This window comes from Triturus cristatus, chromosome 3_2 (genome assembly GCF_964204655.1).
Source record: "Triturus cristatus chromosome 3_2, aTriCri1.1, whole genome shotgun sequence".
In the NCBI taxonomy this organism is placed as follows: domain Eukaryota; kingdom Metazoa; phylum Chordata; class Amphibia; order Caudata; family Salamandridae; genus Triturus; species Triturus cristatus.
The window spans coordinates 310,754,257-311,600,181 of record NC_140584.1 but is presented as its reverse complement, the minus strand read 5'-3'; the positions used below and the strand labels follow the sequence as shown (position 1 = coordinate 311,600,181).

The following is an 845,925-nucleotide window of genomic DNA, read 5'->3' as shown; positions in this document are numbered from 1 at the left end:
CATCCAGGGCTTTGGAGGAGTTACAGGCCGATCCGGAGGATGATTGGTACGAGGGTTACCCTTTCAGGAGCACAATAGAGGTGCATTACGCCAAAATCCCAGGAGTCTTCACGGCAGGACCCTGGTTGAAAATGACGGTGTCCCGCTAGTCCTTCGGGCGGTTGTAGCCTGAGCAACTGAGGGCTTGCCTGGATACGCTCCGCCCCTAAAAAGGCGTGAGTAAAAGTGATGAACTAGGGGTCCATGGTATTTAAGGGGGATACCCCCACATAAATGGTGGCACCAATTTGGTTGGCCACAGTGCAATTTGGCTCATCAGGCGGTCAGGACAGCTTAGGTTAGTCACCGCTGCCTGCCCTTGGATCGCCCCTAAGTTAACCCACCAAGTTGGCATACTCCTTGTATGTAATAAACCTGCAGCAAACTGTTTTCCCAACAAAACTTGTGTGGACTGTTTATTTTGCGCAGCACGACTAATTATTGCTAAGAGGGGGGTTGTCAATATCGGCACTAAGGCTGTGGCGTCAGTCATACTTCTGAATAGTCCCTAACATATGGCCAATAGGGCTGGGACATATCTAGATGCAAAAGGCATGTGTCCAAAGATCTACTCGGCAGAGGGAGAGGCAGTAACATGTAATTGTCGTCTCTAAAAGGCCAGTGGGCTGGGTGAGACTCCGACGTGTAAGGCGTGTCTCTCGAAGGTCTACTTGGCTAAGAGTCATGTATACATGCCATTAGACCTGATTCAGGCAGGAGACTCGCCTTTTTTTAAGCCAAAAATTGCATTATTTTGAAAGTCACCTGCCAGAAATTGCCTCTACTTCAATTGAAGTCAAAGGGAGAAATACATTCTCTTGATTATTTTGTTAAGATCTTCTACTTTCCTCTTCTAAAATGTTGGTATGTATGGCCATATGTAATTATCGCCTCCGAAAGCCCCTGTAGTGATAGGACAGAGTTAGCTGTATATGAGGGAATAGATGACTTGTGATAGGTGAACAGAGCCAGGGTATAATCATCTCTGGAATGCAGCAATAGCTCAGATGGGAGATCAGAGCTATCCTTTGCTCGGGGAACACACTGGGCAAAACCAAGTTTTGCACGCCCTCCCAAGAATGTTAATGTAATGGATTTGTAAAGCGCACTGTTACCCTTAGGTGTCATGGCGCTAGCCTACTGGGGTAGGGACAATGGCTGATGTCCTAACAGAGGTCTGAATTGCTGAAAAGCCACGTTTTCAACAACCCTCTAAATATATGCAAAGTGGGGGCTGGGCAAATCAGTAAAGTGAGTTCATTCCAGATTAATATTATTCCTAAGAAGAAACTTCTTTCCACCCCAGTTAATTTTTTTAAATCTTGGTACTACCAATGTTGAACTAAGTATTCTGTTAGGAATTTACCATCTGAAATTCCGTAAGAAGGTTCTTAATTGTGCAGGGCTTTATAAGCAAAACACAGGGCCTTAAATGTATACCCGGCCAACCTCTGAACCTCTGAGTGTCAGTGACATGTTAGATTCCCCTCTGAAAGGTCATTGGAGCTGGGGTCAAGCCAGCCAGATATGCCTATATCATGGAGGCATGTCTGTTTGACACAATCCCAGCCCAAACCTTAAATAGAGGTTTTATGAGACCTGTTGGGTTAGACAGAGTCGGCCATGTGTCAGCCTTGTGTGAGTAATTCTTTCTGTCCCATCCTGGTGAGTTGCTTTCGCGCACCATTCTTTAATAGAAGTGTGGGTGACGTGCTAACTTATGACGGGGGTGGGGGGTGAGCTTCAGATTTTCAACATTCACACTGGCTTATAATGTTAAAATACATCACACACCAAGCAGGGTGCACAAGAGGGGCTTAAGGGCAGCATAATGGGAGACAAATGCGAATTGGTAGGGGTACTCAGTGAGGGAAAACACAATATTTTTAAACACAGCCAACATTTTTGAAGACTTAAAACATAAAAGGAGAGAGTGTGTGTGCGGTTTTGCTTGTGTTTATGTAAAAATTATTGGTGTAATCTGACAGACACCTCACAATACCCGACTGAATGCACCTGTACCCAACTATTAACCAGAAAATAAATGTATTAGCATGGTGCAAGACCCCAGACACCTCCACTTGAAGTTGTTACACCCCTGACGACAAGGTACGTGGGTGGTCGAAGGTGCTCTGTGCCGCTCCTCTCTTATTCAGCTTCCAAACGTTTCCCCTCTCTGTCTTCCCGCCACACCTTATTTTCCAGGGTTCGGCCAGCACTGCTCAGAAAGGAGCCTTCCGCAGGGGCATTCCAAGCAGGCAATGAACTGTCACAACGAACCGTCACTGAGGCCAGCTGAAGAGGTTGGGAGAGTATTTATAGCATCAAACGTCAGACAAGAGAACCTGTCTGAGGACATTCTCCAGGTTGAAAAAGTGCAGATTGTTTCTTTGAGTTTCTTACAAGAAAAGCTTTGTTGACACGTGTATAATAATTGGATTCCTTTCTGTAACGAGGGTCGGACAGGTCTAAAGGGCAACCAGGCATTGCCAGACGGGCTGGCCTGAAAGATCACTGAGTGGGACTCTTTGATTGTCTTGTGAGTAGATGTTTAATGTCCCTGATATTACCACAATTATTTCCTGCAGCAAGCACAAATACATTCTTTAACACATACCTTACAAAACATCTCAATAGCATATCTTTACCAGTTGAAAACGAGCCACGTTTTCAAATTTAGACCACTCTTTTCAGCTGTCTGATTTGCTGGAGAGGCCACCTTTATTTTGGGGCCTGGGGCCAATTTTCTGTCCCAGTCCGAGCCCGTCCGTAACTGACAGCCACCAGGAGGAGCACATCTGCTGCAATGTATTGCAGTGTTGTAGGTGGAACTCAGGGGTCCTTGGAAGAAAGAAAATACGACTAGAGAGAGGGGCCATCAAAACCTCATGTGAGGCACATGCCCCTACTAGAGCAAGGTACCACTTCCAACCACTGAGGCAAAAGCATGAATCCTCCGATTGAAAGGGGAGAGCGATAGAGGCAGCACAGGCGGCTGGCAGGGAACAGGGGTGGCAGGGCAGGGGGGATGGATTTGGGAAAAAACACTTGCCTTAAACGGCAGCCAGCTCTCCGTAGCATTGCCTCTCTTCCTGGCGAGGTCCGAACCAGGAAGCACCCAGGCTCCCCATTGCCAATCACAACACTGCAATGCAGTGTTGTGATTGGTCTGAGCGCTGTGCTTCGGCGCTCAGACTGAGATAGGGAGCTTGTGCATGTTCCTCATCAGGCTGTGCATTACATCCTGGTGGGGGAGATGCAAAGTGTTCATGACTCTTTGGCGGCCCATGATGGCCGGCCAAACTGTCATTCTCAATTGGAGTGTGCAAATCCCTCCTCCCCCTGTGACCCCAGCCCGTCCACCCTAAGCCAGCCCAGTAGCAAAGAAAATAAAATGATTATAACGTGGTTATCATTTTATTTTTCTGTTTTTTTTCTGCTCTGCGAGCAGTTGGGCAGCACTCCTCCACCTTGGCAGAGGAGCTGCCCCTGTTAAGCAGGTGTAAAACCCACAGGGGTAGAGACATGCACATATCATTTATAGAGATGGGCAAGTTGACAGCTCTTCTGGGAGGTGCTGTGAAACATCACTCCAAACTGGGGTGGTGTGGTGAGCAAAAGAATGATGGATTTAACCCTGATTTTTGTGACTGGGGGTGAATGTTTGCATTGTCCAGCATTCCGTCCATCAATTGTTTCCTTTGCATATGTGAAACATCACTGGAGCACACCATCAACCACGTTTCATGGTCAAAACATACAGCGACTGATCAAAGGAATCATGTCATAATTCTGGGCCCTGATGTATAAACACTCCTGACAGCAGAGAGATAGTGGGTAGACAGACACCTAATGAGTAGGGACAAGCCCATACACCCTAGAGACAGGGGATGGCTGAAATCATTTTGGAGAGTGTAATGTCTGCCCCAAATATTTCAGCTTTTCATGGACCCTATTTTTGCTGGTTTTAAAGCTCTGTGCACTTTGCCCCTGCTAACCAGCAGTACAGTGCTCACACTTTAAACATGGTTAAATTGGTTCATTCCTAATTTTCACATTTAACATGCTTGTAAGTCCCTAGTTTATAGTGTAAAATGTGTACTCAAGGCCCAAAAGTTAAGTGCCAATAGAGGACTGCACCCCGTATTGTGCCATTCACTACAGTGGCAAAGCAAACATGGCCTATCCTGTTTGACCTGATTTCTGCACTGTGGCCTGTTTCAATAACCCTTTTCAACAGGTAAAACCCTCCCATTAAATATTAGTAAGTCACCCCTATGCACACCTTGTATCCCACAAGGTAGGTTGCATTGTATTTAAAAGTGGGACTTGTAGAAACATAATATTATTATGACCCTACAGTGACAAGGCTCTAAACGCTATTTTCACTTTGGCAGAACTAGTTGTCCTATTGTTAGACCTGACATCATTGGCATGGTTTTCCCCCAAACATTTTGCCTTCACCCCTTCCGTTTGATGAATTCGTTTTTGTTGGCTTTAGAACTCTGTGCACTGTACTTCTGCTAACTAGTGATGAAGTGCTTGTGGTCTCTCCTTCAAATGTGGTAAATTGGAGTGCACATGATTGGGATATTTAATGTACTTGTTAGTCTCTACTAAATGGCACTACCAGTGCTCAGGGCCTGTGAATTAAATGCCACTAGTGGGCATCAGCACTCATTGTGCCACCTACTAAAGCAGCATGGTAAAACATGCCTTAGGCCTGTCCCTACAGCCTGTGTGTGCAGTTTGAAACTGACATTTCAACTTGGCAAAACATTTTTCCAGGATAAACCTTCCTTTTTAATACTTATAAGTCACCCCTAAGGTAGACCGTAAAGGCTCATTGGGCAGGATGCATTAGATTTAAAAAGTAGGAAATGTTACTTGAGGTTTAAATGTCCTGACAGTGAAAATCCCCTACATTTGTTTTCACTGTTATAAGGCCTATCTCTTCCATTTACTAATACTGGGTTACCTTTATACAATTAATAAGTGCTGATTCTAGATTGGAAGTAGGTAGAGATATGTTGTTTACACTGAAATAAATTGTAATTTTAAATCCTCTTTAATAGTGAATTCGGATTTTAAGTTACAATTCTAAAAATGATACTTTCAGAAAGTTGCCACTTTCTTGTCCAACTATTTGTGCCTTCTGAGTGTTCTGGGTCATATGACTGTGAACGGTTCTGCTGTTGGGTTCAGGGCATTGCCTCCAAACAGTAACATAAAGGGGGCTTCTGATGGCGAGCAATGCATCAGGGAAAACATTCAGGTTAATGTGGACTTTGACTGTGAGGATGACTTTCGACTCGCACAGCTTGTCAGTGGGCAAGCTTTTGGTAGACAAGTGAAATAGCAAGCAAGGAAAAAACATCACTTGCTGACATGTTTGCAAGCATACAGTTTAGCAAGGGGATAAAATGGCTTCAATGTGTGGTCATAGACCTGGGACCTAAAACCAAATATAGGTACACCATGTAGTGAGAATTTGTTTTAGGTCATGAGATGTCAACGGAGGGTATGGCAGAGGACACCTAATTCTTCTATTTGTGTCCTTCACAAAGAAAATGCATATAAATGGGTTACACACTGGCACTGATTGGATGCAATGTTTGGTAGTCCAGACATGCTCGAAGAACAGTGGTGAAATAGGCACTTTTTCATATGTGGTGGTCCTGTAGATATGTCCCAGCATACTGGAAAGAAATTCGTTTACACATTAGACAGGTAGTGGATTTAACTAATCCCTTACAACCATTAACAGTGTTATTAGGAGAGTTGGGAGAGAATAGTTAATTCTCTCTGACCTTGCCAATGGGCAAGCTAATTTCCCATTTATTGGAGAAGCGCAAGTGGGTCTTGGGCATGTATGGACGCAACAAGTCACTACTCCTATACGTTTGTGTTGGGGGAAGGTGAGGAACATCTACACAATTGAGAAATTATCAGTGACTATACACAACAGATCACATACATTTAAAGTCACTTGGCTTCCCTTTAAAACCTTTGCCAAGAGGGACAGAATGGTAGAGGTAAACTCCATCCTGGTACCTGACCTGATTCGACAAGCTAGACTAAATGTTACATCCTCAGCATCAAACAAATCCTTGGCAGGATATCAATAATAGACTTGAATGCCTCAGGGAATATTACTTCTCACGAAGACACCTTATACTGCTGTGACTTTGTCATGCGAATAGTTATGTTATGCTGTGAATGTAATGAAAACCTATAGTCAATTGAATGATTCTATTCATGTAACAGTGGTTTAAATATTATAAATAAACTGTTAAAAAAAAGAAAATGTCTTGACGAATGGCAATTTGGGCCTATTTACAGTAAGGCAAGCGCGATCTACTGAAAAAGGTGGTAGGGTTGGCCTTAGAAACTTTTACCTGATTTGTTAGGAAATGTCCCCCACTCGCTAGCCAGTGCTACGCATAAATGTGGCACCTCCAGACACCCACGTCAGAACATCTTCTGAACCTGATGAAGATCAGAAGAGGGGTCAACTTGTTGTCTGTGACCTTAGAGGAGCCCAGAAGGACTGGACCTGCTCCCTCTTTCACGCAGGACTAGGAGGTGAACCCCATGAGTCAAGACGCTGACCTGCTGTGTGGGTACAGGGAGACAACAATCTACACAAGGCCTTTTCCTGGAAGTAACCAGATGACCATTAGCAACTGGATGTGGACTGGATCCTGCAGTTGGCCTCTGCCTGACATCCTGCAAGTTTATAGGTGCCTTCCCTGCTGTCCTTGGTGACTTTAGAAGTGTGCTCATTTTGTTGATTGGGGCTTAAAAAAAAAACTAAAACTTTGAAAATTCATATCTTCAGTACCTTGTATTGGATTGTTTTCATAGCATTTTGGTCATTAAGAGTTACTATATTTTTCAATTTTGTTCTAATTTAGTTTATTGTTTGGCATTCCGAATTTATTACTGTTTTTTTACTGCATAAATACTTTACATGTTGCCCTTTGTTACATTTGTTTGTTCTATGCCATTACTACCATTGGCTGACCTCAAATTAATTTATTGACATTGATGGTTCACTCTGACAAGTGTTGTGAGTATTCTTTGAGGTGAGTAGTCCCCCACCCCAAACAATTTCTCCCATTGAGGTTCAGTGGGGGGGATCCAAGACTCATGTTTAGCAATACCACACAGGTGTTTAAGATTACATTAAAAATACCTTTTCAAATTGACATCAAAAATTGACATTTTGGATTTTTAAACTGTCTTATGTTTCTGATTGGGTGTTTTTTTCCAATAGTCATTTTTTACTCAATTTTTGCGACTTAGATTTTAGGAAATATGAAGGTGAATCTGGCTAACATGGAGAGCCTTAGCATGGCAGAGCTGGGGAACATGTGCAAGCAAAGGAGACTGAAGCTGAACAAGCAGTCTAAGAAGCAGGATTATCACTTTGCCCTCAGAGCCCGGGAAGAAGTCTGTCACCCCAAGTGCACCTGAGAGGAAAATGAGGATGAGGTTGAAGAGGAAAATGAAAAAGACATTGTGGAAATCCCAGTACCAAGGGAGTGTTGCTGCCAAGGTACAGCATCACCTGCATTGTTCAGGTCAGGGAAAAGTGTGTCTTCTCTCAGCTTTCCCCCATCAGACCTGGAGGACAGACAGGCAGAGAGGCCCTTAAAGTTGTAGCTGACTATCCTTGCCATTAGGGAGAGAAAGTGGCCTTCTGAGGTTGCTCAAGAGGAAAAGGCAGCAGCAGTAACCTTTGCACTGAGGAGAAAAGGTTGGTCTTGGCCTTAGAGGAATAGAAGGTCCTGCTGGCCCACAAGAGATGCCATCGCAAAATGGACATAAGGTTCAAAAGGGAGTCCAAGACTAGCGGTGATGGTTGCAGTGATACTGAAGTGCCTATGAGAGGTAAACAATGAGACCACATTCCAAAAGACCTGGTGCCTAGTATGTGGTTGAGGATGACATTGATAAATGGTTGGCAGCTTATGACATGGCCCTGTATATGTATAGTGTCCCCAAGGAGGACTGGGGGTTAGCCCTGTGGAAGCACATGCCCATTGTTGGGAGGGATTACCTACTTTCCCCATGAAAAAGGCCCTCATATGCAAAATTGGTTTAACCACAGAAAATTATTGCCTGAAGTTCAGGGTCGCTCAGAAACTACACACCAGTCTTGGTAGACCTGTCAAGGCACTAGATAATTGGATGAAGGTCAGTAAAGATTAGGATTATGATGGGCTGTTTTATTTCGAATTATGCAGGAGCACATTTTTTGTTTTTTTTTGTTTGTCCTCATTCACCTCCAACCCCACTGAACAGACAAGCCGTCCGTACCAATACCCAGTGATCTGGGAAAAGTAGGCATTGAGTTGGAACCTCGGAAAACATCCGCCTACAGGTACTATGACAGACTCGAGTGTCACTCACCACAGAAAGGGGAAGAGGTTGCTCTTCGACAAGGCCCAGATGAACCTTGTGGCAATCGTTGTTGACCAACGGGATACCTGAGAGTGCCCAACATAGACCGAAGAGTACCAAAGAGGCATAATCATAGGACCCACTGATTGTTATATGGGTATTTACAACATTATATATCTCCCTACAAATTAGGCCCCAGCCCATTTTAGCAACAAGTCCCAGAATGCTGTCTTTTTTCTGCCACAAGCTCTAGACAGGTCCATCTTGGATATCTCAAAAAGCGAAGCCAGCCAGTCGGAGTGCGTGGGGGAAGTACGTTCTGTCCATTCCTTACATATTTGCCTCCTAGCTAACAAGATAGCATAAAATAAAAAAGATCTAGCTGGTCCTGTAATATGGTTAGAAAAGCCAAAAATAATCAAGGCCAAGTTTATTTGAATTGGGATGCCCAAAATAAACACCAAAGACTTCCCTACTCCTTCCCAAAAAAACTGATATAGCTGGACAGTCCTTAAACATATGTACGTCCAAAGCTTCTACCAGGCCACACTTTCCACAACTGACTGGAGACCCACTCGAGATTTTAGTCAGCCTCAATGGAGAAAGATAGGCCCTGTGTGCAGTGAACAGGTGTTTTCACTTCAGCCAGGCTGGTTTTACGATGTCAAAAAGAATCTTGAAAGAAGCCAGTTTAAAATCACCATCCACGGCCTCCTCCATGGTCCAATACCAAAAAGAGACCTCCCTCCTACCAACTAGCGTGGCCACTAACTGGTGTTCCAAGGTATTGCCCCTGCCTATGGTGATTCTCAAAGTTTGCTGGGATTGGGCCCAGCTCCGCAGCTGAATATACATAAACCTCGAAAGACCAGCTCTGACTCTTTCACTGAGTTGTGCCCATGACATGAGTGTACCCTCATAGGCCAGGTCCCCCCAAACCATAAACCCAGCTTCTCTAAGGGGTAATGCCAGCCTATCCCATAAACACTCCGGTGTACCCTGTGAGTCCCAGAGAGGGGCTAAACTTAAGAAATAGTTAAGACCAGCGAGGTGCTTAAGACTGGCCCACTTTCTGGCCCACGTTCTGGCCTGGAGAACTTTAAGCTTAACCTTTTTGAAGAATTGTGGTTCCCCAAAATTAAACAGAAAAACCTCCTCAGGTAAGCTGGCACCCTTTAACATAGCCAAGAATATGTCACCCGCCCAGGTGCTTACTGGCATTTTTAATAGCATCCGAGAATGCGAAAGCTGAAAAGCCCATGCATAGTATTGCAAGTGGGGGAGAGCAAGAACACCTTTCTCTCTCCTATGCCTCAGCTTCTTCCAGGCTATTCTGGTAGATCTATTTACCCAGACGAAAGAGTTTATGGCCTGCTGAAGTTTATCTATAGCCGGTTTGTCAAAGTAGAGGGGAATAGAATTAAAGAGAAAGGTTATCTTAGGGAGAATCACCATCTTAACCAGATTAACCCTCCCAAGAATGGTTAAAGGAAGATGGACCCAAGATTTCAACTGTTTCTGGCACTCCTCTGACATTAGCGCTAGGTTACCCTCTGAAACCTTGGTAATATCCTAGACTATTCTAACCCCCAGATATCGCATGCTAGGACTGACCTGGTGCTGGCACCCCTCAAGATTCCATGTCATGACCTCAGTCTTCCCGGCATTCACCTCATACCCCGAGAACTGCCCGAAGTCCTGTGCCAATCTAATCAGAGCGGGGAAAGTTGTTACCAAATCTGCAGAGAGAACCAAGATATCATCTGTATACAGAGCCACCTTCCTTTCCCAATCACCGTGTTTAAATGACACAATACTAAGTTCTTCCCTGAGCCGCTGAGCAAAAGGCAAAATGTACAGATCGAAAAGGAGAGGTGAGAGGGGGCAGCTCTGCCTGGTCCCCCTTGTGATCTTAAAAGGTTTGGTCAAGTTGCCGTTGACCAGAAGTCTGAACAGCTCAACAGAACTTCCTGCCCAAATTAAATTTCCCCATGACTTCCGACAGATAGACCCAATTGACCCTGTTGAAAGTCTTTGTGGTATCGAGTGTCATGGCAGCAAGAGGGAGTGAGTCGTGGAGGCAATGTCTATTGCCCCGATAAGACCATAAGTAAGGTCCGATAAGTGCCTTCCCTTGACAAACCCCTTCTGATCAGGATGAAGGATATCACCAGCCACAAGGTCCAGCCTGTCTGCCAGGATCGTGGCAAAGATTTTAAAATCCCCGTTCAACAGTGAGATGGGCCTAAATGACCCACAACTCGCTGGATTTTTAACAGGTTTCAAAATAAAATAATTGTAGCGTCGTTCCAGGAACCTGGGGGCTTGAGACCGTCCAACAAGATCTAATTAAATAGTTGTGTCAAGACCGGGATTATCACTTCACCCAAAGACCTATAGAGCTCAGTTGGAAGCCCATCGGGCCCTGCAGCCTCCCCTCTCTTACAGGCATCAATGGCCTTCCTCACCTCTTCCTGCATGATATCCTGCTCTATATCTTCCTGCTGCTTAAGACTCAGGGGCATGAGTGTAGTTCTACCCAACTAGTCCTTAGCCTTGAGCTTGTCTACGACTCGATCTTCTTGGTAGACGTCTTGGAAAAAACGAAAAAAGGCATCGCCGATCTCTTCATCCAAAAAAAAAATGGCTATTCCATCATCTGCAACGATTTCTTTGATCTGATTACGAAGCCTGTCTGACTTGGCCTTCCATGCCAAAAGCTAGCCTGCCCCTTCCCCATACTCGAAATGAGCGATCTAACTAGCCTCCCATCTATGCATAAGCCTTGTTTGAAGATTGGTCTCCAGCTGCTCCCTTAATTTGTAGAGTTTATGTAATCCTCTTGCTACTTTTCCAAAACAACCCAGCTGTTGAGATCTGACTCCACTACCTTCATTTCTGCCTCTATAAGTGCAATCTCCCCTCTGTAGTTTTTTGTTCCTAAACCTCACCCTACTCGTAATTAGACCCCTTAAGGGAGTCCCAGCCCATGGTGGTTACAGCTGAGTGTAAGTTTACATTTAAGAAATATTGAGTCTCCTGGGATAGAAAGGACATCTCTGCCTTCTCAAGAAGTAAGGTTCGATCAAAAGACCAAGCTCTGGACTGCTGGGCCTACACGCAGTCAAGTTTCTATAATATCTCAGAGTGGTCCGAAAGATGGGAAGTAAGGTATCCGATGTCCTTAACCTTACCCCTTAGAGATTGACTGACCAAAATATAGTCTATTGTTGATTTATGTCGATACTTGCTGTTACAGTATGATACACCAAGCTGCTGACCAGATCTTTCTCTCCAGATGTCACAAAGGCCGGTTTGCACCATCATAGTCTGTAACTACATCCGTGACTTAGAGTGGACGATGGCTCTACTACTTGCAGATTTATCAAGTTTAGGGTTAAGAACAATATTAAAATCCCCGGCCATTATAATCGGATCTGGGAATTCTAGGAGATCCTAGAAGATGGTTTTGAGAAAAGAGGGGTCGTCTTGATTAGGACCATAATAGCTGACCAAAGTAAACAAGAGAGCCATTATGGTGACCTTCAGAATTACCCATCTGCCACATGTGTCAACCAAATGATGTAGAATCCAGGCATTAGCTTGTTTTTGAAAGAAAATAACCCCTCCAATATTGGCAGTCTGGTTCGAACACACCAAGGAGTCCACCCATTTTTTATTTTTAAAGATTTCAATAGTCTCTTCCTTAAGAAGATGGGTTTCCTGGAGGACAATGACCTGCGCAAAGGAATCTTTTAGATATTGCAAGATTTTAGCCCTTCTGGACCTCACACACAAGCCGTTGACATTCCAGGACAATATCTGAATTATTTTCATGGCGGTTTAAGTCCAGGACCCCCAGCCCACTCGAAACTAAGGTGCCGATTCCGATCCGGGTCGGAAAGCAGTCCGACCGAGCCGGATCCGGAGTGTTTTCCTACCGAGCCGGAGTCCTGCAGTCCGACCGAGCGAGTACGATGCGGCCGTATGTTGTCGGACTCGGTTCGGTCGAACTCCCATAGAAGTCAATGGGAGCCGGTCGTACGACGCATACATGGGCTCCCATTGACTGAATGGGTACGTCTCGCACAAGTGCGCCCCATACAGTGGGTACACCTCGGTGCCATCCGCACCGTACATGCCTGTGTTGGGGAGATCCTTGGGTGTCCCCCTGTGTCCGAGTCGTAAGGCTGCGGGTGACAGGGGGTCTGACACGGACCCCCAAAGGCAACCACCCGGACAATTTGCGAACCGGACACTCCGGCTCTCACAGGCTGTCTGACGCGTGCATCGTACTGGCTCGGTCGTGAATCGCATCCATTGCACGCCACGGTCAGCTTACGACCAAGACGTACGGAGCGCTTTGGACCCGGAAACGACTCGGTCGGTGAATTTCATGTAGCTCACATCGTACTTGCTCGCTCGTACAGCTGTACGAGTCGGGCGGAAAACACGCGTACGGCTTGTAGTTTTTCCAGCCGGATCGCGTTGGGTGCCCTTCCGACCCGGATCGGAATCGGCCCCTAAGAAGAAACCAACACCAGACCAATCGAAATCCAGCAGCGGCTGTCTGAGCTGACTCTGAAGCGAATGAGGAAATTTTATGTTTTATACCCCTGTGCTCCCCACCACACGCCCCGTGTCCCCACCTACCCCATCCCCCCCCTGGAGAACCCCTCCCCCATTTGACTGGACAGATGGAGTCCAGATGCTGCCCCCCGGAGCAGCCAGTCCCGTCCTTATACGTGTACGTTTAAATATATAGATAAGTAATGTTTTAAATCCTTATTATATCATTTCAGATAAAAGCAGAGGAGAGGAAAATCTAGAGAAAGAAGGCTAAGCCCAATCCTAACCTAGAGAATACAATACTGCCATTATGGGGCCCCCTTCCCTATAATTTCAAGCAACTCGTCTGCCTCCTGAACTGATCTTATGTTATGCATTTTGTAATTATACATAACTTTCAGAGATGCTGGAAATTTCAGCTGAGCAACGGCACCGCCTTTTTTGAAGTCGTCCAACTTCCATCCTATTCCAGCTGCCTGTCGAGGGTAACTCTGGCAAGGTCTGAGCGGATTTCAAAGGAGAAGTCCCTGGCTTTCAGTGATTTTGCCTTTAAACCCATATTAAGGATCTTATCCTTTAAAGAGTAAGTAATGAAGTTGATGAGGATTTTCCTTGGCTTTGTTCTATTAGGATCCCAATGAATTCTCTGTATGTCATTGCTCAGGGTCTCCTCTGATTCTGCAAGCTGCAAGGATGCTTTAAGCAGTGCAATGATATAAGACCAAAGGTCAGCTCCTTCACTCCCCTCCAGAATATTAAGAAGGCGAAGATTGTTCCTACAGGAGTTATTCTCCAGCGTCTCCATTCTGTCGCGAAGAGCCTCTTCCTCCCTTTTGAGTGCCTGAATATCGGCCTTAGCAGCCCCAAGATGGTCTTTTAGTTCTCCAACAGTATTCTCTAAAGTCTCAGTCCTGGTATTTAAGAGATCCACTTTCCTCTCCAGCGACTCGCAGAAATTCCTGATCTCACCCTGATTAGCGGCGGATACCAAAAAGTCCTTCTTTATGTCTTGTGTCAAGGTAGCCTCAAGTTTCATACTATCCTCATGTTCAATACTCTGCAGTGGTATACTGTTAAGGTTACCCTGAATTGAATTCTGTGGCGCCTGAGGTCCCGCATCATATAATCGCTGGTAAAATTACCGAAACACTTCCTGGATCCTGAGTGGGTCCATAACTAAATTTCCACGTTCATCTATAATCTCGTTTATCTCGCTCACAACACTCCTTTGCCTGAGTCTGGCTGCCAACATGTGACCCACCCGTTCGCTAAATTCATGGCAGTGTTCTCTTTTAGCTAGAAAAAGCTCCGCTGCCTTTGCGGCTGCGAGGTCTCCAATTTCTGTCTTAGCCCAGGCAAGCCTATGCAAGATATCCTCCGTTGCTAAACCTGAATTCACTGCTGTTGCCAGCTCCTCCTCAATTCTAGCAAAATTTGTATATTGTGCTTCCACCCGATGCACCTCCCTCTTCTGTCGGGAAAGGCTAAAACTAAGTGTCTTCCCTCTGACCCCAGCTTTAAAAGCGTCCCATACAACACCGGCGCTGGCACTGTATCTATTTATATCCCAGTAAGTCTTGATCCATCCCCTCATATGAGAGACAATAATCGGGATCTGTCAAAAGCCCCCTTTCAAAGGTCCAAGTCCGCTCACCCCGCACACCATTAGTGAATATCAAAGTGAGGGCAAGGGGGTTATGATCGGATAATAACCTAGGATACTTCTCCATTTTAGCCCGGTGCGCTAGAGAGTGTGAAACAAAAAAAATGTCAAGTCTATAGACTGCCTTGTGTGGGGCAGAGAAAAAAGAACTGCCAGGATCTTTACCATTTAAGTGATACCATAGATCTATGAGTCCACGGTTTCTAGCCATATTTGTAAGAGCCTTAAAGACCTTCTTTTTACGACAAATATATGTCTCCAGTACTACCCTACAACCCACCAAGCCTGTTGATATTATAATCACCACATATTAATAGTGGGGTAGATATTTCAGCGTTAAGGGGACCGCCCAAACCCTGACTCTTGCCCAAACCGTCTTTTCTTCGCTCCTCGGGGTGCTGTTTGTTGTTATTTGCCCTCGATTTTAATTTAACAGGTCCCAGGGTGGCCCCCTTGCGTTTTTTGCCTTTTTTATTCCGCCCCTTAGTGGAAATAGCAAAGGCTGATCTCACCTGAGATAAGGGACAAATCTGGGCCTCCTGTGCTTCCAGTACCTGTGGCTGCCTCAATATCTGCACTGATGACTCCTCAGACGGCCCGCCAGCTCCAAAATAGCAGTGGTTGCTGAAGCCGGCTCCTGCTGTTTCCTCTGCTCGGCCCGATGTGCTTCGATGATTCGAGGTGCCGGCTGGTGCTGGTGCTGGCTCTGGCGCTGGTGCTGGCGCTGCCTCCTGATCTCCAGGGTGGCCTCGGACCAGCGAGACGGGCAGGAAAAATGGAGAGCCGCCGACTTCCCCACGCACATCCCCAACAGTCGTAATTCAGTGGGAAAAGGAGGAGAACTTAAGAGGAGACGAACCTACGGCTCTACAGGCGATGAGGCGGTAAGGCGGGAATTCTCAAGACATGAGACGGGAAACTAGTGCTCCAGGCGCAGGCGGCGGGTCAACTAGCAACCGCCATGTTCTCCCGCAGGAGCACATCTTGTGTAATTGTTTTAAAGAGCACCACCTGATAGATTTCAAGCTCACAGTGCCAAAAGAGCCTAAGAAAAAAGCTGTCCTCTGGCTTCGCACCAGAATGTCCAAGAACGTTCCTGAGAGTGACCACAGTGAGAGTGGTTGACGGTACCTTCCAAAAAGGGAAGAGAAAGGCCATGTAAATATAAAAGCATTCGGTTAGACTGGTCAGCCACATGGTGGTTTTCCCCCAAATGTTTATGCCTCCACGTCCTGTTTTGCTGAATTAATTTTTCTTGGCCATAAGACTCTACACACGTTACCTCTGCTAACCAGTTTTAAAGTGCTTGCGATCTCTCCTTTAAGGGCGGTAAAATTGGCTTGCACCCAATCTGTGCATTACATTTACTTGTAAGTCCCTAATAAAGTGGTACTACAGGTACCGGGGGCCTGCAAATGAATTGCTACTAGTGGGCCTGCAGCCTGATTGTGCCACCTACCTAAATAGCCTTGTAAACATGGCCCAGGCAGCTATTGCAGCCTATGTGTGCATTTTCAAACTGCCATTGCGACCTGCCAAGACAAACCTTTTGCCAGGCCTAAACCTTCTTTTTTCATATCTATAAGTCACTCCTTGGGTAGGCCATAAACAGCTCTTAGAGCAAGGTGCATTGAACTTAAAAAGTTGGACATATACTTTTAAGTTTTACATGTCCTGGAAGCGAAAATCTCTCAAATTTGTTTTTCACTATTGCAAGGCCTATGCCTACCATAGGATAGCATTGGGTTACCTTATTACATTTAGAAATTGAAAACCTTTGACTGGGAACAAGTAGGAATGTCATGTTTAGTGTCTGAGTAGTCGTAATTTAAAACCCTCTTTAATGGTAAAGTCAGGTTTTAAGTCACAATTCTGAAAATGCCACTTTTAGACAGTTAGAAAGGTCAATGTGTCTACAAGGGACTCATTTAGAGGACTTCTTTTTGAGTAGCTTTATCTTATATATAAAGTGACATCTAATGACACTTATGGAAATAACTCAAATCAACTTCAACAAAGTTGATTCCTACATAATGCCTTGAGACTGTCACTCTTGAGGTGGACTGTGTGTCCACCTCAGAAGTTAAGGACTGCAAAGCAATTGTTAAGTGTCTGGGTACAGCTGAAGAGCTAGACTCAGGGTGTCACCCCAGACATGGTAGAAATAAGAGTGGAAGGAGGTGTCTGTAACCTAAAGTTGTATTCTCCCATTTGGAGAAACCAAAAGGTCAAAAGGACCTCAGCAGCAACTGGGGGACTCTTTGCCAGCCCCAGAGCTGGATGTAAGGACTACCCAAAGCACCAGATTGAAGTCTCCACCTGATAGTGGATGGCCATGGGCCTAGCCCTTGACATTGACAGCTATCAGTGGCCTCTGTTGGTTATTAGCCTTTAGGACATAGTTTGCCCTGAGTTGAGGACAGAAGTCTGATCTGGGGGAGCATAGGCCCCAACACCCTGTTGGCTGTGATGATACTGTCTGCCTACTGGGATGCCTCTGTAAACAAGCTAAGGTTGTTCGCCTCACAGGGAAGGAGAAGGGTTACCCATTGGCTAGCTTAATGGCTAGGGAAGATATTGAGGTAGGATTACAAGTAGATTCAGAGCGGCATAAAACATACAAATGACTCTGGAGACACTGCACACTGTCCACATTATTTCGCCTGAGCAGGAACGTCAAGGGAAAGTCAAGGGATTGATTAGTCTTCCCTAGCTCTTTGCGATGGACTGTTTGTGTAGATTACCTGCCTTGTTTGTCCGGTTACCACAGATTTTGTGGGGGGGTTTCTTGACTCTATATTTGCTGGCTTTGGAACTCTGTGTCCTTTACGTCTGCTAACCAGCAGTGAAGTGCCTGTGCTCCCTCTTTTCACATAGTTAAATTGGCTTCTTCCTAATTAACACATCTAACTTTCCGGTAAGTCCCCAGTATATGGTGTAGAAAGTATACCCCTGGCATGCTACTGCCACTAGTGGAGTGGCAAAGCAAACATGGAACTACCCTGTGTAGCCTAACTGCTGCAGTGCAACTTGTTAAAATAAACTTTTTTGACAGGTAAAACTTCCTTTTTAATTAGTTGTAAGTCAGCCCTAAGTAAGACTTGTAGCCCACAAGTAGGGTGCATGGTATTTGAAAGTGGGACATGAAGAATAATAATGTTATTATGTCCATACAGGGACAAAACCCAATGTACTATTTTCACTGTTGCAGTACTAGCTGCCCCACATTAAAAACACACACAGATTAAAGTACTAATACTATATCTCAGGAATGGGTACAGCTAGTAAAATAATCAGAACACTGTTTTTGAAAGTTATTAACAATCCAAGTCAATTGTGGAGTCAGATTTGTGATACATATTAAGGAAAAGTAACTTTTAGAAAATTATGCTTTACCTGCCTGAATTGTTAGAAGGCTAATTAGCATACGGCTCTGTTGCCTCTTAGCCTGTGCTCAGTCTTAAATAGGTGTTAAATAGGTGTGAAGTGACTCCCAAGCTGACCTGAATGGGCAGAGATGACTCATCTGAACTTCTCAGAGTTTTAAGAGTGCGGGTTGTGATATCTTTTTTTACACTATAGTGTAAAATCCTACTTGACAGGTTTGTTAAGCCACATGTAACACTTGGGGTACACCTGAATGGGAGCAAAAAGGAAGCCAAGATAGTTCCAGAGGATCCCCTGTCTAGTTGCTGAAGAACCCTGCTTTTTTCCTATCAGACATCTGTCTCTGTATTTGTTGAGGGTACATTGGCTGACTCAAACTAAAGTTTAGTGTTAATTGTGGTATGGCACTAGGATTGCCATAGCACACTCCGCACACACAAACTTAGTCCTCAAAGCCCCAGATTTTAGTGTGGCCAAAGACATTTGCCATTTTCAAAATACCCTGAAACATGGCGTTTTATGGCCAGTTTGCAGAAAGGCAAACAAGAACTACTGAAAAAATGGGTAGAGTTATCCCTGGAACTTTTACGACATTGGCTAGGGAGTGTTCAGGAGTCAGTGCCAGGCATACTTCTAGCACCTCCAGGTACCCACTATAGAACACTTTCTGGACCTGTGGAAGGTCAGAAGAGAACTGGACCTGTTGTCTGTAACCTGGGAGGAACCCTGCCCTGGAGAACTAGACTTGCTCCCTCTTGTACCCAGGACAACGCATGACAAGGAAAACAACATGTTTCAAATGGCATTTTACTGGAAATACAGATCTGACCAGTGGCAACTGGACCTGGACTGGATACTGCTGCTAGCCTCTGCCTGACATCTTATGATTCTCTAAGTGCCTCCCCTGAATTTCTGGAAGCTTTAGAACTATACTCCTGTGGATGATTAGGGACTTAAAAAATTTAGTAAGAAAGTGAAATCTTTGACTGTGGTGAACCTGGTTGGTGTATCCAACCTGTGGTCAGAATGTGCCTGGGTCCTGGCCTACTGGCATCATCAACTGTTATTGACATTTTGTGCTTTTTGTTGCTATTTCTATTTAAAACTTTAACATTAAAAAATTTACAAAAATCATGTCTATGGCTCTGCTTATAATATTTATTTTCAATTTTGTGTTCTTTTCTTCATTACATTTCACTTTATTTTTCCAATTCAATTTTGGGATTTTATTGTTTGGCATTTTAACTTTATTACTGTCAAGAACCTACCCTTTGGGGAGGATGCCTAGATTTCACCTTCTTGGAAAGAAACTGCCAAAAGAGCAGGAGAATAAACGTCACATGGGTTGTAGAGACACCTGTCAGAGCAAGGTAGCAACTCACAACTCCTGGAATTAACACATTAACACCCAGGGTGGGAAAATAAATGTGTCAGGCTCACAGTTTAATGGGACAGAGCTAAAGGGAGGGGGTGTGCATGCAGTGTAATGCAACAGAGCAAAAAAAAGGGGGTTTTGGTTGAGGAGGGTGGTAATACCTCTCAAGCAACAATGACAATCCTTATCATGCTGAATAACAAAAAGTCACTAAATTAACTTGTGCATAACCCTCGGGTAGCTTAGCACAAAAGCAGTCAGGCTCAACTTAGGGGCAGTGCATAAAGTATTTATACAGCACTTAAACAGTGATAAAGTGACAACACAATGCAAGAAAAATCCCAGAACAATTTAGAAAATTTGAGAACACTTTAATCAATAAAATTACACCAAAACAAATTAAATCTAATCAGTAGAATTGAAATTAGGATTTTTTAAAGTTTTTAGTGAAAACGAGAGTCTAAAATATCAAAGTGTCAACCACTGACATTTAGTCGCACAAGACTGGGGCAAAGTCATGGCTGACTGTGAAGGAGAGCGGTTCGTATACATGTGGTGGATTGAGCTTGGTCTTGGCTCAACTTCGGACTTTGAAGAATGTTTGCAGGAAATGTCAGAGAAGGTCATGTTCAGTGGGCTTAGGCAGCTGACGGCATCTGAGGAGAAGGAGTCATCATAAGGGAGCCACTGGATGAAGTCACAGTGAAGTTCCCTGCGTTTGGACTTGGTTTATGGTTTATGAATAAAAATGACCTGTTCCATAAGTAATTGAATATATTAAAGAGTGATTGGCTTTACTTTTCATATGAAATCTAATGGGAGCAGACGTATACACCCAAATTTCCATGGAAAGAGGATGAGACTAAAATTTGGGGTGGGCGGTAAACTCAGCTCTGCTGTCGGTGTTTGCAGATTTTTGCCCACTCTGCGCTCTGCTGGGAGCGCGGAATTGGAAAATCTCTGCCAACGGCTGCTTGGTGGACTTTTAATTGCGCAAGGCTCACTAAAGTTAAGTTGACGAGTGTGAATGAGAAAAAACAAGAACTAGACTTTTTCCAGGTGAGATTTCTCAAATTGGGCAGTCTCCAAAGGTCGGAATCGCTTGCATTGAGAAAACTGCCTCTTGCTTTGCAAAACCTGCTGCTCGAGTAGAGTATCTACTTGAGCGGCAGAAAGAAGCAGCGTAGTCTGGTGCGCTGCATGGCTCAGTTTGCACTGATTTTACAGTGCGGGAAAAGCTCTCAGCACTAAAAATCTGTACGAGCAGCGCGACAGACTGAAATTCCGCCGCTTGCTGAACTCTGCGGAATCTTGTGAGGTATTTAGGTAACTCCGTGGATTTCCGCAAATTCCGCCCACCCCTAACTAAAATACTGCTGCAAGGTGATCCACAGGCCACAAAGGGACTAGCAGTGTCTCAAGACTATGGCTGAAGGATCCTGAGCCACAGATGATAATGGCTGAAAAAAGCAGACTCAAAGTCCATTATGTGTATATTATATTATATTTTAAATGGATATGGTGAAAAACATCAATGAATATAATATAAGTTAACCCTTTTATGTTTTACAGTAATCCTGCCAAGCCATCTTCTCTGCCAGCAGATGATCCTGCCGAGCAACATTTATCAAGGTTTGACTGGGATTGTGGAGGACATGAGATACATGGGCAGAATTGAATGTCCATTTGAAGAAAATATGTGTTTTGGGGGCAGATTTAGTGAAACATTTTAATTTTCTTTCCATTCTAAACCCTCTGCTTTTCCTTCCAAGACTCACCAAACAAGGATAAGTGGTAACACAGGTCTACCCTTGCACCCTGTGTCCAATTAGATTCTGATGCTAGTGACAGTTGACTTATAACCTACCTTGTGACTGACTCTAACACTTTCTTTTCCAGACTTGGGCTTTAGTCACAGTCTGATGCCAAAGTACATTTTCCACTTTCTCACCTTGAGTACTGCAGATACCAAAGGCCAGAGAGAAGGAGAACAAGTAAGTGTTATTATTTGGTAAAAATGATGTTGCTGTCAATACGGATGGATTCAGCAAGAGGTTAGAGAGTCTTTGCCATAGGGCATTTGTCTTAGTTACAGCACATATACAGCAGTGGAGTTTTTTCTCCCCAGGCCCAGGTTTCTGATGCTCACAGGCGAGGGAGCTGCACAAGGTGAGACCGTCCGTAAAGCCCATGTGACTTTTGGGGATAGATCACTCACAGCCCCATAACAGGAGCCTGGTGGCCAGTCTCTTTCTACAGGCCCTGATTGGTGAAGTGCCCAAGGTGAGATGGCGAGAAGTGAGTGAGATGTGGAAATATAGATTGTTGCCTTTAGAATAAGTGAGGTTTTCGTCCATCATTATAATGATAAACAGCATCATGTGTTTCAAGATATTATGTGAGAAGACATTTTTAGGGAAATAGCTGAAATTATATGTGGCTTTTATGGATGTTTCCAGTGCTTTTGACAGCATTGATCAAGGCATGGTATGGGGTAAGTTAAAGAAAATACACATTCCTATTTTACTCTTATAATGAAAATAGAATAGTTTTGGGCTCTATTGATGTCAAAAAATTGTGTGGTGATTGGGCTTAGACAAGGATATATACTATCCTTACTCCTCTTTTCTTTATATATTGTTGATTTGCCTACCTTTAAAAATAAATTGTTTGTTTCTGCCAAAGGCAGTTGGAATACACTAGACCACCCTAATGTACGCAGATGATCTGGTCCTGTTGGACCTCACTTTATTGAGTAACAATTCCAATTGACGGATTTGGCTATTTGTGGTAAGGCAATATTGGAAATCCTTGTATTTGTAATTTTGGTGTATTCAAATATTACCAACATATTGCCATTGTCCTGGTGGTGCCTTTAAGGAAATTCCCTCTTCCAGAGCCTTAAATTGCTTGTCTTTTAATCAGGTCATCACATTGATAATGGCTCCTATTGCATACCCTTGGATACACAGTCCAGTGTTTGTTTTCCCTAGAACAATGGAGTAACCAATTTCAATAAGCAGGTAGTAATTTTTAATGAAATAGTATATCTTATAGTAATTTTTCTTTTAGATAATTTGTGCAGTGTTCCAAAGCTTACATTAAGATGCCCTAATGTATTTCGGCATGGGCCCTTCATCAGGGGAAAATTGTGGATGGTGTTAAAAGGTGATGATTTATGCAACAAGAACAAAAAAAACAAAATGGAGTAACATATGTATTGTAGGGACTCATACCTATGTTAGCCAGTATGTTTGGAATAATACTGTTAATGTACAATGCACTAAATTAGTATTTTACACCTGTTCAACTGGCATAAGTGACATATACTATATTCAGAAGTATTGGTATCTAATCTACTGTCGTTTGATGTAATATGGATCAATGAGTTTTAGAAGTGTCTATTCAAAAAGAGGGGTTTTTATTATAATAAATATTCTCTTTACATCAAGGCGATGCTCAGTGATTACAGGGTGTTAAGTCCTAAAATAAGCTACTTCTAGTTTAAGTAAGCTTCATGGACGATTGCAAAAAGATAGGGCAACATGTGCAGTCTGAAATCACCACTTTATATGGGACGGCTAATCTAACCAAATTCTAAGGTGGTAAATCTCATTAATTAATAGGGTTAATATGCGTTTCACTCCTTATAAACAAAAAAAAACACTCCCAAAAGTGGCTGACCAAAGGTTCAGCACATCAATCCCTGTCTAAAAACAATACATTTCCTGTGCAACCAATTCCTGAGCTCGCCGTAGTTAAGCTCAACTGCTATCCAGAGAAACAAATTCTGTTGATGAAAAGAAGGTGCACTAGGGATGGAGTCAGAGTCATCATATCAGTCCAGCAGTTTCCTTTATTGTAGAAAATATTTAAAAAATGGACATCAGCCAACGGGTTTCGTTCCCATGAAGGAACTTCATCAGGGCTGAAAACATACACACAAAACATAACATAAATAACAACATAAAACATCTAAGATAAGTCACAAACATAACATCTTGACAATTTAAAAGTATACATGAAATGACGCACATAAACCGAATATAATATCATACAATAACAATACAAGAAGGCCCACCTTAAAAACCTACATATAACATGTACATATAATGTCTAAAAATGGATGAACACTAATTGATAATCTTGATAAATACAGGTGTAAGCTTTCCAAATCTACAATTAGTGCCATTGTTACCTATACATTGCAACAGTTTGTGAAAAGGATGAAACACTGAAAGAAATCTTATTGTCAAGGTACCGTACCTAATCATAACCAATACACATGGAAAAAAATGAGCCAAACAACTTCAAGCAAGTATTAAGAATAAGAAAAAGGAGAAAAAGCAAACAGAAAGGGAGAGACACAGAATGTCTTCTATTAAATGGATAGAAAACTAAATTATCCCTAACCTTGAGATTATTTCAAGTAACAAAACTGTTGGAAGTGGGGGTCCTTATCGCTTACCGCCGCCACCAAATGCTGGAGGCGGGAGTCCCCGATCCCTCGCTTCAACGTTAGGCTAAGTAAGGACACCCCCTGAGATAGCCCTGCTCACTTCCTTAGTAGCTTGACACGAGCAGCCAGGCTTACCTCCAAGGCACAAGTGTTCAGTATGTGCAACCACGCTCACAGTAACCTAGTGATGTCACCACAAATAGACTCCACATGAGTTTTGATAAAATGAGTATAATCTTTATATAAGAACGTATACGATACGGCCACACGATACAAAATCAACATATAAGAATGGGTAGTATTCTTTACGGTGGGTTGGCAGGTTGTAATCCCAACCACCGCTTCTAACCAACAGTTAAGCTCACTTCTAACTGTTTCCGAAAGGTTAGGTAAGTCGTATTGCTAGAACCACACATGTTGCAAAAGGAAACAAATACTGCAATGCATAACGATATTCTCTTATACTGTGCAACAGAGAAACAATGGCATACATAGCGCCGCAGTCATGTACTTTGCAATTGAAGGAGAAATGCAAAGCGTATCACCACCAGCATGCCCTGTACCAGAGGAAACAAAGCAATGCGTCACGCTACAATTCTGTATGGTGCAATGAAGAAATAATACACTGGGAAACGTTATCATCAGATACTGTGCACTGAGGAAATAATGCAATGCGCCACATTACAATCAGGTAATATGCAAGGGAAAAATAATGCAGTGCGTAGCGCACCAAGCCTGTAGTTCGTCAGGCACCAATGAGGTCAGGCATCACACAATAGTTCAATAGTTCGTTAGCAGCAATAATGCAAAGTGTAATATGACAGTTTTAGGTGCTCCGTTAACAGTGCCCCCGTTATGGATCAAATGATGACGCAAAAGTACTGCTTCCCACTCCGGCCCCAGTGCAGCCCCTCCTTGGGTCAGTACGGGCCGAGATCGGAGCAAAAGCAACGGCTCGCGCTGCTGACAGAAGCGGAAGGCTGAGAGAGTGTCCCTCCGGGCCCGCACCCCACCCCAGGTGTTGATCCACGTTTATTTATTTATTTACTCATTTGTAGGGCGCAACGAATCATCCCCAGGGGGATCTCTCGGCGCCTGGGGGGGTGCAACCCCACTCTCCTCTCCAACATCAGCGACTTGGGCCTTGATCCAGAACTCCGTCACGGGGTGCGGCGGACTAGGGCCGGCAGCTCAGCTCTTCCAGAGCTGCCGATCCGGGCTGCTGCTGGTTTACTCCGAGGGCCCAATGACTTGGCCCTCCTTCCGGCGGTCTCAGTCAACACCGAGATCGCCCTCAGCACTGTGGAGACTTTACTTTAATTTGGTGCACACCCTACCCAGGCTCACTTCTTCTTTTTGTGCACACGATGCCCAGGCACTCTACATCAATGCCCTGGCTGCACCACGACATGCACTCTGCGCGTCTGAGTCTCACATCATCTCCCCGTACACACCACGACCAGGCGCTCCTCACCAACTCCTTGGCCTGCACCACGACACGCACCCAGTGCGTCCGAGACTTAGCGTACTCCTGCGTGCCCACGATCACAAGGCACAACTTCTGAGGGTCTCAAGCTGCAAAAGCACGCGCACACCGCGTTGCTTGGGACTTCTCTGGAAACTTTCATGATCCTGTATTTCCAAACAGGGAGCCAGCTCACCTCGGGCCCTTGGGGTTACAAGACACAGCACAAAGCACAGTCTTCTTCAAGCAGGGGGACCCAGTAGGGGGACCCAGCACCTCCAAGCACAGTCCCAACATCCTCTCCCTTAGTTAGAACAGCAAACTGCAGACCATCCCCAGACCACGAAGCAAGGATTGGTCTTTCCATAGCAGTCTCTTCAGTTGCTCCTTCTTTAGCAGAGGTTCCTCTTGACGACAGAATGGGTCCAAGCCTTTTCAGTCTCAATCCATATCTGTTTCATACCAACGTTCATGGGTTTCAGCTCTCATAGTCATACCCCTTAAGGTCTTTGAAGTTCGTATGTGCTTAGGGGTCCCTGACCCCTCCCTAAATCAGTTCTGGATGTCTCCCTCCCAGTGTCACCTCTCCTCTCTCCCTTTGAAACTGGGGGTCTGGATCCTTAATCACTCAGCAGGAGATGGGTCAATTAGTTTATAGCACCAGCCTAGGCCTTTTCACCTCCCAGGCTTCTGCTCCCCCTACTCTCCAGATGCAGAGCAGCCTGGTGCCATCTCAACCCCTCCCTGAGTCAAGACCTCTCCCAGGTCCTCTCAACTTTCAGTTCCAGACAGACAATCCACATTTCAGCAGAGACACACAGAAATGCTCAGAACACAAAACTCAGCCACTTTCTAAAAGAGTGTTTTCTGAACACACAGTGACAAAACCACCTTCACAGAAAGATGTGTTATGACACTTCACCCCTCCATTATAAACTGACAGGAAACTAGGCTAACAAACACAACACCCAGCCTCTCCCATTCTTTCCTATGGGCAGGATGGCCTTTCAGCAGTGAAAAACGAAATGGAATGTTTTTCACTGTCAGAACATAGCACACACCTCAGTATATGTTCTGCCTTTTACCTACACTGCACCCTGCCCAGGGGTTACCTGGGACCTACCACAAGGGTGCCCAATGTGTATGTAAAAGGGAAAGCCAGGCCGGACAAGTGGTCACGACAACATGCTAACTTAGCACTCTGCCCGCAGGCCCTACACTGCAGGCCTGAGTTCTCTTCTCCGCGTGCTATTGCATTACTAGGCCTGGCACACACAGTGCACATCACATACCAATCATGGTCAACCAATCACCATTACATTTTACATTGGGAACACATGCACTTTGACACTGATCAGCTGTGGCAAAGTACCCCAAGCATCTAAATTGGCATTTCTATGTCAGAAAAACGGTCTAGGGGGAAAGCAAAACGTTTAGGGAACTTTAGCCAAAAAGGCCAAGTCCTACAAAAACCAAATCTCACCTTAAAATAAAATTTGGGAATGATGTCTCTTCACTGATATGCAAAAGACACACAATTGATGGACGGAATGCAGAACAAATCAAAACATTCACCCCCAGTCAAGAGCTCTGGGTTAAATCCATCATTCTTTTGCTCACCATGCCTTCCCAGTTTAGACCTGGCCATATGCAAATCAGTCTTGACCCAGTGCGTCATGGGAACAGTCCAGCCCAAACTGCCAATCCAGGTCCTCCCTGGAATGGAAACAAGCATCCTAGGACCGGTTTCGGGGTTTCACCCCTCTTCAGCCAGGATAGCTTGATTCCAGTGGCACAGTGAGCACAGGACCCACGTCTGGGCATACATGGCGCACTTAGGGCGAGAAAGCAAAAGACACACAATTGATGGACGGAATGCAGAACAAATCAAAACATTCACCCCCAGTCAAGAGATCTGGGTTAAATCCATCCTTCTTTTGCTCACCATGCCACCCCAGTTTAGACCTGGCCATATGCAAATCGGTCTTGACCCTGTGCCTCATGGGAACAGTCCAGCCCAAACTGCCAATCCAGGTCCTCCCTGGACCGGAAATAAGCATCCTAGGACCAGTTTCGGGGTTCCACCCATCTTCAGCCAGGATGGCTTGATTCCAGTGGCACAGTGAGCACAGGACCCACGTTTGGGCATACCTGTCGCACTTAGGGCGAGAAAGCAAAAGATACACAATTGATGGACGGAATGCAGAAGAAATCAAAACATTCACCCCCAGTCAAGAGATCTGGGTTAAATCCATCATTCGTTTGTGCACCATGCCACCCCAGTTTAGACCTGGCCATATGCAAATCAGTCTTGACCCTGTGCCTCATGGGAACAGTCCAGCCCCAACTGCCAAGCCAGGTCCTCCCTGAACCGGAAACAAGCATCCTAGGACCGGTTTTGGGGTTTCACCCCTCTTCAGCCAGGATAGCTTGATTCCAGTGGCACAGTGAGCACAGGACCCACGTCTGGGCATACCTGGCGCACTTAGGGCGAGATATGTAACAGCTCAGAGAAAATAGCCTCCTAAGTATAAGTCCACCATATACTGATCTGATCTCCTAATATGGAAAATATCATCATATAAATAATACTGAATGAGTCAGATGATTGAAAAAGAGTACATGTCAAATAAAGTGGCTCCCATGTCATATGGCCCCCAGTAATAAGGGTTGTAGCAGACCGATAACAAACTGGACAAGATTACCGTACCCGCAAGATAACTTAAGGGGACACTGAATAGCACAGCAATAACGAATTGCAACAGTAATGATCAAGACCAAAGTGAGAGAGAAGCCCCATAGTGACAAATCATCATAGAAACATAAAGCAAATCTCACCTGAACAATCAGGTGGGAGTATATTTCTCCATTCACAACCGTTGTAAAGTTAGGGGATCCCCCCCACAATAGGACGGAGTGGATTATCTTCTTTCCATTGGAGCACTAGTGACATCATTTTGCGTGTGCGGGGAGCATGGCAAGACTTGCTTGGAGCTCGAAAGCACTCATGAGATTTGCTAGTCAGCCACGAGCACCTTTGAGATTTTGCAGCTGCTAACGCAGCTTTAGGCCACGGCAACGGCTTCCAGCGCTTCTTTCTGACATAGGCTAGCTTGATTGAGAATGAGCGACCCCGCTGCAACCTGGAGAAGCAGCTAAATCTCCTCAAAAGACAATTTGTAGTTAATAAACTTATCAAATGGACCATTCTCGTTGGATTTTTTGTGCCAGGAGCCACTTTTTTTATTTAAATTTTTTCTTTCAACAAAGAGTAAGTTCCCCAGAGTCTTCAACTACCTGTTTCTGTCCAGAAGCCTTCTCCCAGTGCTTTTCCCACCTCCTGGTCACTTTACTTGTTGATTTGGAGCTGGAAGAATCACTCTGTCTGCTGCATGTATACCATTTGATTTGTTTTCATGATATCACAAGTAAGTTCAAAAACTGTTCTTTAAGGGCGTTGTTTGTTTGATAGGGGGACAGCACATTGATATATTTGCACTGTTATTACATTTTTTGTAATTTATTGTTGTGGGTGGCCTGCAGTTTCAGTAGAGGCCTAGTTATTTTTTTGCATGTAATTTTACTTCTTTTGTACAGGAAAAATGCTGTGCAGTTCAGTAAATGTTCCTCATGTTTTGAAATACATTTTCATTTAATTCACTATGTGGCCAAGTCTGCCAATGGGTCTTCCAGCTAGTAGGCCCAGTATTAGTACTGGTGCATTTATCAACTGTTTCTGTGGTTTCATTGAAACATCATTTAGGCCATGGATGCCATTGGAATAAATTACAAAATAAGTTTTGGGGGGGTATTACATGTTCCCGCCCCCCCCCCACCCCCCCTCCCTCCGGAAACAGTGTATAGGTGGGGTAATATATTTGATGCCTTTGTTGTTGTGAAAATGTATAGCCCAGTTCATTTATGTTTTAGGCATTGCTGAATTAATGCTGTCTTCTCTATGTTACCATGCCTCCTTTGTCTGGCCAGTCTGCTAGTGTGTTTGCAATAGGCCACCATTTGTCTTTGTTCTCCATGGCATGTGGGCAGGGGCCCTTGTGTATAGTCAGTATCCATAGGCTTGCATGTGCTCTTTGTTTTCAATGTTTCTTTGCTTGTTATTTGACCATGTGGCTGATGGGCATTTTGTGTAGCCATCAGTATGCTTCTGCCATAGGCCTGCATGTTGTCTTTGTAGTGGTCAAGCCTCCTTGCTGGTTGTTGTTTGACCATGTAGCTGGCACAGTCACTGCCGGTGAAGGTAAGCGTGGTGGGCAGTGGAGCGGGACAGGGCGAGGCAGGGGGGTAGTTGACAGGAATAGGTTTTATATATTAATTTAATTTTGCCTACTCCGTCGTCTGTCGACTTCGACCCTCCCACCCCACCCCACCCCACCGTGCTTCCCTGCGCTGGCCACCACTGGACTGGTGGCAATATTGTTAGCCAGTCAGTCTGCTTTTTGCCACAACCCTGCATGTGTTCTTTGTTTTCCATGCCTCCTTGCTTGTTGTTTGGCCATGTGGCCATTTTGTGCAATCATCCTTTTTTCAGGAGTTTAAAATGTAATTCTGAAAATGCCACTTTTAGAAAGTTGTCATTTTCTTACTTTAGCCATTTGGTGCCTGCTGCCTGTCTCTGATCACATGTCTGGGGTGGGAGACAGCTGGGCTTTGTGTATCCCCTTAAACAGCCACTGACAATGGGAGAATAGGTGTGACTTGCTGGGCCATCCTGGCAGGATGGGAGGGCGGCACTACACCCAGCCTCACTTACATCTGAATATGCTGTGTCCTATTTCCACACAAAGGGCTCCATAGTGTAGTGAGTCTGGAGCCAGGGCAGGAATGGAGGACCTCTGTGCATTTGAAAGGCATATATTTGAAGTCTTCCCCACTTCAAAGGCAAAAATTGTTATAAGTACTGGACCTTTGTCACCACCACTTCAGAACGCTTCTGGACCTTTGAATACTCTGCCAGGAAAAAGGATTGCTGTGCTGCTTATGTATTGCTGCTCTGTTGGATTTCTGCTTTTCTCTGCCAACGTGCTGGCCTGCTGCTCCCCTGCCTGGGTGAGAAGGACTGGACCTGGATTAGGTTTCTCCAGAACTGAAAGTGGCTTAGAGGGCTAGCTGTCGGGCCTCCTCAAATCTCAGATACATAAACAACTTCCAACCAATCTGCTTCTACACCTAGACCTTGTGAGTATGTCCTGCCAAGTTGTGCCACCCCAGTCCTTGACCCTTGAAAGTGGGCTTAAGTTTGTCTCTTCAGCAGAACCGATGCATTCTCTGCTGAATGACGCATTCCCTAAGAGAACCGATGTATCTCCTTGACTGAGAGGCGCTTCTTCGAGCAGAACTGATGCATCACTGCTGCTGCGTGAATTAGACCCGTCGCAAAAGACTTGCATCACTGCAGCATCCTGGATCTGGGACCAACGCACCACTGTCGGAACCACTGCTGACCCACGCTTTGCCCAATACAAGCCCCTTGCACCCTTCATCAACAAAAGCCTTGACTACAACATTAGACTTCTGCATTGCAGCTTCAATGCTCATCGAAACCTATGCATCACCTCTGCTGCGTCTCACATCTTTGACACTGGCCTTCACATCACAAACCCCGTCAACATGATTTTCAGCATTGACGCATCAGGACCTCGCACCGTAGCCTCGTCTCATCTCGGAACCAACGCACCGCCTCGGCTGCACAGCGCATCTTTGACGTGGATCCATGCAAGTGCTCTGCAACCAGGAATAATTAACTTACTTTGGTTCAGCAGGCCTAACTGGGTCCCTGTAGCTGGCCAGCTCTCCAATGTGGTCGGCCTGAACTTTTGACTTTGTCCCAGGCCGGCGCAACCAGGTATCCCCAACGGTGCTTCTTTGCTTCTTGGCTCTATTTTACTTCAAAGTTTTGAAATTCAATGTCTCAAGTTAAACTTATTGGCTGTTCGTTATTTTGGTCATGTTTTATTTATTAAATTAAGCTCAATCTTTCTAACCTGGTGTGGAATCCTTTTGTGTGGTGTTTTCACTGTTTTACTGTTTGAAGTGTAATATAAGTACTTTACACATTGACTCCAAGTTAAACCTGATTGCTCGGTGCCAAGCTACCAGAGGTTAAGCACAGGTTAATTTAGGGTTTGCCTGCTTCTTACCTTGACTCATACCCTCAGTCAACCTAAAACCCAATTTCTAACATCACTGTTCATGCTGCACCACTAGTGATGTATGATGTAACCTACACCCTTAATCCAAGACAAGCATTTAGCACACCAACACTAAAGTTTGTCAGTAAACATTTTGTACTCAATGTTTTACAAAAGAATTGGTAGTCCCCAAGTGACTGCCCTGCATATTTCAAAGTGTGATACTCCCTTCGATTCTGCCCATGAGGCAGACACCCACCTAGTTGAATGACCCTGCACATCTGCATGAGGAGGGATACCTGACAATAGGCCAGGGACATTGTGTGTTTTATCCACATACTAATGGGCACTAGATAAGCTCTTTCCCCTTTATTAGATGTGCCAAAGTGTATAAACAAGGAGTCTGATTTCCTGAAAGGCTTAGTCCTTTCCAAATAGATCTGTGAATCTCTTTCAACATCTAATAGAAGAATCTGACAGCTCTTTCAGTCTCAGTCCTGACTTTTATAAAATGAGGAGGTAACCTTAGGAATAAAAGAAGCATCAAGCTTGAGCACTACCTCATGCTCAAAGGACAGAAAATGTACTCTGGTCATAAGGGCCCAAAGTTCACTAGTTCTCCTAGCAGAAGGTATTACCACTCGGAAAACAACTTTCATTGTCAAAACTTTAATATCTTCCCCAGAAAGAAGATGAGAAGTCAAAGCCCTCATAACCACTAGAAGGTCCCACAGAGGATATAAAAGTTTGAACATAGGATGAGAAAGAAAGAATTTAGCAATAGGTGAGAAACTAAGTCCTCGTTATTAGATACATTTCCACAGGGTTTCCTGAATGTCCTTATAGCTGCCCAATGAGAGCGCAGGTTAGAAACAGTAAGACATTTCTCATATCCCTCCCAGAGAAAATGCAATGTCATTAAGACTGCGATTCACAAGAAAAAAACATGAATACTTCACTTTTTTTGAAAATGCCCCCAATAAAGGTCATAGGATTTTAAGGTGGAAGGCTTACAAGACCGATGAATAGCTAAGGCTGGATGGATAGACAATCCCTTAGTTTGCAATCCCCTCCTTTCAAATTTCACACTGAGAGCCATAATCCCTGGGAAAGCAAAATGTTTGGGAATCTTAGATGGGAGGGATTGAGAGAAAGAATCCAAGGTTCCAGAACTGCCAGGGATCTCTGAAAGGGGACCCATGAACTCCTTGGCCAGATTAGGACTACCACCACCATCTGTCTGTCCTCTGATTGCAGTCCAGCAAGATGTCTTGAGGTTCAAAAGAATTAGAGGAAAAGCATAAAGGAGCTGATCTTCATTTTGAACATTCCTAGAAATTGATCTTGGAAGATGCGCTTTGTGCTGGGATGCAAAGAGCTCCAGGAATAGATTAACTAACCTCCTTCACATGGCCTGAAATATTGGTTTGGAAAATGGAAATTCCTGAGGAGGGAAATATTTGGCTGTGGGTTTGACCACTTTATATGAGCCACCACCAATGACAACAGGTGGGCTTCTGCCCACTGCAATGATTTTACAGGTATTCAATCCAAGGTCTTGGATCTGGTTCTTCCCAGGTTGTTTAGATAAGCCACTGTCACCATATTGTCCACCCTGATCACCAAGTTGTGCCCTGCAATCTCCTTTTGAAAGTGCATCACTGACTTCAGCTCTGTAGTTGGTTCTCTCCTATTGGAGGAGCGATGACTCTCAGAAATTAACCATTTTACCTGGCAGGATATTGAATCCCCACCCAAAAACACTTGCATTCTTTGTTAAAACTTTTAATGGGTTTTGGTGAGGGGCACTCCCTTCCACAAGGACTCTGGAAGTAGCCACCACCTGAGTTCTGTCCTTATCTCTTGTGTCACTGGTACCATCAAGCTTTAATCCCGTGATCTGAGAAGCTAAAATGAGTGAAGATGTATTCAGAGGTGCCGCCAGTGAATTCTTGCCTCAGGAACAGTAAATATGGAAACAGGCTTGTGCCCTAGGAGTTTTAGCTACTCCCTCACAGGCAGTGAGTGGCTCTTGATGGTATACAGTGCTACTTTCCTTAACAACACCGCCTGAGGTTCTGAGAGAAAGACTTGTTTGATGTCCATGCATAAACTCACTTTTATGACTGTCATATCCATTGCTAGAGCCACTTTCCTGCCAGAAAGTTCAGAAGAAAGCCATGAGACTAAATGTACCTGCAAACCACTGCCATCTCTTGAAGTAGTTGCCCCTTTGATGGGGAATGTAGTAGCCAGTCATCTAAGTAGAGATAGATATTTATTTCTCGGGGATGGAGGAAGGCCCCCAAAGGAGATACCATGTTCATATACACACAGGGAGACATTGCGAGTCAAAACAATAGGATAAGGAACTGAAAATGGCTACCATTCACACCAAAGTGGAGAAACTGGCAATGACTGAGACAGATTGGCACATGAAAGTAGGCATCCTGCAAGTCCAGACTGCTCATAAAAATTGCTATTGGTTGCTAACTGTATTATCTTCTGTAAAGTTTCCATTTTGAGCAGAATGTATTTGACAAATTTGTTTAGACATTTGAGATCCAACACCATCCTGTATTCCCCTGTTGACTTCAGGACCAGATGATTATTGAGTTAATCCCCTCTGCCCTGTTCCTTCAGGAGTACCAGCAAAATTGCTTGTTTCAAGAGTAAGATCTGTGGGGCATATTTACAAGATGGCAATAAAAAATTAGTGCCGCTTTTGCGTCCGTTTTTGGCCGAAAAGCGGCGATAATTTTATCGCCTAATTAGCAAGGCCACATTAACGCGTGAAACCTTGCTTTAGCGTGGGGATTCCTAACGCCCAGCTTTGCATCTCTAATGAGATGCAAAGTGGGCATGCCTGACCTAACATGACCTAACATGACAGGAGAAATGTCGCTAAGCGTCATTTCTCCTATCATCAAGCCCCACGCTATGAAGCATAGCGGCAGGAAAAGTCGCTACTTTCCTTACGCCTGCTTCAGGACTGACTTAGCCATGATATCCTATGGAAGTTGGATATCATGGCTAAGTTTGTGAGTCCCTATCAGCAAGCTAACGTGAGATTATCGCTGGGTTTCCAGCGATAATCTCACGTTAGGCAGTTAGCATGAGGATTTTTGTCGCTGAGGAGATAAGCGTTGCTAATAGCACGCTATTTTAGCGATAAAAATCCACGTTACCCGGCGATAATTATCCTCACTCTAAGAGCACTGAGCGATAATTATCGCCGGGTGTTGCTGATATGCCCCTGTTTTCCTTGTTGGATAGCAAACCTGTTTCTCTCATTGGTTGGCCATGGAGGCGGCCTCACCCCTCAATTCCAAGGGAAGGATGAAAAGTCTATTTTGTAGCTGGATTTGACAATGCGAAGCACCCACTAATCTGATGTGGAGAGTTCCTAGGACCCCAGGAAATGCCAAATTTTGTCTTCAACTGCAAACTCTCAGGCACTTCGGGCATAGTCAGCACATCTGCTTGTTTGGTGACTAGGACTTCTTATCTCCTTCACTCCTCTGCTTGATTTTTCTCTGTTGCTGTTGACATTGTTTACAAGATATCGGACAAAAAAGGAGACTTTTTTAGTTTTGGGAAGCAAAAGATCCAAGTTTGAATGCAGAGGACATTATTTCTCCTTGAATAATTTATGGATCTTATCCTGTAACTCTTGCCAAAAAGATGAGTTCCTTCAAGAGGCATCTTCAAGGCAGTTGCCCTCTCAGGCGCATCAGTATGCCAATCCCTTAACACTAGGTTACATCTGGCAGCAATGGAAGCTCCACTCGTAAGGGCAGTCGCTTTCACAATGTCAAAGGAGATTTCTGACATATTCGGTTTGTCTTTCTATGCCCTCTAAAAGAGATAAGGAATCAGAACCATCTTCCATACATTTTAACAACTTTTCAAAGTCTATGATTGCAGATTAAGACACATAGGTTTCATATAACCTAGCTCTTACTGCCAAATGAGTTCCTACATAAACATTCTTTAAACCTGCATCAACTTTTTTGTCTGTTTGGTCTTTAATGATTGCTTCCTCAGTTAAAGAGGTTCTGCCCACAAGACTGGTTACCAGAGAGTCAATGGGGATGCTGTCAGGTAAAGACTTCAGCATGTCAACCATAGGATATGGTTTAGCCACAAAGCAAGGAAAATGATCTTATCCGGCTATCTCCAATCCCCTCTTAAACACTTCCAGAATTTAGGGATTTATTGGGACTTCTGACTGGGATGTATTCTGGAATGGCCTCAATTAATGGCTCGAAGAGGTCTCTGGTAAATCCTCCTGGAAATCCATATTAGCTTTGAAATTCAAAATGGCAGGCAACATACACTTGGTAATATATTTGCCCTTGTGTTACTCAGTAGCAAGTGCCTTCTCCTCCTCTGAACTACAGGATATATCAGACAAAAAGTTCCCAAGTTATTCAAACCCAGGGTTCTGAGCTCCCTTCAATTCCAGTAAAGTTTCTTTAATTAACCTCTTAAACAGTTTGTGAGGAAATCTGCACGCTTCCTCTTTCCTTAATGCTTGCCCATGGAGAAAAAATTGCATAAAGCACCAGTATGGGAAAAACCCAAGTAATCAGTAATACCAAACATAAGAACTCCACTATGTGGACCTCCCTGCACGTCCATTGCTCCTTATTCTTTCTCTTTCAAGTGTGCAGAGAGTCAAGGTCGCCATGCTCATGTGTGACTTCAACCAAACAGTGTACGTGCTCTGAAAACCCAGAAGTGTGGCTCCGCTACAACCGGGACTTCTGAATTTCCAAGCAGCATTTAGACCTGACTCCATCACAGAAAGGAGCGAGGACAAATGCCAACCCAGTCCGTTTGTTTGCTGTCTGGGATCAAAATGGAGAATAAAAGGAGAAACACTCATAAGATGAAATGAAGGACAATTACACCAGAAACAGGGATGTCTTCAAAGGTAGGTTTATTTCAATACATCAAGCCCATGGCACTTCCTGCCAGATCGGGTCGCAACAGCTCACTGGTTGCTGTAACAGGATCCCAACAGACATTCTGAACTGTGCACATGGAAACATCAGTCAAAACTTAAGAATGTATTGTCATTACGGGGAACAACCTTTACAACGCAACTTTTACAACGCACTACCTTTACAACGCATTTTTTACAACGCATAATCCATTACAACGCATGACATTACAACGCATACCATTACAACGCATTTTTAAAAACTACCTTTACAACGCATTCCATTACAACGCATACTACCATTACAACGCATACCATTACAACGCATAATATTACACTACACTATCCAACACTTACCCTACTGTTGCACCCCCTGGAGTTAGAATAGTAATTTTTACCCCTATACTATCCAACACTTACCCTACTGATGCACCCCCTGGAGTTAGAATAGTAATTTTTACCCCTATACTATCCAACACTTACCCTACTGATGCACCCCCTGGAGTTAGAATAGTAATTTTTACCCCTATACTATCCAACACTTACCCTACTGATGCACCCCCTGGAGTTAGAATAGTAATTTTTACCCCTATACTATCCAACACTTACCCTACTGATGCACCCCCTGGAGTTAGAATAGTAATTTTTACCCCTATACTATCCAACACTTACCCTACTGATGCACCCCCTGGAGTTAGAATAGTAATTTTTACCCCTATACTATCCAACACTTACCCTACTGATGCACCCCCTGGAGTTAGAATAGTAATTTTTACCCCTATACTATCCAACACTTACCCTACTGATGCACCCCCTGGAGTTAGAATAGTAATTTTTACCCCTATACTATCCAACACTTACCCTACTGATGCACCCCCTGGAGTTAGAATAGTAATTTTTACCCCTATACTATCCAACACTTACCCTACTGATGCAGCCCCTGGAGTTAGAATAGTAATTTTTACCCCTATACTATCCAACACTTACCCTACTGTTGCACCCCCTGGAGTTAGAATAGTAATTTTTACCCCTACACTATCCAACACTTACCCTACTGTTGCACCCCCTGGAGTTAGAATAGTAATTTTTACCCCTATACTATCCAACAGTTACCCTACTGATGCACCCCCTGGAGTTAGAATAGTAATTTTTACCCCTATACTATCCAACACTTAACCTACTGTTGCACCCCCTGGAGTTAGATTAGTAATTTTTACCCCTATACTATCTAATACTTACCTTAAATGTAATTTAATATTATGCGTTGTAATGGTATGCGTTGTAAAGGTAGTATGCGTTGTAATGGTAATGCGTTGTAAAGGTATTTTTTTAAAATGCGTTGTAGTGTCCTGCGTTGTAATGTCATGCGTTGTAATGGATTATGCGTTGTAAAAAATGCGTTGTAAGTGCATGCGTTGTAAAAGTGTGCATTGTAACGTCATACATCCGTCATTACAGAAACGAGCTGAGCAGGCCCGCTCAGCTCTTGCAGAACAGTATACATTCAAGACTGCAATCTATTACAACATTTTCCCCCATATGATCTGAAACAGAAAAAGAACTACCTATCACAAAAGAGGAAGTACAGGTTATGTGAAAACAAATTCATCAAACCTTTTGGGAATTCTCCTAACATGAGAAACTACTAAACTCATACCTGTGCTCTCAGAGACAGTGCTTGTGCTCTCAGAGATGGTGCCTTCACTGGTGCTCATGCATCTCTGGCCAACCTCCACTTGTTTGTCCAAGGCAGACTGGAAGGCAGGTCAAAGCCACTGCGCCCAATCAGCATTTTTGACCAGATCACTTCTTTTGCACATAATACCTACTTGATCAGGGGCAAGTTTAACCAGCTGCCTCTTGTTCCACCAACCCTTGCCCTGAATGAGCACAGCACCTTTGTTGACTCTATCAACCTGCACAGGAGCGGAAAACTTGGACTCTTCTTTCCTTGCCTTAAGGGATTCTTGATCAACACCCAATCACATGTTGTTACAGCTACGCCTGGTTGATTGTGTCCTTTATCAAACTTCATCTTCATCTCACCCTGCTGCGAAGCAACCCTTGCAACCACTACATCCATGGACAGCATCACTTCACAACCTCTGTGCATTTTCTCACTGAACCACATTGAACACAAGGGTGTGTGAACATCCCTGCCACTCAGTAATGAGAAAGTAGTGACTCCAGTAGTACAATGAGGAGAGGTATTATAGCCTCAAACTTTCTGGTCAACAAATGTAGCAACATCTAAACCTTCTAAGACAGTTCGCACCCCCTCTTAAATGAGCTAGTTGGCACGCTCAACAAGGCAATTGGAAGATGGCGCATATAACGCGACCTTGAGGTGCCTAACATCCATTATCAGTGACAAGAAATTTAGGAGCCCCTGCCAGAACAAAGGTGCATTCTAGAAATCTTAATGTATCTGCATGTGTATCAGGAGATTCCACAAATGCATGATACATCCACTTAGAAATATAACCAATGAGTAGAATGGTGTACCTTATGTTGCTGGGTAGGTAAGGACCTGAGAAATCTAACCCCAACTTCTCCCATGCCCTCTCAGGAAACGGAGTGGGACACAGTGGGGACAGCATACTTCTCCAATGCTTGTCAGATAAAAGATACTCAGGGCACTTATCAATCATTTGACTGTTGAAAGCAAGCCACCAATAATGCTGCTTGATGTTCATGTATGTTTTGGTGCTGCCCAAATGCCCTTTCTGAGCCTGGGAAATTATAATGTTGCATAGCCTAGATGGTGGTACAGAAAGGTCTCCCCTAAGAACAAAATCATTCTCCACAGACAGCTCATCAGATACCTAAGCAAATGACTTCAGATCACCTTCCAAACTCCTTGCTTCAGGACATATTTGCACAGTGTACTCTATTACCTTGCGCAGAACAACATCCTCATCAGAGGTGCTAATCCAGTCTTGCTCACCCACTACAGACTTGTGCTCAGAGAGAGCATCAACAAATAAAACACACTCAACATCATCCATAACAGTGCCGATGGAGCAAGGACTCGTATAAAAGAGACTTGCTCGGATGCAATCTTCTCAAAATAACTCTTAATACCGTAATAATTGTGTTTGTGAATACTAACGTGCATTACAGTTTATACATTTAAGTTTAGGAGACGCTTGCATATCTGTCGTACTAACAAGTAACCTGAGTGTGACTCAAAATGGCTGCTAACGCAAAATTCTGCACTGCGCATGCGTCAACTACATCTACGTAGTAATGACGAGTCTTTACTTGGAGGAAAATCTTTGCAGCTGCGCAATCACTTTTAAAATGGCCGCTTGAAACTCACATGTTAAAGCGCATGCTTTTGCTGGAATTAAACCATGCAACTTTAATAAAATGCTAATGCAAAAGATTTTTTATAAGTAAATGGGATTACAGTAGAGATAGGTGGTATACAGTGAAATCATTTTATTTGATTTCTAACATGTTTCTTTGACTCTTTCTATTTAGTTTGTATTTGGGCCTCAGAGCAATACTAAAGTCTATATATCACGTGATACTCAACACCCATGCACTCGTAACCCGCCAGGAACCATGATGATGTTCTTGAACCTCAGCCAAGGCCACGATCGCTACATGTCCTGGGAAAGCAGAAAGACATCCAGGCTAATGAATGAGAACATTATTAAACGTATACATTTATTGATAAAAATGTGAAATGTGGGTGGGAAATAAAGCTTGGGAAAATAAATCTAAGGGGGGGGGAACGCTGAACAATAGACTAAAGAAAGTTATTAAAACTTAGCATGGTGTGATGATCATCCCCCCTTTCCTGTCCAATCAGAATTAGGTGTTTCATAAACTTGAAACATTTAGGGGTGGTACATGCCATTAGAAAAGTATAATTGAGGTAGTTTAGTTAGTTAGTCATGCTGATGCTGCACTGTTCGCAGCAAGACGAGATACTGAGACACCGGGATGCTGTCCGATAACTGAGCAAATAATTGAAGAAGATTCAAATTGCAGACTTAGAGCCTAAACCCTAATTGATAAGAAGAACATCGCGGAAGAATCGAGGAGGAAGATAGTGTCAAAGAGGGGTGCGACGCTGGCGTCGTATCTAAAAGAAATAATCTATCCTGTCCTGAACCTTTGTCAACTGACCTGTCCCAGGGGACCCTTTCCAGCTCCTTGGCCAAGGAGTTGATTTCCACACCATCCTAGGTAACCATAATTCTGTGTAGTACGTCATAGTATTCCTCTCTCTGTTTCTCCCTATTCAAGTACTGTCATCGTAATAACATTGTTTAACGATTTTTCAGACTTAAATTTTATTCCCTTCCTTGGAGAAACGGTGTACGAATTGTATTTGGGTTCTTGGCTAACATGAATTTAACTAGATAAACATTTAAAAACTCTCCCGAGTCTGTGGTTATTTAAAGAGATTTTATTCTATGCCAATTTTTACCTACAAAAGTTAACTAAAAGGTGCATTGTCCAGAGGAAAGTACATTCGGTCGGAAAGGTTTGGTAAGAAATGATAAGGTAAATTTATCTTACAGGTATTAGTATAAAAAATTGACCCCAGTGGTACTTTACTAGCTCATGTGTATGCGTGTTTAATGGGCCCAGGTGAGTATGTTGGTTTGTGAGTATCTCTAGTTGGTAACCCGCTGGATCAGTTTTTCTGGTAGCAGATCTATGGTTTTTTATTAACTAGTTAGGTGCAAACATCGACATTTGAGGTACTGATTATGTATTAACTAACCCGTTAGTATCTTGTTCTATGTTGCCTAGAAATTCCCCGGAATATTGAATAGTGGGTGGTGAATGGAAACCACACTGCATTGAGGTTACTCGTTTGTAAATATAGCGCTGCAAGGCTATGCAAGGCTGACAGTGCTGATTTAGTGATTAATTTGTATAAAAGTGAGAGTGATTGATAGCAAAGAGTTCGCTGGTGAAACTTTGGTCTTATATCACCTAGAAAGGGTAATACCAAAGGGGTAGCAGGTTCATCGGTGCTTGAGTGACGAGAAAACGGGAGAGTTTTACTCGTAGTATGTGAAGAGTAAGAGGAAAAGTCTTACTCGCAGTAAATGTAATCGACTTTCTGATTTTAGTGAAACAAACAGAGGAGCGAATGTTTCTATGTTGTCATTTAATGAATATTGTATGTAAATTGTAAGATTTTTTTTTATTCGTGTTACCTTGTAAAGGAGGGGTCAGTTGCAGGTGCTGCACTGACGTCACAGAGGGCCGCGCTGGGATTGGTTGGAACAGCGGGCGTGTGACTGACGCAAAATTGTAAAGGAGGGGTCAGTAGTAAGGAGTGATACTGATGTCTCAGAAAAGCCGCGCTAGTATTGGCTAAACGCATGGAGTAAAAAAGAATTTGATTGGTCGAAAGAATAGGATCCGCGCTGGTATTGGTCAAATTATTAGAGTAAAAGCGAACGTTTAATTTGTTAGTAAAATAGAAGCTACGATAATGATTGGCAGTGGGATTTGCATGTGGAGACACGATCCAACATTAATAGGGAATCGCCCAGACAGAAGGTATTTAGGATTTGCCAGAGAACAATATATAAAACGATCAATACCTAAAATGTACGGAGAAAAAAGAAAAATGACATTTATGCAGAAAATGTTTAATTATTTTAAAAAGGATAAACCCATTAAGACTAGAGAGGGAATTCGTATCCCTCCCCCGAAAACGCCCGCATCATACATGATGATGGAAAGAGGCTATCATACTTGTGTATGGTTGGAAAATTGGATAGAATATACAAAAAGTGATGGAGTACCTTTTTCCCAGAATATGGAACGTTTAATGGGAGAATTCTACATAATCTGAGATTAAGAATGAATGAATTAGAGCCCCGACCAAGATTAACACAATTTGAAGCTTTAGAGGAATGGGAGACTGAAGCATTAGAGCGGGATAAATCCAGAAGTAGCAGAAGCTTTAGAGGGTTTTATCCTAAACTACCACGCGAATCACAAGATAATCAGATGAAACAATCGAGACAAGCAATGGTGGCTGAAGGATTATATACTGTACTACTGGCTGAGGAATAGTCAGGAGGCAAGTGCACAGAGAAGACCAAACATTTAACGATGACAGGTAGTGTAGAATCAGAAGATGATTTTATGGAGGATATTTTATTGAAAAACCCTCTGCCTTACCAAGAAGGACTCAGTAGAACTTCTCCTAGTGCCCCAGTTTTGGGAACACCATTGGTTCCACAAGTTATACATGACCCAACGAATGGAAGCGTACTTCAGGAAAAGGAAAGAGAGGCAATAAATAAGAATAGAGAAGAATTAATACAGAAAATAACCCAATTGAGTACCCACCCTGAAGCGCTGACTATACCAGTGACTATAGGTCCAGTAGTTCCACTATATGGAGATAAAGCAATCTGTCACAAACCACCAGTCATGTCCACACCTACAACTGAACCCAGAAAAGAGAATATAATAATTGATGATCAAGGCAGTGAATGTGATTCGGTTACATCATTAATGGATTTACCGATAAGAGGACAGATAAATGAAACCCTGAGAAGAGTTACACCTAGCTGTTCAAAATAAATATGATTAGAAACTTCTACCGGAACCAAAAGTGCCACAATAGTATCCCCGGAAGAATTAGAAAGATGGGCACAGGGAATAGACAAGCCAAAACAGCCACTGAAAATTTTAGATATTTACAAATTGAAAGTGGAATTGGAAGAAATTATAGCTGGAAACGTGGGACTAGACAGGCTAAATACTAACAGTGAAGAAGAGTTACTGTTCATTTGTAGATGTATCACTAGAAATACAAAGATATTCCATGATAAATTGACAGATCTAGCCTCTGAAATGGGAGTTGTAATAGGGAAATCCAAGGTATTACAGAAACCATACAGAGCAGAATTCAGTGATAAGGACTTGGAAAATATGAATGTGTCCAGAATAAAATTACAGGTTAAAGAATTAATGACCATTTTACAAAAATGGGGTGATCTAGACAACTGGAAAGCTAGATGGATGAGAAAAAAGGAAGAAGTACATGCCAGTCGAACAACTTCTGAATTTTTATTGAAATTACAGGAAAGGTAGAAAGATTATGTCCAATGAGAGAGGTACCGGGAGGAGGATATTTACATGTTCCATGGACCAGACAGAATATTTTGTCATTTACTAATGATTTCCCGAAGTTAAGAGAAAAGCCAGTTGAATGGTATCGGCAAATTGAAAGATTTGTGAATGTTTCTAAAGTGTTGTTAAAAGATTTGGATGGCTTATTTGACATAGTGGTACCTGCTGATTTATGGACAGAATGTAAAATTACTGTTGATTGGCCTAGTGATGAATACCCGAGAGATGAGAAAACAGGAGCCCCTTCAGAAGAAGTAATGAAGAAATATCACCAGGTGATCACTTTCTTGTAAGGGAAAATTCCTCCAAAAGAAACAGATTGGGTAAAGGTAGATAGAATGACCCAGGATAGAAATTAGTACGTACATACTTATTATGAACGCTTACTGCAGGTATTTAAACAGTATAGTGGGTTTGAGAACATTGGAGATAAAGATATGGGACATTTTGTGCATCGATTTGTGACAGGATTGAAACCAGAAATTGGTGACATGATTCGGCAACACATGTTGTGCTGGCAAGCAAGACCATTAGATGACATTCTTAAATACGCAAAGTATTGCGGAGATGAGATTGACAATAGACGAAAGAAGTTAGAGGAAAAGGTGATGAGGGCCCAAGTAAAATTAGCAGAACAGCAGGAACTCCAACTAAACAGTCAGACAGGAAATCAAGGAAAGGGGCAAGGCCAAAGTGAAAATAATGGGGGGAAACAAAAGGGCCGAATGAGTAGAGAGGAGGCAAAGAAAGAGTTTCCCTGTCATGGGTATGGAAAATTGGGGAATTGGAAAAACAAGTGTAAAAATATTCAGAATAATAATGACCCAAATCAAAATTTAAATCCACAGATGCAGAATGAGGTGATAATGAATCAACCGCAGCAGGTTGTAAATCTACAGAGTCAGTTGCCACCTGCCCTTATGCCAAATTTTGTGAAACAGGCCAAGTACAGTGCGGACACTGGATTTTAAGGAGGAAGTGGTAAGAAAAATTCTGCAACATCACAATTTCTTTTACAGGACACTTATTTCGATGACAGCGACCAATGACGGTGCCTGAGTGGGGGAGGAAGAGGAGTGCGTACTTGGTGCATCCTTACTGGTAGATCAGTCAGGTCCATATATTGATGGTAAAGTAGAAGGAAAAGATATTACCTTTTTGTTGGACACTGGTGCTAATTTATTAGGTAGAGATCTACTGTGCAAAAGGAACTGCACAATATTTTGCACGCCGGATGGTGTTGCAATTCAAACCCCAGATGAAGACGGAGTCTACAAAATAATGTTAGCTAAACAAGGCACAGAGGTAGACGAGATGTATTCTTTGATGACAAAAGACAATTTACCAGATGAGGTCAAAATGACAGTAAATCGGGGCGTGGCTTAGCAGGCCATTATGGCGAACGTGTGCTAAGCAAGCTCCGTCCAGCCCGCTTTTAATCCGACATTTATCCTGGTTCCTCTGACCCCCAAACGTTTCTGGAAGAGTCTCCACAGTGCGGGCTTACCTTAGCTGACACCCGATGTGCTTCTGCGGCGCCCAAGTTGGTTACTGCCGGTGAGATCGCGTTGCGTGTGCGACGCGGCCTGATTGCTGTGGAGGAGCCGGGGTGTTGCGTGATTCTCTCTGGAGGTGCCAGGTGCCTCGCTGGGTCTCACCCGTGGGCGGAGTTGACTGTCTGGACAGCCTGAAGACTGCGTGGGACGGCAGCATCAACAGGAAGATTTTGGGCGAACCTGTTACTTCGCAGTGGAATCAGCAGCGAGACGGCAAGAGATCGGACGGTGGCCGGATCGGGCCGCACTGGTGAGGAGTGTTGCAGTGAGGCCGGCACAGCGGTGGTGATCTGGACCCCTGACGGGCGGAGCGCATCTCAGCGGTGGGTGCCTCCGTGAAACAAGACCAGTGACACGGGTATTGGGGCAGCATACGAGGGATCCTTACCCCCCCTGCTTGGGGCAGCGGTGTGGGATCGGCGGCACTGTCGAGCCGCGGGGGGGCAGATTGACTGTGTGATTGGTTTGTGCCCCTCCTTTTTCTCGAGTGCTCGCGGTGGTGGTCTGCACGACCTTGGCCCCCCGCCTGAGTGTGTGGTGGATCATCCAGGAGGCCCTGGAGACTCTGTGGGTCGTCGTTGGCGGCCTCTGGGGTTGGCTGCCCCATCTCGGCTCTGCATGACGGCCTGAGCGGGGTCGGAGCGAGTGACACGGCGGTCAGGTCGGGCCACGCAGGCAAAGAGATCAGGGGTGTATCGAGCGCTGTGGCCCGTGGTGGAGTCTATGGGTGGATCGTGACTGCTCCCCCCATCTGCCTGACTCGTACCGGCACGCCCCCCCTTCACGGACCCCCTCTCGGTGATTTACTCGCCTCGCCTAAATCTTCTTCATTGATTGCGCTTCGCCTCCCTCCCGAATTTGGATTACCCCGGACCCGTCTGACTCCACACGGGGTCCAGCTTTGCCGTTTAGCTCGGCTCGCCCTTCCCGTGCGATTTGGACTTCCCCGGACCTGTCTGACTCCACACGGGGTCCAGCCTTGCTGATTTACTCGGCTCGCCCTTTCCGTGCGACACTGTTCAAAATATGTGTAACCAGTCCTGATGATGGCCTAGAGTGTTACGGGCCGAAACGCCGTCGACTTCAACAGCGTTACTGTTGGCGTATTTATAAACATGGGCATTTGCTCTATTGTTCTTTGAAAATCTCATACATTTATTGTGTAAATGCCCTAACTTTGGCATATTCAAAGTACCATTGTTCTCCCTGTTGCGCCGTTTCACCGCTGTATATACCACTTTATGTGTCACTTGCGCCGTCACAAACTCCACGAGCACTTGTGCACAGTATTCTTTCGGTTACACTTTCACTAAGTGTCACGCTGTGCTTTTAACCTATATGATATATACATATGACGTAATATGTTCATCATGTGTTGAAAATACAACTCTTTCCTACAAACTTGGTCTCCTGTTGTCCTCTCTGTATGGATTCACTCCTCTGATACTTTAAGATACATCTCACCTTTGAATAACTTGTCCTTCCATTGAATTCCACGTTGAGACATTGTTGTCAGATATCATGTACTGCCCCAGTCTCACTGTGATTATGGGCTACCTCCTGTGGTCTGATATTCCCCCCATAAGCAGGGCAGCAACAGAGGATCGGAGGTGTAATAAGGCAGTAGGGGATCGGCGGCGTAGTCGGGCCATGAGGCGAGTGACTGTGTGCTCTGTTGTCCCGCCTTGGGGTCGCCAGCATTAGTGGCCAACCGGGCCGTAAAGCCCTAGAGGTTGGTGTTTGTGGCAAATCAGTTGAGGCACTCAGACTGGGACATGCTTGGGTGCCCCCCATCATCTAGCAAGCACACTACCATTGGCGGTTGATCGGACCGCGTGCATATTGCGGGGGGAACCTGGTGGCTTCGGGCCCGGGGGACGATTCACCGGCCCTGGTTCAGCTGCAGCCATCATTGACGCCTATAGAGGACTCTGATTGACCTGTGTCGGCCTGCCTGGACGTGGATCTTTGCGTGTGCACCTGGCCCAGCTCTCTCCAGGTCTGCCCAGGACCCCAGAGGCAGCCATAACGAGGGATAAGAGTGGCAGCAGCTCGGCCAATTGACAAATTCACCGGTCCGGGTGCAGCGGTGGGCGCGACTGGGGGTCAACCAGAGGCTGTTCCAGACAACGCAACCCTCATGGCGGCCATCATCCAATCCAGAGACATGCTGGATGCTAAAATTGGGGCAGTAGGGTCGGACGTCACGCTGCTGCAGTAGGACCTACGCAACGCAGTGTCCCGCATCACTGAAACTGAGACCCGAATCTCGGGAGTGGAAGATGATGTCGCAATCCTAAATCAGAAAATGGCGAATATGGAGACGGCTCAGAAGTGTCTGGCGCTCCATGTCGAGGATGCAGAGGGGCGCGCCCGACGCAATAACCTAAGATTTGTGGGATTTCCGGAGGGCTATGAAGAGGGTAACATGGAACGCTTCTTCACGCAGTGGCTGGAAAGTTGGCTCCCCCCAGAAGCTATGTCACGGTGCTCTGTCGTGGAGCGGGCCCACAGAGCCCTCATGTAGAAACCACTGCCAGGGGCTTGCCCACAACCAGTGATAGCAAAGCTTTTGAACTATCATGACCGAGATGCCATACTAAAACAGGCCCGGGTTAAGGAACCACTGCTCTATGACAATATGCACATCTTAATTTTTCCTGATTACACGCGGCAGGTGCAACAACAGCGGCAATCGTTCATGGCCGCGAAGGCCCGCCTAAGAGAACTTAAGCTCCCATACGCCCTCCTGTTTCCTGCTCGCCTGCGGGTGGTATACCGATCCCGCACCCATTTATTTGACACCCCGGAGGAGGTCTTCCGATGGACAGACGAAACAGTACAAATGCGAGCGCACACGCCGCCCGTGATGGAATCGGATTCTTCCTCCAGTGAGGTGACCCGGAGGGGTCCCCCGGGACAGCAGCGGAGGGACACTAGATGGTCGCGATCCCAGAGGCGTTCCTTTTCTTGTGGGGCCTCCTCTAGGGGGGGCCCCATCCTGGGCACCAGGCGTTGAAACCCTGGTATCCGAGGTGGATATAGTGCTGTGGAGCTCCATCTGGCTCAACATGTACTCTGGCACATACTGGTCGGGGGAATCTTAATGTGGGCTGGAACTCTGCCAGTCCCGTGCTGGTCAGGGTCATGCCCGAGGACTATGGGCTGTAAGTTGGGGATCCATTGGTTGGGGCGGTACTTGTTCCCCCGTTGGGGAGCGGGAACTATCCCTGCCGTGACAGATACTTCAGTGTTCTTGAGGTATGGGGTGGGGGGTTTGTTGGGGGGGGTTGTTTGAGGTTCCGAGTCGCATTTCCGCTTGGGGTCCGCTATTCTATACACACATGTCGCCACAGTCTTCTAATGGTACTGCAGGACAATTCCCTTCCCTCTGGCTAGCGCGCTACATAGAGATCAGGCGACCCCAGGTGTCCTTCGCATTATGAGCTGGAATGTACGCAGGCCTTGGACAAAATTAAACGTGGGGTTATACTACATCAGGCAAAGAGGGCTAGTTGCAGGAGACACATCTTATGGGGACGAAGGCACTCTGCTTGCAGAGATATGGATTTCAGCAAGTTTTTCATGTGGGGTTCATAAGGGGCTCCAGGGGAGTGGCGATTCTGGTTCACCGCAGGGTCCCATATGTACACGTGCAACATTGGACCGACACACAGGGATGGTATCTGTTCATCCGGGGAAAGATTGGGGACAATCCCTTGGTTCTAGGCTGTGTATATGCTCCCCCCCCTACAGTGGACTCTCGTGGAGCGGTTACATACCATATGGGCGGATATGCCTGATGTGCTCTCCGTGGTGGGCAGGGACTGGAATGATGTTATGGAGTTAGCCAGGGACAGGAGTGGGGCTGGGGGTGGCTCAGGGAGTGGTCATCCCATGAAATTATACTCACTGGTGACAGGCCTCGACTGGGTGGATTTGTGGCAGCGTGTCCATGGCGACAGACAGGAGTAGACGTACCTCTTGGAGGTCCATAAGTCCTTCTCCGGGCTTGATTACCTCTTTATTCCTCGAGTGATGGTTGGTAGGGTGGCATTGGCTGAGATCCTACCCCGAGGCCTCTCGGATCACTCTCCGGTGTCTCTTGAGCTTTATATGGGTAGGGGGCGACAACCCTTCCGATGACAAGTCCGGCAAGATGCTTCATCGGCTCTGTCAGGGCATCTTCCATTCCCAGACCCTTCCGGGGGCAGGAGTGCCGATACTGACCCCACCGCTATAGCAGAGAGCTTCGCCACATACTATGCCGAGCTATATGCCCCCTGGGAGTGTTTGCCAGCATCCACCATTGATAAATTCCTAGCCGATCTACCGCCAAAAGCTGTGTTGGATGAGGTGCGTGACCAATTGGAGCTGCCCCTGACTGACGAGGAGCTGGGCATGGCTTTGGGTGAGCTCAATTCCGAGAAGGCTCCTGGACCTAATGGGTTCCCGAGTGAGTTCTTCAGACGCTATAATACGCAGCTGGACCCTTATTATCGGGCGGTGGTCGAGGTGGCTCGGGAACAGGGCCTGCTTCCCCCGGATTGGAGGCATGCTAAGGTGGTGGTGTTCCTTAAGCCCGGCTGGCCTCCGGAACAACAGGCCTCATATCGCCCCATCTCTCTCTTAAACGTGGAGGCTAAAATCCTGGCCAAGGCATTGGCCAATCGCCTCTTGCCTCACATCTTGACACTTATACATCCCGATCAAGCGGGGTTCATGCCCCAGAGGGCAACCAGGCATAACATAAGGCGGGCGAATATCGCGGTGGCAGCTGTTCGGCAGACAGGGGAATCAGCGGCACTCCTTTTAGCTGACATGGACAGGGCATTTGATTCCCTCAGTTGGGTATACCTATTTGCATTACTGTGCAGACTTAATCTTGGTCCACGCTTCCTTTCCTACCTCATGCTCCTCTATACAGATCTGACGGCAACGGTGCGGGTGACGGGTGCGGTCTCATCCACATTCTTGATCCAGAGGGGTACTCGGCAAGGATGCCTCCTATCTCCATACTTATTCGCCCTAGCCATGGAGCCGTTGGCGGCATGGGTGCGCATTGATGCTCAGGTTCGGGGCTTCAAGTGGGCTCCAGGTCTGTCCGACAGGATTGCGCTATACGTGGACGATGTCCTATTTTTTCTCACAGCGTTAGACAGGACGGGGCCGTGCCTCCTGCGGATCATGCAGATCTATGGAGAGACTTCGGGATTATATATGAAACCCGCAAATCTACACTGTGGGTTCTGGGAGATCGACCGAGGGTGGGTGATTGGGCGAATACGATCCAGCTAGCGGTTGGGGGTGTGAAATACTTAGGGGTGTTCCTCACAGATGTGCCAGTCATCTCCTGGGAGCGGAACCTGGCCCCGGTATGGGAGCGAGTCCGTGCAGATCTTAAGTCCTGGGCGCGTATGCCCTTGACACTGTACTGTAGATCAGCAATTTTCAAGATGATGGCACTTCCTCGGCTGCTCTACCAGCTACAGAATCACCCGTACCCGATCCCACCTAGATGGTTCCGACTGGTGAACTCTGTGCTTGGGCAGTTTCTGTGGGAGGGGGGTAATGTGCGTGTGGCTCTGCGAACATGCTTTCTAGCCACTTATTGTGGAGGACTTGCATCCTCAGATATCCTCTCGTATTATCAGGCCTCACACCTACTTGTCCTCAATGAATGGTGGTACGGCGACAGGAGAGACCCAGCATATGCGCTAGAACGACGATTTATGGGGTCCAATACACTACATACCATTTTGTATTCGGCGCAGCTGTGGAGTGGGATGCTGTCGGCCACGTCGGTGGTATTCCTGGTATGGAGGCAGGCGTTGCGCCGTATGGGTTGGTGGAATACCCTGACTAGGGAGACCCCCCTTTGGAATAATGGGCGCCTGCCAGAACTGGTGGCCCTACAGGGATTCAGGGGGTGGGACGATATTGGCATTTCGACTCTGAGAGATGTTACGCGGGGCACGACACTCAAGTCTTTCCGGGAGCTACAGAGGGAATTTTGTATGCCCCAGACACAATTCTATAGGTACCTCCAGTTTCGCCATGCGCTGTCCCCTAGTCTGGAGGGATTGGAATCTCTCCCTGAATTTAGTCCACTGGAGGCGAAGGTCTTTATGGGGGATCTAGAGACCAAAAGATCTCCCGGATCTATCAATCCCTAGTTACACATTGCTCTACCACACTTCAGAAGCTGCGAGGGGACTGGGAGAAGGATGTGGGCACACTGGAGGAGGAGGACTGGAGGGAGGCCCTGGCGGCTCCACGGGGAGCGGCTATAGCGATGCGCCTTCGCCTCATCCAATTTAAATACTTGCACAGGGTCTATTTTACCCAGGCTCGACTGTACCGAGCGGGATTGGTTGCCTCCCTGGAGTGTCTTAGATGTGGTCGGGAGGAAGGTACATTCATGCATACTATCTGGCAGTGCCTCTCCCTGGATCGCTTTTGGAGGGTGGTGTTCTCCTGCCTATCGGAGGTCCTGGGGTGGGAGCTCCAGCGGACGCCGTGGCTAGCTCTGCTCCATGTTATGGAAGGAATAGGGGGTAACATCTCCAAAAGACACCTCATGCAACTAGGCTTCACATTGGCAAAGCGAGATATTGCCAAGGCGTGGAAAGCGCCGCGGGCCCCATCGGTGGCCGCATGGAAGAATGGCTTGGACTTTTGCATGGGGCTGGAACAGCCTGTCTTTTTGGCCAGGGGATGTCCGCATAAACATTATAAAATATGGAAGAGAGTGGTGGTAGAAGCTCATTAATTGGGATGATTTCTGATGTACACAGGGACGTGGCGGTGCAGTGCAGGGGGTAGATTCGGGGGGGGCGAGTGTTATCGTGGTACGACTCTATTGCTATACATAAAGGCTGTGGCCAGGACTATGCGGACTTGGTGCGACTTCAGGGAAGAGGGCAAGGGAGGGGGAAGTTGGGGGGGGGTTGGTTGTATTATCTTGTTTATTTTCATTACTTATTTTGCTGTCACTTACAAAAGTCAGTTGCTCCTGTGCCACTGTATGGTTTGATTTGGCAGATGTCTCTGGTGTGCAGAGCCCTGCGATGTGTATGCAATTGACAAATAAAAATATGTTTTCGAAAAAAAAATGACAGTAAATCCTGATGCGTGGGATATTACAGGAAAAGTGAGGTTAATGGCAAATGTAGACCCAGTGAAAGTAACTGTGAAGGAAGGTGCAGTCTATCCAAACACTCAACAATATAAAATGAGCCCCGAAGTTAAAGCTGGTGTTGCAGCAGAAATTGATCGAATGATTGAACAAGGCATTCTAAAAGAAATAATGAGCAGTCCCTGTAATTCACCTATAATTGGCATTAAGAAACCCAGCAGGAAATCTAGAATAGTTCAAGATCTAAGAAAGATTAACAAGATTGTTGTACCTTGTTGCCCTGTGGTGCCAAACCCAGCAGTAATTCTGTACCAGATACCATGGAAGACAGGATGGTTTACTGTAATTGATCTATGCCATGCCTTTTTCTCCATTCCATTACACCCAGACAGCCAGTATCTTTTTTCATTTAAGTTTGAGGATCGTATTTTAGTCTGGAATTGCGTTCCTCAAGGGTATACTGAAAGTCCTTCGAGTTTTAATCAAATATTGAAAATGTGCTTAGAAACCTTAGTGCTACCCAGGAGATCAGTGCTGGTACAGTATATTGACAACTTGTTAGTAGCTTCTAAGACAAGAGATGACTGTGTTACCGATTCAATTGCCTTGTTAAATAATATGGCTGATGGTGGACATAAAGTGTCCCCAGAAAAATTGCAGTTTTGCAAACCTGGAGTCAAATATCTAGGACACCAAATAGAACGTGGAGTAAGGAAAGTGACCCCTGAAAGAATACAAATAATAAGACAAAGGAAATTGCCGCAAACCCAGAGAGAAATAAGAATGTTCCTTGGAGTCGTGGGATACTGTAGGCAGTGGATTGTAGGGTTTTCTCTGCTAGCCAAACCCCTAATACAGATGACCAAGAAACGAGCAAAAGAGCCAATAGAATGGGATGACGAAAGTATGGAAGCATTTGTGAAATTACGGAAGTTTTGTGTGAAGCCCCTGCCTTAGGTATGCCAGATTACTCTAAAGAATTTGCACTGTTTTGTTGTGAAAGAAATAGTTGTGCACTCTCAGTCTTAACCCAGAGACATGGTTTGATGTGATGTCCAGTGGGATACTGCTCTGCTTTACCTGGTTGTTTAAAAGCAGTAGCTGCAACCTGCATTAGTCTGAAACAAAGCGAATCAATTGTGATGGGACATCCTGTAAAGGTGCATGTTCCACATTCATTTGAGATTCTTTTAACAAGAACTCAAACTCAGTATCTTACTCCTAGTCGGATGACTAAGTATGAAAGAATCATATTGGGTGCTGAAAACGTGACAATAGTCAGGTGTACCGTACTTAATCCTGCCACCTTACCAGATGTATATGGAGAAGAGGTGAGAGATGAAGTCGAGCACAACTGTTTGGATGTGACTGAACTTTGCACCAAACCCTGTCCAGACATACAGGAAGAACCTTTGAAGAATACTGAACATGAGCTATTTGTAGACGGCTCATGTATGCGCCATGAGGAGGGAGGACTAAGTGCTGCTTACGCTGTGTGTACATTGGCTGGAATAGTTGAAGCATCCTATTTACCAGGAGTAAAATCTGCACAAGTAGCCGAATTGATAGCTTTAATTAAAGCTTGCAAAATCGAGAAAAATTGAAAAGTAACCATTTTTACTGATAGCCAGTATGGTTACGGGGTTGTGCATGATGTTGGCCAGCTTTGGATGCTGAGGGATATCTTGACTTCTTCAGGATCCCCAATTAAAAAGGTAAAATTCGTAAAAGAACTGCTTGAAGCAATACAATTGCCAAAAGAAGTGGCAGTGGTCAAGTGTACCGCACATCAGTCAGAAGATGACTATGTGACAGCTGGTAATAGGTTTGCTGACCAGGTTACCCAATACTGTACCAGAAATAAATTGTCGGTAAACAAGAAAATTGAAACAACTGGAATTAGCTGCCAACTTATGCTACTCTCAGGATTGGAAACATGGGAAGAAGTAAGACAACTACAAGATGAGGTAGAATTGAGAGAAAGAGAAGAATGGGTGAAAGTAGGGTGCCAAAAGAGGTCAGAAGATGATGTGTGGGTTTACCTAGATGGCAGACCAGTAATGCCAGACTGTATGCTTTCACAATTGGCTAAGATGTATCACGGAGACACCCACATAGGCAGGGATGCTATGATCAGACTCTTTAGGCAGGATTGGTTTAATCCAAAATTCAGGAATGTAGCAGAGAGTCTATGCCAGAGATGCTTAATCTGTCAACAAATGAATTCAGGCAGAAAAACAGTGGTTAGTATGGGAAGAATTGGAAAAGCAATAGGTCCATTTATACCCTACTATAAGAAATGACAGTATAACAGTTGCCAAATTGTTGAGAAAACTGATTCCACGGTCCGGTTTTCCAGTAACTTTGGAATCAGATAGAGGGTCTCATTTTAATAATGAAATAATTCGACTAATCTGTGAAGCATTTAAAAATGAACAAAAACTGCACTGTGCATATCGCCCAGAGGCTTCTGGAGTGGTAGAACAAATGAATGGCACTATAAAAACAAGCTTGGCAAAGGTATGTGCATCCACCCCACTGGAGTGGCCTGATGCTTTACCTCTTGTTCTGATGGGACTCAGAAGCATTCCTGACAAGAATACAGGATTGAGTCCCCAAGAAAACTCATGGGAAGAGCAATGAGGCAAGCATGTATACCAGGACACAAACTTTTGAAAATATCTGATGATTTGGTATTGGATTATTGCAAAGAACTGGCTGACCAAGTGCGTTCTATATCTCACCAGGTTGGAGAGGATGCAGTTGCCAGGCAGCTGGATTAAGCGCATGATCTGAATTCCGGTGACTGGGTGTTGGTGAAGAATCACACTCGAGAGTCGTGCTTAGCACCTAGATGGTGGCAAAACCACATCAGGTTATATTGGTTACAACAACAGCAGTAAAATCTGCAGGCTTGCCTAATTGGCTTCATGCCAGCCATACTAAGAGAGTACCAGCACCTGACGAGGAAGGACCCTTAGTGACTCAAGCAGTTGAGGCTGCAGAAGGTTGTGCAGCTGAAGGATCCTGAGTAACAGATCCTGAAGTAGCTGACCAAGAACAACTGAGCATAAGTCAGGATGACTGGATACCAGTGGTTGACATATCTGAAGTAATTGTGAGAACAAGAAGCCAAACCAGGTTAGAGAGACAGGAAAATAGTGAGGATCAGATAGGTACAGAAGAACAAGCTCAGGAAAGTGAAAATACAACTGTAGGAGAACCTGTGCAGGATCATACAAGGAGAGAACAATCTACTCAGACAGAGTTGGATGAAATCATTCACGTTCAGGTTGCAGAAAACCAAAGTGCAGTAAGACCTGAGCAGGACCAGTCAGGAAAAGAAGAACAAGTTCAGGTAGAAGAAGAAGAGACAATCAAAGTAAAACCTGAACAGAGTCAAGCCAGGGAAGAAGAACGCGTCCAGGCAGAAAATGACGTTACAGAAATAAGCCCTGGACAAGGACAGTCAGAAAGGGATTCTGAAAACGAAAATAACCAGATTGTGCCACAACTTAATGAAAATAAAAGAACACTCAAAGACAGTGACAGTACAGTGCAAGCAAAAAGGGTCAGAAGAGGTGATAACTGGCCAGGTGGTGTGAAAAGGTTAAAGTATCATTTCAAGACAATTAATGAAGAACCTGACCAGGTAAACAACAATTCTAGTCAGTCTAGGACATCTACTGACAAAGCCAAAACGAAGAAGTCAAAGATTAAAAGTATTGAACAATAATTTCAAGGGTCCTGAATGGACATATGTAATTCTTGAAGAATTCGAGAATCTAGATTTAAATGAAGAAAGTGAAGAAGAAATAAATGTAGAACAGATTCTCGAAGAAGTGAGACCAACCCGAAAATTCCTCAAGAATTTATATTTCATCATTAATTCGAAAATAAAGAAGAGAAATCTTCTTAGCCCCAAATGGCTGATGGTGCGTACATGCGGTGCTGGGGTACGGTGCGTACATGCGGTGGGGGTGTGTACATGCGGTGCTGGGGTACGGTGCGTACATGCGGTGCTGAGGTACAGTGCGTACATGCGGTGCTGGGGTACAGTGCGTACATGCGGTGCTGGGGTACGGTGCATGCATGCGGTGGGGGTGTATGGTGCGTACATGCGGTGCTGGGGTACGGTGCGTACATGCGGTGCTGGGGTACGGTGCGTACATGCGGTGGGGGTGTACGGTGCGTACATGCGGTGCTGGGGTACGGTGCGTACATGCGGTGCTGAGGAACAGTGCGTACATGCGGTACTGGGGTACGGTGCATGCATGCGGTGGGGGTGTACGGTGCGTACATGCGGTGCTGGGGTACGGTGCGTACATGCGGTGCTGGGGTACGGTGCGTACATGCGGTGCTGGGGTACGGTGCGTACATGCGGTGCTGGGGTACGGTGCGTACATGTAGCGCTGGGGTACGGTGCGTACCAGGCCCCCTTTTCCTCACGCATCGCGCCGTACTTAGCTTTTCCGGCACTTTTTGGCTCCCGTAAAAATATTGCCGTGCGGAGTGCTGTGGGTACGAATCGTACTTGCTGGTCCGTAAAACGCTGCCTGACTCCGTGCGAATGTCGCGTTCGCGCTGTCCCGGATCACATTTGTACGTGTTTTTTAGCCGTACGGTCTTTTCTACGATTCGTACGGAAACAGGTTTCCGTACGAATCGTACTTGCTAGTTTGTACGGGTTATTTACCGGGTACGAGTCGTACGGAGAAAACGCTCTGTATGACGATTCGTACCCGGGTTTTAACGGATCGGAATCGGCACCTTAGTGTATTGATACCTTCAGTGTGAGTAATTCTGAATTCACGAAAAATTTGTCAGCTGTCTATAGTAGTTGATCAGTTATCAACTGACACTGCTGGAGTATTTTTGATAATCAACACAGAAATGGTTGCAATTAGGTCTATGGTTTTGCAAAATCGACTTGCTCTTGATATATTATTGGCAAAAGAGGGTAGAGTCTGCAAAATGCTGAAAGCGCAAAATTGTTGCACATACATTCCAGACAAAAGTGTTGAAATTGGAGGATATATTAAAAATATTAAAAAATTGGAGTAAGATTTGAAACCACTGGAAGTTGACAGTGTATGGAAAAATTTACAAATAGTATCACTAAAATAGGGAGCTAGTTTTCTAACATAGGTAAGAGCATTATAGGCCAAATAATATTGCTAATATTTGGAATAACACTATTAGTCTTAGCAATAAAGATATGATTCAAATGTTGTAAGAAAAGAAAGAGATATGAAGTGACCGAAAAGGGGAGGAAAAGAAAGTACGATGAGATACAATTAGAAGAAATGAAAGGAGATCCATATAAAAAGATGAGGACTTTACAGTACAGTACCAAGAAAGAAGGACATGGGAAGGTTGAAGAAGGAATTGAGATGTTTTAAAGTTGGCATCTGATTTGGTGGTAGGAAATTAGTTATGGCATAAAATGCCATCAGAGAGGGGATTGATGGAGCAAGGACTCGTATAAAAGAGACTTGCTCGGATGCAATCTTCTCAAAATAACTCTTAATACCACAATAATTGTGTTTGTGAATACTAACGTGCATTACAGTTTATACATTTAAGTTTAGGGGAATCTTGCATATGTGTCGTACTAACAAGTAACCTGAGTGTGACTCAAAATGGCTGCTAACGCAAAATTATGTACTGCGCATGTGTCAACTACATCTACATAGTAATGACGAGTCTTTAATTGGAGGAAAATCTTTGCAGCTGCGCAATCGCTTTTAAAATGGCCGCTTGCAACTCACATGCTAAAGCGCAAGCTTTTGCTGAAACTAAACCATGCAACTTTATTAAAATGCTAATGCAAAAGATTTTTATAAGTAAATGGGATTAGAGTAGAGATAGGTGGTATACAGTGAAATCATTGTATCTGATTTCTAACATGTTTCTTTGACTCTTTCTATTTAGTTCATATTTGGGCCTCAGAGCAATACTAAAGTCTATATATCACGTAATACTCAACGCCTGCGCACTCGTAACCCGCCAGGAACCAAGGTGATGTTCTTAAACCTCAGCCAAGGCCACGATTGCAACATGTCCTGGGAAAGCAGAAAGACATCCATGCTGATGAATGAGAAAATTAATAAATGTATACATTTACTGATAAAAATGTGAAATGCAGGTGGGAAATAAAGCTTGGGAAAATAAATCTAAGGGGCGGGAACGCTGAACAATAGACTAAAGAAAGTTATTAAAACTTAGCATGGTGTGATGATCATCCCCCCTTTCCTGTCCAATCTGAATTAGGAGTTTCATAAACTTGAAATATTTAGGGGTGGTACATGCCATTAGAAAAGTATAATTGAGGTAGTTTAGTTAGTTAGTCATGCTGATGCTGATGCTGCACTGTTCGCAGCAAGACAAGATGCTGAAAGACCGGGATGCTGTCCGAGAACTGAGCAAATAATTGAAGAAGATTCAAATTGCAGACTTAGAGCTTAAACCCTAATTGATTAGAAGAACATCGCAGAAAAATCGAGGAGGGGCATAATAGAAGAAGATCGCGGAAGAATCGAGGAGGAAGATAGTGTCAAAGAGGGGTGCGACGCTGGCATCGTATCTAGAAGAAGTAATCTATCCTGTCCCTGAATCCTGTCCTGAACCTTTGTCACCTGATTTGTCCCAGGAGACCCTTTCCAGCTCCTTGGTCAAGGCGTTGATTCCCACACCATCTTAGGTAACTATAATTCTGTGTAGTACGTCATTGTATTGCTCTCTCTGTTTCTCCATATTCAGGTACTGTCATCGTAATAACATTGTTTAACGACTTAAATTTGATTCCGTTCCTTGGAGAAACGGTGTACGAATTGTATTTGGGTTCTTGACTCACATGAATTTAGCTAGATAAACATTTAAAAATTTTCCCAAGTCTGTGGTTATTTAAAGAGATTTTATTCTATATCAATTTTTACCTACAAAAGTTAACTAAAAGGTTCATTGACCAGAGGAAAGTACATTTGGTCGGATAGGTTTGGTAAGAAATGATAAGGTAAATTTATCTTACAGGTATTAGTATAACAAATTGACCCCAGCGGTACTTTACTAGCTCATGTGTATGCGTGTTTAATGGGCCCAGGTGAGTATGTTGGTTTGTGAGTATCTCTAGCTGGTAACCCGTTGGATCAGTGCCATCTTCATCCTCATCAAGTGCCATGCATGACAAACAATCAGCGCAAAAGTTCTTTCCACCTAGAATGTGGCTGATGATAAAGCTGTGCTCTTGCAACTTTGAGACTAGTCTGGTGAGCCAAGAGGACATGTTACCATGCACACACTTGCTGAAGATCTGTAACAAAGGTTTGTGGTCTGAGACCATCTCAGATTTTGTGCCCCAAATATACACCCTAAACTTGTGGATTGCGCAAACACACACCAAGGTTTCACGTTCTATTCTGCTGTATTGGCGCTCGTATGACTTAAGGGACCTGAAGGCAAAGGCAACAGTTTTGCTACTACCACAAACCTTCTGACTAAGCACAGTACCCAGGCCATGGGCACTGGCATCCACAATAATCTTCGAGTGCGTCCCTCACAAGATGCACACAGAACAGTCGTTGTAAAAATTAACTTTTGATACTTTCAAAAGCTGTGATCTGCTCATCAGACCACACGAATCTCTGCCCTTCCCTAAGCAAAACTCTAAGCCGCTCCAACGGTTGGGCATATCCAGGAATTAATCGTGCATAATTTAGCTAGCCCAGTAAATTAGCGAATTGCATCTTTGTCCACAGGAGCTTTAGTATCACTATAGCTTCAATCAGAGACTCCTTAGTTTTACTACCATCACATAAAATAGTATGCCCAGATATTCAAACTCATTGGTTGCAAACTTGCATTTCTCCAATTTGTCATACCTCTTTGTAATAGGATCGATAACACTTTCCTCAGGATCCTGTTAGGTTCCTGCAAATCCTAGGCATATATCAATATGTCATCCTGATATGCCTGACCAACAGCAATGCTCCCGAATAGATTCTCCATAGCTCAGCTGATAAAAAGATGCATGGGATTGCCTAGAATGTACAGAACTGATATGAAGGGGTGTCTACATATACTTTTTCCATGCCGAATCCTATGTCCGTACAGATAAAGATAATGACATTCTACTGAATGCGGGTATCCGAAGTGTGAAGTGACTAAAGCATCCCAGCAGCATTCAGGCTCCACGTATACAGTCTAGAGACAAGGAAAGGCGGAGGCTTTTCAAGTTTGTGCCATTGACTAAAGACACAATAACTGGACCCCTTCTTACCTCCAAATAAGGGGACAGCAAAAAATTCCAGGAAGATTGAATCGAGTAGTCTCCTAAGTCCATAGGAGTGTCCCAAGTCCATTGGGATACAAAAGAAACGACGTAGACCGAGAGTCCCTTTAGTATCCAGAGCTCTCGGAATCAACAAAAGTGAAAATGTACAAAGGACCACTCCCGGTCATGGGTAGATCAAATGGAGCAAAAAATGCACATGCCATCTTGGAATGGGGTATGGAGAATACAGATGCTGAATGGAAACCAAGTAAAAACATTGGTATTTCTAAATACTGGACAAGATTTACCTATTGTAAAATAAAAAGAAGGAGGAAATATTATCCAAACATGTAATAGATTCTCTAAAACAGAAAGGAAGGGCCCTCAAGGGAGCCTAACAAAAGTACACAAAAATCAAACAGAGGATGAAAAGCAACCAAGTAGGCCCCAGAGGAGCGGGGGATCATTCATTAGATGATCATTCATCAGATCTGGCAGAAGACACAGAGGACAGTAGGTAGTACCATACTGCCCAAAAAGTCTTTAATTAATGGGAGAAAACTAGAGTGGTAGATGAACAGACCAGTTAATAAATGGCATTTTCCCAGAGGATCATTTAATTCAGACCATTGATACAGGTGCCTAGAGTATAAATCCAGAACACTTCTCTTTTTGTACCGTATTGGTTGGCATCCCTGTCCCTGATAGTTCGAATTTTCCCAAGTATGATCGAGGAAAGATCTTTCTCAGAATGGTTCAGGCTGGTCTAATGTTCTACCAGTGGTGCCCAATGTCTCAAATTCTGAATCACTGACTTATGTTCACTAAGTCTTGTTCTCAGTTCACAGCTGGATTCACCAACATATCTGAGAGGGTATGGACATTTAATAAGGTAAATTACATGCAATGTTCTATAGTTTGTTGTATCAAGTAGGCTAAAATTTCTTCGACACCATTGAGTACTGGACACCTTTGCGTTTTCACAGGCATGACAGGTACCACAGCTGTGATTCCCTCAGTATCCTTGGTGACCATAGCTTGAACTAGAGAGTTCCTCAGGTTACCGTTGCGTTTGAACGCAATCAAGAGTTTTGGTATCTTGCCCACAGATGGATCCATATTAAGGATTTACCCTTGAGAGTTGATGATCTGTCTGATTTTGTGGTCTTCATTTGAGTGTCATACCACACAGGCTAGTTAGTCATCCGTTTCTTTCCTTTGATTCTGTGTTGGAATAGAGTTTCCCTGTTGTAATATTTGGCTCTTTTAAAGGACTCCTTGATCAAACGCCTCAGGTATCCTCTGGCTAGAAGTTTCTCCTTCACCGTCTCCTCATGCTACTCAGCCAATTACAGAGCGCAAGCCTTTAGATACCCTTGTGATTGAATTTGACGCCGCAAAAACTGTTTTATTGAATTTGATGCTGCTAATATTAATTTTATCTTGCTAACATGGCCACACATCTTGGGGGCCCTCAAACGCCACCAAGCTGAAGTTGATAGGATCAAAGGATCCAATCCACTCACAGAGAGGCGGAGTTAACACTGGCGGCTGCACGGACGCACAGCGGGCGTGGCCCTGGCGTGCCGAAGGCAAGCTCGTCTGCGCCCGTCCGCGCCCGAACAAGGCCAGGGGCCAGACATTATACCCAAAAGATAACCTATACATCTCACAAACTGAAACTGCTTTCCCCATTAGGTAAGCAGCCTGAACCCTGGATTAAACATACTCTTAAGACATTAGGACTATTCAAGCAGAACCCTGAGATTAACACATCCACACAGAACCTAGCCCAACCTCCTGCTGCTCCCCAAAAGGCAATCTCTACCCTTACGAGTCAAACAAACAGCAATCTTAATATTATCCATCATCAGACATGGCCATATGCAAATCATATGCAAGGGACCCACGCTCTGTCCATCATCCCCATTGGTATTGCTTTGTTCGCCCTAAGTTGGCAGGGTATGCCCAGACATGGGTCCCTTGCTCAATTTGCCACTGGATTCAAGATAGCCTGGCTGATGAGGGTTATGAACCCGAAATCGGTCCCAGGATGCTTGTTTCCGGTCCAGGGAAGACATGGCTTGGCAGTTCGGGTTGGACTGTTCCCATGAGGCACAGGGTCAGACTGATTTGCATATGGCCATGTCTGAACTGGGGTGGTGGAGTGAGCTAAATAATGATGGTGGATTAAACCCAGATCAGTTGACTGGGGGTGAGTGTTTGATTTGCTCTAACGCTCCGTCCATCATCCCCTTTGGTATCGCTTTGTTCATCCTAAGTTAGCAGGTTATGCCCAGATGTGGGTCCCTTGCTCACTTTGCCTCTGGATTCACGATAGCCTGGCTGATGAGGGTTATGAAACCAAAACCGGTCCCAGGATGCTTGTTTACGGTCCAGGGAAGACATGGCTTGGCAGTTCGGGTTGGACTGTTCCCACGAGGCACAGGGTCATACTGATTTGCATATGGCCATGTCTGAACTGGGGTGGTGGAGTGAGCTAAAGAATGATGATGGATTAAACCCAGATCAGTTGACTGGGGGTGAGTGTTTGATTTGCTCTAACGCTCCGTCCATCATCCCCTTTGGTATCACTTTGTTCGCCCTAAGTTGGCAGGATATGCCCAGACATTGGTCCCTTGCTCACTTTGCCACTGGATTCAAGATAGCCTGGCTGATGAGGGTTATGAACCCCAAACCGGTCCCAGGATGGTTGTTTCCATTCCAGGGAAGACATGGCTTGGTAGTTCGGGCTGGACTGTTCCCATGAGGCACAGGGTCAGACTGATTTGCATATGGCCATGTCTGACCTGGGGTGGTGGAGTGAGCTAAAGAATGATTATGGATTAAACCCAGATCAGTTGACTGGGGGTGAGTGTTTGATTTGCTCTAACGCTCAGTCCATCATCCCCTTTGGTATCGCTTTGTTCGCCTTAAGTTGGCAGGGTATGCCCAGACGTGGGTCCCTTGCTTACTTTGCCACTGGATTCAAGATAGCCTGGCTGATGAGGGTTATGAACCCGAAACTAGTCCCAGGACGCTTGTTTCCGGTCCAGGGAAGACATGGCTTGGCAGTTCTGGCTGGACTGTTCCCATGAGGCACAGGGTCAGACTGATTTGCATATGGCCATGTCTGAACTGGGATGGTGGAGTGAGCTAAAGAATGATGATGGATTAAACCCAGATCAGTTGACTGGGGGTGAGTGTTTGATTTGCTCTAATGCTCCGTCCATCATCCCCTTTGGTATCGCTTTGTTTGCCCTAAGTTGGCAGGGCATGCCCAGACGTGGGTCCCTTGCTCACTTTGGGCCCTATTCACAGAACTAACTTAAGACAAAATCCTAAACTTACTACCATTTTGGTATTCGCAGAAGGCACTTACTCATTTTGGTATTCACAGAAGGCACTTACTCATTTAGGTATTCACAGAAGTTAGGAGTCCTAACTTTAGGACTCCTAAATGCCTTCTGTGAATACCGAAAGTCTTAAAGTTAGGATTTTTCCCAGTTTAGGAGTAGTAAAGTTAGGCGTCCAGATCGATAATAACCTATCCATGAAATCTCAGATAGGCACAGTGACGTCCTCCTGCTTCCTCCAACTTCATGAGTTTTAGAGGAATGCAGAAAACGTGGTTCTTTTCTCAGACATATAGTAGCTAAATAATCAATCTCTATGTCGGCTCCCAAACTAGTGCCAAGAGACCTTTTGGTGAATGTATGCTATATAAATAACCAATATCATAACATAACATAACAAAATGAAGCAAAAAATTGTACCTAGAGGTGCAATTGCAACGAAGCCTGAGAAACTGGCTGCAGGGACTTCCCCATTTTGGCACCACGGATGAAACTTGTTATAGTGTAATAACATATTGCATGCTGTGGGCTTTGTGAATAGTGATACCTGAAGCTGCTGATTGTCATGTTGAATTCATGTATCTAAAAATTCTTCTTTATCCCTGTTGGTTTTAGGGGTGAACCTCATGTGGGAATTGCAGAGATTGATCCATGAAAGAAATTCTTCAAGTTGATCTTCCACGCCCTTCCAAACAAAAAAATATTTCATCTATATATCTTGAACAAAAGTCTACATTTTCATAAAAGGGTGCAATTTCGTTGTATATATATTTCTCTTCAAATATTCCCATATACAGGTTTACTACACTAGGGGCACACGCTGCTCCCATGCTTACTCCGTTGGTCTGATGGTAGAGTTCCCCGTCAAATTCAAAGTATTTTTTATGCAATACAATGGATAAACACTGTAAAATAAAGTCATGATGTTCATTTTGGCCTAGTTCGTTAAGAGTAAGTCTTTTTGCCTCCATGTTATTGACAAATGTTGGTGTACAATGCCTCAATATCCACAGTGACTAAGATTTCTGTCAAAGGATCATAGGGTATACCTTCCAGCTTAAAGTTGATGTGCCCGGAATCCTTAATGTATGCTGGTAAGGCACTTACCAAGAATTTCAAAAAAGTATCAACATATTTAGAAAGAGAGTCAATCACTGACCCAATGGTAGACATTATGGGGCACAGAGTCGGATCTTAGATATTTTTGTGAGTCTTAGGGACACCATCTATAAGGGGTAACCTTGTGTTGGAGCTATTTAAATAGTGGTATTCCTAATTAAAGATAATTACTTTCTCCAATGCTGCTTCCATCATAACATGAATCAAATTCTTGATCCTAATCTCTGGGTTACCACTGTTTTTTTTATATTAAACTGGTTCTTTGCGCGTTTTTTCATTTTGTGTTTATATGTCTTAGCTGTGAGTTGTTCTGCAACATTTGTAGAGCTCTACGTTCTTGACTAGAAATATTGTGATCTAGTTTGGGGACAAAATTAAGCATGCTCTGCATTTTGAATGAAACTGCTTTATAGTATATCTCGACTTCGGGTCCTAACTTATCTAGAGGAGGAATGAAAGTAGATTGTGGTTTTAAACCCGAAATATTGGTCTCCATGTTCATTTCCCTATTGAGAATTTGTCTTTGTAATCTAATCCTTCGAAAGAAGGAAAAAAGGTCTTTCATCAATTCAAATTTGTCAATCACTGTGGGGGCAAAGATAACCCTTTGGACCTACTTGTATTTTAGATAGATTGAATATAGGATTAGGGTTGAATCTCTTCAATGTTGGTGGCCCTTGGTCTGGAGGAAATGCTGAGATTTTTCCATATTCGTGTATCATCCCCATGCTTTGTTCCTGAATCTGGTCCTGGGTGCCCCCCTTGTAAACCCTAAAAAATGACCATTCCTGCTCGCTCCTTCAAAATGGCCCTGTCTGTTACCGTAAGAGTCAATGTGGTGGGAGCTAACCTCTCCCTCAGATTCAGATGTATCAGAGAAAGTCAGAAGTCTGTTCAATGCTGATTAGTGGAAGATATTCAATGTCTCTTGTATAGTATTATTTCTCCCCAAGATATGGGTATGTTTGCTTTTGTGATAATAATCTGATCTCTCTCTTCTATTTATCAGGTTTTTCTTCACCAAATATTCTATAAAAGAATCTAGTTCACTATTTACTTCATGAATCCATTTTTTGGCTTGTTCTAGTGTAATGAAACTCTTCAGATTTTTTCCCAATGATTACATTTCCTTAACTAGATTGGCTACTACCTCTCTCACTGTCTCAATAATCAAGATCATCCAGTTGCGATCGGTGACCACTTCTCCAAGAAATTACTAATTTGAACAAAAAGACCAAGTATATTTCTCACTCTCCATCCATTCGTAATGATTCCCGCCTTAAGACATTCGAGCATGAAATCTGCGAGAGAGTCAGTTCTTTTTTTTTCTTCAAGTTTAGGAGTTTAGTCGGCTCTTCCTTCAGGCTCCTAGGGATGGAGATTGTTCTCTCATTAAGAGAGGTTTGCCCTAATAATCTAGAGAAGTCTTCATCCATAAGTCTAAAGGTTTTGATGTTGTCCATGGAGAGCCGAGAAAGATCGCATGGAAACCCTTTCGGCAAGGCTCCAAATAGAGAGAATGACAAAAATATTAGCTAAATATTATTTAGCTAAACATCCCGCAGTGCTGAGACACATAAAATGAGTGAGAACACCACTGTAACAGAAGAAAAGCAGAACACCTCACCAAATGATGTTGGCCATATATTCCTTCAAACAACAACTAAACCCTCACAGAAACGTGCTGGGAAACAATGTAATAACCAATAGAAGGTTCCTGAAAGAAAAGGGCAAGAGAAAACCAGGGGGGGGGAAACAAAGACAAAGAAAAAAAACACTACTCTTCCTGAGATATAGTGAAGAGTATAACTCCTGCAATTTGTGAAGGTAAATTTAAAGGAGCCAGGATCCTTAGGGTCAAAAATATGTATTTATTATTTTTTATTTCATCACTAACAAAGCAGACAAAAAGAAACAATGACTTGAGACACAAATAATGTGACTGATAACATCATGTTCTACTTCAAAGGTTAATTACATGACATAATATATACAAATGAGGCCACCCAACCATCCCTCATGCTAAAAAGAATCTACATACAAATCATTCATACCCCATTCACTCTCATGCACAGGACAACATTGGTAAAATCACACAAAAGGTTTGCCAAAACCTTTCATACTTGATTTACAAATAATTTAGTAATTCTCATGAGTTTTGATAAACAGCTTCACACAGCGCAGGCTCCCAGATGCCAAGCTGCTGTCATGCTGGGCATGCTATTACCCAGCATGAGAGAAGTGGGAAACATCCTTTACAACGCAGTCATTACATCGCACTGCTTTTACAACGCAACTGTTACAACGCAACTGCCTTTACATCGCAAGCCATTACAACGCATGCCATTACAACGCATGTCACTACAACGATGCCATTACAACGCATGCCATTACACCGCATGCCAATACAATGCATTATAAGGTAAGTAATGGAGATTTTTTAGTTTTAGGGTGGGTATGAGTTTTGGGGTAGATGGGAATAGTAATTTTCACACCTACACTATCCAACACTTCGCCTACTGTTCCACTCACTGGAGTGGGAATAGTAATTTTACACCTACACTATCCAACACTTACCCTACTTTTTCCCTAAAAGTATTATGTGTTTTAATGGTATGAGTTGTAAAGGTATGCGTTGCAATGGAATGCGTTGTAATGGTAGTTTTCAAAAATGCGTTGTAATGGCATAGGTTGTAAAATCATTCAATGGAATGGTAGTTGCGATGTTAAAACTGCGTTGTAAAAGCATGCATTGCAATTGTTTGCATTGTAACGTCATATATTCGAGAGAAGTGCTGGAATTGGCCTGAAAGGACTGGTTCGCACCTCAGACAGGGCCTGGGAGCCTGTGTCTTCTCCGTCCAGCTGTGTAACACAGCTCAGGTTAGAGAAATGCTAAGTGCGCATGTCAGTTTGGCCGTGCTAAGACAGCCGGTCAAACCGACATGCACACTTAGCAGTATCCATCAATCCTCCTCCCTTAAGCCCAGGATGGCCCTGCATTGCCATGATAATGATTATTATATTATCATTTTACTTCTCACTGTTGCCTCTTCTGGGTAGCAGCAGTGTGGCGACTCAGCCACCCCGGCTTTCAGCACCCTCCCATTTTCAATTTGGAAAGGGTCACAAAGCCGGCTTTTGTACATTGTAAAAACCCCTTTTGTTACCAGAACACACCGTGATATTGCCGATGTGTGACTGCAATTGAGGCCCTAAATTATTTTTAGAATAATTGCTCCTAAATGGTTTAATCATTTTGGTTAGGTTCAAGAGGCATCTGCAGATGATTGAATTTGCACCATACACAATACCAATATGTGACATTAAATGTGTACAGCTTTTTGTTAGGAGCAAGATATCTGTCTGCATCGAGGCTGCCACATTCTGCACTGTTGACAGCCTCTTTAGAAAAAGATGAGCTTTGCAATCGTACTCCTAAATTAAGGATGTATCATAAAATGAAAATGAAAAGATACTCATGGGGTCACCTAAGGGCAGATCCCTTAAAGGACGTAATCCCTCACTCACCAAAGGTGACATGCTTCATCATGGGGACTCTCCTCCCAAAGGAAACACCTAGTTCCTTTGAGGGCTACAACTCTCTCACTGTGAGGGAGGAGCTCAGGGATGTTTTAATGGAGTCTGTGGGTGTCCTAAACCCACTAATGATGAGTCTAAAGTGTGAGTGAGAGCGCAGCGCAACAGAAAAAACTACCAAGTGTATAAACGTGAATGAATGTTAAAACTGGCTATTAGGCTATAGAAATCAGTTTAATCAAAGAATGCCTAATGTCAGGTTTAAAATAGCAATGCACACACGGTATGGATTTAAACCGCTGTGGTGTGATGACAAGGGGTCAACATGTTTCAGCCGAGTTGATCTATGGTTCGATCAGACTTTCATCAGGACCTAAACATATGCTGCTGCAGTGAAAAAACGTGAAAAATAACCAATTAATTCTAAAAGGATATAGTCCATAGAAACCAAAAGAAATTTTTGGTGTTCCAGTGAAAGAGTTATTCCATCAGACCCGCAGTAGCTGGGTGTGAGACCTCACCTGTCCCTGGCAACCGCTCAGGAAGGGAGCACCAACAACCTTCTCTTAACTTTAAAAGTAAAATGTGATCCTGTGCTTATTAAAAAATGATCTCAAGGCTAACAAGCTACTCTGAAGGTGTCTGCAACCTACTGCTAGCTCCTGATCGACTCGTTGGAGACACTTGCTTAAGACTCTACTGTCAACGTCTTGGACATGCAGAAAATCCATTTTACACCCATGCTATGGAAGAGCTGTCCTCGTTCTAGGACGGAGCAAGACACAATACAGTTACTAATGTGACCTTGGGCAATAACACACAATACAAACCATGTAGTATGTACTTATTAGACAAGCGTCATGAACGTAAAATGTCTTGTGGGGCATGGCCAGTAGACTGATAACCATCAGTCAATAAACTTTCGAAGTTGTTTATACTGAAGGACAGTACAATACAGTACTCCAAACCTTCAGCAGGTGGTGGGGGAGGGGGGTGTCACATGTCACAATATCATGGCTGAAATACTCACCTGCAACAGTATTCAATCCGCAATATTGTTTATCACTATATCACCAAGCTAAATAGATGTGGCATTATAAACAAATCTATGCCTTCCTATATATAGGTGCCTTGATGTACAGTGGTACTCGATATTGTGAAGTCTTTATTATTGCAGGTCGAGATCTTGGAGCTCAGTATTGTGACATACAACCAGTCGCGACTGCTCACACGAATCAGAAGGGGGGCGGGGAGGGCAAGATGGGGAAAAGGGGAGGGGGGATTTTTTTTTTTTTTATCATGTAGCTGCTGGCAGGCTGGATGGCCGGCTGCTGCCTCTCTTCCATCTTCTTCCTGGCTTCTGTTGGAACAGGAAGCAGGATAGGCTTCCCTAAGCCTATCACAGATTGGTCTCAGGGTGCCACCTCTCTTCCCCCCTGTGCAGCCCAGCAAAACAGAGACCGTTTCCTTCGTTTACAGTTTGGAAAGACAGTGTGCCATTGAAGAGGTGTGCATACGTCAGAGATTGCTGCCCTGACTTCTCCAGATGTTCATCTGTCAGAGCATACTCCATTGCTCAGGCCCAGTCACATATTAATCAAGAAGCCGCCATCTTGTGCTTTATGTTTCTGCTTTCACATGTTGTTTTGTGCCTCAACATCTGCACACCATCCTGTCAGTCCTCCTTACTCATTAATCATACCAGTACTCAATGTTGGCAGCTATCACCAGTCACACAATGCCGTAGGCCTGGTCTTTTTTATGTGTTACCAGCTCATTGTCATCCTCATAATTACTAACTGAAGGGTTCTTCAGTTGTATGTTCACAGTTCACCTTTCGACACAAATCTGTAGTTTGCAGTTTCTGCAGAACATGACATGACATGAGCCGGCATATGGACAAGCAAAACTTCCGACCTTCTCAGGTAACATGAAATGCAGTAAAGCGTCACTCTCTTTTTGTCTGAACTCTGAACCCTTAGCCGGCATCCTGCTGGGCATATCACAGCTGGGAGCTGGCAAACTATTTTACCAGATTTACGTCCCAACATATAGAGTAAGAGCATTTAAGACAGTTCTTGGCATTACCACAGACCTAAAAATGCTGATCAGGTGAAGCCTAGCAGGAGAATTAAAATGTAAAAGCAATGACAATAAAAATGTAAATAAAGTGCAAACATTTTTATTTAAAGGCAACAGAATTACATGAAATGCAGTATCCTAGAGTATCACTCTTTACAAATGAGACGTATTTTCAGCAGAGTGTGAGAAAGGATGACAGAATAGGAGGGTCAGACAGAGCTATTAGGCTGTGAAAAAATACAGAAGTAGCCAAACAGCCACAGCTAATGGCCTCTTGGATGCATTATAGTATCCAGAAGACCAGACGCTGACTCTGTAAAATTCAATAAAGTGTCTTCATGTTCTCTGAGGGATGTCCTTGTTGATGCAGGGCTATTTTAGATAATCGTGACATTGAGGGTCTCATCCACAGGAAACGTCTCAGATATTCCAAAGGGAATAACAAATCCTTCGTCTTTAAATAGCTTCATCTCTGGCTCCAAATCACCAGCCACATCTGGAACCGAGACCTCTTTGGGTCTAAAATGAGATACAATCAAATTAAAAACAATATATCTGAGACCACTAAACGGGAAAAAACAATCAAGGTGAAAGGGGAACGTGTTACCTCCGAAAGGAAATTAACATAGAACAACAGGAAGTTAAAGTTCGCACAGAATTATGAGACAACTGATGTAAACATCAGGAAGCCGAGTCCATCATTTAGGTGGGAGACACATCAATTTAAGAACAAAAAGGAAAGCCCACAAAGGAAGTGGGAGTTAACCCACATAAACAACAGCTAGTTGAGCCCACCAATGAAATTACAGACAGATGATCCATTCTAAATACCAAACCTGAGGTGGGACCCAAAACTGAAGCAAGAGACAACGCAAGTGAACAAGAGCGAGTTGAGCCTGCTGCCGAAGTTAGAGACAACCCCAGTAATTAAAGGAAAGCTGAGTTTCCTACTGAATGTAAGAGAGTCCCCAAGTAATCATCAGTGAGGTTCCCACTGAAGCTAGAGACATCCGAGTGTAAGCAACAAAGGGGCATATCAACAAGGGCTTTATCTCTGCTTTTTTGGCTTTAAAAACCAAAAAAGCAGAGATAAAACTAGCGCCCTATCAACAACAGGGTGCTAACATGCAAATTTGCATGTTAGCACCCTTTTACTCTACGCTTCCCCTTGTATCTCTAATGAGATGCAAAGGGGGCGTTTCAGAGTAAAATAATAGGAGAAATGTCGCTAAGCGACATTTCTCCTATTATCAAGAATGTCGCTAACCCTGTTAGAGACAAAAAAAGCAGCGCTAACCGCGGTTAACGCTGCTTTTTTACGTCCGGTATTTTTCAGACTTAGCCATGATATCCTATGGAAGGAGGATATCATGGCTAAGTTTGCCTGTCCCTATCAACAAGGTAACGTGAGATTATCGCTGGGTTTCCAGCGATAATCTCACGTTAGCCTGTTAGCGTGAGGATTTTTATCGCGGTTAACGCTGCTTTTTTATGTCCGGTATTTTTCAGACTTAGCCATGATATCCTATGGAAGGAGGATATCATGGCTAAGTTTGCCTGTCCCTATCAACAAGGTAACGTGAGATTATCGCTGGGTTTCCAGCGATAATCTCACGTTAGCCTGTTAGCGTGAGGATTTTTATCGCTATTGAGATAAGCGTTGCTAATAGCACGCTATCTCAGCGATAAAAATTCACGCTAGCCGGCGATAATTATCCTAGCGCTAAGTGCGCTTAGAGATAATTATCGCCGGTTGTTGTTGATATGCCCCTAAGTTCCTTACAAGTGAGAGACACCAGTGAGTTGAGCCCACTACTTAAGTGAGTGTTAGTCTATGTGAACTATAGGGAGTTGAGTCCAGCACCTAAGAGGGATTCAATCAAAGTAATGAAGTTGGTGCCAGTGCCCAGGGTCTCTAAAATTAGACGATTCAAGTCAAGAAGACAACTTACAACACCAAAGGTCAGAAATGAGATAGGCAAGCAAAGTAAGCAACAGGAGCAAGTGACCTGGTGGGCCTGGGAGGAGAAGGGATGAATGTTAGTAGCAGGAACATGGCCACAGCTGGGATTCAGTGGTGGCTTCGGGTCCAGTTTTTGGAGGTGATCGTAACAGCAGATGCATGTGTCACTAGCAGACGTAAGCACCCACTACAAAAAGCAGGTATCACTAGCAGGTACATACCAACATCAATAACATTCAAACCAATCACTAGCAGCAGTGTACACTACTAGCAGGTACATATCACAGTGAAAGCATGTATCAATAGCAAACATGTTTTACTAACAGAAGCCCGTTTTACCAACAGAAGCATTCATTACCAACAGAGGTATGTATTAGCAGAAGCACGTGGCATTCCCTATGCTGAATGTCTCCTGATCTCCTGATGGGAAGCGTTAGTGTAAGAGTAATGTGGGGTATTTGAACTGTGACGTCACTCAGAGGGAGCATCATGATGAGGTGAAGAGGAACAGGGTTGGTGTATGGGTAATTTGCAGTTACTGACAGTGTCCATTAACAAATTAAGGGGAGTGAAGAGGTGCTGTAGAGCAAAGACTAACTCTGCTCCGACACAGAACTTTATACAAACTGTAGAGCCCAATCGAGCTGGGATCCATAGTTTGTGTAAAGTTGCTGACAGTGTGACATCACTCAGAAGGTACGCTGCATCAGAAGAGGGCTCGTGAATGAGCAATGTGCAGGTACTCACACTGTGAGTGGCCAACATGTGGACCACATCACTCAGAGGAGAGAGCAGTGACGATTGCATTCATCAGAAGAGGATTGTTTAAGAGCATGGTGCAGAGACTGACAGAGTGGCCTCCTTCAGAGAGAGTAGAAGACTGTGGTACTTCAACAAAGGTTACTGTATGAGTAATATTAAGGTACTCTAGAGCGGACTCGCTCACTCAGATGTGCCATCAGAGGAGGGTTATTTTGTAAATAGGGTGCAATTACTGACGCTGTGGCCTGACTCAGAGGGAGGAGAGTGTTCTGCTTTAGAAGAGTTGGCATAGGAGTGATATGAAGGTACTGACAGGTTTATCACTCAGAGTGGACAGAAGTATGCACACCTTCAGATGAAGATTGTTCTAAGAGTAATGTGGGCAGCAGGGTGCTCTGCATCAGAATACAGAGTATGAGTAAAGTGTATGTGCTCACAGTGTGATATGACTCACAGCCGACAGTGTGTGGATGGCATCATAAGATGTTTAGTGCATGAGTAATATAGCGATACACACAGTGTGGCTTCCCTCAGAGGAGCAGAAGAGTCCACTGCTTCAGAAGATATTTTCAGTTGGACTTGGCCCTTTCTGCGGGTTCATCTCCAGACTGTTTTCCTTCACTCCTTCACTTTTGCTGAATTTGTTTTTGTTGGCCTTGAGACTCTGTGCACTTCACCACTGCTAACCAGTGCTAAAGTGCATGTATTCTCTCCTTAAAACATAATAGAATTGACTTACTCCCAACTGCCCTATTTGATTTACTTGTAAGTCCCTAGTAAAGTGGTACTACATGTGCCCAGAGCCTGTAAATAAAATGCTACTAGGGTTTGGGAGGGGAACAGGAACAACTAGACCGTGTCCCCCTCAGGCACTACAACACCGTGTTTCCTTTTGCAGATACCCCCACTGTCCTTGCGCGCTCACTTCACCGGCTCCAGCGCTCTGCCGTGTACATTTATGCTCAGTTACCCCCTCTTTCAGGATATCCATACCGGGAATCTGACCCACAGCGCTTTGGTAACTGCCATCTCGCCCTCCAGGGACACGGGACCGTGTCCTCCTCAGGTACCAGCCGCCTTTCCCTTCACTCCCCGATGGTATTCAGAAGATGCTCCCCACCCCGCGTTCACTAGCCCCTATCATACCTACTTCAGTGGTTCTCGCTTAGGCACCTCTACTGACCTTGCGCGCTCACTTCACTATTTCACACGCTCTGCCTCATTATACCCCCTTCTTCCAGTTATTCCTGACTTGGAATACTACCCACATCGGTTAATTAATTGCTTTCTCGCCCTCCAGAGACACGAGTCCGTGTCCCCCTCAGGCACTAGTCGGCTTTTTCCTTTATCTTGGCTTCCCGGCGTAATTCACAACACAACTCCCCCCCCCCATTGTTCCCTTCGGTTGACTCGTCGGACCGCCTACCCCCACGCCCGCGCGCTTCACCCTCGCCTTACCAGCCCCAATCGGTTCACCTGCCACTCAAATCCGACCGCCACTTGCACGCGCTGCACGAGTATCCTCCTCCCACCCCCTTATCCCTCTCCCTTTCCTTTTTGTCCCCCCCCCGTACAGCACCGCTCTAATTTCAACAACCCGGTGCTGAAGATGATCCTGAGTTAAAGGATCGAAACGTCGTCGACCGTTCAGCGCAAATAATCTCTGTGGTTCAACCAAATAATTGTCTTCATTGAACACATTTGTTAATTAATTGCTATAACTACCAACACTCACTGTATATATCTATCCACCAATTTTATGTTGCGCCGTTTTCCGCTGATTACACATTGTCACTTGCGTCGCCACTTTTTGTGTCACTTCCTTAATTGAGCACCAAGTCCAATTCGGGTTGTTTTTTCGCATTTCATGCCTACAGTGCTGATACAACTGTACTTTTTGCATTTTGTAAATATGCCAAGTGCACTGGTCTGAGTCTCCCTTTTTCTTCCCTGCAATGTGTTGTACATGCATCTCTAATTGTCCTGTATAATCATACCAGTTGAGAATTGTTGTTCTTTACCTCTCGTACCTACCCACATCTCAACGTGGTCTATGGGTTAGGCTCCTGTTGTTACATACAAGGTACTCACAGTGTGGCGTCACTCAGAGGGAGCAGAAAAGTGCACATCTACAGAAGAAGATTTGTGTATGAGTAATGTTCAGAGGTAGCAGCAGGGTGGGCTGCAGCAAATGAGAGTTACTGTATGAGGAATGTGCTGTTACTCACTGTGACCTTACTCAGAGACAGGAGAAGAGAGTTATGCTTCAGAAGATAGTTACTGTTTCAGTAATTTGAATCTACACTGAGTGTGACCTTACTCAGAGACAGAAGAGAGTGGTGCTCCAGAAGATGGTTACTGGATGGGTAATGTGCCATTACTGACAGTGCGACCTCACTCAGAGGCAGGAGACTAGTGCACTGCTTAATGAGAGAGTTAGTGTATGAGTGATTACAGGTACTCACAGGGTGACCTCAGGTGTCAGAAGGATGGACTGCATCACAGGGTCATTGTTTGAATCATGTGCAAGTAACAATAGAGTGACTTCACTCAGAGGTAGAAGATGAGTGGACTACGTCAGAAGAGGATAAATGTCCATGTACTCACTGTGCGGTCACATGTACAGGGATTTGCAAGGCTGCCAACAACGTGGTATGATAGGCACAGGAGAAACTGAAGGTGACATTGTTTCGGGTCACAATTCCACTCTGGAGAACTCGAGCTGGGATGGTGAGAACATTGGAAAATATCACGTGCGATCCATTGCCCTGGAGAGACAGGAGACGTACTTTACACTTACTATAGCAGCAACGTCGAGTTTAACATGCGCATAGTCCTTGAACCACAGAAGCTAAACAAATGGCTCCGGGTTTGCAGAGTGGGAAGATATATTTTATTTATGTATGGTATCTAATTTAAAGTACAAACCAGGGCAAAAAATGCAAAGATAAATCAGTGGGGAAACCACAAAAAGCTAATATGAGCTTTGTTAAGGTGTTCTTATAAATTGTTCTTATTATAGAAAATACGTGAAGACAGACTAAAAATGCGCCTTCATATATTTTCTACATACAAGAACCATTTATACAGATATCTTGACAAAGGTATTCTTTTTAGAAAAATGGATAATGAAAAGAGCACTTCTTTCAATACATGCAAAATAAATACTTTAGCAACTTTGATGCTTAAAACACAACAATGCAAGCTTCTTCAAACATTTCCGAAAGACAAAATCACTGCAGTACACTTTACGTTACCCACACCTGCTAATTTCATACTGTATTCTTTCTAAAGATATGGCTTCGTAAACTGCCAAGAGCTCTGAACATGGATTTCGATTCTCGATTCAAGTAAACTTTATTTGGCATAGAATGCCATTAAAGTGCATAATAAAATTACAATATTTGTTTTTATCTCATCTTAAAATCAACAAAATATTTTAAAACTCCTAAAACAGACAACAATTCATTAAAACACTGCCAGCTCTGAACAATATGTACTATGTCAGACATTATAACACCAAAATATCTAACAGCACTTAAGATAAATATTGTCTCCTAATACTCTGTGTACTTCTAATAAAATCAATAACCACACTACATTTTTTAAGAGTCCAACTGCTGCAGATATTAGAAACCCAACCTGTGTGAAAAAAAGTTTGTAGTACGCAATACGAATACAAATAGACTTATACAATGAGCAAAATAGCGTTACATTAATAGTAGATTGAACAGAACAATTTTCACAAGGACGGAGGGGAGAGATTGTCAGACAATATACCTTGTCGCAGGAACACAAAAGAAAAATGTAATATGTTCAAATGTAACCTGGTAGGTAATATCAAAATTGGCTGTTTTCTACAAACAATAAATAAAACTCAAACTTGAACGTGGGATCTAGTAGAAAATATCCCTCTAATGATGGCCTGGTTTGAGCGTCAGCCATGCGAGAGCCCTGGTGGTGGTCAAATGTGACTGAATCTGAGCTTTTGTAGCTGAGACTCTCAGCTCTGGATTATAATATATTTCAGGTAGTTCCAAGGAAAAGCAGGTATTCCTGACATAGGATAACCAGGGAATAACAAACCCCTTTTCCAAGGCCATACAATCTAATATAATTCTTTTCATAAAGCCAAGGTCACTTGACTTCCATATCTTGACCCATAATAAAAGAGGGGAATGTCCAAGAACATCTTCAAGATAGAACAATCCCACCTCTGAGTGGCAAAAAAGGTGGCTGTATCTGTGGGATCCTAAAGTAATCTTTTGAGGACGTTATGTTGTATTTTCTGAAGATTATCAGTACTACAATGCCCCGACACTCCCGTCTCATATGACACCAAAGAGATACATTTTGATTTAAACAACATCACCATTTGCTTTATAGGTTTGTGTCCCAGAGTATTGGTGAAACGAAAAATCCCTTCAAAAGTTCTATAGAACTGTTGGGCTCTCTGTGTCAGCAGAGGTGCCCACTTAAGTTTAGATTCGAAGGGGATCACAAAATATTTAAAATTGTCAAGCTTTCGAACTAGCAATCCTTTCATATAAACATTTCCTGATTTTGTCCTTTTGGGCAAGTTAAAATAAAAGAAAAAGGATTAATTGACCTTCAAATCTTGAGCACTCTAAATTCAACATTCAGCAGCCGCTGAAGGCCAGCTAAGGGTACTGCGTTATCACCATGGAGAAGCATTGGGATATAGCAATTCCCCACCTGCGTGATTCCTTCCTTCTTCTGCAGGGACTTTGATTAACCAACATGGCTGGGGTAGCAGAAATAACATCTCACCCTTTGACCGCAACAACATAGCAAGAAGTAACATCATATGACCTTCAGCTTTCCCTGAAATTGATGTCACATGAACTTAACCCTGATAACATCACAACAATTGACATAACAGACGTTCCAGAATAACTACATGGTTGATATAACAACAACACACAGAAACATTTCTATCTTAGATACCACCTATATTTTGGTTAGGGTTCTGCTCTATGCCAGAGGAACATTGCTAACTTCCCTTGGTAGTACATGAAAAATTGTGTTCATTTGAAGAGGAGGTCTTAGGGCCACAAAACACAGAACACTGGAACCTGAATTATTTAACCACAAACGGTCATACTTTTATGATTCCTCTACTATATACATCAATTACAAAAGTATTGTTAAATCATGGAGATAATGAAAAATGATTGATAAGAAAAAAACTATATTAGTTATGTTGATTGATTGATTTATACTTTATTCGATAACAAAGTATCATAAAAGTAGTTACAATTCAGCATGGATAAAACCACAAGAAATAAAAAACATATAAAAGTCTACTTTAGAAATTTCCCCCCCCAAAAAAATACAAAACTTTTAAAAGGGGGAGATTAAATAAAACAGAGTGATAAGAGGATGTAGGCAGGAGATACAAATCCAATAATAGAAAATTATTTCACATAGATGGCATGAAAAGACAAAAATGGCAATCTAAGCGATACTTGCTTCAACCAGTTTAGAGCGTAGTTGCCATGCTTTCCCAAGGTATTTAGCTACCCCACAAATTACCATCAGGGATGTGGTATCCGTTGTTAGGATGCGGAGGGCCACTGATGATTGCCTGGTTCCCAGATTACTACAAACTGGGGATAACCAGCGTTTTCTGGGTGCCCTGTATGCCTTACAGGCAAACAGGAAATGCCCCAGTGACTCAGTAGGATTGGAACATCCCGGGCAAGCTGTGCAATTAGGTTTAAAATTTTTCCAGCTGTTTGTAAAAACATGAAGGGGTAGCGTACCAAACCTCATTTTGAGGAACAAAGCTCTGTCCCTTGGTGAAGAGATGAAATCTAGAAACGGTTCCAGCTTCGGTACTGGCTTGGAGGTCAAAAATGCGTCAGTCAAAGTGCCCAGCTTTGGGTTTGTCAGAGCCATTCCCTCTACGCTTGACCAGTATAATTTTTTAATAATATCTTTTGGCGGGGGCTGCTGCAGGAGCCATTCTTCTTTTAGCCCTAGCTTAATTACCATATCCCTCAAATTTTTCAGCCATGGGATCAGCCTGGAACCATTTAGAGTGATAAGTTCGTCAAGGACTGCTGCATAATTGCTCAGTTCTGGGGTCCTCCTAAGCCGGACCCAAAATAAAACGGGGCGGAGACCAACAATGTCTTTGATGGAACGACGTCCCAAATCATAGAGTAGCGGCTTGGTAGGAGTGGAGACTGGAAGACCCACTAATTCTCTCATAAATTTGTGTTCAACAGAGACTAGGTCGGCAACTCTTTCCGATCCCCACAATTCGGACCCGTAAGTAGCAGCAGAGAGTGCCTTACCCTCATATACCAATAAAGCAGGACTAATAGGCTTGGTAGAGGATAAACGATATATTAGTTATGTTCACCTCTATTAAATCATATTGGCCAAGGTAAATGTTTTGTTTAAACACATAGGGCCCGATTCAGAAAGGTCTAACTTTACTACTTTTCTGTATTCACACAGGTAAAGTTAGACCAAAAGTCTAACTTAGACCAGTAGTAGAGTTAGACTTTTAGTCTAAGTTTACCTTTGTAAATACCAAAAAGTATGAAAATTAGACTTTTGTTTTAAGGTTAACTTTGTGAATACCGAAAAGTAGGAACGTTAGACCCTTGGTCTAAATTTACCTTTGTGAATACCAAAAAGTAGGACATTTAGACTTTTGGTCTATTGTGAATACTGAAAAGTAGTAAGCTTACACGAAAGTGTAAGTTCACCGTTGTGGATCGGGCTATTATTTTCATACATTCACGATAACGAAACATGGCTTCAAGCTGCTTAAAAATGTTTTTTGTTTTTTTCTTTAAGATTTTTATTGCACTGCTGAATTCCTTTTACAGAACCCAAAGGGTAGTGTCTTTGTCCCAGTTGAAGCTAAAAGTAAGCAGTGCACATTAAGACGCTGTTCACCTTCTGTTCTTAGCAATAGTATTGCCCTTCAGAGGTTGTGCCAGAGATTTTAAGGGGAAAGCCTAAATGATGTACACAGTTCTAAACTGCATAGTTCATACAGTGCTCACGTACGCCGTACAGAGACTCTACAGTGACAGGAGCACCAGAGACCTTCATAAAAGGGCAAATAGAAAGCAAAGACACCTGCCATCAGAGAATCTGGAAGAACTTACTATGCCAAGACACAAGTACGAAATACATGCTGTCAATATCCTGAATAGAGGGTACAAGATGCGTGCAAACTGTAAGAGAAGACAGTAGTGGAAATAAGAGATACACAATACCATCTTAAAGAGAGTGCTACAAATACACGGCATGCAGTATCAGTATAGAAAGAAAAGAGTGTTGTAAATATGAGATACAACCATCAGCTAACTGAGAAAAAAGAACAATAAACACAGGATACACACTATAAGCTTAGAGAGAAGACAGCACTGCAAACATGAGGTACACAGAATCAGTATGAAAGAAGAGAGTGGTGGAAACAAGAGAAATGGACTATCAACACGAAGGGAGTACTATAAACACAAATAACATTTCAGCTTTCAGTATAGAGGGAAGGGAGGAGTGGAGGTTTAAGAAGCGTGCTAGGAGCTCGAAGAGAGTGCTCCAAACATGAGGTATTACTATCTGTATTAAGCGAGTAGTGAGGGTACAAGAAGCATGGTAGTAGCCTGAAGAGGGTGCTGCAAACATGAGGTATTTACTATCTGTATGGAGAGAAAAGAATAGTGGGGATACAAGCAGTGTGCTAGGAGCTTGAAGAGAGTCCCGCAAATATTAGGTACTTACAATCTGTATAAACAGAAGAGAGTAGTGGGGGCACAAGAAATGCACTATTAACATAAAGAAAGTCCTGAAAACATGAGATATTCACTTTCAGTAAACTGAGAAGAGAGTAGTAGGAGTAGGAGAAGCAAGATAGCGGTGTGAAGAGAGTACCGCAAACATGAGGTACTTGCTATCTGTATGAAGCAAAAAGAGTAGTAGGAGTTGGAGAAGTGTGCTGAGAGCTTGAAAAGAGTGCTACAAACATTAGGTACTTACTATCTGTATGAAGAGAAGAAAGTACTGGAAGTAAAAGAAGAGTGCTTGTAGCTTGTAGCGAGTGCCGCAAACATGAGGTACTTGCTATCTGTATGAAGAGAAGAGAGTAGTGGGAGTACAAGAAGCATGTTAGCAGCGTGAGAGAGTACCGCAAATATGAGGCACTTACTATCTGCATGAAAAGAAGAGAATAGTAGGAGTACAGGTAGAATGCTAGCAGTGTGAAGAGGGTACCGTAAACACGAGGTGCTTACTATCTGTATGAAAAGAAGAGAGTAGTGGGAGTACAAGAAGCGTGCTAGTAGTTTGAAGAGAGTGACACCAACATGAGGTACCTACTATGTGTATGAAGAGACAGTGTGACTATTTGATGCAATTCTCAACCAATATGATACAGATCAAGGCTGAGCATTATGATCTTAAATTGCAATTGTAATCCCTATTGATGCAGATAAAGACTCTACAGTGTGACCCTGTGATGCTAATCTCATACCTAATGATAGAGGTCAAAACTGTACAATGTAACCCTATAATGCAATATTCACCACCAATGATACTGCCCTTTTCTGTACAGTGTAACCCTCTGATGCTATACTCACCCATAATGATGCAAGACAAGGCTCTACAGTGTGACACTATAATGCAGTTCTCACCTTAAATGATGTAGGTCAAGACTCTACAATGTGACCCTATGATGCTATGCTCACCCACAATGATGCAGAGAAAGACTGTACAGTGTGACCTTATAATGTAGTTTTCACCCATAATGATAAAGACCAAGGCATAACAGTGTGACCCTCAAAAGCAACTTTCACCCCTAATGCTTCAGGTCAAAGCTCTACAGGATGGCCCTATTACGCAATTCTCTCCCAAAGCAATGCAGGTCAGGACTCTACAATGTGACCTGTGATGCAATGCTCACCCATAATGATTCAGGGCAAGACAAAAAACTATAGTATGAAAAGAAATGGAAAACTACCCCACTTCAGAGGTATCTTCTCAGCATACCTCATTCTTGCCTAAGTCCAGCAGCCATGATGGAAATGTAATCAATGCTCACTGTAACTGTAGCATGTATAAGTGCCTGTCTATGTTTTACATCTCCACTGTCATAGCCACAAGCATTCAGTCCCAAATGGTAAAGGAAACTCAATAAATACATGCACTCCCTCGCTCCAAACCCTTCCACATCACTCTTTCTTTCTCACACTCCCTCTTCCACATCACTCTTTCTCACACTCCCACCCTTCCGGAGGACACTCACCGCCACCTGGTTGCCACAGGCGCTTGCCGTGAGCTCTGATCTTACGATGATCGTAGCATTAGTGTTGGTGATGTCCGCTACTCCTCTGCAGCTGCTGTCCCGGAGGTGAAGCCCACTGTAGTCATAGTGATCCTTCTCCAGCTGGCACCTGCTAATGGTGAGAGACATGTTGCCTGACGAACACTCCAGACGTGGAGTGGGAGGGACCGCTGCAGGGAGAGAGATGAAGACATGGTCATTCAGCAAAGACCACAGAGGCAAAGTTAGGGATTCTTAAGAGAGTATCCTTATCATGTGACTTCTGGAACTATACTTGGTATACCATACTTGTATCAACTGATATAGAAGGTTTTGTAGGTATACCATATTGTATAGTTCGCACCTACTATTGAACAGACCAGAAGATTATTCTATGTATTTAGGATGTTGATTACACGGACCAATACAGCAGAACAGGTGCTGAAGATTAGGTCTGCTTGCGAATATATTAATTGCCTGAAGAAGTCTTGTTATTTGCGGGGATGAAACGTATTGACGGACCATACGTTTTCATTTTTTCTACTGTAGAAGACAATTTTGAATGAACATGAATCAAGAAGAAGAACCTGCAAAACCACTTTGTTTTTATTGACCCACACACAGCATCTTTGAGCTTTCAATATTATGTTGGCTACTATAAAGTTTGCGAGGAAAAGTGCAGCCAAATGCTTAACTATATTGTGTCCATATTCCTTAACTTCCTCTATAGTGAAATGAAAGGATGCCTAGAAGCTGGGTCGTTTTGGGCTTGTACCTATTTAAATGAGTATTTAGGGAAGCGATTTAGGTGTGTGGGGACTATTGGGACAGCTACATTTTATCACTTCAACATAATTTAAATGTTGCTTCTTTTTCAGGTGAATGTACATGAAATATTTCAAACCACATCCCAAGTTAAAGTCTAATTATGTGTTTATGTTCTAGTCTTTTAACTTCGATGTTTCTTTTAAATAAAAAAGCTCTATAGTTTCTGCAATTTTTTCTGAATGCTAGTAGTTTGACAGATAAATGTATTTTATCAATGATACATTTTTTGAAGAGCAGACTGAATTAAGAGAGCATTTTATTTTCATTTAGTTGATGAACACTCTAATTATTTCACCATAATGTGCTTTCTATTCAATGAGTTGGTGTTATTTATTTGCAATCGTTAATATTTACAGAAAAAACTTATTTTTTTTTAGATCCTGGTAGGCAAACTGCCAACCCACCACTGCCAACCCACCCCGTGGTGAATCCCTGAAGTTGGAGATCTCTAGGTTTTCAGTCGCCGGAAGTGCAGCAGCCGCTCCACTGACAACACTGAACTTTGCTGAGCGGGCACCATGTTTATTTCGCCTCGAAAATGTATTTTGTTCTGCAATTACAAACTCCTGAAGGAGTTTGTTCTTGAAGGATAGAAAAATAATGACCTGACGCATAGGGAGCTTTTTTCCCTATACGTGGCAGGCAGCCTGTGTGTGTTTTTTCTGCCTAGGACCTCAATTTGGCAGTCTCATATAGGAAAATCCAGTGAGGGTAGTTCTGCTCCAAATAGGTCTGGTGATCGTGACCAGATGGCCCATAGCAAATGGGCCATCAGGTCAGAGGATCCCAATAGCAGAACCAATAGAGGTCCCCCGCCATCTGAAACCCAGAGCGCCCCCTAACTCTAAATAAAGCGGGGGAACTACACGTTTGGTGTGGCGGGTGCTCCCCAATTTAAGACTAAACTCACCTCTGCCAAACTCTATGCGACCCCAGTGTTTTCAGCCTAGAAGAATAGCATGACTAAAGTTAGGTTCATATTGTTTCTTTAGTTGTGCAACATTTTGCTTTGATTTAAAGGTTGGCATCAATTTAATTCTGCTGATAAAATTTCACAGAATGCTGTAGTGGTGTTGGTCAATGCCCCTGGTAAGTATTAGATGTAAATGTAATATAAGCTTAACGATTTTCCATAATATGGACAGTAATGGGCTTATTTACAAGGCCCTTGTGCTGCTGGCACGTCACTTTTAATATCGGAAAAAGTGACGTGTCAGCGGCGCAAGGGACTTGTAAATAAGCCCCTAAATCTTTTTTTGTCTACCATATAATTGCATATATTCCATTTAGTTAGTCATAGGATGATAGGTTTCACCTAAATGAATGTTGAATGTTAAAAAAGGTTGCTTCCGCAGTTGATCAGATTCACTTTATGATTATCTAGTTGTAGTTCATTATGGACAAAATCATAGTTTTTGATGATTCAGCATTTAAAAATGATTAGCTTAATATCACTGCTGTACATTTATTAGAAGATTTTAGTGTCAACGTCACAAGTCTCACTTATTAATAAATTGTATTTTAAAATAATTAATACATTTAGTTATATATATCATTATTTTATATATATATATGTGTGTGTATATGTACAACACATATACAACGCTTTGTTTTCCCTGCAGAGTGAGGGTGAATGTTCTGTATATGCATGAAACGTAATTGAACATAAGAGAGTGTAGGGAGTGTGTGGGACTTAGACTAGTGTAAGAAATTAGGTTGTTGGTTGGGGAGTGTGTGAGTCACATTCTCTGTCAGGGTCAACCACAAAAGTCACTAAATAAACTGTGCTAAACCCTCTGCTTGCTTGGTACAAAAGCAATCAGGTTTAACTTAGAGGCAATGTGTACAGTATTTATGCAGCACAAAAAAGAGTAATATAGAGAAAGCATAACAAGAAAAAAATCCCACACCAATTTAGAAAACTAGTGCAAAATTCAATAAATTATGTGACACCTAAATGACAAAAACCCAAACATTAGAACCCAGGGTATGAGTTTTTAAAGTCAAAATGAAGACTAGTGCCTAAAAGATAAATGTGCCAAACACGGGCGTCTTGTCGCAAGAGACCAAGGCAAAGTTGAAGGTTTTGGCCGACAGTGATGGAGCGCGTTTCGGATATACACCGTGGATTAGGCCTGGTCTCCGCTTACCTTCGGACTTAAAAATAATGTCAGAAGAAAATGTTTGAGAAGGTAAATCTTAGTGGGGCAAGGTAGCAGTAGGTGTCTAAAGAGGAGGCATCACCGTGGGGTGCCACTGGGAAATGTCGTGGTGAAGATTTCTTCATTTGAACTCTCTTTTTTGGAAGTTGAAATTCTCCAGTGGGACGATGCTGCAGGCTGTAGCCGGCAAGGGCTCCTCAAGGCCAGTTAACGCTTCTGTGAGGAGCCTCTGAACATAATGCTGTGGAGAAAAACATAGTGGGAGCTGCCACAAAGTCAGGCTGACCAGCAATGCACATTAGGTGGGCCGACAAGCAAGTAGGTCCTAGTCTCCTCTAGGTTCTCAGAGCACTTTTAAGCCAAAAAGGTTTAAATCCCAAGTTTTGCATTTAGGCTATCTGGGCACTTTTAGCACTTCTTCCAAGGGTTCAGGATTGGAGAGGCACCGCTTGGAGAGTCAGGACTCCCTCTGCCATGGTCCAAGTGTGGGTTCAAGAAGGTTGGAGCCTTTTCTGACCCTGGGGTTCTGATCAAGAGGCCAGCCAACTAGCCCTTGGAGTAACATCTGGAAGTCCTGGGTTCAAGGATCAGAGCAGTGAACTGAAGAGTGGGTCGAAGTGTCCCATTTTTATACCTTGTTCCTCCTTTGAAGTAGGAGAAACGTCTGGGGGCTTACCCCCACAGAAGTGTCTTTGATTTTGTGTCTCCTTGCCATGGTCCTATCCTAGATTCAGGCACAAAAGGCTAGTGTGAAGTTCTTTGCGTGACAGTAGGGCTCAGTCTATTGTTGTGTAAGTGGGGCTGTGCACAGCTCTGCCCCATCCTGCCTGAGATGGCTCATTCCGGCACACGTGTACCTCTATTGTGTTGTTCTCTGGGAGGAATATATAAAGACCAACAGCCACTCACACCTAGTCATGTAACCCAGGAGCAGACTGCAGACACTGAATGATTAAGACAAGAAAGAGAAGATTATAAATTACAATTGCTCAGATACCAAACCTGACTTTCCTACCTGCTCCCAATCAAAAGTTAGCACTTATTAAATGTAATAGGGTAGCCCATTTTTATCCTAAGGGAGGAGTAGGCCTCACAGTAGTGAAAAACACATTTGTGAGTTTTTCACTACCATAATATGTAAAACATAAAAGTCCATGTCCAACATTTTAATTACATTGTGCCCTGCCATCTGGGCTGTCTGGGGCCTATCTTAGGTTTGACTTATATATAGTAAAAATAGGAGTTTTAGACTTGGCAAGGGAGTAATTTTGCCAAGTTGAATTGGCAGTTTAGAAATGCATACGTGCTGCAGAGACAGGTGGCAGGCCTGAGTTATGTTACTCAAGTGGGTGGCACAATTAGTGCTACAGGCCCACAAGTAGCATTTAATTTACCAGCCCTGGGTACATAGTATACGACTTAACTAAGAACTTATACATAAATGAAATATGTCAATCAGGTGTGAGCCAATGTTACCATGTTTTAGGGCTGACAGCAGTAGGTTGTGTTGTTACCTAAACAAACTTTTGCCGTTTTGCATGATTTTAACATTTTAGTTCTTGGTGATTTTTAAAATTGATTGTGATTTTGCTCACAGTGGCACTTTGAAAATGCGGGGAGGTTGGGAGCAGCTAAAACCTTTGAGGTAAAGGGAAGGAGCCATTTTAATCTGTTTAGGACAACTAAAGGTGCGATTTTTGGTCAGTGCACTCTCTACCTGTTTCCAGAGTACATGCATAAAAGCAGATACGCTGCGTGGACGCGACAGCAGTAGGTCTTGTTGTTACCTAAACAAACTTTTCCAGTTTTCCACGATTTAAACATTTTAATGCTTGGTAGTTTTTAAAATTCATTGTGATATTGCTCACTGTGGCACTTTGAAAATGTGGAGCGTTTGGGAGCACCTAAAATCTTTGGGGGAAAGAAAAGAAGACATTTTTACCTGTTTAGGACAACTAGAGGTGCCATTTTTGGTCAGTGCGCACTCTAGTTGTTTCCAGGGTTCATGCCATAAAGCAGACATGCTGCATGGATGCGCCACTGGCGCACTGAAGGTGTGTCAAAGGCAAATCCACTTAAGCCCATCAGCATCCCGGAAGAGGCCACCGCCAGCCATGCTGCCCGTTGACCTTCCAATGGTAAGGCTCACACCTTCTATACTAATGATTTTCTTAAGAGCCTCGCTCCTTCCAGCAAATGCAAAATTCAGCTGTTCACACCCTCTTCCCAGCTCAATTTTATCTGCCCTTGCTGCGATTTTCAGCTTACCGTCCTAGATAGAGGGAGGACTTGTTCTCCTTCCTTGATAAATAAGGAAGGTGCTATCCAATACCGCGCGGCACTGATTAATGCCTGCTCCATGGAGAAACATGCTAATAATATCTTTGATCTTTTAGATGAAGGCACTTTAGACCTATAATTTGTGACTGAAACATGGCTTTCTGGTGTGGAAAATCTCTCCATTGCCAACCCCAATGACTTTAAGATTTACAAGAAAGATCACCAAGTGAGTAGGGGTGGTGGGCTGGCCCTGATTCTCAGGGAGAACTGGAGGTGTCAGTCAATTGATGTTTAGGACTTGATGGGGGCTGAAGCCTTGTGCTTTTGTATCTCCTTATTACATCAGCACTCGGTAGCTGGAGTTTTAATCTATAGGCTGTCAGGACCAGCTGGCCCTTTTTTTAATTCTGTAGATAAGGTGATCGCCCTTTTAGCACTGAGATACTCACCTTTTATGCTTTTTGGTGATTTTAATCTTCACCTGGACAAACCAGATGACAGCGAGGCCATGGAACTTAGAGAAATGATGGCTTCTTTAGGCCTTAATCATAATATAGTGAAACTGACCCATCAAGGTGGCCATTGCCCCTGGTCTGATCATACCATTATTTAATTAAATTCTCATGACAGGTCTTAGTAAAACTTGACCCTGCCTCGAGAAGACTGACAAGCAATTTGAGAGCCTTTCATAAGATAAAGCCTTTGGAGTTTATGTGCGCTATGTAAGACTATATGCCTGCTATGTCAGGCGTGGTTGGGCAAGATATCACAAAGTTTGATAACTGAATTAGAACTGCTATAAAGAAACTAGCACCAGCTCTCCCACACAGAATAAATAGAGGGAAGCCTTCCAGTCGTTGGTTCTCTGACGACCTTACAGCAGGAAAAAAAAACATTGTAAGGTGCTAGAACAGAAATGAAGGAAAGACTATAACTTACAGGACAGAAAGTCCTATAAATTAGCATTAAGGCAATACCATGCTGCAATAATAATAGCCAAACAAGGCTAAAATGAAGAGAAGATTGAAAAGGCAGGGAATAAAGCCAGGGAAATCTTCTCAATTGTCAAGAATTTGATGTCACCATCAGCATGTGTCAATTGTTATCAGGCCTCACCGGAGTGGTATGAACTGCTAGCAGGTATTTTTAACACATAGATATTAAGCATCCAAGCCAGTTTGTCGTCATCTACAAGGTTGGATGAGGATCTATGGACTAAGCTGCAGGCCAGTTCAGCTACACCTTCTAAGGCAAAGCTGACCAACTTGGAGCCTATTTCACTGTATTGCTCTTTGAGGGCTTTGAAGGCCATTAAATGTGGCTCTCCAGTAGATCATTGCCCCCCTAAATTATTGGCTACAGAGGCTGCTATTATTAACCCTTGGGCAAACTCTACACTTAATGCATCAATAGTGACTGCCATGTTTCTCGGCTCTTGGCAGCAGGCAAAGGTCCTATCACTAGTGAAACAACATCAGTAGATCCTACTATTCCAGTTACCTATAGTCAATCTTCTTGCTGCCTGCTTTATCCAAAATATTAGAAAACATGTGAACACACATGCACTACAGTTGTCTGGAAGCTAACAATCTGCTACACCCTAGTCAGTCAGGCTTCAGACCCCATTATAGTACTGAGACCGCACTGGCAGGGGTGTCAGAACACATCAAAGGTGTTCTTGTTACTGGGGGAAATGCTGCACTGATTATGTTAGATCTATCTGCAGCATTTGGCACCGTTCCCTATTTCATGCTGCTGGATTGTCTCCAGGCCACTGGGGGTAATAGGGCAGGCCCTGGACTGGTTACCGTCATTTCTTACAAATAGGAGTCAACATGTTTGGATCCCCCCGTTCTGCCACTCCATGCACATTGTCTATGGGAGTCCCCCTGGGATCTGCCCTAAAGCCCCAACCTTTTTAAAATCTACCTCACCCCTCTGGCCTAATCTGCAGAAGACCTGGGAGCCAAAGTCATCTCCTATGCAGACGATATGATACTGCTATTTTCATGGGGCAAGAGAAAAGAGTTGATGGGCACACAGATTGAAACCTGTTTAACAGCTGTCTTCTACTGGTTAGCAACCTCCCAACTCATATGTAATGAAGAGAAAATGGAAATTCTCTTCTTTGGTAACATCCATCCAGATTACTGGATGATTTCTGGCCTGACAATACCTCTCCTCCAGGTCCCCAGAGTGGCATAGTTAAGATTCTAGTGATTAATGATGTCAGCAACTTGTCCTTAAACTCGCAAGTTAAACCTTTGGTAGTCACTTGTTTTAGCATCATGAGGTCCCGAAAGAAATGTCTTCCTTTTTTGTCCTTTTCAGCGAAAAAAATGGTCTTTCAGGCTTTGATAACTTCCAGAATCGACTATGGTAATGCCTTACACTTTGGGCTTCCGGGATATCTACTGGACAGGCTCCAAGTGGTCCAAAATGCAGCTGCCTCCCTTCTGCTGAATGTGCCAGTGAGAGCAAGGAGTGCGCCACACTTTCGGACTATACACTGGCTGCCCTTCAGGAAAAGAGTTACATCTAAGGCTCTTGCTCTAGTGCATGGAGCCCTGTTTCATTCTGGGGCTTTTTACCTCAGAGACAGATTTGGATTTTATAATCCTCCCAGAAAAATGAGATCTGTTAACAAACGTTTGGCATTGATCCTCAGAATTCAGCGCTAACAAGCAGGTGGAAGGTCTCTCACTTATCTGAGCTCAGTTGCTTGAAATCAACTACCTCTTGAGTTGCGCACAGTGGGTGATGCTGCTATGTTTAGGAAAAAGTTTAAAACCTGGCTTTTTGTACAGGACTAACTTCTGTTGTTAATCTTTCAACCTATGCTTTTCGCACCGGGACACTCCATGGAGTAGCTGTGCGTGCTATAAATTGCTGTCATCATCATCAGGGAGTGGGCACAAGCACTTAAACAATGGTTAGCAGTGGTAAAGTGCACTGGGTCCTACGGTAAAAAATAAATGAATTCAGAAAAATAAGAGGGGTGAAGACAAAATGTTTGGGGTTGGCGAAGTCCAACAACTAGGAAACAATGACACACTGCGTTATTCTAGGCAAAATGTTTGTTTTAAAATACCTTAAATACATTAACAACCCCTACAGCTAAGGTCACATTTCCCCTTGAGTCCCCCTCGCTCTCCCTGTGCTCAGATTGGGACACAGTAGAATTATTATAGACATGCCAAAACATAGAATATTTTTCAAATGTATAGGCATGGGTTCTAATACAATCTTACTTAAAGCACTGATGGAAAGAGGATGGAAAAGAGCAGGATCACTGGCAGAAGTGAATCCAGGTGATGCGCAGTGATTCTGGACCTAGATAATAGAGGCGTAGGAGTCCAAGAAAGATAGAAGAAAATGAGAAAGAAGGAATAGCGGCAAAGACACAGCTGAGCAGGCAAGGCAGATAGAGGGAGTGGAGAAAAGGTGGTGACTGGAAGAGAGAGGGTTAAACACGATGGAGAGACAGAACTGAAAAAAGTAGTTGTGGACAACAGACAAATATAATCGAAGGAGTTCTGTTAGAAATGGGGGTCTCCAACTGGCAAGGGTTTGCACCTTTGTCCAAGTAGGGACCCTTCTTCCTAGTCAAGGTAAGGGGGATACACTCCTAAAATAACCCCTGCTCACCCCCTTGGTAGGTTGACACAAGCAGACATGCTTATCTCAGAGGCAGCGTGTAAAGAATTTGTGCACACATACAGTGAAAACACTACAAATGGACACCACACCAGTTTAGAAAAATAAGTAATCTTTATCTAAACCAAACAAGACCAAAACGACAAAAATCCCCAATACAGTAATCAAAATATGAATTTCAAAAGGTAGAAACAGTTCTGTCCATAGAAAACTATGGATGCAACACTTTCAACACAAAGTACCTTGGATGCATCACAGTCACAAACAAAAACAGCCACAGGGAAGGTGATACGTAGGTTCCTTACTGAAGGGGAGGTTTCTTACTGTGCTTGGAGGTGATGCGTTGGTTTCTTACTGCGGCCCCAGTGTTCTTGTAGACTTGGCGCCAAGTGCGATGTGTTGCGCACTGGAGGTGAGGCGTCGCTTTGCGAGAATTCGTGTTGTCCGGCATCGGTGGGGGGGCTGCACGGCGTGGCTTCGCGTAGCCCGGCGGGACTCGGCGCGGCTTCACGTCGCCCAGTGTCGGTTCTGAGAGGCTTTGCACAGTTTTGCGATGCTTCACGCCAGTTCTTGCCGAGAGCAGCTTCATAACCCACTTCTGAGGCCTTTTGACTGCAGGAGGCACCTCAGGCAAGGGTAGGACTCACAGATGGCAGAGCCCAGCAGCACCAGCAGAGTTGCAGGAAGTCTTTTGTGTCCCAGAGACTTCTTAAAAGGAGTCAAGCTCTATTTCAAGCCCTTGGAGATCTTCCTCAAGCAGGGGACACAGCACACAACAACGTCCTTGTCCTTTACTTGGCAGAAACAGCCACTGCAGGCCAACCCCAGACAGCAATTAGCAAAGGGGCAGTACTTCTCCTCAGTTTCTCCAGCTCTTCTCCTTGGCAAAGGTTTCTTGAATCCCAGAAGTGATCTTTGAAGTGTTTTCTATCCCTGAGACTTCCAACAGGAGGCAAGCCCTACTTCAAGCCCTTGGAGAAAACTCTAACAGCAGCATGATGAAAGCACAGTCCAGTGCTTTCCCTGCCCAAGACAGAAGCAACCACTGCAGGCCAACCCCAACAGCATGCAGCGCAGGGCCAGTACTGCTCCTCCAGCTTTCCTGGCTCTTCTTTTCACTTTTTATAGCACTTTGTTCTCTGGTGGCAGAGAAGCTCTTTGCCCAGCCAAAACCAGTTCTGTCCTCTGGTGCAGCTGCCTGACAGGAGATGGAGACAGCATTGTCCCAGGCAGACCAGGCCCATTCAGGTGTGAAAGAAATCTCACCCCCCAACTCTAAATGCAGCCCATGTCTATTCAGCCCTGCCCTGAATCAACCAGGAAAGGCAGGACACACATCAACACCCCCACCGTGGCCATCTGAGAGAATGCACATCCCGAGCTCATGTTATTCAAAAGCCAGACAGTCAATCCACAAACCAGCAGAGACACACAGGATGGCTAAGCAAGAAAATAACCACTTTCTAAAAGAATTTTTTTCAAACACACAATATAAAAATTATCTTTACTAAAAGATGCATTTTTACAATCTGAGTTCAGGCATACTAAACTCCATCTTTCTATCTTGTCCCAGTGGGAAGTTATATTTAGAAGATGTTATAAATAAACTCCTATTCTATCATATGGGACAGATAGCCTTTCAATAGTGAAAAACGAATTAGACTGTATTTCACTATCAGGACATGTCACACACCTCAGTACAATGTCCTACCTTTCACATACATTGCACCCTGCCCATGGGGCTACCTTGGGCCTACCTTAGGGATGTCTTACACGTAAGAAAAGGGATGGTTAGGGCCTGGCAAGTGGGTGCACTTGCCAGGTGGACATTGCAGTACCAAACTGCCCACAGACACTGCAGTGGCAGGACTGAGTTGCATTTACAGGCTGCTTATGTGGGTGGAACAATCAGTGCTGGAGGCCCACTAGCAACATTTGATTTACAGGCCCTGGACACACACAGTGAACTGTAGAAGGGACTTACCAGTAAATCAAATATTGCAATCATGGAATCCATAAACATGTGCATGCGCATTTCTCGCGAGAAATGCGCGGAGGTGCGCGCATGCGCAGTTTTTCCAGAGAACGCGATGAAGTGGAGGAGGGCAGCCCGAGGACGCCGCAGCCAAGGTAAGTGGTCTTTATTTATTTTAAAGTCGTTTTATTTAAGTTGTAAGCAATTGTTAATAGGGCGGGTGGGAGGCGGGTGGCGTAGCGGAGCTCCTCAGAGTTCCACGGAATTTGTTCTCAACTCCGTGGCCCTCCACATAGCCCCGCTATGCCCACTACGCCTGGGGTTATAGATGAAGTCTGGCTGACAACCCCTATATGTATTTTATTCATATACATTTGTAAAAATCAAAAATCAAAAATCAGACCTAAGTAACCCAATTGGTCTGGCATTGCCTGCCAACCTCTTGGCTTTGCTAATGCTTTTTTTATAATGTTTTTGTAAATCTTTACTACAAATAAATAGAGATGGGTTGAAAAGATAGATACACAGAGAGGCTTACAATGATAGATAGAGACAGTTGTGATAATAAGTAGTATTGAATAGATAAATAGATACAGAGATAGACAGCTGTATAGAGAGATTGCATAGATAGCTAGCTAGCTAGAGAGGGTTGCATAGATAGATAGATAGATAGATAGATAGATAGATAGATAGATAGATAGATAGATAGATAGATAGATAGATAGATAGATAGATAGATAGATAGATAGATAGATAGATAACACAGAAAATAAATATCCCAAATAGGGAATTGTTAAGACATTGTAGAAAGAACATAATGTAGTCAAGCAATGCCTCAACTGAGGCTATCCTATGAAGAAGCTTATGGTCAAACAGATGAACAGACAGGATCAAACCTTGGCGGAACTAATTATGTGCTGAAGTTGGGAATATCTTTAATAACCATAATAAGCACTGCAATGTTTTACAAGCCGACACGAGTTTCTTTTATATCTTACATCCAAAACCTTAGGTTAGTTTTAAAAGAGCAGGTACTCTCAGAATCAGTCTAACTTCAAGTGATGTGCTGAGATATCTAGACCATCTAGATGCAACAAATGTGGAAATTGTATATCCTGTAAGTTTGTTAAAGACAAATAAAAAAAAATCCGATTGTAGATGGTCAGAACAAATTAACTATCAAACAGTTTATAAACTGTATTACAGCATTATGTATGTAGATGATCACATGTATTTGGAGAAAACAATATATTGGTTTGTCTAAACTTCTATTTAAGTTTATGTGGAAGGAGCATATTAATGGCATCAGAAATCAGACCAGTAAATATCTTGCAGCAGTAAATTTGGTACAAAACACCAATGAGATGAGATAGAAAAATATTCACCATAGGCATTGAGCATGTTCAGATCAACCAAAGAAGGGAGGACTGTGAACACAAACTGAGACTAGGAGACACTTGGTGGATAGATGACATGAAAACAGATTTTAAAAAAACACTTTGTATTAACAATGAACAGCACACATCCCTAAAATAACTTAAATGGGGAAGAACAAGGGACAGAAATAGCTGAACTTTGATTGTGAATTTAGGCATATCAACATATTGAATGCATATTGGGTTGAATTACCTGTACCTTTGTGGACCTGGATGATTATAAAAACTATCCATCAAGAGAGTTGATCGAAATAGAATAGAGATTAGAACACTGTTTAGTGGTATTGTGTTTTAGAGCAGATTATGTACATGATTATTCAAAGTCCTCTCTGGACTTTGAATGAGATGGTTAACGATCAACTTGATTTAAAGTATGCAAAGGTCTGCTATGAGTTTAGTGTGGGAAAACAAATGTATTCCTTTGATGTTGGATCTGATGCTTTGAATATAAGGTAGGATATAAGAATAAGCGTATACATGAACTACACTGAAAACACTATTGTCTGTCCCAGAGATTTCGATTGTATCCAATTAGCATCCGATAAATTGTCCTGAGAAAATAGAATTACAATTAGGTTTGTGACTGCTGCCATAGGATTCGAAAATAGAGTTGTGAAATAACTATGAATTAGAGGAACCAAAATTGCACTTCTGCATCACTCAATGATGAAACACACGGCCTTCAGTATGGAAGGTTAATTGTTCAAAACTAGGGGCAAGACACAGAAGATCACATTTGTTGTGATAAGAATTATTATCTAGAGTTATAAATTATTCCTTTGTATGTTACTTTCCATTTTGACAATTCAGAACGGTTTGTCTGTGATGCAGATAGAACATTGAAATGCTAGTTTGTTAACTCATGGGAATTTAGTTTAGCTTTGAGTAGAGCACTGGGGTAATAGTCCTGTGTTTATAGCTCTAAAGACAGACTTTAAAACAAAAAGTTAGCAGTTCGAGTCAGAATACCGTATACATGATTATGAAGGGAGAACAATAATGAGTGAAATATCTTATTAAACGTGTTTCGGTCACCCTTTTTCTATTGCTCTTGTTTTCTTTGTATTTCTGTCCTTTTGTTGTATGTCCCCAATGGATATTGCTGCCGGTATGTTGTGCAGAACGCTTAGGTAGGTACAGTGAATACTTTGTGCTTGTGATCCGTGGTTGGTTAACTACAAAAGAGACCCCTATACACCAGACAGTTCGATAATAGATTTTCAAGTTGAGTGGGCAATTTGCGTGGAAGCGGTTTCAGATGGCTATATACCACAGGTGGAAAAACCCACTTATCCTTGATTCAACACACAGCACATATAGAAAAAATTCACATGAAAACAATATCAAGAAGGGTGGGTCCAGCATTGGAAATTTATAATGTGTAGGCCCTAAGCGCGGTCCTCTATGGAGCTGAGCTGCGGGCTATTCTCATCTTAAAGGCCTATCCATGGTGGAGCAAAGGTTTTTAAGAACCCTATTCAACCTGCCCATAAGTACACCACTGTCCCCTCTTTATTTAGACCTGGGCCAAAAGAAAATTGCTGATAAGATTGAATGTAGAATGCCGGCCTTTTGGTACAGGTTATGGACAACACCTGCCCTCAAGCATTACAGTGAGGGTGTCAAAGATCTCTTGGTCTACCAGTACGCACGGATAATACCTTGGCTCTGTGCTATGAAGGATCTGCTTAATAGATTGAATATGGATGAGTATTGGATTCATCCTAAAAGCATATGCTTGATTGGCAAGACCAGTATAAAAGAACTACTTAGGGAAAATGTGGCGATCAACAACATTAGGATGTGTACGGGTTCCTTATCCGTGTCTTTTATTGACCAGAAACAGTTGGCTGCATATGAAGGTACTATCGACAAAATTGCCCCTCTACCAGCTAGGAAACTCTATTTGCCGTTCAGGTATAGTACCCTACTCATAAGGTCATTTACCAGTCGATGGCAACAGGAAAAGGGGCAAAGTGGTGATATGTGTCTGGGCTATGAGGAGTGTTTTGAAACGCCCATTCATGTTTTCTTTTTTTTGTCCCTTAAATAAACAAACACGTACAAAATGGATTGTTCCCTTGTGTAAAATTCTGGGTTATAGGGTGCATAGGGAAATGTTCAGAATACTGCAGAATGACACTAGCCGGAAAGAAATCTGTTGTGTGGCCATGTTTCTTAGGGCTTTTTGGATTAAACGTGCAAAACTCATACAGTCTGCTATGTTTTTTTATAAAAGAATATTTACAATGTGGGAGGCAAAGAGCTGAGACATTTTGTATTTTAAAGTAGGAATTATTTGTGATTTTGATACCTTTATATTTTTAGTAGTGATTGTGCAATGAATATTAGTACCTTTTTTTAACTAATATGCTCATTTATTGTCATACTCACAAGTGTATATTTTTATGTATTTGTTTACTGTGTAACTGTTTGTCTACACTTTTATGATCGTTTTCGTTCGAAATAAAGTTCTTATGATGATGATGGCAACATTGTCGGTGTTGAGAACCTGGTTTTGTTCTGTGTATGAGAAGCTGACCTCCATTTGAGGGTAAGAGACGTGGTTATCAAATCCTTCGACTTCAACCAGTGAAACAATGAGTAATACAGATTGAATGTGGTGGTGTTCTACTTTACTTGAGAATTCTGAATATAGGATTTAATAAGCTAAAAAAAAGTATTTCAGCATATGAGACGAGTGAATAGAAAGGAAGTGATTTGCTAGGCATGTTAATCCAGTGGGCAATAAGTGATATTTTTTCCTCTTTTTCTGTTTTGGTGGCAATCCCTAGATGAGCTTGAATTTCGTGCTGTATGAAATTTTGCAAGATGAAATGTGCATAGGGAAAGCATGGAGTTTCTGACTGTAATTTTGAATGATCATCCATAGGAAAGAGAACTTAGGATACTTTTTAATTTCTTTTATAATTTGATTGCACATGATGAATTAAAGATTAGGATATGTGGTAAAGCAGTTTTTGTTTATTCTGTACTTCTTTCGAATGAAGAGATGATCTGTGACATTTTTGAGAAGTTACTTTGTTGTTGATGTGCTAATTTATGGAAACAAACTGATCAAACTGCTAGATGAAATGGCTGATTTGAGATGTGTATTTCGAGGCTTACTACGTATTGTTCTTATTAATACACTGCAGTTTTTTAATCAGCATTAAATCTATGGTATTATGACATGAAAAATGGAACGGATATCTTTGCAAACACTTTTTATAACAATTGTATCGAAGTCTTGGTAATGGGTCAAGTTCTACAAGTGGACATCAAATGTATACACTACACTAGTTTCAAGGATAAAACAAACTATCCTTAAAATAAGTCTGGAAATCAGGTTTATCTGAATGATATCTTGTGCATATACATTTATGTGTATTCATTTGTTTAGGGTCTGTTGATTCTTCGAGATTGTAGTAAGTACTGTTTGAAATTCAATTATAACTGTTGAATTATATTTAACATGCGAAACAACGATTGATAAAATAAGGCTATTCTTAAGGAAGAGAACTAAACTGTATTTTTGTCAGTAGTAGGAGCAAGCATCATAAAGGATGTGTTTAGTTCATTTATGTCATGTAGTAAGTGTACTGTTGTGATTGGTGTAGTGATTTTCTTTTTTTCTTTCTCACTCTGTGTTCTTGAGTCAAAGAATCTGTATTATGTGCAAGAGCTTGAAGGAAGTGGTAGTACATCACAAGACATGTTTTGGTGCACTTCAACTATGAAAAGTTTTAACTACAAGCAAAATTTATAGCCTGGACACAACAATAACAAATGTGATATCCTTAAGAAAATGTTGGGAATTATGGATTTCTGAGAAGTGAATTTTCAACAGGCAGTGTTGCAAATAATTATATTGAAAGCACATGATCCTTAAATTGATCAGGAAAGGAAGAAGTTTTTTAATCCCTGGCTCGACTCAACTATGAAAAGTTTTGAATGCCAACACCGTTAAGAGGCTATACACTATTATAATAAATGTGATTTTTAATAACATCATCATAACAAAATGTTGAAAACAATGGATTTTTGAGATGTGAATTTTTAACATGCAGTGTTATAAATAACTATACTGAAAGCACATTATCTTTACATTGCCCAGGAATACAAGCTCTTTTTTAGGTTCACTGTATACAATCATCAAATGACAATGTTTTTCTTTTTAAATATTTTTGTAAAAGAAAATATGAATCATCTTTAGTTACATCCTTCTTTTGGAAAAATTATTTTTTTTATCCTCTAGAAGTTTTTTAATTTTTGATTGTTGACAAAAGATACTCCCCTTTTGCTATTTTTTTGTGTATGTTGTAGGTGAGAAAGGCTACTGACATAAATAAGGTTGAAAGTGGCTGCAGGGTTGAGTGAGCGATCTAACCTTTACATATATATATATATATATATATATATATATATATATATATATATATATATATATATATATATATATATATATATATATATATATATATATATATATATATATATATATATTATACAATCCAATTCAAGCGGTACTGAGGAGCGCTGACACCGTGGGAAATCCATCAAGAAAATATTTTATTCACACCAAAGCCAAACGCGTTTCGACGGACTTGCCGCCTTGGTCACTGAACACAGGTAAAACATAATTACTGCGTTTAAATACACCTTTGGCTTGTTAACCTATGGCTGTTGTTCATAAACATAGAAAGAGTCACTAGTTATGTAACGAGTATTTTTTGAACAAACAAGTGTATATACAAAGTAATATTGATTGCGTGCACGTTTAACCTTCCATCGTCAAACATAAACTATAAACATTGTAAACATGTGCTTAAATGTTGTTAAGCTGACTCGTTAACTAAGCGGTTAAACCCAAGTGGGTAGTGGCTACATGTGACTCCAAATATATATATATATATATATATTATCTACTGGCGGTCACCAGTAGATAGTTATAGTTAGGACCTGTTTTCCATAGGAAATCCGCAACATTCTGTTCCCAATAAGTCTGGCGCCGGTTGACGAATCCTCGTGAAATTTTCCAAACTTTTGGCCAGCTCCGCTCCTACCCTGAAAGTTTCGTGGTGATTCGTCAAGCGGGGGCAGAGAAAAAAGGGGGGTCCCAAAACGCGTTTTCCCCATGCAATTTCCCATAGGATCTGTTGTCGCAGCTACAGCCCGAACCGCTGAACGGAATGACACCAAATTTGGCAAAGAGGTAGTCCTCAGTTCAGACTCGTGCCTTTTGCATAAATGGTGTGAATCCGTTCAGTAGTTCCTGAGAAAATGAGAGTTAAAAGTACATAAATATCTATGGCCGGGGAGGATCCGCGGACCCTACCCGCACCGTGCGCGCACCATCCCCGAACCGAGCACGCACCCTCCCGATCGCGCGCTGAATGCTAATTGGCTGTCAAGTGTCTCTCTACATTCGAAACCAGGAACTGTTGGTGGCCATTTTCTGCCTCGGTAGAAGCGAGGCTGAAGAAGCAAGGGGAATAAGTGTGTAAAACATATAAAGGGGGCAGAGTGGAAATACTCTGACCCTCTAGAGGTGCTTAGGGGGTCCCAGAAGGACCCCCTGGGGCCCCCTTTAAAAAAAAAAAAAAAGGCAACGGTGTGCGCATCCTATCGCGTTGGGTGCGCGGATCCATGGATTTTTTTTAAAAAAAGACAAGAAATCATTGGTTGTATGACTACTTTGTACACTGAAAGGTAGGGTGTATATTTCTGTTTTTTAAAGGTAATGATTCTTATTGGTTAACAAAAACAGATTGTAAAGAACATTATATATGATTAGCTGATATGTTGAAAAGTGAAGCACACTTCCTCTCTTGTGTAGCAACATTGTGTGCTGAACTTCTGACCTGTGTGCTCAGTGCAGTGTTCTATGACCTGTTTCTATGGTAACAGGCAGAAGGCAGATTGGGGGAAGGGTTGAAATGTATTTCAGTTGGAAAGGGTTGCAATATTTAACCAATAGAAATGTGTGTTTGCTTTTGAGTTTATGTGTGAAGGATTGTGATTTGATGTTTACATGTATATGTGTGGAAAATGAAAGGGAAACTTTTCCATTCTTTGTTTTTGCTGAGAGGTGCACAGTGCAGAGATTCTGTAAAAGAAAATATGGTGAGTGACTGATATACTTCTTAATCTACAAAAGAACTTGAAAGATGAGTTATTTAATTGTGAGGGGATTTATGTAGACTATTTTGATTTTAATCAGACTAATGTATTTCTCCTGCTAAAGTGTAGGGGGTACTTTTTTCTCGAAAATCTTATTGACAGTGTGTGTGCACGTAGAAACCATTCTGTGATAAGCATTTGTGTTTTTCATGTGTTTGCAGACAGATAACTGTGCTGTTTTTATATTTTGGTAGAATTAGAAACCAGTCATTGTTTATGAATTTGTGAAATGAGTTATGTTATGTTTCTATACTAAAATGTAGTACTTCTTCTAGATGAAGAAATGTGTTTTGGTATAGTGCAAGGGATAGTGTTGTTTGTCTAGAATCACACAGTGAGTATGTGTGCATTTGGGAACCACTGTGAGAGAAGCATTTGTTAACATCGTGTATTTGCAGACTGATAACTGTTTTAACCTGTCATGTTGTGAAGTTTTAGTAGCATTAGAAGACAGTTATGGCTTATGCTTTGATTAAATGAGTCAGGCTTTGACAGAAAAGTGCAGTCCTGAAATATGTAGATTGTGTGCAGTTCCCTTACCACTTGCACTGCAGTGAATGAGTTTTGGTAAACTCCTAGGGATAGTGGTGCTTGTCTAGAATCACACTGTGAGTTAGTGTGTATTTGGGATCACTGTGAGAGAAGCATTTGGTAACATCATGTATTTGCTGACAGATAACTGTTTTAAAACCTGTCATGTTGTGAAGTTTTAGTAGCATTAGAATCCAGTCTTTGCTTATGCGTTGATTAAATGAGTCATGCTTTGACACTGATGTGCTGTACTTAAATATGTAGATTGTGTGCAGTACCATTAACTCTTCTAGACTAGTGAATGAGTTTTGGTAAACTCCTAGGATAGTGTTGCTTGTCTAAAATCACACTGTGAGTCTGTGTGCATTTGGGTAAGGATTGTGAGAAAAGCATTTGGTAACATCGTGTATTTGCTGACAGATAACTGTTTTAAAACCGGTCATGTTGTCAAGTTTTAGTAGCATTAGAAGCCAGTCTTTGCTTATGATTTGATTAAATGAGTCAGGCTTTGACACAAAAGTGCAGTCCTGAAATATGAAGATTGTGTGCAGTTCCCTTACCACTTCCACAGTAGTGAATGATTTTTGGTAAACTCCTAGGTATAGTGGTTGTTGTCTAGAATCACACTGTGAGTCTGTGTGCATTTGGGAACCACTGTGAGAGAAGCATTTGGTAACATTGTGTATTTGTTAGCAGATAACTCTTTTAAAACCTGTCATGTTGTCAAGTTTTAGTAGCATTAGAAGCTAGTCTTTGCTTATGCATTGATAAAATGAGTCAGGGTTTGACACTAAGGTGCAGTACCATGTACTATTCTCTTCACTCTGGCAGAACTGAAAATTTAAAAGTTTTACCCAAGCACTGTCCTAGAAGTAGTCTGATGATTTATTCAGTTTCTAAGTACCAAATAGACTGCTTCAAATGTCTATGCAGTATGCATGTAGTGTTCTAACATACTATACACTTGTCTTTTAAACCTTCAATTCCCTAGTCAGTATCCATACACTTCCAGGAAACACCCTTTCACTCCCTTTGCAGTCCTCTAGTGACCTATTCAACACCATGTACTAATCCATTCACTGTGCCAAAACCCAAACACTTATAAATTCACCAAGACACTCTCTTTCCAGTACTCTAATGATTCAGTCACTGCCTAAGTATTCATGCACTGAGCCAGACCTTAGCACATGGACTTCTTCAAACCCCTATCAACTATGCATGCAGTCCTCTAACCACCTACACACTTGTCTTTCACACCTTCAATTCCCCAGTCAGTATCCATACACTTCCAGCAAACACCCTGTCACTCCCCTGCACTCCTCTAGTGACCTTATTAAGCATCATGTACTAATCCATTCACTGCGCCAAAACCCAAACCCTAATAAATTCACCCAGGCACTCTCCTTGCAGTACTCTAATCATTCAGTCAGTACCCAAGTACTGATCCAGTGACCCAGGCCTTAGCATATGGACTGCTTCAAACCTCTATCCACTATGCATGCAGTCCTCTAACCACCTACACAATTGTCTTTCACACCTTCAATTCCCTAGTCAGTATCCATACACTTCCAGGAAACACCCTGTCACTCCCTTTGCAGTCCTCTAGTGACCCATTCAGCATCATGTACTAATCCATTCACTGTGCGAAAACTCAAACACTTATAAATTCACCAAGATACTATCTTTGCAGTACTCTAATCATTCAGTCAGTGCCTAAGTATTCATGCACTGAGCCAGGCCTTAGCACATGGACTGCTTCAAACCCCTATCCACTATGTATGCAGTATTCTAACCACTTAGACACTTGTCTTTCACACTTTCAATTTCCTAGTCAGTATCCATACAGTCCAGCAAACATCTTGTCACTGCCTTTGCACTCCTCTAGTGACCCATTCAGTACCAAGTACTAATCCATTCCCTGTGCGAAAAGCCTAGCACTTATAAATTCACCTAGGCACTCTCCTTGCTGTACTCTAATCATTCAGTCAGTACCCAAGTAGTCATGCAGTGAGCCAGGCCTTAGCACATGGACTGCTTTAAATGCCTATGCAGTATGGATGCAGTCCTCTAATCACCTACACAATTGTGTTTCACACCTTCAATTCCCTAGTTAGTATTCATACACTTCTAGCAAACACCCTGTCACTCACCCAGTGTGTCTCCTTATAGTACTGTAATCATTTAGTCAGTTAGCATGTAGTGTTTTAGTGAGGTAGGCTTTAGGGCATGAACTGCTTCAAAGTAGTATGCACTATGCACGTAGGGGCCGATTCACAGAACTAACTTAAAAGAAAATCCAAAACTTACTACTTTTGGTATTCACAGAAGTTAGGATTTTGTCTTAAGTTTGTCTTAAGACAAACTTAAGACAGACTTAAGACAGTCTTAAGACAGACTTAAGACAGTCTTAACACAGACTTAAGACAAACTTAAGACAGACTTAAGACAGACTTAAGACAGACTTAAGACAAACTTAAGACAAAATCCTAACTTAAGTCTGTCTTAAGTCTGTCTTAAGTCTGTCTTAAGTTTGTCTTAAGTCTGTCTTAAGCCTGTCTTAAGACTGTCTTAAGTCTGTCTTAAGACTGTCTTAAGTCTGTATTAAGACTGTCTTAAGTCTGTCTTAAGTTTGTCTTAAGACAAACTTAAGACAAAATCCTAACTTCTGTGAATACCAAAAGTAGTAAGTTTAGGATTTTGTCTTAAGTTAGTTCTGTGAATCGGGCCCCTAGTGCTTTAACCATCGTCACACTTGTGGTTCAGGGCTATAGTTTCTTAGTCAGTATTTATATAAAATGTGTTTGTACAGTAATGGAATAGTATAATTTTGAAAGTTATTAATATACATTTATTTGTGATTCTTTTTTACAGATACAGAACAGGAGTGTTTCTCATCCGTCGGCACTCTTCTTGTGCAAGATTGTTCAGATGAAGGGTCCTCATGTGCTTCATCATACTTGCTGTGCCGCAAGAGTATTTCTTGTTAGGATCCCCTCGCGACAGGACTCTTTTGCAAATCTTGCACGTGACCAAGGTGGCATTGGTCTTATTCTGCCCCTCGGGAAAAGTAAAACATTTCCACACCACTGAAGAAAAATGTTTTTTGGGTGGTGCCTCCGGCAAAATTTCATCCTCAGAAGTATGAGGTGATGCAGGTGATGCCTGCTGCCCTGAAGCCATTTTTGCTTGAAAAAAGTTAGAGCTAAGTGTAAACTTAGTCTAAAAAATCTTCTTCTCTCCAAAGAGATGGTGCTCTAAAGATGGTCAAAGAAGAATGATTGAAATGGGTGGGGTCTTTCAATAGTTAGAAGAGGAAATGTAATGAACCAATTAAATCTCTTTTTTTGCAGGTCACATGGGATCTGCGCACCGTGCGCTTACGCATCACGCACCCAGCGCGCATCCGCGAAATAGAATAAAACAAAATTATAGGATTAGATGTAAAAATATTTTAGTTTTAAGACTAGTTTAGAGTTTGTCTTCAATTAATATTCACATGAAATACATACATATGTTTTTTTAAATGTTAAATACTTGGCGGGATCCGCGCACCTACCGCGTCATAGACGCGGATGACGCATCGCGGAAGCGCGTAAACGTCGCATTACAGTCAGTCAATCAAGGTATGCTTTATTCGAATATTATTCATAAAAGCAAGAACATTTACAATAAAAAATTCATACAGAATAAAAAGGAATTAAATTGAAATCGGTATATACAAAGCATACATATGTCATGTACATCACCATAACATATAGTTCATCAAGAATAAAGAGTTAAAAAAGGGTTTTTTTAAAAAAGATAAAACATTAGAGAGAATAGTCAGAAGACTAGCAGTCTCTCCTAAATCACGAGAGTAGTCAAATGACTAGCAATCTCTGTCTGATTGTCCACGCCCAGCCTAAATATTTTGCAGTGGCCACTGTGATCCATGGCAAGGTATTAGTACGTATTATACGCAAGGCCACACTGCCACTAGTTGTTCCTAAATTTTTACACATCGGAGACAACCAGTAACGCCTTGGAGCCGCGTAAAACCTGCAGACAAATAAAAAGTGTCCAATAGTCTCCCTGTCTGCACCACAGGCAGGACATCCGTCACATGAACCCCCTGCCCACTTAGATGTCAAAGATTTGAGGGGAAGAGCGCCTACTCTCAGTTGGAAAAGGAGCTTTCTTTCCAGGGGCCTCGTTATGATGTCCCAATATGGTTCCAGACAGGGATACATCTTAACCTCAAGAAAGTCTGCAGTCATGGAACCAGCACACGAACTGCTCCAGTTCCGTCTTGCAACCGACTCCCAATATATAATCTTTAAGGCAATTTTAGATGGAAAAGATGCTCCCGCCGGATCATCCCAAAGTGTACGCAAGCCAAGATTACACAGAGATGTCCTAAGTGCCTTTAGCCAATCTATTTTATGGAAAGCATCTGACCTTATGATATCTAGAAAACCCTCTACATAGTGAGAAAGGGCAGGAGTTGTCCATATCCTGCGCCAATACAGAATAGGGCACAGTTGTGCCAAATCCAAGATTGCTTTCCGGCCCAGATCGTAATTAAGAGGCAACAATGGGGTACTTTTAGGTAGACCTGTTATTGCCCTAAAAAATTTATTTTCTGAAATTTGAAGGGCAGCAACCTTCTCAAAGCCCCAAAGCTCTGCACCATATAAGGCGGAGCCTATAGCTTTAGCTTCGTACACCTGTAAGACTGGTTTTATAGGTTTGGTCAATGATTTTCTATGTTCTGAGGAAATAGCACCTGTCAATTGTCTGTGCCTAAGTGTAGCTAAATCAGTGTGATGTCGCCAATTTTGCTCGGTGGAAATATGCATGCCCAAATATGTGAAGGTGTTTACTACTTCCAACGGGCGATCATTCAAAATAATTTTTGTTTTAAAGCTACAGTGAGGATTGAATGTCATTAACTTTGTTTTGGCAGTGTTAATTTCTAATCCATATTCCCTACAGAATTCATCAAAAATGGATAAGGCACGCTGGAGTCCACTTGGAGTCTTAGATAGGATGAGCGTGTCATCAGCGAACATTAAAATGGGAATTTTGGTCCCAGCTAAAAAAGGGGCGTCCACTTGGGCAGAAGTCATTCGGGCTACAACATCATTAATGTATAGGGTGAAAAGAACAGGAGCCATCGAGCAACCCTGCCGCACTCCCCTTTCGACAGGAAAGTCCGAGGTTACCGAGCCGTGTCCTCCCCACTGGATTCTGGCATAGTTAGATTCGTGCAATCTCATAATCAAAGACAATAAATCGCTTGGAAGTCCCTGTTTATTTAATACCAGCCATAGCTTAGAACGGGGAACGAGGTCAAATGCGGCCCGTAGATCGACAAAGGCAGCATACAAGCTGCCTTTGCCCAGCGTCACTGTCTTCCATTGAATTAGAGTAAAGCGGAATGCCTGGTCCACCGTACTTGTGGACCGTCGGAAGCCAGCCTGGAATTGTGAGAGAGCATTGGTCTCATCCACCCATTCCAGGAGCCTGTTGACAATCACACGTCCCACGACCTTCTGGATGGTATCAATAAGGCTTATTGGCCTATAATTGCCTGGCAGGGATCGATCGCCTTTCTTGAAAATTGGGATAATGCCTGCACCCTGCCAAGTTTTTGGGACCGTAGCACCGAGGGCAATAGCGTTGATAAGAAGGAGAATATACTGGCACCAACGATCCTTATCATTTACAAATAAGTCTGCTGGGACACCGTCGAGACCAGGCGCACGGCCACGGGCAACCGTGTTCAGGGCCGTCATGATTTCATCTATATCGAAGAGATTCACTTTGGGAAGGTCTAACCTAAGGTCCTCAGCCGTGCTATCACGGCATTACGTACATCGAACGTGTCGCGTATAGGCTGGGAGTCGCGTACCGGTCTCATTGCGATTGCGCACTAAACACGTACCCAATGCATACCATGCGCGCATGCTATCACGTAGGGATCGAGAACGGTGCGCATAGGGTGCGCGGATCCAAAAACATTGAAAAAAATATATAAAATACAGTTTTGAACATAAGGTTAAAAAAATATTTTGAAAAATATTAAAAAATATGTTTGAAAAACCCATTAAGTTCAAATAATATTTTTTAATTCTTAAAAGAATTAATTGAAAAAATAAGTTTAAAAAATGGTGATAATAAAGTATTTTAAAAAAAAGATAATTAATGAAATTGACACACTGAATTTGAAAAATATAGAAATCCAATCAAAATCATTAAACATGATATCTTCTGAAATAAGTTATAGATAGGAATTAGCATTTAAAAAACCTTTGAAATTCACTGAAAAAACCATAGGTTTCATGCACGTTATAGTTAGGAATTGGCATTTAAAAAACCTTTGAAATTCACTGAAAAAACCAAAGGTTTCAGGGGCGTTATAGTTAGGAATTGGCATTTAAAAAACCTTTGAAATTCACTGAAAAAACCATAGGTTTCATGCACGTTATAGTTAGGAATTAGCATTTAAAAAACCTTTGAAATTCACAAAAAAAACCATAGGTTTCAGGGGCATTATAGTTAGCTGGACATTTCCATCGTACACAACCCTAGAAATTCCCCTGTTATAGTTAGTTCAGCTAACTATAACTCGCGCCCCCGCAATGCACTGCTGATGACGTCACATATTACATCACTCATGACATGGTCAGTGACATCACTGCTTGGTCACGTGACCAAGCCGTAATGGCGAAACGCGTCGTTTTGCACTTGTGCGAATAAACAAAACTGCATGCAAACTTTGGAGTCCGAGTCTTTTTCCCGTTACGACGAGATTGTGTGGAGCGCATATATATATATATATATATATATATATATATATATATATATATATATATATATATATATACATCTGTGTGTGTGTAATTTGAATTCTTCGAATTGTGAGGATTTTCAGGTACTCTAGATTTTGTTTTTTGTGATTGTTGTTATGTTTCGTTAGTTTAAATGTAGTGATAATATTCGGCTTTTTTTAGCTATTGTTGTATTCAAGATATTTGTTCGGCGGTATTTTTGTTGTCAATATTTGTGCCTTTACTGTTAATTATAGGGTCGCAATATATAGGTTATCAATATTTATCAGAGATATTTTAGTGAGTTGATATTGTTTTCTCAACATGGTGTCATGCAACCTGAAAACAAGTTAGATAGCAACCACCAGCACATGCTCAGATACAGCGAAGAGGTAGAGCTTCAGAGCCTGTGACGAGAAATATATCAATCATTAGGGCATGCCCAAAAGACAAAAATCACTGATACATGTGCAGAGGCAGGACACAGACACAGCAGAGGCATGTGCTGACAAGCAATTTAGCAATCACCAAATCAAGCTCAATGGCCAGGCTACAGTGAGAAGACGGGAGATACACTTTACAGCTGACTGTTTTCTTTCTTATTCATATATTGCAGGTCAGCCAACAGTTTAAGCACAGTATTTCTAATTCTATAAACATACAGCTCCACCAGCGGGAGGAGTGGCAGCATTAACGTTCTACCAATCAAAAAGAAGTCAATAACATAAACAGTGAACAAATATACCTACTGTTGTCTCTCTTCCTACTCCTGCTTCTTACCACTGTAAGGTGAGTCTGCACTTGTGATACAGACTCCTCACAATCTAATTACCCTAAAAGACAATTATCAACAAGACTAATACCCTCCATTGGGAGATCCCGCAAATACCCACCTTAAGTACAATGCTTATAATTTATGTCAGCCTCTGAGGAGGCTTCTTTGAGTCATAGAAGGTGACATAGCCTTTACACTATCAACTGTTGAATTCTGGTGAACGTCTAGGTTACAGATTGAAACAGGGCTTCATTTGGTATATGGTAGGCCTGGGACTACTAAGATCCTTTAACTTCTCTCTGCTATCACCCCTTTTACTTTTTAGCCACCATGCCTTTACAAACTGCATCACCGCTCATGCCCCTCTTCTCCAAGGTGGCACTATTACTTATGAACATAGATGATATGACAAATGATATGTCAATTGGACTGAAGTATTCAACTCTTTTTCATTTCTTGTTTTACTAACGGCATTTTCGTTTTGTACCAACTTGCTTTTTGAATAACATCAGAAAAAGCACTTAAAGTCATGAAGTTGAGCTAGTGTTAATTATTTCACGATTAAGTTCTCTTTTTGTCAGGTATGAAGATCAAATTCATAAGGTATGGGGTATCACCAAACCATCTATCTTGCATTGAAACAATATTACCACATTGGGCCTTCACCATTCCATACCTGTGCATTACACATTACATCCTATCTACCTTACCCCTAATATACCTCAGCATAATTTATACCACACCAGGGACCTTAACCCCTTCTGTACCTGAAAAGTGCTTATAGCACTCCCACTAGCCTTCATAAATTCTGTACTGATATATTCAGAGTACTACCATATCCTATTCAAACTAGAGCAATGCTAATATCACCATTTCGGGTCTTTACCCTCTTTGTATGTGGGAAACATCCATTACAACGCAGTCATTACAACGACCTACCTTTACAACACAACTGTTACAACGCAACTGCCTTTACACCGCATGCCATTACAACACGTCACTACAACGCACACCATTACAACGCATGCCATTACAACGCATGCCATTACAACACATTATAAGGTAAGTATTGGAGATTTTTTTAGTATTAGGGTGGCTATGGGTTTTGGGGTACATGGGAATAGTATTTTTTACCCCTACACTATCCAACACTTTCCCTACTGTTGCACTCACTAGAGTGGGAATAGTAATTTTTACCCCTACACTATCCAACACTTAGTAATTTTTACCCCTACATTATCCAACACTTACCCTACTGTTGCACTCACTGGAGTGGGAATAGTAATTTTTACCCCTGCACTATCCAACACTTACCCTACTGTTGCCCTAAAAGTATTAAGCATTGTAATGGTATGCGTTGTAATGGTAGTTTTAAAAAATGCGTTGTAATCGCATGCGTTGTAAAATCATGCAATGTAATGGTAGTTGTGATGTAAAGACTGCATTGTAAAAGCATGTGTTGTAATTGCATGCGCTGTAACATCATATATTTTTTGTATGTTCATCCCACTCCTATGGGCTTTGTGTCATAGCCTGTTATTTGTCTGTGTTCAGCTGACACATCCCTCTGACTACTGTGTAGTACAGTTTCAGTTTCTGTGTATGGACACAATGTTCGAACACACTGACTTAGATATCTGGCTCTTATCGCAAAGAGTTTGTTACCCGAATCCCTCAGCATACATTACCGGAGCGTATGTATGGATTCAGGTCACAGTCACAGCTGGATGTGGCATTATTGCAGATCTCATCCGATGCACAGCCTGGGCATTGACAGGAGCCTGTGAGAACACATGAGCAAGACAATTTCTTATTACACATATGTGTTACCCAGCTAATTTAACACTAGATGTGTTTCAGTGGGAGTAATGCTTCTAAAAATAATTGCTGTTCTTTTCCAGATATATACTTGTTGCAGAGATCTCTTATGAGAAATAAAGTTGTACTCCCTTTAAAGGCATTATAATATTTACTCTCAGGAAAAATTTGGAGTTTCAATTTATCACCTTACATTTTGGCTACCAATGCTTTATAGTTAGGTTGTACAACAATATACCAAAATATAAAGAAAGCATTGTGAATTATAGAAATAGTTCAGTAAGACTAAACAAAGTAAACAAGCAAAATAAAATTCAAGATAAAGCACAGAATACATTTTGAGGGGAAAACTGGCAAAAAATGAAAATCAAGTCATTAATGTAATGCCAACAGATAATAAATATGAGGCAAGGTGGCAGCACAGTAGAGTTTTCTGAGAGCTGTCCTAGTCAATCTTATTTTAATCAATCTCTGAAATAAATTGTCCTGTGCCATCTGAAAGGATATATGAAAGTTCCATTTGATTTGAAAAAAGTATTTTTCTCACTATCAAAAAACACACGGACAGTGGACCAATTCACCTGCAGAGGCACCAACTTCGGAAATAAAACCAGTACAATGTTAAACAGGTCTGTGTGCACGCTTTGAAAGTGCCCTCTGTCCAAAAGCACCACCCTTAAACCCAGGGTAAAATACAAATTCAAACGACATCAAAGCTGCACCACATATCCAATTGTGATTGAACAAATCAAAAGTTCAGTCCGTATTGAAAAATATGTAATGTTGCTTCTTTATTAATTCCTTTATGGTACCACAGCCAACGTGTTTCGTTCTCTAGATAGAACTTCTTCAGGGCTCTATTGTTCTTCCCGTCATGATATAGTCCATCAGTTAACAACAAATGGTAACAAATGTCGCTTCTTAGTGGGGTAATTGGTGTTCTTTAATATATATCTTTATTGGCAGCCAAATCTCAAAAAGGCGATATAATAGTCGCACAATTACAATTCGTGAACTACTGGCGGGAAGATGAATGTCGAGCATGGAGCTGTGTTTATCAGAACACAACTCTAGGTACAGTGTTGTCCCAACACATATCTTTGCTGGGATTCCCTTGTGCGACAATTATATCGCCTTTTTGAGATTTGCCTGCCAATAAAGATATATATTAAAGAACACCGATTACCTCACTAAGAAGCGACATTTGTTACCATTTGTTGTTAACTGATGGACTATATCACGGCGGGAAGAACAATAGAGCCCTGAAGAAGTTCTATCTAGAGAACGAAACGCGTTGGCTGTGGTACCATAAAGGAATTAATAAAGAAGCAACATTACATATTTTTCAATACGGACTGAAGTTTTGATTTGTTCAATCACAATTGGATATTTGGTGCAGCTTTGATATTATGTGGATGTGAATATGTTGAAATAGATATGCTATTCTTAGTTAAAGAGTAATGTTGAGTTATTTGGATACTGGTGATTGAAAAAACACAATCTTGAATAAAATACATTGCACTGTATACTTGCTCTTACCATATCAATATCACATGCAGTCTCGACGTATCTTCTAAATTATTTGTACTTGAGATATGCATCCCTAAATATGGAATCTGATTTGGACAATTCATGTTAAAAGGGTTTGTTGTAATTTAAGCACTTAATATCATTTTTTAATTTAGATCATTTGTAATCGAACAGTTCTTCAAATTCAGTTAAAATGCTGAATGTGATATAAAGAGCTAAACAGCTCGAAAAAACAATTAACAGGAAATCTGCATCAACATAGGGATATTACCTTTATTAACAAGTATATAAATATAAACACTGTTTTACCCACTTTTCTACACAAATCCACTTTACTTCTCATTGTAGTTTCAGTGACAGTCAGGGGTTTGGCACAAGTATAGGGTGTCCGTAGTAGGGCATTAGTTATGTTACAAGGCGTGAGTATCTCAAGGAACCTGGCTTTCCATGAACAGCTGTATTCAGATTGAACATCATGCTCAGGATAGGTTACCCTTTCATCTGTCGTTCACAATCAACATAAACTCGGCTACCTATGAAGTGTATGGTATTGGGTCAATGTTCGAAATAACACAAATTTGCTTTAGCTATGAGGATTGTATGTATGATGCCAGTACAGACACTTCATATTATTCTGAGCTATTTTGCACTTACTTTCACGCCTCTAAGGGTATACCCGTTTAAAGTGCAATGTGTACAAAAGAAGCTTGGACGGTGTCATTAATGATGCCATTTGAGATGTTATGAGTGATGTCATAAATTATGTCATAGAATATATCATAAGTGATGCCATACGTGAGATCATAAGCAGTGCATGGTGGGGGCGCAAGGTACAGTTAGCTCTGCTAACTAAAGCTGGTGAATTTCTGTGGTTTTTTTAATGACAAATTCACCTAACTATACCATTACTTTAAACTTTGGTTTTTGCTGTGAATTTCCAAGTTTTTTTTAAAAAAAAACATCTTTTTATCACACTTAACTATAATGTTACGTTAACCTCTGGTTTTTACAGTCAATTTCTAGGATTTTTCTAAACTTAAAGTAATATTTAATTATGATACATAAATCCAATCCCCTGCCGTGCATGTCCATCGGCTGTTCAAGGCGAGCAGTTGGCTGCAGGGATTGTGGCCAATCCTCCAGATACAGGCAACCCCTTGTAGGCAGCCAACCCCACACTACGCAGGGCCTTCGGTCATTCACGTCGGGGGTTGGCCACAGGGCCTGGCCGGCCGTGCGCTGGTAGGAGTTGGCTGCAGGGCCTGGTACTAGGGACCCCATCCCTCAGGGCTTTTTTTTGTAAAGGGGAGAGGGGCCATGTGGCTACCCTCCCCAAGCCTCAGGAGTTCCTAGGGGTCCCATCCTCAAGGACCTTTTTTTAAATGGGAGAGGGGCCGCATGGCCCCCCTCCTTGAAACATATTAGGCCCTAGGGACCCCATCTTCCAGGACCTTTCTTTTAAATGGGGAGGGGGCCAAATGGCCCCCCTCCCCAAGCGCCATTAGGCCCTGGGGAACACCCAAACCTCAATGCCACTCCTTTAAATAAAGAGGGGACATGCGTGGCTCCCCTAACCAGGACGATTATGGTCCGGGGACCACATCCCCCGGGGCCTGGCTGCATTTTCAAGGTGAGGGGGCATTCATCCTCCCTCCCCCAGCCAATTTAGGCCCAGGGACCCCATCCTGCCAGAGCGGGTGTGATGTTTAAGGGAAGGGGGGCATGCGGCACCCCTTCCCAGACTATTTCGTCCTTCAGGTCACCTTCCCCCAGGGCACAGCGTCATTTTCAGGAGGATGGCCATGGTCAATTCTGGCCCTGAGGACTCCATCCTCTGGGACCCTAACCTGTTAAAGTTGGGTGCCCACCAATGGGCACTCACCATACTCTTGTTGTGTGCCCCAGTGGGAGCTACAAGGCCCCCTTGGTCCCAGCCAGCCCCCCGCATACAGTGCAAGTCGGCATTGCTCCCAACTGCATGGAGCAGCTCCTAATGCTGCTCCATCCGGGCGTAAGAAATATTTTGATCTGTTTCCCTGCCCCCTTCAGTGCAGGCACGGAAACATATCAAGAATGAGCTTCTAGCGTGCGGGAGCATTTCCAAAGCTCTTGTCAATTGGAAAAGGACTTGGTGTTTGCTCCTGCTTGGCGGGAGATTGAAGCACAGGTTTCCCTGCTTGTGCCGCTACAGGCAGGGAAACCACTATGTCACGGGGTGGGCTCCCCTGGACATAGCTACTGAGCTGGCCCCGGGGTATGGGGTTCCTGAGGCCATTAATGGCTTGGGGAGGGAGCCACGCGGCCCCCTCTTCATTTTGTTATATTTTGATCCCTCGGTTGGGCTCCCCGTGACCTTTTGTGGCTCTGGATTTGGGGCTCCCCTTCCCATATAAACAAATTATGGCACCATGGGTGGGCTTGCAGCCCCCCTCCCTTTCATGAATACAACCACGGTCTTTATGTATGTATGTATATATGTATTAATGAATATTACCTGCTGGTGGTAGCCGGTAGGTAGTTTTAGTTCTGACCTAGTTTCCGTAGACAGAGCATTTTTCGTTTTGCTAATAACTTTGATACTGTTTGATGAATCTTCACAACATTTTCAAAATTAATTTGCCACTCACTTCAACTGCTCTCTTGGAAGTTTCTGGTTAATCTGTCAATCGGGGGCTGAGAAAAAAGGGGGTGAAATTTCTAATAGGGATTTTAGATACGACTACAGCCCAGACCACTGAATGGAATTACACAAATTTTGGCAGAAAGCTAGCTCTTCGCTCACAAAGAGCTACTTTAGTTATTTGGTGCAAATCCATTCGATGTTTTGGAGTTATTAAATGAAAAATAAATTTGTATATCTGGGCGGAGCCTAAGCACAGATCTCATGGTGAGATCTGATTGGCCGCCAACACTTCAACCAGGAAGCATTGGCAACCATCTTGAATATAGATACATCCAGATATTATATATATACATATATATATATTCCCCCGTTATAGTTAGTGCAGGCAACTATAACTCACGCGACCGCAATCTTCTGCTGATGCTAATACTGTATTTAGACACTTATTTGCCCATGTCTTCTTCCATACATTTTTAGCTATACATATATTACAAATATTTTTTTTTCATAAAGACACATATGTCATCAGCAGAAGATTGCGGTCGCGTGAGTTATAGTTGCCTGCACTAACTATAACGGGGGAATTTCATTGGTTTTTTATCAGTAAAATTTCCGCTAACTATAACATGTGTGAAACCTATGGTTTTTTCAGTGAATTTGCAAGGTTTTTTAAATGCTAATTCCTAACTATAACGTGTGTGAAACCTATGGTTTTTTCAGTGAATTTGTACGGTTTTTTAAATGCTAAGTTACTTTACGCCATTCGTGGCGTGCGCGCCCACTTAACGCAGTTTGTTCCGTGCGCGCACGGTGGGCACGCGGTGCGATGACAAAGCAAGAAAGCACGTCAACAAATCTGTTTCTGCTTTCCTCCGTGACTATGGTATGGGTGCCATTTACCACAACAACTTGCGTTATGAGATGCAAGACATTTATAGAGGAGATGGTGTGCACTTCAATGATGAAGGGAACAGAGTCTTCCTCTTGAACCTTAGACTCTGCATCGGTACTTACTTGTAGGTACCACTAAAAAATCATTTCATAAACACAACGGCTCTTTTTAGAGCCCCCTAATATCTAAACACTTATATCTGATTTTCATTTTTTTTTTTTTTTTTTTTTCTACCGTACGCTTACCGTAAGCTTACCGTACGCGTACCCCGTGATTTTTTTTAAAATCAATAAATGTTTTCTTTGTACTTTACAGTCCTTCTTTGACCCCCTCACAAATGTAAGGGGGTCTGTAACTCTCCTCATTGCCCCCTTTTCTTGTTTTCACTCTTTTTTTTCTGAGTGAAATACACAAAATGGCGGCCGCCGCTTCCTGGTTTCGGCCGATTCGAATGTTTACTAAGATCTAAGAGCCAATCAGAATCGCGCTCGCGCACGCCACCGTACGCTTACGGTAAGCGTACGGTAAGCGTACCGTAAGCGGGCTCAGATATATATATTGATTTAAAGGCTATTTTCTCAGAATCTACTGAACAGATTTACACCAAACCTACAAAAGGCACTTCCTTGACCTAGGGACTACCTCTCTGCCAAATTTCGAGTAATTCTGTTCAGCCGTTCGGGCTGTAGCTCGTTCTAAAGGTCCTATGGAAAAATGCATGGGGAAAACGCGTTTTGGGACCCCCCTTTTATCTCAGCCCCCGCTTGACGGATCCCCCCGAGACTTTCAGGGTAGGAGCGGAGCGTAGCGCCCCACCTATTTTGAGAAATTCACGAGGATTCATCGACCGGCGCCAAAGTTATTCAAAATAGAATGTTGAGGTTTTCCTATGGAAAAGGGGTCCTAACTATAACTACCTACTGGCGACCGCCAGTAGGTAATATATATATATATTCACTTAAAAAACCATAGGTTTCACACATGTTATAGTTAGGTGGACATTTCACTCGTAACAAACCAATGAAATTCCCCCGTTATAGTTAGCTGAGATAACTATAACTCGCGTGCCCGCAATCCTCTGCTCATGATGTCACATATTACATCAGTCATGACATGGTCAGTGGCATCACTCATGACATCACTGATGACATCATCCTTGTGATAGAGTGGCGGTCGCGCGAGTTATAGTTATCTCAACTAACTATAACGGGGGAATTTCATTGGTTTTTTTCGAGTGAAATGTCCACCTAACTATAACATGTGTGAAACCTATGGTTTTTTAAGTGAATTTGCAAGGTTTTTTAAATGCTAATTCCTAACTATAACGTGTGTGAAACCTATGGTTGTTTCAGTGAATTTCTACGTTTTTTTAAATGCTAATTTATGTATTTATTATTATATTTTTTATTTATTTATTTTACAATAAACTACGTCGTAAACAATTTTTACATTTTTTTAATGGGTTTTCACCGTGCGCGCCCCGTGCGCGCACCGTGCGCGCACCCCGTGATTTTTTGAAGAAAAAAAATACAATGTTTTTTTCACCCTTCGGGGTCCTTCAGGGACCCCCTGACAAAGGCTAGGGGGTCAGGAACTCTCTACCCTGCCCCCTTTTCTCCTTCGCAACCTTCCTTTTTCACTCTCGCACTCAAAACACACAAAATGGCGGCCGACAGTTCCTGATTTCGACCGATTCGAACGTTGGCTGACATTTAACCACCAATCAGAATTACGCTCGCGCACGTTAGGGTGCGCGCACGGTGTGCGCACGGTGCGCGGCTATAGATATTTATGTGCTTTTAACTCAATTTTCTCAGGAACTACTGAACAGATTGACTCCATATATGCAAAAGGCACTTCCCTGACCTGAGGACTACCTCTTTGCCAAATTTCAAGTAATTCTGTTCAGCCGTTCGGGCTGTACCTTCGACTAAAGGTCCTATGGAAAAATGCATGGAGAAAACGCGTTTTGGGACCCCCTTTTTTCTTGGCCCCCGCTTGACGAATCCCCCAGAGACTTTCAGGGTAGGAGCTGAGCGGAGCGCCCCATTAGTTTTGAAAATTTCGCGAAGATTCATCAACCGGCGCCAAAGTTATTCAAAATAGAATTTTCAAATTTCCTATGGAAACACGGTCCTAACTATAACTATCTACTGGCGACCGCCAGTAGATAATATATATATATATATATTCACTGAAAAAACCATAGGTTTCAGGGGCGTTATAGTTAGCTGGACTTTTCACTCGTACAAAACCATTGAAATTCCCCCGTTATAGTTTGTTCAGCTAACTATAACTCGCGCGCCCGCAATGCACTCCTGATGACGTCACATATTACATCACTCATGACATGGTCAGTGACATCACTCATGACATCACTGATGACATCTCAAATGACATCACTGATGACATCATCTTTGTGATAGAGTGGCAGACCTCCTCTCCCCCTAATATAACCTTTGATACACACATTCAAAAATAGAAACTAAAATTTTCAAAACAATGGACATACCAATATCAGTTACAACAACCTATTCAGTAATTCTAAGATCCACATACACATCCACTCATTCACCAACAGTCCTATACAGTCACTCATACATGTACTCACTCATCATATGTACTCATACACCTATACATCCTGTTACACAACGCCACTCATCCATAGAGTTACTCACACACATAGTCACTCATGCTAATAACGAATCAAACATCCATTTACTAGCATATACAGTTATACACACACCACCACACTTACTTCTACAGAAACTTACACATACTTAGTCTTTTAAACAATCACTTATATAAACACATACTTATTCATACAGGAACTCTTTCAATCTCTCACTCTCACATATACTCACTTATATACACCAATAGTCACATATACTAGTTTAAAACATATGTAGTTACTCATAAAGACACTATTGAGACAGTCATTCACTCACTAACACACCCATGCACACACTCATCCACCAATACAGTCCTGCACACATGCTGTCTTCAACACATACAAACAGTGAGTCACTCATTCATGCACTTATGCACTACGTAATACCCCCACCGAACCATACAGACACTCAGACACTCATTCTGATACTCAAAAAACCAACTAATAACCTATATAGACACTCATGTAGCTACTCACCAACCCATGCAGCCACTTATACACAAAGTGAGAGACTGATACAGATATTTACATATTTAAACATTACTCACTAAGCCATGTATTCACTAAGATACACTTAATCAGTCAGTTATACAATCTATTTTTCAAAAACAAATCATCCATTTAGACACTTATATATCCATTTATTCTTCCATCGACCTTGAGATATACATATATAAAACATATATAATTTTCAGAAAAACACACATTCACTGGATGATGTCATCAGTGATGTCATTTGAGATGTCATCAGTGATGTCATCAGTGATGTCATGAATGATGTCACTGACCATGTCATGAGTGATGTAATATGTGACGTCATCAGCAGTGCATTGCGGGCGCGCGAGTTTTAGTTAGCTGAACTAACTATAACAGGGGAATTTCAATGGTTTTGTACGAGTGAAAAGTCCAGCTAACTATAACGCCCCTGAAACCTATGGTTTTTTCAGTGAATTTCTAAGGTTTTTTAAATGCTAATTCCTAACTTTAACGTGCCTGAAACCTATGGTTTTTTCAGTGAATTTCAAAGGTTTTTTAAATGCTAATTTCTAACTATGGCTACAGAGATAGGACATGTGAAGAAAGAAGAAAAAACGCACAGAAAGAAAAAAAAGTAATGCAGAAAGAAGCAACAGAAGTCCTCAAAGACGAAGAAAAGTGCAGGAAGAAGGATAACGTGCAGAAAGAACAAACAGAAGAACAGAAAGAAGCCTTTTTGCAAAATCATCCTGTACCCTCAACTTTTTCAGACGGATACTGGTGTTAACTGAGTCTGACTAACCAGTCCTAGAGCCAGTGCTATGTTAAAAGACACTCAGAATACTGTGAAAACACCTACATACACTAGGTAACACTATGCGTTGGGGTCCCCCTGTGATCAGCATGACCTCCTCTGTAAGCCCCTAGTATATAATAGAGCAGGTGATTAAAACTACCTCTTAAAACGCGCCACAGGGCGTGTTTGCACACGTCATCTCATGCCCGGTCCCCTCACTTCCCCACTGTGTAAACACGCCCTGTGGCCGTTTTAAGTTGGGAGATTAAGTTAATTTGAATCCTGAGCGTCCCTAGGGTCCAACTAGACCACTAGGTACCTCCAGTAAGCGCCACAGAGCTGCGTTGCAGAGAGATGTAAAAAGGGGCACGGCCTAGACCACCTCTCTGTAACGCAGCGCAGTGGCGCTTACTGGAAGCCCCTGGTGGGCTAGTTGGCCCCCAGGGTCCCTCAGGATTGAAAGGGAATTATTTCCCCAACTTAAAACGTGCCACAGGGCGTGTTTGCACATGTCACCTCAGGCCACGTCCCCTCCCTTCACCACTGTGTAAACGCGCCCTGTGGCCGTTCTAAGTTGAGAGATTAAGTCCCCTTGAATCCTAAGGGTCCCTAGGGTCAAACTAGCCCACTAAGTACCTCCAGTAAGCGCCACAGAGCTGCGTTGCATAGAGGTGTAAAAAGGGGCGTGGCCTCAGAACACCTGTCTGCCACGCAGCTCCCTGGCGCATACTGGAGATACCTGTTGGGCTAGTTGGCCCTCAGGGACCCTCAGTATTGAAGGGGAATTAATTCCCCAACTTACAACTGGCCAGGGGGTGCATTTGCAGAGTGCTGCTAGGAGGGGGCGTGGCCTCCGGCGCGATGCCGGTCTTTTATTTATTTTTTTAAGAAGGAGGGCTGTGTGGCCCCCCTTCATTTTCTAATTTACTGGCCCTGGTGACCCCATCCCCCAGGGCCTGCACCCTAATTTTTTTGTTTAAAAAAAAAAATTTGGCCCTCCCAAGGCCTTAATCGGCCCCGGGGACCCCAACCCCCGGGTCAAGGCCTTTTTTTTTTTTATTCTTTAGGAGGGGGCTGCGTTGCCCCCCTCCTCAGGCCACTTATGGCCCAGGGGACCCCATCCCCCAGGGCCGGCCTTTGTTTTTTATTATTTTAAAAAAATATATATTTATAGAAACACTTAGGACATGCTGGACAAACCGTATGTACCTATCACCATGACGATTTGCGTGATAATCATTAAAAGGCAACTATGCATAGAATGAATCCACGTGGAATGTATTTACACCGCTAGTGAAGCTCTGACTTGTCTGACGCCCTACCGTGCCTAATCCCGGCACCCCCGCCAGTGGGTACTCTCCAAGTAGACACCCTTGTCGTTTATTTATACAAACATGGGTAGCTATTGACGGGCACATTTAATATACACGCACACCAAGCCATTCAAAGGGGATTCCACAAAAATTCGACCAAACTATGCAAGAAACCCCCCTCACGGTTAATAAAACACACATCCACCGCCGGATGTGTAATACTTTTTATTTTACTCTCTGGAAAGGAGACAAACCTCACTTGAGAGTCACAGTGTGCTCCTGGCTGAGCCCAATGCTGTGTTACACCCACCAGTGCCTGCCGAGTGCCTCACACCTCTGTGTTGTATTCCACCAGCTAGTGCGTATGCTATGACACTCTCTAGCCCATGTGCACTGTAACACCACCCTGTGAATATGTCGTGCCACACTTGCCTTCGCACGGGTTATATTGCCCCATCTAACGTGCCTTCCTCGATGCCTATGTTATAACGCACAGCGCTATGCCATACATATTACAATCTGGGATCCATATCTTTGTCACAGTGCATATGCAACGTTACACTCCCCAGCACATATTTTATATTACAACTTTAGAGACTAGTTAGGTTACACAACACTGCCCTGTGCATGTTACACTCCAAGGCGCATATCGCATAGCACAAGCTAGTGCCTGTGCTATCTCGCGCTCTCCAATGAATCTGTCATTGCGCACAATGTATTGCATATTATATTTCACGCCCCGGTTCATCTTATATCACACTTTTTGGTGCATAGTTTATACCATATACTATATCTAGTTTTCATTTTCAATCGTGCTCTCAGGACTATGTTCTATATAACACTGCGTCCACCTACCCTTTTCACGGACATTACATTTTGCGATGGGGGGTGGAGGGTCAGGGGGTGTTTCTGCCAAGTGAGCCCGGAGTCACAGTCACAAACGTCCTCTTCTTCCTGAATAAAAATGAGATTATGCTGCATACTTGTTCATATTTTAAGTAGTTCGCACAGACACACATTTTAAAAACAATAAAGTTCCTAATACCCACCTTCTCTGAACAGTTAGCTTGCTGCCCCATCCACCTCCTCCCTATCCTCTGCTGTCTGAATCCATGGACTAGCCTCCTCCCTCCTGCCATGCATGGTCTGATGTGCTGCCACTGCCCTCCATTTAGCATGATGTACCAGTCCACTCGTCCTGCCCTCCATTGCCCAATTCTATGGCCCATCATTGACCTCCTGCTTAGCCTCTGTGCTTAGCTTGCTGCCCCTATTCTCCTTCCCCCTGCCATCCGATGTCTTTGTGCAAGCCCCTGCTCCATCCCATGGACCTGCCACTCCTATCTACTCTGCGTGTTCTGTTGAGCTGCCACTTCCCTCCCACCTGCCTAGCATTGTCAGATGACTGTAACCTGTCCCTGCCACCTCTACCCTGCCTGTCCACATGCCATGCCCCTATCCCCTTCCTCCTGTCCTCCATGGTCCATTTTACTGCCACACCCTTCTGCCCTCCCTGGTCTGTTGTGCTGCAACTTCTCCTCCTGCCTGCCCCATGTGGTCTGTTGTGAGGCCCCTTCCCCTGAACTCTCTTGTCTGTGCCCAGGTCCTGACCCTCCCTTCTATCCTCCATGATCCTTTGTGCATGCCCCTGCACCCTCCTTCTTGCCCATCATAGCCATTGTGCTGCCACTAACCCTCCTGCTTGCCACGCATGGTCTTCTGTGCTGCCATGGCCCCTCCCACCTTCCCTGTGTGGTCAGCTAGCTGCCCCCTCCCACCTTCCCTCCATGGTCTGTGTGTATGACATCATGTCTCATTGTTGCTCTCCATGGTGTGCCTTGTTTCTAGTGCCCATACTGCCTGACCTCCATGGTCATCTTGCTGCTCCTGCCCTGCCCCCTTGCCCCAGCCCTCTTTTTCCATGTGCAGACCCCTATTCCCTCCCTCCTGGCTTGCCTGTTCCATTGTAATGCCCCTGATCCGTCCCTCCTGCCCTTTATGGTCTGTTATGCTGCAGCTTTCTCTCCTGTCTGTCCATTATGGTCAGCTAGCTACCATTGCCTCTTTCCCCTCTGTTCTCTGTTGTCCATGTGCATGGTCCTGTCCCTCCCTATTGTTTTCCATGGATTGTTGTGCTGCACTCCCTGATGCCTGCCCTGTAGGGTCAGTTTGGTGCACCTCTCCATGTCCCTCCTGTCTTCTGTTATCCGAGTCCATGTCCCTACCCCAATTCCTCCTGCCTACCATGATCCAATGTACCATACTTGCAAACATTTTGAACTTGGTAAGAGGGAGATTTTGAAAAAAAACTGGGGTGTTGATTTTCCCCTTTGAGTTACATTAAAAAAGAGGAGATTGTAGACAGGAGACAGATCAAGTAAAGCCCATTTGAGCTTAAAAACATTGGACGTTTCCTGGCTGAAACGGGTCTGTTGGCATGTATAGTTGTACTACCACTGCCTCTTCCTTCTGCCCACAATGGTCTATTATATTGCCACAGCCTCTCTTGCCAGTCCTGTATTGTTGGTTTGTTGCCCCTGCCCCCCTTTCCACTGCCCTCCATAGTCTGTTGTGCTGCCACTGCCCTTCCTGCCTGCCCAGTGTGGTCAAATTGTTGCCTCTGCACTCTCCTACCTGCCTTCAATTTTCAGAGTCCGTGCCCCTGGCCTCTGCCTCTCAACAGTATCCCAATGAACAACTAGATTGCTAACATTCTATATTTATTACAAAAGTGTGGAACGCCTGACGTCATCTTGATGTAATCAAAACTGTAATACCTAGAGTATTTCCTTTAGAAATTACATATATGAGAGGGTCTTATTTGCATCAAAATTATGGTTAGTGCTCTAAAAAACTAAAATGAGGACATATTTTATGAGTTTTCAAATAGCGACAAAGAACTTTTAAATTATTTGTAATCTTTATGTTTTTTAATCCAGTTGACCACTTGATTAAATGTTGCACCTAGGGGAGAGGATGTGGTGTTACTTCCAGAGCTGCAGACTTTGCATCTGGGGAACCAGGTTGGAGTTTCTGCTTCAGCTCAACATTCTGAGATTCTGGTCAAATCACTTAATCTCCCCATGTCTACAACCAGAATGAATTTGATCTTGTGTGATGTAACCAATGCTCATGTAAAGCACTCCAATACCTGACAAGTCTGCACTATATAAAACTGCAAATACACAAAAAATAAGTATTTTGCACACTTCTGTCATTGGGCTACATGTGGGCTACATCTGGGTGATATTTGTGCTGCATTTGGGCTCTTTTGTCTCTGGTGGCCATCTTGGGAGATTTATTTGTTATGAAGTTTCCTAATTTCCTCATTTACTGCAGTCTCCTCAGTAGGAAATGCTTTCAGTTTTTTACTTTGATTCCATCAAGAAGGTATTCAGATATGTCACACATTTGCCATAAACTCTGAATGTTAGCACTCCAGTTGCTCATTAGATCACTGTAGTAAAGCTACTGCTCACCACTGAAGTCTGCTGCTGGTATTAAAAGTGTATGTTTCAGTCTGCATGTCAGAATATTTTTATGAAATAGAAGAGAATTTGAGAAGTCAAAATGTGCCCTAATTTTTCTTTCTGCAGAACTATTCATAATTTCTATGGGAAAGTGAACCTCCTCATTTTGTTCCATTGTAAATTAAATGTTTTAAGTGTTACCACTTTATTCCAATCAAGATGGCTTTAGGTGTGCCATACTTTTATCATAATTAAGACTGTTAGCGCTCTAGTTGTTCGTTAGAACACTCTGGGACATTCTGTCATTGGGCTATACTTGGGCTACATCTCGGTGATATTTGGGCTACATTTGGGCTCTTTTGTCTCTGGTGGCCATCTTGGGAGATTTATTTGTTATGAAGTTTACAAATTTCCTCATTTACTGCAGTCTCCTCAGTAGGAAATACTTTCAGTTTTTTAGTTTGGTTCCATCAAGAAGGCATTCAGATGTGTCACAGATTTGCCATAAATTCTGAATGTTAGCACTCTAGTTGCTCATTAGATCACTGTAGTAAAGCTACTGCTCACCAGGGAAGTCTGCTGCTGGTATTCAAAGTGCATGTTTCAATCTGCATGTCAGAATTTTTTTATGAATTAGAAGAGGATTTGAGAAGTCAAAATGTGCCCTAATTTTTCTTTCTGCACCACTAATCATAATTGCTGTGGCAAAATGAACCCCCTCAGTTTGTTCCTTTGTAAATTAAATGTTTTAACTGTTACCACTTTATTCCAATCAAGATGGCTTCAGGTGTGCCATACTTTTGTCATAAGTAAGACTGTTAGCGCTCTAGTTGTTCGTTAGAACACTCTGGGACATTCTGTCATTGGGCTATACTTGGGCTACATCTCGGTGATATTTGGGCTACATTTGGGCTCTTTTGTCTCTAGTGGCCATTTTGGGAGACTTATTTGTTATGATGTTTCCTAATTTCCTCATTTACTACAGTCTCCTCAGTAGGAAAAACTTTCAGTTTTTTACTTTGATTCCATCAAGAAGGCATTCAGATGTGTCACACATTTGCCATAAATTCAGAATGTTAGCACTCTAGTTGCTTATTAGATCACTGTAGTAAAGCTACTGCTCACCAGAGAAGTCTGCTGCTGGTATTGAAAGTGCATGTTTCAGTCTGCATGTCAGAATGTTTTAATGAAATAGAAGAGGATTTGAGAAGTCACTCAAAATGTGCCCTAACTTTTCTTTCTGAAGCACTAATCATACTTTCTATGGCAAAATGAACCCCCTCATTTTGTTCCTTTTTAAATTAAATGTTTTAAGAGTTACCACTTTATTCCAACCAAGATGGCTTCAGGTGTGCCATACTTTTGTCATAAGTAGGACTGTTAGCGCTCTAGTTGTTCTTTAGAACACTCTGGGAAGCGGCAGTAGAACACAAAGGAATCAACTGACAGTCTCTGCCCTTGTTGGATGTACATGTTTTACTGAGAATGTCAGACTTCATTCTCCCATGACTGAGAAAGATAATGTGAATTTACAGAAAATATGCTCTCAGTTTAGCTTATTGATCACCTTCCAAACCTCTGTGGGAAAAGCATGAGAAAATAGTTTTCTCTCAAACATGATTCATGATATCACAGCAGAAGGCTTTTTCACATGGTAAAATCACCTTAGAACACACCACAATTCCTAAAATGAGTATGGTACCATCAACAAATGATTTATAATGTAACTAAAGTCTTAAAATCTTCTATTAACTGCAAGGCTTTTTAATGAGGTGCTATCATGTATATTGGTCCCAAGATGGCGGCCAACACTTCTTGGATGAAGTGCTGACAGCCAATCAGATCTCACGATGAGATGTGTGGTTAGGCTCCGCCCAGATATATACATGATTTTACTTTTGATTTTCTCAGGAACTACTGAACGGATTGACACCAGATATGCAAAAGGCACATCCCTGACCTGAGGACTACCTCTTTGCCAAATTTAAAGCAATTCTGTTCAGCCGTTTGGGCTGTACCTTGGACTAAAGGTCCCTATGGAAAATTGCATGGGAAAAACGTGTTTTGGGACCCCCCTTTTTTCTCAGCCCCCGCTTGACGAATCCCCCCGAGACTTTCAGGGTACAAGCGGAGCGGAGAGCCCCACCTATTTTGAAAATTTCGCGAGGACTCGTCAATCGGCGCCAAAGTTATTCCAAATAGAATGTTGCAGATTTCCTATGGAAACACGGTCCTAACTATAACTATCTACTGGCGACCGCCAGTAGATAATATATATATATATAGATATAGATATATATATAAAGAAACACCCTTTCAGGCATAGAGTGACGAATAAATTATGCAAAAAAGAAGCAGAGAACTCTGGGTAGTTCTCAAGTTTAGGTGGAAAGCAGCTCCTGTATGGAGCACTCTCAACACCAGCGACACTCTAGATCTGCTCACCTCAAATGTCTATTTTTCTATCAAAATCTTTAAGCATAGGATTAGCACAGTGCCATCCACGCCGAGATAGAAAAGGACAAAGTCTTTTGCCATTTGTACAGCAAAGTCTTTAAGCATAGGACTAGCACAGTGCTGTCCTTGTCGAGCTGTAAAATGACAAAAGCCAATTACCACTCCAGGCACAGCACTACAGCTTCGAGTTGGTAAAATACCAATCAAGCCAACCTGAAATGAGCAAAAGCAACCCCTGACACAGAGCCTCGCTCCAACTAGAGCTCTTCAGAGAGGTATAGCCTCGTCCAGACACAAGGGAGCACCCAGTACAAGCCAAAGAAACACCCTTTCAGGCATAGAGTGACGAATAAATTATGCAAAAAAGAAGCAGAGAACTCTGGGTAGTTCTCAAGTTTAGGTGGAAAGCAGCTCCTGTATGGAGCACTCTCAACACCAGCGACACTCTAGATCTGCTCACCTCAAATCTCTGTTTTTCTATCAAAATCTTTAAGCATAGGATTAGCACAGTGCCATCCACGCCGAGATAGAAAAGGACAAAGTCTTTTGCCATTTGTACAGCAAAGTCTTTAAGCATAGGACTAGCACAGTGCTGTCCTTGACGAGCTGTAAAATGACAAAAGCCAATTACCACTCCAGGCACAGCACTACAGCTTCGAGTTGGTAAAATACCAATCAAGCCAACCTGAAATGAGCAAAAGCAACCCCTGACACAGTGCCTCGCTCCAACTAGAGCTCTTCAGAGAGGTATAGCCTCGTCCAGACACAAGGGAGCACCCAGTACAAGCCAAAGAAACACCCTTTCAGGCATAGAGTGACGAATAAATTATGCAAAAAAGAAGCAGAGAACTCTGGGTAGTTCTCAAGTTTAGGTGGAAAGCAGCTCCTGTATGGAGCACTCTCAACACCAGCGACACTCTAGATCTGCTCACCTCAAATGTCTGTTTTTCTATCAAAATCTTTAAGCATAGGATTAGCACAGTGCCATCCACGCCGAGATAGAAAAGGGCAAAGTCTTTTGCCATTTGTACAGCAAAGTCTTTAAGCATAGGACTAGCACAGTGCTGTCCTTGCCGAGCTGTAAAATGACAAAAGCCAATTACCACTCCAGGCACAACACTACAGCTTTGAGTTGGTAAAATACCAATCAAGCCAACCTGAAATGAGCAAAAGCAACCCCTGACACAGTGCCTCGCTCCAACTAGAGCTCTTCAGAGAGGTATAGCCTCGTCCAGACACAAGGGAGCACCCAGTACAAGCCAAAGAAACACCCTTTCAGGCATAGAGTGACGAATAAATTATGCAAAAAAGAAGCAGAGAACTCTGGGTAGTTCTCAAGTTTAGGTGGAGCAGCTCCTGTATGGAGCACTCTCAACACCAGCGACACTCTAGATCTCCTCACCTCAAATGTCTGTTTTTCTATCAAAATCTTTAAGCATAGGATTAGCACAGTGCCATCCACGCCGAGATAGAAAAGGACAAAGTCTTTTGCCATTTGTACAGCAAAGTCTTTAAGCATAGGACTAGCACAGTGCTGTCCTTGCCGAGCTGTAAAATGACAAAAGCCAATTACCACTCCAGGCACAGCACTACAGCTTCGAGTTGGTAAAATACCAATCAAGCCAACCTAAAATGAGCAAAAGCAACCCCTGACACAGTGCCTTGCTCCAACTAGAACTCTTCAGAGAGGTATAGCCTCGTCCAGACACAAGGGAGCACCCAGTACAAGCCAAAGAAACACCCTTTCAGGCATAGAGTGACGAATGAATTATGCAAAAAAGAAGCAGAGAACTCTGGGTAGTTCTCAAGTTTAGGTGGAAAGCAGCTTCTGTATGGAGCACTCTCAACACCAGCGACACTCTAGATCTGCTCACCTCAAATGTCTGTTTTTCTATCAAAATCTTTAAGCATAGGATTAGCACAGTGCCATCCACGCCGAGATAGAAAAGGACAAAGTCTTTTGCCATTTGTACAGCAAAGTCTTTAAGCATAGGACTAGCACAGTGCTGTCCTTGCCGAGCTGTAAAATGACAAAAGCCAATTACCACTCCAGGCACAGCACTACAGCTTCGAGTTGGTAAAATACCAATCAAGGGAGATTTTGAGCCCAAATGTAGCCCAATTATCACCCAGATGTAGCCAAAGTATAGCCCAATGACAGAATGTCCCAGAGTGTTCTTAAGAACAACTAGAGCGCTTACTGTCTTACTTATGACAAAAGTATGGCACACCTGAAGCCATCTTGATTGGAATAAACACTTAAAACATTTAATTTAAAAATGAACACAATGAGGGCTTCATTTTGCCATAGAAATTATGATTAGTGCTGAAGAAAGAAAAATTAGGGCACATTTTGAGTGACTTCTCAAATCCTCTTCTATTTCATTAAAAAATTCTGATATGCAGACTGAAACATGCACTTTTAATACCAGCAGCAGACTTCCGTGGTGAGCAGTAGCTTTACTACAGTGATCTAATGAGCAACTAGAGTGCTAACATTCAGAATTTATGGCAAATGTGTGACATATCTGAATACCTTCTTGATGGAATCAAAGTAAAAAACTGAAAGCATTTTCTACTGTGGAGACTGCAGTAAATGAGGAAATTAGGAAACTTCATAACAAATAAATCTCCCAAGATGGCCACCAGAGACAAAAGAGCCCAAATGCAGCACAAATATCACCCAGATGTAGCCCACATGTAGCCCAATGACAGAAGTGTGCAAAACACTTATTTTTTGTGTATTTGCAGTTTTGTATAGTGCAGACTTATCAGGTATTGGAGTGCTTTACATGAGCATCGGTTACATCACACAAGATCAAATTCATTTTGGTTGTAGACATGGGGAGATTAAGTGATTTGACCAGAATCACAGAATGTTGAGCTGAAACAGAAACTCCAACCTGGTTCCCGAGTTGCAAAGTTTGCAGCTCTGGAATTAACACCACATCCTCTCCCCTAGGTGCAACATTTAATCAAGTGGTCGACTGGATAAAAAAACATAAAGATTACAAATAATTTAAAAGTTCTTTGTCGCTATTTAAAAACTCAGAAAATATGTCCTCATTTTAGTTTTTTAGAGCACTAACCACAATTTTGATGCAAATAAGACCCTCTCATATATGTAATTTCTAAAGGAAATGCTCTAGGTATTACAGTTTTGATTACATCAAGATAACGTCAGGCGTTCCACAATTTTGTAATAAATATAGAATGTTAGCAATCTAGTTGTTCATTGGGATACTGTTGAGAGGCAGAGGCCAGGGGCACGGACTCTGAAAATTGAAGGCAGGTAGGAGAGTGCAGAGGCAACAATTTGACCACACTGGGCAGGCAGAAAGGGCAGTGGCAGCACAACAGACTATGGAGGGCAGTGGAAAGGGGAGCAGGGGCAACAAACCAACAATACAGGACTGGCAAGAGAGGCTGTGGCAATATAATAGACCATTGTGGGCAGAAGGAAGAGGCAGTGGTAGTACAACCATACATGCCAACAGATCCGTTTCAGCCAGGAAATGTCCAATGTTTTTAAGCTCAAATGGGCTTTATTTGATCTGTCTCCTGTCTACAATCTCCTCTTTTTCAATGTAACTCAAAGGGGAAAATCAATTCCCCAGTTTTTTTTCAAAATCTCCCTCTTACCAAGTTCAAAATGTTCGCAAGTATGGTACATTGGATGATGGTAGGCAGGAGGAATTGGGGTAGGGACATGGACTCGGATAACAGAGGACAGGAGGGACATGGAGAGGTGCATCAAACTGACACTACAGGGCAGGCATCAGGGTTTGCAGCAGCACAAAGGGCATGCGGGATGGGAGTGCAGCACAACAATCCATAGAAAGCAATAGGGGGTGGGACAGGACCATGCACATGGACAACAGAGAACAGAGGGGAAAGAGGCAATGGTAGCTACCTGACCATAATGGACATACAGGAGAGAAAGCTGCAGCATAACAGACCATAAAGGGCAGGAGGGACGGTTCAGGGGCATTACAATGGAACAGACAAGCCAGGAGCGAGGGAATAGGTGTCTGCACATGGTAACATGGCAGCACAGAAGATCATGCATGGCAAGCGGGAGGGTTAGTGGCAGCACAATGGCTATGATGGGCAAGAAGGAGGGTGCAGGGGCATGCACAAAGGACCATGGAGGATAGAAGGGAGGGTCAGGACCTGGGCACAGACAAGAGAGTTCAGGGGAAGGAACCTCACAACAGACTGCACGGGGCAGGCAGGAGGAGCAGTTCCAGCACAACAGACCAGGGAGGGCAGAATGGTGTGGCAGTAAAATGGACCATGGAGGACAGGAGGAAGGGGATAGGGGCATGGCATGTGGACAGGCAGGGTGGAGGTGGCAGGCACCAGTTACAGTCATCTGACAATGCTAGGCAGGTGGGAGGGGAGTGGCAGCTCAACAGAACACTCAGAGTAGATAGGAGTGGCAGGTCCATGGAACATGGTGGGCAAAAAGGATGGAGCAGGGGCATGCACAAAGACATCGGAGGGCAGGGGGAAGGAGAATAGGGGCAGCAAGCTAAGCACAGAGGCTAAGCAGGAGGTCAATGATTCAGACAACAGAGGATAGGGAGGAGGTGGATGGGGCAGCAAGCTAACTGTTCAGAGAAGGTGGGTATTAGGAACTTTATTGTTTTTAAAATGTGTGCCTGTGCGAACTACTTAAAATATGAACAAGTATGCAGCATAATCTCACTTTTATTTAGGAAGAAGAGGACGTTTGTGGCTGTGACTCTGGGCTCACTTGGCAGAAACACCCCCTGACCCTCCCCCCATCGCAAAATGTAATGCCCGTGAAAAGGGTAGGTGGACGCAGTGTTATATAGAACATAGTCCTGAGAGCACTATTGAAAATGAAAACTAGATATAGTATATGGTATAAACTATGCACCAAAAAGTGTGATATAAGATGAACCGGGGCATGAAATATAATATGCAATACATTGTGCGCAATGACAGATTCATTGGAGAGCGCGAGATAGCACAGGCAGTAGCGCATGCTATGCGATATGCACCTTGGAGTGTAATATGCACAGGGCAGTGTTGTGTAACCAAACTAGTCTCTAAAGTTGTGATATAAAATATGTGCTGGGGAGTGTAATGTTGCATATGCACTGTGACAAAGATATGGATCCCAGATTGTAATATGTACGGCATAGCGCTGTGCATTATAACATAGGCATCGAGGAAGACACATTAGATGGGGCAATATAACCTGTGTGAAGGCAAGTGTGGCATGACATATTCACGGGGTGGTGTTACAGTGCACATGAGCTAGAGAGTGTCATAGCATATGCACTAGCTGGTGGAATACAACACAGAGGTGTGTGGCACTTGGCTGGCAATGGTGGGTGTAACACAGCATTGGGCTCAGCCAGGAGCACACTGTGAGAGGTTCGTCTCCTTTCCAGAGAGTAAAATAAAAAGTATTACACATCCGGTGGTGGATGTGTGTTTTATTAACCTTGAGGGGGGTTTCTTGCATAATTTGGCCGAATTTTTGTCAAATCCCCTTTGAATGGCTTGGTGTGAGTGTGTATTAAATGTGCCCGTCAATAGCTACCCATGTTTGTATAAATAAACGACAAGGGTGTCTACTTGGAGAGTACCCACCGGCGGGGGCGCCGGGATTAGGCACGGTAGGGCATCAGACACATCAGAGATTCACTAGCGGTGTAAATACATTCCACGTGGATTCATTGTATGCATAGTCGCCTTTTAATGAATATCACACAAATCGTCATGGTGATAGGTACATACGGTTTGTCCAGCGTGTCCTAGGTGTTTCTATAAATATATATTTTTTTTAAATAATTTAAAAAAAAGGCCGGCCCCGGGGAATGGGGTCCCCGGGGCCATAAGTGGCATGAGGAGGGGGGCAACGAAGCCCCCCTCCTAAAGATTTTTTTTTTTAAAAAGGCCATGACCCGGGGGTTGGGGTCCCCGGGGCCGATTAAGGCCTTGGGAGGGCCAAATTTATTTTTTTCAACAAAATAAATTAGGGTGCAGGCCCTGGGGAATGGGGTCCCCAGGGCCAATAAATTAGAAAAAGAAGGGGGGCCACACAGCCCTCCTTCTTAAAAAACATAAAAAAAATAAAACACCGGCATCGCGCCGGAGGCCACGCCCCCTCCTTGCAGCACTCTGCAAACGCGCCCCCTGGCCAGTTGTAAGTTGGGGAATTAATTCCGCTTCAATACTGAGGGTCCCTGAGGGACAACTAGCCCAACAGGTATCTCCAGTATGCGCCAGGGAGCTGCGTTGCAGACAGGTGTTCTGAGACCATGCCCCTTTTTACACCTCTATGCAACACAGCTCTGTGGCGCTTACTGGAGGTACCTAGTGGGCCAGTTTGTCCCTGGGGACCCTTAGGATTCAAGGGGACTTAATGTCTCAACTTAGAACGGCCACAGGGCTCGTTTACACAGTGGTGAAGGGAGGGGACAGGGCCTGAGGTGACATATGCAAACACGCCCTGTGGTGCGTTTTAAGTTGGGGAAATAATTCCCTTTCAATCCTGAGGGACCCTGGGGGCCAACTAGCCCACCAGGTGCTTCCAGTAAGCGCCACAGCTCTGCGTTGCAGAGAGGTGGTGCAGGCCGTGGCCCTTTTTACACCTCTCTGCAATGACGCTTACTGGACGTACCTAGTGGGCTATTTTGCCCCTAGGGACCCTCAGGATTCAAATAAACGTAATCTCCCAGCTAAAAACGGCCACAGGGCGTGTTTACACAGTGAAGGGAGGGGACGGGGCCTTTGTTAACGTGTGCAAACACGCCCTGTGGCGCCTTTTAAGTTGAGGAAAAAATTCCCCTTCAATCCTGAGGGCCGCTGGGGGCCAACTAGCCCACCAGGTTGCAGAGAGGTGGTCTAGGCCGTGCCACTTTTTACATCTCTCTGCAACGCAGCTCTGTGGCGCTTACTGGAGGTACCTAGTGGTCTAGTTGGACCCTAGGGACCCTCAGGATTCAAGGGGACTTAATCTCCCAACTTAAAATGGCCACAGGGCGTGTTTACAAAGTGGGGAAGGGAGGAGACGGGCCTGAGGTGACGTGTGCAAACACGCCCTGTGGCGCGTTTTAAGAGGTAGTTTTAATCCCCTGCCCTATTATATACTAGGGGCTTACAGAGGAGGTCATGGTAATCACAGGGGGACCCCAACGCATAGTGCTCCCTAGTGTATGTAGGTGTTTTCACTGTATTCTGAGTGTCTTTTAACATAGCACTGGCTCTCGGACTGGTTAGTCAGACTCAGTTACCACCAGTAGCCGTCTGAAAAAGTTGAGGGTACAGGATGATTTTGCAACAAGGCTTCTTTCTGCTCTTCTGTTTGTTATTTCTGCACGTTATCCTTCTTCCTGCACTTTTCTTCGTCTTTGAGGACTTCTGTTGCTTCTTTCTGCATTTCTTTTTTTTCTTTCTCTGCGTTTTTTCTTCTTTCTTTACATGTCCTATCTCTGTAGGCATAGTTAGAAATTAGCATTTAAAAAACATTTGAAATTCACTGAAAAAACCATAGGTTTCAGGCACATTATAGTTAGGAATTAGCATTTAAAAAACCTTAGAAATTCACTGAAAAAACCATAGGTTTCAGGGGCATTATAGCTAGCTGGACTTTTCACTCGTACAAAACTATTGAAATTCCCCCGTTATAGTTAGTTCAGCTAACTATAACTTGCGCGCCCGCAATGCACTGCTGATGACGTCACATATTACATCACTCATGACATGGTCAGTGACATCACTCATGACATCACTGATGACATCTCAAATGACATCACTGATGACATCACTGACGACATCATCAAGTGAATGTGTGTTTTTCTGAAAATTACATGTTTTATATATGTCCTATACAGTCACTCATACATGTACTCACTCATCATATGTACTCATACACCTATACATCCTGTTACACAACGCCACTCATCCAGAGAGTTACTCACACACATAGTAACTCATGCTAATAAAGAATCAAACATCCATTTACTTGCATATACAGTTATACACACACCACCACACTTACTTCTACAGAAACTTACACATACTTAGTCTTTTAAACAATCACTTATAGAAACACATACTTATTCATACAGGAACTCTTTCAATCTCTCACTCTCACATATACTCACTTATATACACCAATAGTCACATATACTAGTTTAAAACATATGTAGTTACTCACAAAGTCACTATTGAGACAGTCATTCACTCACAAACCACCCATGCTCACACTCATCCACCCATACAGTCCTGCACATATGCTGTCTTCAACACATACAAACAGTGAGTCACTCATTCATGCACCTATACACAATGTAATACCCCCCACCGAACCATACAGACACTCAGATACTCATACTAATACTCAAAAAATCAACTAATAACCTATATAGACACTCATGTAGCTACTCACCAACCCATGCAGCCACTTATACACAAAGTGAGAGACTGATACAGATATGTACATATTTAAACATTACTCACTAAGCCATGTATTCACTAAGATACACTTAATCAGTCAGTTATACAATGCATTTTTCAAAAACAAATCATCCATTTAGACACTTATATGCCCATTTATTCTTCCATCGACCTTGAGATATACATATATAAAACATATGTAATTTTCAGGAAAACACACATTCACTGGATGATGTCATCAGTGATGTCATGAGTGATGTAACTTGAGATGTCATCAGTGATGTCATGAGTGATGTCACTGACCATGTCATGAGTGATGTAATATGTGATGTCATCAGCAGAGTTATAGTTAGCTGAACTAACTATAATGGGGGAATTTCAATGGTTTTGTACGAGTGAAAAGTCCAGCTAACTATAACGCCCCTGAAACCTATGGTATTTTTAGTGAATATATATATATATATATATATATATATATATATATATATATATATATATATATATATATATAATCTACTGGCGGTCGATTAGTTATAGTTAGGACCTAGTTTCCATAGGAAAAGCGTTGTTTATTTTCCCAATAACTTTGGCGCCGGTTGACGAATCTTCGTGAAATTTTCAACATTTATGGCCCGCTCCGGTCAGCTCCTATCCTAAAAGTTTCGGGGTGATTTACCGAGCAGTGGCTGAGAAAAAAGAGGGTCCCAAAACGTGTTTTTTCCATGTTATTTTCCATAGGAAACTTTAGACACGGCTACAGCTCGAACTGCTGAACGGAATTACACCAAATTTGGCAAAAAGGTAGTGCTTAGTTCAGAAAGCGTCCTTTTTTTTAAATGGTGGAAATCCGTTCAGCAGTTTTTGAGATATTAAAGGAAAAAAATCTTTATATAGCTGGGCGGGACCTAACTACACAAGCACAAGCTTGGCTTTAATTGGCTGCCAACACTTCAATCCAGGAAGTGTTGGCAGCCATGTTATGTTATGTTATGTTAAGTTAAAAATATTTATAGAGCGCTCGTACACCACACGGTTTCATGGCGCTAGTGGGAGAGATGCGGCAGAAGTGAATTTACGAATAAGCCTGTACGAATAGAAGAGTTTTAAGGAGGGATCTGAACTGAGAAAGAGAGGTTGCAAATCTAAGCTCAATAGGGAGAGAGTTCCAAAGTTGGGGAGCCAAAAAAGAGAAACTGAGGCCGCCATGTTTTTTCCGTTTAAAGTGGGGGATAACGAGGAGGTTAGAATGAGAGGAACGGAGAGCACGTGAAGGTGTATAGCGAAGTACCAGGGATGAGATGAAGGCAGGGCCAAGGCCGGCTAGGGCTTTGAAGATAGTGCAGCCCAGTTTGAAAGTACAACGTTTTACTACTGGGAGCCAGTGAAGGCTCTTCATCAGGGGACGGACATGTTGATGTCTAGGTTGTTGAAAGATAAGTCTGGCTGCTTGGTTCTCAACCAGTTGTAGGCGGTGAAGCTGGTAAACCGGAATGCCAGCATACAATGAATTAGCGTAATCTAAGCGGGAAATAACTAAGGCCATGAGAACCAAAGTGAGGGCCTCGGTAGTCAGAAATCTTGAGATCTTGCGAATTCTGCGAAGATGAAAAAAACAGGATGATACCACAGCACTGATTTGAGCTTTCATGGTCAAGTCTATACTTATAATGTCTCCAAGGCTTTTCACGGAGTCAGCAGGTTGGGGGGGATTGCCTAACATAGGTGGCCAGTAACTGTCATTCCAGGGGTTGAAGGTACCGCCAGTCAGGACCAGCTCAGTTTTATCGGGATTGAGTTTAAGTTGACTGGCGTTCATCCAGTTACTAATGAAACATAAGGTAGCCTGGAACCTGGAAACTGACGTGGTGGAAGAGTCAATTGTAAACACTAATTGGAGATCATCGGCATAGTTAAAGGTAGCCACCTCGTAGTTACGTAGGGAGCGGATCAGAGGAAGCATGTACAGGTTAAAAAGTAGAGGGGAAAGAGAGGATCCCTGAGGGACTCCGCAGGTCAAGCTAACCCTCCTAGCTAAAAAGGTGTCCAGGCGAACAGCCTTGGACTGTTTTTCAAGAAAGGAGGAGATCCATTTCAGGGCTGTTCCCGAATGCCAGCGTCCCGACACGGTCGATCAATAAATTATGGTCGACCGTGTCGAACGCGGCAGAAAGATCTAGAAGAATAAGGGCCTGCGAGATGTTATTGTCGGCCCCCTTTCTGAGTTCGTTCATGACTGTAAGTAAGACCAGCTCAGTAGAATGAGCTGGTCTGAAGCCGGCCTGCTGAGGATCGAGAAAGAACGAGAGTTCAATAAAAGAACTGAGACATTTGGTGACATGGGCTTCTAGAATCTTGCTGAGATAAGGAAGTAGGGAGATCGGACGATAGTTGGTGAGGTTAGAAGGATCAGCATTGGGTTTTTTGAGGATGGGGACGACCTCGGCAACTTTAAAAGAGTCAGGAACTAAGCCTAGTTTCAAGGAATTGTTGAGAAGTGCTAAAGGGGGATGAGGACATGTAGAGAATGCTTCTTGAAGGAAGTGAGGAGGACAAGAATCAGTAGGGGAGCCGGATCCGACCTTCTTTACAAGTGCAAGAAATTCCTCTTTCGAGATCAGAGGTATCTGATCTAGCACTTGCGAGTTCTTAAACGGGGTCACAGAATTAATAGGGGCGACAGGCGGGGGGATGCTACTTTTGATGGTAGTAATTTTCTGCAGGAAACAGTCATTTAGAGCATCACATAACTGTTGGGAAGGAAGAGGTTTAACAGTTACTCTGTCAGGCAAAGATAATTCGTCCACAATGGCAAATATATCTTTAGTTTTGGTTGCAGAGTTGGTAATTTTCAAAGAAAAATACGAGGATTTGGCCTGAATAATAGATTGTTTATAGTCATTTAAAAACTGATATAAGTAGCTTTCTTTTCCAAGGAGTAATTGCGTCTCCAACTGCGTTCCGCCTGTCTGAGTGCTAATTTCTTTATCTTTAGGTCGTTAGAGAACCAGCGTTGGGCATCATGAGGACGTCTGAGTGCGGATAGTTTAAGGGGGGCAACAGCATTGCTGGCAGCATCAAGCCAGCATTTGATAGTGGCAGCCTGGTTGTTGAGGCAGTCCGTATCGGCGGGAATGGAAGTTGAAAGTAGGGCGCGAAACTCGTCCTTGTTGGCCCGATTCCAGTTTCTGACCCAATACTTGCCCAGAGTCGGGGGTTTGACGAAGGGAGAAGAATCCAGAGAGAAGTAAATAACAGGATGATCTGACCAGGGACATGGGGAAATGAGGGGGGGGGAGAGATAGTCAGATTGGCAGTCCATATCTGGTCCAGGATGTGACCCTTGACATGAGTAGCAGTATGGACATGCTGAGTGCAATTAAGCCCGGAGAGAAGGTCAGTAAATTTCAGGGAACTTGTGCTTTCCTTGTGGTCCGAGGGCCAATAGTTGAAGTCACCTATTATAATAATTTTCGCGTTATTAATGACTAGTTGGGAGATGAGTTCGCCAACCAGCTGAGGAAAGGAGGGCATGTGTTGAGGGGGTCTGTAAAAGAGCGCAAAGATAAAAGGGAAATGGGGGGGGAGTCAAATTTTGAAATAAGACTCTCAACGGAGGGGATGCTAGTAACAGTTATGGCAGTGAATCTAAATTTATGATGGATAATGGCAGCAACTCCTCCACCCGGTTTTCCAGGGGGTCTATTGGCTTGGAGTATATAGTACCCTGTAGGGATTGCTGCCAAGATGTCTGGTAGAGAATCAGCAGTAAGCCAGGTCTCTGAGAGAAGAAGTATGTCGGGTTGGTTAGAATCAAGAAAGTGAAATATTTCTAATTGGTGCTTGGGCAACGAGCGGGTGTTGAGATAATAAAACTCCATGCATGTCTTGTTAGAGGGCGGAGGAGAAATAAGTGTTTCAGCTGGGTTGGCCGAGAGGTGCTCTCTGAACAATGGAGAGGGTAGTTCAGAAGAATCATGCCTCGGATGGAGGATACCTATGGAGGATAGATAGGTTTTTATGTGGGGGTCAATAGGCCAGTTCGCTTGATGACTACGCAGTTCAAAGGCTGATTAGGAGAAAATTTGGGCAGAGTGGAGTGCCCCTTGCCCCGGCCGGGCACGGCCGGGCGCAGACGGGCTTGCCTTAGGCGCACCTTCGGCGCGCCAGCGGCGCGCCCGCTGCGCGCGTCTGCTGCGCGCTGGCGCCGGCCTGCTTTAAGTAGTGGCCATGTAACAGCGTAATTGGCCCTCTGTTCGCCTCTCAAATTGGCGACCAGTAGTGTCAGTGCGCATGTGCTAGGCGCAGACACTTAGCCAACAAACATGCGCTTTCCTAAAAATGAGTAGTTTCCCATCTTGGTGCAATGCTTTTTAGGTCTCGCCTCGCGACGCAGCGCATGCGCTGCCACTACACAAACAGCAAGGCACTACCCTAAACACTAAAACAATACCCCAGCATGACCCCCTACACTACCCAAACACTACTGCACTACCCTAAACCCTAAAACACTACCCCAGCACGACCCCCTACACTACCCAAACATCACTGCACTACCCTAAACACTAAAACACTAAGCCCAGCACGAAGATCTCCTACACTACCCAAACACCACTGCACTACCCTAAAACACTATCCCCAGCATGACCCCCTAAACTAACCAAACACCACTGCACTACCCTAAACCCTAACACACTACCCTCAGTATGACCCCCTACACTATCCAAACACAACTGTACTACCCTAAACCCTAGATCTACCCCAGCATGACACTCTACACTGCACAAACACCACTGCACTACCGAAAACCCTAAAACACTACCACCAGCACGACCCCCTACACTACCCAAACACCACTGCACTACCCTAACCCTTAAAACACTACCCCCAACACGACCCCCTACACTACCCAAACAAAACTGCACTCCCCAAAACCCTAAAACATGACCCCCTATACTACACAAACACCACTGCACTACACCAAACCCTGAAACACTACCCCCAGCATGACCCAATACACTACACAAACACCACTGCACTACCCTAAACCCTCAAATACTACCCCCTACACTACACAAATACAAATGCACTACCCTAAACCCTAAAACACTACCCCCAACACGACCACCTATACTACACAAACACCACTGCGCTACCCTAAACCCTAAAACAAAACCACCAGCACGAACCCCTACACTACACAGACACCACTGCGCTACCCTAAACCCTGAAACACTAACCCCAGCACGACCCCCTACTCTACCCAAACAGCACGCACAACCCTAAACCCTAAAACATGACCCCCTACACTACACAAACAGCACTGCACTACCCTAAACCCTAAAACACTACCCCCAGCACTAGCCCCTACACTACACAAACACCACTGTACTACCTTAAACCCTACATCTACCCACAGCACGACCCCCTACACTACCAAACACCACTGCACTACCCTAAATCCTAAAACACGACCCCTACATTACACAAACATCACTGCACTACCGTAAACCCTAAAACACTACCCCCAGCATGACCCCCTACACTACACAAACACCACTGCACTACCCTAAACCCTAAAATACTACCCCAGCACGATCCCCTAGGCTACCCAAACACCACTGTGCTACCCTAAACCCTAAAACACTACCCCCAGCACAACCCCCTACACTACACAAACACCACTGCGCTACCCTAATCCCTAAATCAATACCCCCTACACTATATAAACACCACTGCGCTATCCTAAACCCTGAAACACTACCCCCAGCACAACCCCCTACACTACCCAAAACAGCACGCACAACCCTAAACCGTAAAACCCGACCCCCTACACTATGCAAACAGCACTGCACTACCCTAAACCCTAAAACACTACTCCCAGCACTACCTCCTACACTAGACAAACACCACTGCACTTCCCTAAACCCTACATCTACCCACAGCACGACCCCCTACACTACCAAACACCACTGCACTACCCTAAACCCTAAAACACGACCTCTACACTACACAAACCTCACTGCACTACTGTAAACCCTAAAACACTACCCCCAGCACTACCCCCTACACTACCCAAACACCACTGCACTACCCTAAACCCTAAAACACTACCCCCAGCACGACCCCCTACACTACACAAACACCACTGTACTACCCTAAACCCTTAAACACTTCCCCAGAATGACCCCCTAAACTACCCAAATACCACTGCACTACCCTAAGCCCTAAAACACTACCCCAAGGACAACCCCCTCCACTACCCAAACACCACTGCACTACCCTAAACCCTAAAACGCTACCGCCCGCATGACCCCCTACACTACCAAAACACCACTGCACTACCCTACACCCTAAAACACGACCCCCTACACTACACAACCACCACTGTACTACCCTAAACCCTAAAACACTACCCCAAGCATGGCCCCCTACACCACCCAAACACCACTGCGCTACCCTAAACCCCAAAACACTACCCGTAACACTACCCCCTACACTACCTAAACACCGCTGTGCTACTCTAAACCCTATATCTACCCCCCGCGCGACCCCCTACACTACCCAAACACCACTGTGATACCCTAAACCCTGAAACACTACCCCCAGCACGACCCCCTACACTACCCAAACACCACTGTGCTACCCTAAACCCTGAAACACTAACCCCAGCACGACCCCCTACACTACCCAAACAGCACGCACAACCCTAAACCCTAAAACATGACCCCCTACACTACACAAACAGCACTGCACTACCCTAAACCCTAAAACACTACCCCCAGCACTAGCCCCTACACTACACAAACACCACTGCACTACCTTAAACCCTACATCTACCCACAACACGACCCCCTACACTACCAAACACCACTGCACTACCCTAAATCCTAAAACACGACCCCTACATTACACAAACATCACTGCACTACCGTAAACCCTAAAACACTACCCCCAGCACGACCCCCTACACTACACAAACACCACTGCACTACCCTAAACCCTAAAACACTACCCCAGCACGATCCCCTAGGCTACCCAAACACCACTGCGCTACCCTAAACCCTAAAACACTAACCCCAGCATGACCCCCTACATTACCCAAAAACCAGTGCACTACCCAAAACCTTAAAACACTACCCCCAGCACAACCCCCTACACTACACAAACACCACTGCGCTACCCTAAACCCTGAAACACTACCCCCAGCACAACCCCCTACACTACCCAAAACAGCACGCACAACCCTAAACCGTAAAACACGACCCCCTACACCATGCAAACAGCACTGCACTACCCTAAACCCTAAAACACTACCCCCAGCACTACCCCCTACACTACACAAACACCACTGCACTACCCTAAACCCTACATCTACCCACAGCACGACCCCCTACACTACCAAACACCGCTGCACTACCCTAAACCCTAAAACACGACCTCTACACTACACAAACATCACTGCACTACCGTAAACCCTAAAACACTACACCCAGAACTACCCCTACACTACCCAAACACCACTGCACTACCCTAAACCCTAAAACACTACCCCCCGCACGACCCCCTACACGACACAAACACCACTGTACTACCCTAAACCCTTAAACACTTCCCCAGAATGACCCCCTAAACTACCCAAATACCACTGCACTACCCTAAACCCTAAAACACTACCTCAAGGACAACCCCCTCCACTACTCAAACACCACTGCACTACCCTAAACCCTAAAACGCTACTGCCCGCATGACCCCCTACACTACCAAAACACCACTGCACTACCCTAAACCCTAAAACACAACCCCTACACTACACAACCATCACTGTACTACCCTAAACCCTAAAACACTACCCCCCATGGCCCCCTACACCACCCAAACACCACTGCGCTACCCTAAACCCCAAAACACTACCCGCAACACTACCCCCTACACTACCCAAACACCACTGTGCTACTCTAAACCCTATCTCTACCCCCCGCACGACCCCCAACACTACCCAAACACCACTGTGATACCCTAAACCCTAAAACACTACCCCCAGCATGACCCCCTACGCTACCCAAACACAACTGCGCTAGCCTAAGCCCTAAAACACTACCCCCAGCACGACCTCCTACACTACCCAAACACCACTGTGCTACCCTAAATCCTGAAACACTACCCCCAGCACGACCCCCTACACTACCCAAACACCGCTGTGCTACCCTAAACCCTATATCTACCCCCCGCACGACCCCCTACACTACCCAAACACCACTGCGCTACCCTAAACCCTAAAACACTACCCCCAGCACGACCCCCTACACTAACCAAACACCACTGCGCTACCCTAAACCAGAAAACACTACCCCCAGCACGACCCGCTACGCTACCCAAACACCACTGGGCTAACCTAAACCCTAAAACACTACCCCAGCACAATCCCCTAGGCTACCCAAACACCACTGCGCTACCATAAACCCTAAAACACTAGCCCCAGCATGACCCCCTACATTACCCAAACACCACTGCACTACCATAAACCTTAAAACACTACCACCAGCACGACCCCCTACACTACCCAAACACCACTGCACTACCCTAAACCTTAAAACACTACCACCAGCACGACCCCCTACACTACCCAAACACCACTGCACTACCCTAACCCTTAAAACACTACCCCCAACACGACCCCCTACACTACCCAAACAAAACTGCACTACCCAAAACCCTAAAACATGACCCCCTATACTACACAAACACCACTGCACTACACCAAACCCTGAAACACTACCCCCAGCATGACCCAATACACTACACAAACACCACTGCACTACCCTAAACCCTCAAATACTACCCCCTACACTACACAAATACAAATGCACTACCCTAAACCCTAAAACACTACCCCCAACACGACCACCTATACTACACAAACACCACTGCGCTACCCTAAACCCTAAAACAAAACCACCAGCACGACCCCCTACACTACACAGACACCACTGCGCTACCCTAAACCCTGAAACACTAACCCCAGCACGACCCCCTACACTACCCAAACAGCACGCACAACCCTAAACCCTAAAACATGACCCCCTACACTACACAAACAGCCCTGCACTACCCTAAACCCTAAAACACTACCCCCAGCACTAGCCCCTACACTACACAAACACCACTGTACTACCTTAAACCCTACATCTACCCACAGCACGACCCCCTACACTACCAAACACCACTGCACTACCCTAAATCCTAAAACACGACCCCTACATTACACAAACATCACTGCACTACCGTAAACCCTAAAACACTACCCCCAGCATGACCCCCTACACTACACAAACACCACTGCACTACCCTAAACCCTAAAATACTACCCCAGCACGATCCCCTAGGCTACCCAAACACCACTGTGCTACCCTAAACCCTAAAACACTACCCCCAGCACAACCCCCTACACTACACAAACACCACTGCGCTACCCTAATCCCTAAATCAATACCCCCTACACTATATAAACACCACTGCGCTATCCTAAACCCTGAAACACTACCCCCAGCACAACCCCCTACACTACCCAAAACAGCACGCACAACCCTAAACTGTAAAACCCGACCCCCTACACTATGCAAACAGCACTGCACTACCCTAAACCCTAAAACACTACTCCCAGCACTACCTCCTACACTACACAAACACCACTGCACTTCCCTAAACCCTACATCTACCCACAGCACGACCCCCTACACTACCAAACACCACTGCACTACCCTAAACCCTAAAACACGACCTCTACACTACACAAACCTCACTGCACTACCGTAAACCCTAAAACACTACCCCCAGCACTACCCCCTACACTACCCAAACACCACTGCACTACCCTAAACCCTAAAAAACTACCCCCAGCACGACCCCCTACACTACACAAACACCACTGTACTACCCTAAACCCTTAAACACTTCCCCAGAATGACCCCCTAAACTACCCAAATACCACTGCACTACCCTAAACCCTAAAACACTACCCCAAGGACAACCCCCTCCACTACCCAAACACCACTGCACTACCCTAAACCCTAAAACGCTACCGCCCGCATGACCCCCTACACTACCAAAACACCACTGCACTACCCTACACCCTAAAACACGACCCCCTACACTACACAACCACCACTGTACTACCCTAAACCCTAAAACACTACCCCAAGCATGGCCCCCTACACCACCCAAACACCCCTGCGCTACCCTAAACCCCAAAACACTACCCGTAACACTACCCCCTACACTACCTAAACACCGCTGTGCTACTCTAAACCCTATATCTACCCCCCGCACGACCCCCTACACTACCCAAACACCACTGTGATACCCTAAACCCTGAAACACTACCCCCAGCACGACCCCCTACACTACCCAAACACCACTGTGCTACCCTAAACCCTGAAACACTAACCCCAGCATGACCCCCTACACTACCCAAACAGCACGCACAACCCTAAACCCTAAAACATGACCCCCTACACTACACAAACAGCACTGCACTACCCTAAACCCTAAAACACTACCCCCAGCACTAGCCCCTAAACTACACAAACACCACTGCACTACCTTAAACCCTACATCTACCCACAGCACGACCCCCTACACTACCAAACACCACTGCACTACCCTAAATCCTAAAACACGACCCCTACATTACACAAACATCACTGCACTACCGTAAACCCTAAAACACTACCCCCAGCACGACCCCCTACACTACACAAACACCACTGCACTACCCTAAAACACTACCCCAGCACGATCCCCTAGGCTACCCAAACACCACTGCGCTACCCTAAACCCTAAAACACTAACCCCAGCATGACCCCCTACATTACCCAAAAACCAGTGCACTACCCTAAACCTTAAAACACTACCCCCAGCACAACCCCCTACACTACACAAACACCACTGCGCTACCCTAAACCCTGAAACACTACCCCCAGCACAACCCCCTACACTACCCAAAACAGCACGCACAACCCTAAACCGTAAAACACGACCCCCTACACCATGCAAACAGCACTGCACTACCCTAAACCCTAAAACACTACCCCCAGCACTACCCCTACACTACACAAACAACACTGCACTACCCTAAACCCTACATCTACCCACAGCACGACCCCCTACACTACCAAACACCGCTGCACTACCCTAAACCCTAAAACACGACCTCTACACTACACAAACATCACTGCACTACCGTAAACCCTAAAACACTACACCCAGCACTACCCCTACACTACCCAAACACCACTGCACTACCCTAAACCCTAAAACACTACCCCCCGCACGACCCCCTACACAACACAAACACCACTGTACTACCCTAAACCCTTAAACACTTCCCCAGAATGACCCCCTAAACTACCCAAATACCACTGCACTACCCTAAACCCTAAAACACTACCTCAAGGACAACCCCCTCCACTACTCAAACACCACTGCACTACCCTAAACCCTAAAACGCTACTGCCCACATGACCCCCTACACTACCAAAACACCACTGCACTACCCTAAACCCTAAAACACAACCCCTCCACTACACAACCACCACTGTACTACCCTAAACCCTAAAACACTACCCCCCATGGCCCCCTACACCACCCAAACACCACTGCGCTACCCTAAACCCCAAAACACTACCCGCAACACTACCCCCTACACTACCCAAACACCACTGTGCTACTCTAAACCCTATATCTACCCCCCGCACGACCCCCAACACTACCCAAACACCACTGTGATACCCTAAACCCTAAAACACTACCCCCAGCATGACCCCCTACGCTACCCAAACACAACTGCGCTAGCCTAAGCCCTAAAACACTACCCCAGCACGACCTCCTACACTACCCAAACACCACTGTGCTACCCTAAATCCTGAAACACTACCCCCAGCACGACCCCCTACACTACCCAAACACCGCTGTGCTACCCTAAACCCTATATCTACCCCCCGCACGACCCCCTACACTACCCAAACACCACTGCGCTACCCTAAACCCTAAAACACTACCCCCAGCACGACCCCCTACACTAACCAAACACCACTGCGCTACCCTAAACCAGAAAACACTACCCCCAGCACGACCCGCTACGCTACCCAAACACCACTGGGCTACCCTAAACCCTAAAACACTACCCCAGCACAATCCCCTAGGCTACCCAAACACCACTGCGCTACCATAAACCCTAAAACACTAGCCCCAGCATGACCCCCTACATTACCCAAACACCACTGCACTACCATAAACCTTAAAACACTACCCCCAGCACAACCCCCTACACTACACAAACACCACTGCACTAACCTAAACCCTACATCTACCCACAGCATGACCCCCTACACTACCAAACACCACTGCACTACCCTAAACCCTAAAACACGACCTCTACACTACACAAACATCACTGCACTACCGTAAACACTAAAACACTACCCCAGCACGACTCCCTACACTACATAAACACCACTGCACTACCCTATACCCTTAAACACTTCCCCCAGGACAGCCCCATACACTACCCAAACACCACTGAACTACCCTAAACCCTAAAACGCTACCGCCAGCATGACCCACTACACTACCAAAACACTACAGCACTACCCTAAACCCTAAAACACGACCCCCTACACTACACAACCACCACTGCACTACCCTAAATCCTAAAACACTACCCCCAGCATGGCCACCTACACTACACAGACACCACTGCACTACCCTAAACCCTAAAACACTACCCCCTACACTACAAAAACACCACTGCACTACTCTAAACCCTATAATATTACCCACCCAAGAACCCCTACACTACACAAACACTACTGCACTACCCTAAACCCTAAAACACTACCCCCAGCATGACTCCATAAAATACACAAACACCATTGCACTACCTGTGAGAAAGTGGCTCTGTATATACTGTTCCCTAATAGGTACAGGGTGTACAGAGTCCACAGTCCCCCAGGGGCTGATAGAGGTTAAAGTTAGGTATGACCTTACTCTCTAAAGTGGTAGCTTGGTTGAGCAGTAAGGCAGTACCAGAGGACAGTGTAAAGCACTTGGTGTACACACTCAGTCAGCAAATGGTCTCACACACTCAATAACTGAACTCTAGGCCAATGGTTTATATATATAAAATATATGCTTGTTTTATTTTTAGAACCACAAAGGGAATAAAAATATACTTTCTCAGAATGAGAGGTTGAATATAAATACTTTTGCAATAAGCAATGGATTTTTGTAAATAGTCACAGTTGGTTGCAATAAACAATCCTATTTCCTAAACATAACAATGCATTGAGCTCAATGATAAATTCAGGTTATTTGTAATAAATTACTTTTCAGATTACTTTTGGAATTCCAGGTCTGGTTCCTAAATCCAGCCCTGGGACAATATTCAGAATCAAGTGGTGAAAGTCGACTTAATTACGGTACTGATTTCTAAATAATACTTAGCTATTTCAAAAGTTGACACTTAAAAAATATTTCAAAGAAAACATTCAATGGATCTCTATGGCAAGAAATTCAAGTTGCAGGTAGAGTACTTTATCGTTACTTTTGTAATCCAGGTCTGGGTACCTAGACTCAGCACTGGGGTCTTTATCAGAAACAGGTAAGTAATTACGTTTGCAGAAATTGTACGATTTTAAAAGAATATTTCAAGATTGCAGAAGTCAACACTTAGAAGAAATTTCACAGAAAAGCAGTCAATGGTTTCCTATGGAAGAAAAAGGAGTTAAAGGTAAGTGTAGTTGTGGGTACTTTTCAGAGTCAGTGCTGGGCACCAAGATCCAGCACTGGGAGCTCACCTAAGAGCAGGTGAGTAAATTCGTTTTTGGTACTCGGCTGATTTTTGGTGAATATTTTGAGTTTTGAAAAGTTCACACTTAGAAGAATTTCCAAGAAAAAGCCAGCCAATGTTACCCTATGAGGAAAATGAAGATCGCGGTTTAAGGGTAAGTTCTCGACTGGCAGAGTTGAAGTTCTGGGCATAGACTCAGGGGTCTCCCAGTGTCAGGTAGGTACAGTCAGTTCACCCTCAGCGGTTTCAGGACGGCCGGGTGCAGAGAGAGTTAGGCCCAATGTTAGCCTATGAGGAATAGGGGGGCCTGGTTTGGTGGCTGCTGACTAGTAGGCCACGCGGCTGTGGGAGCTGGGCTCCTGGTCACTCACTCAGGGCAAGTGGGGAAGTAGGCTAGTGTAGAGATTGCACTGCCAGGGCCACTCGGGCGGCTGGGTGCAGGGTGCTTTTGAGCCGTCGGGCGCTCAATGGAAATCAATGGGAATGTTCCGGTTAGGAAAAAGGCTGCAAGCTCGGGGACGAGGATGCTTCAGGTGCCACCACCACTTCGAGAGGTAAGTTGGGTAGTTGTAGGTTAGGTGGGTACCCCGGGATTGGGCACAGGGGGCCGCAGGGCGCCGGGTGCAGGGGTGCCTTTTGATGTCGGAAATCTTACCCTCTTGTCGATCGCGGTTGGGGTGGCACTCTGTTCTGAGGCTGCAGGCTTCTTCCGGAATGTCGAGGGGGGTCCTTGGGTGCCGGACTCAGGGTCACAGTCGCCGTGAGGTCGTCCTCAGGGTCTTTGTCCACTCCGGCACTGGCCAGGCTTGGCTGGTGCAGAGTGTGCTGTGTTCGCGGTTCCGGGCTGCTGCCAGGGGTTAGAAATAGGTTTCTGAGTAAAGCCTCTACTCATGGGAGTCCCAGGGGCTTAGAGCCAAAAGGTAGCCAGGTCCTCTGGGGTTAGGTGAGGTTGCTGGCCACTAGAGATGCCGCGCTGGTGCAGGTCCGGGAGTCGACAGGCCGGTAGGGCTGGGGCCAAAGCAGTTGGTACCTTCTTCCCTTTTTAGCAGTTGCTGGGCAGGTCTTTGTTCTTCTTGCTCTTCTTGTAGTTTTTCGAATCTGGAATCTGGGGAAGGAAGGTTCAGGGTGCCCCTAAATACTAGATTTAGGGGCGTTACAGGTAGGTGAAGGCCAGGGACCAGGATAGGGGGTGGGTACACCCCCTATCCTGCCTCTCTCCTGTGGGAGGGGGGCAGTAGCCTAATCCTGATAGGGTAGGGCCCCCCATCTTCAAGATGGCGAGAGCCTGGAGATGTGCTTCACCTCGCCTCCCCCATCTGAGGGGTGGGGTGGGCAGGCTGGCACATCCCCTGTCCTTGTATGGGATTACCGGCCAAGCTTCCCGCCAGAGTGGGGGGTTGCAGTGGCCTGGGGATACTCCAAGAGGCGGCATGCCTTTGAAGCTTCCCTTTGCTCATCCTGGGGGAGGAGATTTATCACCTCACCCAGGATGTGCATTGTTGCAGGCCCGGGAGGGCAGGGGCTCTCCCACCCAGGGGTCCAGCAACGTGTCTGCTGTGTGGCAGCCTGGGCAGCCTCAGAGCAGACGTGGATTGTAGGTTAGTTGTAAGGGGGCATCTCTAAGATGCCCTCTGGGGTGCTTAGTACATTAAATTCCACACTGGCATCAGTGTGGGTTTAATGTGCTGAGAAGTTTGATACCAAACTTCCCAGTCTTCAGTGTTGCCATTATGGTGCTGTGGAGCTCGTGTTGGACGAGCTCTCAGCACCGTGTACTCTTAAATGGCAGCACTGCACTTACAGTGCCCAGGAATGGACCCGGGTACTGTAGGGGCACAGGGCTCCTGCTCCTGTGCCCACACCATAGGCGTAATGCACCCAGCTAGAGGGGTGACTGATATATGCCTTGGCAGTGTAGGTGATGGGCATGGCACAGAGAGATGTGTGCCATGTCGACTCTTTGTTTTGTCCTGCACCCAGACACTCAGCCTGCAAAGGCAGTGTGTGTGTGTAAGGGTACAGGGCCTCTAAGGGTGGCACAACGAGTGCTGCAGCCCCTAGAGGCCTTCCCTGGCCACAAGGCCCTGGGTACCTAGGGTACCATTTACCAGGGGCTGACATGTGGCTAGGGTTTGCCAATTTGGAGTTGGTGTGTTTTAAGGAAGGAACATAGGCCCTGGGCACCTGATTGGCAGGAGTCCAGGGTACACTTAATCAAAGTACATTCAGCAATTTAGCAAAAAGTGGGGGCATACCATTCAAGAAAGATGGCACTTTCTCACACAACCCCCCCCCCCCCCAAACGAAAGGTGATGAGACTAACCTTGTTCTATGGAGTCTTCATTGTCTAAGTGGAAGAACCTGGAAAGTCCATCTGCATTGGCATGGGCAGTCCCTGGTCTGTGTTCCACTTCAAAGTCCATTCCCTGTAGGGAGATGGACCACCTTAGTAGTTTTGGATTTTCCCCTTTCATCTGCATTAGCCATCTGAGAGGTCTGTGGTCAGTTTGAACTAGGGAGTGGGTGCCAAACAAGTATGGCCTCAGCTTCTTCAGGGACCAAACCACAGCAAAGGCCTCCCTCTCAATGGCACTCCAACGCTGCTCTCTGGGGAGTAGCCTCCTGCTTATAAAAGCAACAGGTTGGTCTTGGCCTTCATCATTGGTCTGGGATAGGACCGCTCCTATCCCTAGCTCAGAGGCATCAGTCTGCACTATGAACTGCTTGGCATAAGCTGGAGCTTTTAGAATTGGTGCTGAGCACATTGCTTCTTTTAGGGTGTCAAAAGCCTTTTGACAACTAACTGTCCAGTTAACTTTCTTGGGCATTTTCTTGGAGGTGAGTTCTGTGAGGGGGGTCACAATGGACCCATACCCCTTCACAAACCCCCTGTAGTACCCAGTCAAGCCAAGGAATGCCCTGACTTGGGTCTGGGTTGTTGGAGCTATCCAGTCCATGATGGCCTGGATCTTGGGCTGTAAGGGCTGTACCTGGCCTCCACCTACAAGGTGGCCCAAGTACACCACAGTGCCCTGCCCTATCTGGCATTTGGATGCCTTGATAGTGAGACCTGCATTCTGCAGAGCCTCTAAAACCTTCCCAAGGTGGATCAGGTGATCCTGCCAGGTGGAGCTAAAGACAGCAATATCATCAAGATAAGCTGCACTAAAGGACTCCAACCCAGCTAGGACATGGTTCACCAACCTCTGGAAGGTGGCAGGGGCATTCTTTAACCCAAAGGGCATCACAGTAAACTGATAATGCCCATCAGGGGTGGAGAATGCTGTCTTTTATTTTGCTCCTGGGGCCATGCCAATCTGCCAGTACCCTGCAGTTAAGTCAAAGGTGCTGAGGAATTTGGCAGCCCCCAATTTATCTATCAGTTCATCTGCTCTTGGGATAGGATGAGCATCTGTCTTGGTGACAGAGTTGAGCCCTCTATAATCCACACAGAACCTCATCTCTCTCTTTTCACCCTGTTGATGAGGTTTGGGGACCAGAACCACTGGGCTAGCCCAGGGGCTCTCAGAAGGCTCAATGACCCCTAACTCCAGCATCTTGCTGACCTCAGCTTTGATGCTTTCCTTGACTTGATCTGACTGTCGATAGATTTTGTTTTTGACAGGTGCACTGTCACCAGTGTCCACATCATGGGTACACCAGTTTGTCAGACCAGGGGTCAGGGAAAAGAGGCTAGCATATTGTTGCAAGACTTGCTTACAGTCAGTCTGCTGTTGGGCAGAGAGGGTGTCTGAGAAAATCACACCCTCTACTGACCCATCTTTTGGGCTGTAGGATAGGAGATCAGGGAGTGGTTCACTCTCTGCTTCCTGTTCTTCATCAGTCACCATCAGCATGGTGATGTCAGCCCTATCATTGTAGAGTTTAAGGCGGTTCACATGGATGACCCTTTTGGGTGTCCTGCTAGTGCCCAGGTCAACTAGATAGGTGACCTCACTCTTTCTTTCTAGGATAGGGTAAGGGCCACTCCATTTATCTTGGAGAGCCCTTGGTGCCACTGGCTCCAAAACCCACACCTGTTGCCCAGGTTGAAATTCAACCAGTGCAGCCTTTTGGTCATACCAGTGCTTCTGGAGCTCCTGGCTATCCTCAAGGTTCTTGGATGCTTTTTCCATGTACTCAGCCATTCTGGACCTTAGGCCAAGCACATAGTCCACTATGTCTTGTTTGGGTTCTTGAAGAGGCCTCTCCCAGCCCTCTTTTACAAGACAAAGTGGTCCCCTTACAGGATGACCAAACAGAAGTTCAAAGGGTGAGAAACCTACTCCCTTCTGTGGCACTTCTCTGTAAGCGAAAAGCAGGCATGGTAACAGGACATCCCATCTCCTTTTGAGTTTTTCAGGGAGCCCCATGATCATACCTTTCAATGTCTTGTTGGTATCTCTCAACAAGGCCATTGGTTTGTGGGTGGTAGGGGGTAGTAAACTTATACTGCACCCCACACTCCTTCCACATGTGTGTTAGGTAAGAAGACATGAAGTTGGAACCTCTGTCTGAAACCACCTCCTTAGGAAAACCCACCCTGGTGAAGACACCCAGGAGTGCCTTGGCTACTGCAGGAGCTGTAGTAGTCCTAAGGGGAATTGCTTCAGGGTACCTAGTGGCATGATCCACTACCACTAGAATAAACGTGTTCCCTGAGGCTGTGGGTGGCTCAAGTGGACCCACAATGTCCACTCCTACCCTTTCAAAGGGGACCCCCACCACTGGTAGTGGAATGAGGGGGGCCTTTGGGTGGCCACCTGTCTTGCCACTGGCCTGACAGGTGACACAGGAGCTGACAAACTCCTTCACCTTTTGGTGCATCTGGGGCCAGTAGAAGTGACTCACTAGCCTTTCCCAAGTTTTGGCTTGCCCCAGATGTCCAGCTAGGGGGATGTCATGAGCCAAAGTTAGGAGGAACTCCCTGTACTTCTGTGGCACTACCACCCTCCTGGTGGCTCCAGGAGTGGGGTTTCTTGCCTCAGCATACAGTAATCCCTCTTCCCAATAAGCTCTGTGGGTACCACTGACATCTCCCCTGGCTTCTGAAACAGCTTGCTGCCGCAGGCTTTCAAGAGTGGGACAGTCTCGCTGACCCTGGCACAGCTCTTCCCTAGAGGGTCCCCCTGGGCCCAAGAGTTCAACCTGGTAAGGGTCAAGCTCCATGGACTCAGTTCCCTCAGGGGTATCCAAATCCTCTCCCTGGGGAGAGGGGTCCTGAATGGTTTGCTGTGTAGAAGCTGGTTCCCCAGTCTTCTTTCCTTTTCTCTTAGTTGGCTGGGCCATTATTCCAGACTCCAGACCTACCTTTTCACCCTTCCTCTTGCTCTGTGCTCTGGTTTGCACACACACCAATTCAGGGATGCCCAGCATGGCTGCATGGGCCTTCAGTTCAACCTCAGCCCAGGCTGAGGATTCCAGATCATTTCCAAGCAGACAGGCAGCTGGCAACTTTGGAGAGACCACTACCTGTTTTAGGCCAGTAACCCCCCCCCCCCCCAGCCTAATGTTACCATGGCCATGGGATGACTAGTGGTGACACTGTCAGCGTTGGTGACTGGGTACGACTTCCCAATCAAGTATTGCTCAGGGGAAACCAGTGTGTCTTTCACCATAGTGACACTGGCACCTGTATCCCTCAGAGCTTCTACCCTAGTTCCATTCACCCAGGGGTACTGTAAGTATTTCTTTAGGTTGGGGGGCCACACAGCGACAGTGGCAAACTCCACTTCTCCCAAGGAGACTAAACTTGCTTCAGTGTATTCCCAGATTTGCTCAGGGTACACCTCTGATCCCATTTGTATGCTTGCTGCCCCAGGAGTAGCTGTACTGGGTCCCTTAGGGGCTTTGTTTTGGGGGCAAGCTACAGTTAGGTGTCCCTGCTTTTTACAGGTATTACACCAGGCCTTTAAGGGATCAAAGTTCTGCCCCCTATATGGTTGGGGCACATAGGGAGTAGTTTGGGTCCCACCCACCTGAACAGGTTTTTGGGGCCCTTTGGAAGACTCAGACTTTTTATCTTGGGGATTCTCACCACCTTTCCCCTGGGGAGGTTTTGTGACCACTTTCTTTTGGTCACCCCCAGTGGTTGTCTTGGTCACCCTAGTCTTGACCGAGTGGTCTGCCTTCTTTCCCAATTCTTGGGGAGAAATTAGACCTAGGTCTACCAAATAATGATGCAACTTTTCATTTGTGCAGTTACTCAAAATATGTTCCTTCATGAATAAATTGTACAATCCAGTAAAATCCTGCACACCATGTCCAGCTAACCAACCATCCAGTGTCTTCACTGAGAAATCTACAAAATCAATCCAGGACTGGGTCTGGGTTTTGTGAGCCCCCCTGAATCTAATTCTATACTCCTCAGTGGTGAATCCAAATCCCTCAATCAGAGCTTTCTTCATGAGGTCATAGGATCCTGCCTCTGGCCCAGAAAGGGTCAGAAGCCTGTCTCTGCAATTACCAGAGAACAGTTCCCATAGGAGTGCCCCCCAGAGAGGTTTCTTCACTTTTCTGATATCACAAGCCCTCTCAAAGGCTGTGAACCATTTGGTGATATCATCACCTTCCTCAAATTTAGGGACAATCCCTTTGGGGATTTTAAGGTCAGAAGTTTCCTCCCTATCCTTATTTTTGTGATTGCTGCCACCATTGATGGGTGCTAAACCCATCTCTCTCCTTTCTTTTTCTAGAGCCAGGAGCCTGGACTCTAGCTCTAATCTCTTGGCCAGCCTCACAAGGCTGTCCTCTTCACTGGGGGGTCCCCCAGTGTTCTCTCTGGGACCAGAGCCACCTGTGTAGTCTCTAGGTTCCCAGATGCTAATTCTTGAGAGGAAGGGTATGGGTGCCCTCTCCTCCCTAGGGAATAGCCCAGGGGGGTTGTTGTCAACCTCTTCTGCTTCCCTTTCCTCATCTGACTGGCCATCACCATGTTCAGATGGGTGGTCCTAGGCATACTCAGCCAAGAGCTCCTGGAGCCCTAGTTTGGTTGGATGCAGACCCATTTGTAATTTTTTAAGTTTACATAAGGACCTCAATTCCTTGAAAGACAAGTGTAAGTAAGGTGTGAGGTCGAGCTCCTCCACCAGGTCCATGTTATTATTATCACTAATAGCTGGGTTTGTTTGAGACATTCTAACCTGACAGTTCTAACCCTCTACCCTGACTATAGTGACTTTTATTGTTCTAAATTCTAATGGGACTTAAGCAAGGCCCTAGCAAGACTTTTAGTAATTTTGGAAAGACCAATCAGAATTCTAAAGGCAATTTTTAAGAGTTCTGTCGTGTGATCAGATGGTAACCAAGTAGTCCAACAAATGCAAGTTTGTATCCCACCGCTGATCCACCAATGTGAGAAAGTGGCTCTGTATATACTGTTCCCTAATATGTACAGGGTGTACAGAGTCCACAGTCCCCCAGGGGCTGATAGAGGTTAAAGTTAGGTATGACCTTACTCTCTAAAGTGGTAGCTTGGTCGAGCAGTAAGGCAGTACCAGAGGACAGTGTAAAGCACTTGGTGTACACACTCAGTCAGCAAATGGTCTCACACACTCAATAACTGAACTCTAGGCCAATGGTTTATATATATAAAATATATGCTTGTTTTATTTTTAGAACCACAAAGGGAATAAAAATATACTTTCTCAGAATGAGAGGTTGAATATAAATACTTTTGCAATAAGCAATGGATTTTTGTAAATAGTCACAGTTGGTTGCAATAAACAATCCTATTACCTAAACATAACAATGCATTGAGCTCAATGATAAATTTAGGTTATTTGTAATAAATTACTTTTCAGATTACTTTTGGAATTCCAGGTCTGGTTCCTAAATCCAGCCCTGGGACAATATTCAGAATCAAGTGGTGAAAGTCGACTTAATTACTGTACTGATTTCTAAATAATACTTAGCTATTTCAAAAGTTGACACTTAAAAAATATTTCAAAGAGAACATTCAATGGATCTCTATGGCAAGGAATTCAAGTTGCAGGTAGAGTACTTTATCGTTTCTTTTGTAATCCAGGTCTGGGTACCTAGACTCAGCACTGGGGTCGTTATCAGAAACAGGTAAGTAATTACGTTTGCAGAAATTGTACGATTTTAAAAGAATATTTCAAGATTGCAGAAGTCAACACTTAGAAGAAATTTCACAGAAAAGCAGTCAATGGTTTCCTATGGAAGAAAAAGGAGTTAAAGGTAAGTGTAGTTGTGGGTACTTTTCAGAGTCAGTGCTGGGCACCAAGATCCAGCACTGGGAGCTCACCTAAGAGCAGGTGAGTAAATTCGTTTTTGGTACTCGTCTGATTTTTGGTGAATATTTTGAGTTTTGAAAAGTTCACACTTAGAAGAATTTCCAAGAAAAAGCCAGCCAATGTTACCCTATGAGGAAAATGAAGATCGCGGTTTAAGGGTAAGTTCTCGACTGGCAGAGTTGAAGTTCTGCGTAAAAGAGAGAGAATTCCCTTGCTCAAACAAATTCCTTATAGTGGACAAAAAATTATTGACTGCTCTAATATATAAAAAAAGGGTTTTTATTTTGACCAATATTTTTCTGTGATCCTATATTCATAAAAAGCTATCATAACATATTCATTGTGACACAATCATTAAAAACATTATACAGGTCATTCAATAAAAAAATAAAAACAATGTTACAGAGTTACAATATTACAAGATTCCAAAGATGACCAGCATCATGGAGACAAACACATACGTAAGACACTGATTATGTACTTCACCAATACACATCCTTTGGGCTCAGCAGTACAGTTTATAGTTTCAATTTTATGCTTATAACTCTGTGCTGGTCTCAGGATTGTGTTTCCAGTAAAAGGCGTCGACGCATTTCGATGGCTTTACCAAGTTACTGCCATCTTTATCAAGACAAAAATTAGTTGCTGTCTCCTGTATTCTTGGGTAGGTTTCTTTTATTCCTAGAAGGAATAAATATATACTTAATTATAAATAACAACCATTACTTTTAACAAATGGTGTTAGCATTATTCCCTGAATACTTAGGTGAACCCTTATTCGTCATATCCGGGGGCCATCATGTTTTGTTATATCTGGGGAGGCAATGAATCTTAAAGCCTATCTTATTATTCACATACTCATTCTCAAATGTCCTCCAATCTTATTATACCCGAAGCATCTTATGATATATAGCATGGTATTGCGACTGTCCTGAATCCACTATTATCCATTGCAGACATTGTCTAAATTAATTAGATGTAACTATAGGTTTCAGGATTGCTTCTAGCTCACCTTCTTTATTGATGGAGAAAATATCTGTTTTTCAATATGTATGGGTGGACAGATAAATAATGTCCTCTGTTCTCTCATACGGTCTTCTGATATGCCCAAAATATTGAATAAAAAACGTCTTCCCGTGCTATAGTGATCTGCGTATCAAAATAGGGGTATAAAAAAATTACCTAATTGCAATACACATTTCAATATCTTTAAAAACAACTGTTTTAGATAGTCTCACAGTGGTTTTTTAATTGTTATCTCATGCGGTTTGTAATTAAAATTTACCTCACATGATTAATCGGACCGGTTAATTGTTGCCGGTTTTCTTTTCCTTGGATACGTATTAGTAATACCGAGTGACCATACCACCTCGGGGCCCAACACCGCAAGGTTCAAATTATTCCTTATTACTCGGGTGGGTCTAAAACAAAGCAAACGTACATTATCTAATGAGATTGTCGCCTCTCGTAGGGTGGAGACACAGATACTCTAATCCTAACAAAACATCCATGCTATATCACCACTCCTTACCTTTGCGTTGATCTATCGCGGGTTCGCGGCAGTCTCTATTTTCGGTTACAATGATTCCCGTTAGCGTATTCTTGCCTTCTGTATTTAGCTTATCTGTCCTGTCATTTAATTGGGTAGATTACACACGTGATGTGAGTTTCCCTATGTGCGTATTCGATAGGTGATCGCATTAACGCATCCCCACATAATTCTACGCGTTCTTATTGGGTTGTCTACCCCCACGTGATCTCGATGTTTTAGATCTATCTATCTTATTGGTCTTTGGGTAAATAAGTGAATACATCACCGCATCGCAAACTCATTCTCAGCGTTCCTATTAGGTCATCTGTATCTACGTGATGACGGTGTTTTAAATCTAACCATTCATATTAGGCTGGTTGCTCGCGTCTTGTTATAACGGCCTCCCATTTGTGTATACACCGAATGTATACTTGTTGTCAATAACCCAACTTTATTGTTAAAGTGCACACGTACAATGTGAGTTTTAATCACTATTCGATCTACATTTTTGTGTACAACAATTATATTTTGTTGATACTCCCAATGTTGAAACATAATCACAGTTTACCACGCGCTATTCCACTATACTCGCTGAGGGGCTCCATATATGTGCTACATAATTATATTTTATGTATCTCTATCCAGTCTGAGTCAGAATGTCAATATCATAACATTATCGATCGAATCCACACATACAATATAAGAACCAGATACTGTTCGAAATGCATTTGTATTGCAACAACTTAATGCGTGTTCTTCATGCTATCCAAAAGATGTAATTGCAAGAAAAAGCCAGCCAATGTTACCCTATGAGGAAAATGAAGATCGCGGTTTAAGGGTAAGTTCTCGACTGGCAGAGTTGAAGTTCTGGGCATAGACTCAGGGGTCTCCCAGTGTCAGGTAGGTACAGTCAGTTCACCCTCAGCGGTTTCAGGACGGCCGGGTGCAGAGAGAGTTAGGCCCAATGTTAGCCTACGAGGAATAGGGGGGCCTGGTTTGGTGGCTGCTGACTAGCAGGCCCCGCGGCTGTGGGAGCTGGGCTCCTGGTCACTCACTCAGGGCAAGTGGGGAAGTAGGCTAGTGTAGAGATTGCACTGCCAGGGCCACTCGGGCGGCTGGGTGCAGGGTGCTTTTGAGCCGTCGGGCGCTCAATGGAAATCAATGGTAATGTTCCGGTTAGGAAAAAGGCTGCAAGCTCGGGGACGAGGATGCTTCAGGTGCCACCACCACTTCGAGAGGTAAGTTGGGTAGTTGTAGGTTAGGTGGGTACCCCGGGATTGGGCACAGGGGGCCGCAGGGCGCCGGGTGCAGGGGTGCCTTTTGATGTCGGAAATCTTACCCTCTTATCGATCGCGGTTGGGGTGGCACTCTGTTCTGAGGCTGCAGGCTTCTTCCGGAATGTCGAGGGGGGTCCTTGGGTGCCGGACTCGGGGTCACAGTCGCCGTGAGGTCGTCCTCGGGGTCTTTGTCCACTCCGGCACTGGCCAGGCTTGGCTGGTGCAGAGTGTGCTGTGTTCGCGGTTTCGGGCTGCTGCCAGGGGTTAGAAATAGGTTTCTGAGTAGAGCCTCTACTCATGGGAGTCCCAGGGGCTTAGAGCCAAAAGGTAGCCAGGTCCTCTGGGGTTAGGTGAGGTTGCTGGCCACTAGAGATGCCGCGCTGGTGCAGGTCCGGGAGTCGACAGGCCGGTAGGGCTGGGGCCAAAGCAGTTGGTGCCTTCTTCCCTTTTTAGCAGTTGCAGGGCAGGTCTTTGTTCTTCTTGCTCTTCTTGTAGTTTTTCGAATCTGGAATCTGGGGAAGGAAGGTTCAGGGTGCCCCTAAATACTAGATTTAGGGGCGTTACAGGTAGGTGAAGGCCAGGGACCAGGATAGGGGGTGGGTACACCCCCTATCCTGCCTCTCTCCTGTGGGAGGGGGGCAGTAGCCTAATCCTGACAGGGTAGGGCCCCCCATCTTCAAGATGGCGAGAGCCCGGAGATGTGCTTCACCTCGCCTCCCCCACCTGAGGGGTGGGGTGGGCAGGCCTGCACATCCCCTGTCCTTGTATGGGGTTTCCGGCCAAGCTTCCCGCCAGAGTGGGGGGTTGCAGTGTTCTGGGGATACTCCAAGAGGCGGCATGCCTTTGAAGCTTCCCTTTGCTCATCCTGGGGGAGGAGATTTATCACCTCACCCAGGATGTGCATTGTTGCAGGCCCGGGAGAGCAGGGGCTCTCCCACCCAGGGGTCCAGCAACGTGTCTGCTGTGTGGCAGCCTGGGCAGCCTCAGAGCAGACGTGGATTGTAGGTTAGTTGTAAGGGGGCATCTCTAAGATGCCCTCTGGGGTGCTTAGTACATTAAATCCCACACTGGCATCAGTGTGGGTTTAATGTGCTGAGAAGTTTGATACCAAACTTCCCAGTCTTCAGTGTTGCCATTATGGTGCTGTGGAGCTCGTGTTTGACCAGCTCTCAGCACCATGTACTCTTAAATGGCAGCACTGCACTTACAGTGCCCAGGAATGGACCCGGGTACTGTAGGGGCACAGGGCTCCTGCTCCTGTGCCCACACCATAGGCGTAAGGCACCCAGCTAGAGGGGTGACTGATATATGCCTTGGCAGTGTAGGTGATGGGCATGGCACACAGAGATGTGTGCCATGTCGACTCTTTGTTTTGTCCTGCACCCAGACACTCAGCCTGCAAAGGCAGTGTGTGTGTGTAAGGGTACAGGGCCTCTAAGGGTGGCACAACGAGTGCTGCAGCCCCTAGAGGCCTTCCCTGGCCACAAGGCCCTGGGTACCTAGGGTACCATTTACCAGGGGCTGACATGTGGCTAGGGTTTGCCAATTTGGAGTTGGTGTGTTTTAAGGAAGGAACATAGGCCCTGGGCACCTGATTGGCAGGAGTCCAGGGTACACTTAATCAAAGTACATTCAGCAATTTAGCAAAAAGTGGGGGCATACCATGCAAGAAAGATGGCACTTTCTCACACAACCCCCCCCCCCCCCCAAACGAAAGGTGATGAGACTAACCTTGTCCTATGGAGTCTTCATTGTCTAAGTGGAAGAACCTGGAAAGTCCATCTGCATTGGCATGGGCAGTCCCTGGTCTGTGTTCCACTTCAAAGTCCATTCCCTGTAGGGAGATGAACCAACCTAGTAGTTTTGGATTTTCCCCTTTCATCTGCATTAGCCATCTGAGAGGTCTGTGGTCAGTTTGAACTAGGAAGTGGGTGCCAAACAAGTATGGCCTCAGCTTCTTCAGGGACCAAACCACAGCAAAGGCCTCCCTCTCAATGGCACTCCAACGCTGCTCTCTGGGGAGTAGCCTCCTGCTTATAAAAGCAACAGGTTGGTCTTGGCCTTCATCATTGGTCTCGGATAGGACCGCTCCTATCCCTAGCTCAGAGGCATCAGTCTGCACTATGAACTGCTTGGCATAATCTGGAGCTTTTAGAATTGGTGCTGAGCACATTGCTTCTTTTAGGGTGTCAAAAGCCTTTTGACAACTAACTGTCCAGTTAACTTTCTTGGGCATTTTCTTGGAGGTGAGTTCTGTGAGGGGGGTCACAATGGACCCATACCCCTTCACAAACCTCCTGTAGTACCCAGTCAAGCCAAGGAATGCCCTGACTTGGGTCTGGGTTGTTGGAGCTATCCAGTCCATGATGGCCTGGATCTTGGGCTGTAAGGGCTGTACCTGGCCTCCACCTACAAGGTGGCCCAAGTACACCACAGTGCCCTGCCCTATCTGGCATTTGGATGCCTTGATAGTGAGACCTGCATTCTGCAGAGCCTCTAAAACCTTCCCAAGGTGGATCAGGTGATCCTGCCAGGTGGAGCTAAAGACAGCAATATCATCAAGATAAGCTGCACTAAAGGACTCCAACCCAGCTAGGACATGGTTCACCAACCTCTGGAAGGTGACAGGGGCATTCCCTAACCCAAAGGGCATCACAGTAAACTGATAATGCCCATCAGGGGTGGAGAATGCTGTCTTTTCTTTTGCTCCTGGGGCCATGCCAATCTGCCAGGACCCTGCAGTTAAGTCAAAGGTACTGAGGAATTTGGCAGCCCCCAATTTATCTATCAGTTCATCTGCTCTTGGGATAGGGTGAGCATCTGTCTTGGTGACAGAGTTGAGCCCTCTATAATCCACACAGAACCTCATCTCTCTCTTTTCATCCTGTTGATGAGGTTTGGGGACCAGAACCACTGGGCTAGCCCAGGGGCTCTCAGAAGGCTCAATGACCCCTAACTCCAGCATCTTGCTGACCTCAGCTTTGATGCTTTCCTTGACTTGATCTGACTGTCGATAGATTTTGTTTTTGACAGGTGCACTGTCACCAGTGTCCACATCATGGGTACACCAGTTTGTCAGACCAGGGGTCAGGGAAAAGAGGCTAGCATATTGTTGCAAGACTTGCTTACAGTCAGTCTGCTGTTGGGCAGAGAGGGTGTCTGAGAAAATCACACCCTCTACTGACCCATCTTTTGGGCTGTAGGATAGGAGATCAGGGAGTGGTTCACTCTCTGCTTCCTGTTCTTCATCAGTCACCATCAGCATGGTGATGTCAGCCCTATCATTGTAGAGTTTAAGGCGGTTCACATGGATGACCCTTTTGGGTGTCCTGCTAGTGCCCAGGTCAACTAGATAGGTGACCTCACTCTTTCTTTCTAGGATAGGGTAAGGGCCACTCCATTTATCTTGGAGAGCCCTTGGTGCCACTGGCTCCAAAACCCACACCTGTTGCCCAGGTTGAAATTCAACCAGTGCAGCTTTTTGGTCATACCAGTGCTTCTGGAGCTCCTGGCTGGCCTCAAGGTTCTTGGATGCTTTTTCCATGTACTCAGCTATTCTGGACCTTAGGCCAAGCACATAGTCCACTATGTCTTGTTTGGGTTCTTGAAGAGGCCTCTCCCAGCCCTCTTTTACAAGACAAAGTGGTCCCCTTACAGGATGACCAAACAGAAGTTCAAAGGGTGAGAAACCTACTCCCTTCTGTGGCACTTCTCTGTAAGCGAAAAGCAGGCATGGTAACAGGACATCCCATCTCCTTTTGAGTTTTTCAGGGAGCCCCATGATCATACCTTTCAATGTCTTGTTGAATCTCTCAACAAGGCCATTGGTTTGTGGGTGGTAGGGGGTAGTAAACTTATACTGCACCCCACACTCCTTCCACATGTGTGTTAGGTAAGAAGACATGAAGTTGGAACCTCTGTCTGAAACCACCTCCTTAGGAAAACCCACCCTGGTGAAGACACCCAGGAGGGCCTTGGCTACGGCAGGAGCTGTAGTAGTCCTAAGGGGAATTGCTTCAGGGTACCTAGTGGCATGATCCACTACCACTAGAATAAACTTGTTCCCTGAGGCTGTGGGTGGCTCAAGTGGACCCACAATGTCCACTCCTACCCTTTCAAAGGGGACCCCCACCACTGGTAGTGGAATGAGGGGGGCCTTTGGGTGGCCACCTGTCTTGCCACTGGCCTGACAGGTGACACAGGAGCTGACAAACTCCTTCACCTTTTGGTGCATCTGGGGCCAGTAGAAGTGACTCACTAGCCTTTCCCAAGTTTTGGCTTGCCCCAGATGTCCAGCTAGGGGGATGTCATGAGCCAAAGTTAGGAGGAACTCCCTGTACTTCTGTGGCACTACCACCCTCCTGGTGGCTCCAGGAGTGGGGTTTCTTGCCTCAGCATACAGTAATCCCTCTTCCCAATAAGCTCTGTGGGTACCACTGACATCTCCCCTGGCTTCTGAAACAGCTTGCTGCCGCAGGCTTTCAAGAGTGGGACAGTCTCGCTGACCCTGGCACAGCTCTTCCCTAGAGGGTCCCCCTGGGCCCAAGAGTTCAACCTGGTAAGGGTCAAGCTCCATGGACTCAGTTCCCTCAGGGGTATCCAAATCCTCTCCCTGGGGAGAGGGGTCCTGAATGGTTTGCTGTGTAGAAGCTGGTTCCCCAGTCTTCTTTCCTTTTCTCTTAGTTGGCTGGGCCATTATTCCAGACCTACTTTTTCACCCTTCCTCTTGCTCTGTGCTCTGGTTTGCACACACACCAATTCAGGGATGCCCAGCATGGCTGCATGGGCCTTCAGTTCAACCTCAGCCCAGGCTGAGGATTCCAGATCATTTCCAAGCAGACAGGCAGCTGGCAACTTTGGAGAGACCACTACCTGTTTCAGGCCAGTAACCCCCCCCCCCCCCCAGCCTAATGTTACCATGGCCATGGGATGACTAGTGGTGACACTGTTAGCGTTGGTGACTGGGTACGACTTCCCAATCAAGTATTGCTCAGGGGAAACCAGTGTGTCTTTCACCATAGTGACACTGGCACCTGTATCCCTCAGAGCTTCTACCCTAGTTCCATTCACCCAGGGGTACTGTAAGTATTTCTTTAGGTTGGGGGGCCACACAGCGACAGTGGCAAACTCCACTTCTCCCAAGGAGACTAAACTTGCTTCAGTGTGTTCCCAGATTTGCTCAGGGTACACCTCTGATCCCATTTGTATGCTTGCTGCCCCAGGAGTAGCTGTACTGGGTCCCTTAGGGGCTTTGTTTTGGGGGCAAGCTACAGTTAGGTGTCCCTGCTTTTTACAGGTATTACACAAGGCCTTTAAGGGATCAAAGTTCTTCCCCCTATATGGTTGGGGCACATAGGGAGTAGTTTGGGTCCCACCCACCTGAACAGGTTTTTGGGGCCCTTTGGAAGACTCATACTTTTTATCTTGGGGATTCTCACCACCTTTTCCCTGGGGAGGTTTTGTGACCACTTTCTTTTGGTCACCCCCAGTGGTTGTCTTGGTCACCCTAGTCTTGACCGAGTGGTCTGCCTTCTTTCCCAATTCTTGGGGAGAAATTAGACCTAGGTCTACCAAATGCTGATGCAACTTTTCATTTGTGCAGTTACTCAAAATATGTTCCTTCATGAATAATGTGTACAATCCAGTAAAATCCTGCACACCATGTCCAGCTAACCAACCATCCAGTGTCTTCACTGAGAAATCTACAAAATCAATCCAGGACTGGGTCTGGGTTTTGTGAGCCCCCCTGAATCTAATTCTATACTCCTCAGTGGTGAATCCAAATCCCTCAACCAGAGCTTTCTTCATGAGGTAATAGGATCCTGCCTCTGGCCCAGAAAGGGTCAGAAGCCTGTCTCTGCAGTTACCAGAGAACAGTTCCCATAGGAGTGCCCCCCAGAGAGGTTTCTTCACTTTTCTGATATCACAAGCCCTCTCAAAGGCTGTGAACCATTTGGTGATATCATCACCTTCCTCAAATTTAGGGACAATCCCTTTGGGGATTTTAAGGTCAGAAGTTTCCTCCCTATCCTTATTTTTGTGATTGCTGCCACCATTGATGGGTGCTAAACCCATCTCTCTCCTTTCTTTTTCTAGAGCCAGGAGCCTGGACTCTAGCTCTAATCTCTTGGCCAGCCTCACAAGGCTGTCCTCTTCACTGGGGGGTCCCCCAGTGTTCTCTCTGGGACCAGAGCCACCTGTGTAGTCTCTAGGTTCCCAGATGCTAATTCTTGAGAGGGAGGGTATGGGTGCCCTCTCCTCCCTAGGGAATAGCCCAGGGGGGTTGTTGTCAACCTCTTCTGCTTCCCTTTCCTCATCTGACTGGCCATCACCATGTTCAGATGGGTGGTCCTTAGCATACTCAGCCAAGAGCTCCTGGAGCCCTAGTTTGGTTGGATGCAGACCCATTTGTAATTTTTTAAGTTTACATAAGGACCTCAATTCCTTGAAAGACAAGTGTAAGTAAGGTGTGAGGTCGAGCTCCTCCACCAGGTCCATGTTATTATTATCACTAATAGCTGGGTTTGTTTGAGACATTCTAACCTGACAGTTCTAACCCTCTACCCTGACTATAGTGACTTTTATTGTTCTAAATTCTAATGGGACTTAAGCAAGGCCCTAGCAAGACTTTTAGTAATTTTGGAAAGACCAATCAGAATTCTAAAGGCAATTTTTAAGAGTTCTGTTGTGTGATCAGATGGTAACCAAGTAGTCCAACAAATGCAAGTTTGTATCCCACCGCTGATCCACCAATGTGAGAAAGTGGCTCTGTATATACTGTTCCCTAATAGGTACAGGGTGTACAGAGTCCACAGTCCCCCAGGGGCTGATAGAGGTTAAAGTTAGGTATGACCTTACTCTCTAAAGTAGTAGCTTGGTCGAGCAGTAAGGCAGTACCAGAGGACAGTGTAAAGCACTTGGTGTACACACTCAGTCAGCAAATGTTCTCACACACTCAATAACTGAACTCTAGGCCAATGGTTTATATATATAAAATATATGCTTGTTTTATTTTTAGAACCACAAAGGGAATAAAAATATACTTTCTCAGAATGAGAGGTTGAATATAAATACTTTTGCAATAAGCAATGGATTTTTGTAAATAGTCACAGTTGGTTGCAATAAACAATCCTATTTCCTAAACATAACAATGCATTGAGCTCAATGATAAATTTAGGTTATTTGTAATAAATTACTTTTCAGATTACTTTTGGAATTCCAGGTCTGGTTCCTAAATCCAGCCCTGGGACAATATTCAGAATCAAGTGGTGAAAGTCGACTTAATTACTGTACTGATTTCTAAATAATACTTAGCTATTTCAAAAGTTGACACTTAGAAAATATTTCAAAGAAAACATTCAATGGATCTGTATGGCAAGAAATTCAAGTTGCAGGTAGAGTACTTTATCGTTACTTTTGTAATCCAGGTCTGGGTACCTAGACTCAGCACTGGGGTCTTTATCAGAAACAGGTAAGTAATTACGTTTGCAGAAATTGTACGATTTTAAAAGAATATTTCAAGATTGCAGAAGTCAACACTTAGAAGAAATTTCACAGAAAAGCAGTCAATGGTTTCCTATGGAAGAAAAAGGAGTTAAAGGTAAGTGTAGTTGTGGGTACTTTTCAGAGTCAGTGCTGGGCACCAAGATCCAGCACTGGGAGCTCACCTAAGAGCAGGTGAGTAAATTTGTTTTTGGTACTCGGCTGATTTTTAGTGAATATTTTGAGTTTTGAAAAGTTCACACTTAGAAGAATTTCCAAGAAAAAGCCAGCCAATGTTACCCTATGAGGAAAATGAAGATCGCGGTTTAAGGGTAAGTGCTCGACTGGCAGAGTTGAAGTTCTGGGCATAGACTCAGGGGTCTCCCAGTGTCAGGTAGGTACAGTCAGTTCACCCTCAGCGGTTTCAGGACGGCCGGGTGCAGAGAGAGTTAGGCCCAATGTTAGCCTATGAGGAATAGGGGGGCCTGGTTTGGTGGCTGCTGACTAGCAGGCCACGCGGCTGTGGAAGCTGGGCTCCTGGTCACTCACTCAGGGCAAGTGGGGAAGTAGGCTAGTGTAGAGATTGCACTGCCAGGGCCACTCGGGCGGCTGGGTGCAGGGTGCTTTTGAGCCGTCGGGCGCTCTATGGAAATCAATGGGAATGTTCCGGTTAGGAAAAAGGCTGCAAGCTCGGGGACGAGGATGCTTCAGGTGCCACCACCACTTCGAGAGGTAAGTTGGGTAGTTGTAGGTTAGGTGGGTACCCCGGGATTGGGCACAGGGGGCCGCAGGGCGCCGGGTGCAGGGGTGCCTTTTGATGTCGGAAATCTTACCCTCTTGTCGATCGCGGTTGGGGTGGCACTCTGTTCTGAGGCTGCAGGCTTCTTCCGGAATGTCGAGGGGGGTCCTTGGGTGCCGGACTCGGGGTCACAGTCGCCGTGAGGTCGTCCTCAGGGTCTTTGTCCACTCCGGCACTGGCCAGGCTTGGCTGGTGCAGAGTGTGCTGTGTTCGCGGTTCCGGGCTGCTGCCAGGGGTTAGAAAAAGGTTTCTGAGTAGATCCTCTACTCATGGGAGTCCCAGGGGCTTAGAGCCAAAAGGTAGCCAGGTCCTCTGGGGTTAGGTGAGGTTGCTGGCCACTAGAGATGCCGCGCTGGTGCAGGTCCGGGAGTCGACAGGCTGGTAGGGCTGGGGCCAAAGCAGTTGGTGCCTTCTTCCCTTTTTAGCAGTTGCAGGGCAGGTCTTTGTTCTTCTTGCTCTTCTTGTAGTTTTTCGAATCTGGAATCTGGGGAAGGAAGGTTCAGGGTGCCCCTAAATACTAGATTTAGGGGCGTTACAGGTAGGTGAAGGCCAGGGACCAGGATAGGGGGTGGGTACACCCCCTATCCTGCCTCTCTCCTGTGGGAGGGGGGCAGTAGCCTAATCCTGATAGGGTAGGGCCCCCCATCTTCAAGATGGCGAGATCCCGGAGATGTACTTCACCTCGCCTTCCCCACCTGAGGGGTGGGGTGGGCAGGCCTGCACATCCCCTGTCCTTGTATGGGGTTTCCGGCCAAGCTTCCCGCCAGAGTGGGGGGTTGCAGTGGCCTGGGTATACTCCAAGAGGCGGCATGCCTTTGAAGCTTCCCTTTGCTCATCCTGGGGGAGGAGATTTATCACCTCACCCAGGATGTGCATTGTTGCAGGCCCGGGAGAGCAGGGGCTCTCCCACCCAGGGGTCCAGCAGCGTGTCTGCTGTGTGGCAGCCTGGGCAGCCTCAGAGCAGATGTGGATTGTAGGTTAGTTGTAAGGGGGCATCTCTAAGATGCCCTCTGGGGTGCTTAGTACATTAAATCCCACACTGGCATCAGTGTGGGTTTAATGTGCTGAGAAGTTTGATACCAAACTTCCCAGTCTTCAGTGTTGCCATTATGGTGCTGTGGAGCTCGTGTTTGACCAGCTCTCAGCACCATGTACTCTTAAATGGCAGCACTGCACTTACAGTGCCCAGGAATGGACCCGGGTACTGTAGGGGCACAGGGCTCCTGCTCCTGTGCCCACACCATAGGCGTAAGGCACCCAGCTAGAGGGGTGACTGATATATGCCTTGGCAGTGTAGGTGATGGGCATTGCACACAGAGATGTGTGCCATGTCGACTCTTTGTTTTGTCCTGCACCCAGACACTCAGCCTGCAAAGGCAGTGTGTGTGTGTAAGGGTACAGGGCCTCTAAGGGTGGCACAACGAGTGCTGCAGCCCCTAGAGGCCTTCCCTGGCCACAAGGCCCTGGGTACCTAGGGTACCATTTACCAGGGGCTGACATGTGGCTAGGGTTTGCCAATTTGGAGTTGGTGTGTTTTAAGGAAGGAACATAGGCCCTGGGCACCTGATTGGCAGGAGTCCAGGGTACACTTAATCAAAGTACATTCAGCAATTTAGCAAAAAGTGGGGGCATACCATGCAAGAAAGATGGCACTTTCTCACACTACCTAAACCCTAAATCTACCCCAGCACAACCCCCTACACTACCCAAACACCACTGCACTACCCTAAACCCTAAAACACTACCCCAGCACGACTCCCTACACTACACAAACACCACTGCACTGCCCTAAACCCTAAATCTACCCCAGCACGAGTCCCTATACTACCCAAACACCCCTACACTACCCTAAAACCTAAAACACTACCCCCAGCAAGACCCCCTACACTACACATACACCACTGCACTACCATAAACGCTAAAACAGTACCCCCAGCATGACCCACTACACTACACAAACACCACTGCACTACCCTAAACCCCAAAACACTACTCTCAGCACGACCCTCTACACTACCCAAACACCACTGCACAACCCTAAACCCTAAAACACTACCCTAGCATGACCCCCTACACTACACAAACACCACTGCGCTACCTAAACCCTAAAACACTACCCCCAGCACGACCCCCTAAACTACCCAAACACCACTGTGCTAAACTAAAACACTACCCCCAGCACGACCCCCTACACTACCCAAACACCATTGCGCTACCCAAAACCCTAAAACCCTACCCCAGCACGACCCCCTACACTACCCAAACACCAATGCGCTACCCTAAACCCTAAAACACTACCACCAGCACGACACCCTACAATATCCAAACACCACTGCGCTACCCAAAATCCCAAAAGACTACCCCCAGCACGACCCCCTACACTACCCAAACACCACTGCGCTAACCAAAACCCTAAAACACCACGACCTGTACACCCCCTATACTACCCAAACACCACAGCGCTACCCTAAACCCTAAAACACTACCCCAGCATGACCCCCTACATTACCCAAACACCACTGCGCTACCCTAAAATCTAAAACACTACCCCCAGCACAACCCCCTACACTACCCAAACACCAATGCGCTACCCTAAACCCAAAACACTACCACCAGCACAACACCCTACAATATCCAAACACCACTGCGCTACCCAAAATCCCAAAAGACCACCCCCAGCACGACCCCCTACACTACCCAAACACCACTGCGCTAACCAAAACCCTAAAACACCACCACCTGTACACCCCCTACACTACCCAAACACCACGGAGCTACCCTAAACCCTAAAACACTACCCCAGCATGACCCCCTACATTACCCAAACACCACTGCGCTACCCTAAAATCTAAAACACTACCCCCAGCACGACCCCCTACACTACACAAACACCAATGCGCTACGCTAAACCGTAAATTACTACCACCAGCACGACACCCTACACTACCCAAACACCACAGCGCTACCCTAAACCCCAAAACACCACCCCCAGCATGACCCCCTACACTATCCAAACACCACTGCGCTACTCAAACCCCTAAAACACCACCCCCAGCATGCCCCCTATACTACCCAAACACCACTGTGCTACCATAAACCCTAAAACACTACCCCCAGCACGACCCCGTACATTACCCAAACATCACTGCGCTACCCTAAACCCAAAAACACTACCCCAGCATGACCCCCTACACTACCCAAACACCACTGCACTACCCTAAACCATAAAACACTATCCCAGCATGACCCCCTACACTACCCAAACACCACTGCACTACCCTAAACAATAAATCTACCCCCAGCATGACCCCCTAAAATACCCAAACACAACTGCACTACCCTAAACCCTAAAACACGACCCCCTACACTACCCAAACACCACTGCACTACCCTAAACAATAAATCTACCCCCAGCATGACCCCATACACTACCCAAACACCACTGCACTACCCTAAACCCTAAAACACTACACCCAGCACGACCCCCTACACTTCCCAAACACCACTGTGCTACCCAAAACCCTAAAACACCACCCCCAGCATGCCCCCCTACACTACCCAAACACCACTGTGCTACCCTAAACCCTAAAACACTACCCCCAGCATGACCCCCTACATTACCCAAACACCACTGCGCTACCCTAAACCCAAAACTACTATGACATCGCGACCCCCTACACTACCCAAACACCACTGCACTACACTTAACCCTAAAACACTAACCCAGCACAAGCCCCTACACTACCCAAACACCACTGCACTACCCTAAACCCTAAAACACGACCCCCTACACTACACAACCACCACTGCACTACCATAAATCCTAAAACACTACCCCCAGCATGGCCCCCTACACTACACAGACACCACTGCACTACCCTAAACCCTAAAACACTACCCCCTACACTACAAAAACACCACTGCACTACTATAAACCCTAAAACATTACCCCACCAAGACCCCCTACACTACACAAACACTACTGCACTACACTAAACCCTAAAACACTACCCCCAGCATGACTCCGTAAAATACACAAGCACAATTGCACTACCTAAACCCTAAATCTACCCCAGCACAACCCCCTACACTACCCAAACACCACTGTACTACCCTAAACCCAAAAACACTACCCCAGCACGACCCCCTACACTACACAAACACACTGCACTACCCTAAACCCTAAATCTACCCAGCATGAGTCCCTATACTACCCAAACACCAGTACACTACCCTAAAACCTAAAACACTACCCCCAGCAAGACCCTCTACACTACACAAACACCACTGCACTACCATAAACCCTAACACACTACCCCCAGCACGACCCACTACACTACACAAACACCACTGCACTACCCTAAACCCTAAAACACTACTCTCAGCACGACCCTCTACACTACCCAAACACCACTGCACTACCCTAAACCCTAAAACACTACCCCTAGCATGACCCCCTACACTACACAAACACCACTGCGCTACCTAAACCCTAAAACACTACCCCCAGCACGACCCCCTAAACTACCCAAACACCACTGTGCTAAACTAAAACCCTACCCCAGCACGACCCCCTACACTATCCAAACACCAATGCGCTACCCTAAACCCTAAAACACTACCACCAGCACGACACCCTACAATATCCAAACACCACTGCGCTACCCAAAATCCCCAAAAGACCACCACCAGAATAACCCCCTACACTACCCAAACACCACTGCGCTAACCAAAACCCTAAAACACCACCACATTGTACACCCCCTACACTACCCAAACACCACTGCGCTACCCTAAACCCTAAAACACTACCCCAGCGGGACCCCCTACATTACCCAAACACCCCTGCGCTACCCTAAAATCTAAAACACTACCCCCAGCACGACCCCCTACACTACAAAAACACCACTGCACTAACCTAATCCCTAAAACACTACCCCCAGCACAACCCCCTACACTACACAAACACCACTGCACTAAACTAAACCCTAAAACACTGCCCCCAGCTCGACCCCTACAATACCCAAACACCACTGCACTACCCTAAACCCTAAAACATTACCCCCCAAGATCCCCTACACTACACAAACACTACTACACTACCCTAAACCCTAAAACACTACCCCCAGCATGACTCCGTAAAATACACAAACACAATTGCACTATCTAAGCCCTAAATCTACCCCAGCACAACCCCCTACACTACCCAAACACCACTGTACTACCCTAAACCCAAAAACACTACCCCAGCACGACCCCCTACACTACACAAACACCACTGTGCTAAACTAAAACCCTACCCCACACAAACACACTGCACTACCCTAAACCCTAAATCTACCCACCACGAGTCCCTATACTACCCAAACACCAGTACACTACCCTAAAACCTAAAACACTACCCCCAGCAAGACCCTCTACACTACACAAACACCACTGCACTACCATAAACCCTAAACCACTACCCCCAGCACGACCCACTACACTACACAAACACCACTGCACTACCCTAAACCCTCAAACACTACTCTCAGCACGACCCTCTACACTACCCAAACACCACTGCACTACCCTAAACCCTAAAACACTACCCCTAGCATGACCCCCTACACTACACAAACACCACTGCGCTACCTAAACCCTAAAACACTACCCCCAGCACGAGGTTCTGCTGATCCTCTATTCTGCTGATCCGGTCCGGATCTTCCAGAGAGCTCGCCGTCGGCCCGCAATCAGTCTTGTCGAAGCAGCAGCAGCGGAGGAGCCTGCCGCTCGTATCTACGCGTTTATGCCGATATTCTCAACAATTCTCATTCGTGAGTGAACAAGGGAGCAAGTGGCATCCAGAAGAGGAGGACTTCTCGAAACTTAACTCTTGCCAGCATTGCGACCGCCGTAACGCCCATAACCCAGGAGAGCCCGATCCTGATTTATCCCCGAGTGTATCTTCTGGTCCCGGTTTCATGCTGCCCGTGATTTGAGCCGCCACCGCGCTCGTAGCGGCAGCCACCGCAGTGTGTTGGTGGAAAGATTCAGATTGGATCTGAGTTTGGGACCGAGACTGGTGATTGGAACCGCTAAACCGCTAAAAACTGAAAGCTAAAAGCTAAAATCGAAGCTGGTCGCAGGTGGGGCTGTGGGCTCAGGAGTGCAGGGAGGTTCAGCGTGAAGCACAACACCGGCACAGGAGTGTCTCGTCTGCTGCACCCCACGCCATCGCCCTTTAGTCGTGAGCAGTGACTAAAGTAAAGCCCAGGAGGATTGGGTAGGGCTCGAGGGCAGACAGCTCCCCCCCCTCCGACATTTGCAGGTTGCTTCTTCTGACTGGCAGGAGGATCCGAGGAGGTTTTTCCTGTACAATCAACAATCAACAGCCCGACCATTAACATCCCGACCACTGCGATCACCACCCCTGGAAACGGTGGCCGTCTCGCACGTTCGAGGTAAGCCTACCGATGCGCGACATCTCGCCTGGCCACCTAGTTATTTAAGGGAGCACGGGAGCACGGGAGAGTGGGTGGAAGAAAGGAAGAGAGGCTCAGAGCTAAAGAAGCCTTGACAGCCACAGACTTCACTACACCAGCCTCCCCCCCCGGCCATTGAACATTCAAAACCTAACCACTTAACATGAGGACTAGAAATTCGACCTTAGTACAGCACACCGAGAAGCTCCGCCCCCATAAATCTGCAAGGAGGCAAAAAAGAAAGTTAATCTACCCCACCAGCAGAATGAACTCGGACCGAGGTTCAGGTCACGGGGAAGCTTCTCAAGACGGTGCCTCCATATTTGGCTTGGCGACTCCGATAAAACCATGCCAAGTAAGGGCCTCTACTTCAGATAATCATTTAGCCAGCGGGCTCAGTCCAAGGCCCCAAAAGACCATACCTGCGCCCACAGCAAACAGAGATATAAGAGACTTCATCTATCCCACGGCTCCATCAGCGCACTCAGCTAATTACTTTAGAGCGGACTCGCCCCTGATGGAAGCTCCCAGCAACACTGTTAAAGCTACAGTCTCAGAAACATCTCTGTGCCTGGTTCCATCTAGTCGGCCGACCACTCCTCTGTCCCCCAAAATAACTATTCTCCAAGGGCCAGCTTTAACGGAGTTCACTAAAATGAGTCTCGAAACAGGCAACGATACAAGTCCAAGCTGCCCCCTCATACACCAGTTGGCAGCCTCAACTCCGAGTCAAATTACAGACGGGGGCAACGAGCCCGACGCTGTTATGAGAGCAATCACTAGCTCAACTTCTGTTTTTATACACCCCCAGGTCACTACTTTTCCAGCGTCCGGCAGCCCAGCTCAAGCTAACGGCTTTCAGCCCCCTCGTCTTGGGAGTAGTGACACATGTAAAGAGGAGCAGTTATCTACAATCGTTAATCACCTATCAACAATTAATGAGGCTACAATTTCTATGGCAAACGCAGCCATAATGCACGCCGACAAACTAGACATCCAAATAACCATACTACAGGCAGTAGCAGGCCTAATTTCCGGGATAGACACTAAACTGGACAACTTGAATTCCTTAATACACAGAGCACAGACAAACTCTTCTTATTCGATCAAACCAGTGAGCTGTGGCTGCAGCCCCATATTGCTCAAGCTAGGAAAACTCCCAGACATAATGAGCACACTAATTGTTGACCTCAAAGATGAAGCCCGAAGAACTCGGAACAACGAACTTGCTCACCAAAAAATAGATGGTCCATCTAACATCACAGATGCCCACCCAGGTAATTCTGACCCAGCTAATCCAGCCGAAGTAGACAACAGACTCGTCTTGGAGCCTAGTGCAAAACCGGTCGAGACCTCCTGTCTCCCAAATCTCCCTCGAGATAAAACCAAAGATGATTATACAACTGAAAAATTGGCAAGCCCAGCTACTCGACACCTATCTCGAAAAAATAAAAAAAGATTTAAAAAACTCAACAAACAGAGCAAATATAAGTCCGCATCAAATGGCTCAATCCGACAATGGCTATTGCCGGGGAACAACCTTTACAACGCAACTTTTACAACGCACTACCATTACAACGCATTTTTTACAACGCATAATCCATTACAACGCATGACATTACAACGCATGACACTACAACGCATTTTTAAAAACTACCTTTACAACGCATTCCATTACAACGCATACTACCATTACAACGCATACCATTACAACGCATAATATTACACTATACTATCCAACACTCACCCTACTGATGCACCCCCTGGAGTTAGAATAGTAATTTTTACCCCTATACTATCCAACACTTACCCTACTGATGCACCCCCTGGAGTTAGAATAGTAATTTTTGCCCCTATACTATCCAACACTTACCCTACTGATGCACCCCCTGGAGTTAGAATAGTAATTTTTACCCCTATACTATCCAACACTTACCCTACTGATGCACCCCCTGGAGTTAGAATAGTAATTTTTACCCCTATACTATCCAACACTTACCCTACTGATGCACCCCCTGGAGTTAGAATAGTAATTTTTACCCCTATACTATCCAACACTTACCCTACTGATGCACCCCCTGGAGTTAGAATAGTAATTTTTACCCCTATACTATCCAACACTTACCCTACTGTTGCACCCCCTGGAGTTAGAATAGTAATTTTTACCCCTATACTATCCAACACTTACCCTACTGTTGCACCCCCTGGAGTTAGAATAGTAATTTTTACCCCTACACTATCCAACACTTACCCTACTGTTGCACCCCCTGGAGTTAGAATAGTAATTTTTACCCCTATACTATCCAACACTTACCCTACTGTTGCACCCCCTGGAGTTAGAATAGTAATTTTTACCCCTACACTATCCAACACTTACCCTACTGTTGCACCCCCTGGAGTTAGAATAGTAATTTTTACCTCTACACTATCCAACACTTACCCTACTGTTGCACCCCCTGGAGTTAGAATAGTAATTTGTACCCCTATACTATCCAACACTTACCCTACTGTTGCACCCCCTGGAGTTAGAATATTAATTTTTACCCCTATACTATCTAATACTTACCTTAAATGTAATTTAATATTATGCGTTGTAATGGTATGCGTTGTAAAGGTAGTATGCGTTGTAATGGTAATGCGTTGTAAAGGTATTTTTTAAAAATGCGTTGTAGTGTCATGCGTTGTAATGTCATGCGTTGTAATGGATTAGGCGTTGTAAAAAATGCGTTGTAAGTGCATGCGCTGTAAAAGTGTGCGTTGTAACGTCATACATCCGCTATTGCCCGCCTCCTCAGAGTCGCACGAACATTCCAACGAGTACCAGGGGGCTATGTTGCAAACCGCAACCACTACAATAGCAACAAATTCAGCATGTCACAACGCTCTTGGCACGACCACCCCCGACCCTATTCTGGCCCCAGCGGCTTCTTCTGCCCCTTGCTGGGCTGTCCCTTTGGGTCCGGGTCCTCAACAGATCTTGTCAGCACCACACACTGTTCAGGCGAATGAAGCAATCCAGGGTTCCTCTAGAGATTGCTTAGCAGAGCAGAAGAACCCTCCACATAGAAATCAACTAATCTTAAGCAAGAACAGACAACCACAACTATCGCTAACTAAAATCGATCAAGCTATCACCATGGATATAAGCTCAGTTCCACCTAGGCTAACACCAGGGCTCGTCGCCGGGACAATAACAACAGTTACGCCCCACTGGGGACGATCTACTGAGGGCATGGCAGCCTGCCCATCTACTTCCTTTATACCGGCCACTATCCCAACACTGGCAACTGGGACCCTGACCCAGCCTCATATAAAACAACAAGAACGAAAAATTCTGTTATATCCAGAGTACGCCTCACAAGGCAAATGGGATACCCTCATTCGCAGTAATCTTTTAAAACTCTGCACAAACATCCCCGGCTTGGAAAAGATAAAAACAACAGACATTGAGAGCGTATCTTTTCTACCCCGAGGCCCCGACGAGACCAACGAAACCACTGAGCTAACCTTCACCAGCCCAACTCCGGCAGAGATTATGAAAAACCATCATACGCTACTGGATAGTTGGGGCATAAAAATAAAGACTCGCCCGCTAGAAAAATATCCATCGATACTGAAAACCTGCAGCTCGGAGACTCGTCTGGTCCCTTCAGAGGGGAACATTGGACGGCTGGAGTGCATGAATGCTGCACGGAAACCAGTTCCGCAAGTAGCCTCCGTCCTTCTTGGATCCAAAGGGGGGACGACCTCCAACCCCGCCAATGAAACCCCAATTAAAATCACAACCAACTTGGTTCAGGGCAAACGCATATGCTGTGTAACGGGAATCATCAGCCAAGATTGGTCCTGGTTGCCGCACACTTTAAATCCCAGCACCTAATAGACGCCCTCCCAAAAAACATCCCACACGACCATCAACCACCAGCAGTTTAAACATCATGTCTTGGAATGTCGCAGGGATAACCAAATTAGTACAAAATCAAGCGGCAGTGGATTTCCTTGAAGGAGCCGATATAATCTGCACCCAAGAAACTTGGGTAGTTAAACCCATATCCCTAAGGGGGTACGCCGAATTTTGTAAACCAGCTATAAAAGCCAATATATTCGGAAGACCCTCAGGAGGGATCACGATTTATATCAAGCACTCGCTACGCATTGAATTCATTGAAACACCTTTTACTTCCCATTTATTCTTGGCTGGCATTCTGAAAGGGCTCCATATGACCAACGGTCCCCTCTCCATCCTCTTAATCAGTGTTTATTACAACCCCCATGGGCAGGGGGCCATGGACTCCAGGTCACTGCTGACAAGCCAGTTAGAAGCCTTACTTTTGCATTACCCCTTACTGGACTCCATCATCCTTGGGGATTTTAATACTCACAACATAGGGGCCACCCAAAGTCATCTCCCTGGGGCAGCAAACGTCTTCAACGCTTTAATTAAATCTTATAACTTGGCTACCGCTCACGTGGTCTACTTAAAAACTCATCCAATGGCAGCCGTAGCCCCCACCTTCAACAATCAAACAACGATTGACTATATCATTTTAAGTGAACATCTTCAACCTCTACTGTCAAATTATACAGTTCACCCACGCAATGAAAGCGACCACGCCGCCCTAACAATTACCCTGAACCTTACAATGGAATCCCGCCCTAGGACGAACTGCCTCGGGGCTTCCACTGGTGAAGAACTGTACAATCTTCCGAGACGAATCAAATGGGGGCCCGTGCCGGCAACCAAGTTCGAGGCCTGGAAACAAGCATGGGAAGGCTGGCCATTAAGTCCCAACCGTGGGGGCGTTATAAAAGAATGGGACAGATTAGCTTCGGACCTAGCCCTTGTGCTTCGCGACAATCCAGCAGGCCGTGCACGATCGTATGCACCCCATAAACTAGGAACCAATATGGCTATCAAAGAAAGCGCCCGATCACTAAATGCCTTACGCAGAACATACAGAAAAACCGGCTCTGATCAAGATAAAATGCGATTAAAAACAGCCGCAAAAAATCACTCAAAAACGGTGTGGGCGGCAAAGCGTGATCACTCAGATGCCCAATGGCTGATGATTTTTGAATTGTTAAGACCCTGTAAAACCCAAGAGTTCTGGACCTATTTAAACACCCTTGACCAAGGTCATAACCATAGAGAAAACTCACTTGAAGCAGGTTCCTGGATCAGACACGTAGAGACATTATATCAAGACGACCAACATAGTCCCTACCCAAATCACGACCACGCTGGGACTGGCGATTCAGACTCCTCCGCCAAATTTAAAGTCGACCTTGAGACTGCTTTAGTTACCAGAATTCTAAAAAAAATCAGACACAACGGAGCTCCGGGTCCTAACGGCCTGCCCGGATCCCTGTTCAGGGCAAATATAGAATTCTGGTCCGAGACTCTGACGCTCCTCTATGCAGAATGCCGCCTCCTGGGGGATGTGCCAGACTCCTGGAGAGGGTCACTCCTTCATCCGATTCATAAAAAAGGCCCCAAATCCAACCCGAACAACTATCGCATGATTGCTCTCCTGGACATAGAGGGCAAGGCCTACGCCAGTTCCATCTTAGCAGAGTTAACCCACTGGGCAAGTTCCGAAGGCCTTTTACCATTCTTTCAAACCGGTTTCAGATCAGGAGCATCGACGATTGATAATATAATAGCCCTCTCTTATCTGGTCCACCAAGCAGTTAACCGTAAAAGTCTCCCTCTCTTCGCCTGCTTCATTGATTATTCAGCTGCGTTTGATGGTGTAGACCGATCAATCCTTTGGAAGAAGCTGACACTTTGGAACATCAATCCCGGGTTGCTGAAAGCAATACAATCATTATACTATAAAACTTGGGTCAGAATTAAACTTTCCAACACCGCAGCAACAGAGAAAATAAATACAGATAGGGGTCTAAAACAAGGGTGCGTGCTTGCTCCGCTCTTGTTCAACCTGTATACCGCTGACATGGGCCAAGCCTTGACAGGAGCAGCACTGGCTACGCCAAGGATCGGGGACACAAAGATACAGCTTATTCAATACGCTGACGACTTGGTACTCCTAGACCATACCAAAATAGGTCTACAAAAAGCCCTGTCGGCTTTGGCAACCTATAACGTGGCCCACAAGCTGGTGGCCAACCAAACTAAATCCAAAGTTGTCATCTTTGGCCATTACCCAAAAAAGAAATTAGCTAGATGGAGCCTCGGCCAGTTGACACTAGAAAGTGCACAAAAATATAACTACTTGGGCGTCTGGCTCACAGAATCAGGGCGGCCGTCTGCTCAATTGCACAAAATCCAAACGAAAGGGAAATGCATTACTTATGCTCTCTGCAAACTACAAGCCACCTTGTACAGCCCAACCACGACGGCCATCCGGAGAGTTTTACGAGCAAAACTAATGCCCGCCCTAACTTACGCTCAACTAGCATTCCCCGGAAAACTATCGAAAGAACTGGAAAAAATACATTGCAGTGCCCACAAAAGGCTGTTCCATCTACCTGCGTGCACCCGCAACACATTAGTGCGCTTAGAATTCTCTTTGAACCACCAACTATTGAAAGAGCTGGCCTTTCTGTGTAAATACTATTTTCTCACAACAGCGGCCCAAGAGAAATCTATGAAGGCGGTTTTAAAACACCTTTTCTGTGTACCTGGGAACCCATGGTCAACCGCACTCGCAGCCGGAGCAGACCAGCTTAAACTCGCCCTGGAGTCCTGGAACCCCAAGATCATTAAGTACCCCGCCATCAAGTGCACACTCAAAAAACAAGTTCGTATTCACTCTCGCGCCTTAGATCTGGATCTATTGGATAAAAAAGGCCTGCACGAAAGTCAAACCTTGCCACAAAAAGGGTTCAACTCTAAACCTCACCTTACGCAGGCCGTGGGCAGAGCAGCTTTACTCAGGATCTTAGCATCCAGACTACACCCTCTGCCACTTCAAGAAATATATAACACTAAACTGAGAACATTGACGAGCAAGGGCTGCCGGCTCTGCGAGTACAAACATGAGTCACTGGCTCACCTCCTATTTTGCTGCCCCGCTTTGCGCACAGCCCGCAGTTTCTATCTACGGCCAATTTTATTACAACTGGGTACCCGCACAGCCAAGGAGGCAATTCATAAATTGTACACATTGAACACAGTAAAAGATATGGCCTCGTTTGGCAAATTCATCCAACAGACTCGAACCCTGCTGACGACTCCACTACTTGGAGCCTCAGTCAACTACAAGTCTGCCTGATTCCCATGGACTTTTAACTATTGTCTTCTTTTATGAGCTGATATTTTCTGTTTTATGTTAAAGTTTTATGTTATGGTTTTAAGTAACCAGCAATAAATACTCATTCATTCATTCATTCATTCATTCATACACCCAGCACGACCCCCTAAACTACCCAAACACCACTGTGCTAAACTAAAACCCTACCCCAGCACGACCCCCTACACTATCCAAACACCAATGCGCTACCCTAAACCCTAAAACACTACCACCAGCACGACACCCTACAATATCCAAACACCACTACGCTACCCAAAATCCCAAAAAGACCACCCCCAGAATGACCCCCTACACTACCCAAACACCACTGCGCTAACCAAAACCCTAAAACACCACCACATTGTACACCCCCTACACTACCCAAACACCACTGTGCTACCCTAAACCCTAAAACACTACCCCAGCATGACCCCCTACATTACCCAAACACCCCTGCGCTACCCTAAAATCTAAAACACTACCCCCAGCACGACCCCCTACATTACCCAAACACCAATGCGCTACCCTAAACCCTAAAATACTACCACCAGCACGACACCCTACACTACCCAAACACCACTGCGCTACCCAAAACCCCAAAACACCACCCCCAGCATGACCCCCTACACTACCCAAACACCAATGCGCTACTCAAAACTCTAAAACACCACCCCCAGCATGCCCCCTATACTACCCAAACACCACTGTGCTACCCTAACCCTAAAACACTACCCCCAGCACGACCCCGTACATTACCCAAACACCACTGCGCTACCCTAAACCCAAAAACACTACCCCGGCACGACCCCCTACACTACCCAAACACCACTGCACTACCCTAAACCATAAAACACTATCCCAGCACGACCCCCTACACTTCCCAAACACCACTGCACTACCCTAAACAATAAATCTACCCCCAGCATGACCCCCTACACTACCCAAACACAACTGCACTACCCTAAACCCTAAAACACGACCCCCTACACTACCCAAACACCACTGCACTACCCTAATTAATAAATCTACCCCCAGCATGACCCCCTAAACTACACAAACACCGCTGCACTACCCTAAACCCTAAAACACTACCCCCAGCACGACCCCCTACACTACCCAAACACCACTGTGCTACCCAAAACCCTAAAACACCACCCCCAGCATGCCCCCCTACACTACGCAAACATCACTGCGCTACCCTAAACCCTAAAACACTACCCCCAGCATGACCCCCTACATTACCTAAATACCACTGCGCTACCCTAAACCCAAAACCACTATCCCAGCACGACCCCCTACACTACCCAAACACCACTGCACTACACTTAAGCCTAAAACACTAACCCAGCACAAACCCCTACACTACCCAAACACCACTGTACTACCCTAAATAATAAATCTACCCCCAGCACGACCCCCTAAACTACCCAAACAGCACTGCAGTACCCTAAACCCTAAAACACGACCCCCTATACTACACAAACACCACTGGACTACCCTTAACCCTAAAACACTACCCCCAGCACGACCCCCTACACTACACAAACACCTCTGCACTACCCTAAACCCTAGAAAACTCTACCCCCTACACTACACAGAGACCACTGCACAACCCTAAACCCTAAAACACTACCCCTCAGCACGACCTCCTACACTACACAAACACCACTGCACTACCCTAAACTGTAAAACACTACCCCAGCACAAACCCCCAAACACTACCCAAACACCACTGCACTACCCTAATCCCTAAATCTACCCCCAGCACGACCCCCTACACTACCCAAACACCACTGGCCTACCCTAAACCTTAAATCTACCCCCAGCACGACCCCCTACACTATCCAAACACCACTGCGCTACCCTAAACCCTGAAACACTACCCCCAGCATGACACCCTATACTACCTAAACACAAGTGGGCTACCCTAAACCCTAAAACACTGCCCCCAGCACGACACCCACATTACCCAAACATCACTGCAGTACCCTAAACCCTAAAACAGTACCCCCAGCATGACCCCCTTCACTATCCAAACACCACTGCGGTACCCTAAACCCTAAAACACTATCCACAGCAAGACCCCCTACACTATCCAAACACCACTGCGGGACCCTAAACCCTAAAACACTACCCCACCATGACACACTACACTACCCAAACATCACTGCAGTACCCTAAACCCTAAAACTCTACCCCCAGCACAACCCCCTACACTACGCAAACATCACTGCGGTACCCTAAACCCAAAACATTACCCCCAGCACTACCCCCTACACTACACAAACACCACTGCACTACTCTAAACCCTACATCTATCCACAGCACGACCCCCTACACTACCGAACACCACTGCACTACCCTAAACCCTAAACACGACCCCTTCACTACACAAACATCACTGCACTACCGTAAACCCTAAAACACTACCCCCAGCACTACCCCCTACACTACACAAACACCATTGCACTACCCTAAACCCTAAATCTTCCCCAGCACGACCCCCTACACTACCCAAACACTGCACTACCCTAAACCCTAAAACACTACCACCAGCACGACACCCTACAATATCCAAACACCACTGCGCTACCCAAAATCCCAAAAGACCACCCCCAGCACGACCCCCTACACTACCCAAACACCACTGTGCTAACCAAAACCCTAAAACACCACGACCTGTACACCCCCTACAATACCCAAAAACCACAGCGCTACCCTAAACCCTAAAACACTACCCCAGCAAGACCCCCTACATTACCCAAACACCACTGCGCTACCCTAAAACCTAAAACACTACCCCCAGCACAACCCCCTACACTACCCAAACACCAATGCGCTACCCTAAACCCTAAAACACTACCACCAGCTCGACACCCTACAATATCCAAACACCACTGCGCTACCAAAAATCCCCAAATACCACCCCCAGCACGACCCCCTACACAACCCAAACACCACTGCGCTAACCAAAACCCTAAAACACCACCACCTGTACACCCCCTACACTACCCAAACACCACTGCGCTACCCTAAACCCTAAAACACTACCCCAGCATGAACCCCTACCTTACCCAAACACCACTGCGCTACCCTAAAATCTAAAACACTACCCCCAGCACGACCCCCTACATTACCCAAACACCAATGCGCTACCCTAAACCCTAAAATACTACCACCAGCACGACACCCTACACTACCCAAACACCACTGCGCTACCCAAAACCCCAAAACACCACCCCCAGCATGACCCCCTACACTACCCAAACACCAATGCGCTACTCAAAACTCTAAAACACCACCCCCAGCATGCCCCCTATACTACCCAAACACCACTGTGCTACCCTAACCCTAAAACACTACCCCCAGCACGACCCCGTACATTACCCAAACACCACTGCGCTACCCTAAACCCAAAAACACTACCCCGGCACGACCCCCTACACTACCCAAACACCACTGCACTACCCTAAACCATAAAACACTATCCCAGCACGACCCCCTACACTTCCCAAACACCACTGCACTACCCTAAACAATAAATCTACCCCCAGCATGACCCCCTACACTACCCAAACACAACTGCACTACCCTAAACCCTAAAACACGACCCCCTACACTACCCAAACACCACTGCACTACCCTAATTAATAAATCTACCCCCAGCATGACCCCCTAAACTACACAAACACCGCTGCACTACCCTAAACCCTAAAACACTACCCCCAGCACGACCCCCTACACTACCCAAACACCACTGTGCTACCCAAAACCCTAAAACACCACCCCCAGCATGCCCCCCTACACTACGCAAACATCACTGCGCTACCCTAAACCCTAAAACACTACCCCCAGCATGACCCCCTACATTACCTAAATACCACTGCGCTACCCTAAACCCAAAACCACTATCCCAGCACGACCCCCTACACTACCCAAACACCACTGCACTACACTTAAGCCTAAAACACTAACCCAGCACAAACCCCTACACTACCCAAACACCACTGTACTACCCTAAATAATAAATCTACCCCCAGCACGACCCCCTAAACTACCCAAACAGCACTGCAGTACCCTAAACCCTAAAACACGACCCCCTATACTACACAAACACCACTGGACTACCCTTAACCCTAAAACACTACCCCCAGCACGACCCCCTACACTACACAAACACCTCTGCACTACCCTAAACCCTAGAAAACTCTACCCCCTACACTACACAGAGACCACTGCACAACCCTAAACCCTAAAACACTACCCCTCAGCACGACCTCCTACACTACACAAACACCACTGCACTACCCTAAACTGTAAAACACTACCCCAGCACAAACCCCCAAACACTACCCAAACACCACTGCACTACCCTAATCCCTAAATCTACCCCCAGCACGACCCCCTACACTACCCAAACACCACTGGCCTACCCTAAACCTTAAATCTACCCCCAGCACGACCCCCTACACTATCCAAACACCACTGCGCTACCCTAAACCCTAAAACACTACCCCCAGCATGACACCCTATACTACCTAAACACAAGTGGGCTACCCTAAACCCTAAAACACTGCCCCCAGCACGACACCCACATTACCCAAACATCACTGCAGTACCCTAAACCCTAAAACAGTACCCCCAGCATGACCCCCTTCACTATCCAAACACCACTGCGGTACCCTAAACCCTAAAACACTATCCACAGCAAGACCCCCTACACTATCCAAACACCACTGCGGGACCCTAAACCCTAAAACACTACCCCACCATGACACACTACACTACCCAAACATCACTGCAGTACCCTAAACCCTAAAACTCTACCCCCAGCACAACCCCCTACACTACGCAAACATCACTGCGGTACCCTAAACCCAAAACATTACCCCCAGCACTACCCCCTACACTACACAAACACCACTGCACTACTCTAAACCCTACATCTATCCACAGCACGACCCCCTACACTACCGAACACCACTGCACTACCCTAAACCCTAAACACGACCCCTTCACTACACAAACATCACTGCACTACCGTAAACCCTAAAACACTACCCCCAGCACTACCCCCTACACTACACAAACACCATTGCACTACCCTAAACCCTAAATCTTCCCCAGCACGACCCCCTACACTACCCAAACACTGCACTACCCTAAACCCTAAAACACTACCACCAGCACGACACCCTACAATATCCAAACACCACTGCGCTACCCAAAATCCCAAAAGACCACCCCCAGCACGACCCCCTACACTACCCAAACACCACTGTGTTAACCAAAACCCTAAAACACCACGACCTGTACACCCCCTACAATACCCAAAAACCACAGCGCTACCCTAAACCCTAAAACACTACCCCAGCAAGACCCCCTACATTACCCAAACACCACTGCGCTACCCTAAAATCTAAAACACTACCCCCAGCACAACCCCCTACACTACCCAAACACCAATGCGCTACCCTAAACCCTAAAACACTACCACCAGCTCGACACCCTACAATATCCAAACACCACTGCGCTACCAAAAATCCCCAAATACCACCCCCAGCACGACCCCCTACACAACCCAAACACCACTGCGCTAACCAAAACCCTAAAACACCACCACCTGTACACCCCCTATACTACCCAAACACCACTGCGCTACCCTAAACCCTAAAACACTACCCCAGCATGAACCCCTACCTTACCCAAACACCACTGCGCTACCCTAAAATCTAAAACACTACCCCCAGCACGACCCCCTACACTACCCAAACACCAATGAGCGTCCTTAAACCCTAAAATACTACCACCAGCACGACACCCTACACTACCCAAACACCACTGCACTACCCAAAACCCCAAAACCCCACCCCCAGCATGACCCCCTACACTACCCAAACACCACTGCGCTAACCAAAACCCTAAAACACCACCACCTGTACACCCCCTACACTACCCAAACACCACTGCGCTACCCTAAACCCTAAAACACTACCCCAGCATGATCCCCTACATTACCCAAACACCACTGCGCTACCCTAAAATCTAAAACACTACCCCCAGCATGCCCTCTATACTACCCAAACACCACTGCGCTACCCTAAACCCTAAAACACTACCCCCAGCACGACCCCGTACATTCCCCAAACACCACTGCGCTACCCTAAACCCAAAAACAGTACCCCAGCACGACCCCCTACACTACCCAAACACCACTGCACTACCCTAAACCATAAAACACTATCCCAGCACGACCCCCTACACTACCCAAACACCACTGCACTACCCTAAACAATATATCTACCCCCAGCATGACCCCCTACACTACCCAAACACAACTGCACTACCCTAAACCCTAAAACACGACCCCCTACACTACCCAAACACCACTGCACTACCCTAAACAATAAATCTACCCCTAGCATGACCCCCTACACTACCCAAACACCACTGCACTACCCTAAACCCTAAAACACTACCCCCAGCACGACCCCCTACACTACCCAAACACCACTGTGCTTCCCAAAACCCTAAAACACCACCCCCAGCATGCCCCCCTACACTACCCAAACACCACTGCGCTACCCTAAACCCTAAAACACTACCCCCTGCATGACCCCCTACATTACCCAAACACCACTGCACTACACTTAACCCTAAAACACTAACCCAGCACAAACCCCTACACTACCCAAACACCACTGCACTACCCTAAACAATAAATCTACCCCCAGCACGACCCCCTAAACTACCCAAACAGCACTGCACTACCCTAAACCCTAAAACACGATGCCCTATACTACACAAACACCACTGCACTACCCTTAACCCTAAAACACTACCCCCAGCACGACCCCCTACACTACACAAACACCACTGCACTACCCTAAACCCTAGAAAACTCTACCCCCTACACAACACAGAGACCACTGCACAACCCTAAACCCTAAAACACTACCCTCAGCACGACCCCCTACACTACACAAACACCACTGCACTACCCTAAACTGTAAAACACTACCCCAGCACGAACCCCCAAACACTACCCAAACACCACTGCACTACCCTAAACCCTAAATCTACCCCCAGCACGACCCCCTACACTACCCAAACACCACTGGCCTACCCTAAACCTTAAATCTACCCCCAGCACGACCCCCCACACTACCCAAACACCACTGCGCTACCCTAAACCCTAAAACCCTACCCCCAGCATGAAACCCTATACTACCTAAACACAAGTGGGCTACCCTAAACCCTAAAACACTGTCCCCAGCACGACACCCACATTACCCAAACATCACTGTAGTACCCTAAACCCTAAAACAGTACCCCCAGCATGACCCCCTTCACTATCCAAACACCACTGCGATACCCTAAACCCTAAAACACTATCCCAGCAAGACCCCCTTCACTATCCAAACACCACTGCGGTACCCTAAACCCTAAAACACTACCCCACCATGACACCCTACACTACCCAAACATCACTGCAGTACCCTAAACCCTAAAACTCTACCCCCAGCACTACCCTCTACACTACACAAACACCACTGCACTACCCTAAACCCTACATCTATCCACAGCACGACCCCCTACACTACCGAACACCGCTGCACTACCCTAAACCCTAAAACACGACCCCTTCACTACACAAACATCACTGCACTACCGTAAACCCTAAAACACTACCCCCAGCACTACCCCTACACTACACAAACACCACTGCACTACCCTAAACCCTAAATCTACCCCAGCACGACCCCCTACACTACCCAAACACTGCACTACCCTAAACCCTAAAACTCTACCCCCAGCACGACCCCCTACACTACACAAACACCACTGCACTACCCTAAAAACGTAAACACTTCCCCCAGCATGACCCCCTAAACTACCCAAGCAACACCCTAAACCCGAAAACACGACCCCCTACATTACCCAAACATCAAAGCGGTATCCTAAACCCTAGAACACTACCCCCAGCACAACCCCCTACACTACCCAAACATCAATGCGCTACCCTAAACCCTAAAACACTACCACCAGCACGACACCCTACACTACCCAAACACCACTGCGCTACCCAAAATCCCAAAACACCACCCCCAACATGACCCCCTACACTACCCAAACAGCACAGCGCTACCCAAAACCCTAAGACAGCACCCAAGCACGTCCCCCTACATCACCCAAACACCACTGTGCTACCCTAAACCCTAAAACACTACCCCCAGCATGACCCCCTACATTACCCAAACACCACTGTGCTACCCTGAACCCCAAAACACTACCCCAGCACGATCCCCTATCCTACCCAAACACCACTGCACTACCCTAAACCATAAAACACTATCCCAGCACGACCCCCTACACTACCCAAACACCACTGCACTACCCTAAACAATAAATCTACCCCAGCACGACCCTCTACACTACCCAAACACAACTGCACTACCCTACACCCAAAAACACGACCCCATATACTACACAAATACCACTGTACTACCCTTAACCCTAAAACACTACCCCCAGCACGACCCCCAACACTACACAAACACCACTGCACTACCCTAAAACACTACCCCCTATACTACACAGACACCACTGCCCTACCCTAAACCCTAAAACACTACCCCCAGCACGACCCCCTACACTACCCAAACACCACTGCACCACCTTAAACCCTAAAACACTACCCCCAGCATGACCCCCTACATTACCCAAACACCACTGAGCTACCCTAAACCCAAAACCACTACCCCAGCACAACCCCCTACACTACCCAAACACCACTGCACTCCCCTTAACCCTAAAACACTACCCCAGCACAACCCCTACACTACCCAAACACCCCTGCACTACACTAAACAACAAATCTACCACAGCACGACCCCTAAACTTCCCAAACACCACTGCACTACCCTAAACCCTAAAACACGACCCCCTATAGTACACAAACACCACTGCACTACCCTTAACCATAAAACACTACCCCCAGCACGACCCCCTACACTACACAAACACCTCTGCACTACCCTAAACCCTAGAAAACTCTACCCCCTACACTACACAGAGACCACTGCACGACCCTAAACCCTAAAACACTATCCTCAGCACGAACCCCCAAACTACAAAAACACAACTGCACTACACTAAACTGTAAAACACTGCCCCAGCACAAACACCACTGCACCACCCTAAACCCTAAATCAACCCCCAGCACGATCCCCTACACTACCCAAACACCACTGGCCTACCCTAAACCCTAAATCTACCCCCAGCACGACCCCCTACACTACCCAAAAACCACTGTGCTACCCTAAACCCTAAAACACTACCCCCAGCACGACCCCCTACACTACCCAAACACCACTGTGCTACCCAAAACCATAAAACACTATCCCAGCACGACCCCCTACACTACCCAAACACCACTGCACTACCCTAAACAATAAATCTACCCCCAGCATGACCCCCTACACTACCCAAACACAACTGCACTACCCTAAACCCTAAAACACGACCCCCTACACTACCCAAACACCACTGCACTACCCTAAACAATAAATCTACCCCTAGCATGACCCCCTACACTACCCAAACACCACTGCACTACCCTAAACCCTAAAACACTACCCCCAGCACGACCCCCTACACTACCCAAACACCACTGTGCTACCCAAAACCCTAAAACACCACGTCCAGCATGCCCCCCTACACTACCCAAACACCACTGCGCTACCCTAAACCCTAAAACACTACCCCCAGCATGTCCCCCTACATTACCCAAACACCACTGCACTACACTTAACCCTAAAACACTAACCCAGCACAAACCCCTACACTACCCAAACACCACTGCACTACCCTAAACAATACATCTACCCCCAGCACGACCCCCTAAACTACCCAAACAGCACTGCACTACCCTAAACCCTAAAACACGACGCCCTATACTACACAAACACCACTGCACTACCCTTAACCCTAAAACACTACCCCCAGCATGACCCCCTACACTACACAAACACCTCTGCACTACACTAAACCCTAGAAAACTCTACCCCCTACACTACACAGAGACCACTGCACAACCCTAAACCCTAAAACACTACCCTCAGCACGACCCCCTACACTACACAAACACCACTGCACTACCCTAAACTGTAAAACACTACCCCAGCACGAACCCCCAAACACCACTGCACTACCCTAAACCCTAAATCATCCCCCAGCACGACCCCCTATACTACCCAAACACCACTGGCCTACCCTAAACCTTAAATCTACCCCCAGCACGACCCCCTACACTACCCAAACACCACTGCGCTACACTAAACCCTAAAACACTACCCCCAGCATGAAACCCTATACTACCTAAACACAAGTGGGCTACCCTAAACCCTAAAACACTGTCCCCAAAACGACACCCACATTACCCAAACATCACTGTAGTACCCTAAACACTAAAACAGTACCCCCAGCATGACCCCCTTCACTATCCAAACACCACTGCAATACCCTAAACCCTAAAACACTATCCCCAGCAAGACGCCCTACACTATCCAAACACCACTGCGGTACCCTAAACCCTAAAACACTACCCCACCATGACACCCTACACTACCCAAACATCACTGCAGTACCCTAAACCCTAAAACTCTACCCCCAACACTACCCCCTACACTACACAAACACCACTGCACTACCCTAAACCCTACATCTATCCACAGCATGACCCCCTACACTACCGAACACCACTGCACTACCCTAAACCCTAAAACACGACCCCTTCACTACACAAACATCACTGCACTACCGTAAACCCTAAATCTACCCCAGCACGACCCCCTACACTACCCAAACACTGCACTACCCTAAACCCTAAAACACTACCCCCAGCACGACCCCCTACACTACACAAACACCACTGCACTACCCTAAACACTTAAACACTTCCCCCAACATGACCCCCTAAACTACCCAAGCAACACCCTAAACCCTAAAACACGACCCCCTACATTACCCAAACATCAAAGCGGTATCCTAAACCCTAGAACACTACCCCCAGCACAACCCCCTACACTACCCAAACACCACTGCGCTACCCAAAATCCCAAAACACCACCCCCAACATGACCCCCTACACTACCCAAACACGACAGTGCTACCCAAAACCCTAAGACAGCACCCCAGCACGCCCCCCTACATCACCAAACACCACTGTGCTACCCTAAACCCTAAAACACTACCCCCAGCATGACACCCTACATTACCCAAACACCACTGTGCTACCCTAAACCCCAAAACACTACCCCAGCACGACCCCCTATCCTACCCAAACACCACTTCACTACCCTAAACCATAAAACACTATCCCAGCACGACCCCGTACACTACCCAAACACCACTGCACTACCCTAAACAATAAATCTACCCCAGCACTACCCCCTACACTACCCAAACACAACTGCACTACCCTAAACCCCAAAACACGACCCCATATACTACACAAACACCACTGTACTACCCTTAGCCCTAAAACACTACCCCCAGCACGACCCCCAACACTACACAAACACCACTGCACTACCCTAAAACAATAACCCCTATACTACACAGACACCACTGCCCTACCCTAAACCCTAAAACACTACCCCCAACACGACCCCCTACACTACCCAAACACCACTGCAGCACCTTAAACCCTAAAACACTACACCCAGCATGACCCCCTACATTACCCAAACACCACTGCGCTACCCTAAACCCAAAACCACTACCCCAGCACAACCCCCTACACTACCCAAACACCACTGCACTCCCCTTAACCCTAAAACACTACCCCAACACAACCCCTACACTACCCAAACACCACTGCACTACACTAAACAAAAAATCTACCCCAGCACGACCCCTAAACTACCCAAACACCACTGCACTACCCTAAACCCTAAAACACGACCCCCTATAGTACACAAACACCACTGCACTACCCTTAACCATAAAACACTACCCCCAGCATGACCCCCTACACTACCCAAACACCACTGCAGCACCTTAAACCCTAAAACACTACCCCCAGCATGACCCCCTACATTACCCAAACACCACTGCGCTACCCTAAACCCAAAACCACTACCCCAGCACAACCCCCTACACTACCCAAACACCACTGCACTCCCCTTAACCCTAAAACACTACCCCAGCACAACCCCTACACTACCCAAACACCACTGCACTACACTAAACAAAAAATCTACCCCAGCACGACCCCTAAACTACCCAAACACCACTGCACTACCCTAAACCCTAAAACACGACCCCCTATAGTACACAAACACCACTGCACTACCCTTAACCATAAAACACTACCCCCAGCACGACCCCCTACACTACACAAACACCTCTGCACTACCCTAAACTCTAGAAAACTCTACCCCCTACACTACACAGAGACCACTGCACGACCCTAAACCCTAAAACACTATCCTCAGCACGAACCCCTAAACTACACAAACACAACTGCACTACACTAAACTGTAAATCACTGCCCCAGCACAAACCCCCAAACACCACTGCACCACCCTAAACCCTAAATCAACCCACAGCACAACCCCCTACACTACAAAAACACCACTGGCCTACCCTAAACCCTAAATCTACCCCCAGCACGACCCCCTACACTACCCAAACACCACTGTGCTACCCTAAACCCTAAAACACTACCCCCAGCATGACACCCTATACTACCTAAACACAAGTGGGCTACCCTAAACCCTAAAACACTGCCCCAGCACGACACCCCACACTACCCAAACATAACAGCAGTACCGTAAACACTAAAACACTACCCCTAGCATGACCCCATTCACTACCCAAACACCACTGCGGTACCCTAAACCCTAAAACACTACCCCACTATGACACCCTACACTACCCAAACATCACTGCAGTACCCTAAACTCTAAAACACTACCCCCAGCACGACCCCCTACACTACACAAACATCCCTGCGGTACATTAAATCCTAAAACACTACCCCCAGCATGACCACCTACACTACCCAAACACCACTGCACTACCCTATACCCTAGAACACTACCCCCAGCATGACACCCTACACTACCCAAACACCACTGCGCTACCCTAAACCCTAAAACACCATCCCCAGCAGGAACCCCCAAACACTACCCAAAAACCACTGCACTACTCTAAAACAATACCCCAGCGTGACCCCCTATACTACCCAAACACCACTGCGCTACCCTAAACCGTAAAGCACTACCCCAGCATGATCTCCTATACTACCCAAACACCACTGCACTACCCTAAACCGTAAAACACTACCCCAGCATGATCTCCTATACTACCCAAACACCACTGCACTACCCTAAACCCTAAAACACAACCCCCTACACTCCACAAAGACCACTGCACCACCCTTAACCATAATACACTACCCCAGCATGACCCCCACACTACACAAACACCAATGCACTACCCTAAACCCTAAAACACTACCCCAGCACGACCCCCTACACTACCCTAACACCACTGCACTACCCTAAACCCTAAATCTACCCCCAGCATGACCCTCTACACTACCCAAACACCACTGTACTACCCTAAACCCTAAAATACAACCCCCTACACTCCACAAAGACCACTGCACCACCCTTAACCATAATACACTACCCCAGCATGACCCCCACACTACACAAACACCACTGCACTACCCTAAACCCTAAAACACTACCCCCTACACTACACAGACAACTAGCACTACCCTAAACCCTAAAACACTACCCCAGCACGACCCCCTACACTACCATAACACCACTGCACTACCCTAAACCCTAAACTTGCCCCCGGCATGACCCCCTACACTACCCAAACACCACTGCACTACCCTAAACCCTAAAACACAACCCCCTACACTCCACAAAGACCACTGCACCACCCTTAACCATAATACACTACCCCAGCATGACCCCCACACTACACAAACACCACTGCACTACCCTAAACCCTAAAACACTACCCCCTACACTACACAGACACCACTGCACTACCCTAAACCCTAAAACACTACCCTCAGCACGACCCCCTACACTACACAAACACCACTGCACTACCCTCAACCCTAAAAAACTACCCCCAGCAGAACCCCCAAACACTACCCAAAAACCACTGCACTACTCTAAACCCTAAATCTACCCCCAGCACGACCCTCTACACTACCCAAACACCACTGCACCACCCTAAACCCTAAATCAACCCCCAGCACGACCCCCTACACTACCCAAACACCACTGGCCTACCCTATACCCTAAATCTACCCCCAGCACGACCCCCTACACTACCCAAACACCACTGTGCTACCCTAAAACCTAAAACACTACCCCAGCATGACACCCTATACTAACTAAACACAAGTGGGCTACCCTAAACCCTAAAACACTGCCCCCAGCACGACACCCCACACTACCCAAACATAACTGCAGTACCATAAACGCTAAAACACTACCCCTAGCATGACCCCCTTCACTACCCAAACCCTAAAACACTGCCCCCAGCACGACACCCACATTACCCAAACATCACTGCAGTACCCTAAACCCTAAAACAGTACCCCCAGCATGACCCCCTTCACTATCCAAACACCACTGCGGTACCCTAAACCCTAAAACACGATCCCCAGCAAGACCAGCTACACTACCCAAACACCACTGCGGTACCCTAAACCCTAAAACACTACCCCACTATGACACCCTACACTACCCAAACATCACTGCGGTACCCTAAATCCTAAAACACTACCCCCAGCATGACCACCTACACTACCCAAGCACCACTGCACTACCCTAAACCCTAAAACACTACCCCCAGCATGACACCATACACTACCCAAACACCACTGCGCTACCCTAAACCCTAAAACACCATCCCCAGCAGGAACCCCCAAACACTACCCAAAAACCACTGCACTACCCTAAAACACTACCCCAGCTCGACCCCCTATACTACCCAAACACCACTGCGCTACCCTAAACCGTAAAACACTACCCCAGCATGATCTCCTATACTACCCAAACACCACTGCACTACCCTAAACCGTAAAACAATACCCCAGCATGATCTCCTATACTACCCAAACACCACTGCACTACCCTAAACCCTAAAACACTACCCCAGCACGACCCCCTACTCTACCCTAACACCACTGCACTACCCTAAACCCTAAATCTACCCCCAGCATGACCCCCTACATTACCCAAACACCACTGCACTACCCTAAACCCTAAAACACAACCCCCTACACTCTAAAAAGACCACTGCACCATCCTTAACCATAATACACTACCCCAGCATGACCCCCACACTACACAAACACCACTGCACTACCCTAAACCCTAAAACACTACCCCAGCACGACCCCCTACACTACCCTAACACCACTGCACTACCCTAAACCCTACATCTACCCCCAGCATGACCCTCTACACTACCCAAACACCACTGTACTACCCTAAACCCTAAAATACAACCCCCTACACTCCACAAAGACCACTGCACCACCCTTAACCATAATACACTACCCCAGCATGACCCCCACACTACACAAACACCACTGCACTACCCTAAACCCTAAAACACTACCCCCTACACTACACAGACAACACTGCACTACCCTAAACCCTAAAACACTACCCCAGCACGACCCCCTACACTACCCTAACACCACTGCACTACCCTAAGCCCTAAACTTACCCCTAGCATGACCCCCTACACTACCCAAACACCACTGCACTACCCTAAACCCTAAAACACAACCCCCTACACGCCACAAAGACCACTGCACCACCCTTAACCATAATACACTACCCCAGCATGACCCCCACACTACACAAACACCACTGCACTACCCTAAACCCTAAAACACTACTCCAGCACGACCCCCTACACTACCCTAACACCACTGCACTACCCTAAACACTAAATCTGCCCCCAGCATGACCCTCTACACTACCCAAACACCACTGCACTACCCTAAGCCCTAAAATACAACCCCCTACACTCCACAAAGACCACTGCACCACCCTTAACCATAATACACTACCCTACCATGAGCCCCACACTACACAAACACCACTGCACTACCCTAAACCCTAAAACACTACCCCCTACACTACACAGACACCACTGCACTACCCTAAACCCTAAAACACTACCCTCAGCACGACCCCCTACACTACACAAACACCACTGCACTACCCTCAACCCTAAAACACTACCCCCAGCAGAACCCCCAAACACTACCCAAAAACCACTGCACTACTCTAAACCCTAAATCTACCCCCAGCACGACCCTCTACACTACCCAAACACCACTGCACCACCCTAAACCCTAAATCAACCCCCAGCACGACCCCCTACACTACCCAAACACCACTGGCCTACCCTAAACCCTAAATCTACCCCCAGCATGACCCCCTACACTACCCAAACACCACTGTGCTACCCTAAACCCTAAAACACTACCCCCAGCATGACACCCTATACTACCTAAACACAAGTGGGCTACCCTAAACCCTAAAACACTGCCCCCAGCACGACACCCCACACTACCCAAACATAACTGCAGTACCATAAACGCTAAAACACTACCCCTAGCATGACCCCCTTCACTACCCAAACACCACTGCGGTACCCTAAACCCTAAAACACGATCCCCAGCAAGACCAGCTACACTACCCAAACACCACTACGGTACCCTAAACCCTAAAACACTACCCCACTATGACACCCTACACTACCCAAACATCACTGCAGTACCCTAAACTCTAAAACACTACCCCCAGCACGACCCCCTACACTACACAAACATCACTGCGGTACCCTAAACCCTAAAACACTACCCCCAGCAGGAACCCCCAAACACTACCCAAAAACCACTGCACTACCCTAAAACACTACCCCAGCACGACCCCCTATACTACCCAAACACAACTGTGCTACCCTAAACCGTAAAACACTACCCCAGCATGATCTCCTATACTACTCAAACACCACTGCACTACCCTAAACCGTAAAACACTACTCCAGCATGATCTTCTATACTACCCAAACACCACTGCACTACCCTAAACCCTAAAACACTACCCCAGCACGACCCCCTACACTACCCAAACACCACTGCACTACCCTAAACCCTAAAACACAACCCCCTACACGCCACAAAGACCACTGCACCACCCTTAACCATAATACACTACCCCTGCATGACCCCCACACTACACAAACACCACTGCACTACCCTAAACCCTAAAACACTACTCCAGCACGACCCCCTACACTACCCTAACACCACTGCACTACCCTAAACACTAAATCTGCCCCCAGCATGACCCTCTACACTACCCAAACACCACTGCACTACCCTAAGCCCTAAAATACAACCCCCTACACTCCACAAAGACCACTGCACCACCCTTAACCATAATACACTACCCTACCATGAGCCCCACACTACACAAACACCACTGCACTACCCTAAACCCTAAAACACTACCCCCTACACTACACAGACACCACTGCACTACCCTAAACCCTAAAACACTACCCTCAGCACGACCCCCTACACTACACAAACACCACTGCACTACCCTCAACCCTAAAACACTACCCCCAGCAGAACCCCCAAACACTACCCAAAAACCACTGCACTACTCTAAACCCTAAATCTACCCCCAGCACGACCCTCTACACTACCCAAACACCACTGCACCACCCTAAACCCTAAATCAACCCCCAGCACGACCCCCTACACTACCCAAACACCACTGGCCTACCCTAAACCCTAAATCTACCCCCAGCATGACCCCCTACACTACCCAAACACCACTGTGCTACCCTAAACCCTAAAACACTACCCCCAGCATGACACCCTATACTACCTAAACACAAGTGGGCTACCCTAAACCCTAAAACACTGCCCCCAGCACGACACCCCACAATACCCAAACATAACTGCAGTACCATAAACGCTAAAACACTACCCCTAGCATGACCCCCTTCACTACCCAAACACCACTGCGGTACCCTAAACCCTAAAACACGATCCCCAGCAAGACCAGCTACACTACCCAAACACCACTGCGGTACCCTAAACCCTAAAACACTACCCCACTATGACACCCTACACTACCCAAACATCACTGCAGTACCCTAAACTCTAAAACACTACCCCCAGCACGACCCCCTACACTACACAAACATCACTGCGGTACCCTAAACCCTAAAACACTACCCCCAGCAGGAACCCCCAAACACTACCCAAAAACCACTGCACTACCCTAAAACACTACCCCAGCACGACCCCCTATACTACCCAAACACAACTGTGCTACCCTAAACCGTAAAACACTACCCCAGCATGATCTCCTATACTACTCAAACACCACTGCACTACCCTAAACCGTAAAACACTACCCCAGCATGATCTTCTATACTACCCAAACACCACTGCACTACCCTAAACCCTAAAACACTACCCCAGCACGACCCCCTACTCTACCCTAACACCACTGCACTACCCTAAACCCTAAATCTACCCCCAGCATGACCCCCTACACTACCCAAACACCACTGCACTACCCTAAACCCTGAAACACAACCCCCTACACTCCAAAAAGACCACTGCACCACCCTTAACCATAATACACTACCCCAGCATGACCCCCACACTACACAAACACCACTGCACTACCCTAAACCCTAAAACACTACCCCAGCACGACCCCCTACACTACAACACCACTGCACTACCCTAAACCCTACATCTACCCCCAGCATGACCCTCTACACTACCCAAACACCACTGTACTACCCTAAACCCTAAAATACAACCCCCTACACTCCACAAAGACCACTGCACCACCCTTAACCATAATACACTACCCCAGCATGACCCCCACACTACACAAACACCACTGCACTACCCTAAACCCTAAAACACTACCCCCTACACTACACAGACAACACTGCACTACCCTAAACCCTAAAGCACTACCCCAGCACGACCCCCTACACTACCCTAACACCACTGGACTACCCTAAGCCCTAAACTTACCCCTAGCATGACCCCCTACACTTCCCAAACACCACTGCACTACCCTAAACCCTAAAACACAACCCCCTACACTCCACAAAGACCACTGCACCACCCTTAACCATAATACACTACCCCAGCATGACCCCCACACTACACAAACACCACTGCACTACCCTAAACCCTAAAACACTACTCCAGCACGACCCCCTACACTACCCTAACACCACTGCACTACCCTAAACACTAAATCTGCCCCCAGCATGACCCTCTACACTACCCAAACACCACTGCACTACCCTAAGCCCTAAAATACAACCCCCTACACTCCACAAAGACCACTGCACCACCCTTAACCATAATACACTACCCCAGCATGACCCCCACACTACACAAACTCCACTGCACTACCCTAAACCCTAAAACACTACCCCTACACTACTCAGACACCACTGCACTACCCTAAACCCTAAAACACTACCCTCAGCACGACCCCCTACACTACACAAACACCACTGCACTACCCTCAACCCTAAAACACTACCCCCAGCAGAACCCCCAAACACTACCCAAAAACCACTGCACTACTCTAAACCCTAAATCTACCCCCAGCACGACCCTCTACACTACCCAAACACCACTGCACCACCCTAAACCCTAAATTAACCCCCAGCACGACCCCCTACACTACCCAAACACCACTGGCCTACCCTAAACCCTAAATCTACCCCCAGCACGACCCCCTACACTACCCAAACACCACTGTGCTACCCTAAACCCTAAAACACTACACCCAGCATGACACCCTATACTACCTAAACACAAGTGGGCTACCCTAAACCCTAAAACACTGCCCCCAGCACGACACCCCACACTACCCAAACATAACTGCAGTACCATAAACGCTAAAACACTACCCCTAGCATGACCCCCTTCACTACCCAAACACCACTGCGGTACCCTAAACCCTAAAACACGATCCCCAGCAAGACCAGCTACACTACCCAAACACCACTGCGGTACCCTAAACCCTAAAACACTACCCCACTATGACACCCTACACTACCCAAACATCACTGCAGTACCCTAAACTCTAAAACACTACCCCCAGCACGACCCCCTACACTACAAAAACATCACTGCGGTACCCTAAATCCTAAAACACTACCCCCAGCATGACCACCTACACTACCCAAACACCACTGCACTACCCTAAACCCTAAAACACTACCCCCAGCATGACACCCTACACTACCCAAACACCACTGCGCTACCCTAAACCCTAAAACACCATCCCCAGCAGGAACCCCCAAACACTACCCAAAAACCACTGCACTACCCTAAAACACTACCCCAGCGCGACCCCCTATACTACCCAAACACCACTGCGCTACCCTAAACCGTAAAACACTACCCCAGCAAGATCTCCTATACTACCCAAACACCACTGCACTACCCTAAACCGTAAAACACTACCCCAGCATGATCTCCTATACTACCCAAACACCACTGCACTACCCTAAACCCTAAAACACTACTCCAGCACGACCCCCTACACTACCCTAACACCACTGCACTACCCTAAACACTAAATCTGCCCCCAGCATGACCCTCTACACTACCCAAACACCACTGCACTACCCTAAGCCCTAAAATACAACCCCCTACACTCCACAAAGACCACTGCACCACCCTTAACCATAATACACTACCCTACCATGACCCCCACACTACACAAACACCACTGCACTACCCTAAACCCTAAAACACTACCCCCTACACTACACAGACACCACTGCACTACCCTAAACCCTAAAACACTACCCTCAGCACGACCCCCTACACTACACAAACACCACTGCACTACCCTCAACCCTAAAACACTACCCCCAGCAGAACCCCCAAACACTACCCAAAAACCACTGCACTACTCTAAACCCTAAATCTACCCCCAGCACGACCCTCTACACTACCCAAACACCACTGCACCACCCTAAACCCTAAATCAACCCCCAGCACGACCCCCTACACTACCCAAACACCACTGGCCTACCCTAAACCCTAAATCTACCCCCAGTATGACCCCCTACACTACCCAAACACCACTGTGCTACCCTAAACCCTAAAACACTACCCCCAGCATGACACCCTATACTACCTAAACACAAGTGGGCTACCCTAAACCCTAAAACACTGCCCCCAGCACGACACCCCACACTACCCAAACATAACTGCAGTACCATAAACGCTAAAACACTACCCCTAGCATGACCCCCTTCACTACCCAAACACCACTGCAGTACCCTAAACCCTAAAACACGATCCCCAGCAAGACCAGCTACACTACCCAAACACCACTGCGGTACCCTAAACCCTAAAACACTACCCCACTATGACACCCTACACTACCCAAACATCACTGCAGTACCCTAAACTCTAAAACACTACCCCCAGCACGACCCCCTACACTACACAAACATCACTGCGGTACCCTAAACCCTAAAACACTACCCCCAGCAGGAACCCCCAAACACTACCCAAAAACCACTGCACTACCCTAAAACACTACCCCAGCGCGACCCCCTATACTACCCAAACACAACTGTGCTACCCTAAAACGTAAAACACTACCCCAGCATGATCTCCTATACTACCCAAACACCACTGCACTACCCTAAACCGTAAAACACTACCCCAGCATGATCTTCTATACTACCCAAACACCACTGCACTACCCTAAACCCTAAAACACTACCCCAGCACGACCCCCTACTCTACCCTAACACCACTGCACTACCCTAAACCCTAAATCTACCCCCAGCATGACCCCCTACACTACACAAACACCACTGCACTACCCTAAACCCTGAAACACAACCCCCTACACTCCAAAAAGTCCACTGCACCACCCTTAACCATAATACACTACCCCAGCATGACCCCCACACTACACAAACACCACTGCACTACCCTAAACCCTAAAACACTACCCCAGCACGACCCCCTACACTACAACACCACTGCACTACCCTAAACCCTACATCTACCCCCAGCATGACCCTCTACACTACCCAAACACCACTGTACTACCCTAAACCCTAAAATACAAACCCCTACACTCCACAAAGACCACTGCACCACCCTTAACCATAATACACTACCCCAGCATGACCCCCACACTACACAAACACCACTGCACTACCCTAAACCCTAAAACACTACCCCCTACACTACACAGACAACACTGCACTACCCTAAACCCTAAAGCACTACCCCAGCACGACCCCCTACACTACCCTAACACCACTACACTACCCTAAGCCCTAAACTTACCCCTAGCATGACCCCCTACACTACCCAAACACCACTGCACTACCCTAAACCCTAAAACACAACCCCCTACACTCCACAAAGACCACTGCACCACCCTTAACCATAATACACTACACCAGCATGACCCCCACACTACACAAACACCACTGCACTACCCTAAACCCTAAAACACTACTCCAGCACGACCCCCTACACTACCCTAACACCACTGCACTACCCTAAACACTAAATCTGCCCCCAGCATGACCCTCTACACTACCCAAACACCACTGCACTACCCTAAGCCCTAAAATACAACCCCCTACACTCCACAAAGACCACTGCACCACCCTTAACCATAATACACTACCCCAGCATGACCCCCACACTACACAAACTCCACTGCACTACCCTAAACCCTAAAACACTACCCCCTACACTACACAGACACCACTGCACTACCCTAAACCCTAAAACACTACCCTCAGCACGACCCCCTACACTACACAAACACCACTGCACTACCCTCAACCCTAAAACACTACCCCCAGCAGAACCCCCAAACACTACCCAAAAACCACTGCACTACTCTAAACCCTAAATCTACCCCCAGCACGACCCTCTACACTACCCAAACACCACTGCACTACCCTAAATCCTAAATGTACCCCAGTACGACCCCTTACACTAACCAAACACCACTGCACTGCCCTAAAACCTAAAACACTACCCCCAGCACGACCGCCTACACTACACAAACACCACTGCACTGCCCTAAACCCTAAAACAGTACCCCCAGCATGACCCCCTACACTACACAAACACCACTGCACTGCCCTAAACCCTAAAACACTACGCTCAGCACGACACCCCACACTACCCAAACATAACTGCAGTACCATAAACGCTAAAACACTACCCCTAGCATGACCCCCTTCACTACCCAAACACCACTGCGGTACCCTAAACCCTAAAACACGATCCCCAGCAAGACCAGCTACACTACCCAAACACCACTGCGGTACCCTAAACCCTAAAACACTACCCCACTATGACACCCTACACTACCCAAACATCACTGCAGTACCCTAAACTCTAAAACACTACCCCCAGCACGACCCCCTACACTACACAAACATCACTGCGGTACCCTAAATCCTAAAACACTACCCCCAGCATGACCACCTACACTACCCAAACACCACTGTGCTACCCTAAACCCTAAAACACCATCCCCAGCAGGAACCCCCAAACACTACCCAAAAACCACTGCACTACCCTAAAACACTACCCCAGCGCGACCCCCTATACTACCCAAACACCACTGCACTACCCTAAACCGTAAAACACTACCCCAGCATGATCTCCTATACTACCCAAACACCACTGCACTACCCTAAACCCTAAAACACTACCCCAGCACGACCCCCTACTCTACCCTAACACCACTGCACCACCCTAAACCCTAAATCTACCCCCAGCATGACCCCCTACACTACCCAAACACCACTGCACTACCCTAAACCCTAAAACACAACCCCCTACACTCCACAAAGACCACTGCACCACCCTTAACCATAATACACTACCCCAGCATGACCCCCACACTACACAAACACCACTGCACTACCCTAAACCCTAAAACACTACCCCCGCACGACCCCCTACACTACCCTTACACCACTGCACTACCCTAAACCCTAAATCTACCCCCAGTATGACCCTCTACACTACCCAAACACCACTGCACTACCCTAAACCCTAAAATACAACCCCCTACACTCCACAAAGAACACTGCACCACCCTTAACCATAATACACTACCCCAGCATGACCCCCACACTACACAAACACCACTGCACTACCCTAAACCCTAAAACACTACCCCCTACACTACACAGACACCACTGCACTACCCTAAACCCTAAAAAACTACCCTCAGCACGACCCGCTACACTACACAAACACCACTGCACTACCCTCAACCCTAAAACACTACCCCCAGCAGGAACCCCCAAACACTACCCAAAAACCACTGCACTACTCTAAACCCTAAATCTACCCTCAGCACGACCCTCTACACTACCCAAACACCATTGCACTACCCTAAATCCTAAATGTACCCCAGTACGACCCCTTACACTAACCAAACACCACTGCACTGCCCTAAACCCTAAAACACTACCCCCAGCACGACCGCCTACACTACACAAACACCACTGCACTGCCCTAAACCCTAAAACAGTACCCCCAGCATGACCCCCTACACTACACAAACACCACTGCACTGCCCTAAACCCTAAAACACTACGCTCAGCACGACCCCCTACATGACACAAACAGCACTGCACTGCCCTAAACCCTAAAACACTACCCCAGCATGACCCCCTACACTACACAAACACCACTGCACTACCCTAAACCCTAAATCTACCCCCAGCACGACCCCCTACACTACACAAACACGACTGCACTACCCTAAACCCTAGAACGCTACCTACCAGCACGACCCCCTACACTACACAAACACCACGGCACTACCCTAAACCCTAAACCCTAAAACACTACCCCAGCACGATCCCCTACACTACACAAACACCAATGCACTACCCTTAACCTTAAAACACTACCCCAGCACAACCCCCTACACTACACAAACACGATTGCACTACCCTAAACCCTAAATCTTCCCCCAGCACGACCCCCTACGCTACCCAAACACCACTGCACTACCCTAATCCCTAAAACACTACCCCCAGCATGACCCCCTACACAACCCAAACACCACTGCACTACCGTAAACCCTAAAACACTACCCCCGCACGACCCCCTACACTACCTATACACCACAGCACTACCCAAACCCTAAAACAGGACCCCCTACACTACACAAACAACACTGCACTACCCTAAACCCTAAAACACTACCCCCAGCACGACCCCTTCACTACCCAAACACCACTGCACTACCCTAAAACCTAAAACACTACCCTCAGCACGACCCCCTACACTACACAAACACCACTGCACTGCCCTAAACCCTAAAACACTACCCCCAGCACGACCGCCTACACTACACAAACACCACTGCACTGCCCTAAACCCTAAAACAGTACCCCCAGCATGACCCCCTACACTACACAAACACCACTGCACTGCCCTAAACCCTAAAACACTACGCTCAGCACGACCCCCTACATGACACAAACAGCACTGCACTGCCCTAAACCCTAAAACACTACCCCAGCATAACCCCCTACACTACACAAACACCACTGCACTACCCTAAACCCTAAATCTACCCCCAGCACGACCCCCTACACTACACAAACACGACTGCACTACCCTAAACCCTAGAACGCTACCTACCAGCACGACCCCCTACACTACACAAACACCACGGCACTACCCTAAACCCTAAACCCTAAAACACTACCCCAGCACGATCCCCTACACTACACAAACACCAATGCACTACCCTTAACCTTAAAACACTACCCCAGCACAACCCCCTAAACTACACAAACACGATTGCACTACCCTAAACCCTAAATCTTCCCCCAGCACGACCCCCTACACTACCCAAACACCACTGCACTACCCTAATCCCTAAAACACTACCCCCAGCACGACCCCCTACACAACCCAAACACCACTGCGCTACCGTAAACCCTAAAACACTACCCCCCGCACGACCCCCTACACTACCTATACACCACAGCACTACCCAAACCCTAAAACAGGACCCCCTACACTACACAAACAACACTGCACTACCCTAAACCCTAAAACACTACCCCCAGCACGACCCCTTCACTACCCAAACACCACTGCACTACCCTAAAACCTAAAACACTACCCTCAGCATGACCCCCTACACTACACAAACACCACTGCACTACCCTCAACCCTAAAACACTACCCCCAGCAGGAACCCCCAAACACTACCCAAAAACCACTGCACTACTCTAAACCCTAAATCTACCCCCAGCACGACCCTCTACACTACCCAAACACCACTGCACTACCCTAAATCCTAAATGTACCCCAGTACGACCCCTTACACTAACCAAACACCACTGCACTGCCCTAAAACCTAAAACACTACCCCCAGCACGACCGCCTACACTACACAAACACCACTGCACTGCCCTAAACCCTAAAACAGTACCCCCAGCATGACCCCCTACACTACACAAACACCACTGCACTGCCCTAAACCCTAAAACACTACGCTCAGCACGACCCCCTACACGACACAAACAGCACTGCACTGCCCTAAACCCCAAAACACTACCCCAGCATGACCCCCTACACTACACAAACACCACTGCACTACCCTAAACCCTAAATCTACCCCCAGCACAACCCCCTACACTACCCAAATACCACTGCACTACCCTAAACCCTAAAACACAGACCCCCGCACAACCCCCTACACTACACAAACACGACTGCACTACCCTAAACCCTAGAACGCTACCTACCAGCACGACCCCCTACACTACACAAACACCACGGCACTACCCTAAACCCTAAACCCTAAAACACTACCCCAGCACGATCCCCTACACTACACAAACACCAATGCACTACCCTTAACCTTAAAACACTACCCAAGCACAACCCCCTACACTACACAAACACGATTGCACTACCCTAAACCCTAAATCTTCCCCCAGCACGACCCCCTACACTACCCAAACACCACTGCAATATTCTAATCCCTAAAACACTACCCCCAGCACGACCCCCTACACTACCCAAACACCACTGCACTACCGTAAACCCTAAAACACTACCCCCCGCACGACCCCCTACACTACCTATAAACCACTGCACTACCCTAACCCTAGAACAGGACCCCCTACACTACACAAACAACACTGCACTACCCTAAACCCTAAAACACTACCCCCAGCACGACCCCTTCACTCCCCAAACACCACTGCACTACCCTAAAACCTCAAACACTACCCCCAGCATGACCCCCTACACTACCCAAACACCACTGCGCTACCGTAAACCCTAAAACACTACCCCCGCACGACCCCCTACACTACCTATACACCACTGCACTACCCTAACCCTTAAACAGGACCCCCTACACTACACAAACAACACTGCACTACCCTAAACCCTAAAACACTACCCCAGCACGACCCCCTTCACTACCCAAACACCACTGCACTACCCTAAACCCTAAAACACTACCTACCAGCACGACCCCCTACACTACAAAAACACCACTGCACTACCCTAAACCCTAAACCCTAAAACACTACCCCTAGCACGACCCCCTACACTACACAAACACCAATGCACTACCCTTAACCCTAAAACACTACCCCAGCACGACCCCCTATACTACACAAACACGACTGCACTACCCTAAACCCTAAATCTACCCCCAGCACGACCCCCTACACTACCCAAACACCACTGCACTACCCTAATCCCTAAAACACTACCCCTAGGCACAACCCCCTACACTACCCAAACACCACTGCACTAACGTAAACCCTCAAACACTACCCCCAGCACGACCCCCAACACTACCCATACACCACTGCACTACCCTAAACCCTAAAACAGGACCCCCTACACTACACAAACAACACTGCACTACCCAAAACCCTAAAACACTACCCCCAGCACGACCCCCTTCACTACCCAAACACCACTGCACTACCCTAAAACCTAAACCACTACCCCCAGCATGACCCCCTACACTACCCAAACACCACTGCGCTACCCTAAACCCTAAAACACTACCCCCAGCACAACCCCTACACTACCCAAACACCCCTGCGCTACCCTAAATCCTAAAACACTACCCCTAGCACGACCCCCTACACTACACAAACACCAATGCACTACCCTTAACCCTAAAACACTGCCCCAGCACGACCCCCTACACTACACAAACACGACTGCACTACCCTAAACCCTAAATCTTCCCCCAGCACGACCCCCTACACTACCCAAACACCACTGCACTACCCTAATCCCTAAAACACTACCCCTCAGCACAACCCCCTACACTACCCAAACACCACTGCACTACCGTAAACCCTAAAACACTACCCCCAGCACGACCTCAAACACTACCCATACACCACTGCACTACCCTAAACCCTAAAACAGGACCCCCTACACTACACAAACAACACTGCACTACCCTAAACCCTAAAACACTACCCCCAGCATGACCCCCTACACTACCCAAATACCACTGCGCTACCCTAAACCCTAAAACACTACCCCCAGCACGACCCCTACACTACCCAAACACCCCTGCGCTACCCTGAATCCTGAAACACTACCCCCAGCATGACCCCCTACACTACACAAACACCACTTCACTACCCTTAACCCTAAAACACTGCCCCAGCACGACCCCCTACACTACACAAACACGACTGCACTACCCTAAACCCTAAATCTACCCCCAGCACGACCCCCTACACTACCCAAACACCACTGCACTACCCTAATCCCTAAAACACTACCCCTCAGCACAACCCCCTACACTACCCAAACACCACTGCACTACCGTAAACCCTAAAACACTACCCCCAGCACGACCCCCTACACTACCTATACACCACAGCACTACCCAAACCCTAAAACAGGACCCCCTACACTACACAAACAACACTGCACTACCCTAAACCCTAAAACACTACCCCCAGCACGACCCCTTCACTACCCAAACACCACTGCACTACCCTAAAACCTAAAACACTACCCTCAGCATGACCCCCTACACTACACAAACACCACTGCACTACCCTCAACCCTAAAACACTACCCCCAGCAGGAACCCCCAAACACTACCCAAAAACCACTGCACTACTCTAAACCCTAAATCTACCCCCAGCACGACCCTCTACACTACCCAAACACCACTGCACTACCCTAAATCCTAAATGTACCCCAGTACGACCCCTTACACTAACCAAACACCACTGCACTGCCCTAAAACCTAAAACACTACCCCCAGCACGACCGCCTACACTACACAAACACCACTGCACTGCCCTAAACCCTAAAACAGTACCGCCAGCATGACCCCCTACACTACACAAACACCACTGCACTGCCCTAAACCCTAAAACACTACGCTCAGCACGACCCCCTACACGACACAAACAGCACTGCACTGCCCTAAACCCTAAAACACTACCCCAGCATGACCCCCTACACTACACAAACACCACTGCACTACCCTAAACCCTAAATCTACCCCCAGCACAACCCCCTACACTACCCAAACACCACTGCACTACCCTAAACCCTAAAACACAGACCCCCGCACAACCCCCTACACTACACAAACACGACTGCACTACCCTAAACCCTAGAACGCTACCTACCAGCACGACCCCCTACACTACACAAACACCACGGCACTACCCTAAACCCTAAACCCTAAAACACTACCCCAGCACGATCCCCTACACTACACAAACACCAATGCACTACCCTTAACCTTAAAACACTACCCAAGCACAACCCCCTACACTACACAAACACGATTGCACTACCCTAAACCCTAAATCTTCCCCCAGCACGACCCCCTACACTACCCAAACACCACTGCAATATTCTAATCCCTAAAACACTACCCCCAGCACGACCCCCTACACTACCCAAACACCACTGCACTACCGTAAACCCTAAAACACTACCCCCCGCACGACCCCCTACACTACCTATAAACCACTGCACTACCCTAACCCTAGAACAGGACCCCCTACACTACACAAACAACACTGCACTACCCTAAACCCTAAAACACTACCCCCAGCACGACCCCTTCACTCCCCAAACACCACTGCACTACCCTAAAACCTCAAACACTACCCCCAGCATGACCCCCTACACTACCCAAACACCACTGCGCTACCGTAAACCCTAAAACACTACCCCCGCACGACCCCCTACACTACCTATACACCACTGCACTACCCTAACCCTTAAACAGGACCCCCTACACTACACAAACAACACTGCACTACCCTAAACCCTAAAACACTACCCCTCAGCACAACCCCCTACACTACCCAAACACCACTGCACTACCGTAAACCCTAAAACACTACCCCCAGCACGACCTCAAACACTACCCATACACCACTGCACTACCCTAAACCCTAAAACAGGACCCCCTACACTACACAAACAACACTGCACTACCCTAAACCCTAAAACACTACCCCCAGCATGACCCCCTACACTACCCAAATACCACTGCGCTACCCTAAACCCTAAAACACTACCCCCAGCACGACCCCTACACTACCCAAACACCCCTGCGCTACCCTGAATCCTGAAACACTACCCCCAGCATGACCCCCTACACTACACAAACACCACTTCACTACCCTTAACCCTAAAACACTGCCCCAGCACGACCCCCTACACTACACAAACACGACTGCACTACCCTAAACCCTAAATCTACCCCCAGCACGACCCCCTACACTACACAAACAACACTGCACTACCCTAAACCCTAAAACACTACCCCCAGCACGACCCCTTCACTACCCAAACACCACTGCACTACCCTAAAACCTAAAACACTACCCTCAGCATGACCCCCTACACTACACAAACACCACTGCACTACCCTCAACCCTAAAACACTACCCCCAGCAGGAACCCCCAAACACTACCCAAAAACCACTGCACTACTCTAAACCCTAAATCTACCCCCAGCACGACCCTCTACACTACCCAAACACCACTGCACTACCCTAAATCCTAAATGTACCCCAGTACGACCCCTTACACTAACCAAACACCACTGCACTGCCCTAAAACCTAAAACACTACCCCCAGCACGACCGCCTACACTACACAAACACCACTGCACTGCCCTAAACCCTAAAACAGTACCCCCAGCATGACCCCCTACACTACACAAACACCACTGCACTGCCCTAAACCCTAAAACACTACGCTCAGCACGACCCCCTACACGACACAAACAGCACTGCACTGCCCTAAACCCTAAAACACTACCCCAGCATGACCCCCTACACTACACAAACACCACTGCACTACCCTAAACCCTAAATCTACCCCCAGCACAACCCCCTACACTACCCAAACACCACTGCACTACCCTAAACCCTAAAACACAGACCCCCGCACAACCCCCTACACTACACAAACACGACTGCACTACCCTAAACCCTAGAACGCTACCTACCAGCACGACCCCCTACACTACACAAACACCACGGCACTACCCTAAACCCTAAACCCTAAAACACTACCCCAGCACGATCCCCTACACTACACAAACACCAATGCACTACCCTTAACCTTAAAACACTACCCAAGCACAACCCCCTACACTACACAAACACGATTGCACTACCCTAAACCCTAAATCTTCCCCCAGCACGACCCCCTACACTACCCAAACACCACTGCAATATTCTAATCCCTAAAACACTACCCCCAGCACGACCCCCTACACTACCCAAACACCACTGCACTACCGTAAACCCTAAAACACTACCCCCCGCACGACCCCCTACACTACCTATAAACCACTGCACTACCCTAACCCTAGAACAGGACCCCCTACACTACACAAACAACACTGCACTACCCTAAACCCTAAAACACTACCCCCAGCACGACCCCTTCACTCCCCAAACACCACTGCACTACCCTAAAACCTCAAACACTACCCCCAGCATGACCCCCTACACTACCCAAACACCACTGCGCTACCGTAAACCCTAAAACACTACCCCCGCACGACCCCCTACACTACCTATACACCACTGCACTACCCTAACCCTTAAACAGGACCCCCTACACTACACAAACAACACTGCACTACCCTAAACCCTAAAACACTACCCCAGCACGACCCCCTTCACTACCCAAACACCACTGCACTACCCTAAACCTTAAAACACTACCTACCAGCACGACCCCCTACACTACAAAAACACCACTGCACTACCCTAAACCCTAAACCCTAAAACACTACCCCTAGCACGACCCCCTACACTACACAAACACCAATGCACTACCCTTAACCCTAAAACACTACCCCAGCACGACCCCCTATACTACACAAACACGACTGCACTACCCTAAACCCTAAATCTACCCCCAGCACGACCCCCTACACTACCCAAACACCACTGCACTACCCTAATCCCTAAAACACTACCCCTAGGCACAACCCCCTACACTACCCAAACACCACTGCACTAACGTAAACCCTCAAACACTACCCCCAGCACGACCCCCAACACTACCCATACACCACTGCACTACCCTAAACCCTAAAACAGGACCCCCTACACTACACAAACAACACTGCACTACCCTAAACCCTAAAACACTACCCCCAGCACGACCCCCTTCACTACCCAAACACCACTGCACTAGCCTAAAACCTAAACCACTACCCCCAGCATGACCCCCTACACTACCCAAACACCACTGCGCTACCCTAAACCCTAAAACACTACCCCCAGCACAACCCCTACACTACCCAAACACCCCTGCGCTACCCTAAATCCTAAAACACTACCCCTAGCACGACCCCCTACACTACACAAACACCAATGCACTACCCTTAACCCTAAAACACTGCCCCAGCACGACCCCCTACACTACACAAACACGACTGCACTACCCTAAACCCTAAATCTACCCCCAGCACGACCCCCTACACTACCCAAACACCACTGCACTACCCTAATCCCTAAAACACTACCCCTCAGCACAACCCCCTACACTACCCAAACACCACTGCACTACCGTAAACCCTAAAACACTACCCCCAGCACGACCTCCAACACTACCCATACACCACTGCACTACCCTAAACCCTAAAACAGGACCCCCTACACTACACAAACAACACTGCACTACCCTAAACCCTAAAACACTACCCCCAGCATGACCCCCTACACTACCCAAATACCACTGCGCTACCCTAAACCCTAAAACACTACCCCCAGCACGACCCCTACACTACCCAAACACCCCTGCGCTACCCTGAATCCTGAAACACTACCCCCAGCATGACCCCCTACACTACACAAACACCACTTCACTACCCTAAACCCTAAAACACTGCCCCAGCACAACCCCCTACACTACACAAACACCACTGCACTACCCTAACCCCTAAAACTCTACCCCAAGCATGAGCCCCTACACTACAAAAACACCACTGCACTAACCTAAACCCTAAAACGCTACCCCCAGCATGACCCCCTACACTACCCAAACACCACTGCACTACCCTAAACCCTAAAACACTGCCCCCAGCACAAACCCCTACACTACACAAACACCACTGCACTACCCTAAAATACTACCTACCAGCACGACCCCTACACTACACAAACACCACTGCACTACCCTAAACCCTAAACCCTAAAACACTACCCCTAGCACGACCCCCTATACTACACAAACACCACTGCACTACCCTTAACCCTAAACCACTACCCCAGCGCGACCCCCTACACTACAGAAACACGACTGCACTACCCTAAACCCTAAATCTACCCCCAGCACGACCCCCTACACTACCCAAACACCACTGCACTACCCTAATCCCTAAAACACTACCCCCAGCACGACCCCTACACTACCCAAACACCACTGCACTACCCTAAGCCCTAAAACACTACCCCCAGCACAACCTCCTACACTACCCAAACACCACTGCACTACCGTAAACTCTAAAACACTACCCCCAGCATGACCCCCTACACTACACAAACACCACTTCACTACCCTAAACCCTAAAACACTGCCCCAGCACAACCCCCTACACTACAAAAACACCACTGCACTACCCTAAACCCCTAAAACACTACCTACCAGCACGACCCCCTACACTACACAAACACCACTGCACTACCCTAAACCCTAAACCCTAAAACACTACCCCTAGCACGACCCCCTATACTACACAAACACCAATGCACTACCCTAAACCCTAAAACAGTGCCCCAGCACAACCCCCTACACTACACAAACACCACTGCACTACCCTAACCCCTAAAACTCTACCCCAAGCATGAGCCCCTACACTACAAAAACACCACTGCACTAACCTAAACCCTAAAACGCTACCCCCAGCACGACCCCCTACACTACCCAAACACCACTGCACTACCCTAAACCCTAAAACACTGCCCCCAGCACAACCCCCTACACTACACAAACACCACTGCACTACCCTAAAACACTACCTACCAGCACGACCCCATACACTACACAAACACCACTGCACTACCCTAAACCCTAAACCCTAAAACACTACCCCTAGCACGACCCCCTATACTACACAAACACCAATGCACTACCTTTAACCCTAAAACACTACCCCAGCGCGACCCCCTACACTACACAAACATGACTGCACTACCCTAAACCCTAAATCTACCCCCACCACAACCCCCTACACTACCCAAACACCACTGGACTACCCTAATCCCTAAAACACTACCCCCAGCACGACCCCCGACACTACCCAAACACCACTGCACTACCCTAAGCCTTAAAACACTACCCCCAGCACAACCTCCTACACTACCCAAACACCACTGCACTACCGTAAACTCTAAAACACTACCCCCAGCATGACCCCCTACACTACACAAACACCACTTCACTACCCTAAACCCTAAAACACTGCCCCAGCACAACCCCCTACACTACACAAACACCACTACCCTAAACCCTAAAACACTACCTACCAGCACGACCCCCTACACTACACAAACACCACTGCACTACCCTAAACCCTAAACCCTAAAAAACTACCCCTAGCACGACCCCCTATACTACACAAACACCAATGCACTACCCTTAACCCTAAAACACTACCCCAGCACGACCCCCTACACTACACAAACACGACTGCACTACCCTAAACCCTAAATCTACTCCCAGCACGACCCCCTACACTACCCAAACACCACTGCACTATCCTAATCCCTAAAACACTACCTCCAGCAGGACCCCCTACACTACCCAAACACCACTGCACTACCCTAAGCTCTAAAACACTACCCCCAGCACAACCTCCTACACTACCCAAACACCACTGCACTACCGTAAACTCTAAAATACTACCCCCAGCACGACCCCCTACACTACCCATACACCACTGCACTACCCTAAACCCTAAAACAGGACCCCCTACACTACACAAACAACACTGCACTACCCTAAACCCTAAAACACTACCCCCAGCATGACCCCTTCACTACCCAAACACCACTGCACTACCCTAAAACCTAAAACACTACCCCCAGCATGACCCCCTACACTACCCAAACACCACTGCGCTACCCTAAACCCTAAAACACTACCCCCAGCACAACCCCTACACTACCCAAACAACCCTGCGCCACCCTAAACCCTAAAACACTACCCCCAGCACGACCCCCTACACTACACAAACACCACTTCACTTCCCTAAACCCTAAAACACTGCCCCAGCACAACCCCCTACACTACACAAACACCACTGCACTAGCCTAACCCCTAAAACTCTACCCCAAGCATGAGCCCCTACACTACAAAAACACCACTGCACTAACCTAAACCCTAAAACACTACCCCCAGCATGACCCCCTACACTACCCAAACACCACTACACTACCCTAAACCCTAAAACACTGCCCCCAGCACAACCCCCTACACTACACAAACACCAATGCACTACCTTAAACCCTAAAACACTACCTACCAGCACGACCCCCTACACTACACAAACACCACTGCATTACCCTTAACCCTAAACCCTAAAACACTACCCCTAGCACGACCCCCTATACTACACAAACACCAATGCACTACCCTTAACCCTAAAACACTACCCCAGCACGACCCCCTACACTACACAAACACAACTGCACTAAACCCTAAATCTACCCCCAGCACGACCCCCTACACTACCCAAACACCACTGCACTACCCTAAGCCCTAAAACACTACCCCCAGCACAACCTCCTACACTACCCAAACACCACTGCACTACCGTAAACCCTAAAACACTACCACCAGCACGACCCCCTACACTACCCATACACCATTGCACTACCCTAAACCCTAAAACAGGACCCCCTATACTACACAAACAACACTGCACTACCCTAAACCCTAAAACACTACCCCCAGCACGACCCCTTCACTACCCAAACACCACTGCACTACCCTAAAACCTAAAACACTACCCTCAGCATGACCCCCTACACTACCCAAACACCACTGCGCTACCCTAAACCCTAAAACACTACCCCCAGCATGAACCCTACACTACCCAAACACCCCTGCACTACCCTTAACCCTAAAACACTACCCCCAGCACGACCCCCTACGCTACACAAACACCACTTCACTACCCTAAACCCTAAAAGACTGCCCCAGCACAACCCCCTACTCTGCACAAACACCACTGCACTACCCTAACCCCTAAAACACTACCCCCAGCATGAGCCCCTACACTACAAAAACACCACTGCACTAACCTAATCCCTAAAACACTACCCCCAGCACAACCCCCTACACTATACAAACACCACTGCACTAACCTAAACCCTAAAACACTGCCCCCAGCTCGACCCCTACAATACCCAAACACCACTGCACTACCCTAAACCCTAAAACACTACCCCCAGCACGACCCCCTACACTACACAAAGACGACTGCACTACCCTAAAACACTACCCCAGCATGACCTCCTACAGTACCCAAACACCACTGCACTACCCTAAACCCTAAAACACTACCCCCAGCATGAGCCCCTACACTACAAAAACACCACTGCACTAACCTAATCCCTAAAACACTACCCCCAGCACAACCCCCTACACTATACAAACACCACTGCACTAACCTAAACCCTAAAACACTGCCCCCAGCTCGACCCCTACAATACCCAAACACCACTGCACTACCCTAAACCCTAAAACACTACCCCCAGCACGACCCCCTACACTACACAAACACCACTGCACTACCCTAAAACACTACCCCAGCATGACCTCCTACAGTACCCAAACACCACTGCACTACCCTAAACCCTAAACCACTACCCCTCGCACGACCTACTACACTACCCAAACACCACTGCACTACCCTAAACCCTAAAACACTACCCCCAGCACGACCCCTACACTACACAAACACCACTGCACTACCCTAAACCCTAAATCTACCCCCAGCATGACCCCCTACACTACCAAAACACCACTGCACTACACAAAACCCTAAATCTACCCCCAGCACGACCCCCTACACTACCAAAACACCACTACACTACCCTCAACCCTAAAACACTACCCCCAGCATGACCTCCTACACTACCCAAACACCACTGCACTACCCTAAACCCTAAAACACTACCCCAGCACGACCCCCTACACTACACAAACACCACTGCACTACCCTAAAACACTACCCCACCACGACCTCCTACACTACCCAAACACCACTGCACTACCGTAAACCCTAGAAAAGTAACCCCCACCCCATGCCCAATCCCCCTTACCTGAGAAACTAAAGAGAATGCCAATGCTGATCACTATTTTACAAAATCAATAGGCCGCGGAAGAAATATAAAACAACCTCGTCTGTACTAATCCCCCTTACCTGTCACTCCTCGTGGTTCCTGCTTCATGTCGTCTCTGAGGGGCGGTGCATGTCATTGTGAGAAAACGGAACAGCCTATGTTTCCTTACAATGACGTGGATCGTCTACATTTTTTTAGAACGCATGGTCATTTACCATACATACCTTTACAACGAAATTCATTGTAAAGGCATGCGTGGTAAATGACCATGCGTTCTAAAAAAATGCGTAGTAACAGCTGTTTACCGATCGAAGCTGGCCCCTTTTCTTCAGTGAGTCTTTCATTTGATTAGGAGGAAGGAATGTGTTTTTTTACCGAAAATTGCATTCCCGGCTGTTGTATTGTGAATGTGTCCACATGGCCTGATTTCACTTTCGGTGAGAGAATGGAAGAGTCGGTTTCGATCTACAGGAGTTCTGTTGTTGGACGGGGCCGGTGCGACACGTCATCATTAAACACAGCTAATGGAAAGCGTCCTCCCCGAAGTGTGGAGCAGTGCCATGAGAGATCAACGAGTGTGCGTCCCACCGCAGTTTGACCGTACTGTGACGTTTTAGGTTACGGTAGGCAGAAGCGGCATCCATTGCATGTCCTCTTGTACACTAAAAAAGGACCAAACAATGCTTTCCTTTCTTTTCTTCTTCTGCTGCACCATCTGTTCTTCCTCCCCTACTGCAAGTGGATCAATTTTGGCAAAACTAGAAGCCATAGTTGTATTAAAAATAAACAAACACACAAAAAAGGTATATCAATATAAAGAAAAGCAAGAAACAGGTCTTCTCTCTATCAAGGACAAAAAGTAAGGGAAATATCAGAAGGATGGATCCTCCCTCTTTCACAATAAGATTGATTTCAACCAATCAGATTCCTTTTTAGGTCTCGCCTGAGACAGTGCATGCTGTCTCTTCGAGACATTTAGTAAGTGGCTTTTAAACGTGCCACCAGAGGCTTTTGTTGGCCTAAAATTAGAGTGCACGTGAGCGTGCACGCCCGCAGCCGCCATCTGCCTTTCTGTCATGGCTCATTAAGCCTCCTCCACCCCCTTGCTATCTGCTCTCACTACCCCCCTCCCTTCTCTCCTCTCCATAGTCTAAGCTGGGCCAGCACGGACCATATAGCAAAGGCTATGAGAGATTTTCTAAAAATTTGAAAAATGCAAAGCTACACGTGTATACATAAATACATAGAATGGCATCTATGCATCACCCTTCCCATTCCACAGATATATATATATTTTTTTATCTTGGCGAACCACTTTGACAAAGCATGGTAAAACATGAAAATGGTAGAGAACAGCAAGCGAGGCTTCAATTTCAATTTTAATATGTGAACCACAGATATAAATTTAAGGCTTCTCATCTGCTACTGCTCACTTATACTTGCATTATAAACCTGACTGATCAGAAGGTGCATTCGACCATCCGAACACATTCCAAAGCCCTTCTGCACAGAAAACTATCCAAAGACAATTTTACTTTCCACTTTGTGAATCGGGCCTCACAATAAGCGTCCGTTATTGATAAAATGGCTGGCCCGCCCTTCTCCCATATTGTGTGCATTTTATATTTGACTAAATTCACTAATTAGCTGAAATAAGAGCCGAGAAGGAAGTTCAGAATCAGACAAACAGTAGCAAAGCACCTGAATGAAGTAACACTTATTTCTTCATCAGCAAATCTAGTTTAACGCGAGTGCCACCAAATATGTACCTCACGTTTCTATAAATCGCTTGTAGTGACCAAATTAGTTGTTTTGTTGCACAGTGATCAGCTATCAAGCTGGCTCCACGGCACAGGCCGGCACAGGCCTCCACATGCCGCCAATGGCCACCAGGTTATGTTTACACTCACTGCCCCTAGACACTGCCCTTCCAGCGCTCAGGGCACCGCATACCAACTATGCACGCGAACAGAGTGCACGACGTTTCATTACTTAACCTGTTAGCTAATAGCACACATTTTCAGACAGTTTGAAATTTAGAAAGTTTATAAAGTGTAACATGCATTAGGAGGGCCTCACACCATTTAGAAGACAAAATCACACGACCTACCACTAAGCTACAATTTTCATTAATTTACACTGTCCAGTCACTTTTCTTGGGAAACCTTTTGCCTTCATAGTCAGCTTCAGGACGGTTTACTTTAGGTTTCATTGCCCATTAATGAAGTCTTTATGTGAGATGCTGCAGCGCCCAACCGTGCAGAGGCACAGTCCGTTTCAGTCAGTGCTTCCTGATAAAGTCACAGCAGCTCCTGTGAGCTTTACATGTACAGGGGGTCTCGGCGGGGCACCTGGCACACAGACACAGGACCTGCAGAGTATTAACTGACATTCCAACAAAAATACTCATAAGGCATGCAAACTCAGATTCACAAACACCACAAGGTTTGGGACCACTAAAGAGATTTTACAGTGTAAAGCAGCCTTTTATAGGTCAGAAATTGGCTTTTGAGCATTACAATATGAGAGGGCATAAAGAGACTTTCACATCACATTTACAAGTTGCAAATGTGTGTCTCAACAGCTTGTGAACTTCAACTGCGGCTTCAAAACAAATGATCAGTTAGCAAAACCCTCTGAGCTGGGGTAGCACCTGATCTGCAAAGGAGAACTGTCGGCAGCCCTAGGGGAGAGCAGGCAGAAGTCGATACTCCACAACACCCCATGTCTTCCCCCAACAAGAAACACTTGTGTTAAAAAAAAATTTAAAAAAATAAAAATCTCGGGAAACAATTTCAGGGATGTAGGCCATGTCACGCCTATATCCATGCAGGCCGTTTAGGGCCCCTATAGTGGACAATTCGTAATGTGACCCATTAGCATATAGGTCATGCTGCAAAGAGCACAACCATTTGGAAACCAGAGTACACAAGATTTACCACAACACACAATTGTCAAACACTACATCAGATAATTATTCGTCAGGAACAACTGGTGAAAGCCCCTTTCAGAATTCTGAATAAAGCACTGGACACCATTACAAATTACTCGTTTGCCTACTACCCACCTCCCCCCCCGAACAGTTCTTGACACACGTTACTCATGCCAGCCAACTAAATTATGGGCAAAATTGGGACCACAATACCTTGAGAGTTTGCAGAGGAAAGTGCAGAACAAGCATTTACTGCTTTGCCTTAGATTGGCTGATGGTTACCGTATGAAAAGTAATGTCTAAATATACTACATAGCGCCAAATGTATTTTTCACCCATTTTTATGTCTGCATTTGGCAGCAGCAATCTCAGTTACACATATCAAATCACTGCACACCAACGTTCCCAATAAGGTCAAAGAGAGCAATAGTGCATTTCCTTTATTTTTCCACCATACCTTGATCTATTTTAATCTCTTTTCTGTTTTACTACCTAGACAACGCTCTCTGAATATGTGATTGATAAACGAAGCACATATTTAACTGTTCACAAAGGACCCAGCAAGAGGCCTGGGGGTGGGCCCTGAAGAATACCCCGACAAGCTCACAATCTGCAAATCTAAGCAAAACAGAGGCTGGCCAGCCTAAACAAGCATTGGCATAGCCAATAGGTCTCGCCTTTGGGACCTTATAAGTGTTTAGCCATGCAACAGTTGATGTTGTTGCACCAAGGATATTGTGCTGCATAACTAAATACTTATAGGTTCCCAAAAGCGAGACCTATTGGCCATGCCAATGCTTGTTTCTTTTGCTGACATGAAGTCGCGTAGGGTGCACGCACTCGTCACGCACCCGCGAAAATCATATATTTCATTATACACTATAAATAACAATTTCTATAAACTTTTAATAAGTATATTAGCAAAACTGTTCAGTCTAATATCATATTCAAACTTTCTATAGTCATTTTTTCAACTTTAAAAGTATGCCGAAGTCTCGACTTCGGCTCGATCTCAGCGCGATCATGGCACGACCCCGGAAATACGCATGGGGAGATGTTGTGCACATTAAGCGGCTGCACCGCGCATTTCGTAACTTTACTTTAGTCAAAATTATATTGAAAATAATACTTATAAAATACTTTTATTAATAAATTTAGACAAACACTTAAAGGAAAACTTTTAATTCTAATTGATTTAAAGATATTTCATACTTTACAAATTATGCCAAAGTCGCGACCCCAGCGCGACTTTTCAAAATGGCTACTGGAATGCGCGCAGCCATCGTGCAGGATGCGCGAAGGGTGCGCGACTTCTGTATAATATTACAAAAAAATAGAATGAATATAGTTTTCCTAACTAAAAATTATTCACAATTTTTTAAAATATATATATATGTATGGAAAATAAAAAAACATAGGATTGAGGTACATTAGACTTACAAATTTTCATTTAAAAAACCTTTAAAATTCACTGAAAAAACCATAGGTTTCAGGCACGTTATAGTTAGAAATTAGCATTTAAAAAAACCATAGAAATTCGCTAAAAAACCCATAGGTTTCAGGCACGTTATAGTTAGAAATTAGCATTTAAAAAACCATAGAAATTCACTGAAATTCACTGAAAAAACCATAGCTTTCAAGAACGTTATAGTTAGTTGGACATTTCACTCGTACAAAACCATAGAAATTCCAGTGTTATAGTTAGTTCAGCTAACTATAACTCGCACCCCTGCAATGCACTGCTGATGATTTCACATATTACATCATTCATGACATGGTAAGTGACATCACTGATGACATCACTGATGACATCTCAAATGACATCACTGACGACATCACTGATGACATCATGCACGTGAAAATCTGATGCACCTCCTCACACCTGAATATAACCTTTGATACACCCACACTATCTGATGCACCTCCTCACATCTGAATATAACCTTTGATACACCCACTCTAAAATACAGAATACCATTTTCGAAAAAATAGACACATCAATACCAGATACTAAATACGCGCTGTCTGATTCCTAGGTCTACACACGCATCCACTCATTCACCCATATAGTCACTCATACATGCAGTCACTCATCAATACAACACTATCATATGCACTCATACACCTATACAGACACTCACACACTGCCACATATCCAGGGTTACTCACACACCTAGTCAGTCATGCAAAGAATCAATCATACTTCCATGTACTCACCTATACAGTTATACAGACACCACCTCACTTAATCATACAGATACTAACACATAATTACTCCCTTATAGAATCACTGATACAAATACACACTCATCCATGCAGCCACTCTCACAATTACTGACTCTCACATATAGTTATTTATATACACCATCACTCACATATACTGCCTTTTTACATATGTACTTACTTGCACATGTACCACTGAGACATCCATTCACTCACCAACACACCCATGCACACGCTCACCCACCCATACAGCTGTTTCCACATGCACTCTTGAACCCATACACACAGTGAATCAACCACTCACACATCTATGCACAGAGTCACACACCTCCTACCCACCCATACACACACTCAGGCAGCCATACAAATACTCAGACAAGCAATCAATAACCCATATAGACACTCCTGCAGCTACTCACCAACCCATGCAGCAGCTTACACAACAACAGACTGACTGATACAGACTTTCACACAGTTTAGTCACTAACCCATGCATTCAGAAAGACACATTTAATCATTCACTTATGCAGTCAGTCATGTACCTACTAAATCCTCCATACAGATACTTATACACCCACTCATTCTTCAATGCAGCTTGGCATATATATAAAACAAATTTAAACTTTACGGAAACACATAGTCACTGGATGATGTCATCAGTGATGTCATTTGAGATGTCATCAGTGATGTCACTGACCATGTCATGAATGATGTAATATGTGACGTCATCAGCAGTGCATTGCGGGGGCGCGAATTATAGTTAGCTGAACTAACTATAGCACCGGAATTTCTATAGTTTTGTACGAGTGAACTGTCCAACTAACCATAACGTTCCTGAAACCTATGTTTTTTTCAGTGAATTTCTATGGTTTTTTAAATGCTAATATCTAACTATAACATGCCTGAAACCTATGGTTTTTTTAGTGAATTTCTATGGTTTTTTAAATGTTAATTTTTAACTATAACGTGCCTGAAACCCATGGTTTTTTTAGGGTGTATATATATATATATATATATATATATATATATAATATATATATATATATATATATATATATTGACATCCTGACAGTCTTTCAACAAACAGGCACCAACTCCGTGGGTAATTCTGGCACAGAAGGCGATTGATTCAAAACAAGGTCAGACGCGTTTCGGCGGCAAAACCGCCTTGTTCCTTATATATATATAATAAAATTGTGCCGCCGCATTCATGTGAGCAAGGTCACTGCTGTGGCCGAAACGTGTAATAGCAAACATGGAAATCTAATCTGAAAGCCCACTGAGTTGCCTAAATTCTATCATTGCAATGATTATTTCAAACCGATATTTATTGTGCAATCATGTATTATTTTCTTTGCATCTAGTGCTATTGGTAATAATAACCTGGTGAGAACTCCATATTGATGTGGTGTTCAGCTCATAAAACTCATAGTGAATAACAACTGTTATCAGTGATGTCACTGACCATGTCATGAGTGATGTAATATGGTAGGTCATAACAAGCAATGCATTGCAGGGGCATAAGTTATATTTAGCTCAGCTAACTATAACTGCTAAATTTCACTGGTTTTATATGAGTAAAATCTGAGCCTAACTATAATGTCCCTCTAACCTTTGTTTTTTTCAGTGAATTTCTCAGTTTTTTTTAATTTCATTTCCTAACTATAACATACCTGTAACCTTTGTTTGTTTTCAGTGAATTTCTAAGTTATTGTATGTTATTTCCTAACTATAACATCCCTGTAACCTTTAGTGTTTAAGTGAATTTCCAAGGTTTTCAAAATGTTATTTCTTAACTCTAACCTTTAACCTTTGACAGTGAATGGGTGAGTGAGTGCATGAGTGTCTGAGTGGGTGTGTGAATGAGTGTCTCAAAGGGTGAATGAGTGGGTGTGTGAGTACCTTTGTGGGTCTGGGAGTGGCTGCATAGCTTTCTCACTGGGTGTGTGAGTGGGTGTCTGAGTGTCTCAGTGGGTCTGTGAGTGGGTGTGAGAGTGTATTTAAGAGTGCCTCCATGAGTATATGAGTCAGTCTATGAGTGAGTGCATGAGTGTCTGATTGGGTCTGTGAATGGGCGTATGTGTCTGAGTGGGTCTGTGAGTGGGTGAATGAGTGTCTGAATGGGTCCATGACTGGCTTTGTGAGTGACTCTATGGGTCTGTGAGTGGATGTTTGAGTACATCTGTGAGTGGGAGTGAGTGTCTATGAGTGGGTCAGTGAGTGGGTATATCAGTGTCTGAGTGGGTTTGTCAATTCCTGAATGGGTTTGGCAGTGCCTGAGTGTGTGAGTGGGTGTCTAAGTGTCTCTGTCGGTGTGTCATTAGCTGTATGAGTGACTCAGCCACACAATAACTGCACCTTTCCTTTTATGCAACAATAGTCCACAGTTTTGCACAAAATATCTAAGCAAGTGGACTACTTTACTGGTTAATTACTATGTATTACCTCCTTGGATAAATGTCCAGTATGTATTCTACACTACAACTGTGTGATAGAGCACAAGGAAATGTCACAAGTGACCTTGTGTGTGTTTTGGCAATGTGATTGTTCCTGGTGAGTCTTTATCCAGAAATATGTGATAACATGATTCCTCCTATAGAGAAGACAACAAGACTACAAAGAGGTAAATCTCCACCAAACAAGGGTCTTTATTCTTAACTATATGTAGTAAGTGCTTCTTTGTTTAGTGGAGATGTCCTCATATTCCTGGGCATCAAGAACTCTTCACCAAAATCAGCGGAGAATGCGCTGGGGGGCAGCTTGTTAAGATGTCCATCATCCTGGCTAAAAGCAGTAGAACCTTTGCATTCTACTAAGGTGGGTAGGGCCACACAGGGGAAGCTTCTAAGTGATTTGCATATTCTTAGTAATTTAAATGGAGAACCATGGACTCTGCTCTGACCGGACAGGACAACAAAGAACCCACTCATCGCAGTCACATACACATTGCGCTCCAATAAATCAACGCTGCAGTTACCTTCAAGAAGGAGTTGAGATCGTTTTTCAATATGGAATGGTCAAAAAAATAAATTTGCTTTGCCAACCCCAGGAGTTAGGATCATTTGTCCTTAACAGAAGTGGAGCTTCAGCTGAGGCACCTGCTATGTTTATATTTGCAAGAGCCTCCCGTTGAGGTTTAATTTCTGTGAAATAAGCATTAGGGCCAACACAGCCCTGCCAAATATTGATGGGGAGGGGGCCAGGCGGTCCCCCTCACCAGGCTGATTGGGGCCTGGAGACCCCATCCCCCAGGGCCAGGCCAAGACTTAGTGAAGGAGGGGGGCTGCATAGTACCTTCCCTGGGCCAATTTCAGCCCAGGGAACATATCCCTCCGGGCCTGGCCATGTCTCTCTGGGTGCAATGGTCCCACCCAGGGCCCCCAGTGAGCTATGGGACTCCAAGGGGGGGGGGCCTCAATTCCTCCGCGGTCCCATACTCGCATACACAGGGTGCTGCTAGAAATGCAGCTCCCTTTGTGCAAGAGCAATTCCCTCATCTCTTTCCCTGCCTGCATGTCTGCAGGCAGGGAAAGAGATTAAAACTCTGCTTCCAGAAAGCGGGTGTTGTTTGACAGCTCCCGCTTGCTAGAAGTAGAGTGTTTGCTTTTGGTTGGCGGAAGCTGTCACAGCTCCTGCCAAGCGAAAGCAAACAGATGGGTCCAGGGATGGGAACCCCAGGACATAGCAGGAACCAGTCCTGGGGGATGGCGGTCCCCAGGGAAATACATGGGTCTAGGATAGGGCCTCCCTCCTTTGCTCTGGACTGGGCTGGCCCGTGGGGGTGGTAGTCCCCGGGCTGTATATGGTCCGGGAGAGGGGCCGCACAGCCCCTCTCCTTCAATTAAAACCATTTTTGGCTCTGGGGAGGTGGTGGACCCCGGAGCAGGGGGTCTATGTAGATCTCCTCTTTCATGTTTATTGTAGCCCTGGGAAGGTGGTGGTCACAGGGTGCTCAGAGGGGGGTCCGCATGGCCCACCCTATTCATTTTTTTATTTATAGCCCCAGTGAGGTGATAGTCCCCAGGGCCTGGGGGTCTGAGCGGCACCCCTGCATTAAGATTGCCACGAGCTTCAGGAGGTGGTGGTCCCCAGGGCATTATTAAGCTCTTGTAGGGGGGCCCCGTGGGTCCCCTTCCATTTTTATAATTATAGTGGGCATGCCCCCAGGACCTGACCTACCCTGGGGCTACAATTATATAAAGCGCGGGAGACCGCACTTGTTTTCTTTTTAATTCACAGTGATATTAGCAAATTTCGCAGTGAATTTAAAAAATATGCTTTTTTATCCTTCCAGGACCAAGGCTAGAGGGTTAGGGTATTCCTACCCTGCCACCTTTTCTTCTTATATATTTTTCTTTTGGGGACTCAGCTGAAGCCGAGACCCAAGCAACACCTCCTGGTTGAAGTGTTAGCAGCCAATCAGAGCTCTGCAGATCTCTGCACAAGCTTGTTATTATTCGTGAAGACTTTGCATCCTGAGAGATCCAAATTCGGATTTCCTTTAATTTCTCAACAACTACTGAACGGATTTACACCAAATAACAAAAAAGTGTGATCTGCGGAACAAAATCCGCCTTTCTGTCAAATCTGTTTTAATTCCGTCCAGCCGTTCAGGCTGCAGGCGTGTCTCAAGACTCTATGGGAATTAACATGGGAAACACACTTTTTTTGCCCCCCCCCCTCCTTTTTCTCGGTTTGCGCTTGGCAGATCACTTTGAAACTTTCCATGCAAAACAAGACCTAACTTGACACTTTTTGGATGAAAGTTTGGGAAGATTCATTAAACGACGCCAAAGTTATAAGCAAGTCAAAAAATGCTTTTCCTATGGAAACATGGTCACAGCTATATCTCAATCAATCAATCAGGGGTTTTAAAGCACACTACTCACCCGCAAGGGTCTCAAGGTGCTGGGGAGCGGAGGGGGTGCGAGCAGCTCCATTGGTCATTCGAAATGCCAGGTCTTGAGGTCCTTTCTGAATTGGTGCAGTGTTGGGCTTCGTTGCATGTCGTGAGGGAGTTCATTCCAGGTCTTGGCCACAAGGTAGGAGAAGGATCTGCCACCTGCTCTGGTCCTGCGGTGAAGTCGGCGGAACTGAGGTTTCTCTTGGGGGCATGGAACGAGATTCGTTCGTTGATGTATTGGGTCCGGTGATATGGAGGGCTTTGTAGGCGTGTGTGAGCAGTTTGAAGGTTATTCTTTTTTCAACAGGGAGCCAGTGGAGGTCGTGGAGGTGTTGGGTGATGTGGTCATGTCGTAGGATGTCAAGGATAAGTCTGGCTGCGGCATTCTGGACGGTCTGGAGTTAGTGGTAGAGTTTTTTGTTCATTCCAATGTAGATAGCGTTTCCGTAGTCCAGTCTGCTAGTGATGAGTGTATGGGTGACAGTCTTCCTGGAGTCGGGGGGATCCATTTTAAGGTCTTAATAAGTATGCGGAGGGTGTTGAAGCAAGTGGAGGACACAGCTTTGATCTGGTGGGTCATGGTGAGTGAAGAGTCGAGCATAATGCAGAGGCTGCGTGCATGGTCAGTTGGGATGGGTGGGTTTCTGGGGGAGGAGGGCCACCAGGTGTTGTCCCATGTGGATGGGGTGGAGCCGAGGATGAGGATTTCTGTTTTCTCTGAGTTGAGCTTCAGGCAGCTGTTGCTCATCCAGGTTGCAACGTCTTTCATCCCTTCTTGGAAATTACGCCTGGTGATGTCGGGTTCCTTGGTGAGGGAGAGGATGAGCTGCATATCGACTTTGTTGAGTCCATGTTTTCTGACGATGGTTGCGAGGGGGGCCATGTAGACCTTGAAGAGGGTGGGGCTGAGGGAGGAATCTTGGGGTACTCCGCATCTGATTTCTGTTGGTTCGGAGAGGAAGGGCGGGCGATTATTCTTTGTGTTCTGCCTGAGAGGAAAGATTGGATCCAGTCCAAGGCTGTTCCTTGGATGCCGGCCTCGTGGAAACTTAAGGCTAGTGTGCGGTGGGAGATGGTGTTGAAGGCTGCTGAATGGTCCAGGAGGATGGAGGCTGCCATGTGGCCTTGGTCGAGGAGGGTGCAGATGTCGTTGGTGGCAGCTATGTGGGCGGTCTCTGTGCTGTGGTTGCTGCTGAATCCGGATTGAAAGGTGTCTAGGATGTTGTTGGTTTCTATGAAGTGTGCTAGCTGGGTGTTGACGGCTTTCTCAATAACTTTGGTGGCAAAAGAGAGCAGTGAGATAGGCCTGAAGTTCTTGAGATCCATTCGGTGTGCGGAGGGGTTCTTGTAGGGTCTGCGGAGGGCTTCTTTAGGAGGGGGCTGACTTCGGCGTGTTTCCAGTCATCGGGGAATGTGGCGGTCTTGAGGGAGCAGGTGATAGTTCGGCGTGGTTTGAGTGTGATGGCATTGGCTGCCCTGTGGAAGATGTGTGGCGGGCAGGGGTCAGTAGGTACTCCGGAGTGGATGCTTTTCAATGTCTTTATGGTGTCTTCTGTGGTGGGAGGGGTCCAGGTGAGAAGGGTCTGTTGGATGGCTTTCCTGGGGGTGGGTGTTGAGGTGGTGCTGTGGTTTTGGTCATCAAAGTTGTCGCAGAGCGTATTGATCTTGAAATGGAAGAAGAGCTGAGTTTGTTGCAGAGGTCTTGGGAGTGAGGGACGTCAGTTGTTTTGCTGTTGGGTCTAGCGAATTCTTGTATGATGGTGAAGAGTTCCTTGGAGTTGTGGAAGTTGGAGAGGATTGTGTCTTGGATGAAGTTTCTCTTTGTGGATTTAATGAGTTGGTGGTGTGCCATGGTAGCTGCCATGTAGGGGGAGCGTGCCTCCAGGGTTTCGGTGTTTCTCCACGTTTCCTCCAGTCGTCTGCAAGAGCACTTGGATTCTCGGAGGTCCGTGGTGAACCAGGTGGCTTTAGTGTTGTGTTGTCTCGTGGTGCTCTGGGGGGGCGAGAGTGTTGCCACAGTTGCCAATCCATTGGTGGAGGTTGCTCACAGCTTTATTGGCATCTGTCGTAGTTGGGGGACGAGTGCAGTTGAGAGTGGAGGTGAGGTATTCTTCTGAGACTTTGTTTCAGCTTCTGCGTGGGTGGCAGGGCGTGCGCATGTGTGCAGGGGGTTTCCAGAAGGAGAAATGTATGCAGTGGTGGTCTGTCCAGAGTGGTTCATGGTGTGGCTGAACCGAATGTGGTTTCCTCCACAGGGTCGAGTGTGTGTTCTGCTGTGAGAGTGGGGGTGGAGACAAGTTGCTTCAGTCCTATGTTGTTGAGGTTCTCCAGGAGGGTGGTGGTGTTGGGATCGCTGTCGTTGTCTAGGTGGAAGTTCAGGTCTCCGAGCAGTATGTAGTCCATGGAGGCGAGGGTGTGGGGAGCGATGTGGTCTGTGATGATGTTGGTGAAGGGGGTCCGGGAGATCTGTAGGCGAGTGTTCCAAAAAGCATTATTTTAGGGTTGAGCTTGATCTGGAAGTGGATGTATTCCATGAGAGGCGAGGCGCCATCCAAGATGGTGGATGTTAGTCGAAGGGAGCTTTTGTGGACGATGGTGAGGCCACCTCCTGGGGAGTTGGGGCGGTCCTTCCTCAGGATTTTGTATCCGTGAGGGTTGGCGGGTGCTGAGGTACCAGATTTCTATGGTGTGTCTGTGCAGGGAGTGTACTTTGAGGAGGATGCAGCTCAGTGGCTTGTGTGCGGAGGCATCTGGTGGGTTAGTGGTGGCAGCCTCGTCCAGAGGTGGGTGAAGGTGCGGCTGCAGTGTCGCCAGAAGATCAGGGCCTGGTTGTTGCTTGGCATTGAGAGCTGGCAGTTGTTGTTCCGTCCAGGGTTGAGTACTTGGATAGTGATGAGGTCATAGCGGCGGGTGGTCGAGGGCCAGGTTCTCTGGCGCTGGTCGTGGTCAGGTCGCAGATGGGCGCAGACAAGCTTGCCTTTGGTGTGACTTGAGCGTGCCAGCTGTGTGGCCACACAGCAGCCGCCATTAAGTATGAGTCACGGAAGGGTGAGCAGCTGGGAGGCAGGAGCGGGAACACGCTCAGGGGAGGGGCCATGGGGCATCTGCAGCAGGGAAAAGGCAACCAGAAAAGGCAAACAAGAAAAGGCAAAACAGAAAAAGGCAAAACAGAAAAAGGATGACACCCACAGAGCAGACTAGCAGAAGAGCAGGCTCTTCCACTAGACCACCAGGGATGAGGCGCGGGCAGGAGCCTGCGGGTGGAGGAGGGCCTTGAATACCTACCTGAAGTTCAAGTTGGCGCTAAGGGAAGTGCCTTAAGGGTGGAGCTGCGCAAGGGAAGAGCAGGGACTCTGACCAGACTGCCTATATATCTCCTCCTGGTACCGTCAATATGTGATATATAGATTGAATAATATCAAGTTCAAAAGACGCTTTTCAGTAAGATCATGAAAAAGAGACAGCAGTTTGCTAAGAAATAATTAATATGTAATATACTAATTGGAGATCACTAGTCGTTTGGACAATGCAAGCCATATATACAGAGCAAATCAATTGACTCTCTGGTGGAATTAAGGTTGGACTACAGTTCCCATCATGCCTCTCAACTATATATAAATAATGGGCGATAATTGACAATTAAGGCAAATGGATGTAAACACCATGAAGAAGACGGTATTGCCAAACACTTAGATGGTATCTGACGCAATCAATATTGGCAAATAAATGAAGTTACCTTGAAACAACTTTCGGGAGTGCATCGTCGAACTTTTGTTCGGTATGCGAAATTTTGAGGGATGTGGTCTAAACCCAAACGCTAGCAACAGCAGCAATGCGCGCCGCCATCAAGACCGCTTTGACCTTGGATTTATGTAAGCGGCAGCGCCCGGCACGAATGGAGACTTCGAAAGCAATCATAGAGGCAGCGGGGGATACCAATCTCCTGTGTATGTACTTTAGATTTGAAGATGAAAGAACTGGAGGTTCCAACTTCAAAATACGCCAATGTGCAAACCCTGTGATGGGACAGGACAGTCTCATCACAACAATGGTGAGTAACTGTCCTGTAAGAATGTGTACAAAATGCCGATGCGGCCCCTGAAGGTAACAGGGGCCTGAAAGTAAGTGCTTGACTTCAACAGCCAATGCGGAAATAAATCACTGGGAACCATAACAGAACTGGGAACATTGTAGGCAAAGATCGAATAATATCAAGCTCAAAGGACTTTTTTCAGTAAGATCATGAAAAAGAGACAGCAATTTGCTAAGAAATAATTAAAATGTAATACACTAATTGGAGATCACTCGTCATTTGGACAATGCAAGCCACATATACAGAGCAAATCAATTGACTCTCAAATAGAATTATGGTTGGACTACAATTCCCAGCATGCCTTTCAACTGTGTATAAGTAATAGGAGATAACTGACAATTAATGCAAATGGATGTAACCACCATGAAGAAGACGGTTGTCGAAATGTGTAGGTGGTATCTGACGGAATTAATTTTGGCAAATACATGAAGTTACCTTGAAACAACTTTCAGGAGTGCAGCGTCCAATTTTTTTTTATGTGCGAAATTTTGAGGGATGTGGTCTAAACCCTAACACTAGCACCAGCAGCAGAGCGCGCTGCCATCAAGACCGCTTTGACCTTGGTCAAGACAGCGAGCCTATCGAAACGCGTCACCTTTATGCAATAAACTCTGCATTTGGCACTTCCTGAGAGCGCGTACATTCCTTTCTCCGTGTGGCATATATATATATATATATATATATAAATATATATATATATATATATATATATTCACTTAAAAAACCATAGGTTTCACACATGTTATAGTTAGCTGGACATTTCACTCGTAAAAAAACAATGAAATTCCCCCGTTATAGTTAGTGCAGGCAACTATAACTCACGCGACCGCAATCCTCTGCTGATGACGTCAGATATTACATCACTGATGACATATGTGTCTTTATGAAAAATAAATATTTGTAATATATGTATAGCTAAAGATTAATGGAAGAAGACATGGGTAAATAAGTGTCTAAATACAGTGATGTAATATCTGACGTCATCAGCAGAGGATTGCGGTCGCGTGAGTTATAGTTGCCTGCACTAACTATAACGGGGGAATTTCATTGGTTTTTTACGAGTGAAATGTCCAGCTAACTATAACATGTGTGAAACCTATGGTTTTTTAAGTGAATTTGCAAGGTTTTTTAAATGCTAATTCGTAACTATAACGTGTGTGAAACCTATGGTTTTTTCAGTGAATATATAAACATATAAATATAATCTGCATATCTATATACATATAAATTCATGCAAACATATACATATATGCATACATATGCATGGTATGTACATGAAAGTTTGAAAAACTCTAATACAAGCAAAGCTAAAAAGCCACCTAATTACAAACAGAATTGCTTTAACTTAAACGAGGGCGAGACCTATTGCATTTTCAATGCTTGTTTACTTTGATTCCATCAAGAAGGCATTCAGATGTGTCCCACATTTTCCATAATTTTCTGAATGGTAGCACTCTAGTTGCTCATTAGATCACTGTAGTAAAGCTACTGCTCACCAGGGAAGTCTGCTGCTGGTATTGAAAGTGCATGTTTCAGTCTGCATGTCAGAATTTTTTAATGAAATAGAAGAGGATTTGATAAGTCACTCAAAATGTGCCCTAATTTTTCTTTTTTCCTCACTAATCATAATTTCTATGGCAAAATGAACCTCCTCATTGTGTTCCTTTTAAATTAAACTACTCACTCTCTACTACTCACTCGCTACTACTTTCTACTACTCACTCTCTACTACTCACTTTCTACTACTCTCTACTACTCTACTACTCTCTACTACTCACTCTCTACTACTCACTCTCTACTACTCTCTACCACTCACTCTCTACTATTCTACTACTCACTCTCTACTACTCTCTACTACTCTCTCTACTACTCTCTCTCTCTACTACTCCCTCTCTACTACTCTCTCTACTACTCACTCTCTACTACTCACTCTCTACTACTCTCTACTACTCTCTACTACTCACTCTCAACTACTCACTCTACCACTCTCTCTACTACTCACTCTACTACTCACTCTACTACTCTCTACCACTCACTCTCTACTACTCTCTCTCTACTACTCACTCTCTACTACTCTCTACTACTCTCTACTACTCTCTACTACTCTCTCTGCTACTCACTTTCTACTACTCTCTACTACTCACTCTCTACTACTCACTCTCTACTACTCACTCTCTACTACTCTACTACTCTCTCTCTACTACACACTCTCTACTACTTGCTCTCTACTACTCACTCTACTACTCACTCTACTACTCACTCTCTACTACTCCCTACTACTCACTCTCTACTACTCTCTACTACTCACTCTCTAATACTCACTCTGTACTACTCTCTACTACTCACTCTCTCTACTACTCTCTCTCTACTACTCACTCTCTACTACTCACTCTCTACTACTCACTCTCTACTACTCTCTCTCTACTACTCTCTACTACTCACTCTCTACTACTCTCTACTACTCACTCTCTACTACTCACTCTCTAATACTCACTCTGTACTACTCTCTACTACTCACTCTCTCTACTACTCTCTCTCTACTACTCATTCTCTACTACTCTCTCTCTGCTACTCAGTCTCCACTACTCACTCTCTACTACTCTCTACTACTCACTCTCTACTACTCACTCTCTACTACTCCCTCTACTACTCACTCTCTACTACTCTCTACTACTCCCTCTACTACTCACTCTCTACTACTCTGAACTACTCTCTACTTCTCACTCGCTACTACTCTCTACTACTCACTCTCTACTACTCACTACTACTCTCTCCTACTCACTCTCTGCTACTCTCTCTACTACTCTCTACTACTCTCTCTACTACTCTCTCTCTACTCTCTACTCTCTATTACTCATCCTCTACTCTCTACCTCTCTACCTTTCTCTACCTATCTCTCTACTACTCTCTACCTCTCTACCTCTACCTCTCTACCTCTACCTCTCTACCTCTCTACATCTACGTCTCTACCTCTACATCTCTACCTCTCTACCTCTCTCTACCTCTCTCTACACGCACACATATGCACATATATGCATTTATATCTATGTATGTGTATATATGTATATACATACATATATAAACATATATATAATCTGCATATCTATATAAATACAAATATAAATGCATGCATACATATACAGATATGCATCTTATTTACATGAAATTTTGAAAAACACTAATAAAAGCAAAGCTAAAAAGCCACCTAATTACAAACAGAATTGCTTTAACTTAAACGAGGGCGAGACCTATTGCATTTTCAATGCTTGTTTACTTTGGTTCCATCAAGAAGGCATTCAGATGTGACACATTTGCCATAAATTCTGAATGGTAGCACTCTAGTTCCTCATTAGATCACTGTAGTAAAGCTACTGCTCACCAGGGAATAGAAGAGGATTTGAGAAGTCAAAATGTGCCCTAAGTTTTCTTTCTGCAGCACTAGTCATAATTTCTATGGTAAAATGAACCCCCTCATTTTGTTCCTTTGCAAATTAAATGTTTTAAATGTTACCACTTTATTCCAATCAAGATGGCTGCAGGTGTGCCATACTTTTGTCATAAGTAAGACTGTTAGCGCTCTAGTTGTTCTTTAAAACACTCTGGGATTTCTGTCATTGGGCTATACTTGGGCTACATCTCGGTGATATTTGTGCTACATTTGGGCTCTTTTGTCTCTGGTGGCCATCTTGGGAGACTTGTTATGAAGTTTCCTAATTTCCTCATTTACTGCAGTCTCCTCAGTAGGCATACTGTCAGTTTTTTACTTTGATTCAATGAAGAAGGCATTCAGATGTGTTACACATTTGCCATAAATTCAGAATGTTAGCACTCTAGTTGCTTATTAGATCACTGTAGTAAAGCTACTGCTCACCGGGGAAGTCTGCTGCTGGTATTGAAAGTGCATGTTTCAGTCTGCATGTCAGAATTCTTTAATGAAATAGAAGAGGATTTGAGAAGTCACTCAAAATGTGCCCTAATTTTTCTTTCTGCAGCACTAATCATACATTCTATGGCAAAATGAACCCTCTCATTTTGTTCCTTTTTGAATTAAATGTTTTAAATGTTACCACTTTATTCCAATCAAGATGGCTTCAGGTGTGCCATACCTTTGTCATAAGTAAGACTGTTAGCGCTCTAGTTGTTCTTTGGAACACTCTAAGAAGCTGCAGTAGAACACAAAGGAATCAACTGACAGTCTCTGCCCTTGTTGGATGTACATGTTTTACTGAGAATGTCAGACTTCATTCTCACATGACTGAGAAAGATAATGTGAATTTACAGAAAATATGCTCTCAGTTTAGCTTATAGATCACCTTCCAAACCTCTGTGGGAAAAGCATGTGAAAATAGTTTTCTCTCAAACATGATTCATGATATCCCAGCAGAAGGCTTTTTCACATGGTAAAATCACCTTAGAACATACTACAATTCCTAAAATGAGTATGGTACCATCAACAAATGATTTATAATGTAACTAAGGTCTTAAAACCTTCTATTAACTGCAATGCTTTTTAATGAGGTGCTATCATGTATATTGATCCCAAGATGGCTGCCAACACTTCTTGGATGAAGTGCTGACAGCCAATCAGATGTCACAATGAGATGTGTGGTTAGGCTCCGCCCAGATATGTATATGATTTTACTTTTGATTTTCTCAGGAACTACTGAACGGATTTACACCATATATGCAAAAGGCACATGCCTGACCTGAGGACTACCTCTTTGCCAAATTTCAAGTAATTCTGTTCAGCCGTTCGGGCTGTAGCTGTGTCTAAAGGTCCTATGGAAAAATGCATGGAGAAAACGCGTTTTGGGACCCCCCTTTTTTCTCGGCCCCCGCTTGACGAATCACCCCGAGACTTTCAGGGTAGGAGCTGAACGGAGCGCCCCATTAGTTTTGAAAATTTCGCGAGGATTCGTCAACCGGCGCCAAAGTTATTCAAAATAGAATTTTGAGATTTCCTATGGAAACTAGGTTGTAACTATAACTATCTACTGGCGACCGCCAGTAGATAATATATATATATATGTGATCAAGGCCTCTGGGGAGGCTGAAACGCGTCATGCAGGCGGTGCTGTGAATTTAAATAAAGAAAATCTACTCACTCGCTATCAGGGTCGGTTTCCGTTTGTTCCCGCTCTCCTCCAGGACAGTTGGCGTGCAGGAGTGTTCCAGGCGGAATCTCGTCATATATATATATATGTATATGTATAGATGTGCGTCTGTTCATAAAAGAAGCAGAGAACTGTGGTAGTTCTCAAGTAGCTCCCAACTTTAGGTGGAGAGCAGCACTTGTATTTTTGTTTTCAATTTCTTTTGCCATTTAATCAAGAATCTCCACACATCAAACAGGATACAGTTATAAACATATTGGTGCTGAGCAGCTCCTGTATAGAGCACCCTAGAACACCAGCGACACTCTGAATCTGCTCACCTCAAATGTCTCTTTTTCTAGCAAGGTTTTTAAGCATAGTATTAGCACAGTGCTATCCACGCAGACCTAGGAAGAGACCACGTATTTTGCTAATTCTACAGCAAAGTCTTTCAGCATAGGATTAGCACAGTGCCATCCACCCTGAGCTGTAAACTGGCAAAAGCCTTTTACCACTCCAGGCACCATATTACAGCTTTGGGTTGGTAAAATGCCATCCAAGCCAACCTGGATTGAATAAAAGCAACCCCAGATATGTATCTTGCTATCATTATAGCTCTTCAGAGCAGTTTAGCTTTGTCAAGACACAAGGGAGCACCCAGTATAAGTCAAAACAATACCCTTACAGGCTTAGAGTGCTGCATAGTTTATGTAAAAAAGAAGCAGAGAACTCTGGGAAGTTCCCAAGTTTGGAAACAGTGTCATTTAGCTTCCCTTATAAAATGGATGTGATACTACTACAGTGCACTATAGACTTCACATGTGGGTCTCACACTTCCTTACTTCCTTATTAGGAGTGATCATAACTAATGTGTATTGCTATGAATGTCTCTCAGATTATGCTGAACACTTAAACATAGTAAGGTGAAAGAGCTCCACCTACTTGCATCCAAGTTATCTACCTGTATGAGAGGTATTTTGCACTAAAGCTCTTGCCATTTCAACTCACAACAACCATTCTCTCCTCATGTTCATTTTAGGTGCAACTCTGACTTTTAACATGCCAGACTGTCATATTAAAAATCTGTGTTCAGTAGATCTGAATGTCACCCAAACCCTTACGAGACACCAACTCATACAAATCCTCAGAATGGAAAAGTACCATTTATCCTGACTTAGAGCCTGATTTAAAGTACGGTGGAGGGGTTATTCCATCACAAATGTGGCGGATATCTCGTCCGCTCTTTTACAAGTAGCATTGGATATAGTGCACTTTTAATACTGAGGGCAGGATATCCGTCACATTTGTGATGGAGTAACCCATCCACTGAACTTTAAATCAGGCCATAGGGCACCAAACGCATTGCCTTGAGAACTCCATCCTGGACAGAGAAGCCACAGGTCAGAACTTTCTATAAGTTCACTAGTATGGGATTACACCTTACGTCCTTCCAATTGCCCTCTCTCTCAGCCATCTTGAGGCAGCTCCTTACTATTAACATCACTACTAATTTGTAAACCTTCTAAGCTTGCTTACCATGTCAGTCTTAGTAACCATTTTAATCAAACAGCTGCATCCAATATGACCTTCAGTCAGTACTTTAATCAGACTCTTCTGCTAATTATACTCAGCCACAAAATATCTGTTTTTCAGGCTTTTAAAATCTTTGAAGGCTTTCTTTTCTGTTTCCATATTGCATGACATCCTGGGCCCGGATCCCAAGTAAGGTGTGTTACGCAAATGTGGTCAATAGTGCAACAGTATTCTATTCCATTCTATTATAGCATTTGTATGAAAGTAGTAGTCTTCCAACTAGTTTCTCTCTTCCATCTGCAAAGATTATTTGCCTAGTCAGAAAATATCATACATAACCCATGTTACATACACACCTTTCATGTAATGTGGCATGGGTGACTAGAGACTGTATATCTTTATAACGTTTACGTTTTCATTGCAATGCACCTAAGCATAACATTCTGTTTCCCCCCTACAATACTTTTTACTTGGCAAAACCATAGGCATCCATACTCCAATCTGCAGAGTGAAAGAAATAATGTGAAAATGAGTGAGAGGCAGGAATGCACTGCATATTACCAGGGAAAAGTTGGATACCTTGATATTGCATGGGCCAGCACAGCGGATAATAACCTAACACTCCTGTGGCAGGTCCCTTTGTTATATCTATGGGGATGGATCACACTCAGAAAACATCTTAGAGGTAATTATAGTTAGGAAATAAGTAACATTAAACCTGAATCTATGTGAAGCAAATCCCTTGAGAATGTGTGGATACTTGCTGCATAAAAAGGGAGTGTAGTTGGTAGGTTGGTATCACTTTGAGATACCCTGTATTCCTGACACCAAGGTAAGTGTTTCTGCTTTGCTAGTCTTGATCGCTGGAGATTGCATAACAAGGCAATTTAGGAGTACAATCTTAAGGATTTTTCACTGAAAAACCAAAGGCACCTTTTAAATTTGCTCAAGACCAGAAGTCTGCCTTACTGCTTGGTCAATACTTGAAAGCCCTCCAAAGGAGGTTGGCAGGTAGGCAGATGTCTATCCCTCAGAAGAGACAGAGTAAGTGTATATATTTTGGGCCAGTAAAGAGGTCACTTCCACAAGGCAGCACCACAAAACTTAGAAGCCAAATGTTGAAATGATGTGCATCAGGGCACAAGAGGAGCTGAATATTAGCACTACAACCACTGGTGTGGACAAAGCACTGTGCCTTGAAAATGTGAAGCTTTGTATCACATCCTCAAGATTTCTGAGACTCTGGGATTTACAGTCTTCAAAATTCAATACTGCAAAGAAAACCAAAAGAGTAGCTGTGCTTTTTAATGGTGACCAGGAGAGACGTCTGCATTGCTTCAACACAAGGATACCTTCCTATGTCTCCAAGATTGAGTTGTGCTTCTCTGGACTTTTCCAACTCTTCAAAGAAGACTTTAATTGAAACAGAATTCCTCTTTGGCTGATATTAAAAATTATTTAGCCTATTTTGTATATTTCATTGACTTACATCTCAAAAGTTTTACTGGCTTTTAGTTGAAATGTTTAATTTTCCTTTGAACTTCAAGGGTCAGATGTAGTAAACAATTTTACACTATTTATTAAACTCCGAATCTGAGTTTGCATCCGCAAAAATGTTTTTCCAACTGTACTAAGCTTATTTTAGGAGTAGGTAACATTTTACTGACATCTGAAATGGGTTTAGAAATAGATAAAGAAATCACTATTTGGAAGAAGCATGTTGTAGGTGTCCCTTCCAAATAGCCATTCATATCCATAAGTATCAATGGTTCTGTAATGAAATAGTGGCTGTAAACCATTGAAAAGACACCGACCCCCAAGTTGGCAGGATAATTAATTCCCAAAAGGTATGTGTTTCCCTTTGGACCCGTTTCCCTTTATGAATATTGAAAAAAATGTAAGAAGCCCAAAGGACCACTGGGAACTCTTAAAGAACCTTTTGAAAAAAATATGTTCGTGTAAGGAAAATGGGCACCTTCCCAATGATAGCCAGTAATCTGAATGAGTAGCAATTTGTGACCTAGCACATGAATATTAATGAAATAGGTCAGATTGCGACTCACTCTAATATTTAATTTAAAAAGCAGCCATATTTTTCCTTTCCTAAAATGGCCTGCTTTAAAAAATAAAAGAGTTTTTATTAAAAGGAAATCACAGACATGGTGTTCTGCGGACCTTTACAAGCACTCTCTCTATGGTAACCACCAATCAGAGTGAGTCACAAGTTGCAACCTACCTCATGAATATTAATGAGGTTTGTCAGATTGCAACCCACTCCATTTCGGAATTTTGTGACCCAACCAATTGGTATGTAGGTCGGGTCACAAAATTCCACACTGGTTTAAAAAATAATGGTCACAAACTGAGACCAGTTTTTGTAACCAGTCTATTAGTATTTCTGGAATCAAGTTCTTTACCTCCTATATATGCTGTACTTGTGCTTATTTGTTTCTGCATCTCCAGTGCCTCTTGCAGAATTAAGATTTAGGTTCAGGTTGTGCTACCTAAAGGTGATTCAAGATAACTTCTTGGATACCTTTGACCTGTGTGTCTGCAAACTAACTTACATGGGAATAGGGTGAGCTCAAGTAAATTAAGCCTACTGCTTATGAAGAACAACCCAAGTAATACTACATGAAGAATGCCAGGGAAACGAGATATTAAATGACTTATCAATTCAGATAAGTTAAAAAATATTATATCACACATCACACTACCCAAGGCACACCAGCCTCAGCTTATAACACATGTACATATTTCCCAGACCAGTTCACTTAATGCATTTTTCACATGAAAGTTCATGTAGCCTGCTACTAATGAGACAAGATCTGTGATATATTTATGCCACTCTATTTAGCAGTCACTCAAGAAGGGGGATTTTTCTTTTAAAGTGCCAAAAAGAAGCTCAAACTCTACTCGGGTAGTAAAGTACCAGAATATTGTGGTCTAAATATTGTCTAACAAACATATTGCGTCTTAAATACTTACAGAAATATCACTTCATTGGCATTAACAATGGAAAATCTTCTGTCAAAGGTGAGATTTTTTTTAATGATGTTTATTCCATAATTTTTATGACGGACAATATTTTTGTTATTGATGTTCTGACAAACAACCTCACATAAATCTGCTCCACAACAGACCATAATGGAGTTTTGTGTATATTTATTTTATTTTTTCTAATACGTCTTGCAGTCATGAATGTGGATATCCTCCAGGGTTGAAAGGATTTTATAAATATGCTCATGTGTATATTAGTTAGTAAAGAGATCCTGTTTAAGATGATCAGCTCTACAGTTGCTGTAGTTCCTCTTATGAAACACCATGTCGCTGCATTAACTAAACAAAAATAATGTTAGAAGGAAAGCACACAATTGCAGTCTTGGAAGGAGACCAGGCATTTTGACAGGGCATGTCACAAAATAATCAGAGGTACCTGATTGCAAAAAGCTGAGGGAGATGAGGAACCCCATCCAAGTCTTCATCTTCAAGCGTGCCATCTCTAGAGAGAATAGAAGACAAGAGTTCATGGTCAGATCTTCTCTAGACTTAGCAATCAAGTGTGTAGAGGCTGAGCAGTTCAGCAAGATCCAATATGTCAGTGCCCAGCTAAGTAAAGGTGGACGAGCCATCAAAACCAAATATTAGTCCCCATTTTCCTTTGATACACCTGAAACGATTCACTGATATGTCTGTTTATAAAGTCTAACAGAGGAGGACCTGATGTTCACTGAAAGATCTGAGCACCTTAATCCTCCCTTTCACATATTACTCAGAACAGTCTATCAAGTTCCTTCTGGGATCTTAACATCTTTAAATACAAAAAGACAAAAGAGGCCTGTTGAATCTACAAAACTAGGGGCCTGATTTACAATTCCCATTCACAATCCATGGATGTACAAATTGCACATCGACTGGTTTACATACATGGATGTAATTTGTGATGAGACTCATGAACTAATAGGTGGCATAACAGATGGCCCGTTCATAGGGGTCATAAAATGGTTTGCCTGATGAATATGTGCATGGCTTTTAATACATGGTTATTGAACTGCAAGGGTCTGCAGACCACTATCAAGTGTTTTGCCAAGTGATTTTATGGCAATTTCTTCAGGGCTGGAGGTCCACGAACTCACCTATTAGCTCACTGCAACGGTGTAAAAATAGAAGTTAAAATACAAGGGGAAACAAAGTCAGTGATAATAATAGAGGCTATACTACATCTTGAACACCTGGAGGAAAAAACATAATGATGCCACCCATGTAGTGTTTATTAGGACATGGAGAGACTGACACTTAAAAAACTGTGCTTCGAATACTGATCAAAATTCAAACTTGTCAACCCTGCTACACATATTCCTTAACTTAACACTTTCCAAAACTCCACAGTCATCCAAGGCACACTAACCCCATAGAAAGGTAAGAACTCATTCCTACTAACATGGCTGATATATAACCGTTATGCCTGATAGACTAGTCCAGCACCTCGCTTTGATCATTGACACTGCAGGTGGGTGGGCTGTATTGCTCTCTCTTCTCTAATTTTTACATAATTTGCGCTCTGCTTACAAGGCGAGTATGTTTCTGGTTACTTTGATTCCCCTTGAGCACCCGACTATTCAAGAGCACTTGTGTTAGACCTGACAACATTCATGTGGTATTCCCCCATACATTTTGTCTTTACTCCTTCTGTTTTTCTGAATTTGTTTTTGTTGGCTTTAGGACTTTGCACACTTTACCACTGCAAACCAATGCTAAAGGGCTCTCTACTTCAAACCATGGGCTTACACCTAATTGGCACATTAAGTTTACTTGTAAGTTCTTAGTAAATGCTACTACATGTACCCAGATCGTGTTAAATAAAAGGTACTAGTGGGCCTGCAGCACTCATTGTGCCACCCACTGAAGTAGCATTTTAAAACATTTCTCAGGCCGTCGGGGAGTGGTCGAGTAGGCGACAAAGATGGGTGCACAGCATTAAAACTCCTGAGCATCGCCTAGAATATTACCTCAGTTGAATGCCATGCTGTGTGTGCAGTGGTGCAGTTCCCCGAACTAATCACTGCTGACCAACAGGGTTGGGCCTGGATGGCCGCAATTAGAATCTCCATTAAGCGTCTGGCACACCGCAGCCTGACGTGGCCTTCGAAAGCCCTGCGGGGACAGGGCCCGCGCGTGAGCCCTAGGGCAGGGCCATGGTGTACATAGTACCGGAGGACGGAGAGCTTGCTGGGGAGTCCAGATCGACACCGCCTCCCTGACAGGAGCAGTGCCCATAAGGCTATGGGACACGACAAACCTAAACAGAAACGGCTTACTTTTGAGCCTGCCAGGAACCCACGCCACCAACGCTTGCCCTCAGAATCAACCACCACCTCAGATCAAACAATGGCGGAACCCCCTTCAGAGGCCCTGGCAGCTAATATGGCCAAACTAGGCCTCAGCTTTAAGTCTATTGATTCTAGATTTGATTTTTTGGCACAACGCTTTGACACCAAGTCTGAGCACTTGGATCGCCACAATGTGAGGCTCGATTGTGCAGAGTGCAGGATGTCGGAAATTGAGGATGGAAATACTAATAAAATGAAGCATCTTGAACCTGTGGATGGCCTCTTCAAGACCACTGCAGCTAAGAATGAACATTTAGAGGCTAGGTCCCACCGAAATAATATTTGCATAGCTGTCGTACCAGAAACCACCAACACAATACAGATGGGCACTTTTGCGGAACAAGTACTAGTGGATCTCTTCAAAAGGAAGTCCTTCATGGATTCTTTTATGGTTGAGAGAGCACACCGGACACTTGGACCCCAGCCAGGTCCTAGGGCACTGCCCCGGACGATTATAGCTAGACTCTTAACCTTTAGAGACGGTGATACCGCACTACATTTGGCCCGCGACAGGGGGCCTCTTCAATATCAGGGGTCTGCTATTTCACTATATACTGACTACACTCCAGTAGTGCAAGAGGCATGCCATAAATTTACTGATGATAAATGTAATCTACGAAGATTGGGCTTCAAATATGAGATGCTCTGTCCTCCACGGCTCCGAGTGGAGCTAGACAGCCAACATCACATCTTTAATACCCCTGCAGATGCTGAAAAGTATTGTAAAAAACACTCCACCAGCAGATCCTCCTCTAGTGCACGTTTTAGTACAAATGCTCCTTGAGACCTGGCGTCTTTTTTACCAAGGTCTCACACATAGTGACCTGTCTCAAGTGTTTTTGCTTTCATCTGATTGGGATCATCGTATTCAATGATGCTTCTGATACTGTTTCTCCATTGGCTTATACTGTTGATCTATGCATAATACTGTTCTATGCTATGCTGTTTTACTTTATATTGCTTATTTGTTCAACAGTTATTCCATTATCCATTTACTGATCCTTCTAGGTTATGCTCTTGTTGGCGTTGTCACCCCCCTTGGGTGTACACCACTGTATTTGTATTTCTATTTTCTTTATTGATTATTTGGGTTCTCCAGCTTATGTTTTGGCTGGAGTGTGTGGGGTATTCTTGTTGTTATTTTTACATTATGTCTTGTTGAAGCCTCTTCACTGCTGTGGTACATACTAAGTTCACCCTTACATGCCCCCTTTATATTTACTCTTAGCCTACATCACCATGTCCCCAACTGCTAGTAGAGACACCGAATTCTGACTCACTTGCATGTCATGGAATATTAGAGGTTTGAACAACCCCCGTAAAGGGGAGCAGGTCCTTGCTTACTTGCGTCGCCACGAGATCAAGGTGGCCTTTCTTCAGGAGATGCATTCAGATCCAACTATGGGCCCACTTTGATGAATCTTGAGTAGCAGGTGGAAAGGTGGATTAAGCTTCCGCTGGGCATGGCCGGGTCTATAGCATGTATTAAAATGATTGTGCCACCTCATTTTCTTAACTTTTTCTAAACATCCCCTTTGCCCTTACTGCCAGTTTTTCTGCCTCACTGCGTGGGCCGCTAACCTGATTAATATGGGCTGGTTCCCAACCTTGTATCCGCTTGGAGGTCCTTACACTACGCTATGAGGGCAGCGGCTTTGGAGTTCCTGACCATCAGATCTATTTTTATGTAGCCCAAGCACATTACGCCTACTACTGGCATCATCCGGATGCCCGGCTGCCATTCCTCAAACCCAAACACGTACAACTACCACTTCTCCCTCTTGATACCATACTGCCACAAGGACTATCACGTGACCGAAACACGATTCAAACGCTGGCCACTACTAGTTGGGCATGGTTCAAACTTCTGCGGGATCCCGATGGGGAATCCATTTACTCCCCCCATATTTCACTCATAAGCAACCCCTGGCTACCACTCACTCGAGTGCAGCATACGCTTGGTGCACACGAGCTGCGGGTGATAGGCGACCTGTTTTTAGAAGTACTACTACTTAAAGTAGATAAATGGTCGGTCATGGATAGATTTACATTTCATCATTTACGCAGTACATTACGGGTAGTGTTCAAATCACCAGACAATAGCTTGGTCAGCATGGGAACGTGACCTGGGTGCCCCTAATATGGTATTACTGCTGTATGCAGACTAAACTCGTGTCAGGTAATCACCAACATAAGTTATTACATTATAAGTATCTCAACAGAGCCTACACTACCCCCGTTGCTCTGGCGAAATTTGGCTCTACCAGATATCACAAGTGCCTGAAATGTCAGGCGGACGATGCAGACTTCTCCCATTTGACATGGACTTGTGAGACGATTGCAACCTTCTAGAAGGATATCTTTTCCACTCTATCTCCTATGATCCAACTACCTCTTTCAGCTGACAACCTTATGTGTTTTTTTGGGGTATGTTAAGTCGTTACCACTGGGGCTGCGCCGTTTTACTGCCATTGCACCACTTTTAGCAAAACAGCAAATTTCACTTCATTGGAGTACTCGCACTGCCCACAACCCCCACACTGGCAGCTTGGCTGAAACACTTGTCTTACTATGACACTACTTCCGAATTATATGCCTCACTACAGCCAATTACATGAAGGCCTACAGATTTTTGGAAACCTTTGCCGAATTATTTGTTGTCCACAGTTGAGTCTGTAGATGATGTATCAATGGATTAGTTATAAGTCCTCTGCCATAATTGTATTTGACATCCCCCTGTATCATTGTGTGACAACTAATATGGCTTTATTTTTCCTTTGTGTGACATGCTAAGTTATTTGTATAGGTCCCTTTGCCTATGTGTCTCCTAATCTTGAATGTTTTAATTTATTCCTGTTTTGGGTAACCTGCTGTACCTTACATATGTCCATTCCATTCATTCCATTCATTAGTCTTTATTATCGATGTATTACATCATGAAAGACAGTTACAATACATAAAAGAATACATAATTATAAAAATACATAATTTAAAAAGAAGAACATGAACAGAATACATAAAAAATATTTCAGTACCCTAATGCCTCTTGTTTCTAATAAACCAAACCCAAGCCAAGAATTTGGCAACAGCAATAGCAACATATTCACTAGGCTCAAATCTCAACATTTCAAGTGCTTCTGACCCTCGTCTAGTGCCCAGAATTTGACATAATGGTTTGAGCCATTTAGCTCGGGGTGCAGCATAAGCAGGACAAACAAAAAAGATATGTCCGACAGAATCTATACAATCAAAACAACTTTTGCAAGAGTCGCTGGACGTGCCCTTCCATTTTTTGGTGAAAGAGTAGGTCGGAAGTGTGCCTACCCTAAATTGATGGTATAGTTTCCTGTCACAAGGTCTGGTGATGGTATCCCAGTATGCTTCGAGGAGTGGAATTCTTTTTTGGGCTAGGAACCTTCCTGACAAGGACTCTGCAGTGGCTGAGTTAAAATGTTTCTGCTGAATCATTGACCAATAAAGGCTCTTAAAATCTTTCTTAGAGGGAAAGGGGTTATTGGCTGGATCAGACCATAGATTGCCCAACCCCATAGATTCCAGGAGTTGTTTAGTCTGTTTGAACCAGGGAATATTGCCGGCCCCCAAGATGGATCGCACATCGAGAAAGGCCTTGGCATAGAGATCCAACTCAGGGACTGTCCATAAACGCCTCCAAAAGGCCAGTGGCTTGAACCTTGCAATATCTTCAAACGAGTGACAGCCAAGGTCCAACAGAAGGGGTTTGACAGGGGTAGAACAAGGAAGCCCCGTGAGCAATCTGAGAAATTTATATTGCGCCTTAACCAGAAGAGAAAGATCTGCGAAACCCCACAGTTCAGCGCCATAAAGGATCGCCGAGTTGATCCTTACATTAAAGATTTTGATGGGGGGACCTATCATTCTCGACTGGGAATGCTTATGTTCTTTAACTAGGCAACCAGAAAGCTGAGCAAATTTTAGGGATAAAACATCAATTTGCGGCCTCCAATCCAACCTATTTTCAAAGACTACCCCTAAATAGGTCATAACATTAGTACGTTCCAGCAAGGCTTTGTCCATAAAGACATGGCCCTTTATACCTCTCCCTTTGTTAAAAACCATGTATTTGGTTTTGGACACATTGACAGACAGGTCAAAATCAAAACAAAAATTCGTGAAGACATTGAGTGCCACCTGTAGTCCAGACAGGGTCTGGGAAAGAAGTAGGGTGTCATCGGCAAACATAAGGAGTGGGATTTTAGTACCGCCCAACGTTGGGGCGTCCGTCGACGTGTTGGAATAATACTTAACAACACTATTAATAAACAATAAAAACAAGGTGGGAGCAAGGACGCACCCCTGCCTGACACCCCGATTGACCCTGAACCGATCAGTAACCTGGCCCTGTTTCCCCCAGCGAACTTGAGCAAAGTTGTTGTCATGAAGCCTAATGATGATATTCAGGAGATCGGGAGGAAGCCCTAGCTCGGCCAATACGCTCCAGAGTTTTGTCCTATTGACTAGGTCAAATGCTGACCGAAGATCTACAAAGGCAGCATATAAAGTACCGCCACACAAATAGACCGTTTTCCAGACAATTAGTTGGAATTTGAATGCCTGGTCGATGGTACTGGTACACGGTCTGAAGCCAGCTTGGAGGGGAGAGATGATGTCCTCCTGCTCAATCCAAGCTTGGATTCGTGCCAAGATCATTCTATCGATAATTTTCTGGACCGAGTCAATAAGACTAATTGGGCGGTAGTTCCCCGGGCATGAGCGATCACCTTTTTTGAAAATGGGGAGAATCTCCGCCCCCCCCCAAGAATCAGGAATATCAGCCCCTCTGGCTACAGCGTTGGCAAGGTGTGCGATGTAAGGCACCCAATTCCCTAGGTCAGATTTAAAGAGATCCGTAGGTACACAATCCATGCCAGGCGCCTTACCACTTGGAATCTTACTTAGGGCCTTTTCAACCTCGGCACAATCAAAAGTCAAGGTCAAGGAGAGGGGAAGATCCCTGGTTATAACTGGAGCAAGCCCCTCAACCTGTGGCGAAACCGAGAACTGGGTTTCAAAATGAGTCACCCAGGCGTCCGGAGGGACATGATTGGTAGGGACCTGACTGTTCTGGGAGTTACCCCACTTGACGATGTGCCAAAAAAGGGTTAGGTTCCGGTGCTTACTGGCAGCCAAAAGGTTGTTCCAGTGATCGTTATCCCACTCTTGTTTGGCCTTGGCTTTAGCCTTATTGTAGATTTTCCTAGCCAATCTAGTATTATCAGGATCTTTATTAGCAATAGCGGATTTTAAATTGCTAAATGATTCTCGGCACGCTTTGTTGTACCAAGTTGATGGCTTTAGAGAGGCAGATTTCTTAGCCTTACAAGGTTTAGAGAAAAGACATTTAAGGCCAGTGAAAAGATGGTCGTGAATACGTGTAGTTTTATCAACAACATCCTCAGTGCTCTGGAGAGACTGTAAATCAACCAGAGCACCGGATACCTTGGAGCTAATCACGGACAATAATTCGACATCAATTACAACCTTATCCCAGCGTACGCGCCGTCGATCATTAGTTAAAACGGCTTCCGCGGTCGCTATTTCAGTGGGTTTGGATCTATGGGCTGGGCAAAGTAAAAGACTTAAAACCAACGGGTTGTGGTCACTCTCTGGGCGGTCTAATACCGCCATATCACTTAGTGTGGTCCAGAACTCGACTTTAACAAGGGCATAATCAATTCTGCTGTTACAACGCCGGCCATCTGAGAAAGTCATCTTTCCACCCTTATCTGAGGTGGTCCTCCCATTAGCGGCCCTAAATCCCCGCTCCATACATAATCCCATCCACTGGGTGGCAGACTCAGTCCACCTCTTGATGGGCGGGAGATCAAGAGGGGGGATATTTAAAATCGCATCCACTTCCCCAGTTAGTGAGTCAAGAGTAGAGAGCAGAGGTTCGAAACAGCAATTTAGATCGCCCACAATATAGACATTGGTAGAAATGTTAATGGTATCCAAAAACCCATCTAATAATAAAAAGGTGTTAGTACCACGTCCGCCAGGGAGGCCTCTGTTGTAGACATTTATAATTAGAACTGCGGGATCCTTGTTGTGTTGCAAGGAGATAATTAATATGTCAGGGCTATCAATAGCTAATTCCTTGAGTGAATACCCGAGGGATTGCTTAACCCATATACAGAGCCCGCCGGACGGGCGGCCCCTGGTGCCACGAATGGCCCCCTTAAAAAAGTTTACAAACCCAGGAAGATAGATCGGATCCAACGCCCATGTTTCCTGGAAAACCAGGATGTCATGGGTAGTTACCCAGCCTACCCATTCTTCAGAGGTTACCCTACTACTAAGGCCCGCAACATTCCACGAGACCAGGGTCAGGGGCATGGAACTGGATGGCATGGCACATGATGCTGCAGGAACGGGACCATTGATGACTGGGGTTGATACAATATTAATTGGGCCCCTGGTCTCACTTTCGGGTGGACGAGGATCAATAAGGCGGGAAGATAAACTAATTGGTTGGGGTGACGGGGTACTGGGAAAGAAAGTAACCAAACCAACTTGGCCACCCCATAAGCCCCCACTCCCTGTGTGCACTAAGTTAACTGGACCAGGACAACCTTCCCGCAAATTACTCGAGTTTTCCTGATAAGATAACTGTCAATCAACTCCATCTAGTGAATTCAGGGGTGCATAAAAATTTGACAGTGGGAGATGGAAATCCGGCCTTATCAGACGGTGGGAAGTCCTATTAGCCCTTTCCCAAGCAAATGACATGTCACGTGTTGCGGCAGAGGGTTTATGTGGATAAAAGTATGACAAATCCACTGTGGATATGCCGGTCCCTCTCAAAGTATTGGGAAAGGAACAAATATGCCTAACAGCCCTGGGGTCGCGGAAATTAATAATCACACAATCACCCTCCACCTGTTTAACACCATTGCCCAACCAACATACCCTGCGAACAGTCATTATTTCAGCCCCTAGACCAGCTGGTAAAGGCCGGTTGGTATTTAACCAGTGTGAGACTTTGTTCTTCAGCTCACTATGACACTCGGACTTTGTCTGAGGGAGCCGAGGAACACCCACCATTATGATAGTATAAGGCTGGGACTCGGGTGGAAGATTAATGGATGGGAAGTTTTGGAGGGAATCAACTTCCTCTAGGTTGGGCTTGCTGGTAGAGATGATGTTAGAATTAATGGCAGTGTTGGTATGGCAATCTGTTTCTCTCAGGACCTCGATATTGGCCTGGGGACGAGGAACATCCACCACCTGGACATTAGGAGCCGGGATATTAAGTAATGCTCCATCCACGGGTGTGATGGCCGTGGAAGCAAGCCTAGATTTGTCGATAATGTCTACGTTAGAAGGGGATGCATGGTCAGTAGAAGACACTGCAATCTTTTCCAGTAGGAACATATTGGCTGATACCATACCCTCTAACTTCCCAAGCGAGGTAGCGAGACGAGTAACTCGCTCTAATAGTGGGAGGAGTAGTGATTTAAATAACTTCTCTACAGGCTTGAGAAAGTCGGAGGTAAAAAGGTCTGCATTAGATTGAACAGAGGGAGGGTGCAGGGACTTTAAACTATCAGATGCCAAATGGGAACTAGCAGGCGTAGTAGGGTTGGGAGCTTCGCAGGTAATTGCAGATTTATGAGGGTTAGATACTTTAGAGGTTTTAGCACGTTTCCCCTTGGGAGGGGCTCCCGTACGTTTCCTTTTACTCGGAATGTACCTGGGCTTATGGGCCTGGGTCGTAGCTCCAGTAGATGGCTGGTCGAAGGTGGACTGTTGAATACAAGTGCCATCGATGGTTTGATTGCCACTAGTGTCTGGGGTACTAATTGTCTCATGGAGGTCCACCAACGGGCAGAGATTAGAAGTGACTGGTGGTGCATTTGAGGTATAACCTGACATGTTAGAAGGAGGTTGGGGCTGGCTGTTGTCAGGCGAAACCGCTGTCATGATATTGCCAAGGGATGATCTTTTAGCGGATAGTTCCAGGGACAATCTTTTTTCTGTTTATATAATCTCGTGTTCGAGAACACGAGCAGCTCTAGTAATAAAGTTGTCTAGAGTCCCTGTTACTTGACCCCCTAGACTGCCCCGGGCCACCTTTCTGCCAGACCTTAAAGAGGTCATGGTTTGGGGAGAGAGCAAACAAACAAACAAACAAACTCAAAAAGTGGTGAACAAATAAATCTCCAATGATTGCAAGGAAATAAAATTAACTAGATATGTCCAGAACTCACTGCAATGATTAAGAGCGAAATATGGGCCACCAATGCTGTAAAACAGTTCACCAGTCAGCAAATGCGTATGTACTCACTGTGCCAGCAGAATATATTGCTCATTTATAGCGGCACGTTTTAGGGAGGTGGCCCGCCCCGACCACGGCCAACCACGAACGGCCACAAACGGCCCGCTCTTAGCCCGGTCTTCGCCCGCGCTGCGATCCGCGCTGCGGATTTGCGAGGACAAGATTAAATAATGGTAAGAGGGGCGGGGCGTTAGGAAGAGGAGCAGGTGAGCCAGGTTAGCGGAGCGCAATGCTCCCCGGTCCTCGCAGTCCCGATGTGTTCTGTCGATTCTGGAGCCTCACAACAGCATAGCGTCCTTGCACTGGGAGCAGAAAGAAAACCCAGCCTTCGTTGTGCAAGCCAAGTTTTTAAAGGTTGAAAGAGCCTTCGAGCGGCTCCCGCGCAGCGGGGGCCGCGAGGCGTGGCGTGGGCGACGTGGTCAGCGGGAAGAGGAGCAGGTGAGCCAGGTTAGCGGAGCGCAATGCTCCCCGGTCCTCGCAGTCCCGATGTGTTCTGTCGATTCTGGAGCCTCACAACAGCATAGCGTCCTTGCACTGGGAGCAGAAAGAAAACCCAGCCTTCGTTGTGCAAGCCAAGTTTTTAAAGGTTGAAAGAGCCTTCGAGCGGCGCCCGCGCAGCGGGGGCCGCGAGGCGTGGCGTGGGCGACGTGGTCAGCGGGAAGAGGAGCAGGTGAGCCAGGTTAGCGGAGCGCAATGCTCCCCGGTCCTCACAGTCCCGATGTGTTCTGTCGATTCTGGAGCCTCACAACAGCATAGCGTCCTTGCACTGGGAGCAGAAAGAAAACCCCTTACATATGTCACTTTTTCTTATATTTCCTTCACAGAAGTCGGCTTCATTGCATGTATTTGTTGAGAAATGATAAATAAAGTTTAAATTGTAAATAATTAAACCATGTCTCCGGCCTGCCACTGTAGCCTGTAGTTCAGTTATACTGACATTTTGGCTTGGCAAAATAAACCTTTTCCAGGCTGGAACCTTCCTTTTTAATACATATAAGTCATCCCTGAGATAGGCCCTAAAGGCTAATAGGGCAGGGTGCATTCTATTTAAAAAGTAGGACACGTGGGTTTAAGTTTTACATGTCCTGGTAGTAAAATAACTAAACTCATTCTTTACTTCTAAAAGGCCTATCCCTCCCACTGCCTAACATGGGGTTACCTTATTACATTTAATAAGTGATAACTTTTATTAGGAGCAGATAGAGGTTTGATAGGTATGCTATTTGTACTCAAATTAATTGTAATTTAAGATCTGCTTTATTGGTAAAGTCAGATGTCAAGCCGCAATTCAGACAATACCACTTTTAGAAAGTTAGCATTTTCTTGTCCTAACCGCTTGTGACTTCTGCCACTGCCTTGGGTCATATGACTGTGAACTGCTCGGTAGTTGGGGTTTGTGTCTTTCTTCCAGGCAGTGACACAAAAGGGGAATTTAATTGTGGACATGATGAGCTATCCGGCTTGGATGGTGGGGACAGAGCTGTACCCAGCCCCTCTTACATTTCAAAGGGCTTTGCCTCATGCACATACAAATGAACCTGACACTAGTCTTTAGTCACCCCAGACTTCTTAGAGCCTTGACAGGGGAAGAGCGGAACTTTCCAGAGCCAGATGTGGGGATAAAATAGGGAATCCCCCCTCTTCAAAGGCTGGTGCAAGGTAGAAATATTGAACCTCCAGAACCACTCTTCTGTACACTTTTGGACCTATGCACATTACATAAGAAGGATTACCCTGCCAGCAGAGGACTGCCTTGTTGCTACCGGAGGAACTGCCTTGCTGTATGAGAAGCATGACCGGACCTGCTTATCTTCATCCCAGAGTAACCAGACTCCATGGGTCAGTTCCCTGTCCACTTTTTTGAGCTACAGAGACAGGACAAGCTCCAGGGGCCTCCCTGCAACTGCTCAGCTGGACTGATCCTGCTACAGCTGGACCTGCCTGGACCTGCAACTCGAACTGCCTGAGCCCTCCTGCTGGCCTCTGCCTGAAGTGAGTCCTGATTCCCAAGTGGTGATCCCTGGCCCTGGACCATTTGCTTGCATAAGAGTGTACTCTTCAGTGCCTAACGGTGGGTCCCATCAGAACCTACACAGCGCAATGCAATCAGATGCAGGACCCCGCGGCACAGTCCCGCACAGTATCTGATCGATGGCTTCATCTGAACTGACACAGGGCAACGTTACGCGATGCAACTCAATGCAAGACCGCTTTTCCCAGCTCCTGATTGACGGCCTCATTTAAACCAACACAGCACGATGCAACTCGATGCAGGACCTCGCATTACAGCCATCGCAGCTCCTTATCAGAACTGACGCAACATGACACAATGCCTCACATCAGGGACACAAGGCACAATTCTCAGTGGGACTAACCTAGCCCCAGTATCCAGGAAGCGCTCCATTGTGGTTGGCTTGAACTTGTGACTTTCCACCGGTCTAGCATGACCAAATGACCATGAGTGGCACTTTGTTCTTTTAGGCACTGTATTTCTCTATAACTTTAAAATTGAATATTTCCGGTTCTACTGATTGAATTTTTGTTGCCCTGATATACTTTTACTTATTACAATTACTTATTACAATTAATTTGTCTAAATTGGTGTGGGGTGTTTCTTGCATTGCATTTTCATTACTGTTTCATTGTTACATGAATACTTTACATTTTGCCCCATAAGTTAAGCCTGATTTCTTTGTGCCAAGCTACCAGAGGGTTAAACACAGGTTAATTAGTGACTTTTGTGATTCTCCTTGACGAGAATTGTGGTTGTTGCCTGTGTGGGGTTTCCCCCCTTTCAACCAATAACCTGATTTCTTAAAACTTGTATAGGACATACCTGATCTATGAAGCCTTTGCTTGTCCATCTCAGTTTTTTGGGGGGACGGGTTGACTGTAAATATTGACTCCTTCTGGCTCTTCAGAATTTTCAACTAGTATCACCTAGGTCATTGATAACTGTAGCATTGGGTTCTGTCTGCCCTTATTGCTTTCACCCATGTCAGTAGGAATGAGTTCTTACCGTTTTATGGGATTGGTTCAGCCTTGGTGACTGGATTTTTTGAAAGTGCAATTATGAAATTTGTGTCACAGAATTGACAGGTTTGATTTTTGGTTAGTATTGGTGACATGGTTTTTCAAGTGTCAGTCTTTCCATTTCCTCATAAAACACTTAAAGTGGCATCAATATGTTTTTTCTTTCTAGTCGTCACGATGTAGTACAACTATGTAGAGTGAAGTACACAACTATCCACATGTAGGCATTCACCTGGAGGATGTTTTGTAAATATACTAATGTTTCTTACCCTTACCTCTTTTTGGGTTGCCTATTACATGTGTATTCATGACCACTGCTAATGGCCTGTCTTATTATCACTGATTTTGCTTCCCCTTGTTTTTAACTTCTATTTTTACACAGGTGCAGTGAACTGAGAGGTGAATCTTTGATCATCCAGCCGTGAAGAAATTGCCATAAAATCAATGGACAATAACACCTCAGCCTTCCATAATATACTGGTCATAGCATGTACTTTGTTGTTCTAACCATGTACCAAGGGCTACACTATTAAACCATTCTAAACAGTCCTGTGGATAAATTTTTAGCTCTATTGGTCAGTTGACCGTATGGGCGTAGATCGCCTATTCCCGGGGACCTATCACACTTTGCACTAGGGACAGAAATATATATATATATATATATATATATATATATATATATATATATATATATATATATATATATATATATATATATATATATATATATATCGAAGAAACTTCCCAAAGTGCAATGGCGCATAGTATTCCATCATTGTGCCTGATGCTGGTGTATAGTGCGGCGATGTCCAATGTTATGAAACAATACTCTGCTGACCAAGTCTGATTGTTAAGTTTGCCCAAGAAATCTTTGCTGTCACGGAGATATGAAGGTAGTTGCGTTACAAAATCCTGTAAATAATAATCAATGTAACGGGAAGTGTTTTCAAAAATACTGTTGTTAGCAGAGATGATGGGTCTGCCCTGTACCGGATTAGTGCCCTTGTGAACTTTGGGTATAAAGTAAATAGTTGGGAGAACAGGATATGAATTGTGCAAGAAATTAAATTCATCTTTACTGATCAAATTGTCTCTTTTCCACATTGTGAGGTCATCTTTATAGTTCTTGTTAATCTTGTTGAATTCTGCAATATTCGTTCTACGGTAGCATTCTTGATTGTTTAAATGACGATATGCTTCACATTTATATTCCTTCTTGCTCCATAAAACGATGTTGCCACCTTTGTCACTTTTATTGATAATGATCTCATGATTAGTGCTCAACTTTTTCATCAATTGAAAATATGCACGAGGTTGATGTTTAGAGTAACCTCCCTTCGTTCCTTGCTTATTGCGTCGCAAATGCATTTTTTTTAGTTCTTCAGTGACCCGGTCGTGAAAGATATCAACCGCATCGCGGGGCATGATGGGAACAAATGTGGAAGTTGGTTTAAAGGGACTTTGACCAGGGAGAGAGATATTGATACCTTCTGTGTCTGAAAGTTCTTGAGTGTCAATACTTATAACATCAGGGTCTTCATGATTTGTGCTCAGAGAATAAAGAGTTTTCATAACTTGAAGATCGCCGGCCACAAGGTTCTCAGATGTGTTAGGGGCTAAGCTTGTTTGTTCTTGACTGTTCGAGGATCTGCAAGTGCTAATTAAAGTTTGACTCAATGTTGAGACATTTGTTTCTTTTACTTTATTGTCTTTCACTTTGTCTTTGTGTACTTCGTTACTGTGAACTTGTTTTTTGATGGAGTAATATTTAGTAAGTTTAAGTTTTCTGATGAATTTAAACACATCAACTCTGGTATTGCTGTAATTGAAGTTGCTTTCGGGGCAAAAGCTGAGACCTAAGGCTAGTAGTTGTTTTTCTGCGAGGTTGAGTTCAACATCCGTTAAATTGATAATGGTGTTATCAACTGATGTTAGCATTGTTGCCATCTCTTTCTCTGCTGCCCTCTTCCTCTGCCTCTTGTTACATTTACGCCTCTCTCTTCTGCGGTGATTTCTTTTTTGTTTTGTTGACTCGTGGCATTCCGAGATCTCAACGATTTTTTCCGATCTTCGGCTAAAAAATCTATTTCCTCGGCATATGTTAGGTGGCCAAGATCTTCTCTGTTGGATGATGAAGAATCGCCACTAGTATTCGAATCAGTATCGCTCACGAGGGCACTGAGGTCAGACGTGGAGGCATTTATATTAGTTGCTGTAGCCTGCGGTGCTTTGTCACTGGATTCCTTACCACTGTTTCTTGATTTTCTCAGATAGTCATATTTGCGCGCGAACGTAAAGACTTGCCCCAGTTCATAATCTCTTTTGTCGCGCTCAAATTTGAACGCCTTTCTATTTTTGATGACAGCCTCTTGTTTGGAGAGGCGAGTTTTCATTTCATCAATGCCTTTATCAATAGTATCATTCGTAGATGAGTTGCGGATTTTGGTTAGTTCACAATTCAGGCGTTCAATTTCTTTAAGATTTACTTCTCTATCTATACGGGCGTACTTGATGAGTAAACACACCAGACGCATAGATGCTTCAAGGTTACTCTCTGCCCATTCTTTAAGTAACAGCGGATTCGGGCTGTCAAAGCTGGGGGCAAGCATAATTCGTAACCCGCGTGGTATGCGTCCTACTTCGTGGTATTTTTCCAATGACTTTACCTCCCACCATTTTGTGAGTTCACTTTTGCTGTTTTTTTCAAGTGCTCTCAATAAAGTTTTCACGTCGTCATTACTGTTGTTCTTGTCTTTGTTGGAATTGGGTTTATTTTTATCAGGGATTTGAGGAAGGTTGGTGAAAACCTCTTCGGCTGCTTTTTCGCGTTCACGTAACGCGTCTTCGGACATGGCAACTGTCAGATATCTCGTAACAACAGATATGGTAAGTAAGCGATGAAGGAATTGTCCCTCAAAGCGCAAATCAGCATATAAGGCACCTCCCCACCTGCTGTGTTATACCCAGTTACTCACTGCATGTACGATAGAATCTCGAACGGTCCTCTGACTTTCCGACATTCACCTCGATGCAGCTTGCTCGGTATACAGGTTACGCAGGGGGCCGGTCCGTAGAGCTCCTCCAGGAGCAGAGTACCGCAAAGCTTGTGGATACAACCGGCCAACTTCCGGGTGAGGGGTCCGCTGCTTAGGGAACAAGCGGAATCCCTGTCGAAATCTCGAAGAAACTTCCCAAAGTGCAATGCACAGCTGCAGGAATGGACAACTTCACTCGCCGATGCTTTCAAATCTTGTTTATTTGCTTTGCATGCCTAGTCCATGACGCGTTTCGAGCCACTCGGCCCTTGCTCACATGACAGCGTTACGTGCAATAGTTTTGTATTTATAGAAAAAACACCAACCACCACCTGACAATGATCGAATGGCATTGCTAATAGAAACAGAAAAAATACTGTGGCGTGCTGATTCATAATAGGACCATTAACTGTAGTTTTCCAGGCATGATTTTTACAAGACCCAATTCTTTGGAAATATGTATTCATTATACCTTATTGGTTGTACACGATCAAATTTGTCAGAAAAATTATCAGAAAAAAATGCATAAACCCATACTGGTGGAGCAATTGCTAGTCACATGATCAGATACATTTGGTTTTGCTAAATCATAGGATCAATCCTTAAATATAAAATATATACAATGTATCAAGTTATCTACAGAAACAATTCATAAGGTTTCAATAAAGACACAATGAGAGAACAATTGAAAAAATGAATGCTCTCAATCGATCTATAGCAACAACAGTAAAAGTAAATGAAAATTCGTAATACTAGGTACAAATACCCTGATTAGCGAACAATATAGTGACTCAACTGGCTCATCGATGGATAAAGTGCTGTGTGTACTAGGAGTAATGCATCTTAAATTTATTCGACTGAAATGAATCTTGGGAACGATTAGCTCATATGCGATTAAACCTGGGTTTATATTATGAATCCTGTGCCTCAATATAAATGCCAAAAATAAGTGCTCAGTGCTAGAATATGTGAAAAAAATAGGTGTGAAGAACTAACATTTAAAAATATGTCATCTTGGTGTCAGCCTTGTAAATCCCCTATTTCTAAAGTAGAGAGGGGCTATGATAAAATTTATCATAATACATGGTGTGAATACCCAAGGCTGACGACTGAATGCAGGGATCCCCCTTAAAAACAAACCCATTATATGGATTAGACCATACAAAAACACACAATGAAATTGCTCCTGTAGTACATCGATCAGAGAACACCTCTTAGGTATATACTGCACAGAAATATAGAAGCATATAACTTAACACCCTAGTATTGACATGATAGATTGCTAAGCCTCTAACTTTAAGCCAGATAATAATTACAAAAAATGGTGCATATCCTCGCCTGTGTTAAGACCTTGCGGGTATTTGGTATCGAGCTCGATGATATATCGAGATTCCAATTGTCGCAATCGCTTTTCGCGATTGCCTCCCCTTTTCTGACTTGGTACAGAATCCAGGACACAGTATTTGAGGCAATTTAGATTGTTGTCGTGTACCATTTTAAAATGTCTGGCCACTGGATATGCGGGATCAGAGTTAACGATGGCTCGTAAGTGCTGTAAAATACGAGCATGCACTGGCAGCTTGGTGCTGCCAATATATTTGAGACCACAAGTGCATTGTAACATATAAACCGCATATTCCGTTCGGCAGGTATAATGCCCTTTAATGGGGTAAATTTCTATTGAAAAAGCAGTGGTATAGCTAGTAGTTGTTATCCCAAATTTACAGGCGCGGCAAGAGCTACATTTATAAAAACCCAGTTTGGGTGATAGCCAACTGCTTTTAGTTGTCAGTTCAAGACTAGATCTAGCATAATGGCTGTACACAAATAAATGGATAATCTGCACCAATTTTGTGGTCCGTGCCCGTTTGTGTGAGGAACGAGCAAAAGCAATGGAGTATTTGGATATATATATTTATATATATTTATATTTCTTTTTTATATCAAAAGAAGCTTTACTCGCACTCCAGGAGTTTTGTTCAAGGGCCTATTTATTCTATCAAATTAATAGCCATCACCCTCACCAGTTGCAAACTAAGGCTTTTCGACCAGATTGGTCAAGACCAATCTGGTTTAAACACGTTGGTTTGCAACTGGTGGGGGTGATGGCTAATAATTCGATGGAATAAATAAGCCCTTGAACAAAACTACTGGAGTGCGAGTAAAACTCATTTTGTTGGTAAAAATAGTCGCGGGATTCGAATTCTATTTGTTTCCGTAAGACTCAACCAGTCGTGAGCGCGCTCTGAGAGGAATCAATTGTTGGCATATATATATAGACATACACATCCAAACTTCTAGCCACAACCTTCTGCATGCGTGGGGTACATCAAGGATGAGATGCCCTTCAGGTTGCATATGGTAATCAACAGGCATTGGTTGGTGGCTAATTTGAGGTGTCTCATAGACCCTTGCATCGCACTTTCATGCTTTTCAGTTCCGAAGTTATGGCACCGTTTTTTTTAACCAAAACTGCTTGGCCTATTTCTTTGCATTGAGCTGATTGTGTTAGCTGACATGGGCATAATAGCTAATTAAATTAAGGTGCTCTAAATAGGAGTTTCTTTTTTATGTTCTTCTGACTGAGTGGGTGGCACCCATATTTTTCGTTATCATCTTTGGTCCATTCTCTTGATTTAGTTTTGCTTTTATTTTATGCCAGTTATATCTTTTGTTTTAGCATGTTGTTGATTTCAACGTTTTATACATTTTAATTTGTTAATTAGATAATTTTCTTTTTGTTATTTAAGATATAATTTTAACAATATGCTAATACATTTTTACTTTTAATTGGTTAATTGGAATAGTGTGTTAATTATTTAATTGTTTGTAATATTTGGTTATTAATTATTTTGTGTTCGATTTTTTAAATAATTGATTTATAGTTTTATTATATTTTTAAATAATGTGCACTCGTTTTTTAAACTTTTTTGTTAATAGTTTAATTTGTTTTGTGGTTGTGACAAAGTGTGTTGTAAGTGCAATTTTGGGTAACCAATAATTTGTGTATAATAATGATTTTTATGATTAATATAATCATAACCAATGAATTAATGATGTGACACTTGAAACAATTTAATTATGATGTTTAAAAGTGTGATTATTAACGTAGTTTAGATGTGTCACATTTTCGGAGGACACCATTTCGTTGAGAATGATGCAGTTTCTAGTGTTTTGCTCATCCTGCTCCTGCTCATTCCCACTCCCAATCAATGTCCCCCTGAGAGGCTTCTCTCCCTACAGTTTTCACGGAGCATGGGACACTGTGATACAATTGGTTAGTTTCATTAGGAAGCTTGTATTGAGAATAACAAATGTTGTTGTGTTCCTGTGTCTCTTTTCTGAAGCCCACTTCTGCTGGACGTTCCGATGCAGGCTTTTCAGCACATTAGTGTATGAGTCTTTGTTTGAGAATGTTTCATATTGTATTTGACATCTCTAGACTGCAGTTGCTTTGGAAGCTATTTGACTATTTCCTCTACCTTAGAAGTCGATAGATCTATAATAATCTAAATGATCATCTTGATTCTGATTTGTCCATTATGTGCTATTACTAGTCATGCCATCCTGAATTTGCAGTTTTATTGATTACTCATGCGTAACCTGTGCATAAAAATCCCTGGTTTTGGAGGTGAGCCAAAGGCCTTCCCTTTCCTACCAGGGATTATGTCCCATTTTATTTCCAGAGAGTTTTTTTCTTTTCCACACCTAACTCCATCATATCCATTTAGAGATAACTTTCTCTTTTCTACCAGAGATGCTGTTGGTTTCTTTATGATTCTGGCATTTAAATAGCCTTTTCTTTTTTCATCTAGTGATATTGTCTGCTCCATTTATGATTTATGCTGCTTATTGGGACTTGGATTAATTCTGATTTTCTATATCCAAGCCTTTGTGGTATTTACTGCATTTCTTTGTACTGCTTATTTTGATATATTTCTAATAAACACTTTAACTTTTTATCAATTTAGAACTCAGTTATAGAGTGATTTCAGACATTATTTGATTTATTCTACTAATTTATTGGGTCTGATGTTGAGAAGGGTGGTGACTCATCACTAGATTGCAGGAGCCGAGCTGCCAGTTGTAAATTGTGCTATGACCAAGATGTTGGGGATCAGTTAAATATTGGGGTTTGGCAGCCACAGCTGTTAGACTTTTAGGGAAATAAGTTGGGAAGTATTTTAAAAATACATATATTTTTTTAATTGATTTAACTTTTTGAACATTTAATGTATTACTTTATGAGTTCATTTTGTGTTTTTCTTTTTTAATAATGTATATAATTTACATAATTATAACATTATTTTTAATTTGTTTACGAAAACATATTTTGTGTTAATTTATTATATACATTTGTAAATTATTTTATATTCATTTAGGATAGGGAACATTAAATCTGAGCTTTCTAAAATGTAATATTTTGCTTACCTTTGCTTATGCTGGAGTGGAAATAGTAGTTCTCAACACTCCAAAATCCAACATGTTCCTTACTGTTGTATACATTGGAGTTGGAATTGTATATATAACCCCTCCAAAGTACAACACTATCAGTACTGTTGCTTACAATGGAGTATGAATAGTAAATGTAACCACTCTATAATCCAACACTTTCCCTACTGTTACTCAGGTTTGAGTAAAAATAGTAAATATGACTCCTCAAGGGTCCAATGCTTTCCCTATTATTGCTTACATTTGAGTAGGAGTAGTAAATCTAAGCCTTCCAAAGTCCAACACTATTCATACTGTTGCTTGCAATGGATTAGGAATAATACATTTAACCACTCTAAAATCCAACACTTTCCCTACTGTTGATTATGTTTGAGTGGGAATAGTAAATTTAACCATTTCAAAGTACAACACCTTAGTTACTTTAATAAGTATTTTTGGTTTTAATTTGAAATGGTGTTTTTAATGTAAATCATGTTTATGTAGTATTTTGTAGTAATTCATTTAATTTTTTATTTTATTTTGTTATTGTATATATTTGTAATTAATTAATATCTAGTGTTATAACACATTGTATTAGTTTTTACTATTTTTGTTTTCATGATCGTTTTATTTTTTTAAATATTATTTTTTTATTATTATTTTAAAGTATATACATTATTTTATGGTTTCGAGTTTTAATTTGTTTACATTTTTCTCTGCGTATATTGCTTTGAATAAAATATTAGTTTTAAATTAATGTATGCTTTCCAGTTAATGTAGTGTATTAAAGTTAGAATTCAATATTCTTACCCATTTTGATGATATTGTGGTCATCTAGCTTTTCGCTGTCAATATTTTTAACTTTACATGCAAAGGATATAAAGTCAGTATATGCGTCCTCGACATTTTTTTATATACTTTTTCACTGACATTTTTGTCGCAATATATCGTTGCAACTCTCAAGTGTTTAGTCACTGTTCCGTTGTAGGTCTTTACTCCTTGGAGGACAACGTACAAATGATATGTCAGAGTAAGCTTTTGTGATGCCTTAATAAATAGAAGGAATTATTTCACGTCACCTCACACAGGCAGACCTGTAAGACTATTGTAAATAGTTGTGATGGCCTTGTTTATAAGATACAGTTTGTGATATCTGGCCCAGGTACACTGGCACTCCCCTTTTAGGGTTAGAATCTAATTACAAAGGGCCTTATTTAGAGTTTGGTGGACAGTATACTGCGTCAAAACATGAAATATGTCCCCTATGAATTATTTCAAGTTCCGCTTACTAAAATGCACTTATAGCATAGTAGATGGAACTGTCACTGCCCGCCAGACTCTAAATAAGGCTGTAGGCAACATTCAGCAAGACACTACAGCCAAATTACCTGTATTTAGAAAAGAATCAAGGGATATTAGGAAGAATGGGAAGGTAACTCCATATAGAGTGAAACAAAACCGAAATCAAGGCAAGCATCAGATTATCAGGGTTGAGGGAGAATGGGAAGAAAGCATAATACTAGAATCTGCCAAAAAGAACGAAAAAAAGGGACGAGAAGAGCAAAGGACTACAAAAGATGACAAAGACAATGTTGTGTGCTGAAAATGTGTCTCTATAGACTAGGTTTACCTCCAGCGTGTTCTCCATTTTTATTATGCAGCTAATACCAAACACTCAATAAACTACTTCTTTAATTAAGGGTAAAATGTTCATCTGTTTACGATGTCATTATTTTTGTCCATGTGTCAATGTTTTGTACCCCACTTGATCTGCATTTCTTTGAGTACTTTGTCCAAGATATATAGTCCCTGATTTTTCCAAAACCATTCATGAAACAAGAAAAAAATTGTGCCTTGAGTATGTGGCAAAGAAACATCACAACAATTCTGTGGGTCTGAATGTGGGAATCTGAGAAATTCATGAGTAAGTCACACATGAGCCTGGAGCAAACCCAGCTACTTGTGGAAAACAGTTTGTGAATCAGGCCTGAATATTCAAGTACTAGTCACACTAAAGAGAGGTGTGAAACTGAACTACTCATAGACACAGCTTTGTGAATCAATTCAGGAGACTCTGTGGTTTTCTGGAAGATGCTGGGAATCACTGTTAGCTGCTAGGTGTATTGCATGGTCGTAAGAGCAAAGAAATTTGCTAACACTACTTTTTCAATACAATAATAGCCAAGCGGCAACAAGGGTATAGGACGATAAAATGCTTCATACTGACTGAATCTTTGTGATCTGTTTCAGTACATCAACATCTGCAGAATAAATCTAATATAGTTATAAGATGTTATGTGTATTTCTACAGTGCATGACTCACCCGGGATCGTATCCTGCCACTGAAGCAGGATCTGTATGGGCCGAGCCAGGACTAGGTGAAGAGGCAGGTCCTCCGTTTTATTGTGAATTCGAGAACTGAGGAGTTGGCTCCTATGTGCCGGGGCAGGTCAATTCAGGCTTCAGGAGCAAGGTAGGGGAAGTCCCCATGTCAGATCTGGTTTTGCGCATGCGCCTTAAGTGCTCATATGATGAAAACCTGGGATGCTCATGTAAAAAGAAGTTGAAAGTCACTCCTGCATGGTGCAAGCCAGCCGCAGTCCACCGTATCGGCCGAGGGGGCACGCCCCCCACCTTTTTTAAGACAAGGAGAGTGTCTGTCAGGCTGAACAAAGGACAGCCTGACAGACACTCTTATTGTTCAGATCAGGTGGCCAGGAGCTTGACATGCACTAAATGGGCAGGCTCCTGGCTGCCTGAGCTAACCTTTGCCAGGCTAGAGGATTTTACTGCCCTGTGGGCGTGACCTGCTCATTCTGGTAAAAGTGCCTCTAGGCCCTCCCCCTCATGTTGTGTCGAGGGAGAACGTCCTGATTGCCTGGAACCTGGGCACTTCAGTTTCAAGCCCTGAAGTGCCCAGGGCCGAGTGTCAATCAGTGACACCTCCAGAAAGAGTGGGCTGGGATCAGCAGTCGCACTGACCCCATCCCACTGTGTGACGAGTGAGGGACTGCTGCCTTCCTTTATTGGCTGGCCTGCCTAAGGTCAGCCAATGAGGGAAGGCTGCAGTCCCAATCTCCCTGGGACCTCTGTGGCTTTGCTCCTGCAGAGCTGCAGTGAACTTAAGTTTTATGTTTTTTGATGTTTGATGCATGTGTGTATGTATGTATGTATGTGTATTTGTGAATGAGTGTAGTGACTGGGTGTGCGCGTGTATGTGGGTAAATGCACAGAAGCGACTGAGCGTGTACGTGCGCATGTTGGTCCCCCGCTCCTCCCTGCTAAAATCACCAGCCGCCACTGGTGCAAGCCTTGTTTCTGGCCAAAATTCATTAAATAATTTTGGTTGTGATGACAGAGAGATGAGGAGAGAAGACTGAGCGGCTTATCATGTGAGGCAAAGACAGCATGAGCAGAGGGGGAGAAGGTGAGGGAAGCAGGATGCAGAATTCACTTAGAAGTGGCATTCTGGCCAACCAGCACAGGGTCAGACATATTTCAGAAAGAGAGCAGGCAGACAAAAATAGTGCATTCTGGGCCAGTATGGCAGTGGTGATTAGCAATGATATTCAGAGATTAAACTCAGAGCGGAGGGCGAGAGGTAGAAGAAAAGAGGAAGAAACAGGCGAAGTGAAAGGAGGCAAAAAACAGAACTTGGAGATCAAGGGGGGAATGTGTCAGAGTGTGCGCCTGAGGGGGAGGATTAGTGACTTGTGAGAGGGGCAGGGCTAGATAAGAACACAGGGCTGGGATTGAGAAAGAGGTAGACTCCAGTGGTCGTGAGACCAATCACCTTGAGCTGTGTCTGCCCATCCCAGTGGCTTCCTTCTCTGTGCCTTTGCTACTTCACCGCCCTAAGGCAGGCAGTGGGTTTTGGGGGGTCCTGATTGTTACACAAACCACAATTAACCACCTGTGCCACCCCACCCCCTTTAATATAAAAACTTGTAGGACACTTAATCACAGCTCTGCTCTCAAGAGAGAAGCTAATCTTAACTCACTGAGGACATCCATGGGTTACACCCGAGCAGTATTCCTCTTTAAAAGCACATACAGGAAATAAAAAGAAACAGTGTGAATTGAAGCTGGTTCTGTGCATTGGTGGGATGGCCCGTTCAGGGCATTTGTTATTCGCACAAGCAACCTTTAGAGGCACGCATGACAAGGCTGACTCTACCCCACCTTAGTGGCCTTTCTCGGAATACCATGCAAGTTATATCACTGACTCTATTCCACCCCAGCCGGCCTTCCGAGGCACCAGCCTGGAATGCGACCGGCAGAGCCACGCTTTCTGACCTTCTCAGGTAACCTACGTACCAACAATTGTGGACAAGAAAGAAGGAGCTTTTGAAAGAGCACGTAGACGGCTAATAGATATCTTTCTACTTGCACTGAACTGATGGCTATTTTAAGAGGCAGGCGATAATCATGAGATGTAAATGGCAAGTTTTGGCAACTTTTTATACAAAAAAACTGAGGATTAGGAGCCTCTCTGGTGAAGGGTTAGCGCGTATGAGACAGGACGCGGAGGGGCAGGGCACACAGAAGATCCAATAGCCAGACTCACCTCTAAACCTTTCGGCGCCCCTGAAACATGGACGCGCCACGGAAGAGCCCTGCGTCCAACCCCTTTGCTCGCTGCAGAGCCGAGCGCTTCCTGAGGCGCTACGAGTCCTCCGGGGGGCAGCCCTCAGGGCGCTTCTATGGAAGTACCTGCTGTCACGCGGCTTCTTGGTTCACACGCCCATGAGGCAGGACTCACGGCTCCGCATTACCACTAAATTTTGAGAAAGGTCTGGAACCGGTTCCCCTTCTTGAGAAAAAGAGCCAAACACAGTGCGGCAGACACGTCAGGTGTGAGCCGCTCCCTCCCACGCGCCTGTTCTTCTTCCGGATAATGGACACCTCTGCGACCAACGGCGCTCCTCTCGTCCAGCGACAGCTTGGCCTTCCCTCCTGCCAGGACTGGGGTGACGGCAGCGTCGGACTGGCTTAGGCTAGTGTGTGGGCCAGTTTTGTTGGTTTGTGGGCCTATTTTATGGTCTCGTGGGCCAGTTTTTACAAGTGATTTCCCAGATATGACCACAAACAGTACCTGCAGCAAACTTAAATCCCTGCGGTTCCAGATACTTTGCAAAACACTTATACATTTTAGAATATATTCATGAGTCCCTTTCTGTCGCTCTAGCACCACGCGACCCTAAGTGCAAGAGTGACGCAAGTATAAAATTAGATTTATGAAGCCACGCAAGGTCACCTTGCATGGCCGTGTGGCTTCGTAAATCTCAAGTAATGTAACGCACCACACCACAACGCTGCGTTCAGAGGCGCAACTAGAGCCAAATTTCGGGGGGGGGCTGAGCAAAAATTTCAGGGGGGGCTGAACTTGAAGCAATAGGCAGAGTGGAGCTGCAGGGGCTCTTAGAAGGGGTGAAACAACAGCGAGGCCTCATTAACATGCAAATGGTCTTTTAAAGACCTGTGAAGTGCTCGGGTGCGGCTGCTTTTTTGCCCGGGAAGGTGTCTCATCCCGGGCTGCCACACACGAGGGGGGGGGGGGGGGGGAGGGGGTCTGAAGCCCTGTGAGTCCAATGGGTGTTGCGCGTCTGGCTGCGTTACATTACTCTGCGTCAGGAAGATGTTTACATGGGTGTTGCATGGCTGCTCCCAGGTAACATCCATGGATTTTGACGCATTCACAGATTTACGAAAACAGGTAAACCGGGGAATGCGCCAAGAAAGATACGCCTCCACCGGAAAGGTGCAACGAGGAGAAATATCTTTATTTTTCCTTGTTTTTTCTTATTTCTATGTGTGCAGCATTCTGCAGCACACATAGAAAGAGGAAAAGCCTCTCAGGATTGTTTTTGTGTAGGAAGGTGCCCATTCTTGCTCAACAACAATCCTGTCTACAAGAACGACACCCTTGCACCATAGGGCAAGGGTGCCTGCGTGGGGGGTAGGCTGCCAAAAGGGCATCAGAGCAAGGGAAAAGGATAGGAATGCGTTGTATTGGATGAATACGGTACATTCCTCCTCTTCACCTGTGTACTCAGGGCGGCGCAGCAAGGTGATTTGCTGCACTGCCCTGAGCCACAAGAGTCATAAATATGCCCCCTTGTCTTTACGAGCTCAAAACTGCCGCAATTAGGAACATTGGATACTTTTTTAGCTATCTGATTTTCTAATTGGGGCCACTTTTATTTTGGTGACCAGGACTATTTTTTGACCCAGACCGACCCTGATGATACAACTATGAAAAAACCTTTAAAAGATAAGATGTTATCTTCTTAACAAAATGTGCCTGAGTCTTTAAACGAAAGTTACCCATCAGCTCAAAAATAAGGTTCCCCGTAAGATTGTAATATTGATGTAATTAATATTCTGAGATGTCATCTGAAGTCTTTCAGACAATGCTTTTAGATGCCAGCATTAGATACAATGGGAAAGATTTTTGAAATACTGTTCAAAATCTCACAAAGTTTTAATATTGAAAAGGAGCACACTTGAACAGGCCATCTTGGAGTATATTGTACTGCACACTGAATGAATATATTCAACTTAATATTTAAACATAAGGCCTGATTTAGAGTTTGGCGGACAGGGTACTGCGCCAAAAAAAGATTGTCAGCCAAACTGATGTTTGCCTTTAATGCATCCAACCACGGTGGCGCCTTCGCTGGCTCCGCAGACAGAAACCATACACTGACAGACTGACAGAGTTCAGGCTGTTGATGTAAATAAATCAGGCCCCCATCCCTATTTAGAGTGGACGGTCTGATGTATTTTGTTTCTATTTGGGACTGCCATGAAAAGCCTAGTGGTCAAAATGACCCCCAGAAAACCTGCTTGGTGTCAGGGTAATTAATATTTTGTTTTTAAAAAACAAACTCTCCCTTTAGGAGTTTGTTTTTGAAAAATGAAAATCCTTGCTGAGTGGACACATGAACCATGAGGGCTGCTCAGCAAACCTTTGATATTATTTCCCATCATCCATATTCATAAGAAATGATATCACTGCATTTCCCACCCTCCATCTGCACAGGAAATGACCTCAGTGCATTTCCCATCATCCATCTGCACATGAAGTGATATCACTGGATTTCCCATCATCCATTTTCACATAAAGTGACATCACTGGTGTCCTGCCAAAACCATCTTTAAAAGAAGATCCCAAGCAAAAGAACTTTTTTCCCATCATCCATATGCACTGGAAGTCTCATCACTGCACTTCCCATCAGCCATCTGCAGAGGAAGTGATATCACTGGATTTCTGCTCATTTATCTGTACAGGAAGTGGCATCACTGTTTTCCCACCAAAACCATCTTTAAAAGAAGAAGCCAAGTAAGAGGACTTAATTTCCTATCATTCATCTGCACAGGAAGTGCCATCACCGCTTTTCCCCTCATCCACCTGCACAGGAAATGACATCACTGGATATCCCCTCATCCATCCACACAGAAAGTGGCATCACCTCCTGCGTTTGCCCAACTTAACCCAACTCTTCAGGGTGTCCCATTGCAAGGGTGTCCCCCTCGTAGGGCAGTCACACAAAAGGGCATTGCCTGTTTGGGCTTGTTAGGGCCTGGAAGGGTCTTGGGCCAGAGCCCCTGTTCCAGTGAAACCTACAAAGTAAGACTATAATGATGTACCTCACTCAGCACCCTATACTACCACTCCCCATGATCACATCCAGACATAGACAACCCTTACACTCGCATAGCTTTTGCACAACACATAGGCGCAACCTCATGCAAATCCCACGAACTACCACTCACACTCAAACTACAGAACAGTATTCCAACTCTTTATCATTAATGCTCACTCTATAGTACTACACAAACCACACATTGACATTATCTTCATCACAGAAACATGGTTCACATGTTCACACATCCTAGACGTCCTTCTTCCCACACTCTACAGCATCCATTGTGTGGACTGCTCATTGGAAGGGAAGAGGCCTTGCTGTCATCCATAAGTCCTCCTCGTTATGCACACTGGGCAAGCACGTAACACTCAACTCCCTGGAGCTGCTTACATGCCATTTCCTTTTCTATGTGGCTCAGACAGCCATATTCCATCTCATCTACAGGCCTCCTGGGCAGAACAAGGACTTTAATAATAAATTCTGAGACCACCTCAATACTGTGTCCATCGGACATGCCCACACCAACCCACTTGAGTGACTTCAACATCCCAGACAATGCAAGTAAAAAAAACAAGAAAATCCCTCTTCAACCTGATTGATACACTAAAAGTGGTACAGCATACCACAAAACCAACACACTCCAAAGGCTACATCCTCAATCTGGTCTTCTCAACATCACCAACTATCCAATGAAATGAAATGAAATGAAATGAAATGAAAAATTATATTTATATAGCGCATAGACTACCCGGAGGCCTCGCAGCGCTTTAATTGATCACTGTGGCGGGCCGCAGGGTGAGACTAGCACGTTTTTGCAAACAGGTGGGTTTTCAAAGCTTTCCTAAAAGCCAGCCGGTTATTATTTTCTCTGAGGGCTAAGGGGAGGGAGTTCCAAAGTCTCGCAGCAGTATGGGAGAAGGAACGGCCGCCCCAACGTGCTTTGTTGATTTTAGAAGTGGTAACTAGGTGCAATGATCCCAAGCGAAGGGCTCTGGATGGAGCGTAGGGCACAACTAAGGGGGACAGGATGGCAGGGCCTGTTCGATGGAAAGATTTGTGCACAATGCACATAGCCTTAAACTGTGCTCTAGCAGCCATCGGGAGCCAGTGCAATTCTTTTAGAGCTTTCTTGGCTGACTGCCAGCGGGGGATGTTGAATAATAATCGGGCGGCGCAGTTTTGCGTGACTTGGAGCCTGTTGGTCACTGAAGCCGGGGCACCCAGATATAGCGCGTTTCCATAGTCCAGGCGGGAGAGTATCAGGGCCTGAACCATGATTCTCCTCGCCTGGAAAGGAAGCAGAGGGAGTACTTTGCGGAGCATTTTCATTAGGCCGACACACGTGGAGGCAGTTTTTGTAGCCTGGACCGAGAAGTCCAGCGCTTTATCGAGCCAGATTCCCAGACTCTTTATCTGCGGTTTGGGAGGGGGGGAGCACCAAGGCAGGTGGGCCAAATTGATGTCAAAATGGTCGGAGGAGGGTTACCCAATAGCATAATCTCTGTCTTCTCCCCGTTAAGTTTGAGACAGGACGATTGCATCCACTTAGCAACGGCCTCTAGACAGAGGCCCAGGGTGTTGGACGGCTCCTCAGTGTGGTCCAGAGAGACCACCAACTGGGTGTCGTCCGCGTAGGTGACAATACGCACGCCAAAGGGCTGGACTATCTCCGCTAGAGGTCGCATATAGACATTAAAAAGTGTGGGGCTCAGGGAGGAGCCCTGAGGAACCCCACATCTAAGTGGTTGCTTAGGGGAGACTGCTTTGCCCTCAAACACCTGGAAGAAGCGCTCGTCCAGGAAGGAGGTCAGCCACTCCAGGGCCGCGCCCGACACGCCCATGCCTTTCAGACGGTGTAGCAGTGTGGCATGGTTGACAGTGTCGAACGCGGCACTGAGGTCGAGTAGTATGATGGCTGCTTTTCCTCCCCGGTCCAGCACCAATCTAGTTTCTTCCGTCACTGCTAGCAGAGCAGTTTCAGTTCCATGCTGCGGGCGGAAACCCGTCTGAGAGGCGCATAGCAGACTATTTGATTCTAAGTAGTCCACTAAGATATTATTGATGTGCCTTTCAAGCAGTTTGCTCATCCAGGGAAGTAGGGAAATGGAGCGGAAATTGGCCAAGTTGTTCTGGTCCAAGGTGGGTTTTTTCAAAAGGGCCCTAACCATCGCACATTTCCATGGTGCTGGGACGGAGTTAAAGGAGATGGAAGCATTAAGGACATCCAGAATGACAGGGCGGATGATGTCCATCACCTTATTGAGAGTTTGCGGGGGTGCTGGGTCATTGGGGGATCCCGAGATGACTTACAACTCATACCATTTGACGTGACTGACCACTCTGCTATCCATATCTACCTGCCGAGTGTATTATCAACAAACCAAGGTCAACAAAAAAGAGAAGACCAACCCTTCAGATCCTTTAAAGACTTCTCCATAGACAACCTAATGCTGGAACCTATCTCTCACCTCATCAACTCCACATCCGATACCAAAACTCTTCTAAACAACTTCAACAATCTTTAAAAAAGCTATGTGAAAGTCCACACCCCAATTACAACACACAAGTGCAAGCCAAAGTCTTCATCATTCTGGTGTTGTAAAGATCTTGCTGACAATAAACAATCGAGTCACAGGAAAGAAAATGGAAGAGAAACAGAACTCTTGAGCATCTCTTGATGCTGAAGGCCCTCCGCGCAACACGTGGACTGCTCACTACATCAGCCGAAGCAAATTACTACATCATCATCGTCAATGAAGCCACCACCAAAGGCAGCATACTGTGTAAGCCCTGACAGACTCACTATTGTTCCCGCCACAGAAAAGTTCAATGCACCACCCTCTTCCTCAGTGAAAAAATACAGAAAATCCAACTGCACATCGATGATAACTAGGCCTGGGTGGTGAACTCCGCTCTGTTCATGGAGTGTGCGGAGGTTTCCGCTGACAACACAGAGTTTTTTCCTCACTCGTTTTTGTTAAGTTGGTGAGCGAGGAAAATCCAATTCTAGACCACCTCCCAGTGAGTTTTCTCCATGCGGGCAGTCACGGATGGTCGCGACCGCTAGCGTTGAAAAACCATCTGTTCGCATTGAGGAAGCTGCCACTCAATAGAAAATCTACTCGAGCGACAGAGAGAGCAGCTCCCTCTTGGGCTGCGCATGGTGCCATTCACGTGGGACAAATACCCGGCGCTAAAAATCAGTGTGAACAGTGCGACCTAATGCACTCTGCTGCTTGCAGACCTTCGTGTAGCGCGGCAGAGTGTTTTTGTCATTTTGCAGAGTTCCGGTGTGCGGAACTCTGAAAACTCTGCCCAGGCCTAATGATAACAAGCCTGCTTCATCTTTCACACTCACCCTACAATGGTCAACCTTCAAATCTCTTCCAGATTTAGCTGATCTCAAGTCCCTCAATGCTACTTCTTCTAAAGATGATGTCTTATCATCGTCCTTCATTAAATCCCTCTCTCTGGGGATACTCTCTTACCTCTACTTAATATTGTCAATGCCTTCCACACTCACAACATCTTACCAGAAACTATACAGAATGACCGGATCCTCCAACTCCAAAAGAAACCTACACTACACTACACCCTGATGACCTCACCAACTACCAGCCCATCACTCACCTACCATTCATTGGCAAGATCATTGAAAAAGCAGTCTATGTTCAGCTTCAAAATCACATGAATGCTAACCATCTCTAGTAGAGACTACCAGTCTGGCTTCAGATCATGCTGCAGCATAGGAACTGCCACCTTACCCATTGCAGACATTGCCCTCTTGACAACAGATGAAGATGACATCTGCCTCCAGATATTGCCGGATCTCTCAGCTGCCTTTTACATAGTTGACCATCCCACCTTCAAAGCAACACCATTCTGTTTGCATGAGCACGTCCAGATCACAAACAATCTCTATAACATGTGGAGTCCCCCAGGGATCCACACTGTCTCCTGTCACCTTCAACCTTTACATAGAGCCACTTGATGCTCTACTAACAGATAATAGTATCAAGATTCAGCAATATGCTGAAGATACCCAACTATAATGAATATCTCCTCTCCTTCAGACTTCCAATGCCAGAAACAATGCCTGCACATCACCCAGTCTGGGATGTTCAGAGTCTACCTGAAGCTCGACCCAGCCAAGACAGAGTACCTATTAGACGGTCAAGACTAGCAAACAAGATACAGTACAAATGAAGCTCAATGACATGAACCTTGACGATTTCAAACCCCGACTCTCACCCATGACACTAACCCTAAGGAACACATCATGAAAAAAACAGACTGCCTGGTACCAGCTCCCTCTTTTAAAGAAAGTCAAACTATCTCCTCCAAAAAGCGACTTAAGAACTGCTCTTCAAGCACTTGTACTCTAGCATTGGTTGTTGCTAATGCCTTACCCCAGGAGTCTCTAACCTTCTCTGTAATAGGCTATGTATGTTCAATAAAAATCACCCAAACTATTAATATCATTAGTGCTGTAACAGTGACCACATCAGACAAGATAAAATTATTGGCCACCTCATGCAAGATTACCAGCAGTGATCACCCTCGGTGCATCAAGCAGGGTGCCAGCAGTAATGTAAAAAAGGCTTTGTAAAATTGAAACGTCTTTACACGGGTAATACATAATAGTCATAGCTGCAATGCCCTTGGCACCAAGCAATAATATTAATAAGTCTCCCCAATGCAAATTGTTTATCAATCACATCTCAGCTTTAATAAAAAAAATCAGCTTATGAGTTCTGAAAATACACACATTTTTGTCTCAAATACATGTTTCAATTTTAGTATACATATATTAATTCAGTCAAGAAAAAGCTTATAATTTTTAGGTTGGACAGCACACAGGAGAGCTACTTACCAGTAGCTCACAAACAGGGGTGTAGCTTAGTCAATAATATTAGGGGGGTGTGAGTCTAAAAATTCACAACAAGCAATGAGGTGTACCCAACTAAAATTGATAGGGCAGGCTGGGTCCACTGGACCGTGGCAATGGGCAGGATTAGAGGTATTCGTTTTTCAGTTATTTGGAAGTGTAAGGCCTTTCAAAGAAGGGCCTCCGTGAGATAGTCTGGTCAGTTGTCCACTCTAGTTCCCTTCCTCCTCACAGAAATGTAGGGCAGAGAGGCCAGGAGAGCAGGCTACGTAAGCCCATGCCTAACATCAGAAAACCAGGCTTAAAATAGGACGGGAGAGCAGTACTTTTAGTTGCCCAGGCCAAGAAACAAACCATGTGTGGGATAAGAGAGGAATCAAGAAGGACAGGCTAAGGGTAAACTGCAAAATAGTAGAAAATGCTGCAGAATACCTAACAGCGTATAGTGATATAAGGTGCCTAAAACTTCAGCAAATGAAAGTTTGAAATTAACTGGACCAGAAAACCCTTCTATACTGTAGTGATCTACACAGCAACGAATCAGTGTTCCCTATTTATTTCTCCCTTTTAATAGAAAATATAGAAATGGTATCACAGATATGAAGATTATGTGCATTGTTTTGCGTGCCAAAGGACACTCCAGTTTGTTTCATTCTGTTGGGCGTACAATTGTCCATTGCTTGGCTTAAAGTGGTTGATCTTCCTTTTCTTATTATGTGACTTTGATGCCATTCTAAGTGTTTGTGGATCTAGTAGGTTTAAACTACCTTGTTCACACTAGATATACGAATGAAAGGATAACATTTACAAGTATAACTTGAAAGGATGTACCACTGAGGGAGCAAACACTTAGACAACAGTATTACTTTGAGCTGTATTGTGCATATGATGGTCTCAGGAATTGTGTGTAATGTGTGCTGTTTTTGTACAGTGATTTTGTTAGTGTGGGTTGGCGGTCAATCACTCTGCCTAGTGCCACACACACACACAAAAACACTTTTGCACCTTATTGCAAAGGTGACCTCGCCCTCGCTGAAACCCCGTGCATCCGCAGAGCCAGAACAGGTGGAAGAACCTTCTACATCGTGGCCAAGACCTGCCTCCTCCCTGAACATCTTCAGGAAGACGCTCAAGGCCTGACTCTTTGACTGAACGGAGCTGTTTACCTCATCACCCCAGTGCCTTGAGACCCTCAGGGGTGAGTAGCGCGCTTACAATTCCCCTGATTGATTGATTAATTGTTTGTGTCATGTCTGGCATAGGTTTTGTACTGGAATGATACCCTTTCAATACAAAATACTATGCTTGGACTAACTTTAAAACTTTGCCCACTTTGGATGTGTGCTGTACAGTGCAAAGTTGGAAAACATAGGAGAAATAAAGACATTTCTTCTTTTTTACACCAGCTTTAAAGAGGTATGTTTTGTGGCTCAAAGTCCTGTCTCATACTGTTAATAGATATATCTTTGTGTTAAAAATTGTGGGTGGTTGCATGGAAATGCTCATGTACCACCCACAGAACTCCCCCTTGATGCAAATTAATTGCAAGCAGCACAAATAGCATTCCTTTCAGGCACCTTTTCAGCGCAAACCATTGTTTTGCACTGGAAAGTAAATCCAGAATAAACATTTTGCGCAGGTTTGCATTGCTTTTGTGTTGATCAGATCACTGTGCTGATCATCGGAGGTGGTGAGTGCTTTAAGAGGAACGAGAAAAGTGGCAAGTCTTTAAAATGGAAATTGGTAAAGAACTGTAACTAGGAATTGTTTCCAAGATTCCACTGAATCTGCTCTGACTCACGTAATGGATGACAATTTAAAAATGCTTGACCAAAATGAATCTTGCCTCCTAATCCTCCTCGGCCTTTCCTCTGCGTTTGACACTGTCAATCACGACAACCTCCTATTCATTTTGAAGAACAGGATGGGCCTCTCAGGTCGGGTGTTGCAATGGTTCTCATCCTTCCTCCACCACAGATCACAAAGAATCAATGCGAACCACCCTCTCTCTCCCAGCCCTCTCCAGTATCCATGAGGGTCCCCAACGGTCCGCCTTATCTCCTATACTCTTCAACTTGTTCTTGGAACCATTAGCTAATGCACTAAATTCCACGAACATTCTCCTCCATACGTATGCGGCTGAAACGCAACTTTATCTGAAAATCTCCTTCCCGGATAACCTCATATCACTCAACATTACTCTAACGTCTACTCAAAACTGGTTAACTGAGAACCACCTCCTGCTTAACACCTCCAAAACAGAATTCCTTCTCATTTCTCCTCCGAATCACATCCCCAAGTTAGACCTTTGGATGAACCACCTCACTGTCTTCAACTGCTCCCCCCTCATTATTGACTCAGCCAAATCTCTTGGAATCACCCTGGACAAGCATTTGAACATGAAGAATCATATCAGCAATGTGTGCAAGAGAGCTAATCACCTGATGAGGATACTCAGAAATATCAAACCATTCCTTCCTCAAGCTGATTTCAAGCAGGTAGTCCAAGCGCTTGTTTTGCCGAGACAAGATTATGGCAGTGCTACGCTCTGTGGCCTCAACAAATATACCTTGGCCCCATTAAGGGCATCTTTGAACGCTGCTGCCAGACTGGTAACGGGTACCAAAAGAAATGAACACATATCCCCAGTCCTAAAATCCCTTAAGTGGTTGCCCTACGAAGAACAAATTCAGCTGAAGATTGCCTGCCTGTCTCACAAAGCCCTCCATTACAAAACCCCCAGTTATCTAGCGCAAACGCTAGAATTATCCAGAGGTGGTAGACCCTCGAGAAGTGCTAACTCTTTCCTCCTCAAACCACAGATCTTTCGCAAAAAGAGAACGTGTCACCGAACATTCTCCGGCTCTGCCCCAAATATCTGGAACTCTCTCCTACTGAAAGTACGCAGAATCTCCTCCACGGTTGCTTTCAAATTGGAAGCTAAAAGATTCCTTATTTAACAAGTTCTTACCTTAAATGGCTTTGGAACATCTGCTCTAAGTCATTGGACTTACAACCTAACGACCTGCACTGGGTGCTACTCTTCATTAACCTATAATTTGCTCCCCTCTTAGCTCGCGATGTACCATTTATTGCATTACTCTCTATTCACCCCTTTTGTTTTGTAACTGTTCTGTTTGTTATTCTTATTTGATGCCGTTACTGCAATTTATTACCTTCCTTCCCTCCTATTGTAAAGCGCTCTGACATCCTTCGGGATCATGTTCGCGCTATATGAAACATTGTAAATAAATAAATAACTGGTATAGGCCACATAATTGAGTGTGTGGAAAACTAAATTCCTATGCTTTACAAAGCATGGCACCTGGCTAGCATTTGGGTGCCTCTCTCTGAGTTTTATGGCAATGCAACCAGACAAATAAGACAACGATAGGCATACACCTAAAAAACAAGAGAGACCTTTTGGCTTTGCCAGAATTTTTTTGCAGTATCAAATAAATGAGTGACAACAGTGATTTTGTTGTAAATAATTAGAATAAAAAATGTTTCAGTTCTGAAAATTTTAAACTGAATTACAATTGCTAAGATCTGTAGAAGAGAAGGTGATTTCAGAGTGTCGCTATCACTTCTGTTTCCCGTCATGCCAGTTCCTTCTGCCTTCTCCTAGTCTGTTACACAGTTACTCCTTTTCCCTCCCACATATGTCTGAAATCATCTCCATATCTCACACATCATCATTTTCCTCTTAACACCTCTCATCTTCTGCACATACATCTGTTCATCTCCTGATATGACCATTTCCCAACACACACAACCCATCAACTCAGATTCAAACACTCCATTTAATTTGTTATGACGCTGTCAATATTTTGAGTTGTGCACTTCCTTCACAAACATTGCCATAAAATCACAATTACAAGTGGCACATATTTGATTGTCATTTTGTGGGCTCTGCAAAAAGGCCAATGATTGTAAATCAGCAAAAACTTTTTTTTAAATAAACGCCTGACTCTCCAATCCTACCCCTGTCTCCCTGGGTGTCCCCCAGGGCTCTATTCTCTCCGCCTCTATCTTCTACCGCTTTATGGAACCCTTTACCCTCATTTTGAAACAGGCCGGAATCAACTATCACCTCTACGCTGTTGACACCGAACTCTACTATAAGATTAAATCCCATTCTGATGTATTTAATTTAAACAATACCCTGAGCAAGATCCAATCTTGGTTCTACTCCAACCAACTTAAACTGAATAATAATAAAACTGAAATTATTCTTTTCTCTCCTAAAAACAATTGTCTCACCATCAAAGGCTGGATCACGGACCTCAGTGTCCTCAATTGTCCGCTCACCTTATCTGACTTGGCGAAATCCCAAGGTTTTACTCTTGATGAAAACCTGGCTCTTAAGAACCACATAAAAAACACGGCCAAAGGAGCACTTTTCACTCTCCGACACCTCAAGATAATCCAACCCTTCATTCCTCCAGATGACTTCAAATGGGTTGTCCAATCACTAGTCCTCTCCAAACTTGACTACGGCAACGCTAACCTCACCGGAACCCCTAAAGTACACCTAGCCCCCCTTAGAGCTGAGCTCAACCTGGCGGCCAGGCTCATCCCTGACTGTAAACGATTCAACCCCATCTACCCGGCCCTTAAATCCCTAAAACAGCTGCCCATCAAAGGAAGATGCTTTTATAAGACTGCCTGCATCACGCACAAAGCTCTTCACCAACAATCCCCATTGTACCTAACAAACAAACTTCATAAAGCGGGCTGCACCAGACTGATGAGAAGCACCACTGCGCTCCTCCTCGTCCCCCATCTTCTACAAAATAAAAACACCCAATCTCGCTACTTCTCTGGAAATGCCAGGACATCTGGAATGCCCTTCTGAGAGACCTGTACTGCAACCCCTCCTAACCCAGCTTTAAAAAAGACCTAAAACATCACCTTCTCAACAAAATTTGGGGACAATAATCATTCCTTTAACCTTGCTTTCTGTCTCTCATGCATTGGTTATCTTTCTGGTTTTTTTCCCTGGCTCTCCCTGGCTCTCCCTTTTTACATATCATCCTGTTTACCCTGACCTTACCCTCTTTTGCTCGCCACCCCTTCTCCTATCCGTACCCCCAAACTCTACAATTTGTTCTTCCTCGTCGAGACTCTCTTCTTTGCCCTGAGCTGTTACCCCCCATTTTGTTATTTAGATGTATATAACCTGCAAACCACCCAGAACTTTGCCCCCTTAACTTATGACAGATGCACTTGCTTGTTTTGTTTACACTGTACTATTGCTTTTCCTGATTGCTTCTGCTCATGTAAAGCGCTCTGAGACCTCCGGGTCTAGCCAGCGCTATATAAAACCTTTCAAATAAATAAATAATGTATATGAAGTCTGTAGACCTTTACTGCTCCCTGACGGACAAATTCACACTACCTTTGGACTCTCGCTCTCACTTCAGCTCTCACTCTTGCCTCGTCATGATTCCTCGCCCCCAACACCTAGAGATGACTCTGTTCATGTAAAAGGCACATAAGTTATATGAAAAACTTATAGAAACACTAGATGTGGGGAAAAAACAAATACATTTAGGGAATGGAAGATACATTTAAAATTAAATGTAAACAGAGAATGCATCATTGTTATGGTTTGCCTGTAATGCACACGAATGAAGGACCCAATAGTAAACAATTTCAAAGACAGTTTAGAATTACTGCTGCATTTGAGACCTGGCAGGACCCAACCCACTTAAAGCCCTGCTGTTGGCACACTGCTGTGGTGGAGTGGGTGATGGGTAGGGGTCCAACCTGATCTGTTCCCTCTGCCATGCCTGCACAACATACACATCTTCTTAGGCCACTAGGATCAATCCTGGCTTCACAGCTTGAATAAATTATGTGATCCTTGACAAATATTTTATTTCACCAATCCTCCTTTTTCTTCATTGTCACATATGAGAGTACTTTCAAATGTGTCAGCTTAGGAAGTGTGCTGTACAAAAACCTCGTGTTTATTTCAAACAGTTACATTTTTTCTTCATTTATAATAAGAATATAGGCAACATACTGGTTACACTTGGCGACTGACTTGCCTATGATTTCACTTGTGGTGTTGGTATAAGGGCAGGGGGAGGCATGAACTTTTCAAAGTTCATGTTTTAAAGTGATCACTTTAAAAAATGCCTCAGAATGCAGTGATATAATCTGAATCACCAAGGGGAAACACTTCTGCATGTTAAAGAAATCCGCATTTCAAAAATTTGAAGTGAATTTATTATATTTTTGTATAATGTTTGTTGCATGATTTACTGTGCAACTATTTTCTTGGCTGATCCGACTGTATTTGTCAGGCCAAGACCCAGCTATGTAAATATTTAGGGTGTGTTCCACCCCATACACCTCACCCCCCCCCTGCCCCCCCAAGCTACATCCCTGGAGATGGACACCCTGCTAGTCATTCAATATGGTATGCAATATTTCAAGAATCAGATTCATTATTCACAATCACTCATAGAACCACAACATAAATGCATCCAGTCTGGAGAATGATGAGTTAGTATTTTGGTACAATAACCAAACTCCAAAATAAGTCTCCTGCTCCTGAAAAGATCTTTCTTTTAAGGATGGAATCACTCACCCACCATATGGTGGAAGGCTTCATCATAGGGACCCTCCTCAAACCCCATTACCAACAGCCAGGGTGTAGGCTACAGCTCCCAACTGGGGAGGACCTCTTCAGTTTCTTACCCTAGGTGAGCTAAAAACTGTGGTTGGGAGTACAGAGTATGAACAGTGTGAACATTTTAAATACCTCTTGGTGGGGTAAAAAATCTTGTCTTTATTGATTTTCCCAAAGTTGTGTATTAAAAGCCAATGAGATATAACTTCAACCTAGCCATGATACTCAGGTCCAAATGTTTCTGCCAGTTTAATACCCTACTTCTAGGTGTGTGACATTCATCAGGACCAAAACTATTGCAATATCACTCTAAGGACAAAGTCTATGATAACAATTAAAAGGAAATCATAGACCTAGTAGGCCTCTGAGAATGTTCGCCACTTTTGTAATCTAAAAAAGAAGCAAAGTGTCACGAAAGTCTATCAAGAAGTTCCCAAATACTTCACGAGAACAGAATGAAGCCTTTTCCCAATGCCTCTCTGAGATCCTCTCCACATCTCCAAATGTATTTTACGAAGGGGTGAAGCATTTCTCAGGGGGGAAAGGGGATGGGACAGAGAAGAGACTGCCTCGTCTTCCTCAGGTGCCTTCTAGTTCTACTGCTACTTCTAGTATTTCTTGACACTGCCGAATATGTATGTACACCTGTTAGGAACTGGCAATTGCCACTCTTCTTTCTAGTAGTATTTTTTAATAGTTGAGAATCCTAATTATGACATTTCTAATAAGGGTACTAACTGAAAATACTACATCAGGAATAACACTTCCTTATCAGTGAGTATTACATTAAACCTTCTATTTCTTAATTAGCAAGACTGCAAGAACATTTCTTAGACAGAAGTATAATAATTCTTTCTCTTCTTTTTCTCTAGGTACTTGCTTGACAACGCTGGAATACTTCTGGAATAAATTCGGTAAGTATGATGCTCCTTTCGAGATTTTCTTCAGAGAAATTTTCACAAGGTAATTTCTTCTTTACTCTCTCTTTTCTTCTTGTAGGTTTCTTCTGAACTCTGGACTCACACCCGATGAACTACAGAACCTCTAACACTTCCGACAGGATGCAAAACGAAAACTAAACTACCCCTAAAACTACCTCAGGTACGCATGAACAGAAACGCACGGCTACTCTCCTGACTGATTAGGTGAAGTGCGCAGTTAGGAGAGTGCGCTCGAGCCAAACACTAATCTTCAGCCTCGCGCTCACAGCCGAGAGACTGGAGCGCTAACTCCTGAATGCCAATGGCGGCCATCTTGAAATTCCGCAGACCTACCAATGCGGTCCAAGATAAGTTTCTCAAATTTCTCCGGTAACAATGAGAGCCGGGGGTCCTCCTCCTTTGGTTAAAAGATACCGCTCCCACTACTTGGCCAGTATTGCTCGATCTTTTGCCCTGACTCCTGACAGTAACCCTCTGCAAGGGGGGCTCTCCAAGTCTACCGTTGAAGGGGAATTGTTCATGGAAGGATTTTACCAAACTTGGAGCATGAACAACAGTATGAGATTCCCAAGACCTTTTTTCCGGACCATAACCTTTCCAGTCAATTAGATAGAATAATTTTCCATTCTTCCACTTGGAGTCTAGAATTCTTTTAACTTCAAACTCTCCCCCTAATTCTCTTTGACCTATCTTAGGAGTTTTTTTTTTTCCTGAGACTAGGTGAAGACCTTTTTAGTAGTGAGACGTAAAATACTGGGTAGATTTTTAACTGTGAGGGCAATTTATGTCTATAGGTCACTGGACTTAACCTCTTCTCGATTACAAAAGGACCAATAAAGCGAGGTTGGAATTTCCGATTCCCACTTAGTCTCGAATTTTCAGTACTGAGCCACACCTTACTTCCAATGGAATGAGTGTCTTCCTGTCTTCTCTTTCTATCTGCATAGGATTTAAACTTTTCTTTAGATTTTTATAACGTTTCTCTAGCTGCCTCGTGTGTTTCACTCAGATGTTGTACTAAGTTTTTACTACAGGGACAGCTATTTCTTTGGTACTAAGTAGCAGATTTGGGTGTCACCCATAGCTTAAATAGAATGGTGAATGACCTGTTGACCTATTCTGGGAGTTATTGTGTCCAAATTGTGCTATCCAGAGAAGACCCGGCCAATCTCCTTCCTGGTCCAGCAGAAAAAGTCTAAGGTACTGTTCTAACTCCTGAATCGCCCTCTCAGGTTGTCCGTCTGTCTCTGGGTGATAACTTGTGGAAAATCTGGTTTCTATGTTCAGACTCTTCGTAAATGCCTTCCAAAAATGGGACAAAAATGGTCAGAAATGAGAACCTTAGGAATTCTGTGAAACTTTACTAGATGCAATTTGAACTGAGTAGCCAGTTCCTTAGCACTAGGAATATTTTTTAATGGAACAAAGTGGGCCATTTTAGTGAAGGCATCAACCATAACCAAAATTGTGTTAAACCCCGGCTAGATGGCAGATCAACAATCAGATCCATTTTCACAGTGTGCCAAGGATGGGGAGGAGTTGGCAAAGGCTGCAATAACCCCTGTTGGGATTGCCGTGTGGGTTTTCCCTGAACGCAGATCCCACAGTCTAACACATATTGTTTTATTTCTTTGGTCATATTGGGGCACCAAAATTGTCTCTTAATCAACTCTTCTGTTTTATTTATTCCTTCATGTCCGGCCATAAGATGATCGTGGCAATCGTACCGGACTCTTTCTTGTAATTCAGAGGTGGATAAGAACAAACCTTCTCCATGATAGGGTAATCCATTCCTAATTTCTCTAGAGGATTCTTCCTTGACCCATTGTTGCATTCCTTCAAGAGTTATTGCCCCTCTGCTCTTCTCGCCCAGAGTCTCGTTGGCTATACCCCCCCACAATTTTAGATTCTGGATTGATCTTTTGATTTTCAATTGCCACCTTTTGACCTTCAGTATCTATCCTGGATAAGGCATCTGCCTTTCCATTCTTGTTTCCAGGTCGGTAAGTAATTACAAAATTGTAGTCTGAAATAGAGAGAACACCTGAGCTGTTGTGGTGTCAGGGTTCTTGCCGATTTGAGGAACAGCAGATTTTTATGGTCAGTAAACACTGTCACGGTATGTCTGGCTCCCATTAAATAATGCCTCCACTCCTTGAAAGCGTTCTTAATGGCTAGTAATTCTTTCTCAGTGATTGTATAGTTAATCTCTGCTGGGAGCAATTTCCTGGGAACAGTAGGCAACGGGATGCAACTGGCCGGTACCTTTATGTCTTTGAGAAAGAACACCACCACAAGCTTGGTCATAAGCATCCATCTCCAAATAGAAAGTTTCTGACGGATCCACATGAAGCAGGATTGGAGCTGAAGTAAAACTCTTCTTTAGTGACTGGAAGGCTTCCTCTGCCTCTTCAGACCAAATGCCAAATGCCAATGGCGGCCATCTTGGATTCCGCAGACCTACCAATGCAGTCCAAGATAAGTTTCTCAAAATTCTCCGGTAACAGTGAGAGCTGGGGGTCCTCCCCCTTTGGTTACAAGATACCGCTCCCACTACTTGGCTAGTATTGCTCGATCTTTTGCCCTGATTCCTGACACAAAGACATATGTATTGGAGAAAAACAAAAATGCCTTCAATATGCTGTCATTTCTTCATCAATGGCATGCACACGTGTAAACATTGCCTTCGTAACAGAGACATGGGCCCATGCTTCTTCTGGTCCAGATGTGCAGTCCCAGCAGGCTTTCCCATTGCAAGGCAGGACCGTGAGAGAAAAAGAGGCAGGGGTCTAGAAGTAGGTCGATCTTTTCCGTACTTCCACCTATGTTCGGATTCGAAGCCTTTTCTTTCAAAATTGAACTTAGCAATAATTGTTCTATTAATGGTCTCCTCATTTACTGCTCCCCAGTCCCCAGAGCAAGCTTCACCTAAGCTAATAGTCAAATAATGGAATCCAAGGTTAATTTCTCAGAATACTCTATTCTCTGAGATTTTAACTTTCACTTGGACAATATCTTAGACAAGGATTTAAATGATCTCATAGACCTAATGACCAGTACAGGTCTTGAACAGGCTACCAAGGGCCCTACCCACGTGCAGGACACCTGATTGATAGGATTTTTATGGATAACCCGTTTATGCACCCTATCAGCTCACTTCAACTCTCTTGGTCTGACCATTCGGCCGTTATGTCTAACCTAATACTACCTACTGGATCCTTCATATCGAATTCACGCTTAGAGAAGAACTCCTGATGCCTTTAGCATACCATTGATACTGTCAAATTCAACTCTTCCATAGAGCACAGTAGGCCCATTATCGCTAGTGCGATCCAGAGGCTGCCACAGCTGACTATCGCTCCTGGATCAATTCTGTAGTAAACATCCTAGTGCTTGTAAAAACCTGCAGTAATCGCAGAGCCACCCCCTTTGAGCCTTGGTTCTCAAAAGAAATCAGACTCAAAAAACAATGCTGCTGTTAGCAAGAACTGAGGTGGAGACGAAAATAAGATACCTCAGAGAATGAAACATACAAACAAATGATAACATATGAAGAAATTATTTTAAAAGTGAGCACCCTCTATTTTACAGACAAGATAAAGTCTTGGACAATATCTTAGACAAGGATTTGAATGATCTCATAGACCTAATGACAAATATAAGCCATGAGCAGGTTACCCAGGGCCCTACCAACGCGACAGGACACCTGATCGATGGAATTTTTACAGATAACCTGTTTTTGCATCCTATCAGCTCACTTAGAATCTCTGGATCCAACCATTCAGCCGGTATGTTTAACCTAATACTACTAACTGCATCGTTCAAGCTGAATTCCCCTTTAGAGAAGAAATCGCGATGCCTTTGAAATACCATTGACACCGTCAAATTTAACGCTTCTTTAGAGCACAGTAGGCCCATTATCGCTAGCGATCCAGAGACTGCCTCTGCTGACTATCACACCTGGATCAATTCTGTAGTAAGCATCCTAGTGCCTGTAAAGACCTGCAGTAATCGTAGCACCACCCACTCTGAGCCTTGGTTCTTAGAAGAACTCAGACTCTAAAAACAACGCTGTTGTCGCCAAGAACGGAGGAGGAGATGAAAGCATGATACCTCAGAGAAAGAAACAAAAAAAACAAATGATATAACCATATAAATAGCTGATTTTAAAAGCCAAAACCAGCTATTTTACAGACAAGATGTCAGCACAAAATACTCCCAAAGAATCATTTGCCACAGTTCAGAAACTAGCTAAACTTCTGGATAAAAAGAACTCATCGGTTGATCAAGTCTTCTGTGGAAATATGAATTTTTATGGTCAATTGTGTCCCCTATCTTAGACCCCAACGGCTCCATGTACATGCTATAAGTACATGTATGTTCCCTCCAGTTCCAGCTATGAAGACGCAAATACATGTGCGTCCAACGTCAACATGCCCTCTTTCAGATCCGCCATGAATGGGTCGAATATTCCATTCCTAAGTATGAAAGGCCACCGACTTTATGTGGTTCACTTTTCTAGTTTTGTAGTTAAGGCGAGTAGGCCCTGAATTCTGCCATCAAGCCTTTCTCTGTTTCTGCCTCTGAAATGCTCCAGCTTGGACCTGCATCCATGTCCATGAACTTTGTCTTACTCCCTGCGCGGCTAACGGTGCCTGACGCGGCCTGTTGCCTGCCAAAAACTGTATTCAGCCTTCAAGTTATCTGCTCCGCTCCTCATCCAATGCATTCCTGTCTAGTAGTTTAGGTAAACATCCCTCCAGCTACCGAGCAAAAGGCTCGGCCTCGTTGTCTTTTTGCAAGTAATTCATAGCCCCTGTTACTATGAAAGATTCCTGCCCCCTCGCATCGCATGTAGACACATAGACGCTTGTACACGCACTAACAGTCAGTATAGAATAGGATCTGTCCGAGAAGACCCTTCCTTCCAGATAATATAGTTCCTTAAACACAAGATATTAGATATGATTTAGGACTAGGTTGTCCTGACACCCCAGACTTCTGTCTCCACATGTAGGGCCAAATGTCAAGTTCCCTTCACCCTCTAGTTGTACGTCAATCACGCGTCATGCGGCTGCGCGCGCATCTCTGTCAAAATATTTCTGCTGACACTGCAGGATTCTCTTATGGATCCACCCACTTGTGACATCATTTTTAATGACGTTTCTAGTATACGCCTGTATTTACGCCTATTTTCATTACGTATGTGTATTCTTATCTGTATTATCAGCTGTTACGCCTCCTGCATCTGTCCTAATGCAATGCTTTCCATATAAATATTGTTACTTGTCAATAATGTATTGCTGATCCCTTCCTGAACCTTCGTGGTGATGGAATATGGTTGCCTAGTTCGAACTATAATTCCTTTGTAAGGAATAAAGCCCTTTTCAGAACCTCTAATACCACGGATTCTGCCTCTTATTTTGACTGAGTTATTCTTACTAGACTTTACCGCATAAAAAATAGTACAGGTAATTTAAATATTTACCACATAAATTGGCGCCCGAATAGGGACACTTTCTCATCTCACGCGCCGGAGGTGCGTTGCAGGCCCGGTCTCCTGCCACAGCCGGACGGACAACAACGCGTACCCGCAGGATTTCCTGTATCTCCCTCCGACCAAGCGGGGGTGACTGAGGCTGCGATCAACACCCAGACGAGGCGGTGAGAAGTGCGAAGTATCCCGACCAGAGCCTAGCTGAGAGAGCAAGATCCGAGGTATACAGAGGCCCACCAGGTTCCGAAGTTCCGAGTCGAGTCGAGCCCAGTCCGGTCCAGTTCAGTTCAGTTCCGAGGCCTTCCGTTCCGTGCTACCCGGTGAGTACCGTTGCTGGGGAGGCAGTTAGACGTGCACATTAATTTGTGCCGGTCCTGACGGGTTTGGGTACACAGATCCGGTCTGCACTGTTTTAGCAGTGTATCTGTACTGTTTAGCAGTATATCCAGTATGTTCATGTATATAATTCAGTATTATCTAGTATTAGTATTATGTCAGTAACTAGTTTTCTTCTAATTATCATTGTTCGTTAAAAGTTAAATGTTAAATGTTAAATGTTTTACTGTGTCCAAAAATTGTGGTATGAATGAGTGTTCTATATTGTGTTTATCGTATTAATTGTGTTCAAATCCAGTTCGAGTAAGAACCAAGTAACAAGGTTTAAAGATGCCGTTCTTTTCAAAATTAAGACAGATCAAAACTAGAAAAGGAGTACTCGAAGAAGCTGTTCCCATTCCACCTAGGGACACTCCAGGGTATTTTATGTATCATAAACATGGCCTAGATGCCGTATTATATCTTGACTTATGGGTGGACTACACCAAGGATCTAGCAGAAAGTCAGAGGTGGCCCGCAGCTGGGACATGGGATGCAGATTGCATCATGAGAGTAGAAGAAGAATTATGGAAAAAGAAAGCCAGACAGTCACAGAAAGATGCCATTGAGTTATGGCGTAAAGAATCGCATAGGCGCACAGAGAAAGCGCTCAGACTGGAAGAGAAAAGTAGGGAGAACTCAAATAGAGCCCGAGAAAACGTATTAGTTAAAGAAGGTATCCGAGTAAAAACAAAGAAGTAGAACGAACACATAAAGCCAGAATGGAGGCAGACAAAACTGAATCAGAGGGAGAGGAGGAGGAAGAATCAGAAATGCCCACAGGACAATTAGAAACGATAGCCTATGTAGGTAGGGGAAGACCTTGTAACAATATCCGATACTTTAATGACCCGATACGCCCGATACGTCCAGAATGTAACAGACATTTTCAAGCCCCTATGTTGAATATGAAGTCCCCTGAACACTTATTCCAGGCTGCTGATAAATTACTTCGAGACCGAAGGGGGTATCATATGCTCGATTCTATGGATGAACAAGAATTAGCCAGGTCAGCAGTACAATGGGCTGACAGTTCTGAAAAATACAGTGATGATGCGTTGGCACACACGTTTTTGAATCTTACCCCAGACGAACAGCGTTTAGCTGGTATATACATGATACAACATCTCGTTATATTATATAGAAGCCAACACTCCGATCCCGGTCCCCTACCTGATATACTGATAGAATTACTCACGAATAAATGGAAAGGTTCAGGTACTGATTTAATTAAGGAAATTCTAGAATATCGACACCAGTACATTGTCTTCGTATGCCCAGAACATGTTTCAGTTCCCCCCAAGTTGGAAAGAAAAACGTATCACATAGACAGACAGAATCCCTTACGCGAAGTGCACCCAGTCAGAGGTGAGGACAATATTTTTAAACGCGTGTTTGTATACGCGCCCATAACTAAAATTGAATTATTAGAGATGAAGAAAGTAGTACCTAGTCATGACAAAGACCCAGCAGGTTTCCACCGTGAGATAAAAGACATGTTACTCCTGGGTGAGTATACTTACCCGGACCTTATGAAAATATTAAAAGTCCTATTACCCGCCGGTATTTAAGAGAAACTCAAAGAAAAGGAATGGGAGGTGGGAGACCAAAAGATAGACTGGACAGTATTAGAAAATGAAGAAAAGGCCCGAGCTGCAGGTTCAGGGCTTGGGGAAAGGACTACAGCATTACCAGGATTACTAGTGCAGGTACTACCACGTTTATTAACTACGAAAAAGGAAGACTGGGGTGCAATCTCAGCATGTAAACAAAAACAAGATGAAGACACTAGTGATTTCTATTCCCGATTTGAAAAATGTTTTGGTATTAATAGTGGCATAAAAGCAAGCAGTGAATCGTATCCACATCTGTTTGTGACAAAATTAGTTGAGAATTCCCTGCCCCAAGTCAAGAGTAGAGTACTAAAATTCGAGAGTACCTGGCAAGGAAACACACCGTCTCAGATGTTACAAATGTTACAATATCATCACAATAGAATTAGGGAAGAACAAGAACATGAACAAAGACGTATGAAGGACACGAAAATGAAAATGCTTGTTGCCCAGTCAGTTCCAGCTGACGGTCATAAAAAGGGTATGACACAGTCCAATGATTCAGTAGGTCCTGTTAGAGGGACATGCAACTATTGTAAACAGCCAGGTCATTATATACACGATTGCGCAGTTCTGAAACATAATATCTCTACGGGTATAACGAAAGAGAGACCACGTCCGCCTAGACAGGATCAGATCCAACAACAAGTACCTCAGAATATACAGCCTATGCCAGCTGTACAACAGACCGTACCACAACCACAACAACAACAGCCACAGCCTATTGCTGCAACACAAAACACGACACAACAGATGTACCAGTATGCACAAAACGACTACCCAGAGTATCAGCGCTACACATGAAATAGCCTAGAGAGGGAAGTTGGCTTACCCCTTATTGAGGTTCCAGTAGATCAAGAAGGTCCTTATGTACAAAGTCAGTTATTAGGGAAAGATAGAAAGTTTCTACTCGATACAGGGGCAAGCAGAACCACTATCCGTCACAGCGAAGTCCCAGGGGTACCCCTCTCAGGCTCACAAAATATTTCCCTTGGTTTTTCAGGAAAGCCTACTGTTAACGAAGTATCGCAACCACTTGCATTTACAGTTGGTCCATTAACACGGACTACAGATCTATTACTTACGAAATCATGTCCAGAAAACTTGTTAGGTATAAAAACATTGAAGGCTCTAGGAGCTGTAATATGTTGTTCTCCGGAAGGAGTACGACTATTTTTGCGTGACTTTAAAGGTCACTACGTGTCTAGAGACATGGATCACCGGTTACAGAATCTACCTGCACATTTATGGGCACAAGGCCCCACTGATGTAGGTTGTATGCACATTACACCATATCGAGTCACACTCAAAACAGGAGTGGTACTACCACGAATGCGACAATACAAATTACCGCCAGATGCTGTTGTGGCTTTACTGCAAATCATTGACGAGCTCATCGCACAAGGAGTGGTTGTAGAAACCGACTCCAATATATGTAATTCCCCGATAATTCCGATTCTTAAACGAACCGATCCAAAAGCACCACCAGTATATCGACTAGTTATTGATCTGCGAGAATTAAATAAATGCATTATACCACAATACCCCGTGGTCCCAGATATCTCTTCATTATTAACGGCCATAGATTCAGAAGCAACGTTCTTTACTGTAATTGATCTCAAGAACGCTTTCTTTAGCGTCCCAATCGATCCGGAAAGCCAATATTTGTTCGGATTCAGTTTAAATGGACGAAGTTTTAAATTCACACGCGCACCTCAAGGATTCACAGAAAGCCCCAGCATCTATAGCCAAGCACTGAAAAGAGAACTTGACAGTATTCACATGCCAGCTAACACTGCCCTGCTTCAATACGTCGATGATCTGCTGATCACCGCACGAAGCGAACCTGAATGTGAAAAAGCATCACTGACGGTTTTACATTTCTTAGCCGACAAGGGGCACAAAGTGTCCCCTTCGAAACTACAATTCTGTGTCCAGCAAGTTGTGTACCTAGGGCACTTGCTGTCCAAATGGGGGAGACAGCTCACACCTGATCGCATCCAGTTAATTGTAAACATGCCACCACCCAAGACACAAAAGGAGGTACGGGCCTTCATAGGCCTCACTTCGTACTGTAGGCAGTGGATTCCCCAATATGCATTTTTAGCTAAACCACTCATTCAGTTAACAACACAGGAGGCAGCGACACCGACTGTCCTCCCTTGGACTCAGGAACATACACAAGCTTTTGAAAGCTTAAAGAAAGCTTTATGCCAAGCACCTGTTTTAGCAACGCCATGTTACAGCAAACGTTTTACACTTTTTGTTACAGAACGTGAAGGTACTGCTTTGTCAGTACTCACGCAGGAACAAGCAGGATCACACAAGCCATGTGCTTATTTTTCTAGTACATTAGATCCCGTAGCTCAGGCTCTTCCTGCGTGCCTGAAATCAGTCGCAGCAACAGCTTTAGCAATCAGACAAAGCGACGCCATAGTGTTAGGACATCAATTGACAGTACAAGTACCACACACAGTAGAGGTTCTCCTGAACCGGACCCAAACACAACACTTGACTATAGCAAGACTGACGGGTTACGAATTAACATTATTCCAGCCACACATAGAAATCAGACGTTGTAGTACTTTAAATCCTGCCACACTTTTGCCATTAAATGGAACAGACCCATTGGCACATGATTGTACTGAAGTTATTACTATTACGACGAAACCCAGACAAGACTTGACAGATATCCCATTATCAGATCCAGACCTGACATTATATGTAGATGGTTCATGCATGAGAACAAATACAGGAGAATTAGTGGCCGCTTATGCAGTCACAACAGACACTGAAATTATTGAAACAAATTGTATCGATACCTTGTCAGCTCAAGCAGCAGAGCTCATCGCTCTGACACAAGCCTGTATTCAAGCCAAAAATAAGAAAGTCAACATATACACAGATTCACGTTATGCATTCGGAGTAGTCCATGACTTCGGCGTGCTGTGGCGAGAGAGAGGTTATTTAACTTCTCACGGTGCCCACATCCAGCACGGTCCCCTTATTCAAGCTCTGTTAGATGCAATACATCTGCCTACTTCAATATCTATCATGAAGTGCAAAGCCCATACGAAAGTGACGGACATTATTTCTCAGGGTAACGACCTAGCTGACAGAACAGCTAAACAGACTGCTCAGAATCAGACTCGTCCAATTGACACGACAAAGACAATAGTTCCGACACCAACACACTGCATGACAGTTAAGGATCCCGCCCTTGATGTAATTGACATACAGACACATGCTACACCAGAAGAAATAAAGAGATGGACTGAATTAGGAGGGATCCAAACGGATCAAGGATGGATGACGAAGGGAAAATCTATATGGTTTCTCCCCGACTCAATGGTTCAGGTCATCATTAACACAATACATAGTCCAGCGCACCTAGGAGAGAAAGCTATGCTAGACAGTATTCAACACATTTGGTTTAATAAACACTTACGAGCAGCCGCTAAACAGAAAGTACGTACCTGTATGATTTGTTGTCAGTTCAATCCAGGAAAAGGCGTACCTGTAGACCAGGGTGGATTTCAACCCCCCGATCACCCTTTTGAAGTCCTCCAGATGGATTATATCCAGATGGAACGTTGTCGAGGATTCAAATATGTCCTCGTAGTTGTATGCGCTCTTTCCCGGTGGACAGAGGCGTATCCCGTCTCAGATTACACTGCCCCGACCACTGCCAAGCAGTTAGTTCGAGAATTCTTCCCACGGTATGGTTTGCCCCGTATCGTGTACTCAGATAATGGCCAGCCGTTCTCATCCGAACTAATGAAAAATGTTTCACTTCTGTTAGGCTACCAATGGAAATTCCACTGTGTCCGACATCCCGAGGCAGCAGGTCTCGTGGAACGACATAATCAAACTCTGAAAATTAGACTGTCCAAAGTATGTAGAGAAAAAGGTGTCGACTGGATAGTAACTTTACCAGTTGCGCTCTTTTACATGAGAATGGTAGCACACTCTCGAACAGGGCTATCTCCGTATGAGGTAATCTTCGGTAGACCGCCAAATATGTGGGGGACGCCTATACCTCGTAAAATAACTGATGTTGATTGTAATATGCTGACAGATTACCTGGCTTCCTTGATGTCTGCACTACAATCTTGTCGTTCACAGGTAGCTGCAGCTTTTCCCGAAAACACTGAGGTGAAGCCCCACGACGTGGTTCCGGGGGACCTCGTGTTTGTGAGGAATTTTGACAGGAGGAGCCAGCTGGAGCCTCGGTGGCAGTCGCCGAAGCTCGTCTTGTTGACCACAAGGACAGCCGTGAAGATTGAGGGACGTAAAGGGTGGTTGCACTCGAGCCACATCAAAAAATTTTATGGACTACCGTCCGACGTGAACCCTCAGCCCTGCATTCCCAAACAGACTGATTCAAAATTACCCCTGGTTGAACAAACCAAGAGTGAAACCTATAAACTGAAACTAAGGTCTAGCAAGTCAGACAATTTGATTGTTTAAGTCCTCTCCAAGGTGAATCGGTTGAATTTGTCTCTGACATGTATCCTCTAGACCGAAATAGAGAGAAAAATGGACAGAAACAGCTCAGGACACATGCGTACTGTAAATCACTTCGTAGTCACTGCATAGTGACATTGTTAATTATGTTTTTTCTAAGTCTTCTGATTATTATCTCCGGTATATTATTACACATGTATTACCCTATCTCCAAGCATGTTTTCAATGCTACTGCCGAACATTCTTTTAGTGAATTACCCCCACATGAGTTGTCCTATAGATTTGCGCTGCGCAACAACACATTCATTAGTATGTTACATCATTCTCATCAGACCAGCAATGCTACAAATTGTTGGATATGTGGCCGACTCCCTCCCTATCAGAAATACAAGGGAGTTCTGCCCCTCTTTCTGTATCCATTCACACACAATGGCTCCTGTGGAGCATGGTTTAGTTTGATTAATTCCCTAGATTCAAATACAGTAGTTTACCAAGACAATTGGGTATGGGGAAACCTGAACCTAGTTTTACTTAAAGTCTGCTACCCTAACAAGGAGGGACTTCCCAAAAGAACAGGAACTGATCTAGAAAATGAAGTATATGGATTAGGTAACTTTACACTTAATCTTATGATCCTGAATATTGAATCCGAAGCTACACCGATCTTGCCCGCTATGTCAGTATTTCCAGTTAGAGGCGAATTATGTGTAAGAAAGAATGGTTCAATACACATGGGCCATAGTAAATGTACCACTGTAATAGAATTCAGTGATAAAGGCAAATCTACATTTAGAGCTTCCCGTCACTCCTACTTCATCTGTGGTCACACCGCATACATACGCCTACCCCTAGATTGGGATGGTACCTGTTACATTGCATTCCTTCTGCCACCTGTTTTCCTAGCCCCGCCTGATTATCATAGGAACACCCATTTAGTACACAATAGACAGCAGAGAGACCTCCCGATTGTCGACTACACTGAAACAGCATGGGAGAAATACACAGATTTCAATAAAGGTTTCTTTCCCTACATAGGTACAGTCACCAATAGTAAGCTGATACGTAGATTAACTAGAACCCTTGAAGCAGTAGTGAATGAAACTACTTCCGCTTTGGGCAACTTAACGGAGGAGCAGTCTGCGATGCGGATCGTTGTTCTCCAAAATCGTCTTGTCCTTGACGTCATTCTGGCCGATAGGGGCGGAGCTTGTAGGGTCATCGGATCAAGTTGCTGTGTTTTCATACCAGAAAACGCGCCGTCAGTATATAAAGCCATAACTCGACTTCATAAGATCGTAAGCCAGATACACCAGAATCCAGGCACCTGGACTTGGTCCAGTTGGTTCTGGAGCGTGTTGTCAGCCTGGGGATGGAGGATCCTATCCTTCCTAGGTATTGGCTTTCTCATACTATTCAGTTGCTGCTTGTGTCTACAATGTGGGCCAGCGATTTGTGGTCTGTGTGCCACATCGTGTATCCCGCCTTCAAATTTTCATTCAAGATCCCGGAAGAAGAAAGAAGAACAAATGATGCTATATGAACAGATTGATGGATTGATGAAGATGGATATTTCATGAGGGTCCGTAGGGGACAAGGAGGGAATGTGGAAATATGAATTTTTATGGTCAATTGTGTCCCCTATCTTAGACCCCAACGGCTCCATGTACATGCTATAAGTACATGTATGTTCCCTCCAGTTCCAGCTCTGAAGACGCAAATACATGTGCGTCCAACGTCAACATGCCCTCTTTCAGATCCGCCATGAATGGGTCGAATATTCCATTCCTAAGTATGAAAGGCCACCGACTTTATGTGGTTCACTTTTCTAGTTTTGTAGTTAAGGCGAGTAGGCCCTGAATTCTGCCATCAAGCCTTTCTCTGTTTCTGCCTCTGAAATGCTCCAGCTTGGACCTGCATCCGTGTCCATGAACTTTGTCTTACTCCCTGCGCGGCTAACGGTGCCTGACGCGGCCTGTTGCCTGCCAAAAACTGTATTCAGCCTTCAAGTTATCTGCTCCGCTCCTCATCCAATGCATTCCTGTCTAGTAGTTTAGGTAAACATCCCTCCAGCTACCGAGCAAAAGGCTCGGCCTCGTTGTCTTTTTGCAAGTAATTCATAGCCCCTGTTACTATGAAAGATTCCTGCCCCCTCGCATCGCATGTAGACACATAGACGCTTGTACACGCACTAACAGTCAGTATAGAATAGGATCTGTCCGAGAAGACCCTTCCTTCCAGATAATATAGTTCCTTAAACACAAGATATTAGATATGATTTAGGACTAGGTTGTCCTGACACCCCAGACTTCTGTCTCCACATGTAGGGCCAAATGTCAAGTTCCCTTTACCCTCTAGTTGTACGTCAATCACGCGTCATGCGGCTGCGCGCGCATCTCTGTCAAAATATTTCTGCTGACACTGCAGGATTCTCTTATGGATCCACCCACTTGTGACATCATTTTTAATGACGTTTCTAGTATACGCCTGTATTTACGCCTATTTTCATTACGTATGTGTATTCTTATCTGTATTATCAGCTGTTACGCCTCCTGCATCTGTCCTAATGCAATGCTTTCCATATAAATATTGTTACTTGTCAATAATGTATTGCTGATCCCTTCCTGAACCTTCGTGGTGATGGAATATGGTTGCCTAGTTCGAACTATAATTCCTTTGTAAGGAATAAAGCCCTTTTCAGAACCTCTAATACCACGGATTCTGCCTCTTATTTTGACTGAGTTATTCTTACTAGACTTTACCGCATAAAAAATAGTACAGGTAATTTAAATATTTACCACACTTCTGTAATCTATTAGCTTCCTTCTTTCAAGATAAAGTTTGCGACAACTACAAGGCGATCTCAGTGAATCAATATGTGAGAGCATTGTCTTTAAATAATGTTAACCTGTCTACTTTTGGCAATTGCACCAATAGCGATCAGCACCCTCTAAAGTGCATGTCCGAAGCCAACCTGGCCACCTTATCTTTCTTCTCGCATATTACACTGAACAGGTTTGCAAACTTCTTTTTGCAGCGAAGACTGGAATATCTTCAGATCCATACCCACCAAGAACAGTTCCCTTGGCTCCTCACATCATAGTCCGACATCGTACAGACTTGTTTAATTTCATTTTAAAGACGGGAGAATTTCATAAGCAATGGAAAAAGGCTTCTATCCTTCCCCTCCTGAAAAAACGTAGCCTCGATACCTCCAATCCTAGTAATTACCACCCCATTTCTCGTCTCCCATTCCTGGCAAAAATAATTTTAAAGGTGATGAATCAAGAACTCACTGCCTTCATCAATAAAAATCACCTTCTGGATCTGACTCAGTATCAGAAGTAAGGAGATCAGATGCGCAGTTGATAAAGGAGGTAGCACCGCATTAATTCTATGAGACCTCTCTGCAGCTTTTGACACGGTCAACCATAGCTTTTTGATTGACTGCCTCCACCTATTAGGTATCAGAGATTTAGCTCTCTCTCTCTTCTGAAATTATTCCTACTACAACAAGAGCAATCCGTTGAACTTGGCAAATTTTCTTCACTTCCATTTAGCTTACCCTCAGGGCTCTTCGCTCAGCCCTACTCTTTTTAAATTATATATTACCCCCTGGCAAGCCACATTGAGTCTTGGCGGCTTTGCTATGGTGTTCTATGCAGACAACACCCAGATTGTCTTCTAAATGACCAGTAACATTCAGGATACAGCAGCCAGATTTCATAACTGTATGCAGCACCTCAGCAAGTGGATGTTGGAGAACACCCTGAAATTAAATTTGGGTAAGACCGATGTCCTTCTCTTTTGCCCAAATACCTCACATAATTGGTGGCCCCACGTACTTGGCATACTCCCAGCACCTGTCAGAAAAGCAAAAAATCTGGAAATAATCTTCGACACAGCTCTATCCTTTAAACACCAGGTTAACGCCACTACTTCCTCCACCTTTTACTCCCTAAAAATGCTCCCGAAAGTCTTTCCATTTATACCTTACGATCTCCAAAAAACAGTGGTCTCTACTCCCATCTTTTCTTAATTAGACTATTGCAGTGCCCTCTTTGTCAGTCTGCAGAAAAGACTCCTTGGTAAGTTACTGGTTCTCCCGAATGCCGCAACTCGACTTTTGGTAGAGATTCCAGGGCATCAGTCTGCCAAATATGCACTTGTCTCCCTGCACTGGCTCCCTATAAAGAAACAGATAGATTTTAAAGCCTTGTGTAGTGTGTTCAGGGCCATGCACAACTCTGGACCAAGTACTTAAAACACCAGTTTCACTGTTATGCTCCACCTGGAACTATTTGCTCCTCCATCGGCAACCTTGTGAAGGTTCCTAGATTTTAGTTATCAAACTCAGGAGGCAGTAGTTTTGTTACCACTTCCACTAAATTGTGGAAGATCCTTACTGCACATTAAAAAAATTCCTCTGACCTGCTCCCATTCATAAAGGCACTCAAAACATGGCATTTTACTCTATAGGTACTTATCTGTTATAACTTATAGGATTTATCTGTAACTCCTTCTTTCGGTCAAACACCTCTCCTATCAGGCTATCAGCACCTAGACATCTCCGGGCAGAAGTTCATGATTTATAAATAAAAAAAGTCAAAATCAAATAAACAATTGCACCAGTGTCCGTGCTCCACATAGTGTTTTATTCAAATCGTATGCCACAAAGCATCAGCAACATATATATTCCATCCTTCCTGCAAAAATGAGGTTCCAAGCCTCAACTCCCAATTTGGCAGACAGCGTGGGCACAGGGATAACAGAGGACACAATGCAAGTCATAGAGTTCATTAGCCTCAGACCACACCGTGTCGTCATCCCAGTATAAAGGAGCCTACAGCGGCAACTTATCAGATAGATGATGCCACTGAAATTACAATTACTAAGATATCCTGGTCAGGGAATCTGCTCTCCACTTGCGCAGCTCCCTCATTGCGTCTCTGCCCCCAGCACCTCTCTGGTTTAGGTAGGTGTTCGAGGCCCTCCTCCGCCGGAAGGTTCTGCCTGCGCCGCATCCCTAGTGGTCCAGCGGGTGAGCATTGCTCGTCTACTGGTCCGCTCTGCCAGCCTTCCTGTTTTCGCTGGTTTTGTCTCTTTGTGTCTTTTTTTTCTATTTGTGCCTCTTTTTTCCCTTTGTGCCTTTTTTGTCTATTTGTGCTTCATTTGTCTATTTGTGTCTCTTTTGTCTCTTTGTTCCTTTTTTGTCTTTTTGTGCCTCGTTTGTCTATTTGTGCCTCTTTTGTCTCTTTGTGCCTCTTTTTATTGCCTTTTTTGTCTATTTGTGCCATTTTCCTGTTTGCTGATTCCACTGTTTTGTTTTTTGTATTCCCGTTGTTTCTCGCTCCCTTTCTCGATGCTGCTGCCCCCATAGCCCCTCCCCCTGCGTGTTCCCACTCCCGCCTCCCAACTGCTCTCCCTCCCCCGAACCCTACTTAATGGCGGCCGCTGCGCAGCCACACAGTGGATGCGTGCAGCCGGTGCATCGCTGGTACGCCGAAGGTGTGCCATAGGCAAGCCCGTCTGCGCCTGTTCGTGACCCCACCAGCGCCAGACACCCTGGTCCTCTGACCTCCCGCCGATATGACCCAGCAACCCTCCACAAAATCAACCCTGGGCGCCACAACAACTGTCAGCTCTCAGCGCCAAACCTCACACAAGGCCCGTTCTCCTGCCGACACTGCCGCCACACCTTCACCCACCTCCAGACCCCGACTGCTATGCCAACCCACCAGACGCCAGCACACCCAAACCCCTGAGCTGCATCCTCCTCAATGTATGCTCCCTGCACAGACATGCAGTAGAAATCTGGCCCAACGTCGCCTATCTCACTGAGTCCTTGACCTACGCCAGCTCCGCACCCAACATCGCAACCGCCATCCCTGACGGGTACAAGATGCAGAGGAAAGACCGCCCCAACCACCCTGGAGGAAGCATCGCCATCATCCACAAATGCTCTCTCTGAAGGACAACCTCCATCTCGAACGACTTCTCGCCCCCTATGGATCACACCCACTTCAAGATCGAGGTCAACCCCAGAACAACTCTATGTGGAACTCTCACAAACAAACCTCCCGGACCCCGTGCCACAGTTACCAACACCACAGCAGATCACATCACGCCCCATGCTCTCACCTCCACAGACTATGTACTGCCCGGAGACCTGAATTTCCACCTTGACATACTCAGCAACCCCAACTCCACTGCTCTACTGGACAACCTCACCATCATCAGACTGAAGCAACTCGTCACTACCCTCAACCACAAGGCGGGACACACCCTCAACCCCATCTTTGACAGAGGAATTCGCATCAGCTTCAGTCCCATCATGCAACCCCTCTGGACGGACCACCATGGCATCCACTTCTTCTTCTAAAAACCCACTGCACACAAGCCAACCGCGCAGAAAATGGAGCAAGATCACCAACAAGCACCTTGCCTCCGCCCTCAGACACACTACTTCCCCCACAACGACCGACGCCAACTCTGCAGCCAAAGAACTCCACAAAGGGATCGCCGACTGTGCCAACACGCTCGCACCCCTCCAGAATGCCTACAGAGACAACACACCACAAAAGCCACCTGGTTCACCATGGACCTCCGAGAATCCAAGCGCTCGTGCTAATGACTCAAGAAAGCATGGAGGAACAGCAATACCCCGGAAGCAAGCACCGCCTACAGGACAGCCACCACAGCACACCACTAACTCATCAGATCTGCGAAGAGGAACTTCATCCAGGACAGAATCCTCTCCAACTCCTGCAACTCCAAGGAACTCTTCAACATCATACAAGAATTCACCAGACAGCCCTCCCAGGACCAATGCAACAAACTCAACTCCTTCTTCCACCACAAGATCAGGGCACTGTAAAACAACTACACCGAACACAACCAATGCACCGACCCAACACCTTCCACCAACAATACCACTCAGCCGACCATCCTCGCCTGGACCCCTGTCACCACAGAAGACACCGCAAAGACCATGAGGAGCATACACTCCAGAGCATCCACAGACCCCTGCCCGCCACACATCTTCCACAGGGCCGCCTCCGCCATCGCACCAGAACTACAACGGACAATCAACTGCACACTCAAATCAGGCACATTCCCCAATGACTGGAAACGTGCAGAAGTCAAACCCCTCCTCAAGAAGCCCTCCGCAGACCCAACAGACCTCAAGAAGTACAGGCTCATCTCTCTCCTCCCCTTTGCTGCCAAAATCACCGAGAAGATCATCAACATCCAGGTAACGAACTTCATAGTAACCAACCACAACCTCTACACATCTCAATCCGGCTTCCGCAGCAACCACAGCACCAAGACCACCCTCCTAGCTGCCACGGACGACATCCGCACACTCCTTGACCAAGGCCACACTGCAGCCCTCATTCTACTAGACCTCTCAGCAGCCTTCGATTCTGTCTCCCACCACCCACTAGCCGCCAGGCTCCACAACTCCAGCATACAGGGAACTGCCCTAGAGTGGATATGCTCCTTCCTCACCGGCTGAACTCAAAGAATAAAACTCCCCCCTTCCTTCCCAAACCCACAGAAATCAGATGCGGAGTACCCCAAGTATCCTACGCCGACGACACCCAGCTCATCCTGTCCCTCACCAAGGATTCCGACATCACCAGGAACAACTTCCAGGAAGGAATGAAGGACATCGCATCCTGGATGAGCTGCAGCTGCCTGAAGCTCAACTCGGGGAAAACGGAACACCTCATCCTCGGATCCACCCCCTCTTCATGGGACGATACCTGGCGGCTCCCCTCCCTCTGCAAGCCTCCCACACCCATGGACCACGCCTGAAACCTCGGCATCATACTCTACTCCTCCCTCACCATGAACTGACGGACCAATGCCGTATCCTCCCATGCTTCAACACCTGCATACTCTGCAAGACCTTCAAATAGATCCCCCCCGAATCCAGGAAGACTGTCATCCACACACTCATCACCAGCAGGCTGGACTATGGAAACGCCCTCTATGCCGGAATCAACAAATCTCTACTCCACAATCTCCAGACCATCAAGAACACCGCAGCCAGACTCGTCCTCAGCATCCCACGACAAGACCACATTTTCCAGCACCTACAAGACCTCCACTGGCTCCCTTTTGAAAAAACAGTGACCTTCAAGCTGCTCACATATGCCTAGAAAGCCCTCCACAACACTGGACCCCTATACCTCAATGAAAGAATCTCCTTCTACACCCCCAAGAGAAACCTCCGCTCCACTGACCTAGCCCTGGCTGAAACCCCCCACATTCACAGAGCCAGAACGGGAGGCAGATCCCTCTCCTACATTGTGGTCAAGACCTGGAACAAACTCCACCTCAGCATCAGATGAAGCCCCACACCACAAGCATTCAGGAAGAGCCTCAAGACTTGGCTCTTTGGATGACCGGAGCTGCCCAAAACCCCTCCTCCCCCCAGCGCCTTGAGACCCTCAAGGGGGAGTAGTGTGTTCTACAAATCCCTGATTGATTGATTGATTGATTGATTGATTGATTGATTGATTGATTGGTCTTATTTCCCAGGATCTTGGAAAGCTCAGCTCGATCTCAATTTCATGTTATGTCAACTCACACAGACTGCAAAACCCACAGGGGAAATGTCCTTGTACTCTTGGAAGTGACCACAAAGTTCCTTACTTGTTCTTCATAGTATCCTTATAGTGAGTATTTGCCAATAGGCCTCTTAAGTTCTTACTTTGCAGAAAAGTGAACATGACACTGATGGAAATGTTTGCACATGTGTGCATGCCATTGCTGAAGAAATTACAGCATACTGAAGGCAGTTTTGTTTTTCTCTTATACCCATGTCTTTTTTTCTTTTTTAGGTTACAACAGTGGTGAGCATTCTCAAATTCTCAGTGGCCTACTGGTTGTATGATTTCCTTTGAACTTTTACAACAGACTTTGGGCATGACATATATATTGCAGAGAGGGTACTCTGTTGTATCGGCGACAGACATGTCTCCCCACCAATATGATGGTCCGCCTGCCAAATGTAATTGTGGGAAGGCCTTAAGTTTGGCCATGGTGGAGACTACTCTGTCTCTCTTGTGGCCATACTTCTCAGCAGGTCCAAGGGAGTAAGGACCATTGGAGAAATGGCTACATATCCGCCCCCCTAATTTAGATGAGCAGACTGTATTCATGTTTTACTGTTGCTTACCACTATGTAAAACCTTGGCAGTAAGGAGCAGTAAAATCATTATAATGCACCTCCTGCCATGGGAGAAGACTCTCATGCCAAGGGGAGCATTATATTTTTTCTTTTGAAAAAGAAAATCCCCTTTCTGCTTATCTTTTTGAAAGGAAATATGAAATACTCTGCTACAGAGCTGCATCCTGCTGATGCAGCCCAATAGCAGAGGGTAAAATGCATTGACAGGAACCGCGTCATGGTGGTTCCTGGCAATGCTTTTATAAATGACCGTCATTTATAAATCTGGCAGGCAGTCCTTCCTCCAGGACAACGGAGTAATTTACTCCATTGCCCTGGCAGACCCAAGGGCCATCCACCAGGATTTAAACCGTTGGTGATGGGGGGTGAGGAGGGACCCTATGATGAAGCATGCTACCATATGGTGGGTGAGGATTTTCTTCCTTAAAAGAAAGATCTGTTCAGGATCAGGAGACTTACATTTGGGTTTGAAATTTGTACTAAAATAACAATTTATCGTTCTTCAGACTGGATGCATCTACGTTGTGGATCTATGAGTGATTCGGAGTAATCCGTTTGGGTCTTTAAATACTCCTGTTAGACCCTTTGTGTGTTTGGATCGATAGTACAGCTTGGTAGGCTGTGGGTCCACTGATTTTCTTGTCCCTTTTAGAGTCAAGAGAAATATATTTTTTCCATTGTAGAGGCCTAGGTTATAATCTGAATATGACAGAAGTGACATGGTTGAGCTTTGATGATGAAATTATGGAATCTATTCTACAACATCTACAACATCGAGTCTATTGGAAACTCAGATGACTCAGGCGTTAGGACAATCAGTTTTAAAAAAACAACAGATAGGCACAGCACAACATGGGGCTGTGCTCATGGAGTATCTCAGGGACAATGTAGTACCTCAGAGGCTGATAGTCACTGTTAGAGTCGGGGATCTCTGGTTGGCGCAAGGTTGCCCTTGTGTCAAGCAGGAACCCTCTCCTCCACGTCAGGGCGCAGGATAACCCCTCGCGAATGACCCTTGCTCACCCTCTAGGTGCGTGGCGTGAGCAGCCAAGGCGATTCCTCAGGCGTTGTTGGTTAAGCACTTACGATCGTACACACAGTAAATACATCAATCCCCCCAGAAACGGACACCAGCCTTGGATATATATAAAAATACGATTCTTTATGTAAAAATAAGGTATATATATCTCAACAGACTTATCACAAGACCAATAACGTTTTCGCTATGCCACCAGGTTATACAGCAGGCAAATGTTCTTGGTTCGTAGTTTCAAATGGATAGTTCGTAGTCTCTTTACTTGTAGTTCCAGTACTCACAGAGATCGGTTCCTGCGAACGGGGAAATAAGGCGTTGCGGGCCCCGAGCCCGATACTGGAACTTCTTTCGTGATGTGGAGAGTCGGCACAGGTCGGTGCGACTCTCAGCTTGGGAAGTGTTCTTGGGTCCTCAATCAGCAGGTGTGGGCAAGTAGGCAGGCGCGGCCCGCGACCCTTTAGCACGGCGGTGCAGGAGGGTCTCCACAGCGGGGGCGGCGCGGCCTGAGATGTCCGAGGATAGCGAAGCGGGGCCACAGGGCACAGTCAGTGCAGCTGGGTGACCCGGCGTAGATCACAGTCGTCGGACGGCTTCCGGCAGGAGGGGTGATAGCGCGGTCAGCGCGCTCCAGTAGCAGGCGGTGACAGGGATGCAGGCGGCCTGGCCCGGGAACAGAGAGCGGCTCGGGACGGAGCGGGGCTCTCACGGGTTGGAGGCAGGCGAGCTTCTGAGTGTCACGGCCCTAGGAGGGGCGATGAGGGGCGCAGTCTCTTTTCCAGCGGGATGCACACACGGCTCGAATTGGAGGACGAGCAAGAAGCACAGAGAACCCACTGTTCCTGGGGTTCAGTTCAGGGGGCAAGCTCAGATCAAGCCCTTGGAGAATGTTCAAGCACAAAGTAGCAAAGTCTTTTCAGTAGTCTCTTCCTCTCCTTTCTCAGCAAGGCAGGCAGCAGGCCAGCTCCTCCAGCGTCTCCTTCTCCTTCTAGTCGGGCAGAGGTTCTTTGTGGTAAACAGGATTCTGCTTTCTTAGGAGCCAGGCTCCTACTTTTATACCATGATTCTTTTGTTCTTTAGCGCCAGGGGGCCTAGGCCTGGCTCAGTCCAGTTCTGGAGCACTTTGTTATGATGACTCTGCTCTTTCCTTTCAGCAGCAGGGCAGAGACATCAGCCGCCCCACAGGGGGTGGCGCCGGCTTTGTGGTGGCAGAGCACAGGTCTATTCAAGAGTCAAGGTGTACTCCTCCCACCCATCCAGGTGTAATCTCTCTACCCACCACCTGGCAGCCAACCTGTCTCTGGGGATTCCCCAACCCTGCTCCTTACTGTTGCTGGGCAGAACACACACACATACAGCAGAGGCGGACTGAGATGGTCAGGTCAGTAAATACTAACTTTCTAAAAGTAGTATTTACAAACCCAGGATATTAAAATAAACTTGACTACAAGAAGTATTTTATCATCCTGAGTTCAGGCATACTAAACTTGACACTTCTACCAAGCTCTCTGAGTCCACTGGGGTCACAGCGTTGGCGTGATCCCAGCAGCCCATTCTGGCCTATGGAGAGCAGGTAGCCTTCAATAGTGAAGAACGAAAATGGCTGTAATTCACTACTAAGACATGCCACACACATCAGGGCATGTCCTACCTTATGCCTACAATGCACCCTGCCCTTGGGCCTACCAGAGGGGTGGCTAATATGTAGGTAAGGGAAGGTTTAGGGACTGGCAAGTGGGGGCACTTGCGCAGTCAGCGCGACGGTCCCGGACCGCGCACAGGGTCTGCGGTGGCAGGCCCTAGACACACTTTACAAGGCCGCTTCCGTGGGTGGCGCAACCAGCGCTGCAAGCCCACCAGCAGCATTGGCATTCACGAGCCCTGGCACCCCTGGTGCACCTTACTGGGGACTGACAGTGAATCCAATAAACCAATCGGGGACATCAATTACAGGTACACTTTACCTCGGGAGCACTTGCACTGCGGCACGGATTAGCCGTGGCGCAGTGCCCTGAGCGGACAACACCAGCAAAACAATCGAGGCACACCATCAAAAAGTGGAAGGGAAACTCACGCCAAGGTGCCAGGTCTAACACGTGTCCCCTCCAGCTGAAATGTGGGGAGAACTACCCTTGCCCAGGGGGTTCCTCGTCACTAAGGCGGAAATACCTGGACAGACCGTCAGCGTTGGCGTGATCTGTACCAGGACGGTGTTCCACCGTAAAGTCCATACCCTGTAGGGAGATGGACCACCTCAACAGCTTCGGGTTTTCACCCCTCATTTGCATCAACCATCTGAGGGGCCTGTGGTCCGTCTGAACCCGGAAGTGAGACCCAAACAAGTAGGGTCTTAGCTTCTTCAGCGCCCAGACCACAGCAAATGCTTCTCGCTCAATTGCACTCCACCTACTTTCCCGTGGAAGTAACCTCCTACTGATGAAGGCTACGGGTTGGTCCCAGCCCTCCTCAGTCATCTGTGAGAGAACAGCCCCTACACCATGCTCTGAAGCGTCTGTCTGTACTAGGAATTCCCTGGAGAAGTCAGGGGCCAAGAGCACGGGCGCCGTGCACATGGCAGTCTTCAGGGTGTCGAAAGCTTTCTGACAGGTGTCAGTCCAAATCACGTTCCTGGGCTGCTTCTTGGAAGTCAGCTCTGTCAAGGGGGCAACGATCGTTCCATAGCCCTTGACAAACCTCCTGTAGTACCCAGTGAGCCCCAGGAAGGCCCTCACTGCGGTCTGCGTCTTGGGGGGTTCCCAAGCCAGGATGGTCTCAATTTTGGGTTGCAAGGGTGCCACCTTGCCACTCCCCACTTGGTGTCCCAAGTACACCACGGAACCCTGCCCGATCTGGCACTTGCTTGCCTTGATCGTGAGGCCTGCTCGGCGCAGAGCCATCAACACTTCCCAGAGGTGGCGCAGGTGTTCGGGCCAGGTGGCACTGAACACTGCGATGTCATCCAGGTAGGCGGCACTGAACGCATCCAGCCCAACCAGTACCTGGTTGACCAACCTCTGGAAGGTGGCAGGGGCATTCTTCATCCCAAATGGCATGACTCGGAACTGGAAGTGCCCATCTGGTGTAGAGAATGCTGACCTCTCTTTGGCCCCATCGGTCAAGGCGATCTGCCAGTACCCAGACGTTAAATCGAACGTGCTGAGGAACCGGGCAGCCCCCAGCCGATCAATGAGCTCATCAGCTCTGGGGATGGGGTGCGCGTCAGTCTTCGTTACTGAATTGAGTCCTCTGTAGTCCACACAGAACCGGAGTTCAGGTGTGGCTCCCGGCGCAGCAGCCTTTGGGACCAAGACCACGGGGCTGGACCAAGGACTGCTGGAGGATTCAACCACCCCTAGCGCAAGCATCTTGGAGACCTCCTCCTTAATGCAAGCTCTGACCCTGTCAGTTACCCTGTAAGCCTTGTGCTTTACAGGTAAGCTGTCTCCTGTGTCCACATCATGGACGCACCAATCTGTGACACCAGGAACCAGGGAGAATCGGTCGGAAAACTGTCCCAGCAAGTGGCGGCAATCTTCCTGTTGTTCGGGCGTCAGGGTGGGTGAGAGGTTAACTCCATCCACTGACCCATCTTTCTCAGAGACCACTAAGAGGTCAGGAAGAGGCTCGGTCTCCTCTTCCATTCCATCATCAGTGGCCAGCAGCATGCCCACTTCGGTCCTCTCTAAGTGGGGCTTAAGGCGGTTAACATGTAGGACCCTCAAAGGGTTCCTGGGAGTCTGCATGTCCACCAAGTAGGTGATAGGACTTTTGCGCTCCACAACCTCAAATGGACCTGTCCACTTATCCTGAAGTGCACACGGCTCCACTGGGGCCAAGACCCACACCTTTTGTCCAGGTTGAAGCTCTACCAGAGTGGCATTCCGGTCGTACCACCGCTTCATCTCCTCCTGGCTGGCTTCCAGATTTGCCTCAGCAAGTTGCCTGAAACGCCGAGTCTGGTTTCGGAAGGCCAGCATGTAACTATATACATTCTGGGGAGGTTTCCTGGGAGATTGCTCCCAGCCTTCTTTTACCAAACTCAGAGGTCCTCTTACCGGGTGACCATACAGAAGCTCAAAGGGGCTGAATCCTAGAGACTTCTGCGGCACCTCTCGGTAAGCGAAGAGCAGGCATGGCAAGAGGACGTCCCACTTACGCCTCATTGGACCGTCCAGGCCCATGATCATGCCTTTGAGGGTTCGGTTGAATCTCTCAACCAACCCATTTCCTTGGGGGTGGTAAGGAGTGGTGAACTTGTAAGTTACCCCACACTCCTTCCACAGGGATTTCATATATGTGGATATGAAATTGGTCCCCCTGTCGCTCACCACCTCTAGAGGGAATCCCACTCGGGAGAAAATTCCCATCAGTGCCCGTCCCACCACGGGGGCCGTCACTGTCCTCAGAGGGATGGCTTCAGGGTACCGGGTGGCATGGTCCACCAAGACCAGGATGAACCTGTTGCCCAGGGCTGTCTTGGGGTCCAGAGGCCCCACAATATCAATACCCACTCGTTGGAATGGCGTACCGACCACAGGGAAAGGTTGCAGAGGAGCCTTATGCTTCCCTCCGCTCTTACCACTTGCCTGGCAAGTCTGACAGGTTCTGCAGTAGGAATCTGAATTCTTATGCATTTGGGGCCAGTAAAAGTGGGTGACAAGCCTGTCATAGGTCTTGTCCATCCCCAAATGTCCTGCTAAAGGCACATCGTGAGCCAGCCCCAGTAGGAAGGTTCTGAACTTCTGGGGTACCACCAGCACACGGGCTGACCCAGGTTCAGCAGCCTTAGGCTCGGAATACAGGAGGTCACTCTCCCAGTACACGTAGTGTGTTTTGGCCTGAACACCATTGGCCTGGTCTGCAGCCTGTTGCCGCATACCTACGAGAGAAGGGCATTCTTTCTGCTCCCTGCAGAATTCCTCCCTGGAGGGACCTCCTTCTTGCTGCCAATGGGTCAGCTCAGGCAAGTCTCCCAGTTCGGCAATCTGTTCCCCGGTAGGCTCCAGAGCATCCCCCTCAGGGTCTACTTCCTCCTGGGCCGTGGGAACTTCGGGGGCCGGTTTCCCGCGCCTCCTGCGCCTTCTCCCTAAGGCCGGTTCCTGGACCTCTCCCTCAGGCTCCAGGACCCTCTCAACACCCCTACTGGCTGCCATGGACCGGGTGGTCACGCACGCCCAGTCGGGTAGACCCACCATCCTCAGATGCGTGGTCTTCTCCACCTTTTCCCAAGGGGAACTCTCCAGGTCGTTCCCTAGCAGACAGTCTACAGGCATGTCAGTTCTCACAGCGACTTGTAGAGTACCAGAGACCTCCCCCCACTCAAAGGGAACTTGAGCCATTGGACAACGACTCTCTACGTTGTCAGCATTGACAACCCTACAGTAGGCATTGGGTACAATCTGCTCTTGAGACACCAGGTGTTGCCTCACCGAGGTCACGCTGGCTCCTGTATCTCTAAGAGCCTCAACCTTCTTTCCATTGATGGTCACCACCTGCCCATATTTCTTAGTGTTAGAGGGCAGGTAGGTTACAGGGACCATCTCACTGTCTCCTAGCGAGACTAGGGTCATCTGCCCGGGACCCCCACCCTCCTGGACTGCTACCTCCTCCCCAAAGTTAACACTAGCTACTTGCCGGGGTGGAGCACCAGTGGGTGCGGTCTTACCAAACAGGCGACACTTAGGATCAGAGGCAATGTGACCCGGGTCACCACACTTATAACAATTGAAGGGCCCCTTTGGAACAGGTCTACCTGTCGGGGCCCCGTTCTGCTGCGGGGGTGGGGGAGGCTGAGAACCCTTCTGCTGGTTCCCTTGGGAATTACTTTGGGGGCCTTTTTGGAACCCCTTCTGTTTACCCTTGTCCCCCCCACTCTTCTGCTGGGGACCCTGCCCACCTTTGGCGGAGTCTCCCACTTGACCCTTGTGGACCCTGGTGCTGAGCCAGCGGTCCGCCTCCTCAGCAAGCTTCCTCGGGTTGGACAGCTTGCTATCAATCAGGTGCTGGCGTAGCTCAGGAAAACATTGACTGGACAAGTGCTCCCATGCAATTAAATCAAGCAGCCCTTGATAATCACTCACTTTGCTACCCTTCACCCAACCATCCAGCGCTCTGCAGAAAAAGGTCACATATTCCACATACGTACTCTCAGGGATCTTCTTGGTCTCCCTGAACCTCTGTCTATATAGCTCCGGAGTTAACCCATACCTGGTCATTAAAGCTTCCTTCATATGGGGGTATGAGGTCTGGACTTCTAAGGGCAAATCTAACAGTGTGTCCCGCCCTTCCGCAAGGAACCTTCCCCACAACCCCGCTCCCCAGTCTTTCTCAGGGACCCGGTGTGAGGACATGGCCACCTCGTAGGCTCTAAACCACTGCCCTATGTCATCCTTTCTAAAATACTCCTTTACTACATCTTTGGGGATGTACACCTTGGACTCTACCTGCGCTGGTGGAGTGCTGCCACCAGAAGGAGCGGTGTCCAAACTTTTCGCCTTCAGCTCCAACTCCTTCAATCGTATATCATGATCCATTTGGCGTTGTTGTGCCTCCAGGGCCAACTTCTGCTTTTCCATTTCCATTTGTCCGGCCAACTTTGCCATCTCCATTGCATGCGCCCTGTCGGCTGCCCTGTCTGCCAGCTCCTCTGGCGACCGGACTCTGCTGGGCTCCTCAAGATTGTCGGGTGGAACGATGTCCCCCGCATTCCGTAGGTCTCGTGACTCCTTCCAGGCTCTCAACGCCTTGGTGTACTGGGTCTTCCTCTTGCATCCAGCATGGGGGACTCTGAATTGTACACTGTAGCCTTTCAATTGCTCCATCGTGTAGCCTTCCAGTCTCTCCCAATCCACCTCATCTATTCCCGAAATCACAGAGAGTGCTCTTCCAGCGGAGTGCGAGCCAGGCATGGTTGCAGTAATGGCAGATGTCTCAACAAAGTTCAACAATTACAAACCTGTGGCTGCGTTATTTGGTCTGCTCTCACTATCTGGTGATTAATAATTCACTGTATGCAAATTACAAGTGCAAATCCGAAATCCCAACCGCTGCCAACAATGTTAGAGTCGGGGATCTCTGGTTGGCGCAAGGTTGCCCTTGTGTCAAGCAGGAACCCTCTCCTCCACGTCAGGGCGCAGGATAACCCCTCGCGAATGACCCTTGCTCACCCTCTAGGTGCGTGGCGTGAGCAGCCAAGGCGATTCCTCAGGCGTTGTTGGTTAAGCACTTACGATCGTACACACAGTAAATACATCAATCCCCCCAGAAACGGACACCAGCCTTGGATATATATAAAAATACGATTCTTTATGTAAAAATAAGGTATATATATCTCAACAGACTTATCACAAGACCAATAACGTTTTCGCTATGCCACCAGGTTATACAGCAGGCAAATGTTCTTGGTTCGTAGTTTCAAATGGATAGTTCGTAGTCTCTTTACTTGTAGTTCCAGTACTCACAGAGATCGGTTCCTGCGAACGGGGAAATAAGGCGTTGCGGGCCCCGAGCCCGATACTGGAACTTCTTTCGTGATGTGGAGAGTCGGCACAGGTCGGTGCGACTCTCAGCTTGGGAAGTGTTCTTGGGTCCTCAATCAGCAGGTGTGGGCAAGTAGGCAGGCGCGGCCCGCGACCCTTTAGCACGGCGGTGCAGGAGGGTCTCCACAGCGGGGGCGGCGCGGCCTGAGATGTCCGAGGATAGCGAAGCGGGGCCACAGGGCACAGTCAGTGCAGCTGGGTGACCCGGCGTAGATCACAGTCGTCGGACGGCTTCCGGCAGGAGGGGTGATAGCGCGGTCAGCGCGCTCCAGTAGCAGGCGGTGACAGGGATGCAGGCGGCCTGGCCCGGGAACAGAGAGCGGCTCGGGACGGAGCGGGGCTCTCACGGGTTGGAGGCAGGCGAGCTTCTGAGTGTCACGGCCCTAGGAGGGGCGATGAGGGGCGCAGTCTCTTTTCCAGCGGGATGCACACACGGCTCGAATTGGAGGACGAGCAAGAAGCACAGAGAACCCACTGTTCCTGGGGTTCAGTTCAGGGGGCAAGCTCAGATCAAGCCCTTGGAGAATGTTCAAGCACAAAGTAGCAAAGTCTTTTCAGTAGTCTCTTCCTCTCCTTTCTCAGCAAGGCAGGCAGCAGGCCAGCTCCTCCAGCGTCTCCTTCTCCTTCTAGTCGGGCAAAGGTTCTTTGTGGTAAACAGGATTCTGCTTTCTTAGGAGCCAGGCTCCTACTTTTATACCATGATTCTTTTGTTCTTTAGCGCCAGGGGGCCTAGGCCTGGCTCAGTCCAGTTCTGGAGCACTTTGTTATGATGACTCTGCTCTTTCCTTTCAGCAGCAGGGCAGAGACATCAGCCGCCCCACAGGGGGTGGCGCCGGCTTTGTGGTGGCAGAGCACAGGTCTATTCAAGAGTCAAGGTGTACTCCTCCCACCCATCCAGGTGTAATCTCTCTACCCACCACCTGGCAGCCAACCTGTCTCTGGGGATTCCCCAACCCTGCTCCTTACTGTTGCTGGGCAGAACACACACACATACAGCAGAGGCGGACTGAGATGGTCAGGTCAGTAAATACTAACTTTCTAAAAGTAGTATTTACAAACCCAGGATATTAAAATAAACTTGACTACAAGAAGTATTTTATCATCCTGAGTTCAGGCATACTAAACTTGACACTTCTACCAAGCTCTCTGAGTCCACTGGGGTCACAGCGTTGGCGTGATCCCAGCAGCCCATTCTGGCCTATGGAGAGCAGGTAGCCTTCAATAGTGAAGAACGAAAATGGCTGTAATTCACTACTAAGACATGCCACACACATCAGGGCATGTCCTACCTTATGCCTACAATGCACCCTGCCCTTGGGCCTACCAGAGGGGTGGCTAATATGTAGGTAAGGGAAGGTTTAGGGACTGGCAAGTGGGGGCACTTGCGCAGTCAGCGCGACGGTCCCGGACCGCGCACAGGGTCTGCGGTGGCAGGCCCTAGACACACTTTACAAGGCCGCTTCCGTGGGTGGCGCAACCAGCGCTGCAAGCCCACCAGCAGCATTGGCATTCACGAGCCCTGGCACCCCTGGTGCACCTTACTGGGGACTGACAGTGAATCCAATAAACCAATCGGGGACATCAATTACAGGTACACTTTACCTCGGGAGCACTTGCACTGCGGCACGGATTAGCCGTGGCGCAGTGCCCTGAGCGGACAACACCAGCAAAACAATCGAGGCACACCATCAAAAAGTGGAAGGGAAACTCACGCCAAGGTGCCAGGTCTAACAGTCACAAATATGCCAAGGCTGTTTTTGGATGAGAAGCCCTTTAAAAAAGACTGGTCATCAATAGTTTGGCGTTTTACGAGAGGCTGGATGATTACTATCATCAGTACAGCCGAACACACAGCTGATTTTCTTCTGGTTGAGATACAGACATTGCAAAGTCAGATTAAAACAACAGTGCTGATTACCCATTTTAAAAAGAAACTGGAATAAGTCAAGGAAGTAACAAATGAAATGAAATAACAATGTATGCAGAATGAGATCAATAAGCTAAACAAGGATATGGCATGTTTTGAGTCAGAAAAGGTCCGCCCTTATCTAAATGATGATTTCAAAACTCTAAACCACACCAAAAGTAAGAGAAAGGAGAGGGGCTGGAGGAAAGGCACTAATGAATTAACATGCAACTTTAATGATTGGAGCATCGTCCAGTAGCAAACAGAGCAACAGAGGGGGATCAAGACCAAGGGCCATTAGGGGATGAGGATGCAGAGCAGAGCCACAACAATTCCAACATTTGGTGGCCACCACAAACGTGGGGATACCCATTGCCTCTTTTCTAAGCACTATTCTTCCACGATCCAATAGGAATGCTTTTAAAGTACATGACTACCAAGGAATGACAGGAAGAAGAAGAGGGACACAACAAGTTCATTCAAAACCACCTTCCTACCTACGCGAGGGCAGTGGTCTGATGAAGGAGCCAATGCCATCAACGAGACAGATTGAATGTCAACTTGAATAGTCATCAATGCACCGTTGATGAAATGTCACTTCTGAACAAAGGGCTGAGTTTTGTACCAACACATGAGGTAGACGATTATTCCATCTATAAGGAACTAATCTAGTTCTTCAGGAAGATTCGATTTAAGTTTTTCTTTGTAAAAGCCCCAGAGGTTGACCTTCAAGGGGAGGATCAAATCACTGAATGAAGGAAGCAATCAACGTTTAAACCATCACCTCCTATGGTACCACCTGAGGTATTGACATTTGAGAAGGCAGTTTTGAAGGCTTTTCACACCCTCAAGATGCATGTGTGTGTACCTTTTCTTAACTTATCAAGGAGTGAGATCAAAGTTACCCGGATATTGGGGTCTGGTACACACCTAACAATTAAACCAGTTGATAAAGGTGGCCATATCGTTATCCAGGATACTACAGTATACCAGGGTGAGTGTCTTCGGCAATTACAGGATGTCAGATATTACTGCTCATTACAACTGGATCCAAAATAAGAATTCAGAACACCATTATGGTGGGTAAGGAAATGGAAGAAAAGGGGAAAGAGGCAGAGTGGATCACCTATAATCCTAAAGTACCTTATTTCTATACTCTTCCCAAAATTCAGACATCTAAGTGTCCCCCTCCGGGTAGACCAATAGAATCAGGCATTTTATCCCATTTGGAACCTCTGGCACAGGTTACTGACTTCTTCTTGAGAGCCATGATTTATGAGATGCCGTCATATCTACAGGAAATTAAACACATACTAAAGGTATTGAAAGATTAGCCATTTGATAGGTGGAGGACTTCACGGTGGGCCTTGATGTAGAGTCTCTTTATATCTGCATTCCCCTGGAGGACGCCTTGTTAACAATTGACTCATTACTTTGGGCGAAAATCCTGAATAGGTGAACTCTGGTTTCTTTCATTGTGGAGTGTGCACATCTGGTTTCGGAAGAAAACTTTTTCCAGTTTCAAGACCAATTAACCCATCAAATTTCTGGAACTTCCATAGGAAGTACCTGTGCCCCATATGCATTTGCATCATTTTGAACAAACATGCATCTATTTGGCGAATAATTCCTTTTTGGGAAAATTATGTAAATTCTACATTGATGACATCCTCATTATTTGGAAGGGTGTGTTTTGGAAATGGCCCTTTCTAGGATGCTTTCACTCGACAATTTGCTTTTCTCCTTCCCAGTCTTCTGCTGATCTAGGTGCTAGCCTTAGGACTTAGAGCGTGTTTGACACTGCCATTCAGTGCCAAAGCACTCTGCTCATCATACACTTACTCGTGATTGGTGTATACATGATTGGCCGATACAAGGTAGCTGTAAATCTCTTGTCAAGGGGTAAGACTTATACCCAGGACATGCACCTCAAATGCTACTCCATGGACCTGTGGCACTGGTTGTGCCATCCACAGAGGTAGCTCATCGATTATGCCACAGGTTTGCCCTGGTGGGGCCTGTGTGTGCAGGCTACTGTTACTCGACTTGGCATTTAAAAAGCTACGTGCCAAGGTTCTACATGTCTCTTTCTATATCAGAGATCTCCCTAGTGATAGGGTGCGGTGTTGGGAAGAGGTAGGGCATGTGTGTGTGGCTTTACATGCAAGGCTTGTGACTGGAACCAGATGGTGAATTTGGTAAGATGGGGTCTGCTTCCTGAATTTGATTAGCATGGGGGAATGTGGGGAAATGCTTTTGAGCAGTATTTCCAACACACAGACTAGTAGCCGTACAGTATTTGATATCGATGAGTTCGTAATGGCGAATTCTCTCCAGTAGTGCGAGTGGATCCGACATTACGTGTGTGGAAATGTCACTTAGGGAAAGTGGCCATTTGGATGCTCATGGCTCTGTGTGCCTGTCATCCTGTCACCAATTCACATCTGGGTGCTAGGGGGACAGCTACACTGCATTCCTGATAGAAGGCCATAAACCAGGTGCTCAAGTGAAACTGAGGACCTCTGACTCTGAGGGTCTTTCTGGGATGGTTACTTGGGGGTGGAATTAGCACGTGCATTGCAAGGGGCAGGGTCTTGGTCCGACTAAAGATAGTGATCAAACCTACTGAGGTAGGATGACGGACAGAACAACATTAAGAGAGGGACTGTACATTTCGAAGATGGCCTTTTGAACTGATCATATCTTTAAAGGCCACTGAGGGTATAACTTCTAGGGCTCTGGCATCTGAAAGTAGAGCCACTTTTAGATTTGGAACCATACTACACTGGTTCGACACTGGGACATCGACAGAAGGAATCATTAGGGCAGGAGGGACTGCACCTGGATTGCCCGCAGACTTGTGGTAGTTTGGAGCTTGTCATTGCTCCAGGAAGGGGACTATCACTTGCTGGATTTTGCCTGGACATTGCTGGTCTGCAGCTAAGTGCCACCTGTTGTGACCCAGGTCCCTAAGCACACTCCAAGAGGCGGTTGGCTGTCCTCAGGTCTAAGACATCCCAGGGACACAAAGGATCTCCCCATTTCCACAAGATCGTAAGGACTGCAAAGAGTGTGTCGGAGATGGGTGGAAGTGATCATCGGTTGGGACAATGACCGTCCTGACGTACACCATCATCACACTGTGCAGAGAAGTGTGTTCATAAAGATCTGCTGCCCACCTGAGGTACCAGGACGTGGGGAGTTCAAGGATTGCGGGAGAAGCTTCCTGTGGCAGAGGGACCCATGCTTGCAACCATGGGACCTGTGGTAACTTGCACTCCTGAGCGTGTGGTGTCGAGGGTTATTGGGGGAACCTGACTCAGGGGCTAATATTGTCTTTGACCTCCAGATCGGGAGGACAACAGTGCCTGACATTGCAGACTCTGTCTGAGGTTGCTGGCTCCCTCTCACTGGACCCACGTCTCAAGGTACTTTATTGTGAAAAACATAGTGACGAGGTCCGAGGAGTTGAGTGTGCCTTGTGGGCACCTACAGCTGACTGTCGGGGGCTACAGCAGTTCACACCTCCACACAAGGGGAAACATTTCTCCAGACTTGGAAGCGTGCCAGCTTCCAGGATCACAAAATGTTGTCTACGGGGGGATACTGATCCCACACTTCTGCAGGTGCTGCCGGTTGCCTGGAGGTCTAATCTGGATGGGCGAAACTAAGTAACTGTTGTGGAGTCTTTTTGGGGTGTACGCAGTTTGCTGTGAGGGTGGTGTTGCGCCAATACTTGACACTTGGGCCCTGGGGATTAGCCTGACTACTCGTGCCAAGCTACCCGAGGGAGAGCACAGGTTATCGGACACTTGTATCATACTCATCCTATGTAGGGTGGTGGATTCTGACTGGCTTTGTTGCTTCCCAGCCAGCAGAAACTGCGGTGTCTAGAAGTGATGCTGTAGGAATTTCAACTTTTTCAAATTGGATCAATACAAGGAATACTTACCTATGGTTCACCTGTGAATGTAGCACGGATAGGCTTCCCTTTCTGAATCTGATGCTTTACCCGGTTTATCTACACTGAGCTGTTTAGGAAACCAATGGCAAGAAACTCACTGTTACATTACAACGGTTTTCATCCAAGATCTCTGTGGGAGAATTTGCCGGTAGGCCAGGTTTTGAGGATTAGACAGAACTGTTCCAAGGTCACGGAATATGAGAAACATGCTTCTAAATTGAGCAAACAATTGGTTCAGAGACAGTATGTAGCACAACTGGTGGTCCAGAGGGCAGCTAAACAAGTGTGCAATAGCAATAGAGAAACTCTTTTAGAGGATTATTTCCGAGGGTCTAGAGAAAGAATGGCATGTGTGAGCACTGATTGTAGTATCTCACTGGCTCTTAAGAAATCTATCAACAAGAATTGGAACATTCTGAATATAAGTACTGTGAGTTTGATGAGACCTATGTATGCTTTTTAATGAAGTAAGGACTTAAGTAGCATATTGCCATATACTCGCCCTAAGGATAAGATAAAGAACAATCAAGCAACCTTGTAGTCACTTCTAAGAGTACGAGGACATTTCCCCTGTGGATTACGCAGTGTGTGAGCATTGACACAGCATAAAACTGAGATTGATCTGAGCCGTCCAAGACCCTGGGAAATAAGACATTTTAGTTATTGTAATACCAGGGGTGTTATCTATGTGATAAGTTGCCCCTGTGGGCTCCGTTATATTCGGGTGACGACACAGAAAGTGAAAACCAGGAAAATGGAACACAGGAGCACCATCAAATGTCAATATAATAACACGAAGGTGACGAGACACTTCTTGGAGAAGAATTATGGAGAAAGAGATCACTTTGTACTGGGATTGACAAGCCGGAGATGTTCACTCAGGGACGAGATATTTAGACCTTGATTTTTGACAGAGAACAATGCTGAGTTTTTAGGTTGGATTGCGTATAATAGGTCTGATCGGTGAGATACCTTCGACCAGCCTTGAATGAGGGATATGTTAGCTAATATTGGCCCTGTAATACAAGATTGGTATTAGGTAATACCATCATGCCTTTTTTGTTCCAGTGGGTACAGAATATAGTGTTAGTAATGTTTATCAGACAATGTCTGATGTTATGAACCATTCTGTAGACTTGTTGAATGATACTAGCGATTTTGTAGAGCTCTTTGCTATGCAGTCCTCCCACCTTCCTCCCCCCCTTTTTTCCCTTTTGCAGACAATTAGGTCACTGTTTCAGTAGAAATGAGAAGAGTCGATCGATACATTATTGGTGAGAAAATGGGGCTATGAGGTTGCCTCCTACTCGTCTATATCAAGGTGGGATATTATAAGGGGACTGATATTGGGGCGGACAACATTTTCCATAAGTCCTTCTGGAGGCATGATTTTCTCACATAAGATGGATTGTGAAGTAGGAATGTAGCTAGTGTATTGAGACTGGGTAGAGTTCTACACTTCCCATGAATCTGTTGTAGACGCTATCTATGCGTCTCGTGATAAAACGAGGAAGCACCTTTATTAGGAGCTGCTCAGATTTTTGCTGTTTGGCTCCTCGCCCGGGCAGTTTTGGTTTGGCATGACGGGGGACCGATGTGGGTGAGTTATTGTGAGGACAACAAATATCTTGGAGACCTGAAAATGTTGCCTTGGGTGATATTTATAAACTGTGGAGTAGACTTGAGGTTGATATTCAGAAGATAATGATGAGAAATTATGTGGGTCTTCAACTAATGAGAACGACTAAGAATACTTTGAGGGGGTGAATGCCGCTTGAGTGGAGTTTACTGGGAGGGGAGAGGCTTGGGGTGTTCCTCTTTTCTTTATTAGTGTGATCCGAAGCTAATGAACTCCGTGGCTCGTGTTGTGTCCTTACCCTGTCTGAGGAGATGCGAGTTAAGGTCTGGAAGCTGACTTTTGTGGGTAAGATGGAATATATATGTTGTTGGTGTTTTGTGACACACAATTTGAATAAAACACTATGTGCATGAGACTGTTGGAATTGTTTACACATATGTGCATGCCATTGCTGAAGAAATGACAGAATATTAAAGGCATTTTTGTTTTTCTCCAATGCCTATGTCTTTGTTTCTTTTTTAGGTTACAACAGTATTAAACATTCTCACATTCTCAGTGGCCTGCTGGATATATGATTTCCTTCTAATTTTTATTACAGATGTTGTCTGCCAAGTGATATTGAGGTAGTAGTTTTGGTCCTGTTGAATGCCACACACCTAGAAGTAGAATGTTAAACTGTTGACCAGAGTATCACGGCTGGATTGAAGTTATACCAGCTTGGTTTTTAATATACACATTGGGGAAGACTCAATAACGAGGATATTATTTACTACACTAAAAGATATTTTTCATTTTCACACTGTTCACACTGTTACCTCTACCCATACTTTATAGCTCACATAGAGTAAAAAATGGAAGAGCTCCTCCCCAAGTGGGAGTTGTAGCCCACACCCCAAACTGTTGGTGATGGGGTGTGAGGAGGGACCTCACCATATGTGGGTGACTGTTCTCATCCTTAAAAAGAAGATCTTTTTGGGATCAGGAAACTTATGTTTGCGTTTGGTGATTGTACTAAAATACCAATTTAGCATTCTCCAGACTGGATACATTTATGCTGCAGTTCCTTGCAAAGAGTGCAATCACTGGTAAGGGCACAAACTACCATCTAATGTCAGTGCTTAATTTGCAAAAGAATGAGTGACGGCCCAAAACTCTGCTAAGCAGCCCATGGCCGGTGCTAATAAATGTCAGCATCCTGAATAACAAGGCTGCGTAGTCTTGAATCCACCTCAGCTCTCTTTAATTCACTACCAAGCACTGTCTGCTCCTTCAAATCACTATTAATGGACCCTGCTTTCTCCATTTGTGATTGTTGTTCCATCTATCTTTTTCCCCCTCCTCCTTCACCTTTGTGAGTTTTTCCATCTCTTGCTCTGGGTAAATATCTTATGTGGAAAAATAAGTGCCGGTCCCCAAAAATGAGTGCCAGTGTGCCACACAGGCAACCACCAGCTCAAATTAAGCACTGCACTCTGTTGTGTGCACAGTTTGTTCATGTAGTGCACAATGATACATACCAGGTTGGGCTTTGCTAGAGAATGCTATGGGAGGAGAACCAAAGGGAGCTGATGTTGGAATTTAGGAGTAGGACACTAGTTCTGGGTGTCAGATCTGCATATTTTGGACACCATGTTGCACCTGCACATTCTCTGTAAGCTTTATGGGGGCAGAAAGGCAAAATTCCCTGATAAAAAATTCAACTGGATGAGCCAGTAAATTCAATAGTTTTTGTACAGGACTAGCTTCCAACCACTTTGAAACTACAGCATGCTAGTGACAAGCAATTTTCCTCTACTTCTGCAGTGTTTGCCAATCTCAATTCACATGTGCCACCTGTCTCTCTCCCATATCTTAACTTTTAATGTATTGCCATTACTCTGGCTCTGCTCTTTCTCTAGTAAGAGAAAATGCTTCCACAGACCAGTTCTCCCTCTCACTTGGATGGTTTGCAATTGGTGATGTGACATCAACAACCAGTCATAAAAACTTGGCCAAGATCACTTTGCATTCAGGTGTAGGAAAGTGTACTTTTTGTATGCTCCAATCCTGATGGCTATGACTCTGACTGAAGCCTGCTGCCCAGGCCCCAGCGCCAGTGCTCTCTCTCTAAAACCATTATGTGTAAATTAGCAATCCCAATTGACAAGGACGTTATCCCCCTTACACGTCCCTAATATAGGTACCATTGGTACACAGGCATGTGTGGTAAACGGGTCACCAGGGCTTGCAGCACTATTTGTGCCACCCTGAGTGACCCTGAGGTTCTGTAATTCTCGAGACTGACTCCATTTTATATTGTGCCACCATTTTGTGTTGCCCTCACGTAGGCCTGTGAAGGTAGCCTGGCGAACAAAGTGGCCTGGCCTTCTTAGTCTATGTATACATTAACTAGGTTTCTTTCTGACTCTGGAATGAACTGTAAGAAACTGACCTCTTCACCTGAAACTGACCTTGCAAAGCCAATTTCCCTGATCGATCTTTGTCTGAGATTGCCAATCAATGTTCAAGGACATCGTTAACTTTTAGTTTCCTTGCACATGCCTTATCTTGTTCATCATCTGTTACTGTTTCTTTTTTTATGTTTCTTCATTACATGGGTTATGCTTTCAATTATAGGTTTGTCCGGCTTTTGGAGATTGAATTTGGGACATTCCTAATAATTAACTTTTGGGTTGGGATACTGTACATGTAATCATGCCATGCCCTGCAGTGCCATCTAAATCAGATTAACCTTTGTGAACTATGTAATTATAATATTTTGCCCATATCCTGTTAAAACCCCAAAGGCTACTCACCTGCTGACCCTCCAGATTTTCCATTTGTTTAGGAATGTAATTGGTACAACTCCCTTACATGCCTGGGGCAGGATAAAGAGTATATAAGACGTGAAGTAAGACCATTCTATGGACTACCTCATTCAGTTGCTACGGCTTCTGTGTGACGTAGTCACACTCATTTGAGTTTAATAAAAATGTTCTTTTATATTTCAGCTTCTGTGCCAAATTCTTTATTATTGGTTTGAATGGACTAAGTATCAGTGAGACCCCTGAGAAGGAGAGTATATTTCTTCAACCCAAATTAACTACTGACAGCAGACCTGCCATTACAGATTGCAGGAGCAATGCAAACCACTCAAACTTGACTTTACGCTCACCAGTCAATGTACTATCTTTGATATATGCCAGCTACCCCTAAGGAAGGGCTCCTTAAGCCCAGGAGGCAATGTGCACTATATCAAAGGTGTGAACATGTAAGTGCAAGTTTATATGACCCTATAGTGCCCTTTACCATTAAAGAGCACTATAAGTGATAGACAGTCTATAGGATAACATGGGCTAGCAGCCTGGCAAACCCAAGGTTGGCAGTTTAATTATGGTACCACCTAAATATGCTGTGTTTGGTATCAAACAATGTGCCTTCTCAACCTTGACACAAATATTGTGTCGACAGTGATGTGGCATGCACCCAGGTGGCTACCTTAGAGGTTGCTCATCTGGTTGCCTCAGCTTCTCTGCTCTCTGGCTGGCACCCCACACTTCCTGCCAACAAGACAGGATTCTGGCCGCCTGCCAGGCAGGGTAATTACTCTCAGGAATAAGGAACAAAGGCCTGAGAAGAAAGGAGGTCACACCTTCCCCCTCTCAGGCAGGCTAGTGAAGCGACACATCAAGGCAGTGAGTTTAAAGGCTGCATCACCTTTGATGTGCATCAGGGCTGACTCCCAAAGAAGGAGACAACCCTCACCCTGCCGCAGCCACATTTGCAACGGGCAGGCAGGAAATTAGATAGTCAAGGAGGTGTACACCCCAAGAAGGTCACCATACCTCCAGGGTCGGAAGCCAGGTCTGTTCACTGGAAGAAGGATTCTGCCATTTTTAGAAGTGGCAGAACAGAGGTTTCTGGGTAGAAAAGATGTCCCACGCCCCAGATGGGTTAATCTCAGGGACAGACTTGCTGTAGGGAAAAGCAGCCCATTGGCTACTAGCTTCTACACCCCTAACTACCCTAAATCTAGGCTTTAAGGGACACTCCTAACACCAGAACCTCAGTTATGAACAACCTGCATCAAGGAGGACAGAAGAAGAGACCCATGTCTGCAACAGCAGACCTGCAACAACAGGACAATGCTCCTGGAACTGCCTGATCGAGACTCGTCCCAGGTGATCTCTCAGTTACCCCAGACAGAGGAACCCCTGTGGAATCCTGAGGCACCCTCAGACGTCCCTGGACTAGTCCCTTGCAAACTGCAGGTAAAACAAAGCTCCAGATCTCACGAATCAATGGCCATTGGGCCCTCCAAGAGATCACCCAAATCCAGGTGGTCTAATGAACTGTGGGAACTGTAGTCTTGCCTTCCACGAATTTACAGGTAGCTATGAGGTTCCATGGGTCCATTGGACGTCAAAGTAACTTTCTACTCCACTTACCACTGCCAAGGCTTGTTGGGTGCCTGTCCAGCAACTGACCCCTTCACTTGATACTGCACCTAGACGGAACTCTATCTGACCTTTCACTGATGTCAGCAACCATCATCATCTTCACTTTATTTTGATCACAAGTGATCGTAAAGGTTCACAGCAAATACATTATACAATAAAAGAGGGACAGATAGATAGCATAGATAAAAACATTTCAATGTCAGCAACCACTCTGTTGTGTTTTTGCAACTTTTTCCCCCGCAGCACCATTTCAGCAGTAAATGCAGCTCTCCTGCAGATCCCCCTCAGCACCAGGCACAGCCAGGACAACACTGCAACCGGGCTTCACAGGCCAGGTAAAATTGAACTTATTGTTGTGGCTTGGTCCTGGTATCCGCTTCACTTTTATCCTGCAAGGGTACCATGCAACTCGTCCTGCAGGTGACCGATTGTCACTAGTGATTTTTCTCATTGACCGCAATGATAAAGTTTCACTTTATTAGTTTATACTGATTTTATATTGCTTCAAAATCTATAACTCCGGTTATATGTATACTATTCAGCTCATTTTGGTGTCTAAATTAAGATAAAATACACTCTATTTTTATACATTGTTGTTGGATTTCTCTCAAATCGTGTCAATTACTATCGTCCATGTTCGTACTCTGAAATGCATAACACATGTTCCTCTAGTAAACTCTGATTGCTCTTTGCCACACTACCAGGAAGGATTTATTAGTGTGAATCCAAGGACCATCTTTGGGGTTTGTGACATAACTGCATGGTGAAGCCTAACCAGCATCACCACATAACACTCCACCTTCCTACATCAGGATCATGTAGATTCACTGTTGCCGATGTACATATATGCTTAACAAGTCATCATGCAATGCAAGGTGCTGATGCCAGGAGTGGCAGTGGGGTCACATATGACATGGGGCCACTTGTTACCTGAGACTTAGTGGCAACAGGACCTTTGTATCAACTTTGCGCCAGAGACATGGAAAAGGCTTTGGATATCTGACACAAAAGCACTGAACTTTGTGAAACACAGTGGAAGTCACCTGTAAAACATACAAAATCAAATTTAACACGCCATCACTTTGTAGATGTTTTAACTTGGGGTGGGCGATTTAATCCACTCCACCGGTGGAATTGGCAGAGTTTTGGCCACTCCGTGTTATACTTGTAAGATGGAGTTCAGTCCAAATTCCACCATCTGCCACGTAGTAGAGTTTTTTGGCACGCGCCGGTAAGTTGGCGAGCACAAGTGAGATTTGGCATCTCCTTATGAGAGTTTCAGTCACTTGGAGGGCACCCTGTGAGATTTCTCAAACAAGGGTCGTCACTGGTGGTTGAGATCGTTTGCGGTAAGAAAGCTGCTGCTTTAGTTGAAAATTGACTTGAGTGGCAGCAAAATCAACTAGAGAAGTTGCGCCCTCCGGCACGACATCTGGTGCCATTCCCACCAATTTTTCAGCGCAGAACAGCACTCAATCACTGCATGAACAGCTGAATGTGCCTATTTCCACCCGCTCAAAGAATTCTGCAGAATCTCTCACAGGTTGTCTGTAAGTCAGTGGAATTTCGCAGAGGGAAACTCCAAAAGTTCCACCCAAGCATAGTTTTAACCCAGATTCCTAGTGATACATGGGCAGAGAAGAGAGCTCATGCTCTCTGTGAAACCAAAGAAACATGGCTACTTGTGTATCAGTCAGCATACCAGTATTTCCATGATTTATTAGAAACTAACACATCCTTGGGAGACATAACTGTCTGTGTACTCTCTTTGAACCCTCTCACCCCCACAGCAGGGTTCTTTTCAGCAGTAATTTAGCGTCTTACCAGCACCCTGCTCAAGGCGTCTTCCACATATCAAAAAATATTTTAATTTAGATGTCAATGAGTCACATTTATTGTTCTACATTTATTTTCCTGTTTGAGGTATATATAGCATATTAGTTTTGGGTTCATCCTCTAAGACTATAAACCTAAAGTGAAAGCTGAGGCTGGCTTTAGGAAAGAGAACTTAACGTTGCTGATTTCATTGTGTTGCAAAATATCTAAATAGAATTTACATTCTTTGAAAATGTTTGTTGGCTGAATCTATTAAAGCTCTAGTTTGGAAGACAAAGGCATTTTTATATGTCCTAAAATTTTAATATGTAAGCTTGATTTGCAGGTTACTTTCATTCATTTGCTTTCAGACTGATTTCTGTACAGTGGGCATTAAATATTGCCGCTCGTCATCAGATTGAATTGAATTGAATTGAAGAAGCATTTATAGAGCGCCTGGTTACCCGTAGGCATCCCCACGCTAATGGACAGTCTATTCCTCAAAAGTGCTTCAGGGGAAAAGTAGGGTTTTTAGCTGTTTACGAAAAATGGCATAATTGTTTTGTGATCGAATGTGGATAGGGACGGAGTTCCAGAGCTTCGCACCACAGTAGGAGAACCTACGGCCTCCACATCTGGTGCGTTTTATTCTAGGAACTGTCAGCAAATGTTTACCCTCTGATCTCAGGGTTCTTTGTAGGAGATGAAGGTGTATCATATCTTCTATCAGAGTAGAACCTTTTCCATTCAAGGATTTTTGTATGATACACATTACTTTAAATGTAATCCTCTCCTGAATGGGAAGCCAGTGTAATGAGGAGAGTGCCAGCCTAGCGGATAAACGTTTAGGGACGTTTAACAGAAGTCGGGCTGCACAATTTTGTACAATCTGTAGAACTTTAGTAGTGGATAATGGGGCCCCCAAGTAGATGGCATTTGAATAGTCCAGCCTAGACAAAATGAGTGCCTGCACCAGTATTCTCCTAGCCATAAATGGGAGCAAAGGGAGAATTCTCCTAATCATTCGCAGAAGGCCATAACAGGTTCCTGCAACCTTTCGTGCTCGATACCCAAGCTTTTTTTGGTATTTTTAGGGATGGGAGGCGGTCCAAGGCTGATTGGCCACCAGGGTTCAACGGACAGGGATGTGGCGTTTCCAAGAAGCATATCCTCTGTTTTAGCTCCATTGAGCTTGTGGTAAGATGACTCCATCCAGTTGGCCACTCTCTTCAGACAAGCCGTAAGTGCCCCTCCTGAGTTGTTATCATTGTTCAAGGAAACGACTAGCTGCGTATCATCTGCATAGGTGACAATATGCACCCCAAATGGGGTGACAATACTTGCCAGTGAGCCCAGGTAGACGTTGAACAACGTAGGGCTTAATGCAGAGCCCTGAGGTACTCCGCATGAGAGCGGAACTGGATCAGAGACGCAGTCATCCACAAAAACAGAAAAGACTCTGTCCTCCAAAAAAGAACTGAGCCATTGCACTACCGTTCCTCTTACCCCGATGTCTTGGAGTCGTTTAATTAAGAGTGAATGGTTCACGGTATCGAAGGCTGCGCTGAGGTCTAATAAGATAATTACAGCGCAGCCTCCGCAGTCTAGGATCTTCCTAGCTTCCTCCACTACCGACAGAAGCGCAGTCTCGTGCCATGTTTTGCCCTAAAGCCGGTCTGCGAAAAATGCAATAAGGCATTATTTTCAAGAAAATTAGATAACATCGAGTTAACATATTTCTCAGCAATTTAGCAGACACCAGGGAGTAAGGATATGTGTCGATAGTTTGACCAGTCTTCCATATCTAGGTTGGGCTTCTTCAACAAAGCCCTAACCATTGCCTTTTTCCATAAAGGAGGAACAATCCCTGTTTGAAACGACGCGTTGATTAATCCAGCCAGCGCTGATAAGATTGTCTTTTTAATCTTGAAGAGAGCAGTAGGAGGGGCAGGATCAGACGGGGAGCCAGATTTAAGATGGGTAAGAATTCCCTCTATCTCCAGTTCATTTACCAGCGGAATTTCTACCAAGAGAGGTTGTTCTGTCTCTACCTCTGGTTGATGTAACAAGCCAGCGTCTTCCTGCATGGGGAAGGATTTATAGGTAGTTTGAATTTTATCCATTTGGTTACACGAGGATTGAACATTCTCCCGTATGGAGCAGGGAGATGGAGGTGTCAGCAGAGACTTTGCAATCCGAAAGATTTCTTTCGGAGAGTTAGCTGCAGATGTTTTTTTTTCCTGAAAAAAGGAACTTTGTGCAGATTTAATCACGCTTTTATACACTCTAATAGCGTTCCTATATAGAATCCTATCATTCAGTGAATAGCTTTTCCTCCATTTCCTTTCACATCTTTTACACTCTTGTTTGAGTTTCCTGAGTTCTGGGGAGTAACACGGGTTTTTCTTTGGATCTGGTTTCACCTGAATCCTTTTTTTGTGCAAAATTTTGTCTAATGAGACCTCCAGCCAGTTATTGAAAATATCGTTAGCCATTATGGGATTAGGGTGTAATGGGGGGCGGGTGATTTCCAAATCGCTTTCCCACTCATCCCAAGAGAGGGTTATCCAAGATCGAATGAACTTTTTTATATTTGGTAATATCATTTTAGCTTCCTGCCTGACACACATAAAAGGGATCAAAAAATGGTCAGTCCACGGGAGAGTAGTGGGTTGACTGGCAGTCAAAGACTGGATATTAGAAAAAATGGGATCCAGAAGGTGATTTATACTGTGTGTAGGGCCCACAACTTTTTGAGAGAACTGAAAAGTTTCTAGTCCCTCAACAAACTCTGAGGTTTGAGGGTGTTCCATTCTGTTAAAGTGAATGTTAAAATCTCCCAGCACCGTGAAGTTAGATACAGTGCTGGCAAACTTAACTACATTATCGGCGAAAGCTTGGCAGAAGGGCGCACACGGGCCAGGCGGGCGGTATAAAAGTATACCTGAAAAGGTGGAAGTGGGGAATAATTGGATTGAAAACAGAATGCTCTCACACTCCACTAAGGGACTATTTGAAAAGCGGCCTTTAAAATCTTCTTTCTAAAGGATGGCAATGCCTCCTCCACGCCCACCTTCTCGATCTAATCTCTGAATCAGATAGTGGGGCGGAAGGGTTTCAGCAATGGCATATTGCTAATTTTTATCTAACCAAGTTGCGGTTAGAAATAGAATATCTGGTTTTTCCTCTTCCATTAGTATGTGTATTTCTACGGAGTGTTTCACAAGGGAACGGCAATTAAGAAGGAGCATTTTGAATTTGGTTTCTTCCAATATGGCTTCCTGTCTGCCTTGTCGGTGAGACCCTCCATATTCACAGTATGGACATTGTAGCTGAGATGTATCACATCTTATGGAGTGGAAGCATTTGTTTGATGCAGCAGGTTTCAATTGCAGTACTAAATCACGTGAATATGTAACCCTGAAACTATCAGGGGTCCTGGCCCCTGGACCCGGTCTGGCGCGGACGGACGCAGACGGGCTTGCCTTGAGCGCGCTCGCGGCGCGCCCGCTGCGCGCGTCCGCTGCGCGCACGCGTCATCGGCTGCTAATAAGGCCGAGGAGGCGAGTCACGTGAGGGGGGTGTGTCAGCATGCAGGTGAGCCGGTGACCTGCACTGTCAAAGTGATCCCTAAAGGAGCATTGAACACAGCTCCGTGAGTGCAAAATAAAACAGCAATACGACGAGATAATTAAAATACACAGGCAACCCTCCTTAAGCAGTTCCCCCTTTTTTAGCCAAAAACAACAATTCTTCCAGGACTTTATCAGAAACGTGTCCCAATAAGACCTAGTACTTGCACATAACTCGTTCTTTTATTGGGACTCTCTACACTCATTCCTTCTAACTCCTCTGTTTTTTAATCAAAGAAGCTATAAAAATTGCTAAAGCAGTACAGGGGAAACTGTGGTCGCACATCAAAAAAAATAAGGGTGCGCTGTTTACCATTTTCATTATTCTCAATACTGAGAGGTGTCTACGCTGGGATCACCCTCTCCCCCTGACAAGTGGTATCCAATTTAAACAATGTGGCACCCCCTAAGGTCAGCAGATATTAGCTGCTTCCTCTGCAGCTTGTGTGCTCCTGTACATTTGTGGTTCACTTGTTTATTTCAGAAAGGGTGAATTGTGTGCAGCCTTTGTGCTGCATATAGAATGGTAACATTATGGCATTTACCTAATCTTTCTGTGATGATAGGCAATAAGAAAGAAAGAAAGGCCTATTCCCAAAGGTTAGTACACACATGTATATTTACACATGTGTATATTTACTAGTATGCCTAGATGTAATGCAACACTTTTTTCCTTGCCACCATTTCCGAGTGTAGATTTACACCTAGGTGTAGACTTGTGTGTCTTCAACCCCTCAACTCAGGAGGTGGAGTCTCCCACAACAGGATTTATGAGTGTAAAGTTACTACTAGTAACTTTGTAAAAGTAGGTGAAAATCCCTGCCACAATAGCGGACATCTCACTATGGGAAAATTAATAAAGTTATAATTCCTTTAAAAAAATAGAAAAAATATGTTAATGTGTATTATAATCATAACTGAATTTGAAAAATGTATTATTAACCTAGAACTAATACAATAAAAGTTAACCTCACATTCACCTAGCAAATTAAATGTGTATTAAATATTGAACTAAGTTGATTATAATAATGTAATTTATATATAATTTATCATGCACAATGTACAAACAATAATGTTTTAACAATAATTTAAAAATATTTACACCCTGATGCGCATTTTGATTTTTACTGAATTGGTATCAAATTTCGTTACAAATTATGTGTTTAATTAATTTAAAAAAAAAATGTTTTTTAAAGAGTTAAAAGTTTGATTTTTGAATTACATTTATTATTAACCCTTAAAATAATTACAATAATTATATATAATTTTGTTAACATTAAAATATACGCAGGCACTATGAACAAGCTCATGTCTATTATGAAAAGGGATCACCGTAAGAAATATGATTGAATTAGGCAATCAGTCTATAATTTAAATATTAAAAAATTAACCGACACAAAAGTTTGTTGACATAACTGTAAGGAGGAAATCAAAAGCCTATTTGGCAGGAAGGACAAAGTAATAACGAAGGAGAAATTTGCTGAGCAACAAAGAATACTATGAATGAACTGTTCTGGCAGGAGAATCAAAGGAATTTGAGAATGATGAATAAATGCACTGAGAGCAATATTATTGTGCATTACAAATTTCAAATTTGGACAAATTGCAACAAAACCTGGGTTTGCTATTAATGAATCTTGAAAATACGACAATGCATTCAGCTTTGTGATCTAAAAAATGATAAGGTGGATGATTTTTTTAATCACTTGACAGCTAGGACTTTCTGCCTCGTGCTAGCCCTACTTTGGATGTTTGGGGCAGTTTGCGTTTAAACTTTCAAACCTTCATAGCTTTTTTACCACAGAAGGAATCCATGCCAAATTTGAATACTTTTTTCCAACATCCTGGAGATTCTAAAGGTATCTCAGATTTGTAGATTCTCCTGAAGGCAACCAATAAAATAACCATGTGAATACGGTGCATCCTTGCATTTTTTAAATGACTCAGCGCGACGCTGCCGAATCGCTTGCAGCACTGTGCTGCGTCATTTCTTTGAAAATATGCACCTGTATGTTTGGTTTCTAAAAATGACATCAACAAAAGGTTTCCTGTGCTAGAATCACCCTCTTCCCATGTTTCAAGAACATGCAGAGTTGTATAAAAAACGGTTTTTGCATTTTTCTAAGAGTAAGTCAATTTTTCTTGCTTTTTGTTCTTTCAACTTACTTTCGGTTTGTGGTGGAAAAAGGTGTGAAACCCATGGGGGATCCTAGAAAGCCATATATTTCTGAAAAGTAGTCAAAACTCAGAATTTAGCATAGGAACATTTGTTTAAATCCCTCAAGGTTTTACTAAAGAAACTAATCATTGAAATAATAAAATAATGAAAATGTGTAGGAAAAATTAGTCATTGGTGACAACATTTTCATCTGTATTTTTTTGTCATGATGGGAAATTTACAAAAGCAGTATACATAACCTCCAACAGACCCTTCTGATTGCAGGATTTGTAGGTTTTCCAAAAACATGTGATACTCAGAACCAACAATTGAGCTGCAGCTTATAATGATTTTTCATTGTGTACCAATCAATCAATCAAAAGACCTTTATTCGAATTACTTGAATTCATAAAAGTACAGACATAAAAACAATTCATTATTACAATATGCAAAATGCAGTAACTTAAGAATTAAAAAGGGAACTAAAACAGCAATCTTTCAGGGGTTTTCCATCGTTTTACGTACACATATTATTAATCTTAAGAAGGTGCTAGTACGAAAGGTCAATTCCTCCGTATCCAGGGAGAGTAACATTAGGCGGGACTCCTCCAGGGAGAGGGGTCTTTGTTTTCTAAAATAAGGTGTTTAAATCCAGTTAATGTATTTTAAATAAAATTTGCAGAAGAATAAAAAATGCAGATCATTCTGTTTGCTGGTACCATCACAGGGGCAGGGGTTACATTCTGTAGGATGATTATAACCCAAGGGAAAACCCAACAGAAATTTTATGGAACCTGCCCTTAATCGAAATAACAGAGACCTCTCCCAGCTGGACATAGAAAGGGTAAGATAAAGTGGGAGGGGTTGCCTGCACAGGTCATTCTCCATGTATCTAACAACGGTGGATTTGGATATTTCCCTTTCCATCCTTTCTGATTCAAAAAGTGCATATAGTGCTTGTTTAACCTCTACCTTATCTTGACATCCGATTCTGGAAGGATCTGAGAAGAGATCGCCTTTGTTCACGGCACTCAGTAATTTTGAAACTCCAGCAAGCCATGGGATTGATAGACCGTGATCACATTTAAGGCAATCTTTAATTATATCTTGTGTTAAGGAGGCTGCATTGTTCCTCCAGATTCTCAACCAGAATAAGGCTGGTCTGCTTCTAATAAAATCACAGATGTAAGGGAGATTTAGCTCTTTGTGACAGATAAATTCAGAGGACGAGATTGGGACACCCAGTACTTTCCTACAGAAACGTGTCTCTTCACGTTGGATACCGGGGTTTTTAGCAAGGGCCCAAACTTCAGCCCCATAAGTGGCAACAGGAATGCACTGCAATCTAAAAAAAATTAAAATAGCACTGGTGGCGCCTAATTTCTTAGGGCGTGGAAGACTCAATATTGAATTGATGGCCTTCGAGAACTTGCTCGTGGCGTGGGCAGAATGCCCACTCCATGAGCTGTTCGCAGCGAAAGCCACCCCAAGATATATAAAAGAATTTACGGAATCTAATTTATCAGACCCGATAGGGATGGTATTAAGTTTCCGTTTACCAGGTCCGCAAGACATAACAAAAGATTTTTTTAAATTCACACGCAGATCTAGGCCCTCCATATGATGTACAAAATTTTCCACAAGCAAACGGAGGGCGTTAGGGGTGCGGCCCATAAGGACCGCATCATCTGCGTATAGTAGAACTGGCAAAGGATGCCCCTGGACAATTGGCACAGCTCTAGTTACTTGTTTTAAAGCCTTTGCTATGCCATTGATGTAAATGATAAACAACAGGGGTGCAAAAACGCACCCCTGTCTAACCCCCCTGCCAATTTTTATAGCTCCGGAAACTTCACCTCCCAACCCAATCCTAACTTGCGCCCTGAGATCAGTGCGAAGATACGCCAGGAAATGCACTAGAGTCTCATCTAGTCCATAATTGAGAAGCATGGTCCACAGTTTTGATCTGTTTACCAGGTCAAACGCAGATGAAAGATCCATAAAAGCGAGATATATAGGGGACGATCGAGCAACGGTATACTTATCAATTATTCGTTTTAGATTCAAACATTGCTCGACCGTGCCCACCCCGCTCCTGAATCCCATCTGACATGGATCCAGTAGGTCAGAATCTTCCGCCCACTCTACCACCCTGTTGTAAATAACTCGCCCGAGTATTTTTAAATTGTTGTCCAGGAGCGAGATTGGGCGGTAGTTGGCTGGATCTGACCTATCGCCCTTTTTATAAATTGGGACTATGATGCTAAAAGACCACGTCTTAGGGATGGGTACTCTTGACAAACTGTTAAAAACATTGTGTAAAATTGGCGCCCATAGATCTGAACTATGCTTTATAATATCTATGGGGAGACCATCTGGGCCGGGGGCCTTGTTACCAAGGCTCTCTCTAACGGCTGTTACCACCTCAGAAAGATCAATCCGCAAGTCTCGCAGCTGTCCCAGATCTGGGGGGGAGCAGCATATATATTGGAAAAGTGGGCTTCCCAAGTGCTACTGGTTATATTGCAGCTGGTTGGGGATAAATGTTTACCCATGTCGCGCATTTTCCTGACAGCGGACCAAAATGGCCCACTACTCTTCAGATTGGCGCTAACAACCAGGGACTCCCACTGTTCCATCAAAAGTGCCGCCTTTCTTTCAGCTATTTTTTGTTTGTAAAATTTCCTAGCTGTTTGTACCTCCGCTATATTCCTTGGCTTAGTGGTTAATGCCCTGCGTAGTTCCCCGTTTGCCATACAACAGGCAGAGTCAAACCATCTTGGGTCTTTCGCCTTAGTGGGTAATGGGACTGACAAATAATTTTTGATTGCCACGCATAGTTTACCAAAATCGGTAACTATTCTGTGGCAATCCCCGTCGGGTGATAAACAAGAATTTATTAATACTAGATGGTCATTTTTTACACGGTCAAGTAGGGCTCCGCAATCAATTCCCCTCCATTTTAGACGGAGACCATCACCTGATGGTGTAATGTCTCTTGCGCCATTAAAATTGGCATATACTGGGCTAGGGCCCAAATACAAAGTAACTGTAAGGGGGTTATGGTCTCCATATAATGTCTCTACCACATTTGAGTCTGTGACACGGTCTATTAGGTAGGGGGATGTGAAAATAAAATCAATCGTTGAACATGAATCTCTCCCTCTATACGTGGGGGCACAGACAATCCTTGAAGATTGGCTTGCTTCCATTACATTACTAAGGATGTGTTCGTTTAATATCTTAACGAGCTCAGTACCTCTACGGTCTGCTGAATCTGAATAGCTTTTGTCCTCTAATCGATGCTTTCCTGGAATTTTCGCGTTAAAATCCCCCCCGATAAGAATCCCTGACTTCTCGTCTAGACCTATATTCATTTCAAGGTGTACCAATATATTAGAAAGTGCTATGTAGTTCCGGTTTGGTATAGAATTAAAATCATTATTATAAAAGTTAATTAAATAAATCTTGGTCTTTTGCTTGTATTCAAGAACCTGGATGTTTGGGTTCCCGAATGATAAATCCTTAAAAGTACCACCCGCCAATATCCTGATTCCAATAAAAAGTCCTCCCATTGCACGACCAAAGGCAGGCTTAGAGGCGAACACGCTAAAACAATGGTAACCCTCTAGGTGCACGTTCCCTACGGCCCAGGTCTCTTGGAACATGATGATGTCTTTGCCATCCAATAGCTGGACCCATTGAGGGTCAAGCAATCTTGATTCTATACCTGCAACGTTCCAGCTAAGGATTGACAAATCAAAGCCACTTGGGCTACCTAAATGCTTATCCCTGGTAATCTGCCTGGGGTTAATTGGCAAGGTTGTTGTTACATCCTCACGTGCAACTGGGGATTCGACCGTGGCAGACTGTGCGGCCATGGGTTGAGATATAATAATTTTTGTGGGATCTAAAAGTTCCTCAGTTACATCGGCTGCCTCTACGCGTTCAGTAATCCTTGCACTGTCCCCCAGTCAGTCCAGTTCCTCTAAGTTTGAAAAGGCGTGTTCGAATCGATTATAGGTTGGGACGTTATACAGGTACCTCCTCTCATGCTCATCCGTGTAAAACTTTTGATTGGTCACTGCATAAGGCCTCTCCCTAGGAATGCGCTGGGGAACGGCTAAGAAAGGGGGATATAACATTTGGTGTGCTGGTAGTGCGGTCACATTGCCCAATGAAAGGCCATTCCTAGTGTCAGGATGTTGGTCCTGGTGGTAACGTCGATTGTTGATTCTAAAATTAGTGTTAATGTCCTGTCGGTGTCCCAGAAAATGAGTCCCAAAACTAGGGTTGGGATCTATTAAGTGCCTGTAAAAATACCCAAGAGGGAGAAGGGTGGTGTTATATTCCCAATGAGAGGGCTGTGGGGCTTTTGCTAACGTACATTGAGCCCATTGAGGGGACTTAAAGTTTATGATTATACAGTCCCCTTCAAACTTTTTTCTTAAGGGGCCCACCCACCCCACTCTTTGGGTATAAATAATCTCTCCAGCGCCATCCATCGGGAATTGACAATGTCTGGATAGCCAGTGGAGAGTTCTATTTTTTAGGTTAACAAAATTTTCCTCTTGGTCTTTCCTTAGCTTGGGGACATTAGCTAAAACCAGGACGTAGGGTCCGCACTCTGGGGGTAGGCTGATACGGGCCGGAATTTGCTTAGCAATGGTTAATATAGACTGGTCCGGCTTAGGTGAGGGAGGGGATAAGACAAGTCGAGCATCAGTATTGGTTTGTCCAAGATATGCCATATTACTTTTAGAGACAGTTTGATCCGTCTCTATGGAGGTGGCAACCTTGGAGGATTTTGGTTTGGGTGCCCGTTTGGCAAGATGTTCCACAGGTGGTAGGCTTTTACTTGTGCTTGGTATTGGGGGCAACAAGGGGACGCTAATATTAGTTTTATTAAACATTTTGGGCTGACTCGTTTGGGCGACATCAGTGGTGGTAGTTGCCCCTAAGGAGGGCGAAATTTCTTGATGGCGCCCTGGACTCAGTTTAGATACATGATCGGTCAATACTCTCAACCTCTTTTCTATATTTGATATATGTAAATTCAATGGACCCAAAAGAGTAGATATCAGTGTCTCCAGTCTCCCCCAAAATCCCTGGGCCCCTGACACTGTGTTAATTTCTATAATAGAGGAATCCATCCCGCTGGGTAGGCCGTCCACCTTAGCCTTATCTCGTACTACAGGGGCAACAGACCTCCGTGGTTGGCTGTTCCCACCCTTCTGTTTATTTTGTACAGGCTCAATGTTTTTCTGTTTGCTCTTAGCTTTTTGCCTCTTTGCTTTCTGGCCCCTTGTTTGCATTAGTGCACTAGTGCTTTTATCCCCACCTGAGTCCAAAGCATCAGAGTCGTGACATAAGTCAATCCCTTCTGTGTGAATCAAATTATCAGCTGGGGATGGCAAGAAATCCAAGTCCCTGTTTGAGCTTGGCTCTAACATAGTGGGGGTTGACGATAGCCTAGTGTCCGTGGGTAGGTGGCCATAGGATGCTATATTTCCATTTATGTGGTTCTCATTAGTATCTGTGCCCGGGAGCCCCGCATAAGATGTAGCAAGCAAAGAATCAAGGGATTTTTCAAAAGAGTTTTCATGATGCATGAATAAGGGCAAACTTGGTGGGAGCGATAGGCGTCTTTCAGTGTTCTGAATAGCCGTGGCGACGACCCCTATTGTTTTTTGCAACATTTTATCTATGGCCGTTAGGCTTGGCAATGGGGTAGTAGGTGGTGCTACAGGTTGTTTGGGCTTACCCGGTCTTCTGGGTGCTGCTGAAGTCTTTTTCCCCATGATAAGTATCGATTCGGGTAGCCAGCAGCAATTTCACAGCCAGATGCCCCTGGACCAGCGATGTTAAGGGGGGGGCCCAGCCCTGCCTCCTCCTGGCGATGACGGGCAAGGACGGGCCCGCCCTTGGCCCGGGCTTCGCCCGGGCGCTGCCCGCGCGCGTCTCGCGCTGCGGTGGCACCCGGTGGGTTTTGTGCTGTTCCGGCCAACCGAGGTGACGTCACCTGCAGCGCCGGGAGCGTGGAATGCTGGGTGGTGTAGTTTCCGTCTGGGCCGTTCCCCTCACGGCGTCGGTGCAAAGAGAGAATAACCAGGATACCCCCGCTGGCGGTGACTTTCCCCTCACAGCAGTTCGAGGTAAGATGGTAGGGTGAAAGGTAAATTCCGGCGTTAAGGCGCGTCCCGCGCTGCGGTGGCACCCGGTGGCTTTTGTGCTGTTCCGGCCAGCCGAGGTGACGTCACCCGCAGCGCCGGGAGCGTGGAATGCTGGGTGGTGTAGTTTCCATCTGGGCTGTTCCCCTCACGGCGTCGGTGCAAAGAGAGAATAACCAGGATTCCCCCGCTGGCGGTGACTTTCCCCTCACAGCAGTTCCAGGTAAGATGGTAGGGTGAAAGGTAACAACTATATCGCAATTCATGTGGTAACATTTAATGAATGAAAAATCCGTAGGAAGGAAACATATCTGTTTCTGAAATGTACACAACATACTGAGTTTAGGAACAGTGATCATTTGTACAACTCTGAATTTGTGTGGGAAGGCTCAAAGCCCGCCACAGGAAAGTGACCAAAACGCAACATGGACAGATCAAATTTTCCAATCAAAACCTACCCTTTTTTACAATGTGGGTAGACGATTTTTGGCTTGGGCTCCCCTGCCACCTGGGGAAACCTACCAAACCTAGCTATATCTGAAAATTAGATACACAGGGGGCTACAGGGTGGTGTGACTTGCATGGATCTCATGATGCTGGAATACACAAGCATTCTCCTGAAGTGATTAAACAAAAAGAAAAAAGTAGTTCCCTAAAAGTGAGCAGAGGAAGCACAGAAGCCAGCCAATCAAAGAGTTGTTAAAGAGGCTGTGTTCCGTGAGAGTGGCAAACACAAAATAGACAGGCTGAAGCAAGGAAAGCCATCCAATAAAAGCAAGGAAATAAGAGTGACAGTAACGATAACCAGCAGTAAGTAATGGGTGGCCAGCAAGTCAGTGTATGCTCTTGGTAATCCCACCTAGGCACCTTACACTGTCCTGTAGGCCGAACCTAAAAAGTACACCCAAAAGAAACAAAATTTTGTCTCGCATGCCGTAGGACTGGAAATACTTAGGGGTGGAGGTTGAGCCTGATTTCAGGATGGGCAAGACCCTACCGCATTATTTCATAAGAAATATTCCTGTAGGGCAAATTAGGGTAAACTTTTTCTTTGTCCCCAGGCGATGCAGAAAGACTGTGTTTTTCCTTTTGGAGTGGGGCTTTGGACCAATGCCAAGGTGGGAAGCCTCCACCCCTTTTTTCCAAGGAATTTTAAAATCCTTTGTTTCTTCTTGGCTTTTAACCCCTTATCCCACTGGTGGCAGATTATGGCAAGCCCCCAATCGGTGTATATCCCTATCTGTTCCTCGGTAGGGGGGACAAAGAAACTGTATTGCCCCTTCTGGAATGGGGCTGTGGTCCAGAAAGAGTTATTTTTGTAATGTGTAATCGGTTCAGTAGTTTTGGAGTTATTAAAGAAAAAAGATTTATTTACATCTCGAGAAGTGGATCCACCATGGCAGATCCACAGATCCATGCATCAACAGCAATGCCGTGATTGGATGGCCGCAACCTGAGAGGAAAGTTGTCACTACCATTTTGTGCATTGGGACTCGGTTACCTGAGGGAAAATCATTTTTGAAAAGTGATAGAAGGTGTCAGGGTAGAGGTACCCTGACCCCATGGGACTGATAGAGGCGTCTGTGAGTGACCCCTCATGGGCATGAAATTGTCTAAAAGTACTTTTTTTAGCGTGCAACAGTCTGCAGATCCACTATGGCCCTTAGTGTGACCCCTGTGTGGCCTGCAGTGGTTCCATAGACCTAGACCCTAATTAAGAACACATGCACCCACTCACAGACCTACAAACCTACTCACATACTTACTCACAGGCCCACTTACACAACCACACAAGCACTCACTCACCCACTCACACATCTATACAGCCATTCAAACACCCACTCACAGACTTACAAAACCATACCCACACCCACTCACACACCAATTCACGTACCAACTTACACACACAACCACTCATATGTATACTCACACATCCATACAGCCACTCACCCACCCACTCACAGACCCAAAAGACTCACACACCGACTCACAGACCTACACATTCACTCACACACCCACTCACAGACCTACTCACACACGTACATACATACCTGTACAACCACTCACATACTCACTCAAACACCCATATCGCCACTTGCACACCCACTTACAGACCTATTAAACCACTCAAACACCCACCCATAGACCCACACAGCCACTCACACATGCACTCACATACTGACTCACACACTCACACATCCACTTAGTCACCCACACAATCACTCACACACCTACTTACGCACCCACACAATCACTCACTCATCCACTCACACACCCATTCAGCCATTCACACACATACTCACAGACCCACAAAACTACTCACACAGACCCACACAGCCACTCATACACCCACATCCACACACACCCACTCGCACACCCACTTACATAACCACATATCCACTCACATGCCCACTCTCACACCTATACATCCACTCACACACCCACATTCACTCACAGACCCACACAGCCACTCACATGTCCACTCACAGACCCATTCACACAACTTCCTACAAACCCACACAACCATTCACACACCCACTCAAACACCCATACAGCCAATCACTCACCCACTTACAGACCTACAAAACCAGTCCCACATGCACTCACAGACCACACAGTCACTCACACATACACTCACATACCCACTTACACAGCTACTTATACACCAACACAACCACTCGCACACTCATGCAGCCACTTACACTCACTCACAGACCCACAAAACCACTCACACACCCACTCACAGATAAACACACAAAACCATCGAAATTCAGCAGGTATAGGTACTGGAGCTAATAATAACTTAAACCGCTGCAATGCACTGCATTTGACCTCACATATTACATCACTCATGACATAGTCAGTGACATCACTGATGACATCACTGATTACATCACTGATGACATCTCAAATGAGATTACTGATGAGATCATGCAGTGATTGTGAGTGTTTTCTAAATGTTTATGATTATTAAACATATATACTAACCTACTACAAAAGTTACATTAGTATACTTTGTGTACTACTAATGAGTGATACTACTTGTAGCATATATTATGTGAGTGGCTGTGTACCTGTGTGAATACATGTGTTAGTGTTTTTTGAGTGGCTGCATGGGTGTGTGAGTGGGTGAGTGTGTGTGTGTGAGTAACTGTATGGGTGAGTGAGTGGCTGTATTGGTGAGTATGTGGGTGAGTGAGTGGCTGTATGAGTGAGTGAGTGGGTATGTGAGTAGCTATACAGGTGAGTGAGTGGCTGTGTGAGTGACTGTTTGAATGGTTGACTGGGTGTGTAAGTGGCTGTATGGGTGACTGAGTGGCTGTTTGAGTGGATGTTTGGTTAAGTGAGTTGGTGTGTGAATAGCTATATTGGAGAGTGAGTGTCTGTGTGAGTAGCTGTATGGGTGAGTGTGCGGGTGTGTGAGTGGTTGTATGGATATATGAATGGGTATGCAAATGGTTGTGTAGGTGTGTAAGTGGGTGTATGGGTGAGTGAGTGGCTGTGTTTGGAGGCTGTATGGGTGAGTGAGTGGCTATGTGAGTAGCTGTATGGGTGAGTGAGTGGTTGTATTAGTGGCTGTATAAGTGAGTTAGTGGGTGTGTGAGTGGCTCTACGGATGAGTGAGTGGGCGTGTGAGTAGTTGTATGGGTCTGTGAATGGGTATGTGAGTGGTTGTGTGGGTGGGTGAGTGGGTTTATGAGAGGCTGTATGGATGTGAGTGGGTATGTGAATGTTTCTGTGGATGATGTCATCAGTGATGTCATTTGAGATATCATCAGTGATGTCACTGACCATGTCATGAGTTATGTAATATGTGTGGTCATAAGCACTACATTGAGGGGGCATATGCCATAGTTAGCTCAGGTAACTATAACTGCTGAATTTCTATGGTTTTCTGCATGTGAAATCTGAGCCTAACTATAACTTTCCTGTTATCTTCGTTTTTTCAGTGAATTTTTAAGGGTTCTTTAATTCTATTTCCTAACTATAACATCCCTGTATCTTTGATTTTATTCATGAATTTCAAAGTTTTTTAAAATTGTATTCCTTAACTGTAATCTGTAACCTTTGATAGGGGGTGTGTCAGTGGCTGTATAGGTCAGTGAGTGAGTGTGTAAGTGGTTGTATGAGTACATGGGTGGGTGAGCGAGTAGTTTTGAGGGTGTGTGAGTGGGTGTGTGAGTGGTTTTGTGACTGTGTAAGTGGGTATATGAGTGGCTGTATGGGTCTTTGAGTGGGTGTATGAGCGGCTGTAGGGGGCTATGAGTAGGTGTATGAGTGGCTAAATGGGTCAGTGAATGGGTGTGTGAGTGGCTGTATGGGTCTATGAGTGTGTGTTGGTGAGTGGCTGTATGGGCAAATGAGTTGGTGTGAGAGTAGTTTTGACGGTGTGTCAGTGGATGTGGGAGTGGCTGTGTGGGTGTCTGAGTAAGTTTGTGAGTGGCTGAATGGGTCTGTGAGTAGGTGTGTGAGTGGCTGAATTGCTGTGTGACTCAGTGTATGAGTGACTGTTTGGCTTTGTAAGTGTGTGTTTGAGTAGGTGTGTGAGAGTAGCTGTGTGAGTAGTACTGTGGGTATGTGAGTGGCTGTATGGGTGTGGGAGTGGGGGTGTGAGTGCTTATATGGGTATATGAGTGGTTGTGTGAGTGGGTGTATGAGTGAGTCAGTGGGTGTGTGAGTGGCTCAATGGATGAGTGAGTGGGTGTGTGAGTAGTTGTATGGGTCTGTGAGTGAGTATGTGAATGTTTCTGTGGGTGATATCATCAGCGATATTATCAGTGATGTCATTTGAGATGTTATCAGTGATGTCACTGACCATGTCATGAGCGATGTAATATGTGAAGTCATAAGCAATGCATTTTGGGGGCATATGTTATAGTTAGCTCACTTAACTATAACTGCTGAATTTCGATGGTTTTGTTCATGTGAAATCTGAGCCTAACTATAATGGCCCTGTTAGCTTTGTTTTTTTCAGTGAATTTGTAAGGTTTCTTTAATTCTATTTCCTAAGTATAATGTCCCTGTAACCTTTGTTTTTTTCAGTGAATTCTTATGTTTTTTTAATGTTATTTCCTAGCTATAACGTCGTAGTACCCTTTGGCTTTATTAAGTTTTTTCCCTCTTATTTACTAACTGTAATCTGTAACCTTTGAGTAGTGTGTGAGTGGCTGTATTGGTCAGTGAGTGGGTGTGTGAATGGCTGTATGGATACATGATTGGGTGTGTGAGTAGTTTTGAGGATGTGTGAGTGGTCTTGTGGCTGTGTAAGTGGGCGTGTGACTGGCTGTATGGGTTTGTGAGTGGGTGTATGAGTAGCTGTAGGGGTCTATGAGTGGGTGTGTGAGTAGCTGTATGGGTCAGTGACTGGGTGTGTGAGTGGCTGTATGGGTCTGTGAGTATGTGTGTGAATGGCTGTATGGCTCTGTAAGTGGGTGTTTGAGTAGTTGTGTAAGAGTGGGTATGTGAGTGGTTCTGTGGGTATGTGAGGGGCTGTATGGATATGTGAGTTAGTTTGTGATTGGTTTTGTGAATGTGTGACTGGGTATGTGAATGACTGTATGGGTCTGTGAGTGAGTGTGTGAGTAGTTGTGTGTGTGTGTGTGAATGACTGTATGGATGTGTGAGTGGGTGTGTGGGTCTGTGAGTAGATGTGAGAGTGTCTGAATGGTTGTGTGATTGGATGTCTGAGTATCTGTGTGGGTGTGTCAGTAGCTGTGTGAGTGACTGGGCCAGGAAAGAACCTCACCTGCCCCTTTATCCAACAAGAGTCCACAGTTTTGCACAAAATGTCTTCTCAACTGTAGTACTTTCAACTCATTAAGTTAGTGGTACCTCGTTGAGTAAATGTCTAGAACATATTCTATGCTAAAGCTGCATAATGGACCATGAGGAAATGCCTCCAGTAACCTTGTGTGCATGTAATTTCGGCAATGTGATTGTTCCTCGAATTTCTTCGTCCAGAAATCTGTGATAACACGAATCCTCCTATTGATAAGATGACGAGACTAGAAAGAGGTGAATCTCTACCAAACAAGGGTACTTTCTCTTAACTATATGAAGTAAGTGCTTCTTTGTTTGGTGAAGATGTCCTCATATTCCTCTGCATAGAGATTGTGTCACCAAAATCAGCGGGGAAACGTGCTCGGGGGCCTTTTGGTAAGCTATTCATCAACATGGGAAAAGCAGGAAGAAGTTTGCCCATTACTAAGGTAGGCAGTGCTGGGCCAAATGGGCGGAACTTGCGAGTGATTTCGCGCATTTGCATACTTGTAGTAATTTAAAGGGAGAATCATGCACTCTGCTTCCACCAGGAGATGACAAGAAAGAATCCACTCATTACAATCACTACTGATTGTGCTCCAATAGATCAACGACCCATTCACCTCCCGCAAGGATTTCAGATTGTTTTTCTATGTGGAATTGCCAAGAAAAAACACTTGCTTTGCCTTTGCCAAGCCCAAGAATTTAGGATAATTTGTCCTGCTCAGAAGGGGAGGGGGTCACCCATACAGCCTCTCTGTAACTCCACTGCTTTTTTCGATATCTTTCGCTTTCTTTTCCGCCTTTTCATTTTCCTATTATACTTGGGTAATTGTTCTTTTCCCTTTACTCTCTGTTAATTTTCAAGACTTTGCCTTGTAAACCCCTTAAACCCATACTCCATTTGTACTTGTACATCATTGGAATACCTCATACCATATTTTAGCACAGATGTCAAGGAGGCCTAACTTCAATAAACGTCTCAGCAACATTTATCTGAAGTTAACAGGATTTCTTTAAGAATATATTTATTATTACCAAACAGATATAACATTACTGATCCTTGTGTGAACACCACTCGGTTAGGGAGGGGAGCTAATGGAAATGTAACCTACAGTTGCAGACAGTCTTTCACAGCGGGCATAGGCTGTGCACCAAAATGGATGTGTTGATTCCACCATTGTATAACCCAAATAAACCAGACCTAGCCCACCATAACACTGGCACTGCTGATGGTGCCCTCGGATGCAGCGCTGACGTCCCTACTCAGGCTGTTATTCCTGTTCATTATATGCCCCCTCTTTTCCTACCAATATTCTCTGAGCAGTTTTGATCAGGGGTAAGGTGGTAATCTTTATCAGGAAGTGATTTTAACCTCGGTAGTGAAGCTCAACCCCACCGCCGGATCACAGGGGATGGTCCAACTCAGGAATAGTGGCCACGCGGCTCCATCCAGCCAAAACTGCACTTTCTATGTTTGTTTCAGCCCCTCTGCACCATCCCAGAGCATCCGAACAATTAAAAATGATGGAGAGAGTGGCTGTCAGGGTGTAATAGGGATGTGAGAGCCAGATACTGGAGTCATCGCCAGGTTGAGTGCAGACCAAGCAATCTACCAGCAGCAGTGTCCCATTAGCGTCCTCAGTGTAATGTTTGTAGCTGTTTAAAATTTTCTGATACAAAATATTTTCCCAGGTCTACACTTTTGTCTTTATTAAGGAAAGCCACCCTCAGAGTCTCAGAAAATCTCCTAGTCAACATGTACAGGGAAAACCAATGTCTTTTTTAATATTCTATTGTAAACATATTTAACTGTCCTTATTATTTGTGATATCAGCATGGTTATTTGTTTTGTGCACGTGTGTCTGTTAATGGGGGTATTTATATCTCTCAACATGTAGGGGAGACATGTGCACCAGTAAATGGAATAATTTCCACACTGTCTACTTGTGCCCTAGAGATATTAGCATTACATTAATTATTTACATTTTCCTTAATAATGCGTACGAGAGGGTGTGAACATTATACCTGTCGCAAATTGCCAGTCTGCATTGCTAATGCAGCGCCCTGGGAAAATGCGATGTTTTTGATGTGTGCGGTGAAGTTGGGAAGGATGCACAGGGCATTCATTAGTTGTAATAAGGGCCTGTGTCCAGAAACAGAGTGGACTGACGTGGAGCCGAGCATAAGGAAGACAGCTCCTTTCCTTCATGGTGCATCCAGGTGGGGTTTCTACTCCACACTGAGATGTTGAGGGGGCTTGCAGGAGCACAGAGGTTCCCTGTGCTCCACTGATATGTAAGCTGAATGGGCACTTTGACATGAAGTTTCCTCATAGGACAAACCACGTTTTAATGAAAGGTCGAACACGTCGAATGAGAGCTGTAGACATCCGATGTCTGGTGTCTAGAGATCACACTAGCACACCCTACCACTGTAGCAGAGTACAATAGTTAGAATTCTGTATTTTTAAAAATGTATTATAGATTGTTCAGCTGTTTTGTCTCATATCGGCTAGGAAGTTAATTGTTGTATTTTTTATTTCCCCCTGATACCTGGCCAACCTGGAGGTAAATAAAAGCAGGGTTATTTTTCAATTTTGCAGCAAATTCACAGATACACCCATGATTTTGCTGCAAAATTAAGAAATAAAATGCTTTTTTGAGAAAGAAAAATGCTTTTTGGCCCTGAGGGTCCCTGGGGGACCCCACCACCATGCTTAGGGGGTCAGGGTATTCCTACCCTGCCCCCCCTTTTTTTTTAACTTTTTGTTTGGGATTCGGCTGAGTCCAAGTCCTAAAATGGCTGCCATTCATTTCCTGTTTCAACCAGTCAGATCTCAGCACAAGGTCTCTGGATCCTCATAGGGTTCGCATCTTTTTTCTTAAATAACTCCAAAACTACTGAACGTATTAACACCAAATCACAAAAAGCACACTTTTTGGACCAAGATCTAGTTTTTTGCTAAATTTGGTGTTGTTCCGTTTAGCGTTTCAGGCTGTAGTCGTGTTCAAAAAATTTAAAATCCCCATGGACATAACATGGGGGGAACATGTTTTGGGACCCCCTTTTTTTCTTATCCCCTACTTGGCGGATCACCCCGAAACATTCAACACAGCAGCCGAACCAAAAAGGGGACGTTTTATGAAAATATATATATATACTATTTCACACTCATATTCAGCAGCCTCTAAAGAATAAAGCAGGCACTCCAGGAGATGTTACAAATACAAGTGTTTCTTTATTAACGGATGACGCTGCTCCTCCAATGCATTTCAGCTGTAAACAGCCTTTATCAAGGTGAATAAGCCCCACCACCCTTCAACAATAAATGCGTTCCTGATTTTGACACTGAAAAAAACACTATGACTATCTCACATTCCATGTTTTCTCAGCTTTTTGAGATATTACATATATAGTGATTCTTCTATGCTCACCCAAAATTTTAAAAGTGACTATAAATATGCAAAAATACATTTGTACAATCTATACAATTCTTTTACTTTTCAAACCATGATTAAAAACTTCATCATAGACAAAATTTCATTCAAACTGTGAAAAAACTTAAGGGTTTCTGGTTTAGTTGGAATTATCATTTTACAGTGCCATTTACTCTATTTTTCTATTGTTTCATTTTTTTCACAGCTTAAGGAGGTAACTTGATGTAATTATACAATTTCATTACACCAAAGTTTAATACACTTTTCACTCAACCAAATACTGGGCCAGTGCCCTTATTTTTCAGCTTTACTACCTTCACAGTGTTCATCCTCTTGTATTCCACATCAAGGTGAACTCTGTATATGGCATAATGTCACATACTCTGATCGTTCATGACATCCAAAGATCTAGATACCATACCTACTCCAATACTAGGGAGACACCAGATCACACAATGCATTATTCCCTGAGAGGAATGGATAATGTGGAAATGTGCAGAAATGCCCTTCACCACTTTTGAGGCTAGTTCTTGAACAGTATGTTAGTATCCCACATGAACCACCAGCTCCTCGTCCCTGTTCAAACTATAAGGAAATGTGGGCTCTACATCTACTGGATATCAAGAGTCAAGCTGTCTCAGAATTGTTACCCTATTCCCACCCCATATATTCTTCTCTACTCGATCAATTGCAAAGAATCTGAGTTTAGATGTATCACTGTTATGATATTGTGAGAAATGCCTTGCTACCACATACATAAAATCTGAATTCCTCACTGCTCATTGGTGTTCTAGCATACATTAACTGACAGGAAAGATAGTGCTTCCCGCATACATGAGAGAGCAGGGGCATTGCAAGACATAGACACAAAGATCGATAGCACAATTCAGACATTTCTCTTTTGTGGCCATACGTAGTTGTAAAGCTTGCTGTGTTAGTTATATTTTTGCAAGCTTTGCAATGACTACATATAAAGAACCCCCTTGGGGTGAGCTGGCCATAAAGTGGGAGTAAGGTTACTGGTGTGTCAACTCCATGTGAGATGTTCCCCAAGGTTCTCCCTTTTTGGTACGTAATAGAAGGTTTAAGAGTCAGATCAGTGCCTATTACTGTATCCTTTCTCAGGATGCCCTAATGCTTATCCATCAAATTTCTGATCCTATACAAGCCAGAATTATAGGTGGTGATAAGCCCTATTTTGGGGTTTGCAGTATTACTATTCTCATTAGGGTATAATAGGAGTTGTTTTCTAGTCAGGGAAGCAGCTTTCTTCCCTGCTATATTCAAAACCTCCTTAGAGGTGTTTCCCCTATTCTGAAATCTTTGTCTCATATTAACAGATTGTCTTCTATACTCAGTGTCCATACTACAGACCCTCTTATATATTAACAGCTCCCCATACCAAATTCTGGGGATGGTGACTGTTAAAATGCAAAACGCTGTTTCCAGAAGTATCCTTGCGATAGATTGTAGTGTTTACCTTGCCGTTCTCTACCCATAACCTCACATAATGAAAATCAATTTGTTTTGGACTCACAGTGATGGTGAATCGTAAATTAAAAGGATTATCACTCAACCTGGCCATAAAAGCATCTGCCTTCTCTTTAGAACCATTCCACAATAGAAAAAGATCAATGTATCGGGTCCATATTAGTACATGCCTCATACACTCCTGACTCTCTTCCGCCCAGGGCACCTGCTCCTCCCACCAGCGCATCACACGAGATTCGCAAAGCTAGGGGCGAAGCAGGTGCCCATTTCAGTTCGGATCTTTTGACTATAATATACCCCGTCTGACAGGATTTTTTTCTGTTTTAAGCAATATTGTATCATGTTTAAGGTCACCTTGCTATGTTTGAGGAGACTAACTGATTATCTCTTTAAATAATGCTCACAAGCCTGCATCCCAAATTGGTGATCAATACATGTATACAAGGGTGTCACATTCATTGTTATCATTTCAAAAGATTCTAGCCACTCCACATTATGTATTTTAGGGAGAGAGTCCCCACTATCCCTGCAATATACGGGCAAGGTTTTAACAAATGGAGAGAAAAAGAAGTCAACATAAATTGCAGTGTTTTCTAGGAAACTTTAATTGGAGGAGATACTCTGTCTCCCAGGGGATTTTCTATACTTGTGTGCACTTTAGATAGCACATAGAATGATGGCACCTTAGGAGGATTATTTTTCAGGAAATAAAATTCATCATCATCCAGGAACCCCCAATCACACCATTCCAACAAATATTCTTGATATTTTCTCACTGCCAACATATATATATATCACAAGAAATGACCTCATAACATTCATCTTGACTCAATTGTCGCATAACCTCCCCCTCGTACATTGCCACATCAATGACAATCACAAAACTTCCTTTAACGAGGGGCTTAATCACCACCATGGGATCAGATTCTAATGTGATTAGAGCTGTTCTTTGAGATGGAGTTAACGCATCAGTGTTGTGCTTTGCTGTACTTCTCAAAGATACCGATTCGATTACCATCATGAATGGGTATATAAGTGGTGTGGGTGTGTAAGTGAGTGTATGAGAGGTTGTATGAGGGTGTGAGTGGGTATGTGAGTGGTTCTTGGGATTATGTCATCAGTGAAGCCATCAGTGCTGTCATTTGAGATGTCATCAGTGATGTCACCAGTGATATCACTGACCATGTCATGAGTGATGTAATATCTGAGGTCATAAGCAGTGCATTGCGGGGGTGTAAGTTATAGTTAGCTCAGGTAACTATAACTGCTGAGTTTCACTGGTTTTGTAAGAGTGAAATCTGACCCTAACTATAACGGCCCTGTTAGCTTTGTTTTTTTCTGTGAATTTTTAAGGTTTGTTTAATTCTATTTCCTAACTATAATGTCCCTGTAACCTTTGTTTTTTTCAGTGAAATTCTATGTTTTGTAATGTTGTTTCCTAACTATAATGTCCCTGTAACCTTTGGTTTTCTCAGTGAATATATATATATACATTTAATATGTGAAAATAAAGAAATCATGCTGACATTTAATATATATGTTTATATATATTAAATGTCAGCATGATTTCATTATTTTAAAATAGTTCCTATGAGCGTTAATTTGCCATGCCTCTGTTGTTTTCTATTGGAGTTTGTTCCAATATCTTTGAGTGATAATGTGTGGTGCTTGACATGCTACAAGGCTGGACTGGAGTCGATTTGAGTCTGTTTTGATGTCTTTAGGGCTAAAGTAACTTTAGACGTGTAGTTTGTGAATACCAATAGGCTTTCTCTTTTGTGGGTATGTGTTTGTATTAGCATGGCTCTGCCCAAACCTCTCTTTATTTTTCTCTAAACCCCTGCCATTTAGAAGAACATATCCCCTATTTGCCAGCCACCGCCCATTCCTCAAACATTCAATACTGAAACATAAGCATTTGCAGAGATCTCTACACAGAGAAAATAGTAGAGGGTTGAGAATATCATTTTGTAGTATGCAAATAGTACTACTGTAGTACTACATTCCATACTAAAAATACATCTTGTGACTAGACTCCAAGAAATTTCAAGAATTCTGCATGTTTAACATTATAATTTTGCCCTGACATATAACCTGAACAATGAAGCAGATTTATTTTACTGCTGTTTCCACTTCCATCCCTTCTCAAATAGGCCTGAGCCAGAGGGAGCCAGGATCGACAGCATTTTTGGCTTAATCATCGGACCTACTGTGGTGCTGGCTCCACTCCACCAACAATATCCATACTTTTTCCCGACTTCTAGGGTCGCAGGCTATATCCAATTGACTTGTAGAGATTATACTTTTAAGACAATCAGAAAAGCAGGGTGGACTTCTGGATTTCCAAAGTCTATATATCTCCTGTCTCGCAAGGAGCGTTGCATATTAGATACATTTGGAGCTAACCATCTTGATAGAGTCCAAAAAATATAAGTCTGGGGCTTACCATGATTTGTCGACCCGTTACCTCCGCAAGGAAATTACATATCTCAGTCCAGTAACACACTATCTTTGGACACGTCATAAACATATGAATATCATCTGCCCATGAGAGCATACATCTTGGGCATATGTACCGGTTTCCGGAAGCTCTTGACCACTTGGCAGGAGACCAATAAACTCTATAAGTAGTGAAAAGATGGTTAAGCTTAAGTGAAGCAGGTTTCTCACAGCTCGTAAAATAGAGAAAAAAGTCAAGCCAAACCTGCTTAATATTTCCACCCTCCAGTTCTTCTGCCCAAAGCTTAGAAATATCCAAAATAGAGTCATCATCAGCCTCCACCAATATCACAAAGAGACTTCCTTTTTCAGGGAACCTGCTCTCATTGCCTGATCCAGCCTGGAGTCCTCTTCCTCCTCTACCCAGGCCTGTGTAGCCCACCAAGAGCAGACTTGATCATATTTAAACCTTGTTAATTGCCCCCTAGTACAGTTACTCAGCACTTCCCAACCCACTAGGCTTGATGTCATTTTGAGATCTCCCCAATACAATAACCCCGCAGATTTTAGTGGCTGACTAAGCTGATCTCTCAAAAATGTGGGGGTTCCCGAAGAATCCGAGATCGGGGCCTGAGACGAATAGTATGGTACTCCTAGTTTTTTTCAAAAGTACATCCACATTCTTAGGGCTCCCTTCAAAATCTTCAGTCTCCATATTTGAAAAGGAAATGCCTCTGCCCTTGACTCACTTCCCTTAACATTGCCTCATAAAGTAGTCCCAGGGGAGAACAATCAACTTTATTGATGAGTATACGAAAGTTCTTGAAATGAAATGCATGACAATATGCAAGGAGATCCAGAAGAGCCAACCCCCCCCCCTGCTCCAGCCTCCTCCTTAACTGTTTCCAGGACATCCTGGGCCCCTTCAAAGACCAAATAACACTGCCAACCTTCCCCTGAAGCTTAGCTATATATTCTTTATAAAAAGCTAAAGGAATTGAATTAAAGAGAAAAGTGATTTTTGGGAGTACAATCATCCTAATAAGATTGGGACGGCCATAAATATTTAAGGGTAAATTAGCCCACCTGACCAATAGACTCCCTACCACTTGACTGACTTTTTTCCAGTTGGTTCTGGGTACATCTTCCACCTTCTGTGTTATTAGAATACCCAAATAGCACATTTGGGCCTTCGCCCCTAAACTATGCTTGGCCTGGTTCCATTCCATGATTTCGTTTTTTTCACTATTCACCTTATAACCCGAAATCATACCAAAGCTTTGCACCTTGGCCATTAAGCTAGGAATTGCCACCTCTGGGTTGGTGGTGTAGAGGATGAGATCGTCAGCATACAGAGCCACCTTTACCACCAGACCAGCGGATTTAAAGGGAAGGATGGTAGGATCCACTCTAATCCGGGATGCAAACGGCTCTATATACAAATTAAACAAGAGTGGGGACAGGAAATACCCCTGTCTCGTGCCTCCAGTGATGCCAAACCACTCTGACAGCTCCCCATTCACCAACACCCTAGCTTTAGGCAGGTGGTACAGATTTTGGACAGCCCTCACAGTATTCTGTGGAAACCCAAAGTTCTTTAAAGCATCCCAAAGTTAGGCTCAGTGTACTTGGTCAAAAGCCTTTGCAGCATCTACAGCTACTGCCGTCGCATGTAAATTCTGAGCTTCCGGCAAATCTATAACCCCCAGCATCAAAAAAGTAAGCTCATTTAGCTGCCTGCCCGGGATAAAACCTCTTTGGGCCTGATGGATAACTCCCTTGATGACCTGGGCTACCCTAGAGGCTACTAGCCCTGAAAAGATCTTGTAGTCGGAATTCAACAGTGAAATTGGCCTATGTGAGTCAGCTTTCAACTGATCTTTGTTTGGTTTCAAAATTAACGTTTCAGTGGCCTCAGCCCAAGACCGCAGGACTATTTCGCCATCTATATATATTACATTAAACAGGACTTTTAGGACTGGGGCAATATTATCAAGTAGTTGAGAATAAATCTCGACTGGGAGGCCAACTGGTCCAGCTGCCTTCCCCCCTGCCACCTTCCTAATTTGTGCCTTGACCTCCTCCTCCATAATCTCCGCCTTTATGAGCCTCTTTTGCTCATTACTTAATCGCAGGAGCTCCGTCGTATCTAACCAAGCTTCTATGCTCTCTTTCCTGGGAGATATATCTTCTCTATGTAAACTACTCATATATTTCCAAATTTGTGTTCAACACAGCTCCCGATTGTGCATCTTTCAGGTTTCGAATTGAATTCCTAGCCTTATCTATAATTGCTTTCCAGGCCAAAAGCGAGCTACACCTCTCTCCATATGAGAAATGTTGCAGCTTACTTACTTTCCACCTGTCTAATAGTCTTTTATCCAATTACCCTTGATATTCTGCTAGTAAATCCTCTAGTTCTTTGCTATGAGTAGGAACTCTACAGTGATGCCTTCCGAAGATCCCATTCCTTAGCCTTAATCTCTTTGATTCGATCCTCATCCTCCTGCTTCAGGGCACACCTCTTACCCACCATTATCGAACTGACTATTGTCCTTAGATATGCTTTGAATGCATCCCACACAATTTGTATTTGAGCTGAACCCCTGTTAGCATGAAAAAGACAACTGTCTCATCCACTATGTTTGATACCACCCTCTCGTCTAGAAGGATGGTCCTATCCAGGGTCCACCTTTTAACACCAGATTTGTGGTGGTGTCTTAGGGACAGGAGAACTGCTGAATGATCTGAGAGAATGGCAGGAACATGTTTAACCTCTTCCACATCATCTAATAATTCCTGATCTACCAAAAAATAGTCGATGCGGGAATGGTGCCCATACTTTTTTCTATAGAAAGTAAAGTCCCTTACCCCCCCCCCCCACCTTACACCAAATGTCAACCAACTTGAGCTTGAGCATCATATTTTTCAGGATTGCAGAAGTTCTTGGGGGGCTAACATATTTAACTTTTGAGGTTCTATCTTTATTTTTGACTATGTTAAAATCCCCACCAAGTATTACTGGGGCGGTGGCTTCCAGAAGACACGATTTCAACTTCATTAAGGCTTCTGGAGAATCGTTGTTTGGACCATAATAGATAGCACATACTACTGACATCCCCTGTTTCGTCAGGTTAGCCACCAACCATCTCCCTGCGAGGTCCGATTCGTATTTTGCCAGCTTTATAGTGCACCCTCTCTGGTCTGAGCGGACTACTTCCTGAACCCAACCCAATTTACTGAAGGATGACGTGCACTCCTCCGGTTCCAAGTGAGTCTCCTGAACAAGATAATATTCACCTTGCTATTCATAAGAAATTCAATCACTCAAGCCAGCTTCTTCCTGGACCTCAAACCATTAACATTCCAAGAAATCAGATGGACAAGATTTGATTTACTCATCTTCACATTTCCACCCTATACTCCCATACACCTCCTTCAGCATCATACCGTATTGGAGACTCCTTGCCTGATGCCATCCTAAAATAACTAAGACAATAACCAAACAAGCATATGGCAAAACTAGGACATATTTTTCTTTTTTTTCCCCATGCTCCCACCACCCTGTGCACCCCACCTCCTGCCTACCTCGGGGCACCCCCTTTCCTATCCCTGGGTGATAGTATCCGCCCTTCGGGACCCCCCAGGCGAAGAGAGGAAATCCGAATTATAATCAAAAAGGAAGAGAAAAGAAAGCATAACCACATATTAAGGTTATCTTGCTGCATCTATGTGATTTCATTTTAACAGGGCACAGACAAAACTCTCCAGATCTCTACTGATCTGGACCCTCCATCTGGGCCAAAAAAGTATCCACCTCTTCCGGGTTACTGATGTTGTGCATTTTGTTGCGCCACATTATTTTCAGCATCGCAGGCAACTTCATCTGGACCTGGCAGTCCTTACTTCGTAGTTCGCTCATCTTTGAGCCCAGCTCCTATTGCCTCTGTGCTGTTCTCTTGCCAATATCTGTTCGTACTTGATAACTGAAATCCCCAAATTCAAAAAAACTTTCCTTCAAGGTGCGCCCCAGCACTAACTCCTTGACAGCATAATGAGAAAATGTATCTAAATTTTCCTGGGTGTTTTCCTAGCTGGATTTAACTTGAAAGGATCCCTATGAACTCTTTGGATCTCTTTATCGAAATCGATATCGGGCCTGTCCTGGAATAAACCTTCACCCAGAAGTTTACATATGAAGCCTTTAATATCGCTCTTTTTGGAGCCTTCTGGGATATTTAGAAGTCTCAAGTTGTTATGCCTGGTCTGTATTTCGAGCCTCTCCATATCCTCCTGTAGCTGTTTATTTTGTGCTTTAAGATCAGCAATATCTGTTGAGTTCACAGATAAAGTTACTGACAGGGACTTTACCTCACCTTCCAGGACTGTAGTACACAGAGCAATTCCATCTAGTTTTTCTTCAAGTATCCCACACTTTTCTTGAATGCCCCTTTGATTACCCTCAGAAATCTCGAACTTCGTGAGAATGTCTTTCCTCAAATTGAATAGCAATTTTTCAACCTGGTTTCCAGAGGAGGACTCTGCTTTGTTCATGTTATCAACCCGAAAGTCTCGCTATTGTCCTGAATCTGCCTCAGACTCTGGCCCAGAGCCCTCCCATCATGGGCATTTAGAACATCTTGGGCATCTTGGGAATTTTGGGCGTCACCTGCCACGTCCACCAGCGGGGAGAAGCGATTTTCAAACAACAGCGGGTCTGCCTGGGGGAGAAACTGGGTTGCATTATTCCCCCTCCCCTGTGTAGAAGCAGCAACTTGTTCCAGGAGTTTAAAATATGACCTAAGGGAAGGTGGGGTTTGGGAGGCAAACGCACTTCTTTAGGCCCGCACCTCTTTGTTTTCCCTGCCCCTTTAAACACCATTTTTACAGGAGATAGCACTACTGATTCTCGCACCGTTGGGTCTTTTGCTCTCCCACTTAATCCTTTCTTCTCCGGCACTGGGCGCAAATGATATCTATTCCTTGAATGCGGGACTTGTAACACTCTATCAGAGGGGGTATTACTGATTTTAGCCCTCTCCCTGGCGGCCTGCGCAAGGTTTCCTTCAGCACACTCTGCCCCAAGCTTTTTATTAACAGTATTCATAGGGAGAAATGGTACCTGTATGGGGAGATCGTTTTCCATCAACCCCTGCTGTGCCTTATACTCACTCAGATGCTGCCCTTCACTCCCCCTCGTGTTCTTCTTTGGTACTGTCTCCGCAGGGCCAGGATGCCCCTTCCTTCCGGGAAGACTTGACAGAAAAAAGCCGGAGCCATCCACGCTCTGACAATCACCTGGGTGCAGCCGTCCTGTGCTGACTCTGCCGCTTCCAGCCCAGAACCTAGCAAATGCTGTTGCCGCGCAAGACCTCCGCCACAGGTCTGCCGCCCAACACCAGATCCCCCGATGGCTACCGATGTCGATATCCATACGTATTTCGGGGCCCATCCTCACCAGGCACGGTCCCTATTTTCACAACTGTGCAGTACGAATTACAAAATTTGCCATTTTTCACCTTGATTGCTTTCTGTTAACATTTCCTCGTTCCTTCACCCGGGAGCTCCTGCGACCGGCGTCAGCCTTCCGCCATGTTCCCCCTAACCTTTTAATGGCATTCCTGACATATTCTGCAACACGTGCTGCAAAAGTCTCCAGTTAATTTATAACCTGCTTCTTTTCCATCCATAACTTAAATTGTCTGTTAGGGGAGGCTGAATGAAAATTAAAGAAAGATGGTTGCATTCTATACCCCATCCCTGTGACACAAAAAGGTATGGTCCATTCTAATCATTACTCTATTTCACTAGAGGATAGTGCCTGTGCTCTACATAGAAATGGATCTCTAAATGTGTACCGCACCAAATTGCTGCCATCTCTGTATAGGATCACAAGCAGCAGTGGTAATGTGTCTCCGATTCTACTTCTACTGTGAGTTATTCCAAGCTGTAATATAATGCCTATATATTTAGCATATTAGAGCATATTAGAGCATTACTTATCAGAATCTTTCCTGCATTATTCTCAAGGTGTATATTTATCTTAAACAAGTTTTCTAAGAACACCAATCCTGGCGTGATTTGGCAACAATCTGATAGGATCTGGACTAAGGGTATTTGATTTGGGGTATTTGCACATGTTCTTGAATTAATTTACATAGTGTGTTGCTACTTTCTGTGATGTCCTGTGTTTCAAAGGCTGACTGTAGTGACTTCCTGTAATATCATACAGGTAGATCCAAAGTTCATGTGATGCCACTCCTTGAGGTGTCATCAGGATCAAGTGATGTCACTTACTGTGATGTCAAGGAGCACTTGCGCTTCAGCTCCCCCTGGCATCATGGTAAATCGAAGCCCATGATCTTGTCATTATTTTCTGTCAGCCTCTTGTCCATTGGAAATTCATTCACCAGGAAGTGACTTTCAGCTTGGTATAAAGGTGTATAGGAATTTATTTATTTATTTTTGTGGCACTTAGTGTTTGAAAAGCACAGTATGTTGTAAGGTTGGTCACTTAAAAGAGCTTTGAAATACACAGGTGTTAGAAATTGGGTTTCTGGTTGGCAGAGGTATGCACCCTGTCCAGGCAGGAACAACAATCCTAGTCAGGGTACGGCACAACACAACCTAAATTATCCTGTGCTCACCATCTGGTCGCTTGGCAGAGGCAATGTGTAAAGTATATGTGTAACACGTAACTCAGTAATACAGTGAAAACACCCCAAATACTCCACACCTGATTAGAACAATAGATTATGATTTTAGAAATGAAACAAGACCAAAACGACAAAAATCCATGCAGTAGAAGTCGATATATGAGTTTTCAAATATGAAATGCAAAATATAGTGCTTAGGATCAAATAGTTAATTGGTCACTTTGGACCGGAACAAAGTCAAGAGTTCAGGCTGCCCATGATGGAGCACAGGCCGGATACAGGACACACACAGGGTGAACTGAGCAAAAGTATTTAATCCTTGTTGCAGCACAAGATGAATCGACAAGCACCCCCCCCAGAATTGGGGTGTTGCACCGGAATTCTCCACGCAACTGGGGTGATGCGTTGGGTCCGTGAGCGAAGCGTCACTTCCCAAGTGCGGCAGTTCCGAGTGCGATGTGCCTGGTGTCTCCATGCTGTAGAGGCAATGCGTCAGTTCTGAAGCGGTGGTTCTGAGTGTGATGCTGCTGTTCCGAGTGCGATGTGTCAATCCAGTTCCCGCAACAGCGGCAAAGTGGTGATTCTGCTCTTGCAGCAATGGATGCGTTGGTTCCACTGGATCAAACCCCTAAGACCACTTCCAAGAGTCCAGGACTGGGGTGGCACGATTTGGCAGGACAGACACACAAGCAGATAAGCTCACGGGTTAAAACAGGGAGAGCCAGGAAGCCCTTGGAATCACTCTGGGTTCAAGTGATGCAGGTCCAGTCCTCCTCATCTAGGCAGGGGAACAGCGGGTAGCAGGGCAGCTCAGCAAGGCAAGAGTACAGCAAGGCAGAGTTCAGCAAAGCAGCAGTCCAGCAGAGTGGCAGTGCTTTCACCTGCACAGCAGTTCTTTCTGGCAGAGTAGTCACAGTTCTAGAAGTGTACCAAGTTGGTGGTTTCAGGGGTCTACTACTTATACCCAGTTGTGCCTTTGAAATGGGGGAGACTTCAGTGAAAACATTTGCAGTGTGCCAGGTCCCTGTCCTTCCTGCCCTGGCACAAGACTCACTACAGGGGGGTATGCAGCCCATTGTGGGGGGACAGGCACAACCCTTTCATTAGCAAGTGTCAGCTCCTCCCTCCCTTCCAGCCTTGGAAGACCCATTAGCCAGGTGATGGGCCATCAGGAAGTGAATGATTCAACAGGCAAACCTAAGCTGCCTCTGTGTGTGGCTGTCTAGAGGTAATGCACAAGACCCAGCTGTCACCCACCCCAGACATGTATTGGAGACAGGCAGAAGGCATAGAATGGTTTAAGTAAGAAAAATACCCACTTTCTAAAAGCGGCATGTTTCTTACTTGCAACTTCAAATCCAACCTCGCCAAAAATTGTGATTTTAAATAGTGGGTCCAGAGACACCAAACTCAAAATATCTATCCTGTCACAATTGGAAATTACACGTATAATGTATTAAGGTAATTCCAATGTTAATCTGTGGGAGGGGTAGGCCTTGGAGGGGTGAAAAACGAAATGGGGAGTTTTTCACTAATAAGATATTTGACGTTTAAAAGTACATGTCCTGCCTTTAAATACGCTGAACCCTGTACTGTGGGTTATGCAGGGCCTACCATGGCGTGACTTGTATGTATAAAAAGGGAAGGTATAGCCCTGGCAAGAGGGTTTACTTGACAGGTCGACATGGCATTGTGAAACTGTACAGACAGGCTCTGCAGTGGCAGGCTTGAGACATGGTTAAGGGGCTTCATATGTGGGTGGCACAATAAGTGCTGCAGGACCACTACTTTAAACCCAACTTCACACAGGAAGAGTGGATGGCATTGAAAGAACTCACCCATAATCCCCTTACAGTCATTAAACCGGCTGATAAGGGAGGTGGTATCGTGTTATGGGATAGTAATGACTATGACAATGTGATAGTTAACCAACTTAACAATTTGGATCACTATCGCCCGATTAATGACAATCCTACTGCACGTTTAAAAGCACAAATTTTACATTTAACTACACAAGCTTTACACGATGGATATATCTGCAAGAAAGAATTTGATTACTTGAACATTACTACACAGAAAATCCCTAATATTTATGTTTTACCTAAAGTTCACAAAAACATTGACCAACCCCCGGGACGACCTATTATCGCAGTATGTGGGTCTATATTAGAACCCTTGGCTAAATACATTGATGTGTTCTTGAAACCGTTTTTACCTGGCAGGCTTACATTAGAGACACTATGGACTTTATCTCTAAGATAGAGAACTCGACATTCGATAGTGACCAACAGCTGTTGGTCACGTTCGATGTCGTAAGTCTCTACACCAACATTCCGCAGGAAGAAGCAATGCTGGTTCTGGAGATGGTCTTAGAAGGGAGACCTAGACCACACATTGTACCGACTGAGTTTATCACTGCCCTAGCTAAAATCTGTCTAAAAAACAATTTCTTTGCATTCAAAGATGATTTATATGTCCAAGTTAAAGGCGTGGCGATGGGGTATTGTTTCGCCCCAGAAATTGCAAATCTAGTCATGGACTCGTTTGAGACACAGCATATTTTTAATGACTTCGTTTAGACTAAACATCACTCGGTGGACCTGATTTATAGATGATATTTTCATGATATGGACCGGGAATGACACAATTGCTAGAATTTCACAGATGGTTAAATGCTCGTTCAATAGACCTCAACTTCTCTATTACATACAGTGACTCCAGTATCAATTTCTTGGACGTACAGGTACATAACAACATTGGAAAGCTTGAAGTTAATCTTTACACCAAGCCAACTGATCGGAACACTTTATTACATTTTTCAAGTGGTCACCCGAGGAATTTGAAGGAAAATTTACCTTACGGTCAGTTTTTAAGAATTAGACGCAATTGTACGAATAAAAATGATTACTTTGAGAATGCTGAGAGATTGCAAAAAAAACTATGCGATAGAGGCTATCCGAAAAAATTGGTAAGAACTGCCCTGAAACGAGCATGGTTTACACCACGTGAAAGTCTACTAATCCCTAAGGAAAAACAGGAGTCTAATCGTATGACGTGTGTTTTGACTTATAACCCCAAGGCTAATAAAATCAAGCAAATCATCTTACGTAATTGGAGATTAATCGAACATCTTAATATTCCCAAACCTTTGTTCGCATTTTGTAAGGGTAAAAACATACGTCAACATTTGGTAACAGCTGCTCGTACTAAACCACCTAAAGGAGGCCTAAGAAACATGCTAGGTTTGCCGCCAGTTGTGGGTCATTTTAAATGTAATGGCTGTGTAGTATGTCCATACACGACAAATTCGAAATCTGTGATGTTGAATGGAAAAAACCATATCCAATATGATTTTTCAAACTGTAACACTAAAAATGTTGTGTATTTTCTCATGTGCCCGTGTGACAAGGTATACATAGGGCAGACCACACAAACTGTTAAAATGAGAGTGATACAGCACCAGTCCAGAATACGCTGTAAGACTCAGGGAGCTCCTCTTGTTCAACATTTTGTGGAGTGTAATCATAATGAAAATGTTATAAGATGGTCTGTGCTCTTGGTGGTTAAGGCTCCTAATATATTGACCCTTCAGGCTTCTTTGAACAAACTTGAGGCACGTATGATCGAAAAATACCACACTGCAAATATTGGTCTTAATGATCGTGATGAAATTTGGGCATTGATTTAGTTTTCTTCTGTATATTTGGTAAGCTGGATGCCCTATACTTTCCTGTTCAATCCACTTTTGTACTATATAAAGATTAGTATATATGTATATACTGTACAGTCCTATGACACAACCTGTCTGAGTATTTGTATATATTTTGTATGAGTTGTTTTATTGTTTTATGTTTATATTTAATTTCTTTTCTGACAAAACTGTATATATTTTTCATTAGTATATTATTTTTTTTTTATTACATTTGATTTTGGTGATTAAGAGTAGATCCATAATATGTTTATGGAAGACATATTTGTACACATTTTTCTCCCCCCTGTTGGTACTAATGTGAATTTTAGATTGTAAGCTCCTCTCTGTGCCTACACTGAATGTCCTGCTTGTCACTAATGTCCCTCCCCCCTTATTTATCACTTATATTCGCTCTGGGGTGTTTTTGTACTTTGTGTTTGTTATGGGATTACTGGTGGTCCAATAACCTCTTGGTCTTTTGTCTTTGGTGATTGAATTTGAGTAGTGGTGTATTTTTTACACATGGAGATGTTAATTTACTTTTATTCATTAACTTTTCTGAGCGCCATACTGGATACGTTTTGAAAGGCTAACCTCTAGAGATTTTGCCTCTTTTTTATTTTCCACGTATATATCCACTATATCACAAGTGGGATCACGTTGTCCTTTCTCTATGTTGTTTTGAAGCTGGTAGTAGCGCGATTAGTCCGCTTTCTCCTTTAGTTGTTTTTTTCGGGTCCCGATCACGTGGGACGCCGATTTGCAGTCATTACTGAGACAGCGAGGAGGGTTCGGTGCTCTGTGCCCGTACGAAGAAGGATGGTTTGCTAGACCGTGCAGGTCCCCGTTTGTGTGAAGGTAAGAATTAAAGTGGGGCCTTGTTTCTCCACCTTTGGGAGTGGTATTACGATTTTTAGTCTGTATCTGTGCGATTGATTCGTATATAATAGTTCTCTCTATAAAAGGTACTTCTGAGGGATGGTCGTCTTGACTTTTTAGTATCCCTCTTTTTTGTTATTCCCTTTTTTAGATTTATATCTTCCAAAGAAGTTGGCACTATATTGTTACTTTGAGGGCTTGGAGGTGCGCATCTGATTATGATATAAAGTTGCACCGCCCCTCTGTCGTAGTTTGATTTATTCCGTCTGGATTGTTGCAGGTATATGGATTTCTGGTATGTGAATACCATCTCGGGCTTTATTTGGAATACACTTTTGGGATTTATTTTCAGTGGTGAGTCTGGGCCCACCTCGAGATTGGTGAGTGGTGGTTACCCTATTCATCTTACACTCCCTTTCTTGATTTGGTATCTATATACCTTTTAGTGTGACACGTGTTACTTTGGAGATGGTGGATTTTTTCCTTTCTATTGGTAGTCCTCCAATCTTTTTTCTTCTTCCTTGCTTGATTCATTCCTTTGTTTTTTTATTTTAATACCACCCTTTGGTGTCATTTTGGGCTTCTCGGTGTTAGGCACAGAGATAGAGAGAGTTTTTGTTATAAATGGACATTTTATGTTTGTTTATCTCTTTGGAATTTGTTGTTTAGGTCGTTTTCCTCACCCCTGTCCTGAGGAGGCCGAGATGTTTCATTTGGCCGAAACGCGCCCACGTCGACAGATTTTGTTTTGAGGAGTCTGATGAGAAAATTATACGATTTATTCTAAGAAGACTTTATGCACAACTTTTTGATTGAGGCTCTGTAGCGTTCATAGAGCCAATTGTGCAAATAAGACTTCCTCCTAGTGTATTACCTATAGGTTATGGTGAACACTCTTTTTCCAACGATTTGGGTGTTAGGAATTTGATATTATTGTTATTATTAACAACTATTATTCTACACTTTTTTGCTATCTTTTTGCCATTCTTGTATATAAGTGTTATATATGTGTGTAAAATATGTCCTTTGTATATGATGAAATAAAACCTTTAATTTGGATGAAGTAATTCCTGCATTACGTTAATTAAATTATGTGATCTTTGGTATGTGATTGTTTCTTTTGTTGAATGGCTTGCTTCTGAAGAACAGGACTATGCACTACCAATAGAGGAATATTGAGCCTTCTATTGAGAATTTATTTTCCCTATATATTTTTTCCTCCTGGCCATTTTTCCAATTTTGCCATTGCAGGACCACTACTAGCATTTAATATACAGGCCCTGGGCACAAGTAGTGCATGCTACTAGGGACTTATAAGTAAATAATTATATACAAGGTGGGTATGAGCCAATGTTACCATGATTTAGGGAGAGAACACATGCACTTTAGAAGTGGTAAAGTGTTCAGAGTTCTAAATCCAGCAAAAACAGGATCAGAAAAATGGAGGAGGAAGGCAAATGGTTGGGGGAAGACCACCCTAAGACTTTCAGGTCTAACAACAGGTATGTATATTAGCAGTGCCTGTCTATCATTCGCCCTTATTCTCATTGTTACACATATGTATCTCTCCTCACCTTCTTCCTACTCCCCCCAAATGTTCAATATATAGACAAATAAAGAGGATGACTAGGAGGGGGCACCAAATTTGATTTTGCTGAGGGCGCTCTCTAAGCAAAGGCCCACTCTGTAAGAAAAGTCACTGCAGAACCACGTAACCAGTCATATGTTGTCACAGGTGCATTAATGCAAAAGAGACAACCACAACATGGGGGAGGGAGCACACTGTCTGGCATTCCATCACACAACTCCCCAAGATGCACTGTAGTAAATGCTGTGCATAATAACACTCACTCACTTTAGCTTGAAGTCTTTAGTATTTACCATTGTTGGTGTATCTCTACACAGATGTTTCAGGATATTTGGCCTTCTTTAGTAGAGAGAAACACTTTAAGTCTGTGGGTGCTGGCAATGTTCCTCACCGTCTTCTCAGGTTTCTGTAGCACGTGAGTCTTACCATGTACTGCACTTACCACAATGTATCGGGGAGAATTGTGTGCTGGTATGCCAGGCAGTATGATCCCTCCCCCGGTTTGTGGCTGCATTAATGTATTCTGTTTCCTACAGGACTTTAACAAAGCTATGGTTTAACTGGCCATGCTTCACCACTGTTTGTTCCTCCCAATAGGACCTCAGACAGAGTCACATTACAACTGGTCCATGGGAGTAAACTGCAGCACCGATGTATGTTACTCTCAGCTTTGTTAATGGTACTGTGCAATTGGCCACTGGATGGCACTGCATGTTGGTTCCTACAGAATCTGAGCCAGTGTATTGAAGGGTCACAAAGAGACACTGGTGTGGCAGTCTATCTTGTTTCTGCTAAGAAGACTTCTGGTTTGCAAGGAGATGGAGGGATTCATCAGGGATATTGACAAGGCTTTTTTTCAGTGTTGTGACCAGATTTGAAGAATGATTTAAAAGGCCTTAACAATTGGTTGTTCTTAATGGGCTCAATGAGCTAGATCAGTGGTTCTTAACCTGTAGTCCGGGGAACCTTGGGTGTCCAGGAATCCTACTCGAAGCATCCATGACTGATTAGGAAAATAAATAATATTAACAGATAAATAAAGTGTACATAAATAAGAAAGCAAAATATACAATTGAACATTTTAAAATGTTCTGTAAATATGAAGGGAAGGAATTTTAAATTGGAGGCTAAAAATAATGTGAGTATCCTCAGATTACTTTGTGGAACAGTTCAAGTGCAGCAAACAGAATATAGTATAGACAACGTGTAGCCTTAATCAATTTAGAAAAGCTTCAACCTTACTATTAAAAGTTTGATTTTTCATTATATTTGTGAACTAAATAAAAAATGTTATCACTTGTGTAATTGTTTGATGCATGCTTGTTCCTGTGGTTTTTGTGTATTGTTTTGTGGATCAAATCATCGGAAATGCTTAGACCGGGACCCCCCTGGCTTCTAGTAATGACTCAGTAGGGGTCCTCAGAATCAAATAATGATACAGTTGGGGTCCCTAGGTTCCACTAATGATTAGGTTGGGGTTCACAGAAGTTAAAGCTTTAAGTACCACTGCACTAGATGATCGCACATTTTTCATTTACTCTAAAGTCCAGGAGGGCGTGGCATACGTTTGTGCAAGTGACTATAGGCCTGATATCCTGTTATTCAAATCCAGCCTTAAAAGCCATTTATTGGATACATGCTAACTGAAGGCTCTTTAATTGTATCAGTTTCAATACCCTATAGACAAGTCTGACTGGCCTACTAGAAGATTTAACGTCTGTTAAGGTCCTTAAATACCTGTTTGCATCCCTTTCTCATGGCATACTATATTGCACATTTTATTCCTTCTTATGGTTACTCGAGACATTCTCTCTTTCTGTATTTGTTGTCTCTTATAAATAAAGCATGCAGGTATCATTTGTGCCTGCAGACAAATGCCCTATGTAAAAAGGAAATGAATAAAAAACAAAATAAAAATTATATTCTGAAAAGAGCTACTCTGTGTCTGTAATCCAACCAGAGAAGAGGATATAACAATACACTGATGTCATTTCTAAACCCCTACATTGAGACCCCTGTCCTGCTTGAGATGAATGCAGCAGGGGTATCCAGGGGAGGGTGGAGTCAGAGGTAATCACATCTAATCATGAGATGAGGAGATCGCCACACAGTAGTTATAGTTAGAACCATGTTTCATTGGGAAAAGCAGCTTTTTGGTTTGCTTTTAACTTTAGTGCCCTTTGTCAAATCTTCACAAAACTTTCCAAATAAAGTCTCATCCACCTCAGCTCCTACCTGGAAAGTTTTGTGAGGATCAGTCAAGTGGGGCTGAGAAAAGACATTCTTTTTGCATAGGAAAATTGAACAGCGAACGGAATTACACCAATTTTGTCAGAAAGCAAGATATTGTTCCAGAAAGTGTGCTTTCTGTGATTTGTTGCAATATTGTTCAGTAGTGTTTTTAGAATTTACAGTTGAAAAACTATAGATATTTCCTGCTGTGGAGAATCTGTGGAACTGACAGATCTAGAGATAAGATCTGATTTCTGCCACTAAAAAGGATGTGATGGCAGCCATTTTAGGACACCATTTCAGGACACAGGGACTCATTCTCCTGTCCTGAAAAAAAGGTTAAACAAAAATATAGGGGTGCAGAGTAGAGCTACTCTGCTACCCTAGGCCTGCTGAAGGGGGTCCCGAGACCCTTTCAGGCAAAATACTGTAATTTTCTTTTTTAATGGCACTGGGGATCTGTGGAGGATCCGCAGATCTGATTTAAAATAAATGCAGTCTCCTGTCATTTTAACAATATCCCCCTGGGTGTGCTAGGGCCCAGAGATGTCATGGATATTTTCTATAAGGCCTGGGTACCCCATTCCCTGGGGCCTTCTGAAAATTAAGAGTGTGTCATCTCCCTCCCCGAGCTTCTAGTGCCCAATACCTGTGCCTCTAGGAGGCCCCAGACACCCCCATCGGTGGTCCACTAAAAGTATTAGGGGAGTGCCATGCATCTCCCTTCCCATACTCTCTAGGAGGCCCAGGGACACCACATACCCAAGGCATTAACATTATTAGATAGGGGAGGGTCAGGGCCCCCTTCTCAAGCCTCCAGGAGGCCCCGGGGATCCCATTCCCTGGGGCCTGATCTAAGCAGTGTCCCCGGTACTCCTTCCCTCAGAACACAGCTCTTTTATACCCAGTCGAGTGTAGGCATACCCTGCCCACAATATCCGTGGCGAAAAACACATCTTTGCTCCTGCCTGAGTGAGAGCAGTGAAATCAGCTGCTCCCACCCAGACCTGAGCAAAGGAGAATGATGTCAATTAAGCTTGGATTGTAGGTGCCTCAGATGGGCATGAGGGCACCCACTTAAAAATAAATTGCTGTCTACTGCCACAGAGGTGCATGAGGAGCCGGCAGACGCTACAGGGACTGCAGGGACTGCCCCGGCAGCTCCCAATGATTAAAGATGTTGTGGGTGTTCCAGATCGGCAATAGGGCACCCACATTTAACAAAACAAAGGCTGGCTCCCTCTATCACTCAGTATGGGTGCTGGTAGGAAGCCAGCAGGGTCTTAGTTAGCTACAGGGCTCCTCCTGCAGCTCCCAGCAATTTTGGTGATAGCGTGCCACTGGTGAGCACCAGGGCACTCACTTGGAAACATTTAGAAACTGGGGGCAAAGGAATGATAAATGAGTGAAAGGAACCACTAATTAATTAATTATTCACTGCTCCATTGAAGGAATGCCCCATAATGCTCTAATATATGACAACATTATATGAGGCAATCACTAATAATAAACATTAACATTGTAATATGAGAATTTATGACATATCCATTTGATTATAGTGAATGGTGATTTTTCGGCAAAGCTTTATATATGTTGATGTGCTGACCTCTTGATAAAGCCAATAGACACACTGCTTTTTGTGTTTTGAACCTTTGACAAAGCCATTCAGTTTACCTTATTCAAAATGACACCCTTTATATTTTGACATTATATAGTCAGCCATGTGCTCAAGTTGGGCACCTGCAAAGGGACTGGGTGCAGCAAGGCCCTGCACCCAACCCCACGCCATGCACAGGGGGCTGGGTGCCCATGGGGGTTGGGTGCAGGGCCCTGGGCCCTACCCATGTCATGCACAGCTATTGACATTTTACTTTACGTTAAAAAAACATGGAAATTCACTGAAAAAAACAAAGGTTAAAATGATGTTATAGTTAGCAATGGTGATTATCTCTTACTTTACATTTCTATAAAACCTTATAAATTCATGTAAAAAACTAAAGTTATAGTCAGGTGAAACTGTCAGTTAAAACATACTGTTTTGAAAGAACAAAACCACTGAAACTCAGCAGTTTCACCTAAATCCAACGTCCCTTTAACCTGTGAGATATATATGTGGGTGTGGGAATTACCTACTGGAGGTCACCAGTAGGTAGTTATAGTTAGGACCTAGTTTCCATAGAAAAAGAGTTTTTCTTTTCCCAATAACTTAGGCGTCGTTTGGCGAGTCTTTGCAAACTTTTCAAAACTAGTGGGGCACTCCGGTCAGCTCCTGTCTTGAAAGTTTCAGGGTGATTCGTCAAGCGGGGGTCGAGAAAAAAGGGGGGTCCCAAAATGGGTTTTCCCCATGTTAATTTCCATAGGAAACTTTAGACAAAGCTACAGCCCGAACTGCTGAACGGACTTACACTGAATTTGGCAAAAAGGTAGCCCTTGGTTCAGAAAGAGCTCTTTTTGTTAAATGGTGTAAATCCGTTCAGTAGTTGTTGAGAAATTAAAGAAAGAAAAAATGTATGTATCTGAGCACCAAGGAGGGTTCACGAACCCTCCCAGGCACAAGCTTCACTCTGATTGGCTGCCAACCCTCCAAACCAGGAAGTGTTGGCAGCCATCTTGTGACTCAAGAAAACAGAAAAACAAAGGTAAAAAAAAGAAAATGGGGCAGGGTAGAAACACCCTGACCCATTAAGCCTGCTCAGGGGGTCCCACAAGGACCCCCATGGCAAAAGAAAGCATTAATTGTTTTTAAAAATTGGCTGAATTCACGCTGGGGTCGCGAATCCGGCCGAGAAATTTTTTAAAAAACGAAGCACAGCTCCAGCACTTCGTTGTATTTAAGCCCCCGGGTGGGGCAAGTCCTGGGGGTGCTGGAAAAATGTGTGGGGGCACCAATCCCCCCCACACTGCCCTGGGGACCGCCACCTCCCCAGGCAAGATTTATGAGTTGTGGGGGGGCACGCAGCCCCCCGCAGCCCCGGGGACCAGCACCTCCCCGGGCATCAGTTTAAAAAAATGCGTGGCGAGGGCACCAGTCTCCCCACATGCCTCGGGGACCACCACTTCCCCTCAATTAGAAAAAAAAGAAAAGAGGCACAGATAGAGGCCTCAGGAGGGGGGTCACGCAGCACCCTCCTACATTTTATTTTAAAAAAAAATGATGGTCATGCCCCGGGGGATGGGGTCCCCGGGGCCAAAATTGGCCTCGAGAGGGGGAACCACGCGGCCCCCTGCCCGTTTACCTGGGTTTTTTTAAAAAAAGGTGTCAGGCCCTGGGGGATGGGGTCCCCAGGGCCCAAAAAAAGGAAAGAGAAGGGGGGCACACAACCCCCCTTCTTAATTTTTTTTTTTTTTTTAAAAGCCGGCATCACAGCTAGGCCCCACCCCCTCCCTACAGCGCTCAGCAATCGCGCCCCCTGGCGCGTTATAAATTGAGGAATTAATTCCCATTGAATACTGAGGGTCCCTGGGGGCCAACTAGCCCACAAGGTACCTCCAGTTTGCGCCAGGGAGCTGTGTTGCAGAAAGGTGTTCAGAGGCCACACCCCTTTTTACACCTCTCTGCAACGCAGCTCTGTGGCGCTTACTGGAGGGACTTGGTGGGGACCCTCAGGGCTCAAGGGGAATTAATCATCCAGTTTGCAACGTGCCAGCGGGCGCGTTTGCACAGTAGTGCAGGGAGGGGGCGGGGCCTGACATAGCAAGTGTGCAAACACACCCCCTGGCACATTGTTAGTTGGGTGATTAAGTCCCCTTCAATCCTGAGGGTCTCTGGGGGTGAACTAGCCCACCAGGTACCTCCAGCATGAGCCAGGGAGCTGCGTTGCAGAGAGGTGTTAGAGGCCACGCCCCTTTTTACACCTCTCTGCAACGCAGCTCTGTGGTGCTTACTGGAGGTATCTGGTGGGCTAGTTGACCCTCAGGGACCCTCAGGACTCAAGGGGACTTAATCCCCCAATTTACAACACACCAGGGGGTGCGTTTGCACAATGGTGCAGGCAGGGGGCGTGGCCTGATGTGACAGTGTGCAAATGCGCTCTGTGGCACGTTTTAAGTTGGGAAATTAAGTCCCCTTGAATCCTGAGGATCCCTGGGGGCCAACTAGCCCATCAGGTATGTCCAGTAAGTGCCACAGAGTTGCGTTGCAGAGAGGTGTAAAAGGGGCGTGACCTCAGACCACCTCTCTGCAACGCAGCTCTGTGGCGCTTACCGGAAGTACCTGGTGGGCTAGTTGGCCCGCAGGGACCCTCAGGATTCAAGGGGAATTAATCCGCCAAATTAAAACCCGCCATGGGGCGCGTTTGCACAGTGGTGAAGGGAGGGGCCAGGGCCTGATGTGACGTGTATACTTATGCAATCACTCCGCCAAAACCCAGGCACTTATAAATTCACCATGCACTGTCCTTGCAGCACTCTAATCATCCAATCAGTACCCATGTACTTATACAATGACCCAGGCACTAACACATGCACTGCTACAATCCTCTGAGCACTACCCATGCAGTTCAGCCATCTCCCTGTCAGTACCCATGCACTCTTTCAATCACCCAGCCAGCACCTTGTACTTATCCAATCACTCCAAAACAAAAGAAGGCCCCTGAATGTCAGAATGTAGGGAGAGGAGGGCAGGGGAAATCACAAAACAATAACAACAAACCTCCCCCTATTGATTAATTAATAGGTAATAAATCCAAAAATAACCCAAAAACATCATTGTCCCACAGACAGTATTCTCATCTTAATTTATTTTGTAAAAACAAAATTGGGGGGGAAATTATATATATAAATTCAGTTATAACAAATCCAATCATTTAGATACATAAAATCAATAGAGCAGCCCCACCAGAACATAGTACAAAATGATAACAGAAATAGCAACCTCACGGCTCACAGACACATCATGCAAACATACCTAAATAAAGAAAAAAGAAGAACAATACAAACCATTATTACAAACATCACAAAATCAATATTTTCAAGACATCAACATGAAAACAACAAACAGAAAGCGCCGACGCACGTTTCGGAGTGGAGTTAAAGACCAACAGTTCCTTCGTCAAGGTGCAGTAGGTACAAATCATCAGGTGGTAAAAAATCCCATTCAAGGTTTTTTAAATAGATATATACACGGTGGTGTCGGGGGCTCCTTTATAAAGATGTTTCTAAGCACTTAAATATAATTTGGTTGGCACGGATAGGCAGGAAAAAGCCAAAGGTTCAGTGATACATCAAGTTGATTTCAAAGAGGTCAGAAGTACAATAATATGAAGATAAGACACATCAAGCTCTATAAAACACCAATGAAGAATAGATCAAATAGATCACATGGAAGTTTTCAAACGTTAGATCATAAGGATGCTGTCTATCAGTCACCGAGGTCAGATGAAAAAACATAATGCATACAGGATGGGATGCAGACAGAGCCCGAAGTTAGATAAGGGCCGTTAGGTATGAGGGCATCTTGGGTTGGTAGCTTTCAGGACTGTTGAGTCCTTCGAGTAAATAGTCACCGGGGGTTTGAACGCTTGCAAGGAGATCCAATCACTCCACCAAAACCCAAGCACTTATAAATTCACCATGCGCTCTCTTTGCAGTACTCTAATCTTCCAGTCAGTACCCATGTACTCATTGAATGACCCAGGCACTAACACATGCACTGCTACAATCCCCTGTGCACTATCCATGCAGACCTCTAACCACCTACACAGTACTGATTCACTCCTCCAATTACCCAGGTTGTACCCATGCACTCTAGAAATCCCTCTGTCACTACCAATGCACTCCTAAAATCACCCATCCAGCCTCATATACTTATCCAATCACTCCGCCAAAACCCAAGCAGTTATAAAATCACCATGCACTGTCCTTGCAGCACTCTAATCATCCAGGACCTACCCATGTACTCATGCAATGACCCAGGCACTAACTCATGGCAAATACAGAGAAGGTCATGCTAATTACAGGGGTACCCCAACGCATAGTGTTCCCTAGTGTATGTAGGTGTTTTCACTGTATTCTAAGTGTCTTTTAGCATAGCACTGGCTCCGGTCCTGGTTAGTCAGAGTCAGTTACCACCAGTACCCGTCACTAAAAAGTTGGGGGCACAGGAGGACTTTCTGCTCCTCTGTTGGTTCTTTCTGCACATCTCTTGCTTCTTCCTGCACTTTTCTTTGTCTTTCTGGACTTCTGTTGCCTCTTTCTGCATTTGTCTCGCTTCTTTCTGCACTTTTCTTCCTCTTTCTTCACATGTCCTAACTTTGTAGGCAAAGTTAGAAATTAGCATTTAAAAAACCATTGAAATTCACTGAAAAACCATAGGTTTCAGGCACATTATAGTTAGAAATTAGCATTTAAAAAATCTTAGAAATGTACTGAAAAAAAAACACAGGTTTCAGGGACGTTACAGTAAGTTGGACATTTCACTTGTACAAAACCATAGCAATTCCCCTGTTATAGTTAGTTCAGCTAACTATAACTCGCGCCCCCGCAATGATGAAGTCACATATTACATCATTCATGACATGGTCAGTGACATCACTGATGACATCACTGATGACATCTCAAATGACATCACTGATGACATTATCCACGTCAAAATCTGATGCACCTCCTCACACTCTAATATAACCTTTGACTATGGTAGTCTGTAAAATGCAGACTACCATTTTTTAAACCATCGACACACCACTACCAGTTACTACATATGCACTCACTGATTCCTAGGTCTACACACCCATCCACTCATTCACCCATACAATCACTCATACATAAAGTCACTCATCAATACAACACTATCATATGTACTCATACACCTATACAGACACTCACACACCGCCACTCATCCATGGAATTACTCACACACCTAGTCAGTCATGCAAAGAATCAATCACACTCCCATTTCCTCACCTATACAGTTATACACACACCACCTCACTTATTCAAACATATACTAACACATACTTACTTTCTTATACAATCACTGACATAAGTACACACTCATCCATACAGCCATTCTCACAATCACTGACTCTCACGTATAGTCATTTATATACTCCAACTCTCACATACACTGCCTTTTACATATGTAGTTACTTGGACATGTACAACTGAGACATCCACTCTCTCACCAACACACCCATACACGCACTCACCCACCCATATAGCTGTTTCCACATGCTCTCTTGAACCCATACGCCCAGTGAATCAACCACTCACACATCTATGCAGAGTCACACACCTTCCACCCACCCACACACACACTCAGTCTCCCATACAAATACTCAGGCAACCAATCAATAACCCATATAGACACTCATGTAGTTACTGACCAACACATGCAGCAGCTTACACAACAACAGACATACTGATACACACATTCAGACAGTTTAGTCACTAAGCCATGCATTCAGTAAGACACATTTATTCACTCACTTATTCAGTCAGTCACGCACCTACTAAATCCTTCATCCAGACACTTATACACCCACTCATTCTTCAATACACCTTGACCTATATATAAAACATATTTAAACTTTACAGAAACACACAGTCACTGGATGATGTCATCAGTGATGTCATAAGTGATGTCATTTGAGATGTCATCAGTGATGTCATCAGTGATGTCACTGACCATGTCATGAATGATGTAATATGCGACATCATCAGCAGTGCATTGCGGGGGCACAAGTTATAGATAGCTGAACTATAACGGGGGAATTTGTATGGTTTTGTAGAAGTGAAATGTCCAACTAAGTATAACATGCCTGAAATCGATGTTTTTTTCAGTGAATTTCAATGTTTTTTTAAATGCTAATTTGTAACTATAAAGTGCCTGAAACCTATGGATTTTTCAGTGAATATATATATATATATATATATATATATATATATATATATATATATAAATATATATATATATATTATCTACTGGCGGTCGCCAGTAGATAGTTATAGTTAGGACCCTGTTTCCATAGGAAATCCGCAACATTCTATTTGGAATAACTTTGGCGCCGGTCGACGAATCCTCGCGAAATTTTCAAAACTAATGGGGCGCTACGCTCCGCTCCTACCCTGAAAGTCTCGGGGTGATTCGTCAAGCGGGGGCTGAGAAAAAAGGGGGGTCCCAAAACGCGTTTTCCCCATGCATTTTTCCATAGGACCTTTAGACACAGCTACAGCCCGAACGGCTGAACAGAATTACTTGAAATTTGGCAGAGAGGTAGTCCGCAGGTCAAGGAAGTGCCTTTTGTAGGTCTGGTGTAAATCTGTTCAGTAGTTTCTGAGAAAATAGCATTTAAATCAATATATATATCTGTAAGCGCGCTCCGTGCGCTTACGGTAAGCTTACCGTACGCGTACGGTGACGTGCGCGAGCGCGATTCTGATTGGTTGTTAGATCAAAGTAAACATTCGAATCGGTCGAAACCAGGAAGTATCGGCCGCCATTTTCTGTCTCTCGCACTGAAAAACAAAGGTTGATAACATGAAAAGGGGGCAACAAAGAGAGTTGCAGACCCCCTAGCGTTCGTCAGGGGGTTCACAAAGGACCAAAAAGTATGAAAAATAAATTTAATAATTTTTAAAAAAAATCGAGGAGTGCGCGTACCGTAAGCTTACCGTACTGTGGTAAATATTTCGTTACCGGTACTATTTTTTATGCGGTAAAGTCTATTAAGAATAACTCAGTAAATATAAGAGGCAGAATCCGTGGTATTAGAGGTTTTAAAAGGCTTTATTCCTATACAAAGGAATACAATTCGAATTGTAGGCTTTCTATTCCATCACCACGAAAGTTCAGGAAGGAAGGGCATATATTATTGACAGATAAGCAGTTTTATAGAAAATACATTACAGTGAGACAGATGCAAGAGGCGTAACAGCTGATATTACAGATAAAAGGTGCATACGTAACTAACAAAGGCGTATACATGGGTGTAACTAAAATACGTCATTAAACATGATGTCACAAGTGGGTGGATCCATAGAAGAATCCTGCAATGTCAGCAGAAATATTCGGCAGAGATGCGCGCGCAGCCGCATGACGTGTGATTGACGTGCAACTAGAGGGTGAAGGGGACTTGACATTTAGCTCTACATGTGGAGACAGAAGTCTGGGGGTTATGTCAACCTAATCCCAAATCATATCTAATATCCTATGTTTAAAGAACTGTGTTATCCAAAAGGAAAGGTCTCTAGGATAGAATCTATTCTATACTGACTGTTAGTGCGTGTACAAGCGTCTAAGTGTCTACATGAGATGCGAGGGGGTAGGAATATTCCATGGTAACGGAGCTATGAATTACTTGCATGAGGACAGCGAGGCCTGGCCCCTTTGCACGGTAGCTGGAGGAATGTTTACCTAAACTACTAGACAGGAATGCATCGGATGAGGAGCGGAGTAGATAATCTTGAAGGTGAAATACAGTTTTTGGCAGGCAATATGCTGGATCAGGCACCGTTAGCCGCGCAGGGAGTAGGACTAAGTTCATGGATACAGATGCAGGCTCAGACTGGAGCTTTCAGAGGCAGAAGGCAGGAAAAGGCTTGATGACAGAATTCAGGGCCTACTCGCCTGAATCTGTAAAATGTGGAAAGTGAACCACATAAAGTCGGTGGCCTTTCATACTTAGGAATGGAATATCTGACCCATTCATGGCGGATCTGAAAGAGGACATGTTGACGGTGGACGCACATATATTTGCGTCTTCAAAACTGGAGTAGGAGGGAACATACATGTACTTATAGCATGCACATGGAGCCGTTGGGGTCTACGATAGGGGACATAACTGATCACAAAATTCATATTTCCTCATTCCCTCCTTGTCCCCTACGGACCCTCAGGAGATATCGATCTTCATCAATCCATCGATCTGTTCATATAGCATCATTTGTTCTTCTTTCTTCTTCCGGGATCTTGAACGAAAACTTGGATGTGGGATACACGATGTGGCACACAGACCACAAATCACTGGCCCACATTGTAGACATAAACAGCAACTGAATAGTATGAGAAAGCCAATACCTAGGAAGGATAGGATTCTCCATCCCCAGGCTGACAACACGCCCCAGAACCAACCGGACCAAGTCCAGGTGCCTGGACTCTGGTGTATCTGGCTTATAATCTTATGAAGGCGGGTTATGGCTTTATATACTGACGGCGAATTTTCTGGTATGAAAATGCAGCAACTTGATCCGATGACCCTACAAGCTCCGCCCCTATCGGCCAGGATGACGTCAAGGACAAGACGATTTTGAAGCACAACAATCCGCATAGCAGACTGCTCTTCTGTTAAATTGCCTAAGGCGGAAATAGTCTCGTTCACTACTGCTTCAAGGGTTCTGGTTAATCTACGTATCAGCTTACTATTAGTGACTGTACCTATATAGGGAAAGAATCCTTTATTGAAATCTGTGTATTTTTCCCATGCTGTTTCAGTGTAATCGACAATTGGGAGATCTCTCTGTTGTCTATTGTGTACTAAATGGGTATTTCTATGATAATCAGGAGGAGCTAGGAAAACAGGTGGCAGAAGGAATGCTATGTAACAGGTACCATCCCAATCTAGAGGTAGACATATATATGCGGTCTGGCCACATATGAAGTAGGAATGATGGGAAGCTCTGAATGTAGACTTGCCTTGATCACTGAATTGTATTACAGTGGTGCATTTACTATGGCCCATGTGTATGGACCCATTCTTTCTTACACATAATTCCCCTTTTACTGGGAATACTGACATGGCGGGCAAGATTGGTGTAGCTTCAGATTCAACGTTCAGGATCATGAGGTTAAGTGTAAAATTACCTAATCCATATACTTCATTTTCTAGATCAGTTCCTGTTCTTTTGGGAAGTCCCTCCTTGTTAGGGTAGCAGACTTTAAGCAAAACTAGGTTCAGGTTTCCCCATACCCAGTTGTCTTGATAAACTGCGGAATTTGAATCTAGGGAATTAATCAAACTAAACCATGCTCCACAGGAGCCATTATGTGTGAACGGATAGGGAAAGAGGGGCAAAACTCCCTTATAGTTCTGATAGGGAGGGAGTCGGCCACATATCCAACAATTTGTGGCATTGCTGGTCTGATGGGAATGATGTAACATACTAATAAATGTGTTGTTGCGCAGCGCAAATCTATAGGACAACTCATGCGGAGGTAATTCGCTAAAAGAATGTTCTGCAGTTATGTTGTAAGCACGCTTATGAATAGGGTAATACATATGCAATAGTATGCTGAAAATAATAATCAGAAGACTTAGAAAAAACAAAATTAATAATGTTACTATGCAGTGACTACGAAGTGATTTACAATATGCATGTTTTTTCAGCTGCATCTGTTGATTTCTTTCTCTATTCCGGTCTAGAGGATACATGTCAGAGACAAATTCAACCGATTCACCTTGGAGAGGACTTAAACAATCAAATTGTCTGACTTACTAGACCTCAATTTTAGTTTGTATAGTTCTGGTTTTGATTTCTCAACCAAGGGGAGCTTTGAGTCTGTCTGTGGGGGAATACAGGGTTGAGTATTCACACTGGATGGTAGTCCATAAAATTTCTTGATATGACTCGAGTGCAACCACCCTTTGCGACCCTCAATCTTCACGGCAGTCCTTGTAGTCAGTAGAACCAACTTAGGCGACTTCCACCTAGGATCCAGTTGGGTCTTCCGGTCGAAATTCCTGACCAAAACCAGGTCACCAGGAACCACGTCATGGGGCTTCACCTCAGTATTATCGGGAAAAGCTGCGGTTACCTGTGAACGACAAGATTGTAGTGCAGACATCAAGGAAGCCAGGTAATCTGTCAGCATATTACAGTCAACATCAGTTATTTTGCGAGGTATAGGCATCCCCCACATATTTGGTGGTCTACCGAAGATCACCTCGTACGGGGATAGCCCTGTTCGAGAATGTGCTACCATTCTCATGTAAAAGAGTGCAACTGGTAAGGCTACTATCCAATCGACACCTTTTTCCCTACATATTTTGGACAATCTAATTTTCAGAGTTTGATTATGGCGTTCCACGAGACCTGCGGCCTCGGGATGCCGGACACAGTGGAATTTCCATTGGTAGCCTAACAAAAGGGAAACGTGTTTCATTAGTTCGGATGAGAACGGCTGGCCGTTATCTGAGTAGACAACACGTGGTAAACCGTACCGTGGGAAGAATTCTCGAACTAACTGTTTGGCAGTAGTCGGAGCAGTGTAATCTGAAACCGGGTATGCTTCTGTCCAACGGGAAAGAGCACAGACAACTACGAGAACATATTTGAATCCTCGACATCGTTCCATCTGGATATAATCCATCTGGAGGACTTCAAAAGCATGATCGGGAGGTTGAAATCCACCCTGCTCTACGGGGATGCTTTTACCTGGATTAAACTGACAACATATCATACAGGTACGAACTTTTTGTTTAGCTGCTGCTCGCAAGTGTTTGTTGAACCAAATGTGTTGAATGCTGTCTAGCATAGCTTTTTCTCCTAGGTGCGCTGGACTATGTATTGTGTTAATGATGACTTGAACCATAGAGTCGGGAAGAAACCATATAGATTTTTCCTTCGTCATCCATCCTTGATCCGTTTGGATCCCTCCTAATTCAGTCCATTTCTTTATTTCTTCTGGTGTAGCATGTGTCTGTATATCAATTACATCAAGGGCGGGATCCTTAACTGTCATGCAATGTGTTAGTGTCGGAACTATTGTCTTTGTCATGTCAGTTGTGAGAGTCTGATTCTGAGCAGTCTGTTTAGCTGTTCTGTCAGCTAGGTCATTACCCTGAGAAATGATATTGGTGACTTTTGTATGGGCTTTGCATTTCATAATCGATATTGCAGTAGGTAGATGAATCGCGTCTAATAGGGCTTGAATGAGGGGTCCGTGTTGGATGTGGGCACCGTGAGAAGTTAAATAACCTCTCTCTCGCCACAGTACGCCGAAGTCATGGACGACTCCGAATGCATAACGTGAATCTGTGTATATATTGACTTTCTTATTTGTGGCTTGAATACAGGCTTGTGTCAGAGCGATGAGCTCTGCTGCTTGAGCTGACAAAGTGTTAATACGATTTGTTTCAATGACTTCAGTGTCTGTTGTGACTGCGTAAGCGGCCACTAACTCTCCTGTACTTGTTCTCATACATGACCCATCTACATACAATGTCAAGTCTGGATCTGACAAAGGGATATCTGTCAAGTCTTGTCTGGGTTTCGTCGTGATAGTAATGACTTCGACACAATCATGTGCCAATGGATCTGTTCCGCCCACTGGTAACAGTGTGGCAGGGTTTAACGTATTGCAACGTCTGATTTCTATGTGTGGCTGAAATAATGTCAGTTCGTAACCGGTGAGTCTCGCTATAGTCAAGTGTTGTGTTTGTGTGCGGTTCAAAAGAACCTCTACTGCGTGTGGTACTTGTACTGTCAATTGGTGTCCTAACACTATGGCATCGCTTTGTCTGATTGCTAAAGCTGTTGCTGCCACCGATTTCAGGCACGCAGGAAGAGCCTGAGCTACTGGATCTAATGTACTAGAGAAATAAGCACATGGTTTGTGTGATCCTGCTTGTTCCTGAGTGAGTACTGACAAGGCAGTACCTTCGCGTTCTGTAACAAAGAGTGTAAACTGTTTGCTGTAACATGGTGTTGCTAAAACAGGTGCTTGGCATAAAGCTTTCTTTAAGCTTTCAAAGGCGTGTGTATGTTCTTGAGTCCAAGGGAGAACAGTCGATGTGGCTGCCTCCTGTGTTGTCAACTGGATGAGTGGTTTTGCTAGAAATGCATATTGAGGGATCCACTGCCTACAGTATGAAGTGAGGCCTATAAAAGCCCGCACCTCCTTTTGTGTCTTGGGTGGTGGCATGTTAGCGATTAACTGGATACGGTCGGGTGTAAGCTGCCTTCCCTCCTTGGACAGCGAGTGCCCAAGGTAAACAACTCGCTGGACACAGAATTGCAGCTTAGAAGGGGACACCTTGTGCCCCTTGTCGGCCAGAAATTTCAGAACCGTCAGTGACGCTGTTTCACATTCAGGTTCGCTTCGGGCGGTGATCAGCAGATCATCGACATATTGAAGCAAGGCAGTGTTAACTGGCATGTGGATACTGTCAAGTTCTCGTTTCAGTGCTTGGCTATAGATGCTGGGGCTTTCTGTAAATCCTTGAGGTGCGCGTGTGAATTTAAAACTTCGTCCATTTAAACTGAACCCGAACAAGTATTGACTTTCCGGATCGATTGGGACGCTAAAGAAGGCATTTTTGAGGTCAATTACAGTGAAGAACGTTGCTTCTGAGTCAATAGCTGTTAGTAAGGAAGAGATGTCTGGGACCACAGGGTATTGGGGTACAATACATTTATTTAATTCGCGCAGATCAATAACTAATCGATATACTGGTGGTGCTTTTGGATCCGTTCTTTTAAGAATCGGAATTATCGGGGAATTACATACATTGGAGTCTGTTTCGACAACCACTCCTTGTGAAATGAGCTCGTCAATGATTTGCAGTAAAGCCACAACAGCATCGGGTGGTAACTTGTATTGTCGTATTCGTGGTAGTATTACTCCTGTTTTTAGTGTGACACGATATGGTGTAATATTCATGCAACCAACATCAGTGGGGCCTTGTGCCCATAAATGTGTAGGTAAATTCTGCAGTCGGTGATCCATGTCTCTGGACACGTAGTGACCTTTGAAGTCACGTAGAAATAGTCGTACTCCTTCCGGAGAACAACATATTATAGCTCCTAGAGCTTTCAATGTTTTTATACCTAACAAGTTTTCTGGACATGATTTAGTAAGCAATAAATCTGTAGTACGTGTCAATGGACCAATCGTGAGTGGAAGAGGTTGTGTTACGTCATTTATTATAGGTTTTCCTGAGAATCCAAGGGAAATATTTTGTGAGCCTGAGAGGGGTGCCCCTGGAACTTCACTGCGTCTTATAGTTGTTCTGCTTGCCCCTGTATCAAGTAAAAACTTTCTGTCTTCCCCTAATAGTTCACTATGTACATAAGGTCCCTCTTGGTCTACAGGAACCTCAATAAGGGGTAAGCCAACTTCCCTCTCTAGGCTATCTCATGAGTATCGCTGATAATCGGGATAATCTGCTTGTGTTGTTGCTTGTGTTGCAGCAATAGGCTGCGCTTGTGGTGGTGCTATGGTCTGTTGCGGAGCTCCCTGTTGCGGAGCTAGTTGTTGCGGAGCTAACCTAGGTTGTGCATGCTGAGGGATTTGTTGTTGATTCTGATCCTGTCTAGGTGGACGTGGTCTCTCCTGAGTTCTACCTGTAGCAATATTATGTTTCAAGACTGGACAATCGTGTATATAATGACCTTGTTGTTTACAATAGTTGCATGTCCCTTTCGTGGGACCTGCGGAATTACCCTTTTGATGACTATCGGCTGGAACTGACTGAGCAACAAGCATTTTCATTTTTGTATCTTTCATACGTCTTTGTTCGTGTTCTTGTTCTTCTCTAATTCTATTGTGATGATATTGTAACATCTGTAACATCTGTGATGGGGTATTACCTTGCCAGGTACTTTCGAATTTCAATATTCTATTCTTGACTTGTAGCAGAGAATTTTCAACTAATTTTGTCACAAACAGATGTGGATATGACTCACTACTGGCTTTTATGCCACTGTTTATACCAAAACATTTTTCAAATCGGGAATAGAAATCACTAGTGTCTTCATCTGGTTTTTGTTTACAGGCTGATATTGCACCCCAGTCTTCCTTTTTCGTAGTTAATAAACGTGGCAGTACCTGCACTAGTAGTCCTGCTAGTGCTGTAGTCTTTTCCCCAAGCCCTGATCCTGCAGCTCGGGCCTTCTCTTCGTTTTCTAATGCTGTCCAATCTATCTTTTGGTCTCCCACCTCCCATTCCTTTTCTTTGAGTTTCTCATAAACACCGGCGGGTAATAGGACTTTTAATATTTTCATAATATCGGGGTAGGTATACTCTCCCATGAGTAACATGTCTTTTATCTCGCGGTGGAAACCTGCTGGGTCCTTGTCATGACTGGGTACTACTTTTTTCATTTCTAATAATTCCAGTTTAGTTATAGGCGTGTACACAAACACGCGTGTAAAGTTATTACCGTCACCTCTGATTGGGTGTACTTCGCGTAACGGGTTCTGTCTATCTATGTGATACATTTTTCTTCCCATAATGGGAACTGGAACGTGTTCTGGGCATACGAAATTTAAATATTGGTTTCGGAATTCTAGAATTTCTTTGATCAAATCAGTACCTGACCCTCTCCATATGTTCGTGAGTAGTTCTGTCAATATGTCAGGTAAGGGTCCTGGATCGGAGTGTTGGCTTTTATATAATATAAGGAGGTGTTGAATCATGTATATACTAGCTAAGCGCTGTTCGTATGGGTCAAGATTCAGAAACGTGTGTGCAAGTACATCATCATTGTAGTCGCTGGGACTGTCAGCCCATTGTACTGCTGACCTGGCTAATTCTTGTTCGTCCATGGAATCGAGCACATGGTACCCCCTTCGATCTCGGAGTAATTTATCGGCGGCTTGGAATAGGTGTTCGGGGGACTTTGTATTTAACATAGGATTTGGAAAATGTCTATTATATTCTGGACGTAGTGGACGTATCTGATCATTAAAGCCTCTAGTATTATTATGGGGTCTTCCTCTACCTACATAAGCTATCGTTTCTAATTGTTCTGAATCTTGCTCCTCCTCCTCTTCTGATTCTACTCTGTCTGTTTCTCGTCTTTCTTTATGTATTCGTTCTATTTCCTTGCGGATCTTTCGACACATGGCTATTATACACGCCTGTCTATCATGTTTCTCTTCTGATATGTTCTGACCCCATTTGACAAGTCTTTGCATGGTATCGTGATCTGCCCCGGGCCTGTCTTGATTCCTAATTACACAATTTATGAAGAAACGTAGTAGTTGTCTTTGGACATCCACTTTCTGGTATTCCATAGCTTCGTTAATACTTTCTGGACCTCGCCCTGTTTGGACAAAGCGATATATTTCGTCTAGGTGTTCACCCATTCCTGGTATTGTCATTAAATATAATGTAGCTCGTCTTATTCGTAGTGATGATATGAGCAATTTATCCTGTCTACCTGGTACTGGGTCGTATCTACAATCCACAAGCTGTTCTTTAAACATGTCGGATGTCGCTAGTTGGGGTGTACGTTGGAGTGCTAAATCTCTAAGGGTCTGTTTATTTCGCGGCGGGGTGGCAAACATGTCTGTCGTACCTCCTGTAGCACCATCTGAGGTGGTAGGCACGAAAGGATTCGTTGGACGTAGGATAGAGATTGTGGATGCGGGAAAAACTGTAGAAACGGACGGACCTGTGGGAACTTGTGTAGGAGTTTGTAGTTGCAGAGGTACAGACGGATGCTCTTGGTGTTGAACACCATCGGCAAGCGGTATGTGTGGTATGGCATTAGCATACTCGGGAGCTACGTCATCTAAATAGGAGGAAAGGAAAACTTCCTTTGCTGTTTTGGGATGTGTTTTGGGATGTGCTTTTATCGGGAGTAATGGAGGAGTTAAATCTTTTGGTATTTCCGGGGTAGCCTTAGGTAACCCTTCGGCCAGAAGAGGATACATACCATTCATAAGAGTGTTTCTTTGTCTATCTACTTGTTCTGAGTTTACTCGGGTACCTTCCTCAAGTAATAGATTTTCTCGAGTTTTGTTTGAATTCTCTCTATCTTTCTCTTCCTGTCTGAGTGCTTTTTCTGTACGTCTGTATGATTCTTTACGCCATAATTCAATGGCATCTTTCTGTGACTGTCTGGCTTTCTTTTTCCATAATTCTTCTTCTACTCTCATGATGCAATCTGCATCCCAGGTCCCCGCTGCGGGCCATCTCTGATTCTCTGGTAATTCTTTGGTGTAGTCCACCCATAAATCAAGAAATAATACGGCATCTAGGCCATGCTTATGATACATAAAGTATCCTGGAGTATCCCTAGGTGGAATGGGAACAGCTTCTTCGAGTACCCCTTTTCTGGTTTTGATCTGTCTTAGTTTCGAAAAGAGCGGCATTTTTAGATCTGGTTACTTAATCTTAAACACACTTAATACAAATAAACACAATAATGAACAGTCATTCACACCACAATGTATAGAACGTATTAAAACATTTAACATTTAACAGTTTTAACGAACAATGATAATTAATAGAAAACTAGTTACTGACATAATACTGACACTAGATAATACTTATTTATATGCAAGACATACTATATATACTGCTAAACAGTACAGATACACTGCTGAAACAGTGCAGACCGGATTTGTGTACCCAAACCCGTCTTGACCGGCACAGACTATGTGCACGTTAACTGCCTCCCCGGTAAAGGTACTCACCGGGTAGCTCGGAACGGAAGGCCTCGGAACGAAACTGAAACTGGACCGGACTGGACTCGACTCGACTGGACTCGGAACTTCGGAACCTGGTGGGCCTCTGTATACCTCGGATCTTGCTCTCTCAGCTAGGCTCTGGTCGGGATACTTCGCACTTCTCACCGCCTCGTCTGGGTGTTGATCGCAGCCTCAGTCACCCCCGCTCGGCCGGAGGGAGATACAGGAAATCCTGCGGGTACGCGTTTTTGTCCGTTCAGCTATGGCAGGAGACCGGGCCTGCAACGCACCGCCGGCGCGTGATATGAGAAAGTGTCCCTGTTCGGGCGCCAATTTATGTGGTAAATATTTCGTTACCGGTACTATTTTTTATGCGGTAAAGTCTATTAAGAATAACTCAGTAAATATAAGAGGCAGAATCCGTGGTATTAGAGGTTTTAAAAGGCTTTATTCCTATACAAAGGAATACAATTCGAATTGTAGGCTTTCTATTCCATCACCACGAAAGTTCAGGAAGGAAGGGCATATATTATTGACAGATAAGCAGTTTTATAGAAAATACATTACAGTGAGACAGATGCAAGAGGCGTAACAGCTGATATTACAGATAAAAGGTGCATACGTAACTAACAAAGGCGTATACATGGGTGTAACTTAAATACGTCATTAAACATGATGTCACAAGTGGGTGGATCCATAGAAGAATCCTGCAATGTCAGCAGAAATATTCGGCAGAGATGCGCGCGCAGCCGCATGACGTGTGATTGACGTGCAACTAGAGGGTGAAGGGGACTTGACATTTAGCTCTACATGTGGAGACAGAAGTCTGGGGGTTATGTCAACCTAATCCCAAATTATATCTAATATCCTATGTTTAAAGAACTGTGTTATCCAAAAGGAAAGGTCTCTAGGATAGAATCTATTCTATACTGACTGTTAGTGCGTGTACAAGCGTCTAAGTGTCTACATGAGATGCGAGGGGGTAGGAATATTCCATGGTAACGGAGCTATGAATTACTTGCATGAGGACAGCGAGGCCTGGCCCCTTTGCACGGTAGCTGGAGGAATGTTTACCTAAACTACTAGACAGGAATGCATCGGATGAGGAGCGGAGTAGATAATCTTGAAGGTGAAATACAGTTTTTGGCAGGCAATATGCTGGATCAGGCACCGTTAGCCGCGCAGGGAGTAGGACAAAGTTCATGGATACAGATGCAGGCTCAGACTGGAGCTTTCAGAGGCAGAAGGCAGGAAAAGGCTTGATGACAGAATTCAGGGCCTACTCGCCTGAATCTGTAAAATGTGGAAAGTGAACCACATAAAGTCGGTGGCCTTTCATACTTAGGAATGGAATATCTGACCCATTCATGGCGGATCTGAAAGAGGACATGTTGACGGTGGACGCACATATATTTGCGTCTTCAAAACTGGAGTAGGAGGGAACATACATGTACTTATAGCATGCACATGGAGCCGTTGGGGTCTACGATAGGGGACATAACTGATCACAAAATTCATATTTCCTCAGTACGCGTACGGTAAAAAAAAAAAAAAAAAATAAATAAATTAACAATCACATTTAATATATAAATCTAAGGACCCCCAAGGGAGAAACAAACAATTGATATTTTGTAAAAAATTAACAATAAATAGATAACTTAGCATTTAAAAAACCGTACAAATTCACTGAAAAAACCATAGGTTTCACACACGTTATAGTTAGGAATTAGCATTTAAAAAACCTTGCAAATTCACTTAAAAAACCATAGGTTTCACACAAGTTATAGTTAGCTGTACATTTCACTCGTAAAAAACCAATGAAATTCCACGTTATAGTTAGATCAGGTAACTATAACTTGCGCGACCGCAATCCACTGCTGATGACGTCACATATTACATCACTCATGACATGGTCAGTGACATCACTCATCACATCAATAATGACATCTCAAATGACACATTGCGGATTGCGGTCGCGCAAGTTATAGTTACCTGATCTAACTATAATGTGGAATTTCATTGGTTTTTTACGAGTGAAATGTACAGCTAACTATAACTTGTGTGAAACCTATGGTTTTTTAAGTGAATTTGCAAGGTTTTTTAAATGCTAATTCCTAACTATAACGTGTGTGAAACCTATGGTTTTTTCAGTGAATATATATATATATATTTCCAAAATAACGCTTCTTCTGATCGTCTGGGACCCAAGAGAGGTGACGCATATGCCGGCGAAGCCAACCGGCTAATATATCCCAAATTTTCGTAGCCAGTGAATGCGCTCTCAGTAAACAAAACTCCACAGCCAGTCTCAAAAAGAGGTGTTTAATACTGTTTTTCTGTGGAAAAAAAAAAAATATATATATATATATATATATATATATATATATATATATATATATATATATATATATATATATATATATATCCAGCTCAGAAACTCCACTCGTAGAATGAAGGGGACTGCACACAGGCAAGGTTCTCGGATTTTCAATTTATTATTCCGAGATAAACGCCAGGACGCGTTTCGGCATTCGCACCTTTTTCCACTGTATTACAGAATGCAGTTCATTTGGTGCAATTATATCCGGTTGTGTTTCCGGTTCACATGTGATCAACATAAAAGAAAGACTTACATAAACTAAAAAATATATAAATAGAAAAGCGCTAATCTCGCGCAATAGCACGATTATGCCGACATTATAATGCATATCAAAATTGACATTAATAAGTTAGAGGCAACAAAATGATACCATACATTCAGTAAAAATCATACTCTTGATGCTGTGCGTATGAAATTGATTAGTCGGCATCAAGTCATCATCAAGCCCTGTATGGGCAAATGAAATCCATTCAGTAATAATTACAGTCTTGATGCCATGTTTATAAAAAATAAAAAATAAAAAATAATGATCATCAAGTCTGCATGTACCATAACTTAATCAAGCCCTGTATGGGCAATCTCAGATACACAAACTTGATTGGTGATAAATTCAAAAGAAAGCAAGCACATAAATCTTCAGAATTCCATAGATCAGGATTCAATAAACTTATAAGCAAAACTGAGTAATTGTAATCTACCCTAAGTGACATGCCAATTCTTCTTCAGTGTTTAGGCCATTGGGAACAGCAGTTTGGAGATCAATTATAAAACGAGATTCCAGTCTTCTTAATTTAAGTTCACGGGTCCCGCATCGCTGTTGGGGGCATTGGAACCTTTGAGACTGTCTTACCTTGGAAGGCTGAGCCCGGAACCGCTGTGACCGCTGTGACACTGCCGAGGGTGAAAGGGGCTGCTGGACGGACTCCAGTTCCCAGGAGCCCGTGCGTGATTGCTTGCACCTGAGTCGCGGCACTTCCTCCCGCCCACAGTCATTTAAATAAGCTCGCGGAACCCGCTGGCGCGGGTCCCGCATCGCTGTTGGGGGCATTGGAACCTTTGAGACTGTCTTACCTTGGAAGGCTGAGCCTGGAACCGCTGTGACTGCTGTGACGCTGCCGAGGGTGAAAGGGGCTGCTGGACGGACTCCAGTTCCCAGGAGCCCATGCGTGATTGCTTGCACCTGAGTCGCGGCACTTCCTCCCGCCCACAGTCATTTAAATAAGCTCGCGGAACCCGCTGGCGCGGGTCCCGCATCGCTGTTGGGGGCATTGGAACCTTTGAGACTGTCTTACCTTGGAAGGCTGAGCCTGGAACCGCTGTGACCGCTGTGACGCTGCCGAGGGTGAAAGGGGCTGCTGGACGGACTCCTGTTCACAGGATCCCGTGCGTGATTGCTTGCACCTGAGTCGCGGCACTTCCTCCCGCCTATTTGGCCCCTGTATTCCTTAAATATCATCCGGTACTGCAGCGCGGGACGCGCCGCGGGACGCCCTGGACGAAGCCCGGACAAAGGGCGGACAGTCTGTGACAGTCCGGGACAGGAGGGGGCAGGTGGGGGCTCCGCCTCCTCTGATCTGCCATTCGGTAATAGTCTGCAGGAGAATCCAGTATTCTGTTTAAATTCGATAATATAACAGGAAATCAGTGTATATACAAGGGCTGATAAGTACTCGCTATTCGTAGTTTCTGTTACAGGGTTGTACCAGTTTAATCTATGTCCATGTCCAAAGCTAAACCGACATCGGCAAAATCAACCATGGATAATTACCTTGTGAAAATGGTTGATAAGATAAACCAGGAGCGTAGGAAGTCACTGGGGCGACCTGAAATTGTTGCTCTAACCCCCCCAAATACTAATTGTCATACTCCCTCAGCTAATTTGATTCAGGATGTTAGCAATGAGCACAATGAGCCTAATCAGGGTATGGAAGGCACTATAGTGGGTAGCGCCTTAGAAGGAAACAGCCCCGCTGACCTATCACCCGAGGAAATGATAACTATTTTAGACCCACCGACTGCTACCCAGATGGCTCCCACATCCCAGAGAGTACTACGTTCTAGTAGAACTCATAATAAGAATACACATTCTAAAAGGGGGGGGGGGGGGGTTCGATTATCTAAGAGAGCTGACCCTTTGCCTACTAAACCTGCTGGTGACACTGCCGTAGCGCAGGACAGTAATCCGGTCACCATTGATAGTAGGCAGTTGGACCTCCTAATCAGTATGATTGATGCCAAGTTTGAGCTTCTAATTAAACCATTATTGAATAAACTAGATTTGGTAACCAATGAAGTGACCAGACTAGGAGGCTTGGTAGAATTACATCTTAACGCCAATAAATATACTGAAGTTAATGATGAGGTCTCAGGAAATAGACATGCCTCTCGACAAACTCCCAAGGTTGTTAAATCAGTGGCTAAGACCAATTCTCACAGGACCCCATATGGAGAAGGCTGTGAGGAGAGAAGAAGTGTTTTAGACCCCTTGCAGACCCAGGGACAACAAAGTCTGTCATGTACCCAAGTTAACGTGAATCAGTCAGAACTTAGCGCTAAAAACATTGGTACTTCCAGGCCTGATTTACCCCCGGCCTGTGCCCCATTCGTGGCAGTTCTTACCAATGTACCCCCAGCTAACAAGACAGGCAATAACAATTATAGTGAATCCCATGCCTCCTTGAAAAATAAAACCCTCGATTGGCTGCATCGGGAGTGCGGATTCCCAGTTGTTTTAGCAAGGGATATACTAAGTACCAGAAGAGTTAACTGGATAGGGAGCTCGCGCAAGACCTGTGGGGGTGACTGTATTGTAGTACACTTTTGAAGCCCCCATCTTGCTTCTACAGCTTTGTTAAGAGCACAATCATCCCCTCCCCGGGAACAAGGGATAATTCTCCGGCCTTTAGGGTATTTTTATAGGCACCTTAATACTCGCCCTAATGTTGTGCAGCGTGGGTCAAGAGAAGGAGCTGCTAATATTCTCCCCGGGCCTAATATTACTACGTCAAACCGATACGAAATTTTGAGCGGCCTGGATTGCAATGACTGACTGGTACCAGTTTTGCCAGAACCGGTGGTTGCTGCTGGCGTTGCTGGTGGCCCGGGAGGGGATGTTATACAAAGGATGCTAGACATAGTAGATGTTAGCGGGGTTGCCAACACCCCGGATAGTATCAATGGAAAGCCAAGTTGCTGCGACAAAGAGAAACGGGTTCATTTGGATGTGGATCAGCCTCACAATATTGCCCCCTTGGGTTTTACTAGCTCTACCCCGCTATCCAGACCTTGTAGACAGAGTGTCTGGTTGATCGCTAGTTGGAATATTGCGGGACTCTCATCAAAGGACATTTGTCTTGGCTGGTTAGAGTTTATTAACACTTTTAATATTGTTTGTTTTCAAGAAACCTGGTGTGTTAATCCTATCAATTATAATGGTTTTGTTTCTTTCAACTTGCCTGCTGTGGTTTCACCATCGGGCAGGGCAAAGGGTGGGCTACTGGTTTTGATTTCTGTAGAAGCACCCATCAAAGTAAAGAAACATGTTTTGGTTGGTGTACACTCCCAGATTTTATGGCTTCAAGAGGAGCAGGGTAGAAATATCCTTTTAATCAATTTTTATAACAATATATTTGATTGTACAAGGTACCAGGTGGTGCTTGCTTTGGAGTATGCCATGGAAGATATTATAACCAAATCTGATATCGTTTTTGATATCATTTGGGTAGGGGATTTTAACACATCCGTATGCCCCTTTGCTGATGACAAGGTATGTGGTTATATTAACCATTGGGGGGATGGTGTCCGCCACTTCCCCCATAACCCTTACGGTAATTCCTTAAACAAAATCCTAACTACTTATGATATGGATATTTTGGTTAATCAGGTTAATTCCGCAGGTGATATAATTCCTACCTATATAGGGAGGAATGCTAATACAGTTATCGACTTTATTTGTGTATCATCTGGTATTAGTCCCTGGTGCTCAGTCCCTGTGGTTGTGGACAATTTAATTAGTGACCATAATTGTATTACTATAGAGGTTTCACTATGGAAAAACCGATTGGTCCCCATTCCACGTATTGTTAATAATATTGAGCCACATAGACCTAATGGTATCCGCATTAATTGGAAAGGTAATAATGCGGATATTTCATCTAACACCATTGTCTCAAAATGTCTTATGGAAATTGTCACAATTTTAGAAAGTGCGGAAGGAACTGTTGATATTATGGATAATTTTATTAAAATTAATTTAATTATAGATAGCAACTTCACTATAATCCCCAGGGGTAAGAAATCTCAGTTTAGGGGAGGGTTTGATCATGCATGCACTATTGCACTTAAGGGCCTTAAAATAGCGTTGGCAGCAGAAGAAAGAGATATTAGTATGATTAAAGAACTGCGAGGGATCTATCAGACCGCAATTAAGTCAAGGAAAATAGAACTAAGACAAGAGGCATGGGATAAATTGGACCAGGCAGCCTCCACTGCGGATTCCTCTCTATTCTGGGTAACTGTTAACAGCCCCTTTTTAAAGGATGATAAGATACCTGTACTATCGGCTTACGTCAGTGCAGAGAGCTGGGTCACCCAATTTTCCTCGATTTTTGACTCGGCTAGATCCAGGGGAGACTATGATGAAAGGTGGCCTGTCATCCCCCTGGATATTACCACTGCCGAAGTGTGGGACAGCATCAAGTCTAGTAAGGGTGGGAAGGCCCAGGGACCCGATGGGGTTCCAATTGACGTATATAAAACAGTCCCAGAGGTTTGGGGTCCGTTGCTTGCAAAGGTATTTAATGCCGCTGTAAGCAACGGTGTCCCCCATACATGGGAGGAATCCATAATCGTACCAATCTACAAGAAAGGAGACAAGGGGGATGCGAAGAATTATCGCCCAATTTCCCTCTTGGACTCCTCTGTGAAAATCATGAGTCGGGTACTTATGGTTAGGCTGACAGAGTGGGCTGATACTAACAACATCCTGGCTGAATCCCAATATGGTTTCAGGAAGGGTAGAGGAACACTAGAACAATGCCTCAACCTTGACTTGATAATCGGAAAATATACAAAGGCAAAAAAAGGATCCCTTTACCTCTGCTTTGCCGATCTAAGTAGTGCATTTGATATGGTGGACCACAGTATTTTATGGACTAAATTATTAGAAATGGGGGCACCGGAGTCTATTGTTTATTTTTTAGCGAGACTCTACCTTAAATTAAATTCTACAGTCCGCTATGGCCAGGCAGGAGAGTGCACCCCCACGTTTAGGGTCAGGCGGGGCATTAGACAAGGGTGCGTGCTCGCCCTTTACTTTTTATTCTTTTTATTAATGAAGTAGATCTAGTTTTAAAGGAAGTTGCGGCTGATGCACCAAAAATCAAGGATTTCAGTGTCCCCGTACTACTTTATGCGGATGACGCAGTAATCCTGTCCAGGACCTCTATCGGCTTACAGCGCCTGATGGACAGATTCTCATTGTTCATTAGGGATAGGAAGCTGTTAATTAATAAATCTAAAACGTTTACCATGGAATGTGGTGTAGGATGTAAAAAACCCCATGCCTTTTTTATTGACGGCCACAAGGTGCTAACTGTGGAGTCTTTTAATTACCTTGGTATTACTTTTACTAATAAGGGCAGTTGGATTAGAGAGATTAATGGTGTTCAGGCAAAAATGGCGAAAAGCTCCCACGGGGTGTTTAAATTTGCCACCAATATTGGAGATAAAAGGATTAAAGATATGCTAAAAATTTTCCAGATGAGATGTCTTTCGGTGGCCCTTTATGGGGCAGGGGTGTGGGGGCACACCAAGGCAGGGATCTTGCAAGTGGAGGAAAATTCTTTCATCAAAATGCTCCTGTGCCTACCGAAATCAGCTACTAACGACTTGGCCCACAGAGAACTAGGTATTTTCCACCTTTCAGACCTATTAGCATTAAGGCCTTTAATGTTGTGGCGCTCAGTCTGGTCTAAGGAAGAGACCTCCCTAAACAGAGCAATTATTGGAGATTGTCTTACCACTGATGGCCACCTAAAGATTCCATGGATTAGATTTGTTTTAAATTGTTACTTGGAAATTTTTGGCATTAATCTCAAAGAAGATTGTTACGCCTCTTCAAGTCTGCCCAAAGAAACGACAAAATCGGTTTTTATGAATTTTAAGTTAGAGAAACGGGAAAAGACTAGGAATAACTTAAGTTCATGTATGTTTTACGATAGATTTTGTGAAACAGAAGGATTTCAGCCTTATTTAAGTATAGTCACTCGCCCTTCTCATCGGTATGTCATTACAAGATTAAGGTTTGGGATAGTGCACCTTTTGGTGGCCTACCCGTGCATTAAAAAGCAGCCGGTTGGCCCCTGTCCTTGTGATAATGTATCAGGCCAAAGCACCATGCACTTTTTATTATTATGTAATTTATACGGTAATTTTCGTCAAGCCTATCTTAAGCCTATACTGTTAAAATACGGGGTTAGGAATATGCAAGACGCCATGAAGTTGCTTTTTAAACCTTATCCTGATGTTTGCTTTTTTACCGCTACCTTCCTCCTTTCAGCTATCAAAGCAAGACCTGGTATGCTTTTTAATCATTTTAATGTTTTAACCATGTAATTTGTATGCTGTTTTATTATGGTCATGTATATTGTATTTGTGGTTTATCTGTTTTGCTTTTATGGACTTGTGTTTAAGCTCCGAATAAAGCCTTATGAACTGAAGTTCACGATTACCTATCCGATCACTAATTGGAACATGGTCTAGACAAAAGAATGTTAGTAAATTTCTGTCACTATTATGGTACTTTGCAAAATGTCTGGCCACAGGATTGGTGGAATTTTGATTTTCAATGGCTCAGGCATGTTCCAAAATTCGTCTTTTTGTAGGGTGAATCGTGCTACCAATATTTTGCTTATTGCAGGGACATGTTAGGCAATATACGCAAAAGGGAGTATTACACGTTAAAAATTTATTAATAATCCTTGGTTTTTCCATACCTGGAATACTATATGTAAACACATTTTATATACCTTTTATATATATTCAAATCGCAAACACTCCAAAATTGGAGAGCCTCACGCAGCATGTTACTTTCTCCTTTATTGGTAGGCTGCAGATTACAAACACAGCAGTTCAAGCATCTGTATGCCTCTTGTTCACTGGCTGGGAATAGATGGAAACTGGGAAGGCAAGAGGTGACACTGCATTCGCAGCGTGATTTAAAGTTCTGCTACAGTGGGCATGTTCTTAAGGGCATTTTGGTCATTTGAGTCCTGTAATTTTCAACCTGTCGTGGGTACCTCCCCTCACGTTCCCAAATTCATATTTTACCCCAATGGGTTCGCAAGAGACATGCAAGGTGAGCAATCTGCCTTCTGTAGGTCCACCAATTGTAACACGTCGCTCTTTTGGCACCACTTTCCTCATCAGTGCCGTAGACTCGCGCTGTCAGTGGGGGGGGCCTTTCCGTGACCAGTGCAGGCCACCACATATTCCAATCGCAAACACTCCAAAATTGGAAAGCCTCACCCAGCGTGTTATTTTCTCCTTTATTGGCAGACTGCAGATTACAAACACAGCAGTTCAAGCGTCTGTATGCCTCATGTGCCATATGCTTTTCTGGAAAACAATCCCTTGTTCACTGGCTGTGCATAGATGGAAACTGGGAAGGCAAGAGGTGCTTGATTTACGTATAGTAATAAAATGTTACTTTACATTTAAAAAAGCTAGAAATTCACTGAAGAAAACAAAGGTTACAGTAATGTTATAGTTACGGCTGATAAATAGCTGTTTTTATTTGTTTTAAAAACTTAGAAATTCACTGAAAAAAATAAAGGTTAAAGTAATGTTATAGTTAGATGAACATGTCATTGATAACATTAACATGTTTAACTAAAAAAACACACAAATTCACCTGTTATAGTCGGCAAAGCTAACTATAACATGTGCCCTGCCATTCACTGGTTATGACCTTACATATTACATCACTCATGCATGCTTCATATTGTTCTAAGCTATTTTGCACTTACTTTCATAGTTTTAATGCAATGCCGGTTTATAGAGCAATGTGTACAAAAGAAGCTTGGATAATGTGATCAGTGATGTCATCAATGATGTAATTTGCGGAGTTATCAGTGATTTCCTTAACGATGTTATAGAACATGTCATGAGTGATGTAATATGTGAGATCATAAGCAGTGCATGTTTTAATTAGCTCAGCTTACTATAACAGCTGAATTTCTCAGATTTTTTACAAGTGAAATTTCAGACTAACTATAACGCTCCTGTACCCTGTGGAGTTTTCAGTGAATTTCTAAGGTTTTTTAAATGCTATTTCCTAACTATAACGTCCATGTAACCTTTGCTTTTTTAGTGAATTTTGAATGTTTTTTCAATTCTAATTTAACAATCATTGCAAATACATAGCAGAATGACAAAACAAATGCAGACATTCAATAGCCACCACCACACTCAAAACTTATAACTACAAAATTAATTATAAATGAATTAAAACCAACACACTAAACACATACCTATCTAAGCAACTGTATAATAGCATGTACAACTTCCTTAATATCTCTATAACACAGTGCATAACTTTTTCAGTGTAATCTATGACTGCATGCATCATTGTATCACTAAGTGTCTCATTCACTGTATAAGAATTTGACAGGATCTCTGAGACAATGCATCAGTCTATCAATACTTCTGTAACAAAATGCATGACTGCCTCAGTACATCCATGAGTGGGTGCATCAGTGTCATAATGGGTCTATGATTGGTTGCGTAAGTCTCCTACTCAATCTGTCAGTAGGTGTATGAGTGCCTTTGTACATTTGTAGGTAAGTATATGACTATCTGACTGGATCTGAGTGGATACATGAGTGTCTAAGTGGGTGACTGAATGGGCTTGTGAGTAGGTGTATGAGTGTCTCAGTGGATCTGTGAGTGGGTGTATGAATGTCTCAGTGGGTCTGTGAGAAAATACATAAGTGTGTAATTGGGTCTATAAGTGGGTGCGTGAGTCTCTGAGTGGGTCTGTACAAGTCTGGGTGCTTAAGTACCTGAATGGGTATGTGAGTGAGTGCATCAGTATCTGAGTGGTATGCGACTGGATGTTCAAGTGTGTGAGTGAATATGTCAATGGGTGTATAAGTGTCTGAGTGAGTCTGTGACCGGCAAGTGTGTACAAATATACATATATTTTTTATATTTTTCCCAATATTCACGATGATGTTGGTAGTCGTGACATCCCTGCGATGGTACACAGGGGGCTGCGCTGGTTGTTTTGGCATCATCGCTAATATCGCACGCCATGAAAAAAATTAATTTTAGACACATAACTTGTGTCACTAACACGCCTATTTCCCAAATATAGCGTAAGAGTATCTTCACCCTGGCCCCTTATGTTAGCTTTCACACAACTTTTCAGCCCCAGGAACAATTCACAGATGATAAAATGCCAAACAGAGCATTCCTGTTGGCGCGTGCATACGCGATTCATCACAAAATCGTAGCGAAATTTCCCCAGCCAGAGATATAGGTATAATTTTGAGCTTTAATTTCCCAAAAACTACTGAATGGATGTGCACCAACATACAAAAAGCAATACCTCCTTAACATAATCTACCTTTCTGCCAAATTGGTGTAATTCCATCCAGTGGGATTTAACATTACAAACTCACCCTTTTTTCTCACCCCTATTTCTCGGTCCCCACTGCATGGAGCACCCCCAAACTTTCCATGACACACAGAACCTACTTTGGCACTTTTTTTTATTTCATGAAGATTAGTCAAACGACACCAAAGTTATAGGCAAGTCAAAAAATGCTTTTCCTATGTAAACTGGGTCCTAACCATGACTACCTACTGGTGACCGCGTGTGTATATACACACACACACTCACATTACTATACTGGTGGTCACCAGTATGTAATTATAGTTAGGACCTAGTTTCCATAGGAAAAACATTTTTTGTTTTGCCAATAACTTTGTCCTCGTTTTTCTGGGAGGCTAGCGCACGCTTCCGAAGGCTGCCAGCATTCGGTTTGTGAATTTGTGCATATATATATATATATATATAGTATCCACAGCTTCACCCAGGCCGCCAAACACACAGTGGGTGCCTCCGTAGATGAAAGTTGAGTTTGCTTCTGTTACACAACAACTACGAAGAATTCGGAGCACTCTCGAGGTCATTCAAAGGATTTATTATTGCAAACGCATTTTGCCGTGGTGCCTTCATCAGTGCCATAAATCATTGTTAAATCTCGCACAGCATTTCGTCCTTTAAGATGTCCCAATGTACCAGCATACAAAAAGCATTATCTGCTTAACAACATCTACCTTTCTGCCAAATTTGGTGTCATTCCATCCAGTGGTTCGGGTTGTAAGTTGACAATGCATTCCAATGGGATTTTACATTACAAACTCACTCTTTTTTCTCACCCCTATTTCTTGGTCCCCACTGCATGGATCACCCCCAAACTTTCCATGACAAACAGAACCTACTTTGGCACTTTTTTTATTTCATAAAGGTTAGTCAAACGAGACCAAAGTTGTAGGCAAATCAAAATATGCTTTTCTTATGGAAACTGGGTCCTAACTATGACTATCTACTGGTGACTGCATGTGTATATCTACACGCACACACTCACATTACATAAAGGTGGTCACCAGTAGGTAATTATAGTTAGGACCTAGTTTCTATAGGAAAATAATTTTTTGTTTTGCCAATAACTTTCTCGCTGCTTTTCTGTGAGGCTAGCACGCACTATATATATATATATATATATATATATATATATATATATATATATATATATATATATATATATATATATATATATATATATACATATATATATATATATATATATATATATATATATATATATATATATGCACAAATCCACAAACCGAACGCTGGCAGCCTTCAGAAGTGCGTGCTAGCCTCCCATAAAAGCGGCAACAAAGTTATTTATATATTTATATATATATATATATATATATATATATATATATATATATATATATATATTCACTGAAAAAACCATAGGTTTCACACATGTTATAGTTAGCGGAAATTTTACTGATAAAAAACCAATGAAATTCCCCCGTTATAGTTAGTGCAGGCAACTATAACTCACGCGACCGCAATCCTCTGCTGATGCTAATACTGTATTTAGACACTTATTTGCCCATGTCTTCTTCCATACATTTTTAGCTATACATATATTACAAATATTTTTTTTTCATAAAGACACATATGTCATCAGCAGAAGATTGCGGTCGTGTGAGTTATAGTTGCCTGCACTAACTATAACGGGGGAATTTCATTGGTTTTTTATCAGTAAAATTTCCGCTAACTATAACATGTGTGAAACCTATGGTTTTTTCAGTGAATTTGCAAGGTTTTTTAAATGCTAATTCCTAACTATAACGTGTGTGAAACCTATGGTTTTTTCAGTGAATTTGTACGGTTTTTTAAATGCTAAGTTACTTTACGCCATTCGTGGCGTGCGCGCCCACTTAACGCAGTTCGTTCCGTGCCCGCACCGTGGGCCATGTACGCACGATGCGCTTCGCGCACCGTGCGCACATGGAGGACATATGATGCACTTCGTTGTGAAAGGTAATATTTTAATTTTTCGTATATTTTATAAGCCATGCACAAATGGTGCCCTTCGGGCACCATTTGCACACGGGGTGGAGAGAGTGTGGATAATTTTTTTTTTTATTATTTTTTTTTAAAATATTTTTTTTCATCTCTAATAAGCCATGCACAATTGGTGCCCTGCGGGCACCAAATGCACACGAGGTGGAGAGAGTGTGGATAATTTTTTTTTTTTTTTTATTTTTTACCGTACGCGTACGGTAAGCGTAATCGGCGAAATTACCGAAAAAATAAAAATTCCGTTTTTGGCCTTGGGGGATCTTTGGGGACTCCCTCAACATGGCTATGTGTGTGGGAGCTGTCTAAACAGCCCCTTTACATGTTTTTGGGCTTTATATTTTAGAAATCACTCTCAGTGCGAGAGAGAAAATGGCGGCCGCCGCTTCCTGGTTTCGGCCGATTCGAATGTTTACTAAGATCTAAGAGCCAATCAGAATCGCGCTCGCGCACGCCACCGTACGCGTACGGTAAGCGTACCGTAAGCGCACCGTAAGCTGGCTCAGATATATATTGATTTAAAGGCTATTTTCTCAGAATCTACTGAACAGATTTACACCAAACCTACAAAAGGCACTTCCTTGACCTGAGGACTACCTCTCTGCCAAATTTCTAGTAATTCTGTTCAGCCGTTCGGGCTGTAGCCCTGTCTAAAGGTCCTATGGAAAAATGCATGGGAAAAACGCGTTTTGGGACCCCCCTTTTATCTCAGCCCCGGCTTGACGAATCCCCCCGAGACTTTCAGGGTAGGAGCGGAGCGTAGCGCCCCACCTATTTTGAAAAATTCGCGAGGATTCGTCGACCGGCGCCAAAGTTATTCAAAATAGAATGTTGCGGATTTCCTATGGAAACGTGGTGCTAACTATAACTACCTACTGGCGACCGCCAGTAGGTAATATATATATATATATATATATATGTGTATATATATATAGTATCCACAGCATAACCCAGGCCGCCAAACACACAGTTTCTATAGGAAAAACATGTTTTGTTTTGCCAATAACTTTGCCGCCGTTTTTTTGGGAGACGAGAGCTCGCTACCGAAGGCTGCCAGCGTTCGATTCGGGGACTTTTGTGTATGTATATATATATATATATATATATATATATATATATATATATATATTATCTACTGGCGGTCGCCAGTAGATAGTTATAGTTAGGACCGTGTTTCCATAGGAAATCCGCAACATTCTATTTGGAATAACTTTGGCGCCGGTTGACGAATCCTCGCGAAATTTTCAAAATAGGTGGGGCGCTCCGCTCCTACCCTGAAAGTCTCGGGGGGATTCGTCAAGCGGGGGCTGAGAAAAAAGGGGGGTCCCAAAACACGTTTTCCCCATGCAGTTTTCCATAGGGACCTTTAGTCCAAGGTACAGCCCGAACGGCTGAACAGAATTACTTGAAATTTGGCAGAGAGGTAGTCCTCAGCTCAGGGAAGTGCCTTTTGCAGGTCTGGTGTCAATCTGTTCAGTAGTTCCTGAGAAAATCAAAAGTAAAATCATATATATATGTGGGCGGAGCCTAACCACACATCTCATCCTGAGATCTGATTGGCTGTCAGTACTTCATCCAAGAAGTGTTGGCAGCCATCTTGGGACCAATATACATGATAACATCTCATTAAAAAGCATTGCAGTTAATAGAAGGTTTTAAGACTTTAGTTACATTATAAATCATTTGTTGATGGTACCATACTCATTTTAGGAATTGTGGTATGTTCTAAGGTGATTTCACCATGTGAAAAAGCCTTCTGCTGGGATATCATGATTGAGAGAAAAATATTTTCTCATGCTTTTCCCACAGAGGTTTGGAAGGTGATCTATAAGCTAAACTGAGAGCTTATTTTCTGTAAATTCACATTATCTTTCTCAGTCATGTGAGAATGAAGTCTGACATTCTCAGTAAAACATGTATATCCAACAAGGGCAGAGACTGTCAGTTGATTCCTTTGTGTTCTACTGCAGCTTCCCAGAGTGTTCCAAAGAATAACTAGAGCGCTAACAGTCCTTATGATAAACGTATGGCACACCTGAAGCCGTCTAGCTTGGATTAAAGTGGTAACTCTTAAAACATTTAATTTAAAAAGGAACAAAATGAGGGGGTTCATTTTTCCACAAAAAGTATGATTAGTGCTGCAGAAAGAAAAATTAGGGCACATTTTGAGTGACTTCTCAAATCCTCTTCTATTTCATTAAAAAATTCTGACATGCAGACTGAAACATGCACTTTCAATACCAGCAGCAGTTTTCCCTGGTGAGCAGTAGCTTTACTACAGTGATCTAATGAGCAAAAAGAGTGCTAACATTCTGAATTTATGGCAAATGTGTGACACATCTGAATGCCTTCTTGATGGAATCAAAGTAAAAAACTGAAAGTATTTCCTACTGAGGAGACTGCAGTAAATGAGGAAATTAGGAAACTTCATAACAAATAAGTCTCCCAAGATGGCCACCAGAGACAAAAGAGCCCAAATGTAGCCCAAAATCACCCAGATGTAGCCCAAGTATAGCCCAATGACAGAATGTCCCAGAGTGTTCTTAAAAACAACTAGAGCGCTTACTGTCTTCATTATGACAAAAGTATTGCACACCTGAAGCCATCTTGATTGAAATAAATTCGCAAAACTTAAAACATTTATTTTAAAAAGGAACACAATGAGGGGGTTCATTTTGCCATAGAGATTATGATTAATGCTGAAGAAAGAAAATGATGGCACATTTTGAGTGACTTCTCAAATCCTCTTCTATTTCATTAAAAAATTCTGACATGCAGACTGAAACATGCACTTTTAATACCAGGAGCAGACTTCCATGGTGAACAGTAGTTTTACTACAGTGATCTAATGAGCAACTAGAGTGCTAACTTTCAGAATTTATGGCAAATGTGTGACATATCTGAATACCTTCATGATGGAATCAAAGTAAAAAACTGAAAGCATTTCCTACTGAGAAGACTGCAGTACATGAGGAAATTAGGAAACTTCATAACAAATAAATCTCCCAAGATGGCCACCCGAGACAAAAGAGCCCAAATGTAGCCCAAAATCACCCAGATGTAGCCCAAATATAGCCCAATTACAGAAGTGTGCAAAACACTTATTATTTTGTGTTTTTGCAGTGTTATATAGTGCAGACTTGTCAGGTATTGGAGTGCTTTACATGAGCATTGGTTACATCACACAAGAACAAATTCATTTTGGTTGTAGACATGGGGAGACTAAGTGATTTGACCAGAATCACAGAATGTCGAGCTGAAGCAGAAACTCCAACCTGGTTCCCCAGTTGCAAAGTCTGCAGTTCTGGAAGTAACACCACATCCTCTCCCCTAAGTGCAACATTTAATCAAGTTGTCAACTGGATAAAAAACATAAAGATAACAGATAATTTAAAAGTGCTTTGCCGCTATTTGAAAACTCAGAAAATATGTCCTTATTTTAGTCTTTTAGAGCGCTAACCATAATTTTGATGCCAATAAGACCCTCTCATATTTGTAATTTCTAAAGGAAATGCTCTAGGTATCACAGTTTTAATTACATCAAGATGACATCAGGCGTTCCACACTTTTGTAATAAATATAGAATGTTAGCAATCTAGTTGTTCATTAGGATACTGTTGAGAGGCAGAGGCTAGGGGAACGGACTCTGAAAATTGAAGGCAGGTAGGAGGGTGCAAAGGCAACAATTTAACCACACTGAGCAGGCAGGAAGGGCCGTGGCAGCACAACAGACTATGGAGGGCAGTGGAGAGGGGGGGCAGGGGCAACAAACCAACAATACAGGACTTGCAAGAGAGGCTGTGGCAATGTAATAGACCATTGTGGGCAGAAGGAAGAGGCAATGGTCGTACAACCATACATGCCAACAGACCCGATTCAGCCAGGAAACGTCCAATGTTTTTAAGCTCAAATGGGCTTTATTTGATCAGTCTCCTGTCTACAATCTCCTCTTTTTCAATGTAACTCAAAGGGGAAAATCAATACCCCAGTTTTTTTTCAAAATCTCCCTCTTACCAAGTTCAAAATGTTCGCAAGTATGGTACATTGGATCATGGAAGGAAATGGGGTAGGGACATGGACTTGGATAACAGAGGACAGGAGGGACATGGAGAGGTGCACCAAACTGACCCTGCAGGGCAGGCATCAGGGTTTGCAGCAGCACAATACACCACACAGGGCATGCGGGACGGGACTGCAGCACAACAATCCATAGAAAGCAATAGGGAGGGGACCGGACCATGCACATGGACAACAGAGAACAGAGGGGCAAGAGGCAATGGTAGCTAGCTGACCATAATGGACAGACAGGAGAGAAAGCTGTAGCATAACAGACCATAAAGGGCAGGAGGGACGGATCAGGGGCATTACAATGGAACAGACAAGCCAGGAGGGAGGGAGTAGGGGTCTGCACATGTAAACAGAGGGCTGGGGGCAAGGGGGCAGGGCAGGAGCAGCAAGATAGCCATGGAAGTCAGGCAGGATGGGCACTAGAATTCAGACACACCATGAAGAGCAACAGTGAGACTGTGATGGCATACACACAGACCACACAGGGAAGGTGGGAGGGGCCATGGCAGCACAGAAGACCATGCATGGCAAGTGGGAGGGTTAGTGGCAGCACAATGGCTATGATGGGCAAGAAGGAGGGTGCAGGGGCATGCACACAGGACGATGGAGGATAGAAGGGAGGGTCAGGACCTGTGCACAGACAAGACAGTTCAGGGGAAGGGGCCTCAAAACAGACCGCACGGGGCAGGCAGGAGGAGCAGTTGCAGCACAACAGACCAGGGAGGGCAGAAGGGTGTGGCAGTACAATGGACCATGTAGGACAGGAGGAAGAGGATAGGGGCATGGCATGTGGACAGGCAGGGTGGAGGTGGCAGGGACAGGTTACCGTCATCTGACAATGCTAGGCAGGTGGAAGGGGAGTGGCAGCTCAACAGAACACTCAGAGTAGATAGGAGTGGCAGGTCCATGGAACATGGTGGGCAAAAAGGATGGAGCAGGGGCATGCACAAAGACATCGGAGGGCAGGGGGAAGGAGAATAGGGGCAGCAAGCTAAGCACAGAGTTTAAGCAGGAGGTCAATGATGGGGCATAGAATTGGGCAATGGAGGGCAGGAGGAGTGGACTGGTACATCATACTAAATTGAGGGCAGTGGCAGCACATCAGACCATGCATGGCAGGAGGGAGGAGGCTAGTCCATGGATTCACACAACAGAGGATAGGGAGGAGGGGGATGGGGCAGCAAGCTAACTGTTCAGAGAATCGGGTATTAGGAACTTTATTGTTTTTAAAATGTGTGTCTGTGCGAACTACTTAAAATATGAACAAGTATGCAGCATAATCTCACTTTTATTCAGGAAGAAGAGGATGTTTGTGACTGTGACTCCGGGCTCACTTGGCAGAAACACCCCCTGACCCTCCACCCCCTATCGCAAAATGTAATGCCCGTGGAAAGGGTAGGTGAACACAGTGTTATATAGAACATAGTCCTGAGAGCACGATTGAAAATGAAAACTAGATATAGTGTATGGTATAAACTATGCACCAAAAATTGTGATATAAGATGAACCGGGCGTGAAATATAATATGCAATACATTGTGCGCAATGACAGATTCATTGGAGAGCGCGAGATAGCACAGGCACTAGCGCGTGCTATGCGATATGCGCCTTGGAGTGTAATATGCACAGGGCAGTGTTGTGTAACCTAACTAGTCTCTAAAGTTGTAATATAAAATATGTGCTGGGGAGTGAAACGTTGCATATGCACTGTGACAAAGATATGGATCCCAGATTGTAATATGTATGGCATAGCACTGTGCGTTATAACATAGGCATCGAGGAAGGCACATTAGATGGGGCAATATAACCCGTGCGAAGACAAGTGTGGCATGACATATTCACGGGGTGGTGTTACAGTGCACATGGGCTAGAGAGTGTCATAGGATATGCACTAGCTGGTGGAATACAACACAGAGGTGTGCGGCACTCGGCAGGCAATGGTGGGTGTAACACAGCATTGGGATCTGCCAGGAGCGCGCTGTGACTCTCAAGTGATGTTCATCCCCTTTCCAGAGAGTAAAATAAAAAGTATTACACATCCGGCAGTGGATGTGTGTTTTATTAACCGTGAGGGGGGTTTCTTGCATAGTTTTGGTCGAATTTTTGTCGAATCTCCTTTGAATGGCTTGGTGTGCAGGTGTATTAAATGTGCCCGTCAATAGCTAGCCATGTTTGTATAAATAAACAACAAGGGTGTCTTCCGGGATTAGGCACAGTAGGGCATCAGACATGTCAGAGCTTCACTAGTGGTGTAAATACATTCCACGTGGATTCATTGTATGCATAGTCGCCTTTTAATGAATATCACGCAAATCGTCATGGTGATAGGTACGTACGGTTTGTCCAGCATGTCCTAGGTGTGTCTATAAATATATATTTTTTAAAAATAATAAAAAACAGTGGCCGGCCCTGGGGATTGGGGTCAAAAAAATATAATTAGGAGACAGGCCCTGGGGGATGGGGTCATCAGTCCAATAAATTAGAATAAGAAGGGGAACCACACAGCCCCCCTTCTTAAAAAATTAAAATAAATAAAAGACCGGCATCGTGCCGGAGGCCACGCCCCCTCCTTGCAGCACTCTGCAAACGCGCCCCCTGGCGAGTTGTAAGTTGGGGAATTAATTCCTCTTCAATACTGAGGGTCCCTGAGGGCCAACTAGCCCAACAGGCATTTCCAGTATGCGCCAGGGAGCTGCGCTGCAGATAGGTGTTCTGAGGCCAAGCCCCTTTTTACACCTCTCTGCAACGCAGCTATGTGGCGCTTACTGGAGGTACCTAGTGGTCTAGTTTGACCCTAGGAACCCTTAGGATTCAAGGGGACTTAATCTCTCAACTTAGAACGGCCACAGTGCGCGTTTACACAGTGGTGAAGGGAGGGGACGGGGCCTGAGGTGACGTGTGCAAACACGCACTATGGCACATTTTAAATTGGGGATATAATTTCCCTTCAATACTGAGGGCCCCTGGGGGCTAACTAGCCCACCAAGTGCTTCCAGTAAGCGCCACTGAGCTGCATTGCAGAGAGGTGGTCTAGGCCGTGCCACTTTTTACACCTCTCTGCAACGCAGCTCTGTGGCACTTACTGGAGGTACCTAGTGGGCTAGTTGGACCCTAGGAACCCTCAGGATTCAAATGAACTTAATCTCTCAACTAAAAACGGACACAGGGCGTGTTTACACAGTGGTGAAGGGAGGGGACGGGGCCTGAGTTAACGTGTGCAAAAACGCCCTGTGGCCTGTTTTAAGAGGTAGTTTTAATCCCCCTGCCCTATTATATACTAGGGGCTTACAGAGGAGGTCATGCTAATCACAGGGGGACCCCAATGCATAATGTTCCCTAGTGTATGTAGGTGTTTTCACTGTATTCTAAGTGTCTTTTAACATAGCACTGGCTCTAGGGCTGGTTAGTCACACTCAGTTACCACCAGTATCCGTCTGAAAAAGTTGAGGGTACAGGAGGATTTTGCAACAAGGATTCTTTCTGCTCTTCTTTTTGTTCTTTCTGCACGTTATCCTTCTTCCTGCACTTTTCTTCGTCTTTGAGGACTTCTGTTGCTTCTTTCTGCACTTCTTTTTTTTCTTTCTGTGCATCTTTTCTTCTTTCTTCACATGTCCTATCTCTCTAGGCATAGTTAGAAATTAGTATTTAAAAAACCTTTGAAATTCACAGAAAAAACCATAGGTTTCAGGCACATTATAGTTAGGAATTAGCATTTAAAAAACCTCAGAAATTCACTGAAAAAACCATAGGTTTCAGGGGTGTTATAGTTAGCTGGACTTTTCACTTGTACAAAACCATGGAAATTCCCCCGTTATAGTTAGTTCAGCTAACTATAACTCGCGCGCCCGCAATGCACTGCTGATGACGTCACATATTACATCACTCATGACATGGTCAGTGACATCACTCATGACATCACTGATGACATCTCAAATGACATCACTGATGACATCACTGATGACATCATCCTTGTGATAGAGTGGCAGACCTCCTCTCACCCTAATATAACCTTTGATACACACATTCAAAAATAGAGACTAACATTTTCAAAACAATGGACATACCAATACCAGTTACAACAACCTCTTCAGTAATTCTAAGATCCACATACACATGCACTCATTCACCAACAGTCCTATACAGTCACTCATACATGTACTCACTCATCATATGTACTCATACACCTATACATCCTGTTACACAATGCCACTCATCCATAGAGTTACTCACACACATAGTCACTCATGCTAATAAAGAATCAAACATACATTTACTTGCATATACAGTTATACACACACCACCACACTTACTTCTACGGAAACTTACACATACTTAGTCTTTTAAACAATCACTTATAGAAACACATACTTATTCATACAGGAACTCTTTCAATCTCTCACTCTCACATATACTCACTTATATACACCAATAGTCACATATACTAGTTTAAAACATATGTAGTTACTCATAAAGACACTATTGAGTCATTCACTCACTAACACACCCATACACACACTCATCCACCCATACAGTCCTGCACACATGCTGTCTTCAACACATACAAACAGTGAGTCACTCATTCATGCACCGATGCACTACGTAATACCCCCCACCGAACCATGCAGACACTCAGACTGATACTCAAAAAACCAACTAATAACCTATATAGACACCCATGTAGCTACTCACCAACCCATGCAGCCACTTATACACAAAGTGAGAGACTGATACAGATATTTACATATTTAAACATTACTCACTAAGCCATGTATTCACTATGATACACTTAATCAGTCAGTTACACAATCAATTTTTCAAAAACAAATCATCCATTTAGACACTTATATACCCATTTATTCTTCCATCGACCTTGAGATATACATATATAAAACATATTTAATTTTCAGAAAAACACACATTCACTGGATGATGTCATCAGTAATGTCATGAGTGATGTCATTTGAGATGTCATCAGTGATGTCATGAGTGATGTCACTGACCATGTCATGAGTGATGTAATATGTGACGTCATCAGCAGTGCATGGCGGGCGCGCGAGTTATAGTTAGCTGAACTAACTATAACGGGGGAATTTCATTGGTTTTTTACGAGTGAAATGTCCAGCTAACTATAACGTCTGTGAAACCTATGGTTTTTTCAGTGAATTTGCAAGATTTTTAAAATGCAAATTCCTAACTATAACGTGTGTGAAACCCATGGTTTTTTCAGTGAATTTGTATGTAGATAAATTTATTGTTTGATTACTTAAAATCATTACAAAAACAACACAAAACAAACCCGCCCCCCTAAATAAATACCACATTGAACTAAAACCTTAATGTCCAAAGTAAAATTCACATCACTTATCAGTATGATTCAGTTAAAAGCAAATACGTTAATGGCTTTTTGGATGGGACGACAGAGGAATAAAAACCCAAGGGGGTACTGGTGATCTCATTAAACTTAAGTTAATTAAGCTCTTCCTCTGCTTGCCGTAAAAGTCTGCAGACTAAGTTCATATATTTAGTTCCACGGCAAGCTAGTATCGACGAGGTACCCTCTAGCCAGCGAATCACTGCTTGCCTGCTAGAGCGAATATGCAGCTCAATAAAAATTGATTTCAAATACTTTCTCCTTTGGTCTAAAGTGGCTATACATGCACATGTTAGATGGATTAATGATTCTTTTTTAAAGCCACATAGTCTGCAGGATTCCGTTTTGAATGGCGTTTTCCACTGGGGGTATAAATCCTTAGCCTCATGTACACCCATTCGGAATTTTAAAAAACTCATTTTTAGGTGTGAACTGAAATGGGCGGATAGATACGGTTTTGGCCTCAATAATCCATATGTATTAATTACTGTCCACCCATGCCACCGCTTAGAGAACTCTTGTTTGTCTGCCCATAGGGATTTCTTTTTAGCTGCGCTATTTACTATTTTGCCAAAGCTTCCTCGATCCAGTCTTTTGTCCCATGCTGCTTGTAGGGCCAACTCAGCCAGGGACTCTCTCAGAAAGCTTCCCCAGGAGTTGGATGTTACATGATCCCCCTAGAGCTTAATTTCTTCCCAGCATAGGTTATTTAGAGAGTTCGTATCGGAGGAGCGGAGCATGTGGCACAGTTTGATAAAACAGCTCATTACTCAAAATTTCTGGTGCTGGAGGCCAAACTCCAGTCTGACCTGCGAGGGCGAGACTGATTTAGGCAGGTCAAAAACTGCTTTATAGATCTTTGTCTGCAAAGTATTCAAAATGTGCACTTCTTTGCCACGCCATGGAGCCAGGCCGTAGGACAATTTAGGTAGTATTTGAGCGGCCATTACTTTGAGCAAATGAGAGAAATTTGGACTGTCCATCCTTTTGCGAAGTAATTTATATGCAAAGATTAAAGAATGCGCCTTTGCTGTTAGAGCCAGTTTGTGATCTTTGTGGGATGCACCCTGCCCAATTATTACACCCAGGTATGTATATGAGCTGACTTCTTCGACAGTTGCCCCCTTAGCCGACCATTTGAACTTAAGTTTCTTGCGATCGAATAGACGAACTATTTTTGTTTTTTCTTTATTTAACTCCAGTTGTTCCTTATCCAGGTAGGTCACGAGGTTGTTTATTGATCTCTGAAGGCCAATGGGAGTTTGGCTCAGCAGGACTATATCGTCCGCGTATTGTAATATGGCGATTGGCTCGTTGACCAGTTTCGGGGGGTGAGACTCTGGTTTTTCAATGTGCGGAGCTAAGTCAGATAAAAACAAATTGAATAGGCTGGGGGCTAAAACCCAGCCTTGTTTTAGGCCGCTTTGCGTCTGGATGCTTGCAGTTGTGCTTGACCCGTTGCCTAACTTGACTCTTGCCCAGGAATCCGTGTATAGGGCAATTATGGCGTTGAGCATTATAGATGGCAAGCCCCAGACACTAAGTTTATTCCATAGCTTGCTCCTGCTTACCCTGTCGAATGCAGATTTAATGTCTACAAAGCAGGCGAACAATCGGGAATCCCTTTTTTGGGCTTTTTCTATTAAAAGAGCAAGAGTTACAAGGTTGGTTATGGTGCCCATGCCTTGCCTGAATCCTGTCTGAAATCTCGGGATTATGTTTTTTTCCTCCATCCAAAGTTTCAGCTGGGTTAGCAGGCACAAGGCTTACAATTTTGCTTCCACATCTATCAATGAAATTAGTCTGTAATTTCCGGGGTTGCTATGATCTCCCTTTTTAAAAATGGGGTGGATGATATTCCCCCTCCAAGAATCCGGGATGTTAGACTGATTATAAATCCCATAGAAGAGTGGAGCCAGATAGGAGGACCAAAACTCTGGATCGTTCTTGAAAATGGCATTAGGAATGCCGTTGGGGCCAGCCGCTCCCTCAGTTTTAAGTTTCTGAATTATCCCTCTTAATTCTTTCCTGGTTGTCAAAGTCTTTGTCCCATAAGTCGAAGAAACTGGTTGTAATAAGCTTTCTTCCATCTTTTCTTGAATAAAAGGGACTTGAATTACTTTAGCATCTTTGGCTTCACCAGGGGGCCTTCCATTAGAACCAGTTCCTGTCTTATTGTATAGTGAGAATACATGTTTGGTCCAGATAGATGCTCCAATTCCTGCTTCTTGCAGCAGTTTCGGGCCGGATGACAGCTTGTTAATTATACCCCAGAAGTCGCTACAATTTGGCTTTTTGCTGGCAGATAATAGTTTCAGCCAAATAGATTCTCTGTGCGCAGTTTTTGCCTTCCACAGGTTCCTCCTGAATGTTTGCCTCAAAGCATACAACTTTGTTTGGTCTGTTTTAAATCCCATTTTTTTTGCTTGTAATAGCAATTTTTGTTCTCTTACAATTGCTCTTTTTTGAATTCTAAGGCCGTGATTAAACCAGGTGTCTTTTCTGTTCGCCACACTGGGGGAACGTCCCGAGGGGGCTGAGAATTTTTGAACTAAAAGGTGAGCCAAACACTCCCAGGATTTAACACGATCCAAGTCGGTTTTACAGCCCTGGTTAGCTACAAAAACCTTTGCTGTCTCTTGAATGGCCCGGGGTGCCACTCCCCGCCATTTTAGTTTTTGAAGATTATATTTTTCTGGGAGATGCACTATAGAATTTATTTTTGGTGCATGATTGACTTTTTTGAACATATTTAAAACAAGAGGCAAATGATCACTTTCAGCTCTTGGGATGATGTTGAGATTGTTAATTTGTGGGAGCAAATTATTACTAATAATTATGAAATCTATCGTTGAAGAGATTTTGCCGCTTAGAAATGTTGTGGCAGCAGGAATGTCCCCCAAAGCTTTTCCATTCAGGATTGTTAAATCGAGTGATTCTAGGTTTTTTACAAATGCTCTTGTTCCCCGGTTGATTTTTCTTTTACTTCCCCACTGATTAACCAAAAGATTACTGTTAAAGTCTCCTGAAATCAATAATTGGCAATTCACTAGGCTTCTTTGCATAGAAGTTATTAGTTTGATTAAAATTGTGTATTTTCCCTTCTGTTTTTTCCTCTCAGGGTGGATATAAACGTTGATTAATAGAAGATGCCAGTTTGTTCCATTGGATCTCAGGTTACTACTTAGTTTGGTCATTTGGATCCAATTGACCCCTGTGTCTAATTTTTACATTACCCAGTTCCATTTGTGTGAAATGAATGTTGATAGGCCCCCTCTCGGGTGTCCAAGGTGTGAGTGTCTTTCTGCCATACAATGGTGCTCTGAATAACCTGGAATTGAGCTTGTAGCCAAATTCCAGGTTTCCTGAAGCAGAATGATGTCATGTTGGATCAGAAATAAGATTGATTCTTGGTCTTGCCCCGTATCGTTAAATCCGTGTATATTCCATGAACAAAGCGAAATGTTAACTGTACCAGCAACTTCCGCTTTGTTAGTCATCCTCCACTCCGGTTTTTTAATTGAGGTTGATTGGTTAGGGATGCTTATTATTTAATATTCTGGGCACCCAGGACCAGTCCCTGTGTTCCTGTGGACATTCCTCGATTGAAGCGTGGCTTTCTCTGGAATCGATTCTGTTATTTCTGGAGGACACTGTTGGTGAGTTTGCACGTGCTCCGCGTACACATGATGGGTGGCTTTTTCCTGATCTGACTTTTTCAGTTGTATTTTTGAGAAGAGGATGCGGATACCTTGGGCGTTCAAAAGCCTTTAACGTAATTCCCCATGCTCCGAACCTTCCACTAGTTGATTCTATTATTTTCACCAGATCTTTTGAGGACCAGGTTGTGAGAGTCTCTTCTATTCCTGACCCAATCATTTTTTTAAACTCAACCGTGATTAGATCACTGGAACGGATGCCTTTTAATTCTGGGATTTTGTTAAACAGCCTCAAGAGGTTTCCTCTGTTTAGTGCATCTTGTATTCCCTTTGATGAATATTCGGGGATGAATGATAATTTCAATTCAGACTCGTCCGGTTCAATGTGTTCGGTATGCGCACAAGGGCCTTTTTCTTTTCTGCCACCTTCCGTTGTAGAGATAACTGGAATGTTATTTTCGTGTTGCGATGCGTGGGCGGGGGGGCCCGGGGATAATGCCCTTGAACTCAAATTTGATGTTCCGGGGCTTTTTTGCGATGTATTCCTTTTTTGTGGCTCTTGTTGGTCCTGGTTGAGAAGGTTACATACGCGGGACTTACCCCTTAACGTTACTACAATTGGCTTTAGATCTTTTTCGAGCTTATTTGATATTAACTGGTCCAACGTTTTTGCCTGAGACGGGATGTCGTTTTCCAATACTAGCTCTTTCTTGCTTTCAACCAGTTGTGAATCACGTAGTTGGGTACACCAACCTTTGCCTCTCCTCGGGCTATTGCTTCCCGAGGAGTATGGGGGCTTCTCCTGACCTGATCCTTTAAAACCTCCTATTTGTGCTCCTTGAGCTTGAGCTAAAGGAGAGCCTCTGTAAGCAGTTTTATCCTGAGGATTGAGGGTACTAGCCCCTTGAGTGAATTGAGGAGAAAAGTGAGGTGGGGGGGATTGACTAGAAGCCTGTTGCTTTTGATTGGGAAGCTGAAGATCTTTGGGCTGATCACTTGCCGAGCAGACCACCCGGTGTGGGGAAAGAATGATCTTTTTCTTTTCCCTTTGGGATTTTGCTGTAAAAAGCGGGAACAGTTTTTCGGTTACTGCGTTAGATGGTTTGTTAAATTTGGGTCGAGCTTTTCTTGCTCGTTTTCTTTCCCTTTTTGTGGGTTTAACGACCTCCAGTACTTGTTGGACTCGACTCTCTTGGGCATGTGTTGAAGTTGGTTGGAGCTCAGACTCTGTTTTTTCTATTTCGTTGTTTGAGTCACCTAGTTCTTCAAATGTTTTTTTGGATTGATTTACACATGTCTCTTGCACAGCGTTATTTTTGAGGGAGTTTATATGGAGATTATTGGAGCAGGATAGTTTTACTGCCCCTAGGATATCTTGTAACGTTTCAGGAAGGGTTGCCAGTTTCTCAATGATTGGGCTGCAACAACAGATAGGCTTGTTTTTGTTTGTAAGCATTTGTTGCTCCGGGTGTTCCCTTCCTGAAAGAAGAGTGGTCATTAGGTCTATTTTGCTGTTTATGCCTGATATATGGGTGGCAATAAGGTTTACGAGATCTATTTGAACGTCCATTTTATCCGACTGAAAATTTAGGACCCTTATGGCTTGTTCAAGGGTCTGAATCAAGGTTTGTGCCCATTGCGAATGTAAAAATTCTTCAGGATGCTGCGCCGGGGCCTCAGGCCCGAGATGAAAACTACTTTCGGATGAAATTGTTATAGGTAAGAAAAAATTTGGATCTTTTAGTTGTTGATTAGTCGTTGATAAGGAATGACTGATCTCCACTATTTCAAGTGCCTGAGAGTATATTGTGCCTGAAGGGCTTAGCGGTGTAGAAGAAGTAAGCTTGGTTCGCCTTTGTGTTCTTTTTTCTTTGCTAGAGCCTGGGCTAGAGCAAACATTGACCTGACAGTCGGATTCTAATAGTTCCAAGAATTCCGTCAATTTTGAATCGTTTAGGTCGGCAGAGAATGAGTTGCTCGCTGGGCCCTTGAGCACCATATTTCCTACGGGAACAATTGAGTTTGTTTTTTCCTTTGAGGACCGTATTGTTTTAAGTTGGACTGGTTCATTGGGACTGCAACATTGATTGTCGACCGTTAAGGCCGCAGCAGTAGAAACTCCGTTTAGAGCCGTTTTAGAAAAAGAGCAGCCAAGGTTGGGGTTTACACGCTCGAACCTACCCCCAACAGTGGGCTCTGAAGAAACCATTGAATCTGCGGCTATGATTGTTTTTGTGACCCTCTCAGTGAAGTTGTTAGTAGATGTTTCGTGTTTTGTTGTTAAAGCTGAGGGAGAAGGTATAGAGGCAACCTGATGTACCTGAACTGATGTTGTCGCTGGTTTCCAAAAATCTGAGTAGCCCGTCTTTGCACCCGCCCGTGGTTCCTTTGGAGTTGCAGTGATGGCGGTTTCACTAGTCCACGGAGCAATGGTTTCTAGTTTGTCTGGCTGAATTGGGCTTGGTAACTGAGACAGTTCTTTTGAGGGAGCGTAAATTGCCGCCATCGGATCTTTTAAAATGAAAAATTTCCGAATCCCTGTTTGGTTAGTCCGGATTAATGATTGTGAAGTTGTTGAAGAAGCCACCGAGATCAACCTCTCGCTTTGACCTGCTCCGTTTTCTGATTCTTTGTGTGATAAATCCTCCTCTATTTCAGCGTTGGTTTTCAAAACTTTAGCCTTTTGTTTTATTTTTTTTCCTTGTTTCTTGCCGAACACCGCTTGTCGGACTGTCCCTGATCTCATTTGGGCTACCTAGCCTTTAGCCCGGAAAGGGCTCTATGGCGAGAATCGCTCACTAGTGGATACTGGCTGCTAGCCCCAAACTTCAAGGAGAAGGGTCTTGCTAAACACGCACGCATGCACGGTTGCTGGCAGGGTGTTGAACTGAAAGACTTCCAGCCCCCGGTTCACTGGGACCCCCACCGTGATGACAGGAACAATCGTCGACACAACTCAACTGCAGCAGCCTTCCACGGTACAGGGACCCAACTCTGCTCCTAGCCTTGAGCCTGGGACGCCAACACCAGATAGACTCTCAGCTCACACTGGCCTTCAATCCAGCCTTTGGACCGGTGCGCAGGTAAAAGGAAGTCACAAGCAGAAAGTTTATTGGGGGGGGGGAGTGGGAATCCGGGAGCAGGAAACAGAGGGAGACAGAAAAGTAGGTCCTGAAACCTGAGACCTGCCCCCCCCAAACCCCCCCGTCGCTCACCTCAGCTCGGGATGTGGCGTGGGGGTGGGAGGCAGGTGCTGAGATGGATACTTGCGCTAGAACTCCCAGTGGATCTCTCGCCGTGCTCACTGCTGCCACTACTTAAGGCTGAGAGCACCGAGGGCTCCGGGTTCCGTATCTTCCGCCGCCGCCGCCGCTGTGGCCGTAAGAGATTGTAAGAGATTGTTTTTTTTAAAACTGCGGCAATTTATTGTCATTATCCGTGGCACACCGACCGCAAACGCCGTCTCCCGAGGCTGTTTACCGCTGTTTTGCCTGCTCCAATGCTCCGGGGGCTGCCGGATCAGTCACAGCTGAGCAAGGAGCAAGGAGCAAAGGAGCGTACGGGGAGCAGGGGAGCAGGGGGGCAGAGACTGGACAACTGCCACGCCAACCCATTCAACGCGCTCAACCCGGCTCAACTTGCCTCCCACCTCTCGCCTCTTTTGCCGGATCAAGCCCTGCGATGATTTCTGCAGCTCTCTCCGGCTCCGGCGGCTCAGCTCAGCAGGTCTGCTCACACAGCGGGTTGGCGCGGGAAATGGTGAATTGGTGGAACGGCGAATCTCCTCCTCCCAATGAGCACAGGTGTGTCCTTCAGTAGTATGCGGTGCAGTCTTTGGAGAGGTTTCCTCACAAACTAAGCATGATTTTTTAAATGCTAATTCTTATATTTAACGTGTGTGAAATTTTTTTTTTTTTTTTCGCAAGGTTTTTTACATCTTTTTTTTTTACTTTATATTCTCTTTAAACACTATGGTAAAAATTGAAAAATTCTGCAATATATAATTTTTCACCTTTTTTTTAACCAAACGGGTAAGATATAGTAGTATAACATAGTGAATCTTTTTTTCCTTTTTTTTTTTTTTTTTTTTTACGTGCGCGTACGGTAAGCTTACCGTAAGCGCACGTTTTGCTTTACGTACGTAATATTTCTACTCCGTTTGCGTAGGGTTACGCAATTTACGTAGACGTCCGTACTGCGTACGCGACGCGTAAGCGCATACGTTACACGCGCAAGTTACGCGGAAGTGTTGGAGCGTGCCTGTTATGCGCATGCGCGCATGCGCGTGTCTTTTATACGCGCGTGCGTACTTTTACCGTAAGCGCTCCGTAAGCGCTCCATAAGCGTAACGTATGCGCACAGTTGGTCATGTGATCAAGAAACAGCACTTTTGATTGGTTTAAAGTACTTTCAGTTCTAGAACTCTCCTACACCACACCCATTCCCCTCATTTCTGCTTGTGATCCCTTAGGAGAAGGAGCTGAGTTGTCTTTGTGATACGATGGCAGAACAGCAGTCCTCTTCTGAGAGTGAGCCAGGTAGCAGCATCATCAGAGAGAGAAGGAGGAAACAAAAGACTTCTTTTGTATGGGAATATTTCACCTATCCAGAGGGGCAGAAAAAGGTAAATGCTCCTTTAGTCACCTGCTCACTTTGTGAGCGTGTCTTATCTAGAGGGAATCCTAGGAAGAAGTATTCCTTTGGAAATCACTCTATGGTTAGACACATTAAGGACAAACATCCCAGGACTTATGCTAGACATACTGGAGAAACATCTCCAGTAAGTCACCCAAGCACACCTGCAGATGCTCAGCCGAGTACTTCTTCGGCAGCTCAGCCGAGCGCTTCCTCTGCGGTGGGAGAATCACCCTTTTCTGGTCCTCTGGATATAAACCCTCGTTTTGGGAGGGTTACAATGAGGTGCACAAGATGCCATGGCCTAATTGTTCATGCGGAGACCAGTGTTTCCCTCATAAACAATAGGATAGACCAGCACATCTGTGGTCCTTGTTAGTATTCCCATTCTTTCTTTCCTCTTTCCCTTTATGAACACAACGGTTCTTTTAAGAGCCAACCTTACTTCTTAATTTAAAAAAAAAAAAATTTTATGACTTTTTTTTTTTTCTTTTACCGTGCGCATACGGTACGCACATTTTTTTTTTTTTTTTTAAAAACCCCAAAAATGTAATCAACCTACAAGGTCCATGAGGGACTACTACAGAAATGAAAAAAGAATAGAGAAGAGTAGTGAAAAAAGTGAGCATTAAAGTAAATGTGTGATAATTCCTGAAATTTCACACTTACCTGACAAAGAAAATAACTAAAAGAAAAATAAGTGATTTATTTTACTTGCTGAAAAGAAGTTTATTTTTATATTTTTCCTTTCTCAATCTGTAAAAAAAGGAAAATGTATTAATATTTAACAATACTTTTTAGAATACAGTGCACATATTTTCATTTTTCATTAAACATATTTTTGCCCTTTTTTTGCTGTTTTCAGAATATATTGCATTTTACTGTAAATCGTAAAAGCAATTGCATTCATCACTTAACAGCGGGCAAAAAAAAAAAAACAATCACAAAGATTGTTTAAAAAAAGCCCAGAATCTCTTCTCATTAAAACATACCGTAATATAAACCTCACGTAAAAACAATCACTAATTTCAGTAAATATCGTCCGAAAATTCTGTTGCATAAGCATAATCACCAAAATAATTTGTGTCAAAGAAGTCCACAATGCAAATTATTACCTTTCCGTAAGGCCAAATGGTAATTTTTATAATAATATTTGATGACATTTCCGATGGTAATCCAATTAAATGGAAATAATGTTATCGACAGATGTTGCAATTTCTTTCTAAAATTTTGGTTTCAGAAAAATTAAATAGGAATTTGCTAAATCAAAAGGCAAACGTTGCTTGAAAACCAATTCAGAATCATTACACAGTGTCCAGCCTTTTTCACATTTAAGAAAAACTGTGTAATGACCAGAAGTTACAAAAGGCCCATCATGGAAAATTATTGCAACTGTGACAAAATTGATAATTGCTGTCCTGTAAATTTCTTTATTAAAGTGTCCAATTTTGTTCCATCAGCTCTACAACGTTGCATCATTAAAATTACATACTGTCCATGATTCTTTAAAAATAACGTTGAAAACATGTCTGATTTACATTTCGAACATTCCATGTTGTGATTGGCATCTTTAACTAATTTACTAAAAGTCACTGATTTAGTCTCTGGCAATGTTAAATAGATAAATCTTTCTGAATCAACATTAGAGCTGCATGTGTAAAAACAGTTTTCACAACTATGTTCCCATTTATAAGACAGACCAAACATATTTTCTATTTCTACCCCTTCATCTTCAAGTACCAAAAGAATGTACATCAAGAATTCCTGTGCATCTTGCTGGACATTTTGTGAAAACTGTGTTCGTCCTGAACAAACATCTAATAGATTTCTAATTTCATTCGCACTTTCTATTTTTGCTTTATCAACACTCAGTTTCTCATAAAGAAGACTTAGCACAGAACAGAATCTTTTTTCATGATTTTCTATTATCTGCTCTTGCAAACTTTCAAGATAAAATACAACATTCAGCACTACATTTGCATAGCAGTTGACACCAGAGCTATTTTCAAAATGGAAACCAACAACCTGTTCAACATTGTCCTTTTTCTTTTTGCTTGCAATCACATGACTCTCTTTTTGTTTTCTCTTCTCTACATCCTCATTACAGATATTCTCAAATCTCCTTTTCCGACAAACAACACGTTTCTCCAACACAGGATACTGACCTAAATGAGGAGCATAGGTTCTTCTTAATCTATTGTACTCCTTAACACAATTTGCATCAGCACTAACTTTTGAGTCATCAAAGTCTATCATGAATAAACCAGATAATGTTTTCACTCGTGACAAAGCAACATATGCCATACCCTCTTTGAACTCTGTAGATCCAATGTTTACAAATGCACTATCAACAGTTAATCCTTGACACTTGTGAATAGTTACAGCATCTGCTAGAGAAAATGGAAACTGCTTCCTACGTACATATAAGTCTTTCACAAGCAAAAAACGGACTGAACAACGACTAATGTCTTTTACCTCTTCAATTTGATCAAATTTTATTTTTAAAAACTCAATTCCTTCTTTTTTCTGGTAGTTAACAAAACCCACAACTTTACCCATAGCTCCATTCACTAAACCTTTTTCAACATCCAAATTTCTCCTTAGAAATACTCGACAGTTCATGCAAAGATATAGATTTTTTTCTAATCCAGCTGTTTTCGAAATGTTCTTCTCTAGAGAATCCAATTTATTTTTCAGTTCGCCTGTTTATGTAATAGTAATTCTTTCATGTTGGATTTTGTCCACTGCTTCCATTTTCTTAATCTCTTCCTTTTCCAATTTCAAAAGTTCCTCATTGAATATCGAGCATTCACGTAGTGTTGGCATTAAGCAGATTACAGTATTTTTTCTGCAATGTTCTTGTATATTTTCTCTGCAACTATTTCCTCATTTGGAAATAAATTATGTAGCAACCGACTCTGTATTGCTTTTCTTCCTACTTCTGTGAGTAGTCCAATTCTGATATCTTTCAGAATACTTCCATATTCTTCATCATTTGCTTGCCTCATATTGGTAGTGAGTTCTTTGTACTCAAAGAATGACCAAATATTCGCATTACCAATGCTTCCTAATGACTTCTTCGTGTCCTCATGTGTCACAGTATTAAACACTGGTTGTCCTTTAACTGGAGTGAGCTGCAGTAGATCCCCAAAAACATGTTTTCCTCCAAATAGCACGTCATAGTCTCTTTTTAGAATTTGCTGCATTCTTAAATGCACAAAGGCAAGCATTAAGTTTGATACCATGCTTACCTCATCAATAATGAGAACTTGCATCTTCTTCAACACTCTTGAAACTTCGAAACATGCTTCGCCAGTTAGCTTGTGATATTCTATTTTGTTCTCATGCTCCACTGGTAACATTAGCAAGCGATGAAGAGTAATTCCTTTAATCTTATATGCTGCTAATCCAGTTGGAGCAGTAACAACATAAGATAAAGTTGAATCAGTTTTTTGCTGTAGGTAGCTTCTGATGACTTTAATTAAGAAACTTTTCCCAGTTCCAGCTTGTCCACTCACATACAACCTAATTAGTTCAAATGCTGTGCATGTGCACTCTTTATTTTCATGTAGTAATCCGTGATCAATTTTTTTTCTGACCTCCTCATAAATTTGTCGTTGTTCTTCATTCAGTTGTTGTTCCAAATCTGGTAAGTCTATTGAATCTTCCTTTGCTTGATTCATAGCCGTTTCCACTTCAGTCATGGCTATTGCAGCTTCATTTTCTACGATTGGTTGTCCTAGGGGATCTTGACTGAGCGTTCCAGAACTTTGGCTGTCTTGAGAACTGTCTCTAGCTACTTCAGCTGTAATTGTAGCTTCCTGTTCAATTTCTTCGTTTAACATTTGGACATAATTCCTGAAAATACTGCATTCAATGGTATCTTTACATGCATTAAATGAATCCTCATAGCTTTGAAATTCTCCAAGTAGTTCGTCCTCTGAACGCCATGGTTTAAACAACTGTAAAAGTGCCAAGTAGTAAAATTCCTTTTTGTCAGTAGTGTCACAACTCAGCTTCCTGTGATTAATCAAACTTCCTTTTGTTTGCTTCACTAAACATCCTTCCTCACCAATGACTTTATATTTTCCATTGTTGATGTCTTCTGTGGCTTTCCGTGAAAAAATGTAGTTCTGCAGCACTTCATAGAGACACATGTTCTCAAGATGATGACTTCTTTTTGGGTAATATGTGTCCAACATGTTTGTTTTCAAAATATCTGTACTTTCTGGGTCGTTCTCGGCCAAATATTCAATTTCTCCAACAGATTTCAGTACCCGGTTTCGCATTCCTGCAAGGCCTAAACTGACCCAAATTATTCTTCTGGATTTCGAGTAAAGACTTGCAGATGATAACCTATCTGAACATTCGTAGGATCCAATTTCTCGATGCGTTAACATCTTCAAACTGAAACTGTACAGCTTCTTACTGACAGTCTTCTCGTGAAAAATCTCTTCCCACATTTCCTTCAATTCTGTTTTCTCAGATTTAGTAATGTATGATGTGACATACCGAGCAACAGCAATAGAATTGTCTGCCACATACTGAATATCCATGTTAGCATTCCACATGGATAAAATGACTGGGTTGTAGTCATTTATATATTTTGACTCTTCTTTTCTTCTCAGATTGTACTTATTTTTGGGAGATTTTCTTGTAATAGTATGTCGCACAGCTGACATAAAACTGTTGACTCTTCCTTTTGAAAGAACAGGTCTTGGAAATCCAAATCGACATTTTGTGTAGAATTTATCTTTGGTCTTGTACTTCCGTCGACAGTATTTTCCACAGCGATGACTTTGGAAACGTAAAACTTGCTCTTTTAACTTTTTCTCTTCTGTGCTTTTAGGTATAGCACATGTTGCATATTCTTCAATGAAAGATAACACTGCTTCATCAGCATCTGTTCCAAATTTTGAAGCATCCTTGATCCACAACAGCATCTGAATGTGAGGAGCACCTCTTGCTTGGTACTCTTTTCTCCAAAAGAAATCCAAAACTTCTCCAAGTTGTGGATTTTTTTTGTTGCAGATAAAGGACATCATAGCCTCAAATCTATGATTGAAATATCTGCAAACATTAACCGGATCCAATGAGCACAGTTCTCCTGCTGTCTTGTATTCGATGTTTTTAATGTTTGAATTTGCCTCTCGTAGAAAATCCAGTAAATCATCCCAAGCGTATTCGGCACTGCTTAGGGTTAGGAACCATGTTGGAGTTCCTAAATTCCGTAACATACATTTCAATTCTCCATGGCGTCTGTACCAATATTCATTCGTCCCACGCTGACAAGCCATCAGATTGATCAATTGTGATTCCAAATGATCATCTCGCTGATGCACTTTGTTCATAAAATCCTTAGCAGACACATTATGTAGATGTGTTCCACTTTTTAAAATGTGGTTTACTGCATAAGATAATGCAGACAATTCACTTTCAAATAACAGATGGAACAAATAAGGAATACTTTGACGAAATCTGGGATCTTCTGCATATAATCTTGTAGTCCGATACTCAGAAGCAGGAATCTGGACTGGACGTTCATCATATCGTCCACCTTCTCCTGTAGGAAACAGCTGGGGAAAACATCGAGCTTCCAAACTCTCCTCCCATACACTCACAGGAGTTCCTTGTGCTTTTTTCATTTGAAACAGATCAATGGTGTTTGCCATTACTTCTTTTGAATGAAGAGGATGTATGCTGAAATGTTCATAAATTTCTTCTTCTTTTGACTTGTCAACTTTTTCAGTTTGCCCAGTTGGTGTGTCTGTGTCTCCTTCTAAATCTTCTTCATCTTCATCCATATAAATGGCTTCATACCATTTATTATTCCTTTTCAAATATAAATTTGCTCTTTGTACTTTCCGTACATCTACCAATTCCTGCCAAATTTTCTTATTCTTTGTAGGTACACCATTAACCAGAATAACTAATGGTTCAGTTTCCAAAGTATCTGTGTCAATAGTTTCCATATTTTTTTTCAAATCCAACGGCAAATAGACAACTCTTCCTTTTAAACCTCTCTGTAAATCTGAAGGAGGTAATTTGCCTGTTTTTGGCTCCATACGTACTATGGTGTGGAACGGATGAACACATTGAATGAGTATAGACTCATACGTATTTAAATCAGAAAGTTCTGCAGGAACTTCAACCAATTCTAAATTATTATGTACAGCTCTAGCTGGCATTTTATTTTCTTCCAACTTGTTGTAACAGTATTTACAAATACGATGATCTTCACCCAAATCAAAACAATTTTCAAGAAATATATATGTTGCAAAATCCTTCCACTTATAATTATCTTCTTCTTCACTTTTTTTGAAGAGATCAACATTCCTTGTTTGGATTTTGTAATGGCTTCTCCGGCAACAAATACAAGTAATATTTGGTCTTTCATTAGAGATGATAGCAAATTTTGTAATTTGATCTTCAAATTTCTTATTTACGGAGGGTTCTACATTCTCTTCCACATTTTCCTCAATAACTGTGTCATTCCCTGCACTTTCTTGTTCTGGCCCAAAGTAACAAAACTGAATCTCATCAGTAACCTTCTCAACATCTGATACAGATCCACGAAACAGAGCCTTATTCAACTCATTTAACTTTAGTGCTGGACTTTTAGCAAAATACAATCTTCTCACAAATTTCCTAATTTCAGTATGATGAACTGCCAGCATCCTAAAATGGTGAAAAACACTTTGACAAACTTTCCTAGATAAACAAGCCAGAGAGTGACCTTGCAAACCAGTATTCTCTCTCACTCTGCATGGATCTAGTCCTTGAAGCACCTTAATCTTCTGTTTAACACTCTTTTTACTATATTCTCTTAAAAACTCACGTAATTTATCAATAGATTCCTGTCGCAAAGTACAAATACTACTACAATTCCAAGTATACACTGGGGCTTTAGGACGTCTCCCCATAACCTCATCTGCAATCACTTCTTCCTCATTTCTTGGAACCATTTTCTCCTTTTCCATTATACAACCATCCTTAACTTCATATGCTCGACCACTGGTGTCAACTGCATGCAGCAAACTATTACTTTGAAGATAAATCTCTTCATTAAAAAATGGTTCAGTACTTGAACTATGCATCCATTCTCCTAAAAACACTTTACAAAAGTTATTTCTTTTTACTACTCTTTTCTTTTTGCTTTGTGACTTCATTACATTAACTATTTTTTCTAATGTACGCATCCTGTTCAAAATTAAAATGAATAGTTTTCTTTTTAAATTTAAAGCCTTTGCTACAATGGCTTCAATATCTTTTTTTCTCTTTAAAAATTATGCTCTTTTCTTATATTTTTTCACATCCTTTAGCAAATTGGACATCACTCTTCTCTGAAACATTTTCCTACGGATCTCTTTAAATGCTGATTTTCTTTTCAAGTTAATTATTATAGCTTCTGCTTGTACATTAGCATTTAGTAAATTCTCACTATTCTCCGGTTGTTTTCTACTTGAAACAGTTTTTCCAATGGGGGCATTTTTAAAATTTTTCCTTTTTTTGAATATATTTTTAAAGAATTCCTTTGTCTGCTTACCAGAAGACTTTTTCTTTTTCCCAACATGAGCATCTTCAACTAACTTAGGTCCTCCAGTTGTCTTCAAATAAACCTTTTTTTTCTGTTGTTTTCTTTGTCTTGATTTTATAGGCATCTTATATTTCCTTCACTGCTCTGCAGCAATACCTGAAAGAAACTAAAAAAAAATACCTTTTTTGTAATTTAAATATATTACTATATTTGTCATGATCTTTTCTTTTCTTATAACACTATCTAACCCTTTCCTACAAGTGAAAAACACAAGAAAACCAACACGAATGTAATCTCTAAGAACAATTCCTGTGTGCACACAGACTCTTGGTGTGATTCTAGGCAGAATACGATATTTGCTTGCCAATTTCAAAGCACACTTACTACTGTTTTTTTCTGCAAGTGTTAAGTACTCTAACAGTCTGATACATTTTCATTACAGTTTTCAGACACAGAAAACAGCACATGTGCAAACAGCTTTTTCTGACCATGAACATGTGTGACCTTGGTGACTGACTACACTCCAGCAAAAGAAATCAGCCTTAGTGATGTTGAATGTATTAGCGTTACTCACTGCTTCCATAAAACACCAGTCACTTGTGAATACTCAGCATGATTCTACAGGATAAACTGCTGGGTGTGTGCTAACAGTCTGCTTATGCAGACTGTGTATTTTCAGTTGCAAGAGACATACGCATGGTTACTTCCCAAAAGAACCAGAGAGACACCAAATACATCTCTGACAGCAATTCCTCTATGCTCACAGACTCATGCTGTGATTTTACGCGTAAAATGAAATTTGCTTGCCAATTTCAAAGCACACTTGCTACTGTTTTCTGTGTTTTTAGGCAGAAAACGAAATGTGCTTGCCAATTTCAAAGCACACTTACTACTGTTTTTTCCTGCAAGCGTTAATTACTCTAACAGTCGCATACATTTTCATTACAGTTTTCAGACACAGAAAACAGCACATGTGCAAACAGCTTTTTCTGACCATGAACATGTATGACCTTGGTGACTGACTACACTCCAGCAAAATAAATCAGCCTTATTGATGTTGAATGTGTTAGCGTTACTCACTGCTTCCATGAAACACCAGTCACTTGTGAATACTCAGCATGATTCTACAGGATAAACTGCTAGGTGTGTGCTAACAGTCTGCTTATGCAGACTGTGTATTTTCAGTTGCAAGAGACATATGCATGGTTACTTCCCAAAAGAACCAGAGAGACACCAAATACATCTCTGACAGCAATTCCTCTATGCTCACAGACTCATGCTGTGATTTTACGCGTAAAATGAAATTTGCTTGCCATTTTCAAAGCACACTTACTACTGTTTTCTGTGTTTTTAGGCAGAAAACGAAATTTGCTTGCCAATTTCAAAGCACACTTAGTACTGTTTTTTTCCTGCAAGCGTTAATTACTCTAACAGTCGCATACATTTTCATTACAGTTTTCAGACACAGAAAACAGCACATGTGCAAACAGCTTTTTCTGACCATGAACATGTGTGACCTTGGTGACTGACTACACTCCAGCAAAAGAAATCAGCATAAGTGATGTTGAATGTATTAGCGTTACTCACTGCTTCCATGAAACACCAGTCACTTGTGAATACTCAGCATGATTCTACAGGATAAACTGCTGGGTGTGTGCTAACAGTCTGCTTATGCAGACTGTGTATTTTCAGTTGCAAGAGACATACGCATGGTTACTTCCCAAAAGAACCAGAGAGACACCAAATACATCTCTGACAGCAATTCCTCTATGCTCACAGACTCATGCTGTGATTTTACGCGTAAAATGAAATTTGCTTGCCAATTTCAAAGCACACTTGCTACTGTTTTCTGTGTTTTTAGGCAGAAAACGAAATTTGCTTGCCAATTTCAAAGCACACTTACTACTGTTTTTTTCCTGCAAGCGTTAATTACTCTAACAGTTGCATACATTTTCATTACAGTTTTCAGACACAGAAAACAGCACATGTCCAAACAGCTTTTTCTGACCATGAACATGTGTGACCTTGGTGACTGACTACACTCCAGCAAAATTAATCAGCCTTAGTGATGTTGAATGTATTAGCGTTACTCACTGCTTCCATGAAACACCAGTCACTTGTGAATACTCAGCATGATTCTACAGGTTAAACTGCTGGGTGTGTGCTAACAGTCTGCTTATGCAGACTGTGTATTTTCAGTTGCAAGAGACATACGCATGGTTACTTCCCAAAAAAACCAGAGAGACACCAAATACATCTCTGACAGCAATTCCACTATGCTCACAGACTCATGCTGTGATTTTACGCGTAAAATGAAATTTGCTTGCCATTTTCAAAGCACACTTACTACTGTTTTCTGTGTTTTTAGTCAGAAAACGAAATTTGCTTGCCAATTTCAAAGCACACTTAGTACTGTTTTTTTCCTGCAAGCGTTAATTACTCTAACAGTCGCATACATTTTCATTACAGTTTTCAGACACAGAAAACAGCACATGTGCAAACAGCTTTTTCTGACCATGAACATGTGTGACCTTGGTGACTGACTACACTCCAGCAAAAGAAATCAGCATAAGTGATGTTGAATGTATTAGCGTTACTCACTGCTTCCATGAAACACCAGTCACTTGTGAATACTCAGCATGATTCTACAGGATAAACTGCTGGGTGTGTGCTAACAGTCTGCTTATGCAGACTGTGTATTTTCAGTTGCAAGAGACATACGCATGTTTACTTCCCAAAAGAACCAGAGAGACACCAAATACATCTCTGACAGCAATTCCTCTATGCTCACAGACTCATGCTGTGATTTTACGCGTAAAATGAAATTTGCTTGCCATTTTCAAAGCACACTTACTACTGTTTTCTGTGTTTTTAGGCAGAAAACGAAATTTGCTTGCCAATTTCAAAGCACACTTACTACTGTTTTTTTCCTGCAAGCGTTAATTACTCTAACAGTTGCATACATTTTCATTACAGTTTTCAGACACAGAAAACAGCACATGTCCAAACAGCTTTTTCTGACCATGAACATGTGTGACCTTGGTGACTGACTACACTCCAGCAAAATTAATCAGCCTTAGTGATGTTGAATGTATTAGCGTTACTCACTGCTTCCATGAAACACCAGTCACTTGTGAATACTCAGCATGATTCTACAGGTTAAACTGCTGGGTGTGTGCTAACAGTCTGCTTATGCAGACTGTGTATTTTCAGTTGCAAGAGACATACGCATGGTTACTTCCCAAAAAAACCAGAGAGACACCAAATACATCTCTGACAGCAATTCCACTATGCTCACAGACTCATGCTGTGATTTTACGCGTAAAATGAAATTTGCTTGCCATTTTCAAAGCACACTTACTACTGTTTTCTGTGTTTTTAGGCAGAAAACGAAATTTGCTTGCCAATTTCAAAGCACACTTAGTACTGTTTTTTTCCTGCAAGCGTTAATTACTCTAACAGTCGCATACATTTTCATTACAGTTTTCAGACACAGAAAACAGCACATGTGCAAACAGCTTTTTCTGACCATGAACATGTATGACCTTGGTGACTGACTACACTCCAGCAAAAGAAATCAGCCCTAGTGATGTTGAATGTATTAGCATTACTCACTGCTTCCATGAAACACCAGTCACTTGTGAATACTCAGCATGATTCTACAGGATAAACTGCTAGGTGTGTGCTAACAGTCTGCTTATGCAGACTGTGTATTTTCAGTTGCAAGAGACATACGCATGGTTACTTCCCAAAAGAACCAGAGAGACACCAAATACATCTCTGACATCAATTCCTCTATGCTCACAGACTCATGCTGTGATTTTACGCGTAAAATGAAATTTGCTTGCCATTTTCAAAGCACACTTACTACTGTTTTCTGTGTTTTTAGGCAGAAAACGAAATTTGCTTGCCAATTTCAAAGCACACTTACTACTGTTTTTTTCCTGCAAGCGTTAATTACTCTAACAGTCGCATACATTTTCATTACAGTTTTAAGACACAGAAAACAGCACATGTGCAAACAGCTTTTTCTGACCATGAACATGTATGACCTTGGTGACTGACTACACTCCAGCAAAATAAATCAGCCTTAGTGATGTTGAATGTATTAGCGTTACTCACTGCTTCCATGAAACACCAGTCACTTGTGAATACTCAGCATGATTCTACAGGATAAACTGCTAGGTGTGTGCTAACAGTCTGCTTATGCAGACTGTGTATTTTCAGTTGCAAGAGACATACGCATGGTTACTTCCCAAAAGAACCAGAGAGACACCAAATACATCTCTGACAGCAATTCCTCTATGCTCACAGACTCATGCTGTGATTTTACGCGTAAAATGAAATTTGCTTGCCATTTTCAAAGCACACTTACTACTGTATTCTGTGTTTTTAGACAGAAAACGAAATTTGCTTGCCAATTTCAAAGCACACTTACTACTGTTTTTTTCCTGCAAGCGTTAATTACTCTAACAGTCGCATACATTTTCATTACAGTTTTCAGACACAGAAAACAGCACATGTGCAAACAGCTTTTTCTGACCATGAACATGTGTGACCTTGGTGACTGACTACACTCAAGCAAAAGAAATCAGCCTTAGTGATGTTGAATATATTAGCGTTACTCACTGCTTCCATGAAACACCAGTCACTTGTGAATACTCAGCCTGATTCTACAGGATAAACTGCTGGGTGTGTGCTAACAGTCTGCTTATGCAGACTGTGTATTTTCAGTTGCAAGAGACATACGCATGGTTACTTCCCAAAAGAACCAGAGAGACACCAAATACATCTCTGACAGCAATTCCTCTATGCTCACAGACTCATGCTGTGATTTTACGCGTAAAATGAAATTTGCTTGCCATTTTCAAAGCACACTTACTACTGTTTTCTGTGTTTTTATGCAGAAAACGAAATTTGCTTGCCAATTTCAAAGCCCACTTAGTACTGTTTTTTTCCTGCAAGCGTTAATTACTCTAACAGTCGCATACATTTTCATTACAGTTTTCAGACACAGAAAACAGCACATATCCAAACAGCTTTTTCTGACCATGAACATGTGTGACCTTGGTGACTGACTACACTCCAGCAAAAGAAATCAGCCTTAGTTATGTTGAATGTATTAGCGTTACTCACTGCTTCCATAAAACACCAGTCACTTGTGAATACTCAGCATGATTCTACAGGATAAACTGCTGGGTGTGTGCTAACAGTCTGCTTATGCAGACTGTGTATTTTCAGTAGCAAGAGACATACGCATGGTTACTTCCCAAAAGAACCAGAGAAACACGAAATACATCTCTGACAGCAATTCCTCTGTGCTCATAGACTCATGCAAAATTCACCACATACATCCCCTCTCAAACTCATAACTCACCTTTAAAATGTGTTAGTTGAGAAAGAAATGTGGCACTCAAACAGCAGACTATCACAGTCAGAATATCAGAGCTGTACACCTCTCTCCTCTGAGCAGAACCAATTAATGGCAATGTTTTCCTCTCTTTTTTCACACTTATACATGTTAATTACAAATCTCAGTGCTTCCCACTTTTTTTTAAATGAAATCATACATTTCTATTGGTTGAAAACTTCAACCCTTTTCCAAATGTTCCCTTCCCCCAACTTGACTTTTTGCCTGCTACCATAGCAACAGCTCATGGAACACTGCTGTGAGGAGAGAGGTCAGAAGTTCACCACACAATGTTTCAAATCGAAAGACCAAGAGTGCTTCACCTGTCCAACCTAACAGCAAATCCAAGCTATTCTTCTGTGGGAACACAATTTTCTAAACCAATACAAAACATGCTTCTATAAATGTACACATACAGCCTAGTTTTTAGTGTAGAATGGTGTGAAACAGCCAATGAGTTCTTTTTATTTTAAAAAAATATGTATGCCTCCATTTTCAAACTGTCTTTCATTTCATTTTGCCATTCTACTGAAAGACACCTTCAGAGTGCATCCAGATCTCCTTGAAAGATGTTCACAGTGTGGATTGTAGGTCACAGCTATGTCTTCTGGAGTGAAAAATTTGCAGAAAAAAGATGTATGGTGAGAGACCTTGCTTTGCCAAATGTAGACATTAAATGGATTGGTCAGAGAGGGTTAAAGTGGCACCAATTAATGCCTTTGGTGAAAACCTTTCTACATCTCCCACACCCTAACCTTATTATTGTGCACTGTGGTGGAAATGACCTAGGCACTTTAACTGGAGTAGGTCTGAAAATGCTTATTAAGGACACCTTTGTGCAATTGATGTCGCTTTTTCCTCATTCTGCCTTTGTATTTTCTAACATATGCCAAAGGCAAAAGTGGAACTGGTCCTACCAATTTTGTCCGCAGATTGACAAAGCAAGAAAGCACGTCAACAAATCTGTTTCTGCTTTCCTCAGAGACTATGGTATGGGTTCTATATACCACAACAACTTGAGTTACAACATGCAAGAAATTTATAGAGGAGACGGTGTACATTTCAATGATGAAGGGAACAGAGTCTTCCTCTTAAACTTTCGACTCTGCATCGGTACTTACTTGTAGGTACCAAAAAACACTCAATGAACACAACGGCTCTTTTTAGAGCCCCCTAATATCTTATCACTTAAATTTGTTTTTTTCTTCTTTTTTTGTTATTTTCTACCGTACGCGTACGGTAAGCTTACCGTACGCGCACCCCGCGATTTTTTTTAAAAACATTTAAATGTATTTTTCATATTTTTATGGCCTTCTTGGACCCCCTGACAAACGCTAGGGGGTCTGCAACTCTCTTTGTTGCCCCCTTTCCACGTTCTCCTCCTTTTTTTATCAGTGTGAGACACACAAAATGGAGGCCGACACTTCCTGATTTCGACCGATTCGAATGTTTACAGTCATGTAACCACCAATCAGAATTGAGCTCGCGCATGGCACCGTGCGCGTACGGTAAGCTTACCGTAAGCGCTCGGAGCGCGCCTCTAGATATATATATTGATTCAAATGCTATTTTCTCAGGAAATACTGAACACATTTACACCAGACCTACAAAAGGCACATCCCTGACCTGAGGACTACCTCTTTGCCAAATTTCAAGTAATTCTGTTCAGCCATTCGGGCTGCAGCTTGGACTAAACGTCCTATGGAAAAATGCATGGGGAAAACGCGTTTTGGGACCCCCCCTTTTTCTCAGCCCCCACTTGACGAATCCCCCCGAAACTTTTAGGGAAGGAGCGGAGCGGAGCGCCCCACCTATTTTGAAAATTTCGCGAGGATTCGTCAATCGGCGCCAAAGTTATTCAAAATAGAATGTTGCGGATTTCCTATGGAAACACGGTCCTAACTATAACTACCTACTGGCGACCGCCAGTAGGTAATATATATTCACTGAAAAAACCATAGGTTTCAGGGGTGTTATAGTTAGCTGGACATTTCCCTCATACAAAACCCTAGAAATTCCCCTGTTATAGTTAGTTCAGCTAACTATAACTCGCGCCCCCGCAATGCACTGCTGATCACGTCACATATTACATCACTCACGACAAGGGCAGTATTAAGACATCTTTTGATTTTCCCATATCTAGCGTTCAGTAGAGTTATTTGTGTTATAAAGTTTTTCTCTGTTGTGTGAGATTTAAATATTGGTAAGGGAGTCAGAGAAGGCTCAATCCCTTGTCTCTTCTATTTTGTGATATCCATGGTCAGTGACATCACTGATGACATCACTGATGACATCTCAAATGACATCACTGATGACATCACTGATGACGTCATCCATGTGATAAATTAGTGCATCTTCTCAAAGGTTTTTTAAATGCCAATTCCTAATTATAACGCCCCTGAAACCTTTGGTTTTTTCAGTGAATATATATATATATATATATATATATATATATATATATATATATATTAGAAAAGAGAGTTGCCTCCAAGGATGAAGCCACACCACGGCAAGTTGAAACCTTTATTTGCGGATTGCAGGACAAACAAACCATCTGCTCAATAGCAAAAAGTCTCGAGCCAAACGCGTTTCGAGCGTCACACCGCTCTTGTTCACTGGCAGGCGGGGGAAAGGCAGCACACGCACCACCTGCGCAGAATTTGAATGTCCCGCCCCAGTGGGCGTCTGCGCTAAGCATGCTGGTAGTTGTGGTGCAAAGTCAATGATAGTCAATGTTACCCCAAGTGGGTTGCATGCCTCGCCCCCAAATGTTTGCAATAATTACCCAAGTGGGCTGCTAGAAGCAATTTGGGCTGCCATCCTGCCCATACACCATCCACAAAGCGGACTTGCCGTCCCCGCAACGTCTTTGATTCTTGTCGTTGAAGGCCCGCCTTGATAGCAGTGGGGCTCCCTCGCGGCGGGGCACGCCGCATAACATTAGAAAAGAGAGTTGCCTCCAAGGATGAAGCCACACCACGGCAAGTTGAAACCTTTATTTGCGGATTGCAGGACAAACAAACCATCTGCTCCATAGCAAAAAGTCTCGAGCCAAACGCGTTTCGAGCGTCACACCGCTCTTGTTCACTGGCAGGCGGGGGAAAGGCAGCACACGCACCACCTGCGCAGAATTTGAATGTCCCGCCCCAGTGGGCGTCTGCGCTAAGCATGCTGGTAGTTGTGGTGCAAAGTCAATGATAGTCAATGTTACCCCAAGTGGGTTGCATGCCTCGCCCCCAAATGTTTGCAATAATTACCCAAGTGGGCTGCTAGAAGCAATTTGGGCTGCCATCCTGCCCATACACCATCCACAAAGCGGACTTGCCGTCCCCGCAACGTCTTTGATTCTTGTCGTTGAAGGCCCGCCTTGATAGCAGTGGGGCTCCCTCGCGGCGGGGCACGCCGCATAACATTAGAAAAGAGAGTTGCCTCCAAGGATGAAGCCACACCACGGCAAGTTGAAACCTTTATTTGCGGATTGCAGGACAAACAAACCATCTGCTCCATAGCAAAAAGTCTCGAGCCAAACGCGTTTCGAGCGTCACACCGCTCTTGTTCACTGGCAGGCGGGGGAAAGGCAGCACACGCTGGTTTCAACTTGCCGTGGTGTGGCTTCATCCTTGGAGGCAACTCTCTTTTCTAATGGTATGCGGCGTGCCCCGCCGCGAGGGAGCCCTACTGCTATCAAGGCGGGCCTTCAACGACAAGAATCAAAGACATTGCGGGGACGGCAAGTCCGCTTTGTGGATGGTGTATGGGCAGGATGGCAGCCCAAATTGCTTCTAGCAGCCCACTTGGGTATTATTGCAAACATTTGGGGGCGAGGCATGCAACCCACTTGGGGTAACATTGACTATCATTGACTTTGCACCACAACTACCAGCATGCTTAGCGCAGACGCCCACTGGGACGGGACATTTAAATTCTGCGCAGGTGGTGCGTGTGCTGCCTTTCCCCCGCCTGCCAGTGAACAAGAGCGGTGTGATGCTCGAAACGCGTTTGGCTCGAGACTTTTTGCTATGGAGCAGATGGTTTGTTTGTCCTGCAATCCGCAAATAAAGGTTTCAACTTGCCGTGGTGTGGCTTCATCCTTGGAGGCAACTCTCTTTTCTAATGTTATGCGGCGTGCCCCGCCGCGAGGGAGCCCCACTGCTATCAAGGCGGGCCTTCAACGACAAGAATCAAAGACGTTGCGGGGACGGCAAGTCCGCTTTGTGGATGGTGTATGGGCAGGATGGCAGCCCAAATTGCTTCTAGCAGCCCACTCGGGTATTATTGCAAACATTTGGGGGCGAGGCATGCAACCCACTTGGGGTAACATTGACTATCATTGACTTTGCACCACAACTACCAGCATGCTTAGCGCAGATGCCCACTGGGGCGGGACATTTAAATTCTGCGCAGGTGGTGCGTGTGCTGCCTTTCCCCCGCCTGCCAGTGAACAAGAGCGGTGTGACGCTCGAAGCGCGTTTGGCTCGAGACTTTTTGCTATGGAGCAGATGGTTTGTTTGTCCTGCAATCCGCAAATAAAGGTTTCAACTTGCCGTGGTGTGGCTTCATCCTTGGAGGCAACTCTCTTTTCTAATGTTATGCGGCGTGCCCCGCCGCGAGGGAGCCCCACTGCTATCAAGGCGGGCCTTCAACGACAAGAATCAAAGACGTTGCGGGGACGGCAAGTCCGCTTTGTGGATGGTGTATGGGCAGGATGGCAGCCCAAATTGCTTCTAGCAGCCCACTTGGGTATTATTGCAAACATTTGGGGGCGAGGCATGCAACCCACTTGGGGTAACATTGACTATCATTGACTTTGTACCACAACTACCAGCATGCTTAGCGCAGACGCCCACTGGGGCGGGACATTTAAATTCTGCGCAGGTGGTGCGTGTGCTGCCTTTCCCCCGCCTGCCAGTGAACAAGAGCGGTGTGACGCTCGAAACGCGTTTGGCTCGAGACTTTTTGCTATGGAGCAGATGGTTTGTTTGTCCTGCAATCCGCAAATAAAGGTTTCAACTTGCCGTGGTGTGGCTTCATCCTTGGAGGCAACTCTCTTTTCTAATGTTATGCGGCGTGCCCCGCCGCGAGGGAGCCCCACTACTATCAAGGTGGGCCTTCAACGACAAGAATCAAAGACGTTGCGGGGACGGCAAGTCCGCTTTGTGGATGGTGTCTGGGCAGGATGGCAGCCCAAATTGCTTCTAGCAGCCCACTTGGGTATTATTGCAAACATTTGGGGGCGAGGCATGCAACCCACTTGGGGTAGCATTGACTATCATTGACTTTGCACCACAACTACCAGCATGCTTAGCGCAGACGCCCACTGGGGCGGGACATTTAAATTTTGCGCAGGTGGTGCGTGTGCTGCCTTTCCCCCGCCTGCCAGTGAACAAGAGCGGTGTGACGCTCGAAACGCGTTTGGCTCGAGACTTTTTGCTATGGAGCAGATGGTTTGTTTGTCCTGCAATCCGCAAATAAAGGTTTCAACTTGCCGTGGTGTGGCTTCATCCTTGGAGGCAACTCTCTTTTCTAATGTTATGCGGCGTGCCCCGCCGCGAGGGAGCCCCACTGCTATCAAGGCGGGCCTTCAACGACAAGAATCAAAGACGTTGCGGGGACGGCAAGTCCGCTTTGTGGATGGTGTATGGGCAGGATGGCAGCCCAAATTGCTTCTAGCAGCCCACTTGGGTATTATTGCAAACATTTGGGGGCGAGGCATGCAACCCACTTGGGGTAACATTGACTATCATTGACTTTGCACCACAACTACCAGCATGCTTAGCGCAGACGCCCACTGGGGCGGGACATTTAAATTCTGCGCAGGTGGTGCGTGTGCTGCCTTTCCCCCGCCAGCCAGTGAACAAGAGCGGTGTGACGCTCGAAACGCGTTTGGCTCGAGACTTTTTGCTATGGAGCAGATGGTTTGTTTGTCCTGCAATCCGCAAATAAAGGTTTCAACTTGCCGTGGTGTGGCTTCATCCTTGGAGGCAACTCTCTTTTCTAATGTTATGCGGCGTGCCCCGCCGCGAGGGAGCCCCACTGCTATCAAGGCGGGCCTTCAACGACAAGAATCAAAGACGTTGCGGGGACGGCAAGTACGCTTTGTGGATGGTGTATGGGCAGGATGGCAGCCCAAATTGCTTCTAGCAGCCCACTCGGGTATTATTGCAAACATTTGGGGGCGAGGCATGCAACCCACTTGGGGTAACATTGACTATCATTGACTTTGCACCACAACTACCAGCATGCTTAGCGCAGACGCCCACTGGGGCGGGACATTTAAATTCTGCGCAGGTGGTGCGTGTGCTGCCTTTCCCCCGCCTGCCAGTGAACAAGAGCGGTGTGACGCTCGAAACGCGTTTGGCTCGAGACTTTTTGCTATGGAGCAGATGGTTTGTTTGTCCTGCAATCCGCAAATAAAGGTTTCAACTTGCCGTGGTGTGGCTTCATCCTTGGAGGCAACTCTCTTTTCTAATGTTATGCGGCGTGCCCCGCCGCGAGGGAGCCCCACTGCTATCAAGGTGGGCCTTCAACGACAAGAATCAAAGACGTTGCGGGGACGGCAAGTCCGCTTTATGGATGGTGTATGGGCAGGATGGCAGCCCAAATTGCTTCTAGCAGCCCACTTGGGTATTATTGCAAACATTTGGGGGCGAGGCATGCAACCCACTTGGGGTAACATTGACTATCATTGACTTTGCACCACAACTACCAGCATGCTTAGCGCAGACGCCCACTGGGGCGGGACATTTAAATTCTGCGCAGGTGGTGCGTGTGCTGCCTTTCCCCCGCCTGCCAGTGAACAAGAGCGGTGTGACGCTCGAAACGCGTTTGGCTCGAGACTTTTTGCTATGGAGCAGATGGTTTGTTTGTCCTGCAATCCGCAAATAAAGGTTTCAACTTGCCGTGGTGTGGCTTCATCCTTGGAGGCAACTCTCTTTTCTAATGTTATGCGGTGTGCCCCGCCGCGAGGGAGCCCCACTGCTATCAAGGCGGGCCTTCAACGACAAGAATCAAAGACGTTGCGGGGACGGCAAGTCCGCTTTGTGGATGGTGTATGGGCAGGATGGCAGCCCAAATTGCTTCTAGCAGCCCACTTGGGTATTATTGCAAACATTTGGGGGCGAGGCATGCAACCCACTTGGGGTAACATTGACTATCATTGACTTTGCACCACAACTACCAGCATGCTTAGCACAGACGCCCACTGGGGCGGGACATTTAAATTCTGCGCAGGTGGTGCGTGTGCTGCCTTTCCCCCGCCTGCCAGTGAACAAGAGCGGTGTGACGCTCGAAACGCGTTTGGCTCGAGACTTTTTGCTATGGAGCAGATGGTTTGTTTGTCCTGCAATCCGCAAATAAAGGTTTCAACTTGCCGTGGTGTGGATTCATCCTTGGAGGCAACTCTCTTTTCTAATGTTATGCGGCGTGCCCCGCCGCGAGGGAGCCCCACTGCTATCAAGGCGGGCCTTCAACGACAAGAATCAAAGACGTTGCGGGGACGGCAAGTCCGCTTTGTGGATGGTGTATGGGCAGGATGGCAGCCCAAATTGCTTCTAGCAGCCCACTTGGGTATTATTGCAAACATTTGGGGGCGAGGCATGCACCCCACTTGGGGTAACATTGACTATCATTGACTTTGCACCACAACTACCAGCATGCTTAGCGCAGACGCCCACTGGGGCGGGACATTTAAATTCTGTGCAGGTGGTGCGTGTGCTGCCTTTCCCCCGCCAGCCAGTGAACAAGAGCGGTGTTACGCTCGAAACGCGTTTGGCTCGAGACTTTTTGCTATGGAGCAGATGGTTTGTTTGTCCTGCAATCCGCAAATAAAGGTTTCAACTTGCCGTGGTGTGGCTTCATCCTTGGAGGCAACTCTCTTTTCTAATGTTATGCGGCGTGCCCCGCTGCGAGGGAGCCCCACTGCTATCAAGGCGGGCCTTCAACGACAAGAATCAAAGACGTTGCGGGGACGGCAAGTCCGTTTTGTGGATGGTGTATGGGCAGGATGGCAGCCCAAATTGCTTCTAGCAGCCCACTTGGGTATTATTGCAAACATTTGGGGGCGAGGCATGCAACCCACTTGGGGTAACATTGACTATCATTGACTTTGCACCACAACTACCAGCATGCTTAGCGCAGACGCCCACTGGGGCGGGACATTTAAATTCTGCGCAGGTGGTGCGTGTGCTGCCTTTCCCCCGCCTGCCAGTGAACAAGAGCGGTGTGACGCTCGAAACGCGTTTGGCTCGAGACTTTTTGCTATGGAGCAGATGGTTTGTTTGTCCTGCAATCCGCAAATAAAGGTTTCAACTTGCCGTGGTGTGGCTTCATCCTTGGAGGCAACTCTCTTTTCTAATGTTATGCGGCGTGCCCCGCCGCGAGGGAGCCCCACTGCTATCAAGGCGGGCCTTCAACGACAAGAATCAAAGACGTTGCGGGGACGGCAAGTCCGCTTTGTGGATGGTGTATGGGCAGGATGGCAGCCCAAATTGCTTCTAGCAGCCCACTTGGGTATTATTGCAAACATTTGGGGGCGAGGCATGCAACCCACTTGGGGTAACATTGACTATCATTGACTTTGCACCACAACTACCAGCATGCTTAGCGCAGACGCCCACTGGGGCGGGACATTTAAATTCTGCGCAGGTGGTGCGTGTGCTGCCTTTCCCCCGCCAGCCAGTGAACAAGAGCGGTGTGACGCTCGAAACGCGTTTGGCTCGAGACTTTTTGCTATGGAGCAGATGGTTTGTTTGTCCTGCAATCCGCAAATAAAGGTTTCAACTTGCCGTGGTGTGGCTTCATCCTTGGAGGCAACTCTCTTTTCTAATGTTATGCGGCGTGCCCCGCCGCGAGGGAGCCCCACTGCTATCAAGGCGGGCCTTCAACGACAAGAATCAAAGACGTTGCGGGGACGGCAAGTACGCTTTGTGGATGGTGTATGGGCAGGATGGCAGCCCAAATTGCTTCTAGCAGCCCACTCGGGTATTATTGCAAACATTTGGGGGCGAGGCATGCAACCCACTTGGGGTAACATTGACTATCATTGACTTTGCACCACAACTACCAGCATGCTTAGCGCAGACGCCCACTGGGGCGGGACATTTAAATTCTGCGCAGGTGGTGCGTGTGCTGCCTTTCCCCCGCCTGCCAGTGAACAAGAGCGGTGTGACGCTCGAAACGCGTTTGGCTCGAGACTTTTTGCTATGGAGCAGATGGTTTGTTTGTCCTGCAATCCGCAAATAAAGGTTTCAACTTGCCGTGGTGTGGCTTCATCCTTGGAGGCAACTCTCTTTTCTAATGTTATGCGGCGTGCCCCGCCGCGAGGGAGCCCCACTGCTATCAAGGTGGGCCTTCAACGACAAGAATCAAAGACGTTGCGGGGACGGCAAGTCCGCTTTATGGATGGTGTATGGGCAGGATGGCAGCCCAAATTGCTTCTAGCAGCCCACTTGGGTATTATTGCAAACATTTGGGGGCGAGGCATGCAACCCACTTGGGGTAACATTGACTATCATTGACTTTGCACCACAACTACCAGCATGCTTAGCGCAGACGCCCACTGGGGCGGGACATTTAAATTCTGCGCAGGTGGTGCGTGTGCTGCCTTTCCCCCGCCTGCCAGTGAACAAGAGCGGTGTGACGCTCGAAACGCGTTTGGCTCGAGACTTTTTGCTATGGAGCAGATGGTTTGTTTGTCCTGCAATCCGCAAATAAAGGTTTCAACTTGCCGTGGTGTGGCTTCATCCTTGGAGGCAACTCTCTTTTCTAATGTTATGCGGTGTGCCCCGCCGCGAGGGAGCCCCACTGCTATCAAGGCGGGCCTTCAACGACAAGAATCAAAGACGTTGCGGGGACGGCAAGTCCGCTTTGTGGATGGTGTATGGGCAGGATGGCAGCCCAAATTGCTTCTAGCAGCCCACTTGGGTATTATTGCAAACATTTGGGGGCGAGGCATGCAACCCACTTGGGGTAACATTGACTATCATTGACTTTGCACCACAACTACCAGCATGCTTAGCACAGACGCCCACTGGGGCGGGACATTTAAATTCTGCGCAGGTGGTGCGTGTGCTGCCTTTCCCCCGCCTGCCAGTGAACAAGAGCGGTGTGACGCTCGAAACGCGTTTGGCTCGAGACTTTTTGCTATGGAGCAGATGGTTTGTTTGTCCTGCAATCCGCAAATAAAGGTTTCAACTTGCCGTGGTGTGGATTCATCCTTGGAGGCAACTCTCTTTTCTAATGTTATGCGGCGTGCCCCGCCGCGAGGGAGCCCCACTGCTATCAAGGCGGGCCTTCAACGACAAGAATCAAAGACGTTGCGGGGACGGCAAGTCCGCTTTGTGGATGGTGTATGGGCAGGATGGCAGCCCAAATTGCTTCTAGCAGCCCACTTGGGTATTATTGCAAACATTTGGGGGCGAGGCATGCACCCCACTTGGGGTAACATTGACTATCATTGACTTTGCACCACAACTACCAGCATGCTTAGCGCAGACGCCCACTGGGGCGGGACATTTAAATTCTGTGCAGGTGGTGCGTGTGCTGCCTTTCCCCCGCCAGCCAGTGAACAAGAGCGGTGTGACGCTCGAAACGCGTTTGGCTCGAGACTTTTTGCTATGGAGCAGATGGTTTGTTTGTCCTGCAATCCGCAAATAAAGGTTTCAACTTGCCGTGGTGTGGCTTCATCCTTGGAGGCAACTCTCTTTTCTAATGTTATGCGGTGTGCCCCGCTGCGAGGGAGCCCCACTGCTATCAAGGCGGGCCTTCAACGACAAGAATCAAAGACGTTGCGGGGACGGCAAGTCCGTTTTGTGGATGGTGTATGGGCAGGATGGCAGCCCAAATTGCTTCTAGCAGCCCACTTGGGTATTATTGCAAACATTTGGGGGCGAGGCATGCAACCCACTTGGGGTAACATTGACTATCATTGACTTTGCACCACAACTACCAGCATGCTTAGCGCAGACGCCCACTGGGGCGGGACATTTAAATTCTGCGCAGGTGGTGCGTGTGCTGCCTTTCCCCCGCCTGCCAGTGAACAAGAGCGGTGTGACGCTCGAAACGCGTTTGGCTCGAGACTTTTTGCTATGGAGCAGATGGTTTGTTTGTCCTGCAATCCGCAAATAAAGGTTTCAACTTGCCGTGGTGTGGCTTCATCCTTGGAGGCAACTCTCTTTTCTAATGTTATGCGGCGTGCCCCACCGCGAGGGAGCCCCACTGCTATCAAGGCGGGCCTTCAACGACAAGAATCAAAGACGTTGCGGGGACGGCAAGTCCGCTTTGTGGATGGTGTATGGGCAGGATGGCAGCCCAAATTGCTTCTAGCAGCACACTTGGGTATTATTGCAAACATTTGGGGGCGAGGCATGCAACCCACTTGGGGTAACATTGACTATCATTGACTTTGCACCACAACTACCAGCATGCTTAGCGCAGACGCCCACTGGGGCGGGCCATTTAAATTCTGCGCAGGTGATGCGTGTGCTGCCTTTCCCCCGCCTGCCAGTGAACAAGAGCGGTGTGACGCTCGAAACGCGTTTGGCTCGAGACTTTTTGCTATGGAGCAGATGGTTTGTTTGTCCTGCAATCCGCAAATAAAGGTTTCAACTTGCCGTGGTGTGCCTTCATCCTTGGAGGCAACTCTCTTTTCTAATATATATATATATATATATATATATATATATATATATATATATATATATATGTTTCCAAGAGTTTTCCCAGCTTTAAGGACGCACTCCACAGCAGGTAGGTTTCACACCCTTTATTTGCAAATGAAAGTGAAGTTGCATTCCGACCTTTTAAATCCTCCTGCCTGACGCGTTTCAAAGCTCTTCTGCTTCTTTATCAAAGGCATCCGTGATTACACAACAATGTTCCTTGAACACAGTATTCTGCGTGCTCTTTCATTTATAGGCTTCCGGTGTGCCTTCCTTAATGGGTTGTGTTTGCTGTTGCACGCTGGTACTTGTGGTCATATTTTAGCAATTAATCATACCTTCCAGTAGGTTCTGTGTATTTCACGTTACTTTAAAGGACAAATTAAGCCCTTCAGTGGGCCTCGGAATAAAATTTCACCTTCCCAAATCATTGCGCTGCTGAGTCTGCATCGGAAAGGAAGATTCCCCTCCTGCAGCCCCTCGTAAGTTCCATGGGCGGTGCAGTCCTCCACGGCAGGAAGGGCCGTGTATCTTTGTTTCCAAGAGTTTTCCCAGCTTTAAGGACGCACTCCACAGCAGGTAGGTTTCACACCCTTTATTTGCAAATGAAAGTGAAGTTGCATTCCGACCTTTTAAATCCTCCTGCCTGACGCGTTTCAAAGCTCTTCTGCTTCTTTATCAAAGGCATCCGTGATTACACAACAATGTTCCTTGAACACAGTATTCTGCGTGCTCTTTCATTTATAGGCTTCCGGTGTGCCTTCCTTAATGGGTTGTGTTTGCTGTTGCACGCTGGTACTTGTGGTCATATTTTAGCAATTAATCATACCTTCCAGTAGGTTCTGTGTATTTCACGTTACTTTAAAGGACAAATTAAGCCCTCCAGTGGGCCTCGGAATAAAATTTCACCTTCCCAAATCATTGCGCTGCTGAGTCTGCATCGGAAAGGAAGATTCCCCTCCTGCAGCCCCTCGTAAGTTCCATGGGCGGTGCAGTCCTCCACGGCAGGAAGGGCCGTGTATCTTTGTTTCCAAGAGTTTTCCCAGCTTTAAGGACGCACTCCACAGCAGGTAGGTTTCACACCCTTTATTTGCAAATGAAAGTGAAGTTGCATTCCGACCTTTTAAATCCTCCTGCCTGACGCGTTTCAAAGCTCTTCTGCTTCTTTATCAAAGGCATCCGTGATTACACAACAATGTTCCTTGAACACAGTATTCTGCGTGCTCTTTCATTTATAGGCTTCCGGTGTGCCTTCCTTAATGGGTTGTGTTTGCTGTTGCACGCTGGTACTTGTGGTCATATTTTAGCAATTAATCATACCTTCCAGTAGGTTCTGTGTATTTCACGTTACTTTAAAGGACAAATTAAGCCCTCCAGTGGGCCTCGGAATAAAATTTCACCTTCCCAAATCATTGCGCTGCTGAGTCTGCATCGGAAAGGAAGATTCCCCTCCTGCAGCCCCTCGTAAGTTCCATGGGCGGTGCAGTCCTCCACGGCAGGAAGGGCCGTGTATCTTTGTTTCCAAGAGTTTTCCCAGCTTTAAGGACGCACTCCACAGCAGGTAGGTTTCACACCCTTTATTTGCAAATGAAAGTGAAGTTGCATTCCGACCTTTTAAATCCTCCTGCCTGACGCGTTTCAAAGCTCTTCTGCTTCTTTATCAAAGGCATCCGTGATTACACAACAATGTTCCTTGAACACAGTATTCTGCGTGCTCTTTCATTTATAGGCTTCCGGTGTGCCTTCCTTAATGGGTTGTGTTTGCTGTTGCACGCTGGTACTTGTGGTCATATTTTAGCAATTAATCATACCTTCCAGTAGGTTCTGTGTATTTCACGTTACTTTAAAGGACAAATTAAGCCCTCCAGTGGGCCTCGGAATAAAATTTCACCTTCCCAAATCATTGCGCTGCTGAGTCTGCATCGGAAAGGAAGATTCCCCTCCTGCAGCCCCTCGTAAGTTCCATGGGCGGTGCAGTCCTCCACGGCAGGAAGGGCCGTGTATCTTTGTTTCCAAGAGTTTTCCCAGCTTTAAGGACGCACTCCACAGCAGGTAGGTTTCACACCCTTTATTTGCAAATGAAAGTGAAGTTGCATTCCGACCTTTTAAATCCTCCTGCCTGACGCGTTTCAAAGCTCTTCTGCTTCTTTATCAAAGGCATCCGTGATTACACAACAATGTTCCTTGAACACAGTATTCTGCGTGCTCTTTCATTTATAGGCTTCCGGTGTGCCTTCCTTAATGGGTTGTGTTTGCTGTTGCACGCTGGTACTTGTGGTCATATTTTAGCAATTAATCATACCTTCCAGTAGGTTCTGTGTATTTCACGTTACTTTAAAGGACAAATTAAGCCCTCCAGTGGGCCTCGGAATAAAATTTCACCTTCCCAAATCATTGCGCTGCTGAGTCTGCATCGGAAAGGAAGATTCCCCTCCTGCAGCCCCTCGTAAGTTCCATGGGCGGTGCAGTCCTCCACGGCAGGAAGGGCCGTGTATCTTTGTTTCCAAGAGTTTTCCCAGCTTTAAGGACGCACTCCACAGCAGGTAGGTTTCACACCCTTTATTTGCAAATGAAAGTGAAGTTGCATTCCGACCTTTTAAATCCTCCTGCCTGACGCGTTTCAAAGCTCTTCTGCTTCTTTATCAAAGGCATCCGTGATTACACAACAATGTTCCTTGAACACAGTATTCTGCGTGCTCTTTCATTTATAGGCTTCCGGTGTGCCTTCCTTAATGGGTTGTGTTTGCTGTTGCACGCTGGTACTTGTGGTCATATTTTAGCAATTAATCATACCTTCCAGTAGGTTCTGTGTATTTCACGTTACTTTAAAGGACAAATTAAGCCCTCCAGTGGGCCTCGGAATAAAATTTCACCTTCCCAAATCATTGCGCTGCTGAGTCTGCATCGGAAAGGAAGATTCCCCTCCTGCAGCCCCTCGTAAGTTCCATGGGCGGTGCAGTCCTCCACGGCAGGAAGGGCCGTGTATCTTTGTTTCCAAGAGTTTTCCCAGCTTTAAGGACGCACTCCACAGCAGGTAGGTTTCACACCCTTTATTTGCAAATGAAAGTGAAGTTGCATTCCGACCTTTTAAATCCTCCTGCCTGACGCGTTTCAAAGCTCTTCTGCTTCTTTATCAAAGGCATCCGTGATTACACAACAATGTTCCTTGAACACAGTATTCTGCGTGCTCTTTCATTTATAGGCTTCCGGTGTGCCTTCCTTAATGGGTTGTGTTTGCTGTTGCACGCTGGTACTTGTGGTCATATTTTAGCAATTAATCATACCTTCCAGTAGGTTCTGTGTATTTCACGTTACTTTAAAGGACAAATTAAGCCCTCCAGTGGGCCTCGGAATAAAATTTCACCTTCCCAAATCATTGCGCTGCTGAGTCTGCATCGGAAAGGAAGATTCCCCTCCTGCAGCCCCTCGTAAGTTCCATGGGCGGTGCAGTCCTCCACGGCAGGAAGGGCCGTGTATCTTTGTTTCCAAGAGTTTTCCCAGCTTTAAGGACGCACTCCACAGCAGGTAGGTTTCACACCCTTTATTTGCAAATGAAAGTGAAGTTGCATTCCGACCTTTTAAATCCTCCTGCCTGACGCGTTTCAAAGCTCTTCTGCTTCTTTATCAAAGGCATCCGTGATTACACAACAATGTTCCTTGAACACAGTATTCTGCGTGCTCTTTCATTTATAGGCTTCCGGTGTGCCTTCCTTAATGGGTTGTGTTTGCTGTTGCACGCTGGTACTTGTGGTCATATTTTAGCAATTAATCATACCTTCCAGTAGGTTCTGTGTATTTCACGTTACTTTAAAGGACAAATTAAGCCCTCCAGTGGGCCTCGGAATAAAATTTCACCTTCCCAAATCATTGCGCTGCTGAGTCTGCATCGGAAAGGAAGATTCCCCTCCTGCAGCCCCTCGTAAGTTCCATGGGCGGTGCAGTCCTCCACGGCAGGAAGGGCCGTGTATCTTTGTTTCCAAGAGTTTTCCCAGCTTTAAGGACGCACTCCACAGCAGGTAGGTTTCACACCCTTTATTTGCAAATGAAAGTGAAGTTGCATTCCGACCTTTTAAATCCTCCTGCCTGACGCGTTTCAAAGCTCTTCTGCTTCTTTATCAAAGGCATCCGTGATTACACAACAATGTTCCTTGAACACAGTATTCTATATATATATATATATATATATATATATTATCCAAAGGAGTCCAACGGTTCCGGACTGAGGGCGCTCAAATTGAAGGTGCGGTGCCCTTGCGGCTTGGACCGCCGCTAATATGCCAACAATTTTTTCTCCCAGTTTGAAAGAAAAAGCAGGGTCGCACTCCAGCGAATTTTGTAGTTCTTGATTTTTTATTCAAAGTTCATGTAATCCACAGGTTTCGAGATGCAGAAAAAAAACCAACGCGTTTCGTCGCGCCACATTATCAACTTCAGAAGCATGACACCGTTTGGTCTGAACCAGTCCGAAGAACTGTACATACACCTTTAGACAGTAACATAAACGAACAAATACACTATGTTTCCAACAACACTGTTATATATCTGTACATATGGTTATTTTGTGCAACAATTCTGATATTTATAATGAGTACTATGGTTTACAAAGTAGCCCTGAATTAAGAGGCAAGGCCCACCAGAGGGCATAGAGCAATGTTTTCCCACCAGAGGGCATTCAAAATATTGCATAAATACAGTGCAACAGTCATTACTTACATAGTAAGCATTCATTGAAGCAGGACTCAAATGAGCCATGGACAATTAATTTGTTTTGGAACCATAAATGTCATTGTATAAATATTTGCATTATAATTAACTTAATCTCATGTTAATATCCAGTTTTTCGTTTCAAAATTAGCCTATTTTCAAAGTAAATTATGGTTAATTAATGGGACTACATTTCCCAGAAATCCGGGTCCTTTAACCACCCCGTGATTGACAGGAAAGGAAGGTACGACAACTTCCTGTCTTGATTTTGTTTAAAAAACACCTGGTTTGATTTAATCATTGACCGTGAACAAGTCAGCGGACGCTGACGAAACGCGTTGGTTTTTTTTTCTGCATCTCGAAACCTGTGGATTACATGAACTTTGAATAAAAAATCAAGAACTACAAAATTTGCTGGAGTGTGACCCTGCTTTTTCTTTCAAACTGGGAGAAAAAATTGTTGGCATATATATATATATATATATATATGTGTGTGTGTGTGTTTATATGTATCCCACATCCAGAGCACCGACTGCAGCAGTCTTCCTATGAATTGGGTTCAAAGAATTGTGTTTAATCCCTTTTTTGATGGCTGCTAGCACCCTTGCTTGCATTTTGTTTGTTTTTCTTTTCTGGTGCTCCTAAATCGTGACCCTCGCCTTCCTCCTTCTCCTCCCAAATTTTCAATACATGGACAATTAAAGAGGACGTGTGGGAGCGGTTGCCAAATTTGGTTTTGCCCTAGACGCTCTCTGAGAAAAGGCCAGCTCAGCTCCTTCAAAAACGTGACTGATATCCCATCCTCCTTATTATGAGAGTAGGAGGATATAACGCACTTATAATAAGGCGCACTGGATAATGATCACATTTGTGATGGAGTACCAATCTGCCAAATTGTAAATCAGGCCAAAAGACTTTAGGAAGTTGTAGTGTATCCTCTACTCATGCATATTCCCATGGAACAAAAATAAGAGGGAATAGCTTACTAGCTCGTCCAAGGATGTAGGACTTTAAAAACATCATAGGGCTACCAGGTTGGAACCTCACAAGGTAGGAGAAGCAATACAAATACTGACGAGGCTAGGCCAGTCTGTGCAAGCTCTACTCACTGTTACATGCTTTTGAATGCACCTTTGCTCTTGCGATCTTCGTCCGTGGAGTGTCCCAGCCATTGCCAATGCTAGTATCCTTGATAGTGTAAGAGATGGGTTCTCCAATGTCTTCTAACTTGTTCACAACTGCGAGGTAAAGTCAGAAATACTAACCGTGCCAGTGTGTGTTGCTCTCTTCACAACCTTAGACAATGCCATTCTGTTAAAGTCCAGTTGGTGGCAGTACTGCATCAGTGTATGAGTTTTCCACCTAACTCAGTGCTGCACTAATCCCTCTTTAGCCTTAGCAGACATTTACTGTGAATCTCCGCAGGCACAAAACTGTACAGGTTTATGTCACTTTATCACTGGCCACTAGGTGGTGTTGAAGCATCAATGTATATCACAGTGAGCCTTGCAGTGGCGGTTGATGAACCTAGTGGTGAGGCACAAAATGTACCTCGAACTACAGGTTGAATGTGAGTATAGTGAACGTGCATACCCACCTTACCCTATCGCCTACCGCCTACCGCCTACTGGAGGTATCAGGGAATCTGTTTTGAAATAAAGGGCAAAACGGTGCATTTAAAAAAAAAATGTCAATGTAACAGCCCAATTTCTAGTTTTTGCCAAGGGACTCACAGGCACATGCATCAAAAAGAGAGTTTGCGAGTCCTTATTTGCGAATTTTAAGGAATCGCAAATAAAGACTCGCAAAACACGATGCAACAAAAACATTGCGAGAATATTGCGAATCGCTAAAAATCGCTAAATAAATTGCGATTTCGGCATTTGCGAACTCGCTATTAGCGATTTCGCAATTAGCGAAATCGCTAATACCGAAGTCGCTTTTTGATGCATCCTGATGACATCACAACCAGGAAGTGAGCAGCACCAGCCTCATTTCCAGTGCACAGTGTCAGGGAGAGGAGGGAGCTGGCTCTGGGAGCAGAACAGGAGTGTGACAGAGACAGAAGAAAAACTTGTGATATCAAATGGAAGCCTCACAAACAGCAGAGGAGAGCCAAACAGGCAGGAAACGCAAAATTAAATTTGCAGAAAAAGAAATTGACACCCTCATTGAGGGAGTAGTCCACAGCCATGACAAGCTGTTTGGAAAGGCATCATTGAAAGTGGCAGAGCAGGAGAAAAGGAAAATCTGGCTCCGGATCCAAAACAGGGTCAATGCCATTGGGGTGACACACCGCACCATTGAAGAACTCAAAAAACGATGGTACGACTTGCGCAGTCGGGCTAAGGTGCGCATAGCTGACCGCCTGAAGGAGGCAAAGAAGACAGGAGGGGGAACACCAACAGACACTGGGAACACTCCCATGGAGGACTTGATTGAATCCACCATCCAGCCAGAAGCTGTTGTTGGTGTGACCCAGCTGGACACGTCCGGAGCAGCAAACACATCTGAAGGTAAGATGAATGTATGTTTTCTTAGTGTTACAAAATGTAAAGGTAGAACTCGACCATAGCACAGCCCAAGTGCAAACCCTGAACATCCAGTACACAATGCATTCAGTAGGTGAGGGGCATTATGGGAGATGTAGTCAGGTCAAGCAGTTAAAATGTCAAATCTCAGAGTAACAACCCAAAAAAGCTGAATAGAGTATAAAATCATTTACAAAGGCAGAAATTTATTACTGTGCAATTAATATCACAGACATGAAATAATACAGTGTTGCACTGTTTCACCTCACTGATGCACAACGTGTAGAAGATGTGGATAGCGATTCCCCAGACATGCAGGACACCAGCGCAGGTGAACAGATGGACACACCTGTGGTGCAAATAAATCCCTCACGTCCAACAAAGTCACGCAGGGCTACTGTTCCATCCCTAGTCACCATGGAGTGTGAAGATGATGAGGCTGATGCAACACCAGGTGGCAGCCATGGCCAGACAACTTCCATCACACAAACACAACCACAGGTCCCCAGAACTAATCACAGAGCCCGGCGTAGGAGAGGAAGAGCACTCAGGACACAGCAGGAGGAGCAACCAAGTGATGTCTGGGGTGGTCTTGAGGGACAGATGCTCCGTATGCAGCGCCTGCAGACAAAAAACACACGATTAGTACAATTGCAAGTTGGCAAGATGGCTAGCAACATAGCAGTACTGTCAGAAAGTGTGCAGCAACTGAGCAAGGTGATGCATGAGGGAAATGTATCCCAGAAGAGACAGCATCGTCAACTAATGCTGCAATTGAAAATGTTTGCTAAATCAAACAATAGATTGGCCACGACAACTGCACTGCTGGCACGTAGGTCTGTGACCATGCAAACTGAAATGTGCCATTGGAGCGGCGATGTGGCTAAAGCACTGGACCAGGTCACAAATGCAGTTGATTTGCTAAATGCTTCCACAATTGCGGCCAACAATTCCACGCCCGAAGAGGGTAGTGAGGGTGGCTCAAGCCTAAGTAGTGTGGCAGTTCCAGTCCGCACTGCAGGAAGACGCAACACACGCAGCAGTACCCCCGCCGCTTCCAACATAACGGATGACAATGCTGGGTCTGACAGGCGTCTGGGTGTTCGTGGGAAAAAGCGCTAGACTGGCATGTACAAGTGCATTCCACTATGGTGACGTAACCATTTATTTGGATTTGACTTTTCACAGAGTGACAAGTGAATTGACATTTGCAAACCACTTATGTCCATTGCACTGGTCAGATTACAAGTGTGCTTGAACACTCATGGCAATTTTATTTAATTAAAGAATACTCTGATAGCAATAGTCAGTTTCTGTGTCATCATTACTCACCTCAGAAATAATTTTGTGTGATGTCAAATCTTCTCCTACGCCCTTCTGCTGCGCCTGCCCCTTGTGCTGCATGGTGTTGTGGCACTTGCTGGTTCCCATCCTCCGAATCGCTGTCAGACACCTCGATGTCCATTCCTCCCCTTGTCGCTATGTTGTGCAGCATGGCACATGCCGCTACTATCTTGCAGCATTGTTCAGGGTTGTACTTCAGTGCTCCACCGGTCTTATGTAGACATCTGAATCGGCTCTTCAACAGCCCAAATGTGCGCTCTATGATGTTCCTTGTCGAAATATGTGCTGCATTGTACCTCTGTTGATTGGCAGTTGTGGGATTGAGGTAAGGCGTCATTAGGTAATTACGCAAGGCGTATGCGCTGTCACCTACATGTAATGGAGCAAAGAGTCAGTGGCAGCTTCACATTGACATACGTACAATGACAGTGATAAACTATAACACATATTTACCAAGCAGATGTCCCTCTCCAAATTCTCCCCTGACAAGACGGGTGTGTATGCCACTTTGCCTGAAGATATAAGAGTCATGTGCACTCCCTGGAAATTGCGCAACAATGTCAGTGATAATGTTTTTGGCATTGCAAACAACCTGAATATTGAGGGAATGGTAAGATTTCCTATTTCTATATATATATTCCTGTGTTGCAGGGGGACATATTGCAACGTGGGTGCAATCAATACAACCCAAAACATGTGGGAAACGAGCTATCTGGTAGAACTCCTGTTTGGTTTTTGCAAGGTCAAGCGCGGTGGTAGGGAACTTGATATGAGACCCGATCACGGCCATCATGGCATCAAGGAATGCTTTCAATATTCTTGAAAGTGCGCTTTGTGACACACCTCCCGCAACAGCAATGACCCCCTGAAAACTGCCTGACGCCAGAAGGTGTAGGCAACATAGGACCTGCACATGCGTTGGGATGGCATTGGTCCTACGTGTCTGTCGTTGCATTATGGGGTCCAATTCATTGATTAGGTCATGGATCATTGCTGCATTGAGCCTATACTTGTCGTATATCTCATCCTCTTGCTGGCCTAGCAAAGTTATGCGGACTCTGAAGATGCGCTCATTCATTCGCCTCCGTCTCTGTGCGGCAGCCTGCAGCCTCATCCTCCTCGCCATCAGGTAAATCCCTGCCATTGTGAACAGTGCTGGCTCATTCTGGGTGTGTTTAAATGGGTTTCAGTTGGTTTTCACCTGTCTGTGATTTGCACTCATGCAGGCACATGCATCAAACCTTTTTGCGATCGCAAAGGGTGCGAATCGCAAAAATAGGCCGTTTGCGATCGCAAAAGTCAGTGTTGAAATGCATCAACTGTATATTTGCGAAAATCCATTTTTTCGCAAATATAAGGAATCGCAAAACATTCTGCGAATCAAATAGCGAATCGGTATTAGCGTGTCCCAATTACCGAATCGCAAACAACGAATCGCAAAATGTATGCATGACAAATCGCAAATAGCGATTTCCATGAAAATCGCAAATTAGCGATCGCTAAATAAGAAGGATCACAACCAGGTGGTAATCATGAGTGCAAATCACAGACAGGTGAAAACCAACTGAAACCCATTTAAACACACCCAGAATGAGCCAGCACTGTTCACAATGGCAGGGATTTACCTGATGGCGAGGAGGATGAGGCTGCAGGCTGCCGCACAGAGACGGAGGCGAATGAATGAGCGCATCTTCAGAGTCCGCATAACTTTGCTAGGCCAGCAAGAGGATGAGATATACGACAAGTATAGGCTCAATGCAGCAATGATCCATGACCTAATCAATGAATTGGACCCCATAATGCAACGACAGACACGTAGGACCAATGCCATCCCAACGCATGTGCAGGTCCTATGTTGCCTACACCTTCTGGCGTCAGGCAGTTTTCAGGGGGTCATTGCTGTTGCGGGAGGTGTGTCACAAAGCGCACTTTCAAGAATATTGAAAGCATTCCTTGATGCCATGATGGCCGTGATCGGGTCTCATATCAAGTTCCCTACCACCGCGCTTGACCTTGCAATAACCAAACAGGAGTTCTACCAGATAGCTCGTTTCCCACATGTTTTGGGTTGTATTGATTGCACCCACGTTGCAATATGTCCCCCTGCAACACAGGAATATATATATAGAAATAGGAAATCTTACCATTCCCTCAATATTCAGGTTGTTTGCAATGCCAAAAACATTATCACTGACATTGTTGCGCAATTTCCAGGGAGTGCACATGACTCTTATATCTTCAGGCAAAGTGGCATACACACCCGTCTTGTCAGGGGAGAATTTGGAGAGGGACATCTGCTTGGTAAATATGTGTTATAGTTTATCACTGTCATTGTACGTATGTCAATGTGAAGCTGCCACTGACTCTTTGCTCCATTACATGTAGGTGACAGCGCATACGCCTTGCGTAATTACCTAATGACGCCTTACCTCAATCCCACAACTGCCAATCAACAGAGGTACAATGCAGCACATATTTCGACAAGGAACATCATAGAGCGCACATTTGGGCTGTTGAAGAGCCGATTCAGATGTCTACATAAGACCGGTGGAGCACTGAAGTACAACCCTGAACAATGCTGCAAGATAGTAGCGGCATGTGCCATGCTGCACAACATAGCGACAAGGGGAGGAATGGACATCGAGGTGTCTGACAGCGATTCGGAGGATGGGAACCAGCAAGTGCCACAACACCATGCAGCACAAGGGGCAGGCGCAGCAGAAGGGCGTAGGAGAAGATTTGACATCACACAAAATTATTTCTGAGGTGAGTAATGATGACACAGAAACTGACTATTGCTATCAGAGTATTCTTTAATTAAATAAAATTGCCATGAGTGTTCAAGCACACTTGTAATCTGACCAGTGCAATGGACATAAGTGGTTTGCAAATGTCAATTCACTTGTCACTCTGTGAAAAGTCAAATCCAAATAAATGGTTACGTCACCATAGTGGAATGCACTTGTACATGCCAGTCTAGCGCTTTTTCCCACGAACACCCAGACGCCTGTCAGACCCAGCATTGTCATCCGTTATGTTGGAAGCGGCGGGGGTACTGCTGCGTGTGTTGCGTCTTCCTGCAGTGCGGACTGGAACTGCCACACTACTTAGGCTTGAGCCACCTTCACTACCCTCTTCGGGCGTGGAATTGTTGGCCGCAATTGTGGAAGCATTTAGCAAATCAACTGCATTTGTGACCTGGTCCAGTGCTTTAGCCACATCGCCGCTCCAATGGCACATTTCAGTTTGCATGGTCACAGACCTACGTGCCAGCAGTGCAGTTGTCGTGGCCAATCTATTGTTTGATTTAGCAAACATTTTCAATTGCAGCATTAGTTGACGATGCTGTCTCTTCTGGGATACATTTCCCTCATGCATCACCTTGCTCAGTTGCTGCACACTTTCTGACAGTACTGCTATGTTGCTAGCCATCTTGCCAACTTGCAATTGTACTAATCGTGTGTTTTTTGTCTGCAGGCGCTGCATACGGAGCATCTGTCCCTCAAGACCACCCCAGACATCACTTGGTTGCTCCTCCTGCTGTGTCCTGAGTGCTCTTCCTCTCCTACGCCGGGCTCTGTGATTAGTTCTGGGGACCTGTGGTTGTGTTTGTGTGATGGAAGTTGTCTGGCCATGGCTGCCACCTGGTGTTGCATCAGCCTCATCATCTTCACACTCCATGGTGACTAGGGATGGAACAGTAGCCCTGCGTGACTTTGTTGGACGTGAGGGATTTATTTGCACCACAGGTGTGTCCATCTGTTCACCTGCGCTGGTGTCCTGCATGTCTGGGGAATCGCTATCCACATCTTCTACACGTTGTGCATCTGTGAGGTGAAACAGTGCAACACTGTATTATTTCATGTCTGTGATATTAATTGCACAGTAATAAATTTCTGCCTTTGTAAATGATTTTATACTCTATTCAGCTTTTTTGGGTTGTTACTCTGAGATTTGACATTTTAACTGCTTGACCTGACTACATCTCCCATAATGCCCCTCACCTACTGAATGCATTGTGTACTGGATGTTCAGGGTCTGCACTTGGGCTGTGCTATGGTCGAGTTCTACCTTTACATTTTGTAACACTAAGAAAACATACATTCATCTTACCTTCAGATGTGTTTGCTGCTCCGGACGTGTCCAGCTGGGTCACACCAACAACAGCTTCTGGCTGGATGGTGGATTCAATCAAGTCCTCCATGGGAGTGTTCCCAGTGTCTGTTGGTGTTCCCCCTCCTGTCTTCTTTGCCTCCTTCAGGCGGTCAGCTATGCGCACCTTAGCCCGACTGCGCAAGTCGTACCATCGTTTTTTGAGTTCTTCAATGGTGCGGTGTGTCACCCCAATGGCATTGACCCTGTTTTGGATCCGGAGCCAGATTTTCCTTTTCTCCTGCTCTGCCACTTTCAATGATGCCTTTCCAAACAGCTTGTCATGGCTGTGGACTACTCCCTCAATGAGGGTGTCAATTTCTTTTTCTGCAAATTTAATTTTGCGTTTCCTGCCTGTTTGGCTCTCCTCTGCTGTTTGTGAGGCTTCCATTTGATATCACAAGTTTTTCTTCTGTCTCTGTCACACTCCTGTTCTGCTCCCAGAGCCAGCTCCCTCCTCTCCCTGACACTGTGCACTGGAAATGAGGCTGGTGCTGCTCACTTCCTGGTTGTGATGTCATCAGGATGCATCAAAAAGCGACTTCGGTATTAGCGATTTCGCTAATTGCGAAATCGCTAATAGCGAGTTCGCAAATGCCGAAATCGCAATTTATTTAGCGATTTTTAGCGATTCGCAATATTCTCGCAATGTTTTTGTTGCATCGTGTTTTGCGAGTCTTTATTTGCGATTCCTTAAAATTCGCAAATAAGGACTCGCAAACTCTCTTTTTGATGCATGTGCCTGATGATTACCACCTGGTTGTGATCCTTCTTATTTAGCGATCGCTAATTTGCGATTTTCATGGAAATCGCTATTTGCGATTTGTCATGCATACATTTTGCGATTCGTTGTTTGCGATTCGGTAATTGGGACACGCTAATACCGATTCGCTATTTGATTCGCAGAATGTTTTGCGATTCCTTATATTTGCGAAAAAATGGATTTTCGCAAATATACAGTTGATGCATTTCAACACTGACTTTTGCGATCGCAAACGGCCTATTTTTGCGATTCGCACCCTTTGCGATCGCAAAAAGGTTTGATGCATGTGCCTGTCAGTGATTTGCCCAGAATCACAGAATGTGGACGCGACCTCGAGGCTCGAACCCTGGTCTCCTGCACCAGACGCGGCAGCGTAGCCGACGGACCACATCCTCTCCCCTTTCACAGTGCACTCCAGTGAGAGTACTCGGGAGCGTATCATGGAAGTGTGACCGCACTTATTAAAAGCTTACATTATCATTCCCTCTCGCAAAGCAGGGATGTGCAACACCCCCACCAACTTTTTGGGCGTGGGAATTATAAGTGAAATCCAGTTACGTACTAATGGGTCTCATCACAAAAAGTGTCTTCTTGTAGAGGGTCACAAAACGACTTGTTAATTAATGTAATTAGTCAGGTGGCAATTCCCCCCCCCCCCCAACTGCTCTCAACTCTACCCCCTCCCTTACAACCCCGCCCCCTCCCCAAGTGTGTGGCTGCCAAAGCAGGGATAACGTCTGTCTGGGACAGCAGTCCTCCGATTCGGTATTTGCTTTCCAGAGCGGGAAATATGTGTTTTTCTAACGAAGCTTGTGTCCACTAACGGAATAGGGCTGCTTTAAAAACAAAAAAAAAGTTCCAAATTTGGGAAGACTAGTGCCTGGTGCTGCTCACAACCCACTCCCGCCCAGAATGCCATGTCCACAATCTGTTACCAACCCAACTAGAGCAAGGGTCACTCAGGAATGACAGCCACAAACTATCCATACCTTCCTTTCCAAATGACAAATGGAGTGGCGCCCGTTTCATACCCCCTCCTATTAGCGATTTGGAAACCATTGCAAAAAGAGTCGGAAATAATTTTTGGACAACTATGATTTTGCAAATCGCTGGTTTGAGAATGCAAAATAGCAAGTGCATCCTTCACTTGGAATATTTTAGAGTTAGAGCTGCAGGCTACTAGGAAATAGATATAAGCAACCGCTACTCACTGTTTCCAGATGTGCAGTCTGCAGTGCATGCAAACATTCAGAAAATCATTCACTTTAGAAAGCGCACCTGTGTGAAAATGCATGCATAGCTGTGCCCAGCATGAACACATGCCTTCATGATACGGTCCTGTTACATTCCAGGAGACATTTAGCATGAGCTAATTTCCCAGGTAATTGTGAAAATGTGCAAGGGGTAGTGCATAGCTCCATGCAGCTTGGTGCAGTACCGCTTATTAATTATAGTCCCAACATGTTCCCTTTTACCCACTGCCCGGTGTTGCCCGATGGGCCTGCCCGAAAGGCCCTCCCGGGGGTGATGTCTAGGCGCACTTGCTTCATATGACATAACCAATAATAAGACCGATCTGATCCCACGTTAAGTTGGGGTCAGTTGCCTTAGCCCTCCTAATCTCCTTGTCCTACCCTTTCCACCCCACGCCCCTGTAATCATCATGTGCGCAAACAATTCTGCTCTGGTAGAAGGACATTTGGGCTCCCAAGCCAGTGAAACGTTCGGCCATAACTGCCTGATAATTGGAGAACCCTTTAATCCAATGGACCAAAGTCTTTTCAACCCTCTTTTTGTACGGCCACTGGCCACATTCCCTGGAGTGCGCACACTCCTTGCACCTTTTAACTTCCCCCCTAACAGGCTTGTCCAGGAGTAAATCAACGATATCCCATACTCCCCTTTCTAGATCTTTTCTTTCACCTCCCACACAACATGCCTGCCCAGACGCTCCCGCAGCGAACAAATGTCCCCCAAACGCAAGCTTGACAGCAGCTGTGCCATACCTGAAATCGCTGATTCTTGATCCTTGGAGGGTGCTCCAGTCGCCGCCGCACTGCCTTGAGTTAGTTCAGTGGAAATCTTGCCCTTTTCCGTGTTGTCTTGGGTATCAGCCAGGTTGTCTGCTGAGCCCTGACTACCCCCGGCACTGTGCCATCATCCCCTGATGCCACGGCAGCCCCAGGCTGAGTCCCTGGGGGCCTGGGCTCCTCCACCTGCGCCACTAGCTTCCTATCCTTCTCCAGGTCATCACCCTCTGATAACATGGCCCCACTCACAGCCGTAGGGGTCCACATACCAAACTTGGACATCCACGGTAGCACGGCGTCCAAATTGGTCACTAAATCAGGCTGACTAGGCGCTCCCACTGGATTCCCTCCCCCCGCTGGTAACTCACTTGGCGCACTCGGCCTCACGGGCACAAACCTTCTTCGCTGATCCCCTTCGGTCCGGCACGAGGGCCCTGGTACCTTCTCTTCAGGTGTCTGCGGGGGCCCTTGACTTTAGTTCCTGCCCTGCTTGCTCCTAACTCTCTTAGGCACTGGCAGAAATGCTGCTTTAGGGGCCACCCCGCCCGAGTGGGCCTCTTTTCTGGTCCCCCATGCCCACCCGCAGGAGGGCGGTTCCTCAACTCTGACAAGGACTGGTCCATGGTGTCCAGCCCTGGACAGCATTCCAATACCTTGCCAAGAAAGAAATTGTTTGGCCGCAAACGGCCTACTTGCGCCCTTCCCTGCACCCCCTTCACAACCACGATGGAGTACAACCAGTATCTCCAACAAACACTGGCGGATTAAAGGATAATTGCTGCCCTTTAACAACCACAGCTAAGCAATGCTCCTATCCCCAAACTACAGCAGCCCTTCCTGCATGCTACTTTTACTCAATGCCCTGCGGTTTGCCCCCAGAAAGATCGGCAATGCTTGCACCAACCCATGGAGCTGTCTTAGCTGCTTCCAGAAACCACCTAAAAAACTAAACCAACAAAAACCTGGCACCACCTAACAACAAAGGTTCAGCAAAACCTACAATCCCCTCTCACCTAGGGCCTCTATGCCAGAGCCGCCACCGCACTTGCTAAAATTGCGGGTTAGGCGAGTCGGACTCAAGCCCGTGCGGCTCCCGGCGGGCCCTGCAGCGCTCCTGCTGCGCGGCGACGCAGACGATGCCAGAGCCCAGCCCCTCTGCTGACGGAGGGTCTCTCTCCCTCGCTATAGTCCGGTCAGCTGCGGAGGAATCCAGTGTCCTCGGAGGAGTTTAGGATATCTGGGAGAAAGGAACAAGAAAGTAGTTTAAAAGTCCAGCCCTACCCTTCTGGCGGGGATCGGCACCCCGCTATAAGCGCGGAGCTCCCGAGGCTGGGGGGCGGCTCGGCAGTCACTTCCTTGACATAACAAAGAGGACGGCGGTGTGGGGAAAATATGCAAGAGGCATAGTAAATCCCTACAAAATCCCATTCCATGGACAGCTGCAACTTATGTAGCACTAGAGTGTACAGGTGCATTTGAAAATGCAGAAAAGTGTATGTAGCACCCAACCAGGAGGAGTGACATCGGTAGCGCTAGATCACCAGAGTGTTTGAAACTGCGCAAGAGGGCATGCAGCTAGGGCCGGCTTTAGCACTGGTGTCGTCCTGTGCGCCCCCCACAGGCTCCTTCACTGCCACCCTTTAACAGTGCCCCCTCGAGTCTCCATAACCACTCTCTTTCAGATGTATTTAATTAGTTATATAGCGCCACCTATATCAGTGTATGGTGCCAAAGCACTTTACATCACACATCCATTACACAGAGACAACCAATCATATGTGTGTAAATTAGTGTATAGCAAATGTTGCATAAGCCAGAGGACTTCAAGGTGAGTCACATGTCATCCATACTGGTACACAGTATAGTTTAGGAGTGCTTAGTCTGGAGAAGCACAGACTCGGAATTTAAAAGATAACCCCATGGTTGGGGGTTACATTTAATAACAAGGATTTTTTTTACCGAAATGAACCCTTTTTGAAACATTAGAATGATGAAAGAGGGAGGCAAACATCATAATGCTTCAATCTATACCTTACAGTTCGCATGCAGCTCTCGGATGACACTTATTAGCTCATTGTTCCATGTTAAGATTTTAACATCTACACGACTAGTAAGAAAAGGATCTCTCTGACAAAAGTTCTACAGTTTGCTGTGCTGTTACCTGGAAGGAGGATTCGCTGCTGCAGAAGGGAGGACCCAGTCAACACCTCGCGGAACCCGCTTCGCGGGTCCCGCATCGCCAAGGTCGCCCAGCCGAGTGTTGTTACCTGCAGGGTGTGTGCGCGAGTGACAGGGCTGCGAGCGCTGGGAACCGGGACTCACTCTCCCAGGAGCCCCGGCGATCCCGAGGCCAAGTCACCTGGCCCGCTCTCCCTGACCGCCCCGCCCTGCAAATCAGCTGAAAAGGAGCCCGCCCAAGCGGGAAACCGGGAAGTTCTACAGTTTGCTGTGCTGTTACCTGGAAGGAGGATTCGCTGCTGCAGAAGGGAGGACCCAGTCAACACCTCGCGGAACCCGCTTCGCGGGTCCCGCATCGCCAAGGTCGCCCAGCCGAGTGTTGTTACCTGCAGGGTGTGTGCGCGAGTGACAGGGCTGCGAGCGCTGGGAACCGGGACTCACTCTCCCAGGAGCCCCGGCGATCCCGAGGCCAAGTCACCTGGCCCGCTCTCCCTGACCGCCCCACCCTGCAAATCAGCTGAAAAGGAGCCCGCCCAAGCGGGAAACCGGGAAGTTCTACAGTTTGCTGTGCTGTTACCTGGAAGGAGGATTCGCTGCTGCAGAAGGGAGGACCCAGTCAACACCTCGCGGAACCCGCTTCGCGGGTCCCGCATCGCCAAGGTCGCCCAGCCGAGTGTTGTTACCTGCAGGGTGTGTGCGCGAGTGACAGGGCTGCGAGCGCTGGGAACCGGGACTCACTCTCCCAGGAGCCCCGGCGATCCCGAGGCCAAGTCACCTGGCCTGCTCTCCCTGACCGCCCCGCCCTGCAAATCAGCTGAAAAGGAGCCCGCCCAAGCGGGAAACCGGGAAGTTCTACAGTTTGCTGTGCTGTTACCTGGAAGGAGGATTCGCTGCTGCAGAAGGGAGGACCCAGTCAACACCTCGCGGAACCCGCTTCGCGGGTCCCGCATCGCCAAGGTCGCCCAGCCGAGTGTTGTTACCTGCAGGGTGTGTGCGCGAGTGACAGGGCTGCGAGCGCTGGGAACCGGGACTCACTCTCCCAGGAGCCCCGGCGATCCCGAGGCCAAGTCACCTGGCCCGCTCTCCCTGACCGCCCCGCCCCTCATGTTCCTCCTAACCAACGCCTACAAGAAGTGACGTGCCTCGCTGCGCGGGAGCGCGCGGGAGTGCCCGGGGCTAAGCCCGGGCAAAGGGCGGGCCCTCTGTGGCCCTCAGAGGCACGAGAAGGCGAGGCGAGGCCACCCCCCTAAGGTTCGCCGTCTGGGATTAGTAAGGTACAGAACTCTATTAACCCTCATTACCCCCAGGTCTTCTGCCATCTGCCTGTGGATCCTGACACATACCTTGGTCAATTGGCTCGGTCGTTTGTAAGAGGTAGGCATTATGGTAAGGAAAAAGCCCGCATCTGCTGCGACGGAGCCCCTCAACACAATGCTCTCATATGTGGTTCAAAAAGTCAATAAGATCAACAATGAGAGGAGGCAATCGCTAGGCTTGAGCCAATCGCCAGTTCTTCCGTTAGAAAGCCCGCCCGCAAGGGCATCTGCTCCAGAGTTACTGACCACACCGCCAGATCTTCCCCAGTCGAATAGCCTAGTTTATATCCCACAAGACTTGGCCAGCGATGCAGAAGATCCTCATGTTTTGGTTAACTCGTCGGCCAATAACGGCAATACCTCAGAGCATAATCACCAGTCATTTTCCATCGAGGAAGTACCGTCACCGGGGCAGCCCGTTCCACGGCCAGTGAGAACCTGTAGAAAATCTCACTCAAAGAGAGGGGGGAAACAACAAGGCAGGAGAAAGGCAGCTACACCACCCCCAAGACGTGAAGGGCAACAAATTGACTTTGATGCCGATGCAGAATCCAGACGTATTGTTGATGATGAACTCTTTAATCGGATCCAAGATATGATTGATATAAAAATTAGGACAATCATCAAGCCCTTGATTGGTAAACTGGATAAATTAACTTCGGAGGTTAAGAAGGCGGGGGGTGCACAAAGTAATCTGGTGGTAGAGGTGGCCAATCTATCTGCTCTTGTCACAAAATTGGCATCGGGAGCCGTAGAGGCTCTACCAAATGAGAGTGTCCCACAGCCTACACTGCCAGTGGGGCCCTTAGCAGTAGCTTCAACTCTATTAACGGCTCCCAGTCAGGACCTAGCAGGTGGAGCCGCGCCGACATCATCATCAGGGGACATAATTGGGACAATACATGAGGATATATCAGCCCAATTTATTTTGGAAGCCTCCCCAGTTGTGCTAGTACTAGCTAATGTCCCAGTCTTAGCACAAAACAAAATAGAATCGAAACAGGACTTGAAGGATAAAGCTCTTCATTGGCTTACTACAAACATGACCATGGCCCCCCAAGGGATGGATAGTTTAGCAAGGGATATTGTTATGACCAGGAGGGTACCTTGGATTGGGTCCAATCCCAAAAAATTTAAGGGGGACTGTGTGATTATAAACTTTGCCAACACAGAAGTCCTCCCAAAAATTTTGAATAACATCTTCCCACCCCAAAGGCGAAGCGGCTCTATAGTCCCGCTCACCCTAAAATTCTTCTATAGTGAGGCTCAGCTCCCTACCTTTTCTAACCCTACTAGAGTTAGGAGAGCGAATAACGCCCCAAACTGGGAAGGCGGTTTTAGACATAGATTCCCCAACGAGCGCCCTGGGCCTATATTTAACTTTGAGCACGGAAGATCTAACCACGCGCATGAGTCAAATTTGTGGCCTCCCATGCCACCAGACCCTGCCGTCAATGGTTGGGGCCCGGGTTGGATGGGCCAAGATCCCATTGGGCGAATCAATAGGTTCGTACCATGGGCGAGAAACGATTACTTTCCGATACGCCCAAATACCCCTTTACCTATGTGGAACATCGCAGCTATGGGTCAAGGTCAGGCAGCTACCCCTTTTGATTGGGGGGGCGGATTGGGGAATAGGTATGCTCCCTTAGCGGATCTAAACAACTGCGATTGACTTAAACCTTGCAATGTCCGAGCAAGTGAGTCCATAACTAGACCCGAAATAAACCTTAGCCAGTGTTACACCAATGACGGTCTCCGCCTGCTTACATTTTATGAAACACTTGAGAGTTATGTCCCGTTGGACAACCCTGGGCTATCATACCAGGGGGAGGGTTGCATAGCGTCAACCCTGAACATCGTTCCAACACAGAACGCACCTGAGGTAGCTCAGAACAAGGCGGTCAGATCCTTAAGCTTAGCTGAGGGGTGTTTGTTGGGGGAAAAAGAGCTGAGGTTACCTACCAACGCCTGTAAAATTATAACATGGAACATAGCTGGCTCATCTGCAAAACGACAGGACCAAGCATGTGTGAGCTTTATTTCTAAGCAACATATAATTGCCCTGCAAGAAACGTGGGACATATCGGCTAATTTCTGGTGGGATGGATTCACCTGCTTCTCTATCCCTGCAGTCCCTAGCCGCATGGGCAGAGCTAAAGGAGGTTTGGCCATTATGTTTTCTCTAGATCTGAAGGGCACCTATAGGCAGATAAATACAGATTCCGTAAACATCCTAATGGTTGAAAGGACGACTAGTAACAATTGCAGGACGATATATATTAATTTTTACAACTCTAGGAACAGCGAACACAGTGGGAGTAATGTCGCTAACCTAGATAATATCTTAAATAAAGTGTCTCAGAATATCTATTTAGTTTATGAGTTTATCCTATTAGGAGATTTTAATATTCATCTATGTAATCTGGGTTGTATGGGAAGAGGTGACAATGTAACTGAGGGGGGTGAGGAGGCCCCTCGGGGCCCCCACTTTGAACACTCTACAGAGGGGCTTGAGTTAGAAGAATTATTAGCAAACCATGACCTTTATGAACCCGACAAGGGCGTTAGGGCGCCAACCTACATTGGCAGTCACCATGGCTCAGTGATAGACTACATCTTTGTTTCACAAGGTATTTTAAACCGGTCTATGGTCTATTGTACAGTCATAATACCCTACAGTGACCACAACCCTGTACTACTTGAAGTGGCCTGGGGTGGCCAGATGGGAGCACCGCCAAAAGCACTTAAACCAGCACACCCCCTGAAACCCTGCGACCAAGACAGACGACTGAAATGGGCCAAAGTGATCCCGGATAATTTCTATGAAATACATTTTCCAAAAATAAAGGACAAAGTGGCCATCTGTCAAAAATCGGGGGCGCAAGGTAAAGAAATTATAGAGGCTTTTGAGGAAATTTGTGGCCAGGTGGCTAAGGATCTTTTAGTCAAGCCAAAAAAAGGATTTTCTGGAACAAAACGTTGGTTTGATTCTGCTTGTTCAAAAGCGCACAGAGCATTGTTGACAGCGTTAAAAACCTCTCCCAGGGCTGGGGAGGATATTGTTAGATTAAGGAAACGCTACAAGGTTGCCATTAAGAACCGCAAAGAATCCCTTAAACGCGAAGCATGGGAAAATCTCCTCTCAGCTGCAGTATTGAAGGACAGTAAAAGATTCTGGGAGATCATTAGACAACCGTTATTTTCTGAAGACAATAATGCTCTTATGGACTGTGTGATCACCGACGACAAATGGCTAAACCACTTCAAAAATGTATATGAGGGTGGGTCCAAAGGAACTGCAGATGTTTCAGTACCTGCTATAGTGGCAGACCCGTTGGTCTTCAACCCCGAAGAAGTAGAAAAAGCCCTGATGGCCACAACAAGACATAAAGCTCCCGGCCCTGACGGTGTTCCTGCTGATTTTTTCATGTACTCTCCCAAATTGTGGTCGGCGGTATTGTCGAAAGTGTTTAACGCAGCCAACAACCATGTACCCAGTTCTTGGGCCACATCCACCATAGTCCCTATCTATAAAAATAAAGGCCAGCGAGATGATCCCGCCTCCTATAGGCCCATATCTCTTTTGGACTCAACGGTAAAAATATTAGGCAGAGTTCTTCTAGCCAGACTTAATGACAACGTTGAGAGCCGTGGAGGGTTGTCTGAACTACAATATGGATTCAGAGAAAAAAAGGGGACGATCGAACAATGTATAAACTTACATCTATTAATTTCTAAATATACGGTGGCAAAGGAGGGCTCCATGTTCCTTGCATTTATGGACCTCTCCTCTGCCTTTGATCTGGTGAACAGGTCGAAATTGTGGCAGTTATTGTTGGAGATGGGCATTGATGAGTCTTTGGTTGTGTTTATGGCTAAACTGCACCAGGAGCTTTTTGCAGCTGTCCGAGTCACAAATGATGGCAGACGTACCCCCCTGTTTAAATCCCTTAAGGGGGTGCGGCAAGGCTGTATTCTAGCCCCTGTATTATTCACCATCTACATCAACAGGCTGGGCAGTCACCTGCAGGGACAGGCAGCCGACGTTCCGCATGCAGGAGATGTCAAAATTCCAGCGCTCCTGTATGCGGACGATGCAGTGCTGATAGCCCGCACTGGGGTAGGCCTACAGCATCTCCTGGACGCTTTTGGTAGCTTCATGGAGACGCTGGACCTTAAGGTCAATGCCTCTAAATCACACACGATGGTCATGGGGCGTGAATGCAACAAAAAAAGACACAAAACATTTTTTTGCAAGGGAGTCCCTGTCACCAACGTGTCCACATTTCCATATTTGGGGGTAATATTTGACCAGAAAGGAACTTAGGGCCCTCAGATAAGAGCAAAAAGATTGGCGGTAATAAGATCCTCCTCAGCGGTTTTGGGCTTTGCTGGGAAGCTAGGGGCTAGGCCCATGCAAGCCCTTCTGAAAATCTACAAGAGCAAACCAGTGGCCATAGCGGCCTATGGTTCCCAACTGTGGGGTTACGTAAACCCGGATCCAATTCAGAGAGCAGAAAATAGATTCATTAGATCCTTGCTCTCAGTCCCGCAATCCACCCCAACGTATTCGATCCATAAGGAGGTGGGTCTGCCCTATCTGTCTGATACCCTGAGCCTTGCTCCGCTAACTTTGTGGCTGAAATTGTGGACAAATGATGACCTACCTCTGAACCACAAGATTTTGCACGATGTCTTATCCTTGGATAAATACACCAGTATCCCTTGGTTGGCATATGTAGCTAAAACCCTTGCAGATCTGGGTCGCCCAGATCTTTTTTCATCTCCGGAAACTATTAGGAGACAGGACATAGTAACCATCAAAGAGTTATTTAGGGATAGGCAGGAAGCACGGAGGGAGGATCTCGAAGTGTTGAAACCCGCAGTAAGGGCACATAACCTCCTGGTTTATACACCCTCACTCGCCCCCTACTTGAACTTTGTCACATTCCCATATCACAGGTTTTTATTATCAAAGTTCCGATTTAATTTGATACATTTTTATCTAGGTTCATTTAAGACCTGGCAGAAGCCTGAGCAGGCCCCACCGTGCTGCTGCGACAATTTTTCGGTGCAGGATACTCTGCACTTTGTTATGTTTTGTAGTATATACCATGAGCAGAGAAAGAAATATTTGTTGCCTATTTTGAAAAAAGCTGGTTTTGTCCAAGTAAGACCAGCCCTGCTCTTTCTACAACTACTACCTAACATACATGTTACTTTTTGTATGGCAAACTTTCTGGTAGCCGCAATGCGGGCGAAACCTGTTAGCCATAGCTTACTTTAAAACTTCTCTTGTTGTTTGAGCATGTTTACGTGATAGATTTGTATAGAAATATTTTATCCATGTCTAAAATTTTTCTTCTGTTTGTTTATTAGGTTTTTTTGTGTGGGAAATGTAAATAGATGTATAGTAGGCATTGCATTGCAAATATTCTTTTTTTTGTTTTTTTTGTTCTTTGTATGACTTGTAATAAGTCGAATAAAGATATTCTGACTGACTGACTGACAAAAGCACTGACCTATTTAAACTATGAGCACTTTGTGATGTGCATGGTACACATTCTTTGCAGCAGGCACATTAACTATATGTGCTACCATAACATGAGTTAAAACTTCCACTTGACAAAACTCCTTCTCTCTCCAGGAAGAACATTAATCACCGTGTAATCTTGACATTATTATTTTTGTATGAAAATTGTGGGGGCTAGCAATGCAGCAGCAGGTGCTTTTAAAGCCATAAAATTCTTCCAAACGCGACCGCCCCTGGAAGAGTCGGCAAGCTGTGCGGTGGCACCGGTCGCACCGCCCTAGAGCCCGCCCTGCATGCAGCATTCCACTGGGAGATTAGTAACCTAAGTAGCACTAGAGACTGTGAAAATTTAATAAAACGCAAATGGTTGTGGAATAGACTTTGGAACAGGTATAGGACATGCAGCCACTGCATCGAGAGCCACTACCTTTAAACAATGCACTTTATCGGTAAGGTAAATATATTTTGTATATATATTATAATAAAATATTTTTGGCCCTACACCTTATTTAAATATCAGTGGCGACCCCTGCAGGTTAGCATGGGGAGCAGGGGTGGAACTGACAAACGACGGAATAGGGAAAATAACATAAATAAAACCCCTTACCTTGCGCTTGCCGCATCGCCGACTCGACAATGCGGCGAGCGCAAGGTAAGTGGTTTTATTTATGTATTTATTATATTTTGCCTATTCTGATGTTTGTCACTCCTCCCCGCCCTACCATGCTTACCTGCACGGGCCGCGACTGTTAAATATCAATATGGAACTATATATATATATATATATATATATATATATATATATATATATATATTTCACCTAAAACATACAGTTAAAGAGCAGTTGATGAAAATGCGCAATGTTATCCAAAGTTTCATATTCACAGTAAGAGATCCTAGTGTGATCCGCATAAGCCTCACCGCCCTGGATTCGCCTAGGCTTTAGGTTTCATAAATGCCTAGGGTTCATAGGGTTCCCTGGTTGTTAACTGACCTTGGCTTTTTAAAAAACATGTTGAGATGTGTTGATCGAAGCTAGGCATAACTTCGCTTTAACCTTTGATTTTCCCATAACATTTTTTTTTTCATCATATAGGAGTTCCCTGAGCCCAACATTCCATCGGGGAACATCCATAGCTGTGCATGGCATTTAGGCGTGTGCGCCACTGGTTGACCCTGCACCTGATTTAAATATCGGCAGCATCCCGTGTATGTAAGCGCATGGGGGGCGGCTGGAACTGACAAACGACGGAATAGGGAAAATAAAATAAATAAAACCACTATCCTTGCACTCGCTGCATCGCCGCCTCGGTGATGCGGCGAGCGCAAAGTAAGTAGTTTAATTGATTTATTTATTTATTTTCCCTATTCTGTCGTTTGTCATCCCCCCAGCCCCGCGTACTTGCACGGGCCGCGACTGTTAATAGCAATATGGTACGGCTAAAGTGTCTTCAGCAATGTGGCTATGGAAGGGGTCGCCCATACCTCTGGCAGCAAAAGCTTCTCCATCAGGCGTCAGCTTCATGACAAGAACAGTTATGCGTGCTCGCGCACAGTAGAGCGCCTGTTTTTAAGCATTTACATCGTCTGAATGACATTCATTTAACCTAATATTTCTCCATGTCAGTGCATGGTTTTCAGACAGCACAGCTCATGAATAAAGAGGAAAACCCTCTCTACTCACTGTTTCCGCGCTGGGTTACATAAAAATCATGCTCTAACACTGAGAAATAGTGGGTCAAATTAATGCACTTCAGTCAGTGCAGGCACAGAAAAAGTGGTGCTCGGCTCTGCGCACCCCCGCCCTCAAAGTTGTTGCAAGAACCCAGGGTCTTTTTTCTCAGCTCTTGGCAGGACAGTGAAATGCATTTACCTTAATGTGACTGGTCCAGCGTAGCAGACACGGACTCTGGAGACCGGCTGCTAGGGTTTTTACTCTCTTGGAACCTTGGCCAAGATGGCCACTAGGACCCCCCCTTAACTCAGTTCCAAGGACTCCTGCCAACAGCACATATGTTTACTGCCAGTTGGCGGTGATGGTGGTGACAGAGGGCTAGCCGTCACATCGCCCAGGCTCTAAAATGGCTGCCCATGAGGCAGGAGCAGCCATGCTTTTAGCCAGTGCCTGGCCTGGAACTGCAAAGTCTGGAGCTGAGATGCTTCCCCTGAAGTCAAAGGCTGCAAACAGGGAAAATCAACAGGGGGGGGGCGTGGCTAACGAGCCACAATGGCGGACGCAACCTTGTAGAGCTCCGCTACCTTCTCCCCGAGTTATCCTGTCACCGGAGATCCTGAGGTGCTGCCTTTGTTCCAAATACCGGCGGCAAGGTGCTGTGGGGCGACGGGGGTGCCGGCGAAGCTCCGGAGCGCTGTGGTGACGGAGAACGGGCTGCGGAGTGTCGGAGTCGCCTGGCCGGGAGAACTGTGAGTGGCGGTGGACCGGGAGGGCCGCGGGGCTCGCTTTCGGAGCTGCGGTGGCCTGAGATAGCCGCAGGGCAGAGGTACATGCTGTGAGAGGACGAGCAGCTGGCAAGGGAGATCCCCCCGGATGCAGACGCTGCAGCGTGGATGCGGTAGAAGAGGCTGCGGGCGCACTGAAATTGAGGCGCTGGGATCGCTGGGCAGCGCCCTGCGACGAACTGCCACTGTGGGGGGCGCCCCGGTGAAGGGAGACTTGGAGACCAGCCCCGGTGAGCAGTGCATTCGTGCATTGTGACCTGCGGTGGTGATTAGCGACAGACGCCTGCTGGGGGCTGAAGAAATCCACGCGTTCGCGGACTGCTGGGTGCCGGATACATTGGACTGGCGCTGGGAGCCGTTGGGAGACGCGGGACCCGGGCGGCGGCGGCCATTTTGTGACCTGCCTGCTGGGGTTGCACAACGCAGGGCGACGCGGATTGCAGGACACGGACAAGGCCGCATGACGATCCGGCGGCGGTTGGATCGCGGCGGGAGAGGCTGTGGATGACCCCTTTGCCGTGAGAGAAAGAACGGGTAGGGGTGACCCCCCACAAATGCCCAGCGCTGCCAGCTGAGTGCAGTGTAGGAAGCATGGCTGAGTGGGGAGTGCGAAGGCCTTCGACATCGTGGGACATATATAGAGGTGGGCCCGCCATCACAGCGTCTCAGGTTGGAGGAGGGAGTCGGCGGGGAGCGCTGGGTAGCGGCTACTGTTGTCCTGGTGCGACGCCGCAAGCGCTGAGCCTGCGGTGGGAGCTGCTGGGCGTGCTACTGTGGGAGGTTGAAGGACTGACGCTAGCAGTGAAGAGAAGTCGGTGGAGGGCGAGGCTATAGTTGGAGATCTGCCCCGTCGGGGGGTGCCACTGCCTCCAACTGGGGAGTTACTGCCTGGCCGCTGCCTACCGCCTCGGGGTGCGGTTGCCCCTTGAGAACTGAGGTGTGCTGCCCCGCCTGGCTCCTACCGGGTGCCATACCGTGGAAGACGAGCAGGGGGGCTGGATTGTGGTCCCCGAATGAGGAAGCGCCCGCGCCTGCTACACACTGCGGACGCGGAGGGCAGTGTCGGGGGGTGCAGGTGAGTGCTGGCCAGCCTCTAGAACCTGTTGTGGACCCCACTGGTGGATTCTGCCTGCGGCTGGACGCGTGCGGCATTTTCTGTGAAGACGGACCTTGTGAGCCTTCACTGGGGGCGCTGGCTAAGCGAACATCAACTACAGACCGACTGCCACTGTCCTGGGGCGGTCGGCAAGAGGACATTGCGGGTGCACCTAGTCTTCTGGCGATTGGTGGCGGATGCCCACGGCGCAGCAGCTGGTGATGGGCCGCATGCACGCCAGGCTGCAGCAGGGCCCGCTGCAGGCACCGACTTCTGATCGCACCCGCCATCAAGAAGGGATGGAGGAGGGATCAACATCGTCTGCGGCGCTGGCGGCCAAGATGGATTCTGTGCTGGCCGCAGTGGAGAGAATTGGGACAACTCTGGAGCACACTAGGACGTCACTGGAGAACCGCATAGATTAAGTCACTTCCGACTTTACGCTCCTCCATGCGGACCACCGTAAACTGGCGGACACGGTCGCCACCCAAGGGCAAATACTGACAGAACTACAGCCAGTCACTCGCAGTCACGCTGCTGCTCTACAAGACATGTTGGATCGTATCCACGCCCTAGAGGACAGGGCGGAAGATGCAGAAGGGCGCTCCCATCGCAATAATGTTTGCGCCGTGGGTCTGCCGGAGGGGCGAAACCCGGAGCAGTACGTGGAGGACTGGCTACGCACAGTCATGCCACCAGGGAAGCTGCCAACCCACTTTGCTGTGGAAAGAGCTCATCGTGTGCCCGCCCAAAAGCCACCACCGGGAGCCCGGCCGCGCCCATTCCTGTTCAAGCTGCTGAATTACAGAGACAGGGACTCCATTCTCAGAGAACTTCGTAATATGAATGGTCTTTCAGTGAGCGGCAGTCAAGTGATGCTTTTCCCGGACTGCACCGCGCTGGTGCAGTGCCGCAGAAATAATTACATGGCAGTGAAACGCCAACTAGGTGAGCTGGCGTTGCCGTACTCGCTGCTGTTCCCTGCTAAGATGCATGTGGTGGATAAAGGGAAGACTCATTATTTTGACTCCCCAGCGGAGGTCTGGAACTGGCTAGAGGAGAAAGGACTATGGACGGGGCCGAGGCCGGCTGACCCAGGGGACGGAGCCCGCCCAAGTAGGAGAGACGGGCGTCGCAAACGACGTAGGACAATACGCGAGATGCCGGTGCGGTCAGCGGCTCCAACGCCGGAGAAAATGCGGCAGGAGCGTCAAAATGTACTGCAGGCGGTCACGACACTTGCCAGTACGAGTCAGGTAGACTCATTGGATATGGAGGAGCGGCCCGAGGTGCTGGTGAGCGGGTCAACTTCACCGTCGACTACACACTCTGAAGATTTCGGTGGGCCGGTGGTTACCCCACAGACTGCGGATGGTATCCTGGACTGAGAGATGGCCTGGGGACTATCGCTCATGCAAGTATCTTGAAGTTGACTGATGTACATGGGTGGGGAAGAGGGAGAGACTGGGTCCTGGATCTAGCCTAGTAGACCTACAGATCTGGGAGGGGGAATTGTTGCGATCACAGCTGCTCGCTCATGTCGGGTCTTCCCAGGGGGGAACAATAGACGGGAGTGGTTCCCGGGGACTTTGCCTGTGACTCACTAGTTGCACCACTCACCACTGGGTAACACTTCTTAGCGGCGCACCACACTTGGAAGACACACGGGGATAGCGATGGCGAACTTTCATCCACACGCTACTTCCCCCACCCTGACCTAGTTTTCACCTGCGTAGGGTTACGTAAGTTTGGATCGACACACTTGTGAGGTTCGCCCCAGCCGTTAAGCAATTGCTATTGTTATGTTGATATTGTTACCTCAGACCACAGCTCCCTTCCTTTACTACAGCGCATGCCGGCTGCCACAAGCCCCGAGCCCGGTCTCCCCAATCACAACACAGCTGCGCTATGACACGCGTTAATATTATTAGGTGGAACATACGGGGCATGCACACTCCCACGCGGAGGTATTCCATTTTCGCCTACCTACAGCGACACTCTGCTAGCATCGCACTGCTACAAGAGACGCACATGACACAGCCTGAGTTTGAGAACATGCTAAGGCGATGGAGAGGCCAGGTGTACGGCACAGTGTACTCGGCACACTCCAGGGGCACCCTTGTGTGGGTCAGAGCGGGCGTTCCGTTTGTTAGCAAAGACGTGTCTGTGGACACTGAAGGTAGGTACACACTGGTACGGGGGAAGCTGAATGGCCAATCTATACTACTGGCCTCGATCTATGCTCCGAATGTCGACCAAATACCCTTCCTCGCACGACTGTCACTGGCGTTGACGCCGCACGCTGGACTCCCCTGGCTGATTGGAGGGGATTTTAACTCTGTCCTAGATGTGCACCTGGACAGGTCATTTCCTCCGATCCGTGCAACGTCTGCTGCTTCCACGGCCCACGCATTGTTTGACTGGCTTTCACAGTGAGGGGTGCTGGATATCTGGCGAGCCCTGTGCCCTGTAGATCGAATTTATTCATATTACTCCACAACACATGACCTACACGTCCGTTTAGACAGGATAGTGGGATCCCCGGCGCTGCTGCCGCTAGTGGCGAACGCAGAATACTTGGGGCGCACGCACTCTGATCATAACCCCCTGTGGCTTCAACTTAGCTGGGAGGCGGGTCGTCCTCCCATACCCACGTGGCGACTCCAACCTACGGCGCTAGAGGATCCGGAATTTCGCTCCTCAGTGGAAAACGCTCTCCTCTCCTATTACGAACTCAATGAGGACACAGCGAGCGATGCAAGGGTGGAATGGGATGCGCTTAAGGTAGTGATTCGAGGTCATTGTTTAGGAACCACGTGGAATATGCAGAGACAATTAGCGGGGTCGCTTAACCGTCTCGAATCCCGGCTGCTGCGGTACGAGCGGGAGGGGTGCGGTGAACGAGCACAGCAGCTGGCAGATCTGCGCGCCAATCACGCTGAACTCCTGGAGCGCCTGAGGTGTCTGAATTATACGGCACACACGGCCCGCACGCACGCCTCGGCTGACAGGGCAGGTCGGCTGCTTGCCTGGCTCTTAAAACAGGAGACCACCCGAATCCCGGTCGCAGCGATACGCACGCCGGAGGGAGAGCTCAGGTGCACCCAACGGGAAATTCACAGGGTCATGGCAGACCACTATACACAGTTGTATCGTGCGCGAGGTCACTGCTCGGGAGATGATCTCGAGCGGTTTATTGGACAGGCACAACTGTCTACGGTCACTGCAGAACATGTGGAGGCCCTCAACTGTCCTCTTACGTTGGAGGAGATAGGGGACGCCATATCCTCCATGGCATCAGGGAAAACTCCGGGCCCAGACGGGCTACCTACGGAGTTCTATAAAACCTACAGAGAACATCTGGTGCCGCACCTCCTCAAGGTATATAGGGCGGCGGTTGAGGCGGGTGCACTACCTCCCTCGATGCGTGAAGCCTATTTGGTGTCTCTACCCAAGCCGGATCAGGACCCCACGGACCTAGGCTCTTACCGCCCGCTAGCGCTCCTTAACACTGACTGCAAGATCCTAGCCAAGGTGTTGGCGGAGCGTTTGGTGCCAGTGGTTTCGCACTTAGTCCACAAAGACCAGAATGGGTTTGTGCCAAAGCGCAGTACGTCCTTGAACCTGAGGCGATTTTTTAGGGTGGTGGCAGACAGTACACGGGAGTGGCCTAGGGCGGACTGCCTAATATTAGATCTGGAAAAGGCATTTGATTGCCTGGAATGGCGGTATCTCTCGGCGCTTCTGCTGAGATACGACCTTGGCTTGGGGTTTCTGCAAATGGTGGGTCTCCTCTATAAAGATCCTACGGTGCGGGTGCGACTGGGACCGTATATATCCGACACCATACCGATCTGTAGGGGAACCCGACAGGGATGCCCACTGTCGCCGCTCCTGTTCGCTCTGGCGATGGAGCCCCTGGCAGCGACTATACGAGAACGGATGGGGGCTGGCATCCCACTGGGGGACGCCGTCCATCAGGTGTCACTCTATGCAGACGACCTGTTGGTATACGTACGAGACGTCGATGACATCCCACCTCAGCTGGCCCATATTCTGCGTGACTTTACTGCCCTCTCGGGACTTTGGGTGAATGCCAGTACATCTTGCCTCTACACGTTCGGCGAGGGGCGACAGGACCCTGGATACATCTTAAATGGCACCCGAGTACAGTGGAGGGGTGACACCTTCAGGTATCTGGGACTTCGCATTTACCGTCAACCGGCGGACCTACTAGATGGCAATCTGGGTAAGGCCTTCACGGCCATTAAAACCCAGGTACGCTTCTGGAACGCGCTGCCGCTCACGGTCACGGGTAGAGTGGCGCTGTCCAAAATTGTGATCCTCCCGCGGCTTCTATACTATTTCGCTAACCTACCTCTTTACGTCCCAGCAGCCTTCTTCACTAAGTTGTCACAACTTCTTAGGGACTTCATCTGGGGGAATAACCGGCCCAGGATGTCACTTAAGAAACTCTACCTCCCTACGGACCAGGGAGGGTTGGCCGTACCCTATTTCGAGCATTATTACCTAGCGGCCCAGCTGCAGTGGATAGCGCGCTGGTTCGCGGATAGGGGTCGCGAGGACACTGCGTCCGTGGGCCCGCCGTACTCACTTGAGCAGTTGTTGGTGCTCTTCCACCCAGCTTCCAGGAGTGCAATCCCAGCCCTGCTCCTCCTTGCTGTGGCGTATCGATGTTTCCGCAGGAGCCTATTCCTTACTCGGCACGTGCTCCTGTATGTGCCAGCGCTGCCATTAGAAGACACCCCCAGTGGGACGGGGCTGCTTACCTCCCTCGCACTCACACAGTGACGAGAGGCAGATATTCAGACCCTAGGAGATCTGTACCGGGACGGAGCGCTCCTTTCGTGTGACTTGCTTGTGGAGGAGGGGGGACTACCACCGGGACAATTCCTGACTTATCACTCCTTAGTTAGGACTTTGGTTGCTAGGTGGGGAGACATGGCCGCGGAGCCCAGCCAGCACCTTACTATACAGTACTTGCACGTCATGGGACGAGGCCGCCGTCTGATTCGATGGTTTGCAGCGTCGTTGAGGACGCACACGGCGATTACCCTAGAGCCGGTCAGGCACAAATGGGAAGTGGACCTGGGGAGGCAGCTGACAGATAAAGACTGGGAACGCATATTGAAAGGCCCGGTGCGTATACCTAGAAATATGCGCCTCCGACAGATACAATTATTCGTCATACATAGGGCATATCTCACCCCCGCGGTTCTTAACAGCTATTTCCGTCCCACGGACGCAAGGTGTCCTAGATGCGCTGAATCGGGGGCTGATCTCATACACATGCTGTGGGGCTGCTGCAAATTACATTCCTACTGGCGTACAATTCATGACTCCTTGCACACTATAACGGGACGGGATATATCTTTTGACTGGGTGGTCTACGTACTGCATCACGTTCGCAGGATGCAGACAACTAAGGTGACGTCTAGGTTTCTGGATTTAGGGCTCGCGGTCGCAAAGCGCCTCATAACCAGGAGGTGGAAGGCTCAGGATCTGCCTCATCCACAGGCATGGAGGCGCCCACTTGCTGCATGGGCCTGGAGCGGAGGGGACTGCCATCAGACGGGAGGAGACACTAGGGTTGAGGAAGATGCCCATAGCCGCGCAGTGGGAGGAGCTACTTCAGGCGCTCAGACATGTTGAGGAGGGAGATGGGAGGGATGAGCAGGCAGGGGGGGGTTGACGCCAAGACGGGCAACAGGAGATCCGTCGGGGAGACCTCGTAGGGTTCCACACATGACTTACACCTAGATCGGGCGATGTGGGAATACGCATCTAAACACATGATTATGTGCCACAGCTTACTCACTGCACATCACCAGGGGAGAGGGGGAATATACGGGGGGCAGAGACGGTGATATGAACAATGGAGCTGGTCTAATTTTGAGGTGGTTGAGGTTTTATATGTTCGTTTCATTATTGTTTCTTGAAAGTAGATATGGATTCAGATGAGGGACTCAACGGGATATCCTGACGTGCTCATGTGGGGGAATAAAGGGTCGCACATACCAATGCTTAAGATCTGTACTTCATTAGGGGTTCCATACAACTGGGTGGAGTTTCCATGCTCCGACCCAACTATGTTCCTATCATGTGCGCTATATACTGCTGTTTCAATAAGGGAACTCATATGTCAGTGAACCGAATTCCTGTACTTGTGTTTGAAAAATTAATAAAAACAGATGATAAAAAAAAAAAACTGGGAAAATCAACAGGAATACAAATGGGTCATAAAGACCACGCTGCGAGCTACAGCAAAATATAAGTCCGCGAGTGAGGAGTCTGGGCCAAGTTCGGATCTAACGAAGTATCGAAACATCTGTAAAGGGGCAGGTTATAGTTAAAACACCTTACAAATCTGATATATGCCAACGCCACATTTACCAGCAGCTAGTTGGATGGTAATCTCCAATCAAAAGGATCATTTGATTCGTCAACAAAAGAGAATAAGGACAGCTATAGACTTCATCCGTATTTAGGGCATTTTGTCGGATTAAGGTCAAAGCAGAACATGTAAAGGCCTGCACTGTCAGAACACTCAATATTTTTTATGAGGGTTAAAAGAAGAGATGATTAACTGTATATAGTTAATATTGTTAACATGTGAAATCAGGGACTTTTTGAGGAATGGAAGTGGTAACAGAAGTAGGCAAGTGGGAGATAAATAAGCCACAGGTCAGGACTAAAAGTATGTCCACACACAGAGGTTTTGAAACAGGTAAGTGTGCCATGTTGCGCCATATCAAGATACCATATTTCCAGCCCCGGTCTTTCACTTGATAACCTAATGTATTCTGAAATTGGTTGTCTAGGTTTGCTTCAGTGGAACCTTTCTGCCAAGATACATATTAATGATTTTCGAACACAAACATCTTGGGCCGTAACCATGGTGGTGATGACAACAAACGCAGAGGCATCCCTTTCAAATGAGACCCCAGAGAAGGGTTGCTCCTCAGCCACCAGACCCCCAGTGTCACCCCAGGTCCCATGGGAAGCTTAGTTCCACAGATGGGAGCTCGGTAGAGGAAGGGAAGACTCGCCCATGGGGATATTTGATCAGCACATGGCAGAAGATCCAACAAACAGACTATGAACATCTGCAAAACCTCCTGAAGGAAGGCTGCTTTCTGCATAGGTGAAGGTGGACAGCTATATACACATAGCCTTGGCGAGTAAAGCGGTTGCTGGGGATACTGTAATGGACCTTGTAGGAGAGTCTGCCTCTGTGAGGGTAAAGAGAAGCATGCTGCCCATTATAAGGCCAACAAGAGATTGAGTGATGCCTTCCAAGTCTAGGGAGGAAGCATTTTCAGCAGCAACGGCTGGTTTCGGTGACCCCACAGCAGCTTGTGGAAGACTAACCAGCCTACGTCATGATTACGGGGCTCTCAATGTTGTTACACCCATTTCTTATTTTTAACTTCTATGGAGGGGTTCACAGAGGAGTTGGAAGTAGGAGTAAATGGGTTTTGAGCAGATGCTCTTTACGATTTTGGCTTGTAGTGGACTGGGGTATCCGTATAAGGTCCTGACCCACTGTCAATCACACATGAGCATTATTTCAGAGGCTGTGTCACTTGATATTCCTACAGGAAGAGCGTGAACCCCAGTGACACACAGGCACTTTGGACCTTATTGGTATTGGCCATATCAGCCAGAACCCAGCCCATAAGAGAGTATTGGAGGTGAATCCTCAAGCATATCCTCCTGGATAAAAGATTGATGCAAAGAAATACTCAACACAAAAAATTAAGTTGAAGATAATATAATCGTCACTTTAATTTTCAATTCGGACTTCTTGGAAGAGAAGGTCATCAAAAGGTATTTGAGAGGTCGTCTCACCCGTAACCTATCGAGGCATGCTTCATCATTTGGCGACCTCTCACACTGGGGTAGGAACAATGCTACCCAGCAGACTCAACCGAGGGAAAAATGCTCTGGGAGTTCTTATAAATCTGTTTTCAGGACAGTTACTTGGGTCCTGCTTCAGGCAAAATCAATTAAAACATACCTAGGGGTATACTCAAAGTTTTCCTTCATTAGTGAGTACCTCTGGTATCATTAAAAACATAAACAATTGTCATAAGGTGAAATACAATGAATCACTTGACTATTTCTAATCCATGAGTTACCAGCATGTTTCGACCTATCAACCTGTCTTCATGTTAGAACTACTTTCATTTTGCTTGCACCTTTGCAGCTATATTTAATATTTTCAACCAGCCACTGCGTAGCAGAAACTTGGCCCCTGACTTTAACTGCGTACACAAATGTGACAACTGACTCATAGGTCTGATGATACTGCTCCCAGCGTGCCTGTGATGAGTCGGGCAAATTGGTGCCTTTCATACAGGAGCTTGCCTGGCCAGAAGAACAAAATCCTCCATTTGCACTGCAAGCAACCATAAATTGGTGGAGCTATGGCAAAATCGGCAAGGGGGTTACTGAGGACATGCCACCACCAACCAGCAGGTAGCAATGATACAACAGCACCGAGCTCTTAGCAGAAACGACTAGCACGGTGCCAACCTAGCACCAGCAACTACTGCACCACCTTCTATGCCCGATATGGAGCGGAGTAGTGAGGCTGTACTACTGTTACAGACCATGAAGGGCTCAGTTGATGTGGCTAACCTGCATTCCATCTTGTACCCACAAGATGGAGCTACAACACCTGCTGGCAAACCACCAAAACACCACTGCAAAATGCCCATGTTCATGACAGGCAGCAAGGATCAAAGTGCTACCCAGCAGCACCAATGTAATTCGACCATGAACCATTCTCGTTTGATCCCACATGGCATACTGCAACCAAATCTGCCTAGAAGTGCAGCTCTCAAAGTGCTCTGGCACCTGTACTGTGCTTTCTGCCAAAGGTGAGAGATGAACACCAGAAAACAAAAAGGCGGTGGGTGGAACGCTCTTCATTTAATCTCAGCCACTGGTAATTAGTCAAGCTGAATTCCACTCTGTAATGTTTTTTTGCCCTCTGTGCCACTCTGGACAAGCACCAGCCATATGCAAATCAGCTTTGGTCCTGCTCCTGGAGGAACGGTACAGCCCGAACTGTCACACTAGGTCCCTTCCAGATGGGAACACAAGCAACTGTAGACTGGTTTCTTTGCATTGAGGCCTCATCCTTGCGATAGAGCTTGAGACCTATGGCGCTGTGATCACCGGATGCACATCTGCGTAATCCTGTCACACTTAGGGCATCGCACTGAAGAAACCAAAATGGTGATGAGTGAGACACTTGAATTCATCTAAACTACTGGTAATTATTCATGGTGCTCACTGTGGCTCTCTAGACAGAGTTGAGACATATACAGATCAGCCTTGTACTGCTCCCACAGAAATGGTCCAGCCCAAACTACCATGGAGGTTCCCTTCCACATGCAACCCCAAACAGTTTGGAACGTAGCTCTGAATGATCATCCGTGGCTGAGATTAATTCAATAATTCCTTCCATCGCTTTGTTGTTGTTGCAATACACACCCTAAGTGTGATAAGTCTGTCGATAAATAAGTCCCATGCTCATTGTATTAAAGAACTCTAATTCAGTCGAAAATAGTCTGGGACTACTTGTGTTCCCATCTGGAGGGGGCCTAGGATGGCAGCCAAGCTGCACAGTTCACACTGGAGCAGGACCAAGACTGATTTTCACATAGCAGGTCTCTACAGATGTGCTACTAGAGCCAATTTTCGGGGGTGGGGGAGGCTACTAATAATTTAGGGAGGGGGCTAATTGTTCCAGAAATAGGCAGAGTGGAGATGCAGGGGCTCTAAGAAGGGGTGAAAAAACAAAAAAGCCTTGTTAACAAATAAATGGTATTTTAAAGACCTGTGAAGAACTCGGATGCACTGCGATAAGACGGATGCCAGACCAGCCAGCCCACAGCAGCTCAAAAACTGTCTGTGTGTGTGCCTGGGAAGCTGTCTCAGCCCAGGCTGACACACACGACAGGGGTGATCTTGAAGCCCTTTGAGCCCTATGGGCGTTGAACGCCTGGGTCTCTATCTAGAATGGAATGTTCGGCAAAAATGGTGGTCTGGAATGGATCCCCAAGCAATCCCCACTGGCTGAAATCAATTGAAGCATTCCATGCCTGGCTCTGAGCGCCAGCAACTGGATCAGCAACTAGATAGGAGTTCAGAAGATTTCTTGAACTCTGCTGAGATGATTCACAGCACATGATCTGTCGACATCATTTCCCAAATTAGGGGGCGGGAACAGCAGGGTAACACACATGCCCACTGACCTCATGTTGCAGGGAGGGGTATCCTCTAAACGCTGAATTGGGAGCCACTCGGGTGACCTGTGAATGACAGTATATTAGCATCAGCTGCATGTATATGGCTGTGCAGCATATTCTGAGCTGCTACTGCGCTGACCCAGGCCAGAAGACATACAAAATAAGACATTTGCTTTCTCTTTCAGTCAGATCATGCTGTTGAGAGAAGCCCTTGGAGTGAGGGTACCCCCCCCCACCATAAAAAGATTACCACCCATCAATAGGGTGACCAGATCGTGAGACCCAAAAACCAGGACATTTCACAAAAATAGAGGAAGGACTACAAATTTACGTCGATAAAGTGGCAAAGAATGACAGCCCTCATTCCCATAGAAACACAGAAGCGGCACTAAGAAAATAAATAAAATGTTATTTGTAAACCCAGCATCATACCTGTTAATTAAATTGTTTACTCATAACAGCTGCTTACTAGTCCTGCTTTGGAACACCTAAAAAAGTGCCTATCACTGCTTTCAGTTTAACCTCTCAAAAAAAACGGGATGTCAGCCACTTTTACCAAAATCTACCGGGACAACTGTTGAAAAAACGGGACCGTCTGGGCAAATCCGGGACGCCTGGTCACCCTACCCATCAAGTAAGAAGGAAAGAGGTTACACAGATAACTGAGTCACCAATGAGAGTAGGGGAAATGTGCAGCTCTAGCAATGGGTCCAGAAGTAATCACTGCTGGGAGGTGACACAAAATGAGACTTTCAGTTTATGACAAGGTTGGGGTTAAGTTTGTGACAGGTAGAATGAGTGTGCATCAAAACCTCTCCAATGCAAGGAGAGCCAGGGATATTGCACAGCAGAAGGACCATGGGGTGACCGGCCCACTGCAAACCATTTTTGGTGTTACTTTACTACTTGTTTGCATTGGCAGCCACTCTGTCCTTGCTACATTTCTCGGGGTGGGTTGGGTGGGGGGTATGGAAGTGGGCTTTAAAATATGTGTTTTAATCCAGCAGCAGAGCACTAAGAACTTGCAAGTGACACCCCTTGGAGCCTTACAGCAGTAATCAAAGCATGCATCCTTGCATAGATGTTGCTCCATTCAGTGTGTTTCTCAGTGGTGCTAGAACAATTTTGAGAGTGGGGTGCTGCTATCAAGGTTACATTACTAAACTCAGCGGGATAGTGAAAAATACCACTGGAATACAAGTGCAGTAAATGAGCCACACCCATTCAGCAGGAGAGTGGCCAGGGTGTAGCATGTAGCAGGTGGTGCATTTTGGAGCACACTGTTGTAAATATATTATTAAACCATGGTGTGGTAGAGCTCTATGTGACTCTCTCCCCATGGATTTAAGAAGCTGCCCAGACCTCTTGTCCTTCCGAAAGTCTTTGAAGACCTGGCTCTTCAGTCATTAGAGCAGCATTTCTTTTCATTAACTTTTCTCACTCATGAAAGCAGAAGCACCAAGACACCTCAGGGAATTCGATCGCTATTTAGAATTATAAATCAAATCAAATTATTTACAGACAGCATATTTTCTATTAAAATGGGCAGTATATTTCCACATACATAAATTTTGACTGTTAAAACTGCACAGCAAACAAAAATAATGTGTGGAAAATGGGTTTCAACCAATATTTATCATTTGCACATCACTAAGTAAAGTGTCTTGATTTGTTCCGATCCTAATAAAATCTTTGTTTCTGTCATATTTAGAACATAAAAACTGTGCTTCATTTGCAATTTTTTTACTGCTGATATATTTTGAAATATTTGTACAGTTGATTTACAGGTATTTAAATGTTCTTGTGTATTAGAAGAAAATGACATCCTACAGTCTTTCCTTTCACAGTCAATGTACCACAGGATGATTGCCACATAGATCACTTTATAAAATCCTCTCACTTTGCAGTCAGAGAAAGAAAAGTAAGCACCAATTTCAATGTTAAAAAAAATAGGCAGCAGTTTGTCAGAAGACATAGCCTGACATTTGACCATTGTCTTTGAAAGCCCGGTGCTGGACTTGGCCCTCTCTGCAGGGCATCCCTAGACTTTTTGTCTTAAAGCTCCTGTTTTCTGAATCCATTTTAGTTGGTTTATAGGACTCTATGCACTGCTAACCAGTGCTCAAGTGCTTCTGCTCTCTCCTTTAAACATGGGGAAATTGTCTTACACACAATTCGCACATTTAATTTATCTGTGAGTCCCTAGTAACGTGATACTGCATGTACCCAGGCACTGTAAATCAAATGCTATTAGCGGGCCTGCAGCGCTGGCTGTGCCGCCCACTTAAGTAGCCCTTTATACATGTCTCAGTCCTACCATTGAAGCCTGTGGGTACAGCTTTAAATTGCCATTTCGGCATGGCTAAATAAACCTTTTTCCAGGTCTAAACTTTCCCTTTCAATGCATATAAGTCACACCTAGGGTAGTCCCTAAACAGCCCATAGGGCAGTGTGCAGTATATTTAAAAACGTTGAACATGTACTTTTAGCTTTTACATGTCCTGGTAGTGAAAAAAATGTGTTTTCAAGTACTGCAAGGCCTGCCTCTCCCACAGGATAACATTGGGTTACCATACTACATTTAATAAGTGATAACATTCATTTTTGACAGGTAAGAAAGTTGAGTTTGGTCTATTAAGAATTGTAATTTAAAACCCTCTCTAATGGTAAAGTCTAATTTTATGCCACAATTATGAAAATACCACTTTTAGAAAGTTGGCATTTTCTTGCCTCAACCGTTCGGTGCCTACAGCCCGTATCCTGGGTCACATGACTATGTGTAGCTGGCAATTAGTCTTTGTGTATTCAGGTGCGGTGCGTCCATTGGGGCGTTGGGGCGTTGCCCCCCCGCCCCCGCACCCGCCCGCGCCCGCAGCTCCCTCCTCGGTGTCTCTGAACTTAGTTTACTTAAGTTCAGAGACGCCGAGGGTGGGGAGAACTGACAATGCATGTCAGTCAGCATGACGTCGGACCGTGGGCGGTCCGGCGTCATGTTGACTGACATGCATTGTTAGACTAGCCAGGGAAAGGCAGCACAAGTGCGCATGAGTGGGCATGGAGAGTAATTTTTAGCCCGTGCCCAGTCATGCGTACTTGTGTTTTTACTGCCTTGCGCATGCCCATTAGGAGCCCCTCGGTCTCCTAATGGGCAGGCGGCGGGCATAGTGTAAGCTGTGCCCTCAGCCAATCCTGGCGCTGCAGCAGTGCCAGGATTGGCTGAGGGGTTGCCCCTCCAGTGCTGACGTGGTGTTCCGGTTTGAAGGGGGAAGAGGCGCCAACGCGGACCAGGAGCAGAGGCGGTCAGGTAAGTTTTTGTTTTTATTTTAATTCAGTTCTCCCGCTGCTGGTGGTAGGGTTGGGGGGATGTTTAGGGTTAGGTGGTAGAGTTGGGGTGGTGTTTAGGGTTGAAATTTGCTAGGGTTCCCAGAGTCTAGGGCTCAGGGCCCGATTCAGGTTCGTGCATAATGGTGTTGGGAAGGTTTTAGGGTGGTTTTGCAAAATTCCATCCAGATTTGGCTGATTTTGGGGTGTTTTTGTGGGTTTGCGGGGGCTTGTGTTTGGGTGAAAAGTCGTACCCCTTCCAGTGGATGGATTTGTGTAATTCTTGCTGAGATTCTTGGGAATGGCTGGAACTAGTGTCCCAGTGAATTTGAAGATGATCGAAGTAGTGGAAGTGCGAAAAAAAAGCATGTTTTGTGAAGGCCCGGATTGCAATGTTATCCAATGCGCGGTGTTGGGGTGCTGGGAGAAGTGTTTTAAGGGGGTTCCAGTGGATCGACAGGAACGGGGCTGCTGTGAGTGGCAGGGAGGTGGAATTGATGGTTGTGCAGGAAGTTTGGGAGGAATCGATCGATGGGAAGGGTGTTTTTTGGCAAAGTCGAGGAAGGGAAAGAGCTGCCAAAGGAGCCCATGTTAAACGTGAGTTTTGCATGTTTCCTCCAGCACTTTTACGCCCCGCCATTTTCAAATGTCACCAGCCACCCCTGTGTGTATTGCTCGCGGACAATGAGACAAAGGAGGAATAGGTGTTGGAACAGAAGGGGGATGGGAGCACACTGCTACTGTGGAAATTTAGCTTACAAACTGAACATTATCTGCGCCATCTTGCCTCTCCTCAGCGCCACGCACAGCGAATACACGACCGCCATTTCAGGCACCCCCACTCTCTCCCCACTCATTGTCAATCGCCAGCGCGGTCCCCTTGGCGCTGCGAGCATCCCCCGCGCGCTGGCCACCCCCGCTCTCTCATACAGGCCATAAACCCTCTCTTTCTGCGCGACCCTGCTACGGAACCACTTCCGACCGACAACCCATACATGGTCATGCCTCTCCTTTGATAACCCCCTTCCTCTGCGCCCCATTGTCTGAACTGGTCCCGGGCCATCACCTAGCCCTGCGGATGCAGTTTATTGCCCCTACTGTAAGGGAAACACCCCACATCAAAGAGATTACAGTAGATCAAAGCCCCTACTCCCTGAGACCCGACCGGTCACACACCCCCCAGGAATTGGCGGAATACCCTGCTGCGCAATAGCCATCTCCTGCTGTGGGTGGGGTGGGAACTTCTACTGTATCTATGTGTGGGATCGGATCTGAACCGGGGCCTCAGGGGATATTCCCCCGTGCATCAAGGGAATCTCAAGAATGTACTATGTGTAATAAAGCAATAAACCAGTGTATAAGAGACCAGGTCTCAGAGATGCAGTTAGAGCACCTCGTGACGATACCTTGCTGTCTGATCTGATGTGTTCTGCTCCGACGGAATAAAACTTTGTTTCCTGCCTTCCAGTCTCCGGCGCCTGCCTTTTTATTGGTAAATTATCGAGTGGTATGAGAGGCGATTACCGCCGGGCAAATAATTGAAAGGATACCGACTGAAACTGCCGCTACCATTTAACAATTGGCGTCCCAAACGTGGGGCCCATCAGCGACACGTGGATCCAGTGGGAGAGGTCCCGACGACAGAGTGAACGACTGCAACGATCGGGAGAGCTCCTGCCCAATAGACCCTCGTCTGGCAGCCGATCATCCGAACTTCACTGGTTCCGAGCAGACCTCTCTCGAGTGATCTACGGTCCTGACTGGGAACCATCAGGAGTGCCGCGGCAAATACGGAGAGTAGAGGACGATCGGGCGCTGGAGGCGGAAGACGAGAAACTGTCCACGCGGTCCGGGTAAGGTCGTGATACACGACAAATTGAGAAATAATTGATTGATTGTTTGAAGCTTTGGAAATTCTAGTATTGCTCATTGATTGTTCTTTTTGAGATATTCGCTGTCTACAAACGGGGAGGAGTGGAAATACTCTCTCTCTCTCTCTCTCCCTTTGCAGATAGTGAAGGGTAGGTAACGCAGACTTTTGTCCCCGTTGAAACCCGTCGTGCCTATCTTTATCTCCCCATTGATTGATTGTCCGAACATTGATTGTTTTGAAGAATAGTGCTTTTTGAGATATTCTCTGTTAGCAAATAACGTAGAATAGGAATATTCTGTCTAGTCTTTGCAAATAGTGAAGGGTAGGTAACGCAGACTTTTGTCCCCGTTGAAACCCGTCGTGCCTATCTTTATCTCCCCATTGATTGATTGATTGATTGTCCGAACACTAGTTGTTCGATATTGGTTCTTTGGAGGTATTCTCTGCTTACAAATAACGAAGAATAGAGATATTCTGTCTAGTCTTTGCAAGCAGTGAAAAGATAGGTAGTGCTGACTTTTGTCCCCATTGAAACCCGTCATGCCTATCTTCTCCCCACTGATTGGTAGTTGGTTCTGCCCGGACCGCTTATTAGAGGTGAACCACCCGGCTCCACTGGAAGGCACCCCTAATAAGGACATGTTCACTAAATATGGACTAGTCGCCGTAGCCTATAGCAAGCTGTGGCATAAATATACCAAGAAGGACACTGATGGGATCCTTCGACGACCATAAGATAGAAGCGCTAGAAATAGCTCTGCGTAGCAATAAGACGACGCCTACTATGCTTGACAGTATCGGCATGTGGCGCAAAGAAGCGACGTAACGGAAAAAGAGGGAAGAAGTAAAAGCAGAAAAGGAATTACGAAAGGCAGCTCACCTTGCCGCTAGAAAGTTAGAAGAAGACATAAAGGAGAGAAGGGAAACTAAACTAAGACAGGAGCCCGAAACCTCAGGCCAGTACGCTGTTAGGACCCCTTCTTTGCTCTACCCTGAGTTGTCCTCCAAGCAGCGAACGAATGACGAATTACTGTTAGGTCCCCCGATCATTTACATGCCCCCTCCGTATGCACCCTCCCAATCAATAGTGCAACACCCACAACCCCCGAACACGAGCGAAAGCAGTACAGGGGCCTCGGCCCTCACGGCCTCCGCGCCGGCTGAGCCTCTTGTGCCGAACCCAACGTCGACTACAACGCCAGACGACCATGAGATAGGAAAGAAAGAGTCCACCAGAATGAATCGATTAACTAAGGATGAACGAGCAGGAATTGACAAGATAGTAGGGACGCTGGTGGAGCGAAAAGAAAGTGAGGAGTATATAACAGACGTGTATAACTCGTATGCCGACAGCCGCAGACGACACTTCGTCGTACGGCTCTGTTATCACGCCCTGAATGCATATGAGGATAGGTACCACGATAAAGGTCCCGAAGGCTTAGCGGCCCTATACAGGAAGGTAGACATTGGGGAAGAAAGAGAGGGCGATGTAGCGAACCTCTTCACTCGTACACTCGAGGTCTACCGACACCTTAAAGAACATGGACAGACCACCAAAAAAGAAACCCCCATAGCAACTAAGCCCCAGGGAGGAAGGTCCGATGCCATGATGCCCATTAAAGAAGCTGCCCCCTACTGGGTCCCCCCACGGGGTCAGGGAACACACGACGACATCAACCACCAAGATGCGAAGGGAAGGGTTGTATATAACTGGGTCTACCAGCCGTGGGACCGGCAAGATATTTTGACCTTTAGAAAGACTCTACCCGACTTGAGAAAGAACCCGACTGCCTTCTACACTGAATTGGGTACAGCCTTGGGCTCAACGATAATGACGTTAGCAGATATCGACTTGTTCTTTGGGCTATGCCTGCCGGCTGATGTGTGGAAACAAATCCGGAAAGTCGACCACGCTGAGCCGTTCGGATATACCTGGGTACAACTCGATACCATAGATAAACAGCGAGAACCAGGACAGAAACCCCCGAAGGCCATTTTAGAGCTCCCAGACAAGATTGTACAAAAGCTGAAGACTCTAATCCCAGAAAGAAAGGTAGACTGGTCGATAGTGACGGCTTGCCGCCAGAAACCCCAGGAGGATGTGTCTGAATATTTCTCCCGATTCGAGACTGTGTTCTCCGATTACAGTGGCCAAGACATGACCACCGCAACCGGACATCACCTTTTTGTCCAGAATTATGTAAAGGGTCTGTCACAAGAAGTTTCCCAGAAACTACAGACCAGCGAGAGTAGTTGGGCAGCCTCCAAACCCGCAGCAATTCTCCAGATGGCCCAATACTACGAAAACCAGAAGAACGAGAATGATAGGGCGTCAGAAAAGAAGAAAAAGGAACTGAAGGAGAGGGTAATGATAGCACAGTTGCAAGGGGTGACCATAGGAAGGGAACCCCCAAAAGAGAATTACCAACCAACCGCCCCTAGAAAGCTACCCCCTAGAGACCATACACCTACACCCTACAACGGACGGAGAGACTTAGATGGGAATCAATGTGCGTTCTGTAGAGGGTTCGGACACTGGAAATCCCAGTGCCCGGTCCTTCTGGAAATGAACAAGAATAGGGACCCCAGAGACACAGCATATGACCCCAGAAATAGAGGACAGGGACGAGGGCACACGAACAACACCACCAACGACAGGCCAGGCAGACCGAACACCTTTGATCGCCCCCGACAAAACCAGTATCAGCAGTCCGACTATGAGAGCACCCATGACTTCGCATAGGACCGCCAGGGACAAGGGAGGGATCCAGTCGAACTCCGTGTTGACCAGCAAGGTCCTTACGTCACCGCTAAGGTCTTGGGCACAAAATCTCCATTTCTGGTAGATACTGGGGCGACACGTAGTGCGTTATCTAAACGACTGATTCCTAGGGCACCCTTGTCTGGCTCACACGTAACCTCAATAGGCTTTGACGGAACGCCCTCCACTAACCCCTTATCAGCACCAATCTCCTTTGACTTAGAAGATAACACCACTGACACGACCTTTCTGCTCTCCTCCAACACCCCCGATGCTATTATGGGGCTCGATTTGCTAAAACATTTTCGAGCCACTATCAGATGCTCCCCAGACGGAGTTCGAGTCATCCTACACAATAACCCAGATCTGTCCAGACCCTGTCACACACGGCGTATGCTCTCTATAACCGATGCTGATACGTCCCTACTCGACACATTACCTTCACATCTATGGGCTAAAACCGACTCAGATGTAGGGCGCATGGTGATCGACCCGGTACACATAACCGTCCGACCGGACGCAGTGCTCCCAAAGCTTCCACAGTATCGGATATCACCCGAAGGCGAAAAGGCATTGGTGGAAATCATCGAGTCCCTGGTCGAGGCAGGAGTGGTAGAAGAAGTAGTCAGTAATGTTTGCAACAGCCCTATCCTACCCATTGTAAAGAAGCAAAGCGAGGGGGATGAGAAAGCCTACCGTTTCATTGTCGACTTGCGAGAGGTTAACAAAGTAGTCATACCCCAGTACCCCGTAGTCTCAGACATCACCACCATCCTCACCCTGATTCCATCCACTGCCACCATCTTTACTGTTATTGACCTCAAGAACGCATTCTTTTCCATCCCCATCCACCCAGACAGCCGCTACCTGTTCGGCTTCACTTTAAAAGCCCGTTCGTACAGATTCTGCAGGGCACCCCAAGGCTACACTGAGAGTCCCAGTATCTACAGCCAAGCCCTCAAGAGGCAACTGGATGCAGTCCAACTACCCGATGGAGTGGTGTTGATACAGTACGTCGATGACATTCTTTTGGCGGCCGACACCACTCCTCTTGCCGTCACAGCCACCATTCACCTCCTCCGCTTCCTTGCGGAGAACGGTCACAAGGTCTCCAGAAAGAAATTGCAATTCTGCCAGCCCCAGGTAACGTATCTAGGCCACCTACTATCCAAAGACGGGAGGAAACTTACCCCTGACCGAATCCAAACCATCCTAGAAACCCCTGTTCCCAAAACTCAGAAGCAAGTACGATCCCTAGTGGGCCTCACCTCCTTTTGTCGACAATGGTTGCCAAACTTCAGTCTTACCATAAAGCCTCTGCTTTCCCTGCTGGCCAAGGACGTCCCCTTCCCCCTCCCCTGGACACCTGAATGTCAATCCTCCTTCAAAGAATTACGAGACGCCCTCTGCTCGGCCCCAGTCCTAGGAACCCCAGACTACACTAAACCTTTCTCCCTCTACACCCACGAAAGGGAGGGATGTGCGTTGTCTGTCCTAACCCAGTCCATAGGCCCTAAGCAACGCCCTTGTGCCTACTTCTCTGCCACTCTCGACCCCGTAGCCAGAGCTTTGCCCGCCTGTCTTCGAGCAGTAGCCGCCGCCGCTGTCTCTATCCGACAAAGTGAGGGGATCGTGCTCTCGAACCCCCTCACGGTATTGGTACCCCATGCTGTTGACACCCTCCTGAACCAAACCAAGACTCAACACCTGACTAGCGCACGACTGACCGGTTATGAACTGACTCTGCTTGCACCCCACATCACATTGAAACGATGCACCACTCTGAATCCAGCTACACTACTGCCTCTCCCTGACGCTGACCCCAATGCATCCCCTATACATGATTGCGTGACCCTCACCGACGAACAAACCAAGAGTAGGGTTGACCTCCGGGATACTGCCTTCCCGGACCCTGACGGAGAGCTGTGGGTGGATGGCTCATGCATCAAGCTCCCCGATGGCACTACCTCAGCTGCCTATGCAGTCACCACAGCCCGAACAGTTGTTGAGACAGCCCGCATCACACAGCGATCCGCACAGGCGGCGGAACTAATTGCTCTTACACGAGCCTGCATCCTGGCAGCAGGGACAACTGCAAACATTTACACAGACAGTCAGTACGCCTTCGGGGTAGTTCACCACTTTGAGCTCTTATGGAAAGAGAGGGGATTCTTGACTTCTCATGGCACACCCATCCTGCATGGAGATCTAGTCTCTGCCCTGACCGAAGCGGTCCTCCTCCCCACACGGTTAGCTGTGATCAAATGCCAGGCACACAAGAAGGTGACAGACATTATAGGACAGGGAAATGGACTAGCTGACATTACTGCCCGAACTACAGCCGAGAATAGGTCCACGACCCGTATGTACGTGACCAGGTCACAAACTGAGAAATGGAAGGATGCTAGGGAAACAATTAGGGATATCCAACTAGCCAGCACACCACACGAGTTAACTGAATGGGCCCGGGTGGGATTGAAGGACGATGACGGTTGCTGGCGAACCAAAGACTTGAACAAATGGCTGTTACCAGATTCATACTTGATCCCCATGCTGACCATGGCACACTCCCCCGCACACATAGGGTCTGCCCCCATGATCGAACTCATCTCTAAAGTCTGGCACAACGAAAAAATACCAGACTCAGCCAAACGTCTAGTCCAACAATGCCTAGTATGCCTCCAACACAACCCTGGGAAAGGAACTGCTGTACCCCGGGGAGGGTTTGGGGTCCCCAATCACCCCTTTGAAGTCCTACAAATGGACTATGTCCAGCTAGAAAGGTGCCAAGGTTTGAAGTATGTACTCGTCATTGTGTGTGCCTTCAGCAAGTGGGTGGAAGCCTACCCAACCCATGACAACACCGCTATGACTACCGCAAAGGTACTACTGAAGGAATTCTTCCCCCGATACGGCCTTTGCCGAATTTTGTGGAGCGACAATGGCCCCCACTTCGTAGCCGAAGTTATCCAACTCATCTTAAAAGGGTTGGGTGTAAAACAGAAGTTCCATGCGGTTTTCCATCCCCAATCTGCAGGCCTGGTTGAACGACACAATGCCACATTGAAGCTTAAGATAGCAAAAATAGTCGCCACCACAGGGCTAAGATGGCCAGACGCTCTCCCACTAGCATTGCTATCAATGCGTTCCACCCCCACCAAACACCACTTAACCCCCTACGAGGTCGTCTTCGGGCGGCCCATGAACCTTTGGACTGCACCAAAACCGACATCCATCCACGACGTCCCGGACGTCCTCATGTCTGATTATCTGTACAATCTAACTAAAACGTTGTCTATCATCCATCAGCAGGTGCTGCACGCCATTCCCGATGTTTCCAGGGGCCCCGGGCACGACATCCAACCAGGTGACTTCGTCTTAGTGCGTAACTTCCAGCGCACCAAGAGTCTGGAGCCCCGGTGGACGGGCCCCCTGCAAGTCCTGATCACCACCCGAACAGCTCTTCGAGTGGAGGGGAAACGCAATTGGCTGCATGCACACCACTGCAAGAAGGTATCACCGACCCTGACAACCACGGACAACGTCACCGCCCAAGAGGAACTTCTGAACAAAGACCGACCATCCCAGAACCGCTGCCCGGATACAGAGACACTTGAATTGATTGAATATCCCGATCCCACTGTGCCATCCAAAGAAGGGTATAACTTGCGACGAAAGGAGAGGACTTCGGCTAAGCAGACCACAGGCTAAGTGGAAGTCTCAGAGCGGTAGCCTAGTCACTTCAAAGGCCACCAGGAGAGAAACTAAGCAAAGTCTGTGGTTCTGCCTGCTACCGAGTCTCTCGAAGGTGATGGAAGCGCCCGACATGAAGGTGATGGAAGCAACCGGACGTCCGAAGATCCCCTACAAAAACCCAAAGACTGACCGAATGCACAGCTTTAAGACTATAACACTTTTTATTACCCTTCTCTTTTGCCTTCTCCTCATGGTCACCTTCTGGATCATGGAGGAGAACACACCCGCTCATAAGACATTACTGACCACCGTTCAACCTACCACCCCGAAGGAGCACCATCTGATCTCACTTTCACCCCAACTCCGAGAAAGGCGTAAGGAGTTCTGGAATAACTCTTTTGTGCAGTTGCTCCACCAACACAATCTTGCCACCAACGCCACTAACTGCTGGATCTGTGGATTGCTACCACATGCCACTGGGCACTCAATCCCTTTCATCCCTTCACCCTTTTCTGTCCATGGTTCCTGCCTCGCCTGGCTGATCCTTCTGCAGGAGAGCTACAAGGACTATGCCACTTCCGGCAGAACCATGTCACACTTCTACCACGGGTTCTGGATGAACAAAACTGGTAGAACTTCCGCCCTCTTCTGCCCCCTGAGATCGAACACTTCCTTTCACATGGACATCCCTGCCAAAGAACGAGTTGAAATGCAAGTGTTCAACAATCCAGCCAGACCCACCTTCTCTTACCTCCGAAAACGGACGGCCGCCACCCTAACAGTGGCCCTGTCCGTCATCAACATCACTGGATCTGTATGCCTCGAAGGCCTGGGGGCACAGCTGGTGGGCCACAGCTCCTGCCTCATCACCCGAACATTGGATTCAGTTGACCCACCCTCCTTTGTTGCCTCCCCGAATATGTACTTCGTCTGTGGTACTAAGGCCTACACCTGGCTCCCGAAAGGTTGGGGAGGCACTTGCTACATCGCCTTTGTCCTTCCTCCGACGTATGTGGCCCCAGCAAACCATCACCGACAGAAACGGGCCAAAGACATTGTGCAGGCCGACTCCACCGGAGCACAGTTCATGGACGCCGTCAAAGGCCTTGTTCCACTCTGGGGCCCAATGGCAAACAGCCGTGCCATCCGCCACTTAACCCAGGCAGTCGAAACGGCAATGAACATTACGGCTGGCGCCCTCGCCAACAACACCGCCGAGCTCCAGGCCGTCCGCTTAGTGGCCCTTCAGAACCGCCTCGTTCTAGATGTGGTCCTGGCTGATCGTGGAGGAGCATGCCGCATCATTGGGTCCAGCTGTTGTACCTACGTACCAGACAACTCACCCTCAGTCTACAAAGCAATTGAACACCTCCACAGACTGTCCACAGAGGTCCATCAAGAGCAAGAAGAATGGTCGCTGGGGAGTTGGTTTTGGGACGCTATTAAAAGTTGGGGATGGAGGCTGTTTTCATTTATCCTAATACCGATTGTGATACTATGTGGATGTTGCTTGGGGATTCAGTGTCTGCCACCTTTATGTTCGCTTTTTATGAATTGCATCTGCCCTAAGACTTTGAACTTTGAAACAGAGCGGATGAAAGCCCTTTATGAGGTGGAGGTCCGTAGTATTATGGGGATAAATCCGAACTAGACAAGCTGGCGAGATATGTTAAAAGGGAGGACTGTGGAAATTTAGCTTACAAACTGAACATTATCTGCGCCATCTTGCCTCTCCTCAGCGCCACGCACAGCGAATACACGAGCGCCATTTCAGGCACCCCCACTCTCTCCCCACTCATTGTCAATCGCCAGCGCGGTCCCCTTGGCGCTGCGAGCATCCCCCGCGCGCTGGCCACCCCCGCTCTCTCATACAGGCCATAAACCCTCTCTTTCTGCGCGACCCTGCTACGGAACCACTTCCGACCGACAACCCATACATGGTCATGCCTCTCCTTTGATAACCCCCTTCCTCTGCGCCCCATTGTCTGAACTGGTCCCGGGCCATCACCTAGCCCTGCGGATGCAGTTTATTGCCCCTACTGTAAGGGAAACACCCCACATCAAAGAGATTACAGTAGATCAAAGCCCCTACTCCCTGAGACCCGACCGGTCACACACCCCCCAGGAATTGGCGGAATACCCTGCTGCGCAATAGCCATCTCCTGCTGTGGGTGGGGTGGGAACTTCTACTGTATCTGTGTGGGATCGGATCTGAACCGGGGCCTCAGGGGATATTCCCCCGTGCATCAAGGGAATCTCAAGAATGTACTATGTGTAATAAAGCAATAAACCAGTGTATAAGAGACCAGGTCTCAGAGATGCAGTTAGAGCACCTCTTGACGATACCTTGCTGTCTGATCTGATGTGTTCTGCTCCGACGGAATAAAACTTTGTTTCCTGCCTTCCAGTCTCCGGCGCCTGCCTCTTTTATTGGTAAATTATCGAGTGGTATGAGAGGCGATTACCGCCGGGCAAATACTTGAAAGGATACCGACTGAAACTGCCGCTACCATTTAACACTACCTCCCAGCACAGTTCGCCCCTTTGCATCCTGGTACATGCAGTTCAATTTAAATGCTTACTTGAAATTTTGCAGAGTGTCTCACCAAAGTTGGTGCAGGTTAGTGCTGTTAATCTCTAGACACATGTGTTTCTGGATTTCATCCTTCTTTAGTAGAGATAAAACGAAATTCTTCTGGGGTTTGCTGAGAAAGCTGCCACAATCCTCTCAGGTCTCTGTACCTCTCCCTGGCGCACAGGTGCCTCCCATGAGCTCGTCAGCCCAGTGGCTCAAGGGAGCCTTTTTGAAACAGAAGGGGGATGGGACCACACTGCTTCCTCCCAACACAGTTCGCCCCTTTGCATCCTGGTACATGCAGTTCAATTTAAATGCTTACTTGGAATTTTGCAGAGTGTCTCACCAAGGTTGGTGCAGGTTAGTGCTGTTAATCTCTAGACACATGTGTTTCCGGATTTCATCCTTCTTCAGTAGAGATAAAACGAAATTCTTCTGGGGTTTGCTGAGAAAGCTGCCACAATCCTCTCAGGTCTCTGTACCTCTCCCTGGCGCACAGGAGCCTCCCATGAGCTCGTCAGCCCAGTGGGTCAAGGGAGCCTTTTTGAAACAGAAGGGGGATGGGAGCACACTGCTACCTCCCAGCAGAGTTCGCCCCTTTGCATCCTGGTACATGCAGTTCAATTTAAATGCTTACTTGAAATTTTGCAGAGTGTTGGAAGTATGGACCATTTCTGTCAGGATGAGGGGGAGGAGCTTTCACCCACCACAGTTGCACACCGCAAAGACTCAGCACATTCCCAAAGGGTTTCCACCCCAGTCTTTTGTGCCCCCGGACAAGCTGGGGCCAGGACAGGGAGGAAGGAAATTCCAGACACCTTTGTAGGGGAGGACTCTAGAGGCTTCTCCCACTTCAAAGCGCACACAAGGTATAAATAGTGAATCCTTAGACCTAACTCTGATCAGTTCTGGACCTTTGGATTCTGCTAGGAAGAGAACTGCCCAGCTGTGAAGACTGTCCTTCTGCCTGGTTGTTGACCAAGGTCTGCTCTGTTGCCCAAGGCCTCCTGTTGCTGCACCAGGACTCTTGCTGCTGTGAGTTGACCTGCTGAATCCATCCTGTCTGTGTGGACCCAGGACTCCAAGGAATCTCCAAGGGTCAGTTGGCTGGCCTGGTGCTCAAACTACAGGGACATAACAGACTTTTTTGATGTTGACACAACTCCTCGAATCTCGACGCAGCACAACGTAGCCTGCCATCCACTCCAAACCAACGCATCCTTGACAGCAACACATCTCATCATAAGTCCTTGAAAGCCCAGGGGCTTCTCCGATGCCGACACAGCCCGACACTGGCACTGGCCCGGTGTAACTCATCTTGTCCCCTGCACCCACACATCGTAGAGGAAGTCTCTGCAAGCCCGCCTGCTTTCTCAACGACTATACAGAACCTCGCATTGCAAGGCTCATCGATGGTCATCAACTCCGCCGCTGCACAACGCATCTCAATGCCTGACTTCCATCACAGCACCTTATCGACGGTCCCTCAACACCGGCCCATGCAGCTAGATGCAAGGACTTCACATCTCGATACCCAGCCTACAAGGTACTTTCAACAGACTAAACTCAGTCCTGTATCCAGCCCACACTCCATCGCAGTCAATCTGAACTTGTGACTTGGACCCGGTCTCCCAGGACCAGATAACCGTGGTTGGCGCTTTTTGCTTCCTAGCACTTGATTCCTGCAAAACATGTAAAACTGCATATCTCCAGTTCTGCTAACTGGATTTTTGTGGTTTTGGTGTCAAATAATGTAATGAAATATATTTTTTATCTATATTGGTGTGGGATTTTTGCTGTGCTGTGTTTTTACTTTATTTCTGTTTGAAGTGCTGCATAGATATTTTACAGTGTGCCTCTGACTGCTTTTGAACCAAGCTACCAGAGGTAAGTACAGGTTGATTTGGAGTTTACTTGTGTTTCACCCTGACAAGGATTGTGGTTGCTGCTTGAGTAGAGTTTCCCTCCCCTCAACCAGTAAAATAATTTCCTACACACAGCAAATATGACAAGATAAAAAAAAAATTAAAGGCACCTTTATTGCTCATTCACCTTCTGAACTTCAGCATATTTGTTTTGGGGATTCTGCAGCATCCCCCACGCCTGTTTCTTCCAGATGCCTCCCTTTCCTCAAGTGACACACTGCTTTCATGACTGACTTCTTTTCTGCTGGCTCTCCACTTTCAATTGAGAGGGTCTCCTCTTCCTCCCTCCTCCTTGTAATGGTCAGTTTTCCACCTCTTTTTCTGTCTCCCCTTGAGTCACTAATTTGTCTCTCTTTACTTCTCCGTTGCTAGGGTCTAACTATCCTCTCTCTCCTTCATCTCTAGTGCCTCCCTGAATCTGACTGCCCTTTGGCAATCTTTATCTCCTGACATTCTCTCCTCATTGGCAGGCACTACAGAACTTTAATGCCCCCTCTATCTCATTCCTGTCAATTCACCCTCATTTGGCGAGTCTTGCCTGCTTTATACTTCTATTCACTTGCCTGACAAACACAATGGGCCCGATTCACAGAACTAACTTAAGCCAAAATCCTAAACTTACTACCATTTTGGTATTCACAGAAGGCACTTACTCATAATGGTATTCACAGAAGACACTTACTCACTTCGGTATTCACAGAAGTTAGGAGTCCTAACTTTAGGACTCCTAAATGCCTTCTGTGAATACCGAAAGTCTTAAAATTAGGATTTTTCTCAGTTTAGGAGTCCTAAAGTTAGGACTCCTAACTTTACTACCACTAAAGTGAGAAAAATCCTAATTTTAAGGCTTTCGGTATTCACAGAAGGCATTTCGGAGTCCTAAAGTTAGGAGTCCTAACTTTACTACTGCTAAATTGAGAAAAATCGAAATTTTAAGACTACTTTCGGTATTCACAGAAGGCATTTAGGAGTCCTAAAGTTAGCAGTTCTAACTATACTACTACTAAACTGAGAAAAATCCTCATTTTAAGACTTTCGGTATTCACAGAAGGCATTTAGAAGTCCTAAAGTTAGGACTCCAAACTTCTGTAAATACCGAAATGAGTAAGTGCCTTCTGTGAATACCAAAATGAGTAAGTGCGTTCTGTGAATACCAAAATGGTAGTAAGTTTAGTATTTTCACTTAAGTTAGTTCTGTGAATCGGGCCCATTATCTCCATAGACTTTGAGAGTCATCTACTTTTCAACCCTATATCAGCATCAAAAAAGTGTTTGTTCTCCATTTACCTTAAGTGGATTACCTACTTAAATGGCTGACTTTATCTGCATTTTTTAGTCAGGAGAGTGACAGGTATGCTGTATCTCTTCTTCTCTCTTGCCCTCTCCTTTTCTATTTTTTTCCTTTTGTCTGTCCTTTCTCTCATGCTCTTTTATTTTTATCGTCTTGGCCATTTCGCTGTCTCATGCTTCTTATATTTCTCTCTTTATTTAGAACTGAAATTTGTTTTCGTTCTCGTCGACCCTGCTTGCTGTCTTTCACTCTCATTGGCTGCCTTTCTTTGTCTCCCTTCCTCACTATTGATTTATTCTTCTATGTTTTAGTCTCTGTTTCCTCTTCAGCTATCCAGTCTTACCTGCTGTTACTCCATCCCTTTGACCGCCTTCTCTTTTTCTTCATTGTCCATCCTCAAATGCCATCTCTCATTCTCTCTCTACTTGACGCTCTCCCTCTCCTGGCGTCTAGATGTTCTCTCTCTGTCTCTATATTATGTATTTGAATTGGTCTTCCTTTCTCTCTCCATGTCTTTCAATGTGTGTTCCCTATTTTCACTTGTGTAAGTCGGCTTGTCTGTTCTGATTTTGAGTCCGGGTGGCGTGTGTGTGTGTGAGGTGGAGAGTGCTGATGTTGGACTGTGCTGGATATTATGATTCTAGCAAAACACACAAGATGATGGACGGAATGTTGCACATTGGCAAAACATTCACCCCCAGTCACAGATCTGGGTTTAATCCATCGTTATTTTGCTCACCACGCCACCCCAGTTCAGACATGGCCATATGCAAATCAGTCTTGAACCTGTGCCTCATGGGAACAGTCCAGCCCGAACTGATTTGCATATGGCTGGGTTCAAACTGGAACGGCATGGTGAGCAAAAAATCGATGGATTTAGGCCCAGATCTCTGTACTGGGGTGAATGTATGATATTGTTCTGCATTCTGTCCATCAACTGTTGTTTTTGCATTTGTCACCCCGAGTGGGACGGGTATGCCTAGACGTGGGTCCGGTGCTCTCCATGCCACTGGAAGCAAGCTATCCTGGCTGAAGAGGGGTGATACCCCGAAACCGGTCCTAGGATCCTTGTTTCCAGTCCAGGGAGGACCTGGCCTGGCAGTTCGGGCTGGACTGTTCTTATGAGGCACAGGGTCAAGACTGATTTGCATATGGCTGGGTTCAAACTGGAATGGCATGGTGAGCAAAAACAAAAATAACGTTGGATTTAGGCCCAGATCTCTGTACTGGGGTGAATGTATGACATTGTTCTGCATTCTGTCCATCAACTGTTGTTTTTGTATTATGACTCTAGCACAGGTGAATTCACTTGGTTGGGGTTACTTTGCCTAAACTGGTGATAGACAGTACTGGTCATAAAACTACCACTAGCATTGAAATACCATTGTTTTCTGCTTCAGCAAATGTTTCCAGACACCCCAAAGATTAAAACCAGTGCTTCTTTACCCCCATTTTTGACAGTGGACCATCTCATGGACCTCTACAAGCCACACAGTTTTGCAGTAGATCTTCTCCTGCAGAGTTGCATGCATTAATCTGTCTGCCTTCATAGGTTTCTTTTAGTGTCATGGAGGGGATTAAAAATGCAGTGTTTCTAAAATGTATGGTTGACGTAGGTGACTGCATATAGGAGACTGAGGCACAGTGCAGACATGTTTGGCATCAGCAGATCTGGTTCTAAAGGTCAATTTTACATGTATTTTTGGAATATGTACACCTCATCATTGGCCACTTCCTGTGATGTCACGTGTCTTAATAATCATATGATAATGGCAGCTTTGTCGAAAGTGGTGTGCGATCACTGCTTTACAGAGCAGTTGGGAGAAGCCTCTATCTAATCACCTCAATAAAGTTGTCTATGAACGTTTTCATTTCAGGACACATTAGTCTGACCCAACCTATGTACTTAAAATGCTGACCTAATGTGCTTCAAAATGCACAGCTTCACCTGTTTCCCCACAACTTCTATGAGGAAGAACTCCACAGCTTCCTCTAAATTGACTTTAAGTCCTGTCATGTTTAGAACAATGCTGCTTGAACAAAGTGTTTTATAAATTCTCTCTGACATCCCACAGAAAAAAAAACAAATTAACTCTTCCGAACTTCTCTGTCAACTAAAAATATTTGTGGTATTTTTGTGAAAAGTGGTGGCGGGCCAGAAGACACACCAATGCTGGCAAATTACATTGCAGTGCTCCAAGCCGCCCCTCACAGTTTACTTATGGGGGAGACTCGTCTTGTGCTTGACCAGATGGCATCACACTTAGACAGTAGTCGACGGAATAGAAAGAATCCTGTAAGAGTGGTCTCTCCATGTCCCACGTTGGATGACAGTCCTGCTACTGTTCCAGGATGGAGAAGCAGCCATTTGAATAGAGTTGATCAGTGCACCGCCACTGCACCAAGTTGACCTTCACTAAGCATAATCTGCAACAAAAGCTCTCATCTGGCAAAGGAAAAATATATCATAGCTCCATCTCCATCCTGCCATGCCATGTGGGATTCTTCTCCGTGGCATAGCTAGTCCTTTTGCTGCCCGTGGAGGTGTGTTTGCCACCCCGCTGCAGCTGCATGTCGGAGGGGGCGGGGGGATGCTGGCGATTCCTGCGTTTGCCGCAGGGCGACGGCTGCACGTAAAAGGGGAGGCCACTGCCCTCAAAACTCGTGCAGCCCAGGTCGGACCACCCCTCATTGGTACGCCACTGATTCTTCTTGAAAAACGCCACTCAAGTACTTTTCGTTAAGGGGTGCTAAAGAGCAAAATTGTGAAATCACAGTGAGAATCCCTACTAATCATGAATCAGTGTAGATTCCCATGCAAGAAGATTATTAACTTCACTGTGACAAGCAGGCGTCTTTGAAAGGCTATTATTGTTGGGGGCAGAGTGAAGAAGAATAAGCATGCTAATGCAACTACTGCAGAGATCGGTGTGCAATTTACTGATTGTGAGAAGTTGGCCTGGCCTATGCTGGTCACTAGTTATAGTGGCCACCTTGCACCAGTCCAATTCGACTCTTATGGTAGATCAGTTTAAGTCAACCTTTCAAAGAAAGCTATCCTAGCGGTAGCTGTGGAGAGCAGCCTTCAGGCTAAGTCTCAGAGGAATGTAAAGCAGCTTGTTTTACCTTATAATCTCTTGAATTACCAAATGAAAGGACACCACACAGGTATATATATCAAATATATATGTATTTATTTCTAGACACACACTACTAATCTCTTTATGAGATTAGAAGTCAGGAACACATTCAAATATCAACGTTTCACAATAAGTTAATCACAAATATGGCTGGGGCCCTAGGGGCGTACCAGACCATATACTAAAAAAGAGGTTTAGGAAAGTCGACTTGCAAGGGGACAAGGTTTAGGGCCTGTAGGATCGCTGGGGCTTCACTAATCCACCCAAGGCAGGTAAGTTAAAGACCCACAGGAGACGCGTGCAGTGTGAGAACACAGCCGCGGGTTCCCTATTGATTTCAATGGAGCAAGACGCGGTTGGATTTTTAAAGTTTTAGGGTATTTCGAGGAAGTCTACAAGCAAGCCACTTACAAGGTAAGTAATTTGAGGGCCAACACACACTAGGGCACCAGAGTGCACGAGTTACCTCACCCAGGGAAGCCGGATGCATAGGCGTCTTTTGGTGTCGGGTCGCGTCGCTGTTTTCTATGGAAGCCAAAGAAGATTTGCTGCTTGTGAAGACTGGAGAAGTGTCCGGTGGAATCCAAGGCTGGATTCAAGATGAAGAAGACCTGAAAGCAGAAGGGACAGTGTTCACAGTCACTTGCCAGTGAATCGGGGCCAGGAAGATGGATGCCCACGGATGTCGGGTGATTTCAGGTGATCAAGGGTGTTTTGACTCTTCGCTCAAGAGGTCCAGGAGAGATCGACGATGACCAGCAGCTGGATTCGGAGTGTCCCACAACGTTTGCAGGTGACTGCAGTGTCGGCAATCAGATTGGAGCCAACAAGCCTTGGCAACAGCAAGTCTTGTGAAAAGTGAATAAAGTCAATGGTGCAGACCAGCAAGGTTTGAGGGACTCACCCAGCAAGGGTGACTGAGGGAAGGCCTGGAGCAATCAGGGGAGCCCTTTGGTTTGATAAGAAAGTCTTCACTTGACCCACTTGCCAACAGGCAAGAGATCGCAAAGACGCCTCATGAGTAAATGCTTTACAGGAGCCCACGGTCACCTGGGATGGGGTAGGCCTCTGATTTTCAGTGCACAACTTGTTGGAGGCTTGGGCCACAAATGGCCGAAAGCACAAGTTTGTAGAACGTTGTGAAGGGGTTGCACTTGACAATAGTGCACAGTTCCCGGGTATTGTCTGTTCCTCGTCACTCGTTTGGTCCTCTCACCTCAGCTCTGCTGGGGACTCACAATAGCCATCGAGAAATCAGGAAATCTACTTCTGGGGCTGCAGGGACTTCGGACTCCGGCGGGAGCGGGAAAGTTTGCGATGGTTGACTAGAGTTTCTGGTGCCTGCCAAGCAGGGAAGTCACTCCTTAACTCCAAGGGAGATTCTTCTGTCTTCCAAACGTAGTGGAACATCAAAGGGCCAGGATTCTTCTTGTTGAGCATCGTCCAGGGATATCTGATTTGCAGTGGCAAGGTTTCCCTATCTTATACTGAAGGTAGGGAGGGTCTAGCTCTATGACCACTCCTCTGGGACGGTCAGGGTAGGGGGTGGTTACACCCACTTCCCTTTGTCCAGTTTTGCGCCAGAGCAGGGACAGGTAGCCCCTGAACCGGTTTGAGCTGGCAAATGCACAGAGGAGCCTACTGCTCCCCCAGTGCAGGACTTCGAACCACTCTAGGAGTGCACCCACCCAGCCCTAATACACTAAATCCTGTCTGGAAGGTGGTGACACCTCCCTGTGACAGAATGCCTATTGTTGGGCCTCCTCCACTGCGAGTTTCAGTCAGCAGCAGGAGGGCAGCCCAGAGTCTGTGCTGGTGGCATCCATTTTGTGATGCCAGGGCTCTTTCAGATTTCTACCGTGTTTCCACAGTAGGTACATGTTGTCCCCTCTAGAAGGGTGGGATCATACTCCCACACCAGTTACTGGGTGTGGGGGTATGATTCCAAGTTGTTTGACACCAAACACGAAATGTTTTGATGCAGTCATTCCAAAGTTAACATTTACCGCTAGGTTATAATGCACTTAAGAGTATATGGTTTAACCGCATCCACAAACCGCCACAGAGAATAGACTCTGCCAGCTGCAGAGGGGCCCTGCTCAGGCAGAGGCACCCCCTCACATTGTAAACCAAGCACCCTGCCCTCAGGATTGATAGGGCCTGCCTTAGGGGTGACTGATAGGTTTATATGTGTGTGTATGGTGAGATATAGGAACCTATACCTCAGTGAGGAGTGCTAACACTACCTCACCCAGGCTGAAGTAGCAGGCCTGTGGTGTCAGATTTAGTCTGCTTCCCAGGGGTGGCATAATACATGCTTCAGCCCCTGGTAGGCCTGTGGAGTACCTATGCCCTTGGTACCTAGGGTACTATATACTAGGGGCTCATAAGGTACCACAGCATCCAATCACTAGTGCATCTAATATGCACACCAGTCATTTAAGGGAGTAAGCAGATAGGCTGGGGTCCTGGATAGCAGGATCCCAGCCAGACTCGTCAAAAACCATTCAAACACCAGGAAAGAAGTGGGGGCAACCATGCAGTCAGATTCCACCTTCCTACATAACTCCCCCCCCCCACCCCCCACCCCTCAAACGAAAGGAGATAAGGCTAACCTTGTCCGGATAAGCCTTTATTTCCTGAGTGGCCATATAAGGAAAAACCTGCACTAGCATGGTTGCTCCCTGTCTCATGGTCCACTTGGGAAATCCTACCCCAAGGGGTTCAAGAGTTTCTCCAAAGTCTAGGGAAATTACCTGTATTGTTTTCTGGTACAGAAGTTGGCTGGTGGGGTGTCTGGAAGTGAGTCCCTATTTGGGGTGGTCTCAACTTCCTCAGGACACTGGTCACCATGGAAGCTTTTCTGTCCATGACTGTGTCATATCTGGCCCTAAGGGTCAACCTCTGGCTGCCTACAGCTGGGGGTTGGGTCCCTCTGGTTGGAATATTGGAGGGCATTGGAATGTTTGGGGCAACAATGCCCCAGGTCTCCCTGTGCCCAACAAAGTCCATCTGTGGGATACCTGTACCTAGGGGTAAGGGGGATTCCTCAGTATGTAGAGGAATATTCACCTGGCTAGAACTACTCTGCTGGGTGTCCCTAATCTGCTGATGAGGGGGTTCCTCTGGACAGGAGCCCACTAAGGGTCCACTGACCTCCCTGACCTCTGCAGCCCTGGGCTGACTGAGGCAGGGTAGAGAGGGGCAGGATACCTACTCCAGACTGGGTACCACCTTGGAAGGATCCCCTGCCATCAAAGCTGTGGTCAGGACAGGCCTGAACACTTCTGGGGCAGTTATTTCACAAGGGACAGGATCAGTTCCCTTAGAAAACTGACCATTACCTTTAGTCTGGTGGGGGGAGGACTGTTCCTCACCCCCTATGCTCTCTGTTTGTGTGGAGTGATCCATTGTTTCAGGCTTCACTCCCCTTAATTTCTCCTAGGGTGGAGGTGAGGCCCTCAGGGTCTCATCCACTCTCTCAGGGATGCCTAACATTCTTAAATGGGCATTGTGATCCACCTCAGCCCAGGCTGAGATTTCCAGATCATTCCCCAGTAGACAATCTACAGGCAAGGTTGGGGACACTGCTACTCTCTTTGGGCCAGTGACCCCTCCCCAGCTGAGATTTACCACTGCCATGGGATGGTCTGTCCTAATTCCATCAATATTAGTCACCTGGTATCTAAACTCAGGTAAAAGCTGTTCTAGGGACACTAGTCTCCTTGTCACCATGGTGACACTAGCCCCTGTGTCCCTGTAGGCCACAGCATTCTGACCATTGATCATGGGCTCCTGTCTGTACCTGCCCAAGATATTGGGACTCATGGTAAAGTTGACAAACCCCATGCCACCATCACAGACTAGAGTTGCTTGTGTAGGGGACCTGGTTAGGCCAGAGTCCACCTGAGTTCACCAAGAAAACCCAACTAAGTTTTTGGGTGCACTCCCACCACCTGCATCTAACGTGACCACTAGAGGGAGCCAGAGAGCTGAATTGTGTGCACACCAGAACGCCATTGCCTCGAGGCGAGTGCACTGCTGCCGAGGGAAGCGGAAAGCCACCGCAGAGAGCAGTGAGCAAGGGAAGGGAAAGGAAAAGCAGGCTGCCGGTCGGGCGGCCGGCCCTCGGCTTCACACCTGTCACTCTTCCCCATCTGCCGATTCAAACGGCTCACAGGCTGGTTGCTCCCTGCCCTGTGGTGTGCAGTGCTGACCAGAGCGCGGGAGCTCGACCGCAGGTGGCCGCCAGAACTCGCAGCCTTTGCAGCAGCGGCCGCGGGCAAAATTCGGGAACGGCCCGGTCGCGGCGGGAGCCCTCGGCAGGCAGCCGGCCGGGGCCACGAGAGCTCTTGGTCAGCTCAGGGCCAGTCTGGAAAGCGGAGAGGATTGCAGCAAGGTCCCCTACAGCGGCAGGAGCATTCCAGAAGCCGCGGGAACACTCAGCAGCAGGAACAGTAGCAGCGAGGGCTTCCCCTGAGGCGGTGGGAGTCGCAGGAGCCACTGAGACCAGCCTGTACATCTGTGTATCTGCCGACGCGGGAGACAAGAGGTAAGAGGTGGAGGCAAGCGTGGCAGCCGTTAGAGGTCGCCGCTAAGTAAGAGCCAGAGGGTGCGGTCTGAGGGGTTGGTAGACTAGGTCTCCAGCTTGCAGCCCCCCTCGTGTGCACCGCTTGCTAACCCCCTCCATCCCCCTCCACGCCCTCAAAACAAAAAACACAGCTCAACCCAGGGGCCCACATCAGCACTAGTACTGGTATTCCCTCCCCCCCAGCACAATCAGGCACAAACAAGCCTAGCCCCAGCAAACGGCGCAAAAAGAGATGACGCTGAGGAAGACTAAATCCTGCACGGAGGATGAGGGGGAAGTGAACCCTGAGAGTCTAGCTCAAAGAAGGGTAACCAGAAGCATAAGCACCCAAAAATCCCAGGATCTGGTCTCTGGCAATTCCCTCCCCCAAGGCCTTATCACTCAATTCTTTCAGGCCTCAAACTGCCCCTCACCTTTGGATGAAACGTCACAAGATCCCGCGACCAATGCCATACCGGGGATCCCAAAGATCCACCTGGACCTAAGGGACTCTTACGCCTGCGAGTCTGCTAACTTCGAATCACCTGGGAGCCTTGATGCTTGTTTTCAGCCTGAGGCCAGGACAAAGAGCCCGATTAGGGTCATTGCCGACATTCACGATAGGCCAAATCTGGGGGCAAACGTGGATTCAGATACTGGGAGGACAAGCGAGGCTGTCGCATCCTCCTCCCCAAAGTGCACAGGCACAGGCAAGGGTCTGAATGCAATTGTGACACCTAGGGAAATACAGAGGCCAATCCCCCAAGGTACGGAGGTTCCAACAACTTCGTTTTTATTAAAATTGGAACAGACCATTGAACGAACACTTGAAACTACCCCTATTAATATAGGAAGAGCTAAGGCCCCGAGAACTGCACAAACGGAGGGTTGGAGTCCGCTGAGTTTAACTCATCACCAAGACTTAACCGACCCAATTGATGAACCCACCTCTAAAGACCTTAACTTGTCAGCAATAAGAGAAGTCCAGGACACAATGGCCAGGGCACTGCTATGGCAGTCCGCAAAGATGGAACTCCAAATCGAACTTTTGCAGTCGATAGCCCAGCATTTGGTGTGCCAAGATGATAAGCTGGCAAAGCTGGAAGTTCAACTTAATGTCCAACAAGCTCATGCCGCCAGCACCAATTCCTGTGACGTCTTAATTGATAAATGGGCAAGTCTACCTGAAGTCTTAAAAGAGATGCTTGCATTAGCCAAGGGTCAGGGCGAGACAACCACGCAAGAACAAGCCGCGCAAAAGCCACCACCACAGACGACAGAGCATGCCGAAACAGCAACCCTTAGTACAACGGGCAATAGCGCCTCAAAGGTTCCCCTAGTAGGGCCCCGCATTAACTTTACTTTGGCTAATAAAGGGAATGGTGACCCCGAGGTCTCGGATCTCGAGTCCGTTAGTGATGACCTGTCTGTTACTACCTCTCAGGTGGAGAGGGTCGAAGGAGCATTAGCAAGTGCCAAAGCCCCGTTATCAAGAAGAGCCAAAAAAAGACTCAAAAAACAACTTAAGAAGTCCAAAGCTAGAAGCAGAAACACACCCTCGGTGGTATCAACTCTGGGCGACACTGAAACTAAACGCATCCCTAAACCACTCTTCCCCATTTTCTTACCCAAGCAGGTGTCCAAAATGGACAAGTCATGTGACGCACCTCTTGTTCGCGGTGAGGCCCAAAGTCAACAAATCCCTCTCATGGAGGGTCAAACCAATGAGCCTCTCCAACCAAGGCCTTCACAGGTGGCCGTCGCCGCTCCATTAAGTGCCCCCAGCCCTTCTGGTTGGGTTCTGAAACATGAGTCTGTAACAAATCCCAAACTACAACAGGGCGCACAGCCAGTACAGTCTAGAGTGGTAGGTCTACAAACTGAGGGGCAGGGGAATCAGCAACCAGGAGTTGCACTCAAAAATCACCTAAACTTAGCATCAGACCAGGGGGAGTGGCAAGGATGTCCGAGTGTGGAAGGCCAATCAAGCATGGGGCCCAATGGGCAGCAGCCAGAACCCACTCACAAAAATCCTTTAAATTTCAGTTACCAGAGGCTAAAGCTCCAGGGAGAAGGGGTGAGTTTGTGGTCCATCACACAAAAAAAAAAACAATCCACCTATGAGCTGCAGTTAACCCCAAGGTACACAGCAAAAGGCTCATTTGACATCTTGAACAGGTCCAACATTGTCCGCCTGTTTGGCCATATTGCCTCCCTGGCCCAAATCACCTCAGAAAACATCAAGTGGGTGACATTCAAGAGATTGGAGACAGACACTCATGACGATTCCACCATAATCGGACTTGCGAGTCAGCAAGTCCAACAGGCTGTCCTTAAGGAAGCAACACTGTTCGCTGAATGGGGCATTGAAGTTGCAGCACCAAGTACACTGAAATATCCACACGTCCTGTTGCCGCAACAGGACACCCCAGAACCGTCATCCATTCTCAAAGGCATAAGGCACACCCGCCCAGAAATAGGGGCGAAATCAGGGCGGGCAAAAACCCCGCTAAAAATTAAAATCCAGCAAAATGACGGGCAACGGAGCGTGCAGCGGCATTTCCAGACATCGGATCACCTGGAGGCCACATGGAGACAGTGTCCCCAACCTAATAAACAGCCATGTAAATAACGCCTGTTCAAAACCACTTAGGGGCCTAGTCCGCGAGTTATCCATCATCTCATGGAATATTGCGGGGATGAGCAACATCTTTAGGGACATAACTACACCTGAATACCTCGCACAGGGGGACATACTGTGTATTCAGGAAACCTGGGCAAGGGCAACGACCGCCATCGGTGGCTTTTACGAACATTTTAAACAAGCGACCAAAAGGACAATCTTCGGACGCCCGTCAGGGGGCCTCTCTATCTACGTAAGTCATGCGTGCAAAATTAACACAACTGAATTAAAGTTGGGGTCTCCTGATCTTCAAGCCATCCTAATCAGTGGGTTGTCATCGGGTCGAAAATCTCGCCCCTTTTTACTAATTAATTGTTATTTCAACCCAATCAAGTATCAATCCTTCCAGGCCATGGAATCACTTATTTCAATTTTGGAAGATCTTTTAATAAGTTGGAAGGACCAAGACGTAATAATCGCGGGCGACTTCAATCACAGAGGCTTGGGTTTAACTTCGGAGACTCCATCAAGCAAGAAGTCAGTCCCATTGACTGAATTTCTCGCAAATTTTAAGCTGCACTCCACCCATAGAATACAAAAAAAGACCCAACCAGAATGGACCACCATTCCGACCTTTAGAAATGTCTCTACCATAGACTACATCTTTATCAATGAAGGGCTTGCCCACAATCTTTGCAACTTCACAGTGGACGACAGAGAGGAAAGCGATCATAGGCCCCTCCGCGCCACATTCAATCTGGCGCGGGTACAAGCAGAATTACAAGCAGTTATTGGAACTACCACGGGGGAGGAACATCACAATGTGCTTAAAAGAATAAAATGGTCAACCAATCTTAGTCATAGCCTGCTAGACTATGTAGCTAGAAGGGAGGAAGAACCTAACCCAGTTCAAACTAAGAACATCACCCACCTCTGGGAAACTCTGACCTCCGACTTATTGGAACGTCTGGGCAATAACCATCATCCAAGAAGTCGCCAATTCCACTCTGATCCTCGCCGTGTAACATCGTGGTGCCTGTCACAGTGCAAGCGTGCTCTAAACAAGGCAATCAGGGCACAAAAGAAAGGCACTCATTTGTCAGGGAGATATTCCATTGCTGCTCTGCGAACAGACTATAAAAAGAAAGTCTGGGCCCACAAAAAACTGCAGACTGAACAGAATTGGTTGACTGTGTTCTCCTTAATTAAAGGTAATGACAATAGCAAGCTTTGGCGTTTCATTAACAGTCTGACCCCCAGAGGAGAGCAAAAGGAAAATAGTGTTGCAAGGAAAGTGTGGGAACAGTATGCCAAGGGGCTGTATACCTGCGAGTCAAATCAGGCCACTGCAGGAAGCCGTGCGTGGTCCAAGGTGGCGGCGGAAATTATCGAATCCGAAAGAGCTACGTCAGAAGGCGTAAACTCGACCTGCACCGGATCATTCACAGAAATGGAGGTACTAAAGTGCATCAAGGCCATAAGAACTGATGGCGCTCCAGGCCCAAATGGGATTCCGGCCCAGGTTCTGAAAACCGCCTCAGCCTTTTTTGCATCCAGACTCACCCCTTTATTTAACCATTCTTTTGCCACGGCAATGTTGCCATCCTCTTGGAAAGGTTCTATTCTATTCCCCATCCATAAAAAGGGGGACCACACGAACCCGGCCAATTATAGGCTTATAGCTCTCCTCGACATAGAAGCAAAGATTTACGCCCGCCTTCTTCTCAGGGATCTGGAGGATTGGGTGGACAAGAACGGCATTCTTCCGCCCACACAGACCGGCTTTAGGGCCCATAGCTCCACTCTTGACAACATCTTAGCCCTCTCCTACCTCGCGAAGAAGGCCAATACGAGGAACAAACCGCCCCTGTTCTGCTGTTTCATAGACTACTCCACAGCCTTTGACCGAGTGAACAGGGGCCGGCTCTGGGCAAAACTTGACTCGTGGGGGCTACCACAGGCTCTGCTAAAAGCTATAAAAGCGCTCTATGAGGGCACCTGGGTCAAGGTGAAGCTAAGCCCCACAATAACAACTGAAAGAATTGAAACCAACTCGGGCCTCAAGCAGGGGTGCGTCTTGGCCCCCATGCTTTTCAACTTGTATACTGCGGACATGAGGACAGCTCTGAAAGATGCCAACTTAGCACCTCCAAAACTGGGGAGGCTCGTCTTGGGAACACTCCAGTATGCAGACGACACGGTGATCATGGACCACACTAGGGTGGGGCTCCAAAGAGCCTTAAGCAGTTTGGCCCTATACAATAAGTCAAATGACTTACGGATCAACGTGAGCAAGACCAAAATCGTCATTTTTGGCAAATACCCCCTCAAAAAAGAAGCTTCATGGTCTCTGGGGGAGCACCGTATCGTCACTGCCCCATTCTACAACTATCTGGGCACCTGGGTCTCTGAGAGTGCCTCTGCAGTCAAACATCTGAAGGAGCTTAAACCCAAAATTAACAAAACCATTCTGTCGTTAAGACGCTTATGCCACCGCTTGGACAGTCCCTCAGCAGAACCAATGTTGACAGTGCTCCGGGCAAAACTGATCCCTGCCATTTCATATGGGCATATAGCCTACCCTGGTGCATTTGACAAAGTGGTAAACGCTGCCCAAGTGAAAGCCTATAAGATGGTGCTACAGGCCCCTAGATACGCAAGGAACACTAGATTAAGGCTAGAAATAGGCCTTAAGCGACCTGAGCTGGTATTACTGGGGGACCTTTTAAAACTCTATATTAGAGTATTGAAAGCACCAGAACATTCGCTAAAGCACTCCCTAAAATCAATCTTTGATGAGGTGGGCTCCCCCTGGTACTCAAAGGTAGGACAAGCTATTGCAGCATTGAAAATCGAAAGAAGGAGTTTGCCCCTGCATGAAATTCCTTTCTCAGCCTGGGCCCAAGCAGTTAAGCGCCAAGTCCGGATCATCTCCTTTGGACTTGACCTTGCATCTCTTCGGCAAAATCCACTAACTCAGGCCCTGGACAAATCATATATTCCAGGTAAACCCCAACCTTACTTGCAAGATCCAGTATCCACTTGCGCGAGAAAGAAAATTTTGTATTTTCGACTTTTGGCCCTCAGGATCATGGACTTCAACCCCAAATGGGCCCGTACGGATGGCACCCTGGCCTGTCGTCTATGCAATTACCGCAGGGAATCCTGGCTACACTTGCTGTGCTGCTGCACAAAGCTGGCCAATGACCGCCATCGCTTGCTGCTTCCGATTTTATGGAATACGGACTACAGAACTTGCAGAGAGGCTTCGGACTGGTGCCTCTCAGTCTCCACGACCTGTCTGATAGCCAGAGTTGCGAAATTTATACACCAGGTAAAAATGGCACTCGACTCCCACTCAACGGCATTGTCTGCAAAGTAACTGGAAGCCTTTCGCCCCAGTTATCTAATCTGGGCTGGTTTAAAGACCCACGAAGAATCCATCTTTCGTCAACAGCCCTTGGTACATGAATTGACTCTACCGAACTTTCATGTGCCTCCCCTTATCAGTTGGGAAATACTGGTACAACCTATACATCACTCCTTTTAAAAGAACTCTGCTCTGGACAGCTAATCAGGACTAATATGCTAATATTTAACCCAAAGTGACTTTCACTTTTATGTGTGGATGGGACTTGTGAGGGGGTGAGTCTGGACGTTCATAAATCTTTTTTCTTTTTTTTTTTTATCTTATACTGTAAAGATTTTAAGTAATCATGCAGTTTATTAATAAAATTAAAAAAAAAAAAAAAACCACCTGGGGGATTACTACTAGTAGTAACAGGAGGTGTTGGAGCTGCAATGGGAGTAACATTTTCCTTATTGCCATTCTTTGGACAACTGGAGTCAGTTTTCCATTGACCAGGTTGTTTGCACACATGGCAATATGGTTTCTTATTGGAAGAGGAAGGATTTTGGGACCCACCCCCAGAACTGGATTTTTGGGGCCCTTCAGATGACTTTTCTGGACTTTTATTATCCCCACCTTTCTCTTTGGGCTTAGTGGAATCTTTCTTCTGGTCACCACCTTGGTTCTTGGGCCTTACCCTGGTTCTGACCCATTTGTCTGCCTTCTTTCCCAATTCTTGGGGAGAGTTCAGATCAGAGTCCACCAGGTACTGGTGTAAGAGTTGGTTTTGACAATTGTTAAGGATCTGCTCTCTCATAATCAAATTATACAATCCTTTCAAGTCAGTTGCTCTACTGCCAACTATCCAACCCTCCAGAGCCTTGGTAGCACAATCTACAAAGTCCACCCAGTCCTGTGTCTGTGCCTTCTGGGTATCTCTGAACTTCAACCTGTACTGTTCAGTGGTTAAGCCAAACCCATCTATTAATGCACTCTTCAGGACTTCATAATCATCAGCATCCTCTTCTCTAACAGTGAGGAGCTTGTCTCTACCTTTATCTGAAAAGGAGAGCCACAAGATTGCTGCCCACTTTTTCTGGGGGACCTGTTGAACTTTACAGGCCCTCTCCATAGCAGTTATCCACTTGTGGATATCATCCCCACTCTGGTAGGGGAGAACAACCTTGGACAGGTTCCTATGGTCTGGAATATAATCTCTTACTCTAGGGACACTGTTGCTGCCACCAGGGGGTTCTAACCCCTCTTTTCTAGAAGCTCTCTGGAGCTCAAAGGCTTCTCTATCTAAGGCCAACTGCTTGGTTCTGAGGGCAAGTCTTGCTTCCTCATACTGCAGCAGTTTGTACCTTCTTTCAGAGGAGGTCTCTCTTCTAGGAAGGTATGATTTCCTCTGCTGGACAGATTCCCTACCAGAGTGATATGAGTGGTCAGATTCCCTAGAAAGGGATCTAGGCCTCTCCTCCACTCTGTCAGTTCTCTTAGGGGGAATTCTTCCGGGTTTTCAGACCCATGTGGGTCTGGCCCTTCAATCACAGAGTCCAGGTCATCTTGATTTTCATCATCTGACCCAGAGACTATGGCTGACCCACCCCCTGATTCAGACCCCTTAGCTCCTAGAGCTAATCTAAGGTCATCTGTGGTCAACAGATCTATCAGGCCTAGTGTGGAGGGACTCTGTCCTAGCTTCAGGTGTCTTGCAACACACATTGCCTTCAAGTCAAAGAAGGTCATGTCCTTATACTGAGGCTGGGTGGACCCACTGGCTCCATCCCTTGAGGACATTCTAGTGTTGTGCAGTGTTGTACTAGCTACACTAGTTTGTGGCCTACTGATCCTAGCTTGAGCTGTAGCAAGGGTGTGCTATCCCTTCACAAACAGCTCTAAGTTCAGTAGAACTTATTGATGCTAAGCTTGACTTTTATATGTACCTTGAGTACCTTTAGTGGTTTTCAGTTAGTAATTCAAATAGAGATTTTCTGGTAAAACAATGGCAAGCTGGAATCCCACACGCTGCCCACCAATGTGAGAAGTTGGCCTGGCCTATGCTGGTCACTAGTTATAGTGGCCACCTTGCACCAGTCCAATTCGACTCTTATGGTAGATAGGTTTAAGACAACCATTCAAGGAAAGCTATCCTAGTGGTAGCTGTGGAGAGCAGCCTTCAGGATAAGTCTCAGAGGAATGTAAAGCAGCTTGTTTTACCTCATAATCTCTTGAATTACCAAATGAAAGGACACCACTCAGGTATATATATCAAATATATATGTATTTATTTCTAGACACACTCTACTAATCTCTTTATGAGATTAGAAGTCAGGAACACATTCAAATATCAACATTTCACAATAAGTTAAGCACAAATATGGCTGGGGCCCTAAGGGCGTACCAGACCATATACTAAAAAAGAGGTTTAGGAAAGTCGACTTGCAAGGGGACAAGGCCTAGGGCCTGTAGAATCGCTGGGACTTCACTAATCCACCCAAGGCAGGTAAGTAAAAGACCCACGGGAGACGCGTGCAGTGTGAGAACACAGCCGCGGGTTCCCTATTGATTTCAATGGAGCAAGTCGCGGTTGGATTTTTAAAGTTTTAGGGTACTTCGAGGAAGTCTACAAGCAAGCCACTTACAAGGTAAGTAATTCGAGGGCCAACACACACTAGGATTCGACAAAAATAAATCTTGAGGATTTATTTAACTTATATTTGTTAATCAAGCAGTCACCGTAGTGAACTTCATTTCAAAGAACTTAGAGAAAAAACAGTTAACACAGTTCATTTTTTATATTCATTTTTTGTATTCTTTTTTAGAAATTTCAACACAGCCAATCTTTTTTATATATACAAAGAAATATATATTTTCGTTTACACACTGGCAACACAAGACTACTGTCAATTTAACACATATAAACAGTAGTTATTGACACTTTTCATACATCGATGAACCATCCATAGTTGGTCATATATCAAGAAAAATCTTGTTTCGATATTTGCGATATCAGAACACATCAGATGAACACTGTTTATGCCAAAGAAGTGTCACAGCGTCGACGTTTCGGTCTCCTATCTGATAATATTAATCAACGAGACCATCTTCAGGACCGGAGTTGCACCATGTATTTCTACGAGACCATAAGCGGTTCCTAATCTCTTGAATTCATTCTTAACCGGTCTTCAACTGTAGAGGTACTTAGTTAGGGAACGCCAGCTATCGTCGGCGCTTCGTGAGTCCGTAATCAATGACGGATATCTTCCCCGGCTATACATCAATTTCACCGGCTATACTTCAATTTCACGTCTCGCCAATTACTCCATTTCTACACACTAGGGCACCGGAGTGCACGAGTTACCTCACCCAGGGAAGCCGGGTGCATAGGTGTCTTTTGGAGTCGGGTCGCGTCGCTGTTTTCTATGGAAGCCAAAGAAGATTTGCTGCTTGTGAAGACTGGAGAAGTGTCTGGTGGAATCCAAGGCTGGATTCAAGATGAAGAAGACCTGAAAGCAGAAGGTACAGTGTTCACAGTCACTTGCCAGTGAATCGGGGCCAGGAAGATGGATGCCCACGGATGTCGGGTGATTTCAGGTGATCAAGGGTGTTTTGACTCTTCGCTCAAGAGGTCCAGGAGAGATCGACGATGACCAGCAGCTGGATTCGAAGTGTCCCACGACGTTTGCAGCTGACTGCAGTGTCGGCAATCAGATTGGAGCCAACAAGCCTTGGCAACAGCAAGTCTTGTTAAAAGTGAATAAAGTCAATGGTGCAGACCAGCAAGGTCTGAGGGACTCACCCAGCAAGGGTCAGTGAGGAAAGGCCTGGAGCAATCAGGAGAGTTCTTTGTTTTGATAAGAAAGTCTTCAGGGGACCCACAAGCCAATGGTCAAGGGATCGCAAAGATGCCCCGTGTGGAAATGCTTTACAGGAGTCCACGGTCACTTGGGATGGGGTAGGCCTCTGACTTTCGGTGCACAACCTGCTGAAGGCTTGGGCCATAAATGGTCCAAAGCACATGTTTGTAGAATGTCGTGAAGGGGTTGCACTTGACAATAGTGCACAGTACCCGGGTATTGCTGTTCCTCGTCACTCATGGGGTCCACTCACCTCAGCTCTGCTGGGGACTCACAATGGCTGTCAAGAAGTCAGGAAATCCACTTCTGGGGCTGCAGGGACTTCGGCGGGAGCGGGAAAGTTTGCGACCGTTGATTAGAGTTTCTGGTGCCTGCCAAGCAGGGGAGTCACTCCTTGACTCCAAGGGAGATTCTTCTGTCTTCCAAAGGTAGTGGAACATCGAAGGGCCAGGATTCTTCTTGTAGAGCATCATCCAGGGATATCTGATTTGCAATGGCAAGGTTTCCCTATCTTATACTGAAGGTAGGGGAGGGACTAGCTCTATAACCACTCCTCTGGGAGGGTCAGGGTAGGGGTGGTTACACCCACTTCCTTTTGTCCAGTTTCGCGCCAGAGCAGGGACAGGTAGCCCCTAAACCGGTTTGAGCTGGCATATGCACAGAGGAGCCTACTGCTCCCCCAGTGCAGGACTTCAAAGCACTCTAGGAGTGCACCCACCCAGCCCCGATACACTAAATCCTGTCTGGAAGGTGGTGACACCTCCCTGTGACAGGATGCCTATTGTTGGGCCTCCTCCACTGCGAGTTTCAGTCAGCAGCAGGAGGGCAGCCCAGTGTCTGTGCTGGTGGCTTCCATTTTGTGATGCCAGGGCTCTTTCAGATTTCTACCGTGTTTCCACAGTAGGTACATGTCGTCCCCTCTAGAAGGGTGGGATCATACTCCCACACCAGTTACTGGTGTGGGGGTATGATTCCAAGTTGTTTGACACCAAACACGACATGTTTTGATACAGTCATTCCAAAGTTAACATTTACCGCTAGGTTATAATGCACTTAAGAGTATATGGTTTAACCGCATCCACAAACCGCCACAGAGAATAGACTCTGCCAGCTGCAGAGGGGCCCTGCTCAGGCAGAGGCACCCCCTCACATTGTAAACCAAGCACCCTGCCCTCAGGATTGATAGGGCCTGTCTTAGGGGTGACTGATAGGTTTATATGTGTGAGTGTGTGTGTGTGTGTGTGTATGGTGAGATATAGGAACCTATACCTCAGTGAGGAGTGCTAACACTACCTCACCCAGGCTGCAGTAGCAGGCCTGTGGTGTCAGATTTAGTCTGCTTCCCAGGGGTGGCATAATACATGCTTCAGCCCCTGGTAGGCCTGTGGAGTACCTAGGGTGCCATATACTAGGGGCTCATAAGGTACCACAGCATCCAATCACTAGTGCATCTAATATGCACACCAGTCATTTAAGGGAGTAAGCAGATAGGCTGGGGTTCTGGATAGCAGGATCCCAGCCAGACTAGTCAAAAACCATTCAAACACCAGGAAAAAAAGTGGGGGCAACCATGCAGTCAGATTCCACCTTCCTACACTGATCATATGATCCCCTTCTGGTAATGTCACTCTGACATGAGTGTTACTGCTCCAGGAGCAGCAAATCAGGCAGTATGCTATTTGTGACCCTCTTTGTTTGGCTGCAAACACAGGAATGGTGGCCTGTGTGTAACAGCAGACCACCATCCATGTGTTTGCATTCCCAAATAGGAAACTTTTTTTTGAAGCAGCCTGAGTTTTTTAAAGGAACCGGTGCTATTTTAAAAAGAGAACGTTTCCATTTGGGGAGACATCTTGGGGACAGGCAGTGGTTCTCCTTTAAGCGACCTAACACAGTTCCCAGAAAGAAAACTGTCCATTGGATACAGCTTCCCCTTTGTGACTAGGTTGCCACCTTCTTTTTATCAATGGTTTGCAAATACAATTGGAGGCACAGACTATTGACACATACCATTGGAAATTGCAAATAGGATGGGGTGCTCCTGTCACATCCCCTCTTTTTTGTGATTTGGCAAGTGTCTGTAAAGGCATTTTGTGATTCGGAAAGGATTACCGAATAGCAAAATGGGTTTCGCTCATATTAAAAAAAAGACCTTGGTGGTCTCCAACCCTGTGACTTTATAAATTGCAGCGGTCAGGAACCCAAAATACAGTAGATCATCAGGCTCTATATTTAGTGAACAATTAAGTTATATTTAAGTGATATATTGCAGTTATAGGTGTCACGTGTCTTAAATTTGAATTTTTTATTGCTTTTCACTAAAATATTAATTTCTTTCTTTATGTATCTGAAAACAAAATTAATTTTTAAGTTGTAACTTTTCAAGCTGGGAAATATTAGTGAGATTGGCTTGTTTCACAATGTGCAATGTAACACAAAAAGAAAATAGACGGAATGTTGAAAATTGTCAAACATTCACCCCAGTCATAGATCTGTGTTTAATCCATCATTATTTTGCTCGCCGCGCCATTCCAGTTTGGGCCAGCCATATGTAAATCAGCTTGACCTGTTCGCATGGGTACAGTCCAGCCCAAACTGCCAGGCCAGAGACTCCCTGGATTGGAAAACAAGCATCCTGGGACCAGTTTCAGGGCATCACCCCTCTTCAGCCAGGCTTGCTTGAAATCTACGGCATAGCAGCACAAGACCCTCGTCTGGGCATACCCTTCCCACTAAGGGTGAAAATGTAACACAAAAAGATGATGGACGAAGGTTGAACATTGTCAAACATTCACCCCCAATCACAGATCTGGGTTTAATCCATCATTATTTTGCTCACAACGCCATTCCAGTTTGGACCCACCTATATGCAAATCAGCCTAGACCCTGTTCCCAGGGGAACAGTCCATCCCCAACTGCCAGGCCAGATCCTCCATGGACCGGAAAACTAGCATCCTGGGACCAGTTTTGTGTCATCATCCCTCAACAGCCAGGCTAGCTTTGAAACCGGTGGTATAGCGAGCACTGGATCCACGTCTGGGAATTCCTTTACCACTTAGGGTCAAAATGCAACACAAAAAGATGATGGACGGAATGTTGAGCATTGTCAAACATTCACACCCAGTCTCAAATCTGGGTTAAATCCATCATTATTTTGCTTGGCACTGCATTCCAGTTTGGACCCAGCCATATGCAAATCAGCCTTGACCCTATCCCCCATGGGAACAGTCCAGCCAGGCTATGTGCAATCCAATAACTAAACTATAATTATTCACACACAAACTTATGCCATGGCAGTGAAAATATATATGACCCAATAAAGTATGTTATTTGGAGCACCTCTACAAATAAATATACATTGCAAATGTATTACCATTCATGAGGGAAGGGAGGGGCATCATGACTCACTGGACGCTTTGCCTATCTTGAGTCATGAGCCCTCGCCACACTCAACAATTGTAATAAATAGCATATTACCCACAGCACAGATGCACATATACTATATATATATTCCATCTAAATTTTAAAAACATCGAGTTTAAATTTCTGCTTAAAAATATATGGTTTGCTTTTGGCCTGCCCTTTCGTGTGAGTCGAGAAATATATAATAAGCCTCCTAAACGCCCCCCAACCTCTCTGTAAATCAATCTGGTAATAGTAGGAGAAACAAGTTTGTGTGAAGTGCTCCCCACTGTAGTTTTTCCTTGTCTAAGTACAGTAAACAATTGTTGTTACTGTTGTGGGGCCCCATCAGCATATCTTGAGGGCTTGGGAGGAGGAGGGCTCAAATTTCGTTATGGAGGTGGGCAATCCATTTAAGGCTCATGCCAGGATCGAGCCAGAGGCCTGGGTCTGGCTCAGCTTGAGGCCTTCTTGGACCCTGAAGCCCAAAACAAGACAAGTTTTAATGTGGCTTGTGCCTGCCAACCACTCTCTAATATTAAATCTAAAAACAAATAAACTGAGTATTAAAAATATTAAAAAGGTGAGAAAGTTCTACCCATCTAGTGAGGGATCTGCATAATGTGAAACTAGAAAACTTGGGACCAATACTGGCTTCAACAGCTTGACCAAATTGTCTGATCTTAGGCAAATATTTAATTTTACAGAGCCTCGTTTTTCTTCGTTATCAGATGTGAGACTAATTTCTGATACATGAGTACAGTGTGTGCAATGTTGTACAGCAAAAAATCTAATGTATTAAGGTGAAACACTGTATGTTTAAGAAGTGCCTTTTTTTTTACTTTTAAAGAGGCTATCATACTTACACATGAGATGTGTCTCATGATTTAGATGCCAATTGTTTTCAGGGCTCGGCTCGTGCAGGGGCCCCTAATGCCCAGCAAGACCCTTCTCTCGGCTCCAGCTCGGCGCTTCCTGTTAATTTGTCGGCTCGCCCACCTCTGTTTCCTTACACCACTTGGCGAAGATGGCAAGAACAATCTCACAGATCAAATTCGACAGAGGGTCTGCACGGTCACGCGAGGGTTTACCAAAAATCTAGCAAATGGCGGCAGTAAAAGCCCAGATAACTGAGAGATTCGAGAAACCTACGTTTTTTTGGTGGTGTTTTTTTGTCCGTGTACAAGAAAAACAACCAAAGCAAATTAAAAATTTTTTTTAAAAAAAACGCACTGACAACGAGACTGTTACTGTAAGACTCCCTCATCCTCCGAGCCAGGTGCTGATGACAATCAGAGGTATGGAGGGCTCCTGCGTGCCAAGGAAGAGAGCGGCTGGGGGCCTGCAAGATGCGGGCTCCTTCCAAGAGAACGCCCTCTTTCTGTGTAGCTAAGTTACACTTACTGTCCTGCTCATGCCTGGTGCAGACGTCCCACCTTACAACAAACCGAATAGCCCTAGGCAACACGAGTCACCTGCCCCTGCTGCGACACGTGCATCTCGCGCAGGTGTCATCCGTCTTAGACAATACCCGCCCCTGAGCCTGGGGCAGGGCTATAAAAGGCATGTACGGCCCGGGGGTCTAGCAGTGTCCCTGCGAGGAGCGCGCGCGGCAGACAGTCACCCAGAGCCTGCTGAAGATGACGCTCCTGCTCGGCGCCCTGCTCACCTGCTGCTTGGTCACAACAGGTACTGGTGCCCCGGGGGTCCACGCCGCCCTCCATGGGACCAGGCGCTCTCATTCCACGCGCCCTTCGCTCTCCACTCATAGGGGTTTTTAACCCTTCCCTCCAAAGACGCATTCATCACCCAATGCACCCCCCCATGGGATCCTCACACCTTTCCCGGGGGATTTTTTGTCCTCTAACAGGTCCTTCACCCCTCCATCCCTTGCCCCCACCACCATCACCGCCAATGGGCCCACTACACCGCATCACAGGACTGTCCTGCCCACCCCTTTGGCCTTGTTGCACTCCCCGTACCCCCTTGGGTACCTCCGTTTCCTCTAATAGGTCTTAACAGTTATCACCCTCTCATGAGCCCCTTATCACCTTTAAAGGACCCCTCATTACCATGGCTCCCTCACCCCTTCGATGGCCACTCAGTATTTTTCCATAGGACCCCACTCCAACTTCCATATCCTCATCAATTTCCACTCATAGGTCCTTCATCCCTCGCTTCGGTGGGCCCCTTAATCATCCCCAAAGGACCTCTCCGCCCCAAATAGGATGTTCACTCCTCACCAATGAGCCTCGATCCTCTTCCACGGGTTTTCACTTCCCCTCCAATGAGCCCCTCACTCTCCTCTCGTAGATCCTTTTGCCCTCCCTCCCATGGTGCCTCGAACACTTACAATGGGCTCCCCGCCCCAAATAGGACCCTCATCTTTCCCAGTGGCCCCTCGGCCATTTCCCCGCTCCTGGGTTCCACGCGCCTTTTCCTGAGCCATCCATTCCCTTCGGAGCGGCCCTTCTTCACTCCTCCCTCCCTTGGGCCCGCTCGCTACCTCCAATGGGCCCACCCTGCACCTCCTCTCTCCCACCCACGCCTCTGTCCTCTTCCATGGCTCTCACTCCACCTCCCTGGCACCCCTAACTCCGTCCAATGCTTCTCCTGCTCGCTCTATCACGACGATACTCTTATTCCCCAGAAGTGGGGGTCCCTTACGCCTCGAACCGCGGGCCCTGACTCCCCTTCAATCAGTCCATGTGCCCCTAACTCCCGTCCAAATGGCCCCTCATTCTTCTCTCCTAGTCCAACTCTTTGCTCCAACGGGCCCCGCTCTGTGATCCAACGGGGGTCTCACTCGCCTCCCAGGGGCCTCAGGTTACCTAAATCCCTCCCAGCCACAGGTGCACTCCACTGACCGTTCCCGCGGCACCTTAACTCCTCACTCACCGTGGACATGGGCATTCGGGCCGACAACTTCCTGGGTCAGGGGGTGTCCGGCAAAGCTGGGTGGTCAGTCTACGACGTACACTAAGCAGTTCATTGAACACGCATGACGTTCATGATGTCTAATTATGAAACAGGCACCAATACGTGTATAAAGCCGAAAAGAACAACCAGTGGCAGGACTGGGGTAATATTCTGAAAAGACAGGAAGGGTCTTACGTGGCATGGGTAGTGTTATGAAACGGAGCTATGGGATGAAGTGATAGGACAGGATGGCGAGTTGGGGTAGAGGTGTGTGGCGTGTTGTAGGATGGGGAGCTGGGGTGCAGGTTACATGATGGAGAGTTGGGGTATGAGTTGTATGAGGGACATATACAGTGCTGGGTTATAAGGTGGGCATATGGAGGCGTTTTATAGGATTGCTTTAGGGTGTGGCGTTCTATAGGGTGGCTATTTGGGGGTGTTGTAGGGTGGAGGTTTGAGGTGCAGAGTTATTGATGGAGATATTGGGTGTAGTTATAGGGTTTGATATTTGAGTGGGAAATAGGGTGCAGCGTCATGGAATAGACATATAGGTTGTGGTATTAAAGGGTGGAGATACAGGGTGTCGTGTTATGTAAATGTAAATGTACAGATATTTATATAGCGCAAATCACCAACCGGTCTCTAAGCGCTTGCTTAGGGAACCCGTCCTGGTATTCCCCTGTGAGATAACCCAGCAGGGCATCCACAAGGTGAAAGCCAGGCATCCCGCCACGAGGGGCCATTGTGGAGATTAAGCAAGCTATTGCCCAGAGTCGCAGAGTGTGAACCCATGAATCGAGTATGCACTGGAGCGAGAATTATCGAGTCCATGGACAATTTATGGACTCAAGACCCAGCCGAGCCGGGAATTGAACCCTGGTCCCGGGCTGACCTCTGCTTCCAGGTCTGGCTACTCTAACCAGTGAGCCACACTTCACTTCATATGATGGAGTTGTACGGTGCAGTGATATTGGATGACGATATAGGGCCCAATGTTATAGGCTGGAGATATGCGGATAAGTGTGGTATGATGGACATGTGGTGTGAGATGTCAGTGGTAGGAGATATGCGGGGTAGTGTTATAGGATTATGATATTACAGAGTGGAGTTAGAGGGTGATATGGGGATGTGGTGCTACAGGGTGGAGATATGTCATGTAGTGTTATAGGATGGAGTTATAGATCGTTTATAAGGTAGATATAGAGGGTGTGGTGTCATAAGTTGGAATGATCTGGTGTGAACTACAGGGTGGAGGTATGAGGTTTGAAGTTACGGGATGTAGTTGTGGGATATGAGGCAATAGGTAAGGTTTTGGGCTGGGGCATTGTACGTTTCAGGTCTGTTGTAGATTTCTGGTCTGTGGACTAGGGAATTTTGTTTTTCTTCTTTCTTTGTACAACGCTGACGGGTTCAAGTGTTTGGTGGTTTATGGGTGTGTTATTTTAAAGGTTTCAGTCTCTGGTGTTTTAGTCTCTGATGTACACAGGGAAGGGGTGTTATAACTTTCTGGTCTGGGGGCGGTGTTTCTCTGTGGGAGCAGAGGTTTCAGATCTGTGCAGGGTCATTGATTTATCATCTGCAAGTTGTTATAGTTTCACGTTTCTGGAATGTTATACGTTTCTAGCCTAAGGAGAGCTATGGGTTTTGGTTAGTACCATGTTATAGGCTTTGGGTCTGTGGTGCTATAGGTTTCAGATCCGTGGTTGTTACAGGTCTCAGATGTATGGTGCTATAGGGGTTCATTCTGTGTGGGTGGGGATGTATTCGCTGGTCTGTGGGCAATTTGAGTTTAACGCTAGTGGATGGTATAGACTAAAGATTGGTCAGTGTTAATCAGGTCTGAGAGGAGCTTTGGTTTACATGTGTGAGGACCTATATCTTTCAGGTATGTGGAGGTGCTGTAGGTTTTCTCTAGGCTGTTTGTGGTGTGGAATTGATTTCTGGTGTGTGGAGTGTTGTAGGCTTCCTTTGAGAGATACAGGCTTCGGTTCTGTGGAGTGTTTTTGATCTCTAGTTTACTGAGTGCTATACGTTTCAGGTCTGGAATATTATAGGTTTTAGGTTAGTGGCAATGTAGGTTTTATATCTGTGGGTTTTTATAGGTTTGTGGCCTGCGGGGTTCAATATTTTTAAGGTATGTGATGTGTTGTAGGCTGCAGGTCTGTTTTGCTATAGGTTTCAAGTCTGTCAGGAGCTCAGTGTTTCAAATATGTGGTGTGGTGCTATATAAGGTTCAGATTGTGGGGTTACAGGGTTCAGGGCTGTGGAGAGGTGTAGATTTAACATCTTTGGGGTGTTGTAGGTTTTCAAACTTTCGGGTGCCATAGGTTTCTGGTAGGTGGGTGCTATTGGTTTGGTCTGTGGGTTCGGTCTGTGGGTGGTGTTGGGTGACATTCAATAGTAGGCACGGCCTCTGCTACTGATGTGAAGGTACTAACGCCCACTTCTCTCTCTCCCTACAGGTCTCGCTGCTTGCACAGGTACTGATGTAATATTTAACTAAGCTGGACTGCAAATGGGGTGGGGGAGGGCTGAAGGGTGGGAAGTGGGTGGTGAGGGTTGGTAGAGGGAGAGTGCAGTCAGGAAAATTACTCCAGAGCTAGTGGCGGGACAGTGGGTGGCGAGGCAGAGGAGAGCGAGGTAAGGGCGGTTGAGGTGAATGTAGGGCAGGGGTAGGGGGTGAGGGATCTGATATCTAAAAGGCCATGACAGTAGTGGGTTGAAGATAATAGGACAGGGTTGCAGTAGGTGTGGGGTGGGGTAAGGGAGACATGGGGCGGTGGGGTCAAGTGGCAGTGACGTAAAAGCAATGGAGTCAGAAATGTTGGCATGGTGTACGTAGGGCTTACCGTGTTATGGCATGGTGAGGGGTCGGGGCGGCACGCATTAGGGATGAGGGACTGGTGAGGTGGGTGGTATAGGGCAGTGCATTAGAGGTTTTCTGTCTTCCCTCTACATATCCCTTCTTGTATTCACTATCTGTGTCTCTCGTTCTCCTCTCGCTCTAGCCCTCTCTCTCTCTCCTGGCTCCCTCTTTTCCTCTCCCCTCTCGCCCTCCTTATGTCCATCTCCTGTACTCTCCCTCTCTCCCACTCCTCTCTCTCTTATCCTCTTCATTTATATTCATCTCTCCTCTCACGGTCTCTCCAAGTCTTTTGTCTCGGTCGCCCTGTCTGTCTATCTTTCCGATTCTCTGATTCCCCCAACTTTATAGCCCCCTACCCCGCTCTTTCTCACTCGAACCCCACACTAGTCTCTTACTCCCTCATCCATTCACTCCTTCTCTTTCCCTCTTTTCATCTCATCCCTCTATTGCGTTTCTTTTTTTCTCTCCTCCCTCTATCTCTCACCCCCTCTACCATAAACCATTATTTCGTTCCCCTCTGAGTCTCATTGCCCTCTCCCCACTCCTTGCGAAACTAACGTGTGACTCTCAAGTTCTCACCCACTAATTGTATATTTTATTCCTTCCTTAGCCCCTCAAGGTAAGAGTACAGATTATCTTTCTTTTACATTATTAGCATTTTTATTTATGACGGGGTGGATGCGAGAAGGGAACAGCTGATAAAGCAATTACGTTGGTATGAGGCAATTACAGGGTTCGGTAAAAACTCCCATTCTGAGTTTTTAACTTGGAAATGAGGAATAACATGCAGAATCAGTATTTACCACACAATATTACTCGTGTTTTGCTCTTTTCCCAGGCTTTTCCCCCCATATATGTCACGTGGTGTATTCAGCTAGAATGTATTATGGCCTAATTAAAAGGCAGTAGCGGCTCGCAAAGGTAAGAGCGGTGAAGCGGGGGCTTGTGGAAGTCAACAGGTGACGGGACAAGTAATATGAAATAAATAAAACCACTTACCTTGCGCCCTACCCCACCCAACCGCTCTTACCTGTACAAGCCGCTACTGTCATGAAAGCCTCTTGTCAGATGCAATAATTATGGCAGCCAATAAAATCCAGCACAGAGGTCTTCAGAATTTATCATGTATGATAATTATTGCCGATTCTGAATTTTGAGGGGAATAATATGCAGATTTTGTTGCTTACCTCAACAAAATCCACATGTCCTGATAGTGGCTGGATCTTTTTCCCATGTAAAATTGCTACAGGCTTGACCTGTCAAAAATTAATGGATCTGCGACAAACATCACCCCATTTCTAATCGTGATCCCTGCCTACCTCCCAATTTACCAGGACATTTGTAATCAAGGCCAATGAGCAAAAACTGCCACCGCATGAGAATGATCACGCACCTCACACACAATTCTGATCTTTGTGCAAAATCCTATTTGAACAAGGATAGGTGTGAATAGATTACCTAATGGCAATCTTCAATATGAGGGAGGACGGGAGGGAGGGGAGTTGGGCTGGGACAAGGAGGACTATGATTCAGGATAATGAAGATTACCCGTAAGTAATGAATTCATCACTCACCGTCCGTCCTCCTGGTCCCAGTCATGACAAGATGAAAAAACATCAACCAGACAACACATTTGCACCAACATAAATTAGAAAACCAACTTTATACAGAGAAAAAACAACAATTCTTTGCTGTGGCAAGAATAGCAGCTGGATTTTTGACTGATGCATGATTTAAATCAAGTCTTCAATGATTCACTAACGTTTGCGCGGTCGACCACACCCCTGCCCAACCAATTTCTAACAAGGATGCACCCCCTGCTTCTACCCCAGAAGCCGACATTGATAGGGTAGAGTAACTTTCAACACCCTCTGTAACTCAACCCCCTACTGTTTTTTAATCCTGCATGGTGGCTTGCTTAACCGACCTGCTAAGAGTAGGAGTGGCAACTTTTTACCCTTCATTAACGGCACCATAGGAAACAACAAGTGAATTAGAGAGCCTGAAAGAATCCATACGTTCAAGATATGTCAACAGCACACTCTTGACCTCTATAAGGGAAGCAGAATCATCAGAGTCAAAAACTGGCAACATAATCGCTTGGGAAAGATGGAATTTGAACGGGATTTTTGGAGTGAATTTACGATCTGGTTTTAACATGACCTAATCCGGAAAAAAATGCAAGTATGGAGGAGAAATGACCAGAGCCTCAAGATCATACAGAAGTTCATTTCGAAAACAACCGAGGAAACGTAGCTGAGAGTGAAGGTTCAAAAGGAGGTGGCTGAAGGCCGTTCAAAACAAAAGAAAGATCCCAAGAAGGAATCGGAGGAGGGACCGAAGGTGCCCTAAGTCTGAATCTTTTGCGGAGACAAACCAACGAAGAAACAGTAGGAGTCAGGTTTGTGATGGGCCCTCTGAAGGCTTTTATTACAGCCCATTGGGCTGATAAACTGGATGGGGCCGGATCTCAAGAGAAAAAACATCCCTCAGAAATCCTGAAATGTCAAAATAATCAATAGAACTCAGAAAAGAACTCTTTTGGAACACCATTTAGTGAAAGATCTCTAGTGTTTGTTTTATGACTTCTAAGTGGACGGCTTCTGTGAAGATTAGATGTTCAAAGCTACTTGTTTAGAATAACCTAAAGTTTCTAATCCGCCAATTTCAATTTACAGGCTGTCAAGAATAACTGCTTGAGAGACACTTCTGGCTGTTCCGGAAACTAAAGAGGGGAAGGATTCAAAGGAAGAAAGAATCACTTCTGAATTGCCATCTGTTGTAACCGAGGAAACCAAGGACACTGTTGCCAAAAAGGTGCAATCAGCACCACTGTTGCCTTCTCTTCCCAAATCTTCTAGAGTACCTTTGAGAGGAGGGGAAAGGGAGGAAATGCACAAAGCAGCTCAGTCAGCCAAGGGATTGACAATATGTCCAGACCAAGTGTCAGGGGACACCAAACCTCCATTCAGAAGCAGGGAAGCATCACATTACGGGGAGAAGCAAAGAGATCGAGAGTCGGAAGACCACATCAATCGCAAATCTAACTAAACTGACACTGTGACAAATAGAAAGTTACCAAAGATGGAGATTGTGGCTAAGAGCATCCACCTATTTGTGGTGACCCAGAATATGTACTGCTTTCAGAGCAACCAGGTGACACTCTGACCATAAAAAATCTTTCTGGCTCAGAAGCTGAGTTTCCCATTTTTGGGACCTACCTGGAGGTCGAGATAGCACCTCACTATCTGATTGTCCATGCATACAAGAAGATTCACTCCCTTCAACTGAGATCGAAAGATTAATCCCTCCCAAACTGCTGCCATCTCCCTCCCTTGTACGAATGCTGTTTCTCTGTCACAGACCATTTGCCCTTGACCTCTTGATGAATGGAAACTGCTCCCTAGCCGCAAAGACTCACATCTCTTGTCAGAGTGTGTCGTGGCGGAAGAAGATTTGAGGAGTGGTTGGAATTAGCATCTTGAAGTTCTGAGACATCTGATTCCAATGGTCCAAGAGATGGTTCAAACACTAGCTCTAAATGACGCCGACCCCAGGGAACCATAGACATGGTAGCGGCCATATACCCTTGAACACAGAACCAAGGCCTTGCTGTGGCTTCTAGTAGAGAAAGTAATCAAGTTAAGTTAGATGGATGAACCTCTGTTCTCTTTTGAGGAAGGACACTTTGGGTTCCAGAGTCTTGATCACTGCCCCTATGAATGTCACTTTCTTGAGATGAAATTAACTTTGACTTCTTGTGATTCAGCAAAAAACCCAAGGGACTGGAGAGTCAAACAGACAATGCTAAAATCCAGTTAGGTCTTAGAAATGGAAGATGCCAATACCTTTGTGAACACCAGTGGGGAATTTGCAAGACCAAACAGAAGGAATTGGTAATGATCTCCTTGAATGGCAAAGTAAAGAAAAGGTTGACTGTTCTGATGAACAGGGATATGAAAATAGGTATTTTGAAGGTCCATGGTTACTAAGAGCTCTCCTTCTCTTCTGAGAGGAACGGAAGAATGAACTGAATTGTAACCATGGTGAATGTTTCTACTCAGAGAAACTTGTTTAAATCCTTGAGATCGAGAAATGGACAAACAGTTCCGTCCTGCTTCACTACCATGAACAGGATAGATAGAACCCTTGATGCCATTGCTGAAGTAAGACTGGCACCATTGCCTTTTTTAAAGAAGATTTTGAACACCCTGAAGCATGGTCACCCACTTTACTGGGTCTTTTGGTAATGTAGCACTTCTGAACCAAGGAACCTGTGGAATCCGTTTGAACAGAATTTCATAACCATGTTTGATAATCTTTAACTTCCAGGCGTCCTGAACAGGAGAAGCCCAATGAGGAAAGAAAACCTTGAGACATCCTCCTACTGCAATGTAGTCACTTCTGTTCTTATGACTGGGAGGATTGCAGCTTGGATTTTCTAACAAACGCAGCCACCTGGGGTCCGGCCGCAAGAGGGATGCTTACTTTCCTTCTGGGCTTGCAAAATTCCCCTCTGCAGAAAATACTTTTTCCCATCGAAAGTCTGAAGGGTTTTAAAATCTTTTGTTCCTCAGCTGACTTTTGGACCATATTATTCAGTTAGTCACCAAACAATTTAGCACTAGTAAATATCAGTTTGTGAAACATATCCCCCTGCCCACCATCTAAACTTGCAGGACTTCATCCACAAAAACGCGGTGACCCTGGGTAGCTGAACCCGCTGAGGTAGGAGCTGATTAATGGGAATCAAATGTCACCTCTGATAAATATTGAGTCAGCAACAGGGGCGGCTCCTCCACTAGGGTGGAGGAGCAGTGGCCCACTGTACACTACCCTCTGCTGCATTCGGGTTTGTGCCTCCTCTGCTTTTTTCTGCTCATTTTTTTGTCTCTTATATCCTCACTCCTGCCCTCTATTTAGCCTCTTTCTGCTTGTGCTGTCCGTTACTTTGCTTCTTTAGGCTCGTTCCTGACCTTTATTCTGCCTCTTGCTGGTCGTTTTTGACCTCTATTTTGTCTCTTTCTGCTCATACTGCCTGTTATGCTGCCCCTTTCTGCTCGCTCCTGACCCTTAGTTTGCCTCTTGCTGCTTCCTTCTGACATTTATTCTGCCTCGTGCTGCTGGTTTCTGACATCTATTTTGCCACTTTCTGCTAGTTTCTAACCACTATTCTGTCTCTTTCTGCTCCTATATGACCTTTATCTTGCCTCCTTCTGCTCATTTCTGACCTATATTCTGCCTCTTTCTGCTCCATTCTGACCTTTATTATGCCTCTTTCTACTAGTTTCTGGGCTTTATTCTACCTCTTGGTGCTTGTTTCTCACCTTTCTTTTGTCTCTTTCTGCACATTGCTGACTTTTATTCTGCCTCTTTCTTGTCGTTTCTGACCTCTATTCTGCCTCTTTCCGCTAGTTTCTGACCATTTTTCTGCCTTCTGCTGCTTGTTTCACACCTTTATTTTACTTCTTTTTGACCATTTCTGTCCATTATTCTGTCTCTTTGACAGCTCCCACCCGCTGGAACCAGAGAGTTTGCTTTTGCTTGGCTGGAGTTGTGACCTCCCACCAAGCATAAGCAAACAGCTACATCACTGGGGTGGGAACCCAGGGAAAAAGCAGGAGCCAGCCCTGGGATGTGGCTGTCCCCGAGGCCATTATTGGCTCCAGGATAGGGGACGCGCGGCCCCTCCTTCTTTCTTCATGGATCAACCATGGGAGGAGGTGGCGGTCCCCAGCGCCATATATGGTCCGGGAGGAGGGCCACACGGCTCTGTTCCCTGTCACGTGCACGCCCGGGCGCCCGCGCACCTATGTCTCCCAGAGTGCGCAGTGTAAAAGGCAAAGCGCGCACAGTTTGCGCCGCTGCTTTTAAAATGCGTGCGGCGTGAAAGGCAGAGGGAGACCACCCGAAGTTCGTCAGCAAGTGGCTCCTGCTGCATTTCTTTTAGGCTTTTAAGCTCTGGGGCAGATTGTGTGCTTTTTTAAAAGTAATCATGTTAATCACAGTGCCAGTGTGTGCTGCAATTAACATGATTACTTTAACCAAGGCACACAATCTGCCCCGTAGCTGTGCCCTATTAACAAATGAAAGGCAGCAAATCTACCAGCATGACGTGTGCTTTCAGGGGTTTCTAAAAGCACACGTCCTGCCTGTAGACTTGCTGCATTTCTTTTGATAATTAAGCAGGGCAGATTGTGTGCCACGCTCTATTAACAAATGAAATGCAGCAAGTCTACAAGCATGACAAGTGCCTTTAGAAACACCTGAAAGAACAGGTCAGGCTTGTAGACTTCAGAGATGTTTTCCGGAATTGCCGTAGGAGGGGACGAGGGAGGGGGAGAGGTGACACCCTTAAACATACCCAGGAAATCACAGGCTTTCATCCCGCCTTCACATAAATGTTGAGTCAAACCTTGGGATTTTAGGACAGTGGACTAACAAGGGTGCCTTCAGACAAGTAAGAAACAAAGGCCTCTTACAGTCGCAGTTTGGTAGCAAAAGGAAACCATACTTGGGTGAGGTGGGTCTCTCAAGGGCCTGTGCCCAGTGCAATTGCACCTGCTGCTCTATTGACAGCACCACCCTGCATTCAGTTTGGGGAATATATTTCCACAATGCCACCCACATTTCCTCACAAAAGCTAACATTATATTGTTCTCTGTATTAAAAACTATGCTGCTTTAGAAATTATTTTGAATGTGCTGCAATATAACTACACTTACGACCATCTCATGCTTGACAATAGCATGTTCTATGGAGTCGGGTAAAATGTGTGGGATAATTGCTTCACCCAACATGGATAGAAGGATCACATGCACAGCGCTCTCCACTGTTAACCTCCTAGATGAACGTGTGTTGTATAAAAATTGCGTAACATAACTTATACTTCTCAACATAGCCAGGCCATGCATGACCATAAAGTACTGGGGCTCCTCCACTAGGGTGGGCTCGAGCTCTAACATTCCCATTAATGCGAAGTTGAGTTCTGCTGTTCGAGCCACCAGATAGTACCATTCAGCCAGGATTTTAGAATATCCACAATGAGAACATCTGAGAAAAATGTACCTTGCATACATTTCATTGGAAATAATTTGCATATATGATTGCTATCCCAAAGTAGGATTGTGCGTAACTAACTATTCGCTAGATCAAGAAAACCAGCCAGTGCTTAAGTTAATTTGTGAGAAAAAAAAAATGCCAGGGCTCTCGTCAGGAGGCCTCTTCAGCTTGCACCACACATTGCCCCTACAATGCTGCCAATTATAGTAACAACACAACTACTAACCATCACACTCCTCCTACAAGTGTGACAATTCGGACTATTGCAGGCCCCCAAAGCTTTAAGAATGACTTGAGTGGCAGGTAATAATAGTTTACAACGTATATTGAATTAATAATTAACTGTTGTTGTGTTCATCTCTAAATTAGCCAGACACTGCCACATTGTGGCATACTGTCACAAGCGCTGGTGTTGGCAAGTGCTGGTGCCAACACTGGAAACCATCAGCTCAAATTAAGCACTGAACCCAGCGCTAATAAGATGGCCACACATCTTTTTCAAGGCTCTCCGCTTGGACACGCGGACAAGCGCCACACTGTCAGGGATCCAATGTGGCTGCCTGCTTTCGAGGAGACCGCAAGGAATTTAGTGCGCCCAACAAACCACTAAAAACCCACAGCAGCATGCAAATAAATAAACACAGAAGCACAGATGGTCCCATAAACTATGAGAATGTTACTGTCTCACTTGGATCCCTCCTCCTTGCATCTGGATCTACACCTTTATTTGAAATATCATTAAGCTCTCATATGTGTTGTATAATATGTCACAATTGCTTCACTTTTCAGCTGACCCTACTGAGGAGGGGGGCGGATGCACAGAAAAGTAGGTATTTAACGCACATAAGGGCTGCCTACTATGAATCTACAGACCTTGCTTTCTCGCCAGATCTGGGATTGTTTGGGTCTCACCTACCACACAGCTCAATCTGTCTGGTTGTGGAAAGACCTATGGTAAACTTGCAGTGGTCTTAGACGCTGCCCACTGCTTCTCATTGGTTGGCTCTATTTTCACTATCAGCTTGCTCATTATAAATTTTCTTGTGTGGACTTACCTTCCTTTCCTGTTTTCCCTCCCCCTGGAACATAGCATCTTTACTTCCTTCAACCACCTACTTTTCAGGAACTGAATTTTTCTTTTTGGTTCAGCACTCCATGAGAGTGCATGTGTTTTCCAGCTGACTCCCTCATGTACTTCTCTTCCATATTCTGCTATGTTCCATGTTGCCCTCTCTTGCCCATGTGTTTCCTCCCCCTCTATGTGTTTCACGCATCTTCGTGTGCTACTCCACCACTTTGTTTCTACACTTCTGCCACAAGTGATATCTTCCCCGACCACTCCCCATTGCTTCCCTCCACACTCCTGCTCCCCCAGGCTATCTCCTCATCCCCTTCCAACTTAAAAGCACATTTGTGCTACATCTATTCTATTTTTTAAAAAATCTACTATTCCATCTGAGATCTGTAAACATAAAACATTTTGTAGGCATGCATGTTCAATGCAACATACTCATGCCTGCAAAATAGCATGGCTGCATAATAGTACCTTAAATTTTTTAGCTTTCCATTATGCTGAACAGCATCTTGATGCTGCTGAATAGCATAAGTAAAAGGTTTTAGCAAAGAGGCCGTAAAAACAAGACATATTGGCTTTGCCAATGCCTGTTATTATTTTGCTACTTTTGATGCAAAGACATTCCAGGCATTTTCTACACATTCTGAGCTATTTCTCAACAAATCCTGATCAATAGAAATGCTTCCCCTTGTATATGATGGTCTCTTCAACTGCATTTATACCGTTGGGTATTTTACTGTGTACCTCATCTTACTCCTCGACTCCACAAAATATGTATCAATTTTACGTCTGAACGGGTCCTCCAAAAACTGAAAAAAACATGAAAACCAGTGAAGTGCATTACATAGTAATAGGAAAGTGAAACCATTTTAGTTCACGTGGAGACTAGGGAGCAATTCAGAGTGTATGATGGAAGGAGAGAGTTAAGTGGGACAACGTTTCTTCATAGTTGGGCTCATAGACAGAGGACCTCGGAGGTTCTTATCGATGCCAGATGAGGTGATCACAGATGAGAAAAGACTTTACTTCCTTTCTGAACTTCGAGAGTGATGTGGTGAGCCTGAAATCCAGAAGGGGTTTTCTTGGAGGTCCTGGTGCGTACGATGGGGCCGATTCACAGAATTAACTTAAGACAAAATCCTAAACTTACTACTTTTGGTATTCACAGAAGTTAGGATTTTGTCTTAAGTTTGTCTTAAGACAAACTTAAGACAGACTTAAGACAAAATCCTAACTTAAGTCTGTCTTAAGTCTGTCTTAAGTCTGTCTTAAGTCTGTCTTAAGTCTGTCTTAAGTCTGTCTTAAGTCTGTCTTAAGTCTGTCTTAAGTCTGTCTTAAGCCAAACTTAAGACAAAATCCTAACTTCTGTGAAAACCAAAAGTAGTAAGTTTAGGATTTTGTCTTAAGTTAGTTCTGTGATTCGGGCCCACTGTCTCCAGTTTTCATTCTTGCATTTCTCGACCTGAAGTCTTCTAATGTCATGATTTTCAAGCAGGTGAATCAGTGGACCTGTTACTGATTTGTAGGGTTAAGCCTTAAAGTCGATGCAGTCTTTGATGGACAGCATTTGCAGATTCATCACTCTCGCTGTGATGTGTTATATATTTAACCCCGTGATGAGATGGGCGGTGGCACATTGGATGCAATGCCATAGAGCGAATGTGGAGTGATGGAAGCTGTTGAGTAGGACAATGCCACCACCCAGGTGAGAGAGGATCAGGCCTTGTGCAGTGCTTCTTACTCAGTTATAGCTGTGACTGAGTTCTTTAATGTCTCTTGTGAATTGAAGAATTTATCCAACCAGCCACTGTTCCCTGTAAGGTGACCTTACACTACTGCACACAGAGAAAAATAATTAGAGGGAATATTGGTCGAGGCACCCACATGTACGGCCTGGTTCCTGGCGCACATAGCCTCGGCTGCAGCTCACAGACACCTTACACTGCCGCACACAGAGGAAAGAAATTAGAGGGAACATTGGTTAGAACTGCTGAAATTTTGGCCAGATAGTCCGTCCGCGTCCCCACCATGGACAGCTCCAGTCAAGCTCTCTGGGTCCAGTCCCATGGCCAGGTAAAGACTGTTGGAGTAGGGAGGTACTTCTAAATTGTAAGAGCAGCTGAGTCTGTGACAAAGATTGCCTTATAACCTTCATCCTTTGGCCAATTCAGATTTATTTATATGCCAAAAGAGTCATTTTAATATTATACAATCAGTGGATGAAAGAAGCAAATCACTGGGTTCCTTACCTCAGGTGGTAGGACAACTGTGAATGGAGATCCTAAAACAGACCTTTTTAGGGCTGGCTAGTTAAGGTGATTCCTTAATCACAAGTTGGACATCTGGAGCCTCCTGAGTGAAAACGTCTTGGATGTGTTATTCTTAACAGAAACATCACGTGGTGTTTCCTCGGACCAGACATAGGCCTCGCTTTCGCTGCTCGGGATGGGGGGGGGTGGGATAGCTGTGGTTTTTTGCACATGCTATCAGGGCATCATTAGTAAATTAGAAGGCCTAGGTAGTGGGAGGGGTTAGTCTTCTCAACTTTTCTTTTTCGGGGGTTCTGATTTATCTTCCTCCTGAATATTTTGGAAATGTTGATGAATTATTGCTAAATGCCCCTGCCCCACAGTTTTTACAATATTTTAATGTTACAGTTCTTGGTGATTTTAATGTGCATTTGGATGACCCTAGTAGCAAAGCAGCTGGAGATCTAATGGAGGCCTTACGTGACCTTAACCTTGTCTCAAAGGTAACCGGTCCAGCGCATAAGATGGGGAATACTCTGGATCTAATCCTTACAAATTGATGTTCCCTTCGAACAGAACAATAAAAACTACGGGAGGAAGACCAGTATACCCAGCTGAGACCCGGGTGGATTAATTAGAACAAACAACAATGTCTCAACAGGTCACATTTGGAATGACAGTTTCATAAGAAATTGGAAATTGGAAAAACAACGAAGAAGGGAGACAGACACAGGTGTTCTTGGAATACTTATAGCAGTCTATGTTTATGAAATTTCATATACATCAATAGTTATGTCAGCACTATCATCAATACATGTGGGTATAACTCAAAAGGGCATGCACATACGTGCTTGTGCAAGAAGTGATCGGCGCTAGTGACTTATGAAGAAGATGAAGAAATAGCTAAATAAACGGCGCAAGAAGGTAAATTCAAGGGAAGATAGTTACAGAAAAATTATATTTTAACAAGATACCTCGAAAATGTACTCCAATCTCTTTATTTATGTAATCAAGTGCCAAACGATGCTCTGATTGGTCGATGGCATTTCAACCCTAAGACTTTAGGTCATCCTCAGGACCGGGTTACAATTCGTTTTACGAGTGCTGTGTTTGGCAATTGCCACAATCAGGATGTTCATGAAATTAGGTCCATGCGGGGCAGCTCGTCTTTAGTAGGGATGAAGTAGTCGGATAAGCGAGGCGAGATGAATGGTTGCCGGTTGAGAAGTGGGCTGTTTAGGCAAGCCAGTGAGAGACTGGTGTCCGACGGGCCGTGATCGAACGGGTCCAGCCAGGATTGTCAGAAGACACATCCCCACTGACCTTGGTCAGACTACTATTTTTTTAACTTTGTTTCTAAAATGATTCTGAAGTCCTTAAAGGCTAAAGCATGTCCCACACAATTGCCACAAAATCTGTGGTTATAGGCTTGCAGGAATGCTGGGTATGATCAAATTGACTGAAGACATTGAAACTGATGATAACTGCTTTAATCACCGCTTTATTCAGGCTTATGATGAAATTGCATCAATAAATAAAAGAGGGGTGGGGAGGTAACAGCTGTTTGGTTTTCCCCTCTACTACTTAGCAAAAAACATGCCTGCAAAAGATTGGAGAGGAAATGGAGGAAAAATTATCTTCCTGAGGATAAGCCTATATACAAAGATGCTCTGAAATCGGAAACCTTTACAGGACTAATAGCTCAATAAGAACTTTTCCAGGGAATCTTTCAAGATTGACAAATCTTTTCGTCCCCGAAAAACAGTCTACATAAAAAGGTGGAGAATATTCATGCCACTTTATCTAAATGGACACCCATCCCTGCCGACTCTTAAGCCCTGTCTTCAACTACTTGGGTGGCAGAGGAACTAACTACTGTTAGTGCCATATTTCTTGCAGAATCAGAAGCCAGCATTTTGAATGCATGCTCTGGGTCTCCTTTGGATCCTTGTCCTCCTCGGATACTAAAAAAAAGGCAGTTTCACATATAAATACATATTTTAACCAATTATTCAATCAATCACTGCAATTAGCTGTAGTTGCCCATCATTGACAAAAAGCCTTAGTGGTCCTGTTGCTAAAAAAAAACAAATGCTGATACTTCTAGTCTCAGTAATTACAAGCCAATCTCCTTGCTCTCTTTTTTGCACAAAGTTCTTGGAAAAAATTATAAATACGCAGATCATGCAATTTTTAGAAGCTAACAACATTCTTCATGCTTCGCAGGCAGGCTTTTGCCCAGGCCATAGCACCAAGGTTACACTTTTTAAGGTATCTGAATTTGTTAAGTATCGTCTAGATGAATGCAACAAAGGAGTTGTAATCCTCTTACACTTGTCGGTGGCATTTGACACCATGTCCCACAGCAGTTTACTAGAACATCTTGAGGCTATCCGGGTGAATGACAAGGCTAACCCATGGATAAACTCTTTGCTCTCGGATAGAGTACAATCAGTTCACCTCCTCCCTTTTACTTTTAACTTCAAAAATGTAAAATAGGGTGACCTCAGGGCTCGGTGCTAAGCCCTACATTATTTAATACTTACATGGCTCCTCTGAACCACAGGCTTTAAAATAATATTTTATGCCAATGGCACCCAATTATTACTGTCTTTCTCACACTCAGATGCCATAGGGGAGACAGCCTTTGCAACACATGCTGAGCCACGAGTGCTGTTTCCCTGCAAGCGGAACAACACTTGCCCGAACCAAGCAACTGCCTTAAACACGCGTACTCATGGGTAAGGCAGACAGGGGTCTAGATGTCCAGATGGGCGGGGAGAAGAACAGGAAACTCTGGATGCGGACAGGTAAGTTGGGCTGGGGCTGGGTTGGGGGGTAGTTTCAATGGAAGAGGGTTGGTTTTAGGGCTCATAGTGGGGAGGGGGTCGGGGTAGGTGTTTGGGAAGGGGGCAGAGATTTAGGGCTCAGGGCAGGGGGTCGATAGTTTTATGGGCTCTGGCCAGGTTTTAGAGCTCAGGGCGGGTGGGAAGTGTCAGTTCTAAGAGGAGGGGTCCAGTTTTAGGGCTCAGGGTGGGGGACTGGGGTCGGGTCGTTTTTGTCAGGGGGCAGGGTTTTAGACCTCAGGGCATGAAAATAGAACGGGTTGGTTTAAAGGCAGGTCGGGGGTCAGGATTAGGACGTAGGGTGGGTCCTGAGGTAGGGGACAGGATTTTAGGGCTCATCAGGGTATTTGTAATTTACCTCACATACCCCTTTAGCAATCATGCCTTTACAACTAAATTTGCTGTAAAAGCATGCGTGGTAATGGAATGCGTGGTTATGATGCATTTGTTGATGGGACCGTGTTGTTGAGGCACACGTGGTTTATGCATGCATGCTTCAGTCATACAACCATGCCATACTAGTGGAATGCTTTCAGGGATGCCTGAATGCGGTAGCAGAGTAGATGCGGTTGAGCTGCCTTAAGCTCATCTCCAACCAATAAGAAGTAATGGTTTTTAGTAATCCGTCTCCATTTGGCCACTAGCCCTTAGAGTCCTCTCAATGGCAGCTTTAACGGCTAGAAACTTGGAGTAAAATTTGATACTGGCCTCAAGATATTACAGGATTGAGTATTGGTCTATTAAAGTTGTTGCAAAAGACCATAACATTTTTACCGGCGCATACTAGAAAGTTGATTGTGCAGGCTCTGGTGATGTTCCAACTTGACTAATCTAATGTACTCTTTTTGGGACACCCTGCAAAACTACTAAACAAACTCCAAGTAGCACAAAATGCTGCTTTCCATGGTATTTGGAATACTCCAAAGAGACAATCCATTAAAACTGGGATTAAAAGAGCTTTTCTGGCTCCTTGTGAATAGTATCTTGAGGTTCTGCTGATTACTTTCAGAGCTGCACATAAGAAAGGACCTATTTTTCTTCAGCAGAGATTCAGAGAGCACTTGCTACAGAGAGATCTTCCCTCCCTTAATCAGGGTTTCTTTGTCAAACCAACAAAAAAACTGGCTAGGAGAGGTGAGTGTGCCTTCTAATATCTGGCAGCAAAACTTTGTAACAGTTTGTCCATGGAGCACAGGAACTTAGATTCTGAATTTCAGGTAAAAAAAGAATTGAAGACACTCCTTTTTAGGAAGAACTAGGCGAGGGTTAGGCAAATTCTACGAGCTCTTAAGAAAAAATATTTCATTCTTTCATTCATTCATTCACTCATTCATGTCTGCTACATTGTACAGCACACATACAAAGTTGGAAAGTTATAAAGTATTCTTGGCATCGTTTTTGTACTTCATGAACAAAACCGATGCTTGATTACAATGCAAGGGTTTGTGCGTGACGTAAGGCAGTCTAAAGTGCACCAGCGCTAGGAGAGAGATCAACTACGCCTTCTGGTTAGTCGATATTGAGCTGTCCTGCTCTCTCCCTTTCGAGCAGGGCAGTAATTTGGTTGTTGGGTTACTTTGCGTGACTTCTTAGTAAATATGCATCTTGAGGTACATGTTCGCGAAAGCTCAGTTTGTTAAAAAACCATGTCCAAGAATTTATATGAGTGTACAACCTCAGGTTTTACTCTATTAAAGGACTCTAATAATGGACCTCCTGATATGCAATTCCCTTTCTGAGTACACCATGAGACCCCTGTGTTTTCTGAACACCCTTTGATATGCACTGTGCCCTCGCAGAAACCAATGATATGCACTCTGCACTTTGTCCCTTGGATACTCGCTGCAGTCGCATAGCCAGGTGGGGGGCAGGGAGGTGGTCTGCCCCAGGCGGCAGTCTTTTTGGGGGTGGAGAAGGTAAGCAAGTCGTCTGTCGACACCCCCCCCCCCCCCCCGCCCCCCCCCCCTCCGAGAACAAGTCGCCTGTCGGTCACCCCCAGGGAACAAATCATCTGTCGACACCCCCGAGGAACAAGTCATCTGTCGACCGCCACTGGCCCAACCCCCGCCCCCCCACCCTCTCACCTGCACCGGACGGCAAACTCAGAGATCACCTCGGGCAGCAATAGGTCTATCTATGCCACTGACTCGCTGGTGTGCACTGTGCCTTCTCAGTAGCCTCTGACCTGCGCTGTGCCCTACGAGAACATTTACAGTTTCATATCCTCTGACCCCCACCTGTAGAGACCAGTGGTGCCTGAGCTTCCTACCAGACAAAATGGATTCCTTTCTTCAGAAAAGCCCTCAAGGGCTCCACAATGCTTGCAAATCCCTCAATAAACTTTAAAGACCTCTCTGCTATCCCTAGGAAAAGATCTATGCTTGTATTGATTCCTGGGGGAAGTGCTTTTTTGACTGCCTCAACCAAGTTCACTTTGGGAAAACATCATGGTTAGACAATGCCTGTGCTTAGTAAGTTATTGCACTTACACCACTCTGGTGTTTGTCTCTTTTCACTGTAGAGCTATGAGTTCCCATCGTAAAGAAACCCCCCGAAGATGTTGCCTCGTTGTTCCACATTGCTACCATAAAATAAAATGAAATGCGATCTTGTAAATATAGTGAGTTGGGTAACTCTTCTAGAAATTTTGCATTATGGTTTGAAACACTGCTGACACCAAGGCCAAGCCAAACGTCATCCTTCACAATCTGTAGCCTCTGAAGGAAGTGCTAAATGATGTGTGTGAAGGGGTCTCGAATCTGGATGTAAACTCACCAGCTAATCGGCTGAGGGTGAATAATTCACAAGGGTAAATAAATCACAGTGAAACAAATGGCCTATTGTGCTCTTCATTTCATAAATGTTAGCCTGGAAGTGGTAGTCAGCCCGGATGTGGTAGTTTAGGTCCCTAGAGTCAACAGACATGCGTGTCACTTCCCCTCTTGTCTTTGCTGCCAAAACAGTTGGTGCTGTCAACTCAGAACTCTCAAAACGTTCAATAATCCCCAACTTTCTCCAACTCTGGGTTTAAAGGTTCCTTCAATAAATTGGGAACGATTTGCACCTTATATGTCACAAGTTTTACACTGTCCTTTACTTGTATGCAATGTTTCTTACACTCACTCTATTCTCTAATTTACTGCATCATTGTATTCAAAAAGTGAGACAAATAACCAGTAAACATTCTGCGCTCTGTAGCCGAATTGGAAAGAGAATCATCTATTAAGAATCTCAAATTCTTAGCTACTCTCCTCAGTTTTGGAGCAGTACCCAGCGATGTCAGCCACCACGAATCAATCCAAATACTGCATGCTCCACCAAAGAGCAAAATCTCCATCTACTCTGCATTAAGTTTCAAACAATGCGATTGCATCCAGGTAGTTACTTCCGATTGACAACCAATGAGATTATCCTGAGTCTCCCTATGTCGCTCCCCCTATAGAAATAATGAGCTGAGTATCATCGGCATAGGAGCAGATTTCAAAGTCTCATGCTTTGGCGACACCTGCCAAGCAGGAGACATACATATTGAACAATGTAGGGCTAAGAGAAGAGCCCTGTGGAACCCCACATTTTGAGATTTGAGGGATGTGCCTAAAAGTGGCAATTTGAACTGGCTGAGATCTTTTATTCAGAAAAGATCCAAACCATTGCAAAGCTTTCTAATGCACATCAATCTAATGTAGTCTCTTTATTTGCAGCTATGTGCAACCGTGTCGAAAGCTGCGGACAGATCCAAAGGGATCAAAACTGCAAGCTTCCCCAGGTCAACCCCTTATCTGACACTGTCAAACACTGCCAGCAAGGTACTTCTCTTATCATGTTGTGATTACATTGACTCAAGCCTCTTACTTTGAAACAAAATTTAAAAATATCTTCCAATCGTCCTAGAGAACTCTTTCATATTGCCAAGTCTTTCCTGTTTCCTAGGGATTGTTGCAGGACTATTCCTCGCTCTCAGGAGTTTTGTAATGGGCTTGCTGATTTCCTTGAGGACAAAATCATCATTATCGAAAGGAGTCTACTTGTTCCTGAGAGAGAGCTTTCAGCTTAGATTCTGTTCTGTATGGACAGCGATTTCTCAGTTCTGCTGCATGTCCTTTGAGGACTCGGAAGCAGCAATTTGGACCTGTAAATCTAGATCCTTTACCGATCCTTGTCCCCTGTTCATCTTGGTACTGGCAGTTGAGGTGATTAATCCTCTCGCTTTCGATTGGCAGTGAACCAGCACCTTGGAAGTTGGCTAACATTGACCACCTATTGAAAAAAATGTCCTTTGTTTTTTCCAACTTTCGGGTTCTCGTTACTTCCTGCTCTTTCTTAGATGCTCGAAAAAATGGCCAACTCTCAAATCTCTGAATTCTTGGAGCAGTGCCAGCTTTTGCATTCCAGTCGGTCTGGGTTTCGCCCACAGCATAGTACTGAGACAGCGGTACTAGAAGCATCAGACCATATTAAGCTGCCCATGATCAAGGAAAGAATGCCACTCTTTATTTCAACGATCTGTCGGCAGTATTCAATACCGTCTGACATGCCATCCTCCTGAAATGTCTTGCTAATATAGGGGTTAGTGGCAAAGTGTGGGACTGGATCCAATCGTTCTTACCCTCCAGGGAGCAGTCGGTCTGGTGGGCACCTTTTTCATCAGCCATCAAACCCCTCAAGCAATCAATCAATCAATCAATACATTTGTAGAGCGCACAACTCACCCGTGAGGGTCTCAAGGCGCTGGTGGGCAGGGGTGCTGCTACTGCTCGAACAGCCAGGTCTTGAGGTGTCTCCTGAAGGCCAGCAGGTCCTGGGTTTGTCGAAGCAGGAGTGGCACAGGGCTCTTCTCTGAGCCCTACACTGGTTAATGTATATATGGCTCTGTTGCCCCCACGGTTGAATCTGGTGGGTGTAAAATTATCTCCTATGCAGATGACACGCAGCTGCTTCTCTCTTTTAAAAGCGATTTTACATCTGTGGAGAAGCCTTTTAAAGCCTGTATGCATGCTCTTTTTGACTGAATGCGCAGGAGTCAACTTAAATGCAGTTCTGACAAGACAGAAAATGTTCTATGTGGGTTCCATCAAGTCAACTGGTGGGAGGTATATTGGCCTACATCCTTACCAGATCCCCCACATCCTTTCTTTGTGGCAAAGATCTTGGAGTCAAATTAGACAACCAACTCTCTTTTCAGTTATGGGTTTCAGCAGTTGTGGGTTCTTGTTTTGTGCTGCTTTGAACCTTTCGAAATACTTTAGATTTTTCTGCCTCTTCACTCGACGAAGACAGTGATCTATGCCGTGATTACCTCAGGGCTTGACTATGTTAACGCCCTTTACTTAAGGTTTGTTGGAAGCCCTGATCGGTTGACTATAGAAAGTCCAGAACGCCACCAACCATCTTATTTTGAGACTTCCTTGGCATTATCTCCGATCTATGGGCCCGATTCACAGAACAAACGTAAGACTAAATCCTAAACTTAGTACCATTCTGGTATTCACAGAATGCACCTAGTACTTCTGGTATTCACAGAATGAACTTACTACTTTTGCTATTCACAGAATGAACTTAGTACTTTTGCTATTCACAGAATGGATTTACGACTCCTAAACTTACGTCCGCACTCGGGCCGGAAATTCCGGCCCGGAGGCGGAGCTTCCGGCCCGGAGGCGGAGCTTCCGGGCCGGAGGCGGGGCTTCCGGGCCGGAGGCGGAGCTTCCGGCCCGGAGGTGGGGATTCCGGCCGATTTAGCTATGGCTGAAATCTCCACCTCTGGGCCGGAAGCTCCGCCTCCGGCCCGGAAGCCCCGCCTCCGGCCCGGAAGCCCCGCCTCCGGGCCGGAAGCTCCGCCTCCGGGCCGGAATTTCCGGCCCGAGTGCGGACGTAAGTTTAGGAGTCGTAAATCCATTCTGTGAATAGCAAAAGTACTAAGTTCATTCTGTGAATAGCAAAAGTAGTAAGTTCATTCTGTGAATACCAGAAGTACTAGGTGCATTCTGTGAATACCAGAATGGTACTAAGTTTAGGATTTAGTCTTAAGTTTGTTCTGTGAATCGGGCCCTATGATCTCTTCTTTGGTTATCCTTTTTAAATCTTTATTGCTGGTACCTCGCAAACCTTTCCTCCCGAGCCCTTGGTATCTTGCAGAAAGATGTTTGCCCTATTGGCTATCAAGAGCACTGCAGTGGACTAAGGCGGAGTTGGTGGTTGTACCACGAGTCACGTGTATGAGGAAGGAGTGTTGCTCTTTTTTGCTTTTTGGCTGCTAACGCTTGGAACCAGCTTCCCCTCAAACTTTGGACCTTGGGCTATGAATCTGTATTTCGTAGGCGTTTGACGACTTGGTTTTTCTTTTTCTGCTACTCTGGTTCTACGGTTATTTTCTTTTGTCACAGAGCCAAGACACTCTTAGGAGTAACTGCGCTCTCTGCAAGACACGCCATTCATTCATTTCAAATTACAGTCGGCCAGAAGGCAGCAACAGCTCCTTCTCTGTCTTGTATCATGAGTGCGGTTGAACACCAGTGTATGCTTATAGCTTGCCATGGAAGGGGGGCAAGGCCCAGACAGTTACTAGAAGCTAACCAACGTGCGATAGGAATACCAAGGTGGATAAAGTAAACAAGCACTGGCAACCTACTGGCTTTGCCAACACTTGTTTTGGTGATCCTGAACTGGATCAGAAAAAAGCACAATGCAAAAGAAACAAAAAATAAAAGTTGTGGTGACGCTGTTGGCAGTCTCTTTACTCTGTGAGTGTGTGCACGTCAACACAAATGTGCGTCCTAAAGAATGAGCAGAAGCACCATTTTGTTTTGCTATTTATTGAGCGATCTAAGATGGTGGGCACCGTCTTGATCAGTTATTAAGAAAAATAATTCATTAAAATTGCAGTTTGCTGCCAGGCCCGCCCCCAAGAATATATATATGTTTAAAAATTAATTATGGGGTCGGGCAACGGAGTAGTGGTTGGAAGAAACGGATTGAGGGTTATAGCAACAGGAAATGGGTGAGTGGATAAATAAAAAAAAGAAGATGAAAAAGAAGAGCAAGAAAAGGAGGACAGCGGTGCTGAACACAGGCGTGGTGAGATGCACAGAGGACAGGGCAACAAGAAGCACTTGGGGAGGGGGTGCAAAAAAGGGAGCGAGCTAGTAAGCAAATGTACACAGAAAAGACCCCAGCAAGCCTATTTAAATTAAATATATGTGGAATTGTATTGTATGGTTTGGATAGGCCTGTCGTTGTATAGTATGGTATGGCCAGTCTTTGTATAGTTTAGGATGGTATGGTAGGGTATGGAATGGTATGATATGGATTGGCCTGTCATCGTATAGCATGGTATGGGCAGTCATTGTATATTATGGTACGTGTGACCTGCCATTGTATAGTATTAAGATGATATGGTATGACCTGTCATCGAATAGTATGGTATGGCTTGTTATTTCATAATGTTTCATAGTATGGCTTTTATAATATGATATGCTGTGGCCTGTCATTGTATAGTATTTTATGGTATGGTATGGTCTGCCCTGCTTTTGTATAGTATGGTATGGTAGTTTTAGAAGGATTTACATTGTGTTTCAAAGATGTTATTGTCATACTACGTTAAATTGGTCATTAAGAATAAAAGGATCGTGCTTCTAAAATAGGTTTTTATAAAATTGGGTAGATGTAACAAATCTTTAGTAGGGGGGAAAGGAAAAGCAAAACACAAAAGAGTGCTGTCAGAAAATAACAAATAATGAAAGAGACATAAGAGTTCCATTCTTTAGTAATGAAAGATGACATCATATATGGACTTCTAAAGTAACGGTTGGTCTGCATAAGTAGAAGACTACCCTGGAGCAACCAGGCATGTTTAATAAATATACTCACATGCAGCTGTTTATTTGGGTGCTAAATAATTGTAAAATTGCACCAAGTGGACTTTAAAGGAATAAAATGTGGTTTAGCAAAACTGTACATTAGCTATTTTATGAACGCATTATTCTCCATACAGAAAGGAAAGTTGTGGCAGCTCTGCTTATCTATGTAATGAACTGTAGCGAACGAGGGAAAGGGAGTTGTAAAGCACACGCCACGGATTCCCTGCAGTGCTATTGAGTGTTTGTCTACCCAAAAACAGGTGAAACCAAATCCTTCTAAAGCTGTTTGTAAGTGAGACTGCAAAAAAGAAACCTGCTGCTGCTGACCAATGAAAAGAAAAGAAATTAGAGTGACTTTGAAGCCAACCAATGGAAAGTCATTGGAGGCCCGAAACCCCTTTATTTTTAGTTCAAAGAAATGTTTTCGATTTTCTTTACAACACAAAATACATAAAAGACAGGGCAAAGTATTGTAGATACATCAAGTCAATCCTGTTGCCATTACAAGAAGCCTACAAGAGATGGATCAGGCGGTATATTACAATCAGATCCATGCAAAGGGGCACGAGTTAGTTAGTGTACAACCTTGGACTGCAGTAGGTCTTAGTGACCAAGTCATCAAAGAGACATCATACACGCTAATTGTCTTTGGTAGATCCGTGTCAGGTCAATACGCTTGAGTTATGCTTTCCTCTGTAATGGACCGTGAGGAACAAACTGATTGAAGCTGGTAGTCATGAAAAATATATTATCCTAGAAGTTGCTGACAATCCTAATTCTAGCGTGGGACGAGTTATGAAAAGTGCAATGCCCATAGAAAAAGAGATGAGGAATAGCAAAGCAGAGACTGAAAGAGGTAAAGAAGGAAAAAGGGTAAGAAGAGAGAAGCTAGGGCTCGGCGTCAAAGGGCTAAGACTAGAAGTGGTATACATTAAATTCAAAAATTCAAAAAGGAGCCTTCATTTAATCCCAATGGGAGGTCTCCAAAAGCAGTGAGGGCCGTGAGGAGATGTGGTGCAAGTTCATCTGGGCCTAGTAACTCAGGGGGGTTTAAAAACCTTAGGACTAGCGTCAAGCGCCTTCCATAGTTTCCTGTGTCTGGGTTTCCAAGAAGAGGTGTTTAAGACAATATTGTCTGCTCCTCTTAAAAAAATTAACCATTCTTGCCATTTCTTGAATTTGATTTTCCCAAAGCTCTTCCAATTACACAGGACTATTTGACACGCCAGTGTTAACATTAAGTCAAGCAGAAAGCGGTCATCCTCCTCCATCAGATCAGAGTCCAAAAAGCCTGCCAATATATAAGATAGTTCTTTAACTGGGGAGACGTTGAGTGTCTGTGCAATGTATTTGAAAATTTGATTCCAAAAATGTTGTAGCATCGGGCATAGCAGGAGCATGTGAGATAAGTCACCTGTGTGTGCGTTGCAATTCCAGCATAGTGGGGATTGGTTTAGATTTAATTTAAATAGTCTTGCCGGGGTCCAATATGATCTGTTTATGATCATATATTTTGTTTGTGAGAGAGCAGGGGAGATTTTGTGTATAAAAGTCATTGTATGTATTTGCTTCCAGCTAGTGTAATTGTTTTGCTGTTTGGTTCTGCCTCCCATTTTGCCACATTATTCAAATGTTGTTTGCATGGTTCGGGGAGCAGTAATTTTTAAATCCTTGAGACTGTGTAGCCAGAGCTCACTAATTAGGTGAGTCTTGAGGGTAGTGAGGGGGGGTTAAAAATAGCGTTAAGTTTTGAGATCTGGACTTTCACTTTCAGAAAATCATGGAAGTCTAACTCAGCTAAACCGTTTTCTTTTTTAAGTGTGGAGAATGGAATAGGAGAAGTCTTATTATATAGGTCTTTGAGGAAATTGATCCCTTTGTGCGACCAATCTTTCCAAAATATGGTTTCTTTATTTATTTTTATCGCGGGTTGTTCCAGATCGCCTGTAGATTTGAGGCACCCATTTTTATTGTAGAGAGAGTATCCAGCCATTTTAATGCTTTTTTCGTATTTATTATGATATATTTAGAGTGTTCCAGTTTATTGGTCTGCATTGTCATAATTGCTTGGAGTGGAATTCCTTTAGTGAGGTGTAATTCCACATCTACCCATTGTGGTTTGTAAATAGGGTTATCTATGAACCAAGCAGCTCCCTGCTTGCAAAGGTAAGCTATTTGATAATTTCTGAAATTAGGAAGGCCTACTCCTCCCATGTTTTTCCCCAGCCTCAGTTTACTTGTCTAAACTCTCCGACAGTCGCAATAACGCTTGACGCAGAAAAAGCATTTGATAAAGTCGACTGGTCATTCCTAGAGGCGTCACTTAGGAAATATAATCTAGGAGAGAACTTGATCCAGATGATCATGGCACTATACTATGAACCAAGGGCTAGGGTGAGAGCCGGAGGAACACTTTCAGAAATGTTTCAGTTAAAACAGGGCACCAGGCAAGGCTGCCCATTATCCCCCTCTCTATTCCTATTGGCCATTGAACCTCTCCTCCAACATTTACGGGCCAACCAGGACATCCAACGCATAGACTTCGGGAAGAATACATTCAAGGTGGCAGCATATGCTGACGACATACTAGTTGTGTCCAAGGATGCAACCAAAGCCATACCGGCCCTCAGGAAGTCGATCCAATCATATGCAGAAGTCTCAGGTTATACACTCAATAGAGACAAGACCGAAGTAAAAATACTCAACTTAGGTGGCTCCAAGGAGATTTTAGGCGAGTTTGGACTATCATGGCAACCTGGTGCAATAAAATATCTAGGTCTAGAATTCGCAAACGAACTCATCGTCACTCTAGAGGTGAACGAAACCATCACTTTAAAAAAAATCACAGATCTTCTAGAAGGGTGGTTTCCCAAATTCTTATCGTGGTGGGGGAGAGTAGAAACTATTAAAATGATGTTCGCACCTCTCATAAACTATCTCATTAGTATGTTGCCCATAATGCTCCCGAAACCCCTTGCTCCCATGTGTTTTTTAAACAGCGTTTGGCTATTCTATTAGATCAGTCAGTCTTGTCTATTGCGTTCAGTAACAGATAAGGTTCAAGGTTCATTCAGTTAGCAATGTGGCTAATAAAGGGCGATTAAGGCTGGCTATGAATGAGAAAAGGGAGGAGGCCACGAATTGTTCAGATTGGAGACAGTTCCAGATGTCTGACTATTTATTTATAGTTCTTATTAAGCGCTAACAATCATCCCCAGAGCGATATCAGGGTGCTAACACTGCCATTTGCTTCATCTGTAGGAAAGAACTGGGGACAGGATAGGAAAGAGTGTTAGTCAGGAAAAAGCCATGTTTTCAGCTTTTTTTCTAAACAAATGGTAGTTCTCAGTGCAACGGATATCCAGAGGGAGAGAGTTCCAGTGAGTAGCTGCCACGTAGGTAAAAGAACGACCTCCCGCTCTGTCCTTCTTGATCCTTTTTACTTTGGTTAAGGCCAGGTTAGATGATCCTGAATTTCTCGAGGGTTGGTAGAATTTGAACCTCTTCCTAAGAAGCAGTGGGTTGGAATTATGCAGAGCCCTACGGGTATGACAGAGAAGCTTGAACCTAGCCGTCTTATGTGTCAGCAACCAGCACAGAGTTGGTTGGCAGGAAGTGGCAGAACTGTATCTGTATTTATTGCAGATACGTTTTGCAGCAGCTTTTGGATCGCCTGAAGGCATGTGAACAGGAAGTCCGCCATTCCCATGTACAAAGCGCTTACGTAGTCAAATCGACTGACAATCAGTGCCTGGACTATTGTGTGATGCCAGTCAATCAGAATCTATCTGAACAATTTCCTAAGCAGCTTTTGCAGACCAAAGCATTTACCACATGTGGACATTACCTGGTCTTGCATGGATAGCAATTGGTCAATGATAATTGCTAGGTTTTTTTGCTGCTTTTTTGGCACCGAAATGGTGCCAAGCGTGGAGGGTCACCAGGAACTGCACCAGATGTGTTCAGTGCCGCCGAACTAAAGAATCTAGGTTTTTCTGCATTGAGTTTTAAGCAGTGCGCCGATATCCAGCTGGCTACTTCCAAGAGACAGTCCGCCAAATGTATCTTTGTGCCTGTCTCTTTTTCACCAACAGATATGATCAGCTGGGTGTCATCAGAGTAGGAACAAATGTAAAACCCAATTTATTGACCAGTGAGGCAAAGGATACAACGTGTACATTAACAATTGTTAGGATCAAAATAGAGCTTAGGGATACGCCGCATTTAGGACTGTGAGGGAGCGATCTAAATGTGTCTAGCTGGATGGATTGGGATCTATTAGATAGGAAGGATCCAAACCATTAGAATGAAGCAGAGTACAGCCCTGTCTCATGCAGTCTCTTTATCGGAAGACTGTGTGAGACTGTATTAAATGCCGTGGTGAGCTCTAGTAAAATCAGGGCCAACACCTTCCCATGATCTACCGTCAGTCTAATATTGCCCAGGGTGGTAAGCAGAGTGCTCTCAATGCTATTTTTGGCTCTGAAACGTGTCTAAGAGGGGTCAAGTAGGTCCACCAAGAAGGTTGTCACTTGGAAGTTGACCAATCTCTCAAGAACCTTATCCATAAATGGCAATAGAGAAATGGAACAGTGCTATTGCTGCAAAAGGCACATTCACGGTTCAACTCTTCTTGTAACAGGGGAAGTTTGAGGCAAAGGTATGACTTTCCCCGTAAGTCTTTACTTCCTTCAGCTAACATCAGTTTATTTGTCAAGTATGTTGTGGCATCACCACACAGTCCCTGAAGAAGATGCAGTCAGTCTTGCATGTGGTCCATGCCTGTAAAGACAACATGTTTAGTGATGTTAGACTTTGGGGATATGACCAAATGTACTTGCACCAGAGAAGAGACATACTGGCAGTGTGAATAATCTTATGAAGTCATGAGTATAACGTGATACATTAGTGAGTATTGGGTATGACCGTGGCTTCGATTAGCATCATCAGGTTTCATTAGGGAAGGGAATGTCTAATGTTGCCGTGCAACAAGCGTTATGTGGGAATCACTGTTTCGTTTTGATTCTAAAATGAGACTCAAGTCTTTTAGCAAATAGATGGCTTTGGAAGCACTCACCATTTTCTTGAAGTGTTTAATCCACGAGTGGAGCACATTTTCAAATGCGCTGAGGAGGATAAACAGGGCACAAGTCAGAAAAAAAAGTGTGGGACTAACCAAATTAAGCAGTATGCAAGTGAGATCATGGAGCGCGATATCACAATGCGTGCCAAAGCAAACCCCAGTTCAGACACAGCTATATGCAAATCAGTCTTGACCCTGTGCCTCATGGGAAGATTAGACCAGACATGGGTCCCTTGCTCACTTTGCCACCAGATTCAAGCTAGACTGGCTGATGAAGGGTGTTACCCATAAACCGGTCCCAGGATGCATGTTTCCAGTTCAGGGAAGACCTGACTTGGCAGTTCGGGCTGGACTGTTCCCATGAGGCACAGGGTCAAGACTGATTTGCATATAGCTGGATCTGAACTGAGGTGGCGAAGTGAGCTAAAGAATGATAATGGAATCAACCCAGATCTGTGACTGGGGGTGCGTGTCTGAAAAGTTTCAGCGCTCAGTCCATCATCTCCTTGTGTTTGCTTTGTTCATCACAATGCATGTCATCACAAGAAGTGGCATCACACTCCATGATCAAATACAGGAAGTGACATTACAAGAAGTGGCATCAGATCTTAAGATCTCATATATATGTTTAACAGGTCTATCATGAATACATTTGAATGGATTACAATATTAAACAAATTAAATTTAGCGTCTGGGTTGTGCAAAAAAAGTGACACAACTCTGATGCAAAAGCCAGGTCTCAAATGATACTTTTTTTTTTTAAACTCTCTCACAAAGAAATTAGCAACAAGGAGAAATGAGGCTGTAAATCTGTCCTGCTTAATTGATTGCAGAGACTGCATTTAAAATATTTTATGGGGTTAAGGCATCTGTTGCAGAGATCTTTGTGTGCCCAGTACATTTCAGGGAATAATAATAATGGTAAGATCGCTTCGGAGGAAAACGCATTTGTTGGAGGGATCAATGTTTTGTCAAGTCCCAGTTTTGTATCAAAGTAGCATAGAGGGTAAATGTGTTTCCTGCGAAGCGCATCATGTAACATGCAGATGACAGACATTTATTTTATTCAGATAGGTAAGTGGGTTACTGCTTTTAACACAAATATCCTCTAGTTACTTACAGTTCATATAAATTGTAATCCTTCTAATATAGCACAGTGAGCTATTAAGGACTTTTGACTCTTACTCCTTGTAACCCTCACTGTCTTATGTAACACATCCTGTACATTGCTTTACAAAGATATGATTTGTTGTCAATGTATAATGTGTACCTGTGATGTAAAGCGCTTTGACAACCTGCATTGGGACGAGTAGCACTATAAAAGAAATAAAACAACATAGAGATATTTACATTGTTATTTGTGTTAATACTGGTATAGACCAACACATATGCTATTCTTACAGTGCATGAATATCACTTATTTACACGGACTGAACAACGTCAAAAACATTCCTCTCTTCAGTACATATGAAGGAATAACAGGCTGTGTGCCTTTGTTTCCCCTCTATTGCATTTGCATCTAGGTGCGAAGCACCAGACAGCTCCCAGCCAGGATACTCTATCAAAAGGAGGCCTGATGCCATCCTTAACTTCGGCCTTTGTCATAGGCCCAGATAGCATCTGATGAGCCCCCCCACCGTCTGCATGCTGTTGCTCAGAACTAAAGCAGAAAATGTCCAGGTGCTGCTGAATGTGTCCCGGTGTCTGAAAAGTTCAGCATAATTCAGTGGGCCTTGACAAGGTGTGAAAATAGTGGTTGGACGCCATCTAACCCCATTTACCCCCAACCTGTGCCCTGAGGATAGAATAAGGAACTCAGCTTTCTGAGAGTTAAGGTTTACTTTCATAATTTTCATCCACATTTATATTTCCAACACACATGCAGTTATGATTGAGAGACAATCAGGCGAATTGTAAGCGCGCTACTCACCTGTGAGGGTCTCAAGGCACTGAGAGGGGGGTGGGGTGCAGATCTGCTGTTTCCACAATCCATTTTCATGTGATTCACGAGGAGTTCGTCTAGAGGTCTAATATCACGGTTAAGAAGGTTTCGAGCCAATATGGAGCCTTGTGGCACACTGAAGAATGAGGTGATGAGTTTTGATTTTGAGCTACTAACTTGATAAAATTGGCTCAAAAGGTATGATTGAATCAGCCCACACATGTCTCAATGAAGCCCATGAGCTCTGATAGCACAGTGAGAATTAGGTCATGGTGAGTTTTATCAAATGCTGAGGGTATGTTAAGTATGCCACTTTCCATTTTGTCAAAGAGCTGTAGAGTTTTTATTGATGATATCAATGATGGTTGCTTTCGTTGTCGTGACCAGCTCTCAAAACTAGGTTGAAGAGGCCCAAGGAATTAGTTGTTATTGATGTGGTCACTGGGTTGAATGACCACAAGTTTTTATGTCTCACATAGAGACAGCTTTTAGCTGTCTGTTATAAATAGATCTCTTGTGGACTACAACATAAACTTGCAGTGTGCTTAGTGTAAGTCCATTACTTAACATTGATTGGCTTTATTGTCACTTTTATTTGCTTGCTTCTTACTTGATGGTTTTCCTTCTTCTTCGTGTGTTGGTCCCTCCCCCGGAGCATTGCTTCTTTACTAATCCTTTTGATTAGATGACTTGTATTCTTCCACTGTGCACATTCAGGGAACTACCTTTTCTTTTCCTCCTAGCACTGCATGAGAGTGAATTTGTTTTCTTGCTCTTTCCCTCTTACGCTGCTTCACCACTCAGATTTTGCCCCTTGCTCTTCGTGTTGATCCTTCCTCCCCCAAGTCTTAGCTTATCCATTTCACCCATCCCTCCACACCTCAAACACCTCTGTTGCTCATCCACTCACTCCCCATTACTTACTCCCAAACCATGTTGAATATTTCCAGAACTGCTCATCCACTGCTCTTAAAAAAAATCTTTATTTTTTTTCAGGAGGCTTCAGAAACTGCTATTTGCTGCAAGCACCTCCTTTTTTCAAATGCCCTTTTGTGCTTTTAAAAACAATATATTTTTCTTATTAACAAAACAACAACACAGTTTTCCAAATATCACAATCTAGGTTTCAAAGTAGTCAGTGATGTGGTACATACAGCATTATCAAATTAAGTCTGTCATGGCCAGCGTCAGCTAGTATGCTAGGGGTCGTATTCTTCTGGGGAAAATTGTGACAGTAGCTCAGGTGGCACACAGATGTTCCCTCTATATGTTTCCATTTCCCCCATATTTGTATCCATTGTTTAGGGCATCCCCTTGTTGTATACACTGTTTTCTCTCTAATCATGCACCAATCCATATCTCCTTCCGACTCCCTCAGTGTCGGGGCCGTCTGCGCTCCCCACTTTCTTGCAATGTTCCTCTTGGTGACCATTAAGCCTAGTGTCACCCATGTTTTCTCCTTGCTCCCCAAGTCAGTTGGTTCCCATATATGTAGTAAGCACCACTTGGCATCCGTTAATATTGGTTCTCCCATGACTTCCCCCATACATGAGGAGACATTGCTCCAGTATCTGCTAATATAAAGGCATTCCCATATTATATGAAAGAATGTGCCCTCTCGGCCACATAATCGTCTACAGCTAGACTCATCTCTATACCCCATTTTGATCAATGCTGGCACTGTAACATAGATTCTGTGCAGTATTTTAGTTGTAGCAATTTTAGTTTAGAGGATATTGCCCCTTCCCTCTGGGATGCTAGCGCTTCCAGCTACTCTTCCTCCTCTAATTCTGCTAAGTCGCTTTCCCATTTTGTACGGAGTTTTGGAAATGGGTTAGGTGAGTGATTTACCAGCTTTGACTATGTTAGGGACATTGCCTTCTGGGGCATGTACCCGTCCAGGAGACTATCCTCGAGATGAGAGGCCTCAGAAGGGGTTTCTTCTTTTGGGATCACCGCTTGTAGAGCATGTCGCACCTGTATGTATCGGAACCTCTTGGTGTCAGCTAGCTCGTAATTGTGCTGGAGGGCTGCGTAGGGCACCATCCCTCCCTTTACCCAGAGGTCACCCACCGAGAGATCCCTATTGTATCCCATTTATCAAATCCCTTCGTTCTCCAGAGGGAGCCCAATTTTTTCCGTATCCCATAGTGGGGTGGCCGGTGTTATAGTCTTTGCCCATCCCATGCTGCTTTGAACTGAGTGCCACACCTGTACGGAGTGCTTTGTGGGACCTATCAGGTGAACTCGTGTGGGTTTTAAATACAACACCCATGTGTGATTGCTACCAAGGAGTAGCCATCTGTCCATGTCATATCCCAGATCATCCTGGGATCGATATATGCAGTGATTGATGGCCGCTAGTTGTGCTGCCCAGTAGTACTTTTTAATGTCTGGTAATCTAATTCCCCCGTCATACCAGCCTTTCACAAGTTTTGGGAATGAGATTCGTGGTGGACTATTTCCCCAAAGTAATGTTCTCTGTGCAGCTTCCACTAATCTAAAGTACGATGCTGGGATGAGAGCAGGTGAATTCTGAAGAATGTACAAAAAACGAGGCAGCGACATTATTTTAAAAAGCTTGGCTCTGCCCAAAAGCGACAATGGAAGAGCCTTCCAATGCTCCACATTACCCCTCAGCCGCTGCAACGCCAGTAACAAGTTAGATGTATAGAAGAATTTGGGGTCCTAGGTAATAAAGATTCCTAGTTATTTAACCCCCCCCCCGTAGCTATTGTAATCTGATACTCTTTTGGCAGGGTTGGTGGTCCTACCTTTAATACAAAAATGAGCGATTTTGAGCAATTGATGGTGTACCAAAATTTGTAAAGATATTAAGAACACTATGCAGGGATGTCTTTGGGGAGGCCAGGTACAACAGAATATCGTCTGCATAGAGCAATATACGATCCCCCCAGCCCTCCGTCCAGCGTAGCCCTCGAATTATAGGGTCCCTCCGGGTCCAACAAGCCAGGAGCTCCAGTGTGAGTGCGAATAACAGGGGGGGACAGAGGGCACTCCTGTCTCGTCCCCCTGTGGAGATGAAAAGTAGCTGATATTTTTATGTTGACTACGACCTATGCAAGTGGGTCGGCATATAATAGTCGGACCCAGTTAATAAACTTAGAACCGAATCCCATCTTCTCCCGGACAGCAAAGAGGTATGACCACTCTATGGTGTCAAACGCCATGGTAGCATCTAAGGATACCACCACCGCATCTTCCATTATGGTGTTCACCCTTCCCATCACCCTGTGCACTCTTCGTAGATTTAGGGATGTGTTTTGTGACGGCATAAAACCGGACTGATCGGGATGGACCAACTCGGGATAACCTGGACCAACCGGGTGGCTAGTAATTTAGCAAGAATTTTGGCCTTGGCGTTCAGCAATGATATGGGTCAATACGATGTGCAACTATTTTTTGGTTTACCGTCTTTGTGTATGACTACCAATATGGCTATTCATTGGTCTAGCGGAAGGAGTCCCTTCTCAGGACTTTCCACAAACATTGCCCTAAGATGAGGGGCTATTTTATCTGGTCATAATTTGTAGAGCTCTATCGGCAGTCCATTGGGGCCCATCGCCTTTCCCGTCTGGGGAGAACAAATGGCCTGAGCTATTTCGTCTTGCGCGATGTCACCCTCTTACAAAATTCTGTCCTCTTCCGCTAATTTCCTCCAGTAATTCTTTGGTTTCTGCATCCTGCTTGGAGGTCCTGGATGCGTAGAGTCATTCATAATATCTGGCAAATTTATCTGCAATAGCCTGCGGGTCCGTGAGACATTCCCCTGTCTCTGTCCGTAGCTCTGTAACTAGACAGCTCACTAATTCCCTCTTGTCTAACTAAGCCAGTAGTTTCCCCGCCTTATCTCCCAGCTCGTATACATTCCCCAGCTTATGGCTAATCATTGTTTTGGCCATCTCTCTCACCTCATTTCGATATTTCTCTTTTGTCAGATTAAGAATGCGTGTTTTATCTCGCTCTATTGAAGTGGTGAGTTCTCCCTCTAATTTCAATACGTCCTCCTCTAAGCGGAGTAATCTGGCATGTTTCTCCTTTTTCCCCCCGGATATTGGGGAGAATGTGTTCCCCCGTATCGCTGTCTTAAAAGCTTCCCATGTATTGTGTCTCTGCGGCATGATGCACTCTCCATGCATCTACCAATCCCATGGCATCATGGAAACTGGGGATTTGTAGCTGCGAGGAAATTATATCTCTGGGAGGATAGCGATCCAATGTCCCTGAGACAACAGAGTAAAGATCTCCCCCTATCGCCATTCTTCCACTAGATAATGTTAGCAACACTCTCCCCAGATATCTGAATGTGGCTTCCTGTAATCCCGGCAGTAGGTACAATGACATAACCGTCATCTACTCGGCTTCCCATTGGCCAGACACTGCTGCATATCTCCCCAAGTCATCAGTGTGGAACTGATCTATTGTTTTTGGGAAAGTGTGTTTCTTCAGTATACCCACTCCCCTTGAACTTGTTGTGAACCCAGTGTGTACCACTAATTGATAGCTCCATCTAGCTAGGGCCTTACACATATTTCCGATGAGGTGTGTCTCTTGGAGCAGAACCACCTCTGGGGCATGTCGTTTGAGAAATTGCAATACAATTCCTCTTTTGAGCTTGTCCTGCAATCCATTCACATTCCAAGATAATAGCTTGAGTCGTTTCTCACTTGTGGCGCTCATGATGTTGCTTGGTGTTCACTACTAGGGGTGGTACCCAGACTTCTCCCCATTGCACTAGTAGGTAATTTAGGGAACTGGCCAGAGTCGATTATGCCCACCAGACTTCTCATGCCCTGTGTGTTTGAATGTGAATCTGTTACAACTCAAAAGTAACACAACAATAATCCCCCCAAAACCACCCTCCCTGCATCTCTCCCTGCTTCCCCGCACTCTGGACTCAAAGCTGCCCATATTCCAAACAGTGCAGAGTGCCTGTCGCCCTAACTATAAAGTAACTAGGAAATCCCGCCCACTGGTCCAAACTCCGCATTTAAGTGACCCCAAATACCATTATTTAAACAATATCAAATACAAACAGAATCACTTAGCGCGTAGTATGTCCCTTTAGCCTGCTCGGTACGTCCTCTCAATATTCCAGTGGCAGGGAGCAGATATTCAGCCCAAGACATTCTCAGCCAAAAGTCCTCACTGTGGTCGGATGGTGTACATATACGTTCAGGAGCCCCTTTATCACCGTGCATTGTGGTCTTTCGCCGGTCTCCAGCCATCCAACCATTCTTGTGACGCTTCCGGGGAATCAAAGAACCAAGATTTACCTTCCACCTCAACTCTCAGCTTTGCGGGAAATAACATTGTGTGTCGAATACCTTTGTCTCTTAGCAATTTCTTCACACCTAGAAAGGTTCTTCTTCGACGTTGGACCGCAATGGTGAAGTCCGGAAAGAAGCACAGTTCGCTGTTTTCGAATTTAAGGGGAGGATTAGCACGAGCCGTTTGCAAAATGATGTCCCGGTCTCTGAAGTTGAGGAGTTTTGCCAGAAATGGCGCTTTGGTCTCCCCTCCGGCACTCTGTGAGCTCTCTCGACCATGAAAAACTTTGATAGGGTGTTAGGTCGAAGATGGTTCACGATCAAATCTTCCACAAATAGGTCGACAGCTGGCCCCTCAGCTTTTTCAGGGACCCCAATAATTCTGATGTTGTTGCATCTCACGTGTCCTTCATAGTCATCCAGCTGAGTGTCTATTCTTTTCTGAGCGGTTTGTAGCTCCTCGATCTCTTTACGCATCTGTTGCGTGTCACTGCTTTGTTCCGTGGTCACCACTTCAATGGATTTCACTTTCTCACTTGTTTTTTGCAGATCAGTTCTGATCAGCACAATTTTGATAGATATGGTGTCCATTCTATGTCCAGTGAAGTACGCACCTTATCCAACTTGGTCTCGAGTGTGCTTCTTTGCCCCTTTGTCGCAGACATGGCGCCGAGCCCAAAGAGGAGTATCTCACTATGTTGCTTCGTTCCTGGTACCTGAATATGCTTTACACTCCACTCCGAGTGAGGCTACTTGGGAAGGTCCCAGCCTGTAGTCCTGTTAGGGCCACCAGTAGACTATCACTCTTCCCAGCGTGCCCCAATGGCGCCCCAGTCCCAGATCTCTTCCACCAGTTGGAAAAATATGTAGCTTATAAACCTCACGGTCCGAGGTGCAATCACCGCTCTCTGTCCCAGATATACGTTTGGGCATGGACTCGGAGTACAGTTAGTGGTCTAAATCTCCTTCTGGGTCTGTTACCGGGACTTCTTGCCCCTGGGACTCCTCATTTCCACTCCGTAGTGATCTAATGCGCCTTATGCCTGCCACCTCACTGCAGCTCCAAGGTCCCTCGCCGCTAAGGCCGTGCTCGACTCCCATACACTGCCAGGATTTCTCCACTCTGGGTTTAACTCTTCAGGTGCAGTCTCTATCTCTCAACACCACTGCTCCTCGCGCCCAAAGGCCGCACTCACCCAGCCACCGAATATCGCTTCAGGCGCTTGACTAACCAGGAGAATTGTTAGCTGCATTACAGACATCCTCCTGTCGCTGCTCTATCCAGCGGCGCAGCCATTCACCACTCAGCATGAGGGCAGGAAAGGGGATCGAAGGGAGTCTTGTTCGCAGTCTGATAGCCGCCAGGGGACCATCTCTGCGATGTCGCCTGCACTCCCCAGGGGCACCGTCAAAGCCAGAGAGCAGCGGCCTCCCCTCATGGAAGTCCCGGTCAGCCAGGTACAAACTTGAGCCCGGGGATTCACAGGCCCAATCGGTGCACGGCTCTTCTTCCTGGAAGAATTGTTGTGCTAGTGATTTTGTTGTCCCGGAGCCACAGCTTGTGCTGAGATGCCACTTCGCTGCACTCCTGGGGATAGGAATGGATCAGTGCACGGATATTTAGGCGGGCTTAGGCCACCGGCGTCTGGAGCTTCACCGCAGCGCTGCCATTGCGCTCGGCGACCAAGCCACGCACTCCCGTTTGTGCTCTTTAAATTATTATTGTATTTACTACTCCTAGATTAGCATCCGCCACTTTGGAACAGTATATAAAACTAAGCATAAATAAAAGGGTGGCCGCTTCAAGACGTAGTGAGCTCATGCTTGGTGAAGCTTGCACAGCATTATGTCTTCAATGTGGGCATGCTGTAATATCATGATGTGTATGTATGCATGTGTCATGCATGGTGCATATTCACTTACAAATCATCAAACATTTTTCACTATTTTGCCAATTTCGGGATATTGCAAAAAAAAAATTTTTTCAGTATTAGCATAAAACTTTGACACTGCTTAGGTGAAACATGTTGACTTTACCGATGCTTGTGTAAGTAGGCTAATGTTCTGAAAGAAGTAATATGCGCTGGATCTGCAAATAACACACAAACTTACAGTGACCAGTCAAAGTATGGTATTGAATGAAGTCTTTAAGGAGAAAATAGACTGATGCAGGAGTGCCTCTTTGTGGCCCATTACAGAATGGCATTGGTCGAGATGCTGTGGTAACCGACATATCGGTGTGTAGCAGTGCCATCCAGTGGCCAGTTACAGAATGTTTTATGCTAAACTGGAGCCAAAATGGCGGTGCTGTAGTAATGCCAGAAAGGGAGACAAGGCGTCCTGGCTTTTGTCTGGAGAGTCATGTTCTTCATGAGCTGTCCCAGCAGACTTCAGCACTTTTTGCACATGTTCCGGTTTTCAGTAAGGGTCGACTATAAATAGGGGAAGGCACATTTCTATGTTCTCCAAAGTACGATGAGCTAACAGCTCTTAAAATAAAGCAATTTAATTAACACACACGAGGCTGGGTGTTAACGTTTTAATGTAGCCCCCTAATGCCTCCTCTGTTTGAATCAGTTTTTAATTTATGATCCAATTTCAGCTCTTCCATGTTCCTTTGGCCAGGTCACAATCGTCACATCCACCACACTGATCCGAATTCTAAAGTTGTTACATCTAATATTCAGGCATAGTGACAAGTGTTTTCAATATTGTAACACAGCCGCAGCTCCCCAATATTACTACATATAATCTCTGTGACCCCCTACTGTTTCTCATATGCGAGGTCCTGTTTTGATCTAAAAGAAACTTTTTTATGGATGTTGCATGAACCACAGCATTTCTCTTCAAAATGTCTTTAGTAGGCTCTCACACATAACTCAGATTATAAATTAATTAAAAGGAAACAGTATTTAAAACAATCTGTTTGAGAATTATTCAATGTCATAAGGGGAAGACTCTGCAGAACAGAGTTGGCACTATCAGGGGCCACCTGAAAGGTTGGGCCTCTGGGCCAGTGGCAGTGCCCGCTTTGCCCATGCCTTAAACGTCTCTGCAGGGCCGGCTCTAGGACGGTGCGATCCGTGCCACCGCACCGGGCGCTGGCCTGGGGTGGGGGCGCCATGTTCATGCTTTAAAAGCACAGGATGTCGTGTACTTTGTCCCCACAACAAAAATGACAACTCCAGTGATTAATGTTCTTCCTGTAGAGAGTCCGGAGCTTTGTCTGCTAAAAGTTTTGACTGATCATAGCGCAGAGGGTTAACATGCCTGCTGCAAAGAACGTGTCCCATTAACATCACGAAGTGCATATAATTTAAATAGGTCAATGGGTTACCGGTTTTGTCCGAGATCCTTTTCTTGCTTGCACTTTATAAGGTAAAGTCTTAATATAGATCAGTGAGCTATTAACTGTCATCAAAAGCTGCATGCAAACTGTAGGGAAAATATTAGAGCTATATATTTTTTGCCCAGAGTTTCGTCGTCCTAATATTGCAAAAAAGGTTCATTTGGGTAGAAATTAATCCTTTTTATTAAAGAAAACCCCTAACAATGGTGTTAAATTTTAAATTCTGAATTTGTGCTTTTCCATTCCAAGGACTCTTAAACTAGACTGCCTACCAGTATGGATGACATGTGACTCCTACCCATTGTAGGCCTCTGGCATGTAACATTTCCTATATACTGATTTTCACAGTGATGATTGATTGTCTCTGTGCAATGTGTGTGATGTAAAGTTTTCTGACATCTTCAACTGGCATGAGTGGCGCTATAAAACGAAATGAATCGAAGAGACAGTGGTTATGGAGACTTGAGGGGCACCATCAAATGGTGGTAGTGAGGGAATCTGTGATGGAGGTGAGCATGGGGGGGCGCCAACAAATATTGTCGCATAGAAGCCTTCGGAGTGGATATCGTCACATATGCTGACGATACCCAATTAATAATCAAACTCACCGATAACCAGTCAGATGTGGCCACTAATTTCTCCAACTGTATGCTCTCCGTAGCAGGGTGGATGAACAACAACTGTCTACGCCTTAATGGCGACAAAACTGAAATTCTAGTTGTTGGGAAATCCCCCTCTGCTTGGTCACAGGCCTGGTGGCCTACACAACTGGGGGATACTCCTCAGCCGGTTGAGTCCGTTAGAAACCTGGGGATTATGTTGGACACGGAGTTCTCTTTTAAGCATCAGATCAGTAAAATCACGTGCAAATGCTTTGGTATACTCAAAACTCTTCGGAAAATCCTCGAGTTACTCCCCATTAGTGCCAGAAAGACACTCATTCATGCCTTAGTCTCGCCTCATCTGGACTACGGCAATGCTCTTCTTTTGGGGCTTAGCAAAAAAGGTATTCACCAACTCCAGCGTGTGCAAAATGCCGCCGCACGTATGGTGCTTAACCTTCCACGCAGAGCATCAGGAAAAAAGGCTCTTTATGAACTCCACTGGCTCCCCATTGAGGAGCGAATTAGGTTCAAGGCTCTTTGCTTAGCCCATCGCATAGCTCAGGGTAAAGGCCCTGGCTATTTGCGTAACCTTCTTACCCTTCATCGCCCCGTTCGCTACCTTAGGTCTGCGGGAGCTATGCGGTTCCAACTTCCCCGGGTTCGCAAGACCAAGATCGGAGGTGCTTCTTTTAGGTTTTTGGCCTGTAAACACTGGAATAGGCTTCCTCTTGATCTTCGTATGGAGCCTTCTGAAGCAAGATTCCGTTTAAAATTGAAAACCCACCTATTCCCGGGTATAAACTAACTTCTCTGCATCTGGGATTGGGGTTTGCTCCCGGCCTTTGGCCTTTGGTCTTAGGTGAGCAGCAGCAGCACTTGTTAGCGCGGGGACACACTATGGTAGTGTAACCAGGCGCTCTAGAAATGGTTTTATTATTATTATTATTATTATAGGGCGCCACCTGTGCTAAAGCCGGCCCTGCGTCTCTGTTTGGCTGCGGTCCTAGAGGGAGGATATGTACGGGTGCAGCTGGGATGTGCCGAGTTACAGTATATCCGTGGTGAGGTTCCAGAGGAAACAACATACATTAGTGCAGCAATGACAACAAACGGCTCGTTTATGGTACTACTGAGGCCCGAAAGGGAGTAAGATAAACATATGCAACAGTGCTATTCAGTGGCCATTTGCAGAAACGCACACCCCCTTTTGGGTACTTCAAAGTGTTTACTAAATCTATTTGTTTGGATTATCGATGCGTGAGGGGGAATTAAGACTACACAGCCATAGTATTCGACACCAAAACCTTCTACAGCGCCCTTGACAACTTCTATGCAAAAGTTTGGGAACTCAGCTCTTATTATTTTAATAATTAAGCGCAGTGTATAGACTAGTTCGGGCAGGGCGCTGTCTCCAAGAACGAATGACAATAGGATAGTGTATAAAAATCCGCTTTAATTAAACGGGCGCACAGAATGTCAATACCCAAAACCTGGCTCTACGCCATACATACTAATCGAGAACATGGGCCGCACTATACATTTTATTAACTATCCAAAATTCCTCCCCCTCCCATAAGCAACCCTTACCAAACCATAACAAACAAAATCCAATCACACTCTCGTAACTCAGAAATCCCCGCATCCATCTGTCGTGCATATCCCCCTGTTGTTCCATTCATAAACCACCCTCCCCCAGAATTCAACTGGGTCACAACATGGACAATGTCTCTAATAAACCTTTAAATTCTTGCAGGAAACCTCCATGCTCCTCAAAAAGTGAAAAAAACAACTCATTACCTACTCACGGTGCACCAACCTCATCAAAGTAACTTTCTTATTGAACGTACTAACTGACCCTTCACCAACTGTGGTGTACCCACACAAAATGGCACCCTGTAAAGGCATGGCACTTACAAACTCCTATGAGGCCCCACCCGGCACTCCCCCAAGACCAATCTCTACGACCCTCCTCCTTGGACCATACCACCTGCCCAAAAATCCGAGGGATGTAGGGCATTCTGCTCACCCCCTCAAACCATCACCAGGCAGGATGGTGTCTCCAAGAACAAATGACTACAGGATAGTGTGTAGAAGGGTGCTTTAATGAAACAGGAGCACAGAATGTCAATACCCAAAACCTGGCTCTACGCCATAAATACTAATCATAAACATGGGCCTCACTATACATTTAATTAATTACCCAAAACTACCCCACTGCCCTAAGCAACCCATCCCAACCATTACATTCAAAATCCAGTCACACACTCGTCACTCAGAAATCCCCGCATCCATCCATCATGCATACGCCCCTGTTGTTCCATTCATAAACCACCCTCCCCCAAATTTCAACTGGGTCGCAACATAAACAATGTCTTTTTAATAAACCTTTAGATTCTAGTAGGAAACCGCCACCAGACCAGTCCCTTCCCACCTGGGAACCACTACATCCCTACTGGAAAATGCATAATTTCTGCTAGCACATTCCTGACCTGCATCCAATACACCTCCACACCATAAATGGATAAATGGACCCCATTGTCTCGAAAATATTACATTTCCTTAGACTTAATGTCACTGTGCTCCAGGAAAATAAATCCCTCTGATCTGCAAAATGTATTAATTTCTTTATTTCCTTTCCATCGTGCCCAATTAATGCCCCCCGGGTTTTTGTCCCCCCTCCATAATCTCCAAAGCATCAGCTCATTCAACACTGACATTGCGCCTGACCAGGCTGCCTTAATCTCTAGCAAGTCCTGCTTGACAGCTTTAATTAGCGTCAGTCCCTTTAATTTCACAAAGCCATTTTCTCCTAGGTGTACCAGTAATACGTCCAGGCAGGGAGAACCTTTTATCTGTGAATTCATTCTGGCAACAGCTTGTGCCAATGCATGCCACCTTTGCCAAACCATCTTAACCGTACTACCATATCATGCAGCCCCAGCTCTCTTCCTTCATGCCTGGACTCTGCATGCGGTGCTGCCCTTTTGACAAAAGAGTGCCCACAGATCCAAACCTCAATATGCCCTCTTTGTGGGCCCGCTGTGCAACCTAGGAGAAAACACTCGAATTATTGGTGATCTTGCAAAACTCATCCTAGACGCAGGTAGCTCTGAGTGCCAATGCCCCATATGCCTAATCTCTGCAGCCGTCCAACTTCTGCCCTCGGCCTCTGACACCATCCCAATTAGAAAAGAGTGTGTCCCAAAATCCTGCATGTTGTAACCACTGTTCCCTGTAAAGTGAGCGCGCACATGCATGTGCACCTTTGTCCTTCCAAGTGCGCAGTACTGTGTGTGAAGCCCGCACACACAGCACATCCCGGGAGAGCGTTCATGCTCTGAAAAGCAGAAAATGTTCAAGCACTTGCTGCTTTTTAACTAGAGCGCGGCTGTGGGGCTAATTGTGGGCCTTTTGAAAGTATTTATGTTAATCACAGTGCCCCTCAAGCACTGCAATTAACATAAATACTTTCAAAAGGCAAGCAATCAGCCCCACAGCCGTGCTCTATTCGGAAATGCATCAAGGAACCATCTGAAAGCACACGTTCGTGCTTTTAAACTTGATGCATTTCTTTTCTAAATAGAGCGTGGCTGTGGGGCTGATTGCTTACCTTTTGATAGTATTTATGTTAAATGCAGCCCATGGTGAATGCTGTGATTAACATAAATACTTTTAAAAGGCCCACAATCAGCCCAGGCCGTGCACCATTAAGAAAAGAAATGCAGCAAGTTTAAAAGCACAACATGTGCTTTCAGATGACCCTGGATCCTAAATGCACACGTAGTGCCTTTAAACTTGCTGCAACGCCCATTGGGCTAAAAGGGCTTCAGCCCCCCCTCCACCGCCCCTGTCGTGTGTCTCAGCCCAGGCTGCTGGGGCTCGGCTGGGCAGTGTCTGGAGTCTTTACTCCGGCACACCCGAGTTTTTCACAAGTCTTTGAAAGACCATTTGTATATTTACATAGCTTTGTAAACTGGTAATGAGGTGTAGTTTTTTTCTGCTTCCTGTACCCCTGTGCCCCCACTCTGCCTATTCCCCACATTTGTATTCTACATTTACTGCCGTAGTGTGAGAATGCATTTCATGAAAAGGAATATAAAGTAGGGTTGCCAAAAGAAAAATGCCAGTCATGTGTTGTTTACAGAGCCTGCAAAGACCTAGCTTTGACACTAAATAGGGTTATAAATAAAAAAGTATTTATTCATTTGTAATGTGACTTTCCTGTCTTTGTTCCCTTTAATTATCATGAATCATTCAGACAGCCCTAGAAAACAATCAAAAGTGCGTTCTATGTATATTTTCTGTTCTAAGTATGCACAGATAAGTGCGGAAATACAGCTTTAGGTGAGTGCTTATTTTTGTTCCCTCTGGGACATCATAATAATGAGCTGGCAACCCTAATCATAAGACTGGAAGTTTGTTGCAGGATCAGCACATTGTTTATGTCCTCTCCTCTCGATCCCTGATTAATGCCATAATGGCAATAATGTAACTTATATCTGAAACCCTACGCCGCCCTCAATAACAAGCTGCATTCAGACAACTCACTCCTCATTCTCGCCCTTCACTTTCCCGCTCACTCTCCACTCACAGTGATCACAATGCACTCACACTGATCACCATGCACTCACACCATTCACCCGCACACCCTGCACTCACAGTGATCACTCTGCACTCTCAATACACTTGTGCTGTTCACCCTGTACCTCACCCTGCAGTCACACGGGCACACTACTCACCCTGAACTCATGTGATACTTCACTCACCTGTCCCCCTCACTGCTCAATCTGCAATCTCAGTTTTGAAAACTGCCCTCTTCTAGACCTGCCCACTGTGACAACTTTCTTTTGTAAGTCCACTAGCTGATATACCCCTTAGGGGCTGATTTAAGCGCTATATACACAAACTAAATTAAACTAAACAAACTCAAACAAGCCCATCTCTAACCATGCATTCATTCGTCCCACGCTGCATTAACATCCGCACCCAAATTCATATGGTCACCTCACTCACGTCACGTCTCTCACCCTGCAGTCACGTCTCTCACCCTGCAGTCACTCCTCTCACCCTACTCTCAGACTGATTCATCGCTCACCGTGCACTCACATGGACACTCCTGCCACCCACACAGCACATAGGGTTAATGTGTCTGCTACAAAGAACATGTATCATGCAGATCACTGAACTAAGTGTGAGTAAACTATGAGCAGCGCTATTAAAAAATGAAATGTTTGTCAGAAAGGTGCTATAGAGAGACGAGGTGCATTGTTGGTGAGTGGTAGTGAGGGAATTTATGGAGAAGGAAGAAATGGGGGAGCCAAAAAAGACTGTTGCACAGTGTGCGACCATTGCTAGGACCAGCCCTGGCTGGGAGTGTTAGCCCCACCGAAGTCCAAGTTGCTCCCCTGATCACAGCGTCCTGGGCTGCATTTAACACAAATTCTTTTAAAAGGCAAACCATCAGCCCTGCATTTAGAAAAGAAATTCAGCAAGTTTTATATAGTGCAAACTCAACCCAAAAGTATTGGAGCGATTTACAGGATTTTTCTTTTTTGTATGCATGGGGGGATTAATTGATTTGCCGAGAATCACAGAATGTTAATCTGCCCTGAGACTCAAAACCCATCTCCTAAGTCGGCAGCTGGAGCATTAAGCCACAACCTCTACCACAAGAGCGGAAGAATTTTCAATATTATATACAACTTTATTTAACAAACAACCATTGACAAAGCAAATAGTCCTGGCTTCTTGTAGGTGTAATGTTACTTGTATTATATATCTGGATGCAATGACAGAAGAAGCAAATATCAGTCGGGTGGCACACTGTGCTAAGCACAGATTTTTAGCTTAATTGGTTTTAAGACACACCCTTAATTGTATCGTTCACGCCCCTTTGAGAGACCCCCTAGTTTTTTCATCCCACTTCAAGCCCTGGTCTACTCGGGCGGTCTGGTTCTAAGCGCACATAGCCTTGGCTGCAGTGCACAGAGACTTTATTCTGCTGCACACAGAGGAAAACAATTGTGTCAGGGTATTACTACCCTGCCCCTTTATTCTTTCTTTTCTAAACGTTTTAAGTAGTACTCGGGTGAAGCCAAGTCTCAAGATGTATGCTTCCTGGTTGAAGTGTTAGCAGCGAATCAGATTTCAGCAGGGGGACTGTCGGATCCTCGGAGGATCCGCATCCCTATATATCCAATTATTATTATTATATATATCTCCCAAACTACTGAATGGATTTACACTAAATAACAAAAAGGGTTCTTTCTGTTCCAAGAGCTACCTTTCTGCCAAATTTGGTGTTATTACGCCCAGAGGCTCGGACTGTAGTTGTGTTTAAAAATCTCTATTGAAATTAACATTGGAAAAACACTTTTTTTGACCGCCTCCCCTTTTTTCGGCACCCGCTTGACAAATCACCTCGAATCTTTCCATGCACAACAAGAATCACAAAGATATAGGCAAGTCAAAACACTTTTTCCATGGAAACATGGTCCAAGTTATAACTACCTACTGGTGATATATGTCTGTCTCTATCTTAGCAAGGCTTTCTATGCATCTGTCTTAGCAAAGCACTCTGTTTGTCCTAAAGATTTACAAAATCATTACAAAAAACATTGGCAAAGGTAAGAGGTTGGCAGCAAATGACAGACCAATTGGCTTTTCTTTAGGTTTAGTATTCACCAAGACCTTTTGAGGTTGCTAAAATTGTCAGCTAGACTTCAATATTGGTCTGTGGTTGTATCATTCATATTTTTCTTTAACGCTCTGCAGCATGGATTAAGGGGCAATGATCAGCCTACTTCAGCCATTGGCTGACTTCACTGTGAGTTACGGCATGCTGCACTTTGACAATGAGCACATCCACACACAAAGTAGTTCACTTCAGTGTCAGGGACTACTATGACAATGAGACCAAAAATATTTTTGCCTTCAGTCGAGACTTTTTTTTTAGATTAATGAGGACTCGGAGCCTTTCCCAGCAATAATGTTTTGCAAAAACCTTGACTGAAAAAAACAAGAATTGCCAAATCCAAAAGCCTGGCAGCCAACACAGACCTATTGGCTTTGCCAAGGCTTGTCCTAACTTTTCAGCCGGTTTGACGCTACTTCAGCCATCCATGTCCCAGCTGTGTGTAAGTGTGTTCTTATGCAATGGCACATAGATTATTTTTCTTTTAGCTTTTGGACTTTTCTTTGTCAGACTGGCTTCAATCAGTACCTTATCTTCCTTAGTTTCGCATTTTTAGGTCTGATCTTAACAGGTATATCTCTATAGACGTATTACTTACAATATACATAGGTTTTGATTATGAATAGGTCATAAACCACTGTTTGCAATGACTTCAGAATGATAAGTTTTGTCAGTAGGAATTACAGTCAGATATGTCACCAGGACTTGAGGATTGTGGTGCTGTAAGCATCAGCATCAGCATTTTAAGCCATAATTTCGAGGGAAAAACTCATAATTGCCATTATTTATCCCGCCCATAAATAACAGACCCCAGCGTATTGTTATTTATTAGGTGCAATAAATAACAATACAATTAGGAAAAAACTCAAAATGGAGATCATAGAGTGGGCTTTGGGAAAGCCACCTTCAACTATTGGCTTATTTGGATCAGCCTTGTCAGAGATTGTCGAGACATTGTCAATCACATCTTTGATCAGCCCAGAGGAGTACTTCTCCTTTACCTCATGCTTTGGTTTGCTTTTGGCATTGTGGTGTATCATTTCTCCTCCTAGTGAGTGCAAAGCAAGGAGGGACTATTTTTCATCTAAAAAGTACACTCAGCCATCACACTTTTAACCACATTCATTCAAGTTTTTGTCTCATACATGCATTGTATACAGAAAGCATTTATTTACTGCAGCAGACAATTTTAAGAGCTTTTGCATGACTCAAGAGTGAGCCTGATCCTAAAAAGGCATGTGCTTTTTGTTTATCACATCAGAGGACCATCTTGTGGTTGAGCCTTCCACATATGATAAGCGCAAAGTAATAAGGAGATGTGTGTGCGAGATGTACACAAGTGAATATGTTTGCACTTGATCAGAACTACCAATAGCACTCCGTACCAATACACCACAGGTCCATTACCTCACCAATTCCACCATCATAAGCACCAATGCCACAACCAATACTATCACCACCATTAACATTACCACACTAACAACACCCGAGCACACCACCATAAATACCACTCAGCCACCAATACCTCAACATCACCAATACCATCCCCACCACCCATACCAATCCTACCAAAACCATACAATTACCTATACCACATCACCACCAAAACCACACACCAGAAATACTACTATCAATACCCCCACCACAAATTCTACCAGTACATTACCAATATTACCACTGCCAATATCATCACGACCAATAAAACTATCAATACAACCACCACTGGCAAAATAAAGTACTACCACCAATAGCAACACCAAAAATAGCACCACTAATGCCCTCACCAATGCCACCATTACAAGCACCATAGCTAATACCATCAATATCACCAATACCACTGACACCACAAATAACAATACCACCACCACAATAGCAAAACCCCAGCAATACCTTCACTACTAATACCACATGCACTACCACACAATACCAATATCACCACAACTAATAACATACCGACAATACCATCACCAATCTCAACATTGCCACCAATACCAGCACTATCACTAGTACACAGACATCAATACAATCTCCTACACCAATTCTACCACCAAAACTACTACGACCAATAGCACCACTACCAATACCATCACAATACCACACCTCAACCACTAATGCCATTAGCAAGACTAATCCACCACCACCAGTACCAATACCATCAATGCCACCCCCAAAATTACCACGGCACAAGCACCCCTTAACTATCAAGCATTGGCAAAGCCCAAAGATCTAGCTTTAATGTCCTATAGGCAGACACATAATTTCATCATGCCTTTGCTGCCCTATGTTGTCACAGTAAACCTAGACATATTGGATTTGGCAATTATCCTTGTCATACTGAATGGAGATCCTTGCCTCCATGAATCTTACCCTATCCCACTGATAGCAGAGCCTCGGCCATCAGTCTCATCCTCAACAGTGGGTGCAGGTCACAGCCTCTTTGTCTTTCACGCTAGGTGGAGGTCCACTTCAGAACACTGGCTGAAGATCTTGGCCTCTTGAGTTTCCTTCTGTCACACTGGGAACAGAGCCAGGTCTTTCTGCGTCTCTGTCACACGCAGGGCAAATGGACCCTGAGTCTCTCTTTGTCACACCGGCTTCAGAGCCAGGTCCCTCCGAGTCTCTTCCTGTCATACAGGGTGCAGGGCCTGGTTCTGAGATTTCTCCCTGTCATACATGGTGCAGAGCCAGGTCCTACTGGATTTCTGCCAGTCATCCTGGATGCGGAGATTGATCTCTCAGCGTAAGTCTCAGGCAGTTCTGAAGTGTCTCTGGCAGCCAGGAGCACTGGGTAACCCTTGTGACTAGAATCTCCTTCTTCTTTGTAATCATAGATGCCTTGTGCTAATGTAAGGTCATTGAATTGCCAAGCATCACCTCCTTAGCGATTCACTTTTATGAGGGAGAAAGTTTGAACAGTCAAGGCTTTCTCCTGAAGGCTGGTTGTGAGGTGCAACATTTAGTTAGCAGATGTCCATCTACAATAATAAGAAAGTTAAGGCAATGTTACGTCTTTGATAGAGTATGAGCCTTTATTTTGGTTAAGCATAAATATTTAGCACATCAACTAAATCCAAAATCTCTGGGTAAAGGCTTGCGGGTACACTACCTCAATCCATCATTTCCTCTAGTAGTATTTGTAGGGAAGGGGCATAATATTTATGTGAGACCCAGTTCGGGTGCCACAAGCAGTCCAGTTCTACTGGGTCACAAACAGGGATGTTGGGTTCATTTTCCACTGGTGTTGTGGGAGACTTCTTACTATGGCCCTGCAAAATGAAAGAGCACTCTTTCCGCACTTGACTCTCAGGGTAGCAATGGCGAGCAGACAAAGGCTTCTCAGGAAGCTAGTTTTGGAGGCGGAGAATAAGAACTCAAACAGTCAAACAACTAACTCAATACATCACTGTCCTGCCAAGTGCTTGTCTTTTCGTAATAGAAAGTACTTTAAAATCACAGCAACACAGTTGAATGGGGTACAACTACAAGGTTGATAGACTCGCATATGAGCTCTGGTCAAGCACTACACCCTATACTGTGCCCTTCTCCTAACTCAGGAGTCTGTGGGTTGAATGGAGGCCTGTTCTCTAACCACCAAGCAGTCTGTCACCTTCTCCTTTCTGACTGCAGCTGCAACAAAGTCTTTTAGACAGCCCTCTAGAGTCTTCACCGGTCCTTCAAGAAAGGCAGCTAAATTATCCTACCGGGTTCAGTCTTTCTCTGAGCAGTAGTACAGATCTTCTTCAAAGGCAAAAGACGAGCCCTGAAAAGACTCACACGGCCAATTTATTTACAGAAACAGAAGCACTAGGGCCCTGGCCAAAGGCCAAATGCAAACTCCCATTAAAAGTTGATATCAAACATGTTGAGGGAACTATTCATTCAAAAGTGCCTCTTCCTGTGGGTGTTGTACAGTTCCTTGCAACCAGTTACCAAAGTAGGACTTCAGATCTCATTTTCTTGAGATGTCCCAGAAGGACCACTCGCTTTTATATACTACTATTGTTAATTAGCATGTGTGTAGTGCACATGCAGGAAATTAGACACCACAAATCTCACTATCACTAAAACCTGTGACGCAGTCTATGGGTTTAGGAACTCTGGGTGACCCCGACCGGGGGTTCCTCATGCCTCATTAATCCAAGTACCACCCCAAGGAGGAATTAGAGGCCCAGTCATGACAATGACAATGGTTTACACACGGAGAACCACTAAACAATCTCCCTTGTAGGGTTCAGGTACAAAAAAACAAATACCTGATGACTGGAGATGACCTTCCACCAACTGGTAGTCTTGGTCTGGTCATGAGGATAGTGGTCTCCAGTGATAAAAGCAATACTCCTTTGGATGTAACTCTATCGCCCAACAGTCTAGAACTCTGCCGGTGAAAAAACAACAAAAAACATTTCATGTCTGTCATTAGACCTCCAACACAACATTCCTGTCATGAATTTTTAATTTCTCATTACTTTAAATTAATTTTAAACATCACTCTAAATAAAGTTTATTACAATATAAAGTAATACTTTTTTTACTTTAGGTGGGATTTTTGAAATCATAAATTAATTTTATTTTATATAATGCATTCTAAATAATTAGATTTTGAATTTAAAATACAATTTTATATTGTTCTACATTTAAAATAAATATATAAAATTAACATTATTATTTACCATCAAATATATTTACACAGGTACAAATTGCGTACATGATGGCTGTATCTTTAATAGTCATATACATTTACAGTCTAAAACATTCAGCAAACCCCCCCAAATGCCCAGGTAGCCCTCGATTAGCCATGCAATAATTAGTATGCCCACACACAACCACTCCTTCCAGAGCCATAGCATCATATTGTCAACCATAGCTCACATGCCACACAAGTGCTGGTATAGTCACATAAGCAAATCAGTCTGATTGTGGTTAGGCATGTCCAATGCAACCTCTCCAGGGATTAATGCCTGTCCATGGCTGCTGAGTGCAGCATTTACACATAGCTGTAGCATTAAACAGACAGTGCAGCTTCCACATGCACCGGTTTAGTGTCAAAGGCTCAGTGCACTTTCTCTGCATGGACGTCATTTCAGGGTTGTCAGGGGTCCCAGCTGAGACCCCTGCCTTGCCCTCTGCTACCCCTAGCACTGCCTTTGTGACCCCTGGCCGCAGAGTTGGCAAATCCCGTGCCAGGAACACGGCGGCAGCTGGAGCTCCACTCTGTTTATTTTCTGTCTATTTTTATTACACTAGGAGTGAATAAATAAAATGCATTATTCACTAATAGTGTAAGAAAATTGGACTACAATAAGCTGAAATATGCCCTATGGCAGCTTAGGTAAGTAAAACATGCGTTAAAATGTATGTTCTGTGCGTGTTTGCGGGTGAGTGTGTTTATGTGTGAGAGAGTGTACATGTGTAAGTATGTGTGTGAGTGAAAGTGGTGGTCAAAGGGCATGTGATGTCACTTCCGCTACCCCTGGCATTTTGGTGAATTGATGTCCATGCTTCCATGTACATACCAATAGCTTCAAATATCCAGCACATCCTGAGCATGTTTAGCATCAAAACCCACTGCATTCTCCCAGTTCTCACTTGCTTGGGCTGAGTTTCACAGGGCCAGTGCACAGGCAACCTCTGCTTTTCTTTTCCAAATTATTGATATCAGTCATGCCAGTCCAATTGGCTGGAATGGACCTAGCCAAGTCTATAACCCCCAGATGGCACTGATTAATTAAATGAAAAACAAGGGCTGAACAAGCAGTGTCATGCCATGGTAAAACCTGCAAAGTGGTTTTACCGCCTCAGACTCCCTTCTTGTCATTGCGATCTGGAACCAGCGCTGGGATGCCCCGTCACTGGGGCAGCCATGCACTTTTAAATTTGGTAACATAACATAACTATGTAGAGGATTGCCAGGTGACAAAGGACAAAAAAGCATTGAAAATGCAATAGGACTCGCCTCTGATTAAGTTAAAGCCATTTGCTTTGCTAATGGTATTGTATAGCAAAGCAAATGGCTTTAACTTAATGAAAGTCGAGACCTATTGCATTTTTAATGCTTGTTTGACTATAGAATGTTGGCAAGTATGATAATACATTGGATTATGGGCATGTCTTCTTCAAATGTTAAAAAATAACAGCAACAAGAGCAAATGATCAACCTTGTTGATCCAAGATATTTGACTAAAGACCCAAGGGACTCACTGCATTTGGTCTAAAAGTTCTAACGTTGAAAACACAAGACTTAATTTTTTGACTGCAGGATACCTGCCAGGCTATAAGACAGATATGTGAAAGTTCCTCCAACCAAAAAATAAAATAAATAAAAAGAACATTAGCAAGTATCGTGGCAGCTTGACAGCGTTAAACAATACGGTTGCGAGTGTACCTTGTACCTTTGAAAAACAGTTTATGGGGGTCCACTGAAAACAAATGACATCAAAGTAGCATGCAAAGGATTTTTTTAGACAGTGCAGACAGAAGCAAACAATTGCCAATTAAAATTGGGTAAAGTGTCACAGAACGAAAATGAAAAAGATATACGTGACAAACTATTTTTCGGGAAATAAACGAAATGATACAGTCAGTAAGACCATTCCTTGAGGCAGGTGGTACCCAGGGCCTGTGGCCATCGGCAATCGATTACGTAGCCTGTCTCCAAGTGTCAGCGATAGCGCGGCCTGGACACCCGCCTAGAGCCGCGGCCTCAATTTATAACCCCTGCTGCCCCTGGCCCGCCATACACGGCCAGTCTGCTCTGCGCCCACTCGGTGTCCTCTTACACCCACTCTTTCCACCCTAGCGGCCTCGCACCCTCCAACCACGATGTGGAAACCAATAAATCCCTGATGCAGGAACAGGCCATGCAGAGTGAAGGTTGGAATAAAAAACACAAGTTGCGTAGCAAGTCTTTCCAAAAAATGTCAACGCCGCCACCCCGTTCCGGACTCCTGACAGTTGTCCCAGGGCACTCCAAAGGCCAAGGGGATCCAAAATTAACCAGCACTGCGTACGGAGGGGCTAGTTTTATTTACTTGCATTAAGTGTAACCTCTGCCAACTCCAACTAGTGTGTGTGTGTGTAGACCTTATTATGGGAGTCGAAAAGAGAGACTGTAAAGATGATGTATCCTTCACTATGTATGAAATTAAATAACAAGCTTACACTGTATCGTAACCTACCAGCTGGCCCAGAACACCCGACCTCCACTCTGACATCACTGGGCGCATCCATCTCCAGCAGCCTTCAGCGCCGAGAGTAAGGCGAAAGTGAAAGCGCGCCGAAGCACTGTGCCCACACAGCAAACGCGTGCACATCTCCTGTCCGGGTGCGTGGATGCAGGGCAAAGAGGAGTCCAGGCGCGTGCACATGCCCTGTCTGGGCAGGCACGCCGAAGGAAGACAGGGAGGGAACCAAACATGCTCCCCTCCCAATAGAAAGCACGGATTTGGCAAGCGCGCCAGTAACAAGCGTGGGTGGAGCTTCCACCCTTGCTTCGCAAGCCAAACCGACGACAATAGGATCTCGCCAGAAGCGGGCAGCGCATGCGCTGCATCGCTAGGCGAGACCTAAAAATGGGCAAGTGAAGCCCAGAGGGTGACCACATCACAAAATGGGGTTGAGTGATAGCATGCGGGTAGAGAAAGAGCTTCATTAGCACAACGGCAGGGGAAGTACTCGAGGGACACAGCTAGAAAACACATTGAATTTGAACTTACGAGCGCAGCAGCGTGCTCACAGCCACGATCGAGATCACCACCTGAGATTAATTCAGGTTGCGTGTTTTTAAACAGCAGTCCCGCGCCTGTTTGCCGATGGTAGCTTGCTCCTAGCAACAGAAGCGCAGCGTACTGTATTTTAATCGTTATCACTGTATCTGATTTTAAAAGATATTTGCACTTAGTATTGAACCTCATTGTGTCACCATTAAATTCGCTGTATCACTCACCTAATTGTACCAGGCGTGTTCTACTTCTCCACCACCAAAAGTTTGGCAGTGTGGAGGGAACGAGCGCCACACCCGGAAGACTCCCCCTTCCACTTCCGGTGTGCCACCACCTCCTGCAAGGTTAGCTGTGTAGCTCTCCGCCTCCCCCCCGGTACATAAGACCTGAAGGGTGCTTCTGCCAGGTAGTTTGAATTTGAACTTACGAGCGCAGCAGCGTGCTCACAGCCACGATCGAGATCACCACCTGAGATTAATACAGGTTGCGTGTTTTTAAACAGCAGTCCTGCTCCTGTTTGCCGACGGTAGCTTGCTCCTAGCAACAGAAGCGCAGCATACTGTATTTTAATCGTTATCACTGTATCTGATTTTAAAAGATATTTGCACTTAGTATTGAACCTCATTGTGTCACCATTTAATTCGCTGTATCACTCACCTAATTGTACCAGGCGTGTTCTACTTCTCCACCACCAAAAGTTTGGCAGTGTGGAGGGAACGGGCGCCACACCCGGAACTCCCCCTTCCACTTCCGGTGTGCCACCACCTCCTGCAAGGTTAGCTGTGTAGCTCTCCGCCTCCCCCCCCGGTACATAAGGCGATGCACTCAGTCAAGCGCAGCGGACGTGCACAGCGGGCGCGCCGTCAGCGCGCCGGAGTCGCGCCAGAGTCATGCCCGTCTGCGCCTGGGCCGTGCCGCGTGCCATCCCCCCTGGCCCAACCTCTCCCCACCATATCTACAGCTCCGCGCAATTGCATGCACTTAGACCCTCTCTACTGCTACCACACACTCCCCCTCAATTCTTTCTGTCACAACACATTTGTGGACCATCCATCTGTAAACTCTGCACACGTCCTCCCCCCAAACAAAGAGTATCTAAACCACTACAGGCGGCTCTCATAAATGCACGCTCCCTCCCAAAACACCATCTTGACATTTTGGAACTTATTTCAGCACACTCTCTGGACATACTGTTTGTCACAGAGACGTGGGGAGACGCGACAGCTGACCCTGACTTCACGGCGGCTCTTCCACCTGGCTTCTGTGTCAATCGGTTAGACAGACCACTGAAAAAGGGAGGCGGTTTGGCCATTATATACAGAGAACACCTTCGCACTAATACCTCCCCCCTCCCCAACATGGAATGCGAAGCACTCTCGTTTACGATCACCCTCTCTGGCAACCAGTCACTCACAGGGATTTTAGTCTACCGTCCTCCAGGTTCTCGCCCCAAATTCCTAGCTAACATTAACAGCCTCTTAGAGAATGCTGCTGGGAAATTTATTTTCACTATTCTAGGCGATTTTAATTTCCACCTAGAGGCCAAAACTGACACTGACACGACCTTACTCCTGGAAGACATGGCAGCCGCAGGACTTATCCAACTAGTCATGGCACCCACGCATACTGCAGTGCACACCCTTGACGGGATATTCAGTAACAACACAGACATTGCCTACTCCTCACAATTACCCCTCACCTGGACTGACCACTCAGCGGTACTGTTCCATATTAATTTTAAATCACCCACGGTCCCTCCATCCAAACCCGTGGCACCAGTTACGTCCAGGAACTGGAGATACATCAATATTCCCGAACTAGCGGCTACTCTTGCAACCGCATTAGACTCTTCTGACACCGATCCAGTCACATCCTCCAGTAACTATCTTACTCACCTTAATACTGCAATAAATTATCAGGCACCACTGAAAACAACCTATCCAAACCGTACCTCCCCGTCAGCACCTTGGTTCTCCGAAAACCTGCGCCTGCAGAGACAATTCTGCAGGAATTTAGAAAGAAACTGGCGCAAACATTACAACCCCACTGACCAAATCACATACAAAAACGCGCTTACGAAATACAAACAGCAGCTAGCCACTGAGAAAATCAGTTATTATGTTACCCAGATCACCTCAGCAGTAAATTCCACCAGAAAGCTCTTTCAGGTGGTCAACCATCTGGCCAACCCTCCCCCCCCACCTGAAAACACCTCACAAGAACTTTGCAATTCTCTGGCAGACTTTTTTACTGATATACTGATAAAGTCACCTCCATATTCTCTGCATTCACCCCTCAAACCATACCCATGGTAAAGATCTCTGTCTCTACCCCTTCCTCCATCACCCGATCTTTTCCACTTTTCCAGCCTGTCACACTTGAACAAATCTCCCACCTTATTACAACCATCAAATCAGGCTCACCACTAGACCCATGCCCTCCCTCCATCCTTAACCTCATTCCGGAGGCAATCTCACCAGCCTTAGCCAACATATGCAACAACATGTTCCAAACAGGTATCTACCCAGCAGTGTGGAAAAAAGCAATTATCAGACCCCTGTTAAAAAAACCTTCCTTTGACCCCACTGATCTGGCTAGTTATAGACCTATTGCCTGCCTACCCTTCCCAGCTAAAATTTTCGAGAACCTTATGAACCAACAACTATCACACTACATTCACACCCACAACCTTCTGGACGATACACAATTTGGCTTTAGGAAAGGCCATGGAACAGAGACGGCACTCATCAAGGCAGCGGATGAGATAAGACACACCATGGACAAGGGAGGAGCGGCAGTCCTGGTGTTGTTGGACTTATCCGCGGCCGTCGACACGGTCGACCATAACATCCTAATTGACCGTGTCGCAGCCATGGGTGTGGTACATAAAGCTAAGGATCTCATCGCCTCATTCCTACACAACCGTTCCCACAATGTCAAACTAGGTTCCTTTCTATCACTTCCCCTTTCCCTTCCCTGCGGTGTACCACCGGGTTCCTCGCTAAGTCCGACCCTCTTTAACATCTATGTGTCGGACTTCGCGAGGGTGATTCAGGAAGATGGCATCAGCCTCACTACCTATGCTGATGACACTCAGTTAGTCCTTTCAATACACCAGGACAGGGACAGGGTGGCCGCCAACTTCCAAGAGGGAATGTTGACCATCAGTTCCTGGATGGCAGCCAACTGTCTCAAACTGAATTCCAACATGACTGAGATCATGACCTTTGGTAAACTGGAGCCCTGTTGGTCCCCTCAGTGGTGGCCAAACAATTTAGGCACTCCTCCCACACCTGTCACTAAAGTGAGAAACCTCTGAGTCATCTTTGATGATCGGCTTCTTTTTAACCATCATGCTAATAATGTTGTCTCGGCCTCTTTCTTCACCCTGAGGAAAATTAAAAAGCTCCTACCCTTCATCCCAACCTCAGCTGCAAAGACCCTAATCACCTCCCTGGTATTTTCAAAAACCGACTACTGTAACTCCCTATTCCTCAACGCCCAGGAAAAGGTGCTTAAAAAACTTCAGTTGGTACAGAATGCCGCAGCCAGGCTTCTGCTTAACATCCCTAAACACAATTCTATCTCCCACTCCATTCGCAAACTCCACTGGCTCCCTGTGAGGTGCCGCATTAAGTTCAAGGCCCTCTGCATAGCATACAAGGCCATTAACAACTCTGGTCCTCTGTTCCTGAAACACGCCTTTAGACCTTTAGAAGCATCTAGAACACTTCGTTCTTCATCAGCCCACCTCTTCAACATGCCACGCACAAAAAAGGTCACTTGGGGTGACAGAAGCTTCACAGTTGCCACTGCCAAACTGTGGAACTCACTCCCCCTCAGTATCAAGACATGCCCTACACTGCTTAGCTTCAGAAAACAACTTAAAACGTGGCTGTTTGCACAATAATTGCCTTACCTGTTCAGTTTGATCATCAAAGCGCCGAGACACCCCTGGGTATTTGCGCGCTGTAAAAATCGCAAAAATAAATAAATAAATAAATGCACTCTTGTGGAGTGCTTAAACAAAAAGAAAAAAAAGAATGCCTGAAAAGTGAGCAGTGGAGCGACGCAAGTAATGCGTCCATGCTCCAGGGGAGAGACAAACAGATGAAGAGGAAGGAAAGCCCACACATGTTAACTGATGAAAAGCAAGCAAATGAGAGTGACAGTCAATCCAACTAATGGTAAGCACTGGGCGGCTCTAAGCCCACAGTAAGCTGACAACAGGTCTTTTCGCCATCGGACAGCTTGCGCTGTCTGATAGCCGAGACATAAAAAGGTCATAAGAGAAGCCTACTTAAATATTGCACATGGCTTACATATAATTGAAATAGGCGAATTGTTTAAGAACCCTTGGTTTTTAATATGGTTAAGCTAATAAGCCACAGCTGTAGATAAAGAAATTGATGCAACCACCGAATAAATGCACTGATCCAGGGTGGAATGTAACTAGTGGAACGAGATAATAGGCGACAGCCTACCAACAATGTCAAATTACACGATTATGCTGCGTCTTAATTTTCCTATTTGGATTTCTCCTAAAAAAATATGTTGCGATTATCCACTGATTTCAGAATGCAGTAATATGGCATCTTTAAGCTCGCAAAATGTGTTCACGTATCATACTAATAAAATTATTACATCGACTGCAGGTTGCAATACTCATTAAGCTTTCCTTGCTGTTTACTATGGTTACTTCTGGTCCATGTTTTAGGTGATCAAAAGCAGCGGATTATGTGCTGACCAGCGCTGTGAAATCCAGGTCACAATTCAAATGCATTACTCCTAATTTAAAAGCAGCACACTGTGAGAGAAAAAGAGAAAGAATGTGTGAGTGTCTGTATATTCTTCTTCCACCTCTCAACTTAGAAATGGAACAAGCTTCCTCTCGAGAACTGAAAAATCGAAAATCAACTGTATTTTGCATGTAGATTAAAGACTCTGCCTTTCACTACCTAACCAAGTTTCTTTAATCTTAAGAGACCGCTTTTACTGACATATCCTCAGTACCAAAATACCTTTCAGTGACCGTTGTGCTTGGAAAATCTCGATTATCGCAGCACAAAAAAATGCAATATACAACTTAAATTGTACATTCATATATCTGGATGAGACGACATGGCAAGTGAAGGTTCCGGTAGGAAAATATATTTGGCCTTTAAGATTGGGAATTTATGTATTCTGGAACTGAAGCACAATCTGATGTGATGTGGTTATTTATTTGTTGAACAGGCTTCTTGGCACTAGAAAAAAAAAACAGAGAAAGAGAAAATTACTACATGCTAGGAAAGCGATACAGGAATGGCTACCGAGTCTTCCTTGAGGGCAATATGGGAGACAATCATTCCTCTCTAAGGGGGCAAGCTATTCCAGAATTTGATGTTCAAACTTCAGACAGTGGGGAGGTCAAGGTGCTTGTGAGACATGACCATATTCATTAAAATGGCAAACAAGGCATACTGGCACATTCGGTACCCACTAATTGTCATTCAGCATAGATTTCAAATCCAGGACTTTGTAAGAAAACATCGCCACTAATGTTGTGAAGCGCTCCGATACCTTCGGGTCTAGCCAACGCTATACAAAACTCTTAAATAAATCGTCATGGGTGCAGTTGTCAACAAATTTGCTGCAAAAAGAAATCTCGTGGTGTTGAGCCCACCGGGTTTCATTTTGCAGCAAATTCTTCAACGATGGAGTCCATGAAAGCATTTCCTTACAACAAGGATCAGGATTTAATACACCAATTCGATCTGTTTTCCTGGGTGGCTCTGAAAATCACTTGAGAAGCTGATAGTTGCATTGTTGGTGCCTCGGTGTGAGTGGTGAAAGTTGTCTCTCCACTGCAACTTTAAAGATGTTTCAGATAGGCTAATGTTCTGTGCATTCATCAAAGGAGTTTTTTGTCTAATCAATGACAGAGGACTCTTTTTACTTAGATATCCTAATTGTTAGAAACTTGCATTGAAAACGATCATACTTCAACTCAGTGGGTTAAGCAATCACTGCAGAGATATGTAAATTCTAATTTATAAGCTCAGATCTGCGAACAGTGAGCATATCCAGTTATCCTTCCCATGTAAATGAAATGAGCATCAACTTACATAGCTAATAATTATTGCATGCAAAATGTACTAAGTAAAGCTGTAGTGATAAAAGCTTTACATGAAGAACATGTTTTAGGTAATTCTCTCCATTGTGATAGCGTAAAGCTTTTGTTGCCTGTTGGTGTGGTTTTTTAACAAGTTAAAGCTCAAAAGCTCCTCCTTTGGCACATTAGAAAGACAGTGAAATTAAGCTGGCCATCAAGCTGAGCTCATCTCTTTGCGACTAGAATACTGTGAAGAAGGGGTAAGTGCTAGGCAATTCCCTTTATAAGAGTTAAGTGTCCCATAACAATTTGGCCCTCTGAGAGATAAAGTGGAGGCGGGTACAGAGCCCCCTGGAAAGCCTCAATGAAAATGCCTGTGTTAGCATACAATAATTATATATGCTGACAGTTCTGACCGCAGAGAACCAGGACCCAGACTTTCTAAGGCATTACAACAGTGCTAGCATGATGCAAAGCAGAGGTTGCTATTTGCAATCAGGCACAAAAGATGTTCTAAGCCAGAACAGTGAATGCTTCACAGAACAAAAACATCTTCCCACTGCTTTGCACCACTTTGTAACAAGGGGGATTCTGGGGCAGATCAGTGATAACACCTATAGATTTTGAGGCAAAGGTTCATCTAAGATAGCTGAACCAGGCTTTGCGTCAAAAACTAATGCCGACTTGAAGCAGGTGGACAGGGGAAATGCATTTTTTTAATGACACATTAAAAGTGTACTGCAGTGCCATAAATGCCAACATTTTAGAAGAGGAAAGTGGAAGATTTTGAAAAACATATCAGGGGACTGTATTTTCCTTACCTCGCTGACTTTTATTGAAGCAAAGGCACTTTTAAGCAGAAGACAGCTCAAATAAAGCAATTTTGGCTACAATAAATGGGAGTCTCCCACCTGACTCGGTTCTATTGCCATGTATTTAGTGCACAGCACACATCCAATGTGCAGGAATGATCTGACATTGTCTACACATAGGAATTTGTATTGGAAGGATAAACTTCTAGGACAAATTATTTTATAGACAGCGCAACTCACCTCTGCACCATGGCCTCGTTTAGGGTAGATTCATTGGGTGTCAACACAAGGAATGGCACCAGCAGCCGGCCAGGCTCAGTAGATATGCCTCACAGCTGTATTTTCCTCCGTGCACAACGTAGCGCCTCTTTGCATGAAATATTAAGAAATTTCGGCCACTCAGGTGAGGCTTATGTTAGGGGACTTGATACTTTTCCCTCATGCCTCTGCTTTGGACTGCAGGAGTCGGAATCGCCGTACTACCAATTGCAATTGTAATTGGATTTCTATAGCGCTTACTACCCTTGGGGAGGCGTCAAAGCACTTTACGGTAAGTAGCACATGACTCCAGAACCCAAACTTAGTGGTTAGTCCAGTGGTTATCATTGGTTATTGTGATTAGTAATGTTCTCTCAAGAAAAATTGCATCCATTTACTCCAGTTACTTTGGAATATATTAATACCCGGTAAGTGTGATCATTAGTGTGGGCTATGTGGTTTCAGGTGAATAGTTGGTGGGATAGACAGGCTGATTGATGGTGACGGCACACCCTTTTCTTCCTACACAAATTGGAGCACAAATCGAAAAAAGTCTGTTCGTTATGCAATGTAACATAACATTCAGTGGTTTGAACTTTATTTTTTGTCACAGAACGATTCCTTCAGTGTTTTGAAAATGATTAACCTAATGGCCTCTAGGTGGCGATAACAGATAAGATAGCGGTTCCCTCAATGGTTCCCAGGAAACACACCCTCGTAAACAATTTGGAAATTGTCCGTGTTATGCATTCATAATGTGAAATTGTAAGACTTAGATTATATTTTTTTCTTTTCATTGAGCAAGATATACAAAGAAAAAGGTCTAAAATGTAGGCACTAAATAAGACATTGCGTGAGAATTAATTAAAAATATTAATGAATGTTAGAAAGCAATAAAGTGCTGTAAGGCAGCAGATATTACAGACAATGTCGATTTCCAATCCTTTATTAAAGTTTAAACGCCTCTGGGTTTCTCGATTTCAATACGCAACACAGTTATATCCTAATAGCAGTATTGCTTTATCAGAATGATCAGAATAAATCTAAGATCTAAAGTGTGTCAGTACTAGTAGCGTAAACGCAAGCAGCCATTCGTGTTATAAATGATCGACAATTCAATGGGCAACGAAAACCGAGATAATCAATTCAGTTCAAAAGTTTAGACCCTTTGACAGAGGTCAGACGCACTTTTGAAAAATAAGGGTACATCAGCTACACCTCTCAATAGCAACAAACGGCGTGAATCTATAATCAAAATCAAAATCAATTCAATTCAGGAATCAATCAATGCTTCGTTTTTTTTTTTATAAACATCAACGCTACATTACCAAAGTCTAGAATGAACGAGGATTCAATCTCGAACCTAACGTCAAGTGCCCACATGTCAGTACTGCAAAAAGTCATGTTTCATTTCCTCGAAAGCAGCAGAGAGATGGAACTTAGATTATCGATATGGGAGAAGTAACCCCTGTCACTATGGTATTGCCTATAGGATCTGTGCAAAGAGTAAGCGATCCTACAGCGGTCACGTCCGGTTTCTTGTTCATTTCTTTTACATTTACTGAGTCATTGCACCGAATCTAGCGAACAACTGAGTGACTCATCAAAAATCAAATTGACTTCATGTCCCAGTAGCAGCTGCTACTTCCATAAATGGAGCACACGACCCCGCCCGAATGGGTGTTTATCTTGGCTGTTCAAGTAACAAGCACGGTCCGCTTTCACTTTCGTCCGTTGTGAAAGCTTTCTTGTCTTTATGGGGCCATGTGTTTGAAACCCATGGCCCCATTAAATAAGAAAGCTTTCACGACGCACGGAAGTCAGACGAGCCCATCCAAATGGGACGGCTTAAAAGGCCAAACGAAAACGTAACTACCAGCACTTTTCCAATGGCTGGCCACCGTTTAGCATAAACGGTGACACCAGCCAATGGAAAAGAGGGGCGAGGCTGAAAGCCCTTTACAGAAAATACTTAAAAACGTTAAATCTCGCCAGCTAGACTGCGCATGTGCGCAGCCCACGCAGGCGAGACCTAAAAAGGAAACCTATCTTAGTGTTTCAGGTCATAAAGGCCAAATGAAGGGAATTTGCAAGAGCGTACTTGAGCAAATGGAACAAGGACACATCTTCATGGGCTACTAGGACATATTCTGCAGATCTCAAAACAGGGCAGCAACATGAATAGAAAATGCACTATTGCTGTACATGTAGCATGGATGACCACAAAGAGGGCTCTTGAGAGTAACTGCACATGGGAGGAGACCTCACGTCACGGGGAGCCCCAAAATCTCTCTGGGTGAAGAAAAATTGCATAGAATTCTCCCCATCCTTCTCCTGCTAAGTTTCCTAAAACTTTTTTAAATTGTTCTTTCTGATGCTTAAGGTGAGCCAGTGGTTGCCAGTGGGGGCACCTATTTTTTGGGTAACGGCCTTTGCTTCCCACATCAGTTATTTCCTGAGTGCAGGAAAGAGAAAAACACACAAATGGGAAAGAAATAGGAAGATATAGACGGTAACACTGTCACAAAGGGAGAAAGCAGGAACCTGCAAGAGCTAGAATAAGGGACAGGGAGTGGCGCAGGGTGGACCAACATTTAATTGCATTGGCCGTGGGCTTCTAAGTAGAGCTTCAGGCATCGGCACACATTCTTTCACAAATTAAACTCTGGCTTCTTTCCAACCTTCTTCCCTGCTTCAAGCTTGAGCTCTCTAGATTTGTGTAAGGAGTTGGAACATTAGACACAGCGCCTTTCACACCAAGACATTGTTTTATTAAGTGCCCATTGGTATGCATGCCAGGATATATCTAGGCACTTCTGGGCTTCATAGGGCACTAAACAAAATAAAGGGAGACCAGGAAGTACAGGGACAAAGGGGCGATCAGGGTCGGGACCTGGAAAGGTACAGATGATGATAAATCAATCAATCGGAATTTGAAGAGCACAACTAATCACCCGTGAGGATATCCAGGAGCTGGGATCTTGCTGCAATCAGTTGAAGAACGAGGTCTTTAACTCCTTTCGGAATTCTGTGAGAGATGATGCTGTTTGGAAGTGGAAGAGAAGATTGTTTCAGGTCTTGGTGGCGAGGTAGGAGAAAGAGTTTACTCCACTGTAGATTCGGCAGATGCGGGGAGTGTAAGCGAGAGAGGTGGATTGCAGGTGTCTGGCGGGTTGGTGGTAGTTCAGGCGGTAGTTGCTCTATGCTGATCCTTGATCATGGAGGGCCTTGTAGGCTTGTGTCAGCATCTTGAATTGCATCATTTCTGGATGTAGAGCCAGTGGAGGTTCCTGAGGCGAGGGGTAATATGGGTCCATGCGGGGCGGTTGATGATGAGACTGGCAGCTGGTTCTAATGAGCTCCCCAGCAGTAGGCTACTGTTTATTATAGGTGTTACAGGTAGTGTTACTTCTTAATCTGGATCCTTTGTTTATCCAGAAACTTATCTTGAACTCCCTCTCATTGAGGTAGAGACCACCCTGATACTATCATCTTTTCAGGGTGGGATGAGGTTGGCTATGATAGGGCATGCCACAAAAGCGTGGTTGAGGCTTCCTCATTCAGTATAATGGGCATTGTTTCTCTTAGGCTCATTTTGTTGCCATTTACCCATTGTTTCTGTCTTTTTTCACATTCTTTGTGTGATTTATCATTAGTTTTAAGGAGGGCATGCAATAATAGTTTAACCTTTTTCTCTCTTTCTGCGGTGCATTGAAAGGTTGTTGTCTCACAACTTTTTTGAACTTTACTATCCAGTCTAAATCAAATTCACAGCTCATATTCTACCAGACAACCTCTCTTTTAACATGACTTAATAGTTGTCTTGTATGCATTGGTCCTTGTTTCGGCGCTTGTACTACTGCAGCAAATTATCAATATCTAATTATCAGTATCTGTTTAATAAGTAAACAAAATTACAATGTACTTTATAACTAAGGAAGAATCAATTAACGGGGAACGTTTTGTGTTATAATTGTAAAGGCATATTCATAGGTCCAGACTCTCAGTTTTGTATGTATGCCAGCATTGCTTCTTCTCTAACTTGATAAACTTTCCAAGTTCACTTCATACAGTTGAAAGATATTTCATGTTCAGCTGAGGCTCCTCCATAAAGGTGGGGGAGCATCGCCCCACTGCTCTCTCAGCAGTGAAACATGAAAAATAAAATGATAATAAAACAGGTTATCGTTTTATTTTTCCTCACTGAGCCGAGTCTGGGGGGGGCAGGGGGGGGGCCATCCTGATGGACACCAGCTGCAGCAGGGAGAAGGATTGGTGGGTACTGCTGCAAGTGCGGATGTCGGTTTTGCCGGCTGTCTTAGGATGCCCAACCTGACATGTGCACTTAGATTTCTCCACCCAAGCTGTGATGCACAGCCAGGTGGAGAACAGGCGCAGGCTCCCAGGCCCTGACTGAGCATCAAATCAGCCCACTCAGACCAATCCCGGCGCTTCTCTCATGCAGCGGGAATAGTTTTACCAGCATGACAGCAACATCTGGATTGGTATAGGGGAGTCCGGGAGTGAATGCATGGACTGCCGAGAGTGGAGAGGAGCACAAGAGCACTGAGGCAGCAACCGGCAGTTAGGTACGATTTTATTTCTTTCCTTTTTTTCTCCCCCCGCGCTGCCACACTACTTTTCTTTCACAGCATCTGCCAATGTTCATGTTTCTTTAAATGTGAGTACACTTTCTCCCTCCATACCAAAAAAGTATATATATTAACTTTGGGAAGGCACCAATTAACATTCTCGGTTTACAGATGAACAATGATATGGATGTACATTTATTTGCAGCAATTTGTTTTTTGATTTAGCACTTAATTAAGCAGGTTTTCCCTCTGGCCTATGTAAATGACAAGTGTAACTGTCATCCAGTTTAAAGTCACTACGTTTGTCGGCCTCAAAATGATTAGAATCTGAGCTGACCATGGATTTCTTACCTATGCCAATTATTTAATGGCACGTTTATCAGCTATGTAATGATAAAAGTTAAGTCGGCCACACCGCTAGCAGTCAAACTCATTATTGTCAAAAGTATGTTGGTGAAAGAAGTTGCACTGTGACCAGTTACAAAGGTGGTTTCAAAACAATAGCAACAGGGCTCTCAAGTTTCATGCACAAGTAGTGCATCGAATCCAGATTTAGTTTCTTTGTATTCTATTTCCTTTGTCTTTTTATTTCATTCATACAGGGCTACAGATACTAGGAGGCAAAGAAAAAAAGTGGTGAGATCCTTAAGCTTCAGAATGCGAAACTTAGATATCTGGAGCAGGCTGATAGCCTCTTAGACACAGGTCCAGGGCTTTAAGTGGGATGAAAAAACTGGCGGGGTCTCAAATGGCTGTGGCCGATATAATTAAAGGGGTGTGGCTTAAAACACGTAAGCTAGCAATCTCTACTTAGCATTAAGTGCTGTCCTACTTGTATTTTGCTGCTTCTTTCTGTCTTTGCATCCAGATATATAAAACAAGTAACATTACACCTACAGTAAGCCAGAACTATTGGCTTTGTCAATGGTTGTTAGTTGCATAAGATAAATAAGCCACAACAATGGCATCTTTGTATAAAATAGTTAAAATGCTTCAGTTCTGAAATGGTGAGACTGTGAAAGATTTGTAATGAGTCACTTTAAAGGTACATGAAAGGCAGTGACGGACGGCACTGCAGGCAAGTTAAGATCCTTTTTTTTACTCGGAGGGTGAGGGCAATAATCGAGAGCCTGAAAGAAACCCGTCTCAGCACCTGCTTTTTAGAACCCGGCCCACTTAAATCCCTACGCAGGCCTATGCTGCCTTGCCCAGACCAACCTCAAAAATACAATGTGATGCAAAAGTGGCAGTTCAGCCATATTGAAAATCCAGTACACACCCAGAGAGCATTATCCCCCTGAGCTGTATTACTGCACAGGAAGTAGTGACCTGCATCCACACACAGATCTCTGCAGCAGGCATATTGACCACTGAGCTATCTTACGGAGCTGCTGAACATAACGTTACAGAGAAATGTCTGCATGTGGCAGATGCAAGAAGAGGATGTGGTCCATCGGCTACGCTGACGACTTTGTTGCTGGATACCAGAGTTCGAACCTCGAGGTCGCATCCACATCCTGTGATTCTGGGCAAATCACTTAATCTCCCCGAGCCTGAATGTGTAATGTAAATACGGTGATATGTATAGCGCTCCAATACCTTCGGGTCGAGTTCGCGCTATATAAATATGCAACAAAAAAAACAACAAATTACCTCTGCCCAGTCTCAGGCTGCAGGCGCTATAATTTGTGAGCGTTTGCATGAAAAGCTGTGATCACAATATGCATAAAGACTCCAGTGGACAAAGATGCCAGGTGAACACTGATACATGGACATGGTGAAAGCGGGCTACAATGTGAGAGAAATCACTAATACTGACGAGCTTAACAAGCAATAAAAATGCAATAGGTCTCGCCTTTCATTAAGTTAAAGCCATTTGCTTTGCTATAGAATACCATTAGCAAAGCAAATGGCTTTAACTTAATCAAAGGCGAGACCTATTGCATTTTCAATGCTTGTTTTTCCAGTGTTGCATGGGCGACACCTCACAGACACCTTGCTAACTTGTGCGTAAAAACAGATGTAGCAACTATTCAATTAAAACTGCCGAGAAGGACAAAGTATACTTCCCACGGATGTGCCTGTTGCCTCAGAGGACCCTGACAAAGAGAATCTGATTTGTCAAGGGACACATTGAACAGTTTCGAGGTGTGCATTGCATAAAATTCCAATTAACACTGGACATCATCCTGAAGCAAAAGAAAACATAGCCCTTCTCAGAATAGGAAATGTGCTAAATTCACACTGCCATTGCACGATAGTGATTGAGTGAAAAGCTGTAGAAGAATGCACTTTCAATGGCTCTACAAAAACAAGAAGTGAATGCAGAATATAATGATCCGAAACGGACATTACATTTTCATACAGTGTCTCTCGAGCAGAGATATGCTGTCATAAAAACCAGAACGGTTTGTGTACCCGTGTAAGATCGGCAGCAGGGGCCTAGGAGTGTGCAAGGAGACGTCCACGAACAAAAACTTGAAATTGGCACAAGAGTCATCCCCCCATCACAAAAATGTGTTCAATTCTCCAGAATCGCACCCCAAGCACAGAAATAAGCCAAAGAAGCGTGTGGAATGTCGCAAAGGGACTCTGAACAGACTGGAATCTATAGTGCATCCAGAAATCTGTCAAAAAAAGATCAGATAAGAGGACAAAAATGAAACAACTAAAAAGGGGAACCTCTTCAGGTCTCACACAAAATATATTTTTTAAAACATTCACAAACGACAGGTCAAATACCCTTTTCCAGCCATACACAACAGTGTAGATATTTACTCCACTAACAGTAAAGTATTTTGGGACCTAATTGAGTGGAAGAAAAGCATCACGGTGATGATATAATTCAGTACAATCTATCAATTTGTCTCCGCTTTGTATGCGTTTTAAGTTAGTGTGTGTTTTAAAATCCAGAAGGTAAATGGTGAGGCATATACATTTTGTGAATGCAAAAGGTCACACAGGATGACAAACGCTAAGTTAATTTATGGTCACCTGGTCCAAGTCATCCTTTTCACCCCCAAATGAGCAAGGGAGTTATTTACTAAAAACTCACATTACAACACTATTATTCAAAAGAAGTACTACCAACTGTATTTACTTAACATAGATGAAAGGTTCTGCTATTCCTTACAGTGCTGGACTGTTCATCAGATTTAGTATGCAAGCCAAGTACCATCAGAGTCTGAGCGCATAACTTGTGTATAAAAATGTTTTTTAAAGGTGTCCGTTTGACCATCAGCGAACATGGGCGAGCCCTGAGGTGAATAATAGTTGGCTTGACCTGCAGGCACCTTGGAGCGAGTTTCTTTTTTCTGGACCCCCAACAAACCTTTCTTCTTAATACCGAAAATGATTGTGGTTGGGAACTGCCTTGGAGCGCAGCCTGCTGCACAGCAGCCAAACACCAGCAGGCGTATGGAATTGCATCTACCTCCATCACAAGCAAGATGCCAATTATTTCATTTCCACGCTCAGGGTTAGTAACTCGACTGCCATCCTAGGGAGGCTCACGTTACCGGATAAAGTTTTTATCGAAAGCCTTCTACTTTTGTCCTGGCTGAGCACAAGTAAGATTATCCGGCTCACATAATAAAGAAAACAAACAAAACAAAACCAGAAGAGAAGCGGAAAACTTAGAGGGCCAGACTTGGAGCACGAATGATATTTACCATGAGGCAGAAAGAATGCGAGAGAAAACAAGACAAGCCCGGCGGAGCGTGGCGCGCGCTTGGCGGGGGCGCGCATTCCAGGCGGGGGAGCGGACCCTTTGAAGTACGATAACAAATGAATTGCATGGCGGCACGATGCACGTGATTGTGCGCGTGCTCGCCATGCAATCCTCTTTTGGGAGCACTTTTGGGAGCCCCTTACTATAGTCTCGCATAGCAATTGCTACGCAATAGCTAGGCGAGACCTAAAAAGCAGCCAATCACCTACTACGAGTGAGCTATTCCTGTCACAGAAAGACTGATGCCTTCCTCAACACCAGACACTGTTCCTCTCCTGCTTCTGAGTAGATGGCAGATACTTACTTTCAGTGACTGTTACCTTATAAATTCCCTGATGCAAGATGACAAGGAGTGCTACCTGATGGGGGTGGTGGGACAGGGTGATGTGAGTTAATTAACAAAACAAAATGTACCTTGGAACACCCGGCTGCTCGCCACTTCCCCTGCGTACTCTTCTTTCTTCCTTTCTGCAGTTCGGCCTGGCAGCAGGACGCACCCGGCACACAGGCTCCCCTGAGCCAATCACAATACTGCAATGCAGCATTGTGAATGGTCTGAGCGCCATGGATGCAGCCTGGTGGAGAACATGCAAAGTGCGCATGAACTGTTTGATCAGCCCAAGAGGATTGGCCAAAGAGTTCATGCGTACTTTGGGAGTGCGAACCACTCCTCCCCTGCTCTGGCCAGCCCCATCCTGCCCCACACTGCACGCAGGCCACTTACTGCATGCAATGGGAAAATTAAATGATAAGCACACGTTATTGTCATTTTATTTGTCATTTTTGCGCAGTAGGGCAACGCTCCTCTGCCTTAGCGGAGGAGCTGCACTGCTCTCGGCAGCTGGAAGCTGGGAGGAGGGAGATGTATCGTGTCTATGTAAACAAGTCTGCCGCGCCCAACGAACATTAACTTTGAAATTAAAAATACTGTAGTGCTCGCAGCAAAAGTCAGTAAAACAGGCAGAGATCATAAATAGTACAAAGAAGCACAGATAACAAAAAGTAGCTTTAAAGCTTAAATACAGCAGAACAAAGAAGCACAGCTACAAAAAAACATGCAGTAGCAGAAAGTGCTTGTTTACAAAGAAAAAAGTAGCTTCAGCAAGAAAGCATTGAATGAACACTCCAAAAGGAAAAGGTACTTGAGCCATGCTGCAGAGAAAACACAAGCACACGAAGGAAGACAAAGGGAGACAAGAAACCAAAAGGAAATCGCTTGCAGTAACCTATGGAAAGCAAAGAAATGAGAGCAACAAGAATGCCAATAACTGCTAACCAATAGAAAGCAAGGAAATGAGAATAACAAGAAAGCCAAACAATGATAAGTAAACGGAGGCCTATAAGCCTCTTTTAATTTTTTTATTTTTTTTTTCAAGACATTTTGCACGTGCTGTGCAGGTTGAACCAAAGATCCCCTAAAGACTGTATTTTTTTCCCCTTAATCAGAAATTAGTTGAAACAGCAAATGATGGACGAAAACACTTTAAAATGTGATTACCGTCTGCCTGAAGACCCCTGACTGATAATTAACATACATAAAGGCAGAACGGCCATGTTATAAATTAATACGGACAATTTCATATAAAGTTCTACTTAATAATCATGTCCGGGCCTTTGCAAAATCTTAAAAATTGAGCTGGTGGCCAGTATTTCTCTCTGAGAAAGGCGGCAACCCTGTGTGCTACAGAAGCTTTTCTTTCTCCAGGGTTTATAGTAGGCCTGAGCAGTGAACTCCGCTCCGTTCACAGAGTTTTCAGAGTTTTTCGTGCTCCGCGAATCTTGTAGAGTTTCAAAAAACTTGCTCTAGTTTTGTCCTAGCTCACGCTCGCCCACGGTAAGTTGGTGAGCGTGGAAAATCCAACGCGAGACCGCTTCTCAGCGAGATTTCTCAACGCTGGTGGCCATGGATGGTCGCTACCGCTTGCGTTGAGAAACCTTCCGTTCGTGTTGAGGAAGCTACTCAAGCTGCAGAAGGAAGCAACACCCTCTTGCGCTGTGCTTAATGTTGTTCACGCTCATTTTACAGCGCGGGACAAACACCAGGTGCTAAAAGTTAGTGCGAACAGCGCGTGGTAACACTCTCCGCTGCTCGCGGAACTCCACGTATCTTGGCAGAGTTTTTTGTCACTGCACGGAATTTCGAGTAGGGGAACTCCATGAACTCCGCCCAGGCCTAGTTTATTGTGACTTACCCTACTAAAGAGGTCTGTAAAAAATTGTGGCAAAATATTTCCTAAAGTGCCATATGTATTATCAGTGGTTAAATAAATCTGAACATTTATCAAAACGTATATAGAAACTTTCTTCAGTCCAATTTTCTATAAGCGCCTTTTATGTTATTCTCATTCATATGTGATGATTGAGTTTCGACTTTGTAAGAGCACAGTAGAAAAGCGATACAAACCTCTAAATCACTGAAGGCATATACCTCGACAAATCATAAAAGTTCATACAGAAATGCTGCTGCTCAATTACAGAGAATACAGAATCAGACAGTTATACTAACAGTGCAGGTCCAGGCCATCAACTGCAATAGTGATAATAGTGCAGAAAGCGTTATCACTAAAGATGGAAGCCTGTAGGTGTGACCTTGGCAACCTGCATTTTGGCTGTTTTGTTTCATCATCGTCTTTTTAAAATCTTTATTACTGGGAGAACTTCCTGTCCCTTGCCAAGATGTTAAAAAGAAGCCTCAAAGCAAACATATTTTTTTGTCTTAAAAATACTCTGTCATTGTAGCCAGTTGCATCAAGGGAACTACTTTGTGTGTCTATGTGCTCCTTGTGAAAGAGCAGAAGGCCGTCACTCACAGTGAAATTAACCAATGACTCAAGCGGGCTGACTAATTGCTCCACGATGTATGCTGTAGTGGGAGGAATAAAAATGCAAGTGACAGACCAGGCCCAGGGTGAAGAGCGAAGGCTGAAAGTCCCTATAACAGCTCTAGGACTAACCGGTGCAGCACGAGTTGCAGGTACTGTCCTTCTGGTACCGCCAGTGATTCGGCTCATATGAAGATAACAAAGTGAGGCTAAGCACCCAACGAGGACCATGCACTGGCCAGGGAGAAGGTATATGTTGGTGTGGGCAGTTCGCAGTTCCCGCTTGTCGTTTTGCAAAATACTCTTCTCAAGCAATAGGTGACAGGCACCCGGTGACTAGAATCATTACAATAGTGACACCTAGTGGTGCAAGAGAACATTTTTGCCGGTGAAGAAATGAAGACAAACTAATTTCAACCAATTTCAGATACATACCACACTGAGATCGTAAAACAAAGGAGGCATGGATACCTACATTCCAAGGGCATGAACAAATCTTTGTTTTACCCATGTTAGGGCCCAATGTACATGCTGGTTATGTGCTTTATTCCGGGGCCTCGGCAGATAGTGCAGCCTTTGAACTTCACACAGGATGCCTGTGCAGTTAAAAGAAGGCTGTGCTTAATACTGGGGCCTATTCATTCAAGTAATGCACGCTGTGCTGTGAAACTAATGCATGCTAACTGCTTTATAATCATGGGGTTGTGCAGGTAAAGTAGCCTATATACTTCATAATGTTACTTATGCAAATAATGCAGGCTTTAAGCTTTCTACCAAAGTATGTGCAGGTAATGTAGACTACACTCTTTTTTCGCAAGTTATTCATGCAACCTCTCAACCTTTTCTCTCCTTTTCTACAGTGAATCCAAAAGGTAAGTCCCTATATTTTAACTGAGATAATTTTTGAAGACGACATCTGTCATTGTGCAAGCAGTGTTTGGAGCTTTGTAAGCTCGCTCCAGATGTTCTGAAACTGCAGATCACAGGGGCCAGAATTCAGAGTGGAGCCATTTGACATTTCTGTGCTGCTCTCGCACCTTTAGTTAGTTATTACTCTTCCTATGTAGGACATTCTGCAATCACAAACTTTACGAACCAAACCCATAGGACTGCTTGTATCAGCTAACGAGCGTTTAAGCTTTACGATTCCGCACCATTTTATTAGGCCCAGGTGACACTTCTGTTATGCAACAGTAATCTCCCATAATTTCTGGAATTATTATAGTATGCTATGTCTCGTGCTGGTACTAGAGGGCTAGACGTAGGAAAGTAATGAATAGCAATTTCCTAATCACAATTTCTAATGTTTGAAAGTCTTTTGAGTTTCATTAGCTATTCGTAGTGGGCCACAGATAGACCTACCTCATGAATATTATTGACGTAGGCCGCAATTTGCGACCCATTAGGAATCGCAGCCATCACAGAGATGTTGGCTTGCTGGAGTCAGCCTGTTTTACTTAAAGGAAAACGGAATGCATTTAAAAATAGTTTTTAAAAAAAAGTTTCTAAGAGTAGGAAGTGATCTGTAGAACCACTGCCTGCCTGCCCTTAAAAAATATTTTACCAACCATTCTTAAAGGGGAAGGGGGCCTTAAATTGCAAATGTTTTGTGGCTGCATTTCAGGCGCAAAACAATACATTCCATTCCAATTTGGAATTTAGAAGGGACGCCCTCAACAAGCCCCTTCCAAATACCAAATCGCAAAATCCAAATTGTGACTTGGTAACAAGTTACAGAATAGCAATTTGGGATTTGTAAATCTCAACAAGCTTTATTCCTGTTTTATACACCCGCTTCTGCAAATCGGGACGTTTGTGACAGGAAAAATGTTTCGTACATCTAGCCCTAAGTGCTTTGCTTGGGATCACTGGATTTTGAGCCGACACGACACTCGAACCTGGTTCCCCAGTTCTAAAGTTGGCAGCTCTGGCCGTAAAGTCACACCCTGTTTAAAGGAAGGTGCAAGCAGAAGCCACAAGAAAGCTCAGCTTGTTATGAGCTCGATGTTCCAGCAGGACCTCGAGCTGGGCCGGGCTTCAGACTCGAGCCTGGCTCGAGTTTTCAGTGGCTCGTCCACCTCCTAGCTAAAAGAGACTCTGGAGCCCTTCTCTCATTTTGCCGGAGCGCCCATCCTTTTACGTCACACCACTGGGTGGCGCTTGCTGTGGCGGTGCTTTCTGCTCAGGCACTAGACCAGAAGCACTTCGCCTCTGTAGCATAGACAACAATCATTTGCAATGCAATAGGTCTCGCAGTTACGAGAGTTTAAGCTATTGGTATTGTAAATAACAATTCCTTTTATTTATGTTTTTAAAAAGAAATCAAAAATAAAAGGCATTGTTATGTGCAATGCCAATAGCTCAAACTTGCGTCAATGCGAGACCTATTGTATTGCACATGCTTGTTTTAGCTTGGGTGTTTTAAGCCACATCCGTGACTCCATTGGTCAGGCCCCATTGTAATCCCACACCCCCCTGAAGTTTATATCCCACATAAAGCCTGGTGAAGACTGATTTGCATATGGCTTGGTCCAAACCGGGGTGGCGTTCTGAGCAAAAAACGATGGATTGAACCCAGTTTTGTGACCCGGTATGACTTTGCATTCTGTCCATCTGTGCTTCATAAATGAACAAGCTCAGCCACGCTTTTAAATTGAGCACGTTTTGTATACAAATTTCCGCTAGGGCCTTGATTGTGGTTGCAGCTTGTCACGGCTGTGGTTTGATTTCCGAATAAAGTTTTTGTCCCAAGAAGGCTAGCCTAATCCCAACACGAAGTTGTCCGACAAGGTGAGTGACGGCCCCGGATCCTTTTATGGGGGGAAGGGGGTAAACTATGGTTACGGCACGGAGCAGGATATTTCGTGTGGCGTAGGGTAACTAATTTTGTTGATTTTGGAGTTTAGGAGAGCTTTATTTATTTATTTATTTATTTAAAGATTTGTAGAGCGCCTGGTGACCCGGAGGCATCCCCGCGCTATAAACCTGTAAGGTTGGCTAAGAGGGGAAAGGGAGAAGAGAACCTTTTTATTTGGGAAAAAGCAGAGTTTTGAGCTGCTTGCGAAAGCGCAGATAGCAGGGTTCCAAACGCAAACTACGGGGGAGCAAATTCCAGTGGGTGGCTGCCTTTACTGAGAAGCGACGACCTCCGGTACGTGCCCTCCTAAACTTGGGGATATTCGCCAGTCGCTCATTGTCCGAGCGCAAAGATCTCAAGGCTTTGTACGGGGTAACCATGTCTCCCAGGATCGAGGGGCCTTGTCCATTGAGGAGCTTGTGCGCGATGCACATAGCCTTGAACTCGATCCTCTCTCGCACTGGCAGCCAATGAAGTGCCTTAAGTGCCGGTCTGGCGGAGGATCTGGAGGGAAGGCCCATCAGCATCCGAGCAGCTGCATTTTTTGGTTCGTTGCAGCTTGCCCAGAGTAGCTTCAGGGGCTCCTAAGTAGACAGCATTACTGTAATCCAGTCGTGCAAGAACCAGTCCTTGAACCAGGAGTTTTCTAGAAGGAGGGGGAAGCAGAGGAAGGATCTTGCGGACTGACCTCATAAGTCCGAAACAGGTTCCAGCTGTTTTGGTAGCTTGGGTTTTCATGGATAGGTCTGGTTCAAGCCAGACCCCCAGACTCTTAATTTCTTTTCTGGGGGCGGGCACCTCACCCATGGTATCGGGCCAAACGGATGGTGGAATTGTTGACCATTTCTTGCCCATCAGCATAACTTCTGTTTTGGACCCGTTGAGTTTGAGTGAAGAGTCGCACATCCAGAGGTGGATTTTCTGGAGGCAGTGCAGAAGATTATCTGGGCATTGGTCTAGGTGTGAGAGCGAGACGACCAGTTGCGTGTCGTCCGCGTAGCTCACAATCTTAATGCCAAAGGGGGCAACTATATCCTCCAAAGGGGCCATGTAGGCATTAAAAAGGGTTGGACTCAGTGAGGAACCCTGGGGAACCCCACTTGTCAGAGGAAGGGAGTCAGAACGGGAGCTGCCATCCCAGACCTGAAACGAGCGACCCGACAGGAATGACTCTAACCAGGCCAGCGCTGTGCCCCCAAGTCCTGCCCTGGCCAGCCGATGGAGCTTTATTACTTTATTTGGTTGGGCAGTGAGCTTGTGTTGGGAAGCCCTGCTGGCTCATTTGCCAGCACCTTAATACAGTTGCCTTGGGTGGTGGGTGTTGCCTGGTAGGAGTTTTGATGCATTGGTATGATTTCTAATAGCCACGATGTTTAATACGGAGGAACCAGTATTAGCCAGGAATGCTTGGCACATGGTTAATTTTGTGAAACAAGTTAATGGGATGTATCTTTGTAGCTGTTGGGAACTAAACCGTCTCGGGGCCAAGCGGGTTGACATGGCTCTGTTCGTGGGAGAGCCGGAGGTTACTTCCGTCCAGCACCGGGTGCTGCTGTCACATTTTGGCAGTTCTGTCCAAGAGAAAGGCGAATAACTGTGCTCATTTACCCGAGGTTGGAGCATTGAAGTGAGTCTCTCTCACTTACCACCATAGAGCCATAGCGATCTGTTGGATTTCAGTGGGTTTCTGATCGGCTTTAGTGCAAAGCAGTAAGTGCTTGACAGATGTCAAACAACGAAGCACCTTCACTGGAAAGAAAACCTGACAACTTTTTGTGACTACAAAGCTAGGCCAGTTCTTAAAATGGATGGTGAGCTTTGGAAGGTTAAACTAATGTGGAACAAGCGGCCGTGCGGCCGCGAAAGTGAAAGTGATCGCGATTGCGATCAAACATCAAAGCGGCCGTGCGGCCGCGAAAGTGAAAGCAAATGGTGTGCAGGCTGCCAAATGGTGCGCGCGCCCGGCGCACCTGCACTGTATTTGGAGGCCTGAAAGCACTCGTTTGCACTTCCAGATCCACCATTTACAAAAGCTCTCGCGAGAGCAGCGCTAAAGCGCTGGCTCAGGCGAGACCTAATGAGGACATGGGACATACCCCAAAACTCCACAGCATAGACTGAGCTATAAGCCCACAAGGAAATTACAGACCATCTAGGAGGCCGGAGTGTATTCGCCCAGGTGTGGAGCATGTGAAGCAGCCCCACGAGCCCTGGTGGTGGGAGGGGGAGGGAAGCTTTCTCGGATACTGCTGATTTGTGGGATGGCTGAGGGGCTACAGCTGTATGGTGGTAACGCTTGCTGTTCTCTTGACACAGGCTTGCTGTGCTCGGACTGCACCAGTGGCCATCAGTGCAATGCCGGCCCATGCCTGTGCAACACGGAGGGCAGCGGAAGCGGCGCCGGGGACTCCTGCATCGACGACAGCCATTGTGGAAGCACTCCTGCACCCTGCTGCGCTAACAGCTACCAGTTCAACAGCGCCACCAAGTGCTGTAAAGGTGAGAGCCTGACACTGCTGTTACCCGGAGCTGCATGTGGGAGAACCCACAGCCCACCGAAGCATGCCTTATTACTGCAGCCAGAAGCGGCGGTATCGTTTCCGGAGTTAGGCTGTCCTGGGAATGGGACTATATGAGAACTGGGCACGAGCGTTGGAAGGGGACACAAAGCTTTTCTGCATGTTCTTGCACGCGGAGCACAAACAACACAAACTCCCTGAATTAGTGCTAATTGATATAACCATGTGCATGAGTGTGAAAACCTTTGTGCCCGTTATTTCCCAACTTCAGCACAAAACACTTAGTTAGGCACAACAACTTGGCGCCAGTCTTATACAAAATGAAGTTGTTCCATAGCATTTAAGCACCAGTTTAGCCACTCTACTCTAATGGAGGCCTAGGGAGTGAATATTTTGAGGGGGGAGCTCATCATTGGTGTGTGAGGTATTACCACCAAATTTCTTATGGTGGTAATCCATCACAGTATTTCTGGGATAGAATACTGTATTATTGCACATTTAGTCTCTCCTTAAAGAATACTATAGACAGAGGATATCAATTTTTTATGCAAGTTGGAATTAATAGCATTCGGCTACCAATATGTTATGGAGGCCAGTCTTCCATCCTCTACTGCCAATTTCAAATCTAAAAACAACACGGTAGGTGTAGGTGATCTGTAAGTGCCAATCATTTGTATTTACAATTCTAATATACTCTTCTAATCCTGATTAAACCCATCACGTAGCCATCGCAGGCCACCAATGTATCTCACCAAACACAGGACATGCTATGGCAATTCTCATTTCTTTTATGCCAACCAGTTTTCTCCACCAACTTCCCCGGGCACAGGTTTGCATGTGGGGGCAAAATACATATCCCCACAGCACAGCAATCTTATGTGTCTAGAGCAGTGGTTCCTAATTTGTGCGCCGTGGCTCTCTGGTGCGCCGTCAAACCTAGCCAGGGGAGCCGCGCACCAAGCACTTTAATGCATTTCATGTTGAAGGGTTTGTTGGCTTCAGTTAATCTAATTAGACTTAAAAGCATGGTGTTGATGATTTGTAAGTGACATGCCTGAAGCTGGAAACGTAGTGCTTAATTGATGGCATTTCTAGCGAGATAGCCTCCATATTTTACTGGATCCTCAAGTTCCAACACTCCTAAATTAAGTGGAAGACGCCTGATTTATTTTGTTAGACTCATTTATAGTTTCGCTTTTTTGCAAATGCATTTTACACCAATGCAAGTTATCAGGAAAGTTAACTTGTCCTGACTCTCAAACACACTAAGGGCCTAATTACAATATCGGGATAACACCGATGTGGATTGGAAACCGATGAACCTTAGGTCGGAGGTTCCGACTGCAGTATTCAGAAGGGACCGCCCATAGGGTGTTTGCAAACATCCATTTGTCAATGGAAGCTTGTACTGCGGGCAGAAAAGGCCCGCAGCATAAGCTTCCATTGACAAATGGAGGTTTGTAAACATTCATGCACTGTGTGGCAGGCACCATGTGGTGCCTGCTACATTGTGCAGGGATGTTTAGGGAGGCACCATAGGTGCCCCCAGGCCACAATGCTTAGGGCTAGGGAGAAGGAGGCCCTGCTAGGGGCCCCCAGTGTCGCTTTCCGACAGCCTTTTTATGCCGGAAAGGCCGACATGGATTGGCTGTTGGAACCCGACATCATAATCCCGACGACAGAGCTGCCGTCACTAAAGAAATATGCGGTCTGCCAGAATGCGTTGGACGGTCCCTTTGCCTGCTGCCACGACCACACACATTGTAATGCATCGGTCAGACCGCAGGAGCAGATGGCGGTCGGACCGCAACCGATGAGCCATCAGTTGCGGTCCGACCGCCATTAACATCGGGCCCCAAGTGTTATTAAGTAGTGACATGTGTACTTGAACCATAGGGACTTCCAGTGCACATTTCTTCCAGTATACACACATTTCCAGTCAGGCATGCTCTCTCTGTGAGCACAGGGAAGTAAAACACCCTATACGGCATACTGCCATCATTTAGAAGCAAGAAATAATACGTAAAAAAAAAAAGAATCAGAGGAATTTATTTGACTTGCATTGAATTGGCTGCAATTTTAGGGAGGAGACAGCTAAAATAAAGCTGTATTTCGTTTAAAAAGCGTGAGTCACCCTACTGAGACAGGTGTGTTGGCACGTATGACATAGGTAGAAATGGAGGTGCATGCAAATATTCAAACGCAGAAACACTTTGGCAATGGGGACAACATACATAGGGGTGCTATCTAATACTGTAAGTGGGATAAAAAAGTTTGAAAGGGTTCTCTAAAAAAGGCATTTATTTTCAGGGAGGCAAATGGAAGTACTGCCGGGGCCGGGATTACACCCATCCCACCCTCCCAAAAAAATGTAACATAGTGGGGAGCCACGGCCAATAGACAATACATCTAGGGAGCTGCGGGTCAAAAAAGTTTGGGAACCACTGGCCTAGAGGTGGTGTTTTTCACCACACATAAAATTATCATGATTCATATATAAATTCTGTAATTTACAACATTCCATTCTGTCTATATTAAGAGAATTATCGAATATTTTATTGAAGCTCTCTTTACCTCACCACGTCTGTCATTTGCATGACCTAGAAAGTTAAAAATTGATATAACATAATAGAGAAAATGTGTAATGAGATTCCCATGGCATAAAACATGGGTTTTGTAACATATATATATATATGTTAGTTACGTTTCTCGGGGGCTGATTAAAAAAATCCACAAAATCAATACATTTTCTATCTAATTGACTTTAGTCAGTGGGACTTTATTGGCATGGGCATCAACAGTGCAACTCTATTTGCATAAATAACAGGCACAGCACAGGTCATAGATGTGCAAGCTTCCACCGATACTGAACAGGTACATTAAAGGGAAGAGTGGTGAACACATGCCTTCAATTTCTACATGTTGAGGACTTTGTCAAGTAATGAAACATCCAAAATAAGTTTCATTGGAGTGTTGGTTTCTTGAATGTATCAGGGAAGGTACCCAAAGAGTTGTAAAAGGGAAGGATCAGGGAAAGGTGCTCTTTAAAGTCAGCATTAACTGAACAAGTCAGACAGTAGCAAAAAGGTTATTTTTTAATGTCCAAACATACAATAAACATTCGCAATTACAACAGGCATGTAGCCAAAAGAACCAGGAAGCGAACAAAGCATCACAGACTGGACATTGTGAACATAATTTGGTGAAAGGGTGAGGGGCACAGAGGAATGTAAAACCAAACAGGTACAGTACATAGAACACAACAAAAAGGGGGTTCGAATCTACTTGTGAAAGATATTGTTGCTAATTTCTCATAAAAAAATTCCCCCAAAAAACAATGATCCATTTTCAAAATGTTCTTACACTAGTTGTTTTTGTCAATATAAGGTATGTTTTAAGTAAACAAATATAAAATGAATTGTATAAAAACAAGCACATTAGTGACTCTTAAACCATTTTCCTCTAAAGAGTTGGTGAGCAAATTAGAACAAGACAGAAATGGGACGTGTTCCCAAAATTTGCAGATGTCCTGTATGTTTGCTCTTGGTTGCCCTCCCTCATTTAGAGGTCAGGGTCATGCAGTTTTCTCGATGGGGATCAGCTGTCGGGCCCACCCTTCCACCCTTAGAAAACCACTTGCAGTGGCTAGAGGAAGGTGGCAATAACACTGGAGGGAACCCCTATTTATGGTGGCCCTTCCCTAATCTTTTTTACTTCTGTCCATTCTGTATGGGATAGCCCTATCATATGTAAGGTCAAGGGCAGAAAAAAATCCAGAATCATCCCATAAACACTCGGCCTTTGAACAATTAGTTATCTTTTTTTCTTGAAAAAAGATCCTGCTTTATGGGGTTTATCTTTGGAATATAAGTTTTGAGATGTCTGATGTACTAGTGGACAAGGCGGGACTGGGCGTACCGGGCATCAGGCGTTTCCCCAGGAGGCTAGAAGGGTGGGAAGGCCAGTTTTGTTACTGGGGGTTGGTTGCGTAGCAGTGCATCGGTTTTAAAAGCACTACATGCAGAGTTTCTTGTATAGCCAGCACTTTTCGTGCAACAATAAGTGTCAACATAATTTTTGTGATTAATATACCTCCGGGAGGGAGATCAGAGTTTTGTCTAGTGACAGCTTTGACTCATCTAAGGTGGTGCAGAGGGTTAATATGCCTGCTTCAAAGAACGTGAACCATGCAAATCACAGAGCAGTATTTTATGGGCTTAGCTCAGTGGGTTACTGCTTTTGTCACTAAGATCCTGTTGTCATTGTGCAGTTCATAAGTTACAATCATAATCGAGCTCAATGAGCTATGAACGGCCATCAACGAGCTGCATGCAAACTGCATGGTGCAGGTTAGAAAGGTATGTTTTTTCCCAGTCTTTTATTATCCCAATGTTGCTAAAAAGGTATTTTTTGAGTAAATATAAATGCTTATTAGTAAAGTCAACCCTAACTACTGTGTTACGGTCTGAATCCTAAGTTTGTGCTTCTCCAGACCAAGCACTCTTACAAATTGCATACCAGCACCCACGGTACGTGCAGGTAACAGTGGTGGGCCAGTGGGGCCGGGTATGGAGCGATTTCGAGGGAGGATGTCGAGGGAAAATTCAATAAAAAATTAATTTTCCCTCTGCACCATCCCTCGATATCCTCCCTTACCCAGCCCCACTGCCCCACCGCCCCACCGCTGTTACCTGCGCGTACCACAGCTGCATACCAATATGGATGACAAGTGAATTCTATACTTTCTAGCCCCCTTTGTCTTATGTAACATTTTCTATACACTGATTTACACACATATGATTAATTTTCTCTTTAAGTGTGCATGATGTAAAGTGTTCCAATACCCTACACTGGTATGAGAGGAGCTATAAAACAAATAAAATACATTTGAGAGAGGGGCTATAAACAGATGAGAGGCTGTTGGAGGGTGGTAGTGAGGGAATCATTGAAGAGCTTCAACAAAGTTGTATCCCGGGGGGCCTTCAGATCATCATTACTATGCTTTAAAAGCTAATACAGTTGAATATATAATGAGAATGGAATCGGGTAAGATGGATGGAAGTCACCCAAGAAAAATATGAGCAGTAAAAAAAGACCAACCCGCAAAGCACAGGGGAATTGCTGATTTCGCTGGCTGCCTGGAAAACCATGTTAGTCGACTAAAAAAGATTTATTAGATAAAACGAATGGCCATGCCTGCTCTACCAACGCTCGGCCAAAAATAGGTGGTAAAACAGCACTCTCAAACATCAGAAGCGGGCACTAAAAGCAGTGAAGGCAAAGCAACACTCAGAAGCACAAGCGCCCGGATCTCATTTGCCTACATTCACTGAGCTTAAGCGAGAGTATAGGAAACCAATTTGGGAGACAAAGTGTGCAAGGAACGAACAATAATGGATTGAACTTCTACAAGCCTCTAAAGTCTAAACCAAAGAAGAACAAAACCATGTGAGCCCTGATCAGTCAGGTAGAGCATGGCCCCTCCTGCACTGCTGGCAGCAACTTTCCACAACAAGCCTGGCTTGCTCATATTGGGACTTTATATCGCAGTAAAGACCACAATTAATAGGAGCGACATTACAAGTCTTTCCTTCACCCAGTTCATCACTGTAGCGTAAATAAAGAACATTATCGTAGACAGGGCACCGGGTACGAACAAGGGACTAATGCCACCCATTTCGAGGCCTAAAACAAGGTTGTGTGCGTGCCCCTACATTGTTCAACTTCTTCATTTCAGATCTGAGTAAAGCATTGAATGAGGCACATTAAAACCCCCTAAAATTGTGACAGCATTCGCTGATATCACTCCAATCTTCAGACGATATAGTCCTCATGAATTTAACCCCTATTGGCCTGCAAAACTTGTTGAACACGCTGGATCTCCACTGTTCAATAAACCAGATGAGAGTTAATCTAGACCAAATGAAAATAGTCATTTTTGGAAATGGTCATAAAAAGAAGGGAAAATGGTACCTGGAAGGTAATCCAGTAGAAAAGAGTGCAAGCTACAAATATCTTGGGGTGTCGCTCCATGAGCGCCATTCTCCCAGGCTCCAACTAAATACACTAAAGCCTCGCCTTGCTTCACTTATTGCCACCTTTCAAAAACTGCAAAGTAAATTCCCCACGCCAACTTGGAAACCAATCCTGGCAGCAATTAAAGCAAAACTGATCTCAGTGCTATCTTATGGATCAGTAGTATTCCCGGAAAAGCTAAGTCTATTTCTGGACAACACTTAGAGCAAAGTCTTACACCCCATATTCCACCTCCCACGGAATACGTCAACCGCACAAATTTGCTTACAATTCAGGGTACAAGAGCAAGGGCTAGTACAACAAAGCATCCTTTTCAAGTACCTGACATGCTTATGAATGGGCCCCCTAAATAAATGAAAAAGCACTCACTTGGAAAGTGATTCAAGCTAACAGTCAAACGAACTTTTGGGCCCATGCTAGAAGAGAGGCTTTAGAAGCACTGGACTCCCAACACCTTTGGAAAGCACACTTACCTCATAATCATATATTAATAGTGTCAATGTGTGCTGACATCGATGACATCTCAAGCACACCCACGTGAAGCGGCCCTATAGACAATAGAACGTGACTCTAAACAGTATAGCACCCATTACATTCTCTATTATCAAGGCTACAAAGCTCATATATTGTCAGCCATAGTCAATTCTACTTCTATTGTTAATGGTATAGCAGTGAGTATATTCATACTCACAGTCACTAGTGGCAAGTGTGGCTTGTAAACTATTGATCATCTCCATATAGTCAGTAAGGAGGAGGAACTTCTTTTGAGGTAATATCTAACAAATCTTTATCCTGAGGAAGGCCAATGACCCACAGTGGCAACAATATGGCTGAAACATGTCGATATTAGCAGATAGGGAGACAGGGATCTAGTTTCCAGAGTGTACCTCGGTTTCAAGATTTTAACCCTGCCAAGGCGGGGCCATAATAAAATTGAGAGGGTTTTATTTTTACTTTTTCCGCACATTTTTTAACCCCTTTTGAGTTTTATAAAAAGTACAGCGCTCCACCATGAGTGTATGTCTGCGCCATGGTGTGCCAGCGGCCCTATGATGAAGCACACCACTATCTAGTGGGTGAGGTCAATTTTAAGAACCCAAAGGGTTTTCCAGGAATATTCTCCTCCCCCGTGTTGTATTTAATGGTATCACTTTCCCTTTGTGTGTGTTTAGACATGTCTCACTCTGCCTGATGGAGGCAGTGGTCTCTCTCAAAATAATGTGATGTTTAAAACCGTTACATTTGTTCATATGTGTTAATATTCCCACTAAAATGTCTTGATGTTTTACAGGGAGTTTACAAACATACTTACCTGGCACAAATTGTCTTTGTTCTTCACTACTCACCCACCAGTATTCTTTAGACTGGACAACATAAACTAGGGTATTGACCTTTGGATCAATCTTTATTCCCATCTTCTCCTGATGAGTCTATGATTGCTTTCCCCCTAGTCTGCAAAATAATTTTTTCCCTTGATACGCCTGCTCTGAAAATGAATATCTGGCCCAAAATGCCTTAATAGATTAATCCTGTGTCCAGCGTAGCCACCAGCAGGACATCAGCTTTACACAGCTTTCTGTCTTCCCACAATTCATCCACCAAAGCATTTCCTAAACTTTATACCATGTGTATAAGTCAATCATAAGATAAATCTTTTCTATCAATGTTTACTATGCCTGTTGGCTAAACCCCCTGCTTGTGATGAGTTTCAGTTAAGCTCAGCACAGAAATGGAGTTAATGCACTGGGAATCATTATCCACCTCTTCAGTCACCGACTTGACTGTGCTTATATTCTTACTGACTCTTCCAAAATGGCCCCTCTCCTTCCACATCACACAGTTTTATCAATTGAAGAACAGCTCTTAAAATTCCCTACACGAGTTAGGTGTAGACTTTCTTCTTTCAGATTGCTTCTTCGCTTTGTTCTTACCTCCCCATCACTGAATAAACTTTTTCCCATACCTTAACTCCAACTGCTTAATAGCATATGAAAACTCATCAGTTGTCTCTGCATTCAGCAATACAGGTAATTTCTTAAATTATGTTAACCCAAAAATCTGAAACAGTGATTGAGTATGAATAATCCTCTTTGAGGTGTACACTCGTTACCCTCCAACACCGCAAAATACGCTAAAAAGTACACATTGTACCATATATCTCAATTCGTGCGTGATTCACCAATATTTTGCATGAAAGAGGTGGAGAAACTATTCTAGACCTGGTAAATTAAAAAAATAAAACTGGTAACTATAGTCTGGTAGTGTTTAGTGTTTCAAAGTAAATGAATTTCCGAAACAAGAACTGTGATCAGTATGGAGAGTCACTCATAGGAACACGCTTACGAAAAGTCTGACCCCCTTAACTGCCAAGATAGTTTGTAACTTTAAAATCTTGTAGGGCAAAAATACATCTAAAATGTCACCTTAACACTTCCAATAATACTGGTAACAAATTCACGAAAGTGTGCGTCGTCGAATTTCAGTAATGCACATTCCAGAAAAAATATCTCCCCACGATCGTTGGTAGAGTCTTCCAATGATGCACGTTTCCTCAAATCATAATGGCTGCTGACAGCATGCAAGTGAAATGATGAAATGCATTAGATGCCCAAAGCAATATGTCAACCGATAGACATTATGCATCCAGACATGGTAGCGTAATCCTCGAGCAGTTGACGCTGACATGTTACCAACAAACTCTGGCTTCAATGATGTCTGTTAACTAGCAAGGGGAAACCCCAGGGGTTAGGGTGTAGGTAAGGGCTCCTCGTCGATTGTTGGCACCAACCTGCTACACTGACTGTGATCGGCCTCCAGGTCCCATTTGTTCTATTTACCGCCAGTGTTGCAATGGAAAGATATGACATGGAGGAGCCTTGATGTCCATGGTATTTATTCAGAAGATAAAGGTTCTCAGAAGGTGCTGAAGGAGTGCATACTGACATGTCACATGCCATCACATAACTGATATCCCACTTGAATGCTAACATTCTACCACCACCATGCTCCACTCTGAGGCAGTGAACACTGTGACCAGAACCAACAAGCCACACTACCACATTTCGCATGTGAACCATGCCCATGCTAAATGCCTGAAATTGCATCCATTAAGGTTTCAAATTATTGTCAAATCATCATATTTCCTGACAGTCAGGATGAAAATGCACACAACTGTGATGCTTACGCAAAATATCACTGAAAGACCCTAAAAATAAAAGTTCCCCACAAAAACAAAATAGCCTCCAAAATATGATTGTGATAGTTAGTGATCCAAAAGATACCTTGATGAAGAGCCTTGGCGGCCGAGGAGAGCGATCTTGCATGTCGCTTTAATTTGAGCTGAGTCTCTTTTTAAAAAAGTTATTTTAAATTGCACTCACTGATTGGTTTTACTTGTTTTAACCTGATACTGCCACTTTGCACTCACCGAGCCTGACAACGCTTGTCCCTGCTCGCTCCCCGTTCCATCGCGGACTTCCATTTGAGTGGAGGGAGTAGAAGCGGGGTGGAGGCGGAGCTCAGAACGAGCTTCCGGGTCTCCCTACAATTAAGCCGCATTCCAGCCCAGACGCGTTGCGGATGCGCACAGCGGGCACGCCGCTGGTGCGCCAAAGGCAAGCCCATCTGTGCCCGTCCGGGACCAGGGGCAAGAACCCCTGCCTCCCCCTCCTTTGGTAGACTTGTCTATTCACGCCATGATTTATTAAGGTTAGGGTAGCCTATTAATAAGAAATGTCAGCATACAATAGCCACATTGCACAAGGAGCCCAGGTGCACTCAGTGCACCTTTAGCTTTTACTTGTTTTAACCTAATACTGCCACTTTGCACTCACCGAGCCTGACAACGCTTGTCCCCGCTCGCTCCCCATTCCACCGCGGTCTTCCATTTGAGTGGAGGGAGTAGAGGCGGGGCGGGGCGGAGCCGGAGCTCAGAAAGAGCTTCCGGGTCTCCCAACACATAAGCCGCATTCCAGCACGGACGCGCTGCGGCTGAGGAGATCGATCTAGCATGTTACTTTACTTTGAGCTGAGTCTCTTTTTTAAAGTTATTTTAAGTTGCATTCACTGATTGGTTTTACTTGTTTTAACCTAATACTGCCACTTTGCACTCACCGAGCCTGACAACGCTTGTCCCTGCTCGCTCCCCGTTCCCCGTTCCACCGCGGTCTTCCTTTTGAGTGGAGGGAGTAGAGGCGGGGCAGGGTGGAGGCAGAGCTCAGAACGAGCTTCCAGGCCTCCCAACAAATAAGCCGCATTACAGACCGGACGCGCTGCGCCTGAGGAGATCAATCTTTCATGTCGCTTTACTTTGAGCTGAGTCTCTTTTTAAAAGTTATGTTAAATTGCATTCACTGATTGGTTTTACTTGTTTTAACCTAATACTGCCACTTTGCACTCACCGAGCCTGACAACGCTTGTCCCCGCTCGCTCCCCATTCCACTGCTGTCTTCCGTTTGAGTGGAGGGAGTAGAGGCGGGGCGGAGGCGGAGCTCAGAACGAGCTTTCGGGTCTCCCAACACATAAGCCTCATGTCAGCACAAACGTGCAGCGGGCACGTTGCTGGTGCGCCAAAGGCACGCCTAAGGCAAGCCCGTCTGCGCCCGTTCGCGCCCGGCCGGGACAAGGGGCCAGAAACCCTGCCCCCCCCCCTCCTTTGGTAGAATTGTCTACTCACGCCATGATTTATTAAGGTTAGAGAAGCCTATTAATAAGAACTGTCCACATACAATGGCCCCATTGCACAAGGAGCCCAGGTGCACTCAGTGCACCTTTAGCTTCCGCCCGCTCCCGGAAACACCACCAGCGGTCCAACACAACCAAACATTTAAAATGAACTGTAGATCCCTACCAAAACACTCCCTGGTGATCAAGATGCTCCTGAAAGATGAGGACCCAGACGTACTATTTTTGACAGAAACTTGGCTACACAATAAATCTGAACCTGATCTGGTACAAGCTCTGCCCGCTGGCTTTACGATCCAGCGGAATGACCGTGATAAAAGGAAAGGCGGAGGCGTTGCTATAATTCACAAAAACTCTCTTAAATGTAGGGTTGAACCCAACGTAATTCTGGACTGCGAAAGTCTCTTTTTTAGCATCATTCTGGAGTTCTCATTTAAAGCAGCCAAGGTGGGTGCGGCCAATTTCTCAAATCTCTTCCTGAGGTCGCGGCCACATTAGTGGGCATGTCCCCCAATAGTACTCTTATGGGAGCATTCAACCCACATTTGGATGACCCCAATAAGGCGGATGCGATAGAGCTCACCCAGGACCTCTAAAAGTTATAGGCCCACGCACAAGAAAGGCCATACACTAGATCCCATCTTTACTAAAAACATCGAACTGTTAATGAGCAAGCCCGTCTGCATTCCCTGGTCAGATCATTTCTTGATCCCCTTCAGTATGAGCCCTATCTTGCGAACCCTGGGCTTCAAAGCCATTAAGAGGAAAGCACGCCCCTGGGCCAAACTTCCCATAGACTCATGGATCACTGCCCTTTTCAATCTCAAACCTAAACCCAATGTAAATCTCTCTGCAGCCACAGAAAATGTTACTAGCTGGATTGAGGCTCCACTTGATATGGTCGACCCAGCTGCAATTCCAGGGAGAAAAAGACTCCATGGTACTCCCCTGAATTGCGAGTGCTTAAACAGACATGTAAAAAGCTGGAGAGGGAATGGAGGAAAGACTATCAGGATATGAGCAAACAAAAATACAGAGAGTCCATAAAAGTCTATCAAAAGGAAATACAAATAGCACAGGCCAGCTACTACGAAGGCATCATTATGGCCTCCTCAAATACTCCCAGGGCAATGTTTCGCGCCGCAAAGGAACTCCAAGAGCTCCCAAAATCTGAATTGACCCTAGAGGCCTCCCCAGAACACTAACGCACTGGCAGATTTATTCCAGGAAAAAACTAAAAAGCTTTATACTGCATTTCCAATTTCCCCTCTTCCCAGTGACCTCCTACCAATGGACAAACCCACATTCCAGTCACAACACATGCTTAAGGAATTTGCAACTCTGAATGTGGATAAGCTGGCAGACATTTTCTTTCAAGTAAAATCAGGATCCCTTCTAGAACCCGCCACCCCACACATCATACATAAAGCAGGAATTGTGATCCTCCCATTCATTTTGGAAATTGTAAATCTTTCCATCTCCACGGGACTAGTCCCCGGTCCATGGAAACACGCCATGGTCAAGCCTCTACTGAAAAAAACCTAGCCTTGACCCAGGTGACCTAGGTAACTATCGCCCAATCTCGCTGTTGCAGGTGACTGTAACATTTTTGGAGAAACACGTGAACGCTATTCGCTCTTACTTCTTAGAAACGCATGACCTCCTGCATGCCACTCAGACTGGGTTCCGACCTAAACACAGTACTTAAACTGCTCTTCTAGCTCTGGTCAAGGACTCCAAACAAATCTTGGATCGGGGAGGAGAAGTTGCCATCATCCTCCAGCACCAAAGTTCAGCCTTCGACACAGTCAACCTTACCATCCTAGTAGAGAGACTCAGAAGGCTAGGGATCCAAGATGAGGTGATCTCCTGGATACAATCATACCTAGATAACAGAACCTTTCAGGTTTTTTCAGGGGACGCAATGTCACCGACATTAGCTCCCAGCTGCGGAGTCCCGCAGGGATCCTCATTGAGCCCCACATTATTTAATGTGTATATGAGACCACTCGCTGATATCTTCCTGCCTCACAGGATTAAAATTGTCACCTATGGGGATGACACACAGTTGGTCATAACTCTTAATGGCCCCCGTAATTTCCCCCCTGACTTTGAAATATGTTTGGAGAAAGTGGCCTCCTGCATGGAGCACTCCTGCCTCAAACTTAATGGAGCCCCCTAGCCGATCTGGTCCTCTCATATGGAGCCAAGATAGTAGCATACGCCGATGACACCCAACTGGAAGTAGCCCTCAACCACCCAGATTGTAGCAAAATCGACCTTGAAGCTTGTCTGACAAAGGTGGCCATCTGGATGGACAAGTCATATCTAAAGCTCAACGGGGATAAGACCGAACTAATGATCCTCGGTAACACAGCAAGTGGCCCCTTAGATCTAAAATGGCCAGCTTGTCTGGGACCTAACCCCGAACCCAAGGATAGTATAAAGAGCCTAGGAATCTGGCTGGACAAGTCACTTAAACTTGACCATCAAGCGGTACAAGTAGCAGCCACCTGTTTTGGCATCCTAAGACAACTGAGGAAAATAGTAACTCTTCTCCCAGTTACCGCACGCAGAACTATGGTCCAAGCACTTATACTGCCTCGGCTGGACTACTGCAACGCACTTTACCTGGGCACCCCAAACTCCGTAATTAGTAAATTTCAGGTAGTACAGAACTGCGCAGCCAGACTATTACACAACATCCCCAGAAAACAATCAGCCAAACCAGCAATGAGGAATCTGCACTGGCTCCCCATCTCAGAACGAATAATGTTTGTCGGCGCGCTGAAAGTGACCATAATCCTCTGTTAATTGAGATGGACTTCAAACCAACTGGTGGGGATATTGCTATAAACAATTCCCCTAGTAGTGATTTAAGTTTAGAGCAAGGTGGGAGAAGAGTTCGATGGGCAGCCGCGAAATCTTCTATTGAAACAATGTCTAATTTATATAGAAATGTAATCCCCCTTCTCGAAAAGGCAAATTTTGCCTCTAGTGACCCATCTCATATCGATATGACTGTAATCACTGACATCCATAGTGAGATGGTCACCCTTTTAAAGGATACCTTTTATAAAGCAGGCCCCACTAAAAATAAACCATGTTCTGGAGATAACCCATGGTTCAATCGAGGATGTAGGGATGCAAAATCTACACTTCTATTGGCTATCAGCCATGGAAACAGACAGTGCATTGTTCAGGCTAGACAGGCATATAAGAAAATACTAAAGAATGCGAAATCTGAATGGGAGGCTGACCGTTGGGCTGCCATCTCATTTGCCCTTGCGGCAAAGGATTCACGGTCCTTTTGGAACCTTGTCCATACTGGGAATACAGCAGGAAGATCTGCAATCATCCCTAATATATCCGAGGAAGCTTGGTCCACTTATTTTAAAGACCTTTATTCTCTTTCTCCTTCTTGCATTAGTGAAGCCCCTCAGAGCCTTTTGGCCCCGAACCCTTTATGCCCGGCGCACTTATACACTTTGGAGGAAGTAAAGTCGGCAATTCTCAGGATTCAGCCCAATAAAGCTCCGGGTCTTGATCGCATCCCGGGCGACCTATTCAGAGAAGAACTAATAGTTTGGGCCCCCTATCTTTTGGTCTTATTTAATGCGATATTGCAGGGGTTATCTTTGCCCAACACTTGGCTTGGGGCGGAGATTATCCCAATACATAAGAAGGGCTCCCCGCTACAACCTTCAAACTACAGGCCGATTAGCCTTATTGATGTTACACAAAAAATTTATGCCAGGGTACTGTTACAACATTTGGAGGCCTGGTCTACTGATAATAACATCTTGAATCCGCTTCAGGCGGGTTTCAGGGCGAAAATCTCAACTATCGACCAACTATTCAGGTTACAAGTGATTTATTGGAAACATGTGACCTTGGGGGTAGTCTTTACCTTATATTTGTCGATTTAAAATCAGCCTTCGACATGGTGGACAGAGAACAACTATGGTCAATTTTATCAACAATGGGGGTTCCATCTTACCTATGCCACCAGCTTAAAATTCTACACACTGGTACTTTCGCTAGAGTACGCTTCGGTAAACAAGGCCAGCTAACAGGAGCCTTCCCGATTGAGAAAGGTGTTAGGCAGGGCTGTGTCCTTGCACCAACCCTATTTTCTCTCTTTCTCAACGGGCTTATCGAAGATCTTTTAGCTAAAAACGATATAGACTCCCCCAAATTGGGCGCCCGAAGATTTCCCGCCTTAATGTTTGTGGATGACACGCTTCTGCTTTCAAAATCACCAATGGGGCTGCAGCGCGTGTTAGACCAATTCTCCAATTTTTGTTCTAAAAGAAACCTGGTGGTTAACATAAATAAGACTAAGGATATGGTTTTCAATGCAAAGACAGTCAATCGCCCTCATCCAATGATGGATGGCAAACCCCTTGAAAGGGTTTCAACCTTTGAATATCTGGGTCTGACCTTGAATGACAAAATGGGTTGGGGTCCTCAAGTGGCTAAGGCTAACTTAAGATTAACTCAAGCAGCAGGGGGGTATCCTGAAAGTTCAGAAGAGCTGTTCTCTTAAACTCATTAGTCCCCCACTTGAAATCTTTAAAGTGCAAGCTAGGGCTTCATCGCTCTATGGGGCTGAACTTTGGGGTCATACATCAGTAAGCAACTTATCCATAACTGAAAATAATTTTATAAGACAACTATTGGATCTTCCAAAAAGCACTCCTTTAATCCCGCTAAGACTTGACTTAAATGTCTGTCCAATTGTTGACGCTATCACTATTCGACCGTTACTCTATTGGAAGCGTCTTTGGAGTACTCCTGAGCTGGTGACCTATAAGGAGGAGCTTAAAGTTGTCATGGCTCTAACTGGTTCTGGTGGGATTCCTTGGCTAGCATTCGTCAAACATTCACTTGCATTGACTGGTCTTGAGGAACTCTGGCTCACCCCTGAAGTTTCCTGCCCAGCTATTTCTAAGAAAGCAGTGGCGAGTGCTGCCAAGCAAATGAATTTAAGGAATCTCTTTCGCTTAGTAAAATCCTCAAGCTTAACAGATGCTTTTCTGGATGTAAAGTCCGTTTATAGCTTTGAGCCTGCGATCGATTTAATCCAACCAACACTAGCAAAAAAGCTTTATTTACAGTTCAGATATGGCACCTTGCCCCTTTTTAATTTTTCTGATAGATGGAAAGGGGGACTAGAACGCCCCTGTCCTGGTTGTTTCATTGAGGATGAAACCCCGGTCCACGTTATCCTATTCTGTCCTGCTTACACTTATATTAGGAAGATATGGATAATTCAGCTGTGCAAGAACCTGGGGATAAATCATTATTTGGCTTTTTTTAGGATACTAAAAACAGATACTGACCCACTGATTGTCTGTGCAGTAACTAAGTTCTTACATTCAATGTGGATTGCACGAAGGAACTTGATCAATAATGCTGTTTTTATCTAAGATTAAGCAAGATGAATTTTGAGAGACCATAATATTTTAACTTTTATGAATATCATTGTCATGTCAATTTTAAATTTCGAACTTATTTAAATTTTTTAAAGGAACAAATGTCTAACAACCATGTGATTACCAGAGGCTATATGTATGAAATGGATTGTTTGTTTTGTTAACTCTGTATTTTATTTGCTTTTATGGTAAATTAAAAAAAATAAATGTTTAAAGCACTCTGTATCACACACAAGACCCTCTGGAAAACAGGCCCAAAAATCTATTCCACTCTCTTCTCCTTTCACCGCCCTCTGCGCAATCTAAGATCTGCCAGTCTGTTTCTAGCCAAGGTACCAAAGATTCGAAGGGCACGATCGGGGGGATACAGGTTCTCTTACAATGCCTCTATCCTGTGGAACTCACTCCCTCTACAGCTTAGATCCACAACCAACCACCTCTCATTCAGGAAACAACTTAAGACGTGGCTCTTCCAAAAATTGGAGTAAAGGAAAAAGGAAATGTGATTGACCGCAACTAGCGCTGGGATGTCTAAGGGTAGCCATGGGCTATATCAAGAATTAATTATTAATAATAATAATAATAATAATAATAATAATAATAATAGTAATGGAGGAAAAATAGAACTCATGCCCTTAGGTAACTACTCCAACTTGGATCTTAAACAGATATGGCCCAAGTGCCTAGTCTCCCCCCCCCCCAACTCCCAGAACCAAGATAAAAAGTCTGGGTGTCTGGTTATACAATTCCTTCAAGCTTGACCACCAAGCAGTGAAGGTGGCAGGGGCCTGCTTTGGCACACTTAGTCTACTTCGAAAGGTCCTCCCTCTCCTGCCAATGGCTGCAAAAAGAATCCTGATTCAGGCTCTGGTCCTATCGCAATTGGACTATGGTAACCCCCTCTACTTAGGGGCTCCTATAGCAACATTAAGGAAGCTCCAAGTTGCCCAGAACTGTGCTGCCAGGTTGCTGCTCGGGATCCCAAAAACCCAGTCAGCCAAGTCAGCTCTAAAAACTGGCTGCCTATCCCCGAAAGAATAACATTTAAGTCTCTCTGCATTGCCCATAAGATTGTTTCAGGAACGGGTCCGGCTATCAACAGATCCCTCATTACCCCCTATCGCCCAAAGAATTACCTGCGATCGGCTAACCTCAATCTTGCAGTCGTCCCCAAAATCAGGAGAACACGAGCTGGAGGAAGATCCTTTTCCTATAATGTGGCAAACCTTTTGAACACTCTACCCCCACACCTTCGAGCTGAATCCCATCTACTTCTGTTTCACAAACATCTAAAAACCTGGTTATTCCAACAATCAGCCATATAATTCCATCCGTCTCCCCTTCAGTCGCTAGCGCTGGGATGCCCAAGAGTAGCTACATGCTCTACAAATGCTGAATAATAATAATAATATAAAAACATTCACTGCAATAAGCATACACTTCAGAAAGCCCCTTAATAGTCATAATATTACCCACAGTATCATGACGAAATAGACTCGTCAAGCAACAGGAAACTAATGCAACACACTACGGAATAAGCATGCATAATAATGAATGTGCTCCATACTCAGCATTACATTGCCACCATCAATAACCTGGAAATGGATCCTCACCTGCACTCACACATACATACGTATGTGCCCTAAGGGGAGTCTGTCCGTTGCATAAGCAATGCAATTGTACTCACATAAGCATGAAAAGCCCCTTTCTTTTGGTTTGCTGTCCCATCAGCTCTCAACAGTCACTGAAAGGTAAAGGGGCTCCACTGTTAGAACAGGGTCTTGAAAAGGGGCATACTGTTGCTTATTGTGGGATCCGGAGGAAGGTGGTGACTTAGGGCCTTATATAGAGTTTTCCAGATGAGATACTTTGTCACAAACATGGCAGATGTCCCGTCCACTGAATTAAAAGTGGATTATTGCCCATGGCACTTGTCATAGGGCGGACACTATATCCTTCATATTTTGAAGACGTCCCCTGCCTGTTAAACTCTAAATAAGGCCCTTATTCTGCCTCTTTGTATAGTTTACATCTCTTCATGGGGAGGATACAAACCCAATAGTGTTGCAGTCAGTGGAACAGTTTAGGTACAGAATTTTGGTGACACCAGCATGGGTGATGAGACATTAATCTGCCATGCAACCCACCAAGTACCTGCCCCTCGCCTGGTGTTCTATGCAATTATTTGCTATCAACAAAGCAAAGAAAGTAAATGAAAGTTCAGAGGGATCTGAAGGGACAGTTGTCTATGCTCCCTGGTCTATAACATCTAGAATACATATTGTCCAACCTGTTTCCAGGTTCACATGGTTATAGTTCCTCCCTCTTTTGTATCAGAAGTCAAAAGATCAGTGGGATTAATAGAACAATATTGACAAGATGGAGATATCCCAATCCATCTTTCCACAACCCAGCAGGTCCTCAGACTCTTACCGGCTACATTCACTGACCCACCCATCTTGATTGATAATTGTGGGATTTTGCACACACACACTTGCATTTCTGTTTCTGGCTGACTAACTGTCTTGACTGATCCACACATTCACAGATAATATACTTTTATCTTGTAGCTCCTACAACTCCGGTGGTGAACCCTACAACCAGCTCAGGTGAGTCTAACACTACATCCCAGGATCAGGTTTTAAGAGGTGAGAACAGGGTATGTGTTCAGAGGCAGCCTCGGCCTGCATTTCACAGTGCAGTGCACTCCGACTCCATCTCCATATAAACTCACTGACATGGTGATCTCCAGCACTCAGCGACAAGTCCAGCTCTTAATGAACTTTCTGATTTGTCCATCTAGGGCTATGTTTGCAGACATGCCCAGCCCAGACAGATTTAGTGGTATTGTCATGTCGAGCCCCACTGACTGACATGTTCAGCTCCAGACACACTCACTGTCTTGTTCAGCTCTAGTTACACTCATTGACATATTCAGCTCTAGACACACTCATTGACATGTCCATGTCCAGCTACACTCACTGATATGTTAAGCTCCAGCCACACTCATTGACCTGCTTTGCTGATATGCCCACACTTAGTGACGCGCGGATGTCCAACCATCCCCACTGACTTGTTCAGCTCCAAACACACTCACTGACACGTCCATGTCCAGCCACTCTCATTGGCAACTCCAGCCACACTCCCTGACATGTCCATCTACACTGACTGGCATGTTCAGCTCCAGACACTCACAAGCATGTTCATCTTCAGATACACTCACTGGCTTATCTAGCTCCACTCACGCCTACTCACATATTTGTCTCTTAATAGTCACTTTGACAAACCATTTGCAGATACACCCGCATATTGATATTCATTACCAGCCACTCACTGGCATGCCCAAGTCCAGCTGCACCCACTGAAATGTCCTTCTCAAGTCACACTCTCTGACATGTCCTTATCCATTCACACACACTGACATGTCTTAGAGCCATGCTAACTCACATGTCCAACAGCCACACTCACTGACACCAGTTAGCGACCACTCACTGACTTGTCCATAATAAGCCACATAAACGGACATGTCCAGCTTCAGCCACACTCACAGACGTGCCCATGCACAGCCACACTCACCGGCAGGTCTATTTTCAGCCACACTCACTGACCTATTTAGTAACACTCATTGAGTTGTCAATCAACACCCACTGGCATGTCCACACCAGACACACTTTGACATGTATGTGTTCTTCCACACTTTATGGCATGTCTACTTCCACACTGAGTGACCAGCATTTTTCTTTTGCAGCTGGAGGAAATGCCAGGACCCCTCTGGTTGCCTTCGTCATCAGTGCAGGTACTTTCTGATCATCCTGTCATAACTCACATAGTCAATGTTTTTGATATCAGGATTATCGTTTAATACTAACCCTCTATTTAAAAGGATAAGAGCACCTTTATTTTAACAATATTTGTGAGTGTTATATAAGAACTTAGCAAATTTACTCTCAGGCCTACTATGGCAACTTTTTCAGAGGTCTCGGAGAATAAGCAGCTACTAAACTCAGTTCACATGAATCAGAGTGTAATGTTGGCCCGGTTCTTGGTCATAAATGAACAGTCGCCACACAGTAATTAGGAGATGAGGTACAGGTCATTCTCTAACTTCAGCCACTGCCGAGCAACTTGCACTCACAACGTTACAGTTACCTCTGGGAAGCTGTAGTGGAACCTTGGTGACATTAAGGTTCTGAGGGCAGGAGCCAATCCCTACAACCATGGTTGCTGGTCCTGGGCCAATCCCCAGGGACCAAGTGCCAGCCAATACTCTGCCACCCAAGACAGGATGCCACACATCTCCCTCCTATACAATAACAAGAAGAACAAGATATTGCATGTAAGCTTAATGCTAGAACCGTTATGTAACTTGCCATCTAGGCAAAGCCACTAGGGAGATAGTAACACCAAGAGGACTTGGACAGGAGGGGAGAGAAGGGGAAAAGGAAAAGCATGGCATGATGCATACAATAGAAAAAGTTGTTCAATACCTACACAGGAAAGGCCATACAGGTTACAGGTACTTTAGAGGATTGTTACTGGGGCCGCTGGGCAGAGGAGTACAGGAACACTGGCCAGCCTCCCAGAAGAGGCAAGGGAGAGTTTCACTTAATGGCTTCAGTTAATTATAAAGTTTTTGAGATGAGTCAGATCCGAGTCATCTGCCCACTCTCCCTAACCGGCACCTTGGACTTGTCAGTGTGGCTTAATGGCTAGGGCGGTATTTTTAACCATATATCTTTCTTCTGGATCTGTGCTTATCCAGTTTGATTTATCTAAGAACTCCCATTCTATCTTTATTTGAGTCCGTCCCGTTGGTACCATCCTACCACTGTGTGGATAGACACCGATGATGAAGCATGTCACGATAAAGTGAGTGAGGCGTCTAATCCAATATCTTTGGATATCCAAGAGGTATAAGGAAGGACCCCCTTCCTCCATCTCGTTGAATATTCCAGTTGTTTTTGGGTGTGATTATTGGCTTTGGGAGAGGGCAACTGGTCTCACAGTCTCTCGCTCTCTACCTTTGTGAGAACAGCGTTTTTTTGTAAGTCAGATAGCATGGGACCATCGCAGCCGTTTTAGCATTTCAAACATTTAGGTCCTAGATCGCAGAATGGAATTCACAGGCTGTCAATTTCCAGGACACCATTAGCCATAGGTGGCAGTGCCGCTTCTCCTGGGGAGAGACATCAAAGTCTCCAAAACTTACTTGCAGTATGTAGATGCAGTGTCTTCTTCAAGCACGGGGACATTCAAAGCCTCTCCTTCACTGTGACCCAGCTCTTTCCCTTGATGCAAGTTGCAGGCAGACCCTCCTGGCAGGCTAATCAGATTTTCCCTAGATTACTAGTCTTGAATTTGCCAAGGGAAGTTGCCAGTCAGTATCCCAAACCTGGAAAACAGAGGAATCCTCAGGTCACCATTGGTGTGGGACCCTAGGAACATGGTCAAGAAAACTTGGCACATGACTACAATTTTTTGCCTCATCTGTATATTAAAGTTGCAAACAGTCCTTGTGTATACCTACAGTTCAATTCTGTGATCAGTTCTGGGCATTTGCGCACCTTTGTGATTTCCATGCAGTCTGATAGCCGTGCTCTTTGTTACAACTGTGAGCAGGAAGGCAGAGGTAGAGGGGAGTCTCCTCTCAAAACAAAAACCCAAAGACAAGTGAAGCAGCCCCACTTGACCACCTGTCAAACTGTGGGACGAAACCTCTCCCATCGTACAATGGCCCAGGTAGGGACAGAGGGAACTATCTTCAAAGGGACTCTCGGTATTCTTGTTTTTTTAGTACCAACAACACTCCTCTGACTGACGGAAAAAGCACCCATGGAATGTTCTGGGTTGCTGCAAGATACCTTTGCTGTATGGGCTCTCGCCTATGATTTCATCTTAAGTCCACCAACATATACTTGATACAAAATGGAACCACCTATGCCTGCAGCCACATGTACCACTTGCTCTTCACACACATCTTCTTCACCACACAAGCATCGCATGTGCATGCATTATCTAATGAGAAGTAGCCCTCACAACATCTATAGTATGCATGGATGAATGAAGAACCTGATTATTGGAGACTGGCATGACAATTTGAAAAACCGCTGGAGAGGCTGTTAGGTTGCTCTTGCAAACCAGGTACATGGATAAAGGCCTTTCCTGCAACTGTACTCACTTTGCTGACACCACCGTCAGTAATCTATAGCCGATAACATGACAGTAGCCACTCTGTTAAGAAAGGAAGGCGTGCCCACTCGACCACAGAGCCCCACTGTGAGTCTCACTCCATATCATGGAAAGGCCTCAGCTTGAGAGTATAATCATTGTGTGTGATGTGGTAGGGTTAAAAAATACCACAGCTTGCTTTGGGACTTCTTCTAGGTTGGGGAGCATGATCCATGCATGGGGCTTTTCTTGATCCCCTCACCTACCCTACTCCAGGACACCTAGGCTTCTATCCTTAGTCTACATTTCCTACCGTAGAACTTGTACGACAATAGAGGATTGTCCAGAGTAGTTTAGCACAATTTTGCAGGAAGAAAAATCCCAACTGCAGATTCAGTATTGCCTGCATGTAAATAATTCTCCAGTGCACAAAAGTATTTGCCAATCAGTGTTAATAGCTAGTTTTTACCGCAAATTTTATCTTCTTGAACATTTTTTAAAAAGTCATTGGGAGCAACTATTATGACGTTCTGCTTGCAATGGTGGCAAGCAAACAAGTTTTAATATTGGTAATTTAAAGCACGAGTCATTAATGTGACAAAAACACACTAGGACAGCATTCCACAAGGCAGACTTGGGTTTAAAGCAGGGGCTACAAATCTACCAGTTAAAAGGGTGTTGATAGATTTGGGGGTCTCTAGTTGGCAGAGGTAGGTACCTTTGACAAATAGGGACCCTTGCGTCTAGTCAGGGTAAGAGGGTACACTCCTAAAATAACCTCTGCTCACCCCCTTGGTAGCCTGGCACGAGCAGACAGGCTTATCTCAGAGGCAGTGTTTAAAGCATTTGTGAACACATACAGTAACCAAGTGACAACACTACAGATGGACACCACACAAGTTTTATATAAAAAATAAGTATTCTTTATATAGACTTATCACAAGACCACAAACAACAAAAATCCACAATACTGTACTTAAAATGGTAGAATTAGCTTAGTTCTCTTTAGATGTTAAATTGCGACACTTTGAGTTCAATGTACCTTAAGATGCGTAATGCAATACAGCGAAAGTGTTGCAGGGAAGGTGATGCATCGGTTCCTTACACGCAAAAACGGTGATGCGTCGGGTCCCTACTGCTGCATAGGGGATGCGTCGGTTCTTCTCTGCAAGGGGAGGTGATGTGACGGTTTCTTACTACGCTTCCGTGGCGATGCGGCACGCAACACCGTGATGCGATGCAGATCCGGTGGAAAGAAACAAAGATGGCATCTTTTCTTGATGCGACATGATGCGGACAGTGATAGGCCCTGCGACACGCTTCTCAGTGATGCGGCGGCATCTGCTGCGACGACGATCCTCTTCTCCGTTGGTGTGAGACGCTTCGGCAACGATGCGAGCCGCAACAGGCCCTGCAACATGCTTCCCGGTGATGCGGCGGCATCTGATGCGATGTCGATCCTTCTCTCCGGTGATGCGAGTTGCTTCGACAACGATGCGAGCCGCAACAGGACCTGCGACACGCTTCCCGGTGATGCGGCAGCATCTGCTGCGACGTCGATCCTCTTCTCCGGCGATGTGAGGCACTTCGGGGACCCTGCAATGACTCAACGGTTCTTCTGGGCGTGACAGGCACTGCAACATGCTTCCCGGTGATGTGGCGGCATCTGCTGCGACATCGATCCTCTTCTCCGGCGATGCGAGGCGCTTTCTCGTTGTGAAGCAACAGCGGCAGTGCGGCAACACGCTTTTTGCTTGTGAGTCGCGCTTCCAGTCCCTTGCGACACGCAGTCCTTCAGGAAGCCTCGCAAAACAGCAGGCATTTCCAAAGAACTCTCGGGGAGCTGGTGGGTGAAGTCTGTTGTCCCTGAGACTTCAGCAGGAGGCAAGCTCTTTTCTCAAGCCCTCGGAGATCCTTCACAAGTTGAATAAAGTACACAAAGTTAATTCTCTCCTCTCTTTGGCAGTCAGGCAACCACTGCAGGCCGATCCCTCAAGCTTAGGGATAGTCTCTCCTCAGTCTCTCTGGTTCCACTCCTCAGCAAAGGTTTCTTCTTGTTTCCCAAAGTGATCAAAAGTTCTTGGGTTTGGGCCCCCATATTTATACCCAGTTTCTCTTTGTTCTCTGAAGGCAGAGAGGCCTTTGCCTAGTCCAAACCAGTTCTGGTCAGTCCTGGAGCACTTTGTTGACAAGGCTCCTTCTTTCCTTTCAGAGTGCAGGCCAGAGACATCAGATGCACCACGGGAGGTGGAGCCAGCATTGTGGAGGGAAGGCACAGCTCTATTCAGGTCCCAGGTGCAACTCCTCCCACCCATCTAGCTGCAGATCTCTCTATTCAGCCCTGTGCTGACTCACCCTGTCTCCTGGAATCCCCCAGCCCCTGTCACTCAAACTCCAGACAAGGAATAAACAACATAGCGGAGGCAGGTTTGGATGGATAGACAAGAAAATACCTACTTTCTAAAAGTGGTATTTTCAAACACAGAATGTTAAAACCAACTTCACTAAAAGATGTATTTTATCATTCTGAGTTCAGTCATACTAAACTCGAATTTCCCCCATGTTCCCTGAGTCGGTTAGGATTATAAGATGTAATAATCAAACTGCCCATTCTGGCCTATGGGGAACAGGTAGCCTTGCAATAGTGAAAAACGAAAATGGCTGTAATTCACTATTAGGACGTGCCACACACACCAGGGCATGTCCTACCTTATACTTACAATGCACCCTGCCCTTGGGCCTATCATAGGGGTGTCTGATATGAAGAAAAGGGAAGGTCTAGGGACTGGCAAGTGGGTGCACTTGCCCAGTCAGCATGGCAGTACCAGACTGCACACAGGCTTTGCAATGGCAAGCCTTAGACACACTTTAACAGGCTGCTTCTGTGGGTGGCACAACCAGTGCTGCAAGCCCACTAGCAGCATTTGGATTACCAGCTCTGGGCACTCCTGGTGCACTGTACTAGGGTCTGACAGGTAAACCAAATCAGCCAATCATGGAATCACTAATCCATACATCAATTTACCAAAGGGAGCTCTTGCACTGTGGCACTGGATGGCAGTGGCACAGTGCCCAAAGCATCTAAAACCAGCAAAAACACATAAGGCAACAGCAAAAAATGGAAGGGAGGCCCACGCCAAGGTGCCAGGTCTAACACGTGTTATAAGCATTCTTCATTAGTTGCTGAGTGGATTGAATTTTGCAACCTATTTGGTACGATTGGAGACCCGGAGAGTACCTGAGCACAGGGAAGGTTGCTGCAAACCATGCCATCCAACAACCTTCTCTGTGCTCAATGTTGCCACACCTGAGAATTAGTGCGCTTCAATAGTCAAATGTAAGATCCTTCGGTACAATCGATGAATATATATTCCAGGAATCATGGCTTAGATCCCTATATTTTTGAAAGGCTGGATGAGCTTGCAGTTCCTACTTCCTGAAAGCCCTGTGTCCCGGGAGGGAATAAGGACTAGCTTCTACCTAGGTTTCCTGTGTTATGCTTAAACCGATAAATACTAGTAAAACCACACAGGATTGAAACTAGTCCTTGTGAGTGTAAGCAAAAAAACATTGATAAAGACACAATTTCTTGTACTCTCACGAAATAAATTGCCACTGAATGAAACTGAAGTGAGAGAATGTTTCGTATTTTTTAAATTCTTGCTGAAGGGGAAAAGACAATATGAGTCTTTGTATTTTTTTTTTTTTTTTATAGACGACAGCAAGAAGGAAGACTAGTCTACGGTAGTCTGTTGCATTTTTAATATTTTCTGATGCCACTAAAATGTTGTTTCTTTTTCGTTTTTGTTTTTTCCACTTTTGTGTGGTTGGTGTCGCAGTGCAGGATTTACAAGCATGTTTTCAGATATGGTTAATCTAATTTTATACTGCGGAGAACATGGAAGAATTAAAATCAGATTTGATCTTTTGCCGGTGTTTTTATTTTTGTCACTGATTGGTAAACTAGCCGGTTCTCAAGTATCCTAGCTCAAAAGTTAATAAGCTTAAAATTCATTCAGTGAGTGGTGCAAAAACCTGTTGAAAGTGTATGGTAGAGCGATGAAAGAATAACACAGCCCTTTCTACATTCCAAAACAGCATAATACCAATTTCCATAATTCGCAAACTTGCACCATTGAAAGCATAATGTCATAATAGTTCCCACAACTGGCTTTTTAATTTTTTTCAAGAAGATACAATTGCAGTGAAAACCATCCATAAAAACCTAATTCACAAATCCCATTGTCATGTGTGACACCTTCCGCCAACCCTACTTTTCAGCTCGCTGCATTTTGCATGCTGGGGATTTTGCGTCTATTCTTACAATGCCAAAAACAAAACTACAAGTTCCAGACTGCAACATGATGTTGGTTAAAAAATTCAAGACTAGCTGAAAGTGTTATACCTGACATGGAGCGACTTGGCAACTTACAATATCAACACAGTAGCAATTCCACTTACATGTAGGAATAGAAACAGTTCAGAACAAGCATTGGCATAGCCAATAGGTCTCGCCTTTGGAACCTTATAAGTATTTAGGTATGCAGTACAATATCCTTGGTGCAACAACATCAACTGTTGCATGGCTAAACACTTATAAGGTCCCAAAGGCGAGACCTATTGGCTATGCCAATGCTTGTTTAATTTAGAACATTCTACCCTTAGTGGGTGAGTGAAAGGGAGGATGGACAGATGGATTGAAAGTGTGGGTGGATGGAAGGATGGATGAGGGAAAGGATGGATGAGGGAAAGGATAATTGGAAGAACGGATGGATGAGAAACTGGTTGGTGAGTGAAAGGGAGGATGGATGGACTAATGGCTGAATGAAAGGGTGGATGAATGAAAAAGGATGGACGAGTGAAAGGGTGGATGGATGGTTGAGAGATTGGGTGGAAGGAAGAGCAAAAGGATGGATGAATGGATGGCTGAGTGAAAGAATGGGTGATGAAAGAGTGAAAAACAAAATGGCTAGATTGAGTACAAGGATGGATGACAAAGGATGAATGAAAGGACGGATGAGTGAAAGTGTGGATGAAGAGAAGGATGATTGAAAGGATGGATGGCTGGATAGATGGATGAATGGATAGGTTTGGAGATGGATGCATAGGTGTGAATATGGATGGGCAGAAGGACGGAATGGTGAAAGACTGAATTATAGTGGACTGTAGGGGCCATCTGTTGGTAATTAGCGTGGTCGCGTGGCCACACTTGTTGTCTGTTTGCAGTCTGAGAAGAGGTAGTGAGGGATTTCGCCCACAGCTTCTCTCATTTCTACATTGTCACTAACCAGCAATGTCATGATTTCGCTCTTTGTAACAGCCCTTGCCAATGCAATATTATCTACTGCTTTGACTATGCTACTATACCTGGAGCAGGTCCCCTTTCCCTTTACAGTATTAAAAGTATATTTCAGCCACAAGGTTTCCCAAACTACCATGACATGAAACAGTTATTCATTGTACTGTTCAATGTTTAGCATTTTCATAACCCTGCTCAAACTATTCAGCAAGAGGTTCTTGTGCTGTACTTGAGTTCCATCTACTGGCCATTGTCTGCAAGGTATTGGCGAAATGTTTAACTTTTAGACTCTGCCGCGTTACAAATATCTGTTAATAAATAAACTTGCGTACAGCGTCCCCCTACAAATGTTGAGCCACAATGACATTATTGAAGATAGGTCCTGTATGTGGTGTTCAATTTCCTGCTTTTTACTTTCATACCAATAGTGATGCTTAGACAACCTATGTTTATAATTTGTTGCACAGATACATCATGATTATTCTCAAATAAAAATAAAATCAGTTTAGGGGCTAGTCATGCGTGGAAGGTTTCTTGCATTCTCATATAAATAATTAAGAGGTAATCTCTTGTTTTTCATGCTCAGCAGAGATATGCAAAGGTTATTGGAGAATAGTCTTATGCTGAAACTTGATATGAAACGGATACTTCCATTCTTCGAAATTGACAAATTAACGAGAATGTATTGCTTATTGGTAATTTCAGAGGAATCTTATATTATTTTTAAATCCTAGTCACATCCATTCTTTATTACTCATTCGGGTATCCTGTCGCTTCAAGCTGTGCTTCTAATATTATAACATGTGTTTTTCTATAAAATGGACTTCTGAAATGGGATGAACAATTTTAAACCTATTGAATGGCCACTGCTCACTCACCGTCTGGTATATGTTGGATGGGCTTTCCAAAAATATTTTTCTAATTGCTCCTTACCTATATGCAATGTAACTTATAAGGTCCCAAAAATGACACCTAGTGGCTATGCCAATGTTTGTTCTCAACTTTGTATCCATTTGATCTGGAAACATGTTTTGTTAATTTAACGTCTGCTGCATAATTTGCAGATGGCGTGTGTAGAAGTGCGGCAAATTCATATTTATGGGGGACAAGCACGACTTCGGAATTGCTTTTTTGCCAGCGGCCCTGGTTATAATGGAGCCTCTAGTCTTGCAATAGAATTGACATTCGAACAGTGCCAGATTTTACAGTTCATCACGGTCTGTCAGCAGTTAAGCAGAAATACTTGATTAAATATGATTTTCACAATATGGTATCTGTCGTCTGCAAAAATGAATGTCCGTTACTATTGGAGGATTTGTCGATACACATCTAGCGTATAGTGTCTCAAAAGAGGTTGTGGGAAGGCTTTAGCACTGTGTGCAGTTAAGGAAAGCATCAGGCCTCAATGTGACGTAAATGCCAGAAGATGGAATCGGCATCTGCAGTCATTGTGCATGGATGTAGCAATCGTATGCGATTGATCACCCATATCTTTTAGATTGGGGTACACAAGGGGCATGGTACTGAACAGCCAGCCAGGTTTCACTGGCTTCTTTTTCTGTTTTTTGGTTGCATGGTAAACAAAAACAAAAAAGATAGCCCGCTGCCACTACAGGACCCCAGGCATAGAAGTGGATCCATCCATTTCAATAAGAGCACAGACTGGTAGCTGAGAATTTGGGCAATCCTTGGGCCGTTATAAAGCTATAACACTGTATGGGAAAAGGCAGAATGAGCAATGCTTATTTGATAATCGTATGACAAATCGGATTTTAGCAACAAAGCTAACAGAAGCACAAATGACCTTTTGGAATCGGTCAGCTCTTTTCAAGCACTCGTGCTTGTGGCAGCATCTAACTTGCTGGGAGAGAGCAGACCCGTGCGCGTCCATGCTAATTGGAAACAGATGGCCCCTGTACGCCGCTGCTCGCTCCCGCAAGGTGGATGCTGCCACAAGCACGAGTGCTTGAAATGAGGTGACCGATTCCAAAAGGTCATCTCCTAGAGTAACGCATGCGCACTGCCTAGGCGAGGCCTAAAAACAGTGATGGCGTGCTAAAATATTCAGGTTTTGGGTGTTTACGAATGCGTGGCCACAAATTATTCTTGTGTAACCCTGTAGTTTTAGGGATCCACAAGGTAATCTCTTTTTCACATGGTTAATCACCGCTACAAATGCTAATATAGTTACTATGAATTAATTAAATGATAACTTTATCAAACGCATGCTACTCGCGACCTTCATATGTGCCCAATGCAAAAACAACAGTTGGACAGAATGCAGAACAATATCATACATTCACCCCAGTACAGAGATCAGGGCCTAAGTCCATCGTTTTTTTGCTCACCATGCCATTTCAGTTTGAACCCAGCCATATGCAAATCAGTCGTGACCCTGTGCCCCATGGGAGCAGTCCAGCCCGAACTGCCAAGCGAGGTCCTCCCTGGACTGGAAATAAGCATCCTGGGACCGGTTTCGGGGTTTCACCCCTCTTCAGCCAGGATAGCTTGATTCCAGTGGCATGGAGAGCACCGGACCCACGTCTGGGCATACCCGTCCCACCCGTTGTGACAAATGCAAAAACAACAGCTGATGGATAGAATGCAGAACAATATCATACATTCACCCCAGTACAGAGATCTGGGCCTAAATCCATAGTTTGTTTGCTCACCATGCCAATCCAGTTTGAACCCAGCCATATGCAAATCAGTCTTGACCCTGTGCCTTATGGGAACAGTCCAGCCCGAACTGCCAAGCCAGGTCCTCCCTGGACTGGAAACAAGCATCCTAGGACCATTTTCGGGGTTTCACCCCTCTTCAGCCAGGATTGCTTGATTCCAGTGGCATGGACAGCACGGGACCCACTTCCCCTTTGGTTTTGCTTTGTTCGCCCTAAGTTGACAGGGTATGCCCAGACGTGGGTCCCTTGCTCACTTTGCCACTGGATTCAAGCTAGCCTGGCTGATGACAGCTGATTAGCCAGAAACCGGTCCCAGGATGCTGGTTTCCGGTCCAGGGAAGGCATGGCTTGGCAGTTCGGGCTGGACTGTTTCCATGAGGCACAGGGTCAGGCTGATTTGCATATGGCCATGCCTGAACTGGGGTGGCGGAGTGAGCTAAAGAATGATGATAGATTAAACCCAGATTAGTTGACTGGGGGTGAGTACTTGCAATGTTCAACACTCCGTCCATCATCCCCTTTGGTTTTGCCTTCAAATGTGCTCAAGCATTGATTTTGTATACAATATTCAAATATAACAAAAAAGTGAGCCATCACAAGTTGTGTAAGCCATACAGAATCCTGACAGAATTTGAGTATGACGGGGACTGTAAGCATGTCAGTGAGTGTGCGAGTCAGTCATTGAATGTGAAAGTGTGCTGTTTGAATGAGATAGATTCATGTAATAAAAATAAGCTTTGGCAAAGACAATAAGTCTCGCCTATGAGAGCTCATGACTTTGGCAATGTTTTGTAGCCATGGTGTACAGCAGTGTGGATGCATTGCAGTGTGGCTGAAGCTTATTTTAAGAAGCGCTATGACACAGCCAGGGCTAATGCGCTTTTTTCTTAAGTACATTAGCGCTGGATGCATCATAGTCCTTTTTAGGTCTTGCCTGACCCAGCGCATGCGCTGGTCTGTCGAGACTTATTGAGAGGGCTCCAAAGTGCTACCAGGCCAGCCTAGAGCTACAGTGCATGTGCGCAGGCGCGCGCCGCGCTTTACCGCGATAACTTTCACTTTTGTGGCCGAGCGGCCGCTTTGATGTGTGATCGTGATCGCGATCACTTTCACTTTCGCGGCCGCAGGGCCGCTTTGCATAGCCAATAGGTCTCGCTTTTGGGACCTTATAAGTATTTAGTTATGCAACTGTTGCATGGCTAAACACTTATAAGGTCCCAAAGGCGAGACCTATTGGCTATGCCAATGCTTGTTTAAGAATGACTTGTAGCAATGCTGCGCAAGACATTCATAGAGCAAATACCCTCAATAGCAAGCAGACCCCCCAGGATATTGCGGCATAGGTTTGCAAATTTAGCGGCACAAAAATGGAAATTTAGCGGCACAAAAATGGAAATTTAGCGGCATTTTTGCGGCACTTTATTTTACTCGTAATCATTCCTTTACAGCCTTAAATCACCCAGGGGTGTTCTAGCACCCATGTATGCACCCCTGCCGGGGCATTGCTGCCTCCTGGACCCGTCCATTTTAAAAATCAGTAATTTCTATCACCCTTTTTAACATTGAAAATATATTGATAATACAAATATGACCCATACAGGAAGTTCTGCTTTGCTGCTAGAATGCTTTACTAGAAAGTAATGCAGTGAATTAAGCGTGGCAATTTAAGTGACACTTTGTGAGTGAACAAAGGCAAGGAAATCCATTAAAAAATCTATCCTCTTATCTGAAACCCTATGGTCTGAAAGGACCTTAAAATATCCCCAGCAGTTCTGAAGCGCTGCTGCAGGGTACATAGCTGACAAGGTTTCAGATTGCTTATGTGTGACATTTTCATAAATTCAGTGTAAATATGAGTGACTTTCAACGGTTATGAGTGACAGTTTCTCCTGAACAAAATCTAACAATGAAGTCTAGGGAAACAAATAAATATCAGAAATACCCTCATTTGAGCAATTAGAAACTCTAAGAATATCTTGAAACTGCAGCAAAGTACCAGAAATGGAAGGACACTAGCCTAGTGCCTTTGTAACCTGATTCTCGTACTTTGCAGCAGGCATAATAATCTTCTGCCCTATTTTATCATGACAAAATGCTGATCTTGCAACTGCGGGAGCATTATTCAGCAGTTAACTTGACATTTTTATTGTTGCATGAAAACTCCTGGACACAAAAGGAATTCAGCGCCGTGCTGCATAAGTTCCACAAGCAAACAAAAGGATCTCTATGAGAAAAACAATAACTCACAGTTATCCTCATAAAATATGGTTTTGCAGATATGCATGCTACATGTGATCACAATTACTACAGACCATAAAAGACCCACAGAGGCCAGCTCCAGAGTTTTCCTTTCTTGATGGTGCACCTACATTTTTAAGTTCCTCCTCAGGCTCCACAATCCATCCTCACCCTGTCCCCTTATTTCATTACCTTCCGATCCTCAATTTTTTACCCCAAAGATTTGCACTCGTGCCTGAGTAACTATCCTTGTGAGGGAACTGCTCCAAAAAAACTTGAGTCTCCGCCACCCACTAAGAGTTTCTCCTGTGCACTCAATGGTTAATTTAGAAATGGATCATTTAGTGTTTCTCTGTATGGTTCTAACCACCTCTTCCCCCCCCTAACTGAAGACTGTCCCGGCTGGGTATATGGTGCCTCAAAGCATTTTCACTTACACTATTTGCTTTTTGCTTTGAGCTGTTTACCAGGAGGGTGGTGTCTGTATGCCTTTTATCATTTAATAATTTATTAAAATATTTGTATTATATAGCGCTGAGCTTGTAGTCTGTTGACCAGTCTAGAGAAGTTAGTTACAACGAAGCATGGCTGCGTTGTTAGCAGATTTGACGTGTGGTTGACAGTATCAAAATAAAAATTGCATTTGTTTAAAAAGATTCAGGAAAGGAGCACACTTTACATGTAATGGGTCTGTACGGTTGGTAACCTCGACAGCACCCAAAAGACGAATTTGCTCCCGATGTGGGATGCTGTTATTGGCTGACTGTGTGAAGGTTGTTTGTCTGCTTTGTAAATTGAGTGAAAATGACATGAATTAGAAACAACGGCCATGTTTATTTGCCTGTTTTTGTGTGGTCTTTGGGGAACAACTGTTGCTAGTTTTTATTATTCTCGTGTTGTTTGCGCATTAGGAGCTATTAATTTACTTTGCCCTCACTGTACAGCCTTGCTATCAGCTCAGGTAATAATTGGGCAATTAACATCGCTTAACACCTTCTATGCAGGATGTTAACCACGGTTAACATTCTGAGCAGCGGGCATTATAACAAATAGTAGTTGAAGGCTCCATTGCTCATGACAGTTTCTCGGAGTTTTCTGAAGAACAGGTGATGTGACGGAAGATGACGGATCGCTGACCACTCTCTGACCCACAGACATGGACAGAAGCCCAAATAAACAAAACACTTCTTTCAGGTCAATCAGCCGTCTCCTAATCCTGCTTTCTGACAAGGCAAGAGTTTGCTGAGCCACCACAATAAAAGCAGTGTTACACGAAGAATAAAATCAACAAAAGGCAGTAAGTACGGCATGGAGCGTGCTCACCAGGCACTCGTCAATCAGCCCACCTGCACTTGTACATTTCTTAAGCAACCTTCCCCAGGCCTAGATATTAATGCCAAGAAATGCCCAGGCGGCAGGAAACAGATAACATCCTTCCGCAGCCTGAGCCGACCTACACTCTCGCTGAGCCAATGGCGTCATCATGAGAGTAAAGGTCCTGTTCACGTGGGACTGATCGGAGCGAGGCACCAGTAGCTGCATTTGCACATCAAAGAAGCCACGGCTAGGAGGAAGCAGGTATTGACGGCTGGACGGCGGCACGTAGTGACGTGTGCGCAAACAGACAATAAAAGGGCATACTTTGTTTTGATGACACTTTTTTATAATTATCGCGGCAATAATTGTAAATATCGCGGCCATCGCGATAGTCAGCCGATTTCGCGATTTTTTCGTGAATCGCGAAATCGCGAAAAGCTGGAGGGTCTGAGCAAGGCCTATTGGCATTGCCAATGCTCGTTAGGTCTCAACACAACATCCCTGTGATTCTGAGCAGATCCGTTAATCTCCCCAAGGGTAAGAAAACAATCACATTTGGGGAAAAATCCTATCACATAAAGAAGGCAACTGTGCCCATATCCATGTCTTACTGAAAATACATTTGGAAGCAGGTACCATCTGTTGTCACAAAAACATACATTTCAAAGCCGAAAGGGGCTTCTTTGAAGTGGGTGTGGCATAGTAAAACATAGCTACAAAGGACTAGAGTTTCAACAAGGACAACAGTGAAGAAACAAACATAAAAGTAGTACCTCAATCACAGCGTCATCAGTGGAAGGACAACAATGAAGCTGAAACAATCAGTACTTAGCCCATGCTCCAGCTGAACGAAGAGGAAGTGAACCAAGTACATGCTGGCCAATTATAAGGTAGCAAATAAGAGTGACATTGAAGCCAACAAATGATAAGCAGTGAATGAGCTGCAAGCCCCTTGTTGTACACAATATCTCTAGCAAGCTAGAGCTCATGCAGCGAATGCGTTGTCACAGCCAAAACCTAAAAAGACCCTATTTCCATCACATAGTACTAAAGGAGAGATCACAGCATAGTTTGCAACATTCCTCCTTTAACGTATGCATGATGACATAATGCGTGCTCCAATAACCGCAATGTGCTTTGTAAACACTAGAAAACACATATTTGTGTGATTATTGTTATATGGGAGGCAGCTGTATAAACACTGATTTCCAAAAATATGGAAAAATTGCACTGGACCCACAAAACCTAAACACTCGAAACAGAAAACCCTACTCATACCTAATCATGAAGAGAAGCGCACATCAGTGTTTTGGATTTGAGGGATGTAAATAACTATATAGCAGTCAATAAGATCGACTTACACATAAATCGACTCCGCTATGTCGACTACCAAATTATTGTCAAGCTAATATATATATATATGCACATATATACTGACGCGATGATTATCAATTTTTTTTTATTGAGTTATATATAAAAAAAATACCCTTTCAGGCATAATATTTTAAATATATATATATATATGAGAGAGATAGATGGAGGAATAGATGTACTATTCTTAACTGCACATCTATTTAGTTTGATGATATTCTGGTTGTCGAAATTGTGGAGTCTATGTAAGTGCAGCTCGATAGTAAAACTTCGATACCACACCAGAATACTGAGTTGAGGTTACCAGATGACTTAGTGGCATCATAGATACCCAATCAATTCTAGTTCTTTCCCCTGAACCTTCCCTAATGTAGAAAATGTGTCCAAAAGTAGTCCAACTGAGGTGAACAAATATCAGATCGCTTATAGAGGAGTGAAGTGTTAGATATAAGACCAGAATTTAAACACAGCGTCCCATATGGCATGGGGTCACATTGAAACAATAGCATGGGGTTCAACGTGAGAACAGTGTCTCAAAAGATGAGCAGCAACTTTCCACAAAGGCTGCACAATGTCGTTTATACATGATGGAAGCTCTCCATATAGTGTGCTTCTGAAGTCCAAACAAGCATCAAAAGGGCATATGTTTATAAAATTTGTTCAAATCTCCTGTTCGCTCTTAGATTGAAAACACCTCTCTTGCCTGGCCTCATATGTTAAGGGTTTATAAAAAACATCAACCATTTCACCAGTTAATCAGAACCTATCTTTCATCAACATAAATAACATACAGTTAAGACCAGAAACAAGGTTTCCCACATGTTGCACCCTACTCCGAAACTATTTTATCACACATCACTTTCATTTCATTACATAAAAAACGAAATAAAAAAATGTCCATATTCCAAAAACTGGCCAATTCCTTCCTCCGTTAAATCAATTATTTATAACACTTTATACAACCCCCAGTTTTTAGACTCATAACTAACATTCGCCAGTTTGCAAGCCACTAAAATGTCAGTTTAGAAAGAAGATGAGTGACATCTTCTTTGTTTAAACAAAAGGGCTAAACCAACATTTAGTCTGACATACTAACGGATACAACTGTGTACAACACGCTGGATAGTTTTTACGGATGTTTGTTTTCAGTGTGAGAAAGAAAACAACAAAAATCTCTTTTGAATGCCAAGTTTCCTGCATAACTTAGATTTCTCACTTCTTTCAGTCTTATTTGAAATACCTTTGGGAATGCATCAATACTCATGGGTCATTGGTAGCAAGGATAGTGTAAGGAGCACCAAAGAGGAAGTCAGGGCCAGGAGGGACCCGGGGGAGTAGCTGGTACCCCTGGTGACACCCCTAGAGGACCTCCATGGTTGGCCACCTCAGCCTGGCAGTCATAAGAACCAGAGTACTGTCTCAGTGGTTGTGATGATGAGGGTATGTTTCAGTGTGTTTTGAGAATGATGGCAACACACCCGATGGTCCTTCTCAATAAGATCATCCAGTGGTAGTACAAACATTTTGAATAAACGTGGTGATGGTGCTAAACCTTTAAGAGCCAGACACAGTTGCAGACCATTTCTACACACATAGTAGCAGGTTCATGTTGGGTCTTCTGCTGTTGAAATATACGCTGAAGCAAAGAAAGTTTCCATTCTAGACCTTCTGTTATTTATATTTAATGAATTGCTCCAAGGCCACCAACTGAAGTAAGGCAAAATGCTCAATTGGAGATGGTCTGGAGTGTCCCGTAGAGTTCTGAAGACTTCCGGTAGCACTAAAACCTGGCAAAGGTAACAGATCAAGCCTCTCATTGCACAAGTAGATAATTTGGAGTGTTCTAATGTATCTTTTTGGTTTTAGGTCTTGCCTACTTCACCCACGTTGTTGGCCTGGATCTGTGAGGATTGAATGCTAGGAGCTACAGAGCTCCAGCAGGTATGGAAGGCTTAAATATATTGGGGGAATTATCTGTTGAATCAAGTATCCTGTTGGCTCAAGTACAAATATGGCTCTGAGGAATGAGGATTAGAACCTTGCCTGCAACTTTCCAGCCATTAAAACTTCCCAACAGCCGGCATCTCGTCCTGACCACCTTCCAACATACGGTATCTGAGTCCTACCCACCTCCAAACATACCTTATACCTACCCTAACCAGCCAACAACATCCAACGCCTAAATCTTGACCACCTCCCACCCAATATCACCTCAGTCCCGATCACCTCCCAACATCTCATCCCTGACCATTTTCCAACATCAAGCATCTGACACCTGATCACGTGCCAACATACAGCATCACAAAGCTGATAACTTCCCAACAAACAGTATCTCAGTTCTGCCAACCTTGCAGCATTAAGCATCAGCACTGACCGCCTCTCAACATACAGCATCTCATCCAAGACTACCTTCCAAATTACATTGAATCTATCCTTGTCAGCTCCCAATGTCCAGCATCTAACCATTTTACCTCCCAACGTACAGCATCTCTTCACTGACCACATCCAACATACGAATGTAGAAAAGTGATACAGTGCACACCAATATTCTCGTCTATGCCATAAATCATCCAGTTCAAACTTCTTGCGTGCAGCCTAGACAACGTGATCCACCCTGGTATCACGGATTCAAATGACGTACTTAATGAAGCGCAATTACACTCCTTTGCCAGGCGCACAGCGATAACAGGATTCTCCTGAAAATGTTTCTTCCATTTTTACAATTCAAAAAATCTTTAATCCAACTTTTCAAATGAGTTTCATCACTTCAGTTTATTGTTCTTATCAATTGCACACGTGCGATGTTGGTGTTTTCATTGTTTCTAATGTAACAGATATGCCCATCCGGACCTTTTTCTGGGCACGATAGAATTCACCACACATCCTTGGTCATGATAAACAATGTACCCAATGCATTTCGAGCCTTTGGCGGCTCTTCGTCAGGGGTTTACTACGAATAAAAAACAATACCAATGGATTAATACTTCAAGCTCCCATTGTCTTCACAAACAGTAACATAAAAGATGCAAATGCAATGTAATCCTATCGCAACCTGCCTCGCATAGCGTTTTTCCCTCTAGAATCTTCACTTTGCAGTTACCGTGAAAGAGCCTGTATCCTACTCTCTCTTCCTTCACCATGTTAACTTTCATATTCTTCGATACATTGTTTAACATGACCAAGGATGTGTGGTGAATTCTATCGTGCCCAGAAAAAGGCCCGGATGGGCATATCTGTTGCATTAGAAACAATTAAAACACCAACATCGCACGTGTGCAATTGATAAGAACAATAAACTGAAGTGATGAAACTCATTTGAAAAGTTGGATTAAAGATTTTTTGAATTGTAAAAATGGAAGAAACATTTTCAGGAGAATCCTGTTATCGCTGTGCGCCTGGCAAAGGAGTGTAATTGCGCTTCATTAAGTACATCCAACATACAGCATCTCAGCCCTAACAACCTACACATACACGTCGTCACAGCCCTGACAAGCCTCAACATACAATGTCATAGCCCAGACTAGCCCCAACACTGAGCTTCCTAGCCATGACCAGCTGTCATCATACAGTGTGTGAGCCCTGACCAACTTCCAACTTACTGCAACTTGGCAAATTGCAACTCCCCATGTGGCTTTTTAGTCCTGACCAACCCTCATCTTAATGCATCCCAGACATTTGCTGATATGTAAATACAGTGCCACACCACAGAACAGCTCCAATATACAGCATTCCGGATCTGTGAAAGTATGGACATGCAGCATCTCAGCCGTGTCATAAACCCAACATACTGCGTCTCAGTCTCAAACGGCTTGCAACAAACAGTGCCTCAGCTCTGAGCCTTAGTCCATTTGTACAGCCTCTTAGCACTGACCAGTTCACAACATAAAAAGTAAACAGCATGCACATTCTCAGTGCTGACCAGGCCCAACATATAGTTTCGCAGCCATACGTATAGCCGACTCCTGATGACTTTCAACATAATGTGCCTCGCTGTGAGAAAGAATGAATATACAGCATATTAGCCAGACCAGATGCCAACACCCTGTGTCTCAGCCCTGACCAGATCCAGACCAGCTTTTACGGCTCAGACAGCTCCTCAGGCAGCATCTCAACCGTGAGCGGCTCTCAAGAGTGTAGTAGCCAGACACCAACAACCAACACACAGCATCTCACCCTGAGCAGATCCTAACACACAGATTCCCATCCCTAATTCCAATAAAATGCATCTCAGCCCTGACCTCCCCCTTCACACAGCTTCTTAGCACCAAGCGGTTCACGAAATAAAATGTACCAGGCCTTAAGAACTCCTGTCAATTGCCTTCTGAGTGCTGACCACCTGCAGCAGATAGGTTCTCAGCCCATAGGTATATCTCACTAGTGCTACTCAGCCCCATCACACATCTGTCCACTTAGAAAGATATCTAGACTCTTAGATGTGTCAAGCTTCATGGGTTAGTCCCATAACCGAGGCATTCCAAACCATACTGCTTGCAATATTCTCCAAACCCTACCCCTGGTGGCCACTGTTGAGCATGCCTGTGTGCCCTTTAGCAGCATGTGCACGGGCCCATAATGCCAGACCAAGAGCCATGAGAATAAATAAAAGGAATACCTGCGATGGAGCGGATATGCTTGGAACAGATAACACCTGTGTTTGTGCATGTTTCTACTGTGTTGTCTGATAACAGATGTCTCGGCCACTACCCCACATGGAAGGCATGTCTAAAGTCTGGTAATTCTACAAAGAAATGCGCTACTGAACATGTTAGTAGGCAGCAAGGAAAGGTTCTAGTGGACATGTCTTCATCAAGTCATTACTACACTGAGAATGACACTAGTGCATATATGTGTAATCAACCCCTTGTACATAGCAAGAGAGGCACTGATGTTTCCTCTGTAGTTAGCCATTCATATAACTGAGGGGGGTGCTAGCATAGGCCTCTGCTACTAAGCCAATCATACCCACTTAGACAGGTGCATCCCACTGTTGGCAACCAACTGAATAAATGAGGCAGGCGCTAATGTACAACTATATTAAAAAATCACGCACAATGACACCAGTACTAGGGCACACCTTTGTAGCCAGGATAGTTACCTTGCACAGTCAAGGCCCACCAGGCACAGTGACACATACCAAAGGAAGCATGTCATTAAAAAGCCCTGTTCAAGTCAGCCATGTAGGCTCCATCCTGGACATCCACACAGGGAGGTCTGAGCAAGGGCAGGAGTAGTGTGGGTAGCCTTGAACATGTGTCTTGGTGCTAGTGGAGCTGGGTGCCTGTGGCCAGGGACAGATGTTCTTGGAAGTAGCGGTAATGAAGTAATCCTCAACAAAGAGGCTCTGCAGACATTATGGAGAAACCATGCACTCATTTATGACAGTCTCTTCTTTTCATGCAGCTTCAGCTGAAACATCTAACTACAAATTCAGATACTGATATCCAAAGACGGTCCAGCATTTTTGAGAAGAAAGGAAACAAGCCCTCCAAATTCTACTGTAAAGCAAGATCTTCTGCAGGGATGACCCTCCATCACCACTGGGAAGCCAACCTGACCAGTGTGGAAGAGGAGTGCATGGAGGATTTGGATTATACGTACCTCGGAATACGACTGGCTAACTGCTGTTGGGTCTGTTCCTCATGACACCCAATCATGATTGGTCTGTCCCTTCCATTCCTCCCGACATTTGGACATGCTGGTTTTGTCCTCCTCTGTTCCCCGATGATTCTTGATTAAACTGGTCCATCTGTTCCATTTATCTTTGGCAATACGGAGTCTCTCTCCTCTGTTACTTTTGGCTACTTAGTTATACGCAGTCTGTCCCTTCCATTCTGCATAGACATTTACCATGCTCGGTCTTTACTCCCTCACCTCTATCGATATATGCTCAGGCACAATGATCTAGAGCCACAGCCATAAATCCCAGAACCCCCTGGATCTCCTCTGGCCCTGAGGTAGAGTGGGATGGCTCACCTATGGCTGAGGTTCACTTGAGCCTTTGCACATGCTCATTCATGCCCATGGTCTGAACTCTGACTCCTCCTCTTTTGTCACTCTATCATGGTTTCATAACAGTCATGCCTTTTGTAGATCTATCTGATTTAAGACACGTGTGTTTCCTATATAAAAGGTTGTAAGTTGCCCCAACACCATTTCTGCCTCATGACAAATTCCCTAAACCTTGGCTTATAGCACCAGTACTGGTCTGAAACCCAATCTTGCCCTACCAGCTCTCTCATATATGGCAGACATTTCCAGTGCCATCTGTAGAAGTCAGATAAATATTTGGAATAAATGCACTTTATCCTTGGTTACTTTTAAGTATTTTATTTTAGCAAATGTTAATATTTATGATTCTGTTAAATACAAATAGATCTTGAAATGTTAAGTGTCTGACTGCATTATCAAACAAAATATTTTAATAATAGCAAAATGAAATTTAAAACTTGAATCATAAATCTATGTCCATATTACAGCCCTTAAGAGACAGAATTTGTAACTGTCTTCCAAGGCTTTAAAGCGAAGAACCATTGGCATATTTTGTCAACCTACCTTGATTATTATGTAGTTTTACGTCACAGGAGCCGTTAATGCTCTTATTTCATTTTATCTATTTGGTGTAGCGAACACTACAAACTGCATTGTTATTAGACGAGGAGTTGGATTAAAAGCACAGTTATATCTTGTTTACGTTTTCATGCATTTGTCATGCTTGTCTGGCCAATAGGTGTGAGTTGGTGGTGGTAATAGGTTCGGCATTGTTTTTGTGGTATGGTTTTGTAGGACTTATACGGGTCTTCCTCAATCTTTGTTCAGTGACACGTGAATTTAAGTTACTGCTGTATGATCTGTTATATGTTATGTGTTTTTTAAAGGGGGAGGATGTGTGTTATCTTGTATAGTTATCTGTGCATCTTCCACATTTTCTTTACGCATGGTTCTTCATGTAATGCTTTATTCCATCTTGCATTCATATTTTTTGATGCAATTTCTCTTTACATGTTTCATCATGTAAATATTTTACTCTATCTTGCATTCTTATATTTTTGTGTTTTATAAAGGGGGAGGATATGTTATATATTGTATACGTATTTATGCATCTCCCCTATTGCTTGGCCCTAGCTGCTCAGCCACTGTGAATGTGCTGCGTGGAATGTTGGAGTGGTGATAATGAATGGAATGTTTGGGTGCCTGTGAGGTGAGGTGTGGCAGTTGGGAGTATGGGCTGAGCAGCAGGGAGGCTGCTCCTAGTGGGGCTATTATTATGGCTGTCCTCAGGACCAAACTATGGATGTACTTATCTGCAACTCAGACTAAATACATCATCTTCAATAAACTACACCTCAACAACCAGACTTCCATTACAACACACAGCTCAGCTAGTGGGAAACGAAGAGGATACTGGTTAAAAAGAGGACTCTTGTCATTACATGAAAACCCCAAGAGAAGTGGCCAAACCGAGGGAGATAGATAAACTGCTCTATGGCGAGGCACAGTGTGTGAGACATGTCTATCTCCTATTGAGGCGGCACATCTTGACTTCCAGGAGTCAAGACAAGTCATTTTCTTCCAGTTTCAAAGCCACTAATTAGCATGATGGTAACATCCCTGGAAATAGCATCACGTGAGGGCTGATAACGACATCCCAACAGTGGCTAAAAAGTGTTGGTCTGGAATGTGGCAGGAGCAATCGCCAATAGCGGAGATTAATTCAAACCTTCCTTCTATCGGCATGCAAATCTGTCTTTCCTAATCTTACAAAGAGCACGCCAACGGCTCAGACCAGGAGCGGTGTAGTCCCTATACGGACTTTGGTGCTCCCCGATTGGACCCATTTCCAGTGGCGGCTGGTGACATTTGAAAGTAGTGGGGATATACAGGTGGTTGCCAACTGTCTTGCCTCTCAATTCACTCATGGTTTATCATTAAGTTCATGTTTAAAAAATATGACTTGTAATAAATATTGATAAGTGCAGGGAAATAATGTGACATATTAATGTCAGAGCTTCTATGTGTTAAAGGAATACACTCTTTTGAATTTTGAAGAGACTTTATATTTTACATGATGTTTGTAGTCTGATTTACATATCAAACATTTTCAGGGCTTGGTTCGTGGACGGGCTGTAAGAGCCGGGCCAAATCACTGGCTTAATTTATTGTCTCGCCCACTTTCATTATACTCCAGGCAACCTTGGTCATCAGGATGGATTCAATATTAGAATAATATAGCTTGTCGGGACCTCTCAGCCACTTCATTGACTCAGGCCGATAGAAGGGCTCCTAGACTGAATTGAGGCTCTGATCCAACAGAGCCAGGCCTCTCCATGATTCCCGCGCGTGCAGGCTGAGCTGTATCTGTGGTGGTAAATAACAGGAGAGATGTGCACGGCATAAAATCCCCAGGACAACAGAGCAAGCGCCTATAGCAAGATTACAAGATATTTTATGTCGTACCTTTAGAAAACCTTAACATTTGCATTACAATACATGAGCAACACCTTGTGTACAACTGAAATCAGCATAATACATTTTTAGGTCTCGGCTGGCGAAAGCAGCACGCATGCACTGCTCTCGGCATCCGAGAGCTTCTTGAAATCAATTCGGTCGAGGAAGAGGACGCCCCGCCCCCTCTTCCCAATGGCTCGCGTCATAGCTTAGGCTAAACGCAGGCTTCTTATTGTAAAGGAGGCTTCTTAGTCCCTCCTTGTTGCCGCCCTGTCCCCTTTTGGCACCGCCCACCGGGATTTGATCTTTTACTGGCGGCGTTAGACTATGGGGTTTAATTACTGGGGAAGCACTATTTGTTTCCCCTTCCCTCTGCCTCTCTCCCCGAGCAGACCCTTCCCTTTGTCTCTCTCAGAGACACAGCTGCTTATTTAAGTTTTTTGTTATTTTGTTTGACCACATGATACACGAGGACATAGAGATGTTACAAGCCCTTGTAGCTATTTCACAGACTGACGCCTGTACTTTCTGCCACTTTTATGTTTTTTAAATCGTCCGTGTTGATAGTTTGGCAGCAGCCTGCATTTGATGGCGGCTGCAACATTTTACAAGAATAGCAAATCCTTGTTTTCGAAAAGTTGATGCCTTCAGTTGTGTGGTTGGTTGTGTGAGGAAATCTAGCTGCTGCGGCTGCGAGTGGACCCTCGGTCATGATGTTCACCTCTCGGCGCGCGATCTACTGTTGCCTGCGACGTGTGGGCTTCGCCGCCTTTTGGTTTTAGGGGTGCTTTTGCTGTCGTTTTGTGCAATTCATAAATCATTACGAACGTTCTGAAGTCCAATTATTATGACATGTTTTCCCGGGCAATTATCATGACGTTTTCCCGGGCATCTTTCATTTTCAGTGTTGTTGTTAATGTGTAGCCAGCGGGGGCTGAAATCCGTATGTCAGATCAGTTTTCAGTTTGGCATTCACACCATGGCCCTGGCGATGAAAGCGCAGTAAAATGTGTAAATAGCAGATATTTTGTGCGAGTACTCGAAACCCGAGCAGTCTCATTTTTAGGTTTCGCCTGACCCAGCGCATGTGCTGGTCTGGCGAAACTTTTTGAGAGGGCTCCAAAAAGTGCTACCAGGCCAGCCTAGAGCTACAGTGCATCTGCGCGGGCACACGCGCCGCGCTTTTCCGCCATTACTTTCAATTGCTTGGCCGCTTTGATGTTTGATCGGGATCGCGATCACTTTCGCGGCCGCTTGGCATAGCCAATAGGTCTCGCTTTTGGGACCTTATAAGTATTTAGTTATGCAACTGTTGCATGGCTAAACACTTATAAGGTCCCAAAGGTGAGACCTATTGGCTATGCCAATGCTTGTTTTGTTTTCATTCAAGCTAATTACAGTGGAGGAATAAAGGTGATTCAGTCTATCGACTTTGTCAGGATTTCTTTGTGCTTTATATTTGTTTAGGCCCTGAAGGCATATTCAGAAGACTGCTATAGTCGCAGCTTTATTCATTTTTATTCAGTTGAACATAATAACGGCCTCTGTTCAGCCACCTGTGATGGCTGCCGCAGAAACAACTTACAGAAGATGAAGGAACTTTTAGCCTTGGCATGCACTGCAGAGTGCTTAATTTGTAAAAAAACAAAAACAAAAAAAAAGAAGATGAAGTGCAGGGGCCCCCGTCAGGAAGCCACCCCAGTTTGCACCACACGTGGCCACTGTACTTACACACAGGGCTTTAAGTGGGATGAAAAAACTGGGGGGTTTCTCAAAGGGCCGTGGCCAATGCAATTAAAGGCGTGGCTTAAAACACGTAAGCTAAAACCCAGTGTTTAGCATAGTGTGCCGCCCAACTTGTAATTTGCTGTTTTTGTCATTGCATCCGGATATATGATACAACAAGTAACATCATACCTACAACAAGTCAGGACTATTGGCTTTGTCAATGTTTGTTAGTTGCATAAGATAAATAAGCTGCAACTATGACGTGTATATAATATTAAACAAGCATTAAAAATGCAATAGGTCTCGCCTTTCATTAATTAAAGCCATTTGCTTTGGTATACAATACCATTAGCAAAGCAAATGGCTTTAACTTAATCAAAGGCGAGACCTATTGCATTTTCAATGCTTGTTTTATTGTGAAACGATCTCAGCGCTGAAGAAAGAATATAAAAATACAACGTAGCCTAATAGAATATGCATCCCCAAATTCTCTATGTGCGCCTTCATTTTGCAATTAACATTACCCAGTAGAGAACGAGCAGTATACGGAAAGGTGGGATGAGGCGTTCTATGTGCCCCATGAAGAGGAAAGTTTTTGCTTGTGCAAAGTAAAGTTACAGGTGTTTTCTTCAATTTAACGTTACTTGCTAAATGCTATCACTAACAGCACCAGATGGCGTGAAGTACTTACTGCTGCGCTCCGCATAGATGTGGTACATGATCGCCCTTATAGCAGTCTTTTCCACCCTCTCGCTTCATGCGCTATGTGCTGGGCCTGAAAAGGGAAGAGTAGAGACTAGCATGGGACAGAGCACAGCCAATCACTGCATTGCTTCATATTAAAGCTATATAATGATTGGCCTACATTGTCTCACTACAAGACTAGGCCTACTAGCATATATAGAGCCAATCTAGTTGCTCATCCCTTGCTTAAACAGCATGAAAGCAACACCAGGATTGGCTAGACCAGGCTCAACCAGCCTAAGAGACCGGGGAGACTGCAGCTGTGATCCTTGGGCCACTAGTGTTGGCTAGGTAAGGAATGCCTCAAGTGCGCATGTCAGGTGGGACTCGGAAACACACCTATCCAACCTGACATGCGGACTTCAATTAAGTGCAGATCCAGCCAGCCTGCTGCCAATAATTAAGTCCCGCACCTGCACGCACTCATGCTAGAATAAAGGTACATACACGCAGTGTGATCTACTCCGCGACTGGGCCAGAAAAAAAATGTTTTTGATTATTTATTATTATTTTACATTTTGTAATATGGGTGCCAGCATGGCAACAAATATAGGAGGGTCAACGCTCCAAAGCTGCAATAGAGAAACCGTCCTGCCAGTCTCTAGTTCATGATGTGGTTCAAAAACAACAATCAGAACTATACCACTTCCAATAAGAATGACAGACGTGGGTCAGTATTTTAAAGGTTTGTATAATACATTATTAGGCAAAATACATTAAATATGCAATCAATAGTTAGCAGCAAAGCGTACAAATCCTAGGTATCATGAACTCTGTCACCCAGTTCCGCAAAACGCTGCCTGGCTCAACCATGTTGCGCACCGTCAAGATAACTTAACAGCATTCTGGGACCTGATGCCAGCGAGATCGCGCCCTAAGGATGTTTGGTCCCCCTTTGGAGAAGTACCTTAGTGCGCAGGTGAGTAGTGGTGAAGAGGATGTGGCCTCCAGTGCGCTGGCAATGGATTAGGAGATGTTATGCCTGTTGCTTGTGGTACCCGGAGTGGCTTTGGTTGAAGGGCACCGCACGTTGTTGTAAAGTCCTTCTTGCTGCAGCTGGTTCTATCCTAGCAGGGCCCTGGCCCTCAATGACCTTGCTGAGTAGCTGATTCCTCTTCCTCCCCTCCCCCCTCACATTCTTATTGGATGAGATCTTTCTCCATTGCGTGGTACTTGGATCTATGATAAGATGCCCATATCTGAATCAGAGGTCGAAGAGGGGGAAAAAAAAGTAGGGGAACTGTGGACGGAGAATCAGAGGGCGGGAATAACCCAAGGATTGGATCAGTGGGCGGAGCCAGAGGTGTGGCCAGAATGCGCAAACATCCCAATTTTTAGTATTTGTTTGGCATTTCACTGCCCAGTTTAATCAACCAATGGATACACATGATTATTTAAGGTTGTGAGTTATTGACATTAAAATACATTCACAAAGTGGGATATGCTTCTAATCACAGAATGTCCCAAATACGATAAAATGTGGAAGCACAAGCCATTTGTCTCCGAGCCATGGAGTTTGTCATCAGCACTTCTCCCTTTTCCACGACAGCAGTTTAAACATGAATGGCAAAATATCCTAGTTTGCAAATGTTTTCAATATAAATATGGCTCTGCCATATTTACCTCATAATGCAAGATCTGCTGAATGATCTGACCATTTAAACTAATAAATTGTTTGTAGCTCAAACGTATCAAAAGTTAATAATGTGACTTGTGTTGCTGCGGAGTAGATGGCTTATTGCAAGGGTTGACTGATCGCCTTTCTCACTGCTGCATTTGTATGTTACTCTGGTACTAATAAGGCAAAATCTTCCCAGAGACTGTTAGCATGTGTACACATGTCAAAATAATAAAATATCAGAAAATATACTGCATTACGCTGCAGCCAGAGTGATTGATCTGGAGAAACACAAACTCAGAATTTAAAACGTAATACCATGGTTGGGGGTTCTCTTTAATAATCAGAATTGATTTCTGTCCAAAAGAACACTTTTTGCAGCATTAGGATAATCAAAGACTGGGGAAAAACATAATGCTCTAATTTATACCTTTCAGTTTGTATGCAGCTCTTAAATGACAGTTAATAGCTCACTGTTCTTTGTTAGGATTTTAACTTATAAACTGCAAGTAACAAAAGGATCTCTCTGACAACGGCAGTAACCCACTGACCTATTTACATTATGAGCACTTTGTGATCTGCATGGTACATGTTCTTTGCCGCAGGCACATTAACCCTCTGAGCTACCTTTCCATGAGTCAAAACTTCCACTAGGCAAAATTCCGATCTCACTCTAGGAAGAACATTAAACACCAGAGTCATCATGACATTTTTATTGTTGCTGAAAATTGCTGGATGCCAGGAAGGAGGCAGCAAGCGCTTTTAAAACCATAATATACTTGCAAACATAATGCCTCCACCCAAAGTCAGCACTTGGTGCGGTTACACCGGTTGCACCGCCCTAGAGCTGGCCCTTATCAAGGGTCCTGTGACCTCAGTGACAGTCACTGTTGTTCTAGGGTGTGCTGCTTCATAGGCCTGCCCGCAAGACTGGATGTGAACTTCAGTATGGATTGTGGTGGACAGGCCTTCAAGGTTAACCCACACTTGCCACTGCTAGGGTCCACCTGCTGGTGCTAAGACACCAGAGCTTCTAAAGTCTTGCGAAGCCTTCTAAGGTCTAGCATGGGATTTTGCTCTCTCAGGAAAGTGGTCTGGTGGACTGGTTATTAAGGCTGAACCTGGTTCCCCAGTTCCAAATTCAGCAGCTCTGGCCATAGTGCCACATCCTCTCCCCCACTGAACACCATACTGCCCCACTGAGAAAAACTCACACTGCCTTCAACTACAACCCAATTGTTGCCGGCTATAAACACCTGGATGCGGCTCAATTCAAATTACACACAAGAGCGATATGCGGCCTACAAAAAAAAAAGTAACAACATCCTGGAAAAAGCAAACACTCATAGGGAATGCAGAATTTAGCAAACCGTGTGAAATGTACACAGGAACAACATGGTTACCTTAATGCTTTTACACGCACTATTCAGAAATCAGTGAGTGCTTGCGCCTGAAAAGTTAAGGATATGACTACAGGGCCCTGAATGGACCCATTTCAATGTCCTTTGCTTATATCCTTACAAAACGTAAGCAGTATGGTAAAAAAGACCACGTCCCTGGACGCAGAGCCACAGTACACATTTTGTTTTCCAATCCACACATTGCAGTACCTCCAGGATTGGTGCACTAGTTGCAAGCCCAGGGAAAACAAGGACAAGAAAACAAAAACAGCGCTTTACTGGCAAACTCTGTAAACGTTGCGATAATGTGTTTGGGTGTGAATAAAATTAATCTGGACAGTTTGCTACCACTCTGTCTTACTTTATTTCGTTTTTTTTCATATTTTTCACCTTTTATTCCTGATGCTTCTCTTTGGAATTAAAATATCCGAAAAATATGACATTTCCAGCAAAAATGTTTTTCTTTTTTGGATCCATTTCACAGGGGAGCAAATAAAAGAGAAGAGCGGAAAGAGAGTGAGAACCCCGTCTCGAAGTTATGGTTTTCAGTAAGTGAAGAACTACTAGACAGAAAGAGAGGGAAGAAGATAAATTATGTGGGAGGTGGGGGGGCAGCTGATATGGCAGAGCAGAAGTGGACACTGTCTCTTTCTTCTCTGGGCAGGAAGGAAAAGACAGAGTCCTGTTACTTCTCTGCCGTCCGCCTCTCACGAACGACAGGAATGCCAAGCTTTTTAGGTCTCGCGTGCGTTGCAGTGCAAAGCGTTGCTTCGCCTCCGCAAGAGATTTTGTAGGAGAGGATTTTCAGAAAAGGGCTTTAAGCCCCTTCCCTCATTTCCATTGGCTGGCGTCACCATTTAATGGTAAAAAGTAGCCTGCCATTGGAAAGGAGGGTTTTCTGTAGACGCTCTTTGGCCTCCGAGCCGGACTCGGTGGCCTGCTTTGCGTCTGTCGCAAAGCAGTTTCTTCTCTTCATGGGACCATGTGTTTCTAAAAACACAAGGCCCCATAAAGACGAGATCGATGCTTGTTTTAACATCAGGCTTTTGCTTAAAGTGAAAGCGCGATGCTAAAATAAACACACTGCTGTTTGCGTAATGGTGACAGCTTGTTTTGGACTGCTACAACACAGCTGAGCAGATAGAGGGAAAAATTTAGATCTGTGACATCAACGTGAAGGTGTGTGCCATGGACACCAACATAGACGCAGGTCAGTGCCTCTCTATTGTAGGGTTTTTAGTAAAAGGGATGATAGGGGCACTGCTTTGTAATGTACCTGTATATGTGTCACAACAGTCAAAAGGTGCTGATAGACGCAGGTCAGTGTCTTTATATTTCAGAATTAATTTCCGCATACACCATTGATTTAAGCACCAATGAAACAATTCCAAGCAGCCCCAAACCTTTACTTTTGTTTTCGATTTATTTCGCATCGTCTGACTAAATCACAGGACAATCTGCAGTCGTCAACGGAGTGCATGTGTAACTCACTGTGGCAAGCAAGAGAGTACCGCGTGTAAACAAGAATGGCAAATTCCTGTTTTATTTAAAAAACGAAAGTAATATGGAAATAAAATATTTTACAGCGAAGTTCATGTGAGATTTGTGTATAAAATCCAGAGTACCCAGTGCCGTTCCTGTTCAATGGCTCAGCGCTTTCTAAATATACCAGTGTAGGGGAATGAGGGCCGGCTGGAGGCATAGGGAGTTACAGCCAGAGTCGTGGCTGTTTCTCTTACCAGCTACAGCCGCCTGGCGGACCGGCTCTCTCCGAGGCTAAGGGGCCGTTTTTCTCTCATCTTTCCGCATAACGCAGACTCGCAGTGGACAAAAGTCCACACTTGCTCGACCGACGTCGGTGGAGACAACAGCCAGCCTTTGGGAGAGAGGGGGAGGGGACAAGCCGACACAAGACCAATTTTTTGTGTGGGAAAAAGGCCGCTTTATTGAAACAGGTGCATATCACAATTTCATCACCTTGGCAACTGCCTTCCAAAACTAAAACCTCACTATACATGAGTTTCCTGACCCCTTGTTCCCCCCCCCCATCCCTACGATCCCCACATCAGATCTCCCACCACACAAAATACAACATAACATTCCATAACAATAATATTACCCAATCCTACACAATCTAGCATTTCCAAATCCTAACCTCCCCTGACCCTAATCCCTACCTGCCTTTGTGCTACTGTAACTAACCAATCTCTAATCTAAACTTATCCTACCTAGTTACCCTTTCCCTGCTCCTGCTAACAAACTACCAACATATAAAAAAAACTACAGCCAATCCCGGCCAACTGTCAACCAGCCCGCCACCCAGAAAAAGGCGGGAGTGTAGGCGAAGACGCCGCCTCCCTCGTTTATCTGCCACCCCGCACCGGACAAACAAACCCCCCATCCCCCTTTTATGAATGCCCAGCAATCTGGCCAACACTTCTCTCAATTCCAACAAGTACAAGTCCATACCCAACCGGGATAGATGGACCCAGTCACCTCTGAAAAAATCCGGCGTGTCATACCTAATATCTTTATGCGCAATCCTGAAAATCCCGACTGCCGACAAAATCTCACCATTTCCGTATTCAGCTTACGCCGGGCCTTGTCCACCGCACCCGGGTTAACCGCCCCTCTCCAAACCCTGCGAGGAACAAACTGTCCAGACAATGGAACAACCAGCCCACTGAGCCTTAATCAACGCCAAGTCCCGCTTCATACAACGCATAAGTGCCAGGCCTGTCTCCCTTACCATGTCGTTCTCCCCTAAATGAAGTACCAGAACATCCGGGCACCTACCAGCCACCAAAATCCTGTTGAGAACCTGTAACAGCTCCTTCCACCGCATACCACCCCTGCCACACCAGCACACAGAAAATAGTTCTTTATTAAACCCCAAACTTTCCCCAAAATACCTGGAGCGGGCCTGGAATTGCGCCCGCTTCACCAAAAAATGGCCGACAATCCAAATGGACATCTCCCTGGCGAGGGGACCCATCACCGAACCTGAAACGAGAAACATGAATGAACAGGAAAAAGGAACAACCGCGCTAGAACCCCCCAGGTACGGTGCGCACATAAAGCTGATAGCAACCCGAAGACCACCTGCCCAACCTCATAATGTCCCCTCGCTCCCAGCCTCTAGAGTGAGCTTCTGAAGCTGCACCAATCCGAAATGAATGCGTCCCAAAATCTTTCCCTTCGATCCCCAGCCTACCCAGCGCTTTTCGCAGTACCGCTAAAAGCTGTGAAGCTTTGACACACCGTCCGTCCCCATGCCCAAAGACCAAACCCCCCCCAAGGCCCCTGCAAAAGACCTCCACCGCAGACCCCACTGATAAGGACAAACCTGTGAAGCAACCCCCTTTTGCAAAGAAACCCATTTTCCCCTTCCACTCTGATCCGTCTTTGCCGTCCTCAGCCATATGTGGACCCTATCGGCACTAAAAGAAACCTCCCTCCAAGACAGCCCCTGCTCCGCTTTGGTTCCCAACAGCTCCGAGACCCGAAAGGGCCTGACAAATATCCAGGACATCAGTGTGGGGAAAAGTACGACTTCCCCAACGCCAAAACACATCCCAGGCAACACCCCAATCACCCCCTCCAACAGCTCCCATGACAAAGGATTCCGCACCCGGGTTGCGCGTCCGCATTCACGCGCCCAACCTTCCAAAATGAACGACCCAAGCTCCCCAGCGGAGGGGGCATAGCCCCACAATAATTTCCAGACGAAAGCAATACCCGCCAGTTTGCCCGCTATCGTGACCCTCGTAAAACCCTTCTCAACCAAGTCCAAGATAAACTGATAAACATCTTCCTGTCTAGACGCCAAAGAGGCGCCGTGCACCAGAGCACAAAAATTCCTCCCATGCTGCCCGATACACTGCTTTCGTGGAGTGAGCCAGGGAACATAGAACCAGTTGCAACATCCTGTGTTGCCTACGTACCACAGATGCTGTGGCATTCTGGTCGGGGTCCTGTCCGCGTCCTTGGCGAGCCCACGGAACATCCCCCACTGCGAACGAGACAAAGCATCCGCAATGTCATTGTCCACACCTGGCACATGCACCGCACGAAAAGCAATATCATGCTTCAAGCACCCCAACACAAAAACCCTCAACAACTTCAGGACCTGTTCATATCGGGCAGACTGGCGATTTACAATGTGCACCACCGCCATATTACCAATTCTGAAGGTGATTTTCTTGGGCGCCAAGAGTTCCCCCCAAAGTGTGATTGCCACCACCAGAGGGAAAAACTCTGGTAAGGCTATGCTCCTGCCCCCTTCCAACCACTCCTCGGGCCAGTGCTCGGCACACCACCTCCCTTGCCAGTACAGACCAAAACCAGTACTCCCCGCTGCGTCCAAAAAAATCTGGACATCCCACAACATGTCCGCCTCCCTCATCAAAGGTATGCCATTCAAATGTTGCAAGAAAAACTGCCACATTCTCAAGTCCTCCTGCACCCCCGCTGACAGACGTACATGATGATGCGGAGGCCTCTGCCCCGCAAGTGCCCTGCACAGTTGCCCACAAAAAGTCCTCCCTACTCTGACCACCCGACAGGCGAAATTGAGGTGACCCAGCAGCACTTGAATGTCCTTAACCGTGACCTTCTGCTTCGCCAACATGATTGCCAGCAGCCCCAACATTTGCTGCTTTTTGTCTGCCGGAAGGCGTGCCTCCATCAACCGGGAGTCCAGTTCAGTCCCTGAAAAGGACAGGGCCGTGCTGGGTCCCATAGTCCTCTCTGGTGCCAACGGCACGCCCAGTTCCCTCATGATCTCATTGAAACTGTCCAGAGCCCTCTGGCAGTCCGTAGAGCCTGAGGTGCCTACAAAAAAGAAGTCATCCAGGTAGTGTGTAACTCCTTGGTGATCCGTCCGTTCCGTAAACAACCATTGTAGGAACGTGCTGAAACACTCAAAAAGTGCGCATGACATAGAGCAGCCCATGGGCAACGCTTTGTCCACGTACCAGTGACCGCCAAATTGGATGCCCAGAAGATCCCCGTCATCAGGGTGAACTGGAAGCAGCCGGAAAGCCGACTTTATGTCGCACTTTGCCATCATTGCTGTTGCGCCCGCGGTCACTACCAGTAACATGGCTACGTCAACAGATGAATAGGATACTGTGGCCTCTCGTTCGTCGATGAAATCATTCACCGAACCTCCTTCAGGCCACAACAAATGTTGAATGAGGCGAAACTGATCCTGCTCTTTCTTAGGCACCACTCCAATGGGTGACACAATCAAATTTGGCAAAGGACAGTCTTGAAAGGGACCCGCCATGCGGCCCTCACGCACTTCCTTATCGAGCTTGTCTTGCACTACCAGTGAGTGCTCTTTTGCCGATTTCAGATTGTCCGCCCACCTCCTCGCCCTTGGTCCCTCGTACCCCAGTCTGAAACCCTCCAGAAACCCCAGTCGCAACCGCTCGGCAGCCTCCAGCTCCGGATACCCCTGCAAGGCTTCCAGCAAATTGTCAATGTTAACCAGAGTACGAGCCCTTGGGCCCAGGCCCCTTAGCCCCTTGCCCCCCTCCCAACTGCTGCTGCTGCTGCTGACCCCCTGCCTTAAACCCTCCTGTCTGCCACTGCTGTGACCCCTGCAGCTGACCTTTGCCGCCCCAACAATTGACCAGCACGTGCCTTCCTCCGCACCTGGAGCAATCGTGCCGGAAACAGCAGTACTCCCGGGTGCACAACCCTTTGTTATAATCCCAGCAAGCCCCTTTCGGCCCCGGCTGTCCCCTGCCTGCTCCCCCCACCCCCATCATGGGTGGGGCCTCCTCGAAAGGGCTGATACACAAGTGGGAGCCCGCTGGCCGTAAAAAAAAAAATTCCCAGACCCAGCTAGCCCCATCGTATGTTGCCACAAATCCGTATCAAGCTCTCCCCATTTCGTCTCCGGGTCCCACGCCATGCGTGCCCGGAACTCCTCATCGTACTGCGCCCAGGCGTAGTCACCCCCCGTAATCTGAGCCTTCCTGATCACATCCATGTATTTAAACATGGCCACCGACCTTTCAGGGAATTTTTCGCAATACGCGCTAGCGTAAATGAGAAACGCTGCCGTCCAATTCTCAATCGTCAACGGCACCTTTGGCCTTTTACCCAACTCAAATTCCTCCTCTTTCGAACCCTCTTTTGCCCTCACCTCCCTATGGAGGAGTTTAAGCATCTCGACATATTCCCCTTTTCAAATCCGTTCCTTGGTGGACAACGTTAGATGAGCACCCAAAGGCTTAGTAACACCCATGTATGGCAACCGTTTTATTTTCACCTCCTTACTCTCCAATTTGGTCTCCCCCTCCCCTGTCTGAATCTCCACCGTCACCTTCTTGTCCGTCATGCCCCCAATGTTGATGGACGTCTTACCTGACCCTTCGACCTAACCCTTACCTGATTCCTCCGTTCCTACCCCAACATCCACCACATAAGCGCCCTTGTTCAACCTACTCCCCGCCCCCTTTTCCCTGTCAGCCCCACCCACGCCTACCGACACCATCACAGGACGCAAGCGCGATGACCGTTTACCTGGCGCCAAGGACTCCGTCCGCCGTTCCACCCTGCGTCCTGGCAAAGAGGTCGAGCTCTCCTCCCATCGCGATGTCCGACCCGTGGACAGCGCGTGGCGTTGTGACACCTGTAAAATACTAGACACAACATTACTCGCCCCCCCTCTCCCTCCTCGTCAACATCTCGCACCTCTCCCTCTTCCATACTATCCTCCTCATAATCCAGCTCCTCCTGCCTAACGCCCCCAGCAGAATGCACCCTTTGGGAAAAACAAAACTCGTCCTCTGCGTCGCTCCATCGTCTGCATTGCCCCCCGTGACATTGCGTACCCGTGGGTGTTGGGGCCAGCGAGCCCGTTCTGGGCCCACTTATGCCAGCCACGCCAGGGTACCCCGCCGGTACCGGGTACGCCGCCCGAGGCTCCACCCTCCCATCTCCTTGGTGCCAATGGGCCGCTCCCAGTCCTACCAAGTCTAGAACCCCGCGATGCTCTGGTCGTCGCTCCACCGCCTGCAACAAAAGAGGATGGTCTGGTGTGCTGGGCCTACCTCTCTTCTCTCTCCCATCCCAACCCCTCTTACTTGCGGCCCCCAAAGTGCTCGCTACCCATGCCTGCCCTACCGCGCTCAAGCCTACCACCTCCTCTGCGTCCACCACATCCTCCTCCCCATCACTCCACTCTAAACCCCCTACCCCAGACCCCCCTGAAAACTCAGCCCAGCCCCCTCCTCCTCTAGGTCGTCTCCCGCCAACCGCGCCGAAAAGTCTTCAATCCCCCCTCCTGAAACCTCGGACCCTACCCCCAAGCGAAACCCGTCCTGCTCCACCTTCCCCTGTGCCCCGGAAACACCCTCCGCCCAAGATGAAAAAATGTCCAAACCTGCCCAATCACGCTCGCTTCCGGGGCCGCGGTCCTGACATCCGCGCAGCCCCCATAGCTCGCCTTAGTTTTTACGGCCTTCCGGGGGGCGAGCAGCCCGCGACGGCGGCCGCCACCTCAGCCGACGCGCACCTCACCAGGCGCGGAGGCGCGGCAACCGCGGGGATCAAAAGATCCATCCGCCACCCCTCGCGGAGAAGCCTCATTTGCTCCAAGACTCTGTAATCGCCACCTGCCATCACAACTGCCCGCAAGTCAAATTCCTTAAAACCATCAAAAGATCCTCACTAGGCCTGACAAAAACCACCTGACTAGCACAGCGCTCCCAGCCACCAGGTCACCAAACCTTAAATGGTGGCTGGGAAAGCGTGAAAACTGCCTAAATACCCCTTGGGCTACTCTAACGACATTAGGCTACAATTGGGCTAGTCCCAATGTAGCCCAAAGCTTACAAAATGGCCGCTCGCCGGCCAGTCCCCCCCCCTTCCCAATCTGCCCTGGGGGCAGACCTCGCCGTGTTCGGCTGCCCCCCAAGCACCCATTCAGAGGAAAACCATCAACACAACAAACAGAAACCCCACCACACCGCAGGACGAGCTGGGTTAGTGCAAGCCCTTCCCGGCGCTTGTCCATGGAGCCACTGACAGCATGCGACTTGATCTGGCTAAACCCTGTGTTTCGTAGATTGGATTTATTTTTATGAATGTGCCCAATCTGTGTGACAATAACCCCTCCCATATCCGGCTCAGGGCTCTGTTCTGTGTGTTCAGCGCACTTGTTACTTTGAAGCTTGTCCCGTCGTAACGGCTGCATGTTTCCTCCGCTGTCCAGATTGTGCTGTTGCGGGTGGGTGTTATTAGGAGTGCCCTTGGGCCTGGAGGTGTGCTAAGGCCCCAGGCCTAGGCATGGACGGCGGCTTTGCACTGTCATGTTGCAAAACTGAAACCTCGCTTCTCCTTCCGTGTCTCACTCCAGCTGATTTTATAGTCGACAGCAAACGCACTTGGCCCCATATGTATGAACACATTTTCCCATAGACACAGAATGGGTAAAACCCTTTGATACATCTGGCCCCTAATCCTTGCAATGTCTCGTGCCACTGTCTTGCCTCTTATTTGCGATGCCAACGTTTGAGGACATAAGTTACTTTTTTGTGTTGTGTTAATGATATAGGGAGCGGGTAATGATGATATAAAGGTGTAAGCTATTGAGTGGAGAAGCGTTGGCCAGTGTAGTCTAACATTGTGAGACGAGTCTGTAATTAACTAAAGTAGTAGTTATTGAGCTTGGAGACTCATTTTTATGGTGTAATTTAATCTGCACTGGTTAATAAAAGGAACCCCAACAAGCTCTGGAGTTTTCAAATGTTTTGGAATAATAATTAGCATATTTGATGATATGACATAAAAGTGATATTACGCATTGATTGCTATCAGCCATAACCTGGTAGGTGATCTAAGTCAGGTAACAGAATTTGTTTTTTGTTCAAAGTATTTTACTGAAGTTTAAACAAAAGGAGAATGCGCCACTAGCACCAGCCAGCACTGCCAGTTTGTGGGGACTCCAAGTCCCAGTGTGCCCAGCTCTCAGGAGGGAGGAGCCTGACATCGTCATCGCGCTAAAAAGCTCCAAGAATCACCGTGGCGCGGGAAACGTGCTGGCCGCGCCCGGGCAAAGCCCGGGCCAGTGACAGGAAGAGACAGGGCAGGGCCACCCCTCTTTCATCTTTGGTTTGGGAGAGGTTTTGACGCTGTGGCCGCCAGGAGACTTTTGGTCTGAATCCTAAGGTACTGTTTCCGCTCGCTTATCGAGGTTGTAAAAGTATTGGTGATCTATCTGGCAGTTTTTGCTGGTCCATTGGATTGCTGGACTCTGTGGTCATCCTTTATTGGTACTGTTTTTTTACTGTTCGTAGCTAGTAGAAGATGGAGGGTTGTGGGTTATAGCTGTACTTACTGTTAAAGATTAGTGGTGTCACCGCTTCCAGACTTCGGGGAGGCTAGTAATTCTATCTGTTTGGCAGTTAAATTTAGGGATATGGGAGAAAGAAAGATACCAGAAGAAGGTGGGGCTGGGGGGATTCTGGAGGGACTGGAGCAAGCAGATGTAATAGGGGGAAGAAGGCAAGGAAGCTTCATAAAGATGCAGGTAGCAATTGTGTTATGGATCGTATTGACACCTTAATCAGCTAATGTGAGGGAATTCTAGAGTCTTCTCCCCTGGCACTACCTACCTGCAATAAACCCCACCCCCAGCCGAGCAAACCTTCCAACCTTGCTATCCCCACCCTGTTTCAGAAACCAAAAAACAAAGTATTGGTCTCTTACAATGAAACAGGGGTAAATGAGCAAAGGGTAGAACCCCCTCTTAATGCCAACCCGATCATGACCCAGACCCAGCCCAACAATGTACATATTGACCCTATAATTATCTGCACTAATAGGTTTCAGCCCCTGGTTGATCTAGCCCACCATGAAGAAGGGGAGGATGGTCGGCCTCTGTCGGCCCAGGTTCCACCCATAGTAGACACACAAAATCTAAGAATAGGGCTAGGCAATCTCGAGTCAGGGCAGGATGTGATTCAATTGGTTACTATGTTATGGGCAGAAGTGGGCTCCTTGAGAGGCAAGATAGAGGAGCTAAGTGAAATGCTGAAACTATTATCCCTAGATCCAACCCGAAGAGGGAGGACCGAGGCATCAGAAAGCAGTCTCCAAGGCTGTTTGCAAGGTTCTTCCCGGTTTATACCATCGGTATCCCTGCCTAGTGCTACTAAGGATAGTAGGGACAACACTATTAGGCCGCCAATCCCCCCAGGAAGGGTAATTACAAGGGCAAAGGAAACATCACCCCTACCGGCGATCAAGCACCCATCACGCGGGGTAGTTAGTCCCTCGATTAACCAATATAAGACTGCTGCATTGATGGATCAGACTTCCCTTAGTAGAAATATCCGCTTGCATGTCGACAATCTGGAGTTATCCCTCCTATCTGGGAAACGAGATCAGTACCTACCCCAACCACCCAGTACGCCTAGAATATATATGGTAAATGTACCCAAGTTGGATGTAAGGAGAGGTATAGAGAATGAAGATTCCCTCATAAATAAAGCTATTCACTGGATACAGCAAGTTAGGGGATGTCGTTCAGTGATCAGAGAGGACATAATTAAAGCACGCAGGTTAACTTCCCCATATAATCCTCAAGATTGTATAGAGCTCATTATGACCAGGGCAGACCTAGTGGAGAATCTTTTTGCACTTGAATTTCGTACCACCGCACCAGGTAATTCACCAATACAGTTTAGACGCTCCCCTTCGAGTAGTAGGAGCAATCCTATAAAATGTCATAGGCCATCTGCTACGCGGGGTGGCTCTACCCTGGATTTGAATGATTGACTGTGGAAGGAAACGCCCCTAAAGCAAGATGCAGTTCATATAAAATATTCCCTTAACTTAAGGGATAGTATCATGAGTCCTGAGTCCTTTATTGAAGGGATGGGTCAAATACCAAAGACCAGCAATCACAACCCAGGTAGCCGCTGAGTTGGCGCAGGTGACCAGGCTTTGTGCTCTCATAATGGGCCAATATCTCCACCTCAAGGCCCGAGTAAGAATTCTTTGCTGTCCTGGAACATTGCAGGCTTGCGTTGGAAGATGAGCTCCCCTGAATGGCTTACCTTTATTGAGGGGTATGACATCTGCTTGTTCCAAGAAACCTGGGCAAATGCTCCCCTATTTTGCGTAGGTTATTTGAACGACTATGTCCCGGCTAGTAAAGGTACTAAAGGAAGACCATCCGGGGAGTTGACAATCTGGGTGCGGCAAAATCTAGGGCTAAATATTCAGGTGCTTCCCCAACAGTGCAATGACATATTGGCAGTTAGATTGACAATGGGCCCCCAGTGGACTATAGACATCTACAACGTCTATGTGAGAGGTACCAGAGGGAAGAAGTCGGGGGTTTTGGTGGCCCTTGACGAACTCCTTGATCCACACCTGGAAACCTCAAACATTGTAGTTGCGGGGGATCTCAATTCAACATTTGAGCCCTTCACCAGGGAGGAAGTCAATCTCACAGATGAGGAAGATGCTAGGTGGGGAATCCCTAAGCTGGAGTTGGACCAAATTCCCAGGTGGACGGATGTGGCTATTCAAATTAACTCCTTCTGTAAGGAGAAGGGTTTGCGGGCTGCGAATAGCCGCACACCTTCTGATAGATTGGGGGCTAAAACGTTTAACAATGGGTACTGCGCTAGAAGGTTAGATTATGTCCTGATTAGTTTGGCACTCTGGCATACCCATAGAGATATGTTGGTCATAGACAGGTTAGAAAGTGATCATAATCCCCTGTGTGTGACCCTGGATCTGACCAAGCATAAGATACCTTCCCAAATTGAAAATAAGTACTCTTCTAGTAAAGTCATTCTATCCAACAATATGAGACGCCTAAAAATTGCCGCACGATGGGAGAGCTAACGTCAGTCATTAGCTCTCCCATCGTGCGGCAATAATCTGTCGTTATGCAGCTCAGAAAATAAAAAAGGAAGGTTTATCCCCTTGACTCGAATTTACGGCCAGTAATTTGATTAAGATCCGTTACAGAAGCAGCGAGAACGACCTTTCCACGACAAAGACTTTATCGCGCTATTTGCAATCAATAAAGGGTCTTTTTATGCAATACCTACTGTCCTGAAGATTGTCTGACGGATTGATGCCATCTAAGACCGAAACGTCGACTTCATCATCTATTTCCACAATATTTGTTATGTGCAGATGATTATTATTTTTCTCAGTTTGAGACATATCTCTGTTGATTTCACTGGAATAGATGTTTCTTCATGAAATGCGGATAAGACTTAGATTTTCCTTTTTCATGATTTATTGCTGAATCAATCGTTCATTTGTACTCATTTTTTAATTGGATTTGCATATAAAAAATATTTGTGTTTATTTCACAAAAAGATTTCCCGTGTGTGTGCTTTATATATTCAATGATTGGTTCAGTTAATTGACATTTGGGTTGGTGTTTTCTTTAAACTCACCCGCAGAGTAATTTTTCCATAATTAACAACTAGTGAATTTGCTTGAAATAAAATCCCTTGTCGGCATTTTAACCTTTTATTGAATTGCTGGAAAGCATTCAAAAGGGCATGGATGGTGCAATAAGCGAACTAGAGGTTAGTGTAGTAAATTCCTTGTCCCTAGAGCAAGCTACTCGCACCCATAACAATTTATTTATCCACTTGCGTACCCATTTCTTTATGCAGGGTAGGAATAAAAAGGCTACAAATAGGAAAGGTGGCCATTGGTTTAACAAAGATTGTCGGCAAGCACGTGTGGATCTGGGGAATGCCATCAAAATAGGTGACCCGTTGGTTGTGCGAAGAACCAGGCAGGTTTATAGGGCTACCCAAATAAAGGTGAAGAGAACATGGGATGACAAAAGATGGCAGGAATTGAGGGAGGCCTGTGTAACGAAAAACACCAAACAGTTCTGGAATGTGTACAAATGGGATAGAGGTGGGCAGGCCAGTCAGCCCCAAAATTATGTGACACAGACTGACTGGGTGAACCACTTTAAACCCCAATATGCTGCAGGTACAGTTGAAGAAGTGGGTACTATAACTAAATCATTCTATCAGGACAGGGCTTTTAGCAGGGCGGAGGTGGAAGCGGCACTCAACACCATAAAGCCAGGAAAGGCTCCAGGCCCAGATGGTATCCCCGGGGACTTATTCCTGTATGATAAGCATAGATGGTGCTGATACAACCTACTGTTGTCCAATGCCATTGCTCAGGGAGCCCCAGCCCCAGCATCCTGGAAAGGAGCGGAAATTATCCTGGATTACAAAAAAGGGGACAAATCATGCCCTGGGAACTATAGGCCCATCAGTTTAATTGACTGCCTACAGAAGGTAATGGGGCGCTTAGTGCTTAATAAAATACAAGAGTGGATTGAGGAATTTAATGTCTTATCTCCACTGCAAGCTGGGTTTAGGGCTTATATAAACACTATTGATCAAGTGTTTAGGCTTACCCTGTTATATTGGAACACGGTGACTTTGGGTAAGATTAGTCTGTACGCCGCTTTCGTTGATCTTAAGTCAGCGTTTGATCTTGTGCCTCATGCTAAACTGTGGGGTACTTTACAAGAACTGGGGATGCCCCCTAAACTACTTACACTCATTATTAGATTGCATGAGGAAAATACTGCCAAAATTAGATGGGGCAAGCAGGGGGAGGTCACTGAATCTTTCCTCGTAGAGAGGGGAGTGTGGCAGGGATGCGTGATGGCACCGACCTCATTTTCCCTATTTATTAACAGAATAGTGTCGTGTTTGAGATCTGTCCCCACGGATGCCCCAAATCTAGCAGGTGAAAAATTTCCCATACTAACGTTTGCGGACGACACATTGATCATTTCCAAGACCCCTAGTGGTCTCCAGAGAGCTCTAACTACTTTTGATGAGTTCTGTACGAAGCAAGGCTTGGAGGTCAATGTGTCGAAAACTAAACTAATGGTCTTTAATCCGCATAGAGCCTATAAAGGGGGTATTTTAATGAACGAATTGCCGCTAGAGCAAGTCAAAAAGTTTACATATCTGGGGGTTCATATTCAGGATGATTTGAAGTGGAACCACCAGATTGACCTGGCATCTCTTAAGCACAGGCAACTGTTGGGGGTCCTGCATAGGGAACATAACTCATCTCATTCAAAGCCAATCAGCCCAGTACTCGAGATTTATAACCTGAAAGTTATTAGCTCAGCCCTGTATGGCTCAGAGCTATGGGGGCGTGAGAATCTTTCAGCGCTGACACTAGCAGAAAACAGGTTCTTGAGGAAAATCACCAGGCTACCACAGAGCACTCCAACTTGTCCATTACACTGATCTTGGGAGGAAATCTATTGCAGATGTAGCTAAACTGCGTCCCCTTTTGTACTGGCGGAGGCTATGGACTACTCCCGAACTAGAAGTGTACGCACTTGTGTTTCTTGCAGTAATTAGGGCAGATAACTCTCACCGAATAAAATGGTTATGGGCGGTGAGAGACAGTCTAGCAAGTATTGGTATGATTTCACTGTGGGAGGACCCAAAAAATGCCAATTTTCTCACTAAAAAGATCTTGAAGGAGAAATATTGGGAAAGAGTCCAGGTGAACATACTCAGAAACAGTGAGGCGTCCTCGCTAACCGGACCTTTCTTGGAAAATAAACCAATGCCAAGGCTGGAGTCCTATTGGGACCTAATTACAAAGCCGCTCGACCGGAAATTATACTTCCAGTTTAGAGCGGGCACACTGCCACTAAGAGCATTTACTTCCAAATGGGATAATTCTACTGATGAAACTTGTCCGGTATGTCATCTTAGTAATGAGTCATTGGCCCATTTATTGTTTGTTTGTACTGGGTACGATGCACCACGTCGTGTTTGGCTGGCACCAATCTGTAAGCTCATAGGCACAAGTAGGGCTAGTGAAGCTGGTCGAACCCTTAGAACAGACACATTACCAACGATTGCCATAGCAATGGCTAAATTCCTGGGGTGGTCGTGGGCCATAAGAATAAATTCCCTTCGCCTTCCAAAGGCTAACTAAGTAGCGTCTAACTGTACTTAACTCAGATAAGATAGAAGAAGCCAACCCTTTTTGTGAACTAGCCTAGTGTAAATATGCTTTGCAATTCCCCAAAATGAATTTTTAACTGTGTTTTAAATTAAGTTTTATTATCTGAAGTCATTGAATTCTTAAAGTTTAATAGATCTTCTTTTTTATGGTGACGAGGTATTACCGTTCAGGCTTTATGTTTTTACTGTGCTGATGTTGTATTGTTATCACCTATGTTTTATTTGCTTCATGTATGTGCTTTTATGACATAATCTGTCGAATAAAGCCTGTTTGGATTTGGATTTGGCAATTAATAAATGGAATGAATGACACAGGCTAGACAAAGCGGTACATATGCAAAAAGGTTAAAGGAACATACAAAAGCAGATATAAACAAAAGTCGATGGCAACATGTCCCTGTAAAAAGTATGAAAAACGGTACTTAAGTAAAAGTAGCATATATAATCCAAAAACATCCGAAAATATTGTGTAGGGACTGGAAGGAAAGAAGCCATGTATCAAATTGTCCAAAGATCGCCAGACTATGTTAGAGATAATTGGAGAGCAGTGACCATCAGAGTGCAGCGTATGACCGATACGAAGGTAGGATACCCAGGTCCCAGACCCACCAAGGGCGAAAAGAAAGGTGTTGGAAGGACTTCCAATCTGTGAGAATCCGAAACAGAAATTTCAAAGTGAATATAAAATTAAGTAAAATAACAAAACGTTAGTAATATTGTTCTGTGTGCACTGGAACGGAAAATGTCCAGTGCAAATGTGAAAATGTATTTCAAGCACCAGAAGTGGATGTTCCCCGCTTAAACTGATGTGTCTGCATGACGTCGCCATTAATGATGGGAGGGCGTCCTCTAGTGTCTGATATTCAGGAACTGCTATACCTACAGCAGTTCTCAAGTCATAACTGCTGTGCTCTGGTCATGTTCCATCAACACCGGGACAGCAGAACTGCCAATGAAAAGCCATCTAGTACAGGCACTCAAGGCAGCTGACCTCCACTCAGGTTCGGCAAGCGCGATCAACAACCTTACCTCAACCTAGATTCCGCATTCACTTCACCCATGCATGCGTGTGCAGGCAAAAATCAAGTACCGTAATGTCTTTTACAGCATACTCTGCCCCTCTCAGGCTCTTCTTTTCTTGCAGAATATGTTTCTTTGGAATTGAAGAGACCCTTTTCTTCAGGGGACGGTTAGCTATTCATTGCTTGTCTCAAAAGTACCGCAATGATTTACAACTGCATTTCCATTCAGCCATATCATTTCAATCCCATTGACAGAGAGCTCTAGTACAAGAGTAAACTATGGTTGTTGACAGGTAGGGTTAGAACGCCTGCTGTCTGGTACATTTAAAACTTTTTGTGATGTTGAACGGTTGCTACCGATGTAAAAGTTGCACTATTCACTTTCACTTTGTACATATGTGAATCAGGTACAGAATGGTAAACGTGTACAGTATCGTGGTTAACCGGATGCTGCAGGTAAACATGTAAATGTGATAGGTAGCTGCAGGATGCTTTAAACTAATCAAGGCGTTTTAGTTAATGGTGAACAGGCATTTAGCTGTGGTATACAATTCACTGCTACAGGTAATAGTCGGAGATTAAAAAAAAAAAAATTAAACTATGACACACATAATTTACGCCTAGATTTGGTCCTCATTTACACACGTCTGGCACACGCAGAAAAATGCTAATCTTACAGGTGATAAATACATGCATTTTATAAATTACCCATGTAAGTTCCTGGCATGCACAGAGAAACGGATGCACACCTGTGACCATACCCTATGCGCGCCCTCCCTTTGCACTGTGTACAGGACGAATCCATATCAATATGATATTTGAGGACCATTACAACTGTTTTTGATTATTTTCCGAATCGGTTTCAGTTTCATATGTGGGTGTCTTATACACAACCTGTGAGACCACTTTCGGTGGCCCTTGCACCTACGTCATGCAGGCATAACTTAGAAGTGCTGAAAAGTGCATTGATTAATTCATGGTCATCATTCTAAAGAGAAGACTAAATAATATATTTTTTAACTAGTGTAGGTTTTCTTAACTACGCCTGAAACCAGTTCCAGATTCCAGAATTTCACGCTTTATAAATCAGATGTAACATAGGTCTGCACAAGTAGTACCCTTTTCCATACATATGAAAATTAGACTTACACCTGGAAAAATTGTTGTGAAAAGTTTACTATCCGGGCGACATGGGCTGCACGCTTAATAAGGATAATTAATGAACACAATATAACAAATGTAACCAGTGGGTCAAATGTTTAAACACTGGCATGGCCGATTAAGCCTTTCATTCTTCCAGTAGTGAGAAAACTACACCATTGTTTGAGTAATACTATCACTTATTATTTATAGTGCTTGGAAGCAGCCTTACTATGGCAGAAAGCGCTATTTAAAACAAGTTGTTATTCCATCCTTAGTAGCCTTGCATTTTCCCTGTTGTTGCTATGGCCCTGATGTCTCACTCATGTCTCACTCATTGGTCCAGAAGCCGTTGCTCCATCGTTCACCATTGTCTGCTCTATCACTCTCACACCGCTTTGGCCATGTGCTTGACGACAGCTGTAAACTCAAGGTTTTTCTTTTCTTACTTAAGTTAAATTTAAGGTGGCCATGTATTTTTTATGAATGAGCAGCGCGTTTTGGTAATAGCATTGCTCCAACGCCGCTTCAAGAGGTAGTAGGCGCTTTATAAATGCAATAACAATACACAGTAACACCATGAAATGTTTCATTAGCACAGAAGCACTTGCACGGTTGGTGGTGCCCTAAGCTTTTTGCAAGAACTGCTGGCAAGTTCAAGTGCTAATTAGGGGCAGCAGCCGCTACCCCTGGCTAGCGCTTTGGTACCCCTGGCATTGCTTTCAGAACGCCAGGGCTCACAAAGGCCGTAATAGAAACAGAAAGTAAGCAGGGGTCTCAGAGTCCTGTTTCCTTTCTCTAGTTTCTGCTCCTTACCCAGGCCCCTCAATAGCAAATATATGTTAAAGAGCGGGAGATTGAATAAAGGGTCAAAGGGTCCGTGACATCACTTCTGCTACCCCTGCCACGTTGGTAAATCTATGTCAGTGTTGAGGACCTGGCATCCAGAGATCTGTTCGCGAGGGCAAGATTGAGTCCAGAGGCCCGTGTCTTCTAATCAGGCGATTATGACGCTTTCTGATTTGTGCCTCGTGACCAGATCTGGACGGGAAGGCTAGCTTTTTGCTCTGTGCCTCTACACTCAACGATGACAACAGTTTCAAGTAAAAACAAGCATTAAAAATGCAATAGGTCTCGAGACGCCTTTTAACCCCTTCGCTGCTGCGGACATTCCGCTGCAGCGCTGGGGGGGGCAGCGCGGTGGGCCTGTGCTCATGACGGAGCCGCTCCGTCATGAGCCACAGTTGAGCTGTGCTCATGACGGAACGGTTCCGTCATGACTCCGCCCATTTGCGTTGTCCCCTCGCACAGGCGGGGAAACAGCGCCGCGCAGGCGGAGCGGCCGCCAACAGGATTGTCATGACGGAACCGTTCCGTCATGAGCACACGGCAACCGTGGCTCATGACGGAACGGTTCCGTCATGAGCGGGGAAGGGGTTAAGTTAAAGCCATTTGCTTTGCTATACAATACCATTAGCAAAGCAAATGGCTTTAACTTAATCAAAGGCGAGACCTGTTGCATTTTCAATGCTTGTTTTTATAGGCGATGGCGGTTTCTTGCGTCCTGGGACGCATGTTCCAAAAAAAAAAAAGTAGGGAAACTGAATCCTTGGAATTAAAGAAGAAGGGGCACACCGTGCCCTGCCGATCCCACCCACTTCGACTTCTGATCTGAATACTGCTGATGGGTATATTTAAGGTGTACTACTGTGCTCTTTCTTTTTCCTTCTCTGTACTAGTTTTGAAATTCTAACAAAAAGAATAATAAAATAAAAAGTTCAATAAAAAATCCAGCATAGATTCACCAAATAGGAATGGAAAATGGGAGTTCTCTATACAGAGGAAAATTATGTCATTTTAAAGGACTTCGGGCAAAGGATTTCATAGTTTACTAAGAATGTACATGGTTCTCAGGATATGCACCAATGAGGAATAAGCAAAAGGAAACATTTTACTAAAGAATACATTTGAGTATTTTCTCATAATACTATTGTATTGAGTTCTCACAGCTTATTCAAGCACTATAATTGACACGTTGCATGAATGATAGTCGGAGCCAATTGAGATATCCTTGGTTGGGTACAGCTCAGTGAAAAGCCTTTGGTAACGCTCGCCGTCTTGCCGTGTGAAGCTTGTAATTCTTTAGTTAGAGCCGACAAATAACAACAACAATGATCACGTGGTGCGGTACAGCGTCATTTCAAGATGGAAGACAGTGCTTTTTCGGTTATGTTATCACAAGTTCGGATTTAAGCAATTTTAGAAACACAAAAAGGAAACAACGTTCACACTTTAATAAATGTTCTTGCAGGAGACATCCTCTGTGCAATGGGTATGCCCAGATGCATGTTCCATGCTCTCTGTGCCACAGGACTCAAGGCATACATTACTGATAAGGCCTAAGTAGGCCTAAACCAAACAGGGATTGCTTGGGCTCCTGTCTGGAGGGGGCCTGTCTTGGCAAATTGGGCTGGACTATTCTTATTGGAGTAAGACCAAGAATGATTTTCATATGGCTGGTCTTTGTATAAGAACTGAATGGATGGAGAAAACCTGTGGTCTGGAACTCAAATATTCCTACATTGTGTTTTTTTTTTTTTTTAACGTTACAACAAACAAATGATGGACGGAATGCTGACAATGCATACATTCTCCCCCAGTCAAGAGATCTGGGTTAAATCCATTGTTCTTTTGCCCACTACACCACCCCAGTTTAGACATGGCCATATGCAAATCAGTCTTGACCCTGTGCCTCATGGGAACAGTCCAGCCCGAACTGCCAAGCCATGTCTTCCCTGGACCGGAATCAAGCATCCTAGGACCGGTTTCTGGCTATCAGCCGTCATCAGCCAGGATAGCTTGACTCCAGTGGCGTAGTGTGCACGGGTCCCACGTCTGGGAATACCCATCCCACTTAGGGCGAAAAGCGTTACAACAAACAAATGATGGACGGAATGCTGACAATGCATACATTCTCCCCCAGTCAAGAGATCTGGGTTAAATCCATCGTTCTTTTGCCCACTACACCACCCCAGTTTAGACATGGCCATATGCAAATCAGGCTTGACCCTGTGCCTCATGGGAACAGTCCAGCCCGAACTGCCAAGCCATGTCTTCCCTGGACCGGAATCAAGCATCCTAGGACCGGTTTCTGGCTATCAGCCGTCATCAGCCAGGATAGCTTGACTCCAGTGGCGTAGTGTGCACGGGTCCCACGTCTGGGAATACCCATCCCACTTAGGGCGAAAAGCGTTACAACAAACAAATGATGGACGGAATGCTGACAATGCATACATTCTCCCCCAGTCAAGAGATCTGGGTTAAATCCATCGTTCTTTTGCCCACTACACAACCCCAGTTTAGACATGGCCATATGCAAATCAGTCTTGACCCTGTGCCTCATGGGAACAGTCCAGCCCGAACTGCCAAGCCATGTCTTCCCTGGACCGGAATCAAGCATCCTAGGACCGGTTTCTGGCTATCAGCCGTCATCAGCCAGGATAGCTTGACTCCAGTGGCGTAGTGTGCACGGGTCCCACGTCTGGGAATACCCATCCCACTTAGGGCGAAAAGCGTTACAACAAACAAATGATGGACGGAATGCTGACAATGCATACATTCTCCCCCAGTCAAGAGATCTGGGTTAAATCCATCGTTCTTTTGCCCACTACACCACCCCAGTTTAGACATGGCCATATGCAAATCAGTCTTGACCCTGTGGCTCATGGGAACAGTCCAGCCCGAATTGCCAAGCCATGTCTTCCCTGGACCGGAATCAAGCATCCTAGGACCGGTTTCTGGCTATCAGCCGTCATCAGCCAGGATAGCTTGACTCCAGTGGCGTAGTGTGCACGGGTCCCACGTCTGGGAATACCCATCCCACTTAGGGCGAAAAGCGTTACAACAAACAAATGATGGACGGAATGCTGACAATGCATACATTCTTCCCCAGTCAAGAGATCTGGGTTAAATCCATCGTTCTTTTGCCCACTACACCACCCCAGTTTAGACATGGCCATATGCAAATCAGTCTTGACCCTGTGCCTCATGGGAACAGTCCAGCCCGAACTGCCAAGCCATGTCTTCCCTGGACCGGAATCAAGCATCCTAGGACCGGTTTCTGGCTATCAGCCGTCATCAGCCAGGATAGCTTGACTCCAGTGGCGTAGTGTGCACGGGTCCCACGTCTGGGAATACCCATCCCACTTAGGGCGAAAAGCGTTACAACAAACAAATGATGGACGGAATGCTGACAATGCATACATTCTCCCCCAGTCAAGAGATCTGGGTTAAATCCATCGTTCTTTTGCCCACTACACCACCCCAGTTTAGACATGGCCATATGCAAATCAGTCTTGACCCTGTGCCTCATGGGAACAGTCCAGCCCGAACTGCCAAGCCATGTCTTCCCTGGACCGGAATCAAGCATCCTAGGACCAGTTTCTGGCTATCAGCCGTCATCAGCCAGGATAGCTTGACTCCAGTGGCGTAGTGTGCACGGGTCCCACGTCTGGGAATACCCATCCCACTTAGGGCGAAAAGCGTTACAACAAACAAATGATGGACGGAATGCTGACATTGCATACATTCTCCCCCAGTCAAGAGATCTGGGTTAAATCCATCGTTCTTTTGCCCACTACACCACCCCAGTTTAGACATGGCCATATGCAAATCAGTCTTGACCCTGTGCCTCATGGGAACAGTCCAGTCCGAACTGCCAAGCCATGTCTTCCCTGGACCGGAATCAAGCATCCTAGGACCGGTTTCTGGCTATCAGCCGTCATCAGCCAGGATGATGGATTAAAACCATGATCTCTTGACTTGGTAAGAGTATTCTGCATCATTCAGAAACTCTGTCCATCACCACCCCCTTTTTCCCAAATCGATTTTATCCACACTCAGTGTGGGAGGGTATGCTCAGACGTGAGTCCCTTGCTCATTGCACCATCAGGATTCAGGCAAGCCGGGTCGACGAAGGCTGTGATGCCAGAAACCGGTCCCCGGAAGCTTGTTTCCTTCCCAGTATAAGAATTGGCTTGGTAGTTTGGTTTGTCCTGTTCCCATCATGCACTGGGACAGGTACAGACTAATTTGCATGTAGCCAGGTTCTGAGCTGGGATGGTGCAGTGAGCTAAAAAACGGTGATGGATTAAAACCATGATCTCTTGACTTGGTAAGAGTATTTTGCATCATTCAGAAACTCTGTCCATCACCACCCCCTTTTTCCCAAATCGATTTTATCCACACTCAGTGTGGGAGGGTATGCTCAGACGTGAGTCCCTTGCTCATTGCACCATCAGGATTCAGGCAAGCCGGGTCGACGAAGGCTGTGATGCCAGAAACCGGTCCCCGGAAGCTTGTTTCTTTCCCAGTATAAGAATTGGCTTGGTAGTTTGGTTTGTCCTGTTCCCATCATGCACTGGGACAGGTACAGACTAATTTGCATGTAGCCAGGTTCTGAGCTGGGATGGTGCAGTGAGCTAAAAAACGGTGATGGATTAAAACCATGATCTCTTGACTTGGTAAGAGTATTCTGCATCATTCAGAAACTCTGTCCATCACCACCCCCTTTTTCCCAAATCGATTTTATCCACACTCAGTGTGGGAGGGTATGCTCAGACGTGAGTCCCTTGCTCATTGCACCATCAGGATTCAGGCAAGCCGGGTCGACGAAAGCTGTGATGCCAGAAACCGGTCCCCGGAAGCTTGTTTCCTTCCCAGTATAAGAATTGGCTTGGTAGTTTGGTTTGTCCTGTTCCCATCATGCACTGGGACAGGTACAGACTAATTTGCATGTAGCCAGGTTCTGAGCTGGGATGGTGCAGTGAGCTAAAAAACGGTGATGGATTAAAACCATGATCTCTTGACTTGGTAAGAGTATTCTGCATCATTCAGAAACTCTGTCCATCACCACCCCCTTTTTCCCAAATCGATTTTATCCACACTCAGTGTGGGAGGGTATGCTCAGACGTGAGTCCCTTGCTCATTGCACCATCAGGATTCAGGCAAGCCGGGTCGACGAAGGCTGTGATGCCAGAAACCGGTCCCCGGAAGCTTGTTTCCTTCCCAGTATAAGAATTGGCTTGGTAGTTTGGTTTGTCCTGTTCCCATCATGCACTGGGACAGGTACAGACTAATTTGCATGTAGCCAGGTTCTGAGCTGGGATGGTGCAGTGAGCTAAAAAACGGTGATGGATTAAAACCATGATCTCTTGACTTGGTAAGAGTATTCTGCATCATTCAGAAACTCTGTCCATCACCACCCCCTTTTTCCCAAATCGATTTTATCCACACTCAGTGTGGGAGGGTATGCTCAGACGTGAGTCCCTTGCTCATTGCACCATCAGGATTCAGGCAAGCCGGGTTGACGAAGGCTGTGATGCCAGAAACCGGTCCCCGGAAGCTTGTTTCCTTCCCAGTATAAGAATTGGCTTGGTAGTTTGGTTTGTCCTGTTCCCATCATGCACTGGGACAGGTACAGACTAATTTGCATGTAGCCAGGTTCTGAGCTGGGATGGTGCAGTGAGCTAAAAAACGGTGATGGATTAAAACCATGATCTCTTGACTTGGTAAGAGTATTCTGCATCATTCAGAAACTCTGTCCATCACCACCCCCTTTTTCCCAAATCGTTTTTTTTTTTTAATCCATTCCATGACATAGGACCCACACAACAGTTAAGAACAGCGCTCTGAGTTATGAGAGCCATATTCCGCGAGTGAGGCTTTGCCCTGTGAAGCTTGCACTCTATGAGTGAGTTAATGTATCAAATTACAAGACCCACAAGTAAAGACTTAGGCTTCCACCCCAATATGTGAGACCCACTTTCAATTAAGTAGGCGGGGCTGCTCAGTCTCAGACTCACAAATAATATGTGAAGCCGTGCTAAACCAGCTGCTTAGATTGGCTGAATTCAGCTTAGCCCTGGGCGAGGAGGGGTGAAGCAGGTGATGGCAATGCCAAAATCCACCACAAGCAGCATTAGACTGCCCACCAGGGCTTTAAGTGGGCCGGGTCTCACCGGTGCTGAGCACCGCCAGTTTTTTAAAAGGTATCGAACAAAACACAAGGGAAACCCTACTCACAAAGAACCAGGGTAAGTAGTGTATGCCAAAAAACAAAGGTTCTTGTGGGAACAATAGTGTACTATATTGGTACTACAATGCACAATGGCAATAACAATGGGTCACGCGCATTTCAGACAGAAAAGAGGCCGAGTACAGTGTGATTGAGTATTTACAGTTTATATCAAATTTTCAACCAAAAAAAAATTCAGATATATACAAGTAGTGCTTAGTGTCCCTAGTGTACAATGGAACCAAAAAACGGACTAGTGACATGTGTGACATTTACAGCTTGGTTTCCATCATTCAGAAAACGACCATTTACAACTCTAACAATATTTTCAGACACTGTACTCCGTAATCAGTGCTGACACAATGGTTCGTTTTATATATATGTCGATGGCGTTTCAACCCTTCCGAGGATGCAGGGTCTCGTCAGGACCTAATAATATAGGGACATCTGGAATTTAAAGAAAGAGTAACGTATGCTACAATCTATTGAGGTGTTGATAAAATAAAGGTAAAAAAATATATATGGGCCAAGTGGTACCTGAAATGATAACAATCAGTACGCGCAGCCACGTGTAGGAAGTGAGAGACACCGGTCAAGTGAGAAGAAAGTGGAAGTATAGTCACACTGGACCCAGCCGGGTACTACACGAGTGAGAGAAAACAAGAAATTGTGGTTAAGGAAGAAAAGTAGTTCTAGTAAATGGCAATGGTATTGTAGGATGCCTACCTCAGTGCGAAGGGTGAGGACGAGGCTGGCGGTTAAGGATGGGGCAGGGCGGATGCCAATGCCTGTAGTTCAAGACTTCTTGGGGAGTATAGTCTGAAAAGGAGGTGTGGTGTACGATTGTCATTCACACATTCCATAATTAATTATGGTAATAGGGAGGTATGTCTAAGCATAGGGCAGTGTTCTTACCTGTGTTTGGCCTCTGGTCAGTGTGGGCCAAACCTGAAGCTGAAGTGATGACGGGGGTGCGGGAACAGGATGTGTCCCGTCCGTGGGTTTCTGAAAAAATCATGCTACGTGTAACTATCAGGCAATAAGGGGAGATAAAACCGGTGGTGTTCCGATAAGAATAGCGATGGTAATGCTTGCTAGATAACACGGGATCTCAACGCGTAGTGAAAACGCATTGTGTATCTTAATTACCGTGATGTCTCGTATTGATCGCATGTAATTGGGAAGCCCTCGTGTGGGCAGGCAATACATCAGGGCATTAGGAAGGCGAAAATTATTAAAAAGAACCAGAGTTGTTCCGGTTGAATATTGCAGCCTGGGATAGACAAAACGGGTTCCAATAAGTTGGACCCGCATGCACTAGTAAGTGACTAGTATCGATTCAACGTTAAGGAAAATAAAGAGGGAACCGCGTGTTCCTCACCTCCTGATTTAATGAGTAAAAGACGCGTGCAGCCGCTACGCGTATCCTCCAAAGCGTCTGTCTTGGTGCGATGACAGCGAGGAAATCATCTAGGCGAGACTAAATACTTTCTCAGCCTGCCAGAACCGGTCACCACGGCAGGCATCACTGCTGATTGCCGCTTGTGAGAGGAACCGGAGAAAGAAGAGAAAGAGTGGAAAGACCGGTGTCCCGTTTCAAAATAGTGGCATGTTTATGTGGCGCGCACAATGAATAATCTGTAAAATCATAATTACATTTGATTTGTATTGTAGTGTGTATTAATTTCATGAGGCATATTAAATAGTCAAGTCTATTTTTTCTCATAGCCATGTCGGTCATAGACCAAAAAGCAAATAGAACGGCAAATACAGAAACGCAGACAGTATGTGTTTCAGACAATCGTTACAAAACATGAATAACCATATTAAGACACAATTAACAGTTCTAAGAGGCACTGATTCATGATAGGGGAGGCACATGTACATACAATATCGTATTGGGATAAATGACGTATTTACAGGGGAACAATGAGCATGGATATGGCAACAAAGAGATTCACTTGTATTTGCATAAACTCTATAGGTTTCAGTCGGACCGTTTGGCATATGAAGGGGGCAAAACTATTTGTAAACCTAGCAGGATCGCTCGACTAATTGCAACCAAGGAGGCTTGGATACAAATGTGCCTTACAATGTGGGAGTGGTCATAGTGATGCAAGAGCCATTGGTGTAAAAGCCTCTTGTGCTGATGTAAGAATACAGGGATCACTGCATATCAAACAAGCATTTGCAATGCAATAGGTCTCGCATTTGCGAAATTTTAAGCTATTGGCATTGTAAATGACAATGCCTTTAATTTATCTGTTTTTAAAATCAACATATAGATAAAAGCTTTGTCATTTACAATGCCAGTAGCTGAAAGTTTCGCAAATGCGAGACCTATTGCGTTGCAAATGCTTGTTTTTTTATACTGTGTGCAATAGAATTTAAAAATAATGACTATCACACTCACAGTGCTTTCTGTCATTTAGCTGGGACCTCGAAGCACTTTGAATGGTCACCACTATTCTACTAGTGCCCCAACCAGGATTCAGTTGGGCGACTGTCTAGTGACACACAAACAAATAAACAAACACGCACACACTTACACACTTTATTTTGCATTTAAGATATGTGCGCTATATCTTATCTGTAGTTACCTCAAGGTGAAGGGTAACAAAATAGTTGCAGAACACTTTGGTTTTCGTTTTTTAAGCCATGTCACCAACATTGTTCTCAGGATCAGAGAGGTCATTTTTTCTATGCACCTCAACCTCTGGATGACCTGGGAAATACCTTGTACGAGGCTGTCATTGGAGTCTATCAGCAGCGCAGCCCAGTACACATCAGCTAAAGAACTGTGTGTGTCACGGTGGGGGGGGGGGGGGGAGAGAGGGGAACATGGCGACTGCCACAGACTTGTGTGTGTCCTGAAACTGCAGCAGCCCAAGGTGACACATAACAGGTGGGGTATGGGGGGCGGGGGGGGAGGGGGGTGGCATGGCGACTGCTACGATTGAGGAATTATAGACAAAGCAAAGTTCCGGGCTTCCTCACCCAACCAGAAAAAAAACGCCAACTCTCCCTAAATTATACATGATAGGGCCATTCAAGAGGATAATATTGTAAAGATGTGGCGAAGAGGACATTCAGCAGCAGCCAAGATGTGCCTAAGATCACATAGGGTGGAAGCAAAGAGGAGGCCATGGGGCAGTGAACTGGACATGGGGAGGGGAAGAGTAGAGCTGGGCGAGCCCATAAAAGCTTGAGTCAGATGCCTTGTTCTGGCTCTGCCCAGGGTACTCTTGGAGACTCAAGCCCAAACGAGCCGCGCTTACATGCGGCTTCTGCCACCCACACTCTAATCGCAGGTGCCAACAATTGAAGACAAGGCCTTTCACGTAAGCAGGCAGAGAGAAACCTACGCCTATGTATTGGCCGGCTCCCACAAAGTAAAACCAGAACATTAAAGATCGAGCTCGTTATTCCGCTTAACCAAATTGTGGGATTCTAGGAGATGGGATATTTCTCGGAGCTTCCTCTTCACTAAGACATATGGGAGAAGCTTCAGATGCATGCGCTCAAGAATATGTGTCCTGTGCCAAAGCCTCCGACACTGAAGATAAACCATGACGCTGCACCACGTACTACAAGACTCTAGGCAGAGGCGCAACTAGAGCCAAATTTCGGGGGGGGGCTGAGCAAAACTTTCGGGGGGGGGCTGAACTTTAAGCAATAGGGAGAGTGGAGCTGCATGGGCTCTTAGAAGGGGTGAAACAACAGCAAGGCCTCATTAACATGCAAATGGTCTTTTAAAGACCTGTGAAGTGCTCGGGTGAGGCTGCTTTTTTGCCCGGGAAGGTGTCTCATCCCTGGCTGCCACACACGACGGGGGGGGGGGGGGCTGAAGCCCTGTGAGTTCAATGGGTGTTGCGCGCCTGACTCTAGGTCACATAAAGGATGCAGGACAACGGACTTGCCTCTTAACATAACTTGTATTTGTAAATCGCATGTTCACCCACCTTCACGTTGGCGCTGAATAACAGATGTTTATTGTTAGCCAACGCAACAGTACTTATTTTGTTGACCTCAAAAGGTTGAAAGGCTGAGTGGACCCGCCAGGATTTGAACCCGTGAGCATGAGATTCAACACAGGCCCCTACAGGGAGTACGTTAGTGCCCTGAGCCACCAGACCCGCTTCTTAGCTCACCATTGCCATTTCTGGAGATGGCGGGTAGGAATTTTTATGAACTATCATTTGTAAATAATACCTGCAATGCAGCGAGGGACATAACGATGCGAAGACGCAATTAGTGTTTAATTTGTAAAAGATTGAGCCCTGCCCAAAACACTGATGGTGCTAGTGCATCATGTGACTATGGTGTAATTCGAGTCATTATAGAGACGGGTTTTCAATAAATGTGAGGAAAGTGTAATGAGAGTTCACAATAGTCAGAAGTTCTTTTCTAAATACAATATAACTGATCTACCTGGGAAAGTGGCTGAGTTGCCCCCATGCCAGATGTAGGAGGTGAGTGAGCGCCCCTCGCCTGGACCTGAACCGTGCACAGGTGGACGTTCGAAAGAACTGAGGCGAAGGGGGCAGCTAAGGGTTCCGAGAGGGAAGACGAAGCAAACCCGATCCCGGCAGTAAAACAATGGCACAGTAGAAGTGAGTGGCAACTCTTTCTCTCACTGGTCTAAACACGGAAGAGATTGTCAAGTTAAGTAAAATTGCGCCGCGACCGCCACAAAAGCGCTCAAACCTAAGGGTCAGTACCAAAGGGAGCCTCACCTCCTCCTTGACGCTGCTCATGTGCTCACCGTCCTGCTTGTGGCTGCTCATGGTGCAGAGGTCGGCGGCCGCTCCCTCCAGAGTGCTGTGTGAATCATGCATTACAGACCCGCAAGGCAGTAACGTATACCATTCGTAGCACTACAAAGCGAAGACTAACGGAGACCGTTCTCTTTCACTGAAGCGACGACCTTCCTATTACGTGAAAGGAAAACTTAAGCGTTCCTCCCTGCTGGAGATCACGGAACGCGGGTAGTCAAAGCAGCGACAGTCACGCACTATGTTTAAAGACAAGCATTGGCCGCACGCGCGACTTGCGCTTAAAGTTTTAAAAAAAAGACAAGCCCAGCGTGGCGCGCGCGCTTGGGGGCGGGGGAGCGCATTCCAGGCGGGGGAGCTGACCCTTTGAAGTGCTCCCAAAAAGCGCAGTGCATGGCGGCACCAAGCGCGTGATTGTGCGCGTGCTAGCAATGCAATCTGCTTTTTGGGAGCACTTTGAAATGCCCTTTTACAATAGTCTCGCTTTGCGATCGCTTACGCGATAGCAAGGCGAGACCTAAAAAGTGAGTACTGTAGGCAAATGTGTAGTGACCAGTACAATATAGGCAAAATGGGGGGATTATGATAATAGTGTGGTGCCAAACCCCCTCCATTCTTCAGCAGCATTCAGGCCTGCTTACGGCACTGGATGGTGCTAGGGGTGGAAATCGCTATAGAACACGCTAAAACTGGGTTACAAAAAATTGAGGAATTAGAAAAGGAATTGTTAGGAGGTGACGGAGTCACAGAAGCCAAAACATTGTTAGACAAACTCAACAAAACAATAGACAACTTCAATTCATTTGAACTAAAAAAAAAGGCAGATAAGGTTACCAAGGACATTAAAAATTTCACGAAAGAGAAAGCCTACCGAGAGGATTATTACACCACAGGAGGACCCCAAAACAGACAAAACACTTGGGGAAGATTCAAAAGAAACCAACCAGTTACATTCTCTGAATAATCAGGTGGTTCAGACAACTCAGACCCTCAACCAGGCACTAGTCGCCAAGACAATCGTCAGACACAGCCTTTTTTAGAGCAAGGAGAGAAAGCGAAAGGGCGACCATGGCATCAACATGCAGGAGAACGACAGACCAGACGCAAACACTATCAGTGGGGCCCTCAGCCATACTAAGAACAGAGACAGATACGTCTACTGTAATCCCCATTTTTAATCTATCTCAGCATATCCTCTCATCCAATGAAATATCTCTGCTGAGTAAAGGTCTGTCGTTTGTCATTACAGAACGGACTAATTTCTTTGACCTCAAAACAGAAATATACCAGTTTTTCCGAAAGATAAGGTTAATAATATTCTTTAGAGACAAAGAACCATTGACATATGATTCAGTCACTGGTCTCAGACCCCCTTCGACATTCTATCCCACGAATAGTATGATGCCTCCTGAGCTTCTCGTATTTGAGAAAATCATCCTATCAGGCCTTGACAGCCTCCAAAAATCCAAATGTTTTGTACCATATAACATCACCATACAAGAAAGAGAGGCTCTAAAAAGCTTAAAGAATGACAGCTCTATCATCCTAAAACCCGCAGACAAGGGCAGTGGGATAGTGATTCAAGACAGGGTGGATTAAGACAATGAGATTGACAAACAAGTCAGTGAGGTCAAACACTACAGAAAACTTAATAGTGACCCGCTCATAGACATTAGCACCCAAATCCTTACCTTAACTAATGAAGGAAAAGAAGAAAGGGCTATATCAGTAGGAAGGAATATGAATTCCTAAATGGTAAAAGTCCCAGAACCCCAGTGCTATATACACTACCAAAACTCCACAAGAGCACCACTAACCCTCCCGGACATTCTATCCTATCCGGTTGTGGCTCAATATTGGAACCTATCGGGAAATACATAGATTTCTTCATCAAGGAGTTTGTACCTGTACAGGAAATCTACATTAGGGACTCGGTGTACATGATTAACCTGGTAGACGGTATGCCATACAATATAGAAACTGACTAGTTGGCAACATTAGACATCACCTCACTTTACACTAATATCCCTCAAGAGGAGAGTATTAAGGTTATAGAGGACTTACTGGGAATCAAACACAGACCATTACAGGTACCCACCTCCTTTATTATTAACTTACTACGCATTGCCCTAAAATCGAACTACTTTGTGTCAAATGGTGTCTATTACCAACAATGTTCAGGGACCAGCATGGGTGCAATTTGCGCCCCAAATCTGGCTAACATCTATATGGACAACATAGAACACAAGTACGTTCTAAGTGACACCAACAGGTACAATTCCAACATCAAATGTTGGAAAAGGTACATCAAAGCTATTTTTCTTATATGGTCTGGGAAAGAAAAAGATTTTTAAGATTTTGTCACATACCTCAATAACATTCAAACACACCTCACTTTTACTTCTACCATCCAAAAATCATCAATCTGGTTTTTAGATCTCAACATACAACATGAGAATGGCTCTCTTTATACACCACTTCACAGGAAAGCAACAGAGAGGAACACCCTTCTTGCCTATAAAAGTCAGCATCCAAGGGCACTAAGAGATGGACTACCATTTGGCCAGTTTCTGCGCCTTCGCAGAAACTGCACACACAAACAAGACTACATGGCAGAAGCCGAGGTCCTGAAAGCAAAACTACTAGCAAGAGGATATCCTAACAAAATAGTTAGAAGATCATTACCTGGTTCTGTCCCAGGGAGGAGCTACTGAAGCCAAAAGAGAAGACTCAGATTGATAAATTGATGTGTGTGACTACTTTTGGGGTTCACTCTAACCAAATCCGAAACATGATCCAAAAGAACTGGCATTTGATAAGGAGCATAGACACCAACATAGGGATACCCATGTTTGCATTCAAGAGGGGTAAAAACATAAAAGATCATCTGATACGCTCCTCCACAGAAACTGGTCTGCGGAATAAGCCAACCATACTTTCTGCTTGGAACTTACCAGAGGTGAAAGGGCATTTCAAATGTAGAAACTGTGTGACATGCCCATTTACATTCAATACTAAAATGTTTGAGCATTCGGATATAAAACACACTTTACAATTTTTTCTCAAATTGTAACACACGAAATGTGGTATATTGCATTTGGTGCCCCTGTGCCCCTGTGGCCTGCCATATATAGGCCAGACCCAACAGCCCATAAAAGCTAGAATTGGGCAACACAGAAGCCGCATACGGCGGTCTGTACCAACTGCACCATTAGTAGCGCACTTCGCAGAATTAAACCACACAGCAGATGACATCAAATGGCAAGTCATTGACCGGGCCAATGTGCCAGCCAGAGGAGGAAACATGACACAAATCCTACAACGGTTGGAGTGTCCCTGGATTGAAAAAAACAACTCTATAACACAAGGCCTGAATTCTGCTGAAGAATGGAGGTGGTTTGTCACCACACTATTATCACAATCCCCCCATTTTGCTATATTGTACTGGTCAGTACACACTTGCCTACAGTACTCACTTTTTTGATATGCAGTGATCCCTGTATTCTTACATCAGCACAAGAGGCTTTTACACCAATGGCTCTTGCATCACTATGACCACTCCCACATTGTAAGGCACATTTGTATCCAAGCCTCCTTGGTAACAATTAGTCGAGCGATGCTGCTGGCTTTACAAATAGTTTTGCCCCCTGCATATGCCCAACGGTCCGACTGAAACCTATAGAGTTTATGCAAATACAAGTGAATCTCTTTTTTGCCATATCCATGCTCATTGTTCCCCTGTAAATACGTCATTTATCCCAATATGATATTGTATGTACATATGCCTCCCCTATCATGAATCAATGCCTCTTAGAACTGTTAATTGTGTCTTAATATGGTTATTCATGTTTTGTAACGATTGTCTGAAACACATACTGTCTGCGTTTCTGTATTTGCCGTTCTATTTGCTTTTTGGTCTATGACCGACATGGCTATGAGAAACAATAGACTTGACTATTTAGTATGCCTCATGAAATTAATACACACTACAATACAAATCAAACGTAATTATGATTTTACAGATTATTCATTGTGCGCGCCACATACACATGCCACTATTTTGAAACGGGACACCGGTCTTTCCACTCTTTCTCTTCTTTCTCCGGTTCCTCTCACAAGCGGCAATCAGCCGTGATGCCTGCCGTGGTGACCGGTTCTGGCAGGCTGAGAAAGTATTTAGTCTCGCCTAGATGATTTCCTCGCTGTCATCGCACCAAGACAGACGCTTTGGAGGATACGCGTAGCGGCTGCACGCGTCTTTTACTCATTAAATCAGGAGGTGAGGAACACGCGGTGCACCCTTTATTTTCCTTAACGTTGAATCGATACTAGTCACTTACTAGTGCATGCGGGTCCAACTTATTGGAACCCGTTTTGTCTATCCCAGGCTGCAATATTCAACCGGAACAACTCTGGTTCTTTTTAATAATTTGCGCCTTCCCATGCCCTCATGTATTGCCTGCCCACACGAGGGCTTCCCAATTACATGCGATCAATACGAGACATCACGGTAATTAAGATACACAATGCGTTTTCATTACGCGTTGAGATCCCGTGTTATCTAGCAAGCATTACCATCGCTATTCTTATCGGAACACCACCGGTTGTATCTCCCCTTTTTGCCTGATAGTTACATATAACTTCCGGAAGAACCGGAACCTAAAGGACCATTTAGTAAGAGCTGCCTTACCTCCCCTCCCCCCCCCCCCCCCGTCCAATGCTTACTCTTGATGCGCATTGGGGGTTAGATCCTCTCACCGGACATGCCAAATGCGGTAACTGCAATGTGTGTAGCACTACCATGGAAGGCAAAGACTTTGTATTCAACAATGTTTCTATCACCCTAAATTCCTTTTCTAACTGCAATACAAGCAATGTTATTTATTTAATCTCTTGCCCATGCAACAAGATCTACATCGGCCAGACAACACAGAAAGTTAAATTGTGCATCGGCCAACACAGAAGCAGAGTGCGATGTAAAACCCCCAATGCCCCCCTTGTCGAACATTTCATTGAAATGGGGCACAAAGAAGATGACATTAAATGGACAGTGATCAAATGCATCAAACAGCCGCCGAGAGGTGGGGACATTGCTAAAATCTTGAACAAAGAAGAACTCAGAATGATCATTCGCACTGACAGCATCAGGCAAGGCCTGAATCGCAGCGAGGATTGGACTAACCTTATTTGATAATACTGTAAGACTCTCACTAAAAAACTCTCATGTAAATGCTAACTTTTCCATTTCCATCTCGCTTCACTTTTTATCATTCGTTTTTTATTCTTACATCTCTTTGTATTACTATGCTACTTTGGTTACTTCCCATTATAACTTTTATTACCCAATGTATATTATTCCTTCACTGAACAAGTATGTGCACGTTTACATTAACGGAACTCTCCGGTACGTGCTGTTGCCACGTGTTATTCCTACTCTTGTTGCTCAATCTGTCGTGTTAAAAACTTTTTTGCCTCATTGTTTTTTCTCACTATCAAATTGCAGCTGAATTGGTTATTGCACGTAATTATGCGTTTTGTAAACTGTATAAATAGTGTGCGTTGCCCCTTACGGCACAACTTGCCTATTAGGTCGTACAAACATGATTCCTTTCTCTGTCACCCACACTTTCAAATTGTCCCTCCTAGATTTGCTTGGTCAGTTCCTTTATATGTTCATTGTAATCCTTTCTGTATACTTTTAAGTCTATCTTCCCTTTCCGCTTTCTTCTCCCAAGATGGCGCCGCTCTCACACGCTCTAGTCCCCAACACACGTCCTCAGTATTTATACACGCCCAATGCGCCTTCACTCCGTCACTTGGTTCACCGTAACCTGAGGACCTGGCTGGATCCCGGTAAGCGCATTTCACTACCGTTCTCTTTTTCCTTGTCCCTCGTTCACGCGCCGCCACCGTGCTCATGCCGTGCCTTTCCTTCCCTAGTGCATTGTCACGCCGCCTCAACTATACGAAGCTTTGCTTGGACCGTTAACTGTTGGATTCTTCTTCAACTTAATCTAGGTAATTTTGGCTCCCCTTCAGCCGGTTGTCATCACTACACTCACCGTCCACTCACTTAACGCGGTACTTTTCTCCATTCTAGTGAACCTTCACTTAACCTGGCTATCGTTGTTGCCCTTGGCACCGGCTGGATCGTGCATTCTTCTTCAGCTTAATCTAGGTAAATTGGTTCCCCTTCAGCCGGTTGTCATCACTACACTCACCGTCTACCCACCTAACGCAGTACTTTTCTCCATTCTAGTTTACCTTCACTTAACCTGGCTATCGTTGTTGCCCTTGGCACCGGACGGATCGTGTATTCTCACGACTCTAGGTGAGAACGCTCTTCCACTCCTCATTGCAGTCACGCGCTCTTCAAACCATCCTCCCCTTGACCCCCACACACTCCGCTTGGTATTCTCCCACTCCGTGCCAGGCGGTCTTCTAGCGTTATCGCTTCTCCCAACTACCTTGAATGGCTTCCTCCATCACCGGGTGATGCCGCCTACCCACCCAGTCCCCCTGCCTCCTTATGCGGCTCCTCATCACACCAATGTTTTGCCCACTCAGTCCCTTTAATCACTCTCCCCTTGTCCTCCTCCCTGCCAGTTCCCTTCCACCCCCGGGACCTCGCTCCCTTCTTGGACACGATTCATTTACTTGCAACGCATGTCTCCTTATCACGCGGTCATTTCCGCTCCAACTCTTCATTAGTCAGCCATTCACCGTGAATGCCAATTATCTTTCCTTTTCTAACTGGTTGTTCACTACGTATACGTCTTGGTTGCGCCCGCCACTTCACCATCAGTACTTGGCTCATGTACCCGACTCATGCCCACACATCAGCATGCCTCCATGTTACCACACCTGCACTTTTTGAGCATTAAATCCTGTTCAACATGCCGTGAGTGGATCGTCCTAATCTTCTCTTTCTATTTCTCCTCTGATCACCGCTTATCCTTCCCCCTCTCTATATCACCCCTGTTTGTTTTCCCACAGTCAATTTCGGTAACAATCAGGCATGTACACATTAATGTCCTGATGATGAACCTAGTACCCTCGTAACAGGATCGAAACGTCGTCGACCCCTACTAAAATAGCATGCACATTAATCCATTGTGTAAAAAAAGTGCATTTGCTGTTTTGAAAAAGCTTACAACATTGGATAATGTAAAAAGCTCCTATTGTCTTGCCTGAAATGCCTTTGTTTGTTGTGTAATGTTATTGTTCTAATTGGATACAGGATTGTGTCCCACAAGTACTTTGTTCCTATATGTGTGCATTGTTTTATTGCAAAATTAAATCGGTTGTCCGGCTGGACTTCCAGAATACAGTATCGATTCTGAACTATATTTATCTAATCCTTATCCTAACCATTTGAGGATCACTGTCCTTTGTACTGAACTATTACCCAAGGTCCTCAATTACCTTTTTGGGTTCCCTTGTCCCTCATAAATATCAGTCAGTCAGTCAGTCATAAGCTTTTATTCGATATGCAAGATATCTTGTAAGCACATTAAAAATACAATTATTACAAAGTACACAAAGAGACAAAAGCTACAAGAAGCCAGTATGAAATACATAAAAAGATAAAAGGACATGAAATGCCCGTTAATAAATTAGCTAAAAAGGAATTAAACAGCTACTGACAATCTCTTGCAACGAATAAGCCAAAACCACTTTAAAAATTTTGCTACTCCACACACTAGAGGGGGGGGAAGTGTCCGTGGTGTGGTAAATAAAATACCGGACTGAATTTCATACGGAATCTTAAAATAAAGTAAAATAGCTCAAAATAACAAGAGGCAGAATCCGTGGTATAAGAGGTTTTCTAAATGGGCTTTATTCCATTCAAAATGGCCGACTCGAGTCGCGGCCTTCAGGTTCCGTCACCACGAAGGTTCAGGAAGTGAAGTACAATAATTTATTGACAGACATGTATTTTTATAATAAGTACATTACAATGAAACGAATGTAGAAGGCGTAACATTTGATAAGGAAAGTGACAAAACAGGTACGTAATCGAAACTAGGCGTAATAAGGAATAAAAGAAACATGATTGGTTTGCATTATCAAACATAGGTGGATCTATAAGATAATACTTGGTATAGATGCGCGCGCAGCAGTATGACGTGTAATTGACGTGCAACTAGGGGGTGAAGGGGACTTGACATTTAGCTCTACATGTGGAGACGAGAAGTCTGAGGGGTCACGTCAACCTAATCCCAAATCATATCTACCATCCTATGTTTGGAGAACTATGTTATCCACAAGGAAGGACTCTCGGACAGAATCTATTCTATACTAACTGTGTGTGCGTGTACAAGCGTCTAAGTGTCTATATGAGATGCGAGGGGCAGAAAACTTTCCATGGCAACAGGGCTATGAATCACTTGCAGGAGGACGGAAAGGCTGAGTCCTTTGCTTGTGAGCTAAAGGAAATGTTTACCTAAATCACTAGACAGGAATGCATCGGCTGAAGAGCAAAATAGATAATTCGAAGGTGAAATACAGCTTCTTGGCAGGCATGCGAAAACTGGCCGAGGCAGGCACCGTTAGCTGCACAGGGAGTAGGACAAAGTTCATGGATACAGATGCGAGCTCAAGCTGAAGCTGTCAGAGACAGAGAGCAGGGAAAGGCTTTGAGGACAGAATCGGGCCTACTTGCCTGAACTGTAAAAATGAAGTAACTTAGCCATATAAAGTCGGTGACCTTTCATACCTAGGAATCGAATATCCAGCCCATCGATGGCGGATCTGACAGAGAACATGTCGACGGTAGACACACATATGTTTGCGTCTTAGAAACTTGAACTGGAGGGAACATACATGTACTTGTAACATGCATATAGAACCGTTGGGGTCCAAGATAGGGGACATAACTGACCAGGAAAATCCACATTTCCACATTCCCTCCTTGTCCCCTACTTGCCCTTCAAGAGATATCAATCTTCATTATTCCATCGATTTGCTCATGGAGCATCATTTCTTCTTCCTTCTTCTTCCGGCATTCTGAACGAGAACTTTGATATGGAATGCATGATGTGGCACACAGACCACAAATCGCTGGTCCACATTGCAGACATAAACAACAACTGAAAAGCATAAGAAGGCCAATACCTAGGAAGGATAGAACTCTCCATCCCCAGGCTGATATCATATTCCAAAACCACCCGGACCACGTCCAAGTGCCTGGATTCTCGTGTATCTGGCTTACAATCTTATGAAGTCGTGTTATAGCTTTATATACAGATGGCGAATTTTCTGGTATGAATATGCAGCAGCTGGATCCGATGACCCTGCAAGCTCCGCCCCTATCGGCCAGGATGACGTCAAGGACAAGACGATTCTGGAGAACAACAATTCTCATCACTGATTGTTCCTCTGTCAGATTGCCTAGGGCGGCTATAGTCTCGTTTACTACAGCTTCAAGAGTCTTGGTGAGTCTGCGTATCAGCTTACTATTTGATATAGTACCTATATAGGGAAAGATACCTTTATTGAAATCTACATACTTGTCCCATGCTGTCTCAGTATAATCGACAACTGGGAGATCTCTCCGCTCTCTTTTGTGTACTAAATGAACATGTCGATAATAATCAGGAGGAGCTAGGAAAACAGGTGGCAAAAGGAATGCTATGTAACAGGTACCATCCCAATCTAGAGGCAGACGCATATATGCCGTCTGACCACATATAAAGTAAGAATGGCGAGAAGCTCTAAATGAAGATTTACCTTGATCACTATATTCTACTACAGTAACGCATTGGCTATGGCCCATATGTATGGAACCAACTTTTCTCACACATAATTCACCCTTAACTGGAAATACAGACATAGTGGGCAGAATTAGTTCAACTTCGGATTTGACATTCAAAATCATAAGATTAGGCGTAAAATTACCTAATTTATACACTTCATTTTCTAAATCAGTTCCTGTTCTACTGGGGTGACCCTCCTTATTAGGGTGACAGACTTTGAATAAAACTAGATTCAGATTTCCCCATATCCAATGTTGTTGATAAACTGCTGTGTCTGGGTCTATGGAATTTAATAAACTAAACCATGCTCCACAGGAGCCATTGTGTGTGAACGGATGTGGAAAGAATGGCATAACTCCTTTGTTATTCTGATAGGGAGGGAGTCGGCCACACACCCAACAATTGGTGGCATTACTAGTCTGATGGGAATGATGTAACATACTAATGAATGTGTTATTGCGCAGCGCAAGTCTATAGGACAACTCATGTGGCGGTAGGTCACTAAAAGAATGTTCATCAGTTATATTGAAAGCACGTTTAGAAACAGGATAATACATATGCAACAATATACTTGCAGTAACTATTAAAAAACTCAAGGAAAACAAAATTAATAAAGTCACAATACAGTGGCTACGCAGTAATTTACAATAAGCATGTCGTTTCATTATGATTCTGGACTCTACATCATTCAGACCTAAGGGATACATGTCGGGACAGATTCAACCGCTTCACCTTGGAGAGGACTTAAACAATCAAATCGTCCGACAGTTTAGATCTGAACCTGAGTTTCTGCTTATAGAGTTCGGTGCTACTGGCCTCAGCCAAGGGTAGCTTTGAGTCAATGGGGAAAGACACACGGGGAGTACTGTTTGTGTCAGGAGGAAGTCCATAAAATTTTTTTATATGGCTGGAATGCACCCATCCTTTTCTTCCTTCGATCTTCACAGCTGTTCTGGTCGTCAGCAGGACCAACTTAGGAAGCCTCCACCTTGGCTCCAGTTGGGTTTTCCGATCGAAATTCCTGACGAGAACATAATCGCCGGGAATTACATCATGAGGTTTCACCTCGGTGTTGTCGGGAAAAGCTGCGACTACCTGTGAACGACAAGATTGTAGTGCAGACATCAAGGAAGCCAGGTAATCTGTCAGCATATTACAGTCAACATCAGTTATTTTACGGGGTATAGGCGTCCCCCACATATTCGGTGGTCTACCAAAGATCACTTCATAAGGGGATAGCCCTGTTCGAGAGTGTGCTACCATTCTCATGTAAAATAGCGCAACTGGTAAGGCTACTATCCAGTCCACACCTTTTTCCTGACATATTTTAGACAGTCTGATTTTTAAAAGTTGATTATGTCGTTCCACGAGACCTGCTGCCTCGGGGTGTCGGACACAGTGGAATTTCCACTGATATCCCAACAAAAGTGAGACATGTTTCATTAATTCGGATGCGAAAGGCTGGCCGTTATCTGAATATACAACACGTGGTAAACCGTACCGTGGGAAGAATTCTCGAACTAGCTGCTTGGCAGTAGTCGGGGCAGTGTAATCTGATACGGGATACGCCTCTGTCCAACGGGAGAGAGCGCAGACAACTACGAGAACATATTTGAATCCTCGACAACGTTCCATCTGAATATAATCCATCTGGAGGACTTCAAAAGGATGGTCAGGAGGCTGAAATCCACCCTGCTCTACGGGAACACTCTTTCCTGGATTGAACTGACAACATATCATACAGGTACGAACTTTTTGTTTAGCTGCTGCTCGTAAATGTTTGTTGAACCAAATGTGCTGAATGCTGTCTAGCATAGCCTTCTCTCCTAAATGTGCTGGACTGTGAACTGTGGCTATAATGGCTTGAACCATGGAATCAGGGAGAAACCATACAGATTTCTCCTTCGTCATCCATCCTTGATCTGTCTGGATCCCTCCTAGTTCAGTCCACTTCTTTATTTCTTCTGCTGTGGCATGTGTCTGTATGTCAATTACGTCAAGTGCGGGATCCTTAATTGTCATACACTGTGTTGGTGTCTGAACTATTGGCTTTGTCATGTCTAATGTGCGATTCTGAGCAGTCTGTTTAGCTGTTCTGTCAGCTAAATCATTGCCTTGAGAAATGGTATCAGTAACCTTCGTGTGTGCTTTACATTTCATAATCGATATAGCAGTGGGTAGATGTATTGCGTCTAACAAGGCATGAATGAGGGGTCCGTGCTGAATGTGGGCACCATGGGACGTTAAATAACCTCTCTCTCGCCACAGCACGCCGAAGTCGTGTACAACTCCGAATGCATAACGTGAGTCAGTGTATACATTAACTTTCTTATTTGTGGCTTGAATACAGGCTTGCGTTAGAGCAATAAGTTCTGCTGCTTGGGCTGACAGAGTATCTATACAATGTGTCTCAATAACTTCAGTGTCTGTTGTGACTGCATACGCGGCCACTAAATCTCCTGTACTTGTTCTCATGCACGATCCGTCTACATACAATGTCAGGTCTGGATCTAACAATGGAACGTCTGTTAAGTCTTGTCTAGGTTTCGTCTTTATTTCAATGATTTCAACACAATCATGAGCTAGTGGGTCTGTTCCAATTACAGGTAATAGTGTAGCAGGATTCAATGTATTACACCGTCGGATCTCTATGTGTGGTTGAAATAATGTCAGTTCATAACCGGTAAGTCTTGCTATGGTCAAGTGTTGTGTTTGTGTTCGGTTCACAAGAATCTCTACTGCATGTGGTACTTGTACTGTCAATGGGTGTCCTAATACTATGGCATCGCTTTGTCTGATTGCTAAAGCTGTCGCTGCCACTGATTTCAGGCATGCAGGCAAAGCCTGAGCTACGGGATCTAATGTACTGGAAAAATAAGCACATGGCTTGCGTGATCCTGCTTGATCCTGAGTGAGTACTGACAAGGCAGTACCTTCGCGTTCTGTAACAAAGAGTGTAAAATGTTTGCTATAACATGGTGTTGCTAAAACAGGTGCTTGACATAAAGCTTTCTTTAGGCTTTCAAAAGCTTGTGTATGTTCCTGAGTCCAAGGGAGAACAGTCGATGTGGCTGCCTCCTGTGTGGTTAACTGAATGAGTGGTTTTGCTAGAAATGCGTACTGAGGGATCCACTGCCTACAATATGAAGTGAGGCCTATGAAAGCCCGCACCTCCTTCTGTGTCTGGGGTATTGACATGTTAGCAATTAACTGGATGCGATCTGGTGTAAGCTGCCTTCCCTCCTTGGACAGCGAGTGACCAAGATAAATAACTCGCTGAACACAGAATTGCAGCTTAGAAGGGGACACCTTGTGCCCCTTGTCGGCTAGGAAATGTAAAACTGTCAGAGAAGCTTTTTCACATTCTGGCTCGCTTCTTGCGGTGATCAGCAGATCATCGACATATTGAAGCAGTGCAGTATTGACTGGCATGTGGATACTGTCAAGTTCTCGTTTCAGTGCTTGGCTGTAGATGCTGGGGCTTTCTGTGAATCCTTGGGGAGCGCGTGAGAATTTAAAGCTGCGCCCATTTAAACTGAATCCGAACAAGTATTGGCTTTCCGGATCTATTGGGACGCTGAAAAAGGCATTCTTGAGATCAATTACAGTAAAGAATGTTGCTTCGGAATCAATTGCTGTTAACAATGATGATATATCAGGGACCACAGGAAATTGTGGCACAATGCACTTGTTTAGTTCACGCAAATCAATAACCAATCGGTACACTGGTGGGGCAGTAGGATCAGTTCGTTTAAGAATCGGAATTATCGGTGAATTACATACATTGGAGTCTGTTTCTATAACTACTCCCTGGGCAATCAGCTCATCAATGATTTTCAACAAAGCCACTACAGCATCATGCGGTAACTTGTATTGTCGCATTCGTGGTAGTACCACTCCTGCTTTCAATGTAACTCGATAGGGTGTAATGTTCATGCAGCCAACATCCGTAGGGCCTTGTGCCCATAGATGTACTGGTAAAGTCTGTAGTCGGGGATCCATGTCTCTAGACACATAGTGACCTTTAAAATCACGCAAAAACAACCTTACTCCTTCCGGAGAACAACATATTATGGCTCCTAGTGCTTTCAGAGTTTTAATTCCTAACAGATTTTCTGGGCATGATTTAGTAAGCAATAAATCTGTAGTTCGTGTCAAAGGTCCTATCGTAAGTGGTAGAGGCTGTGATACTTCATTAACAATAGGTTTTCCCGAAAAACCAAGGGAAACATTTTGAGAGCCTGAGAGGGGTGCCCCTGGAACTTCACTACGTTTTATAGTTGTTCGACTTGCCCCTGTATCGAGTAAGAATTTTCTATCCTGACCTAATAATTCACTATGTACATAAGGTCCTTCTTGATCTACAGGAATCTCGATAAGCGGTAAGTCAACTTCCCTCTCTAGGCTGGTTCATGCGTAACGCTGATACTCAGGGTATTCATACTGTGCAGTCTGATACATTTGTCGTGTTGTGGTTTGTGTGGCAGTAGCAGGCAACAGTGGTGCAGCTGGCACAAACTGTATGGGTTGCTGTGAGGCTGGCATGGACTGTTGCTGAACTGGCATGGACTGTCCATGCTGCATAGCTCCTTGTTCATTCTGATCTTGTCTAACTAATCGTGGTCTCTCTTTTGCAATACCTGTAGCTATATTACGTTTCAGGACTGGACAATCATGTACATAATGGCCTAGTTGTTTACAGTAATTGCAGGTTCCTTTTACAGGAACTGCAGAATCACCAGAATGTGTCACACCCTTTTTGTGACCATCTGCTGGTACTGTCTGAGAAACTAGCATTTTCATTTTTGTATCCTTCATGCGTCTATGCTCGTGTTCTTGTTCATCCCTAATTCTATTGTGATGATACTGTAACATTTGTAGCATTTGCGACGGAGTGTTACTTTGCCAGGTACTCTCGAATTTCAATATTCTATTCTTCACTGGGGGCAATGCATTTTCCACTAATTTTGTCACAAATAGATGTGGATATGAGTCACTACTTGCCTTTATACCACTATTTATACCAAAACATTTTTCAAATCGAGCATAATAATCGCTTGTGTCTTCATCTTGCTTTTGTTTACAGGCTGTGATTGCACCCCAATCTTCCTTTTTTGTAGTTAATAAACGTGGCAGTACCTGTACTAGTAAACCTGGTAACAGTTTAACTTTATCCCCGAGCCCCGAACCTGCAGTTCGGCTCCTTTCTTCCTCTGCTAATGCTGTCCAGTCTATCTTTTGGTCTCCCACTTCCCACTCTTTTTCTTTCAATTTTTCATAAATGCCAGCAGGCAAAAGCACCTTTAATATCGTCATAATATCAGGAAAGGTGTACTCTCCCATCAGTAACATGTCTTTAATTTCTCGGTGGAAACCCGCTGGATCCTTGTCGTGACTAGGTACTACTTTCTTCATTTCTAATAATTCCATTTTTGATATGGGTGTGTAAACAAATACACGGTGAAACTCATTGTCTTCGCCTTTTATTGGGTGCACTTCTCGTAAAGGATTTTGTCTATCCATATAGTACGGTGCTCTTTCTCTGCGGGGCAGGGAGAGAGAATCTGGATTTACAAAAAGGACATACTGTTTACGTGACACTAATATCTCTTTAATTAGCTTGTTACTAGAACCTCTCCATCTGTTTGTGAGTAGTTCCGTTAATATATCAGGTAAAGGACCGGGGTCAGCATGTTGGCTCTTATATAATATGAGGAGTTGCTGAATCATATAGATTCCAGCTAAGCGTTGTTCATCTGTACTGAGATTAAAAAACGTGTGTGCTACGGTCTCATCACCGTATTTTTCAGGACTGTCAATCCAGTGAACGGCTGATCTGGCTAATTCTTGCTCATCCATGGAATCGAGGAGGTGGTAACCCCTTCGTTCTCGTAGTATCTTATCTGCGGCTTGAAACGAATGTTCAGGAGATTTCAGATTTATTGCAGGCGTCGGATACGTTCTGCTATTATTTGGACATACAGAGTGTATGGGATCAGAAAAACATCTAGCATTATCACAGGATCTTCCTCTGCCTACATAGGCTATGGTCTCTGACTGTCTTGCGGAATTCCCTGATTCGGACACTTCATCTTGCTCAAACTCGTCTGTTCCCAATCTTTCTTCATGAATACGCTCTATTTCTTTACGGATTTTTCGGCACATGGCTATTATACAATTTTGTTTATCGTGTCTCCCTTCCGATATATTCTGACTCCATCTTGTAAGAATAAGCATTGCATTCGGGTCTACCCCCGGACGATCTTGATTTCTGATCACACAGTTTATGAGGAAACGTAACAGTTCCCCCTGTATTTCTACTTTCTGGAATTCCATAGCTCTGTTAATACATCCTGGATCTCGTCCTGTTTGAACAAAATGATATATGTTATCCAGATGCGTAGTCATTCCTGGTAACCTTGCTAAATACTCTGCGGCTCGTCTGATACGTAATGATGCCAGGACCATTTCGTCCTCTTTACCGACCACGGGGTCATATCTACAATTAACAAGGAGTTCCTTAAGCGTACGTTCATTTACGAATTTTGGTGTACGTGAATGTGCTGACTCTTGAAAGACAAGTTTATTTATTCTAGGTGGTGTAAAAGTACTGCTAGCACCTCCCGTGGCCCTATCTGGGGCGTCGGGTGTGAATGGGTTCGTTGAACGTGACACAGCAACTATGGGTGTCGATACCTCTGTAGAGTCGACTGCGGAGACAGATGCGGAAACAGATGTGCTTGCCGACGCTTGTGTCGGAACTTGCTGTTGCACGGGGACAGATACCTGATCCTGACGTTGAACCCCTCCGCCAGACGGTCTATGTGGTGTGGCGTTAGCATACTCGGGAGCTGCGTCATCTAGATATGAGGAAAGAAAAACATCTTCTGCGGTTCTGGGATGCCCTTTTGGATGTACCTTAATTGGAAATAATGGGGGTGGCAAGTCTTTTGGCATCTCTGGAGCAGCCTTAGGTAGTCCTTCGGCTAGAAGGGGATACATACCATTCATAAGAGCATTTCTTTGTCTATTTACTTGTTCTGATTTCACTCGGATACCTTCCTCAATTAATAGATTTTCTTGAACTTTATTTGAACTTTCTTTACTCCTCTCTTCTTGCGAGCTTTCATAGGCCTCACTTCTTGTCTACGTGCTTTTTCTGTTCGTCTATGAGATTCTTTACGCCATAACTCAACAGCGTCTTTCTGTGACTGTCTGACCTTTCTTTTCCATAACTCTTCCTCCACTTTCATGATGCACTCTGCATCCCAGGTTCCCGCTATGGGCCACCTTTGACTTTCCGGTAATCCCTTGGTATAATCTACCCATAGATCAAGAAACAATATGGCATCTAAGCCATGTTTATGGTACATAAAATGCCCTGGAGTGTCCCTAGGAGGAATAGGAACTGCTTCTTCAAGCACCCCTTTTCTGGTAGTAATCTGTCTTAACTTCGAGAAGAGCGGCATATTGACAACTGATCTGATACTTACTCTTGAATTTTCTTAATACGAAAAAAACACAATAATGAACGGTGAACAATGAACAATCATTCATACCACAATATGCAAGACATTTCTGACTACTTTAAACATTAAACATTAAACATTTTAACAATGATCGACAATGATGACAGTCTGCCTAACTAATCACCACGCTGAATTCTTGACAATAACTGAATACTTCGGAATACTTGATATACTGCTAAACAGTACATATACACTGCTAAACAGTGCAGACCGGATTTGTGTACCCAAATCCGTTTTGACCGGCACAACCTATGTGCGCGTCAACACGCCTCCCCGGCGATGGTACTCACCGAGTAGCTCCTTGAAACGGAAGGCCTCAGAGAATGGACAGGACTCGATGACTGCGGACAGCGGACCCTCTGGACATCGGGATTTCGGAAAACCTGGTGGGCCTCTGTATACCTCGGATCTTGCTCTCTCAGCTAGGCTCTGGTCGGGATACTTCGCACTTCTCACCGCCTCGTCTGGGTTGATCGCAGCCTCAGTCGCCCCCGCTTGACCGGAGGGAGTTTACAGGAAATCCTGCTGGTACGCGTTTATGGTCCGTCCAGCTGTGGCAGGAGACCGGGCCTGCAACGCACCGCCGGCGCGTGAGATGAGAAAGTGTCCCTGTTCGGGCGCCATTATGTGGTAAATAAAATACCGGACTGAATTTCATACGGAATCTTAAAATAAAGTAAAATAGCTCAAAATAACAAGAGGCAGAATCCGTGGTATAAGAGGTTTTCTAAATGGGCTTTATTCCATTCAAAATGGCCGACTCGAGTCGCGGCCTTCAGGTTCCGTCACCACGAAGGTTCAGGAAGTGAAGTACAATAATTTATTGACAGACATGTATTTTTATAATAAGTACATTACAATGAAACGAATGTAGAAGGCGTAACATTTGATAAGGAAAGTGACAAAACAGGTACGTAATCGAAACTAGGCGTAATAAGGAATAAAAGAAACATGATTGGTTTGCATTATCAAACATAGGTGGATCTATAAGATAATACTTGGTATAGATGCGCGCGCAGCAGTATGACGTGTAATTGACGTGCAACTAGGGGGTGAAGGGGACTTGACATTTAGCTCTACATGTGGAGACGAGAAGTCTGAGGGGTCACGTCAACCTAATCCCAAATCATATCTACCATCCTATGTTTGGAGAACTATGTTATCCACAAGGAAGGACTCTCGGACAGAATCTATTCTATACTAACTGTGTGTGCGTGTACAAGCGTCTAAGTGTCTATATGAGATGCGAGGGGCAGAAAACTTTCCATGGCAACAGGGCTATGAATCACTTGCAGGAGGACGGAAAGGCTGAGTCCTTTGCTTGTGAGCTAAAGGAAATGTTTACCTAAATCACTAGACAGGAATGCATCGGCTGAAGAGCAAAATAGATAATTCGAAGGTGAAATACAGCTTCTTGGCAGGCATGCGAAAACTGGCCGAGGCAGGCACCGTTAGCTGCACAGGGAGTAGGACAAAGTTCATGGATACAGATGCGAGCTCAAGCTGAAGCTGTCAGAGACAGAGAGCAGGGAAAGGCTTTGAGGACAGAATCGGGCCTACTTGCCTGAACTGTAAAAATGAAGTAACTTAGCCATATAAAGTCGGTGACCTTTCATACCTAGGAATCGAATATCCAGCCCATCGATGGCGGATCTGACAGAGAACATGTCGACGGTAGACACACATATGTTTGCGTCTTAGAAACTTGAACTGGAGGGAACATACATGTACTTGTAACATGCATATAGAACCGTTGGGGTCCAAGATAGGGGACATAACTGACCAGGAAAATCCACATTTCCACAGTGGTTAGGATACGCAAGGCTTCCAGGTGGCTACGTGTGCCCATATTTCGACAGAGGGGTTTCAACCAGGAACTCCTAGGCCTTGCATAATCCGGGCATTCAAATAAGACATGCGAAATGGACTCAACCCTGCTTGGGCAACATGCACAGTTGGGAGAAATACGGGCCGCTGGTGACCATCTCGATACCACTGCACCTAGGGGGAGGGATCCAACTCTAAATTTAAAATAAAGGGCTTGGTCAAAGGGGAGAGTGATCAAGTCCAGGTAGGGTTCAAAAGCCACAATGTCTTTAATTTGCAAAAAGGCGACAGTGGACTTGCAGTGGTTAGAGTTTGTAATTAGACGCTCCGCACACCATTTCCAATAAAGCGCCTTCACAACTTCTTTTGGAGGGGCTGAACGTGATGACCAACAGCCTCCTAGACCGATCTTCTCCAAAAGCTTTTTAGTTTCTCTTAGCCACTTTATCTTAGCCCAACCCCCCAGACTCATTATTTCCCCCAGGGCATCAGCATAGGATTTTAGTTCTTCACCCCTCCAAATTCGTGTCCATAACAAGAGCGGACGAAGCTGGGCCTGGTCTTTAATGTTTTTACAGCCCGTGTCCAACCGCACTGGTACAGATGGTGTGCTCAGGGGCACGGAGATAAAGGATTTCAATAGCTTGCTCTCCGCTGTCTCTAGGGCGTTCAAACGGCAGTGGCCCCACAGTTCTGCCCCATACAAGGCTGATGACACTACTTTAGCCTTGTAGATATCAATTACTGGGGTAAGTGATCTCCTAGGAGAGGCCCTGAACTCCCTCATGAGAGCACCTCCCACTCTCCTATGGTTGAGGACCATTTTATCAATATGATTAGCCCAAGACATCCTATCCGTGATCCGCATACCGAGGTAATCGAATTCGGCTACTTTCTCTAAGGGGATCGAGTTAAGTGTGGGTGGACGGCCCAATTTCTTAGGAGGATTTAGGACTAGATATTTTGTTTTGTCCACATTTATTTTTAATCCTCTTGCAGCACAGAACTCCTGAAAGCGCGTTAGTAATTTCTGGAGGCCTTGAGGGGTCTTCGAAATCAGGAGCGTGTCGTCCGCAAAAAGCAGGGTGGGGATACGGACTCCTCCGAGACAGGGGGCGTCGGCTGGTTCTTGTTGTAGATGTTTTACCACCCCGTTCACATATAGTGAAAATAGGGTGGGTGCCAAGACACAGCCCTGTCTTACGCCCCTGGACACTGGAATCTTCTCAGTGAGTTCTCCGTTTTTACCCCAACGGACCTGAGCAAAGGTATGGGCGTGAAGGCTAATGAGAAGGGACAAGATGTAAGGGGGTAATCCCAACTCATAAAGTACCCTCCAAAGATCTTCCCGGGGGACTAGGTCAAAGGCAGTCTTCAGGTCTATAAAGGCCAAGTAAAGACTACCCTTGCCCAGTTCCACCACCTTCCACCCCAGTAGTAACAGCCTGAACACCTGCTCTATTGTCCCCATTCCAACCCGAAAACCTGCCTGAAAGTCTGATAGGATTTTGTTCTCCTCCACCCAGTGGAGAATCCTTCCAAGGATAGCTTTACCAGCTATCTTTTGGGTGGAGTCAATCAGACTTATGGGTCGGTAGTTCCCCGGTGTTTCCCTGCACCCTTTTTTATAAATCGGGACCACCACCGCCCCTTTCCAGGATTCTGGCACTGCCCCTCCCATCATGATATCATTTAGTAGAGCTGCTATGACCCGTGCCCATTCCGCTGGATATGCCCTCATAAGGTCCCCCGGGAGGCCATCAGGGCCCGCTGCCTTGCGAGGGGCTACCCACCCTATAACCCCCTCAATCTCTAACGGAGTGAAGAGATCATAGGCATGAGGTTCAGTTGTTTGTGTGAAATCCATCCCCACATTACGATCCCCATCTAGAGGGAGGTATAGGGACCCAAAATGCTTTACCCAGCTTTGAGGCGGGATGTTACAGGGTCTCACAAGTGCGTCGGGGTTTTTCAGTGTACTTATAAGATGCCAAAATGCCCTTGAGTCCCTAATTTTACTGGCCTGGAGCAGGTCTTCCCAGTATTTATCTTCCCACTCCCTCCTGGCAAGTTTAAGGGACTTATTGTAGGCCTTCCTTGCTTCCTGTATCCCACTACGGGACTAAATATGATAGTTACACATAGCATGTTTTTTTCAGAAATCTACGGACGGGACACATCCTGTTCCCACACCCCCGTCATCACTTCAGCTTCAGGTTTGGCCCACACTGACCGGAGGCCAAACACGGGTAAGAACACTGCCCTATGCTTAGACATACCTTCCTATTACCACAATTAATTATGGAATGTGTGAATGACAATCGTACACCACACCTTTTCAGACTATACTCCCAAAGAAGTTTTGAACTACAGGCATTGGCATCATCCCCATCCTTAACCGCCAGCCTCGTCCTCACCCTTCACACTGAGGTAAGCATCCTACAATACCATTGCCATTTACTAGAACCATCGTCACTACTTTTCTTCCTTAACCACTATTTCTTGTTTTCTCTCACTCGTGTAGTACCCGGCTGGGTCCAGTGTGACTATACTTCCATTTTCTTCTCACTTGACCGGTGTGTTTCACTTCCTACACATGGGTGCGCGTACTGATTGTTATCATTTCAGGTACCCCTTAGCCCATATATATTTTTTTTACCTTTATTCTATCGACACCTCCATAGATTGTAGCTTACGTCACTCTTTCTTTAAATTCCAGATGTCCCTATATTATAAGGTCCTGAAGAGACCCTGCATCCTCAGAAGGGTCGAAACGCCATCGACATATATATAAAACGAACCATTGTGTCAGCACTGATTACGGAGTACAGTGTCTGAAAATATTGTATTGTAGTACCAATATAGTACACTATTGTTCCCACAGGAACCTTTGTTTTTTGGCATACAGTTTTTTAAAAGGGGCCTCGAAACGAGTCTCTATCGGGCTCTGTTTTGTGCCCTGGCACATGGGGTCCTTTTTTTCCGGACGGAAATGACAGAAGGCACAAGGATGTGCGCTGCTCACACTGCTCACTTCTCACTAGTGGAGAAGTTGCAGCATGACGTCATGCCAGGGGAGCATTGTAGGGGAAGGGAAATCCTTTAAAGAGTCATTTTCTCTCTGGATTTCCCTTCTCTTTTTGAAACTCAGGAGCAGCAATATTTTCGTGGTGTCACCGGGCTGTAAATGGAAGCAATTCAATATTATATACAAGCCACAGTTGCTGCTTATTTATCTTATGCAATTAACAACCATTGAAAAAGCCAATAGTCCTGACTTGTTGTAGGTATGATGTTACTGGTTGTATCATACCTGAATGCAATGACAGAAACAGCAAAATACCAGTCGGGGCCGCACACTATGCTAAACATAGATTTTTAGCTAGCATGTTTTAAGCCACTCCCTTAATTACATTGGCCACGATCCTGTATGAGACCGCCAGTTTTTTCATCCCACTTAAAGCCCAGCTGCCCACCATAAACCACACTGCCTGCCTTCTGCTGCTCAGCACAGAACTTCCATCCGGCACTCCAGTCCTGCCAAGTACCACGCACCAGGCGCTAGCTTAACACACTTTAATGTGGTGGGCTGTATTACCACATCAAAATGCATTAACCACGCACTTTCAGCGCCGTGATCACCTGCGTGCCTTGAGGGGTGAAGCAGAGTGGCGCGACCGTCTGAGCTGCATTGGATTACAGCAGTGTGGCGGCGTCCAAGTGCTCTGCTGAAGGAGGGACAGCCGTCCCCAGGGCTGCAGCTCACAAGGGATGGCAGGAGCTGTCACTGTGTTAAATAAAATATTGTCACTCAATGTGGGCTGACCGACGACGTCCCCACATGGGACCCTCATAAGAGGGCAGACACTTTAGTGCCACAGGATGGCACACTGGACAGCCTAGTGTCCGGAGACCCCTTTGGGGTCCCGCTCGTCACTTCCGGCCAACGTGGGGAAAGGGGAGAGGTATAAGTTCCTCCCCCGCTCACCTGGCGGCCTCTTTGTCCCTCACCCTGACGCCGTTTGACTAAGCCTAAAAATAATCGCTAGTTGGAGGTGGAGTGTAGTATTTGTAGGATATATCTGGAGGCAATGACAAATGCCGCAAATACCGGCCGGCGGCTCACCAAGCTAGGCACCACAAGGATATGGGAAGGACTGCTTTAGACCTCCATTTTAACTTCACATACAGCACACTGTCGAGCCTTATGAAGTTTGCCATTTGCCTCCTGCAGGAAGAACGATTGCAGAGCTATTAGGGGTGGCAAGTTGGAGTGAACTGCTAAAACAGTGTGGGCATCACAGGTTATACGATACAGGTGTCTGGGGGCACCCACACGTTACCAGCGGGGGAAGCACCACACTTTTCCAGGTAATAGGACCAGCAGTCCGGGGCATCTAAGTTCAGGGTAAAAATTGGGTCTTTCTATCTCTGTATTGGACGGGCCACGTTGCTGCGCTTCAAAGACAGAGGTTGAATGTCTCCTGACAAGTTCTGCTTGCATTTTAGTTGTTTCAACATTGGAACTGGGGCCTACAATCTCCTCGCAATTTTCAGTTATAGAAAGAAAATAACTGTAAAGGAATAGCAGTGTATGAACTGGACACACTTGGCAGTAAAGCCAGCAACTATGAAGAATTGGGGGTGTCAGATATTATTTGCAGTAATATCAAGGAGCTGCGGCTATGGACCAACAATGTGAGGTACGTGGAAGACTGTCATGCTTTATCCACAGAGTAGTATACGTGTTATACAATAAGGTTTTGAACCTGCAGGGGGAAGGACTCAATCTACTTTCACCCTCCCAGTAGAGTCACAGTGATACACACTTTATAGCCGAACTACACAGGTGCTTGAACTATGTATATGGACGCAAACACAATTAGAACACAGGGGCCAGCAGGCAGGGAAGATTTCGGCAATAGGAGGAGCAGGCTTGTTAACCTATACTTTGTTGGATCTGAAGTATTACATGTACTTGAAAATGAACTGTCGGTTTTAATACTGCACACATTTACATAACTTGTATCACAGCATCGCCAGTTTCTCATACTCAGGCCCCTTGGCATTATGGTGAGGCATCAGCAATTTGCACAGATCTTTGGGCCTGCATTAGCCACACATACCTCCTCCAGTCTGACCCACACTAAGAGCATTCAGCTCTGGCCCCACTTTGGGTCTGGCGGATACAATAAAGCCTCTAACTTGTTTAATCTCATTGGACACATGTTGGCATGTTAATGGCCATGTAGGTTGTGTCTTGGCAGGAGGGTCTGCGATTGGTTTGGCTGGTTTTACTTGAAGGGTCCGGATGTGGGCAGGCAAAGTCAACAGTCTAAAACACAACAACAGGGGTTCACACGCAGTGGAGGGCCCTTGGCTAGGGGCACTGGTAATCCTTTACCATAGACAGTATTTATTTAGTGGTTATTCAGGTACTAAGGTGGGGGATACCTTTTGGAGTATTTACATGCCAGGAAGTACGTAGTGCGGAAGTAATAGTGTCCCAAGTTGCGCAACTTGTATATACATTTGTATAGGGTGCGTGTTAAAAGCTTCCTTGGGTCCAACGAGTGCCAAGCAATAGGGGACGACTTGTACAAGAGATAAACATGAGTAGTTACTCAACACGGTGTGTTAGAAGGGATGTTGCCTTAGCAGAACTCAAACTGGCCTTAAACGCATGATGGAGACAATTAGTGACATGCCTAAAGAGGTAAAACCTGTGTTAAAGGGATGGTATGCCAAGGGAGATAGCTTGCATATTTCACGTTATCCCCTCAATACAACATGCCTAAAGTAAGCAGGGAATGCCCGAGTGATTGGTTGGACCTGTTATTAGTTTTATTAAAACACACCAAGTACTGCGAACTAGTGACATTTGAACTCATATCAATGGTACTTCCAGGACAGATCTCCTTCAGTACACATACCGCCAGACAGGGCTGCTCTCCCCTGGAGCAAAGTGAAGCTAAACACCATATACGGCATAACGCCAACGTTGGGAAGCAAGGAAGATGGTGATGGAGTGGGGAGCGAAGAATCTTGGTCTGCTCGCACAGGCAGGTGATTTCCGCAGGGACTTAGCTAAGCTTGCGGCCAGGCAGTGGTCTTGTCCAACTAATGTAATAATGTTGAGGGTTGTAAGCATGCACCAAGAGATGGATCCTCAAGACCATCCAGGACAGACAAAACACCTGCTCTATAGCCAGGGAGCCAGGTATTTGCATAAGCTGCCAGCTAACTAGTGAGTAGTGGTGCAAAAAGCTCAGGGGAACATGGGGTCAGAGCATAATTTGGCTACAATGATTGAAGAAGGATTGTTTTGGCGTTCCCACTGCTCAAGAAGGGACAAGTATTTGTTCATGTTCTCCCCCTCTTTCACGGCAGGTACACGAGGACACCCATGCTTAATGTCACATATCCCATGACAGGATAGTCACCAAGGGGGGGAATGGCCATGGACATGCCTTGCCAGGGCAGGAATAGCCACTCACACTAACTGAAGGCTCTAAGGAAGATAAATGTTGGACACACAGACTGTGGTGTGCTGGGCACAAAACCCCTCACCAGGTGTCTTTGAGGGACGGCCAAGGGCATTAAAGGGCCGTAGTGCGTGACACAGCATTTGCAGGGATGCAGAAGGGTCCCAGCTGATCCACCAAAGGGATTAGAGCGAAACATGTGACACAGAATCTTGTAGTCTGACACCATTACTGGTGTAAGTAGCAAGGGTCACAGGTGGATAGTAGGGACTGGGCATCTGTGACCGGTCGAAGGTTCAGCAAGCAGGGTAGGCTGCGTAAGTTGTCACTTCATGAAAGGGTGCAGTGTCTAATAAACGGGCACCATACACTTATTCCCTCAAACATGTTGCGACACCATTCTATGTTCGCCAGGGATCAATCAAAAAAGAACTGTGAAACTGTCTGGTCCATGTGGCGAAGTAATGCACCACGAAGACCACAAGGTGCAAATTAGCAACCAGTTGGGGACAGGTGAACTTTAGTGGTCTGAATTCACCACCGGCTCCCGTGGCATGGAGCTCGGTAGGGGGAGGCGATGGGGCCTGCACGCAGGAGGTTCATCTGCACTATGCGTAAATTCACTGAGCAGAGGGGATTTAGCTTCATTAGACATGGGTGCTACACGCCAAATTCACAGGGTGTTTTGAGGACGATGGGGGACGATGTTGGAAACCTGTACAACCGGGGGTCGCTTGAACGATCCGCCCCTTGTAGGGGAGGGTCGTTATTAAGGAGGTGGACCGACGGTTCACCGGAAGTAGGAGGGGCTATCCCCTCACCACAACCACTAAGGCTAAGGCCACGATGCAAGTTGGCCCATCAGGTGGTAGGCCGCGAGGGGCGGCTTGCCTTTGGATCGCCTGTAAGATAACCCACCATGTTGGCATATTTGGTATGCTCAGTGGCGGACGGTGACATTTGAAAGTGGTGGGCGTAAAATGTTTGGCATACTTCAGCATAGGGAGCGAGCGTAGCGAGCGAGCCCGAACAACCTAAGGGGGGTTCGGGGGGGTCTCCCCCCTAGAAAATTTTGAAAAAAGAGTGGAAAAATGGTGCATTTGCAAGCAAATTTGAGAAAGCAGAAAGGTTAATAAAACAATGAAGAAAGTGCAGTTATTACAGTAATAAAGAGATCATGTCATATAACATAGGTAGCTGCTTATTCAGTATAACCACAGAGCTTCATAACAGACTTTGAGATATAATGCATTTCTGAGTACCTCACAGGTGTTTTTTATTTAACAAACAACTAAACAGGTGGTCGGAAACTAGCAGCATTGAACATACATATGTTTACTTTTTGTATCTAAACTCAGCACGTCTGTCTTTAAGAGCAGCAAACTTTTCAATTACTTGAACGTTAAAATCAGAGATATTTTGAACTAACTTGCTCTCTATAGAGAGCATTGCCAAAGCATTCAGTCTTTCCTGAAGCATGGTGTTTCTTAGGAATGTCTTAACCCTCTTTAAGGCGGAAAAAGATCGTTCTGCCTCTGCTGTTGTCATAGGAGTGGTTATGACAATTTTAAGTAAAGTCACTGTCTCTGTAAATGTCTTTTCCATATTAAGTTTATGAATTAAAGTCAGCAAAGCCCTGGCATCTCTGGCATTTCGGTACACAGGCATTGAGTACAGTACAGTCAGCTCACTTTTGAGGTCCTCTTGGTTGAGCATGGGATAAGCTTCCACAGCCTCATGCAGAGCATGCTCAGGGAAGGATTCACCATATTTTGCAAAGTTTTGACTTTCCAATAATGCGGCACTCACCAAATGTTTTGTGAAAGCAAAACGTTCTTGTGCATGCACAATTACAATGTCACATATCTCCTTTGCATTTCGGACCAGAGTGGTGATGTTTTTCCTGTGGTTTCCAAAAATTGAAGCCTCTGGCAGTTTGCTGTCTAAATTGTCAACTTCAGTTCTCACTATGCTTATGCGCTCGACAAACATAGCGGTATTTCTTTTCACAGAGACAGTATCGATCTCTCGTGCTTGTAACTGATTGTATAAATTTTCGACAGCTGACATTATGTCTTGAAATAAAAACAGAAAGAACTGAAACTCTCTATCTTCTAGTGTTCTAGCAAAGCCACGGGCTTCACTTTGAGTTTTGAAATCAAAGGTTTCATTGACTTCTATATTATGAAAACATTTCACAAGGTCCTCCCTATATTGATATATTAGTTGGACTGTACGTATGTTAAAGTCCCAACGAGTTGAGGATCCCCTTGGAACCCTTTTGTCCACAATCTCCTGAAGTGCTTCCGTTCTTTTTGGGGAACGTGAGAAGAATACTGCCATGCCTCCTACATCCAGAAAGAAAATTCGTGTCTCGGAGATCTTCGATACTGCCTGCTGCATAATAAGATTAAGTTGGTGGGCGTAACAGTGCACGTAATGAGCATAAGGGTACACATCTCTAATTCTTTTCTGTACTTCACCAAGGCTTCCACTCATTACGGACGCACCATCATAGCTTTGTGCAATAAGTTTTTTTTTTTTTGGTGCACCTCTGGAAAAATGAAGTTCAGTTGACGCAGTATAGCTGCAGTAATGGTTTCTGCAGTTGAGTCTCTTAAATGAGTGAAACCATAGAACCTCTCCACAACATTATTGTCATTGTCCAGGTACCGAAAGACTAATATGGACTGTGTTTGTGTGGCCACATCATTGGTGTCATCAGCCTGAATAGCCACAAAGTCTGTGTTTTGCAACTCTTGGACAATATGGCTTCTCAGAATTTCGAGCATACACTCAAGGAGTTCATTTTGTATAGTTTTAGAGGTGCCCTTAAAGACTGTAGCAGTTGCTAAATGTACTTCCATTTCTTTGTCTATGCTTGCTATTAAATCCACAAGGCCTTTGAATATTCCTGGATTTGTGGAATCTTCTGATTCATCATGGCCTCGCAATGCCAGTTCGAAAGCACCACAGAAACGAATGCAATCAATTATTTTTGATAGTATGTGCCTATTCCTATCAACTGTTTCATTGTGTTTCTATATTGTTTGGCGGTATGCACTGTTTATGTGCTGCTCAATCGGTGTGTGTCCCAACATTCCCAGTCTTGTCACGTTTTCCATATGCTTTCTTGTGTGTGCATGCTTCTTGATTTTTTCAGACAGATGCTTCAAGTCTATCACTCCTTCTCTTGTCCAAGGAAAATCACCATTAAACAGCAAGCAGGGGAAGCAGAACAGTTTGTTTCTTGACGGACACCCTGTAAGCCATTCAGCTTTTGTGTACCAGGTGTTTGAGAATATACGTGTGTAAGATTTTCCTCTGTCCTGGGTAACTTGTTGTAGTTGTAGGTCTGGCCGATCAGGTCCTAATCTCTTTATCTGTAGTTTCTCTTCTAGTTGCCGTGCATGGAATGACCGTGTAATTAATTGTTCTACCGTATTCATCATGTCGATGTTGTCCTTACCAATATGAAAGAAGCCTGTCAATAGTCAAAGTACAACGTATAAGATTTGGTGCAATAATATCAAATTTCAGTATAAATACATCTATCTTGTGCATTTTCGCAATATATCTCCAACAGCTCCCCTTTGCGCAACAGGACTGCTAAAAATACAGCCTTACCGCTGCTCGCTGCCTCTGTGTGCCATAGTGGTTGCTGAAGGCACTGAAACAGACACTGTTTGAGGGCCTTGAAGAAGGCAAGGAATAGATAGTGCCTTTCACAACCGTTATTGCCCAAACCACAGGGCTAAGGCTCAGTATTAGTAAATTCCATCCACTGAGGGTCCGGGAGGGTACAATGTACAGAATGTGCACCCACCCCAACCACCATGTAGAGTGACCACAAACATAGCCCTAACTCCAATCTAAATAAAAATATCATCAGTTTCCTTACCTGTAACACTGGTGTTTGCTGGGTCATAGCTGGGATGAAAGAGCAGCAAAGGAGGTTGGGGCCTCTTGTTCTTTGTCCAAAAATTGCCCAAAAATTAGGTAAAGGTTCCAGTTGCAACTTGTCAGGCTTTACCAGGTGCTGAAAATAAAAATATAACAATTTATTTTTGAAAGATTAGGGTAATCAAACAAAGACTGGGGGAAAAAAACATAACGCTACAATTTTTACCTTGCAGTTTGCATGCAACTCTTAGATGAGAGTTAATAGCTCACTGTTGTATGTTAGGAGTTTTACTTACAAACTGCAATTAACAAAATGATCTCTCTGACAAATGCAGTGACTCACTGACCTCATGTGCATTTTGTGACCTGCATCAGGTACATGAACTCTCCTGAAGCCTAATGCTAACACTGGGGGTTTCCAGCTCAGAGGGTGATTAAAGCATTGGTTCGTTCTGTCCACAGGGGCAAAATGAAGTTTCCTGACCCCATTTAGGTGGTCAAACACAGTCGTAATTTCAATGACTATTTGATACAGGCTTATAGACCATCTACAGCTAATCAGACCCTCAATGCCCAATGGGGATTAGGACAGCACACATGTGGTAATTGTGCATCTTGTGACATTTAACAGCAAATTCATAAGTCATGGTTCTCAGTCATGAACGAATTAATTAATACATTGGCAAACATTTATGAATAACTTAATGGAAAACGCTACGTGAATGGTTTAATGAACGAATGAGTTATTAAATAAACAGATGAACGAATGAAGTGGCACACATGCATTGAACCCCTCTACAAGGCAGGGCACCCTAATTCTGCTGTGTTGTTCACCACCCCTCTGGCATGTCAGAGCTAGACACTGGTCAGCATGTTATTTATTTATTTTGAGGTTTTATAGATGGCGCGCTCGAGCCGGTGGGCGAAGCAAACAAGCAAAGAAAGGTGCTGGGTAAACAAGCACCGAGCTCGAGGCATCCTGCACATGCGCCGCGAGATAAGAGGGCAATAAATCGGCAAAGTGGTGGACAAGGTGAGGCTGGCGCCTTCTACGTTTGAAGCAGCCTCGGCCGTGGTACCAGTAGCGCCTGGAAACGGCTTCAGTGGCACCATGTGAGCATGCCATCCATAAGATGACATTGCAGAGAGGAGAGTTTTTCGTGTATATCAGAGCCTCGTAGAAGAGGCGCTCTCAGCTCCCCCCATCCGGAAGCGAGACAGATAGGCAGCGAGGCAGCGACTGGATATTTATTTACCCAGCAGAAATGGCGGCCTTGGAGTTTATTAGTCGCTGCTGCTGCTGCCCAGGGCCGGGCCATACTTTGAGAACCCCTGGACTTTAAGAAGTTTCATTCAAATGGGACATTTAGTTTTGTAAGATCATTGATTGTGATAATCAAGCAGCGGGAAGGAAGGCATTTTTCTGAAAATGAGGGGGCACTGCCGGGCCCTTATTAATGTGACAGAGGGAAGCTGGCCAAGCGAGCGTGGCACGAGGCTGCGGGACAGTTAATGACGGCGGAGGAGTAGGCTGTTTCTTTAGTTTACGTGCGTGCGTGTTGCAAAGTTAAAAGTGGAGATCTTGAAATACAGTGAATACACACTCGAATTTTCTCTATCAGTATTATTATCACGTTTTACATTGCAAATAATTTGCTTTTTGCCCATTGCATAACGCATCAAGGATTCAAGGCAGAATGGCAAAAAAGCTGACCACCAGTATACTATTATCGTCACGTCAATCAATCACAATAGGAAAAGCTCACGTACTATTGTCGTTCTAGGGCCCGAGTAAGTCAGGAGTCACAATGCAATATTGTAAATCTATGCACCCAGATCTTGCCAGATGCTAGCTTACGCCGTCGCCTAGTCCGCCTACACATAAGTTATCTGGATCAGCCATGATTGTGGACGCGAGTCACGCGACCTCGAGGCTCGAACTCTGGAAACTCAACTGGAAAGTGAAACAAACCGCACCAAAGTCAGCAGCGTAGCCGACGGACGGACCACCACATCCTCTCCCCAGTCCCCATTCACATGATTCGGCCACTTCTTACCACTAGCCGCACTAGACATTCAAATATAGACTGACACACCGGCAGCATGAGGTCTGTGTCACTGTCTACCGTGGTACGACGACGATTTTGCCCATTGCATAACGCATCAAGGATTCAAGGCAGAATGGCAAAAAAGCTGACCACCATTATCGTCACGTCAATCAATCAATCACAATAGGAAAAGCTCACGTACTATTGTCATTCTAGGGCCCGAGTGAGTCAGGTCACAATGCAATATTGTAAATCTTAATTTATGCACCGCCACCCAGATCTTGCCAGAGGCTAGCTTACGCCGTCGCCTAGTCCGCCTACCCTACACATAAGTTATCTGGACTGGATCAGCCATAATTGTGGACGCGAGTCACGCGACCCCGAGGCTCCAACTCTGGAAAATGGAAAGTTTAAGTGAAACAAACCGCACCAAAGTCAGCAGCGTAGCCGACGGACGGACCACATCCTCTTCCTCTCCCCAGTGACAGTCCCCATTCACATTCGGCCACTTACTTACCACTAGCAGCCAGCAGCAGTGCAGCACTAGACAAATATAGACTGACGACGACGACTCGTGAGTGACTGACCCCGTGAGTGACTCGAGTCATGTGGCAGCACTGGCGCGGGGACGAGCGACACGTGCCGACAGCGAGCGTATCAGCGTAGAGGTCGGGAAATCAATGGCCAATCACTACTGCTTGGCTTGGCTTCACATAAGCCAGCCACACTGTGATTGGCCATACAAGTGCGGCACTGGGCAGTTGCCACCACCATGCAGGCTGCGGTGTCTTAGCCAATCCTGGCGCTGCATTAGCAGCGCACTGCAACAGGATTGGCTAAGAGCAGGGTTACTCCCTGCCCATAATGAGACCCGGGGGCTGCGGTATGAAGGGTCCCTCGCCTCGCCACACTGTCTGAGTCGCTAGGGGAGGAGGGAAGGTCAAGGTATTGTGTGCGTGTGTGCATGTTCGGGCCAGTCATAAAAATGACTAGCCCAAAAATTGACATGCGCACACTGCTGCTGCTGGCCTGCTGCGCTATTTTCACGCTGTGTCACTCACTGCAGCAGCCCCGCCCCCACACCCTCAGCGCCGTCCAGATTGAGTCGGGCTTGTCCCGGGAGCTAGAGCGTGCCGTTGACACCAAGTGCGAGTCAGTGCGATCGATTTTTAAAATATTTTTTTTCATAATGTTAGCATGACTGTGACGGTCGTCCATGTGCTTAGTGGGGCAACGCCCCAACGCCCCCAATGGACGCACCGCCACTGGGTATGCTAATAAACCTGCAGCAATTTTCTCCACCAAAAAGTTGTCTTGTCTGATTATTTATGTTATGTTGCTGCGTGAGGGCTGGTGAGTGTGGCCGATATTGGCACTATGTGGGCTGACCGACGACGTCCCCGCAGGGGACCCTCATAAGAGGGCGGCCCCTTTAGTGTCACAGGATGGCACACTGGACAGCCTAGTGTCCGGAGACCCTTTCGGGGTCCGGCTCGTCACTTCCGGCCGAGGTGGGGGAAGGGGAGAGGTATAAGTTCCTCCCCCGCCCACCTGGCAGCCTCTTTGTCCCTCACCCTGACGCAGTTTCTCTCCCTACCGCTTACCCGTCGTAATCAGGGTGGGGGGGAAGGAATTTCGAATCTTTTTATTTGTGTTGCAGGCGGAGTTACAGGGCGATCCAGAGGTGGAAAGGTACTTGGGGGTACCCTCTTCAGGAGCACAAAGGGTGCTAAGGCCTAATATCCCCAGGAAGTCTTTGCGGTGGACCCTGAGGTGCGACGGCGCCCGTCTGTCCTACGGGCGGTTAGAAACCTGTACAACCGGGGGTCGCTTGAACGCTCCGCCCCATGTAGGGGGGGCGTGAGTAAGGAGGTGGAGCGATGGTTCACCGGAAGTAGGAGGGGCTATCCCCTCACCACAACCGCTAAGCACCGCTTGGCTAAGGCCACGATGCAAGTTGGCCCATCAGGTGGTAGGCCGCGAGGGGCGGCTTGCCTTTGGATCACCTGTAAGATAACCCACCATGTTGGCATATTTGGTATGCTAATAAACCTGCAGAAATTTTCTCCAACAAAAAGTTGTCTTGTCTGATTATTTATGTTACCTGTATGTTGCTGCGTGAGGGCTGGTGAGTGTGGCCGATATTGGCACTAATTGCCTGACACCCTAATTGTACCTGAACTCCTCTGCCTTCGGATTTGTGTTTGGCTGGTGGCTGAAAGTCAGGTCCCGGTCAACGTGGGCTATGGCAAGATGTTTATTTTCAGTATCCTGCCCCCCGGCCGGGCCCCCAGAAATTGCTGCTTGGAGTGAATTTGTTCAAACTCCTGCCTACACATTTGGCTTTACAGCCGTTTGTCGTGGCCGTGGCCGTGGCCGTTGCCGTCCCCTGGGGTTGTGTCCGATCTCGGGCGTTGTAACTCTGAGAGCAGGTACCACTCATTTCTGAATCAGTATCATGTATTTATTATTTATCTAATGCAGTTTCATATAGCGCTGACTTTACCCAAAGGTGTCAGAGTGCTTTACAATAGACTCAAGTAGGTTATATAAGGAGATTTACACACTAACAAGTTACATATACAGTCAGGATAATAATTTGTTTTTTACAGTGGGCAAAATTAAGTTAATTAAAGTATAGAATACATAGAATCAAAGTTGAGCTCAAGTGAATGCCAAGCCCCCATGAGGGTCATGAAATGGGTTAAATTCTATGTCAGGACCGGAGGATCCGATTATGCTTCTAATTTCTTTGCATTTATTACACAGCAGCCAATAAAAACACTTTTTATTCATAAACTACAAATCCCATGAGCACTACGTGCCCCATAACCATAGAGAGTACCCTATATAAGGTCACACAGAGGTAACCACTTCCTCTTTCTTTGCTGCCCTGCAGCCAGTTAAATGCCCTCCCCTTACTACTCTCTTTGTGTGGTAGTGTATGGGTTTGGGTCATAGCTTTAAGATTGAGTGTTTACGCTTATGCTTATCTCCATTTACTGTAGGTAACGTGATTGTGCTGTGGTTTTCACTAGCGCAGGTTTTCAGTTATTAATGACCTTTTTGTGGCTTTACTGTTTCGGCACGGTGGGGTTGCTTGCAGCGCTATCTGTATTCACTCCGCGATATAGTTGGGAGCGCGTTGGCCTCCCCTGCTGGGCGCATCATGCCCGAGGCAGCTTTAGGTGGAGTGGGAGTGCGGGGCGAGGACTATGCGTCGCACGATCGCACGAGTCCTCTTTCTATAGCGACGGACGGCCGTTATCGCGCATGCGCGGCAGCCATGTTGACTCATTCTCCGGTGGAAATTTAATGATATTGACAGAGCGGGATAATGCTCCCGATTTTTAAAAAACTTGTTGGTCCGTCCTATGCCCCGGTGACGCTCGACGCTCCTGAGACGCTGAGGGCAGTATAATACAGCATAGGCTCTGCCTAGAGAGGTTTGGGAAGCCCTTCCTCCACCACAGAACACACTTTGATTGCCTGGCTTGCCGGGGTTGTTTCCTCTCCCCCTGATTCCTCCATAACAATTAAGACACACTTGGTTGGGTTTATAATAGTGCCCGATTCCTGAAGCTTATACACAATGGCCGACTTCTTTTTTGAAGAAGACTATCTGCAGGAGGAGCCATCAGACTCGCTGGAGCAGGACCTCATTGAGGCCTTAGATACAGGAGTGCAACACTCTGTAAATACAGCCCTAATCAGGGTGATTGCACCCCTCAAACGCCACGTAAATAAATACTCGCTCCAGCAGGGGTGGATCCATGCAACAAGCGCTCGAGCACCAACCAGTGGCAAAAAGGGTTCCACTCCTCACACAGAGGATTTTGCTCCGCTTTCCAGAGCTTTGGTGAATGATCATGTAAATACTGCGCCAAAGGAGTCTACTGACTCCATTCAGGGAGAAAAGGGAGACTCCTCATCAGACAGGGATTCAGAGGAAGATGAAGCGCCCAGACCGGCGTAGAAATCTAGGAAGGAGCACCACCTTGAGGTTCCCACACAGCTTAAGCTCCTAACGTTTGAACAGGCAGACATTGTCCACCTTAATTCCACTGCGTGGCTCCCATCGCAGGAGGTGGCGGATTACGTGCAATCGCACCTCCGATGTCCCTGTGACAAGGACGTCAGTCAGGCCTGATCTAGCGACGGGAGTTGCGGAGGTGGATCCTACAATGATCACCTACTTGAAAAAATATGCAAACGACCCCAAGAAAGGCATTGACCGCGCCTGGCGGTCATGCCAGGATAAACTATTAGACCTATCAGGACGACTCACCAAAATATTCAAAATGGGGTTTCAGGCCAAAGAGTTCGGATCTCAGATAGACCCAGATGCTCTGATCGAATGGGCGCAGCGGGCAGTGTGCCAGTTGGGCAATGCCAACTGCGCCATGTCGAGTGAGAGGAGGCGATCTATCCTCCTCAAGTTGGATCCTAAGCTAGCGGAGTTGTCCTCCTCGGAGGCGGGACCCGTAGCCCAGGGTCTTCTTTTCAGACAGCCTTTCTTGAAGGAATTAACAAAGTTTGTGGCCACCTTTAGTGGCTTGGATAAGGAGCAGGAGTCACTCAAGCGCGCCTTCCGCCCGGTTTTCACCAGGGCCGGACAAAATCGAGGGCGGTCGTTCGTCCGTGGATACAATCAAGGCACTCCACGTGGCCAACAGCAACAAAGAGGAGGCTATCAGGATTATAACTCCGGCAACTCCTCCTTCTATCCCTCTCGAAGGGGGAACAACCTTTACAACGCAACTTTTACAACGCACTACACTTACAACGCATTTTTTACAACGCAAAATCCATTACAACGCACTACACTTACAACGCATGACACTACAACGCATTTTTTAAAACTACCTTTACAACGCATTCCATTACAACGCCTACCATTACAACGCATAATATTACACTACACTATCCAACACTTACCCTACTGTTGCACCCCCTGGAGTTAGAATAGTAATTTTTACCCCTAAACTATCCAACACTTACCCTACTGTTGCACCCCCTGGAGTTAGAATAGTAATTTTTACCCCTATACTATCCAACACTTACCCTACTGTTGCACCCCCTGGAGTTAGAATAGTAATTTTTACCCCTATACTATCCAACACTTACCCTACTGTTGCACCCCCTGGAGTTAGAATAGTAATTTTTACCCCTATACTATCCAACACTTACCCTACTGTTGCACCCCCTGGAGTTAGAATAGTAATTTTTACCCCTATACTATCCAACACTTACCCTACTGTTGCACCCCCTGGAGTTAGAATAGTAATTTTTACCCCTATACTATCCAACACTTACCCTACTGTTGCACCCCCTGGAGTTAGAATAGCAATTTTTACCCCTATACTATCCAACACTTACCCTACTGTTGCACCCCCTGGAGTTAGAATAGTAATTTTTACCCCTATACTATCCAACACTTACCCTACTGTTGCACCCCCTGGAGTTAGAATAGCAATTTTTACCCCTATACTATCCAACACTTACCCTACTGTTGCACCCCCTGGAGTTAAAATAGCAATTTGTACCCCTATACTATCCAACACTTACCCTACTGTTGCACCCCCTGGAGTTAGAATAGCAATTTTTACCCCTATACTATCCAACACTTACCCTACTGTTGCACCCCTTGGAGTTAGAATAGCAATTTTTACCCCTATACTATCCAACACTTACCCTACTGTTGCACCCCCTGGAGTTAGAATAGTAATTTTTACCCCTATACTATCCAACACTTACCCTACTGTTGCACCCCCTGGAGTTAGAATAGTAATTTTTACCCCTATACTATCCAACACTTACCCTACTGTTGCACCCCCTGGAGTTAGAATAGTAATTTTTACCCCTATACTATCCAACACTTACCCTACTGTTGCACCCCCTGGAGTTAGAATAGCAATTTTTACCCCTATACTATCTAATACTTACCTTAAATGCAATTTAATATTATGCGTTGTAATGGTATGCGTTGTAAAGGTAGTTTTTAAAAATGCGTTGTAGTGTCATGCGTTGTAAGTGTAGTGCGTTGTAATGGATTTTGGGTTGTAAAAAATGCGTTGTAAGTGCATGCGTTGTAAAAGTGTGCATTGTAACGTCATACATCCCTCGCGAAGAGGGAGGAACCGTTTCCGAAAAGGCAGTTCAGTGGCAACCAGCGCATCCATCAAGACTCCGGAAATACAGGTGAGACTCATTCCATGTTCAGAAGTGGTTCTGGGGGGGACGGATTCAATCTTTCCTACAGGTCTGGCAAACGATCTCGCAGGATGCTTGGGTCTTGGAGACAGTTCAGGGGTACAAACTGGAATTGTACAATACTCCCTCCCAGAGTTCCCCTCCCCTCCCATACATTTTTGCCGTCAAGATCAAAGTTTCATTACAGACGAAATCCAATCCTTGCTCGAGAAGGGAGCTGTCGTTGTCACTCAGCCCCATCCTCGTGGTTTCATCAGCATGGTTTTCTTAGTCCAGAAAAAAGGGGGAGGATCCAGATTGGTTCTGAATCTGAAAGAGTTCAACGGGTGGATCATTTACCGACACTTCAAAAGGGAGGGCATCCATTTGTTACAGGACCTTCTGCAGGAAGGGGATTGGATGCTCCATCTAGACCTGAAAGATGCATATCTTTCAGTACCCATCTACGCTCTGCACCAGCGGTTTCTTCAGTTTCCCTGACAGGGCGTTTGCTACAAGTACAAAGTCCTTCCCTTCGGACTTTCGTCAGCACCTTGGTGCTTCACGAAACTCCTGTGCCCGGTCATGTAGTCGTTGAGAGCTCGAGGAGTTCGCTTCTATCTCGATGACATCATTATCATGGCCCGTTGCCCTCGCCTAATACTCATGCACCTAGAATGGGCCATCGATTTGCTTCAGAGCCTGGGCTTTGTGGTGAATCGTCATTCTGTCCCCCACGCAATCTATAACATTTCTGGGTTTCCAGGTCGACTCTCGGGGCTGCCAGCTACTCCTTCCCGTGCAAAAGATCAGAGCAATCAAGAAGGAATTGAGATTGATTGTGAACAAGCGGATTGTATCCTTGAGGTAGGTGGCCCGAGTGGTGGGCCTGTTAGCCTCATCGATCCAGGATATTTTTCCGGGACCTCTGCATTATCGCGCACTCCAACGTTTGAAGATTCAACATCTCCGCAAAGGCCTCGGATACACAGAACGGATTCCTCTTTCCGAAGAATGGAGTCGGGAAATGTTGTGGTGGTTGGACCACATGGAGTCGTGGAATGGCAGAGCCATATTCGGATCCAGTCCCGAGATAGTGATCAAATCGGACGCCAGCCGCTGGGGCTGGGGAGCCCGCTGTGCTCCGATTTCGACAGGGGGTCGATGGTCTCCAGAGGAGCTTTTCCTACAGATCAATTGTCTGGAACTGCTGTCAGGCTCGTTTGCAATCGCAGTCTCTCCCCCACAGAAGACAAATTGCTGTATTCTATTACGGATGGACAACGTATCGACAGTCCGATACATAAACAAACTGGGGGGAACGAGGTCACGGATTCTTGCAGAAATCGCCAAGGATTTTTGGCACTATTGTCTGCACCACAAAATATCAGTTGTGGCGGAATATCTTCCGGGGTGCAGCAACGAGGTAGTGAATTGGCACTCTCGGTACCTACGCGGTTACAGCAATTGGAGGCTTCATCCTCAAATGTTTCGCTTCCTGAATCAAACGTGGGGCCCTTGTCAAGTAGATTTGTTCGCATCTCGCCTGAACAAACAACTTCCGAAATTTTTCAGTTGGTGTCCGGATCCGGAGGCGATCGCCTCGGACGCGTTCCTGCAGGTCTGGCCTCCCAGCCTTTGCTATGCCTTCCCGCCATTTGTAATGATACCCAGAGTCCTGGCGCAGGCCAGGCATCAGCAAATGGAGCTTCTTCGAGTCACTCTGATGTGGAAAGCACAAGCTTAGTTCCCTGTACTTCTACAAATGTCTTGTGATATACCAATTTTACTTCCACAGACATGGAACCTGTTGCTGGACCCTCACAAGCAACCTCATCCCTTGGTAATAGCAGGGCAGCTCCCTTTGGTGGCATGGCGAGTTTCAGGGATAGGTGGGAGATCCCTGGCCTTTCGAGAGACGCTAACGCCTTCAATAAATAGGCATGGTCCGATAATACCCACAAGCGGTATTCATCAGCATGGAACAAATGATGTAGCTGGTGTGCTCAACGGGATATTGATCCCACTACAGCAAATGTCTCCATGGTCATGAATTATCTGGCTTCCCTGGCCTCATCGGGTCTTGCGTACAGAATGGTTAATACCTTTCGGTCTGCGATATCGGCGGGACATGTCCATGTGACATGTCAAATTGGATGGCAAACCTGTAGGTGAACATCCCTTGGTTTGCAAATTGCTTAGAGGCATTAGGATGGTCAAACCTCTGTGTCCAAAGTACTCATTCCTATGGGACGTCACAGTGCTTTTACAGTTTTTAGAAACCTGGCCTGCTAACAAATTGAAAAGGCAGTGAGAAACTGCCATCGTACTCCCCTGGTCGGAAAGAGGCAGCCGGGGGAGTACTGAAGGATTACCGGACGGCAGACGGGTTCTCCGAGCCCGTCGTCAGCCATCCGGAAATCTGAGTCGGATTCCTATCCGACCGAGCCCATCGGAATGGCTCGGTCGGGGAAGGAATCCGGCCGGCACTTTCCGATGTGGGTGGAAGGGCTCCGAATGTCGTTCGGAGCTCTTCCGACCGGAATTGGAATCAGCCCCCTAATGTTTTACAATGATTCCTAGAAGTGACCGTTTTTACGGGATTTTCTCTTTGTTTTCAGATACAATGGCAAGTGAGGAGCTCTTCCACCTTGGTTTGTTGGAGTGTTCTTCCTCCTTTGAGGTGTTGCCGTCATTCGCCGATCTCAAGACACAGAGTTTCCTCCCCGAGAACGGAAGTTTCCCTGTTGGACTTCAAGATGTTTGGTTATCGTAATGGATTGTCTGGTCATGGACAGTGTTCGAGATTGAATGGTTATCTCAAAGAAGTTGGACTTAATGGTTTTCATAAAGACTCACGCAAAGAAAGAGGAAGTGGTTACCTCTGTGAGACCTAATATACGGTACTCTCTATGGTTATGGGGCACTTAGTGCTCATGGGATTTGTAGTTTACGAATAAAAAAGTGTTTTTATTGGCTGCTGTGTAATAAATGAGAAGCATAATCCTCGCCTCAGTGTCCTTAATAGAATTGAAAATTCTTGTCACGACTTGTTCGCAAATTTTTAATTATTCCTGGATGTATGTATAAGTCATCTGCCGAGCGTGCGCCTTCATTACGAAGTCAGCGGCAAGTATTTTTATTATGGTTAGTTGTGGTTAAGGCTGATGTTTTTTTACCCTCTTTTTTTGTGCACATAACGGTAGATGGGAAGGTAAATCTATGTATTTAGTCTTAAGAACAGAAAACGATGTAGGGTGGTGGCACCACTGCAGTGATGACGGTGTGGAAAAATGAATTTTTTCGCCCGCGAGCAGCGGTCCTCGCGTCCGCCATATTAGTATGGCCAAACATATCCCATTTCCCGTCTGCCGCGGTGCGACGCGCACCACCATCAATGTGCGCCTACCACCGCGGCGGTGGGAGCCAATGGAGACTCACCGCTGTGCGGAATGATGTCCGCCCCGCTCCACAAATTAGGATGCCCCAAACAAGCAGACGCACTGCAGCAGAGAAACCGCCCAACCAGAGACGGCGAAAGCTCTACAGCGGAGCGCGAAACCAGAGTCCCGGTTCACACCACCCGGTCACGACCGCCATGGATCCAGCTCTACACGTTTTCCCGGTGCTGTACCTGCTACATCACCAGCAACTCATGGACCGCCGCGGACGCCGCCGCAGGTACGCAATAACACAACACACAACACCTGGGCTGACACAGGGTCCAAATCCACATCAGACACCCTGATGGGGACAGGAACACATCCACAAGGCCACTCACACATGACCCACCTACCACCAAGTCACCCCTCTGCATCCTGGACACACATCTTCCACGATCATGCAGCAATGTCCCGGTCACGTCACCGTAGCGGCGAACACAAGGGAATACATGCGCACAATGCAGAAGGCCAGGCCAGTTTCAGGCATGGGCAGGGCACAAAGACCACAGGGCCACACCTCCTTCCACCACACACTAGCACACCTCATGAAGGCACATGCCATGTGCCCCTCCTGTGCACCACCATGAACGACAACAAGCCAGATGAATCCACACCCTGCACCACACAACAAACAACCAGGAAGACCGCGTCTGCAGGAGTGGCTGCACAGGAACACACAACACACAGCACAGCAGCACAGGGCCAGGGAAACACACACACCACAACAACACCACACTCAGGGCAACAAAAATGAGTACTAGTACCAAATGAACACCTACAAGGAACGAACATCGAAATGGACACACAGCCTGCATAGTAAAACATACATACCACAGACTGACACACAGACACATACACACCCCACATGCCAACAGCAATGGAGCACAACAAATAGGAAAGCCAAAGTGGGCTGCACACAAATGGAAGTCCATGGAGACACACAACAAGCATGTGTACATCACATGCAAGACAAGGAACAGAGAACAACAACCTCAGACCATCAAAGCACACATGGCTGGTACAGTCAGTGAAGTCAAACCACAGACATCACAGTGCAACAACACAGGGAGATAGTAAGGCAAACCATGTATAGGCACAAGGATGAAAGGAAGGCCCTGAAGTCAAACTGTGAACAGCCACACATGTATACAATTACTTCACAGGAGTACACCAGCAGCACAACACACAGGGCACATTGACACACCGAATGACTGCCAATCATCAGTAGGAATCTACACACATACCCCCCTCACACCAGCAACACACAACACCAGTGTCAAACACACTGGAGGCTGGCAATACTTGCCAGTCAATACACACACAAACAATAACACACCCTGGGGGTAGCCACAAACATCGCACACATACATAGGGATGCCAGAACAAATGTATGCACAAAAACAACAGACAAACACATAACCCAACAGAAACACACACAGAACCACAACAAGAACAGACATGTCCTGTGCAGCTAAACTATGGAAAGGCAATGGGAGCACAGACACAACAGGAGTGCACAATTTCATCACTCAGGAACAATGCACAGACAACATACCACAACACACACAAGAAGTGCACCATCACAGAACACAGCCACTTCAAACAAACAACAGATGCACAGGCAAAACAAATCACATAGCAAACACAGCAGGATATCAGGGGATGCACACCAGGCAATGACAAGGCAACATACACACACAGCACTGCATGCACAACAAGAAGTGTGTGCACACCAAGCATACCAGCCACACACAGACATGAGTGACAGAACATCAACCCACACAACACCAATCAGCACAGCACAAAGACAACAGCACACCCAGGAAGTGAAGCAATACCACAGCCAACACACATACATCCAACACAACACCAACAGATGCACAAGTCTGGGACACAAAGGTGGAAACAATTTGACCAGAGGACTGGGCAGCAAACACAGTTGAACTGCATATGAGCAGCCATGACTGCCAAACAACATAATAACATCACATACAGCCCATTGGTGAAATGCCCTGATTGACACATTGCTCGTGGCCAAAGAACTGCACCACAGAGCACAGTGTCACAAATGAAGCGATGGGAGGCACACACACATGTAAACCAAGGGGACAGCTGACATCAAAGTGAAGTGTACTGCATGTCAGTAGGGGACATGGCAGAAATGTACCATACACAAATAGAGGGAGTGCAGACCCACAATGGGTAGGCATCTGAAGCACAGATAGGGGACGGTATGACAACACACACAACATGCCACACTGGAGGCAAGAAGGCACCAAGTGACAGCAATGAGAAAATACAACCACAATGGCAGTGTGGAGCAGCAGGTCTACACAGTCACCACAAACAGTAACAAGACACATGGATGATCAACAAAACACAACACTGACTTGCCAGTCACACACTCTGCATACTCACAAGTGACAAAAACAACAAGTAGGAGTCAGACAGAACTGCAAGGATACACCAACATACTGCACAGTACACACCATACAACTCATACATGTGCATACAAGCACATCCACAGGGCTGAACAATCAAAACAAAAGGCACTCCTGGGTGACACATGTGTGTAGTTGACAATGCAGGGGCATGCACACATCAACACTCCCGACAAACTCACCCCCTGTACACTGCACACTTCCTGATCATCCAAGAGCACATATGGAAAGTAAGCCATGGGACTAGGATGACTGGCCATCACAAGATGACCACGCACATACACCACTGGGCACACATAAGGGAAGAATACACATACATGATGACACTGGCCAGCCTGCCTGCAACACTGTGGATAGAATCACACTCAGTGCTGGCAGTGCCTCCCAACCTGACATGTGTACAATATAGCCAACATGAATAAATTAAGTAAATGACAACTGCTTTCCATTCAAATTTGGCCCGACAAGCATCTGGGTCAGGAAGCACTGAAGTCCCTGTCCCCCCTGCAAAAAATAGAGTAAGTGATCCAAAACATTGACTATGTTGAAGTGCCACACAGACCATGTGGCACAGTAAACCATATACACACAGAAAAATAACTTTATTCAGTAAGGACACTGACAAAATAGACAACAGGGGCAACTGTCTTTATTCAAATATTGCACAGATAGGCACCATGAGAAGAGAAGAGCAAGGCACAAAATGCAGAGCATGTCCATGAGAAGCTGCACAGGCAATGGCAAAACAGTAGTGAACAACAAGGCCAGTGGCCAGGGCTAAGTGCAGAGTAGGTCCGTGAGAAGCTGCACAGGCAAGGGCAAAACAGCAGTGAACAGCAAGGCCAGTGGCCAGGGCCAAGTGCAGGGTATGTCCATGAGAAGCTGCACAGGCAAGGGCAAAACAGCATTGAACAGCAAGGCCAGTGGCCAGGGCCAAGGGCAGAGTATGTCCATGAGAAGCTGCACAGGCAAGGGCAAAACAGCAGTGAACAGCAAGGCCAGTGGCCAGGGCCAAGTGCAGAGTATGTCCATGAGAAGCTGCACAGGCAAGGGCAAAACAGCAGTGAACAGCAAGGCCAGTGGCCAGGGCCAAGTGCAGGGTATGTCCATGAGAAGCTGCACAGGCAAGGGCAAAACAGCATTGAACAGCAAGGCCAGTGGCCAGGGCCAAGTGCAGGGTATGTCCATGAGAAGCTTCACAGGCAAGGGCAAAACAGCATTGAACAGCAAGGCCAGTGGCCAGGGCCAAGGGCAGAGTATGTCCATGAGAAGCTGCACAGGCAAGGGCAAAACAGCAGTGAACAGCAAGGCCAGTGGCCAGGGCCAAGTGCAGAGTATGTCCATGAGAAGCTGCACAGGCAAGGGCAAAACAGCAGTGAACAGCAAGCAAGGCCAGTGGCCAGGGCCAAGTGCAGAGTATGTCCATGAGAAGCTGCACAGGCAAGGGCAAAACAGCAGTGGACAGCTAGGCCAGTGGCCAGGGCCAAGTGCAGAGTATGTCCATGCGAAGCTGCACAGGCAAGGGCAAAACAGCAGTGAACAGCAAGGCCAGTGGCCAAGGCCAAGTGCAGAGTATGTCCATGAGAAGCTGCACAGGCAAGGGCAAAACAGCAGTGAACAGCAAGGCCAGTGGCCAGGGCCAAGTGCAGAGTATGTACATGAGAAGCTGCACAGTCAAGGGCAAAACAGCAAGGCCAGTGGCCAGTCCAGGGTGCAGAGTATGTCCATGAGAAGCTGCACAGGCAAGGGCAAAACAGCATTGAACAACAAGGCCAGAGGCCAGGGCTAGGTGCAGAGTATGTCCATGAGAAGCTGCACAAGCAAGGGCAAAACAGCAAGGCCAGTGGCCAGTTCAGGGTGCAGAGTATGTCCATGAGAAGCTGCACATGGAACACTTGAACACAGCAAAGAGCAACAAGGCCAGTGGGAAAAACGAAGTGCAGGGTATGTCCAGGAGAGGCTGCACAGGGAATGTGTGCTACTGTACCTTTCCATGGTCAGCTACACAGTCAAGGGGTAACAATGTGCAGTACAGGCCCACTTGTGTGAGAGACAGGTGTGTGAGGGTGACTAACACTCAGACTTGGCTGTCTGGCGGACTGGGAGCTGGCTGTGTCTCGGGGACTGTCGGGGCACTTGAACGGGGAGAGAAAGGACCAGCTGAGGTAGAACTACAAGTGGCTTGGCAAGCCGGAGGGCTCCTTGGACCAGGTGGTGTAGTGGCACGTGGAGGCGGAGTCATGCAGACGGGAGACACGGTGTAGCCAGGAGATTGTGGAGGGGTGCCTTTCCACTTCTTGGGGATCCTAAATGGCTTGCCTGACTCTGGATCAATGGAAAGTGGTGTTGACACAACAGGAACACTCACCACCAAAGCTGCATCAGGTGCAGGCGCTGGCACCCCCTCTGGTGATGCGTTGGACCCAGCGGAACGCTTTGCCTGGCTTCGCCTCTGCCTCCCTTCCCCTGTTTACTAGGTGTCACACCTACAGTGCCCTCCTTCCCCTGCTTTACTGGGCTTGGAATGGGAGTCGAGGTGGTGGATGAATCTTCCTTGGAGCCCTTCCTAGGTGTACCCTTGGCATGCACCACCTACTTGGTGGGCGCAGAAACTGTATGCTTCTCTTTGCGAGATGCTTTGGGGACAGGAGAGTCCTTGGATGGGGATGCCTCTGAGGCATGTGTGCCTGAGGTCTGCTGCTTTGGTTTTTGTCCCCTAGTGTCACCTGACGGGCTTTGGTTTTCTGTGGGGATGGTGTCTGCGCCCGGGACCGCTTGGGTTGCTGCTGCTGTGTGCTTCGTGTGCTGTATCGTGACTTTGATGTCTGTGGACCGTGGTCACTATCGTCAGATGTGGCCACTGCCAGAGGGGTGGACAAAGGGACCGGAGCTGGACTGTGAGTATGTGCCTGTTGAAGGGTAGACGTCACTGTGGAGGACAAAGCCTGGACAGTCCGGTGCAGCCCACCCATGTCTGAATGTATGCCCTCCATGAAAGCAACCACCTGTGCCAATTTTTTGTCGTCGTCAATGAAGGCTTTGAGGAGAGCTGTCTGGCCTACACACAGCTGGCGCAAAAATTCCACAGACTCAGCACTGATGGCAGCAGGGGGCACAGGGGCAGGGGCAGTGGTGCCAGGGGTGAAGGACACTCTTCCCCTCTTACTGAGGCGGACACGGGCAGCACCAGAGGAAGTGGCTGGGAGGGTGGGCACTGGCCGCTGTGTGGTGGAAGATGATGCAGAGTCCCCGTTCCCTGTGCCCGCCAACATGGATGCATCCCCGCTGGCATCAGATGATGTTGTACTTTGCGTCTCAGGCTGGGATTCCTCCAGCAGACTCCTGTCCCCCCTCTGAGGCGCTGGTGACATCTGTGTCACTGGGCTCCTGTGCAGCTGTTGTGCTAGTTTCACCCCCACTGGTGTCCGTCTCCTGTCCCTCCGTGACCAAAGGAGATGCTGCATGAAAGAGAGAGATGTAGGGTCAGGTCAGTGGCAGCAACAGACCAAACATATGCAAGCAATGCATAACAAAAGATGACCAAATCTACATGTTGCACACCACCCTGTGCAACCACATCATGCCAACTCACTATATAGACTCAAACAGTGCAAGGAAACTGGAAATTCAGGCATGAGTGAGCCATGTGATGACCACACAGCACAACACCCTGCTTGTGGCTCTGTTCAACCAGACACACAACTAGCTCTGAGCACACCTAGGGACATGATGGGGGCACACTACGTGTTGCCACTGACAGATCTGGATGGAACAGGAGGGGACAACACAGACACAGACTACAACATGCCAGTCCACAATGGCCATGAGCCCATGCCACCCACCATGTTGTACTTTGGGGACCAAAGACTTGTGCACATTGTTGTCAGATGTCTAGGCCTCCCCAATCTGGGTGCATGCAATGGACGCATTGATGAAGGCACACTCAGATCAGGAACACTGCCGTTCCCTCCTATGGGATTCCCCAGACTACCCCAATGCAGAAGAAACCTGAAGAGCACAACTCAGAATGCAATGGGAATGCACAGCACTCAAATTACCTTTGTAAGTACAAGTAGGACAAATGCGTGACAGCGGCATCCAGCCTAGCAGCCACTTACATGCCACTGCATCACACTACCAACATCACATAGGCCAGAGCTGGCACAGGCTCTGTACACATGCAGCCACTCCCAGCCAAAGTCACCCTCCCCAAATGCTCACCCCTAGCTTGCTGCTGATGCTCCTTCAAACGTGCATCCAGCTCAGGCTGTGTCACCACCAAGATGTGGCCCATTAGTGGTGTCATGCTGCGCGTTCCAAATGCCCAGTGCGAGGAAGCAGCCCCAAGGTCATTTCCGCCACGTACTTTGCCAGCCAGCTGATGTCGTCCCACCTTTTGTGGCAGTGGGTGCACCGTCAATTTGAGACCCCCAGAGCTCGCAACTTGGCTGCAATGGCCCTCCACACGGCCTTACGCTGGTGTACCTTGAGCTGCAGGCATGGGAGACAAGAGGGGGAAATGATTAGTGACACAGTGTTATGTACCAACATCTATCAGTATAGCAGCAAGATACAAAATCATCACAAATCCAACGATATGTCTATCAGAGACTAGAGTACATCTCACATGGTACAACTGCATGGGAAAAGCTGATGTAAATACATGCAAGTGTGAGGGGGAACTCAGTCCCTGCACATCTCACACACATGCAGGATGCCAGCACTGAAACTCCTATGTAGCCTGCCCACATCTCCAGTCCATTGTTGGGTTGAGCAACACATACATCACATATCAACCTGTGTCTGGGGGTGGACTCACTGTGTCCAAGACTGCGCAGCCCTCCATGTCCCTGCCCTGAGAATAGATAACTGTGTCATGGGTGTCACATTGAGGGACATGATCTCACAAATCAAAAATCCTCATCACAAGGCCGGTCATGTGCAATCTACAGTGCTGAGATGGCCCATAGCTGGAGTGCAATGAGAAAAGACTGATGTAATACTCTGTAAGTGAAGTGATGTGTCCTTGTCTTTGTGGGCGGGGACTGTGCTGGCCAGCTGGGCTCACACTGAGATGGACAACAGGGGCACACACAGCCATTCAACCAAGCAATCACGGTCCTGACTCCTGCATGAACAACCTTCTGCGTCACTGTATGGCTGACAACACAACATAGGTCACTCATACATACATGTGCAGGCAGGGACACATGTGGCATTAGGTACACACACCTTCCCCCTGGAGACAGCATGTTATGCAGTGCATGACACAACCCCATACTCTCAGGCACATAATGCATCAGTCCAACTACATGTGTGCCCCCCCTGCCCTGCCCCTCACTGTTGAGAACTTACCACACCATTTGGGGCACAATATAGCCTTGGGTACTGTGTGAGCACCTCGTCCACCAGGACCTCCAGCTCCTCGCTCATGAAGGGACTGGCACATATCTTCTCTGCCCTTGCCATCACTGTGGACATGAGACAACAGCGGCAGAATTGGGTGGTGAGGGGTCTCAGGCAGCAGTCCCTGGAGGCAGCAGCAGGTGAGGGGTCTCAGGCAGCAGTCCCTGGGGGCAGCAGCAGGTGAGGGGTCTCAGGCAGCAGTCCCTGGAGGCAGCAGCAGTCCCTGGAGGCAGCAGCAGATGAGGGGTCTCTGTCAGCAGGCTCTGGGAGCAGTGGAAATGTGAGGCTCCCTCTCACACATATATAGCCCCCTGGGGTCGTTTCAAAGGTGCCCAGCTGCAGCAATTGGTGGTCCAGGTCTGCGTCTTTCAAATGCATCCAATGACCGCCTCAATCAAGGTTCCCATTGGCTGTAAGGGCATGCTCCATGGCGGTGACACACCGCTGGGGCCCATAGTGTGCTACCGCCATGGTGCATCTTTCAAATGCATCTAATGACCGCCTCCTCGGTGGCGGAGCACTCCTACCACAACATTAAAAATTGTATCATGCCACCGCAGTCAAGGTTCTCATTGGCTCTAGGGCATGCTTCATGGCGGTGACACACCGCAGGGGCCCGGTGTGCGCTACCGTGATTTTGGCGGCGGAGCATGCCAACCGCCATTTGGGCATGTCTCCATGCCTATCAACACCGTACTTGTGTGAATGGGGGGTGCTGGTGACACACCGCTGGGGCCAGGCGGTAGCTACCGCGATATGGGTGCCATGCATTGACATGAGGCACCGCGATTTGGGTGGCGGAGCATGCCCACCGCCATTTGGGCATGTTTCCATGCCTATCAACACTGCAGTTGTGTGAATGGGACCTGCTGGGGACACACCGCTGGGGCCAGGCGGTAGCTACCGCGATATGGGTGCCATACATTGACATGAGGCACCGCGATTTGGGTGGCGGAGCATGCCCACTGCCATTTGGGCATATCTCCATGCCTATCAACACCGCACTTGTGTGAATGGGGGGTGCTGGTGACACACCGCTGGGGCCAGGCGGTAGCAACCGCGATATGGGTGCCATGCATTGACATGAGGCACCGCGATATGGGTGGCGGAGCATGCTCACCGCCATTTGGGCATGTCTCAATGCCTATCAACACCGCACTTGTGTGAATGGGGGGTGCTGGTGACACACCGCTGGGGCCAGGCGGAAGCTACCGCGATATGGGTGCCATGCATTGACACGAGGCACCGCGATTTGGGTGGCGGAGCATGCCAACCGCCATTTGGGCATGTCTCCATGCCTATCAACACTTCACTTGTGTGAATTGGGGGTGCTGGTGACACACCTCTGGGGCCAGGCGGTAGCTACCGCGATATGGGTGCCATACAATGGCAATGGCCATCTTGCAAACATCAACAGTGCACAATGGCCACATGATCAATGGCACATCATTGTGCACACAATGCCAATGTTCCATTTACTCCACTGGTGACTACACATGCCATGTTTGTGTATGTGATTTCGTTGATTGGCCCGTACTCCCTCACATGTCACTTATGAATTTGATGGTCGTGTAGGCAGGACAGTGTTGTTATGGACTCAACACTGTGTACACATGTCAATGTGTTGAGGTGCAGTGACAATCACAGCAATGTTCGTCTCAATGAATGATGATCTTTTTTGCATGTCCTCTTATGTCTGAGCATGCACACAATTGGCATTTCTGCTCCGACTGTGGGCATTGTGTCATGGATGTGTGCCAGGTTCAAATGACGCATGAAGGTGCGTCAGGTACAGCAGCTAGGTATGAGACAGTGTGGTTGATTTGTTACACATATGCTGGATGCTATTCTCCCAGGCGTGCCCATGGTAAATGTGGCCATATCCCTATGTGCATTCACATTGACCGAGGTGGTGCTTGAGGTACTTGTTGTGTGTAAGTTGACAGGTTTGCCATTTGTGTAGCATAAGGTGTCCCTACATGTAAGCTGCTCTGTAACTCAATTTTTATGACAGTCATTGTTGTTGTTGTGTCATCCAGAACGTGAGATGCTGTGCCCACCTCATGATGCATTGCATTGACATGTGTCCACTTTCACCTCAACTAGGAGACCAAATCTTATTCATCACTTGACAGTGCTGGAGGACATGGAGGATGTGGCGATCATCCAGAAATGCCGGCTGGATAGAGCCACCCTAAAAACCCTTTGTGACATGTTGGAGCCCCACCTGCATCCTCGCAGGACATATCCAACAGTTTTCACCCCAACTTATAAGGTGATGGCGGCCCTGCATTTTTTTGCCACTGGATCGTTCCAGCAGACAATGGCCAGGGCTGGTGGGATGTCACAACCGATGTTCCGCATGGTGCTGCGTGATGTTCTGTCTTCCATGATGATATACAAGGATAGATATATCCATTTCCCCAGGGGTCCAGAATTGGCAGCTGTGAAGGGAGACTTCTATCCCCTTGGACACATCCCCATGTTGTTGGTGCCATTGATTGCACCCATGTTGGGCTCGTGCCACCACAGGCAAGTGAGCACATTTACAGGAATCGCAAACATTACCACTCCATAAATGTGCAAGTGGTGTGCCTGACAGATATGATCATCTCCCACGTGTGTGCCAAATTCCCAGGCTCAGCCCATGACTCCTACATCCTGCGGAATAGCATTGTGCCACATCTGATGGCTAATCTCCTTCCCGAGCATGCATGGATTGTGGGCGAGTATGCCTAGTTGTATGGTGTGCTGTGTGTGTGACCTGCTGTCCTCTGCCTCGGCGACATTGCAATGTCTATTTGTGTTTGTCATACCTAAATGACTCTGCATATCCCAACGTCCCTGGTTGCTGAGCCCATTGCGGAATCCCAGGACCCCGGCTGAAGTCCGCTACAATGAGGCCCATGGGAGGATACATTGCGTGGTGGAGCGTACTTTTGGTCTGCTCAAGTCACGTTTCCGCTGCCTGGACAAGACAGGAGGTGCACTGGCATACTCGCCTGGGAAGGTGTGTCAGATTGTAGTGGCATGCTGCATGCTTCACAACCTAGCCATTCGCAAGGAGATTCCCCTGCTCCTGGATGATGATGAGGACCCAAGGCCCCCGCCTGCAAACCAACCCGTGTCCAGTGATGAGGACAGTGGAGAGGAGGAAGGTGTTGACCTGCATCAACAGCTCATCACCCGCTACTTCACTTGAAGGTGGGTGACAATGTACAACGTACCCATCATCTGATGATGTAGCTGTTGTCGTGAAGGGGTATGTGAGAATTGTAACAGCAGCCAGTTGTAATCTCAGTGGTGGTTGGCAGTGTTTCTGGGACAGGTGATTCAGGAACATCTACAGGATGTGTATGGCGACCCTTGTTGCCCATTGTGACGTGTGCATTTTGGGTCATCTTGATGGTAGGTGTTGTGTGATGTCTGTGATGCCACACCCAGACCAGTGAATGTTGTTCTGTTGAGTTTTCCTAGGTGTCTTCAACTTCTCCTTACCTACATACAGTCCATACTCCTGGTACATTGTGATCATGTTGAAGACTGTACATCCTGGAATAAATACGGAGCAGACACAACAACGTGTGTAAGGTTTCTTTATTTACAATGGTGACATGTGAGGGGGTGCACATATGCATTGAGGTGATTGGTGGAGCAGTGCGTTGACAGTAATGGTAAATGAGATAATCGAGTAGTCACCACATTGATGTGGTGACCCAGTCCAACAGACAGATGCCATTCACAAGGCAGTGTGGGGAAGGACAGTCCAAAAAGTCAATGCACTGATGAAGAGGGTTGCCATCATGGCTGGCTCCGTGACTGGCGTTTGGCAGGTGTTTTGCCTCCAGATACTCCCAGGGATTTCTTAGGATGGCCCCTTCATCGCTTGGCAGGGGGGGGGGCCTGCTGCAGGGTCAGTGGGGTCTGAGGACTCACCCCTCTCTGTGCGCGTTGGGGAGGATGGTGAACTGTCATCCTGCGGCCCACCAGAGGGAGGCGGAGGTGTTGGTTGTGGCGTAGGCCTGTCCCTCAGTACCGCTACTTGATGGCCCAAGAGGTCCACAATTTGTCCCATGTGTGTGTCGATGGACCTCATCAGCAGGATGAGCTCGCGTAACAGTTCGTCCGACCAGCCCGTTCGTCCCTGGGCCTGTTCATATGCCCCAAGGACTCTGGTGATGTGTTCCAGGGATTGGGTCCCAGCCTCTTGGTGTCTGTGGGTGACCCTGCCCCTCCCACCTACCCTGCTGCCACGGACCTGTTGCCTCACCACTGTGGGCACCAGCCTCCTCTCCCTGCCCTCCTCAGTCGGTGTTGTGCGGTGGGCATCCTCTGGGACAGGGAGGGTGTTGCAGGCAGCACTGGTGGTGGTGGCGGTGGATGCACAGGCCGTAACAGCAGGGGTCTGCAGTGACGTTGTTATTACAGCGGGGGGGGACAATGGTGTCCTGGGACCTGTTGCTCCCTGGCACACCAGATAGGCCGGCTTTGAGCTCATCGTCCAGAGAATCCCAGGAGTCAACATCCGAGAATCCATGTACCGGGAGGTGGGGGGGACTGGCTCTGCAGGTTGTTGGTGTAGTCCTCTGCAGTGAGTTCTTGGTCACCTGTGGGTCAGATGGGAAATGGTCATTGTAGTGCACCCCGCATGCTTTGTGTTAGCTGTGTGTCATTCACTGTTTGTACACTACACAATTGACTGCTCATCACATTGTTTCCACTGTGCACTACTGTGCCTCCTGACATGATGCCGTGGTACATGCATTACTTGTCCATGGTGCGAGGTGTCAATACATACCATGCGCCACATGCCTTTTTTATGATTACAGGGACCTGTTGACATCTAGGGACAGGCACAACATGTTACTTCATTGAGGACTCTTTGTTGATTTGTCTGACCTGGCAGACGTCACATCTGGCCATGGACTGGCCATTGTCATCTCCTGCATACCTTTATCCTGTCATGTGCATATCTTGATTTGTACCACCAAACATGCTTTCTTAATTTTCGAATGGTCCTTGTTGCTCTGGCCCCATAGCACTGCACATGTCAATAGGTGCTGTGCATGATTGTTCCCAGACTTTCTTCTACATGTGCATTGGTCTGTCACACTTTGTTAGCTGTGACAGTTTCCTTTGCTCACCTGTGTGTACACTGTGCGTGGCAATGGGGTCAGTGTGCATATTTGTGCAATGAGAGGGCTGGTGTTGTCATATGGCACCATTTCTTTTGTGACGAATGTGTGGGTGCACGTACTGGCTACTTACCTGTTATGTGCTTACATTTGGCTTTGTTATGTGACACATCTGTGTGTGCGTGGTGGAGGCTTACATTCTGCTCAGTGGGGTCACAAGTCAGAATAATATGTCTACGTACCTGTAAGTTTGTTTGGTGTACTACAATGGCTTCCACCTGCTTCTGGGTGAGGGAGTACTCCATCCTGCTGAGGTGTGGGACAGGGGGTATGGTGGGAGTAGTGGTACAGGCCTCCCACATACAAACACCCTCCCAGGGAAGATGGCTACCTACCTGTAAGTTTGTTTGGTGTACTACAATGGCTTCCAACTGCTTCTGGGTGGGGGAGTGCCCCATCCTACTGATGTGTGGGACAGGGGGCATGGTGGGAGTAGTGGTACAGGCTTCCCACCCACAAACACCCTCACTGTGAAGATGGCTACATACCCATTAGTTTGATAAGGGTAATGTAATGGCTGACACATGCTTCTGGGTGGGATGGGTGGAGGGCTCCATCTTGCTAGGCTGTGGGACAGGGTGCATGGTGGAAGTGGTGGTACAGGCCTCCCACCCCCAAACACCCTCCCAGGGAAGATGAGTACCTACCTGTAAGTTTGTGTGGTGTACTGCAATGGCTGACACATGCTTCTGGGTGGGGGAGTGCTCCATCTTGCTGAGGTGTGGGACACGGGGCTTGGTGGGAGTTGTAGTGCTGCCTGCCTGTGCACATGCCCCCATGGTAATGTTGCTAGCTACGTTTGGGGTGAATGGAGTGAGTGAATATTGGATCTGTGAGACATGTTTTTGTGTGTGTGTGGTGCAGATGAATGGAATTTGTCCTTGGTGGTGTAGCTTTGTTGTTGTGCAAGACAGTACATGGCAGTGTGGTGGTAGTCATTTGTTTGTACTTACCAGCCTCCACTCCCCCGGGTACTCCTGTGAGACTCTCTGGATGCAGTATGGCAAGCACCTTCTCCTCCCATGGTGTGAATGGTTTTGGTGGAATGGGAGGGCCACCGCCAGTCCTCTAAGCCAGCTCATGGTTCTTGCTTCTCCTCTCTTTGACAACTCTCTTCAGATCATGCCACCGCTTCATGATCTCCTTTTTGGATCGCAGGGTGGTCCATACTGCATTGACCCTTTGGACTATCCTTGCCCACGTTTGTGTCCTTGTGGCTAATGGTGTCTGTTGGACCAGGCTACCAAACAGTTGTGGTTCCACTCTGACTATCTCATTTACCATGACTGTCAACTCACTCTCTATGAATTTGGGCATTTTATGTGTTGCCATGGTGTGCAAAGTGGTGGTGGGTGCAGGGGTGTGAGTGGTGGGTGTGGTTGTGATGTGTATGGTGAGTTATGCGCAGGGGGTTAGTTGTGCAGGTGTGGAAGTGGTGGTGGTGCTGTGGCTAGTGATGTTGTGTTCTTTGCCTCTCCTTTATGCTGGGGTGTATGTTCCTTTACTCCTGGAGTATTGCAAAGGATTGTGGTCAGGGAAGGGGCTGGCTTTATACTCAGCTATGTGGGTGTGTCCAAATGGGGTATTGCTGTCAGGTGTGTTGTGTGTGTTGTCCTGGGAATTGTATTTTTGTATTTGCCATGCGGTTGTTTCATTGGGGTGTGTTTTGTGTTTTTGGGGGTCATGGCTAGTTTGCTGTGTGCACTTTTTTTTGGCCTTATTGTGGGTTTTTTGCTTCTTCCGACATATTTTTCACGGATTGTCCGCAGTGGTGGCTATGCTGAAGCTCTTCAGCTGGCTCTCCCATTCATCCCAGTGTGCGACCTCAGCGGGCGGAAACTGCGGAACGTACCGCGGGACCATCGGGGATATCCTAATTTCCCAAGCCGTGTCTCCGCTATGAGTGCGGCGGGTTGGTGTTTTTCCGCTGCGGATCGACCGCCGTGGAAAGATTTTGGCCATCTCCGCCCGCTACAGGTGGTTTTTCTTGGCCGTGTTCCGTCGCAGTCGGTGTTTTTAGGCGGATTATCCTAATTTGGCTGCCGGTTTTTCCACGGTACCGGCGGGCGGTTGTTTTCCGCTTCCATTGCGCTCAGGGTGGTTTTCTGACCGCCATCTTAATCGGCCCCTAAGTCTTCTTATGAATGACTCAACGGAGTGCCAGCTGTGCTGATTCACCGCATTGCGAGTTTCAAAATGTTGTTCCATAAGTAGCTGTAGGTTAATATGTTTGCCAGTTATATACATTCTTTAACATTTCCATCAAGCAGTGATGTTCATTTGAACTCGGTTGTAAAGTGCATTTTGTTAGGCACACCGGCAAAACTTTGGTTTTAATCTTGTAAGTGTAATAGACGCTGGTATCTTCTTCCTAATTTAATTTACTTTTGTGTGTGCTGCCTCTCACTCTCTCTCTGCAAATCAGCTATCGTGACTGAGTAATTTTGATAATTTATTAGCAGGCAGGTGAACAGCGGTCTGTGGCCTGAAGAATTTTGAAAAGGGTGGGTTGTTTCGCTTTCATTGCCAGTCAAAATATACTTACTAGTGAAAGCATAAAGTGCCTCTTCTTAAATATAAAGTTGTGTTTAATGAGGTGGTGTTTTTCTGTTTCAGCATTCACCAACACTAACTCCTTTCTGAGAGCTTAATACGATACAGAAGAAATAAATGTCAGCGCGGATTTAGGCAGGCATATGGATGCCTTTGAAGTGCAGTTATATCCATGTGCAAGCAAATAGTCTAGGGAAGCGAGATGCTCTGATTGTTTCCTTCAGATTTTGCAACATCCTAGAATGCCAGAACGTTTCTGAACTTTTTTCCAGGTTCCATAAATATGAAAAATAAAGGTAGTATTGACTAAAAGTGGCTGGAAGGAACACTGGAAAAAATCAGGAAAGCAAGTTTATCTGGTCTGTCAGTGATCGGAGTGACAAGCAACAGGGCAGGAGAGGTAAAGGCAAAAAGCAGCAAGAGGGAGGGAGGGAAAAAAGTATCTCAATCCGAGTGCGAGGAGCGAAGGACACCTATAAAGAAATTAATCAGTACCTGGTCCATGCTCCATCAAAGAGACAAACACAAGAAGAAGTAAGTGAAACTGGCACACACTGACCAATAAGAAGCAAGTAAATAAGAATGATGATGAAGTCAACCAATGGTAAGCAATAGGCTCTAGGACTATTTAATTATTTTTTTTAATAACAAAAGATCTCGGATATGACAGCACATGCGGTGCCTCAGGCAAGACCTAAAAATGGTAAAAATGGTGAATCACAGAGGGCCCCATTAGGATACGGGCGGACTGAAGTCCGCCCGCCACCCTAGCGGTGCTGGGACCAGCCACCCTGGCGGTCGCATCCCGCATCTTTAACATTGAGGCGGGTGCTGCTGTAAGCAGCACCCTCCGCAATGCCAAAGAGGCATGCTGTGCATTGCCATGCACAAAGTGACAGGCACTGCGCGGTGCCTGCCACCTTGAGCATGGGCATAGGTACCCCGCAAGTGCAGCCCCCCCCACTCCCCTGGGGGCCCGCAACGTGCCCCCAAAGCAATTCCTGCCAGCCTTTCCATGGCGGCATCGCCGCCATGGAAAGGCCTTTGTGTAAACCCATGCTAATATGGATGGCAGTGCCTGGTAGGCACCGCAACCATATTAGTGCCCCAGTCTGCCCGGCCGGCAATCGTAACGATTGCCGACTGGCGGAAAAGTAGCGGACGCACTTTGCGTCCGCCGTGAAAACCCCGCCATTGTAATATGGCGGGGGTTTCACTCATTACTATGTTGTGGTGGTCGCCACCGCCAGCTCGGCGGTGGCGAACGTGACGACATCCTAATGGGCCCCAAATGTCTTTGTCATGCTTTTCATGGGCATAGCATGTCAAGATTACTAGCAGGGAAAGAACCAAGAGCAACAAGATAAATGTAGCTGAGGACCGTTACAGATAGAGGACGGAATGGGAGATGCTAAGGAGAAGGGAGCTTGGGGCCGTATCATGGCCAGTGTACAGCCTCAGTGCAGATCCAAGTGTTTTGTTTTGTATCTGAGGACTCTAAAGTTCATACTCATAAATCCGAATTTCTCAGAGATAATGTATGAATTTTAAAACAAATAGGTTGGAAAAGGTGAATAGAAATTGCCTCTCTCTTCGTTTACGACTTTTTCTTTCTAAAGTTCATGCATTAAATCAGAAGAATTACAGGTTAGACGTCTGAACCTGAGACGCCTCAGAAGCAAACAAAAAGCAAAGAAACAAGCATCTGGATCCACGCTGAACCGGTGCAGCTCATCATCATGTGGCCCACGCATGGCAATCCACAGTACCTTTGCTAGGTATACCACGGTGCTGCTCTCCGCTAGCCTAGCTGGATGCACCAAGAGGCTCTCCCCAAAAACGTTACCAATCACAGCCAAATTAAGTGGCGCATAAAGGGTGCCCATGGTTCTAATGAAAATAAGGTAAATTACCTTATTGCGCCCAATTAGTTTTCGGATGGGTACCTGAACCTGCAGCAGATTAGTAGTCTGTGTCCATGAATGTATATTTTCAGCCTACTCACTCAGATAATCTCTTAGGATTCTGGCCTTTTAGGGCCTTGTTTTAGAAAGCTGTGCCTCATCCATAGGAATTGCAAGTTGTCGCAAAGCTGACCCAGAAAACCAGTAACCACTCCCTTTACAACCATGGTCATCCTGCTGGTCTGTGTGCCTGGACTGGTTCACTGATAGAAGGTCAATGCCCAAAATATCCCCATACACAAATATCGATGCAAAAATATCGATGTAAAAAATATCGACATCCTATATTTAAAATTTTAAGTACAAAAATATCAAAACAAAATTATCGATGTAAAAAATATAGATATACAAAATATCGATTTTTTTATTTATATAAAAATGTATGCAAAATATATTAAATAATAAAATTTAGATTTAATATAAACTTTAACATATACAATACAATGAATTCAATTTGAAAAATATTCAAACATACATATATAAAATGTAATATAAATATCTCTATTTCCTTTCAAACAATTAATAAACTCTTAATTGTAATTTATTTTATAATTTTAAAAATATATAAAAATTTACAAATAAATATATTTATATTTACATACACTTATAACGTAAAATCTAATAAAACAAATATTATATTATGAATTAAAACATTAAAATATTTAATATTTTTTAAAATTACATTTTGCACTCCATTGAGTGCCACAGTAGGAAAAGTGTTGGATAGTAGAGAGGTAAAACTTAATATTCCCACTCCAATCAGTGCAACAGTAGGGAAACGTTTGGTTAGAGGAGGGGTAAAAATTACTATTCCCACTCCAGTGAGTGCAACAGTAGGGAATGTATTGGATAATGGAGGTGCAAAACTGAATATTCCCACTCCAGTGAGAGCAACGATAGGGAAAGTGTTGGATAGAGGAGGAGTAAAATGTAATATTCCCACTACAGTAAGTACAATAGTAAAGAAAATGTTGGATAGCAGAGGGGTAACATGTATTATTCCCACTCCAGTGAGTGCAACAGTAGGGAATGTGTTGGAAAGCGGAAGGGTAAAACTTAATATTCCCACTCCAGTGAGTGCAACAATAGGGATATTGTTGGATAGCGGAGGGGCAAAACTTAATATTCCCACTCCGGTGAGTGCAATAGTAGGCAAAATGTTGGATAGCGGAGGGGAAGAAATTACTATTTCTACTCCAGTGGGTGCAACAGTAGGAAAAGTGTTGGTTAGCTGAGAAGTAAACATTACTATTCCCACTCCAGTTGGTGCGACAGTAGGGTAATGTTGGATAGCGGAGAGGTAAAAATTACCATTTCCACTCAGTGGGTGCAACAGTAGGGAAAGTGTTGTGTAGCAGAGGGGTGAACATTTCTATTTCCACTCCAGTGAGTGCAACAGTAGGGAAAGTGTTGGATAGCAGAGGGGTAAAAAAATACTATTCCCACTCCAGGTGGTGCAACAGTGGGGAAAGTGTTAGCTAGCGGAGGGGTAAAAATTTTAATTTCCACTGGAGTCATTTCAAAATTAAAAAACAAACAAATTAATAACACAAGATTCTTGTTTAAATAAAACATATATAAAAGTTTTAAACATTACAAAAGATAGAAACAGTTTAGAATGTTAAAAAGATCTAACAAATACCTAGAAAGATTATTTTAAAAAAAGTCAAAATTACTTTAAAAGCAAAAACCAATTTTTTATAAACAAGAACATTAATTATTACATAAATGTAATATTTTTATTTCTTACCCTATAACACCACACAATTCACAACCCACATTTAAATTAAGAAAAAAAGTACCTTCATAATTAACATAGTTAATTATCACTTAAACAAATATTAATAAAAATAAAATTAAAACAAATAAAAATGTATTTACTCCCCAAACGTTACCCCTATAAAACCAAAACACACAAAAAACAACAATAAACAATTACCATAAATATTTATCAATTGATACATTAATATTAATAATCAACTAATTATTAATTAATTAAACATAAATTACTTTCCACCCTCTACCCCAATAAACACACACACACCTTAAAATCCTTACACAATTTCAATAACTAATTTTACATTAATAAATTAATATCAATTAACAACGTATTAATTAATTTAAAATAATTTACTTCCCACCCTTTACAACCATAAAGCCCACAACTTAAATAAAAAATTAATTACACAATTGCCATATTTTGATTTTAATTAATTAATTAGCATTGATTAACAATTATTAATTAATTATAAATAAATTACTTCCCACCCTGTTCTCCTATAAACCCCACCACCCACTCCTAAAAAATGACACAATTAACATAATTTGTTACAAATTAATTAACAACCAATTAATAAATATGTAATAATAAAATAACTCTCACAATAAACACTTTAAAATAAAAATTAAATAAATAATAATAAATACAGAATATTAATACATTTATTATAATTAAATAACTTCCCACCCTATTCCCCTATAAATCCACAACCTGCTTCTAAACAAATGACACAATTAACATAATTGCCAATTAATTAATTATTAATAATCATCAGCCAATTCATTAATAATATATTAATTCCCACAATTAACACCACAAAATCTAAATTAAATAAATACTAATACATAAAAATATCTCATTCATTTAATATAATTAAATTACTACCCACCCTATTCCCCTATAAACCAACAACCGGCTCCTAAAAAATTACAATTAACAAAATTGACAATTAATAATTAAAAATAATTAACAATGAATTAATAAATAATTAATAATAAATTAATTCCCACAATTAACACTATAAAATCTAAATTAAATAAATACTAATACATAAAAAGTAATCATTAATTTCTTATAATTAAATTACTTTCCACCCTATTACCCTATAAACCAACAACCCGCTACTGAACTTAAAAGCACAAAATGTAATTAGGATAAAATTAATAACTACTAAAAATGTAACATATTTATTAAAAACAAAAACAATTCTTGTGCAAAAAAAATAGATCACATACTTTTAAAATACATACTAAAATACATAACACAAATTTTAAAAATCTATATTTTAAACAACTATATTTTTGCAAACGATATTAACAACTTCGACATTTACAAAAACCGATATTTCTTACCTGCAAGTCGATATTCTTGACGTTATTCTTCCTGTCGATATTTCTGTATCACGAAATTTAAACACGATATTTAAAACACGATATTTGTGTTTGTCGCCATTTCAAACTCGATATTATGTCTGTGCACCACCTGGACTACTCTTAGCACCAAAACTACTGGCCATGCACTGCCACACACTAACACACTTATTGCCTATTCATCCCAAGAACTAAAGACCTTATATTGGAAAAGGAATTTAGCTGAACAGTCCATAGTATTGGCAGGGTCGACCAGCTGTCTTTCCTGTAAGACTATGCTGGACAACTGTGGCTTTTGGGAAGATAATTACCCTGTAAATGCTATGCCTTTGAATGGTAAAGCCCTGCAAGGGTGTCTATTAAACACTAAGGGACCCATTAGGATGGCGGGCAGACTTCAGTCGGCCCGCCATCCTCACGGTGCTGGGACCGGCCGCAAGCATGCAGTGGTCCCGCACCGCTGATTAGGATGCAACCGCCACCCTGGCAGTCGCATTCCGCATATTTGACATTGCGGCGGGGTCTGCTTACAGCAGCACCCACCGCAATGCCAAATTGACATGTTGTGCATTTACATGCACAAGCTGGCAGGCACCGTGCGGTGCCTGCCACCTTGTGCCTGGGAATGCAGGGGGGTACCATGGGTACCCGCCAAGTGCACCCCCCGTACCCACCACCCCTCCTGGGGGCCTGCAATGGGACCCCAAAGCACATCCCCGCCAGCCTTTCCATGGCAGCATTGCCGCCATGGAAAGGCCTTTTAAACCAGGCATCATAATATGGATGGCGGTGCCTTCTAGGCACCGCCACGATATTGTGCCCCAGCTCCGCCCGGCTGGCCCAACGATTGCCGACCGGCGGAAAAGCGACAGATGCACTTTGTGTCTGCCGCGATACCCCCCGCCATAATTTGGCGGGGGGTAAATCAAGTTGGGATGTCCAGCGGATCGATCCGCCCGTCATCCTAATGACCCCCTAGGTTCTTACTCAAACACAAACGGGACATATATGATTTTATCCTCTCTCAAAACCTTGCTATCATGTGTCTGACTGGAACTTGGATCAAAGATTCCTCTGTGCCTGATATTGCCCAAGACACATAGCCTCACGGATATTGGTACAGAGTTACTTCTAATAATGCTGTTTTCTGTTCCATTTGAAAAGTGCAGGAACAGCAGTTTGGGTGGAACACCCTTAATGCAAAACAGACCTATTTTTAATTGATTGTGAATTGTTTTGCATTCTAATGAGCATGGTGCTATTTTGCTTGATGGGATCGCTTCAAGGCCCTCCTTTTTTGATTAGGGCTTCTAAGGGGACGGAGTTAGTGTTGACTATGGGTCCTACTACAGACCCCTGTTGGCCATCTTGCACTTTATCCATTTTCATAATTGCTATGTTTGAATATTTCCTGGTTGAGAACTGCTATTTTTGCATTTATCACACAGCGTGTTCCTTGGAATGCTGTAGATGGAAACAATGGAGACACACAGGTTGTTGGTTGGGGAAGGTGTATTCCCGGGGGAGGGGGAGTAGAGGTTGAGATTATACATAAAGGTCACACATAAGTTATACATAGAGTTCACATGTGAAACACCAGGTGACCACTCATATTATGGTGCCGATTCCGATCCGTTAAAAATATTCCCCGTACGAATCGTATCTGGATTTTGTTACGTACGAATCGTACAAGTCCCGTACAAACTGGCAAGTACGATTCGTATGTTAAAAAATCCATACGAATCGCATTGGGAAAATTCCCCGACACGTCCTCGGGTCGGAAAAAGTGTCCGACACGTCCCCGGACAGTTTTACGTTCGAATCGGTAAACTGAAGTCTGAGCGCGCAAGTACGATCCGACCCGTCCGTCCGAATGCACAACCGTATGGAAAAAACACCGTACGGAGCGAACTCCCATAGCAACCATGGAGACGTCCAAACATGTGCCCGCATACGCGCCGAACACCCCCCCAGCTCACCCCCCCAAGTACGCGCCGTACCCCCAGCCCCCCCATGTACGCGCCGTACCCCCACCCCACCCCCCGTAGGCACTGAGCGTACCCACACCCCGTAGGTACGGAGCGTGCCCCCACCCCGTGTAGGTGTGGAGCGTACCCCCACCCCCGTAGGTACGGAGCGTACCCCCACCCCCGTATGTACGGTGCGGACCCCAGCACGTAGCGCTGGGGGTCCGCACCGTACCTACAGGGGTGGGGGTACGCTCCATACCTACGGGGTGGGGGTACGCACCGTCCATAGGGGTGTGGGGGTACGCACCGTCCATACGGGGGGGCTGGGGGTACGGCGCGTATATACAGGGGGCTGGGGGTACAGCACGTACATACGGGGGGCTGGGGGTATGTGCTGGGGGAGGGTGCTTACATACGGGGGCTGGGGGTACCCCTGTATGTACGGAGCGTACCCCCACCCCACCCCGTAGGTACGGAGCGTACCCCCACCCCCGTAGGTACGGTGCAGACCCCCAGCGCATAGCGCTGGGGGTCTGCACCGTACCTACGGGGGTGTGGGTACGCTCCATACCTACGGGGTGGGGGTACGCACCGTCCGTAAGGGGGGGTGGTGGTACGCACCGTCCATACGGGGGGCTGGGGGTACGCACCGTCCATATGGGGGTGGGGGTACACACCGTACCCCCAGCACCCCGTATGTACGTGCCGAACCCCCAGCCCCCCGTATGTACGCGCCGTACCCTCGGTTCCCATATGTACGGCATGTACCCCAAGGCCCCTACACCCTGCCCGTGCCTGTACGCAACCCTACCCCAGGCCCCTACACCAGCACCCTCACCCAGCATTGCGCATGTACGAGTCGTACCAAGCCATAGCAAATGTGAGCACTGTACAACAACATGGCCGATGTACGCACCTTACAGACGCGAAAAACACACGTACTGAACCAGGACACTGCAAAACACCACAAGGAGAGTTAATTCGAATCGCACAACACCACAAAACACGTCCAACAAGCCTAAATACATCCAATACACTGACCTGCAACAGCCAAACAGGTAACCAGAGGCCCAAAACACAACCACTCCTTATAACACACCCACCCAAAGTTCAAACACAGCCACACCCACAAATGGACCAATAAAAAGGGCCCACACACACAAACCATGAGCCTTTGCAACAGACCCACTGCTGCCAGACCCCACAGACAACCCACAGCAACATACTTGAACCTTGACTACACCTTACACTTGCACACCTTCACACAACCACCTTCACAAACACCCCCTCATCACATTCACACACACACCTTCACAACCACACACACACACTCACAACCATCCACACCCACACCCCACACCATGCCCACAGACAAGAATCCAAAGTTCACAACACCGGAGCTGGAGATCCTTGTCAACGAAATCATCAGAGTCGAGCCACAGCTCTTTGGAACATTGGTCAGACAGACCAGCGTATCAGCAAAATCAGCCATGTGGCAGAGGATCGTCGAGAGGGTGAATGCTGTTGCGCCCATCAGAAGGACCAGGCATGAATGCCAAGCCAGGTGGTACGATCTGCGGAGGACGGTCCGCCGCAAAATGACTGACGAATATAACCAGGGGAACATCACTGGAGGTGCCCGCCCCGCAGACCGGTACACTACCATCCCTGGGAGGAGAAGGTGATGCGCACGCTGCCGCTGGTGGGAGTACACGGAGTAGAAGGAGTCGCCGAGCCTGGTGAGTACACAAACAACTCACGTCACATGGGGGGAACCGCATCAACAACCCAACTCCCAATAATGCACGCAACTACCCCAAAGCCATCACCGGACACAACCACACTCCAAAAACACGCACATGGCACTAGCGGCTCCATGCCCCATGCACCAAGCAAGGCCATGCCAAGTCACAGGCCACACAAAACACCAACACAAGACAGGATGTCCGTGATGCCGGGGGGGTGGGCCTCCAAAAAAACATTGTGCAACTCAGAAGCAGACACCAATGCCCTCAGCCCATATGGCCTAGGGCAGAGCTATACAAACAGTGTGTCCCGACACTGTACTGTGTCGCCTGCAAATGGTGGCCGCGTCGCAGGATGACATGGGTATGAAGGCCCAATTTGCACATAACAGCAGCTAATGAAGAGGCATCACTGTGAAAGAGTGTCAGCACACACCGCCGCAGCAGCGCAGACTCAGAGACACTCTGCCCAATGGGGGCCGGGAGATTCTAAACAAAGCCACATGAACAAGCCAATGGCCTTTGAAAGACCTGCAAAGTGTGTGTGCCCAGAAAGCTGGGCTGAGGTGACAGAGGGTGACAGACAGACGGAGGGAGAGGGAGAGAGAGGGAGGGAGACAGAGGGCGACAGAGGGCGACAGAGGGAGACAGACTTAGGGAGGAGAGTGACAGAGGGAGGGAGAGAGGGAGACAGAGGAAGACAAAATCACCCTTGGGTGGTGTGGGCATGTCCGCTCGTCAGCAGGTGGACTGTGTGCATGTTGTCAAGGTCTGGCAGTGCGTGAAACACCCCTTTTTCGTTTGGAAATCACTGGCCCATGTGTCAAACTGTGCACGAGTAGATCCTTGCTGCAGGCACAAACCTAACCTTACACCCAGTATACCCACTCACTGTGTTTGTTAGAACCCAGTCACAAATGCATAAGTTACCTACCTGCATTCTCCAATAGATATGAAAAAGCACCATTTGCCCACGTACAGTGCAACACATAAGCCGGTTCTGCATCGCTCGCTACGCACGCTCGCTACACTGCTCACTGCGTTCAAAAATGATGCAACAACAAAGCGTGTGTCACACATAGGAAAAGTGTTGAAAGCTGTGGCCAAGGGACATACCCATGCACCATGCACAATGCACAGGGACTTGCCAAGTACAGACAAGGTAGATGACACTTGGCCCTGCTGTAGACAGCACAAGGCAATCCTGTGACCACTGTACACTCAAACATCAACTACACATGCCACCTACCTACCACAGGAACTCACATTCACTGTCATGCCAGCATGCACCATGAGGGGATAGACACATCACCTGGTAGACCCAATGACAAATCACACCACACCCAACAGCATGCCCGGTCACACACACACACACCCTTACACAAGCACACACCCCCAGGGCAGCCAACGCAAATTGGCAATCCCACAATGGATATGTGACACAACAAGACCAATCCATAGCCAAATAAGCATCCCAACACTCATTAGACAGGCCAAATAACCAGTACATATCAATCTGTCCCCCGCAACATACCCATCCACAAGTGCACTGTGAGAGGAATGCTAGACATATCCAACTACCCAGAGGAACTGTGCCAACTTGAATATGTATGACACATGGATGTCGCATGAAACACCATTAACATTGTCTCTCTCTCACACACAGGGCAACGTCATCGATCTCCCCCCAACACTGGGGGGGAAGAATCACAGGACCAGGCTCGGCGTGACGATGATCCCACCGGCAGCGACTACTCTCACCACTCCATGGATGACCCCGACCAACCTGGCCCCTCTGGTGCCCAATCACCAGCGTCAGGTACAACTGTGCCAACCACCACCCCCATTCCTACCACATCCCAGGATACACACAGGAGCCCTGCTCGCACACAAGAACGCAACCAGTCTGACCAGGAGGGACAAGGTACTCCGGGCACCCAGGGGGAGGCAGGCGACCCCGCAAATGCCGTCCCTCAGGGGTCCCGGAGACCCGATGTGCCCACAACGGCAGGCCAGGCTCAAGTGGGCAGGAGTGGTGTGAGTGGAGGACGGCGGAGGCGCAAACCTGACCAGACAGCTGAGGAACCCGTTATGTCACACGTCCGCAACATCCTGGACACATACCGGCGTGACACCAGGGGCATCAGCCAGTTAGTGGAGACCCTCAATGAGATTAAGAACCTGCAGGCCGAGCAATATGCCAGTCAACAGCAACACCAAGGACGGATGGAGGCAAGACTGGCTGAGCTCGTGGCGGTGCAAACGGACATGAGCCGTTCACTCCGTCGGATTGCCGAAAACATGGGCAACCCTCCCTGTGCCACCAGGCGAAGATCACCACCAGCCACAGGGAGGGATCAGGAGGAGGAGGATTCGTCCGACGGAGCATCACAGACATCGTCACGGCCTGCTTCTGAGGGTCCCCGGAGGAAGGTAGGTCGTCCACGCAAAAGACCGTGAGAGTCAGCGGACCATCACCATCTCCCAGGTCACCTGGCCTGGCACCTGGCCCTCTGGCGCAACAGCAGCACCTCATCCAATGACATTCTCTGCCACATGGACTTGCTGGTCACTGTCTGACCAATGTTGACAAAGACTGTGGCATGGACTCTGATGACTTCCAATGGCAAGGATCCCAACTCCCCCTGTGAACTTTGGATTACAGACACCCGGCGAGCACCTCTTTACATCCCCCAAACACGTACCCCACCACTAATAAATATCATAAAAATCACGAGATGATGCCGTCATTTTGCATTATTCCATAACATGTGTGTGTTGGAAAGTCAAACCATGCCTGAGTTTTGAAATAACTCCAACCATGCATACCCTGGGGTCTGAGTCTGGCACAGGACACACATGGGTCACAATGTATCATCCAATACAGACATGGAGCACCATACTCACCCGTGATGGGCCCAACCAGCTGAGGGGGTGCCTGCACAACTGTGCGGACAGACCTATTTCGAAGAGCAACAGTCATGCGCAGAGGTCAGGGATCATGTGGAGTGTCCTGGGGTGGGAGTCCCAGGTATGTGTAGCCAGGTGGGAGAACTATGTCCTGCATGCTGGAGTCAGGTGGATGTGGAGAATGGTGGCCAGGCCAAGGTTGGATGCATGGAGATGGCACAATGGGGTCTTGGATGACAGTGCCACAAGGTTGTGTTGGGGTCGTGGTCGTGGGCTGCATCCTGAGTGTGGGCGTGGATTGTGAAGGTCATCCTGCAGCTGACAGTAATCCATTGCAGCTATCTCTGTTGGACAGTGATGTGGCTGGGTCGCCGGATGTTGAAGCAGAGCTGTGCAGATGCACCCTGGATGTGGACAAGTATCATGGGAGTTGTAACGTACTTCTCCGTAGAGTGCAGGGTAGGATTAGACACGGATGTTGTAGTTGACCTGGGGGATGGTCTGTCTTGCCTTGAGGTGGATCGAACTGTGGATCTTGTGCATAATGCAGAGTGTGCTGAAGCCTGAGGTACAGATGCTGGTGATCAGTATAGCACATGTGAGCAAGCAATCCATGATGTACACCAGCTCGTTGACCCAGCTGTAAGGGGACAATCCGCAGATGAACACCTCAGTCGTGTACAAGTCCAGCATCAGGTGGCCGATGTTCAGCCATCTGCCAATGGATACCATGCATTAATCAATATGAGAACTGGCAAGGACTGTGTCTTTGGGGAGGGTGAGGACCACCTGGCTGTCAATGGGACACCAGATGATGATGAGATGCAGTGCACATGTCATGGTGTAGAGGGGGATCCTGGACACATTGTAGACTGACACGCTGAGACATGATACCTGTGCCATGTGTCCCACAACAACACCATACTACATGCAGATGCCTGGAGCACCACTCCCATGGCCTTGTTAGGGTACAGAGTCGGTGGGGAGTAGGAGGGACATGACCTGGTTGGTGTGACAGGGCCTGGAAGGCGTGCCAGCGCTGTGTAGGCAGTTGGAGTTGCACACTCATGCAAAGGTGTTGTGTGGGCGATGAGTGCATGCCTGAGTGCATGCAACAGATGTATTGGATGGACATTGCTTGGTGGGTGGCCTCAACATCATGGTGTAGCGTGATGTGGCACATGCAAGGACATGAGGCACGTGCAATGTGCACGTAGCATGTGCAGACGGTCCAGCCTTTGCCACCGCAACTGTGTCACACACAAGCAGATTACACCAAAATGAATGGGTGGAGGGAGGAAGGGGGGTGCGTCTTAGAGGCATGTGTGTGAGGCCAAATATAGAAACTCTGTGTGCCCTTGCTGCAGGGCCTGCAGCAGCAGGCGCCATGTCCTGAAAACCATGCCACAAGTTGCACACAAACACAAGCATGTCAGAAAGGACTACTGCAAAAGGTGTATGATAAGGAAGGAGTGTCTGGTTCAACATGGCACACACACAGACAATGGATGCACATGCAGCAAAGTGGCCGTTGTGGGGACTGAGATGCCAAAATATCTACACAGCCATGTACATCATGCACAATACATATCATAATCCCTGACAAACAGCTTGCATCTTGCTACTCTACACATAGACTCATATGCACAATCTGTGATAAATATGCCAGACATGCCGCATGCACAGTGGCAAGAGACCTGCATTGACAGAGATGAGGCACCTTGGAGGCTGAGGGACACCTTTATTAGTCATGTTTGCCGGAAGGCAAATGCATCTATATTAACAGATGCACAGGTCATGTGGATGAACATGTGGGACCTACACTGGCACCCCCCTTTGCACCACAGATGCAGGAATTCCATAGAACTGGCACACAAGTGACGGGTTTAAGGCAAACACCCCGTGCTGCTCACGGAGAGGCTGCTATTCACCATTGAGCCTCTAATGGGGATGTCCCACACTATGTCAACCCGGTGCATCCCGCATGTTTCCGAGGGCAGTGTTACACACATTGATGCCTTCATCACAATCCACAATCACATTACAGATGACTGTCACCAAGTGTGACTATCAATTCAGGTGAATCCAGCTCCATATCATGTGCCCCATGGTGATTCTACATGTATGCAAATTAACCAACCATGAACAGGAGCAGTGCACACACATTCCAAACAAATACCACACCCAAAAAGCCGTGCTGCATCCCTTATCCTAAGGTGAATTTTCGACATGTCCGTGCATGTTACGCTGATTCAGCACACGTTGCTGTATTCATGAGGAATAGCAGGAGCACAACAATGCCACCAGCAGACAGCATGTGCAAATACCTGGGGATGAGAGACACACAAGAAGTGAGCCAAAAGAAGCACATCCGCATGCATGGGCATGTACTCGACACGTATTAGGTTGTCAACATGCTAGGTGAAAATAGTGTCTAAGGAAGACATTCTTTTATTACACCATCACTCGAGTGACACATCCAAACACACCTCTGACTCACTTGCCATACATGCAGATGGACCCACACATTGCAACACATGCCACACAAGGCTCAATGCGTGCACACTCAGACACTGCAACTCACCACTAAGCAAAGAAGTTGCGTATGAGCCGACTCCGGATGTCCTCTTCCTCCTCCTCCTCCTCCTCAACATCACTTGCCTCGTCACCAAGCCCCTCATCCTCCACGGGTGGATGTTCCTGCTCATCCGGATCCAGGATGAGTGGCACAGCTTTCTCCACTGCCATGTTGTGCAGCATGCAGCACACGAGGAAGATTTTGCAGACCTTCACCGGTGCATATGGAAGTGCGCCGCCGGTCTTGTGGAGGCACCGGAATCGGCTCTTCAGGAGGCCAAAGGTCCTCTCTATCACTCGCCTGGTCTGCCCATGGGCGTTGTTGTACCGGTGATCGCCAGCCGTTCTGGGGTTGCGGAGAGGCGTGATCAGCCATGGCATGTTGGGATAGCTAGAGTCCCCTACATGGAAACATCATGGACAGAAGTGGGTCAGGAGAGGCAGTAAGACAGAAAGATGACGCTAAATACAGGACTAACAGAGTATACCCACCAACAAGACATGCTCGTTCGTTGCACAGCTGCAGCATCATTTCAGGCACCCTGCTACGCCTCATGATGTAGGCATTGTGTGCTGATCCTCGAAAACGAGCACAGACATGGGAAATCACCATGTTAGCAAGACACACCACAAGGGCATTAATGGAGTGGTAATGTTTGCGATTACGAAAGGCTACCTCCTGTGCCTGTGGTGGTACCAAAGCCACATGTGTCCCATCAATAGACCCAATGACATGGGGCATCCCTCCCAGGGCATAGAAGTCACCCTTGACACCTGTCAACTGCTCAGGAGTTGGGAAATGAATAAACTCATCCAGGTGAACCAACATGGCCTCTAAAAAATCATGCAGGACACGGCTGAACATGGTCTGGGACATGCCACCAACATGAGCTATGGTATATTGAAACGTACCGTGGTAAAGAAATGTAGGGCTGCCATCACCTTCATCATGGGTGTCAGTGCAGTAGGATACCTGTGTAGCGGTTGGAGGTGTGGTGCCAGCCTTGCTGTCAAGTTCTCAATCAACCGTTGGGTGAAGCGGTAGCGGCGTATACAGTCACGTTCCCTCAGGGCAGCCAAGTCTGGCATTGGGCGGGGGAGAGGCGGAGCCCTGCAGTAATTTGGAAGGGACAACGAAGAGTGAGTACAGTACAACAACAAGGTCAATGTACTGAGCACATGTTAAACAGCCAATACACATATGCTACATACAGAGTCAGGTCTGTGCAATATATCCTGGACACGTATGCCAGGCAGGTGACACTCCTACCAAGAGCCAGCTACAAACGTGGATTCTCAAGCTCAACATGACATGGCTTGAAACTAGCTGTGGGCCAGTGTAAGTGAACAGGCAGACGCATTACAGGAGTGACAGAATTCCACATATGTGCAGAAGGATGTTTATCATACAGACAGGTTGCGGAACACTAGAGGCACAGGTCACATGTCCCTGAAAAAAGGACAGACCACACACCTTGCCATGAAGGGGTACATGTCAAGACTGATCACACATACATTGATACTACGCAGATATGTCCTTGTCTCGCAAGTCCATGTGCGATGCATACATACACATGTTACATCTGATTCCACATGTGTCCTGGTGTGCATAATAGTGTGCCATGCCCATCTACACACAGGCACATGTTGGATGCAGCAACTGCAGATGCATTTGACGGAACACCAACAGCAAGCTTATGGGAACACATGACACACACATGACATACTCACATCGTGCAACGCCGGTAGTCACATGTCAGGTGTAATAATCCGTGTACCTGGCATCAAGGGACAGTTGCGGGTGTTGGCGACTGTGCCATGCCAGTGTCGCATTGCTCAACAAGTCTGTACTACATGCACACATGTCAAAGGTGTGAAGGGGATGTGTGGCACATAGTGCACCATCACACATGACATGTGTACACAGCTCATCACACATCTATTGGGTTCAAACATGAGGAGATATGTGCCACATCACAGCCTGACACACCTAGGCCCGAGACATGTAGGACTGCACTGACAATGACTTGATGTACAGCCTTGGCCAAGTATGACAGCTCAATTCCTTTCTGTGTGCCGCCTGTCACCAGTGTAAGGTGTGAAACACACCGTACACACGCTCTGAGGGCGTGTGTAGGGTCCGTATCACTATGGTTGTGTTGCCGTAGGCCTACTCCATAGAGATACGGTCCGTACACGCGTGTGTAGGGTCCGTATCACTATGGTTGTGTTGCCGTAGGCGTACGCCATAGGGATACGTTCCGTACACGCGTGTGTAGGGTCCGTATCACTATGGTTGTGTTGCCGTAGGCGTACGCCATAGGGATACGGTCCGTACACGCGTGTGTAGGGTCCGTATCACTATGGTTGTGTTGCCGTAGGCGTACACCATAGGGATACGGTCCGTACACGCATGCGTACCTACCATAGTGATACGGACCCTACACACGCGTGTACGGACCGTATCCCTATGGCGTACGCCTACGGCAACACAACCATAGTGATACGGACCCTACACACGCATGTACAGACTGTATCCCTATGACGTACGCCTATGGCAATACTACCATAGTGATACGGACCCTACACACGCATGTATGGACCGTATCCCTATGGCGTATGCCTACGGCAACACAACCATAGTGATACGGACCCTACACACGCGTGTACGGACTGTATCCCTATGGCGTACGCCTACGGCAACACAACCATAGTGATATGGACCCTACACACGCGTGTACAGACCGTATCCCTATGGCGTACGCCTACGGCAACACAACCATAGTGATTCGGACCCTACACACGCGTCTTCGGACCGTATCCCTATGGCGTACGCCTACGGCAACACTGCCATAGTGATACGGACCCTACACACGCGTGTACGGACCGTATCACTGGAGTAGTGGTCCCTAGGGGCGTGGAACGCACCGTACCTGTGTGTGTATAGTGAAATTACATAGGGGACACATGAGGGACAAGTATAAGGGCCTAAATGCATGCTGGTTGTCATGGAGACCGAGTTTCAAGTTCAAATATTTTCATCAGGTGGCCAGCAAAAGTCGGTTGGAGACAATATACTATGTTGCAAAGTGGTTGTTGACTTGACATCATGCTCAATTTTTAAACCATGCAAAGCCCCTCACTGGGGTAGGTTTAAAGGGATTGGAGGACACGTAGGATGCAAATGAGATTGACCAATCACTCTGTACTCCTGTAAATGAAACAGGCCAGCAAGGCAAATATAAGGCAGCCAGGTCCCATGAGAGAGCACTTGCCTGCACAACCTTTCATTCCACACCACTGCTGCTGCTCGTGATTCCTCTGGCACCATGTCCAGGTCTGTGGAGAGGGCCCAGCCATTCACCCTGGAGGAGAATGTGGCATTGCTGGATGTCATCCTCCCACAGTACCCCAGCCTGTATGGGAGACCAGGGGAGCAGGTGAGTGCTGACTCCACTAGCTTAGACTGTGCCCCTTTTTTGTGACTGTCACTTCTGGAATTGTGTCCAGGTGTGACAGACATGCAATGTTGTTTAGAGTGGGTCCCAGGGGGGGGGGGATGCCTCATGTCTCCCATGCAGAGCATGATGTAGTGCATGTCTGCACTCCTCACTTGCATTGTGCTTACTGTGACAATCACTGCATGGTGCATGCCACATTCAGCCTGGCTAATCCTCTTGGGAATGTTGTTTCTACAGCCCTGATGTGATTCTGTGTTCCCCCCAGTGTGACAGGTGACTGTATCCACAGATGTGTGTGAGTTGAGTGTACCTGTGGTGAGAGTGTCCAAATGATGTGTTCGTCCCCTGGACATTGGTGTGTGTGTAAGTCCCCTGTCATGTGGGTGAGTGTCTATGTGGAGTGTTGCAGCCCAGATGCATGAGGGATGCATATACCCTACCCATCTGATGTGAGCAGGGAGCAGTGCTGTGTGTCTGACGTGCTGGGCTAGCCCAGCACCTGTGACACCCCCCAGTCAAGTGGCACATGTGCAGAGTGAGGTTTGTACCCGCAGTTGCCAATGGCAGGTGATTGTCCTGTGCCTGTGTGTGTCTGTGTACTCTGTTGAGGTTTCGTCAGTGGCCTGGGGCATGTGGCTGCTGTGAGGTGCTGTACATAATCCTGGTGTAGCTTGCGATGCACAGTGTGAGCCATGATCATTGATTGTGTCGCACCCCTCATTCCACCTGTGTACTTTCAATGCCACGTAGTGCATTTTGCCTTCCCCAGAGGATAATGTCCCTATGACAAAGGTGCAATGAGTCTGCTGCATACTATGCCCTGTTCAAACCAGCCAAATTGTTCTAATGTGTGTCTCTGTGACATGTAGCATGTATTATTAAGTAGTCTCACTTTGTCATCCTCACAGGTAGGCGCCTATGCCAAGGGGGAGATTTGGAGGCAAGCCGTCATTGCTGTGAGTTCGATGGAGGGTCGGAAGCGGCGCCTGGCCCAGGTGAGGAAACGCAGGCAGGATATCCGGTGCTGGACCAGGAGGATCGCCCGGGTCCTGCTGGGGGACTCACCAGAAGGGAAGAAGAACCGTGGGCGCCGGCGCCTGACCCACATCATGAAGCGTGTGCTGGTGGTGGTCTTCCCTGACTTGGATAGGCGCTTACTGGAGAAGCAGCAGCAGGAAGGGGGTAGGTACATGTGTGTTTGTTGTGTGTCACCAGCTTTTGGAAGTGCGCAGTCGCATGGATACACTGCCAGGGTTTATATGTGCAGTGCATATCCTGTTCCACAAAGTCAACCCGTGATGTTCTTCCTCCCTTACCCTCCTTGACATGTGTTCCCGGGTCTGTGGGTAGTCACTCTTGCACAAGGTTATCTAGGCTGGCAGTTAATCCAAGTGCCCAATGCTTGCAACATCATGTGTGGGGGTGGTGTGTTACATGTGTTGTGAGCTTGCCTGTGCCCTGGCCAGTTCAGTCATTGTGGGGTCCATGTTAGTTGGCACTGCTGCTGAGTCCCGACATAGGAGTGTGTCTTAAAAGTATTCTGCCTTACAGCATGCATGACCAATGTTGTGCCCTGTACATGATATGCATAGTGCAGGGACGGTCGCTTCTGTTGCAGTCATATCCATACAGGACCATGGAGGAGTGTGGCCACTACAGTCCCCTGGGGCACCTTTTCCTAGGTATCATGTGTGTCAGCCAACAATGTGGACATTCTCTGTGTCTTCAGCATAGGTTGGGCTCTGTGGCATTGTACCCTGGCCTCATTTGTATTTACGTTAAGTGTGCTACATGTGTCCACTTGACAGGGTGACCCAATTTGGCTTGTGCATACTCACAGTGGCCAGTGCCTATGTGTCTTGGTACAACTATCTGATGATGGTTGTTTGTCAATTATATGTGTGGTCAGGCGCACGAGGGGTAGTTCGTGTACAATCAGGATTTATTGGAGGGCATTTTTTTAATCCCCGAGTACGAGGTGTAAGTACTTCCTCTGTCTCAATCATATTGTCTCAGGTAGGGGGGTGTTTGTGCGGGCAAGGCCTACATGTCCAAACCGTATGTCTCCTTGCCAGGTCTGGCCTGTGTGTGATGATTGTCTGGACATACACTCAACATGCAGTGACCCAGTCATGTTGGGCATGGTTTAATGTATTTGCTAAGCATGCATGTGCCAAAAGTTAACAGACATGGTTCCTGCTCATCCCTTTTTTGGCAACGGTGTGTGGTCCAGATGCTGTGCTCGACTGTCCCCAGACACTAGCTCCTCTGTCTCATTTGATATCAAGTTATTTGCTGTTGTGTCATGCTCTCCATTGTTTCTCAGTGGCATGGTGGGTCAACCCACTGTGTGGTGCAGGGCCTACACATGTGCGTAATATTGTAGATGTTACTCATGTTGCTTTTCATGCTATGCACTGTGACCTATGTAGTTTTGACTCATGTGTCATATGTATACAGGTGTCTGATTATTTCCTGTCTCTTCACCTTGCCCACAGCATCGTCAGGGGAAACCGAGGGAGACACTGGCACGGACCTTGAGGAGGGATCCAGCACCGGTGCCACCACTGCTGGCGAGTCTTGCGCAGCGAGTGGCACGGAGGCCGAGGGGAGTGAGGCGGAGGACCTGTCCAGTCCCACCACCGAATATGACGCTGACGGGTCCGAGGCTGAGCTCCCAGAGGGGGCGGAGGCTGCTCCCAGAGCTGAAAGCAGCACTCCATCTCTTGCCGCCCTCTCCATTCCCATCACCGGACTCCCACTTGCTCGGGTCCCTTCCCTCCATGCTAGGCGACAACATGTCTCCTTCGTGTCAGGCACCGCACCCCCTGCCCCTGTCTCCCCTGCTGCCGTCAATGCCGAGTCTGTGGACATTCTGAGGCAGTTGCAGGTTAGTCAGACATCGCTGCTTAATGTCCTCCATGGCCACACCAGACTGCTGACACAGATGGTGTCGTACATGGAGGGCATGTCATCAGCGATGTCTGAACAACGGATGTTGCTGAGATCCATAGACTCGTCACTGACTGCAGCAGTGGATCTCCAGCAGCGCTCCGTCCCCCCCTACCCCTGCACCATCCACACTTCCTACTCCCATGCCTGTCCCACGCACACCCAGATGTCCCCATGCACGCACCCCACCAGACACAGGCAGCACACCACCAGGGAAGGCCAAGCGCACACCTCCTGTCACGCACACACAGGGGGAAGTAGGCACAGCCACTGGGTCGGGGGACAAACAGCAGCCACGCAGCCACAGTGGGAGTGCGCAGTCCTCACAACCCACTTCCTCCAAAACCACTCCCCTTAGCTCTCCTGGCCAACTGTCAGATAAAGAGTCCTTCGTGGCCAGTGTGTCCCTCAGCCCCAGTGTGGCACCACCCCGCAAGCGGTGGAGGCAGTGCCCGGCCAGGGTAGTTGAGTCCCCCCCCTGTCCACACCCTCCCCCAGTAGCGCTGCAACCCATCCCTCCGACCCCCCCCCCCTTGGGGCCTGTGGTTCATTCGGGTGCAGGGGAGACGCTGGAAGAGCTTGCAACCGTGTGCAGCGCCCTGCTAACCACCACCTTTGGCGCTGCCCCACCCCCTGTGGTGGAGTCATCCGTCCCTGCACCCACAACACCTACCCTTGCCCCTCCTGTCCCTGCGGTGCCTGGTCCTTCCCCCCCACTTGATGCCCCCCCTTCTGTGGATGATATGGAAGAGTGAACTGTGCAGGCAAGCTAGGGGAGACGCGTCCTAAAGTGTCCCCCACCAGGACTTCGCACATGGCCTGGCCTATGGGCCCTGTATATAGTGGACATTTCTTTTGCTATAATTTTTAATGCTGAATAAAGCATTTTGGTTTTCATTTGCACACGAATGCTTTTCTGGTCTTGCTGTTGGTGGTGCTGCTCCATGATTTGGGGTGGTGATAATGTGTTAGGTGTCTGGGAAATGTTGTAGTGTGCTGCTCATGGGGTGGACCCTGGTATCTGTGTGCCATCACAAGGTATCTGCAAATAATCTTTGGTCATGTAAGCTCTTACTGTATGGTGACATTGTCCCAAGGTGTGTTCCTTCCTCTGTGGACACTGACGTCTTCCCTGCAGGGTGTTTCCCAATTGTTGTGCTGAGCTCTGTCTACATTTCCTGGGTGTGTGACGGATCCCTTCAACTTTGGCCATGCATGCTCAGCAACGTCTCCACCGGCATCATTTGTGGCATCCTTGGTGGTCACTGTACTTGTGTATGGAGTATATTGACATGCCTTCATGTGGACATGTTCCCTTTTACGCACTATGCATGTGTGTACTCCCAGCCTCGCACACATGTGTTACGTGTTCTGCAGAGTCTTTGGGCACCTGTCTGACAATTGTGGGCATTGTATCTGTGGGTACTCCACCCTTTTCCTTCCATGGGAGGCAACAACTTGTTGGCTGCCCCAGCACCTGTACATTCCTATCAGTCCTGGAATGTGCGTGACAGTGTGTGTTCCCTTTGGGTCTCTTAGTTTAGTAGGGTGGCACATGAATATACAGTCTTGTTGCATGTTCTCAGTGTGTGTATTGTGCTGCCAGCGCCAGGGGTGGGTAAACATGTGTCATTTGTCATCACACCCACATGTGGTGTGTCATGCAGTGGGGGATGGACATCCACCCTCATGGGAGTAGGACACTGCTGTCAGTGATGTGTTGGAATGCCACTCTCAATATAGTCGCACTTTGTGTATGCCTTCATGCACCCATGGAGATTTGCTAATTGTAGGATGGTGTACAGACAACCATGTCTCTGTCCACTGCTGGGAGGACTCTGCACCCACCCCTCCTGTGTCTGGGCACTGCTGGGAGGACTCTGCACCCACCCCTCCTATGTCTGGGCACTGCTGGGAGGACTCTGCACCCACCCCTCCTGTGTCTGGGCACTGCTGGGAGGACTCTGCGCCCACCCCTCCTATGTCTGGGCACTGCTGGGAGGACTCTGCACCCACCCCTCCTATGTCTGGGCACTGCTGGGAGGACTCTGCACCCACCCCTCCTGTGTCTGGGCACTGCTGGGAGGACTCTGCACCCACCCCTCCTATGTCTGGGCACTGCTGGGAGGACTCTGCACCCACCCCTCCTGTGTCTGGGCACTGCTGGGAGTGATAGGCACCCACCCCTCCTATGTCTGGGCACTGCTGGGAGTGATAGGCACCCACCCCTCCTATGTCTGGGCACTGCTGGGAGGACTCTGCACCCACCCCTCCTGTGTCTGGGCACTGCTGGGAGTGATAGGCACCCACACCTCCTATGTCTGGGCACTGCTGGGAGGACTCTGCACCCACCCCTCCTATGTCTGGGCACTGCTGGGAGGACTCTGCACCCACCCCTCCTATGTCTGGGCACTGCTGGGAGGACTCTGCACCCACCCCTCCCGTGTCTGGGCACTGCTGGGAGTGATAGGCACCCACCCCTCCTATGTCTGGGCACTGCTGGGAGGACTCTGCACCCACCCCTCCTATGTTTGGGCACTGCTGGGAGGACTCTGCACCCACCCCTCCTATGCCTGGGCACTGCTGGGAGTGATAGGCCCCCACCCCTCCTATGTCTGGGCACTGCTGGGAGGACTCTGCACCCACCACTCCTGTGTCTGGGCACTGCTGGGAGGATTCGGCACCCACCCCTCCTATGTCTGGGCACTGCTGGGAGGACTCTGCACCCACCCCTCATATGGCTGGGCACTGCTGGGGCTGATGGCCACACACCCCTATGTGTCTGTCCACTGGCGTGGTACGACCCGTACCCACGTCCTTAAGGGATGGGTATGGGCCGTACCGCCATTGTTGGGGTGCCGTAGGGGTACGGCCCGTACCCACGCCTTAAGAGCGTGGGTACGGGTCGTACGTCACCCCAACAATGGAGGTACGGCCATTGGTGGGGTGACGTAGGGGTGGGCGTGGTACGACCCGTACCCATGCCTTTGGGACGTGGGTATGGGCCGTACCGCCATTGTTGGGGTGACGTAGGGGTGGGCGTGGTACGACCCGTACCCACGCTCTTAAGGCGTGGGTACGTGCCGTAACCCTACATCACCCCAACAATGGCGGTTTGGCCCGTACCCACGTCCCAAAGACATGGGTATGGGCCGTACCGCCATTGTTGGGGTGACGTAGGGGTGGGCGTGGTACGACCCGTACCTACGCTCTTAAGGCGTGGGTACGGGCCGTACACCTACGTCACCCCAACAATGGCGGTACGGCCCATACCCATGCCTTTGGGACGTATTTACGGGCCGTACCGCCATTGTTGGGGTGACGTAGGGGTGGGCGTGGTACGACCCGTATCCACGCTCTTAAGGCGTGGGTACGGTGCGTACCACAATTGTTGTGTTGCCGGTTCGCGTCCATGTTGACTTCCGTTGTGGCGGACGCAGGCCTTGGTGGAGACGTCCTGGCCCCCCGAAGTGACCAGGCCCTGGGGGTCAAGTATGTACAGGGCATGTATGATTTTTAACTTGGGTGGGGGTTATGTTTCCTGCCCCTGCCCCCCCCCCCTTTGCCCCTGGGTGTTGTTCTGACCTTCTGCGGCGTCTGCGGCGGTTCCTGTACACCAGGTGGACTGCTATGAGGGCCGGGATGACACGTAGGTTGGGGTCCATGGCTGTCCGTCGCGTACAGGTGCTCCTTCTGCACGTCGTCCTGATTTCCCGGCAGTTTTTGGCTGCCGTAAAATATAATCCGTGCGGAGTGACGTGGGCATGGATCGTACTTGCTGGTTCGTGAAACGCTGCCTGACTCCGTCCGGACGTCACGTCTGCGGTGTCCCGGATCCGAATTGTGGGTATATTTTAGCCGGTCGGTGTTTTTTACAATTCGTATGGAAATGGTGTTTCTGTACGAATCGTACTTGCGGGTTGGAAGGTGTTTTTCCCGGGTACGAGTCGGGCGGAGAAAACGCTCCGTCCAACGGTTCCTACCCGGGTTTTACAGGATCGGAATCGGCACCTATGTATCTGATATTTCTGTAGCATTGCACCCACCTCAGACGCTACACGCTTACCTTGGCCTGCCCTATCACTACTATAGACAGGGCGAGATAAGAACACCTTAGAATCGCTGGAATGGATATAACCCTAAAAATCATAACTTGGAACGTTCGTGGCCCTAACATGTATATTAAGAGGATTAGGGTGCAAACATTCCTAGGGCAGTATTCAGTCCAAATTGAATCTCTTCAGGAAACACATTGATGGAAGAAGTACTTAAACTTTAGAGAAAAAGGAGGGTTCCGTTGTATTCAGCAACATATCCATCTAAGCAAGAGGAGTGCTTATATGTATTGTGCCTGGAGTTCCATTTCACCACCATTACTCCAGAGTGGATATAGAGGGCCAATATATTATGCTGCGCGGTCTGCTGGATGGGGTATAAATTTGCTTACTGAGTAATTATGCCCCAAACAGGGACGATAGAGATTTGTTTTCCTTTCTCTAGTTGAAATTGTCACTTCCTATGTAGAGGTCCGCCATATTTGGGGGCAACTTCAATTGTATATTGGATCAGATTCGAAATAGGGATCCGATTAAGCCCCACATGGAACCAGGAATGGTTGATAAAATTATTGAGGTTATGCATAATTTAGAATGCATAAATATATCACTCATCAGAGCACAATACATAAAGTTGGTTAGACCGACTGTTAGTCACGCATACCCTCTCTGCTCAAATTACTTCTGCACGATATCTGAGCAGGTTGCTTTCGAACCATTCTCTACTCATAATACACTATGACAAGGTGATTGGTAGATCAAGGGTCCCTGCATGGCGCCTGCCCCCACCTGAATTGCAAGACCCGGGATTTAAAATGGGGATTGGAGCAATGATCTCTATGTACTTTGACAATAACTGGGGAACCACCACTACCCGGGCCATGATATTGGACACGCTAAATGTTGTCCTGAGAGGGGGAATGCATGCCTCAGATAAATGAGATAAAACAATAGTTGAAGTATTACCTGGGCCAAGCAGAAAGTGAATTGTTCAGGCTTCAATCCTCAAACTCCAGTCATCCCTCCGGGGACTAGCTAGAGTAGAAGCAGAATGTAAAGTGGCAGATGCCTGGGACACACCGGATAAGGTTACTCATAGAGATTATTGACAGCAATTTTGGTGCCGATTCCGATCCTGTAAAACCCGGGTACGAATGGTCGTACAGAGCGTATACTCCGTACGACTCGTACCCGGGAAATGCACCTTACAAACCAGCAAGTACGATTCGTACAGAAATACCATTTCCGTACGAATCGTAAAAAACTACGTGCAACGAAAAAATACCCACAATTCCGATCCTGGACATCGCGTATGTGACGTCCGGACGGAGTCAGGCAGCGTTCTACGGACCAGCAAGTACGATTCGTGCCTACGTCACTCCGCACGGATCATTTTTTATGGCAGCCAAAAACTCCCGGGAAATTGATGACGACGCGAAGAAGGAGCTGCGGGAATCGACGGACAGCCATGGACCCCATCCTACGTGTCATCCCGGCCCCCCTAGCCTACGACCTGGTGCACCGAAACCGCCGCGCACGCTGCAGAAGGTCAGCACAACACCCAGGGGCAAAGGGGGGGCGAGGGGCAGGAAACATAACCTCCACCTAATTTTTAAAATACCATATACTGTCCATACATTACCTCCAGGGTCTGGTCACTTTGGGGGGCGTGTCCACCAATCCCCGCGTACGCGTACCCGTCACCACTACAATTGTGGTACGGCCCGTAACCACGCCCTCAGAGCGTGGGTAGGGCCCGTACCACCATTGTAGTGGTGATGTAGGTGTACGCGCCGTACCCACGCCCTCAGAGCGTGGGTACGGCCCGTACCATCATTGTAGTGGTGATGTAGGGGTACGCATGGTACGGGCCGTACCCACGAGCTGAGGGCGTGGGTACGGCGCGTACTCCTACATCACCACTACAATGGTGGTACGGGCCGTAACCACGCCCTCAGGGAATGGGTATGGCGCGTACCCCTACATCACCACTACAATGGTGGTACGGGCCATACCCACGCCCTCAGGGCGTGGGTATGGCGCGTACCCCTACATCACCACTACAATGGTGGTACGCCCGTAACCACGCCCTCAGAGCGTGGGAAGGGCCCGTACCACCATTGTAGTGGTGATGTAGGGGTATGCGTGGTACGGGCCGTACCCACGCTCAGAGGGCGTGGGTACGGCGCGTACTCCTACATCACCACTACAATGGTGGTACGGGCCGTAACCACGCCCTCAGGGCATGGGTACGGCGCGTACCCCTACATCACCACTACAATGGTGGTACGGGCCCTACCCACGCTCTGATGGCGTGGGTACAGGCCGTACCACCATTGTAGTGGTGATGTAGGAGTACGTGCCGTACCCACGCCCTCAGAGCGTGGGTACGGCCCGTACCACGCGTACCCCTATATCACCACTACAATGGTGGTACGGGCCCTACTTACGCTCTGAGGGCGTGGGTACGGGCCGTACCACCATTGTAGTGGTGATGTAGGTGTACGCGCCGTACCCATGCCCTCAGCTCGTGGGTACGGCCCATACCACGTGTACCCCTAGATCACCACTACAATGGTGGTACGGGCCGTACCCACGCCCTCAGAGCGTGGGTACGGCCCGTACCACGCGTACCCCTACATCACCACTACAATGGTGGTACGGGCCCTACCCACGCACTGAGGGCGTGGTTACGGGCTGTACCACCATTGTAGTGGTGATGTAGGGGTACGCGCCGTACCACCATTGTAGTTGTGATGTAGGGGTACGCGTGGTACGGGCCGTACCCACGAGCTGAGGGCGTGGGTACGGCGCGTACTCCTACATCACCACTACAATGGTGGTACGGGCCGTACCCACGCCCTCAGAGCGGGGGTATGGACCGCATCACCCGTACCTCTAGGGCACCAGTACATTAGTGATACAAGGCGTACACACGCCACGAATGTTGGCTTAGGGCCTGGTGCAGCATATAACCAGTATATTGGGGTGTGTACATGGCCAGGACAGCAGTGTACAGCACCAAGGGTGCGGGTGGGTGGGTGGGTGTCTGCCAAGGACTCCCAGCAGTGGACAGACATATGAGGGGTGGGTGCCTATCACTCCCAGCAGTGGACAGAGACATGTGAGGGGTGGGTGCAGAGGACTCCCAGCATGGACAGACATATGAGGGGTGGGTGCATATCACTCCCAGCAGTGGACAGAGACATGTGAGGGGTGGGTGCAGAGGACTCCCAGCAGTGGACAGAGACATGTGAGGGGTGGGTGCAGAGGACTCCCAGCAGTGGACAGAGACATGTCAGGGGTGGGTGCAGAGGACTCCCAGCAGTGGACAGACATATGAGGGATGGGTGTCTATCTCTCCCAGCAGTGGACAGAGACATGTGAGGGGTGGGTGCAGAGGACTCCCAGCAGTGGACAGAGACATGTGAGGGGTGGGTGCAGAGGAATACCAGCAGTGGACAGAGACATGTGAGTGGTGGGTGCAGAGGAATACCAGCAGTAGACAGAGACATGTGAGGGGTGGGCGCAGAGGACTCCCAGCAGTGGACAGACATATGAGGGATGGGTGCCTATCACTCCCAGCAGTGGACAGAGACATGTGAGGGGTGGGTGCAGAGGACTCCCAGCAGTGGACAGACATATGAGGGGTGGGTGCCTATCACTCCCAGCAGTGGACAGAGACATGTGAGGGGTGGGTGCCTATCACTCCCATCAGTGGACAGAGACATATGAGCGGTGGGTGCCTATCACTCCCAGCAGTGGACAGGCATATGAGGGGTGGGTGCCTATCACTCCCAGCCGTGGCCAGAGACATGTGAGGGGTGGGTGCAGAGGAATACCAGCAGTGGACAGAGACATGTGAGGGGTGGGTGCAGAGGAATACCAGCAGTGGACAGAGACATGGGGGTGGGTGCAGAGGTCTCCTAGCAGTGGACAGAGACATGGGGGTGGGTGCAGAGGAATACCAGCAGTGGACAGAGACATGTGAGGGGTGGGTGCAGAGGAATACCAGCAGTGGTCAGAGACATGGGGGTTGGGTGTCTATCACTCCCAGTAGTGGACAGAGACATGTGAGGGGTGGGTGCAGAGGAATACCAGCAGTGGACAGACATGTGAGGGGTGGGTGCAGAGGAATACCAGCAGTGGACAGAAACATGGGGGTGGGTGCAGAGGACTCCCAGCAGTGGACAGAGACATGGGGGTGTGTGCAGAGGAATACCAGCAGTGGACAGAGACATTTGAGGGGTGGGTGCAGATGAATACCAGCAGTGGACAGAGACATGGGGGTGGGTGCCTATCACTCCCAGCAGTGGACAGAGACATGTGAGGGGTGGGTGCAGAGGAATACCAGCAGTGGACCGAGTCATGGGGGTGTGTACATCATGATCAGATGAGCACAACTCCATGGGTGTATGTATGCATCCCTAATGTTCGACTATGTTGTTAGTGCCATAACAACACATCACTGACAGCAGTGTCCCACTCCCATGAGGATGGATGTCCTTCCCCCACTGCATGACACAACACATGTGGGTGTGAGGACAAATGACACATGCATACCCACCCCTGGCGGATGCAGCACAATACACACACAGAGATCATGCCAAAAGACTGTATACTCATGTCAATGCCCACTACACTAAGAGAGCCAAAGGGAACACACACTGTCACGCACATCCCAGGACTGATAGGAATGTACAGGTGGCTGGGACAGCCACCAAGATGTTGCCTCTCATGGAAGGAATAGGGTGGAGTTCCCACAGATACAATGCCCACAATTGTCAGTCAGGTGCTCAAATACCCTGCAGAACAAGTACCAAATGTGTGCTAGGCTGGGATAACACACATGCATAGTGCGGAAAATGCTGAATGTCGCCATTAAGGCATGACAACATACTCAATACACAAGTACAGTGACTAGCAAGGATGGCACAGACGATGCAGCCGGAGACATTGCTGAGCAGGCATGGCCATAGTTGAAGGGATCCGTCACCAACTAAGGAAATGTAGACACAGGTCAGCACAACAAACGTGCAACTCCCTGCAGGGTAGATGTCAGGTGCCACAGAGGAAGGAACAGTCCCTGGGACAATGTCTCCAAACACAAATAGCACACACGACCAAATATACAGAGACATTGTGATGGCACGCAGATATCATGGTCCACCCCATTAGCATCAGACTACAACATTTTCCTGAAACATAACACATTACCACCACCCCAACTCTGGGACCATCAGCACCCACATCAATACCTGAAATGCAAATGTGTTCAAACTGAAAAGAAAATGCTTTATTCAGCATTAAAAGAAAATGTAGTTAACGACACTATTTACAAAGGCACATGGCCAGTCCAGATCTGAAGTCCTTGGGGGGGACACATGGCCATGCGTCTCCCCTAGCTTGCCTGCACATTAGAACCCTCAGGTTCCTCGACGGGGGGGGGGCATCATGTGGGGAAGGACCAGGCACCGCAGGGACAGGAGGTGTAAGGGTAGGTGTGGTGGGTGCAGGGACAGACGCCTCCACCACAGGGGGTGGGGCAGCGCCAAAGGTGGAGGTCAGCTCGGCGCTGCACACTGCTGCCAGGTCGTCCAGCGTCTCCCCTTCACCTGAAGAAAACACAGCCACAAAGGAGGGGGGGGTCGGAGTGATGGGGTGCAGCGCTACTGGGGGAGGGGGAACAGGGGGGGACTCAACTCCCCTACCCGTGGAGTGCCGTTCCCGTTTGCGGGCTGGAGAGACAGAGGGGCTGAGGCCCAGCACAGCCAAGTAGGCCTCTTTTCCTGGATGTGTGGTAGGGGAGCCAAGGGGAGTGCCTTTGGAGGGACTGGTTAGTGCGCCATGCGGCCTCGGACTGTGGCTGCGTGTATTGCTGTGTGCCCCAGACCCAGTGGGTGTGCCCTCATCCCCCTGAGGGTGCGTGCCAGGAGGAGTGTGCTTGCCCTTACGTGGTGGTGTGCTGCCTGTGTCTGGTGGGGTGCGTGCTTGTGAATGTCTGTGTGTGCTTGGGACAGGTATGGGAGTGGGAAGTGTGGATGGTGCAGGGGTAGGGGGGGGACCAAGCGCTGCAGGAGACTCACTGCTGCCGTCAGTGAAGAGTCCATGGACCTCAGCAACATCCGTTGGTCAGACATCGCTGATGACATGCCCTCCATGTACGACACCATCTGTGTCATCATTTGGGTGTGGCCATGGAGGACATTCAGCAGCGATATCTGGCCAACCTGCAACTGGCGCAGAATGTCCACAGACTCTGCAGTGAGGGCAGCAGGGGGGACAGGGGCAGGGGGTGCGGTGCCTGGCACGAAGGAGACACGGTATTGCCTAGCACAGACAGAAGGGACCGGAGCAACTGGGAGGGCGGTGATGGGAATGGAGGGGGTGGTGACAGATGTAGTGCTGCTGCCAGGTGTCGCAGCAGCCTCCGCCCCCAGGAGGAGTTCAGCATCGGACCCGTCTGCATCGTAGTCAGTGTTGTCACTAGACAGGTCCTCCGCCTGACTCCCCTCGCCCTCCGTGCCACTTGCTCCCGCAGACTCCGCAGCAGTGGTGGCAGCGGTGCTGGATCCCTCCTCCACGTCCGTGCAGTTGTCTCCCTCGGTGTCCTCCGATGATGCTGTGGGCAAGGTGAAGAGACAGAAAAAAATCAGTCACCTGTATACAACAGACACATGAGTCCCAATAAAAATGTCACAGTGCATGTCAGGAAATGCATCATGAGTAACATCTAGAATAGTCCGCACATATGTAACCCTGCACTCCCCAGTTGGTTGACCCACCATGACACTTGGAAACAATGGAGATCATGACACAACAGCAAATAACTTGATATCGAATTATACTGAGAATCTAGTGTCTGGGGACAGTTGAGCACAGCAAGAATATGAATCCATGCCACCTCTTGTTCACTGTGAACAAAACAGTATTGGTGCACCCCAGGTCAAATAACATACCTCAATACTGAAGGTGTCCCCACACTCTGAGACCTGTGAGTACTTAGGAAACCATAGCCAAAAACATTGCTATCCCTTGGGACTCGCAACACTTTACACAATGTACATGTTTAGAATGTGTGAATGTGCCACTTCGTGAACAGAAGACACATCTGCCTGTATGACAGAAGTCACACAATGATGTGCACACAAAAATACATTTACACAGTCATTGTATGAGCTGGCAGCCGAATTCTAAAAAGCCCCTGTAAATAAGAAATGGGGTATCAATAAGTGCATATACATGGCACCACGGTGGTCTGGATGACTTGACAATCGTAAGTTTGTATCAGCAACAACCAAGGACTTACACACATGCAAACACACTGTGTGAACATGGATATGTATATTCAGAAAACAAGTGGTAATCAAACTGTGCCTTCCAGTGAAATGTGCCTGCGTGTCCACGGAAAGTGTAAAAGTACTTTATTTTGCACTTCCCTGGGAGACATCTGTCATGCAGGCACATGATTGTCCTTCACAAACAACTAGCAAAAAGAAGCATATGAAAAATGGAGACATGTTGACAAGTGTAGTGAGTGCCAAGGTACAATACTTATTGACTAAAAACTTGAATCATGCCACCTGTCACATGGATATCCGTACCATGATGACACAGTTGGCAACACATCTGACCCACTGCCTGTCATGTGGAGTGGCACACATGTCCAAACACAGGACAATGCATTAGCTAATGGGCCTGCAATGTGTTGGGATAAGGAGCACCTGCACTGAGGAGACACCCTCATGGCAAGAAAGAATGTCCACACAGATGTCAGCACACACAGACCAAACTACGTAGCATCTCGCCCACACACTGGTGGCAAAAATGGATGAGCATGAGCCATGTTTATCCATTTTTGACACATGCTGCAAAGCACAAACATTAAACCCAGCACAACATGACTGGGTCACTGCATGTTGAGTGTCTGTCCAGACAATTATCACACACACGTCAGACCCGGCAAGGAGACATAAGGTTTGGACATGTAGGACTTGCCCGCACAAACCCCCCATACCTGAGACAATGTGATTGAGACAGATCCTGAAGTGACACCTCTTAATCTGGGTTTACACTAATGTGCATCAAGAATTCCTAAATGTACTCCACATCACCTCGTGAGGCTGCCAACACATATTTGTGACCAACAACCATCAACAGATAGTTGTACATAGACACACAGACACTGCCCAGTGTGAGGATGCACAAGCAAAATGGGGTCAGCCTGTACAATGGGCACATGTAGCACACTTCAGATAAATACAAATGAGGGTAGGGAACTATGCCACAGAGGCCAAACTATGCTGAACACACAGAGAATGGGCACAGTGTTGGATGACACACATGATTCCGAGGCAAGGGTGTCTTAGGGGACTATAGTGGGAACACTGCTCCATGGTCCTGGAATTATCTGACTGTCACCTTAGCTACCGTCCCGGCACTATGCATATCTCCCACTCATGCACATCATGTCTGAGGCCACAACATTGTTAATGCATGCTGCAAGTCTGTTCATTTGAAAACTCACAATCTTATGTTGAGACTCAGCATCATTGCCAACTAATATGGACCCCCAAATGACTGTACAGGACAGGGCACAGGCAAGGTAACAACACATGTCTCAGACCCCCCCCCCCCCCCACTTGATGCAGAAAGCAATGTGCACTTGGATTAACTGGCAGCCTAGATGACCATGTGCAATAGTGATTACACACAGACCAGGGAACACATGTCATTGAGGGGAAGGGAGGAGGAACAGCACCATTTGACTTTGGGGAACAGGATATGCACTGCACAAATTAACCCTCGCTGTGTATCCAGGCAACTGAGCACTTCTAAAAGCTAGTGACACACAACAAACACACATGTACCTACCCCCTTCCTGCTGCTGCAACTCCTGTAACCGCCTATCCAAGTCAGGGAAGACCACCGCCAGGACACGCTTCATCTGTTGGGTCAGTCGTCGGCCCCCGCCGTGCTTGTGTGGAGGTGAGTTTTTCAGCTACCACCGGGCGATCCTCCGGGTCCAGCACCGGATGTCCTGCCAGCGTTTCTTCACCTGGGCGAGGCGTCGACTGCGACTCTCCACAGATCTCACGGCCCTGACGGCCTGCTTCCATATCTCCCCCTTGGCGTAGGCAGTTACCTGTGAGGATGACAAAGTGAGACAACATCACTACACCTGCTCCATGTCACAGAGACACACATTTGAACATCTTTGATATGTTGAACAGGGCATAGAATGCTGGCAACTAATTGCACCTTCGTCATAGGGACATTAGCCTATGTGGAAGCCCCAATGCACTACATGGCATTGAAAGTACACAGGTGGCATGAGGGGTGCAACACACTCCATGATCATGGCACACGCTGTGCATGACATGCAACACCAGGCTGATGGACAGCACCTCCAAGCAGTCACATGCCCCAGGCCACTGACGCAACCTCAGCAGAGTACACAGACACACACAGGCACAGATCAATCACCTGCCATTGGCAACAGCGGATACAAACCTCACTCTGCACATGTGCCACTTGCCTGTGGGGTGTCACAGGTGTGGTGCAAGCTCAGCAAGTCAGACACTCTGCACGGCTTACTTCTCACATCAGATGGGTGGAGCTGTTGCCTCCTTCATGCACCTGGGGTGCAACACTCCACAGAGACACTCACCCACATGACAAGGAACATTCACACACATCAATGTCCAGGGGGCGTACACATCAATTGGACACTCTCACTACAGCTCCACTCAACTCACACACATCTGTGGGTACAGTCACCTGTCACACCGGGGGTGCCAGGGAATCACCTCTGGACAATAGGACAAAAATTGGCATAAGGATTTGGCAGGCTGAATGTTCCATGCACTATGCAGTGAATGTCACAGTAAGCACAATGCAAGTGAGGAGTGCACACAGGAACTACATAATGCGCTGCATGGGAGACATAAGCCATTCCCCCCCCTGGGACCCATGCTAAACAACATTGCATGTCTGTCACACCTGGACACAATGCCAGCAGTGACAGTCACAAAAAAGGTGCACAGTCAAAGATAGTGGAGTCAGCACTCACCTGCTCCCCTGGTCTCCCATACAGGCTGGGGTACTGTGGGAGGATGACATCAAGTAATGCCTCATTCTCCTCATGGGTGAAAGGCTGGGCCCTCTCCCCAGACCCTGACATGGTGCCAGAGGAATCACAAGCAGCAGCAGTGGTGTTGAGTGTAAGGTAGTGCAGGCAAGTGCCCTCTCATGGGTTCTGGCTGACTTATATCTGCCTTGCTGGGCTGTTTCATTTACAGGAGTACAGAGTGATTGGTCAGTCTCATTTGCATCCTACGTTTCCTCCAATCCCTTTAAACATACCCCAGGGAGGGCCTTTGCATGGTTCAAAATTTGAGCATGATGTGAAGTCAACAACTACTTTGCAACATTGTATTTAGTTGCCAACTGCCTATTCCAGGCCACATGATTGAAAATTGGAACTTGAAAATCGGTATCCATGACAACCAGCATGCATTTAGGCCCTAATACTTGTCCCTCATGTGTCCCTATGTAATTTAGCTATCCACACACAGGTACGGTGCGTTTCACACGTACTCCTACCGCACCAGTTGCACATTGCGTTTGACACGTACGTGTATGACCAGTGTGTACACGTAGGTGGACTACCAGTGTGTACACGTACGTGTACGAGCAGGTCATCACACATCTATTGTGCTAAAACATGAGGAGACGTGCCACATCACTGCCTGACACACCTAGGCCCTGCACACGTAGGACTGCAATGACTATGACTTGATGTACAGCCGTGCACGAGTCTGATACCTCCATTCTATTTGTGTGCGCCTCCTATCACCTGTGTAAGCTGTGAAACGCACCGTACACACGCTCTGAGGGCGTGTGAACGGTCCGTATCATCACATTGGTGTTCCCGCAGGAATACGGGTGTGTGTACGGACCGTACACACGTACGTGTACGAGCAGTTTGTACACGTACGTGGACTACCAGTGTGTACACGTATGTGGACTACCAGTGTGTACACATACGTGTACAACTAGTGTGTACACGTACGTGTACACACTGGTAGTCCACATACGTGTACACACTGGTCGTACACGTACGTGGACTACCAGTGTGTACACGTACGTGTACGAGCAGTGTGTACACATATGTGGACTACCAGTGTGTACACGTATGTGTACACACTGGTAGTCCACGTACGTGTACACACTGGTAGTCTACGTACATGTACACACTGGTAGTACACGTACGTGTACACACTGGTCGTACACGTACGTGTACACACTGGTCGTACACGTACGTGTACACACTGGTAGTCCATGTACGTGTACACACTGCTCGTACACGTATGTGTACACATTGGTCGTACACGTATGTGTACACACTGGTAGTCCACCTACGTGTACACACTGGTAGTCCACGTACGTGTACACACTGGTCGTACACGTGCGTGTACACACTGGTAGTCCACGTACGTGTACGAGCAGTGTGTACACATACGTGTACTACCAGTGTGTACACGTACGTGGACTACCAGTGTGTACATGTACGTGTACAACCAGTGTGTACACATACGTGTACGAGCAGTGTGTACACGTACATGGACTACCAGTGTGTACACGTACGTGTACGACCAGTGTGTACACGTACGTGTACGACCAGTGTGTACACGTACGTGTACTACCAGTGTGTACATGTACGTAGACTACCAGTGTGTACACGTACGTGGACTACCAGTGTGTACACATACGTGTACACACTGGTAGTCCACATATGTGTACACACTGCTCGTACACGTACGTGTACACACTGGTAGTCCACGTACGTGTACGACCAGTGTGTACACGTATGTGGACTACCAGTGTGTACACGTACGTGTACACACTAGTTGTACACGTATGTGTACACACTGGTAGTCCACATACGTGTACACACTGGTAGTCCACGTACGTGTACAAACTGCTCGTACACGTACGTGTGTACGGTCCGTACACACACCCGTATTCCTGCGGGAACACCAATGTGATGATACGGACCGTTCACACGCCCTCAGAGCGTGTGTACGGTGCGTTTCACAGCTTACACAGGTGATAGGAGGCGCACACAAATAGAATGGAGGTATCAGACTCGTGCACGGCTGTACATCAAGTCATAGTCATTGCAGTCCTACGTGTGCAGGGCCTAGGTGTGTCAGGCAGTGATGTGGCACGTCTCCTCATGTTTTAGCACAATAGATGTGTGATGACCTGTGTACACATGTCGGGCCCGATTCACAGAACTAACTTAAGACAAAATCCTAAACTTACTACCATTTTGGTATTCACAGAAGGCACTTACTCATTTTAGTATTCACAGAAGGCACTTACTCATTTCGGTATTCACAGAAGTTAGGAGTCCTAACTTTAGGACTCCTAAATGCCTTCTGTGAATACCGAAAGTCTTAAAATTAGGATTTTTCTCAGTTTAGTAGTAGTATAGTTAGGACTCCTAACTTTAGGACTCCTAAATGCCTTCTGTGAATACCGAAAGTCTTAAAATTAGGATTTTTCTCAATTTAGTAGTCCTAAGTTTAGGACTCCTAACTTTAGGACTCCTAAATGCCTTCTGTGAATACCGAAAGTCTTAAAATTAGGATTTTTCTCAGTTTAGTAGTAGTATAGTTAGGACTCCTAACTTTAGGACTCCTAAATGCCTTCTGTGAATACCGAAAGTCTTAAAATTAGGATTTTTCTCAATTTAGTAGTCCTAAATTTAGGACTCCTAACTTTAGGACTCCTAAATGCCTTCTGTGAATACCGAAAGCCTTAAAATTAGGATTTTTCTCAGTTTTGTAGTTGTAAAGTAAGGAGTCCTAACCTTAGGACTCCTAAACTGAGAAAAATCCAAATTTTAAGGCTTTCGGTATTCACAGAAGGCATTTAGGAGTCCTAAAGTTAGGAGTCCTAAATTTAGGACTACTAAATTGAGAAAAATCCTAATTTTAAGACTTTCGGTATTCACAGAAGGCATTTAGGAGTCCTAAAGTTAGGAGTCCTAACTATACTACTACTAAACTGAGAAAAATCCTAATTTTAAGACTTTCGGTATTCACAGAAGGCATTTAGGAGTCCTAAAGTTAGGACTCCTAACTTCTGTGAATACCGAAATGAGTAAGTGCCTTCTGTGAATACCAAAATGAGTAAGTGCCTTCTGTGAATACCAAAATGGTAGTAAGTTTAGGATTTTGTCTTAAGTTAGTTCTGTGAGTCGGGCCCGTCATGTGTGATGGGGCAGTATGTGGCACACTTCCCTTTCCCACTTTGCACATGTGTGCATGTAGTACAAACGTGTCAAGCACTGCATCACTGGTATGGCACAGTCACCAACACCCGCAAATGTCCCCTGATGCCAGGGACCAGGACACTAACACCTGACATCTAAGTACCAGCGTGCCCCAATGTGACTATGTCCTGTGTGTGTCATGTGTTCCCATGAGCTTGCTGTTGTTGTTCCCTCAACTGCATCTGCTGTTGCTGCATCCAACATGTGTCTGTGTGTAGATGGGCATGGCACACATATACGCAAACCATGCCACATGTGGATTCACACGTTACGTGTGTCTGGATGCTTCAAAGATGATTTTATGACATGAGGACATATCTGCGCCATATCCATGTCTGTGTTTTTGTTTTTCACGTGTACCCCTTCATCGCTATGTGTATGATCTGTTCATTTCCAATGACATGTGACCTGTGCGTCTAGCTTGCCGCCAGCAGTCTGTATGAGATGATATCCTTCAAATGCAGATATGTGGATGTATGTCACTCCTGTGATGTCTCTGGCTGTTCACTTACACTGGCCCCCAGCTAGTTTTGGGCCATGTCATGTAGAACTTGACTATCAACGGGTGTAGCTGGCTTGTCATAGGAGTATCACCTGGCTGGCATACGTGTCCTGGATGTATAGCATAGACCTGACTCTGTATTCAGCAGATGTGTAGTAGCAGTTGAGCATGTGCTCAGTTCATTGACATTGATGTTGTTAGGTACTCACTCTTCGTTATTCCTTCCAATTTTCTGCAGGGCACCGCCTCTCCCCCGACCAATGCCAGGCTTGGGTGCCATGAGGGAATGTGACTGCATAAGACATTACTGCTTCTCGCAACAGTTGATTGAGGACTTGACCGCAAAGCTTGAACAACACCTCCAACCGCGACACAGGTATCCTACTGCGCTGACCCCCAAGATGAAGGTGATGGCAGCCCTACATTTTTTTGCCACCGGTATGTTTCAATTCACCATAGCTGATGTGAGTGGCATGTCACAGACCATGTTCAGCCGTGTCCTGCATGATTTTTTAGAAGCCATGTTGGAGCACCTGGATGAATTCATCCATTTTCCAACTCGTGAGCAGTTGACAGGTGTCAAGGGTGAGTTCTATGCCCTGGGAGGGATGCCCCATGTCATTGGGTCTATTGATGGGACACATGTGGCTTTGGTACCACCACAGGCACAGGAGGTCGCCTATCGCAACCGTAAACATTACTACTCTATAAATTCCCTTGTGGTGTGTCTTGCTAACATGCTGATTTCCCATGTCTGTACACGTTTTCCAGGGTCAGCACACGATGCCTACATCATGAGGCGTAGCAGGGTGCCAGAAATGATGCTGGGGATGCACAATGAACGAGCATTTCTTGTTGGTGGGTATACTCTGTTTGTCCTCTGTTTTGCGCTATTTTTGTATCTTACGGCATTTCCTGACCCACTTCTTTACATGATGTTTCCATGTAGGGGACTCTGGCTATCCCAACATGCCATGGCTGATGACGCCCCTCCGCAACCCCAGAACAGCTGCAGATCACCGTTACAACAACGCACATGGGCAGACCAGGCGAGTGATTGAGAGGACGTTTGGCCTCCTGAAGAGCAGATTCCGGTGCCTTCCTAAGACAGGCGGGTCCCTCCCATATGCACTGGTGAAGGCCTGCAAGATCTTCCTTGTGTGCTGCATGCTGCGCAACATGGCAGTGGAGAAGGCTGTGCCACTCATCCTGGATCCGGATGAGCAGGAACATCCACCCGTGGAGGATGAAGGGCTTGGTCACGAGGCAAGTGACGATGAGGAGGAGGAGGAGGAGGACGACATCCGGAGTCAGCTCATACGCAACTTCTTCTCATAAAGGTGAGTCCATGGGTCTGAGTGTGCACGCCTGGAGCCTTGTGTGGCATGTGTTGCAATGTGTGTGTCCAGTTGACTGTATGCTAAGTGACTTAGATGTGTGTTCAGATGTGTCACTCCAGTGATGATGTCCTTCCACACATTTTAGCTTAGACACTCAATTGTAATATAGCATGGTGACAGACTTATTCCTGTAGAGTAAATGACCATGCATGCGGATGACAATCTCTTCCCTGACTTCTTGTGTGTCTGTCATCCCCAGGTAGTTTTGCATGCTGTCTGCTCGTGTCATCGTTGGGCTCCCGCTATTCCTCATGAGTATTGCAACGTGTGCTGAATCAGTGTCCCATGCACGGACATGGGGAAAAGTCTATTTGGTTGAGGATTGCTGCACTGCATTTTGGTGTTGGTAGGTGTTTGTAATGTGTGGGCACTGCTCCTGTGCATGTTGTGTTACTATACATACATGTCGACTCACCATGGGGCACATGACATGTTGCATGACTCCCATGTATTGATAGTCACCCTTCGTAGCAGTCATCTGTGATGGGACTGTGGATTCTGATGAAGGCATCAATATGTGTACAACTTCCCTCTGAAACATACGGGATGCTACGGGTGGACATAGTGTGGGACATCCCCATTAGAGGATAAATAGGGAATTGAAGCCCCTCCGTGTGCAGCAGGGGGTGTTTGGCTCACACACTTCACTTGTGTGCCAGTTCAATGGATTTACAGCATCTGTGTTGTGAAGGGGGTGTCCAGTGTAGGTCCCACATGTTCTGCAAAATGACCTGTGAGTCTGTTCATATTGATGCATTTCCTTAGGTGTGTACCTGAGTAATAAAGGTGTACCTCACCCTCCAAGGTGCCTCATCTCTGTCAATGCTGGTCTCTTGCAACTTTGCATGCGGCATCTCTGGCATAGTTGTCAAAGATTGTGCATATGAGTCTATGTGTAGTTTAGCAACATGCATGCAGTTCTTCAGGGATTAGAATATCCATTGTGCATGATGTCCATGGTTGTGTATGTATTTGGGCATGTTGGTTGCCACAACAGACCGTCAACACCTGCTGAGGGTGTGTATCCTGTGCGCAGCTCATCCTTCAGTTTAATGATCCGGTGTCAGTCATCTTTGGGGATTATGCATCCATTGTCTCTGGGTGTGCCATGGGAAACCGGACACTCCTCCTTTACATACGCCTGTTGCAGTAGTCCTTTCTGACATCCTTGTCTTTGTGTGCAACTAGTGGCATAGTTTCCAGGTCATGCCGCCTGCTGCTGCAGCCCCTGCAGCGAGGGCACAGAGAGTTTACAGATTCTGCACCACACGCACCTCAAAGATGCTCCTTCCTTCCTCCCTCCACCCATTCATTTGTCTGGCATCAGCTTGTCTGTGCCACTGTTGTGCCCACGCGGTGCCCAAGGCTGGACCGTCAGCACATGCAACGTGCACATAGCACGAACCTCATGTCCTTACATGACCCACATCACACTACAGTCTGATGTTGCAGCCACCCTCCAAGCATTGTCCATCCAAGGAGCTACCGTCTGCTCTCAGGCATACCCTAGGCGCACACACGACACCTTTGCATGATGATTGTGCAGCTCCAACTGCCTACACAGCGCTGCCCCGCATTCCAGGCCCTGTCACACCAACCAGGTAATGTCCCTCCTACTACCCACCGGCTCGGTACACCAGCAAGGCCATGGGAGTGGGACTCAAGCCTTTAGCATGTAGTATAGTGGCATAATCTGGCACATGGCCCAGGTATCATCTCTCAGCGTGTCAATCCTCAATGTTTCCAGGTCCCCCTTACCGGCATCACATGCACACAACACCTCTTCATCAGCTCGTATGCCATTGACAGCCAGGTGCTCCTCACCCTCACCAAAGACGCAGCCATTGGCAGTTCCAACATTCAAGAAGGCATGAGATCCATTGATGGATGGCTGAACATCAGCCACCTGAGGCCGAACTTGTACAGGACTGAGGTAATCATCTGAGGATTGTCCCCTTACAGGTGGGTCAACTGCTTGTGTCCCACCCGCAAGAGCCCTGCACATGCACCCAGTGGCCACGCACACAAGATGGCGTGCATCATGGAATTGTCACTCACATTTGCCATGCTAAGCACCAGCATCTGTACCTCAGGGTGCAACACCCTTTGCATGATGCACATGATCCACAGATAGATCCACTCCAGGGAAAGACAGACCATGCCCCAGGAGCACGACACCAGCCGTGCTAACTACTGCCCCGCCCTCTGTGGAGCAAGTACATCCTAACACCCGGGAAACCAGTCCACATCCAGGCTGCATGTGCACACCTCAGCTTCAACATCCTGCGCCCCAGCCACATCACCGTCCACCAGAGATAGCTGCAATGTATCACTGTGTGCTGCAGGATGACCTTCAGACTCCTCACCCACACTCAGGAGGCAGGACACAACCCCAGACCCCACACCAACCTTGGCCGTCTGCCATCCGAGACCCCGTTGTGCCAACTCCGTGCTTCCAACCTTGCCCTGGCCACCATTCTTCACATCCACCGTACTCCAGCATGCTGGACATAGTTCTCCCACCTGGCAAGACATACCTGCTACTCCCTCCCCGGCAACATCCACATGAGCCATGACCTCTACACCTTCAGGATACTCTTCCCAATTGGTCTGTCCGCACCGTAATGCATGCCCCCCCTCAGCATCTTGAGGCCATCACGGGTGAGTATTGTGCTCCATGTCTGTATAGTATGATACATTGTGACCCATGTGTGTCCTGTCCCAGACTCAGATTCCAGGGTATGGATGGCTGGAGTTAGTTCAACACTCTTGCATAGTTTGACATTTCCCCACACGTAGGTTGTGTACTCATGCAAAATGAATGCAACATGTAATTGTAGAAAAAGATATTTATTCTCGGTGGGGGGCCTGTTTAGTGTGGACAAATAGGTGCTATACAGTGTGCATGGAATCCAAAGTTCACAGGGGGAGATGGCATCCTTGTCAGTTGGAGTCATCAGAGTCCAGACCACAGTGTTGGTCATCATTGGTCAGACTGTGACCAGCAAGTCCATGTGGCAGAGAATGTCATTGGATGAGGTGCTGCTGTTGCGCCAGAGGGCCAGGTGCCGGCCAGGTGACCTGGGAGATGTGGATGGTCCGCTGCCTCTCACGGTCTTTTCCGTGGACGACCCACCTTCCTTGCGGGACCCTCAGATGCAGGCCTTGACGATGCTTGGGACGCTCCGTCAGATGAATCCTCCTCCTCCTCCTCCTCCCTCCCTGTGGCTGGTGCTGGTCTTCGCCTGGTGGCACAGGGAGGGTTGCCCATGTTGTCGGCGATCCGACGGAGTGAACGGCTTATGTCCGTTTGCACCGCCAGGAGCTCAGCCAGTCTTGCCTCCATTCGTCCTTGGTGTTGTTGTTGACTGGCATGTTGCTCGGCCTGCTGGTTCTTTATCTCGTTGAGGGTCCCCACTACCTGGCTGATGCCCCTGGTGTCACGCCGGTATGTCTCCAAGATGTGGCGTATGTGTGACATACCGGTTCCCTCAGCTGGCTGGTCAGGTTCGCGCCTCCGCCTGCCTCCACTCCCACCACCCCTGCCCACACGAGCCTGGCCTGCCGTTGTGGGCACATCGGGTCTACCGGACCCCTGAGGGATGGCATTTGCAGGGTTGTCTGCCTCCTTCTGGGTGGCCGGAGAACCTTGTCCCTCCAGGTCAGACTGGCTCAGTTGTTCTGTGCGGGCAGGGCTCCTGGGTGTCTCCTGGGATGTGGCAAGAATGGGGGTGGTGGTTGGCACAGATGTACCTGACGCAGGTGCTGCAGGGGCTGGGGCACCAGAGGGTCCAGGTTGGTTGGGGTCATCCACAGAGTGCTGAGAGTTGTCGCTGCCGGTGGGATCATCTTCCTGCCGAGCCTGGGCCTGTGATTGTTCCCCCCCAGTGTTGGGGGCAGATCCATGACGTTGCCCTGTGTGTGAGAGAGAGACAATGTTAATGCGGTTTCATGCGACATCCATGTTTCATACATGTTCAGGTTGCCACAGTTACTCCAGGTAGTTGTATGTGCCTAGCATTCACATCAATGTTCACTTGTGGATGGGTATTTTGCAGGGGACTGATTGGAAGGTTATCCAGGGTCTTTGACATGTCGCATTTGGCCTTGGATGCTTTTTTGGCTGAGGCGTGATCTTGTTGTGTCACATGTCCATTGTGAGAGTGTGTGACTCCCTTGGCTGCCCCGGGGGTGTGTGCTTGTGAGAGGGGTGAGTGATCATCACTCACCCCGACGCTGTTCAACATCCACATGGCCCCCCTCACACAAGTGGCCCGCCACCACAACCTCTAAGACATCTCCTACGCCGACGACACCGAGCGCATCCTCTCCCTCACCAAGGACCCTCACACCGCCAAGACAAACATCCACGAGGGTCTGAGGGCCATAGACGACTGGATGCGGAGTGGCCATCTGACACTGAACTCGGACAAGACGGAGGTCCTCATCCTGGGACCCACACCCTCAGCCTGGGACAACTCCTGGTGGCCAATCGCTCTGGGGACATCACCGACACCCACCAAACACGCACGCAACCTAGGATTGATCCTCGCATCCTCCCTCTCCATGTCCAAGCAGGTCAACGGCGTCTCCTCCTCCTGCTACGACACCCTACGCATGCTCCGCCGGATCTACTGGTGGATCCCGACTGAAACAAGTAGAACAGTGACACAGGCCCTCGTCAGCAGCTGACTGGACTACGCCACTGCACTCTATGCAGGACTCCCATCCACACACCAACGGCGGATACTACGCTTCTGCAACGCCTCGGCACAAGTGATCGTCAACGCCCCCCGCCACAGCCACATCACCCCCCCTCCTGAGAGACCTGCACTGGGTCCACATCAACAAGAGGATCACCTGTAGGCTCCTCAGCCACGCACACAAGGCACTCCACACCACTGGACAAGCCTACCTGCACATCAGACTCAGCTTCTACACCCCCACCCGCAAGCTCCGCTCCAGCATCCTCGCCCTCGCTGCTGTCCCCCAAATCCAACGTACGCCCGCCTGCAGCAGATCCTTCTCCTACCTCACCGGCAGGAGCTTGAACACCCTCCCAACACACCTACGACTGACCCAAGACCTACTTGCCTTCTGATGTCTCCTCAAGACCTGTCTCTTCGAGCAGTGTTGGAACCCCCCCTCCCTCAGCGCCGTGAGACCCTCACAGGTAAGTAGCGCGCCTTACAAGTACCCAGATCGATTGTTGATTGATTGACGGTGCCTGCTGGTGGGTGTAGTGTGATTTGGCAGTTGGTCTCCCAGGTGATGTATCTGTCCCCACATGGCGCATGCTGCCATGTCAGTGAGTGTGAGTTCCTGTCCTAGATATCTGAGCTGGTTGTGTTTGTGTTAGATTTTGCAGTTGTCACGGGAGGGCCTTGTGCTGCCTACAGCAGGGCCAAGTGTCAGCTACCTTGTCAGTACTTTGCCAGTCCCTGTGCATTGCGCATGGTGCATGGGTATGTACCTAGGCCATATAGGCTGAGGGCATTGGTGTCTGTTTCAGAGTTGTACAATATGTTTAGTGATCCCCACCCTCCCAGCATCCCGGACATCCTGTCTTGGGTTTGTGGTTTGTGTAGGCTGGAACATGGCATGGCATTGCTTTGTAAATGGGGCATACTCATGTTAGTGGCCTGAGCGTTGTTTAGAGTGTGGTTGTGTCAGGTGAGGGCTTGGGGGTAGGTGAGTGCATTTGTTGTAGTTGGGGTGTGGATGCCATTCCCCCCATGTTACGTGAGTTGTTTGTGTACTCACCAGGCTCTCGGACTCCTTCGACTCCGTGTACTCCCACCGGCGGAAGCAGGGCCATCACCTTCTCCTCCCAGGGATGGTAATGTACCGGTCTGCGGGGCAGCCCACCTGCTGTGATGTTACTCTGGGCGTATTCCTCGTTCATTTTGCGCTTGACTGCCCTGCGTAGATCGTACCACCTGGCTTGACATTCATTCCTGGTCCTTCTGATGGGCGCTACAGCATTCACCCGTTCGACGATCCTCTGCCACAGGCTAGTTTTTTGGGATATGCTGGTCTGTCTGACCAATGTTCCAAACAGCTGTGGCTGGACTCTGATGATTTCGTTGACAAGGATGTCCAGCTCCTCCGTTGTGAACTTTGGATTCTTGTCTGTGGGCATGGTGTGGGGTGTGGGTGTGGATGGTTGTGGGTGTGTGGGTGTGAAGGTGTAGGGGTTTGTGTATGTGTAGAGGGGGTCTGTGTGAAGGAGGTTGTGTGAAGGTGTGTGAGTTAAGGTGTATGGGTACAGTTGTTTGTGTATGATGTCAGTCAGCAGTGGGTCTGTTGCAAAGGCTCATGGTTTGTGTTTGTGGGCCCTTTTTTAATTGGTCCATTTGTGGGTGTGGTTGTGTTTGAACTTTTGGTGGGTGTGTTATAAGAGGTGGTTGTGATTTTGGGCCTCTGTTTGGATGTGCCAGGTCAGTCTTTTAGTTTTTTTTGTCCTGAAGACGTGTTTTGTGGTGTTGTGCGAGTCGAATTGATGGTCCTTGTGCTGTTTTACAGTGTCCTGGTTCAGTACGAGTCTTTTTCGCGTAGGTAAGGTGCGTCCATGGCTATGTTGTTGTACAGTGTTCACATGTGCAATGGTGTTGTACGAATCGTACATACGCGATGCTGGGGTATGGTGTTGGGGTACGGTGTGTCCGAGTACGGGGCTGGGGTGGGGGGTACGGCGCTTACATATGCGTGTGCTGGGGTACGGCGCGTACATGGGGGGGATGCTGGGGTACAGTGTTGGGGTACGGTGCGTCCGAGTACGGGGCTGAGGTGGGGGGTACGGCGCTTACATACGCGTGTGCTGGGGTGGGGGGATACGGCACGACCATACGCGGGTGCTGGGGTACGGCGCGTACATGCGCGGGTGCTGGGGTGGGGGGTACGGCGCGTACATACACAGGTGCTGGGGTGGGGGGTACGGCGTGTACATATGCGGGTGCTGGGGTGGGGGTACGGCGCGTACATGCATGGGTGCTGGGGTGGGGGGGTATGACCCGTACATATACGCGGGAGCTGGGGTACGGCACGTACAGGCGCGGGTGCTGGGGTGGGGGGGTCCGGCGCGTACATACACAGGTGCTGGGGTATGGGGCGTACATGCATGGGTGGGGTGGGGGATCCGTACGACTCGTACCCCGGGCCCAAGTGTACCGGGGTAGTGGTCGTACAAAGTTAGCTCCGTACGGGACGTTTTACATAAGCTTGGGGATTCAGAACGCCGGTACGGATCGGACTTGTGCGCTCGGACTTCAGTTTTACGACTCGTACGTAAATCTGTTCGGGGACGTCTCGTAGACTTTTCCCGAGGGAACTCATATGTAATTTAACGGTACGAATCGTACTTCGCCGTTTGTACGGGACTTGTACGACTCGTACGTAAAAAAATACGGATACGAGTCGTACGGGAAATATTTTTACCGGATCGGAATCGGCACCTAATTGTACAAGGTGAAATATGTAGTAAATTGCTAGTGTGGGTGCTGAAAAGACATAAGCCCTCCTCTATTATATTATCACTAGACAAACTGGATTGTGCTCAGGCCCTTACGCAACCAGCCATCAACTATACACTTGTGCAATATGTAGAAATAATATATAAGACACAGACATGCTCTTCAGAAGTATTGCTTGATGGCTTCTAAAATTAACTTACTATTCTATTCCTTATGGCGAAGCCGGTAGCTGCCCTAGATCCAGACCTCTCTAAAGAAGAGCTCATGTCAGCCCTTGATGACATCACAGCTGAGAGGGCCCTGGGAATGGACGACTCCCCTGGAGTTTTATCAACTGTTTCCTGAGGAACTGTTAGAGAGGCTTCTAGAAGTGTTTGAGAAGGCCAAGAGTCAAAGGAACCTCCCGGATTCTATGAGAGAGGCTGTAGTTATTATGATACCGAAGCCAGACACAGATCTCCAGGTCCTGTGATCCTATAAGCCCTTATACAAGATTAACTATATAAAAAAATGTATCTAAAACTCTAGAGAAAAGAATACTCCCAGTGGTTGATAGGTTGGTACATACAGTTCAATGCTGGTTTGTTCCTGGCTGCAACAGATGAATATTTGTTGTTTGCATCATGTAATAAATAGCATAGGAGATAGGGACATGGAAGCTGCACTAGTGGCATTATATACAGGAAAAGGCTTCAACGCAATAGAATGGAACTACATTTATGCAGTGTTGAAGAGAAAGGGTCTTGGGGCAACAATGCAGAGCTGAATCCAACTGCTCTACAGTGACCTGGTGGCCAGGGTGGAGTCAGGAGACTGGTATCAGATAGCTGGTCAGTAGGGAACGGCGCGAGACAGGGGTGCCCACTCTCACAATTGCTATTTGCTCTGGTGGTGGAGCCCCTGGCAATCCACCTTCATATATCCAGGAGGGACTGCGGAATTACGGTAGGAGACGTGACTGACATCGTGCCAGTGTACGCTGACAACACACTGATTTACATGACCCATCCGACAGAGGCAATAGTCTACAATTTAACATACGTAAAACAGTGTTGTTTCCATCAGCAGCATACTTGAAATAGCTCCTCGCTTGACTTACCCGACATGGGTGTGATTTGGGAGTCAGTGAGATTCTGCTTTTTGGGAATGTCGATAGCACACACCATGGACAGACAATGCACATACAATATGGGCAGAATGTTTCAAGGACTTGAAACGTTGGTATGCTTTTGGAACATGCTGCCTTTGTCAGAGATGGATTGGCTGGCAATTTGGTTGTCCTCCCGCGCTGCTTATATACTTTACAAAACCTACTGCGTCCCATACCCAGGTCAACATTAAAGAAGCTCAATGGTTTCCTAGCCTCAGTCCTATGTGTGGGGAAAATTAGTAGAGTGCAGCTAGCACACCTGAAAATGTATAAACTCGAAGGGGGAAAGGGGCTTATTGACTTCGAGCTGTATTATGTAGCGTCAGCATGTCTGGAACTGGGAGAAAGATCTCCTTACCGGCATCATATATACTACCTCACTTCCACTTTCTCTAGATATTCCTGTGATCAATGGATTTGTCATAGCAAGACAGGAAATGACAATAAAAAGAGTTCCTAAATGACCCCCTTTGTCAAAACTGCAGCAGTTCTGGCAGCTGCAACCTTTTCGAAATATCATTCATGACATGTTGATGTCTCAGTGAACAGGGTTGGTGTCTTACACTGTGGGGGCTCAATATGGGTGCCAGGTTTAAAACATTTGAAGAGGCACAAGCAACATTTGGAGTGGGACGGGGACAGTTTTTTACAATGAGCTAAATTAAGGATGTCTGCAAGAGAGAAATAACAGAATTGCCACACATTTCTGTTACACTTGAGGTGGCGCTTGAGGGAAGTGATGGGGGGAAATAATATCCCAATTATATAAACCCCTTAAGTCAGAAAGAGTGAAACCTCCCTTGAAAGTGTGTGATTGCTGGGAAACCTAACTGCAGCAGCCAATCACTGATAAGTAATGGGAGATGAACTGTCCACTGGTTCAACTGGTAGCTATTAATGCTAGATTTAAGTTGTTGCATGTCTATATATTACATTGAACATGCCTCACCCCAATGAGAAACCATAGAATGTATGCAGACAGATCACCTTCTTGCCCTAAGTGTGCTAGTAATAATGCTGAGTGTCTTCACATGATTTGGGGCTGCAGACCCATAGAAATGTATTGGGGGAAATGACTATGGTTCTCTCGTTAATTTTTTAAAACAGTCATATTTAGATGCTTGGGCCAGGGTTCGCTTTGGGAGATTAGGCGAATTTAGTGATATTATTCCTGTCAGGAAGGGGGTAAGGCAGAGGCGCGTGTTAGCCCCCCCATTTTGTTTACCCTCTATATAAATAGCTTGGGGAATACCTTATCAAGGGAATGTTGGGATCTACCCGTTGTTGGCAAATGGCCAATTGGTCTTCTTTTATATGCGGATGACGCGGTTTTAATAGCCCGTATACCAATTGGCCTGCAGAGACTTGTCACGAATTTGTGTCTTATATGTCTAGTTTAGATCTCAATGTAAATATTGCCAAAACATTTTCTATGAAATGTACCAGGTCTACTATTAAGGGGTCGATTCCGATACCGGGTCGGACAGCTCTCTGAGAGTTGTCCGTAGCTTTACTGTGCGACCGACACGTACCCGTAGCCGTTTCGTACGATGCTCCTAACTGCCAAAAACACGACCGACACGTAGGCTGTGATTCAAGCTTCATTCTCCGTCCGAGCCGTAACTCCTAACGCTGAACCGAGTCGCCCGGAAGCAGTATCCATTGCAGTTTCCGGCATGACAAGTACGATGCGTACTTCCTACGCGCCGGACGGGTCGCCACGTACGGGATGTCACAGCATCCGGAAGAGAAGCATATCAGCTACGATTCGCGCCACAACTCAATACTCGGCTACGAGACGAACACATCATGAATCCCATCGCGCAGGTCATACCAGTACTCTACATCTATGACCGACTCAGGAGCCGACGGCGCAGGCGGTAAGTCAGACACCTACCACATAAACAAACGACACGTACCCGCAAAATGGCACACACACAGAGGATCCACATCCTGGCCACTAACAACAGGCCACCATAGGGGTTGCATGGCCAGCACCACTAACACCCCCACCCATAGGGCTTATATTGCCAATCACCCCTGCCACCCCCAGCCATAGGGCATATGTTGCCCATCACTACTTCCACCCACAATCATAGGGACTTGTTGCCCATCACCCCTGCCACCCCCACCCATAGGGCTAATGTTGCCCATCACCCCTGCCACCCCCACCCCTAGGGGACCTGTTACCCATCACTCCTGCCACCCCCACTCATAGGGTACCTGTTGCCCATCACCCCCACTCATAGGGCTAATGTTGCCCATCACCCCTGCCACCCCCACTCATAGGGGACCTGTTGCCCATCACTCCTGCCACCCCCACTCATAGGGGACCTGTTGCCCATCACTACTGCCACCCCCACTCATAGGGCTAATGTTGCCAATCACCCCTGCCACCCCCACTCATAGGGCTAATGTTTCCCATCACTCCTGCCACCCCCACCCATAGGGGACCTGTTGCCCATCACCCCTGCCGCCTCCACTCATAGGGGACCTGTTGCCCATCACACCTGCCACCCCCACCCATAGGGGACCCGTTGCCCATCACCCCTGACACCCCCACTCATAGGGGACCTGTTGTCCATCACTACTGCCACCCCCACTCATAGGGCTAATGTTGCCCATCACTCCTGCCACCCCCACTCATAGGGCTAATGTTGCCCATCACCCCTGCCACCCCCACCCATAGGGGACCTGTTGCCCATCACCCCTGCTGCCCCCACTCATAGGGGACCTGTTGCCCATCACACCTGCCACCCCCACCCATAGGGGACCTGTTGCCCATCACCCCTGACACCCCCACTCATAGGGGACCTGTTGTCCATCACTACTGCCACCCCCACTCATAGGGCTAATGTTGCCCATCACTACTGCCACCCCCACTCATAGGGCTAATGTTGCCAATCACCCCTGCCACCCCCACTCATAGGGCTAATGTTGCCCATCACCCCTGCCACCCCACCCATAGGGGACCTGTTGCCCATCAACCCTGCCACCCCCACTCATAGGGCTAATGTTGCCCATCACTCCTGCCACCCCCACTCATAGGGCTAATGTTGCCCATCACCCCTGCCACCCCCACCCATAGGGGACCTGTTGCCCATCACCCCTGCTGCCCCCACTCATAGGGGACCTGTTGCCCATCACACCTGCCACCCCCACCCATAGGGGACCTGTTGCCCATCACCCCTGACACCCCCACTCATAGGGGACCTGTTGTCCATCACTACTGCCACCCCCACTCATAGGGCTAATGTTGCCCATCACTACTGCCACCCCCACTCATAGGGCTAATGTTGCCAATCACCCCTGCCACCCCCACTCATAGGGCTAATGTTGCCCATCACCCCTGCCACCCCACCCATAGGGGACCTGTTGCCCATCAACCCTGCCACCCCCACTCATAGGGAACCTGTTGCCCATCACCCCTGCCACCACCACCCATAGGGGACCTGTTGCCCATCACCCCTGCCACCCCCACTCATAGGGGACCTGTTGCCCATCACTACTGCCACCCCCACTCAGAGGGCTAATGTTGCCCATCACCCCTGCCACCCCCACTCATAGGGCTAATGTTGCCCATCACCTCTGCCACCCCCACCCATAGGGGACCTGCTGCCCGTCACCCATGCCACCCCCACTCATAGGGCTAATGTTGCCCATCACCCCTGCCACCCCCACCCATAGGGGACCTGTTGCCCATCACCCCTGCTGCCCCCACTCATAGGGGACCTGTTGCCCATCACACCTGCCACCCCCACCCATAGGGGACCTGTTGCCCATCACCCCTGACACCCCCACTCATAGGGGACCTGTTGTCCATCACTACTGCCACCCCCACTCATAGGGCTAATGTTGCCCATCACTACTGCCACCCCCACTCATAGGGCTAATGTTGCCCATCACCCCTGCCACCCCCACCCATAGGGGACCTGTTGCCCATCACCCCTGCCACCTCCACTCATAGGGCTAATGTTGCCCATCACCCCTGCCACCCCACCCATAGGGGACCTGTTGCTCATCATGCCTGCCACCCCCACTCACAGGGGACCTGCTGCCCATCACCCCTGCCACCCCCACCCATAGGGGACCTGTTGCCCATCATCCCTGCCACCCCCACTCATAGGGGACCTGTTGCCCATCACCCCTGCCACCCCCACGCATAGGGGACCTGTTGCCATCACCCCTGCCACCCCCATTCATAGGGGACATGTTGCCCATCACCCCTACAACCCCCACTCATAGGGGACCTGTTGCCCATCACTACTGCCACCCCCACTCATAGGGCTAATGTTGCCCATCACCCCTGCCACCCCACCCATAGGGGACCTGTTGCCCATCAACCCTGCCACCCCCACTCATAGGGAACCTGTTGCCCATCACCCCTGCCACCACCACCCATAGGGGACCTGTTGCCCATCACCCCTGCCACCCCACTCATAGGGAACCTGTTGCCCATCACTACTGCCACCCCCACTCATAGGGCTAATGTTGCCCATCACTACTGCCACCCCCACTCATAGGGCTAATGTTGCCCATCACCCCTGCCACCCCCACCCATAGGGGACCTGTTGCCCATCACCCCTGCCACCTCCACTCATAGGGGACCTGTTGCCCATCACCCCTGACACCCCACCCATAGGGGACCTGTTGCCCATCATGCCTGCCACCCCCACTCATAGGGGACCTGCTGCCCATCACCCCTGCCACCCCCACCCATAGGGGACCTGTTGCCCATCATCCCTGCCACCCCCTCATAGGGGACCTGTTGCCCATCACCCCTGCCACCCCCACGCATAGGGGACCTGTTGCCATCACCCCTGCCACCCCCATTCATAGGGGACATGTTGCCCATCACCCCTACAACCCCCACTCATAGGGGACCTGTTGCCCATCACCACTGCCACCCCCACTCATAGGGGACCTGTTGCCCATCACCCCTGCCACCCCCACCCATAGGGGACCTGTTGCCCATCACCCCTGCCACCCCCACTCATAGGGGACCTGTTGCCCATCACTACTGCCACCCCCAGCCATAGGGCTTATGTTGCCCATCACTACTGCCACCCCCACTCATAGGGGACCTGTTGCCCATCACTACTGCCACCCCCACTCATAGGGCATATGTTGCCCATCACCCCTGCCACCCCCACTCATAGGTGACCTGTTGCCCATCACTACTGCCACCCCCAGCCATAGGGCTTATGTTGCCCATCACTACTGCCACCCCACCCATGGGGCATATGTTGCCCATCACTCCTGCCACCCCCACTCATAGGGGACCTGTTGCCCATCGCTACTGCCACTCCCACTCATAGGGCATATGTTGCCCATCACCCCTGCCACCCCCACTCATAGGGCATATGTTGCCCATCACTACTGCCACCCCCACTCCTAGGATGGGTGGTGCGCCACACATCCATCATACTTCAACATTAGGTATGACAGCAAAATACATCCCCCCTAACATAATGACAACAGTGTGTAGTCTGTGACAAATGCCCACAACAGTGATTATGACTTTGAACATACAATGTAACTAATAGCACATGTGTGACCAACAAATGAGTGTGCCCTACACAAGGCAAGCATCACTATAGCACTGGGGCAATGTAAAAACACCCCCTCACTGTGTAGAACAGAAGTTAAGTGTGGGCTTCGAAACTGCAGCAGATGTTGAGCATTGTGGTGATAAGGTCTAAAACCCCCCTCATCACAGTGACCAAAAGGTAAGTGTCATCATGGTCAAAGCTGCAGATAACAAACAGCATGTATGATCCCTGCTCCCAACACATTAAACACTTCTGGGGCAAACTAGTGGTTGTGTCCCATTATCACAGAGATGTGGTGAGGCTAACAGTGCTGTGAAAATCTAACACACTCTCGGCCATGTGTCGATAAGCACCACACATGGGGGCTGACAATGCATACAGTGTACAATAACACAAGAGCAGAAGTGACCATCACCAAGCATACACACATCTCGAAAATAGACACACTAATCAAAACAACCTGTGTAGACTGTAGGTGTCAGCTCACAAAGCCACATTCCATGCCAGCAATGGCACCTAACAACCACGATGAATGTGCACAATGACGTGATATGACTCACAGGGACAGCAGGGAAAATCACAGAAACAGCATCGAGACAAAGGCCCACAACAGCAATACCAATGCACTGGTGCAGATGCACAAACACAAACAGGCAACCTCACGCTGCACATCTGACACAGCATGTGTGTGTGTGTGTCACAATATCCCCAGGCAACTACACAACACATGAGGGGGGCTGAACCACAGTGACACAGATGTGGACACAGTGTCATACAAAAGTAAACCATCATTGGGACACCCTTAGTGGGCAATCAGGCATTGTGAGATGAGAGGGAGCACAAAAGACACATGTGACACAAGCTTGAATGAACACCAACTAACACAGCAAGAGACTGACACACAACAGCCCTACCCCCAGGGACAAGACATTGGGGTGACACAAGCATGCATGACACCTCCACTGTGATGACAAAGGTAGATGTCGTACAAACTGGGAAACCCAGACATGTGTCCTGTTCCACAAACGTACATCACACATACACAAACACAAGTCACTCACCATGGCCCCTCATCCATGGACAAACGGGAGCTAGGGGACCATCCATGCAAACATTTACATCAGTCCACCCTCAACACCACACACCCTGAACTGCAACAATGTGCATCTGTGAAGCCCACATGGACAGGTGACATTGCACATGCACCTATGACAAACACAGGAATGTTGGGATGAACTAAGGTGCACAGACACATCACACAAGGACAGTTTACAAACCTGGGGAATGGCAGACATACTGCACAGTATGCGGTACATGGCCATGACTTCAAAGCTCACGTAACCTTCAGAATCCCTGCCACAGTCCCAGGACAATGAAGAAGCCAAGGAAAACCACAAGGCACACATGCTGACACCTGCCAACATTGCAGCCATGAACCCAACAAGTGGGAGCAGTCACACACACATACAAATGTCTCAATCACTGAAAGGTACCACCTAGGGACAACTACATGATTTTGCAAATAAACTGGTGCCTTGGGGAACCCTGACTGTGTCCCATCTGTGTCTGACAACATCATCACCACTCAGAACTGACAAATCCCAAAGATAATACACCAATTAACAGTAGTGTGTCATGCACCCACACAAAGATGTAGCCCATGGCAAAGTAGTGGGATGCCCAAGCCACGATAGGATCACGGCTGTGAGCACGCCCAAAACTGGCGAGCCCCGTTTTACTGGCCTTGAGGCAAACCCGTACAGCTAATTGCTGTCCCCCAGGGGGTGTCACAACAGTGGGTCCATCCCCGCCCCTCCGTGGGAACCTATGGGCGCACCCGGTGAAGTACTAATTTTACTATCATCTACCATGTAGTAGAGATTAATTAATTTTTCCGAGCACTGTTATCACCTGGTCCTGAAGAATTGCCACCGACCCGTACTGGGCATACGGCAAGAAACATGTCGACCTTCTTACTACCCAGGGGAGCATCATAATCCCCATGGGAGTCACCTTTTTTAATTAGGCTGGTATACCACCAGAATAAAATTGTTCCTCGTCCGGCAATACCAGACCTATTTTAACCCAACCCACTTTTTTCTCACTACACTTGTTGCACTTACCCCCACGCACCCATACGGCTGTCTCTAAAAAGATCTCAGAGAAAGAGCCCCTTCGCGGGAGCCCGTCGAGCATTGCAGCGCCGGCCCGACGAGGAGCACAGCCCTATGATGAAGTATGACACCTTGCTAGGTGTGTGAGGGCACTATATAGAGACAAATTTCTCTCCCACCTGCCTACCCTCCCTCCATGCCCAGAGGAACTGTACTCCTGGTTTTGTGAAAGTAGTGGGATGAACACAGTACCACTCAGCAAGCATCAACAACATGAACATATCAAGGGAACACTGCCTGTGTATGAACAGGGATGTGGACACAACATGCTCATACAACACACACCATGGGCCCAGGCTATGTCACGTGACAACACACTTACTTGAGGGGACCCAACTCCTGTGGAAGCCCAGCTGTGACAAACATATTCACAGCACATCTCATTCATGTCTGCAGAACACTTGGTCAGTCAGCCATCAGTTACCACACAATGAAGGCTCTGGTCACAACAGCCTGGGTACGTGAGTCTCCCCTAAGTCATCTGCACATACTCAATACATATGTACAGCAAGTTGCACAGAGGACCCAGTTGTTCCTATACCAATGATGCCCACACCTGTAAGTCCAGTGGTGATGCGCACAAAGTCTGTTGAATAGACAAATTGGACAATGGAAAGCACATCATATGTGCATGGGTGCAAGCCGGAGATGTGACCATGCACATAAAATGTTCACAGAGATGTTCACAAATTGTTGATCATGACCCACCCATGTAGCTGCAAAGGATGACATGGAAACCCACCAGAATAGGATACATATCTCATGGACCACATGGAGTACCTCACAGCAACACATCAGTATTCAACATTGGAAACCAAGCATTACAGGTGCAAGGGCATGTTAAACATCAACATAATGTACAGCTAAATCAAGTTCACATTTTATTCAGCATATTAAAAGTTAAACGTCCGTTCAAACAAAAGGCCAATGGCCAGTCCATGTCCAAATGCCAAGGAGTGAACTAGAGTGACAACTGTCACACCTTGCTTGCCTGCACTGCTAAGGACCGGGGTCATCCCCTCGGAGGGGCATACATGGGGGCAGGCCAGGCATCGCAGGGACAGGATCAGGGCGCAGCAGAAGGAGGCAGTGAAGAGGTGGTGGATGCAGGTGAGACACTTTCAACTGTAGTGGAGCCGACTGAAGTGGTGGGTGCTGTCACAACTGTGGGGCACAAGTCAGATGGGGTGGGTGCCGGCACAACTCCAGTGGGCAGGTCAGATGGAGTGGATTGTGTCCCCAATGCAGTGCCCAAGTCAGACGGGGTGGCCGTGGACTCCACTGCAGTGCCTACATCCATGGGAGCGGAATGGGGGGCAGGTGAGGTCAGCAGGACGGGGGGGACACGGTCCCCACATCATTGGCACTGACCGTCTGACAGGTGTGGAGGAGCAAGTGGCAGGGGGGATGGCCTTAGCATTTTGGGGATGGTGTATCTGTGGGTGGGGGAACCCGGGGCAGGGAGTGGCGGGGGAACCTCTGGAGTGGTGGCCTGGGGGATGGAGGACGGAGACTTTGCCTTGGAGCTGCGTGGTGGCGGGGGGTCTTGCTCTTCCGGCTCCGGGGGGACTTGCGGGTGGGGGTCTTAGTCTGACTGCGCCTGGGGGAGGGTGTCCGGGTGTGAGGGGCACTCCCCTCTCTGTGTGGGGACTTCCTCTTCCCCTTGTAACCAGCATCTGCTGGGTCGGTGGGGAAGAGGCCAAGGTCACAGATGAAGAGCTTCTGGGGAGATGGGGTTGCAGGTGATGCAAGGGAAGGGGGCTGGGAGGGAGAGGTCTCGGAGGACTGTGGAGTGGTTGTGGATGACTGTGTGTGTGTCTGCAAACCAGCCCCTGTGAATGTGGTATCAGTCCCCTGCGCTTGCTTGTGTGCACGTCTAGACCTTGGTTTGGGTGTTTCTGTGCTTGGGACAGGTAGGCTGCTAGGAATCGTGGGTGGTGCAGGGGTAGGAGGGGTGCGGGACTGTTGGAGGAGGGACACTGCTGCCGTCTGGGAGGAGGCCACGGACTGATTGGTCCTATGTAGGGCAGACATGCCCGAGGAAATGCCCTCCATGAACGACACCAGTTGTGTCAACAGACTTGTGTGTGCATGGAGGACCTTCAGCATCGAAATGGATGCCGTACATGGATCTGTCTAAGTAAGTCCACAGACTCCTCACTCAGGGCAGCAGGGGACACAGGGGCAGGGGGTGCGGTGCCTGGCACAAAGGAGACATGCTCACGAACACGGGAGCCTACAGGGACCTCTGGGACAGGAGCCGATGGGAGGGTGGTGGTGGCGGGGACAGCCTCACTAGCTGGAGTTTGGTGGCTGTTGACACCCGCCTCCACAAGGGAGTCATCCTCAGAGCTGCTGTGGCCCTCAGCTGGGGGTGATGGTGCTGACGACTCCTCTGTGTGGCTCCATTCGCCCTCCGTGCCACTGGGTCCCCCGACTGCTCTCCTTCTGTCCGTCAGGCTCTGTGGCTCCTCCTGGTCCGTGGAGCTGTCCCCTTCTGTGGCCGTGGATGTATCTGGATAGGAATAGGAAGTAAGAGAACAACATCAGTCACCTGCACCGACTGCACACACCACAGTGAGTTCATCACATCACAGGGCAAGCCCTGGCATCATCAGCTGAACACAGCTCAAAGTGCCAACACTGTTTAGAATAAGCCAATTGTCATTCTCAACCTCAACCATGTCACACATATCCCTCCTTGACTTTCACACATATGTCTGTTGCATGTTGGATGCTAACACCCCAATGTGCCGACATGCACCACCCACACCTCATTTGGACATGCAAGTGAACATGTAGGAGTATGTCACTACACACAGCACACCTCTTGCTACTGACTCAGTACAGGTGTCCGGGTGAAGGGATGGGCAGAGACTCATTTCACATGCTTGTGATGCATGCCAGCAACACACAGTATGATGTTCTCATGACCTGATGGGCAATGCCATAATGGGGTGCATGGTGCACACTAGAACACAATGCAGGATCACTCATAGCAAGTTAAATGCCATGGCACTGGGATGCCCTGGAAGTCAGTCAACACTGTCTCCTGTCACAGGGGCAGGGCATCCAGACAACAACAATATGCACTGACTCACAATCCTAGCTCAGGGGTAAAGCTAACTGCAGATGACCGGCGCACTTGCCCATCCCCTGCAAACAACATATACAGGACCCAGAAGACCCCACATCATGCAAATCAGACATACGAGTCTCTGCAAACACAACTCTCTGTACATTAACACATCACAGTCTGCCATACATGTAACCCAGCTGCATGAAGGACACAGTTGCATACACCATTGTGCGCTGTCAGATGATCACACACCTATATGTCACACAGGTCTTGTCTCTCACAGTCACATCTCAGATGTCATGCTGACCCTCTGAATCATGGACACCCCAGTGGTACGTAATAACAAGCCACACCCTAATTACACAGAGGCAGACACCTGAGGGCACATGTCACTAAGCACAACCTGTTATTTGATACACAGGAGTGGGATTACAGAGTGTTTCTAAATGCCCTTGAGGAGCCATGACTGGCCAGGTCTACATGAAACAGTGTTTGGCCCTGGACAGTAGTCAGGTGGCTAAGCAAGTGTGACATACTTGAGATATATACTCCTGAGGCCCCAAAATTGGAGTCCCCTGCTGCATGGGTTTGTTTGGAATACCCCAGCCACATGTGGCAAGTCAGACCAGCAATTGGAACACATCTCAAGGGCACACACAGATCACATGTCAGATCTCAGGCATTGTGTAAACAATTGACCCATCCATGAAACACACAACAGAGTCAGATGCTGTCCGGTAGATGAAGCATAGCTGACTGCAGGGACACAGTGCCGTAGTGACACAAGCAACAGACTGTAGGGGCCACACCTGTGGAACAGATGAGGAGGGTGCATCACACAATTGAGGGACCTGAGTATTGGACTACAAGACCTACGTAATGTGGAAGTGTGACCAGGCCAAAAGACTGCAATTAGCATGTCAGACATAGTACACAGATTAGGCATGGACTTACCCCCTTCCTACTGCTGTCTGGCCTTCAGCTGCCTATCCAGCTCCGGGAAGACCACTGCCAGTATCCGGAGCATGTGGGGGGTCAGGGGTCCGACCCTCAAGCGTGGAGGTGACAGCTTCAGCTGGACTCTAGCTATCCTCCGGGTCCAGCCCCGAAGGTCCTGCCACCTCTTCTGGCAGTTGCGGATCCGGCGCTTGTAGGACCCCACAGAGCGAACAGCCTGGGTGGTGGTCAGCCATATCTCCTGCTTCTGGTGGGCATCAACCTGTGAGGATGACAAAGTGAAAAGTACATTAACACACATGCCCCAGATTTGTGCAGCACACATTTGGATATTGTAGAAAATGATGGATCAAGTAGAAGTTTATTGGTAAGTTACAAGTTAGTTCAAGATCCCACCAGGAGCTGCATCTTTGCTGCTCAGCCTACTCCCTCTAACTGTCATTCCTCCAATCCACCAGGCACACCAACATTCCACACAGTCATCACGCATTCCAACATTCCATACACACATACTCATGCATACTGGCTGAGCAGCAGGAAATGTAAGTACAACAGATATACATGTCATCATCACAAAGGGAAAGGAGTTACACAGGTAGTGCAACCATGGGGAATAACAAATCCCCTGCATGTCTAACGTTAACAATGCCTGGATAGTTGAAGCTTGCACTAATGCACTTTAGCAGCAGGACACCTGTTCATTGCATGTACCTACACACTTTGGGGGATGAAAGTAGTCAGTGAGAATGCTTGCCACTGCTGTACACCCTGCTAGTCCTGCTAGTCAGACAACATGCATAATTAGGAAGGCAGTGGACTGCACACTCACCTGCTCCCCTGGTTTCCTATAGAGCTTGCTGTACTGTGGAAGGAGCCCGTCCAGCAGGGCCTGGTTCTCCTCCTCAGTGAAGGCTGGGGCCCTCTCCAGAGTACGTGCCATAGCAGGAGCCAGAGGATGCAGAGACAGCAGCAGTGGTAGCAGGGATGTGGTCCAGTAGCATGTAGTGCAGGCAAGTGAGCTCCCTGGGGGCCAGTCAGCCTTATATCTATGCTGCAGAGGCAGAATCTGTGCCATGTGTCTAAAGTGATAGGTCCAACACGGTTGCATTCTATGAATCTGGCCAATCCATTTAAATGTAAGACTCGTACACACCTTCCACATCGTTCAAATCTTCACCTTCATGAAACACTTGATATTGCAACATTGTTGTAGGAATCCAACTGAATTTCCAGCGCACAACTCGCACAAGTTTTGAATCCGCATCCGTCTCCATGACAGTCCGGACCTAATGGGTGTGCCCGGCTCGTTCAACTGACTGTACAATGCGTATTTTGAAAATACACATGCACCCATCTCCATACGATTCAATGGCCAAGGCGTACGACTCTCTCAGACCATGCCTGCCCGACGCGTATGCACGATAGCCACCCACGTCGGTCCTCATTGCATTCAATGACAAAGCGTACTCACGGCTCGGTCATGAACCGTGCAAGGCGTACGCATTGTCACCCGCGTCAGACCTCATTGCATTCAATGACAAAGCATACGCACGGCTCGGTCATGAACCGTGCAAGGCATACACATTGTCACCCGCGTCGGACTTGATTGCATTCAATGACAAAGCGTACGCACGGCTCGGTCATGAACCGTGCAAGGCGTACGCATTGTCACCTGCGTCGGACCTCATTGCATTCAATGACAAAATGTAAGCACGGCTAGGTCATGAACCGTGCAAGGCGTACGCATTGTCACCTGTGTCGGACCTCATTGCGTTCAATGACAAAGCGTACGCACGGCCCGGTCATGAACCGTGCAAGTCGTACGCATTGTCACCCGCGTCGGACCTCATTGGTGTGACTATTCTACGGATGCAACACACACTTACTGGCCAGGGACACCTGTGCACACCTACCACACTAAAGCATTGGTCACACAGTGTCCCATGGCATGTAAGGCTGCATTCCCTGGGTGTTTGGGTGGGGGGCACATATGATTTGTTGGGTGGCACTTTTGTGCAGCCACTCCCAGGCTGTGCACGTGTACATGGGGGCAGAATCCTTTGTGTGTTGTGCACATTACCACTGTGATGTGCAATTGTACAGTAATGGGCATGAGTCACAGACACAGTTTCATGTTGGATATGTTTGGGGCATGTCACATACACCCTGAGACCAGGGGGTGATGGCATGTACGTCACAGTGAGACCTGTAGCCACAATACTGATGTGCACCCACAGTCTGTGTGCATGTTGTGTCTCAGATGTGTCTGATCAAATGTGCCCAAAGGGTGACAGTCTCCACATCCATGTGGTATATGCATCAACCTTGATGGTGTGTGTGTGTCTAAGAGACGTACATGTAGGGCCGGCAGGAACAACAGTGGCCACTACCTGTGGGACTCACGCTTGCCTTGTGGTGTGCACGTGATACGCTATGTCCATGCCAGTGTTGATGTGGCAATACAGGGACCCTGGGTTTTTGCATGCAAAGATCTGTGATGCCTGGGAGACATCAGGCCTCACTTGTCACTGTGGTGTGTGTTTGGAACATTGCAGCAGTACATAGGTTGGGTGACACAGCCATATGATTGGCCATTGCACTACATGGGACTCATGTGGACATGTGGAATTGAGATGTGAGGTGGTGATCATGTAGGTGACATATGTGTCCATGCACAACAGCACACACCTCAGTACATTGTGTAATGTCATGATCTATTATGTGCGATTGAGCCTGGTCATGGCCACATGGGTGGATGAACTGACAATCTTCCTTTGTGCATCTCTGTACTACAGGGCACCAGCTGTCCATCGACCGTTCCCAGACCTTGCAACCATGCAGGAACGCGACTGCATCAGACGGTACCGCTTCACCAGGCCACTGATTGCGGAGTTGGCGAAGCAGTTGGCGCCACATCTGCTACCTGGCCGGACACACCCTACAGCACTGACCCCAGAGGTGAAGGTGATGGCAGCCCTGCACTTCTTTGCTACTGGTACCTTCCAGTACACTGTGGCTACTGCTGGTGGTATGTCGCAAACAATGTTTAGTCGGGTGCTAGCGATGTCTTGGAGGGGATGTTGCATTTCCTAGACCTTTACATCAAGATCCCTAGCCCAGCTGAACTCCCTGAGATAAAGGATGCCTTTTATACACTGGGGAGGATGCCAAACGTCATCGGATATATTGATGGGACACATGTGGCCCTGATACCACCACAGGCACATGAGCAGGCATACCCGAACAGGAAGCACTACCACTCCATCAATGCTCTGGTGGTATGTCTTGCTGACATGTCTATCACACATGTGTGTGCACGGTTCCCTGGTTCTGCGCACGATGCCTACATTATGAGGAGTAGTCGCATTGCAACACTGATGTCACAGATGCCAGCTCAGCATGCCTGGCTTGTCGGTGTGTACTGACTGTTTCTCATTGTGTGTTTGTCAATGTTGTATTCTGCACTCCTACAAAACTCAGCTACTTGTTAATTTTTGTGTGTGTAGGTGACTCCGGATACCCCAACATGCCGTGGTTGCTGACACCCCTCAGGAACCCTGTGACACCAGCCGAGCTGCGCTACAATGAGGCACATGGTCGGAGCAGGAGGGTGATTGAGCGGACATTCGGCTTCCTGAAAAGCCGCTTTCGCTGCCTGGACAAGACCGGAGGGGCCCTCCCATATGAGCCTGCAAAGGTGTGCAAAATAATCCTGGTATGCTGCATGCTACACAACATGGCAGTGCGGAAGGAGGTGCCTCTCATCCAGGATGACGATGACCAACCTCCGGCACCTGTGGAGGATCCCGGCCTGGGCCAAGATGCCAGTGATGATGAGGATGAGGGTGACGTCCGCTTACAGCTCATCAACAACTTCTTCACCTGAATGTGAGTTTCAAGGATTGTTATGTGAATGTAGAGGTAGCCTGGAATGTGTTGTGGCAGCTCTGTTGCTGTATGAGTGTGTCTGTGTGCCACTGGACTGGATGCGTACAGTGAAGTGTCCATTCAGGTGGTGTGTACTCCACAATAGGGTAGTACTGCTAACTTGTTTTTGTGTAGGTTTCTTGCGACATGTTTTGTGCATATGTATTGCATTTATCTCCTGTTCTTCTGTGCTTTTGACTGTGTCTTGTGTCTGTCCTTCCCAGGATACTTTGCCTGTTGTTTGGTCAACACTGACCCCCAACACCCAGAAGCCAACACCAGTGTGGAAGTTGTCAATTCCCATCAACTGATGTACCACACATCCCTGGACTTCAATTCTCCAACACTTTGTGAGCGTGTCCACTGTTACGTGGATTTAACGTGCAACTATTGTGGAATAAACGTGTTGCTGATGTGTAATGAACCTGTGCTACGCTTTATTATGTGCGTTGTCTGTCTTCCCACATCTGAGTGACATCTGCTTACCTCACCTGTGGACTTGTTACCACTGACTGGGGTTGGTGTTGTGTCTGTGCATGCCAATGTGTTTCAAGTCAACATCTTTGTGTGGGAGGAGTAACATGGCCATGGTGAGTATGTGTTGTGGTACCATAGTGGTGTGTCTCCCTCATATGTGTCACATCACCATGACTCACCTTACATTGGTCACATTGTTGCAGTATTTGGCATGCACTGTGTTGTGTAGCAGATCGACATCTCCCTGAACATGACAAGTTGGAATCACAACAGAGGCAAGTATGGTGTACTGGTGAGTTTATTTTCAAACATGTGTGAGGGAAGTGAACAGGATGGTGGGTGCTGTACATTGGTTTTGGAATCCAAAGTTCACATTAGAGTTGGAAGTGCTGGTAGCTGAAATGTCCAGAGTAAAGTCCACAGTCATCTGCTACATTGGCTCAACATGAACCCTCCATGTCATGTGGGCAAGTTGTGTGCGATTGGACAAGGTGAACGGGTTGCGCACAAAGAACATTGTCCAGAACAGGTTTATAGGCCTTGGTGGATGTGCTGGGACATCTGCCTCTCACATGTCCTTCTTCGGACAACCCCTCTTCTTCCGGGGGGGGGGGATCCTCAGGTGCAGGCCTCTGCGGTGCAGGGGACTCTCCGCCAGAGTCCTCCTCCCTCCCTGTGGCGCTGGCAGATGGTGTTGCGACAGATGTTGTGGCCACACAGGGATGTGTAGACAGGTTGGTGTTGATCTGGCGGAGGCATTGGAGTATGTCCCGATGCACCGCAGTAATGGCATCCCACTTGGCCTCCATGCGGGCATGGTGGGCGACCTGCTCGTGTTGCATGTCCTTGAGGTTCCCCACTACCTGGCCAAATCCTCCGGTGCTATCCTGGTACGCATCTATGATGCGTGCCAGGTGGGGGTCATCATGCAGGCCAGACCCCTCTGCAAGGCGCGCCCTCTGCCTCCCACCCCTCCCAGCACCCCTATCCACACGGGCAGGACCAGCGGCGGGACGCAGAGGTGACACTGGGACCCCTTGGGTGGTGTTGCTGGTGGTGTTTGCTGTAGCTTCCGGGGGGTCCTGTTTCCCTGTGGGTGTTGATTGGCCTTGGTCTGTCCGTGTTGGCGGGGGTGCCCTGTTGGTGTCCAGATGCTGGAGGCGTGGGTACAGGGGGTGCAGATGTTGATGCTACTGGTGCTGCATGATGGCTCACACCGGAGGGGCCAGGTTGTTCATCATCATCCGAAGAGGACAGTGAGAGAGTCAGACCAGAGAGCTCAGTGTCCGCCAGAGTCTGGGACTGGGAATCCTCATCATTTGTTGCTGGGTGCCCAGCACCACCTGTGTTTGGAGGAGCCACACAATGCGAGTTATGTTTCTACATGCATCGATGGTTCACAAACATGACATTTTCTACTTTTCGAACAGATGCCTGCCTGTACACTGCTTTTTCCCAGCTTGTCACGGACAGAGTTTGATATTGTTGGCCATTTCCCAGCATGGCCTTGTGCTCCCCACAACAGAGCCCAGTGTCAGACATCTTGTCAGTCCCTTCCCACTCCCTGTGAGGCGAGTATGGTTCAGTGTGAGCTTGCTGGGCTATGTGGGTAGGTGTAGATTGTCTGCGAATGCGACTCCCATCATACTCTTGGCTACACCCCCCTTCCCAGCATGCCCATACTTCCTTCCTCTTGACTCTGCTTCCCTGTGAGGGTGTGTGACAGCAATGGCAAGATGGCTGACTGTGAAGTCCTGGTGTTTGTTGTTGGCTATTTCCCAGCACGGCCTTGTGCTCCCCACAACAGAGCCCAGTGTCGGACATCTTGTCAGTCCCTTCCCACTCCCTGTGAGGCGAGTATGGTTTAGTGTGAGCTTGCTGGGCCATGTGGGTGGGTGTAGATTGTCTGTGACTGCAACTCCCATCATACTCTTGGCTACAACCCCCTTCCCAGCATGCCCATACTTCCTTCCTCTTGACTCTGCTTCCCTGTGAGGGTGTGTGACAGCAATCGCAAGACGGCCGACTGTGAAATCCTGGTGTTTGTTTGGCTACAAGTCCAAAGTGAGCCCCTGTGCTTCACATAGCAGCACCCAGTACGGAGTATCTTTTGCTGATATTTCAATGAGGTGTGTGTCAATGCATTGTACCCGGGGAGTTGTGTGGAGTTTGGGTTGAGGGGGGGGGGGTCTCCACATGCTGGTAAGTATGGTCAGGGCTGTCAGTCCTCCTTCCCATCATGAAACGTGCCTCCATTGTAGGGCGTGCAAGTTGTCTTTCAGGATGTCAGTCAGTGGTGTCCTGCTTCTGATTTGCATACAACCCCTAGCAGGGCCTTGTGCTCCCCACAGCAGGAGCCAGTGTCAGCCATCTTGTCAGTCATTTTCCACTCCCTGTGATGTGGGCATGTTTCAGAGAGGTCTTGATGGGCCAATCAGGAGGGGGAACATTATCTATGACTACAGGCCCCATCATGCTTTTGGATACACTCACTTCACCTGCATTCCCACTATTCCTTCCTGTCAGTCAGCTGCACTGTGAGGTAGTGTGTTTGTGGTGGCAAACTGTCTGGCAGGGTCTATTTATCTTTGTGCCACTGGCTTGCTCTATTTGTTTGTAGGTTGGTGCATGTCATGACACAGTTCCAAGTCACTATGAGATGGCAGGTATTGTGTTTGTCTGACTGGCATACACATCTTGGGTTGATTATCTATTGGTTACTGTAGCTTTGCTTGTGGTGCATGGTTTCACTGTACCCTTGCCACACAATCTTGGGTATGTTGTTTGTGTACTCACCAGGCTCTGGGATGTCTGTTAGGCCATGGATGCCCTCTGGTGGTAGGATGTCCCGCACCTTCCCCTCCCAGGTCCTGAAGTAGACTGGTTTGGCAGGAGGGCCACCGCCAGTGCACTGACTCAGGGCGTGATCTTTTTCGATGAGTTTCTTGACCCTCCTGCGCACGTCATACCACCTGTTCTGGATATCGTCCTTTGTGCGCCTTGCGGGTGCTTGTGCGTTCACCTTGTCCACAATCCTCGCCCACATCTTGGTTTTCTGTGACATGGGGGTCCTTTGGACCAATGTACCAAACAAATGTGGCTCTACTCTGATGATCTCGTCTGCCAGCACTTCTAACTCACTATCAGTGAACTTTGGATTCTTCTTTGGGGGCATGGTGGTGGTGGTGAGGGTGCGAGGGAGGGGGATTGTTGTTGGTTTTGCTGGGTGTATGTGTGTGTGCTTTAGGATGAGGTGCTGATGGTGTGTGGGTTGTGTGATGTGGGAGTTGTGAGTGTGTCTGTGGTTGCTGTGTGATGGTGTTTGCTGCTGGCTGTGTCTCCTGTTTGCAAGGGATGATGGTAGTGATTGTAGTCCTTTATATAGTTGGAGTTGTGGGTGTGTCTTTGTCCCAATTTTTTTAATTGCTATTTATTGGCTTTGTCATTGCTTGTTTGATCCTTTTTTTGTCTTTTTTTCCTTTGGGTTTTGTAGGCATGAGACGTTCACGAGACGGAAACGGACGCTGCTGTTGTCTCGTGCGGGTTTCTCCGCCTCGTTCACGCTGCCTTTCTTCTGTGTTTGATACGCGTCGGTCGCGGCGGTCTCTATTGCTTGAGTGCCCGGTTGTCTGTGCGGGTCGGTCGTGCGGCTTGGTCTCCGTGCGAGTCGGTCTGGTTTTACATGCATTGCATCGTACTGCGCGGATCGGACATCGCGGGTACGGGTCGGTCGGGTTGATTCCGGGTTCGTGACGGTCGGTGAAAATCGCATTGGTTTTCTGGCCGGATCACTATTTTCCCTACGGCTCGGTCGTACGGCTTGTATTCCGTACGTGTCGGTTGTAATTCACTCACGTTGCATCGTACTGCACGTGTTGTATGGCGCTGGTCCGTGTCGGTCGGTATTCGGTCCGGGTCTGTGTCGGTCGGTTCGTTTTGCGGCCGGAATCGGAATCGGCCCCTAAGTGTCATGATATTTTTATTGGTAACAACAGGCTGGAATTTGCTACGTTTTTTTCTTACCTGGGTATTGTTTTTGAAAATAGGGGCTCGTGGGCCACAGCCATCAACTCTAGAAAACTGCTTTTTGCTAAGGCCGTGGGAGCCCTTGTAAATTTTGCCAGGAAGCTGGGCAAGCGTCCTATTAATGAACTGTTAGTAATCTACATAGCCAAATGTATTTCAATTGCCCTGTATGGTGCTGGCATCTGGGGTTTCGCAAACGTAGAATCCATCCAGAAAGTGGAGAACAGATTTTTTAAACTGTTCCATCAAGCACTGCTACGTATATTTGTTATGCCGAACTGGGACTGTCATATGTGTCCGACCTAATTAAAATTCAGCCAATATTATTGTGGCATAAAGTCTGGACTGGCAATTCCACCAGTCTCATCCGGGGCGTGATAAATGATTGCCTGAACCTGCAATGGGCATTGAGTATCCCCTGGCTTGTGTATGTTTAAAAAAAAGCCTGATCGACATAGGTCACCGAGTATTTTGATAATACTGATAGTTTGACCTCAGTTACGAGAAAGGAATTAAAGTCCCTATGCATTAATCATTTGGAGACGATTAGATTGTCTACCAATATCTCGAAAAAAACAGTTAGTGCTAACCAACTGATTTTGATCCAAGTGGGGATTCAACCATACCTAACTTATGAATTGAGCCCCTACGCTAGGATGCTCCTGACGCGCCTACATTTAAGTAACTTTCACAACATGGTTTCTTTCCCCGAAATAAATGACTGGACAAGTCTTTTGTGCCCATGTCCTTGTGACGATATCTCCTCACAGTCGACAATTCATGTACTCTTCTTCTGTAAGTTTTATAGTTTAATTAGGAAAAGATGGATTTTACCAATCCTTAAATCACAAGGTATGAGACAGTGTGGACCTGCGCTCATTAAACTACAATTTTTGGATGATGAAATCTTTACCAGACATATTGCATGATATTTAAAAGGGGTGGTTAGATCCAGGAATTCCATGACTGGGATATGTTAGGAAATTTGTATGCATTTTGTTTTATCCTTTTTAACTTTTGTCTCTTTTTACACTTACTGCACTATTCATGTACGTATATGAATTGATGTATTTTGCTCTTATTGTCCTGTTTTTATGATGTGCTTTTATGATTTACTTGATTTTAAATCGAATAAAGCATATTTTGATTGTTTGATTGACTATGGTTCTGTAAAAAGTGATGTTGATACATATAGAGACCACAGTGAAGCATTGTGTGTTGGTTCTGGTTACCAAACCATGTAAAGTACAATGCGGTATAAATATGCAATGTTAGGGGTTGTCTTTGGAAAACAACATATTGCAATTTGCTGGCTCTCTACAAGGGTGTCAACTGTTACCGCTTGGCTTAGGGGCATGACCAAATGGGAGCTTCCAGAATAGAGGAGATTGAAATAGGTTATGCTTAATTAGAAATAATCTGAGGCTAATTCACAATGGGCAGAAATGATAAATGCTCTCAGTAGAGCAATAGAGTGTATCCCTCCCAAGGTGGGGGTGCATCCAGGGCAGCGGAGGTAACTCCAGAATTTTCTTCCACTTCAAAGCTGGCACATTGAATAAAAAAAAGACTCTCACACCCACTCTTCAGTTTAATTCTGGATCTGAGGAAGGATTCTGAAAGGACCATCCTGCTGCCTGTGGTCTTCTGTGTGCCAAGGGGGCTGCCCTGCTGCCTGCCTTGTGCCCTCAGAGCACTACCCTACTGCTCCAGACTGGCTTTCCTGTTTGAGCCCAAGACTTCCAGAGTGACTCCAAGGGCTAGTTGGCTGGCCTCCTGATCAGAACCTCAGGGACAGAAAAGGATTCAACCATCTTGAACTCGAACTTGGCCCCAGCCTGAGTGAGTCCTGACACTCCAAGTGGTGCCCCTCCAGTTCTGCACCTTTGGAAGTGGTGCTTATCTTGCTTCGGCTTTCAGATAATACAGAATCTCCCACACAGTGGCTCAAACATGGCAAGCAGGAGACATAATACACAAAAACACCCAGAAAAAGGCTTTATTTTACAGAATGCAAAGACTCTCTTTTTAGAATAAGACTTAGGGTTTTTATCTATGCAATGCTCTCTAACAGAAAGGTTTTCCCAGATGCCAAAACTAATCAGCTTCAAATATACATAGAGATATATATGTATATGCAAGCAATAATAACACACTTGGTAAATGCAACAGTTAAATGCATGAATAATACTAATGAATAAACAAGCAGCAAATAATATGAGAACACTCAAGTGAATATACTGGACGCCCTGCAAGAGATCAGAAAGATATGTATACATTGAATCACAAAGAAAACACATCAAATGATCAAAGCCACTGGCCACACATCACAATGACAATAATCAAAACTCAAACAACTCAAATGACCATAGCCACTGGAACCACGCATCACAATGGCAATAATCAAAACTCAACATTTCACCTGGTGCAAACACTGCATCTTAATCAACTTCTGACCAGGGGATTAAACAGCCGGGGATAAGAGCCTCAGCAACCAGGGTTCCGCTGTACCGAAGTAGATACGTCCGTCCCCATTTGAATTCCAAAATCCCAGTTTCTAAGTCAACAACCCTCTGCTTTATAATCTCAAAACACACAGTAGAAGGTTTGAGAGTCTTCCTCCCCTCGCCAAAGGAAGCTTACTGGAACTGGCCAGCTTCCAGGCAAGAACTTCATGACAGGAAAGAGTTCCCACATTACCTCTGCATTCTTGCATGTTCTAGCCTTTAACTTAACGAAGCTCACGAAAGCCTTCCAGGGTACATTAAACATTCTCTCACAAAAACAATCCTTGAACGTGATTAACCCAAACAACTTGCATGTGTGGTTGTGCGTGCAGATAAAGCTCAAGCCAGGCAGAGTCAGAATTCCCGGGCTCAATATGCCACTGGATTCAAGCTAGCCTGGCTTATGAGGGGTGAAACACCAAAACCGGTCCCAGAATGCTTGTTTCTGGTCCAGGTAGGACCTGGCTTGGCAGTTTGGGCTGGACTGTTCCCATGGTGAACAGGGTCTAGGCTGATTTGCATATGGGTGGCATGGTGAGCAAAAGAATGGATTTAACCTAGATCTCCTGACTGGGGCTGAATGTTTTGATTTGTTCCGCATTCCGTCCATCATTTGTGTTACTTTTACCTAATTTAACCACCTCATGAGTAGGCCTGGGCCAAAATTCCGTTCCGCACGCGGAAATTGCGATAATTTGGCATTTTTGCGTTCCGCGGAAAGCGCGAAAATGTCAAAATTTCCGCAATCTGCATTTTACCGGTAATTTTTTTCTTGCTCGCGCTGTAAAAAAATACATTCTCGCGTGCGCGCGATCGCCTTACCTGAATCCCCACGTTCGCTGACCAGTTTTCCCGATCCGGTCGCGTTCTCCACGAGATGTTGGATTGTTGGTAGCCATTTGCGCTGTCTCGCGACAGTTCGGGCCCGCATTAACGTCATTTGTCTCGCGATCATGCACCGCAAGAGTATGAGAAGATTGAGATCTCGAACACGTCATTCTCCACCGCGAGCGAGAGCGTGAGGACGCGGGTGCGTCATATCGAACGCGGGCGGGACAAGTGAAAACAAGATGGCCGCGCCCGTGAGCAACCGTATGGGTAAGTTGGCGAGCCGCGATCACGCAAAAAATACCGCGAACAGGCGGGAAAAAAACTTCTGAGTCTTCGCGATATTTCCGGCGTGTTTGCGGAGATTTTCTACATTTTCGCGATAGTTTGCGAAAGTGAATTTCGCAAATTCCGCACACCCCTACTCATGAGGAAACCAGAGTCATTCTACCTTTCCAGATACAAACACCTGACATGCATATTACTGCTTACTTTGTTATCTACAGGTCTGCCACCTGACAGATTACTGCTTACTTTGTTATCTACAGGTCTGCCACCTGACTGGTATTTTACTGGCCTGTATTTTTCTGTTGATAGCAGTAACAAATAGGGAAAAGCAATGACATCTGTTTTTTTTCCCCATTTGAAATATAAACCTATAACAGCAAACACATGAATAGATCACTATAAACGTATCGGAGCGCTCTCTAAATGAGCTCTAAATGATTATTAAAGCAAATAGAGATCAACAGCAGTGTTACAAAATACAGATAATTGTACTTAAATTATTTTCACCTACCTCTTCGTGGACATTCAAGAATAGCAAATGGTAAACAAAATGCCAGTATTTTATATGAGAAAGGTGGGAACCTTAGTTGGCGAGTGTGCAATTATCGCAGTTGTTTTATTTGTAATATAAACACAAACCTTTATATACCAGAAATAAAATAAGACATTATTTATTCATTTTGTTTGGAAAGCTTCCAGTAAGAACAAGGCCCTATACAGCATCAAAGGGCTTCACATTTACAAAGATTAAAATATAATGTATACAGAGAAAACAGAAAAAAAGAAACAGCCTGTGTTTTTAAGTGGAATACAGTGTAAGCTTTAATAGGCAGTACGTCAAGAAACTAATTAAATTAAAGGCTATGGGCCACTTGTTTCAAAGTATTGTGGATTCACAAATGGTGCGAATCGCAAAATTAGCCCATTTGCGAATACAAAACAGCCTTTCTGACTGTATGAAAGACTTTAGCATTCGCAATTTAGGTAATGGCATTTTTTAGCAATTACCTAAATTGCAAATGCAAATAGGGAATAGCAATTTGTTAATCCCTACTGCACATGTAAAAAGCCTTTTCTAAATGTGAACTGTGCATTTATGAAATGCTATTACCACCAACTTTAAGTTGATGGTAACCATGTTCTAAATTTGAAAAATGCACAAAACTGCATTTTTGAAAGTGCCATGTAGTGCACACATGCCCCTAAGACTTGTGTGTGACTTACATGTGCACCGTTTCTAGGGGCGCTTCAGGGGGGCCTTTGGCTCCTGGGCACCCTTCCCTTTGCATTAACTAATTTGCGATTACCAATTAGGTATAGCAAATTAGCTAAGGCAAGACAATTTTTTAAGATATCACAATTAGGGAATCGCTATTTCCTGTCTGTTGTGTTACGTCGCATTTTGCGATTACCAAATAGCGATTTCTTTGAAAACGCTATTTGTTAATCACAAAATGCTATTTTCATTCATGTGGCCCTATATGATTTAAGTCAGTACCAGGGAGTTCTTCACTGCACCATTATTTTTAGGTTGAAGCCTACAGTGCAGCTATCTGGGTTGCTAAAGTCTTCTTGGGGACATTCTGAAAGCTTTCATGGAAATGGATTCCAGCCACTGCTTACCATTGGCTTTGTGTTTTGTAATTGTAACTCACAGTTCCTTGCTTCCTATTTTCTAGCTTTATTTGTTTTAGGCGGTCCAGCATGACTTTGTTCCTCCCTGGAGTACATCCTGTTTACTGTATTCTTCCACAAAGGCTCACTTTCTGTAAACAGGCCAGTATATTTTGTTCTTGTCTTGTCACATTTGCTGTGTATTCAAAGATAGATGTCAAATGTCAGGCTCTGTCTTCATAGGGGAGCTTCGTGTTTAATTTTCTTTCTCTGACTTCAGAGTGAGAGATTTTATCTGACAATCTAGGGATGTGAAAGGAAAGGCATTTTTCTAGCGCACAACGAAATGTAAATGTCTATAGATGAACTGTGCAAATATTTCACAATATATTAGATTTAGAAAAGCTCAAATTAAGCACTATTTCTTATCATTCTGAAGTGAGCAGGAAATAAATATTTTAATCCAATCAAAACAAATCAATACACTAGGTGATGCCATTTCTACACATTATCGTTTGTTCGCTGTTTAGTTATATCGGTAAAACAGTGCACTACCACACCATGCATACGCCACAACACTCTACTCCACTCTATGCCCCTCCAGTCTACAACACTTTACGCCACTCCACGACACTCTGTGCCATACTACTTACTCTACTCTATGCCACTCCACTCCATTTTTCGGCACTTCACTCTACGACACTCTACTGTACTCTGCCACGCCACGCCACCCTACTCTGCTCTAGTCCACTTTATGACACTTTACTCCAAACTACTCCAATCTAAGACACTCCTTGCCATTCTATGCTACGCCACTCCATTCTATGACACTTAACTCTGTGTCCCTTTGCTCTACGGCACTCTGTGCTACACCACTCCATGACACTCTACTTAACTCTACGCCACTTCTCTCTATGCCACTCCACTCTATGGCACTTTACTCCACTGTTCACCTCTGCACTCAAAGAGAATTTACTCCCCTCTATGCATTTCCACCCTACACTCTACAACACTCCACTCTTTGCCACTCCACGCCTCTCTACGCCTCTCCACAACACTCCATGACCTCCATTCTATGCCACGACACTCTACTCTATGTCACTCCGAGACATTCCACCAACACTACGACACTCCACTGTACCCCACTCCACAACACTACACTCTACAATATTCCACTCTGCACCACTCCACTCTGCGCCCCTACACTCGGTCCATCATTTGTGTGTATTTTGCTTTCTCACCCCAAGTGCACTGGGTATGCCCAGATGTGGGTTCCGAACTCACTGTGCCACTGGATTCAGGCTAGCCTGGCAGATATGGGGTGATACCCCAAAACCGGTCCCAGGATGCTTGTTTCTGGTCCAGGGAGGACCTGGTTTGGCAGTTTGTGCTGGACTGTTCCAAGGAGGAGCAGGGTCAAGACTGATTTGCATATGGCTGGGTCTAAACTGGTGTGGCATGCAATCGCAGCACGTGCTGGTAAGCGCGGTGGTGTGAAAGTGACAAACGACAAGGAAGTGAAAATAAAATAAATAAATGAAACCACTCACCTTGCGATCGCCGAGCCGTCAATGCTGACGAGCACAAGGTAAGTGTTTTATTTATTCAATTTTCACTATCCCATCGTTTGTCACTTTCACCCCTTCCTGCCTCACCACGCTAACCTGCACCACGCTAACCTGCACGGACCGCCACTGGTGGCATGGTAAGCAAAAGAACAATGGATTTAACCCAGATCTCTTGACTGAGGGTGAATGTTTGATTTGTTCTGCATTTCGTCCATCATTTGTGTCTTTTGCCTCTACTCTACAATACTTTACTACCTCTCTACTCTATGTCCCTCCACTCTACGCCACTCCACTTTACAACACATTTCTCTGCCCTACGCCACTCCACGCTAAGACACTCTACTCCACTCATTAACACTCAACTCAATGCCACCCTACTCTACGCCACTCTGCTCTACTTCGCTTCATTCGATGCCATTCCACAACAGTCTATGCCACTCCTCTCTATGACACTTTATTACTCTATGGCACTCCACTCTAAGCCCCTCTACTTCACTCTAAGACATTCAACTCTATGCCACCCTACTCTATACCACTCCACTAACATTTAGCCATGCCAACAAGCAGCCAATGGTGTACAACATGGCTTGAATACCTAGGCAAAGTATTATGCATAGGTGATGTAGTGTCCTGCTGGACATGTTCTAGTGTTCAGCCTTGTGTTGCACCCACACTGTACACCCACCCATCACAGGCGTCACCGGTCAGGTTACCCTGCCAATAAAAGTGGCCGGGCACACGTGCCCTGGGCCAGTTCCAGTGTCCGTGTCAATTATTGGTAGCATGTGGGCCCAGGGCCCACAACACCACAATGGCGACGAGCGGGTCAGACCCCGTGTGTCGGCCGGCAGTGGTCCTTCCATTTGTCATGGAGGAAGAGTGACCAGGTCTTAAGGCACCCCCGCACTTGCTGCCGCCACAAAGGCAACATAGCCTGGGTAGGGAACACCTAAAGACACCCAGCAAGTCTGCCAACCCCAGAGGGGGATGAACAGACTTTTCATTGTCAGAAGGAAAGTAGTAGTGATGAATACAAGCCCCAGCTAGGCCCGCAAGAGACAAGGGTTCGCTCTTCTGTAACGAAATCTATAAGGAAGTTGGCACGGAAACTGCAAAGTACAAAAACAACGTTTATTAACCCTTAAGGGTGGTCCTACAATCCACACAACACTCTTCAGTATTGCAAGGAGTAGCACACAGAACTTGCGTACATTGTCCCCTTTTATACACAACAGAGGGGCTCATGAGTGGGTGGATACCACAGAGTTGAAGAACATTACCATTTAGGGTCATTCTCGATACCAAATCAATACATGGGCGGAGCTAACACACTCCTTGGGCCGGCGAAAACACATGGTCAAGCAAAGCTAATTATAACAGATGTGGTCAAGTCTGGGCATGCGCCAGACGGACAAGAGGGAGCTATTTATAACTGTTGCTAGGCAGATTGCAAGAGCAACTAACACAGAGGTCGGACTCTCCTCGTGGTGAACACGTGGCAGCATGTCAATACAAAATGGAGTCCGGACTTCGGCCAACATAATGAGGAAAACACGATAAAAGGGAAACACTAATGTTTTCAGTAAATGCTTAATCACATTCTGCCTTAATTTACAACAGACGACCCTTTCAGCATTTACTGAAGACATCTGGCTTCCAAGAATAATCATCGTATATGTCAATTATCATCATTCCTTTAACCTCTTTAGCTAGACCCTTCTGGCGGGCAACATCGGCAATAGCTTTCTTATCTGGAATGCAGAATGAAATGCATACGGAACAGCACAATGGTCCACATTGAATACACATACAGAAAAGGAACAGAATTGCTACAATAATACAGAGACCAGTTAGAACCTTCCAACCCCAGGCAGTAACCAACGCCCAAAACCATCCAGAAAAGGACCAAGTGCCGTTTTCTGTGTGGACTTCAGCTGCTATTTTGTGCAGTTTATTAATGGCATTATAAACGGATGGCGTATGATCAGGGATGAACACACAGCAGCTACTTCCAATAATTTTACAGGCTCCTCCTCGATCAGCTAGCATCACATCCAATACCATACGATTCTGTAATGCAACAATCCTGGTAATCTGTAATTCTTCCGTAAGATTCCCAAGAGCAGCAGCAGTCTGATTAGTCACAGCTTCTACCACTCTTGTTAATCTTCGGATCTTCCTACTATTCAGAGCGGCTCCAACAAAGAAAAACAGTCCTAAATTAAAATCAATATACTGTTGCAAGCTGGTATCTGTTTGATCCACCTCATCAATAGATAGAGTACGTTTATATCTATTTACAGTCACATTATTCAGCAATTTCAAATCCTTATGATATGACGCAGGTGCTAAGAATACAGGAGGTAATAGGAATGATACATAGCATACCCCAGACCACCCAGCCGGCAAACGGTAATAACCTTTATTTCCACATACAAAATAGGTATTATGGGATGCTAGGAAGGTGCTGTTATTTAACCCATCAATGTTTAACACAGTTATACAATCACTGACACCGACAGGGATAAAACCCACACTCTGGACACACAGGTCCGCTTGGGCTTGTGCTACTTGGATTACAAATTTATCCTTCCCCGCAGTGTCTCTGGTGTTCGTGAAGATATAGGGGATGGATTCATTGTCCGGTCGGTACTCTTCCCATTCCCAAATTGTCCCATTCGCTTGTGGATATCCATTCTTGTCCTGATGGCATTCTTTATTAAGTCTGAAAAGCAATCGTCCCACTGTCGGTTTTCGAGTGGCAAACAACAGAGTGTACCATGCTCTACAAGAGCCATTGTGAGAGAAAGGAAGTGGTATGAATGGCGTGCCTCCTTTCTTCTGATGGGCTGGCATCATCCCACATATCCAACAGTTCGTAGCATTTGTAGCAACGTGGGTGTGATGCAGCATCTGAATGAAAGTGTTATTCAAATAGGATTGTCGATGCTTCAACTCTTGATATGGCAATGTGTAAAAGTAGTGCTCCGCAGGCACTGGAGTCGTCAACACAAGTGTCACTCGGGCTGGAGTTGCCTCCTCCACAAACCATGTGGTTATACCAATGATAGCTACTGTTAGCATGAACCCCAACGCACAAAGAATTTTCTTCTTCTCCATGTCAAAGGAAACAATACCCTGATATCTTCCTGAAACTAAAAGTCTGTCAGAACTCTTCCCCTTGGGCAGCGGTTGATTTCTTCACCAGCGGGCCAAGACGGGTGTCGCTACACTAATGCAGGGCTGATCCCCCCCCCTTGCCTCATTGGCTCTCCGTTTCACTAACCCAAGGGCCGTTCTGACAGTATGTCCCGGTACTGGAAACCTCACTTCCTCGGTCGCAGATGATATCGCCTTCCTCCAGAAGTCGTATGGTCCGGAAAGAGCTCCTCAGTGTCGTTTGGCTCTGCAGCACGGCCTGTCTCTGCTGCTAGGATGTCTCGTTGATCGGTCAGCACGGCAGACTCCACCAATCCGGGCGGTACCTTTCGACAGTGCAGGGAATGAATCCAATTCTTCCTGTTCGAGACTCGCACTGCCGTCCTCGTTGCAAGAAGGACTTGCTCAGGTCCGGCCCATCTCGGCTCCAAACTGTTCGTTCTGTCAAAGGTCTTCACCATGACATGATCCCCAGGCCGGAGACCATGTCCTTCACCGGTAGACCGATCAGGGAGCGCCTCTCGGACCTGTTGATGAATAGAAACCAAGTTATCCGTTAACTGTGCCAGATAATCACTCATCATCACACAAGGTACATCATACACAGCCTTAGGCCTCGGTGGACCCCAAATGTTCATTGGGCGTCCAAATACAATCTCATAGGGTGTAAGGCCGGTTCGAGAGTGTGGCACCGACCTAATTGACAATAACGCCAGTGGCAAAGCGTCTGGCCAAGTCAAAGACGTTGAAGCTTGAATTTTGGCGATCTTAAGCTTCAGTGTACCATTATATTTCTCGACTAGTCCTGCAGACTGAGGGTGGAACACGGCGTGGAACTTCTGGGTGATGCCTAGGCCCTTCAAGACATACTTTATAACATCTGCTACAAAGTGAGGGCCATTATCACTCCACAGAAGTCTACAGACGCCGTATCGGGGGAAAAACTCTTTCAGCAATAGCTTCGCTGTAGTCATTGCAGTATTGTCTTTCGCAGGGTACGCCTCGACCCATTTACTGAAGGCGCAAACCACTACTAGAACATACTTCAAATTGTTACAGCGCTCAAGCTGGATGTAATCCATCTGCAGAACCTCAAAGGGTGCAGTGGGTGTCGCAAATCCTCCTGCTGGAGTTCGCGTGCCTTTCCCTGGGTTATACTTCAGACAGATCATACAGGTCTGCACCACCCTCTTTGCCGTGCTAGCAATCTCTGGATGCTCCCAGACTTGGGTAAGCAATTTCACAATTGCGGAAGCTCCAACATGTGCTAGCCCATGTGCCATCTGGACCATAGGTTGTACAAAAGCCGTGGGTAATTTCCATCTATCCATCTGCTTATTTCTCCAGCAACCCTCGTCATCCAGTTCTCATTCGCTAGCCCATTGTTCCCGCTCTTTGTCAGAAGCGGTCTTTTGTATTTCTCGCACTTCCTCCTTCGCATCATGCCATCTCTCCACCTGTGACTTCACTACATACATGGCAGTAGTACCGGGCTGCATCGCAGTCTCCCGTGCTACTCGATCCGCTAACGCATTCCCTTCTCCAACCTTATCAACTACTTTCCTATGGGCACTACACTTAACAATGGCAATTTTCTTTGGGTATGTCAATGCAGTTAAAAGATTGTGGACTAACTCCCCATGCATTATCTGCACCCCATGTGACGTTAGAAACCCTCTCTCCTTCCAGAGTAGGCCGAAATCGTGCGCTACTCCGAAGGCATAGCGGCTGTCTGTGTAAACATTCACACACAATCCTGTACTAAGCTCACACGCTCGTGTTAACGCTATCAGTTCCGCTGCTTGAGCTGATTTCTGTGGTATGCGTGCTGTCTCCACTATCGTCTGTAACGTGGTAATTGCATATGCTGCTGAAGTCGTACCATCTGGTAGCTTCAGGCATGATCCATCCACCCACAACTCTCCATCTACATCTGAAAAGGGCGTATCCTGGAGATCAATACGACCCTTTGTTTGTTCCTCAGTCACAAGAATACAATCATGCGCTTTCTGTGCCTCAGGCTGTGTCTCGGGGTATGGCAACAATGTGGCCGGGTTTAATGTCACGCACCTTTTTAACGTAATGTGAGGAGCTAAAAGCGTCAACTCATATCCCGTTAAACGGGCACTGGTCAAATGCTGCGTCTTTGTTTGATTAAGCAGGGCATCAACAGCGTGGGGAACTAACACCAACAGTTTATGGGACAATACAATTCCTTCACTCTGCCGTATTGACACAGCTGTCGCCGCAACCGAGCGAAAACACCCCGGCAATGCTCGGGCGACAGGATCAAGTACAGCCGAAAAGTATGCACAAGGGCGCTGCTTATCGCCGTGCATCTGCACTAAGACTGATAATGCACATCCATCTTTCTCATGCACATACAACGAAAAGGGTTTTGCATAATCAGGGGTCCCTAACACTGGTGCTGAACAAAGGGCCTGTCTCAATTGCTGAAAAGCAGCGTCACACTCATCTGACCAGGGGATCGGGATGGGCGTGTCTTTTGTCAAGAGCGCTAGTAATGGCTTAGCTATGTGTGAAAACCCCAATATCCACTGTCTACAAAAAGAAACAAGACCCAAAAATGCACGCACATCCTTCTGCGTGGATGGCCTTGGTGTGTCCAAAATTACTTGGATACGATCTGGTGTGAGTGCACGCCCCTCCTTAGACAAAAGGTGACCCAAATAAGTCACCTTTGGTCTACAGAATTGCAATTTCTTCCTAGAGACCTTGTGATTGTGGGATGCTAAAAAGGAAAGTAAGGCTATCGTACTTTTCTCGCACAACTCCAGGGTGTCAGCCGCCAACAGGATGTCATCGACATATTGAATGAGGGCGACCCCCTCAAGTAAAACAAAGGAATCCAACTGTCGTTTCAAAGCCTGACTATAAATACTAGGGCTTTCTGTATAGCCTTGGGGAATTCTACAAAAACGATAAGATCTATTGTTTAATGTAAACCCAAAAAGAAATCGGCTATCAGGGTGAATGGGGATAGAAAAGAAGGCATTTTTCAAATCAATCACTGAGAACATGGTCGCCGTAGGCGGGACCAAGGTAAGCAACGTCGTGATATCGGAAACCACCGGGTACTGAGGTATCACGATCTTGTTCACCTCCCTCAAATCAATTATAAACCGATAGACTTTTGCATCCGTGTCCTTTTTCAAAATTGGGAGAATCGGACTGTTACAGATATTATAGGGAACTTCTTCCACTACTCCCACTGCGATCAGGTCTTGCACAATCTGTATGAGAGCCTCCTCGCCCTCCTGGGAAATACGATACTGTGGGAGGCGTGGTAGTACCGCCCCCTCCTGGACACTAATGTGGACCGGAGGAATCACCATTTGTCCGACATCTTTGTCCGAAGTCGCCCATAAAGCTTGGGGGAGGGTAGCCAACAACGCATCCTCTGAGATTGTACACATCCGCCCAGATCGGGGGTAGTTGTCATTTAAAATCACCCTCACACCCTCAGGGGAACAACGAATTGTAGCCCTAAAGTACTTTAACATATCAAGGCCCATAATGTTATCCGGTGTGTACGGAGCAAGCAGAAACGGACAAGGCGCAGAAAAACAATCAACTTTAAATGCAAGGGGCTGTGAAAGAGGGCTTCGGGAGAGTGTGCCGTCAAACCCTACCGATGTAACTATTGAGCCGGATGGGGGAGCCCCCGGAACCAAGTACCTAGACAATGCACTACGTGTCGCTCCTGTATCCACTAGGAACTGATCAGTAGAACCTAAAACCTCAGCCGATACATAAGGACCCGTCTGATCGACCGGCACCTCAACTGATTCGGACCCCCATCCTACGCATTCCTATGCATGCTGAGAATCATGATATCCTGAGCGATCGATGTCCGATACATGATACTGGTGCTGGCGATCAAAAACATTTGAGCTATCTCGGTGCTGTCCAGCGGTATCGAAACGGACATTATCGTTGGAATTCCCTCTAAAGTTCGAGAAGCCCCCTCTACCTCTCGGGCCACCCGGAGTGTGCCCCTGACGCGAAGCACGCAACGCTGGGCAATCCCTGGCCCAATGGCCCAACTGCTTGCAATACGCACACTGGTTCCTATTCAAATCTGATCGGCCCGAAGGGGGACCATAAGATCCGCCCCTTCCCCTACTATTATTACCCCGGCGGGGCGGGCCATATACTTGTGCTAACATCACTTTGGTTTTAAGATCTTTCGATTTCTTCTCCTCCTGGCCCTTCGCCTCGTGCTCCTGACGCTCATAATACTGGGCAATGGTCAGAAGGGCCGTCGGTGTCGCGGAGGACCAAGAACTCTCACTCGCTTTTAACCGGGCCGCAACTGCCGGCAGCAGATTAGCCACATATTTGTCCGCGAAAAGGTGGCGGCCCGTGTCGTCAGTAAGCGACTGGCCACTAAAATCATGAAACGTCTCCTCAAAGCGCGTAAAGAAGTCCGCGACTGACTCGTCAACTTTCTGTTTACATGCAGCTAACATGTTCCAGTCAATCTTTTTAGGGGGAATAATCGTCTTCAACTTAGCCACAATAGCCGCAGGGAGATCTAAAATATTCTGGGGGGGTTTCTGTGCGGGCTTCCGTTCCCTATCCTCATCCTCAAGGTCAGACCACCGGGCCTTGAAGGCAACCGCATCATCTACCTTCCGAACAGAGCGCCACGTATCCGGCGGTAGGATAAGGCCAAAGAATAGGTCTATATCCGCTAAGGTCATAATGCAAGAATTCAAGGCCCCCTCGACTTCTTCATAGAAGGCCGCTGGATTCTTGCGGGGGTCGGGCAGCGCATTCTTTAATGCCATAACATCGGCCCTATGCCATGGAGTATAAACCCAATTATATACAAAATATCCCCTTGCATCGGCGGAGTTAACATCCGAGCTAGTCCCTGCTCCCTTAGGAGGAACATACAAAGGCGCCGCCTCTCGCATTGGTTTAGCATGCACTATGTCATCCTTATCTGACTGGGAGGCGGATGGGTGGCCCCCTGCTGCAGACGAATCCGACTGCTTCTCCTCCTCCGTTTGTTGACGTGCTTTCTCTCTAAGGGCCAGCACTTCGTCCCGCAAAGCGAACAGCCGCCGAGCCGCCTCAGAAGCCTTAGGGGGAGAAAAAACACCATTACGTAATGCTCCGGCATCCGAAGACACGTCGGCAGGCTCAAGGACACTAGAATATTTTCGGAAAGCAGCAATTACTTCTTCTGAAAAATGAGACAGAAAATACACCCTCTCTCTATCTTGCCACGACCCCCAAGCATAGAACAACTCATCCATAGACATCTTGCCCTTAAGTGCACGAAGGGAAAGTTTCCGAAGCTCAGCCATATACTCGGCCGATAACATGGACCGTGTGTCGACCTTACCCGGAGCCGGGCCAGAATCTTGCGGCCGTGGAGCAGATTCGCCAACATAAGGGGGCGGAGAGCGATCTAGTAAATAAAAATCGTCATCAGGATTATTAAGGACAGGATAAAGCGGCTGACGAACAACATATTGACCCGAAACTTGTAGCCTACGCTCTTTCTCTTGTCTGTCCGTTTGCTCTTTGTCCTCCCGACGCTTCGCTTCCTGCGCTCGCATATGATCATTCTTTCGTTGCTCCTTATCAAACAGCGCTTTCTCACGTTTCTCTCGCTCACGCACTTCCTTCACCCATAATCGCACACACTCAAACATATCCTGACGAGCACGTCGCTTACACATACACTGTTCCACATACTCAATCTTACGTATATCAAACGATCCATACAAAGGCCATCGCAACTCAGGATCCTTCCTAGTATATTTCCTCCACAACGTGCTGTACATTATGGAAGAAAGACCATGCTTCACGTACATATCCCTATTAGGAGTCCCCTCTGGGGGGGCTGGAGCAGATTCCTCGAGGTTCAACCGGTTCCCAAGACAGCAGCACCACTTACGAAGTGCGCTAAAAGCAGGCATGCTAGGAATAATGCAAAATATGCAGTATTATCAAGAAAAAATGGCACTTAATCGTTGCGCCGTTCAAAGTTTACACAGCTCCGGAGAAATTTCTCCACATTACCTGCCTATATGTGTTGCAACGCATATATTTTCCCAAAGACAAATTCAAAATATGACTAGTCACCATCAATCAAACTCAAATAGCCAGACCAGGCTTCAAAACTCGGAGCAAGTACCGTACAACGGTTCTTACCAATCAAGAGTCCAGGTTCCAACTGCCAAGCTCCACAATCGCCCAAACGGCTCTCACGGCAGGACCGACAGAAGAGGTCTCAGTCGATGACCGGCACCACCCAGATGGTCAGCTCGGAAGGGAAGGAAGAAAAACCTCGGGATGCCAAGGCTAAGACGCCGCTGGCAGTGATCACGTCCCCGGCCAAACTCCTCACCTTCGTCGCGACCAGTCCTTCGGGCATCCGAGTCGCCGATGAGCCCCACGTGACGGGCGCCAATTGATGAATACAAGCCCCAGCTAGGCCCGCAAGAGACAAGGGTTCGCTCTTCTGTAACGAAATCTATAAGGAAGTTGGCACGGAAACTGCAAAGTACAAAAACAACGTTTATTAACCCTTAAGGGTGGTCCTACAATCCACACAACACTCTTCAGTATTGCAAGGAGTAGCACACAGAACTTGCGTACATTGTCCCCTTTTATACACAACAGAGGGGCTCATGAGTGGGTGGATACCACAGAGTTGAAGAACATTACCATTTAGGGTCATTCTCGATACCAAATCAATACATGGGCGGAGCTAACACACTCCTTGGGCCGGCGAAAACACATGGTCAAGCAAAGCTAATTATAACAGATGTGGTCAAGTCTGGGCATGCGCCAGACGGACAAGAGGGAGCTATTTATAACTGTTGCTAGGCAGATTGCAAGAGCAACTAACACAGAGGTCGGACTCTCCTCGTGGTGAACACGTGGCAGCATGTCAATACAAAATGGAGTCCGGACTTCGGCCAACATAATGAGGAAAACACGATAAAAGGGAAACACTAATGTTTTCAGTAAATGCTTAATCACATTCTGCCTTAATTTACAACAGTAGTCCTAACTGGTGCCACCCGCCTGCTGAGTCACGGTGCAAGGTAGGCAGCGTGGGACGGTGAACAGCAGCGCTATTGGCATGAAGCCCATGAGGGCCGTGCGCATCAAGGTATGCCCGGGCCCATGCCATGTTATGCCCCATACGCGGTGCACCCATAGCGGTTCCAGTCAAAGGGATAAGCAGCACACTCCTGATAAGGCGAGCAGACCAAAGACCCCAGGTAGCCCTGTCCTTATGCCAGCGTGACCAGAGAGGTTTGTCTGCACGTGAAAGCAAACCAGGGCAGAAAAGACAAGGCCCTATGGAGACCCGCAGCCCTGTCAGTTTACTGCGCAGAAGAAAAAGTGTCCCCTATGACATCACCTCTGAAGGCCAGAGCGAATGAGTGGAGTCTCACCTGTCCGCGAGACAAGAAAGAAATATGCCAACCGGGCCCCAAATGAAACTGTGGCCCCAAGCTGCCCCAGCAGTGCAGGAATCCGGCACTGGTAGCTGCAGTGTCCATGAGAGAAATGCGGCGAGCAAGATAAGGAATCCTCCCTGTGAACACTGCAACACCAGCACCCCCAAAGTCGCGTAGCCCGTATCATCATAAAGGCTGCTGCGGCCTTGTGAGGTGTTACCGCGCGACCTAGTGGTTTACTATCTCACAAACACCCAGGAGTGGTGAACATGAGGTGACCCGACGGGGCCAAGTCTACAGTCAAACAACCACACCTTTACGAAGTAGCCTGTGTGTGCCCCTTTCTGAAGCCACCCGCAGCGTCATCCATCATGTCCCGCAGCAAGGTGATAGCTGCCGCAGCCGGAACGGACAAGTGGGACAGTGTACGCCAGCCCGGCCGCCCTAGAGAAACAAGCATTTACAATGCAATGGTCTCGGCATTGGTAAAGTTAGAGCTATTGGCATTGCTCATGACAATGCCGTTTCTTTACATGTTTTAAAAACAAAAACATAAACAAAAATAATGTCATGAGCAATGCCAATAGCTCTAACTTTACCAATGCCGAGACCATTGCATTGTAAATGCTTGTTTATTCAAGCATGCAAAGAAAACAACTGGCTTGGATGAAATATTCACGCATGGAACAGGGCAACATGAGGGTCCTACGTGTGATTATGTGAGATGCCTTCACAAGTAATGAAAAACACCAACACTGAGGGCTCATAGTAGGTTTCTTGCTGACAAAAGCGAAGACAAAAAAGTTAGATTGGAGCTTTCCGACTTAAAATATCTATTGAACTCAGCACAACTCAATTATTTTTTACAACTAAAACAACATTCGCTGTTTCTATAGATAATTAACTTAATGCCAAATTGTAGACTGCACGGCTCACTCAGTAAATTGTACAATCCAACATGGGTGTTGCATTGAAGTCACTTGCCAATGGCACTTGACCAGCTGCGACGTGACAGCTCAATATTTCTTCTCTGTCTATTACCAAAGGTTCCGCCCATAAATCTGGTGCTCGCCAGGAAGAGGCCTGTGGCGTGATTACGCAATGTTTAGGGCAGGGTCCATAAATAAAAAAAGGGGAGTTAAAGCGCCATTGTAACTTAAATCTTCTGAAGGGGCACTGGCAGCCGCAAATATCAAGTTGTATGTAAATATTTCATAACATCACTCCCTTCAGTGACCGCTTACAGTATTACAGGCGTGAAGTGTATCCAAAGGCGAATAGGAAGACTTAACACATACACCACTAGCGGAATGGACTCACCCGACTACATGAACTCTCGCGATGACGATTTTACCTGAGGATGGTGACGCTACCCCTCCGCACAGGCAAAAACACCACTGGCTCGGACACCCGGATCGGCTTGAACTGGAACTTGCAGCCGAAGCACAGCGCCGAGTCGCTGAAGACGGACACAGAAACGATGGGCCTTTCGAAGATGTGGATGGGGTCCAGGTGCGAGACGATGCAGCCTCCGGGCTGGTAATCGTTGATGACGAAGGAGATCAGGTGAGGGAGCAACGCCGGGACACCACCGCCTTTCTCCGAGGCACAGCAGAAAATGCCTCGGAGAAAGGGAGTGTCCTTTTCGGATTTGGGGGCGTGTTTTGCTGTTGTCTCCTCCCTGAGACTTCTCACAAAAAACACGCCCCCCGATCCGAAAAGGACGGGGCAGGATTAGAGTGACGGGACCTCTTCTCCAATGGCTGGCCAGCATTTACTAGGCCAGCCAATGGAGAACAGGGAAGAAGAGGGGCGGGTTCAAGCCCCTCTTCTCCCAAGTCATTATGTCTCGCGAGCGAGACTGCGCAAGCGCAGCCATCGCTAGCCGAGACCTAAAAAGCCTGCAATGCCATGATGCAATCTCACCGACCTGCGGAGGCTTTAGCACTCTCTGCCAGTGCAAGCCGCAGCATTCGGGCCGGGGGGGGGGTCAAATCTGAGACCGATAAGCGTGGGTGCATCCACCGTCTGCCCATCCTGTGAGTGCTGCAGCGGCCCCTCCACGAAGCACCGGACAGCCTGCGAGGGCTGAGAAGAGAGGTGGCTGCAGCACCACCAAGTGGCAGCCCTCTTGCTCCTCACCCCGGCCTGAGAAATGATCGATACTGCAGGGAAATGCCAAGATGGCAGGGAGAACACTGCAAGGCCCCCTGGTAGTCACTTGCCATCAGTGCAGTCGTGAAGAAGCGATGTACTTCAGGGCACACCTGCTAGCCTCTTCCCTTCCCCCAGTGAGCGTGAAGCGAAACAGACATGGCAACAGACATGGCACACCAGCCTGCATGTGAGGCTGCCATTGGCAAGCATCAAAGGAATGAAAAAAAAAACTAGACTGCAAAGAAGGTCTAGTGCAAAGACATGAACGTGTTTTGCCGCCACCTTCCCGAAGAACATCTTGAGCTGCGCCCCCTCCCAAACCATAGCTAAACACTCGTTCACTGGTTAAACACCAGATGGATATCTTTTTGTTGCTCAAATGTGAGCAGCCCGACCTTCTTCTGCTTTCTGAAACTTGGCTATCTCAAGAGTCATCTCCTGATATTCTTGCGGCATTACCCTCTGATTACCATATCACCCAAGCTAATCGTCCCCAGGGGAAAGTGGGTGGAGGAGTAGCTGTAATCACTCGTCACGACTATAATTGCACGACTCTCACCCCGCTTGACTTACCCCTAGTGGATAACCTGGTGATGGAATTTGAGTTTGAATCTGGCGCTGCGCCATTAGTATGCGTCCTGCTTTATAGACCTCCTCAAAGGATGCCCCACTTTCCCTACTCTTTGGGTGAACAGATAGCCCATTTGGTAACGAACTATGGGAGGGTTATGCTGATTGGCGATTTCAACTATTGGGCCAATGACACCCTCGGTGGCCCCCAATCGGCTGAGTTGACCGAGCTACTTTCTGAACTAAACCTAACCCAACAGGTACCCATGGCCACTCATATTAAGGGACAGATTCTTGACAAGGTCTGGACTGTGAACATCACTTTGTCTCCTGTCTCAGTCTCACCCTGCACCTGGTCTGACCACCATATAATCCACTTTACCATTCAAGATAATGTCATGAATAAAAACCCTAGTTTAGCTAGTTACACTCTGAGAAACTGGAACAAGATCGACAAACCTCTATTTCTTGATTACCTCATAAATTCGGCTCCCCCGGGCAATCTCCTACTTGACCTGGCTGACGTCCAGCTTACTAACTGGTTATCGGCCGCCAGTGATAAGTTTGCTCCCCTCAGGAAGATCCACTCTCCCCGCCGCCATGATGCTCAAAAATGGTTTTCAAGTGAATTAAAACACCAAACACTATCCCTTAGACAATTGGAAAGAAAGTGGCAAGGCAATTACAAATCTGAAGACAAACATTCCTATTTAAACTTTTTGAAAACCTATAAAAAAATCTATTTTAACGGCCAAAGCAGCACATTTCTCTTCTCAAAGTTTGCCAGCCACCAACCGCTCGAAGGAGATTTTTCACATTGTAGATGAAATAGCCAACCCTGAAAGAACCTTGTGTAGGCCCCCTCCTTCTCAAACCTTTTGTAATGCCTTAAATCTCTTTATCGATAAAATTTAAAAAAATCAAGTCCAGTATCCCAGTCAGTCAAAGATTGTCCCCTAGTCCCCCTCTCATCACCAATAACAGCTCTCTCTCGCATTTCCCCATAATATGTGAGCGTACCTTTCTTAAACTTCTTTCCAAAGTCAAATCTGGATCACCCACCGACTGCTGCCCTCCTAGCATTCTGAAGGAAATTTTTACTTCCTTTCCTGGTCTCGCTCTAAATCTCCTAAATGAATCTTTATTTCAAGGCAACGGTCCTGCTTCTTTTAAAGAGGCCATTGTCGTCCCCCTTTTGAAGAAGATGGGATCCGACCCGCTAGTCTTGACCAACTACCTCCCCATCTCTCTTCTTCCCTTTCTGGCCAAGATATTGGAAGCTTATGTCACCGGCTGTCTCACTGACTTTTTGGAGAAATCAGAATTCCTTGATCCTCACCAAGCAGGCTTTCGCCCGGCACATTCAACCAAGACGGTTATCCTTACAGTGTTGGACACCCTCCGTAGTGAGGCTGATAGTGGTTCTCCACAGGCCCTCGTCCTGCTTGATCTCTCCGCTGCCTTCGACACGGTCGACCACTCTCTTTTGGTCAACCGTGCCAGGGATGGTGGAATTTCGGGTCCAACCCTAAGCTGGATCAACTCTTTTCTGGAAAATCGCTCTCAGGCAGTTCGCACTGCTCAGTTCACTGCCCCTAGTGTCAAAATCTCTTGCAGAGTCCCTCAGGGCTCCTCCCTCTCTCCCCTGCTGTTTAATCTTTAACTTCTCCCACTTGCCGGAGCCATGAAGGAGGGCAAAGTCTGCACTTTTAATTATGCAGATGATTTTCAACTTATTCTTTCCATTAGTAATTCTTCTGAGTCGATCAATGCTTTTCAATCCACCATGCTGTTCATCAGTCAATGGATGAACGAGAAACATCTGAAACTTAATCCGGACAAAACGGAGCTAATTCTAACTGGTGGTATTGAAACAAATCCCTGGGGACCCCACTTTTGGCCCAGAGAGTTGGGTCAATCTCCTGTCCCCTCCAGCTCGGCTAAAAGCCTTGGGGTGGTCATCAGTCAAGATCTTACTCTGAAGCCTCAGATTAGTTCTGTGATCTCCACCTGTTTTTTTCAACTTCGAAAAATAAAGAAGATCTGTAAATTTCTTATTCATGATGCTCGGATCCAGGAGATCATTGCCTTGGTCATGTCACATGTCGACTACGCCAATTCTTTATACTTTGGCATCCCTCTCTATCTCTCAAAACGTTTGCAGTGGATACAAAACCAGGCAGTGCGTCTGATTATTCATCTGCCTTTGCATCATCACATTACCCCCCTCCTGAAGCAACTTCATTGGCTGCCGGTTGCTCAGTGGTGTGCCTTCAAGATTGGATGTCTCATTTTCAAATCACTCAACGGTAACAGCCCGAAATTTGTTAACAATATGATTAATAAATATGCTCCCACACGCAACCTCCGCTCAGCACACAAAAACCTTCTTCTCATCCCCCCTTTTAGACTCGAGCGTACCGGCGGCGCCAGGTTTTCATCCTTGGCCCCCTCTTTTTGGAATTCCCTGCCATCTGAAATCCGTCTCTCCACCAATCTTCTTGGCTTCAGAAGTCTTTTAAAAACATGACTCTTTCGACAGGCTTTCTAATTCTTTCTCAGGAACCTGGACTTCTACCAAACTAGCGCCATGAAACCTCCCCGGTGTACGTGCGCTCTACAAATTCCTATTGACATGACATAGCGGAGACCATTGTACCAAAAAGCCCAGACCTGCCCCGGCCAAGTGAGCCATCAAGTGGCCAAGGAAGGTCCAGTGAAGGCAATAGGACCGAAAGCAGCCAAGCCCCATAAAGACGCAAGAAAGACGCGTGCTCAACGTGCAACCCTCAGTGGCTGTATGACGCCACCACAAGTGAGAAGAGTGCACCACATGCCGCAGTGATGAACGTACACCACCACAAGCTAGAACAAGCATTTGCAATGCAATAGGTCTCACATTTGCAAAAGTTAGAGCTATTGGCATTGTAAATGGTAAAGTTTTTATCTATGTGTTAGTTTTGAAAATAGATAAAGAAATGGTATTGAAAATATAGTTTTAACCAAAGGATCATTTTGACTCTGTGAGCAATTATTGAACTATTTGTGATGAACTGCAACAAACAAATCGCATTTGTTGGAGTTCTGAGCTATTGGCATTGTAAATGATAATGCCTTTTATGTATATGTTGTTTTTAAAATAGATAAATAAAAGGCATTGTCATTTTCAATGTCAATACCTTAAATCTCGCAAATGCGAGACCTATTGCATTGTAAATGCTTTTTTTACTTGGAGGCAATTGAGGGTTAGAAAGTTAAGAGATGAGATGGTGGAGAGGGCCTTCAAGGTGCTGAAGCAGCATCACAGTAATTAGCTCTCATTAACATTTTTAAAAAATAAAGACGCAGACTGAAAGACTTTATTGCCCACAGCTATCAGAGCCCATGTGGGAACATTAACTTGGCCAGAAGTTGAAGGTGTCTACATTTGTTAGAATCACCACCTCTTTAGCAGCATCCTGCATATTTTTAAAAAGGTTGAAATGTGGAGCAGGATTTTAGAGTTCATAAAATATACTTTCTGCAATTGCTAAAATGGAACCTGATGACAGAGGGACTCGAACCCCCAATCTTCTGATTGGAAGTCAGACGCCTTAATGGTCAAGCTACACAGTCACTTGGGCTAGAATGGCTCATTTGAAATGTTCTGTTTTTGTTGGGGGGGAGGGGGCAGTATCAGCTTCAATCCATCGCTGAGGCTCTTGAAGAGGGCCGAGGAGTATAGAGTGATGTACGGCTGTCAACATGGGGAATGTTTTCCATGGGCACAGTACCCTGCCCCTGCTGGCAGGCCCTGGCGAACGAGGTCTGGGACGTGGGGGCCTGCAGTGCAGTAGTCGTGGCCTGACACGCGTATACAGGCACTTTCGGAGAGCAGTGCTGTTGGTGAACAATTTTCATGGATGACCTGAAGCAAGGATCAGAGTTACATGCCTGCCGTGCCCTGCCCTTTCAAACACAACAATCATGCAACCTTTTATTTAAAGGAGGCAACAAACTTCACTGCTTACATAACGCTCCAAAGGCGATATATACATGACAGTCATGTTTGTAATCCTGATTTCCAGCTGAAAGTATCTAGTTATTATATAGGATGTGTTAGGTGATGTGAGGCACTCCCGACCTCGAATGCAGCATTTTGCTTAGAAAACGACTTTGCCCGACATCACACTTAATACAAGCCTTGGGTGGTGTCTTGGGGTGAGGTGACCTCACACCTCCTCCCACACAAAGACGATGGGGGAGAGCCTGCACGACCTCAGAGTTTACGCAAGAAGGAGCCTCACTGTACACGCCTGGCCCCTGTGCCCATCACATTACTGTGGGTGGTCGTGTTTTGACATAGGACGTTTTCACTAAACAGAAGTGAAAGCATTTGTAACCCAACCCAAAGCAGATGGCAGGTTGTGCGATGCTGCTGAAGCTGCCGACTTTGGAGCTAGAGAACAGGGTTCGAGCCTCATTTAATTATTAAAAAATAATAAGCGATCTCGGAGGGGGTGTGGGGAGAGACAAATTAATAAAATAATACATGTGGAGGGGGAGACAGATACAATTTTTAAAAAACACGGTTGAGACGGGCAAATGTAGCATCTGAAACGAAGTGAACAAACGGTGCGAGGAGGTAGCTCAACATATAACGCTGTCGACTTTGAAGCAGGAGAACAGGGTTCGAGCCTCGGTGTGGGCTGCATCATTTAGTTATGAATAAATAAACCAAGATCTGGTGCATATTAAACGCAAATAAATAAACAGCGTGGGGTGAGGGCAGGAAGCTGCCAGATGTGGTAATGCGAGGAGCAAAGAAAACAAGCATTTGCAATGCACTAGTTCTCGCATTTACGCGAGTTTGAGCTACTGGCATTCTAAATGGCAATGCCATTTATTTATGTTTTGGTTTTTAAAACATAAATAGAAGGCATTGTCATTTACAATGCCCATAGCTTAAACGCGCGTAAATGCGAGACCTATTGCATTGCAAATGCTTGTTTATTTAATTTGGTCACTCTGTAGCTGTTACACTTTGATGTGTAGTCTTTGTTAACGTTACCAAAACCCCCAAATGTCTTAAACTGCTCTTGACCACCTACACTTTAGCATTCAACCCCCCAGTGGATCTTGTTTGTGCTAATAAATTAAATACATAGCTAAAACTAGGTATAAATTGCAATCCACTTACGAATTAACTCATAAACATAGTTTGTCCTTTGTACCAAACACAAATGGCACAATTGCTTGCCTCATAATGTCGAGATCTTTTAGTAGCGGCAGGTAACTGGCCATTTACCAAAAAAAAGGCAACGCTACAGCTGTTTGGTGGGGCCTCGAGCCCAGCTTAGGGTGACCTTCCGTCCAAATGAAAGACAGCACTTGTTTAACAAGGACACGAAAAGATCAAAAAGACTAGCCTGCGATATTTATTTGAATCACCATAAAGAGTCCACATTCTACAAGAACCTCACACCTGAGGGGAGGAGTTAATGCCCCTATAGGAGGGTTCCAGGTCACTGGGCTCACATCTTGGGAGTGGAGTGGACCAATTCATCCACTGCAGATATAAGTTTAACCTCATGGTCAGAAGTTTGCTTCATGGCGGTTTCGCTCAGCCTTTAACCACTATGAGGTAGCAAAGAATGGGTAGTGGCATTGAGTTGGGTAACAATAGACATGTCATTCGGCAACAAAAGGAAAGGCCCCTGGGGTGAACGTGTGCTTTGGAAATACACATATTCTTGCCATGGACCCTCTCCTGTAGCCTGGAGGGCAGGGCAGGTCTGGTAGGGAGTTGGACACTTGCTCCTTGTGTAGCTGCGACATGGTTGCTGCTGCTAGAAGCCTCGATTCTCATTTCATGCGCAAGCCTGCACCTACTGGCTAGTCCTCGCAATTAATCGTCGGGCCAGTTAGTCAACGCTGTCAGTTCTTAGACGCTCCCAACATGAATTTGACCGAATAACTGGCCTCTCGTCTGCCTCAGCTACAAAGACAAGCAAATTTAAAAGTGAGAAACATAAACTTGCAATTTTTTTTATATTATTGCCCTTTGTACCACTGTAAGGCACCGCAAGCACTAAAAGGGACAGGCGGGTCAGAAAGAAGAAAGCAGGCAGCTTTTAACTTCGGGAGCGAGTGCGATAATTGCTACCAGATGGCGGCGCTCGCTCCCGCAAGGTAATCGCCAAATGTGCATGCGTTGCCATTCAAAGCAATGCAACGTGTACACGTTTTTGCCTCAAAAAGGGAATCGACGGCTAAAGGTCTCTTTCCTATGCAGTGCATGCGCGCTGCATAGGCGAGACCTAAAAAAGTAGTGCCTAAATAAAAAGATAACAGCCAGCAGCGTAAGTTAACTGCAGTTGGTCGATGCCGCTTTCTCCAGAAAGGGAAGAAAACGGAAGTGATGTATCTGACCACCAGTCAACAATGATCGAGATAAGAACAGCAATGCCAGATTACACCAATGGCAAGCGACAAAACAAAGAGAAATGCAATGGGTGCAGTTTCACTAGTAATACTGATTACTTGATGCCTCGTAGAGGCAGCACATTCGCTGCCTATGCGATACCTAAAATGGGCAAGTCAAGCGCCAGCCAAGGGCACCCTTGATGAAGAACCGCAAGAGCAAAGTCAGAGTTGCGTAGAGGGCCGCACCTGAAAGCGTGGGCAGGCGCCCAGTATAGTGAGATCTCTCCACAGAATAGAGGCAATGCTGAAGGCAACAGGGAGAACCTCCACATCTCCACTGCACCAGCAAAGCCCCGAAGTGGGCCAGAGACAGCATAGAATGTCCTCCCCCACACTGCCTGGTCTATATTAGGGAAAATGGTTAAAGACTTAAGTTCTGAGGTTTTCCTTGTATAAATTTGGAGCTCAAATGTTTTTTAAAAAAAATGTTTGGTTGAAAGTTCTAAGATCTGCACTAAAACTATGGTCCACAGTGAAAAGACTTTTAAAGATGGGTTATTTTTCAGACTTGGCCCCCATTTGGGAATCCCCGGGAACACCAGAATGTTTGGAAGATGCATCGAGTTTACCCTTGAAGCAGGCTGGAATAAATTACTGGGGGGATCTCCTGTCCGTGGAAGGCTTGACCCCGTGGGATGTTTTGAATAACAGGTCAGGGAACAAGCTATCCAAGTTCAAATATTTTCAGCTCACTTCTTGGTTCTCAACCATTACGGAGGAGGTGGGGGGAAACTGGGACTTTGAAGCTACTATACATGATATAAATCCAGATGCCAAAGAGGTGGCGAAATGGTACGGTCAATTCCTAGAGGCTGAGGAGAATGGAACGAGGGCTCTATCAGAGGTTTGGTTAGGCATCCTGCAAGAAGACTGTTTACAATATTTGTGAACTGAATCCTTAAAAACTCTATATGCCTTTGTTTCACCCGTCAACCTTAAACGTCATCACTTTTTTGTTATTCATAGGATTTATTGGACTCCTGAGAGATTAGCTAAGTTTGTATTGCAACCTGTTCCCAGTTGTAACAGGTGTAAACTTTTGAGAGAGTGAACAGGGTAAGGAGCAAACTGAGAGTAACAGCGTGGACAAAAACCAAAAGTGTGTTTTAAAAGAACCCTCACTCACCAACCTAGTTGGTGACATGCTTCATCATCGGGTTCCCACCAGAGAGGCCGAATGCCTCTCTGGTGTGCTACAACGCCTGAACTACAGCGGAGCTGGTTTTGAATGAAAGGTGAGTGAAAATTTAAAAGGTGAATGGTTTTAACCAATAACCAATTTAATCCTGGTAAACCAAAGACCGAATAAAAACAAGTGAGTTGGACAAGAGCCGGCCAATTAGGGGGGACAGGGCTCGTCCTATTTAAAGGGTGGTCAACATGTTTCAGCTTAACATGCCCAGTCGGCTAAGCATTCGTCAGGACCATGTGGGACACCACGGCGGTATGCACACGCTAAGGTGCACCCTAACCAGTGGCGTGTTTAAACGGTAAAACTCACTGTTCTACCGCAAAAGCCATCCTATAATTCAGGGGCTAGTAACGCCTGTAAAAGAAAAAACAGACATAACACACATAAAGACATATAAAGACAGACACTTTTTGTCATTTGAATTGTTTATACTTTACGTGATTCAGGTGAACACAAAATGGTAGTCCCGTGCTGTGAAGCGGGAGTGGGTGTCAAATAACGTTATGTGGTTATAAAAACGCCCACAGTAGAGTGTAGTGCTCTATGAGAGGTAGAGGACCTATACACGTATAGTTGTGTTTCGTTACGGTCCTACGCACTAATTGTGCCTGTGAAAAGGATCAATAAATGTATTGACCGGTCGACCAGCGTTGTGCAGTCGACGAAGGCTATTTAGCCGTTATGTATGCCGAAAAACTAGCAGACTCGTGCAAGTGAAGTACATGCTGAAACGAGCGCACGTAGTGTTTGCCAGGCGCCGTTGCTCCAGTGCATGACTATCAATAAAGTATGATAAAAACAACAACAACATGGAAAAAGGGGGCTGAACTCTTACTCAGTAAATTGGTACTGCTAGCGTCATGGGTCCGAGAGGGGGGTAGTGAGCTATAGTATCTGTGAGAATAAATAAACAGGAAAACCTTGTTTGTCTAGATACTCATAATTGAACCTCACTGGGACCAAAGGGATGCGGTAGTGAAGAATATCTACTTACTTCCATGCTCGCACACTCCCGTGAAATACCTGGTTCAGCCCTGCTCGGCCCGGATATTGGTGAGTGTAATGCGAAACCGGAAGAAATACTAACGCGATCCCGTCACGTGATGCCAACAACGCGTGTCACGTGATCTCGACAGCGCACGTCTACGTGTGACGTCATCTGGTGGGGCGTGTTGTGTCAGACGTGCTCCCATACCTAAATCAATCAGGATTGGTCTTTAGCAAAGAAAAAGGTGACATACCAGTTTATTGCTGAAGAAATGGGCGGGGAAGGGAACCGGGTAATATTTGTGACAACCGGTTCAGGCATGTGGAAATGCTTTTAATATTTGCGTGCACTCTCACTGCGAAACCTTTGTCCCGATGCCTGATTTAATGGAATGGCAGATAACTAATAACTGTTAGTGAATGGCACGTGGTGTCTAAAAACTTTCAATTGATCATACGCCCTATGTCGATCACCAGTGTAACAGCTAACTAAGAGGTAATATCTGTGTGAGGCACAGAGGAAACCACACACATTCATACACCCCTATTGATCAGGTGGATGAATTACAAAGAGGGATGCAATGAAAACATAGGCTATGCTGCAAGGAGGCCATCAGGGTGTCATCCTGTGTTGGATGGAAACCATCCCACATTTCAGTTTTTGAAAATGGAGTTCCACGGGATATTGTCATTCAGACCTGTGAGGTGAGTCGAAAGGCGATAGACCCATCTTTGTTCTTTCTCAAAGAGTAACTGCTGAGTGTTTGGTCCTGGTTTCAGTTTCTCAATGATTGACCAGGTCATGTCATTTGTTGTGTGATTGGCCAAAAGAAAATGTTCTGTCAATTTGGTACTTAGTTTCCGACAGCGAATGGTGCTGCGATGTTCGCAGATGCGCTGTTTTATTTTCCTGCCTGTCATACCGACATATCTTAGTCCGCAGGGACAGGTAATAAGGTAGACAACGTCTGTGGAGTTGCAGTTTGTGTGCGTTCTCTGCACCCATTGTTTCCCTTGTTCAAGCTCAAGATATTTAGAAGGGGAAGTCAGGTGGCAAACGCTACATGAGCCACAAGGGTAGTGGCCAACAATAGGGGGAAGGCCCCACGTGCTGGTAATAGACAGATGCTGATCTCTGTCTAGTGGCTTCGGGCGAGTATGAACCAAAGCATCCTTCAAACTTCTCGCTCTTTTGTAAGAGAATAAGGGTTTTTCCCAGTTGTGTTTATTGCTCGTCAGAATATTCCAATGTTTCCTAATGGACTTACTGACTGCGTTAGATGCTGCATTGAAAGTGGTCACACATGTGAGAGGTAAGGAGTCCTGGTCATCTCTCACATGGTCTTCCAATAGAGCCTCCCGATTTTGATTACGGGCCCGCTTATTACCCTTCGAGAGGATTTTGTCATGGTAACCCCGGGATTTCAGTTTCCAAGTAAGTTCCTGTGCTTGTTTTTTGTATACAGACACTTCGCTACAATTCCGACGTAGACGCAGATATTGGCCAAAGGGGAGGTTTTCCCTCAGTGGGCGAGGATGGTAACTGGAAAAGTGTAACAAATTGTTTTTTGCCGTGGGCTTGTGATGAGTTTTGGTTTGTAGGGTGTCGCCTGTTCTGGTGATGTCCACATCCAGGAAGATCATCTCATCTTTGTTGTGTGTATGGGTAAATCTAAGATGGGGATCACAAGTATTTACCCATCTAAAGAAATCCTGGAGGCAATCCTCAGAGCCCTGCCAAATGATCAGCACATCGTCAATGTACCTTTTCCAAAAGAAAAGGTTAGGCAAAAAGGGGTTATGTGGAGCCAGGATGAACTTGCTCTCAAAATCGAACACATACAGCCCGGCTACCGAAGGCGCGAAAGTACTGCCCATTGAAGTACCAGTAGTTTGCAGAAAAAGGTCACCCTTATATTCGAAGAAGTTTCTTTTCAGTGCGAGAGTAGCACAGCTAACAACGAATTCTCGCGGGGTGGTGTAGTTCCAGTCACTGGACTCAAGGGTGCGCCTTACGACATTGATGGTGTCATCCTGGGGGGATACAGGTGTACAAACTTTCAATATCCATTGTCACCAGGAAAGATGCCCCATCTGGGAGAACAATCCCTTGAAGTAGTGCTAACAGACTCTTAGTGTCTTTAAGATAAGTGCTGGTTGCTTGAATAAGCGGTTTCAGAAAGAAATCACAATAACGTGACAGGGGTTCCAGCAATGAACCGATCCCGGACACAATGGGTCGGCCAGGAGGGGGTGTTCTGTTCTTATGTGTTTTGGGCAGGGTGTAAAAGTAAGGGATCTTGCCCTCACTGGTAGTGAGGAAAGTTGCTTCCTGTTTGGTGATGAAGCCATTAGCTTCGGCGTCCTGAACCAAATCGTGAATGATACCTTGGAGTTCCAGGGATGGATCCGTAGTCAGAGGTGTATAACTAATAGGATCATCTAGGAGACGTCTGCATTCCCTGTCATAGGCAGTAGAATCCTGAATGACTACTCCGCCACCCTTGTCTGCTGATTTAATCACGATACCCGTGTTCGATTGCAGAGAAAGTAGTGCTTGAAATTCGCCCGCCGTCATGTTCTTAAAGCGGTTGGGTTCGATGAAGGTTTCAACATCGTTGGATACTGCCTGTTCAAATGCTATGATTTCAGGCGGAATAGAGTGAGGGGGAGGGGTAAAGGTAGATTTGACCTTAAATCCTGTATCACTCGACGGAGACTGGGTGCTGTCCAAAGGTTGTTTTTCAAAACAGCTCTTGAGCTTCAGTTTTCTGAAAAAATTAGAGAGTTCGCATCTCAGTTTGAAGCGATCAAAACTGGCTGTAGGTATAAAACCCAGCCCCTTTTCCAGGACTGAAGTTTCGTCGGTCGTGAGTGTCACTGACGAGAGGTTCGTGATCAGACTCGTTGATTGCTGGGGCCTGCTCGTTGGGTCTTGCTCCTCGTATTGTCCCCCACTGCTTCGTCTTGTTGCCAGTGGACTTGGGTGGAGCCTCTTCTTCGGCCCCGTCCTCTCCTGCCCCTCTCTAAAAAAGGGGGGCGGTATTGGTTCTGTTGGAACTGTGGAGGTGGAAAGAAACCGGGGTTCCAATCCATCATCGGGTGGAACGGGGGTGGTTGAAATGGTGGTTGTTGGTAGGGAAGCCAAGACTGATTGTTGTGTTGTCGTCTGTTTCTTCCTCTACCCCGCTGGCGAGCCTTGTAGCTGTCGCTGCTTGAATCACTACCAGTGGAACCATCAAGTGAGCTATCAGTACCAAAGTCATTTTTGGTCGGTGGGGTGTAGTCTGGACTGGTGTAAGGGTATGCTCGTACATAGGACCATTTTGCCAGATCCTTCTGGAATTTCTGGGCTTTGGAATGAGTAAGAGAATCTTTATATTCATTCATTTCTTTGTTTAGTTCATCGAGCCGTTTCTTATAGCCAATTAGTGTTGATTTGAAATGGGTTTCCGTTAGTTGGATTTCCACCATTATGGCCTCCGAGAGCCTAAGTGCTGTTTTAATAATTAGCACCAGCCAATCCCTGGTGCAGTGCCAGGCGATTTGGGCCCATTCTTTCCTAAACTGTGCATCATCTAGGAAAATGCGTGACTAGTAGACCCTTGGGTGCTATATTGTTTCTGAGATATTCAGTGAGAATTGTGCCATGAAGGATAGTGCGTATCCGCCCTCTTTTCTGCTCGCTTAATTTATCCCTCTCAGTAGTTTGTGAGATAGTTTGAGCAATAGAGGGATCAGAAAAAAGTGAGGGATCTGCCAAAAGGGCATCTACTTCCTCATTAGAGTAAGAGAGGCCCAGATTATCCATGATGCTGTGTTAAGGAGTCGCTAAATAAAAAGGCAAAACGAAGGGAAAAATACCCTCGCAGCTGTGCGCTGCCAAATATCACAATAACAACGAGAGGGTGAGGGAAAATCACTCTTGATCCCCCTGGTTCATAATAAGTCAACAACGAAAGAGTGAACAGGGTAAGGAGCAAACTGAGAGTAACAGCGTGGACAAAAACCAAAAGTGTGTTTTAAAAGAACCCTCACTCACCAACCTAGTTGGTGACATGCTTCATCATCGGGTTCCCACCAGAGAGGCCGAATGCTTCTCTGGTGTGCTGCAACGCCTGAACTACAGCGGAGCTGGTTTTGAATGAAAGGTGAGTGAAAATTTAAAAGGTGAATGGTTTTAACCAATAACCAATTTAATCCTGGTAAACCAAAGACCGAATAAAAACAAGTGAGTTGGACAAGAGCCGGCCAATTAGGGGGGACAGGGCTCGTCCTATTTAAAGGGTGGTCAACATGTTTCAGCTTAACATGCCCAGTCGGCTAAGCATTCATCAGGACCATGTGGGACACCACGGCGGTATGCACACGCTAAGGTGCACCCTAACCAGTGGCGTGTTTAAACGGTAAAACTCACTGTTCTACCGCAAAAGCCATCCTATAATTCAGGGGCTAGTAACGCCTGTAAAAGAAAAAACAGACATAACACACATAAAGACATATAAAGACAGACACTTTTTGTCATTTGAATTGTTTATACTTTACGTGATTCAGGTGAACACAAAATGGTAGTCCCGTGCTGTGAAGCGGGAGTGGGTGTCAAATAACGTTATGTGGTTATAAAAACGCCCACAGTAGAGTGTAGTGCTCTATGAGAGGTAGAGGACCTATACACGTATAGTTGTGTTTCGTTACGGTCCTACGCACTAATTGTGCCTGTGAAAAGGATCAATAAATGTATTGACCGGTCGACCAGCGTTGTGCAGTCGACGAAGGCTATTTAGCCGTTATGTATGCCTTCGGTAGCCGGGCTGTATGTGTTCGATTTTGAGAGCAAGTTCATCCTGGCTCCACATAACCCCTTTTTGCCTAACCTTTTCTTTTGGAAAAGGTACATTGACGATGTGCTGATCATTTGGCAGGGCTCTGAGGATTGCCTCCAGGATTTCTTTAGATGGGTAAATACTTGTGATCCCCATCTTAGATTTACCCATACACACAACAAAGATGAGATGATCTTCCTGGATGTGGTCATCACCAGAACAGGCGACACCCTACAAACCAAAACTCATCACAAGCCCACGGCAAAAAACAATTTGTTACACTTTTCCAGTTACCATCCTCGCCCACTGAGGGAAAACCTCCCCTTTGGCCAATATCTGCGTCTACGTCGGAATTGTAGCGAAGTGTCTGTATACAAAAAACAAGCACAGGAACTTACTTGGAAACTGAAATCCCGGGGTTACCCTGACAAAATCCTCTCGAAGGGTAATAAGCGGGCCCGTAATCAAAATCGGGAGGCTCTATTGGAAGACCATGTGAGAGATGACCAGGACTCCTTACCTCTCACATGTGTGACCACTTTCAATGCAGCATCTAACGCAGTCAGTAAGTCCATTAGGAAACATTGGAATATTCTGACGAGCAATAAACACAACTGGGAAAAACCCTTATTCTCTTACAAAAGAGCGAGAAGTTTGAAGGATGCTTTGGTTCATACTCGCCCGAAGCCACTAGACAGAGATCAGCATCTGTCTATTACCAGCACGTGGGGCCTTCCCCCTATTGTTGGCCACTACCCTTGTGGCTCATGTAGCGTTTGCCACCTGACTTCCCCTTCTAAATATCTTGAGCTTGAACAAGGGAAACAATGGGTGCAGAGAACGCACACAAACTGCAACTCCACAGACGTTGTCTACCTTATTACCTGTCCCTGCGGACTAAGATATGTCGGTATGACAGGCAGGAAAATAAAACAGCGCATCTGCGAACATCGCAGCACCATTCGCTGTCGGAAACTAAGTACCAAATTGACAGAACATTTTCTTTTGGCCAATCACAAAACAAATGACATGACCTGGTCAATCATTGAGAAACTGAAACCAGGACCAAACACTCAGCAGTTACTCTTTGAGAAAGAACAAAGATGGGTCTATCGCCTTTCGACTCACCTCACAGGTCTGAATGACAATATCCCGTGGAACTCCATTTTCAAAAACTGAAATGTGGGATGGTTTCCATCCAACACAGGATGACACCCTGATGGCCTCCTTGCAGCATAGCCTATGTTTTCATTGCATCCCTCTTTGTAATTCATCCACCTGATCAATAGGGGTGTATGAATGTGTGTGGTTTCCTCTGTGCCTCACACAGATATTACCTCTTAGTTAGCTGTTACACTGGTGATCGACATAGGGCGTATGATCAATTGAAAGTTTTTAGACACCACGTGCCATTCACTAACAGTTATTAGTTATCTGCCATTCCATTAAATCAGGCATCGGGACAAAGGTTTCGCAGTGAGAGTGCACGCAAATATTAAAAGCATTTCCACATGCCTGAACCGGTTGTCACAAATATTACCCGGTTCCCTTCCCCGCCCATTTCTTCAGCAATAAACTGGTATGTCACCTTTTTCTTTGCTAAAGACCAATCCTGATTGATTTAGGTATGGGAGCACGTCTGACACAACACGCCCCACCAGATGACGTCACACGTAGACGTGCGCTGTCGAGATCACGTGACACGCGTTGTTGGCATCACGTGACGGGATCGCGTTAGTATTTCTTCCGGTTTCGCTTTACACTCACCAATATCCGGGCCGAGCAGGACTGAACCAGGTATTTCACGGGAGTGTGCGAGCATGGAAGTAAGTAGATATTCTTCACTACCGCATCCCTTTGGTCCCAGTGAGGTTCAATTATGAGTATCTAGACAAACAAGGTTTTCCTGTTTATTTATTCTCACAGATACTATAGCTCACTACCCCCCTCTCGGACCCATGACGCTAGCAGTACCAATTTACTGAGTAAGAGTTCAGCCCCCTTTTTCCATGTTGTTGTTGTTTTTATCATACTTTATTGATAGTCATGCACTGGAGCAACGGCGCCTGGCAAACACTACGTGCGCTCGTTTCAGCATGTACTTCACTTGCACGAGTCTGCTAGTTTTTCGGCATACATAACGGCTAAATAGCCTTTGTCGACTGCACAACGCTGGTCGACCGGTCAATACATTTATTGATCCTTTTCACAGGCACAATTAGTGCGTAGGACCGTAACGAAACACAACTAGACGTGTATAGGTCCTCTACCTCTCATAGAGCACTACACTCTACTGTGGGCGTTTTTATAACCACATAACGTTATTTGACACCCACTCCCGCTTCACAGCACGGGACTACCATTTTGTGTTCACCTGAATCACGTAAAGTATAAACAATTCAAATGACAAAAAGTGTCCGTCTTTATATGTCTTTATGTGTGTTATGTCTGTTTTTTCTTTTACAGGCGTTACTAGCCCCTGAATTATAGGATGGCTTTTGCGGTAGAACAGTGAGTTTTACCGTTTAAACACGCCACTGGTTAGGGTGCACCTTAGCGTGTGCATACCGCCGTGGTGTCCCACATGGTCCTGACGAATGCTTAGCCGACTGGGCATGTTAAGCTGAAACATGTTGACCACCCTTTAAATAGGACGAGCCCTGTCCCCCCTAATTGGCCGGCTCTTGTCCAACTCACTTGTTTTTATTCGGTCTTTGGTTTACCAGGATTAAATTGGTTATTGGTTAAAACCATTCACCTTTTAAATTTTCACTCACCTTTCATTCAAAACAAGCTCCGCTGTAGTTCAGGCGTTGTAGCACACCAGAGAGGCATTCGGCCTCTCTGGTGGGAACCCGATGATGAAGCATGTCACCAACTAGGTTGGTGAGTGAGGGTTCTTTTAAAACACACTTTTGGTTTTTGTCCACGCTGTTACTCTCAGTTTGCTCCTTACCCTGTTCACTCTTTCGTTGTTGACTTATTATGAACCAGGGGGATCAAGAGTGATTTTCCCTCACCCTCTCGTTGTTATTGTGATATTTGGCAGCGCACAGCTGCGAGGGTATTTTTCCCTTCGTTTTGCCTTTTTATTTAGCGACTCCTTAACACAGCATCATGGATAATCTGGGCCTCTCTTACTCTAATGAGGAAGTAGATGCCCTTTTTGCAGATCCCTCACTTTTTTCTGATCCCTCTATTGCTCAAACTATCTCACAAACTACTGAGTATGATAAATTAAGCGAGCAGAAAAGAGGGCGGATACGCACTATCCTTCATGGCACAATTCTCACTGAATATCTCAGAAACAATATAGCACCCAAGGGTCTACTAGTCACTAATGCCCCCCGCATTTTCCTAGATGATGCACAGTTTAGGAAAGAATGGGCCCAAATCGCCTGGCACTGCACCAGGGATTGGCTGGTGCTAATTATTAAAACAGCACTTAGGCTCTCGGAGGCCATAATGGTGGAAATCCAACTAACGGAAACCCATTTCAAATCAACACTAATTGGCTATAAGAAACGGCTCGATGAACTAAACAAAGAAATGAATGAATATAAAGATTCTCTTACTCATTCCAAAGCCCAGAAATTCCAGAAGGATCTGGCAAAATGGTCCTATGTACGAGCATACCCTTACACCAGTCCAGACTACACCCCACCGACCAAAAATGACTTTGGTACTGATAGCTCACTTGATGGTTCCACTGGTAGTGATTCAAGCAGCGACAGCTACAAGGCTCGCCAGCGGGGTAGAGGAAGAAACAGACGACAACACAACAATCAGTCTTGGCTTCCCTACCAACAACCACCATTTCAACCACCCCCGTTCCACCCGATGATGGATTGGAACCCCGGTTTCTTTCCACCTCCACAGTTCCAACAGAACCAATACCGCCCCCCTTTTTTAGAGAGGGGCAGGAGAGGACGGGGCCGAAGAAGAGGCTCCACCCAAGTCCACTGGCAACAAGACGAAGCAGTGGGGGACAATACGAGGAGCAAGACCCAACGAGCAGGCCCCAGCAATCAACGAGTCTGATCACGAACCTCTCGTCAGTGACACTCACGACCGACGAAACTTCAGTCCTGGAAAAGGGGCTGGGTTTTATACCTACAGCCAGTTTTGATCGCTTCAAACTGAGATGCGAACTCTCAAATTTTTTCAGAAAACTGAAGCTCAAGAGCTTTTTTGAAAAACAACCTTTGGACAGCACCCAGTCTCCGTCGAGTGATACAGGATTTAAGGTCTAATCTACCTTTACCCCTCCCCCTCACTCTATTCCGCCTGAAATCATAGCATTTGAACAGGCAGTATCCAACGATGTTGAAACCTTCATCGAACCCAACCGCTTTAAGAACATGACGGCGGGCGAATTTCAAGCACTACTTTCTCTGCAATCGAACACGGGTATCGTGATTAAATCAGCAGACAAGGGTGGCGGAGTAGTCATTCAGGATTCTACTGCCTATGACAGGGAATGCAGACGTCTCCTAGATGATCCTATTAGTTATACACCTCTGACTACGGATCCATCCCTGGAACTCCAAGGTATCATTCACGATTTGGTTCAGGACGCCGAAGCTAATGGCTTCATCACCAAACAGGAAGCAACTTTCCTCACTACCAGTGAGGGCAAGATCCCTTACTTTTACACCCTGCCCAAAACACATAAGAACAGAACACCCCCTCCTGGCCGACCCATTGTGTCCGGGATCGGTTCATTGCTGGAACCCCTGTCACGTTATTGTGATTTCTTTCTGAAATCGCTTATTCAAGCAACCAGCACTTATCTTAAAGACACTAAGAGTCTGTTAGCACTACTTCAAGGGATTGTTCTCCCAGATGGGGCATCTTTCCTGGTGACAATGGATATTGAAAGTTTGTACACCTGTATCGCCCAGGATGACACCATCAATGTCGTAAGGCGCACCCTTGAGTCCAGTGACTGGAACTACACCACCCCGCGAGAATTCGTTGTTAGCTGTGCTACTCTCGCACTGAAAAGAAACTTCTTCGAATATAAGGGTGACCTTTTTCTGCAAACTACTGGTACTTCAATGGGCAGTACTTTCGCGCCTTCGGTAGCCGGGCTGTATGTGTTAGATTTTGAGAGCAAGTTCATCCTGGCTCCACATAACCCCTTTTTGCCTAACCTTTTCTTTTGGAAATTGTACATTGACGATGTGCTGATCATTTGGCAGGGCTCCGAGGATTGCCTCCAGGATTTCTTTAGATGGGTAAATACTTGTGATCCCCATCTTAGATTTACCCATACACACAACAAAGATGAGATGATCTTCCTGGATGTGGTCATCACCAGAACAGGCGACACCCTACAAACCAAAACTCATCACAAGCCCACGGCAAAAAACAATTTGTTACACTTTTCCAGTTACCATCCTCGCCCACTGAGGGAAAACCTCCCCTTTGGCCAATATCTGCGTCTACGTCGGAATTGTAGCGAAGTGTCTGTATACAAAAAACAAGCACAGGAACTTACTTGGAAACTGAAATCCCGGGGTTACCCTGACAAAATCCTCTCGAAGGGTAATAAGCGGGCCCGTAATCAAAATCGGGAGGCTCTATTGGAAGACCATGTGAGAGATGACCAGGACTCCTTACCTCTCACATGTGTGACCACTTTCAATGCAGCATCTAACGCAGTCAGTAAGTCCATTAGGAAACATTGGAATATTCTGACGAGCAATAAACACAACTGGGAAAAACCCTTATTCTCTTACAAAAGAGCGAGAAGTTTGAAGGATGCTTTGGTTCATACTCGCCCGAAGCCACTAGACAGAGATCAGCATCTGTCTATTACCAGCACGTGGGGCCTTCCCCCTATTGTTGGCCACTACCCTTGTGGCTCATGTAGCGTTTGCCACCTGACTTCCCCTTCTAAATATCTTGAGCTTGAACAAGGGAAACAATGGGTGCAGAGAACGCACACAAACTGCAACTCCACAGACGTTGTCTACCTTATTACCTGTCCCTGCGGACTAAGATATGTCGGTATGACAGGCAGGAAAATAAAACAGCGCATCTGCGAACATCGCAGCACCATTCGCTGTCGGAAACTAAGTACCAAATTGACAGAACATTTTCTTTTGGCCAATCACACAACAAATGACATGACCTGGTCAATCATTGAGAAACTGAAACCAGGACCAAACACTCAGCAGTTACTCTTTGAGAAAGAACAAAGATGGGTCTATCGCCTTTCGACTCACCTCACAGGTCTGAATGACAATATCCCGTGGAACTCCATTTTCAAAAACTGAAATGTGGGATGGTTTCCATCCAACACAGGATGACACCCTGA

The 845,925-nt window shown here is 45.8% G+C and overlaps 1 protein-coding gene and 2 long non-coding RNA genes across 4 annotated transcripts; 2 read left to right on the top strand and 1 right to left on the bottom strand.

Annotated features, from left to right (window-relative positions):
- Positions 1 to 70,735: 70,735 nt before the first annotated feature.
- On the bottom strand, positions 70,736 to 677,051 carry LOC146857246 (pancreatic secretory granule membrane major glycoprotein GP2-like). Of its 2 annotated transcripts, XM_085647755.1 has the most exons (7): positions 676,970 to 677,051; positions 575,011 to 575,132; positions 244,945 to 245,010; positions 111,011 to 111,103; positions 82,666 to 82,874; positions 75,984 to 76,144; positions 70,736 to 71,170 (listed from the first exon to the last, which is right to left on the bottom strand). In XM_085647755.1, the coding sequence occupies exons 3-7, from the start codon at positions 245,006 to 245,008 to the stop codon at positions 71,029 to 71,031; spliced, it is 669 nt and encodes a 222-aa protein (XP_085503881.1). In that variant the 5' UTR covers positions 245,009 to 245,010; positions 575,011 to 575,132; positions 676,970 to 677,051; the 3' UTR covers positions 70,736 to 71,028. The 2 variants fall into 2 exon arrangements, with proteins under 2 accessions (XP_085503881.1, XP_085503880.1); XM_085647754.1 differs by lacking the exons at positions 575,011 to 575,132; positions 676,970 to 677,051 and adding an exon at positions 270,282 to 270,572.
- LOC146857248 (uncharacterized) lies at positions 455,104 to 456,632 on the top strand. Its single transcript, XR_014979881.1, has 2 exons — positions 455,104 to 455,486; positions 456,198 to 456,632. It is a non-coding gene; the product is annotated as an uncharacterized LOC146857248 (long non-coding RNA).
- On the top strand, positions 601,717 to 643,700 carry LOC146857247 (uncharacterized). The gene is made up of 6 exons (XR_014979882.1): positions 601,717 to 601,819; positions 601,957 to 602,139; positions 620,887 to 620,925; positions 622,065 to 622,112; positions 639,257 to 639,331; positions 642,791 to 643,700. It is a non-coding gene; the product is annotated as an uncharacterized LOC146857247 (long non-coding RNA).
- Positions 677,052 to 845,925: the final 168,874 nt, after the last annotated feature.

What these genes read in the sequence shown, in the direction of transcription:
- LOC146857246 (XM_085647755.1), bottom strand. Translation starts at nt 245,008, where the DNA reads ATGGCACGCTTGAAGATGAAGACTTGGATGGGGTTCCTCATCTCCCTC. An exon ending in CCTCAGCTTTTTGCAATCAG is followed by an intron (nt 111,104 to 244,944) that starts GTACCTCTGATT and finishes GTGTTCTCACAG; the next exon opens with GCTCCTGTCAATGCCCAGGC. An exon ending in GAATCCATACATACGCTCCG is followed by an intron (nt 82,875 to 111,010) that starts GTAATGTATGCT and finishes CTCTCCCTGCAG; the next exon opens with CGGTCCCTCCCACTCCACGT.